The sequence below is a fragment of the Anopheles merus genome, chromosome 3R, assembly GCF_017562075.2.
Source record: "Anopheles merus strain MAF chromosome 3R, AmerM5.1, whole genome shotgun sequence".
In the NCBI taxonomy this organism is placed as follows: Eukaryota; Metazoa; Arthropoda; class Insecta; order Diptera; family Culicidae; genus Anopheles; species Anopheles merus.
The window spans coordinates 13,803,328-14,956,760 of NC_054084.1; the positions used below are offsets into that span (position 1 = coordinate 13,803,328).

General features: G+C 42.3%; 48 protein-coding genes, 7 long non-coding RNA genes and 1 other non-coding gene across 100 annotated transcripts; 25 read left to right on the top strand and 31 right to left on the bottom strand.

The window, feature by feature from the left end:
• The first annotated feature begins 2,309 nt into the window (after window positions 1-2,309).
• LOC121596974 (synaptotagmin-5) lies at window positions 2,310-33,301 on the top strand. Of its 3 annotated transcripts, none has more exons than XM_041922405.1 (6): window positions 2,310-2,942; window positions 28,042-28,282; window positions 28,375-28,556; window positions 28,685-29,052; window positions 29,138-29,258; window positions 31,802-33,301. In XM_041922405.1, exons 2-6 carry the CDS (start codon window positions 28,074-28,076, stop codon window positions 32,464-32,466), a joined length of 1,545 nt encoding a protein of 514 aa, XP_041778339.1. In that variant the 5' UTR covers window positions 2,310-2,942; window positions 28,042-28,073; the 3' UTR covers window positions 32,467-33,301. The 3 variants fall into 3 exon arrangements, with proteins under 3 accessions (XP_041778339.1, XP_041778338.1, XP_041778341.1); XM_041922404.1 differs by lacking the exon at window positions 2,310-2,942 and adding an exon at window positions 20,135-20,706; XM_041922407.1 differs by lacking the exon at window positions 2,310-2,942 and adding an exon at window positions 24,519-24,672.
• Window positions 15,751-17,406, top strand: LOC121596975 (trypsin-7-like). Its single transcript, XM_041922408.1, has 2 exons — window positions 15,751-16,080; window positions 16,189-17,406. The coding sequence occupies exons 1-2, from the start codon at window positions 15,966-15,968 to the stop codon at window positions 16,953-16,955; spliced, it is 882 nt and encodes a 293-aa protein (XP_041778342.1). The 5' UTR covers window positions 15,751-15,965; the 3' UTR covers window positions 16,956-17,406.
• A 1,349-nt stretch (window positions 33,302-34,650) lies between the features above and the next one.
• Window positions 34,651-36,792, bottom strand: LOC121597074 (cryptochrome-2). 2 transcript variants are annotated; one of them, XR_006005375.1, is made up of 3 exons: window positions 36,467-36,792; window positions 34,906-36,391; window positions 34,651-34,844 (listed from the first exon to the last, which is right to left on the bottom strand). XR_006005375.1 is itself a non-coding variant. In XM_041922568.1 (2 exons), exons 1-2 carry the CDS (start codon window positions 36,703-36,705, stop codon window positions 34,960-34,962), a joined length of 1,671 nt encoding a protein of 556 aa, XP_041778502.1. In that variant the 5' UTR covers window positions 36,706-36,792; the 3' UTR covers window positions 34,651-34,959. The 2 variants fall into 2 exon arrangements, 1 of the variants encoding a protein (XP_041778502.1); XM_041922568.1 differs by having other exon boundaries at window positions 34,651-36,391.
• Window positions 36,793-36,906: 114 nt separating this feature from the next.
• LOC121597075 (serine/threonine-protein phosphatase 2A activator) lies at window positions 36,907-38,200 on the top strand. Its single transcript, XM_041922569.1, has 3 exons — window positions 36,907-37,016; window positions 37,089-37,597; window positions 37,670-38,200. Exons 1-3 carry the CDS (start codon window positions 37,004-37,006, stop codon window positions 38,198-38,200), a joined length of 1,053 nt encoding a protein of 350 aa, XP_041778503.1. The 5' UTR covers window positions 36,907-37,003.
• A 2,382-nt stretch (window positions 38,201-40,582) lies between these two features.
• LOC121596895 (probable NADH dehydrogenase [ubiquinone] 1 alpha subcomplex subunit 12) lies at window positions 40,583-41,523 on the top strand. Its single transcript, XM_041922261.1, has 4 exons — window positions 40,583-40,779; window positions 40,911-41,088; window positions 41,163-41,247; window positions 41,316-41,523. Exons 1-4 carry the CDS (start codon window positions 40,685-40,687, stop codon window positions 41,387-41,389), a joined length of 432 nt encoding a protein of 143 aa, XP_041778195.1. The 5' UTR covers window positions 40,583-40,684; the 3' UTR covers window positions 41,390-41,523.
• Window positions 41,524-43,418: 1,895 nt separating this feature from the next.
• Window positions 43,419-48,026, bottom strand: LOC121596894 (CD109 antigen-like). Its single transcript, XM_041922260.1, has 8 exons — window positions 47,923-48,026; window positions 46,409-47,840; window positions 46,196-46,348; window positions 46,004-46,134; window positions 45,648-45,943; window positions 43,987-45,584; window positions 43,762-43,915; window positions 43,419-43,682 (listed from the first exon to the last, which is right to left on the bottom strand). The coding sequence occupies exons 1-8, from the start codon at window positions 47,991-47,993 to the stop codon at window positions 43,645-43,647; spliced, it is 3,873 nt and encodes a 1,290-aa protein (XP_041778194.1). The 5' UTR covers window positions 47,994-48,026; the 3' UTR covers window positions 43,419-43,644.
• A 7,366-nt stretch (window positions 48,027-55,392) lies between these two features.
• On the bottom strand, window positions 55,393-80,468 carry LOC121596643 (protein amalgam). Of its 6 annotated transcripts, none has more exons than XM_041921761.1 (10): window positions 80,338-80,468; window positions 69,708-70,687; window positions 69,287-69,405; window positions 66,973-67,158; window positions 66,349-66,547; window positions 65,745-65,876; window positions 64,937-65,056; window positions 64,568-64,738; window positions 64,235-64,438; window positions 55,393-59,905 (listed from the first exon to the last, which is right to left on the bottom strand). In XM_041921761.1, exons 2-10 carry the CDS (start codon window positions 69,775-69,777, stop codon window positions 59,640-59,642), a joined length of 1,467 nt encoding a protein of 488 aa, XP_041777695.1. In that variant the 5' UTR covers window positions 69,778-70,687; window positions 80,338-80,468; the 3' UTR covers window positions 55,393-59,639. The 6 variants fall into 6 exon arrangements, with proteins under 6 accessions (XP_041777695.1, XP_041777693.1, XP_041777694.1 ...); XM_041921759.1 differs by having other exon boundaries at window positions 69,708-70,713; XM_041921760.1 differs by having other exon boundaries at window positions 69,708-70,789.
• Window positions 80,469-177,394: 96,926 nt separating this feature from the next.
• Window positions 177,395-186,868, bottom strand: LOC121597725. 2 transcript variants are annotated; one of them, XM_041923739.1, is made up of 4 exons: window positions 186,821-186,868; window positions 185,893-185,960; window positions 180,983-185,833; window positions 177,395-179,185 (listed from the first exon to the last, which is right to left on the bottom strand). In XM_041923739.1, the coding sequence occupies exons 3-4, from the start codon at window positions 185,294-185,296 to the stop codon at window positions 178,307-178,309; spliced, it is 5,193 nt and encodes a 1,730-aa protein (XP_041779673.1). In that variant the 5' UTR covers window positions 185,297-185,833; window positions 185,893-185,960; window positions 186,821-186,868; the 3' UTR covers window positions 177,395-178,306. The 2 variants fall into 2 exon arrangements, with proteins under 2 accessions (XP_041779673.1, XP_041779672.1); XM_041923738.1 differs by having other exon boundaries at window positions 177,395-185,833.
• Window positions 186,869-221,509: 34,641 nt separating this feature from the next.
• On the top strand, window positions 221,510-222,884 carry LOC121596952. Its single transcript, XR_006005344.1, has 3 exons — window positions 221,510-222,232; window positions 222,381-222,528; window positions 222,600-222,884. It is a non-coding gene; the product is annotated as an uncharacterized LOC121596952 (long non-coding RNA).
• A 9,573-nt stretch (window positions 222,885-232,457) lies between these two features.
• Window positions 232,458-247,089, top strand: LOC121596961. Its single transcript, XR_006005346.1, has 3 exons — window positions 232,458-232,669; window positions 232,754-233,002; window positions 246,456-247,089. It is a non-coding gene; the product is annotated as an uncharacterized LOC121596961 (long non-coding RNA).
• Window positions 243,565-421,018, bottom strand: LOC121596958 (semaphorin-1A). Of its 4 annotated transcripts, none has more exons than XM_041922385.1 (21): window positions 420,762-421,018; window positions 301,531-301,633; window positions 277,229-277,337; window positions 274,152-274,347; window positions 266,738-266,842; window positions 265,867-265,955; window positions 264,792-264,933; window positions 259,015-259,136; window positions 256,546-256,626; window positions 255,484-255,629; window positions 253,984-254,066; window positions 253,728-253,871; window positions 249,768-249,879; window positions 249,123-249,313; window positions 247,341-247,632; window positions 247,083-247,251; window positions 246,922-246,999; window positions 246,048-246,101; window positions 244,300-244,362; window positions 244,114-244,183; window positions 243,565-244,015 (listed from the first exon to the last, which is right to left on the bottom strand). In XM_041922385.1, exons 1-19 carry the CDS (start codon window positions 420,988-420,990, stop codon window positions 244,351-244,353), a joined length of 2,457 nt encoding a protein of 818 aa, XP_041778319.1. In that variant the 5' UTR covers window positions 420,991-421,018; the 3' UTR covers window positions 243,565-244,015; window positions 244,114-244,183; window positions 244,300-244,350. The 4 variants fall into 4 exon arrangements, with proteins under 4 accessions (XP_041778319.1, XP_041778318.1, XP_041778321.1 ...); XM_041922384.1 differs by having other exon boundaries at window positions 244,114-244,196; XM_041922387.1 differs by lacking the exon at window positions 246,048-246,101.
• Window positions 421,019-421,048: 30 nt separating this feature from the next.
• On the bottom strand, window positions 421,049-454,477 carry LOC121596960. Its single transcript, XR_006005345.1, has 4 exons — window positions 454,383-454,477; window positions 454,087-454,306; window positions 422,079-422,105; window positions 421,049-421,629 (listed from the first exon to the last, which is right to left on the bottom strand). It is a non-coding gene; the product is annotated as an uncharacterized LOC121596960 (long non-coding RNA).
• Window positions 454,478-455,551: 1,074 nt separating this feature from the next.
• On the bottom strand, window positions 455,552-500,276 carry LOC121596603. Of its 8 annotated transcripts, none has more exons than XM_041921692.1 (7): window positions 500,120-500,276; window positions 498,474-498,692; window positions 466,847-467,243; window positions 466,408-466,478; window positions 461,217-461,373; window positions 459,092-459,420; window positions 455,552-456,691 (listed from the first exon to the last, which is right to left on the bottom strand). In XM_041921692.1, the coding sequence occupies exons 3-7, from the start codon at window positions 466,858-466,860 to the stop codon at window positions 455,874-455,876; spliced, it is 1,389 nt and encodes a 462-aa protein (XP_041777626.1). In that variant the 5' UTR covers window positions 466,861-467,243; window positions 498,474-498,692; window positions 500,120-500,276; the 3' UTR covers window positions 455,552-455,873. The 8 variants fall into 8 exon arrangements, with proteins under 8 accessions (XP_041777626.1, XP_041777628.1, XP_041777629.1 ...); XM_041921694.1 differs by having other exon boundaries at window positions 498,474-498,735; XM_041921695.1 differs by lacking the exon at window positions 500,120-500,276 and adding an exon at window positions 499,635-500,089.
• Window positions 500,277-504,066: 3,790 nt separating this feature from the next.
• Window positions 504,067-507,086, top strand: LOC121595372. 2 transcript variants are annotated; one of them, XM_041919289.1, is made up of 5 exons: window positions 504,067-504,177; window positions 505,198-505,360; window positions 506,592-506,652; window positions 506,747-506,836; window positions 506,917-507,086. In XM_041919289.1, the coding sequence occupies exons 2-5, from the start codon at window positions 505,298-505,300 to the stop codon at window positions 507,012-507,014; spliced, it is 312 nt and encodes a 103-aa protein (XP_041775223.1). In that variant the 5' UTR covers window positions 504,067-504,177; window positions 505,198-505,297; the 3' UTR covers window positions 507,015-507,086. The 2 variants fall into 2 exon arrangements, with proteins under 2 accessions (XP_041775223.1, XP_041775222.1); XM_041919288.1 differs by having other exon boundaries at window positions 504,069-504,177; window positions 505,246-505,360.
• A 12-nt stretch (window positions 507,087-507,098) lies between these two features.
• On the bottom strand, window positions 507,099-510,739 carry LOC121595367 (peptidylprolyl isomerase domain and WD repeat-containing protein 1). 2 transcript variants are annotated; one of them, XM_041919281.1, is made up of 8 exons: window positions 510,439-510,739; window positions 509,989-510,376; window positions 509,273-509,912; window positions 509,096-509,205; window positions 507,955-508,073; window positions 507,853-507,858; window positions 507,377-507,717; window positions 507,099-507,301 (listed from the first exon to the last, which is right to left on the bottom strand). In XM_041919281.1, the coding sequence occupies exons 1-8, from the start codon at window positions 510,632-510,634 to the stop codon at window positions 507,158-507,160; spliced, it is 1,944 nt and encodes a 647-aa protein (XP_041775215.1). In that variant the 5' UTR covers window positions 510,635-510,739; the 3' UTR covers window positions 507,099-507,157. The 2 variants fall into 2 exon arrangements, with proteins under 2 accessions (XP_041775215.1, XP_041775216.1); XM_041919282.1 differs by lacking the exon at window positions 507,853-507,858.
• Window positions 510,740-510,788: 49 nt separating this feature from the next.
• LOC121595368 (cilia- and flagella-associated protein 53-like) lies at window positions 510,789-512,720 on the bottom strand. The gene is made up of 5 exons (XM_041919283.1): window positions 512,519-512,720; window positions 512,400-512,452; window positions 512,157-512,333; window positions 511,914-512,076; window positions 510,789-511,852 (listed from the first exon to the last, which is right to left on the bottom strand). Exons 1-5 carry the CDS (start codon window positions 512,564-512,566, stop codon window positions 510,971-510,973), a joined length of 1,323 nt encoding a protein of 440 aa, XP_041775217.1. The 5' UTR covers window positions 512,567-512,720; the 3' UTR covers window positions 510,789-510,970.
• Window positions 512,721-513,286: 566 nt separating this feature from the next.
• Window positions 513,287-521,993, top strand: LOC121595370 (store-operated calcium entry regulator STIMATE-like). Its single transcript, XM_041919286.1, has 6 exons — window positions 513,287-514,469; window positions 516,716-516,860; window positions 516,949-517,070; window positions 518,657-518,844; window positions 518,927-519,043; window positions 519,917-521,993. The coding sequence occupies exons 1-6, from the start codon at window positions 514,289-514,291 to the stop codon at window positions 520,352-520,354; spliced, it is 1,191 nt and encodes a 396-aa protein (XP_041775220.1). The 5' UTR covers window positions 513,287-514,288; the 3' UTR covers window positions 520,355-521,993.
• On the bottom strand, window positions 518,424-518,495 carry Trnaq-cug. The gene has a single exon. It is a non-coding gene; the product is annotated as a tRNA-Gln (tRNA).
• A 422-nt stretch (window positions 521,994-522,415) lies between the features above and the next one.
• Window positions 522,416-528,316, top strand: LOC121595369 (UDP-glucose 4-epimerase-like). 2 transcript variants are annotated; one of them, XM_041919284.1, is made up of 4 exons: window positions 522,416-522,594; window positions 526,828-527,653; window positions 527,719-527,911; window positions 527,990-528,316. In XM_041919284.1, the coding sequence occupies exons 1-4, from the start codon at window positions 522,449-522,451 to the stop codon at window positions 528,061-528,063; spliced, it is 1,239 nt and encodes a 412-aa protein (XP_041775218.1). In that variant the 5' UTR covers window positions 522,416-522,448; the 3' UTR covers window positions 528,064-528,316. The 2 variants fall into 2 exon arrangements, with proteins under 2 accessions (XP_041775218.1, XP_041775219.1); XM_041919285.1 differs by lacking the exon at window positions 522,416-522,594 and adding an exon at window positions 523,644-523,966.
• Window positions 528,003-529,529, bottom strand: LOC121595371 (N(6)-adenine-specific methyltransferase METTL4). Its single transcript, XM_041919287.1, has 3 exons — window positions 529,138-529,529; window positions 528,368-529,064; window positions 528,003-528,277 (listed from the first exon to the last, which is right to left on the bottom strand). Exons 1-3 carry the CDS (start codon window positions 529,366-529,368, stop codon window positions 528,060-528,062), a joined length of 1,146 nt encoding a protein of 381 aa, XP_041775221.1. The 5' UTR covers window positions 529,369-529,529; the 3' UTR covers window positions 528,003-528,059.
• Window positions 529,530-530,866: 1,337 nt separating this feature from the next.
• On the top strand, window positions 530,867-580,493 carry LOC121597832 (phospholipid phosphatase 2-like). Of its 2 annotated transcripts, none has more exons than XM_041923997.1 (6): window positions 530,867-531,146; window positions 568,560-568,714; window positions 573,302-573,460; window positions 573,552-573,622; window positions 579,759-580,056; window positions 580,141-580,493. In XM_041923997.1, exons 1-6 carry the CDS (start codon window positions 531,095-531,097, stop codon window positions 580,318-580,320), a joined length of 915 nt encoding a protein of 304 aa, XP_041779931.1. In that variant the 5' UTR covers window positions 530,867-531,094; the 3' UTR covers window positions 580,321-580,493. The 2 variants fall into 2 exon arrangements, with proteins under 2 accessions (XP_041779931.1, XP_041779930.1); XM_041923996.1 differs by lacking the exon at window positions 530,867-531,146 and adding an exon at window positions 543,450-545,660.
• Window positions 580,494-582,202: 1,709 nt separating this feature from the next.
• LOC121597830 (peroxisomal multifunctional enzyme type 2-like) lies at window positions 582,203-589,093 on the bottom strand. 2 transcript variants are annotated; one of them, XM_041923992.1, is made up of 6 exons: window positions 588,911-589,093; window positions 587,843-588,519; window positions 587,250-587,764; window positions 586,569-587,166; window positions 583,861-584,046; window positions 582,203-583,750 (listed from the first exon to the last, which is right to left on the bottom strand). In XM_041923992.1, exons 2-6 carry the CDS (start codon window positions 588,498-588,500, stop codon window positions 583,533-583,535), a joined length of 2,175 nt encoding a protein of 724 aa, XP_041779926.1. In that variant the 5' UTR covers window positions 588,501-588,519; window positions 588,911-589,093; the 3' UTR covers window positions 582,203-583,532. The 2 variants fall into 2 exon arrangements, with proteins under 2 accessions (XP_041779926.1, XP_041779928.1); XM_041923994.1 differs by lacking the exons at window positions 586,569-587,166; window positions 587,250-587,764; window positions 587,843-588,519; window positions 588,911-589,093 and adding an exon at window positions 584,796-584,974.
• Window positions 589,094-590,073: 980 nt separating this feature from the next.
• Window positions 590,074-592,000, bottom strand: LOC121597831 (glutathione S-transferase C-terminal domain-containing protein homolog). The gene has a single exon (XM_041923995.1). It carries the CDS (start codon window positions 591,998-592,000, stop codon window positions 590,168-590,170), a length of 1,833 nt encoding a protein of 610 aa, XP_041779929.1. The 3' UTR covers window positions 590,074-590,167.
• Window positions 592,001-592,043: 43 nt separating this feature from the next.
• Window positions 592,044-592,878, bottom strand: LOC121597833 (protein JTB). Its single transcript, XM_041923998.1, has 3 exons — window positions 592,670-592,878; window positions 592,283-592,516; window positions 592,044-592,200 (listed from the first exon to the last, which is right to left on the bottom strand). The coding sequence occupies exons 1-3, from the start codon at window positions 592,723-592,725 to the stop codon at window positions 592,044-592,046; spliced, it is 447 nt and encodes a 148-aa protein (XP_041779932.1). The 5' UTR covers window positions 592,726-592,878.
• A 668-nt stretch (window positions 592,879-593,546) lies between these two features.
• LOC121595486 (uncharacterized protein K02A2.6-like) lies at window positions 593,547-599,157 on the top strand. Its single transcript, XM_041919508.1, has 4 exons — window positions 593,547-593,702; window positions 593,929-594,228; window positions 594,577-596,752; window positions 599,143-599,157. The coding sequence occupies exons 3-4, from the start codon at window positions 594,581-594,583 to the stop codon at window positions 599,155-599,157; spliced, it is 2,187 nt and encodes a 728-aa protein (XP_041775442.1). The 5' UTR covers window positions 593,547-593,702; window positions 593,929-594,228; window positions 594,577-594,580.
• LOC121597269 lies at window positions 598,624-601,208 on the top strand. The gene is made up of 4 exons (XM_041922903.1): window positions 598,624-598,812; window positions 599,110-599,305; window positions 599,412-600,252; window positions 600,322-601,208. The coding sequence occupies exons 2-4, from the start codon at window positions 599,229-599,231 to the stop codon at window positions 601,135-601,137; spliced, it is 1,734 nt and encodes a 577-aa protein (XP_041778837.1). The 5' UTR covers window positions 598,624-598,812; window positions 599,110-599,228; the 3' UTR covers window positions 601,138-601,208.
• A 4,116-nt stretch (window positions 601,209-605,324) lies between these two features.
• LOC121597296 lies at window positions 605,325-607,543 on the top strand. Its single transcript, XM_041922944.1, has 3 exons — window positions 605,325-605,606; window positions 605,689-606,529; window positions 606,599-607,543. The coding sequence occupies exons 1-3, from the start codon at window positions 605,590-605,592 to the stop codon at window positions 607,442-607,444; spliced, it is 1,704 nt and encodes a 567-aa protein (XP_041778878.1). The 5' UTR covers window positions 605,325-605,589; the 3' UTR covers window positions 607,445-607,543.
• Window positions 607,544-608,134: 591 nt separating this feature from the next.
• On the bottom strand, window positions 608,135-614,007 carry LOC121597295 (structural maintenance of chromosomes protein 3-like). The gene is made up of 6 exons (XM_041922943.1): window positions 613,904-614,007; window positions 613,715-613,829; window positions 613,490-613,626; window positions 609,361-611,765; window positions 609,043-609,274; window positions 608,135-608,966 (listed from the first exon to the last, which is right to left on the bottom strand). Exons 1-6 carry the CDS (start codon window positions 613,916-613,918, stop codon window positions 608,229-608,231), a joined length of 3,642 nt encoding a protein of 1,213 aa, XP_041778877.1. The 5' UTR covers window positions 613,919-614,007; the 3' UTR covers window positions 608,135-608,228.
• A 195-nt stretch (window positions 614,008-614,202) lies between these two features.
• Window positions 614,203-616,131, bottom strand: LOC121596361 (cell cycle checkpoint protein RAD17). The gene is made up of 5 exons (XM_041921229.1): window positions 615,968-616,131; window positions 614,929-615,890; window positions 614,673-614,863; window positions 614,477-614,598; window positions 614,203-614,400 (listed from the first exon to the last, which is right to left on the bottom strand). The coding sequence occupies exons 2-5, from the start codon at window positions 615,884-615,886 to the stop codon at window positions 614,259-614,261; spliced, it is 1,413 nt and encodes a 470-aa protein (XP_041777163.1). The 5' UTR covers window positions 615,887-615,890; window positions 615,968-616,131; the 3' UTR covers window positions 614,203-614,258.
• A 756-nt stretch (window positions 616,132-616,887) lies between these two features.
• On the top strand, window positions 616,888-621,673 carry LOC121596307. 4 transcript variants are annotated; one of them, XM_041921132.1, is made up of 4 exons: window positions 616,888-617,139; window positions 617,210-617,368; window positions 617,480-618,320; window positions 618,389-621,673. In XM_041921132.1, the coding sequence occupies exons 2-4, from the start codon at window positions 617,286-617,288 to the stop codon at window positions 619,196-619,198; spliced, it is 1,734 nt and encodes a 577-aa protein (XP_041777066.1). In that variant the 5' UTR covers window positions 616,888-617,139; window positions 617,210-617,285; the 3' UTR covers window positions 619,199-621,673. The 4 variants fall into 4 exon arrangements, with proteins under 4 accessions (XP_041777066.1, XP_041777068.1, XP_041777065.1 ...); XM_041921134.1 differs by having other exon boundaries at window positions 617,220-617,368; XM_041921131.1 differs by having other exon boundaries at window positions 616,888-617,061.
• Window positions 621,674-621,681: 8 nt separating this feature from the next.
• LOC121596306 (transcription factor TFIIIB component B'' homolog) lies at window positions 621,682-626,586 on the bottom strand. The gene is made up of 5 exons (XM_041921130.1): window positions 625,876-626,586; window positions 625,097-625,789; window positions 624,869-625,020; window positions 624,603-624,793; window positions 621,682-624,532 (listed from the first exon to the last, which is right to left on the bottom strand). Exons 1-5 carry the CDS (start codon window positions 626,168-626,170, stop codon window positions 622,048-622,050), a joined length of 3,816 nt encoding a protein of 1,271 aa, XP_041777064.1. The 5' UTR covers window positions 626,171-626,586; the 3' UTR covers window positions 621,682-622,047.
• A 1,399-nt stretch (window positions 626,587-627,985) lies between these two features.
• Window positions 627,986-672,251, top strand: LOC121598036 (uncharacterized protein DDB_G0283357-like). Of its 7 annotated transcripts, none has more exons than XM_041924511.1 (17): window positions 627,986-628,264; window positions 630,821-632,677; window positions 658,160-658,264; window positions 659,171-659,288; window positions 659,362-659,522; window positions 659,654-659,886; window positions 659,968-660,127; window positions 660,194-660,604; window positions 661,247-661,294; window positions 661,925-662,170; window positions 662,268-662,398; window positions 662,473-662,551; window positions 663,983-664,045; window positions 665,182-665,223; window positions 665,309-665,573; window positions 665,717-665,731; window positions 666,022-672,251. In XM_041924511.1, the coding sequence occupies exons 2-17, from the start codon at window positions 632,564-632,566 to the stop codon at window positions 666,141-666,143; spliced, it is 2,313 nt and encodes a 770-aa protein (XP_041780445.1). In that variant the 5' UTR covers window positions 627,986-628,264; window positions 630,821-632,563; the 3' UTR covers window positions 666,144-672,251. The 7 variants fall into 7 exon arrangements, with proteins under 7 accessions (XP_041780445.1, XP_041780446.1, XP_041780448.1 ...); XM_041924512.1 differs by having other exon boundaries at window positions 627,986-628,229; XM_041924513.1 differs by lacking the exon at window positions 627,986-628,264 and adding an exon at window positions 630,051-630,122.
• Window positions 672,252-674,299: 2,048 nt separating this feature from the next.
• Window positions 674,300-711,308, bottom strand: LOC121597330 (protein Wnt-1-like). Of its 4 annotated transcripts, none has more exons than XM_041923009.1 (8): window positions 711,042-711,308; window positions 706,788-707,404; window positions 679,102-679,583; window positions 678,886-679,006; window positions 676,155-676,420; window positions 675,798-675,944; window positions 675,597-675,718; window positions 674,300-675,275 (listed from the first exon to the last, which is right to left on the bottom strand). In XM_041923009.1, exons 3-8 carry the CDS (start codon window positions 679,372-679,374, stop codon window positions 675,074-675,076), a joined length of 1,131 nt encoding a protein of 376 aa, XP_041778943.1. In that variant the 5' UTR covers window positions 679,375-679,583; window positions 706,788-707,404; window positions 711,042-711,308; the 3' UTR covers window positions 674,300-675,073. The 4 variants fall into 4 exon arrangements, with proteins under 4 accessions (XP_041778943.1, XP_041778942.1, XP_041778941.1 ...); XM_041923008.1 differs by having other exon boundaries at window positions 679,102-679,578; window positions 710,852-711,308; XM_041923007.1 differs by having other exon boundaries at window positions 710,852-711,308.
• A 4,713-nt stretch (window positions 711,309-716,021) lies between these two features.
• LOC121596930 lies at window positions 716,022-728,393 on the bottom strand. Its single transcript, XR_006005341.1, has 3 exons — window positions 728,121-728,393; window positions 724,855-725,144; window positions 716,022-716,059 (listed from the first exon to the last, which is right to left on the bottom strand). It is a non-coding gene; the product is annotated as an uncharacterized LOC121596930 (long non-coding RNA).
• A 5,328-nt stretch (window positions 728,394-733,721) lies between these two features.
• On the bottom strand, window positions 733,722-749,875 carry LOC121596138 (ubiquitin-conjugating enzyme E2 R2). 3 transcript variants are annotated; one of them, XM_041920813.1, is made up of 6 exons: window positions 749,498-749,875; window positions 747,482-748,208; window positions 743,331-743,417; window positions 743,004-743,236; window positions 742,797-742,911; window positions 733,722-734,390 (listed from the first exon to the last, which is right to left on the bottom strand). In XM_041920813.1, the coding sequence occupies exons 2-6, from the start codon at window positions 747,656-747,658 to the stop codon at window positions 734,283-734,285; spliced, it is 720 nt and encodes a 239-aa protein (XP_041776747.1). In that variant the 5' UTR covers window positions 747,659-748,208; window positions 749,498-749,875; the 3' UTR covers window positions 733,722-734,282. The 3 variants fall into 3 exon arrangements, with proteins under 3 accessions (XP_041776747.1, XP_041776748.1, XP_041776749.1); XM_041920814.1 differs by lacking the exon at window positions 749,498-749,875 and adding an exon at window positions 749,310-749,477; XM_041920815.1 differs by lacking the exon at window positions 749,498-749,875 and adding an exon at window positions 748,862-749,280.
• A 3,660-nt stretch (window positions 749,876-753,535) lies between these two features.
• Window positions 753,536-756,017, bottom strand: LOC121597687 (cytochrome P450 307a1-like). The gene is made up of 3 exons (XM_041923663.1): window positions 755,201-756,017; window positions 754,318-755,109; window positions 753,536-754,254 (listed from the first exon to the last, which is right to left on the bottom strand). The coding sequence occupies exons 1-3, from the start codon at window positions 755,682-755,684 to the stop codon at window positions 753,917-753,919; spliced, it is 1,614 nt and encodes a 537-aa protein (XP_041779597.1). The 5' UTR covers window positions 755,685-756,017; the 3' UTR covers window positions 753,536-753,916.
• A 10,256-nt stretch (window positions 756,018-766,273) lies between these two features.
• Window positions 766,274-790,877, bottom strand: LOC121597130 (adenylate cyclase type 10-like). 2 transcript variants are annotated; one of them, XM_041922675.1, is made up of 21 exons: window positions 790,759-790,877; window positions 790,597-790,691; window positions 790,294-790,525; window positions 782,606-783,031; window positions 782,346-782,546; window positions 782,063-782,282; window positions 781,567-781,998; window positions 781,208-781,496; window positions 780,892-781,134; window positions 780,518-780,786; window positions 778,291-778,781; window positions 777,913-778,053; window positions 777,686-777,839; window positions 777,481-777,613; window positions 777,365-777,389; window positions 777,022-777,287; window positions 776,793-776,953; window positions 776,446-776,723; window positions 776,241-776,379; window positions 774,883-775,654; window positions 766,274-766,549 (listed from the first exon to the last, which is right to left on the bottom strand). In XM_041922675.1, the coding sequence occupies exons 1-21, from the start codon at window positions 790,769-790,771 to the stop codon at window positions 766,436-766,438; spliced, it is 5,094 nt and encodes a 1,697-aa protein (XP_041778609.1). In that variant the 5' UTR covers window positions 790,772-790,877; the 3' UTR covers window positions 766,274-766,435. The 2 variants fall into 2 exon arrangements, with proteins under 2 accessions (XP_041778609.1, XP_041778608.1); XM_041922674.1 differs by lacking the exon at window positions 766,274-766,549 and adding an exon at window positions 773,674-774,636.
• Window positions 784,166-786,565, top strand: LOC121597137 (juvenile hormone epoxide hydrolase 2-like). The gene is made up of 3 exons (XM_041922687.1): window positions 784,166-784,291; window positions 784,942-785,708; window positions 785,774-786,565. Exons 2-3 carry the CDS (start codon window positions 784,958-784,960, stop codon window positions 786,397-786,399), a joined length of 1,377 nt encoding a protein of 458 aa, XP_041778621.1. The 5' UTR covers window positions 784,166-784,291; window positions 784,942-784,957; the 3' UTR covers window positions 786,400-786,565.
• Window positions 786,990-788,577, top strand: LOC121597136 (juvenile hormone epoxide hydrolase 1-like). The gene is made up of 2 exons (XM_041922686.1): window positions 786,990-787,811; window positions 787,880-788,577. The coding sequence occupies exons 1-2, from the start codon at window positions 787,058-787,060 to the stop codon at window positions 788,509-788,511; spliced, it is 1,386 nt and encodes a 461-aa protein (XP_041778620.1). The 5' UTR covers window positions 786,990-787,057; the 3' UTR covers window positions 788,512-788,577.
• LOC121597135 (juvenile hormone epoxide hydrolase 1-like) lies at window positions 788,762-790,310 on the top strand. The gene is made up of 2 exons (XM_041922685.1): window positions 788,762-789,538; window positions 789,601-790,310. Exons 1-2 carry the CDS (start codon window positions 788,782-788,784, stop codon window positions 790,230-790,232), a joined length of 1,389 nt encoding a protein of 462 aa, XP_041778619.1. The 5' UTR covers window positions 788,762-788,781; the 3' UTR covers window positions 790,233-790,310.
• A 231-nt stretch (window positions 790,878-791,108) lies between the features above and the next one.
• LOC121597138 (actin-like protein 6A) lies at window positions 791,109-792,929 on the top strand. Its single transcript, XM_041922688.1, has 4 exons — window positions 791,109-791,437; window positions 791,503-791,636; window positions 791,707-791,928; window positions 792,000-792,929. The coding sequence occupies exons 1-4, from the start codon at window positions 791,239-791,241 to the stop codon at window positions 792,711-792,713; spliced, it is 1,269 nt and encodes a 422-aa protein (XP_041778622.1). The 5' UTR covers window positions 791,109-791,238; the 3' UTR covers window positions 792,714-792,929.
• A 15,134-nt stretch (window positions 792,930-808,063) lies between these two features.
• LOC121597133 (dynein intermediate chain 2, ciliary) lies at window positions 808,064-837,544 on the top strand. Of its 2 annotated transcripts, none has more exons than XM_041922679.1 (10): window positions 808,064-809,165; window positions 823,614-823,941; window positions 825,147-825,260; window positions 826,743-826,885; window positions 826,955-827,393; window positions 833,299-833,376; window positions 833,454-833,910; window positions 833,984-834,109; window positions 834,205-834,438; window positions 837,135-837,544. In XM_041922679.1, exons 1-10 carry the CDS (start codon window positions 809,142-809,144, stop codon window positions 837,319-837,321), a joined length of 2,130 nt encoding a protein of 709 aa, XP_041778613.1. In that variant the 5' UTR covers window positions 808,064-809,141; the 3' UTR covers window positions 837,322-837,544. The 2 variants fall into 2 exon arrangements, with proteins under 2 accessions (XP_041778613.1, XP_041778612.1); XM_041922678.1 differs by lacking the exon at window positions 808,064-809,165 and adding an exon at window positions 823,280-823,497.
• A 114-nt stretch (window positions 837,545-837,658) lies between these two features.
• On the bottom strand, window positions 837,659-863,963 carry LOC121597134 (fukutin-related protein). Of its 4 annotated transcripts, none has more exons than XM_041922683.1 (4): window positions 863,847-863,963; window positions 861,495-863,037; window positions 853,074-853,190; window positions 837,659-839,899 (listed from the first exon to the last, which is right to left on the bottom strand). In XM_041922683.1, the coding sequence occupies exons 2-4, from the start codon at window positions 862,518-862,520 to the stop codon at window positions 839,018-839,020; spliced, it is 2,025 nt and encodes a 674-aa protein (XP_041778617.1). In that variant the 5' UTR covers window positions 862,521-863,037; window positions 863,847-863,963; the 3' UTR covers window positions 837,659-839,017. The 4 variants fall into 4 exon arrangements, with proteins under 4 accessions (XP_041778617.1, XP_041778614.1, XP_041778618.1 ...); XM_041922680.1 differs by having other exon boundaries at window positions 861,495-863,041; XM_041922684.1 differs by lacking the exon at window positions 863,847-863,963 and adding an exon at window positions 863,484-863,838 and having other exon boundaries at window positions 861,495-863,041.
• A 1,990-nt stretch (window positions 863,964-865,953) lies between these two features.
• LOC121597131 (atrial natriuretic peptide receptor 1) lies at window positions 865,954-896,155 on the bottom strand. 2 transcript variants are annotated; one of them, XM_041922677.1, is made up of 17 exons: window positions 894,621-896,155; window positions 891,699-891,904; window positions 890,912-891,634; window positions 890,691-890,802; window positions 884,592-884,757; window positions 880,211-880,288; window positions 879,814-880,090; window positions 879,049-879,483; window positions 878,859-878,979; window positions 878,662-878,780; window positions 878,377-878,455; window positions 877,792-877,912; window positions 868,138-868,663; window positions 867,725-868,052; window positions 866,834-867,447; window positions 866,618-866,765; window positions 865,954-866,531 (listed from the first exon to the last, which is right to left on the bottom strand). In XM_041922677.1, the coding sequence occupies exons 3-17, from the start codon at window positions 891,330-891,332 to the stop codon at window positions 866,456-866,458; spliced, it is 3,621 nt and encodes a 1,206-aa protein (XP_041778611.1). In that variant the 5' UTR covers window positions 891,333-891,634; window positions 891,699-891,904; window positions 894,621-896,155; the 3' UTR covers window positions 865,954-866,455. The 2 variants fall into 2 exon arrangements, with proteins under 2 accessions (XP_041778611.1, XP_041778610.1); XM_041922676.1 differs by having other exon boundaries at window positions 890,912-891,904.
• Window positions 896,156-896,429: 274 nt separating this feature from the next.
• On the bottom strand, window positions 896,430-897,090 carry LOC121597174. Its single transcript, XR_006005385.1, has 2 exons — window positions 896,891-897,090; window positions 896,430-896,826 (listed from the first exon to the last, which is right to left on the bottom strand). It is a non-coding gene; the product is annotated as an uncharacterized LOC121597174 (long non-coding RNA).
• A 737-nt stretch (window positions 897,091-897,827) lies between these two features.
• LOC121595487 (protein TsetseEP-like) lies at window positions 897,828-898,175 on the bottom strand. The gene has a single exon (XM_041919509.1). It carries the CDS (start codon window positions 898,173-898,175, stop codon window positions 897,828-897,830), a length of 348 nt encoding a protein of 115 aa, XP_041775443.1.
• A 133-nt stretch (window positions 898,176-898,308) lies between these two features.
• Window positions 898,309-900,268, bottom strand: LOC121596545 (testis-specific zinc finger protein topi-like). Its single transcript, XM_041921585.1, has 2 exons — window positions 900,123-900,268; window positions 898,309-900,024 (listed from the first exon to the last, which is right to left on the bottom strand). The coding sequence occupies exons 1-2, from the start codon at window positions 900,161-900,163 to the stop codon at window positions 898,521-898,523; spliced, it is 1,545 nt and encodes a 514-aa protein (XP_041777519.1). The 5' UTR covers window positions 900,164-900,268; the 3' UTR covers window positions 898,309-898,520.
• Window positions 900,269-902,993: 2,725 nt separating this feature from the next.
• On the bottom strand, window positions 902,994-904,274 carry LOC121596154 (leptin receptor gene-related protein). The gene is made up of 4 exons (XM_041920841.1): window positions 904,161-904,274; window positions 903,803-903,877; window positions 903,565-903,739; window positions 902,994-903,473 (listed from the first exon to the last, which is right to left on the bottom strand). The coding sequence occupies exons 2-4, from the start codon at window positions 903,868-903,870 to the stop codon at window positions 903,366-903,368; spliced, it is 351 nt and encodes a 116-aa protein (XP_041776775.1). The 5' UTR covers window positions 903,871-903,877; window positions 904,161-904,274; the 3' UTR covers window positions 902,994-903,365.
• Window positions 904,275-906,544: 2,270 nt separating this feature from the next.
• LOC121597643 (augmin complex subunit dgt3) lies at window positions 906,545-909,910 on the top strand. The gene is made up of 7 exons (XM_041923539.1): window positions 906,545-906,669; window positions 906,737-906,876; window positions 906,940-907,306; window positions 907,372-907,676; window positions 907,757-908,326; window positions 909,334-909,511; window positions 909,585-909,910. The coding sequence occupies exons 1-7, from the start codon at window positions 906,652-906,654 to the stop codon at window positions 909,756-909,758; spliced, it is 1,752 nt and encodes a 583-aa protein (XP_041779473.1). The 5' UTR covers window positions 906,545-906,651; the 3' UTR covers window positions 909,759-909,910.
• A 115,443-nt stretch (window positions 909,911-1,025,353) lies between these two features.
• On the top strand, window positions 1,025,354-1,026,138 carry LOC121596973. The gene is made up of 3 exons (XR_006005348.1): window positions 1,025,354-1,025,406; window positions 1,025,579-1,025,764; window positions 1,025,825-1,026,138. It is a non-coding gene; the product is annotated as an uncharacterized LOC121596973 (long non-coding RNA).
• A 17,074-nt stretch (window positions 1,026,139-1,043,212) lies between these two features.
• On the top strand, window positions 1,043,213-1,043,722 carry LOC121595495 (extensin-3-like). The gene has a single exon (XM_041919524.1). It carries the CDS (start codon window positions 1,043,213-1,043,215, stop codon window positions 1,043,720-1,043,722), a length of 510 nt encoding a protein of 169 aa, XP_041775458.1.
• Window positions 1,043,723-1,047,566: 3,844 nt separating this feature from the next.
• Window positions 1,047,567-1,133,024, bottom strand: LOC121595498. Its single transcript, XM_041919527.1, has 8 exons — window positions 1,132,964-1,133,024; window positions 1,132,325-1,132,451; window positions 1,116,541-1,116,682; window positions 1,106,987-1,107,040; window positions 1,085,415-1,085,482; window positions 1,069,486-1,069,535; window positions 1,056,100-1,056,187; window positions 1,047,567-1,047,632 (listed from the first exon to the last, which is right to left on the bottom strand). Exons 1-6 carry the CDS (start codon window positions 1,133,022-1,133,024, stop codon window positions 1,069,526-1,069,528), a joined length of 462 nt encoding a protein of 153 aa, XP_041775461.1. The 3' UTR covers window positions 1,047,567-1,047,632; window positions 1,056,100-1,056,187; window positions 1,069,486-1,069,525.
• On the bottom strand, window positions 1,048,871-1,049,209 carry LOC121595496 (histidine-rich protein PFHRP-II-like). Its single transcript, XM_041919525.1, has one exon. It carries the CDS (start codon window positions 1,049,207-1,049,209, stop codon window positions 1,048,871-1,048,873), a length of 339 nt encoding a protein of 112 aa, XP_041775459.1.
• LOC121597413 (vitelline membrane protein 15a-2-like) lies at window positions 1,052,436-1,053,052 on the top strand. Its single transcript, XM_041923148.1, has one exon. It carries the CDS (start codon window positions 1,052,556-1,052,558, stop codon window positions 1,052,997-1,052,999), a length of 444 nt encoding a protein of 147 aa, XP_041779082.1. The 5' UTR covers window positions 1,052,436-1,052,555; the 3' UTR covers window positions 1,053,000-1,053,052.
• Window positions 1,067,877-1,068,218, top strand: LOC121595497 (vitelline membrane protein 15a-2-like). The gene has a single exon (XM_041919526.1). The coding sequence runs from the start codon at window positions 1,067,877-1,067,879 to the stop codon at window positions 1,068,216-1,068,218; it is 342 nt and encodes a 113-aa protein (XP_041775460.1).
• Window positions 1,133,025-1,133,550: 526 nt separating the features above from the next.
• On the bottom strand, window positions 1,133,551-1,134,505 carry LOC121597414. Its single transcript, XR_006005411.1, has 2 exons — window positions 1,133,736-1,134,505; window positions 1,133,551-1,133,632 (listed from the first exon to the last, which is right to left on the bottom strand). It is a non-coding gene; the product is annotated as an uncharacterized LOC121597414 (long non-coding RNA).
• Window positions 1,134,506-1,153,433: the final 18,928 nt, after the last annotated feature.

Below are 1,153,433 nucleotides of genomic sequence, written 5' to 3' on the forward strand. Positions count from 1 at the left end.
TTTATTTTTTTAACCTTTTTACCTTTTACGGTGTGTAGTAGGTGTTGTTTGAGAAGAGTTTTAAATTCTGTTTTTATTATTAAGATTATTATTATTATTATTTAGCCCGATAACCACAGTCGTTCTGTGCATGCAACACACCAATGGACTGGGCAATCAATGTCTTATTGACGGACTCATAGCACGATAGTCTTTATGTCCTTCGTTTAGGCATATTCTTGGGTCGTAGAAATCAACGACTCTACCCCAAGACAGGCCCAAAAGCGCTTTTTTACCTTTTTCCATCAAACAATGCAGTTGGCACTAAACTTTTGATCCAAGTAACCAATATTTTACACATTGTAGCAAATTCAATGAAGCGTTAACAAACTTTAACATTTAATGAATAGCTTTTGCCAAAATTTTCGACTGATATAAATCTGTATTGGTATAATTTATTGTTTGGTTTTTTATTTGAAGTTCATCGTTTAGGGAGAGCAAACTAGTCAGTCAAATGGTAGACGCGTCTGCTCCTGATAAAACCAAGCTCGTCTGGACCGATAACACATCCCTTTAAAGCACGCAAGATCATCAATTTGTGAACTAATTGGATAATATATATGCCTTTCTTCACAATCGGGTAAATTGTTGGGAATTTCAAAATGCTCTTAAAAATGCACACAGATTTTAGATTACAGAGACTTCTCTGTAAACTAGAGATGCTGATTATATTGGCATCATTGGTCTGCCGCTCTTATATATAGCAGAAGCCTACCAAGGGATCAAGCAGACTACAGAGAACCTCGGCTAAGACAAAACTTATGGTCGCAACATCAGCGGCCCTGCCAATAACTAATCCAAATCTACATAGGAATGACGCACAGACAGGTGAACGCACTTTTGAAGTCGTTCCAGAATTCACCTATCTTGGGCCAAAGGACAACAACAAGGATGCTGGCTGCCTTCTAGGTCATTCTACAGCCTGAAAAATCAGTTCACCTCAAAGAATCTGTCGCGACGGAAGAAGCTGGGACTATATAGTACCTATATAGTTCCGGTACTCACATACGCCTCTGAGACATAGACACTGTCCAAATCTGACGAAACCCTCTTAGCCGCGATCGAGAGGAAGATGCTCAGAAGGATACTTGGCCCCGTATGTGTGGAAGGACAATGGAGGAGCCGCTATAATGACGAGCTATACGAGATGTACGGCGAGCTCACTGTCAGGCTCCGGCGGCGGTAACAAGACCCGATACCAAGGACAGAGGAGGCGTGGTAGGCCCTAAAAAAAGGAGCAAGGGCTTGACCGTATTTTACCGTATCTAACATTTGTTTTTGTAGGAATCTCTTTTATTATCTCTATTATTGAAGTTTCGTTGTATTTAGTAATCCAATAAAAGTAGTGCTAGCAAGATGTCAAAAAAAATATGTTTAATCTAATATATCACTAGTTATCAATACCATATGATCGTTTAAAAAAGCAAAACGAAAAAAAATAAAGAAAAATGTTCCTCATTTGGACGCAAAAAAAAAATTTAACAACGATTAATTTCGGACATTGTTGCAAATTTCAGTAATAAAATTACCCACAAGCTTATAATCATTATCTTAATCAGCTCCTCTTGGAAAAAAAACTTTACATGAATCATAAAAGTTATCACTCTGTTCCACCGCTTCCATCGCTACCTTCCATTCAAGGTTGAGTGAACATTCATCATGTTGAATGTTTCTACTCCCACCGATAAGCGAAGGTCGAAAACTTTCGCTTCAAAAACATCTGTAAACATTCCGTTCCCGAGATTTGTCGTACACGTGGTGGACAGCACAACGGCCCGCAGTTAGGGAAGGGCCAAGCGACATTAATTCATTTCCTGCCGGGCCGTGTGCAAACAGTGCACCATTCGCCTATTATTTGCGATTGGCGCGCGCCGTGCCGTTGCTTGCACGAACTGCTCACCCGAATTCCGCCGGGACTCGTAAAAGGGCACGGAAATAAATTATTGATCAAGGCAATCGCCTGTCCCGATCCTCACTCGCGTGACACATGTGTACGTAGGGATGAGCGCTTTTATTTTGAAAATTAAAAATAATCCGTTCGTACGTACGGTGGAGGTGTCGCTGGTCGTTGAGTACTAAGCGTGAGCTACCGGCACTCACAGTGGAGGCGCCTAGTCGCTGTTGATTTCATACGCTAAGTGTAGGGCACGTGTGAGTTACTGTGTGAGTGGGCTCTCACCTTTTGCCAGCCTTCCAGCTGGGGAAGTTTGCAAAACAAGCGGCATGATATGGGGCGTGCAAAAACCATCAGCACTATCAGTAGCGTGCTGATGTTCGGGCCGTGCTGGCCGAACACGACTGCGAAGAACCATCCTCTCGCTATCGGCCACCTGTAATCATCTGTAGAGCGTGCCAGTAAAAAAAAAAGAAAAGGTGTGCGCTGCGAGCTAAGGAGAAAGATATCGATTTTTGGCTACCGCCAGAACAAAACTCAAGCTGCAGGTTGAACTTACAACACTCCGCCAGGTTAAGGGGCTCCGCAAGTGCGTTCCGGGGGGAAAAGCGATAACAAATGGTGGCTCACCATTGTTCGTGGTAATGGTGGCGTTGTTGACGCTGGTGGTGATGCTGCCGCACGTTGGATGGAATTAATTCCGGAAATGGTAATACGTTGCCACTTTTCCGCTCATCTGCAGTGAAACAAAGTGTACAGGTGCGAAAATGTGTAGCGATGTGTAGTGGCTGATTCCTTGTATTCGTGTGGCGAAAAAAAAGAGCGTCCACATTTAGCGGAAAGTGCTCGTGCTGCCAAGTTGCCGAGGAGGAGATTACGCTGCGCTAATACCGTTGAAATCATTCAAGCCCCGTCGAGCATGTGAGTGATGTGTGAATCATACGATAGCATTAGTGTCAGACCGTATTACCATCACGCGGCAAACCCCGGACAAACCCCCAGCCAAGAGGTAAGCGAACGAGCCCTGCGCCATCCATACGGACACGGTATGGACATCACTTGCCACTTACCCGCCGGGTGTGGGCCACTTGTTGAGGGGCGAAAAGAAAAAAGACAACACAAACGATGACAAAGCAGAGGAGAGGTCTTCACTGTCCCATCCTTCCCATTTCCGTACCAACCTGGGTGGTAGCAAATATTCATTGGCACGCGCCCAGGACGGCTTACGATGGGGTTTGCCTACCGCTTGCGGCACGAGGAAGTTTGCTGGACGGGTCCAATTAGAGTGTGTGAAGGTTGTTAGCCGTAATGAAAGATTGCGCTAGCACTTGTGTTGCTACGAGACACTTCCCGCTTTTCCACGACATCCATTGTGATTTATGCGTGTGTGAGCGTATAGCCTTGTGTGTGGTATTGAAATGAAGCTCATCTAATGAGAAAAGTTACAAGTGGGGCTTAGGGGAAAGGTAACATGTGAAGAAGGTTAGATAGCGTTGACCTTGTTGAGAGGAAAGACGTGGCATTCCTTCTTTTCCTGTGGCCTGTAGACATAGGAAGGCTGTTATGGTTGAATTGGTTTAAATCGTAAAGTTTAAATATAATTTTGTTACGGTACGTATGTGATGGTGGAACTATGTTTAGCCAAGGTCGAATGTACATGAACCGCGTTGGATGTTTCACTATCACAGACCCTTTCTTTTTGATTGATTTTTTTATCGATAATACAACATATTGAGCTTAAAACACACAATTAACTATCATTTTGCTTGACTTCACTTGACTTCACATTCACTTAATCGTCGTGACTTAAACAATCGTCGTTTTTGATTAAAAAAAACCTAAGTAACACTACCCAATTTGTTTCCATTGGTTCAATGTTGTCATAAACTAAAATTTGATTTTTTGTAATTTTATGGATTTTACTCTACCTTTTGTTTTACAATCAGAGGAACTTTAGAGGAAATGAATACTTTTTTTTATTTTTTTAACATAATTTGTTACATTTTCAAGTAATTTTTCTTAAAATATTATATCATCCAAGCAAGGTTCAAAGTAATACAGTAGGTGACCGCTAATTGAGAGTTTAAATTTGTGAGAAAAATGCACATTTGCTTCGTAAGATTCCGGATGTTTCATATTTTGACCTTTATGTGATTTTTAACTGTGAATCACTCCAGTAAACGAAATTCCAATTGAAAAACAAAATCCAGTATAACACATCCAGTTAGCGCCTACTGTAGTATTAAATAACAAGTATTAAAATTAATTGTTAAAATTCCTCGGTTATGGGTCGGTAACATAGTGTGCAAAAATGATTAAATGTGCCAAACAGCAAGAGCAAGAGCAATATCACTTCTTGACGAACACCTCCTCCCAGGAGGTGCGTTCCCAGGATTTTTTTACCATATCTTATAGATATTTGGTTCGTTCCCATAATTTATTGGTATTTTCCGATTGGATATCAATACAATTGGACCAAAAAATTCTGGGAAAAATTCGGCCAAAAAATTCGGCCAAAAAATCGTGAGAACGCACCAAAAAAATATGGGAACCCACCAAAAATTGATGGGAACCAACCAATAAATCGTGGGAAATCCTGTAAGAGAGGTTATCATTGTGATGAAACTGGTTTAACGCTAGTAGTTATTTTTTTGCTTATTTATAACGATTTTCTTTGATTACATATATTATTTATTAATTTGAAACAAAAACTTTTTGCTAATTTAAAAGGAATGGGAAGGCCAGGAGGATAGGCGGTATTGCTTAAATTTTTGTTAACTAACATTCTTTGAATCTCAACAAATTTATTGTGTCATACATATGATTTTTTTATCTTCATTTTGTGCTCTTTGCGGCCTTGATGGCAGCTCTTTCCCCTTCTTTAATCTAATATTTTGAGAGTGGCTTTGCATATCTAACGGCGTATCATGAATACTGCCATACAAAGTTTCTTAAATCAATTAAGAGCGATTCCTAACATACCTGCTTAAGACTAACCGACCCAAAAAGTGGCCAAATTGAATGTGCCATGTTTATCACGAACCATTGAGCTGAACCAACAAACGTCTTTGAAAGCTCACTTCTCTTTCCGTTCTGTTTCAATTTTATAGTTAGTGTTGCAAACCTCCCCCCCCCCACTGCCAAACTTTTGCAACAAAGCAAAACAATTCAACATCAATGGATGTATTCACCCGGTTGAAAAAAAGCTCCCAGCCACAAAGTGGTACACTGCTTTTGCCTGCCTCAATACAATACGTCTTTAACATCGATAATCCCCTGCAAGCAATCGCGGAACGCACACACACACACAGAGGGAACCGAAGGAAAAGGAAGCAAGCCAGCACAATATTGACCTTTTGACTTCATTTGTTTCGTGCTCCCGGGCACGGGTATAATATTTTCCCACCCCATACAACACCAATCGCTGTATGGTGTATGGTTATGGCAATAGCTTACAATATATACGCACACCCATGCATACACACACACACACATCCACACCCGGCTGCGTTGTTATCGGGCAATGGAAGCACGTAGTACAAAGCGGAAAATATTTGCATTTCATTTGCATCCATTTTTGTCGGTATGTTTTACCCCGCCGACCATACGGAAGGCCACCGTATTGGGGCACCCGCCATTTGAGAGAGAGAGAGAGAGAGAGAGAGAGAGAGAGAAAAAAAAAACCTATAGAGAGAGGTGCTTAATAAAAAGGTTTGTTGTAAGAGTGGTTTTGTATCGTTTTTTTTTCGTTGCATTTGAAAGAAATACCGCCGTGTTGTATGTAGGCTGATAGCAGTGTGTAACAGCATACATGGAGAGTGCCATGTTAGGATGATAAGCAAATTGGTGGACCGGCATTTTGATAGACGGCGCTTACTGGCGTGGAACGGGTACGATAAGGCGAGATGTATGGAAACCGATACGCGCAGTAAATCATCTCCCGCAAATGAGTGTGCGGGAAGTCATCTTCCGTGAAGTGTCGGGTCATAACGTGAAGAGTGTGGTTATATTTTGAATACTAAAATGATAAATTTTATAATGAATTCATTACACTTTTTTAAATATAATATATACACAAACTAATCCTTAATTTGTGGTGTCATTCGACTTTGCTTACTTTGCTAGTGTAAGCTAGTTACTGTTAGTTTCAACACATCGTCCCAATGATCAGTTATTTAACCTACTAATTTTTGTAATCAGTTACTCATAGCTGGTTGCAAATATCTTGTTACTTTTACTAATTACATTTAACATTTTAGTGCAACTACCAGTTACTTATAACTAATTTATTGTATCTTGTAAAAGGTAAATAGTTAATTTATTAATTGCTCTTATAACTCTACCGATGGTTCTGGAATTTAACGCTCAATATGTTAGTTTCGACTGGCAACACACGGCTCAATTTAAACCAAGCTTACTGTTATCTTATGTATTTGTTCGGTTGTTTATGTGCTATCTATAGCTTCAATTGAGTTATAGGGTAATATTAAGTGATGAGACCACTTCACTCGGAAAATTACTTCCTGAATATAAAATAAAATATAATTACTATATTTCATTCGTGTTTGACGATTAGCTACTAATAACTAGTTACTCTTATCTGCTACTCTAGCCAGTTACTATTAACTGGTTATTTTAGCTTTTACTAGTTAGTTGTACTAGGAACATTTCACTCTATGTCAATTTGACAACCAGTCACGGTAAGCAAATACTGTTGTGCGCCGTTTATTCGGGTATATTTTATCTAGCTGTCTGTTTATCCGTGCTGTTGAGAAATTACAGTTCAATGCAATGATGCCATTGCGTGCTGAAGAGGATAATTGAAAAAAAAAACGGTTACCAGAGCACATTTTCATAGCAAAAAAATCTATAATTCACGGCACGTGTCAAATATTTTCATTAAAAAGGAATGAAGTTAATAAAAAACTGCCTAGGTTTTAAGAAAACATAATATGAATCGAAAAAAATCAGGAATTCGTAATAAAATATATACTTTGACTCATTATCCGTGTTATTCGTGTATCCCGGCAAGGTCGAGTTCCGAAGAGCCCGAATAATCAGCGCTCCATTGTAACTGTGCATATATTCTCATAGAAAAATAATTAGAAATGTAAGTAAAGTAACCTTTTATTTGTGTACTTTTGCAGTAAATTACCATCACTAAGTGTTAATAATTGGAACTCTTTTCTGTAATACAATAGCCACCCTTTATTATTCGAGTTGGGTTGAAAGTGATAAGCTTCTATTTCATTTCTGAGATTATTTTTCTGAGAACTGTCCAGACAAAATATGAAATGCTTTGCTTGGGGCTGGAAAAACGTGGCGTTCTAGGAAGTGCCCGAGGCAATTCTACAAATAACACTTTCAACGTCCAGCAGCTGTGTTTTTCGCTTTCGATGCCCAACGTACAAAATCAATATGGATTTCTCGTTTTACTCGTGGTACACCATCAAACTTGACAGAGCGAGAGGGAAGGTTTTTTTGCTAGGGTAGTAGTGCTGTGCAGCAAGAAACAAATTGAGCCCTTCAGTATATTGATGAGTACATCAATCATTGTCCTGGATAAATAGTGTGCTAGGCATTACCACAGCATCTTTGACATTACAACCTACGTAGCCATGCTGGGCTTATATAGGTTTCGCAAGAATTACATTAACCACGCAAACGGTCAATCAGACTTCACTGCAAGGAGGTGGTTTGGATGAGAAATGGGCTATGTTTGGAATGGTAGGTGGGTGGTGGTCTAATGGTGGTAGACGTACAGTCTAACATTAGATCTTAGGCGCGCCTTTCAATGAACACTAACGTAATAACTAGGTATTACCTCGTGATCTTGGAAAAACATGCTTATCATGGTAAAGAAATCGATCATGGTCTCGCGCCTTTTTTATCCTAGTCTTGATGGGAGGCTGAGTCCACGCCGTCTTAACACTTCAATTTGGGTCTAGCATGCGTTCTGTGCGCTAGTAAAAGCTGTAAATTTATGTTCCGAGATATATTGTCCAGCGTCATACCAATGACATGACCAGCCCACTGTATCCAACCGAGCTTGATTTGCTGCATGATTCTGATCGGAAAAGGTCTCCACACGTACGAAGGCAAAGGATCCTTTGAGCATCTTGTTCTAGCTCTTCTGCTTACAGGGTCTCGGCACATTTGGAAAGCAAAGTATGATACAGTTTCATCCACAAACTTTATGACAGGATTCTCAGAACATGTAAATCTTTTGCTTTAAGACTATTCCTATGCTGTTGCTGGTTTGCAATATGTTGCCAGGGTCGCTTCATCACTTTGATCTCGGATTTAAAAATTTAATGAAAATTGTCTTCCATGAGGTGCATGTTTTTGGAAATAGAACACGATTCAGTTGCCAAAACTGGTTGAACATCTTTATAAAATATGGAATTTGGAACATTCAACAAGTTCAACAACAAGAAGAGGTCTAGCGTTCATCAAACCAGATTCTTGGAATTTTTGGAGCAAATATTTTTCTCCATAGGACGATTACCCGCTTCGGAACGTTCCTTGCAAAAGTTGAAAAAAACAACTCTCATTGGTAATTTGAAAAGACACTCTGCATAACACAGTCAGTTAATTCGAGAAGCCACGACGCCTGTTGCATAGAGCATCTTGATTGCTGGAGTAGACAAAACCGGTGGATAAATATTGGCAAGGTAAAGTTTTGTAATAAAGAGGGCCATTCTATAGAGTGTTTGGCTTCAGACAGATTTCGTGAATGGTAAGGAAGCATCTTATCGTAAGTAGCGCGAATTTTCCTTTGATAGACTGCTTAATCATTCATAGCTCAGTACTCAAAAGTAGAAGTGACTCGACTGCAGACCAGTTTTATTGCTACATAGAGTCGACCGGTCTTTAAGCCGGTCTCATGGTACAGTCGTCAACTCGTACGACTTAACAACATGCCCGTCATGGGTTCAAGCCCCAAATAGACCGTGCCGCCATACGTAGGACTGACTATCCTGCTATGGGGGGAAATCAATAAGTCACTGAAAGCCAACCCCACAAGTGGGTTGGCAGGCCTTGACCGGCATCGGTTGTTGAGCCAAAAGAAGAGAAGAAAAGAAGAGAGTCGACATAAAGCTTTACCCTCTTCAATCCATTAATGCCGTATTAGTAGCTAAACAAATCATCCAGTCTCGTCTGATTTGACGCAACAATCGTTGTCTGTTTATGTCTATCTTAGCCACTTATGGGCTTGCCATTGCAGTTATCCAACTGTCCCAAATGTTCTCTATTTTCACTAACCCACACATTACTGTTCCATACATCCTGAGATCCTCATCATTAAAACATTTGTTAATACTTTGAGCCGCGTTCGTTAACAACCCGGTAGCCCGTCGAAAAAAAAAAGCTTGCGCTGAACAAAAACCTTTCTTCGAGCAAACAATTCCCCACACAATGCGTAAAGCGAAAAGAAGGAAAAAAAGAGTGCTTTTGTCCGATTGCGGTAAGCAGTTAGCGGCTCGTTGGAATCCTTTTACCATCCGTTCTCATCCGTTCCGTCCCCTTTTTTGCGTTTTGCCCCATCCCCAAACATCGGCTGAAGTGTCCCCGTTGGGCCATTTTGGGTGTATTTTATGTGAACTCCAACCCCGGTCCGTAGGTCGGGTATTATTTTCGCTCTGTGAAATGGCATTAAGATTCATCGCATGAAGCATCCGCCCCTTTTCCTTCGGGGGGAGAGCAGTAGTGAGCAGTTGATCAGATTTTTTTATCCTTCCTTCGATTGCGCCACGATTGTGAAAGTGGCGAATGGAGGCAGATAGGAAGCAAAGCAAGCAAAACTCCAGATACAGACTCCAGAAGGGATAAGATGGTGAACGAATGAGGGGAAGGGGGAAAGGGTGGGTTTGAGAGAGCGGGAAGGGCGTGAAGGCAGTATATAACTTGCTCCAATTTCATTCGAGGGACCTGTTTTATTTACTCGCTGGCTGGCAGACGGAAAAAGTTGGTCTTCAGTAGCTCAGCAAACGATGTTGGCCCTTGGTTTCGGAGCTTTGCCGGGAAACACGACTTAAACTTTAGTGACAGTTGTTAAACTGTTTATGTTGTGTTGGAAAATGGTAAAATATTAGATGTATCTTATCACGACATTGTAACGATATGGTGTTACTATGTTTTATGCTTTTTTCGGTTTGTGTAAGGAAATCAGTACTTACGTATATTTTTACTTTATTTATGTATATTTTTTTAAGTTTAAATTTTTATATAACTCAACTACATACAATTTGCCTATAAATGTAATAACACTTTTTAGTAAATTACGTATTTATTTATGAAAGTACTTTGAACATATTTTTAACTATCTTTTCGACAAAGGATCTTTTCCTCCACTCTAAATCACGATATTTGATCTCTTTGCTAATTAAATGCGGTTTGTTCACGAACAAAATTAATGAACACCTCGCTTATCATTACTTTATATTGCCTGCTTCCGGCAAAGTGCGTGAAAATGCCCGCGAGACATCTTTCACCGTACAGCCCGAGATGCCAAAAATATGGTATTGATATTGATTACATTTGTAACCTGACCGTTAAAAAAAACCTCCCAGCTCACCCATAACAAGCCAACACCAGATGCCACGATCTTTCTCGAGACAGGTAAAATTTAATTTATTTCCCCGTACGCAGAAGCCTGCTGGGAAGGAGTTTTCCCGTTGTTTTTTTCTTTCTTTCTTCCGGGAACGCAGCAACAGCGCGCGCGTCTTTATTGCGCCTCCCAGCGGAAGCTGTTTGTCAATGATTTATCTGCGTAATGGTAGCGTCGAAAGACATTATGGCTTCACAAGCCTACCCGTGGGAAAGCGGGACCTCATTTTGTGGTTCGTTTGCTGTTTTTTTTTTTTAATCGTTTGGTTTCTCTGCCAGCGGGAAAAGTTTACCGTCAACAAGGAAAACAGGACCGTCAACCGTCGTGCTCACCTGCGAAATGCTGAGCTAGCGGGCCGGGCGTCGTACTAAGGAGTTGAGCGGTTTGACTTCACCCTAAGAAGGTGTTGGTTCTCTCTTCTGGATCTGCTTTCATCTACCCGTCAGAGAGAAAACTAATGATCCTGCCGTTGGTCGTTGGGCGTATGGCTTGGCATTTGCAATCGGCCGTTTGGAGCCGTTTGCTGGTGGAATGGAGTCGCACAGAGACACATTTAAATTCAGGCCCAATTCAGCGGCGTAAAATAACTTTTGTCAATTAGTACCGAAGCTTAATGTTGATTGAGATGCCCGGTTGGGTAGGAAAGAGGCGGCCTGTTGTTTATGGCAATTCTATACGAAAAGGGGAACGTTTTTGGGGTTCGATGTTTTAAGCGTGAGCCATGTTAAAATTGGAGAAGACGGTTTAATGACAGTTTTGATCGTGAACGAGCGATGTGAGTCGGATTATGTATTGTGTAACAAACGGTACGGGAAATAGGATGAATGATCCTTCGGAACGGATTCGTTCCTTGTTGTATGGCACATATGGATTAAAATATCATTTGACTCGTTATATCGTGAATTGATGAATATGCGCATTTAATGAGCAGCAGAAGCGCGAAAGCCGATTTCAGCGCTTATCTTTTAGTTCAATACACTGCTTTTATTGTGGTAGACAGTCTGTTTTGAAGATATGTTGCTAGGTTGTAATTAGAGCTTTCGTTCCATTTGGTATTGTTTTATTGAGTGAGTATAAAATAGAAATCAAACATGAGATTATTTATGTATATTCAGACGATGAAAGTTGTGTTTAATTTGCTCTGTGATGTGTTAAGATGCTGTTAAAATTTATTACAACTAAGGCTACAACAAATTAGGCGGCTAATATTTAAAAATTTTACGTCATTATTTACTTTCTTTGTTGGGACAATATCCAACTCGAATGGTGGTTAGGTTACATAATTTTTTTTTTAATTTTAAGCGTGTTGAAAGATATAAAATATCAAAGATAATTCAATTAGAGAGAGACATTTAGGGTTGTTAAGTAATACAGTGGAGTCCCTCAGAACGAGTACCTCTTATTAAGAGTGTTTCGAATTAACTAGTGAGTCACTGGAAAGGATTAAACTCGTTATGCCCACATTATTTTATTCGTTGTTGTTGGCAAAGCTATTTTTTTCCAATTCATTTTGTGTCTTATGTTACCTGCAATACTTTTATTGTATTTCATTCCTGAACAGATAATCCATGGTTTTTATTGAACAATACAAGAACCATTTTTTTTAATTAAATTTTATATTTAAAATGTTCTCCAAATTTGTAGTAAATATAACCTAAAAGCCACATTTCCCAAACTACTACCCTTAGTACTAGTGTAAGGTTTAAGTACCACTTATCACAGGAACAAAGGTAACTAGGTAACAAAAGAGTTCAACATCGAAAACAATCATGAGAGGATAATCGCCATACAGCTATAATATAGGGATCAGTGCCAGAGTATACAAGACAACTTTACATCTGGCTCTTCACTGGACATGCAAGGCAAAAAGGACAATGACAGAAAAGAGAAATCCAGCGCTGAGACAACAAAAAAATAAGAACACTATATCGGAGATAGTATCGCGACTCTCGTGAAGTAAAATGGGAGAAACTAGGACACTGACTGGCGTTAGGACATAAACAGGGATTGAACATCACTGATTGGGAGTAAGGCAAAAGATGTGGACTGGAATTGAAAGTAGTCTCGAAACAGAAAATAATAACTTTAAGGGATAAGGCAGCACACATAGCACATTTCTTTTAAATCGAGCATCTCTTAAATGTGAACTCAGGAGAGAATAATAAAAAAATTAAAGAAAAACATGGAAACATTTTAGCTAACAAATATTTTTCATTCTAATTATTGGTCTACGTAATTATACCGAAACTTCCCACATCAAACTCTTCCTTACTACAATCTCTACTCCTAACTGTCATCCAAACGGCTAGGAAAACGACACTGAACACATTCAAACCAACTTCCGTCCCAACAACAACCCATCGAATGGAAACACTTTAATGTGTGCACAAGCTGCAACAAAGTTTTGTAAAACACAATACTGCCCGGACGCGAGCAGCGCGTTAAAAGGTTAGCAAAACTGCTGCTTCTCCCCTTTGTGCACTGCCGCTCCGTTGTCGCGGCACATAATATCGCTTTTCATACGACCCGCCATGCTTCCACCATTCGGGTTACAAAGTTCGAGAGCACAGTGGTTTGGTACTAGACATGGGCAAAATGAATCAGAACTGAATGATTCATTCCAATCTTTACACTGAGTGAACGAGTACCGCACCGCCAGATAAATGGAAATGATTCTTCCGCACGCTAGCGGTGCGGTATTGATTCTCCGTGCGGATGCTCTCCCTATCGACTATGAAAGTGTGCGATACATCTCCGCACGCTAGCGGTGCGGTATTGATTCTCCGTGCGGACGTTCTCCGCGCCGACTATGAATGTGTGCGATACATCTCCGCACGCTAGCGGTGCGGTAATGATTCTTTGTGCGGACGTTCTCCGCGCCGACTATGAATGTGTGCGATACATCTCCGCACGCTAGCGGTGCGGTAATGATTCTTTGTGCGGACGTTCTCCGCGCCGACTATGAATGTGTGCGATACATCTCCGCACGCTAGCGGTGCGGTATTGGTTCTCCGTGCGGAAACTCTCCATACCGATCATAAAAGTGTGCAACAAACCACCGCACGCGGTGCGGAGTTCATTCTCCTACTCAGAAAATCAGCATGCTTTTTCGATCTGATAGTGTGTTAAATAGAACGAGAAAGCTTCTGTTATCCATGTCTTCTTTCCCGTTCCGCAAAATAGCAATACAATTTCGCTCTAGTAGTTTTTCTTCATCAGACCGAAACTGCAGGTAATTTTCCATAAGTTTGAAGCACCCGATGTCGGCTCTGAATTTATGAAGAAGATTCTCCTCATGGACTATAGTTAACCACAGTTTATTAAACGGTACGATTAATTGAATGAGTGTTATGAATCCGTTGTTTTGAACGGCGATAAAGTTACATTTTTATAAAAAATACTTTAAACGAGTAGAACACAAAATGAATAATGATATAAGGAAATAAAACAAATCGTGATAAATTTAAAGTTTACATGAGCATTAAAACAACTTTGATTTCCTTTTTCTATGTTTGTAAATGTAACTTTATAAAAAAAATAAAATAAAATCGTTTGGATATTTTTACAGCATATAATCGATATTTAAAAACGTACCGCACCTCAGGCGTGCGAAAGAATCACCGCACGCGTTCAGTTCATTCCACTGAGCGAACTGGACCGCACTTGATCTTTAAAAAGAATCATTTTTCCCATGACTATTTGGTACAGCACCGAGTACAATCATCGAGTACGAAAGCAAACCAAGGGAACGATGCTTCACAAGACACCACACAGACACACACGAGCACCCACTTCGGTAGGGAAGAGTGAAAGGCGCTAAGAGATTCGCCCAACAACGGGTAATGCAAAAGTGCAAGCGTGTGCTTTCCTTTTGTGGTGCATCGGCGCACAGCTTCCTCGCTTTATTCGTGTTCCGCTTTTAATATGATCCCAGATATGCGGTGTGTGCAGAAGACAACGGCAAGAAAATGAAAACGCCCGGAACAGGTTCCCGTGCCGGGCGAACTATGGAAGTGCATACGGATTAAAAGTTTGCACGGCGCGAAGTCTGCGGGACGAACGCGCGACTGCGACCTCCGCTGTGGTTCGATGTGGTTTGAGATGAGTTTAATCTTGGCGCGTTTTATGCTGCTATTGGAGTAGTGCTGTTCGATGCCGTTAGCAAAAGGTCAATATTGTTTGTGTTTCATTATTTGTAACGTCCTGGTTGAAATTGTTAACACTGTCACAATGTTGTAGACGAAGTTTGCCAGGAGTAAATGGATTTGTGAAGTTCGCTACAATACTTTCTTAATGTTCATGAAAATAAACTCTTAAATTAATAATCTTTTTATAACACAATTATATTTAAATATCGATTAAATTTTTTTGTTTGTGACAAATTGTATTTTATTTATTCAAATTATTGGTTCTTTACCTTTTTAATCATATTTTTTTCAATTTTATTATAATGCTTGTTTTATTATTTTTGTTCAATTTCTTTTCGTATTTAAAACTCTCATTCATATATTCTGTACTTTTGTTTAGCTTTTTGCTATTTTTTCCACATTTCAGAGTGTTATGCTAGATTAGAATTATTTTTTTTATTTTTTCATGTTTCTGTAGTTGTTTTATAACATCTTCTTTTATTTTTATTTCCCATTTCTTTTTAATTGTTGTTGTTATAGCTATATTTTCATTTCATTTGATATCTTATGTTACAAGTAATACTTTTAGTGTGTTTATTATCTTCGGTTTATCTATTGTTTTGAAGTATTCAACAATTCTTGTCAGTTTTGTATTTGATTATTTTGTTTTAACTACTTTTTTTTATTTGTTATTAACTCGTTTTTGTAGTTGTTTTAGATCACCTAAATTTATTTTCATTTCCTGCTTCTTTTTCATTGTTGCTATAGCTATATTTTCATTTCATTTGACATCTTCTGTTACAAGTAATACTTTTGATGTTTTTATTATCATCAGTTCATCTATTGCTTTGACTTATTTGACAATTTTTGCCAATTTTGTGTTTGATTATATCATTTTAAATACTTGTTTTCAATTGGTTTTTCTTGACTCGTTCAGCATTTTTTGTATTTTTTAACAAATATTTACGTTATTATATAGTTTTTTGGCAATGTAAAAAAAGGCTTTCTTTACTTTTCCAAAATACTGATCAATGTCTTAAATTTACATCGTATTATCGTTTACAGCTCAATACACTTACATACATAAATGAACGTTTTACAGACATAATTAAACAATGAAATGAATTTGTACCAAATTTTCACCACACAAACCGTGAAGCAAAGCGCACTGTCCACCGGCGTCTTGTGAAGCGCACTCTTCGGTTAGTGCGGATGAAAATGCACTGCATCAGTGGCGGTCGGTGCATGCGAATCGTTGCAACGCAATCGCACTCTACAATCAAACCAATACAAAATGCACCCGCTTTACCATTATTGCACACCGCTGCTTTACTGCTGCCTGGTGCTGCTAGTGTCCTTGTGCCTATGTGCGATCAAAACCGAGGAAAACTCCAGCTGTCCCGCTTGTGGTTCGTATTCTACTCGCTCGCTAGCACGCAGGGAAAAAAAGGTGTCCATGTATTAAGAGTGCTTTTAATCCCACCCCCCCATTCCATCCTCCATCTCTCGTTCGGTAGTTTGCGGTAAGGTGCCGAACCCACCGTTACCGAACAGTTTGCGCGTGATCGGCGGTAACACTTCCGACATCGACCAGTACCCCTGGATGGCGGCGCTCTACTATCGGCAACAGTTTACCTGCGGTGGAAGTTTGATTAACGATCGCTACATCCTGACGGCGGCCCACTGTGTGGCCCGGATGGATGCGGCCGGGTTCGAGGTGTACCTGCGGCGTCCGAACATTGCCACCCTCAACCCCGAAGCCGTGCACCGGCGAGTGGCACGGATCGTAATGAACCGCTACCAGGAGCTGCGGAACAACAATGATGTGGCGCTGCTACTGCTGCATGGGCCCGTCGGGGTTGCGGATGGGCTCGTGCCAATCTGTCTGCCGGTGGATGGGTCGAACTTTGACGGCAAGGAGGCCATCGTTACCGGCTGGGGCACGACGGAGAGTGGGGAGCTGTCGGAGCACCTGCAGCAGCTTACCGTGCCCATACTTACGAACCAGCAGTGCCGGAAGTCGGGTTACTTTCGGTTTCAGATCACGGCGAAAATGTTGTGCGCCGGGTACCTGGAGGGGGGCCGTGATTCGTGCCAAGGTGACAGTGGTGGACCGCTGCAGCTGGCGAAGGGTGAAACGGGCCAGCAGCAGATTGTGGGCGTTGTGTCCTGGGGCAATGAGTGTGCCCAACGAAATTATCCCGGTGTGTACGCGCGTGTTACCCGGTTCGTGAGCTGGATCCGAAGCCACAGTCGGGGTGCTTGCTGGTGCACTAACGGGTAAGGGGTGGAAGATGGAAAACTTTGTGGCCGTGCCGGTGACAGCGAGCAATTAATTTCGAGAAACTCTTCAAGAATGAGGCAGAAGGATATGTGCGAGTTTGTGAGAGTGTGTGTTTGCAGAATGAACCTTTTGGAGTCGTTAGAAAAGATTGTGATGTGAATTTTTAAAATGGGTGGAAAAGCGACTGCACATGAGCATGGTGAAGAATGTGTCCCGACCAGAGCAGCTCCAACAGGTGCTTTGTTGTGTTCCCTTCTCGGTAAAGTGTCTTCCATCGAACGAATCGTTCTTTGAAATCAAATTTAAGTTAAATTGCCTGATTTAAGAGGAACATCCGAAGGAAATGATTCCCTCCCATTCTACAGAAAGCAAGCGATACTCCGTCACGGGCAAACGATAAAACGATAATGATTTGACAGCGGTACCATCAACCGTCAATCCCAGTTTTAACGTGAATAAATATTTTAAACGAAACTTTCTCGATTGGTTTTTACTTTACAAAGCTGAACCAGTCGCGTACGATGAACACCAACACCGAAGCACTGTACTTGGAAAAGCATTAAATTTGTAGCAGATTCGGTTCGTGGAGCCGTTCTGTTGTAGTTGTAATCGAAAGATTCCTCCCTTTTATTGTTGTTGTTGTCTAGGTGATGAATTTATGTCAGTCCAATTGCCGCCGATTGAGGTTCATCGTACACGACTGGCTGGCTGGCTGGCTGGCTGGAAGATGATTACCATCAATCAAAATGAAATCATAAATCAAATGGTACAAAATTCAGCAGTTCGTGAATAAATCATGCGTTTCGTCTTCGCTGCCGCTGCTTACAGTACTTAGGGTAATGAAATTCTTAAAGAGAATAGAAGCGAAGCTTCTGAGAGAAATAGAAATGGCATAGCAGAGCAGTGGCAAACAGAAGTTTGGGTTAAAATTGTAAAATCAATGATTGAAATAATTGCTTCGTTCGTCGTAGATGGGGAGGTCGCTTCAATTTAAAGTGAAAGATTAGCTGATTCCAGGTATATTGATACTGGAGATGGTACAGCTGTGTCGGATTTCACGCCCGAGTTCACCGTGTTATGTCTTGATACGATTTTTTTATATAGTAACATATTGTTGAAATGTTTGTTTACTTTATTGGTCAACATCCTAAGCAACATCTTACGTTGAAATTACTACCCACGCCGTATTGGTTACAAAGCGATGAGTATTTTGCATGAGAAACTTTTCATAAGTAACGAAGGCGATATGATGCCTACAGTTTTAATACCAGTCGACAAGTAGACATTCATATTTTTTTTATTCAGGAGTGACGGTCCAAAAAGGCCGTATTGCTTAAGACATTCATAAATATCACAATAATAATATACGTCCAGGTAATATGTCAACGTGTGAAGAATTAATTTAAAACCTTTTTCTAATTAAAAACTGTAAGTACCGATACGTTGCACCGATACCGATATCGTTGCAGATTTATGATATTTTACAATGTTTAGAGTAAAATTACTGGAGATCTTTATTTTTTTTCTCAAAAGTATGAGGTTTGCTCTAGTAATACAGGGATTAGACCGATTACAATTGAATTAATAAGAAAATATTAAATGCCAAAAATGCCTTAAGTGTCCGTAATTTGAAGCAGTACGGTACATACAGGTAATATTTCAACGTGTAAACAATTAATGGCCAAGACCAATTTGTGGTTGAAATGTAGAATGGAATAATGCTTTTTAAAACATTTTCTTATTCAAAACTTGACTTTTAGGTAGTTTAGTGTTATATTTTGAATAGAGTCAAGGAACTCAAAAACAATAGCATCTAGTTTTACTGTCTAATTTAATGATTTCACTCTTCCAACTATTCTTCGTTAGAACTGTTGTCAGATTTTTTTACCAACATTACATTCTGTGCCTATCGACAAAAAAACACATTCTATATGTTTTGTTATGAGTAATACGCAATGTAAAGGATTTTATACAGACACACAATGCAGATTCAATCATCGCGAAATATGTTTAATTTTTAAATGAACAATTTTACTTTAAGTTAGCATAGTCTTGAGTTATATTTGCGATTATAAAACCCATCATTGCGCAATTAGGAAATATGTATTCATTTCTCTTCTAAGTTAAAAAGAAAGTAAAGGTTGGCATAGTTTGAAATGATATTTTCTAAACTAGTAGATTAATTTGTTACTATAAGTTATATATTTTTGTTACATCAATCTGATCCAGTAGTAAGGAAATGAAAGTTTAAAAAAAGGAAAATTTAAAGTAATATGAAATAATCTGAACAGAGTGTTGAACTTAAACAGGATGCAGATGCTTAACGTAAGATGAATGTTTCAAAATCAAAATCTGCTATACTTTATAACCTCTAATCAGTCGTTTGAATGGGTTCATAATAATCGTCACAAAACCGGCACTTAAAATCACTTAAGTTGCCCATTTTTAAGAACATTTGAAGGCACTTCAGTTTTCTTTCTCTTGTCGTGTTAGAAAGGCTTTAAAATTGGAATCTCACATTGAGGACCTCTTACCATTCTTCACAACAACAACAAATAAAAAACACCCGCCCGGATGGAAACACTTGTAAAGACACGCGCGACTGCCATTTATGAGCTAAAAGCTTCACAGCGTCATCTGCGCCAAAGAAAAGCGGCAGTTAATCGAAAGACATTGCACGAAGCGGCATGTTGCCGCCCTGCGCCCCATACGTGTCGTGTTGTGCACACACAATTGGCTGGGCCCTCAATTGATAGCTTTATGTCTCCGGTCGCTCCGGTGTGTGCCATGGGAATACCGTGGAATCTTAATTTTTCGCCAACCGACCCCGCTTCTACCACTCGCTCCCGGTGGCACAAAGGTGCCGGGAACTTTAATCTTTTCCCATCGCATGCTGTTGAATTGCCGAAACGGGCGCGTCGAGCGCTCGGAGCGTTGCGATGGGATGCTTTTTCGCAGAAGCCTTGAAGCTTTGTTGTTGTTTAGCTAGTCACGTTACGGTGAGCAAAGTCGGAAGGCACCCGTTCGGAACGGAAGCATGCTGGCATTGGGTGGTCGCGAAAGTTTGATGCGCTACGGTGGTGCGCATGCGCTCGCTGGAAGTGTGCGTGAGTGCCGGAGGGGTTCGTTCGTTCGACCACGTTTGCATTCGTACGTGTCGGCGTTTCCGTACGCTTCATTCCGGTTTCAGTAGGGCAGTGGTGCGGTACGATTGCCCGCTAAGGACGATCCGTAAGGACCGCTGGTCCTTTTTGAAGCTTCTATTTGGAAGCCAGGACTTGGGTGCAACTAGTGTGTGCAGCTTTCTGGCTTTAGTTAAGTTAAAATCTCGTGCATACAGTGTGCAGCTTTTAATTAGCTCGTGACCCAGAAGTCACCCAATCGATTTCAATCCCAAACCTAATAAGAAAATACAGCAAACTCCGACCGTATTGATGGATGCAGCTTGTCTGGATGTAGTGTCAGTCCAATCCTCCAGTGGCATCATAAAAATGTATTAAAGTTGCAAGCACGACCAATTGGGCGACATTGTACAGTGGAGGACGACAAGCGGAAAATGTAAAGTGCAGTGGGTGTGTGTGTGTGTGTAATAGCGTGTGAAGCATGAGGTAAAGGCCGACACGATGTTGCCTGGCGTCAGTGATCGGTGGGCAAGCGTGTTTTAACGGCTTCGGGTTTATCGTTCGCCTTCATCGAAGTAATTGATCATTTGGATGCACCGACCGCGACAGTGCCGGGTAAGGTGCTGAAGGTGAGTACGACGGCGGTTCCATCGTCGAAGCCTTACAGCGTGCTGGCGATGAGAAAAGCTGGATCAAATATTTATTACCGATACGATTCGTTGGTTCACGGGTGAGAAGCACTACGAGGTAGACGGGTGACATGGATAACGGTGTATAGCAACATACAGGCACATATGGCTTAATGTTTTGATTGTGATTAAACAATGATGATATTGATGATGATGATGTTGATGATGTAAGTAACATATTGAAGTTTGATAGCTTCATTTTCCAAGTAATTGAACATTTCTCTAGCATTAGGATGACATACAAATTCTTTTGTTCCAAACTTCAACGGAGTGAAAGCGGAAAACTGCAACTGTTCTTATTACAACGAATTTTTGTATTGTCTAACAAGCACTAAACCAGACTTATTTGAATAATGGATGTGCTGTTTGGTTTTCACCGTGTTTTTTTTTCACAGAAATTGTCACTAGCAATCCATCAAAAAGACGTGGTGTGTCATAAATGTCAGCGAAATGATAAACACCTCCCATCGGGGTCTGGTCGTGTGTGAAAACTGTCGCGGTCGTATGTTGTCAGTGGCTGTGCATACCAGCTACCAAAACAACCACATGGATACACACTAACAGCTGTGACAAGAAATGTTATACATTTAATATTTTTACTAGCGTTTTTTTTTTCAACATCTGGGTTTATAACCATCTTTAAGTTTAGTAGAGGATAAAACAAAGCTAGATACTCTGTTCAACTTAAATTTGAACATAGAAGATTTGGATCTGATGCTCGTAGTTTCAACTTCTTGTCAATTTAGTCCGTTATATGGCGCCATTTGTGGCTTCCCAGTTCCTTATCACTAGGTAGTCTCGGCAAACTCATATCAATTATTTAAATTTATTAAAAAAATGATAAATTTATTATGAAGGTCAATCATTATCTAGGTGTTTACTATTGCAATTGAAATATTTTGTAAGAGTAGATCATTTTAAGCAGTTGTCTTTAGTTATGTGTCAACAAACAACAATAAAGTCGAATTAGTTATTACACGCTATAGCCGCCAAAAATTCCTATTAATGGATATAAATCTATTTTGAATCTCTATTCTAATCGCTTTTATGATTCTCATTGGTATTTCAATATTTATTGATGAAAATAGGTATTGTAATTTGCAACAAAAGGCATGAGCTTTTATGCTTTTCACATCTGCAGATAACTAAAAGATACATTGATTTTTTTTTAATATATATAGAAAAATTAATGAATATAAGTAATAAGGTTTTTATATTTTTCTCGTGTTTTTTTACACATTGAGTTCTCCACACAAAAAAGCTTTGCCGAGTAGCGTTATGACGGCTTAATATATCATGTTCTTCATGTATTCCACACCCTAACGCATCTGAGCAACACAATTCTACCAAAGTATAGATTTTTAAACATTTTCCTGTTTTTTTTATATGTATGTGCTTGTACATTTCTACCAAAAATCCGCCAAGCACAGCTGGATGGCCAGAAAAAGGCGTCCAATAAAAGCTCTAGAATTATCGTCGGAAATACATTGATATTATATATGACGGAATGGCCATACCCGTGGTGTTTCATAACGTTCGATATCGAATGGAGCTGACTGTTTGGGCGTAAGTGTTGGACAGTTTTATCTCTGGAATTGAAATTAAAATTAATACTGAACAGAGTTGGTGCGGTGAGTAAATACACCATTAATTAATTAATGCCCAGAAGGGTATGACAGTACCAAAAACAACTCGAAATTTGATAACAATCAATTGATTTATTCAATCGATTGATTTATATCTAGAAAAACTCATCTTATGAGACTCTTTAAAAAGCTATAATTCCAGCGTACCGGAATAGTTACACTTCTCTTGACCTTTTCCGTAGAATGACCCATGTTTGATTCAACTGCGATAGTTTTACCGAGTTGAAAGACAAATAGTTGTGAACGAAAATTAAAGAAAACATTTTGCTTGCCGGATTGAAAACCCTTATCCCTGTGATAAACCTTCTCAGAATTGCGTTAAAAACTGTACCTTTCGTTCTTGCACGAACCTTTCCAGCAAAGCATCTTTTCTTTGCGTTATTTCTCCACAAGTAACACATTACTCACTGTCTCTGCTGCCAACTGCCGTTTGCTTGCATTGCTGCAGTACACAGCGCTCCATCCTTTAAGCTCAAGTGGTGCACATGGTTGTTGTCGTTGTTGTTGTTGCCGTGAAGGATGTTTTCTTACCGCACGGCGAGGCCGACATACCCCCACTGGCAACACATGCCGACACTTGAAGCCATTCTTTTAAGCAGCACAACTTTTTTTCCGAGACCGATGGTTTTAGCTGCATTGACCGAAGGGAAGGAAGGATGGATGGAAAGTTGAGCGGTAGCCGGCAGTGTCACGCGTCTCAAGTAACCCTGCTCAACCAGGGGTACCACGGTTCGAACGGCACGTACCGTTTGCCGGCGCTGTGTTGTGTTCGCCCCATCCATGAAAACATTCCATCCGTAGGGTTTGTGCGAAAAATGTGCAACCCTCCCCCATCCCATCCTCCTCTATCAAGTGGAAGTAGCAGTAGCGCCCACCAGTCACGGATCTCGGCAGGAATCACCAGGACCAAGGGCAGCAGCAGCGGTTGGTCAAGATATTTCATCGAAAACGGTCTAAGGATTTACATCATGAAATATAATATAATATTTTCTTGTTGGAAGGTTTTTTTTTACGGTCACTTCCTGCATCGCTCGCTCGTTTGCATTACTGGCCCATGTTAATCTTCCCTGCTGTTCGGGAAATCGCTTGCTGGATATGTAAGTTAGATCGTTATTTCTTTGTAAAAAAGGGGACAAAGCGAGAAAAAAAAACACAAAATCACCCCATAAATCATCCCGAAAAAACCGGGTGATAATTTAGGGGATAATGCTTTCTTCTTTTTTGGATAAAATAGAAAGAGAAGGTCACCACCGGTAAGGTGGGTCACAAAAAGGTTAGAAATAGATAGAGCTGAATAAATGATCTTATTGTTGGTTTGGTCATCTGTTACGATACGATAGGTCGTACAATATAATAGAGTTGTAAACTCATTTGATTAGCCAATCCAACCTTAACCTTGAGCAATTTCTATAAAATAATAATTAACTAATGAAATTCCTTTTAATAACGTTTATAGCACACGAACGAAAGTGAAGAACGAGAACGCAGGAAACAGGAAACTCTATCGACAATCATAAAAGTTAACTAGTGCATCATTAGCCTCTGCAACGTACAACTCGTTGATGAGGCATTTTAAAGAGAAGCAAAAAATACTTCCCAGTCGAACTGTTTGGGTTATTTTTCTATGTTCCAAATCGAACCTGTTGAGCAAATTTTCTGCTACTACCACCATCACTCGCTCACACTTACCTACAGCACACGAGCACAGTGTTAAAGGTCCGTTCCGCCTGTGTACATAAGGCTAAGTGGTGTTTAATAGTAGATGGAAATAGAGAGCGAGAGTGTGTGTGTGTGTAAGGAGAACAAAAAAATGACGCAAAATGCCGTCATGTATGTTGCAGCAAGCGGTAATTACGTTTGTGGGGTAATACTTTAAAGTACACAAACAGGCTTGGCTTGTGTGCGTGTATTCTCAACACACACAAAAAAAACGGGCGGAACGGAGCGGTATTAGTGTTTCTACTGCATCGTGAAAGTTATTTTTAATGATGATGATGGGCAGAAAGCTGTGCTGAATTGTTTATGAAGCTTTTTACGGAATGTAAAACATGTTTCAGTTTCAATGAAGTTCATCAGTGGCGATCGTGAAGTGTAAAGCGGTTTTTGTTTCGTTGTTGACGTCGGTTTCTTTGAGCCGTGGTGGTGGCCGTGGTTGGAAGTAAACGTGCTAACAGACATGCTTGTCCTTGATTCGAAACTCGTACGAAGAAGTAAAGCTTTTCGCGTTATTGAACGGTTAATGAATATTCGACGCCACCGCGTAAGTTGTTTTTCATGGAGAAAATTCATGATGGACCTCTCAGTTGTTTGTGAGAGCGCTTTTGTTTATTCCAGAATGGAAATTGTATCTGCTATTGATTTGTGGGTGTGTAAAACGAGCATATCATTACATCTGCTTGTATTCGCTACTGGCTTGTTGTTGGTGTGTTAACAGATAAACACTGAGACGAATGTGTTGTACCACTGACAATTTGTAACAACGGGCAATGTGTGGGTTTCACTAATTGGAAGCGCGTCGGCTCTTGTGACGTTTTCCTGCTCGAGATATCGCACAAACGGCAGCAGATAGGGGAGGTATGTCGCTGTATGATGGTCTCGTGTCGTTTAAAGATCAACGTGCACGCAATACTCGGAAAAAGAAGGCCACCGACGAGAAAGGCGGTGGGGAGGGGGGGGGACCCGACTAGCAAAGGCAAAAGGGGGCGTGTAAATTCCTCAACGAAACGCCACACTAGAATTCCCGCGGGAACGACGGCAGGACGCGCTTCAGTCCCAAAGGATGTGTTTGCCCGTGTTTGCTGTGCGATAATGATCACGACACATTCCTTCGCACTCGCAGTTGCTAACCACAGTACGGTCCCTTACAGTGCGCCTCGCTCGATCACATTAAAGCTGAGGAATTTCATTCGTGCGTTTAGTTGGTTGATAGCGGTTTTGTGCGAGGAGGGAATAAGATGGAAGCCAAGCATCATTAGCGATGCCGATCACGTCAGAAATATGCTTTTTGATTCAATTATGTCTCTCCTAGGGAGGAAGCAGGGTGGAAAATATTGAACGATGACGTCAGGATTAGTTAGCGTGCAGGATGATAGATGGTACACGGCCGGCACGTGTCTTGTACGATGGGAGGGCGGGTATTTATGAGCCTGTGAGTGGACAGCCGAGTTAATGCGGTTAACAGGCAGACACAGCAGCAGCAGCAGCAAAAAAAAAGTTGGAGATAAATCGTGCAGATGAATTTGATTAAATTTTTGGGGCTTTCTTTTCATAGCTGTTGGTGAGAGAAATTTAAGTGTTTTTGCTGTAGTATTTACATATCTTGCTCGACAATCATTACATTTAATAAGAAGCTCTCTCCTATAGAGGACCTCTTTGTGTTCCAATCATGACAATCATACCGAAATAACACACTGTTATTTGAAGTATAATTCTGCCTATTCTCGTTAGTTTTGATCTGAATCACGGTCACTCGCCTGAAAGCCACATAGGGAAGTGTTGCTCCATCGCTGTGCCAAAAGCCTATACACCGAATTGGATATATGTTTTTCTTTCGTAGAAGTCTGGTTCCTTTTAAGCAATACGGCAAAGCCGTCCCTACTGAATAAAAAAGTCTGGTTCCTTTTATACTATTTGATAAATTATACTATACTGATCGTATATAGATCATCTAATTGTCGCTGTAACTATATTTTTTTCCAGTACTTTCTCTATTTTCGATACTAACAATTGTGTATTTGCATGATTGATATCCCAAGTCTAGAAATCAATCGTTACCGATCTATTAGAGTAGAACTGGTGAGCTAAGTTTCCTAAGCTAAGTCTAAGTGATTAAGTCTCGAAAGCCTGTATAGGCCGGCATATCCGCGTAGGACGTTACGCCAAATAGAAGAAGAAGGCGAGCTACGAGGGCGTAAGCTCGATATAGGAATTTAATGAATAATATTATTGTGCTCTCAAAGGTTTCGTGAGCCTGGGACACACACCAATTCGGTAGTCTGTGCTTAGGTATCAAAAAGTGTGTTGAATAAGTGTTCGAGTTAGTGACGGTTGATTTAATCCGAAACATTCCTCTTCGGCCGTCTCTCTAACATATGTGCTAGATGCAACACTAACAATTGTTTTGGTTCCAGTCTAAATTTTTATGTAATGTAATTGTATGTAAAATTATTTATCACTAACATAGCAGTTGAAACTTGGCAACTGGGAAATTTTGTCCCATCGCTGCTTCAATCAATTTATGGCCCGACTCACGTCGATTTTATTTCGCTACATTTCGATCTTGTTATAGTTCCCTTTCCTGTCTTAATGTTCACTTCTGACTTTATCATGAACTAGGTATCAATCTTGTTTTCTAGTTGAAAGCACAGTCTGATTCCTGTCACTGTCCATTTTGAGTTCCAAATAATCCGAAGTAGAACATAATCTTAGTCTATAATGATAGTAGATCCTGTCTACAGTGGAATATCCCTGATTAATTCGCTGTTCTTGGTCGTGTTTCTGTACAGGAGTACATCGTAGCACAACTCAATGCAGTCTGCACTGACTTATAGCTTTTCAATTGCCTGTAAATTATGAATTTTTTTGCTTTTCAATAGGTAATAAGGAAATTTTTTAAAAATCCTTACAGGGTTTTTTAGCCTTTTTTTCTAAAGTCTGGATGGATTCTTGTTGAATTCTCGACCAGCCTATCGAAGAGTCATCTTCAACATGCCAATGCCAGTTAGAAAGCATGCACATTTTATATTGCACATCTTGGAGTATTTTTATCGTTTTCCAACTCCAAAAAACATGTTTTTTACAGCCATTTTGTAAATCCATTTAGCAGTTTATCCTTTTATTTAACCATTTAGTGTAATTGATCATGTTTATGTTCGACATTTTCAATTCTTACAGTGGCATTGAACCCAATTACGAATGTTGGTTTTGTTCCAATTTCAGATTTTTTGTTCTATTGTTAAGCTCGCTTGAATGAATTGATCATAAAAATAGAAATATAAATATAAATAGAATTTAAATTTAAATAAATCAGCACCTAATATGGAAAGTTTTGGCAAACTTCTCTTATTTAACTCTTATATTTAATTAGTGAAGGATCTGCATATTTATTCAAGCCATCTTAAAGCGTTCACCTTATTTAATGTGCAAAACTAGCACCGAGCATCAATGAGCAAGAAAAATACAGCCAATATTCACCCTGAAACTCTTTTCAAAACTAATACAGCATCGGTTGTTGCGAACTTTGTGCTTGAACTGAAAGGAAGAAGAATATTAAAACATGTTTCGGTATACTGAACAAGGCACTAACAGAAATGAAACAAACTTTTCTCACAACAACCGTTGCAAAAAGCTCTCGACAAACAGGTATCATCATCCGCTGGGTCTCACATGCCAACGCAAAACAGAATGATGAAACACTGCACTGTTTGCTGGCTCGGAAAGTTTATCAAATTTCCAACCACTCTTGTTGTCCCCATTATCGCCAGCAGTAATAATTTGAACTTTCCTTTAAAAAAAAAGCAAATGAAAAGATAATAATGCGGCACCATTTTCCTAGAATCACCCCCTTTGCCAGACCAATTCAATTCAATTACCTTTATTTTGGTTGTCTACTTTCATGCTCCTCCGATAGGTAAATAAACAAGGCGCCCAACTCTCCGCACAATGAAGTCACCGCCAATCGCCAGCTGGTTCAGCCAGTCGGATGGCGTAAATCCCACCCAGATAGCCATCTACGGTTCGGTATCGTTCCTGGTCGTGTCCCTGCTCGGGTTGCTCATTTACATCACCTGCTCGAAGCGGTACCGGCTCAACTGGTACGAAAAGAATCTGCTCGAATCGGCCAAAGAGCGTGAGGCGGCCCAGCGCGGCAGGTAAGTCGACCGAAGCTCGAAACTAGTCACCGAAACCACCTGTTTGATGGTGTTTGTTTGCCCGACTGTATCGACCTGCTCCCATCGCGTAGCCACGAGGGACACATCACCTGCCCAATTGCGTACAACGTGGATGCGGTCGCCGGGACGTCACGCTACCTAAACCGAGCCCACGGCAGTCCACAGGCGCGTGCGGACCATCCCCCGTTCTGGGCGTCGCAGGGGCTTTACCGGAAGAGTGACAGCCGGGGCCAGTTGATTGACACATCGGATGGTAAGTGAAGCGGGGGAAGATGAAAAGCGCTGCTTCTTTTACTCCGGTCGTCGTCGCTGTCGACCACTCACAAGGCCACTGACGTGAATGCTCGTCGCGTTGTTTTCGGTATTGTTTTTTTTTTGCAGAGGAAACGACCGGCGAGGACAGCGGAGATTCGGCGTGCAGCAGTAGTAGGTCAGTTATAGCGGCACCCAGCGGTGCGGTCGCCATTGCCAGCACCGGGAAACATGTGGTGCTCGTTACGTCAAGCCCGGCCAAACCGACAACCTCGATGGTGTCGACGGTGGCCGGCGGAAGCCGCAGCAGTACGACAGCAGCAGCAGCAGGCAAGGTTGACACGAGCCAAGGCACCAAGATCGATATGCTAGACTCGGCCAGTACGTGCAGTACGGTGAGCCGGGACGAGCTGGGCGGTGAGGATGCACGCGGTGCGATCCATCTGACACTGAGCTACGATCCGGCGGCGGGCATCCTGAACGTGAAGCTGGTCGAGGTAATGGCGGGTGAGCTTTCATAACGACACGTCAAATAAGTAACCCTTTCTCTCCTTCTCTCTCTCCCTCTGTCTCTCCCCCTAGGCACAGGACCTGCAGCCGCAGGACTTCAGTGGGACGGCGGATCCGTACGCCAAGATAAGGCTACTGCCCGACCGGAACAATATGTGGCAGACGAGAATTCACAAGAAAACGCTCAACCCTGGTAAGTAGCGGGACAATCGTTGAACCAAGGGGAAGAGATTGTGGGTTCTGGTTGTACGAAGATTCACAATCAGTTGACATAATGGATGGCTCGGAACTGATTGTGGAGCAATGATGTAATGGGATTATGTATGCAGTATTCGAACGAACTCTAAAACCCCGTCCATCAGATGAAGCCGTTCCGTGAAGAGAGGACAGTCGTAAGAGCGTCCTTACTTTACAATGTAACAGTTTCTTTGAAATGTTTGCACAGTTCCATTGTTATATGGGTTAAGTAGTTCGTTGTAAATGAAATACAAAGGCATTCGTACATTTTTCCTGTTAGTAATTATATTCTCATAGAATACATGTCGCGGCGTAGGGAAGTGGTCTGATGAACGAATGCTTTACAAAATAAACCCTTAAAATAATATGGAATCTAAAATAGAAGAATATTGTGCAAAACGTGTTGAAATATTTATATAATATTGCGATAGACGAATCCCAAAACGAGTAAAGCATTGTTTGAATTGCAATAGACAACCGTTTTAGGACATCTTTTATTCAATACCGACAGCCCTTTACATGTTGCTGGCATTGTTTTAAATTACGTTCTCAGTGGTAACCTCAGTGGTCGTTCAGAACGATTGCTTTAATTAATTGTGTTTTAATTATTTTGGATAGACTTCTACAGACTCGTGGGCAAACTTCCGAAGAAAAGGATCAGAACAGGAACAATCGACATTAATACTATAACATTTAGGATGATGACTGTATTGTAAAAGTAGAATACGCCTGATTATCTTGGAAGCCCACAAGATCATGCCAGACTTATTCTTGAAAACGTGCTTCTATATCACATACAGTGTTAGGGAATTCTAGAAATTTGAAATCCATTGGCATTAAACCTTACCGATGATTTCTTCTTCCTTATGTCTAAGCTTACTTACTTACTTATCCGGCGCTCCCGCTTTGCAGTCTTGGCCTGCCTCAGAAGTGTCTAGTCTTGGCCTGCCTCCACGCCATCCTCACCTCAATTTGGGCCTATCATGGCGTACTCTGTCCTTGTGGACGGCCTTAAAAGACTTTACGGGCTGGGTCGTCCGTTTCCGTGCGTACAACATGAGGTTACCGTACATCTCGTATAGCTCGTCGCTATAACGACTCCTCCTTTGTCCTTCCACACATATGGGGCCAAGGATCCTTCTGAGCATCTTCCTCTCGAAAGCGGACAGCAGGATTTCGTCAGATTTGGACAGTGTCCATGTCTCAGAGGCGTATGTGAGTATTGGTACTATATAGGTACTATATAGTCCCAGCTTCGTCCGTCGCGACAGGTTCTTTGAGGTGAAGTGCTTTTTCAGGCTGTAGAATGACCGGTTGGCCGCCAGCATCCTTGCGCGCAACTCAACTACCATGATTATGTATTCTGCCATCTTCTCCAAGATATGCCGCATGGCGAAGATGGTGAAGATCTGCCGCATGGAAAAAAGTCTATCTTCCCGATACTAATAATGACAACATTGTTCGTATATGTTCATTTTTATCAGCACATTTGCGATCCTGGAACCCATTGTTTCAATTTTCATAAAAATCATATAAAAATGAGCCATAACGAGTGAGTCACTGGAAAGTATTGAACTCGTTGTAAAGGGATCCGCTGTAATTTCTTATGTTCATGGAGCATTTTGCTCGGTTTCCTAAAATGAAAATTATCTTTCTTTGATAAAACTATTAAAATAAATACACAACAAATATTCAATTATTCACAATTATTTTGCATTGTACGTGTTTTCCAATTTGCTGTTGTTACTATTATTGCAGTAATGACCTTGATGTAATGTACATTGTACCTAGACAGTTGGCTTCCATGGTTTACAAATCAAGCATAGCTTCGAAAATGTGATATTATCTTCCAGTGTTATTATTCTTTTTCAAAACTGACCATGATTATTTGATGCCTTGGACATAACCGATCTCACAACAGGCCAAGTCCATCAAATCCAGATACTTTTTCATGACTTGATGGGTTGCACCAGTTTTCCAGGTCATGGTCATAAGATGAACTCTTCAACTTTTCCATCCAGCCATCAGACTGACCAACAAACAAGCGCCTTCATTTTATGCGCTGACCTTTCTTGTAATAAAGAGGGATATTGTAAATGTCTTTCGCAGCGCACTGGAAGCATCTCAAGGCGTTCCGCTCATGATGAAGATGGTTTTCTGAATGCGTTTGAACAAATTTTATTGTGCAGTTTCTTAACTGTTTTTGTATAAGAATTCATACATAAACTGATACCGATGTACAATGTGGTCTGGTCATAATAACGCAGACATTCAGGAAGCTTAAGAGACATTTTTGCATTGAGAGTTTTTTTCTTGTTTTGGGGTATATTAAAGAGACAGAAAATGAACATTTTTAAAGAAGATTTGTTAAAATGAATATGCTTTTACATGTATTTTAATCACTTTTACATTAATGTTGTACCGCTCCTCCAACGAAGTTCTGAAAACAATGAAACTAAGACAATTACGTTCAATTTCTCTTCTCCCTCCCATTTCCAGTGTTTGACGAGGACTTTGTGTTTGAGGTACGCTCCGCCACGATCGGCCGGCGAACGCTCGAGATACTCCTGTTCGACTTCGACGCGTACTCGCGCCACGTGTGCATCGGTGGCGTACAGTTCCCGCTCGCCCAGGTGTGTCTGGCCGAGCGGATAGACATCTGGCGCCCGCTGCTACCGTACACCGAGCAGGACAACAAGCAGGACCTGGGCGATTTGATGGTTTCACTCTCCTACCAACCCGCAGCCGAGAAGCTTACGGTTGTCATCATAAAGGCGCGCAATCTGCGCGTCATCGACGGTACGCGCAACTCGTCCGATCCGTACGTGAAGGTGTGCCTGTACAATGCGGACGGCAGGCGGCTGAAGAAGCGCAAAACAACGGTAGCCCGCAATACGACCGCACCGGTGTACAACGAGGCCCTCACGTTCGACGTCAGCCGCGAGACGTTGCGCGACTGTTCGATCGAGTTCCAGGTGCTGCACGACAGTTTGCTGGGCAAGAACGAAACCCTAGGCCGGGCGACGGTTGGCAGCGGGCCCGAGTTTCGGCAGGAAAATCGCAAGTTCTTCGACGAGCTGTTCCGTACGCGGGCCGCCACCGCCCAGTGGATATCGTTGTGCGAGCTAAAGCTCAAGTCGGACACGCCGTCGAAGAAGAAGTGAACGCGAGCTCAATGGATTTCAATCTCACGCTGGCATGGTGCACCATAGCTGGACCTTTGTTGATTTTGCTGTATCATGTCCTGTTGGGTTCAAGGATACCAATCACAAAAACTGTTAATTGTTTTACACTACCAAAGCGTAATAATCGTAAAGCTTGTTTTGGAGCATTCAAAACTGCAACTCATATTGGTGGGACAGAACACGCAGCGGGGGTCGTTCTCTTTGATTTAACACCATTTAGCACAGAAGGTTTTTAATTTCCGCAACGAAAAGTCTGCGCATGCTGCATGAAGGCATTCAAAATGGGCTTCATGAAAAAATGGGATTTTGTGGCATAATTATATCCGCACTAACTGACTCGTGGCACACATTTTATGGCCACCAACTTCCCCATCACCCACTTCCTGGACGCACTTATTCCGGAGCGCCATAAATCACGTTGGTTCCTTCATGACGCTCCCCATACAGCGCACACTCAGCACGTTAAATATTTACATATTATATATATATAGATATAAATATACATGTATACAATACAACAAAACAAAAGCATATATCAGCCTGAAAGAAAAAAAAGCTGGACACCCAAGTGCAGTACATGTTTTAAAATGCTCGGGAAGGACTATCAATGAACAATGAGGAAGAAGTAAAACACGATGGGGCATTGTATTCGGATAGTATCAGAACAGATCATTTGAAGAAAGAAACACAAAACATATGGCAGGAACCATATATTAAAAGAAAATGAAACGTATTTATACAACCACACAAAAAAGAGAGAGGAAAATGTATTTAGTAGATGTGAAAACAACAATCCAAAATAAAATATTATGTACTCTAGTATCTTGTCTTTTGAATTGAGCTTATCGACACTGCCTTTGGCCGGCTGCGTAGTACTACACTTTGATCTTAGCCTTTAGGCCGAGTAGCGATGGCTGCGTAGTAAATTGAGCGGATCGTAGGACTTAACAACATACCCAGTGAAGGGTTCTGGTCCTTATGGACTATTCTAATGTGGATAATGATACAGAGTTTACCTAGCCAATTCATACCACCGGCACTGCAGTTAATCGACAAAATCATGCCAAAGACTTGGGCGTTCTTATTGATTCAAGTTTGAACTTTAACCAGCATATCGATGACGTTGTAGCCAGTTGAAGTCAACTACTTGGCGTGGTTATCCGGACAACTAATGAATTCCGCAACCCCATGTGCATCAAAGCTGTTTACAATAGTATCGTTCGTTTGGTTCTGGAATATTCGTGCGTAGTCTGGAGCCCAACTACTGCTTCTTCAATTGCTCGACTTGAGGCGATTCAACGTAAGCTTACGCGATATGCCCTACGCCTACTTCCCTGGCAGGATCGCAATAATCTTCCGCCTCCGTATGCTGCGCGGTGCCGTCTTCTAGGCCTTGAGCCTCTTTTGGTTAGAAGACGCAATGCACAGTGCTCTTTCATCGCTGGATTGCTAAATGGCGATCGACTATCGGCTCTATCGACTCATAACAACAATAAATAAATAATAATAATAATAATAATAATAATGATAATAAAAATAAAAGTAATAATAATAATAATAATAATAATAATAATAATAATAATAATAATAATAATAATAATAATAATAATAATTCAGCCATCGTAAAACGTCTTGGTCGCAAACTTTTTGGTCGCCAACTTCTTGGTCGCAAACTTCATGGTCGCAAACTACTTGGTCGCAAACTACTTGGTCGCAAACTTCATGGTCGCAAACTGCTTGGTCGCAAACTACTTGGTCGCAAATATCTTAACCGCAAAAATCTTTTGGCATAGTTGTTGGTCGCAAACTTCTTCGTCTTTAAAATCTTGGTCACTTAATTCTTGATCGCCCAAATCATTATCGCAAATACAGTGGGGTCATCATGGGGTCAAAATGATGGTCGGCTCGGGTCAAGCTAGATTAAATACCCGATCCAAACTCGCTGCACCAACGGGTCGGAGTCGCTTGTGCTTTCTTGCACCTACCGGAGTTGTTGCACCTACTGAACCTACTTGTACCTTTTGGGTCGATCCGAACGACTCCGGGTCACTTACGGTTGGCTCCTGGAACAATTCTGAAATATCTTCCACGCGATATAAGTGCAAAGGATGTTTTATACTCTGTCTATTGTTTTTTTAGGTTAAGGCATAGTGCCAAAAAGAGATATACGTTGAAGCAATTTTAAACAATTTACCGAATCGTTTATTTATTGGAAATAAATTAAATATCGCCACAGACTGTATACATTCGATTTAAATCTTTTGCTGTAGATTTGAAGCGCATAACTGTTCTTACTCTACCTTCATCATGCTTTTTACCAGGTCAAACTGGATTAATTTTGCGTTTATAGCTTGTTACTGTGAAAAGGAAATACTTGCCATTTTATATGATACGATTTTTAACGCTAATACATTTTACCTGAGAGAAAGAGATAAGTATTCGAGTATTTCTGGCAGTGTGTGTGCGCTTGTTTTACTTCTTTTTCAAGAACTTTTCAATAGTTGCCTCAATTTTACGCTTCTTCGGTGCCGCTTTACCCTTTGCGGTTGATCCAGTGGACGATGGTCGCTTTTTGCCGGGCGTCCCACCTGATCCCGAGCTCACACTATCGTCTTCCTCCGTTCCGCCATCCTTCTGTGCCTTGTTTCTCTTGTAAGCGGCCGACATGCGCTGAATGTTCACCTTGGAAATGTCTTCGTGCACCACTATCCGGTTCGGATAATCCTTCCCAATGATGCAGCCGAGCTTCTTCTGCGTCTCGAGATTCGCTTTCCACGGCTCGTAAATGATACCGGCCGGAAAGCGGGCCAGCTCGGGCACGTACTTCTTGATAAACTTTCCCTCCGGATCCGTCTTTTTGCCGAACGCCACCGGGCTGTACACGCGGAAGTACTGATGAAAGAAAGCCGACGCGGAGAGCCACATCCAGTTGCCCGCGTTCAACGCCCAGTCGGCATCGAGCAGCAGCTCTTCGAATACCCGCTGTCCCTCTTCCCACGATATCCAGAGGTCACCGCGCGTAAGGAAGCAGGCGACCGCATGCCGGGCCAGATGATGGATCCATCCTTCCTGGCGCAGCTGGCGCATGATGGCATCGATGAACGGGTAGCCTGTCCGTCCATGCGTCCACGCTTCCAGATGGTCCTTGTTAGTGTCCCAATCGATCTGGGTGCAGATGCTGTTGCCCACCATCTTGTCGTAGTTGGGTGTCACCGCCGCGACGCAGTAATAAAACTCTCTCCACATTATCTGCCCGATCAGCGAGACGGGCGGTTGGGAGTGTTTCTGACCCTTGATGGTTTCCGCTATACGGCTGTAGAAGAGCCGCACGCTCAGGCAGCCGAACTTCAGGTACGGGCTCAGAACCGTGGTCGATGGTTCGAGGGAGTTGGGCGATGTGTTCGGTTTCTCGAATTTGCACACCCATGCCTTCCGGCTGAGGATCTCATTCATCCGGCGCAAGGCTTCCGATTCACCGCCGGGGAATTTGCACCGTCCCATCGACGCTTCCTCGACTTCCAGCTCTTCCATCGTTGGTGGATCGTAACAGGAAGGGTTTTTGCGTTCCTCCTCGTCCTCTTCGGGGGCCGTTGCTTGCGCTGGCAGTTTCTGAGGCACTGGCAGTGGTTGGGGTATTTTGCAAGCCGAAGCAAGCGTTGCGTACCGCTGGTAGGTAAGCGGTGGTTTGCCGCCATTCTTCTTCACAATCGCTTCGGGATCGAAAATGGTGTGAGACTTTTCGATGTGAACCTCCACCCGGTGCTTCCGTGCCTGCTCTTCGACGGTGCTGTCCCGCTTGACGGCGTACGGCTCAATGTCATGTTCGTACGTAAGCAGCGAAACGTTCCAGTCGGCGAATAGTTTGGGAAACACTTCCACCGGATTGCCCCGCACAACGTAGAGTCTGAAAGAATGTAACAGGGGGGGTGTAAGCAAGATAACCAAGTAAGGAGAAGATACACAAACGGCAACTACCAACCGGGAGTTGATGGAGCGTAAATTTTCATCCAAATTAGCCAACGTCTGCTGCAGAAAGCGCCACCGATTTGGTCCCACACGCAACCACTTGCGTATGCCCGGATCGAGCACGAATATCGGTCGCAAACAGTATTTGGCGGGATTCGCTCGCACCTTGTCTACCGCCACCGTGAGTGCCGGATTGTCGTGGATTCGTAGCCCTTTCCGGAACCAGTGCACAATGGTTTCACGTTTAGCCATTGCGGGAGGAAAGCAAGCCGTGGCAATTGTTGCTTGCAGCGGAATTTAAAACGGTTTCAAAATAATATGACGAAATACACAAAACCACATGTCAACAGTGCGAGAAGCAAAACAGCGTGTAGCACGTTCACAGCGTACGGAGAACGGTTTCGGTTGTCATTAGGCAGCGTTTACTTTGCGTGCGTGCTCCACCCGTCGTTTTTTGACACCAAAAGCAAAACAAAAACATAAATCTGCCTCCCCGACCGCCATCGAAACGCGTAGTTTTGCAGAAAGTTAACGATTGAAGCAGCTAAAAATGGCAGAAAGCGGTAAGAATACTTTATATATTCAATAAAAGATGGAATTCTTACCCTTTATCAACCGAATGGTGTCGCCCGCAGGTGCGGATGGAGAGCCGAAGCGGGAGTTTGTGGTGCCGGAAAAGCTGATCAAATCACCGATGGATATGGAGCTGTGGCAAATGTCGGAATGCTATTACGATCTGCTCGGCTTCATTAGCAGCATGTCGGTTGCGTTGCAGGGTACACGCAACAGTCAGGAGGTGGCAATTCCACCCGTCGTGGAGAAGCTAATGCAAGCGCTGGACCGGCTTGAGCAGCTGGCAATCGAAACGCCACCGATCGATCAGCCGGCCCGGTTCGGTAATGTTGCGTTCAAAAGCTGGTTTCAAAAGATGCAATCGGAAAGCATGCAGCTCGTTAGCGATGCACTGCCGGACACGCTGAAGGATGCGGCGAAGGAGCTGTGCGTGTACTTTGTCGATTGTTTCGGGAATCCGACGCGCATTGATTACGGCACGGGGCATGAGCTGGCTTTCGTTATGTTTCTGATGTGCTTGTTCAAGACTGGGGCTGTTGAGCGGAAAGATGAGGTTGCTGTCGGGTTGAAGGTAAGAGGCTGTAGCTTCTTATAATGAAGAGAAAAGAATACTATACCATATATTTACACTTTTTGCTCGCAGTTGTTCCAGAAGTACATCATCCTGGCAAGAAAGCTGCAGGTAACGTACCGAATGGAGCCGGCCGGCAGCCACGGTGTGTGGAGTTTGGACGACTTTCAGTTCGTGCCGTTCATCTGGGGCAGTGCGCAGCTGGCCGTAAATAGCCCGATCGAACCGGCCCAGTTTGTGGAGGAGAAATGGATTACCAAGTACAAGAAGGAGCTGATGTTCGTCGGGTGCATCGATTACATACAGCAGGTGAAGACGGGCCACTTTGCCGAACACTCGAATCAGCTGTGGAGCATCAGTGCCGTACCGCAGTGGTCAAAGATCTGTACCGGGCTGATTAAGATGTACCAGAAGGAGGTGCTGTCGAAGTTTCCCGTAATTCAGCACGTTTACTTCGGGTCTATACTTACGCTGAAAACGGTCAAGCCGGGCACAATGTTGCCTAGTCCGCGGTTGGGAATGCTTCCCCGGCAGCAGCAGCAGCGTCCGGCTCCGCCTGCAGTACCACCGCCACCCGCCTTACCCGGTGGTGATGGAATGTGATAAAACTGTGTATTACACGCGCTATTAGTTTGTGATTGTTCAAAGAATAAAATATTGGAAATTTATAAATGCACGATTTTTTTTTAAATTGTTCATAAACTTATACAAAATGGAAAGTCGTTTTTAAAAATTGCAAAATTATTGCAAATGAAATTCGAAAGTAGAAGACACCCTTATAAAGCTTTTGACGTTTCTCGGCCTCGCAATCAGTGTGGCCAGATTATTTTGGCGGTTTTCAGTAGGCGCATCAAAATTTTATTGGTAGTTTTCGGTAGATTAACTGTAGAGTTGGCAACCAGATTTACACACGTAAGTTGGCAACCGGCATACCCGGGTATTCCACACTTTTTGAAGCAAAAAATGAACGATTTTCATATGTAAACAATGCTTTCAATATTTTAATGCTGTAAGCAAGTAGTGCCGACCATACAGTCTCTTCTATTTCATTTATTCATTAAGTTTTTTCATTTTATTATAAAAATAACGGTCAAATTGAAATTTGGAATCGCTTGAATTTGACTCAAAAATAAGCACAATACGAAAAGAGGAAGAAGAGAAACGTCATTCTCCATACAAAATGTATGGAATACCCGGGTATGCTGGTTGCCAACTTACGTGGTAAAGTTAAAAAAATTCAAAATAAAATACTTATAGGCTGTTTAAAATTACAAGTTATGCACCAAAAAATCATAAATTAAAAGTTGATGGGCTACAGAAAATTTCAGGCCAATAAAAGCAGTGAATCAAAAGTTATTGCAGTTTAAAGTTGAAAAAAAATACCCGGGTATCCGGTTGCCAACTTAAAGGTTAACTGTAGAGTTGGCAACCAGATTTACACACGTAAGTTGGCAACCGGCATACCCGGGTATTCCACACGTTTTGATGCAAAAAGTTAACGATTTTCATAGGTAAACAATGCTTTCTATATTTTAATGCTGTAAGCGAGTAATGCCGACCATATATTATCTTCTATTTCATTTCTTCATTAAGTTTATTTCATTTTATTATAAAACTAACGGTCAAATTAAAATTTAGAATCGCTTGAATTTGACTCGAAAATAAGCACAATACCAAGGTGGAATGTATAATGAGGTGTAGTTATAGCGCTTTTGGCGATCCCCCCCTGGGCTCCGCTTTTGACAGATAGTTTTCCGCTTGCATATGTATTGATGGATTGTTTACGTTTTGCATGGTCAATATTTGGTGGAGATCAATTTGGGTAAATATTTTAGTTTATTAGAACACAGCCCGTGATTTAAAATGGAAATTTTCCTTCGAGAACAAGCCCAAATAGCCAGAATTGCTTAAGCAGCTCATTTTGGCACGTTAAAGATCGCTGCTCTAATTCGCCTTTTGCAGTAGATAAACAGCATCAAAGTTCTATGTGGGTCTTTCAAACAGCGCCTAAGCAGCTTCCTTATGCCAAGATGCCAGGGATTATTTTTCTTTGTGTTTTATTTTCAAGCAAGCGTCATCGATGAAATAAACAACAAGATTTGTTTCGTTTGAACACATATGTATATTTTTAAAACTTTTGTATTGATGAATTACACAAAATTTTACACAATTTACTGATAATTCACAATCACTTCACTCTACATTAATTCTTCAATTAACGAACCTAACTTGTGCAGCAGCAATGAGATTATTGCCGGCGTCCGTCTTTGACACTTTGACAAGAGCCACCTTGAACCGATGTCATGCATTAAAAAGCTATAAAGTTCCACCAAGTTCAGTACCCTTTCTTAACAAGCCTTCAAGTTCCATCATGAACCCTACACATAGTGCTAATCAGCCGCAAAGTTCCAAAGAGTACCATGTGCCTGTTAAAAAGCTCCATAGTTCCTTAAAGTACCGTCTATCTCTTAATCAGCCACAAAGTACGACATTGGAACGATTTTTCGTTAAACAGCCTTAAATCAGCTATAAAGTACGAGCTGGCTATTTGGGTACCTACCCCTCGCCTGAAAATTTCATTCTCTTTGTCTGTCGGGTAAGCTTAAACCGCGAACAGCGAGATTCAAATTCAAATTTAAATGATTTTCTTTGACGAGCAATTCTCGGAATCCACGCAACTGACATTTTCTACTTATTATGAACATTAAATTTTAACGGATAAAATTTTGAATTCAAAACGCATGTAGCATTTTTCAAGTGCCAGGCAAACAAACGTGCATCAGCGCGATAAGTAACAAATGAGGATAGCGATCCTTGAAACAGCATCCCAAGCGTCACAGATTTAGCTTAAACGACTGAAAAATCAAATATCTGTAATTTTCGGTAAGATAAATGGAAAATCGGTAGTTTTAGGGCGGTCATTTGTGGATCGGTAGGCATATAAAAAATCGGTAGGAATACAGAGAAATCGGTATTTCTGGTCACTCTGCTCGCGATGTCATCAAAATATCGGCCTGCTGCAGGGTCTAGCGAAAACATTTGGTGCACTTTTCGTCCGCTGAGTTTCTGCCTATTCTTCGGCACACAATGGCCCGTTTCGTAGGTTTGGATAAACTCGGCAAGCTGTTCAACTACATCCGCGACAATGGAGGAATCCGTGCCAGTTTGTACAAGCTGTACAGGTGTGTTAAAGGACCGCAAAACAACTTATGTAATAGCGGCGGCTGCCAGCGATGCTTTGGCGACTCCGCCGGAGGTTCGGCCGGACTACGTATCAAAACAAATAATCTTTTCTGCTTGTGTGATCTTTTAGAATGGACGAGATGAAGGCTGGCCGTTTGGTGGGCGAGGACAAGTACGGTAACAAGTACTACGAAGATCCGTCCCAGTTCTATGGCCGCAATCGTTGGGTCGAGTATGCGCCGCACTGGAACCTGGAGTACGACGGTTCCCAAATCCCGGCCGAGTGGTTCGGATGGATGCACTACAAGGTAAGCCGGGTGTTTGGATTCGGGAAGAAGATTCGTACAAACTAACTAAATGATGATTTTCTGTTTCGTTTCAGACTGATCTGCCGCCGAATCGCGATGGTAATCGCCCTCATTACGCGTGGATGTTGGATCATAGTGACAATAAGTCCGGAACCAAATGTAAGCAATGGAACAGGCCTTGCCCATGGATGCCGCATGAACAAAGTATTGCTTTTCCTCTCTTTTAGTTTCTTACATGCCGTACTCGACGACCCGCCCGAAGGTTGAAGCATGGGATCCGAAAAAGTCGCTACCGAAGTGAAGTGTTGTGGTTGGCGTGTGTACCGTTCGATACAATATATAACAGCTTGTAGAAGATTGTAAATAAGTGGCTACTGAAGCAGCTACGCGATGGTTAATACAACAGTCCGAACATAATTTCGACGTGAAGTGTTACTGCGTGAGTTAGCTTTTTGTTATTTTCTAATCGTGTTTCGTGATTTTCCTTTCTATAAATGGTGATGGAAATGTTGAGAATTGTTTAAAAATTGTGTTATGTCTAGAAGATTTTATTTTACCATTTATCTTCGGAATAGGGCGGCCAATATGATGTGCTTTGCTGTATAATGGCAAGGATTTGGGTAAATGTTGGTAAAATATGTGTGTACAACAGAATTTCCGTTTTTTCGCAATTTACTAATCTGAAGATAATCAATATTTAACTGAACTTATTATAGGGACATGAGATTGCAAAAATAACAGGCAATTTTGAATACTTAATTCAATCTACTGATTGAATAATTATTTGATAAATAACTGCAATATTTGGCTTATCAGGCTTCCTAGAAAAACATATTATAAAATCTGTTATTGTATGGAAAGAAAGGTGCGCTCGAAATCGGAATTACCAGGTTTCCAATCCTGGAGTTGATTTCGGAATCGTATCAGATTCACGTGGAAAAAAATTGTTTTTGTGCGGAGTTCGCGCGTTTTTGCCTTCTTGGAAAAAAATCTTGTCTTTTCTATTTGCGGAACAACAAAACCTTCTTAGACAGAAACGAAAATATATTGTTCTAGAAACAAAGCATTTGAAAAATATTAACATTAATAAAACACTCAACCAATCGACTACTTTTTCACAACATTATCGTATATGCCGATTTTAGAAGCGCAATTCCGGTCCTGGAGCCAATTATTTCACTTTTCACGAGTGAATTGCTGGAACAGATTAATCATAATTTTGTTCTATATCTGAAAGAATCGGGGTAACTCGGACTGTGGAAGACAGTCGTTGATCTGATCGCGATAAAGGAACAACGCATTTAACTCATAGGAAAAAAAATCTGGTATCAGCGTTCTTTCTCATTCGGTCCACCTCATATGCCCCTCGGTCGTTTCCCGGAGATCATAGGGTTTCATTCTAACTCTGCTTCCATTTTTACATAAAACAGAGTAAGTTTTTTCACTAACAATACTGTCCATATTCAATAAGTACTATAAGTTACATTCCTATTGGCGCGGATTTGTAAATCTGGCGCAGATCTCAAACGGTTTGAAGCGGATTTCGCGGTTTTTCAATCGACTTCTGTAACAGCTCTGGATGCCGGATTAATTTCCTTTTCTAGAATTATCGATAGCGATATAATTCCGAAATAGGAATGCTTTCCAGTTCCAGCTGCTAGGTTGTCGATACAAACATAATTGCAAAGGATCTAAACGTGCTTGCAAACGAACCAAAAAAACGGATCAGGGACATCTTTTTGCATAAATGTGTTTAGATGAACGTTGAAATTGATGTCTTAATTTTCCACATCATTAAAGAGTCTGGTAACGGAATCTAATAATAAAGTATAGTGTTTAGCTAATTTTGTATGCGATAGCTTCTTTAAGAGATGTGATGAAGCTGTCTTAAATGAGTTCTGATAGAAAAACGGCGAAAATTAACAGCCCTTTCACGGGACTCGAACGGCAGTTGAATGGAACAGGAATCGAACAGCAAAATATTGAAATAATGCCAACGAATTCGAAATGATGAACGCTTGTTCAACTTTTTGAAGTTATTTAACTATCCAACACGCATACAAATGTATAAAATCAAGTCTTCCTGCTCGAAACTTCGATCTATTTTCCGTGTCACTTTCCGTTCGACTTGCCGTGCGAGTGCCGTCATCAGGCTAAATGGTCGAAGCCATTCCAGCATATTATCCAAATATTATCCATTGATGGTATTTTGCTATTAGTAAATAGTACTATTTCGCATCATTCCCAAAGCGTCAACCTACGAATCGAATCTTTGGAATAGTCCCACAAGGAACGTAATCGTTATTGACAATTGTAATACTTTCGGAATATAAATAATACTATAATAATAATACTTGCACAAGGGTTATGCATTTACTCGAGAATAAGACTAATAGAGTGAAAACACTGGCAATGTTTTCATAAGAATAAGACTAATAGAGTGTACTTTACTTTCATCCGAATATTTTCTCGATTTTGGATCATCCTTTAAACAGAAAAACTCTCCAAAGTTGTTCATTTCGTCGAGAGGTTTTGTTTGGAGTTGGGCTCACTCCCTCAGGTCTTTGTGTCCAATTGCTTGAAGGCAACGTTCGCTGTAGTTATAGCAATGGCAGAAAAGATTAATGTTAAAGATCTGCTCATCGGAAGCAGCGAAATCAACGAGACACTTACACTCATCGGTTACATCAAACACCTTGATCGTGCCGGGCAGTTGCCGAGTTTCGATATTCTGTCTGAAACCGCTCACGTTGAAGCATTTATGCTGCACGCCAATCTCCTCAAAGGTTATCGAGAGTTGCGTTTCGTCATTTCTTAAAACGGTGGCCTAGCAAGGAAGATGTAATAATCGTGTATTATTGCTTCGTGTTATCTATTCCTCTTCAAACAAACACTTACAACCACACCATCGAGCTGATTCAGCTCATCCACACTGTCGTCCAGCGCAATGTACCCGGTCGGGAATGCGATCTCGCACGTTACCATACGCGTCTTCTCGTAGAACCCTTTCGGCAGGAAGCGGAGACACACGCGCCAATCGGTGTAGTCCTCGTTTGAGGTGCCGAATCGCAGCACGTCAATGTCAAACTTTTTCCCTTGCAGCGTAACACTCTCCATGTAGCTGTAGTGTATGCGTAACGCACCCGAAATTGTCCCTTCAATAGTGAAGCTTACCGTGCGTGTGCTTGACGGTAGAATCCAAACCTGACTTCCACTATCACGGTGAGTTAGTTCGTGTCGTGCTATCACACCGGTCCTGTCCTTCGCCGTCACCTTCGCAATGTAACGCTTTTCGAGAAAGGTTGTACGCTTGGCATAATCGATCAGTGCCCGTAGGGCGATGTGCGAATTGGGTGTAATGGAAGCATTCACCACCCGTCGGTACGGTTGCTCTTTCATCCAGTTCACTACCGGACCGGCATCAAATAGGTACTTTTTGGATGTCATTAGCATCAGAGCGTATGCCGTCGCTTCTAGGTCCGGCGTAGAACTGGGTTTGTTCCACCACATCTTCGAACCGGAAGCACTTTGTTGCCTTGCTTGCAAAATTCCGATCAAAATGTGAGACGCTTGCCGGTTGATCATGGTGCGATCTTCCGTTCCCGTGGGACGTTCGAGGGAAAGTTGAAGCACGTGTCCCACCAGCGCAAGATGGTACGAGCTTTGTAGCGTGGAGGTGCTTGAGAGCAGATAATTTCTTGCACTGTCAATCGCTGACACGTGGCGCATTATGTAATTTTTCATGTGCAAGAGCAACAGCAGTACGTGTGCCGTTTTTTCAACTCGTTCCAGCTCGCTCTGTTCACCATCATCCGTGCAAAAACGTCCATCAGGCGCTTGTTTGCTCTTGATCCACTGGAGCGTTTTTAAAATGGTTTCTGCAAGAGATGCACTGCCGAGATGATCATTGGCGAAGGTTAGAGCTTGTACAGCGATAGCCGTGTCCCAGCAAGCCGACGAAGGCGTATGATGATCAGGTATCGTGAACGATCCATCGGCATTCTTGTAGGCCATGATCTTGGTGATCGATTCGTTCATCTGCCTCTCTGCCAGCGCTTTGCGTTCGTTCCACTGCAATCCGGCCAATGCGAGTACCTCCAGCGTCAGTGCTGCCCGCATCGCCATCGTAAGCGGATCCGTTTGGATGAGCTTGTCCAGCAGCATGCTTGCCGTCAGGGTAGCCATTTCCGTCTGTTGACGATCCAGTGTGAAGGTTATCTTCTCCGTCCCCGGGTCGACTGTGCGTGGAATCGGTAGCTTGACGTCGTCCAGCTGTTGGCTGGAATTGTCCACATTGAACAGCCGCACGATACTATCCGTCCGCCGTACGCTCTCGGGAATGGTGCGGAGTATGGTTTCGGCCCGAGCGAACAAATTGCTTTCGGTATAGGCGTTCGCTTTCAGCGTGATAGAGCCTAGCTTTTTGGGCCGTATAAGGAACTCAGTGCGCTGAACTTCGTTTGGCCGAAGGCGCCCATACACGGTTTTCTTGGTAGCTGTAGGGAGTTATTGAAGTGGGTATGAACAGATATTTTAAAAAATGCACTCTATATACTTACCATCTATGCGACCCGAGTTGTTGAGAAAATAGAACTCGTTAGCGTAGTTCAACAACTCCACCAGCACAAAATCCACCTTTTCGTTGCGATTATTAACAATGTAGACATCCACCGTAACTGGTTCCAGCTTCTTTGCCGAGTACGGAATATGAAGGTAAATCTCAATGTCTTGCTGGCGTTGCCATTGGATCGGTTCCGCAATACCGAGTCCTCCGGTGGGACTAAATACAAACGCAGTTACAATCATCTGATTTACATGAGGGGGAGGAATAAACTGAAAAACTGCCTGACGATTGCTGTTGAAGGAGTAAGCAGAGAATCAATGAATGTTTAAAAAGATAGAAGATCACGAGTACCTTATGGTGCCTTCCTCCCACAAAAGTAAACGATTAATGGACTTTGGATTTTGTTGCTTATCTACTTCTCTTTGTTCCGCTAAAGGAGAAACTATCAAGTCATTGATGGATAGCGGAAAGATCTCTTCGATCTGAAAGTACAATGTTGTTAAAAAGATCCGAAACAGTTTCCAATCATTTCGCAAGTCCTACCTTGGGATGGGTCGTTCCATTGAACATAGCCTGGGTGTAGATGTTCTTCAGCTGAGCTGCATCAAGCGATCCTTCGTAAACCGCTATACCGACGCGGGATGCGTCCTCATTGGAGAACACTTTAATGCTTCTCTCATCCACTGATAGATGCACCTGCGAAGTGATCGAGTGTGTTAGTGTACAATCTCTTCCCAATATCCCAACTAGTCACACCTTCTCCGATAGCGCTGGTTCGTTGTAGGAGGCTGAAGCTTGTATTAACGTCCCCTCAAACCGTGCAAACACATACACACGCTTCACATCCTGAAGTCGAACGGTCGGGACGAAAACTTCTTTATAATTCTGCATGTTACACTCAATGTAGTGGGGAACGTTTTCACCATTATGCTTCCGGATGATCGTCAGTACACCGTCTATCGCATATGACGCAACGATCGCTAGCTTAAAAGCATCTCGTTTGCGGTACTGTTTGGGTTGTAGAATACGCACGTACAGCTGTGGACTGTACGCTGGTTCCAGGGTGATGGAGGCGGACATGTTTCGGTACTCTAGATTAGCTGTGAAAACTTCACCGGAATCATCCGTGGTAAAGGACACTATTTCCGTGTCATCTTCAAGCCCACTCAATGGTGCTCCGTTTGCTCGCAGAATCTTTAGAAACACGGTCGCGTTCTGGCCTGGGGTAAATCCAACCGTTCTTTCCACCACCAGCTTGTACGGCGATGCGTACATGGGAATGGCTCGAGCTTGATTATACGTTCGCTGTGTTAATCCATTGGTTGTGGTTACTGTTGCATTGATGTTCAATGTTTTTGTTTCCGATGAGCTCACTTTACGCACCACTTCTTGCATGGGAATTTGTACCATCTTACGGCCAGCAATAGGAAAGGTGCGTTCCACAACATGATTCTCATCACTGTAAACTTTCATCTGTAACGTTCCACGAATTGGTTTTCCGAAACTGTACATAGCATCGATCGTAATCGTAATCTCCGTATCCTGTAGCGTGATCAACTCCCCGGTGTCGATCGTGATTTGGTGTACTGGAGCAGAGTACAGTATCACCTGAAACTGCTTGCTCGTCGTCTGCTCACCGATCGTAACGGCCACGGTCCAGTTGCCTAGATCACGATCGTCCACAAACAGATGCTCGCCACTATAAATCTCACCCGGGTAGAGCTGTACATCGCGAGACACTACCGTTTGTTGTGTATCGTGTTCCAGTACTATCGTCAAGTTGAAGGGTCGCTTCGTTCTACCCAATGGTTTGTTGAGGCCATCCGTTAGCAGGATACGATATTTCAAAAAATCTCCCGGCGTATGGAAAACGTCGCTCAGCTGAATCAAAACCTTCGGCTGTGCGGTGCGTTCGATTTGTGCGGTAAGGCGCGCTTCTTCCGGCTGTCCGGCTGAGGTAACGATATCTAATTGAATCGATTCCTCGCCGGTGGCACTCCATTCCGATGGTATTACGTACAGCTGTACGTGCTTTGGATCGACGGTAGTGGACACTAGCACATCACCTTGCTCCATCCCAATGTTCTCGATTTCGAAAGTACCCGGAGCGTTGTCCATGTTGGCCAGGATGATGCTTACATCTTCGTTTTCCACCCATGAGCGGGTGGTAAAGATGGAAATGTAATCCCTGGAAAGGGTAATTAAATCGAAACTTATCGTATTGAATACGAGCACATTTATTGCTTTATCCGAATAGAGCATATACGCACCCTTCGTCTGCCAGCACTCGTTGTGTCGCAGTGCCCAGAAGCAAGCAATAAATCGCTACGCGGAAACACATTTTGCAAACGAACGCTAATGTTTGCTGGTGCACCGTGAGATGAAGACTGACTCTGACTATGGTTGGATTGGGTTCGGCAGCTGATTGTTGTGATACAGACGGGATTCCCCGGTGTCACGGCAGAGGTTATCAGTGGCTGTATTACGATGAGGATAGGGCAGCCCTCGGCTATGGCTCTGAAGTGTGTATTAATTTATTTAAATTCGCTTTTTGTTGCTTTTTCTCCTAGCGCATCAGTTTTTCACACATTCGCTACACTTTCTTGTTTTGTTGTTTTTAATTGTATGAATTGTTGTTGTATGATTTTAGCTTGTACTTCATTTGATGTAGTTATTTTATTTTTTAAATATTATACTGTTAGTTGTGTTACATTTAATATTTAACACATTGAATTCATATTCAAATAGGATTATTTTATGTTATATTCTTTTTTATATAGTTTGCTCTTTGAATGCTTACAATCTGACACCAAGTTACGAATTTCCGTTATACGAGTTAACGATTCCGACCCGTTGATGCAACGAGCTCTAAACCAGATTCTCACAGGATTTTTCATAATTTTGGAACACTTACTTGACTATTTTTTATGGGAATTGAACTCTATGTGACGGGAATTGGACTGTACGGCATCCTTTTTGGACAGCCCTAGTGTAAATTTCAATTGGATTCTACATTCTAAATTTCAAACCAGTCTAAAAACAGTGCCATAGAGTGCACTTTCCGAAGCATAAAGTTCACTTCAATTAAGAAATGAGCAAAACAAGTGTCCCAAAATTATGAGAACCCCTGAAAAAAAAAAACCTATATGAGTTCGTTGCACTCTATCGTTCGGAAACGGAAATATGTACACGCCTTTTTATGAACCTTTGATCCTCTTTCAATGATTAAGGTTTTTCCAGGATCTAAAGCAAGGTTTTGCTCAATCCTACAGTAAATGCTTTGAAAATATGTGTAAAATGCTCAGTCTACTATCTTCAAAGGAGTATATGTTTATTTTATTTTAATATATCTATTTTGTTGCATTTTACAATCAATATTCGTAAGATAATTTTATTGTTTTTATGATGCTTATATCGTTACATGTGAGGCAGTTAGGAGAACATAAGATAAAGATTATAATTGTCGAAACTATGAATAAGAATATCAAAATTTATAAGCCTACGATAGTCGTTGTCCTTCAGGAATCACAGTGACAGTAAACGTCTTAAAAAGTAGGTTCTGTTTTGTTCCTCCTTATTTGTTTAAAAACAAAAAGATATAATATTTGAAATTATAAACAACGCTAAAAAACCAAAATCTTAGACAAATACTATTCCATTCATTCCTTCTTCCTGCACAAATCAGCAATATAGATTCTTACCCCCGCCCATTGCTTGAACCCGATCTGAGTCATCAACTATCCGCCAGGAAACTTTAGATGAAAGACATCGGACATGTCTAATTTATTGACAGCTCCCATTAGCCTCGCAAACAATAAATCACGCACGGACACCCTCGTCAATTTGGGGCGTCTTGCCTGTTGTTATCAGGCCGGCAGTGAAAACAATCATTAAGCTGTGCGATTCAGCAATCGGCCCGTACGATGGGTGGGAAAACGAACGAGAATGAGTTGAATGAGGTCTACATCATGGGAAGCTGGCACACACACGCAGCACACAGGGCAAACAAAAGTGCTCTCATGTAAGTAACAGTAGAATGGAAACGTTTAATCGTTGTTGGAACGAACCATGGCTTTGCCCAACCGACGGCAATTGGCCAGTTGCTGACGAAGTGGTTTGGGTGGATTGTAAAATAAATAGCAAATATTTGCCCGTCTTAAGATGTTTGCCAAAGGAATAGAGAAATGGTACGTTTGTAGAATGTACTGTTTCATGTAGATGGTCGTAAGTGGTTCGGTAAATATAGTGCATTGGTATATGGTTTATTTTGCGCCGTGAAAAAACCTTATTGGAAACAAGTTTTTTTAATATCCAATTTTAACATTAAAAGTAAAGGTGTTTAACATTTAATAGTGAATTAATTCAAAGTTCTTATCTCTTGATCTACCATTGAAAACTGCAAAATGGTGCAAACACATGACAGACACAAACATAAAATACAATTTAGTAAATGCTCACGAATGAATCCGATAATTCCACTGCAAAGCTGTACCGATGCGTTTCACACATCTACTCCATCGGCCACTGTTGTGTGGACGCGCGGCTTCACGCCAAACAAATAGCGCTGATTTTAAACCGCATCGCAAAAGTTAAACACTACACACAGCGCGCGGCAAGTTTCCCTGTGGTTCCCGGCGTGGCGCGCCAAGGAAATATGCTCTTAAACCGGATCTGTGTGAAGCATGCACGGTCCGACCTGCTCCAAGCCACCGGCGCGGCCACTGTCGAACGCAATGCCAATGTCAAGCTTCGAAAGCAGAAGCAGGCTCGCATGTCGTGAAGTGGTGCTGCTGGTGTGCGCTGTCCTACCGAAGCACAATCGGTGAAATCCGTTTTTACCGTCCGCCAAGAGGCTGCAACGGGTTTGGGAAAAAAAAACAATTGCCAACTATAGTTACCGTACCGTACCGTTCGTTCGTTCCGGATGCAGTTTTGCAGGCACAGCCGGGCGCTGTTTATTGCACTGTGCTGCAAAAGTGCAAGTGCAACATACGGATGTTACGGCCGCGAAACCGTACAAGCCTAGCCGTGGTAGGTGCAAGGCGCACAGTTGGAGTTTATTTGAACAACACCACAAACCGGGGGGGGGGGGAAGTTCACTTTTGTCTGTGATGGTGGATGTTGGTGCCCGAAAATTACTCGGCACCCTATTATCGGGAGCAAAAATCCACAGCACGAGATGGTGGTTTTGCGAACAGCTGCTATAAGGAGTTGTTTAACAGAAGCGCGGACAGCGGGATTGTTTTTCGCCGAGCAAGGCATTAATGCATTGTATTGCACGTATGTGTTTGTTTGTGAGCATATTTTAAAGTGTAAAAATATAGAAGATGAATCAACCTTATGTGTGACGATTTACTATTTAGAAAAGCATTCATCATGTAAAGCGTAGTTTATATAGAAAAGGGGTATTTTAATTCCCAGTTTTTTTTTGCATCAACTCAAAATACTCGATGCTAGAAGAGCCTTAAATGAATATAAAATGTAATATTACAAAACACGTATTAAATTTTCCCCATTCGAGCTGTTATTGAATATTTTGAAGGCGAAGAAATGCCTCATGATAACACCAGGTCAGTAGCGTAGTATCGGCCCGTTAGGCCACCGCTAATAGCGCCAGTCCTTGGGGGGCGCGAAAGTCAAAGCTGCCTCGTTGGTTAGAGACAACTCAACTACTAAGGTGCCAACTAGTGAACCCAACTAAAAAATGCTCAACCAGTGAGGTTATAAGGAAATACAATCGAAACACGGAAAGCTTTGGGCTTAACAAAATTGTCAAAATCTAATGTCAACGTCTAATGAGAAATATACGAAACGTTCAATGTGATGTGTACAATCAGAACTCAATTCTTTTTAGAGGAATTTCATTGTTGTTTGATTGTCTCCAAAGGTTTTTTTCTGTTTACTTCCTGATTTCGTCTTGGATTGATCACACGAGCTTTAGAGCGTCCAAAATGTGTGGAATCATTTGTTTAAAAAATGATGGAATGATGAAAACTATGTAAAATCCTGTAAGTTGACTTTTCGTTGTAAATTCCGTAGTTGACAGACTGTTCAATTTCTATTTAATTTATTTCGACCCCCTAGCATCTGTTGTATGGAACGCATATATTAAATATTTACAATGCGCAAGCAGATTTTGGGCAAGTGTAATCGATTTAAGCATGTATTGAAAGTTCTAGAGAGAACTGAAATACATTTGAAAAATCCAACAAAAAAAAAATCAGGAAATGTAATTTAGAAAACATAAACCAGGATGAAGATGCATGCAGGTAGGCTAAGGTATTGTTTATTAAAACTTGACAAAACTGAAGATGTTTTGCAAACAAGTGTGGTAGCTGATGTTGTTCAATGATACACAAAAATATGCTTCTTATGATAGCCTGCGAGCGAGTTGATTTATTTATAAGATTGTCGATGATCATATGGTATATAAAATATAACCGTTTATAATTAATCCTTTGAATACACGATTCAAAACTTATCTCAGCTCCGAAATCAGCGGTAGTGGCGGTCCCATGGTACAGTCATCAACTCATACAACTCAATAATATTCCGATCATCGGTTAAAGTCTAGAATGGACCGTAGCGAGACTGCGTGATACTCAATAAGTCCTCAAATCCTGTATAGGCCAGCATTGGACGTTACACCAAGCAGAAGAAGAAGCGTACCGTATATGTATTTTGACCAAGGGCCACGCTACGGCTCTGCATATCACATAGTCTGGCAATATACAGGCAATTTGCGAAGGAATGCAAAAGTAAGCTTACGTAAATCAATATCTATCAAACATTAACCAGTTTCAAGCTACTATAGATTTTTAGAAACCCATATTGTGTGCAGCGCCTACCAATTACTTGTTTATTGTTTGAATTTTAATTTGAAAAATTGCTCTTAAATGGGACAATATTTGTTTAAACCTATGCTTTGATTCCGTTTTCTTTGCTAGTCATGAGGACCTGCCATCATCCTGGACATTTCTGAAAACGGGTTTGATCTTTATTAATTGTAGAAAACCAATATTGAACGGCTATGCACCCTACTATGGATTTTGTACCGTGTACCTCTCAAAATCCATTCTACATTACGTTAAATGCATACATAGTGTAAATATGGGAAGCTACCATCGTACGGTTGCTAGCAGGCAAACGCTTCACAGAATCAAAATTGTTCTGCAATGTCTTCTGTATGGTTGGCAAAATTTGTTACGAATGAGCGCTTGAATGAACGGCAGTGATACACGCAACCATTGTAAGCGGATGTTTATTATGGCGGAAGAAAGCTGATTCCTATTGTTAGGTAAGGCAAGGTAAGGTGTTCGTTCGGTTGGGCGGGGAGGCTTTTTTGTGGCGCTACAACCTAAAATCTCAGAAACTGAAATGGATGAAACTGAAAAGGATCACATTCTGTAGTGTACGAATGGAAAATTCCAGAATATTGCATTAAATCTTTAAATTGTGATACGGAATGAAGTTGTTTTGGCTTCCGTTCGGATATTATTGATTTCAAATCATAAATTTGCGCACTTTGCATAAATACAATCCTTGCAAGTAATATACGAAATAGGAAATCTGAATGTATAATTGAACATAATTGATTATTTCTTGACTTTAATTATAAAATGCAAATAGTAATGCGCCTCGGCTTTTACTAACCAGCAGTCGTTTCGAATGATTTAATCAAATTTTAAGTGAAACATGTTTTGAATCAATTGGTTTATAACTCGATACCGGCAGATTGCAATATTGAATAAGAAATAGTTGCATTAATTACGAATTTTTGCATCCCGTTGCAGTATCAAAGTAGGAAACGAATGTTGGGCCTTTTTTCGTTTTGGTTTCGTAATTTCGTAGATTGGATTGTTGCCGTTGTTCCTGACACAGGGCCAACATGACTGCTGGAGGAATACATCAGTTGTTCACAGATAAAAAAACCTACTTAACGTCAAAGACACATAACATAAGAATTACATCACTAGGCTTGTAGAAATTTATTGAGTACGCGGAAGTACACATAATCAGTAAAGGAGGGTTGTAGTAAGAATAATACAAGCTAAAACAATTTGTAAAAAAATATTATTTTTTCAAGCATGGAAGTTGTTAATTTTGCTAAACAGGAAGAAACTTCTTGCAAAACGCGATGAATAGAAGACATAAGTAATAACGTCTCCATGTGGTTCTGTTTTGTTATTCCTCTTGTCGTCCTATTTTATAATGCCTATCTTCACGTAACTTCACTCGGTACAGAACAAAAACTGATGAGATATGCATAGGAAATTACAGGAATTATTATCTTAATTGCAGTGCTTCCTTCTGTTTCGAAGCAAATTGCTTGTTACGCGATGCGCAGTGGAAGAGTACATTGACGTAGTGTATAATGCAGTTTTAAGTGTTTAATTACTACCAGCAATCATTGAAGTTTGATGCATCGGTTTGATGAATCAACAAAAATGGACTATAAATAAATAATTTAAGTAAAAAAGAACGTGTGAAACAATTTACCTTATACACAGCACAGAAAGATCAAGAGAAAACGACATTAAATAGGTAATATTTTGCATATATTCTTCTTCTTCTTCTTCTTTGGCACACAACAACCGCTGTCGGTCAAGGCCTGCCTGTACCCACTAGTGAAAGTGAGCTTGGCTTTCAGTGACTTTTTATTACCATAGCAGGATTGTCAGTCCTTCGTATGGGGGCACGGTCTCTATTCGGGACTTGAACCCATGACGGGCATTTTGTTACGTCGTACAAGTTGACGACTGTACCATCAGACCGGCCCATTGCATATATTACTTTTTTTAAACATGTTATGAACATGTTACATGACAGATGTTATTTCATAACTTAATAATTATTCTCACAAGAAAGCATGATTTGAAGGTACTATAACACAACGTAGTAGTCTATTAGACTTTGCGCTGGACATAAGACTCGAAGCATTTTTGATCGAGTTTTATTTTATGCTTGGGATTCAATGCTCATCTATGTTGTACATATCTTGACTATGACAGAAAAAGGCCTTGCGATCTCCCGTGAACGTTTATTAATCATTTGAAAGGATATCGATATTAACTCATAGAAATATAATCGTTTTATTTGTGCAATTGTTGGTAGATGAAGAAATGTCACGATCGACCGATTAATTCACTGTACGTGAGTTGGCTAATTGGCACCGAAAGTTGAATCAGTAATTTAGTATCACCTCTTAAAGGAGTTCAATATCGGGTTGTCTTATGAATGATACAAGTTATTTAATGAATTGTAAATAAGCTAGTTGTTACTAGTGACTACTCATTTGTTTTTGCAAAAATTATACTCAATCTCTCCTGACTCTCTCTCACTCTCACTGACGAGAAGATGACAGAGCTAGCCAACTGAGCCATTTTTATTTGTCAGGCTCAATGAATAAAATTCAGGTTTAATGTATAAATATAATACAAACACACACCCATTACTTACCATTTTAACACACCTTAAAAATAATGATGAAAGAAACACACAAAACAGACACAATTTTACAGTTTACATTTTCTTATGAATACTTTTGTTTTATTTCATCGGTAGGCTATATATAGATCGTTTAAGTACTTTCATTTAACTATCTTTTGCGCTTTGCACTGTGGCCACTGTCCCATCCACATCCACATGCCCCTGATCTGTCTGATGTTTATCTTCTAGCCCGCTCTCCATCTTTTCACTCGCTTCTTGTCAACCGTCACGGACCGGTGGCTCATCTCATTGACACCTCGTAATTGGTAATGCTAGCATTAAATTATTTATTGTCTTGTTAGTTTTATTACTCAATGAGATGGTAGATAGATTTGACTATTTGTGTTGTATGTCTGTATGTAGATGTGTCGTTCCCGTATCGTTCCGTACTGTTGAACTTATTTTAGTTTGTTTTATTTCCCTTTAGTTTGTTGTTCTGGTTTTGCTTTTCGCTTCACCGCACTGTTGTGTTGCACGTTGCAATCAAGCAGCACATTAATACGTGTGTTATTATGCTAGAGGATCGTAAATTTGTTGTTAAGATAAGATTTTCAACAATTTGCTTTGATTTATGTTTTGATATCGAGTTTGAAGCATTTTCACTCGTGTTTGTCTCTTTCTTCTTCTTCTCTCTTTTACACAAAGCCTTTTGCAAATGGAAAGAAACGTTTTTTTGCTTTAAGTGAAAAGACTTAACTTTTGCTTGACTGCTGCAACACTTGGTGTGCGTGTGTGGCTGGCGTGTTGTTTAATTTAAAAAAACGCATGCTATTTGTAAAATAGTGCAAATTTCATGAAACATAAATGCTTCTCCTATACAAGCGTGTGTGTGTGCACGCTCGTCATAGAGGATATTATCAAATGTTTGTTGTTTTTTTCTTCCTTTGCTTATATTGTTTAAGCGTATTGATGATTGTTTGTTGTATCTGTAAATGCTACTCTCTTCCTTTTAACTTTTGCCGTGTTCTAAAAACCGAACAGCACACAGAAAACAACAAAGCAATTGTGGCAAAACGCTCATCTCATCTCGATCTTTATAAAACGTTTGTGTAAAATCTGCTTTCTCTTCCCCGAGAAACCTCTCCGGACTAGCGGACACAGTGCGATGTGCCCTTGCCATCCCCTTTTTTGTTAGCGGCCTGAAACAGTGTTGCTTACAATCGTTCTATTTACATCATTAAACTATGATAAGTTGTGTTAATGGTTAATGTATTATAAGTAACTGTTTACAATAGTACTTTCAATGATGAAATGTTATATCCTGCCCGACTCACGTGGCTCTAGCACGGAGTTGTATGCACGTAATGTTTAATAACTGCTTATGGATCTGTTCTTTTTGTTTTCCTTCAATGCGTTTCTCCTGTGTGGGTAGGTAACGCCACAAAGAAACGGAACAATGTTCGATTATAGATATATAGGGGTGTTTTTTGCTTGGAAACGTCAATCAAGATTTGCTTTATGTATCACGCACTGCTTGCCATCCATCGGGGGGTTACAAGGGTTTAACAAATTTTGCTACATCAGTTACGGCGGTTACTGTGTGAATTTATGTACTTTGTTTGTTTGTTTGTTTGTTTGTTGTGTTTGATTTATTCTTGCTATTTTGCGGTTTCTGATTTAGCACGGAAGACATCAACATTCTTGTGTGATCTTCAGTTTTTTTAACCTTCTTATTTATGCTATTATTTATTAACTCTCACGGTAGAGCGATAGAATAGATCGCATAGCTCTTAGCTTGATGATTGATAAGTTTTTTGTGTGTTGCTTTTATTTTTAAAATTATAATAATGGTTTTCATACATCCGTTTTCTGCTATTTCACGGCTTTCATGAACTTTGAATTATAGATGACACGATGAGCTTTAATATGTTTGAAAGAGTTTTGATGACCTGATAAAAACACAAACAAAAAACTTCTTTTCATCTACAAAAGTGTCTAAAAAACTTTGCTTAGTGAAGGTACGCAAGAAAAAATGCTAGAAAAACGTATGTGAAATTTATGATGCGTGAAATAAATTTGCTTCCATCGAGTGCCCGTTCCCTGCGTTCCCTCCAGGATATCTTACAAACAAGCCAGTCGTCTTAATGTGCTTTTAATGTGAAAATGGGACACACACACACACATGTTTGTGTACGTGCCGGTGCAAAGAGGGTCCTAGAGCCAAATGTGGAAAGAGATTCTTGGGTAAGAGTTTTCCCAACAGCAGCGTGAGAATGCTGACTGTAACACGGGTCGTCAGCTGGATCGGAAGTGCTCGGGCGCAGGTGAACCCTGTCATGGAATTAATTGAGTTTTAATAACTTCTAAAATAACTTCCCAAATTATTTGACAACCTGACGCGTGTCGGTCGTAAAATGGGAGCTCTGGTATGGATGTGTGATTTTAAAGCGAGAACGAATGCAGTATTTCACGCTGCGTTCGGTTGGCATAATACGGATACGATCAATCGCAGAAGAAATTTCGTGAAGGTTTGTTTAGGGACTCAGTTTTCTTTGTAGTTTTGTGTGTATTATTATGAATTCATCACAATCAGGTAAAAACCTTCAACATTGTCTAACCAACATTTACTCAACTAAACATGTGTACATCTCAATTATCGACCGGGAGCGTGGTATCAGTTTCAGTGCGCGAAAAACAAAAATTCCCACGTACACATGCTCTTCACGCTGCCTGCAAAGGCTTACAGGCGAAAGCTGATGCATAAACATTAATTAAAATTATACGGTAAACCACACGCTACGCGACTGGCGGGAAAATTAAGATCCCAACCATTATTGTGCACAACCGTGCTGTCGGAGGTCGGCTAAGCGACGCGAAGCTATATGGGCAGGAGGGTTTTACGGGATCAAATAGCTCCACGCGAGCCGGTTCAACGTCCTTCCGATGCGTGCAGTGGACACTGCGAAGGGTTGATCTTCATTATCGAAACCGCCACGGGGATGGGGTTTTCGTTACACGCTTTGCTGGCTGTTCGACTCGTGTTACCTTAGCCCAAAGGTAGCGTTTGTGATGCGAAAAACGAACATGACAGGGTGGAATTTATTGGCTTTTGAATATACATTATGTGAAATAGGATGTTTGGAGGATGTGTTATAAATTAAGATGCCTTAAGATGATCAATATGGTGCCTGAATGGGGTTTGTGGTATGTGTACTAAAGAAAAGCTTAAAAAACTAACAAATACGTTATCAATTTGTAGTACTTTGAAAATTAACTTAAAAAGAAAAATAAAAACAAATGATATTGAATAAATGAAACAATAAAAATGTATAATAAAGTAAGTAAAAAAACAAATATGAAGGCGAACATAATAAAAGTGGAATTAAATAGAGAAGGAAAAAGTAAGAAACTTAAAAACAGTAAAATCAACCGTTCTAGTTGGATGTGATTTGATTAAGCATATATAAATAATTATTAAATTAATAATAACCAAAGCACAACACCACTTGAAACATATATTGGTATCAACAAACAAAACAATGAATAAAAAAGTGAAATTAAATAGTTCAAATGATAATCAACAACAACTCTTCCAATTAACACTATTTACACAGCAAGTAACATGGAGTGGATGTTTGAATTTTACCCTCCCTCTCTCTTCTTTCCATTATGTTTTGTACAAGCTCTCTTATGCATGGTTTAACTACTCATTTTGACACTGTTTTGTTTTATAAATCTTTGTTACACCATTCACTAACTTTGATAATGCTTTACGCTTCACTTCCAACACCCACCGTTCTTCCATTGGAAGCTTCCTGCTTTATATTTACTCCTGTTTTGTTTCATTAGTTATGTTTCCTCTTTTCTTTATTACAAAGTGCACTTATAATTGTAACAAATGATCTCCCTCTCTAACTGAATACACTTTCTGGCCGCACAGTGGGGCAGTTTAATTTTCAACGCCTCGGTTTCCCTGTTCCGGTAGTTAATAGTATTACACGCACACACACTTGCTTGATACGCTCATACATACCGCTCTGGGCAGGACGTTAGACGGCCTCCTCCCATTGTTGATGCTGCTTCCATGCCCCGGTTGTGTGTGACTGATTATAAGTAGTTTATTTAACAGCTGTTTTAATTTACGCTAATCACCCACACACGCTAACTTGCACACTCGCACACACATTCGCCCATAAACACATTCACACACAAACACACTTTGACCGCAAACTGGTGATGCGGAACCATCGAAATGCATCAAATCTCCATCATCGTTCACCGCTCGCCGCACCTCGCCACGGCTGCTGTCACGTCCGGTTGTACAAACATTCACTTTGCGGTGCGCAAGTGTTGTTATGCATATTGTTTGGAGGATGTGTACGGCCCTGCCGGGCGTAAATGGGATTGATGAGGAGTACTCGAACGCTGCTGCTGCTGCTGCTGCTGTGGCTAATTTCGTCCATACTACTTATCGGCAATGTACACGCTGTGCCGTCCGGTGATCTGCGGTGGCTTCGGCGGGGAGTGCCACCATTGCGGGCGCTGCCACGGCACAGCTTCATGTAAACGTCAGCAACATCAACAGACTATAAATCATTAGCAAACAACAGCTAACGAACGCGACCGTGCGCCGGTGGCTGAAGATGTCCATCGCGCGGGATTTGTTGTTCAGTATCCAGTGCGGTTGGCGCGACGGGATCGGGGCCGGCATTTGCGTGTTGCGTGGCTTCTCCAGCCCACCGCCGTTCGTGCCGCCCGGGCCGCCCAGCCCATTGCCCGTGCCCATGGTGGCACCGTTCATGCCCACCAGTCCGTGACCGTTACCTGCGTGGAAAGCGTGGAAAGAGTGATAAGAAGGCGGGATGTAAATGTTTTGCAGGATTTGTTGTGCTGTTTTGTGTGCATATAATTGCAGCGTGCGCGGGATTGGTATTGGGTTGATGTCGCTCGTGGTCCTAATGCTATTTTATAACATTCGTCACAAGAGGATGACGGGAGCGCTCAGGTTTGCAAAGTTATGTAATGTTATAATAAGTGAGAGATAGAAGATTGGTTTAACTAAAACCAATTGTGTAAACTGAACACAAAACTCAACCTTGTCATCTATACACTGTGCTTAGGACGGGAAAATACCCATTTGATGTTGGATTCTGGCAGTTTGTGATCACACACTGGAAGGCTTAAGCTATAAGGTTTTAAAATCTGTGATTTTTTTTAAATGATTAATTTAACGTGAAAGCATTTAATCTGATTCCTAGCAAACGGCAGCTTTTTCTAAATATTTAAAATTCACCACCACGAATAGTGACTGCTTTGTGTTACGCAGCCATATTCTTATTGTTTAATTGTTTTAAAATAAAAACCATCAGCGCTTCACTATTAGAGATTTCACTAGAACCAAGTGTTTGGGGTTTTCGTAAAATGGTAATAATTGCATATATATGTGTCATTTGCTCACTGTGTCATGTTACAATTCATAAAAGCACTTCACATGAGTTGGTTTTATATCGAATATGCTCCGATTGGAAGTATTGAAACTAACTTATTAAAAATTAAGTAATTTTCAGAAGCATGAACGATGATTATCTGCATCATAATAATTAATTAATTAAAATGGCAAATTTAAGACAATTCCATGCGGTCGGCTCTGTATGGTGCAGCCAAAAAAAAAATCCTTTATAAACCATGATGTTTTGGGTTTTGTTGAGTTTTTGCCTCTCACTCAAAATACAAACTTTTTGTTAATCACACCTCAGAATGTTACGCCTGCATCTAAATCATTCCTTTTATTCTTGCATCAATGTCTTCGACTAGCGGAATTCGGGGCAAGAGTGTCACCAAGCATTTTTTCAGTAAAACTCTAGTTAAATCTAGTGGTGTTCAAAAATGGGTCTTTTTGAAGATCAGCTCAGTTCCGGGTTCATTCCTAAAGGTGATCCGGATCATTTGATCGGATCAATCATTCAATCGTTCGTTCTCTGCTAAACCTGTCAGTTAATGCAGTCCAAATCTGCAGTCAAAGAGAAACAGAACATCTCAGGGCTCTACCAAGGTTTTTTGGCTGTTTCCCAATTTTTTTTGTATCGTTCCCATAATGTTTTAGCTCGTTTCCACGATTTTTGAGCGTTACGCACATTTTTTTAATTGGATTGTATTGGTGTCCAATAGGACGATACCAAAAGTATGAGGAAACTATACAAAAATGTATGGGAATCGGTGAAAACATCGTGAGAGGGACTCAAAACTTTACAGGAACCACGAGGCGAAGTTAATAAATCTAATGAGTATACAGATGGTTATGTTTCAACGATTAGCTATACTGTGCCGAATTTCATATAGAACAGTCTAGTCGATTTTTCTCAATGTTTTCAACTATTTTATGTTGTGTAGCAAAATTGAGTAGAAAATTAATGTTTTTCTTCCATGCCAAATAAGCTCCCAGAACGCATCGGAACAAAGAATCGAGAAAATATTTATACCACCTGTCAAAAAGTGAAATGTTTCGTGGGGTTAGTTGAAAAAAAAAGAGAAAAAGTGTTACTAGAAGTTTCAATTAAAAAAAACAAACTTTTGGGCCACCTCTTTTTGGGACAAGTTTGCCGCAATATTGCATGAGCGCTCATCGGTCAAAAATGTTAATATTTTTGTGGAGTGCAGTGGAATGATGAGCGGTTTTATGAGCGAATTCTACCCCGAAAAAAACTTACCAGTTACCAGGATATTGCGATTCCACGAGTGCGAGTGCCACATAAGTAAAAAATGGTCCAATCATCCAAGAAATTCTTTAATTTTTTCCAGGTGATTCTAATTTTTTCCAGGGGTCTTGCCGAATGGCACACTTGCCCCATAGCCCAAAAAACACGTCTCTTGTACCCTCTACCCTCTGTAACACCTCAAAAATAGTTATGTTTGCACCTATTTCTACCGAATCTCATTTATTACAGGGATTATCACAGCTTCAGGGTGTTCACATACGGACAATCTGATTGACATGCTTGTTCTTCTATTCCCGTATAGAATAATCCAAATTGAGAATCGTAAGGACAACAAACTAGTATGATCGCTAAGCAGAGCCATCGTTTGTTTTATTTTGATTCGTCATATACTGCTAAATGATTATTTAACATGCCTTTTAATCAATAAAATGCTCTATCCTGTTTTGACAAGGACAAGGCTTCGACCGTCCTATACAGCTAAATAAATTAATCTTCTTTAGCTTTATTCTACTTATTAGCCTATCATGGTATCAATATTCGCTTTTAATCGGAACATCTTCAAGTAGTTGCAGTGATATAAAGCGATTTGAGAGCGTGTCGAGTTCAATGGCGATGATGAACTGTGTTAGAATAAAAAATAGGATGATCAATTGCCGAAGAATGAAAGGCAATCGAAATGATCTTTGGGGACGAGTCACCAATGTTTGTAAAATATGTTGAATGTATGACAATTGACGTACTATCGTGGATTGTACCGACTTGATTGTAATTGTCTAAAATGTTATAATATATAAAGTCAAATATTCCGATAGCAAAATAGCAAATGTTCACTCCAGTGCCGCTTAAAGGAATTTGATGCGCATACAGCAACGGATTCACCATTACGCTACGGAAAAAAATAAAAACCGTGTTCTGTGCCTCGTGTATCCCGTGCACTGTGAAAAATGTCGACGAAAACGCATGCACCGGGAATGTCATGATCCCACCGAATGCATTATTTCATTTTTGCCCCGCCTGGTGTATGGCACAACACAGCTTAAGCTTAACATTATCGCCGCGTTACGGCGAACCGGTTTGAGCGCTGCGCTCAAATAATTAATAACGAATATCCACAGTGGATAAAGGGTAGAGGTCCGCATGTAGCTCGTTCTCTGACGAACATGGCATTTAATTTTGGTTGGTTTTTTCTGCTCTCCTGCGTGTGTGTTTCGCTTCCCACAATTTACCGTGTACCCTCTTAACCTTATCTTCGTGTTTGTGTCATTAAAAATAAATAAATACCATGCCGTTGATCGAGCAGAAGGACTTGATTTGTTCCAGTGGTAGTCCCCCGCCCCCCCTATCGTTTGGCATGGCAGCTCGATTGATAATCTGTTGTGTCGGGGCTTTTTTTTGCATTTATTTTGTTTAAAAACAAAAAGATCACCTATCACTGCGTCACATTAATGGGGGGAGGGAAAAAAATACGGAAAGCAAAGTAGGGCCGGGCCTTTCCCGTGGAGTGAAAATGCAACACGCATTGGGGGGGACGGTTGGGCAGGAGAACTTAAAATGCGCCAAGAGCTGATAATCACATCAATTAATTTATTGTTATGGGGTGTTTCATTGTGATGCAATAAAAATTAATTGAGCCTCCGCATCATAACAACGCTACGCGTGTCTGTGTGTGTGTTCGTGTGGCGGTGTTTTTCAATTACGCCCAATCGATACAAAACGGCGTAATGCGGCGGATGGAGGCAGAAGATGAACAAAGCCCACGGGAAGGCAGAAAAACGTTGGTGGCGAGAGATTAAAAAGCAGACAAGATTAAACTGCGAGAAACAAATCACCCTCGGGTATGTGTATGTGTGTGTGTGTGTGTGCCAGTTAGCATGGTGCACACATACAAAAATAAATAAATAAAATAAAAAAAAACAAACGCTAAATGTTAGATGCTTGTTGTACGCATTTTGTTCCGATTGTTTTCCATCCCTCTACTAATGTGAGTGCGTTTTTCGAAGCCATGGTGTCGCATAGAATTAGTTCATTAGCGCCCAGACTAATCGTATACGATGCATTCGGCATTCCGTGATCATTAAATGCAACTGCAGCTGTCGGTTTGGTGAGGCGTTTTTGTACGCCTCCAAATCATCGATGCGGTGTTACCACTTATGGCGAAATAATTAGTTTGCCTTGTTTGAATAATCTATCACGACAGTGAGCGTGCATCTTGTTTGAGGATAATCATTAATTATGAATACATTAAATGGGTGCAGTTTTTTTTAAAGAGATAAATGAAAACAAAATGTCATGTGTTAATCTGCAACGTAAATAAAAGTTTTTTCAGCAATCTCTAAAAAAGATGTGCTGAAACCATCAACACATTAAACCTAAATCCAATAGGAATGGAACTGAGCAACCGCAGCTTCCGCTCATCACCTTTTCGGTCTGGGCTTACCTTCATGCACTATCAGGCTGCCGAGATAGTCGTTCTCCTGGATGTGGTTGATGATGTAGGTGTCACGGTTGAAGGTGTTCGCGCCCTTGCCCGCGTCATGTCCCTTGCCGTGCGTGCCGTAGTGTTGCTTTCGGCGCGGTTGCTTCACTGTCGACGGTACGTAGGGTGTTGGCGTTGTTGTCGGTTTCGGTGGTAGGTGTAGCTCTGCAGATGAAACACACACACACATACAAGCAGAAACACACGAGCAAAAGCGATGTTTTAGCACGAAAGCAGAAATAACAATGTGCAGATTGAAAATTCTGTATGCGCCAGTGCCGCGCGTCCGCGTACCTTGCAAACGTATCCTCGCGTCCGACTTTCCGAGCGCGTTGATGCTGGAGCAAATGTACGGCCCAAAGTCACCCTTGTGCAGGTTCTTCACGGTCAGGTTCAGCTGCCAGGTGTAGGCGTTGAGCTTTTCCTCGCTGATGGTGTACTTTTCACCCTCGTAAAGCTTCATGCCTATAATTAAAGGGGTTTCGCAAAAAAAGGGGAGGATAAGGCCAACACAGCCAACGCGTTCGTGATAACATAGCCAACTATTTAGTTCGTTTACAAAGTTCATTCGGTAAGAGCTAATAATTGCTATCCATTTCGAACGGTAGCAGGCAAGAGGAAGTGGAATGCAAAGGCAAGGAAATGATTGCCACGGAAGCTTACCGTCATGTTTGTGCCAACCGTTCAGTGGGGTCGGGAATGCTTCCACGATACATTGCAGCAGCACATGACTTTCAACCGGTGCGGCTACAAGCTGGTTTCCTGCTTTCACATTTGGCGGAACTGAAGTAAAGATGCATGAAAATGTGGTTTTAAATTTGGTTTCAGAAAGAATGATTATTATTCTTAATAGTTTCTTATTTATTAATTTCATATTAGATGTATGAAACATGCTAATGTCTCTATTCAGATCGAGATGGGTGTTACACATGTAACTAAAATAATTTTCAAAAAAAATCAAAACGTATTTTTTCTACTAAAGCATAATACAATGTAAATAATTGCTTGTTGTTTATGTATGTATTTAAAAAAGATAAAATTTAAACTTTGAATGTTTGATACATTTGAATGTCCATTTAATGGTTCAAATGTGATTGTCTAAAATCTGGCTTTACACAACTATTATTAAAAAAAATGCATTTTTATAAAGTTTACAAAAAACCCATCCACAAACATCAAGTTTTGAAACATCCTAGAAACTTAAGTATCAAAGCAAGCATGGTTAACCTAGCACAAACATCAACCTATTTAAGATAAACGCTCTTCCGACGCTCCCTCCCAGTCCGCTAAATTGATAACAAAGTTAAAGAATGAAATAAAAAAAAGGAAAATTCCTCAGCGAAAGCACTACATCACTCCTGAGAACGGTGTGAAGAGCAGCAAAAAAAAAAAAAAGAATTAAACTATTTGCCCTTTGCTGCTGCAGCTCGGGGAAGATAATGAGCGGGGCAAACACGCTGCAAATACTTACAGTTAACTTGCACATCGAACCGTTTGCTGACGGAGGGTGGTACACCGTTCGACGCGATGCACAGATATCCGCCCATGTCGGTTCGCTGCACCTGATTCAGGACGAGCCGTTCACCCTCAACGAATTTTACGACTGCGGGAAATGGAGGAAGAGACGTGGAGGAAGTTCAAAAACAGAAGAAAAAGAGAGCACAGCAAAAAAAAACGTTTTAAAATCGATTCAAAGTTGAGATAGTTAAGGCGCAAAAAGGGGAAGAAACTTAAATGGTCCAACGTAACACTGTTCCAGTTGGTGGCGTATTTTTTATTCAGTTGTTGCAAGGAGCGGGAAAACGTTAAAGGACAGAGAAGGTAAAACTGGAAGGGCAGCGTACAGAGAAGTGGAATCTTTCCGCATTGTTCGGTAATTAACTGGCGTTGGATCTAACCTTTAGGGGTCAGCTGAGAAGTAGTTAGTAAATCAAATGCCATGTCACGAAACTATGGTGCGCCGTGAAGCAGATTCAAAGGGCAGAGGAAAGTAAAGGAGGGAAATCCAAGGGGGAAAGTTGTTTTCTCTTACGTTTTATTTGGCACACGGTCCCTCCCAGCCCCGGAGGACTTACCCTGTTTTTCGCGGCCCTCCGTCCGTACGACGATGTCCTTTCCATTCTCGCGCCTCCACTGTACGGCCGGCTCCGGTACGCCCGTCGCCTGGCAGACCAGCTGCACGTTGCCACCTTCGTTCGCTACGCCGCCCTCGAGCGTGTTGGGCTCGTTCTCGTTCAGTATGTCCGGCGGCACGACCACGTCCAGGTTGCCCGACTGTAATTATGGGTTTTTGTGTCTCGGTTTAGTTAGTACAATGCAGCTTAAAGCATAGGGTACAGCATACACCGGTGTGCGTGTAGCTTCATGCTGTGCCGGTCCATTTGGTTGATGAGCAGGAAAGGAACAAAAAAGCAAAACAACAACCCTGCACTGACTCATTGCTCTAAACCTACGCTAGTGCAACTCGGGGGTTTTTGGATTAGTTTACGTTAAACCTTTGCCCGCTGTTTAGTCTCGGTGACTGATGGTGTTTGTGTGTGTGTGTGTGTGTGTGTGTGTGTGTGTGTGTGTGGTCGGTGAGGGTTGTTTTTTGTGTGTGCACAATTTAAGGCATTGAATTTTGCAAAACCGAACCGGGAGAGAGGGATGATGCTGTTGATGTTTTTTTCCTTCTCTCTCGTTTAGCGCATTGTGCTTACCTGATGTCGCATCGGATCCGTGTTCACCTGGCACATGTAGCTGCCGGAGTCGTTGAGCTGCACGTGCGAGATGTGCAGCTTCCACGTGTTGTGCCCGTTGTGGGTGACGGATAGGCGCGGGTTCAGCGCGACCATGTGCGTGTGGATGGCAAGTATCGCCTTTGAGTCGGACTTTATCCACGCAACCTGTGGGTTGAATAGGGGTAGATGTGGGTTGAAGCTGTTAGTGACTGTTTAGTGGGTTTGATTTGATACATGTATCAATTCAATGAAATGAAAGAAATATAAAACTAATAAAAACAAACGATAGAATACATATTTTATCTTTTCATAAATGTACGTTGCATTTGTTAAATCATTTAAGCTTAATTATTGTTAAAGATTTAACAGTTTAAGCTGATTATTGTTTGCTGATGCTCTTATAATGCCCACTCTTATAATTCAACAAAATGTTAAATTAGTTCTAGAGTCGATGTGTTTAACCGTACATCACGTTGCACCACTAATTCCGTACGATGGAGACGCCTAGTACTGCTGGTCGACTAAGGGGTGAACAATTTTATCCAATAGGATTTAATTCATAAATCTTGTTACTTTTGCGTAATAATTGTAATCGCTATAGCCAATGCCTAAGCCACGATTGGTGCTTGGCTATGGATGATTTGGGTACAAAGGATAGTCAAACCATCCTATGAGGAGAGTTCGGTTATTTCAGGTTCATTCATTCAGGGCCATATAAGGTTGAACGATTTTGACGACTATACCAAACATATCTAATTGATAATTGCGTTTGACTATGTTGAATTTAAATAGTTGTGGTCTGTAAAGATTCACTAATTACCTCAAACTTTTGGGCAGATAATCGGAATGACAAATGTACAACACTTAACTGTTTAGTAGTAACATAATCAATTTTTTTACTTTTTTTTTTAATGTTCAAATTTAAGTCATTGGTTTAAAAAATGTTTAAAATATTTAGTTACTGTACTGACCAGTTTTTTTTTATTTTATTGTGGAACATCTCAAATGCGCTTGTTTTCGTTTAAATTCATCTTCATATATTGAAATGTGATAAAAAAATATTCATAAGTATTTAAAGATTTACGTGGGTAGACCACATTCGTTCTAGATTTATCCTATTCACTTATAACTTTTATTGTCACTGAATGACTGGCTATCTTTTAGCATAGCTAATGAATATCATTGGCATTATTGGCTCAGTCTAAGCGATATTTAAACTAGTTTGTACAATATAATCCGGATCACCAGTTTAACTATTTTACTCTCTAGCTGAAGACATATCGAGCGTTGCGTGTATGAAAAATTGACCGTGACCAAACGCCTGTTCACTTCAAGTATGCAAAACAAAACACGAACCGTGTTCGGAGTTTTAATTGAAAATTCAATAGACAACCTGCTCTTGCCTAAACAAAAAATCGACCCGTAAAAACCAAAAACATGCACACCGCGTAGTGGTACATGAAAATAGCCCCACAGTTGCTTTTTATTTTCAAACTTTTATGCACGCGTTTCATTTGACAGTGATTTTCCACTTTCTATCCGGGCGTGCGACGTTAAACTCTGCTCCCCTTGTGTGTGTTTTTTTCTGTGTGCACAGCGCTGCGTGTCAATAAAAGTTGGCCTTTGTTTTCAATAAATTTCCCAAATGAGATCATCAATAACTCAAGGCTGGGAAGCGGAATTAAATGGGCTTGGTTGGTGCTGGTAGACGAAAACCGAGGAAAAAATACAACTACAACATGGTGCCACACGGAGCTTAGCGTTTTTTGGTTGCCGTAAAATAATGCAAAAAATAATAATAATAATTTGAACTGATTCAAGAGCCGCTTCTGCAACTCAAAAACGGCTGCTTCTGCACGCAGAGCCATTTATAATTTCCCTTAAGCTTATTAGTCTTTGTTGTGTTTTTCTATTCATCGAGCAGGCAGATGAGAGTATTTACATTACATCGCGAGTACATTATGGTTTCGTGGTTGAAAGGTATAAAAATGATTTTGATTCGGTGCAAATAATATAATCGAAATTGTTTACAATAAGATAATGATTTACTTATTGTTTTTTTTAAAATAAATAAATTAATTTAAGTTAAATAAATGGACGATGCGGCCAAGTGAAAGGAGAGGCTTGACCTTGATTTTTGGAATTTATATTAAATAAAGATAAAAAGGGGTTAATTAAATAAGTTCAGTTTAATATAAAATAACATCAAAATAATGCATTCGTTGCTATGATGTAGTAGAAATGAAACTTAAATTACTCCGATCAACAGACAACTTTACCACACATTACCTACCCTGTATTGGCCGAGATTGTTGACGACGCAAGTGAACGATACGTCACGGCCTTGCGTCACCGTAAGATTGTCCAGCGGTGCCAGAAACTCCGGCTGTGCCTCCGTCTGAGTGCCATGTCCTGTTTCACGATACAAGCGAAATAAGAAAGCGGGAATGAATAAAAAATGACCAACAAATAGCAAACAATGCTAAAGCGGAAAACGAAATGCGCTCGAGATACGCACGACAAATCCGCACGACAAAAGAAAATTTCATCATTTTCTTTCGGTTTGCGAAACCTCTCGCTGCATTCGTGCGCTGGCAGGCAACGGCGGCCCCGAAACTGCCGCAAGTCCGCATTTATGTCAACCATTATGATTATTTACCGTCGCGCATAAATCATGCTAATTCGTGAAATTAAATTTCGAACACAAAACTTACCGTTTACCAGCAGCACGACTAATGATATATTTAACAAAAGCTTTAGTTCCAGCAGATTTATGTATCCCATCGCGGCGGCGCTCAATTGCTGCTGCTGCTTACTGCTGCATTCGGTTTGTTCGGTGTTTTTGTTTTTTTGTTTTTACGTTCTCACTCACTGTTTCTTGGGAGACCACTACCACTGCTAGCTTACACACATAGACACATAAATACACACACCACGCTAATGCGCAACGCTCAAAACGGTCCTTCTTAATCCCTCTGAGTCCTTCTGTTCTCCCTGCTTTCGCGCGTTTTGTTTGATTTTATTTCGCACTCTTCAAAACTTCTCACTAGCACCACCACACAAGGAAGGGATGATGATGAGTCACTACCACTTTGGTTAGCATTAAACCGTGCTTCACTTTTGCACCAAATGCTCGTTCATTCACTCACTCACTCACTCACTCACTTGCTGCACGTACTTATTGCAAATGCACCAGCGCCCATTGTTGCGGGCGAAACACTTCACCTAAGCGTCCTTACCGATCCGTGCACATCGTATCGCGATCGCTAAAAGGAGGTTTACCAGCACCAGTACAACTCAGAGTGCCTCAGCTGCATTTACAGCGCGCTCCGGCATGCTCCATCGTGGCGTAACTTTCTCGAGCCAACTCACACCGTTCCACCCGTGCCCAGGCGCCACTTTCAGCACTGCTCGCTGATGCGTGAACTGTGGCTAGCGCGCGCTTTATTCATCCGCGTAATGCACCGAAACAAATGCATGCCCTTCCCACCGGGGTGCCGCTTCCCGTTTCAGTCTCATTGGTGTGCATTGGTTTTTTTGGAGTGGACATTAAAATGTTGATTGCACGGGAAATACACTTTTCACTTGGCTTCACGCGTTTCTTCTCCGTCTCCGTTCGTTCACGGCTCACACTTCACATCTTCGTCCCGATTTATGCACACACATACACATGTGAGGGCCTTCCACGCTTGGGCTGGTGTGAATATTTAAAGATGTAAGCTGTTGGAGGTTTGGTAGTTTGAAAATATCTTTCTTTCTTATTTTTTGTTTGGTTCGGTTGGACGAGATTAATATTCTGCAACGGGGGAAAATAAAACAGCCGTGCGACAAATGGGCGAAAAACACAATGAGCGATGAAATATGGCGTGTGGTGCAAGTGAAAGGTTGTTAATTTGAAAATATGTGCAGCTGCACATATGCTTTTAGCGATTGCCTTTTTCGAGTGTGGTGTGCCGGGAGGGATCTTTTTTCGGATAGCCGACCAAAACGGATGCCGTTATTTGCCGGGACGTTCGTTTGCTATATAGTTACAGTTCCTAACGAGCATATTTTTTATGCGGGACTCTTTTTACATCCCATCCCAACAGTTTGTAGGAATAAAGAATGACTATAATTGCTAATAAATTGAAACCATATATGTAGAGCCTAATTGTTCTTAGGAAAAATTTATTAGGAAAACTGGAGTTCAATGGAAACCTTGAATAAATAAATAAAAATATATGTTATTTTTAAAATCAATAAACTAAGAACTCTCAGTAATTCATCAACTACGATAATCTGCATGTGTAACTGGTTTTTAAACCATTGATTCTCTGAAAAGAAGAAATTCTTTTACAAGAACTTTTGTACCGATAATATTCACATTACAGAATATTAACAATCAAATGCGACCTGATGGTGGAACTGGTAATTATTCTGACAATTAATTAGTATGCAGTACTCAGTAAAATTATTTAGCCACACCGGTGAACTCGTTCGCCGCAATCCATTCGTCACTCAATTTAAAATTAACGTACAAAAGCAGCATGTTTGCGTTTATAATCTGGTATCAGTCTGTGATTTGGAATTCTATGTCATTAATTAATTGTTGCAAAAGATGCCAGATTGTTGCATTTCGTGTTGTGTGTTTTTATCACTTGAAAAAAATTATAAAAGAATAAAATAAATTTGTAATTGATAATGACGAGCAAGAAGAGCAACTATTGTTGAAGAATATGGTAGACTGCTACGCCAATAATAACGAGAAATGGTCTTAAATACAAATACACCTAAATGAACCAAGCACTTCCCTGTGCCCACAATATTCGGCCGCTCGCACCCATCCTATACGATAGGTGATTTCTTTTTCCTTCGGAGTGTATTTCATCAACACCGATACACCTATCCTGATTGAGAATCAGCCACAGCAAATCATTGATTTTTACCTTTAATTGTATGATAAAATTGTTAACCAAAACATGTTAAAATTGTTTATTTTAAGTTTTAATTCAAATAATAAAAGAATAAATTCAACATATGCCCTTCACGAATTGTATTTTCAGCGAAAATGGTACATATAAGCGATAAACAACTCTTTTCTGAAAGGATCCGCTACTCAAAACATCGCGGATTTCATTACATATAAGCGGGAACGAACGTAACTGAATATAACAGTTGATTTTCTTTGTAACCGCTTACTCATAACAGAGTTGGGTGCCGCTGTGAATGGATCGCGACGAATAAGTGATTTTAAAACTATTTAAATTGAACGTCTATTATTGACATTTTCTGAATCCTGGCGAATCGTATCGTTTGATGTTAAGCTTGTAAATGGAACATTTTGTATTAACCAGGAAAGCATTTTTAAAACAGATTATGAGGGAACTTGGTCTACATATACTTTGGAAATTTGTATGCAGTCAAACGAGTCACCCTGTCATACATACACTTTGATTTGAGATTCCACCACCTGATCTCGTTCATAAATTTGGAATAAATGAAAACACCTTGTTTTGCAAAATTTTATAGCAGGTACCCGAATCTAATTCTAATTCTAATTCTGAGTTTAGAATCTAATTCTAATTCTTTCTATGATGAAATAATCTAGGCTGAAAATCGTAGGCTAGTTTTGTGTGTGGTTTTGTATAAAGTTTTGGCATAATTTTAGCTACCAACTGTCAAATTTCATATAAAAAGGCTGGCTTGTATCGTGAAAGGTCCCATTAACAGCAAATACGAGCACAGTTTTTTTTAATAAATAAAAACATCCGATTGGGTTGCGGTCGAACAGATGTTGCTGCAACATTTTCATAGATCCGATAGTAACATGTTCCAGTAAATCAGAAGTGTATGTGTTTTTTTTCTAATAAAGATCTATGTCCTTTCTTTGAATTCTAAGCATATTCATATCAAAATGGATCAGCTGTTATAAACATTGTTATGAAAGGCTACTATTTGAACGAAGGATGAGAAAGTTTACCAGAAGAGACCCGCGAGAAAGTGATCTCCAAACAGCAAAACTAAATAGAAAGAATAACGTAAAGTTTAATAAACCTTCATAGACCGCTCATTAAATATCATTCACTTAAATCATTTCCGTATGGAATGTAATTGCCGTAATTTAAATAACCATCTCATCTACTCTTATTCATAACAAGCCGTTAAACGTCTGTTGCAGCAGAGCAAGATGCTGCTGCACCAGTTATTGGTGACCACAAAGTATCACGATGCGGAATGGTTGAATTTGTACGTTGAATATTTAAACTATAGTGATCACGTACAGTTGGAGACTCTACTCCCACTAGTCGCTCCCACACGGTCTCCCCCTACCTTTCCTCTTCCTTCAGTCAAGTGTTGCTCCTTTCTAGCCCGAAGCAACACGCTTTTCGCATATCCGTGAGCCGTGCCGGAAATATGAATATTAAATCTATTTCCACGGACCCGCGTGGGACGCGATGGTTTTGCGCTGGGCGTGAAACGGCACTCGCGTGTGGTTTTAATAGCCGGCAGGACGCACCGAATGCTGACTGCCTTATTATGAAGGCAACGTCGCAGCTGTCTACTTGATTTTAATTAGACCATTCAATTGATTGCCATTTGATCGGGCACATCGGGTACAGCAGCGAGCACGCTTAGAAGCTCGAAGGATAGAAGCGTAGGGTAGAGGTAGGGTAGTGCCAATGTTTCCCACCATCATGTTTAAGGAAGCAAAATTATAGACGCATATGGTGACACTAATTTTGGAGGGTCGGGGTGCCGATATGCACACAGCACAGTTTTGTTCGTCATGTGAACTTTAACGTGATATTATTTGACCCTTGCGTTAAATCTGCTTTCAATAAAAACCAGTCCCAATAGTGCTGACAGATCAATCACACCAAACGCTGCATACTTGCACCGCTCGACAGGAGTGGAACGGAATACTCTTAAAAAAAGGGAAAGCAAAAAACATGAACGGATTATCGCAAGTATTAAATAAAATCCGTTCCCATAATTCATCGCCATTGATCGGTGGAGTATGCGATTGCTGGGGCAGATAAATTAAATCGCTACTGCTGCAATCCGGATTATTTTCAATTGCCCTGCAGCTTCCCCCGAACAAAGCACAGCACAGATGGTGAAGTGCGTACGAGGAAATATTTTTCACCCTGGGAGGATGGGGAGGTCAAAGTGTGACAGTTTTTTTTTGTTGTTGTTTCGTTTTGGGTTTTAACACTTTCCCGTGTACGCTGCAGGTGACATTCCGTACTGGTGGAATGTTAATGTTCGCGATTCGTTGAACATTTTGCGGATGTTCACGGTGCTCGGGAGATAGAATGTAGCAACATATTCGGCTTCTGGTTGCAAATTTCATAAAGTTCTTTTATCATTTAAATATTAATTTACGCGTAATATTTATTTTGAAAACGAATTAGATACGAAGTAATTCAACATATTCCGTTGCATATTTATAAACAGGATTAGCAAAGCGCAACAAACTGGTCAACATGAATTCGCACAAAATTTAATAACGCTTTCTGATGTAAATAGCATAAAACATAGCAAATAGTACATCAATATGAAACGAACGCAAACAAAGGCTGCAATATGTGTTTATTCGCCGGGTGTACCTTGTTTCCCGTTTGTACCTTGTTTGATGCAGTTTGGAATTATCTGCACAATGTTTAAGCCAATGTTACTGTCGGCCAATGTGTGTATGTTTGTATTTGTTTTTGTATTTGTCCATACCCTAGCATGTTCTAACCAGTCCATTTTTTGATACGGCATTGCAGTGTACATTCACAGCGAACGATGTTGACATGTTTAGTCAAGTTATGCAAACTGATTTCGGCCTCTGGATTGTTGCACACCGTAAAGTGTACGGGGCATGCCAGATTTGGCGCCAGTTGAAAAGTCCATGTTTAGTTGCAATACGGATCACTAGTTGCTGCAGTCGGGGTAAGAACATGTTGTATTGTTTTTTTGTTGTTGTTGTGCTTTTTGTTTCTATAATTCAAGCGCTATTTATTCGAACAATGTGTAATGAAGAGCATAGTTTATGTTGCAGTCGGTAGTTTGGATGATTGCATATTTTAATTTGATTGGAACATTGTGCTCGGTTTCTATGAATTAGTCAATATAAATTCTAGTAAAATCTAGTTCTAAAATTCTAACCATAACAATGAGTTAAGTTTTGAAGGATTTCTTAGAATGATTTTTATGCTTTAAACATGGATTAAACAGTTTGAAAGAAATCCGTTTGAATTATGTGTTAAGGAAGTAGACTGATAGCTGCAAGTGATTTTTTCTTGCAATTCTTTTATGTATAATTACGACGATTTGGGGACTAATGTTGTTGGTATTAACTTTCTCCTTTGCAAGTGTAAATGGTTAAAGCGCTCATTGAACAGTTGTAGCTAAAACTTCTATAATAATCCATCTCATGTTCCAAAATATCAAACTTTCGTGTAACGCTTCCTTTGAGATGTTTCATTGATGTGATGTGAAACATTTTTTGCATACAATATTAATTTACTGCTGTTGGAGCTATCTTTCGTTTTAGCTCATTCAAATTAAATATCAATTTCCAATTGACCATCTCCCAACTTTTTGATATCTTTAGAGGGTTTGTGACTTTCACAGCAATTGTAGATTTTTGATTGAATATTTGATATAAATTTAATATAAAATAATTATTTACATTATGAATAACAAGCAGTAGATGATTGAAAGAAGAGAGTTTGTTAAAAAAAAATGAATAAAACAAAAATCTGTGTCAATTGTTGCAAATTCTTGTTCACTAAGCAGCTAATAGTGTATCACGATCTACGTTTTGTCACAAAATGGCGAACGTTTCTTCCTACTCTTAATAAACTCTTAATTTGTTCACATGTTTATGCTTGCATCTTGCAAATCAGTTATTGAACGTTAACTGAAGTATTTTTTAAATCGTTTGTTACACGAAATTACGAAACGTAGTTATTAAAATGTATGAACTTCCATCATTTTACTTTTTTCGTCAATGCACACAGTTTCTAATGCAGCGTGGTTAATTGAAAGTGAAAAAAAAAAATCCAACGATAAACAAGTGAAGGTTTTCCATCCGGTTAAACGTGCCCTAAATTCATAAAATGTCCGTAACCGTGTAGGTCACGTCGCGTATGAAATAGATTCAAACTACTAACCGAGTCTATTATACGGAATGCTTTTGCTTGGCGGCACGTTGTAAAATTTTATCACCTATCATCATCGCCCGGTTCGGCACCACTCACGATCTCGTCGGCAGCACAAAAAAGGGCCTAGAGAAGAGCAAAAGAAAAAAAAACTCATGCCGTTACGGTGGAGTTTATTACATTTCCTCGCATATCGCCATTATGCTTCGGTGAATGGTGGTGGATTTAGATTCGATTATGGCCAAAGTAGCCATGGCAAGGGCAACAACATAAACATCTTCGATACGCTTGACAAGCCATCGGGAACGGGAAATTTGTCCCGGAAAAGTACAACCTTTTTTCCATCCCCTTGCGATCCCTTTTTGCCCCTCGTGCAACCTTAGCCACATCCGGCCGGGGGAAATCGCGTTTCGCCTCCACGTGTGACACTCCTCGCTTTGTTGTCTGATCGAGTGTAAAAGTACACTTTTTGGTCATTTTTTCCCGCGCACTACAATAGCTTATACGCCGCCCAGCTCGTACGGTGGCTTCACGGTAGTGATGACGCCCCCCCTTTTTTGCCGGTCTTGAATGATAATGTGGGGTTGTTATGGTGAGGACATTATTCAACGTGTTTGAGTGGGAAAATTGGTACTCCGTTATGACGAATTGATGGTCGCCAGCTAGCGGTAAGGGATGCTGCCGGGTTTCGCGGTGAGAAGGGAGGATGGTGACCCATCTGCATTATGAAGATTAGCATCCAAGTGAGGATGTGAGGTTGTGAAAGTATTGCAATAGCTAGCAATAAATTTGAATTATCACTATTTCGGTAGCGGGAATTGTTCTTTCTCGAATGAGGAATATTATAGCGATAATCTGATGGGTGTATAGAATGGGTAGATTCTGATGAAAGTTATATCCCTACCGAGAGTAGAATATTTTAGAATAGGAGTATAGAACATGTTGTTGATTTGTAGATATATTTGAATAAAAAATGTCCACACATTTGTGGAAAAATCCATAAATCAAGTCGATGTCAACAGTACAGTATCTCATAAATTTAACATGGACATTAAATCGAAGAGTTACCGTACTTAACCGTTTAAAAATTTGGATTTTATGTTTATTTTTGAATCATTTCATATACATAAATATCCATATTTATTACAACATTACAACATTAAAACCATTATCTAAATAGCTTCATTTCGTTTATGTGTACCACGTTTTGAGTACAGAAACACCATACCATCTCATTTCAACGGTTAATTGAGTGCGTAGATACAGTCAATCAGTCATCATAATCGTAGGAGAGTTGAATAAAATTTCTTTTTAGTAAAACATATTATTTGCATTTTAATCCTTACGAGATGCCAATAACAAAAAGTAAATCTAAATTACACAATTAAGTATAAAAATGAATCGTTTTTGTGCAAAATAATTAGTTGTAATAACATATTAGAAATGAAAAAACCCTATTAAATGGGTTAAAACTATTGGCGGTTCGGTATCAGGAACATATCAGATCCACACCTTGCTGTTTTACTTTACCGCCAACAATAACTAGTTCAACAACACGTAATGCCCTGATTTCACGGATAATTTTTTCATGTCTGTCCGTTCCATTAAGGCTGAACTAACGAATTAGCAAACGAAGTCCCGAGACCATTGGCGCTTTCGGATACTCCTGCAGCCGGTCACGATAGCAGTGTCATTGATGTGCCGGATAAGTAAGGATTTGTTCACTCTATTGAAGGTTGATAATTAAGCCAATCTTAAATATGGTCATGTAAAGAGAACAATTTTGTTTAATTCACGATGTAAGAGACAGCTGGAAGTATTTAAAAAGTTGAACGAATAGAATAGAAGAGATAGTTAGCAAAACGATCGAAAACAGTTTGTAGTACGCAAACTACGTGGCTGCGTGGGGCCCAAAAAACGAGCCTACTCTCCGCTCACAAGTAAATTTCCATTTTGTTCTGGTTTATAATTCATGTTACAACTTTCCGCTAGACACTTGAGAAAGGCCTAGATTCGTGTGAGCGCTTTGGGCATCCACTCGTGTTAATCCGCCACTGAACGTATGTGTATGTTATTTTCGTTTAATGTTCACAATAAGTGTTGTGCGTAGTTTTAGTGTAAATAACTGACAAATGCAATATTCTTACATTTGGTGTATAATGCTCTACATTTTGATAAAAAATATTCAACCTTTTTCCATTCCATCATTTTAATTGGATCCAATACGAAATAAAACTTTATTTTAATCTTTTATTTGGTATTGGATTGAATAAAAGGGGAATTCATACCGAAAGATAAATTACATCAATATTACAACAAACATATGATGTACGTACTTTTGTGCTGGGATTTTACAATCGAAATATTTATTATATTTTATACAAATAACAAATTGTTTCCTTACAATACTTGATCTATGATAATACACTATCATGAACTCTGTATTAGCATGGTGGCATTTAATGAAGTTATATTTATCACAAAACAAAGACAATAAAAAATGGTAGAAAAACACAACAAAGGATAAACAAAGGTTACAAAACCATTCAGGGATCAGATATTGAATAGCACAAGCCGTACCAAATGCATCTTGATTGGCAGGATCATGATAATCGTGATCAAAGCACCACCCGTTTGTATCATTCCGCCGCAGATTGTGAGTTCATGCCTTCAAACCAACTGATTGGCACCTATTAATTTGGATGGCTTTTGAAAGCCATGCAACTGTTTTTTTGTTGCTCGTTGAACAATTAATTATTGAGCCCTGCGCAACCGATCGATAATAATAATAATAGATAATGAGCAGCTTGTGAATGACGAGAAAGATAGAGCAGCAATTTGTGTTCCATCCGTGCTTGGTCTTTTTTTTTGGGCTTGGTGGGGGGTGGCATTAAATCACTCGTGATGTTCATTTAGGCTTACTATTTGCCTTTCTTTTGTATGGGTGTGTGTGTGTGCGTTATGAATAAAAGCGATCATTGCGTATAATTATCGTACACCATTGCATGTTGACATTTACACCCACGGTGCATCCACGATGATGAAAAGATAATGTTTCTCGCCTCCGTCCATGAGGGGCCCACTCCCACTACAGGACAACCAATAGTTGGTGATGAGTTGGCTTTTTTTCTTCTTCCTGGTTTAATAAAGCGTGGTAATAAAGCACATTTTCCCTCCCAAAACCTTAAAGAACTTTGTGCCCTTCGGTCAGAAGCTAACATTCGCTTGCAAAATGCAGTTGGGCGATATCTTTGGTCGGTAAACACGTAATTCGTCTTTTTCATTTGCAGAACCATCCTATCACGCCACCCGTTGCACGCAGCGCCGGTAAGGGTCTTGCTCTTCTGCACAAAACTTTCGACAGCACGGCACACGGCAATATTGAGGTCATTTACCATCCCGTCCAGCTTTGCATCTTTCCTAGGCTTCATCGCTGATTATTCGTAGCATGATTGCATGCTTTCATTATTGCAACCGGTTCGGTTGGGCCCGGCTGCCCATCGTTACCTGTCTCTCGGCGTACGCTTAAAGAGCGCCCACTATGTTGTGCTAATTTTGTGCCCGATTGCTAAAGGCAACAATCATGCTGATGCGGACCTGCATACACAAACAAACACACGCACATATACAACACACACACACACATACACAGGCATAGTATGGGATGAACGGTAGAATCCGGCACGCGCCACCTCTTTCAATAACATGTTGCTCTGTGTGCTGTGTGCCCTTATCTTTACGGAACGCGTCGCATCGGCTCACACTATCGGCATGATCTGCTCCAGGCCAACAGTCGAGAACGGAGTGAGCAGCACCAGATACATAGGACAAAAAAAAAGACCTAAAGCCACTGCTAATATTGATGGGAACGCACATTCACTTGCACACACAAGCACATACACGTAATCAGAGAGAGGGAGCAAAATAAAAGCACAATGTGACGCTTCCTGTCGTTACGCATCTTCGCCCACCCGTTCGACCGATAAGAACCTCGTGATTGACCTTTCGATGCCGACCATCCTTTTTATCATGTTCCACCTCCCCATCACCATCACCTCGCTTCATCACACACACACACACACATACACACGGTGCCCTGCTCGATGCTTAAAAAATACGAACGGCCCAAGAGATGAGATAGTTGATCCTAGCACATAAATTTGGCACATCCGTGACACCGGAAAGTAGTCGAAACTCGGTGTCGCTTGCTTACTCTCGGCTGTCGTAAAACCCCGGAATCACTACCCACGAGACTCTCGGGCACGTGATTATACCGCCCGTCAACTGGACCAAAACTGGCGAACGGCCGCACGTTCACGCAAAAGCATCCGCGCGCTACGCTACGTCAGGATACACTGGGGCGGAATCGGAACGTACGCCGGTATGCGAACGAACCGAACGTGCATACACATACTTCGGATATAGCGACACGAGCGGCTGCACCAGGATCGTTACACGAACCGAGCAGAGAGAACCGGCCGACATAGATGGTTCAAGTCCATGAAGGGGAAGGTTTACCGGTACACTTTCCTTCCCGATGGAGGCGCGTAGTCGTTGGTTCCCCCCCCCCCCCCAACGTTAAAACGACCCACGGGTTTTCGTTTTTCCTTCGGAGCTTTTTGCATCGGTGAAGGGAACGCCGAAATGAAAGGAAATCGTCTGCATAGTGAAGGATAGGGCTGTTTGTCTCGTTTCTTCCAGTGCGATGATCAAGTGAAAGTTTGATCTTGAACGAAAGATTGATTTAAGGCGGTTGGGAGAATTTGTGGTGATTTCTTTAAATTCAATTGGCAATGATTGAAAGCATAATCAAATAGGTAATTGTTGTAATTGGTATCTGCAAAATAGTTTGTTATGAAAAATCACTTCAAAACCAAAATACATCTTTGCGTATGGCGGGAAATAATCTTTGCAATCAATTATGCCTTCTGAAACAAATATTCGATGCATTTTCTTCATGTTTGCTCATGTTGCATCACTGCATCACTGTATCAAGCATGATAAAATCTATTATCATTACTTAAGTTTTTTTAAATACACAATTGGCCAATTGGTAGTACAAATAGTGGTGGTATTGCTCTAAAATGCATTCCATCCAATAATTTACAAGTAATTCAGTTATATATGTTAGTGTAAAATGTTTTCTGCTCTGTTACAAAGCGTTTAAAAGATAAATGGGGTCATTTCGTTACTTAGTGACCGAAAAATCCATTATTTTGTTAAATATATTTCCAAAATCCTTGTGATATTCTTACGAAACTCATATTTTTGTTATCGCTGTAAAAGACTACATAACAACGGAATCAATACTTTTTATCGTAGCTTTTATGAAATGTTTTTGATTTACTCAACTTCCATTTTTTGATTTACAACTTTTTCACCATATTTTTGCATTTTTAAGTGTTTTTACCATAGTACCGTTATAGGTAAACATAACAGGCAAATTCCTGTAGAGGTTATATTCATAATTTTTTAGATTTTTTTCCACGATATCTTTGACATGTCGTACTGTTTTCACTAAATTAAGCAACAGAAATGAGTTTTCTGTTAGTAATTCTCAAAGGCCAAACATTCGCTTTTCTGGCTGAGTGAAAAATCTACTTCAAATCTCAAATGCTTATACTCTGCCGGGTGTGAGTTGACGACAGGTGTTATACAGTATCTAGGCAATATTTTCATCATTCTAATTTATACTATTTTTTCGATCAATTTACGCAACAAATCAAAATTATAGAAATAATTCTTGCTAGTCATACGAACACTGCTTGAAAACTAAGCTCCATTTATATTATACACAGTTTTTAAGGAATCTTTGTTTACCACCACTATAGGAACACAATACGACGACTATAGGAATCATACCACCATTATAGGTACAACGAAGCAGTCACAAAAAAGTTTTTTTTCGTAAATTTATTGCGTTTCATGGTAAAAATGGTTGTGATTTCAAAGATAAAACATATTCCAATTGCTTTGTGTTAAAATATTCATAAATGTACCTTTCTGATACTTTAAATCGATTAAAGCACATCAGTTAACCATTATTAAACAACAAATTCCACCACTATTGGTACATTCACACTAGAATATCTAGTTCTGAGTATGGCTTGCATTTCGTATTTTTTCCTTTGCGATTGGTCAGGCATTTTTCATGATATCTACTCTACCGTTTTTTATATTAAATAAAAACGATGTCTTTGATTTTATTTTTTTTTCGCTTTTATTCTTTTTTGTTTATTTTCATCTTTTACTTTCCTATATTTTATTTCTCCTCTTTATTACTGCATCCTTTTATGTTTCTTTTCGTTAAGCCATTCACTATTCTTATCTATTATTGTGTTCTTCAATTCCTAAGCCACTTTATTCTCTTCATCTGTAATGTTCTATTTTTTTATATTTTTATGTTATGGTATCTTCATTTTCAATATCACATCGCTCTACTTATCGCTTCTTTTTTTGAAATAAATCCTTCCAATCTTACCATTGCGGGTAGATTCGTTTTCTTGTAGCAAAGATTGAAAGTTACGTATAGCATCTCGTACCGCGGAATAAGCCTAACATGATCAGCTAGGTCCTTTAAGTTTAGTTTCAATTTAATTTCACTCACATATTCATGCAGGGCAAAACCATAATCATCCTGGTTTTTTTACCAGCTACGTCGAGGTGAGTAATAAGTTGAACAATTTTTCCACCCCTTCCTAGTCACTTCAATAAAATTATAAATTTAATTTGCAAATATTTTTCACTTAAGCGCTTCATTCTAACCCATTTCGGTTGATTTCATTCGCCGAAACAGCAAAACCATGATTACAATTTCATCGCGGCTAGCAACGGGGCTCGTCGGGCTTTTCCGCCGAAACTATTCGTAACGCATACTTTTCTCGCCAAAACTGCGTTCGTCGTTCGTCTCGTCGGGTGAGTTCACATCCGGTCGCCACGAATGGGAAGTGGTGCGCATTCCCGCAGGCTGTTTTTAACGAGATATTTTAGTTTGTCATATTTTCACTCCGTGGTATGCCTTCTGCCGAATAGCCCTTTTCTTCCACCGTGCCGTACCGTTACGATGCTAAGTTGCTGCTTTTTCGCTGGGACGGGTGAGGTGGGCAAAATTCGTTCTGCATGCTCCAAGGATTGTGCCACGTGGTTTTGTGCAGCTATGAGCGATGTCTCAGGCTCGCAAGTATGCGGCAAACAATTTCTTGCCATTGTCTTGCCATCCTCCACCAGTCCACCCCTATCCTGGGTTGGATTTTGGAAGTAAAAGAGATGTGAGATACGTTAGTCGTGGATAGAGTGGTTTATGGCTGTGCTTGTCTAATAAAACGTATAGAATATTTTGCATTGTTTGGAAATTATTTTCAATAAATAAGATGTTTTATTACTTACCCCTTAAATGTTAACATAAAACAGTTAAACTATCGTTGATAAATTTTCAATCTTCTCCACCCGGTTCCAGCTCCCTGCTAGGTGGATCAAAAACACTTATTATGGCATTTTCAACACATTCGCGGTGGGCGTACGCGATGCTACACGAAACAGATATTTGAGCTTATTCTGCATGCAATAGCCCTGCAGCAGCTGCTGACAGAATGCAGCCTGCGCTGCGATGAAACAAGGAGGCTCTGTTGTTTCGCGCATCACGTGATTCGCCCATGCAATGGCATCCGTTGGGCGGCGTTCCGGCCCAGGAAGGGGTAGTCGGATACGGCATTTAGCTCGAAGAGAAATTGTTCTTGGAAGCGAAAGCCGAACCTTCATAACACGCAGTGTTATGGGGTTTTGAGGATAGATAAAACGGGGAATTGTTACAAAGTTACCGAGAAGGTAGGAATAGTTCCTGTAGAATATTGGAACGCGCTTCAGGAACGTTCTTCGTGCGAGCGAAATTATCCAAATAACGTCTGTAGCTGCATAAGGGTTGTATTTGATGGTACCATTCCTTCTATTTCCGGAGGTTTTTCTGCTGACAAGCGCTAGTTTCGTACGCAAATATTAACATACCCTTTTACTTGTGATGATGAGCGGTAATGAAATAAGACGACGTGGTAACACATTGCAGCACATGGCGCCGCGGTTAAGAACTTGGCCATCAGCAAGTGTGTTGTCTTGGTGTGATGTAATTGTACGGCAAGACGGGTGGCTCCACTGGCACATTCTCCACTCACTTGTGCAGCGATGTATGTTTTATTAGCGATTCAATAATGCAATCGGTGCCATTTGTGTAACATTCCACCGGAGTAACACTTATTGCCAATATTGCATTCCACAAGCCACTTGGCAGAATGGACCACAATCCTAGTGTTCGCCGTAAGTATGATCCCCTCCGGGGACCCGCTCGGGGGGGGGGGGGGGGGTCATTTCAAGTATCTGTCTCCGGCTCTGTGCATTCTGCAAGTCGCGCTGGAATAATAACCGAAGCGATGGTGAAAATTCCACCGACAGGCGGCATATTTGTGGCCCATCGCCTGGGAGCAAAGGCCGGCGACATTACAACCCAGTGACAGACGGCTGGTATAAACAGATCCGTCCCGGGGAAGGGTTGTAAAAATGGTTCAGACAACCATATTGCTCCATAAAGGGTGGGGCAAAATCTGTTTAGACATCATCGAAGCGTTCGAATATTGGAATGTCTATCGAATGGATCGTACTGGAAACGTACGCTTCACCGTCGAGGGAAGTATTGGTCGACACTTTATCTAGATTTGCGTGCTCAAACAAGCCTCGATTGAATTCTTCCATCACATTTTCTGATGTCTGATAATGTAATCGCATCTGGTTAGTTGGTTAAGTTACAGCCAAACAACTTCACACTAGATTTTGGTTTGTCGGACAAAAAACTTTATCGTCGTACTAGGAACAGATCCCCTTTCATATCCGATCCCCAACTTATCTTAGCAAAATTATTACAACAACTTCCCGCCCCACTTCCGTTCCCTTGACCAACCGGACGTGATGTGAAAGTGAAGTGTTGTTTGATGAATGCGAATCTGATTCGGATGTGTTCTGGATTGTTGCCTCTTGCTTCCTTTTTTTCCAACTGAGGGCAAAAAATAAGGCAAACCTTGAAACCAGTGGCCAGCAACTACGCTCGCGGCTAACCATCGTTGCAATGACACAATGGAACTTTTGATTAAATTTTCCTGTTCACCTCCTCTCTAATCCCTTTTCGCTCCCTTAGAGAGTCAGTTAACAATTTCCGGGTGTGTCCAGCGCTTTCCCAAGCCGTATCGAGCCAACACATAATGGTGGCGGTGATTCGTAATAAACTATCAATGGGTGTCGTTTTATTCGTGTCCGCAAGTTCGCTAACTTTGTCATCGCAAAGTTTCATCGCTTTCCGGGTGGAATAGGTGTTACCGATGGTCACAAAACGGAGAGGATGTAATCAGATTTGCGATCTGGACAGTGATATGTAATAGGATCGGGTGGAGTTGGGTGTTGGATGTTTTTTTGGATGAGGTTAGAGTTTTTTGCAAGTGATAAGCATCGAAAGGTGTCATGAGAATAACCCAAACCGGTGTGTTAGAATAAAGATTAGATTAGAGAAGTGTTTTGTGACAACAACATAAAAACCAACAAACAAATTACGCATGGGGAATCATCTTTGGTATTTTCTAAATGTTCGTTGGTATTTTCTAGACGAAACTATCACGATCAGTATTTAAAGGCATTCATGTGTAAAGGCCGGGCTACATTGATCGTACTCGTAAGTGTAATTTCGTAAGTGGCCTTTGCTCCCAAGAAAGAAGTGCAAAGATAATAAAAACTATTTTAAAATCCATTTAATCAAACTGAAACTGAAAAATCTTATAATTAAACAATGTTTTGTTAGTCTTAATGTAAACTTGGTCTTTAATTTCTCAGTTTAAGAACTTTTGAAATTTACTGGAACTGAAAGAAATTTTAAATATCTACTGCAACTGGAAGATAATAACCCCAAAACAGGCGGTTGCATATCATGCCAAGAGATGAAAGTTATGATATTGCAAACGAACTTATGGCAATGCTCGAAGCGTTGGTTTTACGTTTTAAGATGTACCCCCTAAGAAACCTTTGCTACTTGTGTGGATTTCAATTTAATTTTGCTAAAAGTAATTTTTTTTCTTCAATCATGAAATCTTGATGGGGTTACTTCAAATCTTCAAATAAAGTAACACTGCAACACATCTGACCGAAAACGAGTGCTTGAAAGTATGGTCCTCAAAATCCTAGAGGCTAAAGAATGTACAAAGCAATTGATATGGAAGCCAGCACCAAACCCAACCTCTAATGCGGATTGACAATCGAAGATGTGTCATAGCGAAACCAACGGAATCCATTACACTGCAACAGTGGTAGCTTCTGTTGTGTTGGGTTGGATTGTTGAAATCGACACCTACCAACCAACGTTGTCCGCTGCTTCGGCAGCATAATCTTTGTGTGGTGCCAGTGTTCGTTTCGGTCAAAGACGCTCTCGCCCCGAGAGACCCTTTTTGTCCGGCTGTAGCTAATGGATCTCGCAAATGATAGCAATTTTCTGAAGAACCATCCGCTTGGCTTGGAAGATGCAGAATCCGCCTGGTGCATTGCTTTTATCCCCAAATGGAGTCCCATATATCAGCTGTAGGGGCTGTTGCCGAGTTGCGTTCTTCATCGCTCGCATCATCCAGCATTCAAGCTTGACCGTCCGACCAGATGGTTCCGGGTAGTTTATTTTATTTTTTTTATTTTGTCACATCCATACAGTGTTGTGGAAATGATTCTATTTTCTTGTGATGCTGCTGCTGCTGCTGCTGCCGCTTGTACAGCCAGTTTCGAAGCCAAACATCCACTGCGCACGCAACACTGGCGTGAATGGTTTGCAGCTAAACTGCATTAGAATAATTGAATTTTCAAACAAAATTTTCCATTTGCTAGCATTTTGGAATGCGTTACAGTTTGGTGTAAGGAACAGTGAAAAAGGGAAGTAGTTTTTGAAAAGAATATCAGCGGGGGAGTGCTATAGCGCAAGAGACGCCGTTTTCCGAGAATTTGATATCACTGCTGTCTTTGTCTAGGTGAATTTAGCAGCTATGAATGTGTTTTTCGTTTGCTGTATTTTATTTAATAATTTTTCTAGGTACATTTATTTTTAAATATTATTTATATTAATTTCAGAATTGAATCCAAAACCGGATTTAACTTGGATATCAATCTGATATAGTTTATGATATTTAAAATTAGATTGTTGATGTTTCTTGTGATAGTATTATTGTTATAAATATAAAGGTGACACTCCTTTTAAGTAAAGATTTCAACAAAATGAGCTCTTTTCCAGAGAAGCTACTCGTAATGGGAACTAGAACCTATGGAGCTGCTAGATATCCACATAATTGCAAAAAGGAAGGAACTCACTGGAATAATTAGGTAATAATTTATAATAACACTACAAATATTAAAAAATTCTTTCTTCCTTTTGTACCGAATTTTTTATTTATTTTTTAATAATTAAAATAAATAATAATATTAAATTTAAATTTAATATTTATTTTTTATCGAAACAATTATGAGAAGTGATTTTGTCTAACTTTTAATAAAAGTTCAGTGATGTATGCGCGGTTAAGATAGCTTTTGTCACTTGGAGATTTCAAACGTCTTTGAAGAATCTAAATGAAAATAATTATTTTACCCAAATATTCTTTCATGAATCATACTAATATTATTGTTTCCATTTTGAAACTGTCAATATAAAGATTTTGCGAAACAAATAGTTTTTCTTTCTATTGAAATATTTCATTGTATTGCGTTGAAGTCTTCCCGTGCGTATGTTACTTACATATTTATAAATATTGATGTTTTAGATTATTTAATTGTACTTAAAATAAATGGTATTTATGTAGTATTCTATAACAAACAATGTCGCTTGCAGTCCACCGCCTTATTATTTGTATCGTCTTTGCACGTGTAACCTTTTGAAGATATCTCTCAGCTTCAATGTTATCGACCTTGACAAACGCCTTGCATTGAAAAACATCTAAAGAATTTTTTTTGCCAACTTCCAAACCAACTTCCACCTTATTTACTCCACATTTATCTTCAATACATGAAATGGAACTATTATGTAATTATCTGTATCGCAATCTGAATGATACAAACGGCCCAATGTGATGGCTCTCGCTAGAACAATGGTTTTCACCGGTGCGTGGCACAGGAAAGCGGACAACCGGAGGATGCTCTTTCACACACCCAGGAATCTCTCCTCATTTCTCCTCACATTGGTTGACGGATTATGCCCGCCTCCTATCCGGGCGGTGGCCCAACCCCCATCCGCTAAAGGCCGGATCCCAGACGCACTCGAAATCACTCGACATATTGTTTTCGACGGATGGATGGGATGGATTTTTGTCTATAAATGCAATGGTCCGCTTTTGATTGGGGCAATGAGGAAGGTGCACGTGGAAAGCACGTGGCAAAGACAGGGAACGCGGAGTCACGGTGTTTGGCAGCCAAAAGGTAAGGACTGCCGGCGCTGTTCGTCAGCTGCCCGAGCTGCCAAGAGAGCATTATCCGTGGTGAATTGTTTTCAATTGCCATTTCGCTTGACAGATTAAACATGGCCGTGCTCGTCGTCGCTCTTCGTCGTAGTTGGAGTCGTCTTTATTGTGCGCGCTATGCCTTTGGTGTGGGATGCATGGAAGGAGGGGAGCCTGGTGGGGCAGATGTAGGAGGATGGAATTATCGCATCCCGACAGGACGCGCAACGCGGTCGGTCGTGGTAGCGGTAATTGTGGTCTATTGTGTACCACCAACCACCACCAGAAGCGATCGTTGCTAGCAGCAGGGATCTGGTTCGAAGGACCAAAACGAGGTGGTCGGTTTGGCTGTCAAACTCTGGGCTGGAGAGACACACACACACACACCACCACGAGCCTTTAAAGAGGCGGGGACGAGCGTTCGCTTCAGCTCAAAGTCGTTGGACAAATAAACCCGTCACCTTAGTGCTTTCTCCACGTGTGCGTGTGTATCTTTACCATTTCACTCCGTTTTTCGGTAAGCCACACAGCCCTCAAACCTCCGCCGCGACGGGCGTGTCGAAGCAACAAGCAGCAGGCAAACCTCAAATGGTAGGCTCTTTGAAGCGGGGAGAATGTTGAAAAATTATCCACTACACCACCGAAACCGTATCAGATGCCATGTTCTGGTGTGGCCTGTACCCTGGAAAACCCCACAAAACACATACAGCTGTGTGTATGTGTGCTTATGGGTGACATGCAGAAACAAGCGGAAAAGCGTCGGAGCTGGTTGCACCCGTAACACACATTGGCACCGTTTGTATGAGCGGGGAAAGTGAAATTCCGTTGGGCAGCCCGAAAGATTAATGGTCGCACTGACAACTGACGATACAAAATAGATAAATTATCCGGTTCGTTTCTTTCGATAATCAAACGCATCCGCCAACCGCTTCACCCTGGCGGGTAACCTTGGGAAGGGAGGCTGTGAGTTGAAGGATAATCTAAACTTCCCCATCCGTGGTGGATGCGAACGGAAGGAACATCTTCTGCATCGACATCCTGGTGCACGGCGGAGGCCGTGGCTATGGGGTTTTTGGTCGGTTGACAGCCGACAAGATCAACATGTGTGCCATGACTGTCGTGTCGTGTTTTCTTTCGGACAAAACCTTTCGACATGAGTGCAAGGAACAATTTGTGCGGTTAGTAGGGCGCCTCCCGGGCAGATGTGGCATCGTGTGCGTGGAGGTTGCTTTTTTGTGTTCGAATGATGTGAAAAATATTGTTTTAGTGGTGAATGTTAGCTGTCAGTTGCACATTGAAGGAAGAGAAATTCTGCCAAGGATGGTTATTGAATTTGAAGAACATGAAAATTGAATGCTAATCTTGTCGGGCGAATAATGTGGTGAAGTCATGATTGTGTTGTAAGATGGTTTTGGAGATTATTATTGACTGTTAAATGACACAATAATAATAATTATGTACATTATAAAATGAAAAACACTACTTATAAGTATGTAATCGCAATGCAATCGAGAGTAGTACATTAAAATAGAGCCTGAAATTAAACTTTTGCTTTATCTGATTCTGAATAAAGACGGAATCTGATCTGGATCAAGAATTATTCTTAAGTTCATAATCCAACTTCTTCTTTTGTCATAGCTTTGTATTGAAATTAGCAGCAAAATGAACATGAGCGTAAAGATGCTGGCTGCCAATAGGTCATTCAATTCGTATTATAAATCATTATTGGCCTAAACCAATGGTCATATCATGGGATTAAAATAGCTTATCTATTCCGTAATTTGATTATTTTCATATATTAAAACATAAGAAGCGTAGAAGATCTATATAAATAGGAGAAAATTGGGCGTTGGGTAAGAAGGAGACGCATTGGAAATAGACTGGGTGTGGATTAAGTGACAGTTGATTAGACACTCAATATTTCTTCTGTATATATTCGGTTTTATCTTCAAAAAGAAGTTTCAAACAACAAATATAGTAGAGTTAGTAGAGTCCTTAACTCGCGCGACTTAACAACATACTCGTTGTGGGTTCAATCCTGGAATGAATCGTCCCCCCGTAGTAAGGACTGACTATGGTATTGTGTTAATTTTTGTGTACACAACAACAGATCAAGCTTTTCATACATTATGGGCAATTTAAATTAAATATTAATCAATTAAAATTAAATCAAATAATTACAACCGGCTGAATGGCTATTTTAAAAAGTTTTAATGTTATTTGAACAATTGTGTAAAACTCGTACACAATCTAAAGCCATTTCAACGATCAAACCAATGTTTTGAAACCATCGAATGTTGTTGCTCAATCTGTGCATTAGGATGTTCTTTTGTTATCCATAAATGAAATAGATTGTTTGTAAGTTTCATTCCTAACCGAGCGTCGTATGCTACTTGCAATAGCTTAGTGCCAACCAATAGATAACGCTTTCAAAAGAGCGTTCCAAGAACTTCGATATAAGTTCAATTACATTTCAGTTCAAAAGCATTCCAATCAAGCTGCACAATACCATTCGGTCGAATAAAGACGCTTTCCTTTAAGATCTACATTTGCTGGATGGAGATTTGCAAATATCTGCAATTCAACGCCAAACAGCAGAAAAAAAACAAACACACACACACAAGTCTCAAAATCCACAACAATCAAACAGAATAATAGAAACAGAAATTACAAGATGGGTGGCTGGCGCGATGATTTGCACGCGATCATCACCACCAACGAGCACCCACGCTCGTACAATTTCCCCGAGCAAATGAAACAAATTCCAGCTAAATAGAATATCGTTCAAATGTGTTTTCTTCCTGTGCGTTCGCAATTCAATCGAAAGCCTAAATTGCTGGCAGGCGTTTCCGGACCGATGGCTTTCACGCGCTACTCTCTCCACTTGCGCTCGGGCTTGCTTTCTTAATTGAATGAAATCAAACATCGCCTGATTGGATCAGGAGAAGCCCGAGATTTGAGTACAATGATGTGCGTTTTTTCTCTCTTTCTTTCCGCGGATACTAATGCCGTAAGATATTGAGCAGAAAAGTCACGTGGCCGATCCAGCGAAGTGATCAGCGCGAAGTATTGAATTCGAATTAATTCCCTCGGGCTTTAGACGGTGCAAAAGTTGCGGGCTTAGAGATTGATGATAAAACATTGACATGATGAATACAAGGGACAAGCTAAAGCCGAATTGAACCTTGTTTCGAGAAAGTTAACAAGGTCAAACTGGATTTATTCCCATTCTAAATGATCTGTCATGATTTAGGTTTAGTTAGGTGATGTTATACTTCTATGAAATGAAAACTCATGCTTCTCTAATGCACTTATGAGAGGATTTATTAAATTTTTGAAACAGTTACCTTTCGGGTGGGACTTTTTGCCGCTGAGCAGAGTCCTTCTTGGAATTAGTTCCACTGTTCGGTTGCAATTCGGCTACTCTAAATCAATCTTTTGTATGCTGTTTAATCCTATCCCTCGGTGGTTTCGAGTTTTGGTAATTTTTGTCCGACATTTTCCTTTTTTCTTTCCCCTCAAACTGTCCCAGCATCTGCTTCTATTATGACGATATTTTTTACCCACTTCCTAGAATATTTCAAGAACGTGCCTGGGAGCTTTATACTATTTCATGTCCGGTAATGTATTTGTTATTCGCGTCACATACTTCACACATGAGTGGGTGGTGAAAATCCGGATAATAGCGCGTTTTCTACTGCTTGGTGTGAGGCAACGAAAGATGCCACATCGCAGGCCCTCTGTTGTTATAGAAGGGAATGTTTAACTCTTTAAAAAGTATGATTTAATACAATACAAAGCGCATTGAGTCCGTATAAGTATTGTAGATTTTCAGCGATATTCAGTCAGTTATTGAAAGATATAATAAATTCTCTGATAATAAAATTAAATCTGATTTGATCACATATTTCTTAACGCGATTGAACGCAAACGATACATTCTTTCACTTACTCAAAATTGAAACTTTGAAGAACATTCCTATCTCCTAATCCACGCTCCATGCCCAAAACTTCCCTCCATCCGAAGCATCGACGACATAGTTTCGTTTCACTCAATTCAATTGGTTTTTTATTGATATGGAAGGTACGTGTGCCAGTGAAGCAGTCATTTCAAGCTCCGTTTCATTGCCACTAACTCCGAAACTCTGCAGTCGTTGCTTGGGTGGTAGTTTTGCCTCCCTTCGGCAGAACAATTCTCGCCGCCTATCGATTGCCTCTCCGGTTGAGCGAGATCGCTAATGAAGCCGTGGCAGAAATATTCAAAGTCATGGGAAAAATACCGAGTCATGGGATAAGGGGAAAAGAACAATCATTAGGCCGTAAATTTCACACCCTAACTTTTTTCAATTTGCCTGAGATCCTTTTCTGCGCGCTTTGAGCTGTTTTTTGTTTTTGTTTTTCGGCGGCAGAGGTAAATTAAGCGATGGTGGTGCATTGATTTGATTCGATCCAAAAAAAAAAAGGCTCGTTCTTTAAAAAGTTAGGGCAGTGTAGCAGCAGAAACAAAAACTCACTGAAGTATACAATAGACACATTTTATGTTTTTTTTCTATTGTTTTAAATCGGCAGAATGTAAGAACGGTATCGTGCACATGGTGGGAAAGGAAATCGGGACTAGCATGAGTTTCCATAATTGAATTAAATAACATTAAGTCGATCTTGGCTTAGGGTGGAAAATCAATGCAAAATAGGGGTGTTGTTTATTTCGCACTTGGTTTACTTATTTTATGATGCTTGGAAATTTGCTAGATTTGGTATCGTGAAGCAATCAGAGTTAGGCATTTAATTAGTAGAAGTTGCTATCTAGTGTTGCATACTGCCTGATCAGATGATACCATCGTAATCATTTGTGTCGTTTGGGGGGAGTTCACTTCTTGAAATAATAAATAATCTAGTACACCATACGACAAGATTATTATCATTTTAAACAAACTATACAAATTTAACCTGCAATCTGCAAATGGGATAAAGACTCTTTTTTATCTACTATTCATCTCAAGTATATAAAATTTAAAAATTTTAAGTAAAAAAGTAGTTGCAGTAATCAGTAATATATTAATATATTGACGCACAAGTAAATGTTATATATTTAAAATGTATATTTTGATTATTTTGTTGTACATGGTCATGCCAAATATCATGATTGTTTGTTAATATAAATATTAATATTTTACTGGCTCTTCTGGGTAGTACGTATTTGTAGTAAGGCGGACAGCAATGTTCAAGTTGAATTTGTTTTATGTTTTTTTTTATGATTACCATAACGGCTACAGAATCTATAGAATGTTTTAAAAAACACTACAAAATCTAGCTCCTGATCTTGCCTCTGTTTTGTACCTTAGTTTGAAATTATTATTCTCCAGTTATCTGATCGATAATGCAACCTTATCAAGCTTGCATTATTAGAGCACAGTTAACCTCAAAGTATGAATTTTTTCACTAGATTTTAGAAATCGCTTTTGTGCGTTGATGCACTGATTTATCACAATACCGTACAGCCATTCAGCCACTAGGTAAGCCATTCTTCTATTGTAGCATCTATACCATCTGTATCAGAGCCGGTTACCTCCTACTCCTCTCCCGAACATTGGTGCTACAAACCCACACTTACACACAGCCGTCGTCGCGAAATGAAGCGTCCCAGCCGAGAACGCCACGGCGCACACAATTAATTAGTGCTAATGATTAGGAAATCCACATTTCAATCGGTGCATAATGGACCTGGGTCAACGCGGGTTCGATGGTGCCGACCGCAAGTATTAAACCGTACCAGTGTCTCCAAGTTCGTGCCCGGTACTGGTACCGGCAAGCATGGTTGGCCGTGTGTGTGTGCGCGTGCGTGTGCGTTGTATTTCCTCCCACTGTGTCACCCCGGTGGGGCAGCCACGATGGGTTGGGCTTGAGGGTAACCGTGTGCCACACCAGAGCGCGCATTGCATGATTGAGTGGTAATTTGAATTGGCTAAACATTCGATGACAAACCGTGCAGGACGGCGCGCTTGATGATAGCGCGCGCTACCCAGCACGCGGATATCGCCTTTGCCCGGTGGGAAAAGTAAATTTGAATAAACCATGCACGTGGTGTCGGACATACCGACGCACCCGGTGAGCGATGGAATCAGAGAAGTGGGCAACGGGTGGAAAGGGTGGTCGGGCAGATTTTATCAAATCTCCATTAAACTAATTGATGTGGTTCCATCTGCACTTAAAATGAGTTTCAAAGTGCCCGTACTCTGGCTGGCTGCGTAGAGTTCGCGCGTAGGGTAATTTGCGACGTAAATGATTGTATTTTCGATGGACATATTGGTAGGTATGTAGTGTGCTATTCGACTTTTGTCAGCCAGTAGATGTCAAATTTTGCTGAGGTTATAGTTTATATAGAGTGGCAAACCATAAGGATAAAGGTAGAGAAATACTGAGCATATTTGAAATTCTAATGAATGACACATCATGTTTTTAAATGCTCTAGACACCAATATTGTTTCACGTTTGGCATGTAGTAATTTTTTGATTTCTGTAGTTGACATCTTTCATTTTATTATTCTATTCAATTTTATGTCATTAAGTGTCATTATGTGTATATTAATTTATTTTCTTTATTACCTGATTATTTTTTGTAATTAAAACTTTATTGTATGTGTTTTTATTTTATAATATACTTTTCTTATTTGTTGTTGTGTGCTATCTTTTAACGTTTTCTTTTTGGCCATTAACTGTTAGCTGTTAGTCGCATCTTATTTGTACTTACATTGTACATGTAAAAAGTGAGTTCATGTTCTAATTATTTCACTAAATTATTTTTTGTTTTTTTTTTTTTAATACATCCAGATAGAAATGTTGTGGCTTATCATAAATTATATTTTGATATGTTGTTCTTTGTTAATTCTGTCTTCTCACAATATTGATCTAAAAATATAGTATCATATTTGCTTAGTGTGTTTATGTAAATACTTTCAAATAAAGTTGTTCAGCATTGTCATTCTGTTTCTACCCAAGTTTATTTTTCTTAAATTGAAGCAAAGCGAAACTGAATTCTTTCCGCAATGCCTCAACTCGGACAAACAAATCCGTCTCGATTGAGCAATAAATAACCCATTTTCTACCACATGCCATACATGGCACTGAAACATCTGCTTACGACTGTTGTTTTGCATCATACTTTTATGAAACAGTGCTGGCTGGGACTGGCGAACTCAAGAGTGGATTGTGCACTTTACCCTCCAAAGTACTGTTCGCGGAAAACGGGTGCACGCTCTGTACATGCTTAATGCTTTGCATTAAACAAGAGACCGAAACTGTTTATGCACACCATGCACCACCATGTCAATCGATCGTGAAAAATGAAAATGCATTACAAGAGCAACGTGGCGGAGGAGAGAAGTGGAATGAAAAAAAAAAACTCTCCATTCGAAAGAAGCAATGAATGGTGTCATACAGTTTTGCAAAAGCGCTTGAGTGGTTTCTTGTGTGGATATTGTTGCGTTATTTTTTCCACGGGAACTTCTACTTCAGATGTCGTCGTATGGGTGCGTTTTTATATTTTTGTGGGATGAATTTTTCCGCCTTGCAAGAGTGAAAAGCTTCTCCAGGGGTGGATGCTGTTGGGCGGGTTGGGCAGAAGCTGCTGAGTGAACCGAAACCGGGCAGCTGTTCTCAGCGGTGGTCTCGTAAATTTGATGGTGCAATATTTCGTCCTTGCGCGAAGTGGATTGGGTTGAGCGACCGTGCGTGCGTTCCATACACTGCGAACTGATCGGCTGCACCGTGACTACCGTTGGCTGCATAACAATAAACCAAGAAATGATTTGCATTCAGCGACGGCACCACGGAGCTGCAGAATTGCAAGAACTGGTTGCTGCCAGGGTGCTGTGTCTGTGTGAAGGATGCGTTGCGTATCATTGGCAGTGTGCAGTGGCCCGACCACAGCGGAACCAGTAGTGCAGTGGCGTACATCGCGTTGCATCGTACGGAAATAACTGCACCACCCCGAACCGGTGGGTGAAATGGAGCAGTTCAGGGAAGAGAAAGTCGCTTGCGTTTTTTGTTACGTTCTCTCTCTTTCTCTCTCTCTGAACGTTTCATAAAGCATTTTGTTTGATATTCTTGTGAGCGTTTGTGAGCTTCCGCTTTCGGCAGAATGGCGTTTCATTAAGCATCAGTCGGTGGGTTTGTTCTTTGATTTCGTGGACTGTCATATTTAGGAGTTTCTGTCTTTGTGATTGCTTTAGCTTTGAAAGTTGCTTAAAACGGTAGGGTGTTCTTCACCACTTCGCGTTCACTTTATTGTAATTAAATTGTGAACTTCATTTTCCTTTATAATTTTTTATTTGATTTTAGTTTTTGGGTTTTATCTTTGAATCAGCTAGGGAATAAATTACTTTTAGAAATTACAAACTTTTTGGAAGAGCTTTGGGTTTTTTAGATTATTTACAATAAAATGTTGAGCTTTGCATAATTAAATTGCAATAAAATGATTTCACCAAATTTGGCCGTAAACGAGACGCTTAGGTTGTATCATACACTAATTTGAAATTAAGGGGGTTGAAAGTGTGCTCGATGCTGCAAGAAACCCATTTCCATCGAAATTATATTAATTTTGAAGAGGTCTACAAACGTCATATTGTACAATATAATAACATGCCCCACATGAAATTGAACTAAGCCGATTATAGCCAAGACTGACTATGGGTAAACTAAAAAGTGTTTTAGTGTTTTATGGCACGATTGCCTTAGTATCTTATGGCTAAGGTTGTTGCGCTAAATCCAAAGAAGTATCAAGAGGTCTTTACGCATAGGTTCAAAGGTTTAGATTAGTAACGATTATGGGTTTTATAAAGAATCTGTGGACTGATGTTAGTGTAGGATCAGTGCCAATAATGTCTTTGTACATTTCTTCAAGGCAGCCTCTAATTAAAAATGTCCGTTGCAGTGAAAAGTGAATGCAATTACCAACTTGTTACTTTTATGTTTCAAAGAATGTACGCAATGGTTTTATAATTGTAGCCACAGTAAAGCAACACAACAGGTTCAAGTTCCATTTTATATTACGGTCATATTTAACCGAAAAGATGACCATAATTTTCTTATCAGATAACATACTTGCACCAACTACCATTCCGGAAAACCAACCAAAAACCAGACTGAATGGCGTTTAATTAAAATTCAAGCAAACGAGCCACGACGCTCTAATTCGCTAAACGCGTACATTTCACAGCCACACATATACTCGCACTCACACACACAGACCATGGAATGGTGCTTATCATTGGGGGGTAGTTTATGAGATTTAAAATTTCACTAAGCCCCCACACACACACACATACATAGATATATTATCATCATTTCCCCTTGAGCAATCAGTAAAACCAGCCAACACCAAAGCCGCGCGCGCCCTTTTGCGGTTGATTAACGCACTCGTCTCATTAGCAGAAGGAAATTAAAGGCCCGCGCACTAAAAATGCCTGCGGTGAGCCGGCCTCATTTCCCGTGCTCGCAACCGTGGCCAAACACGGAGCAGAACAGGGAGGTGATTTTTTTTATTATTTGTTTTGTTGCCCTTCCTTTAACGCCTCGGAAGCGAAATAGAAACTGCTGCCGCTGTGTGCGTGTGCTGCATGCTGTGCTGGGACACACACACACACGGTCTTTCACTCTCCACTTTCTCTCGACTGTGGCAAAAACCTGTAGGAATGTTCACTCCAAACCGTTGGTCTTGCTGTCTGTGTGGTGCAGCAATTGTGCCAATCGTACGAAATGGCAAGCCTCACATCCAATCCGGCTTTTACCACCCTTTTCCGCAGCGAGTTTCTCGGTCAGTTCCGTTGGATGTGCTCCTTTGCGTGTGGGGAGCACAGACACACAGAAGCGTAAAACGACGGGGACGGGGAGCAAAAAACAAAAGTCCCCTGGGATTGTTTGTGAGCGGAGTGCAAAGAAACCTTCAACAAAATGGCAAAGGAAAGCGAGCAGAGAAATTGACGGATGTGAAATTGGATCAGGAAAATTAAGCAAACATTCTCCAGGACCATCTGCACGCCTTCACCTCTAGATGATGCTGATGGAAACACACTACGGAGAGGGAAGAGAGAGAAAGAGAGAAAAAAAGAATGGGATCGCACATTCCCCGCTGCTTGAGAGTTGCGATTTGGAAACGAGACGGAACCATCATGTCCCGCCACCGTCGCTCCACCGGAAGTGAGCCACCACCCATGAAATGGCCTTTTGTTTCCATTCGGCTTTCCGCGTTCGGCGGTCGTCTCGCTTTTGGCAGCGCTGATGCGCAGTTTTAATTCAATTTCGACGTACTTTTGAAGCGATTTGAAATTTCTAAAGCAAAGCAACAAAAAAAAAAGGAAAAACGAGTCGGAAGTTCCTGCCGGGACACCCTCTCATGATGACGTCTTTTAGTAGGTGGATGTGTGTGTGCTTTTTTTCATTCTCCCACTACCACAAATGTTGCAAAAACGTTCATATTTAGAGAGCAAAAACAAAAAAGGCTCTGCATGCAGCATGTTGTTAGGTAACCGCACCAGGAAGATGTTTTCCAACACAGCGAAACGATGTGTTTGTTTTTGCATTGGGGGGAAAAAAGGCCGGCGCTACAAAAACTCGCTCGCGGCGGAAGTCAAATGGGGCGTTAATGATATGAATTGATGGACGCAGCACGGTTCGCATTCAGATGCGGATGCAACGCTCGTTTGGTGGAAAGGGTGGAGAGGGATTGAATGAATTTTTCATAATCGGTGTGAGGTGGCTCTGCCGTTTCCGGGTTAATTTGTGTACAATCTGGTGCAGGCCGGCCTGGGTGGATAGGGGTCTATCGGGTTGGTTGTTATCATTGTCGAGCCGGTTCAGTGATTAGTCGATTACGGTACACAGTACACTCAGTGAGCAATTGGAGGGGTTTATTGCAATGTAAATGATTGTAGCTTGGGTATGGATAATTGAAATTCTGTAGCTTTCATCACGAGAATGTAGATGCTACAATGTTACAGAAGGAAAATGTCAAATGTAAACTATGAGAAATTATTTTCCAACATATCCTTTGATAATTTATTCAGAAAGCTGAAATTTTTAACCTGTTGTAAGTGTATTCTGGAATCTTGTTGAATTATTAGACTTTATTAGAAACAAAAAAGAGAATTTTGATTGAGTGTATTTTTACTCAAGGTCTTTTAATAATCGCACTGCACTGTTAACTGTTTGACGTTGATCCATGTTATAGTAGTTTTTACTTGTCGATTGTTAGCGTTGTGCTAAAATTGTTTGTGACAAAGAAATGATTTGAATCTTTAAAGCTTGATTTAAATTGTCTTTTCAATTTAGCCTTCTAGGTCGAATTATCCTCTTAGCTCCTCCTCTTGATCGTTTTATTGTTTACATAATATATTTATACCTTTTCTTTCTTTCTCTCTTATGCATGGACCTTTCTTTCATTATTTTTCATGCCTTTATGCTTATTCCAGTTATTATTCTCCGACTGCTACTGTTAGTTCTTTTCTTTTTATGTTTTTCTTCTCTTTCAATATTCCTTTTTATTTTTTTTATTTTTTCTGTGTTGTCTTTTTTTCAATGTCAGCCTCGCATTCAGGCTGGCTAAGCTTTTAATACTTGTATTATTAGTTTATTTTCTAAGTATAATACACATTATTTGATAGTTTTTGGTTTCACAAGTATACCTCAATACATAAACAAATTAAAAAAAAACTTTTAAGTAAAAACTCCAGAAACAAAATCACATGGTAAATCAACCAAAAAAAAAACATTACATTATGTGTTTACTAATTGTAAATATAATACAAACAGAATACATTGTTTATAGTTATTTGTAAAAATGATAATATATGTTGAGAAAAACAAAAACTCCTTTGATTGAATTTAACAATATCACTTTTCGAGGAGTCCATAATCGAGGGCGTAATCATGGATGGCAGTGATCAAATAACAAAAAATAGATAAAACGAAAAAAGTGAAACTACATTCTAATATGAAAATGTAAAAAAACCCGATTCAGAATTCAATCTACAATTTTTCCACTATTACAGCATCCTACGAAACCACGCATGCAGGCGCCCTTGTGTACTTGTGTGTGCATGTGTGTGAATGGGTGTGCGTAGCTGTAAAGTGGAACAGTCTATTGTATTAATCGCTTACCGTGCGGGACAACATCGGGGGACCATCATTGATCGGGGTGGTGGTTTTTGCTCCCCATTGTTATGCTGTCTTAATGGCACTTACACCGTTCGACCGTTCACGCGTTTGACACTTCAATTCCGATACGGATAGGGTCTCTGAATGTCTGATTGCTTACGGTCACCAGGCTTTCTCTAACGAATGCACTTTTTATGGCCTGCTGTCGAATGCACTCAATGCGCACACTGTTTCTCCCTTGTTTGGAGTTTTTTTTCTCTTTTTATGTTGGCCAATGATGCTGTTCATTCGATTTCTGGCGATTGGCGCAATTGGGCCGTCACTTTCAGCCAAAGGTGAAGTGTGCCCAATTTTTGATTCATTACCCATCTGACGTGCCGTTTGCACAACGGTCGTAGGATGATTGATTTTTCTAGGGGGCAAGGTAGAGAGATTGCAGTACTGTTGGCAGCGAATGTACAAATAAAATGATTGTGCTATGGCATTTGAATGTTTATTTCGAATCGATGAAAAATTGTACTAAATTGAATAAAATGTATGATATTATCAAGTAAATATAGAAATGTCCTTTGAAATAGGTTTAGTAAGATAATTAATCACGGAACAATGAAAATAAATAAATTTCAGCCAAATCAAACATCACATCCCGTTCATATGAACTTTATGACTTCTCATTTTATGCTACCATGCGCACCGTAGCACTTCTGTCTGTGCATCGTACGGAATTGTTCACACAAACAAAAAAGCATTTCAAAATATCATTCCACCAAAATATGAGCCGTCTGTTTGGGTAATATACCTAGTTGAGCGTTTTTTGCTTGGGCTTGTCCATTATCGACAGTGCCTTTCCGTTGATACTGGTGTTTTGTATACGGCACTTATTCCTAGCTTGCTGCACGAATTTCGCGTGCAAATGGATGCTCCAATCACGAACAGAGGGAGCACGGTGAAAGGCAATTAAATTAAATCCACACGGAACTATGGTTATGGTAATTAAAGTTACGAAATATTGGTATAGTATGGTAGATATGCTTTTTTTAATGAAATAAACCGCTGGACTACCTACACTTCGTGCCAACAGTCGGTAGCACTAACGAGAGGCACTTTTACACACCCTGTGCAGATGCAAGTACGTTTTATATAGCGTACGATCTGAATAACTGCTATGTATGCATACAATAAACTGTTATGGTCTGAAGTGTCAGCATTTGAGAAGGAAAATATTCTATTGAATGCTGAATAAGGGCTGGATTAAGGCAGTCAATAAAATACTGTATGGTACAAAGTTATACTGAATTTTGTTCCACAAACTTTGATTATAGTATGTTTTTTTTTCTTCATACCCTGTCTATTCTCTCCCATTCTTCATTCTTCCCCACTGACATGATTGTTGAATATCATTCGATGCATATGTATGTTTAAATTACGATCAAAATTACGAAGCTTAATAATTCTTTTAAAAAATCATAAAGATAAACTAAGTCAGTTGTTTGTGCAATCAATTATGCTCACGACAATGACCATATCTTACTAATGTATTGTTTGAATTCAGTTTTACCCGTCTTTAATTCACTCTGTGGTAACATTTTAAAATCAATTTGAGGTTGTTCAATTTACTTTTGTAGTACGTGAATGTTGACAAATACAACAATCACAATTAAACGAGTCAAACTAATGAAACTGTAATCCATAACGAATGTCAAAAATACTCCCACTGAATACTCTCATGATTTTATGAATAAATTATGAGCAAACTGCATCTTAATAGCCATTCTAACTGCATTGCTTCTGCAAACATATTCAACCTGAGCAAATGATGCAGTACAACAGCCTGGAACAGGGTTTTTACGATTAATTAATGTTTTTCATTAGCACTTGTAATACCCTTCAGCTGATCTTGTTCCATTTGCCTTTCATTTTCAATTTGCAAAGGACCGAGAAGGCTTCTGTGCCAAATTCCCTCTGAGCAGGATAAAGTTTCTAGCTATGATTTATTAATTGTAGACCGTAAACCACTGTGACGCCGAACACCACAGAAAGATGCATTCCCGCTCGGCCAGCCAGCTCAAGGAGCAGCTTTCCAGCAAAACTTCTTAACCGGGAGCACATCAACCGCACAGGAATGGGAATGGCGTTTCGGGAATGGCTCATGTGGACAGTACGTCGCACCGTACTCTGGTGTTCATTGTTTTTGGCTCCCGAGAGCAGAGTTTCCGGTAACTAATTTTCATCCCTTTGCCCAGCTACTGCACAATACCATTCTTACACGTGTTCGCCGGCTTGTCCGATGATTTCGCTCGAACGCTGTTCGCCCATTGAATGCGCTGCATGATGGGCGAGTAATCGGGCGGTTTTGTCCCAGCAGGGCAAGGGGATGCATAACTGCACCTAATCGTTGAACTCTACCGGTGCTCACCGTCACGTGAGCGTTTGCAGATAATAAACGCTTTAATAAAATTTAAATACCAACCACCGTTCGTTCCGTTCCGGGTTTGGTAAATGGAACGCTTCGGTGTTTGTGGCTCTTTAGTGTGGCAAAAAAGCGAGGGGAAAGCCCTTGAACTTTGCGCTGCCAAGAACATGGCCGTAAGAATGTAGTAAGTTTTAAGCACAAGATGTATTCATGTATTTTTTTTTTATCGAAAACAATAATTACTTGTTCGGGAAAGCTTCTTATTTTTTGAACGTCTTCCAAAGACGGAGGTTGTGCAGCATTTTGTTGCACGGTTTGACCTTTGGTGTTTTTTTTTTTTGGGTTTTTTGTGTGTGCAGTTTCTTTCGACTGCTTCAGTCGCTTGTAAAGTTTCAGTTCGCACGTAGAAACAGGAAGAAGTTTTGCTGAAATAAAGCAAAAAGTTGCCGTGATTATATAGGATTTGCATATTGTCGGGTATGAGGGTCATGAGTTTATAAATTGTTCATCGAAAAAAAAGCGGAAAACTTGCCTTTATTTTTCGGAATCGACAAGGGTGCGCCAAGTACCTGCTACTTAAACTTTTTAATACACACACACACACCTAAAAAAGGCAACGGAGACGTCAGCGAAGTGAGACGCGAATTTTAATGGTGCTGCAAACATTGCAACGCCACGCAAACGCCGTGCAGATGGTGCAGAAAAGCTTATAAGCTGCAAATTTACATGAAGTATAAGTTTTGCTTGAAGTCTAATTAAGAAACATTTAGGTAATTTTGATAGCAAGGGAACTTTGTCGCGCTTCTGTTGGGCGGTAGGGCGACTAAAGCTGGTCAGCGTTTTACTTTTTGCTTAGCAAATTAGCTTAAAACCTCTGTTATGCGCATTCGAAGTGCATGAAAGAGATGGTTAGCAAAGTTTTGCTAGAGTTTCCTGTTATAATGAAGTGTTGCTGACATGTTTCAAGTATGTATATTTTACAGAAATCTATGTCGTATGTAAATAGCATAAAAATGAATCAAATGTTGCATCATGTTGGATAATATCAGCAAGTATCTTCAAATACTTAAAGCAGTGCACAGTACCGTACAGTAATGGAAGTGCTTCTCACCAAATCCACTCAACACACTCCATCATAATTACGACGCCAAAGCGCTACAGGCGCTGCTTGAGACAACATAGATTCAACAGCCAATTTGACACACCACGACACTGACCAATTTGCTCCCCGACGTCCCAATTTCTTGCTTCCCAATTGGTAGGGGAAGGTTCCGAAGGTAGGTGATGAAGCGTCGTAAGTAGTTTCGGTGGGATGGTACATAAGCGTTCGCTCACATCCCCCCGGACCATCCATCTTTTATCGGTGAAGCGTATTTAGGAAATTGCGTATCGGTTGGCAAATATTTGCTCATCATCGATGTTTGCGCTGGCCGGCGACAGACCACTTGACGACGGTCGTCTGGAGTAGCGGGACGATTGGGACGGGACGAAAACTCACACTGTTTGTCTAGTGACACTTCGCCTACGGTCCAGTGCCGGAAGTGGACTAGATTTCGTCTGGGTTAAGTGAAGTGCTGGCACCGGCTAAGTGGCAGCTGAAGCATCAACAGAAAAATGCACGCGCCGTCCCCCGAAAAATGTTTCGTTTCATGTTTCGCAAATGTCAACAGGAAGGCTGTTGCCGGTGGAAGTTGATGATGGTGGATAGTGGTATGTTGCAAGGAAAGCTCGACTGGAGAACATTGTGTACGGAATGTGTGTTCGTGGAATTGGCACAGTGAACGGGGCATCTTGAGACTTTTATGTCAGTGTGTTACTAGTGCAATTGAGGGAATTTTTAAATTTATATCACAATATTGTTCACTCTATCATTCGATTTGATTGATTATTTTTCAATAAAACGGTGCTGCATAAAAGTATGCATTTGTGTGATAGCTTAAATGGTATTATGCGTTTTGAAAACTCGTTATACGTTCATATTGATTATTTATATTAAGTTTTCATTGAATATATAGGTAAACGTTAAGAATTTTTGCTTTAATCATAAATCAATTATATTATTCTGTAGTCTTCGTTAAACTTCTTCTTTATGTTGGAAAGTCATGTTTGAACTTATTAGAGTTCATTTAGTTTTATTTTGAAGCACCCATTAAAATCTAAATATTTCGATGATGGCCTGGCATGAGAACCTCAACTCATGTTAGTAATTGAAAACTTGAACAAATAATGACCCATACTACTTTTTTCATGCGGCAAATCTCAAGTAGCCTAAACTGTCACAGTTGTGCACTGCAATATAAATTTTTAAATTTGAATTTACCTTCTTCTTATTCTTATTTGACTTAACAACCGTTGTTGGTAAAGGCCTGCCTGTACAACTTGTGGGGTTGGCTTTCGGTGACTTATGGATTGTCCTAGGACTGTCAGTCCTACGTATGGCGGCACGGTCCATTTGGGGCTTGAAACCATGACGGACATGTTGTTAAGTTGTAAGAGTTGACGACCGTACCACGAGACCGGATTATGAATTTAACTAGTCAATACAAAAAATTCCTTAAACAATGGGAATAGCTTAATTATCTGTTAAACTTGTCTTCTTATATTCTTCTATTTGGTGTAACGTCCTACGCGGACATGTCGGATTGTACAAGCTTCCAAGACATTCAGTACCACACAGCCAGTTAGTCAATCCTTGCTAAGGGGGAACGGTTCATTCCAGGCTTGAACCTCTTACGGGCATGTTATAGCGTTTTCCTGGTCAGTTTCGATTGTACACGTTGTTATTCATTGTATGAAACATATTTATCCACATGAATCTGATATTTCATTTCCATCATCATAATTTTTAATTTCTTCATCATCATTTTCAACACGTCTCGAGCTAGATTGAGTTTGACAGTTCTTTGTGATGTGTTGGAAATAATTTGTGAAATCGTTTCATTATGAAACAAATACCTCGTTTGACAGCTGTTGAAACACATCTTGGCACGATAATTATGTGCACATTCGAATTTGACTTGGAAAACCCTGTATTGAGTACCATGGCACCGCTCCGAACTTGTTAAACTTGTTTAAATTACTTAACTATGCTTGCTTGAATAACTCTCTGTTTTTTATTTGTAAGGTCCTCAATTTCTTAGATAACACAATAAATATTCCAATTTATTTAATTTTATATAAATTCTCATGTTTAAAAGAAGTTAAAATTACTATTGCTAACTGTTTCAATTGATAGCATTTCCCCATACTATCCGTTTTCGGCAAAACTTTTCAGCTACAATCATTGCACTCCTGCTTTCGTCTGCTAAGCTTGCCTTTCCAGCTCGACGAAAACAATACAATAAATTGATTAATCGGATCTCATTATAGCATGTGACAAGCGCAATCTCCAAGGTCCGCCATTGTCCGTGTCCGTAAGACAGTCTCGGAGGGATAATCATAATAAAGCCGTCCCAAGCTCTCAAACTCGGTCCTTCCAAACGGGCTCCCACGTCCAGCCCCGGCCATGGAGGAGAGCACACAATCACACAAAGTGTAAAATGACAGCAAAGGGCTCTTAGGGGCCGATTTAGTTTCATCGAGCCTGGACGAAAGGCATTTCGGCGCGACAGCAAATTGGAATGTCCGTGTTTCAGCTGCTGGCGGTACGGTGCTCGCCCGACAAACCGACAAACCGTTCCTTTGCGACAAAGTTTACAGCCCCAGTTTTAATGGAAAAAGACAGAGCCGGGCACCGATGTTTTTGGAGCCACTGTGAGGAAGCAATTTGGTGCCTTTTCGTTTTCGTACATCCGGCCTGTCATAATCGGGCGCAATTTAGCCTCGGATTTCATTTCCTCATTGCCCAGCCGCAATGGTGGGTTCGTATGACGGTAAGAGTCGTGTTTTGGGCGTTGTTTCGAGTTCCTGCTCCTGGTTAGTGTTAGCGTGGCGCAGGCTACAAGCTACACCACTGGCCGTGACGACAAACAGGCTAAACATGATTTAGCAGCGTCTTGGCTGTTGGCTAACGGGCGTAAGCGTAAGTGAAACACAAACTGATTTGCCCAACCCCAGCCGCTAGCTGCACGTTCTGCGCTGTGAGCTGACCATTCCGGTTGATTATCGCCCGCGAGGCTAACGCAAAATGACATTTTTGTTTTGCAACCTCCGCGCTCCGGTCTCGAGCAGTGAGAAAATGGCAAGATTTGATATTATTTCTGTAATCTCCCCGCTCTGGTAATCAGATTGTGGTTCTGGGCAATCACGTGAAGTGTTGGCCGGTGCCCGCCCGGCTTGGGGCCGTTACCGAATGACTTTGTGTTGATCGCATTGTTCAACACGGTTAAATAAGACATCTTAAAGCGAAAATTGCTTCTTGATTGTTCTTTCCCTCTACCCCCGCCGGGGTATGACCTCAGTGTATTTACTTTTATTTTCACACCATCTAGGACGCACTGTGTTGTTTGTGTGAGATGTGCGCTATAAATTAACCCGGCTATTAGCCTCCCCGTGCCCCTTGCACAACAAGCTTACGCTCAATTGCCTTCGCCTAGGCAGCCCTTTCCTGGGCTAGCTGAGTGTGTGTGTATTGTATGCAAAATTTATGCGCTTCGGAATATGTTGTACGGCAATCGTTACAAATCGCTTCACACGCAGACATCTGGGTAAATAATTGATGGTGTCCTGCTTGCCATTGTTGCCAATTGTGCCAGTGCCGAGTCCAAGCAAAACCGGTCACATTATCGGCTAATCCTTACACGGTTTCCCGAGCCAGAGGTTCCGGTACGGTTAGTGGAACAAGCGTTCCGGGTGTACGTGGGTATGTGTGTGTGTGGTGTCCTTCCAAGTGTATGTTAACCTTGTTTCAAGTGCCGTTCATGTTCTCATTTATTTTTCAGATCACAGACATCCACTCCAAAGGGAGGGTGCGGGTTTAGATGGTTGAGGGAACGAAAGAAGCTGTAGGAAAGACGACAGTTAAACCATCTAACACATACACACACACACTCTGTTGAGTTGGTCTGGTAGCGTGTGGAACTGCGTGTGCAATGGTGAACCTACCAGCAACTGGACGGACGTATGTTTTGAAGGTTTTGTAGGTCTCTGTGTGTACGTGTGGTTGAGGTCGAGACGGATTAGTGTAAACGATCGTTTTGCATAAATGAAATTGAACCTCTGTGCGTGAAATTCCCGATGGCATCGATGTCTTATTAAACTATTTTCGTTTGAAACAGGAGGAAAACTTGTTGTGAGTAATAGTGTTTTCTGGTCAAATGCGATGCTCTTACTAATGAGTAAATCCTGCAATATATCACCATGATAAATGAGCATTGTAGTGCCGAATTTTCAGAGATAGTCCTTACGAACAAAGAGAAGTGGTTCTTTTTGGCCTAAAAGAAGTTCTTGGTTGAATACATGAAGAATGTATCGTGATTTTGCGTAGAAACCCGGTTCAATGATTCCAATAACTCATGAATCATTTACCTTTACGTTTATGACCTTTACATTACTGGTTACATTAGTAAAAAACAACCTTATTTGAATATTAATTTTCTCCAGTTTTTTGAATAATCTTGAAAAGAGATAATTTGCATCTACGTATCATAAATAAAACATAGCGTACCTGTAGAAAACAGGTTAAATTAGGTATTGCACATGTTTTTTTTTAAAGAATATATGCTTTGTAGACAATTATCTGTACCAAACCATTGGATTCCATTTACAAGATCTGTTTTAAGGAAAATCAAATAGATTCTGGAAGTTTGCAAAAGGTAATTAAATGGTTTTTCAGTACAGCTTTATCAGTTGTGCATATCAATGCCCTAGTCTTGCTTAGTAGTCATAGTAAATATTTGCAATACAGTAGCTCTACTTCACTAGTATTCTAAACAATTCGTTGACCAATAAGCTAGCTCCGTTACATACTTTTTGGATGGATCACTTAAGCCGTTCCCGTGGCAAAAACTGTGCGATACAAAAAGTCATAGGTAGTCAAGTCATGTTATCACAGTGATTGCTGGTAAGCTTAGACACAATTCAGTTGTGGCGCCAAACTAATAGAAATTTTAATGTAGTTATTCATTGACTAAAGCTGAATAATTATGCAACAATTCTGTGATGATATCTACCTCGTAATGTTAATCATAGCAATGAGTTGTCAAAGACGGATTGAATAATTTACAAGGAAGCGCCAGATTACGCTGTTGAGACAGATAAAGAAAATATAAATCCCCAATGGTGAAACACTAACCAAAAACTCCCAAAAATAGATCCATTTGGGACACAGTTTAGCAGCGGTCGCTAAATAGGGTCAGGCGGGGGCAAGATTGATCAGATGGTCAAGAATAGGTGCCATAGGGACAGTTAGTTGCAAACTGAATTCGAAAGAAGCAAGACTAATTTTTGAACTGATCGGCGATAATATCATAACACGAAAGACAGTTGCGAGAATGTCTATAAAACGACTCAAATAACTAATAGATAGCTGCACGCATAGCGACAAACTATTTGCGTTTCACTTCGATTGTTAAGGTTAATTTATTTTTAAATGCAATGTTCTGATTTCCAAGAGATTTCTCTTAACAAGAATCTTTGTATTAATTTCATCTGCCTCCTAGTGGCATACGGGCAGTTGTTACACAATGTATTATTCAACATTTTATAGAAATGATATGTCATGATTTGTCCAAAATTTAATAGAAATTAATATATTGTTTAAGAAGAAATGAACATTGTGGTGAAGTATATATTAGTGATTGTGTTTTGTTAGTGAAAACGTTGAATAATATATAAAACATGATACAAAATGTAAAGGATTATTAAAAAATAATCTGATACAATTGCATACAATTCTTGTAATATAAAAATAGGACAAATATCATCCATAAAAATGCTATTTAGTAAAAAATTCCTTCAAACCTGTTGGAACTGTAGTAGTAACAACACTTTGAACGAATACCAACAATTTAAATGCCTTTTTCTGACTGTTGCTCCCTTTGCCCGCAATATCCCAGACAAGCGTTACAAACTAACACTGCTTGCTGTATCCTATCCATGATCGGACTGTTTGCCCTGTGGCCAAAAATTCTAATAACTGTCCACCGACAGTCATTCCGGAAAACCACAACCATCATAAGCGAACAGATCTACAGACCCGCAGGCAATGGCGGTCGAGCAGTGCTACCTGCTTTCCGCTCTTGTTCCTTGCACTGTGCTAACAAACCTCTTTCTTTCTCATTCTAACACACACCCATATGCTTCCCGTCACGTAAGAACATTGAAGCGCTACATCATCAACGTCACATGGTGTGTGCAGCAAAGTGCAACTGCATCGCTAACTGCAAGCTCGTCCGCGCGCGCCAACTGAAAAACTGTGCCCTGTGCACGCGTGCACTACACTGTCGCGTTTTTTCGCCATTTATTTGAATGTGGAGCCGAGGTTGGCGGTTAGCCGGCGGGATGCAGATGGCCGTTTTATGCGGTGACAATGTGCGCGTGAATGTGAAAATGCTGGCGGGCGTGTGTTTGCTGCGATTGGGCCCGTGCGACGGTCCTTTTGGGGTATGGTTTTCATCCACATCCCACACCCTCAAAATGGGCCACTAACGCCAACACGTGGTTTTATCAGCGATGGGAAAAATCTACTACCCGTAAGAGCTAGTACAAATAGAGGTTCGAAATGAAGGCTAGTGAGAGAAAGAGAGAGAGGGTTTTCCTCCTATTCTGCCTTCTCCAAATAGCCCGGTGCTGTATTTGGTGCGAAAAAGTGTGAGCGTGTGCGTGGTTTTTTGCCCAAGAGAGTGTGTGTGTGTGAGAGTTGTCAAAAAATCATTCTCGGTGGTTTAGTTGAGAAAACATCCTGCTTTTGTACGGATACAATCCGGCAAAATGTTTGGCTGGTGCGAGCCGTACGAACTATGGCATCGATGCGTGAACAAAATTCCGTCTGGTTTGTACTGCACTAGAGCATGTAGGATTGAAATATAGTGCGTACAGGAAGATGCAAACTACTCGCGGCCGGATGTACAAAGCTTTTAGAATGCGTTTGTAAACGTTTTTTTTATTAGAAATGATTTTTTAGAAATATTTTAATGAATATTGGATATGCTTAATATTTGAATTGTAACATTTTGGACGTGTTTGTCATCCTTTTAATACAAATTAAGGAAAATATATTTGTTTTTTAGTTCTCTGGTTTAATCATTAAAAAGATAAAAAAGGTGGTGGACGAAGTTTGAAATTTCTTTCTATATTGCACAGTTATTTATTATACAGTATGTTTTAAATCAGTAATTGAAATTAAAATCCCTGTTTGTAAATTAAGATAAAAGTTGCAATACTATGAGCTTTTAACACAATATGCGTTAATGTTGTAGTGCTAAAATATTTGAAATTTGCATTTTTTCACATCCTGCGACGAGATGAGTCTTGAAAAATGATTGTTTATTTCTTTGTTTTTGATGAACCTACTTTCTGCATAACTTTTGGGTTTACAATAGTTCAAAAATCGAAACGCTCAATCAAGGACGACGCCTATTACATTTTTTTAATATTAATATATTCATACGTCTGAAATTGCTTCATCTTATTGAATTCCTTTTTAGTAATTAAATTAGGTATTCAATATAGTATTCATATAACTTCACTGAAGTTTTGGAAAAGACTGTATTGTGAATGCCATTTTAAATTTTATATATGTAACGGTTTAGGTGTAGCAAGTTCCTAAAAAGGATATAGAAATTAAACTAAAATAAATGAATGCTATATTTGTTCCCATTTATGGTTCTACTTTATGGTAGTACTTCATTCAATTTAATCATGTGCCAAAATGTTAAGACTTGAAAAAAGTATTTTCTAATTTTTAACAAAAATAAGGATTAATTTTTACATTTCTCCACAAAATGTGCCAACATGTAAATGTATTTCACTTCATTGCTTCCCCTTTAAAGCTGGCTGGTTTTTATCTTTTAATTTAATTTGCAAATCGCAAATAAACCACTCCATGGCCACTGTTTTGATCCGTGCCACACCTGGTCCGGTTGTGACACTGTGCCTTTTTCCGTGGCTGTATCATCCCAGCGTCACCAGCGTCAGTAGTGAGTGCTCATAAAAAAAAACAGGGGGAGAAACAAGCACCGTTTGATATTCAGCCACATCCGGTTTGGCTCCGGTGCAAACCGCCCTGGAAAGGGGCCGAAAGGGGACAGGATGGTTGTTCGTTTGCTTATCAGTTAGGTTTTCCGCAAATACCCAAGCGCACAATCCCGGCCCGGTTCCGGTACGGGGTGGCGGGCAGGAGCAACGGCGAACGATTAAAAGAGTGCGACACAACCGTTCGAGATCGAAGATATGGCAAATTCTTCCAATGATGGAAGGTAAACAATAGACCCTGGCGTCCTGACTGCAACGCCTCCTCCCCATCATCTGACCGGCTGAAGGGAGGGAAGTGTCTGGCGGCAATTGAAGGATCCTCCGGGCACTTTGGAGTGTGCAGGTTCGCTCCGTACGGTCCCAAACACTGACGATATGTTTGTCCACAGTATCGTCCGTCCTGTTCGTCCTGTTACTCATCTCACTCCCTTGCACACATACACAGGGCACACGCTTTTTTCGTTCAACCCGCAGGGATTAGAGTTTTTTTTTGTTATTGTTGCAAGTGCTTGCTTTGCTACAGTTTTTGTTGCCCGAAAGTGCGCTTGTACCCTTCGGGCTAAGCCAAACACTCACTCACACAAAAAGCGCTTTTTCGCAAACAGTTTATCTTTGCTCTGGTGTGTGAATGTGTGTGGATCTCCTCCTCATCCTCATCACGACACCAAAGCGCAGGGATGATAGTCTCTTGGTAGGAGAAGGAGGTATGACTGCTGGGGTTGGTTACAGTGTCCGGAACCCGGAACGCCCTCAAATGCAACCGATGCGATGTGAAACAATGCGATAAAAATTAACCCTCCAACAAAGTGGGGTTATGGTCGGCATTGGGATGCATTTGGTGGAGAGGGGGGAAGGGGTGTCTTTGTTCTTTGTTTCAGTTGGAATTTAGAATTCTATAGCACCTCCCCATACACGTCCACCACGCTTACGCAGTTTGCGCTTCCGGGTGTGTGACGCTCCGCTGGATGCGTTATTCTTCCCTGGTCTTATCTGTTGCGGACCATGCAAGTGGTTTCTTGTGATAGATTTTCTCGCAAACCGGTTGAATGCGGCAAAATTGGCTGGAAGGAAGCAAAAACGACAGCGAGGAAAGAAAAACACTCACAACCCACCGGGACACGTCCACTTGTGAGCGCTTGTCGGGTCGGGGCTATCACTCCCATAAAGACATTAATTAGGACATGGGCATCCCGTTGGACCCGGGATTAGTGTTTGTTTGCCTTGCCGTCCGCTAGGGGGTGATCGTGCGCGTGTAATGTAATTATGGTTCGGTTCCTTGTGGGTGGATAAAACATTGGCTGAGGCGACTTGGTGTGGTCCCGTGAGTGGAGCGGAACTCTAGGACGCGCGTTTGGGTGTTGCTGATGCGATATGGAGTGTGGTTTTTTGGGACAAGAAGGTGGCACACTTCAGTCAAGCTCATTAATAATACCATATTGTTTGCACCACTGTTGCAGTTGCTGGGGTCAAATTTTGTGTGTTGTGGTTACGATTCGAGATTAATCTTTCCTATAGATGTTGTTTGATTTTCTATGTACAAAAAGATATTGTTATACAAATGGATCTGGATTTCGAATATATCATTTTTGACCCTTCATTTGCTTTCTAAAATGAGGTCCAAATGGGAATCCAACTACTTATAACCTTGTTGGAAAAGACGTTTCGGTCCTTTTCACTTTATTTTTTATTAGATCACAATATCAGATAATCAGATGATAATCCTCAATAATGGATATGAGAATGAGTCAGACACACTGTGTTAAAAGCGGCATCTTATATTTAATACTACAATCAGTCATAGATAAAATATACATAGAATAGGAGCAGTGTTTGGTCTTTAAGAAATTGCCAGTCTCTATTTTAGTGGATAAATGCTTTAAGCTTATTTATTTTTGAATTTAATGATGGAGATCTTTGAAAAAATTTATCCTAAGAACAATTGCCCTGAAACTGAAACAAAGACAATAGCAGGAAGGTCAGCTAGAAACAGTGAGAAATTAGAAGATGATAAACATTATAAAGAAGATGCGGTTAAAATATTGTAAGATTATTTTTTCTCTAATTTACAACATTCCAACACTACATTTTCACACTTTACCGAATTGCCACGTTGGTCATCAGGTTGAGCATTGAACTTATCCTGTAGGTAGCCGGTTTGTCCCTATATATTAAAGAAATTAAAATATGACATTAACATGTATCTACCATAGTTTGATTATTTTCTTTTGAATCCGAATCTATTGGAATAGTCCCACAAGTGATGGAATCACCATAATGTAAACTTCTTGAACTTAGTAGTTCCACAGAACAGAACGTATTCGCTACTGAGGAGTTTGCTACGCATTATTTTATTTTTAAAGTCGTGCATATTTTTGATACGGTAATTTAACAACAAAACAAGCATTTTGATCATTATTATCTAGTAGAATGTAATATAGTACTATATTAAAAAATAGTTTTGTATTGTATTAAGAACAACTACATCTAAGTTACCACGTTGTAAATATCTTATTAGTATTTGTATAGGTTATTAGATATAGCGTTAAGTAGTATTGCGTTGATAGTGTTAGATCTAATTAGAAGTATGCGTGAAACACATATGTAATGGATATTTTTGGTAGAATAAACTCAGTCTGTAAGCAACCTCCGAAGAGAAGCGACTCGACTCGATAACTGGCGCCCGAATTAAAAGAAAAAAATTAGTAAACGTATAAGCTCCTAGTACTGGAGTGAAGCTACCTATAGCTGTCTTTGTTCAACCAGAGAATACGACACCCAGCCTTAGAGCTATTGCCTTCCAACTGGTGATTTGCGGTGTTGTAGCGCGAATAGGTGCACTAATTTATTCATCGTGAAAGACCGTTCGATCATTTTTTTTTGTAATCTACGTCTACCTAGTTAGAATCTAGTTAGAAAAAAAAATGGAACAACGCCAAGAAGAAATGAAATTCTTCATACAAATGGGACAGGTCCCTGACATCCTTAAAATGTTGCCGGAATTTGACGGTAACCCGAAACATCTCAACACCTGGGTTGAGGATGTCGACGGAATATACAACTACTATTCCGCATTTGCAAATTGCCCGACGCAATTTGGAATAATAGAACGTACAGTGCGTAGAAAAATAATTGGTGCGGCATCGGACGCTTTACATGCCAGTAATGTAGGATTTGATTGGTCAGCAATCAAAGAAGTGTTGGTGAAGAAGTTCAGTGATCGTCGTGATTTGATGAGTTTAGATTACGAACTTACTACAATTAAGCGTAAGAACTATGAAAATATCGAATTATACTTCGGTAGAGTGAACGAACTTCTTACATTTATTACAAACCACATTCAAAATAATGTTAAGTATAATTCTCCTAACCATGCGTTTTTAGATTATTTTAAAGATAAAGCCGTAGATAGTTTTATAAGGGGATTAAATAGTGACTTAGGAATATTAGTTAAAACAGCTGCGCCAGACAGCTTGAATAAGGCATATGAACTTTGTGTAGAGCTCGAAAAATTACGAAAAGGTACATCGGCACAAGGTTTCCTACCAACACAAAAGTTCCCTCCGAAACAAAAACCGCACGCACCAATACCGAGCGAAACGCACACGCGTCAAGAGCCGATGGAAGTAGATCGTACCATGCGTACACATTTGCATTATCAAAACCGGCCGGCTCAAGCTTACGCTCACCAAGAGAATGATAGCACGGCAGCTCAGTGTAGCCCAACTTTTTTTGGGACAGGCTCCAATACCAACAGCCTGTCAAGGTAAAAAACACTGGGTTAGTGTTGCCGTTTATTAAAGTGCCTACAGAACATGGTTTTATTAAACTCCTAGTCGATAGTGGTGCAAATATAAACATTATTTCGGAGAAGTGGGCAAATGTGATAGGGAGTGAAACAGTTAGAAGTGAAACAAAACAGTTTAAAAGTGTTGCCGGGATAGGAAGTGCTTCGCAAGTAGTTTTTCTTGATATTTTCTCTCCAGTGCTAGAAACAAAATATAAATTTGTGGTGTACAACTTTCACGACTTTTTTGATGGCATAATTGGGACTGAAATAGTATTTGCACACAATATCAATTTAATTACACGTGCCCGAGAGATCGAACTCACAAAGCCGGACAATAGCAAGTATAAAATACCACTGCATTTCTATTATCCGAAAAAAATGTGTCGTGAGTATAGTAGTGTGACAATCGATCAGATACTTGACGTAGAATCTAACACACACATCGCACACCTAACAAGAGAAGAGCGAGAATCTCTCGTTACAGTTCTTAACCAACACAGTCATGCTTTTCACGATACAGACTCAAAGCTGACGTGTACCACTAATGTCGAATGTCGAATAAGAACCACAGATGATGCACCGGTGTACCAAAAAAGCTATCCCTACCCCGTCGCTTATAAAAACGAAGTGGAACAGCAAATTTCAAAGATGTTAGCGGACGGTATTATTCGTCCTTCACGATCCGCCTGGAACTCGCCACTTTGGGTCGTTCAAAAAAAGGGAAACAGTGAATGTTCTGACGGAGAGAAAAAGTTACGATTAGTGATCGATTATAGGCGTCTTAATCAGAAAACCATCTCTGAAAAATACCCTATCCCAGACATACAAAATATTCTTGACCAGTTAGGTGGGAATAAATATTTCACTACACTCGACCTTGCTTCTAGTTTCCATCAAATTAAGGTCAATGATCTCGACATAGAAAAAACAGCATTCTCTGTTAATAGCGGAAAGTATGAGTTTTTACGAATGCCATTTGGCTTGAAAAATGCGCCAGCCATTTTCCAACGTGCAATAGACGATGTGTTTCGTGAACACATAGGAAAAATTTGCTATGTCTACATAGACGATCTTGTGGTTTTTGGACGCAATTTAACCGAACATATCCACAACTTAAAAGTAATTTTGTCCACTTTGGAAGAAGCGAATCTTAAAGTTCAGCTACAAAAATCGAAATTTCTTTGTCAAAGTGTGGAATATCTCGGTTATATAATTACGTTGGATGGAATAAGACCTAACCAAGCTAAGATATTGACCATAAAAAACTGGCCAAAACCAACTAACACAAAGGAATTAAGAAGTTTTTTAGGCATGGTCGGCTACTATCGACGGTTTATCAAAGGGTATGCTGATCTAACTAAACCCTTGTCTAACCATTTACGAGGAAAAAATAATTCTGATTCTTCACCAATCGAACTTACATCAGAAGAGTTAAAATGTTTCGAAAGTATGAAACAGGTAATATCGGGAAACGATATTCTTACGTACCCAGACTTCGACAAACCCTTTCTGATAACAACTGATGCCTCTAACTACGCCATAGGCGCCGTGCTCAGTCAAGGTGAAGTGGGGAAGGATAAACCAATACATTTTGCCTCGCGAACGCTTAACAAAAGAGAAGAAAATTTTTCAGCGACTGAAAAAGAGATGTTAGCAATTTATTGGTCGCTGAAAGTTTTTCGAAACTACATCTACGGTCAAAAGTTTAAAATCATAACAGACCATCAGCCTCTAACATTTTCACTATCGTCAAAAAACGTCAATACCAAACTAAAGCGCTGGAAATCTTACTTAGAGGAACACGACTACGAAATGGTGTATACACCTGGTAAAAATAACGTGGTTGCCGACGCGCTCAGTCGCGTTCAGATATTTAGCCTAACGTCAACTCAGCATTCTGCTGAAGAAGACAGCTCAGACATGATTGAATGTACAGAAGCTCCTCTTAACGCTTTCAAGCTTCAAATAGTGTTAGAGAAGGATGCTAATGAGGATATTCTAGTTTCCTATCCTTTTCCCGGGTTCAAAAAAGTAATAATTAGAATGCACAATTTTACAGAACAGTCTCTTACGGATATTATTAAGAAATACTTCATTCCTAATAAATTAACCGGTTTGAATTGTTCAGAAGAAATCCTAGGAAAATTTCAAAATATCTTCAAAGAATATTCAAGCACAAGAATGTATAAGATACGTTTCACGCAAAATATTTTGAAGGATATTACGAACACAGAAGAACAAGAAAACATTATACAAGTTGAACACGAAAGGGCCCATCGAGGCATAGAGGAAAACAAACGTAAAATTTTGAGGAAATTTTATTTTCCCAAAATGACACAAAAAATTAGAAATTTCATTAAAGTTTGCGATGCGTGCAATACATGCAAATATGATAGGCGACCATTGAAAGTACAATTGCAGGAAACACCTATACCAAACCATCCTTTTGAGATTTTGCACTTGGACATATACCAGATAGACGGGGAAAGCTTTCTTTCAAGTGTTGATAAATTTTCGAAATTTGGAAGAATGATCCCCATTAAATCAAAACAAACGATTCATATTAGAAAAGCTTTCGAACAAACAATTACATCATATATAATTCCATCTATTGTAGTAACGGATAACGAGAAATCTTTTCTATCAGCAGAAATTCGAGGGATAATGCTAGACCTTAATATAACAGCTTACATCACACCAAGCAATAAATCTGAGGTTAATGGTCAAGTAGAACGCTTCCATTCTACGATTACCGAAATGTATCGCATACAAAAACGTCTGCAACCTAACTACTCAACTAAAAGGCGTATGGCGATAGTAGTAGGAAAATACAACGACACTATACATAGTGTAACTAAGAAAACTCCAAAAGAAATCCTTTTAGGTATTTCTCAAAATCCAGCATCCGTTGAAGAAATTGACGAAGTTAGAAATAGGATTTATGATGAGGTAATTGTACAATTGAAACAAGCTCAAAGCAAGCAACAAAAAACTCATAATAAACTAAGGCAAGTACCTCCGCAGTTAGAAGTAGGGCAAGAAATCTTTGTAAAAGATAAAGTCTTCAAGGGGAAAGAAAAGCCCATATTTAAGAGGAATTTCGTGCAAGATGACAAACGTGTCACTGTTCAAAATGAAAATAACTTTAAAATACACAAAACAAATGTCAAAAACTTAATCATCTCCAAATAACTATATACCGATTTTTTTTTGGCTCTAAAGTTGATTCAGGAGAATCAACACTAGAAGGATGGGGCAGTTACCACGTTGTAAATATCTTATTAGTATTTGTATAGGTTATTAGATATAGCGTTAAGTAGTATTGCGTTGATAGTGTTAGATCTAATTAGAAGTATGCGTGAAACACATATGTAATGGATATTTTTGGTAGAATAAACTCAGTCTGTAAGCAACCTCCGAAGAGAAGCGACTCGACTCGATAACTTCTATAAGATAAAGAAAAAATATAATCAATTCAAAGCATTTTTTTTTCTACTCCAATTGTGACTATTGATACTGACCAATTGTGGTTGATGATTGTTGCTATTGCTATTGCTAGGTTTTAAAATTTTGTAAACATGCGTTATAGTCATTGTTATACAACTTTGGATTGCTTTTGAACTTCGTTGAGAATATTTAAAATAATAATATTGATACAAAACGTATCTTCTTCAGGTTTTTAAAGTTTAGCCGTTGATAGAGGCGTAAGACTCTTGATCTAAAGTCTTTAAAACAATAAATTGGCCTTTGGAAGCCTTTGCTATGCTTGGATGTTTCTGCCGATGTACTGCTTCCAATTTATCTTCGCTTCTCTAACAAATGATAGAACCCTTACAATTAACGATGGTACTTGTGATCTTAACCATTACAACGCCTTTAATTTGATGCAGAATTTGCTTTCCATTCTTCTGAAAATAAGATGCTATTAATATTCATAACTTTTATTTGGCTGTTTTTGATTGCCAACGACGTAATCCATGTATTACATAGAATTAGAGCCCAGCAAAGACGCTACTTAAATTTCCTAACTCATTATTAGCAAACGTACCGAACATAACGTTAGACCCATGAGCAAAACTCTAAAGCTCTCCGTAACGAGATGCAAAACAAAAGCGCACGAGAGGAAACACCCAACTAAGCTCGTTTATAATCGGCAGATTCCTACCGACTGCCCACACAAGATTACTGTTTTCAATCAACAAGAAGATTACGCAGCAGGAAAACAGTTTGCCGGCCTCGAAGGGTCACACAGCCGATTACTGGCAAACCGCCGGTCCGCTTTCCGTTCCAGCCTTCCCCTTCGGCACCACACTTCGACAGGTTGCGTTTGTTAACTCAATTTAACTTTCTCACCACTCAATTCCGCAATAAAACTGTCCGGAATGATGAGGAAAAGTTTCTCCACCGCAACCTTCCGCAAGCCACCTCACAACTCGCACCTCCGATTTACCTCACCACAAAGTGCGAACGCCAGTGGCATGGAGTAAAATAAATTTCAACTCATGTTCTTTCCATTTTACTTCCATAACCGTTTCTGCGGTTTCTGCTGGTGGCCAACCGCCCTCTCAAACCCGCTCCTCCGTTTGGCGATCGTTTTCCATCGCTGTATCGACGACTCAGCAGTTCCGCCGTCGGCTGAGCATTTCGGTCGCTCCCCACTTGCAGGCGAGCCAGCAAACGTATCATTAATTTTCTACAGCTTCCAGATTCTTGCCGCTTCAGAATCTCGTACGTACACTGCTCCGAAAAGAAAACTGAACCACTCACACAAGAGGCAAGCAAGGAGGAAAAAATAGACGCGGCAAGTATTGGGGAGCAATGGCGCTTCTGGCGGGTTGTCGATCGCCCGGCTGCCAAAATTTCAAAACAGAAAGTCAATTTAGACAAATGCATTTTCGGTACGCTTCTGCTACGGAAACAATTTTGGGGCTTTCGGTTACTGGGTGGTTTCCTTTTTTTTTTTTGGTGTGCTTCTTGGTGAGCATTTTTTGTGTGTGTGCTGCCGAAACTTGTTCTAAGCGATACTTGAAGATGAATGGGGGTGGGTGGAAATGGAAAGAAAAATACGTCTATAAATCATTCAAACCGTTTCGAACCATCCGTGCGCCACGTGATTGGGTGAAGAATCATCCCGGGCTCTCTCTCTCGGGTGGGAAAGAAGGAAAAACACCACTGGCTGCCGCAGCTGCCTTCAGTTTGATGCACTTGCTTGGCACCGGGTGCATTGTTCGGAAGAGGCACTGCAACATTGCTCGTCAGGAATGCAACAATGTTTGCCGCATCAGTTGTGCTTGGGAACTCGGAAGGGCGGCAGAAGATCGGACATGGAATTGAATTTAGCACATGCCGGTGTTTAGTTCATTGAAAAGTGTTTAAGGGATGATCCCGGCGGGAGCATAAAACAACTAGCGAACGCAAACAACAATGCATTAAAGAGGAACGTCTCGTCCGTGCAACATTATTTCAAGGGTTATTTGATTTTTCCACCTAATTTTATATAGTTTAATAGAGGCGAAGTGAAACTGCATATCTAAGGACTATTGTAGACACAGTATTTAAAAAAAATGCAGAACATGCTTTGAATGTACCTGTATGAATTATTTTCAATGATATGTTTTAATATTTAGTATTAACTTAAAAAAGTTATAAAATTTTTTAAAATTAGGTTTTAGTATTTTTTTAATATTTTGTTTTGTTTCCCAATATTTTTTTCATTTCCCTTTTAATTAAATCTTAATGAAAGATACGAAGCACCTCGATTGCAATAGTGTAAAACCCATTCATCTTCTTCGTGTTCCTTTTCTTATTTGGTACAACAACCTGTACCTTTAATGGGCTTGGACTTTCAGTGACTTATTGAATACTCATAGCAGGAATATGGGGGCTTGTACGGGGGCACGGTTCATTCGGGGCTTTATCCCATGACAGGTATGATGTTAAGTCGTACGAGTTAGCAACTGTACCATGAGGCCCGTAAAACTTATTGATCTCCCAAAAAATGAGTATTTTTTTCAACTTCAATAGATTGTGATGGCACTTAGCACAGGTCACCGTACACAGGTAAACAGCACAGGTAAACCGAGGTTCCTTGGGATAAGAAGTAATTGAAAAGGTTGTAAAATGTAATAATTATCTGGAATATTACTACTGTAATTACGTAATAATCAATATTCTTAAAATATAATACTTAGATAAGAGGGATTACTCCGATTAAAACATATTTTTTATAGTGCTAAAAGCGTGAGTTCCACAGCTTTTTTGATTTTTTTCTAAATCTACCAACAACGCATTTTATTGAAAACGATTTGAAATAATGTAACGGGTAAACTAATTATTTCCATGTCGGATTGGAAAAACTGTATATATTTTTTTGAATAATTTTATGTATTATCTTGGTAAAATGACAAGTAAGATTTTTACAATTGCATATGGTTTTTGTGTTACTTTAGCTGCTTATTATCATTATTAATGTTCAAGTACCAGTTTTAGATGTTTATTAGATTTTCATGGGGTCACTACTTCATTACAAGAATGTAAAAAACAGTCTAGTAAATGACATACACGTCCTGACTTCAAATTTGATTTATAATATGGTTTCTGATATGGAGGCAGTTACCTATGTTTATATGCACCCACTAATTAAACCTAAACAGCACATTATTTAGAGAAATGGATAAAATAGAAATGGATAGAAATGCAAATGAAAACATGTTTTAATGTTTCGAAATGTTCTTCAGCTTTTGTTGCTTCAATAACTATAAATTCTGAACTATCTGTTATCGATGAATCTTACTGCTTACTTGATCGATTTGCTTACATTAATAAACATTGTATATCATTTATAAAAGCCATAATGGAAAGAACGCTCTTTCGCTACCTTTCTAACTTGCGCAAACGCACTCTTCCACCAAGAGCTTCTTCCGTAGAAAAACGACTCCGAAAGCTTGCTCTCCAAGCACTCACCAAATACAAATGATCTCGGAAGGCCAAGGGTGCATTCTTCCGGGAGCAATTTATTCCGCTCCGAAAGCGCCCGCTGACGGGAACTAATCGGTGACCAATTTGTAACGGTCCGCTTAATTATGCGCTCCGTCTTAATAATGGAACGATGCGCCTGACAAGCGGCTCGCTGCAAGGCAAGTGTGCTTGGCTGTGTTCCGATTTTGCTGTTATAAATTTGTTCTGCATTTTCGGGCCAGACATTCGAACGGAACTGTAAGCAATGATGAACATTGTAGTAATAATCTAGATTACAAATAATTATTACACAGTGCGGGCAATTACGTCATGGGCATGGGGAAACTGTAAACAGCTCACTAATGGATCGAATTCCTCTTCTTTGGCGGCATTCCGTACTGATCGGTAGTCGTTCTTTAGCTGTCAGATGATGATAGGAAGGCCTGACGTACAAGATTAAATCGAACATGAAGCATCTTCTGATGCCAGTGGGAATTAATCTTCCCGAATCGATACCATCCTGGCAAGTGAAACGAACCCAAAATATGTAGTATGAGCTAGGCACGTCGAAAGATTGTCAATGGGAATGTCCTAAATGTGAAGTGCAGAACAACAGCAAAAAACATGGCGTGCAAAACAAAATCCAATACAAAAAGCCAACGAACCCTAAAATCCAATCGTAATGGGATCAATGTCGTGATGTGGGATCACGACATCGGTCAAAGGCGCACGGTGGAACACATTCGCATAACCGCTGGTTGATTTCCCTTGACGCTGGAGTTTTTTTTTATCGCTTCGGTCTGGCGATCATTTGTTGAAGGGGAATTCCCTCGGTTCAATATTGTGGGAATGTGTGTTATCGTTTGGTCGAGTACATCATTGCTAGCAAGCAAATGGAGGGAGTTTGATTTCGCTCATGGGGAATACGGTGATGACACACGGTTGTTGCAATGTTTAAAACAGCAAACATAATCGAAATAACGATCTATGATTTATTATTGAAGTTAATATTTGAAGCTGGTATTTTACTTTACTTCTGAACCCACCGTTTTTGACCAGCTATACCATTTACTATAGTATTATAGTATTTTACTGTATAAGCTTTATTCAAAGGATAGCTTTATCAGATTGATTGCGCAGTTAAGATTGAATTATATTTAAATCACTTTTAGTTTGCTTTACGATTATATTAAATTTCACAGAAATTGTATCAAAAATGCCTATAATGTATACTAATATTGGTCAAATCGATGGGTTTATATCATTACTTTTTACATACTTACTGAACTTAACAGTCTGAGTCATAATCAAATCAAAGAAGCATAGGCTGTTTTAAACAGTAAGTGAGTGGTTTTTGATGGAAAACAATCAACATAAAAAGGCAAATTACAATGTCGTTATTCAGCCAACTTTAAAAAAAAATCAAAAAACAATTAAATATTTTGTGGTTCAACTTACTTTTTAAGAAGGGTCAACGCCACTGTACAACCTCACAGAAATCAATTTATCAAAAAACACCTACCCGATGCTTTGCTACCGGCTTTGCTTTATCCTTTTTGGTCAGCAAACTTATTACCTTCGCATGCTTTAATTATTTCGCTGGCTTATTTTTGCTGGCTATGAATAGCCGGCGCCACCGGAGATTGATTGTGGGATATTGCATCGACTCCATTTGCCTGCGCTGCCAGTGTACATCGTCCGAGTCTATCTACCCCGCAATCGAAGGGCACGCTAGGTATTTCGACATTAGAACCCCGGCTGTCGAATCCGTTCGAATCGACGTACGGTACCAGTTCGAAAAGGGTAAAGATCAACAGTGACGGTCGATCCTGGCGGTTCGTTCCGGGCCATTGCTCCAGGAAAAACTTCGCTCGACCGAGGGGAAAGATTGCATCCTAACCGAAAAAGCGAGATCGGATGCAACACCATCGGACCACCGGCGTCATAGGTCCGTTTCGGTTGTCATCTATTTTGCTAGCCTAGCATAGAATTCTTCGCTACTCGCAGCACAGGCACCCTTCGAAATGGAGCCAAACAAACTGCCCGGACCAACATTATGGCAATAAATTACGAAATCATTAGGAGATAAAGCACACTAATTTATTTCTCCTCAGTGTTGCGAACTCGGTCGAACGGATCCGTGCTCGAGCTCGAAGGCCTTCCTCGGTGGATCCTTCGATCAATAAAATTCTCGATGCATCCAAGGGGGAAACTCTGGTCGGTGTTTGGAATGGTCATCCGGTCGAACGACGATATTGGAAGTAGGAAAAATAGCACCACAAAACCGAGCGAGTGTTCGAGAGGGACAAACCCTGGGCAATGCACGATTTAGGATGCGTGTGTTTGTGCAGAGCTTTATAATGAGCTAATGATTAAGTGGAGCTGCCCAGTACGCTGTATACTGGATATTTTTCATCCAGCTTTGCTGGTGATGGGCTCTGATTGATGAGGGAAATGCACACACTTACATACTCAGGCAAACGGGAGCGATGAAACGTCTGCTACGGTCCTAGCAGTAAATGAGGTGAAAGATGTAAGTGAACAGTTTTCAGCTTAAAGCCCGTAAATAGATATACTGCGCGAAATTACACTTCTTACCTATTCTTCAGAGATCTCTGTACTGTAGGGTTTCGTAATCTGATTTTTATTAGCAATTTATGCTGCGTGTAAATAGAGGTTCTTCGTAAACCCAATCAGAACTCTTCTCCGTAGTTTCACCATCACCAACCCACTATCTATCGAAGGTAATTGAGTTTGAAACCAAAATTGAGACCAAAATCAGGGCACCCCGTTATTTAAAGGACTAATAAACTGAATCGAACCGGTACCTTTTTTTTGTTGCTAATCGACCGGATTTTTTCACGGATTATGATTCCGATCGGAACTTCCCAGACGCGTAACACGTAAGTGTAGAGCAGGTGCCCACAGACACACAGGAACGTGTCTAGACCCACTCGGGCTGCCCATAACATCCCGTAACGGCTTCGTACCCAACAAAAGGTTTTGTGACGCAAATAAAGTCTAGCTTTAGTGTCCGCTTATCGCAAAAAAGGGCAACGGTTCGCTTGCAACTCGAAGCAGCAAAGCAAAGGAGCGATCGGAGACCTCACTTACCACCTTTGGGTTTTAGCTACCGAGACCGGCGAGTTGTGGCCCTGTTTGGGGTCAGTTAAAATCCGATCCGTTTCAATTATCTGTGAAACATAAATTTGCCTTGGTTATTGACCAGGTTATTGAGGAACGGCTTGATTGGATTTTTGAAGTTAGCCTTTGCAACCCGGAGTTTGCCTGTTGCTGTCACGGTGCGTCTAGTTGGATTTGGGGGAAAACTTCTCCGATGACTACGAAGCGATGGACGGGTATATCGCAGTGGTTGAAATAGTTTTTACACAGAGAGTAAAGTTTAAAAGATTTTTAATATTATTTAACTTGCACAACAACAAAAAGTTGTGGAGAAATTTCTTTCAACTTTAATCTGAATGTTTCTTACTCCTGTTGAATTTCGCTCCTGTGAAGCGTACACGATAAGATTAGCTAAATTTTGGGCTACATTAGGCGGGCACATCAATTATTAACCCTCCACGTTCCCTTGTGCGGAAAATTCTTTTTCCATGTAGTCGATGAGATATTCATTGTGAGTGTTTTCAGTTTTTCCAGCGTCTTCATCACACCGTGCCAGCGTTCGGCGTAGGATCAAAGTGACCCAAAATTCGTACTCCTGTCATTTCACACAGTTTTCCACTTTCCCTGCGTGTGCGAACACGTCTTCGCTCACTCTCTGCCTTTACCCTCATCCCTCCGCCACACACTAGTATCATTATTTAACGTCAAGCGCAAGCACAATTCGCTCACACGAATCACTCACAATCCGAATGGGTCGCTTGAAGTGCTTTAAGGGAAAAGTTTTCCCGAAAACCCCGTGGAGACAGGTTCTTGCTGTGATGCGCGAACGGTAACAAAAAAACTGTAGCTCCCACTTAAATTTCTCCATTTTGGGCACGAATGAGGAGGGTTGTGCATTGAAATTCACTCGAGAAAACTTGTCTCAAGCACGGTCACTGGAAGGCTGCTGAAAGAAAAAGACGTAAACGCTTTCTTGTATCTTATATTTAGAATAACTAATTAACAACTTTGACAACCTTGCTCTTCCGCCATTCCCAGCTTATCCTGGCAATTGTTCGCTTCCACTTTGCATGTCGTTTTGTTCGTAGGAGGGAGTAAGGGATGAGGGAGTAGCATTTTCTTTTCCAACACACAAACTGCTTTCACTCGGGTTTGAAACAGTTTCTCGAAAGTTTGTGTTTTTTTGTTGTTGCACTTAGCGATCGTTCGCCTTCTGCTTTCACAACCGACGTATGTACTCACTTGGTCGGATAATCATTTTAGTTTTCACATGACTAATGTGAATGAATGTGTATAGAGTGAGCATCTTATCAAGCGGCATGCGTGTCTGTGCTGTGGAGATAATTTTCTTGGTTGAGTGTGCGTTGAGGGGCGGGAGAAGTTTGAAACTAAAAGATGAGTCGTTCGCTTTTCCCTTCTTTAGGAGTGTCTGAAAATGTGTTCTTGCTATGGAAAGATACAGGCATTTTTCTTATTTCATTCATTAGACTTGGCATGGCAAAAGATAAAATCTTTTGCCTTATAAAAAAAGATCAAAATCCAGTGGTAACGTGTATGTTTAAAAGCTGGCGAGGAAGGTATGACAACACTTTAGTCATGTTTATATTTGCTAAAATATTAACCAACACATCGACGCTTTGTGTTATGTAAAGTAATGATAAAATTTCCTTTCAATACAATGTTTTAGCTATTATAGAATTTTGTGAAGATGTGATTTATGTGGAGCAAAAAAACATTATAATATATTTAAGCATTGATCAATGAACAACTTTGATTAAAAAAATAATTGTTTTTATAGTACATTCCTGCAGCCTCGTTATGATCCTTTTTTGTTGTTGTTAGAAAAGCCACTAAACTAACAAAATTAAGAGTTCTAAAAAATTCCCTATTTTTTTCATTAAAAAAACCCATTTGCTTTCTGCCGCTCCGAAGTCTTAACACAACCAGAACAAGATAGAATGCCAACGATAGTCTTCCGGTTGCCCGGTACGGAAGCATCAACCCAAGTTTTTGTGACACTTTTTAATGTTCCACTCTTGCCGAACCCGACTGGACACAGTTTTCAAAATCTTGTGTGTGTGTTTTTTTGGATTGCTCCTTTTCGCTCACCCTCTTACTTTCACTAGTGTTGAGTCCCATTCCCTTCGCACAGCGACACATTATGCGTGCAGCGCTCGTTCACGGCGTTCGCCTTCATTTCCTTATTCCGGCCGCTCGGAAACGGATATCCAATTAAGCGTTATGCTATGCCAAGCGTCGTGTTCTAGCAGCAGCCACTCGGGCATTAATTGAAACCGAATGGCCGAACTGCTGGCGGATGTTGTGGACGAAGAATAATTATATTTTTAGTTCCAGTGTGAGCGGGGATATAACTTTTTTTTTTCGTAGACGGAAAAATAAAACCGTGTTAAAGAAGTTTGTCCTCTATTCGAAGCTTTATTCAAATTAAAGTATCTTTATGATTTAATTTGAAGTGATTGTAGAACACTGTCTGTTAATTAATTTCCTTTTTTATCTACACACACATAACCATGAGAGCATACAAAGGAATTAAATAACCATGAAATGCACACGCATACCGCTAATCTATTTAAACAGATGGTACCGGGTGATAAAAAAAATCGGGCACGCAAAAAGTGTTCCCTCCCCGACCAACACATTAGCAATGATCGCTTATTCGTGTTTGGGAAACTATCTTATAAAAATCCATTACACTGCTCACACACTCCCCTGTTGCGGCACAAAACGCTCACGCACTGAAGCGCAATGTGTGCTTACAGTTTGAACCAAAAAAAAAAAGAAAAAGAACACCAAATCAACCTCCCGGCAGCAGACTCTCGCAAATGCATGCTATTACATTCCACAACCCTCGCCGTGCAAGTGCGGCAAACTTCTGCCATAAAAATATTTTCCAATTCTCTGCCAACAGGAGGCGAAAGTTTCCCACTTTTCCTACACACCTCTGCGGCGCTTCTTTCTCCCTCTGTTCTCTCCCCAGTTCTCGCTCTCTCCTCTCTCTTTCTCTCTTTCGCGTGCCCTGTTCCAGTATGAACATAATTTTAAATAATATTTCAAAGGAATGCTCAGCTCATAATAAAATTTTCATATTCATTCGTTTACTTTTACTGCCTTTGTGCTTCCTGGTGTGGCTGCTGCTTGCTGCTACCGTTTGTTCTGCCATTTTCTGCACCACCACCGTAGCGTCACAGTTTTCGTGTACGCGTACGAATACGGGAAGGAGGTTTGCTGCGCCGATGCTTGCTTGCGCCGGAGATGACCTTGCGGGAAATGTATGGAAATGAGAGTTTAGCAGCAGGATTAGGTGGTCTTTTTTGAGCGGGTTGGGTCAATTTACTGAAGCGATTTGCTTTAAAACACCAGTTGGCACACACACACATTGGCGTCGTACTGCATTTGAGTGTTTCCATACGCAGTCGATAAAATTAGCAATGCATTGCGGAGTGGCAGGTTTTTGGGAAATGCCAAATGTTTAACGCGCATAAAATGATTCACTTTAAAGAGTGTGAGCTTTTTGTGGGGAAGCAGCCAACTGTGCGGGTTGGAATAAGATAATTAAATTCCTTCGAGAGGAAACAAAACAGTGCTGCCCGAAAATCGCCCCAAATTTATTGCACTGCAATCTATTACCGGTCGTTTGATGCAATGATTAGACACAATAATGATAGCTTCCTCTTACGAAACGCTCTGGAGTGCAATAAATTATTGCGTTCCCTAATCTTAGGTGCCCTCGGAGCACATATTAGATGAAATGGGGATGTGTAGACATCATCGTAAGAGGGCGAAAGTGAAGGGAGTCGACATTGAATGGCAATGGGACACAAACTCTCGGGAGACGTATTATAAGATCTATCACGAGAGCTGTTTCTTTCTGTGTGTCTGGTTTTGTGGCTTTAATAAATGGTCAGTTATTGAGGTACCATTTGTATCACATTTAGCATGTACCTCATTGTACGATACCTTGCATTAAATGGATTGTCGAGATGGCTTAATATTCAAGAGCACTGATACTACACAAGTGGCCACACTGCATTGCCCCCACTCACGCATCCAATCTTTCCGAACTCGTTGCTGAACCGTACTTTACATTGCTTACACATTCCTGAAAGCATCCATTCACCCTACCCAGGGGAAGCTTGCTTTAAAACTTTTGATATTCATACCCGAAAGCCCAGCCATGTGTGAAACGAAGTTTCCTTTGTTTAGTTCTAGGTTGGTTCGCAGAACGTCCGGGTGTGGCTGGAACCCGTCCCGGGGCCTGGGTAACTAATCGTTCGTGTTGTTTTCTGGTACATTAAATCTTAATTTATTTAATTGTCAAGACCAATCGCCAGGGCGCCCGAGAGCGGCCACTGGGACACTGCCCACACATCCCTCCCGCTGCATCCCACCCGGCTGACCGCTGGTCGTCGGGCGAACGCTAGCGACATAATTTTAGTTTGCTACCAAACACCACTTGAACCGCACTTAACGGCAACTATCTAGTGGACGCTGGCAGGACAAAACCCTCCCAAACGAAGTGTGTTAGCCAGTTGCCTGGTTGCTGGAGGAAATTCACCGGCATCGTTTGCCGTACGCCGGAGATGCTAGCCAAGACAAAGCAGCACACTTCCTATGATGGTTGATATCGAACTAGCTTTGGTGCGAAAAACACACAGCAGCGTGTTTGGCGGAGGACGTCGACTCGGAAAGATGATTGCACAGAGATATAGCAGCAACAGCAGCAGCAGCAGCACCGCGCACCATACGAAGTAAAATTGGTCGTAAAAATGGTCGTTCGATCGAAGAGGGTTATGCTCGGGTAACTGCTACGAGAGTAACTACTACAGCACCGAAGTGCAATGTGTCGTTACGTGCGAAGGTTTCTTGCGTGCGGCGGGCCCGAGCGGGATTCGTCAAATGACTTTGAGCTCTTGATCCCCGAGCCGAGCACCGAAAAGCGACTATTTACGAGTGTGGCTTGATTAGTAATTATTTGATATTGCTGTTCTTTGACAATGCTGGGGGTTTTGATTTTCGTGATCAGCGTTTAGCTTTGTGCTTCTTGCCATTAAAATCTGTTGTTTATGATACGAAAGAGTGTTCAATGTTGGGTGTGTTTTATATTGCGAACTCTGGTTTTATATTTGTAGTTTCATCACCTTTGTTTTAGAGTAATATACTTCTGGCAACGTCATTAAACTCGTTAAAATGATACTGTTGGCAATTTTAAATTCTTACTATGATAGAATTCAGCAGATATTTTACAAAAGTGAAATCAAATGAATCTGATGGTACTATCCATGCAAAATTTATTTAATCAATTTTAAAATCACGTTGTCATTTGTGCAATGATATGATTCGAGCTAGATACAGATTGGCCAGATACGAGTTTGGTTCAATCTCGATCCTATTCGAATTCTACTGAGATTCGATCAATTTGGCTGCTCGATCCAATTTGAAAATGATCGATACTCCATTCGATGTTCCACAATGGATTTTATTAGGACTTGATACGGTTTAAATTGTCATATAACTTTTTTGTGCTGTTTTTACTGATTTTTGGGAAATTTTCTAAAGTTGATAACTATATTTCATGTTCGGGAAATGTTTTTCAATAGCACAGATGACACCTGTTGAAAAATACCTCACGACCGTTGAATACTAATCGAGATTGAGAAGATCATAATATAATGTGAAATAAATATCATGGTTAAATTAACCAAAAACAAGCTAAGATCATCACATAAGTAGATATTTTTAAGCCAATTTTGATTAAATTTCATATATTTCGAGTTAAATGGGCCAATAATAAGCCGGGTTAGGATTAATTAAGACAGCTATATGATCAGCCATGTGATGACGGACGTATAAGGAACTTGGCTTATGCATGGTATAAATTTGGAAAGCAAAGTACATTCAGCAACTATAACATAGGCTGGAACTTGGATTTTCCAAAACCTCAAATCCGGGACATTTACCATTCAACACTTGATTTGAAAAAATCCCTTCCATAGACACGATCAAATACTTTTTAACATCTTTATACTAATTTTTATACTCCCCTCCTTGACAACATTTTGCAACCTGCCAAACGTGTCACTTTCGAATGGCTGCTGTGGACACAGCTGAGTTTGTTCGAAAAGTTTCGCCCACTAACTCACAGCCCGCGCCCGTCCCATTCTCGTCAGCTTCGTTTAAGCGCTCTTGCCAGCACGTACACATCGGCTTCATCGGCTAACGCTGGCGCGTCGGTACTGTCAGCAGCAGATAAGTATGGCTCTTTCAAACCTTCTCCAACGGATCATCCACTTCCTTGCCGCGGTCGTTGCAAGTGATGACGATGACAAAATGACAAAAGTTTTGCGAAAGTTCAACTCAGCCGCCCAGCAACTGGTCGGAATGGACGGAACGGAAGCCCAGCACCGGGGGAAGTGTAAGGGCCGTGTGTGCGTGCTACAAGATAAACAATATTCAATTTGGCTCAAGTCTCCTCCCCTCCGCGTTGGCTGATGATGAGTCAAGCCCACTCCCGGGCGAGTGGGTTAGCGGGTTTTAAAGAAGTTCGCTCCTCTCTCTGGCACATCCTTAAGGTTGTCGCCACCGAAAGTGTCAGAACGGCGGGAGAGCAGGAACACTCGCCGGAAATAACTTATTAAAATGATAATCTTCATCATGCGCTCTCGCACCCGTCCCCGGCTGTGCGTTGGAGCAACTTGACGGATGCGTTGGCTTTCACTTGCTGCTTCACTTGCTGTTTGGATTGAAATTTCGCTGTCATGCTGCTCTACGTCTGTCGGATGCATAGCCGCTGATCTCACCGGTTGTGCCGGGCTTTTGGCCTCTCTCTCGAGTTTGAGGCAACAAATGAGTGTGGTTGTCAACTCGAGCACGTGGCTCAGTATGCATTTGGGTGCCAAATTTGTAGCAATTTATACACTGGCTATACGACAGATGCACACCAACACGCACAAGAGAGAACAGGAAATCGCAGCAGATTGGTTGGAACGGAAGTTTCGGCTCGGCCTATGCCTGCTTGTGCAACTCCAGAACAGTAGCACCACTGCCAAACCACACGATCGAGGGACACAGCGCGTGCGAGAGACAAAAAGGAAGGGAAAAATAAATCTGGGTTAACCATTAGGATGGCTGGAAGCTTGAACCGGTTCCACTTTATGCCAGTGTCGCTTTAGTCGGTCGCCTTCCAGTTGTGTTATGTTGTTAGCAGACGTCCACCCCACGCTAGCTGTCCCAATAATCCTGGCTGTCGGGCTTTCGAGTGGCCACCGGTCACCGTCGTTACCTTTAACCGTACTCCATTATCCTTGAATCCGACCAGATTTAGCGTTTTACATCGGTACCGGCACTTGCACGGGTGCAGGTGCTTCCGTTCGGCGTAAATTTATCGATTTTCGGATTAAGCTCCCTGCTGCCCTGCTGAGTACTGTCCCGAAGCCCTGCCGCGTTTGCATTCGGACTGGTTCGTTGCGAAAGCAGAATGAAGGAACAGGAAGCCTCAGCTTCCCATTCACCAGGACGTTATTTTGTGGGATCTGGTAGGGTGAAACGGCCAGGAAGCGTGATGCAGGCCAAGGTTCAAGTGGTTCGGTGTAACGATTGCTCAAGTGGACAACGAACTATAGCGCAAAGGTTCGGTTTATTATATGTATTCGGCAATACACGGGCGCTTCCATAGAGCTGTCTGCCAATTTCTGTGCACGTTTTGCATACGCCTGTGAAGGACCACACACTCACACTTGGCGTGAAATCGTTCAAGCGCATTGCGAACGTTGGTGCTGGTAAGTTTTTAGCAATTGTATGCAGGTATGGTAAATTTAATGAAGAGCTTACCACTCCAAATTTTACAGAAAATGGAAACATTCTTATTACAAATATATAGAAAAATGGAACAAAATATTTTTATATTAATAACGCCAGTGTTTTCAAGTTGCTCGAATGCATTTGTATAGTTTACGAATTGGTAGATAACTGAACAATTGTCTCTCATTGAGATTTGCATTTTATTGATTGGAATCATTTTTCTATTCAATCGGATTAACTATTCTTTGAGAAACTTGTAATAAAATGTATAAAAAATGCTCGCATACTGTTCGTCGAATAATTTGTATTGATGTTATGCAGCAAATGTCATATAAAAATTAAATTAAATGCTATGCTTAGCTATGATCATTATACAATTTTATATAGAGCAATATTTAATGTTTATTTTTAACCTCACACCCTTAGCCTCACTCAAACTTTCTTATAATTTGGTGTTTTCAATGAGCTGCTTAAGCAATTCTGGCTATGTGGGGACCTACTCATAATTCGCGTTTTCATTGGTTTAGAATGATTTTTACGATTGTTTTAGTTAAAATATAATAAAGCAATTGTGAGCACATATTATGTGCTTTTTTTATATGATGGACTTTATGAATTCATATAGAAATAATGAGAACGATAAATAAACTTTTGCAATAGTAATATTATATTTACTTTCTATTTTAATGTGATTAACGTCCTGTTTAAGAAAAACCATATTAAGATATGTTGTTATGGTATGTGATCTTGGTTTGAAAAGCACAGACAATGATTAATCTTGTAATCTATATTATCTCACTTTCATAAGCTTATTAAGAAAACCCCTTATTTGCCATACATCGAAATTGTATTGCAAAACACAACTCAGTAACGCAAATTCAACAAACATTCCCCTCTATGCAATATTTAACTGTGTTCAATCGATTCAACTCACTCTTTATTTGCAGCTTTTCCTGTAGATAATGTTGAAGTCCTTTTCATAGCAAACTTTCAACAAAAGACGTCCAAATTTAAGTACCAACACAACAGCACAAGTGTTTCCCATTTGTAATGCATTCAAAAACTTCCACGCTGTTATGGCACGCGAGTGTGAGCAGCGTTTAATAGGATTAAGCGGAAACCGAAGCACCATCTGGAACTGGAGGGCTCAGTTTGCGCTTGTGGATCCGTTTTTAATTCCCCTTTTTTTACTTCATTTTCCAGTTGGGATAAATATTAGTGGGATCATGAAAAGTGTACAACAATGAGTCAAAAGTATAGCAGTAATTTCATTTTGCGTGATACTGTTCTTGCTTTTCGAAAAAGTATTTCAATATATACTTTGTTTAGGTAAATATAGCAAAATTGTTTTTCAAAACGCAAAACGCACCGAAAACAATGGATTAACCTTTCTAATTACGTCAGCTTACGGTGCCTTCATGATCCACTCCATTGAGCGCTAAATGGTCAAGTTCACTTGAAGCTATTTTTTGATTTCTTAGGCAAATAATACGCACAAGATGCTCCCAACAAGCTCTTCAAGAAAGTACTTGCACATACATACACAGCAAAAAAAGAAACATGAACCCAAAATGTACCAAGCAAACATGGGATTTTCGTTTGCGCACAAGGCGCACCAGATTGACTTCTTTGAACTATCTGATCCGTATCACGTCTTAATTGAGTGCTGGCCCTCAAGTATCATCAATCAACCCAACTGGGCAGTGAGGGGAGGGCAACAGTCGACTCGCCGTTCGGTTCCCCGAGCCCTGCGTTCGAGCGGTTTGGTTCGATATCGGATGCCCGCTCGGGTGTAATCTCTCGCACCGTAGCTCCGTAGGCTTTTCCCATCGGGCGGCGTGTTCGGTAGTAATTCAACAGGGATTAACATCAAATGAGCTCTCCGGTCCAGCTACACCATTATCCGGTAATCTTCCGGTCCGATGGGAAAACCGGTACCGACGACCTGCCTATGGTATACCGTGCTCAACAGTCTCTCGGCCTCTCATTTTCTTCCAAACCGTTGGAGTTGGGGCATGATGCTTGGGTTGTAAGGATTTGCCTTCTGATATGCATCGAACAAGCGTGCCGTTTTCTTGTGCTCTCAGTGCTCTTGAGCCCGAAGGAGAAGGATAGCTTCAGTTAACTTCAGCAAGAAAAGATGGTGAGTGGTGTTTTTTTTTCCGGCCAGGCAAACACGTCAAAGATCGCCTGTGGCCTGTGGCGAAAACAAAACAATTCATCCTGTCACTCGCCGTCGACCTGGCGAGCCTGGTTCGTTTGAGTTGTGCTCAGTGACGGCTGTGAGGGGTGTGGTGTAATTAATGGATTTCTTCGATACGGAAAAAGATGCCGATCCAAATCATCCAGCCGGTACGTTACGGTGCCGGCAACAATAATAATCCCCGTGGCCTCCGGGACAGCTCCGGAAAGAAAATGGTCCCACTAAAACCCACAAAACGGTAAGATGCATATCCGTTTCCGCTACCCGACAGGGCCAGCCTAACTGTCAGATAATGTAAGTGATTTTGATTTGATTAGCCAACAAATTGTGCTCTCGTCTAAGGGGAAGAATTAAGCCCGGCTCGCATCACGGCGAGCAAGAAGCTCTGTACGATAGGCTATCAGTGAGAAATGGCATACAAGAGTGGAATGGGCATTCGGGCCGGATTCAAGCCGTATGATCTCTATCTGCAGCACTGGAATGTAAAGCGTACTCCCCGTGGAAGGTACCATGCCAACCCACTATTCATTAGAATTCTTCGAACCACTGGTATCACCCTACCCCGGGGGTGTGAAATCGAGAATCTTGCTGTTGGAATCTGTGGAACCGCAAAAATCAATTGTTGTTGCCTGAAAGCACCATTGGCTACGCCTGAAGCCGCCCGGATAACGGGAACGGGCGTGTGGTCGTTGGAATCGTTTAAAGCCTTCTGCACAAACCACAATCTCTTAATAGAATACCTTTCCGAGTCGGACGCTTTCCAGCGTGACGCTTGCGGGAAGAATCAGAACGAGCGTGCCTTTGAGTCTCATAAATAATCACATTACAAATAGAAACTCGTCACCATCTCGTTGGGTCGGCGAACGTTATGCATTCCCTGGAAGTTCCCCGGAATTATGGTCTGCGTGCGAACGGGTAGACGTCAGCGTATGACAGCAACAGAGCAGCAGTTGTACCAGCAAACGCCTATACCGACCAGCGCTTGCTGATCTCACCGAACAATAGTACGTGTGGGTTGAAGTTGCAACGCGCATAAAAAAGGCGAAGAACACCAACTAGTGACAACAGCACTATTTCATCATCTGTCGTTTATATAACAGATTCACTTTCTTCGGGAGGCGGAAAACGAGGGGAAGGTTGATGCCGACTACATCCAGATGTGCCCAGTTGTGTGACTAAATTCAGATTTTCGTTTCACCTTTCGCCTGGTGTATGTGTGTGTGTGTCTCTCTGGGAGAGATCATGGTACGATGTAGATAAATCTCGCCGTCAGTAGCAGCTAACTCCCGAGGTCAAAGATAGAGAACCGGTCCGGTGTGACGGGGAAAGAACCTTGCGTGCCCCGGGGAGCGGAAGGATTTACGCCTTATCTTCATCCTGTCGCCTCGGCATCACTCAAACCCCACTGGGCTGGCCGGGAGTGGTTATGGTCCCTTGTGGCGGGTGTCAGTCGCCTCAGTGACTTATGGTTACGAGACTGCGAGCGAGAGCGTACGAAAGAAGCCAGACACCGTTTGCCATTCCGGGTGCCGTGTGACAAACTAAGCGGCTTAGTTATAATGCGGCTGCAGGTTACCACCTCTAACTGGAACTGCGCTTCCCTTACCCCGGGCCAAGAAGCAAACCCTTCGCTGCAAGATAGTGCGGTGGTCACGTAATGATTTTAAACTACCGCCAGGGAGGGCGGAGTGGTGGCAAGCGAAAGAAGGATGCGCCACGGTGCGCTGGAAGAGGGAAATTAAATTTTGCTTCCTTACAAAAGGAAGTCGATAAGGAAGAGGAACTTTAGCGCCATACCCGTTCCTAGAAGGCGGGGCACGGTTCCATGATGCTTCTCGGTGCGCCTCCGAAAAAGTGAAAAGAGGTGAAGATAATTCAGAGAGCGAGCGAGCGCGCGCGCTCTCGGAAACTATCACATAAATTAGCCTTTAAGCGCCTTCTGCCGGCGTCTTTGGCGGCGAAACTTTAAACGGGAAACCGGAACACGGTTGCAAAATCGCATACTTCTTGCTCAAGTGGATGCTTCTTGCTGCTGGTGCAGCGTGTATTCATGGATTTGGGTGCCAGCGATGATGGTGGGGCTATTTGAATTTCACTCATAATGCTAGCGCATCAGTTCCGTTGGCCAATTTCGAGGCGATAAAGCTGGCCTATTTAAGTATTAAGGGATTTTGTAGCAATTGCTTAAGCTGTAGGTAGGGGTTAATTTCATTTCCATTGTTATTTCAATTCATTTCATAGAAATTTTATTTGATTAAATTAATAAGGAAAAATGTGAACAATAATTTTAGTAAATTAATTACATGACTAATAACTTTAATTAAATTTCTTATATCCTTGTCACAGACGTACGTCAACTTTAGGAACTGGCCTTTTCGTACACCATTTTCACATTCTATGTAATTTTTCATCGTTTGTGTGTTTCTGTTTCTTGTATTGTTTGCCTTTGTATAGTTGGAAATAGTTTTTGCTGTTTTTCTTTAATGTTTAACGATTTTTTTTTATAAAAAAGATAATTACTAGCTCTGCCAAAATTATTGATTTATAATCTATTCAAAACAGTTTAGAATTACAATCGTATTTCAATAATACGGGGTAAATTTCATAAATTATGGATAAAATGACTTTGATTCATTGTCTAATATTGGTTTTATTTTATCTAAAAAAAGTTATAAAAATCATTCGATTGAATCCGTTTAAAGAAACCTTCTGACTTGATTATGGTATTAAAAAAAATTGTTAATAAGGTGAACTTTAGAAACCAATGGGTAAATATTGAAAAAAAGAGGAATTGATGCAATATTAAAAACTTTTTTTCAAAGGCTATTGAAAGATCACTTGTAACGTATGTACGCAATGTACGCATGAATTTGATTTATTGAGACTTACTTTTTCAATCATGATGTTATCGAGCTCATTAAAAAGCAAGCACTGTGAAGGTTCATGATTCACTATAATCATTCAAAGAAACCGAACGGTCTACCTAAGAAGGACAAGTTTCTACCCCGTTTCCATTTTCGTTCGTTCGCCAAACACACAACGATGCTGTTGCTTGCACAAGCCGAACCGAAACTAACCTACACCAAGCAGATCTCTAGTGCTCGATGGACACTACCGCAACAGTATCGTCCCGCCACCAGTACAGGAAACAAAACCACCGGAAACCGGAAATATGCAGCAACGCTTCCCTTTCTGGCAGTTCGGGTTGCTTCATGTAAGATAAATGGTATTGCAGGTAGGACGCCTCGGTGCCCTTTTATCAGCGGCTGGTGCGGTAGGAAGCATCTAACGCCGAGCGAAATTGGTTCAACATTGTTTGACCTCGGCAGCCTCGGTGTGTGAAAGGAAATGGGCCCATCGTGTATTATTTATTGCGTTTGCCGGACGGGGGATAAATCGGTTTAACAAAGCTATCCATTCAATACGGACGGATAAACATGTCTTTAAGTAATAACATCCTTCAAGTGTGCGTGTGTGTGTGTGTGTGTCTTCGGGTCGAGGCTTTGAGATGTTTTGCACGTTAGGATTGCAAGGGACAGAATGTAGTCTTTGGCTAAAGGGTGATTTTCCTGTTTCAAGCTGAAACAGTTGGTAGCATTTCATTTGAATTTTAAATTAAATATGAAGTAAATGAAGAAAAGGTTTAGAATTCAATGTTGTTGTATCAGTTTATGCAATGCTTCCTAAGCATCTTGATCCTTTGAAACCAGATGGAACGGAGGTTTCTAACCGTCCAGGACAACATCGTTCACCTTGATGAAATGATATTCTGTACATCGATACTTCATTGATCTGTTTGAAGAAAGGACAATCTAACCTAGAGTATGCAGTGCAAGATTGTCTAGTTTTCCTTGTATTGATACAGCACCACAATATTACAAATTTACCTGTTTTCTTCCTCTCTTTACAATGTCTAATAAGTGACATTTTTCAAATTTAAGTAATGGATTTATTATTTTTGGACTTAATTTTATCTTGTTTTAAGCTCTCACCACTGCATTAAAATAAAATCGAATCATCTTTGACAATCGTTTTTCCAAAACTGCTTCGTTAGCCTTACCAACCACCCAACCCAACTCTCCTCTAGACCCCGTAAGTGATTTAATGTAGCAAACTGTTCCGAAAAGCCATAACAACGCCCCCATAACCGACTCGGGGGGCTTGCTTCCGCCTTGCCGGGTCAATCGATATTTTAAAGGACCAAACAATGGCTTTAAAAAGCTTCAATCACTAGTTTGTTCCGGCCGGTCCCGCTCGTTCGTTCGTTCGTTCGTTCAAGCGATCCCATAAAATGATCGTAAAAGTAAATTATGTGGACAGTCGCTGCGCAGACAGCGCACTCTGGACCGGCCCATAGGATCGGAGGTTAAAGTGCCCGATGAAAAATGTAACTATCAGTGCGGCAGTTTTTTGTCCTTCTCTCTTTCCATCCCGACTAAGATGTCAACGGAGTAGTAGCGAAGCCATCATCTGTGCGCAGGAGGAAGTGTGCGGCAAGACACTTTAGACTGACAGTGTTAGACATAATTCATTGGCTTCTTTATCCGAGCGGCACTTTTTTTGCAATTTAGTGTACCGTGTTGACTCCTTCAAGTGTTGGCCATTTTTCACAACGCTGCAGATAATACAATTCCAGCGGCAGAAAATGAAATGACAAACAATGATGCTTTACTGCAGCTGCAATGCTTTGATGAACTTTAAACTTAACACTCACCAGAGAGTTAAACAGTACAAAACCATGGAAGTATGATTTAAATCCTACGTGAATCAAACAGACGAAAGTTTTGCACGAGAGAGACTATCACCCACGACACGACACCATTTGCACATGGTCGTCACTCACCAGACATGAATGGAGTAGTGTTTGTACCAAAAAAAACGGCATGGTTGGAGAAAAGTTTTGTTCCTCATGTACGTATGTGGTGTATTAAAAGCGACTCGTCCGATAGTGGAAAACAATGATACCACACGCGTGGCCGGCACTGGAGTGGGCAGAAAACTTTCTCGTTTAGCACCATTTAGCATTTGATGCCTCGTTCGCTCTCCAAATACTCTCGCCCTCCCCCCTACCCATCCCTTGCACAAAACCATCGTCAAACTTTGGCGTCATCACATTCGTATTCTACAGAAATTGGAAGATAGTTACAATGCTTCCAGGGCAAACTTTTGCACTCCTTCCGCTCCAAAGCTTTACGGCAAGCAACGACACCAGCCAAATCACACACCATCGCGTTAGTACTTTGATTCTTTTTTTCCCGGAAGAAGGGTTGCTCTGGTTAGTTTCGTTGTTTGTTCTATTATTCCGTACCATTTGGTATTCTGCTGCCACTCCCCGAACGACACACTACGTGATGGGCTTTCGATTAGTTCTATTTCTGGAGAGCTTTTGCTCAAACGGAGGTCCTAGAAAAGCTTGGAAAAGAAAAGGCTGTAAACTATTGTTTGAAATTCCATCAAAAAGGGCTTTGAATGCATGTTTGATTACGCATCACTTCGTTGATTTGTGGATTTTGTTATGATCTTGAAGGGCAAATTGGGTAGTCTAATGTAGCAATGGAAATTACAGCACATTGAAGATTGAAATAGAATTCCTCACATTGACGTCCGATGAGCTTAAATCTCAAATATGAGCTTATAGATACTCTAGAAGAAACTAATTAAATGAATATTGAGTTGTATACTGCGTTCTATTCCAAAAAAACACGCTGAATATTTCTGTTAGCATGGCTCAGTACATTAGCAGACTTTAATAACCTTTAAAGATTAGTCGCTCATATAAAAAAGCATGATAGGTATGAGTAAAAGTGCTGATGTTTGGTTAGTTGTAAGCCTCCTGTAAGCCTATTACTGAGAGATAGTTCAGTACTGGACTCTCCAGCAGGTGCCAAAGTGCTAAAAGAGGGGTTTTTATTCGTACTTGTTCGTTATGATTGTAGGTATTGCATCTCAAAACAGGATGTATTTGTATTCGAGCAGAGCTGTTCTATTAATCTTTGATAGCTGCTATTCAATCCGCTCCTGTTATTGATCGTAGCATAAAATATTGCTGCTCACGTTCGATAGAAAGATGTTGAGAAGGATGTATAGCACTGCGTGTGAACGTAGAATGCCGATGTGATGCAATGGTCAATATATTATTTTTTTCTGTCTATTTTTGTATGTTGTTCGTGAGTTGAGTCGAACACAAAATTTAGCACTACTGATGAATCCTGTGAAAACGAGTGCATTAACCACCGATGAAGAGTAGTAATAACTAATAGAGCACTAAATAGTCCGCCATAATTATGCTGCACACTTTGCCCACCGAACGAATTATTGCCAAATTAGTGGAATAAAACCACCGTACCGTAAGTGATTGCGAAAACATGAAACGCCTGTAAGTGGCAATTTAATTAGCAACTATCTTCAACACCTTTTTTCCATCCACCATGTTTGCAACTGGCTGTTGTAAGCGGAAGATCTAATAAATGCAAGGAATCTCCACTTTAAGCGTTCCCGATTGCCGTTCGTAAATTAAGAGATTAAAATGCGGAAGTACCGGCACGCCAGAGCCTTCATTAGCCACATTAAACTAATTGTCCCTAATTAGGGACAGCAGTGAGGGACGTACAGGCTACGTTTTCTCCGAGCAGGCTTATCTCTGCCGCTGCATAAAGAGCGCATTCCATATCACGCTGGCTCAATTCACTAAGCGGCAATTAAAAGTGGAGTAATTAGAAAATTATGTTTGCCCGGAAGTGCTCTGGCTGGAGGAAAAGGGGGAAAACACGAAACATATCAGATAGTTATTCGACTAATGATTACTGAGTGCTGCATTAATCCGGTGCAGCTTGTCATCATTTATGTTGATCGTTTTTTTTTTTCAAAGCTTAAGAAGAGCTTTTACTAATTCCAACGGAAAGACTGGAAGGAGGTGAACTTTTTTCCGTTTAATTCTTTTTATTTCTTTTGATTTTTTTTTTCAAATGGACAGCTTTTATGTGTGTTTTAGATGTATTTTCAATTTTTTTTTAGAGTTTGTGAATAATTCCACACACTCACTGGGCGATGCTACACAAACAGTTACACAAAAACAAAAGCTCCGGAACAGAAAAGTTTAAATTAACGCGTAATCCACTGTCGTTTCGCTGGGACGGAAACAATTGAATTGCCCCTCTGGCAGAAATTTTCATGTTCCCCTAAATCCTTCGTTTAACCTTTTCCATCGGTATCGAAATCGAAAATATGCTTCAAGACGCACCAGCCGAAATCTGAGGTAAAAGCTGACACTGCTCTCGTTTGCTCGCTATTCAACTGTCTTCCGCTCGCGGGAAGAAAATAATCTTTGGCCGATAGTAATCTTTAATTATTTTAAACCGTCTGCTGCTGCCGCAGTCGGAACGATCCGTCCGCTGGCACCGAAAATGGTGCCGAAAGAAGCGAAAAAGTACTGAGCGTACCAGCTCGTTCTGATCCCGTTTTGTTCCAGGCCGGCATTTTGAGGGTTGGGAAAACGGGGGATCGCATTAGCTCGCGCGACGAGTCTGTGATGCTGCCATATCCTGCCATAATGGTCGCTGGTTAGATAATCTTGATTGGAAGGCTTAGCGAGTGCGGAGCGAGCTGCTGAAAGACATGGCTTTTGAGGCAACTTTTGTCTGCTTTGTTTGCGCTCGTCAGCGATTACCGAAAACTAGTTTTTCTTTCGAATGAAATTAGAGCTTTTCTGAAAGCAGAGTTTCGGTACAAGAGGGGATATTGCAGAGCTGAGTTTGGTTTGGCTACTTGGTAAATAAAATTTAGACAGTTTTATTTGATTTTTTTTGTACGATTCTATTTGTTCGAGTTGAGTGGATATTGTATTGAGATCGATAAATAGTTTGATAAATAGTCCTCTGTCCTTGTGAACGGCCTAAAAAGAGTTTACAGGCTGTGTTGTCCGTTTCCATGCGTACAATATGTCCATGTCTCAGAGGCGTATGTGATTACCGGTACTGCATAGGTGCTATATAGTCCCAGCTTCGTCCGTCGTGATAAGTTTTTTGAGGTGAACTGATTTCTTAAGCTGTAGAAAGAGCAGTTGGTAGTTAGCATCCTTGCGCGCAACTCAGCTTCCATGCTATTGTCGTTGCTGACATTTGACCCGAGATAGGTGAATTCTGGGACGACTTCAAAAGTGCGATCTGTACGTCAAGCCTAAGAAGTTTTGGATTAATTATTGGTAGAGTCGCCGATGTTGCCAACATCAGTTTGATCTTTGCCTCGTTTATCTGGAATCCGAGGTTCTCTGCCGCCTGCTAGATCTCTTGGTAGTCTTCTGCTAAATAGGAGAGCCGCAGACCAGGATCTGGTTTGACTTATAGAAGATGGTTCTCGAAGTTTTCCATACACCTTTACTTGGCAAGTGACGTTGGTCATAGTCATTCTAACTAGCCTCATCAGTTTGGCCGTGGTTCCAAAAGAGCTCATAACGTCATACAGTTTTACCCCGGCTTTACTATCATATGCAGCTTTGAAGTCAGTGAAGAGCTGGTACGTGCCGTATCTATATTCTACCATCTTCTCCAAGATCTACCGCATGGTGAAGATCTGATCAGTGGTTGATTTTTTCCGTTTCGGAATTCTCTTTGATAGTTTCCGACTATCTCTTCAACGTGAGAGACCAGACGATGATGAAGGATCAGAGAAAATATTTCATAATTGCTAAATAGTATGGAGCTGTATAATCGATGTCGAATGCTTTATATTAATTGACTGTTTTCCACTCTTTTTGTTCGAGGTATGAACGTTGTTTGCTTCATGCTGAACGTATATCTACCATTTGATCCACGCGCAAAAGGTGGAACAAATTTATGCTGATCCACCCTACGCGTCACTGCCAAACGTTCCACAACCAGGTCAACAATAACACCACTCGCCGGAACACTCGCAACATGATTAATTTACGTAATGTCTTCCAATGATGACTCCCCGGCCGAGCAACTCGGCAAGTCGGCCGCAGCTCCCGGTGTCATCTTACGCTTGTCGTACGCATTTAATCTTCCGATTTTAGCAGAGGTTGTAGAAATTATGGTCCTCCGCCGGCCCTTCCCGTAACCGATACTTGGAGCGGTGTGGTGATCCCCAGAAGTGGCACGTTAGTGGTGCGGTTTCCAGTGTGAAGTTCGGTCGGTATCGCCTTCACAACCCCTGCCCTTTCAGGTCCCTGCCAGCCCTGCAGAACGCGAAGCAATCGCACGATGGGCCCTCTTGGGAAAACTCCGAACATAAATGTAATAAACAAATGAAACTCAATTACAGGGATAATAAATTTGCACTCATCATCATAATCAAAATTAATTTATTACGAAACTTTTCTCCTCCCGCGCTGAGCACTTGCTTCCTTCGTTTTGAGGGAAACGTGCTTCTCGCACATCTCGCCACACCTGGGGCAACTGTCTACGCTGGTTACGTTGCGCCGCGTACGCGTACGGCAGCCACCATCCCACCACCGCACTCGTGCCACGGTCGCAAAGGATGGAATGTTGGCAAGCGTGTGCAGACAAAATACAATTTGCTTGCCAGACGAGGCACGGTTGCCTTCTCCTTCGTCCGTGGAAGATAATGATAACAGCGTTAGCCGGGTGCTTTGTGTTTGCACAAGCCGGTTCTCACACTTGGTGCGAGTGGGAGAATGTGATGCCGTGCGGGGGTGAGTTAAATTAAATAAAACTGGCTATTTAAAAGAAAACTCTACCGAATCATTGACACTCATTGGGACGTTTTATTGCAGCGCTGTTCTTTAGAGTGGCTGTGAATTTGTATTTGTTGCCATTGAAGTAATGTATTTACAATAAAAAGCTGCAATAATAATTATTGCAGGTAAATAAATGAATATAAAACTGTATCACGAAAGGATTTAAAATAACGTAAATAAGGAATAGGGTCGATAAACGATAAACAATAAACAAAAACGATAAACAATAAACGAAAACGATTAACAATAATAAAAAGACTCGATGGTACCGTCTTAAGCTACTGTTTCAAATAATGGTTTACTTTTTAAACATATTTCAAAAACAGTTAAAACTGTCTTATTGAAATATATAATCTCCGTGAGGTTAATCATTTTGCTATGCGCGGTGATCTTATTATGACGAAACGATAACTCATAGACGAATGTGTTATTCAGTTGATTTATGCAGAGTGTTGCTAAGCTAAGCTAATACTAAGCTTATTTTTTCCAAAAAAAAAAAAGATTTGTAAGATCCTTCTTACATAATCTAAATTACAAATGTCAACTGACATCTGCTTGCTCTTTTATAAATACACAATCACACATTAAACATTTTGGTGAAACATCAAATTAAATATACAAGACATGATAAATATGGATTATTTTATCGCACTTCATGCATCATTCATGATAGTCCAATTGAATAGCTTTTTTAAAGACACCAACATGTTTCAATATCTAAGCGTATAATTAATCAAAAATGGGTTTGTCTCTTAGCTTTCTTTTATATTGATATAATGTATATAATCATATTTAAATAACATTAAAATATTTTTCTCATTACATTTTGAGTGAAGCATAAACTACTTGACAATGAGACATTAAAACTAAATAGATATTTACATATCTTTACAAAACTGATTGCTTGATTATTATCTAATGACTAGTTTAACGCGATTAAGTCAATGTTGTTAAATTAGTTAAACCCTTAAGGCCGCTTTACAGTCGAAGTGGGCCTGTCAAAACGTTGACAATTTATTTTTTACATTAAAATCAGACGAATTCAGCCCTTCTGGCGGCGAGAAATTACAGCTTAGATAAAAAATTCAAACAAAACCCGTTTGGACCATATCACCCATACGTAGCTCATTTAATTTATGTTATTATTATTAAACATTTATTAATAAATTTATGCAATATAATGGCTAATAAGCATTATTTAATTAGTATTTTATAATAACTCAAATGAATTATATGTTAAAAACTAATACAAAAGTTAATAGTAACATAAATAATATGATTATATTTAAATCGGATTATTCAGTTAATATTCATTTGTTTAAAAATATTTTAAGAAACCTATCGTTGAATCATATGGAATTAAGCCGTTGACATTTTTCACGGTGAAATATTGTTTTCCGTAAAGACAGAACACTCGGAGAGTGAAACGGTAAATTTCAAACTTTTCGCCCAATCGAAACGGTAAACTTGAACCGCTTCAACAATATGATATGCATTTCACCCCAATCAGAACTTCTCGCTTTGTTAACGGTGAAGAATAATGGTGATCGGGGAATGATAAGGTAACGCATTTAATTCATTAAATTTGCATGTTTTATAGACTCAATAGCTGGGGAATTGGGGAATCGTGGTTCTCGCAAGGTCTAAAGCGGCCTTTAGATGCAAACAACCATCGGTAAAAAATTCTATCATGAAAATCGTGTTTATTGCATACATTTTTTCCTCAAAGTACCCAATTTTGTACTCAAAACGATCAGCTTAAACGATGCTTCCGTTATGGGTAATGTACACTTTCTTCACACGCTTACAAGGGTTCATTAAAGAGCGCCTCGTTAAGGCGCCCTTAAACACTGTTAACACCAATTCCTCAGCTAAGCAAATAACTCACCAAGTGGCCGGCGAAGCCCCACGGTAAATACCTTTTTGCCGGAATCCGACCAAACGATGCGGTAAACCGCACGTCGCGTAGGTGAGCCGTGGCCCGTGTAATGTTGCCCGTCACGCGTGGTGGATTATCCTGTCGTAGACTTGCCTGCGGTTAGCCAGTTTTCCGCTTCGTCTTTTCACGTGCCTAATGAAAGGGAAAACGAACCTATCATATCCCGGACGGACTGGAATCGCAGCAAGCAGCTCGACTCGCTATGCTGTGTCCGCTCTTGCTCAAATCGACCAGGACTCGCCTGTCCCGTATATGTCGGGTGGAGAGAAGCGGAGGAATGGTCAGGAACATGAGATGAATGACAGGAGAATTTATTATACTTTATCTTGAAGATATTATTTCCCGCGTGAATGAGACGTCACGCTGTGCTTAGGCCAGGAGCGTCCTGGAATGTCCCCTGCCCTGGGTGCAACGGTCTCAAACGACGGTTATTGTATCGTTGGTTCACTATTACCGGCTCTCCGGTAGACAGTGTAACGCCATCGGAATGAAGTTGTTTCCAATTCCCGGCCCGCTTATGAGTGTTCGCTTTCTCACACAACACTACACGTTATGATCGAAGCTGGGCTGGAATTGGTGTTTCACGCCGCTGCTGCCAGCACACGGCAGCCAACTTTACCTTTTGGCACGCGGGCTGGCAGCAACACGTTACCGGAAGTGACATAAAACATTTCAACACTTGTCGAGTGTAACCTACATGCAGGAGTCATTGTACCGAGCGATAGGGACGAGATAGGAGGACAAAGTTCCGCCCGACATATTGCACCATGGCGCTCCCTTCCTTCCTTGCGCACACAAACAATCGTCCGGGTGGGAGGCGAGGGACCGAACCCCCCTCCCCCACAGAACGATGATACACATTTCGACACCACCATTACCGTATATTACAGCCAAACCGCCAGCCATCGATTTTCCATTCGCTTTACGATGGTTGGTGCGGTGGGAGCACAACTTCTCTCGTCCTTTCTTGCTCATTCTCGTTCTAGTTTCACTCACACTCTTCCTCACTCTCGTTGTGTGTGTGTGTGTGTTTGCTTCCCACAAAAGGGAAAGTGCCGCGCAAGTGATAATGCACCGAGGGAGCAACATCGGCAAAGAAACTCTCGGTCGCTCCACCCGGAAACAGATGCTACTGGAGAATGCTGGTACGGCTCCGATACGCCTCGCATCGTATCGATACGCCTCGATTTCCCCGATGTTCGCGGTCAAGTTTATTTAGTTTATTAGATCGAACTTGGCAGAGGGATCGGCAAATGGGAGGAATGGCAAGTGGGAGTGGGCCGGAATATGACACTTGGCAACATGTGCCGGGCTTGCGAGGTAATAAATTTCCTATTGCATGATGTCAAGTAGGACGGTGGCAGTTTTGGTGTGGAATGCTAGTTTATCCTCTTTTATTTGCTTGAAAATGAAGAATCAATAACGATGGGAAGGAACGAGCTTTGTTTTTGGTGCATGTTTGCTACACAAAGTCTTTCATTGATTGTTTACAAGGGAGTGTTAATCGCGTATCCGTGGGGAATGGTTTAATGAACTGCTTTTAAAAGGAAAATTGTAAAAAAATGCATTTAAGATAAAATACAAGTGAAAATTTTTAGTATTATTAAATTATCTCATATTAGTTTTCTTTTTAGTTTTTAGTCGATTTGTGTTAACTTTTTCAATTGTTTATGTCTGTCAGTTCATTTTTTTTATTTTATTTTTGATTGACGAGAAAGTTATTTACATTTTTAATTCCACTCTTTCATCGTTTCTACATTTATCTTATTTTATTCTTTTCCTATTTCAATCTCTTCCAATAGGAATGTAGAATGGCTTTCAAATTGTAAAGTTGTGTTGTTTTTAACATACATAAATTGAAGTTTTATAATTCTATAAAATTACAAACTGTTTATTTTGGATGCCATCATCGTCCTGACTTTAAATATCCAAAAATATATTCCAAAATTTTATCATACGATATTAAAATTTCAAAAAACATATTCTTCTACTGAATGATTGCATCGTTTCGTATAAACGCTGTTTGCTTGTGACGCTGCTCGACCGCACCATAATTATCAATCAACCCAAGGTGCTATAAACCCTCACAGGACATCATGCACACACCATTTCAGCTCTGCAAAACCCGTTGAAATCAAGCCATAAAACTTTACATCACATTAGCCCAAAAGTGTTCGAAATTGCCACCGTCTAGCCGGCTTCATCACCAAAAGTGAATTTAATCTATTTAATGAGTGCCGTACGATGGTGCAAGGTTGTTTGTTTCCCTGCTGTGTGCGTCTGCCAGTCACATTAAAGACCCTCTTATGGTGGGGAACACGGGACTCTTTAACATGCGACCATTCCGATGTCCTTTTGGTGGGTCGCGTGTCTCGTTTACTGCTTCTTTGTGGGTATGTTTTTTTTCCTCCATTTCATACCCGTATTTCTACCGGCAACAATACATGACCTCGCACGGTCGGTGGTTTTCTATAGTGCAGTTTGCTTGATATGATGGCGATCTGGCTCTGACCTGCCGACGTTTTTTTAAGTGAGTGTGTTTTTTGCTCTCATCTGCGTCGTCCTTTGCAGAACGGAACTGTGGGCTGGACAAAACAACGGAGATCAAAGGAGCAATAGGCCAGTTAAAGAACAATGCGTCAAATGTGCGTCTCTGGACGCAATTGAACGATGGGGGTTGTGGATATGGACATTAAAGTAGCTTTAAAACTGAAAATAATAACGGCCAATCGTGGTAGAATTCAATTGTTATGAGAGTTATTCTTTACAGAAATTAAGCTTTAACGCAGAGATAGAATATAAGGACGAGTTCTAGTTTTCAATAAACAATTGCAACTCAGCTGTCAACCTGGACGGTCAGAATGATACTTGTTTCTGATTTTCATTCTTCGCTTAGACCTCAAAAGAGGTCAAGCCTGGATGAAGGCCGTTATAGGTTATAGGTGTGCTGTCGCCCAGGGAACAGCATAGCAATCTACTTGTCCGGCGAATAAGTTATGGTGTCAACTAAGAAGAACAATAGATCACCCAGGAGTATTTCAAAACCCCTCCAACTCAGAGGCTTATCGAGGATCATGAAGGAGTTCATCTATCGAGGAGAAAGAGATCACTAGATCGAGCAGCTAGGGAGCGACGCGACAAGACAACAGGTTGGGAAGTAAATAGACTCTGTGAAGCAAACAACCGGCATAACGGAAGCGGAGGAACATTAGTCGATGCTTGCACTTATGATGAATTAAGCGCACAAAAGCTTACAAGGTAACGGAGGACACGTAGTAATGATCAATCGCCAGAACTAATAGAGGAGCTCGAGGCGATGACTAGCCTTAAACAGAAACTAATAAATAGAAAGAAATTAAACTACCAGAAAAAACTAAAATGCACACTTTTGAAAGTATATCATAGCGCCGTGATTTTATATTATTTTTAAAACGCACGTATTAACAAATAAAATTGATTGTTCAATCAGTAGTATGCGTCGTTTGATGTGCATTATCTTATTATTATAATATTTTATATAAATCATTGCCATTATATCATCATTATTCTGATAATTGTTGTTTGTCATATAAACAATCTATTTCAATCCGCATCATCGAATGAATTTAATCTCCCACAGAATAGACCTCTTTAAAGTATCATTCTGTCTTGGCCTGAGAAGCCATTTCACCCACCACCTGAATTTCTCATTCTGCTGAGTAAACTGATTTCCCGCTTTACACAGTTCCATTCACTGTCGTCGTCATCGATACACCCCAGCACACATCATCCTGCTACAATAAAAAAAAAAAAAACGAAACCAGAACCACCTCGTACACGACTGCTCAAGTGGTACAAAATAAATTTCAATTTTATTACCAATCTCCTCTCATTTTCAATTTTTACGCATTCCCCCAGGAAAAGCAACAAAAAAAACCACAACACCCCATTCCATCCACCCCACGACCACATAAAGAGAGCAACAAAAAAAAAACGCCATCCGGAGAGCGATCATCGTGTCAGTCGCGACAAATTCTAGCACTCACTTCCCCCCCATCCCCTCCGACGGATTTGTGTGGGTATGTGTGTCCAGGAATCTGACGCCCCGCGAACACAACTCACCGGAAGTGCCACTTACGGGGCTCGGAATGGAGCGAGACTAGAAAATCGATTTGCAAACACTTTTATGCTGCTCGCAGCGGAGGATAAACGTTTCGATTTAACGATTGCCCTACCGTACTTCCCCGGTGGGGACCGTTCGAGGCGCAAGGTTCGGTCGTAACAGCGGTCTGTGATTTTATATTCGCTTCTAAAAACCGCAAAACCGCCCAGATGGGTGTTGGGCCAAAATTGCCATCGTCAGGAGAAATTCGGGTGTTTGGGAAGTGTGCGCGGGAAAATGTGATTTTTTCGTTTGGGCTAGAAACAGGAAAAGGAATTATGTAGAACTACAGGAAATTACTTTTGTTATTGATTTGCGTATTATTTTAGACAGATCATTATGTATAAGGTTTTAAATAAATTTTAATTGATTTTTTTAGTATGAAATCTCACAAAATCATCACAAAAACTAATATTTTAATGTACAATACAATCAAAATTGCGTTTTGCTACCCGTACACAATTGAACCGATCATTAGCTACTTACATTAAAGATTTGCTCCAATCGTTTAGGAAGCAATTCTAATGAACCTTTTTTCCATACACACGAAAAGGTCACGAAACGACCCTCAGTATACACCCAGTTCCTGCACCCGTAGGTGTTCTTCCAGCCCCGTTTTAACTTCGCCCGTTCGCAGTTGCAAACTCGACCTAAGAAGACGGCCACCTTCTTATCGCAGCACGTGTCGTGCCCCATCTTAAGAACCGATGCAACCGATGCTGCTCCCTCCTGCTCGCACCGTAACGTAACGAGCAAACACGCCGGAAACAGCCTCGGGTCGCCCTTAGCCCCGGCCTTACCTTCCGGTAGTACGGTGCTGAGAGGTGCTGTGGAGCAACCGAAGTGGCAACCGTCTGGAGAGGTTTCGAAAATTACCATAATTTGACACCCTCGATACCATCGTCACCTTCCGGGCTCGTCGACAATCAACACGTGTGATTGAGTCGTTGGGAAGGGACCGGGTCCGGGTCGGGACCGTGGGCCGCTTGCAAGAGCTTTCGCTTGACTTGCACTGATTTAGTGTGAAGGCAAGTGTGAAAAGATTAAGTCATGAGCCCGGAAGAACACCGGTACGAGGCCGCTTGGAAATAGGGGGAAAAAAGAAGGATGCTATCCCAAGCGTAACCGTGGGCATCCGCTCATTGACGGTGTTGGTTGGTTAATCGAACGAGGGTTCAATAAAACACGAAGAAAAAACATCTCTTTACATGGAACAGGTAAATAGGAACCATGAAATGAGTGGTTTAGATCGGGTTAGTTGTTAAAAGGGGATGCAATTTAGCAGCAAATTAGGATCGGGGCTGATAGTATTTTCAGGTTCAATGGAAGCTTTTTTTTTAAAGAACGTGTGCATAACTGTTTTTAAACTCTTTCTGTGTTTGTATTGAAACTTTTGCTTAGTGATGTTTGAGTTTAGTGTTACTTTGTTTAAGTATTGCATTGATATTACAATATAATGTTCTACATAACGTTCAAACTTGATGCAACTGAAATCTCTTAGATGTAACCTGTTCTAGATGAATTTCTTCTTTTAGAAGAGCATTTTTACGGTCTCGTCATATTATAGACATTTTCTATATCTCCAAGATGAATGTCTCTCTAAAACGAATATTCTCTAGGTTCCATATGCAATTTGGCAGCCTAAACTGTCTTACAAAGTCTATAAAATACAGCGATCGATGTATAGCTCGATTTTGCTCCACCACTTACAAAGCTTGTTTTTGACAGCTATATAAAAAAGTGTTTATAAACGATTCCACACAACCAATTGTTTGTTCATTTTCTGCACAAAACCCAGTGTAACTATACATTTCCTTCTCATGTATGTGGCATAGAGTAGTTGTTTTTTAGTAATTAATCACTTAAAAACGACCATAATCATGAATCTAGCACCTTAGTTTTGGTCCTGTTGAGATGCACATGATTTTGTCCTGATTTTGGCACTGTTTCTGCGCCCATAATCGGTAAATGGTTTATAATTCTATCTTTGTTTATATTTATCAAAAATTTTAAAGTTCAAAATTACGAACAAACGTTATAAAAATGCCCGAACATGCATTCAGACCACTGCATGCACCACAACTAAAACCTCAATTCATTGTGCAATGAAACTTTTGAAGCTTTTTCATCTCACTGTCAAAACATTTCTACGCTTTTTGATCAAATGTTCTGGATGATTCGACCTCTGAATTTTTCAATGGCAGTTATTGGTTGAAAATATTGGTCCAAGGATGCCATGTTATTCCCGTAATTTCTTCAATACTTCATAGCAATAATTCTATTAGTTTTCCCCAACCTGTCAAGTATTTCGCTTGTCAAATAGTTCATTTCGCTGTATATTTGACCTCGTCTGGCCTTGCGGTTAGCTGACGGTCTCTTGAAGATTTCACTTGGTGAGATATAACTGTTTAAGAATGTATCCCTTTTGTAAAAAGGAGATATTCAGTTTTGAAGCCCTGTATGGAAAAATAAACAAACATTACTTTTTTCAGCACATTTCTTAATAATTCAGCTTCTTTATCATTTTCTGCCTTTCTATGCGCAAGCTTTTAACATATCAAAGCAAATTCACCTCATGAGTATAGAAAGCATTTTCAAAAGTTGAGGTGATCTTTAACCTGTCGCAGGAATTTAATTAAAACTACCCAAAGCTGCCGTTTTTAGGGTGAATGGATTTGTGGGTAAGATTGTAAAGTAAACTTTACTTTGAAGTCCAAGATGAGGTTGGGTGTGTGTACGTGTGCAAGACGTGTACAATCGGCGAATGTCTAATTTCGGCTTTGAAACTGTCAACATGTGTAAAAATCATTGCTTCGCAATCGTCCACTCTTTTGGTAAGAAAACATTATTTATGTTGGTGGAATTATACAAAGTTCTCTGAATGGTATCTCAAAATGCAAACATCAAAATGATGATTTCATAGTCACGATGTTTTATGAACATTTCAATTGCAGTATGAACAATAAAGCCTGTGTTCTGTGTGTAGAAGAAACGTACGATCATCAGTTTTAAGCTCAGCTTCGCTTTATAATGAAACTACTCTGACAGTACATTTTTGAAACCATTCAACGAATGAGTGGTTTGGAAACAGTCAACGAGACAATATTTTAAAAATGTTTAAGACACAAAAAAACCCCTGGGATACTCGTATTGTCATCGTATTGTCATATTTTTCGATTTATTAGAAAAAAGTCCACCAGAGTTGCTTTTTTATTTAATCGAAATCAATGAACCTCATCGTTATTATTTTAATACTTTTTGTAAGCTTAAATAAGATTCAGTTTTTGTAGATTAGTTGTTTTTTGTTTAGTCAATTTCTTAATTTTTTTTATTTTTTATTCAGGAGTAACGGTCCAAAAAGGCCGTATTGCTTAAGTTTCTTAAATTGTATTATTGAAAACAGCTTAAATTATTGTAAAATCATCTTTTCTCCAGTAAAAACCTCCATACTCCATTGTGAGCAATCTTTCCTCCCTATTTAAAATGAAACTCGAACGAGTTTGACCATATGTTACCCTGCGTGATGGGCACAAATCTATCGATACATCCATTACGATACAGCTTGTGGATGATTTTTCCATCATTTTCGTGCCTCCTCCGCACATCTCCTGCCGCCTGTCCAGTCCTTCCGATTGAAGTACATGCATTGAGGGGTATCTTTATTCTCCCTGGAATGTCATGCTCGTCCTCCATGCAACGAATGACACGCATGCAGTGTCAAGCCATTCGTTGCCATTTACATCCTCTCTCAGGTCAGGTCGAAAGGGTAGGGACGGTCCGGCCGGAGCAAAAACCTCCACCAGCTGGTGTTAAAATAACAGTTTCCCGACAGTTGATGGGCAAGGCAACAAATGAGGCGGTTGCACGTGCAGCGTGTGACCCAGGCAACCGGATTAGCAATGAAAAATGGAAACTCTCCCGTACAAACACGCGCACACAATATGACTGCTACACGCTCCCTAACGTACATCCAATCCAGCATCGATCCGGAAGAAGGACGGCGGCGTACAATGAAACAGTGAAAATGACTCTCGTCCCTCGAGTCACAAATGGCAATGCGTTAGCTGGGCCCCAGTACGTTACACCGAAAAGCATTGCGAAGCATCATCGGGTTGCATGCTCATGGTCATGGACGGTACTGCACGGCGCGTGATGGTCTACAGGAAAAAGCACATAAATATCGGTGAATGGAGAGTGTTTCACAAATTTCGATCACGGTCTGTGAGCTGAAAATGGCAATTTCGATTTAAAAGTGTTGTGCCCCAAGGTGTACAATGTTGAAAATGGAGAGCAAAGTGATGTTACAACAAAAAAAAAGAAGCTTTTTGCACTATCCAGCGTGCATCATAGTTCCGAAATGAAAAATTATGTTTCGCTTGTATGGTTGTTGCAAATGTGATATTAATCTTTTTGTTTGTCGTTCTGCCATTAAAGCCACAAATTGCACTCCAACATGAAATACCGCCACTGTACAGACATTTGTCGTAGATTATTCTTTAAGAAAATAAACAGCACATTACACGGTTGTCGTCGGAGAACGGCAATCGTCGAACTGCTTTCGGACACGGTTACAGACATTCTGACATGTTGCCCTTTTCTCTCGGGCCAAGCTAATCGTGCTCAGGACCCGCTCACATTCGTATTAGCAACGTGCCATTAAATAAGCCTTCATTTGCAGACGTCGTGAAAGATTAGGTTTATGTTTTGGTCGCGCTGTACTTACAACGGAACCGAACTCACCCTTACCACCTGCGAGACGGTGCGTTACGGTTGCTACATAGGAAATAAACGAATCGAATAAATGCGATACAGTCGGAAGCTGCTGCTGCTGCTGGTGGTGATGGTTGTTGGTTTACCGTGTCCGTGCGGACGCGAAACAAGCCAGCAAGAACGGTGCGGGCAAACGTCAAGTGGTTTGAAAAATGTAATCCTCCAGCTTGTATTTGTTTTCCGTCTTTCCTTTGCTGCACTTAATTGGGATGCAATGAGTTGTGTAATTGAACTAAACTAAGGGCACCATTCGAACGAGATTAGAGTAAATAGAGTAATTTCTTATGACCGTTGTTGTTTATTGCAATCGCTAGTTGGATTTTGTCCGACACGCAGTCTACATTGTTTATTGTTTGAACGGACGTCAACATAATTTATAAAACATTTACATGACCTTAATATAATTTAATTTTTATTGTCAATCTCATTCATCTTTGATTCAAATTTAACTCATGAAATAATTTCTATTACAACTAAATTAAATAAATAAGGCAACCGAACGCAATCCGAACGAAGTTGCTTCAACCACACATCGAGCGAAATCATACTTTCAGCAAGACACGCGCATAATGGCATACAGAAGCCAACTGGCAGAAATTTTCTCTGGTTCCCTTTTGCCACAACGCAACACACACTGGCAAACATACGAGCTTATCGTTTTCCGACTGGATTATAATCCGATCCTTCTCGAACCTTTTTTTTGTCGTTCGCCACGAAGTTGAACGAATCGGTGTTCGGGTGTTTGTCGATGATATTAAGGGGAAATGTGTGGATGTTTGTTTTTTGTGTACTAAGGTCGTTTGTAGTCGTGTAAATGGAAGTTTGTCGATAAGGAGTTTTAGGAAGATGAAAGTTTATGAAAGATAAGATGTTTTTAATGAATTAAAATGACTTTTTTCACCGCCAAAAATATCTGTTTTATCGGTTAAAACTCCTAGGCATTATACAGTATGAAATACTTTCATTATTTGCATATGTTATAGTATATTGAACGATTGGGTGACACCTTATACATCGCAAATGCGGACCGAGGGATGTCACCAATTGATCGTTTTGGATCATTTGTTGAAGTTGAAGCAATATTATGATGACATTATTATTTAAGTAAAAATAGGAAAAATGGCCTTCCTCCTTCCTGACTGCTGTGAGAATGTCGCAGTACTTCAATCGATCATATTTGAGCAAATAATAAGGAATACACAAATGTATTTATTACTGGATCACTTTTCATCGATATCAAAGCAGTATACAACGTCTAAATACACCAATTTCTTTAGTATTCGATGTGAATTAACGCGTTAGAATCTAAACACCAGGCGCCTCCATTTCACTGGAGCTAATGGAGCAGCCTGGTACCTCATACATCTTTCTTTAAAAGCTTTAAACTAGTCACGTTTATTTTATTTACCGACATCTTTGCAAGCATAAAATTAAACAATATGCTTTTTGCAACCAATCCACTTGAAGGTTCACTATGCAATGGTTTCAAAATTTGACATAAAAACTTCCTGCTCTGTTATCTTTCAATTCTTGTTGTGCACCTACGGTACGTACGCAACTTCAGCGGAAATCACTAACAATCTGAAGAAAGAAACACCACAAACACATCCCACACCGAGCCAGAAAGGCAAAGCATATCTTCAGCAAACATTGCACACGATACATAACCGCACAACGCTTCGCTGTCCAACTGCACGCTGTGCAAACGTTTTGTTATGGCTGTCAGGAGGACGCTTTTTTAATGCAACTGCTGCATCTACATTCTTTCGCCGTGCTGTAGTCGCCTGTTCGCCCATTCCTCGCACAGCGCTGGCAGTCGTTTCCTGCATTCATCAGTTTATCTACCACACTAAAGCTGTAGCTCTTCCGCTTCCCACACAGGCACAGGCGTACTGCATTCGTGCACTTGGTTGCAGTAGGTGGTGGATTCGACTTTTTTTTTGCCCTTTTCTCTAAACCACTTGTCAGTCGACACGTGAAATTTTGAGTCGAAGTGTGCTTCCTTTTTTTTCGGGTAGGAAGCGAAAAGGATCGCTTCCTGGGTAAAAAAGAAACGATGAAAAATATCTTGCACACACATGAAGCAAGCAGAAAATCTTTTCAGCATTCTTTTTTTTCTCGATTCATTGCACAGAAGGCACCACGAAAAGAGGGTACGCTTAACCGGCAGTTGATTTGTGCAGCAAAAGTGTAAGATTGTGAATCCGATTCTTTGTACAGTTGAACCGGGACGTGTGTGAAGTGGTATTTTGAAAGGTAGATTTCTTCTGATATGGGTTTGGTTACGGTGCCGGAAGCGAAGGATAAGTAGGGTTCATTTCATTTTATTTATGTGAATCTGAAATGGCAATTATTTAGCGGAGTTCTCGACACAAAAAGTAATATTGTGTACCAGTAGATCTGCTGCATCCAGTAGGATAGTTGTAGGAAAGCAGATATTTGGAATGATTATCTAAAGAAAACATGTTACCATTTCTTCTCGTTCTAATTAAAAAAAAAACGGGCAGATAAAAAGACAGGTTTTTTTCTAAATGATTCAAAAGAAATATCATAAAATGTGTGATTAATTATTAAAATAGTACATGTTGAAACAACTGAACTCTTTCTTCAAGCCTCAAGTAAATTTAATTAAGCTTGTAAAAGTTTTTTTTTTCAAGGAATCAGTTGAATTATTTTACAGTTAAATTATTTATTTTAATAATGGTTAATTCCGTCAATTGTTGCGAACTTTAACAAAAGAGTGACCTTTCGTTTTTCTCTTTGTGTCGATCGGGATCCTTCGGGGATGCTCGACCCGATCAGAAGTAAACGGTGGTAACATTGAACTCTTACTGTGTCGTCTTCTTTTTGGAATCACCAGAAACAACACTTGCACGTCCAATGTGACCGTATTATAATTTAAAACTAAATATTTTTAGAATTTCAAGTATTTTTGCTAATATATCTCAATTAGAGCTCAAAGCAGTTCACTACATCTTACTTTGAATGAAAAATGGTACGATTGTTTTAGAACATCTTACAGGAATAAAACATGCATTTTTTAACATGCAAGTTAAAAAATGTCTGTTATATTTTCTTTGTTTTTAAACATAAATAGCTCATGAAACACGATTATTATTCTACGTAAATTATTATTACGTATTATTCTACAACTGTTGTCGCTTTTCAAAAGCTGCAAGCTATGACTTTTCGCACAACTTTTCGGGTAAAAATGTAGGTAATTCATTTTGTACAGTTGATTTCACACACTTAGGGTAATAACAAGAGTTAACACGTTATTTGACGGTTTTTAATTGATTATTAAGTGTAAAAAGATACATTTGAACGGCAATCTAAGGGAAGCATTCGATCAAAGTTATAAAACAACGACAAAACAACTCCCGGCTGCTCCGCAGTCACAGTATTTTCAATTTGAAATAGTAACATTAACACCCGCACCCAGCCCACCATTTACTCCATCGTTCAAAATTGAATCACCTTTAAGTGCTGCCAGTCGCTAGCTTTTCCATCATAGAAGTATAGTTTCGATTCACCAGCATCCTCTATTGTTTGCAAAAGGTCGTAAATTTTTCGTCACACCATCATCGACCAACGGCAAAGAGGACCCACAGACACTGCTCACTTGTCTTCTATGCCCGTGTTCTAGCAGACCTCCATTTACCGTCGAGTAATCGTTTTTAGCATTTACCTTCTGCATCATTACAAAGTCTTATACAGAGTCAATACACACACAGAGGGAGCTTGAAATTTCCATAGTTTTGCTACTGGGTGGCTGGCTGGCTGGCTGGTGTTGGCTCACCCATTCGCACGACCAGTTGCCGCGGACCCGATACGCGGGTGACCGGCGACGCTTCAATGGACCATTGGAAGCGAGCATAAGTAACCCACGATGGGGCAATAAAAATAATACTTCCCCTTTAATGCTCTTTTATGTGATTGCTACCGCACCTAGCAGCCGGGGTCGACTATCGTAGTTAATGTGACCCGTAGACGGTCACCCCTTTTAAACCTCTCTAGGCGGTTGGATTAGCAAAAAAAAAGAAACAAACACAGAGGAAGAGTATCACTGCCACCCTTCCGTACGGCGGTGCGTGGACATAAATTCGTTCGGTGTTTCACTCTTGCCGATACAAAAGTGTCCCACAGGGGTTGGTATAAAATTCCGTCATGCTCCGGTGCAGTCCGCCAGTTCCACGGTTGGCGTCTTCGAGTCAAGTTCGACGAGCGTGATGCAAAACCTCTGTCCTAATAGCACCATCCTCATCATCATCATCATCATAGAGCGGGAGGGTTGGAAGATTGTTTTTGTTTCTGTGCAGGTTCCTCTCGGGAGCTTCCGGTAAAGCTTGCCACAAAGGCGAACGCGATTCTATTAGCAGTGAAACAGATTTTCACAAATAATTGAATTAAACTTAATTAAATTCAAAACTTTCGACTACCATCCCTGGACTGCTCGCATCTCCCTTCACTCTGTGTGTGTGCGTGTGTCAACTAGCTACTCGCTGCAGCTACTTTTCCATGATCCGTAATGGAATTAAAGACGACTGGTAGCATTTTCTCACTCGGGGCTGGACGCTCATTAGTAAGGATTTTGCTTTTGCTACTGCCCGAAGGCTATGCATATGAGAGGTTTTGTTTTATCTTTTTCCCATTTTAGTCTTTTGCGGTAATCGAATCGGCGAAGCGAGGTTTGTTTTCATCATCTCTTTATTTGTTTATTGATTTTCTTTGTAGCAACGTAATGTCTTGGGAAGAAATGCTCTACAATGATACTTGTAGGAAATTAGATATGTTGAAATAATAAGCCACAGTTTTTGTTTCTTTATTACCACCATCATTTTGGTGCAGTATATTAGTTATTTTACGACTTCGAACTTGATAGTAAGGGCCAGAAGTATCTTCAAGGTAGTAGGGCAATGGCTAAACCAATCCAAACAAACCACCCTGATTTGCGCTCCTCTACGTCTCGTGCTGAAATGGTAGCTGGCTTCAGTATAGCTTCCAGACTAAATGAATAACTGTCAGGAGTTATGAAGTGTGTCCAAACACGGTGTCATCAGTAAAATTCGAAAGAATTTTAGAAGCATTAGCCCTATCAATTGTGCGGTTAATTGAGGGTGGCTATTAACGCATCAGTGATTGAAAACGTAGATTCGAAACCATTAATCTCTTATTGAATTTCTAATTACATACGCACTTTGTGTATTGAACTTATTATTATTTGATTTAAGCAAACATAATGTCAGAAAATGGTTTTTAAACAAATGCATGGTGTGAATATGCACGAATTTTGGCTTACAACCACAATTGGTATCGCTATGGCGTATTGCTAGGAACAGTATAGTCATAATGAGTACATTGAGATACAATTAAAATCGAAATGTTCCACTATTGGATGAACATTCATTTAAAATAAAAAAATAACAGCTTGTGATACACATTTTAGGGCCACGAAAACATATAGACTTTAAAATTTTACCAAATACCTATTTTTACAGGAGTAATCTGGTATCTTGATGACATAATATACCCATTATAGGTGCGCCCTAATTGGATTTTGTCAAAATCCAGGTAAGATTAATCGTCTGACCTCAATGACATGCTTTTGTAACTGTGTTTTTTTTTAATATGCATTCTGCTATTATTTAGCGATGAACAACATTCGCCGTAAAAAGTAAAGTAAGGTGTAAATGATATTAGAAGGAAAGTCATCAATTATCTTAGAATGTTGTATCCATGAAATGACCATTATGACTGTCATAAAAACATAACTAAAGCTTAATAAAAATTTGCTGAAAATAGAATTTTGCAACAAAAAAACATCACCGTCTTCCACATACGATTAAAAAAACGAACAGTCAACGGACCTATAATAAACAGCCACTTTCAATTACTTTCCCACACACTCACAAAAAAAAACGATCCGACTGCCAATTTCCCGCGCCACGTACGTCCACGATCGTGCGCGACTTAACGGGTCGAGAAATTTACACCGTTCACACTTAGCGTAACGGCTTCATCCGAAACATCCGAGCTTATGGCCGCCCGGTAAGCGTGAGGATGTGGACGACGAGCACATACACTCATAAATTTACCGCTTAGCAGCAAAATATACCATTTTCTCTCCAGCTCAGGCTCAGCGAAATCGTTTCCCCACTAAAACCGTACTAAGCATTTCGCCCTGTGCAGCCTGCAACGGTACAATAGTCGTAAATAATAACTCCCGCCAAATGGAACTCCCGGGCTCTTTACATTTGCCAGTACCGGGGGGGGCTAGCGGGACAGGAAAGAATGTCCCAATCATCATCCCGTCCGACCTTTGGTGAAAGTTTCGAACGAACAGTGGCGTGGGAAAAGGTTCTTCTGGAGTCGGGTTTCTTAAAGATTTTTGTTCATCGTTTTTTTTAGCAAACCAACACTTCACTTTTATCGCCCACCACCTCCCTCGGGCTGCAAATTGAAATGTCCGACAGGTTACAGTGGCCTCGTGGACGATGCGAGGCGACAAGGCGGCTTTCCAGCGCACAGAAAATGGCATTGCTCGTATTGGGAGTGTTTTCCTATTTCCTCCCAATGTCCTAATCGGGCCATTTTGCTCAAGGATTTCATTTCCTATTTTACTATTTGAAAGCTGGAAAGCTATACTCGTTTCGGTCCTCACTGCTCTCACATTGCTCCTCCATCTTCCAAAGCGTTGGCGAAGTGGAGCAGGAAGCCATTTCTGGACAAAAGTGCAAACGGAAGTGCGAATACATTGCGAGTGCGAGAGGGTCGTCGACTGGCAGAATGCAGCCGCGTAATGTTATTACAGCGACAAGTGAATTGTAAGCTGATTTCTGTCATCGTTTGTGTCCGATTTGAGGGCCATTAGCTGGCACGGGATACGGGTTTGCACCGATTTGCTGTGACATTTTGTGCCTTCTACTTTCGCTTTGCTGCAAGCCATCTTAACCGATCCTTTTTTACCATTTAGCTTCTATGGCAAAGAGACTGTGGTTGTATTTGCTGATAAATCTTTAAAGTGCTATCAAATATCATAACGAAAATAAAATAAGGTCTTATTTTGAAATATATTAAAAGTATACAACGACCCTTAAATGCAAAAAATGCAATGTGACCACTTTTCTATCACATACAGACAAAAGAAAAATCTAATTATTTGCTTATCTTTTCGGTGTTACAACCGCTCTGCGGTCTATACCTGTTGTATGAGCGTCCGAAAAGGCTCACAATCTTGCGCTTGTAAATTTATTTAAATTCAAATTATCTTATAAATGATCTGAACATTTGAAATGATTACGTTTTAAAATAACAGCAGCTGAGTAACATCAATTGTGAAGTCCTTTTTGCTTATTTTAATGTCTGTAAACTAACTCACGATAAGCAATTGCCTTTAAGCAACATATTTACAACACAAAACTAGTTTATTTTTAATTCTTCAATCCTCTCAATTCATTTAATGTTCTCTTTGATTTTTTTTTAATTTTCTTTTCATTTAAAGTACAGCGACAAATACCCTTCTTATTTGTGCTGATTTTTTGATTTTGTTCTCTACAATTGAATGGGAAACTTACTGCGAACATAACGATCCACAATTTTAAATTTTTCATATTCAAAGGTTATTTTAAAAATAATATAAATAATACGCTCTAGTTTTTACTAACCATTGTGTGGACGTAACGTCATCTTACTGAAGGAAACTTGGTATAAGAGAGTGTGTTTTATCACTCAATTGGCTTTGACTTTGACGCTTAATAGACCCGAAATCACATTGGCCCGGCGATCAACGAAAGTAAGATCTCTCCAGAGTTCCAGAGAACTCTCGTGAGGGAAAAGTTATAACTAGAAATGAAAAACACTCACCGTTCGTCAACGGATCAGGTTGCCTTGCGTTTGTCGAAGAAATATCTCTTATTCGTCCTCTGAATCTAAAAAATCCACGTGGATACGTCAACATTTACTATCCGTAAAATTATAAACAATCAAGAGATTTTGGTCCGACTGAAATCAAGTGTTGGTTTGTTTATCATCTGATTTTAATATACTCAGAATTGTTGGGAGTATGGTTTAATTTGCAGATTCTACCTTAAATATTAAGGTTTTGATCATAGTAGTATGAATGCTAGTTCATATTTGCCTCCTCTCACTAGAGGTGCTACATTTTATTTGCAAGCATGTTGAGAAGAAAAAGCAGTCTCAACACATACCATATGTTCGTCCCGACACATGCTGCACCATTATTAATCTCATCATTTGATAGTACATCTGTCTAGCAGTTGCTGTTGTTGATAATTTTTCCCTCTGCGTCATCATCAATCCTTCCCCAGCAAAGCTTCCCATGGAATGCAAATCATCGCCGCGGGTTATTATTATTCTGCAAGCGTTTATCACACAACCACCTACACTGTCACCTATTTTCCCATTTTCCTTTTTAAACACTGCCGCCTGCAAGTAAGGCACTCCATCGCAACGGTCCGAACGCTGCCGACTTGTTACCCATTCACGCTACGCTGCGCAGTTAAGCAAAAGTACAACCGTTTCACATGCATCGACAGCCACCATCCGTCGTGGTGGCGGTTGATGGTGTTTTTCTTCGGGCACAGAAATTACGCCCCGCGTCGGCAACCCTAGAATGTCGATGTAACATAACAGCTACGGCACCCGGGGGGTGCTTCTCGGTGGGGCTGGTGGAGCACATCCAGCCTGCATCCAGAGTGCAGAGTGGCACTTTTCAGCACGCTTAACTATGCGCTGCACTGCACTGCTGCTTGTGTTGCATTTGCCACATTTTTCAAGCTCACCGTTAGTTACCCATTTGTTGGGAGCGAGTTAGTTTGCCGTTTTTCCATGCTTTCCTTTTGTTTCTAGGTAGGAGCGCATCCCCTCCCCCCCCCCCCCCTTCGGGCCGGAAAAGCGTAAGCTATGACAGCCAAGTGGCTGAAAGCTTTTCTTGTAAAGCGTTTCCATTTTTCACAAACGATTGACACTACCCGAAGCGCAGCAGATGGTCGTTTCGTGCGGGAATACATAAATAATTTTGCCTTGTATATTCAGCAACTTTTTGGAAAGTGTGCCTTGTCGTTTTGCTCTGTTTTTTTTCGGTCCCCTCACCCTGACACGCTGTTCTAATGGTGTAGCTTTCTTCTGGTTGGGTGCTGTCCTCTAACTAACTGGTTTGGATAATGTTTGAAAAGTGTCCCAAAAATTAAATTTGATGCTACCAAACGATGCAAATGTTGGCACTCCTCAAACATGCTATGGATGAAGCTCTCTGTGAGCTGTTTGTTGTGCTGGTTTGTGGTGATGGTAGAGTTGGATGATCTCTAAGCAGTTTGGCTGTGTCGTCCATATATTATCTTTTAAAGCGGGTCAGAACATAGATTGCATTTATGTTCGTGCAGTTAAACTTTAGAGGAATGGTTGAATGACAGTACAACAAATAAATCATACATGAAATTGTATTAGTCATGAAATAAATAAATTAAATCGTGTAGACGACAGTAATTGTATAGTCTACGCAACAGTTTTAAGTATTATTTGTTTCGAAAACTCTCAAATAGTTTAACTATGATTAACTGATTTTTTTGTAAATGTTTTTTAGAACGTTAGATATGATGGTTCATATATTTCTGTATATTAATTATTGGCACTAAGATAGAGAGTCACGAAAATATAATTGAGCTTTCGTTTCATCGATAAACTTAGTAGATTTTGCAGAGAGCTATTCCAATAGGAATTTGTGTTATGACACTTTTTAATCCGTATACTACAAGTAATTAATGATTAATACATTACACTTTATTGTTGGAAATTTGCATCTCTTTCGTATCGATAGTTTTTTTTTCCAGTTTATTTTTATTTACACCATTAAATCAAATTAGTTACAAAATGTTTCTCAATACATGCGTTTTTTAATAATAATGCTAATAATTTTATATAGTTCTTATGCAGTTTTCAAATAATGTTTTTAGTTGTTTTTTTTTGTTATTACAGTCTGGCCGTATTAACCCATTTCGGTGAAGCAGTTTTCAAATAGCAAACAATTTTCACTAATATTAAGCATCCAAAGTACACCGTTTCTTTATCAATTTAACCTACCATTTTGCTGTTACCTTCGATAAAATACTTGAGCGACTAGCAAGTTTGCTGGCGACACTTCCTCGTTACCCCAACGGTAAAGGACCATTTAATAAATGGCTCGAAAATCGGAGCAAATTGGCTAAGACTGGCAACCCATTTATTTTTTGTCCCCCGAAATTCCTCCACCCCTATGCCCAGGCACCGATCACATGCTTGGTCTTCTAGAAGAAGTTCGCCAGCAGAAGCGTTCCTAAAGCGCTAGAATAAAGGCAGCCGTCGGTAGTGTGGGGTTTCTCGAGCTTCAACCAGCTGAAGAAGGTAAAAGCTAATTTATGCCACTTGAGTCAAATTAAATCGAAAACGTTGCATTTTTGGCCACTTTTTCTCCGTGAAGAAGGGGGGTGTGCAACCAGGGGGGGGAGGAAAACTGTGGATAGCGCCCAAGAACAAAAGGCATGACTCATCATAAAGCAGCGTCTTATCGGGGGTGGCTTTCCAGCTTACACACACACACACACACTTACCCCCTTCCGATTTCCGAAATGGTAGAAGAGAATAGGAAAAAGTGAAAAGTTTGGTTCCCGTTTTTTGGGCAAAGTGTGATAGTGATTATTTACGAATTGAGAGCAGCGAGGTGCTTCGGAACCCAGCGCCCAGCTCCAGCATAGGATGGAAAGGGCGTGAAGTTAAATTGTTAGTCACCGTAAGTAATGGATCTTTAAGGGTGCTTTTTCACCTACCCACACAGCACAGAGCGTTTAACGGTGGCGTAGTGATGCATTAGGGGGCAATGTTTTTCGAGCGGAAGATGAATAATTCATTGAGTCTGAGCTGAACCCATTATGACGATTGGCAATCAAGAGGGGTTATTTCCCTCAAAACAATGCACAATGCTTGCGGAGTGCCGTGCAGTGAAGCATGAACCAATTGTATATAATTGCACAAGAAACGGCATCAATCGAACCGCCCGCTTTAAGGGGTGTGTGACAAATAATTGCTGTTTTGATTGAACAAAACTTCCTTTTCGCATTTTTCTGTCGTGCGCGGTTCTAAACAACGTTTTCGCTCCAACGTTGAATTGAATTATATTCCCTCCGCCTATTCCGACTATGCAGATATAAATCAACGCAAACGCAAATGCAAATGCACAATACGATAGCCCAAAAAAAAAAAAAGGCCCGAAACCACGACGCCTACCGGAAGCCTGTGATTTTGCAGTCAATTTGCCATGCATTTGCCAAGAAAAAGTGCAAAAATTGCATTTTGATTCACACCTTCTCACTGCCTTTCGTGGCTGTCAAAGGAGCGCGGAACAAAGCACGCAATACACCGCTCAAAGCCACACATCATGCATCTTTTCCCGAGCTAGTCCCGGATGTCCCGGATGGAAATAGCACTCGATAGCAGCAAAACCGGGAAGATTAGATTTCCTCGAAGAAGTAAAAAAAAGTCCTGTCCCCGAACGGCATCAACCTTTTGGCACACGGTGTTTTTTGTGTGTGTGTCTGTGTGTCCCATTTATCATCTGCAATTTCATCACCCTCGCCGATGCGCTGCGGTTTTGTGACTGCTGCCGCCAGTGCTGCGCTTCAGTGAAACAGGGCCAAGAAAATCACAGTGCATTGTGCCGAGACATATGGAGGTAGAAAAATGCGTTCTTAAGCATCTGACGCTTCACTTGGCATGTGTGTGTGTGTGTGTGAGATGCCGAATTTGCCGCTCGTTCATGGAGCGAGACATTAGAATGCAGTGGCAGAAACTGTGCAGGGATGCATACTAATCGCAAATCGAGCGCAGCATATTGAATAATGCACGGTAGTGTGGAAGCGTGCATCGCTGCATATGCATTGTGTAGAATGTGCGAGATTTTTCGGTTCATCATTGCTATTCACTCACATTGGTGTCTTTTAAAGTTGTTTTGTGTGTCCTACGGAGAAATTGATAATCGAATTTCGAAATACAACAGTAAATGGGCCGAAAGAATTGGAATGCAATTCTGTGTTTTTAAAGTTTGGATTTCCGTATTCGAGCGCCTGCTTGAAACCATGGAGGTAATGCACCACCAAAGCAATATGTCGCCTTTTCTCATCCCGTAGCTTGAAATGTGCATTAAGAACGCTGTGTGGTTTAAATGCTACCAAAAAGGTATTAAATTCTGGTAGTCATATAAGTAAACGCTACTCTTTGCAAGATCGTGGGTTTTGTGGGTCATTTTCTATCAATCCAGTTGCGCAGTAAATCACGCGTTAGTGTGCTTGCATAATATAGGCTTGGTCATAGAGTTTCTTGTTCCTACAAGAAACAAATGAAAAGAAAGAATGAAGAAAAAAAAACTATATTTTGCGTATTTATTTTGCAAGGCAAGTAGTCTGTAAGTTCAATAATTGTATGAAATACCGCATGTTGATATTGTTTACTTTCCATATATCCTAGCGATATTAATAAAATTATAAGACATTATTATTGTTGATCTTTTGGGTATTCAAAGAATCTTTAATCCATAACAATATACCCCAAAATAATATTTTTCTTCACTTTCTTCAAATTTTATCTTGCTTTAAAATCATTTTCATTGGGACACCTATGCTCTAGTAATTGCTGTATTGGATTTCTTCTCCTGGTTAATGGTATCAATTAGTGTGTGCACAGTGACATTACACTGATGTTCGACTGAACGGCAACAGAAATCTCGTATACTGTCCTACTCTCTTTTCCTTATTTTAAATGCATGAATATTTGATATTATATGTTTGGAAATTCAAGCTTATTTTTTATGAAATCCGGCATTTTGATTGTTCCGTTTGAATTGAAAAAAACTTATTTATTTTAAATTATTAGTTAAATTAAATGAATTAAAAAAACATATAATAAACTTATTATATTTTCCTTGTGAGATGCCAGTCTAGGTCAAGGTCTCTTATCTTTAGAAATATAATTAGGTTATTTTTGTTATTTAGGTCATACTCTTTTTAAATAATTCAAATAAATGTGTTTTTATGGCATACACTTATTCCTTTTAAAGCTGTACAGATGTTTTTAATATTTTCATAAGAAATAATCATGTTTTTTTTCATGCAAGTAAACCCAAATGATTCTCGCTTAACAATTTTAGAAGACTTCCATCGTCGATCACCCAAGCCATGGGATAATACAAGGCTTAGCTTAACCCTAATTTAAGTGTGAAATTTTAATAGCATCCCGTTCCAAACTTCTGTGATATGTTTTTCTTTTAATACGCTCCATCTTCCTCCTTATGCACGCAAATGGTAAAACAAACAAGCTTAAATCATACACAATCCGCTTTGCCTAATTTTTCCACCAAAACAATGGAATGAAAATAGTCCTCAAAGAAATTCCCCACACGATCCTAACTATGTCGAACGCGTACTATCGCATGTTTTGCGCATGCACTTACACAAATTTGCTTCCTTGCGCGAAATCCTACCTGATCCTTTCCAAAGCACTCACCCGATTCATGCCAGGCCAAGGGAAAAACGCTTCAATATCCTTACTGGATTTGATTCTTTTTTTCTTTTTTTTTGTTCGTTCTTTATGTCGACGTGCCATTTCAGTTGCAGCAATGTGAAGCAATGTTCGTTTCACTTGTTGGAAGTGTTTGGCTCACACTTGTACGAAAAGCGCATAAAGAGAGAGGGAGAGAAAAAACGCACAAATCCTCTCGCAAAAAAAAATCATACACCATACAGAGCGAAAGGAAAGGAATAGTATATCATTCTCCGAAATGTTTTACCATTCGCGTCACATACTTTTCACATGGATGGCTCGTGAAAATCCTGATAATAACCGACGGTGGATTAAATAGAGCGTGTCAGGAAACGATGGAACAGAAGCACCCGGTAGTACAAGGCATGGAAAGGGGAGTAAAAGCAAAGGCGCTGGTGTTTGTCTGTTGATCACCAAATATGTTACCTACCACCACCGAACATGCGGGATTGGAGGTGGAGCGGGACGAGCCGACGGAAGAAATGAGAAATCGTTTAGGGAAAACGACATGCCTTCATTGAATCTATTGCAAGACAAAGTGCAGTCACGGGGATATAAACTTGATTCCGGGACCTTCCGTTCATGCGTGTGTGTGCGATTGAGCTGGGGAGGAAGCGTATGAAATTTAAAGGTGAACAATCTCATCGATTAAGCGATACGCAATAGAAAATCCTTCGATTTAATGAGTCACACTAACTCGATACTAACTAACTCGAACAAAGAGCAGTAGGAACATATATTAATATGGTTATTTAATGATTAAATGTTGTATCTTTCTTTGTACTGTGATAAAACATTTAACATAATTTTAATATTGAACAGATCGATCGTTTGCAATTGCAGTTTTTATAGCTCCATCTTCATTATCTAAGGTATGTTTAGAAATCGAACACTCTATATTTTATAAAATGCGTTCCCATGTATTGATGCAAATGCGTATCACAATTAAGGTTTTAAAACCTTCAGCACCTTCGTCATACCACATTGGAAACGAAATATAATGTGACATGTTCACAGAACTACCCAGTAGCTGCTCGCAGGTTGTACTTCATCCAGGGTGTGTACACAGCTTTTGCCACTTAACAGATGGTTCCATTAGAAACAGGACCCAATCATTGTCCTTTCCATAAGTTGTCCGTTGTATTTTGCCAATTTATTGTTTAATTTATTGTTATTGTTTAGTTTTGGAAATACTGGTTTCAAAAACATTGAGAAAGGTATTAGTTTTCTTTTGCCAAGAAATGTGCAGCACATTTCCATTTCGTCAATATTTTATCTATTGAGTATGAAGTGCTATTTTCACTAAATTGACTTTTCAGAGTTTCCGCAAGATTGTTTTTCGTTCTTAAGTTGTTTTATTAAATATTTCTTAAGCACTACTGCTTTTCAGTTTTTTATTCGTTTCAGCCTATTTGTGATTTCAATTAATTTTGTTTATTGATTCCTTTTTTTTTTCGTCAGTCTTTAATCACTTCATTTCATAAATTATTTCTTGGTAGTAATGTATATACTTCTTTTGTGGCCTAGTTTTCAGATAGAAAAGCGTGTTTCACCAAAGGCTCTGTTATTCCCTTTGACGCATGAACTCCAATACACCTGGTAGAATGTTGAATGGAGAATACATGTTGAATGGAGGACAGGTGGTAGTAAACTTTTACTTCGTTACTACTTTGAAATACCAGATAGCTTCACGTATAACCATTCACAAGCTCTGGAGTTAACATGCTAGTGTTATAGGCTTTTTGGTGGCTATTTATTTATTTGGTTGGTAAGTTGCTTTAATGTTTGCTGTGAATTAAAAAAAAGTTGATTCGTGGCTTGTATTAGTTTAGGACGGAGTTTGTTTTTTTTTCTAGTTATAAAACGTGTAATTGTGTTTTAATGTTAAAACCGTAAAATAAATTTTACAAAGCTGCTACATAATTCTTAACAACCTTTCATAGCACAATTAAACCAAAGTGAAAAGCAATAAAACAACACGATAAAATATTTCAATCAAATAACATTATTGGACATATCCTACTCCAACACCTCACGAATATCAAGCGGTGGTTTTGTCAAACATTGCCTTAATTCAATTGAGACCGCACACGCTGCTAGTGAATGTTTTACACGGTACGATTGATTTGCTGGCTCAATAAATCACTTGTCATTCGTCCAACTCCAATCCGCTCCATCAATCCACTGTCAGATGATTTTCAATTTAAAACGATTAAGAAAGCAAATCTCTTTCACCCACCACTCACTCCCCGCTACAATGGATGGATGAAGCTTTCACAAATCAAATAAAAACAAATCAATTTATCCCCAACTCTGCTTGCCGAGGGTTTTTGATTCCATGTCACAAAGCTACACTTTTTGTCAGCCAACCATTGCATAGCGTAATTGTTGCAGCGTTTCCTTCCTTTCATAGATGTTTTTTCTTCCTCTCCCTCTCTCTCTCTCACCCACACAGTTCACTAAACACTGTACAACATAGATCAATTAAAGGGAATTACGTTTCACCAGGCATTCGTGTTTCACATTCTTCCCTCTTCCTGGGGAACGATTCGCTGCTGAATTTTTCCCAAGAACCTGCAGCTTTTTACTTTAATTTTGTCTCCTTCACTCTCTACAGTTATTCGACATTGTTGTATCCTTGTCTTTGTTCATGGATTCCTGTCTTTCGTGATATTCCTCCCCTGTTCTATCAATGTTCCACCTAGACACAAGGCATTGCCCCTGCTGGGCGCTTATTATTCATGCTTTTAACTTTCCACCGAGGAAGTGATTTTTCTTCTTTGTTTGCGATCTACGATGTTTACATAATTTCCCGCCCCTCGACAACTGATCCCCTTGCCCGATGATGCTCCAGAAAACGCGCCCGCACTTGTTGACTCTTAACACCAGCCGTTGCGTGAGGTGGAAGAGGAACCGACGCCTGACAAACTGTGGGCGTCATCATCCGCCTAATCTTGTAAACCGTAGAAAGAAAAAAGGCAAACCAAAGGAAGCTGGAAAAATGCCACGGGGGTGGAAATTCTTCTAACAACCGGTGTCGGTCGTCTTCGGCGAAGTGTCGGTGGGCTGGAAGGGGGACCCGCGACAGGAAGGGATGGCTGGTGACATCATAGCCCCGGGTATGATGTAACGTTGTACTCGCAGGATGAGACAAGATTAATAGATACTTTACCTCCTAATCCGCTTTGGATGGTTCGATTGGGTGGAATGGTCCTTGAATTTTGTTCGATCCACCTGTCAAAGTTGTACAGTAAAAAGCATGGAATAGCAAGAGAGAGAGAGAGAGAGAGAGAGAGACAGAGAGAGAGAGAGAGAGACAGAGAGAGAGAGAGAGAGAGAGAGAGAGAGAGAAAAGCTCTGTATTTTATTTTGTGTATTAAAGGGCAGTGATCTTTTGCTAGCCGGTAAATACATTTGAAACCATTTCTGAAACATTGAAAATCTTCAAATATTACCCTCAGTTTTACTTCAAAACATACTTTGTTAAGTGTACTGCTGAGCGCTTCTCCAACATAGCATTCGATGTAAAGCATCCGTTGTATTCCACTACAAAGCACATTCATGATGCACATTGAAATGAAGACATTTTTGAGAGAGTGAGAGAAAGCAACAGAAAGAGAGAGAGAGAGAGAGAGAGAGAGAGAGAGAGAAAAGAGAGAGGGAGATATGAACTGGTATACAGATACTCTCGCTGGTTGTTTGGAATTTCGCGAAATGCGAACCATCCACGCTGACAGTTTGAGTGACAAAACAGACTCTCGTTCGGGTACTCGTCTCTAGTTGAGCCGCAGCTTCGTCCTAATGCCTGAAGCAGTGAACTGCATATTTTGCATGCCAGCCCGGGTCTTTTCCTTTCGTTCGCATCTGTTCGTGGCCAACCGTTTGATGAACTGAAAATAAGCATTTAAATTTGTGGCTTGGTGAAATCTTCACTGGCTGTAGGCTTATAGAATAGGTTAAATAAATATAATAATACGATTCTAAGTATATGCTGAAAAATTTGCTTACAATATTCAGCAACAGTACCTTTGCACCTTATTACACCTAAATATTGCGGGAACAAGGGCGAAAAGAAAAAAATGAATGATTTTTATAAAATATGCTGTTATGTGCTTTATTTCACGTACTGTCGGGGAATGATCCCGAAATGAGGATCGAGCTCTTTCTATTCTAATTTTAACATTAGATTATAAGTGTGAGCGTGGATTGTTTCTTGCTAACTTATGTGTGTGTTAGTTTGCTATCGTACTAGTAGTAGCTCATCGTATAAAAAATACATCATGATTTCTATATTTTTACCCATTGTTAAGAGGATTAGTTTGACTGATTTCTACGAAAAATTTCAAGTTGACTTTCCAACCGCTGTAAAATATGAAAGGATTTTTTAAAAATTTAATTAACATTAAACCGTTAACGACATCATTAATTTAACCTTTTTTAAAGGATTAAACTTCCTTAATATTGCCGTAAAATAATTTAATAATTGTGAGCTGTTACAAATTTTCTTCTAGCTGTCCGCGATAATTAAGAAATAAAAAATACTGTAATTATCACCACCAATCAAGAGTTTGAGAGTGTTTAACATTTTATATTGACTGGCATAAACCAGACACCACATTATTTCAGAAACTATGAAAGTGACAGCTTTTTTAGAATTTTCTAAACTCATTTACTAAAAAACCACAAAAAAAGAGTTAATATTGTAAAGAATACCGATGGAAAAAATGATTAACTTCTTTATTATCAAATCAGTTATTAAAAAGCTCACACCGTTCATAACTTAGCACTTAATCTTTATACCGATATAACCGAAAAAAAAACTTTGTCTCGCCCCTTCCTTTCCTGAGGTAACATTTGTTCGTATGTGTATGTTTTTTCCAGCCTCCATTGTGTCAACTACCATCGCTCTATTCGCCAGCACACATGCATCACCCGAAAGATCAGGGATAACAACTAACATTATAGTTAAGCTTCTGCGGCTTGTGCGGACGCCCGTCCGCCTCGGAGTGCCCGTGTGTGCCCGGCGAAGAAAACTTTCGATTATGCAACGGATCAGGCTCAACCCGTCCGGAGGGACCGCCTTTGGGCGTGAGTGTAATTTACGGGCTCACAGTAAACCGCATAACACTGTCCCCGTATGTCTCCGTATATGCATGTGTGTGTATGTATGTGTCTGTGTGTATGTTTGTGTGCATGCAGTGTCCAACGTGCGGTCTGTCTCGATCCGTCCCGGTAAGCATACATCTCGGCAGCGACCTCGAACCTCGCCAAATGGTAAATCTCGGCTTGGGCACACCCGCCAAGGCGTAAGAAAACAGTGAAAACAGTACGGAATGGTACAGCGGTGCAAAGCAGCTAAAGTTGAAAACCGACCAGTTAGGGGAGTTTTATTTGTTTGACTTAACTGGCGTCGGCGGAAAGCGCTCAAAACCGCACCAAGAAACAAAGTCACTAAACCGTGACCCGCTGCTCGGCTCTACCTTACCAGCAACACCACCCTGCCAGTGGGTCTGGTGCTGGAAATTGGTTTAGTTATGGTAAATTTATTTCACACCGAGCCACACTGAACCGAGCGGGTCATGATGGTGCGCCCGGTAAGTAATCCTTTGGCTGCGGGCTGCTGGGTTTGAGCGGATTCTGGCCATCCGGGGCCATCGTCAGCCAAACTCATCGTTCAACCGTGGCGATGGCGAAGAAGGACTTGGCGCTGGTTGGCTTTCGCTACAGCTTGAGCTCATTTGACTTCATTTGGTTGGAGAGTTTAGCGTTTTTGCTACCTTCTACACTGCTTCAGCTCTCGTCCGGCTCGTTGACGGATGGAAAGCGTACTTCAAAACTCAATTATTCTAATGAAGATCCCGAAAAAAAAATGTGTGAAGTGAGAAGGTGATCCTTAAAATGGGGAGAATGTTGAGCTATCCTCAGTTTTTATTAAATTGGCGCTTGAAGGATTATATAAACACTTGAAAAAATTACCACCCAACGGAACTTGCTGCAAGAAGAAGTGGCCTTTAAAATAGAAGCTCTTTTAGATTGTTTTTAGTTTTGCCTTTTCTTTGCTTGGCACGAAGAGGTAGCTTAATTGCTTTTTTGTTAACTGCCATTTTCTTACGTTGATATGTTGCTGGTCCTAAGATATATGTACAAAAAACAAATTACAAATCACAAAGCGCAACAGAGCTGCTCAGTTTGACTACTGGGCTATTTACCACTAGCGATTATGTAAACGTTTAAACCACAATTAAATAATAATCTTTAGACAGTGTTTAACGGACGAGTCTTTTCTGATTGACATATCAGCTGTGACAAGTTTGACGAAAGGTGGACTGGGCGGCCGAAAGAGACGCTATTGGTTTGGAGATAGTAAGATCAGCCTTTATCACAGTGGGTCAAGTAGTTTATTTTTTAACATGCCGGCTCGTTTTATTAACACAATAATTGATACATAGTTTTAACTTTGCCAGACCGGCTTCGCTGTTGGTACAGGCTCATTTTACCCCAATCGCCTCGCGTCGGGATGCGGTGGTTGGTGACGGTGAAGAGAGAGAATTCTATCCGCCCGATTGACTGCCAAAGTAAAAATAAACATGGAGTAAAAACCATTTTAAAAATACGTTGTAAATGCTCTAAAAACTAAAAAAAAACAAGAATTTTGGACTTAAAAATGTTTACTGTTTTAGAGTAGACAGGAGATTCTCTTACCTTACCACAGACCTCTGTGAGATTCGAACGATTCTAACATCAAATTCGATACTCTCAATTTGCACTGCATCCCGTTCATGGTGGTCACTAACATCCGTATCAATTTCGCAGGAAAGGGGTTCCACTGAGTAATGTTGCTTAGCTCTTTCCAGTCTATGATAGGTAGCTGGTGCTCAAGCCACTTCTTTAATATCTCCCTTTACACCGCTAGATTACCTTTTCGCCACATTATATAGAAATAATTGTCAACTATAAAAACACACAGAACTCGATGAAATAACAATGCAATTGTTAAAGAGAAATAGTTACGATTTATTCACTCAATTAATCCTACACTTAACCTTACTGTAACCTTACATTCAACCGTTCGAAGGTAATTATTTAAGCTTACTTGTAATTATTTAAAACTAAATCTATGACCTTGCAAGCTGCCTTTTGTCAGTTATCCGGAAATTTCGCCAGCACGGACGAAGACATGTTTCAAATATTTTTATCAATTCCTCCTCAGCTTTCGCGACGCAGTTGGAGGAAAGCTTTTGCATCATGTTGTTCTAGAAAATATGGATATAACGCGACTGGGGGAAGTTGAACCGGTTATACCGGCCGATATTCACATAAAATGGTCGCATTAAATTTTGGCATCAGTGGACGCGATTTATGCTTCCTGATACGTTTTTTTCATGTTTCTCAGGTACTATTTCACTGTTAAGCCGGTTGCATCGACATTCCGGCCAAGCTAACTCAGCAATGTAGCCACATATCCCTCGGTCTTCATTTTCAACTTCCTTTGGAACCTCAAGCCGCGCTGGGTCTTCAGCCATTCAGAACTAAGCTTTTTTTTCGATGCTCTGTCCGTTGTCAAATAGTGCTAAGATGTTGGAGATGCCGGAACAGGCTCATACGACGTCTACAAACTGCCCCACGGCGTCCGTTTTAGACGCTACGAGGTGCCGTTCTTTGATCGGACACGCTCCTAAACGAAGATGCTTTTTTTTTGGCCATCGCAGTTAGAGTTCGACTGATAGAAGTGTCAAATTGCATACATTTGCATGGGTTCATATCTCGAATGGACCGTCCCCCAACGGAAGGACTAACTATGTTGCTACTTGGCACTGAATAAGTCTCGAAATTCTGAATAGGCTGGCATGACCGCGTTGGTACGTTGAACCGTCGAGACTTTGGCACATAATAGTATTCATTTAAATGAAATAGTAACGTGTTGTTCAATGCGCTACGAAAAGAATCTAATTCTCGGAATTCATTTGCTTAATAAAAGTCGGTTAGATAATTCGAACCATCGTCGTTTGTTGCAAAATTCTATCACGGATAAGTCTTCCAACTGATTAAGAGGAGAAAATATGTCAAGTTGTCTTTCTTCCAGCAATTTCTCTACCACTTCGTTGAGAAGATCTTTCCCAATCTGCTCGGTAGATTCATATTCAAGCAAACATTGTCCATGTGTGTTTGCAGCATCTAACAAATCTTTCAAATTGTTTTTAAAAATTTGTTCAATCAAAACATTCCTGTTTACTGTTGCGTTTAATTCTATAAACTTTCTGATAAGAGTTATATTCTTAGTGACGAATGCGTAGTCAAAGGCACCCCAGCCAAAAAGTTCGTCTTTTACGTTGATTGAATCTAGCGACATCTTTCCCAACAATTGGTCGAGGACATCTAAACGTTTATCCACAACAGCCAAATGTAATGGTAAACGTCCAAAAGCATCTGGCTGATCGACAACTGCAGGACTGTTGTGAAGAATTGCATGTATCTGTTCACCAGATTTGTTGAGTACAGCCATGTGCAGTTCACATCGATAACTGTCCCTTAAAACCATTCGATCGAAAAAGTTTCGCATTCGAGAAAAATAATCCGCCCAGTATGATCTGGATCGGAAAAATGGTTGCTTTCTGTATCGATCCTTGTGATCAAAGATCCAACAAGCTGCAAAGTAATCCACAAATATACGATGACAAAACTGAGGAATACCATTTCGTACTCCTTGTACTATTCCAGTGAGCTCATTTTGCTTAGAAATGATCTCTAAGCATTGATCACCACCCCGTAGCTCCTCAGATGTAAGCAGCTCTGCTCTCGTCGATTCATCAAACAAAACAAACATTGCCATCAAACAGACCTGTCGTTTGTTCAAAATGCTTTTACGTTGTCGTTGTTCATTGACAGAAACGTTCACGGCAATGCTACCAAATTCGTTTGGATCAAACGTACTTGTGATGAGACCTAACCAATCCACTTGACAAGCATTCATAACATATGCCAACACATTGTACTGTAGGGCGCGTCCATTCCATGTGTTATCCCTACGAAAAGCAACGTAATGAAATGCATTCCATCCGTTTTTTGAATTTACAGCCAATGGATCAAATCCTTTGACAATCAAGCAGTGTAACATGAAGAAACAGCCATTTTGAGCCATCAAATGTAATAAGTTGCGCCCTTCATCGTCGATACTGTGCAGGTCGATTGAGTGATCCAGCAGATATTTGAATGCTGGTAGGGATCGTTCGTGATACCCAGGATTTAATTTCGGTAATAATCGCATAATCTTCCTGATAAATTCGTTCAAGATAATTGTGTTGGTTTTCCGAACAACGTACGCGATCACTTGTATGCTACCTTCATCCACTGCGTAGATAAGCAGACGTTCGAGAAGATTTAGTTCAAGGAGCTGATCATTGCTATCCTTTGCTTGTGACCTTAAACTATCTGTGCTTTTCATACAGCAAATAATGAGATTTGTGTTTACATTCATGGATGGTACGTCATAGTTAGCTAGAGTATCACATTGCATATCTTCCATGTCTTCCACTGTGTGAATATTTTGTGTCACGCAGAGTTGTTGAAACAGTAGGATAAATGCTTTCATATTCGTTCTTTTAATAGCACACTGAATAGTCTCAAATTTTTTTTCCATTTCAACTTCGTGTGGAAGAGAAACGCTAAACTCACTCACAATAATGATCACAATGTCGAAAGCTCGATACGTTAATGCTGCTTCAATCATCGCAATGAAATTGTCTTTTGGAATCTTCTTGCTTAATTGAAACACAATTTGTTCAAACAATCCATAGATATTATGCCGTACGATTAGTTCTACGATGGATGAATCTTGCAGATCATCAAGGGGCAAGAATATGTTAAGCCGTTTTTCGTCGATCAAATACTTTGTCACGTTAGTTTGAAAGCGTTCCGAGATCAGTTTGGTATGGTCATGATCCTCTAAACTTTTAAAGCAGGCGTGTGCATGGTTGAATAATTCTTTTAAATTGTTTGCAACTGTTTGCTCAAACAAGACTTTCTCGTCAGCAATCGCTTTACGCTCTAATAGAATGTAGATCCAATCATTGTTTTCATTAGCAAAAGCATAATCTAGGGCACTCCAGCCGAACAGCATATCTTTCACATTGAGTGACTCTACAGACATCTTTTTCAACAACTGATCATTGGTATCGAAACGTTCATCCACAACAGTCAAGTGCAATGGTAAACGTCCAAGCGGGTCTTTTTGATCGACAGCTGCAGGATTGTTGGAAAGAATGTCACATATCTGTTTGATCGATTGATTGAGTACAGCCATGTGCAGTTCACATGGATCGCTGTGCCGTAAAACTATACGATCGAAAAAATACCGTATTTGAGACAATCTGTACGTCCAGTATGATTTAGATCGGAAAAAAGGATGTGTCCTGTATCGATCCTTGTGATCAAAGATCCAACAAGCTGCAAAGTAATCCGCAAATATTCGATGACAAAACTGAGGAATACCATTTCGTACTCCTTGTACTATTCCAGTGAGCTCATTTTGCTTAGAAATGATCTCTAAGCATTGATCACCATCCCGTAGTTCCGCAGACGTAAGCAGCTCTGCTCTCGTCGATTCATCAAACAAAACAAACATTGCCATCAAACAGACCTGTTGTTTGTTCAAAATATTCGCATACTGTTTGTGTTGATTGGGAGAAACGCTCACAGGAATGCTACCAAACTGGTTTGGATCAAACGCACTTGTCAAAATATCAAACTCTTCCAAATGACTAGCGTTCAAAAAATATTTCCATGCGTGATTCTTTCGTTCCCTCTCATTCGTTGTGACGACCTTATCAAAAGCAACGTAATGAAATGCACTCCATCCGTTTGTTGAGTTTACAACCAATGGATGAAATCCTTTGACAATCAAGCAGTGTAACATGAAGAAACAACCATTTTGGGCCGTCCAATGTAGTAAGTTTCGCCCTTCATCGTCAATACTGTGCAGATCGATTGAGTGATCCAGAAGATATTTGAATGCAGGTCCCGAGTGCTCATGACACACATTCTTTACATTTGGAAACAATCGCATAATGTTCCGAATAAGCTCGTTCCGAATGATTGTGTTGGTTTTTCGGACAAGATACATAAGGACCTGTTTATTACCTGCATCTACTGCGTAAATAAGCAGACGTTCGATTGTATCGCGTTCAAAGAGGTGGTTATCTCGAAGAAACACGGAATGCTTTAGAATACAGCATGAAGAGGGATAGTTATTTTGATACAAGATAGCTGTGTCACCATCATCTTCAGCATCACATTGCATATCTTCCATGTCTTCCACTGTGTGAATATTGCGCATCGAACAGAGTTGTTGAAAGAGCAGGACAAATCCTTTCATATTTTTTATTTCAATAGCCCACTTAAGGGTTTGAATAAATTTTTCATTATCCACTCCTTTTGGCAGAAAAATAGCTACTTCACTCACAATAGTGATTGCAGTATCGAACGAAGCATGCTTTAATGCTACTTCAAACAACGCAATGAACTTGTCTTCGGGCATCTGCGGGAATTTCTCTCTGGATTGTAACACGAAATGTTTAAGCAAATTTTGCATATTATTTATTACGATTTCCTCTACGACCGAGTTTTGCAGATCAACGCGAGGAATGAATATGTCAAGCCGTTTTTCATCAAGCAAATAATTGACTACTCTTCGAAGAAGGCTATCCGTGATCATTTTGGTATGTTCATGAGCTTCAACAAGACGACCGCAGATATGTGCATGATACAATAAATCTCTTAAATTGCTTGCAACTATTTGTTCCAACAATGTTTGCTCATTAACTGTCGCCTTATGTTTTAAAAGAATTTCAATTGTGTTTAATGCTACCAAAGCAAATGCATAATCTAAAGCACTCCAGCCAAAAAGCTCATCTTTTACATTGATTGAATCGTCAGACATATTTTCCAACAACAGTTCGATGGCATCAAAACATTGCTTCTCAGCAGCTAAGTGTAATGGGAAACGTCCAAGGGCATCTTTCTGATTGATTGCAGCAGGATTGTTCAACATTATATCATGTACCTGTAGTTTCGATCGATTGAGTATAGCCATGTGCAGTTCACATTGATCACTGTTCCGTAAAACCATTCGATCGAAAAAGTCTCGCACATGAGAAAATTCGTCCTTCCAGTACGATCTCGATCGTAAAAAGTTTACTTCCCTGAATCGATCCTTATGACCGAACAGCCAGCAAGCTGCAAAGTACTCTGCAAAAATTCGATGACTAAACTGAGGAATGTCATCTCGGACACCTAAAATAATTCCAGTCTTTTCATTACCACGAACTATTTCCTGTATGAACGTCGGTACTAGAAGTTGTTGCTCGTTGGGCAACAGCTTTTTTGTTGCCTCTTCATCAAACATCGTACTAATGGCTAATAGTTTTAGCATTTCTTTGCGCTCCTTGTTAGCTGACAAAGTTAATTGCTGCAGAGCCGGAATGAGCGATGCTGAATCGGTTGTGCCACATTTATCTGTGTTCAATATTCTTAACTTTTGTTCTACAAAATGTGATACTATTTGTAGTTGGTCAATGTGCTGCTGGTCGCTTATCGTTGTTTTGACAGTTCGGCGAGAAAAATCGACATTCTGCTGCACAATTGGCAGCAGCATCGCAGATCTCATGTGTAGAAACAAGGGTCTAGACATAAGTTCGTTCATGCTTCTTAAATTTAGAGAATACAAAAGATACAACAGGCGATAACGGTCAGTTTTGTTGCACTGTCTCCATTCGGCTGAGCTTTTCCAAAGGTGCTTGTGCATCAAATTTTGTTGATCTATCCGCGAGAACGGGTTTAATTGGTATATCTTGCAGCTATTAAAGGTGTTCTTTAAGTCATTCATGAAATTGTATGGTCTAGAGGAAAGATACAGCTTTTGAATTCCAGCAAAAGTAGCCAGTTTGCCTAAGAACGCCATCACGAATTCCTTGTAAGCTGGGGCAATTTCATCAAACCCATCAAAAAGGAGAACAAATTGTGATGCGTTGAGCTTTTCCGTAAATAATCGCACCACAAGCAATTGTTCTACACTCAGGGTGCTAGTAGCGTCATCGTCGAACGCCACTTTTCCATCCAAAACTGTTAAAAGTTGAGCCGATTGTTTGGCTTGTTTTCTAATTTCGTTAGATTCATAAAGGGACAGAATGTTTACAGTTGTTGCAAATAGCGTCAATTGGAATAGACGTAAGAGGATCTTTATTGTGGTTGTAGTATCCAGTGGTGTGAAGTGAGCTTTCTGCAGTTCGTTAAAATCAGCAGAATAGTTTAAAGCATGCATACGAATCACACACAAAGAAGGATCATTGCGTGATAAGTAAGAAGCAAGCCAGGTGAAATAGGCGGTCTTTCCACACCCAGCATCATCTAAAATGATGTGTACTTTCGATAGCTCATCAAACGTGTTAGTCATTTGCCAGTTGACAGATGTTTGTGAACTAGTGGCTACATCCAACCTTTTAATTATATGTTGACTAAGATCTGGTAAACTATCAAACTGCACTCTGTCAGCAGTGTTTCCAGAAAAGTCAAATCGAAAATTTAATACTTTTTCTCTATTTTCTTTTTCTGTTCCATCATTATTATATGGTTTCAGAGTACGTGGAATATACCATGAGCTGATCGTTTCGAAGTTTTGTTGATTTATGTTTTCATTCTCATTTTGATTGATGTTATGACCACACCTATCCAACACTTTGCATAGAATACTCAACGAATCTTCCCCTCGCACAATCTGCCTGAGAGCTATTGATGTTCCAAACAGACACAACTGTTTATATCGCTCATGCAGCTGTTCCCTTGACTCCATTGTAAGATCACTGACTAGCAAACATTCTTCACACGGATCACCCTCACTGATGACGATGAGTTTCATTTTACTTTCTCTCAAATGTTTCCTTATATTAATCATTAATGTTTGTTCCAATTTGCCAAGAATCGTTATAACAGTACGAGCAGATAAACCAATATCAGAAATAAACTTCATCACATCAAACAAAACAGTACACAAGCCGTCTTTAGATTGGCTAGCCGAACAGTCCACAATCAGGCAGCTGTAGTCAAGCAGCTCCACCGTTTGTTTCACAATTACTGAACTCATTTTCATGTCAGCTGTGGTACGATATTGATGAATTCCATACAATGATTTTTCACTGACAAATTCATACACTTCAAGGCGCTCGAGAGAGCCCGGCTCTATGGTGATTGATGAATATACATTGCTTTCGCTGCTTAAATACCTCCTTGTAAACTCCTCAATCTTAACATAATTATCGTTTGCTTTGAGTTCGATAAACCTTTTTTTAATGTTTACCAAGTTTATATCATCAAGTGGATTTTCTTTAAGTGCAGTAAGCAGTATGTTTTGTAGGTTTTCAAATTTATCCTTCTTATCATTCACCCACGGCGGCATCAGCGCAAGTGCTTGCTCCAGCAGCTCTGTATCGCTTTTTGTGCCACCTACTAACAAGAACTCTTCGCTAAATTGTTGGATCAAAGAGTCAATTTTAGCATAAGGGTCATCGCTTCGTGAGTTTGAACAGAATTTTTCAAAACTGCTTGCTATCAAAATATTTGCCGCTTCGGTTTTCTCGGTTGGTGTCTTTGGTTTATCTTTCTTACTACCTAAACTAGTCTGAAGTATCCCAATGAGCGTTTTTCCTGCAGCACTTTGAGGCTGTTCAATCAACTTGAATACACCCGGCTTAATCTTTTCAACGCACGTTGCAATTAGATCACTGTACAGTTGGAAAATATAATGGCAATTTTCGCCATTGATTTCTTTTTGGTCTTTGATATAAGATACTAGGAATTTTCCTAACACTTCCAAACTAGCTTTTCTTAGCTTGTTTTGTATGGTATTGTTTTCTTGATTTATGACGTAGCACTTTCCACCAATACTTTCTAACATTATCATCTACCTTTACGTTGGTACACAGGACGTACTTATAAGACGCTCGCAAAGCGTGTGCACTATGCTCGGATGGATCCGCTCGGCGGTGTTTGAGCTCAAGATACGACGCAAAGTAAGTAAGGATGGAATAGGGACCCTTTGAGTTAAGTCCACTGAGTAGGTCATGATGTGTAATCGATTTCAACTTCCCTACCGGATCTCTATGTTTAGCTTGAATGTAAACAGTGCCTTTGGGTAACATTGCGCTTTCGTAGTACAACACTATGTCGTCGAACTTGCCGCCATCCTTGTTTTCCATCGTAATCTCAAATTTGGATAGTTTTCGTTCACAGTGTAGATTGAATGCTCGAAGCAGTATAATCATTGCTAATTGTAAATGGTAAAACATACCATGATAGGAAGACGTTCCCTTAGCTTCATTATCATCCGATGGTTTTGAGATTTTGCTAGCTGACGGCATCGAGTCATTGTTTGCAACTGTTGTGCTATGGTCAGGTGGCGCTTTTCGTTTTTTCGCTTGATCATCCATGTTTAGTTTTTCTGTAAATATTAATATAATCAACCGGAGGCTTATTGAACAAAATGACGCAATTACAAACCTGGTTTAAATTGAAGCTGAATCGAAGTTGCACAAAAGCACGGTTGGAGGTTTCAAAGATGAGTTTAGCTGTAATGAAAGATACCCGTAGCATTACTTATTAATCACCACGCAGCCGGATGGTTTGGCACTCAAAGTGTTAACATTTTAATCAAATCTGTATTTAAGAATGAGGAATAAAAATATCGTTCAACCACCTTTCTACCATAAACGTATTTAAAATTATGCTACAATAAATTACTTTGGCACAGCATGGCAGATTGAATCTGGTACACCATAAGCATCAACGAATTTTTGTTCCTTAAGATACAATGGCCCAGCAAGTAGATGGTACATTTAGCATTTTCGAAGTTTTTTTTTTTTTTTTTTTGCAAGAAGCTTGGCTAGTGCTCAGCCTAAACATGCCTAAACATGTTGATGACGTTTATCAAGTCAAGTGTATCAAGCGATTTTGTCGTTCGACGTCATCTATCGGATACCGTGTATCGAAAATATTGATAGCACACGTGATAAAATTGATAGTGACCAAACATTGATACCAGCCGTACTGCTGTTCACACTCTAGGTTAACCTTAGATAAAGATGAACAAAAAAAAAAATTGATCAACCAATACCAATTGACCAATCCAAATAGACCATATCAATTAAAATTCGAATAGATTTGGCAATTAGCCATTAGCTCCCAACAAGTACACACTACACACACATGACAAACAAAATATGAAAAATACTTCCGAATTGTTCTTATCTGTACTAAAGAAGCAATCTGTGTGGTATATAAATTGTTTAAATAGAATTGTTTCATAATAGAATCTAGCTGCAATCGAGCTACTATAATTGATAACTAAATATCGTCAAAATCTATTATTAAATATCGAGTCATCACATAAACTACACTACACTTGCGAGTCTAGTTCTATCAAACTTACCCAGTTGCCCTAACCGATTCAAACTACACACTGCGAGAAGTTGAATGAATGAACTGCCGTGTTCAGAAGGTAAACGAATAAGTAAGATTGGCGAGCAATCTTATCGTGATAAGCTTTTGTTCCTACCGTCTTATCCAATCTCATGTTTTGCGGAATCGCTACGAAATCGATACCTGGAATCAGCTCCCCCAAACCCCTACATATTTCTTTTATATACAGTACTTATCAGTCGGTTGGGTGCACCTGATACTTATCAATTATTAATTATTATTATAAAGGAACGCGTTGTCCGCATTTCACACAGATGGCAAACAAAATAAAAAAATAATGCCTAATTTAATAAAGACGGTGTGTCTGATGTATACAAGGTTCAAATCAATCGAACTAATAGCATTGTCATGATCGATTGTGGTTACAATACGGTCGTATTTCTTGACACCTGGAATTTCAAAATTTTTAACATTCTGATGCTGAACTGATTCTCTTCTGTCTTGGCTTAAGTCTTACCTTTACGATAGATCATAAACGGTCATAGTCGAACATAGTTTTTTCCGAGCATTTTATCGTCTCTACATTTTCTACTGTTTATCAACGTTTATGTTTGGTGTAACTCCAACGGTCTTATTCTGTCTTCGGATTATGTCTCGTCCAATAAGATCGAGCATGGTTATTTGTAACACTAAATTCCACAGAAGTACAATTACAAAAGATTTTGAACTATGGATTAACGAGAAACTCTCGTTTCAAGGACATATTGAAAACACCCTTAAAAAGGCCAACAAACTGCTCGATCTCATTTTTCGTATGTCCTCAGAAATTTCTGATCCTGTTATGTGTCAAAAGTCCCTGTACTGCTGTTCAGTCCGTCCAATACTTGAGAATGCGTCGGTAGCTTGGTGGCCTGCCGGCCTAACACTGATCGATAGGATCGATTGGATTGTATCACCTATTTGATTACAACGTCCCAGTTTCCCAACTCCGCTCCCTTCGCCGTATTTCCTCACCCCATATGTTTATCTAGTTTATAATAATAAATTTGTACACACACACTAGAGACCAACACATTATTTTCAAATAAATAATTCACGCTGCTGCATGTTATCAGATTATTTTATATCGTTATAAAACCTTCTCGGATTTTTACTTCCTCCTTTTGTAGGAATGTTTGTATTTTGACATTTTTTCCTAAAATTTTCCTCTAAATGATCGTTGAGATTTTAGAGTAATAAAAAAAACACAATAAAACTGGTTTCATTTAACATGGATGCATAAATTTTTCAACAAGCACCTAAATATTCAATCACTTTAAATTGACTCACTTGTTCAATGGTACCGTGTACGATTAATGATAAACTCGTCTGCACAATACCACTGAATTAAGCTAACCGTATGTGTGTGTCTGTCTGTGCTAGATATAAGCTGCAATCTCAATACCATAACCAATGCACGAAGTAAAGCTCCCGAACGTAAGCAAGATGCTCATGTTCAAGTTTTCCCTTGGTGAATTCAATTACACTTAAACCCGCACCCATTTACAATGGAAAGTGAGCCATAAACGCTTCCACCCAGCCAAGTGTGAGCCGTATCGATTTTCGATTTAAATTTAAACGCACAAACACATACAGTCGTTTAAACGCATAGCAAGACTTAGATCACACAGCATCTGGTTCGTGCAGTTGGTAGTAAATATCATTGCAAGATGAAAGTGCAAAGGCAAATTTGATCGCTCATGAATAATAGCGGCAATGTAATCAAGGAAAGCGACTTCCGAGAGGAAGCGGTTTCTTGAGCAAGGTTTATCGGTAAATGGTTACATACGCATTTGACGTTAGTAATTAATATAAAATAATAATGTCGTAACTGTAAAGTTTGTCCTGTCTTGCGTTTGAAATTGGTTTGATGAGACATAATATATAATTGCTTGAATTGACGTAGCCCCTTACACTGGCAGTTAAACATAACGGAAACAAAGTTTGATAGTCGAAATCATGTCTCACACTGACCTTTTTTTTTAGCACCATGCCATTATATTTTGAATAAATAAATAAAGTAAACCATCCCGTACGCAACAATGTCAAGCCACCACTATCCAAAAATACAGATTAAACGACCCCCTCTTATCGGCAAGGCAAACAAATCTCGAATGCAACTCATCCATTATTAGTGGCCATCGTTTTATCATTCTTCATTAAATCACCGGAAATGGGTTCTTCCGGCAAGCGGGAGCAAAAGGGGACAAAGATCCATTGCAACCATGTGCCCGTGTTCTCTGGAGACACACAGGCCATGATTGTGACATTTTTGTCCAGTACCCAGAGTACGACAGAGGATTCGCCCGGAAAGCATCGTGCCAACGAGAGCCAGCAAGTGACATTCACACTTTAAAGCAGTCACTGGCTGACCGGCAGTCACAGTGTGGTGAGTACGGCGGCCAACAAAGCATGAAGTGCCACATATATCTTTGAGGCGATAGCCACCATCCAGCTCCTTTCCAGTGCTAGCAATAAATTCTTCTGTGGGAAAATGTACGGCGAGGCTGTAGTTTTCCTTAGGGTGGACTCTTTGAAGGGTGTGTTTTTCTGGGTCTGGGAAGTGCCTTTTCTACCGTGTAAAGGGAATGGGTTTGTTAAAGATTGGTGTTGTTTTAAAGTATTTTAAACAACGTAGTGGTTGCAGGAGCGCTCAGGCTTTTCAGGTGATATTGGCTAGAATGTTAGGAGAATCCACAGACTGTTCGCATTAATGAACACAATTCAATCCCAGAATCGAACGGGTTTCAATTCAATTAAGTCTCATTTTTCAATCACTTTATTTCGGACGATTCTGACAGCAACCGGAAGCAATTATATGCCAAATCCATCATTCCAGCGTTGGTTGTTAGCCTTTGTTTGCTCAATCGCACCGTTAGGCATGGCGGGCGGCACCAAATCCTTCCAGGCAGCGTTCCAGTTTGCACTCAAACATTACACGCACGTAACCAAACAGTGCATTGAATTCCACTCAATTACCGTTCGCTGTAGGTGGAGCCGTGTAATTGGTGGGCACCAATGCTCTCCAATGAACAAAAGCGCCCTCCATGCCCTTTGCCACGCAATGCATTGCATTCGATTGTGTGCTTTCTGTCGAAGCTTCTGGTCCGAGGAAGCAACAAGTTGATGGGAAACAAATTTAATTATGCTATATTGCACTGTGGTTTGCAGTGAGTGTCTTCCTTTTATTCGTGGTAGAAGCAGCATACACTCTGCTAGTATAATTTGGGCCGATAGGGCCAAAAACCCAATTGGGAAAATGGAGCATAATGCATTCAGTAGTTGTAGTGGCATGATTCGAGTGAACGAACCCCCTGGCTAAAAGGAAATAAAGCCATTCCAACAGTACGATTGTGCCTGCTTGAGAAGGGACCCAACGTTCGTCTTGGATGCTAAAGGGTGTTTGCCTGAAATATGGTTATCTAGGTTCTAGTTTATTCTTATTGTTCTGCCATTACGATACCCATCGCACCGAAAGCGCTCGGGCTCGGCTCCATGAGTTTGAATCATTACACAAATGTGAGCTCCATTTATGCTTCAGATCACGTCAGTTTTTTGCGCACCGCTAGGCTGTATTATGCATTAAATTTGCCAAGTCTGGTTTTATTTTCCCATTCACATGGGCCTGTTGAACGCTGTACGATTTGATGGGCATGGATACGAATAGAGGGCTCGTCTCATGGGTGGTATTAATTTGTAGATGAATTCAATTACTCTATTCATATAAGTTATGCAACCAAATCGTAACAAATATCAATAAATGTATCCCTTCGAAACTTCGAGGAATTGAGTGTGTCAGAATCTGAAAAGAAGCAAACGGTTAAGACCCTTTAAAGTAGATTCTTGCAATGGTGATGAATAGTCCGACGCTATTGAAATCGCAAAGTAAAATGTCTCATCCTGCTTCAGTAAAGTTCACTGAAACAGTTGAATAATCTAATATTTTCCTGATTTTACAGCACAAATATCATATTTTTACTGATTTTTAGTAAAACAATTCACTGAATGCATTTGCGTAATACGCATTTTACTGAAAATCTGCAAAAAACAGACTCAAATTAGTTGTGTAAGTGGATATCAGTTAAACAAATTACTGAAAATGCAGCAATTCATTCTTGCAAATCGACCTGACAGTCAGAACATCAAAACAAAACAACACGGTGTCCGCTTGCTCGTGATGTGCAAAAAAGGGTTGATTTGGTAGGCGCTTACAGGCACCCCGATAAAAATTCAGGTGAGATTTCGGCTTGCGAGGTTAATTTGAAAGAATTAGCAGCCGGTTGGTGTGTACATTCTTGGTTACAATTCACCGTGCGTGCTGAAATTTCTTGTCGTCTGTGAGCGCTTACTGAACCATAAAAAAAATGTTGTTGCAAAATACGGTCCAAAAACTGTATCAAACAATATAATACATGAATGAGCATGGACTGATGGAATGGCTATCTGTGCGCATTGATAAAAAACTCAATTGGAAACAAATATTTCGTCACTTTTTAATCGCTACCAATTACTGAAAAATGAGTAATATGAGAATGACTGTAATGTGATTTTAGTAAATAAGCTGTCATTTTACTGAATCATCCACCCAACATTACTGAATGATTTAGTAAACACTCTTTTCATTGAAAGGTTTACTGAACCTTCAGCTGAAAAAAAAAGAGTAAAATTTTACTCAACTTCAGTATCAAAAGTTTCCTGTGCACAACTCCTACCGTTGTTGCAGTTTTTTGAGTACTTCAAAGAATATTTTCAACCATTTTAATATTTCTAATTTATCATCGATTATGTTTCAACAACTCACTCTAGTAACAATAAAGTTGTGCTTTAATTTAAAGAAGGAAAAAATCAAAAACATTCATAGGAAACAGCAAACGCTGTTTAAGTTGAATCTTTAAATTGGGGAAAAATGGTTTTAAAATTAAAAATAACAACAATATACTAGCACGAAAGAAAAGGCAATTGCTTAAAATGTGCTGAAATAAAGGTGTATCAATTTTCCATTTAAGTTAGTATTTCAACAATGTCAAGGATGATGTGAGAAGCGAAATAATTCCGTTGATGAAAAAATATGCATTTTATGAATCTGTTTTATCTGTATCTTAAATTACAGTTTGTTTTTTTGGCATTGATTATAGTTTTAAATCATAAATTAATGATATTTTTAAGCAAATGTTTCTCTTTAATTATCAAAACCGAGTAACGATGTAGATAGTTTTTATTTGAATTCAAACCAACTTAATATCTAAAACTAATCATAATGTATGGTTCTGGTTATATTAACTCAATGAAAATGAAAGACCAGCTATTTGTTGCTAATTTTAACCTATAACAGGATTACTATTCACTTGTTTGATACAATTTAAACATTACATTAAAAAATTGTCATGTTTTACATCGGATATTTAGAGTTAATAAACCAAAAAAAAATCTTTTAGATTTTCACGTGGAATTCCAGATTCAACATTTCAAACCGGGTACCATCTTTACCACGTTAGCACGTACACAACATACGCTCTGATTTTTCCACAAGCTCCTACATTTCTTTCCCACATAGTTCGGTCATGGCACCCGTTTCCCCTCCCTCTCTAATGGCCATTTTAAAAAGGAAACACTTTAAACTCCCTGGGAAACGAGTTAACTTTTTCTCCAAACGTTCACTTTATAGTCGTTAAAGCCAATTCCCGCAAAGACATTCCAGCAGTGGCAGCAAAGTGAAGCCAACGGAAACTAGCCCGACATTGATTCTACCGGATCCCGTTCCATTTACGCTACGATTCCATTGTGCCTCCCCCCCCCCCCCCCCCCCCAAGTGGCCAAGCACCAAGTTCGAAGAAGTGTAATGGAAATAATTCATCCATATTTTTTGTGAGCTATCCATCGCTCGCCGGCAACCGTCCCATTGCGCTTCCCCTTTTTCAATCTCTTCGCACCATACCCCCCCCCCCCCCCCCTAGCACGGCAGCTTCTTCGAGCACCGACATCATAAGGATTAAGATGCAAGTGGGGTATTATTTCGGAATCTGAGCGCACGTGCTCTTATAGCGGATTTTGCCTTCGCCGGAATCGCCGGTTGCCTATTGGCTTTATCTTGGCCGCCGGCAGCAGCACTGAGCTGAGCAACACTTTTAGCGCTTAAGAACGCGCCAAAGAATGCGGCAAAATGGGCGCTCGGTTCAGACTGGAGCAGATTTGGCCTCCCGCGCCAAAGTAGCCGATTGAGCCGTCGGGCCAAAGTTTTGGGGCACGGGAACTGGATGGGAGACAAATGCGGCCGAAGAACTATCTCAGCGACAGCGAATAGCTTTGAAAGATTTTGGGCTAATGTTTCATTGAAGACGATTCTATTTGAAATGGTTTCTTGATGGGGGGGGGGGGGGGGATGGTTGGTTGGTTGAGTTAAAGAGGCCAACCGTTGCACAAACCGTCAAGCTTGTGTTTTCTACATAAAGGAGCATTTTTTTTCTTATTGGGATTCTCATTTGAAATATTTGGACCAATGAAGTTGTAACTGGAAGATGATGTTCCTAATCATGTTGTACAATGAATATACCATTCGAAATTAAAGGTTTTTATTAATATAGGAATGAATTAAATAAATATGTATTTTACATAAATTGGATATTCCAAATACAAACAAGCTAAAAACCAAACATATCTGTAGCCATTCTATGTATACTAATAGCAAACATGTGTATTGAAATCAAACATCACATCTGCGCCTCAACCAGCGCCCAAGAAGTTTTGCCACCCATACAAATACACCAGCGTGCAGTGGTTGGGCTGCACGAAAGTTCCCCTTATTTGCTTTGATCCGCAAGTCGAAATCCACAAAACAGTAGCAGCAAAAGTGTGCACGAACTGAAACACAATCCATCACAGCCCAAACCACGCCACGGTGCCCGTACAAAAGAAAACCGCGACAAAATCGATGTTTCGGAAACTTTCGGAAAAACCCCCATCTTGGAGCGAGTAATACCACTTGCTGGTTATTTGCATTGCTTGCTCATTCTTTCACTTGTAGGGGGAAACTTTTTCCTCTTCGGGAGTGAAGGGTGGCTAGGGTGGCTTGGCAGTTTCTTACCAAAAATATAGTTTTGTGTGAATCAAACAAGATGTAGCTGGCACACTGGTATTGCAGTCGGATGTAGCATCCAGCATCCATTGGAAGTGATTGTACATTTGCGATGTTTTACTGTCTCTTGGGAAGATACAGGCGAAGTTGCACTCATCAACTCGAAACAAAACCACGGCGACGCACTCGGTACAAGTGAATCAATTTAGTGTATCCCTACCAAGGAACAGTGAGTGAGTGTGAGTGTTGCGCAGGGAGAGAGAGAGAGAGAGAGAGAGAGAGAGAGAGAGAGAGAGAGAGAGAGAGAGAGCGAAATAGCACGAACGATTGGTATGAACACACAGTCAAATTCGCAGCTCGTCGTCGCTTGCTGCTGCTTGCATGTGTTATGCAGCATGCATGAGATTAGAAGAATTTAATGCCTCTGCTGTTCAAACATTCAATCGATCGAGCCTAGCGAAGCCTCACCGAGCGCGGTGAAGGCAATTGGAACAAATTGCTCTCCTCCTGCATCACGTGCACATACGGTTTAACCAACATCCCCCACCAACAACAACCCTTAGTATTGAATGTTTGCTAATCGCTTTACGGTTCGCTCGAGTATTTATGTTTCAATTTAACTTTCAACCTGCTAAATACGTTACGATATGCTTCATTTGCCGAAAGCCGGTACCGCTTCGGGGGGGGGGGGGGGGTGGGGGCCAAGAGATTAGCCATGATTTGTGCGACGCCGCCCGGGAGAGCTCCACCACCGCGCACTCACAGGCGGCCTCTGATGCATGAGGCGGCTGCCTTCCGCTTTTGGTGCGAGCATTTGGTGCAATTAATTTCAACTTCAATACATTAAACAACAGACGGTTGTACGGTTAATGCAGTGGCGGAACAGCAGCGCGAGTGATTAAAACATTCGCACACGTACATCGGCGTTTATATTCGAAACGTTGCAAGCACAATGCGGCTTCGTTGCGCACAAAGAGCGCCCTTAAAAGACACGTGAATATTTGCGTCTTGCGGAAAATCGAAAAAGTGGAAAAATTGAAAAACAAAAAAAACGACCCTCAAAATGTCATTATCCCGTCGCGTCGCGTTGTTTCTAGCGTTTCTTGCACCCAGCCACATCGGTATCGATTTCTTCTGGCATTTCTTCCGCCTTTTGGTCGCATCATAAAAAGCCCTCAACCGTGGCATAATGGACGCCCGGGGTTTGTGTGTGTGTATGTGTGTGGCAGGGAAGAAACAGCAAACCTAGGCACGTTTCGTCTAGTAAATGTATCGTGCATGGTGGTGGTGGTGGGCAAAGAGTCCCTGGGCGGCGGGGGGGAAATGTAACACCCCCGGAGTGCTTCTTTCTGCCGAGGTGCTGCCGAGCGTAAAAACGAATTATGCCCTAGCTTACACAAATACACAACTCATTAAACTCGAAGCAAAATCGAAAACAAAAACACTTTAGCAGCTGCCTGCACAGCCATGGCGTTGCCGAGAGTGGCTGACTGTGGAGCGGTGCGGTTTAAAGCGATCTAGAATCGGGAGGGAAGATTTTTTGCTAGTAAATCCAGTTGGTTTTATGGAGATTTTTTTTCTGATTGGAGGAATTTTGTGAGTACAAAGAAATTTAAAACCGACTTGAAGTTAGTCTGTTTTCAGAGGGTTCTAAATAACCTTATGCTTAGAATATTGTATGGCTATTTTTCAAATCCTATTCTATTCCTAAGAAATGAAATCAGTATATACTATGAATGTTTAAAGATTGGAATGCAGCAAACATGAAGTAACTGATAACTGTGAGTTATAAATATATTATGAAATATAAGTAGTTCGCAAACTAAGCGGCCGCCTGGGGTCCCAAAGTATCGAAAGGGCTTCGTGGAAAGGAACGATCCCTTCGCTTATAAGTAAATTTACTTCGCATTCTTTCACCGATTTAGAACTCCTCATACAACTCATACAAGCAAGACTCAACACTTCAAAAATACCTACATTCATGTGACCGTTTAGGACCTCCATTCGTGTTAATCCGCCATTGCATTTGCTTATAAACTGGTACAAAAAGCCGTTAAATGCATCAAATGAAGGGTGATTTGAAGAATTCACCGATAAATCATTCTAAACAATCCGTGGATTAAAAGAATAATATTTAAACTTATGTTTTATAGAGATTAGCTGGAGAATGTAATTACCAATCAATAAATGAATTAAGCGAACTGAATATCTCTCGTCAATTTTAATTTATTTAAAATTTTATGCTATTGCAACGATGTCAAACTCAAACGACCTCGCCAACCAAAAAGCGACTGAAAATAGTAGCTCGTGCCGCAACCTAGCTTTTGAATAGTTTTGTGCCAACTAACAAGTTTTGTATGCAAAAATAAGGGCAAAACTGGACATGACGAATTAAGTTGGTTTATCCAATATAGACTAGTAAACTTTATGTTTATATGGGTGTCATTTCGATTTTAAATATTTTTATTTTTATTTCAATACCAGGTATTGCATGTGAACAGAATTTACGAATTTTATTTTTGATGCTGTCCAAGGTCCATACATTATACAGGTCGGTTCGTCCACTCCAGTCCAGAATTAGAGAAATCTTGATTAGACAGTCGGAGAGTGCAAGGTGTCATACAAGTCTTTAGTATCCGTTGCTTCTTTTTTTCGCCAATCTCCATTGAAAACCTCAATCATTATCGCGACCAAAATCAGAACCAAAATTGTTAGAAACTGGCGCTCTAACCAAAAAATAAGAGAACAAAGTGAATTTGATAGGTAAGCACTGAGGGTGCACCAAAAAATTAGTTTATTTTTCTATTCTCCGTTATCTTCGCTCTTGGGTGTTTTTATCGCAATTATCCCATTTGGCGCGGTTTTCTCCCTTATTATGCCTATGTCCATACACAAAACATCGCCTTAGCTGACAGTTTGTTGGAACCTTATAACAGTTTCCAACAAAAATAGTATGCCAAAAAAGATCAAAAGCTTGCAGTTTTGGTTCCTGTTGGTTGAGCGATTTTATTTTTTCTTTCAAAATCTTTCTCTTACAGATTTACACTTACTTACTTACTTATCCGGCGCTACAACCGCTTTGCGGTCTTGGCCTGCCTCAGGAGAATTCATTTTTTATATTTATATATTTTTTGTGAAAACTCCCAAAATCTACAACTAATTACATATGAATTACACATTGTGTGAATATAAAACAACATCATTATTATTACATCATCAATACCATCATCAATCAAATTTAGTGTAGCGTTTAATGTTGCTTTCGCAGCAAAACTAAGTTAAAAAAAATATTCTGCCATAATTTTTATTTAGCTTATATTCTTTTTAAATTTCCTGCGTGCACTATAAAGAGCAAAGCAAAGAGCAAAGCAAATTGTATTGGTATGAAATTGAAAAGTATCAGAACTGAAGCAAGTAGTAGGAAGAGTAAAAATAGAACGGAAAAGGTTTCGGTTCATAAAAATAGAAAACTAAAGCTGTGTCCAAGATTCTTATTTGTCGCATCAGCTGAATCTGTTTTCATGATATACACGATTGGTCAACTCAACAGCAAGTGCAGATAAAACACTCTACCCGCACGATGTATAAACTGAAGTGGGACATGTTATCATATCTGGTTGCAAAGCGATTAAGTTGTCTCAACAAAAAGAACATCAAAAACATAATCATATTTTCGGTATTCACTATCAAATAGTCTCAGATGCTCGAATGACCATTCATTGTTAGTTGTCATATGAAGACAAGGCTAAAATATACATCATTAAACACCTACACGAAACCTCCTTTTTTATTTTTTATGCAATATTGTTTTTAAAAATGAGCTACAAAACCAGGAAAACCAAAAAAAAGGCGGATATGATATGCCTAAAGGTATGACCTTCGCAAACAGTAACGCTGCAAACCTCCGAAACTGCTTCTGGCAACTGGTTTTTTGAGCACAATCGAGCCCGATACGACTTGCCTCCTCCAACTCCCCGTTGCCGCCAACGAAACCCAACTGCTTTTGTACTTTGTGTGTAGCTATTTGCAACGACATCATCGGAAGCCAACGATATAACATAACTAATGAAATTATGAGCTGCCTACGGAGCCAGGACGGTCCACCATTGCCCACCGGGCGTGTATAGGAGTGTGCCTTGAGTGCGGTGAGCGTATGATACTCTTTGCCCCCAAAACTCTGGAATGCTTTAATTAAATTTAATTCTATCCGGGGCCATTTTGCCGGTCGACGCCTCCGCACGCCTCGGAGAGTGCAGCACGCAGCACACCAGCAGACAAGGGACCCACAGAGGGACACAGTGGTTGGTTGGTGTGCGAAAGTGTGGAGAGCAATAATTTTCGCCAGTGATAAAATCCATAACATCAAACAATTTCCCCAACTGCCCTCCGGGCCAGCCAATACAGCTTCGATGTAGTTCGCTTCGGATAGAAAAACGATGAAAATGAGCTGGGCTGGCAATGAGGAAGGTGGGCGAAGAAACGAGGAAGGAAACCCTGAGAAAAAGACAAAGTTTTCTAGCCCACTCTACGCCGCACCAGCAAAGTTGTTTAGCGTTTTCGTTGGTTTCGGTGTGTTTGTGTACAGCAACAGTAGAGTTCGAGGTTTTCGGGAAGGGGGGGGGGGGGGGAGGAAAATAACTAAACTAGGAAAATTGATCATTTGTGTTATTAAATAAACCAGCCCTCGGGTCGGGTTAGGCGTCCCTCTCAGCGCGCACCCGTTGCGTCCAATTTCGTTAAACTCATGCTTAAGGACATTGACGTCGCTGCTGGCCGTTCGGTGTTGGACATAACTTTAAAAACAATGTCGAATGACAATGCGGATAAATCAAGGAAATTGATGAACTAAAGGCAGTTGTTGAGGTTGCTCATGAAGTGCATAATTAGCTGGTGTTTTGTAAAGTTTGCAAACCGTCTGTTGTAGGTTCTACATAATAATCGTATCTGCTTCATCAACGGACTGATGAGGGAGTTCACTGTTTGGTGTATTTTTGTACAACGACCTTAAAATTGCAGTTTTTACAATAAAGAATGAAGAATTGAGGTGATAAAACATTACCTCTCTTCCTTACAGGGTTTTCCAGGGGTTCTCATAGTTGTGGCACACTTTCTTGACTCTTTCCTACTGGAAGTGAACTTCATATGATGGGGGTGGGGGGGGGGGTTTCCAGGGGTACAGGGTTTTCCAGGGGTTCTCATAGTTGTGGGACACTTTCTTGACTCTTTCCTACTGGAAGTGAACTTCATACGGTGGAAATTAGACTCTAAGGCACCCTTTTTGGACAGGCTTTTTCGGAATTCTTATTAGATTTGTCCAACAAGGGAGCTATAGAGTCCAATTCCCATTACATTAAATTCATTTCACGTTAGAAAGAGTGTGTCATTAAGTGTCCCACGGCTATGAGAACTGGTGGAAAACCCTGTAAGAATTGTTTCCTTCACTTGTTTCAAGTATTCATATTGCTGTCCATTTAATAAAATCTTCTGCATTCCACAGACGATTGCACCTTCGAGCACCTTGCAGAGCTTATCTGAATGTCTTCTGCTTTACCTCGATTTACTTACCAAAACGCAAACGTTTGCTTCGTTTTCGCTGGAAGAAAAAACATAAAACAAAATAAAAATCATGGCCCCTAGTTTACGACTGTTAGCCCACAGAGGTGTATTTGCTGGAAAAACAGTAACACCGTATCAGTGACGAAGAGAAAACAGACCCTCACCGACAGACAAAAGGCTTGGAAAGTAGCAACAAACACCTCATCTGCTCTTCTGTTCAAGCCGAGCCGTTTGGAATGGCGTTGCTTCAGGCGTTTCCCTTTTGCACCTCACAACAACCTGTGCCCACCACCGTCCTTAGCACAAACAACACAAATACCGTATCAGAGATGAGATTTCTTACACCATACAAGCACACACACACACACACTGTTTGAAGAGTAGGATAATCTTAAAATATATTGCTTTTTGTCGCTTCGTGCAGAAGCGTAGCGAATTTATAACTGCCTCCCATGCGCAAAAGGCGAGTTTGTTTGACACAATGGAAATGGAAGGTTTTAATGTGACTTGCTGTGTTATGCTCTGCGAGAGGAGGTTGAGACAATTTAGAAGCTAAACACATCGTGGGGAAAGATTTTTATATCACTGCACCATTACAGCTTCCAGCGTGGTGAGTTGGATAAAAGCTTTTTGTACTTGTTTTTACATTTTACTGCAATTGTTATGTTTTAACAAACTGACTTTTTACGGAATTTAACTGACTTTCAATACGATCTTCTGCTTTCTTTTTGGATTTGATAGGAGTTTTCTCCAAACAACACATATCCTACAGTAAAGCATTGCAGTTCAGCCATTTCGATACAATTGTAGGCTGTTATTAATTTATTTTAATTTTATTAATTCAATTAATAAAAAGAACAGCGGAAAAAAATGCTACACATGGTATAATTTTCTAAACAAACAACCAAACCTAACATCTCATTCCGCCGCTTTGATTTATTGTTGCGACTCCGGCCGGCCGTATGTAAGCCCCGTTAAATTAGTAGCTTTGCTTAAGGAAATTAAATGCAAACACATTCCATCACAATCAACTTCTTTTCACCCGTCCGGAAGCCGGTTTGTACCTCGCCTATACACTCCTTTTTTCCTTTCTTTCTCTTGCCCCAGTACGTAAATAATGCTTCTCCCCATCCCCACCAAAAAAAACGCTCATTCATCGATTTGTCACGCGTATGAAGAAAGCTCATCCTTGAACCGGAACGCTTGCCTTTGGTGCACCCTCTTCTTTGTTCGCTGCTGCTTTATTTCTTTTTCCAATAAGAAACACAAACCGGCTGTGGAATCACACACACATACACCAACAAGCAAATGGAGCCCAATGTTTGGGTGGGGGGGGGGGGGAGAAGGTGGGAGCCATAATAAATTTGCTCTCATCATCATAATCAAGCTAATTTATAGCGAAACTTGTTTTCCACGGAAACGCGACCGGCCTGTGCAGTCATTTTAGATTTATTTAGAATCGTGCAAAAGTTTAGAGCGAACGGGCGCTTCTTTGGCGGGCTTCGCGGAGCGCTAAAATCGATGGGGTAGATAAAGAAAGCGAAAGAAAGCTCCATTGGGCTCAGGTGATAAAAAAGGCCAAGCGTAATTACCCTCGCGGCATGGTTATCGTAATTAATACGGTACGATTGTTGGTACCGTTTGTAGCTGAAAGTTTCCGGGGGGAAAGCAGCTGAGAAGTCGGCTATAAATAATAACGATGTGAAAATGGCCTCCATTACCTACGCTACGGGCGAAAAAAGGGGTTTTGCCGTTGGATAATCGTTAATGCGATTACCCTCGTGGAAGTTGCTTTTGCGATTAATATTGATGCAAGGATAGCTTTATTACGAAATTGATTGTTTATTTTATTAAGCGTTAATTTGTGTTCCAAACTTCAGCTTTTTCCGTGTTATAATTTTTTTTTTCATATCACAACGCCAGTTTATGTCCCGACTTGAAAGCACTTTTTAAAGAGCCAACAATATGTTACGCTTTAGTTCTGGTGTTTGCAACACCGTCGCCAAAACCCACAGCTTAAAACCGAAAACACAACACAGCTTTTACCCTTTTTGGCGGTCAAGTTTATTTAGTTTATTGGGCGGCCGCCGTGCTGCTACAGTGTTTCTGTGCCACTCGCGCGACAACCGCAACCCAATGTGGAATGAGAGCAAATAATAATGTGCTAGCCAGGAGACGGTGGCGATGTGGCGGGGTGCAGGGCACACAGCAGATATGACACTTGGCAACATATGTGCGAATCATAAATTTTCTCCAACATTGTTCTCTCGGTTTCTCCAGTGTGTCCGGCCCGTTACTGCCAGTCAGCAGCAGTATCCTGTTTGCCTTCGATAGCGTGCACAGCTTCCGTGTGGGAGCACTGGGTGTATATGTGTTTGTTTTAAATAGACAAATAAAAGAGTATGTCTCTTGCTGTTTAAAAACCTCGTACAAGCTGCACTGGTTGCAAAGCAATCGTTTTAATGTTCTTAAATGATACAAGTAATTTGTGATGAACACTTTCAAAGTAGTATGTAATTTTTGAGTGCGGAAAAACTATTATAATAATAACAAAAAAAAGCTATTGAAAGCTAATACTTTACCTAGCTCTATGAACGTCTCACAAGAAAGAGGCATTTTCATGCTTCATTCGTTAAGCATCGTTCGTTTCTTTCACCATGACAAGCCGTCTAGACATAAATAACGTCTCATCTCCCCCACTTATTATGCTCGTAATTGGATTGTAATGAAATGTGTAATTGAGGAGAAAACATGATATCTTGCCAAAAAAAAAAAGAAAGAAAGAAAGAGTACCCAGGCCCATTCCAAACTGGCGCGGGAAAGACGAATGCTAACGAGCCTTCAATGAACCACACTGTGAAGCACATGTCGGTGTAGAAGAGTAGCCCGTTTGCTGCTCGTTCCATTCACATTTTTATGCACCCTGTAGGATGTGCGGAAGGAGTGAACGGTTCGCTGTTTTTGGCGCTTTTTTGCTGCTCGTCTGCATCTTGAAGACGATTTCTGAACGATTCAGAAAACACAGAGACGTGGGTTAAAAAATGAAGGATAAAAAAATAAGATAAAGTAGTACTCATCCACTATGTTTTCTTAAGGATTAAGGTCCTCTTTAATCAATCGGCATTCTGTTTTTTGAAAAAACTATGTAGTTTTGATACAAATAGCATATAGTATAAAGATATAATTTAGGAAAAATGATTTGCATGATGTTTTTCATGTTAAATTACAATTAGATTAGTTTTCGAATTTATATGTTTTGTCAGATTTAACTCATCTTAGCTAAAATGTATGAAACTTGTTTATCAATGGTAAATTTTGTCTTTTATTCGGATCTGTTAATTGTAAAATTTTACTACAGAGCGCATGTTACATCAAATATTTCATTCTAAACCATACCGGTCTTGCTTTTTAAATTTTCACTGTTTTTGTAACTAATGTTGAATGCATATAGGTATAATCTAATAACTGATCCATATCCGGATCCATATAGTATGGTACCATATCTTGATGATAATGAGTCGCACCTCTTTCTCCAACAATGGATTGAAAGGAACGAATTTATCACTAAGATATTTAAAATAACAAGGCATTCTACAAAACAAATGAGTCAACAAATAATATCGGTGCTGAAACTGGTTCTTAATCTGTACCGGCTCTGGAACTGATTTCAAACTCATGCCGACTGTTAAATATTAAAATAAATGTTAACGGTCAATTCGATGGCACAGTGGCGTTTTTCTTTCATTCCGATAGAGTACAATAACGAAGTAGAGTCTTGTGGCTATCTGCTGATAACGGTCAGATCGAGCAGTAGCACAAAAGTACGAATATTCCCGATTGTGGCAAGGGTTACGATCTTTAGCCATTCTTTCACTTATCTCCGAACCAAACGACTGATTTTTTAGCTACAGTAAAATAACGTTACTTAAAAAACGCTTGTGTATCTCACATGTACTGCACATTCGGGTGAATTGGACCTGGTCTTGGAGCCGAAATGTAATTCGTATCTTCAACTCAACTCATTATCCCCAACAGGTACTGGCCCCGATTCTAAATTCGGATGTTTCATTAACTTAAACTGATGATAACCCTATATTAGTCCTGGAACTAGACCTCGACCAACCCCGGTTCTGAAAAGCATTACTTCAATTACAGTATCTACTCCGATTCAGTGTTATACTGTGCCACTGATGAACGATTCAATTGATTGTTTGATTTTAGCCATCCATGTAACGAGTCTATGTTACCAAACCAGCACTAAATGATTGATCCAAAGGATTAAAATTAATCAATAAATTAATCTGACGATAAAAATTAATCATCTGATGCTGAACTGAACTTGAATGGCATTATAATTAGTAATTACATTTCAGATGAAAACTTTTCAATCATGCCAAATAAACCCAAAATTAGATCCATTATGTTCACTTTAAGCCCGTAGCAATTCTACAGATACTGCTGTGGTATTTCGATGTGAAATTTTTTGGGATAAAGTCAAACGCTAAAGCATTCAATGAACCTGTACCCTCTTTTTTGATGACCCTGTTTAAATAGTTAAAGACTTTTTTCACGTTTTATTTTAGTAGTATGAGTTTGTTTGCATGTCGTTCCCAATCAAAATCATTGTCAAAGATAGTCAAACATATATTTTTCTTAATATATTCGCACAAAACTTCTTAATTCCATAGTTTCCATGCAGAAACGCAATTTATAACCCTAAATCTAATCTCTGAAGCTACTAAACCCTACAGCTACATGGACAGCGAAGCAACATTTTAAAACGCAGAAGCTTCCTTTAGTTCCGTTTCGTTGACTTTTAAATGATACACGAAACGGAGAAGAAACAAACCCACCCAGTGAAACAAACCATCGCAAATGAACCGAAATTCTTGCATCTATCTGGGCCGGGTCAAATTGAAATCAGCATCAGCAGTAGCCACACCACCACCACCACTGCCAGCAACATTGATTTCTGCTCCGAAACCTCAACCCCAACCGACTGACAGATGACAGTGCTTCAAGACGCGTCCCTGTCCCCTCCCAGTGCTGCTTCCGGCCTTTATCTAGCCAGTATCAAGGAATGTCACCCAACAGCAGTGGAAACTTGTTTCCCGAGGAAAGCGAGCGAGAAAAAAAGGAGCACTCGAAAAAAAGACAACTTTCTGCTCGTCTCATTCGACCATGAGTTACGAACATGGGTTGATTCGATGCCGGTGGTACAAAATTTATCAAGTTGATCAAGCGTCCCCATCTGCTCGGTCTTCTTCTCCCCAAAAAAACGGTGGGATCAAGCATTGTTCGTACCAAACAGAGGGGTGGAATGTGCATTCCGATGCTTCTCCAGTGCGCTTAGCATGGTTCGGCGAGTGTGGGTTACTGTGGCGAAAAGCAATTCCATTTCCCTCCCTACCCATTGTTACCATCGTCCGAACATCCCCGGGCGGGGTTGGACCTTTCGATGGTTTCGTTGGTGCGAAATTACGTGTTTATGCAGATATGTGGGACAATCGTAACCCTAGAATGAACTCTTATGGGCAGCTTTGTATGGCATTTTGGAGCGAGCAGAGTGGCAGAAGTGCTGACGCCCCGGGAAGTGAAAACAATAAGCAACTCTTCAAGAATGTGGCCGTATCGTAAAATGCGGTCCAAGTCAAATCACCTCTCCACCAATCGAGGGTTGCGAACTGGGCCGAAACCATTGCGGGAGGGGGCAGGGAAGGGAATGCACAATAAGATCTTCGGACATCGTTTCACGGAGCAGCGTTTTTTTTTTTGTTGGTACGCTCGATTACGTCCGAAATGTTCTGGCTGAATGTATGTAAGCGCCAACGTGCTTTTGTGGGCTGGAGGAGTTTGAAAAAGCCAAACGTATGGTGATGGGAATAAATGCAAACCAGTAAACACAGTGTCACAATTTGTGTTGACGTTGGCATGAAAAATACACACAGGGGTGGTGATTGTTTATTTTATCATGTTGTGGATAGGTTATTGTAATAACAATAACTCTAAAGGGATACATAAAAAAATGATCAAAATTATTGTTGGATTTGGGTTTATATATTAATATTTCGAATATGAATTCAAATAAGAAAACACATACGAATTAGAAGGAACTAAACCATAGGATATAGATAAAACTACTTGACTAATTTGGACTGCATGAAATGAACTGCTCGAACTACACGAATGAACTTTGTAATGAATTATGTAATGAACTATGGGACAAACGAATGCACAGTTGCAAACAGACCGGCGATTAAGGAGCACTCTTCTCATTCTCATCAAATTTATACTAAGCTAATATCACAATCCAGTACTTTAGTGAATATATTTCATAATTATATTCCCAACCAATCACACCAACGCATAGGCAGTGAGTGACTGCTTTACGACAAAGTGCAATTAAGGTACAACGTGTATGAACTGGATTAGAGTGATGAATCTTTGGACAAAAACAAATTAGACATTCGGCTTCAGCACCATTCTTCGATCGATCCGGCTGTCAGGCTACCGTCATGTTAAAAACCAACTAGAATCGTAGAATCTCCCAAGACTGACTTGTTTTTTTATTTTAATTTTGCAGAATTTGCCGTATGTTCATGCCCTGATGCAATATAACATTTCGTTACAGGATATTTCTATCCTTACAATCACACTAATATCCTCCCGAAACCGTCACCTCTGGAACGCTAATCATACCGATTGTTGCCAGCTCTTATCCAACAGAAAACATTGCACCAGCTCTCCCCTTCACACACTTGCCATGTCTCTAGAGAATAGGAATTTTCTTCTGTAACTAATTTCCGCTAGCAGTTGGGCCTGCTCAAAACCAGCCATTTGCTGGTTGCCGTTGCACCAGCCGACGGCTGAAAAGTTGTCCACAAGGATATTAATTAGAACAGTCGCCCGACAGCAGGCAAAGCAACAAGAAGCTATAGATAATGCAATTTGCATCTGTTTGTGATATGTACGTGTGTATATAAGTGTGTGTATGTGCGAAAACTTGAACATACCATGATAGTTGTAGGAGAAATTCCCGGATGCCGGATCTGGCACTAAACTGATTTAGTGCACTGTTTTCTGCCAAGCGTGGCCACCGTACACAAAACACTGCCTGTTGGCACATTGATATGAAGCACATAGCGCACCGTCACAATAGCGGTTGTTTGGCGTTGATGAAGCCGAAGACATCCAAATTGCACAATGCAGTTGCAGAACAACCGAAAGAAGTGCTAATTACGAAGACGGGTGTCAATTGAATTATGCTTGGCTAGTGGGCAAGCGTTGACGAGACAAAATTTGGTTGGTAAAGATAGTGTATCTCTGTTGAAATAATGAGCATTCATTGTATTTTCTCGTATTTCTAGAATAATACCCAGAAAAAAGATTGAATTCTACACATAAAAAATCCATCAAAAATGGATAGAGCCGACAAAAAAAGCAGTAAAAACAGATTATTAATAGGAGCGTCCTCGCAAGATCCTTACTTAAAGTAGAAACACTCGCGCGTTGCAATATGAGTTTGCACGAGCAAAAGGTCAATGGGGATTATATCGAATGGTGATTATTAATGCTGAAGGCCAATTAGGCTGATTAATTGAAGCAACCATAGCCTTCGCACAACGTGCCATACAAAAGGACGAGGAGTGAAAAGAGCTTAAACCCAATTAGCAGGCCCCGCATTAGAGAGAGATAAAGGGCGTTTTATTTTAATTCCGAAACGGTATATTACTAAAACGTTAACATATTAGAGTTGGAAGATGGGCAGTTTGTAGTTCCTCTGATTGGTTTAATAACCTACGCGGTCATGCTAGCCTATAATGGTTGTCCTTGCTACGGAAAGGATGGTCCATACGAGGCTTGAACTCACGACGGACATGGTGTTTGCAGCTATTTTGCGCAGTTCAGATTTTACCAAAAAGGTTCATTCCTTCCTCAATTTGAACGATGAGAACTAGGTCCAAAATTTTATTATTATTATTATTATTATTATTATTATTGTTATTATTATTATTATTATTATTATTATTATTATTATTATTATTATTATTATTATTATTATTATTATTATTATTATTATTATTATAATTATTATTATTATTATAATTATTATTATTATAATTATTATTATTGTTATTATTATTATTATTAGTAATACATTGTAAGCTTTTCGAAAGCGGGATTTTTATATAATGCAAGGATAAATAAGGAGGAGAAGGCCGTAAAGCTTCATAACTATTCCATATTTTCGTTCATTATAAATCCAAAGTTTAAATTAAATTATTTAATTTTCATTCATTTCAAATACAATCAAAAACACCTTTAATTTACAAACATAACATTTCTAACAAATTTAAGCTAAAAGTATAAATAACGTAATTTTTGCTTCAAACAAACAATCGAACTTTTTTAATCCATCTGAAAAATATATAAATTGTCACATGGACTTTCTTTTTTTTTTTTATTGCCTGCGCTTTGCCCACCTATGCAAGCTGCACTTGATTTATTTTTACTCTTTTCCTCCTCGTACAAGCTCCTCTTGCTCCCTCGACACACTTCAATGTCGTGAGATAATTCCAAGAAAGATTTAGTCTCGTTAAGGCAGATTAGCTCGTAACGATGTTCATCCGTTTCGGTTAGACACGAAGGGAGTGGAAGGTTCTTTCCTTTTGGTCCGATTCCAGATTTTTGAGTTTTTTTTTTCTGCCAACTTTCTAAAAATCCGTGTTTTTTTGCCTCACCGTTTCGTGATTCGGATTCCGAGCAAAAGAGCAAACGCCTTCCCAGACACTAACCGCTAGCGTTAAGGAGAAAAACGAGAAGAGAGCGAAAAAAAACACAAGATTATCCTCGAAAAAGTACAGGCTACGGCTGGGGCTGATGCCGCATACTTCTCGAGACAATTTATGTTCAACAGGGTGTAAAGTTTTTTTTTTCTTCTCCCGAGCGTACCATCCCACATCCCTCAACTTTGTTGCACACCACTCGACCACTCGGGGCATCAGGCGCCACAGAAAAACAAAACACAGAAAGCATAAATTCCGTACAAACTAACACACTCCTTCAAAAATCACGCCCTTTTCTAGGAAGGATCCCCCGTTTTTTTCCCCTGCCCTCCCAACCCCGTTCCGGACGTGCTTGAGCTCATTGGCTAATGTCTGGTAAACAGATAACATGCTTTTAAAATCCTTCACCTCCTTCACTTTGGCCTTTGGTGGTGAGCTACCACTTTGACGCTTCAAGTTTCCCCTGGGTTAGGGTCAGCACTCACTGCTGGGGCTTGCTTGTCTTTGGCAAAAAGTGATGATTGTAAATGGCGCTCTTAGACTGACAAACGACTCGCTTATGGTTTCTGATGGATTGGCATTTCTCAACTGTCGCCTGTGCGGAGTGCTTGTTTATGGTGCTTTATTTACCGTCATCATCATCATCATCGTCACCACCATCACTTTTACCAGCAAAGAGTGTCAAGTAAGTGTTGAGGGTCAGAAAGCGTCAAGCACATGGTTTGCCTGGACGTTGGCAGGGAAAGGCCAAACAAAAAATCAAACAAGTACAAGCATGTGGTTTGAGGTTGCATATTTTATTTCTCGAGATGGAGATAATCCTAGTGGTTTCGGATTGGATTGTAATGTGTGCTTCCTGGGAGGGAATGTCTCAAATGTGTTGCACCATCAGTCGCACACACATGACGCAAGTGTGGACTAAAGTGGCTCACAAGCCAAGCACAATTCCGTAGAAACAGCTTAAAGACATGTTGATCCCTCTCTCTCTCTCCCTCTCTTTCTATGAAGCTATTTCACTGCTTTTGCCGCACGAAAACAAAACAACCACAGTTTGAGCTAAAACAAGTGTACCGTACCCACGGTGGATTGTTTCGCAGTGTAATACAATTTTACAGATACAGCACCGAAAAAAGTGAAAAGAGAAACGGACTTTAAGCAGCAATTTTTACATTCCACCCACCGGATGCGTCTAAAACTTTTGCCATAAAAATATTTCTACCCCACCGCCGACCGATACACCCTTGCGCCCGCCCCTTTTGGGAAGAAAACAATCCCGACTCGGTAGCTTTTCCTGGCGCTGGCTCGTGCTTCACCCACAAAACACCCTCCCTTGTGCGTTCTGCACAAAAGACTGCAACGAGGTAGATAGCTGGAAACACAGAGGGCGGGGGGGGCAAGGTGAACGTGCGTCCGAAGTGCTTATAGAGTTTGTGCATAATTTTAAGCAGTATTCCCAAATAATAAAACTTTCATGCTCATCCGGATGGTTTGCGTCGTTGGCCCGCCGGAAAAGGTAGCGAAGGAGGTCAATTGCGTTTTTGCTTTTTTTGTTTTGTGTGTGTGTGCGTGTGTGTGGGGTTTGGGTTGGAATTTTACCGACTTTTCCCTGACCTTTTTCACGAAAAGCGGTCAACAGTTTTGGGAACGGTATGGAATGGGAAGGAATAAAACACAAGGAGAGAGATATACAGCAGTAAGGAAGCTGAAATGAACTTGTCCACGATTTAAATTGCTGCCAAAACAGCATTGAATCAGTTGTGGTGTAGTGAACAATTAAGAAAAAATGAAACTGTTTTGCGTTGATAATAATGATAATAATACTAATTATAAATCTGGATTCCGTTGAATATTAAAAATATTCATATGATAGAACAGTGAACATTTATAGTTTCAAGCCTTTGATTAAAAGATCGAACAAAAATTTAATCAATTTCAATTCGCAAAACACCTTCCTTCGACAAGGCATACCGTACTTCGATCAGACGTGATCCTGATCCGTTAAGGCCAGGCTACATTGATCGTACTCGCAAGTGTAATTTCAATTTTCACTAGCGCATCAGGCGGCGGCTGACCGAACCATTTTGCCAAACAATTTGGAGCAGCTCCAGAAAATATATTATTTTTCCATGTTTTTTACTTTAATTGGACTGGAAAATGTTTGTAATTAATAGATAAACATATTGTGCAAGTATTTCAGCATCAAACAACGATGACAAAACTACTTAATTTTGAGATCCGGCACGACCATTCTCTCGAGGACCAAAAAAAGCTTCCACCAGCCGCCGCCAGATGCGCTAGTGAAAATCAAAATTACACTACGGAGTACGATCAATGTAGCCCGGCCTTTAGTTTCTACCAACGTTAAGGCCGGGGGACATTGCCCAACATTGCATCTGGCGGCGGCTGACCGAAACATTTTGCCCAACAATTTGGAGCCGCTTCAGGAAATATGTTATGTTTACATTGTTTGTACTTAATTCGGATGAAAACACAATTTGTAAAAGGTAGATGCACATGTCCTGCATGCATTGCATCCATTTTTACCACAAAAAAAAACGATGTAAAAATTACTAAATTTTGAGATCCGGCATGACCATTCCCTCGATTACTAAAAAAAAAGCTTCCGCCAGCCGCCACCAGATGTGCTTGTGAAAATCGAAATTACACTAGCGAGTACGGACAATGTCCCTTTACAGTTTGCCACACTGGGGGAAATAGGGGTAAATTTGTTTTAAATTTTGCGCGTTACGTACTTGATGGATGCCGGCTTATCAAAGCAATTAGATTTTCGAATCAAATTTATTGATAACTTATCCACTTATTACTTACTCATTTTATGTTTGGAGTCGATAACAGAATTGATGTATTAGATCGTCGTAGATTATAGAGCAGGATTTGCAGCGGGCAGATAAAGCTATTTGCAATTCATATCACTTTCATCCTTTTCAATCTTCAAATCGATGAACGTTTTGTGCCTCGAATTGATTCACTAAGATGCACTACGATTTGTGAATCCATTCGCTTGAACTTTCTTCTATTTCGTGAGCAATGCGAATAGTGTTTTGTAAACCTAACTGATTTATACACTAAATTTTAGAACGACCTTTGCATTACGAACACAAAATAACTCTGGACAGACTTTTTATTAACTTGTAGGTTATATAAGAAATTTACATTTACATTTCTTTCGTATTACTTATAAATGCGATTTTTTTAAAAAAGCTATATAAAATATTAGAATTAAACATTACAATCGTTCATCATTTAATCATTTTTCTTCTTGAGGCAGTTCTTCCTAGAAGCAATGGCCAAGAAATGACCGCGATTACCGGTCAAAGTGAAATAGACGGTAACCCTCACCGCTCAAAACCTAACGATCCTTCTAAAAACAGCACACAGATGGTAGAATAAAGCAATGAACTTTCGATATTTGTGTCTTTTTCCTCCACTTACTAATTTACCTAGAAAGATAGCACAAAAGACACCAAACCGTTCAAGTGCCCAGTGCAATACAAATGATCGTAAATCGCCCCTATCCTTCTGAAAAGAAGGCGCAAACAAAACAGAAGCTCAACAAAGGCAGCCCAAAGGTCCAAAGGGCAGCCGGAAACGTGCACGATTCAGCCCATTTTCTCTATTCTTATTTAAAGAAGATTTCGAATTGAAGACAAAAAAAAAGACACTACACCCCAGAAACAGGACAGGGCACGACAATCCGGCGCAATCTGCATATAGTTGCGAGGCTAATGAAAGGACCGTAAAAAAAAGGCGAAGCACAACGGCACACCGTCCAAATTGAAGGCAGCGTGCGGGAAAAGTGAAAGTAAACGGAAACGCAGACTAACATAATAGGGAAGGGCGTAAAAGCTGTATCATTTCAGCTGTATCAGCGTACTGAGGATGTCGTGCTCCTCCTAAACCACCCAGCCGTTCCCGTTCCCCTCGCAATTGTGCTGCACCCGCTGCTATCGTTGGCTTTAGTTTGGAAGTTTTGAATTTAATTAAGTTCAATTCAATTATTTGCGAGAGAGAGAGTGTGCGCTTGCTGTGAGCGAAGGCAAGTGGGTTGAGGTCAAACAGCTTTAAACATCTTGTGCGCGTATTTTTTTCTTCTCCTCCGGCGCGGTGCTTAGCTTAACCGACCGTATGGAAGCCAATGGAAACACCCGCCATTTTACCCACCGATGGTTATGGCTGATGCTGATGACGACAATGATGATGATCACGATGCTTACAGCTGCTTTTTTTTTTGGTGGGAGAGGAAATGCTGATGATTATGAGCATGGCACGCTTCGTTTTCGCCCGCTCTGGGGAGTTCGTTTCTTTTGCAGGCGAGTTGGGATTTTTCTTTTGCCACTATTCGCCCAGCGACGAGGTAAAGAACGCAACACACTAAGCCTAAAGGGAATGACCCGAAACGTATGGCACTATCGAAGAAGGGAGTGTAGTAAAAAATTGGAGGGCAAAAATCTTCCATACGCCTGCGATGGGAAGGTCGCCGCGTGGAAAAACGAAACCAATATACCAAACCAAACCCAGCACAGCCACCAAGGACTCGGGGACACTCGATACTAACGAAGGGGATTTGTTGTAGCACGCACATAAAGGCAGCATTAAAAGAGGAAGTGCTATTTTTATTACTCTATCGTGGTTGAAGCTGGCTTGGTAGCACTACTGCTGCTTGGCCTGGCAATACATTTAGCGAAGCGAAGAGCTAAAGCCCTCCCTGTGGTGTAGTGGACGAGGAGGTGAGTGAAACAGATGATTTTGGTACAATCTTGTGGTGTCGGGGTAGTTCGGTAGGGGAAATTGATTTTTTTCTAACAAGATTTTAACCTTTGCCGTGTTTAGCGAGAATTTGCTGTAAATTGATTTTCTTTTCCTTCGAAAGTTTTAAAGTGGTGACACTTTTAACTTAATATTTGTTTTAAAGTAAAAGTAAACTGTATATTTAAAAAAAATTTAATGTGGTCTTACTTTAAACTCATTTTATGTTCAAAAGAAGTACTCTGCACATATATTTTTAAAATATTGAACGACTTATTTTTTCAGTTAATCAGGTTTATTCTATTATTGCGAATGTTTCATCTTCGAGTTTATTATTGCTAAGGAAATCAGGTTTACTTTGCACGTTTCAAGGTATCCATACAAATATGTCAATTAAGGGGGTTTTATCCATGGAATCGTAGACGTGTTCTTTCGGTTCTAGAGTCGATTCGAGACTGTCTTTCTCGATTTCAAAACCCTAGCGACAAATGGATGAAAATCTATTTTTGGCAGTTTTAAAGTATATATTTTAATTTCCACGCTATCAAAAATGGAGTACTGATATGTGTTAAAATAAATTACACAAAATTGACGTTAAAATTAAAATTTCAACGTGAGTAAAACCAAATTTAATGGAGCAAAATGAAAAACAAAATTGATAATTCAGAGAAAATAGATCAGCAGAATTCATTTCATTTTATCATCTATAAGGGAATTGTTAATGTTTAGCCAAAGTTCTGATTTTGTGAGCGTATGACTTTTAATCATTTCCAAGAGATGGTTTGTCATATACTACTATGTCGGCTGATTGTCTCAATTGATTTTTCTTACCAGACTTTTAAAACAACAAGCATATTTATTTATAGAGGAATCGAATCCAATTTCTCGACTCGACTGGTATCGAGTAAAAGAATCGATTAAGCTTGATTGTGTAAATATCAATATCATATTTGGTTATCTTCTTCTTCTTCTATTTGGCGTAACTTCCTACGCGGACATGCCGGCTTATACAGACTTTTTAGACTTAATTGACAGCTGGATAGTCAATACCTGCTACGAGGAGACGGTCTATTTGGGGTTTGAACCCATTATGGGCATGTTTTTGAGTCGTACGAGTTGACGACTGTACCACGGAACCGCCCCAATCATATTAGGTTATAAGGATAATCAAAATACCCCTGATAAGTACTTCCAGTTTATGTTCATTTCAATTAGGTACAAAAAAGAGCATTATAAACTAATCTCATTCGATAGATAACTATCAATTTCGCTCAATGGGTTAAAAGGATGTTTGCGTTTGAATTACAACAAATCGTGAGAAGTACTAGGCGTCTCCATTATAACTAATTACGAGAAGTACTAGGCGTCTCCATCGCTCGAAGCACACCCCAACAGAAAAAAAGCATCAGTTGATTTAAGCATTTTTCAATCGCTGGTATTGTTGGGCACTTGGCACAACAAAAAAAGATAGGAAAGCTAGTGCTAAAGTTGGATTTGATCTTTCAAAACCTCAATTGTGTGACTAATAATTTCGAACGATTTTTTTATAACAATTGTAACAAACACTACATGAAGTATTCAACCATGAACAATATTCCACTTTTCCTTCTGCTCATGCTAATTTATGAAATAAATATCAAGTATATCAAGTATACTTGAAATATTAGCAGCATTGTTCAACTTGAAGAAATCCGTTATGAAAATTACTTGATTATTTGAATATATGACATATTTTAGAACGGTTAATCATCATTTTACTAAGTGCTTGCTCTAAGTAAGCTTATACATTATTTGGCAGTGCTTCAAGAACTAATTTCGCTCTAGCTTATACAGCCATTCAAAATTAACCAAAACAAAAAAACGCGCTTTTCACAGAAAGGTCAACGATGCTTCAAATAATATTCCACCCAATCCTCTAGCCGAAAGTAGCGGGAAGACTCACTAGAAAAATGCTATAAAAATGTAGAACAGCCCTGCCGCCAAACACAGCCTACCTTCCCATTACACAATTTCTTACCGTTAAAGCACACGGCGCTTTACCCCGGAACCAGGCCCGGAATGCCTTTTGTTCCGACAAGGCCGATGGTTTTCCACCGGGGGAAAGAGACAAGGGGAGAGAGATAAAACGCAAAGCGTACAGCGGTACCGAAACTTTCGGCCGCCGGTTTCCCGAAACTATTTTGGTGTGCGAATAAAATTTAAACCAAGAACCAGCACCGCTCCAACCCCTCCCCCCCCCCTGCCACCAGTGCCGAATAAGAGCAAAAGCTCTCCGCCATGCGTACTACCACCGCTGGAGGCACTTTTTAACGAGATGTTTTAGTTTGTTCTGATTCTGGTGCTTTGTGGTTGGCAGGCGGATCCCGGGTGGTGGTTGGATGTGGTTCTTGGACGAAGCAATAGGCTGGTTGCATTTTGGCGGAAGGGTAGGTAAAACCGAGGAAGCTGGATGAAACTATGCCAGATTCCGTACTTCCCGGACGCGGAAGCAAACGAAAGTATGCGAATGCGAAACAATTTCTCGGCGGTGGATGGTTTCATCTTGGTCTTATGCTTGCCTTCCAAGATGGAGGTCACCAGCTGATGATGGAGTGATGTTTGGTTGGATCAGTCCCATTAAGGATGATGTCTGATTTCGGGTTTTCGGGGAAGCGTCGAGTTTAATGCTGTCGTACGCTTCAAGTGTAAAGAAATGCTGAGCAAGCTTGAGAAGGAATTCCGGAACTCTCTTAACGTGTGATAAGTGAAGTGATAATGTCTTTGCCTTAATTTGCCTTAATTTAATTTGTCTTTGCATGATCATTACACCGTATTAATCGAAGTGACTCTATTAAAACAAAAATAAAACTCTGTAAACCCACACGCGCGTTCCATTCGGCATAATTCCTGGGAAATTATTAAGCAGGGAATTATGTGGATTGAAAATAGCACCAACAAAAAAAAAAAACACTATTCAACACAAAGAAAACTTTCTGCCACAGCATGGAACCGGGGCGTAGCGCATTCCGCAATCTCAGCACTGAAGAAGGCTGCACTGATGCATTCTCGGCCCGCAAGCCCGGGAAAATGCTCTAACCGGCAGCGTGGAATGCAGCACGGTTGCACTGGTAATAATGCCTTTCGATGCCTTTCGAGAAGAGATGTGTTATAATTTTTGTGAATGGCTGTGTGTGTGTGTCTGTGCATGAAATAGTTTCGCCCGTGCAGAACTTCACTTTGGGCCTCTGGGCTAAGACCGATGGAATGCCAGTTGCGAATATGCGTGTGTGCCACCGAAAGCATCCACGCTCTCCCCGCCCGGTCCGCCGGAATGTTAATGTAGCTCATGTAAAAGGCTTTTGCAAAACTTTGCAAACGGGGCGGAAAATGTGGGTAGAATGAGCTGCAGGGAAGCATCAACGGATCAAAACAGCTTGGTATGGAAGCTCTCTCACCATTTACAACTAGACAAAGTAGTACAAGAGTATATTAAATAACAAAAGGTGCATTTGAAAACATAGTATTACTAAACAGTATAAAGGTCTTGCTTATAGCCAGTTGCTTCCGAAGGTTAAATGATAGTGTAATTTAGTTGATCAATCTGTGATAAATCTGTACTGTGATAAGTTCAGATAGAATTTGGTCATCTAGTTTTATTTTTAATAGGTGATGCTATAGGCAACTTTTGTACAGTTATTTGAAGGTATTGAAGCACACTATACAATCTTGCAAAAAAATATATTTATGCGCTTGTGTTCGATAATTATTAATGATAGAATTACAAGGTTGAATAATGTAGTCGCACAACTACTGGGAAAATCTATGTGAAAGTGGTACGGGACGAGGAAAAATTGAGATTCAGGGTCAAAACTGTTATATTACTAATGCATGATCCAATGTCGCCTATAAATATAAATACTATATTGCAGATAAATTTACCGGCAAATTGAAGTAATGACAAATTATTGACAGATCAAGACACATAACACGGACTTTCATAATCCATGCAACAATAAACTCAATTAATGGTGCAAAATTTTGGCCCAAAGTAAAATCAGGAAGACAAAAATTGAAAAGCAATCAAAAAAAAATACTAGAAGGCTTAATTACTTATTATAGGCTTATTACTAGAAAAATACCAATTGCATACTACTGGAGAAAAAAGGCTAGTTTAGACGATGGTTCGGTTGTGCGGCATCTGCTGAGAGGTTTCGATGGATAAGTTTTAGCATTCAACTGTAAATCAACACTTTTTTATAGTTTTCAATAAAATACCTATGACATAGCTTTCGTTTGCTTCCAAAATCATTTTTCTATGTTGTAAATAGCTTGTTTTAAAGGCCTGCACTAAATGACCAGATCCATTCGAGACTTGAATCCACGACGGGAACGGATTCCTTCGTACGCAACTCTTGCCATACCAAAGCTATACGGATCTGAACAACGCTGATTAAACGCTGAAAAAGGGTTAACTGAGCAACAACTTTAGGGTTTTTTAGCATGTTGAATGTTAAAGGTCGAGGAGAAAACACTTAAAATGAATTTAATTAATTGAAAATGTATTATTAGATGTAATTCAATTCAAGTTTATTTAAACTGTCAGTCTAACGGTTTAACAATTCCTAAATCTAACTAATTCCTAACATGTATTATCTTAATTCCTAAGAAAAACCCTCATTTGTTGGCGAAGAAAGGAATGAAAATGTTGGCTCGAAGGTACAAAAATAGAGATTTAATGATAATAAAACCTAATAAAATAAAACTTCATTATTGTTTAATTAATTATTTCGTACACTGCACAATAGCAATGATACTTTTTTGCCTTCAATTACTACCAATTTAGCGGGTTGAAGTTATTATATCAGGTTAAATCAAATGTTTGAAAAAATACTTTTTTATACTAAATATTTTTTTATTGAATAAAACCTACCACTTCATGCAATATGAAACGAAAAAAACTGTATTTTGGCTGAAACACGTTCATTATTATATTTTTTCTTAAATTTTATAAAATAAAATACATGAAACAGTTTTATTTTACTTCTTTTTTTAATTTTTGTAAATTCCTCCTTGCCTTTAAAAAAAAAATTAGTTATAAAACGACTGAATCATTGTTTTTACTATCGTTAAAATTCTACCACCGTACCATTTGCCGTATCATCTCTCGCAATCGCACCATCTACCATCTACACACAAGAGCTTTGAGGAGGCGGGACATTAACACGAAACAGTAAAAAAGTAAAAATAAAACAAAGAAACCCTTAAAGGCTCCCAAACAATTTGCAAAGGAAAGGCTGGACTTATCCTGGCCTCTTTCTTTCGCTTGTTTGTTCGGTTGAGGCTCCTCAACATCTCCCCTATTCGGGAATTTCCTGGTTGGGCCTTATGCCGACCACACGAAGATTGGTCGCTTCGGGCAGTTTCGTTCAGTGTTTGCCCCCACCTTGCCACAACCAACACGAGCTGCATGGACACGAGCAATGCCGAAGACGTTCTCCACGTTCGGGACGAGATGAAACACGACTGATGCAATAGGGGAAAGCAGACATCTTGATTCAGAATTTGTCCTCCTTTGCACGAGATTCACGACCGGTTCCAGTGTCGCTCCAGCGCTTGGTGAGGGTTGATGCGTGTTGCGCCCTCCGTTTTCGTTGGGCGTTTTCCTTAAGTAGAAGGTGTGCCCATGGTGTCACGTGTCGCACTCAATGCTTGATCGTGTTCAACGTTTTGCTGCCTGTTCCCTCGAGTGATGTTTCTGTTCGTCAATTAGTCTACGGAGCTCTTTTGCTATTCTGCACAAAAACTGCCCTTATTATCAATATGACGATCACTGAAGACACTCATCACGCTTTTTAGGCGAAGGCTTTGCGTTGAAAGTTACCGATTATCGGCATGCAAATCTTTTGCTTGTCCCGTGTCTTTCACAGACGCCACACGCAAACCATTTTCATCAGTTCATTTGTTTGCCCTTTCCTCGGTGCTTCACACGGAGCTATTCGGCACATTTCTGTGCCAAAGTCACACAATCAACGTATTTTGCTTGATTTTATGCACTGTCCCAACAGCTGCTCCGGACGGACACTCCAACCAACGGTCCCGGTCTCAATTAAAGAGTGAGTTTGTATGTGTCCTTAGCCCGTGTGTCTCATTGCGTGACGGTTTCCTTTTTAAAGACTTGCCCGTTCGAGGGGATTTGCCCATGCGTCTATGCCCACTTGATGAATTTCCACAGATAGTGTAAATAATGTCATTCTCAACTTGATTCACCATTCCGTTTGCGTCCTGCGTTTGCCACCGTCTGTTTGCCGCACCGCACCGCACACGATAGGGAACGGCACGAGGCTAATGTGGTTGATAAATGATAATTAAAAACGCACAACCGTTTGTTTCGGGTGGTGGGGGGGCTCTGAACGGCTTTCCCTACAAGCACACACACACACACACAAAATAGATAAGCTCAACAAACACACCGGTGACCCTTTTATCGTAGCTGAGCCAGAACAGAACCCGTACGAGCAGCTACCGGATGGATGGGTTTCGGTTCTTCTTTTTTTCCTCTCTCCTTCTCTCTCTCTCTCTCTCTCTCTCTCTTTCTACACACACACACACTCACGCAACAGCACCCCCATAGAGTGGGAGACTGGGGTACGTGCTTTGGGTGGGCTTGTGGTGCGGAACCGGAGAAACGGGGGAAAAGGTCACCGTGAAGTATTTACATTGTTTGATCGTTACGGAGTGTATTATTACGGTCGTCGATTAACTTGGCCGGTGAAACGTTCGCCATAAACTAGTGGGCAACTAGTACTATCGTTAATTTCACACACCCAAACAGAGAGACACCATTATCGGTGGGAAGAGTGTTTTTGTGTGTTTTTTTTTTCTTCCAGCGGCTCTCCTTTTACATTGTATTTCATTGTTTAAAACCATACAATGGTGGGCAGTGAGGTGGTACTGTGTAGTTCATTTGTAACATTTGTTTGGTTTGAAACGCATCCGTAATGTGTTGCTGTGCATGAGATTGTATGGTTATTAGCAAGCATGGATTGAATTGTTCTAAATATTGCTTTTCTCTGTGTTTCCTGTAACTAATACCAACATTGCTATGCGTTTTTCAGAAGGAAAGCTTTAAAAAATGCGAACTAACGCTCATCGATTTTAATGGCTTACATGACCAAGGAACTTAACATAGTACAGGTTGATCAGTTCATTAGATCACCATTCCTGCTTCGCATTCAAATATGTTTACGATGCTGTACAGTCTGTTCCCGAGATACACGGTGTATGTGTTTCCGTGGAATCCGCCTAACTCGAATATCTGCGTAAGCCGAAAATCACTTTTTTTGGCTAAAATACATTCGATTAATCGGTACTTTTGATTACATTTAATACCTTTACACATTATCATTTATTTCATACGATCCTTGCAGTAAATTGTGATACTTTTTGGCTTTCAAGCGCATTACAGTGAATTCTCTCGAAGTAGTAGTTTCTTCAAGATGAATTGTTTCTTTAAGATGACCATTTAGACAGCCCCGTCATATTCCATACCTTTTATGTCTCTTTAAGATGAATGTCTCCCAAGGGCGAATATCCTTCAAGCTGCATACAGGGTTTTCTAAGTCACTTTCGAATGTAAACATTGTTATTCACCGCGTTCAAGATGTTGTTCCACGTCGATCTGACATTTCATTTCGATCATCATAATTGATCATCATAATCTACAGTATGATTTTCAACACGCCTCAAGTTGGATTGAGTTTGACAGTTCTTTGTGATGTGTAAAAATTGAAATTTCATTTTGAAGTAAATACATCAAATACATTTGTGCACATTCGAAAGTGGCGTGGCCAACCCAAGTAAATTGTATTTTTGCTACAACATGTACAGTGAAATCTATCTAATGAGAACCTTCAAGGGACCTTCAGCTTAGAAAGATAATTATATTGGGCAAAACTAATGAAGAAGTTGCTAAGAAGTATCTAAGAAACCACGTGAAAAACATGGCATTGTTTTTCACTGCGTTCAAGAAGTTACTCCACATCGATCTGACATTTCATTTCGATCATGACAATTTTTAATTTCACCAGCATGATTTTCAACACTTCAACCGGCTGCTGTCATCGTTTTTTCACCGGGGTTTGAAGTCGGATCTCAACTCCCGTTGACAGGCGAAGTGTTGAAAGTCATGCTGAAGAAATTAAAAATTATTATGATGAAAATGGAATTTATGATCGATGTGGAATTACATTTTGCACGCGATGAATAACAATGTTTACATTTGAAAATGATCTGGAAAAATCTGTATCCTGCATTGGAAAATTCTTGATTCAAATTGCACTGACTTGACATTTGATCTGTCAAATAAAGAAATTCACGTATCTCCGATTCAACGTATGTCGAGAACCGTGTAATTCGGGAACATATTGCACATTAAACGTGGGACAAATAAAAAAAATGACGAAACAGTTAAAATATAGTAAAAGCTTTTCAAATCTTTTTGAGAAATATTAAGCAAAAAATGGCTGGAAACTCTATACTAAATGTTTTCAAATAAGTGCAAACAATTAGTTGAATAGGCAAACATAAACCTCGAATATATTTAAAAAATAAACAAAAATCTGAGATTTTTGTTTATTCTTGATCTTGAAATCTTCGTTAATCTTGAAGATTTATTTTAACTAAATTTTAAACCAAACCAAAACAATAAACTTTTATGTGAAAAAACCTATCTGAACGTTTTCTGTTCTAGATCGATGGTATCGCTAGTATCCACCTTTAAATTCAGCACTACCTCTCCACGCCACCATCTTAAGTGAGATCGATTTTGGCTCTGAATATTCAATGTCAACTACACAGACACAAACAAAAATAATCTGTAGAAACAAGCACTCAGCTGCCGCCATCAAATGCTACAAAACGTCCCAGACAAACTCGTGTTTGTTTCCATCCACCCGATCCACCGACTCCCGACCGGATCTAAACGTTCTAGACATTCTCAAGCCAGATGGTTAATAAATTAATTATGATTATGGTGATAACTTCCGAGCGATTGGTTGCTGATAAAAGGAAAAAGGGGGAAATACTCTGAATGTCATGTTAAAATGAACGATTTTCCTTTTAAAGTCGAGCTGCTGGCTACGCAGAATGGTGTCAAACAATGTCTCTCATCCAAAGCGGTATCGTATCGTAGCTGAAGGAGGATGTGGCGAATGGCTCACCATTGGTATGTCGTCTGCAATATGACACGGTATCAAACCATTTATCACCGTGGGCAGCAGAAAGGGAAACGTTTGTTTGCTCAAACCATAGTATGGGTGAAGCATAGATGCAGACTAATTAATGAGTTTGTTTGTATTTTGATAATCTTCCAGCATTGGAATTTCGTGACCAACAGCTTTTTGAGTACGACAGATAGCAGGTGATACAGTTTTAGCTCGTGCTCAAAGATACAAAGATAGTTGTGATGGCAAATTTAGTCATTTTTTTTCTAAATATTTACCCTCATAACATTCGCAAAAAGTATGTACAAAACTAATTGTAAAATTTAAAAAAATATAAACATAAATCATAAGCCTTTTTTTCTATTTCAGGGTAAATTCCTTCGCAGCCAGCCCATGAAGGCTTCCCAGTCCTATTGGTAAAACGCAACTGGATAGTTCCCACGGAAGGACGGTTCGTTCTTATATGAGCGCATCAATCGCACAGGCTCGCCTCTGAAAATGATTACAGGGTTTTCCACGATTTTTTGGTTGGTTCTCGTTTATTTTTGGTGGGTTCTAATATTTTTTTTGGTGCGTGCTCACGATTTTTGGCCAATTTTGGGTCCAATTGTATTGATATCCAATCGGAAAATACCAATAAATTAAGGGAACGAACCAAAAATCTATGGGATACGATCAAAAAATCGTGGGAACGCACGGAAAAATCACGGAAACTGACCAATAAATCGTGGGAAACCATGTATGTACACAAACTAAACAGTTAAAAATCTATTTATCTCACTCGTCGCAGTTGTGTTCAAAATATCAGTCATATATGAATATTTAAAAAATGTGTAAAATACAACAATATTTGAGAAAATACAAAAACTAAATAATTAAAACACTAAGCCGAACGTAAGAGTTGAAAATTTGCAGCAGCTCATAAAATAAGCAAAGTAAATATGTAATTAAATAGAAAAACAAACCATAAAAATTGAAACATATTTCACAACACAGCTTAACTGTAATACAATTTAAGTAGAAAATAGAAAAATAAAACAGCAGTTGATGATGAGAAAATTAAACAGAATACAATTAACATGGAGGAACTGTCAATTATAGCTCGGGATACTCGACCACCGGATTGACTCTCACTATAAATTTCCTATTAGATATTATATTGCTTCTAGGGGGCCAGATGTGGTTTGTATAATTTTAGCTTATTTATTGTACTAATAAAAATAATAATCAACAAAAATAATAAATAATGAAAACTAATCGAAAAATTTCCGATATAAATCATGCAGAAATGCCAAATAAACCATATTTTTTAATAACAAATGATAATCCAATAATATATAAATAATCAATAACGGCGAATAAATCAAAATGATGACACAAAACAGTTAATCAGAGAATTAACAAACATTACATATCAGCTGCACCACACACACACACATCCACAAATCAAAATCAACAGCAAAAAAAAATCATCAACAAAGTGATTTATTTGTTTGTAATACATGCTGCGGGTTAATTAAACACTGTAAATAAGGCAAAAAAAATGGTTGCCACAGTAGATGGTGGACAAACAAACCAGCACGACAGTACACACCTTTGCAATGGCAACAAAAAAAAAACAAAAACAAGAAAGTAAATCTATTTCCATCGATGCAATCTGTAACCTCTCGGATGCATTCACTAATGGAGCCCAAGCTAATCTATCATCAAACGTCAACAAACCAACCGGGTGGACCGCGCGCACAGACCCGATGCGGCTTTATGCCGTGGTTTTAACAATCAAAAGTTTAATTTAATGATGCTACAGCGGCTGTTCCCGTTCTTTGCGCACGCCTGGCCGCTTGGCCCCGTAGTTTTGAAATGTTATCATCATTTAGCAGCTTGCCAGCTCTGGTTTCACTTATCGACCGGGAATCGAGAACCGTAGTCAAACTCGTAAATCAATCCCGGCCGGTTCATTTTTACCGAAAAACGCACAAACCATTTTCATAATCGGATCGCAATGGGTTCGATGTCAGATACAGACAGGACCGGCCACCGTTTGGCCACCGTTTTTTTCACCTCGCACATGTGTGCGCTGGGTGGTTTCGGTTGGCACCAAACATGAGGCACGTGAGTGTTTATGCGTTTTCCATAATTTACATACATCTGTTGCACCGATTGGGTGACTTGGGACAGGCGGGCAGGGGCAGCAACAGGGTTGACGGCCAAACAGCGTGCCATCGCTCGACTCTAATCGGACAGACAGGATCGACACGGTGCTCCTGTTTGAAAAGCCGGTTTAACCCTCCCAACGCTGCGGTCGGTGCGTTCCGGAAGAGGTCAAACGATGCATTCCAGATGCATATAGTCGAGAACGGCAGTAGAAGAGGGTTGGGGGTGACAATTTATGCAACATTCGATGCTATTTACGATCGATGGCAATGTGTCTGTGCCTGTGTGCCGTCTGCCCCGAATCTCAACCTTTTTCGATGTGGTACAGGAGCACGAAAACGACCGGAAAGCAGCACGTAGTGGAAGCAAAATGTCCACTGCCCGGAATCACTGATGTTTAATCCAGTGTGTTTGTGTGTGTGTTTGTTACCGTGTTTATATCACCCGGCACCGTCTGTTTCGGTTACCTTGTTTGCTGTCGATTGGGTGTTGTGTTGTGTGTGTGTTTTTATCCAGTGCTTTATTCGTTTCTCCCCTCCCAGCGTTTCCCTCAACTACAGCGGGTTTTGCCGGTGTTTGTTCGTATTTTATGTGTTCGTTGTTTTATGACCATAAATTATGCTGCAGCCCGATGTTGTGCGTTTGAAAATATGTTTTTCCGATATTGTGTTTTTTTTACTTTACTTGTTTGTTTTTTTCTTCTTCCTATTTTGTTCTGTGCTTTTTTGTTGGTACGCTTTGTTTCGTTTTTTTTTTGTGTTAATATAAGTGAACATATAATGTTTTTTGTTGTTTTACACTTTTAGCTTTATTTTAAGTAAATAGACTTTATAGTTCCTCTGTAAGTGTGTAAGTGTACGATTATATTAGCCATTTGTGACTATCTACTTCTGCCTGTTTTCGAAAAAGTTGGTCAATTAGCATCTTGCAATTAATTGATGTGCTTTATTTGCTTTCATCTTCAATTTATTGTTCTTCTTTTATATCTTTAGAAAAAAAAATTTAATGACATGATTATGTTTTACTAGACTACTTTCTAAATATTTGATACGCTTTGTTAACTATTGTTATCACATTATTGATTTTCTTTTTCACGATTTAGCTGTGATATTCATTATTTATTGAATTTTTCTTTTTTCTATTCTTCATGATATCATTCGATTAGTTGTTGTCGTTTTTTTTATATTGTTTTCAACATTTATTACTATTAGGTTGTGTGAAAAAGGGAAAGAATAATAACTTCTTTTAATTGTAGTGTATATGTTTTTCACGGTTAGATATAAAGTAAAAAAAAAACTTTTGTAATAAATGTGCCTAATTTTCATAAAATCACAACAATCTCAACATGTATTTAGGAAATAATGAGATGAAAAGCAGTTAATATACAAAATTTCAATTCAAATCACTGAACAGAAATAAAAAATTCAAAATGTGCCTGAAAAATTGAAAGACAATTAAAAACGGATTTTTATTTTAAAGAATAACCTCAAATAAACACATCTATCGAACAAGCTTCACTAGCAAAAATGATAAATAGAGCTGATGCATAAAACTGAACGAAAAAAGTATTAATCTCTTATCAGGTCAATAAAAGGACATTAAAAAAGGCTGTTAAAGGGAGCTTCATGAAAGCATTAATACTAGCATAGTTTAAAGTCCCTAAAGTTCCTAACGCATTGATCTATCGCTCTTCGACTGGCCCAGTGACTGCGAAAGCTGTAAAATCTACTGAAAAACTATCCTCCTCAAACTATAACGGCCTCAATAGAGCTTACCTAGCCGATCTTCCCGATCCAAACAACTGCCGATAGCAGCGATCGTTTGAATAATTTACTCTAAACAATAATCGCATTAACTGTAACGGAACGAGCTATCCCTCCTTCCCATTTTGCGGTGGTGGTGCTGATGGTGGTGGTGTTGAGTAGGCATTTGAACATGTGCCAGCGGCCCAGCCCACCGGCAAGCACGCCGCCCTCGACCAGGGCACATTGTTCTAGCTTATGCTTTATGCTTTCGCGCGCGCACTCCATATCGCGGTCGGTTTATTGTGCCAAGCGGTCGCGCTTCCCATGTTACCATCAGCTTGAGCGGGAACGTAAACGCGTATCAGCACGCGGTGTGTGTGTGTGTGTGTGTGGGGGGGGGGGGGTTTGTGCGTGGCTACGATGCAAATTTGCCATATTCCATCATAAACAAATTGATTGGATAATGCGATTAACACTTACACTTCGACTGCCACACCACCGACGGCCGACGCACAACAATATGTAGCTGTGCGTGTGTGCGAGTGAAACGCAGGAGTGGGCAATAATGGAGCTTGCAGCAATATTCGGTGAGCTGAAGTTGCTGCGTTTTGGGAATGTTATCGAAAAAAAAAAAATGATACGGCTATTATTAAAATTCAATTCGCAGCTATTTTTAATGGTGTGTGTGTTTGTGTATGTGTATGGGGGAAAATCAGTTATTGTTTGCTGCCATTGTTTGGCGTTGGCAGATTCGATACAACGTGGAAACGATGCGCATGCAAACAAAGGTTGCGGATCGTGCAAGCTTAATTTAATTTAAATGGTTATTCAAGCGCAGACATTATAATATTACCATGCCTTTACATTGTTATTGAGTAACGTGTGGGGCAAAACTAGGACAGGAACAGCCGTTAATAGTGTTATGAGGCTTATAAATTAACAATCAGATAATGAAAACAAATAAATCTGATGAATGTTTTCCTGTTGGTGTTTGTAATTGTTGCATAACATTTCTCAGAAGGTAGAATCTTATTGGTTCTGTTCGTTTAATGTTCGAATATAAACACTTTTGTATTCTATCTTCCTGTTGCAGAGAGGAAGACTGTACAGGTGTGATTAATTTGATGTGCTTATTATTTGAATTTGTTGTTGAATTGTTGATGTCGTGCATTCTTTAGGACGACACATAAGTCAAAAATTAATTTTACTATGTTGAAATGAACAATAAAATCCACACACAATGTGTTTTCCACACAATTTGGAATGTCTTTTCCACACACAAATTGTTACAATAAAGCCTCAAATTTCGCAATGAAAGGAGGATGAACTTATTAATACTTACTTACTTACTTACTTATTGTAGCCAACCGCATTGCGGTCTTGGCCTGCCTCAGGAGTGTCCGAAACCGCTCACGATCTCGCGCCTTCGTCTGCCAGTCCGTTATCCCGGCTTAAATGGCGGACGCCTCCACGCCATCCTGCCACCTCAATTTAGGTGGCCTACCTAATACCTTCGCTTATTAACTTATTAATACTTCGCTCAAAAATTTAATAAAATGTCTTATAAATAACAAGACTGTTGAGCCTCGTACCTAACTGTCTAACTCACTATCTATATAAATATCCCAGCAAATTCCTATCAGATAATGGTCCTCTTCTTCTGATACCTTTTTTATAGATCTGATTACAAGCTTACCCAGAATTTTAAAATTCCAATTCGAAAACCCGACTCAAGCCTGATTGGTGAAATGCAATGCTGGCTCAAAACCTGAAACTGAATTTATTAGCATCATTCCTTTAGCTCCTAATTATTTCTCGACACAATTATATGTCTTTACTGGTAAATGTAAAAAGTTTAAAAATTGAGTTGAGAATCTCAAATTGTAATTGAGAATAAATATGTGGTAGAAACGTATAACTGTGATTTTGAAATTTAAAATCTACGTATCGCCGGACTTTTATTCAAATATCAAGGAGGAAAATGTGAAATAATTCATCCTACTCTCATGGTTTTAACATTGACTAAAGGATACATTGTACTAGATATGTAAGGGGTATTTTTTAAGGATTCAATGCAATTTAGTGCGCTATAAAATAGGATACGCAGAACTTTACAAATGTTCACCGATGTTCAAATTCGTCCAAAATCGTTCTTATCCTTTTGGCGCTAACATCGCTAAAGAGTATCGCTTTTCCTTGTCCATGCTGTTATAAAAATTGCTATAACCTGAACGGTAGCGAAGTAGGCGGGAAAATTGCACAATAATTTATAGCACAGGATGATAAAATGTCCTCGAAAAGGTTTTTAGAACAAAATTACCCAAAGAATTTCGTGCTGCAAAATACAGCCGTAGCGTATCTGATTATTTTTATTGGATTTTGGGAAAGCAGCGATTAACATTTATATTAGCATCCTGTGTGAACATTAAAATCTCTTAGAGCTTGTAAAAATAAATTCATATTCCCACATGTTACGTACGTAGTGCGTTGCAAATAGAGCAGAGGAAGAAGCTTAATGATGCTACAGCGGCTGTTCCCGTTCTTTGCGCACGCCTGGCCGCTTGGCCCCGTAGTTTTGAAATGTTATCATCATTTAGCAGCTTGCCAGCGATGGTTTCACTTATCGACCGGGAATCGAGAACCGTAGTCAAACTCGTAAATCAATCCCGGCCGGTTCATTTTTATCGAAAAACGCACAAACCATTTTCATAATCGGATCGCAATGGGTTCGATGTCAGATACAGACAGGACCGGCCACCGTTTGGACACCGTTTTTTTCACCCCGCACATGTGTGCGCTGGGTGGTTTCGGTTGGCACCAAACATATGAAGCACGTGAGTGTTTATGCGTTTTCCATAATTTACATACATCTGTTGCACCGATTGGGTGACTTGGGACAGGCGGACAGGGTTAGCGACCGGCCAAACAGCGTGCCATCGCTCGACTCTAATCGGACAGACAGGATCGACACGGTGCTCCTGTTTGAAAAGCCGGTTTAACCCTCCCAACGCTGCGGTCGGTGCGTTCCGGCAGAGGTCAAACGATGCATTCCAGATGCATATGGTGTAGAACGGCAGTAGAAGAGGGTTGGGGGTGACAATTTATGCAACATTCGATGCTATTTACGATCGATGGCAATGTGTCTGTGCCTGTGTGTGAGCCGTCTGCCCCGAATGTCAACCTTTTTCCGTGTGGTACAGGAGCACGAGAACGACCGGAAAGCAGCACGTAGTGGAAGCAAAATGTCCACTGCCGGGAATCACTGATGTTTAATCCAGTGTGTATGTGTGAGTATGTGTGTTTGTTACCGTGTTTATATCACCCGGCACCGTCTGCTTCGGTTACCTCGTTTGCTGTCGATTGGGTGTTGTGTTGTGTGTGTGTTTTTATCCAGTGCTTTATTCGTTTCTCCCCTCCCAGCGTTTCCCTCAACTACAGCGGGTTTTGCCGGTGTTTGTTCGTATTTTATGTGTTCGTTGTTTTATGACCATAAATTATGCTGCAGCCCGATGTTGTGCGTTTGAAAATATGTTTTTCCGATATCGTGTTTTTTTTTTTACTTTACTTGTTTGTTTTTTCTTCTTCCTATTTTGTTCTGTGCTTTTTTGTTGGTACGCTTTGTTTCGTTTTTTTTTTGTTAATATAAATGAATGTATAATGTTTTTTTGTTATTTTACACTTTTAGCTTTTGTTTGAGTAAATACACTTTAAAGTTTCTCTGTTTGTGTGTAAGGGTACGCTTATATTAGCCATTTGTCACTATCTACTTCTGTCTGTTTTCGAAAAAGTTAGTCAATCAGCATCTTGTATCGAATTGATGTGCTTTATTTGCTTTCATCTTCAATTTATTGTTCTTCTTTTATATCTTTCGCTTTTTTGTTAATGACATGATGATGTTTTACTTTACTACTTTCTAAATATTTGATACGCTTTGTTTACTATTGCTATCACATTATTGATTTTCTTTTTCACGATTTAGCTGTGATATTCATTATTTATTGAATTTTTCTTTTTTCTATTCTTCATGATATCATTCGATTAGTTGTTGTCGTTTTTTTATATTGTTTTCAACATTTATTACTATTAGGTTGTATGAAAAAGGGAAAGAATAATAACTTCTTTTAATTGTAGTGTATATGATTTTCACGGTTAGATATAAAGTAAAAAAAAAACTTTTGTAATAAATGTGCCTAATTTTCATAAAATCACAACATTCTCAACATGTATTTAGGAAATAATGAGATGAAGAGCAGTTAATATACAAAATTTCATTTCAAATCACAGAATAAAAGTAAAAAACTCAAATTGTGCCTGAAAAATTTTAAGACAATTAAAAACGGATTTTTATTTTAAAGAATAACCTCAAATAAACACATGTATCGAACAAGCTTCACTAGTAACAATGATAAATAGAGCTGATGCATAAAACTGAACGAAAAAAGTATTAATCTCTTATCAGGTCAATAAAAGGACATTAAAAAAGGCTGTTAAAGGGAGCTTCATGAAAGCATTCATACTAGCATAGTTTAAAGTCCCTAAAGTTCCTAACGCATTGATCTATCGCTCTTCGACTGACCCAGTGACTGCGAAAGCTGTAAAATCTACTGAAAAACTATCCTCCTCAAACTATAACGGCCTCAATAGAGCTTACCTAGCCGATCTTCCCGATCCAAACAACTGCCGATAGCAGCGATCGTTTGAATAATTTACTCTAAACAATAATCGCATTAACTGTAACGGAACGAGCTATCCCTCCTTCCCATTTTGCGGTGGTGCTGATGGTGGTGGTGTTGAGTAGGCATTACCCAAAGAATTTCGTGCTGCAAAATACAGCCGTAGCGTATCTGATTATTTTTATTGGATTTTGGGAAAGCAGCGATTAACATTTATATTAGCATCCTGTGTGAACATTAAAATCTCTTAGAGCTTGTAAAAATAAATTCATATTCCCACATGTTACGTACGTAGTGCGTTGCAAATAGAGCAGAGGAAGAAGAAGAAATAGAAGAACAAGAATAACAGTGCAAGCAAGAACAGTGCACACACATGAATTAGGAGCAAAATACGGAACCATCCACAAATCGCAACATCCCCCAATCGATAGACATCGCGACACACCTGCACACGCAGCGCCGGTACCGCTCAAGAACAAAACTCGGACCTGGGAGGTGCGATTAGTGTTATGGACAACCGGGAAACAGGGAAGAAATGGGTTAGATCACAGTCGGGAGAAAAGTGGAAACATGTTTAGTGTAAAATAAAGGCGGCTCAAGCTGGTGCCAGATGAGATGAGATCTGGCAAAGTGTTAAGAGCTCCAACCGAAAACATCCGAAAAGTCCCCCAAAATCTCAAACAGAGAACGATCTCCCTTCCACCAGCATAGACTCCCGAGATAGCGAGGAGTGCTAGCTGGAAGGCTTGAAAAGTGTACCCGTAGTAGCTATAGAAGCCGGATCCTTTGCCCAGCAGTGCCATCGACGGCAGCAACAGAAAACAACGAAACATAAAACTACTTGTATGGCACCCATATTTCCTTAAACATTGAGGTCCCATTGAGGTTTGTTTTGACTAGAAAGACCAAATTTAAAGCATATTTAAACATTACAACAAAATATGCCAAATCGTCTGTAACATGTCTGTCAAGCCAAAAGGATTTACAGGATTTTCGATGATATTATTGACATGTTCAGCGAGTTGTTGATTCGGTCGAGCCTACAATTAACTCTTTCAGCGAGATATTGAATTGTTCGGATGTATCTGTTGAAGCTCTTATCAGTAAACAAGCATCTCTTAGACGTCATCCAACATTTACGTAACGATAAAATTGCAAATGTTATAAGAAATCCCTCCCCCCCCCCTTAAATTATGAAATAGATTGAGCTCCCCAATCCCCCTTCCATGGCTGATATTACTGAACAAAATGAGATGTTTTGTGATATTTTTTCTTTTATAAACTTTATTGTGATCATTCACACTATTTGAAATGAAACAAGATACAATTTTATTCTATTTTACAGAAGGAAAAGTTGTCCTATACAGAAGCCAAATTTAAAAAAAAAAATCTGATAATCGGATCCTTAGCACCGTTTGCCATTTTCTTTCATCATCATCATTGGATGCGTATTTCATCCAGCCATCTTCCTGGTCCTTCAATAATATGCTTATTTTTCCAGAAATGTTTCTTTGGGTTTAGATATTCAGCCATCTTCCCAAACTCGATCGAGTTCAGGAACGATCGTAGCGATTGTAAAAATGACAAAAATTGGTGGTTTTCTTAGAATTTTTTTAAAACATTTTGCCATACTGTAAGTGTAACTGAGCAGGATACTCATTAAAAAAAAAAAACAAAGCAACCGGTGTTTCTAGGCATCTGCAACTATCGTTTCTCTTCGATCAAATTTGGGAAAGTGGGTGATTGTATCATCACCAAATTGGTTATTCTATTTCACATAACATGTGATGCTTAACATGTTGCGCATATCTTACAAGTTAAGAACAAAATTGATACTGTTTGCAGGAGTTTCGGTTGCATTTTCTATGTAAGTATCCATAACACTACAACCAATGATCAAATTTGACAAATCAAGGGCTAACTGCTTTAACTCTTGAACTCTGCTTTGAAGGAATTGAATAGGTATTCCAATCTCGTGCTATTTGCTTCGATTCGCGTGTGTGTCGCTATCCTCATTAGGAAAACCGAACATTACATCGTGGGAAACCCTGCATCATACGAGAGGAAAGATGACGGGCGGAGTGTGCATCCTTCTTCTCTCTCCTTCCGCTACCTTTGCGGGATGCTGCGACCAATCGAAACGCTACTAGCGTGAACCAAAATACCAGGCGTCGTAACAGGAGATCATCCAAATCAGGAGGTAGCTCTATCGATCCACACTCTCGCCATGTCTCGCTCTCCCTAGTGTGAGAAGATCCAAAGCTCCTCTCTCTTATTGATCGCTTATCACAAGCTCTTATCATAGGAGAGGAAAGATAACGGGCGGAGTGAGTATCCTTTCTCTCTCTCCTTCCGCTACCTTTGCGGGATGCTGCGACCAATCAAAACGCGACTAGCGCGGACCAAAATACCAGGCGTCGTAACAGGAGATCATCCAAATCAGGAGGTAGCTCTATCGATCCACACTCTCGCCATGTCTCGCTCTCCCTAGTGTGAGAAGATCCAAAGCTCCTCTCCCTTATTGATCGCTTATCACAAGCTCTTATCATAGGAGAGGAAAGATGACGGGCGGAGTGTGCATCCTTCTTCTCTCTCCTTCCGCTACCTTTGCGGGATGCTGCGACCAATCAAAACGCGACTAGCGCGGACCAAAATACCAGGCGTCGTAACAGGAGATCATCCAAATCAGGAGGTAGCTCTATCGATCCACACTCTCGCCATGTCTCGCTCTCCCTAGTGTGAGAAGATCCAAAGCTCCTCTCCCTTATTGATCGCTTATCACAAGCTCTTATCATAGGAGAGGAAAGATGACGGGCGGAGCGAGTATCCTTTCTCTCTCTCCTTCCGCTACCTTTGCGGGATGCTGCGACCAATCGAAACGCTACTAGCGCTGACCAAAATACCAGGCATCGTTACAGGAGATCATCCAAATCAGGAGGTAGCTCTGTCGATCCACACTCTCGCCATGTCTCGCTCTCCCTAGTGTGAGAAGATCCAAAGCTCCTCTCTCTTATTGGTCGCTTATCACAAGCTCTTATCATAGGAGAGGAAAGATGACGGGCGGAGTGTGCATCCTTCTTCTCTCTCCTTCCGCTAGCTTTGCGGGATGCTGCGACCAATCGAAACGCTACTAGCGTGAACCAAAATACCAAGCATCGTAACAGGAGATCATCCAAATCAGGAGGTAGCTCTATCGATCCACTCTCTCACTACGTCTCGCTCTCGCTAGTGTGAGAAGATCTAACGTTCCTCTCTCTTATTGGGCGCTTATCACATGCTCTTATCATACGAGAGGAAAAAGGACGAGGAGAGTGTGCATCCTTTCTCTCTCTCTCTCCTTCCGCTACCTTTGCGGGATGCTGCGACCAATCGAAACGCTACTAGCGTGAACCAAAATACCAGGCATCGTAGCAGGAGATCATCCAAATCAGGAGGTAGCTCTATCGATCCACACTCTCACGATGTCTCGCTCTCGCTAGTGTGAGAAGATCCATAGCTCCTCTCTCTTATTGGTCACAAGCTCTTATCATACCAACGGATAGAGAGCGAGCAAAGTGACTGATTACATAGTGTTGCTAGATTTTTAAGTTACAGGGTTTCTCACGATTGTTTGGCTGTCGCCCAGAAAAAAAGAAGAAAGAAAAACGCTACGCTTGTTAGATTTTTTAATATTTTTTTGTTGTTTAATTTTTCATTTCTCTTTTTATTTCTAATTTTCAAAGATGTTTACATTTTTCTAGTTTTGCCTGTTGTCTGTTGTAGCGATATTTTTGTTTGTTTGTTTGTTTGTTGGTTTTGCTTTGTTTCCTCCATCCGCACCCATTCGCCTTTGTTATCTTCCTCTCCTCGTTCTGGTTTTGTTTTGTTTTCCTCGCTTCTTCCTTATTTTATGTCGTTAAGCTTCACTCTCCCTTTCCACCCAAGATCACCGCGGCTCAGTTGTGGATCAATTTTCATTTTTTTTTGTTGTCGTGGATTCGATTTATTCCTTTTGCTCAACAGTAGCTGTATGGAAACAACACTACGCACCACCACCTTGGTTGGTATTGTTTAAATTTCGTTTATCAACTGCTTGCAATGGCTCGCTAGGTCTAGGTGAAGCGATCTAGACGTAACAAACGTGTAGCATTTCTGTTTCTGTTTCGGTGTGTGTCAGTTCTTCTTAGATAGTTTTATTTTCCCACTCACTGTTCAGTTCAGTTTTTGCCGTGCTGAAGCCGTGCTCCTATTGTATGTGCTTGTTTGTCTGAGTGTGCGCGAAAAAGGGGAAATGAGAGTATAGCCTTAAGACATTCAAAAAGTAAATTAAAGTTTCTCGCAACGGAAAGCGATGACCGTTACAGTGTGTGATGCACTTGTGCGCATTGACAGACCAGACGCAAGCAAGACCATAACGAAAGTGTAAGTAGTGCAAGCAGATAAGCTCCGTCAACAGGTAGGTCGCTGTGGGTCGCCTGTCTCTCTAGTGTTAAACAATAGTGTTTTGCATCGCAAAGGCAGTCAAGCTAAATTCAACGTACGAGTACGTATGCGGTGTGTCTATTCCTATAGGGGAATGTGTTTACTTATCGCTTAAATAGGTAGGCAGAAGACTAAAACGTAAATAATGCTCTAGAAAGGTGTATGTTTGTGTGTACAGTAGCCGTTTGATCAGCCGAATTGATCACACTGTTCGTCACCACTTTCTCTCGTCAAACCACTTTCTAAACCGATGGCTGTTAGAGCTGTGTTGCTTTATAAGTTTTTGTTCATGTTTTTTTTTGTTCATTTGCTTCTTATAATGCATTATTTTTCTCTTTTTGCTTGTCTTCCGCATTCTTTGAGCACTTCTTTTTCCTATTGATTTCATCATGTTCTGAACTGATAACGCACACTAATTGGAAATAACGCACCCTCTATAACGCAAATTACGTATGTACTTTTCTTTCTTTTTGTTTTTACTCACATATTTCTTACTCTGTCTCTTTCTCTGTTTCTGAATACACTCGCAAAGGATGTTTTCTACGCAGCGTTTTAACCTTCTTTTTTTGTTCTGCTTTTTAATAACTATTTAACTGTGTGTGTGTTGTTTCACTTTTATGTTCTGGGTTTTGTTGTTCATTTTTTCCTTTCCTTTTTTACATTTGTTGTGTGTTACTGTTTTAATCGGATTTTTTGTTGTTGTTTTTAAATCAACACCTTGTTCTTCCATGTTCGAATTGTGCATCTTTTTGCGGTCCAAACAAACAAACAGAAACACGTCAGATTTCACACACAAAACAACCGACACCATCCGTATCAGAGAATGAGGAGTAAGCGAATGCCCGGGAAGGCCATCACAGTTCAAAAGCTTCCACTCTTTCGTTCTCTTCGGTATTCCTCTTTCTTTTCAGTTTTTTTTTATCCTTGATTTTCTGTTTGTGGGTTTGTTTTTGTTTGTTCCTTTCCTTTATCAACTGTTTAACTGTTTCCTTTGTCGCTTTATCGCTCTCTTTTTTGCTCGTAACATTTCTTTTCGCTTTCACTTATCATCTGTTTGCAATTCGATTATTACGTACTTCTTAATTCTTACAAGCAATAAGCGAAAACTTAATTAATTCATTTTTACTCTTTCATTCTTTCGTTCTTTTCTGGATACCTCCTCCTCTGGCTTTCTTGGTCTCGTAATCATTATTCAAATACTAAGTTAATATGTTTGTATGTGTGTGTGTGTTGTATATTAAAGATTTGCGGCCATTTTTCTTTTTATGGTTTTTTTTTATTTTTCTCCCATTTTTTAACACTTTCGGCATGTGTGTGTGTGTGTGGTTTGGGAAAAAGAAATTGAATGTTGCTAGTGAAGGGATGTATGCGATGAGGTTGCGTTAATGTTTTTCGGTAGCGTTTATTACTTTACATATTAGTTTAAACTTACTGTTCCTTCGCTTTGCAGTTCTTAACTTAACTTTTTGCGTTTACTTTTCACACCTTTCGAACAAAGAAAGAAGACAGAGAAAGATATCGAGAGAGAGAGAGATAGAGAGAGAAATAGAGAGAGAGAGAGAAAGAGAGAGAAAAAGAGATAAAGTGAGAGAAAAAAGAGCAAGAGAGAGAAAAAAAAGAAAGAGAGAGAGAGAGCTTTTAACACACATTTGATGGAGATGTTTAGTGTTATAAACCTGTTAGTACTGTCTGTTGTCTGTTTTTTTTCTTTTATTTTCTTTTATTTATTTATTTTTCTTCTCTTTGATGTTCATTGTTGTGTTTTCACACACTGTTTAAAAGTGGAAAATGAAATGTAAATTACAGTTTCTCTCTCTCTCTCTCTCTCTCTCTCTCTCTCTCTCTCTTTCTATCTCTCTCCCTCTCTTTCTTTGTCTCTTTCTCGCTCTTTCTCTCCCTTTCTTTCTCTCTCTCTCTCTCTCTCTCTCTCTCTCTTTCTCTCTGTCTCTCCTACTTCTACTTCTTTCCCTTTGAGTGACGGACGTTAGGACTCTTGTTGGCTTGTTTGCCTGTGGCTAGTGTGTGTGTCTGTCGTCTGTTTCATGTGCAAGTGAATGGGAAAGTGGGTGAATAAATGCAATGACACCGCACTTCATCTTCAAAACTTTAAATATTTGCAAAATTCATACTACTACTGCATACTACTACTTCACGCCTTTATACAGTGTTGAGTTAATAAGTTGCGAATGTTCTTGTGGGTAAGTGAAGGACGTTTCGGTTTCGTGACTGTGGAGCTTGATAAATCGGGTATAGAAAGAATAGAATCGAGCGCGTACTCAACCACAAGGGATGGTTCGATCGAGGTTCACGTCCGATCCCTTGCATAATACTGAGTGTGTTTGTGTGTGTGTATTGGAGTGTGATTGAGACAAAAAAAAGGAATGAAAACCCCCTCTCAAAACATAATGCAACTTTCCAGCGAACTTTCCCTGCCTGTTCTCTATACACGTGGCATTGGCAGCAGGTATAGTAAGCAGCACAATACATTAGGGAGCTGTATCAATACGTATGGCAGCATGCTTTTAGACTCTACGCGTGTAGTACGCAAATAGCAAGTGACAGAGTGTTTGTTGAACTGTTTAGTTGTGTTAGTAGTAGCTCGGAGGAGCCTTATTATCGTAGATACAGATTCTTTTTCATTGCCCGTTGGCGGTTTTCCGCAGGTTTTGCACGCGATCGTGATACAGTTGACGATCTTCTGTGCGATCTGCTCGCCATTCACGAGTAGAGACCACCCTTGCGGTGGTGCCCCCCCATTGTGGGCCCAATATGGAATGAGTGCGTTCGCTTGTTCATCACACGTAGTTTGCAATGAAGAAGTGTTTGTGCAAAGCAGCAACAAATGGTCCACCATCAATGTTGTAAAAACGGGTAAGAACTGCTCGTAACCATCCACTCCACTCTCCCTCTCTCTCGCCAGGTGCTGGTGGCCACAGCTCCGAGATTCAGCCCCAGCCCATTCTGCTTAAAGTAGTTAATTTATCTATGTATATGAATATATGAGTTAAGTAAGTGTAAGTAGGTATCATCGCTTCCGACCGTTCCGCGAGGATCGCACACAAAGCGAAAGCTCTACTGCCCCGCTTTGGCTGTTTTGCTTCCATCGTGATCCTTCCCCTCCTCATCAGCCGTGAGTCGGTGTGTTTGGGGCGGGCGGCCAAAAAAGTAAAGATTTTAAATCTATTTCGTTAAAGGCTATGTAAAAAGGAAACGGCACTACCAAAAACTAGCAAACGAGTTATCCACTATTACTATTATTATCAATTAAAATGTGTGTGTGTGTGTGTGTGTGTGTGTTTGTTGTCTTTTCTTGTTCTATGATACAATTGTTTCTTTTCCATTCTTCATTCACTTTCCTTAACACATCTTTTTTCCCATTCGTTCGCACTTTCACACACACACACACACAAGCGGGCGCACGCAAATAAAAGTCTATCGCAAGCGTATCTTTTCGTAACTAATTTTTAATAATAGTATAAATTCGAAAAAAGACAACAGTAACAACTCTCTGCACTGATGTGTGTGGGGGAGGGAAAATGGGATGGGAGGGGGTATTATCGTGAGTAATTATGAGAATAATGATTTTATCCTTTCTTTTAGGGATCGTTATATTACTTTAAATGTGTTAATTTGCATGTGCAAGTTTCGTGTTTTTTTGTTGTTGTTGTTTAAATATAAATATCTTATTTACAGCAAATAGTTGGGACAAATTGAAACAGAAAAGGTGAAAACATAACCGCTCTAAATGGCTTATCCATACCCTTTATCGTACCATTTTCTCTCTTTCTTTTTAAGCTTGATAACTTGATTTGAACTCACATTACGCTATTACACACTAAAACCTGTAAACCGAAGTTACTTTTCGCGACTTTTGCGTTTTGAAGGAATTAAAATTTACTTTTTGCATAGTAAAATAAAGGGAACGTACTTTTTTTCTAAAACCATTCCATCCATTTAACTGGGACTGTTGTCGCAAAAAAGCACCCACGATAAGGGCGCCTTGCGGGGGGGAGAGAAAATGCATCCAAGGACCAGGCAGGATCGATAGGAAGCTTTAATTTGTTTTTCAGATTCCCTCCTCGTCAGTCAACGTGTTTTAGTAACTTTCCTCACTGGTGTGGAGTACATCATCGCAACACCACGCGCCCTTCAAATGATGCCCTGCCTCATATGCTGCCGCATCTCAATGTGGCTGGGTTTAATAGGTTTTGTACTTTTTACAACTGATTTCTCGCGCCCCGCATTTGCTGCTGCGAGAGCGACGCCCTCGCTAGACAAAACAACGCAAACGCGATCGTTGAGGCGCTTGCTCTAGTTGCTCTTCTTCGCCTTTCGTCTCAGTTCGACAGATACTTCAAACAAAACCGAATCCCTCTCCACTCTCGCTCCCGGAAACTTGTAACTCAAAGCTCACATTCAAACGTTTTCAAACTTTTGTAACCTTTTTCTTTCCTTTCTCTCGGATTGTGTTTTGTTTTTTTACCCCGTTAAATGGAATTGGTTTTGCGAAAGGTGAATGAAACAAACTCTATGTACAACATACCTTGTTGGATGTTTTTTTTTAAACGCCTCTTTCGCCCTCTTTTCTCGTGCATCGCTGTGCAATCGAGGGTACACGCGCGCTGGTGTCCCTGGTTTTCAGTGTTTGCTGGATGTGTGGTTTTGCTTTTCCTGGTTTTTTCTTCACCGTTTAACGTTTTTCCTTTCGCTTTTGTTTGTGTATGCGTGTATATGCGTGTGAGAGTGTTTAATGTCAGTCTTTTACGGTTCTGGATGCTTTCTTCAAGTTTATTAAACTTTTTTCTTTTTCTTCTTCTTCTTCTTTTTCTTCTTCTGTATGTGTAGTACTCACACACACTCCCCGCTTCAGATTCATCCGCCCTTATCGCCTACGTGCTGGGATCGTGAGTATTTTGGAAGATAACGTAACGGGCGTTAACGTGTGTGTTTGTTGTGTGTGGTAATGTTTGCTTTCTTTTGCTGTTTCCCTTTTAGCGTACCGTTTTAGGCAAACACGACTGTCTTTCGATTCGACTTTCTCGTACTTTTACGCTTTCTTTTCTTTAATCGATTTCGAATCTTCAATTTGTTAGATCGCTCTACACTACCGCGCACTTATGAAGGTTGGAATTTGTTTTTTGGTTAGTACATTTTGTGTGTGTGTGTGTTGTTGTCGTGTTTTTTTATATAAATAAATGAGCAGAATTGGGGCCACTACTATTTTGCCTCTACTAGTCGCTAGTACCTCTAAACCTCTAAATTACTACTATCGCATAAACCCCCCGGCGCCGGACTACTGATTTTGTCGTATGGATTTTCCTCTCCTTCACGTTTCAATTGCGGGCCTATATAATAATTAGCATTATTTACACTACTACCTGCATGAAGAATGTTTGTTTGCTTGTTTGTAAGTGTGTTTGTGTGTTTGTTATTTGGAAATTTGTCTACTCGAGCAAAAAGATGTAACGTTTTTCTTTCTTTCTTTTTCTTCTGTATGTGACTAGGCTTATATGGTGGCTATTTGCTAGTGTAACTACCTATGATTAAATCCTATCTGTATGTATATTTATATATATGTATAATTATATGCTGCTGCTGCTGCTGCTGCTGCTTCTGTGGTGCAAGGAGAAAACACCTTGCGTACTGTCATTTCGCTTCCGTGCTTCCCCCGGTGCTGTCCAAACGTAGTTCTTTTGCCCTCCCCGTTTGGAGCCCTTACGACGAATGAAGCCCCAACGACGCAAAAAGGAATTCTAGCCGTACGGCTATCGCTCACTCTCCCTGTCACTGTGACAGAATTAGTTTTGGAATTGACTTTTGTGTGTGTGTATGTGTGGATCTTTTCAGTAGTTTGGTTAGTTTTGTTCCTATAGGTTAACGGGTATACGGTACGCGTGGCCCTTCCTTCGACACTTGCATTGCGGATTTGGGGACACCGCTTTACTGAACTGCAACACGTACATAGCCCGTGCAGTCGATGGGCTTCTCGATGATGGGACATGGTGAGAGAAAGATCTGCAAAAAAAAACATGGAAACGAAGTGCTGACAACGAAAGAAAAAAAAAAATAAAAATAAAAATAAATAAAATATCAAACAGAGAAGCGATTAACTAAATACAAAGATCAAATAATGTATAAACCAATGTTGTAATGTTTTTTTTCATACAAAAAGATACTATTTATTCTATACTGTCTGTTCAATAAATATGAATTTAAAGGAGACGTGGATGGTACTTAACGTTTAAAGGAAAATCTACTATTTCAAAAAACCGGTTCATTGTTTTTGTGCTGTAAGCAAAAGAAAGCAAAACAGATGATTCCAATTTGTTCCAATTTGATTTGCCTAACAAAGAAAGAACTAATAAATTCAAAAATTAATAAAAGCGGATCACTTTCCTTGAAAGAGAATGAAGAGAATGACTCTTCGTTTCACCCTGAATTAACGCGTATCCTCTCTTCACAAATGTTTCATTTCATACTACCGTGCAGTCTTTCCACTTAATTTCAAACGTTATTACTGAGATTCTGTAATCTTTTTTAAAAGTTTTCACAAAAAAAAATCAAACGCCAATGGCAAATTTAACAATATAAAAATATTCTCAACCAAACCGCCGTCACTGCTGGGATGCGTGTAGGAAAGTAATTTTGTTTTTCCTAACTGTTTACATCCGCCTTACTTCTAATGCCCCGTTTTGCATATTGCAACCAATTTCTAAGTTCCTTTGTCTTTTTGTTTTGTTTCGCGCTGCACTTTTTTCCTGTTTATCGCGGACGGAAATCACAACTGCGCGTTTAGGTGTGAATTTATTTTGTATTACATTTGGATACAAAACTAAATAAAACAAAATAAAGCCCCGTCCCGTTTTCACTGCGCACGTTCGAGGGGCATAAAATTAACTAAACAGAAATCATTGTCGAAGAAAGCATGGCAGTTTTAAATGATTAGGTGTTTTTTAACCAGAGTATATGGGTTTGTCGCCGGACAGTCTGATTCATTTTACTGTTCCTTCATGTTCCATGTTTTGGTATAGTGTTAATCAGACTCAACAAGCAGAGAGTGTTTAATAGTGTGTTTCCCCCTACCCGCAAAAGAAATCGCGTGAAATCAACGGAACGGAAATCAATCAAACAACCTCCCCTAGAGCACTTATTAGAGTAAACTGTTGACCTGTGTGTGTTTCCTCTTAGAAGTAATATTTCTACAGTACGATCTCCCAGCGCTTCTAAACACTGGTTTGCGAAACAAAAAGGAAACTCAAACCCAAACTCCCCTATTTGTGGAGGTGTGGGATGTTTTTCCTCGCCGTAACGCTAACAAACTAAATTATTCCTTTTCAATACCCACTAAGGAAACTAAACGAAGCGAAACGCACACACATACACACGCTCTATGTACATATATAGTTAAGGATTTTCCACCCGCTTGCCCCATCCCATCATCGAGTCGCCCATTTGCTGCAATCACCGTGGTTTGTACGTGCGCACCCTTCCTTTCCCTTCCTTTCTGTTAATCTATTTTACAAGAAACTGCTTCAAACGGACAACCGGCTCTAAAAACTCTCATTATCATCCTCTCCCGTGTCGATCGGCTTCAGGACAAGCATGTCGAACTCTTTCGGATCGCCGCTGGCACTGTTGCGCCGGGACGAGCGCAGGCGCGGTTTGCGCGGGCGCTGATCGCGCGATCGGCTCGGCCCACCACCCAACAGCCGGCCAGCAGCACTGGACGGTTCACGCACCGCGCGCTGCTGACCGGCGGCGGTGGCAGTAGCGATCCGGAATTCCTGATTGCTTTCCGATTCGCTTTCCGCGCGGTGATAGAAATTGCCCGCCTCAAAGTCGGCCGCCGTACAGGTGACGGCGGATTCGATCGAGTGGTACGAATCGTGCCGCACGTTCGGCCGGCCCGACGGACCACTGCCATTGCTGCTGCTGGCACCCGCCGGCCCACCGGCACCGGACGACGCGCCGGCCCCTTTGAGCAGCAGGAAGCTGAAATCGTTCCACTTGTCGTTCAGGTTCGCTAGCTTTTGGTTAAAGTTTTGGGCCAGCGAGGTGCCGAGTGCCATCTTCAGTCGGCCGGTCGATCCGGTCGGGCCGGCCACCGTCCTGTGGTGGCCAGCGCCTCCTCCGGACGGTCGCTTCGGTGTCGTTGGTGGTGTGATGATCGATAGCGAAGAGGAGGTGGAGAGCCGGTTCAGCTTTTTGGTCGTATCGTTGCCGCTGCTGTTGGTGCTGTTCAGCAGGTGGTGCGTGTGGATGCGCGAACTGCTGGCGAGCGGCGAGGCAGATCGTGGCATCGAGGCGACCGGTTGATAGGCGGCAGCGGCGGCGGAAGGGCCAGGAGAGTACGAGCTGCCAGCGCCCGCAGAAGTGGAAGGATAGTGAGTGGGGTAGCAGAGTGTGTAGTTGGGCTGTGGGGTGGTGCCGGCCGGCACGGCACCGCCACCGTTGTTGCTGTCAGAAGGGTAAAGTATACCACCGTCGCCACCAGCCGCGGCGTCACTGTTGAGCACGACGAGTGCCGGATAGGACAGGCTCGTCGTCGCTGCAGGATGTCGTTGCTGCTGCTGTTGCTGCTGCTGCTGGGGCACGTGTCTTAATCAATCCCGGTAGATGTAGCTGCAGTTCTTGGGGCTCTCCTGCGGGCTGGGACTGCTGGATGGGGGCGCAGGGCTAGAGCTACTGTTGGACATGACGGGGGAAGATCCGGAGCTGGAATGGTGTGGACTGTCGGAACGATGTTGTGTTACTGCGAAAGTGCAAAACGAGTGTGTACAATTAGCATACAGCAATTTTAGTGGAATGGCAGGGGAGACTAAGCTCTCAACCGTGTGCGCAACAACTTACCCATACCATGCCGGGGCGGCTGCCTTTTCATACGGCCGAGACTTCTATTACGAGTGTTTGAGTTAAGGACCTATGTAGAAATGCTATTTTTTAATTATACTTTCACTACCCTTCGGCGGATCGGCGGTGGTACGCTTTTTAACCGACCGTCGCCCGATCGCGACCAGTGCGAGATTGAATATTTACCATATTTTGATTGATCAGTCCCTGGCTGGTCTCAGCCGCCCCGTTTCCGTCTCAAAGATATACCTGCAAACACAAGGCGAAAGGGCGCACATTAGCACATGCCGTTCACGAGGCATTGTATGGGGCACAAATCGTGTAGGAATCACACTGTTTGTGTGTATTTTTCCTATTTAGAATTCGGTGGAGGAAAGGATCATTTTTAAAATAAATTTCGTCCAACAGGGAAACAGAGCTGTGACTAAAGCGAATTTTTTGCACGAGCAAGAGAGTAAGTGTAAAACTGGACGGATGATACAAGCAAACACAAACACATAGAGAGTAAGAGAAAGAGGGAGAGAGAGAAAGAGACAGAGAAAAAGCGTACACAGAAAACGATAATGATAGCGATTGCTTAAACGAGTCCGTGGAATAAACATTCGATGATGCGAGGAGCAGGGTGTGACATGGGTGATTGATGCTGATGAAGTTGCTGCAGAAGAGGAACTGCTAATGAAGGCGAAATGTATTTTACGAGAAAGCAAAGCACATTTCATCGATGACATTCCGTTACGGTTATATATTGCGATCATAGGTTATAAATCTCGGGGGTAACATATGTTGTACAAAAGCGAAATTGCTTCTGATGGGAATTTCATATGATTAATGATTTAATTTAAATTGAAAAAAGTTTTTAACATGTAAAAGTTAGCTTTAAACATGTGACATATTAAACATGAACAAGTGCGGAAGCAAAATTGTGTGAATTTTTGTGGTTGTGTTTGTAAAACAGTTTGCCAATTTTGAGAGCATGCAGAAAAAAATTAACATTTAAAGAAATTCAACTAAAAAAACGAATAACTTTTAAGTCCCACTCGAGAGAAGCCAAGCAACGATCGACAACAGGCAGGGCTACACAATTCTTATTTAATGATTTTCTCCACTTATAAAGCATATGGAGCACACACGCAAAAAATAGGGCCCCCCGTCCCGTTTCATCAACACAAAATTAACGGCAGCGCCCTTTCGACCGAGTACAGCAAACATACAAGAAAGGGGGCGTTCGGGACGAAACGAAATACTTAATAATCAACAGCACAACACAATTAAAACCATACAACTTTTTTTTTTTTTTTGGAAAGCGATGAAGAAAATTCGATTACGAACACCCTCCAGTCGTGGTTTTCAATCAATGCTTATTAAGAGTTTAAGGGCACAATAAAACAATGAGGGAACAGAGGACGTTATTTCTCGTTTTGTTTTGTAAAATGTACAAAATGCATATGGGAGGAAAAAAAGGAAAAAAACGAACAAATTGTGAGAACGAACAAATGGACACAGAGAGCATGAAATTGAATGAAAACTGTGGGATCGGTGGAGATGGGAAAGCGCTTTGATGAATTAATTTGGAAACGGCTGAGTAGTGGGTCAAAGGAAGGCTTTGTTGGAAGGAACCAATACAACAACGAAAAAACAACAACACGGACAACGGAACAAATGCGCACTACTGCACAACAGTGCAGCGCTGCCAAACGAAAGAGGTCACCGTAATCCGTGATACTCCCAACACACAGTTGCTGGGAAACACGTTTCTTGTGAGATTGAGATTGTGTGTATGTGTAGTTCGTATCTGTGTGACGGGTGGGGCAAGACAAGTAGTGTTATTAAATGTGATACTATTTTTTTTGTTTTTTGGTTTAGTTTGAAGGAAGTAAGAGATAAAAACAACACAATACTGGGGACCGCTTGGGAACACTTTGGCCGGGACCTACTTTTTTGACACTTCTGGTCGTTGAAAATCCGTCACCGCGACGATAATTATCACCCTGTTGGAACAATGGTTGGCGAAGGGAAAGCGGAAAAAACCAGGGAAAAGAGAAAAAAGAAAGAAGAGAGAGTTTCAGTGAGTGAGTTAGAGATAGAGAAAAGAGAGAGAGAGAGGGAGAGAGCGAGCGCGAAAATGAAGGTTGAGACGGAGAGAAAAAGAGAGATAAAGGGGGGAATGTAAATTGGTGAATAGTTTCAACATATTCACCCTCTCTACCAAGGTCGCAGATTTGTACGATTGTATGGTTCGTGATGTGTTTGACTACTGTGTGTGTGTGTGTTTGCTGATTATTTTTTCTCTGTTCTTTTCCTAACATCTTTTCTTATCATATTCTTATGCTTCTCCTTTTCAGTGTGTTATTATGCTCTTGCATGATGTGAAATGATGTCCCCTGCGAGCAGTTTTTTGTTGTTGTTAGCAAACAAACTGTCCAACTAAAAGTACGCAGCCAGTGCGAACAGCCAAGGCGATCTGATGCGCAAGCTGCACGTGTAGCCGCGCAAGCCGCGAGCAAAAGCTGGTACACGTTGGTGCGCATACGCGCAAGCAGTTGCGCGATAAGCTTCCCGGCATTGTTTGCTTGCTTAGATACGTTGGTTTTTTTTTTATTTTTCATTCAAATGCTAGTTGCGCTTTTGCACCGAAAAAATCTCGAAAATGGAAAATGGAAACCGAAAGGATCGAAACAAGGGAAATTTTAACATGAAACTCTCTTCGGATACGGATCCGGTGGGATTAATGAAAGGGGCATAACATGTTTCGTTGGACGTCTATCATCCTCTCAGGCCGCAGGGACAACCAACGCCCTGGCAACGTACCTGGTGTGATCGCAGTGTACCGAAGTTGTCACGGCCTCGGTAATTGTCGCGTGCATTGTTGTAGTTGTCCGGCTGGAACTGCAAGAAACGGAAAGGGAGCGCGTGTTTTAGTAGAGTACGCAACCATTTTCAACACGCACGGCACGACCCGACATCCTTACCTGGAACAACGTTTCCGAGTTGACGCCATGGTGATGGCCCATCGGTTTTCTTAGCGTATTTTTTGGCGAATGTTGCATCTTATTCTGACTAGACGGCTGAGGTAATAGTACAGGCTCGGCGTATGTCACCTCTTCGACCTGTGGAAGTAGCTTCGGTTCGGCTTGTATCCTGAAAAAAAAACACACCCAGCAAAGCAAGCTCATAAGTCCCATTTCCGATCCGTGCGTACTGTTTCATCCACCACCGCCGCTACTAACCGATTGACATTCTGGCGCTGTTCGAAGTATTCGTACTCGGTGTCGGGATAGGGCAGATTGTCGTCCTCATCCTTGTGACACCGGCGGCCACAGAAGTAGCCGGTAATGAAACCGACCAGCAGGGCAAAGATGGCCCCCGCCAGGACGGCCATCACGAGCGTCTCGACCGTGTACTGGGCGTTAATCAGGTCGGGCGTAATCTGCGGACCCTTGTCGTTGTAGTTTTCCGAGTTGAACTGAATCTTATCGGCCGGCTGATCTCGGAACGGACGTTGCGGATCGTACTCGAGGTCTGTGCAAGTGGGAAGGGGTACAAATTGTTAGTGGTTTCGTGCTCGCATAATGGCATAAATTGTGACAGATTGATAACGATTACTGCTGGTATTTAGATATAATATAAGCCAGCGAACAGTTTGGTGGTTATTAATAATGGTTTTTACTCATTAAGTCATTCAGATTACACAATAAACAAATCACAACTGGATAAAGCTTCCTTTATTACAGAGTTGCGATAAAAAAGAGAATGAGGTCAGTTTAACAGAGAGTACGGTGTCAAAATTTGCATTTCATGAAAAGAAATTTGAGATTCATTTTTATAAAATGGTAAATTGATTCGTATAATTAACAGTCGCCAGTGTTGCAAAATGTCATTGTCAATGTCATCAGGGTCACGTACTCAATTGTGATAATCAGAGGTACATACATACATTTTTGCTACCATCGCTTGGCCGGTCACTATGTTATGACTTTTTTTAATTTGATCAATTTTGCAAAATGTCACTGACATTATCATTACAAATTCCGGCTGAAACAAGATCATGTCAGCGTCACGAGCTCTGCTGTGATGATCAGAGGTGAGACTCAAACAGTTCCTGCGACCATCACATGCTTGATGACATTGAGTGCAACGAACTCTTGGTCAGTCACTTGGTCGCGACATTTTCAGTGAGTGATCATCGCGAAGGTCATGGTAGATATACGATGCCTGCGAGTGGCTACAAGAAAAATATAATCAGCATTTTTCCTCGCTCTGTTTGACCCAACAGATAATCAAACCAGACAGAGCGATAAAGCATGCTCATTTTGCTGCTTGGAATCACACGGTAAGTATATTGCAAGAATGTCGTGATTATCACCGACAGAAAATGTCGTGACTAAGTGAGTGACCAAGAGTTGGGTGCTAAACAAAATGTCACCAAGCCTGTGATTGACCCACAAACTGTTTAAATATCACCTCTTGAGATGACTCTCAGTTGTGTACGTGAGTTGATTTGAGCTTCGTTTCAGTCATGACTCATAAGTGTTGATGACTGAAACAGTGGCATATGGTAGCAATGAAAAAGCTCTTGATTATGCTTGCGCTGGCTTTAAACAAAGCTTGTTAGTCAGAGTATCGCCTTGGACTCAAGAATTCGCATGTCGCGTTCGGCATGTCATGACGCACTTTCATTGAGTATCAGCAATGAGCATCAAGCTACCACGGATATGTTCATTGTTTTCGTTGGAGAAAATCTCGTGATGCTCATGACATTTAGCAGCACTGCACATCGCTTTCATCCGACATGGCAGCAGCTTGTTCGAAGATACTCAAATTGCAGCAAACTGATGAAACGTAAAAATAATCAACAAAAATCATAGGAAATTTAAACAAACACAATAGTTTTCAAAGCAAAAACAAAACAACCCCTTCCTTCTGGGGGACCAACCACTGTGCCACTGCCACTCATCCAATTAAATGCATTGACTCAGGTGCAGTAAACCTTTTCCACCATCCTCACTCACCTCGGTATCCTTGCCGCTCGACCACGTTCGCATCCTTTGCCATCTTGCCCGACGGGCAGGCCGCATGATCGCCGGTGGCGACGCTCTGGTAGAACACGTTCTCTTCCGACCACCGGGGGGCACCGTGCGACCGGCACTTGCCCACAATCTTGTCCCACGCACAGTACGGATCCTGCAGCGCTACGCACTCACTGGAACGGGAGGGAGGGAGTTGTAAAAATTAATCGTTTTTAAGGTTGGACGTGAACACTAAGCGTCGCAAGTCCCAATGAATGGAAAGGCAAAACGGCAATCAAATCCGAATTAAACTCAAAGCCAGACACACACAGACACACACGGAAGAGATATATTTTTCACTTGCTGCTAGAAACCGTTTATCATCCACTCGCATAACCGATTGTTTTCACTAACAAGACTAGGCGGAGGGAAATAATATGTGTTTTAGTAGTTCTCTCTCCACTGACTGCTTGGTGCATGTGCCGAGGTAATTCTTTCCCCGCTGCTCATTACAACCAACCCGTCCCCATGTTCCGTGCGGCACATGGACACTTGTTTCTAGCGCAGAATAAACAACAAATCCTCCGCTCTCATGCATGTGTGTGTGTGTGTGTGTGTGTGCACACGCCAAAGGGATGCATTAATTACCTGCAGCTTGTTATCTTCTCACTACTGCAGCGGTGCAATTTGATCGCCAGCACGGTCGTATCGGTGACTATAATTAATTTCCCATCATCATAACTGCCGTCCTTCGGTGTGTCTGTGGGGGGGGGGGGGGAAACGAGGGTTGTGTGTACGAAGTCCGAGCACCAGGGGGGCAAAGGCACATCCGTTTTGTTTCAGTTTCATCGTTGGCGCGGAGGCATTGTTTTTTTATAGCCCCGGTGTTGTGTGTTTGTCCCGGTATAGGGGGTCGGTCGTCGGTTGAGGGTTGAGCAGTAAGTTGATTACAATCAGGCATTTGTTGTTCGTTTGATCGTTGTACCGTTGCCGCAGGACACACACGCGCAGCACGTGGTCGTCGTGTATTAATGTATGCGCAAGCATCGCGCGAGTGACAAGCAGCCACGAAACACAGCATGGAAAGAAATTAGAAAATGAAAACATAGATTAGTTAGTGTGCAAGTGCTATCATCTAAAACGGAATGTGTTGGGATGATGGGGGAAGAAAAACAAGGGTTAGATAATTTAATTTATGCTGTTTGCATAAAATAGAGGAGCTACTCTCTCTCAATTGCATTGCAGCTTTGCATATTAATGTTGAAAATAGTATTTTATTATAAAATCTCTTTAAACATCCCCTTTGATACAAGATACAAAACCCGGCACGATGCCAAGTTTTGCCCTTTCAATTAAAAGAGTTTTCCCCCCTTTTTATCATTTCTTGAGGGAGTAGTGAATGTGCCTTACTTCATTCCTCGTACTGCATATCCAACCGGTAGAATAAACACCGAAATTCTCATGCTTTCAAAACTTTTATAATGAGCACTAGTCGCAATCTTTTGCATCGCGCTGACTCAGCATACAAGCGTGAGCGCGCGCGCGCCTACATTCAGTTTCGCACGGAGGACACACCTACAAGACATACGAAACATCTTCACATAACATGTTTTCCGTGTACACAGCTATCCACATCCAGCACACTACCCACATCCCCGGTGTTTCGTTTCACAACTTTACTCCAATTACTGCCTAATTATGAGTTCGTTCAGCGGCACCCATAGGTCGTCGTCGTCGTCGTCATCGTGGCTTTTTTAGTTCAGGGCTGCTTTTCTTTCCTACATCCACGCCGAGCGAAGAAGCAGAGCGTGCGTCCTTTGACACACCTGACAGAAGAAACACACAACGAGATTGCTTGCTTGGAGGAGTGAAAATCCTCTACAGAGCATGTTCCTTTTTTGCCTTAGCACAACGCACAGCGGATTCTTTCTGTCAGGTAAACATCAATTAAATTATAAACTTCAGTTTCTGTTTGACCAGCCGTGTAAATTTGGGGCGTGGTGGGAAATGTGGCACTGCAGAGAGCTGATTGCAGGCTGAAACCGAGAAGGTACATGCGCTTTGTTTTATCAACTCGAGACGCTCGAGCCGAGTGACGATCATAAGCTAAACACTTCGACCGAAAGAAAGTGTACAAACTAGCGCCGGCGGCCTTATTAAATTCAGTGCGCCTCGTTTGGTAAAACATTAAGGCCTCAGAGCCCAAAGAGCGTAACTGAATTCGGTCCAAATAAAATAAATCTGATATTGATTGACCGAAATAAACACAATTTAAGCCACACCGTAGTGTGCACGTTGACTTTGCGTGTCCAATCAATCTTCTTGGCAGCGCTGAAAGACACAGCACAGCAAAGGATGGCGGCACGTACATATTGCAGCCCGCAAGAAACTGGATCTGCACGGCAAAAAAAAAAAAAAAAGAACCCGGAAGATCCTGACTCCTTTCCACTGCCAGGTACATTCGACCACAATTACGGGGACCGGTACACGAAAAATCGATAATGCCCCGAAAAGCCCAGCAGGACATCCAACACAGCGCGATGCTTCTTTTTTTTGTTTCTGTGTCAACTCCCAGAGCAGCAAATCAATGCGCGCCAACAAACCTGATGCGGATGTCCTCTCCATCTGGTGGTGGGTCCCCGTCACTGCGTCACTGTCAAATCGGTGGTCATCAGTGTGACGATGCCACGATGATCATTAGTATCCCGCTCTCTGTGTGTGTGTGTGTACGGGTGCGTGGAGAAGAAAGGAACCAATGGGGGTGGACGCCGGCTTTTCAACCCGGCGTCCCTGATTGTGATCTAAAATGCCGAACAACGCCCGCGTGCGGGCCCGGCTGTCAACGTATCGCATTTCTTCCTTATCGATTTCCACCAATTTGCTCGCTTCCCTTTTTTTCACTCCCCTTCAGCACCCCACACGGTGCTTTGGTTTATCTCGTGGCCGCCAACTTCGAGCGATCGATTGTTTCTCGATTTAATAAAACCCGTTTTTGGCATAAAAAGAAAGAAAGTCATGCCGCACCGCCGGACCCGGGCACTGGCTGGCTTGGCACCATCTTATCCTTCGGTGATTCCTTTTTTTTTTCTTGTTTTTGTTTCTTTTGATTGGACGGATTTCATCCGAACTGAATCCTTGCCCCTCCTGTCCGGATACCCCTTTCTTCCTTTTGTTTTGGGACGAATTTGAACGACTACGATAATCATTCCCCCTTTTCTATTTCCCATAGGAATCGTTGCCACTGCTTGAATGGCCGTACGAGTATAATCGGAACCGATGATGATGATGATGATGAGCACGGGCATGATGCAGACCACGCTCCTGTATGGGTGGGATATAGTTGGGCACAAGGGCAGGAGAATTTACCGGAAACAATTTTCCAATGTAGACGCCGCGCCCGGTTGCCATCTCCTTTTTGGGGGGGGGGGGGGGGGGGTTTATTTTTGGGTGAGTGACAAACGTGCAAAGCGAAACAAAACCAAAGTATGCCACGTTTCGTTTCAGACGGGTGCTCCACTATGGGGATGTATGTGTATGTGTGTGTGCCTGTGGTGTAGCACAAAACGCTTTGAACGCTTTGTGGAGCACAGTGGCCAGTTTTTGGGTCGCTCCGATAGGTGTGTTTTACCTCTGCGGGTGTATGTGTGTGTGTGTGTGTGTGGTGTTTGTGTCCATCAGCAAAACGGGTTGGGAAATGTCCAGTTTTATATTACTCTACACAATCCCAGAGCGGTTGCAGAGCAGTGGAATTTGCTTTGTGCCCTCATCAAACTGGATTGTGTTTCTCTATGTGTGTGTGTGTGTCGCTCTTTTGCTCGTTTGTGAATCGCTGCATGGGAAAATTTTCCTATGTTTCGACTTGAAATTGAATTAACATGGTGCAGAAGAGAGTCAGAGTCGGCGTCAGGGAAGTGTGCGCCAAAATTTGCGCACAGAAAACATTCAGTCAGGCTTTTTTTTTTTGTTGGTGAACGGTTTCCGTTTCCGAACCAAACTGACCTACTACTGCTGGTGGTATTTATTGTACTTTGCATCTCTTTTTTTCTTCTGGGCTCTTCCAGCCGATCGGATTCCAACCGCTTCAAAAGCTCACTCGTTCCTTTTTCGAGTGGGCAGTGCCGCGAACGTGTGCAAAAGGTTAGCACAGCGTGAAAATTTCAATTCAACTGAACACAAACAAACGCTGACACACACAGCTCTTCGCGTGGAAAAACAATTCTTCTCCGAAAAAGCCTCCTGCCGATTCGGTCGGGTAAAAAGGGCAAAGGAAAATAAATTGGAAAAATGCAAATAGGCTTCGCGCCGGGAGTTCGAGGAACGATCGCGCTGTTGTGTTTTGGTGCGCAGCGCTCGGTGAAACGCTTCGTCGTCCAATTCCAATTGGACGATGATGATTTTCAAACTGACCGACACCTGGACATACATACACACGCACCCTGCTGTTGTTGCGAGGTAGTAGCACCTCTTTTCAGTACGATCAAACACGGCCGCGGCTCTACGCGGCTAGGGCAAACTTTTTGTGTCCCTCTGTCAGGGCGGGATGCAATTGTAAGGAGGACTTGTGGAAGGGAGGAACTACGGCCACCCGTATCGTGCTTTATTCCTTACCGTACTGCGTTGTACGAACGATTTCCAGCGTCCGGATCGGTTCGTTCGTTTGAAGTGCATCGATTTCCTCGATCACCACCGACGTTACCTTCTTGTTCGAGTCGGCCGATTCGGCGTTAACCGTTTTGAGGATTTTCCCATGATCTGGAATGAACAAGAGTGGAACGTTACGAGTGAATGATTAAAGTTGTTTTTGATCAGAAAATTGTTGTTTCTTTGGCGCAAAAAAAAAACAATTCCGAATAAGTTAACTTACCTGTACCAACGAAGATAACGTCGTAGGTCTTGCCGCCGGGAGTCTTGATTTGTGGATCCACCGCAATCGCAGTAAATCGATACCTGTAAACCGATCATTAGATTTCCATTAATTAATGTATTTATTTGTAAATCTTTCACCTATCCCATGAGCTTTTTGGATAAGTGTAAGGAGCAAAAACTACGCCTTATATGTCATTATCCTATATCCAATAAGATATAGGGATATTCTAAGTAGAGTTTCTTGTAAATTACTTTTAGAATTAGATGAATTTTTGAACCAATAAGGGCCGTTTTTACAGTGTTTTCCAAGTCCGTTTCAAATGTAAACGTTTTTATTGAACGCGTGCAAAATGTTAATTCACATCAATCATTATGTTTCATTTCTATCATAATGATTTATGATTTCTTCAGCCTGATTTTCAACACGTCTTAAGCTAGATTGAGCTTAACAGTTATTTGTGATGTGTTGAAAAGCATGTGTAAAAACTAAAATTTTATTATGAAGCAAATACACCATCTGAGAGCTGTTGAAAAACATCTTGAACGCGGTAAATAATTATGTGCACATTCGATAGGGATAATCTGTCATTTCATTTCTATCACAATAATTGTTCATTTCTTCACCGATTTTCAACACTTCATCGCGTTGTTGCCATCGTTGTTTCACCGTGGCTTGAAACCGGATCGCATCACCCGTTGACAGTTGAGATATGTTGAAAATCATGCTTAAGAAATTACAAATTCTTATTATAGAAATGAAACGACAGATCGATGTGGAATAACATTTTGCACGCGGTGAAAAACAATGTTTACATTCGAAAGTGACTAGGAAAACCCTGCAACACGCGGACGGCATTGCGGACGATTGCTTTAAATTTGACGAACTCATATCAAACATTAGATTATAATTATTTGAATGACTCTGTATTTTTGTTAAATTCCGGTTCTTCCAATTACTGTTCACGTAACTAGATATGCCAAGCAAAAGCATCTAAAAATAACTTCTCCTAGCATAACATTTTCTAACCCGGCGGGCAAAACAGTTTGAATGATCAAATAGAAATTGCTTTGCATTTTTATGTTAAGCACGGACGGCCTCTGTAACAGTTTTGCATAAAATGTATATCCAATACATTACCCCCGGGTCCATAATGCTCGCCTGGCCCTTCCCTTTCCCTCTATTACGATGATGAAAGCGATAAACTTGGAGGTACGAGGAGTAAAGCGTCCAATTAAATCTAAACATCGGATCAGCTCACCGTACCTTTCGCCAGCAGCAAAAAGGTTTTATGTGGTTTAATCTATATCTACCTGCCATACCCCGTGGCCTCCTTTCTTTACCTCTTCCCCCCACCCAACTTTTCACCGAGCGGAAGCGCATTAATGCAAAACACTGTTTCAAACGTTCCTGTGCACGCTGATATGATATCAGCACTTCGCACTCATAAAATAACGCGCACACATACACACAAACACACAGCCAGACAGACACACTTACATCGTGCTGACACGCGTCAGGATGGGAGAGCCGAAAAATGCGGGCACGGTTTCGTCCATCAGCGAATGGGTCTTTTTGAAGTTGAGTGTCAGATCGGGCAGTGTGCGCGAATCGTTGTGGCAGGAGCCGGGCCGCGGATCGGGAACCTAGTTGGAAGAGAGAAAAGAGAAGAAGAAGAAGAGGTATAAAACGAGTAAATAAAATGGTAGATTTGTGCTTAGCTGGGGGACGATCGTTTTCCATTCGGGGAGGAAATCTGCACCCACAACACACACCAAAAAGGACATACAGTCGGAAGGAAAAAACAAAAATTGACAGGATAAACACTGCGACACAGCGAGCTCACACAGAGATCGCATTAAGTAAAGTGTGCCGCCTGCCGCCAGCAAGGGCAAAGGTTCACATCAACAAACACACCAGCAAACAGCGAAGCGGACGGATGGAGGTTGTTTGGTTTTATTTTAATTAGGCAGCATAAGCGCACCCGTTTGCACTAATTAGTTTGCAGCTGGTCGGTGTACTACTTCCCGGCGTTGCATCCTTTATCCATCGGCGCTCAAACGGCCAGTGATGGCTGGACTTTGATGGCGTTGCGCGCTTGCATCGTTTACATCGCCATTGCTTTGATCCAATTAGTGGGTAAATTCTGCTTCTTATCCCCGGGTACAGGGCGCTGCGCGGTGCCGGGATGTGAACTTTTGTCTGAGTGGGCAAGTGGGTGGACAGTTTTGTCAGTCGAGGCGGATCCGTGTGAGCTTAGCGTATGAGCAGCAGCAGTCAGCCCTGTCCAGCACTTGATTGCACACACACACACACTATGGTTGTGTCGCAAAACTCTAATCAGATTACTATCGCAAGCAATTATCGCTAAATCGGCAACTAGTTACTAGCGCCTGACCATATTTAGTGGGTTTAAGGATGTTGCTAGCTTTTCGCTCTCTTCACCTTTCGCTCAACGGATTATAATCGGCGTGTGTATGTGTGTGTGTGCTATACACAAAGTGCTTCTCTGGCTACAAACAAAAAAGGTGCTTTAATCCGTCGCCATCGCGTTGCACTTACATTTAGCGGGTTTACGGGCAGCCAGTTCGAGTTGAGTCCACTCTGCTCCTTGAAGTTGCCCTCGAACGTGTCGGAAATTTCCTGTAAAGAAGAGAAACAGAGAGAAAACGGTCGTTACTATCGTTTATCAAGAAAATTACATTTTAATGCGATTTATCTTCAATATGCTGATGAACATTGTGCCACCCACCCGCACACGGGCAACGGCGCTTCAAAAAATATAAATATCGTACACGTGATGACGGTGATGATGATTATTATTATATTACCCCCTCCCAAAAAAACATACCCTCATAAAACAGAGACCTTTTCCCCCGGGCCCGGCCGCTCCAAAAGCTTAGCCTGGACACGGTACGAGGCCACCACGCAGATAAAATAGGTCACGCGGGAACCGGGACGGAGGTTAAAACCACGAAAGCTCCGCGAAAATGATCCGCCTCCGCGGTTTGGCAATTTCGTGAAGTAATGTCAAGCCCACCGACAAATGGGCTGGTGGTTCCCCGCCCCCTCCCCTCTGCTTAATGGTATTAATGTGGAGGTTTTCTTTCTGAGAGTGATGAAAATTGAAAAGGATGAACCTACACACAGGGAGGAAAAAAGTGCGTTCCCGATTTGCGGCAAAACGGAAGAGCGTAAAGCAATGTCTGTCTCTTTGAAGTGTTTCTGTTTCTTAATTTCTATTGAAATTATTTATTTTACACAAGCAAATCAGCTCAATTAGTGAGGTTTCTTAGTGGCACGCTCATTGACAAAACCGGCTGCCAACGAAACCATCTTGCCCCGTAACTACGACTCAACGCACAAACGAGCAAAACCGATCAATTGATCACCGTGGTCGCGCCTTGCAGTGTCACATTATGTGCTGGAAACGCCACCGCCGTGGCACCATAATTAATAGCACCATCTTCCGAGCTGAAGTTGAAGCACAAGAAGCGGTTAACTTTTACTTTACGCCCATCATGCCCAGAAGCAGCGGCAAAATGCTAAAGTGAGTTGGTACTGCTGAGATGGGAAAATTCCTTTAAATGAAATTTTAAATCCCGTCCATCAATCGTCTAACGAGCGGACAGGTCATTAGCGAAACTCCTCCTCCTCCCGCCCCAGGGTCACCTCTTTCTTTGGACATACATTTGCGAGAGAAGCCACCAAAAGATTCCCTTCCGCAATGAAAGGGAAAAGCCACTTTTCTGCACCTTTTGGTGCGGTTTCCTTGGGCGTTCTCCCGAACGAATTGAGACGATCAAAATCAATCATCTTTGATAACGTCCAACAGGAAGTTTGGTCCCGAGGTCCCATCATTTCCTTTTTTTTTTCTATCTTTCATTTCCCCTCATTCGAACGGTTAATGATGTTGGCGAGACGGTCCCCTGCGTTAGGGCAATGGAAAAGTAATGATAATGATGATTGAAGTGCGCGTGGTTGAAAGGCATTGGGATTAGAGAGTTATTTTTGCGTGTGCTTTTTTGTGTGGGGTCTATATTCATCCTGTTCATTCGTAGAAGTATCGATTTTTAGCAACCTCCAGAATCAATGGATAATAAATTGCACATTTCGGGATAAACAGATAAACTCTAACATTTCGGCCAGACGCCTCTATTATCTCTACTCATACACGCGCTTCAAACGTTCATCACCCAACACACAATCGGTGCATTAAATCTGCATATCGCGTCATGTTTCCCGGTACTTGTCCCAACGAAAGGGTTCGTTTTAATTAGCAGATATTTCATTGGATGCATTGGGCACACCGGCGGTGGGCCAGGGACTAGGCGGGCAGCCGCACAACCCAATTTGGCTAATGGAATAAAATTTCATTAAATGACCTGCATCGCCATACGACACCGAGAATGCCCTCGATATACAACACACCTACACACACACACACAGACACGCACACTGGTGCATGCTGGACGATAACGATACAAAATGTTTGCCACAAATTCTTTACCACCCTTGCACGGGGATGGGGCCGAACCCTATCAAATGCAGGCGCAACTACTGATCGATGATGGCGGGCGATATGTTGCCTAGAAAAGCTTGGTGCATCCCGTTGAAGCAAGTGGTTGCAGGCGCCAACAGTACAGCGAATGTTTTGGTATTGTGTTTGCTCGGACTGTTCATTATTGTACGGTATGCTCGAGAGCTGCACCTTTTGTGGTGTATGGAAAATATGATTGTAAAAAAATGAAATGAAAACAATTTTTCATAAATTGTTTGATACGTTACGCTGTAACGAACACCACAAGCAGCTTTTAGTTGGAAGCAAGCCATTATTGTAACGTACAAGGAATGTTTCGATTTTAGCTGATTGTTTTGCACGTGGCAGTACACGCAAAAAAGGGCTGTACATATTCAGGCAATTTAAAATTGGCCCGATAACGTTTCAAGCTATTAAGTTGCTCCCAACCGAAGCAACGTAGTTGATTGGGGAATATGTACTGTTTTTTTCTTAGACAATGTTAAGCTTACCTGTAACGAAAATGCACATATTGCTGAGCCAGCAATAGCGTTTGGTGCCGTTGAGAAAACGCCGTAGATCAGCTTAGAGTTGGCATGTCCATATCTGCCTTCGACGAGGTTGCTGGTAGATTCTGTTGAAAAAAAAATCATGAAGAAAAGATATTTACAGATGTGTTTGAGCATTGTTTTACATAAATTCGTTAAGATCGTTTTATCCTCTCTAAAATCGGCCTGACGATTTCAAAACGTTGATTAAAAAAAAACACCGCTTTATCTACTTTTATCACATATTTTGTATTGATCACGTTTTCAACCAAGATTTGTTTGATTATAATTTTGAAAATAAAAAGTACTAAATGTTGTCGAATTTTTGAAGGACGACGAAATCATAAAATGAATAATTTACTCCGTGATCAATTAGTTTAGATACAAATTTTTGCGCTTGTTTTACAACATGCTGCTATCATATTTTGTGAAAGTTTTAATGACAGCTTTTGGCTGCATCCATACACTAACAGATATGATAAGTTATATTCCTAAATTACTTGTTGTTTAATTCTAAAACGTAATTAAATAATAAAGAGAAATTGTCGTGAAATATGTTTCAAGGGATGATCACCCTGGCGCTCTATTCAGAAGCCTCAAGCCTCATAATATTGAGCGCAATATCGTTTATAAAACGACCAAAAGGTACCATCATCTTTAGAAGACAGAGAAAGATCTGATCATAAAACTTCGGTACGGACGTAGATAAATGTTATTGTGATTGTGAAGGAACGAATTCGACGTAACGTTGCACAGTCATTAGAAAAAATGCCGTTCGAAAACCGAAAGGCAAACTCTGAGTGAGATGACTCACGTCTCTATAAACAGAACGGGAGTGAGGACGCAGAATGCATCCGAGAGTCACAGGAGATTGAAACCCTTTCAACAAAATAAGAAAAATAAAAAAAAGACCTGAAAAAGTTCTACCGATCGGCTCATAATATTGCACCAAACACTTTTGGACTTAGGGCCTTCGAAAAACGTAAAGTTCACTGAGTTTCCGGATCATTCATGCAAAAAAGCTGGGAAAGAAGCAAGATGATCCTGTCACGGCATGCTGATCGTGAATTCATTTTTTCGGACAAAACATTGTTTTTCTTAAGCAACCACACAAAATGATCGAGTCGTTTTCGACAGCAACTTAGGAAAATTCTTCCTGCGCCTCAAATTAATGTTCCTCGTTTCTCATAATCCAGTTTTAGTAATGTTTGGAGTTCGATTCGGAGCCCAAAACTAGCAGAAGCTCTATGGAAAGGAAAATTATGTATTTCAACAGGAAGTTGCGCCCGCACACACTGCCAACATTGTTCAGACATGCTGCAGAGAGAATTTAACCAATTTTGGACGAAAAAAAATTGGCATCCGCAATCTCTTGATTTCAATCCGTTAGATTTTTTTACTTGATCATACATGTTATCCAAACTAAATGTGTCAGTACCTATTACAGTTTCGAACAACATTTACGGTAGGTGATGAATGTAAAGGTGGGAGTGATTCCAAAAGTACATGCTGTAAATAATCTACAGCAATAAAACCTCCAACATCATAGCGGAATTTGGGGCAAGTGTGCCATACGGGGCAAGAGTGCCACCAAGCATTTTTCCTTAAAAACTTTAATTTAATGATCAATTGTGTATACAGTTGGTTGCTTTCCAATGACTAGGTATTCTGAGCCTAATTTCATATAGACCAATCGATATTTCCCATTGTTTTAAACTGATTTATATTGAGTTTCAAAAGTGAGCAGAATATTATAATTTTTTAATCCAACCAAATAAGCTCTCAAAAATCGTGCGAACAATCAACCGAGAAAATATTTACACCACCGTATAGCTGAGAAAACGTCAAATTTTTTGTGGGGTTAGTTGAAAAAAATTTTCTTTTTGTCACTGAAAAATTCAATTTCAAAAAAGTTACAACTTTTGGGGCAAGTGTGCCATCTCTGTTTGGGGCAAGTGTGCCACCATCTTTCATAGGCGCGAGCTGTCAAAAATGTAAACATTGTTGTAGCGTGCTGCAGAATGGTGCGCTATTGTGAGCGGATTCCACCCCGGAAAAAACAGAACAGTAACAAACCATATTGTGGTACAGTTGGTGGTCAAAAAGGGTTCATTGAGGACTAAATACATGTAGGAATACATATACTAGTGGTATAAACGTAATAATTTCCAATTATCTAAGAAACACGGTTATTTTAACCAGGTGGCCGTCTTGCCCCATACGAGTGGCACTCTTGCCCCATAGCCCAAAAAACAACGTCTTTTTGAACCCTTTTTAAAACGCTTCAAAAACTGTTTTGTTTGCACTTTTTTCAAGCGAAACTCATTTATAAGTGAGGAAATAGATGTAAAATGGTTATGAGATTTAAATCGGCTTTTGAAAAACACGTTTTAGTGAGTTATAACTTGAAATGCTTAAGGTGGCACACTTGCCCCAAGTTCCGCTATATCAAATAATCCGATATATTGCTATTTTTTTACTTTCCAGATATTTGAATTTGTATCCGAACTTATTAATAACGGAGTAGATGAAATATTTTATCCGAAACCGAACACGAAACAAATAATCAGATATACTTTTATGATAGCAAGGATATACAAATGGCAATACAACTCCTCTAAAACCACGTTGTGACAGACGTACTAACCGCTATCGGTCTAAGCCTATACCTAAAACACTAATAATACGGAGCTCGGTCTACACCGGACTTGAATCCATGTCGAGCATCTATAGCGAGACAGGTTAACATGCTATCAATAGTGCTTATCATGCACTATAATTATCAGAGAGGTAACCCTAAACCATGTTAAAACATGGTGTACGTAGACCGTTTGTAAAACTATCATTGGATCAACACATTTTAAATTTAAAAGAAATGTCCAAAAGACAGTAACCGACGAATCATCAAAGTAGGAACAATAGTTAATAGAAATTTGTTATAATTATAATTGTTATAAAACAAACAGCAAAATAATCATTACAATTATGAACTTTGAGGTTAAATATAAAAGCAAACGAAACTTTCTCGTTTGTATTCATTCGAAACGTATAAAATCATCTTGACGCCAAACTCTTTTTGTTTGTTTCATATCTAAAATCAATAGAAATGCACCATCCGGGCGGCAAAACGAATCTTGAAATCATCCTTACGTCAGACCTGACCCCACCGAAGACGCATCACGCCGGGGCTAGGTAATTTATAAAGTGTGCACACTACCAGTCCACACGGGCAAACGCAAACAAAAATGCTGCCGCTTGATTCAATGTTCGACGCGTTTACTAAAAACCGTCTCGCTTTCCCCTACGGGCGCGCGTACACGCGGCGCACACCTCAGCCGCACCCTGCAAATGCGAAAAGGTCAATGCTGCAGAAGGAAGAAGCCTGCAAAAAGTGGCACATCCGCATGGGACTCGCGTCAAACGCACGAGCAAAGGAAACACCACTTCACAGCTCCGCTGCAGAAGAACTAACAGTAGCCAGCCAGCAGCAGCCAGCAGAAGAGCAAACAACATAAATGAGTTTCGATCGAAAACAAGACATCGAAGGAAGAAGGATTTGAAAACTTTTTTCCCGTCTATTCCGCTTCTTCCAAGCCCACACAAGCGCCAATCGCCCGCACCGGTCGCTTAGAACACTGCAATTTCCTCCCGGGTGCAGTATCTCCCGGTGGACCGTTTTGCTCTAGCAAGTTTTGCTCCAGAAGTTGCACCGAAGTTGCGAATTGATGACGCTGCTCTGTCCGACACACGCGCCCTCCACTTGACGGGGGTAGCCAGCAGCAATCTCCCATCGAACGGGGCGCCGGTTCACGAACGATGCGGTGTGATGGTGTTCAATTTTTCCTACCACAAGTCCCACACCAACACACACACACACACACACACACCCTCACAGCCCATGCTTTCCTGGATGATGCGGCAAGATCCTTTGCCAAACGATCACGCTCCTTGCGGAGCACTCAGAGTCGTTGCTTTTTTTTCCCTTCCTCTACCACGCGCGCTGACTTTTCAATATTTTCCTAGATAACTATTTTTCAACTGCTGTTGATTCAATTTCATTTTCCCAAACCTCCCACCCTCCCATCAACCCGAGTGCTTCCCGCTTTCCCTTGCGCACCATTGTTTAGAGCGCAATCACCAGCGCGCGCTTCTCCTTCTCTGCAAGGGTCCGGGATTCTTTTTCCTGAGCGAGAAGTTTGAAGTGTACACCTCTTGCGCACCCGGAGAGTTTTGCACCGGTTGCACATACACTCTCGGGTTTCCCGGGGATGTTCAGCGCGGGCAACCAAATACGGAGAAGATACGTCTTATTTTCATCCTTAGCTTTTGGCTTGTGGGTACCACCAAAACTTTTACCCTGCCTCTCCGCGTCCGCTCTACGGAAGCGGTGAGCGCTAAGGGTTGTGTGAGATGGTTGAAAAAAAAACCGAGCAAAAGCCCAAAATAAAGTATATAAAATTACCTACAACCCGTACCGAACACGCTGACGCGCTGAGGAAAGGATCGGATCGGATTGAAGATGTGATGCATTTACTGTTTTCCCTAACGGGCTAAGAGGAAGAGCTTTAAACGATGGAGCTCGTTGCAACGAATCAAATGGATCGTGATAAAGTTAATCGTAAAATAAATAACTTTTCGTGCCACGAAGCGTGCAATAAAGTGCCCAAAATGCGAACAATGGATAATCACACACGCTTGAAATGAAATGATGTTTGAAAGTTGCTACTAAGACAACAAATTTAAACCGACAAAAGAGCATGAAATGTCAATTGAGCTTTACGCTAGGATTGTGAAATGTAAATTCGTTTTAAAACATTAAACTTTGGCAATCTTAACAAGCAAATAAAAGATCGAACAGGTTAATTAACACTGATAGATGATATTGTGATCTATTTTTATCGCATTTGATAACGGTTGCACTACGCATATAGAGTGTTAATTAAAAATATATTTATACAAAAATAACTTTTCTGCAATAATTTTTGTTTAGCTAGAATAAACAGTGTCATTCTAGTGGTAGTACCGGTAGAGGTTGTAGTGCACTGCAGTGCTTTCCATACAAATTAGGAGCAATTAAATTGTACGTCCTAACATGAAATGCCTCTCGAATCTTTTGGAAAGGAGAAATTGTTAAATATTTTAGTGGTAATTCAATTATTTTGTATTCTGTGTCAACATTATGCTACTTTCCCTAATATTTCATTTGAAACTTATACTGCAAATTTGTAACTTTAAAATGACCGTTGTTTAATCAAAATCATTATGAAATTTAATCGATTTGCTCCAATTCATAACGCTTGAGACTTATTTTCTCTATCAGCGGAATTCTTACCATAATGCCATTGTACAAAAAAAACAAGATTAAAGTTTTGGTCGAAATTGGATATAAATTTATGAACTCTCAAATTGAAGAATTATACAAAATAATAAACGTTTATTGATACAAAAAAATAAAAGTAAACATGATTGTTTTTGGTATACACATAACGCAAGATAATTAATTATTGATAAAATCCACAACATAAGCAATCCTGACGTTACATTAAAACAAGAATCATCAACATTGAGTTTATAAACAACTTTATGTGAAAGTACAGTAATATGATTATTAAGAAATAGAGATGTATACCTCAACAATACTGCGGAGACCTTTCGATAGTAAAAAAAGAGTATCCTGACCGTATCGCTTTTCTACTTTCTTCACACGGTTTACCGAAATGCTTTCCCACCCAGATACTTACGTATTTCATCAAAGTAGAAAGGAAAATCGCCCGGCATGGAGCAGTTGAGCCGCGACTTCAGGTAGGACGTCCATCGGTTCTTCAACCGATTCGGGCCACCCTTGTCCCACTTGCACACACGAGCCACACGGCTGAAGATGGCCTAAAAAATCGAAAATAGAAACAAAAAAAAAATAGTGTTGGTTAGAAAATAGAATTAAAATCGGGCCCATTCATAAAAACTAGCTTCTAGCGCTGGCAGGATGTGACAGAGGACGGGTTTGACAGTACGGTACAGCACCGATGACATAAACGGTAATGAAATTATTTCCCCCTTCCCAACCTAGTTAAGCCGCCATGAGGACGCACACAAACGTGAGGCAATATACCACGTTTTTGTCGCCGTTGTTTTCACGCCAGGATGGTAATGTTCAAAGCGGGTCAGTTGAGCAGAGGGAGTGGGTTGAGATGGTGCTAGCATAAAAACTTTAGTAATATGAATGCAGTAGCGTAGAGAAAAACTATGTTCAAAGGCTAGGCAAAGGAAAGCGATGTGATAATCAGCGCCAAAGGAAGAAAAGGGAAGGAGATGCAACAGAAACATCATAACGGTTGCGTACGAGGAGCAACAAGGAAAGAACAACAACCGGGAAAAAACACGTATTTTCCAGTCAAGCAGCGGAAGCGTACACAAGTTGAAGTGAAGCAAAGGAAGGAGGAAGAAAGAAGAAAAAAAAGCAACCAGGACAACTACGACGTGAGAAAACTAGAAGTGAAAACAAGCGAAGAGAAGCACTTTAATTAAAGTTATTTCATTATCGTTCGACATGCCGCCGGTCTCGCCGGGGTCCGGAGCTAATGGCGACGACAACGGCGACAAACACACCGGGATCGACTTCTTGTGAATGGAAGAAATTGTCTGTGAAATGAAATAGAAGCAGCCAAACCCAGACCCAGTCCTCGTCACCCCTGCGCTCCCGGATTCCATTTATGAGCGGACCCGAACAACCGGCACGTTCAGTGTTGGGCGCGCACAAGCAAACCTCATGCCATCACACCCATGCCCCCATGCTTAGCGTCCCACACCGCTACTTACCTTGCCACAGTTGATGAATTCGACGGCCGTCTCGCGGAAGAAGAAGTACACAAAGTCACCCTGCGTGAAGGATCCGACAAAGTTGGGCGCTGAAATATTTATGAAAGCGATAATGATCAATTTACACCTTTGGCCTCGTTCCCTTGGAAAGGACACAGAAAGGGAGTGGTAGGAGAAGGAAGGAGAGGGGAAGGATTAAGGGGGGAGTACAATTAATTATTCATTCTAATGCAAGCGACAACTATTTGCCTGCCAGATGGGGCAGTCGCATTACTCATTAGAGTTATGGGATATCGAATCGCCATATCCATTCGACAACCAATATCCGGTGACAACCGTGCGCACCGAAAGGTATGAACATTATTCGAATAATTATTTAGAGAGTTTTTGTTTTTTTTGCTGGCATTGTTTGCGAGGCAAATTGTTTTGCATATGGAAGCGGAAAACTGTTCAACAACAAACGATGCAGGATTATTTAGGTAGGTGGTATCGTAAGTAGATTTGCAAACGATTGGTTTTACTTTCCAATTAGCATTGGTAGCATTGCAAAATATTTGTGTGCCCTGTGAATAGGCATTTTCCGACAGATGAAAGCAATTTTCTATTCCATGCACAGCTGGGTAGATTATGTGGAACTAGCGCACCATAACCATAACCATCGGTTTCGGTGGTACGAAAAACAAACAAACCGATCAATGACCAGCACACACACACAAAGGGTGATACAGCTAGCTTTACGCTTTCAGCTGGTTTTGTGCAACAAAGAACGATATGCGTTGTGTTGTTCTACGAACAACCACAAAATGGTAGTCAAATTGGATTTGTGCTTGCATTTTTGGAAGGTTTTATCGTTTCATGGAGTTTCACTTACCATTCAAGCTGAGACTGTCGTACTGTTCCGTTTGCAGATGTTCGCGATAGATGATCGGGTCGAGCCCACTGAAATCAGCAACCGTGCCCGAGTACAACTCGTTATCTGTAAGGTATGAAGAAAAAGGAAGCAGTGTATGAGTTTCACTATTGCCATTGATAGTAGGTACAAGTCAGAACAATCGATTATAAATGAAGAAATATTTCAAGTATAAATGAGAAAATAAAAGTATTATAAAAAAAGGAAAAAATGTGAGACTACTTCATGAAAAATAAAGAATATCACATAATATATCAAAAGAAAAGGATTTAAAACAAGAAAAAAACATTAATATTAAAACATTAATTAATTAAAAGACCAATTCAGAAAAAAGCATAATGCGCCAATACAGAATAACAGATGACTAACAAAAAAAAGAAATACATATGAAAAATTCATAAATAAATCTTATAAGTAGAAAAAATGTAAATAAACCAAAAAAAAATAAAACCTGTTTGAAAACAGAAAATGCAACATTGATAACAAATGATGTAGAAGACCAGTTCAGAAAACAAATAAAATGCGTGAATAAAGAACTACAGAGGGCTCTACAAGATGAAACTCTCATTTGAAATTTATTAATAAAACTCATAATTATATTTTTATCTACGTAAATAAACAAAAAAAAAAGATGAAAAGTTGTGTAACATTGCAATATAGTTACAATTACCATGACAACGGTACAATAAGGATTATGCAAATTTGATACCATTACTATTATCAAAGGATTATAAACAAGAAAACAGGAAAAAATAACATTAATACAAAATGTTATAGCAGAGTTCATAAAATAAGCATCGAACATGAATAAAGCACTAACAGAAGACTAAAACAATAAAAAACTTTAATTTATAATTAATCATTAAACCTGATAAGTATAAAAAACACAACTAAACCAAAAAAAAAATATGCAAAACAACAAAATATAAAAGTTGATGAATAATGTAAACATTTTAGTTTAGTTCTGTACAATCTAACAAAACAGATACATATGTGATTCCATTGTGAATCATTTTACTGACTTTTTTGCTATTGAAAGTCTCCATTTATTATTATTTTTATTTTTTTGCTATTAAAAGTTTTCGCCACAATAACCAACATCTATTTCAAACCACCAAGACACGCGTCCTTATACGACCCCAGCGAAAACTTATTTTAACCATTTTGCATCGCATAATTCCTCCCGCCTTACCACCAGAAGCATCCCACACACACACACACACACACACACACACACACACACACACACACACACACACACACACACACACACACACACACACACACACACACACACACACACTTCATGGTCCCATTACGGTTTGTAATGCAATATACGATATGCCTTTACGCACAATCAGCAAGTGGAATCTAATCTGCGATGATATAGGAGTATGTTCGGTTCGTTCGGTTCGTTTATTGCTTGCACCACGCACACGCACCACCGTGGCAAGCGCGCCAAAAGCGAGGCTTTCTTCGTCTCGTCTCGCGCGCGCTCAAGAAATTGACTTTTTTTCCGCTGCGTTCGACATCAAACGAAAACGGCGAACGAAACATGGAAGGAGGAGAATGGCGATGCGGTAGTGGTGGTATAGCGCCGGGTTTTATGAAAATCCATCGCCCCTTTCACCCCCAACCAGTCCGCCAGTGATTGCATCTTACGGCTTCGTCGGCGACTGTTTCAAAGCGCAAAGAAACGCGTTGATCGCTTGATGGATAATGATCAGAAACCGATTGAACGGAAAAAAACCTCCACCGGAAGGATACACATAATACGCAGCAGCGAGCAAGGATGATGGCGACCCTTTGGAAGAAGATTATGACCGCACACCCTGGGTAAACGGGGCATTATTGGGTAAAGGTGCGGCTGCTGCTGCTGCTGCTTTAGCCCTTCGCTTTTCCACGGTTTGCGTCGTTCTTTAGGGAGAGAGTTCAAGTGTCGTAATTTCCAGCGTCATGGCTGATACGCTTGAGCTACCGATACGTTCGCTCGCTCCCCCTTTCCTTACTTTATTTCATTTCGTGTTTTGATAGGTTAAAGTAAGTGCGGGAGTTTGTGTGTGTTCTCTTTACGTTTTTTGTTGCTCTTGTTTAGCGGGGGTTTGCGATTTAAAAGGGGAAGGGCAAAATCAAACCCGGAGCTCAAACCCGGCTTTGGGCTGCGCATAATGAGATTCCTGCGGGAAACCGACTGTACACCGTGCCGCCGCATTCATCCGCGCTACCGCACCACCATCCGTCGCAGTGTACGGCAGTCCTATCGAAGGGCAACACTGCGCAGAGGAAAGGAAGGGCTGGCAGTCGACAAAAAAAGGGAGAAGGGATTTGGTCGATACATTTACACAGACACGCCACCGATGTCGGTCGCAAACTGTGGATGTTGGAAAACGATAACAAATTAAATTCATACTGCTTTCAGCATTCAGTGTAACTTCAGTGGCGGTTTTTTTTTTATCAACTGGTACATAACAGCTTGAGGGAAGGAAAAATACCACGACAATATGAAAGCCGTTTGCAAAAATAAACTAAAAACGAAATAAGCTACGACATCCACTACATTCACTGTGTGTGTGTGGCTTCACTTCTGTGCGGCAAATTGAGCACGTAAATAAGTAATAAATCCTTGCAGAGCATACGACCCCGCTCGATCCGATCCAGTTTGCTTACGGCCACAAACAAGCATCACTGCCTCCGTCCCGTCCTTTTCTTTTTTTTTGGCATTTTGTATGCATTGTTTCGGCTATGACCTGCTTTATAAAAGCTACAGCGTCTGACACATATACACACACACAAACACACATAAAAATTGACTCAATCCCGGCGTGCCCGCGGAAATCCGTTTTCGGTGCTGGCCATGTCTTCATTTTTTATTTTTGTTACATCTACATTACTTGCGCGAGAAAATAAACTGCCACACTGTCCTAAGCTAACAAGCTAACGAACGATGAGATTTTCACCAGTCCAAATGGCCGTCCGGAGTGCATTTGCGGAGCCGCACGGGTATTGCAACAAATTTGAAGCACAGTAGCACCAAGAAAATGGCGCAGAATATTTGATGAGGGACCTGTGTTCTGCTTCCCATAAACAGCAAAACCGACAACACGTTGCAGCACGAGCGCTTGTGCTTTGATAAAGACGTTTTGAGCATAAAGCTTTTTGTTCTGTTTTTTTTTGGTCATCCCTGTGTCGTTTGAAATTTGAAAAACATGAGTTGGGTGCTTTAAAATCATCTCGGAAACTGTAATGTACTGTTAAAGATGGATACATTCCTAATATTTGAAAAATTACTTCCAGTAGTGGTTATCTTCTGGCTTTTTAAATTATTGACTCCAGTTAAAAAATTTCCTGCAAATTCCAATCGTATACACAAAGCACAAAGCTTATTTATGTACACAAGGATTTTATGGAGTTTATGGACAATTAAACGTATCATAACTATTTAGTATCAGTGGTTTCGAAAATATTCACCATCCTAAATGGCCATTTTAATTTAAAACGAAATAATTGTAAGAAAATTCTTTACAGTGAATTTGTCGTTTTTTATAATTTTCTTACAATTTTATTCTCAAAGCTGATAAGGGGCTGATGGAGGTGCCCAGTACTTTGTGCCAGAAGAACTATAAAAAAGTAAGCTGAAATAAATACACTCTTTCCCGAGTTACGCGACACTTGAGTTACGCGAATTTGAGTTACGCGAAGTTTTGGTTTTGACAGATCATACGTCAAATTGGTACAGTTTCCTCCAACAATTGTCAAATTCAAAATAAATTGCAGCTTTTCTAAAAGTTTGAAATAGCTAAATACACAGAATTACTCGAATTTTCTACACGAAATGTATGAAATAAGTAATAATGAACATTAAATTATTCAATTTAATCATAAATTACTTTTTATCAGTCAAATTTTAGCTGAATGATAACGTTATATTCGACTTACGCGAATGTCCCTGAAACGCATTATTCGCGTAACTCGGGGAAATGCTGTGTTGAATATCTATTTTTGCAATTTAGCCATTAATAGTAACTAAACAATTAATTTAAATAATGAATTACTCAACTATTGCAAAAACAAAAACATTTATGAGAATCGAATGACGAAATAATGCCAACAATTCACTTCATGGTTTCTGTTTTCTTTTTTTTTTTTTTACTTTTTACACATATCACAGGGAAAACCAGCCATTATTTAGATCTAAAAATGGTACATTTTGTTAATTTACAAATGTAATTTAAAGAGTTTGCAATAACCAAGATCATAAAAACCTCATTTACAGCCCTCCCATCGTACAATCACATTTATGAATGCTAAGAAATAAAGCGTCCTACTCTACAACTCTACTACTGGAGCGGCACATAGCTTTTGCTCCATACAACCCAATAACATAAGACACATGTGGATTGCAAATGATTATTTCAGCATTGCATACACTGCATACGATCCCACCGTCGTTTGAATAAAGGATGTAGCTTCCTGCTTCAATGCGCCTGGTCCAGGTTTATTTTGTTTGCTAAATTTGCTTCCTCCCATTTTGTTCGCTCCCAAAAATCTACCCACATCCGGTCAGCGCCCATGACTTCGTAAGCCAATTTATGTAGCACTGGTTCCGGTTCGAAACGAAAAGAAGCGGTTTATATTTTTTCCCCCCAAGCGCTCGTTTCACATTTCTAACAGGACTTTTGGAAGTAAAAAAAAGAAAACATACACACACTGACCATCGTCATGAACAGAAGGAACTTACGGCGAGCGACGGCAGGAAGGGCGAAAGAATTGTACCATGGCAAAGTAGGGCTTCTTCCGGCTAACTTTTTTTTTCCCAACCATCGTTACGTAAAACGGTTACGTGATTTCCGGTCTGTGTGACTAATGAAGGAGCGGTACCCACGAACAGCTGTGCCACTCTACTACACTGCCACAGAGTTCCGTAGCGCCCACTTTGGGCAGTTTTTTTCGCCCCACCACTGTTGTTTCGCCATTTTGTATCATGTACTGCGAGAAAACGCAAAGAACGAAGAATGTTTTCTCTCGCGTAGATGTTTCAAAAAGCCAAAATAAGGGCACTGTGTGTATGTCTGTGTTTTCATTCCTCCCTTCTTCTGCGAAATTGTTGGTCATTTTGCAATTGTCGTTACCGGAAAGAATTCCAAAATTAAGGGCAAGAAAATTTACTCCTCTACACAGCACGGTGCTTCCTTCCCTTGGTCCACAGCGTATTCCGAACCACCGCTGGAATGTGGACGACGCCCGCTATTGAAAGATGACGGAAGGGGATGCATATTTGCAGGTAGGACAAATACCCGTGGCAAAGAATCCTTAGTGCCAGGGGGAGGGATTATAACCGTGAACTTCGTGTCGGTGTACGGTGCAGGAAAGGAAGTGGGGAACCCAAAAAAAAACAACACAGGACAAACTTGTTCCTTCCTAGCAGCGACCTGTGGTGCAAAGAAACAGAGCACAAGAACAAGCAGCCGAGACACACACACACACAGCAGCATCGCGTCACGGCATACCATAAAGTTACTTCCCCACCCCTATTGCAAACCCCTCCCTCATGCTGGCTCACAGCAAACACACACACACATACACTACTACACGGGAAAGGCAAACATAAAAGCGCCCGTCAAGAAAGCGCCAGTTCAAGTGGAAAAGTTGTCCTCCGCGCTCACGAGCGGGAAGAAAAAAAACACACGGGACGAACGAACGCAGGTGACGATGGTGGGAGAGAGGAAAAGGGGCGCTGGTCACCCTATAGCGGAAGAAAAATAAGATGCATGGGAAAAAGTTTTGCCTTGTCGTGTGTCTTGTTGCCTTTTTCCCCGGGTTGTCTCTTTTTTGACGATCCCGACTGGGCGGCGCAGCAAGCGGCGGCAAACGGTACCAGGAAACCATGCGATGTGCAGAAATTGTATGCATATTTTTCCACCAACTTTATGAATTATCCCGTGAGGAAACAGGAGGCAGGGGGGATGTGATTGTGTGTGTGTATGTGCTGCTTTTCTGCAGCTGAGCTATGATGGATGTGCTGAAAGGAAGTGTGGACAAGCAAAGAAGCTTGTGTTGTGTTAGGCAGCGATTTGAAACCATTCATCGTTGCGTGGACAGCGAGACGGACACTGGCCTGGTGACGAACTAGCTCCAGTGCGCAGTGTGCTTGGTATGCAGTTGTTACTTTGATTTTCCTTCGGACAGATCCTATTTGCTGTACAAAGGGGTAACTTAGATCCCTTGCAAATGGATTAAAGTTTCTGTAGAGAGTGCTTTTGTAAACTTAGTAATATTTCTCGATTCATATTTTACATAGCAGCAAGACGAAAAACGGCAGAGAGCAGGGGTATCCAAACTTTTGCAAAAAAAAAGGTTATTAAGGATCATTTTGACGTTGCTTCTATCAAATGTAAGAATGTTTAAATCTTGTTTTGATAAGGACAAAAAAGCTAGCTGAGTATAATAAATTTCTTCAGCTTCTAATATTCAATCTTGCTTCTTGTTTTGAAAAAGCCCAAAATTTTATTTCCATTAAAATAGTCACAATTTATTGTGTATTAACATGATTTATTTATTGACCTTCATAAAGTCATCGCGGGCCGCATTATAGCCTTTCGAGGGCCGCGTCATGCTGCCCACAGGACGTAGTTTGGAAACCTCTGACTTAGATACAGTCGTTGCCGATAGATTTCGACTCTAACTCACTTATTTTTGGCTCGAAGGCACCAATTTTTGACAGCGTGTCACATTTTTTGCCTCAAAGGCACCTTTTTTTGACAATGGGTCAATCGCTTTATATACAAAATGTTACGTAAGTTCTGAAACTGTGTGTACTGAAATTATTGACATTAAGTTAAGTAGCGAATAATTTCATTGAAAAAATTTAACATAAATTCTTACGTTATGTCAATTGTTATGTCAATTTTGGATGTTTGAATGCAGTGAAAAAACATTGTCATGTATTTTCAGCTGCAAACAAAGGCTTTAGGATCAATAAAATTTAATTATTTTTTCTCAAAAAACAATTACACGGTTTTAGCTCAAATTTCTTAAAAAATTATCATGATTCCTACACGAGTCAAAAATTGGTGCCTCAGAGCCAAAATGAGGAGGTAACGATTGTAAATGATTTCGGGATGAATACCATGTAATTTACTCATTAAATGGAATTACTTGGAATTATTTTCTCCACTTAAAAAGTTAAAAGATAAAAAGTTTCATAAAAGTTTAGCAAATTTAATTGAAAGCGTTTGTTGTTCAGAAACGATGTTCAATGTTTAATCATTTTATTGGTAAATATATTAATAAACAGAATCAAATAAACGCAAAGTAAAAACAAAATCAGTTTACAAATTTAAGTGATACACATGCAATGCCAAATTTCGTTACTCACCTACAAACACAGCCGTCGAGTTGTGGGTTGGATCGTACGGGCACATCGCCTGTCCGGGCTTTTCCGTCTCCACCGTGTAGTTGTTGCCGTTGATGGAGTACGTCCGGCAGAGCGGCCGGAATGCGTTCGTCCCGCAGCTGAGTAGCGATCCCTGCGCCGGAATGGCCAACACCCGGATATAGTTTTGGCATAGATCCTACACACACACACGTACAGGTACGCCAAGGGACAGGTGAAATAGAGCAGAAACGAAGAAGAAGAAGAAAAAACAGAGAACAGAACAAAGAGAATGATTAATTTCGGCAAAATTTTTGCTACAGTTCTTCACACTCTCCAAGCAGCGTGACAGCGTGTGTGGAGGAGAGGCGGCCGCTCCAGTGCCACAGAATGCAAATGAAAGACAAACAAACGGGGAGCAAAAACGTTGCCCCGAGATTCGTGTTGCCACGCTTGTTCGGATTGTACAAAAATGGCACAAAGATCGCCTGTGGGCGATAAGGTTTTTTTTGTGTGTTTCTTTGTTTTAAAAGTATGAATAAAGAGAGCCTTTGTTTGCCTTAGAACTCGTTTAAATTATGTGTGTCTATTTTTCTTTGCTATCGATCAACACACACACTTTCGTCACCTCTCTACTGACACTGAGATGGGGAGAAGAGGTTGGGCCGCATGCGAGACACCATAACGCTATGTCAACACAGCACCGTCCGGAATAAGCTTAAATCCAATCAAATTTTTGAGACATTTGTTTTCCTTTGGTCTCAAAACAACATTCGGTGGACAGAAAAAAGGTACGGATTGGAGAGAAATTAAAATCAAACAAAAAGGTTTTTTTTTTTCTTTCTAAATTTGCTTGTCACGTTGCAGGATCAAAAGAGCTTATTTTCCTAACATTGGACTATCCTGAATAATGTAAAATGTCTAAAAAAATACACCTTTTTTTATAAAACACATTAAACACAAATAAAACTGCTTCCTACACTCAATCACATCCTACTTTCTAGCAGCAAATACGCCTATCGTTTATCGCAAAGACTTATGTAATTGCTACTTCCGTCCGCTCTACGTACACAGACACAGTTGCCCCTTCGCATTGGCAATCGTTTTCAATTTCAATTCCACTGAAAGCATCTTACCGGCCATTCTCCACTTTCATGTGTTTATTATACAGAGATTACACGTCGTGCGCCCATGGAGAAAGCTATTGCCAAACACTTTTGCTACCTCCGGAAGCCCTCAAGCATTGGTCGAAAGAAAGCGCTCTTTGTCCTCGGGACGGATAGGATTTGTTCAAACACGAACACAAGCTCTCCCCCTATCTCTGTCTCATTCTGTGTTGCTCCATCCTTTACATAAAATCCTAGTGTTACACACACATACACACCCCGCTTCGCTTCGGCAGCGTTCTCATTGCTTTTGTTAGTGCAGCTGGAATAATTTTAATTAAGTTGAATGGTGAGATAGAATATTTGGACAGTTATATCTTTTACCTCTCGGCCCCAACCCCTTTTTGGGGCCAGGGGCTGCTGTGTAACACTCCACCCACTCCGCCGTTGTTATGGATTATTATTTTCGCAACTACTATAGCGTCATAAGCAAACACAGAGCGCGCCCAAATTGCTTTCGGTCACACAACACACTCCCGGGAGAGCGCTCGACACCGAGCCATCGCGTGCACAAGCGGTAGGAAAATGGGTGCCAATACCGATGGTTTGTGGCGGCGTGCAAGGACACCCTCCGGCTCGTTCACCGAAAAAGCTTCACGTTCACTGTGTGAGTGTGACACGTTATCACAGGTCATTTGCATAACCAAATCGTTAGCAGCAACTTTGGTGGAGGATGCTTTCTACCAACTGCTGCGCCTCCACTACCGAAACTTTGTTTATCCTTTTGCATTCACGTCTGGTGGTAAAAGAAATACACACACACACGTCGAATTTGTCCTTCAACATGACAGGCTCAGAGATCAGCGATAAAAAGATACAGTGGACAAGAAAAAAAAATAATCCGACAGCCGGCAGATACATACAACATCGAATATTATACCCATTTTTATGAAACATTTTGAACTAAAAAAAAATTTAAGAAAAAAAATAGAAAAAATACATATTTTTTAAAAGCTTTATTCCAAACTCTAACACGTTGCGCTTTATACACATTTTTTCTTTTAAATATGAGAAAACCGCCTGGCTTGACCTTTCATAAACATTTTATTACCTTTATTTACTCGTTTAGTAGCCTTCGTTAATTTTGATGTTGATTCTGTGCATTCTTTTGAACGTTATAAATCCGTTTCATATCTAAACGGCATAACACCTAATATTGCAGTTAAACTATAGTTCAGATAAACTTCATTTAAGAGAAACAGCAATGTATTCAATTATGAAAGCAGTCCAAAGACCAAAGATCGTATCCAAAGTCCAAAGACCAAAGTCCAACCCAAACGGATTTTGTTTGCATCAGCTCGACGAAACATTAGCCGGCATCGCGAATAAATGAACTCTTTTTAACAGTCGTTTAAAGTTCATTTTGGTTTAACCGAGTTCATTTGTTGTTCATTCCTGTTAAAATAAACGATCGTCAAAACAGTTAACGACTGCTCGAAATGGCATATAGGCAAACACGGGGAAAAAATTCGAGCAGTACAATTAAACGACTGTTAATTTGTATCGCATACGCTCTTGACAGTCGTTTGTTTAACGGCGGCATAGGACCAGTCGTTAAAATTAACAAATGAACTCAATGCGTTCGCGATGCCAAATTCTAGCAATTTTTAACGACTCTGGTTAAATTTTAACGACTGTTAATTTTATACCAATTCTTTCGCGATACCAGCTATTATCTTCAACACAGTATCACTTGAGCTATATGTTTCGGAGCGATTAGAGCTCATCGGAAAGCCTGATTATCGCCTAGGCGAGTCCACCGCCAACACCAAACTAGCAGAAGGGGCCACATTATGAATGAAACCCCCCCTCCGAGGGATAAGTCGGTATCGTACAGTAGAAAAGTAAACAGTTTCCTACCGCTGTGCTTGACAACGTTTGCCATTGGTGCGCTAATTTGGAAACCGAACGTACCTCATCCTTGCCCTTCACGATGCACATCTTGATGTCGTCGTCCGAGGAGTACCACGAGAGACGCGTCGTTTCCGCCAGGTCGTAGATGCTGAGATTGTAGACGATGTTTCTGTAAGGGGAGGGGGAAAGGGAGAAAGAAAAGATAATAGTATTAAATTATGCGCCAACAAAAATCCCCGGCCCGGCCACGATATTAGGTGGCAAGACATTTAGGTGCATGGTTGTGCCGAGCGAGTGCCGTCGAAATTAGGGACAATGAGAATGCTTTACAATAATTTTTGGGGCAGTTTTGTCACGGTATGGAAACGAAATGCTCCCTCCCCCCGAAAAGTTATGCGACATCGTTTACAGTGTCGAAAGATAAGCAGCTGCAGTAATTTGCTGCTTTTGTCGCGTGAGAATAGCTTCCACCACAAATCTGGTGTTTACTCCATTTTACTCCTAATAAGCTATGCTGGAACTTGGAAAAGCTCTTCTCTCTCTCGCGTATCTGGAGAGTGTATGGAAATCAGCACTCTTTTTTTTTTCGCCACAACCCAGTTGCAAGAAGGGAAAGAATGGAACGTAACTAGCTGCTCAACTGCTGAACGAATGCTTCACACCGAAAGAACGTCATTACGGAAGAAGTTGAAAGAATCTCCTCTCCCATCCGTGCAGTTCTCGGTGCGAGCTTGGCAACAAGAAACTCGAAACGTTGGCCAGTTTACAGCACAGCACAGCAACAATAGGGAAGCAATATGGAAAAATGTTCCCCAAGTGCCGAGTGCTTCCGAGTGTCCGAAGTGGCGGTAAATGTGTCTCTTGATGCGGCAGCAATTCATGCCAGCCAGGTAATGGTGGTCCGACCGTAAGGGATGTAGTGTTGATGTATGTAAACAACGATGCAATGATCGTTTGGATGTGTGATTTTCAACACCTGCCGTGTATAATGGGATATGTTTGCTCGTGCGGTTGGCAGAAAGAGAGAATACTTTACATCACAGCAGTGGTAAACGTAACTTGTTCAATCGTTTACATCAGCAAAGTCAAACTCATTTAACTCCGCGTGCGAAAATGCCACTGGAAATTGTAGCACGGGCCATATTCTTGAGCTGGAGTTGAAGTAGTGAATTCATACTTTTGATGGTGTCTAAAGCCCATAATTTACAACAGGTCGTTCAGTGCTGTTCAGATCTTCATTTTACAGAAGAGTAGAAGGTGTCATACAAGTCCTTAGTACCCGTTATTACCTTCCTGCCAATCTCCATAGAAATCTACATTCATTATGGCAACCGAAATCAGAGTCATAAGCCTACCAATAGTTTATCAAATCACATTGGTCTTGGTAGGATGCCTCATGGAATCCTGATGGAGATCGTTTGTAACATTCTATCAAAAGCAACACGTGTTTGTGCTGACGTCTGATTTAATCTGATTTCTACACGTTTTGCAGAAATATGATGTTCTATCTTTATTATAGCTAAAGATGAATTTGATCTTTTCCAAAATAAAATACAATATGCCAAAAAATGTGAGAGCTTGCGTTTTCAATTCCTGTTTGCTAAGTGATTTTGTTAGTTTGTACAAGTCTTTTTCTTATAAAAATTGCTTTACTGGTCGCCAAGTGCCTTGATAGATGGTTAAAAAATAAAAAAGTAAAGTTACCAAACTACATACATATGAGTAAGACATTCACGATTTTGTGTGAGGTAGAAATTAAACCGTGAGTTATTTATTTTATGAACACAATCTTACAATTCATACAGAAACCTGGGAATTTGAAAATCTTTTCATATTTCAGAAGTCCGGTATTGACTGACATGTACTATAGAAGCAGAAATGCTTCTACAAATATTAAAAAAATAGCTCAAGCGATCGCGAGCCAAACCAGAGACCTCGCGGGCCATCAGTTTGACATCTCTGATTTACATGAAGCTGCATGTAATGTAATGCAAAAGCGTACATGGAATTAGAGATGCGAATATTCTTCTGCAACTGATGTAAAAAGGTAGTTACTTGTTTGGATATCAGTAACCAGTTGTACAAAATAGAGAAATTCATTCCTTTTTAGCTTAAAAAATTCATCTCGTCGATCAATTATTTTGAGCTAGTTTGTCGGTGGTACTTGCTAGTAGTTAGTTATTTCTACTAGTTACCCTTGTAACTTACACCGATTTCGAGCCTAAGCAAACAAAGAAAACACTTTAAGCGCCGCGTCATATGTAATCGCATGACGGCTTTGTTCACCGCTCAGCTCTGTATCTGATGCCCAGCAATTCTCTTGATAACGAATGAGATAGGAAAAAGAGAACGAGAACGACATGTGCTACGCCACTTATTGCAAAACACAAACAAAAGAGTGATAATAATCGCACGAGAAATTGTCGCTCTTATCGCTCTCTTGTCATGCGCTACGTGCTCACTCGAAAAACTGTGACGTCAGGCCGGCGGTCAAAGTGTTAAGCTGTTTTTGAACATAAGTAAATAAGGAACTTCAGTAATTCTGATAGCTTTCTGAGCATCGTTCAATCGCTACGTTTATATAACCCAGGTTTGTTTCTTTGAGGTGTTTAAACTAAACTAAATTGTGTGAAGCTTGTTTTTAATTGATTTTGTTTTACTTTAAACGTCAATTATTAATTTTATAGATATCGGAATGAATTAAACGCAAATAAATTCAAACTAGCGAAACTAACTTGTAAATGAAGGCACAAACACAAGTTTAAACTTCATTCACCAAGCGCATGAACTAAGGGGATACACATGTTTAGTTACGATTGAACGAAGTTCAGATAGGCATTAGTATTTCAGTTGGACTTGAAATGATTACCAACAGTGGAACAATGTTCAAAAGAAGCTTGACGTTGTTTATTTTGGCTCGAAAACGGTGTATTTTTCTTTCTTTTTTTAAAACTATCTCTCCATAAATGTTGCACAAGAAATAGCTGAATTGAAACATTTTTGCCGGAGTAATGGTAATCGGATATCGCATATCTTTCTAAACAATTTTTATTTTCTTTCAATCACGAAAACACTTAAATAATAAATAAATTCTATTAAAAATTTACACATTGGTGCTTCATTACTGAATCATTACAAAATTCATCAAACGTAAAATGTTTTCAACTTTGCGAGATAACATTTGAATGATCGATTCATACAAATTTCCCGAATTTTTTGACGATCCTTTAAAGTTATCACTGGATTCACATTATCATCCTAAATATGCTTGTCCGTTCAGACGTAACATGATCATTAAAAAACATTTCTCTTTTCGTACCCGTCCATAATGCCAGCATGGGGACAAAAGCGCTGCGCGAGTCCATTAAATGTTGCCAACCCCCCCCTCCCCCCCCATCATCATAATGTCACCCATCTTCCCGTGCGTGAGGAGCCTGTCACATACAAAAGCGGTGCAACCGCACAATCATCCCCGAAGACACATTTTGACAGAGCACGGGGGTGTGTACCATACTCTACCGATACAGGCAGACAGCAATTAGGTGTCGTCATAAATTACGTTTATATTCATTACATCAATTTGTAACTGCCAGCCAGTCAGGCCAACCAAGGCAGGCAGCATCGTCGCAAGCATCATCATCAGCATTTGCCATCGGTACAAGCAGGCCCCCGCACAAGAAGTATCGTCAGTCACACATATGCAAGTCAAACAGTCACTACACCACCACCACCTCTACTGCCCATCCCAAATCAGACGAGTCTGAAGATGCTGACGATTCATAAGGACACGTGGAATTTCAAAATTCAAAACGCAAAAAAAAAAACAATCTAACGCACGTCTGGTGTTTATTGAAAGTCGTACAACAAAATCCCATTTACAGATGCCTTCACCAAGCAGCAGCAGCAGTTCGGGCGTCATTTTGACGTGACGTTCGTGCGCGCTGTCAAATCCGGTTCCCCGGTGATGGGACATACGTCGCTCAATTTAAATTAGTCAACCACCGAAACAGAATTGCGCGCTCGGCGGTGATGGCAAGCAGCAGCAGCAGTAGTAGCATACAGTGATGTTTAAGTTCTTCAAAGCTGCGGTGAAGGAGGTTTCGAATTAATGTCGTTACATCGAGCGATCTTGCGTTACATGTGAGAGCCGGTGCTTCGCTGTGTGTAGATAGCTTTAGGTTCTGCTACTCAAACTAGCCACAACTGTGCATTCCATCAAGCGGTTAGCTCTGGCAGCAGCATTAACACCATATGCTGGCACCCAACACTCGACAGCCAATCAACGCGCTCATTATATTAAGCGCACTAGTTGGAAGAGTTTAAACTTTTTTACAATTAATGTTAATTTATGGAGGAGCCTCAATTCACTGCTACCATGAGTGTGTGTGTGTGGGAGCACATCACTAGCGCCACAAATTAGTGACTTGTTCACTACAAAATCCAACCGGAATTCGCAGCAGCAGAACGCCGCCCGACAGGCCCGACAGCGCATGAGAACGGAAGGTCACCATAAATCAATAAACAAACATGCTCTCTAGCGTCCAGCGTTTGCACATTAGCGGGCATTAGCGGAGACATATCGTCCCCCGGACGATGGACAGTATGGATTGACTGTTTTATTGCATTCTTCGTCCCATACAGTCCAGCAGGCTAACTTGCGAACTGGTTCAAGGTTAATGAAGAAAGCATACACATTTATTGGGCAGTTTCATGGGATGATCTTACGGCAGTAAGACCCAAAGCACCCGAGTCATTCGGATAGGGAAATGGTAATTAAATGTGGTCGTAATTGTACACAATAAAATGATACAACAGAATAGCTACTTGAACTTCGGTTTGTAGAGGCCGGATCTTGTCAACGTATCCATTAACATTACTTTACACCGGTTTAAGAGACTGTTAAAGTATTTTACGAGTGATTGTTCTATGGTTCTGCTTTGAATAAGGCTTTTCTTCAATTATCTCTAGGTTCTCTTGTTGCGAGCGTTTTGTTCTGTTTATTCAATACGATTTTCAACAAATATAGACAATTGCGCACCACAAAATGATCCTCATGAAGTTACTACGATACGTTTCCTCATGAAGTTACTTACATGAAGTTCCTACATGAAGTTACACAACTTCCTCATGAAGTTACTACGTTTTCCTTGTTGTGTCCTTGTGATATAACTTGGAAAATATATAGATGAATGACACAACTTCCTTCCTACACAAAGTAGGAAACAATCTTAGGCGAACAAAAACGGCGACCAGACCCAAAAAAATTGTGTCTTTGCAGAGTATGCTCCTGTGGACGATTGATAATCAGGTTAGCTCCAAAAAGTGTATATGAATATAGTAGTTAGTTTACAAAACCTTACAGTTTCCCAATTGATACTACTTATACCTCCCAAAAAGTCCCAGTGCAAAATTTCCAACAAACAACACACTCGAAAATAATTTATTACGATGAATTATAACCTACAGCTTCAAACAAAAGCACTTAAAACAGGCGGCACAACACAGCTAATGTTTCGTCACTGTTTTACATCACATTTCGCAACATTATCCGCGAGCACGTGGAGCATTTGGATGTGTCAAAAACTCACATCAATTCTAGTCCTCTCCCCGCACACACATCACAGACGACAGGCAAATAGAATGGACCGCCTCGGAGGCAAACATGTCATAAAGCGATTCACCCAAAAGGACGCGCCCGGCTCGATGTCCCGGTTGGAAAAAAACAGCCACCAGCGCTTCTCGCCTTCTGCCAGCGCGTCGTCGTGTCGTCGTCTCGCGCAATCATTTTTCATTCCACTTCCACACGGTGGCACATTTCACGAGTAAAAGCAAACTAATTTATCACACTGAATTACCACCGTAGGGCGCCTATCAACCGTCAACCGTCGTGGGCTTCCCCCACTTCTTGGACTGTATGCGTTTTCTGCTTTTATGAGTCCATTACAACCCGTTACAACCTATCGCCCCACCCCGGCCCCGTCCTGCTCGATATCTCGGCACGGGTTTTTGGTTGAGAGCATGATTTTGCACCGGAAACACTGCTCCATTGTGCTTGTGTGTGGATATGTGGTGGTTCTATAGTTGCAGTTGGCTTTTCTTTCGGACTGGAGCCGTTCTCAAGCAGAGCAGTCGCCTAAGTTCTCCAAACCACCAAGCATGCGGGAAGAGCACAAACTCTCCACTCCACACAAACCATTGAAGTACCGAGGAAAACCCCGAAAGCACACACACACACACAGGTCTTATGCAACCGATCGGCCGACCGGTTGCTGCCAACCGGTCAATGGGTACCCGTAGGATACCGCCCGTTCGTGTGCATGTCTGACTTTCGTCGCCCTGGGTATGTCCTTGGGACAAGGCGCAGCCCGGTGCACATCCGGCATCCGCTCACGCTCGGTACACACGTCGGTAAATAATCAATCACTTCACTTCAGTAAACCTCATGAAGCGTCCACCACACTGACGCCAGCGGCACCTCCACCACCATACTGCAGCGATTGCCTTTTGTGTACCGCCCCGGAGAGGTTCGGAAAGACTCAAGAGTTTTACACAACGCAGGCAACAAGTTTTTCCAAGCGTAGCTCGTACGGTTCCGCTCCAGAAAAGAGTGATCGCATACTGTGCCGTGCACTACACGCTTGGTGCATTGAATAGGGACGATGGTACTACTATTACTACTACTACTACTAGCACTGCTGATGCTGCTGCCAGTTGCTCTTACGCTTCAATCTCGTAACGCTTTTATTTCTGTACCGTCTCATCATCGTTAAAGAGTCCGTGTGCTGTGCTGTTGAGGAAAATTTAAAATTACATAAATTGTATTCTACTTCCCGAGGCACTTCCAATACTATTTTTCAACGTATCAACCACGTTTTAAAATAGAGAAAAAGGAAAGCACACACACACACACACACCAACGAATGTGTGCATTTTATGCTTGACCAATGTTGAGCAAATTTCTCCCAACACTGCACAAAACTCCACAAGTGTCAAAAGTTACGCACAAAAGTTTAATTAAATTCGGACTGAAGCGTCCGGAACCGGAAAACTCTCTGCACAAACTCGAGGCTAACATGCTTTATCCCAAGTGCAATTGTAAGCATCTAGAGCCAAACCTGCACAGACACACACACACAGATTAGCTTCCCACAAACCGCTTGCTAAGGAACGAGACGCTATCATAACCGCGTGTACAATAACTTCAAAACTTTTCCCACTTGATTTTCATTTGGATATTACTGTACCACCGTCAGCGTCCCAGTTTGCTTTGCGGCGTCGGCAGTGGTGCTGGTGGTGCTGGTAGTGGCAGCAGCACAGCAGTATCCTCTCTCCCGTCCCCGACCATGATGCAATAAAAGTGCATCATGAGCATTTTTATTAATCCGAGCCTCGTCCGCGGCTGCAGCACTGATGATGGAACCGTGCCGCGATTTCATCCCGTTGCCGGCAGCAGTAGCAGTTCTCGCGCACGTAAGCTTTTTTTTATGGTACATTATTTTTAATGTCACTTTATCACCATCCGTCCTCTCTCCATCCCTCTCTCTCTTTCTCTAACATACTCTGGGGCAATCATTCCACCACCATTGCTCGTACTGATGCAGCAGCGATGCATTTTATCGTATCATTTCACTTCCTTACGGGCAGGGGATTTGTGCCAAGGAATAAGCACCGTTTCTTGCCCGAGTGCTGAGATCATGTCAAAAGGATTGCGTAGTTGTTTTTTTTTTCCTTCATCGTGATGGACATACCACCATGCGGCATATGGTACAACGGCGGTCGACATTATACGGCAAACGATAAAGAAAATGCGATTTTCTCAGGAAGCAAAGAATCTGCACCACACGCCATAAAGCACGCACACACGTCGAGGCAAGAGGAACGGATGGATTATGGTGGGATGGGCACAAAAACGAACCCGGCCCGTACTTATCATGATGGCGCTCTATAGCTCACCGCGTCGAATGGCACTAAGAGGGAGATATACAATTTGAGCAACGAGAATCAACATTATTTCCAAACATTTTGATACAAACAAAATTCCAACTCTATATTACATTTGAAAATGTTCCCTTGCAGCAAACAGATTATATTACTCGAAGCTTTATTTCATTGTCAAACAACTTATCTTTAAAGTTTCAATTCATTTGACAGCAAACTTTAACAGTCGAAAACAACTCGAAAAGAAATGCGAATAACTTGAAATATACGAAATAAAGGAGAAATATTCTGAGTATCAGCATGCTAGGATACTAATGACACATTGGAAAATTATCACAATGGAACAATATCACAATGGAACATTATCACATTCGAACGTTATCAAATTGGAACATTATGACATTGGAACATTATCACATTGGAACATTATCACTTTGGAAAATTATCACATTGGAACATTATCACACTGGAACATTATCACATTGGAACATTATCACATTGGAACACTATTACATCACATTGGAATGAGCTTCACTCTACTTATTACTGGACATTGTGCTTTTGGTTTTGTTTCTTTGTTATTTTGTTCCACATCTATACGATTATTAACTGTGAATTGTTTGTCTTTGTTTTCACTTTTTACGTGTTTTCTCTATTATCTTATTTTTGATCTCTCTTGGTGAAACAGTTTTTGGATAATTGTGAGAAATTAGGCCACTTCTTTAAATATTAATATTAACATAAAAAAGTACCATTAAAATCAGCTCACATGCACGCCCTTTGTGTTCCAACCCAATTTTCTGTTTGAACATTACCAAAATGTTCAACAAAAAAAAACGAAACTTTTCCATTATGCAATTACCCGCATACGACCAAGAGTATGAATTCCGCGAAAGCTGTCAATTTTATGCGTGTGCAGCAATAAATTTCGCATTCCTCTCCTCGCAATGAACACTTTTCTTCATATCCTTCCGTGAACGCCAAGCGTAGGGCTCTTTCATGTTTTTTTTTGTTCATTTTTTTAACTAGCATAAATCCATCCACGGTTGAAATGATCCCGCCTCGGAAGCTAAGCGTTAAACCGGCAACTTCTTATATCCTTGTCCCCTTCACCCCCTTCACTTAACCGGACCCGTCCACGGTGTGACTTCTGTCGCGCTCGGTTAGTAATTTATAGCTGCGTTCATTTAATTAACATAAGATGAAAGAGCATAAATCACGGGACGATAAATTACTGCTTTCTTCAGAGGAGCGAAATTTTCAGCCAGCTGGGTGCTTAACTCTACTAAACCTCCCCTACTCTTTCCCACAGTTTGGCTATGAGTTAAGACAGTGCGCCCCGCTCGTTTCCTTGGCTAGCGATCGTACCTAGGCCAAGGTTAATGGGCGATAAAACGATGAAAGGGAAAGGGATGGGCAATGCAATTCGGACCAAGCTAAATACCGCACATTGCAGGGTCGAAGAAATTGGTCTGATGTCGGTACTAGCTTTACCTGCTGCTTGTTTGAACACTTACAGGCAAAATTACTGTTTCGAGGCTTTTTGCATCCACTTCCGTCTTGGTGCTCTAGTGAAACTTTCAAACCCCACAGCATCATTTCTGGCACACTCAGCGTCACCGTCGTGTATGGTTGGTTGTTTGGATGGGAAAAGGGGGAGCGCTTTTGACGCGTGGATGAGCAATTTCAGCAACCAACTCGGAGCCTTCCATCTTCGCAGTGCTTTGCTAATGGTTTTGGTGTAATCGCGTCAAAGTCAGTCAGTTGGAAGCAGTTGAAATTTCGACCCTTAATGAGCTGTAACAGCGTGGGAAAGTGGATTCAGCCTTTTTCCCCCTTGAACTCGTTACGGTAAAGCTTGCAAATATATGACGCCGCATTTGTTCATATATGGGTAATAAGGGAAACTGTTAGCTTGAAGCGCGCATATGATGAGTTGTCTTCCAGGATGCTTAGAAGCCATTCAAAGGTTTCAAAGTATTATGCAACTTCATCATGTTCTAAATTTTTATTTCTTTTTAAAGGAAATGTGTACAACACGATGAAGAATAGCCAAGAACTAGCAATTGATTAAAATAACATTAATTTTCTTGCTTTTCCCACAGCTGAATTCACACACCTCAAAAAATGTAAAATATCGTTGCACCAACCGCTCACTGGAAATCCTACAAACCATCATGATCGTGGTTTTGTGCGCTAATTTAATCTTCAACAAACGCATCCTTGATGAAAACGAAAAAAGGACCTAGTTCAAAATTAAGCTAAATTCCTCCGAACAAATACGTACGCACAACCAAATAAAAGGGGTTGAATGGACGTCATACCAACCACTCCGTCCTTCCCTTTTTTTTACTAATCCCGTTCACTCAACATCTTACACCCGATACCCCGATGAACTTATTAAGGAGTTATTAAATTTATCGCAAAACTTTACCTCCTACCCCCGCCCGGTACAGAAAGCTCTACCCTCGTCGATGCCTCCCCTTTCTCATTTTCAAACGGTGCCCTATTTCATTATCCTGCCAAGCCATTGCGTACGCGAAATTTTTAGAAAAATCCCTTGTTCTACCTTCTTTCTGAAGTCCGTTTCGTTTTTTTTTTCGCTGTTATTTTGTTTGTTTGAGTGTGCTGGGTTTCGTTTCGGCGAAGATATTTCCGCCCTTTTCCGTTTCGCGCTGAACCAGCTGAAGAATGGAGCTGGATGGCGCTGGCGAAGCAGCCGGTTTCGTTTTTCATTCAGTCACGTTTTTTAATAGAGATATAAACAGCAGAAATTAATTAGTAACCGAACGAAGTTAAAACCATCGGAACGGACGGTCGTGGTCGTGGCTGGACCGGAAGCAGCACTCTTCTTTCGCGAGAATGGCTGGTACGGTGTGTACGGGGCGGGAAGAAAGGTTGTTCTTTTCATATTCCACGATAATTAAGATCTGCTCAGTTTGTTTTCATTTTTCCTTACCGTTTGGGGTTTCCCTTCTGCTTACTTCTGACGATGTTTGCAAACTGGAGGCGTTGCTGGCCAATGAGAAGGAATCTTAGCGGGGAATAAGACGTTTTAAAGATCGTGGCAGAATAGCAAGGACTGGCGGAATGTAATACGGTTGTATTTTCGGTGCAGAAGCGGTGTGAGCGTTTGAATTACATTTTTTAATATTTTATACCAAATCAATGGATTAAACTTGTGAATTGATTAGAATGTTTACATTTGAAGTGACCACATGAATCTGGAAACATGGAACTGAACAACTCTTTAATTCAATGAAATACTGCATTTTTCAATGCTCGCAAAAAGAATCCAAGGTACGATTTGACCACACATAGTTTAAAGCATTTCATCCAATGGATAAAAATTTTATAAATTGATGAAAACATTCACCTTCTTTGCCGTTTCAGACGAATGAAACCAGGCTATCAAAAGCCCTTTGACGTAAAAAAGAAACAATAATATCTCTTTGAACATTCATATACCATTCAACGAGACTATTTGAGAAATCAAGCTATCCTATTTTCTCATAACATAATTACAAAGTTGGAATCAACGACTCACTGCCCTTTAGATGCCATCCTACATCCCATGCCATGCTCACTTCTCATATTCACGCCACAGTGCTTTGCTGTTTCTGCTTGCTCTGTTTATCCTGTTAACAGCACTACCTCATATATCATGCTTAGTTTACGACCCTTGCGGCTACCCTCTAATAATCGACCAACAGCAGGACATATTTTTAAGCGCACCTGTCTGCATCGGCCCAAAGGCCAACGCCGCCGGAACACCTTACACACGTATACCTTCATTAAGTGATTAATATTCCTTACGCAAATTAAAGCCTGATTCAAATGTGTCAAAGGCACTATCTCTCTCTCTCTCTCTCTCTCTCTCTCTCTCTCTCTCTCTCTCTCTCTCTCTCTCTCTCTCTCTCTCTCTCTCTCTCTCTCTCTCTCTCTCTCTCTCTCTCTCTTTCTCTCTCTCTCACTCTCTCTCTCTCTCTCTCTCTCTCTCTCTCTCTCTCTCTCTCTCTCTCTCTCTCTCTCTCTCTCTCTCTCTCGCCTCTTCCAGGACTCGTGCCGATGGTGTTGTGGGCTATTTGATCAATAATTTAGTTGCATTATGTATGGGCGGATGTCTGGACGAGAACGGAACGCAACTCACACACCAACCAACAGACACACACACACAACACGTTAGCAAAGAAAGACCTTTTGCATTACCGCCTCTAGCGTTCAACAACACGCTTCGGATGAAAGCACGCAAAACCCCATTTCTTCCCCCCCCCCCCCCTGCATGCCTCAAACGTGTAGAATGTGAAATTTTGTTCGTATTGATTTTCTACGGAACCACCAAACGAATCATGAACGGGTGTGTGTGTATGTGTGCGTGCACACCAACAGCAGCATATGTGTCGGGCATCGTTGATTATGATGATCGACAGGGTCCTGATGGTGCGCTACCGTCGGCTAGTAGTAGCGTGTTTCTCCACCGTAGTATACGCCCGATACGCCTTTGTCGTCGCGACGCGATTGTGTGTGTTGGAACATGTGTCGTACGCTGCAAATGCAAATGCGATTCACAAGCGCCTCGGTTGTGTCCCCGGCACGGCACCAAGCATTAAAATCTAATGATATGAATTCCAGCAGCGTTTCGCGCGTGTGATGTGTGGCCCGGGAAAGGGACGGGCGAGCGAGATTATTGCTAAAATTATCGATGACATCAGTGCATATTCGCAAGCGCAACGCGCGATAGGTACCTTTCACCCTTCTTCCCAGCCAGAGCCGAAAGAACAGTGCCTTTTGATGAACCAACACACCACACCACCACTCGACAACAACAATAATTATTGATGCTCGTAATTACTTATTGATGTTTGCATTTTCCCTCATTTATGTTTGATTGAATGATGATTATTTGCAGCGACGAAACAGACAGGAGGAGGTTTGGTTCGGAAGTGCAAGCTAATTTTGAAATTTTCTACGAAGCCGATATTGACTTCAATATCTTCTTTGGAAAAACTTGCCAACCTACAACAGCTTGTTAACTGTGCCTTTTTGTGAGAAAATACACCATTCACGCTAATTGAATGCTCGGTCCGAATTAATGATGAGCTATCCATTTACTTACTTTACTAACATATTTTATGTAACATATTCAATGCCCAAGATTGTATGGCGTAAAGTGAAATATTTTATGCATGATGTTATTAAATATCCGCGTGAAGCTATGATGATATCTGGAATTTCTAGAGCTTTAACTCATTTTGTATCGATTTTTTTAACTCGTCTTAAATCGGAATTGGGAATTGCAGGATTAACCGGGATGACAGCATGAGATAAACATAAACTAAAAACGTCTAATGCCATGTTTGAAGTGAGGATTACTATGCAATTTTGATATTATTTCTAATGGCAAATGGTATACTCCATCTGTAAAATATGACTGGAAAATTAATATATTGAACATAGGATACATTCATCTGCATAGTTCAAATACGATAGCTTTCAAGTTCAAGCTGTTATTGGCATACAATGTACAGGGTGGCATCGTAGAAGTGATACACTTTGTTTTTGTAATAAAATTGACACCAGGTTTGATTTCTCTTAGGAATCTATTTAAATAGCTTCTATTGGTACTACACCTGCATTTCACTTAATTTATTTCAAATCTTTCTCCTTTACAATTGATAACCGCCCGTAGGCGCTTTTGGAAATCGTTGCAGGCCGCACGCACAACTTCATCCGGCATTTCATCCCATATCTTTAACAACCGTTGCTTGAATCCGTCCCAAAGCAAATGTTTGACGTTGCCGAACTTCCCAAGCATGCATCTCCATATGCTGAAGTCCAACGGGTTCAAATCTGGAGACGACGCAGGCCATTCCGATGCATTGATAAAACATGGCAAATGCTCCTTGCGCCACTTCTGAACGATCGAAGCCTTATGGGCTGGAGCTGAATCCTGTTGGAAGCAAAAGTTATCGTTGCCAAAAAGGTTCTTAGCGTCTGGTTTCAAGTGGCCTTGAAAAACGTGTTCTAAATAGTACTCCTTGTTGATCCTTCACGCCTTTGTCGATAAACAATAACGGAAACTTCCCTTTTGCCGAGATAGCTCCCCAAACCTTCACAGCTGACGCATATTGATACCGTGGGGCTGTTATTGTATCGGCTGTTATATCCCGAATACATGCCCCATAAATACGATCATTCTGCTTATTCAATGTTTCCTCCAGAGTGAACAGTTTTTCGTCCGAAAAGATGATGTTGTGGCCTACGTGCATCTTCAGCAACAAGCGAGATTTTTATTTGTTCGCGACTTGAATCCATTATAGTATATGAGAAAACTGAAGTGAACACTAAGTGTACGTTTTTCACGATAAATAGTAAACAAATTAAGCTGTCAAAATATACCCATGAGTTTGACACACAGTGACAGAAAACACAAAAAAGGGATACTTGAATAGGTGTATCACTTCTACGATGCCATGTTACTTTTCTTCGTTTTATTATTTTGTGCACCGACCTATGCCATCATGCCAGAATTACATAAGCTCACTGGGCTGAATTCCAATACACTACAGGATATTCTACGAGGCAGTAGATTCCGAAAGAATCGAAGTCAAACAGCATTTTCGAAACTTATATTTTATATCGAAAAATGTATTTTATTTGTTTGGCCAAGGATTAATGGAATTAAAAAAATATGAAAAAAGGTTATTTCTATTAAAACTACGAATTATAGTGAAAGAAACACATTTAATTCTGACAAAAGCATACAACTACCACGCCATACATACGTCGCATTAAAATGACGCACTCCATATTCTACTCAGCAGGCGAGTGTTGCTAACCAAAACAAGCAACTCGTGTGCTGGTAATTTAATCAGCTACAACACTAAACTCCGTTCAATTTCTACAGCCCGATGGTTTTTTACCCCTCTCCGCCAAATAAACACAGGCCCTCCAGGCGGAAGGGAAATGCAAAAAAAAAATGTGAATTTGATTACGAACAGAATAATGGGAAATTAATTTCCCTGCAACACAACGAAGCCCGCTATTATTATTCGTTTAGCCTGAAGGCTGGTGTACTTGTGTGCGTTCGTTGCTATCGCACTGTACTGTAGGCCCGTTTGAAAGTGTACTGCATTTTTGTTTGAAATTGAATCAGTATTCCAAGAGCCCGGTGGGTGTATAAAATATAAATGCTATAAAATCATTTCATTTGATATAAATAGAATAGTATAATTAAATTACGAATGCGTTTGATTTATGTTTCCATCGCGGCGTTCGTCCTGCCCTTCAATCCTTCAATCTATGAAATCATAATCTGTGAATGTTCAACAAATACTTATACATTCGTGTTTTGTTCTACTGCGCCCCAAATGAAACCACAGAAAAGTAGCGAAAAGGAAACACAATTCATCCCAATCAATTCCTCGCCGATGTTCTATTATTTCTCGATAAGACAATCTCGTCCTAACAAAAAAAAACAAAACTCTTACACACACGCTGCTCACATCTGGAAGCGTAATTTGCTTACACATACGTAAGGCGGATGATGTTATCGCCAGGACGACTTCCGCATACAACATTTCTCGCACGCTTTACCGCACAAGACCGCCAAGACGACCACGGCCACCGACCGACCGACCGACTTATCAGTTTCCCTCCTCCAAGGTTGATGGAAAAGCAAAACGAAATCGAATTATTACCAACCGTATCGAATCCAGGAATCGACATTACCCAATGGCATTACATCAATGCCTGTAAGCTACCTACCAGCTCCACCCTTCGCTAGAGTTCGGCTTGTGTGGGGTTTTATCGATTTTTCGCATCCTCAACATGCCCGCTGCATCGATCCACCGCTGTATTTGCCTCCCCTGTTTTGCACAAAAAAGAAGCAAAAATTGTCCTTCTGTCACACACACACACACACAAACCACGAGACAGAGGAAGGATACGCACGAGGGACTGCTTAAAAATTCATCCATACGCGCTTTATGCTTCTCTCGTCTGAGCAGCCAAGAGCAACGGAGAAGCCCGTGATCGTGTGCGTTAAGGATACGCACTTTCGAGCGTGCTTGTGTGTGTGTGTGTGTGTGTGTGTGCGAGGATTCCTCCTGGTGAGTAGATTTAACAGGAAAAAAAACAAGCCTAGCATCTGGTTGCGTAATCGTTTCCATCTTTCTTTCCTTTTCTTTTTGGCACGTTGCCCCCCAACAAAAGCCTCCCAAAACGTGCAGCAAAATGTGCTTCCACCTTATCTGCGTACAAATTGTATGCGCGACGTACGCACGCATGTAAGCTGCCACCGCCAATGGCAAAGATATCGCTCTTTCTCTCCCCCCTATCCCCGCACATTTTCTCCTTTAAATCCCACTCTCGTTGGGTATTGTAAGTAACCGTACACGTTCGACACAATACGGTGGGGTCGGAATTCGGGAGCTGCCCTAAGTACCATCGACTGCTGTGCTCGAAACTACCAACGCTACAAATAATGCAAAAAAACCTCAAGGGAGAGACACAGAGGAAGAGAGCAACACAGAGCGAGAAAGAGTGAGACAAGTTTGCCAGCGAACAACCGGGAGATAGATAAATACCACTCCAACGCAACGAGATAGTACGCTTCGCTTTATCTTATGGCAGCACACATGATTTAACTTTTTGGCAGCGTTAATACTGTGTACAGTGCGGTGAGAGAGAGAGAGAGAGAGAGAGAGAGAGGGGGAGACTCCCCGAAAGGATATTGGGGCTGTTTCGCTACCATTAGGGGATGTATTTGTTGCCGAGAGATGAGGGAAGATTACCGCAGCGTGCTAGTAAGATAATCTCGCTGCAGCAAATCCTCAAAGTTTGGCACATTTTCCGTTTCCTGAGCGTCGTCGTCCGTGCCCGGATGATTAAAGCGAAGTATAAATCAAACAAATATTATCACATTCACGATCGACGATGCTTGCCAGCTGCCAGGAAACCTATACGACGCGGGCGAACAGTACGAAAAGTACGATCCAAAGTGGTGCAACATATTTTAGCAATGTTGCCAATTAAACTAGGATTAAAACTTCAATCAATCGCTTCATGCAAACGCTTTCCTTTGCACACTTTCCCAGAGCAGCACATATTCATACACACTATTCAAATGGCGGCACCGACCGGGAAAGACAAAGCCACCATCACCGAAACAAGCACCAAACGATATCGGAAGCGCATTAGCTGAAAGTTTGGTTATTAAATTCGACAGCTGCGTTAGCTGATTTCAATTCATACTTTTTCCGCACGGGCACAGAGCTCGCTCTGCTTCCCTCCTTCACCGACGCCAGGGGAGCGTTAAGAGCGGCCTCAGACAAAGTGCTCGTGTGCACGGCAACAAAATGAATGAAAAAAAAGTCACCCTCTAAAACCTTCACTTTAGTAGGAGCGAGCGACTCGTAAACCACGTCGATAATTACAAATAATTCAATAGCATTTAACGAGAAAAGTTTACCGTATTTCCCGGACGGATGCTGGTGGAGCGCATGTTTACTCCGAGCTGATGCTTTAGCCCACAACATCCGGACCCCGTTTATGCAGAGAAGGAAGCATGGATGGTTGCTGACTTTTACCCGAGGCTCCGTTCTTAGTGTCGTTTTTTTTCGCCCTTCCTATTCGAGGCGTGTTCACTCACTCTATAAACGCGTCGATGTCGATGACTTACTTACCGGAGCGAGGCCGAATGTGTAAGTTTTTCGCCCACGGTGCCATCCAATTGGAATGGCGTTCTCGTTCCCCACGCTGACGGATAGTAACCCGGAGGAGTGAATCATTTATTTCACTCCTACTTATCTTTCCCATATTCATCCAATACGAAAATCGGTATCAGTTACATTTACCATTTAGGCTTTCGTTCAAACCGCCTAACATTAGCCGGATTGGCCAGAAATCGAATGAGAAAGGAGTACTTTGAACAAACTAATAGCAAAAATGTAACACAGTTAAGCTCTCAGTTTCCTTTTTCTAGCTGGAATAAAAGGATGTGTTCCTTTTTTAGTTGCATGTGTAAAGGAGAGTAAAGGGAAACTACTTCACTGCAACAGTTTATTACTTACTGAGACAACTTGCCGTTTTCTTCGCCCTATCCAAAAGGCTAAAAATGGCATACCACTAATGAGATTTAGAGCTGATATGTTTATAATTTCCAAGAAAAAAAATAAGATGAAGCCAACTTTTATGCACGCTTTTAATCCTTCTTTGCTTGTGTGTTGTGAATGTTAGTGAGTGAAGATAGTTTCTTCTTCTTTTTTATTCAGCACAAACTTCTGCGTATGGCTTGCTTACGCTTAGATAAGATATCGCTCAATCAGTGAGGATAAAGTACTGAGAACTGTGCACCCAACTCATTTGTTTCCTATCCTATTCCTTCTCTACAATCGTCCATCGGTCAAACACCCTGCCGGTGAATCATAGTTTGAAGATTCTTTTTACTGCAAAACGTTTATCTATCATGCGATTCTTATCTCAATTTATTGATCCTTCCAAAGGCTTGATAGACACGGGGTGTTCGTTTGGCATAGCTTCAATCATCTTTTATAATTGCATAAACAGACCATCTAATTAGGTACCGTCGCTCAATGTAATCCTGCAATGGCAGTGCACTGCAAGCCGTCGACCTAAAGAACATAAAAGACTCTACACCAAAGCGTGTAGGGTGAAATCCTCACACAAACAAGGAAAACAAAATGCTTTTTACAAATCAGTTTGCTTTGTTCTTGGAAAAAAGGGATGCTGTGCATACGTCCACAGTCACACGAGCACAACAGTGGTTGATGGTTTACCGAGCAATGTCTAAGCGGGTATGAATGAAGAAGTGGAAAGAAGGACAATATATTTTCATTTATCGGAAGCAACATAATGCTAATTCATCATTTTTAAAGCCTTTCAATACAACGAGAAGTTTCTTCAAACTTCAAACTGCTTCAAACTCCTCAAAACACAATGCTATAGAGACATATGCATACATACAGTAGCAACTAGCTACAATCACAAAATAGATACATGAAATATAGTTATAAGAAAACAATTTCACTCCACATACATTTCACGTCACAGCAATTTTGCTCCGATTCATGAAACAGATTGCAGTGGATACGCAGTATCTTGATTATCACTTCCAGGCAACTAGAGAAAAAATAAAATACACCCAACTCACACAAAGCAACTTCAAGGTGACAAACACACCAGCAACCAGGCACTGGAAAGATAACGCTGTCAAGAGCATAGAGCATTTGCAATGTAGAAGGCGTTCCCGCCGTTAGAAAGCAAACAAAGCGAAAAAAAAACACACTGCAAAGGAACGCACAAACAAAACTCCATCAGCACGGGCGTGAAACTAGCTGACAGGCTCATCAATCATGACGAGTGCTTGTTTTTTCCCCACAGTTCATCGGAAAGAGCTTTCTGCAGTGAGTTTTTCACGCCCTTCCTTCACACTGGCTTTGAAATGCGCAAAAAGGGGTTTTCCTCCATCCCTGGTGGCACCACTGTGGCTCTGGTGCGGGAAGCAAGTAAAATGGTGATGCTGGGTCACCATGTACCAAAGTGAAAGCGTGCAAGAAGAGAAAACGACACACTCTGTCTCGCTTTAGCGCGCTCCAAGCACAAGAAAATCTGTTTCTTTTGCCGAATTTCTCCACGTGCACGAGGAAGGCTCAGGACGCCTCGGGGGAGGAAGGCCCGGTGTACCCCGGTGTTTCGTCATTAGTCTTTCGCGATGATAGACAGTGAAGATAACGGGTAAGGACATTTGCCGTTTTTTTTTTTGAGTGTGGAAAAATGGAAGCAAAGAAACAGCTACTACAACAACAACCAACACAAAAAAACAACAACCGCTGAATGGTTTCTTCCGATATTACAGAGCTGTCTGCTCCTTTTCGTCCTTATCAAATGCAGAATGCCGCGCTCGTGGTCCCGCGTGTTTTCCCGAGCCGTGTGATAAATGTTGCAAATGATCTCTAGCACGTTTGCTAACTGCGCTCGTGCTTAAATTGAAATTCACTGCAAATTGATGGCACATTTAAACTAATTTGTCACCATCGATCATGCCACAGGGCAGGTTCGCCCGAGCGCAGCTAAGGAGTACCGGCGGTTCCTGGGATTCGTGATCCACGTCCAACACGACCAAATCAATTTTCCTAGCTCATTCGGAGATTTTGATCAACCCTTAGCGATCTGTCCTATCGATAAGGAAGTGAAATCAATAAGCGGTTTCAACCGGAACAGGACTTGACGTGCACAAGACTTAAATGTTGAATGTTTCATCTAAGCACTGTGTAGATCTTAGTCCGTGTGATAAGTCAGCATTAAACGCTTCGCGAATCAAATGAAATATGTTTGATTAACCATGCTTTTAGGAACGATGATCGAATCATCAATTAATTTTCTTGAATAATGCAACGAAAACCACAATAATTTGCACATATTTGCATCCTCAAAATCATCATTCCTTTCAGAAGACCCAAGAATATTTCAAGAACAAAAGATAATCTGATGTTCAGAAATGGTTACTCACAAAACAATTCTTTTTTCATATGCATTTAGCACACTTTCTGTACCGTGGAGCAATTATATATTTATACCTTCAAACGGTAGCAAAAAAAATCCTTCTTGTTTAGTACGTACATATGTACTACCTTTCCTGTGAACGATTGTAATCTTAAGGATTTTTTTTAAATGCAGATATATGTAAACACATATAAATGTTAAATTCGTAGTACATGGATTACTTTTCTACTATAAGCAATCGCCTATGAGTTCAACTTTACCTAGACAGTTAAGATATAACCTAAATACATTTGAATCAAGAAGTCGTTCATTAAACAAAGCACCCCTTTCCGAACATTTCTGTAAGACTTTGCGTTCCAAAGGCAACGGTTATGTTGCACGTACGTCCTTCGGGATTAATTTCAAATTAATAGTTTAAATTCTTCAGCACATCCACTCAGTCTGAAACAAATCTCCCAACGTACGTCACTCTAGCACGACGGACAAATCTCTACCCATGTAGCCACACACACGCACACACATTCCACTTCCGATAGGGTACAGCAAACCATCAACCAGATCGCTTCGAGACTGGCTGCTCCCGAGCGACATCATCGTCATCACACGGGGTCACTCTTGGAGATTGCGGACAGCTTCACCTGTCAAGTGGGACGCCGAGTCCGAGATCCTCGCCCGGTCACTGCCAGAGAGCTTTGCCGCATCAAAAGCCTCGAAGGAATTCTATTGCAGCATGCTAGCCGTGGCAGCCACAGGACAAAGCGCCACCCCCGTCGTCCCTGCCGGGGAACGGGATGGGTCGTCGGATGCTGATTTCAATTCAACGTGCCTTTGAGTGCGTGTCAGAAAACGGTACGTACCCGCCCGCCCGCCCGCCCTTTCTCGCACTGATTGGGGATATCCGAAACGTTTGCCTTCATCTGGGAGCGATCCACACACGTCCCGACGAGTGCTTGGTTTGATGAGTTCACCCCCTTCGATCTTCTACCCCCATTCATCCTGCCCCAGAGAGACGTTAGCATTGCAATTGCACATTCCTTCGACACGCTGCGCTGCTTCAGGTGCACCGGAGCAGGAGGAATACTACCTTTAACCACGACCCGGTCTCCTCCCCACCCGCTGTTCACGTTTAGCTTTTCGAGCATCTTTTATACCGCGCGCATATGCAAAGGGCGGGCGCGCTCGGGTCCGATCGGTGCACAATCAGCTTCCCAAAAGCTATCAGCCTCCCCCTCGAAATAGTGAAATAGTTAATGGTGCGAATCGAAACTACTACTGTAGCCGACTTCTGCTGGCAGCCATCATACGCAAACATTAGTTATGCACGGTGCGTTCTTTGCAACGCAATGTGGCAGACGTATTGCGGGTCGGTCGGTGCGGTAACACTAGCAAAAGGGAAGCGTAACGACGATGAGAGCCGGAGCTTCTACTAGGTGGATGAGAACTTTTCGACAAACTGGAAGCAGCATTTGGTGAAAGTGCCGAGCGGCGTGTGCGATGAGCTGAACGTGTGCTGAAGCATCTTTTCCATTCGCTCTGCTCCTTCGCCAGTGCACTGCTGTGCTACAGCCCATCAATCAAGCATTTTCCACGACCAAATGCATTTAAATAATGCATCTGTTGTACGACGAACGGGTACAAAAGAGAGTGTGTGTGTGTGTGTGTGTGTGTGTGTGTGTGTGTGTGTGTGTGTGTGTGTGTGTGTGTGTGTGTGTGTGTGTGTGTGTGTGTGTGTGTGTGTGTGCTTGAAATATATCCCCAATCCCGGACGAGCTATGCATTTTCATGATTCACACAAAGAACGTTTGCTGTACGCTTATACTATGTTGCGAAGATGAACAAAAATGCTATTAGACGAATTATGCATCCAAAAAAATAGTTCTTTATAAGAAAAATAATCCTTATATCAAACTATAATTTATATAACAAATGAGAAATAAAAACGTGTTGTGGGCCCTTTTTCGTTTGAAGTTCGTTGACTAAAACTTCAGCCTTTCAGCTATTTGGATTGTATAGCAGTTTTCGAGCAGCTATCAAAGTGGGTATTGTATACTGCAGGGCTTATCCCAAGGTGTTTGTATTTAGAAAGTTGATTTCTATAGCTTCTGCTTCTGAATGAAGATTTTAAGAGTGTTTTGTGTATTGGTCAAGATACCAGAAAGCTTGTTTGAACAAAAGTTTTCACCCGTCCTGTTGAAAAGTGACGTTCAAATTTGGCTATAAAAACAAGCTATGACACCTGGTCTACATACACTTTGATTCTAGGCTCTACCACCTGATCTCTTAGCTTAGGATAAATGAAAACACGACCTTGGTTTTCCATTTTTTCGAGCAGGTACTCGAATCTAATTATAGCCTCAATTCGTGAATGCGAAAAGTATGGGAGGTGAAATCCTACTGTTCAACTAAGAATAATTTGAATAAGAATAATTCTAGTCTTGAAGCTCTAGGAATAATCTAGGATGAAAATTTCAGGCTACTTTTGTGTGTGATTTTGTATGGAGTATTTACATGATTTCAGCCTCCAACTGTCAAACTCCAAATAAAAATGCTGACTAGAATCGTATAGGGCCCCTATATCATTTCTTTGAACATGTTCTGTAAAAATAAAATTAAATTTAAATTCAGTTTACTAATATTTCAGAATAACTATGTTGGAACTGCGAAAAACCACACGGAAAAATATTACCGCACTAACAACGATCCATTATCCAATATCCAGTGTAAAAAGTCATCCATTTTGGACCTAACTCACTGCCATAATCACAATTGTTCCACAAAAGAAAAGAACCAAATACAGCAGAGACAGAGCGACCATTCGGGTATGCAAACAATCGGAGAAAACCGGAACGCAAATCACATTATTATAGTGGAAATTTCTCCTGCGAATGGTGGAAGTGGCAATAACTTAAAAAAGAACCCCCTTAACACTGAGGCATGTAACTATGTTAGAGTGCGCGAGGGAAAAGCGTGCGTGCTTCAATCAGTACGACGATGATGCCACGATCTCTGAACGGAAGCGTTCGCCTAAGTAGCGGATGCATATCACCGTTGCACAGAATCCAACTCGTTAAGTCAATTGAATTCGCTCCTAAAGAACAAAAAAAAATCTCCCTACCATAATCTCATAGGGCCATCCATACATGAGTGTTCTTATAATCAGACCTTGTCATGCTAAAAAAGATGGAGCAAATGAGGGCAGAAATGGAATTGAATAATCAATTCAATAAAAAGCCAGGAAGGTTTCACCCTACAATAGCAAGGTGAAGTAAACGAAATCTCGAAATCTTTAGTGTGAGACATTTGAACATTCTCAACATTCAACTGTCCAGATGTTTCGATCATTTTATAATAAAATTTTGATATATTTCGATAATAAAAGACAGAAACAGAGAGGCACAGAAATTCGGTTTTAAACATAATTTTCAACCTCAAAACAAACTCACTGAAAATCGTTCAAGGGCCAGTTTACATTAACCTCATAACTACTTAACTGTAATGAACTGTTGTGATTTATCTAAATGGCACATATAAAACCATATAAGCCCGTAAAGGTTAATGAGCTGCCCCCTACCGAAAGGAAAGGAAGCTTCAGCAGCACAGAACGAAGGTTCGGCGTTCATCGTCTCATCGTAAACCCCACCGCCGAACGAGATTAAGCTTAAACGGCGGTTTGAAACTCTTAAATTGAACATCGTACCCCGTATCGATTCGATCGACGAAAGCCGATAGCGCCCACACGCTGGGCTGCTCCGTTTGCATCCCATTAGAACTCCCCTTGCATCATCATACGCGTGTGTGTGTGATGCGCCATTCTTTCCCTCCACTGCGCTCGACCGATGCACCTCGGTGTGCTGGTGAAAGTGGAATGTATAATGCGCTCGTAAAACTATCTCACTCACCGTGCACCCACGAGCAGATTGTTGCTGTTCGGGTCGCGCAGCACCAGCTTGAAGAAGTCGTTCGTCGATTCGTTTCCCTGGAACCGGAGGTACTCCTTGTCGGCTGTAATAGAGAGCGAGAGAGAAAGAGAAAGAGAAAAGAGAAAAAAAGGCCGTAAATAAACGTTCACTGACAGTTTTCTGGTAGAGATTGGAATCGAATGAATGTTTGGCGATAGGAATTCAACCAATGGGTTGAACAGTTTTCATATTAGAAACGAGTATCCTTTGCTCACATTCCTGGCTACATTAAGTTTATGCCAAATAACTTATTCAAAACAACAGTTTTTCTTTTTTATGTATGTTTTTAACTTGTTTTTCATTATTGAGCAAAAGAATCAACGAGATCAAAAATTTACACGAACGCACCATAAACGTATCTAGTCAGCTTAAGCCAAATGTAAATGATATTATTACATCAAACTATCCAAAAGGAACAAGAGGCATACTTTTCTCATCAACAACGAAAAAACAAAGCGTCAGTTAGAACAACAACAATCAGTATCACTTCCTATGCAAAAACCCCATCCAAAGGTCTGCAAAACCATAAGCTAGAACGAAAAATGGGAGATGGAGAGAGAGAAAAAAAAGCCCAAACTAGAGAAAAACATACCGACGTAAAAACAATCACGACACACATGGTCAAGCGTGGCGAACAAAAAAAAAACATCAAAAAACATTTTTCATCCCGCACAGCTACTGTGTAGTAGCAAAACGAACGCTCGATAGTTACGCAACATATCACTCGTTCGATGCCATTTTCATCCTTTCGACGTTCTGGTTTGATGGAAATCGAAACGAAACGGCGCACAAGCGGACACGACTACGAATAGTTCGGTTATCCACTGACATACACATATACAAACACACACGTAGATACAAACATATGCTTTTAAACTCGAACATCAAAGGCAATGGTGGAGGAAATGGAGCCGGCAAAAGCTTTTCCAAAACCATTCCAGCACAACAACCGAGACGACGTCGTCCCGCCAAGCAGAGACCATGTCTAGTCACCAGTTCTAACGTTTTAGCAGCACAAGTGTATGCTTGTGTGCGAATATACAAGCGATAAATCTTTGACATCGATTCTGCCCGTAGTTCCGCTGGCGCTTTGCTCCCGTCGTCACCTCCAGCAAATACACTTCCGGTGGACCCCCCCCCCCCCTTTAAGCCAGTTACATTCCCGCCGCATCCCGCACAAAACTAACCGATTACAGAATGCAAACAGCGTTCAAAGTGGTAAACGATCGGTAATTTATCAGTCAAATCCGGACGAACGAACGAGCGGTCCGGGTATGTTTGTTTTATTAACTCTAGAGTTCCTCCCCACCTGCCCCACGCTGAATGGGGTGGGTGGTGGTTACGGTTAGTGGTACAATGTTGAAGAAGAAAATAAGCAAACCACCGCAAACAACAGTCCCCCCGCGGCTGTAGCTCACCCGAAATGGCAACAAAGAGAGGGCGGCTCCCGCTTCAGCTTTGGTGTGTTGCCAGTGTTGCCAAGATAGTTGTGTTTGTAGAGTTTTTATTTTTCATTTCCATGCCAGGATGATAAATTTTGGCTTGTGGCAACCATAGTTAAACATAAATTTTGAACCGGTTCAGACGAATCTGTGGCTTGGCTCAGACAAACTAGACACCCTGTTAAAAGCTTCGTTTGTGCTATGCGCAGATATCGTTGCTTTCTGAGAATTGAGTAAAGTGTTTAAAACAAAAGACTAATTCTATCGTAAAACAAACCCTTCAATACTCAATTCTAAACCCTGTCCTCACCGGTTTCACAACAAATCGATGTAGAGTTACAGGCTAAAATTTAATCACAATCAAATGGCCCGTGAAATCAGCTCGATTGTTTCTCTACCTTCACGAGCGTCACACTCCATTCCACCTGATCAAATCCGGGGCCGTAATTTAATATTTTTTCCGCCTAGTTCTATTCACTGCCATTACAGTACATTTCAACATGAAATATTCGGTGGAGGTGACAGTTTTTTTTGTGTTTTGCTCGCCGATTAAAGCATTGCCAATGTTACGCAATAGGAATCGATTTTCTGCGGAAATGTTTCTACGCTCCCTTGTTTAAAGCTACGTCCATCCCATGAAGCCATTTAATCATTTACATGCAATTACCTTTGAAAAATGTTACTTAAAGTATTTAATTTATTAGTTCGTTAGAGCGGCGTCGATTAAAGTTGTATGCCGTAAGCCTTGCAGTTGGTCAACGGGTTTTGTTTATTTTGGTACAGATAAACGCAGCTTAAATAATACAGGTTGTTAAATAATGTTATGAATGAAAGTTAGCGATAAGGTATCGTGTTACACGTGTTTACGTCTTAATCGCTAAATAGCAATAGCGATAAGATATCTTCAAAATGTTAAATATGAATCAGCTTATCAGGTTTTGCTTACAAGGTTTACCAAGTCACTTTGCGATGTGAGCTGCACAATTCATCTCACTTGAGACGTATTTCTATTCTGACGAGCTACTTCATTTGGCCTGAAATAATTTTCTATTCCACCGCATTCATTTTCATCCATTATATGAAGTTTTATCACAGGGGATGTTAGCTGGAGCCGTGCACGATGTTTACATTTATTTTTTTTTTTTCAAAATTAATTTTTTAGTTTATCTTTGCTCCGCAGCAAAATTCAACCCGAAACATGGGTTATGCATTGAGTTATTAGCAGTTGAACCTGCTCAGTCAAACCTGCTAATAACTCAATGAATAACCCGTGTTTCAGGTTGAATTTTGTGTAGCTCACATCGCTCACCAAGTGACTTGGTAAACCCTGTATTTTGGTGCAGATAAGCGCAGCTTAAATAATACAGGTTGTAAAATAATATTAGCAATTAAGGTTAGCGATAAGGTATCGTGTTAAACTGCAGAATTGCAGACATCTATCGAATACAGATAACTAACCAAATAAGAAGGTTGTTGTTGGTGCACCTTCTCCGATAAACCACTGATACTGGACATCATCAACATCAAACAGAATGTAAAGGTTTAACACCACTTTCAATCATTTGGATAATAATAATAATAATAAAGATAAGGGTAATCATAACCCAAATAACCAAGATACCGAAAACGCCAGCAATTTTCTGTTCTAAAAATCCAATTGCATCAAACAAAGCCAAAAAAAAATCATTCATTCATTCATTCATTCATTTGCGCAATATGTATCACCCCCGAATGAGTTTAACTGAGCAAAGGAAGCGATACAATGTGTGTGTTTAAGTTCATTTATTGTGAAACATATTTGTGTAAGATGTGTATGCGTGTGTTTGTTTCCTTGCAAATGAACTCTTTCATTTCGCTGGACAGTGCACAGTTTATATATGAATAATATTGCCGAAGTTGTGCAGTGATGTAAGTGGATGAATTAATTCAATCGAGAGGTCCAATTGTTATAAAATTTGGTTGGTTAACGACTGAATCGATCATAACTAACCCACGTGGGTTTGAAGTGGCTTTACAGTGGGTTTAGACCGATTTGGTTATTTGGGAATTAATGATTAATGATGATTGCATTATTTGCTTTTTATAGCATTTTTCACCTTATGCACTGACGACCCTAAGTATTGAGTATAAAAATAAGTGTCCATAAGTGTTCAAAACGTTTAAAAAAGGGTTTCATCGTCTCAATGGATCAAACGTATGAGTAATTAACTTCAGTTACCAACGTACCAACAAAGCCACTCTCATTGACTAAATTACAAACGTTTCATTTCGAGAACAGAGCAAAATTTGCTGTATGCTTAAACATCCGGAAAGCTTAAAAAACTTATTCCAAATCCCTATGTTCCCGCTCACCATCACCACAACATACCAACTATTCAGTTTATCTGAATTAGAACTTGGGTTTTACCAGGCCATATAGACAATGAAACTATCAAATACGGATCAGACGGATTGTACAGAAGCAACGAGAATTCTGCGAATCGTTTACAACTACACGTTAGCTTTCAGTGCTACACTATCCCAGTACTGTATATCCGCATCATACACCTACTATCTGGTAAGTGCCATCCCATTTCCTCCATCGTGTCTGGCATACCGGCCAATCCGAGGTGTCATAGTGTCACCGCGCACGGCATGGAAAATGACCATAATACCATTGTGATCGATCGAAGAATGGGCACCAGGCATACATGCCAAATGCAGCAGCACAGGATGTAATAGGAGCTACCGAGTAGACTATGGTGGCCCCAGATTCGAACCAACCAGAGCACGGATTTCAACACAATCTTGAGGACAGGAGACTCCTCCCCGGCACAGCTAATTGCAGGGAAACCGGGAGCATATAACGTGTCAAAACCATTATTAATCCCCTCTTACGTACGCACCGGACAACCGGAGCGGAAGGAATCGAACGGCAAAGGCGACCACCTCCGGTGGCGAAACGCAGTGCAAGTGCGTACGCAGGGCTTATCTGCTCGTCGGAAGCCGGTACAGTATCATTTCTGATTTATGATGGACACTTTGAGTAATTGAAAACGTTACTCAAATTAATGGCATCGGCGACCGCACGGCAGTTGGTGCGTGAGTGTAGTAAATTACGATTTGCAATACGGGTGCAGCATTATGATCTCTGTACAGTAGTAAATTTTGTGATTTTTAGGTACATTATCCAGGCTCAGTGTAACATGGTGCCTAGCAGGAAAACGACATGTAATTATACTATCACCTAAACATACAAAGAAAAGGAATGTAATACTTTGTATTTCCTTTTTCTATTGAGGCCCTATGATATTAGAGAATACGCAAATTGACAACCACTGGTCGAGCAGGGGAACTCCACAATGAATGTGTAAAATGGTGGTTATTTGAGAAAGAAGACACCTAAACCAGATCACAACGTCTCGTCGCTAAACCAATTCTTCATCATAAAAATGAAGAATCTTTTTCACATCAATAGATGTCCAACATACTATTAATTTATTCTTTTTTTTTTGTTACTTAATATTACCCTTCCCGATTTTCTGTCAAATAAAGCGAAAAGATAATCTCCCAATTATTACTGTAAAACAATAGAGCCTTTAAAAAAGTACTAATAGTTCCCCTGTGCCATCGATACAAGAATGTACAAGTGCCAAAACAAAAAACCGCGGAAACCAATCGGACCAACCGGGTGAACAGCATCCCTCAAGGTCGTTTGTGGAAAGTATTACAGTACACACGAGCACTACCAAAAAGCCCCACATGAATCATTGAAGTCAGTGACCTAAATTCTTCTGGCAAGCAGAAGATGAACGGACGTGAAAGCAACGGCTTCATCCATCTTGAGGAACTGGTCGGCAAACGATTCTCCCTCTCACACACACACAAACACATCCATTCAAACGATCATATTTCGCACGGTTCTTACCGTGACATTACCGCACGCAAAGGCTCGGCTAGATGGAAGCATATCGATGATAGCCGGGCGGGCTACGAGCCTCCAACCCAGGGGGAACCACCGCCAAAAGGTAGTTTACACATCGGACAGTACTTATCTATAATGGGATTGGTGTCTGCGTGTCTGCATGTGTGTAGGTTATTGCAGGCAAGTTCATGGACAGGAGCGCGCACAGGTATAAGTGACTTTGTTCCCGATCTCGTCTTATGACTCATCGGTTTCTTCGCGGGGTATGTCTTTGTCTTGAGGAGAAATCATTCACGAACAGTGCGGACAATAGTTGTAACACTACCATGGTAATGGCAATTTCAGTTATAACCAGGCAAGGTTCAGAATCAATGTAACATGACAATTATCGGTTAGTGTAGAAATTTTCACTTTTTAGTTCGTTTTTTTTTTATTTATTCTTCCACGATGTATTTTAGTTCTTAAACAGTTTTTAATGCATTTATCAGGAAACAAAATCTAGGCAATACAACTAGATACTATATAAGAGGTACATGACATAAAAAAAACATAACAAAACTCCCAATAATTGTTATACTAAGGCTCTGTTAAAATTTACCATATGGAATATCATATCTTCGAATTATAAACAAGTACCAACCGATATTTTAGTAAATTATATCCAAATCAACCAGCACCAATATCAAGTGTTGTTTTATATTTTTATTGAAATAAATTGTTTCATAATGTTGTTCTAAAACATTAAACGAAAAATTAAATTAATCTTCATTGATCGTTTTATCCTTCAAAACGCAATAATTACACCGTTTTCGAGGCCAAAAAAACAATTTTAAGCTGCTGTTAAACATTACTCAACTATAAGTAAACATTTGACGTCTAACTGAAATACTGATGCCTTTCTGAATATTCTTCAATCGCAACTAAACATTGGCTTTCCCCAATATTAACGTGCGTTTATATTTCCCGGGATCGTTTCTTAGATGATCATTTTGTTGCAATTAAATGTTTTTTTAACTTTATTTGAATCGATTTTGAACTAATTTATTATTCAATTATTAATTTTTAGGGTATTGAGATAAATTATTGACCAACAAATTCCAACTATTTTTGAAAAATAAGGATTCAAATCAAATTACGGATATCACTTGTTTAGTTACGATTGAAAAAAAATTCAGATAGCCGACAGTATTTCAGATAGACGTCAAATGTTTACTTTTGGTTGAACAATGTTCAAAAGCAGCCAAACATTGTTTACTTGGGCTCGGTGTAATTGCAGGACAAATTCACTAAAACATGCTTCACACTGATTCTAGAGGCACTAAAAATTGCCGCAATATTTCAACAAGTAAAGAAAAATGTGAATATTTTTTGTCGAAAAAACATGTCAATTAGAAAGCACGTATGCAATATTTGCCAGTCAATGGAAGTACAATCCACAAATTTAAACTGAGTCCCAAAATCAGATAAACTACAATAATGTTGCCTTACTTTGGTCCTGTTTTAAAGCAAAGATAGTTGATTAGCACAAAGAGAGCGAGCGGTAAATGTTCCGCAGCCTACTGTTGGGTTGTCCAGCAACAGCAACTGTTATAAACATGTGTCCCTCACTGTACGCGCAAACCGGTTTGCGCACACCACCACCAGCGAACCTTCCTTTGTGTCTGTGCACAAGTGAATCGCGCAGCACCTGAGCCGCTCGGTGCTCGTTCGACAGAGTTCGGTTCGACAGTTATTTCGAAGCGGTTGGACGAGTCGGATCATGGAACAGGAGGTAAGCATCGTGGCGTGCCATCAGTGAAACGTGTTCATTCCTGCACCAATCGCTAGTGCCGAGAGTGCGGGGGGGTGTGAAACGAATCTCAACAAACTGACCAACAATGTTCCGCGATCGTACCATCGCCCAAAATGCTCACTGGCAGCATGGTCAAAAGTGAAGAAAATAACCCCAACAACCTCGCGACGAGCCAGCGAAAACTGTTTGAAAGCAAATGGGTGCGTAAATGTTCGTCTGTGACTAATATGTGTTGTCGAATGTGTCCGTCCGTTCTAATCCCTGCACAGAATTGCGAAGCCAAGTCCGTGTACGTGTACGATCGGTCGAAATTGCTGACTGCGCCCGACGTCCGCCGTCTGTGCTTCAGCGATCCCACCAACGAAATCACACCCGGGTGACAGGAGGAGGTAGAGCGAAAGTAGCAAGTACGTCACGTCGTGACGACACAACCAACGCCGCCATCACCACCACCACCACCACCACCACAATCAACGACAGAATCAGCAGGAAGTAACGTCGCACCGGGACCGGCCCCAACATGGCGCTTCTGCGCTCGATAATCGATCTGATGGATCTGATTGGATGCGATCTGGGAGGACTGATCGAGATAATACGCTTCATTTGGCGCTGCATCGTGGAGACCCTCGTCAGCGTCCAGCTGCAGTGCCTGCTGGGCGATGGCACGGGACGAGGGGGAGGCAATGGATCGAACCGAGCCGAAATGTGTCTGCTGTGAATGCAATCTAGTGGGCCAACAAACTGGAGGAGCCACTTTAAACGTCTTCCGCAAAAGAAAGTTTAGTTAATAGTTTAAATGGTATCACGCATTTCTTATACCCTCGCCGCATCTTCCGAAGAGTGGGTAATTATTGTAAAAGATGATGTAATACAACCGATTAATTGAAGAATACAGAGTAGATACATACACGCATTAGTGTTGAGTCTTTTAAAACGTGTTTCGGATATCCGATGATATCCGAAATCGTACGATGGTGGCAGGATTTAGATAAGATAACGTATTCCACCCCCAACAGAGACAAAAACATATCATTGGTCAATTGAAACACGCTAGATTTGTTTTCACACGCACTGAAGTGACTTGCACTCGTAGAACCACTTGTAGCGACCTCGGCCGCTACGATGAGAAAATATCGATCAGATAAGCTTCGATAACTGTTTGCTCAACCTAAGTTAGGTAAGCCTTGCTTGTTTCTTCTGATTGTGCCGATCAATCATATTGGATTGGAGAGTAACGTTAAAGCTTAAGGTAAAATCGATCAAACTTTTGTTTTAAATAATCACAACTCTTACTGCCAAACTGTATGGTCATATTCGCACTAGAACTACTAAGCGTTTTAAGCGTTTATGACGCAAAGCCAATAATTTCTTGATAAAACATTTGAATGAGATGAAGTATGGTTTGATTTATTTGGAATACATAATAGAGCTAAAGTAAAACATTATTTCATTATTAGCATACTATAAATTATGAGTAAGAACTCTCTCTGTCTCTCGCTTTTCTTCTTGTTGATCTGCTAACGAAAAAGCACGTCGTCATGAGATGGCCCGGTCAACAATTATTCTACAGGATTTTTTTACAGAGACTTTGAGCCAATCGGCCTCATTCGCCACTTTAAATGGGTTGATTAATTCTAAGATTAAAATCTATCATTCTTCTTTGCAAGCCATTTGTGATTCTCCAGGATGCTCGGTCCCTGGCTGCAGCCTCCTATCGATGAAGCCGCCCATCTACTCGATCTCCAACTTGCTGAGTAATAACTAAAGTGTTATGACTAGTTTAAAATAATCGTTTCCAGTCAAAATCACTGGTTCGGTAACTCTAGGGTTAAGCTGAACATTTTCACCGAGGGATTAAAACTCTGCGAATTAAAAGTACGGTTTGCGAGCCGCATGCGTCATCTTTGATATCGAGGTGGCGGCTCTTAACTGTTCATATATTTCATAGAACTTTCATAAATTTTTGCTCTTGGTTTAACAATTCTTGAACATAAAACCCTAAGAGCTTTGGTGTAGAATTTGGCTCTTTCGGTCGGAAAGTTTGCCGACCGCTCTCCTGTACCAGTGGTTTTCAACCTTTGTCTCCCTTTGCACCTCCTGCTTTTATGGTTTCCCAGGAACTTTATCGCTTGCCATATATGGATTAATTGAAATAAAGAATAAAAAGAAGAAGAAAAAGAAGATGTTCTACTGTTGAATTTTGCCTAATGTAAAAGCTTTTTAGTCGACCCACTTCTGCGCGTACTAGTCTTAATTATTCTACTCATTTTCATACGTTCATCATTGCATATCACACTTTACTGGAAAATTGACACGTGCCAAGTATCGGCAATGTCTTCTCCACAGCACCGTGGATTAATTGCTTTCACAACACGCACGAAAGGGTGAGTAACCGATAAGAAACCGGCAACAAGAAAAAGAAAAACCAGCAACAACTTCAAAGATGTGCTGACGGGTCACACGAACGCGCAGCAAACCGGAGGAATTCGTTTTAAGCTGCTTAGTTGGTTAATCCTTGCAACCTTACCCTGCCACACCCTATTCTAGAACGAAGAAGCAGCTGGGTGACACTCCCGAGGCGCTGCAAAAACAAATGCTACGAAAGGCACACGATTGCTTTTCTCTCATTGCTGCTAGTCGCGCTTCTCGCTACAGCACGAGAGAGATTCTAATCGAATAAATTTGAATAAAATTAATTAAACCCCGAACATAATCATTGCGAAACAATGGTCCTAAAAATTGCCACCATTTCTCACGGACCCTTGTCATCCGTCCACTTCCTCTGCGGGCTTCCCACTACACGCCCCCGCAGGTCCCAGGCCACCAAGCATTTGTGCAAATGCCGGCGATGAAAGTGATGATAATGATGCTGCTGCTGCTGCTGCCGATGGGCAAAACGCGCACACATTCGTACCTCGCGGATGAAGGTTTTCACTGCACGCTTCACGCCGGAAGTAAATAGATCCCATTGCGACTGGGCGCGAGCCAAAGCGAGGGAAGGAAAACCCACCCCATCCACACACAGACACACACACATATAAAAGGACGCCGGAAGCTGCCAGGAACCTGGACGCCGCCTCGCAGACAATGCGTTCGAAAACGCGCGATGATGATTATGATTATGGGCTACCCGTGGGGTCGTCGTCCCAGGTTGGCAGGAGGTTAGCACACGGCACTCGCTCAGCCAGCACGTCGCACCACTGTATATTTTTTCCCCCTTTCTAGCTCTCATCCCAACAACAACAACAACAACAACAACAGAACAGAAAAAAGCAAACGGAAATCCCTCGGAGCGGCTTGAATAAGAGATAAAACTGATGATTATGTCCTGACAGTGCCGTGACAGGTCTCCCGGGGACCCGGGCCGCTGTCTCGTTTGCTCGTTACTAATGGTCGAATGATCATTGCGTCCCGGTGGAACCCGCCCAGGACCGTCTGCTCTGCTTCATTCCCGCCCCGCAGACAGATAAACGGAGTTTTGCAATCGGAGGATTTGTCGCTGACGTTGACCGCCGCGTGGGATTAACGGGTTTAAAATATTCATCACCGGCTGCATTCATCGTGCTCGGGACGGTAAAGTGTACGGAAGGTTGTGATGATTGTAGTGCAGGCGAGAGGCGACAATGCACTTTAAACCGGAAAGAAGAGGTTTAGAAAGCTTCCTTCGGCGGGGGGGGTCGATTGTATTAAAGTGCAGTGCATAAACAACACAACATTGTTTGGAGGGAGGCAGTTGCTACACAAAGCACACAACACTGATTTCGCCACAATTCAAACACCATACGTTGATAAACAACGTTGATACGTTAAATAATTTGTTTTTATTTTCTTAATATACACACCAAATCATTCAGATTATCATTGAGTTTTTAAGTACATAAAACACAAACAACGCAAATAAATTGCCTCTAAATTTCAATTTAAACAACTATAATAATAACTACACAGCTCTTGATAAATCCAATATAGCATTACTACTATGCAAAAGTAAAAATTATGCATCTTCCAACATAATAATCAAACATTACAGGGTTTTTCAATTGATTTCGCAAGCGTAGCAACATTGAACGCAACTGTAACATTTGAAAGGACAAGTGCATCGGCTGTTTTCAGAACGTCATCATACTTCTAAGTCATCCTTTGCACTTGATATCACAAGTGCGGTACACAATATCACAATTCCATTGTTGCAGATTCAATCAAGTATTGAACTAGATGTGTTTAAACGGATTCAGGTCCATTCACAGCAAAATTTGGTTGTTTACGAGTTTTAAAGACAAAATTCCAAACTACTTTTTCAGATAAATTCACAATTACATGGTAACGAACACTTGCCCTAACCCTGTACTTTCAATTATCAGATGTGTGCAATACTTTGGAAACATGTATACGCGTTGGTTAAATGATTGCTTCAAGCCGAAAATCCTTTGTGATATTGTAGACCGCGCTTGTGACATCAAATGCGAAGGTTGTCTTAAACATGATGACGTTCCGAAAACAACTGAAGCGCTTGTCCTGACAAATGCTGTAGTTGCGTTTAACGTTGATACGCTTGCGAAATCAAGTAAAAACCCTGTATTTTCAGGCTTCATGAATGAATTTTGCTTTTCTGATTAAGAATTTAACAATATACAAAGAAACAAATAAATAAACTGTCCTACAAACATCGCACCATACTTAGACAATCAATTTGTCGTAATGGATTGCTAACTCGACTGAATCTCTGAATCCAATTAAGTAAAAAAAAAAAAAACACCACGCATACGGACGCATATTCATGATTCATGTGCATGTAAATTGCTTGCCCAAGATGCTCAAAAACCATAGGGGACGCCATCTACGCACACAGCCACCACTCATCACACACGCACTGCGCGCTGAAGGGTGAATGGCCTCTGTCCGGGTTTAAACATGCGAAAGGGGGCGAAAATGCGTATCAACCCCGAGGGGTAGCAGTAAACTCGAACCCTTCGCTCGGCCGTACTGTACCGTGTGTTTTTCGCCCGCAGGACTGCGTTAGCTGCTGCAAACAAAAATGTTCTGCCACTTTCTAATTCCGGCCGTAATTGATTAGAACGTTGCACACCCCGGGAGGACCAATTTGGGTGTAAAGCATACAGAGCGCTATTCGCTGCCAGACAGAGCCAGGGAGAGAGGGAGAGAACGAGAGAACGTGCACAAGGTGTTACTCTCGTACATTTATGGGTTTGTCGTGTTTTGCGGCCACTGTTTCTTTTCCACGCAATTTCCCGGATGATCATGTACCACCACCACACCTTTGCCCTTTCCCCGGTCATGTCATTTGTTTGCACAAGCCATCGTCAACGTGAAGTGATGACAAGTAGTCTCGGGTGCGGGCATTGGAGCGGAGCGCATGGGAAACAACGGTCAACGAAACACACTAGGTTTGTGTCGCTAGTCAAAACTTTTCCCTCCTTCACTGGAACAGTTTTTGACTGGGATGGTGGCGCGGGCGGGGTCGTCCAAGCGCAGAACAAACCAAAAGTAACTTCCATCGCTGCTACACCGACCGAACGCAGGACGTTTGCAGCTGACAATTCTTTTGGCATTTGATTTTAACTTTTTAGGTTTTTTTTTGTTCATTTTTTATCATTTGAGGTTGTTTCTGCCAGCATCACACACTAGAGAGGTTAGTTGAGCAAAAAGTTCCATTTACGCCCGGACTAAAGAGTGTGCCACGTACTGTACCCGAAATGGGATTAGTCGGGAAAACTCACTACACCCGCCAGACATTTGTAAAGAGTTTCTAACCACTCGAAATACCGCACAACTAGTGAATTCGCTCAAACGTACCCTTTTTGAGGGTAGAAAAGAAAGAGAGAGAGCGAGGAAATACGTTAACCCGTCTATCCGAAATGCGCGAGTTTCAGTGATTCGCGATGGGCAAACACTAACCAAATGCAAGGATTATCCTCGGAAAGCCAGGACGAAGCGAAGAGGGCAAAAAAAATGAAACAGAATGTATACAAAACATGTAATCAGTGGATAGTAAAAGGCAAGAAAGAATAAAATAAAACAGCCCCCCCCCCCCTGCGAAGCAATGGGTACAAGGACGATGAAATCCTTGGAAAGGAAATACAAAAATTACACAACCTTTTTTTAACGCGCTTTTGCGCGTCGGTTGGTTTTGCAATTTCAATGACAAAACGACGGCAATATCGGTCGACATTGTTACTTCGGCAGCAACGTGCGCTTAGCTGGGAAAATCTTCCCCCGAGTGCCATCTGTTCGGTTACGCATTGCGGTCTTCTTTAGCTCCTTTAGCTGGCGGGAATGATCGCTTCGTTGATATTTTCAAACAAATGTTCCAATTCTAAGCAGGCAAGCAGAAGTTTCGGGTGGGCAGGAAGTTTAACAGCTAGTTATGTGTTTTTTTAAACCCGAAAAACTGCTAAATTCTACACCCCTATGCAATGGAGGCAGTGTGTTATAAAAGTACATTAATTACCCCTATGCATCAAGTGAACCGGAAAGCGATTCCCTGAACGGAACTAGTTATATAGACACAGCCCACACTGTCGGGTTTTTCGGTATAAGGTATTTATAGAAGGGATTTTCTCCATAATAATGGTCGGTTAAACACAGTGAGTGAAATAAACATGTTCCAAGGTATTGGGTTTGCTTGTACAGTGATGGAGCACTGCCGTTTGTTGGAAATATAATTTATTGGAAATGGTGCGTTAATGAATATCAAGTGGAAGAAGAATATTTACCACGATAACTGACAACAATTGTACTATGCTGATTAAAGCAACATTAGTACAAACAACATTCTAACACTCTATTTTGAGAATGAAAGCAGTTACTTCAAAAGCTAGTTTAACACATCAAATTAATTAACATAATGTTTTGAGCCAACCAACGCATCCTTTCGGATTGGGTAACCAAATACACGGGTTAAAAGTAATCGAGCGTAGCGTTGATTCGACCCTATTATATTATGGATTATGTCAATTATGGAGGATTTTACGATACTATCCAGCTGTATTATATGGAGTTTGACAGTTGGCGACTGAAATCACGCGAACACTCGATACAAAACCACACACAAAACCTCAGATTTTTAGGATAGATTATTTCAGCCTGAAAAACGGTAAACAATCGCCGATTCGTTGCAGGCTTCGGGAGGATAGCACATGAACAATTGAATTTCTTTGCTAAAGAATAAATTTTTGTACCAAGAAAAGTTAAAAATTGTTTGGATCGGTTTTTCAGATTAATAAAAGAAATATAAACTCATCATTTTTAGCCGGTCTCATGGTACAGTCGTCAACTCGTACGACTTAACAGCATGCCCGTCATGGGTTCAAGCCCCAAATGGACCGTGCCGCCATAAGTAGGACTGCATATTCTGCTATGGGGGGGATAATCAAAAAGTCATTGAAAGCCAACCCCATGAGTGGTATAGGCAGGCCTTGGCCGACAACGGCTGTAGAGCCAAAAATATAAGATCAGAAACTCATTTTAAACGTAAAAAGAAAAACGAAGCTATTTTAAAATGCATCTTTTTTAACACAAATGTGGCACAATCTAATATGACACATCGTTACTGTCAAACGGATGCAACCTGGATGACAGCCTGAAAGGGTGTCATATTGAGTTCGGCAAATTATAGGTGTTTATTTTACTTGAGAAAATTTCACATGAACATTTGAATCATACAAATGTTTTTTTTACTTTGATTTACAGGATTTGATTAGAATTTTTGACAGTTTTTTTGCAGTGATTGCAGTTCTTTGGTTCAATCAAATGGTTTCAATAATATTACATTTGTGAAAGTAAGTTTTTTTTTAATTCAATTGACAAGAAATAACTAGTTCAAACTTAAACTCTGGACCAAGTCACTAATTGTTCCTAATTTACCGAATTGAACGCCCGGCACCGAATCATTCGGCACACCACTACAGTACAGTCTACAACTTATATATTGGCATTTGAAATTGAACATGACAGTTGTCCAGCTGAAAAAATCATCTCCACTATGTAAGCGAATGTATTTTTTCTCCCTCGAGCGAACGACGCAACCCAAATTCAACCGACGCGTTCTTGTTGGAACTACGATTTTTTCTTTCATTGCGCTCTGGTCTCGCTCGCCCTCCTGTCCAGTAGTAGGCCATATGTCCTCCCAGTGATCCTCCCGGGGATCTCACACAATACCGAACGGACATACACAAGCGTACACCATCCGGAAGACCAAAGAGTGAGCATTTGCCCCGTTTAGAATCCGGTTTGATTGTCGGTTTGATTGATATCTCCGGGTACTGTTGCATTCTGGATGGAAAAGATGTTTTCCACCCTCGTGTTTTGTTGTTTTTTTCCCATAGCCTCTCGCACACACACGCTTTCACGAAGTAAAGAGAGAGAGAGAGAGAGAGAGAGAGAGAGAGAGAGAGAGAGAGAGAGAGAGAGAGAGAGAGAGAGAGAGAGAGAGAGAGAGAGAGAGAGATAGAGAGAGAGAGAGAGAGAGAGAGAGAGAGATGATCTGAGAGAGGAAAGAGATGGAAATCAATCGGATTGAAACATGAAAGGATTCGATACGACAGCCAATATGCAAACGCTACTGCTAGCAGCACACGTGCCCCCCCCCCCCCTCCCTCCCTTTGACCTCTGTGACCTATTTTCTAGCATTCTAAGCGGGCTGGCCGGCACGCAACCGGGTGGAACACGGCACAGACTGTATGCAGATTGTTCTACACACACAATGCTCAATAGTTTCCGACACAACATACACGCAACGCACTCACCCATCCAGTTGCGCAATTGAATTGTTGCATAATTTCATTTCATCCTGCTCCAGAAACCTCCTCCGGTCCGGTGCAATGCAATTTGAGTGCTTTATTGGTTTCAGCCGTGTGATTATCGGGTCTTGGGATTGCGTGTTTCGTGCATTGACAAGAAGGATGCAACCGCATCGGTCAGTTTGCTTCCTCGCTGCTGCTCCTGCTGCTGCTTTCCATCCCCCTCGCGCTCGGCCACGCTCGGAGGATGTGTATGGCGAAATCCACACCCTTAGACCGTGTATGCAACTGGCAATGCAATTAGAGACAACCGCTCCATTCAAAGAACAACAGGCATTCGGGCGATGATGAAATGAAATCGAGAACCATTCCGGGGTCAACGGGTCCGGTGCATCGTTATTTATGTGGGTGAGTGAGTGTGTCGTTCCCAATGGTGGGCCGGGTTCGACGGAAAATGCAAAATCGATCCAGCAGCAGCAACTTCCATCAGCCGGAAGATCGACCGCGAGTGCTCAGGGCGCAAATTAATGATCGAACAGAGGCTATGTGGTTGGTAGTGGAACCCTCCTCAGGGAGAGTGGTGTAGTATCCCATCCGTAAGCGGATCTGTGCATGAATGTGCAAAATATCTGAAAGGATTGTATGCTAAACGCTTGGTACCAGCAATAAAGCATAATATTAATTTGGTAACAACATGAACCTACCTTATTTGATTTGTTAATTTGAATTAAGGTCGTTTCCGCTATATTTTGACTCTAACTCATCTATATTTGTCTCTAAGGCATTAATTTTTGACAGCGTGTCACAATTTGTGCCTCTAAGGCATCAATTGTTGTCTCTAAGGCACCAATTTTGTACTGTGAATCAATCGTTTTATTTTTTTCCAAAATTCCATGCTGTGTGTTCCAAATTATTGAAATTCAGATAAATAGTTAATAATTTAATTAATAGTATAACAATTGTTGTACAAAATATAACAATTGCTATGGAAATTTTGGAAATTTGGATTTTGAAAGTGAAAAAATTGGCATGTATTTTCAGGCATAATTAATGGCTTTAGAATTTATACAATTTTTTTTTTCTAATAAATCAACCAAATAAAATGACGTTTGTATTGTTCATGTGATGTAAAATTAAAATTGTAAAAAATCTGCTCAAATACCTTGTAAAATTACCATGATTCCTACAAGAGTCAAACATTGATGACTTACAGACAAAAATAGGTGCGTTAGAGTCAAAAACTGAAGCGCACAGTCTAAAATTGATGCTTTAGAGGCAAAAATTGCTGCACACTGTCATAAATGTACAAAATACAAAATACACAATACAGAGGCTCCGCGTTTTAGTAAAAAGTGGTGATATGGAGGATCACAAATTGTAAACCTGAAGGAGTTGTTTAAAAAAGTCTCTCAAAAAAGTACTAGATGAGCAATCGATGATTGTTACTGAAGTGTAAATGAGCAAAACCGCATAAACATAACACAAAAAAAAAGTCTAAAAGTGTGTGGATATAAAAAGGAAAAGGTAAAGAAAAGGAATCAGCATCAGGTTTTAACTCACAGTTTCAAACTTATTGTCGCCTTCTATTGCAAAGCCGCACCGGAAGAGGTAGAATTAACTATAACCGATCCTCTTCTATTTATATTATTTTTGCGGCACTATCACAGAAATTATTTCACAAAACTATTTTCGTTGTTTCAATTAACATCTTACCAGCACGTTGAAAGCAACTATGTACCCCTGAATTATATGCTGCAGCTGACGCTCCCTAAAACACGGTTTTTAATTAGTGTAAGTCGTCGGCTTGTTGACGAGCACTCTATTTAGCAAGTAATTGGGTCATCATGTGCGATAAGGTTTTGTGCCCTCCAAAAAACCCGCCGTATCTGCATCCAACCACCCAACACCACCACCACCACCACCATCGTTACGCAATCAAGGAAAGGTATTCTTTCACACCGCTTCACCCCTAATTCACCCCACCCGGAGGAGGCAATCCCGCATAAAGCGTCGGGAGCAAATTATTTATTCCTGGCAGGTTCATACATTTTACGCATGAAAGCAGGCTCCAGTTACCGCAACGTCCTGGCTGCTCCTCTTGGCGCCACTACTGCCGCGACCAGACCGGAGAATCGAGAGCCTACCGGCAGCGTCTTAGCGCGCCTGGAACTGCGTGATTAGCTCTTGCAGGCAGCTAATTTAATCAGATCGCTCCATCACGAGCTACTTCAACTATCCTGGGAAGAAAGGTAAAGCCGTCCATCCGTTCTTTTACCCATATCACACGGATACGACAAACACAACCCCACACACACACACACGTAACAACCGATCTACCTCGGTGCCTCGGGAAAATGATGGAAGCTTTTCGTGTGCGAGCGGATATTTGAGCCCAATTTCCACCACCGGGGCCAAGCCACACATCCAGAGCGCACCTTTGTTCCTGCGAAATGATACATCGCACCAAAACCGCCACATCCTGCTATTTGCTGGCTGGGTTTTCCTGTGGTGAGGGCAGCTTCCGATATCCGATGCCTTTGGGGCGTGCCCCAAAACTCGAACTCCCAAGACCTATCACTAGCCCACTCACACAAACGCACACACCCGATGCCGGATGGCGGCAGCAGTCAGTGGCGGTGGTGGCGTGTCAACATTGACTAGTTGGAGCAAAATTAATGCCTGTAATTACGGAAAATTACCACAAGTAATTAACATCGCCGTGGAAAAAGGGATGAAACTAGCACACAGACACACACACACAAACCTACACACTCCTGCGCACACATACCCGAGTGCTGGGAAGAAAACCAGTGACAGTTGAGGTAGAAGCAGAAAGCAACAACCAGCAAACACACACAAAAAATCCTCTCACACAAGTCGCCCTCTTCTATCACCCTCCTTTCGTAGCCGCCGCACAGCACAAGCCAAAACTTAGGCATCTCATTATCGGGCAGGGCTGAGGAGACGAGACCGGAGATACCGGTGCCCATTTGCTGTGGAAATATTGATTGAGCTTTCAGCATTGGAGCGGTACGTTGTAGTGTAGCGCGTTGTTCTTGTCCCCGTTTCGATCGACATCGACATTCTGATAGGCGTTCCGTGGTGCCTGCGGTGCTCTATGTGTGCGAGTACTAGTGTGGAACGTATCGGAAATGTAATTATTCACTTCCTGCAAGCGCGGGCGAGCATTTTCTGTCACAGCAAGGACCTCTCTAATAGACGTTGCGACAGTTGTGTCGTAGAAATTTTTAATTACAAGACAAGAACGTTTCTTTTCCTCTTATTTGTTTACAAGCTAGGTGCGTTTTTAATGGAAGTGCTATCAAACAGTTGAGCATAATGATAAGAGCATCATAATGATGAAGAAAATTTGCTCAGGCAATTTCATTTCTATTTCATTTCCATGAGCAGGGAAGAAGCTATTATTTTACACGATACTAAAAGTTAGTTTTTAAAATCAATTTCATAATTTATTTTTATTTAAAGGTTACAACTGGGATGAGAAGTCACGTCAGGTGTATTGTATAATTCATTACAGGTATGGGACTTACTTAAATGCTTGGGCTACAGTTTTTTAAAGAATGAGCCTCTTTCCGTTTTTAGATCGTAGGCTGAAATTTCAGCCTTTCAGCTGTTTGCATTGTATAGCAGTTTTCGAGCAGCTATCAAAGTGGGTATAATATACTGGTGGGCTTTCCCAATGATGATTTTTGTCGCTTCTGCTTCAGAATTAAGATTTTCAGAAAGTTTTTTGTATTCTTCAAGCTACCAGAATGTTTGTATTCTTCAAGCTACCAGAATGCCAGTTAGAGCAACAGTTTTCAACCGTACTGTCAAAAAGTGACATTCAAATTTGGTTATAAACAACAGGCTATGAGACCACCTGCTCTAAATACACTTTGATTCTAGATTCCACCACCTAATCTCTTTAATGTCCCTTTGGGATTTTGTGTGTGATCAAGTGTGTTGAAAGCGCTAAGATTTGGTAAATTTGTAAATAAGACTTTCTTCTATCGATGGACGATGCCGTCAAGCTCATTTTACATTTGTAGCTTTAAGGGAAGTTTAAGGCTCCAGTTTAAGGGAATTTGCTCGAATTCCCGATAATTCGTGCTCGAAAATGTCACTTGGGTGGGTTTCTATCGAGTGTTGACATGATTTTTTCCTCCAATTGTCAAACTCCATACAAAAAAACTGACTGGAATGGCGAAAGGATTCCAGTCAATCCCAATTAAAGATTTTTTCCTCTATTCAACGCTAATAGCGATTACCCTCGTCATCACCAATATTCTATTGATTTTCATTTAATAATTTTGTTTGAAAATAACTGAGATTGACCAAATGATCGATTTAGTTAAAACAATAACAAAAGGCGGCAATATAACAAAAAACAACTTATAACCATAGTTATAAGTTAGACCTTTTTTCAACCAACAAGTTGAAATTTCAGCCTGTTAGTGGAACAGTGTTCATCATCCGGGATCTATCCATATGACAGTTACGGTCCGCCATATTGGATTAACAATAGTGTACAAGCAAAAATGCCTGTTAAAAATTGTTTCATTTTCTGTTTGAAATGAGTTATCAAACTTTTAAAAAAATCAATCCATAATATTTTTAACCTTTTTTGACATCATTATTTTCCTTCAGTAAAAAAAATCCTTCATTAGCTAACCTGATTGCGTCCGCTACGAATCGGAATTTGTTTACATATTTTTCAGGCTGAAATAACCTAGACTGAACATCTGAGGCTAATTTTGCGTGTGATTTTGTATGAAGGGCTGACATACTTTCAGCCGCCAAAGGTCAAACTCCATACATAACAGTTGGCTAGTATCGGAAAAACCCCCAGTAACGGAAAACCGGAACCTACTAATGTTTGAAGGATCATTGTTCATTTGTTCTTTGTCAAAGAACAGCGCATAGTTATAACAAAACACACAAAATATATTAATTGGAAATGTGTTTTACATTTCATCTTGGGTATCTTTTTATTTGAATTAAACGTAGTTAAGTGAAACGCATACACACTATCCAGCTTCTTAGCGGCTTTTCGGTATTTTATAACACATAATCAAACGTATCGTCACGTACACTCATCCCTCTTGCAAATTGGTTGGTTGTTGTTGGCGCATATGAAACCATTACATTAAATTATACGATTATCCGGAGAGAAACGGCTCTGCTCCCCCCAGGTAGCGCGTGCGTTGGTGGAAAAGAATCGAGCTTAGTCAGCCCAACACGCCTTCCCTTTCAACGAATCACCGCCATTAACCATGCAACTACTTTCCGCCCCAAATCCCGCCATAAGACATCGCTGGTGCTGCCATCCTGGCTCAAAAAGTGTGTCCCGAAAGGATAAACCAGCGCTAGGGCGAGCAGAACGCACCCACCTTTCACCTATATATGCGTTTCTTCCCATCTGCCACGCGCAAAAACTATATTTTTCCAGCTCTCTACCACCCACGGAGGCTTTAACCACCACTGCCACACCCAGGGCAACGCTACTTTCACTCGAGCCTCGAGACTGTACCAGAGCGCTGTCTTGCAAATCACATGAATAATTTGTGGAAAAGTTTATGTGCGCTGTATACACCACCGTAGAGCTCATTGTTTCGCCCCTTCTCCATTGCCCTCCAGGCTGCTGCAGCCGCCAGTTTTCCATGCGCGCTCGCTATCCTGAGGCAAAACCTTTCCCGGCTGTATGTTTTCCCCCTTTTTTTTCTTGAACAGAAACACACACAAACACACAAACACACACACACACACAAAGATGGCCCTTCCTTTCTTTTCCATCGTTTGCTCATCCCACACCAGCAGCCTGCACTCAGACGGACCACGGCCGTAAGGATTTGCCGGTAGATTTGTTGCTCCCCGCTCAACGTTCTTTATTTCATCAGCCACAATTTCATCCCAACCGCTACCGAGACTCCTCCATCACGGAGAGAAGGACGGTCATCGTTGCGGTAACTCGGGTTCATAGTCTTTCATGTGGCATGTGCGCTCGCGGCATGAAAATGACGACAAATCGTTTAAGATTCGGCGAACCTTGACAATCCTGGCCGGGGCCTTACTGACGACCGGAGTCGAAAATGCGTTACAGTGCCCGCAGGATCGGATGAGATGGCAACACGCGATAAAGGATGTGTGTGTGTAGGTGCCTCTGCCGGCGACGAAATGCACCAAAGGCATTCTCGTTCTATTTTTTTTAGAACACTATGAAAATTCGACACGTTTGCCGCAATAGCAGTACGAATGGGTAAGATTGCAATAGCGCATGCGCCACAATTCTTCACCACACATAACACAGGCCGGCTGACGCTTGATGGCAAAACCCGACACGCGGGTGGATTTGCATTTCACTACTGCTCAGGCCATGTTGCCTGCGGAGATCAGCGCCAAAAAGGACGTACAGTAAAGGACGTACTCTTAATGCAAAGCTTATCCGCGTCCGAAAGTATTATCTTTGCCAGTTGAAAAACGATACAACTCACTGTTGATGAAAGTATTAAGTTGTGTGAAGACATCAATTTTGTTACAAAAAAGAGATAAAACTAGTAAAGAATACAATACAATTTGCAGAACAGTACCGAAACAATTTAATAATATCAATGATTAGAATGAATAAATAAGTAATTAACAAATAAAACCCAAGAGACCCAAAATCAAAGGAACAAAATCAGATACTAGGATATAAAAACATTAATTCATCCTTCTACAAGCACAACAATCTAATGAATTAGTTATCGACAGTAAACTTTTGTATTTATAATTTATTATTCTTGAAATACAGCGTGTTCGAGCTAAATTTATCAGTTCCCTGTCCGAAGAAAAGAGTATTTAAAGAAATATGAGGATAGTATATCAAAAATGTACACATAAATAATACTAAATCCACTTCATTTCCTTCACAACTAACAAAGCGTCATCCAGAAAAAAACGATACAAAAAAAAGAGAGAAATAAGTAAAGTATCACTCAGCTGCGTCACGTCGTGTCGGATCGTTAGTCAATCAGCTGTCGGGTTTGGTTCATTTCCAATCGAAAGCAGTGCTCAAATCCACACGCTACAATCAAATGCGACAAACACACACACACACACACACACGCTACATGCACTTCTCCACACATTCTCCCGTCTCGACCAAGTACATCCCACCTTCGTTCTGTTTCGTTTACGAATCTAGAGTGTGTGCCTTCGAGCAGAACACATTTCCACACTTTAACGCGGCGAAAACGCAAACCCACCCGGTGCACACACGCAAACCAAACTCGCAAAGAGTGGTAATTCTTAGCTCCAGAGGGTTTTTTTTTTCAGAAACGAAACGAAAGAACGGAAGTTACCTTCCTTTTTTCACTTACGAGCGCGCGCACTCGAAGCGACTTGCGGCGGGCCCCAAGAAGGAATCTAATCAATCATGCTCCACTCGGTACGGGCGGGTAAAGCGTTCGATCTTTCTGAGGCATGTCTCCTGCCCGGGGTGGTTGGAAGAAAGCGTGGTGATTTTGTATTCAAAAATGGAGCGCACATTTTCACCATTTCAAAACCCGACGCCCCACACCATTCACCGAAATTATCCTCACGACATTCACGAACGCAAAAGCGAGAACGTGTGTGGGAGAAAAGCCCCCGAAATCCCTTTTTGTGAGAATTCATGCAAGCGAATTAAAATAACAATTCGTTCTTCTTGCGCTGGGTGGTAAGATGGGTACAATTCGTCCAAGGGTTCTTTCTCTCTTTCTCGCTCTCTCCTGTCCGATTGTTTGCCTGTCCTTTGCCGCATCACAATGTGACCATAGTGACTTTGGAATGCAGGTGGAAGCGAAGGAAAACGGACAACATTTCACGACTTTTCTGGACGCCTTTTCCGAGGGAATGTTCGGTGGTAAGCAGCGCGTCCTTGCTTCCTTCCTTTTCTCGTGTCCTTAATTTCAAGAGCCAAAACCAACCCCAACCGGGCAAACGTTCTGCAAATGAATGGCAAGCAAGCACGAGGGATACCCACCTCTTGCCGCTGATAGTCATTCGTGTCTCGTCTGCGCCATAAGTTCATCCTACTTATTTATTTCTCCCCCCCTCCCGCTCTGCAGGCCACTCTCATTCTTCCCCCGCCGGGCAGCATTTCCGAGTGTGCAAAAACATCATTTTCATGATAATGGAACATTTTGCCGCCAGCGCATCGGGCCCGGTTGACGCACGGTGAGCACTTTTGGACCGGCGAAACGGCTCCAAACCTCGGTCACCAAACCAACCAACCATCCCAAACCAGCAAGCGGGTAAGGAAAATCGAATCAAACGGAATCGTCGTTCCGTTCGGAAGGTGGCAGAAAAATGCTTTACTACCGCTGTCTAGCCCAGGAATGAATCAGCACAGAGCACACCGTCGTTGCCGAATGAGCACTACAAACAGCACGTTATGTTTTAATCCTTTCCCAGTGTGACACGAACGAACAATCGAATTTATTCTGAAAATGGAAGAGACACAAAACGATAGACACACACACACACACAGACACAAAACAATATTAAAGAAATGCAATCAGCATCGAACGGTGCCCGGTGTGTCGGGCACGTTCTGTTGCTGCTGCTCCCCGATGCGACGTACGTAATTCCTCGCTCAGATTCCGGATCCGTACGATTGCTCGCACCTGAGCGATTGGGACACAGTACTCGTGGGGGGAGGGAAGGGATGCAGTTGTCGATCGATTGCATAAATTCTTCGCATTTTGATTTTGCCAAGAGTCGGAGTGCGGTGCAGTAGTGTAGTGGTGAGGCAAATGTGTGTGTGTGGCGGCTTGCGACTGGGAACAAACATTCAAAAATTCTTTCCAACTTGTACAACGTTTATGCATTCAACTAGTTTTCTTTTTTGTTTTACTTTAGCAGCTGGAATGTGATTGGTTTGTCGTAAAACCGATTCGAAAAGCCATTTTTCAAATGTGTATCACATGTTATGTTATGTGTATTTTGATCAATTTTACAGTGATCAAAATGTAGGACAACAAAGCCCTACTGCCTATTTCGCACGGAAAATGCAGCCCGTTTTGGAGTATTTGTTGAACTATTTTCATATTATCATCATTTAGAACTCCATTAAGCTAATACAAAAATATTCTGAAAATTTATGCAGAGGAAAGACCGTAAAACAATACACGCGGAGTAAGAGCAATATGGAAGCCTGGAGTAGCGAGGAAATAAAGTTGAGAGATTGTTGAAAAAAAGTGACAAAAATTAAACGGCGACGGTCCCGTCCCAAGTGACATTTACTCGAAATTGTTTTCCCATATCTGCTCGATTAGTACTCGATACGCCTGAAATTGTGGATTTGTGTGTGATCAAGTGTGTTGAAAGCGCTAAGATTTGGTAAGTTCGTAAATTAGTCTTTCTTCTATCGATGAACGATGCCGTTGAGCTCATTTTACATTCGTAGCTTTGATTTTTTTTATGAAAAACAAAACCAAATTTTGTGTGACGTTATTTTATAAAAAAAAAATCAATATTATTTAAGTATAAAATGGTTACATGACCAACTATAACTATAGAAAACTTCATTTCCGAAAGAAACTAGAAGAAAACACGAAAAAGCCGCATCACAGTTCATTTTAAAGGCCTTTTTCTAATTTCCCTTAAACTGGTGCAGTGTAAAGGAAGTTTGAGGCTCCAGTTTAAGGGAATTTGCTCGAATTCCCGATTATTCGTGCTCGAAAATGTCAATTGGGGTGGTACAGTCGTCAACTCGAACGACTCAATAACATGGCCGTCATGGGTTCAAGCCGTCCTCCCGTAGCAAGGACTGACTATTCGGCTGCATGGTACTGAATAAATTCTCGAAAGCCTATATAGGCCGGCATGTCCGCGTAGGACGTTTACGCCAAATAGAAAAATCTATACATCGATATATCGATTGAACATCAAGTTCCGGATGTCTCTTATCAAGGGCATATAGAACACAAATTTTCAACAAAATCAGCATCAGTAGCCTCGCGACGCCTTATAAATTAAATGAAGAGCAATCACATCAGACGTTAAAAAGACATTTCAGGTTTAACTGAGTGTCTTAGCTTAACTTAAATATAACTACAATAATTGAATGAAGTAGAGAAGTAGAAAATAAAAAATAGTATATTGAAAGTGAAAAAAATCGTAAACTTAGAAAAACAAAGATAATTTAGAAGGAAGTATGAAGAGACATAAGGAAGATGGTTGAAAGGAAAGAGAAAGTCAAAGAGATCACGACAGTAATTAAACCATCCGAGACAGTGCAGAAATCAGATCAGAAGGTCGTGTTTCCACGTCTAAAGGAGGACGGCGACACCGGTGGACACGGCATGATACATGTAGACAAAAAGAGGCAAGCAAATCGGGAGAAACGATGGAGGAAGCAAGTAATCCGGCGATGAAACATGATTGACTCACATGACGTCTCTGGCTTAGTGATTGCAAATTAAACAATTGTTTCATAGAGAGGGAGCTGTGCAGTGCGAAAAATACGACGAAATGCAACCCTGGTGAAGTGTCTTTGAACATTTTCTATCTCATTTTTCTTCATAGATTTTTCATTTTTCTAGCTAGAAGGACTCTATACAATACTAGCATATTCACAAATTGAACGAACTAGACTGCAGTAAAGAGTTCTTACAGGAAATAGAAAAGATCTCTATCCTCAGATGAAATCCTAAATATCACAGGGTTTTATTTGCTCTCGTTAATACTTCCTTCTCCTGTTGCATTTTCATACATTCAACAGAAACCGAAAGAATGACCGATAGAAATGATGTGAAAACCGGAAGAATGATCTTTGATATTGGTTTTACAAATTCTTGATCATTACTTATGGGTGGGTCGTCATCCAAGGCGTCATGTTTGCCATCATCATCTTTCAATTAGAGCACTGCAAATGAATTATCACAATTACAAGCTACACAAATTTTCAAAGTCGATTTTATGTGATCTAAAAGCTTTCTTTTTGTTGGGCTTCATCGAATAATCGAATAATAATGTTGCCATCTATATTTTATCTTTATAATTCGCGAAATTAACGCAGTTCTGCTCTACTAGCATTAAACAATGGTCCATAATATCCTGATTAGCCCGAATGACCACGCACACAAGCTATCAATGCATTTGTTTTCAAATTAAAGGAAGGCAGCGCCCTTGGAAGCTTTAGAACACACAAACTTTATATGATTCCTCTACTGTCCTCTTCTGAGACTGCTTTTGCTGTAGCTATTGATGTTATCATTATTTTCTCACATAACCTCGTTTTCCAACTGCCACTCTCAATTCCCACCAGCGAGAGCGATTCTGCTTCAGCACACTGACAACAACCGAGCAATGGTCCGTATTCGTATTTCGAGTTGGGAAAAATGACATGCAGAGTGTACACACCAACACCACCACCTCCTTTCCCATCGGATATTCACCCAATTTCCGTGGATGGTTTGCGCTCCTTACAGCAGCTTACCACCACGCGAAGAATAATGATGGCGGCCAGCCGCACCGAAAGTTCTAATGCCAAAGTGTGGCGAACGGGAGCCGGCAGGGGACACACGAAGATGATAAACGAGGATACATGGATGTAATGTTGTTTTATTTTGGGGGAGTAAAAGCGCGCAGTGTGTGTGCCAGAGTGGATCGCAAACGAAAACACGAAGGACACTTGTATATATTTGTTTTTGCATGTTATCGCTGACAGCGAGTACTAACGGGGTCGCGTAGGAAGAGTGCAGCCCTCCACATCGCCCTTCCTTCGCACAACCGCGTAGCCTCGAGTCTGTTGCATAAGCGTACAGGATTGGTTCTGCACAAAACAAAAGAACCGAAGCAAAACAAAGCAAACACACGCGGCAGAGGAAGACAGAGAGAGAAAGACAGGGACCAAAATGGCAGCCTTGTGAAGGGAAAATGTGAAATATTTCCAGCGAGTGACTTGGAAGGCAGGAGTTCTGGCAGGAGTGAACGGCAGGAGTAAAACAAGCGAATTAGGAAAACCCCGAACCAAATCCATTATCAAGATAAATGAACAGCACACAGGCACAAAAACCCCGGCCAAATCTCGGTGGAATGTGACTAATGGAAACCGGGTCGAAAGCAGAAAACTGCACCGTCGGCGGAAGGACCTCGCCAGGACACACAACGCCCTTGGAACAAAACAGGCAGCAGCGGCAACAACGACGCAAACAAACAAAACAAATATGTGTATTAAAAAAAAATCCCCCCGGAACCACCAGGAGAGAAAAACAATTTTTCCTATATTTCACTCAATTACGCCAGTCATTTGGAGGGGAGGGCCAAAAGCGACATTGACTGTTGCTTGCCCGCTACACAGGACAGCACAGCCGTGAGCTGTGGACGGTGTGTATCTGTCGCTCTTTAAAACAGTAGCTACCGAACGCTCTTGACCGATCCTCGTCCGTTATTGATACTAATTTACTTTCGGCCCGTTTTTGTTCCGGGATGGACGCAAAACGATTTACCAGCAGCTGAGAGTACTTCACTGGACGCTGAGCGTGGCCATGGAACGCAGCCCAGTCGTAACGATGTACATTCATCTTGGCGTAATTGTGCGTGCTCGGGTGGCTTCGAAATGCTTACCTAAAATGAGAGAAAAAGAACGAAAATTAATATTTATATAAAAATGTGGCTTTGCATGGAATGGAAGTGTAAAAATATCTAAAATATACACCTATTCCGTAAAACCTAGCAACCAGCAAATTTCTAATGAGCACAGTGCAAAAGAATGGAAAATCGGCGATTAAATTACTAATTACTTTCACGCTTCATTAATTAGTTCCACTTCGACAAGCACGTTTTTCTTGCTTTTGTTTGGGGTAATTAGTTTTTGCTTATAAAAATCGATGAAATCAATTTACTTAGAAGGAATTTCTGTTCCAAAAATAATATTGACATGTTTAACTTAGCGAACCAAATTGGAGATTGAGCCTTCCTAGAGATGGATGAAGATCAGGGTGAATCAGAGTTTCTCATCTATGACAAATTCTAAGGGTAATTTCAGTGGAATAAAAGACAGCACGTTAAAAAATGTAGCAATATCAACGTTAGGTAGCTTACTAAAAATATTGCAATTATTTAAAACTTAATAAGACCAATCATTTTTTTAACGCTCCCTGTTACATGGGATGATGAATCATATTTTCACATGCAGCTTAAAGCCCGGGCTACATTTTCCGTACTCGCTAGTGTAATTTTGATTTTCACTAGCGCATCTGGCGGCATGTCATCGAAGATCACCATTTCCTCATTTAAATAGTTTTTTTACCTTTTCATATAATGCGAAAATGGCTGTATTATTTGCACACCATATTTATCCAGCAATTACCAAGCTTTTATAGTCCAGTTTGGATAATAAACATCGAAAAATAACAAATTTTCCGAAGCGGCTCCGAATTGTTAGGCAAAATGCTTCGGTCAGCCGCCGCCAGATGCGCTAGTGAAAATCGAAATTACACTAGCGAGTACGGACAATGTCCCCCGGCCTTAACATTCTTCAACGATTTCCATTTCGCGAAAGACTTGAGGCATATCAAACTAACCATTACATGTTATAACTTCATTGATGAAACGTATTACAGTAAGTCTACTGAAATTCTAATCTCGTAAAATGAGCCTAGTGATAGTTTAAAAAGGTGAATTATTCAATTATTATTATACTTTTATTTCCATGTTCCTTTATCTTTACACAATCTACGATTTATGGGAAGTTGTTTGACATGAATAGATTCGTTTCAAAAATTTGAAACATGATGTGAAGGAGAAACTAACAAAAAAATATTAATATTTAAAAATTCTTCCAAAATAGTGGAAAAATCATCCCTACGCCTTTTTAAGTCAATACTTAATTAGAATCTTTAATTATGAAATTTAATAGAAGTTTTAAGGATTTTTTGAAATTCGGAATATATTTATATCTAGAAAATAGCCAAACCTCCCCCATTCCCCTGGCCACTGAACTGCGGCCCACTGTATTATTTTTGAATTCCGTAATCCGACCCGCAACCCAAAACAAGTTTGTAATGTGTGATGAGATGTACTGAAGTGGTTCGAAATAGAAAATGAATCAAAAATGCACAATTTGTTCGCACTCAATTATATCAAAACAATAATTCAAGAATATAAACAAATTAACGACGAGTTTTATTTCACGTCAAAGGCATGTTTTTGCCCATCCTTTAAGCGATACCATCCATCAGGTCATCATCGCACGCAACGCCCCACCACGGACACCGTAATTAAAGCACTCAAATTTTCTTTCAAGACCATTTATGTGCAGCACGTGCTTACTACCTTCTGAAAGCGTGGAGAGTATACACCCTTCTGAGCACATTTTTAGTCACCCACCCCATTCCTGGCCGTCCGGAATCGTGCTCGTATTGAAATTCAATGAATATTCCTTTTGATATTGTGACACACACTCTCGCACTTAAGGGATTAGTATCGGATCAAACGTCCGCAAACCGATGTGATGTCGATCCGGCAGTGTGCGTGTCACATCTTTCCCATTCGTTGCGGACATACGCGGGCACAACGAAGACACAGCGCGTGCTAATGTGTACGCCGAGCCGTGGCTGGCACAGTCGCACAAAGTGTGTCGCCAACAACCCAGAAGCTAAAGCCCGGGGACTCTTCCAGTATTTGATGAGCAAAGAGGAAAAAGTTAATTCCAACCAATCCAACCGTCCGTTTCGGTGGCCATCATATACACACACACATGGAACGAGTCTCGTCTCTCGGACGTGAGAAGGAGAGCAGAACAAAAAAAATGAATCCCCGAGCCGGTCAAAAGGACCACGCTGGACCACGACAGGATATGTACGGATTTCTTACGTCCTTGTGCGCACCGTACACAAAGGCATCCTTTTTTTTGTGCTGTATGTGTGTCCGTTGGCACCAACATCAGTCACTTTATTCAATCATCAGCCTTATCACATCGTGCTGGAATGGCACGAAAGTGACAGCATTCCGGTGTGCTATCCCGGGCTATCAAAATGAGAAATGCGAACAAAATGAAACAAACAAACGGCGCGGCGTGATGCTGCCACCGCGGGTGAGAGCTGCTGCGGATCAATGCCAAACCCGGTCTCGGTATTAAATGGAATGATTTATTGCCGGATTGAAGTGTGTGCGCGCGCGCCGGATTCTGCCTACCGTCGGTGTTTCTGTGCTCTACCCATCTCCTGTGAGCGCGGTTGACATCTACAACTATTTAACAGGGAATGTCACTTAGGTAATGGTTTGATTTAGCGAAAATTGCCGGGAAAGCTTTGGAGTTTTTTAACAGGAAAACATTAAGGACATCGTTGCGTTGTTTCGGGGTGAAAAAACTTAAAAAGAGAAGAAGCAATTAGAGGAAATGATACTCGAGCCAAGTAGTTTGCAGAAGAACTAAATACAATTTCAACATTCTCGAAAAGTAATGAAGATGTTTCGGGGGTTTTCTTATCAATTAAAATTTGTGAAGGAATTAACGGATAAAACCCTGGTTTTCATACCTGGTTTAGATTTGATATTATTTCAGTCCAATCACATTTGACCGGTATCACTCACACCTACCGGTAATGACAGATACCTGATATGATGAAACTTGATAAAATAAACTGTATAATTTAATGTAGCTACCAAATTCTACATAAACCTTGTAAAATTCATATATCCAATGAACAGATTCAATTATCTGATTGCAAATCATTTGGTGAAGCTTGCCAAATTCTATTAAATATAAGATTCACAGAGTACCACCAAGTTGAAACAGTTCCATGAGATGATTTGAAACTTTTAACATATCTAGAACCGATTCTGAACCGAAAATGATTTTAATCGCATCACATATACTTCAATAAAACAACAGATGTCATCGATTGTGTAACTTCTTTCGTTGTCAATGGAACCCTTTTAGGACAAAAACTGTACATCGTCAAGCTGCTTTCCTTTGCTATCACTACTTCGATCTCTCACATTTCATTCATTCAATCGAAACCATTTTCCCTGATGCGCACTTTAGACAATGTGAGCTGATAACAGAACCCACAACGCGTTTCAGCAATTTAACTCTAAATTTCACACAATGAAAGGGCAATCGTCTATCGTCTCCTTCCATGCCTCCTTCGCTTGAGATTCAACATCTCGGACAAAATCTCAAACCCGCGCGAATACCGTCCCCCTACAGCCAGCCCAAATATTACTCATCACCGTAGGATCAGCCAATGACGAGGGGTTAGTCCTCAATTGCCCGCACGGACATACACGCGCCAGCAGCAGCGATACCAACCACACACACAGCGAGGGGAGATTATTGACATTGCCGATTGATTGGCTTTTATTGGCTTATGGCAGCCCTCAGAATAGCGCGCGGTAGCATTATGTCGCTTCTATCAAGGGCCAGTCGTCGCCAGCATCTCCCATCCTACCATCATGGGGCACACAGGAGCAGCAGTCGGGTTCGGTCCCCTATTCCACATAACCCAAACACACCGTGACGCACACAAGGCGGTACCGCACATGCAGAGCGAGTGAGAAGTGAGCGTGCAGTATGCTGCCGTAATGCAACTAAAGCCCTCGCAGCAAGAGAGGATATACAAGAGCCCGCACACCAGCGACGACGACGACGACAACGACGCCGTGGAAAGCGTGTATCGAGACTAGATGATTTATTTGAGCGACATTATCGACGACCGATCTACGACTCCGCGTATGCGCCACACCCGACGGGATGATGTTGTTTGCGGATATGCTTAAATGCTGAATGAATACCGACGGAACTTCGGGGCCCTTGCCCATCATCAGAGAGGGCGGAGAGCAATATGAAGGTGGTCCAATGTTCCTCCCATCCTTCCCACTCTTGTTGCCACCGCCGCCAAATGATATCATCGAAGGATGTTGGACCACCGGAGCCAATATGACACCGCGTGTGGGCATCAAGAAGTACCAATCGAAATGTAGCCAAGTGCAGTACAAACACTATCAGCGGCCGGCCGGCACTTGCGTCCTTAGATGTGGTTCCAGCCGAAGGGGCTGTTATTGTTGCGGATCGAACTCGGATCGGTAAAGTGAAAATATGGCGTATATTACATATATAGTTTGGGTGTAAATCGTTCCGAAATGGCATCACTTGTCACGGCGTCGGAAAGTCGATTGCCTGCTGTGTTCACGAACAATAAGTTGAAAAAAAAGAACAAACAGAAGTTTGGGTAGATTGTAGGTGACAGTTATTGAATCTTAAAATATATGGTTGTGATACTAATGAGATTAGAGAGACATAAGCAATAAGACCTAAGGAGGCCTTACTGAATAAGAAAAAAATAATACGAGTTGACAAAACAGTTCACGAGACTATGTTCAGTGCAATGCTCGTTCCTACCTATGAACTTGGACGATGAACGATATGACATGGGCGCTAGTAGCATGATGTATTTCTGCAATTTATGAATTATTAGATAGCAATACGGCCAAACCCTTCCCTTCTGAATATTTTTCTATCTTTTACTTCTTTCCCTGGGTATTACAGCAACTTAATCAATTGTACCATCTAAAAAAGATGTTTAAACTATTTTCTAACTAAAGAAAGCATTATTGCTTACACCCTAACGAGCTCACACCATAACGCTTTAACGTCGCGTTCCTCAGGGACATTGTTGTCAGAATAAACAAATGTTAAATAAATCAGTGGCATCATTTTTTAAAGAAATCGCAGCAATTTATTAACATCGATTTTATATTTGAATAATAAAAAATAACATGATAGGCCGAAAACACGGCATTGAGCATTTAAATCATTCCAGTCAAAATTAAAAACATTTGACTAAGCCAATAATCAGTAAGAGATTATTTGAGGTGATGTTTTAAAATAAGTTTAAGTACACAAGACCTAATAAATCAATTAATTAATAAATTTATGTATTTATTTATTTTTTATTTATTTATTTATTCATTTATTTATTTATTTATGTATTTATTTATTTTTTTATTTATTTATTCATTTATTTACTTATTTATTTATTTATTTATTTATTTATTTATTTATTTATTTATTTATTTATTTATTTATTTATTTATTTATTTATTTATTTATTTATTTATTTATTTATTTATTTATTTATTTATTTATTTATTTATTTATTTATTTATTTATTTATTTTTTATTGGAATCATACTGTTTTTTGTATGAATAAAATAATTTTTGTCTTTATTTAGTTCCTTCTTTTGACACAATAATTGTTGCCAGCCTATAAAATATATGGGCTTAACTGTTATTTATTAACCGCATCATAAGAGTTAGTCCTACGAATAAGGGAAAGGTCAATACGGGGCTTCAACCCTATAATGGGCAACCAGATCCGTCAAGTTTTGTAGCAGCCAACAGTGCATCTACCCGTCAGTTCAATCGACCTTCATTGTCCAAGATACAACCATCTAATTTATACTTGTATAAATAAAATCAAAACTGAATCAACACAGATTGTTACAGACAACGGCAAAATTGGCTTGCAAACTCGTTGTGAAAGTTATAAAAACTAGTCATAAGCGCCAGAAATAAAGATACTAATGCCGACACAAAATAAAGATACAATCTAGCAGCTTTCTCTAGAATTGTGCCGCACACACACAGCAGCCAAATAATAACGCCATATGGTGCCGCGTCGGTGAAGCAACATGCTTTCATCATGCGTTGTACCATTTCGAAACGCTTTTCCTTATGCCAGAATTGTGTCGTGCATGAATTCATTCCACAAGTGACAAGTGACAAGAAGGGGTCCGGTCCACTTCTCTTCCGCTAGCGGTGGAGAATTCGTTGATTCGTTGAATTAAGCCCGAATGGCGCCAGCATATATCGCAGAAGCGCTATGCAACCACATTGTTGCAGCGCACGTCAAATACATTGTGAGGCTCGCAACAACTGTATAGAACCTAACTAACAAAAAAGCAACAAATTCAGCCCTACGGATGCACTAAACACTCGAAGCAGTCTTGTTTTATTCCTTTTTTTTTTGCACAGACACGCTTGAGCACGTTAGTAGCCGTTTTGCAGTGTTGGTACAAAGTAACGTTTTACTTTTTGTTTTAATTTCATTTCTGCACTTTTAACGACTGCCAATTTAAGGTCATTTTTGCATCTACCTCTTCAAATCATTTTGAACTTACCCATTGCCCTAGTCACACCACGGCAAAAAGATACCAACGGTCAAATGTTACCTTCTTTTCAACGATAAGAATAAAGGAATAAAAGGATTGATTAAATTTACAATAAAACGCCCTTAACCCCCAGCGCACAACCACCCTGACTGGAGCCAAGAATGGAATTCCATTTTCCCTTTTTTCCACGCTTTTCCACGGCAATCGTCCATACCTGATAACACACGATTCAAATGCATCGGTAGTGAAACAACCACGTAGGTGTGAGCAAAGCAGGTAAAGTGTAACGGCGCCAGCAACAGCATGAAAATGAAAGCAATGAAAGAATACGATGGCAATATCACAATTTTCGCTGACGGTAAAGTTTCGTGGCCCGGGTGCAGTACACGCTTGGTTGGAATTTCGTTGGCCGCCAGCAAAAATGAACAATGAATGGCACAATCCGACCCCTCTCTTGCTCTTTACACCACCCCGCACAGAAAAAGGGACAACAAAACTTCATTGCCAAACGCCCAATGAAGTGCCCAAGCGACCGGGAAAAGTCAGAGTTGCATTTTTGCCTTACTGTAAAAATTAAAAAAAAAATCGTAGGTAGAGCTGCCCCCCGCCCGAGTATGCACACCTGACTCACACTACACACCCGAGTACAGAAAAAAAGCAGACACCGCGCGTATACCAAACAACGGTGCATCATATTGTTGCCATTTTCTGCTGGCTGGCTGCTGGCCCCGCTTGGTGCTGCACTCACACCGACCGTATAAACCTGACGATGGGCTTTATGGTCACAATTTTGAAGTGGAAAATACTGGCCCACGAAACGACACAAATGTGCGCGACTTTCCCCATGCGTGTGCTGGAAAGTGGATTTTCCCTTGTGCATTTCATTCTCCCGGTGCACATTCTTTGCTTCGCTTGAATGCTCCACAAACCGTTCACTTCGCTGGTTCGCTAGCTGGCAACATTTTGAGGACGACGACGATGGGTCGGCCATAAACCAATTGAGTTAATACTGTGCGTAAACGTACCCGTGGCAGCACACAACACACACACACACAAACAATAATTCCGACAAAGCCAGAGGGTGTGAGGCCAATTTTGGTTCCGTGCAGCGCGCATCATTCGAAGTGATGTAACGATAAATATGATTAATACTGTGCCGCGAGTCATTTGCATGCTGGATATTTCGGCCCATTTGACATGTTCCCAACCCCGGCCTTTCTCTCGGTAGAAGTTTTATGTTAAGCTTCATTTGAGCGAGGCAGCGAGTAGCATCGTTTAATGAAATGCACAATTTCACATTGGTATGCTTTGCGTGCACGGGAACTGTTTGCAAACGGTTAACGAAGCAAACACTAATTTTAGGCAAATAATTTTTTTTTCAGACACACCATTTTTGAGGGCGTTTTTATTAAATCCTCCGAATTCTTAAGCGAAAGTAAGCCTTCTACGTAATATATTACACATATTTCTGGTATCACAAGACCTCTTCTGTGACGATTCTATGACAGTTGTTTCAATATATCTAAAACATCCATGAAGATTACAACTTTGGTAAAAGTCGCGTTCTTATACAAGGTTAACTTGAACAATAATTTAACAGATGTTGAATAAAGTTTAGTGTTCAGGAATCTTAACTTTGATGAAAATGAATTTCAATTTTTAAAATGAAAAAATATTATTCACAAGGAGTTCACGGCTCTTCACAGCATACTGGCAAGTATCAATGGAATTCGAGGAAAGAATGTCTCGTATAGAAAATAAGGATACATCAAAATTGTGTGTCGCTTCTGAGTGAATGGCAATAAGTTAGAAGTGTACATGTCAAATAAAAAATATTACACACAACTGGACCATTGAAAGAATGCTGACCAGCTGGAAGAAGTGGTCGTCATCAAAACGGAACAGATACAAACTGTTCAACTGATTGTTGACTCCCTGGTGTCAGTGGCGCCATAAAACCCATAAGGTCAGCGATGACGAAGACTCTGAGATGGTGTATGCGTCATGGTATCTCTTGGCGGGCTGTAACTTCCAACATCCAAGTCATCCAGAGACACATTGATCAGAGGAATCGTACCTATCTTCATGCGCTTCTGAGTCACACGAGACTGTTACAGAAGTCCAGGACAATTCCAGCAAACATAATCAATGTGACGTCTACGTTAAGATGATGCGTTTTGAGGGAAGGGTTAGTCACGAGGTTGACAATCTGTTTCAAGGGCGGACAAAGACTAGAAACATACTTCATCAGAAACAACTTGGCAATAGAACGATTGCTCCCTGCAATTCGAATTAGGCTCTTTTCAAATATTTGTAAGAAAAGCTGCGAAGTTTCGAAAGAGACTGATGTTCTCCGCGGACATCTTTTAATACCATTCTCTTTCTGCTTTCTTGCGAAGACACACTCAGGCGTATTCTATTCTGAACTCGATTCGATTCGAGACGAGAAAATTAACCCCAAAGTGAACTTTTCCATATAAATGAACACACAAAATTCATCAGCTCGACGTCGAGACGACTCGATTATAAGAATAGAATGCGCCTAACTATTCCTCGACTTAATCCCGATGGACGGTCTTCTCCCTTCATTCCCTGTCTCTTTACCTATGGAGCTCCGTCTCGCGGACGGTATCGTAACCTATACGGTACCTTGTTTGTTTATGTTCTGTCGGATCTTTGTGCTGTGACAACAAGAACCGTTTGACACATAACGGAAAACAGTGCAAAGATTTCGGTGCTTGTAATACATAACGTACGACCAGTTGGGGATCAAAATGGACAGAAGACTGCTATTATCGGCCTAATGTCCTAGATACCTTTCAGTGCCTGCAACCTCTACAGTGCTCTACTGTCTACCCACTAATGATGATGCACACACGTCCAAGGTACGTTCGTCAAACAGCGGGTTTAACTCTTCAATCGGTGTCTCTTTCTAAACCAAATATCCTAACTACTACCTCCCCTCAAACAAACCCGATTCCTATATCATTTTGTTTTTGTCACCATTCCCTGCAAATCGAAAAGCTTCCAGCGCCAGCAACGCTTATTACTTATTGAGCGGCATCGTTGAAATGAAAGCGAAGGACTGCGACATTTCCTCTTTCACCCTCCACATTCCCCACGCCCCACCACTGAAACATGAGGACACATTTTCAGCGGACGCCTTTCGGGGTGTGGATAAAAAATTCCATGCATAAATTTTCATTCTTAATCAACCGTGTCCGGAAGGATGAAAGTTAAGCTCGGAATGGTTGACGGCCACACTTTGCCACATCCGGGCAAGATCTCCTCTCACGTGGACGATGATGATGATAGCCGGTTGCTCGCGTAAACGGTGTCCCAACAAAAAGGGGAGCCAACAAAAAAAAACAAGTGGTGCCATTGCGGCGTTTTCGGCCACGGAACCGATTCTTATCTAGCTGTCAAATTATGCTGCTGCTGCTACTCCTGCTGCTGTCGGCGGCACTCACCCAAGGCTGGACGCGTTCTCATTATTTCACAACCACCAACCCCGAAGGATGACGTCGGCAGCCCATGGTGCCAGCCGTCGTAAAGGTGTGGTGTGTGTGTGTGTGTATGTACGTGTGCACGTTTCTGTATTTCGCTACTCATTATCCGGACGGGAGCGAGTAGATGGAGATGATGCTGGTGCTGCCAGATCTACATTGACATCACCTTGCTTTTTTTTTTTCGGGGCACGATCAACGTGCCGGACCAACTTTCCTGCTCACGTAGCATGTTTATGATGGGCGGGTTTAGGGAGCTGGGGGAGGTTTAGTTTCATTTGCTGTCGCTACTTTTCCATTATCGGGCCAGTTTTAGGGCCTCACTTTTTGAAACGGTCTTCGGACAGGGCTCCGCTTTTATGAGGACGAAGTGATACAAATTGGAAAAGTTGTGTAAACCATTCAATGGCACTAAGCAGTGGGAAAGCTGTATCAGTTTTGTGAGAAGAGCATTGCTAAGAGCTTCTACAGATCGTTGACACTCCAATCGTCAATAGATGGCAGTAATGGACAATGAACATAAAAAATGATCAATGCAAGTGTATGCAAATTTTTGGAAAACAATTCAGGGAAATGAAATGTTTTTCAGTTTTAAGTTCAGTCAAAATTACTCTATTAAGTATTGTTGAATGAACCGGGTTGTATGATCCATAACAAAATGACAAATACCATCCACCGTATTGAATTATTGCGACTGTTAGTAAATAGACATTTTGTAACATCAATTCAAAAATGTTTCAAATCGTTTTTAGTAAAATATATATCAGAAGAAACATTCAAACATACATGAGCTTGCGGTTTAGTTAACACAACATTGTTTGCGTTTCAAATACAAAACTCCATGTAGAAATGAAAAAAGAAATATTTCGTAAAATATTCCTATTTGGGGTAATTGCTGCTTGAAAAAATCAATAAAAACAATTTCTTGACACTGATGAAATATTCTACCGTGCTTCACTCGCGCTCGTGCCCTGCAACATTGAAATTCACAACTTCGAACACACTCAACGAGGAGCAGGCCGAAGGCACACACAGACACAAATCTACTTAAGCAAAATCCTCTCGAAAGATTTAACAGTAAAACGGCTTCGCGATAGGGCACACTTTCGATGGGATCAAAAAATGGAATTATGAATCTGCTAGCGGCAGCGGCAGCTGACTTGTAAAATCACTGCAAAATGTGCAAAAACTCCATGCTCCGGGCGGTGTCTTCTGGCCGGCGGCAGCAGAATAAAGCGCACCCGCACACACACACATACACAAGTGATTTACTCTCCCGGTCAACCGTGGCAGCTTAGCAGTCATTAGAGAAAATTTCATTTGCATCACCGATGCAAAGTGAACACAGACCTCTCCCTGCCGTTTCAGCCAGGCCCAACAGAGTCAACAGAGTTCCACGTCGAGTGGGGCCTGCACAAACGCTCTGCTCCTTCTGCTAGGCGTCCAGCTTTGCCAACATCTCGCCGCCCGCCCCGGCTGAGAGGTGCTGCGTAAGAAGAATACACTAAACAGCAAACTCGGGGTGTGCCAGCCTTCAATCACTGGGGCACAGGGCCTGCCCGGCATTAGCGAGCGTCTTGGACGCGTGGCTCGCTCCTGCAACGACCCAGAGTCCACACTCCGCGCACAGCCCCGAACTTGTGGAAGTTAATTTACCCAACAACTTTTCAACAAGCTTCAGGCTCGTCCTGCCTTCTCGTACCTCTCCCTGCCGGCTTGGTGACGCACCACACGTTCTTGGGTAAGTCGGCCTTTGCGGAGAACCGGACGGACAAGAGAGCCCAACAATAACAGCAGCAGCAGCAGCAGCAACAAAAACTCACATAATAAGGGCTAAGAGCGGAAGGGCATCTTCTTCAATGATTCAACGACACGCACCCTGACACAGCTCGCGCAGGACACGCACACGAGCTCCAAACCACTCCCGATTTGGCTCGTTACGGGCTAGGTTCGTAATCGAGAGGAGGCACCACGACTTCCAGATCACAACGAGATGATACTTCAAACCCTCTCTTCTTTCTCTCTCTCTCGTTCCTCTGACACAGTGCCAGCAACAAATCCAACAACAGTCTTATAATCTATTCAGCAACTGCCGATAAGTACGCGCCTCCGGAAACGTGCCGTCTGTCATTGAGAACTTCCGAAAACGGGGCGGCGACCATATCTCTCTGTGTGCCAATTTCCAGCACCGGAACACCAAAACGAAATCCCCAAGTTCTCGCTGGCTACAGATTTCGTTTTGCGAGACCACACTGCACCCTCCCTTCCTTTCACAGCCCCGCTCTTCCACTTCCCCAAGGGTGAATGAATGTCATTCAAGATGTGGGAGAGCACACTTTTTTGTGCGTAGGATTTAATGGGCTCCGTGCGAGGAGAGCGCTCCGAGCAAAAGAGTCTGAGTGAAGCCCACAGTCCTCCTCCTCCTCCTCGCGGCCACTTCGCCCGGAAAGTGAACCGGTGCGTAACGACGGAAGTGCTAAATTTATTAATTTCTTTAATTTGAAAGCAACCAAAAACGAATATTCGCTCGCACCGTGCACACTCGCGCACAATTTGCCGCCGTCCGTAAGCGCCGAGAGTCATCATTGTCATGCGCTGGGGCGTGTGAGGGGTTTACGGTGTTCGTTTTTGTTCCCTTTACATTCATCGCCCAACAAAGTCTTTTCCTGCACGGTGGGGCTCGGCTGTGCCGGACATTCTTCAAACCATACCGACCGTGAAGAAAAACCCATGGTCCGCATATCTTTGCCACCAAGAGAAACACGACTCGAAGGAAGGAAGCAGTGGCAGTAAAGAGATGGCACCGTGGCAAAAAAGACGTGACCCGTGCGCTATCTCGATGGCACCGTTTTTCTTTCGCAACCCCGAAATGATTCATCGGATCCGGCGTAAGTTCGCTCGTTCGTTCGCTCGACAGGAACCGACACACCGGGAGAAGCGGTTATTTACGAGACTTTCGGAGGATACATTGATTTTCTTTATGGAAATCGTTAAACTTTCCTGGTGCCAGCGCCGAGCGCCGAATTATACGCGCCACGTGGACGAAGTAAATTGCCACCTCCCGGTATTCATCGCCAAGAAAGCGCCGCGGTGGCTGTTGAAAATTAATACTCATTTATCCCGACAGTAACATATGCGGGGCACCGGGGCTGTGCTTTTTGGGCAAACAATTTCATCGTAAAGTGGTACACGGTTGGCGCAAAGTGCCCGTAAACCAACGGGTGATATAAAGTCGGGATAAAAATCAAAAGTGGTTGAAGGTGAAACGTGATGGAATATTTTTTTTTTTTACAATCTTTACCCATCATTAGTCTATGATGTGGGAGGTGACGGTAGGAACGGTGTAAAAGTGTTCTATCGATTGAGAATTTGATGAAATTCAGCATTGAAAATGGGCTGTTAAAGCAGTAGGGTGATTGTAGGGATACATTGAAGATGTGTTAAGACAGTTTCACGATTCCAACCAGTTCTTTTTTATGCTTCGAATTTGATATTAGTCGATTGAAATTATGTCAACACTCCATACAAAACCACGCGGGAAACTTATTTCTGATGTTTAATCTAATTTTTTTCCGCCGATTCAAACCGAAATACGCAATGATAGAACCTTTTTTTTAGATGCATGGTTGTTGTTAAATAATTGTAGAAATTGATTGAAATTGATACTGAAAATTAACATTAATTCTTTAATACGTAAGACAACCAGAAATCTGCAAACTTTAACGACTTCACATGCTTAACAACGTCTATGATTCTGTTTGGCTCATTGTTAACATATTTCTTGCTAGTTTAACTTTTTTATTTGACTTTATTAATAACTAGCTGGCCCGACAAACTAAGTTATTCCGAAAAAAAACTAAAATATTCCATTATTGCTTTTTTACTTGGGATATTTGTATCGTGCCCGTCGTCGATAGGGGATCTCAGGATCCGATCATCGAGTGTAAACCGCCAGCCACCTTAGACCAAGTGTCAAAGTGCTGCATACAACACAACAACAATCCTGCTCTTTGTATGGGAGTTAGAAAATCATTATTAAATTAATTTTAGTGTAATATTTGAACGATTTTTATATCTTAAAACCTATTCTCATACCACCATAAGGTGTGTGCAAAGTTTCGTTGAAAATGATCCAGCCGTTTGGGAGGTTGCTCGCAACAAACACCGTGACACGAGATTTTTATATATATAGAAGAAGATAGAAGAAGATTCCAAAAAACCTTATTGACATTTGAATAACGATTTACTACAGTTGTTCTCTATAATAAACCTATCTAGTTGAAAAAAAGTAACACTTGTGTTGGTATTAACTATCAATACATCAAAAGAAATACATTTCAAAGGAGCAGATATAGAAAAAGAAATGTTAAAAAAACGTTCAAACAATAATGTAAAATGTTTTATTGCATCATGACACTGAAGCCTTCGATTCGTTAATAAGTCTGTGCGAAACTTAAACGCAAGAGGCTTTCTTCTCTTTTAACCTGCATTTATTAATTCATACTTGTGGCAATATAAGTCAATTTTCTTACCGCAACATATCCACCCCAAAACGTTAAGAACAAACCGTCCGAGCTGAACCCTGAATGGGTAAAAGTTTGATCGCGAAACGAAACTCTTATTTGCCAATTACACTTTCTCAGTGCAGTGCAGTAGGCCTTTGCCGCTTCCCCACTGCAATGAAGGAAAGAAAGCAAAACAACCGGAAACTCATTGCAAAGTCATCAGAAATTCGTTGCTAAAAATCCCTCCAGGGAGTTTGCTCGGTTTGCTTGAGTTGAGGCACAAGAACGCCCATTCACACTCTTCAACCCGTTGCATAAGAACGCGTACAGACGAAGAAGAAGAAGAAGAAGAAGAAGAAGCGCCAGGTAGGATCATTTCATTATGACGCTGGTGGTGGTGTGCGCCTAAAATCCTGGGCAGTTCTCGGTACGATGGGAAAACGGGTTTGGTGCCACCGTTTCCACCAGGGGGAATAAACGGTACCCGAATTCGAATCCCAGCATAGCAATAACGCAATCGAGCAAGAATAGGAAGAGTAGCTACCCCGAGCAAAGCTGGAAGCAATAAAACGCAGGGTTCATACTTTTTGCTGCTTAAGCAAAGACCAGCTTTGGGCACTGGTGGGGGGCAGGAGAGCGTATGGAAAGATTTTCAGCAAACGTAAGCCACACATATCCTACGGTTCTTGCAGAGCCTGGGGTTTGTGCCATGCTCAAACTAGCAGAACTAACTAGCTCCCGAGAGACGTCAACGCAACCGTATGTAAAAAGGACAAATTGCACACACACACACATACACACGTATGGTTGGTCTTTGCCGGAATTTATATTATGTTTTGAATGAAATTAATTTTGAAATAGTTATTAGACTATAAATAAGTAGATTATGCAGGCTGCGTATCCCGGCGCCGAGGACGAAGGTTTCCGGCACGATGCACAACCCCGAAACTTGCAAGCTACCTCGCCGCTTCGGGGACAGCTCGGGCCGCACTAGGCAATTAAAAAGGGAAATGGAAAAGCTTCCCGGAACGGCCGTCGGAGGGAAATGCTAAACGATGGTACTGGTGATGCTGTTGTGTGAGTGGTTGGTTCCTAAAAATAGCATTTTATAGTCGGTGTATGTCAACAGTTAGTTAGTAAAGAGTGGAGTTTCATATTCCAGATCGAAGTTAAAACATTTTTCAGGAAACTGTATGGTTTTGCAATATCAAAACATTTGCGCCAGAGAAAAAATGTGCTTTATTATTTAGGAATGAATATGGATGTAAAAGGTGCTTTCACATAATATGTTGGTTGAGCTTGAAGTATTCATCTTGTTTGGTTGCATAAATAGGCTGTCAAATATTAGATGTTTCGTGATACAAGCAATTTAAATCACGAGTCAATATTACTGAAACCTGGGGCAAATATTAGTGAAGCATGAACCAATTATTATAAACTGTTTTATACATACATAAAAATAAGGACAAATAAATCATATAATATGAATATAAATATGGTCGAAACAACTTAAAAATATATTAAATATGACAATGTTACATTCTTCTTCTTCTTGTCAGTCTCGTGGCATATCCAGAAATATCTAAAATATGACAGTTGGGTCAAAGTTATGACATGACAGCTGGGTGACAGTTTATTGACAATTGACTATATTACAGGGATTTCCAGAAGTTCTCATAGCTGTGGGACACTTCCTTGACTCTTTCTTAAGGGAAGTGAACTTCATATGATGGAAATTGGACTCTATGGCACCCTTTTTATACAGGCTACTTGAAAATTCCTATTAGATTTGTCCAACAAGGGTGTAAACAAGGGTGCTATAGAGTCCAATTCTAATAACATTAAGTTCATTTCACGTAAGAAGGAGTCAATAAAGTGTCCCACATCTATGAGAACTCCTGAAAATCCTTATAATATTCAAGTTAATTCTATTGAGAAGCGGTCTAATCTAATCTGGTTGGGAACAAAATGGTTGAAAATAATGTTGACAATATATTTGAGTCACATAAATAAAACCCTTAAGTAACATGATAGCTGTGGAGTAAAAAAAGTTATGCGCCAACAATGAAAAGCAAGACCCACGCACTAGTGAAACCAGTGTTCCATGTAGAATAATCGAACTACCAAGCGGGGGTGGGCTATTTCAATCCTAATCAAATTGAAATCACAAAACAAACACACTTCATGTAAAACAGCATCACGTTTTGGAGCCTTTTCATTACCAAACGCTCCACAATCACCGTTGGCTTTGTTTTAGGCAATAACCTCAGGATTGAACCCTCCCTCCTGCTTCGTAGTGAAATACTGTCAATGATTGGGGCAGAACCGATTTTGCCATGCCCTGTATCTAAACAGACGAAAAAAGGACAAAAAAACACACGCTCTCTCAATTTTCACACGACCGTTACTACGTAAGGCCATCACCAACACAATAATCGAAGAGCATCATCGAAGAATTCCTTGATTAAAATTCACTACCACCTCTTGCCCACCAAAAAACCGGGGAAGGGGCATATTGCTTCCCTACCGACCCACACACACACACTCGTTTTAAATTTTGAAACAAAAACGTTTCGCACAGCGCATTTTTTTTTAAGCGACTCTCTCTCTTTGGACAGCGGCGGATATGAAGGCGCTTGGTGGACTGGGAATGAAATTAGAAAATCGTTCCCTTCATACCGAGGGTCTCTCTTGTTCACGAGAAGAATTTTGCAACACCGACCATATTGCAGGCAGAATACGGATGAGCTTTAACAATGTATGACGCCGCGGATAGGAAAAGCGTCGTTAAAGAAACAAAAAAAAGCCAGAACTATCCTAACAAGCAACGAACACGAGCGGCGGGTTATTTTAACCTTCAACGATGGAGCAATGGCAATCCTAACCCTAGCCACTCCCATCCTCTCGCAACCAGCCAACAAGAGATGCAAATTAAATGTTTCCAAAACCTCCAAACACGCGAGCACTCAAATTGTTCAACCCTTCGCGAGAAATTCAGGTATACAACAAGGAAAGGTATAACATCGTTTAGAGAGAGAAAAAAAAAAAGACAAAGCTTCTTAAACGGCAAAAAAGTCTAACTTTTTCCTACGATCAAACCCGACACGACGGAGAACATGTTCGATTTGGTGGAAAACGGAAATGAGTTTCTTGGTATTCTCACTTTACCTTTTCGCTTTTTTCTGTTCTTTTCTGTTGAATTCGTTCACGGAGCCCCTCCCGATTGCCGGTGGCGGTGCGAAATCGTGCTGCTGCTGTCCGCGAAACGGTTGTAAAATATAAATGAAACGAATTGAAAAATAACGATCCGGCCTTACCCCGGGCTCACGCTCTAACGTGCCACCATTAGCGGAAATAAAACGTAACAGCCGACACGGGAACGCCGCACTCGCCAGTACGGATTGGTGGCACACAGGCGTAAACTAATGTGCGACCAGGGACTTCGGTATAAAAAAAGGCTCCATCTAGGAAAATCGAGTAAAAAAAAAACTGCCAATCTTAGAATGAAGCGCATGTAAACGCTTGCGAATAGGTTGTGCAACGAGAGCGAGAGAAGAAAAAAACAGCCAGCTCGTAAAGCATGAACAGAAAATCATTAGTGCACCTTTACAGCACATGAAACAGGGGGCGCTGGGTGAAGGGACGGCCACCACCACCCCATCCGTGCAGCCGTCAGTCAGAGCGAGGTGGGACACGGCACCAAATGGCCCGTGTATAAACGATACACACGAAGGATGATAACGATTTCCTTGCCATGCTTCTTTCTGGTGCGCATGGAAGGAAGGCGGCACGACGCGGAAGCCACTGGCTTGGCTTTGGCACTTGAGCATGTAAAGAGACACTTATTGAAGGAAACAGTATAACGGGCCCGGTACACGCTAGCAATTAAAAGTGCCTCGGTGCTGCTTTACGTGAGCGTTGCTCGAGTCTAGAAATGATACCGTCGGGGGAATGAAAGTGTACAGATTCCCGGAATGCATAGATTGATGGAGTGATTCTTGTGAAACCCACGAATGTTAAAAAATGTATTGATGATGGTAAACTTTAGTTTATTCGTAATACAAGAAACAAACATTTACTTAAGTTTACTGTTAAATTCATCGAATCTCAATTCTAAGCAAATCTCAAATCTGAGCCCCATTCATCATAAGAACCTTAAACAGAAAACTAAGAGGTATAATTCAACACTCCATCAAAAAATAAATACATCACCAAAATCCTTCAGAGTTTCCAAAACATTGGAGGACAAATCGAAAATACAAAAACCATTGAAGACTCCTCAATGCAAAGCTCAGCAGGTAACAATTTAACAGAGCAAATCGTCTGAAGGTTTTGCTAGATATATAAATTATAAATAAACATAACTATTAATGGATCCTTTTCTCTTTTAAGATCGCAGGCTGAAATTGCAACCTCTCAGCTATTTGCAGTTTCCGAGCAGCTGTCAAAGTGGGTATAATATACAGGTGGGCTTATCCCAAGGTGTATGCATTTCGAAGGTTGATTTTTATCGTTTCTTCTGGGCGACATTGTGGGAGACATCTGTCAATCCCCAAATACAAATGTCCAAAGTGCATGTAGACCAGGGTGCAGTAACTATGAGCTGATTTTTATAAACAAATTAGAACATCACTTTTTGACAGGAAGGGCGAAAACTAGTGCTCAAACTTTGGCTTTCCGGTAACTAAACGAATGCACAAAATACTATTAAATTCTTGATTAAATTCACTAAAAGTTCTTCAAACACGTGAAATATTGCTAATTGTAAACTAAATCAAACATGAATGACATTTTTATTTCGATTCAACATCTTTGATGAGGAGACTAATGTCTGCTACGTATATGCTATAAAAAAATCCGTTCTTATGGAAAATCATTTATCTCGTTGTGTCAATTGGAGCATTCTTTGATTCAGAAATGTGTTGTCAAACTATATGGGACGATACCACCAGGTCTGCATACAGATGTCTAGATTCCTCCACCTGTTCTCTTTAATGTACCGCTGGATGAATGAGAAACAGGACCTTGTTTAGACATTTTTTTCGAGCAGGCACTCGAATCTAATTCTAGCTTCGAGGCTGAAAATCGCAGGCTAGTTTTGTGTGCGGTTTTGTGTGTTGAGTGTTAACACGATTTCAGCCACCAACTGCCAAACTTCATATAAAAAAGCTGGCTAGAATCGTGAAAGGCCCCAATGCTAGCAAATTGAGTCGGTTCCATGCGTATTACATGATCAGCGCACAGGAGCCTTGCGAACTTGATACGCTGGCACGACATTAAGAGATTGCTATACAGTTCAGGCACAACTCGTCGGCGTCTGATGTCGGTGCTGACCTTTGGCCTGGGATAGATCAGAGATTGGGACTTGGAGATTGGGAAAATTCGAAGAAAAATCCTACATCCGTACGTTTCGATCTGTCCGTTTACCTGTTCACACATTCAAAGCATTTAAATGTATGCAATTAATATGCCCGAAATTGATTGAACATGACAGTTGAATAAAATAAGACGTGTAAGACGATACATATCATTTTGCACAGTGACAAAACAAAAGATTTCCTTGGTATTTGAAATGGAGTACACCGAGGTAAATTTTGTTGATAAGCTTAGCCTTGAATGGTTCTCACTCAGAAATAAATTTAAACTTTATTTTAGTATATGCAAAGTATGCAAAGTATCCAAAACGAAACGATACTATGCTATCAGCTCTACGCATATTTTAAACATTTCAAATTATTGTAATTATAATGGAATTATTAAATTTAAAAACACTAAAGGCGATTTCCACATAGCAGCCCCTGTTTGCAATACCAATTCAAACCGGACAAATTTAGAAAAAATAAACTACAATTTAGATAAACAGAGCCACTGAAAGCACGAACCTGCGACAGCTGCTTCCAAATGCTATACCGCCGCTGCGCCGATGGGAGTCCAAGAACGAAAACGAACAAAACTCTCACCTAATAGAATGCAAATCCGTTCCGTTTATTTATTCTGCGAGTATTTTCTGCCTGCGAGTTGGGTCTAAGCCCGTCGTTCTACCGCAACTTCCTAGTGCACACAGTAGACAGCTCAAAGTAGACAGTATAGAAAACACTGTTTCCTCCCGCCCGGCAAGAGCTTCTTATACACAATCTCCTACGCTCCTTGGACCGTGCTTGAATAAACAACAGCTTCAAATGACTGAGCAAACTGTTCGGGCACTATCTTCCAAGACGCACTTGCCATCCGGGCAGCGCGGGCGCGTGTGTGTGTGTCTGAGCGGGAACCCGAACCCAGTTCCGGTGTAGTGGTGGGTGTGTGGTTTTGTCGATGTTTTTCACGGTCGTTTGCACGCTCGCAACACACCAGCAGCATGTCTCGATCTGACCGTTCAAAACAACCGAAAACGCATCGAAACGAGAAGAAAACAGAACCGGCATGGTGGCACTGCCCCTATCCGGCGAAAGCCCACAGCAAAGCACAGCAAAGAACCATAAATACACCAGAAAACATTACGCCACGGTCGCCGGAACTCACCGGAAACGACCCACAGCACGGCGCGCACCGGCCACTTCAAGAAAACGGGAACCCGAACGCTACAAACCTACAAAATCGATGACCCCTTGATGGGCGGGAGGTTCGGTACGCACCGGAAGCACACCATCGCACACCGCTTGCCTGCCTCAGGGTGACAGGATGGGACAATGCCGGAAGCTGTGCATTATTTAAATCACATTCTTCCTTTAAATCACATCGGCCGCCCACCGGATGTGCGCGACGCTTTTGTTCACGGTTTTTAGGAATTCAAATGTACGCAATCACACCGGTCTCGAAAGCAATCATCCCCTCCCCTTGACATTATTTGTGTCAGTGTGTGTGTGTGCAGGTTTGGGTCGTTCATAAAGGATTTAGCAATCGTCTGGAATAGTTCCGCTCGATCGGAAACCGTTTTCAATCGGACAGTCATGGTCATGTGTCACATTGCGCTTTGGTTTATCGATTTTTTTTTCATATGCCATACAAAAGCCATAAAAAATTATAATGAAGTGTTTTTTTAATACACATAAAAAGATAAAATTATAGGTTTGTGTCACAATATTTTCATAAAGCACCATGCGCCTCCATTTTGAGCTATCGTTTCTTAATTCAATAAAATTGTGCCAATAAAAAATCAAAAACCGTCCCATTATACATAAGCTATCTGCTAAATCACATAACTTATTCACACCATGCCAAACAGCGTACCATCTTTGAAACGGTTGGGAAAATTCCAACAATTCGAGTAATTAAGTTCCAACTGGAAACGCCAACCCAACACCAAGCGAGAAGGGTGTACGATTCACCCCCCCAAACTGAGCGACTGCTCAGCACAGCGACGTGTGAAGCAACGTTTGCTTCTGCCCAACTAGTGGCACTCGAAAGGACGAACCGAACACACCACACCACTTCAGACACTTTACGTCGCCGACGTTGTCCATCCACCAACCAACCAATGGTTTGAAAATGACACCACCGTGTAAGTGTCAAAGGAAATTCCCCGTGTGTCCCTTTTCAAAGGGAAGCGTGGACGTACTACACTAAATAACCACCGCATCGCAGTGGAATGCGTTTTCGCGCAAAATGCAGAATGTGTGTGTGTGTGCTTGTGTGCTTGTGTGCGCGCAAAATTAAGTTTTCGCCCGCCTCGGTACAAACCGTAAATTGCTCAACTAATCTACCGCAAAGCGGGCAAACGGGGATGGCATTGGGGGGGGTGATGGTGAGGGGGCATGGAATGCACTAGAGCGTCGAAGTGAACATTTGCTGCGTCCGCAGCGTTTGATTGAGGATCAGTGCAACTATCAGGGTGTACTTACAGATGAAGACTGCGATACAGTTACCCTCTGTGGTATTTTATCTCTTACCTGTAATGAAGGAAAACAGAAATGAAGATTAGAGTACAGGTATTAAAACATAAGCTTCAGACTAAAACATTTAATGTGTTATACGTTGATAGCTATGAAGTTGATATCCGGAAAAACGGAGTATATGAAGAATAATTTATTATGATATAAGCAGAGCTGAAACGAAGAATAAAACCGGGCCAAATCTCACCAAAAATCTAAAAATTGCTCTCATATTACCTGTAGCCAGCTCAACATCAATTATGCAAACAATTCAATCCCATAAAATACATTTCAACAATAATATTGTAAACTCAAATGGTCTGTTATTGGTGCTTTGTGTACACACATTTGACTCAATGTAGAATTGGCATTTTACGGTTTGAAAATGAAGCTTACAGTGTTGTGCTGGCTAGCGAAACCCAGTAAGAAACAACATCGATTTTGATAGCTACCGTTATGAATCAAATTATGGATAGCTTCAAATTCTCGACATTCATCATGTTTTTATTGAATATCTTCATATTCAGTCCCTGGCTATACCGCTTTTTAATTTTAAATGATTGCCATGATGTACTAGAGTAAGTTAAAAATATGCCTGATGCGTTCTCCAGATGCATTCTCAGCAGTTTTGCTTCAAGCAGACGTCAGTGTTATTTTTTTTCTATAATTCCTATCAAAAGCGTATACGTGCATTGAAATAAACTGGAATTTATTATAGCAATAGTCATCAACGTGAAAACAACAGTTTTTCATCATATTGTGCTCTGGATTTCATCAAAACACATATTTAATTCTGATCGGAATTCAAAGATAGATTTTTTACCTTTGTTTGAAATTCCGAACTGCCGAAGTAAATTGTGATTAATTGTAAAAAAATATATTTTTCGAGAGTCTGAGAGATAATAACAAGAAAACAACATTTGAATATATATACGTAACAAATGCCTTGATAGTCGTACGGACAAGACCGTCGATTCGTGTAGCATTTATTGGGTTATATGCATACATGAGTACAAGATAAAAACAGCACTCGAACCCTGTTGTATTTAAGACCGCCGTTCTTTCGGCCTAGGAGGACACCTACATCCAGAATCAAGTGTCCAGAAAAAAAGTTAAAAACTAAAAAAATGTAGTTTGTGTGTCAATTTGGATATTATTGACGAAATTTTGAGACTGTTCGGAATTTGAATCAAACCGTCCGTAATTTCAAACAAGAGCGAGCTTGAAAATTTCCGGAATATGAATCAAAATATCGTTGCAATTTGACTTTTTTTGCAATGTTTCGAGTAATATGTTTGTAAATCTTAATTTTTTTTTCAAATGTGGAGAGGTTTTTGTCAGTAAAGTGAGTTGACGGACTAAAACTGAATAAATAGGAGAATATTAAATGCCAAAAATGTCAAAAATATCCATAATTCGAAGCAATACGGTACCATAAAAGGGCAAATTTTGAAGAAAATGTACAAGACATTTTTCACAACAGTTTTTCTAACACTTGGTCTTCCCCGAACAGTAAAAACGATTTTTTGCAACCAGACAGACGATACTACGTCAAAAGCCCGACCGACAGTTCCAGCGACATAGGCGTGGAGTCGTCTAGCTGGCATGAAAAACGAAACTCAAGCGACCGTTTTGTACTTTACATCCATGGAGTTGACATGTGGAAGATAACTATTTAAAAGAAGAAAAAAACTGAAAATAAAACAAAAAGGCAAGACAGACACAAAAAAACACACACACACAACCACGACATTCAACGATACACCCAAAATGTCAGCCACACATTTCTCGTTTCCCTTTTGTACGGGTTTCGCCCCTGTCTTCCTCGCACCTTCAACTTCTTCCTCTCCACAACGCTAGTCGGTTTATTGTTTTTGGCATACAGAGCTTTTGCAGGATATTTTTAACTCTCACTTTCATAAACTTGGCCCCGGGCCGCCTTTCCGTAGCAGACGACACACCGTGCCGGGTGGCACTGCTCGGCCGCAAACTGTCGAAGGAACGGCCTCCTGTCCCTACCGCCACACGATGTGGGTTGTCCATTCACCCTTCACTCCATTCTGACAGGGGCATTCGGGGAAAGTGTCTCGCGGGCGCTTTTGTACCACTCAAATTAACTTTATCCTTTCATCGTCTGCTGATCCTTTTTCCGTCTCTTCAGCCATTTTCAATCTGGCACTTGCGGGCCCGCCGCCGACCCACCAAGACACATCTTCTTCTCGAGCGACTGACGGCATTCTAAAGGTGGGAAGGATTAACATCAGCCAAACGCAGCCGGACAAAAAAGGAAATAGCGCACGCAAAAAAACACAACTACCGCAGCGCCAGCAAAAGAAAGAGAAAGAAGCGAGGTTGAGGGCCTTTAGAAAGCGCGGACCACTGTCGGTGTCCCGCGGATGTTTCCGTTTGCTTGCTGAACAGAGTTTCGCAGTTTGACTGCTGCACACACCAGTGTCGTAGGCATCTACAGCATCCCTTCACGTTCTCGCTACATTATGCTGCTGGTGTGAGTGGGCAAATTCCTATTAAAATAAGTTGCTTCTTTTGCCTTCCTTTATAGAGAGAGAGAGAGAGAGAGAGAGAGAGAGAGAGAGAGAGTGGTTTTCTTGGTGAGGACGGTTTTGGACGACACGGAATAGAATGCTTTGCAAACGGAACTGCACACAAAGAAGCGAGAAGAAAAACCACTCTAACGAAAGTTGCCAGAGCAACACATCCTTCGGCGCAACGGGGCTCACACAAAAAAGGGGAATGAAATGAAATACCAAGCTTTTTTGTATTATTATTTAGCCAAATTTGTTCGTTAGTGAGGAGCAACCGCTCCCAACCCATTCTGTGCCTTTCGGTTGCCTTTCCTCCAATATAACTTTGCACAATGCACGACGAACACACGGGGTCACAGGTGAACATTCATACACAGTGTGACCAACAAAAAAAAAACGGGTACACTAACCCTCGGAGTGTCAGGGTTCGTGACCGAAACGACTAGCCCAAACGGGTCGGGCTCAACACACACACGTGGGACGTCCGAAAAAGAATGATTTACCTTCCAGATCTTTTAACATTTCGTTTTCTATTGGTTTTCTTTTTTCATGACGCCGCAGTTTCTTTTGGGTTACCTTCGATATATACACAGAGAGAGAAAGAGAGTTTAGCACATCACCTTGCAGCAAATAAACGATACAAACACCGTCTCCCGGTGGCATTGTACTCGGGTCGAGGGATCGAGTTGCAACTCCCGGCAACCCACGAACCGTAATGCATCATGATGAACACCCCCCCGATAAGCTACCAAAGCTCGTCGATCTTGCTCGTCTGTTCACACGTGACCGATTAGAGCAGGGATGGGCAAGCTGCTGACGTTAGGAAAAGTGCGGCGAAAGTTTGAAATATTGTGCATGGCTTTATAATTTTTTTTTTTACTCAATGTATGAGCTGCTAACAGCAATGTATTGTATGATCTGCTTTAGGTGATTAAATGAGGTTTCATGCTGTCTGTGGCAGACGAAGCATTTTTTTCATCACTCTTTACAACAAATTTGGAGCTGCTCATATAATGTGTTTAATCCTTCAATTCAATAGAGAAGAACAACACGACAGGCATAATAAATCTCGGCTGTTAAAGTGAAATATAACCACCTGAATTGGAACTGCTCACATAATGAATATCCATTACCACATTCATTGCAATTACATTTGAAATAAAAAAAATATAAAAGCTCATCAGTATCGAGTAAATGTTCACATTCAATGCATTCAGGTTAAAACAGTAGAAATGCAAATAAATTAAATTATAAAACATAAATTACACACTTAGACAAAATTACAGGGTTTTCCAAGCCATTTCCAGTTTTCTAATGTAAAGATTGTAGTTCACTGTATCCAAAATGTTTTTCAACAGCTGTCAAATGGTTTATTTGTTTCAAAATGAAATTTCAACTGTCAAACTCAATCCATGTTGCGACGATCATGCTGTAGATATAAAAAATTATTATGATGGAAATGAATTGTCAGATCGATGTGGAACAACATTTTGCATGCGGTGAATAACAATGTTTACATTCGAAACTGACTTGGAAACCCTGTAATGAGACAAAGGTGATGGGAGACGCATTTCCACAAATTTCAATTCGGTTTATTTTATACAAAAAAAATGAATAAAAATGAAACACTTTGCTCAATAGCAAAGAATTGAGTAATGGTGTACTTGCTTCATAATAAAATTTCAGTTTTTACACATGATTTTCAACACATCACAAAAAACCGTCAAACTCAATCTAGCTTGAGCCGTGTTGAAAATCATGCTGAAGATTTTAAAAATTATAATGATGGAAATGAAATAACAGATTGCTTGTAATTGGCCGCTAACTCAGACTGAGTGAAAGGCAAACATGCGAGGTAAAAGAAATATTTAACGCATAACTAAAGAAGTCTAGTTTTTATTTAGACATTGAAGCACGTAGCGCATTGTTAAATGTGCGAGCAACAGAAAATAGTTTAATCAAAATTGTTTTTAGAAACAAGAAACAGTCGGATACGATTTGAAGCACGACTGACATCACTAGTTTATAATCTTGCTCAAGCTCGTTATTAAATACCAAAAAAATAGAACGATTTTTTGGCAAACAACTAAAGCAAACAAACATTTCGACATTTCATGCTATTTGCCAACTCCTGACAATGACCTGCAAAGTTAGCTAACTGCTCCATCTTAATGTTTAGCAAATGCATAGCGTACACGAACACCCTGCGCACACCAAAATGCAAAACTAAAGCATCAATCCCTCCGAGAAAATAGCGTCCCCGGCTTCAGAACGACTAGCGCCGACTAAGTATCCTTCCCTCCAACTAACTGCAAATCGTCATTTCCCCTCCCACTCGCGAACAAAACGGACAACACAAGAACCAAACAGCAATGAAATTAAAAACGCTCATCACTGTCGGTGTGTGTGCAGTAAAGTTTGTTTCGTTGCTTTTATTATTTTTTCCCTCCTCTTCGTTCGTACACTTTGGAATGGAATTTTGCGATATTCTGTGTTTGCATCGGTTGAATACAATTCCGGATCCCCCGAGAGCCGGCGAACGAAGCTGTTAAATCCCCGGCCAGAAACGAAACGAAATAGAGAAACCGTCCGCAAATCATTCATAGTCCAACTCGGGCATCGCTGTCCTCCGTTCTGCTGCTGTGTACTGCCTTTTCCACAACCCACGTACATATAAGTGAATTGGGAAAGTTTCACAAGACGCAAGACGAAGGATTGAAGTGACAAAAAATGGTTCCAAATAAGAAAAAACGAAAAGTCTTTTCTGTTCAAGGTGCAACTGGTTTTCCACTGCTGCAGCAGCAGCAGCCTGTCCAGGTCCAGGAGATTTTATTTGCAAATGGGAAAATGGGTTTCCGAGACAGAGCACAAATCGCGTGTTGCAAGAGACGAGCCAACACAAACACTTTCCTTCTGGAGAGGTGCAATTTTGCACGCAAGCAAGAAACAGGAGAGAGGGCTACTTTCCTGCCCAACCCACGCTCCCCGTCGGGTGGCAATTGTCCTGTACATAGCAAAAGCGTCTCGCCTAACTACATAACTTATTTCGTATGCATCTTGCGTTTCGGTGTCTCGGTGTGCAGCTATATACATACATAAATAGCTGTTTAAGAAGTTAGCTCTGGAAGGGAGTTTCGCCACATTTTTTCCGCTCACTATCTTTCCCTCGCCTTCGATTTTGAATTACGGTACCAGTGCACACCCATTCATCCAAAATGGTCGCATTCGAAAGTTTTTATTCCAGTGTCGCAACAAAGCTGTCCTTCACACCCAATCAGAGTGCTTTGAAGATGACAGAGAGAAGCTTTAAACAGGAAAGGAAATGGAAGAAAACTTCAAACAGGCTACAGATGATTCCGAACAAACATTAAGTGGCTATTGTTCGAGCGATGTTTGCCTGTTTTCACTTCTCTAGAAACCGAGCGTTCATTTACTGGAAGCTAAACACACAAAAGACCGCGCCAGCCCGGTTGTCGGGAGAACGTTACGGCATTTAATGAAATCAATGTTCTACCCTTAATATCAGCTCGACTGTGACATGGGGATATAAAACATTTTCTCGCTTCGGGACAGAACTCGGCGGCCAAGACAAGGTGATGAAACAAAAAAGAAAGCACATTATCTAGTCAAAGAGCTAGGGGAGTCACTGGAGCGGGAGGTCGGGTGGTCCTCAGTCACTTGCACGTTCCTTAGAGTTTTGAAAGAATGGAAGCGTACAACTACTAGCAAAACTGTTACACTTTTTTCCCCTTGGTGCATCTCTTCCCAGTGCCCCGCTAAACTCAATTTCATGTTTACAGCAAAAAGCTTTCACCACCAAACCCCGCCATTGCTCTAGCTGTTGGCAGCAAGCACTGTCCGTCCATCGAAGCAACTCACTGCTCCTCCTCGTCTGTTTGCACTCGTGGCAAAATCCTAAGATGAAAATAAAAGCAGACGTTTCTTACTTAATTCTTAGCACACCGAACTCTCCACCCGAGCGGGGGAAGTCCGCCTTGCATCGGATGCAGTGGTAGCGCGCTTGCCACGTACCAAGGACAACACAAGGACATAAAGGCATCAAACGAAACATGGGTACGATGTACATGATGCTTAACGTTTTGTTTTTTGACGTGGCTGGCTGTTAGAAAGCATTATAGTACGGCACTACTGCAGAAACAAAATTGGTATTAACACAATGAGTTGGCTAGCACTGTAATGGGTATGTTTTAATAACATTGCTGATGAGGATGACATATGGTTGATGAGGATGACATATGTTCTGCTTACTGTAGTGAAGTGACACTTATATGACATTATTCTTCTTATATTTATTATTCTTTTTTTTCATTCAGTTTTCGTTTTTACTTTGATTAAAATAAAACTGTGTGCCAGTTAATTGGGGGGAATTTTGCAAGTGACGATGGTAATCGGTGGCGCTAAAACCTCTAGCTAAAACACATCAGTAAGTTTTATATTGATTTGTTAATTTTTATCTGAACTCAACGGCGGTTTCTTGAGGAGACAACGTTGGTATCATTTCAGAGAAATTTGTGTCGATTAAATACCACAATAGATGAAATACCTAAGCTCATGATTGCAAGTCACCATATAATGCTTGCAATATTCAGATTTTAAAAAAGTTTCACCAATTGAATCACTATCAGTTCCAGGCCCGACGCAGGTTGAGTCTCAGTTTCACGACAGGTACCGAGTTCAATGTCAGCTCTAGGAACGGTATGAGATCAGTATCAATTTTGGAAATCCATATGGGTTCAGTATCAGTTCTGAGACCGGTATGGGTTTAGTATCCGTTACAAAACCCGTAGGAGTTTATCGTCTGTTCCAGAAACCGATGTTATAGGCAGGGACGGATTAAGCAGCACGCATACTAAGCGGCCGCTTAGGGCCCCGAGATCTCGAGAGACCCCGAGAAAATGAATCCACATCCCGCTCACAAGTAAATTTGCTTTGCCATCATTGTCTGGTTTAGAATTCCTAGTTTAACTTCTTGCTCGGTAGTTCAGAAAGTCCTGCATACGGGTGACCGCTTAGGACTTCCACTCATGACGCCACTGGTTATAGGTCAATAAATGCTTCGGCATTAGATCCTAAATAAGAATGTTTTTTTACCCATGCACCTCAGAGACCTCTTCAAATATCTTGAACTTGCATAGCATAGCCCTGTAACTAGGCCAAATTAACCGTACTACTATCCTTATACTTTGCTTTCTGAGACAGTTTCCAACACTCGCGAGTTGTTTTTCAACAACACATCTCTCACAAACATATGAGAGCTGTTGAAAAACATCTCTCGAGTGTCGAATAATGCCCTTCACATTGGAAACTGACTGCGAGGAAAACATAAGACCCAAACTATGCGTCTATTCCAGCAGTCGGCAAACTTTGCCAAATTCTACAAAAATGTTCGTAGCGTTTCACGTGAAGGGCCAAATTTTTAAACCAAGGGTGAAATATATGAACTGTTTAGAAACGTCATCTCGACATCAAAGAGCCGCATACGGGTCGCGAGCCGTAGTTTACCAATCGCTGGTCTATCCAAAAGATACGTACTTGTAATGTTTACAGCTTCTTCTTTGGCTCAAACACCGTTGTTGGTCAAAGTCTGCCTGTACCACTTGTGGGGACCCTTTTGCCATCTGGATCTGGACCCCCTTTTGCCATCTGGATTGAGTGCCTTTTGGATAGCTTTGCTATGGGTTTAATCCTTAAGATGCGCTCCCGTCTAGGCTACAAGTAACGCATAGCCGCCGGAACCGGTTTACACACGCTCCTTTGCAGTGATGATGTGATCCCCATCGCTACACGGTACTCGGCTTGTAGGGGACCCTCTGTCTCTATCTCTAGGGGAGATTTAACCAATCACACGCGCAGCCGTGTCCTCGCAGCTTAATACCCTATCATCCCTGTTCCGACCCGAAAGTCGATATCGAAATTGCACACGATTCGCAATCTAGCGAAATTAAAATTTCCATTATTAATACCACCGATTCCGTGCCCTGAGGGGTGAGACGGAGCTTGTGGACCCGTGAATCGGGCCAGAAGCTTTCCATCGCCCAATACCTCATCACGCTCGGGCGGCTTCCGCCGTACGCACACACTAGCCCACCTTCCTCCTCGATCCATTTTAATTATTAACTCACGAACCACAAACATTTCACCACACGAGATCGGACACACAAAGTTTCCACCGTAAAGTCAGGCTTTTCGAAACACGGTTGCGAAGTATCGCTCTTGTGCCTCTTGTGAGTAAGGAAATTCACATGTTAATCTTCGCCTAGAAAGCTTCCCCTCCTTCCAATGCATTTCTATGTTATGTCGTCCCTCAGCTTGATAATGCGCCCGGCGAGCACCGAGCTGTTACCGTTTCCGATAGCATGAAATACCAACGCGCAAGAACATGCCGCCACCTACAATGCACAGCCAATTTTCTGTCCCATCCAATGGCTGAGCTGTTTGAGCATTACAGAGCTGCTCACACACACACACACACACACACACACACACACACACAATCCATACACACCCGACACGGACGATAATCTTTACGGCAAACATAAGCAACGGCGCAACGGATCCTATCGCCGCGGAACGCTATTTCGACCACCGTTCGTTGTTGCATTTCGGATATCGTCTCTGATTAGGCGGGCGCGATAATGTTATGGCCAAAACCATTTTTCCGGCCTCTCTCTCGGGCCGGAAGTGCTCGACTCTATTCCGAGCCACGATGACACAGCCACGCACACCACCCTATAAGCCCACCAATCCTGCCTGCGTATTGTTGCAGCAGTCTTTTGTGGCATAAAAGGGGGAGTGTTGTTTCTGGGCATGATTTTTTGGCAGACAGACACCCAAAACCGGCCCCCCCCCCCCCGCCAGAAAAACCTTCTACACCGGGAGGTCTGTAATTTTCACCCACCTCCCCCACAGCAACCTTCTCGAAAATGCGCACTCGGTGTACCGCATTTGGGGGCGCGCGCACGCTGCTGCGGTGAAGATAAGCCGTCGGATTTTGGATTTCATCCGCTTATCAACCGGTGCACAGGCCGGAGTTCCGAAAGGATAGATGCGTGTGTGTATGGGTGTGTGTGTGTATATGCCAAAATGTCCAATTCCAATACACATCGTTTTACCCGTGCCCGGGGGTACTGTACCCCTCCATCCGACTCCTGGAATGGAGATATTTCATGCTTCGTGCACAACGAAACTCTAACAAGCCACTCTAAACCCACACACCAGACTCACAACGAGGAGTGTGGTTTTCGGCCGAACATTTCGATCTACGATACCGGTACGTGCGCTATGCTGCACGTATGTGTGCGTTCGTACGTGTTTAGGGCGGGCACTGTAGGGGCAGCAAACACTCGCAGAACAATGGTGCGGTTGGTGTACCCACCGGTATCTGTTCATCTAAATAGGTGCATCAGCAAATTTCACGTTACTTGTCACCAGCGCTCGTTATTGCGACGACGCTGTCATCCGACGCTGGGTGTGTGTGTGTGTGTGTGTGTGTGAGTGTATGGGTGTCCGCCCAACGACAAGAGCGCTTGAAAAGTACTTTCCGGTGGAGGTAAACGATACTGAAGCACAGGAGCACAATGGGATAGTTTGTCCAGTGTGATTTGTTTTACCACGACACGGGAATCCTTCAGTTTATCGGTTCTCGTTGAGAGTAAATTAAGTTTTAAATGGATGTACTAGGGTAGTTAAACATGAGAGCATTTTTGAAACAGAGTTTTCATCTCTTTTCACTATGACTTTGTAGAAATAGTTTCATACATACATATTTAGATGAAGTTTATATCAATTTCCCAAATAAATAAATTTTAATTAATAAATCCGAAACAAAAATGATAATGCAATATTTCAATATATAGGGCGAAGACGGACAATGCAGATAACATGGACACTTCTCAAAAATACATTTCTAAAAGTAATTATCGAATTATTCAACAATCCGACCAAAACATGAATTTCCTATCGTGCGCACCCTAGGATTTAATTTAATCGGGATCCTTTGTGTCTTAAGTCTTAGCTCTATAATTTGCACAGGTTTACATTTTCGGCAGTTTTTTGAAGTGAATGAGATGTCGAGATTGTTTAGCTAAAACCTGGTCATGTTCCACTTAAGTTTTTTAAGTGGTTTAAGCTCCCTGACACTAAAGTGGGAAAGACAACCCCTTTATCGTAAGGACATTTATGGACATCATTTATTTATTTATTTTCCGTCTGATAACAATTGGCGATGAACGGATGGGATCAAATACCTTAAGTAAAGCTATTCGAAAGACATAAACTATTCAGCAACTAGAGAAAGGGCAACATAGAAGCCATGCGTCATGGTACTACTCGCTCGACGCTGATGAGGTACTTCACAAACCCCAATAGATCTCTCCACAATTTGGACAACTTTTATCAACAAAAAGAAGAGACATTTGTAAGACATCGATCAGGAATCAATGAGCGATACTATGAGATTACTTGGTGGAAAACATGGTTAGACCTATTGACAAGTCCATCAAACATGGACTGGGGTCGCGGACTATTCGTGGAGTAATGTCCTAAAATCGGAGTTCAAAATTGCGTCATCTGTTAGTGTCCGTAATTTCAATAATGCCTAAGATTCTGCATTCTACGATATGTTAGCAGCGACGATTACAATTTCACAGCTAAATCAACCGTCGTTGCAATTATCCAAGAACTGGTTTATGCACGTACTAGGACGTGGAAAGCAAAAGGATATGTTAAAATACCGTAAACCACTTCAATTTCTTACGTTTTCTACAGGTATCCTTCTTACCATTCATAGTGTCCATCATTCCCATATCAAGTGTCCGTCTTACCAGAGCATTTGAAAACTGCACTAACTTTAATCAATGAGAAAAACAAACTAAAAATCAATAGATACTTTAAAGTATAAACACATTTTCTGATAAAACATGAGTGTAAGATAAGGTATGCACATTTTTATGGTAGCTGTATTTTTACATACTTGGATTTTTAACATTTTCCTTAATATGCCCGACGTTACCTACCTTCTCGTAAAAGTCCATCTCAATTATACTTTGGAAATATTTAAGCGAGTGTTGAGAAATGTATTAACAATTTTTGTTTCGTCCTGCACAAACGCAGAAAACTACTTCGTTCAAAACTTTTTGAGCATCGAACAAAGTTTGGGAAACATTTTGGATTTGTTGCTGAAACCATAATTACAAAATCAACTCCAAGCAAATACTTTGGCATCAATCGATTACTCAAAATTACTCGAAACCTAACCTAACACGATGTGATAAACTGTAAAGTTTTAATTTATTGCAGACATGGAAGTAGCAAAGTCACAAGGAAAGACAATGGAAATAAATTAAAACAATTGTTGGAACTTTTTAGAGCTATGTATCAAATTCGATGCAACAAGCTATAGCTGAATTTAGTACAGTTTTTAAGCCAAGCGCATTTTTCTATTGCATTCAAAAGAATGATTTCCAAAAAATCGAGCGTGGTCTTGCTACCTCTAAACACCACTTTAAGGTGAAAAAGCAGCTCAATAATGTAACGATCTCAAGTGAATTTGCTACCAGATATATCTAGATATAAAGTTTGCATAAAACGTTGTATTGAGATGAAATAATTTACACATCGAATGGAATTTCGAATTGTCCATGGTCCGAATTGTATCCAGGTACGCTGTTTATGCTTTAAATTCCAACTTGCAGTGCAAGAATCCAAACTTTGCCCATCCTTTTCGTAAGGACCTACGGATAATCAACAGGATAATACAATGGTGCGACAAATGTGATGCATTTCTCAGAAGAATGATTAATATTCATCCACAGAGAATGTCAACTGTATTTAACTATTGATTGTCAATTATTTAATTATGTTTATCTCGTCCACAGGAGGAGGATTGTTTGTGCATTTCTTTGTGTTGTGTTGAGCTGCAGATAAAATTACGTGGCTGTTCTTATTACCATTTAGTAGAACTAGTACACCATTTGGATCCATCAATTCAAGATTATTAACAACACCATGCATGATCAAATAGTGTTTGTATCACCAAGACATACAAAAAAATCTACCCCCAGCAAAATCAACTTCCAGATAAAAATTAATGCCTACACCATACTACAGGATCGATCGATTGCACTGGACATAAAACGTGTTCCTCCATCGATCAAAGGATGTTTTCCACTTTAAACGTAACCAACCGATTGAAACATTGATACCCGTAACCGGCTCACCCATTTACAGCAGCCCAAGCAATACTCTCGGCTTACACGGGGCAAGTGTTGAGGCAAAGCACCAGCAAAGCAGGACAGAAAAAGCAGAAACGCCACCGACAGCCAGGATATCAAACGCACCCGAGAGCACTTGGAAAATGGGAAATGGAAAGAAACGAGAACAAAACCCGCCCCCCGTTGCAGCTCGTAAAGAGGAAAACGTGTCCGCAGACACAGCATTAATCTGCAACCGACAGAGCAACTAACGGGCAAGGCGGGGAATGCTGCAGTGGCACGAAAAGGAAAGCGTTTGAAAAAGGGAGAAGAAGGGAGAGAGAGAAAAAACACTTACACCAAACCAAAAAGTAGGCCACCTCCCGGAGGGCGACGACCTTTTTTTTTCCACGAATGAAATATGCATTACACCCATCTTCTCCTACGTACACCACCATGGCCCAACCCTGTGCCACCTCCCGACACTAGCACGGAACTCGTTATGTTCCATTTTCTTTTTTAACGCCCCGTCCATCCACTCTCTCCGCTCTGCTCGTTCTGGTCGTTAATGAGAAACTTTTCCTATCTCACGATCCTCCTGCAGCCGGAAAGGCTGATGCTGTTGACCGGTGGTACCGACCAGACCTGCCACCTCTTCTGAGTGGCTCTCGTGAAGGGAGGAGGGAAGGTGGAGTGATGTGTGTTTTTTTCTTGTTCGTCTACCATCGTCCTAGTGGCTCGACCGTTTGAGCGAACACTTCAAGCCGAGTGGAAACGACACGGCGCGCACATGATCTACGGCCGCCGTCAAGACAACATATTGCACCCAAACACCATGCAGCAGCAGCACAAACACACATAGCACCCAACAGATCCTGGCAGCGCCGAGACATCCTTGTGTGTATGCCCGACAATCGCGAATCGCATTTTCCGGCTCGATAGCTTTGATAACACACGCCGCCGAAGCGTAAATAGAACCTGGTGGTGCGCTTGACAGGTCGTCGCGACGGCCAAACGGGATTGCTTTTCGATTTCTTTTCCCACACTATGAGGACACACAGGAGAATGGTTTATCCTGTACCCGTTTACTGTTGCCCTTTGGATGAGGCCGTATCCATGGGCGTACCGTGTGTTTGGTGCCACCGGGACCGGATGGTACTGAGATGCTAATCTCGGTACACTTCACTGACCGGGTGAATGGTTCCGTTCGGGTGTTTTGGTTCGCTCGCTCGTTTCGCAAAACGCACAGCAAACCGGTGGCGAACGGACAATCGTGCATCGTGCTCAATCTGCACCACAAACGCGATCCGCCGGCCCTCGTTAGCGAAACACACAGCGCACAGCGCGAAAAGGATAACGGGAGATAACCGGACTTCGGGCCCCGCATTCAAAGGAGCACGCAGCCACACCGATGTGTGTTTTTGCGTCTCCGCGTTGTGTCCGTCTGTGTAGCAGAGTGGGTTTGTGCTTTTATCAGCCACCAGGAATCCTTTCCCCTTGGGTACACCAGACCAGATTTTCCCGACCAAAACACGTCACACCGCATGGGTAGTGGTGAGTGCGTGAATGGACAAGAAATGAACAGCAGCAGCCAAAGATCGAAAACACCATTAATGAAATTAACCTTCATTTATCATCTTTTTCACGAATGTCTCACACTTTTTCCCCTTTTGCTGGATCATCCTTAGTGATGATTTTCTTCTTTTTTTTTGTGGGAAAAGCGGAAAACGATGACGATGCTCCTCATCGGAGAAGGGACCCATCATCATCGTCTTCATCATGGTGGAGCAGCCACAGCAGCCACAGCAGCAGATCGATATAAAAATGGAAAGCATTACAATGCAACTTTCTGGCCGTGCTGGCTACGTTAAAGCTGTATCGATTGAAAAAAGCTCTTTCCACCAGTATTCAACGCAGTACACACTCCAAAAGAATAAGGTACCGTTATGTTATTTTATTTTTAATTTAATTCAAGAGCACAACACCCATTAATACAACTCTTTGAATTGGTAGACAAATCCATATGACCTGTACGGGCTTCTGAGTTCAACAGTATTTTTTTTATGCCTCTCATCATGTTTCTGGAAATGACCAAGAACCTATCAACTGCCTTGAAAACCAATCTCGTGCCTCTTCCGGTCTTGGGACTGTTGCCGGAGCTATTCTAATTGCTGGTCTGACATCAAACTTATCTTGGCTTGGCCTGCACATCAATGCCTGAACTGATGCCTTACATTTCCAAGTTGTAGAACTAATACTACAGTTTTCTCTTTCTGGGGAATTACTGCAACTGTATCTTCCCTGATAGTACAATTGGAGCAACAACCTGCCGGCGCCAAAGTGTTTGAGCTCCTCATCTATGAACCTATGGATAGAATCTGCCAGCAAATACATCTGCAACAATCCACACGGATTCATGCCCAAGAGATCAACTACTACAAAGCTGATGCAATGCAGCTGTTATAAGTCGATTGATGATGGTGTGCAAGTTGATGCCATTTACACGGACATTAGGGCGGCTTTTGATAGCGTGTCCCGTGTAGCATTCTTCTGGCAAAACTTGATAGACTCGGATTACCACCGCCTATGGTAAAGTGCAACCTAGGTCCTTTGTTGTTCCTGCTCTACATAAATGACTTGTGCACTGGGTACTCCCGGATAGTAGTTGCCTACTCTACCGCAGATGATGCTCTAAAATCCATCGTCAAATCCGTGAGCAAGAGGACCATCTTCGACTGCAAGCCACCCTTGTTCCTGAGTTTGTCTCCTGGTAATGCCCAAAGCGTCTGCATCGATAAATGCGCCATCTTAATCTCATTCAGCCGGTCAAGAGCTCCAGCGCTCTTTAATTATGCGCTTGACGGTCAGAACCTTGAAAGAGTGTACTGTGTCAAGGATTTAGAAGCCCACCTAGATGTATACCCTGTACCTAAACTCTCCTCCGAGGAACAGATTTACCAAGTAGTCGCTAGTTCCAATTGGTTACTTGATTTGGTCATAAAACTGGCGCGCGAGCGTCGTGATCCAAGGTGTTTCACTGACACTGTGCCCTCATCAGACCGCTGCTGGAATACGCTAGCATTGTTTCGTGGCCGCATTTACTCGAGCGGCTAGAGTCTATCCAACAGAAGGCAACGCGCTTCGCCCTCCGTAACTGGTCGCATCGTCTCGACTACAGCACTAGGTGTTTGCTGCTTGGGATCCCGCTCCTCGCTAAACGTGTTGAGCACGCCAGGCTGGCATTGTTCATCGGAATCTTAAACCAAACCAAAACGCGAAACCATCGACTGTCCCGAGCGGTCGACATTCTACAAAATCTACAAGCTAACAAGGATTTATCGCTTTGCTTCATATCAGAACTGCTGTGAATTTCCTTCGATCAATTACATTCACATAACGGTTTTAGAATACAATATATATAAAACCAGATGAGCTTTCAACTCCTTGTCAAGAAAAACTTAATTCAAAATTAATTGAGAGAATTCGGGGAAGCTGTTTCCGTATTTTCAAAAAAAGCAAAGTAACTTCATTGTATCAAGCAAAATTCGATCTGTTTGCATGATGATTTGTGCCTTTACATTAACAGCATAACAACAATCATTACACAATCGTAAAACCATTTCATTCCTTTGCATCTTACTCTCAAATAATGACGCCTCCTTCCGTGACAAATGATTGTACTACCAGCTTAACGAACTGGATATTGGATTTCATTCCAGCGAAAGGTCGTTCAATGTGTGTCGCTCAAGCTATTCTTACGCAAAGGTGACACAAATGGTAACACTATAGCATCCTGCAAACATGTCGCACACAAAGGGTTACATCAGCCTCGAGTTAACATTTCATGCGAAAAAGAAAGCTGAAACATTTGCAAACCTTTGCTATGACGGTATGGATTGGTGGTGGTTATCATGTGACAAAGATTCACAAAATTTGAAGAACGTATTCAAACAGCACGCACACTTCAAACACTCCAAACACTTGCACTGACACTCATTGTATCTCATCAAAAGCAAAAGACAAACCTCAAAGCAATATTTCTAAAATCAATCAACGAATCAACGAATGAACAATATTTGCATGCTGCGTGCTGTATTCGCCTCATTGTATCCGTACATTAAATATACACCGTAAAACAAATATTTAAACCCTCTCGAAAAAGTATATCAACATTATGTGAAAGCTGTGTCTACTCGGCCGCAGTGAAGTTCCACTTACCCGCGCCACGCCTCTAGGGCAGCACTTGAGAAGAAAGGAAAAAAAGGATTGTGCAAATAAACAAACGCATCATTTCCCCCTAGCTATCACACACCGGGCAGCTGGGACCACCAATTTTGCCATTTCCCATTAAGCTGACACAACGCGCGGCGGCTGTGCGCTACACGCTCAACCCCATTCACGGCAGGCAGCAATGATGATATATCCCAGCGAACCGGGCCCAACCAACCCAGAGCCCATCCCATCCCGGGCGCCAGATTTTCGACGCTCTCCGCATCTCGTCAACAACCGCCATTTGCATGTGCTGTGCCCACAGCTAACCACCTCCCGCCATGGCAGAGCCTTCTAAAACAACACCCCAGAGGGGAATCATTGCAAGACGACCCGCCGCTCCGCAACCGAAAGCTCGGGATGGTTCAAAATGTTGTAATTTAACTTTCGTCCAACGCGGCCTGCCAGACCCCGGGGGGGAAAGAGTCGAACCTGGGTTTGGGGCAAGCTTCCCATCGCAGATCGCAGTTATTGATCCACTCAACACACAAACACAAACACACGCCATTCACTGTAATGGGGAAAGCGGCACAAGCACGTAAACAAACCATATCTCGAACTTGAGCCACCTCCCTTCTCGAAAAGTTCGTCATTCAGCAGCAGCAGCAGCAAAAGTCAGCAGTTTCCCAACCGACTCCATTGTGTGTGCTAGGCGATCAATGGGGCAAACCCCGAGGTTGCCCGAAAAAACGGCGGAATTTTCTCACTCGCCGGGGAGGAGTGGGAGGGGGATTTGGCCGGGTGATGGGTACTTCCCGGCGCCATTTAGAAAAGCCCATTCTCGGAAGCGAACGATGAGAATTTTATTGCCGTTCTGCGTTTGCCCTAAAACAGCCAGGCTGGGACCGGTTGCTGTTTCTAACTCCTGTTTATGTGTCTGTATCGGTGTGTGTGTGTGTGTGTGTGTGTGTGTGTGTGTGTTTTTTTTTACTTTTTTATCAACTCTCGCAACCGGGGCCATGTCCCCCTTCCCACGCCACTGAAAGTTTTATCATCTCGCCCCACAAGGCTCCAAACCGTGCAACCGTTCCCATTCCCAACACACACACAACCTTGCGGCAGAAGTGAGCTTTCGAACCCGTCGAAATGGTGAAATAAATCGTTTTTTTTTTTTTGCTCTACTATTCACTCCCTTGCTATGCGGTTTTCATTTGCTTTCTTGTTTTGCGTCCTTTCATTCGCCGAGAGCCGGAAAGAACGTCGCCTTCCGTTGCGCGCACCCACCGAATGGACGTCCGTCTTTCCCGTCTTCTGGCTGGCAGTCGGCGCATTTGGCAAACGGCAAACGACTTTTTGACCGGCAAAGCGCCAGTAGGCCCCGCTCCGACCGCTCCCAGATTGGTAGTAAAATTAAATGACCGAATGAAACATTTCGGTCTTTATCCTGCTCTATAGATTTCATTCCAGTCGGTCGGTGGCGGCATGGCAGCCCTGAGCTTTTCCCACGGGAACCATAATGGCGAGAGTGAAAGTCGGTTCGGCAAATGGGAAAGCTAATTCTAAGAAAACGATACAAATATAAATGTTACGAAGCATGTTTGGATGGGTGAGTATGTGTGAGCGTGTGTGTGTTATGAACTAATTTTCAATACTGGCGAGTAGAACCCATAAAGAACCAAAAATGGAGGTCGTACAAGCGATTTACACGAGATAAAATAAGAAAGAGGTTGCTCCTAGGTTGAAGACTTGAAACTGGAAATAAATAAATAAATAAATAAACCACTAAAAGTGATTTGTCGAGACGATCCCTAACAATGTTCAGTAAACATATCGCTTTAATTCAATGTAGTCAGTTAGTGAACAAAAACTGAATATTAAATACCAAATGAAAGCAGATTTTATAAACCACTATTTGTCCGTAACACCCTTAAAACCCATCTGCAAATAATGCTCGGTGAGCTATTTCACTCACAACCCACCCAACTCATAAACCATTCCCTCCCAACAACATATTGCGTCACAAAAATGCTCGAAGCTTTGTGCCATCCAAAACAAAATAAAAAATAAAAATAAAGTCAACTCAACAAATTCAACCAAATCCCAGTCCCGTGACGGCATCAGATCTGACAACGTACGCCATTTGCCACGCCAGCATTCATCACGCACCGCTGGCCCGTACAAAGACACACACACACTTGTCGCCGTGCATGTGCGTTTCAAGAGCGTTTAGCACATTAATCCTGTGAAAAAGTCATTTTATGCACCTGCAGCATTAGCAGCGATGATGACCCCCGCCAGCCCCCTCCCCGGTCTTGTCATCTGTCATCCGTTGCGTGCTGAGCACTGATAATGGACGCGAAGCAGCATGGGGGGGTGGTGTTGTTTCGGGTTGCGGTGCGTGTACCATAAATCACGAGGTCATAAATTGCCACCAGCAAACGACACAGCAGCAGCAGCAGCAGCAGGGAATGGGACCCAAATGTGACGTATGCTCGTGGTGCTGAATGCTACGCTTACTCCATAGCCACAGCCGCCGTTTGGCCATCCTACCACAAAGCCCCAAAAAAGAAGCGGTATGCTCTTTGTAGTGCAGAAAGTGTTGGCGGTGGCTTAGAAAGCTAACCCATTTGCAAAGTATACTGCCTGACAAATAAAAGCTAAAGCCAAACGACGATGTAAAGAAAATAACCAGCAACCAATCGATTTTATCAACTCTTAATTTAGCTAAAAGGCATAAAAATGTAAGCCCTATTCCCTGTGGTCCACCGATATACATTTCATTGCAAACTCTCATTTGCATAAACACAACTCTCATAAACCACACCGAAAACCGCAACGACGTCTTATTTAATCCATACTGCCCCCGTCCAAGAGCGGCCCACTCTTTCGACAACACTTTTGCCTGGCCACATGTGGCCAACAACCGAACAACCGAATGGTTATTTCATGACTTATATGTGTACGCTTCGAATTCGACACAGGTCCTTGTCCCTTGTCGTGTATCTTCCTCGTGGTCGACTGTAAGATGGGGCTTTCATTATGAAGAACATGCCATCTAGAAGAACACACACACACACACACACACATACTACATCAGGCACCATTAGCCACATCTCCCCCAGGGCACATCTACACACACAAAGGGGTGGAGGAGCGCGGGTTGTGGATGGGTACAAAAATCGATCCAATACAAATAAATTCATACGATTTATTATCATTTATATTTATTGAAATGCTTTTTTCGAGTGCCAAAAGCGTACGGGACCGTGCTGTCAGACGACGTGTTTCTTTGGCCATCTTCAGCAACACACACACACACACACACACACACACACACACACACACACACACACACACACACACACCATCGTACCAAATATCCTTAAAAAAAGGGGGGAACACCAAATAGGGGAAACGGAAAGAGGAGACGCACAAGGAAAGGGAATGGAATGATAAGGAAAAATATCGAACATATTCCATTTAATCTTTGCGCACAAAAATATACTCTTGCGAAGTCGAGTCGGTTCTATGTCTTCGTCCCCGAGCATCTTCGAGCCTTTCTCCCCTAACGTGTGTGTATATCTATATCTATGAAAAATCCATAACCCCAGTGATGGTTCTATCTCTTTGCCCAACCCAAACCCTCCTGGATAGTGGGGAGCAGCGTGGCACACTCTTCATGAGTGTCCAATTTAGCAAAAAGCATAAAACACACTCATACAAACACTTTCGTTTGAGTTCGTGTTCGTGGAAAGAAAATCCTTTACGGAGACTTAATGGGATCAACAAAAAATGCTTAGTTGTTAGCCAGTCTCTTTCTTTGTTTGGTAAAGAGACAGTTGGAAGCTTTCACTGCATTTTAAAAACTCTGTCTCGATGCTTTACAGCTCATATTGTTAACTTTTTGTTCATTCAATGCAACATTATTTATTTAGTACTTTTTTCTCTCTCTCTCTCTCCATACGGCCAAGCCATATTGCCATGTGTGTCATAACGACTGGAAAGCAAATAAAAAGAAAGCTGTAAGCGTCCATAAACACCATCGTTTTTGTTCAGTTATTGGAAACTTCACTCGACGACGGTAACGCAAGCGGAAGTCTGATTGAACAGGGGACGGGGAGGGAAGAATAGAGGAGAAAGTCTACATAACAACAACAACAACACACACACGCACGCACTACTCAAATGGGCTGCTGCTAAGGATTATGACACCCAAAGGACACCAACACACCACTCGGAGAGAAGCTATTACCAGCGACAACAAGGTGGACGACCTGTTGGCAGTTACATACTTTCTGAATGGATCGAAAATTGACCCCTAATCGGACCGGAACATATGCGTCAAATTGGATGTACTTATAGAAGTACACCGCCCGTCCCCTTCCAGGGCCCATCGGCCAGATCGTTGTGCACTGAGACACTGATCGGCTGTTTGGCGACGGAACACAACTCTACACAAACCGACCGAACATCTCCAAGGGACGCTTTCTAGTTGTGTACTTTAAACCGTCGACATATGATGTCACCACGTAAAGGATGTCACTAGTGGGCGATATGGAACTATAACTCAAATGTCAATAATGTTACAGCATAGGCTCTCTCTTTCCTTTATTCATTTTGTTTCTAACTGTGTTTTAAATATTGTTTAAAAATATGCATTAAGTCATTCTTGATAAATAAAATGTATTACAGGGGATTCAAAGCCTCTTTCAAACATACACATTCACCACCTTCAAGATGTTTTTCAACAGCTGTCAAATGGCCTCATTCAAACATTATAAAAATGATTCAATTCTTACACGTAATTTTCAACACATCACTAAGAACTGTCCAGCTTGAGACGTGTTGAAAATTATGTGAATGAACTGAAACGTTATTGTGATGTAAATATAACATTTGACAGCTGTACAAAAATATCTCGCAAGCAATAATAAATTATGTAAACATTGGAAATTGATTCGAAAAATCCTGTATCCACATACGACTTTAAAGACATTTTAGCATCAGTCAATTCGACTTTAAGTTCCACATATCTCCTAACAGATCCTTAAACTATATGGACGCATATATATTTTGGTTGACAATCTTTAATTATTCAACCATATTATTATTATAATTGTTATAGTGTAGCAATTTGGTATGTAATCATAGAACAATGAGAACAACAAGAATTACAGGGGTTTCAAGTTAGTGTAGAATGTGAACGTTGTTGTTCACCACGAACAAGATGTTATTCCATATCAACCTGACACTTCATTTCCATCATCATAATTTTTTAATTTCTTCAGCATGATTTTCAACACCTGTCAAGCTATATTGAGTTCGACAGTTTTAGTGATGTGCTGAAAATCATGTGTAAAAACTGAATATTCGTTATGAAGCAAATACACAATTTGACAGCTGTTGAAAAACATCTTGAAGGCGGTGAATAACTATGTGCACGTTCGAAAGTGACTTGGAAAACCCTGTAACAGTTGTAGTCATCATTGATATCATTGTGTAGGGTACTGATAATTAAATAAATAAAAACTAAAATATGACTCATACAGGATTGTCCAAGTTTTTTTCGAATGTAAGCATTGTTGTTGATTGTAAGCAAGCGCGTACAAAATGTTATTCCTCATTACTCGGATGTTTCATTTCCAACATAATAATTTTCAATTTCTTCAGTATGATTTTCAACACTCCAACGGTCTGTTGCCATCGTTTTTTTTCGTCGATTTGACGCTGAATCGCATCACCCGTTGACAGCTTTGATAGAATTATTGAGCAAGAACTCTTCATATGTAACTTAGGAATATCATGTATTTTTTTTAAGGTCATTCACTATACCATGTAAGCCGAGGGTGCTTCATGGTGCACACCAAGGAAGGAAAGAAGAAAGCTTATTCATCCATCCAACACTCGTCCACCAACATGGTATGCGCAAAATTTTAATCCCAGCACCACAAAAAACATCCACATGTACAGGAACAGCTCTCTGTTCTGCTCTCTACTTTATTCTTTCTCTGTCTCCCTCTCTCCCTCTCTCTTTGGCTCCACTCAGCAGTTACCAGGTATTGCAGCAAAATGTGTGTACCATTTCCAATCGAGTCCCGCAAAAGCAATCCGATATTTTCTTCGTGCGGCACGTTTTGCCAATCACACAATGAACTACCAACACGCTTCACTGGTGCATTACACGATTGGCTTGGCTTCGGGGGGGGGGGGGGGGGGGGGGGGGGGGTGAAGTTTTCTGATAGGAAAATGAAAAAAAAGCTACCAAAATGACAACACCTATGGGAAGAAAACTGGGACCCCCAACACAGTTCCCGCCGGGCAAACTTCACCATGCACGTGCGTCAACGCTGTGCGAACGAAACACAACCACCACCGCCGCCGTGGTATGCTTATTGCGGGCGAAAGCTTTAAACGTGAGTGATGTGGAGCTGTGGTACCACCATTTGCCAATATCACGTAAGTCAAACTAAGCCGAAAAAACAGTGAAGTTAGGCTGATCGAATGCAGGCATCATCGCTACTGCTTGGTTGGTTCGTATTTCATCGCGACACGTGTCTGATGAGCCTCACCCAGCAGAGAGAGCTTTGGTAGCGTATTTGGTGATACAACCAGCACGCCGCAACGACTGTAGTACATCCCCTTCTTCATTGAAACGAAGGACCCAACAATCAACTGCAAGCATAAATTGTGCGAATTGCAAAATCACCCCGAACAGCATCACGTACGGTCGGGAGATTCACTTCGAACGTGGGACGAACCCACTGTTTCCAGGATCACGCGGGCAAGGGGGAAGATTATCCACCGCAACCGCAGCGATTCTATTCTATCAGGATAAAGATTTTTCTACCAACAAACCAATCCCATCATTTCGCAAGCACCCGATCATATCTCTCTCGACTCGAGCCGCGGAAAATGGGTGGGTAAAGTACACCGAATCTTCATTCAATCCGATGGAATCTCCGTTGCTCGCCTTTGCTCATGCCCGACGTTCTTGTTCCCGCTTCAGTCGCTTACCTGTAACGAAACAAAACGGACAAAATGATTGTTAATATTGAAATATCTGTGGGTTTTATTGCTTGTAATGCGGGCGGCGGGTTGGCTTCAAGGATTAATTAAACCCATCATCGTCATCACCATCATCATGCTGATCTCCTTCCAAAACCACCAGGCGCCTCCATGCGGAAAGGTACGACGGAAAGCAGCCGACCGTTCGGAGTGGGATTAAGTCGAACAGACCCCGCCGGAGCCGGAGTTATTTGTAAATTCCGATTTGCCAAACAGATAATTCTGCTCGCATTACATCGTTTGAGCGAGTGGCAACGGTACCGAATGCTTTAATTTAAATATATTCTCCGCACAGCAAAGCACAAAGTGCTTGGCAGGGCGGAAACAAATGGTTGGCATTCCTTCCGATGAAGATTCCTTGCCCGGTGGAGCATTGTATGATTGGATTTACATTCAAGTGGCTGCCGGGGCTTTCGAGAGAAAAGAGAGGGGGAGAGAGAGAGATGAAACCCACAAATATTTCTTCACCCGAAAACCGCGCTGATGAACGGACAGGTACGTTCACTTTATTGCCTTTTCAGGTTTTGCAGAAATGTTTGCTTAATTTAAATGTTTTGCCCAAGAACGATTTAGCTTCGTTTCCGAAGCCCACGTACATTTTATTAGTGTCGAACTGAATTCTCACAAACCACCTGTGCTCCTACTCAAAAAGGGAATCAAATCAACGATTCGACTTATTTCTTCTTTCAAATTCTTTGAAATTTATTTCAAATAGCTACCGAATTTTGGGAATATCGTAGGTACAGACTGTGACTAATACTTTGGCCCCGGACGAAGGCAACAGTTTGTCATCTTGCTACTGACTGTCTTGCAGCACACACGCTGTGCGCTCAATCATGCACAGCAGCACCCACACACACACACACCCATGGCGAAAGGTTAACTTATTTGAACTTGTGTGCATATTTGACCGCCCATAATTGACCATCCGGTGGACGAGGTCATTCGCCCGAGCTGGGAGATTCAATTGCAGTCAAAATAAATATGCTTGGTAGCAACGCAAATACCACTATGCCTTCAGTTGTAATGTTTTTATTTATAATATAGGGTGTGTGTATAAATAAATGCAAATTTGGTTAGTTTATTTATAATTCCAGCTGATAACAATCAATTAATTTATCTTTTTTTTTATCTGAGTTAAATCGCTGATGCTCAAGCCACTGAAAAGAAATGAATGAAGTGGAACCAAATTCATCAAAAGCCATCATTCATCAAACACATCAAGATTCTTTTCAAATAATGCTTTAACGTGTGAAATACAATGAAATGAATGAAAAAATAATTAAAATATAAAACGCAATTCCAGTTCTTCTTCTTCTTCTTTTGGCTCAACAACCGTTGTCGGTCAAGGCCTGCCTGTACCACTTGTGGGGTTGGCTTTCAGTGACTTTTGGATTACCCCCCCATAGCAGGATAGTCAGTCCCACGTATGGCGGCACGGTCTAGTTGGGGCTTGAACCCATGACGGGCATGTTGTTAAGTCGTACGAGTTGACGACTGTACAATGAGACCGGCTAATTCCAGTTATATTTTTATATTTCATATGCACTGTTCTAGTTACTTATAAAAAGATAGCTACCCAAAACTTAAAGCAAACGTAGCCCAAACTTATTTGGAAATTTAATTACCAAACAGCATTAATGCAGCAGTAAAATGAAAGACTTTTCGCTTTCGCGCCACAAAACTACTAAAAACAATCCATCTTACAGAGCGTCATTTCCCGTCCAACGGCATCCCATTGCTTATGCATTCCAGCTAGCATGAAAGTTCCCATAGCTCACCCATAGCTCATAAGTTTCAAGATAACACTCAAGCACAACTTTAACGACTGCCGACCGGCACACTAGCACAACATGTCGTTAGAGAGGGCAGAGAGTAACAAAACAAAAAAATACGCGAACACCATTAAGACGATTTGAGAGGGGAGGGTGGAGTTGCCCAACCATGTTTTCATACCATTAGCGAGCGCCGCGCCACGACGAAGCGGTAGAGTTTGCCGAAGGCGCATCATTACGTGTATTTTTCTCTTCCCATCAGCGCGAAAACTCGGTCGAGCTTTACTTGTCTTTACGTGCCCTGTGTGTGTGTGTTTTTTTTTTTAGCATTCTTATTTAGCTTATCGTTTTCTTTTTTTTTTCTTGGATTGTTTCACTTTTTTCGTTTGGCAGTCTAAACAAAACCACTATCACAGCAGCGTGTATTAAATTGAGAAATGAAGACTAAATCCAATGCGAAAGCTCTAAGCTTGAGACGACTTTGCGCTCTTTTATCCCGTTTTCCAGTAAGAATATGAGAGAGCTAGTGGGACGGTGCGTGTAAATCCTAATATGAAAGTACAACATATTGCTCATGACTTTGTACGATTCAGGCAATGGTTGTGCTACATAAAAACAATGTCAGCAGTGTCTCCCAATCAGTAGACAGAGCACATATAAATCGTAAGTTTTAAATACATTAGAAAAATGCAATACCTTCTAGAGTATCCAATGTCTTGTTAAAATTCTTGCCCAGTCCTGCTTTTGAACCCTTCAAACCTTTTCAGATCCATTAAAGACACACCATCCTAAAGTAACATACATTCCATTCTCATCCGACTGCACAATGGGCATTTGCCGGGATGAAATTCAAAAAATCAACTTTGTAATAGCGCAATTCCAAATAATAGGTTTTAATACTAAGGGTTAAACTAAGAAAAATACCAAATATGAGCTCTTTATATTTTCTGGTTCTCTAGAAAAGACCTTTCAAAGTCGAGATTTGTTAAAAAAACGCAGAAAATTTTTCACTTTTTTGGAAAACTTTGAACCTGTGTAACTTTTTCAAATATAAACCGATTTTTATAAGTTTAGACATTTTAAAAAGGATATTTAGTCAGCTTTAAAAATACATTAAAGATTTTGAGTTAAGTTAATTTTATGCAAAAATAAACGATAATAACTGAAGAAACTTCCTAAAAAATTTCATCATTTTAATTTTTGACATGATGCCATTATTGAAGTGGCGTAGAGTGGCGTTGTCTCATATATGTCACATAATAGTGTAATATATATACTATCAATCTGTGAAGAAATATTCTGCGAAAGTTTGCGAACGCGAATTTTATTGAAGTTTTATCACATCAACTTTTTCTAAAAACAGACACATGCGCAACTAGGCGGCTCCATAGGAGCCTAGTGTAGCGTATTTAGTGTATTCTACAAAACTATATTCTACGTGATTTTAATTTCCATTACGAAGCTGTGTATCTTAGTTTCAGCTCATGTACTTATCTAATATGTAAATTTCTATTCTAACCTAACTTTATTATTAAATATAATGAAGCAAATTAGAATCAAATAACTTTTGGTCCTACTCCAGATTATAGACGGATATAAGGAAAATAATTCTGAAATTATACGCATAACAGGAAAACGTTATGAATGCACCAGCATCTATTGGCGCCTTGGGAGAAGAACTCCCAAAAGTCATGACAAACTAAATATAAGGATATAGGGGAGTATGCTACAAAGAATATTTTGCAAGAAAGAAAATGCATCCAGAAGGACATTTTGTATAATGAGCTGTATTCCTCTGATTCGTTAACCAATTCAATATCAGTAGCTACACGCACTAAAACAAAGACAGAGTTTAACTTTACTAATGAAGTAAATACTTTGTTTGTAGCTATCGTTGAACTCTGCTTTTTCGGATAGTTGTAAAACCAAGAACATACAATTTTTAGTTTTATTACCCCTTCTGAAGGCAGTACAGGACTTGGAAAAGTATAGGATGAATATTCAAAGACTAACAATATGAGCTGCTTTTCATGACGAATTTGGGAACTACTTTATTTCAATGTACCTGCTCTACCGAATTATTTAAATGCCTTTATTCATGTCTCTAGAAATGTGAACAAGACGTCAGAAGCTTGTAATAGCATCCACCTAAGTTGTGTATGTAAAATTTTAATATTTGTACTACCTGTGAGTAAAAGTGATGAAAATTAGCTACAATTGTCCTATACAAAACAGAAAATATTATCTTATTCAAAATTATTATGTTTTGTTCATATATTATAAAACATTACAGTATATTTTAATATGGTTTATACTGTTAGAAACAACAAATACAAGAAAAAACACACAAAATTAATAAAATTAAGCAAAGGTCCCTTAAAACACTATTTTCTGTAGCGCCACCTGGTGGTATGGATGCGAACTACATATAAAATGTTATTTACTATCATAACTCTTTACTACAAACGATCAAAACAAACAATTTCTGCAAAAATAATTTTATCCCGAAATTTGTTCTAAACTGCCCATTGTGGACTGTGCAGCCCTGCTCTCTCTCAGCCAGCGAACAACGATTAATGATACTGTCCAAAGGATACATTCATGTACACACACACACACACACACACACACACACACATACGCGTGCAAGGGAGCCACGAACAACCCATGTCACTGCCACTTTGCCGACCCGAAGACAAATCGCCTTCCTCACGGAGCGTCATTTTTCTTGCCCCAAACCCGACGCGCTGCGCACAGCGCAGTGTGCATTTCCTACTGCAGCGGCTCTGCCACCACCGAGTCTCTGCGCGATAGATTGCGCTGCCTCTCCAGAAGCAACAATCAACCACTAATGAAGCTAACGGGTGGAATGTGAAAAATGTCGACACAAAAAAAAGCACACAGGCACACAATTCTTTAGTGCACTGTGCAGAGAGTGCGCGCAAGAGGAAGACACCACTCCAACAAAACCACTTGCATCGGTGCGGAACTGATTGAGACCAGTATCCTCCATTTTGAAGATGAAAACGTTAGTCACCACCACACTGCTCTATCTCCAGCGTTCGGCGAGTATCGGGCGAATGTCTGCGTGATGAATATTTTATGACAGATTACGGCCATCCGTTCTAGCCAGCAGCGGCAGAGTACCCATTTCTCCGAAGCAGCAAAGGAAAAAGGTTCATACCGAATGTTGCCTCAGAACACTTTTACAAACTTCTGGCAAACGCCATATGTTTGCCGAGAGCCTCGGCGTGTGTGCGTATGTGTAACTCGGACAGTGACAAACACTCCGATCGACCTACTCGCACAAAACTATTTACTTACTTCGGTTCGGTTCTCAAACATTCTCCGCTTGCTGTGGCGGCGGTAGTTCCAGGAAATGTGTGTTATGCTTGTTACTACCTCCTTTTCTCGGAATATCTCTTTTGTCTGACATTGCTAGGCAATTCTAGGCAAATATTGAAGCAGCCCAATCCCAGCACAGCATCACTTCCCCCCACTAGACAACATCATCTGTTCAACTGTTCAGGCAAACGTGCGATGAAATTGTACAGACATCACACAGAACTGACATCACACACGAGCACAGGAATGTTGAAATAAAGTTCCAGCTCCAAGTAATTTTTAAAAAAAACCTGCCTAAAAACATCCCTGCATACACATACCCGGGCCGCAACATGAGGAACTTTAATCCATTTTTAACGAAATGTCAGACTATCGGACCGACCCCTAAGGCCTTAACACGCACGGGTCATCTGGTATTTGTGGCAAAGGTGTGCGCCGTCGTCCTCTTCATACACCTCGGAGGATACAACTGCTGGCAGCAAACTGCAAGGGTCGTCCCCAAAAACTTCTCTGCGAATAAAAAAGGGCCCCACAGCAGCAGCAAGGCGATCGATCTTCTCGTCGCAACCCCATGTTTTCTCTCTCTCTTTGTCGCTTTAGGGTGTGCTAAAGTTCCTAACTTTTACGTCCCTGGAGGAACGTGCTCTAGAATACGGCATCATCAGCACCAAATGCGTCCCTCCCTCGTGTGGAGTTGGCGCATGAGAGGAGAGGGGTTTCAAATTTACTTACGAAAATTATACATACACACGTCAGGAGAGAAATTTATTCACCTTACTCGATGGGACAGGCCGGAACGGATAACACCGGTGCCTCTCGCTGTGTGCGTGTGTTTTGGGGCTGTCTCGAGAGCTGATTGCAAAAACCGGGCCCTGGATCGAGGGTCCAGTGCTCGGGGTTCGAGTTTGATGATGTCTAGGAATTTCTAGACATTCGAAACCCATTCCGAATGACACCTGCAGATTTGCAAGATGAAGGGTCCAGTGCTCGGGGTTCGAGTTTGATGATGTCTAGGAATTTCTAGACATTCGAAACCCATTCCGAATGACACCTGCAGATTTGCAAGATGAAACACGCTGTTCTGTCCCTGCTTTTTCCCTAGCTATTGGGCAAGTGTGTAAATGGTGCATACTGTCTGACATTCCTCGGCAAAAGGGAAAGGAATTTGTTGCCTGGTAGCTTTTTCGCCAAGTCGCCACACGTGCGGCAACGCAGCAATCGAGGGACTTCTTTCCCTCCCCGAGGCGTCCCGGGAGGTTGGTTGGTGTCAAACGGTATTTTCATTAGAGACGATACCTGCTCTCGCTCGCACGGCCTAAGGTACAAATTGGGCTAGATATGTGGACCCCCTTTTCGCACAAGATTTCGCCCAAATTTTTGTTCATCATCAGCGATTGCCAACTGGGTAACACACTCACGTGGAATATTTGCTTACTGCGTACCTTCATCTTTCTCTCCAGTCACGCCTATCCTCTTTCCATCTATATTTGTGGAAGAATTTTCGGATACTGGAAGGCAGGTTCGTAATGGTGCATCATTTCCGGCAAAATTCGTGAAACGTACGCCCGTTGGAATCCATCTCGGCAAAGGCGCCTAAAGCACCGGCGCATATACCAACCAATCGGCATACGGACGGACGCATGCACTCGGACGATAATGACTAAAGGAAGCTGGATCATGTTATCGTGCGATAAAGCGTACTCGGCAGCAAAACTCTGCCTACCTCCGAAATAGTGCATTGCGCAGGTGGAGACAGAGTCGTTCCGTGCTTGAGCCTGGCCATCGCTAAAGCAAGACGCACCAGACCCTCGAGAGCAGAATTTGTGCCGTATCTGTGCTGTGTATTACTTGCAGATGAGGGTTTGTTGGCACGTCTATACACACACCCGGACAATATCTCTTCCACAAGGGCTTAGGCCTAATGTGGCAGCCCTCTCAGCCTGCAAGGCTGGCCTTGGCTGGGAGCAAAAATAGAAAGCACGAAACTTTCAAAAACACACACACTCTCCCCCACACACCCTAACCATCTTTCCGGTTCGGAGTTTATACAACACCCCATCCGGGAACGCCGAGCATCCCGGAAAGTTGGCGTATAAAAACGGAAAATGGATATTTAACGTCCGAGAGGCAGTAGAGACACAGCGCAGTGTTTGTGCAGCTACTCCGCAGGCCCCCACCCACGCACGGTACCAAGCCGTACAGCGATACAACGTTGGAAAACTCTAACTAGCGATGCCTTTTAGCACAAGACAATTTTCTGCCTGCGCTAGCGAACGAACAGCAGTCAATCCCGGCCGATGACTCATCTCATATATTGCGGATTATATGCCGCTGGGATGCTGGTAGTCGGCATATGGGGAGTCATTTCCTGAGAGATACCGGGTTAAAGTTTGTTATTTATTCTAACACTGACTAATGCGGGTGCCGGAGTGTTCAGAGCATAGCATGCAGTGCAAATGGTGCTGCTCTCCTGCATGAGGACTGCAGCATTCAGTGTTTACAGCATCTGTTGTGGGTTATATTTTTCAATGCTGTTTTACCAATTCAAAAATGACAAACAGCGCATATAATGGGACCAACACCTATTTATTTTTGGACCTCCTCAAACTTCGATAGTTGGCACATGTAGAAACTGCACGAAACACGAAAGGTCGAACTGAATTAAGCTTAACATTTCAGTAGCAAGCACTTGATTGTTAGGTACATTTGAAATGAAGCTAAGATTCTTATTAATCTTCTAAAGATCAAGGTATATTGATACATTCATGAATTCTTCACGAGATCACATCGATTCCTCAAATTGTCTGATACGATTCGAATGCGCTATGGTTTATGATATGATGGAGATGTCAACCATTCTTAACTTGTTCTTACAATGAGAAAATAGACCAACATTTTCATGGCTATTGCTTATTCAAAGTTAATCATGTAACAGATTTAAATAACTCGTTCGTGAATGAATCTTCGGAAAAGATACATAAAACACAAGAATAATTTAACATTTAAGAATGGATCTACAACTCCAGTTTCACTCACATCTACCTTTTCGGTGAGCAAATTATAATAATATACACATATTCTAAAATTAAGCTATTCTATACAATTGAAACGACATTAATAACAATGGGGCCCTTTCCGTTGTTAGTTCGTAGGCTGAAATTTCAGCCTGTCAGCTGTTTGTATTGTATAGCAATTTTCGGGCAGCTATCTATGTGAGTATACAGGTGGGCTTATCCCAAGGTGTATGAATTTAGAAGGCTGATTTTTATCGCTTCGTCTTCTGAATGAAGATTTTAAAAGTGTTTTGAGTATTCGTCAAGCTCGTTGGAGCAAAAGTTTTCACTCGTTCTGTCAAAAAATGATGTTCAAAATTGGTTATAAATACATGCTATGATACTACCTGGACTACATACACTTTGATTCCAAATTCCGCCACCTAATCTCTTTAATGCACCTTGGGATAAATGTAAACAACACCGTGTTTTCGAGCAGGTACTCGAATCTAATTCTAGCTTTGTGGCTAGAATAATCTAGACTGAAAATTGCAGTCTAGTTTTTTGGCTGGGGTGTATGAAGGGTTTACATGATTTCAGCCTCCAACTGTCAAACTCCATACAAAAAAAAACTAACTAGAATCGTGAAGGCCCCCAATGTGAGAAATTCTGAAGACTTTGGAACGTACATACTGCACGTGAAATTCTTTTATTCGATCTGTTTCATACAGTACATTATTTCCTATAAACATGTTTTGAAATCCCACATCAACTCTACACTTTTGCATAAATACTTCAGAGAAATGAATCTGTATAAAATCATTTGTTGTAAAAGATAAGTTTTCCCCAAGAATTTACAGTACATATGTGAAACCATCAGGTATAAATTAAAAATAGCATTGAGAAACATAAACACACATATAACCACCACCAAATTGTATTACTTTTGATGTATAACGCACACCCCGCTTGCATTCAAAAAATACCTGCAAACCCATAGCCTAACCAACGGGGATAAACTGCGCACCACAAACCACCACGACGAAAAGCCGGCAGGCAGCCCCCGGTGATAAAAACATAAATTTTTGCGTTTCGAGATTGAATAAAAGGCGAAATCCATTCCTATAATGATTCCATTCAATCGCATTTTCCAACGGCTTCCTACAGAATGAGGGCGCGCAGAAGAGAGAATAAAAAGCGAGGAAATACCTCACCGTCGCAACCACCCGAGCTATTCTCGTGTTGTTTGTTTTCCTGCTCCCCCTTTTTTTTCTTTATTCCACGCTTTATGCATTCCTTCTAAAAACACTCCACACAAATCCGTTAGGCAGGAAAGAAACCTGCTGCCAACGCCTATTTTTGCACAATTTCCGCTCACGACATCAAAGCGGAAGGAACCTCGGCGGTTCAACTACGGCAACCGCATCGTGGTGCGGTTGGGGAGAAGAGCCCGGTTTGCGGGGTAACAAATCCCAAATCGATTCCACATGCTTCCGGAGCGGTATGTGACGTTGCTGCTGCTGCTGCTACTGCTGCTACTGCTCGCTTAAATACATTACGTGCCATTTTTCAACCTGAACCTTTGCCACGTTGCCCAGGCATTTGCCATTCTTCTTGCGCGCATTTCCTCCCTTCCGCCGGCGGATGCGTTACGCCGCTATGGTTGCAATGTTATACGGCAAAATACCTTTGCTGCGTCATATTCATCACCATCATCACATGGGCCGGGGAACGCATCTTGCATGGTTTCGTTTCGAACAACATCTCCTTTACACCGCACGCACGAACGAACGGTGATGCAGAAATCGAAAAGGCGAATCGATACAAACCATCATCAGCTAACGCACGCACGCATACCATTCACCAACCGGTGAAGTTGTTGCTGGGCGGATGCCAACAAAGCACTGAGCGCAACAAACCAGAACCAATGCTTTGCCGATGGGTTAGAGCTAAAACTGAACTGCCGGTACTTTCCGGCCTACAGTGTACGGTGAATAAATTGACACCCGATCAGGAAACGCGCGCTGATGATGACACACGTACACCGACCGACGGATCACCATTTTTGGAGCTGAACCGACGGCTACCGGGTGCCCTCCATTGCCGTCGCCGCTGTATTTTGCCACACCAAATGGGAAACAACGAACCCAAAATGGTTACATAATGCAATGAATTTGATTAAATTTCCCTCAATCACCTCCGCGTTAAACCTAACCCCCCCTTAACGGGCTCGGAACGCTAACGCGTCGAAACGTCTCCACCTAACAGCGCACGACGGAGTTATCCAGACGATTCCAAAGTTCTGCCTGCTGATAGTGTGACAATGTTGATTCCAACATCGAAACGGTGACGGCACGGACGTGCGTATACGTATTCGCTTCCCATGTGTGTCACCACACTGTGCATCTGGTTCTGATAGCACCAGCCCTCCATTTGTTGGTTCTGATGATGTTTAAAACGTTAATTTAATTGAATTTCAGTTCGAGAGCGCACTCCGTCTGGGATGCAACTGCATAGAGGGTAGGCGCACGAGGCGTAGGCACAAAGCGGTTGGGCAACACGTACATTGACGAAGCAGTGACGAACGTAAAACAATCCCTGCCCAGTTTTGGATCAAGACGGTACCATATTGGAATGCAATGACGCATTTCCGATGCTATAACAGTCAAAAAAGGCATAAATTTGATGAATTATGTACGACTTGAAGCAGCCTCGTAGCGTACACCATTAGATATGGATATTAGATTAAGACATTACAATGGATAGAAGAGGGTTCAAATTAAATCCGATGAATCGAATTATAAACGTTTAGATCCCATATAAAAGAAGTTTTAGAGGGCATACTATCTCAACGATTGGAATTGAGGGCAGTTAAATATTACGTTCAAGATTTACTATCGCATCTTTCATGACATAATTGGTTCATACTTGTCTCAAGAAGCAATTGGAGAAGTCTCTTGAAACGAATATAGGCCAGTGACCGACGCTTTGCGATGATTACTGGTGAAGATGATTCAATTTAACAAGTATCTTCCTGAATTGGAGTATAGCAAGCGTATTGCGGTCTTTGAATATGCAGAACTACAGAAAACAACTTCCAAGATCCTTTGATGCAGGATCGTCAAATGTGTACGCCAAAGAGATGGTTTCTGCGGGTTTCTCTGACTTCCTAGAACATTTTGTTTAACATTATTTAACGTTTAACGATCTAGCCTAAAAACAGAAGCTACAACACCTAGTAGGACCCAACTGGCAAGCGGTGTACTATAATGAAGAGAAAAATGTAGTTTTCGTCAGAATCGATTCGAATAGCACCAAATTTTTCTGGAATCGGCTTCAGAATCGGCTCCGCAATCTAATTTAGCTCCGGAATCGGAATCAGAATTCTCCGAACACAGAATCGGAATCGGGTAGGTCCAAACTCCCTACATTAGTGTACTAATGAATGTCGTCGTCTTACGGATGATAGAAAATCCTGCTATCTACAACCAGCCATTACTTAAAAATACATCTTTAAAAAAATCAAATACAATAAGCACTTCAAAAAATTTTTGGTCTAGAAGACTTCAAGAATTGAAATGCGAAACAATATCTAACAACTTGATAAAGCAGTGCATCCATCAGCATAGTACAGAATAGTAAAGTCTAAACCAGAGGTCTCCAAACTAAGGCCCGCGGGCCGCATGCGGCCCTTAAGAGCCTTCAATGCGGCCCGCGAGGACTGGGTCAAGGTTAAATTAAATAGCTTTCTTTTCTAACTGATTTTTTTTTACTTTTGAAAGATGAAAATCAAGATTCAATAAAAGAAGCTGCAGAAATTTGATATATTTCAATAGTATTTTCTTATTAAAACGAGATTTGAACTTCCACTCATTCTTAAGTTAGCGTTAAAATGGCCCTCAACAATGTTGATTGTGAAGCAATGCGGCCCGCAAACTGAAAAGTTTGAAGACCCCTGGTCTAAACTAATTAGCAAGTGGAATTGTGTGAAATACATCAATTGTCAATTTATATTTTAAAAAAAATATTCAAACGAGTCCCCACAACGTTGATATATATTTTCTTAGAAAGGGGCGTTTTGAACTAATTTCATTCAAAATGATAACTACAAACGAATTCCCACAACTCCACCGTGAAGAACGAGAACGATGTCCCCCAACCGACACAACAACACTAACGATTGCTTTCATGTCTCACAAAAGGATGGCGCACAGATGTTCCACAGCAAGCGCTGTGCGCACATAGCACACTCAATTAGCCTGCTTCTTCGATTCGAACACAATGCGGATCTCTCCCCACCTTCATAGAGATACCATTTGCCTTTGTGTGTTTTTGTGTTTTTGGGAAATATACAATCACCCCAAGCAACGGGCTACACCGAGTTACACTACTTTCGCTCCACACTTTGAATTTACAGCACGAGCGTCGATTGGGACGAACTACTAAAGATATGCTCACACAGGGGCAACAACATCAACCACCCTCTCATCTCTATTCAAAGCCTTCGATATTTTTTTCCATTTACCTTTGACAGTCTATTCAACACAAATCACCCCGATGCCGATAGCAACCAACCTTTGAAAGGGCTTCGATCAACGACTCCACAAGGATGTCAGCACGATGCAAGAGAGAGAGATCCGCCTGCTTCGGCTTTTCTTTTCTTCTGCTCGATTCAGTTTCCCATCGGATCGGAAAATCTTTGCCCGTATCTCGTGCCAGAGCAAGGAAACCAAAGCAGCTGGACCGCTGTAACGTCGAACGGAAAAGCGAGCAAAGAAGGTGAACGATAGATTTAACTCCTTTTCGCACGCAAACCCACCATTCAATGCCGGTTTGCCGTCGATGGGGAAAAGCTTTGAGCGGCACCAAGCTCCTCCTGCACCAGTACAACGCAACACACAATGGTAAGAAGCTGACGATAAAAGAAAACACATTTATTGAAGCCATGACAACACACCCGGAAGCCGCCGGGATAGTTACCGTGATGATGTGCTGACGTTGGTAGCCGCCCCAACCCCACGAAGCAAAGAATACAGACGCTTCTTACAAGACTCATCAGACACCTTTTTTCTGCTCGGTCGACAGTTACGACAATTTATTCCAACTTCCAGCACCGGCGCAAGCCACAGAAGATAAGACGATACACAATGCTGTATGAGGGAAAGATTGAAAGGAAACTGTAACCTTTTCCTATGCAAAAAAGAAAAGAGAAACTGCACAACGGGGCAGGAGGAAAAACTATCCCAACGGGGCTGTTGTAAGTGTCCGTGTGTCAGGAGTGAGGAAGTAAACAAAATAAAGCACATTGAATTATATCGTGTTTCAGCTTCATTCATTGATGGGCGCGCGCACTGACGCCGACGGCATCGATCCGAGTTCTTTGCATCCGTATCACTCACACACACATACACACACACACACACACATACTCACTGATATCCGTTTCTTGTACATTCAGGATTCTGAATCCTTTTATGCATCGACAGCTGCCACAACCCCTATTCAACTACTCTTCCTTGCACTTGCACCCGATAACTCCCTCCGTCGACCGGCGTTTTTCCTTCCCAATTGTCCTTTCGTCGCTACTGCTTCATGGCATTATCATCATCCTGCTACACAAGGCACAAAGGCTTACACTTCATCCCATCGCCCTTTCGTGGGCCATTTGCCCCGCTTTGCTCGCTTCAATTACAGCTCCCGCACGGTTGACAATGTGCAAGCTAACCTTTCCTGCCTTTGCGCCTGACGACGAATCGACAAAGTCGACGGTGATGACGGTGACGACGGGCTGGCATTAAATATCAACCCGACCGGAGGCTCTTGCAGCTTCCGGTGCCAAAGCACCGGAACAGTAGTGCTACCCTCGCTCAACCCCATTACCATCCGGAGAACCGCCATCCGGAGACAAAACATACTGTCAAGTCATTGGGGAAGAGCCAGCGAACAAGAAACCTTTCTTGCGCCCGGCTATCAGTGTACGCTCTCTCTATCGGGGCTTTAGTGGGGGGACGGACAAGACGTGTCGCTGCTTCCGCCGAAGGTCAGACGAAGGTGCCCGTGCGCGAAGAATACCATTGTGGATTGCGGAAGCAAATTGTGGCCCCGCGGCCGCCGGAATGCGGGACATTTGAGAAGCCAATGCACCAACACGCGTTCATCAACCAGTGGGAAAAAGGATGATAGCGCGTAGCGAAAGCGCATCCCGTTAGATGGCACATTGAAGCCTTACCGAAATCTTGCGTCTTTTGCCGCTAAGCTGTGCTGCGCCCTGCAAGTGGCATCGGTTTGGCTTGCGATTGGTTTCACGGTCGAGGAGGAGGATACTTAAAGAGAGCTTTAAAATTGAACAACATAGGTAAGGTGTGCTTAAGCATTCAGAAGTCTATTCGGGGTTTGGTTCACGGAAAACGGGAAACGCTTTTGAAAATTGTTCATTTTTTTTGGTATAGAAAGCTCACTCACATACGAAAATCAAACAACTTTGGGATTTTCTGCGGTAGCAATTTATAATGGTACAGATATGTTTGAAGGAATTGGAAAAAAATGGGGTGTAATATGTACTTCAAAACATGGAAATATAATGATTCTTTGTGTTCCGGCTACATTTTGTCAATAAACTAAACGCAAGAAATCTTTTTTTACTACTCTGTTGCACTCATAATAGCGATAATCCTAATGTCCTAATAGATACATCCAATCCGTAGTAAAACGTAATATAATTGGAATGCAACTGATTTAACAAAGCGAATAGCAACACTTGGTAACGTACAGGGTTTCGAACCATATAAGGGAATAGTTCAATCACTTAGGGGAATGTTGCAAATCGGTAAGGGAATGTTGCATGCAAGCTATGGAAGTTTACAATCTTATAGGGGAGTTTTGTAATCCATTAGGGGAATTTTGCAAGCGTACTGTGGAGCTGTCCTCAGACTGTGGGTACCGGTGTAAAAAGCTTCGAATTGATTGACCGATGATGTTTTTTTATCATTTGGAGTAATTTTCGTGAGGGATTCAGCTGTACCCATGATAAACTAAATAAATACTGCTGCAGAGCCATAATTAAACATGATAGGTTAGTAAGATTGACGAAAATATTTTGAGGTATTTACAGCGGCACCCACAGTCCGATGACAGCTCCACGGTACGCTTGCAAAATTCCCCTAATCGATGGCAACACTCCCCTATAAGATTGTAAACTTCCACAGCTTGCATGTAACATTCCCTTACCGATTTGCAACATTCCCCTAAGTGATTGAACTATTCCCTTATATGATTCCATTACAATTACGATTACAAATATGAAACAATCGTGCCCAATCTATGAGAAATTAAGGCCAAAATAAGTCAAAAACATAATATTTATATATCTAGTTAATTTGACAAAATGATTAAAATGCAATCACTAAAAGAGAAAATGACACAATTTTAGCTCCTAAATTCGCTGGAAGTCAGAAAATTACACACCACGAGTCAAATATTAAATTTATTATTTAAAATAATTTTTAATAATTATCTTATTATTACTAGTGTATCATAAGAGCACGATGTTTGTGCTTATGCAACCATATAAATCTATTTAATCATTCAATCCTCTCAACCAAAAACTTGTTTTCTAAACCCCCACACGCAATCCACACAGAACAATATTTAACATCCACACATCCATTCAATTAACCACTGCTTAATATGTTTGTCATGACAGACCGCTGGTGGACCGCGCTCTTTCTAAGCTCGCCACAACGCCGCCACAGCACACAGCAATGCCCAGCCGACAGGCGGCGGTAGCGGTATTCACTTCACGTCCGGTTTGCCGGTATAACACAGCATTCTGATTTTGCTTTTGTCATGCACACGGCACACATAGGGAGGAGGGGAGGATGCGAACAGGGAACAGGCGTTTTTGAACAAAGCCAATGTCTGCTCTTCTGGAAGCATTAGGTTCATCCGTGCATTGCGAAACAGCAGCAGCTTCCACCCGGGGTCCGGTGGAATTACTCCGTCGGAAGAAACAACAAGCGCCTTCCGCTTTGAACCAATCCAAAACCGAAACCACTAGGCCTAGGTAAAGCTCGAAGCAAACACAGGGCTTGGGCGGTCAACGCGGAGTGGTGTGAGAGAGAGAGAAAGAGCAGGAGGCCAGAGGAGCCAGAGGAGCCAGAGGGGCCAGAGAGTTCATTCGATTGAGAAACCGTACCGAGAACACCGTTTATTAAATTATGCAAGTTATATTATTTACATTCAAAGCATCGGTCCCGTCCATCGGCAGCACGGGCGAGAGGTGAGTTCTACCGACAGTGCCGCTCCTCCTTCCGGTGTGGTTTCGACGGTGTACGGTGATCGGTTCTCTCTAACGCTCCCTTCTCTTCAACCCATCACAGCCCACTCGGTCGTCATACCTACACTCGCTCGGCGGCTGTTCACTTATTCACGCACCTTGTTTAAGTATTTATCACAGTAGGCTTCGGTGTGTGTGTATGTGCCTCGGCTTGGCCATAGGTTTGCACGAGAATTTACTGCGGAGAAGCGAGTTTTCGCAAATGCAAATCAAACCCATAACCAATCGAACGGACGAGCCACGGGACAGGGAAGCGGGTGGAAAGGTGCGTTGGGAGTAGTGGTGTGGTCTGTAAAACGATATGTAAAATTTACGCTGCTCTGTGAGGGAAGCAGCGAAAGCCCCACTTTACTTATTGCCAAACAGAGTAGATTTCTTCGATGGAGAAAACTTCTACTGCTAGGGAAATCTGTTCACGTACACCGACCCGGACGAACCTCTTCAGGATTGCGCAATAATATTGAATGGATTTTAAAGTTTTGTTAAACAACATGAGCTGAGATAGCTTGGTGGAAAGAACTTCCCCGTTTGCTTAGTGTGCAAACGGAGCCGATAGGGCAGGCAGTGGTAGACGCTCGCAAACCTCACTGCAAGCCCTACTGATATTTTCAAACCTTGATTAAGCTGAGTTTTTTCATTCGTCAGAAAATGTGTTGAAAATGATTGCTTAGTTGAGGCTAAAATAAGAATAAAAGCTTAATTGTTACATCAAAATAATGGAAACGAAACTAAAGCAGGGTAACTGTACCGTTATTGGGCAGGTTAGTGCAGCAGTTTTACAAAAACTGCTCGTACACTTACAATTTTTATTATTTTTCATGAAAGTGACGTTATTTTGAACAATAAATTGTATTACGTATTATTTTTTATTTGTTGATTTAAATGTTTTTTTTTTTTTTCTTCAGAAATATTCCTAAAAATGCGAGCGTTGTTTTTGCTCCTAGTTTCGGCAGTTTGTTCCTATTTTCGGCAGGCTGTGTTCGGCAACGCGAATACTGGTCGGAAAATGCTTCAATCGATGCAAATCAATCGAAAAGTCGAAAAGTTCTTAATTATTAATTTTACGTTGCCCAATTTTATCCTTTTGCTGGCAGTTTTCACAGTCTCTTCGATGTAAGTGACAAACAAAGTAGACATTGAAGAAAAGAGACGGCTATAGGCTCAAGAATTATAATTTTTCTCTCAAGTTATAAGATTATACATTTTGAAATTGGTGATATTTGATACAAGAAAGGACAAGGACAGCTCTAATAATTTATTATGAAAACATCAGATGGCGCTGCTGAACAGACAAGGGCAGAAAGATAACCCTTGAGACATGAGACAACTATATTAGCGATTTTAGGGCCAATTAGCAATAAGTTCGGCAAAGATCGTTAAGCAGGGTCAAACGGGTTCAACACAGATCAGCTGTTGAACAAAAAGCGCCATCGAGGCTGTAGCAAAACTCAATCGACAGAAGACTGAGCAACTACATATTACATACACACAAAGCCAGTTCTAAGAAAGTCTTTCCAGCTACTTAACAAACTGTTACCAGGCGTAACAACAAGTATAGTTATCTTGTACCTTATGTGTTTTGAATTCTGAAATGTTTTTTGTTGTATTTTTGTTTTTTTTTGTTAAACATAGCTTAATACAATTCAGTTATCAATACAGGTATAATAGAATAGAACAGTTTAACTTTGTTTTAAATCTTTTCATGGAATACAAATTTTAAAAAAATGATATAATGAAATGTACATATTTCGTGTTTAAATTGTTCGAGTAAAATTAGGGCAACAGTAGAACAGCAACAGAACATCATGACAGCCATCACAACTTAAGCGCAACCTAAAAAAAGTGCCTTTTATAACCCCCCCCCACCCCCCCCCCCCCCCCCCGCCCCCCTCGAAAAAAATGAATCCACAAAAAAACAAGCCCACCTTTTCCCCATTTGTCCCGAGCGCGGTTACCCAACACTTTTGCCTCATCCTCCCATCCAACGGATCCTCTACACCAAACCCCACGCTGGGTGAAAAGTTACGAATGAGGTCAGGGCTATTTTCTCCTCAATTTCCTTACCTCCCCTCCCCGCATCGAAAGAGAACGAAAAAAAGGGCGAGGAAAAGAAAGAAAGAAAGAGAGAGAGTTCAGATAACAATCTGCGGTACAGCAGGACCAGACCGCCGCCACTGGCAAATGCCGAACGGTCTAGAGAGACATGTGCGGCGAACTGGTTGATTTCCTTACGGGGAAAACGCCTAGCGGCCGAAATATGGTGTTCACTGTGCTTGTGTTTCCCTAGTGCCACCGCCAGGCCGAGGGAAACCCGATACCATAATACGGAAGTGTTAATGATGGAACGGTTTCAAAAATGAATTAATCCATCGGGAGCTAAGTATAGCGTGCGGTTGTTTCCGTGTGTGTGTATATGTCCTTTTTTTCTTTTTTCTTTTTTTTCTCTAAGCAAAAGAATATCACCCCCGTAGGAAAAAGATATAACGTGGGTTCGTAGAAAAGAATATTATTTTCATAACGGCATTTTACCGCACCGGACACCTTTTTCCAGGCTCTCGAGTGAGCCGTGATTCATTTAAATCCCGGTCCAGGACGATGTTCTGGTTGGTAATACAATTTGAACACGCCGGCTTACGCTTTAGCATTAATTTACCAATTCGCAGAAGGGTTTAACACGTGAAAAAAGTGTTTTTTTTATTGAAAGGATAATGCTTAAGCACGAAGCAAGTAAACGGAAATATGTAACTAAGTAAGTAAATGACATTTGTAATAAAAACACTTTTATGAAAAATTAAAACAAAAACCTCAAAAATAAACTAAACATATATTTGTCATGTTAAACACGTTAAACAGAATACAACAAACCAAACAATGCAGTTAAAAAGCATTAGGAACTCCATTAGGAATAGCAAATGAAAAATAATTCCATTACCATAATTGAATTAGTGGACAAACAATAAATATGATTAAAACTATAACATTTAAGGGTTATGTTACAGCTACAAAAATACATTACAACACAAACATCATAAAAGATAGATGATAAGCCAGCAGAAAAAATCTTCCAAAAAATTGCTTCAAAAGCAACTTTACCATATCCTACGCGCTTGCTGCAAGGGTTGTAAAAGCAATTGCCAATTCCAAAATCTAAAAACGCAGTGAACTAGAAATATTTACGACCCACCCACCCACATGATGCATACGGATTCATGGACATTTTGCTACAATTTCATACCTATCAAGGTTTCTCTTCACTGGTGTCTTTTTTTTGCTGGCTTTTTTATCTTCCACAAATGTAAAATGACTAAGAGATGCAGGGACGAAATGTGTGATCGGTTTAAAACGGCCGCAACAGATAAAAAGGAAACCAGTCCAATCGATTCACCAGCTGACGTTCGTTCCCGGCCCGGGAATGGCACGGTTACGCTACAGCGCCTATATGGTGTGCGCGCGCCTGTGCTTTTCATCCTCCCCCGGTTGGACGATTTTTCATTGATCTGTCAAAGGACGGCCAGCAAGAGGCGACTGCTGTGATGTTGTAACGGTTTTGGCTGTTTTTATTTCTTCTTTTTATTTCCACTACCCCAACAAGCGGCCCTTTGAGAGTTGACGACCAATGCCAATCATATCGATGCAGATGTGCTTTGTACGAGAAGTTTGCTGAGCAGTCAAAAAGATGATCACAAGCTGACACACGTAGCAGCAGTGTGGCGGTGGCAGTAACGTCGGCGGCTGCTGCGCCGAGACGGAAAAGCTTGGAGACAGAGCTGTGCAAAAAAAAGGCCCGGGCAATGCAGAGGGAATCGTATGACACTACAATCGTATCAAGTTTCGAAGCAAAACAACGCTGTATACAGTGCTTGGGCAATCGAATGCAACACTTGCAGAGTGTTTTTTACACACAAAAAAGCACTCGAGATAGAGAAAGGCTATTCGTGTATAAGAGCAAATGCAATACTTCTCCCCTTTTTTCTCTCTCTCTCTCTCTCTCTCTCGACATTGGTAGAACGACCCTGTCGGGAGGAAAAACAAGGCACAAAATGGGCGCACAGTACAAAACGAAACGCCTTGGCAATGGGCATGGGCAAAAAGCTTCAAGGAAAATCCGACCCAATAACAACCACCCTAGCCACCAAGCCCGCGCGCCCGCACCGTGTGGAGCGATGGCAAAATGTAAATTGAGTTTGGAAACTCATAACATAAATTTCGTTTTTGGAATCATATTTTTCCTCCAACAGCTTAACCTGAAGCGAATCCGCAGCTGGGGCAAAAGCGGAGCGGAAAAAGCACGGGAAGCAGCGAGAGAGGCACACAAAAAGGAATCCCTACTGAAAAGGCAAGAGCATATCACTGGCACGGATAGCAGTCACCGCCAGGCCCCGAGCCCGAGCGCGCACACAGGGGGCACACAGCGACATAAATAAATAAAAATACAATATAGTATTTTTCTCTGGCCTAGCACGAGTGGCCGCCAACGGGTGGCAGTGGGCAACCAGAAGAAGAAAAAAATCCCCCACTACAGCGCCACTTCGACATGTGCCAATGTGAATCTTGACTTGCCGCCAGCAGCACCGGGCAACATTGTGTGGAGAACAGAACAGGGAAAATGCAAAAAAACAGAGTGTGGAGTGAAAAAAAAACACCAACTCGGAAGAGTTCAATGAAACAACAAACTACAAGCAACCAGACGGTGCACTGTGCGCAGTTGGTGTAAGTTCAGGTTCGCAGGATACGGCATTTTTCCATTACACAAGTGGCGACACTGAAAACGGGCAAGTGGCAGTGGAGTTTTTTCACCCCCTCTACATGTTTGCTCTCACTCTCTTCGTTCGCTCCACTTTTCCTCTACTCGCAGAATGGAGTGTTTCTTTGATTTTATTGCCGAACTTTTTAATAAACTTTTGTGCGAGTCAAACAACGGGACCGTGCGCTTCATCGCGGCTTTGTTGAGGTTGTTGGTCGAGGTTGGTTGGTCGAAGCAAGGAAAGCATTAGCATTCGCCGTGCTAAGCAGTCGATGAAGGGTGCATATTTCAAGGCGTCTTTGGTGGATTTTCACAATTGGAGTAGTGCAGCACCGTTGTACTTTTGTAAACGTATTTTGTTTGTGTTACTGTGGAATGCAACACACAGGAAAATAAGGGCAGTTTACTTAGACTGGGTTCTGCGAATTTAATGATTAACGCAATTGGGAAATTCATTTCCAAACACGTCTCCATTTGTTTGATATGTAAGATGTTAAGGATAATTAAATGTTAAGGAGTTGATTATACAGGATTTTCCCGGGTTTCTCATAGCTGTGGGACACTTTCAGGACCCTTTCCCAAGGGAATTGAACTTCATACGATGGAAATTGGACTTCCGATTAAATTCTTATTAGATTTGTCCAACAAGGGTGCTATAGAGTCCAATTCCCATTACATTAAGTTCATTTCACGTAAGGAGTCAATAAAGTGTCCCACCGCTATGAGAACCTTGCTCATAATGTTCATAATGTTTCATCAGACTTCATTCCATTTCACAACTTAAGAAAAAATCACCGTTAGTAATCGTGTCCACTTTAGTATTCAAGAGTATAAGAGCGACTTGATATAAATCTCAATGTTCTTGCCCTTTTTCATAACAAACATTTAAAGCCTCTCATCTAATTTTGAGATGCATGAATCACTAATTCATGAAGATGAACGAATCAATAAGCATACGTCATAAAATATGACTGAATCAATCCTGTTTGATCGATCACTAAAGTTTGATAATTCTCCAAAGAGTTATGACTCTCTACCAGTGCTGCAAAATGTCACTGTCAATGCCATAAAAAAATCTAGAGGAAACAAAATCCATGTCAGCGTCACGTACTCAATTGTGATAAACAGAGGATACGCTCAAACAGTTGATGTGTCCAATACATGCTTGGTGACCAACTTGGTCAGTCACTGTGTCATGACTTTTTTTACTATGATCAGTTTGGCAAAATTTCATTGATATAGTCATGACCAATTCCGCCTGAAACCATATCATGTCAGCGTCGCGAGCACTACTGTGATGACCAGAAGTGACACTCAAACAGTTGGTGCCACCATCACATGTTTGGTGACATTTTTGCAACCAACTCTTGGTCAGTCACTTGGTCGCGACATTTTCTGTCGGTAATCATCACGATAGTCATGATAGATACGCGGTGCGTGCGTGATCCTAACCAACAAAATGAGCATGTTTTCTCAGAATTCTCAGAGTAGACAGAGCGAGTAAGAATGCTCATTTTGCTGCTTGGGACCACACATCAAGTATATTCCAAGAATGTCGTGATTATCACCGACAGAAAATATCGCGACCGAGAGAGTGACCACGATTTGGGTGCTAAACAAAACGTCACCAAGCAGGTGATTGATCCAACAACTGTTTGAGTATCACCTCTGATCATCTCAGTTGTGTACGTGAGATGATTTGAGCTTCGTTTCAGTCATGAGTGTTGGTGGCTGAAACAGTGGCATTTTGCAGGAATATTCACAGCTAGAAAAGGCTTGCGCCGGCATTAAGCTCAGCTCTCAGTCAGTCAGAGTATCGCGTTGGACTCAAGCATTTGCATGTAGAGTTCGGCATGGCATGGCTAACTTTCATTGGATATCAATAATGAGCATGAAGCTACCACCGATCAATTCATTGATTTCGTTGCTGAACATTTCCTGATGCGCTTGACATTTTCCAGCCCTGCTCTCAACATATCCATGAATATCTGAAAGATAATCCACAGAAATATCATTAGTGAAACTTTGAGACATTGAATCGTGATTCGAAGCAATCATTTGAGAAGATCGATGTAAATGAATCTTTACAACAGATGCTTGAATCACAATAATAATCAATCAATAAAAAGGTAAAAAATCAACAAATAATGAAATACTTTACAGCATATCTCACATATCTACAGCATCAAAATACTTTACAAAACTACAAATAAACTATAAATAAAACAATTATTGTTTATGTCTTACAAGCTTACATTGTACTAAAAAGATTTTCTATTCTACACAATATTTCATTATAAATATATGAACAATATTGCACCAATTTGACACTACTTTCCCCTGATCATAAACTTCGTTGCTGTAATACAATATCCCTCACAATATCGTACACCTAGTTAAATGATACGTCACTAATAGGACAATAACACCTTATTGCCTTTTTATTTGCAGCTAGAAAAAAAAACATGAAACCATAACCTAGCTGTTATTTCTGCCCTTTTCCCTACAGCCGGGTACATCCCCCATTCTGCCCACTGGAAGCATAACATAAATTCTAAGCGTTCCCGCCTTCACCTAGAGCAAACAAAACCACGGCCACGCGTTTCCTACTTGGGACCCGAGAATCGACACAGAAATCGAACGGAAAGCGCTTGCCCAGCCAAACACGGCAGCCTTCAAAAAGGAGGGAAAGAGCAACATAAAAGGAGTTCAATTCTTTTACACACCCAACCGGTGTTGTACATACCTTCCGTCCCCATCGGTGGTAGATATTCTAATAAAAATAAATAACCTACCAAACACAAACCTTTCCTTGCTTCTCCTCCCCATCTGCCTGCGGTCGGTCTGCCCCAGGAAGCGCCTTTTATCGCGAGCGGAAGCGTGGCCATAAAACAACCGGAATGATAAGCATGTCTTTCCATGTTCGTGCGGTCGGAAGGGGAACCGGAGAGCCACTTTCCTGCGCGGCTCCTTAAACCCGGAAACGATTGTTTCCCCCCCCCTACACGCGCGCTACCGGGAGAAGGTTGGGTGTACAATTATTTGAAATATTCCTTACAAAGCGCGCGCAGATTTCAGCCCCGAACGCACGGTGAGCGATAAAAGGGAAAAAGAAAGCTTGCTGCGCTTGCTCTACAAATTCAAAACAACGGAAAGCTATCACTTTGTGGCGCTAACGATGGAAACGTTGTTTGGCGGAACGATCTTCTTTCCTTCCTTCCCAGGGGGAGTAGTGAGTTTCCATCACGACGACGACGACACCTCGATTCTCGGTCATATCGTTTTTATTCAAGGGAGTTGAGAAAATAACAATACACAGTACACAAAGAGCTTTCCCGCTTGCACCCTACCCCTAGGGACAGTGGTAAGCAACAAGGATAACAAAAGGGGGAGAGTTAGGTCAAGCACAATGCGCCAAAGACAAACTTTGGCGAAACCAATCATTAAGAAAGAAGCGGCCAGGTATTGATGAACGGAAAGCCGGAAAACGGAACGAAGGGGCCGCGGTGAGCAGAGAGGAAAATATGTAATACAACAGAGCCTTACCTCGTCGGGCCCGTTCTTGCTTCTCCTCTTACGCCCCAGCACGCGTGTGCCGTATCGGAATGAAATATTGCTATAAGCGAGAATTAATGTTCCCATGGGTAATTTTCTAGCGCTAACGCCACAATAATGGTGTTAATTTCGATACTTTTATCGCTCGGAGGAGCGTAACAAGCGTAAAGCCCCCATCCGGTGCTCTCCCGGCGGGAGAAAGTATCTGCCACACCAACAAAATAAAACCTGCGCCCAGTAAACTTGCTCTTGCTGCCATAGCAGAGAAGAATGTCTAACGTCCGTGTAGCGAATAAATTTGTCCAACCGAGCACACAGATAAACGTTATCCTTCCCCAAGGAACTTCGCACATGCCAGTAGAAAAAAAAAAAACACGCGCGCTCAGACACTCTGACACACTGTGTAGCTTCCAAACACACGTGGCACGGTGCCCCGCAGGATGTACGAAGTGATATGTATCGTGAAAAATCCCCACGGTGTTTAGATGTGCGGACGCCGCCCTCTGTACCCCAAATTGCTGCAATATCTCCTTGGGACTACTCTGCTAGATAAATCGGTTTTTCAAAAAGTTCGACGAATAATTGATTCCCGCGGATGGGAAGGGGGATGGGTAGAAAAATAACAACTTTGCAAAAGGCCACAAGCGCAAAAGCGCGGAAAGATGGCGCCAACCCCGCAAGACATTGTTCTGCTCCGCTGCTGGTTTGTGAGTTTGGGGTGAAATTTTTTTTTTGCGCTAGACAACACAAACAACAGTGCGCGCAGAGTACTGTGAACATTCCTGCAAGAGGGAAAGTTTTGCTTGGAATTTATCGAAAGGATCAATTCAAATGAATTCGATGATGAATAAATTAAATCGATTGCGTATCGAAATATCACAAAGTAATCTTAATTTATGTACGAAATACAAAATAGAAAGTGATTTACTATCACACATTAGGGGCGTTTCCACGCTACGATTCATGTTTGAATATTATTCTCAAAAGCACATTTTTCCCTACCTTGAAAAAATCGAGCAAAATCTTTTTCGAGCAGTTTTTATCATCCGCTGGTTGCTTGGCTGGCACGAATCTTTGCTTGTAATCTTATGACAGGTTAAATACGATACAATTGTATTTGATTTTCAAACGGTAAGCAAAATTACAAAACAATCGTGTCGTGAAAACGTCACATGCTTCTCAATTCATTTTTGGCAAAGGAAGGCGAAATATTCGCTAATTAAATATCGCGCACATCGAAGCGTACCTAATAAGAAGTATTTGAGAAGTTTTTGAATGCAAAATGGAAAGCTTTTTTTTGTACCATGGATTCGAGCAGATGCTCGAAAAGTATGAATACCGAATGTACTAAGAGCAGTTGATACCCTCTTGATATCTCTTGAGTTGATTAAGCATTGAACAAAAATATATCAAAAAAAGTCCATTTTACTATTATGGCAAAGGCTGACATTTTAGCAATCCAATTTGATAAATGAATTGAAACAATTTGATTCAAATATTTGATGAGTGACCAAATTCTAGCAGTTCTCTTTTACAAATCCAGGGGACCAAACTACGGCCCTCAAGAGCTTGTCATGCGGTCCGCGATGACTTTATAAAGGTTAAAATAATTGTTTTTTGGGCAATAAATAAAAAATTTAAATAACTACTTTTGTCGAAATCCTGCACAATTTTTATACATTCAGTTTATATTTTCTAAACAAGGCGCGGTTTGAAGTTTCACTTTCGATTGAGAAATTACTGGAATTCAGCAAGTGCATAAAATATATCGGAAAATTTCCAAATTCTAAACGATGTATGCAAATGTATAAATCGGTCGCAAATAAGCTAACTACAATCTTTTTTTGCGAATTGAAGTATAATTCTTCTTTGCACAGAAAAGCTTACACAGCATTAAGCTCGCCGCCTCTATCCGAACTCTCTATACCCCCTAAAAGAATTGCCACCACAAACACAAATAGATAAAGATCATTATGCATTGACCACACCGTGCAGATTAATCTCAATCACTTCTCTGTCATTTGCTCAATCATTTGCTTCGCGGTGGAAGAAACTGTTTGTGCTTAACAATCGTACCAAACAATAGCATTGGTAAAGTATCTCACGGCTGGACAACGCTATGTCTGCGAACGTACGTTCATCATCAAATACTGTGTGTGTGAAGGTTGATAAAGCATGCATCCTTTCACACAAATTAAAGCCCAATCGATGATACGGAATGGTGAAGCATGTGCACGACCTCATCGTTAGCATATTTCGTGCAACCATCCATTTCCGGCCTCAACTCCCTTCCACTCAGTCATAGCCCATAAAGTGTGCATTTGTTTATGCAACAGCGCGCACACACACACGGAGACTACTCCAACCGGGAAGTTGAGCACACCCGCCAAAATACAAGCCAATCTCCCCCCCCCCCCCCCCCTCCAACAACACCATGCATATTTATGACTATCCTTTTGTACCACTTTTCCCATCCACTGCAGTTTTGTTTTCTGTTTTCTACTATTCTAGTTTCAACTTCAATGCTTGGAGGTTTACGAGTAGCTGTCTTAAACTCTGGTTCCTTTCGACGTACCTTACACATCAACGTCAACGACTGCTGTTAGTGTTTTTTTTTTATTTTCACCGGCGTCGAAGTGCACAGCTGGCAGTGGCAGGGGGTAAAAGTTGCAATTCCAATACCCAAAGAGAGTACAAATTTTGCAAATCAAAACGTTCCCTCCGCCATCGTGAGCTTGCTGCAGCGGTAGGTTTTGCGGCGAAGAAAAAGAGGCAAAGCCACTTCACTCTCCACGATCTGTTCTTCCACACGGAAAATGTGGTTCGGTTTCCATCCGTTCCAATATCTCTTAGCCCTCCCTGCCTCTTATATGCTCCTGCTCTTTCTCTAAACATATTTTTTGCAACTATTTTGCATTCGAAACTGGCAGAAGATGAGGTTTAAGCTAAGTATGCACATCGTTTAACATGAAAAGTGGTACCTAACCACAGGATGGATGTGTGCCGTCGTGCATATGGTAAGCTGGAGGAATGGATGCGGTACGGAATGGATGCCCAGGATTGGGAGTGAATAGGTAGAAAATACATATAAAAAAACACATTTTCTAGTTGAGTTTAACCTCGACAAAGCAACCTTTTCTAATGTGGTGAATGCTGCTCTTAATTGGTATATTGTGAGCCGAATAATCACGACAGGTACGATGATGTTCATATGTCACGTGATTCGCTTCGAATTAAATACTGGATAACTGGGTATAATATAAACATCCAATTCGGCAAATATGATCTTATCCAGTTGGCATCCTTTCTGATAGATGTGTGATATTCTTGCATTATTTGTGATTTGACAGATTTTGTCGTTAAATCGCAATGCGTTCAACAAAAAATTGCAGACATATTTCCAACAAAGTGCCAACATATAATTGTACATAAATGACTAAAATATAAAGCATTAAAAGTGTAATTAAAAGCAACTGGTTTTACATGTTTCATCCCACATGCACACGATATTATTATTATTACCATACAACTCTGCAAACATTGCACGCGCCTCGGCATATTTGTTCACTGCACAACAATACCTCAAGCATGTCATAACCTTGCACGGGAAAAGTTTTTAAACACAGCGAACGTCAAAAAAGCGCTCCCAACACACACACACACATACCTACACGTGTCCTTTTTGTAAAGCTGCCCAGCACATAACGTCCCGTTCACAACACACACCATCCAGAATCAACCAACATAACTTTTATGTTTCACCATAACCACCACCACCAGCAGCACCCATCAGCCCATCAACCGATCACAATGGCGTAACGCGCGCGCGTAAAACCAGCGTCCGATTAAATCGGGCGTAACATTTTAATGAAACAATTAATTTACTGAACTGTGCCACCCAGCAGTTCGCCGACACTTTCCCGACCGGCTGCCGGGAAGCTGCTGGGCCGGGCTGGGTGGGTTGGTTTCGTTTGTTTGCCATTAGTTTCCACCTTGCCAGTCAGCGAAGGAACTTTTGAAGTGCTCGAAACACGGCCAACTAAACCATGCTGCAACCCGCCGCCTCCGCCAGCACACCAGAATGAAACCAAAACCATTATCGTAGGAACGGCAACAATCATTGGATGCACCACCACAACGATCCGCTTCCCCTAGAAACAACCCCCCTCCAGAGTGAAGGTAGATTAAATTTGTCGTGCATAAAACAGTGCACGGTAATTAAAGGGGAGAGAAAGAAAATAACACCTCTTCCCCCAGCTCCCAAGCGGGGCTGGAAATGGCGCTCTGTATGCGGCAGCGTTGGGTTTCCTTTTGTGCATTTTTTTTTGTTGGTCTCTTTAGCTCACTGATTTGAAAATGATTTATCGATCGCGGGCATGGGTAGCTGGGAGCTGGTGCATACTAGGCAGATGTGTTATTACCGTTTAAAAACGTGTATTTGTTGGTTCGAATTGCAAATATTTATATTTAATACATTATAGGTATCTGAAATTCAGAATAGTGTCTTCATAATACTTATAAATTGGGATATAATTTTAGTTAGCTTTTTCTTTGTCATTACTCTTGATCCATGCTCTTGAAAAAGTGGGCAATTTTTTGAATTTTCTTTCCAGATTAATATGACTCCGGCCGACTCCAGGCGACTCAAGGCGACTCCGGACGACTCCGAGCGACTCCGGACGACTCCAGACGACTCTGAACGACTCCCGACGACTCCCGACGACTCCGACTTTGGACGACTCCGACTTCGGACGACTCCGATTCTAGGCGACTCCATGCAACTCCGGACAACTCCGTATGACTTCGTATGACTCTTGACTGCTTCAGACGACTCCAAACAATTCCATACGACTCTGGACGACTCTGGACGACTCTGGGCGGCTATGGACGACTCCGAACGACTCCGGAAGACTCTGGACGACTTTGGAAGACTCTGGACGACTCTGGACGACTCTGGACGACTCCGATTCCAGACGACTCTGAACGACTCTGGACGACTCCGAAAGACTCAGGAAGACTCTGGGCGACTCTGAACGACTCCGGACGACTCCGGACGACTCCGGACGGCTCCGGATGACTCCGAACGAATCTGACCGCTCCGAACGACTCCAAACGACTCCGAACGACTCCGGACGACTCCGATTCCAGGCGTCTTCGGGCTTCTCCAAATGATGCTGAGCAGACCTACCTTCCGGAGTCGATTCTGAAATTATCGGAGTCGAATCGGGGACGACTTTGGATTTTTCCCAACATTACCCATCACTAGTGTTGAGTAATGAATTTGTACGGTATAAACATATGACCTTCTGTCACTTGAATTTGCTGCTTGGGAATTGTATTGAGGGGACGAATGAAGGAAACAAGGAATAAAGAAGGAGTCTAGCGCAAGCGTTCAATCAGTACAGACGTTCCTCTCTCTACCAGTTGAGAAATTCACTAACTAAAACACTATGGTCCTTCGTAGAACCGGATAGAATTGGCTATCGAGATAACGACAATTCGTTGCACACGGGTGCATTAGTGTCAGTGTATTGTGCGTTTGCTGTTTCGATACTCGTAGAGAGATTGAGGAAGTGTGCATAACGGCAGTGTCACAGTGTGAGTTGGACACTAGGACATTCAGTGTGCGTGTAAAATAGCTGTGCGCGTTCGGACAGGATCATACTTGAGCATACGCATGCGTTAGATCGTGCACTTCACAAGTGGCTTAATTGTGAAGTCCAGATACGCAACATTTGGTGCATCGAGCGTTCAAAGTGTAGAACGTTTTCGGTGAGAAGTGTTGTGTAGCTTCAGTGCGGGAGTGCAAGTGTCCCCACAAACCGAGTACCTGACTTCCAATTCGTGGAACGTCGTTGGTGGTATCGTTTGTTCCAGTGTAGGTGCGCAAGTTACCTACACACGCACATCGAGCGTTTTCAATCTGTAGAAACGTGGTCGGTGCGATACATTATTGTGTGTCGTCGAACCGCTGCCGTTCGAATTCACAAGAAATTACCAGTGCAGGTTTGCAAGTTCCTGTACAAAGCATATCGAACGTTTTCAATACGTGGAAACGTGGTCGGTGCCAGTTATTGTTTCTGACGGTCAAGCCTCAGTCTTTTGGACGCTTGTTGAACAATACATTGTTCAAGTGTTAGTGAACATTGAATTCAAAGTTGTATGTTTCAAGTGTAGGTGAGCAAGTTCCCTATACACGTACATCGAACGTTTTCAATCTGTGGAAACGCGGTCGGTACGGTATCTTTTTGCTTGTGATCGATCATCAGTCGTTCGAATACGCAAGAAGTGTTTTCAGTGCAAGGAGGCAAGTTCCCTGCTTAAGGCATATCGAACGTTTTAATTCGTGGAAAACGTGGTCGGTGCTAACAAACGTATTGTGAACAATACGGTTCGCGCGCGTTATTCAAACGGAGTGAGCGTGTGCGCGAGTGAACAATTCTCTCTTTTCGGGTTAAGATAAAGGTTCGCGCGCGTTATTCAAACGGAGTGAGCGTGTGCGCGAGTGAACAATTCTCTCTTCTCGGGTAAAGCAAAGTTCCGCGTGTGTTAATCCGGGTGTGTGCGTGAGTGTGCGAACAATAAAACCGCGTGGTTTGAACTAATTCTACGGGTAGAGTACGGGACAAATTGAACTATTTTACGAACATTCAGTGTTGTGAAAAGTGTTTTTTGTTACAAGTGAAAATGCCTGGTTCACCAGTTCCAACGACGTCGGCGGCGTTTGAGGAACAAGACGCATCGCATCGTGTATCACATGTGCAAGCTGCATCAGACAGCGATCATGTCCAAGCCAATCCAATACTGAGGGCAGCCGTGGCAAGAGAAGCTTCGGAGAGTGAGTTTGAAGGTTTTGAATCAGTAAATTCAAGTCCTACTTTTCCAACAGCAGCAATGCTGGCGGAGAAAAGAAAGCGAATGCGTCAGCATTTCGACCAAAGGCTGGACCGCATTGATCAAGCACTACAGCATGCAACAAGAGCGGATGCCGCTTTTCTGAAAGGATGTGCGTCACGCTTGTCGATGCTATCCACGGAATATGAAACATGGCACACCAACAATTTGGTTTCTTCTTCCAATGCACAGTTCGAACAAGAAGAAGAAGAGTACGCCTCTTTCGAGAACCGCCATTTTGAGCTTTCATTGGCAATTGAAAGAAACTTGTCATCAAGTGTAGTTTCCACACCAACACGCGATACCATGCCACACACAAAACTTCCCGAAATGCGCTTGCCAACTTTTGATGGAAAGATGGAAGATTGGTTACCGTTTCGAGATGCCTTTCTCAGTCTTATTGATCGCAATAAGAATTTAGCCGACGTAGACAAGCTACGATACTTAAAAGGCTCTCTTCAAAAGGATGCTCTTAACGTAGTAGGAGACATCGAAATCACCGACGCAAATTATTCTGTTGCCTGGGAAGTATTGAAATCGCGATTCGAAAACAAAAAGCTAGTGGTGAAACGATATCTTGATGGATTATTTGCGATACCACACATGAAAAAGGAATCATACGAATCACTGATTTCTTTAATTGACAGTTTTGAGCGTGGTGTTAAAATGACGACTAGAATGGGAGTGGCCACGGAAGGATGGAGCGTGCTCTTAGCTCACATGGTCTGCTCTAAATTAGACCTGGCCACACTTAAACAATGGGAAATACATCATAGCTCAACCAATGTTCCCACGTATGACGAGATCATGAAATTCCTTCGCAGCCAAGCAACTGTTTTGCAAGCCATGGCTCCAGACAGGAATCGAACAAGTGAAGCAACAACAGCTGGAGGCAGAATGAAAACCCGCAACGAAGTGTACAGCGTGGTTAAGCCGGCCACAAAGGTTTGTTCATTCTGCAAAAGGGCTTCACATGCTGCGTACCTGTGCGAAGTGTTTCGAAATGCATCTGTGGAAAAGCGACACGAGCTAGTGAGGAACGGACAGTTGTGTTTTAACTGTTTGTCGGCGGGTCATCAGCGAAAGGATTGTTCGTCCGGATCTTGCCGTGTATGTCAGCGAAATCATCATACGATGCTTCACAAACCGAATTCTCCAATTGATCAGTCGTCATTAGCATCAGCGTCATCACTGCCGTCTACATCAAATGCAGAAGCAGCTACACCGGCTTCTATTGTTCAACATTGTGCGCGCAACAATTTCGAAAAAATAATCCTGTTACCAACAGCAATGGTACAAGTAGTGAATGTTGACGGAACACGTATCTGGGCTCGAGCTTTACTGGATGGAGGTTCACAGATCAACATTGTTACGGAACGATTGGTACAGCTGTTGAGAGTCCAGAAGAGGAACGAGCATCATCTGCTTGGTGGAATAGGGAAGGCACAGCATTCGTCTCATCATTCTGTGAGCCTTGCTATCCACTCTCACTGCTCTACCTTCAAGGCAAGCTGGAAGTTCCATGTGCTGCGAGAAGTGACGTGGGACCAGCCAGCACATGCAGTCAATCCGGAAGGATTGAACCTACCGAAGGGAGTGACGTTGGCGGATCCTCATTTCTATGAGCCAGGGCCAATTGATCTACTTATTGGGCGAGAAGGTTACAACGATCTACTTTTGGGTAACATTCTTCGGTTGAATAGCCCAAAACTACTACTGCAAAACACGGAGCTGGGTTGGATTGTCTCAGGTCAGGTAAGCCAAGGTCTAACACACTCTTCCTTAGTGCTCAACGTCATGACGCTGAATGACCAACTAAGCCGGTTTTGGGAACTGGAAGGCTGCTACTCCCCTGCGATGTTATCCGTCGAGGAAGCTGAGTGTGAGGCAGCATTTGTACAAACAACTTCACGAGACCACGAAGGCCGTTTCGTGGTAGCCTTACCAACGCGTACTGAAAGGCTTAATCAACTAGGTGACTCTTATGAAGCTGCATCACGGCGGCTACAATCGCTCTGTAGGCGATTAAATATCGACTCGAAATTGAAGCAGGAATATTCTAAATTCCTACAGGAGTATCTCGATCTAGGACACATGGAAGAAATTCCATCTGACCGCCATGACATTGGAAAGACATATTACATGCCGCATCATTGTGTAGTACGACCCGACAGCCTCACGACTAAGCTAAGAGTCGTATTTGATGCATCCAGTTCTACTGATACAGGGGTATCCCTCAACGATGCACTGATGGTGGGACCTTCAGTGCAAGATGATCTTTTGTCGTTGTTACTCCGATTTAGAGTACCCAGATTTGCGATTTTGGCTGACATTGAAAAAATGTATCGCCAAATTTGGGTGAAGGAATCCGATCGTCCACTTCAACGCATCCTGTGGAAAGAATCTGCTGATGATAGAATTCGCATCTATCAGCTGAAAACCGTTACGTACGGCACAGCCTGCGCACCTTACTTGGCCACCCGTTGTCTGCAAGCGTTGGCTAAGGAAGGAGAAACAAGATATCCCAGGGCATCCAAGGTCCTCGAGCAAGATTTTTACATGGATGACATGATCACCGGTGTGGAATCTGTTGAAGATGGCCGGATTATTTGCAGCGAAATAAATCAGCTTCTACAATCGGCAGGATTTCACCTGCGCAAATGGGCTTCAAACTCGTCTGAGTTACTGGAGCAAATACCAGCTGAACTACAAATCGAGGGAGATGTTTTGAACATCGATCGCAGCACATCCATCAAGGCTTTGGGTTTAAGATGGATGCCATCATCGGACCAGCTAGGGTTTAGTGTGCCTGGTTGGAAGGAATCAGAAATCATCACCAAACGCATTGCGTTATCAGACTCAGCTAAGTTGTTCGATCCTCTTGGACTGTTAGGACCAGTCATTGTAGTAGCAAAGTGTTTCATGCAGGAGCTCTGGAAGAACGAAAATACCTGGGATGAACCTTTGGAGTCTGAACGGCAACAATTCTGGTTGCGCTTCAGAGAACAACTCGCTGATCTGACTAGCTTGACAATTCCACGACGAGCAATTGGTGGAACAGTGCGAATTGAAGCTCACGGATTTAGTGATGCTTCCCTACGGGCTTATGGCGCCTGTATCTACATACGAGCAGAATCGTCCGATGGCCAAGTTTCAGTACGGTTGTTATGTGCTAAGTCAAAGGTGGCACCGATACCTAATACCAAACGGAAGAAAAACGTGTCCCTTCCACGGCTCGAGTTGTCGGGAGCGTTGTTACTATCACACTTATGGCAGAAGGTGAAGCAAGGGGTGAAATTGGAGCTTAAAATCAACTTCTGGGTTGATTCAACGATAGTTCTTCATTGGCTTTCAAGCAGTCCTTCCCGTTGGAAACAGTTCGTTGCGAACCGAGTTGCGGAAATCCAGCACCAAACCTACAAGATGCCTTGGAGTTATGTGGCCAGCGAGCACAATCCAGCTGACATTATTTCCAGGGGAATGATGCCTTTGCAGCTCATGGATTCCCAACTTTGGTGGCAAGGGCCCCCATGGTTGCATCTTCCAAGTCAAGCTTGGCCTACGAACAAACCCAATACTGAAATTTCCTCGGAAGATTTGGAAGAGCGATCGATTGTAGCCACATCTCAACAGGTACCGCCAAATTTTCTATTCGATCTTTCTTCATCTTACGAAAAATTGGTGCGACTTACGGCATATCTGCTGCGATTCATGTACAATTGTCAACCGACACACCGCGGAAATCTACGAAAGGGGTTTCTAAAAATAGATGAATTAGTGTCAGCGTCTCTAACGCTCGTTCGTCTGGCCCAACAAGAAACCTTTGCTGAGGAGCTTCGGGATGTTCGTCAAACTGGAGCGGTCAAGCCGAACTCAAAACTGAAAACGCTAACACCTATTCTGAAAGAGGGTATCCTACGTGTGGGTGGTCGTTTGCGAAACGCGCCTGTTTCGTATGAACGCAAACATCCGATAATTTTAGCGTTTTCTCACCCATTGACCCTACTGATTGCGCGTTCTTATCATCGACAATATCTGCATGCGGGACAACAAGAGCTCATATCTAGCCTGCGTGAGAGATTCTGGCCCCTTCGCGTACGCAACCTGGCACGAAAGGTCGTATATGAGTGTGTAAGTTGTTTCCGATCCAAACCAACAACGGCAGAGCAAATCATGGGAGATTTGCCCAGCGAACGCGTAAACCCAGTTCTCCCATTCTACAACACTGGTGTGGATCTGTGTGGTCCATTATTCTATAGACAAACCAACAAGAAGGCTGCTCCAATCAAATGCTATGTTGCTGTTTTCGTCTGTCTTGTGATCAAGGCAGTACATGTGGAGCTTATTGCCGATTTGTCTACTCCAGCCTTCATTTCTACATTGAAGCGTTTCATAGCTCGTCGCGGTAAACCATCCGTAATCCAGTGCGACAACGCCAAAAATTTCCGGGGAGCTGATCGAGCGCTCAAGGAGATGTATGAGCTGTTCCAGAAACAACAACATCAGGATGCTGTTACAACTTACTGCGGAACGGAAGGGATCACCTTCAACTTCATCCCTCCGCGGTCACCCCATTTCGGTGGGATCTGGGAGGCCGCAGTGAAGTCGCTTAAACGGCATCTCAAGGCGACGATAGGATCCAGTATCTTGCGGCGAGACGACCTGGAAACTATCTTAGTTCAAGTGGAGGCTTGTTTGAACTCGCGACCGTTAACTGCACTTTCCAACGATCCAGAGGACCTGGAAATTCTGACACCGGGTCATTTTTTGATTCAACGGGCGCTTACATCGGTCCCTGAGCCATCTTATGCTGAGATTCCAGGCAACCGCCTGGACCGCTATCAACAATTGCAGGAGTATGTTCGGCGGATTTGGAAGCGATGGAATCGAGACTACTTGTCTGGTTTGCATCCGCGTACCCGGTGGACTTCAAGGCGAGACAACGTTCGGGAGGGCACTATGGTCCTGCTGAAGGAGGACAACCTTCCCCCTCTCAAATGGCGCTTCGGCCGAGTGCTGAAGATTTATCCTGGTGATGACGGCTTGGTTCGAGTGGTTGATGTGAAAACGAAGGATGGAATTTACAGAAGAGCCATCACCAAGATCTGCATACTGCCCGGACAGAAGGAAGAAAGAGAGGTTTCGTAATAAGGGTTGAAAGCTACCTTTCAACGGGGGGCGGCTATGTTGAGTAATGAATTTGTACGGTATAAACATATGACCTTCTGTCACTTGAATTTGCTGCTTGGGAATTGTATTGAGGGGACGAATGAAGGAAACAAGGAATAAAGAAGGAGTCTAGCGCAAGCGTTCAATCAGTACAGACGTTCCTCTCTCTACCAGTTGAGGAATTCACTAACTAAAACAACTAGTATACGGCACTGTTGTGTTTCATTAATATTTCGTTAAGATTCATTTGTATCCAATCTGCGATGAGTAAATCCAATCTCGAATCTCCAAAAAACATAAATCGCCCAGGATTCATGAAACTTCAAAGATTGCGATTTATGCGCTCCCGTGGTACAATGGTCAACTCACACGACTTAACAACAAGTCGGTCGTGCGTTCAACCCTTGTATAGACCGTCTCTTCGAAGCAAGGACTGACTGAGATGAAGCGTGGCGTTTGTTAAAAAATCTTAAAAGCCTATACAAGCTTATATGTATACGTAGGTCTTACGCCAAGAAAGAGAAAAACAAGAACTTCAAGCTCTATGATCTTTTTTAGATAGTAATATTTCATTCCCGTCGATAAATATTTAATTTAAACAGGCTCAAAATTTTGTTTGAAGAATGCATTCAGGCCGTTGAAACAGTACTGCGTCCACTATGAGTAGTAGAGAATGAATAAGAATAATTTCCATGTATATAAATTTTTAACAAACAGACCCCGGAATGCTTCATTACGCTCAAGCAATTAACATTCGATTCGATTTCATCAGCTAATTGGCAAACGCTTAATCATCTTCACATTTTACTGCTCAGCTTCCCATTAAGATTAAAACATCTATTCCCAGCAGTTTCAACAAAGCTCAAGTCTTCTTTCCACTTGAAGTGCTTGAGAAATTGCTCTTGTTGCTTCGTTTTACCGGCTGCTCTGTAAATACCTGCGAAGTTGTTTCTTTTGATAAGTGTTTCTGCGTACATTTCTGACTACAACAGATGCGCCACCCGAAACTCTCACTCTCTCTTTTTCTCTCTATCTCTCTGTTTTCTTTTCCACAAAAAAGCACCTCCGCTGGTTCGATGTACGCACAAAATATGCAACAACAATTCGAAGAAACAATTTCCACCCCCAAACACGGTTTTCCATTGCTCCTGCATACCCCACATCATGACCTTGTGTCCGCGCACAAAAAGCTCTCTCAACGCGTACATCCCCCCCCCCCACACACACACACACACACATACCTGAACAAGGGCTAGAGCAATTGGGCGGCGTTGGCTCATTTTACAAACGCTTACCCCGAAACGACAGCATCCCCCTTTTTCTGGTTTGCTTCGGAACCGAGGCGAGGCCGTCTGCACACGCGGCACCAGCGAAAAAGCACCTGTTTTCTCCAGCTTTCGAGTCCACAGCTTCAGGAAATCTTATACAACGTATAACGATGTTTCTTTTTTGTGTTGTGTTGCTGTGCGAAAACGTAAATAATTTCACGCTCGCCTAACTTTCCGCTGGCCGGAACCGGAGGGAGGCGTTCAAGTGCTCACCTCCACCACAGCTGCCTCCGTTCTTCTCCCGTCCCGATGGTGAAAAGGTTGTTGTGAAGGGCACCACAGCGGCGGATACACTACACCTACAGGCATCGCCCCAGCCTCTCGTTGTATGTGTGTGTGTATGAGCAATGAAAATGAATTCTTAAAGCTGCTCTCAGGGATTGACCCTTTTCGGTGTACTTCAATTTTGCCTAACCGGCGGGCCGACAACTCAACTCCTTGCCCAACTCCCTGGTCCAAACAGAGAGAAAAAAAACGCATACGCACACACAAAATATGCTCTAAAATATTACCATCCACTGACTTACACACGCGACCGAGAATATGCTTCCCATCTGAGGCACGCGCTACAACACGACGTCCCCCGGAGGCGCACCTACCCCCCCAAACACAAGTGCACGCATCATAAAGGGCAGGCGAAAAACGGCAAATTTCTAATAAACGACTGTGCTGCTGCTCGGTGTCTTAGCAATTGAAACATTTTCCTTCCCCGACACGGCGCGGCAGGCTCAGAAAGCTTACACACGCACAAAGAAAACAACGAATAAGGTACAATTTCTGGAGCAACAAATCCTTGACGCCGAACAGCGGCACACAGTAATGTGACCGCGTATGCTTTCGGCAAAGCATTGCGTACAGTGCAATAGGCGACGATGAGGTTCGACGAGTGGGAGAGAATGAAAAAGGCCACATACCAGCATAAAGCGTCTTCTAGGTGCTTCCCCCCATTTCTTCGTATGCATCAAGAAACCAATAACAACAACAAAAACCACTACAAGAAACACGATGCAATAAAACTGAGAAAATTATCACACGGTGGCTGGCTGGCTGGCCGTGGCGTCGGTTCCAACCAAAAAAAAAAGAAGCTACCGAGCAGAAGAAGGCGAACCCTCTGAACCGTGAACGCATAAAAAAGCCACACGTCAGCAAACGAAAGCCTACAAAAGTAATGTGTGTGTGCGCGGGCGAGGTTCCATCCGCCCTTTTACCTCCCTCTCCCCTAGGTGGTGGAAGGTGTGGGTGGGAGCGGGAGGTCGTAAAAATGCCTCTCTACCCACCCACCAGCCGAACGGGAGAGAGCCTTCCGAAGCACACTGCCCTGAAATGCTTCAAGAGATTTGTGGTGGAAAAGCCGTTTCCCTTTCGCCCCACCGTACACACCGCGGTGGCAACGAAGGTTTGCTCCATTTTCACTCTCCCCCTGTCTCTTTCCTACATCCACTCTCTCTCTCTGTCTTTCTCTATCACTCCCACAGCTTCTGTCGGCAGTGAAAAGTCTTGGCACTGATAACCACTGTACCCGCAAAAATAACCACCACCTGCAGGGAGCCCCTTGTTTTACCCAAAAGGAAAAGGACAGACAGGAGCCGGCATTTTCTTTATCACCCAAAAACGAAACAATCAAGCAAATCAGAGAAAAGCCATCATTCCTGCGCGCACAAACGAATGGCGCTATCTTCGGTGTCAGATAGTGCCGCGTGCGCTCCTTTGCCGGCGATTTTATATGATATTATAAAATTAAACATGTCCAAGGGAGGAAAACAGAAAATTCCTAAACGCATCGTAAAAACGCACCGCCCCACAACAACCAAAAAAGGCTGGAAGAGAGCAGATACACAAAAGGAGATCGCGGAACCGTGTGCACAGCACGACACAAACCACAGAACTGGGAAAATTCCCCCCTGTAGAGGGCGGTGAAATGGAATGGCAGGAGGGGGGGGGGGGGTTCGGGTGACCGTTTTAACGCGATATACTCTAAATGGGTGGGTTTGCATAAGCAGCATTAAAGTTGGTTTTGGCCACTTGGCGTTGAGAAGTTACCCGTGTCCGTCTCCAAACAGGGAAGAGCGAAGAGGCGAAATAAAATTGTTTGCTTAATGTGCTCTGATTACATGCTGATAGCGTTAATGAGTAATACCAAAATTAATTTATAGCTTGTCCAGCAAAGCTTGTCCCGCGCAACACCTTCGCTTGGACACAAACCATACACACACACAGACAAATACACTTCCAATCCCTGAGGAATACCGAAACCTAACCCAAACCCCGAGACCCGAGTCCTAACTGAGTTACTCGTGACGCATTCGCATTTGACGACAGTTTTGACAGCAACGGCAGCACCGGGAACTAGGGAATGAAGGGCTGGTGACAAATTGAGGTTATGTTGGTTTTATGGTTTACGGTACGCAGTCAGGTAAGCCAGTCACGGGCCAGGCCGGTACCAACAGCAGTAGCAGTGAGACCACTGATGTAGTAACAAGCGAAATGGACATTACGGGATAAGATGCCCCCGGATAAGTAGAACCCGGGCCATTAAAACTCGGTTTAGTATCGTTGACTGTTTGCGTCGTGTTTTTGGCAAGCGAAGAGGTTTGCCCAAAAACAAGAACAGCTTTTTTTATAAGGGAAAAAACTAATAATCATGTAAATGATTTCATCAAACCTCAAACTCGCGGTCGCTATCAAACCCGCTCGAGGGCGTAGTTATTTAACATATTTTAATAGCAACTGGATCTAACCGGGGACACTACAACCTGCACCAAAGCGGATTTGAATAAAATATACAGCTGTAACCTACGCTGTAACTATTTGGGCCTTCATCTTCATTTTTCATCTATTTTGCCGCCCTTTTCTCGTTGTTAAATGCCGAAGACAAAAATATCTAAATATCTTGCGTCGACGGTGAGATCGAGAGCTATGATCCCAAGCACTGCGGGCACGATAATTTAGCAGTTGTCTTAGAGCATTAAGACAGATAAGACACGCATCTATCGCCGGATTGAGCGATATAAGCGACAATTTATGGCTACAGCTTCACACACATACACATACACATGCTCGCCCTGAATGCCATCAGCTGCTGGCGCAAAAAAGGGCATATGCGAAGGGCTTCCAAAGATCTGGAATTTTATACACGCTTGTCGCCATAATTCATTGGATAAGATTAGCGCACGCGCCATCACACGGAGTGTCTGGGTTTCGAGGGCCAGTTTTACATCCATTACAATTGTCGAGTTATGTTTAAGCTTTCTGGGTTTCCTCTATTATTTAAGATACCTATTTTAATACCTAACATAACAAAAAAAATACCGTCGTTTGGGACTTCTTCTGAAATGCTGGGATAAGTTTAGCCTTTATGAATTCAATTGAATTCAATTGATTCGATCTTCGTTTTCATTGTCTTAATAGCACAGATTGTAATCTCTAATGCTCTAAAAACGTGTGAGGCATATTCAAAGATAAACTGATCTGTTTAGGTTTCCGACAGCTTGGATCGCAATTAGTTAGGCTACACAGGCTATAAAAATGAAATTAGTTTACTATTGAATTTTAAGCCAATAGAATCACCATACGCTCAAGCACCGATTCCTTCGTAAAAATGAATCCAGATATCCAAAATTAGATGCAGAAAAAAGCAACATCGGATACATTTCACAACGAAACAGTCATACAAAAAATGATAGAAAAAAGCTAGAAAAACTCGCGAAATATATTCAGGATTTTCCAAGTCACTTTCGAAGGTAAGCATTGTTTTTCACCGCGTGCAAGAAGTTATTTTGCTTCACTCTGATATTTTATTTTCATCATACTTTTCTTTTGAAGTCTCTTTCGAATGTGCACATAATTATTCACCACATCCAAGATGTTTTTCAGCAGCTGTCAATTGGTTCATTTGCTTCAAAATAAACTTTCAGTTTCACCACATGATTTTCAACACATAAAAAAGAACTGTCAAACTCAATCTAGCTTGTGTTGTGTTGAAAATCATGCAGTTCTTGTTTGAAATGTTCTTCTTTCAATATTTTTATGTCAAAAGTTTTAAATACGACAGCGAGATTACGATACATAAAACCACAGATTTTTCTTCTCATTAAGCACTCAAAAGCTGTTGTCGGTTTAGGTGAACTTTAGCCACAAACGGACTTGGCTGTCGGTGACGCGATTTGTTTACCCCAAGCAGAAGAATCAGCCTTGCGTATGGAAGAATCGATTGTACCACGTGACCGTCCCAAGAGACATTATACAATTCACAAACCAAGTTCGTCTTACGCTCATAAGCTATTCTAATCAATTCTAAAAGATCAATTTCCTGTTCCCTGCCTCAATCCTAAATGTGTAATTTCCGGTTTGAAAACAATTATATTCCAACATTTGATAAAAAAAAACACATAAGAATCATCTCATTCACAGCAAAGCTACTCAAACGGAAACAACAATCTTGCGCTCAGTCAATTCAACCCACGCCCAACGGCACATGTCATTCGCTGCACACATTGCGTCCCAAAGGGAAGGGAGACGGAAGGAGAAGAGAATGATTACATGAAACACACACAAAGGAACGATTATGTCCTCCCTCGTTGCCGAAAACTAAGAAACCCCGCCTGCAGTGCCCCAAAATAAAGGCAAAGCGGTGCATGTGGCAGTTACCACAAGTTCCTACTGCCACTTACACACAATCTCCTCCCTTCTGCATCTTGCAACACTACACATTGCACTTCTATATTCCACTCTCCCCACACTATCTCGCTCATCCTGGTAAGGTGCGTTTTTTTCTCTTCTTTTTTCACCCACAGGCCTCGGCAAACATTTGCGACAGAGGTCACACGGACGCGTGGAACGGAGGAGGAGAAGCAGCAGTTTTAATAAGCGGGCAATATGTTACATGTTACAAGTGCTGTCTCATTGTTGTTTACATTTGCCTTCGGTGCCAGACGAAAGAGAGAGAGAGAGAGCGAGAGAGAAAACAAACACAAGCCAAGAGATGTGGTAGTGCGGCATGGTTCGTCGCAGACAGAGCGTGTCCACAAAAACGGGAACCGTATGTCCGCCACCAAACGAGGCAGTTGGCACCCGTTGGAAGACGACAGAATTAAGCAGTGAGAAAGAGAGAACAACAAGCACCCAAGTTAAGCCAAGAGTTTAAATGTGTGTGCTCTATCTCGCATCGGTCCAGACGATGCGGCGGTACGACACACTACTGGCCACCGTACGCCCTCAAGCCCTCTTCCCCGTTCTCGTCCATCATCCATCATGTAGCGCACGTTGTGATCTATTTAAAGTTACACGCCATGCCTCCACACCCACTGCTCCCCGAAACCCATTTCCGTCTGACTGTGGACATAAAAATAATTACGCTTTCCATATGTTGTTTGCACACCCCCCGCCTTCACCGCTTCAGACGATGGTCCAGAAAAACGCGCTTCCGAAGCCGTCCGACACATGTGCCCCAGCCTTTGCATGAAGTTGGCGTCGTGGCTGCCGAAACTATGTTGGACCTTAACTTTGCATTCAAACCCTCTCTAGAGCAAGACTACATACGGTCTTAGTGAGGAAGAATGTTCAAAGGCACTTCTCTCCCGGAGGGAAAGACACGAAAGAACGACACAAACACACACCCAAACGAGAGCTAATGCGTTACAATGTTAATTAAAAGAGTAAGCAAAACTCGGTGCGCAAAGACATTTGATTCCACGAGTTTTCCACTTATTGGATGAACTCCGACCCTCATCCAGGTAATGCCAGTTCCGTTGCACACTACCAAAGCGCCATGAGACACAGACACACACTGTAAACGCATCGTGTGGCTGGAAATTTGTCTCGTTACCACCGCCAGCTCGCTCTCTCTCTCTCTCTCTTGACGTGCTTAAAATTAGATTTGCACTTGTCATGTCCAGAACAACGCCGAGACGCCAGCAGACGACGACCCAGCAGCCCGGAGAGATAGAGCAGGGCAATAAAGTTTAATGACACTCGGGGCCGGATATTGAGGCGCGCACAGCTGGGATTGGCAAAGGACGATGGTGCCCCAAGAACGAGTGTTAGCGAGAGCAGTGCGAATTTAGCATTTCGCCTAGACAACTTACCTAGCGTGACGTAGAGCTTCGGTCGAACGTTCTCCTGCCAGGCACATAGGGTACCGACGACGAACACCGTCGCCAGGAGGTAGCCGACCAGCAGCGGGCCTCCGCGGGCAACTGGAACCGACCGACGCCCTTGCCGCCCATGCCCATGGGCCGCTGATGAGTGTATCGATTCGGCTGACATCTTGCTGCTGCTGATGCTGTTGCTCCTATTCGAATTTATCACACACATACACACTTTTTGCCACAAGCTCAATACACACACACACTCGAACTCGAAAAATTTCAAACAAACACACGCATACGCAACTTCTTGCCCACAAATTGCACAAAAATGCACACGCAATCGATACAGCGCGCTTCACACACAACACTCGATTTCTTTTTTCAAATTTTGCCACGCAAAAAAAAACTCCCACCGAAAGAAAAGGAAATATTATTGCGGCTTATTTTCTTTTTCTTCTTCTTCTTTTTACTTAATTTTCATCCACCATACACACAGGACACAACGCGCACACGACGCTCGGAGTTTTAGCACGCTCTAAGGGACTGGCGTCGTCACGCCCGCTCACCAAGACTCGCCGTGGTGACGGTGCAGCAGCAGGCCAGCGGTGGCTTGATCGATCCATGCGGCTCCGGAACACTTGAGCGCTTCAGGCCGTGGCAACATTGCAAGCGCTTGCAAATCTTCCTGCCCTTTTTGCTTCCACTGCCCCTAGCCTTTAGCTCGCTAGCCCCCCCAGAAGCCACCCTCTCCCTTGCGACCGTTGCTTCACAGCAGAGCACGAGCGGGAAAAGGCTTAATTTCACGATCAACAGCAGACACGGCGCACGCGCTTACACACACGGCACTCTCACGGCACTGGACTACCTACAAGTAGAAAAGGAACGATTAATTTTACGCCAAAATTTAACACAACACTTTCACAATGTATTCACTCTGTCTAGCCAATGCCTTAAGGCTTAAACGTTCTTTTTTTTTGTACCAACGCACACGTTCGATGCGAAAAAATCGACCCCAGCACAACGACCCAGGATCGTGGCACCGGATCTTGTCCGATTATTTATTTGTTTACATTGAAATCCTCATAGACTGGGAGATAGAAGATAGAAGAAACGCATGCACGCGACGGCCCGTGTTTATTGTTTGGCCCGTCTCTTCGCTGCCATAAATAATAGATACCGCTTGCCGATTGCCGGCACACGTGTCCGGCTCTTAATGCCCACCACCCAAAGAGGAGCAAAGATTTGCTCTCTATTTAAGGCCGCTTTTTCCCGGCAGCCCCTAGGATTTAAATCTTCACCGCGTTCGTTACGCACTTTGCGCGGCGCACCGAAGAGAATAATCTGCAAGAGAAAAGAGAGAGAGAGAGGGAAAACAAGACATCGATTAGTGGAGCTCTGGTTGGAAGCGATATTCGTTGGATGGGTTTTTTGTGTACAAAAACCGAGAGCTGATTTGTGTACAAAAACGAAAGCATAAACAAAACTCGATTCTAAACAAGACCTATCGCAAGCACTGGTTGTTTGATGCAGGTGGCGGACGCTATTTATAATTGGGCGTGAAAAGGTTTGAAAGCACCAACAAATGTTTACTTCGGGCGTTTTGGTTTGGTTTTGTAGTCTCATTTTGTAAAGTACGAACATTAATTGAAGTTGTCTAGGGATATTAGAGGTTTAAGCACTTTAAAAATAAGACAAAAAGCCGCCTAATTTTGCAGTGTCTTAAACCAAGATATCAATTATCTTGAAGCAAGACAGGCAAAGAAATCCAGAATATCGCAAAGCAACCGACAAATCTCAAACAAACATAAACAAAGGAGTTGATAAACAAACAAATTCGTGTATGGCAGTCTTGGGTGTAGGTATTCCTTCTAAAACAGTATGTGTTCGATATGACATGTTAAATAATTAAAACAGTCGTCAATGTACAACCTGCCTAGTCTCCTGTCAAGCCTAGTTTAGCAAAAGAGTGAAAAAATACAACTTGTAACACAACACCATTATTAAAGGCTATTGGCAATTTGTTCCAAAAAATATCCAATTAAGAGCACTTATATCAAATCCAAATCTTGATCTTGATAAAATGAATGGACGAATAAATCGATTATATTGGGAAAAATGACTTCAATCATCTAGGCGTTCTAGGCCTAGGCGTTTGGGTTGGAGCATCCAAGTAATATTCGAGTCATAAATCAAAACTATTACATACCGGATCGCGGCTTGATTATAGGAGTTTAAAGCATACATGGTCATGACAACGTCCCAACTTGCTACCCTTGCCGTATAGAGGTTTTTGAAAGGATTTTCATAATTTTGAGTCACTTTCTTATGTTTATATCTTATATTTTATAAGTAAGTTAACTCTATGTCACGGAAAGAGGAAATTCCTAGTAGATTCCTCATTTGATCCTGTCCAAAAAGGGTGCCATCTTGTCCCGTAAGAATGAATCAAGAAAGTGTCCCAAAACATGAAAACCCATGAAAAACCTCTGAAAGACTACGACGCAACAAGACAAGAATCAACGATTTATGTTTTAAACAATGCAAATCATGTAACCTTTCTGTATGCATCTCATACAACCGTTTGGCACAAAAATCATGCTTAATTGCATCACTCAAAAGAAAGACAATAAATCAAATACCACAACCACAAGGATTATATTAATAAACAGATAATAAAAAAGAGATCCCCTTCATTGTATCACATTTCTCAAAGACTTTGATTCACACACCACAACACGAAATGTTTTCCTCCACAGCTAAAATTAGCTCATATTCTCTTCAGCATGACATAGCAGAGCAGCAAAAGGTTTGGGCACCTTAACAGCTCTGTTATTTAATTCGGAACGTCATCCTCACTTGACAAAACCGGGTGCCAAGCCATCCTCTTCCTGTACCTCGCAAGGGAATCCACCACACCACACCGCACACACACTGTTTCCGAAAGCCGGTATTAAAAGGATGTGTTTTTGCAAGAATAACGAGAGACGCAACAATAAATAGACAACGCACAGCAAAACAACACAGCAGATCCTAACGAGAGCCGGTAGCTGAGCAGCCAAACAAGGAGGACAGAAGGGCATACAGGGTGCACACAAGGGGCGCTCAAGGTGTTTGTGTTATATCCGCCCTGTCGGTAAACCTTGATTTACGATCGGCATATTTGGACGACATTTCAAAGTAATAAATTCATGCACACCGGGGTACTGGTGGCATCCCCGCACCCGGCAGTTGATGAAACAGAGCCGAGAGAGAGAGAGAGGGATGGTTGAGACCACAGCGCACCACAATGACTTTTCGATGCCTGCCAGTGGAATACTGACCCCATTCCTGAGGATTTCCGAGGCGGCCGTTCGATTGCACCTTGGGAGTTGTTCCTCAAGCTTCCTTCAACGAGGAAAAATTGCTAAACGGAACCGAGTGGTGGACCCTTTCGCCCAGCGGAAAAGCAGGAAGCGAGAGAGAATGAGGTGGTCCAAAACAGTGGTCCGAAATGTCAGTATAAAATGCCGTATCGAAGATACCACCGAGTTTCTAGGTGTGGGCGACAAGAAGCCAAAGCAATACAGGTAACCTCTCTTGCCTATTCGGTTCACTTCAACTCCCCTGTTAGCGGGCGGGGGGGGGGGGGGCTTTAGTGAGTTGATATATTGGCAAGCGACTAAAACACTACCAAACCGGAGGGAATTAATATTTCACCAGGTACGCCTCTCCTGGGGGAGAAAAGCGCCGGTTCAATTTGTTTCGCCCCGGTTTTGATTACAAACGATCCCTTCCTCCAAGCGGATATCCTTCAAGCAGCAGTTCCCTCCTCCCCAATGCCTTTCCCTAGGTGTTGTGATTCAAGTGGAAATAGAAACAAAACGCCAGCGTTTAACCTTTTCGTCATTATGTTCGGATTAACATACACCAGGAGCACCAAGCCACCCTACCCAGAATGTGAATTCCGATCAAACAAGGACATTAGACACCGGGATCGAACCCATTCAAGCACACACGGAGCACGACACCGCTCTGGGCCGTTCCAATCAGCAATGGGGCAAACTGCACCGACTGCACCGGGACAAGGAATTTGCAATTTAACATCGTGCAGCAATTATTTCCCTATCAAATTACCCCGGGTGTGTTACCCTGAGACACACACTCACACACACACACACCCACTCGAAGGGAGAATAAAACATGAAAACTCGCACAAAAACGACCGCATTTGCAATTGCGAACGATCGAGCTGAAGTGCATTGAACTCGTTGCAGTTGCAAACAGCCTTCAAAGTGAAAAAGGCCTCTCTTTGATGCTGAAGTATGTACACACACATACACATATACACTTCCTCTCTTCGGAATGCTTGACGGATGGAGTCCTGCGAACGGTGCGCAGACTTGCTTTCTTGCTCCGGCAGATCCTGCACCAATCCGGGGAAGGAGGAGGATGCCGGATACCCGACTCCAATCGATACGGCTCGAGAACACGTGGTTCGGCTGTTCAGAGAGGAACTCAGTTTTTTCCACTCTCACCATCTGAGCTTTTGTTTTGTGCGGCGAGAGCGTTCCGCATGAAACACGGTACAGGGAACCGTCTATCGACAAACATTCCAGCACGCAATAGGATCTGTGTTGATAATACACGCTTTGTTTAAACGAGAACATTTATATTCAAAACTCTTCACAACATACAGACAAAAAAGGCACTCGATGGAGTCTTGAGATTATGACATCGACTCACAACTTCATCTGCAATAATATCGGCGTTCGCTTCAGCATCTAATATCAAACACCTCCCAACAAATCCAAGGGATTAACAAACGGACCACGGAGGAAAAGCCGTGTCCCGTGCATCAATTTAGTGTTGCGTAAAGCTGGCAAAGATACGAAATCGACTCCGGTCCGACTCCGATGATTTCGGAACCATCTCTAGAAGGCAGGTCCGCCCAGCATACGGAGTCATTCGAAGTCGTCTGGAGCCGTCCGGAGTCGACTGGTGTCATTCGGAGTCATTCGGAGTTGTCCGGAGTCGTCCGGAGTCGTAGTCTTCCTGATAAGAGTCGTTCGGAGTCGTCCGAAGTCTTCCAGAAACTCGCAGGAGTCTTCCAGTTGACTACCACCAACTCCGATCGACTCTGGACGACTCCAAATGACTCCGGGAGATTCCAGATGACTCCGAATTACGACTCGGTACGACTCCAAACGACTCTGAACGACTACGACTCCGGATGGAACTAGTGGGTTTCCATTTTGCCAGTGTCGGAATCGAACTAACAATAGTCGGAGTCGGATCGAAGTCGTAGGTACGCTACAGAGAGCACATCAATAGTGTCAATAGCGAAAACGACTTTTATTTCGTTCATATTTGTCTCTAGCCTTCTCCCTGGACTTGTCGTCTTTGTTTCGAATCTTAAGAACACTCCACCACCCAGAGAGGCTCTTCATCTTCACCCACTTAATCGCTGTGGTTATTTGAATGTTGTCCAAAAAAAAAGAGGAAAAGCCGGAAATGTGGTATCTTCCTTTATGGAAAAGGATTTGGAGGTTTACCGTCCCCACTTCCATCTGATCTGAGCATTCCAACTGATTGCGATAAAGTTTCGTGGTGTATCGCCACGATCCCAAAAAGGCTCTCATTCTCTCTATTCCATTGTCGTCTCTCTATTGGGGAAGAGTTGTCCACCGAAACAAAACAACATACACCACACTAACACCAGTTAGAAATCGCTCCAATTTGCTCCAATTTTCTCTTTCTCTTTTAGGGAATTTCTCTCACTAAAAACGTCCTTTAGGCTCTCTCACCGATTTTTCGATTCCGTAGACTCCTCACGCCGGTCCCAAAATGTTGTCTTCACTTTCTCTTCCACGGTTTGCAGAGTGGGGCATGGTAAAGAAGGATATGACGATTTCTATCTAAACGCTCGCACACACTAACAAACGACACTGCCGGGTGATTTGGATTCGGCACATTTATTCCACCCCTCTGACGCTCTTTGTTTGGTTTGGACCGACCAAAACTCGTGGCCCCACCGAGTCCTTCTTTGAACTAAAAGAGGATGGTGGTGCTGGTGATGTCCTTTCAGCTTTGGTTTTCGGGAGGTTCTTTATTTGATATTCTTCGCTACTGCGCATATCCTTATGTGGCACATGGAGCTCGAGACAAAAAAAGCATGCCAAACCCCGTCTCCCGTTCGGTCCTAAAGCTTTGTGTTTAGTTCGCTTGTGCTAAATGAAGGGCAAAAAAAAGGAAGCAAACGGTACAGCAAACTAGACAAAACAACAGACCCCAGAAAAGAGCACACTGGGATTGGAGATTTTGGGAGGGCTGTGAAAATGTGCTCAAACATGCGTTCTAACCAACTTCTGCACAAACAGTTTTCCAGCCAAACAAAAAAGCCGCACACACACACGCACACGCAAATTCTACCCATTCTAATGGAAGGGAGGGGATCTCTAGAACGTTCACTAGAAGTTCTGCTCGGCAAAAATCCGACGCAATCATCTCCTCCCAATCCCCAATGCCCGCAGAGTGGCCCTCTCGCCACTCTTCAATAATACAGCCCCTGTTTTCCCTAATGCTGCCAAAGAACCGAGATCCGCCGACGAGAAAGTCGCTATGCTCTTGCGCGCTTTGTCTTAAAGGCTTGCGGCTCTCGGCAGTCGAAAATTATGTTTGCCCCGAGCATTTCATTTCCCATTTGCGTACACTTTTCGCGTCCCGCTTTCGGGCGGAGTGGAGTGAAACGAATGAACCCAGTCCAAAACGCACTGCCGGCTTTGTGCTTGAACGATAAGTGTGTACCCCGCGTTTGCTGGACTACTCTGCGCTAGCGTCCTCTCCCCCTGTGAGCAGTTTTCTCCCACAACCGAGGGAGGAAAATCCTTTCACAGGGTCCTCTCACTCGTCCTTCCCGAATGCGAATTACCGCCGTATTTCGAGCTTCTCGAACTCGAACTTCTCCCGGTGGCTCATCAAAAACGAAAGGATTCCCGCTCGCTTCTTGCCACAACTCCCTCCCCATCACCGGGTATTTCCCCCCAATACATACATTCTGATAGGCACACGGGACAAAGAGATTAAGCCGCAACCACCCACATCCACACCCCGTATACAATTATGAGGTTTTTGGTGTGTGTGTGTGTTTGTGTTCACTTCATCGTACAGGCGTACACATAGAGCAATTGCTTAGCAATAAAGCTGCGAAAGGTAGGCCATTTTCCAGCGACGAAAGCTTAGCGAATGGAAATGGCTTACAGTTTCAAACGCTGAAATGATTCTCTCTTTTTTGCACCGTTTTCAAAGCAGTGCAATACATTTGTATAGCAAACGAAAGACACGCTTTGAAATGGGCTCGATTAGATTACGGTGTGTGCAGTGTTCGCGATGGAATTTGAGTGTGGCAGATCAGATAGGGAAAAATGGTTCCAGCACCAATGTGCTAATTGGGATTTTGTTGCACCGACTTGCGGGGCGAGTGTCGTATCGTCGTGTCGTAAAGGTTTGAAAATCCAGTATCGGAATAGTCAGGAGGGTTTAACGGACTTTATTGGAGCTTTGAAATGGCAACTTCTTCAAAAAAAATTTAGAAAATTTTTATAAATTTTATAAAATTTTGTAAAGAGCATTGTTGGTTTAAAATTTTGAACAATGCGACCAGTGCTGCAAAATGTCACTGTCAATATCATAAAAAAAAATCCATGTCAGCGTCACGTACTCAATTATGATGATCAGAGGTGATACTCAAAACTATTGGTGTGACCAATACATGCATGGTGACATTTTTGTGACCATTGCTTGGTCAGTCACTATGTCACGACTTTTCTTACTGTAATCAGTTCGGCAAAATGTCACTGACATAGTCATGAAAAATTCCGGCTGAAACAAAATCAAGTCACGAGCTCTACTGCGATGATCAGAGATGAAACTCAAAGGTGACCAAGCGTAGTTGGGTGCTAAACCAAATGTCACCAAGCATGTCATTGATCCACCAACTGTTTGAGTCTCACCTCTGATCATCTCAGTTGTGTATGTGACCTGATTTGATCTTCGTTTCAGTCATGAGTGTTGGTGTCTGAAATAGTGACATTTGGCAGCACTGTTCACAGCTATAAAAAAATCATTAATATATGCTTGTCAGTCAGAGTATCGCGTTTGACTCAAGCACTCCCACGACGTGTTTGATTTTTATTGATTATCAACAATGAGCATCAAGCTAACTCGGATATGTTGTTCATTGTTTTCGTTGGTGAACATCTCATGACATTTTGCAGCACTGAATGCGACCTTTATTGGTCAATGCGACAATGCGCCCTGGTCGTCCATAAACTGAAAAATCATTTTAAATATACTTTCTGACATTTCTTTATTTAGATCTGAATATTTCAGGTCATCCCTTTTTTTCAAAACCGCTTTGCAGCTCTTAAGATATTTAAGTATCAAAACTTCACAGACATCTCCGCAAAAAAAAATCCTACAACTATGCTTAAAAGGATTGAGCACTAGGCTTCTTTAATTCCATAATTTATATAAATGCATACAATTGTAAACTTGTCTCGAAATTATATGGCAAAATAATGTTCATTACCTTCGTTAAAATACCTCAAATTGGCAGAAACATATTTATTTGAGTTTAGTAGCTTAACTGATTCCTTCAAAATTTATGCTTCCATTATTTCTGCAATTAATTTGGACAAAAAACCACACAAATATAGTGATAATTCGATGAGATATGATCATATTTTGATTAATTGCAGAAAATTAGAAAAATAATGGAATTTAAAGCTGCCCATGTAGCTGTACATTCATTCTACCATCAAACTATCAAGTTTCAGACAGGCTCATTTCGTTTCACTCTGTGTCGTGACGACTGATAAAGTTCTTCATGTTGAGTAACTTTGTTAAACCTTTTTGTAACTGTCTTTCAGGTTGATTTGCAACTGCTTGAAGGCGCTTAATCTCGATCAGCGGTGCTTTCTTGACCCTACTTGCTCTATCCTGCTAAGCGACCTTCACCAAAACTTTCCCCAAATTGGCCATAATTGCGATCATCAGACTGTTTCATTTTCGGGTTTTTTTTTCTATCGCGTCTTTACTTCTTTCAACAGCTCTATCTATTCATTCGAGGTACATGACATGACAGATCGTTGTTTTTTTTTTTTAATATTGCGTATGTCAAATCGGTACGGGCCGGAAATATCGTGCCAACACGTTCACGTTTCATTTCTAAATTAAGATCTGATAAATGCTTCATTGTATCTTTTACGGGAGCCAACTATTTACCAACTATTCATACCTCTTCACTCATGCTCACAAACCTTTAACTTAGTCAATGCGTCGGCTGAATTTAATTTAATACATTTTACAAATCAAGCAAGTTCTAACGCGAAACAAAGATCAAAGCACAAACCGAGCCAACGCATGTTGGGAAAAGAATGCAATAATTCCCTCCTTCGGTAAGCTTCATTTCCATTTAACCCTGACAGTGTGCTAGAAAGCATTTTCTCGATCCGCAACATTCTTAAAAGACGCGCTGCTCTACTCACGATGCCGCGTTTTGATGGCGCTACCTCATAAATTATATCTTACTACGGTGCGCTTCACTTAAAAAAAACCAACAAACCGGGTGAGGATATGCGAATAATGCTTTTTCACGTACATTACCTCACGCTCTCTCTCTCTCTCTCTTCCCGGCCGCTACCGTTAATGTCATCTATTTTCCCAAATGGATAAATTCCACCCAGTGGCCCCATTAAAGCGTGCCACGCGTGTACGAAATAAGTTAGTAAATTACAGGTCTAACCCCTCCCCCCCACTCCCCCGCCCCGGTCTGATCAAGAGAGGGAAAGAGCTGCGTTTGGCGCGTTTTCGGTTGCCACTAGCCGGGCGAAACCAGTGTGGCACACCACCCCGACCCGATGTGTGTTGCATGTTTCATCCAAATTAACCCAATTAAAAGCGAGCGCGTCAAATTTGGCCCTAACATTACTGGGTGTGTGTGTGTGAGTGCGTTACTCTACCCAAACCCCCGGTCGAGCAAGAGGTAGAGCAGCGTACGGAAAGCAGGAAACAGCTAAAATAAACCCCCAACGCGACTAGGAAGCTGAAGAACGGGACTGAAAACGCGAACATTTATCAAGTTCGTTTCCTCTGTGTTACAACATTTTATGCTCATTTTTTGGTCCCACACCCTAACATGACAGTGTGCGCAGATTTTTCCCTGTCCCTGAGTCGCTGAGGCACCCAGCAGTGGCAGAGAATACACTCGCGCATCACGGTTCAAAAGCGCCGTTGCTCGTGTGTTTATGTCGATCGAACCTGCAAGGGACAAGACGAAAAGCTAGGAAATAATAATACAATCCACTCGATATCGTCAGCACCATCAAAATGCCGTGGCGTTCTTGCACGCCATTAAAACTCTCATTAATTTCGTGTCAAATAAAACCGAGCCAGCGAGCCAGAACTCTCTACACGGCACGGGCCTCAAAAAACACGTTACGAAACGTACAAACACGCAGCCACGTTGGCCGAAACCTCCGAAAAAGGGGGAAACAGCAGCATAATAAACTGCATCCCCAAAAACGGTAGCAGCAGCGGCCACCGCACCGCAGTGACAGAGGGCAGTGAGTGCCGCATGCAGGACCGAATGTCGCCGCTGCTGCCGCGCCGCTGCCACGCCAAAACCACTTCCCCCGAAAGCAACAGCATTTTAATCACTTGAACATAAATAAATTCCTCACACGCTCTGTCTCTTTCCATCCTTCTCACTTAGAAGCACACGCAACGTCAGCGAAAGCGACACCACACACACACACACCCTCCCTTGCCAAACATGCAAACACACATTCCAAATGCACACATACGCCGTCATTGCATGCCCTTTTTTTGTTTTTGCTTCCCATTCCCCGTTTAGGAAACGGTGGCAGTCGTAGAATTGCATTGCCATAGACTAACGACTAGCGAGAACTCCCTCCCGGCCAAAGGTGGATGTGTGCTGAAGGGTTGCCGGGAAGCGTAGAGTCATGTTAAGGGCTGCTGCTGGGAGAGCCGCTTGTTTTCGTCGGAAGCAAAGGGTCGGAATATGCAAAAGCGGATCGTGTAAGGTAGTGTCTTACAGAGGAAGGTTGGTTTACTGCAAGCAAGAGAGTGTCAAATGCATCATTATCGTTAAACCAGCTGGAAAAAATCACGTTTCAATACAGTGAAAAATGTTAAAAATAAAAAACGGGAATTTTTATAAAAATATACAAAGTAAAGTATTTAAGAAATAAATGATTTATAAATACAGTCGTTGTCGCTAAATTTTGACTCTAACTTACATATTTTTGACTCCAAGACACCAATTTTCAACAGTGTGTCACAATTTTTGCATTCTAAGCATCAATTTTTGATTGTGAATCAATCGCTTTATTTACAAAATTCGCAGGTGTGTGTTCTAAAATTATTGAAATTAATTTTAATAGTAAATATTTTTGTTCTTAGAATTCTATTTTTTTTAGGTGCAAACAATCACTTTACAATTTATAAAATTTAATTTTTTCTCAAAAAAATAAAATTTGACGGTTTTTGTATTGTTTATGTGATTTAAAATCACAATTCTCAAAACTCTGCTCAAATTATCACTTTTCCTACAAGAGTGAAAAATTGATGACTTTCAGACAAAAATAGATGCATTGGAGGTAAAAATTGAATAAAATTTATACCTTAAACTTTGGTGACAACAAATTGGTTTGAACATGTTCAGATAAAATGAAGATAATATAAGAAAATAATATAACAATAAATGCCATATTTCAGCAAGACGAGGAATCTTACACATAATAGAAATCAAAAAAGGGTTTCAAGACCGCAGACAAGAAAAGAACTTCAAGAAATAATATAAGAACGGAAAATGATAAAAAAATCACTATCCATCAATACTTTGAAATAAAAATCCTGTACTAAAACGTGCTTGAAAAAAAATCATCGCGAATCAAAAGAATTAAAAATAACAAAAAATGTTTCCCAAGTAAACCACGCTAAAAATCTCACCACAATAAGAAGAAATTCCAAAAACACGAGAAGCTAATAAGTTCAACGATAGCCAGTGACTCCACCCTAGACTTTGGTGATATGGTGGACAGGGTTAAACAGCCATTTAAGGCGCCGTTAATCATCATCAACCTTCAGTGATGGCGGGATCATCGATCACAAGACAGGATGAAACTAAAGTTAAGTGATTCGACCATGATAAAACATCGTCCCAATGAACAGAATGGCTTTCAATTAGTACATGGGGCAAGAGCGCAAGCGTGGAGATCATTTTGATAAATTGCTACGTTCATTTGCAAAAATGGGCCAGCGAAAAGGATCCGACGGATTGTCGATATGCTCATTGAAAGGCTTTTAAAAAAAACAGAATTATTGGAAAAGGGGAGAAAAATAGAATAAAGTAAAATTGTTCAACAAAAATCTTAAGAAGAAACGAAGAAAAAACGAAAAAATGTTTAATTTGATGCAAAATAGCAAAAATAATTTAAAATCAATCACAAGATAGTACAATATTGAAAAACGTAACAGAAACAACAGATCATCCAAATAGCATTCGATCGTGTCCACAAATGAATCGCGTGTATCACACGTGCAGCAGAGCCGACCCAAAAGCACTCCGACAAGCTGGCAAGAAAAACAGCGACGGCGGATGAGGGGATGCGATAATATGTTGCCCTTGCGGTTTGTGGCCAGCCTCCAGCGCACCAACACCAACCATCCAACCAACACAACACAACACCAACGGACTCCGGCCGCTGGCCAATCCGCGAGCGGACGCGCCGGCCGGAATCCAATTAAAATTAAACAACCAGAACACGAAACTATGGCCATAAATAAGTTCGCTAACTGAACGGCGCGCGGCCTGCATGCGTTCTCACGCGCCCGCGAACTGCTGGGCGGATGCCATTCCGGGTGGCAATGGGGATGGTGGGCTGCAACCTAGCCCTAGAACGTCGTCGGCTTTTTTTTTTTTTTTTTTGTTATGTTTCAACGTTCCTTCCACTTTCCGTGCAGTTCACTTCATTTTCCGACACACGCGCGCGCTCTGGGCAGCGGACATTTACTTCCCTACGAGAGCATGGGAAAACCGACGAAAAATGCCAACACGGAAATGCAAAGTAACACCTAAGCACTGGCTCTGTATGAGTAGGTGTTGTAAATTTGCCGTCCGCTAATACGTTTGATGCACAAATTTCAGCATTTCCGTGTGCAATTTCAGCAATTTCAGCACAAATTTGAGCATTTCCTCAGCTTCATAGTTCATAATTAATACCAACATTAAATAACAGATTGTTTTATGTAATGTGTTTCGCCTAATTTGACAAAATAAATCAACAGCTGGTAAGTAGTAATAGATCACCGCTTTCTAATCTATTTTTATCTTTCACCATCTTTCCCTCAACGAACAAGCATTATCTGTACAGCGAAACAAGCGAAAACAGATATTTTTTGGCCCATTTGCCGGACACACGGACGTAGCGCGCGCGTCCTGTATATTCCAGCGAAATGGCGGCCACCGTCCAAGTATAAACCACCCAAAAATACGCTCTCTCACACACAAACACACACACACATACACGACGTATAAAGTAATACGCTTGCTACAATAAAAATAACATACCATAAATCCCACCATGCTTTCGATCCTTTCCCACCATCCACCTCTTAACGAGACACAGCACCCCCTTCTACCCACGGAACAGAGAAAATGCCGACAGAGAAAATGTGACCGAAAGCTTCATTTCCCAGCAAAACACACACACATACACCCACCGCCCACAAAATGCCCTTGCGGAAAATGTCCATTCGCGTTTTCTGCGGTCGAAATATTCGCACAGGACGGTTGTGTGTGTGTTCGTGTTTGTGTTGGTATTATATGTGTGCCTTTTAGTGGGTTTTGTTGTGTATTTCACTCTTGTGGGATAGTGGGATTTTGTTTCCTATTTATTTTCCTTCCCTCACCCCCATCATAGCCACTCAACCACATTACTTTTGGTCATTTTCATCGTAAGCTCGCAGCAGTTTATTCGCTTGTGCAGTTATTGTCAGCCTTTTCCACTACCAGAAAGGATTGAGTGGGGAGTGGCGGTGACCGATCGTTTCCGTCGCGCTCCGGGCAAGTGTCTGCCGTAGTGGAGCCTTGTTGTGGGTACGACGATCTTACCACTCTTGCCCACGTGTTTGGATTGGTTGGTTTGGTTGTGGTAGGGAAAAACTAAAGTCAATTCGTTTGGGTAACCAGTTTTTTTTCTTTTTGCTGAGAGTAGTAAAAATAGGGTTGGAAATTAATTTACTTTTACTGAATGTAATAGAGTATCTAGTGGGAAATGAATCGTAATGAAAGGTATTTGTAATATTTTTACATTATTTTAAATGCTACAAATTATTCGTTAGTAAACATACATTTATTCTACCCGAAAAAACAAGCTTGGTCTTTGACTAACTCAGAATGTCCCGAGGTAACCGTCCGCCACAAATTATTTTGATGGAATAGATCAAAGTGCACAAGCGTCTTCTATTTTTATTTATAGAAGGTACTACATTCTGTATCGATTGTATTTTCCCACCCACTTCCATAGCTTCATGAAAGGAAGAGAAGAAAAAAAAGCATCAGCTCTAAGTGAGTAGTGGCGAAGATACACCATTTGTTTGCGCAACGCTCCCGGGCTATTCCTTTTAAAGCATCATATTTCCCCATTACACCACACAGCGCGTAGAGGAGTGTTGATTACCTGGGAGCGGTTTGGCTCAACGGCAGCAAAGTTGTTAAGCTGCCTGTGCCGTAGTGAGGTGAACTCAAATACACATGGGGCCCAGCGCTTAAGCGTTAGTTTTGTTGTAAGACAGAGCACAACAACCCTTTACAGTTCGCTTTCCGAGGTTCATTGGTGCGATGGGAACACATACAGCATTCTGTAGCGTCATTACTGGATGAAGAACATGTGGCGAAATAGGCTCACAATGAACGCACTAGTGGTGGGTTTAGTTGGCAAAAATCCTGAGTCGACTCTGCTCCGACTCCGACAATTTCGGAACACAACCCGGAAAACCCTGACCACCTGAACATTGCACCAGACGGCTTTGGTTGACTCTGATCGACTCCGGACAACTCCGGACTACTCCGGACAACTCCAGACAACTCCAGACAACTCCGGACAACTCCAGACAACTCCGGACAACTCCGAAAAACTTCGGACGACTCCGAGCGACTCGGGCCGGACAACTCCGAATATCTCCAGAAGACTTCGGACGACTCCGTTATCATGAGTACGCTCCAGAGAGCACATCACTAGAACACACACAGTGGTGCAAAGATTTTGTGATTTATTTTTTCATACCCCCGTGTGGTTTACAGAGCTCCCTGGCCGTCAGTGGCGAACCGTTCAGAGCCATTGATAGCGACTCAAGACTGCGAACAAAACCAACAATTGCCAACTGGACGGCACCAAAGCCTATAAAACCCTTCTTCTAGCTGCCAAGTCAGCATCGAAAGCGTCTGGGAAATGGAGAATTCCAGAATTGCTAACATCGTTCCCCTAATGAACTCGAGCCTTCCGTGAATGGTCATCCGTTGTCTCACCACTAACTCTAAACCGCTTCCCGATGAGCTACTGCGCTCTCGTTGTAACTACCAGGCGCAGTGGAAACGGGCACGCACAGCACAGTGCTAGAACTCGTCCCACATCCTCTTGCATTCGCGTGTCCGATTCGCGCAAACAAGCGCATCCTCCTATCGCTAGAAACCGAGGCTAGAAATTAATTCCAACAGTACACACACACACAATACGCCCAGTCTAACTTTTCAATCACACCTTTGGGGGATGTTATCGCGTGTTTGCGATTTCGCATCCTTTCGGATCGTGCTGTCTCGAAACTGGAACCGATGTTTGGAACCGTTCCCTGGAAGCATCTGTACACCTTCGACTGTTTGAGTACTTCAGGGAATCGAAACTCGTGGCGATAGTAAGGGGAAAACTACCATACCTTTCTAGCAAACAGTCCGACACATCTACCGCACGGTGCGATCATTAATCTCATTCGCACTTCGCAGGAAAATTGCTTCACGAAATCTCGAAACAGGTGACGTTTGCACGCATTGAAGCATGATGGGCGAAAGTGAAAGGGAATAGAGGTTTCACATTTTGAATTGATTCGGAGGAATCCCAACATGAATGAATGCAAAGACTTTCATAAAAACTAGATATTGTTTGTTCTTCCTGGAATATTTGTTCGAGGCTTTGAACAACATTTATCATTGCTTGCGAGATGTTTTTCAACAGATGTCAAATGTTGTATATTTGCATCACACACATTGTTCAGTTCTTTCGCATGGTTTTCAACACATCACAAGCTGAACTAATTTATTTGTGATGTGTTGAAGATCACGTGGAAGAATTGACATTTTATGGTGATGCAAACATAACACGTGACAGCTGTTGAAAAACATCTTGCAAGCGATGAATAATGCTGAGCACATTGGAGATTGGTTTGGAAAACCCTCAATCATTTAAGAAAATACAGCGTTTCCGAGTCAATTTCCAATGTCTACAACATTTTTTACTGCTTGCGAGATGTTTTTCAACAGCTGTCAAATGTTGTATTTGCCTCACAATACAGGGTTTTCCAAGTCAGTTTCGAATGATCATTTTCATCATTATAATTTTTAATTTCATCAGCATGACTTTCAACACTTCTCAAACTGAATTAAGTTTGCCAGTTCTTTGTGATGTGTTCAAAATCACGTTAAAAAAACTGAAATTTTATTATAAAGCAAATACATCTTTCGACAGCTGTTGAAAAACAGCTTGAAGGCGGTGAATAATAATGAGCACAATTGACTTGGAAAACCCTCTGTATTATATTTTAATGCATTCCACTACACTTACAACATATAACAATCAAATCGACGTTAAAAAATCGAATCAATTGATATTTGAATGCAATACCGTTGATAAGATCGTACACTTGCCTACAGCACCATGAAAGCATTCCGTCTATCGATTCTAGCTAAAAGAAAAACTTCATCTAGTAACACTTATTAATGTTGAATACATTTTTCTGGGAAAACAAAACGCGTGCTAATGTTCCGTTGCTTCAATTATCCCACAAACTAATACCGAAGCTAATCAACAACAATCATCCGACCCACAAACTGTAACCGAATAATCGGAAAACAAATTTTACGTGCCCTGCCATCTGTTTGGCGGGAAAGTATTTCGATCGATTAATTGCCTAATGTTGCGGTTCTCTCCTAATCTACCCCCAGCACACATAGCATCACCGCACACTCACCTCCTGCTGTGGCATGTATGCCCCCCATTCCTCCGCTTTCACCGCTTCCAAGGACGCTCCGATGTATCCGTTTTGCATTACCAAGACCTCCTCCGATACGCAGGTGTGTGGTGTTGTGTAATGCGGAAAAAAAGTTATCTCATCAATAATTGATCATCGACACCATTCCGAAAATGTGTCCATCACACATCGCACGCATTTCAAGCAGTGTGTTGTGTATCGTCTCCATCGCTGGCACCGCTGGCGCCACACCGCCACGCCATCCATCGTGTGAGAGAGAGAGAGAGAGAGAGCGCAAGCAAAAGCAAAAGAAAGCGCACCACGACACAAACTCATCAAACGCGGGCGCGAGCTAGCTCGGTGGGCGATCCACACATTCCCGGAACGTCGTAAGTGAGACATTCAATTACTTCCTTGCCCGTTACCCAAAAAACCCCTTCACGCGTCGCTACCACCACACGACCGACACCAGCGCCTTCGTTCTTGCTCCTCCGCAACCGCTTTTGATTGAGCGGAACTGGAGAAGCCGAAAGCAAAATTGATCGAATTGGGCGCGAAAGCAGCACACGCTCACAGACACGCACAGAGGAGACATACATGGCCGCAGCATTGAGAGGACCTTCGATTGATGAGCGAGCGACATTCGATTCCCTTCGGTCACATCGTTTGGCTTCTTTTCCGTTTTCCCTTTTTTGATCGAACATCCCCCTTCTGTGTTCAAAGCATCCCTCCCTCCTCCGCTGCTATGTACAAAACCACTCGAACGCATCATCCTTCCTCCTTTTTTGCTTTGCAGAGACTTCCACCCAACTTTGGACGCTCAGGGATCCTTCGGTACGTACACCACACACGAGGGCGGAGAGAAGCTTTCCCGTTTTTTTTTTTTTATCGCATAAAAGGGAGCGACGCGGCTACATCTTGACAGCATAGCAACATCATGCCCCGCACACCGGAATACTCGTATTCGATTCGCACCGGAGAACACTCTGCAACAGAAGCGGAGCATCACAGAGCACATACACACACACACACACCGCTGAAATACTTCAAATTCCCCCGCCAGATATCGATTTCGCACGCGTTCCGGCACCCCAGCACCGCCCAGGTGGATGTAATTAAATTGTGATTGAAATGTTCATTGTGTGCGTGTTTTTTTCCTTCGCTCCCGCAGTGCCCTACACGCTATATGACAACGATGACAGCGAATGAATCTTCCTTGGCTCTGGTTTTCCTATGGCATCGTTAGGGGGTTGCTGAACTTTGGCCGATGCTGCTGCTTCTGCTGCTGTCCTATCAAAAATAGCGGACAAATTATAAGAATTTTCCTCTCCGCTTTCCTCCTACCCGCGAGCAGTGTATTCCTTTTCTGCCTCTCTCTGTTTTCGGTTGATTTTCTGCCAATCCTACATGGCTTTGAAGCACACGGTTCAACAACTTTACTGTTGCAAGAAGCACCAAAAAAGTAACCTTTTTTGTTTGGTTCGACCGTTCAAGGTACACTGAGCATTGTACTTTGAGCGTTTGTTTTGTTTTGTGAAAAGTTTTACAGAGCATTTTTTTGTATTCCCTTTTGATTCGCTTTGATAATGTATTGTCGTTTGCTGCGGTGCAAAGACCTTACCATGTGTTTTTTTTTTGTCGGCAACAATTTGCAAACAGCAATCGAGCGTATAAAAGCATTCGCGTGCAATATTTCAGCCGCTCAGCAGCGTCTTGAGCAACTTTGTTTGTTTGTTGGTCAACATTTCTTTTTAATTTAAAACTTCTTTTCAGATGCAATTCGTGCAAAAATCTAGTTTTTTATTCGTTTTTTAAGTATATTTATAGTATATTTATGCGCTAACGTCCACCAAAATAGGAAAATACAATTAAACTGCAATTGAAATCGAAATTTATCTTTTTTTAAGAAGAATAAAATCCGAGCTGTGAAATAATACTGCAAAAAATCATACAGAGGAAAAATCAACAAATATTCAAACGACACGACAGCATACCTGCTTCAGAGCATGTATGTAATACATGATTTTCAAATTAAAGGAACTAAACAACTTTAAGACAAAGAAACACATTAGAATGCTATTAATTGTACCTTAAACAACGAAACCAATAATAAGTCACCTAAACACGGAGATTTTTTTAAAATTTTGTTTGTTTGTTTTATTTCTACATTAAACAGAACCAAACATAAATATAATAGTGTAGGGTGCAGTGCTGCAAAATGTCACTGTCAATGCCATAAAAAAATCTGACAGAAACAACATCCATGTCAGCGTCACGTACTCAATTGTTCAGACTCAGAACTGACTCAGAAACGCTTGACCAGTGACTGTGTCATGACTTTGAATGCATCATAGTAAAAGATCAGTTTGGCAAAATGTCATTGACATAATCATGACCAATTCCGCCTGAAACCAAATCATGTCAGCGTCACGAGCACTACTGTGATGATCAGAGGTGAGACTCAAACAGTTGTTGCGACCATCACATGCTTGATAACATTTTTGCAACCAACTCTTGGTCAGTCACTTGGTCGCGACATTTTCCGTCGATGATCATCACGATAGTCATGATAGATACGCGGTGCGTGCGAGTGATCCTAACCAACAAAATGAGCATGTTTTCTCAGAATTCTCAGAGCAGACAGAGCGAGTAAGAATGCTCATTTTGCTGCTTGGAACCACACATCAAGTATGTTCCAAGAATGTCATAATTATCACCGACAGAAAATGTCGTGACCGAGAGAGTGACCAAAAGTTGGGTGTTAAGCAAAATGTCACTAAGCATGTTATTGATCCACCAACTGTTTGAGTCTCGCCTCTGATCATCTCAGATGTGTATGTGAGCTGATTTGAGCATCGTTTCAGCCATGAGTGTTGGTGACTGAAATAGTAGCATTTGACAGCACTGTTCGTGGAACTGAATGATTTTTAAAATTACTCAATGATTCTGAATCTCAGTTGAAAAGATTCATGAACCTCGAAATCTGAGATGAGGCTAAACCCCAAGCCGGGGATGTGGTTAAGTCCTACGAGTTACAGACTGTACCACGGGTCCACCCCAAATTCAATGTCATAAAAATCATAAATCTCTAATTATCGCTCGTCGCTGAAGATCAATGAAAGAATCATGTACCACAACACAAAAATAAATCCTCGTCGCCAGTGGTCGGTAAGCTTTGCGACCGAAACAGCCCAACATTCTATAAAAATGCGTAAAGATCCAATTAATCATAAACAAATCAAGAGTAAAAATGTGTAAAAATAAAAGATATGAAGGGCAAAGTGCCACCAGTTAGACAGCAAAGAGCCGTACTTTGCCGATCACTGCTCTAGATGCCTTAAACATAACGCCACATTTACCAATGAAACCAACAAACCTCCACACTCCAAGCACGACGCCATTTCAAGACAATAAAATTTGCCCTTTTGCTTCCACCATTATTCCCCCGGCCGTGCCGGTTCACCTTTCCGTTTACCAAATCTCCGAAATCTTCAAAGCGCGTTCGAGAGTTTGCGAACCAAAACTTTCTAGCCAGTTTGAAACTGTTTGAAACGACGCATCCTCCCCAGCGGCGATCCTCCCCGAAAACAACCAGAGCCCGGTAAATCATTTACCATTGCCGCAATAGCGTCACGTTAAAGCCACCGCCGCCGCCGCCGCAGCCACGCTGCTCGTGAGTGGGTGTCTTCTCGACCCCACGCTCCAATAATAAGCTGCTTAGCATAGTCGGCGGCCGTCAGAGCCATTAGAGATTCGCAAGGACAGAGATAGAGAAGGAGCGCGTGAAAGAGATAAAAAAGCACCCACACAACCAAACCCGGCAAACCAACCATATCTGGAGGGAATCTATTTTGTCAATTCCTTTGGCGAAACAGACCAACACCCACCCAGAATCGCGCGTTTCACGGTGGTGCAGGAGGAGATGTTTTATTTCCCCGTGCGCCGCGCGCTTTTATTCTCTTTAGCTTGTTGATATGGTTTTGCGGTTCGAGAGATGTTTTATTCACTGCACGAAAGCGCTCAAAGTTTAACAGTTTGCGTCAGATTCGCCGAGATTAGCGCGGTACTGTTACGCGGCGCCCAGTCCGACTTGGGAGTACAAACAAAACGAGCGAATCTTTGAATGTCCTTCGTTTGACATTAAAACATGGATGAAAGTCACCTACCGGCGGTTCACGCGCACTCGAAAACAGCTTCTGCAAAAGCACAATAAAGCGCTTAAGCAAAATATTAACCGAAATGGACGTCGAGAGATGCCTCTCACCGGCATCCCCCTTTTTCTAATGCCTCGATTAATCCACCAACATTAGCGGAACCCACGTCATTTGAAAGTCGATCCCGCCGTGTGCAATCCTCCTTCTTCTCGCTTCATCGGAACATAAAGAAAGGAAAGGATCCGGATTTACAGCAAAAGGATACACAGCAAGCCACACGCACACACAGCAGCAGGTTCAGCCGCGCATAAAGGCCTGTCAGCTAATGCATCGTACGTTCGGCTGCTCTAGTGGGGAAACAGCCATTACATAAACCTGAGGAAAAAAAATAACAAAAACCTGCCTAACTGCCCTAAACTGTCGTCCTTTTTTCCGTAACATAATCGAAAGCATTGTTTTTCACCCGAATGAAACACACTCACAGGTAGCGCACGACGGGGAGGGTGTCAGATCGTTCGGTAAGATCGTTATCACGTGGGCCCATCCGTGCATTTAGTATTAAACTCCAAAAGAAAGAAGACCCCGGGTGTCACCCACCTTCGTGTGTCCCAAAATATAGAGCCCATCTTATGCTCTCCTTTGCCGTGTGGGTGCGCGGAGGCATGTGCTGCTGCTAATGTATTTCTTTTATGTTGCGAGACTATCTCCCGCAACCTATACAACCCCAACTTCAAGTGGGAATGTGATTCAGTATCGTTCGGCTGTTGCTGCCTCCCGCGTTAAGGGTTTCTGCGATGCCCTGTTCAGGGAGCTCACTCACCCAACTAAAGCCTGCTCCATTAGCCGGTAAAGAGGAGCCGGAGAATGGGGGGGGGGGGGGGGGGATGGGGCTTACGATGGGACACATTGGGCTGTGTGACCCAAAGAATTAAAGGACAGCTTTCTTGCAGTAAAAGCGAAATCCCGTCGCCGGCAACCTCCGTGCGTGATATTATTGACGCTTTGGTTTAGTTTGGAACGTGATCCACACGCATCGGGTTAGGATTTGGTGCGATTTTATTCGTCGTTTTACTTAAAAGGCAGGGGTTTAAATGGGTTACAGTCGTGTAATGAGGATGTTTCGAAGCGCTTGAAATGGAGTAGTGAATGAAGGCTTTTAAAAATCGTTTCATGGTCCAGTATTTAACCTTATTTTCAACTCGAGCTTATGCAATAAATACTGTTACAGGATTGTCGAACCCGTGCCCTATAACTGTTTGATGTAAGTTGTGCTATTGTAAGATACGTTTCTTGTCATAAATGTCCCTTTCTAAAGTCCAATTTTCTATTTCAAGCTAGAATACTGAAATTTTAGTCTCTGGTTCTACTCTTAATGTGGAACAATATTCTTCATCCGGGTTGTATCCATTTGATATTTACGTTCCACCATGTTAGATTTCGCTAATGGTTTATAAACATTATCTTTTTTTCTATAAGAATTGGGATATACAGGCGGTCCGCGAGATACACGATACCTCTTAGGGCGCTGGGCCATGGGGTTTCTCGACGCTCATTTTCTCAAGCACCCATGAGTACTTTTGAGAAACCTACGTTCTCAACGTTTGTCAAATAGGCCCAAAATCGGTTTGAGAATCTTTGGGAATCTTTCAGAAGGTTGACGATGGAGCGATCGGGAAATTCAGTTATGAAATATAAGCAAATGTGCTATTCGTTTATCGGTAATCACTTTGGAAAATGTATTCAATGTTTATAACTGAAAAAGTTTAAAAAAAAAAACATAAGATAAGTTATTGTTACATTTTCTGTTTAAAGCACCAACTAAAGCTTGACTGGCTTTATCAGTTTCTCAGAGTGTGAAAAATTGACGACGGCCACGAGCTCGCGTCTGAGAACAAGTTTTGAGTGCTTGAGAAACTTAAACGAGTGCTTGAGAATGTTTTCTCAGCTTGAGAAAGCCCCATGGGCCCGCGGCCTTTGACGCGAATTCGGAGATACGCGGTTTTCTAAATTTGGGGTCTTTTCCGTTTACAGTTGGTAGGCTGAAATTTCAGCCTGTCAGCTGTTTGCATTGTATAGCAGTTTTCGAGCAGCTATCTAAGTGGGTATAGTATACAGGTGAGCTTATCCCAAGGTGTATGTATTTAGAAGGCTGATTTTTATTGCTTCTGCTTCTGAATGAAGATTTTAAAAGTGTTTTGTGTATTCGCCAAACCTTCAGAAAGCTTGTTTGAACAAAAGTTTTCACCCATCCTGTCAAAAAGTGATATTCAAATTTGGTTATAAAAAACATGCTATAAGATCACCTGGACTACATACACTTTGTTTCTGGATTCCATCACCAGATCTCTTTAATATACCTTGGGATAAATGTAAACACCACCCATTTACCATTTTTCGAGCAGGTACTCGAATCTAATTCTAGCTTTGAGGGTAGAATAATTTAGATTGAAAATTGCAGGCTAGTTGTATGTGTGGTTTTGTATGGAGTGTTTACATGATTTCAGCCTCCAACTTTGTTTGCATGTGGTTGAGTATGAAGTGGTAACATGATTTAAGCCGCCTTCTTATTTGTTGTCTCCTCTTAGCCGCAACTTTTTTTATAGAAATTATCCAATTAAATGGGTTTGACAGACCTGCCGTTATGACGCAACATTGAACAAGTCATGATGATTATTAGTTGCCAACCGATTAAGAAATTGTACAATGCTAAAAAAAACAATTAAAACGAAAACCGATAAGCGCTGGGTACAGCAATAAAAAACAAAAGCGTCATTCCCCCAGCCATCGTTCCCTCTCGGGCAGATAACTAAACAGCAACCCTACAACAGCAAAGCATTAGGTGTACCACAAAAGTACAACAACGAGTGGGGCGAAAAATCGAACGCTCATTATTTATGAAAAGACGCAATGGACGACTTTTCCTGAGACCAGCGTAAGAGCAGCACAGCGGATTGGATTGTGTCATTGTGCAGGAAGGATTAATACGAAGCTATGCTCCACTTCTTCATCCGCTATCTTGCGTACAGAGCGGGGAGGTATAAACGATGAGTTAATCTGGTATCTAAGGAAACTGAGGATATTCTCCTGGCGAAAGCTCCTTGGATCGCGAGCAGTCGGGTATACACATTAGCTACCTGACACAGAAAGCTCGTTTCATCGTGGTTCGAAAGATCGTAAGGAACCACCATCCACACACACACACACAAATACACCGTGCGAGAGACTATGGAGATGATAATGAAAATTTAATCACACCCATATCCGGCAACGCGCTACCGAAACCAACGATACACAGCAAAAGTCGGGTAAGTTGCTAGCTTCAGGAAAGTGTGTATGTGAACGAACTTGACTGTCGAAAAACTGCTCCAGTAAGTGAAACGGGGCCTGACGGGGAAATGGGTTTTAGTAGTATTATTAGTAGTGATGGCAAAAAAGGATCATCCTTTCCTTTACCTTTTTTTTTTTTTTTGGCTACTTCACCTCGCTCAAGTATGATAAAGCGACAGCGTATAGCAACATTAAACGATACACAGCAAAGGGGAAAAAGCGGTAGCATATACATAGGCGCTGAGATACTGCTACACAGTAGAACCGAGGCCCCGGGGCAAGATGCTAACCAGCGTATCAAGCTGCAGCGCACCCCGCAGACTGTACGCATTAATCCAACTTTAAAATTTATCATAACCCATTAGTGCAATAGAAGGCAGCCCGTCGTGACCCTTTTCTCGTGCGGAGGGTTGCTGAGCTGAGCGGAGGACCGGGATGTGATGGAAATGTTATGAAAAATTAAGTTATAAGTATAGCCCCCGCCGGTTACACCAAGAAAAGGTCTGAGCTCCATATCTCGAGCTTAATTGCAACGATGACAGTGACTGAAAGGCTGTGCTATATATATTGGGCTTTTTCGAATTTCCTTTCACGCTCACTTGTTGAGTAGCTTCATCAAGAGACCCATTGCTCAAACCCATATTAAAATAGCATTCATTACCACTGATGCTGACGGGTGCTTTCTATGGGAAATGTAGCGACAACATCAACGAGCATTCATTTTAACGCAGAAAAGCATGCAATTGCGCTTTTTACAGTCGTTGGCAGCTATATTTAGCTCTAAAAGCTGGGGGACACTGTCCGTACTCGCTAGTGTTATTTTGATTTTCACTAGTGCATCTGGCGGCGGCTGGTAGATGCTTTTTTTGGTCATCGAGGGAATGGTCAAGCCGGATCTCAATGTTAAGTAATTTTTCCGTCGGTTTTTGTCATTAGAATGCAATGCATCCAGAACATATGCATCTACATTTTACAAAACTTTTCTTGTTCGATTTAAGAAAAAAAAAAACATGAAAAATTACATATTTTCTACAGCCGCTCCAAATTGTTTGGCAAAATGCTTCGGTCAGCCGCCGCCACATGCGCTAGCGAAAATCGAAATTACACTAGCAAGAACGGACAATGTACCCCGGCCTTAAGGCATCAATTTTTGACAGGAATCATGATAATTTTACAAGGTATTTGAGCATATTTTTAACAATTGTAATTTTAAATCACATAAACAATACAAAACCCGTGTAATTTCATTGTTTTTTTTTTTTTGAGAAAAAATTATAACATTTAATAAATTCTAGAGCCGTATCAATCAAAATATTCACTTCTTAACTTAATTTCAATGATTTCGGAACACACAGTTCCAGAAATTACGAAAAAAAAGTGTGTAAATAAAGCGATTGACTCACAGTCAAAAATTTATACGCACTGTCAAAAATTGATGCGTGTATTGTGGATTGTGTATGTTTCCCCAGAAAACTGATGTTCGCACAACACACCAATTATATACAAAGACACAATGGCAAGGTGGATAAGATAAGGAAAGCCCCACACGATAAGGCCAAACGAAGTACGACAAATTAATATTTTTATAGCCTAGTAAATAACTTCGCAATCAAATGCAATGCGAGTGAGTCACACTAAAATTGCTCTAGCACTAACATTCAAGCAGAACGATTTTTGCGTAAATATGTACTGCAGCAGCTTTTCGAAATTATTACATCTACTAAAGCTTTTGTGCGAGTACAAACCACGTTCAAAGCGAAATGGACAACACATCCTTGGCTGATCGCTTGTAAGCACTGCAAAAAATGCATTCTTTTTTCTTCTAATGACAAGCGTGGCAAAATTCATGACTCGATAGTAGCTCGATTGACTACATCCTGCCCTTGCGAAGTGGACATCAAATTCTCGGAAGCTAGCCAGCAAAATACCTACACATCATAAGAGTGTTGAAGTAGAATAAAAAAACAACACACACACACACACACACACACACACACACACACACACACACACACACACAGAGTATAAGCCCATCCGATAAGCCATTGTGTGCAAGGTGTTGAAGTTTGCTTCAAGTGGCGTCCACGTGACGTTTATATCGACTACCAAGAGCCGTGTGAATGACGACGGAGGGAGGGAGAAAGGTTGGGGAAGAAAATACCGGACACACCCACACACCATTCCGCTACCACTGAAGTCATTTTTTCAGCCCTTTTTCTAGCATCGTTTCAAGCGACATCGGTTCATCTCCCCACATAACCGCAAAACACGACTGTCTCAAGTGTACAGTCAATGTCCGGGAATCGAGCCATAACGTGAGACTTATGTGTGTGTCTGGTTGATATAGAGCAACGGGCACAAAGCAATGCTGCACATCGGGTACCACTGAGTGTTTGAAGATTTATCAAAACATCGCAGCAAAAGAAACGCTGCTTTTGATCCGTTACCGGAAAATGTCGGTTTTCCGTGCCTTGCGCTTTTCCACATGCTCTAGCGATGTTGTGCTCTAGCTGCTGCCATTTTTTTGAGTTGAAGTACATGAGTGTGCAAAAATATCTTTGATATGGTTTATTATTTTTAGCCATACGCTTTTTTAGACACAGTGTGATAATTCAATCACATTTTCTTTCACAACTTGGAACACAATTGACCAAGCTGAAAATACATTTTAAGCAATGTTTCGTGTAATACACATAACAAAGAATACTGAAATGTATTATGGAAAATCTGTAAATCAAATTTCAAGAATTTGAATGCAGGATATGTCATTGATCACCAATCGATCGGTTTGCTGTTAGACAGTTCATGGATAAACAACAATACTTCTACCAAAATAATAGTTTTTCCAAGGAATTAACTATATTATAACTCTCTGAGAAGCAGAAATGCACCTTGGACCATACAGGGCTTTCCAAGTCAGTTTCGATTGTAAATTCGATTCGATTGTTATTCACCGCGTGCAAAATAAGTTACTCCCCATCGATCTGACGTTTTATTTCGATCACGATAATTTTTAATTTCATCAACATGATTTTCAACACTACAACAGGCTCCTGTCATCGTTTTTGTACCGGGATTTGAAGCCGGATCGCATCACCCGTTGACAGTTAAAGTGTTGAAAATCATGCTCAAGAAATTAAAACAAAATATTCCAGAGGAACAACTGTACTGCATTACTTAAAATAAATGATTATTATGAAGGAAATAAAGGATTTACCAAGTCACTTTTGAATGCGTACACCATTATTCATCGCCTCCAAGGTGTTTTTCAACAGCTGTCAAATGGAGTATTTGCAAAAATAACACAATTTCAATTCTTGCACATGATTTCCAACACATCAGAACTATCAAGCTCTCAATTCAGCTTGAGAAGTGTTGAAAATCATGTGGGAAAACTGACACCTTAATGTGATGGACATATAACATTTGACAGTTGTTGAAACACATCTCGCAAGAAATAAAAAACATGGTGTAGAAATTGGAAATATACTCGGGAAACCATGTTAAATATCAGAGTGATGTGGAATAGCATTTTGCATGCGGCGAAAAACAATGTTTACATTCGAAAGTGACTTGGAAAACCCTGTAAGCGAGAGGAAACGAAAATAATGAGAGATCTTTTCCTACTGAACGATAAAACAGAGCATCATGATATGTTGAGTCGCATACATTTGAAATTACACCACATGTTAAATCAACTTAATATTATATTATTTTAATAACTATTATACCTCCAAAGTTAATAATTATTCCCTGTAAATAGGTTAAAATGTTGGGATGGCCTTTAATCCCTAAGCCTAAAATAATTATTCATAGTCTAAATCATAATCCCTCCTGAAAGCGTAGCCGTAAAAGCGTAAAAATTTTATACACAAATAAAAACAAAAACTAAAACTAAAATTCGCTATCAATCACGAGCTCAACTCATTTCACTCGAACCGAATTCCCCAACAACCCTAAATAACACTTCACCACGCTGTACATTAGTGGTGTGTGTGTGGTTTTGTTTTTTGTCTGCCCAATACGACCCGTGTACGTTTCGAAAATCGTTCATAAACATCCATCTGTGCGGTTGATAAAATGGCTAAAATGGGGGGGGGGGGTATGTGGAAAAATTCTAATGCGCACCCACATTTGCCACACAAATGCGCCGCCGCCATCGCGTTGTTGAATGGTTTAATTGAGTGTGAAAACACTTAACCCCACACATCAATGGGCACACACCCTAATAAAACTGAAGCCATGGTGAAAAATGAAAAAAAACAACAACACCCAAATACCTATCCAACGGCCGGAGAAAGGATGACGGCCCGTACGAAAAACTGCGAAGAAAACAACATATTTTGGGGCTCAAAAATTCACAAATTATGACAGGCCAATAAAAGGAACCTTCGCCACGAAAGGCAATATCGGGGGGGGGACTTACATGTGTTTCATAACAGGATAGGGTTTCTTTTTCGGGGCGATTTTGTTTGCCGATCTTATCGTTTATCTTATCATACACTTCTGCTCTCAGTACCCTGCCCAGTTCCCATAATCGCAGTAGCCGGGGCATATTTTGCGAACCTTTTATGACCGGTCCAAGGGAATACAGTAAGAAATGCAAACTCTCCAAAACCCATGAACAGCAATCAGCAGTAGCCTTATCATCGTTGGCAGTGTGTCGAGGACGGGGTGAAGAAGGCAAGGTCTCTGTCCAGTGTAAATACCAATCCAACCCCAGAGTAGGACCAAGTTCCATACATCACTTGATTGACAATCAGTGTGCAGTACCCGTGGTCGTCGTCGTCTTGGATCATTGTTGACCACAAACACAGACACACACGCACAGTTGATTTTTCCTATCGTATGCAAATAAATCTCTTCTCGCTGTTTGCGATCCGCTTCCGGGTTCGAAAGTGTCTCCGAAGAAATCAGCTTTATCAGTGGCCAAGTCTTATCTGTTCGAATAACCTCCAAAAGGGAAGAAATGTCGAAAAACGGACCATAGATCTTGTGTGTGTGTGTGTGTGGCATGAAATATCGATTTTCCTCGGAAACAAGATTCCGACAACGATGTTCGTCTTGGTGCTGCGCTGCTCTTGCTGCACTTTGCTAAGGTTTAGAACACAATACAACAGAACAACAAGTCACATTGGGACGGGCCACATCTGCTAGAAAGATTTGTGTCGCTCGCATTCATTTCATCTCTCGCCTACGGGGGGTTCTGTGTGTGTATGTGTGTATTTTTGTTCGTTTGGATCATTTTTATACGAGGGAATGGTACCGTTTTTCCCTGCACTGCGTGCGGAGCAGCAGGACGGCTTTTACTACACCTACAGTGGGCGTTGGGTAGATGGCTTTATTTACATTTTCTAATCTTGATCGTTACTATCGTCCATACAGAGGCCAGACAGAGGAGAACGATCAAAACGAGGTGGGATTAAATGGCCACATGAAAGAGCTACGGAAAGTTATTAGCTTTTCTCCTTCACCGTTCCCGTAAGAAAGTCCGACTACGGAGAAGTGGAGATAAGGTGACCTCTTACAAAAGATTGGGTATTTATTTATTTTTTATGTTATTTTAAACATTTTTTTTTTCAAATTTTGTGATGAATAATTTAATTATATTTGTTCCGAAACTGAACAAAAATTATATAATTTTTTATTTCCTGGTTGTAAAAATGTAACCAGTAACAATATTTCATTAATCGTTTTATAGATATTTTATTCTATGCCATCAATTATTTAAAAAAATCCAATAAGGCAAGAAAACTTTTTAGCTTCTATACTGGATAACCTATTTAAATTTAAATTAAATTTAAATAGGTTTTGAAGTTTCAGTAGGTTTACATTGAAGTAAAATTTACACCAACATGCCTTTAACAGACGGATGAAAAAAAAAATCACAGAAATGAATTGAAATTTTGTTGGACACATTTTATCAGTTTTATAAGCATTTAAAAAAAGCCCAAGACATTTCTGCCCTAGCTGGTGAACATTTTTATTATTTATTATTATTATTTGAAACATTTCAGTTACTAACTGTCAAAAACCGCAAACGGATTTTTTTCTTAACGAATCATAAGAATTATACGAAAAACTGGGAAAACCCAAGAAAAAAGAGTTCTATTAGTTCTCAATAGAAAAATATTGAGTCCTTACTGTGCAATATCGAAATATCGGAAGGAGAATCGAGTTTGAATCTGTAGCAGCCGATGTCTCTACCAATCGTTCATTAGGCTAGTACCGAACACTTAAGAAATTCCCTAAATTAATTTTGTCACTAGTAATAAAAAGAAAAAAAAACTTTTTTCAGAAGATAAAATCTCCACACAGACATTCAGGCCCCACCTTCCCCTACACTGCAGCTAGCGTAGGGCATCACCCCAAAATGCTGCCCACAGAAGAAGAAAAAGAAGAGAAAAATGCTTTAAACCCCACACGCATACACACTCACGTGCCACCTTCAAAAACAGCATCCAAAACAAAGGGAAAGCAACAGCAACAACAGCAACAAAACACAAACACACTCAGAAACACATTTCATTCACAGCAAATTGCTCACCGAATTCGAAATCAGAATTGCACCGATTATGGAGAAAGGAACTGAACAAAAAATTACCGCATACACACACACACACGCGACAAGTACACACACGCAAGCACAAACGAACGGTATCGTTGGCGTAATACGGCGTTTCGCAACTTTTTCGGATGCTGCGCGTGTTTTTGATTTTGATCGATATTTTTTTGTATCGATTTTGACAGTTCGCCGACACACTCTCCCCTCCGCTCCCTCCCTTCGCTGCTGCTTCTCGTCGTCCACTCTCACACACGCTGCAAGGATATCTGCAATCTTCTGTCACGTTGGTTGGCGAAGAAATCAAACAGAGGAACAAAAAAACTGGCTTGCTCACCACTGTACAGATCTGTTTTCATCATAGTGTGCGTATTTGTGTCGAAATGTGTGTGTGTGCGCACATTTGCATAACGACGTAATTGCACTTTCGCTTGGTACAACTGCAACACAACTGTACCAAGTTTCGGTTCCTTTTTATCCTTTCTACTTACCACACACACAGACAGACAGGCAGACAGAGCGCAATTTCCCTTTATCTTCACGGGTCACACACACGGTTAATTTTTAGTGGCATTTTTTTGCCTTCTGCACGCACGCACTGCCTACTTCGAACGATTGTGCTGTACAGCACGATGGTTGCGTGAGGCACACAACCAAGCACACAAACACACGTGTAAGTTTTCACCCATTCGTGAGAAGCTAATATCGTGAACACACATTTATGGATTAATGTCGGGATATCTCTCGCTCGGTCGCTGGCGACGCATCGACCGTAACAAAAAAACAGGATCACTCACAGATACGCACACACACCAATACACAGACCTTGTTCCCCGAAAAAGGATAACGCACCTTCCGAGAGGGCTCGTGGTGAACAAAGACGGCAGACCACTGCTCAGTTGCGTCGGGTTCGCTCTATCGCACGCAGCATCATACAAACAAAATACACACTCTCGCTCTCTCTCTCTCACGCACGCACACACGCGCAAAGCGCAAAACGGCTCATGCTCCTTTCGGAGCATTTGTTCGATCGATTGTGTACTACACAACGCGCACGCACACCACAGCCAACATCATCATCATCATCATTGTAGAAGCAGCAGCAGCAGCATCATCACCACCCGACAAAATACAAGGCATGCTTGATAGATTGAACAAAATAACACAGCAAAAAGGCACACTTACACTGCAAGGAAGTGTATTAAGCAATTTAGAGCGAGGGACTTACGTCTAGATACACCTATGCCGGATCCTACTCTCCACAGGGTCATCAAATTCAGGGTGAAGGTAAAAACCACCTCTGTTTTTTTGTACTATTTTGGATCATAGATACCCACACGATTAGATAAATGCATCGATTGCGCTCGTTGTTTGTGTGTGCGTGACACGGACGGTAGCACGCTCCTCTGCTGCAGCGCAGTTTAGAGAGCACACCGCACACACAACTGTCGATGTGGTGGTAGAGCCTACGCGGATCGGAAAGATGTGCATTAGAACACACGGCGCGCCTGCAATGCCCGCAGCATAACCGCGATGTTATTATGCAGATGAGCTGCTGCTCCCCTGCCTACACGCGCGGCGCACACTTTCGCCCTTCCCACACACACACACACACACGCCCATTCTTGAGAGGGGTCTACCGGACAACAAAACACACCACACCAAAGAGCGCTTATAAAACACGGGGAAAATAAAACATGCACAATCGATTTACGAAGCCAGCGCTCTTGCTCTTGCGCATACAAACAAAAACCTTCCGCACACCACCGAACACACACACACACAGGCACACACAGAGCCTCCCTTTTGTGGATGGCCACGAAAAAGACACGAAATTCTCAATTGCAATTTAGGAAAACATCTTCACCGCCATCATTCCTACATGAATTATCCTGCTACCGTGGTGCGCGAATTGTATTTACCACCAACGAAGCACACTTTTCTCTGTCACAAGAGCTCTTGTTTTCATTGCCTTTACCTTGCTTTAAACCATTCCACTGGAACCGCACCGGAATCGGACGACCGACGACACAACCGCACGCGTTGAAGGTTCGTTCTTTTTTGCAGGCGTGTGTGTGCGTGCCTGCCTGAACGGTACGAGGTGCGCTAGCGTGTGGTAGGCGATACACTGACGTTGCTAGCTGTGTCGGTTTCGTGCGGGCAACTGTGGAACGTTTGATTGGCGTGTGAAAATTAAGCTAAATTGACCATTTTTGTTTGTATTATGAAATATTTTGAATATACAATTTGTTGAATTCTTCTTTTTTAACTAACCTACGCTAAATTTGTTTCTGTCCGCAATTTAAATGGTAAATTTGTGTTGCTTCATGCTCGTACGTGTATCACCGACCAATCGTTTGCATGCGCTTCGTGCAGCTTCGGCTTTCAACACTGTCAAACGTTTGACGTTTTGTCCCCGGTGAAAATGCTACGCTAATCAGACGATATGAAAAATTTAAAACCAGCATGACGACGGGTGCTTGAAGCTGTAATCTTTTTTCTTTTGTTGTTACATTGTCATCGTTTATTGATATCGAAATATTTTTTACGACCATTTAACTATGCACATAATCAATTAATTTTTAACGAGATAACTAGTAAAACACGTCACGTTTACCGGTAATTATTTTAACGATTTGCACTTAACAGGGTTTCTGTTTACTACGAAATAAAATAATGTTATAGTCCCTAATACTTCTCCTTGTGTCTTTTCAAGCGTAACTGTTTCAAAATCAAAGGTCGATGGTTCGAAAACGGTTTCAGAAGTGTATTTACGCACTGCAGTTTACACTGCAGTGCTGCAAAATGTCATGAGCATCACGAGATGTTTACCAACGAAAACAATGAACATATCCGTGGTAGCTTGATGCTCATAGCTGATAATCAATGAAAGAGCGTCATGATATTCCGAACACGACGTGCGAGTGCTTGAGTCTATCGTGAAACTGTGACTGACAAGCATATTCATGATTTTTTCTGGCTGTGTCATGACTGAAACGAAGCTCAAATCAGCACACGTACAGAACTGAGATGTCTTACCTCTGATCATCACAGTAGAGCTCGTGACGTGACTATGTCAGTGACATTTTGTCAGAACTGATCACGGTAAGTCATAAAATAGTGACTGACCAAGCATTGGTATCTAAAATGTTACCAAGCATGTATTGGTCACATCGATCGTTTTGAGAATCACCACTGGTCATCACAACTGAGTACGTGACGCTGACACGAATGTTGTTTCTGTCAGATTTTTTTTTTATGACATTGACAGTAACATTTTGCAGGACTGACTACAAGTATAAACACTCACATTAGATCATCACGATTTATGCCTCAGTAATACCACAAATATTTATGTTTCTCAATGACCAATAACGATTAAAGTAAATATACTTATCCTCACTTTTTAACCTAACGTTCGTAGTATTTTATACCAGCATTTATTGAAATGTATCTTACAATTGTATCTCTCTGGAATTCATTTTGTCTCTCTCGCTTGAAACTCCCTCTATACGAGAATGGCTCAGCTACGCCGCTTTACCTTTAAGTTAAACTTTCATTTAATTCATAAAACTACAACAACAAAACATACCTCCTTGTAACACATTTAAAACAAAAACTAATCGTTAAGCAGCAAATCTTGATCCTGGATGGAGACTGGCTCTACAAACCACCTTCCCCAAACCGTATACTGTACTGTGTGGCACGCGGAATTCTTCCTTCCCCTCTTAAGTAAACACTGCCCCTTCAACGATACGCAGCGCCCTAAACACGCAGCCCTTCCTTGCGCTTCTCCGATTTGTCCCGTTCGCGCGATTCCCGATCCTCGCGCCGATCGCGCAAATTCGATGCCGAGCTGCCGCGGACCAGGCCCAAATTTAGCGGTGGCAAAGCGGTGCGCAGATTCATCAGCCGCTTGCTGCGCTCCACATTGCGCGACCGGCCACCACCCTTGGCCAGCGAGCTGCTGCTAAACGTAAGCGAACCGCTGCCATCGTCCGACCGGCCCATCTCCACCGCATCAGCGCTGCGACTGTTCGCCCGATCGATGCCGGACACGAACAGGTCCGACTTGCCGTAGTACCGTGGCATCGACAGATCGTCCGTCTGCGACTGTCGATTGATGCCCGCCGTCTGGATCGAGTACAGGCTGACCGACTCCCGGTACTTCTCGATCACCGGCGTCTCGAGGTAGTTCTTCGGCAGGTTCGAGTACGAGATGGCCGGCACCTCCGGGGTCATGCTGATGGAGTTGTACGTGCTACCACCGGCACCACCACTAGCACCACCACCACTACCGACACCTCCGGCACCGCCAGCACCTCCCCCGCCGGACGATATCGTGAAGATGTCGTTTTCGCTGGCCGGACGGATCGAAAAGTAGGGCAGGTCGGCCTGCAGATGGCTAATCGTTTTGTTGCTCGGTATCGATTTCGACAGGCTAAGCTCGGAGAAGTTGCGGGGCGGTCGCAGGACAACTTCCGAATCATGCCATCCCTCGTCCGAACCGTCGTCCTCCTCGACGATGGCCGGTATAACGACGATCCGGCTGTCCCGTTCGTCGAGCGAGCTGCCGCTGCTACCTGTAACAAATACAGTGAAGGTTAAACAAGAGTGTGTCCTGGGGAAAGTTTTAATTTGGTAAATTTTTAAGCATTTTTTTTTGTACAAAAATCTTGACTGGCGTGGTGAGCTTGCTCTGTTTATGCGCGCATGTGTGTGTGTGTATACGGGTATATGTTGTGATTGATGAGTAAATAAGTTTCAGTAAGCAAACATAATAAAGCGAAGAGACAAACGTGCTGCGTAGGTATATAGTTAAAGCATGTTTAACATTTACAACTTTATAAAAAAGGCAAATAATAATACAAGTAAGCAACTTCAGGAAAAAAATAACATCAAAAATTCAAATATCACTAAGTAATAGCAAACAAAAGAGAAGAACATAGCAACAACATCCAATCAGAGTAAAATAACAGTTTGCAAATACAGAACAAGGAAAAACTATACATCTTAGCCATATGGTCATACGCCTAATAATTATAATGTCCTAGTGTCGTTAGGCGTAGAAATTTAGTACAAACTTTAAATAATAGTGGATAGCGGCAAATAAAGTTTTCTTTGCTTTTTAGTACAAACAAGAAGTTAAGAATGAAAATCTTATCGAATTAATAAATCAATCAAAAATCAAACGGCATTTCATCTTATTTTTTATCATCTTAAAACGATCAGTTTGCATGCTCTAGCGAGATAAATTATACAGCAAGTTCGTGTAATTTTTTCATCCAATTCAACTTAAATTATTTGAATTTTAAATCAGTAAATCAAACAGCAATTAATTACCAAACAAAAATATAATAATGGCTCACCAGTTAGTTTTAATTAGATTTTTATAGACAAATAATGGGGAGGCGGGTTCGAAATATTCTACACAAGGTACTCAAATGTTTTACTTTGATGTTGGTTAACATTGGCAAAACAAATCAAAATGATCATCCCTTATATTGATTTTGAGGCTTGAACTTGAGAACAAACTAGAAAAATGTTGATTTGTTTCGAGCCAAAATGTTTTTCCCCCCAAAATCAAACCTAAACAACTATAAAACTAAGGTGTGCTCATAGTAATTTGTAGTGAGGCACTGTACAGAAGTTTTTAGAACAAAGTTTAGAACATTAGAGTACAAGGCTAGATTTTGTACCAAACGGATCTTGACGACTCCTAATCTTACTAAAGGCAGTCTATAAGATAAACACACATAAGTTGGAAATCTTTGATGCTACTTCTATTCATTACCAATTTCTAACGGTCTACTACCTCGGATATTGGTTGCATATTAGTACACACACACCCCGTGCTGAGTTAGTTCAATGAGAGCGACTAGTTTGAGAAGGAAGAAAGGAACAAATTTAGCACAGCAAAACCCAAAGCCAATTGCCACTACTTTGCCTGGATAATTGTTGAAGGCGCCGGGTAACACTTACCTGCCCCCGCAGCGAGTCCTTCCATTTTCCGCAGCATTTTTTTTAAACCGATTTTCCTCAATATAAACCCAACATACCGCCCTAGTAATTGCAAAGTAACATTCCTGCAGCCCGTAGTTATTGCTTGATTCTGTCCGGACCGAGCCAAGTTGGTTAGTACACACTTATCGAGGTTAGAGAGGATTCAGTGAGAAACGAATTCAAGCTCCATGCAGAAGTAGATGTGTTGTGTTTTCGCCCGAGAGTTTAACGGTTTACGCCAATCGTGCTTGAAAGCTTTCGTTCTGGTTTACTCTTTCATGCACCACCTTCCCGAGAAGACCATAAGGATTATTTTTTGCGTGTTGTCTTTGGTTTTTTCAGCTACAGTTTAATTCTAGTTGTTCGTTAGTTAGTATGCATGCGATTAGATATTACTTATACACTAAAGGTGACCCTCGTCACAGTTGATCGCCTCTCTCTATCCCTCTTTTAGACACACGTTTCTTCCCAATACTGTAAAGGACTGCACCGAACATCTGTATGCGATCACCGAACTACCCGAGTCAACTACTTTTGACTAGCCATTCAAACTCTTCTTGTTAAACTTCTGCCCTCTGACCATGATGTGTGTGATGAGAGGAAACTTTTGTGTCCCGTGCTTTTTGCACCCGCCACCCCCGTTTCTGTACGGTTCTCGGTGGTTTCTGTGTTCCTGTGGGCGATTTCGGTACCGATCACAGTGCGGTGTGTCGTCTGTGAGGGTGTTTGTGAGTAGCCTTTTGTACAAATATGTCGTCATATTTTTTTTTTGTACGTTGATTTTGGTTTGCTGCATGGCCGTTCGTTATGCTCTCCCCCACACCGAAGTGCATGTTTCTTTGTTTGTTTGTGTACGTGTGTGGGTGTGTGTGTGTAGTGTGTTATATTTCAGGTGATCCCAGTCAAAATCCCGGTGAATGAGAGACGGTGGGGTGGGCAAGATACGGTGGTTTCGACATAAAGGCCAAACTTCTAGTTACCTTCGAGCCGCTGGAGAAGCTTATCGGAGCTGAGCTCCCGACCTTCGGCACCGTCCTGGTGCAGTGCCGGCGCGGCCGACTGTTCGCTTTCGCCGGCGGTACGGTTGCCCGCGGTGGACGCCCCCACCGGTGTCACCTCGATCGGTGAACCGGAATCGGAAATGGCAAACTTCACCGACGCCGGTGAGGTCGCTTTGGACGTCGGCTGCTTCGGCGGTGCGCTGGATTGGAAAATTTGCGAATTAGCAAAGATGGCCATCACTTCCGGTGCCAGCATTGGAACGTTGGTTTGAATTTCACGCCGCAGGTCGTCCTCGTGTATTTTTGAGCTGTAGGTGGAGAGGGGGAAACACAAAACGGGAAGCAGTTTGAGTGAAAGAAAGTGGTATTTTTTGTAAAGCTATAGCTTTCGTCATTGATATTTGTCGATAAAGAGTATATACTAACACAATTTTTAATTTAAACATTGTAAAATAGTTCGAAGAGAAGCAAAACATACTAAACAAGAATAAAAAAAAATTCATATTCTACACAAAATAGATGTTCCACAGCTAAAGATGTATGGTCTGATTGAGAAGAAATCATTCAGGAAAATTTAATTCGTCGATGAGTTGTATGGTACCGAATACCCGAAGATACGCTATGAAATGATTCAAACATCTAAACATTGAACAAACTGTTGAAGTAAATACAGTCATTAAAATAAGTTCATAATTTTGCGATTTAAATAACTATATTCAGGAATTATTCGAGTAATCGAAAATGGTTTGTTAATTGTACAAAAATTATAATTATCATTTCAAAACGACACTATTGCACAGTGGGCAGTTTGGAACAATTGCCGGGATAAAACTGTGCGGGATTTCTTGTTCAAATTCGACACATTTGATTGGTATTATTGCTCTTTCGATAGATGGCGCTGCTGCTATTAATGTTTAAATATTTTACACGGTCGTGTTCTCAAAAAATCATGCAATTTTAGTATTTTTTCCTTTCAAAAAGCAATATATCATAGCATTTGTGGTCGCGCTCGGTTGCAGCTAGTTTTGTTTTGCCAAATAACAGGTAATATAACAGCAAGTTGGGTATAAATTGAAATTTAAAAACATAAAAACTTGGGAGCTCTTGAGTTTTTTGTGTCACAGGTTTGAATAATTAAAAATGAGTTACTGTTTTTTATAAGATTTTTTTGTTTACAAATTAGAGATAACTTTAGAGATATCATGACGCATAAGAAACCTTAAAAATATTTCTTTGGGAATAATGGTTTAGTTTGTAAAGGTAAAGAAATCAATCAAAAGAAAAATAATCAAAAATCGCAATGATGTCAAATTTTGATGATTTTTAACTTTTTAACTATTTATTAGTAAATTTCAAAAAAAAAAAGATTTATCTCATTTGAATATCGTAGGTATTGAAAAAATTACCTTGACAAAAAGAGGATTTTTATTTTGTAGATTACATCCCGAAAAATGCCCACTGTGCATTGATCATGTTCACTAATTCTCAACTTTGACTTTATTTAGCTTTGACAGGTTATGATAATATAATTATATAATAGCACTATTCTGTTAATAATGTAACAATTTGACTTCATTAGCAAGTAAATAATACCAATTTCAACAGGAACGAACCAGCAAGCTAGATTAATTTAAGAAGTTGAAAGTACTTTATCAAAATAATTATTCCCCACACATCAAGAAATTTTCAAACATGACTCTTAAAACAATCTAAAGAATCATGGATTGTTTGTTGACTCTTTAATTTAGATATTTCTGACACTTTCATTCCATAACTTGAACGACTCCTAGCTTCCGATTGATTTTTATGATTCTTTTCCAAACATTTATGAATCACAACATCTGTTGTAGTTTCTGTACAAAAACACAAACAATAGAACATTTTGATAAGAAACTAAACCATCTTATTAGTTTACATATTCTCCTCAGCTGTCGAACACGCGCCAAATTAACACCACAGCTTAAAGCAAACTAATCGACGTCTTAAACTAAACGTATCAACTCATTAATACGTTGTTCTATCATCTTAGTATCTCTTCAAAACTATCCACTCACTCCCACCCGAACTCATATAAGCCCCCCAAAGTGTCTACCATATACCTTACCTCATCGACATGTTGCGAGGAATGCCGGACGAAACGCCCGGCTGCCGGCAGATTGGTGCATTGTTGTTTTCGCCCGAGTCGCCCGCCGGGCTGCCGTAGTACCCGTTTTTGTTCTTGTTCTTGGCCGCATGCTCATCCTCGTCCGGATCGTAGTTAACTGTCGTAGGGTTGGAAAGAAAAATGCGAAAAATGAAACAGTCATGTGCAGTAGGCATTTAGTACCGATAGCTTAAAGTTGCTTTCTCAGCTTTCTCAGCTTGCTTGCTAGTGGCTAGTGGTGCTGCACGGTGACAGTTTGATAAATATTGTCCTTTTCGATGGTGTGGCAATGGGATAGAGTGACTTTATGCTCTAAATATTTGGCCTGCCCCTTCATACCCTGATTCGATGCCCGGCTTTGTGAGCTGCTGGTCATTATTCTTACTTAATTACGTGATACGAATGTAATTACGGTTTCTTAACCGCTTGCCAAACTATAAACGGACGCGGGTTAAGTCGAGCATTCGGTAAGAACAGAGTCCATCTTCTGGGCTCAATCTGCTGTGTCCAGTGCAGGGTTCTGAAGGAGCAAAAAAACGCGCTCACACACATTCACCCGTTTTCTCTCTACATTACGCTTCGTGGCATGAAAGTACGACATCGACCAGTTCGATACGTTCGACCTCCTTTCTGCGGGAAGGGTTCCTTTTTCTGCAGTGGTTTCTGTTCAATTTTTCGATAGAAGCTTGCATTTTTCTTACATACAAGTGTGTATGTGTCTGTGTGTGTGTGTGTCGATTCTGGTCCTAATTGAAAGCCACCGCAGCGAAATAATTATCTCCGCTTTCACCCCTTCGGGGACATTTTCGGCCATTTCACTTTAGACTCCGGTTCCCGGGGCGACCACACTCTTCTGCGTGGTCTCTCGGAAGGAAAAGCTAGCGAAGAAAAACGGCTCCTACCAGGCACAGTGCTGGTTTCTTAACCGCCATCCACCACCAACTTGGCTAGTGTCTCCATTTATTTGTCCGTAACTAAAATAAAGGCTAAAAGAAGGAGCTCCTTTTTTCTTGGTTTCTTTCTCTCTCTTCTTCTCTCTCCCTCTCTCTCTTTCTCTTTCTATATCTCTCTCGCTCTCTCTCTCTCTCTGTCTCGTTATCTCTCTTGTTTTTGGTACGAATACTTTCCTTTTCCCACTGTGAAGGGTTCATAATTTAACCAGCCCGGCGAATTAAAGCCATCGCCCAGGAGACCACAACGAAAGGATAGAAATCAATTTTCCACCCAATAGAAAATTCCTCCCTCCCCCATTACGGATGGCAACCGGGTCCGGATTTTGGGAAGAAAATCAATCGCTTCGGTCGGCTTAAGGAAGAATTTATATTGTTTTGCTGTACGAGATGTGATTGAATGTGTTATTGAGAGTAAATCAAGCATGTTTTTTTTTAAATATTTGTACAACGAATAAATTGCTTAAAAAAAATCTGCATTTTCTTGTCCACTCAATGCATTTTTATCCTTATATTGAATCCATCACATGAAGCAATAGCAATATATTATTATACATTTAGCAACTTTTGTTTTAATTTATCTATTTCATTATTTGGCTTTCGATTGAATGGTAGATACATCGTAAATTATACAGATTAATTATGTTATTCCTCTTAATAGTTGTTTAAATCATCGGAATTGATATGCTACAGTGCTAACTATACTTATAGCCGTACTAGTTGTTTTTAGAACAAAAAATAATGGAAGTGTATTGACGATTAAAACAACTTCAGAGACCTTTTATTGTTTTTTTACACACACGTGGCGCGTTCTTAGAGTCATCTAATGAATCATAATTATGAAACTAGAAATATTCGTCGGTGCAAATAATAATTTAACATACAGGCACCTTGCAGAATACTTAGACCTAGTACTACTCTTCGGAGCCAATGACGCCCTGTTACAAATGGCCAACGTTTACAACTCGTTAGGGAGCAGCTGCAGATTTTAGTACTAGCTTAAGTAGCATGAGAACATTTTTACATAGTTTAGTTTGACGCTTTAAAAACATGTTATTCATTTTACCGTTCAATGTGTGTGTACTATATTTATTTTGTTATTGTGACAGTGCAGTTGCGGTCAGTGTTGTTTCTCGCTTTTATTTAATTTTTATAATTATAAGGATGTTATGTAGGATGAATATAGCTGGATGACATTGTTCAATAAATAATAAAATAATAATAATTATTATTATATCGGAAAAAAGCAAAGGCATTGTAAATAGTGCAGAAAGGTAGCAAAAAAATAAACAGTAAAAAAAAGGTCTAAAGATAAAAAATATAATACTAGTACTCCAAGGCTAACAAAAAAGTGGCCTAACAAAAATAATAGAAAGTATAAAGCTCGAGAACTAAAACAAAGAAATCAAAAGCAATGAAACCAATGCATTAAAATTAGCAGCAAACGTCTGAAAAGCGTTGAAAAATAATGTTCACCCCGGCAGAGAAAAACGGAGTGCAAATTTATCCTAAAACCACCGGTGGTAGATGTCCCCGTTTTCCACCTATTTTTCCCGCTCATCCCCTTACACTCTACCACACCGCACAGCTCCGCTATGTATGTGTGTGTGTTGGAGGTTATCCCGAGCCGATTTTCACCCGGCCAAGGGCCTTGACAGAAATTAATAAAATCATTACCGCTTAGCCCGGAGAAAACCGGTACACGCTATATCTATGTCACTGCGCCACCGTTGTTTCGCTGCATTTAAAGCGCACCATGTAGGTGAGGGAGTTGGTAAAAGGGGGTTTGCCAGTTCCAGCCGGCGTTCTGCACCCTTTTGCCAGCAGCGTATTGTATGCACCGAAGGTATGCACCACCTTTAGCGGGCGCACGCACACACACACACACACACACACACACACACACACACACACACACACACACACACACACACACACACACACACACACACACACACACACACACACACACACATACTTACGCTCGATCCACTGCGGTGCAACGACGTACGGGAGCGAAATTAATTATCAGTTCAATTATCGTTAGTATGAAAATGTGTCCCGTGTATTCGGTGGGCACGGCCTGGCAACTAGCGCACAGAAACATACGCACCACACCCAGCACTGCCAGAGTGTGTAGCAAAGGTGCGGGGTACTAAGCGCTAGAAAATATGCTCGGATACCGTTGACTAGCCGCGGTGCAAATTCGGTGCAAAATTAAATATCAACAGCATTGATCGGCAGCAGCAGCATTTCTCCGCCGTGCCAGCTGCAACGGTGGAAAACGCAATGCTGCAATGCTTGGTGTGTGTGGCCGCCCCACCACGACTCTACCACAGACAGTTGTGTGGTACCGCAATAGGTACGGCAAATGGCACAACAATAATAGACAAAACAATGCGCCGACCAAAGCCGACATCAAACGGTAAATGTTTGATAAACTGTAGCCGGCGGTAAAGGAACGGGCGAGTACGAGAGGTATGATGAATTTCCCCCCCAAAAAAAAAAAGTATCCTCGGTCCCTCGGAAGTTCACGAGCAAACCCCCCTTTTTGGTGGATATACCATCCAGGCTGAGGTACAGTGAACGATCACCGTCGAGACTAGAACGTCAACGATGGGAAGCTCCACCCGTTGGGACCGCGTTGGGCTGGGGTTTTCGGTCGGGCAACATCAAATACGCTGCTGGGGAACGCTTTAATCGATCCGGAGCGATACACCAGCCGTGATCGATATTGTCGTCTGTCCGGGAATGCGAGTTGATAAGTTAGAGGGATTATACATTTTTAAATGGTTTTTATTCGGAAAAGCAAGTTAAAAAGCGTTAAAATTAACGTTGAGGCAATGAGTTGAGCAACGAGTACTAAAACGCGTGCAGTGAGATTGCATACTTTCAGGCGTTTTTTGGCGCAAGCGAGGAACGCTGCACATTTTCCAATGTTTAGTAGAAGGATAAAAATAAGTTGGAAAGCATAGACAACTCTTTCTTGAATTTTATGTAAATAGTGAAATTTTAAGAGATATAAAAAAAAATAATAATCCAAATCAAAAACTAACCAATTTCTTTTTCAGCGTCAGTGCCGGTAAATGACATTTAGCTAACAAAATTTAAAAAGAGTGTGGATTAAATTATTAGAAATTCACTCGAAATGAAAGTATCGTTACTGTGAATAGCTACTGAATCCATATCCAAACAGGATGCTGGAACACCCATCCCGGCTGATGTATACCGGTGAACCTTTGGCTAAAATTCCCACAGGTACGGGTTCAACGGAACCCAAAACCCGTCCCCCAACTAACCAGCTCAGAGCGAGTCCTTTGGTCGTTCATTTCCGTTCCACCCGATGGAAGCTTTACGCACGTTAGTTTCCCCCCAGCAGAAGCGAGCGATCCGGCATTCGTTTCGATCAATTTTGTCATCAATCGATAATTTTCGGTCCGCTGACAATATTTGTTGTAGTTTGGCTTCTTTTTTTTTTGTCGCATGTATCTGAATTTTTCGCAACATTGTTTAGCCGACAGCCACTGCTACATGCTACAAGCAACTAAAAGAGAGAAGTGCGTCTGCTCTTTTATCTACTGCATTCACACAACGCGAATGCCGCCAGAAGCTGTGTAGAGGGACAATGTTTCGATAACGTAATTTAGCTGCTGGAATGAAAAGGGAGGATTTTTTCGTTCTCAGTCTCATTCTGTAGGCCCGAGCCCCGCAGACGGTTTTATTAGCAGTATATTTTTATTTTTAGCGCGCTGCATCACTGACCTGTGCATGCAAATAAACACACAAAGGCACTGCTGCGAACCTTGGAGTAGTAGTGCATGGGGTTTTTTGTGTAAGTAACGATTGGATGGAATACACCTAACAGGCGAAAAGGATAGGACCAATTTAAATTGATCGCGGAAGAGGGAGAGAAAGATAGCCTAGATTAAGTTATCCTACCTCACATTGTGACGAATTGAATTACGCCAATAAATATTGTCAATATGCAATAAGCTTTTACAATAAAGTGCAGACGAATCATGCACTACTCGTACATAGTTTGAGGCATATTTGAAATATGCGCTATAAAAACAATCTGTGTTAAGAGTTTTTAATTCGCACAATACGAGCTATATAGCGGTACAGACCACTTAAATCAAACTGCATCTAGAAGAAAATACGGAAATGCACTTTGAATGATGCGCTATATGTAGCAATCTTACCAAGTGATTCGTCGAAGCAGAATTTTTCCTCAATACAATTCCAGTAAAAGTCTTCCCAGCAACTAAAAATACTGAAAAATATAAAAGAGAATAAGAAACTGCATTACAAGGACACACGAGAAATGTGATATTTGTTTAATTTGGTAAAGATTAATATGTAATTAAATTGCACTTTATTTGTAAGCAATAATTAATTTATCTATTTATTATTTTAATATAAAAAATAAATAATTTTGACATATCATCACATATCTTAATTGTGAATCTGTACCAAAGATACAAAAAAAAACATTTTATGTAATGATCAGTGAAAACATTCGGTTAAAACAACGGAAAATGTAAATACAACCAAAAATATGTTGAAAATCAGTCATTGGTAGTTCATTCCAAAAGTTTTTCTTTAACCAAAATTAATTATACTAATTCAGCTCCAACTTACCATTTGCAGCACATGTTTGCTTGTTCTTACGCTTGATTCAAGCTACCGACCACAAGTAAACGTACCATTCGCCTTCTCTGAACGCACAACGTATTAACACCAAAACTTTACACAACACAAGTGGTGGAATAAGGTTCACTTCCTAACGCTACTGCACTACTAATACAACCATTCGGTGACACTCGGATACTGATGTTGCTGAAGATTGAACAGAACGGAGCTTTTGTAAAACTATCACAGACTTTACACACTGGATGAAAAATAATCAGTTCAACCCTGCTAGCGAATTCACTTTCGTCGTTTCCGTCTGGAGCTGGTGCACCACATTCTTTTTGCGCTGACCCGATTATACTGAGATCAACTGCACCGCGATTAGCCAGCAGCTGAGGATGCGAATCTGTGAACGAAATAAGCAAAAAGAAAAACAACCATCATGAGTACTGTGTGCTTGTGCTGCAAAATATTTGATTACTGTATTGAACGAACCAAACCTCAAACCAAACAATCACGGCCACCGCGCCAGACGGGAATGACTGGGGCACGATGGTATCGTAAATCAGTCACATGGTTGCCGACAGCCGACAATGACAACAAAGCAAAGCACAGCACACACCAGTTAGACATACCACCTTCGGTACAGATTTCACTCACCAGTGACGAAAACGCGTACCGAAACCCTTACCTTCCGAAATTGTTAATACACCGCCGAAAGGTGAGTTTGCTTGTGTATGTATGAAAGGGGGTAGAGTAGAGACGCACAAGCATACTGATAATGACAAATACGCTTCGCATTCCGATACCCGTACCCGTTATTGTTGGCGCCGTGTGGCACAGGGTAGAGATACCCGTGTACAAAATTCACAAATGAGGACGCCTAACGTTTATGGGAACACGGAGCAACAATACCAGCCAAAATGATTACAGTGGACAGTGCACATGGCGAGCTGAATCTGTGCTCAATCCGATCACTCGTAAAGTTCTTTCCCGTACAAATTATATGTAGCCTGTTGCATTTTTTTGTATGTTTTCAGTTATTCTTTTAGTTTACTGTTAAAAAAAAACATGTTTAATTTTGTGGTCTGGATGAAAGCTTGAAATCTTACTAGCCATGCTACAACAGTCGTGTAACAAAATTATTTTGCTATTAATGTTCGATTTGACACATTTAACCCTTTCACGACTATAAGATTTCCAAGACTAAAAATGCCAATACAATACTATTGTTAATATAAGGTGAGATAATAGTACGATAGAAAACTCCAAAGCTAAAAATAGTACATATAAATCACTACAAGGTGAATCTTCAAGGGACCGTCAGCCTAGAGGAATATTCATGTCGAGGAAAATTAATGAAAGAAAATTATAAAAATTACGAAGTATCCAAGAAAACACGGGAAAAACAAGGAACATCCTTGGACCAATAGTTTTGTAAACTATTATCAAAAAAATTATCTTAAATAATTTCGGCAGCCAAATCGCATATGCTGCTTGAATGATATTCGTCTTAGGATGACATCTTCATCTTGAAGAGACATAAAATGTATGGAATATGATGGACCGTGAAAATGTTCATTTTAAAGAACCAGAGACTTCATATTAGAGAGATTTCACTGTATTCCAAATAAGTAAATGTAATGCAAAGCAATTATGTTAGTATAAGAATTATGGATCACTTATTTAAGTAATATCAAAATAATAAAAATGAATAATTAATTTTGTTTTAAGTAGCTAAAGCAATTTTGCGCCATTCACAAATACGATATAAGAATTGTATTTTGTTATCCATTATTTTATTGGTAAAATTTTAAAAGTTAGATTAATTCTTGGAAACCACCTCTGGGAATAAACTCGCTCTTCTTTTGTTTGAGATTTTGAGTGAAATATTGAGGCACGGACATTTTGCTCCAGCCTCCCATACGCAAAAAAGTCACACACTCAATCCTTATCGAAGTAAATACTAATCATGTGCACCCGGGCGTGTAAACTGTATCGATGTGCTGTCAGTTAGTTAATGTAATAAGATTGTCATAAATAAATATATCCTAATTGTGAATGTAAACAAAGCCTTGCTAGAAGTATTTTTTCTACAGAAAAATAAATCACAAAATGATATGACACAAAGACACAAAAATGGCTAGAGCCAATACAATCTTCCCGTGTAAAATACACTCGTTAAAGATACAAATTGTAATTACACTGAAAGATTTTCAATCCAGATAATGAAAGCCCACAAATCCTTGGTGGCAGCGGCAGGGCTATCTCCGTTGCACTTAACTGCAACTGCATCGTAACTGTGCTGCGGGCAACAGATTACAATGTATGCGGTTTCTGAAGCGGTTGGAAGCAGTAAATTGAATCACCATTTCAAGCCATTTTCAAGATGACACAAAATGATGAGAAGATGTCCGTAGTATTGTACTCGGGCAGGACGGCTCTGCGAACAAAAGCACCAAGATTTCTATGGATAATTCATTATCAAAGTGTAACTGAACGTTGCTCCCTTTTATGGTCCGCATTACGTATTTACAGTATACACCCATTTCTAGCGACAGACACACTTGCGTCAAGCGAGGGGAACAACGAACGCAGCTCTTTCCCCCGCAGGTCATCACCATGACAATCAGCGAAGTGTCCTAGTGACGTGTTGTCGGGCTGTAAACTTGATTCCTTTAATTACTGCCAACCAGCCCTGGCGCGGAGGTCACACGCGATTTCCGGGCCAGTGTACCGACAAGCTCGCTGGCCACACGGCACCAACCAACCGACCAACCAACCAACCAACCAACCAACCAACCAGGCAACAACTGTTTGCTCGAAATCAGAAGGCGCGGAGAAGCATATTGTTTGTTCGTTTGCAGCCCACAGTTAATTTGATTAGCGGTAGTAGCTCCTGCTCGTGCTCCTCCGTCATCGCGCTCCTGGTTCGCATGGGGAAGGTACATTTTTCCTTCCCATTTCGCCCCTCCCGAACAACACGTTGCAAAGCTGTTTACATGCCGAATTTATACGATTGCCTGCCCATTTGAGTGCACTTTTTTGTCTGTACAGGAGGTTCCTTTCGTTTCGCTTTTTTGATGTTGTTGTGTGAAACGAATAAATATTTAACTTAGCAAGTGTTTCACACTGCACTTCCTTGCTGCCTTGGTGCCCAGCGAACATCGCAATAGCACCGCCCAATGGTAGTGATTTGAGCAAATACATACAAAAAATTACCCACTGCTGTTAAAAGCTTTAGCAACAAAAATGGGTGGAAAATGTCACATACGTAGCAGATCTGATGATTTAACGAGCAACATACATGCATGCAATGAAAGAAGGAGAAAAACTAAGGGGGGGGGGGGGGGCAGCCGCAAACAATGAGCATGTAAGAAAGTATGATTTAAATAAACAAATGAGTTCGTGTTGTTAAAAGCAAAATTTGTTTTCGGTTGTGAAGGATTCGGTTGGCTCATACATTCGAATTAAACATCATAAGTATTGATTCGCTGGTGGTCCCCGAGATGACAGGTAGTACCTCCTATGAGAAATGCGCAATACATTTTACAATTTTATAATTATTTCAAGAAGGTTCCAAATTGTAATATATGGTCAGAATTATAGGAAATAATTAATTTATCGGTTGAAATACGTCAAGTATAATTACACGAAAATTAAATGATAAGTTTGCGGATGTTTTCGGACACCCATTAATAGTATATTTCTTGGACCATCTGTATAATTTTATCCTTTCCACAAAAGTGGAACCCAAATTGTATATTTCCACTCTTCAATATTGTAGTTCTTTGTTAAATAATGATTCAGTAGCTTGTACGTTATTGAAGCTATCTTTATATCCCTTTTTTATAAAGACTTTGTAACTCTTGTATTATTTAAAAAATATTTGAGTACATGATAAAGTTGTAAAATTATAACAATAATTATGATAAATTAAAACAATAACGGGCCATAATTTTATTTAGGTGAATTACGCATTGCAACGGTGTTCGTAATTCGTAACTCCAAATCGCAAATCATATTTTATAGCCAAATTTGGGATTAATTGCGAATAAAACAAACAATAAGGGAGAGAAATTGCCATTATTTTTTTTATAAATTTCAAGATCTGCATATGTAAAGACATTTAAAATTCGGGAGCCTATATAAACTACCTAATTTACGCTGGGCAAATAATTTGCAAAATTAGTACAGTAGAGCGCCGTTTATCCGGATACCTTTTATCCGGCAGTCGGTTTATCCGTGCTGTTTAGCACGTTAGCATGACAGTTGAATACAAAGGTGACATTACGTTATGAGGGGGATATTAAAAAAAACAGTTATTAGAGCACATTATCAGAACAAAACAAACTCCATAATTCATGGCAAATTTAAAATATTCTCATTGGAAAACATGAAGTTGATAAAAACTGAGTTATTGTTTCAAAAAATAAGATATTTTTCAAAAAACTATCAGGAATTTGTGATAAATATTGCCCCAAGAACGGGTTAAAATTGTTTGTATCATTTTTTCTAAGTTGAATAAAAGTACTATAACTCATTTCAAACAGAAAAAAGATAACAGCACAACTTTAAAATGCATCTTCGTACAAAATTGCAGAAATCCAATATGGCAGACCGTAACTGTTACATGGAAACAACCCGGATGATGAAAACTGTCCACTGACAGGCTGAAGTTTTAGCTCGTTGGCTGAAAAACAGAAAAGGCCTGATAACGGATTATTCCATTATTACTCAAAAACAGTAATCAGCTCTACATATCGTAATCAGCACGTCGTCATTGCCAAGTGTTAAAGAAGAATTATTTTTAAATAATATAAAGAATCAAATGTTCTGCTCTCTTACATGCATCTAATTTTATTTCAATACAGCTATGATGAGTCAACTTGAATCCTTACAAAGTTTGTGCATGTGTCAAGCATTAAACAATCAACATACAAGTTGAAAAACACTGTGACGATGATTGACTAACCCCTTTAAAATACAGCTGCTACCATAATCATGTTCAAACCATTTAACGTACTCTTCCTTTTGCACACGCATTCAATTAAATTTAAAATTAATTAACCCATCATGCAACTTATTCAATTAGCCAAAACCGATGTGTGAAGAAAACCCGCCATTTGCTTACCCCGATACGACAACCCGATGCAGTTGAAGAGTGCAACAAACGCAACTTCAGGTGCACATAATCAGACCCCGGTGGCGTACGGGACGCGCATTAAAAGTTACTCGTTTGCTGCCGTTACCGCCGTGCTACGTGATAAAGCGTCCAGCGTCCCGGAGGGGGCACTCTTACAAAAACACCGTACACTCGGTAGTAGAAAATAAATTTCAAACCAAACCGAAAAACACACCACACGCGTAAGCCACCCTCCCCTCTCTACCCCCTTCCCGTTGCCCGGTGTTAGCAGATCGATAAGTAGCATCGCACGGACAGGCTCGCCCATTTCCGTCCGATTGCCAGCGCTGAACACTAATTTCCGTATCACGTTTATCTGTCAGCCCATACCCCCGGCCCTCCTTTTTCGCCCACCGTCTACGCCAACGGTTCGGTTTCAAGGGTTTCGTCCGCCTGGAACCGCCTGGAAAGATTGGTCAGCTGCCCAATCTGTCAGAGACACACAGACACCGTGCGTGGGGGCACTCGTTTGGACGTGACCGATTTGACATCGGGCAATTCGTTGCTAATCAATCAGTGACGGACGGTGAGATTGCCCGTGGTACCACCGTGCACCGGAAAGGCACAAAGCTACTTACGTACGCCCGGTTTCGGCGTACCCGCGGAAAAGGTCACGTGAGCATCATTAGTGGCAGAAGCTGCAAGTGCCGAGCAGTTGCCGGAGCGTAGCGTAGCGGATTTGTCCGGCAAGGATTTATGCGAGTTACGCTACGGCGAAAGCTCTTTTGAGGCTCGGCGTTTGGCCCAAATTTGTTGCTAGTCGTAGACTCACTTTCCGCGGACAGGAACACGCAAACCCTCCGCCCCATCGCACAAATCATCGCTCACACCAGGTGCGCGCGCGTGTGTGTGTGTGTCTGTGTGCATGCCGTTTTATGCTTCATGCATAGGTTTCGTTTTAAGCAGCACCGGACGCACGCCAGAACGCTACCCCGCAGCAGATCGAACTAATGCTTGATGTCAGTTTGATAACCCGTTACGGTCAACTACCGTTCTGAGCAGACCTTACTATTCCGCTTCCCTCTGCGCAGTCCCAAACCCGGCCACACTTGCCCGCCGCTAGCCGTTGTTTGCTTTTATGCTCATTTATTTTTCCTAAACTAATGGCAAACGCATCCTGACGGGTTCTATACCCGGCACGAAGCGAGAGACACAACTTTGCCGTGAAGCAGAGAGCTGTGTAATAGCAGCACTTTTGGGAGGGGAGTCAGTCGGCGATAACACCTGCACCCACGGAGAGTCACAGCAAGCGGCGGCAAACACTGCGACCAACTGCGGTGCATACGTAATGGACACATGGCCACCGACACAGCATCTGTCTGCATCGCACGGGGCGCCCCGTTGGTGGCCCTCTGCTTTTCGGATGTGCCCGCATAAAAGGATAGTTTGTTTATTTATCGCTCAATTTGTACTAACCGAACCGCAGCGAACTGGAGTGTGTATGTGTCTGTGTGTATCGCGTGACCAAAAAACCACACACACACACACACAGACACACAGTACTGTGAAAGGTGATTCCTTCTAATTTAAATTGAAATTTGATTTTCGGTCGGAACTTTCGTTTGTTTTAATAGAGTGAATGATTGTATTGTAAGTTGGTATTCTGACAGAGAGAGTTTTCTGTGAATCCTTCTGATCGGAAAAGTTTTCTTAAAGTGTTTTCTTAAACACATGAACGAAGTCAAGATAAAACAATGCAATATATCATGTTTAACAGACCAAGTAACGTTAAAGATGAAGTTCACACAGCGTTAGATATTAACAAATCTGCAAGATTCAATCTATACCGAGTTGCAAATGAAGCAAGAATGACGATGTCCTGTCCACATCTTGCTGATAACACTGAGACCTAAGCCATGCAGGAGCCACAAGATATTAACCATTCAGTTCGACCTGGGCTCAAATCCCATTAGGACTAGGTTCAAACATTTCTGATGTGAATTTTGAACATTCTAATGAAAATTGAAAGAATATAGGAAAGGAATAAAAATTATTTCACAACAAATATATGAAATTAGGAGCAGCAGCAACCTACAATCTGCTAGTTCCGATTTGTCTAAATATTGGACCAAACATGCCGAACGAGTTTGATTTGTGTTTTATTTTTAACAGTACAAATACACGAAAGAACTGTGGCAGGCTTTGCTACTCATTTATATATCACCCTTGAAACTAACCTCATACGTATGGCCGTTCTGGAAGAGATTCTGAAGTTGAATCGCTCTTGAAACTAATCTCAACCCCATAAAGATCTTATAAAGATCTGATTTCGAATATTTACCGATCTTGGAACTGTATCTACTACCAATATCTATGACGTTACTGGTATTTATTACGTGGTTGAACCGAAAATTTAAATAATTTCAGAATTATGACTGTTATGACTGAATGTGCTATGCTGAAAGATGACGTAAACGATCCAGATTCTGCTTTACCAAACTTCTTCCAATATTGACCTACCAGGCTTTTTCAATCTTTTCCAATGTATATTGGAAGTGTTAATGATTTTGAACGTACGGCCACACAGGGCAAAATACACAGTGCGCAAATAGCAAATGGGCTATTTGACAGGTGAAATATCCGTTAAGATCAGCAACCAGCTGATGTGAAATGTAAACAAATAGCGTGAAGAAAACATCGCAGCTAAATCCTTTCAAGAGCTTCAATATCAAGCAATTCGTTATTTTTCGATCAACAGTTCATCATTTCTTCTAATTTGTGAACTTTCCGTATGAAAAGATACTCTTTTTGAGTAATAATCAAAAGCGGATGTGGTATCTCCCCAATCCTTTAGATGTCCTGTCCTAGATTTACATGATCTGTCAGATGTTTCACCTCTCAAATAGTTCTTTTCGCTGTATATAGCCGCACGGTTATATCCTAAATTTGCACAGGAATTGATTGTAAACTCGAGCCTAATTAGTACCGAACCATCCAACCAAACGTATGTTTCCATCGCCCGCAGTAGTGATGATCCAAAGAGCAAAGATTCAGCGTAGAAATGCTGGGAGCTAATCAGAGCGAAAATCGGTGCTAATTGTTAGGTTAAAACTGTTTCATTAATGCCATGGAGATATCTTCAAAAAATGCGAATAAGCGCAATCATGCATACTCAATGATCAATATGATCTCAATGTAATGGTCCAATTTTATTTTTACAATAACGACGTCGATTGGGTGACGAACATGTTTCAGGGTGCCGTTGCGATCAAGCCTTAACTTCAACCTCCCCTCGTGTAAGTTAAGCTCGCAAAACATTACCCAATAAAATTTCAACCAAAAGCCCAGAAAGGTAACCCAAAACCAATCGCCAGCATATGCTTTTTGAGGTTTGTGTGTTTGTGTGTAACTACAATAATAATGGCGGCGGCAAAAGTACAACCGGAAAGTACGCACACAGCAGTAACGCATTTGCTTCGTTCGCCCCGGTCGCAATAAAATTATGAATATTATTAATTATAATTATTAATTATGCATGTGAAATTTTAATGTTTTCATTAAAACCAGACGCACTCGCGGTGGATCGCGGTGCAATCACCGCAAAACGCAAATGGACCACACCTCCGCCATGTTTCCGCCCACACGCCAACGCGTACCACCAAACAAAAGCACACACGCCAGCCCTAAAGCGCAGGCACCAGCACTGCACACGAGTTCCGAATGCAGCGGTGGTTGTAGAATTCATGATTTGCGCCCCAACCCCCATCCCGCATGGCGGCGCTTGTGTGTCCAGCGTGCACCCTCTCCTGGCACTGGCACAATTTTCCAATATGGCCCCTGTACATTTCCGCTTCCGGAAATGGAGCACATAAGCGTACTTCACCCACAGCGCGACAAAAGTCCACCACCGCACACACTGCCCCCGGCAGAGCTCTCTCCAAACGTGCCCCCCACGGGGTGTGCCTATTTTTTGTCGCACCGCAACCAACGCTGCCAAAAATATATTCACCAGGGCCAGTAGTATAATTGCACTCGGAACTGTGTTGTATGGCAAACAGGAATTTTACCGGCAGTTAAACTGCTCCAAAAAAGGGGTTCCGCTGCGTAGCGTGTACATCCCTTTGTAGCGGGTGCAGCGGTAAGGAAATCGGACTGGCACTACTGACCCCGGGGCCTCAGCGGGGGAGGGAAATCGGTTTGTATGAGGCTTTTAAAATGCTCGTCGAACAACAACGGCACCACACTGCTCCGACCCACCACCATCCGTTCAAACGACCAACTTCAAAAGCCTACCTGCGCCTCTATGGCGGTAGGAAATTGGTCGAACAAATTGTTGACGATCCTTTGCGCCCGCTTAAACGAGTGAAACGTAAACACAGTTGTCCGATTCCGTAGCACTAGAACACACACTATTCACTGAAGCAAAGCACTGTCCCTCTCTTGCTGATACTCTCTCTCTCTCTGCCTCTACTGTAGCTGTCAACGTTCAATGCATTCGGAATGAGCATGGCCTACTAATAGTGCTGTGAGCTTTACCTCATTGACATTCCGGTTAGAAATAGGACCATTATCTACGCGTGTTAGCATCGCGACAAACAAACAAGTTTGAAGGAGATTTTGTTATTTGTTTACATTCCGGGTAATTTGTATAAACCAAACCGATTCTGCTTAGTATTTTCTCTAACTCTAAACTTCTAACTATCACTGGGGACTGATAGCCGCTGATCATTTATTTATTGGTTAACTCTCGGCTTTATACACTCAGTTCTGTATGTGCACACACTTATGCTAAGGACGGGCTAGATGGTGTGCTTTTGAATTAATATTACCAGAACGGCAGGATGCAAATTTCAAATCAGTTTGATCGATTGTAATTTAGTTGAACTTTTGAATTCCCTTTTTTAAGTCATCATGCACCACCGTCAGGTGCAAGATTTCCTCGTCAAAGCCAAATAATGTTTATACGTTCCTATGAAAGCTGTTTGTACATTGGGCGAAATCCTCAGACTGAAAGCGTATTGAGCTTCGTTATGCGTCAAACTTTCGCGCACGCGTTTAGCGCAAACAAAATACATCGAATAACATTAAGCACTAGCGTATTGTTACTCAATTTCTTCATTTCGTGCACGTTTTTTTTACAAAAGATAGTCTTTTGGAGTTACTAACGAAGACGGCTACATCGACCAAGACCAATAGACAGCAATAGACAAAGAAAGTAAAAAAAAAACAAAGCATAATAAGATCATTTGTTTATTTGTTTATTTGTTTATTTGTCATTTAGTATCTTGCATAGATTTGCTGGAACACTTACTTATATAATAAATCCTTAATTCATCTACAAACTTAGCTACAGCGCTATCAGTAAGGAAACGAGAGACAGTTGGTTTTACGCTGATACTAATGTTGAAGTCAAAAAAACTTTGATATTTGTTGAAGCATTGAATCATTCGGTTTATAGGCGCATTATAGGAATGTGCAGATCTAGAGAACGTGGGTCTTAACTGCTCATGTGACCTGAGAGGTCCATGAGTGATGGTCCCGCTTATTAACTTCGCGACAAAACTAGCTTGTAATGCCTGACGTCTATGTTCTAAGGTTTGTAGACCAAGAAGCATACACCGTGATAGGCAATCTAAATGTTGTGATGAAGCCCATTGTAATCGGTGTATTGCTACTCTGGAGAATCTTTTTTGTATGCTTTCTATCCTTGCCGTCCACACGTGACAGTATGGGGAGAAAAGAACTGAATTAGACTCTAGGATGGAACGTACTAATGCGAAATATAATGCTTTCAGACATATTGGATCTTTTATCTCAAGAGTTTGCCTGATTACATATCCTAACATCGTATTGGCCTTGGTAATAATAGAGTGGTAATGCTCGCGAAAGGATAGTGATGAATCAAGGATCACACCAAGATCCCTGACTGATGACACGCGAGACAAAATTGTAACTGTGCAATGAGTAACAAAAGTTTAAAGGGGTTATCATCTCATGTAATCCTGATCCCATCACGGAAATTTCGTGTACAGACGATTAACGCATGATAGGTTTGTTCAATAGCATCGTAATTGTAAAGATTAGATTAGACAACATTTAATCTGTTCAATGGAATTTGTCACGTAATTAGCATGGTAACGAACCACTTCTACATTCCTAACACAAAACAAAGGAAAAAGATGCCTTTAGACGACGTAAACAACAATATGGATGTAAGAATACACTAAGATTCTTTATTTATTAACTAATTTCATCTCCCTCTAAAGGTTTTATGGAGTACTGTGACTTTGTAAACATGGGGCAATACACAGGAAAGTTAGTTCAATAATTCGAAGCTCTTTCCCGACCATTCCCCAACAAGCATATGTTAGAACGTGAAAAGTGTATGCAACATCCTACCCCATCCCATTGCTACAAAATCAATCAAAATCAAACTGAACAATAATCCCTCGCACGTCCGGGCGCAAACCAAAAACGTTCCAAATCCAAACCCTATTTGCAGAGCAATTTGTACGCGCTCTGCGCGTGTTTGTGCAATTTTAATCAAATGCACCGGTTTAGAGTGTTCGGTATAGAAATGATTAGATGCACGGGTGCCACCCTCTCAGTGTTACCGAAAAAACATTCATACACTTAACTGGACTCATTAACGGCCAGGTAAATGCAACCTGCAGTCCCATATCGCGATCCATTGCACCGGCCACTTCCCGCAAGAGAGCGAGAGCTTAAGTGGCTTCCACTGCAGGCACGCAGAGATGCAAGCGGTTTCAATGATGTTGATTTAATGTGCTTAAATTTTTAACCACTTGCGACCAGTTCGGCGTAGCCAGGCACCAGCACTCCAAATACATAAAAGACACTGATTCTGATAGCTTCATTCTAAAGCTGCCACACACACACACCAGAGGTTGCTGCTTTTTGGAGAACGGTAAAATCAACATACGTGCGATAAAAATAAATATTTAACCTCAGTGTGGAGCCTCGGTGCGTATTCCGAGCTCGGTGAGTACATCCTTCTCATTTGCAATCCATTGCACCGTTGAGCAGGATCGATCTGCTTTCATGGATGACTCTTGTTAATGAAACATTTCCAACCGAACGCCGATCGAACGCCAACGTGATTCGAGATTTGGGGTTTGAATGGGAATATTTAAGGACCACTCTTGCCATCGTACCATTGCGTCATCATCAGCAACACTCTCGATCCAGCATCATATGTGGCACTTGAATAGAAATAACTTGCAGGTAGGATTTGTCTGTTATGAAACAACAAGTGTAGTGCTGTGAGGTTTTGCTGCAATATTGTGCACCGACAAACACTGCAGTGCAATGCAGCTCGGATGGTCTCGGATATTCAGCCCGAGCTACAAAGCCACCATCACCGCCTATTCAATCTATCAGTAAAAAAGCAGCCAACCAACATCATCATCATCGGACGGTTTTCTCACCCTTCTAAATGCGTGGGAATTTCCCAGCCTAATGCATCACCTTTTACCTCAACATTGGCTGGCAGTCGTTCCATCGCGAACGGTGCAATTTATTTGTATGTGTGTGTGTGTGTTTTTTTGCTTACCGCTTGCATCAGCATTTTGTAAGCTTACTGTACACGGTTCCTTACCATGCCGTACCGAACTTGAACTTGAATTCCGCGACCCGTTTCCGGTAGATGCATGCGAAATGCCGGCGTTGTTTTATGCCACGGTCGTGTGCCTTTTTACGCCGCTGCAAAGCAAAACAATTCAGCACCAGCCGACAGGGCACGTGGAACTAATACAAATCAGGCGTGACTCTTCCGCAAGCGTTTTGCCTTTGTTTCATGGCAAGCATACTCCACGTAACGAAAACAAACATATCCGCACAAATAACCAAACGAATTTTGTCGAACGAATTTACTGGTGTGACTCTGATGCTGCAAATAGTGAAACGATTTTCGATTGAATCCATTTTAAATGCAGTTTTGGGTCAGTATGTCATTCTTGTTGTATTTTTTTTAACGAATCTCAGCGATATTGAAAACATTACATGTAATAAATAAACCGATATTGAAGATACGGTACTGGAAAAAGAATAAACAAACAAATGAACCTTTTGAATGCAAATAAAAATTAATTGAAGGAGTTCATTATACAAAAACCAAGAAATGAAAAAAAAACATTATTATGAATAAACATTATAATTACACATTACACAGTACATTTCAAAAAGAAGATATTAGAAAAGATGAGTTCCTCAACGAGTAAAATATAAAATGAATTTTTAAATCAGGAAAATGAATCTTTTTTTAGTTGGTTATGTTTATTTGAGCATTTAATAAAAAAACGGGAGTTTCCTTGTGAATTTACATTTTTTTTTTCAAGTAATATGTATTTACAGCTAAAAAAATGCACATATACTATTGTTGAATGACTTTTCAACAGCATGTTTTCTGAATACTAGTTGTCATACTTGTTTAGCTTATCTTGCTTGTCATAGTTTTTCTTGTTTTGGCGTAATGAAATATAATTACAGTGGAGCGCCGTTTATACGGGCTTCTTGGGACTTGACCACGCCCGGATATGCGAATAACACGGATGATGAGTCAAATGATATATTTTATCACCAATTCCTGATTAGGTTTTGGAAATTTGTCTTATAAAAATTACCCAACTTCATATTTTCCCAATGAGAATATTTCAAATTTGCCATGAATTATAGTGTTTTTTGTTATGACAATGTGTTCTGATAACTGTTTTTTTAAATATCCTTCTCATAACGAAATGTCACCTTTGTATTGAACTGTCATTTCTCAACAGCACGGATAAACAGAATGCCGGATAAAAGGTACCTGGATAAACGGCGCTCCTTTGTATTATTTTTTATTATTTTCTATTATTTTCCTAAAATTAGTTTTCTATTACTTTGATTTTAAAGAATTTTCGACAAAACGATCTTTTTCATTTTGAACCCCGTTTTGTAGGCAAAATCTCACATTTAAAACCTGTAATAATATACGTATAGAAGCTTCTTATTACCTCAGCAATGCTTTCATAACCATCTCAACACCGGACGTTCCATGTACAACATGTTTGCTCCAAAACCTTGTTACACTTTCAGACAGTTTCTAACAGAACGAACCGAACCAAAACATAGGCCCCCATACCGTATGTTGCTGTAAGGTACACAGTACACCGTAAAGAGTAATGGAAGCTATAATGCTGATGGATTGCCCGCGCCACACCGCTCGAGGCTGTTTGTCTTTCGGCGGCGCGTCTTTGGTAGCAGATTATTTCCACCGACAACCCCGAGCGCTCGTCAAAGCGACCTTATGGGTTTACATTACGTTCCATTCAGGCACGCACAGCCGGGTAAGAAATGCAACAAACGGGCAGCAAACTTCGTACGTAAGTTCTCGATCATAATGTACGAGCGCGGCCCGAAAAATAAAGCCAATGTTGCCGAATGTACTTCCCCAGCGATACCCTATGTACTAACCCCGTCTAGAAGCATCGCTACAATTGTTCGCCGCAATGTTGCGCTCGATGCCGCCGTCGCTGTGTGACGAAAAAGTTACATTAGCATTGATGGTTTCACCTTGAAAGAGGCCCCAACACGGTTCAGTCATGCCGGGTGCCGTCGCACAGGTGGGCGCGTCTTTCGTAGCGGGGGTTGAAGGGCGCTGGAGGACGGACGGTTAATAAAAGAAACTTCGTAGCGCGAAGCTCTTTAATCGAAACGTCTCAAGTCGCTAGACGGTATGATCGCACATCGCGCCCACCTAGGGTTGAATATGTCTGAGACACCCGGCCAGCTGCTGCCGGCTCGCCGGCAAGTATGGAAAGCACCTCGAGCGGAATGGTGATAATTATTCTCGGAAATATTCATAAACATCGTACGCGAAACGAGACGAAACGTCTGCAAACGTAGACAGATGGTGATGCCGGCTACGAATGTAAGAATAATATGAAATGTAGCAATTGGCGAAGGCACACACGTCAGCGCTGCTATTTTGGTCGATGCTTTTAGTTTATGCGGAGGTATTATTTGCTAATTTAATTTCGAAAAGGACGTGATGGATTAAAGCTGCGGCGATTGTGGCAATTCCAGCGTACAATGGTTTAAAGAAATTTAGACGTTTGTAATCGATACAACTATGTTGATATTTTAGCTCAATAATACAAGAAGTATATTTCAATTTGATTTAAATATTACAGGGTTTTCCATGGGTTCTCATAGTTGTGGGACACTTCCTTGACACTTTCTTAGGGAAAGTGAGCTTCACATGATGGAAATTGGACTCTATGGCCCCCTTTTTGGACAAGCTCCTTGGAAATTCGTATTGGATTTGTCCAGCAAGGGTGCTATATGTTTCAATTTAAGTCCAGCTATGAGAACTCCTGGAAAACCCTTTATTTAATATTATTTATTCATTATTCCCCTCTAAGTCAAACATTGCACTCGCTTGTTCGGCCTGGTTTTTATGAGGTATAAAAAAACAATAATAATTTCAAAGTTGGTAACACATACAATCTAATAAAACAATCCGAGTGGCCTAGTAGGTATTACGATATGCAACTGATCTGATGTTCAATGTCCATATTGAAGGAAGGAACAAAACTATTGTTTGAAACAACTATTGTTCAAATTAGTAACGCATTTTAAAATAAATAAAGTGTGGAGACTTTATCAAACCCATGAAATGAATCCAATTAATGAAAATACAAAACATAGCTATACAAAAAACAACCATAATAAAATAAATATATACAAGTTGAAAAGGAATTTCAAATCAAACACTTCATTAATAAAAACAAAAAACATTTCAACAAAAAAAAACGAAAATATCGTTTCAATTCAAAGCCATACGGTCATTTTCACAAACACTCTTGAATGAACAAAAGTTGTATTAATACACTTCGTGCTCAAACAGCAACAGTCAAATGAAACAATGAAGTTATTAAAGATAAGTAAAAAAAAATTCTCGTTGACGATACAACTTTAAGCACTTCCTAAAAAGCTTAAAATCTTCCAGCATAATGAACAACTCCGTTTTTTCTCTCTCTTTCTCACTCTCTCTCTCAACAACAAAGCACATTAAGTAGGTCATCTGAATTCTAAAGCAAATTCAATCAAGCTGAAAAAATGGTCCCACAATACCATTTCATTTCGAATTTTCCTCAAGTCGGGCTACTGAATATTACACCCATTGCGTAACAAAAAGAAATCCCCTTGTTTTTCTCCAAATTTCGGTCCAAAGAAAGGGTTACGCTCTGTCTCACATGCCCTGCCAAATTGTTCGATCGCACGTAAAGTAAAGAATAGCTCTCAGCTGCCTAATGGTAAGTACGGTTGGTTTACACATCCATCTAGGGCCGCCGGGGGGAGAAATGCTCCTTAAATCGTATTTTGCTAGCTGAGCCAATAAAAGTTACACTTCAGCGGTAAACAACACCAACGGGACAAACGATTTTTTTTATTTTTTTTGTACAAACGATAAACTTACCACATTTAATTTTTCGTCTCAATTCTCCAACATTTAAAAGATGATTTCATTATTCTGATAAAACGTTTAAAAAATACAGCCACAATTCAATCAAGCAGCAAATTATACGTACAGAACTGTAATAACTCATGCCGGTCTTCGTGTGAATTGACGTTCAAGCAAATATATGAAACACAGAAAGGTATCGGAAAGCGTTAAATAAAAAGCACGAACGTGCAAAACCAAACACACCCGGACGATAGAATTAAATTGACGAAATAAAATTCATTGCTAAAATGAAGTACCTCCAAAGCAAACTGCGCGGTAATCGTTTTTGTGGGAAGGATGTAAAGGACAGGAAAAATCACGTTTAAAACCAAACTCATGATCAATTTTTTTGTTACTTTTTCTGCAGTTTTTTACAATCGTGAAAGGTGTATGAATAGATAAAACCAATGTTTTGCGACAGTGAGCAAACGAAAGAAAAAAGCTTCCATCCTGGACGGAGCAGCTTTCACACAGCTGGGAAAAGTACCCACGAGCGCACACTCACATGCAGAATTTTTGCAGCATCAAATCATACTGAACAAGGATGTAAAAAGTGAAACAAAACTTAAACCAGAAAATGAGAAGAATTCAAAAATTTCGCATTACTGTGGTAGTGTGTTGGCGTGTGCGAATGATAAACGGGCGATAAATGTGCTGAAATCGGGGAGCCGAACGGCGTGCGGAACATTTCAATTCTATCAACGTTTTGTGCACCATCCCTGCCCCCATTCGTCCGACCGCTCGTTTGCCCAACGTTCTCGCTCGGATCGCTCACCATATAAATGGAAACAAATGATCATTGATTCAGAATTTATTCGCTGTGATAGAGATTTAAATTTATGCTCTAGCGCTCGTATTTATGTTTCATTTGCACCCGCGCGCACTGTGCCGTCGTCCACATAATCTCTGACCAGCCGGAGGTCGTTGGCCTGTTGGTCGCCCTGATGTTCTGTTGGATTCTCCCTGCCCAACAGTATCCAATATTTCTTTCCAGCACGGATCAATACCCATTCTAACAACTGCCATTCGGGTGGAGTGAGCGAGGCGCACAAGTAAGCGCAAACGATCGTTTACGCACATCCGCACAACCGATGCACACGTGCATCATCGCCATCTTCCTCACCCTCCCCGCCCCTTTGCTGAGGGGCAGATAAAGCAGCTCGTTTTGCATACGTTCTACATTTAGCCTAACTGCAGCCAGCGTCTCCCGAAACCCACGATGAAAACGTGCAATTTATGTGTGAAAACAACACGAACATGTGAAAACACGCCTGTTTTCCCATGCTTGCGCTCCACTTTCGGTGCAACTTTCACTGTATATGAGTCGGAAAATCATTCAAAAGTTTGTTCACTATACAGCTCTCTCGATATACCGCTTAAATGATAATGCTGCCACGCGCATTTATTCCCTTTTCTAGCCGCTCTACCTGCGTTTCGGAATAATGCAGATGCGGAAATCAATAGTTTAGCTGCTCGCTGCAATGCAATGCACTTCTTTCATTCGCCTCATTGCATATGTATTTGCAGTGCGGTTTGAAATGACAATCCTGTTCTTTTTTTTATCATTTTGTTTTACTAATCCGTCCTGATAAATGACCGTGGGCCGTGGATCGTGGGCCGAAAGGAGCGGGAAGTTTAGTGAAATTGATATGTTTATCAATCAAGCTGCATAATCAGAACGGACCGAGTTGGGTGGGTATTGGGTAATTTTATTCACAAGCATCAGAATGACACCCATCTACTGTGGTGTATGGAAAAAGGATTTTAATATGAAAAACAGAAGAAAAAACAATATATTTCAGTAGATGAAACATACAATTTATCGTTTTTATGCATCATTTTTATTGGTTGATCAAAGAACTGAAGTTAAACACGTTAAAATCAAATCTAGGTATTAGATATTACACACCAAACAGGAGACTATCAATCCCCTTTACTAAATCATATTTATTAACCGATATCTTTAGTTAATTATAGTTAAAGTTTATAGTTGATTTGATCCCATCACAGTACATGATTAAATTAGGAGTTAGTTTCTTAACCGGTAGCATCCAAAAATGGGGCGCGAATCAGTCCTCTTGACCGATATTGCATCATTCTTTGTCACTTGTAAGTATCTTTAAATGATAACAGAAAACCCTCTCATACCATAGTTATAGAAAATTTTGTTAACAAATAAAAATAATTATTTTCACTGATCCATCGAATACCTTTACAGTGGGACCCTTTCCGTTTTAAGTTCGTTGGCTGAAATTTCAGCCTGTCAGCCCAACTGACATTTTATAGCACGAATAATCGGGAATTCGAGCAAATTCCTTTAAACTGGAGCCTTAAACTTCCCTTAAACTGCACTAGTTTAAGGGAATTTAGAAAAAGTCCTTTAAAATCAAATGTGAGGCGGCTTTTTCGTTACTTTCTTCTAGATTCGCTCGGAAATGATGTTTCCTATCGTTATAGTTGGTCATGTACCCATTTTATACGTAAATATTACCCATTTTTAAAAAAATAACGTCACAAAAATTTAGCTTTTGTTTTTCATCAAAAAACCATAGCTATGAATGAAAAATGAGCTCGACGGTGTCGTCCATCGATAGAGCAACGTCTAATTTACGATCACACAAATCTTGGCGCTTTCAACACACTTGATCACACACAAATCCACAATTTCAGGCGTATCGAGTACTAATCGAGCAGATATGGTAAAACAATTTCGAGCAAATGTCACTTGGGTGTTGTTTGTATTGTATAGCAGTTTTCGAGCAGCTATCAAAGTAGGTATAGTATACAGGTGGGCTTGTCCCAAGGTGTATGTATTTCAAAGGTCGATTTTTATCGCTTTTGCTTCTGCATGAAGATTTTAAGAGTGTTTTGTGTATTCGTCAAGCTACCAAAATGCCTGTTTGAGCAAAAGTTTTCACTCATCCTGTCAAAAAGTGACGTTCAAATTTAGTTATAAAACATACTATGAGACCACCTGGACTACATACACTTTGATTCCAGATTCCACCACCTGGTCTCTTTAATGCACCTTGGGATAAATCCAAAACAAAGTGCATTTTTTCCGAGCAGGTACTCGAATCTAATTCTAGCTTTGAGGCTAGAATAATCTAGACTGAATATTGTAGGCTAGTTTTATGTGTGGTTTTGTGTGGAGTGTTTATTTTAGTTTATTTTAGCATCCTGGACTGAAAAAATCGTCTTCGGTATGGTAATTTTACAATTATTCCAAAAAATCATGTTGGTGCTATTTTAATTTCATGTAAAAAAAATCTAATTAAAAGATACATGTAAGAAAGTCCTGTAAAGGCCGGGCTACATTGATCGTACTCGCATGTGTAATTTCGATTTTCACTAGCGCATCTGGCGGCGGCTAGAGAAAGCTTTTTTTGGTCGTCGAGGGAATGGTCGTGCCGGATCTCAAATTTAAGTTGTTTATTCACCGTTTTTTGATGCGAAAACGACTGAAATACTTGCACAACATATTTATCTATCAATTACAAAGCTTTTCCAGTCCAGGTACAGTAAAAAACATGGAAAAATAACGTATTTTCTGGAGCGGCTCGAAATTGTTTGGCAAAATGCTTCGGATAGCCGCCACCAGATGCGCTAGTGAAAATCGAAATTACACTACGGAGTACGATCAATGTAGCCCGGCCTTAAGAATACCTGTATAGTCTTGCAAATTCATTTGCATTTTGAAAGCATTTTGAGCTATCAAAAACCCATTTAACTATTTATTACTTAGCCATTATTTATTACACACTCTCATTATCAAAGACATAGTGATCACGTGACTTTTAAATATGGTTTAAGGTACATCTAGAAAACATACTATTAAAAATCTGCTCATAAACCTATCGATTCCCAAGCATGAGCAATCAATTTTTTTGTACGAAAAAAAAAAGGATCCATCGCTCCAAATGAGGAAAAACAGTCGCACGCTATGAATTGATTGTGAATAATTAAAATCCAATTCAGCTTTATTTGTCTTGTAATGTATTCGATACAATCGACACAAACTGTTCAATGGGAAGCAGGTTTGGGTGAAAGCTTTACTTACACCAGACACACCTTTATCAATTCAACGTAGAGATCACAATAGCGGGGAAAAAATATTAAAATTAAAAGTAAAACATGCAAGGCCATTAAACGTACAATGATAATGCACTCATACCCCACCATCAAAGGTAATCGATTATGTTTGAATACAACTCAACAGCAAATCAAAAGGTGCAACATATTGCGCAGTTTGCACACACACTGCCTCTTGTGCGTGGTTTGCGCGTATAGAACCAATCAACCGTTGTCAAGGTGACAAATATATGCTGACCGCACTAACTTACATGTGAACTGCATGCTGCAAATGCAAGATAAACAACTGGGGAGCAAGAAAATAAAAGGAGCTAAATTGGAAGCTCTGTCTGTAAGCACAGTGCATAGTTCACGGTTGGTTTGATTTTATGTATGAGTTAATAAAAAAAATAAACAATACAAATTGGATGTAGCACTGCATTTATGAAATGGAGCAATCAACCAATCGAATTATATGCCGATTACCATTCTATACATGTGCTTGGAGTTGAAAAAAAAGATTCATTCCACCCCCGACACATTAATTCAAAAAGAACATGTTCATTCGGACGGTACTTTGATTTAATTAACAAAGCTCAAACAATACGCTCATAACGATCATAGGGGAAGGGGGGGGGGGGCGAGAATGTATAGCAAAGCCAATAAAATAAATAAAATGTAACAACGGAAAATGAGCTTATAATTAACGCCTGATTTTGCTCGCTGCACCGTAAATCGTGCAGTTCTTTTCATAGATCCAAATCCCTCCCCATCCCTTTACACTGCAAACTTTGATCCTCTACTGCCTGCTTGCCAAACAAGCTCAACATCATTTACGATAAGGGCACCATCCACCGACGACAGACAGCCTTTGGCCGGCCTTGATTGAGATGAAATTATGAATCTCTCACACTCCCGAAAGGGAGTTTTTGTTTGTAGTATTTAGCGCAAAACGATATGCGTGAATAATTTGCACAAATCAGCATTTTTTACCATCACAACCGACCCCCCCCCCCCCCCTCCCGAATGATATGGTGACCGTGTACGCGAAGGGTGTCAAATTAATTTTACACCACCATAAGTCATGATCATCCGCCCAGCCATCGTCCAGCGCGGTTGTGTTGGTGGCGGTGTTGCATCGACGGGGAAGCAATTTAACGGTTGGATGCATTTGAATCGATGTGGTGCTGGCTTTTCCCACACCCCGCTCACAGCAAGTATCAACGGGGTGTTATTTTTTTTTTTCAGCATCTCGTCGAAAAACAAGTGTAGACTTTTGTGGATTTATAACGTGTTTTAATAGCAAATAAATTAAAATGAAAGGGATTTAAATGGATCTTCAAAACATTAACTTTACGTAGCAAACAAACTGAACGCAACAAATGACCTAGAAGGTCATACCGTTTAGTAGTGGCATTCAATTTACCTTCACATACTACAATCTTACACCACTGTGTTTGTGGTATGTGTTTCAATTCAAAAATCCCATACCATGCACAACATACTGCAAGCAATAGACGCAACATAAAAAAAACAATCACCGTACACGCTCTTTAGGTACACGTCAACTACCCGCCAGGGCCATTGTTTCATAAATTAGACAACCGTGTTGCTCTCCAGCGCTCCATCCCATCCCCACACGCTTTACCCTTGCTCACATCTCGTGTGATGATTTAAAGCGATTGATTAATTTCTCCAGGAGGGGGAGAGGCACCGTCGACGGTGGCCACAAACAACCAAACCCCCCCCCCCACCCCTGTCCCCGTTTAGTGTTCAACCATTCGTGACGATCATGGTCAGGGTGGTGACCGTCGTCACATGGTGGAAAATGGGCAACAACTAGACACACACACACACTCACAAACACATACAGCATTGCGACCAAGACGTTGGAGCAGACAGACGGCATCGGAACGGGCTTGTTTTTCTCGCGCGGAGTAGAGGTTGCAATGTGCTAATTGCTTGATGTCGCACTGCGAATGGGCTTACGGCGTCGACGACAGCATCCAAGCCGGTGCTTCAAAGTGATGTCCAAGGACGACAGTAATGTTTTGAATGTACAACAACCAATAAAATCTAAATTAAATTATATATTGTAAACTTTGTACAAACAAGCAAACGGTTACAAAATGTTGTAGTATATGCACTTACATTTTCACTTTCCAGATAGTGGAGTCTATGTCTTTGCAGTGTCTATATCAAAGTTTTTGTTGCAATATCTATGAAAATACTTTATACTTTATTGACATTAGAAATGTTTGTACTGTTTACGATGTTCTCTGTTCTACATATATTTACCAGTTTTTCATCCTTCTTCTATTTGGCGTAAACGTCCTACGAGGACATGCCGGCCTATACAGGCTTTCAAGACTTAATTCAGTACCAACACAGCCAAATAGCCAATCCTAGCTACGGGTGGAAGGTCCATTTTGGCTGCAAGTTAATTTAGTGAACATGATTCTAATTTCCTATTTTTTCTGAACCATATCCTTCAGAACTCATGATCAGGACGTCAGAGCTCATGTAGTGTATTCAGGATAATGAGATACTAAAATATCAGAAAAAAATCCCAGCGCAATTTGCTTGATTGCAATTCTTATTGAAATTTCACTATTTCCTATAGAATTTGTCTTGTAATTCTTATAAAAAATAGTATTTTACACTAGATCATACATTACAATATATTTATACGTTTTCAATTATATACATCATGTTTTTTAATCTTGTGAAAAGTGTTTTTTTAAAGTAAAATGGTCCCATTAATAATTGTAGCGACAGACATCTCCACCTTTTTGGTTAAATGTGGGATCATTGCTTCAAGTTGCTCAGGATTTCTTAAGCCTGATCATTAGACAATTTTTGTAAAATTCAGCTATTCTTTGTGTGTTTTATCACAATGGTAATTTTAAACGTATAATATAGATAAAAATCCATAAATTTCCAAACTCAAATACAAAAACAGTTAAGCTTTTAAATAGCTAAAACATCTTTCCATCAATCCTTGTGCCAACGATCAGCAAATAACAACAAGTAGCGTTTTGAAGACTATGGTAAGGCCAATAAAATAAGTAGGAATCAACACCCGGTTAAGTGCAATCTTATCTCCCCCTCTTAAATAAACCCCCCTTGGAGTGACCTACCTACAGTATGGCTCCCCTGTCAAGACACTTCAGAGTACGAACCGCACCAAGGTCACACCTTCCTTGCGAAACGGAGCTTCCCAAAAGCGCAAAACTTAACCTCTAAAGCAGATTACGTTACACACCCAAACAGTAAACCCAACCAACCTGCGTATAGCCCATGTGGTTTGAAATTTAAACCCATTCCCCATCCATGTCGCCGGTACGGTTCCACTTGTGCTCTAATTGCTTCAGGCATGCAATATTGCAACTACACCATCAGATTGTTCTTCTGAATTGAACGCGAGGGGAGCGTCGAAATCCACGAAACCGAATCCACCGACACACAGAGGAGGCAAGAAGGGTGGAAATGTTTAAATTTCCTCACGCAGCAGCAGCGGCAGCAAAACCGCACACAGAAGTAACCGAGCAAACGTATGCAAATCCCATTCCGGTCAATGAATCTGCACCGGCACATGGAAGGGAGGGAGTATTTCTGAGACACTGCCAGCACGCACGTTGCCGGACACGTTCCACGGTTGGTACCCCGATTGATGTCAATCGGAGTTGGAAGCTTTTTTTTTTTAATTTACCGCTAAACCGAATACTTGGAGCGTCAGTACGGTGGGTGGATTTTTGCCTGTTTTGCTCCATAGCACGAAGGTTCAATTAAGATAAATTAAGATTTCTCTGAGCTGTTTTCCGATTAGAATACCGAGTCACTAGACACTGCTGTGGATGCAAAATGGTTGGAAATGGAATTGGTTATAATGAAAACCAATTACAATTCTTGTTTGTGACGTACGTACGTTTCGGTTCGGATACATTACCGTTGCTTGGGCATATTAGATGCGTCATAGTGAATGTGCAGGGCTTTTTGTGTTGTCTTGTCTTAACATTTTTCAATATAATTGTTAGCAAATTTGCGATCTGTTTCTTATGTATATATTAGGCTCAACATTTATTTACGGTTGCAATACATTGTACTATTATGTGTATATTTAATGTGAATGCTGTTTCATTTTGATTTTGTTTTATTTATAAGTAGAGAAAACAACTGTGAGGTTATATATTTCATAAGAAAAGGTTTTTTCACTTCGTTTAAGTAATTGTCCTGTCGAAACTAGTGTTGGGTAATTAAGATTCATATTGATTAATCTGAATGAATCTTTGGAATGATTCAATGAATCTGAATCCCGATTGGAAAGATTCATGAATCTCACAAGATTCATGAATCACGAAAGATTTATTAATCTCAAAAGATTCATGAATCTCAAAAATTTCTTATAGCTAGAAAGATTGACGAATCTCTAGGGATTCATGAAACTCTAAGGATTATTAAATCTCTAAAATTCATGAAGCTTGAGCTATTTATTATTCTACTTCTTGGCGTAACAACATACGTGGTCATGCCAGCCTATACAGGCTTTTGAGACTTCTTGGAAAGTACCACGAAGTTGAACAGACAACGGGCAAGTTGTAGGTGGGATTGGGGAAATTCAATATTTTGGAGATCATACATCTCTAAAGCTTCATGAATCCCAAGAGATATATGAATTTTAATGGATTATAGATTCGTGAATCTTTGAAGATTCGTGGATCTTTGAAGATTCGTGAATCTTTGAAGATTCATAAATCTTTGAAGAATCGATTCGCGATTCGAATCACTCATCACTGACGATTCATATGAATGAATCTCAACGAAAGATTCATGAAACTAAACTCTAGTCGAAACACATGTGTACATATGGATTCAAAAAAGTCGAAAGAGGGTTGAAGTTCAAAACCTATATAATTCTACACAACAACATGGATTCACGACTCATTGTACATAACAAATTGAATCCTCAGAAATCTCTCCATGAGGAGTTTCACAATGAAGAAGTGTGGAAGAGGATCTAAAATTTGTGTCAACAAAAATGAACTAAAGTGTCAGTAAATCCTACAAAAAGCTCTTGCTAAATCACAATTTTTCAAAAGGACAGACAATGCCTCAGCCTTGTATTTCTTGTTTTTGCATTATTTTGATATGATCTTCCCATACGTTGAGAGCAAAAAGCTACATCATAAAAATATGGTCGCCCTTTGCTGTCACATTGAAATTTTTCCTCAGTATGACAACGGCATCGCGGACAATTTATTCTGCAAAATCCGCAACCATTTTCCATCGTTATTATATATTTTTTCTTTCATATATAATGACCCTACTATCCTCTCTAATTTAACAGCGACACACTCGCTCTGTTGCATTTTTTTGCCCGGCAATCGCCTAAATCGAGTGTGCATTATCAAACCCATCCCCGTGTCCCTGACTGCAGCATACAGTCCCCTGCAATGCATCATTAGCTCATCATCACACCAACTGTCCCTGTGTTCGGTCCGGTTCGCCAAACACCTCACAATCCCACCCGCTGTCTGCACTATCCCCACCGCGACTGGAAATAATTGTGTAATTATTTATAAATTTTGTGATTTCTAACGGGTTTCTAGCGGGTGTGCGGGCGGCATTGGGTTGGATTTCACATCGCCAACCACCAACATTAACGCATCGAATTGAGCCCAAACACACACACACACACACACACACACACACACACACACACACACACACACACACACACACACACACACACACACACACACACACACAACAAGCACACACAAGCACTGGGAATTCCAGGCTAGCCTGAATCCGGTGGTTGCAGCTAAATGGGCCGAAGCATGGCCCACCAATGCTGGTGGTGGTGTTGGTGCTGATGGTAGTGGTTACCATTGTAACGATGACGGTTGTGCGGTTTCCGATGACAAGCGGCCACACGGTTGATTATGCTGGCTGTATTTAGCACTGTGTGTGCACCTGGCTAAACCTCTCCCGTTTTCATCTAGCTAGCTTCTGAGGCCGATGGGAATGTGGAGAAACGAAAAGCTTAGCGGTTTGCAAATAGTGGCAGAAAGGGAATTTGAGGATTAAATTCCTGTCGAGCGGGAGTTTTCAGTTTTCAACTGATGGTAGGCTAATGATAATAACACTCTTTCTCTATCTGTCTCTCATTATTGGAGCGTTGCTGTACTTTTGCAGCCGCACACGTATCCAATGGACCAGCATGCGTTAGAGTGCAATTCGTTTTAAAATAAATCATTAAGCGTGATCGTATTGTGTGAGGAAATTGTTGACACGTGTGTTGTAAACTTGTAAATGTCAATTTGTGTAACTAGAATATGTTGTTTAGCTCATTTTTATTTCGTTTTATAGTACTAAATATAATATTAAATAACAACAAAAACAATAAAAGTAAACAAAAATGAACATAACCTTACATCTTTGCAGGACATTTGTTTAAAACTGTTAAAAAATTGTGGAATATTTGCGATATTGAACATCATTTCTCATTTAATAACACAAGAGAATGAAGTAAAGACTTGAAGCTTGAAATGAAGTAACAACCCCTGAAAGCACATTCCAACTTAAACCCTATGGTTTTGAAGTTCTATAGAATCGTGTGAGCCGGTCTCGTAGTACAGTTGTCAACTCGTGCGACTTAACAACATGCCCGTCATGGGTTCAATCCCCAAATGGACCGTGCCGCCATACGTAGGACTTGACTATCCTGCTATAGGGGGAAATCAATTAGTCACTGAAAGCCAAACCCACAAGTGGTGCAGGCAGGCCTTGACCGACAACGGTTGTTGAGCCAAAGAAGAAGAAGAAGATAGAATCGTGTATTTTGCCCTAACATAGTTTGTAACACATCTTCATATAAGATCAATTTGTCTAAATTTCAACATAGAGCGAAGCGCCTTTTATCCAGGCTCATAGGGACTCCACCTCGTCCTTGTACTTGAATAACACGGATTATGATCCCAAGCATGTTTTTCATCACAAATTACTGACTTTTTATTTAATTTGAATTAAGTTTCAGTAAAACCAGTTTTTATGAACTTTTTTTTGTTCAATGAAAATATTCAAAGTTGTCTTGAATTTTAGGAATTTTTATTATAGTAATATTCTCTGATAATGGTATTCAAATATGAACTTTGAATTGAACTGTCATTACTCAACAACACGGATATACGAACAGTCGGATAAAATGTACCCGAATAAACGGTGTCCCCCTGTAAATGTTATTAGGGGCTTAGGGCGATCCCGTGATACAGTCGTCAACTTAACTAGGGCTGACTTTCAGGCTGCGAGATACTAAATATGTCGCGAAAGCTTGTACATACCGGCATGTCCTGTAGTGTCCGCAACCGTACGGACACTAAAATATACTTCGATCGGCAGCCTAACGACCTTTCATTTGAGGAGTCGAACGTCCAAATCGGCCGGTAAATAGACGAGTAAATCATGTTTAAGGGAATTTATTAAAAAATCGATAAGTTTTAAACATTGTTATCAACCTATACAGTTGCATTAGCTTGAGAACGGGTGATCTCATTAGGGCAAAATTGTATAAATGAGACGAAACCAACGAATGCTACCAAACTTCATGCACGTCTACTACTGCAATCACGTCGAGTGTTAGCTTCCACACTTGCGAGAAGATAGATTCCTTTTTTTTTGCGCTATCATACAATGCAGTCTCTATTGAGCCATTAGTACGGAGCTCCTGAGCCTGCTCTGGTCTGGAGCCGGTCGGATCTGTTTTGCCTTTCGCTAGTAGGGACGTTACACCAAATAGAAGTTGACTAGTTATTGACTTTTCTGTTTTAAAACGTCTCTCAGTATTTACAGAACCTCTATTATGATCTTTGATATCTACCCACTTCTGCAATAATTCACAGTTGTTGGCAAAAGAAATAGAAAGAAAATAAATGTAAAACCAAAGCGAAATTATATTCTACATCTAAGTCTTAGAACTCCCTTTTAATGTGCTCTGGGCCACCTTAACATAAACATTTGCAAACTTGTTATCAGTTTCAGTGTGCAGGAATTCATAGAACATCATGGTTAAGCATGTTCGCAACGTACGAATCAACAGTTTTTATACTGAACTTAAAATAAAAATAAACAAAATACCTTTTATGTTACCTTATACCTCAAAATAGGGAATTTCTAGTCAATTCAATACCTTAAGTATGTATTAAAAATCCTTTGAATGAATGTCAAAATCCTGGAATGTAACTGGAATGTATCACTCATGGTTGTTTGGACTACATTCGACACATAATTACAATGTGCAATCGAAATTCTTAATAAGAAAAAACACAACAGTTTCAAGCTACAAATCAAACACACATCTTCTAAGCAATGCAGTGATGCCCTGCATACAGCGGGAACTGATCGTGGTGACTAATCTTATACCATCCATTACGGATGAATGAACAGACCCCACATGACTCAGCCAGTCAAGTCGGCCCGCTTTGGCACGATCTAGTGCCTCCTGATGTTGTGTTTTGTTCTTTGCTTCTCTTCCCCACTATTGTTACACAGCAGCACAACCCATCGCTGCACCCGTTGTGACGATACATTTCGTCACATTCTAAAACACTAAAAATAATTTGCTCTCACTATCACCATTCAGCAGTGCGCAATGAGCTATGTGCCACAGGAAAGCATTGTTCTTTGTCATTCTTTACATTAATTGCACGCTCTACGGCACTCTAGCTCGACCATCCACACAGGTTGCAATGCAGGTAATGCACCTTTTTACGTTGCATCATTGCGTTACATTGCGAGCGTACGGAAAAATGTTGTGAATCTTCAACCGATTAAATACGCAACCGTACTGGCCCCCCACGCCGACCGATAGACGCATTAACAGCAAGAGGGAGTGAAAAAAAAGAAGAAACGAGAGCAACAACGAACCGAGTTGCGCCTCGCAAAAAAAACAAGGTAAGTAAGCAGTTATTCTTCCAACTACAAGCGGGTTTTTTTTTTCTAAGCGTCTTGTAATTTCCCTTTTTTTGCATCGATTGCCCTCGAATCGTAATCACACTTATGCGGGCAACCTCCATTACGGCAACAGCCAATGCATCCAAAACGGGGGAATAAATGCCAAACCAACCAAACCACACGGCAAAGTGCGCCTCTTCTGCCTCTCTTTATCAATCACGTGGTGTTTGACGCGAATCATCGCAACTCATCGTGGTGTTAGTGGTGGTGGTGTGAGCTTTTTCGATTGACCTACCGATGGTGTTGATGGGTTATGTTTGCCGCCTTCGCTTCGCTTTGCCCGATGCCGTTTTTTTTTATTGCTGCCGAACGCTGACGCAATCGATCAGCTGTGAGGATCGATCGCAGGCGAGCATAAATTGCACACACACGCAATCCCTTTAATTCGCTCGTGCGGCTTATCTTCTGGTTTACTTTAATCTCTCGTTCTTCCTGAAGATGATCTCTACCAGCAGATCAAACTACACGATCGTAGATGGCAGAGTGAAGGCTTTACGACCTAAGCCTATCCATTGTTTTGCGTCTAATTCCTGAACATTATTAAAACGCTGGTAACAAGATACACGATACAAAGCGTACTCGCTTCGTTTGTTGACGGTCCTCGTATGGCGTCCTACAATCTGGCAAGTGGTCGACCTAATACAAGGACCGGTTCAAAGCACACACACACACAAAACAACTATCTGACAGCGAGATAAACATAATCATGCTCGAATGTGTGGCAGACTTATTACCACGGACGGTCGTTGACTTAGGCGTGAGATAGCATTGCAAGGTGGCTTAGAATATGAGAATAACACTTTCACACAAATATACACTTTCTTGTTGCTTTGTAAAGAAGCTGATAAGTCATTATTAAAAACATGTGCAAAACCTTTTGTTTCCTTCTTAGTGTCTTAGTTCGTTTCCTTTCCTCGTTTCCTCATCCATAAATTACGTTACAACAACCCACAGGCGATTCTCTCTACTTATTTCCTGTCTTGAAAATCTTTGCTTGATGAAAGATAGTAAAGAATTCGGGAATTTAAATTAGCTCCGAACATTAATAGCACAACAGTAGTGGTTGAATAACTGCAAACATTGAAGAGATCGTACTCCATAATTTCATGTTGAAGGCATACATATTCTTGCGCTTATTTTTAATAAATTACCTTTTTTTTTTCTTTTTTACAGAAAACAACTCAAATCTATGGATCTACTTAAGTTAGTCAACTAACTTTCTGCATCCAACTGCCTCAGATACGTAGAAATTGATTATTGAACTATTTCGCGATAGTAGTTCAACTGGTAGAAATAAGTACGTCTGTTACAGGGGTTTCCAGGAATTCTCATAACTGTCGGACACTTTATTGACTCTTTCTTCCGTGAAATGAACTTAATGTAATGGGAATTGGACTCTATAGCACCCTTGTTGGACAAATCGAAGAGGAGAAATGGTATAATGGAATCCCATAGAGTCCAATTTCCATCATATGAAGCTCACTTCTTATAAGAAAGAGTTAAGGAAGTGTCTCACAACTATGAGAGAACCCCTGGAAAACCCTGGAAAATTGTTTTATAGACTAATAGGCTTAAATTACATCATTACTGGCTCATAAAGTAGTTAACGATTTTTACTGACAATCAAATTTGAAGAAAAAAAAATCATTTTCTTATACAAGATGGCCTACATTTTTATCCATTTCCAATACTGGCAAATCTCTGAATGTCCATTCCCTTCTTTAGAGCATTTATGTTCAGCACAACCGTTACATCGCTTCATAAAACAGCCCAAATAGTTCTAATGCTGTAAAACGTGTGTTTCTTCTCTTCATTTCAAGCACCGTAACGTTTGTATGATACACGCATGTGTAAGGCAATTTCTCATTGCACGTTGCACTCGTTTCACCATACAGGGAGAAAATGCGGCACATTTTTCTTACCTTATTCCGTGTTAGATGTCCTCCTTGGAACAACTACGCGTTAGTATCTGGTAGAGCTGCGTCGCTGGCACGAAGGCAAACACCCCGTACACAGATGCGTAAGGGTCAGTGTCAGGTGGACGATCTTGTACAAACTCGATCACTCCAGCCGTTGGTGTTCACGATAGACGAGAAAAAACACATACACACATCACTGTTCGGGGCTATATGTTCACCAAACTAAAACACACACCCCAGAAAGGAACGAATGAACAATTAGATCCTATTTTCGTCAGCACAACACATTACGATATCAATATCAAACAACGATCAATTGATCACACACGATCGTGGTGAAAAAAACAAACTCCAGACAATTTACACACGTTTTCATTTGCGTTCGGCCGTCGTTGTCGCCTTAGTTTGGGGCAGAAACTCGTTTTACGCATCACCATTCCGAACACGCTCGACAAACTCACTTCCGAAAGACATTCCCAACAGTTCCGCGTTTTGCTTTTGGTAAATCCACCCCAATACGATCTTTGGTTTTTGTTTTTGTTGTTTTCTTCCCTTCATCACAGCATTCCACTTCCATTCAACACTCGCACTTTTGGCGGCGTACCACCACCACGTCACGCCACCTTGTCGCGCTTCGGTGCCGCGAGCAACCGATGGCCACAAACATTTTTGGTGGAGGCTGTATTTTATGCCTCGTCGTCTCGTACCCGATCGGTTCCAGCCAAACAAAAACAACACCCAAAAACAAAACGCACACAGCCACACAAGACGTTGCCTTTTGAAGCAAACACACTCACTCGTCGAAGACACTCGAGGGCTCCTCCTCGTTTGCAATGGTATTCGAACAGGAGTGTCGAGGTGGGAAGAATGAAGGATGGAAAAGAGGTTTGAAAAGGTCGGAAAAGGGGCGGGGGGGGGGGGTGTCGTTTATCAAAGCAACGCACAAACACACGTGAGCGCGAGCGCGTCACCTAGCGCAAAGCGATGCGCGAAGAGAGAGGGATAGACCGAAACACCACGGCAAACCAGCACAGAACACGGAACACGACGGAATGACAACACGGCGAGAAAGTGCGATAGAAAGGAAAGGGGGATGAAACAATGATATAATGGAGCCTGCAACGGGAAAGAATGAGCAGCTGCGAGGAAAGGTATCAACGCCACCTTGGATCGTATTCTTCATTCGCGACATCAACCCGAAATCAAGCCGGTGGAAACAATAGATCGATCACGTAGGCACCAGCACCAGTACCACACATTTGCCCACACCTACACACGCCACCGTGGTTATCGAGGGCCTAATTTATCTACGAGCTTTGATAACTGATAGCTCAACCTGACACGAGTCGAACGGGCACAGTGTACACCGCGCATCACACGCATACACACTCAAACGAATAAAAGATGAAAAACTAACACTTGTGTGCGTGTGCGCGTGTGTGTGTGTGTGTGTGTTTACTTCCCCAACTTTATCAATCCGTATCGATGCCCACTTATCAAACGTTGTTGTTTTTCTCCTCGTGACGCGTCACATCATCACCGCACGGGAGAGGGTGGTCGGTCACGCGGTGTATTTTGCGTTAGTGCAAAAACAAAATCACATTCGTTCATTGTGGTATTACGAAAAAAACAAAACACAAAAAACTTACAACAAATTTGGCCCTCCGACTCCGGAAGCACCGTGAGCTGTACGAGGTAAGGTGCACCGGATGGAGGGGTGGGGATGGGGCAGAAAAAAGGGCGTTAGGCAGTCAGCACCAAACCTGCGAACCTTGCGAGCACCGCAACAATACTGAGAAAGTGGTGAGCGTGTGAGCGAAGTGTGCGCGCGTCGCCGTACCGGGCGAGAAGATACGTGCGCGAGTCAGCCCCCCCTCCCCCCCTCCCCAGCCGTGCGAGGCTTCTCCCGCGTGATCACAGCCTGCTAGAGTGCGTAGAGTTGGCCGTATCCGTGGAGCGAGCGAGGCGCCAAACGCTCAGCAAGCGTGGTTTGTCGTGGTTTGCAGGGTTCGTCGAGAGGTTTTGTTGCCATTGTCAAATATTGACCAATTTATAGTTTGGTACGCACTGGGGTGTAAGGAATTACTAAATTCATGTCTATTTCTTTTTCATCAGCATTTTTTTTTGTTTCGTTGAAGCTTTGAGTTTAAATACTAAGGCCATGGGACACTGTCCGTACTCGCTAGTGTAATTTTGATTTTCACTAGCCCATCTGGCGGCGGCTGGTGGAAGTTTTTTTTGGTCTTCGAGGAGATGGTCATGCCGAATCTCAAAATGAAGTAGTTTTTCCACCGTTTTTTGTCATGAAAATGTATGCAATGCGTACAGGACATATGCATCTACCTTTTACAAAACTTTTCTCGTCCAAATTAAGCACAAAACATTGAAAAATAACATATTTTCTAAAGTGGCTGCAAATTGTTTAGCAAAATGCTTCAGTCTGCCGCCGCCAGATGCGCCAGTGAAAATCGAAATTACACTAGCGAGTACGGGCAATGCCCCCCGGCCTTTAAGCGTTAATTTTTCTAACTGGGTATTAGGGCGAACTGGTTAACGTTTCCAGTAGGCTTGAACAATTTGGTTCATTTCCATGGACGTGAACGTACTAGTTCTTTCATTAAGATGAACTGAACGTGAATCGCGATTCATTTCAGTTGAAGAAAATTAGGTGAATTGTTTTATTTTACAAGAAGAACATAATTAGTGTATTGCATCTTTGAAATTATAAGGCAGACCAGGAAGATCCTTATTACGATTGGTAGGACGTTCTTTTCATGAACGTCCTGGTATTACGGTTCACGTTCATATTTGTATGGCGGGAATGAACGACCTAGCGTACTAGGACGTTCTTTATTTCGACGGATAGGTCGTATTTTTTCGTGAACGTCCTGGTCATACGGTTCACGTTCTTATTTGTATGGGGGAAATGAACGACCTGGCGTACTATAACGTTCGTTATTTCGGCGGGTAGGACGTTATTTTGATGTCCAACTCAGTACATTATGATTTATAAAGAATCAATGAAGGTTGATCAGATGAACGTAGTTCGTTCGATCTTTAGGATGAATTGAATGAATGAGTTCTGGTACTTGAGACACAACTCTAGTTTCCAATACGTGCTGATTGTCTCGCAGAGGCCTGCATAAGCGAGCCGGAGACGTGTCTTGTGACCCAAACTCTATGCACCCACGGAACGGACATGATTCAAACTCCGACCTAGCGCACGCCCCCACGAGTCGGCTTTCGATAGGCACTCCTTCGTGAGCATTTCAAGAAGAGATAGAGAAAGAGAGAGAGAGAGAGAGAGAGAGAGAGAGAGAGAGAGAGAGAGGGGGGGGGATAGAGAGAGCGAGATGCTCGTATCCAACTTCGGAACGATTCGTGAAATGAATCTTTTGGCCCACACTCATATATTTTAACGATACGTGGTATTTCAATATTATAGTAAGTCTTTAAATTATCGAGTAAGGAAGTTGCCTTTATGAACTCAAAAAAGTTAAAAATCACTTTAAGAAGCCAAACACTCGCATCATGTGGGTTTCTAAAAGTTCTATCTCAATAGGTACGTTCTCACAAGCCATATCTATCTTCGCGAATCTTTCTCCTTCCACTAGATACAAGTGTCAAAAAAAGATTCGAACATATTTTTGCGTTCACACGCCACTAATCTTCGCCGGATACAATTATCTTAATTTTTAAAAATAATTTTTAAAACACGCAATCGTGTCTTGGGAGCAATCACAAAAAATATGTTTAAACACGATAAAAATACGGTATTTCTCTCGGCCTGTCAAAAGATTGAAAGCAAATATTGTTATCCATTCAGCAAAGGATAGCTTGGATTGCTCGAAAAAGATTCGCCACAGGCTGCTAACTTCCCCTACCTCAGTGAAAAAGTGTGTTTGACAAATAATTTCTACCAGAATGACCGGTCTGTTGGTACAGTCGTCAACTCGTACGGCTTAACATCATGCCTGTCATGGGTTCAAGACCCGAATGGACCGTGCCGCCATACGTAGGACTGACTATCCTGTTATGGGGGGAAATCAATAAGTCACTGAAAGCCAAAGCCCACAAGTGGTAGGCAGGCCTTGACCGACAACGGTTGTTGTGTCAAAAAAGAAGAAGAAGAATAATTCTTCTTATTAATGCAAGTATAATTCTTCCAGCTTTGTTATCCAATTACAACGCAACAGTGCAATATTGTGCAATTTAAATTGTACAGCCAACCCTGCCCCGAAGCATGCTTCGCTCGATCTCTCGATATTCAGATTAGATTTATCTCTCTGGTGTATTCTCTCTTTCTCTCATTTTCTTTCACTAGCTCTCGCGTTTTCGCTTAGGTCTCCCACAGCACCATCACTTACAGCATCATTCGTGATCGCTCGTGATCGTGATCTTCTCGCGTTGGATTTTCCCGCGAAATCGTTTACCTTGCTATAAGGAATGGTGATTGATTTATGACTAATGATTATTGAGATGATTTACAAGCTCTTTCACAATTCACAATTTAAAGTTATGTTCTCGTATCACGTGAGCGGTGATTGCGATCACATTCGAATGAATAGCATTTACTATTTTTTTAAATATATTTACAGGCGTCCCCCGAGTTACGACGATTCGCAGATACGACGATTTTGATTTTGACAGTTAAAAGTTATCATTGACAAGAAATTGATTTTTTTTGAATATCTGGGCTGATAACCGTTATACACACATTTCCAAAAATTCCAAAGATACCCGATCTTGCATATCTTTATTGTGTACGGGTTTTAAAAAATTATTATTACATTATCGAACATTATTTTAAATAAAATACACGATATCATAAATTCCAACTCTTCAACTTCGGTTATAAACTTTGTATTCAGAGATATTCGACATACGACTTTTTCGACTTACGCCTTGCTTTGGGACATTTTTTCGGTCCCAAATACAGTCGTATCTCGGGGGACACCAGTATATGAAAATTATCTCAAATATTTCTAAAACGCTTCTAAAAACCCCTTATCGGACACATCCAAACGTTCCCAATCGGTCAGATGATACTTGAGCAACGCACCTCACGCTAGCAAATGAACGTTTGCGAATCATTATCACCTTAGCTTCCTTCTTTTTTCCCCTTTTTCACATTCAAACCCCAACCGAGCCTCTTTGAAGTGCAGTACAAGCGTTCGAAAATAATAATATCAACGCAAGTTAATCCCTTTCCGTACTTGAACTCCGGGCTGTCCGGGCTGTCCGGGCTGTCCCCTTTTCTCCGTTACCGTGGTGTAGTAAGCACGTCTAACAAATGCTCGCACAATACTCGCCGGGGCCTTCCCCGTACGGGGAAACAACAGTATCACTACCCCTAGTAGCCGCGCTTATCTCAAACGCGTCTCCCAAGTGACGGCAAAAATTATCGAAAATCGATTACCAACCCCTTTCGCATTGCAATGTCCCGCGACCCTCCCTTTGGTGGTCACATTTTTTTTCGTCTTCCGTCTTCCGACGGAGGGGAGCTAGCGACCCGCAAATTTGTTGTTTCACACCGTCTAGCTATCTAATGGGCGAATGATAAGAGAAGTGGCACTTTTAGCTATTTGCCAGTGATCGATTTCGACTCGATGCTGCCGCCAGTACCATTGCTGGGCCGATGACGAGAACGTGGTCCCATCCGATCTCAACGCGCGCGAACAATTTTACTCGGTTTTAGTTTAATTAGGTATGGATTTACATTTTTACGCTTTGCGCACTTGCCCTTAAATCGTGTGTGTTTTTTTTGTGCAGTACGGAATTAAATTGTTCCTTGCAATATGCTCGAAACATCCCCCCCCCCCAAAAACCCATATCACGTAGCAAATAATCAATCGATAGAAGAAATAATTCCAGTACCTTCCTGCTGGTTGGTTGATTACTGCCCCGGTGGGCGACACTGTGAACGCACGGGGGGGTGGAATGTGCATTGAAGTGACAATTACAGTTAAAATTACTCTGTTAAACAGTGGTGTTAATAAGACAAAAAAAATGGTCCTGCACGCATGAACAAACGCGTGACCAACCGAACGGGCAACACAAATTGGCATAAATAGCTATCGGGAGTGGGAGGGCCTACCCACTCCCGCCCGCCAGAACAGAACTGCGCATCATAATTTTTATCACACATTCGCGTCCTTTTTTTTTAACCGTGAACAAACATCTGCTTAATTGTGCTATGGGTGCTACGGGTGTGTGTGCCAATTGGAAAGGAAGTGCCGTGGAAAAAAAAAATACGCAATTTATGCACAAACCTGGTGTGACCAGCAGGATCAGCAGGCATCAGCGCTTAATGCTAGCGTTCAGTGACGAGTTCAATGCGTGATGAGTGTGATTCTGCAAATAATAAAAATAAAATTACAAACACTTTCATCGTTAAATCAGCCGTACGATTACGGGAACGGTGCGTGGGATAGATTCGTTAGTTGGTTGGGCGCCAAAAAAAAAAACAAACGATCAAACCAAAAACACGGGTTTTTGCAATAAGCCAATCGTTTTGCACTTTTTGCACCCCGCATTGAATAGTCAATTAGTGCTATAAGGATAAGAATGTTGTGTTTTTTGTTTTTTGGTTGCGTGAGACTCATATTTCGGACGCAAAAAACGGTGGACGATTGCAAAAAATGGTGAAATGTTCAGCATTTGTTGACTGTGACTGTTGTTTCGTTTGAATCGGTGTTTTTTTTTTGTTTTTTCCTTTTTTGTGTAGTTAATTGTGTGTTTGTGTTGTTTTCCCCCTTTTTCTCGTGGTGCATAGGAGATAAAAGTGTGTACAGGTGCATTGGGTCCCCAATAAAGTAGCAGCCAACATGTCCTGGGTGTTTCACCTGCTGTGGATGTTTCTGGTGCTGATGCTGTTTTTCATTGTGCTGGTAAGCGTGCTGGAATAGTTGGGAAATTGAATTGAAAAGATGATTAATTAAATGAATTAAATGATAGTATAGAGATTATTGCAAAAAGCCTTTAATATATAATTTCAATCAAAAATGCATCGTAAGAAAACTAAAATTACCTTTAAAAGACGTAATTGTTCCCCTCTTCCAAAAGTAGCCATTTAAATGCACTCTTTCGTCATTCCATTTGGTTGGTAATCCCTTACACTCTGATTTAAAATCTGATCATTCGTGTTATGGTTTAGCGATAGTACAGATAATAAAGGCAGTTTCATTTTTAAATTTTAGTTTGATAAGATTTGAGGACGCTTTTAATCAGGCATAAACATAAACTAACAGTAGACTGGGGTATGATTGGCATTGCCAGTGAAGCATATCGGGCGTTGCGTTTAGAAGCAACACGTGACAGGGGGACTAACGTTTTTTTTAACTTCATTCCCAAAGATAGGTGACTCACCACGGTTATTGTTCGTTTGAGCGTGAAAGCGATACTTAGATTAGCTAATTTGATGTAATCATACGCTTTTTTTACGAAGCACAATAGATTATTTCGAAGAAATATGGTTTTGTACGTGCATTTTTAAAGCGATTTAATCGTTTCGTATCATTAAGTGTGAAGAGAATGTATAATGTTATATCTTCAATTTGATGGTACAGCAGACGGACCCACCATTTTCTTATTCAGATTCCAATTTGAACAACATTATTCAAAGAATGACAACTTTTGAAAAAATCTCATAAACGTTGAATAAAGAAATTCATATTGGAATATGAAAATAGATATGAAATGATCATAGTGGAAAACAGAGTAAAAGCATTATGTTTGTAGTTTTCCACGCTTTTTGGAATAAATTTATGAAAACATATAAATATTATTAATAAATACATGAGCAAATAAATAGATGACAAACAATTTCTCCTTATATTTATAAAATCAAATACATAAATGAAGTGCATAATAAACTATCAAAAAGTTATTAAAAGTAAATATAAAGTTTGATAATCCACTGAAAAGCTACGATAAGGCTCAACATTTAAATAATTTTACTAAAATCATAAACGTTATACATAACATTGAATAATTTTAACAAAAACAAAGCATATAGAGTAAAAGAATAAATAATAAAAATAAAGTTAACAGGAAACCATCGTAATTACGGTGAAAACTATACTTACCATCGATTTTTTTGTCTTCACTCCCTCTCTGCAGCGCCGGATATACTACTTCGGACTGCAGGTGCATCGACCAGCGACAGCGCAATCACGCACTCGTAAGTCCCGCACTCCACAAACGTCCATTTCCGGTCGGTACAAATCCATCTGATTCCATTTTTTTTTGCCCTTCACTATCTCTCTTTTGTTCAGAAACCTCTCAACGCTTTGCAGTGTTTACCATCTACCAGAATGACGTACGACCGGCGCAAGCCCCACCAGAACGCAGTCAACCTCCGGCATGTAAGGGTGAATTTATTAGAAATGGCCATTCAGAAGTTGTGTTTACCATGCACTCGTTCCCTTTTTGGTGTGTATTTCAGACCCAGAACCACCGCCTCCCCCGAAATACGACGATGTGATAAAATCACCGGACCTATTCCAGAAACCTCCACCGTACACGGCATCCGCTCAAGCGTAGAGCAGCGCCGTTCAATCCGTACTCCACTTAATCGTTAATAAAGTTACATTTTAATTCCAACTTACCAACACACATTCACACGGGCAGTTTTAAGCTGTCTCTTTCGTCGTTTTTATTGATTATTGTTTCTAAATATTTGAGTTCTACGACAGATTGATGGAAATGATCCGAATTTCATCGTACGGTTTATCGGTTTTCGGGTTCGTCTTGGCATTACAGATGTTCTGCACAATTTCCATACCCTTATGCACACGCCCAAACACTGTATGCTTGTTGTCCAACCATGGCTAAAATAGAAACAACAAAAAAACAAATTAATTAATCCATCACCAACCGTTCGCAAAAAAAAACACTAAACATACCGTCGGCAGTACGGTAATGAAGAACTGGCTTCCGTTCGTGTTCGGGCCCGCATTGGCCATGCTAACCGTGTACGGACGATCGTGCTTGAGCGTGGAACAGAACTCATCCTTAAACTCACCGCCCCAGATCGACTGGCCACCGGTACCGGTGCCGGTCGGATCGCCCGTCTGTATCATGAAGCCCTTGATCACACGATGGAACAGATGCCCGTTGTAGTAGCCGTTCTTGCTGTGCACGCAGAAGTTTTCCACCGTTTTCGGACACTCCTTGCCAAACAGGCGCAGGTGAACGTCACCCATCGTCGTGTGCAGTACCGCATTGTCGTAGATCTTTTGTACGCCTGGGTGTAGTAAAGTTAAGATAAAAAAGGTTAATTGGGAATTAATTGCAACTCGAAAGTAAACTTAAATAGCAAACCGAACAAGACATGCATGTAATGAAAGGGTAGGAAATAGGAAGTATTTAGCAAATTTACCTTCTCCTAGCAATGATAGTACGGTGAGCGGGATTATACAAACGATTGCATTTAAGCTCACAACTCTTCTATAAAAAGGATGTTTAACAAAAAAAAACTTACCCTGTCCTTCCGTAACGGAAATGATGTCTTCCTTCGAAGGTTTCTCATTGAACACATCGCGCTCCATGTCTTGCAGGTCGGACGGGAGCCGTCTCGTGTAGAGGTAGAACCGTTGTTTCCTGTTGTGTATAAAAGTATAAACCAACATATTAGTCATCCCGCGTGCATTGTTGTAGGCAGTGCTGCAAAATGTCATGAGCATCACGAGATGTTCATCAACGAAAACAATGAACATATCCGCGGTAGCTTGATGATCATTACTGATACTCAATGAAAGTACGTCATGACATGCCGAACGCGACGAACGAGTGCTTGAGTCTATCGCGAAACTCTGACTGACAAGCAAAGTTTAATGCCATCACATGCCTAATCATGACTTTTTCTGGCTGTGAACAGTGCTGCCAAATGCCACTGTTTCAACACTCATGACTGAAATAAACTGAGATGATCAGAGGTGAAGCTCAAACAGTTGGTGGATCAATCACATGCTTGGTGACATTTTGTTTAGCACCCTACTCTTGGCCAATCTCTTGGTCATGACATTTTCTGTCGGTGATATGCACGACATTCTTGGAATATAGTTGGCGTATGGTTCCAAGCAGCAAAATGAGCATACTTTCTCACTCTGTCTGATTTGATGGCCTGTCGAGTCAAACAGGACCAGTAAACATGCTCATTTTGTTTCTTGAAACCACTCGCACGCACCGCATATCTTGGAGTCATGGAATCTATCGTCATGATCACCGACAGAAAATGTCACGATTAAGTGACTGACCAAGAGTTGGTTGCACAAAATGTCACCAAACATGTGATGGTCGCACTAATTGTTTGAGTCTCATCTCTGATCATCACAATAGAGCTCGTGACGCTGACATGATTTTGTTTCAGCCGGAATTGGTTATAACTATGTCAGTGACATTTTGCAGAACTGATCACAGTAAAAAATAAAGCATGACGTAGTGACTGACCAAGCCTTGGTCGCCTTGGGGTCACGAAGCGTGCATTAGTCACACCAATCGTTTTGAGTATTGCCTCTGATTATCACAATTGATTATGTGACGCTGACATGGATTTTGTACCAGTTAGATTTTTTTATGACATTTGCAGCACTGGTTGTATAGGTTTAATCATTCCTTCTTACTTGTACGCAGTGCAGAAAAGCGTTGGGTCGTTCGGTATTGCCTGTGCTGCCTTATTTTCCGACGCTTCCTGCTCGAGCGTGGTGGCCGCTTTGGAGAACTTTACCTTGCCCTAAAATTCAACCAATAAATTTATTTCATTCCATTACGTTCTTCCAAAGTAACGTCGTATAACTCACCTGGAATAGAGACAAATTGAGCGGCCGCAAATTATCATTCTTGCCAATAATCTTCGCACACCGGTTCGTCTCAATGTTCACCAGCTTAATGCCCAGCATCGTCGGGTACAGTATAAAGTGTCCACTGTAGTCAAACGTTACGTTCATGTTAGCGAACGCGTCCGATTTCTCCAGATCCCGCTCGTTCGCCATCCGCCGGCCAAACTCCATGTTCGACAGCGTTTGCGACAGCTGCTGGCTCTCGCTGTACCGCGCTAAGCTTTCGTCGTACACGCGCAGCAGCTTCCCGCTCAGAAAGCCGAACACGCGCACCTGCCGATCGGTGGACATGGTGGCAAACTTCTTCCCATCCGGCGCAAAGCTCAGCGAGGTGACGATCGTTTTGTTCTTCGCAAACTCGTACAGGCTGGTGTCGAGCTTCGACTCAAAGTGTACAATCTTGGCGGGAAACTTAAAATCGTGCCGCGGCCCGTACCAGTACTCCAGTATGCCGGCTTTATCGATCGAAACCGTCACCTCGAACGTGGGATTGTAGCGTATCATCACCACGGGTTTGGTGTGCAGCTTCTCCAGCGTGTGCAGCGGTGTGTTTGTTCCCTTTCCATCGTAGATGCGAATTACCGGTGAATCTTGATCCGCACTGAGGACGAAGGAGAGTTCACATGTAAAATGGTTTCCTGCGACATAGTTTGTCTAAATAAATGGCTTTCTCTTACACAGCAAGGTAGCTAATCACGTCCCCCATCCGATGTATCCACTCCACCCGATACGGCACATACTCCAGCTTAAGCATGTTGATCATATCGAAGTTAATCACATCGAACACCTTGATGCTCTTGTCCACCGAGGCCGTACAGAGGTAGGTGCCGCTACAGTTCACCGCCAGGCAATTGATCGGTGCCAGGTGGCTCCGGAAGTGCTTCACAAACTCGATGCCCAGTTCCATCTTTTTCCAAAACTTCACGTGCCCGTCCACGCTGACGGTGACGATGAATTCCGACTTCGTTACGACCAGATGGGTGATGGTGTCCCGGTGCATGAACGACTTCTCGTAACACTCCGCATCGGGCAGGTTCTCGATGTACAGCTTCTCAAACTCGAGCACTGAAACAAACAACAGGGTAGTTAACGAAAGCAAATGCACAACCGGAAGCTGTACTGCTTACCTTTCCTCTTTTTTGGCTGTGCCGCCGCCGATGGCATCGGTCCTATCCAGCCACCGTCATCGTCCTCATCGCCTTCGGGCTCTTTGCTTTCTTCCGGCATTACCGGTTCCGATGGCTCTTTGCGTGTGTCCTCATGGTCTTCACCTTCCGGCTCGCTGGATGCACGCTTGCGACGGGATTTTTCCTTTTCACTCATATTAAAATCGTTTTATTTAATGATGAACGCCCCGAAAGTGTAGCGAAGCGTGCCACAACACAGAACAAACGACAAACGTAAACAAATCGCACCGAACCGCAATGACAGCTGTCAAACGGCTGCATTTGAATGTGGTGTTGTTTCGGCGTAACGGTTTTCTTTTTTCACGTTTTATTCACGGTACGGATTTTTATTTTTATAATTTGCATCATTCGTACTAAGCACGATTTCCTTTCCTTACAATTTAGTCTTATGGTGAGCCAATTGAAAATCAATTTCCACTTTGCAAAGTACGTCAAGTAGCTAAACGAAAAAATATCTAAAAAACACACTTTATCAGTACTTTCGCTTCAACAGCGACAGGTTGGGATGCTTTTTGAAGTGCTCCTCGAACGAACCCTTCACGTAGCTCTGCACAAAGTTCAGCTCGTTGAAGCTGCACTCGATCAGCCGGTTCGTTTCCATCTGATTGGCACGCTTGCTGCGCTCCCGGTCGAGCGAGGCGGATTTGATCTGCTCCCGCAGCGAATCCCGATACTGCTGCACGGCCGTCTGTATCCGGCAGTCGGCCCGTTCCGCCTCCCTGCGATTCCTTTCCTGCAGCTCACGCTCGCGCAGCGCTTCCTGCTGGCGCTCCTCGCGCTCGCGCGCCTTTCGCGCCTCCATTTCGGCGATCTGCATCCGCTGGCCCTCGTACGCGATGGACGCCATCTGCAGCCGCTTCTGCTTCTCGCGCCGGCAAGCTTCCAGCTTGTCCTGGTCGAACTGTTCCCGCGTATCGTTGATAAGCTTTTCCAGCTTGCCATCCTCCAGCTGGCGCTGCCGGATCACGTGCTTGGAGTATTGGTAGAACTGATCCTTTTGTTTCTTCAGCAAAAGGTCTTCCGCCTTGCGTGTCTGCCGTTCCTGTTCGAGCTGCTTGGCGGTGGTTTCGTTTAGCGCGCGAATTACCTGCACATCCTGCTCGCTTTGCTTCCGCTGTAGCTCTTTGCGCAGCGCTATTTGTTCGCTCAAATGTTCGGCCAGTTCCGCCTTGCCGAGCACTTTTAGCTTTGGATCATGGTCGGGAAACGGTAGGGAAGCACAAACCACCTTCTGCAGATCGACCTTATCCTGAGCGGCTTTTAGCGATCGTTCCTTGATTTGGTGCTTGATGTCTTGCAGCGTTTTCTGTTCCATTGTTTTTCGTTCCTGTTTCTCCTTTTGCTCATTTTGCAACTGAAAGAAGTGATAAAACGTTAAAATAGCATCTAAAATCATACATCACCACTAATTGTACCTCCATCTTATACTTTCGCACGTGCACTTCGGTCCACATTCGTTCTTCGTCCATTTTGGCTTGCTTCAGTTTCATCTTATCCTCAATCTGTGCAAGCTGGCATTTCTTCGATTCTTCGTGATACTTTTGCTGCAGAAACGTACGAATCTCGTCGCAATTATTGCTACAAATAGGGAGAAACCATAATTACGAGAATTGAAACAATGTGGATGGAAAGATTGTCGGGAGAAAAACCTCGCTTACAGCTTCATTTGTATCATTTTGTTTTTCACAAACTCCGTCCGCTGCCGCTCCTGGTTCTGTTTTGCACTGAGCAGCGCATTGGTTCTCTCCCTCAGCCGCATTTCCTCCTCGTCCTGGAACTTTTTCATAATTTCCCGCTCCTGTTGCTGCTGTTCTGATTGCAGCAGGGAATGTAATCTACGATCGAGACAAATGTACAAAACCAAGGGTAGTTGCTGGTGCTTTCCCAACCCCATTCCATACCTTTTACGCTTCTCTTCCAGCTGATGGTCATACTCCTGGTCGGCGCAAGACATCTAAAAAAGAAGCATCGAAATCAATATACACAGGACCGCTAATGGTATTTAACGGGCAGCACTTACCAATTTCTTCAACTCATTTTGAATACTAATTTCCGGGTAGAACAGCATTTTGCGCGGTGCGGTGTGCAAGATGGACCTGGAAAAGGTATTCAATGTTTTTGGTCGGAGAGCAAAGCCGATATTCCAATGGAACCCCCGGGTGTATAAAAACGAACTGCCTACGACACGATACACCCAAGTTTAAAGCTGTTTAACGTGGTTGCTATGATTTCCGAGGGCAGCTCGCGTTTCTAGGGGCAACACGCGTGTTGCCAGAATTGGCGTGAAGCTAATGCTGACAACTCTATATGCTGTGTAGGAATTTGCCCCGGACGCGAACGATGTCTCTGTGCGTAACAATAGCGGGAATTAAATAGTTGTTGGACAGATATGAACACACCAAATTGAACTAACTTTTAATTGAAATTAAAATTTTAATTTAATTTAAAATCGTTGAATATGTTCCACGACGTTCAAATTGGTGGTTCGACACCTTTGCTTTCGAATTCGTCAAGTGTCATGGCTGAGTGATTTCAAATTCCGTAGCGAAAGCCGTTGCGATTTGTTGCAACAATTTTTAATGATCAGAATTAACATTGTTAAAACGATTAACAAAGCTCAGCACTTTGACTAGCTACTTGCTTGAGTTTTACAATAATAAAATCATCATTAATTTAAACGCATTTCCGCCTTCCAAACTCCCGAACGCACGTTCAAAGTGCACCAGTCAAAATGAACTACGGGATTCGATGGGCACCTTTCTTGGTCAAAATTACAACCATTTTCGAAACCATTTGTCACACAACCTGTCAAACGCTCGGTTGCTGCTAGGGTCAGTAATTTATTTTGTGTTGTTCATTCCACAACTTTGCCATCCCCCAGAAGATCCCGAAACGTACACGTTCCTTATCTGACCCTTCGCGAAGTAACTACGCGTCCGTCACCGTCACCGCGAGTGAAAAATGCACCCCAGCCGACGGCACGGCAGCTTCCGTGTGCATCCGTACACCCGTGGCACGTATTGTTAGGCAAGGCAAGAATCATCACACCCTTCCGTCGTCCCGGGGCAGCAGTGAAGCTACTGGTGCTGACGTCGAAGTTTCGCAACGCGTTTTCGGTTGTGTGGTTGGTGCCCGAAGGCCACGCAGTTTTTAGCTGCTTCTGTTTCGGGGGAGGTTTTTTTTTGCTATCCCAGCCGCGCTTTGCTGCAAAGCCAACGAAAGTCGTGTCGTCATCTTCCCAAATGGTTGGCACTCGACGGCAGCAGCGCCATCGCCAACAAACATCCCACCATCGTATGCAGTGCATCGCTACGAAAGGAAGATAGCATCGAATGGTGTGTGTGAAGGAGAGAGAGAGAGAGAGAGAGAGAAGGGAGACGCGCAACGAACCTGCCTCATCATAAAGAAAAACATAGTTTTGCCGTGCACTTTGCCTCGCGAGTTCTTTGCACCTTACCTTCTTCCTAGATCGTGAGCTATTTCAAAATTACTGCACCTTCCCTTATGTAGTAGTGTGATCGCGGGTACATATATATTAACCGAACGTGCGTGTAGTGATTTTGAGGGGTTTCCTAAATAAGCTAAAAAGTGAAATCAGTGCTAAAGAAAAGTTTATGCATGTCGCACCCAACCTGAGCAAGGGACCCCTCAAGAGCAAACAACAACCACCACCAACCAGTGTGCGTCGTCGTCATACGACATTATAAATACGCCTTAGCAACAGGGCTTGGAGGACGGCGGCAAACGCAAGGTGGTGCCGCCGCTGTGTTTGCGCATTCGTCGGGTAGCGATGAACGGTTCCGCGGCGGTGCTGGGCCAGATGGTCGGTGGCGCCGATCCGGGCACGGTCCTGGCCGGGGAAGGCAACACCGAGTGGCAAACGTTGCACTGCAGCAAGGATGCGCTGACGGATCTGTTCGGCTGGTTCCTGCAGGGCATACTGGCCACCCTCGCCTTTACCTGCCTTATCGGTGAGTAGTAAGTCCGGATGGTGTGTGGTGCGTGGTGTGTGACGCGGGGCTGTTACGGCGCCTCATTAAAGCTTTAACGTTTGGCTAATTGGATTATTTTGTACCCGTACCCGTGGCGTGATGACCGGGCTGCCGAGAGAAAGGTGTCGAGAAAGAGGCGCGCGCGCGTGTGTGTGTAACAAGGAAATAGCAACACGGGTGAACGCAGCAGGTGGTGAAAAGGAGGAGCATTTTGGGTGCAAGAAATGTACGAAAGGATGCGGAAAGGTCATGAACTGTTGTAGCCAACCGTAGCAGGCCACTGGAAGTGGAACTGAACAAGATGCGCTGGACTGTCTTTATCATTTAACGGCTGTTCAAATATCGGCTCAAGCGTCGTCTAGCTGCTGGTTATCAATATTTGAAGAACAAATTACATTGAAGCTTAGGCGGTGATGATGTATCCTTCGCATTCAAGCAACCATTTCATTTGTTTTGGGAATGAAAATGATATTCACTGTTTTCAGAGTCAGTTTCCAGTCAGTTAGCTCCGAAGTTTTCTGGAATCGATCCCGGACAGTAGGTCCGGAATCGGTTCTGCAATCGGAATCGGCACCGGAATTGATTCCGAAATCGAAATCGGTACCAGCATTGGAATTGGCTCCGACATCAGAATCGGCCTTGAAACGAAGTCGGTTTCGACATATCCCTATAAGAATAGGCGTTTGGGTCCAATTATGCCACGAATTGATAGCCGCAAAGAATCCAAATTTATTTGTAAACGATCCATTTTCATGGAGATTTCCGAACTGATTTCGCTTCTAATACTGCTTATTTCAATTCAAGAACTAATTCTCATTCCGCAGCTAATTTCAATTCCGGATTCAATTCTGATTCCGTTGCCGGGGCAAATTGCGATTCCCAGGTCGATTCTGATTCCGGGTTCGGTCCGGAGTTCGGTCCGGAGTCAACTCCGCCGAGTCAAATCGGCCCGTCAACCGAAAACCGAAAGCCGAGTCAACTCCGAAATCGGAATCGATTCCAGCCGGAATTAATCGGAATCAGCCCCGGAATTGCTTACTAGTAGGTCCGATTCCGAGCTCAAACCACTAGTCAAATTGTTGGAAACATAGATTTTCCAAAGGAACCCATCGGAATTAACAGACATTTTAAATTATTTCGAATGAAAACTGTATTCCTGCTCAATCTCAAACCCCTCAACAACATGTTATGCATTTGTCCTGACTGTTATGTATTCGCCTTAGAACGTAAAATGCAAACGAAAAGCTGTTATCTCATCTTTATGACAAGCAGCACTATTAGCAAAAATTAACCTAAACAAGGGAATTAACAACCGCCTGCCGCGGTACCGTCGTGTGTGGAATCGTCCAAGCATTATATCGTTTCAGGTGCGTGAGAAGCACGAATAATTGTTCCGCCGGGCCGTTTTTATTTTTTTGCTCTCGTTACGTATAAGAACACACACACACACACGCACAGGTGTAATCAGATGTACGATAAGCAAGCAAAGTTTTCTACCCGTCGAAGATCGATTAAGCAATTCATTGTGTACACTTTACGGCTGGCCAGCAGCAAGCAAGTCCGTTGTTGGCAGGTTATTGTTTCTAATGAAGGGAGAAGGTTTCGAGAGACGATCGTGTGTGTAAGTTCGGTGTGTTTTCTGTTTGACAATTTCATATAGAGAATCACGCGATTGTAAAAATGGATGTTTGTCATTTTAATAGTTTAAATCATTACTTTTCAATTTATAAAACATATGAAATGTTTGTCTTTAAATATAATTGAAATAAGCCTTTTCCATCAAAAAAGCCAAACTGCATAAATAGCACTGAATTGCAGGGTTTTCCAAGTCAGTTTCATAACAATAACAACGTTTACATTCTAAACTAACTTGGAAAATCCTGTTTTCATCTCCTCCAAGATGGTTTTCATCAGCTGTCAACTGAAATTTCATTTTATTTGATACAACATTTGACAGCTGTTGAAAAACATCTTTAGATGCGGTGAATAATTATGTTCGAAAGTGATAGTTGGCAAACCCTGTACTCCATTAACAGCTAGTAATCTGTTAATCGTTTCATTTCTCATTGGTAAATGAAAATGACAAAAAAAGGCGAATGATGAGAAAGAGAGAGAGAGAAGGAGAGAATACAGTCAAATAAGAACATGTTTTAAACGTTTTAAACTATTATCCCTTTTAAAGCTTAAACATGTAACCGTTTTACTTCGTCTTCGTCTCTTTGCAGCTAAACGCTTCTGCGAACCACAGTACAATCGCCGCTCATGGGAAACCTGGTGGTACGATACGTCCAAGCAGGGCATCGGTGCTCTAGTGATCCACATGGCCAACGTTTATCTGGCCCCACTCTTCCAAGGCGACCCCTGTACCTGGTAGGAGCCCAGTTCCTATGCCCTTTGACTCCGTCTGACTCCGCGATGGGTTTCCAGTTTACTAATTTTTGCTTAAATTTTCCAATAGGTACATTATCAACTTCCTGCTGGATTCTACCATCGGGCTGTTCATTATTTACATCGGCATCAAAACCTGTCAGTATTTAGCGCGGAAGAAAAAATGGGATGCCATCAACTTTGGTGAATATGGTGAGTGTGTGTGTGTGAAAAATTAGTTAAATTAATGGTGTGCCGTCCTCCTCCCCCGATTGGTTGTCGCGGTCAACGTGTAATTGAGACACGCCAAGTGTATACACCTTTAAATAATAACAGTCTGGTTCTATGCAACACGTGGGGCTTACGGCGCAGCAACAACGTACAGAAAAAAACGATGTTCATCATGTAAGCGGCGGTTGTCGGGCAAATGCCCATTGGCGGGTCCCAAGGCACGCCAATATAGGCCAAATTGGGCCCGAGCGAAGAAGCAGTTTTTTTAAACCGTACCTCTCCCGCGATCGATCGCTCATGAACACATGTGACGCGTCAGGTTGTGGCAAAAAAGAGCCTTAATTACACACAGACGAGAAGCCCCCTGCCTCCCCTAGTGGCGTGAGGGTGGCGTGGCGTGCAAAGTCATACTTGGACCATACCCCCACGAGAGGAAGGAGCGTGAAAAGCGCGAAGCAGAGTGGCAAGAGAAAGATGCATCGCCGGCATGGTTTGATTATGAAATAGAAAGTGGTCGGCCTCTTCTGTCCGTTGTGTGGTTGAATTTTACGAAGAAGGCTTGGAAGGTACACGAGTGACCGTAATGGAATACCGATGTATGTTACACCGGTGGCCTACAGACAGTCTGCTGGCCCGGGGGAAGCGTAGCATAGGTATCGATGATGCGGCGATTACGCTATGCAGATAGCTTGGAGATAGCCCGTAAGGTGCAGCACAGGATTGTACAATGTCCGGTACAATGATGTTAACGCATTTGAGGTACACAACAAGCTCTCCATTTTAATCGTAATCCTATACTTGGCTATTGCAACACCGTCTTAGGGTAATATTCTCGGAGAACCGGACGATAGTACCCTATCTAACGACCATTATCAAGGCGGGACATTTCGTATCCTGCGGCAGCTACACACCTTATCAACATCCACCGCGGCAGCAACACTTAAAAGACGGTGATAAGGCGTCGTTGCGATGCGATAGAATGTTTATTTACCTGCGTGGGGTGGATTCGGGGCGCTGGAAATGACGATGACGTGAACATTATTTACATTGGCTACCTATTAGCGGCTGTTCGAGTGGCTGCTGGTCCATAGGTCTATCGTTGTCGTATCAGTGGGCCCTGGCGGGTTTCTCCCGTTGTTTTTTGCTCATTAAAACATAAAATACGAACAAGTAATGCAACGGGCAGGCAGAAAAGAGCCGAATCATGAAGCGAACTTGAATATGAACGAAACAAACTGTTGCAGCACGTGTGTACGCGCATGCGCAATGAAAACAAAAGTATGGGGTGCCGGCTGCGCTAGTTAAAAAAAGGTATCAGACGCGACCGGGAGTGTTAGGTTCCACCGAGACTTGAACTCGGATCGTTGGATTCAGAGTCCAAAGTGCTAACCATTACACCATGGAACCTCGCTGAGAGAGCGCCCGACTGGCACGAAACAAGAAGGTGCGATGCAGATTGCATACATCTAGGCGCATAGCAATAGGGTTTCGTTAAAAAAATATCGTTTATCGCAGGACGATTCACGCAATTCGCTAATTTGCACTGCAACATTGCTTCCTCGTTTCAGGTGCCCCGAAATCCTGGTTCTACCAAACGTGTATCTACGTGTGCCTGATGGTGGTCGTTAAGCTGATAACGACGCTAATCATTCAGTTCGATGTGTGGGATAACGTGAAAAACTTTGTCCTGTCGCCGTTCCGGGATCCGCGGATAGAGCTGGCCGTCGTGATGCTGGTCATTCCGTTCTTCGTCAATGTAAGTCTCTCTTTGGCCGCTTGTGGGTAAATTATGTGTCGCCTATTTATTGTATTTAATGTATTTCGTTTCCTAATTTCAGATCCTAATCTTCTGGGTGACGGATAACTTCCTGATGAGGCACACGCGCAAGAAGCGCAACACGGCGGCCGGCAGCTCGCACCACGCGCACGGTCGGGAGCATAGCTTGCTGCAAAAAGTAAGGGGCCATTTTCAGACAAAAACTAACGAACTCTAAAAGCCATCTCTTGACGTTCGGTATTTTTGTTTTGTCGCGTAACGTACAAGTAGAATAGCTAGGTTTTGTTTGTATTTGTATTTGTGTGCGTGTGTGTATATGTGCCCCCGGTTGTTCTCGTTTTTCTTCCACTTGTTGGTTCCAATCGGTGCCAGTGCCCATCCTACCCGCCAGTAGAATTATTGTTAGGAGTTTCGTAAGCAACCTCGTTGTCTTTCATGCCTGTTCTGGTGCTTAGTATTATATTATCGTTTTTTTATACAACTTCCGAGCAGGGGGTGTACCCGGGAATGGTTAGAATAGAGGCCCATTATTCCACACACTTAAACGACGCGCAATGATATTAATCTTTCCGGGAAGTGTATTAGTGCCTTAGCTAGTTTGTAAGCCGTTTAATTGCTCAATTGTTTCGTTTTCGTGATCGAATTTAATCTTTCAATTGACGAATTTAATAATAACCCCATAAAAGACAGGCAGTGAGAGAAAAAAAAAAGCTGTATTATTTGGAAGGGTGGTTAAGGATTTGTGTTCAGTGCGTGCAGCCTTCCAACTTTAGCGTCAACTCACATTCATTCCCCCCTCGTGTGTCCTTGTTGTAGAGTAGTTGTATTCGTCTCCCTGTTTTGTTGTTGTTATGTTCAAACCTCCCACCGCAAATCACACACACACACACACACACTACTCCGCCCAAGTCATTCCACCACAACCTTCATCTCCCAGCCAGTAAAATAAAAACAAAAGCCTTTTGCTGCCGCTTTCGCTCAACCATCACAACAACAAAATCCCGAGTAACCGAGCCTCTCTGACACTGACAACCCAATCATCTTTTTGCAGGTAAAATACAAAATGATACACAAAACCAAACCAAATGACTCAGAATCTGATACTCTTTTGTCAGGCGATGAAGAAATTTTAAGCTTCAGTACGCCCAACGGTGGTGGTGGCGGCGGTGGTGGTTTGGGGCAGAGCGTTACCAGCAATCGGTCCTTCTCGGGGCGCCACTATCACCACACCCAGCATGCACCTTTCCTCCATCAGCATCACGCATATCTGCAGACGAGCACGATGGCGGACGGCACGTCAGTGGTGCCGGCGGCGTCCTCGTCTATGGGGGGCAGCAGCAGTGGCAGCAGCAGCGGCGGGGGTTCCTCCTCCCTGCTGACGCCGCTCGACATGGACACGGCCATCGTGCTGACCTCGACGCGAACATCACCCGGGCCGACGAACCGGCAAAGCACAGTTCAACAGCGCACCAGTGTCATTAACATTTAAGGACGAGCCTACCCCTCCCCTTTAACAAGCCGCATATCGTTCCGCGTGCATGTGTGTGTACTAATAACACATAGAAAGAGAAGGAGAGAGAAATTAAATGGCAATATTTCCTGACAAACACACAGGGAACATGGTAAAACAAAGGTGATCGACACAGAAGCACTTCCCTAACGTACGGACCTGAACAAACAAACCTTAACAATCATGCACCCGAGCATTGCGTATGGGGAAGATCAGCCTCATCAGAACCAATCACATTTCCTGTGTTCCAAAACAAAAAAAAACATTCAAAGTACCTTGGCAGAAGCAACGCATTCAAACGATAAAGTCTGAACACAACTAACGTAAAACAAGTAATTGCCACCCCTTCCCGTCTGACGCTGGCACTCCAAAGAAAAGCCAGCCGATCAGCAGCAGCAAAGGAAGGTGCGCGAAGATCGACCGTTTGCTTCCGGTTCTGTTTATTGTTGAACCCCGTTTGTTAAACCGTTGATAGGACAGATGTTATATAGGGTGTGTGTCCCCGCCCTCGAAAAAGAGTTAGTGTGGTGGCGAGTTAATCGTTTCCCAAAATCCACCACCCCCCAAATTTGCTGCACCGTGTGGCATACCATTGTGATACTGAGTGAGAATTGAGCAGGAGCGTACACAGAAGATTCACATATATTCGTCCAGCGCGTGGCCCCCCATTCAGAAAAAAGGGGAAAGAAAGGAAGAAAGGAACATTAAAGTAGGGAAGGGATTCGAATCCAATCACAGGACAGGAAACAGAAGAAGCGTAGCAAAACCTAGCGTCAAGCTCACACATGATATTTGGTGGAGGAGAGAGATCTGTACTATTTTAGCTACTATTAGTCACTGTTGCGATGTTAATGAGAGCCGATGAAGCGAAGCGAGCGTTGCAATTAATATGCTTCCATTTTTTGAAATAGACAAAAGAAGAAGAAGAAGAAAAAACCTCCGAGAAAAGAGCGAATCGAGAAAGCAAAAGACATTTTCTGTAAAAGCAAAAGCTTCAATGTAGTATGACGATGTACCGGATAGAAGGGAATAAAATTGAACCAGAGGCACGCAATGAAAGAAGCTACAGCAAGGCACGAGAACGGTGAAGAGAGAGAGAGAGAGCGATAGCCCTTTTTGGGAGGACTTAAGAACAGTGACAGTGAGCGAAAAGGTGAAATGTGAAAGCCGACAGAGAATAAATCGGAACAACGAAAACCACTCGATGCACTTTAAAAAATGCGCTATGATTAAGGATAAAGAGGAGCTAGGGGCATGGAGAGGAAACTACTGTTTTGCAGCAGAAGTGGGCGCCTTTAGGGCAGTGGTGGGCACTTCTATGCATCTACATACACATACACACCTAACCTAACAACACTATACTATTGTTCTATTTTATACATAATTATACAACGATTAGCAATTAAGGTGAAAGCGGTGGGGCGCGCTTCTGGTTATGTATACAAGCGGCGGCGGATTCGATCGTGAGGAGAACGGAGAATGAAAAAAGAAACACGCGCGCGAATTGAAACTGACGAAGGGGTTCACGCGAAGTGTGATCGGGCTCTCCGATCCCAGAGGAGAAGGAGAGAGAGAGAAAAATAAAGGAAGCTGAAGTGATCTTTTATACGCAAGAACACAACGGGTTTCGAAATTTGCATCAAAAAACGAGGAAAGCCTTTCTAGGCTCTCCCCGCGGGGGCTCGAAAATCCGAAAGTATTCTGGATCGGTGTGGTTCATTGTAATTCAATAACGGTTTTTCGCGACGATTTGGAGTTTTCTCGTTTCCCTCCTCTCCAAATAGGAGGAAACCAGTTCACTCCACCCGCGGTTGTGAGGCCATGTGAAGCAAAAAAAAAGAAAGAAACCCCACACCGATCAGAACCATTTTCTGCGCAGCGCTTGGTGAAAGGTGAAAGCCATTCTCTTACCACCGTTGGGGGGGGGGGGGGGGGGCATGTTCGAGAAACGTTCGACGATCGGTTTGGCAAAATCGGTGGTGCAATCTGTTCGACCAGTGCTATTCTTTTGCAGTGTTTTGCAGTGATCGGACGCAGACTAATCGCATACTCGCACCACCACCAGTAGTGGCTATGGTTGGCACCAGTGTTCGCGTTAATTATGAGCGGGGAAATAGTGTCGCGTATGGGAAGCAGCACGGTTGGATGAAGCGTTCGTCAAGCGCTACCGTTTGCATCTCCATACCGGATGAGCTGGTGGTGACCCCGGCAGCCGAGAGGTGAGTTGGTTGATGAAAGTGCATTGAAACGATAACTACAATTATAGCAATAAACATAAACATTAACGTGTGATGATGAAGCAAAGGGAAGCAGCAAACGCGCACATGGACAGCAGATGAAATTCCACCCGAAAAAAAAGGAAACATCATTAAAACAAGGGGGGAAACAGACGAAGATAGGGAATGAACGGGGTCACAAACATTAAAAACATATGCGTGTGTGTGTGTGTGTGTGTGTGTGTATATCGGTCGCGACCGCATCTTATCTGGATGCGCATTTCGCGATTCCTCTGGAATGTGATGCGCGACTTTTTTTTCGGTGGCCATGTGTGTGAAGGGTTGCCGAGCCAAAATAACCTCGTTTTTTTTTCGTTTGTTCACGGTGTATAAGCATGGGAAGCAATTTTCGACATTTAGTATAATTTTCCAAATCATTTTGTTTAACTGATCAACTATTTGAAGAGGCAATGAAATGGCCCACAACCCTGCACGAAGGTCAACGAGAAGTAATTGTTTCGTGTAATTTTTAACCCTTTTTTCCCGTCCACTTTCAACAACATGATTCACTGCGCATTGTACTGCGTTTTTGTGGCGAATGCAGCAGCATTTACAAAAACCAACACCCCCCCCCCCCCCCCCCCCCCCCCCCCTACCAGTTTCAGGTCCTCCACGTGGGCACACATGCACACACACACACACATACACACCGATTTCTCTCGTCTCGTTTTCAAGCGTCTTTCGCTCGCTTATGCTCTTTCAATCGTACGATCAAACGATCTTCAAACGCTCAAAGGCTCCCTTAAATACGCGCTATGTGATTCTGTGTGTGTGTTGCGTGTGTATGTGTATGCGATGGCGTCAGACGTCTCTCGCGCTCACACGGGACTCAAACACCCCTCTTGCACACATCAAACGGCAAAAGAATGGAAGATTTGTGCGATAGCGAAAGCGGGCACCCCGCTTTTCCAACGATGCGATCACCGCCCTGCACGAACTCTCACGCGCAAACCGCACTACACTAGTCGTCCGGAAATGAGCCGCGCGGGACCGAAGAAGCGCTCAGACCAAAGCGTTTGAAGTTGCCTCGGATATGGGGTTTGCGCGTGTGAGTGTCCAGAACCGTGCCGACAAGTTCCAGCGCGCGTGTCTGGGAAAACCTGTCCTGGGTCTTCTTCATTCAGCGCTCAGCCAACGGCCACGTCGGTCGTGTTGTGTGCGTCACCAGCCGTCGTCGTCGTCGCAGTTCTCGTTGTGCAGAGGCCGGGGTTGGTTGGTTGGGCAGCCAGTCGGGTGTGTGCCAGTGTGTGTCGGCCGCGGAAGGAGAGCATTAGAGCGTCGTGTAGTACGGATCGTTGCGGAAAAGTGAGCGAGGGTACGACGACAAAGCATTTCAAAACTTCACCAAATTCTACCAAAAAAAAACCCCTACGTGTTATCGGTGAACAGGAAAAATCAATTGAAATGTTACAAGTCAATAACATGTACGAAATTATGTACAACACATCCCAATCACGTTCAAATAGTGCCCAGCGGTGCCGAGCATGATGATTGGAATGTTTGGAGTTGGTTGCCCCAAGATGCTCCGAAGAAGAAGAAGAACTGTTACGAGTGAATAACCCATAAAAAACGTGTGTTTCCGTTTGTGTGTGTGTGTGTGTGTTTGCGGGTGAGGTGAAGATTCACCCATAATAATGTAAAAAAACGGGGTCCGATAACGGTGTTTGGTGCTGTGAAGCGTAGAAGAAAAAGCAATATCTGGCGCAACACGCAGCCGGGAAGCTTCCACGGCGCAACAGCAACCTGTTCTAAAGCGGCAGGGAGCAGCGTGTTATTCCCGAACCCCTTTTGCACACCTTAGCCCCTTTACCAGTTTGAATGAACCGCAAGAGTTCCGCTTTCATTGTGAAATAGTTCTGCGAGAGGCGGGATTTTGCATTCACGGCACGTTCGTGTGGAATTCTGTAATGAAAAAAACAACCCCAACCGGTGGTTTAACCTGGGGTTGACAACGTGGCGTTCTGGTTTACTACTTCAGAGCTTGTGGATGACCTTGAAGAACTTCTACATACCCTTTTAAGCTGTGTTTTTGATAATTTTGTACATAAAGTCATGCTGCAAATGCAGCTCTCTAACCTTTCCACAAATTGGTGACAACGTCGGACGTCATCTCACCTACTTCTTACGTAAAACAAAACGACCACCCCGGTCGATCGGTGTCGGTCTGTGTATTCGCACAGCCTACTCTGACCCAAAAATTTCAAATGTCACATCCAAAACAAGTGCCCCGGTTCGGTTCGATTCCGGTTTTTTGTTTAGTCTTCGGACACGTTAATGTGCTTTCATTTGCATAAACGAGTCGTTCCTCTTGCTTCTTCTTCGAGATGTCCCGTGTTAGTCAGTTAATTAGCGATCTTTAAACAAAGAGCAATGGTTGGAATAGCTAGAATAACGGAATACATTTCCCTGGCATGATGATGATGATGATGATGACGATGCTTAGCTGAGTTCATCACATGATCGATCGATCGTGCGTTTGGGGAGGTAATGGGTAAATCACGCTGAGGTCATTATCGGCTGCAATGTCTACGGTGTGTACTCATTTGCTGGAACTCACCAACGGTGCAAGTGCCTCAACCTTGACTGTGAAACAAAGCGCATATCCACTCCAGCGCAAGGGAAGACACTGGCTGAAGTAGATGGTGAGGTAGAAACGATTTCGTTCGATCGAAACACAGATCCGCTTGGTGCATGCGCGGGGATGAAGTTCAGTGTTCTTACGCAATCGTCTTCTCGACGTCCGGTTGGAGCGGATGGGAAAAGCAGCGTACGCAGCACGCACGCAACGGAACACGATCAGTAACAAGTTCATTGACAACCAGGTTCACTGGACGGAGTGAGTCCAATTCTGAAACCAGTTTTTTACTTCTTCTTCTTCTTCTCTCGAGCATTATGTTTCACTCGGTGGGGTCTGCTCTGGGAGGGGGAGGTCGATATGTGAACGGTATGTTTGGGAAGATGATTAGTACTAGTGATGGGAAAAATTAAGTTTTCATCGGAATTGATTCCAGCTAGCCCCGAAATTTACTGGAATCGATTCCGGATAGTTGGTTCGGAATCAATTTCCGGAATCGATTCCGAAATCGGCTCCGGAATAGTTTCCGGAATCGGAATCGGTTCCGGAATCGGAATCGGCTCCGGAATCGGAAGCGGGTTTGGAATTAGCTCCAGAATTGGCCCCGGAATCAGAATCGGGTTCAAAATTGGGTCCGAAATCGAAATCAGTTTCGGCATCTCTATAAGAATAGGCGTCTGGGAGCGTATTGATAGCCGTACAGAATCCAAATGTACTTGTAAACGATCAATTTTCATGGAGATTCCCGGATTGATTGATCGCTTCTGAAACTGCTTATTTCAATTCAAGAACTGATTCAAATACTGCAACTAATTCCAGCTCTGGAGTCAATTCAGATTTCATTTCCGGAGCAAATTGGGATTCCCAGGTCGATTCCAATTTCGGAGCCGATTCTGATTCCGGAATCGATTCCAGATCCGGAGTCAACTTCGGAATCGGCTCGGGATTCGGTTTTGGAATCGGCATCGGAATTGGCTCCGGAATTGATTCCGAACACGGAATCGGAATCGGGTAGATACGATTCCGAGCACCCATCACTAATTTAGTACCCATCCATGGGGCGAGATTGTGGAGAATGTAGAATTACGTCAGCAGTAGTTGGCTAACAGTCGTTGGCGTCGTTGTTGCTTGTTGGTATTACGGGAAACAGTATTTTGAAAGCTTAAGAGAGGTCAAGAAACATCTCGGCCAGACGATATGATCAAACCCAATACCCTTTAACAATAGTGGTTACATCTAACATCTTTACCTTGGTCTGTATAATGAACAATGATATTGATGTCTACATTGTTCTCCACAACAGACTGCTTGCCATTGAACAGACAACGACCAACACCACCACCACCTGTTGAGTGTTTCAAATTCAAACCACGTGTTTAGTAAGCACGTGGAGGTCAGGGCGAAAGCTTTGTGTGAGTAAATCAAAGCTTTCATGTTGAATCAACTGACTTTAGAATTATTTTTAAGAGTTACTAAGTTAATTTCGGGATCATCTTCAAGTTTAAAATTGACACAACACTTTCCTAAAATATTATCATCTTTTTTATAGTAATAAACCCAAGTTGAAAATATAATGCCTTTCCTACCTTCTCTCTCTTCAGCTCCACTGTTATCGACATGACGGGTGAACAGAAGGGCACGGTCCTGGTGACCGGCGGTGCCGGTTACATCGGTTCCCACACGGTCGTTTCGCTGCTCGAGGCCGGCTACGGTGTGGTGGCGCTGGACAACTTCACCAACTCCGTCAACTCCGCCAAGAACGAATCGGTCGCGCTGAAGCGCGTCGAGGAAATTACCGGCAGGAAGGTACACTTCTATCGCTGCGACCTGCTGGACAAGGATGCGGTCGAGCGCATCTTCAAGGCGCACCGCATCGATTCGGTAATACACTTCGCGGCGCTGAAAGCGGTCGGCGAATCGATGACGAACCCGCTGCTGTACTACAAGAACAACATGATCGGCATGATCAATCTGCTCGAGGTGATGGACAGTCTCGGCATCTACAAGATGGTGTTCTCGAGCTCGTGCACGGTGTACGGCGAGCCGGAGCGGTTGCCAATCACGGAGGAAAACCCCACCGGCAACGTGACGAACGTGTACGGCCGCACCAAGTACTTCATCGAGGAGATGCTGAAGGATGCGGTGCGGGCGGATCCGAAGTGGAACATTATAGCGCTGCGCTACTTTAACCCGGTCGGGGCACACAAATCGGGCCGCATCGGGGAGGATCCGACGAAGCAGTTCACCAATCTGATGCCGTACATTAGCCAGGTCGCGATCGGGAAGAAGGATGTGCTGACGATCTTTGGCAATGATTACGATACGCCCGATGGGACGGGTGTACGGGACTATGTTCACGTGATGGATCTGGCCAGTGGGCATGTGGCGGCACTGCACAAGCTCGACCAGGAGCATCTCGGGTTGAAGGTGAGCTGTTGCTGTGGGAAGAGAGAGAAAAGAGCTAATGGTTAATGAGTGAAATTTTCGTTTAGATGTACAATCTTGGCACCGGCAAAGGAATATCCGTCATGGAGCTTATACAAACCTTCGAGCGGGTGAACAAGGTCAAGATTCCGTACGTGATTCAGGAACGGCGTGCCGGGGATATTTCGTCCATGTACGCCAATGCGACGCTTGCCGAGAAGGAGCTTGGCTGGAAAGCCGTTCACAGTGTCGATGAGATGTGTAAGTGTGCGACGACTGGAGCTGTGTGCCTTATCCACTGATTAACCTTCCCACATACTACTTCCATCTCCATTTCAGGTGAAGACTTTTGGCGATGGCAAACCATGAACCCGAACGGCTACAAAACGGAGCAAGCTAATGGGCACCATTAGGGAGGTGTCTGTCCGGCCGGTGCTGCTAATTGACAGGTTTTATCATATTTATTCAAATGCAACGCGCCGCCTTCTTCCATGGCCAGTTCGTACAGGCGTTTGTTTTGCAGTTTTAACACTTCCATTCCATACGAGGTGCAGCCGGGGTAGAGGCTGCGTGCGAATAGTTCTAGACAGGTGGCTCCGGGCGGTACAAATTTCGATGTGAATAAATCTGCAATCGAAAGCCGTGGAGCGACCGATTATATTGTAATCCAATAAGGGGTTGAATTGTTTTTTTTTTAATTTTCTGAAAGAAACATACCGTAAAGCGGTGGTTTGTGTGAATGTATTGCACACGGTACCGAGTACAGGAACCGTTCGCGTGGGAAGTTTTGGGCTATCGGCGAACCCTGCGGTAAGCCGATAAAGATGCGCTCGTATGGTTGTTTTTGGGCCGGTTCGTTAAATTTGCACACCGGCTGACCGCTGCTGCCCGTAATCTTGACCCAGTACCAGCAACCGACCAGCTCGACACCCCACTTGGGGAAAAAATCCTTCACCACCGCATCGATGTGAGACGGTGCGTTTGTGCACCATACAACCACGAGCGTATTTTCGTGCCGATGGCGTTCGAGCGGAATCGCTTTAATGTCCGCATTCGTTAGCATCCGGTAGCTCGCTTTGGCGTTGACGGCTTTCACGCGCCTGATGTATTTGTTCCACCACGGTGGATCGAGCACGATCAGGTCAAACTTTTCATCCTGGCCGATATATTCTTCGAACCGATCGATGGAAGAGTTGATGAAGGCTACCCGTGGGGGAATGAGAAAACTTTCGCCATCCATTTCCGTGATGATGGTATGGTTCGTACTGTTTTGTCCGCGAAACCGTCGATCGGCATCGTACTGCGAGGAGGTGTTAAAGTGGTCAACAAACTCGAGCGCTTCTTTGTTGTTTGTGGTGCTTTGGTGCGCTTTGCTTGGTAGTTTGTGCTGGATGGAAGAATGGTTTTCAAACACCTAGAAATAAACAGTAGAAAATGTTAGTTGTAATCCCTTCCTTGCAGTAACCGATTATCCTTTCGAGCCAAACCTTTCGAGTGATCTCGTCGAACGGTCCTGTCGTTTTAATTCGTTTCCTTTTCTTGGCATTTTCTCCCTTATCGTCTCTCTTATCGTAAGGCACATTTATATCGAAAAGAACTCTGTTCAAACATGCTTTCTTTACGTTTTTATCCAGAAAACTGTTGCTGTAAACATTCTCCACACTGCTGGCATGGTTCAGAAGGTACGCTTGCTCACTCAATTCTTCCCAACTGCACATTTTACGCTTGACTTGAGAGTGTTTTCTTACTAATACAAATTTCCATAAGGCTAAATAAGCTATTTATGGGTTTAAAATTTGAGAAACGAATGAAAAAATACCGGCATCGGCACAAAATAAATGTAAACAAACTGTGTTCGAGCCGAAAGTAAACAAATCACGTTCAATCAGTGTGGCCAGATTATTTTGTCGGTTTTCGGTAGCCGCATCAAAATTTTATCGGTCGTTTTCGGTAGGTTAAAATTCGAAACTTAACTGAGTTGAATGAAGTAAAAGCGAAAGAAGTGTTAAGCGGGATGGGGGGAGGGGGGAGGGAGGGGGGATACTAATGCGCAAAATGAAAGTTCCATCTCACGAGAATATGCATCCTTTATCTAGGATATGGATTAGATTTGGTTCAGCGGTTACACAAATGAAGGTTTTTCTGAAGTGTCGATCTGAAAATTTCACTAGGAATTCTAAGCCAAAGAAGGAGTAAGATGCTAATTGCTTCTCAATGACGGCAAGTTCTTTTTCTTGGGCCTCCACGCGACCGCTTAGAGCCGCTGCAGTGCTCCATCGGATACGATTTTATCGTACGTGCTGTCATTTGATTTTCGCTGGATTATTTTGACTGATTTCATTTTTTGGCTCAGTTTTATTATCAATGATTAAAGAAATTGAGAGTTTTTCCACCGACAAACCGACGTGACACTGGCGTTACAAAAGTGTCCCACACGAAAGTACTGTCATTTGCATGTGAGGCGATCACTTCTGTCAAAGTAGGCTCTGTTCACTGCTGCTTCGATGTAAACAACTGTTCTAAATACAAATTGCGAAGGAAGTGTGAGGCAAGATTTTGTGAGAATTATTGGACAAAACACCCAACAAAATCATTTTATAGGTTTCTAAATAAATGAAAAAGATGTAAGAAGTAAATAAAACAATGCTCATAGGAATTTGCGGAGAAAAACAAAAAGGGGTTTAGCAGTTCCTCCTTTGTGTCAGTGTAGTAAGCGAATCATTATAGAGATGGCGCTAGTGTTTAACGTATTTTCATTTGAAATAAGGAGACAACTTTTGAAGCTCATTTTGTTCGAAGTGTCACGTCGGTTTGTCGGAGGTTTTAGGGCGGTCATTTGTGAATAGGTAGGCATATAAAAAATCGGTAGGAATTCAGATAAATCGGTCTGGTCACTCTGCGTTTCTGGTCACTCTGCGTTCAATCTTGTCGACGTTCTGTTGCTCACCTGTTGATTTTGCGCGCATTTTATTCAAAAGACGATTAAAATGCAGAAAACAAGTTTATTTGCTATCTTTTGTGTTTGAAAACCAAACCTTGCTCGTAGAACCATCATTAAACCAAGCGATACAGCTAAAAATATGCACTTTCTTTGCCAAAACTAGCATTCCTTTCAAAGCGTCGAAAAACCCTGCCCTGCAATCTGTCAACACCGATCTGTGCGTGTGTGTGTGTGTGTGTGTGTATGTGTTTGCAATTGAAGTTTTCGCGTATTTCGCGACCCAAGTCCAAAACGATTAGTGTTTAGTGGTGGCGATTACGCAAAGTTGATGGTGAAATATGTATTTATTACCTTGACCGGCTGTGTTTTTAGCTCAATTCGTGCACTCCCCGTTGTGCCGGTGGTTGGATCTGGAAGTGATCGATTTCGCCTCAAAAAGGGAACCCATTTAAACCGGGTGCTGGTGCAATATAAGGGCAACGTGCTGGTGTGTGTTTGTTTGAATGCAGTTCAAAATGCAACAGACGAAGGTGCTACGGCGAACGTTCTATGCAGGTAAGCACGCGGCGGCTTTCCAGTGTTATCAAGTTTCATCGATTAAAAGTGCTTCCCCATCGTGTGGCGGCTGTAAGCAATGACTTGCAGCAACGCGACGCGATATCGATTCATGCTTGCTATATCTCGTTTTCTTCCCGATAAGCATCTACCCCGTAGACGAAAAATAGCGACAATTTCTTATCAACAGGTTGCGCAAGTGAATTCAAATCTAGTTGCCACGTGTTCTAAGCGCAATGTACAGCAACAGGTCAACGATTGGATTATTTGCTTCAATTAAAACCGATCTATGCCGCCTCTATTGTACTATTCTTGATTCTTCTTGGTGTGTGTGAGAGAGTGGGATTTTTGGGGATTTTTTTTTTGCGGTTCGATTGACCGGTTTTCTAACAAATCTTTACCCACCCCATTTTGGCGAAAGCATAAACATGATGTTATTAACCTCAATAGCGGTAGGATAGCGGTGTTTCCGATGGCCGATCGACACGATCGCTGAAAGCAAAAGAAGAAAAAGAAGCAACCATTAGAAATCATCAAACCGCAACAAAAAAAAACAATAACCCGTACACAAAATCCGGTGGACAGAATATTGGTTCACCAACATTAACCCCAACAGCGCAGCGCAAGGCGAGAAGAAATCCATTTAGATCGTTTCGTGCGGATGCGCCTGTGGTGGTATGCTGGGCAATTGACGGTGGCCGTCTATTTGCGGTGTGCGCAGTACAAATTCTTTTCTTTTTACTATATGCATACTACCCTTGGTCCTATGTGCGCTATGTTGGATTGCATTGAGCTGGAAAACAAATGAACCGCAGCAGAGATGCATGATTTTTTTGTCTTGTTGGTACATTGGCGATCAAACGATCATTCATGGTAAAATCTAATGATCCATGCTCGAAAGGGGTAATTGTCGTTGCATCGCATTGCTTTTCGTCACGTGTAACAGGTGTTTTTGGCGCAAGTCGATAGAGAAGGAATAACGTTAACAAGCAGAATGTGTCCGATTTTCTCTATCGTTTTTGTATTTAGTCACCTAGGTAGTGCAAATCCATTTTATATGTGATTCAATTTAAGTTTGAATTCCTTTGCCATAAAAAGATAAATTATAGTATTTTACAGTTTTCTTGAAAAACAAAATATCAATTAAATTTGAAGCATAATTTGCATATTTATATGCTGATGATATTGTAACTACATTGATTCTATATTTGTTGTAGTTTATATTTGGTTTATATTCATTTTATTGTTTATAAATATATCTTGCTATTGTTTATAGTTTTATATTTGGTATTCTTTCATCATGTTTACACCTTTTATATTTTTGCCGCATTTTTAGGATTTTAGCTTCTGCTATATGTGATTTCAGTTTTAGCTTTTTTATATGTTTCGCCTTTTGCTGATTTTGATTTCATTGTACAATTATTTTACTTTGATATTTTTAGTTTTGTAACTACCGACAACATCTGTTAGTTAATATATTTAAATTATCGTTATAACGGTTTTACCTTTTATTTGTCAAAAATACATTCCTTCAATTATAATTAAGTTGATTGTTCTTATCTGTTGGTCCTAGTTTTATCTTTTCCACCAAAAGAAAGCAATGAAAATCGAATAAAAGAAATGCTAAGCAAGTACATTATTCAATACCTTAACTAGCATAACAAGGGTTCATAAATTTGTCGAACTGAGTGTTAAAAAAAAGATAATAATGCGATTACTTTGTGTATTTAACACATTTGAACAAGAAATATGATAAAATACGGAGAAAGTAAAATAGTATTTGTTTTTTTAATTCAATGGTCGAAAAATGTAGATAAATAGTGGGAAAGAGATCTAGATCAGTGGTCAGATAACTTTGTGATTTGGAGTGCAATAATCTGTAAAACAAAACAAAAACCCGAAGAGTATTAGAAGCGACGTAAAGAGCCAAAAACTCAACAGTAAAAAGTATAATGATTCTATAAAATGTATGAAACTACAAGAGCTCGATATTAAATATTGCTGATATTAATAAAGCCCTTTTTATGTTCATGCTTAAGTTAATAAAGTAATTTGCAACGAATAATCATTACCATAAAAGTTCTAGCATCATTTATATCCACATAAATTTCTCAACAACATAATGTGCAATGTTTATTGGTCATTTCGTTAAAATTATTATTTATCGTGTGAGCTCGCCTAATTTATTCAAATTAGCCCTTTAATTTCAACGTTTTACTACACCCGAAACGTGAATCGCTCGCCATTACTTACTATGAGTGTTTGATTTCATATTTCCATTCAATTTCTATGCAAATTCTAACACACCCACGATAAACACCCAAAACTGATCGTACATCACTTGGGAAATGATCGGTACGGAAGGGCGTTTGTAAAAAAAAACTCCCACTCGTAAACCAACACCGCCAGGGTGGGACCGCCCGCAAACGTACGGAATTCAGGTGTCATTCGTAGGATTATAAATTGATGTGTTTTATCGAACGCTGCTGGCGTGCATTTTGAAGTGCTTTTATCTGTGAGGGTGGATGAGGGGGGGTTGTTTGTGTGATTTTACGTTTGTCATCTTCACCTATTAGCATCATAAATGGGTGTGCGAGATGCCTATCGAGTCGAAAGGCTGACCCCAAGCGGGTAGCCCTCAGCAGGAGCCCACTGCAGAAGGAAATATTAAACCCAACTTAGCTTAGCTGCGTGCTCCCCTGCTGCTAAAGCTTCCTCGGTAAAGCTGTGGAACTTGGAAATAGGAAATGGTGTCGCTTTTCTTACAATAAATACAACACTCAACAAAGAAAGAAGTAGCATCCCCTTGGGCGGTTTGGAAAGAGGAAACGTTCGTTCTCGATTTCGATCTGGGTTCGACATCCGATCAATGAACCCACCCACCCTACACACGAGTGCATTAATGCATTCAATCAATGCATCAAGAGCCGGCCGGGATCGTGACTCTTGTCGCGTTTGCCCGTCCCCCATCCACGTTCGATCGGTAATGGGCTTTTGATACAGAGTTGCGATTGGATCGGCCAGCCGACGTTGTCTGGTTTTCTCAAGATGAAGCACCAGCACCAGAAGCGGCAAGCGGCCAGAAGTGTTTGCCAGATAAACTAAATGCCGTCTAACAAGCATTGCCCGGCCACAGTTGTGGCACTTCGGGTTGGTGCCGGAGCAACAATACAATTATCTAATCCATTTCCTGTTCGAGTGCGTTGCTTTTTGGAGTGCGCAACAATTATGCTCTCAAACTCCCCCCCCCCCCACTCATCCGTCCGTTCGGCTTGGAAGCATTAGTCTTAGAATCCGTATCAGAGGACCCCCAGGGAACGCATTAAAGCGCCCCACACTTCACGGCCTGCATCGTTGATTAATTTATTAACTTAGGTGCTGGTGTGGAAGGAGGAGCTGAGGAGCGCTCAGTTTTTGCTCACTCGAGATAAAACACGATGCAATCGATCCACACACTTCAATCATGTGTTCGCTACCGTTTTGGAGCGGTCTGGAGCCGAGGCATAAAGTGCATATGGGTTTAATGTGTGTTGGGGTTAAGGGAGCCGCCCCAACGCCATAAATCCCATGCACTTGGCAACCGTTTATGTAGATGTTTTTGTTCTCGAGTAGCGGGTTTTATCCGGAATAATGGATTGGCTGAGATTTTATGTAAAGACCGACGGCAATATCACTCATGCGTTTCAACATGAAGTGCGAAATAAATATGATGGCATCATAAAAATAAATTAAAATTAACTATTTTTAGCTCTGCTCAGCATTCGTAGGCACAAAGCCAATTTCTTTTGTGCTGGAAATGGTTTTATTCTAATTATTTTAGTAGTAAAAATGAATGGTACTTATCAATTGATAAAAATTGAAATAGAGTAACGCATAAAAAACGTCAATATAGCGCCCTTTTCCTTTTTAAGACCGTAAACTGAAATTTCAGCCTGTCAGCTGTTTGCATTGTGTAGCAGTTTTCGAGCAGCTATCAAAGTGGGTATTATATAGAGGTATGCTTATCCCAAGGTGTATGTATTTAGAAGATTGATTTTTATCGCTTCTATTGGGCGACATTGTGGGAGATATCTGTCAATCCCTACCTACAAATTGCCAAAGTGTATGTAAACCAAGGCCTGTTTATTATAACCAAATTTGAACGTCCTATTTTTTGACAGGACAGGTGAAAACTTTTGCTCAAACGGGCTTTCTGGTAACTTGACGAATACACGAAACACTAATCAAATCTTCATTATATTCACTTTTCACGTGAAATACTATTAACTGTAAGCTAAGTCAAATCTGAACGACCTAACATCCATTTTTGTTTCGATACAACATCTTCGATGAGGAGACCAATGTCTGCTACATCTGTGCTGCTATGACCGTACCGCCAAACAGGGTGAAATATATAGCGAAATGAACTATTCTGATAGGTGAAATATTTGACAGATACAGCTAAAGGTATAGGGGTGATACAACATCCGCTTTCGAAATTCACTTAAAAAGAATATATTTTTAAGCAGAACATTCCCTAATTGGAAAAAATGATGAATTGTTGAATGCAAATTGACAAAATACTTAATATTGAAGTTATTTAATAGATTTAGCTGCGGTTTTGTACACGCCATTTGTTTACATTGCACATCATCTGGTTGCTGTGATGTGTTATCTGACAGATATTTCGCCTGTCAAAAAGTTCATTTCGTTGCATATTTCACCTCATGTGGCCGCGCGGTGAAAAACGAACCGTTTCTATGGAAATTCATTTTATTCAAAAATTAGTTGTCAAACTATATGGGACGAGATCATCTGATCTACATACACTTTGATTCTAGATTCCACCACCTGATCTCTTTAATGCACATTGGGATAAATGAAAACATTACCTTGTTTTGACATTGTTTCGAGCAGGTACTCGAATCTAATTCTAGCTTTGAGGCTGAAAATCGTAGGCTAGTTTTGTGCGTGGTTTTGTATGGAGTGTTGACATGATTTCAGCCGCCAATTGTCAAACTCCATACAACAAACTGACTAGAATCGTGAAGGGCCCCTATGTTAGTTTTGTATTTAGATTCCTTGTTTGTATTGTTAGTATTTTAAAACAATTATTTATACATCCATATTGCTTTAAACTTCATCATTACTTCACCTGATAGAATGCTAGGCGTTTGATAGATTGTAACAATCTAGTCCAGCCTGCGTAACTCTAGCCCCGTAAGCTTTCGTTTTGGTTTTAGTGTCCTTGTAAAGTCGCGGTTGCTGCGGTTGCGAGCTAAATCCGAGCTTCACTAGTTTTCTTGCAACACGGCGAGCGAAGACGCACCACCACCACACAACCCATCGACTCGTGCAGCAGCATAACCCTCCCCACACGTATTGATTGACAATATGAGGTTCCGTTCTTGTGCGCCACTGTTTTTGCTGCCTGCCCTGCCTGGCGCGTAATCAATAACCTCGTCTGCCTCGTGCGTTACGCAACGAACTACTTACGCAGTAAAAGCAGAACAACTGGTGGCCAAATGAAATTGAACCCGCACACGGTTTGCTTTTTTGCTAGCAAGAGCCAACACGACGGTTAACAAATCGCTTCCGAGTGTGGGGTGGGGAGCATGATTCATTATGGGCGGGGGCACTTAACCGCGCGCGGAGGTTCCATTGTGGTTGCCTTGTTTGTTTTTCAAACGCAAATTAAACAAATTTCAATTCACTTCCATGGGTTCTGCTTCTGATCGATGAGGGACGTTATTGAGTCGATCTGGAAGGGCCCTTGTCGCAATTTTAATTGTCGCTTCAATGTGTTATCCTTTATTCATAATTATTTTCTTTTATGCGTTCCTATTGATGTTAATTTGTTGACCTTTCTTTAATATTTTTGCAGAGTAATTTGATACTTATTCATTGATTTGTTTCATACAATTTAGTTCTTTATTAAATGCCTGGCTCTTTACTTTCTTCTTTTTCTTCGTTTTTATTAGAATTTAGTTATTTTATTTGTTTAGCTAGTTTGTTGTTATTTCTTTTATATTTAATTTATTTTTTTGTTTGATATTTGTTAACTTATTCTTACATACTTAGTTATTCTTATACATTTCTATTCGATTGTCTTAATTAGCCTTCTTTAAGATGGAAAAGTGTTACTGATTTTCTATTTTGTTGAACTAATGCTGAGGATATTTGTCGATTCAATAAATGTACAATTATAAATCAATAGTTATACTTCTACGGCTTAGCTTGAAAGGACACGTGCTATATTGGGCATTTAAACTTCCATGTGGAATTTATTAATAGCTCTCGAGCTTTCATGCTCCCCTTCTTCTCAGGTTGCCGGCTTGTTAAGGAGTTATCTTGATGCTAACACTTCTGTACATGCCCATGTACAAATAGTGATCGACATGATCGTCGACGCCACTCGTGCCTCATAACATGTACCGTGTTTTCATCCACACACACTCCAGCTGTCAGCAGCAAGTCATTGTCTATTTATTTTCTTCCCTTTTCTTAATTTCCTTACCACCGAGGGGTACGTCCGTCTCCCCGCGCAGAAAAGGGAAGGTCATGCTAGGGATGAGTTTATTTTAATCACATGAAAAATGACATGGTCACGATCCGCTTACCAAGCTTACGCATTTCCTACTTCTCCTCCATCTCCTGCCCCATCTTGAGACTCGTTGCAAGGCAGGCAGGACATTGGCTGTGGCTGGCATGGAATGGAAGTCCGAGGTTAGAAGTCAAGCCACTCGACTGGCTAGACCCTTATTATTCCATTATGGCGTGGGGTTTTAATTGGCCCGTTGGCAGCCACAAACACCATCCGACCTCGGGGGTCATGCTTTCCGCTCGCTCGATCCCCAAAGAACTCAACCCCAGACGATCTCGAGATCGTAACCGAGATCTTCCGACACCGAGAGAAAGAGAGCGCGCCCGGTACGGTGGATCTACGCCAGTGGACATCGAGCGTTGGGCCAAAGTGGGGCGGTAGCCAATTTGTTTGGCGTACTGTTGTCGACAGGCGACAAAAAAGAAGCTTGTCAACCTCCCCAGTAAAAAAACGAGTGAACCATTTCTTCCATGCAATGCGATAAGCATCAACCAAACCCTGTGGACACAGTGTGGCGCGCGGTGTTGGCCTCAAGAAGACGACGTCACTTTTAGTTGTTCTTTCCACTTTTCCTTGTGTTTGTGTGTAACCATCTGAAGGGTCATTAGTTTTTAGGCTTTTCGGGTTCGGGGTCTAACCGTGTCCGCCCCGAATAGCGTTCTTCGATGGGCACGATGGGGTCAGTCGAGATGATGGTTTTGATTATTTCATTTCGCCTTCAATTTATTGCTCCCGTTGATGAGTTACAAGACAAATTCGCTGAACATGGAGGGAGTTTTATGATGCCTGTCGGTAGGTTTTGTTTGTACCTTTTTTTGTTGAGGAATAAAACAAGGAAGAGGAAGAAATAGAAAATAAAACAAAAAAAACATGACCGAAAACAACTGTCTGTTAATGTGCAACACAAACACAGCATGGTTTGCTGTTACAAGGGAAATGTTGCTTGTTTTCCATTACTTGTTTTGCTCGGCGAGTTCTGTTGTATTTCATTTCCATTTTTTAAACTTAATTTCAAAAGGAGAGGTCTTTCTACGGTTGTAGTATTAATAAAGTACATAACCAACGTGAAAATTAACTCACTAAAAGTACCTTCTAATGAAGCTATTAATTGAATAATGAATTATTAAATTAGACCGTCTTGGTGATCGTTTCTGAGTTTTTCGGGAATGCTTGGCTAGGAGGAACGGTGGATCAAACACACAATGTAAAAACATTCAACTGTTCTTAAAAGTTATGTTTTTTTATCATCTTAACTCTCTTAGGGATGGATTTTGTATTGTGTTTTTTTTTTTTTGCTTTTAACTGAAATCAATTTATTCTCACTAGTTAATTTGACCCGGTTACAGGGTAATGCAATATAATTTCTGAAGTATTTAATAAACTTAGGATGCATGCGATTTTTAAAGAGAACGAATTTTTAAATTCCATGCGATTTTTAACTCCATGGGACACATTAGGGGAAACTGAATCAGAACAGATAGCGATCCTGGGACAGATTCCAAACCTATGTCGATTCTAAAACCTACTCTGGCCCTTGAATTGATCCTGACACCATACCGGTCATGGATTTGCTCCCGATCTCATATACCGCGCCTGAAATTGATCTTCACCCTATACCGGTCCTGGCACTGAACCCAAAGCTGCACCGGCCTTGGAATTGATTCTGAACCCATACCAGAACACTCAACGCATATAACCTACCTAAAGCCTACTAGTACCTAAAAGTAAATGAGCCTAAGCTTGTAGTAACTGTTCTTATCAAGCGTTTAACTAAAAAGTATGCCAACTAAATAGCGTTCAACTATTGAATTCTGACAGTAACTTGTGTCATTCGTCTCCCGTACCTTTCAAAACACTCCACACTAAGCGCCGTTGCATTTTCCATAACCGATGTAGTTGCCATTCTATGGATAGTAACGCTGATCAGCCTTTACTAGAATTTTATTATAGAGATGATGAAGTCCACAGTTATGAACTTATTTATTTATCTACTTATTTCCTATATTGTAATAACTATTCTAAGGTTAATTAGAATGAATTGATATTCTCCATTTTTTGTATTTAACGATCTTGTTGGGTTTACATTCATTTAATGTGTTTCTTGTGGCATCTTTAGTAAGTAATTTATCTGATCTATTATTCATAATTTATGATTGTTTTGTTTGCTTTATGGCAAATATTAAATCATTCCATTATATTGGCCTATTACAGCTTGATTTAATTAAATTTTAATGTGTGGAATAATAGAATACTGGTACGAACCTATTACACTCTTCGAGTTGCATTTTTTACTACCGTTCCTCCCGCATTTGCCGCTCCATCCCGTGTGCGTATCACATTACGGCACCACCTTCACCCGGGACTGTCCTTACGCTTACAAGACTAATTGCGACACCGTTTTACGACGCCAGCCGCGTGCTGCATCCTTTCGGTCGATATGATTTTCCCTTCGCTTGGCCAGGGAGTGCCACGAGTTTACGAGTTTGAATTCACGATCATCAACCAGCCAGCCGGGGTCCGGTTTAATCGAAGGTGTTGAGGACGCAGTAATAGATGGCCTGGTCGGTTTTGTCAGTTTCTATTAAACCGGTAGCGAACGTACACTTTTCCACCCGTGTCCGAAAAGGGTGTTATGGGCGTATCGTCAACTTATGGCAAGTACGGTGTACGTTTGCAGTTGCATTCAAGTGTCAACGGGTTGTGCTGCGATCGGTCCGGAAATGGTCAGTCGTAACAGTTAATGGGCTACTAGAGGGCTCGTGTGTGAATCGGGAGGACATTTTCCGCCCATCACGCGATTATTCACACAGCTGGAAGCGATTGGAAAATTGGCACATATGGTGAGGGCGATATAGGCGCTGGAAATGTGCAAAATGAGTCGATTGTAGATCATGTCTACAATGATGATCGTTCGTGCTGCTACATAGCTACAGCTCAGCATGGGCCAATCTTATTTTATTTTCATTACGATATCCACCTGCCTCCTCTCCCTGTTGGTGTAAGTGCATCTGCAATGCATGCATCTGTGAAAATGTGGCGCTGTGTTGTTCTTGCATCAGATGGTGATTGTAATACGAATGGATCTTATTATTCAAAAACATTCGAGCGTACAGCCGTACCAAACCCCGCGTAAATGTCTACCGGGGGGAGAGGAATTTTGTATTCTTTCTTGTTTTTATAGCGTGTATTAAACTGTCCATTTCAATTCACCCGATACCAAATCCATTCGTTCGATCCATCGCGTCCGATCCATAGGTCGGCTTGCCCGATTCGGTTCAAAGTTGTTATTATCCCGGTCCGGGTTGTTGAGGTCCGTAAATCAACCTTCAACGAGACGAGATGGTGGTGTGTTGTTCGACCTTTTCTGTTCCTTTTCTACCGGTTCCCGAAGGTTTTGATGATTTTTGGCCGTTCTTAAGGCGTTCCACGCCTTCCTAAGGGTGATTGTGGAAGCCGGTGGGGAAAGATGATGAGTCTCAAGACCTCCTCCTTTCATCCTCCAGAATGTAATGACATTCTTTGTGATTTAATCATTTTCTTTTCATATTTGAAAAAGAACGATGTGTGCGTACATCATCCACCAAAGTAAAGTCTCGTCGATATGACGACCTCCTCATGGGAAAGTCAGTGAAACGTTACGCGCAATAGTAGGGCGAGTATAAATGGTTCCGATTTGTGAAGATCTTTTTTTTTCATTTTACTTTTGTGTATGTGTATCTATTCCCAGCAGCTTTACGCCTTGCAATAATCGTGGGTCAAAGGTGAGATGCGTTCAGGTAGTTAAACCCCATGCGAAAGGAAGCTCGCACACCTTGCGAGCCCTAACCCTCAACGGTAGGCAATGCGCCAACATCAAACGGTTTGTTTTGGCAAGAAGAAGCGGAATAGGACGTTGGTGAGACGGTCGAGCCACACAAGAGAGTGTCTCCCTTCGTACCTGAGATGTCAGTGATACGGAAGGGCATATTTTTTTTATCTGCCATATGACACCGGAATCCGGACGATCACGCTGCAGACAAGGGACAATATTTGTCCAAGGTAAACATTTCAACCGTTACACCTAGATTAGACGAACTAATTTATATGATGGTACAAGTGACTTGACACATTCAGTGTAGGAGGATCATAGTTTCTATCATGTGCACGCAGTGCGGAGGTTCGGAGTAGAATATAAATTTGAACGATGTCTTGTTTGGCACAGATGACACAACAAAATAAATAAACAACTAAGTGGGATTATTATAGGCTGGAAAATACCCACAGATAAAGATATTAAATATTAAACTGTGAATACATAGCTTTATCGTTCAAAAACAATTCCTCAAGCATTAAAAGCAGAAGTTTATTAGGTTCTAAAAAAATAATAGTGCATTCAATCCTATGGATCTTGTGCATTGTACTTATTTGTGTGCTTATTTTATGAATGGTACTCACAAGGCGCAGGAACTCAGCGATAAATAAAAAACAACTGATTACAAACAGAAAATGCAGGCATGTCAAACCACATGCCGCTCGATTCTTTTTAGATATTTTTGTAATTATTATTATCAGTGTTTGAAATAAAAAAATAATATGACCATAGCTAAGACAGATAAATATTTTCATAAACTTCTCTTGAAAAGTGATTATTCAAGCTTACCTACCAAAAATGAATCTACGACCTTTTGCCACGTTGAATGAAGACATGAGTGTATAAATGTGTTTTTATGTTCTACCTTCGATGTTTATCACTTCCCCCTCAGTTTTCACGACAAAATTGTTTGAGTAGATCTTTTACATCATGGTTGGTGCAGAAATTCTCGATGGAATGCAGCTGGGGAATGTTGAACCGGTTCGCTAACGTCACATCGAGATTCAATCGCTTCATCTCTTAAAATAATCGCTTTGAGTTGTGGCGTAATTGCATGCAGCTCCAAAACCAGTGGATGCAATTTATTTATTATCCCATTTATTTTTTCACTGTTTGGCTTTTTGATTGCACTGATGTAGCCACTTTTCCCTCGGTCTTCAGCTTCCTTTGGAGTTTCAAGTCGCTCAGGGTCGTCGGCCATTTGAATACGGGATTTCTATTGATGCACTGATTGTTGTTTAATAGTGTCGAGATGTTGTAGATGCAGGAGCTCCACAAACTGCCACACCATGTCCGTTTTCGTCGTGGAAGTTGCGTCACTGTTTTGGCCCTCACGGTTAAAGTTCGACAAATAGAGTCAGTTTGAAAATAAAAACAATCAATCTTTACCAAAAATTTAAATCGATACATATTTTTAAAAGTATTTTATGGTACATTGCAAGAAATATGTGCAATATAATGAATATTTACTCTCAGCAATACGGCTGAGGCCGTTCTCTCTAAATTCCCTCTAAAAATACTGTCAACAAGAGTTAAAAATAATTGCTTCTCATTTTCAATAACTCTATTTTCTTACGCATATCAATTATTGAAGGCTTTTAAACGAATTTGTAATTTATATACAAAACATGCGCTTTAAGCTTGAAAACATGTATCTTTACGCCTAGTAAATGTAGGTTATATTTGTGTTTGCAAGCTTAATACAATTCTCTTTTTATTGAACGCAATTTATTTAATTTATTGTAAAAACTCGATTATTTGTTATTCGATCCAAACCATAGCTACGAACCGTTTCGAACGTTTGACAGCCCTGGCATTTGCCACCCATCAGCGCAGGCTAGAAAATGCAACGCAAGCTGCCGCCGATTCATTCGCTCGTTCATTCTCGTGCGTGAAGTCTAGCGGTGAACACGCGTGTGCATGCGCTCGTACATCGTTTACAAAAACAGCCGGGCCAGAGAACAACCGCGATCCTTCTGGGGGCCGCCGCGTGAGGACCTGCGGTGTATTTTGTTGTGTATTTGTTTCGATCGATTCGCTCTAGCACCATCCGGACTATGGCACTAATGCCTACCAGTTAGTGGAGTGATTGGAAAGATAGATCGATCCGCGACCCATCGCCGGTTTAGGCGTTCGTTGCGGTAATCGGGATCGGTGAGCAACGGTGTGTTTTTATTTTGATTGCGTTCACAATCTATCAACGAGCGAGAGAGCCCGAGCCGAAGCGCGCGCGCGTGTGTGTTTGTGTGATTTTAGTTCAAATTTCGAAGCTGCCAGGAGCGGCGCGCAATCGTGAGGCCTACACCGTTCGGGGAGCAGCGGAAGGGCCGCGAGTAGAGCAGCGCTAGATTACGGAGCAGTGATTAACTTAATTTCAACTCATTTTATGGTCATCATACACGTATGTCCTAGGAGTGTGTAGAAACTGCGCAATCTCGAACCGAAACCGGAAAGGAATTAACCGGGGGGGAAAAAGAACCAAAACCAACCCCCGTACCCCGAATGTTGTGCCGATAGTTTCCAGCTGTCTGTGTGGTGGATGGCAGCAAGAAGTGAAGCGACTAAGTGAAGCCACGAACTAATCGGTGGAGTGTACGGATCGTGTGGTGTACGATCGCGTAAAAACAAACCAGATCACCAGCCAGAGTCAAGGCAACGGTTTGCCGATGCCCGAGCGCACTGCCGCGGTCGAGATAAGTTATTTCGGCGCCTTAAATTGGACCCCGGGAAACATTTTGTTAATTAATTAATACCATTCGCTCCGTCGCAGTGGTCGCCGCTGTGTCCTAATCGGCAATTGGAGTGGTTTGCGCCGAGTGTTCAGAGTTCCGAGCGAAGGAGGAGTAAAATTGCTCCCCGAAAGCCGCCAACAGCCCTGTCCAGCGCTGCACAATTACAGCACGCAGTGAGAAACAAACGAAATCTTGCTGTAACGATTTAAATTGATTTGAATGCTGCCAGTGTTCCCTCGCACGGTCGCGAAAGTAGCGCTGGGGATTGTATTTAATACCTAATTTCCGTTAATCTTGCAATTGCTGCTGCTGCTGCTGCTGCAGCTAATATACTTACCCGGGCCCGGACCGCGCGGACCAATTGCTTGTTCCGGTTGGTGTGGAATTGTAGAATCACTTTTGACAATTGTGACAGCAGACGAGTGGCCTTAGCAGTGGTTGCGAGTTGCGATTCCAGTCTGTGTGCCAGTGGAGCCGCGAGTGAGTGTGATTATTGTCTGCTCCGTTCGCTAGCCAAGTATCATCCCCCTTCAGTGATGTCCCGGAGAGCAATCAAAACATAGCAACCCCCAACACCCATCCAACCCCCTTGTGGTATGATCAGTTTATTGGCACAATCACAACAGTTGCCCCTGCGGTGCAACGTTTTACAGCCGCCGCCGCGGCCTGCTCGTCCAAACGCGTTGGAAAGTTGTCAACTGTCAATTTGAGTCCAACACAGTAGTGTGGGGATCTAGAGAGGGAAAGAGATCGCCCGCATTAAAGTGTGCTGTGCGTGGTGTTTTTGTTGGTTTGCAATTTAGAAAAAAAAGTGTCTCCAGCCGCTGCCAAAAGGGAAGTGTGTTTGATTGTGCAGATTGTTGCCACCGAGCGGTGCACTGATGTCCCACATTTAGGTGAGGTGTTTGTGGCTTAGTGCGTCGTACCCTTTTCGTGTTCCCGCTGTGGTCCCGTGATAAGGAAGATTTGTGTGCAGTGTGTCCTACGGAGTTTGAAAGTGCGATCTGCGTAGTAGACTACAGCGTGAGCAAATTGGAAAAGAGCGCACAGATGCTGAAGTCACATCTCCGTCGAAACTGCCCAACTTCCGTGACGTCATCCACCTCTATTCGGAAGCAATGGTCTGTTAAACGGATCGTCAGCAAAACAGTGATCAGTTCTTGAATTAAAGCAAGTAGTACAAGCGCGCTTACTTCCAAAAGACACAACACCCCTCAACACAATCGTTTGGATCAAGTGTGCCCCTGGAACGCCGAAAATGGCGGACGTCGAGTCGCAGAAGATATGCGGCAAAGCCAAATCCAGGATCACGGTGCCCGTAGCTGTTGACGGATTGATACTGGTGCTAGGTAAATTGGTTTCATCTCTATTTGGATCACTCTCTGCAATACACCTTTTTTTCATTCCCGAACGGGGTTATCTACATCAGCGGGTCGCTCTGGTTCTGTTTACTCTCCCGATTCCCGGTTCTGCGGGAGTCTATTACGGTGAGGTCTGTCATCGATTACTTGATCTGATAAGGAATCACATACCTTTACCAGACATTGGTCGGAAATGTTGACGGCATTAACTTCCGATTGCTAGCTGTCGAAAAGGTTTCGAGTGGACCTTCCGATCCGATGTTAAGTTCATTGAATGGGGCGTGAAGAAAAAGCGCGTGAAAATTCGTTCGCCTCGGCCAGAGACCGGTCGTGTACATCAAGTCCAGATCTAATCTCATCTGTTCCGGTGGAGTGTTAACCGTGCGTTTTAAATATATTCCGCATGTACCAAGGTTCAGTGCAAGCAGTGGAAAAAAGACGTCCATTAAAATGATAAAGTTGTCATGGTTAGTGACCAAGCAGGAAAGCAATGTTGCTGGTGCGTATAGTGCAGATAGTGGCCAATTTGTGGGATCAAAATTGAATTGAAATTCGTTTTTTAGAACATTCTTGATGGTTTCTGATGGTTTGTAAAAGGAGAGTAAGAATACAAGGACCTTAGTTTTAATATTGAACAGTACTGAAAAGGCATTTTTGTCTCTCAACATTTTTGTCAGTTTTATCAATTACATTTGCATTAGAACCATCTTCTCCAGACATGATTTCTTGTGCTGACAAACCTTCACGCCGTAGTAACTATTCTCTTAAGCTCGGACCGCCTGGATCGCTCCGAACGTTCAAGAGTCTCAGAAAAAGGAACGCATACATGTGTGCGTGTAAATGTATAATCTTATCAATGACACTTTTTTTCTCGGACGTCTTCTGACTCTGGCTTTTCCAAAAATAAAGACCATCATACGTGACAACGTGAATCACATGCTCGGGATCATCGAAGGGGCTGTTTTTGGATCGTCCCTCTGCCTCTGCGTCCCTCATTGATTTCGGTTCCCTAATTCCCGGAGCGATTATTTCCAACAACGTCTTGCGGTGCATGCATCCAAGAGGAGATCAATAAATTGTAACATCCCAAAACAGCGCCGATCGGTGCCAGCTGACAGCTTGCTGTCAGCAGACTCATTTGTAAAGCGATTACATCCATCTCTCGCCCTCCGATCCGATATGATGGAGCCAGTACACTTCCAAAAGTGGCCCGAATGGATGGTATGGACAATTTGTTAGTTACTTCAAATCGCACCGCCTCGAAGCTTTCGATTGATATGTGAAACGTGACGATGGAGACATTGTTTGAAGCAGGGGAAAATAACTTTTTTGGAGACAAAAATCGTCATGCTTTTAGTATCGCATCCAGTCATATCCACCAGGGACACTGGACACCGGTTTCGTAATAGCTGGGCGTTGTACTTTTTTTGCGTTCTTTCAAACAACAAGAACACAACAACCCCCGACCCAAGACAACTACTATCGCACGCACGCGCACACATAATGCTTATTACGTTGACGCACGGTGTTGTTGTTGCCGTTCGTTCGCTTACGCTTACTGCAGGGATCTTCTTTCTACTGGCCGGGAGCCGTGCGTGTGTCTCCTGGTACGCGCACTGCTTATCATCATGGAACGTTTTGTCGTCCGTGGACATTCTCGCGAGGTCTTCTTCTCCACCATTACCATTATCTGATACTGCCCTGCTTTTGACCGTCAGCAGCAGCAGCAGCAGCGGAGTCATTCCTTGTTTTTTGATGGATGATGATACCCGCCGCTCGTTGTGTTTTCGATGTTCCAGTGTTTCCAGGGTGTGCTGTTCGCAAAAACCGCATTGCAAATCTACAGTAACTCTTTATTATTTACCTTAGCAGTGGATCTGATCCGTGTTGTTGTTGTTATTGTAGTTGTCGGAGTCAAGAATTAAGACCATTGGACACAACCACAAAAAATCTGCCACTCTCGCTGTTGCTTTGGCAGTTTGGTCATGTAGTTGCTAATTTTTATGACATTTGAATCGTCGTTAAACGATCTTGCCTGCGCAGTACATTCGTGCTGTGATCGAGTTTTTTCTCTCTCTCTCTCTCGTTCGTATACCCAGTGTGTATCGTGAAACCAATCTGTACAATTTTTACGATACCGATCGAACAAGCGAAGTTTTCTCGTCGCTTTGCTGGTACCATTGTGGTACATCGTAAAATTCCTCCGCAGGAGCGCGCGAGCAGCATCATCGCTCGTTCGAGATCCCTACAAGGTACCGTTTTTTTGGGGGGTAAAATATTTTGCCAAAATTCTGGTTCGGTGTGTGGTGTGCCGGAAGCCAAAAAACGGCCTTTTTTTGGAAAACGCCGAACGTGTCGCTCCGTTTGACGTATTGCGCCGTTTTATTGTATCATTGTGTCCCTCTGTCCTTGCGAATTCTCTCTCTTGCTCTCCCGTTAAAGATGTCGGGCAATCAGTCGCATTTAGGCACATCTTCGCGATCCTCGAAAGCCTCAGGGCCCTCGGGAGGTTGCTATTGTTTGGCTGTTTTTTTTTATGACATTTTATATCCCCAAGGCTTTCGGTGTTAGGCACCGCTTTGTATGGACACCGCGTGCATAAAAATCACCTGGAAGAAGGGATACGTGTTTTTTGGCCCGTGTGTGTGCTTCTTTATTTTATTGCTAAATGATTTAGTAGTTGTAGACACCCTTTTTCGGTGGGATAGTCGATCGACGCTGCAACGGGAGGGTGAACAAAAATCGAACCCGATTGGGAAAAAGTCATGTTATGGAGTTTTTTTGTTGTATTTCTATGCTAGCCATTCCTTCCTTCCTTCCTGCACCCAACAGCCGTTTTTGTTTCATTTTTTATTACTGAATCGGCAGTTGTGTTTTGTTTATGACACACACGCACACCCGTTGTTCCATCATGATCCGGAGGGTTTATATTCTTTCCGTTTCATAGAACTGAACTATCGCGGCATCGCCGCGAAAAGAAGATCCGTTTTCCCTTTTCGGAGGATGCGCGGGATTTTGAAGGTATTTGTATGTGTGTGTATGTGTGGCGCGGTAGGGTACATATTTTACTTCACATTTTAACTGCCTCTGGTGTTTTGAGACTGCCTATCCTGCCTGTCCTGTATGTGTTTAGATTTGACTATTTTTATTTTATTTCAAACATCCCGCGGTCAGATTCCGTTTTGCAACTTTTATGACTTTATGAGCTTGAAATATATATGTATACTGTTACATACTACCAGCCCTCACACGTGTATATGATGAGTGTGTGTAAATCAACGGTCGTCTCCCCGTGTCGAGTTTTAGTGTGTTTGGTGTGGTCTCAAACTCACCGATCGACATAGGCGATCATATTTTATTCCGCCTCGGGTGTTGTTTTTCTTTTGTGTAAAATGCTTCTTTTCACACAGAACAGCTACCTTACGGTATGCTGCGTCCGGTGGAAGTTGAAGTTGATGTTTTCTTTTACCCGCTTTTGCCATGGGAAACTGGGGCGATTGCGAACGATCGACTTTGGGCTGTCTCTTCCCGAACGGTTGGTTTTCTCATCTCAAAGCAGATGATTTCATGGGGCTGGTAAATTCAACGGTCTCCTCTTCCGACTTTGTGGCATCTTTTCGGCTAATATCAATCTTACCCACGCTCTTCTCCCCGCGCTTGCACTCGGTGCAGTTACTGGTCAGACCACAGCACGAAAAAACAAGACAAAAATTGGGATGGTCAAGACGTGTTAGCAAATCATCGCTGCTCGCTTCAGAAGTGTTGGAAACATCATGTGCCCTGCATGTTGTCGATCGCTATCTATGCTAATCCTTCCGTGTCGCTCCTTTTCTCGCTGAAGACGTAACAACACTCACAAACGCGTGAGCGATACGCCCACCGACTGTTAATCGGTCATTTATATTTTCTCACTATTTCAAAATAAAACAAAAAACACAACATTTACGCCGCGTACGTGCGTATCTGTATGGCTGCTTCTTCCCCCGTGCTTCGCACAAAAGCGGGAAGTAAAAATATTAAAAAATATCGCGCCATGCAGCAGCTTAGGTTCTCCGCCGCTTGAAGAACATTTTGCAACAACGGTCCCAACAAACCCACACCACGCGGTCGTCCCTAATGCTTATCCATTTATCTTTTGCGCATTTTGCGCGGCGCCCGCGAAGCCGCGTAATAGTAAAACGCGCTACAAAACACAGCGCGCATCCTCGCTCGGGTCGTCGGGTTTACTTCAAAGCCGCGATGCCGATACCATCGAAACACGGGTAGGTTTGGCTTCAACTGCCGCCCACATGTTTGGTGGACCTTCGGTGGATTATTCAAGTTCCTAGGCCACCTGGATGTTTTTTTGTTGCTTTTTATTTTGTTTTCGGAAAGTGCGTGGAAGTAGTAGCGCAATTGGGCTTAGCTAATTGTCCATGGCCCGTGACATCGTGCTACAACACAGTGGAGTGAATTCATTCTCTATGCAAGCTCTCTATGAACAGAGGGCACGCAATTGTAGTACGCTTTTTGTTAGTTTTGTTTTTAGCAAACACATACGCGCACACACGTTGCCGGTGCGCAGCGCTTTGGAAATGAATGGCAAACCTTGGTCTTATCGTAGACGCGTGCGGGGCTTGTGGTTAGGATATGGGATCGTATCGGTGTTTTTTGGCTAACCCTTGAGTGTAAAAAAGAGATATCAGTGCTGTCCTATTTATTTACTTGTTCTTGTTTGTTACTTATTCAATTTAGTTTAAATTTTTTTATGAACATATAAAACATTTCTCTCTCTCTCTCTATAGTTGTCCTACTCACAAAAGAGCGTCACATGATCAGGACATTTAGGTCATATTTGGAATTAATACGACTTCCAGAATTATCTCGCAAAGATATCTGGACAATTATGAAGATCAAAATGAGGACAAGATCATTAATTCAACAGCATCCAATGAATTTCCTTGTATTCTACATGGCTTTAAAATTGATTATCTTTGCCTTTGGGTTGCATGTATCGATACGCATCTTTTAGAACAGAAGACTTTTAGAATGGAATTATTGGAGTGAGTTTCTTCAAAGCAATAGAAGACTTTAAAATGATCGATCAGCACTCAAAGCACACTGGATTGCAGATTAATGTGAATTGATCGATCGTCGACCTATTGCAAAGCCATTCGCCTTATAGTCGGTCTGTTACACAACTTACCCATTTTTTATATTATTATTATTGAAAGAGAGCTGTTAAAACCATCAATTTCAAGATTGATCTTAGAAAAATTCTGATCGAGCAATGGACAATAATGAAGATCGAGCCATGGAGTGACCCCATGTATCAAGCTTCCACTACTCGCATAAGTATTATAAGTAAATCCATTATCTTTCTCCCGATAACTCCGTGTTACGTATTGTCCTTGATTGATTCATGCTTGTAAGTGTGGAATCACAAAGAAGAAACTTCTTGCCTGACGAAGTCAGTATCCATTGTATTAGATTTGTAAGGATCATGGAGCAACAACGGAATTCACAAAGGTTTGAAGTTGAATTGCGTTGAATTTTAACCAGCATTGTAGATCGCTAACTCAACTCAAGACAACGGTACAAAACCGTTGGTGGTTCTAACCTGACAAACAAAACCAATGCCAGTCCATGACAGTCAACTTCACTTACTGTCTTTACGATGACAAAGCGCAATTTGTTTTTAAATTAAAAATCATTTATTGAAGATATGGCTATTTTGATGACTTGCCATCTTTCAATCAAATATCCCAAAGATGGCATAAATTTAGCCAATGATCTGCAACTTTCCGCCGGCTACGGCATATCTTCTACTACTGCTCTTCACATACAAACCATTGAAGGGTTTACAGCTGAATGAAACAAAGCGTGAACACTGTGTGCTGTTTTTTTTTTCTCGCACCCATTTACACCGCTTTTGTTTACACTGCTAGGGGGCCCTCCCTGCGTTCTTACGCAAACGTAGCTTACATTTCTTTAACGTCCCAAACAGAACCGGGCAAGGAACATACGAAATGCAAAAACAACCCTCTCAGAACTCGCCAAACGAATGTTCTTGCCCCGCGGGCAGTAGCTGTGTGTTACTGTATCGCCGTGGGTGACAGTCGGATGCGGCTATATCAACAACACCACAGAGTCTCAAGGTTCGGGGCGGTGGTGCAGTGTGTTTTGATGCAACTGTGTAACCTGAGAGTGGCAGTTTCGCGGATTGGCGATGCGAACTTAAACAACCTCCCTCGGACCGTGTCACCCGATCGCGCTCGGCCAAGGGAAAACTCTCATCCCACATCGAGCCTCTCTTGACCACTCTCTAAAGGGTGCAAAAACCGGCGACAAAAACTGCGAGCAAAACAAACCGCCATTAATCTCGCGCAAAGGGAAAGCTCACCAAGTTTTGCACGGTTGGCAATTCCGTGCCGCTTCCGCTTTCATCTTTTCTAACCGGACCGGAGCTACGACTGTGTGTCACGAGGTGAAGAAACTCAATCTCGGCCCACAGCATCTTGCAGCACGCTGTCTACTCGTCGTCTTTCGGTGTCTTTCCCCTCCATCGCGGTCCACTCAGAACGTTAATGATGCGTCTCAAATGCGTTTGTCATTGGCATTTTGTGTGCAATTGCCTGTCCAGAGTTAGTTAGCCAGCGAGCCAGGCCGGGCTGCGAGAGAGGATACAAATGGGTGTTTTTGCTTATCTGTTCGGTTCACTGAGCCCTGGCAGTCCCCCTACAAAGAGCGGAGTGTATTGCGCTGGTTTTGCACCAATCGGTGGTAATCACGATTTGTGTTGCTGCATGAACCAGCGAAGAGGAATCCTAGATCCGATCCCTACACACAAGCATCTCGGTGCGGTGTGTGTGCACCCTTCGCGACGTTTCGTTTCGGCGGGACTGCAAGAAAATGTAATTTATGCACCCAGCGCAAGTCACGACGGTGCAGAGTTAAGCGCGACGAGGAACGAGGGACCTGTGACTTCTTTTGCAAAACGTCACTATCAGGAGCTGCATGGAGGGAGAATTTTTCATACTTTCCGTTTCTGTTTTCGGAAGAAAAATGGCCTAACGCGGTGCGAGTGCGCGAGACCCTTTTGCCGCCAGATGAGTTATGGTACGGGGTTTTCCCTTTTAGGGACAGAAATGTTACCAAGGAGGAAATCATTCGTTTCACCGATTCGGTATGCATGTAAAACGGAGAGAAGGTATAGCAAAATTGTCTGGTGCCCTTTTATTTGCAGCTCTAGGCGCAAGTCTGGCTGCATTACTGTGCAGTTTTATGCACCATCGTGCGCTATTGGTTAGAAAGCTTGGATGACTGACTGTATTGTGTGTGTGACAGTAAGGGTGATGACTAATTCTTGGTCGCTGGTAGAGAGTTTATTTTAGCTTGCTTTGTTTCTTGCTATTTGAATGAATTTTTTCGTTTTCATTTTTATGATTTTCATGTTTTGTTATATATTTTTTGTTTTTAGTTAGTGATCGAGGGACATATAATGAAGTTGTGTAGATTTTATTGTAGTAATGTTCCATTTCTTTTATTTCATTTTAATATTTATTGTAGAAATTATTGAAAGGCATATGAAAGAGTATTTTGAATCTTGACATTACACAATTATTAGTTTTGGAGTCTTACGACACAACATATGAAAGGACTGGTCATTGGATGGTACAAATAAGTCTCGTAAGTCTGCAAAATGCTGGAATGTTACAGCAACGAGAAAAAGGAGAAAAGAATCAACATTTCAGCAAATCAATTAGAATGTAAATAGCTAACTTCCAATTCTCCTCATTATAAAAAATAATTATTTTTTCGAAATTTAACTTTTATGCTCATGGAAAATTTTATGAACAACTTAAAGGCCCTCCACCAACTTGTAAGCCATAAAACCCCTTACGCGGAACCGTATAGGCAGCACATTGAACAGATTACCACATGTGAATGCTTTCAACCACGAGCGTAGATTGCCTTTCCCTGTTCCAATGGGCCAATCGTAAAACAAAAACCCCAGCACCCTTTTACCCCGCTTTCTAATCGGTGCTTGTGCTCATATCAAACCGCACTTGATAAGACGGTTTTATAACAATGTTCCCATGTTTGAGCCTGCCAGATGATCCATCATTTAAGTGGAATGGAATTCAATTGGGTCGAAAATAGAACCCCTAACCATTCTGAGACGCATTAAATAGTGATTAGCCGGGACACGCTTTTCCATGTATTTCCATACCGGAACTGCCAAACAATAGTTCCCCGTTTTTCGAGAGACAGTACCAACCAACTCCCTAGACGGCAATGCAGTCTGCCGTCAAATAGCACCAATGCACTTTTCCTGTACCCGATCCCGATGCGGCGGGATATGGAGATTTTACTGTCGGATTTGCTTCAGCCCGGCTGTTGGGCCTCCGTCTCGGCTAATGGTATTGCGACACAGACACGGCCCCGGCTTCTTGCTGCACGGGACACGGTCATTAAGTGAAAACGGCTGGAACGGCGACGGCGGCGGCGGCTGCGCGCCGGCACACACACTCCTGGAGCGAAAGGGTTACGCCGCCGCTGCAAGGTCATAAACATGGGTTTTACTTTGCGGGCTTCATTCAAACATACACCGGCCAAAGCAATGGCCCGGGTTCCGTTGCAGTTCCGATCCGGAGGGAGAAGCCTTCAACCATACTGTTGCTGAAAATAGAAGAAAGCAAAGAGGCAGACCCCAAAACAAATGACAGACGTGTCAGCAATTCATCAATCAAGGCACATTGCGCGGATGGTGGTTTAGCGTGCGTTGGGTGTGTGAGTGTGTATGGAGTGAGAAGCCGGAAAGGGGAAAGGAAAATGCACATTGCCACGTAATTACCGCGCCAGCCGGGGGTAGTATGTGTGGCTGATGATGCACCATGCACTGGAGGTGAAACGCATTCCACGTGCGCGCGATCACACAACGATCGCTGGGAGACAGCGACGATGACGAACCCTGGGCTACCGATTAACATGCAGCAGGAATTCCTGGAACAAAGTAGAGTTTGTAGTCGCATGCCGTGGCATTTTCAAGACAGGAGCAACAATCCACATAAGTACATCTTCCCCACAGGAACCGGGTGAACATGCGGAGGCCATCTGGTGGGACTATCTGGGGTTGGAATGTGCGTTTGTGTAACTTTCCTATTACAGAGCGAACCTAGGCAGCTCGTTCGATCGATTGTTGTCGACGACATTCCGCATTCTTATACAACTAGATAACTAGATGCATTCTTATAAAAGCTGCAAATGCAAAAGCTATTTAATTCAGTTGTTTTTAAATAACAATCTTTTAAAATACTTAAGTAAACCTTATTTTTTGTAATAGTTCTTGATATCTCGAATGTCAAATATTTGTTCTAGGCTATGTATCCTGGAAATTTGATTGAATTTCTTTAAATATTTTAAGGGTTTAAGTATGTCTGCTGATAACACTATATCAGAGAGCGTTGGTGTTGTAATGTGTGCTCAAGATATACGACCAGTACTGGCGCCAATCAGGCAAGTGCTTTGGGTTTGACTCATTAGTTCAAGTATGTAGTAGCTGTGCTTTCAACTGGTTGGATAATTGAAGTTGACTTGACGTCTTGCTGTTGAATATTGCCTCAGAACCTAATTGAACGTCTTGTCCATGATTCACTGAAAAGAGTTCTTACATAATCATTTTTAAGATTTACAGAGTGTTTTTTATCGCTAGGCTAACCATAAAAACAAACAACATTTTAATTGAATTTTGCCTCTCCGGCAATGGTTATTGAAATTATGTCTGACACCTCTTAGCATCTCAAACACCGAGCAGCGCTACGTTGAAAGAATAATATCTCAAAAATCATTTCGTTAATATATTACAACAATAAACATCAATCTCTCCCATCCCGATGGGCAGATGATGCACTCAAGAAAAGGGTTAACATCCACTGTTCGCTAGGCGCACGATATGTTTGAGCGTCTCGGAAGCATCTCGAAGGCCTCTAGCTCTATACGTGCTATGTGTGGTGCGACAAAGGGAAGCTATCTCGGAACACGCGTTCGAGCGCACCCGGTGACATGCATCGCTGGCTGTCTTGTCGAAGATCGTGCAAAGAAGCGAGAGATTTTTGTTCTTCTTCACATTTGCATCGCAGGAAGGGAAGGGTGCTAGCGGAAACCCCCAGTGCAAATGGTGCAAGAAACCACCACCGGGAATGGTTCCGGTGCAGCAACACACCGCGTACCGCTTCGGTCTGAGTGTACAAACAAATAGAAATGTTTGATTTATTTTGCTTCTTCCTAACCCTTGCTTTATCCACGTTCTTATGCACCTCAGCGTGAGTGAGAATGGAGCATTGGATGAAGAGGCACACTCCTTTCCAGGCCTTTCCTTTTTGAGCTGCAGTTGTAAGAATAATGGATTGCGTTGTTTGAGCTGCTACTTCACGGTTGCTTCGATGCACACGGGATGTAATGACCATCATATCGGCATATGTATTGTCACTAACTAAGGGGATGGATGTCTGCTGCTGCTGTTCGCTGCCTGCTGCTGAATGGTGATTAACGCGCCTTGACGTAGCGACAACCCGGGGTCCCGGTGGAATACATCCTCCATTATGCTACCGTCTATGATGATGATCCGATGTAGATATCTCCTTTACAACACGTCGATCGTGAGTAGATCGTGAGTAATGCGACGATTTCTGACCTCGTAACACTACTTCCTCTGCTGTTGGGGGTTTTCCTCTCGCCGCAAATCCTCTTTATCTGTTACGCATGACCGCGAGGAGATTGTGTTTCATCGGGGTTAAGCGGGCCTGATTCTGAGATGTTGTTTTTTTTGTCTTCTCTCTTCATCTTTATCGAGCTCACGAATGAATCACGTATGGTCTGATGATACTTTCCTTGCGGCATTCCGACCACAGCTGTGTCGGTTGCTGCAGCAGCTAAAATTACAATCGCCGAGTTGAGGCTATGTCGAGTTGCCACACGCGCGTGTCGGCGGCACCGATGACAGGGCAGAGATGTGGTAGATCAGAGTATAAAGATTTGTTCGTTGGAAATCAACATACGGTTGATTCTGGCGGATCAGGATAAACCGGTTATGTTTTGGTAAAGCCGTGTACACAAATCCGGCTGATAGCAACCTCTGCTACGGTTGAAATCAATATGTTCATCTTTGAAATCGTTTCCTTAAATTATGATTGATCTTTGCTGGTGGGAAATTGATAACTACGTTACAGAGGTTTGAAAGTAGGGTGAATCAAGTGACGATTGAGGGTTTATTGATAGATGTCAGTGGATGATCATTAAACAAGACGAAGATGTAGTGTGACAGATACACTGGGAACAACTTCCTACTAGTTTCAATCTTGAAAAACGATCTGTTCTTGATGCCCAATAATTTCATTTCAACTTCCATGTTGATTAATTACGTTTCAAGAAGAGCCTTGAACAAATTCACCCTCGATACAAGGACTTTCTTTGAGGGTCATATAGATCCCGTTCTTTGTATATCATTCTAGGCTCTCTGTTACCCTTCTAGACATGCATCCCTGGAACACACTCAAAACGGTTCGTATTTATGATGAGCAAAACAATCCAACAAATGGGTTTTTATGAGATGCGTAATAATTCCTTTTATTCTTTGTTACCTGTAATTTTGTCTTTGAAAAGAGGGTTCTTCCGTTTTTTTGACTAACACCATGACTCTCCGAATCAAAGGGTTAGCTCTGACAGGGTTCACGAACACAAGTACCCGGTGCGAAACTTGATCTTAAGCGGAACAAATCTCGAGCGCCTTGAGGTCGTCGTCGTTTTTAAGCCTTACGGGTTGAAGCATCCAATGCCAGTAATTCTAGAACGGCGCCGCATCTTTTCATTCACGGCACGTTTGGGAAAAATGCTTCAGTGAACTGATTATCTTTTTCTTTTTTTCATAAACGGTAGTAATATGATAAGCATGTGATGTAAGTCGCTTGAATTATGCGTCTCACATTCACCGTGCGCTGAAGAATTGGGATAAACTTTGACTAGCAACAGAAAGGTGTGCAAACAGCTTTCAGTATTTGAGATAAGGATTTGTTCTCTTGTTTTTTTGTTTTTTTTTCATCGCTTCTTTTCCCATGCCAGGTCCGTATTGCCTATTCACTTTCTGTTTACTGATTAATGTAAGCTTGCTAAGCTAAAAACCAACCACACGATATAATGAGTTGTTTATGTTGTGTTAGCGGAGTACTTCAAACACGACGCTTGGTTCTTTCTAAAAAAATCATGTTGGTTTTCAATTAACATATGTCAGCCAGAACAACACTTCTCTCAGTTCGTTCTGGTGCTAATTGATCGTTGCTCAAATTCCTTTACAATTGGAACAATGTTTGTTCGCTGTGAATCTACATTGAACTACAGTTTATGGACGTCGGTCCTCTCTCCGAAGAAGATGTTTTCAACAGAAAAATAGCTCATAAAATACAACATCCTCTCTTCGCGGGACGTCATATCCGTACCATTTAACATCCTGTCTCAAGATGCCGTGGGGGAAAAGTTTAATGATCGCTATCGCTATAAATCACGATCCACATGATAATCTGCCAAGATTACACCTTTTCCGCCCAATAAATGCGCGCGCGCGCACGCTCACACACAACGAATGTGCACCAATCAACCGGCACCTTCGTTTTACAATGGATCAATTTCCTGCCCACAGCCCAAGCTATTATACAAAGTTTTCTTTTACCACCACCAAACCATCGCAAAATAACTGCACCGTGCTGCCAGTCGCCAGCCTAGCCCTATCCGCGGGGTATTAAAAATGTATGCAATCAAAATTTCTCACGACCTAAGACGGGGGGCGACAATAATAAGTTTGTGTGCCGATATTACTTCCTTCTGATACCCTCCTTCGGTGTTTTGCTCTCCTGCGGCATCGGAAAGGATCACACACAACCAGTACGCGATCAAAGAAAAGATCGAACAAAGGTGCCGGTAGGCCAGCGCAAAATTATAGGCTAGACTGGCAAACTGCTCTGGTACCTAATAGCCATGAAATAGCCGTTTGGGTTTTTGTTGCCGTTGCGAAAGTTCCTTTGGGTCGAAGCGATGTTCGTGTTCCTTTCGGCGGACGCGTTTAACTCTGCGGGTGCGTATGTGGATATTCGCCAATGAGTGACATATTTTTATGGCACTCATAAATTGTACGCTCAGCGCGAGATGTCGCGTTATTTTGAGCTCGGATGGTGATTGGAAACTGTTGATTACTGTTTCGCCGACATTTGTCCGATAAATGTTTGCTTCCGCGTAAGGGTTCCTTTAATTGTGCGCGGCAACGATCAGAAGAAGGCAATTCGTAGCAATTGTAAATGAAAAATTCGTTTGATATTTAAAGTATACCCGGGAAAGAGGATAAATATTCATTCGCCTAACACAACCAAGAGTACGAATACGATCACTAGCGAGAATGTCTGGTTTAAATGTACCATAATCGAGTGGCGCATTTTAAAGATCTTAATTTTATCGCCGGATTATAAGTTGGGGGGAACCTAACAAACCAATTAATAATTCCCATTCAAGTTTGGTTGTCTGCATAAGAGGCACGGATGATGGCAAACGTTTAGAAAACTGCAACGCAAATCCGTCGTATCTCCTTGTTCAGGATTTTTTTTGCTCCCCAAACCGTTAAGCCTCCAAAAGAAAAGGATAAAAAAGGAACATAAAAAATGAAGCAAAAATCGAATATCCATAAAATGAGTGTTTGGGAATTATGAATAAATTAACCATTGACGAAAAGTTATGACTAATTTGCAAATTTGTCGAAATGGATCTGACATGCAGATTGGCACGAAACGCTGTTCGCTAAACCGTTGTATAGAGATGTTTTGCCTTAAATATGAATTTCTGACCTGCGCACGGGTGGATTAAACTTTCTGCATTTTTTTAATTTATTTTAGATACACATTTGCATATGTAGTTAATTATAAAATATTACTTTTGTTTTTTTTTGTTGCAAAACTCGAACTAGAGTCGAATATTGTTTTTTTTTTTGTCGCTTACAAACAAAACTATTTGTAAACAAAATATTAGTAATTGAACCAATGAACGAAAATGGCTTGTATGTGGATATCCCACCCTAAAATACTAGCTATATTGCTGGTATTTTAATTTAAAAAAAAGACTCATTTTCTTCAATCACACGATCGATTACAGCAAGCAAAATATTACCAACCTTCACACGAACGACCATCTTACGAAACCCCCTCCTAGGGCGGCTAGATGACGCCGGGGACCCACCGTCGTGCAAATGACGCCCTGGGACATTTCCCGACATTGGCCTCCAAGGGTGTGCTGCGCCTGTACGGTTCGACTCAATTTCCCTAAAAATAAAATCCCGTCCACCTGCGGGGCAATATCAAGGTTACACACCACTACACTACCGTCATCCGGCTCGGCATGTCGCTCCAACTCAACAGGTAGTCCATTAACCGGGAAATGGTATCTTGCGCTTGCTTGCAGCAACACCCAGCTCTTGTTAACAACTAGTGAGCCTTTCGCCGCAACAGTTTCTGTCTTGATCAAACCGGCCAGCGACTGCAATAAGTTGTGCGACAACACGCAAGTGAAGCTAATTAATCGATTAATGGCTTCGATTTTTCAAAACTTACAAAAATAAACAAAATAAATTGCGTCGCAAGATCGAGTTGCGAATTTCTCTTCCTTTTTTTGTTTTGTTGAGATCATTCGCACTCTCATTAGCATTAAGACGGGTAAAGGATTGCTTTGCGAACACGTTCTGCACGTTCATTAACAATTATGATTTATTTGATGGGTGGTATGTGTGTGTTGCATACGGTGAAATAATTTACGACGTGACTGTACCCCATGAGCTTCGAGTTTAATCGGTTATCCGTTTGGTTTCATTGAAATTGCAATTCCACAGGCAAATGCATTTTTCGGTTCTGTCTGTGGTTTACTTACGCATACGTATACCATTTACATTACTTTTAGTTCTGTCTCTATTCTAGAGTTAAACACGAAATGGAAAGAATTCGAAGGAATTTCGAGAGAATCACTCTGGATAACAGAGTGTTCCTTGTTTGGCTATATTTTCGGAATTAATTCAGATAACAAACCCATGCCTTCTACGTGACTCAGGCTCAATGATTTCCCATAAACAAATAACTCATGCATGAGTCACTTCTGGGTTCCATAATGGAACGTACAAACCATTGGAATCCTATCGACTTTTGTGGTTTGCATTTCAGATGATTCAAAAGAAAGATTTCCCCACATATCTCGCCCAGCTGACAAAATCACCTTGAGTGTGAATTCCCCAACGCATTGCTTATTGCTCTCAAATCAAATGGCACCTTCTTCAGAGGCGCCCCTTCGGGTGAATCAACCTTTACGCTTGATCACACCAGCAAAACCTGATGCTCCTTCCGTACAAAACGGGCCCGCAAACGGGGGCAATTTACGGGGCGGATACAGAAGACTTCACTTACGCTCGTTTATTCTCGTTTTCATACTCTCGATGGACGGATGCTGTGAAGCTGTTTATGAACCGATGAACGATAATCGTAAATTATTTCCGCAAATACACAAACCAGAACCTGCCCCCCACAACTTGCGATATATGTCCTCAACATACAAACACACACAAAAAACCGCGCGACTCAAAGATAAAACAGTGCGCCCGTTTGTGCAGAAAGGCGTGTTTCACGCGCCGTGTGTGTTCTTTCGTGACAGCCAGTGTCTGTGTGAAAGAGCCATGTTGACAGTATCATTTAAGGCGAAGAAAGCAATCGAGGCGCAGACGTGCATTATGCGTTTGAAAAAAAAAAACGATTATTGGGAGTGCGCAAAAAAACTCGCGCGCCAAACAAAACGGAAAGGGAAAACATCAAAATCGCTGCATAAATCAATCCTAGTCCGGCAAGAGGGAACCGTCGCTCCGTGGTGCTTATTTATGGAAAGCAAAGTGAAATGCCATAACAATGTTTTGGTGGCGTCATAGATAGCTGCCAAAAAGTGAAAATTGACTCGCGGCAACCTTGTCTTGTCTGTGTGGTAGCATTTACCGCAGGCCATTCGGTCAGAGTGCTCCATAGATTCATCATTTTGATGTTCCATAAGGAATTCTGGGTATTTGAGGAGGGTGTTTTTTTTTGTTCTTGCTCTAAAGTGTTCCTAGATGAATATTGCCAGACATTCCACTAAATGTTGAACGGTTTAATGGACTGTTTGGCAGCTTGTTCTTGTCTGCGAGTCGTATTTAAAGAGAGCGCCCTGAACTTTGGTTGTTTGAGCGATTTATTCCAATTTATGACATCTGTCTGCATACATGTATATTTGCATGCTTCAGTAGCACTTTGTTATTTTCTGCTAATGTGTACGCTTTACTGCCTGGTAGGATTATGTTGCCTTAACCTATGCTAGATTGTATAACTTATGTTTAGTGGTTTTCACTCTATTTCTGGAAGCTTTTTGTTCATTATCCATCTGTTATTAACATGGTAAATCATGTGACTGTATTTTAATTTTTTATGATTGAATATATGAATATGAATATGATATGATTGAAAATGAAAGTTGGTTGTCCGTAATACGAATAAAATAGAAATATAAAGTTTTATAGAATTTATCAGATAATGCAGATGCAATGAAGTGAGACATCTTGTATCATACAAATTCAATTATTTTGTTTTTTTTTTTATTAATTATTTACTTATGACAAGAACTGTTAATGATTTACCATCTTATCGACACAGAGTCATTTAAATTACATTATTGCTAGTTATTATTAACCTATATCGTACAAAATGTTCCTCACACTTAACTATACTTAAAATTCATGTATATTCTCTCATGTTACCCATGGTTTAAAGTTCAAAAAACCTTATCTCATAACATTTCAATTCAATCCGGTCCTGTCAAAACATTTTGAGCGTAAAAAAATCACACACACACACACACACACACACACACACACACACACACACACACACACACACACACACATCATTGACAGTTTTGCAACATCCGTAATATGAGCGCTCGTGCACGATGGGATCGTGCATCGGAACAGCGGCGCATAAATCAGTCATCATTAAGTACCATAATCTAAGCAATACGGCCTTTATAGCCGTTCTTTCCGAATTCAACAAAAAAAAACCATAATCGCCAGCCTTTGCCACTTGCCGTCATCTGCTTCTAATTCCGAACATTCGTATGCAGTTCGCAACATTCAGCGCACCAGGTCAACAAACCACCACCACCGGGCGGGCAAGCAGTGGAAGAAACTGGGAGAGAAGACCTAAAGACACGCCAAATAAATGATGAGCTGCTTTTGGGACGTGATAAACGAGTCATTCATGATGCAGGGGGAGAGGGTGGAAAAGTCAAGCCGGATTAGTAGAGAAGCAGTCGGTGGGTGCGGGTGTGCGATCGCACTTGCTAACATCGAAGCGCGCGCAGACAATGGGAAGTTGTTTTGCTCCCTTCTTTCGCGGAGGGTGAATTTATGTGACACTTACTTACGAGCAGAGGGGGTGTTTTTTTTATTTAAATTGGTCGTTTTTTTCGAACGATTTTTAACACGATTCACTATAACTGCCAACGGATAGTTTGATAGCCATATAGATTGCGGGTTTAAATTGGGATGGTGTTACGAAACGGTAGCCGACCACACAAAAGCGTAAAAAACGACGATTCTCTACTCCGACACTCTATCCATCAGTCGCTTCCCGGGGTAGTATTAGTCCGTGTTGCTGCCTGCTGTGTGAGGCACGAAAACGCACTATGGTTTGTGTAACACATTTTTCACCGCCAGCAGCATTAACATTCTTAAAGACAGCATACAAATTCTTCTGAATGAAATAGTACTACGGAACGGTGTAGGGGAGGGGAAAGGAATGTTTACGTATTGTATCACTCGGGGTGTGGGCGACATTTCGACTGCTTCCCTGTTGGAAGCAGTGTGCACATAATACTCTCCTGAGGTCATCCTGCAACTAGGAACTAGGAAATTTAAGATGATTCTTGTTTCCAACTGTAGACAGAGGGTGATAAATCCTTTTTTACGATCGAATATTTTTCGTCTCACATGTTGACTGGTTCTACTTCATTGCGCTCTCATTCCGGAAGAGATACCTACGATTGATTCCAGTATATCCAGTAACACTCGTTAATTATCATCACACGAATTCTTGCAATCTCAGTGCAAAAAAATTCGCTAATAATTAGAATCATCAATTCTCTCTCTCTCTTCTTGCAAATACGCCATGTGTCAAATGGGAGCTTTTGCTAATTTTATGAAAATTTTCGTTGGCTACCGCTCCTCACACCTCGGACAGCGACATATTTCACACGATGATCATAAATTCCTACATACACCGGCCGATAACCGGCCGGCAAACAATCCATAAATGTGTGGTGCGTGTGTGATAATGAAGCCATCGGTTCGCATCGTTCGCGACAAAACGATAATCGCCAATTTGTCCTTTTGGGCGAGTGACTTGTGTTTGTGGTGTATCGTTTTCTTTTTCTCCTTCTCTTCTTTACTTGCCTCTTGAATGTTGCTGCATCTTGATTGCTTCCCTTTTTCGTCGCCCCAAACCGGACGGTTAATTAATTACGATATCGCTAACCAACTGGTCGGTCGGCGGTTTCTGTTTTGTCTTTCTACTCATGTTAAGGTGGCTGACGATGTGCATAATTTAACCACACTTTGCCGGCGATGTCAAGCGAGAAGGTGTTCCGGAATGTATCAATTAAGATAATAAAACGTTCTCGACGTTGAACCTTTTTCTGCTACCTTGGGCCTTGGGTCGTGATGGTGTTTGCCGTGTATTTCTTCACTTTACTATCTTAATGGAATGTATCGGTGTGTTGGTTTATGATTTACAATGCAATTTACACTTCCATTTACATATTTTTGAGGGGATGGAAAGATATCATTGCTTTTGATAGTTAATAGGATATTTTGTACGTACCTTTAAGATTTCTTTTGATGAAGTACTAAAATTGTGTTCCAGAAGTGTCCATCATAGCATATCAAACAAATGTGTTGGTGTATATTTTTTAGGTATTAAAGAAACTCAAAATATGGAAAAAAAAGTCCTGTATTATATTTTTTATTTTTTTATCCGGAAAAAAGCAGGACGGGTTCGATACTAACCCTGACCGTTGATACGTTGTAAGGATTGGGTTATCCGGTTACTTGGAACACATAAGTATACTTAACCAGAGTTAAGATTAGCATAGCATTAGTAACAATATGACTGCGTCAATATGCCAAGAAGAAGAAACAAAATACTGAAAATACTATCGTACAGTGGCTGGGAATATCTATATCCACCTCGTAGTTGGTATAGCGGTTTAAGTAATTCTAAAGCCTGTTGCTTCAACTTCCAGCTTGTACCAAATACTTCAACATGTGTGATACATTGTGTGTAACAATATTCTTGTCCTCTTTCCTCCGTTATAAGAAAACTTTTTCAGCCACTTTCCCAAACTCGATCTCGAAGAGGAACGATAGTTGCAGTTGCCTAGATACCAAGGTTGTTTTAATTTATTTCACGAGTATCCTGCTCTGTAATGCATAAAGTAAAGCAAAATGTTCTAAAACCATCCAAGGAAACAACCACCATTTTATGTCATATTTGACACTCGCTTCGATCGTTTCCGCCTCGATCGAGTTGCGCACTTCGGCTGCTTGCAGGGTTTTCCAAGTCAGTTTCGAATGTAAACATTGTTTTTCTCCGCGTGCAAGATGTTAATTCACATCAATCTAATATTTAATTTCCATCATTTAAAAAATCGTAAAAACTTAAATTTCATATTTGACAGCTTAAGAAAAACAACTTGAAGATCGTGAATAATTATGTGCACATTTGAAAGTGACCTGGAAAACCCTGTAACTGTTCAAGATTATAGAAGTCAGCTCAGTTACTTCAGAAGCAAATAATGTAAGTTAGTTATTGAATAAAAGATGGTGCCACACGCTTTGAAGACGACAATTGCAGTAAATCTGTTTGAACGAGACATTTCTTGACCAAGACAAATAATTGGAAATTCCAAATCCTGTTCAGAATATTTCCCGCTTAGGATGCCTTGGTGGGACCTATTGTTCGGGAAGCTGCTGTTTGTTACAAACCCCTGTTCGTTTCAGATTAGACGACACAATTTATTGCATCTTTGTGCAAAATGTTTAAACATTAGAAATAACTTCCATTTATCCATTAAGTTTCTTTTATATTTAATTACAGCAAATGTTTCAATTATTTAATTTACTTGTGCTAAAACTTGTAAGTACATGACGAGTACTTTTTCGGGCAATGAATATTAAAATAATCTTTTAATCATTTAATTTTAATGTCCAACAGGTATTTCGAATACAATATTCTGCAATACGCATTGATTATTACACGTGCAGTAATGTAAGCTAAACGATATGGTATAATTCTTATGAAGCGTTAAAGCAAACCACATAACAGTTATTTAATAATACCACAGCACACCTTTCTTCCTTTCTCTCTGTGATGCTTCTGGAAAGGTGTAAAATCTGACACAAACACGTAACTATCTAGCAGTGTTCTAGAGTCGGTTCTATTCGTTCTATCAGGCACACCAGGAACAGCGATGGCTTCACCCGGCCTGGTTACGAAAACGTGTTGCAATAGATAATGCCAACCTTGGCCGAACGTAACACGTTTTCAATGTCACTTCTAGTGCGACAGAAAAGAGCACAGCTGGGCTGGGACAGGATGGTGGACATCGAGGAACAAAAAAGGGAAGCATCTATTATAGGCCCTCTTGTGCGCTGGCTGGTACGGATTTACCATGCCACTTTTCCCGGTTGTTCCTCGTTCTGTTTTGCGCGCCAAAGGCCAGGTGTGCGTGCTGTTCCAGTTATAAAACCGGTCACCACCGGGGTTCATGGCGATTGAGAAGAAAATTACACATTTTGCATATTGCACCAAAGCGTAACGGGCAGCTATGATGGGTGGGGGGGGGGGAGGAACGCAACAGTGTCCAAGCATTGCTGTGGATTCACACTTGGCCTACTCCTCTGAGCAGAAGCAGCTGGGGTGAATTACCTCTGCTGCTGCTGGGTGGAGTTGTCATACTGGTTTAATATTAGCACTCTTGTAGCGTATGGGATGAATATTTTTAATCTCTCCGTACCGTGTATGTATGCATTCATCATCTGAAAAAAGCATAATTACCTTTGAGTGCTTTGAACGTGCTCGTTTCTGGGCTAGTTTTATCGGCCAACAACTTCACTTAGAGTTGACCATTTATTATCGGTCAATTCGTTTCGAACAACATCTTCAATACCTATTTCCATTCCCATCGGTTGTGTGGGCATATTTCTTTCCATTTCTTCGTGACGCTCAAGAATCGCTTGGTTTTTGGTACGCTTTATCAATTAGGACGCCACAGTCAAAACTGTTGCTGTGCTGTTGATAAGGACGTTCACGGATGGTTCTATTGCTATAGTTGCTTGGAGGAGGTTCGAGGTCATTGCCTTGCCGTTAAAAAAAGATGTACGTGTGACCCCAGAAAAAAGTGTCATACTCGGGAATGAATCATACCCCAAAATACCTTTATGTGGCGGCAGTAATCAATCGCTGCTTTGCTTGCGTTTAATTGATTTTAGGAGCTAAATCCTATTCACCATACTGCTTAAAATTCAACGATCAAGCTGAATTTGGGGCTTTGCTATTAATCACATCGTAAAAAGGGGGAAATTTAAATCCCAAAAATAAAAGCCATAAAAGAACGGTGGCGTCACAAGCACATCCCGCAACTGGTTGATTTTTATGCTTTCCTGCCTGTGGAATTTCCTTAAAGTTACTCCACGTCAGGCGCCATATTTGTATCGCCCTTAAAGATGGGTTCGCCCAACGCATTACAAGTAGAGAGGTTTTTGATAAAATCGGCGACATTTCTAGTACAGTTGTTGGTTTTTTTTCCTTCCCCGTTCGATGACGCCTTAAATGGTATGGTGCGCCCTATCGGGTATTGAGTTTTTGATGTACGCTAATAAAATTCACACAAGCAAAAGAGTTCTTGGCTCTAATCTACATTCATGGTTACTTCACGACCGTGCCGTGCATTGAATCTCGTTGCCTGCTTGCTCGCTTGCTTGGGCACCTCGTTCGGTTGCACTTGGGAAACGTTCGTTTGTAACATCCGTTCCGTTTGTGTGACGAATAAATCATACAATGAAAAATCGATTTCAAACGTCCTCCTCCCCTCCTCGGTGGAGCCATTTGCTCAATGCACTGTGACGACTACCCGGCCAATGCTAGGCCACGGTAGCAGCTGCTGCTCCAGCACTACTCTTGCATATATGCGTCGGTCTTCGAAAGAAGAGACACACCACTACACTGGGTGTGGAAGCAAATGGTCGTCGTACATCTTCCAAGTAGCTTTCCAGTTGGAAGTGTACCCCCTTGCTATGTGTGGAAGCTGCCCGTTTCATAAAGCCTGCAAACATTTGTGTAGTGAACATTTATTGCTGGTCGCCCTGTGGCGTGGCCGCGCACTGTTTTAACCTCTCTCTCTACACCCTACATAGTTCAGGGCGACCGACCTGCATTAGCCGGATCACTTGCACAGTAGTAATGTTAAATAAACAATTACTTATTGCCTCGTAGAACGCAGCGAGCGAACAATCTTGCCTGCTCCTCCCCTGTAGCATAAAAATGTTTCCTTCGGCGCAAGTCGGTCGTTTTTGGGGGTGATTTTTTGTTTAGAGTATGAGATCATGTACACCGCTGGCACCCTGTTTTCCAAATGATTTTATGACACAGTCACCATATGTACACATAACAATAAGCACGGAAAAACTCCCAATTATTATTAAACTAATCATAACGTTTCGTTCTCTTGCTCTCTTTTCTCCCGCCGTGTTTGTAGTCGCCTGCTTTCTGATACTGACCGAGCTGGGCCTGTTGCCGCAAGTGGTAAAACGTGGCTTCTACTGCAACGATCAATCGATCCAGCACGAGTATAAGGGCGATACGATAACGACCGTCACCATACTGTTGAGCGGGCTTGTGCCCATGCTGCTGGTAAGTTGCTGTTTTCCCCCTTCCCTCCAGCACGATAAGTTGGATTTAACATTCCACCCGATTTAGAAGGTGTACAGATTACAGGGGTGTGAACAATGCTGATTATTTGCTTTTGGGTAAACGCTTTTGCCCCGATACCACCGTAGCTTGCTGGTTCACATGGGGTGTAAAATACGTCACATACCGTGCGTAAAATATACGCACTAATCGCAGTGCAGTTCATTGTGTGATAAGGTAGGAGTTAGACAATGAAACTATAAAACGTGTAATCAAATATCGGAACTTTCCAAGTTGTTGTAACGTATGCTTGCCCTTTTTTTGGGGCTGATTAGAAACACTTGAAGATACACTTGATCATTCCAAAGCCTCATCGGGCAAACCAAAATATTCATTGCGAGAAGATCTTGAGAGACTAAACAGTTGAGAGTGGTGTTCCGAAAAATGAGATGTAACAAGTGAACTGGATCGACAATTTGATAGCGACCAGCAATGTGCCAATTGATAGGATCTATCAATCGCTTGGAAGATAGTAAAAAGTGGAATGATCACGTAAACACATAACCCCAATCGTTGCAAAAACAAACCAAATTGATTGCTGACACCTCCAATGTCTACAGAGTACTATTGCATGACGTGTAAGATCAATGTGCTTGTGACTAGGAGATATCTGCAAGATACATTTAAAAGTATATTCTTCCTATTTTAATGTTTTTGATAGCGTTTTGTGTGCTTCAAACTGAGTAGATCATTGGAGAACGTGCTCATGGTGGACCGAACGCTCTGTTTCACTTCGGGTCTTTAGAACTTCCTTTAAAATATCTGATCTTCCAAAGAGTTCAGAAAGCTCATGGTTCTGTTGAAATTAGTGGCCCGCTTAGGGTACCGGGGGCCCTACGCGGTAAGACGTGCAGAGGCTCCCTGTAAATCGTACTACAGGCTACCGATCTATGGGGCCCTAGGCGACCGCCTAGTTCGGCTACCGTTAGATCCGCCGCTGGTTGAAATAGTTATTGAGTAGAAGTAGTTATTAGTCAGGGTCCAATGTGTCAAATGTTGTGTGCCTATTTTCTGGAGAATTAGCATGCAGTTTACTGCTGGAACCTGATTCCATACTAGACACGAGTTCTTCAAAATATTCTACTAATAATTAACTCAACTAGCTCCAAACAAGAACTACAAACACGATGATCCAATGATCTCCTGTTGTGCTCCAATCAGTAGATGCGGCTGAACTCTCTATTCCTTGCAAGGAATCATAACAACAACAACGGCAAACGGGATACAAATCCGCATATTCATTTATTTTACGTCCAATTTCAGCCGTGTGGTGTAGCACACATGGTGGCAAACATTTCCCAGCGCCACAAATCAAAAGATTAAATTTATGATTCCAGACAAACGACTTCATATTGACACATGTTTTCCTGCTCCCGAGACTGGTGGATTTCGGGAGGGTTGAATAGATTGTGACCTTGTAGAGAAAAAAAAAATCACATCTCCTCACACACGATTCCTATTTCACAGACCAGATTGCCCCCCATTTGGGTGCCACCTCCTCCCATGACCCGTTGTTAATGTGGGATTGGGATTATGAATTATTAATGTAATCATTCTTTCGCTCCTCTTGCCTTCCACACACGGTATATATCAATCCATTGTGGCTTGACATTTCGTGTTCAACACGTTGAGCATAATTAAAAACGCATCGAGCGCGTCGGTAAACCACATCGTTCCGCTAATCCGCCATATTGTTATCAAAGTTGGACACGGGTTCCTGTCTCTCTCTCTCTCTCTGTCTGTACTAGTCTTGCCAAACAATGTAGGCACCAAAACAAAACCACCCGTCGCGAGACGATGCAAATGTGAACAACTTTTCGAAACGCACAAACGACCGGACCAGCCGTCAGACCTCAGGGAGACCTGCCCGGTAGAACATGATGTACCAGCCCACCAAACGCCACTGAACACACCGGGGGGACACACCGACTGGGCATGAGCATTTTGTGTAAGCGGTTTCGTTCGATCGCGTGCCCAGCGTACACAGAAGGCTTCCTTCGCTTTCCCGATACGATCACCACCGTACACGATCACCGATCATCATCATTGGGCTGTCGTTTATCTGCGGCAGCTATTAGCATACCAGTGCCAGGGCCTTCGCGCGCGCGCGCACCACTAATCAAACACACCTTCGGAAGGATGTGTGGGCTGCAGCTTCACAGCCCCGCAATAGGGAATGGAGAAGAAAGCCAAACTCGTCGTTAAAACACGTTTTCTATAAACACGAGCGGTTCTGGTGGTTCCGCCATCGTTGTCGTCGTCGTCGTCGCCGTTGGATACGGCGGTGACGATCACATAAATCAAGCACGCCCAGGTTCTGTGTGTTTGCGCTTCTTCCATAACCACCCCGGTGGAAGGTGGAAATTTAAATATTTTGACCTCTTCCCATCCCCATCGGTCCCAAGGGATGGGCGATTTTTAGCACGATCGCGATCGAAGAATTTAACTTCCAATTTGCTCCCACTTCCTCCCACCGTAGCCGATCTGCAGGCGAATCGAAGGGCGTTTATATGATGGGACGTTGTGTGCAATAAAATGAATTTCGTGCAGCCATTAAATTAAACCCCTCGCGAGATCATGATGGTTCTTCTTCAAGCAGCACCCCCGGAAGGCGAGATTAAGATCGTAAGCGGTCGATTTAGAAGAAAACCGCATTTAACGGCCCTAAAGGGACACCAATCCCGTTTCACCGCGTGCGGCGTGCCCGTGATCGATAGCGGAGAGGTGAGAAATTACCGAAGAAGATGAATTAATTAAAGCCACGAAACGCACGACCGGCCAGACGATCATGACACGGACCTGTCGGATAGATTATCGCCTTTGTCGTCGAATTAAAACAGTTTGGGTCGTAAATTTCTCGCTTTTCCTCCCCCCCCCCCCCCCCCCCATCGCTTATCGTACGCTCGCACGCGTGATGGAATGAGCAGTGTGACACGAGCAAGCAAGCAAGCAAGCACAATTACACGTTGGGTGGTAAAATTGAATCAACTTTAATGTTTTATGAGTCTCGGTTCTATCTCTATAAACCCTACGACAAAGTGCAGCACACCCAGCCAGACACGCCACACATTATCGGACGATAGTTTATTGGTTACTGGTTCGAATCTATCGATGTATTCTTCGTGTCTCTCTCTCTTTCTCACTCTGCATTGTCTCCTTTTGCTGGAGAACTGGAGGACATTAGTTCCCCCCTTGCATACCATTAGGGGGTTTGGGTGTGAAATTGATTGGATGTCTTGATTTGATGTAAGTTTGGGCAAGCTTTGGGATTCGAATGCTTACCCAAACGCATAGAGCGGGTGAGGGATTAAATTACATCAGATTTATAACTCGGAGATGTAATGGAGGCACGTCGATCGAGCTTCAAAATTATTCAACTCTAATCATTCAAGCTTAATGGTGCGTTGTTTCTCTAAATGGCTTTATCTTTATGTCTCCGCTCGTAGGGCATTATTCCCTGTTGTAGCTAGAGGGAGAGAGAGAGGAAACTGCAGTTTTTGTTTATTCATTTTTAGGTTTTTTGTTTGGTCGACATTTTGAACGCACCCTTTATTGGATTCTTCTGGAGATTGGTGCAGGCTTAACATAAAAATGATCATTTATACTGAAACTTGTTGATCATTATAGATGAAGATTGACATCGCAAACATCATTTAGTATCTTTAAACTTTTGATTAAACTCTGAATTCATTGTTTGGCGATGTTACTTGCAAAACGTTTAATATACCTTTATGCACTGTCTGAATTTGATATACGATTCATAATTTGCAATTCCAAGTGTCATATTCCTTTAATTAACCTGAATTCTTTGAGCCTCTTGTTCGATCATTCAATTCCAATATATATCGCCCTTGCAAACAGCGTTGCAAAACATCTTCTTGTCCGTTGGGACTTCCCCTTGTTGGGGTCCATCTAATGCGGGTACGGGACTTTAGTAGAACTAGATTCGGACCACCGTCCGATAAGATCTGATAAAGCACCCCTAGCCACAATTGCCTTTATCAAACCCACACGCACACCCAGTTTCTATTGATAAAAGCAGCAATCAGTGTAGTGCCATGCCCTTCAACAATGTCAACAGCAGTGAGACAGCAGCGCAAACTTCATTCAACCCCTCATCTTGAGCGCGTCTTTGCTGAAGATATTCTCTCTGGAGCCAGAGCAGCCACTTGTAATAATTCTTCAAGTGAAGCACACACACGCGCTGGAATATTTACCGTAGGGTACGAAAGAGACACACACTCGGACTCAGTTGATATATGCACCTCGAATGCACCTCGAATGCAGCTTTTGCACCGGAAAAACCTTGACTCTGCACTATCTACAGAGTGCGGCTATTAATCAGCTATAATTCACCAATAACCGGATCTTGGATCTCTTGAGCGCTTTTTTTTTGCACCGCGAGACCCCATTGATTGAGGTCTTGCTATTAGTGTGTTTGTTTATTTTCTTTTTCTGTGCTATCACCGCTATCAGTGAGCTATTTTTCATAGGGATTTTCTCACGTTTGCTATTTGCCTACCTTTGCAGATATGGCTGACGGAAGCGCTGCTCTACACGCCCTCGATCAGCATGAGCAAAACCGACACCGAGTCCCGGGCGGGCGGTTCCTGGCGGGAGGCCTGGTACTGGTCAAAAAAGTACGGCCGCGGACTTATCACCATGCTAGTCATCATCGGTACCATTAAGGTGGGTTGCTTTTCGTTCCGTTCGTTATCTTTCATAGGAATTTTGCTGGAATTAAGGAAGTATTTTTCTGCGTATTTCGGCTATTTTACAGATTTTCCTCGGCGAACTACGACCCCACTTCCTGAGCACCTGTCAGCCGGACGTGGAGTGCAAGGGCACTGAGTAAGTAATACCTCTTTCTACGAACAGCACTATCAGCAACAAGCTTAAGCTGCCGCGAGCTACACATTTCAAGATGAATTACAAGCGTTGTAATTTTTGGCTCTAACCATCTACCATCTGTAACGTCTCCTTACGCTTTGCTATGTTTGCACAACATACAATGTGTGTTTGTTTTACAAACACCGATCATGTTACGCTATGATCTCCATCTCCATCTCCGACTGAGGTACGCCCTGCGGTGGATCTTGATTTGCGGTTGCTCGCGAGCAAATGTTTGTACAACCTCAATCACATAGATGACATTTTCTGATGAATTAAGCATCTCGGGCGAACTAATCTCGAGTACTAATATTGAATGCTTGACTCTCTGCACTGAAAGCAGTCGGTTGATAAAATGCAGGGGTTGGCAAAATTTTGTTTTAAAAGAGAGCAAAAATGAGGAAATCCAAGGAATCAATTTACCGAGAGGAGCTTTCGGGGGGTTTATTAGCTCTTTTAAGCTTCTTTTTTACACTTCCTTTCGACAGAAAGTTACACTTTTTGACAGTTTTTAGTTGTGTAGTCAAAGGAGGCGTTTGAAAATTTTATTCCAAATTTACGATAAATCGTTTGAAACACATAAAGGCCGGGTTACACTGATCGTACTCGCTAGTGTAAATTCCAATTTCACTAGCGCATCTGGCGGGGGATGACCGAATCATTTTGCCAAACAATTTGGAGCCGCTCCAGAAAATACGTTAATTTTCCATGTTTTTGACTTAAGTCGGAGGAGAAAAGTTTTGTAAAACGTAGATACACATGTTTTGCACGCATTGCATCCGTTTTCATGACAAAAAACTATGAAAAAATACTTAATTTTGAGATCCGGCATGACCATTCCCTCGATGACCGAAAAAAGCTTCCACCAGCCGCCGCCAGATGCGCTAGTGAAAATTGAAATTACACATGCGAGTACGATCAATGTAGCCCGGCCTTAACAAGTTAAAAATAAAAACGACGGAAATGGATTTTAAGTTACTCTTTGACGCTAAATGAGTCAAAAAGGCTTTGCGCTAAAGTTGAATATGTGAAGCAAATTAATTTACGAGCAACTACTACGCTATTTTCCGCATTAATGTCATTGAATGACAACTAATGCGAACCTTGAAGGTTGCTGGCCCGAATTAAGGTAAAATAATTACAAGATGGACTGAACGGGTTGTCCGATCGAAGGCTTTAATAAAATACGGACTACTCCTTTAATCCTACATTAAATAAATTTACTTACTTACTTACTTACTTAATATAAATAAGTCTAAAGGCCGGGGGACATTGTCGATAATTTCGATTTTCACTTTCACCACTTTTAACTTTTCGCCAGATGCGCTGCGGCTGACCGAAGCCTTTGGCAAACAATTTGGAGCCGCTTCAGAAAATTTGTAATTTTTCCATGGTTTTTACTTAAACTGGACTGGAAAAGGTTGGAAATTGATAGATAAACATGTTGTGCAAGTATTTCCGCCATTTTCGCCTCAAAAAATGGTAGAAAAACTACTTAAATTTGAGATCCAGCACAACCAATGCCTGGATGACCAAAACAAGCTTCCACCAACCGCCGCCAGATGCGCTAGTGAAAATCGAAATTACACTAGCGAGTACGGACAGTGTCCCCCGGCCTTAATCGAATTTTATCAGATCGGCATGATAACAATGCGCTGCTTACGGCAAGATTAAGAAGATGGATAGGAAAATATTGGTAGTATTTCTATGCTACGCCAAACAAAAATAGAACAAAGATAGAGCACTCAATTTAATTGTCGCATTACATTAGAGAGCGACTTCGTAAACTTTGTATCAAGCACACTGAAACAATGGTGTTCTAGTTACGCAAGAAAAAGTAAATAAAGTCGACCCAAAAATGGGCGTTTGAGTTGTATTTGAGAGGGTGTGATAGGATTAAATATAGCGTACTGTTTGCAGCAAATAGCCATTGTTTGAAATTAGACTATACATACATTTGCCTCGAAAGGTGTCATAATTTGTGCGTCTTTTGCTACTTGCTCACTTGTTGTCGCATAGGTTTAGAACTAATTTCGGAACAGATTTGTTGGACACTGAGCTCACCACAATTGTTGCCACAAACGATGCCTTTCTGTACAATATTGACACGCTAAATTATTCAGTGATTAACATTCCACAGACAGATTTTTTTTTCGATTTTTGTAAACACGGATCTCTCGGCTTTGTTTTAACATCATCTTGCCGGTACAACAAACAACAAAACAATCAATCCAAAATCAACAATAACCACCATCTATCGTGTTGTGTATGCAGAATTGGTCTCGCTCGCATCGTGTTTGTACACTTCAGGTGATGATGTCCGCGAAATTCCTCAACCGACGTGTGTGCAGACGTTGTTTGATTGTCTGAAGCCCGACATTCAGACATGACGATCCCCGGCACCCCCGGGAGCCTTTGCTTCTCGTAGGATTAGACACCAGCTGCGCGGGATGGATGAAGCAGCGCAGCAAACCCACCAAACAGTTCCGGTTTAGTGAATGATTTACAAAAGGAATGTTTAATACGGCGGGCGCCTTCTCCACAACAAGCCTTCTTCTTGGGCGAGACACGATGCGTAAATAGTATGGGGTACGCCATGCGTAACCGGATAATAAACGGTGAAGCTTTACGAAGCGTGTTGCGCTGGTGTCGCACAAACTCCCTTTCTTCGCGCTGTGTAATTGATGATTATTACATGCGTTGATGGCTTTCGTTGTGGAATGAATATTATCATTGTCTATTGTGTCGGAATATGACAATTTGCATCAAAATTTATGTTGTCACTGGATTTTAGAGCAGCGATCAAATTAATTCTTGCCCACCCGAACGGAGAGAGGTATCGATGATCGCGGGTTGTGCGATCATTCGATTCAGTTTGCAAAGCGAGGCAGACGATTATTCTTAAGCTTCTTTTGGATGTTCGTGAACCTGGCACCAATAAGGGTGGAAAGGCTTCAAAATGGCAATTTAAATTCATTTTTGTGCTATTACTATAAAGCCTGTAGAAAAATTCTATAGAGAGCGTTCCCATTATTCCCACTACAAGCCTCTTAAAAGATGATTCCTCGTAGTTATGACTACGACCGCCTCCCCTTTTTGTCTATGGTCCATATCCTCGGAAGCTTATACCCAGACTTGTCCGGCTGACTGGCTTTTATAAGCGGCTTACAGAAGTTACAGACTTCAACACAAAGCCGCGCGCACCACTTGAACACTGCCAAAGAGGGGGGGGTTTAATTTATGATCGCCATCGAATTGCATACTAGTGACATATAAAACTATAAACTTAAAATGCATTCATGGTAGGTTTGCCTTCACCGTCTGCATGCATTGGGTTTTTTTGGGAGGATTCGACGTACTAGCACTGTTTCCGGTCCGGCCAACAATCCCTGCATTGATGTGTCTGTCTGTTTATGATCGTTCTTTGCGCTCCCGTCCCCTCCTAACGCGATAACATGAACAAGTGTGGAGTCCTCTGGATATAATCTGTAAAAAACGGAGGGAATAGGTTAAATCGGTCATAAGCTTTAATAGAGCCATCCGTCCGCCAACACGACAACGAAGCGCTCAATCCCCCCTTGCAGCTACAAAAGCTTGTCATTGAGTGTTAAGTGCACGGAAATAGTTTATTTCAATTCAACCTACCTCCCCCGATGGCAACGATTTATATATGGTACCTAGCTGTATAAAAAATCGTACAAACAACAGCCAAACGACACAACTGCACGATTTAATCGTAATCTTTTAATAACGCTCACAACTCACAAAGCGCATTATTGCGGAAACGGGCCTACATACGCGCGAAATACGCGTGTGTGTGTGGACTTACACCGTAACGGGCAGAGGGCGTCACTTTTGGGTGCCCAAGTGCTTCTCGTATTCGTCCATCGGTCATTGTCACACTATTGCGAGGGAATGTTCCTTTCTCACGAAAACGGGGGGCAAGTGTTTGTGTGGGCACTCATATTTCACTAACTTGCGAACGAGAAGAGCATTCATATTATATGCCGCACAGATGTTGTAACTCAATGCCCCTGCCTAGTGATGAATAATGTCTTTTGACCTTACAAGTGCGTGAAATTTTGCCCAAACTGAGCTTGGTTGCGAGTGTTTCGTTTGAGAAAGGACCGCCTCTGGTACGCAACGGGAGGTCCAGCAGACATTTCGCGGTCAAAACGTTCCTTGAAGTGGTGCATATATGAAGCCTTATCTTCAATTTTTTAGGGATAACGGCGATCATGATCGATAAAACCGATAGGTTGAGACGGTAAGGCCTCACATATGTGAGTTGGAAGGTTTGATGTGTGAATGGACTGAGCTTCCAATCGCTTAAAATTGCTAAAAAATGTATTATGCATAAATCACGAATATATTCAGAGCCGTTCTAGATGGACAACCAAAACTAGTGATGTGCATTATAGATCAGAATGAGTTAGTGAGTTAAATCTTCTAAGTGAATTAGTTGAATCAAAGAGTTGTTTCAACACAATACCTCCAGCAGTAGCACCAATCTCACAAATTTTGAAATTTTCGAACCATTTTCCGATTCAATCCCGGCGACGAATTTTTTTCTAGCGTGTGATTTGCAAGCAAACCGAGGATCCGTCGGTCGATAGTAGAGATGGGTAATCCGGAGTGAAGCCGTCGATCAACTTCGACTCCGGTACTCATAATATTAATCCAACTTAATTGATTAAGTGTTAAAAATGGATCATTTTGAAGATCGTCTCAGTTGCGGTTCATTCATAAAGGGTGGTGATCCGGATCAATCATTCAATCGTTCGTTCTCTGCTGAACCTGTCAGTTAATGTCAATTCTGCTGTAAAAAGAGAAAGAGAACATCTTTTACAGGACTTTTCCAAGATTTTTTGGTTGATTCCAAAAGTTTTTTGGATGCTTCCCATAGTTTTTTGGTTCATTGCCACAATTTATTGGAGGTTTCTCTTCTTTTTTTGTTGAATTGTATTGATGGTCCACTAAGACGATACCAAAATTAGGAACAAACGATACAAAAATATATAGGAAATGGTGAATAAATCGTGAGACGAGCCCAAAAAATTACCGGGAATCAACTAATAAATAGTGGAAATTCTGTATCCACTGAAGTTCATACTTCAGAGGCTGGCTGAGGCAAAGCATGAGGCGAAGACATGTAGTTCGTGTTAACGATCGAACGAATGAGAGTGCCAGTCATATTTTCATCATCATTGTCGAATGGACAATACAATCGCTAAAGCTGCATCCACACGATTAGCGCAAAAGAGTCAAGGGTTCAAATTTTATAGAGAAGCTCAGAGAAGCGCGATGATCCGGATCTTTCAAAAATTAAAAATGATAACTGCTCACTGCTCATTTGGAGCAATCGATCATTCGCCTCTGTTTCTCTCAGAGAAGCGATGATCAGGATCTTTCAAAACTGATGCATGTTGATTGACTCGCGCACTTCACAGCTCCGGATCATTTCAACGAATCCCTATCTTATCTCACATCTCTAGTCCGGATGGGTCCGATTTACAGGGTTTTCCAGGGGTTCTTATACTTGTGGGACACTTGCTTGACTCTTTCCTATTCGAAGTGAACTTCATACGTTGGAATTTTGACCATGTGGCACCTTTTTTAACAGACTCCTGGAGAATCCTATTAGATTTGTCAAACAAGGATGCTATAGAGTCCAATTCCCATTACATTAAGTTCATTTACGGTAAGAAACAGTCAATAAAATGTCTCACAGCTGTGAGAACTCTTGGAAACCCTGTAATTTTCCATTCCAAAAAATCAACTCTGAGTTAATGCGACCCAAAACCCCATTTTACGAGGTAGATCGTGATTCGTTTGAAGGAATTATAGCAGCGTCCAATAAAATCCCAAATTATTCGGAATTCTTTACACTGTACTCCGTTACCTGTTGGCAACCAGCACATTTATTTGCATTTCATCTCTACAGCTTAAAGAGCATTGAAGTCTTCTGTTTGGACAATCACAAAAAAGAGCTAAAAATACAAAAAAAATGTTAATACTTTGAATAATAATCTACACAAAAGATAACCTTACTAAATGTTTTTGCTTCTTTCCTTGCCCTCTAATTGCTCACCGCCAGATTCGTCAGCTCGTACACCTGCACCAACAGCGAGGAAAGTCTGTACTTTGTGCGAGACGCTAGCAAATCCTTCCCCTCCGGACACGCCGCCATGTCCGTGTTTGAGGCCATCTTTCTCATCTGGTACCTGGAGAAGCGTGTGCCCCGTCTGCGGACCCTCTTTACCATTCCGCTGTTCCAGATGGTCCTGATGTGTTGGGCCGTGTTCTGCTCGCTCTCGCGCATCACCGACAACCGGCATCACTGGTGGGACGTACTGGCCGGCACTATAGCCGGTTCAATCGCAGCCTTTATGACGGTAAGGCTCATAAGAAGGGAAATGGTAATTGGTAAATGGTAGCAGCATTTCTAATCTTACCTATTCCGTCCTTTTCCATTGCAGTGTCTGTTCGGCTGTCAAAACTTCGACGCAAGCAAACGGAAACGGAAGACATCGCTGTACACCGATCACGACCACAAGCTGATTAACAGTGGCAGCGGTGGTGGTGGTGGTGGTGCCGCCACCCTCGGCACACCGCTGCACAAGGAGGAGATTAACCTGAACAACGTGATCCACGCCTGACCGTGCCCGTGGGGGATAGCGTTAGGCCGACGGACAACACGCAGCTTCTCCGCTGTCCGTATTCCACAGAAACAGTATTTTGCGCTACGTATTTTTGTATGACACGGGTTACGATCGTAGTAACCCCTGATGGTTGTTTTTTTTTTTAGCAAAACAAAAGCCTTCTTCCCTTCCATCACCATCACCATGGTTACTATCCATCCTTTACAGAAGCGTCATACGCGCCCAGGGGAGGTGTTCAGGTGTTGGTTTCCTACCACTGGCACCTCCTACCAACCATCACCAACAGATCCGTTTTAACAATCAACCCCCCCCCCCCTTCCGCCGTTTGCCCCCGGTATATGACGGCGACGGTATTGTGATATTATTCAGTAAGTCATTAACGTATGTGTTACACTACTACACTCACCCCCTCCACCCCCAAATGGCGCATCGCAAACGGTGGTAAAAACAAATTCCCCGCCGAGTGCAATGCATTCAAATTCAAATTTAACAACATGTGCCAAAAGTTGAGAGTCAATAATCTGTCGAACGACGAAACAGCAAAGATTTTAACTGCGAAAGTACGCGGAGAGAATAACGGGAGATTAGGAAAAAGGATGATTATACAGCAATAATAGCATACTAGTGTACAATTAACGTTAACAAAAAGGCATAGACAGTAATGCGAGTAATCGTACAATCGCGAGTAATATAAGCATACAAAAACAAGCGTGTTGTTGGGCCTTTTAATGCCCGCTTTTAGCGTACGTTCTTCTACTTGGCGAAGTTTAAAAAACAACAAAGTCACTCTAAAACTAATACTACTACCGTACTACTCTAAGGGAGCGGGAGCACGATTGAGGGGGGGTGTAAGAAAAATAACGGTTTTACTGTATTTGATAGGCAATATATTGCAATAAATATATTAATGTATTATTTATAAATATTTAAATCCAAAGGTCGGAATGTTGGTTTTTTTTAATAAGAAAGAATAAAGAAGAGAAATACATGATACTGATGGAGATTTTGGAGAAATATACCACATGATTAGGGTGTTTAACGAAGTTCGTCATTTGTTGGATTTTGGAACCTCAGTGCCTTAGAAACGAGTTATTAAGTTGATCGTTATACTGATTTGAAACTAATATTAGACTTAAGAACATTCACAAGGATCACTGTTGTCCATTGAACGAGAAATAAACAATTAAACAATATGTATGGCCAAAAAGCTACCTAATCTGCGATGAATTCCCGGTCGGTCCTGGATGCAGTTCTCAGAATTACAGAGTTCCCCACAACGCCTCGTGCAATAAGTTGTGCTCTAGCAGTTACCTACACGAGTTCTACACCCTCACGAGGGGTTTCTGGTGTTCTCATAATGTTGGGACACTTTCTTTCTTGACTCTTTCGTAAAGGAATTATAAGATTTGAGTCGCATATTTCTTTCAGCAGTTATTACCGTAGAGTTGATACCTTTGTTGCGGTGACGGATTTTACGGTAAGCGGAGAGAGCAACCGGAGGGCCCGTCGAATTTGGGGACCCGTGGATAGATTTCCTCGCTTGGCTTTAGATCAAATATACTTTAATGTTTTGCCTGGGGTTTTGCTGAGGCAAGGGGGTTGGTCGGGATCCCTCCTTATTGGGCCCCCTATAGTCCCTTCGTCCATGGAGCCTGTATCGTTCACGGAGGCCCGCGTTGGGACTACTGTACACACCATATATGCTGAACTTTATACCCACGGGGCCTCTGGCGGGGCCCCTCAGTACGCTTACCGTTAAATCCGCCATTGCAGAGGGGCCGTAGTAGGTTTAAATTTATGTGCCCAGATGACGTCAGTCATTAAGGCCAGGATAATGAGCTGACAAGGGCGAGAGACCGTGAGCGGTTTCGGACACTCCTTATGGCACGGAATAATCGTACCGCGTTGTTTCAATATATTTTTGCACGAGAGCGTAAAATACGGACGTTCACGGATCCAACGTTCGCGGTGGCTGGAGTTGATGGGCTCACATGGTACATGGCACCTGACAGGGGTCAGCGAAGGCGGCAAGTTCAGAAAGGCTTCAATCCACAAGTTTGCGCTTTTTTGTTTCCTCTAACTTTGCTCACGTAAAGACGGATAAAATGGATCGAATTTCGTTCGCGATCAGGCCCATTATGATCTATTCGGAATCTAATTTTCCATTTCCCGTAAGATATAGTTACGGGACTACTTTATCACCTTACTTACTCGTCTGGCGCTGCCAACTTTATCACCACGGGCCAAAATAATCACTTCCCGTGCGAAAGGGGGTTGTTTTTCTAAATCTCGTTAGTCCGTAGAAACAATGATTGGCACGATTTCCTAGAGCAAATCATTCCGCTGTTCGAAATTAATGACCGTCCAAAGATACCAAAACATCGCATCGAAAGTCTTCTCTCCTGTAGTTGAAGCAGAACGCGCAAACAAAAGGGAACTAATTAATGGAATTGTAAAATGCAGTTATGTTTCCAAAATACGACCAAACTATTACTATTTCAATCACACCATATTCACGATATCTACTGTCATCCGTTCACAATTGATACTTCAATTTACAAGTTTCTTTTTTTAGGTACAAATTTTTCATTTTCTTCCATTTTATTGCCCATAACCCCCGTCGGTATTGTGGATTTTTGATTTAAACATGCCAACGCAATCGACACCATACATACACAATAGTAGCTCCTCTACCAGTGTAGGTCGTAATAATAACAGAGTAAAGGTACCGCCATGCCGCCATTAAGCACACGGAGTAAGGGAGCAACGGATTTAAAATTAGAAACAACATAAAACGGAAACACGAAACATAATAACAATCTTCCGTTCGCGACGTAAAAGAAATGCCAATGCCTCTCACTCTCCTTCCAGCGCTTTTAGCACCGGTTCGAACGGCTTATCAGAGGGCAGATTAAAAAGGAAGAAAAAAAGGGAACAAACATACAGTAAAATCTTGTCCAGTCATGCTCCCGCGCGCCCATCCGCTAAAACAAACGAACCTAGAGCTTTTCCGCCGGTGATGGTAGTGCTGATTGACTTTATAGACCCCGCGTTGCGTTGTTCGATGTGGCGTGTGTGGTACTACCCGAAAACTGAATTCTGCTTAACTTTGGAAATGTACGTACAAACTCTGGCTGGCATGCACTTTGCACTTTGTATAAGAATGTTCGTGTGTTCTTCTTCTTCCCGTTTCTCGTCCCCCCGCGCCTTTACAGCTTCGCTTCCGTCTTGAGCAGCGGGGCCAGCTTCTGGGCCAGCATAATGTTGCCGGCAATCTTCAGCTTGCCCTTCATGAACGCGGTCTGGGGCTGCAGTTTGCCGAGCGCCAGCTCGATCATGTCCCCGTCGGCTATCGTCATGGTGGTGTCGGCCTTACCGCCACCCTGTACCGGGCCTTCGTACACCTTCGCGTTCTTCAGGTCGAGCACTGGGGGGGAACACAAACACCAGAGAAAGACGTCGTTAGTATGGGAAAGAGTGACAGAATGAAAGCAACCGTGTGCGTGTGTATGTGTGCGTGTCACTGCAATCACTTACCCCACTCCTTGGCCACCTTGCCACCGCTGGTGATTTTGTACAGGAAGACCGCATTGATGGCCTTCGCCTTGGCCTCGTTCTCGGCCACGCGGTCCTTGATGCCGGCGAACACGGCATCGCTCTGCAGGTCAACGGCGGCAGTCATGTTCGGCTTGATGACGATCTGCTTGAAGTCTACGTACGCACCTGTAGGCGAAAGCGGCGATTAGAGCGAGCGAGTTCCGTTCCTGTCCTCGCGAACGTGGCAAGCTGAGTGTGCGCGTTGCGCGGTGCTATGATATCGAACGAACTTGGCTATTGCTTTGCCCGGCTTATCACACACCTCTTTCGTGTGCATGATAATCGTCGGGCTTTAAGGGGTGTTTGCACTTTTCGCTCGCCCCAACAAGGGCGCCCGCCCCTGCTACCCCTGCCCGCTGGTCAAAAGTCACCACTTTAAATAAATGCTACATCACTTCAGCGGTCCGTGGTCGCAGTAGGTTGATATGGTTCAACGTCGCTTATCGACATCCATCCAAGCAAGCGTTAGCAAGCGACGAACCTGGAACGTAACCCCGCCTAATCTCAATGATTGCTTTATCGATTTCTCCTGCTACGGTAAACAACACACGCACAAGTTAACTACCCCCTAGAGGGGGATGAACCAGTATGTCACCGCATGCCTCCCCAAATGAGGGGAGAAAACATACAATCACACCCACACATACAATAAAACAGTTCATCCCCTTTTTAATCGTGCCCGGCACTTATCAGCCATCCGGCGAAGGGATAAAGGTCAACAATCGTTTACTTGCACAAAACAGCCACCCCAGCAATGCCGGAATGTGGAAAAGCGCAAAAAATAGCGTCAAAAGTACCCCATTTCAAGTGTCCGGGCATGTAATGTCGCTGGCAAGAAAGCTAGGGAAACGCATAACCCCGTGCACGAAACTTACCGATCAAACCAAAGGCACAATAGTTTTGACCCACAACTTCGACCCAACGGACTTTGGCTGGCTGCTGCTGCACAGAAGGGCAATAAATTATGCAGAATAAAAACGTTCCAGAAACTACACCTTTTCACCCTTATCGCGGCGTGCAGAGAGAAAAAGGTGGAACCAAATGCCGACCTTTGTTTTGACAGCTGGGTTTCGCCCATGGAAGAAAAAACAAGAATCATTTTCGCCCATTTCGCTCGCTCGTCGTGCTGTTTGAGTTGTCACGAAAGTGATGGTGGTTTTCAATGTTCACATTTTTAAATATTAATGGCTTGGCATTACCATGCTTATTTGATATTCATAAACACCATTCGTTCTTGTAATACTGACCAGTTAACACCAGTGCTGCAAAATGTCATGAGCATCACGAGATGTTCACCAACGAAAACAATGAACATATCCGTGGTTGCTTGTTGTTCATTACTGATACTCAATGAAAGTGCGTTATGACATGCTGAACGCGACGGGCGAGGGCTTGAGTCAATCGCGAAACTCTGACTGACAAGGCTATTCATGATTTTTTCTGGCTGTGAACAGTGCTGTCAAGAGCCACTGTTTCAGTCACCAACACTCATGACTGAAACGAAGCTCAAATCAGCTCACGTACACAGCTGAGATGATCAGGAATATGACTCATACAGTTGGAGGATCAATCACATGCTTGGTGACATTTTGTTCAGCACCCAACTCTTGATCACTCACTTGGTCATGTCATTTTTTGTTGGTGATAATCACAACATTCTTAAAATATACTTGGCTTATGGTCCCAATCAGCAAAATGGGCATGGTTCCTCGCTTTGTCTAGTTAGCCTGTCGGGTCAAACAGAGCGAGAAACCATGCTCATTTTGTTTCTTGGAACCACACGCACGCAACGCATATCTCCCATACCTATCGTAATGATCACCGACAGAAAATGTCACGACCAAGTGAATGACCTGGATTTGGCTGCACAAAATGTCACCAAGCATGTGACAGTCTCAACAAATGTTTGAGTCTCACATCTGATCATCACAGTAGAGCTCGTGACGCTGACATGATTTTATTTCAGCCGGAATTTCTAATGACTATATCAGATCAGAACTGATCACAGTAAAAAAAAGTCATGACATAAAAAAAGTCATGATTGGTCACAAAAATGTCATGAAGCATGCTTTGATCACACCAATAGTTTTGCGTATCACCTCTGATTATAACAATCAAGTACATGTATGGGTGGATTTTGTTTCAGTCAGATTTTTTATGGCATTGACAGTGACATTTTGCACCACTGGTTAACGCTAACGACAATTTCGGCCCAAAAAAAAATTGTTAAAGCACTCAAAAACAACTCAATTTTAAATATGGGCAATTTGAACAACATAAGTTAAATCTAAAATTCCTTAAAAAACAAAGCAACACACCTTTTTCGATCACTAGTATGGAGTTTTTCTGATTGAAAACGCTAAAAGCTAGCTTTTTATAGGCAGCAAAACTATGATGTGTTTTGCGCTAGCGTGCAGGAGAGTAACTATCGTAATTAGACACGGGTGTACGCTGCAGTGATCTCTCCACCGGCTTGACTGCTATTAATCCCCTTCCACACAGCCCAACACTCAGCGCGCAGGTACACTTGCCGTTACACAACACCGTTTACGCACACCACCATTACATACCGTGTCTCCCTCTCTCCATGCCCATTGCGTAAAACAACCGCCGGAAAAGATCGCGATATTAAGCAAGATTCCACTTACCCGATAGCACCTCCGTACTCGTCTCCACCACGACCGTGCGGAAGCAGACCCGGTTGTTCGGCTCCTTCCACATGTCCACGCGCAACGTTTGACCCGGCAGGACCGGTTTGGAGAAGCGCACCTTGGCCGCCCGGAACAGGGACGGATCGTCACCGCCGAACTGCTTCAGCACCGCCTTCACCGAGACGCCCATCGTGCAGAGGCCGTGCAGGATCGGCACCTTGTAGCCGGCGATGGCCGAAAAGCTCGGATCGATGTGCATCGGGTTCAGGTCGCCGGACAGCCGGTATACGGCGGCCTGGTTCTGGTGCGTCGGCACCTCCACCGACGCGTCCGGCGAACGCTTTGGGTTGGGCACGAGCGGTTTCACCTCGGGGCCTGCCTTCGTTTTGCCGTTAAAGTTGCCGGCGCCGACGACAAAGGTGGAGCTCTGGTTGCGGGCGATAAGTGTGCCCTGCTCGTCGTACGAGTCGGACTGCGTGATGACGAGCGCGCCGGACTTTTTGTCCACCACGTCCAGCACGGTCGAGGTGGTCGTTAGGACGCCCTCGGTGGCCGGTGCTTCGAACAGCTCGATGTACTGCTCACCGTGCAGGATCTGGACAGTTGGGGGGAAGAAAAATTTCAAGTTAGATAACTATACACTTATTTGGGGACGGTTTGAGGGGCAGACTCCTTTACATTAGTAAGATCAAACGTGGTGTGCTTGATGGCGGACGCAGTCAGGCTCGAGCCCATCACGGCGAGCAACCCGGGCAGGATGAAGAACGTGGGCAGCACGGCAAACTCCGGATTGTTTTCGTACAGGAACTTCAGATCGGTCGGATCAGTAACGGACGCACCGACGCCGAGCGCGTACAGGATCGCATCCTTAAACCCGTACCGGAACGTTTCCGTCACCGAGTTTTCATTGTTCTGGCCGTCGCGCAGCTTCTCCAGCACGCCGACCAGGCTTAGGCTTGCCTCGCCGATCGCGTTCAGACGCTTCGCCTCCGACATGTCCGTCACCCGGTTCCACACCTGCTGCACGTACTCGGGCGACACGTCCTCGTCGATCGAGGTGCGCAGCACGCAGCCCCTGCCCCGCACAAAGTGCACCTTGGTCGCCCAGCCGGCCGCACTTTCGATGATGGCGCCGGTGTCTTCGCACGACTCGTGGCACAGGTACGCCACTACCGGGGCAATCAGCTTTGGTTCTGGAAAGGGGCAAAACAATTAGACCAGAAGACCTGGAAGACGAAAAAATGCAGTTGTTTTTTTTTGCCACAACTTACTAAGCTCATTGAACAGAATCTCCGGTAGGATGCCCTCCGTCATGCGGGAGGCCGCCGTCGGCACGATCACATTGCACTGGATGTTGTTCTTCGCGCCCTCGATCGCGACCGTGTTCGCCAGCCCGACCAGCCCCAGCTTGGCCGCACTGTAGTTCGCCTGCCCGAAGTTGCCGTACACGCCCGAATTGCTCGATGTCATGATGATGCGGCCATAGTTTTGCTTCTTCATCACCGGCCAGGCCGCGCGCGTCGTCAGGAAGCTGCCCTTCAGGTGCACATCGTGGATCAGGTTCCAGTCCTCGTCCGAGATGCGGGCCAGGCTGCGGTCGCGCAGAATGCCCGCATTGTTCACCAGCACATCGATCCGGCCAAAGTTCTCCAGCGCCGTCTGCACGATCTTGTCGCCCTCGACGACCGAGTTGTAGTCCGGCACGGCGACGCCACCGGCGGCACGGATCTCCTCCACCACCTTGTCGGCGGCGTTCGATTTGCCCTGGCCGTGGAAATTGCCGCCCAGGTCGTTCACAACGACCTTTGCACCGCGCGACGCAAACAGCAGCGCGTACTCGCGGCCGAGCCCGGCGCCTGCTCCGGTCACCACCACGACCCGTCCATCGTAGCGAAGTTGCTTTGATGCGTTTTCCTTCGGTGCAACCATTGTGTGTTTGTGTTACTTTCTGCGGAGAAGAAGAATGGACACAAAAATGAGAAGCAAAGCACGAACTTCCGAAAGGGTCAAAGATTCACTTTCAAGCTGGTAGTTCAGCCTGTTGCTTAAATGCAATCTTGTTGATAAAGTGTATAACAACCAAGAACAATAAATAAGTCGTCCCACTTATCTTAACTGATAACAGTAAGCAACCGACAAGAAAACAACAAACCCTACGCGACGCAGCTCGTATACATTTGCAAGTCATTTAAAGCTCCCCTATGCGCTGAAGGGGGCTCATTAAGATGCAGATAGCACCGAGGGAAGAAGATCCACGAAAAAGAGAAATGTGTAAAAGTAATGTCGACGATCTTGCACTACAATTCACCTAAGCGATGTGGGTATGTGTGTATAATTACCGTAAATTACAAACTGTTGTTTAAACTTTTACCACCACAAACTATCTTGTCTGATATTTATCTAATTGTGCTATTTAATAGCTTATTAGTAATTTCACTTTACACAACTAATAACAAACAACAAACAAAAAACAATACGACGAGTCGCAACAACACGTCCGTACGAAAACAATCGAGAAGCACGAATGAATGGGGAGTGCACGGTAACGCAAGGTTAGCTCACAAAGCGTACCCATCCGCCATGTTAGAAAGAGAAATTTAAATTGACGGTTAATCACCGTACCCCGCTGAACACTCAACGCTGTTCGATTCGCTTCTTTTTACTGTTTTAAATACAAACATAGCAACATTTGAATCGATTCGGTCCTATACGTTTCTTCCTCTTTTTGACTATTCGCTGTGTTTGTGTGTTTTGTTGGAGGCAAATCCACCACCGACCAAATGTTTCCTCTACGGCAGATCCTCCAGAAGTGCCGAGAACGCCAGATCCCTACGCACCACCGACTTCGACTTCAAGGCGGCCTACGACACCATAGACCGGAATAAGCTATGCAACATCATCACATCATCAGCAGCGAAATCCGGAGACGCATTGTTCAGGGGAATCGTGCATACTATGTGCTTCACCGACTGCTGAGATTCAGAAGACTTCGAGCCTTCGAACTTCGGAGCGGAGGATACAAACGTTCTGGGCGTGTTTGAGTTACGCATCCTCCAGACCATCTTTGGCGGTATGTTCGAGCATGGAGGGTGGAGAAGAAGGATGAACTATGAGCTTGCTGAGCGAACCGAACATCCTGACGGTGGCAAAGGCTGGCAGGATACGATGGCTAGGGCATGTCATGAGGATGCCGGACTCATGCCTCACCAAGAAGAACTCGATGGTTGGATCAGGTGATGCGAGACCTGTCGGAGATCGTGTGTCTACATGGATGACTATCAATCTTCTTCATCAATTGATCAACCACAATACCCGTTAACTATATTCGTGGATGAATTTGAACTTCCCCACGCCTCTAAAGTGACTAGATTTCAGGTAGAAGAACCAGAAGTGCCAGTTCAGGATGCTACATTAGTTCTCAAATACAACAATTTCAGTAACATCAATACACTGATGTTATGAATTTTCCTTCTATTCTTCTGTATATAGTCATTATTCTAGATTTTCTAGCTACATTTCTTCAGCTTTATTGAACCATCGTTCACCGTACCATTGCTTTATCAAAATCGTCTTTTACCCTGCTCCTTAAGTGCATTTCATCTCATATCCCCCTCACCATAGATCCCAACCAGGAGCCGATTCTTGGGCGTACAGCTTTCATCCTTCAATCGCTTGCGCAACACCTTGTACCCGAGCTCTTCGGCACGTAGCGCCCGGTCCCGATCGATCACGTCCATGCAGTAGAAACCCTGGTGCGCTTTCGCCACATTCGTCCTGTCGCTGGCCAGATCGTGCGTCTGGTCCGCACAGTGCGCAACGCAGAAGTACTCTTTCAGCGCCAACTCCGACTCGCGAAACAGGCGACTCCTCGGGTACGTCACATGCTCGATGTTGTACAGCTTGCCGTAACAGCACGGACAGCTAACAAAGTGTGCCCGGTGGGCGAAGCACTTCTCCAGCACGATATCGGTCGCGACACCACACGCGTGCAGCGAGACGCCGATATCGAAGCGGGCCGTAAAGTAGTCCAAATTGCACTGGAAAAACACCACATTGTGAAGGGCAAGCCGTTCCACACGCTCCATCGCCCGCTGCTGCGATTCCTCCTTGTTCTCCAGCAGATAGACGGTGCAGCGAGGCAGCAGATGAGCAAGCAGTATACCGAGGTGTCCCGTGCCGGAGCAAAAGTCCACGATAATCGCACCATCGGTGGCCAGCCGCATTACCTCGTTGACTAAGCTTTCCAGCTGATGGCGCTTGCGCAGTATGCGAGCGGGTGGCAGCTTGCCGCCCTCCGGTCTCGCCTCAACCGGTACCGTGTCCCACTCGAACCGGTTCGCCTCCCAATCGTTCACCGCGCTACCGATGTCGGTGGGGATCCGGTCGACTTTGCGCAGAATGTCCAACACCTCGGCCTGGTTCGTTGTCAGCACTTGGTCGCCCTTCAGGTTCAGCTTCTTGGTGTCGGATTTGTACAGGCTGAATTCTTGTGGTATTTCCAGCACCAGCGCATCACAGCCCGAGAGTGCAGTCAGTAAAGAACAGTTTTGTGCCGTCGGTAGCACTTCATTGCACATTCGATGGAGCCGCCCTTCGTCGTGCTTAGCAACGCGCTCCATCCACCCCGAAAGGTTAGGCACCTTCGCACGCAGCAAAGCGTTCGTAAGCCGACGCTCAACCAACTCAAAGCAGATGTACAGCATTAAATCGGCCAGCGTTTTTTCGTACCCTTCCGCAAACTTATGGTTGGCGTGAAAGTCAAACTGCTGCTCAGCGCTGGCCAGCTTGCGGTGCTCCTCTTCGGACGAGATGCGCACATTGTTCACAAGATTGATCAGTTTGTAAATGTTGTGCGATTTCAGTGGCTGCACAAGATGGCTTTCCAGCTGTCCTATTTCCGCCGGAAGCTGGCTATCATTGACACCGAGCTTGAGCACCTCCTCCACACACCGCACCATATCAAGCTCGCAGAACTTCGTCCACAGGGAAGCGTCCGCCGGGGCCACGAGCGTATTTCCCTTGAAACCAAGCAATCCGGCGGAACTTTTCGTAGCCGCTACGTGCTGCTTGGTTAATCGCCGACAAACGCCACACAGTCCGGACACAATCGTATTGATCCGCTCGATAGCGATCGAGGGAAGCTGACAGAATAGAGCCGGATCGTCCGGCAGCGGTGCGGCGTCGGTGAAAAACGCCGACGCTTCCACACTCGAGGTAGGAAGCACAATGCGTAGAACATTGGTGGTCGCTTTGCATTGCACAAAGTGTACCACAACGTCCGTGGGGTTAAGTTCTAGGTAGCGGTACAGCACCAGCACGATGTAGCTTTCGAGCGGAACGTCCAAAGCTCGGACGGAGTGCTGCGCACCGGTCACACACCCACCCTCCGTGCTGGGTAGCAGTCGATAGTACTTAAGGTAAAGCTTCATCGTCGTAGTCGTCTGGTGGAAGCGGGGGTACGTACGCGAACTCCTATGCACCTAGCTCCCGCTGGATCTTCAGCATAGTCCGTCGGTTCAGTGTCTTTTGCCGCAGAAAGGAAACGGCTGCGGAAAGTGTGCCGATGATGGTTAGCGAAATTTGAAACGACCAGTAGTGCCGCTCGTCTAGCCACGCGACCCGATCACAGCTGCACAAAGGGATTGGAAGAAAAAAGGGGACATGTTTACTACTTCCTTTACTGCTTTCCGCACGTTCTTCCCAGTCCTTACCTTCGCGTGACGATTTCTCCGCCGATACACTTCAGCACCTCCTTGTTGTGGGTGTGGACGCAGACGCCCTGGGATTTGCTCGCGATCTCGAACGCCGTGCACGGATGGCAGTCCTTGATCACCTCGTACGTTTCGCGCTGCCAGCAGGTGGAATTATTCTCGATCACAAACTCCTGCCGACGGGAGCCCGCCTTCATCCATTTGGATTCGATGATCAGCACAACTATCGTTAGTCTAGCGGGTTTTGGGGTTGGGCAAACGAAGGGTAAGCGCGAGGATGGATTTGGTGGTTACGAATCGATCCGCCGTCGTGCGTGCGTGCGTGTATGACGAAATATACGCTTGGGTAAATCGGATACGAGGCTCCGCGAAGGTAAACAAACTTACAGTATGAGGCAGCTGATTCCAAACACCATACGCTTTTTGGAGAGGTTTTCTATCATGGTTGTGTTGCGGATGAGTGAAAGGGTAACAAACGGGGCAAGAGATAAGCAAGGTGGCCAATTCTTTACAGCAAAATTCACAACTCCCGAACGGCAGGAATGTGCTCTGCGTGAGCAATGTTTTCCACTTTCTCCTTTTGGGCTTCTTTCACTCACCTGTTAAAATGACAGAACAGGGAGGGCATGGAACTTAGGCGGCGCTCTATTACACATAGGTAACATAGGTTACTGTACCAGATTTCAATAGGCTGGTGCAGCAATACAGGTGTCCCCCGAGTTACGACCCCCTCGAGTTACGACGATTCGCAGATACGACGATTTTGATTTTGACAGTGAAAAGTTGTCATCGAGAAGAAATTGAGGTATATTTTTGAATTTCTGAGCTGATAACCGTTACACACAAATTTCCAAAGATTCCACAACTACCCGATATTGAATATCTATATCGTGTAAACGACTTTTTGTGTAAAATTAATACATTATCGAACATTGTTTCAAATAAAAACACGATATCATAGATTTCGACTCTTCAACTTCGGTTATAAACTTTACATTGACAGATATTCGACATACGACTTTTTCGACTTACGCCTTGCGTTGGGACTTTTTTTCGGTCCCATATACAGTCGTATCTCGGGGGACACCTGTATCACAAAACTGCTGATACATTTTAAATTATTTTCGATGAAAGTAGTATTATTTTGTTTGCCATTTCAAAGAAGAAGAAACGCTTTGAAATGTGACATGTTCGAGGCGGTAGTTGTCAAATTGAACCTGTCATATACCGAACATTTCCATTTATTTCAGAGCGCCGCCTCAGCGATATGTTTCCGACCAACAATGTTGCTCGCAACAACATTAGACCAACAAGTCGAGAAACGCGTAAATTCGGGTACAGACTGTTATGTCTTACTAACAGTTTAGTAGCTGCCGTCCAGCAGCGGTGTATAACGAAGTTTGGGATGTGTACGTAGCTGGTAAGACTACAATTGTTTATATTTTAATCCAAAGATTGCTTTTCCCTATGCAGTCCGTTATATCCAGTAATCAAACTTGCAAGTTGTTGTTGATGTTCGAAAATTACAGCAACTTTGAGTTGTGCGCCATTGTGCAGGAGGTTCTGAGATTGAAAATCTACTTCCCTCTCGCACGCAAGTAAATTATTGCAAGTTTAGCAAACATTCCTTCCTCACCCCTTTCTAGGACCGAATAAGGCCTTAACTCCCCTTCAATACTGTGGTGATTACAATATCGAGCAGAACGGCTATTCCGGATCGGATTAACTCGTACCGATTGGATACCAATCCCGACCGATCGGGCGGCTGTCAAACGGAGGATGACGAACAAGATTATTCATGTATGGAAGCCATCGAGAGCAGACGCGATCTACGGTACCACAAATTGGCGACGAGGAGAAAGTTAAAATAAATTGAAGTGAAGTGAATTAGAAAGTGTTAAAAGAAAGGTTTGCAAATAAATGTGATAGTTGTGAAACCCGTTCAAGTAAATGTGTATTGTGTTATTTGTATTGTTTCGATGGTTGATCGCAGGAGAGCGGCAGCCGGGTAGAGAGGGTTGCCGGAGAGCAACAAACAGGAAAGAAATGCCGGAGCGCATGTAACGGGAAAGAAACGATTGGAAAACAGCGGAAAACAATTGAGAAAGGCCGGAGAGCTATATATATATATATATATATATATTAGAAACTGTCGGAGAACAGGGAATAATAGAAAATGGCCGGAGAGCCATTGTTGAAAAAACTGCCGGAGAGCAGGGGGGGAAACAGGATGAATAGAAGAAAATGGAGGCAGGATAAAAGAGATACAATGGTAACCACGTTTTATATTACAGGAAAATGGACCAGTGGAATGTTTCACCGTTTCTTTTCAAGGCAATGGAGAGAAATGCCATTAGAAATGAATGGATGAAATACCGTCGAAATTTCGAGTACATCATTGCAGCAACGGAAGAAAAGGATCGGGCAAGGATCAAAAACATTTTTCTTGCGAAAGCCGGGCCGGACGTGCAGGAAGTTTTTGCATCGATCACAGGCGCGGAGATAGAGGAAGCTGGTGGAGAGGAAGTGGACCCGTATTTAGCAGCGATAGAGAAGCTAAATAATTATTTTTGTCCTAAACAGCATGATGTTTTCGAGAGGAATAGATTTTGGACGCTGAAACCGGAGCAGGCGGAATCTGTGGAGGAATTCGCTTTCCGTTGCCACAGCCTGGCCCAAAAATGCGTGTTCGGGAAGACCGAAGAAGAAGCGAGGTCGATCAGTGTAATAGATAAAGTTATACTGTTTGCACCATCAGAACTGAAGGAGAGACTATTGTCACAGAAATCTCTGGATTGGGATCAAACGATGCAAATGATAAATTCGTTTGAATCCGTGAAGCGACATGCTCGAGCGTTGTCAGCTCCCGAGAGGGATAGCGTAAAGAGCTGGAACACAGCAACCGAAGTGAACAGGGTAGGAACACAGAAGGAGGAATGTTCTCGGTGTGGAAAAAGGGACCATACGGGAACTGACCCACAATGTCCGGCAAAGAACCGTGAGTGTTACAAGTGTAAGAAGTTAGGTCATTTCGGGGTCAAATGTAAGGCACCGCAAGACAGGAAACGTCGGTATGACACATTTGTACAGGGTGGGAAACGGCCAAGAGTGGAAAGAGTACATGCCATAGAGAATACAGAACATGAAACATATGAAAATTTTATTTATAATATCAGCGACGGTGAAGAGATGCTGTGGGTTAAAGTAGGAGGGATAAAAATGCAGCTGCTAGTTGACTCAGGCTGCAACAAAAACATCCTATCGGAGAAAGCTTGGGAGTATATTAAGGCATGCCAAGCGCAAAGATGGGGTGAGACGGAAGAATGTGGGGAAACGTTCCTTCCCTATGGGGATAGACCAAAACCACTGACAGTCTTGCGGAAGTTTTTCGCAAAAGTGGAAATACAAGATAAAGGGAAAATCATAGAAGTATCGGCAAGTTTCTATGTTATAAAAGGAGGCCGACAATCGTTATTAGGTAAAACAACAGCTATAGAACTAGGAGTGTTATTCGTTGGACTGCCTAGCACGCATGGGATAAGAGCGATTGAAGGGGGGAAACAACAACCATTCCCAAAGATAAAAGGAGTAGAAGTAAAGATACCAATAGACCGTGATGTGCAACCGATTTGCCAACACCCTAGAAGACCACCTATAGCTCTATTAACAAAAATTGAAGAGAAAATCCAAGACCTGCTAGATAAGGATATTATTGAGCCAGTAGAAGGAGGGTGTGAATGGGTGTCGCCGTTAGTTCCTATCATTAAGGACAATGGTGAATTACGCCTATGCGTCGATATGCGCCGTGCAAATAACGCTATAATGAGGGAACGACATTTAATGCCAACGATTGAAGATTTTTTACCGCGGTTCACGACTGCTAAAATATTCAGTCGTTTGGACATAAAGGAGGCATTCCATCAAGTTGAGCTACATGAGAAAAGCAGGTATATCACGACATTCATAACGCATATAGGATTGTTCCGGTACAAACGGTTAATGTTTGGAATTGTTGTAGCGCCGGAAGTTTTCCAACGCATTATGGAACAAATTTTGGCAAAATTTACTAAAAATGCTGTTAACTACATAGATGATATATTGATCTATGCGGAGTCAGAAAAGATACACGATAAGGTGTTAGAAGATGTATTGCGTGTATTAGAAGAGAAAGGAATTTTGCTTAATGAAGAGAAATGTCTGTTTAGGGTCCCAGTGGTTGAATTTTTGGGACATAAAATTTCAAACCAAGGTATAGAACCGGGCCAAGGAAAAGTAGAAGCCATAAAGAAATTTCGGGCACCTTCATCCACGGAAGAAGTTCGAAGTTTCCTTGGTTTAATAACATACCTTAGCAAATTCCTACCTAATTTAGCAACCATAACAGCACCGTTACGCCAGTTGACACATACAGGGGTAGCATTCTCGTGGGGTGAAAAAGAGGACAAGGCATTTAATAAGTTGAAGGGCATGGTAGCGGATACTAGGAACTTGCAGTTTTTTGACAATCATATGAGGACACGTGTAATAGCTGACGCATCACCTGTTGGTCTGGGAGCGGTGCTTGTCCAGTTCGCAGGATCTCAAGATAATGATCCAAGACCTATAGCGTACGCGAGTAAAAGCCTCACGGCTACCGAACGCCGTTATTGTCAAACGGAAAAGGAAGCATTAGGTTTGGTTTGGGCGGTAGAAAGATTCTCACCTTATTTGCTGGGACGCACTTTTGAGCTAGAAACGGACCATAAGCCATTAGAAGTTATATTTAAGCCCGAGTCAAGACCATGTGCGCGAATAGAACGATGGCTACTTAGACTACAATCATTCAAATTCGTAGTTAAGTACCGGAAAGGGAAAGGGAATATTGCGGACCCATTATCCCGATTGTTGCCTGACAAAGAAGAATACTCTTTTGATGAAGAGAGCAAATTTTTAGTTGGCGCAATCATGCAGTCAGCAGCGATCGATATACAGGAATTGGAAGAAGTAGTGAAAAAGGACGACGAACTGGAAAAATTGAGAAATAGTTTACAAACGAATGTTTGGGTAGAACCAGACATAAAAGCTTACGTACCATTCAAGGATGAGCTGGGAACGTTAGGTGAAATGTTAGTTAGGGGAAACAAACTGATTGTTCCAATACCACTTCGATCCCGGATGTTGGAACTAGCACACGAAGGACATCCGGGAGAATCAGTTATGAAGCGACGTTTAAGAAACCGGGTATGGTGGCCAGGCATGGATCAGGAGGTAGTTAAAAAGGTGGCTGCATGTGAAGGGTGTCGGTTAGTAGAAGCGCCAGGGAAGCCAGAACCAATGGTACGACGCTCATTACCTTTGAGGCCATGGGTAGACGTGGCTTTAGACTTCCTAGGCCCGATGCCATGTGGAACGTATCTATTAGTGGTGATAGATTATTTCAGCCGTTATAAAGAGGTTGAAATTATGAATAGGATAACAGCGAAGGAGACAGTGGGAAGATTGGAAAAAATTTGCACACGGTTAGGCTATCCTAGAACGATCACGCTCGATAATGCGAAACAATTGATTGGAACAGAGTTGGATGATTTTAGTAGAGAACATGGGATCTATTTGAATCATTCCACACCCTATTGGCCACAGGAGAATGGGTTGGTCGAACGTCAAAATAGATCATTACTTAAAAGACTGAAAATCAGCGCAGCTTTAGGGCGAGATTGGAAGAAGGATCTAAACGAATACCTCATGATGTATTACACCACTCCTCATTCCACGACTGGGAAGACACCAACGGAGTTAATGTTTGGCAGGACCATAAGGTCGAAAATTCCATCAGTGGAAGACATAGAAACATGGGTCGCACGAGAAGAAATTATAGACCAGGACAAATCAAAGAAGTGGCTAAGTAAGGAACATGAGGATAAGAAAAGGAATGCGAAACAATCTTCGATAGCCGAGGGTGACACAGTTCTGGCAAAGAATCTAAACCCAGGCAACAAACTCCAAACGACTTTTGGACCTAAAGAATTTTTAGTAGTTGAAAAAGAAGGTGCTAGAGCTACCATAGTAGACCCAGAAAGTAGTAAAATCTACAAAAGAAACACAGCTCACTTAAAGAAGATAGAGGGAAAGATTAACGCGCAGGAAACAGACAAAGAATCTAAAAAATGTACAGAAACAGAAGGGACCGAAGACAGCAATGAACTGGAGAGGAATCGAACACAACGTACAAGAAAGGCCCCGGCTAGATTAGAGGATTTCATAGTAGGGTGAAGGGATATAACATGGAAACAATATGAAATAATTAATTCGGATAGACAATTATAGGAATACGGGTAGATCATAAGCCAATAAATAAAACGGAAAAAAACGAGTGATGTGGTGATTACAATATCGAGCAGAACGGCTATTCCGGATCGGATTAACTCGTACCGATTGGATACCAATCCCGACCGATCGGGCGGCTGTCAAACGGAGGATGACGAACAAGATTATTCATGTATGGAAGCCATCGAGAGCAGACGCGATCTACGGTACCACAAATACCCAGCAGCGTAAGTTGGAATTGTTTAGTTTTGTGAAACCCCCTTATCTGCACTTAATAACGTACACACAATCGAGATCACTCTTGTGGGCTGATTTCGTTTGAGCCCCGTACCACTGCAACATGTATGAATTTCGATTAATCTCAACGGGGTGACGCATCCCGGTTATCCTATTCCCATACTTTGTTTATCCAATTCATAAATCCAACTAAATGATTACCAATAATACATTTTTCGTCAACTCTATCGTTCGCCATACTAACGGTCTTACAATCGCAATGCACTTTTTTTTTCTCTTCCACTCAGCACTGTAACATCTTTTTCCGGTATTATCGGCAGACCGGCAGAAGTTGAATGCGGACTTATCTAAACAGATCAACTCCAACTTAGCAAGTGTGCAAGTGAAGCTCCTAGTGCAAGCAAAAATGGGTATTCGTCACCTGCACACGTTTATGGAAAAGAATGGCGGCTTTTACACAGTGAACATGGAGCATGAAATTCTGTGAGTAATCACCGTGGGGCGAGATATAAATAATAACCTCGCTGCTAAGACATAGTTGAGGAAATGTTCATTAACCATCACATTTTTTTCACTTATGTTGTTTCAGCAAAGCAAAGACATTCACCGAAAATCCCTTATTGGTAATCGACATGAAGGCGTTGCACGCTATATTTAGTACCGACAAACGTAGCCTACTGTGCGGCAGTCAGTTTTGGGTAGTGGAACATATGGCAGATACGTTTTTCAAACGCCTCACCGATGCTGGTGCTGTACTGGTATTTTATTACGACGGAACACTGCAACTGAAAAAGAACGAAAAATGGATCGCTACCCAGAATGAAAAGTACGATCGGATGATCACCATCCTCGACGGAATCGATGCAGAGCCGTCTTTGAAAGAGGCTGCAGACATGTTCGAACGGACGATACCATACAACACGTGCATCATATTGAAGAACGTGGCCAAACGGCACGGCAAGTTTATCGTCTCCAAGGACTTGAAATGTGATCAAGCGTTGGCGATTTACGCCACCAAGTTTAAGGCACTGGCGATCGTTACGCACGACACCGATTTCCTCATTTTCGAGGGCAGGTGGCAGGTGTGGCACGCGAACCATATCGATGTGAACAAGTTGATTACGAAGGCCTACTGCAAGCAGGAGCTACTACGCACGCTTGGTTTGCAGTGGCGTCAGATGGCATTGTGGGCAACGTTGGCCGGGAACAGTTTCTTCAAATACGACGAGCTAGTACCCTTTCTAGGCCAGCTTGGCCCAAACAATCAAAAGCTTTATCGATTGGCCGAATATGTGCGACAGTTGCCGCTGCGAAACGGAAAGCTAGATGACAATACGGTACACTCGATACTGGCGCGGGTGTACTGGAACAGACAAGTACCGCCCGAGGCTTACGAGTGGTTTCGGCAAAGTGTTGCCTTCTATCAGGTGGTACGTATGGGCGATCACCCGTTTACGTTTATTGTTTATTGGTTTATTAAAATCCACCCTTGCTTTCAGAATGAACCAGCGAAGGATTCGCAGCAGAACGACGGTGATCCTTTCGCTTACTTACTGGAGGACGAACATTACGTCTCCTACAGTATTCTGACCGATAAGCCGTATACCTGTACCCTCTTATTCTTTGATTATCGATCGTCCGAGATGGGAAATTACTATGAAATCATCGAACCGATCATTGCACGCATGGCAGGTATACTGCTCTATCATCACAAGGAAGAACGGCAGCATGTAACGCTGGCCATAAAGCGCAATCATCATGAGTCACACTCGGTCGTCACAATTCCAGCCACGTTCCCTACTGCCATTACACCACCCCCGTTAGTTGAGTTGATTTCAAAGGATGAAAGTGTACAGGCCTCGCTGCTCGATCGTAAACTGCAACTCTGGCGCTGGGTTTGTTCCGACGATTTGCTCGACGTGGAAGAGTTCAATACCGTGCCACCCGCGTTCATGTGCACGGTACTTACCCTGTACCGCTTGAGGCAGTGTGGCGCCATCCGCATATTCGAAGCGGATCTACTTTTGCTCATTGCTCAGCAGCTTTCTAAGGGTGTGTTCGATCTAACGCTAGAACCTCATCCACAGCGCCTGAATCCACGAGCCTTTCGATTGGCATTTGTATTTCAGAATGTGTACCACCATATGGCTCGGGTGGCCAAAGTGCTTGGTCTGTCCGAAGAGTACCGACCGATGACACCATACGATGGGCACCGGTTCCACAACATGTATAACGTGTGGACAGGCATGAATGTGGAATCAGAGTTCCAATCGATCGGAGAATGGCGTTTTTACAAGAATGCAAATAGCACATAACGTATCGACTGAATGAATCACACGTTCTAGTATAGTTGCGAAAAACTAAAATAAAAATCTTGTAAAAAGCATGTTTTGACACCTTAAAATTTATTTTTATGTTAAATTTTTTTCTTATTTGGTTTTAAACCTAATTTTGGGATAACTGAAGAGAATATACTTTTAAAGATTGTTCGTGATTTTCAAACGGTAAAAACATACATTAATGCATAAACGTTAAACAGACATTTGTTCTCTCTTGAAACTGTGAACGTGAATCTGTCTGGTTTTCGAAACGATTCGATATTCAGGCTAGAAATTCAACGAACCAATTAGTGAAAACATCCGTAGGAAGGATTCGGAAATAGAGTATGAACTATAGCTAAGTTTGCATTTAAGTCAATTTGGTCAGGTCACAGGACTGTGCAACTAAATTTCAAAGATCATCTTTACTGTAAAGAGTTTTGGCGTAAATTAATGGCCTCGAAACCTAATTACCATGCGGTACTTATAACGAGGTCCCGTGGTACAGTCGTCAACACGAACGACTCAATAACATGCCGGTCATGGGTTCAAGCCTAGAATAGACCGTCCCCCTTTAGCAAGGACTGGCTATCCGACTGCGTGGTAATGAATTAAGTCTCAAAAGACTGTATAGGCCTGCATGTCCGCGTCGGACGTTACGCCAAATAGAAGAAGAAACACCGGTCCAAGAACTGATTATGACCTTATACCGGTCCTGGAACCAATCATGACCTCATACCTGCCCTGGAACCTATTATGAAACCATACCGGTCTTGGGACTGATCATGAACCCATACCAGTCCTTGATCCGATCATCCGATCCGATTCAGATATAGCTCCCGATTTCATTCATTTTATGGAATAATGGGACCTGGGCCGTTTCGGATTCGTAACGATTATTGAACCTGGTCCTGGTCTGGAACCGGATTACTCCGGATCACTCACTCCGGAGTAATCCGGAGTAATCCGGAGTGATCTGGAGTGATCCGGAGTGATCCGGAGTGATCCGGAGTGATCCGGAGTAATCCGGAGTAATCCGGAGTGATCCGGAGTAATCCGGAGTGATCCGGACTGATCCGGACTGATCCGGACTGATCCGGACTGATCCGGAGTCGAATCCAGTTATGATCCGGAGCCGGAGTCATATTTTGCGCACCGGAGTCGGAGTTGATCCATGACTCCGCTCCGGATTACCCATCACTATTAGTGATACCGATACCGGTACCACGATAGTGATAAAGCGAATGAATAGACAACGATACTGTCCGTTTTGGAGTATGGTTGTGCTTGTGCTTCCATTGGGCAGCTAAGTCGCACTCATTTTGACTTGAGAAGATTCAGTATCGCTGTTTTGGAATCGTACTGGGTAGCATGAAGTCGACCCACAACATGTGCAGTGATGTACGAACTTTGGAACTCTGCAAGAGACAGGGTTTAAATTCAAAATCATGAAGTTCTATCATGATTTTCTTTCATTACAGGTGCACTATAGTACTTTTGCCAAATATATCTAACGCCAGTTTACCAGGGTCCTACAATTCCATTTTAAGTGTAGATACCTTCTCGAGGGAGGCAATCAAGACTATCCACGAGTAGTATCCCTATCTGAGAGCCTTCTAAGGATCATATTTGAGTTTTGCAGGGCTAACGAATTAACAATGTAACATTCCTAGCGCAGAACTCTTGTGGCTTGCTGTGTATTGGTGGATCTTTGCCGTTGGCATGTACTTCCACGTTGATGGCATGTACTTCCACGTTGATGGCATGGGTGCTTTGGAGGGATTCGCTCTCTCTGCATATCTCTCTCTCTCTCTCTCTCTCTCTCTCTCTTTCTCTCTCTCTGCACATCTCTCTCTCTCTCTATCTCTCTCTCTGTACATCTCTCTCTCTCTCTCTCTCTATCTCTCTCTCTCTCTTTCTCTCACTCTGAGCATCTCTACGGTTTTTGCAGCGGGGTGCAGGTTGTGTATCATCGTCGTGCGGCTTACTCTTGCCATCAAAGAGTTATGTTTCCTCATTGTTTACTCATTGCTGGCTCAAAGAGTTATGTTTCCTACTCATAATCCATCTGTTTGTCTTTGTGCTACATGTCTAGCGATTTACGTTTGCTTGAGAAGAATGACTATAAGTGTGAATCAGTCCGGTCAGCTACAGCTTAAGACAGATGGTCTTTGCATGGACATGGACCTTGTAAAGATAAGAACTCTAAACAAAAGGTCTGCAGACACAAAGCACCTCAACTCTGCTACCAGAGGCAAGAATGCGGAATGATGCAAACAACCGTCCAAAAGAGCTCTGGAATATGGATTGGATTAAGACCCCTACAATGCCCACTGGACGTAACAAAACGGACTAGAGCGAACCAGCAATGCTCAAGGCAAAAAAAAAGCTATTCGTGTTTGCAATCGCGCACAATGTAGTTGCGGTTGTTTATGTTTTAGTCCAAAGATTAATCTCCCCACGAAATACGTTTAAGGAAAACCAGTAAACAAACTTGCAAATTGTTGTTGATGATCGAAATTTGTAGTGATTTTGATTCGTTGAAACTTGCCTACTTTGAACCGTGCGAAACTTAGGAAGTTTGAAGGGGATTCCGAGTTCAGGAGCCATCTTTCCCCACAAACGAATAAATCCAAAGCGACAAACTAAGTAATCGAGATCACGCTTGCGATCTCCTAAAACCAATCTGAGTCATTTTGGGTTTAACTCCGTACCGCTGGTAAATGTATGGATTTCTCTGCGCTCACGCATTCCGGTTAGCTTGGGTTCACATTGCCATTGGAGACCAAAGTAAACATAACGTTTAAACTAAATATTTATCAATAATTCATTTTTCATCAGCACTTTTGTCCACCCTACCAACACAAATGGTCTTATAATCACAATGATTTTCTTTTTTTTTTTTTTTGTTCTTCTCCATTCAGTACTCTAGCGCCTTTTGTCAGCCTTTCGATATCGGCAGAAGTTGCTTGGAACACAGGCTTTAATAAACAGATCTGTTATGTGTAGTGTTGGGAATTTCGTTAAAAAAAGGAACGGAACGGAACTAGTTCATTTTTCAAAAAGAACGGAACGTGAACCTGGGGTGCAAATGAACCGACCCAGAGCTTAGAAGCCAAACTGTCATCCAGAGAGGGGGGGGGGGGGAGAGATTTTGTTACTTCGTACAGGACATGAAAAGGCGTTTCTTCAATCTGAAATCATATCTGACGCCAAATCTAGATGGGTTCAACCTATGCCCAATAAGCTGTACCAGCTGTGCTAATATAAAGCATGCATTTATTATGTAGCATTTTTTTAACTTTTTAGATGCGACGACCATTTTCGGTCAAAGCCTTCTTGTACCACTAATAGGCTTGGCTGTCAGTAACTTATAAAATTTTAATATTACTATTTAAAACAAATAGTTTTTTTTTCACATAAATCGTTTACAAGATCATGGCACTCAAACGGTTGTCGAATGGAACAGAATGTTTCGAATCGAATGGCCAAATATTGGAATCATGCCGGATATCGTGGCATAAAAAATAAATACATTTTACTTTTCGTTGTTCATACTCGCATATTATAATACATCTTTTCCAACCCGTTCTGCCATATGAGTACAGATTTTAATTTTATAAAAGTTTTTTGTCTAGTTAAGACAAGCTAAATTATAACAAAAAGTATAATAGATGTTACAAATTGCACCATAATACCAAATGCAACACCATTTTTGGCTTCGCTTATCACGATTTTTATAAACGATACGCGACGAAGTGCGATGAATATTCCTGTGAGCATGGGAGAGTGCACAGGCAACACATACTGTGTGCGAGAAAAAGTGAACAGTTATCTTGCACGCGGCAAGCAACAGCCGGACAAAACCGGGTTTTTTCAAAGAACAGAACGCACGAACGATAGCACCTTGCTAACAATATTGAAGCGGCAAAGACTGGAACGGAACGGAGTGAACGGAAAGAACGAATTGAACGGAACGGAATGAACGGAAAGAACGGAATTAACGGAAAGAACGAAATGAACGGAATGGAACGGAACGGAATGAACGGAACGGAACAACATCGTATACAGGATCGGAACGGAACGATGTTGTATAAAGGATCGGAACGGAACGGCCTACATAAAGAACGGAACTTTTTTACTAGGTTCGGACCGGAACGGTCAACACTAGTTATGTGTTTATAGTAGGCCGATATTTTGTATAACGAATAACTTTCATCATAGTACCATATGATTCACTGTGGTTATAAGTTTCTATCTGAAATAAATTCATTCGGTTCCTAACCACACAATACGCTGGTTGTTTGCACTACTGCCAATAAGATCAAGTCCAACTTAACAAGTGCTCAGTCGCATTCAAGCATTTCGTCGTAACCCGGTCCACGAAAATGGGTATTCGTCATCTACATACGTTCATGGAAAAAAAATGGCGGCTTTTACACTGTGAATATGGAGCATGAAATTCTGTGAGTAATCACTGTGGGGCGAGAAACCAAGAATAACCTCGCTGAAGAACCAAGAATCACATTTCATCCACTTACTTTCCAGCGAAGCAAAGACATTCACCGAAAACCCCTTATTGGTAATCGACATGAAGGCGTTGCACCCTATATTTAGTACCGACAAACGTAGCCTACTGTGCGGCAGTCAGTTTTGGGTAGTGGAATATATGGCAGATACGTTTTTCAAACGCCTCACTGATGCTGGTGCTGAACTGGTATTTTGTGATGACGGAACACTGCAACTGAAAAAGAACGAAAAATGGATCGCTACCCAGAATGAAAAGTACGATCGGATGATCACCATCCTCGACGGAATCGATGCAGAGCCGTCGTTGAAAGAGGCTGCAGACAAGTTCACATGGACGATACCATACAACACGTGCATCAAGTTGAAGAAAGTGGCCAAACGGCACGGCAAGTTTATCGTCTCCAAGGACTTGGAATGTGATCAAGCGTTGGCGATTTACGCCACCAAGTTTAAGGCACTGGCGATCGTTACGCATGACACCGATTTCCTCATTTTCGAGGGCAGGTGGCAGCTGTGGCACGCGAACCATATCGATGTGAACAAGTTGATTACGAAGGCCTACTGCAAGCAGGAGCTACTACGCACGCTTGGTTTGCAGTGGCGTCAGATGGCATTGTGGGCAACGTTGGCCGGGAACAGTTTCTTCAAATATGACGAGCTGGTACCCTTTCTAGGCAAGCTTGGCCCAAACAATCAAAAGTTTTATCGATTGGCCGAATATGTGCGACAGTTGCCGCTGCGAAACGGAAAGCTAGATGACGATACGGTACACTCGATACTGGGGCGGGTGTACTGGAACAGACAAGTACCGCCCGAGGCTTACGAGTGGTTTCGGCAAAGTGTTGCCTTCTATCAGGTGGTACGTATGGGCGATCACCCGTTTACGTTTATTGTTTATTGGTTTATTAAAATTCACCCTATCTTTCAGAATGAACCAGTGAAGGATTCGCAGCAGAACGACGGTGATCCTTTCGCTTACTTACTGGAGGACGAACATTACGTCACCTACAGTATTCTGACCGATAAGCCGTATACCTGTACCCTCTTATTCTTTGATTATCGATCGTCCGAGATGGGAAATTACTATGAAATCATCGAACCGATCATTGCACGCATGGCAGGTATACTGCTCTATCATCACAAGGAAGAACGGCAGCATGTAACGCTGGCCATAAAGCGCAATCATCATGAGTCACACTCGGTCGTCACAATTCCAGCCACGTTCCCTACTGCCATTACACCACCCCCGTTAGTTGAGTTGATTTCAAAGGATGAAAGTGTACAGGCCTCGCTGCTCGATCGTAAACTGCAACTCTGGCGCTGGGTTTGTTCCGACGATTTGCTCGACGTGGAAGAGTTCAATACCGTGCCACCCGCGTTCATGTGCACGGTACTGACCCTGTACCGCTTGAGGCAGTGTGGCGCCATCCGCATATTCGAAGCGGATCTACTTTTGCTCATTGCTCAGCAGCTTTCTAAGGGTGTGTTCGATCTAACGCTAGAACCTCATCCACAGCGCCTGAATCCACGAGCCTTTCGATTGGCATTTGTATTTCAGAATGTGTACCACCATATGGCTCGGGTGGCCAAAGTGCTTGGTCTGTCCGAAGAGTACCGACCGATGACACCATACGATGGGCACCGGTTCCACAACATGTATAACGTGTGGACAGGCATGAATGTGGAATCAGAATTCCAACCGATTGAAGAATGGCGTTTTTACAAGCATGCAAGTCACACGCCGTACAGAACGAATGACAAGTTTATCCATTAATTGACAACATGAATTCAAAAGGTGACGTGAAAACGTTATAATTAAATTTTTGTTGTGCAAGCGCGGTCTTACGCTGGGCGTAGTACGCAGCCACAGGTACTCGGTGTTGTCTGGTAATTACCTTAACCTATATCCGACAGCATCCGACGTAGCCGAAGGGTTCGTCGGTACTTCGCGCGGCGGCAAAGCGAGAGAGATCGGCCTCTTCCATTTCGGGTGCCGTCGTAGCAGGACGTGTTTTCTACCGCGTATCGTCTTTTTATGTGTGTACAATTTTTAATGTGTTAGTTTACTAAAGTTATTTTGTCGAATAAAAGCATATAGTACCAAAATACAAAAATTTTGAATCGTGTTTTCATTTGATGTTGAATATTGATGTTAGTTTGCATTTATATTTTAAAACTACATGAATAAACAAAAAATCATTAAAATGCATTTTGGTACTGTTATATCCATATTGTTAACTATGAAAGTAATGTTTTTTTACGATCGTCCTGTCCTACCTGTGAGCACAGCCCATGCGGTGTTTAAGGTTCCTCGCAATGAAACGGAAACTTTCAAATATCTGTTGGCTGTGAAACCTGAGCTCATACACCCAAGGCTACTTCAAGTTCAAGATATTTCAGAGCGACTTCCCCAAACAGACGGCAATTAACTACCTTCCGCAAGATTAATTCGTATGAAATTCAGTTTTTGAAATACAAATAACGATTATTTTGCTAACTAATCTCTCATACCGATTCCACTACAAACTCGTCTTTCCCGGGTAGCCACAGCACAACGGTTAGCTTTGGATCTTTGCATCCACAATGAAATCGTACGCCTGCTGCTTCGTCACCGGATCGATGAAGCTCATGTTGTTCCGGTACCGCACACCAAAGTACTTGGCCGCGTGCTCCAGCAGCTCCCGCCGGAACGTGATCGTGATGAACTGCGAGCTGGCGCTCAGTGCAGCGATCTCGCCCGCAATCACCTTACGGTGCTGGGCGTCCAGCGCCTGATCGATCTCGTCGAACAGATAGAACGGGGCCGGTTTGTTGCGCTGAATCGCAAATATGAGCGCTATCGCCACCAACGTTTTCTGCCCGCCCGACAAAGCGTTCATCTCGCGCATCAGCTCCCCGTTGCCGCGGAACGAAACTTCCAGCCGCAGTCCCACGTATCGGTCCACCGGCTCCCCGCGCACCGGGTGGTCCGTCCGCTCGATGGCCCCCTCAGCGGCGTCGTCCAGGTCCGCTGTCTGTAGGCTTAGCTGGCCGCAACCGGCCGGTACCAGTTTGCTAAAAATCTCGCCAAAGTTTCGCCTCACGCTGTCGAACGTTCGCTCCAAGCTGTCGGTGCGCTGGGCGCGCAGCTGCTGTATGCTGGCATCGTGCAGCGCCCGGGACTGCTCCAGCTGCTGCAGCTTCCGATCGATCGAGCTCAGCTCTTGCGACAGGCGGGTGGATTCGTCGGTGGCCGCTTGATTTACGCTGCCGAACTTTTTCAACTGCTTGCTCGTGCGATCGAGTTCCTTCATTAGCTGTAAAAAAAAACAAACAAACAAATACGAAGCGTGAACGTGAAGAAACGTGGAGAGGCTCCATATCCCACCGTACCGTTGGCAGTGCCATCCTTTGATACGCCCGATCAATGGCGGGCAAAACACCGAGCGCACCGATTTGCTCGGCGTACTGGCGTGCTTCATTTTCCAAGTCACGTTTCCGGGCCTCGTGTCGCATTTGTTGCGGATCGCCGATGCTGAGGGCCTCCTCGGTGGTTTTCAACTTTTCAGCCCAACGGTCCAGCTCGGCGGCAAGCTTGTTACGCCTTTCCGTCCCTTTGAGTATGCTGAAAAAAAAAGGAAATCGGAAAAGGAAGATAGATTCAATACTCATTCTTATCAACATATGATCCCCTAGGCCCAGCAAACTTACAGTTGCTCATTTTCCTTCATCTTTTTCTGCAGATTGTCGATTTTGAGTGTGAATGCATCCTGCTCCCGCTTACACTGCACTATCAGCTCCTTCAGCTCTCTGCACCTAGCGCCACCGCCGGAAGCAACGAGCGCGTCGCGTCTCGGCATCAGTACGGTGTTTAATCGATTCTCAATCTTTGCCTTCGCTTGCTCTGCCTGCAGCTGGGCATTGAACGCTTCGTGCTTCTGGCGCTCGATCGCTCGTATGGCCGCGTCCAGCTGCTCGATCACCCGCACATCCTCTTCCGACAGCACGCAGTCGAACTTGGTCGCGAACTCACGCCGCAAACCGTCCTCCTTCGCGCGCACCAGCTGCAGCTCCGTTTCCAGCGCACGGATTTTGCTCCCAGCTTCGCTCAGCTTCGCCTCCAGCTTGCGGCACCGTTCCGGAAAGGCGCGAATCCGCTCCCGTACGCTTTCCACGTGCTGTTTGGCCCGTTCCAGCTTTCTCGCTTCGTTGGTGTGTTCCAGCTCCGAGCCTTTGATCAGCTTGGCGGCCGGTGGTATCGATTCCGCGGTGGTTTTGAGACTATCTTCCAGCTGGGACATTTTATCGTCCAGGTCGGAGAGAAGCAAACGCGCCTGAATGGTGGAAGCGGTCGGTGAACGGTACCCGCCGGACAGAACGCCGGGGCGCACCGTGTCCCCCTCGTGCGTCACACAGCACAGCCCGTACTGTTGGGCCACCCGGACCGCCATTTCCAGCTCCTCGCACAGCAACGTTTTGCCAAAGATGTGCCGGAAAACGGGCTCGTAGCAACCGTCGTACGCTAGCAGGGAAATGAGCGGCCTGGCCGAGGCACTGTCCGGCGGGTACTTTTGCTTACTCGCGTGCAAACGATTCAGCGGCATGAAGTTGTACTCGCCCGGCAGCTTGTGCCTGGTGCACAGGGCGATTATTTCGTTGGCGATCCGATCCGATTCCACCACGTGGTAGAACAGTTTGTTGCCAGCGACGGTTTCCACCGCTCGGTAGATGGTTTCGTCGCAGTGAAACAAGTCCAACACTCGGCCACAGTAACCCTTCGCCACCTCGGCCCTACCGTCATCGTTGCCCTGCGCACACAGCGCATCCAGCACGGTGCGTACCGATTTGCAGCCCTGGTACGTTGCCGGACCCAGCTTTTTGCGCAGCGTTTGCTCCTGCCGGGCTATGAGTGCTTTGCAATCGTTTAGCTCCAGCTTTTGGGCCGCTTCGTTGGCAAGCAGATCGTCCAGCACACCCTTAGCCTCACGCAGCCGCTCGCTGATCTGGGCTAGCTGCGACGCATAGTGCTGCTCCTGCTCGGTCAGCTCCCTTAACTCTGCCTCATCTCGCTCGTGGCTGTCCTTCTCGCTGGCCAGCTCCTTGGCCAGCGTTTCCCGTGCCCGCTTTGCCTCGGCTAAGGCTTTCGAGTCGCTCTCAATCTGTTTGCTGGCGTACGCAATCTCCTGCTGCAGGAACCGGTCTCGCTCCTCGCGGGTAGAGAACTGCTCTCCACGCCGCAGCTTGTTTAACCGTTCACTGCGCAGCTGCTTCTTCATCAGCACGTCGAAATCCAATGCAGCCCGCTGTTCCTGCACCTTTGTCCACTCGCGGGAAAGGGTTTGCAGTTTTGCCTGAAGCTCCGCAATTTCCTCATTATCTTTCTCCAGCTGCTCCTGCTCACTGCTCTGCAAGCCGAGCAGCCGTCTCAGTTCTTTCTGCAGGTCATCCACCTTCAGGTCCACCCTCGTCTTATGTCGGTCCAGGCGAAGTGATTCCGTCGCTAGGTCCGCTTTTAGCGCTTCCGCGCTTGCCAGCTCCGTTTCATTGTCTTTCTGCGCCTGTTTGAGCGCTTTCGAGCGGTTCACTGCTTCCGTTTTCTGCTCCAACAGCGCGCGTTGCTTTTCCTTCCACTCTTGCCCGGCCTGACCGTGAGCCTCGAGGGCTGCCAGCACAGACTGCTGCTTTTTATCCAGCACGATAGACTGCAGTACGCGATGCTTCTTTTCCAGCTGCTCGTAAGCCCGCTGCTCCCTCTGCTGGGAGGAGAGCAGCTCGAGCCGATTGGCCAGGGCAGTGCGCTCGGTGTGTATCTGCTGCAGACCTTTGTCGGCGTCCTGCCACAGTTTCAGAATCTCCTTCAGCTTCTCGTCGTACACGCGTATGCCACCGATATCGTACAGCAGCTGCAGCAGCTGGCGGGGCCGGGCCGTCGTGAGCTGACTCACCTTGCCCTGCTTCACGATGTAGTACGGATTGCACGACGAGAGGCCGAGAGTGTCGAGCAGCTCGTCAATCTCTTTGCGCGTTACGTTACGCCCGTTCACCGTGTACTGGTCTTTGGTGGCTGAAATGGTCCGTCGAATGCGTGTTTCCGTACCCGGGGACGGTGTGGTTTGCTACAAAACAGAAAGGCAGAGGGTATATAGGGGCCATTCCTTTGTACCACAATCAACTACAATTCTCTTCCGCGAAGGTCAACTAATCGTAGGTATTGCAAAATCTTCCTAGAATTCTTAGGTTGTAAGATCTTATTGGATTAGGCACTCTATAGGTTTCGCAGAATATAGAATACCGGTTTCTAGTTTCGTTTGGAAAATGCTGCCGATCAATCCTGACTGTGCGGGTGATGGAAGCAGAAGAACTGTACGAGTTGGCAACAGTAATTATTCCGGAAGCGGATGCTGAAAACTCACAGTCGCTGAAGGCGTTGGCCACGATTTACCTAAGCCAGTAAACTAGAGCTTGGTGCAGGCAGCGAATGGCAAGGATAGCGAATCAGTCTTGGGAAAACTTGAAGAAAGCCTGTTCCAAGACGATGGAATGACTCGACAAATTGGGTTACTACGAAAGCTAACAAACATCCGTTTAGCGGATTTTTGCTCAGTCGAAGCCTACGTGAACAAATAGATGTCACAATCTTACGGAAGCTGGATTTACCATTGACGACCAGTTGTTGGTAAGTCTCATATTGATGGAGCTTCTAGAGATGTATGAACCTATGATAGTGGGTCTCGAGGCATCTGGTATCAAAATCACGGCAGACGCTGTGAAGGTGAAGGACATCCAGGTGTCGACTAATTTGAAATCGAGCGTGGTACGTATGATGTTTCAAGGATGCATGTGAGGTGCGATCCGCAAGCTATGAAGTACTGGCTATAGGACAAGATTCGCTTGGTACTGCGAAGCTTACCATGGATATTGGTGGTGGTACGTATGATGTACCAAGGGTGCATTAGGGGGTGAAGCAGAGGCAGTATCGGTATAAGTACTGGAGCAGTTTCAATACCGGTATGGTTTGGGACTCTATCCCAGAACCGCTAGGGTTTCAGTATCATTACCTGGGCCGATATAAGTTTGGGTTTATTGGTGAGGGTTTAGGATCAGTTCCAGGAGCGGTGTAGGACTGAATAAACACTAGGAAAGGAATAAGTTCAGGATCAGTTCCAGGAATCCAAGGCTGCTATGGGGTTAAGATTTTCAAGTCCTCAGTATAAGATGTTATAGCTTAAGAATCAGATTCAGGACCGTTATAAGCTCTGAATTAGTTTACCTTGATTTGTCCTTTGGATTTAAGAGGCAACGTTTGTTGGCGCTCTCTTGATAAAGTCGACAACTTGCACAATTAAACAACTTGCACAAATGACCGTCCACAGTATGGATTGACTTAATCGGGCTGCGTGGTTTTTCGCATTTCTCAAAAGCCTGTTGCAATACATAAGCGATTTGATATGTGTTAATAAGCTGATGTAGTGGGAATTCAATAGTAAGCCACTTTTTAGTTGGCATGCTTTTTACTTGAACGCTCAATAGTTGGCTGTTAGTTCAATTAACAAGCATTTCACATTCACATTCACATTTTTTTCACTTTCACCAAAATTCACTTTTTTTGGAGTTTTCAAAAAAAAATGAAGAGATTGAAACATTTTATATGAAATTAATTATTTCTCCTAAACAATTGCTCATAATTGCTCATAACCACTACATAACAGCTTGGTAGCCGCTTGGAAGCGCACTCTAACTTAGCAGGCCACGCTGACGGAGCAACGCGGTGACACACTTCACGACAATCGTCCTCTCTTTGGTGCCGTTGACATTACGACATTCGAAAAATTCTACTCACCGATGCTGACGAATGGTCAAACACAATCTCCACATACGCACTATCGGACCGGTTCTTGGACGAGCCTTTGTTAATCAGACCGACGCGTTGTGCGGGTCGCAAATTGTTATACTCATCGCTGAGTACAAACTCGATTGCTGGTAAAAGGTGGAACAGTTTAGAAAATGTTATTTTGCAAGAAATATTACACCCAAGTAGGGGTTTCATAAATAAAGCACTACTTACCGCTGAAGAAATTACTTTTCCCCGAACCATTCCTTCCCACCACTACGTTATGCTTGGGATCCAGACGCTCAACGACAGTTTGCAGCTTGTAGCTTTTAAACCCATTGATAATTATCTGTCGAAAAAAGAAGCGTTATTATCCACGAGTTAAAATACACCCATTTTGGCATTTTTTTTTTACATTCTTACCTCTTTCAGATACATTTTAACGGCAAATGCGGGCGCTGAACTGGATTGCCTCCAGATAGTCCGATGGATGATGAAAAACTGACACTTGCTCTACCCAAAGCGTATTGTCTGAATTGCCAAAATTTAAGAACGGATTGGTTGCCATGGTTACCGCAATGACGGACCATAATGGCATCGCCGTAGCAACCTGTACAAAGGGGCCTACTTTGATCGGTTTCAAGTTCACTCCATCCGGCTTGTTGAAGCAGAATTTATGCATAGGGGATTTTTTTTAAGACAAGAATAATATTTCAATTTAAATGAGATTATTTCATATTTTTATTTACGATTTATTAATAATTTACAACGAAACTGATTAACAACAACCTTGGGGTTTGTTTGGCACAGGTTTTCGAATCATTGATACGTAACCCTTGTACTCCGTGGCTAGCAATTGTGGCGGGACCGGTCGTTCAATTAAACCGAGCTTCTTTAGCTCCTCTGAGTAGGATTTCGTGCTAGAAATGAATATGATTTAAGAGTTGAAACCGTTTTGAAATGATTTTTTTTTCTATCTCTCTACAGTATAATTACCTTTCGTGCAGCTGTACTTTAATTTTCTTTCTTATCGGTTGAAATCCGTGAGCGGTTTGCTCGTTGTTCACCATCATGCTACGAACGGCTATGGTTAAACCGTACATTGGGAGCTGGTCACTCTATACAATAAACAGAAAGGATGCTTTTAAGTTAGAAGGTCGAATATAACGCATAAAAATAAAATAATACTAACTCTAAATTCGTTCATAATGCCATCGACTACAGTGAGCGTATCGGAGGCAGCAGCCACGTTTTGTATATCCGTACATCTGGTCACGTAATTTGAGTGCAGCAGCGACACGATGCTCGTCGGTTGCGTTAGGAAACATTCCGTTATGCTTTCCGGCGAATGTACGAATCTCGTCTCTCCGTCTTGCTTCACAACTGTGGGGAAGAAAAACACGACATTGCAACGCCTTTCCAAACACGTCTGTTTGACTTTCACTTACACTTTGGATGGAAGATGCGTCCGAGTGCGTGCATAATTGTTAAATTTTCATTCAATCCGAGCGGCTGGTTATGCCTGTTCATGGCAGCTTTGCTAGCTTTCCCCGATTTACCACCGACGCTGCTGCCATCAAGACGCAACCGCTTCGGCATGGGCCCACCGTCCGATTTCATGCACGTGAACAAATAGTTCAGACAGCAGTTCCGCAAGTCTCCCTGCGACGAAGCAATGATGTCTTCCTCCACCTGCTTGGATGGTACGGTTTGGTACTGTTTGGCGATGTCTTTATCCGCCTTCATAACGCTGCCGATGCGCTTGATCGCCTTCTTCAGCAGCGTTGCCGACACGGCATTGAACTTTATCTGGTGTATCTGGAAGCTTTCCAGCACGGCCGGCGGGAACAGATTGTACGCCACGTCCAGCGATTTGCTAGCCGTATCGGTGGCGATGAAGACGATCGGATCCGTACTGCTGTCCCGGAAGCGGTCCAGCGAATCGTGAAACTCTTCCGGCGACCGGAGCATCGAGTTGGGGAAATCCTTCACCAGCAGCAGCTTCGACGATTCGCCCGCCGCACTGGCAAACAGCGAGCAGTAGCGTGACGTTTTGTACAGGAAATCGTCAAACAGTGCCTTCTGTGGCCGGCGGCCTTGCTTCTCCACCCGATCCTGGTCGAAATCGAACTTATCGTCGTAGTACAGATCCACATCGACCGGTGTCGTCCACTCGTGGATGCTGTATCCGAGCGCTTTGGCGAGCGTTTTGAGGCAAACGCTTTTGCCGCTGCCGGATGGGCCCGTGATGAGCAGGATTTGCGTTGCGGGGTGTTGTTTTTTCGCTGCTGTTAGCCATTGCTTCACTTCCTCTATCTTTTTCACGTGTATCGCCAGGTCTGCCTCCTGTGCCGGTTTGAAGTGTTCCAACAGATCGGCCCGCTTTGCGTCGCCCTTTCTTTGCATATTTCTACAATATAAAGTCACACCAAGTAGATAACGCATTCTTAGAAGGAAAGTAATAAGGTATGGGGGGAAAATTAATACCTTTAATTGTGGAATTCTTTTGCAAAAAAGGAGAAAATGCACGAAAAGCAAATTCAATGTTTACGTTTCGTTAAACCGATTTATTGGGGAATCTCCATCGCCTTTTGACAGTTTGAAGAAATGTCATATTTAAAATCAAAAGTCAAGAAGAAGAAGAAGAAGATACAAACAAATCCCGTTGAGCAAATGTGCCAAGGGCCCAGGGAACCAAACAGGACCGTTCACACAGTCGACGTTATCTGTCAAATCCCATACATAATTTTGACAGTGCTTGTGAAACAATCGCATGCAACAAGGCAACTACATTCCAAATGAAGAATTTAAGTCAAATTAGTGTTAGGCCACAAACACACAACTCCAGGTTTCCTTCGCCGCGGTAACTGGCTCGTATAACAGTAGAACAGTTCAATTATCAAAACCACCTCGCCTGCAAGCTCACTCGCAAATCCGCTTTCCCGAGAAACCCATCTTTAGTATTTCTACGAATCCTCGATAGCGAAATCGAATGACATTGCATTGCAATGGCTGAATTGACAGTCGAATTATACGTCGTTGCAAGACACATCGATAAGACCACCGTAACGAAAAAAACGACTCATAAAATGTATCGCCACAACACAACACTGCTTTTTTCGGTCCACTGATTAGAGGAAAAAACAGAAAAAGAGTTTCATTTTTTGGTTTACAATATCAAGCGTTATCTTTGATTTTATTTCCGTTTTCGGTACGATAGTTTTCAGTGTGTGTGGTAGAGGCATAACGGCCGACATTATCTGTAAAATCGCGCTTCAAAATTTAGATAACGCGTACGAAAAATTGACTACTGAAATGTAACGCATTGTAACGCTACGCGAATGTTGATTCTGCTCCTTGGGGTAACCAAAATGCTACGTGGGCTACGAGTGAAATGTACACCGGGCCCACCTAAACAAAACATGTGCCGCACGAAACTCGACCGATCAGTCCATATTTGTTTATTTTTGTATTTATAAAGTGATTGGCAGGCAAAGCGCTTTTGTGAATATACGCTTGAATAAATTATCATCTGAAGTATCTAGTGTAGCAATAAATAACAAGATTATCACGATACATTTGTAAGTTAATGGTTGATAAGTTTTGAGCATCCTAGTTCGAGTCAAGTAAAGTCCAAACACCGGCCGCGTTACGCCAAGGTGTGAGGAGGGAGACATCTGTCATGTTATTTAGAAATTCCGTGCTTAATTACAACTTTATTTTTAATAGCATATTTTAGAAACTTGAACTCACACCTACTCGGTTAAATTGGAACTAGTCATCCCACCGCAGTTCGGCACTGAAAATGGGAATACGTCATCTCCACAGCTTTATGGAGAGGAAGGTGGACGGTGGACTATACACCGTTAAAATGCAGCACGAAATTTCGTAAGTAAAAACGGCGGCAACAGCAAGAGTTACACCATTTGACGAAACATAACGGAGCAATGTAACCGTACGAACCAAAACACTAACATGCTACATCAACGCAATTGACAGGAATGCGAAAAAAAGCGTCGAAAAGCCGTTGGTCGTGATCGACCTGATGGCGATGTTCGGAGTATTTTGTTCCGACAGGCGAAGCCTACTGTGCGGCAGCCAGTTCTGGGTGGTGGAGCATACGGCGGATTCGTTTTTCAAACGCCTCACCGATGCCGGTGCCGAGCTGGTCTTTTTCTACGACGGTACACTGCAGCTGAACAAGTACGACACGTGGATCAACCGGCAGAATGGCAAGTACGACCGGATGATCGATGTACTGGACGGAATCAATGCACGGATGCCGCTGGCAGTGGCCGCGGACAAGTTTGACCGAACGCTGCCAAACAACACCTGCATCAAGCTGGAGAATGTGGCCAAGCGGCATGGCGAGCTAATCGTATCGACGGACTTGGAGTGCGACCAGGCGCTGGCAATTTACGCCACCAAGCGTAAGGCGCTAGCGGTGATATCGCACGATACGGATTTCCTCATTTTCGAGGGCGGCTGGCAGCTGTGGCACGCGAACCACATCGATGTGAACAAGTTGATAACGAAGGCTTACGGCCGGCAGGCGCTACTACGCACGCTTGGCTTGCAGTGGCGCCAGATGGCATTGTGGGCAACGTTGGCCGGGAACGACTTTTTCAGTTACGACGAGCTGGAACCGTTTCTGAACGATCTTGGCCCGCACACGCAAAAGTTTTACAAGCTGGCCGAGTATGTGCGACGGTTGACGGTGCGCAACGGGAAGCTGGATGACGATACGGTACGCTCGATACTGGGACGGGTGTACAAGAAGAGGCGCGTACCGACGGAAGCTTACGAATGGTTTCGGCAAAGCTATGCCTTCTACCAGGTGGTACGTATGGGTGTGGGTCACTCTTTCGTACGATCGTTACTCACCTGACTACTAATTTCTTCTTTTAGGATGAACCATCGGAGAAGAAACCCGACGATCCGTTCGCCTATCTGCTACAGGCTGGGTACAGCTTTACCCACAGCATACTGACCGGGGTACCGTTTAACGTCACGCTCTTTTTTTTCGACTACCGATCCTCAGAATTTGGCAATTATTATGAAATAATCGAACCGATTGTTTCCCGCATCGGTGGTATCCTGCTATACCACCATCAGCACGAACGGCAGCACATAACGGTCGTCACAAAGCGCAACCATCACGAACCACACTCGTTCGGTACGGTGGCAGCTACCTTCCCGACTGCCATCACACCGCCACCGGTAATGGATTTGGTTTCAACCGACGGTCCCGTACAGGCCTCGCTGCTCGAGCGCAAACTGCAACTCTGGCGTTGGGTTTGTTCCGACGATTTGTTCGATGTGGCACAGTTCAATACGGTACCTCCCGCGTTCATGTGCACGGTGCTTACCCTGTACCGGTTGCGGCAGTGTGGTGCGATCCGCATGTTCGAAGCGGATCTACTTTTGCTCATCGCACACCAACTTTCGAACGGTGCGTTCGATCCACTGCAGGAACCGTACCCGCAGAAACTGATTTCGCGCGCGTTCCGACTAGGGTTCCTGTTCCAAAAGGTGTACAGCCACATGGAACGGGTGGCAAAAGCGCTTGGCCTACCGCAAGAGTACCGGCCGACGACACCGTACGACGGGCTACGGTTCCACAACATGTATCGCGTGTGGACGAGCATGAAGGTGGAACCGCATCACATCGAACCGATCGCGGAGTGGCGGTTTTACCAGCAGACAAAAAGCACATAACGTTTAAAGTGAGCATATCTTGTTAAAAGACGGGCGAACAGTTTATCGCGCAGCGCTAGGCTTCAATGCTAGGGTGAATAGTTTCTTCTATGCATGCACAGTATGGATAGAATCTTAATTTGTTATAAAATGTGTTCAATTCATCCATATTTTTACTACTTCTGGTTATCAACGCCGGTGCTAAGGTTTTCCAAAATCTGCGTTGAGCCAAAACGCTTTTAAAGGGGTTCTGTTCGAATGGGGGGAGGAAACCGGGTGGAAAGAGCCAATGGGAGAAACTACTTGCAGCCAATTCGTAAGTTACCGATGCCCAATTACCTGGTCAGGGAAAACAATATCGCTTCTAATTTAGTATCTGAAAGAGTTGTACTAACACAAAATATCTCTCCCAGAGAGTCTTACTATGTGTTCAACTAATACAGCTCTATAATAGAAGGCCATAACATCGTCAGGATTATATCTCTTGTTGAATTTCCTCCCTTAGAGAGCGGTATCTTATCCATGTTTTAATTGGAGACAAGCACAATCAAATTTATCAAAACGTACAATGTAGGTGGTAATTCGTCGACGTGATAGCGAGACATATGCGCTATCAACCCTCCGAGCACCTGACAACCCGTCCGACTGTCAGTAAGAAGAACTAACTAAACATGTACAAGATCACCAAAACTAGTCTTGATGTCCGTTGTTTTCCATATTATATTTCAGTGAGTTTTTAACAAAATTTAACGTTTTATGAAACAAAAAAAAAAGAATAGGTAAGCTACTCAATTATTTGCATTTTTTTTCTATAATTCACGTTTAACGATTAAATTAAACATTTTCTGTAATAAAAATCATCAAAGCTGTTGTTAAACACGATTGCTAGATGTTGTTAACAGGTCAACAGGATCACAGTAGTCTATTGTAGTGTGAAGCAATCGTAAGTACATATCAAATCATGATGGACTGGCGGCCGAGCTCTTCAAGATGGGACCGAAGAGGCTTACCGTCGAAATGTATCGGCTGATCGTAAAAATCTGGGAGCAGGAGGAATTACCGGAGGAGTGGAAGCTGGCTGCCATCTATCCAGTCTACAAAACAGGCACAACCTACAAACAGGGTGACAGGCTTCGAGTCATCACATTCCTTGGTGCCGCCTACAAGATTCTGTCTCTGATGCTGCTCTGCAGACTTGCGCCCCTTGCTACGGATTTTGTGCCGAGAGCGCCAAATCTCTACGCATCACCTGTTCATCGAGTTCAAGGCGGGCTACGACACTATAAACCGGAAGGAGCTATAGAATATCATCCAGTGGTACCACTTCCTTGTGAAGTTGATCCGGCTGTTAGAGGCCACCATGAACGAGGTGCAGAGCAAGCTGAGAGTATCGAACTTGATGTCGTAATCGTTCGAATCTCACAGGGGTCTGAGACAAGGTGACGGACTCTCCTTTCTGCTCTTCAACATAGCCCTGGCAGATGTCATTCGAAGTACGCGGGGCTAGACAACAACATCCGTGGCACGATCCTCTACCGATCTTTCCAATTTCTTGGCTTCGCGGATGATATCGACATCATCGGCAGGACGTCAGCGAAGGTGTGTGAGGCGTACACCCGGCTCAAACACGAAGCAGCATCAATTGGATTGAGAATCAATGCGACGAAGTACCTGTTTGCCGGAGACTCAGACCATCTGGGAAACAGTGTATTAGTTGACGGCGAAAATCTCGAGGTAGTAAGGAGTTTCTGGTATCTCGGGACGGCTCGTTACTTCGGACAACAACATCAGCAGCGAAATCTGGAGACGCATTGTTCAGGGGAATCGGGCATACTGTGGGCTTCACGGACTGCTGAGGTCCAGAAGACTTCGAGCCTTCGAACTTCGGAGCGGAGGATACAAACGTTCTGGGCGTTTTTTTTAGCGACGCATCCTCCCGACCATCTTTGGCGGTGTGTTCGAGCATGGAACGTGGAGGAGAAGGATGAACCACTAGCTTGCTGAGCTGTACGACCCGAGCATCCTGACGGTGGCGAAGGCTAACAGAATACGATAGTTGTGGCATGTCATGAGAGTGCCGGACTCGTGTCCCACCAAGAAGTTGTTCGACAGCGAACTCGATGGCTGGATCAGGTGAAGCGAGACTTGTCGGAGATCGGGTGTCTACATGGATTGGAGGCTGTAGCCAGGGACCGAGCATCCTGCAGAATGATTGTTGACCGGGCCTTGTCACATCGACGTGCTCTATCGTGAGCAGGCCAACAAAAGTGAGAGAGGGAGACATATCAAATCACCAATATATCAATATATCAATATTACCTTTCCCCTTTTTCCGCTTCGTGGGAGCAAGTTCGGACCCGCTACAAACACTTACATTTCACGTTCAATCGATCACTAAATGGGCCTTTTAAGCTAACCAAGAAGCAGAACGTTGTTTTCGACCGAAAGTTAACAATCATCATTAAAAAACCATATTGTTTTCTAATTCTCAAACGACCAAAAACAAATTCAAACTCATTTTATTTACCGATGAACCGTGTCGCATAAAAACAACATTATAAAATAAAGCCAAACAGTTTTTTTCTCTCCTACCTCCTCTCCTCAAATACGCTCACAATACCGGTACGTGCGAGCGTGCGAACTAGAAGAAACAAAACTACACTTTATATCGCTTTTAAATAAGGGCTTACTCTACACATATTCTATATCCGGGCGTAACACACCGTTCGACCACCCAACCCCATCGGAACGGGGTGGGATGGTGGCCAACTCCGAGTAGAGTAGGGCGAGGGAAGGGAGCATGGAAACAACACTTTTACCTACATGCTAATGTACATGGGAGCGGCACCACGGAGGAGGGGGAGGGGAGGTTACCGTTCCCCACCACCTTCCAGTATTTGCCGTATGCTTTCGATCACGTCCGCCGGCACATCGAGCGGCTTTTCGCTCAGCTGCCCGGTGTCCGGATTGGAGACGTAAATTTCGTAGAACGTTTTGTTCGGATCGCCACTATCCTGACTCTCCACCAGCACGAGCGAGTTGATGTCGATGTCCTCGAGCGAAAAGCCACCATCACCTTCCCCTTCCTCCTCCTCCTCTTCTTCCTCTTCTTCCACTTCGTTCTCTGGTTCTGCGCCTGCTGGATCGCTATCGACCGGATCGTGCTTGCACGGTTGCTCTGCCTCGCCGACAATCTCGAGTGCAGGCAATTGTATTGCCGTGTTTGTCGCAAAGTCACCACCACCACTACCACCACTATCACCCAGCTCGTTCGTATGAAGCGCACTGTTGCGTGGTTGATTAGCATGCTCGTGCTTGGGAGTAATCGCTGCAGTGCACTGTACAGACGGTGGTAGTGCCGTTTGCGCATTGCCCTGCCCGGGCTGTACCCGGGCATCCGGCGCGTAGAGGGAGGTAGTAGCAGCGGTCGTGCCAGCCGCCTGCTCGACCAGCGGTGGTGCTACGTTCACGATGGTTTGTGCGAGGGGCGCATACTGTACCACGTGCTGCTCGCGCTGGCCCATCATCGCCTGGGGCGGTATGATCTCGTCCGGTATGATGACGGTATCGCTGGAGCAGCCGTACGAGTCCAGCTTCCCGTACGACACGACGTACGGTATGGCCGTACCGCCCGCGACCGGGGGCCAATCGATTACCTGCACATTCACCGGAGCGTTGCTAGGCAATTCGTTTCGCCGTTGCAGCCCGCTCTGCGCTCCGTGCTGCATCTCATTCTTCACGATGCTGTCGTCATTGTCCAACCCCAGCACCAGCTGGCCTTCCGGCTCGTACTCGTCGTACTTGATCTCGACCGGCGTTAGCTCGTTGATCAGCGTAGGCTGCACCGATGGCGCGACATCCGTACGCAGGCAGGTCGTTTGCGTTTGGTCGTCCAGGTTTTGCAGCGTTATCACAGTAATGCCCACGTCCTCCTCCTGCTCCGGCTGTCCGGCAGCGACCGAAGAGGTTGCAGCGGAAGCAGCAGTTTCGTTGCCGGTACCATCAACGCCCCTACCAAGCTCGTCACGGTAGCCGCCTGCGCCCATCACGTCATCCGATGGTCGGTAACCGTCCTCCTCCTCGGTTAGATCCTCCATACACTGGTACTTCACGATCGGCAGCTCCAGGTTGGCACTGCTCTCGTAGGTAGCAACAGCGGCCGGCTCATACAGCACGTACGGTTGGTCGGACGCGTTCGGCTCATTGCATGATCCGTCCGGTGGCACATTGTTCGCGTGGTCGACGTCTTCCGTAGCGTCCTTCTTTATAACGACCGGCTCCTCATCGGGCAGATCGAGCAGCTCTTCCTTTGCCACCGGTGGCTTATCCGTCCTCTTCCTCGAAGCGACCAGCTGTGGGCGTGGCTTACCGAAGAAGCGCTTTTTCTTCGGCAAGTGTTTTCGTTTCAGCTTTTTGTGGGAATTGTTTTCCCCATCAGCGGCCGCAGCAGAGCTGGCAGGAGTATTTGTTCGTTCGTCTATTACCAGCCGATCGCCGTCGTCATCGTCGGAGGAACCGTCCGCGATGGTATCTTGTTGCATATCCTCCTCCCCGGAGCCATTGTCCGGCGATGGTGGAGCAGTTTCGTTTGGCATTTGGGGTGATGGTGGTTTCTTTGGTGCAGCGTTTAGGGACAGTTTGCCAGCAGCGGTTTGTGCGGTGTCCATGGGTGTATTAGCGGTACATTCAAGCGAAACGATACGTTCGATAATGGATTTGGTTTGTTGTTGAGCATTCTCTTCCATGGCGATTGGAACGACCGTGCCAGCATCTAGCTGCACGATAGTTTCCTTTTTCGACACTGGGCTACGTTTCCATTCGTGGAACGATTCCGCTTCCGGAGTATTAGATGCTGCAGTGTCCACAGGAACCACATGGTCCGAACGTTCAGCTAAAGCCGAACCATTTTCCTCTGCAACGTATGCAGACGGCTGCTCTTCCTTACGCTCCACCATGGCGGTTGTAACCGTGGCAACAACAGTTTGCTTAGCAGCGGCACGCTTCTTCGGCACCGGAGCACGTTTGCGCTTTTTGGATGTTTCCTCCTTAGGCTCAGTGGTTGCTGGGATTATTTCCGAGCTGCCTTCCACAACGATGGCTGTATTGTTACCCTCGGGCTCAGTTGCAAATGGCTGCTGCTGCTGCTGCTGCTCATTCTCATGCTCAGCGGACGTGGTTGATGCATTCGGACCCGAGTCGTCTGCCTTTGCGGTCGATCGTTTTTTCGACGGTGCTTTCCGCTTCGGCTTCTTTGTCTCGTCTCCCGGCGGCACCTCCGAACCGTCCGCCATTACGCGTTCCGCTTTGCTAATGCGTCTTTGCGGGCTGTTGCTGGCGGACATTCGCATCATCAAGCTGAAAAGCAAACGTGCGGGATTAGGAATTAAAGCAAAAAAAAAATGAAGAGTTTACGTGCAAGTCATACTTTTTGCGCAGCTTTTCCTTTTGCTGCTGCTCGAGCGCTTCCATCTTGCGCTGCTGTTCCTCCTGCCGCTGCCTTTCGAGCTGCTCGTCCTCCTCGGCGAACTGTTGCCGCAGCTCGTCCACGTTGAACTCGTTCGGATGGAGCAGCGCTTTGTTCACCAGATTGAGGTTGATACGCTCTTCCTTTTTAAACTACAATTGGCGACCGAATGGCACAAACTGTAAGTGTTGTACGTGATATGAAGGGAGCAAGCCCGGTCGGCTTACCTTAAGTTTGAGATCACGCCGGGACCGCTGTGGGAACAGGGTCAGCATCATGGAGAAATCGGTTCCGATCGTGTGCAAGCAACGGTAGAAGCGTATCGTCTCCTCGTCGCCCCAATCCTTCGTCCTTCTGATGCGACTGTAGTAGCCGGAATCTGCACGGTGGGTGAGAAATGGAGGAAATTAATAAGCAATTTTCCAAAAAATGCAACACACCAACAATCAACTTACTGCCGGAAAACTCATCCTGATACACGATGTCCGTGTTGGCAAGCGTTTCGCGCATCTCCCTCTCGCGCTCGTTCTCCACCACTAGACTAGCTTCGTCGAGTATCATCTCCCCATTCGGGCCCAGCTTGAGCTGGGGCGTCAGGGTGACCGGTGCGGGCGGTGCCGTCGACTTCGGAGCCGCCGCCACCACCGGTACCGAGCCGGACGGGGCCGGTGTCGGTGAGCGTGATTTGCTGACGCTCCGGCTGCGGGACCCCCCACCATTGCCCCCTTCCCGACCGTCCACACTCTTCGGTATGTTCTCGAGCGATCCACGCTTGCTGAGGGCGGGCGGTGTCATCGGATTGTTCACCGGGTTGTAGTAGATCATGTCGAACATGGTTAGGTTCTGTTTGTCCACGTTCTCGATGTTGGTGAGCCGCTTGCGGATCTCCTTCTTGTTGTCGAGGGTACGTTGCGATTCTTCCTGCTTGGTCGCCAGCTTCCGGGTGACCTTGTTGACCGTCACCCCCTCCGGGAGGGATTTATTGGAGGTGAGCGACTCGGTGCGGATGCGTTTGCGGGCCAGTGGGAGGGTGAAAGTGGGGCGCGTGTCCTGCTTCCGGGGGGACATTGGTTCTTCACCGACGATGAAGTTGTTGCTGGGTTGGGCTTCGTACCCCGACAGACACGGTACGGGGACATCTGGAGGCTCTGGTAGACAGAAACGGATTTGGTAAATTTATTAACTTAGATTGAAAATACATATTTTTTTAAATCGATATAGAAACAAAACCTACTCGGAAGCTTAAACTCCTGGAATGTTTCTTCCGGCGGTGCTTCGGGTACGGAACTAGGCACTGGAATTGCTTTCACATCCCGCAGGTGTTCGGGCGGTACCGGCGCATCCTCCTCCGGTGGAGTAGCAACTGTAGCACTGGGTAATTCAACTGCGGGCTCCTGCCCCGGCTCGGGAAGTGTTACGTGAGCTTCCTGTTTGATCGTTTCGCCGGTCACATTGGTCGTGGTGGTTTTGGCCGGTCGGCGAATGCTAAGATTGGCCGCTACTTTTACGCGTGGTCGGCGGGTAGCCATCGTTCACTGAGTCTGCCCGCTAACTCGGGCGGGTCATGGGCAAGTGCGGAACCACCGTTCCGTACAATTTTTCCCACCTCCACCTCCACCTGTCAGCACGGTCGAACAAAAATTACTGTGTTATCACTTGATTGGTGGTCTCTGAGTTGGTTCACGCCGATCATCACTCTTTACACGTTTAGCGGTACGTAATGGGACAGCAGTGCCATTGCATCGTGATTTTTCCAACTGATCCACCGTTAAAACACTCATTGGGTTTCTACCGCAGGGCTTGGATGCTGCTCACACGGACAATCGCACGGCAGTGAACACGTTTTGCAAGCAGTTGCGCTTAGAAATTCGGTAATCTGTGGGCAAGATTTTTTTCTTACGCAGAACAGCATGTTTTTCGTCCGTGACGTTTGGTGCAATCGACGCGAGTCAAAATATGCGTGCCCGGTGAAAAAACTCGCACGCAAAGATGTTTTACGTTACCCAAGTAACAAAATTTGAATGCGTGTGAGAGGACAGCGACGCCTTCATGTTAATTTGATGTAGAAATGAAATACGATCAGATATTTAATTATTGTATTAATTATTACGCTCTGGCCGTATTTTCCACTACCCTAGTGCTACAAATCCTCTAAATGACCACTAAGACAAGGTCTAAACGGCTCAAGCTTTCAACCTATAAGCCCAAATAGCTAGAATTGCTTAAGCAGCTCATTTCGGCACGCTAAAGATCGCTGCTATAATTCGCCTTTTGCAGTAGTTAAACAGTATCAAAGTTCCAGGCGGTCCTTTTAAATAGCACCTAAGCAGCTTTCTTATGCTACGGTGCCGGGGATTATTTTTCTTTGTGTTTTATTTTCAAGCAAGCGTCATCGATGAAATAAATAACGGGATTTGTTTTGTTTGTGTACATATGTATATTTTTAAATCATTAATATTCCTAAATTACGCGATATGTATCACAATTTACTGTAAAATCACAATCACTTTCCTCAAAATTCCTTCTTCAAAGACAATCTAACAATCTCTAACAATAAAAGAACTAATCTAATCAATCTCAAATCTTACTTGTGCAGCAGCAATGAGATTATTGCTGGCGTCCGTCTTTGACACTTTGACAAGAGCCAAAAAGTACCATGTGCCTGTTAAAAAGCTCCATAGTTCCGCAAAGTATCGTCTATCTCTTAATCAGCCACAAAGTACGACATCGGAACGATTTTTCGTTAAACAGCCCTAAATCAGCTATAAAATACGAGCTGGCTATTTGGGCAATAACGGCGATCGCAAGTTCGGCAGGTCGGGTCACAACATTTCTATATTCCGCTGTTAGGTTGTTAGGTTGAGAGCTTGAGTCTTTTAGAACCCGTTTAGTGGTCGTTTAGTGGATTTGTGGCACTTGGAGAGTTATCGAGAGAAAAGTACCTAGAGATAGCGTGTGCAGTGTTTGATCGGAAAGTGAGCAGGCAGGAAATGCAAGCTGATAAAAAAAAGTTGAAAAATGTGTGAAAATCACAACAATTTCCTTCAGAAACTCAATAGCTCCCGCATGTCAACGAAGATCAATTAGTAAATTTGCGCTGCTTTTACCTTCGTCAAACTGAGATACACATTAAGTTTTTTTTCAATAACACACACACCCACTCTAGCTATTCGATGCATGGAACAAAATCAAAATCAAAATATATTTTCCCTCCACTAGCTTTGCTGCTTGCTAGCGCATTATCGCGCATCGTTAGTAGATGATTCCCTTGCGAACATTTTCCCGGCATGTCCGTACCGGCTGCCCAGTGTGCTCCACCGACGTGCTCCCTTTTTGTCACTCTCTGACAGCCTGCGCGCTGCGATAGTGGTGTTTGGGGAGGAAGAAAAAAGTCTCTCTCGCTCTCGCATTTCTTCGCACCCTGTCAATGTTGCGACTGCGGCTCTGAAAACAGGCAAACTGCTTCCTAAACAGTTAAAAAATCGACAGCTACGTAAATAGTCAAGTTAAGGGCTTGCGGAAAAAAAAACGGGACATTTCCTTCAAATCGCAACGAAAAGCACATCGTCAGTCAGTGGAAAAGCAAAGGTACAGCGAAGAGGGGGAGGACGTGTGTGTTCACGGTAAGCCTGTAATATGGTTGGTGCTGCTGCTGTTGTTGCAAAAGCACGTCTCCAAATATGCTGAGTGTATGTGTGTGTGTGTGTGTATGCTTGTGTGATCTGCGTTTTCGAAGCAAGGAAAATCTGGTGCAGGAATTAAACCACTAGCTAGCCAGTTCTTTTTCTTACCTCTGCGCCCGTGTGTGTGTGTGTGTGCATAACATTTCCATTCGGTGCAGCTAAGGAACAGGCGGATTAGAATATGGTAGAGGTGGTGTGAAGAAAAAAGAAAAAAAAGTATGTCTTCTCCATCCTCAACCCCTTCCGCATGCCCCAATACTCATTTGGTATTAGTTGCTCCAATATCTTCAGCCCCCCTTGTATCAGTGAAAACGAGTAAAAAAGACAATGCACAGTGTGTGTGCTGGGGGGTGGTAGCAGGGTTGATCGTACCGAAATTTTTCTTCACACATCACCTTAACAACGCGCCTCCTTAGGTTCTTAGTGCAGCAAATTTCCCATCTCCTTTTCTTCATTCTGCCTTTCGGTGGAAAACCTCAAAATGTGCGTGTGTGTGTAGCAAGAGCTCGGGTGAAAAAGTTCGGAAAGGGGCGCACAGACCAGAAATGAAAGGAAAAAAAAAATACCGATACAGGAAAACGCGTAGAAAAATAGCCTCCCACTTCCCACTGCGAGAGCGCAACGAGTGAGAGAGCGCGCGCCTGTCTGTGTGTGTGTTTGTGTGCGCGCGTGAACGAGTGAGCGGACGAGCCCCGGCCTAGAGCACAGCAGGCCAGCAGAAACCGCGCGCGAGAGTGACAGAGAATGAGTGTGTTTGTGCAAGAGCAAGAGCACCGAATGTTGGCAAGATGTGTGCACGTGTGTGTGTGTGTGTGTGGAAAATAATGAAAAGAATTGTGTAGCAACTTTCTGTTCGGGCGGCGCGGGGCGAACAAAACTGTACTTCACAGCAATAATATAATTTGTTCGATTTGTTCCTCCTACCACCCCACGGCACGGTGGGGCTGTACTGTGTGTGTTATCAGCAGCTATACCTCCCCCTCAACCCACCACCACCACCCATCGGAGTAGGGTTTGTGTGTTTTTTCAACCCCCATCCCCCACCGCTCCATCCCTTTCCGCTCTCTTCTAGATGCGTTTCTCTTTCTTGGAGTTGATGCTCTCGCTCACTTTTGTGATACAAACACACACACACACACACAGGGGCGCTTTTCGCGCATATTTGTACGGCGGAGAGCGAGCGGTGTTGGAAGTATTAGAAAAATAATACTGGAATTTCGGTGGGGCAGTTGACTGTTACTTTTTATTCGCATTTTTTGTTTGTTTGTTTGCTTTTCTCTGTGCAATCTTCCCGCCACCACCCACCCCTGCCCTGTCCTTTCCTTTATCCCTGATAGCGGCGCGCATTATAGTCGCACTTTTGGTGACGGCGCTCCCGCCACACAACACAACCAGCTGCTCCGGTCAACACAAACACCCTTCCGCAGCACCCCTTCCCCAGCTAACCATTCCTGTATGGCTGTGTGTGTGTGTGTGTGTGTGGCGCGCGAGAAGATTTTAATGACGGTGCGCGCGCGAGATGTACACGCGCGAAGAGAAGGGCAGCGCTGCTCCCAATCGCGCCAGCCAGCAGCCAGTAGCAAGAGCGCAAGTAGTAGTTCAACCTTCGCGCAAGCAAAACACACAGCACGCTTCAAGCGTGAATGGGAAAACGGCTGTTCGAGACGCAAACGTGTGTGTGTGTGTGTGCGTACACGTGTGTGTGTGTGTGTAGGTGTGCGTCTGTAAAAAAGTGTTCGAGATCGTGGTCGCGCTTTTCGTTGTTGTTGCTGTTCCCGTTGTTGCCTTTTTGCTGCTGGTGGGTGGGTGGGTGGCGGTGGTGTGCGTTCCACGCGCGAGTTGTGCAATCGAGTTGTGTCCACCGTGTGTGTGTGTGTGTGTATGATATGCTTTTCCTTTCCCAACACAGTTTGGAAGGTGCGAGAGCAGCCGCCACTTCTACTGGCTAAAGGTGCCTTCTTCGTCGTCTCTGGGTCTTTCTGGTTCCCTTTAGACACCAACAGGTTTGCGCACAGTTTTGCGTCTCCATTTCCATTTTTGCGGCTCTAAAATCCGTACCAAAAAATGCTAAAATGTGGCACAAAACAGCGCACTAATTAAGTGTGTTTGAGTGGGGGAGAGGGAAGGTGGAGAGTTGGACTAAGGGTGGAAAATGTTATATTTACCGATAGTGTTGTTGCGCGCTTATGCATTTCTAAGGCTTCTCACACTCCCCCCCCCCCTTCTGGGTGGGAACAACGGTGGAGCGCGCCAATCTCTCACCCAAACTGCTACGGCCAACGTCAACGTTTAGTGATAAAATTAGATAAACAAGGCAAAGGAAGGGCTTGGAAGGCGAAGATTTCGTATGCATACTGGTCCACTGTTGTGTTTTGGATGGGAATTGTCCATAGGCCGCTCTAAACATAATTAGTGAAGGAAGGAGAGAGAAATGAGTGCAAATTCAGCAATTTCTAATGTGGAAAATGTCTTTTTTCTGCTCTGTTTTACTTCCAGCTCTGCCAGTCGTGATACTCAACCAGCCACCGGCACAGGACGCTCCATTCCACTTCCGAAGCGCAAACTTTGCGTGAAAATGTCCCCGCAAGGAATTTGGTCCGAATTCGGTTGAAGCAAGGAAGTGAAATTGTTATACGATACGAGTGTTTGTCGTTTTTTTTTAGAGATTTGCAGATTCTAAAAGTGAATATGAGTGAAAAATAAAGAAAATACAGGAAAAAAGCAAAACGGTAGAATTGAACAAAAAAAAAAGGTTCCATTTTTCCACCATTTCACACCAGCGAACGGCCGTCCCGACGTTAGAGAAATAGTGTGATAGAAAGAGAGAAAAAGAGAGAGAGAGAGAGAGAGTGTGCGTGTGTGCGGCAGCTGTTTGTGCTCCAAAATAACGAACAGCAGGAGGGTATACTTTTCTTCCTCTCCTTCTTCGGTGTGGTGCTCCAAAAGAGCATCGCCAGTGAAAAAGTGAACTTTTGCATTGCACTGCCCCTCACTCCCCATAACCGTCGTGTTCTGTTGTCGGGAGGTGTGTGCAGGGCAAGCGGCAAGCAGAACAACTCCACTCTGCACACACAAAAAAACCAACACATACACGGAGTGCTGGGAAAGCAAGGGAGGCAATTTTCCTGCTCAATGCAACACGCGCCTTTGCCGCAGCTAGTACGCAGCATCCAGCAGAGCAGCAGCAAGGAGTGATGTGGTGTGTGTGTATGTATGTTTGAGTGCGTGTGGCTTCGATTGTTTAACCTAAAACAACCCCCTCGGTGTGAAAAACCGGCGTGCTGGGGGAAAATCATAAACAAATAAAGTAGAATAAAAGCTCCATTCAGTGTACAAGCACAGGGGGGGAAAAGCGCACCAACGACAACGACGGGAAAAGCTTACAAAGCGAGCTTGGTGGTGTGGATGTGTGTGATCAGGGGTGCAAGCAGTGTGTAGGGTGGTGAAAAATTGTCTCGCTCCCATGTGAAAAGCTCTCTTTTTCCCGTCCCCGAGAGCCAGTGCCTATTTTTTAATATTGCAAAACGAGAAGCGTAACGGTGTGTGGTGCCCCCGAAGCATATTTGCACCTCAAGTGCGTCTTTGGTGTGTGTGTGTGTGTGTCTGCGTGTGTATGAAGATGGATCGCTAACCGAAAATAAAACAACAGCAAAAGTGTATCTTGTTTCAGGGAAGTTTTCCACCGCCGCAACTGCCCACGGTACGGTGGTCGGTCGCAGTAGGCTTTTTTTTTCATTGTTTGTTTTGCCGTCTGGGCTGGGCAGCGGGAAAAGCGTCGCCGTCGATCGGAAGGCAACCATGCTGTAGTAGCAACAATAGAGGTGCGCGCACACTTCTGACCCACACACACACATACACCCACCCACGGCAATAGGGGGGTGTGGAAAACAGTGGCAGTTGCGTGCGAGACAGCGGGGTGCAGTGAAAGGAAAAGCGTGCGTACGCTTCTTTGTTCGTGTGCGTGTTTTTGCGGCAGAAGCGTAAAGCGCAACAATATCATCTGTTGGCGGGTGCGGGAAGTTTACAGTCCTCCTCCCCCTTCGCCCCCTTAAGAGCAGAAGTGTCCGAATAGTGTCTGCTACACGCGTGTGTGTTTGTGTGAGCGTGCAGAGCGTGCGAGGTACAACAACAGCAACGGCAAGAGGAAAACGCCACCAGACCCGCCCGTGGTGACGCGTTGCGGAAAATCCGGCTCGACCCATAGTGTGAAAACGGGAAAAAGGGAAAATCGCACCAACGATGGCGAATCCGAGGAAGTTTAGCGAAAAGATTGCGCTACACAATCAAAAGCAGGCGGAGGAGACGGCCGAATTTGAGCGGATCATGCGGGAGGTGTTGGACGTGACGTCGAAGGTAGGCGGATCGGGTGAAGGCGGAACTGTATGGGGGGGGGGGGGGTTATTTTACAACGGACAAGACTATGCTTTTTTGTTGTTGTTTGTATTAAATTTATTGCAAAACTTATGTTTTCAATCGGTGGTTTTGTTTGCCCGTCGAATACGTTTTTAGGATTTTTCAAACGCTCACCACCACACTGAAGTACACTTCACTATAGGCGGGGGGGGGGTATGGAAATGGTTTTAAAAAGTACGCGTGTGTGTGTGTGTGTTAGTGTGGATCCATTTTTGAAAGAGTGGTATTGTTTCAATGTAGAGTTCGTGTCAATGGATAAAGCGAACAGTTTTGCCAGGTGGCTGATAAGGTGGGAGAAAGAACAGGGGTAGGAGGGACTTTTTATCGGGCAGACGGATTACTTTAAATTGCTTGTTACGTTGCCGGTCTTGCTATTGGCTAACAAATGGCACCATCTAATTGTGTCACGTTGCTTTGTTTGCTAGGAACCTTTGTTTCCCATTAAATTATCGCAGCTAATTATGATTTTATTATTTAGCTGTGGGAAAACCTATAAAATATGGTACTCAATTCATAAGCCATAGGGTAAGCACTAAATGCAAAGTGTTATGAAATTCTATTAAACAAATTAATCGTGAATAATTTCTATTTGGCGTAACAATTTATGCGGTCAGTGTGACAGTCAGTGTGAGGAAAACTTGCTGTGAGGAAACGGTCCATACGAAGTTTGAACCCACGACGGGCATGGTGTTAAATTGTACAAGTTGATGACTTAACCACGAAATCACGCTATCGCGATAGTGGATATGTGATCTGTTTAATTCGTATTGGATTCATATGTGTAGCATTTTTCGCTGGTGCATGTGACAGAATAGCAATATACCGATTGCAATGGGCTTCATCACAACAATTAGATTACTTAGAACATAGACGCCAGGCATTACAGGCTACTTTTGTCGCGAAGTTAATAAGCGGGATCGTAGACTCTCCCTGCTACCTGCTAGAAAAGCTCAATCTTTATGTTCCTGAACGACCTCACAGGTCACATGAGCAGTTACGACCCACGTTCTCTAGATCTGCACATTCCTATAATGCGCCTATAAACCGAATGATACAAAGCTTCAACAAATACCAAAGATTCTTTGACTTCAACATTACTATCAGCGTAAATCCAACTGTCTCTCGTTTTCTCATTGATAGTGCTTTACCTAAGTTTGTAGATGAATAGCACTGACTATCCTGCTATGGTGGGTAATTCATAAGTCATTTAAAGCCTAGCCCAGTGGTGCTACAGGCAGCCCTTGATCGGCTACGGTTGTTGTGCCAAAGAAAAACAGGAAAAAATTTCGGGAACTGAGAAGTGCATAGAGTGGAAAAGTAAAATATACATGAAAAACAAGTAAAAGAAACTACTGGGAATAGAGAAGCATAAATTAAATGATCGATTAAAACCATTCCAGTTGTTTTTTACACATTTTTGCAACAGCTAATGTTAGTTTTTACGTGTCGGATGTAATTGTTATAGAATGACATAGCTCCGATTGAACGATATGACAAATATGTCAATTTTCCAGCTCGATTTGCGGATAATATGTTACGCATTTTGTTGTGCATCCACTTAAACTTGCTTAAAGATCTTTCCACTGTTGTTAATTTCTTTGTTTAAAGCCATTTTATGTATAAACTAGTTCGAGTCATTTTTTTGCAGATCCTAGTTTTTTACCTTCTATTAGATCTAGTTTGGAGGATGCCAAATGGGGCCAAACTCTTACGACTTAACAACAGGTCCGTCATGGGTTCATGCCACGAATAGACCGTGCCCCCATACGTAGGACAGACTATTCCGCTATGGGGCGTAATCCAAAAACTCACTGAAAGCAAATCTCACTAGTGGTACAGGCAGGCCTTGACCGACAACGGTTGTTGTTGTGCCAAAGAATAAGAAGAAGAAATGTACCGAATAAAATGCTTTGATTATTCGCGTTTCAACTCAATTTGATAAGACATGCTTGCTTAGAATTCATAAAAATTCTCTGTTCTGAATTTGAAGAAAAAGTATTTGCTCTTGATGATTGAAGAAGTTGTAAACTTTACGAATAAACAGATTGTCCTTTTGCAATCATTGAGCAAATCGTTGAGCAACCACGATTTGATTGTACGACATCTTCAATGGAGAAAATATAGTTTTAGAGCCATAGTCTCGTTAGAAATACAATATTTTTTAAATATTTAGAGATCATGTATTTGCCTAAACTGCGTATAACAATATGGAAAAGTCGTTTGCATCGATCGATCGTTGGTGCCAAGGGACACCGATCGGCTTTGATCTGTTGTTTTGCTGATCTAATGAAGTTCTGTTTTGTCTTCCTCGTTAGGTTTTTTTGTTCACTTAATCCAAACCAAAGCCGCAAACACAAACACATTATCTGCTAAAACCGTTGCGTGGTGGCGAAAATTAGGCGATGTTTGTAGACATTGTTGCTACTCCAAAATCGGCCAATGAAAAAACCAACAATGCACTAACAGTTTCAACGCTTTGCAACGCTCAAACCGTTTGCCGAGCTACAATTAACGATGCTAATGTATGCGAACGTCATCGGCTATTCGTACCGGGAGGCATTAATTACCACAGTCGATCAGTGTCGACCGATGCGATCGAGGTGGTAGAACCTCCTCCACTGGTCGATTATTAAAGGTGTTTCTGAGTTGTGGCCCGGCCAGCAGTGTTAGTGTGGGGTATTTAATTTTCATTTGATGTTTGTATCGTACCAATTTAAATTGATTTTTAAATGCACGGTTGAGTTTTACAGCCAACGATTACCGACTTCGGAGCACAGTTTGGTGCAGTGGTGTACTAAGCTACTGCTATACCACTAAAGGTAGCGCCATCTGGCGGCATTACCCTTTCAGGGCAACAACTTTACGAAGGCGAGGGGCGCAATTATGAATGAAGATTCATATCTGCAGTGTTTAGTATTGCCTGCTGGTAAATTCATTTTCGAAGGGGCAAATTCTGCCTCTTCCTTCGCTCCCCTCCCCGTTCGACATGTGCCAGTAGAGACGGATGGTGCGGGTTTTGCAGCAGCAGCAGCAGCAGCAGCGGGGGTTATTATTGAGTTGGTTTTATTAACCTCCGTTACCGGATTGTAACTCGTTTTCTTTGCTAAACACACACACACACACACACTCGGTCCGGGATTAGGAACCAGGTTGGTATGCATTAGAAAGGGGAAGCTGCAACACGGCGGGAGAAGGGGACGCACGGCGCTATGTGTGCTCACACAGTTCGTGCCTGTCGGTATTTATAAATAACGTGTTTTGTAGCAGCAACAGGCACAGGCCGCGCGCACACAGTCAGTAGTCCCCCATGGTGGCGTTCAATTCTCTCACGCTCCTCCTCTCCACTACCAAAGAAATGCTGGGGCAACAACGGCTAAGAAGATTGCTCATTGCAATCTTGGCTGCTGATCTGCTACCTAGTAGTGGTGTGTGCACGCTCGTGCCTGATCTTCCTGATAGACACACCTGTACGTACCCAGAGGAGGGATGGGTGGAGATGCACAGCTATTTCGAAAGGAAAAGTAGCACCATTCTCAGATTCGGGGGGGAAGGGGGGTTTGTATGTTGGCTGGGGAGTAGAGGTGGAAAGAAAATATGAACCATCGAACTGTCTGTGTCTCCGTGTGTGCGATCTCGAGTTTTACAGGGTTTTCCAGGGGTTCTCATAGTTTGTGGGAGAACTTCCTTGACTCTTTCCTACTGGATGTGAACTTCATATGGTGGAATTGGACTCTATGGCACCCTTTTTGGACAGGCTCCTTCGAAATGCCTATTGGATTTGTCCAATAAGGTTGCTATAGAGTCCAATTCCCATTACATTAGGTTCATTTCACGTTAGAAAGCGTCCATTAAGTGTCCCACGGGTATGAGAACTCGTGGAAAAGCCCTGTATAAGGGTCCATGTTGTCCCAACTTGAAAATGTCAGCCGAATGTTGGGACTGTGTCAGTCGAACAGTGTGGATAGCGCTCGGCGCTCTTGGATACTTGCTGTAGCAGGTAAGACTGTATGTGTGTAGGGTTGTTATTTGCATACGAGTTGCTTGTCCGCTGGTGCTGTTCCTGTGCTGTGCAAACAACACTACACACGGTACTCGCTCGCACCAAATCCCAAACCATGCCGCGCCGTGCCAAATCGGACTCAGGGCGCGTACTACTTCTTCTACCAACTCATACACACACACACACACTGTCTGAAACACGAGCAGCTGCTCGGTTTTGGCTGCCGGCCCGTGTAGTAAGAGGCAAAAACGTTCTATTTGTACAGTGGGTATGTTCGCAGCGGGAACCACGACGCGATGATGATAATGTTGCCGTCGACGGCGGGCCGCTGTGAGCGACCTGAGCATCACCAGCATCACCACTACAGACAACGACGCAGGCCACGATAGGGGCGTCAAAAGGCTGCAAGCGTAACTCAGCGCCCCCCCTGTATCCCCTGTAAGCTGCCAGCAGCCCCTTGCTTTCGTGATCCATTCGCCTTCAAATGTCAATTCAATCGCGTTTGTGATACACTGCCCTCCGGCCTCCAATTGCTGCGCGCGCGTTTCGATTATGAGACGATAGTTGGCGGGATGGGGGGAGGGAGGTGTTGTTGGGTTGATCTCTCGTGTGGAAGGGGTCCAGTTCGCACAGCCCCAGGAATATGATGGGTGTGTGATAAGGAGGTAGCTGGCGATGGCGAAGGGTGTTAAACCTCCCCCGGGAATTTAAGGGAGGAGGAGAACACGCCACACACACTCTACTCTCCGTCGTGCCTTGGCGTGGTTCTCTGGTCCTCCCGGTACAAATGGTTTGATAAGCTGCCGATTGAAACCAACACACTGGTGTACACACATACACACACACACACTGATGACGGTTTATATTGCTGTCGTTCGTGATCGTGTTGTTGTTGCTCTGGCGCTTTTGCGTTTGCGCGTGTTGTTTACGTTTACGCGGTAAGGCACGCCAGCGAATGTGTTGGAGTGATATGGTGAGAGGTGCGAGGAGATGTGGGAGCAGACACGAGAGAGGAATGGTGTAAAATGCATCGCCCAAGACGGGTGGTGTTGCAATGCTCTGGAGCACAGTACACGACGATTCAGTCTTACAAATGGAGAAATGTGTTTTTGTGAATTGATTTGATTCAGTTAGTATTTCAAGAATGCATTTTTAACACTAATATTTAATTATTTGAAGGGTTAAATCTGATCATAGAAACATGTCTCTCTGTGTCTGTCTGGTTTATCTCTGTCTAATTTGTAAGCTACAAATATAGCATCAAATACTATATCGATGTGTGCTGTTGAATATTATAGTTGTTGATAGCTGCTCTAGTACAATATAATCTACCTACATTCAGTGTTACGAACACATTGCTCAAACATTTCCATAACAGCTCGAAAAACGTGGACGTTAAAAATTAATTTCGGAATTTTTCAACTCATGATTTGCTATTTGGCTCCAACAGTTTAAAATATAAGGAATGCATAACTTGCGTAAAAGTGGATGCTATCGGCATGATAAGAGATAGAACTTTATGTTCCTCGCCTTGCTTTTTTTTTTTGCAAATTTTGAAGTATTATTCGGTTGTCTTTAGTAATCATTAAAGACATTTTTGCAGGCAAAATTTATTTATGATTATTCTTGCTGATCATTACATCAGCTGGCGATATGTCCAGAAACAATGAAAACTTCGATGTTGTTGGCAATTTATCCATTATTTATTTATTTAGATTTGTTTTTTTTATCAATAAATTTGTATTGCAATTTTGAGGCTGAGACAAACTGGGTGCTTAATATCTCTTACACCTAATCCCAAAATTATGCCCCTAACATGTGCTCTAGAAAAGGGGCGCCAAAATTGAAGATTTACAAAATAATCTCTTTAAATGTGTTGGTTTTTAAATTGAAATTAAAGTTATTAGACCATGTATTGCATTGCCTTGTCATGGATAGTAATGGTTCGTTGTATCCATGTAAGGTAAGCCTTTTCTAATTAACAAGCAAGGTTCGAGTGCGACGTCTAATTCGTTTTTTTAAAAGAAATTTTAGCAACAAATACACATTGGTTTACCTTAAAACGGCGTTCAAGCGTCGGTAGGCCAAGTAGAAGGCAACGCGAGCGATAATTTGGCATGGCTGTAAGTCCTCTAAATTGATTGTATTTGCAAGCAAGTCTTGTAAACTTTCGTTGTATTGCCCCTATTCTGTGAATCGTAGTTCGGGAACCACAATACCAAGCAGTACTCCGCCGCATGAGCGCCCAAGACAAGTAAACAACGACTTAAGACATAAGACACCACTACGGAATTGTCGAAAGATAAATTCTAGTATCTTATGAGCCTTGCTAACAATGGACCCCTTTCCCTTTTAAGATCGTAGGCTGAAACTTCAGCCTATCAGCTGTTTGTATTGTATAGCAGTTTTCGAGCAGCTATCAAAGTGGATATAGTATACAGGTGGGTTTATCCCAACGTGTATGGGTTTAGAAGGCTGATTTTTATCGCTTCTGCTTCTGAAGATTTTAAGAAAGTTTTGTTTATTCGTCAAGTTATCAGAAAGCCTGTTTGAGCAAAAGTTTTCACCCGTCCCGTCAAAAAGTGAAGTTCAAATTTGGTTATAAAAAAGATGCTATGAGACCACCTGGTTTACATACACTTTGTTTCTAGATTCCACCACCTGATCTCTTTAATGCACCTTGGTATAAATGAAAACCCGACTTTGTTTAGACATTTTTTCGAGCAGGTACTCGAATCAAATTCTAGCTTTGAGGCAGAAATAATCTTCCAGTGTAAAACTTAGATCTCAAACTTCCTGATTGAATATAAAGATTATTTTTTGATTATTTCATCAATTTCACCATTTTCATCGCTCATTATACCTCTCCACATTATATTATTATATTCCAATCAATCAAGATTATGTTTCTTCTTGCAACCAATTCGCTTGAGCGCGTCAGTGTCTTTCGGTTACGTTTAAAATGAACCTGCGTCTTATAGAATAGTTCTGTACATTCTTTTACTGCAACGGTTGCCACTGAGAGTGAGTGGCATCATACAAAAACCCTATTCCAAAGTGTCTCAAAATGCAAATAAATAATAAACACAAGAAGCACAAACATTTCGCCGTTCTACTCGTCAGTACCACCACCCTGCACTACATCAGCTACCGCTTGCCAAAACTTGCAAACCGGTTTGCACCGCAGTACCGTAGGAATATGGCGCAGGTTGAACTCATTATGCGTGCTTGTTTTTCGGTCGAGTTTGGGACGCCCCACGCCCATCATCACCCCGCGGCCAGCAGCAGCAGCAGCCTCATTTGGAAGCTAATAGTCCGGTGGTGGCGGTTTGTGTTGCGTCTCGAGTCTTTTGAGTGCGAATCGCTGCGGTAGAAATGGAAGCAAACGTCGCGATAGTTCCCGCTCCGCTCCCGTGCTGAGCCCGAGGGCAAATTGACATGACACGGTGCCAAATAAAATGGCCAAAAGTTCCCCCCTCCCCCCTAGTTCATCATCACCACACGGTTGTGATCCGGTTGGGGGTCTCACTACCGCTAGTGGCGAGCGATTAAATAGTGTGTGCAAATATTGTTCCACTCATTTGCTTACATGTGTGCCACCCCGTGTGTGGTGGTTCTCTCGGTACACGGGGAGAGGTGAATGGAGATTCGTGATTTTGTGGCAGGCAGACTAGGCTAAAAATAGAAGAAGGTGTAATGTTGACGGAACTTAAACTGGTCACAGGCAAACCGGTCTTTCACTTATTTTATGACAGTGGCTCGTACATACCCGTCAAAATCTTGTTTTATCACTTGGTATTGTACTTTTTTTTGTATTATACTGTGACATTTTTAGCGTTTATGTTTTCAAATGTCACAAACCACATTTTAAAGGATTTCTTTTATTGAAAAAAAAAGTGAGCAAATGTATCCATCAACGCCATGCGCCATATTGCATACATTCAGGCTGCAGTAACGCATCTTGTAGTAGGCGATTCAGTAATGTTCGTACGCCTTAGTTTTAATTAGTGATGGGTAAAGTTGGCATAAATTCGGAGTCGACTCCGATCCGACTCCGATAAATTCGGAATCGATCCCAGAAGCCAGGTCCGGAGTCGTCCGGAGTCGTCCGGAGACGTTCGGAGTCGTTCGGAGTCGTTCGGAGTCGTTCGGAGTCGTTCGGAGTCGTTCGGAGTCGTTCGGAGTCGTTCGGAGTCGATCGGAGTCGTTCGGAGTAGTCCGGAGTCGGAGTCGTCCGGAGTCGTTCGGAGTCGGAGTCATTCGGAGTCTTCCGGAGTCGTTCGGAGTCGTTAGGAGTCATCTCATTTGGTCTCATTTTCCGAACGAATCTGACTCCGAACGACTCCGACGACTCCGACGACTCCGAACGTCTCCGAACGACTCCGAACGTCTCCGGACGACTCCAAACGACTCCGGACGACTCCGAACGACTCCGGTCGACTCCGGTCGACTCCGAATGACTCCGAACGACTCCGAACGACTCCGAACGACTCTGAACGACTCCGGTCGACTCCGACTCCGGACAGATCTAGTGGTTCCATTTTGCCGGAGTTGGAATCGGACAAAAAATAATTGGAGTCGGATCGGAGTCGTGGGTGCGCTCCAGAGAGCACATCACTAGTTTTAATGTAATTTAAATTAATCGATATCAAAGCGGGCGTTTGAACAACACCTTAGAATAAAGTGATTCCCCTCATTAACGCTCCTAACCTTATTATACATTCAACGTATTTCACCTTGAATAATTTAAAACATGCATGTGGGTTGGGAAACATATTCAACATGTGTGCCCAGACATTATATTGCCGATGTCTGTGCCACATGCCGCCGTTCGTTTGCATAATGTTTGTGCATTTCGCGTTAACGAGTATCAAGATTTAGAGCTTTTGCTGCACAACCCGTACAAACACACACGCAAGTGGTCCAAAATCAAAACCCAGTGGTCTCTACTGCTTGGTTACTGCGGACGATTCAGGTATGGGGACTTCTGGAGGAAGTCGGAGGGTTTCAGGTCAGGTGCATATAATTTTAATAATTTATGACCTTCCTCCTTCGTGCGCGAATGAAATGCTTCTCTTCACTCCAACTACTCAATTTCATCCATCACACATACACCCACCCACCCATGGCTCTTGTCTCTTGTGAGACCGCATGACTCACGCCGCTGGTCCACTGTCCCTCTCTCTCTCTGGGTAGACTGGCCACGCAACGATGGGACTCTATCAATCGTGCAGATGAGATTGTGCCTGGACGGTAGAGGACGGAGAGTGGTTACATTTCCTTCGTTTTCTGCATTTAAAAAATCATTTACTTTATAGATGAGCAATTGCGTTCCTGTGTGTGCATTCCATTTTCTTTTCCTTCTTCCATTTTTGTTCCCGCCCCAAAAACGTGCTGCTGCTTGCTTGGTTCTACGGCCTAGTAGCCTTAGCCCTTTATGGTCGCTTACGATGGAGGGGGTCTATTGGGGTTGTAATAATATCGCATTGCGCTTATCGTGGCACTCTGCTGCCGCAACTGACCGACCGTGGGAATGGAGGAATGGTGTGTTGGGGGTACGTGTTTGAGTCTTTCGGAGCGGAAGTCGTGGCATTTCGCGAGAATTGCCATCGTGCATACGAAATGCTTCGTGCTTCCGTTGCTTCCCCCTTACTTAGCTGCTGTTTCCGTGGATTGTTAATCCAGCCCTTTCGGTTGGAATTTATTGGCTTTATGATGCGCTGTTCAGGTAGACCGTTCTTAATTTGGCTTCGCCACCGTTCGTAGCATCAGCTGGTTTCTGAGCGATAATTGCGGGGCGTATGCTCTAGTCCCAGAGGGAAGGTTCTCGAAACGAAACCAATGGAAAAAATAGCGTCTCATTTTTGTTGGTTACATTATTTTTGGGAATTTCTTCTATGGCGTCCTATCACCGTGCGGCACGACTTCTTTGGCGCTTCCAATAGTAATCGTGTTGTAATGTGGTCGATCATGTTTGTATTCCGACGCTTGGGACTCTTGGCTGGCACTTTCTTATCAAATCGCTAAAACTCTGAGAGCTTATCGCTTGAGACGCGGTGATCCCGGGTAATAAAAAGGGGATGTAAGGGGGGGTCTTAGCAGTTGTTTGACAGCGGAGGAGAATCAACATCACCAGTATATTTCCAAAACACACACACACACTTGCGCCAACGTGTGGTAGAAATCTGTCGGCGAAAATGTGCTTTAGCGCCACCGTCGTAACCTTGGCCTGATGCTGCCTGCTTTTGACGTATGTGTGTGTGTTCCATATGTTCCAAGAATAGTGTGTGTTTTGAGTTGCACGTTTCACAAACCGCGCATTACAAAAATAATCGCGTGAAAAAGCAAGTGGGGAGCACATTTTCCATTCACAAAAATGAAGAAATTTTGTGTGATGGGGCCCCACCATTTCATTCATCATTCATCGAAAGGGAAGCTGGTAAGGGAATGGGTGGAAGTGACACTATTATTGTGATAAAAGAAATCACTGTCACTGTTGCACCAAAAACTGTGTAGGAAAATTCCATCTCCCTTTCTAATCTTGACATTTAGGAAAGACGTCACAAGGTGATACGGTTTTACATTTGATTCTTTTCCTTGGTGCACGATAAATGATCGCTGTTGCTGACATACACCGGAGCTTCTGCCTCTTGTGGGGTGTTTCTGTCATGCATATTTCGCTAGTTATCTGTTACGCAGGGGACCATTGACGAATAGTCAGCTGTGTCAACGGATATACGGCATCGGTCGTACGGATCGGACAAATGTTTGATAAGAACTGGAATTTGTAATAATTCCACCCCATTGTCACCACCGAAGTTAAAAATAGAAAAAAAAGTTAGTCTTCATTCTGAAAATCCGTGGATGACTATGTATTTCCTTAAACGTGGATAAGGATTTACGACAATGATCACCAAGGGATTCCTTATATTAGAATAAGCTTTGGATATTCGCATTATAATGTCCTGGGATGCATAGAATCACTCAGAGTTCGAAGCAATTTTAAACTCATAAATTTTTGGTTGGTTCCCATATTTTTTTTTGTTGCGTTCCCACGATTTTTTGACCGTTTCCCAGAAGCCCTGTAACAGTCCATATGGGAATCGACTAGTGAGGGGTGAAGTTCGCAAAACTCTGGTGTCGACTCCGATCCGACTCCGATAATTTCGGAACCGACTCCGGAAGGTAGATCCGTACAACCCGGAGTCGTTCGGAATCGTCTGGAGCCGTCCGGTGTCGAACGGAGTTGTCCGGAACCGTTCGGAGTCGTCCGTAGTCGCCCGGTGTCGCCTGGGATCGCCCGGAGATAGAGTCGTTCGGAGTCGTCTGGAGTTCTCTTAAGTCATTCGGAATCGCCCGGAGTCGTCAAGAACCGCCCGGAGTCGTCCGGTATTGCCCGGAGTCTTTTGGAATTGTCTGGAATTGTCCGGAGTCGTCTGGAGTCGTCTGGAGTCGTCCAGAGTCGTCCGGAATCGCCCGGAGTCGTCCGGTGTCGAACGGAGTTGTCCAGAGTCGTCCAGAGTCGTCCGGAGTCGTCCAGAGTCGCCCAGAGTCTTCCGGAGTCGTTTGAAGTCATCCGGAGCTGTCCGGAGCCACCCTGAGTCGGAGCTGTCCGGAGTCGGCAAGAGTCGATCGGAGTCGACCAGAGTCGGAGTCATTCAGAGTTGTCCAGAGTCGATCGGAGTCGACCGGAATGTGTTTTTAAATCGTTCTCTTTTGTTATTGACATCTTATCTTTGAAATGCAATACAACTTATCGAAAATTTCTGCATAACGTCTCATAAATCGTGGGAAGAATCTAACTAGGGATCATACATCAACATATGGGAAGCATCCAAAAACATTTGGGAACCAACCAAAAAAACCATAGTAAACCCCCTGTAACCCCTGTAACTAGCTATTTTGAAATACCTCAAACCAGATCGATCAAATGACAGATTGGAACTGCTTATCAGCGATACAGCGAAACAAAGCGCTTTGCAAACCCCGCCGCAGCAAATAGACGAAGAGATGTAGCGTAGATATCAACCCGATCTCTAACAATGCTTGTCTAGTACACCCTTCTGCAAACGCTCCACCATCATCCAAAACAATTAACTTCATTTTATTTGTTTTCTTCGCCATATTGGGCGATCGTTGTTTCTCCGGAACCCCTGCGCGAGCTTTTCCGTTTGAAGAAAAGAACCAAAAGAGAAAAAAAACGAGCCCTGTCGAAGCCGGACTGTACGGCTTGTTCAAATATTTAAGCGCGTGTGTACACACCACCCAATGGCGTCAGCAAGAAGCTGAAGAGAGGAGTGCGCCTGGTACATTAAAGCCTCGGGTGATCGAAGCCTCCAAGCGGTTCCGATCCGCTTCTCGATAGGGATCCACGCAGTGCTGCGCATCGTCGCCGTGTTCGTTCGTGTTGGAACGGCAACATATTCAAACGCGCAAAGACTCCCTTCCCTATGGTTACATGTGTGTGTGTGTGTGTGGGTTAAGAAGTCACACTCAAATTGTTGCTCACCTGCTTCATCAGGTGAGAGATACAGAGAAGAAAGAGAGAATCGTCGTATTGGACACACCTGAATTTTGAACATTCCCGAAAAGCACGCGCGCGATCATTTTTGGTGTCCGATGACCGCGGACTCATAGCAACATACACACACAGCCAGACATAAGTGTGCAACCAACCACCCTGCGCATTAGACAGCACACTGCTGGAATCCGGAAACCGTGCGGCTGGTCCCCGTGCTGTGCTCCTCCAAAGCCACACACTCAATAGACTCGCCCGAGACCGATCGAGACGCATTAATCGCGCGCATATTAAGTGAGCAAACGGACCCCGGGGGACCGGGTCAGACAAGAATGTATGTCATCGATGGGTCGATGGCGGGTGGTGGTGGTTTCTCACTGGTTGGTGTTAGTAACCGGCCCATGAATTCGGTGCGAAACGTCGCCGCAAAAGTTCTCGCGCTTTATGTTGTTTGTTTGGTCGTTTGCCGCCGCCGGACGGCTGCGCGTTACTTCGCCCAGCGCTCTCTGCGCTCTGTTAGCGTTAGGTGAGTTCCACTCGGGGTGAGCACTGTTGAGCTGATCTCGCGGCCCGAGCCGAGCGGCGGGGCACCGACACCGACCGAGCTGAGTGGATGAGCAGCGTTTAATTCAATTCTGGCGTCTTCACGGAACGGGAGCTTGCCTCTACTGCGTACACGAGCAAGAGCGCGCGTGTGCGGCAGAGTGTCGATTTTCCGCAACTGATTTGAATAATATTATAATATTGCGTATAACAAGTGGGTTATTATTTGGTGATCTGAAGATAGTAGTGAAGTTTGCGTGTACAAGAAATAAGGAGACGTTGATGTCTGTTTATGTGTAGAAGGAGGAAGTGTTGTTTTAAGAGCATTTAGCCTCCCTCTGTGGTAGCTTTAGTGAAGTAAAAAGTTACAAAAGTTACAGTTTGTAACTAGTGTGTGCTATTGTGGAAGTTGTTTTCAGTACGTTCGTTTTGTAAACCCCACCGCGTGTAGCAAACATCTTGATAAGCAATAGCAGTGGTGTAGTGGTGTGGTGTCTGCTTGAGAAGCCTTCTGCTACTCGCCCCCATTCCGTTAGCAGCCAACGAAAGGAGGGCCACTCCGTGTCGCCTCAAGATTGCGTCCAGTGCGGTGGAAAAGGTGCTGGGCAGCAGCACCGCCAGGTGCGGCACCGGCCCCAACATGACCAATCCGCGCAAGTACCGCGACAAAATCAAGATCCAGGAGGAAAAGATGAAGCTCCAGCAGCAGGAGTTCGAGCGGACGATGCTGGAAGTGTCACCGATCTTCGATCGCAGGGTAAATGGTGCCAACCAGTGTTCGTAGTAAGGGGGTTAGGTTGTCTCTGGGCTTAAGAACATAACAAAAAGCATGCAAAGAAACCCAGCGATTGGTCGGTTTCTGAAAGTGGCATTTTTTTTTGTACTTAAGTTTTATTTTGTAAGTTGCTCGTGCGCGTCACCTAAAGGTGCGTGATCATCATCATTCGTTTACTCGTAGACCCCCTTCCCATCCGCAAGAAGGTGGCTATTTCCAACGTCCCCTATGTCCCCTTCCCTCTGTTTTGCGCTCCATCGAGTCAGGTGGGTTCGTCGTTTCGCGGGCGCGTCTTGGGTTTTTTTGTGGTTTTTTTGGGAGGCGCGCGTGTGTAGCACGAAAAAAATTCTAAACGACGTAATCGAGCTTGACCTTCAGCCGAGCGCGCGCGTCGGAGTGTGGCTTGTGTGTTTGGGCCTTTTGGGCTGTGTGGTGCTGTTGGCGATCGAAAACCCACCACCACTCGGACCGGTTTTGTGGTGCCGCGGACACGCGCGGACGGCTCATCAACCGTGTTCGTTCTTAGCCGGGCCGATCAGAAGAGGAGGCGTCTTCCTGCTTCTTCTGCTTCAAATCCTCATAAACACAGCCCCCCTACCACCAGCCCAGAGCTTTGCCGCGGGAGAGTTCTACTTGTTGCAAAGTTCTTTAACGTGGCGCATATGGCATTAGCGCAGGCTTTTGGGAAGCGGAATATGGGTTTGGCAGACGAACTTAAATCCAGTTTTTTAGCGCTTCTCCTCGGAGGGATGATCGTGTCTGACGGGGGGGTGTCTCTCGTTTGGCATGTCGTTCGATTTTTAGCGTATGCTATTAACGATTGTTAGCTTTTGGGGCGTAAAGCTTATCTATTGACGAAGGAGCGGGGGTTTTTTCCGGCTATCCTGTTTAACTTGCGTCATTTTATTATGGAATTTGGCAACAACGCGTGGTGGTGTGATTAGTTATTGATGGGTTCAAAGGTGTGTATCTGTGTGTGGGCATACTACGAGTCGTCAGATGGCAATTTAGAATATTTGCAAATTTTAGGGGGAGAGAGAATGAAGCCGTTTTATTTGCGTCGAATCGTTTGATTAATGTGTGTTGTTTTCGAAATTTTTAGCACCTGGTATGATTAATGCTGCCGATTTGCCAAAGCTGCTTAATATTCAAAGCAAATAATTTGAATTATCTTCAGCCGACTGTATTTGCTTCCAATCATCTGTTTCGCTCTGTTTCATGATGTAACAGTCGCTCACAGCGGTTCCGCTACTTCGGCATCCTTCAAGCGCTCAAATTCTAGTCAGCTCTAGGTCATCCAGGCAGCGAGCAGCAGCGGCACACCGCCGTTCATGTGCAGGCATTTTTGTTATGCTCCGTGTTTTTCGTACAAGAACGACAAAAAAAAACAACCCACACACACACACCCCACTCTGTACCAACATCGCTACCATGCATTACATATTACGCTCACTGGCTTCATCTTTCCGGTGTGTTATCCTATCGGTTGTGTTGCCGCACGGTTAGCCAGACCAGCGTATTATTATTTGCCGGCCATTGCGCTTTGTTCAATGCCAAAGTAAATTTACCCTTAAACCAACCAGTACAGTGAAACAGGTCGGGTCGGGTTGGGGGCGATGTGGAGCTGCATGCTTTCGGCATGCGGGTTTCGGGACAAAATAGAAACTCAACGTCACCGAAAGTGGCACATGGTGGAACAGGCAGGAAAAATACGAACGGATACACACAGTCGCTCACTCACACACACACACACACACACACACAGGGGAAGGCAGGCAGGGGTGCAAAACGTGCGGTGGAGACGCTTTGTGCGATCTCCTTCACGGCTCAGTCTGTCGTCCTAGAAACACGATCGTTGGCAGTTTTTTTTTGTCGATCGTGGCCTGATGGGGGCGCATGGCTTTTTTTGTTTTCGATTTTTTCACCCTCTGCGATCATCCGGTTTGCCTCGAATGTGGTGTGTGTGTGTGTGTGTGTGTGTGGCATAAGGTACAGGAGGTCACATGGAAGGGAAGCTTTTTGTGTGTGCCTTTTTAGTCCTCCCGCTAATGATTGAACTGCTCTCTGGCATATGGAGGAAAAAAAACAGCGATTTCCAACCCATCAGCACTCACCACCAATCCACACGATCGCATGTATTGATGTGAGCGCACGTTGTACTCACGGTCACACCGCGAACCCAGGTACCCCCTCGACCCCTTGCCCCCATGGAGTGATGGCGATACTACTCTGTAGTTGTAACATGGCAGCACTTGCGTACGGGGCCAAAAATTGTTTACGTTGCCTTTGCGCGTTGTGTTGTGCACTGGGTCACAATGTGTTTATTTATATACTTTTCACCCGCTGGTCCGTGTTCGGTTGGCCAGGAGAGAGTGAGAGAGAGAGGGGGGTGACTTTTTTCGCCCGTGTCTTCTGTAGGGCGTCATGAGAGGGGGAAGAAAAGTAAGCTAATGGAGAGTGTCGGTGTGTGTGTGTGTCCACTATCAATAGCGCTTTGGGAGCATTCCGAGAGAGTGAGGAAGAAGCATCTTCGAGGATCGCGTGGAATAAGGGTGCAGTTTTTCTCTTGTTTGCTTCTTCTTTCTCTCTCGCTCTCTCTCTCTCTTTGGTCGCCACACTCATCTATCACTAAAGAATCGATGGCAAGAGATGGATTGAGCAATTAGTAAAGGACGCAATTGCCTTGTGTGTTAAAGCAAACAAACAACACAAAAACAGGCATTAGGGCGAAGCAATAAATTGCGTCGTTTGCCGTACTAGCCCGCGTACCAGCAGATCAATGGAAGAAAAGGGGTTAAATTGAAATGTTTGCCACACACAAAATCATACATCATCATCGTCAGGCGCGGGGGTGGGAGGGGGGCGGTGTTGGTAGTAACGCTGCTGAGGTTTTCTGCCAACACACTTAAACCTCCTTCTGGGCTGAGCTGTTGCTGTTCATTCATATAAATCTTCAGTGATGAGTGATTCGAATGCCGAATCGATTCTTCACAGATTCATGAATCTCTAAAGATGCATAAATCTTCAATGATTCATGAATCCCAAAAAATAAATAAATATTCAAAGATTCATGATTCTAAAAGATTCAAAAACTGATCAAAATACATATATCTCCAGGGATTCATGAATCTATAGAGATATATAGGCTGGTATGAGATGTATGAACTAGTGTTGGGAATTTCGTTAAAAAAAGGAACGGAACGGAACTAGTTCATTTTTCAAAAAGAACGGAACGTGAACCTGGGGTGCAAATGAACCGACCCAGAGCTGTCACTGTCAAGCCAAACTGTCATCCGGTGGGGGGGGGGGGGGGGAGGTGTTACTTGAGACAGGATATGAAAAGGCGTTTCTTAAATCATCATTCTGAAATCACCAAATCCAAATGGGTTCATCCTATATCCAGTAAGCTGTACCAGCTGTGCTAATATAAAGCATGCATTTATTATCTAGCATTTTTTTAACTTTGTAGATGCGACGACCATTTTCGGTCAAAGCCTTCCTTTTGCAAACTATTGCAACAGCACTCTTTCTTTCGCCCGTAGTAGTATTAAGTATTAAATAACAAGCGTTTTCTTAAGCAGTCTTATATTATTTTATTATTGCGACGCTAAAAATCAATCGCTTGACTCGGGCTACCGCGAAAGAGTCGCCTTCGGTCATTGCCTTAGCCACGCTGTTCGGGAGCCTTTGAGCGATCGGGAATATTCGGCTCGATCGGTATTGGATGCTTCCCACACTACGTGTTTGTACCGCGCTCTGTCGGGAATCACTGTAGATAACACCGACAGATCGAATCTAACGTTAATAATTATTAACACTTCCTGTACCACTAATAGGCTTGGCTATCAGTAACTTAAATGCCCATAGCAGGATAATCATCCCAGCGTATGGGGGCACGATCCATTCGAGGCTTTTACCCATGCCGATGTTATTGAGCGGTAGGAGTTGACGATTGTATCACGAGATTGACTAATTATTTGAAGTTCACTTACTACTTACAACAAATAGTTTTTTTTCACATAAATCGTTTACAACATAACGGCACTCAAACGGTTGTCGAATGGAACAGAATGCTTCGAATCGAATGGCTAAATATTGGAATCATGCCGAGTACCAAGATCAAGCGGATATCGTGGCATAAAAAATAAATACATTTTATTTTTCGTTGTTCATAATCGCATATTAAAATACATCTCTTCCAACCCGTTCTGCCATATGAGTACAGATTTAAATTTTATAATAATTATTTGTCTGGTTAGGATAAACTAAATTATAACAAAAAGTATAATAGATGTTACAAATAACACCATAACACCAAATAACATATTTTGGTTTCGCTTATCACGATTTTTATAAACGATACGCGACGAAGTGCGATGAATATTCCTGTGAGCATGGGAGAGTGCACAGGCAACACATACTGTGTGCGAGAAAGAGTGAACAGTTATCTTGCATGCAGCAAGCAACAGCCGGACAAAGCCGGTTTTTTTAAAGAACGGAACGCACGAACGATAGCACCTTGCTGACAATATTGAAGCGGCAAAGACCGCAACGGAGTGAACGGAAAGAACGTATTGAACGGAACGGAATGAACGGAAAGAACGGAATGAACGGAAAGAACGAAATGAACGGAAAGAACGAAATGAACGGAACGGAACGGAATGAATGGAATGAACGGAACGGAGCGGAATGAACGGAAAGAACGGAATGAACGGAACGGAGCGGAATGAACGGAAAGAACGGAATGAACGGAACGGAACGATTTTGTATAAAGGATCGGAACGGAACGGCCTACATAAAGAACGGAACTTTTTTACTAGGTTCGGACCGGAACGGCCAACACTAGTATGAACCCCTTGAGATTCATGATTTCCCAGAGATTCGTGAATTTTGCGAAATATATGAATCTTTGGATATGTATGAATCTTTGGAGATATGAATATTTGAGATTCACGACTCTTTCAAAATTCATGAGTCTTTCTAGATTCAATAATCTTTGGAGATTCATGCATCTTTCGAGATACATGCATCTTTGCAATCATGAGGTGCAGACTCATTGAATCATTTCAAAAATTCATTCAAATTCATTAATCTGAAACAGATTTACCCAACACTAGGCTGTTGGTTCTCAAACGTTGTTTTGCTGCAACCGTTCAAATATGCCACGAAGAAGAACCCGTTTTTTCGGCCGATCGCACTAAAGAGAGTCGGCAGAGGAGAATCACGTTTCATAATATATACCGTTGACGAGCACTCTCAAGCACAGGAATGGCCTTCTTTCCTCTTTTGTGCAGTGCTTCTCTTTGCTGCTTGTTTCGCTTTGTGTGAAACCTTTCTTTTCGTGGTGTTGTAGTTTTGTTTCACTTCCATTATGTTTCGTGATAAAGCAAAGTGGAGGAGCTACCTTTGTACAGCCACAGCCCACAGCTTTGGGAGTTTTGTTTTTTGTTTTGTTTCTATTTTTCTTCATCACTTCGCTCTTCTTCAGCGCTCATGTTTATTGGGTTCTCTGCTTTTGCTTGCTATTTTCTGCCCGGCGGTAGAAAGCAATAGCTTATTTCGGCAAGTGGAAGATACAAAAAAAAAAAAAAGCTTTTAAGCTGGAACAAAACTACTCCGCCAGGCAGCGAGCAGCGTGGTGGTTCAGTTTCGAGTTGGTTTACTTTGTTTTTCCCGTTCAGTTCAGAAACCGGCTATTCAACGTCCCCTCTACCAGTGTGTGTGTGTGTGTGAGTTTTAATTAAACAAAGTTAAACCAGAGAGATAGCCCAAGCGTGTTCGCTAACTGGTGCTAATTGTTTACGGAGGCTGATTCTGGTAGAGTGCCTGACGGTCGGATAATTAATTAGTTTGCTAGTAAACTTTTCTGTTTTAGTTTGATTATCAGTGTTTTTATAATTTAATAACAGCGAGCGTCTGAGCGTTCGGGACGTTGTCTCTCTCTCTCTCTATCTCTATGGCTGACGCAACACTGGATAATAATCATGCTGGTTTTAGTAATTATGAAACCAAATCGAAATGATCATTTGATCGGTCACATGTCTGTTGTTTTTTTTCTCATTTTAAGGTGAGCCCTTTTGATTTCATCGATCATTTATCGATAGATGTAGAATGAAACCGGGGTTGTGTTTGCTTTTACTTACTTATCCGGCACTACAACCGCTTTGCGGTCTTGGCCTGCCTCAGGAGTGTCCGAAAGTGTGTTTGCTTTTATTTAAACATTTATTATTTAACAAGCATTCAGCAAAAACGGAGCTGTTCAAGCTTTACAATTCTACAATATTCATAGACAGTGGAAAACGTTTCCTTTTTTTATTTTATAATTTTCTTCCAAACTCATTCTACACAGATAATTTGGCATTTGAACCATGGTTCATACACTGTTTCATGCATGATCGTATGGCAATGCTATGGCACTGGTTGAGTCGCATTCTACTGATCAACGGCGCACTAACTTGTCGTTGTATCATACCATCAGAATGTAATTTATTCAGGTCCTAATTTAATACTTTTGAAATACTTTAAATTGCCACTGTCCGTCCGGATATCGAACAACTTGACAGTTAATAAAGGACTCCAAAAAGAAGGACCGTTGATGGAGACGCCCAGTGGTTGTCGGACTGCTTGAAGTACTTTTTTCCCTAAAATGTATCCAAAATTCAGCCTGACGCCTTTTTTACAACAATTTTTTGTCTCAGCCCTGAACAGAACATGGTATTGGTAGGTAAATTATATATATTAGGCACGTCCCGCTTATCCTATTGTACACCGTTGCTGTGCAAACACAGTACAAAACCCCCGACCCCTGATGCGTGTCATTTTCACTAAGTGTTTTACCAAACAGTGTATCTTGCACTTACTGTAAGCAACCGAGTGGCGAAGGGAATATGTTTAATTAATGTTGTTTAATCAAACGGCCGAACGGCCATGCATTTGTGTGCCCCTTGGTGTTGTGACCTGTTGAGCCGCACAGACCGAGCAGCAGCAGCAGCAGCAGCAGCCAAACCAGCCAAAGGATAGACGAAAACGCAAACAGTTGGCGGGTGTCCGGTTTGCATGCTGTACAAAAAAATCAATTACCATATTGAAGGGAGAAGTAATACACACAGACACGAAACAAAGCTAAGCAGAGAGAAAGAGAGCGAAAGGCAGCACAAACAGTATTTGCCGCGCTTATGATTGGTTTCTCCACCTCATTCGCGTTACGCGTGTCACTCATTTCATGCCCGCGTGGAGCTCGTTTCACGCTCATATCCGCTGGTTTTCGATCGATCCGTGCCTACCACACACGCACCAATATTATAACGCCAGTTGCGAGAGATGTCAAAAGCGAAAGAGAAAGAGAACCCGATAGGAAAACCCCGATAGCCGACGGGCGCACCGAGCATATTGCTTTACATTTGAGCGGATCAGCGGGTTGCGCTCGCTGTTGCTGCCGTCGATGATACGCTACGCTTGCTTTTCCTCGATCGCTCTCTTTCTCCCGGCTGCAGCGCGACGCGTATCTTTGGAGTGTCTGTTCTGTATACACATTATACCGCCGATACACAGCCGAGAACAAAATATTTCATATTTGAGATTATGATGCAACTGTGTATGTATGTGCGTGCGGCGGGTCTCAACCGTGAAAGCTTCACTGACTGACACGCACACAACGAAGGGAAACACACCAGACGAAGCACACTAAAAAGCGCGCGCACGCGTCAGTTTTTGTTTACCTCGAGCGCTCTCGCCACATCAGAGTGTGATAATGGTGTGTGCGTGCCATCGATAGACCCATCGTTTGCTGATAATGGCGCGGTGGTCGGGTGGGAGGGCTTGCAACAGAGAACAAAAGAATGATAATGGTGGTCGAGCCCACCAGGCCACTGTTTTTGTTTGCCGCGCGGAAAAGGACCTTTATTTTGGGTTTTCCTGTTCGAGCTACTACTGCACGACAGTGTATGTGCGAACTCCATCATGTCCATACATACGGAGCTACGAACACACACTGGGAAAATGTTTTCCCAGTGATGTGGAGTGTGGATGTGTGTGTGAGTGTGTATGTGTGAGATTGAGTCTTTGTTTAGTACATGACTTTGTTTTTTTTTTCATTGGTTTCTTTGTATATGCCTCCATAGTTTGGCTGTGTGCGTGAGAATGACTTGGGAGCAAGAGAGACAGAGAGAGAGAGAGAGTGAAGAAAGAGAGACAAACCTGGGAAAAACAAATCGCATCTGCTTTGTTACTGCTCTATCGGCTTTGGGTGTTATTTAATTATCCAATTTGCGAAAAAATGCAACACACTCACACACACACACACACACACACACACACACACACACACACACACACACACACACACATCGCACTTACAGTTGACGACGGATCACGGCGATGCAGTTTGTGGCGAAGCATTTTCCACCAGTAGTCGTATGGGATTTTGTGTAAACTCTGGAGTGCATCATTATCGAACCAATTGGGGGGAGGGGGGAGTGCATACTGTTTCCACTCGACAATCCCCCGGCTGTGATGGGAAAATAGCTAATTAAATGAAATAGAATAGTTTTTTTCGGGTAAGCTTTCCCCTACCACTGGTCTCGATTGCGCAGTATTGTTAAACACAGGATAAACGCTCTTTTCTTATAAATATCGCTTCGAAAGTGATCGTATCATGTTTTCATGTGCTATTATACACCGTACACAGTAAAGTTTATGAGAGCTTTCCCCCGATTCATGGAAAAGCTTCGCGGGAAACAATGTTGATGATGGAATGCGGGGCAATCGTAATGATGAAAAATGGATAAAAAGCACAACCACACAGCAACACTATGTAAGCCCTGCAAACACTGCTGTAGAATGGTGTGCCTGTGAAACATGTCGGAACGTACGCGAAACACATGTTCCGAAGGCCAGCGATCTGAGGCGCTTGTATGACATGGGCATAAGGATTTAATTTTAAAACATTCCCAACACGTGCTGTGATATGGTATTCTCTTTAGGTTTAATTGCGTTTCCTGCGTTCGGCTTGTTATATTTGTATGTGATATTGCATTTTTGTTATTGCTTTGAGCGGGTTTTTCATGGCACTCGTTATTAATTTTGGTTTTGTATTTTGGGAAAATTAAAATGCTCCCGAACTGCTACATTCCATAACGCACATTTAGTTGAAGGAACATTTGCGTTCTTGAATCACATTGTAATATTTTTTGTTCCGTATCTATTTTTTTAAATTTTTTAACTTGTGAAGAAATAGAATGATAATACAGTCTGTTCCCGAGTTACGTGGTTTTATAAATATAACAGTTTAGGCTTCAAATTAGTACAATTTGCTCCAAGAAATTTCAAATGCAAATTATAGGATTTTTCACGGGTTCTCATCGTTGTAGAATACTTTCATGACTCTTTCTTACACGAAATTAACTCCCATAGGAATTTCCATTTCCAAAGCCAATTTCCAATGAGTCCAAAATCCAAATGCCCAAAAAAGCTGCGATAGATGCCAAATTCCCACCATATAAAGTTCATTTCCCAAAAAAAAAAGAGTAAAAAAAGTATCCCACAGTTCCGAGAATCCATGAAAAACTCTGTAAATTGATTGTTGCTAATATGTTGTAATTAATGTAATACTGGACAATTGGTTAAGGGTAAAAGATACTAAATTTAACAACATAAATCTACTCAAAGAATGTATTTTAACTCAAGTTCGACTTCAGAGGATATTCGAGTTTTGCGGTTGCCTTGGGAACGCATAAAACCGCGTAGCTCGGGAGCTCAAGACTGTACTTCGTTTGAAGTGGAAATATTTGTTTTTTTTTTTCATATAACTAGTATGGACAGATTTAACTTGATTAATAGAATAGATGTAACCCAATAAATAAACATCTTTATTTCATGCAACATACAATTTTATTGCAACCTCATATTCAGATTTGTTTCACACCAGCAATCAAAATTATTGAACTCCAAAGCCTGTCGATTGATCGTTTGTAATATTGCATACCGTCAGGCGCTTAGTCAGACGGTTCAGGCGCAAATGCTAACTTAAACCCGTAGTTTATCAGTAATTTATTGTGCATAATTTCATGCTGTTCAAACACGTATTATAAGTGTTTTATTTGCATAGAAAATAAATTCCAATAATTATAGGTAGATTGCAAACAATAGATGTTTCACCGCTGCAAAGTGATATTATTGAACTGATCATACAAAACGTTTAAAAATAATCATTAATCAAGTGATTTTTTATTATTTAGTAACGATGGATCGTCGCTAATTTCTTATTATAACACCAATCACCATGTACTCCTTTAAATCAGATACTACTATTTCTGGTCCTTCTCGAGCTTCACCGCACTCACCGCGGTATAAGAACATCAATCAACTCTTCAGCCTCGGTGTATGGAATTACTAATGAAGTTGCGTTGGGAACGCGCGTTACACATTCCATCCCCTAACTAGGACTTCCCGCTCAAGACAAAAGTGTGGCCTATACTCATTTAGATGCTCCACACACTGGTGTGGTGTAAACCAAGGCAAAAGAGGCGCATTAGATGAAGATAGATATTCTCCTTCTCCTTTTGTAACGCGGGTGAACGTCAACGTGTATGATGGACCCGTAAGGGGTAGAAGAAGAAGGTGTTGAAAGCTAATTAATCTTAAGCCATGCTTTAAAATGTCACCCAGCACCTCGGGTGCTCGGCCCAATGTTTGGTGACAATATGAGGATATACATAGTCTGCCAGGAGGGGTTGTTACACTATCATCCGTCAACGCTTCTGTTGTCGTCGTCGTCGTCGTCGTCGTACCTACCGGACTGCTGAAGATGCTCCGATGACATTGGTTCTTCGCTTCACGCACTGGTCTAGATGAGTTTTGAGCATGTTTTTGATTGCGAAACACATTATGACGGTCGTTGAGCACCTATTTAAAGATTAATACCGATTTGAGGCTTGAGTTAAGCTGCTTGAAAAATTGATCAGCTTCTGGGGGGAAGAGGTATCGTAAATATAGAAGACGAAGATGGGAATTTGGTTTGTTCAACTTTGCTGTTTGAAGTTCGCTTAATTTTACGTAGAATGTTGGGTGAATATTTTCGACTCGTGATTTGTGCTTAGTCACCTAGATAGTCAGTACTTTTCCATAAAACAATTTAGTTGTATTAGCATTGATTCAGACGTGTTGCCCAGCGCCGTTTACCTATCTGTTTCACACATTATTCTATCGAATTTGCCATCTTTGCCATGTTTGATAATTGATTGTTTGTTTACTCGCACTTTTCGATTGTCTTGCGTCACGCCGGCTTCCGGAATTCCACGACCATCCCGTCATCTCACGTTGCGCCGCTCTCGGGTGGAATATACGATAATGCAACAACACACTATTGAACCAATCGCCTCCCTGCGAGGGGCAAACATCGGCCCACCCCATACCTACTGCGCTTCGTACGAATTCCCTTCGGGGGCCCATCCTTTGACCACACCAAATCATCATCGCATCATCAAACACGATTTAACGCCGCCGTGTTGTGTGTGTCCCTTTCGGTGTCATCTTGTTTGACAAAAATCTGAACAAAAAAAAAAAAACCACAACCACACAACATCTCAGGCGTCCAAGAGTGCCAACCTGTCGCCGACGACGGGCACGCTGGGCACGTTTCGAGGCGGTTCCCTGCCCAACGTCAATAATGAAAACAAACAGTACCAGGAAAAGGTTTTTATCGTTTTGGCCGTGCCCGCGACAGCGGTTCACTTGTTGTGTTTGTTGGTTATTCATTATTGATGTTGCTGTTCACGTTTTTATTTTATTTTATTTTTTTAACCGTATGAGCTCTGTAGTTTCTGGTTTGCTTTTGCTGGTTAGAATAGCCTTTTTCTTAGCTGGGTATGGTTCTATTCCAACTTCGATTGCAATTTATTTGTTTTCAGCTCAATTGATGCGTTTTCTCTTAACTTATTAAGTTTTTTCTAGTTAGTTTTTTAATTGATTCTTTTACTTTTGATACGATTTTATTTGAAAGTTGATTGGTTCTTATGAACTCTCCCTTTCAAGTTTATTGATTCATATGAACAATCTCTTTGTTTTGAAATTGCATGCAAATTAGTATTAGTGGTTTGATAGTATAATGCGTTGAATGATGGTTTACAGTCAAAATAGGGAGCGATTTGTCAATAAAAATGTAAATTAAATTATGTTTATACTATAATGGAAGATTGAAGTAATAGGAAACAACTTTCATTTTTTACGAATTGTATAGGTTTAGTTAGAAATAAAAATTTCTACTTCCCGTAGCACCCTTTTTCAATGATGTTTGTGCACGTTCTTTACAAAAAAAAAATAGTTTTTTTTAATGTTTCAACACAATACCATCCGATGGATGCGCCTAGTGATTGTTGCCCTGCCACCCGGTCCTTTTGCATGGTGACGTAGAATAGAAGATGGCTAAAGAAGTTTGAAATAGTACAAACTGAATTCAGCCTTTTCTTCGTTTGACCGTTTTACTAAGTCTCTTTGTCTATCTTTTCTTAATGGATTCAATAAAGTATTGTTTTCTGATTATAAAAAAAAAAGAATTTAAAAGACAACGTTGAGTTCATCCAGAATTTCTCTCCATTACAGGCGGACGATGGTACAAACCTGACGGAGCTGAAACCCTACACGCAACCGGAAACGATCAAGGTGAAAAAGGAAATATCTCCCAAAGCCAGCACACCGAGCCATACGAGAGAATCCAGAGGTAAGGCCGGTCATCGGCTCATCGGTTACACTAGAGCGGTAAAATTAATGTGCATGTAACTTGTTTCTTGTAGGGCGAACGCCTGGAGGACCCATGCGTAATCGGCAATCGAGTCGAAACCATGACACGTCACCGTACGGCAACAGTACGGTTCATTTAATTCCCCCGATGGAAAGCAACTGGCACCGTTCGATCTCGGATTCGGCAATCCACCAGAGTCTCTGCCAAAATCAGGTAAGCACGGTCAACGCCACAACGACTTGCAGCGGCTATAACGACTGCATACTACTGTTGCCAACAGTGTTGCACTAATGAATGGCATTGTTTTCGTTTGTGATTGATTGGCCTGTCTCTTTTTGTTTTAGCAACAAGACGCCACCCATCTGACCACTCACACACCTCTAACGCTAAGCCCAACAGTGCAAAGAAAGATTTCAAATGCTCAACACATTTCGAAAGTACACAACAACCACATGACCAACAACCATCATAATCATCACCATCATCATCACCATCCGAGCAATCATCACGATAACGGATCGACGCAGGACATCCGGTCACGCTCCTCTACCGCCCTGCCCAGGCTACCCGGCATCAAGTGAGTTTACGACGAGTGTGTAGAACATGTTGTGATTTATTCTAACCGAACGGTTTGTCTTCTCTCTCTCTCTCACACTAGCATCTACCCGTCGCAGAACCATCCCGACAGTATACAGATACCGATACCGAGCAACACGGGCTCGTTACCCGACCTGACCTCCGTCGGTTATCCCTCCATGTATCCGGCAACGTTGGATCAAGAGTACGATCCGAACGGACAAAACCACAGTTACTGTCCGGTAAGATGGGAGCTTCTCACGATTTGAACTTGACGGTTTGAAATCAATAACTGTTTTTTTTTGTAGAGCCCGCTCGGTACTTCACCCTCGTCGCTTTCACCAACCTCTGCCATCCAGAACCATCACCACCATCCGCACCCGAGAGCGAACAGTTTCAGCGGTGGCGTCAGCAGTGCGACCGGAGGAAACGGTTCCGGTGGCGGCGGAGGAGGAGGCGGAGCAGGAGGAGGAGGAGGAGGCAGCAGTGGCGGCAGTGGCAACAGTGTTGGCGGCTATCCCATTCCGACCAGCCATTCGAACAGTGGCTCCGTCAGCCCGACCGGCAGCGGTATCAGCTGCAGTCCCAGTGCGTCGTCGGTGGCCCCGATCGCGGTCAATAGCGTAAACATGGGGAACGCTGTGAATCACAACAATGGCGCAACGCTTAACAATGGCATTAAGGGGAAGAAAGCAAAGCCACAAACCATCTCTAGTCAGGTGAGTGTGGTGCTGGGGGTGCTGGATGGTGTAATTTGTGGGATATGATATGTGGAGCGTTACATACAAAACGGTTGTGTCAGCACTTACATACAGCAAACGTTAGAAACAGTATAGCCAATCGGGGACAGAGGTTACTAGGTGGAGCTTTGGGTGAAATCTTCTTGTAGCGAGTGCATTTGCTTGCACTGCACCTATCTTATGCACTGAACGATACCATTTCCTTGCTACACTCACACTGACACACCCCCGAAACAGTTGTTGTATCGTAGTTTTCTTATACTGCTAGTGCTTCTGTTGCACTGTTTCATTACTGTACACTCTAACAATATATTTCTTGCTTAGTGTAATACCAATTAAACTATATCTAAAGTTTAATACTTATGTTAAATCTGTCGCTCATTACACCTTTTTCCCCTTATACATACCATTCGCCAACTGTATTCCATTACTGTTGCTTTCTCATCACCAACAAACTCACGTACACATGCGCCGTGTCATCCCTTTCCTTCTATCTTTCTATCACATATGCATTTATCTTTCCTTCTCAATTGCAGCTTGCCTGTTGAACGTGTTGTGTTGTTATATTTACTACTGTTTTATTTTTTTATTTTTCTTTCTCTCATCGTTAATTTTTTGCAGCCTTTTTTATCTGTACCAGATAGTAATAGATATTCGTTTATGTCGAAGGTATATAATTTTATTTATTATTTTCTTTTATTTCATACCGATCCTTTTCTACCTCTCGCTCTCTCCCCCCATCGTGTCAGTTCAATTTAAAGTTTGTTGTTCTATTGTGAAGGCCGTTCATCTGGCCGTATTGCATACTTTTTTTTTTAGTTTTGTGAGTTATTAAAGTATTTGTATCGCTGTACGATTTTGTCGCCATTTGTTGTCGTTTGTTTATGTTGTTCGATAGTACGTGTAATTACTTCGCAGTTGTACAGTCGTGCAATTTGCAAGCTAGTTTCGTTTCGTTCTTCTTTTCGATTTCAATTTCTGTAAGCGCAAAACCAAAAAAAAAAACGCACGCTAAGTAGAATGAATGTCAGCTATGCCAACTTCTGTGTGCTATCTGCTAAATTTATACCAACTAATCTTATTCAATTGCGAGTGATAATGTGCTCTTCTTGGTGCAAAACAAAGACTCTCTCGCCATGCGCCTATAAACATGATGGTCAATGATAAGAACTGTGTTAAGCCAATTGAACCAAAATCTATCAAACGTACGAGCAAAATTGTGTTCTTTCCATTTGCATCGTTTCCCTTTTTGGTGGCTTTTTCAAGTATTAAATATTTTTTTCTTATTATGCTCATCAGGTCAACAATACTTATGACACTAACCAGCAGCAGTCAGTGCAACAGCAGCACCAGCAACACCAGCAACAAGCACAGTCTCCACAGCAGCAGCAGCAGCAGCAGCAACAAGCACAACAGCAGCAACGAATACCAACGCTGGATCAGATAAGCTACGATAGCTTCACTCAGATCACCGACGGTCTGGCGTCGCCCAACCAGAACTCACCCGAAAGCATACTGTACGGATCTCATGGAAATATGTCCCCGGTATGTATCGTCAGCAGAACGCTTTATCATTCTTTCTATTAGCGTTTTGGGCAGTACAATGTTTTATCTTTTTTGAATACGCTTTCTATTTCCTTAGCAAATTATGTCGGACTATCGAACCCGGCCCAGTCCCGGCTCCAGTCCAGGGCTTGCGCTAGTGAACAATCCCGATTCCAACTCCAGTGCACCCTGCAGTCCAGTGTCCCACACGGTGGGCAGTAACAATGGGTAGGACACTAAACCAAAGCATCGGCATAGTTATTATCAGAGAGTTTCATAAAAAAACTTCTTTCTCCTTTTAGACCAACTTACGATAAATATCCAACCAGTGACGTTTACGTACAGAACACCCTACCACAGTATTTGGAACACATCACACTGGTAAGTGGGTTCGTTCGGTTGCGCATAGTCAAGACGACTGCCATGACTGGTCTCTACTCACTAGCATCGGATGTTAATGTCGTTGATTTTAAGTTGTCTGATACATCCATGCATCCTTCATCTTCCGCGCCCCGTCTGTACCTTCATCCTGTCAAAATTGAACTCTCTATATCGACATCGTCACTCGTGTGTGCATACACATACCTCACCATATCTCATTCCATCTCCATTGTTCACATTGTTCGGTTCTTTCCGTTGAATTTGAGCCCATCTACTTCTCATCCTGCTAACTTCTTCTAATGATTGGATATATACACTGTGCTGTCTTGTTACATGTATGATTTATCTTTCCCCCCTTTATGTTGAGTTATCCTCGTCGTTTCGATTCAAAATTTACTGCTTTATCATTTCCTTGTCATTCATTAAAAAAAAAAAAACAGAACGAAAATCAAACACGTGTCCGTTTTAGACGAAACCCAAAATCATTCCAAACCGTCAAGTCAACCCGTGCTTTGGGTTGTGTTTTGTAACGTTAGAGCTACGCTAACAAAACGACTGACCGTACAGCTTTTGTGTTGTTCGTGTTGTTCTCCCGAGCTTCTACGGTATACACATTTCAAGTATTGTGACAGTGTGCCTTTACATCAACATCTCTTTCTATTCGCTACTTTATCACTCATTTGTTTTTTTATCAGAGGATGGTAGCATGTAGAAAAAAGTAGATGTGTTTTATACTAGAATCTGATATGACACTAGTTTGCACCAATTCGGTAGTAATTACGAGTGAAGGTAGTACAGTGCAAGCTAGTACATCACATAACCTTCATTTCGTTTTTGGGCACTAGAATCGTGGTTTTTACCTTTCCAGGTTATGAATCGGTTCATTCCTGATTTGAATTTGATAATATCATTATAATTAGAATTCATTTTACGACGGGATTGGTTCGATCTAAAACTTATAATATCACAAAAGCATTGCCCATTGCCAATTCCCATTGGTTTGAACGGGAAAATTTGAATCCTCGTTGGCTAATGTGTGAAGCTTCCGTAGGAGCTTATCCTGATGTTATTTTTCTGTTTGTATTATACGCTCTCACGTACAATATGTTTCATGTTTTTATTTTATTTGTTTTTTTTTTCGATTTGGTTATAATGTATTTTACTATCTCCCTGCCGGTGTACGTATTTGTTTACTTTTCACTGTCCTTCTACTGAAATGTATTGAATAACGCTTGATTAACGCAACGCTACTGTTTTACCTTTTCCCCCTCTTTCCTTTCCGAATACGTATGCGATCGCCGTGAACTATAATAAATATTTCATAAAAATTAACAAAACTGCAAACGAAAAAAAAAAACAACACACACACAAAAATCAATTCCTCAAATGCATCAAACTGCGCACAACCTCTACTGCCTACCTACCGAGCAGGACTGGACTACGCTGGTTCAGAGTCTAGTAGAGTCCGGATGTACATTAACCGCGCAAGTGCAGGTTGATACCTTTTTATTCCATTTACTTACACCCTTTTTTTACCATGCGAATTATAGAATATGAAGTTTTTGAACGTATTAGTTTATCGCTAATGTTTTTTTTGGTGGTATTATATTTCTTCGCTCCACTTGTGTCTACTTATTGGTTTAGCTTAGTTTGGTTTGCTGTACATTTTATGCAACGTTTTGGTTTTTGTTTGCGGCAACCACTTGTGCGTGAAGCTTTCGATAGTTCAGAGTGTTGTACAAACGTCTACTACTTCCAAAATTGGCTTGATTGCCATCCAAAATTCAGTTAATGGTTGAGCTTTACTGATTGTGTTCCGTACGTTTCAAAGCGATCATCGTACTCGTATTGGCTTCTGAAAACTGAAATTCGAAATGAACAAAGTAAAGATTACAACATTCCTATTTTTTATTCTTCATATCCAGCATCATCCGTTTACGGATGATTAAGGAAGGAAGAAAATTTTATAGCTAATCGATTTTCTTATCGTTTATCGCATTTTACCATACGGTTTTGGGTTTTTCATTATCCATTTTGCTGCATGATTGTTGTTCTTCTTCCATTTTTCTATGTGCTTTTTTTTGTTTCTCTCTGTTTGTGTATACTTCTCTTGTGAATACGTTTTAAATTATTTCGTTCGTATCTTACCTCTTTACCTGCTTCCGATCAGTTTCGCTTGTCGTAAATGGTGTGTTGTGCTTGCTACTATAAATATAATATTTCCTCCATTCTTTTCTTTCCGTTTTGATGTTACGTTTTGATTCACATTTTCATCGCCATTCTATTACGCGTAGCATATTGTGTCCGTTTGCTGGCTCGTTGTTAAGTCTTTCGGTTTATCTCTTTGTCGTTGTGGATCATGTATCATGTATCTCGTGTTTAGTTTCTCTGCATTCTTCTTCTTCTTCTTCTTCTTCTTCTTTTTCTTGTCCTGTTTTTTCCGGCTTACGGTTGTTCGTTCATTTTCATTCCATATCTGTTTGTTTGAAGTTTTGCGTGCCACCCCACGGTGAACACTTACGGCGAACATGTTCTCATGCTGTTTTTTCTTTCTCTACTGTTTTTTTTATTTGTTGTTACCGGTTTTTTTGTGTTATCGTTCGTTGCGCCCCATTTGGACACACACACAGGGTGATACCGACTTTACCACCAATCAAATGGTCTTTAGCGGGGTAAGTTTAGGGTTAAAGTAGCATTTAATGCATTAACCGGGCGATTTGTTTTTTAAAACATGTAATATTTGCTCTTTTACCACAGTTTGATGAAACCTACTTGACGATGAACAATGGTCTCGGTATACGCACTCACACCGGTCATGGCAATGGGCACACGCAAGTCCACCAGACAGCGTCGCAGCAGACGAACCAGCTTAACTCGATCAACTGTCAGAATATGCAGAATATGCAAAACACCAACATGAACAACATGTACAACGGGACGACGGAACCCCTGCTCAGTCTGCCCAACACCCAATCGCTTATCGAGCCCCAAACGCCCACGATACCGGAGATCGTTTTTACAGGTACGCATAATGCCATTTTGCCAAACACTCGATGTTTCGTGTTTTCGTGTTTCGTCGGTGTTCGTTAACGATGCGAAATTTCATGAACACATCTCCATCTGTTCTTTGCTAATGATTGTTATTCATTCTTCATCCATTTGCAGATTATTCGACTAGGGGTAAGTAAACCATCATAATACACAGTGTCTGTGGTGTAAATTTGCTAAGCGTGTGCAATAAGTATACATTGTTGGCGAACCGTTCTTTTCGATTTCATATCGATATCGATTTTCTCTCACTTTGTTATCTAATTTAAATGCTCCATTCTATGAGAATCATGTTTCCAAATGCCTAATTCTACAATTGCTCTTGTTTTTGGAAATGTTTGCTTTTGCTTTTAGCGTTTGATGAAGTTTGCAGTGCACATCTACATGCAATAAGTTTTTTTTAATTATATTATTTTTTGTAGACGATTTCGAGGCAGACCTTGGGCTTGGTCATATGGATTTCCAAAGCATCCAGATGCTCTCCGACACCAGCACGATGATTGACCCGATGGACGAGGACAGCTTTCGACGAGATTTACAATAGTGCGAGGCAAACTGGGACGGCTTACCGAACGACTTCTATTAGCCCGATGCGCTAGCTGACCCAGGCCGTCGAACGGCACCCTTACTGGCGAGCGACAGAAATACAAACGACAGACGACACAACACGCAAACAACACACACTGTTGTGGGTGGGTGGGTGGAGGGAAATAGTTAATGAGTAACTGTTACTTGAGGCTGACCGCAAACGTTGATAAACTATAGTTAAGGATAAGGTGTGTTTGTGTGTGTGTGTGGAGTTGTTAGCGTACGACGAGAGTTTGTAGTATACCAGGATCATATAGAATAGTAGACAGCTGTGCAAAATGGTTATGTTTTAAGGTTGAGTAACAAAACCTTTCCCCACGTTGCGTGTGCATTGACAAAGTGTTACATTAACTAGATGTGTTTTAGAACTGGTTGGTGTAAAGGTGTGCAAATTAATGTTTAGTTGAGGGCGAGAAACAAAAACAAGCTTTCCCGTGGATGTTGTGACATTTTTGTGAAGAGCATTGTTTCAACATTGTTTCACAAACAGTTTCCTCCAATGTTGTCTTTCCCATATGGTGATATGGTGTTTTTTTGTACATTTATGTTGTTTCCTCCTGTTGGTGGTAAAGCATTATTGCGATGAGATTTAGATAAATGCTCTGAGGGAAAAACTGTTTTCCCCCTTTTGATGGTCACATTTAATGGAAAGAAATAAATCTGTTTGGTCATTGCAGACACATTGCTGTACCAATGTTTCTGTTTGCTTCACGGGTATGCAACGGAAAGCAAAAGTATAATTTAAACGAGCTGGTTTACTAAAGATTCGGTAAAACTGATTGTCACAAAAGCACAAAAACTTCGTACAGAGTACCTCGATGCCTTTGCTTTAATACGATTTTACTCCTGCTCTAAACGAATGCTGTTTTTCATTTAAAGAGTCATCGGTGAACTCTTGACCAAGCGATAGGACGATGAAAAGTGCTAGCTCGAAAAAGGAGCAAGTTTGAGAGAGAGAGAGAGAGACGCTTAGAGAGCCGAACGTGTTTAATAAAAGGAAGGTTAAATAAGCGATGTGGTCCATCAATTAGATTGCAAGCATTATTGTCGACAAGCAGCAAGAAAAACTCTCGAGTAAATGTAAAACTGTTTTCATGCCGAATTAATAAAAAAACAAAATCTTATGCCGAACAGATGTAATGCGAGATGAAAAAAATAAGTAAAAAAAACAACAACAACCATCCCCCCCCCGAAAAGTAACGTTCTCTGTGTAATGCTCTGTTTTTTAATGTCACTAAAGCATTAAACATAATGAAAACAAACAAAAAAAAAGATTGTGCTATTTACTGATAATAAAAGGGATGATAAGCTCTAGGTTTAGGAGTAGATAAAGACTAATGCAAGTTTAGTTAGGAAACGAAAAAAGGCAGACAAAAGGAACGAATGAAACATGATAATAAAGTTTGTGAAAAAAAAAACACACACACGTAGCAACAAAAGGTCAATACGAAGCGAAACGGAACCCGAACGAAATGAGAAAATGTTGAGGATAGGGGGGGAGGGGGGGGGCAGACTATACTTAACTAGGACTTTTTTTGTTGTTTCTACGACCAACGAACGCGCGATGGTTAAGTAAATGATTTTTTACTATCGTTTGTAATGTTACAACGCGACTGTTGTGTTTACAGCAGCAGTTTCATCAACTCAAGCAGACTTTGTGTTTAGTTCGCTTTGCATTTAACAAATCCCCATTTGTTGTTTATTTTTCCTGTGCTTTGTTTTCCCTTTCGTTTCCTGCAACCCAGTCGTCGGTTGGTTGGCGGTCAGGCTGTGCGTGAATAAATGATAATGCTAGGTGATCCGATGGAAAGGATAACATATTCTTATTTTACCACCCCCTGCCCAGTGGTATGGTACACAACAAGCAAACGACACATACGAACGTAACGAACAATAGCTAGATAAATGGCCAATGGCAAAAAGCTGGTGGTAGCGCGATTGGCGGAGAATGTATTGCATGTAAAAATATCGTAACATATCAAACTGTACGAAACATTGTTTGTTAGCTTTATTCAATTCGATTCTTCCGAATCGACGAAAATACATCACATAAATGCCGATTGATTCCCCTTCTAGAGGACTGCGTTACGGGGCTACGATGCTAACTTCGGTGGAACGTAAACCCACAGGTCACAGAATCGTTAGTTAATTTAACCGATTAGTTTTGATTAAATTAAAATTGTGTACAAAAGTACAAAAAATAACACGTAATATGCTAAACACTTTCAATGACATCATATACGGGATGTGTTGCAAAACAAAAGGCAGTAAGCAGACAGCAGGAAGTGAGCAAATCGAAATCCTCTCAGCATTCTTTTAATGTCACTGTTAAATACTGTTTGCGTTTGTGTTCGTTGATAAATTCGGCGTTTTCAATGTCCGTGTGGTTAATTGTTCCTGAGACGAAAATGATCGGAACGGAACTCTGTGTGTCACACTTTTGCGCTGTGATTGAGCGAGCGGGGTTTTATTTTCGTTGCCTTTTTTACCTTGAGCGATGTGTGATGACAGAGTAAGGAGAAGAACCAATTTCAACGCTGTACAAAATGTTCTCCCTTTTTACATGCTACACTCGTGAATCGATAGTTTCAATGGCTGGGTACGCATTTCCCATTTTCTATCTATTTATCTCCTTCGCTTCCATCCCTTTTTCTACACCTTTTGCCTATTGCATACTGAAATTGACTTGATTTCTAACGGGTACTTATAATGCAAAACTGTTCGCTTCACTATACATCGCTACCAATGGTGGTGATACGCATGATAACAATTTTCTCCTTTTCCTCGCGATGATGGAAAAAGCATCCACCACAAAGCAAAGCAAAGCATCCACCACAAGCTAGAGGAAAAGAACAAGCAGCAAGGAAACAAAACATAAAAATAAAATAAAACCAACAAACAAATAAAAGAAATGCCTTTCAGATATTACGCATCATATTTTTGCACCGATTGCACTACAAAAGGGGTAACAAATGCATCTACCGAAGCGATACGATACATAATGTGCACAGCGCTCTTGCAAGCAAGGGTGAAGAGAAAGGCGCTCAATTACATTTTGGACTCGATTACAGTACCTTTTTACAGATTAAATAGATTTGTGAGGCATGGTGGGTTGTTTTTGTATAATTTTAAACCGTTCAACACAACAAGCGTGTATAATACTGCATGAATCGATGGATGAATGATCAAAAATGTACATATTTTGTTCGCAAATCTGAGTGTTTTGGTTGTTTTATTTCTTCAATCTTGTTAAGATACTGACATACCCCCATTTACCCAACAACATACAGAGCAACTGTGCCAAACTGTTAAACTTTTACTTTTACTATACGACTGTTGCATTCAATGTTCATTCAACTCATATTCATATCTTACGCCCATTGTTCGCTTCTCTTTGCGCTGAAATCCCACTGAGCAGATATCAAAAGCGGGACAACATTACTCGTAAGAACATGCAGCATGCAGATACATTCATTCAGATTGCACTCTTCAATAGATAGCGAAACATTTGTCGATTTAATACAAACTCCAAAGTAAAATAATTCATAAAAATGAACCAACAGTAACATACAAAAAAGAAGGAAAACTGCACGCGCAGCTCAAAAGCCAAGTGTGGTGTGCGCCTTTTAGAATAGAAAAAAAAAGGAAAAAAAGGGAAAATGTGTAGTACGAATACGGTTTGGCAGCAGTAGATAAATCGCAGAGAATGACATAGAAACAGTAGAAAAATATGCAGGAAAACAGACATAAAGAAGGAACGCATATTACATACTTCCTGTTCAAGTATTTGCCCTTTCGGTTGAGATTTGGTTGACCTTAATTCTGAGGCTGGCTGCCGTCGTAAATTATGAAACAATATCAGTGTACAAATAGAAAATTGAACCTCTGCTCCCTTTTGCTTCATCAATGGGAATGTATTTCTTTCCCTTGTTTTTTTTTACATCTCACTCGAATCTCGTCGTCGTCGATCAATATCCGATTGGCCGGTTGTAGCCGGTCACTCCGTTGCCTTACTTCTTCGCAGCCGTACCATGATGTTGCCCCCCTTTTTCGGCGCCCGGCATTGATTTTCAAGGGGGATTTTGTTTTCCAAACGTTAAGTACACAGAGCACATGTAGATAGAGATTGGTTGGAATGGTAATGAGAGGCACACGGGCCAGAAAACGACAGCTGTGTGGAGCACTGCATTTTAAATGTATAAATTTGTAGTTAGTGTTGCCACGCGTACTTCTCGATAGCACAATGTGGTGAGAAATTGTTCACAGTTGGATCACATGTTGGAAGAAATTAGCTTAAAGTGAGATATCCTTACACTGATGTAGATCCTATTTAGCTGCTCTAGCGTACTTCCCGGCTAGAACCCACCCTCTCCAAGTACCTTTGTTACAAAAGAGTTTTGCGGCAAAAATTACGAATTGAAGATTAATATAGCATATATTTACGCACGTTGACCTGATTTTACAAAAAAAAAGAGAGACAAAAAGAAATTCTATTGTTTCTATATACACAATAAGATGCATTCACTATTATTACATGTGTGTTGTTGATCTAACAAGCGAACGAAAGGAAGTTAAAATCAGTTAGAATATTAACTAAAACATAACTAAATGGTCTGATAAGTGAAATTGGGAATAGTTTGTTTTTATTTTTATAGATAAAAAAACGGGATATTAAACATTAACGAGTACAGACAGACATGCTGTACCGTACAAAGTAAAGAATCTGATATGCTGGTAGGGCGGTAATAGTGTGATACAAGGGCGTAAATAGCTAGCTGTCAGAATACCGTGGTTGCCATGGTAGCTGGAAAAGGGTTGCGCATGGTTTTGGCTCAGTGCGTAGCATCGGTTGCGTTGCGTGTCTCGATCGTATTACCTAGCTAGGGACGGCATTGTATAGAACAGTCAATTAGTGTGCGATTGCAAAAAAAAAACAAAAAACAAGAGAAGTGTGTGTAATTTTCTTATGAAAGTAGCACAAAATCACCTTAAATTAAAAAGAAAGAACAGTTAAATGTAGAGCAACGTCAAACAAACAAAGACATGTAGAATGGTAAACACGAAAAAAAAAACGATTAAACAAACGAAAAAAAAAGGTAAAGAATATTCTTTACCAATTAAATGCAATTTGAAAAATTGTTTGGAACAATTGGCGTGTGTTTCTGTATCTGTATCTCTTTCTCTCTGTGTGTGTATGTGTGTATTCATCGTGCACAAAGTTACACATTTACACGAGGTAATATTCCTACAAAAATTGGCAATTCACAGTACTCTAGCATCAAAGTGAGCCATTTCCTCAATGTCGGAGTTCGGAGTAGCTTTTTATATTTGCAGTACGCTCGGTGGCAACAAGTAAGGGTGGCAAATAATATTTAAAAAAAACACACACACACACAATAAACAAGCAGCAGAACCAATGGATAACAATTGTTTCTTTCCCTACTCTCTATCCATTCTATCTCTAAACCTTCCCGTTTTTATCACATTTCATTCAACTTTCTACATTCAAACACAAGTGGACGGGACAGAAGAAGTATGTGATGAAATAGTGCATCTCTATAGAAAACGAAAATAAAATAACATAAATCTCCGCTGTCAAAATAGAAACAAAAGATGATGATGATGAAAAAAAAAACAATACCACAATTAAAACATAAAACATAAATAAAAGGCGCCCAAATCATGCCAATGTTCTCTTTCTCTACCTTTTTCGTACCCATAGAGATGATGAATCTTAAAGTGTGTGTGTGTATAAGTGTGTGATAGGATAAAAGAGAGAGAAAGAGAGAGAGAGAGAGTAAAACAATAGTAACAAGTAGAAGGACCGTACCAGACGAATGGGATGAATTCAACCACAACAAACGTACACTGCTGCAAACAGGGGTAGTGCTAAAAGTGACGAATAATGCGGGTGCTATTTAAAAGAAAAAACACTAGTAAAAGGACTAGCAAAGAAAAGGAAGGGGTGCACTAGTAAAGGAAGCTCGGACGATAGTGGATGGAAGGACAAGTTGTAAAATATTACTTAATACAAATAATAAAAGTATGATACAAATGAACTGTACAGTTTTGTCTTTTGGTCTTAAAGGGTTTAAAAACACACACGCGGTTTGTTTGTTTTCTTCTAAATTAATAAGTCCTTCTCTCTTATGTTAACAATTATCTGCTGCTACCAATTCTCTTACGTTAATGAACTACACATCAGATTTTTACTAATTGCCTATAGCTGTGTTTGATAATGTGCTCAGATATTACATATCTTCTTCATTCCTTTTAATTTTTTTGTTACACACACACACACACACACACACACACACACACACTTTTCCAAGAGTTGTTCTATTCTATTGTATTTCTTTTATACGAATGATTCCTCTTGAAGCTGATTATAATATTCTTAATTTTTCAGTCTTCAAATATTATGGCAGCTGATTTATTGTTATTGTTTTTGCTATTATATATAAACATAATAAAATATTTAAAATACTTAAAACATTATTGAACTTATTTTTTCTTTTATAAATCCTATCAGATCGCTGAAAAGCAATCCTATCAGTAAAATACACCCTTTATTGTGCAGTTTAACAGCTATTCAGTCTTTATCCCTTCAAGATTTCCAATTCTAAATATGCCAGTACAATACTACAGGTATTCCCCGATGTACGCGATTTCGCTATACGCTATTTTCTAAATTCGCCAGTTCTTTGAGCAAATTGTACTAATTTGACACATGCAAATGTCAAATGCAAAATAAATTCCCTTATGGACGAATTTTAAAAACCATTATAAAAAGGCATAAAATTGTAATCTTCAGTTGAAATCAGATGAAAATAACGAATTTAGTGGCCAAAATCTACCACTACAAGCAAAATTATACGAAAATTAGCTATTGCCACCGTTACTCCGCATTCATAGCGTATATCGGAGAATACCTGTATTGTATGTATGAGGTTCTACAGTACTCGACAAAAATAAGTACGCACTTGTTGTTCATATATTTACATTGTTAATATATTTACATATTTTAGTAGCGCTTTCTTTTGAGAAAATGTAGCATTTGTAGTGTTCAACATGAATATGAAGAAGACCAGTGGCTTGTCTATGTGCTTCTGGGCAAAGCTTAAACGCTTGACGGACGAAAACAACGGACACGATTTTTGGACAAAACCCTGATTCTCGAAGTGCGTACTTTATCCACCTGAAAAATATCGATTCAATAATAATAATAATAATAATAATAATATCAATAATAATAATAATAATTATTATTATTATTATAAATTAACAATCTACAGCGAGTATTGTAAAACGATTTCCGCTGGTCATGAAAGGGTTAACGGACCCTGTTCGCGTTCCTCGCTTGTACAGTAATTTAAATCTTTAAATCCATCGCTCCATCCTGTTACTTACCGCTGTAGTGACTGCAACGATGGTGAAACCGACAAACCCCATTTGAATGCTAGGAAAAAAGAGTCTCAAAAACGGATACACACAAAAAAAAAAAACAAAAAAAGGCCAAAAGAAGGTTTGTGTTTGAAAGGGCAATTACTTTATTTTTCATACTGAGATTGGTTTGTTTGTTTGTTTTTATTTTCGTTTTTTGTTGTGTATTCTGGTTTATACTTTCGCTGGTTGGTTGGGTTTTTCTTTAGCCGTGTATTACAATACATTACAAAATACTTTATAAACGGAGCCAAACACCGCTATTATCAATAATAATGGGCGCGGGAGTTTCGCGTTCGAATGATCCGCTTTTTCTTCTTCGTACTGGGGCAATTGGTTTCGGGGGATGGGGTATGAAAGTGAATCGAAAGGAGGGGGGGGGGGGAAGAAAATATAACTCACTTTGGACTGTGTGTTATTGGAAAGTATGAAAATGTATTGTTGAAATGACTCGCAAAATCGCAAAACAAGATGCAAAGGAAATGCTTTCTTTCTCTCTTACTCCCTCTTTATCCATCTGTTCCTCCGTAGCAGGGAACTTTCTCGCACACTCTTCTTACACGCTAAATATTTCAAACGTTAAAAACTAAAAATACATTAAACACACCTCCTACCCCCCATGCCCCCCCCCCCCCCCCGGGGTGGAGTGTGTGTTGTTGGCGGCGCGCGCGCGCGTTTGCTCTAAGATTTATTACTAAATAAAATAAAAAGCTCTCTAAAATCAAATCACAGAAATTGAAAAATGCCTTCCCCATGTTGCCCATGGTGCATGTTGTTACACGATGAAACATCGTACCCCTTTTGGACGAGGAAATAAAAAAAAAAATCGTTCTAGCAATCGCGCCTCGTTATGGTTGATTGATAGGGAAATGGCGCAAATTCGGCCTCCCGCTTTTTTTTTGATGCTCTGTTTTGCCGGGTGTAGTAACACTAATGCGTTATAATGCCGTCGGTTAGCGCAGACATCTTAATCACCATCAATGTGTGTGTGTGTGTGTTTACAAATTTGCAAGAATGTTGCTTTCGGGACGTTGAAGAACGATTTAATTGATTGTTCTTCGAGTTTGGTGAAGTGATTGCTAAATCGGACAATGAGAGTAGTACGCTGATGATGATGATGATGATGATGAGAACGATGTGGATGAATGATGGCTTGATGATGCAAATGCCTCGTTGTTTTGAATAAATAGTCACACAGTTTCGTATTATGGTTATTCGCGACTACTCCACTTTGTAGTCCGTTCGTGCCGTGGCTACACTCTTCGTGGCTCTTCGTGATTTTCACCACAACACGATGGTGTACGACCAATCGTAGTAGGCTTTTCCCCCCGCACGGACTGTTCGTTTTGGTGCTTTTGGTTTTGTTTTTTTTTTTTTGGTTGATCCTTCCATCCTTGAAGAACCAGTTTGGCACCTTCCCCTTGGCTCCTATCTGGATTGGCTTTAGTTGCAGATGTGTTCGTCCTTGCGCATGCTGCACGTATCGCACTTGACCGAGCAGCACCAAACGAACTTGCAGTTGCACTTTTCCTCCACATTGCGGATGCGGGTTTGGTAGCCCCGGCCGCAGCAGAGCAGCCGGCAGCCCTCGATACCGTACGACGTTCGGTTGCAGAATCGGCCGCGTGTGCTAAAGATGCCCAAGCTTTACGGTGGAAAAGGGAAACAAGCAGACAAGAAAATTAGTTTGCTGGTGGAGTTTGATGTAAGCTTAGAAAAAGAGGTTTTAATTCAAAAAAAGAACTATAAAGCGAACTCGGGAAAAATTGGGCTTTTTCAGTGACATGATCATCCATGATCGTTCATCACTTCATCGATCGTCTACCTACAAGGCGTGGAAAATTTGTGTATTTTCCTTATTGACATTGCTCTCAAATTATCAAATGTAGAGAGGAATATGTATGACACACCTTTCTAGTCTAAATTAAACCAATTTTAACCACACAAAAGTAACAAAAAACTATACCTTTCATTTTCCTCGCAGTAGTTGGGTGACTCTGCAATGTACACCAAATCGGACTTGTTCACCTTCTTGTACTCAAGATCCTTGCGCATCAGCTTCCGGATGATGCCTTTGTTTTCCACTGGCTGTAATGGGGTGAAATTTTAAATGGGTAAATGTGAAAGACTTGACTGTAGTACTTTACCACGATTCAGGGGGCTTTACCTTCACTTGTGCAGCGGCATCAAACAACGAACCGAGCGTGTCGGCGATCAGCTTCATCGGGGGCAGTCGTCGCCAGCAGACGCGTGTCGTACAGGAGCCAGACATTCCGTGACACTTGCACACCTTCTCCATCCTTGAGCGTAATATCTGTTGAAGCAGGTAGGGAGCATTTAGTTCTAGTTCATTTAAGATACTTTAACATTTTTTAAGGATTTATTGATCGATGTTGAATTTGATCTTCTATTTTTGGAATTTGGAGAATTTTGATGTCCCTTTCAATTTTCTCTCTCTCTCTCTCTCTCTCTCTCCCCTCGTGCTCAACATTCCGCCTTCCCCTTAACACACAAACTTACGTACTCGTCGTGCCGCTTCGTTGTTGTGCAGGTTCATCAGCCCAAAGCTCGTGGTACGGTTCTCCTGCGGATCGGTGAACGAGCGGGCCTGCTTGATGCCGTACTTGATGTCTTCCGAGCAGCCGCCCCAGGTCCATTTGGTGCTGTGCTTGTTGCGCGGGATGCGATCGCACTGGCAGGTCGTCAGTTCGCCCTTGGTGCAGAAGCGCGTGATCGTCCAGGCGAGCGAGGCTGAGTTGATGGCGCTTAGGTACGCCGTTTCCCGGTTGCCTGCAGGGTACATTAATTTGAAATGCAACTCGGTGTTAGCTAAATGTCGGTTGGTGTGGGGTTCTTTATGTGGTTTATCCAATTGCCATAAAGGAATAAGGGCAGCTAAGACGAGCGGTGAAATGGTAAACGACTCATTATTCATCTGTTTGTTTGTGCCTGTTCAACAATGTGTCTTAAGATCATTAACCTATAGGCAGTAGATTAGGCTCTATTAAAGAAGATCTACGATTCAATCATGTTAATGACGTTGAGAACTTACTCATTACGGTTCTATAAATCATTGGTGTTTGTACGCATATCCCGCTTTGATTTAAATTACGAACACTTAATCGTACTTTTGCGAAGATAATTTTATGATAAATGTAATGTAAATGGGTTACAGCTTTGCAAAACCCTTCAATTTCAGAGATACATTAACATACATTATTGTAAACATTAAAAAAAAGCAAGAAACTGCAACGATGTCTTGTTATAAATTGCGAGTATTTTTGAGCTTTCATTTAACATCACAGGCGTTTTGATCCAAATTCTGAACATCATCTAAACTTTCTGCAAAAAGGTTCACAAATCATAAGCTCTTAATGTTAAAAATCAAAATAAAATAATCAAGTTTTAACTGCTTTTAAAGAATCGTTACAACAACAAATTCTCAATGTCTGTTTTTGTTCCTTTTGCATTTTAAGGCTCACATAATGGGGTAAGCACAATGAAACTACACGGGAGTCGGTTTGAACCAAAACTGCTAAGATCGATGGTCCATCGATGGTGAACTGACAGAGAAACAGTATTTATTTATAGTAAAATCAGAACCTACAACATGACAGTTACTTTTAAATTGATAGTAGTACCTCTTTGCAATCACTTAACATACCAGGCTTAGGTCAATCTAGGTCTTCTAGACCTTTAGCCTCTTTCGGTTAGAAGACGCAATGCACAGTGCATGTCGGCTGTATTCAACACTGTATCGGATTGCTTTGATTTTAACATTTCAACCCAGTACTTCAAAGAACGTCTCCAGCTTCTGCCGTGGCCGCAGTTAACTGTGATAAAAGGCTTGATTTTGCTATGTAATTGTTGTACTGTTACCCATCTTAATTAGACCATATGGGCCCGTTGGAGATTGGCCAATAAATAATGATTATTAATACGCAGTATGGTTCTATCCTGGGCATGAAATGTGAACGGGTTTCTATTTCTCGTATGCTGGGGTTAACCATTTTCGGTTGTTAAACTGAAATCAACAATGATGATTGGTTTGTTGGGTGTTCTAAACTGGCAAAGATATGTAAACACTATGTAAACGTCGTAATGTTTACACGTTTTTTGCGATAAAAAAAGCAAAAAAGGTAATTTTAAGAGTAACATCATTAAGAGTGTGGTGTGATGTAGTGTTCTTTGGCTTTGGTAAATGTGTTCTTTGGAGCGCACCTACGACTCCGATCCGACTTCGGTTATTGTTAGTCCGATTCCAACTCTGGCAAAATCCGAACCACTAGTTCTCCACCGAGTCGTCCGGAGTCGTCCGGAGTCGTCCAGAATCGTTCGGAGTCGTGCGGAGTCGGCCGGAGTCGATCGGAGGCGGAGTTATTCGGAGTCGTCTAGACTCGATCTGAGTAGTAATTGGAGCTCCGGATTGGATTCGTGAATCCACTCCGACTCCGACATTCTTAGTCCGGATCCGACTCCAAAATAAATAACGCTTCGAATCCCGCTGCACCGAACGAACACAGATTCAATTGGCTCCGATTGAATCCGGATTACTGCGATCGAATCTACTACCGTAGAGCGAAATAGTTACACTACTTAAGCAAACTTCCAAACAACCCTAGCTCCTAGCGAACATTGCTGTCTTGATAGCTACACTTATTAGCTAAACTGGGGTCAACTGGAGCCGTCCGGTGCAATGTGCTTGTGAGCAGACATTTCATTTCGTTGCGGACGACTCGCGACTAGCGACAACTTCGGACGATTCCGGACGATTCCGAAATTATCGGAGTCAACTGCGGATTCTTGCCAATCTTTACCCATCACTAGTGTGATGTGTTGAAAAGGTTATTAGAATATTAATTATGCCCAACTCTTCTGTACTTGGTTTTACACTCTTTTCTTTGATAGATTCTGCTTCTATTCTGTGTCCTTCTGTTGCTTTGTTGATTGGAGAGCTGAATACGTACTAAAAAGGCGATGAGTCTTAGAAGCTTAATAGCCGGGACGGGATAACTTTGGAATACATTGAGAAAACCAAAAGTTTTGAGTTTCATGTAATTTGCCAAATTAGTCCACGGTATAATGAATTAGGCATTGAAACATGAGTTGAATCCTAAGAAACTCATAAATAAACCTTTGTACAGAGTTGTTTACGTATGATCACAAGCAAGATTTCGATTACAATTACAGTTGTTTTAGGGATACTCATTCGTTTTCATGCGGTTGTCGACTCACCAGTTGTAAATTTGACCTACCTTTATCGTCGAAATTTCCATAGTAAATACCGGAACCGCGCTTCGCCGAGCAGTTCCAGCGGTTGTTCTGAAAGTACGATTGACACTCATATTTGGCAGTATTGGCTGCATGTACAATCACCTGGAAAAAACACATTGAAAAGAACATAAAAGCAATGAGCAATGAGCAATAATGTTCAGTTCAAAGCAAACTACCCCGACATTCGACCCGTTTACCTTCAACAGTTCCGGATTGCTGTAGCACGTGTCGCGCTGATGTTCCGTGAAGAAGGCGGTATCACCGCACAGCTCGTAGCTCCGATTGTCCCGATGGAAGTGGGCCGGATCGAGTGACAGGTCAGCGATGCGCCACCAGCTACCATCGGCGAACCCGCTACAGTACAGCAGCAGCAGTAGCAGCAGCTGCAGGATGCGCTTCGTTAGACCACCGCGGTCGGCCACCAGCCGGCACGTGGACGGGTGCGGCAGCCGAAAGCCCGGCTGAACCATGGTTGTGGCGGTAGTGTGGCGGCAGTAGCTTTCGTCCAATTGTGTCGTCAATCGTGGGGTTCCAGATGGGTGGGATGGTTTGGTCGGTGTGGATTATGCGGCGATTGGCGCTTCTCTAGTCCCCACCACTCATCGTTGCCGGAGTCGCCGGAAGAATGGCCGGACCTCACAAGGGGAATGGGAAAATTGGACGACTCCAATATCCTGTGCTGGGCGGTAAAAAAAGGAAGAAGAACGAAGTATTTAGTACGGTACGGATTTTAAGTTCGTAAAAGTTAATGAAAGTTGGGTAATATGCCGAAAAATGGTAATCCATTTTCATCGACCGGGTCGATTGCGGTTGCGTTTGGAAGCGTAGTCAGTAGCGTGACACCGGGATAAAGCCGACAAGTGGACAAGCGACATTTTTAATAACCTCGTACTTCATAATATAGCGATTTGGTGGTGGTGGTGGTGGTTTCGTTCGTTTATTTCCATTAGGCTTTAGCCTTCCCGAACGTTCCGAAGCGTCAGCGCCAATACGGACGGTAATGGGAAGCGGGGCCAACCGTAAACCAATACGACGGTTTTGCCCGCGTGAAGTTGTCCCGCCACAGATGGTTATCCTATAAAAACGTGGCATCGGGGCACACATGGTCGTAAAATTGCAATCAAAAATTGACCGTTTGAGCGGCGGGATTGCTGGGGAAAATGAGTCTTGCACAGCTGCGTGCTGTGTAGAGGATTTGGGTGGGATGACGTTGGGTGAAGCGTTTACGAAGGATCAATGTTTGATGGCACTGTGTAAATACGAACGGTTATTGCAAAACTGAGCAAAGGAAGACAAGCAGGAGTATAGGATGCATATGATTGAAATGTGCTTGTGAAATTTTTGAAATTGCTATCTTAGCAGCTTGAATAGCATGTTTTTTACAGTTGTATCATGTATAATAGATCACATATTTTAGGCTACCTGGGTTTTTGAATTTTGTATATTCACTGTTAAATATGCTAATACATCGTAACAAGCTCATTTTACACAACCAAAACAATCAATATTGTTTATAATTTGTGCAAACGTTTGAAATCTTGGCCCGGTTCTCAAGCAAGACTTCAAATTTTAATGTTACTCTACAGATAATTCTTAGGACAATCAATAATATTTTGTTTAATAGCAGATTATCTTGTGCTTCTGTATTATTTTTTGTGCCAAAAAGTACTAAAATATAGTTATTCATGGTGAAACAAATGATGGCACACCATCACACGACATGAATGAATCTTCCTTGAATGAATTTCCTTAATCTTTTTTACTAATGTTTTCATGGTAAGTGTGCCATGAAAACATTAGAATAAAAGATTAAGGAAATTAATTGTAAAATTGTCCAAAGTCGAAGAAGTGAAGACTCTACCCCATTTTAATGCAAAAATTACATGAGAAAATGTTTAACATGTGGACAAAATGAAGATGAGAATCGATTTATTTACATTTCATGCATTTACTTTTCAATGCCTAGATTTATTGTGTTTTTTTTTTACATATAAAAGGCCAAATTCACAATTATACACTTACTTTCAATCAGTAAATCATTTAATTAATTCACAAAATCTATGGCAATGTAGTTGTTTCAAAAAGGGCAAGATTGTTCAAACAAATGAAATTTAACTTACAGTACAAGTTATTGTATTGCTCATATCCTGTACTGTCTGTTCCCGAGATACGCAATTTGTGTGTTTTCCCGAGGAATCCGCGTAACATGAATATTAGTTTCTGATTTCGCGGTTTTCGACCAAAATACAATTGATACTTCGGTAATTTTTATTTAATTTATTATTTTTATACACTTTATCACTCATTTGATACGATTATTGCCGAACATTCTGATATTTTTGGCTTTTCAGTGGATTAAAATTATAATTTATAAATTTATAAAAATGTAATTTATACTGCATTGTAGAATTCTTGAGTCAAATTATATTGATTTGACGTTTGATCTGTCAAATTTAGAAAACCGCATATCTTCGAATCAGCATAAGTCGATAACCGCGTAACTCGGGAACAGACTGTACTATCAATTTAGTAGGTCACTGCATGTCACTGTAGATTTTTAGCCATGCTGTATATCTGAGCACAGCAAAAAATAAAAAATAAATAAATAAAAAAGAGTAAAAAACAAATATTTTGAAAAAGGAAAGATTTTTCAGGCTTTATCCAATAATAATCAGCCATCAATTATGATGAAGGGATTATTGTCAACAAAAAAATACATGATTTTTGCCCTAGAAGAGAACAGTATTGCTATGAATTCGTTTATGAGTGATAGATACAGAGTAAATAAGATAAATGTTCAGGAATACACTAGCACTTAAAAACGTGAATATTTATCCATAATTATGTTATAGTGCAAACAATTAATATGAAATTTTATTTGAAACAGTGGCTTGTGTGGCATAAATAATAGCAACTCCGCAAGTGCAGCTCGTTTTGAACTGAGCCAATTTTGTCCTTTTTCTACTCTCTAACTAATCAACCTTTCATTAATAAATTATCGCATTGATAGGCCACACAAGCATGATGGTAACAGATCAATGAATACGAGAGCATTGGAAGAGCGCAAGAGTAATGAACCATACCGTTTGTTTATTAAAGCAAGATGTTAGCAACAACCCCTCTACCAACTAACATCATCATCCTCCCTCGTTCTTCCAGTGTATTGCGCGAGTCTTTGCGAGTTGATAAAATGAAATCGAGCCTACGAAAGCGAGTCCAAACAAAACCCAAACGGTCGCCCCAAACCCTGAAGGGATGCTGCTGCTGCTGCACCACACACAACCAATAAACAGCAAGGGAGAGAGTGTGTACTATACAGAAAGGAACGCAAAACACCCTCTCTTTTTCTCTTTCTCTCTCTTCTGCGTAGGAAAGAGGATGTATACGCAATACTGCCGCGCGTAATAGCATTAGACAGATTAGATGTGTTTTATGTGCGGCGAGAAGTACGCCGAGGCTCTATGTCTCCGCCTCCTTCGATTGTCGTCGCGCCAGCATGTGTTTTGTCAACGCAGCAGTGCAGCAAGGAAAAGGAACCCGCTTTTATTTGACTCCAGGGACTCCAGGGCAGCGTACTGCAAGGGGAAAACCAACAAGGTGACGAAAACGTTACGCGCTGGGTATCGTATCGGATATAAACAAGGGGTTACCATGGGCCTCGCTGAATAGCTGTCAAACAAAAGGGGGCTAGGGGCCCGCGACACGGCGCGGTGACAATAAATAAAATATCAGTTCACGTTTCCCGACGACCGAACGCCGTCAACCGACGGCGTCTAAAGTCGATAATGTTTATGTATGTATGTTTGGGTGTGTACGTGTGTGTGTGTTAAAGATATTTTAGAAGATGTCCTGTGGTTCAGGATCAGAGTTTTTTTGTCCTTTCATATTTGGTTTGTTTGGATGTTTATTGGTCTGGCTGTTATTGCTTTCTTGCTTTGTGTCACACGTGCATCGCTTTTTGTCGCTTCATTTGGAAGCAAAGGTTAGAAGTGGTTGACTGTTCTCGAACTCTCCAGGGAAAACAGGATAAACAGTCACCATGTGTGGGCTTACGGGCGCAGCGTAGAATTAGATCAGAGGCAGCTTATGGGGACAACAAATGGGGGTTTATACACTTTTAAAATGTTAGTTCAAAAGCAAAACAACCAGATGTGTAAAGCCTCAAAACTGAGATGCCTAGCTATGGTTGCGAAGTTTCTAGCATACGGATAAGCCCACTAAAACCCCGAGCCGGCAAGATCTGCACTCCCAGAAGCAGATGTTGTACGAACGCACCTGCTACATTGAAAAGCGTGAAGTCAAGCCAAAAAGCCGCCCCATCATCTTCCGTTCGGTGGTTGCGAGAAGTTGATTCCTTCCACTTCGCCAGTCAATCGATGGAGCATGATTTATGCAATAGTAGAGAGCACGGTTTGCATGCGAAGCGTTTAATAAAGTATTTATAAAGGCGTACACCGGTTTGGTTTGGTTCTTTCCCTTGTTTGTGGTAAGAAGACACCAAAAAAAAAAAACCGCTGGCAGGAGTTCTAATTCCGGCCATGTACGGTGCGTAAAAAAGATGAGAAGATTTGATGACATCGTTGGTAGGAGTCATGAATATTTTAACACTCGATTCGCTCAGTTGCCGATTCGATTGTTCGGGTGGGGTGTGCACAGGAAGAGGAAGCCAGAGTGCGTATTGTAGGTAGGATTTCTTTGCGAAAAAAAGGTTTTTTGTAATGCTGGGAAGTTATAAAACTACTCTCTGCCAGTACGAACCTGTTGGACCAAGGTGACGATGTATGGATTGGGATGGATTATCCGCCAACTGCTACATCGTGTTGAAATGTCAGCTCAAGTAGAGTGTACATAAGTAGGAATAAGCCGGCAGTTTAGTTACCAACACGATTTTAAATTGAACGATAGGAATAGAATGTTAAGCTGCCATGTTTGGCATTACGTTTACACGGTAAATCGAGCTTATCATAGAGCTTAATGTAACGGTATTCGCATACGCTATGCCGAACTGATCCATAATTCAGGGATAGGCTTTGGATAATGTATGAGACTTCAATGACATTAGGACTGCTTTTACTGTGTATAAAGCAGTGTGAGATAAATCAATAACTAATACATGCGCGTTTAGTACAGTTTTAGTAGATTGTGTTTGTTAATTGAACATCGTTACATGTTCAGATGTTCAGACACAATAGCTTCAATCAAATCTATTGCGTTACGTTGACTCCAAAACTGAAGATACTTCTTGCGTTGTTTTGCGTTGTTTGAACCGTAGTCTTGTTACGGGAGTAACAATTTAAGATTGAGTAGCTTTGATATAGCTTTTTTAGAACTGGCGTTCGTGTGTGTTTAGTATTTGCTGCACACTTTTAAAAATTATCTAACAGGTGCCGCCATCTGGTGTTTTTTGTTTCAACTATTCGAGCTATCGAATGCAGCTTGATGTTTTGTAAACAATCACCTGTAAAAATGCACGACCCAGCGAGGCAAATCGGGCCAAAATAACCTTTATCTGACCGCTAAATTACTACCGGTAATAGTTACTTAATGGTAAATTATCAGTCGTCAACTTACCCATTCGAGCAGTTTTGATAGATCCTATTCCTTCCTCTATTTTGTTTAGATTTTTAGGCCAATTTATTTTTATAACAATTAGCACAGATATACGTATTTTCCCAGTTGATTTTTACATTTCACTGTTTTGAACATACCGCCGTCTTCTTCCGCTAAAAGTGCATTACAACAACACTTTTTATTTTCTTATTTACAACTTTACAGTGATGAAAAACGATAACACTTCGTACAGCTAAACTGCTCTTAAATTACTGTTGTGACACAGAAAACTGCTCGATTGGGTAAATTAACAGAAGGCTGTCTCGCTGAGGGGGTCGTTAACGTAAATGAGGTATTTTTTTCTTATTTTTTAAATAGATTTTAAGACGATTGGACTCATTCACCTCTTATAAATACGGTTCATATAATTGTTGTTCATAAAATGATAAATTTTACTGCCAAACAGGCGTATTTTATTCTTATAATCGAGTCGAGTTTGAGTGTTCATTTTTATGGCAAAATTCATTTTGAGATTATTTTCGCGACTCGAATCGATTCGAACTCAGCATAGAATAAGCCTGATAGCCATACCAGGTGATCCTATGTTGATTGGAACTTTATTTGACGGCTCTACCAAATATTGCATAATTTCTTCGCACGTAAAATTTTCTACATAAAATAGATCAAAATGTTGTGTGGAATTAATGTGTGATTTCAACACTACTTAACTTAACTTACATGTTTGTAATCGAAGTTTCCTAAATATATATGCAATGCAGTGTCATTCAGTTGAAGAAATGCATTAAAACAGTTACAGACCGTGCTGCTACACTTCAATTAGCCACAATTTTCGAGGAACATCACTTTAGTGATTGAAGGCGCCTCTTAAATCAAGCACTGCTAATTCGTCTTTATGGCGATGCGATCTGCATACGACAGCAGACAGTGATCGTATTGCGACGATTAACACGAACGAAGATGCAACGATACTTCATTGAGCTAATAAAGTGGTTTCGCTTCCTGTGAAATGCACCGAACCAATTCTCCTTTCGTGGCATGGCGTAAAGAGCGTATCAGCCACCACCATCATCATCATTATCACACCGGAATCATGATCATGCAAGAGCATGCGGTGCGCGAAAGGAATGGCGAAACAAGTGTCCGTGCATTGTGTTGCAAAGATAAATCGCGTACATGTAAATGCACTTTGTGAAAGTATTTATAATTTTTACGCAAAAAATCCGGTTGCACAAAAAAACACACACAATAAATATGCAATGAGTAAGGAATAAATGGTATGCTTTCGACAGTTCATGAAAGGCACATAAAATCGCTCATAAACGCACGAAAATATGCCATTGCGGCGCAGCTGCATTGCTGCAGGGTGAGAAGTACAAAAGGAAGAAAAAAACACGCACGTGTAAACAAGATCAAAATAAAGCAAATGGGAAATGTAAAAAAAAGGCAACCAGCACAGCATAAAATATCAACCATTCTCCATTGTATTGATGCCATTGCGAGCTGGCCCAATCCCCCCCCCCACTTTCCTCGTTGTTGTCATGGCGATCGCAAAGCTCGGTAGGCTGCGATGGCTGCGCTAATCTGGTCCCATCGTCCCGGTTTTCGGCCGAAATAAAATATCAGATTTCGGGCAAAAATGTTTTATGACGTTCCCGTTTTATGGGCTGGCCTATGCGATTATTATTATTATTAGGCAGCTTAATTCACCCGAACTTCCAACTGGACGCGCGTTATTCGGTTTCCAGTGGTTGCTGTTGTTGTTGCTTGGGCACGGCACGGCAGCAGCAGCATAAAACCCAGTGCCAGCGGCCCCTATATACCACTCTCAACAAACAATGTTGAGCGTTGTTGTACGGTAAAGTAAAAGAAAAAAAAAACAGAAAAATGTTTAAAAAAAAACATGGAACCTTTCGAGTCGAACGCAAAACAAAACAGCAAGCAAATCCCGAGAGCAGCGCACACATAAGCCGTGGATTGTGATTTTTACGTTAAAAGAAATCTTGTATCCCATGCCCGCATAATACGTTCCTCCTCTTCTACCTACATCCTGGGTTTGTTGTTTCTCCCTGGCAGGGCCCCGGAGGGGGTGTTCGGATTTTCATTCTCAATTTTCTACACATTAGCCGCTAGTGGCGTGATGGTGGGATGGTGGGATGGAGGGCCAGCACAAACAAGGTTCCCCGGAACGCCGAACAACCGTTTAGGAAGCGTTTTCCATTATTTGCGAAATAATTGGCAGAAAGCCGCAAGCCATGTCGACAAATCACGGCCCGGAATCCCGGAAGGGTCTTTTGTTATGCCATGCTTCATGTTGGCTTTCTCTCTCTCTCGCTCTCTGCTATGCGTTTTGTGGAGATCCTGCAGGAAAACCATCACCACCACGCATCATCCTTGGCCATGTTTGCATGATGTTGTGTTGTGTTTTGCAAATCAAGGGAGAGAGAGAGAAACAGAGGAGGCGTTGATGTAATGAGGGTAATTTGGATTGTTTAACAAATTAGGGCCGTTAATTGCATCATGGGGAAGGGCGGTTGGTTGTGCCAAGGGATGTTTGCCAGGTTGGATAAGAATGAGGCGGTGAGTTTAATATATGGGGTATGCATGCTTTGTAGTTCGTATTTTGAAGAGGCGTCTTAATTTAACAGTGCCGCGTAAAGCTAATTTGGATTTCAATTGACCGTTGCTAATTAGGTCACTTTTAATAATAAACAGTAGGGTGAGTGTACCAATTATGGCTGTATTATGTCATCGGGATACCGATTTTACTTCTGTTAAGATAATTATTGGGTAAAACTTTGCAATTCCACGTATTTTCTTGCAGCCTAAAATGTGTACAACACGAGAATATTTCTTCTTTATCTTGACTCAGTGTTTATCGAGTGTTTAATAGTAAAAAAATTCGATTGAATCTCAATGTACCTAATGATGGACATTTATGCCAAAGGTAATTTTTTGACATTTATTCAACTCAAATTAAGCAATAGAAAGTTCACTGGAGGTAGATTAGTAAGTGAACACCATTCAATAAGTAAAATTAATGGTTTCAATTCTTCGTTTTCTATCACTGGTTGTATTGATTGCCGCGCTCCACTAAACGCACAATTGATGGGGCTAATTCTTCTCAAATTTAGCTTTCTTATTCTACTGCTAGTACCGTATCAGTTCACACTTCATATCTCCTGACAACCCTCCATATCACATGGAAGCAATACCGAAGCCAGCTTCTGTTTCAACGCGATACGAAGAGGAGCAAAAATCAGGATGGTGTGTTTGAATTGGTTTAAATGAAGAATCGTAGCCATTGTTCTACTATCTTTAAGATACTTCTTGCCAAGGCTTGCCGTAACTATCCATCAGGGAAGATCAAAAGCACACTTGGCAGCAGGACGATACGAGCGGCGTCCAGATTACAATTTTTTTTTTGTATAAAAGTCATTCAACACTTATTTTGACAAAATTGATTAGATTTAACACACTTTAATGGTAAATAATGCTTAAGATTTTAGATTTTATAATGCTATGTGTTTTAGAACAGAAATTCAGTTTTGACTCATTAGAGTATCCCTCTCCATGGAAATCTCAGGTAAAAGTCACAATAAACATACTCAAAAACTGAAGATAGATCGTAGTTATTATTCTTCTGTGGCTTATTTAATACACTCTACAAAATATATAAAGATGAGCATTATAATATCAGGACAAAGATGACTAAAGATGTGCTACGAAATCATATTAAAATATATTTGAGGCCTGTTAGAAGACAGAAACTAACTATGGGGCCCTTTCCGTTGTAAGTTCGTTGGCTGAAATTTCAGCCTGTCAGCTGTTTGGATTGTATAGCAGTTTTCGAGCAGCTATCAAAATGGGTATACAGGTGAGCTTATCCCAAGGTGTATGAATTTAGAAGGCTGATTTTTATTGCTTCTGCTTCTGAATGAAGATTTTAAAAGTGTTTTGTGTATTCGTCAAGCCTCAAGAAAGCTTGTTTGAACAAAAGTTTTCACCCATCCTGTCAAAAAGTGATATTCAAATTTGGTTTTAAAAAACATGTTATGAGACCACCTGTACTACATACACTTTGATTCTAGATTCCACCACATGAATTTTTCAATGCACCTTGGGGTAAATGTAAACAACACCGTGTTTTCGAGCAGGTACTCGAATCTAATTCTGGCTTTGAGGCTAGAATAATCTAGACTGAAAATTGCAGGCTAGTTTTTTGTGTGGTTTTGTATGGAGTGTTTACATGATTTCAGCCTCCAACTGTCAAACTTCATACAAAAAACTGATTAGAATCGTGAAGGGCCCCTATTTGAGAAAAAAAGCTTTTAGCGTTCTAGAGTAGGAGAAAGTAAATCGTTGGAAAAAGTCAATCAGTAGCAAGTCAATCTTTTTTATCTCCCATTTAGCTGTCGTTTATTGTGCTCATTATTTTACAAATGAATTAAAAAAAAATCGATGCAAAATAAACATAACAAATAAAATTAATTCATGTATTTGTCAACGAGTTGTCTATAAAATTAGTCTATAAATTAAAATTAAACTTTTATTTGTTTGTTTTTTTTTCAACCGATAACCCAGAAATAATAAGTAGATATCGTATAAGAATACGTATACGTAGAATACGTAGAATATATCGTCGTATAAGAATACAAAAAGAGGGAAATATTAGTAATAAAAAACACAATAAAATACGTTGAAGGTATGGTGAAAAAGAAAACAAAAAGTATTCAAAGCAAAATACAGTAGAACGTCGATTATCGGGGCAGCTCGGGCCCTGACGGCTGCCAGTAAATAAATCTAAACGGCTAACAGTACAAGAAATGAAAAATTCATATAAAAATAATAAAATTCACAAGTTTTACTAACACTTCTGTTTGAATTTCTGTATATATTTATTTGAATTAAATTTATTATGGCATGAATTATGGGATTATGGTAACGGGATTAGAAACAGACAGCACTTGACGGCTAGAATATAAACAAGGAAATAGATGAGGATTGAATGAACTATGTAATGAATTATAGCATGTACAACTGAACTCAAACGGACAAGTGAACACACATTAGCAAAGTGAAAGTTCAACCGTCTACACGTTATTTGTATATTCCTCAAAATATCACAAGTTTTCCTCTCATTTCACACCCGGTGTAATTTTCTACAACTTCATCAATTCATTAATGAATAGTAAAATATTTTTTTCCATATATATAGGTTTAACAACTCTTCATGCACAAAAATGAAGCTCAAAAATATCACTAAACACTAGATAGCTGCACAAAATTAATGTTTACCAACTTGATTGTCGCCACAAATCGTTTGCCACGATTGAACAGCTGGCTCAAATTTATGCGCACCGCGCAGTTGAGTCGCCCGCCGGTTAAACCGTCCCCAAATAATCGACATTTTACTGTAAAACCACATAAAAATGGAAACATTCACAAACCAGTTCATGCAGAAAACCATGCAGTTTAATTACTCCTGCCGAGTAAGCTGTAATATTAAAATATTTATGACAGAAGCCGTACAGAAAACTGATTGAACCTCGTTGAACATGATTTCCACCATTAGCGTCGGTGGCAGTCTATACCGTACCATTTATCATACGCGTTCATAAGCGCACCGCACCGCATGGAAATGGCATCCACCTGCTACGTCGCACCCATCGCCATATTGTCTCATTAATCCGTGCGTCGCATCAAATGGACCGTTATTATCATGCATATTTTTATGTTGCTCTGTTCCTGAAATGTGTGGGAGGTTTTGGTTGTTGTTACTGCATGACAGGACTTAACAGGACACCCGTTCGGTAATAATTGCCCCCCCCCCCCCACCCTGTTGTTGTTACTCGCTTCATAAGTGCAATCGCAAATCCCCGGCCCGGACCACACATCGGCCAAGCACACACACGACGCCAAACATTGCGCGTGTGCCGAGTCGGCTGCGTGCGCCAAAACGCAGTTTCTTGCCTAATGGTGGGCCACTCGCCTCTCCGTTGCAACGCAATAATGAGCTAATTTGTGGCTTATTTATAAGCAATGTTGCATAAATTACCATCGACAGCATCATCATCATCATCATCATCGCCGTCATCATTGGCATCATCATGGGGTTGTCATCATCACTGCAGCTTAAGCTGGATAAAACGCACGCATTTATACCTACGAGGCAGCATCGCTTCGCTCCGATTGGCGGTTGGCAAAAATGGAAGTCCGACATGGGAATGGATGCACCACATTTTGCCACAAACAAACCGAACAAGGGTTTTCAATCTCAACAAAGCAAAAAGCTGGGGTGGTGGGAGGAACGCATTAAGCGCTGAGCTGGAGCCATGAGCGGCTCTCGCATGGAATGGCTCGTCGTGTGGCCTTTCCGTTAATTAAGCGCCGTAATGAATGTTAATTAATTTTAAATAATTTCTATACGCAGCAAAGTGATTAAATAATTACAGCGCAAAAGGGGAGAAGGTCATCCTCATGGGGTGAAAATGTTGGTGTCCCAGGATGACTGTGCTTGCGGCCCTGGGAAGGCGCAAAGACGTGGGCAAGCGCACTGGGGTACGCGCTGTAGGTAATGATTTGATGGCTTCAATCAACTGGTTAAAGTTGAACGAGCATTTAGAGGTTCTGTTTTTTTTTTTTTTTGGTTTGTTGTACTAGACACATTTGCAACTGCAACCGATCGCCATACGCTGATACGCTGTGCGCCACAAACCAAACCCCCGCGACTGGACCTCACGTTTCCGACAGCCTTTTTGTTTATGTTTACGGTTATACAAAATCATAAAAATATTTCTCCATTACGACCCGCTGGTTTGCTCTTGCCAGTGCGTACGTTGCTCGTTTCTAGCGGGTGTTTTTTTTTTTTTTGTTTGGTTTTGCTTTGCTGCCACTCAACGCCACCGTTCACAACGGCTGCTTAACGAGGAGCTGTGAAATGTGATAACTCTTTCTTTCGGTGTTCGGTCCGTGGTATGGTGTGTGGATCGAGTTTTTATTCCCTACCACCGGCAGGAATGGGGCAAACCAGGGGTTGGGGAAATGGAACGGTGAGGGGGGTTTAATGTTTAATTTTAGCAAGGACTCTTAGTGAGTACGTTGCCAATCAGCGAACGCGCAAATCGAAATCGAGCAATGGTAGCTGAAAGTGCATTGCAATAGGCATTTGTTTCATTTGGACACGCCTTCTCCACGTCTTATGTTCACACAGGAGTATGAGGTTGATTGTTGTGGAGAGTGTCATTTGTGCAAAAAAAAAAAGTTAAATTAATAGGAAAGAGGGAATTGCAGCACAGATTTTAACATGTTGCTCCTATAAAAATGAAATTGTTTTAAAGATGCTTGTAAGTCCCTTAGGTCCTTTTGATAAATATACATGTCTACTCACAAAAAAAGTTAACAGTATCTGCTTAGTCCCAAATGTACAGGTTTAAAAGGTAAATAATCATAGTTTCTTAAAATCGTTGATTATGTTTCAACAGATATTTATTAATTCAACACATATTTTGGTCACAATGGTTTGTTCAGCCAAGAGAAATTTAAAGGGTAGAGTAAACGTACCTATAGTGGTGGTATTGCACTATAATCCGCTTCAAACGATAATTTAAGAGTAATTAAGTTATTTATATTAGTGTGAAATGTTATCTGATCTTTTATACAGAAGTTAAAAGTAAAATGGAGCCATTCCGTAACATAGTGTCAGAAAAATCGATTATTTTGTGAAATATGTGAACATTTGTCGAAAATCCTTAGGATTTCATTACGAAATTCAAATTTTTATTAACGCTGTAAATGACCTCACATTAACGCAATTATATTTCTTTTTTCGCATTTTCAAGTTTTTTTTACCATAGGTTTACCGTTATAGATACTCAAACTAGGCATGTTCCTATAGTGGTAATAGTCATAAAATAAGTAAAAATAGGACATTTTCGATTTTCTTATCATCTTAATCATCATTATCAAAAAAAAAAAAAATGGCCAAAATTCGCATATATTCGCTGAGTGAAAAATCAATTTGGAATCAAGCAAACCCTTGCCCGCGTGTGTAGACTACAGTCGTTATACAGTACTTAAGTTAGTATTTTAGTCACTGAAACGGATAATTTTTTTACGATTAAATTACGCAAGAAATCAATATTATGGCAATAGTTCTAGCTATTCGTATGAAAGGAATAGCTTAAAAACTATTTAACATTTATATTATACACAGTTTTTGAGGCACCTTTGTTTACCACCACTATAGGAACACAATACGACGATTGGTACAACGAAGTAGACACAAAAATACTTATTTTATTCGTAAATTTGTAGTGTTTGATGCTATAAATGGTTGTGATTGCGAAGATAAAACATACTCCAATTGCTATGTGTTAAAATAGTCATTAATTTACTTAGACACTTAAATTCTTTTACAGCACATTTGTTCCACTCCAAATTGGTACCACTATTGGTACATTTGCCATAATTATTTTTTGTTGTAAACATTTTGCTTTTGATATTGTTTTGAACATTCATATTTAACGCAGAAAAGCATCTAATAGTGTAATAAAATATATGTTTTACCCAGACCTAGTTACCTCACTTGTATCCTATTGTCATGTTGAAACAATTGTATTGATTTATGAAGTTCCTTGTAAAGGCTCAAATTAGTAATTAATGTTTTTAATTTCCGTCAGTCTAACGCGAATAAAATTAACTAAAATAAGAAAATAGGCTTCTGATTTTTACATACAATTTACCATTAAATGACATAAATAAATCAAACCGTAGTTAAATACCCCTCCAAGGAATAAATTATCCTGTTTAACTTACCAACAGTTTTATTGACTTCTTCACAAGTTTACAAATTCAAATTTACTAACTAATTTTTCCTATTTGTTGCATTAAGCTGTTCTTGTTGTATGCATCTTGTAATGCGTTGGAAAATATACGTTATATTTAACATGATTTTGACAATTTCTTATTAACAACACCCATAAAAATGTACATGTTCAAGCAGATATAAACTATTCGCTGTATTTATTATTATTTTTATTTCTTTTTTGTATATCTTTAGAATGGTCGCCTCACATATATGTGTTTTTTCTGTGTCTTTATTTAATTGGAGTTTCGCTTTGCAGCACAATCTTACTTTGTTGCATTGCCTGCAACTGCACGGAGAATATTCCTGTCATGTTTCAATTTATGGCACGGAATACCCATTTCAAGACATACATCTTAATTTACCTTGATGGCACCTGCGGTTCGCTAAATATATTCTACCCCCCTTGCGAGCGTGGCCCCTCACGCTCACAGGCCCACAAAAACCCAAGACCAAGAATCGCATAAATTTCATACAAAACTGTGCCACCGCGCGATGACATTTCGCCAAAGCCTGAACCTGTCCGGATGCGGCCGCAAAGCGCAGCTAATTAGGTCCCGGTGGTCCAAACGCCCCACCACCAAGTCCACCAGGTGGGGTAGTGGGTGGGAGGGGGTTGTGTGCGTCTGGTAGTGTGATCGCGTGTGCGGTCAAGAATCGAACGCGCATCGAACGGGTTGATTTTTGTTGCTTGTGAAATCGATCGGAAACCAATTTCTTATGCGCTTCCTCTCGCTCTTGCTCTCTTTCGCTCGGCTGTCGGTCTCCAATCAACCTTGGGGGACACAACCTTAAACCGGGAATGGGTGGAGAAAAAGGCAAGCAACAGTTGCTTTTTTTCTTCAATTTTTGAAATCCAACCGTAGATCCTCTAAACGTCTGCACACCGGCGATCGTTAACACAAATTATCACGGCAATATTGCTCCCGGATATGGAAGCAGTTTGGCTGCCACTTTTTCTCCCTACACTCCCGCCCTCCTCGCTTCTCTCGGCTTACCTGCTTGGTACGAATGCCGCAAGATCCTGCCCGAAACCGACGCACCGCTTCAGCGTTACAGTTAGATCAAAGGAAAGACACCGAATCGAAAGCTAAAGCTAAAACCTGATTCTCTTCGGTTTCCATCGTTTCTGCGCAAAGGGTGGAAAGGACGTGGGAACGGACGGATGGAAAGCAACAAGAACTGGAGCAACCAGAATAATAATTCCTATGCAGGTAGGGTGGTCTTGGTACGACTTAAGGTACGGTTAAACTCCCGCGAGAGATGCGGCGGTTGAGTGCAAAAATAGACACGAAAAAACGTACGGGCGTAGTGCGTAGTTTTTCGTTGAAATCAGATTGACAGGCTACATTTGAGAGTGGTAAAAGGGGGTATGAAAGGGACTGGTACTTTTCGTTTGCTTTGGGGAGAAAGAATCAGACCAGAAAAGATCTTTCAAAATGAAAGGAGAATTGTGAAATATCGGGCTTAAGAAACGTATTGATGGTTTCGATGCAATTTATTCTCTTTCAACTGATTAATTAGGTCAAATGCCAGATGATTGTATATTAATTTTGTTACAGGGTTTTCCGGTTGATTGCGTGCAAAAAATGATTTCACATCACTCTGATACTTCATTTTCATGATTATAATTTTTAATTTCTTCGGCATGATTTTCAATAACTCGCCTGTCAACGGGTGATGAGATCCGGCTTCAAACAAACCCCGCTGAAAACCGATGGCAGCAGCCCGTTGAAGTGTTGATAAATCATGCTGAAGAAATTAAACATTTTTAGGATGAAAATGAAATGTCAGATCGATGTGGAATAACATTTTTCTCACGGCGAATAGCAATGTTTACATTCGAACCTGACTTGGAAACCCCTGTTATAAAGGGTACGGTATGTTTCAGCTATTTGCTTCACAAAACCAAATACGTGTGATAAGCATTTGATAAATAAGAGTAAGTATCCGAAATTATTATTTTATTTATATTTTTTGCTATGTAATGTTTTTTTAATTTTATACTTTTGTTTGTTTTTATGTTTTTTTTATGTTCCTAATAGAAAAAGGTATTTTATGTTTTTCTTATATATTAGGGTGTGATAAAAAACGTCACGTTCCCTCCTTCACTCATACAACTAAAAACTATCAGAAGATAAAAGTTAAAATGTGCAAATTAATGGACAATTGAACAAGGAAGCAAATAAGAAATGACAAATTTGATACAATTAGAATATCCCTATTAGAATATATTTCCTATACAACTAAAATATATTTATAAAAACAAGATCATAAAAGATGAACAAAATAAGACATGAACAAATTTGATACAATTAGAATATCCAAATTAGAATATATTTCCTATACCATTGAAATATAATTAAAAAAACAAGATCATAAAAGATGGACACTGAATGAACATTTAACAGTCAAATGGAAAGAATGGACCAAGTAAAAGTAGTTTTAAACAATACAAATTAAATGGTAATGCAAGTAAATGCAAGATGAAAATGCGAGAGAAAAATACATACACAAAATACACAAAAAATAATATAATAAAACATATGAAAATAATAAAAATGTACAATGAAAAAAAATAAACGAACAAATTTTTAATTCGAAATTACACACAAAAAAAGCACAAAAAAGGTGTAAATATGTCAGCATGAGTAATATCAAGATAAAGCTGCGATTTCATTCAACAAAACACAAAGCAAGTGCCATATAAAATAATAAAATGAAATGAATAAATGGTACTTTCCGGTTGAAAATGAACCATAATGGAAACGCAATTTGATAAAAAAGTGTTACAAGTAATCAAGTTGCACAAATCATTTCCACTAAGACGAAACAAAGCCGATTTCACTACACTATCAATAAACACACTGCACTTTCCACTCGCCCAAGCAAATGGGCAAATTGCACTTTTTAAATCATTCACCATCCTCAATTCCACCATCATCACCGCCGCCACCACCAAGTCGGCTAGATTAAGGTTTGCGAAAGCCCAACTCCCATTCACCCATCGGCACCACCGATCGGCGCTGTGTGTTGGCCGTCCGTCAAGTGGCCGTCCACCGCAAGACGAAGAGTAATGATGCGCACACTTGACGGGTTGCGCGTTGAAAAGTGCACCGTTTGGCAGTATTATCGTGTCCGTGCAAAGGGCCTTTGAAGGGTTCCGCAAATGAGCATCGAAAAATCGTTTGGCCGCTTTCGCGTGCAGCTTTTCAGCGGTCATGCCGTTCCCGTTGTTCCTGTCTTTTTAGTCGTTTTTCTTGCCATCGAACAAGGGCTCAAGTGCGGTCAAATCGGGTGTGCATATTCATGAGCCGGGGTTGGCTCGAATGCAGTCTCCGAGTCGGCCGAGAGGGTACTAGAGATGGGCGCTGTAGTAAAGCCGACACACGCTAGACTTTGGTGACGATGACATCGATACATTTGCCCCCAGGGTCCCCAGGGGGCGGTTGTAGGAAGATGAGCGAATTCCACCCCATATGCCACCAAGCAAGCTGGTCGAGAAGTAGCTAGCAAGCAGGGGGAGGGTTGAAAATATATTCATCGACCAAGAGCTAATTAGTGCCGTCGTGAATGCTTGGTGATGGTGGTCGCATGTCGTGTCTAGGTCCTGCAGCCGTACCCTGATGCGCCTGATGCACTTGTCCGATTAAGTCGCGTTCCCATCATGGTGGCTCTATGCTGGCGCTTTATCTCGCTCTCTCTCTCTCTCTATCGGTCGTGGGTTCAGCCTGGAGCACTTGTTGCCACCGGGATGGTACATGATCTTGTACTGTGCAAATCTTTCCATCTTTGTTTCTTTTAGTTGAGTTGGCAGTTTTTTTTAGTATAATTGTTTACTCAATTGGCTTGCAACGTGGGGCGCTATCTACTAAGGTTTACTTTGTAGTCAATAAATCATGAGAATGAAAGCTGTATTGCAACTACTTGGTATCAACATAAAACAGGTATGATTTAGTTATTGTTAATCAAACTAGAATTTCCAACAAACGCGAGTTTTGTTGCGTTTGCTTAATAATTTGTCAAAAGTTGTTGTGTAATTGTAGATCTTAATAGATCTGTTTATAACTCATCCTCCACCTTGGCTTATCCCATATTTATCTTTATCTTATCTCCTTTCTCTCTTTATTATTATGTTTTTACCTCATACATTTTGTTATCTGCGTTATCTCTATTATATGTTATCTTTCTGTACAGGTTGTTTTCACTCTTTTTATATTGTTACATTTAAAGTCTAGTTTTGTTTGCCTTTCCCATTATGTTTTTTTTTATTGATTTATTGCTGTATATTAGTGTGTTTCTCTCAAAGTCTAGTTTTGAGTTTTTTTTTCTGATATTGTTTCATATATTTTTTTTATTGAAACAACTTAAAAAAATATTTGTGAAACTACCAGCTAGGTCGTTCGTACAAAAAATAGAAAAATAAAAAATAAATAAATAAAATTCAAAGAAAAAATTATTTATTGGTTATTTGATTGGTTAGAATTTTTCAATCGCCTGATAACAAACAGATCATTCCTAAATACTGTGTACCGTAACTGAAAAGAAACATTGTATTCTAGAAGATGTTAATTTTCAGGCAACTCCCTTATTTAGTACTGATTTTACGTCTACAGTTTTTGATTCTAATGATTCGCTTTTGAGAATGATCAACTCATATAGCTCAGATAACAGCATCGTCGATCCTAGCTTAAGTGGAAATTTACTAAGGCAACCGTTGCCTCTCTTTTTTATTTATTAATTTATTGTTATGATCAGCTCTTATTTATTTGTTAATGAGTTGATTTTTTGTATTAGTTAAGAAAATAGAAAGAATTATGTTATGAAGACCAGCGTGGCTAGATGACTTTGTTAAATAATTAAATATATAAAATATATAAAATAAAATAAAATAAATTATCCAAAAACTTCACTATATTTTTTTATTAATTATGGTTCCAATAGTTTTTAATTCTTATTTTGACTACTTATTTGACAGCACATCTGCATATCAGATACTGAACTGGAAATGCAGTATTTGTCTTTTAAACGTTCGTTGAAATTGTGGTTTGAGTCTCCTAACATGTGTTTGAATATTATCGATATCATTCACTCATCTTTCAACTTTAAAAATTGGTGAATTTTTTTTACCCAATTTTTAACCATTTTCATATCAAACCAGTAATACAGCTTTTTTCTTCATAACCACCAAAGAACATTACACAAACTTATTTCCTTCCACGAAAACCAAAAAGCAATCCAACGCTACTTGCGCTTGATTGCGGATATGATTATTAGGGGGGGAAAAACTTTTTCAACACACAACCAATTTGCTTCCGCACCAGCAGCAAACTTCCTAAGCCGATCTAATCTGCAGATTGATTAAGCTAAGTGCAGCGTCGCAATCGTCGCGACACTGCTCGCCCCTTTCTATTTCCTAGCATCAATACCATAACTAATAACACTTTTTTCCACCCGATTATGCTCCGATGTCGTTACCAGGGCTTCAATCCATTCAAACATCCTTAAGCTCCTTATGCGCGCGTGTGTGTTTGTATGTGTGTCTACATCCACCCACCCCATTTATTTAATATTTGGGGCAAAGCAGAAAGATTCGAAGCAAAGGGGGGGAGATACCCCCTTAGCGCTGGGTGTTTGGATAATTTTTACTTACGACCGGTCCGAAGGCAAAGCACGCACGCAAGAAACAAAAACCGACAACGGGCAGGGGGGAGGTGAAAATTCGGGCCGCTGCCGCACTGGACCGGCGGCTCATTTTCCAGCCAGCACCAGCAACCGGCAGCGCGTCAGGCGGCGGTAGTAACAGCCGCACCACCGCACATATGGAAACTTTGCCGAACAAACCAGACGTCGTAAAAATAAAACTCGAAACAAACAAAACTTTCGGTCATAATTTAGGCCCACCCAAGTACGGACCAGCGCGCCTCCAGCGCGCTCAACTCACTGCAACCGGCGTTCGGTTTTTTGGGCGCGATGGAATGAAATGACGCGGAGGGAGGGCAATATGAAAGAAATGAAAGGAAAAAAACGCAGGCAACAGTCAGTGAGTTTTGGAAATAAACTTCTACACATTTTCCCGATAAGTCTTGGTGTGCTACGCGCATTTGACGCGTTTCATCGAAGCATCGACAGCTCGAGGGTGAGTTTCTTTGCGTAGAATGGGAGGAGGCTGGAGCAAATGATGCTTCACATGGATAAATGAGTTGGGTGTTGTGTAGGATTTTGTACGATGCAGAAATCAATAATACCTCTATGGGATCGAATCGGATGAAAAAGTGGAGGTTTTGTTTGAGTTTAAGATCTCTCTCTCTGCCTCTCTCGCTCTCTGCTCATATAATTTCCAATTCCCTGTTTAAAGGCTGTAATATCCATAAAGCGCAAACTCTTCGCCAAGCAAACTAATAAACGTCTAATGGCATAATATCGGAAGGGTCTTTTTTGTTGTTGCCTGATTGTAAAATAGCAACAGCAACGTCCGAACGATTACTGCACCGCCGTAAATGATATTACTGGCTGGCTGTTGCACGCACATAAAATACGTGTTATGCCCCCCCCCCCATCCCACGCCACCCCTTGTGCGATAATTAGTTTTTGTTAACAACCTGTGCTTCCTGCTTAAATTCGTCATTAAAACGCCGACCGACCGACGTACGCCAGCGTGTGTTAATGCGCCCCGAATGTTGCGGACGACACCAAGCGCAATTTATGTGTGTGTGTTTGCGCGCGGTTTTGCGTTTAACATTGATCCCCCGGTGACTGCCGGGCTGATGATACCGACGATATAATGACAATCATAATGCCGAGAGCGATCCGATTCAACCCTTGAAAACATTCATTACGCGGGCATACTCGCGGGGCAGACTAGAGACACGGATGATTGTGGTGTAATGAACATGCTAATTTGCATCTGGCCGGCTGACCGCCAAACAAGCCAAACAGCTCAGGTTCATCTCTGTTTAGCGGAGTTTAGCGGCCCTCCCTGCAAGGGGAACTGGGGGTGGCTGGGGCAACAGCGACGACGACGCAAACGGTGAGTGAGTGCAGACCATTTTCTGCTGACCGTGAGAAACACATCAAACTGTCTGGTGTTTCTTCCTGCGCGCTGGAGGCAGTAGGCGTTGGCATCAGTGGAAGAAGCAGGATCTTCCTCCGTTGGGCGTATGGGATGAAATGGGAGGAAGGAGCACAGTGGGATAGTAAGTCGATGGTGAAGATGAATCCAGGAGAGTATTAGTTTAGAGTGATTTAAAAATCGATTTACTTTATTAATGTGTTGAGTACACAATTGCTGCTTACAATCCTTCCTTTGGCTAGGAAAAGCCTTTATAAGTAAGTTTGAAAACTATTACTGGTGTTAATCATTGAAAGAGACAACGTTGAATAAGCTTAATTATGCACTAGAATGCAGAAAATTCTGAATGAGAACAATTTCAAAACTTTGGAAAAAAAATCATGATATCATGAAATCATGATCATGTTGAGCTTTTTCGGCTTTGATGTCTGTTGTCTTTTAAATATGCTGAAAGTAGAGCGTTTGACAATAACCAAAATTCGTGTATTTACAAAAACAAAATCAAAATATTGTTGATTAACACATTTTTCGATTATCTGATCGACCATTCATAATTGATTATGTTCAAAAGTAATCAGCCAGCAGCCTTCCGCTCACTATCTTGCTCACTAATGTGTGGAGCTCACTATTATGAATAACATTGATACATTCTAAGCCGTCTTACTAAAAATTACATAAATAAAATAAAATAAATAAAATAAATAAATTCATACATTCTATACAGCATAAAGAAAAAGAATGTAACCCAGATAATTGTCACTCTAATGAAGGGATTTAATTCCCTCCAATCTAGTGTTCGAAGAAGACCTAATTATAGTGTTATCAAAAAATTAATAATAATTTTAAATAAAATAAACCTTTTGCCTTGCACATTATGCGTTTTGCTCTCTTATCGGAGTGTCGTTTATTTTGCTTTAAATGTCAATTTCAATGTCTAATTTAACCTTTTTTATCTTGAAATATCTTTGCTATTTCAACGTTTTCATCTTTACAGAGGTTTTCAGGGGGTTGTCAAAACCTTGGGACATTTTCTTGACTCTTTCTTGCCGGAAATGAACTCTATTTGTTGGAAAATTGGCTCTATATGACTCTTTATGGGCAGTCTCATTGGAATTCCTGTTAGTTTTGTCCAAAAAGGGCACTATAGAGTCCGAGTGCCAGTACTGAAAGTTAATTTCATATAAAAGTCAAGAAAGTGTTCCAAAATTATGAGAACTCCTTATAAACCCCGCATTTAATAAAATATTATTTTTTTCCATAAAATTTGTCATTTTACTTTCCGAGATAAAGTTCCACTTTTTTTTTAATATCCGAATGAGAAGTATTTCATCAAATACCTCGATAGTAGTTTTGTATAAAACATAAATATGATGCAGTAATTTCGAATGATTTTATGTTTCGGTGTAATTATACAATATGTTTTACATTTTTGGCACGGTGTTGCTTCTTGCAACTCGATAAAACAGATGTATTTTTTTTCGACTGGGACATAAAACCATTTCTCGTGCCTATTCTATAGTTATTACATCAATCGTTAAGGCCGGGCTACATTGACCGTACTCCGTAGTGTAATTTTGATTTTCACTATCGCATCTGGCGGAAGCTGGTGAAAGCTTTTTTTGGTCGTCGAGGGAATGGTCATGCCGGATCTCAAATTTAAGTTGTTTTTTCATCATGTTTTGATGCAAAAATGGCTGAAATACTTGCACAACATATTAATCTATCAATTGCATAGCTTTTCCAGACCAGTTTAAGTAAAAAACATGGAAAAATAACATATTTTCTGAAGCGGCTACAAATTGTTTGGCAAAATGCTTCCGACAGCCGCCGCCAGATGCGCTAGTGAAAATCGAAATTACACTACGGAGTACGATCCATGTAGCCCGACCTTTAAGTTTCTCACTAAAACAATTTTTTAATTAAAATATCTAGTTCCTTTATATTATATGTATGTACGATAACCAATAAATTTGGAGAAAAGCAAAATTATTTGAGTTGTACACACTACCTAATGCATTTGAGCTTTGATAAGCATGCATTTGATATTGTATATTCAATCAAATAAAGAACATACACTTCTGAACTCTAGTATCTCTTGAGTACTCTGCTTGTACACGACATGAAGATAGGTAACAGAAGAAGTTAAACTGTTGATGCGTATTTATCATAAAAATTCTGACTAGTTATATTTTAAACCAGATCGGTATATCCTTTTTGGTCACTTAATTACATCTTCACAGCACACTGTGCCTCCCAACAGTCGGATTGACGATGAAAGCATAATCCGTACGTCTTCCGTACTCGCCATAAACTACCTGCGCAAGCAAACTGGAGGGATGCACATCGGAGTGGTGACCGGCCGTTATCCACTTTGTTACCTTCATTAAACAGCCGGGCAACTCATCCGACGCCGAAACCCCTTTTCTGGCCGATCAATTAAGATCTCTCCCCATTCTGTTCCCGGGCTGTGTTGTGCTCGAGTCAACTCGAGTTTTGTCGCAACCCTGGATCCCTGGATGAGTCGTCTTCCCGTGCTAATTCCTCCCTTCTTCTTCCATCTCCCATGGGAAGTATCTGCTGTTTGCGTGCCAGACTCCCGGCTGCCCTTCTATCTATCCATCCACACGGTGTACACACACACATAAACCGACCGATTGCGCCGTAAAACGTAGCTTTGTGGCTTAATTTACTGTAAATAAATGTGGTAATTAATATTTTTACAGCATAAAACCGCTCACTCTCGTCTCGGGGCAGTAATGCGCCGGTGACGCGCTGGGTGCGGGTTTTCTCCCGGTCCCCCCCTCCCTCCGCACGGTATCGTGGTTTCCGTTTTCGTTGTTGCCGTTGGGTTTCGGGGGGGGGGGGGGATGGAGGTTGCAAAAACTGTTCACGTGAGTGGTGCGGTGACGCAGGGAGGTGACCAAACAAACCCGCCGCAGGAGCACGAGTTTTGGTCGATGAGTTTTGGGATTTATGGTAATTAAATACATGCAGTGATGCATGAAAAATTACGCCATTCCGGAGCAAAGCGGGGTAAACGCTCCGGGCGGGTACAATGTGCTCGTGCACAGGACGACCTGCGCCCGGTTGCGCCCGTGTGCGTACGATGCCGGCCGATTGCGTTTTATGGAAAGTGGCGGTGCTTGAGAAATGAGGGTTTCTTGCCGAACTGTTTCACCTGTGCGGTGCCATCGGTAAGGGAATCTTTTGATGAGTCACACGTCGTTTGTCCTTTCGCTATCGATCGGGGTTGTTTCTGTGCCATTTGCGGATTAACGCAAATTTGCTGCGAGTGCACATTAGTATTAGAAGAAAATGGTGTGTGGCTGGGAGGGAGGTTTCCGTAACATTTTGATGGCTCATAGAAGTGTACATTTAATGTTATCAATTACAGTTTGCGAGTGAGGTCGAACGTTATTGTTATGAATCTGTGGGCCGTACATTCCGAATTTAAAAGTATAATGTGTGTACATGTTTAGAATTGTGTTCGTTTGTGTTTTGATACGATATAGGATTTTTCATGTAATTTATTGCATCTTTTTATTATAGAAAGCGTTTAAAACATTTATCTCAAGACTTATTAATTTAATATATAAAAAAATTAAACGTATTTTGTATACCAGTGGTTAATGTATAGCAGTAATTGTATACCAGTGGTTAATGTATAGCAGTGGTTAATAGCAGTGTAGATGGTAGACATATAGCAGAGAAAAGTAGACTAAAAAATCGAAACAGTTTTCGAGACATCAAAAACTAACTCAAATGTAAGCGAAACGTTCATACTTGCCAATAAATAAGACAAGTTAATGCACTGTTAACAGAATTATTCTGACAAGATGTATTTCAACAACCCACCTGTCACAAATAATGGCAACTGTTGAAAAAAATCTTGTAAATTTTGAATAATGCTGTTCATTGTGAAAACTGTGCCGGAAAACAGTCAAAGATCTTTGAATCTTTGAATACAGCTCCATCACATGGTGCCCTTACAGTGATAACGCAATAAGAAGATTTCAGGCTATAAAACAAAAGAATTAATATGGTGCAAATGGTCCCATGAGCACGTTTAATGACGAGGAAATTTAACGAACAAATAACGCAGAATTATTTAACTTATACCTGTGCGCGACAACATTTAGAAACATATTAAGAAATTAGTACTAAAACAGGCACTCGTTAAACCTTCGCGGCGGACGGGTAATTTGGCAATAAACAACAATAAACAACTTCCAATTGCATGTACTATCTTCCCTTTGGCTGTATGCACAATGTTAAGAGTGCAATCTTAACCGTATGTATGCCGTTTGTTTTGAGGATATTAGGATGTGTTTTGTTTGAATACGTAGTATGTAATAAGATAAAAGATAATATTAAAAAAATCAGACACTACAATTTTAGGTAGAATAATTGTTCTACAGCGTTTAAGATGAATTTTATAGAATTTCATACTTTATGTTCATGGCCTTGTTTCAAAAGCGCAGGAAAAAATATGTGTACCTTAGAACATGTTTTACGTTTGCTTCAAATTAAATGTTACCACAGTTAATACGTTTTACAGTTTAAGCAACTGCATGGCTTCGGCAGTGTATTGTGTTTTAAATATGAAGAGAATGATGAAAATAACATAAATTAATATAAGTTAATAATGAAAAAATGCTGTACCCCTACCCCGCAATTATTATGATTTATAATGAACCGATGAACGTTGATTTGATCATGTTGATCGTTTGTTCGTTAGAATGAACTCTACTCGGAATGCTCAACATTTGCTTCTAGGTTCACACGACAGAGCTGTTTTATTTGTTGTTACCGGATACTTAAGACCCTGCCTAAAGGCCGGGGGACATTGTCCGTACTCGCTAGTGTAATTTCCATTTTCACTAGTGCATCTGGCGGCGGCTGACCGAAGCATTTTGCCGAACAATTTGGAACCGCTTCAGAAAATATGTTATTTTTCCATGTTTTTTACTTAAAAAGGACAAGAAACGTTGTGTACAGATTGCATCCATTTTCGCATCAATAAACGGCAAAAAAAACTACTTAAATTTGAGATCCGGAATGACCATTCCTTCGATGACCAAGGCTAGGCTTACCAGATACGTTAGTGAAAATCGAAATTGCACCAGCGCGTACGGACAATGCACTCCGGCCTTTACGCCAAATAGAAGAAGAAGCATTGATTCATACCTGAGCAAACGGGGCTTACAGTTAGTCTTTTTTCGGGGTTTTTTCCAGAAACAATCATTTGTTATTATTTGACAACGACATTATTTGAAACAAAATAACCATATTATGTACAGTATAAACTGTAAATTACGGATATTTCCTTAAACTTTGTATCAAACAGATTCTTCCTGTTTGACATTTCCTTCTTCCAATTTTTTGATAAATATGATTCAAAAGAGTTTGCATACTTGCACCTTTTGCTAGAACTAATCGAGCAAGACTGCCTCGACGCCCTGAAAGTTGTTCTCTCAAGCCAATTCATCATTCGATACGTAAACAGTCTTAACAATCGAATGAAAAAAGCTTCTATCCATCTTCTTAAAAGCCCCCGGGCTCTTAAACGATCACAATTAATAGGTAATAAGTCTTGGTTTGACGAAAAAAAAGAAGCCCAAATTGAAACCGAAAACTAATTAAATCCTACTGCACCGGTAGGATCGCTCTACACCCTCAGGTCCAGGCTCGGTGGACCCTTCGAAGCCGCGCGACGAGGTAAGCGCGACACACATTAGAAAGGCAAGATAAACACAAACGCTACGCGTCACCGCAAACCGGAGAGCCAGAGCTGCAGCAGCAGGCGCAGCAGGCGCAGAGTGATTGGAACGGCGAACAGTGGACGACCGAAATAAAAAAAAAAACCACGCGCGCGACACGAAACGTGCATTACGCGACTACACAAGGGAACATAATGCCAGTGTAAATAGCCTGCTTTGGGCTGTAAGGGAACGGGGGATCCCGATGGGTACAGGGCGTCACAAAACGGAGGGAAGATTGGGTTAGATTTCCGGACGGTACCGCTCCGCCGGAGCAAAGGCACCTGGTAGTTGTAAAAGGAAGGGTAAGCAACACAAACGGGCGATCTATCCGTTGCGATCGCAGCAGAGTCAGCAGCAACAAAATAAAGGCACAATGACGAGAAGGAAACCTTTTTTCTCAGGTCCCGGTGCGAAGATGCAACATTCCTTGGGGGCGCGTTCTTGTCCCCGTGAAGAAACGTCCCAGCAGTTGCCTACCGGTGGGAAGAGCCCTTTTTGATTGCCCTTTCTGGCCTGATCACACCGAACAGGCTGTGTGTACTGCCTCTAGGCTAAACGGGGTACCGAGATAGTAACGGGGAAAATTTAAATGCCATTAATTAACACAATCCTTACCTGCACGTAGTGCTGCGGTTGTACGGGCTACGCGTCTGTTGAAGGTTGTTGGTTCAGGCGTCAGGGCTTCTGCTAGGTTTGATCTTCACCTTTTTACCGTACACACACACACACACGCACACACGCACAAACACTGTATGTGCCTTGATCAAGCAGTCAGTGTGCTGCTTCTGCTCCTTTTTTCACCCTTCAACAACTCAGCCAGGCACACAGAACGGCCAGCGGACACACACACACAAATACACACTCACTATAAATATTATCTTCTGGCACGGTTTTTAATGATGTCGTTTTCTGTTGCTTTATCTTTCCAATTCTTAAACAACCTTTACCCGGCACTAATACACACACACAGGCACATTCACCTCGCACACGATAAGATATCCCTTTTTTTCCTTCTTCACAGCAACATTAAAACGATCACTTTACACCGATCGAGACACACTCACAAACTGGCTCACAAACACCGAAACGCTTTACTTCAAATTATGCCACATCATAAAACTTTAGACGACCCTTTTGCACGATCGTGTATGCACGTGTGTGTGTATGTCTACAGCGTAACTGCCTGTCTGCGGCTCTAATAAATCGATCACTGCACGATCACTTTTTTTCGCCTGATCCATTAAAAAGAGAAAAGCGGAGTGTAAGACGGAGGAGAAGAACAAAACAGAAACTCTCGGCTGGTGAGCAGAGTCGCGACGACTGAGTCTGGTTTTCGTCCCTAGTGTTTTGGACCCTTATGTGTGTTTCGGACTTCTCCGGCAAAACCCTCACGGCAAGGACAGACGGACCGATGTTGGCCCCCGGGGGAAGTAATAAATGACACCATCGATTACCATGTGAAGGTGTCTTAATCGCTGTTAATCGTTTGCTGGTCCCGTTCTCTGCATTCTCTCTCTCTCTCTCTCTCTCTCTCTCTCTCTCTCTCTCGCGTGCATTCTTCCATTTTCCCACACCCATCATCACACAGGGCTAATAGTCCAGCGATCGATTTCGATCGCTAAACCGGGCAGGAAAAGAAGGGAAAAAGCAGGCAACGTTTTAATGTAACGATAATTGTGCAAATTAATCAGTGTACAACGCGTGTGACGATAACGCGCCCGCTTGGTGGTTGTGGAGCAGAACAAATTTAGCTTAATTATTGTGCTAGCGATACGCATGGAAATTATTAAATTAATATTCAACGCAAGAAAGGGGTAAACGAGTAACAGCCTGGGGAGCTTGAAATCAGCTTGAAGTGCGATGGATTCATGTAGCCGACGCGCAAAGGCCGTGGTTAAAAGCGTTTGCAGTTAATAGATTGCAAATGTTATTACTGTACTGCAGTCGATAAGGGAGTGGCTAGTGATAAGGCATACATCTAGTAATTGTTGATGTTTTTTTTTTTAAATTATGAATACTTTGGAGATTAAAAAACAGGTTACTCAGGGGGAAAAATGCTTTCCATGAAATGTTATTTTATCTTTATATTTGCTTCACTATGCCATGCCTTAATTACAATAAGCTTTTCTTTTCATGTAGAAGTTATTCTAGAAGAGCTATTCTAGAAGAGCTATTCTAGAAGTTATTCTCAGCAGTATCAATAATAAAGCATAAAAAAGCGCTTAGTTTGGATAAAATCAGAGATGGGTTTTTTTTATGAAGCTCCCAATACGAAACTGTATCGAATATGGACAAGCCGAAAGTAGTGAAAAATTGTATGAATAAGCATTTTAAGGAGTATTTTTATATTTATTTTTTACAGAAACTACTGTTGAGTAACTTAATATTGTTAAAGAGTCGATAATATTATCTTGAACAAGCGGTTGGGTTCAATTAATTATTTTTTTTCTTTTTCTAATTGAGCACAGCATTTAAAAGGAAAAACTCCCGACTACTTCTGGATCGTTGCATCGAGCTCTTGGAGGTTCGTAATTTGTATTCGTCTTGGTACTGTTGTGATTACGAGGATGTAACGTAACTTAGTAATGTTTTTAATAATTAAATTTAATCAAAAAGTAATTTATTTAATAAATAATTTAATTTAATTTCATACGTCCATCGATCGTATTTTTTCTTCAGAATTGATTAAATTTTAGGAATCGTTGGTTAATGTTGCATATAAAAAGAATATAAAAAAAGAAGTTTCTTTTAAATACTGCTATTAAGATATATACTGAACGCGAACAAATGTTCAGAAATTCGAAAAAAGATGTCAACGAGCCCACGTTCACATTTATTAGGAAATAGGGTATTTTGATTAAGATTTTAAAACGGACTGTATATAAATCAGACAAGATAAACGCATTGAACCTTCATTCATGAGATAATTAACGTTTAAAGTTTCGTACAATTGTGCATGGTATTTTTTAAACATTTTTTTTTAGCTAAAATCTGATTGTATTTTTTTCTTCCGGTAAAGTTTCACGCTAAATGCAGTGATACTTTTTGGAGGAAATAGAAAATATTCTAAGCTCAATTTATTGCTTCTTAAAAAAATGATTATCTAACCAACCAGTCAAGAAAAGAAAATCGCAAAAACTAAGTTCCATTACGACCAATCAAAATAAGCTCACAAATTTGCCCACACCGTCCAAGCGTTGTTCCACGACCAGTGGAACGAAACGCAGCTATCAAAACGGTCCATTAGTATCGTTGCATATTTTTTTAATAACACGCTCCGTTACCCACCAACTCCACCACGACCACCTTTCCCACAATCACCATCACAAATGATTTGCAGCGTACGATGAAAAGGTTAACGATATACGAATGGAAACCAAAATATAAAAAAGCCCCCGTTCAGCAGTGTGTGCAATATTGGTCACAAATTTAGATCACGCCGGATCAAGCCACAACCACCTCCGGTTGTGTGTGTCAGCGCGCGAATCAGCGTAGCGAATTGGGCACGATTTATCTTTTTCACACCTTCCTTGCACTACATCCAACATCCCTAATTCGAAGCTGGTGGCGGCCGGTGTAAGTAGCTGCTGGGACAAAAGGCCAACGTGGGTGTGGGTGAGTGGGTCCAGCCCATTATCGGAATGGAGCGACAAAAAAAAGGGGGGAAACATAAATGAAATAAAGAAAAGAAGCTTAAAAGTCGAAAGTCCCACGCCACCATTAATTTCCGCCAATCCATTCGTCACACCACGGGGAGAGAGAGAGAGAGGGACCAAGACGTGTGTGTGTGTCTCTTTGGCTTTATTTTGAAGTCGACGTTTTTTTTTTTCTTGAGTTCTTTGTGTTGCCAACACAACGGCATCAAGCAACAACCACCGGGCAGTACATGTCACCGACACCCGTGGTTACGCCGCACCAGGGAAAGAAGGCCGCTGGGATAAGTTAAAAGTTCAACCACTGTACTGTTGGGTCTAATCTGTCCACCCACCTCCACCCCGCCCCCCTCCAAAGTAGGCTTACTTTCACACTCACATTAAACGAGTCCCTTTTCTTGGGGCGCAAATCCCCGATCGCAGCGAACCTGGCCGGCGAAAATGATCGCGAAATTACTTTGCTGCCGCAAGGGGCCACGGTGCACGCAGACCCTTCACCCCCGAGGGGTGAAGGAGGCCGAGCTGATGAAAGAATTTGAAAAGCAAAAAACACAAAAAAAAAGACAAAAACACAACTGTCGACAGCAGCCTTCCCAGGCCTGCTCCTTTCTATCTTTCGTAGTCTTCGATGGCGATCGGAGGGGGCTTTATGCTGTTGCCGATGCCGGCGGATTACTTGGTCGCGCGAGACGCGAAACCGTACGGCGCGTCGTTACAACTTAATCGTGCACAAAACTGTGCGGAAGAAATGTGTTGCACAGTTGGAGGAGAGTGAGTGAGTGTGTTTATTTGAACCCAACAACGCACCACACAAAGGCAGCAAAACGTACGCGGAGTTATGTACCGAAAACCGCACACTTTGTGAAGAAAGATCAAGTTGGCGGTGTTTTTTTTTTTTGTTGGTTTTTTGGGTGTTTTGTTTTTTTTTTCACTGTGTTGCAGTGGCACAATTAAACAACAATCGCTGCACTTCAAATACCAAAGAAACACTACACATATATATTCACTGTTAAGGATTGTTTTTACCTTCTTTGACCACTTAACACTTTTTTTATGTTTTTTTTTGTTGTTGCCAAAAATCCTTTTAACCGTTTGCAAATCTTCCGACAAACACTTTGCTCCAACTGATGTGTTGAATTTAATCTTTTGTGCACCACTAGCCACGGAGTTTCTGTTTTATTTTTTACTGGGAACAGAGCGCACGCTGCCAACAAACCGTAACCACGTCCAACCGATTCGACAGCCAGTGGAAAACAAACCCCGACCGTCGGGTTCTGTGCGCGCGGTTTCCGTTTCCCGAGCGGGCACGTTTTGGGTAGCGCGCGTTCGCGTTCCAGAACGAACCCTCGGTCGGTTCGGTCGGTCGGTCGGTTCGGTCGGTTCGGCGTTTCTGGTTACGCGCGCTGGAGATGCTGCTCGAGCGCGGCATCCTTTTGCCGAGCTGGGGGATGCTGCTGCTGCTGCCCCTGCGCTGTTGTGCCTGTGCCAGAGCGAGAGCAAACGCTGTACGCTGTTACGCGCAGGTGCCTACGACCGAGGGCGCGCGTTGCCTAGGGGACGATGCTGAAGCGAAAACGGGAAAGGGTGCTACTATGCTAAAGTGGAAGAATTGAGAGAGAGAGACAGAGAGAGAGAGAGATGGTCCTCTCTGGGGGGATGCGTTTTTACACCGCCCCCCCCCCTCCATTCCCATTACTTCAGCCGCCAGCAACCCCCAAACGCTCGAAGGGAGGGTTGCATACTGCAGCCGAGCCGGGCAAATAAAAGGGGAGCAAAACCGTTCGTATTTTCCCCTTTTTGTGCGTGGCCACTTTCCTCCACCTCCAGTTGTGATTTTCTTTCTCAGTTCTACATACACGGAGCAGCAGCAGCATCAGCCGCGGCAGGCCCTCCATGTGTAGCTGTGCAAATTCCGTGGGAGAAACTGTGCATACGAAATGCACGATTCCGCGCGTGTGAGTCTTACCGATGATGCGGGGTGCGCTTGTGAAGATTAGGCACGAGCAAGGAAGTGGAGTGGGGAAAGAGGAGCAATGGCATTTTTTACGGGTGTCAGAGTGTGACAGCTAGGTTGCAGTTCTGTTCCTGGATAGGGCATGAACCGCGATGCATTTTTGCGTTTCCCTTGAACGAAACGATCGCAACGAACGATGATGATGATCGTTGGAATCGGCGAAACGGGCGAAACGAAAAACAATTTGTCAAACGATCGTTCGAAAGATCACGGTGCGTTGCGTTACCTTTCTGCGCTGCTTCTTTCGCAGTGTCGTGTTTCGGCGAGTCATAAGTGAGATAAATGGTTGGTTGCGGGAAGAAAAATCATAACTCTACTAATGCAGAAAAGGGATAAAGTTGAGCTTATTTAAAAGAGCGGTGATAAATTAAAGTGGATTATCTATGTTATGTATTTAGTAGCTATGTTGTTAGATAGTATGGTCCGTTAGCTCTGTTTTGATGTTACTAATTTCATATATAATTTCTTTAACTTATCAAAACCTTTGACGCGCTCTTAGGATTAGTGATGGGCAAAACGGCTCCGGAGCCGACTCCGCTCCGACGGATCCGGAGCCGGCTCCGCTTCAACGGCTCCGGAGCCGGTTTTAACACAAAGGACCAAAAGAACTTTTTCAATTCAGTTTCTATCGAGGAAATCCGTAAATAGCGGAGTACGTCATGTTTAAAATAATTTATCAAAAACATCGATTAGTTTTGAATATTGTTAAGAAAGACGAGACTAACGAATGCTACACAACGTCATGTATGTCAATACTGCAATCATATCGTGTGTTAGCTTTCACATGTGCGAGAATATATATTCATTTTTTGATTACGCTATCATACAATGATGTCTCTATTGAACCGTTAGTGCGGAGCCGTTAGTTTCAATATGGAGCCGTTCAATATGGAGCCGTTAGTCCGTTAGCCGACTCCGGAACCGTTGGTGCGCTCCGAAACGCCCATCACTACTTAGGATAGATGTGAACATGCTTCGAATCCACAACCTCAAGAACAAGTCAATTATCCATTTAACTGTATCATTCTTCAAACGCCCTCCAGATTATAAGGGAAGGAAACGTATTCCCGTATTTGTCCCGATCACAGGGTTGTGCAATATAATTTTGGCGGTATTTAATAACATTAGCGTGGAATGGATTTTTGAAAAGACAACTCAAATTCCGAGGTGACTTTTAACTCCAAGAGACACATTAAGAAACTGATGCAGCACCCATGTTGATTCTGGAATTTTGCTAGAACTGATTCCAATCCGATACAGATGTGACAATTAGTCTTGAGCTTACACTGGCTCTGAAACTGATCCTAACCTCTTACCGGTCCTTTAACTGATACTGACCCGATACTGGTCGTCAAATTGATTCCGATCCCATACCGGGCATGGAATTGAGCTTGACCCTATAGCGGTCCTGCAACTGCTTCAAAAGCCGTTAAGGCCCTGGAATTGATCTCGAACCCATACCAGAACATACACTGAACCTTTACTGGTCCTTTTTATCATCGGTACTATCGTCAACTCGGACGACTTAACAACATGCCCATCCTGGGTTCAAGCCTCCGTTGCTCTAACTAACGTACTATCCGGCTGCGTGGTACTTCATAAATCTCGAACGTCTGTATAAGCTGACATGACTCGTAAAAGAAGATAATTTTGTACAAATGTTGCCGCGACATTTCCATTCATTCGGACCTTCTCTTTCGGCCTAGAGCCCACGTTTAGAGCCTCAGTGAAATTGAGTGTGAAATTTTGGGGGTCCCGCTTTGTTCTTGGGGAAAAAAAATAATGGTCTCAGGCGAATCGCGAAGAAATGTATTTAATACATTATTTCAATATGTTTTACAGATGTTTTAAAAAGTTTGGGAATTAAATATCCTTTCCTTTAGGGTACGATAAGCCATATTCTGATAGATATCATATGAAATATAGCAAAAACCGAAAACAAAAATCACGTTCACTTTCACGCAAAGTCTAAAGCGACCTTAAAGTAGGACACCTATATTCTGACACTGAGGCTTCCTGGACAGTTCCTTATACCACTTTATGGCAAACTTTCCTCCCACATTGTAGAGGACATTCATTAGCTCTGTTTCAGCTAAAAATTAGGCACATACATTTCGAAAAACCACGCAAAAGCATTAATCTATTGAATTCTGACTGTAATACTTGAAGTAGTTTTAAAATTTGTGTTTTGTTTCGGTAATAGCTCACTCAGTTTTTATGAACTTCATGTTTTTTCAAAGAAAATATTTGAATTTTGACTTAATTTTTTTTTGTTCTTAGTCATTATAATGTGCTGTGATAACGGTTTCTTTTTCAGGAGGATACTCCTGAGGACGTAATGTCACTGTGAACTGTCAATTCCCAACGGGTCGGATTTCCGGTATAAGGTGCCTCAGTATTGACAATAAAAAAATAAATAAATAAATAAAATTCACTGGACCAGTTTTTACCTTCATGACTATTGTTTTATGGAATACGGAACAAAATTTCATTCTGAAGTTTTGGAACGTTTAATTGAGAATTGAAGTTACTCTTTGGATTACTAGAACTTTATCAATGCCATACGATTACGATTTTCTCATGCACCATTGGAACAACAATGTATTCGATTTGAGATTGAAATTAGATTTTATTATTTTTGTAAAAATAAAGCGATAGTTTAAAAAAAACAAGTTGATGTAACCATACTTTGTGATAAATCAATCAAACATCAATGTCTGGAATATTTAATTTGTTCTTCAATGATTTTAGAGTTTGGCTTCAAATATGATTAGTTGAGTTGCTAGTTTAAAATCCCAAAAAAGTTTGTGTCATATTTGTGCCACGTTAATTAACCCACATGATGATAATTTAGTTGGAGCTTACCGCATAGAAAATGGTCAGACCAACTCCACCTCAGTGCAATGTTCCGTGCAACAGCCAACGGGAGTTTCACCTCAACGTCTGGTACCTACGACACAACGACGAAGGGCACTAGACACACAGAACAACACCTCGGACATTAGATCGCCTCAAAAAGAAGCCAGCTTCTCACCGAAACGGCCCGATGGCGCACACAGACGATGGGGACGTTTGCGTTACGCTTTGAAGACGGTGGGGAATGTTTCTTTGTCGCGCGAGTCGTCCGGTCCACCGCCCGTATGACCGTCCATTGGCATATGCCGCGATTGGCAACGCACTGGGCTGGGAAAGACATTACAGCCAAACTGCCGTGCATGTGTGCGCGCGTGTGTGTGCGTGTGTGTACGTGTTTATTGTTATTATTACTATCGCCTGTCTAAAAGACGCTTCTTTTTTCGGGACGGTGTAAAGCGCCGTTGGCACAGGATCAGCCCAAACATCGTAACAATCTAATGGTTAAGGTTGACTGTTTGCGACTCTTTCTCTTGCCCTTTGCGGGAAGCGATGATGGTGATGATGGGTGCTGGTGAATGGGTGTGACATTTCAGGAGAGTCAGCATAGTAACGACGTTAAACACCGTGGAAAAATTGCCAATGAATAGGTGCGTCTGTGCGGGCCCGTGAAGCTGCGGGATGAACAAACAAAATGCGTGAAGATAGTTTTTGAAGGTTTTTTGCCGTAATTACCTCACTGTACTAGATTCGAACCGACTTAAGAACCTTTCACCACCTTTTACCATCGTCGTCGTGCGCACGCTGTCGTGCTACTCTCCAACTCTCCCGTCCTTCGCTGCTTCGCACGTGCTCGATGCAAAATCAAAGTAAGCCGTTACACCGCCCAACATCGCCCAGCCGTTTCGTTTGATGTGTTGCGGTTTTTTTGTCTTTCCTTTCTTCTGTTTGTTATGCCCCGTGCTCAGCATACAAATTCCAATGCCACCCATGATAGTGTGTTATGCTGTGTCGCGCTTCCGCTGTGTCTGGGTGTTTCGATTTCTCCCACCGGGTGCTGTTGCCGCTTGGTTGACAACTGAATGGTGCTGGCCTGGGCAGCAGAGGGCGGTCGGGTGAAGGAAGTTTGGTCGATTTGTGTTTTTTTTTTGTTGTTTTTGTTGCCTGTTTTGGTTGTTTTGTCTTTGTGTCTTTGTGTCTTTCTGTCCGAAACCAAGCCACCAAGAAGACAGCAAACCCGCACGAGGCATAAGGCCTACAGGGGCCACCAGCGCATATGGGGGACTCGGTGTGGGCCGGATGTTGCATGTTTCATTAGATGCTTTTTCATCTTCCGAAAAGCGCGTTGAGAGGGAAGCTGCAAAAAGCTGTTAAGCATATCTTAATAAATTGGGGATAAATAGCTCGATCTACTTGAAGTTGTACTCTTTTAGTTATAGCTCATGTACATTCAATAATGCTAAAAGAAATGGCAAACGATAGTTAGTGTACATGGTGTACATTAGGTTAAAAATTATTTTAAAAAACATTTGAAAAGCATGTGAATTATCTTAAAGAAGAGCAGTTTCTTGGTAAAAATCCACAATTTCACTTATTTTCAATTATTCATTTGAGACCATTTAAAACAAAAACAAATTGTTTGCAACACAGCTACTTAGAAAAACTACTCTTTTTTTGCGGAACGTTGTTGAAAGTTTCGTTTTGTTGGCTGTTATTTAAAGTTTTATTAAAAAAAAAATTCGTTTGAAGTTTAGAGACCTTGCATATTTCCCCCCTAATAAGCCTGAACACAATTACAATACCCAGCAGCTGAAACTAAGCAAGTTATTCAATTGTTATGTTGTTAATACATATTTCCCGAAAATTTAGTTGCCCCAAGCTGATCTCCGTGATGTTATAATTATTTAAATAAGAACAGGGTTTTTATCTATTTTTATCTTTTTTTTTTAAACCGAACTATTAAAATCAACTAAAGAGTAACATCTTTTGTGTTCGGAAACGAATGAAAAGACTTACAGCCTTTGTCTATACATACATACAGGGATGTATCAAACCGGGTGTTAACAATTTTGGGATAAAAATTCAACGTTTTTTTAATTTTATACTTTTTTACTACTAGACTACAACTACTACTACTTTTACTGCTATTGCTGCTGCTGCTGCTACTACTACTACCACTACTACTACTACTACTACAACTGCTTCTACTACTATTACTATTACAACTAGTTCACTACTAGAACTAGATATTTTTTAGATCCTAGTTGCATACTTTAGATCAAATTTCGAGGATGCTACATGTACCGGGTTAATCGCGTTTCAACTTATTTATAAGGTGTGCTTCCTTAGAATTCATAAAAATCTTAGAGCTGTCATTTAGAGGAAAAAGGAAATGCTCTTAATAATGGAGAATGTTAAAAATTTTAATCTTAGTGACACAAATGGTTTAAAAATTCCATTCCAACGAAAATACACGAGTAAAAACGAAACAGGTCAAAACCCGGTAAAAGTCCAAAATATAAATATCGGTACAACACTGCAGACATAAATAAATTAAAAAAAAAAACTTAACTGCTTTGCTTTGATATATGTATGTACTTTTGGTGACACAATAAAATAATATATAACTAGATTGGTGTCGAACACGGGATTGAACTTTTAACATAATCATGCCAATGTTCGATTGCAGTTCATTTATATTAATCTATTTCAAGTTAGATTGTATTCCAACCGAGCTCCGACCAGAGAATTGAAATGTTTTGAACCGTCATCAAGGCATCAACCATCTGTAAAATTAAGTAAACATGATGCACAATTATGCCTCTAGTACCTATACTAAAATGATAATAGGTATTATACTTTATTCTCCTTTTATTGTAGTGGTACCGTTTACTGTGTTTTTTTATTTGCATGTCTTAAATATAAACATCTACATGTTCAGTTGTCTATTTGATCATTTAATTGTGCCCCCCCCCCCCCCGTGCGCAGTAATTCCACCGCAGGATGTCATCCAGCATCCATGTCATGTTCCGATTACCTTTTAACCGTTAAAAGTATACCTAACAAGGGATAAGCTCATCTCGCACTCTGCGCGCCCAAAGGTACAAATGATCCCTACAATCCAAGCTCCACGTGCACCGAATCGGTGCAGAGTTTGATGTGAACAGTGGAAAGGAAAACTGCCGCCAGCCAGGTGAGAGAGAGAGAGTGAGAGAGAGAGAGAGAGAGAGAGTGAGAGATAAATCGCCGTTGTTGCGTAGTAGCCTATGCTGACGTTGTGTTGTACTTGTTTTCGCCATCCCAGCAAGCCGTCGTCGGTGCGTTATTATTACGAGTTTTGTTTCATCTTCTGTACGGGCGGGCAAACATGTTACGTTGGGGGCTGGAGGATGGAGAAGGCCTCTGGATGCGTGTGTGTGTGTGTGTGTGCATGTCTTGGTTGGTTTGTTTTTCCGATCCATTTTCCTTTATCCAAGGCCTTCCCATTCATGTTTATGCCGGTGGGAGTTTTTCTCCCGCATCGTGTGCAACATAATGCAGCATCATGTACCAGATCGAACTTAGGGGAGGAATGGGAGAGAGACTGAGGGACCAAGGGTGGAGAGGGATGAGAAAGGGCAGTAGGCGCATTCACGGAAAAATAACTAAAAAATAAGTCAAACGGCATGGATCAAACGACTTGACGGAAAATAAAGAGGAAAAAAGGAAAATCTGAGAGACAGAAAGAGCAAGACAAAGCGAGAGAGAGAGAGAGAGAGAGAGAGAGAGAGAGAGAGAGTGAGAGAGAGAGAGAGGGTATGTTCTTGGAACTAGTGGCTATTACCGACTATAATGTACTTCGTTAGAACAGTTCCCTTTGCCTTCGGGGGCTATTCTTGGACAGCAGAATCTGTAGGAAAGCATACACAAAGTACATCAGTGTAACAAATAGATCAGCAACCTGGATGGGCGGTTGAGATGATTTTTTACTGACTTCTAAATGACAAATACAATGAGAGAGAAACGATTCTATACAAATTATAGTACAAACATGTATTAAATATAATTTTTAATATTTTAGTGCAAACATCTTTCCGATCCCTTTTCTTTCCAACACTATTACCTCGGCAAAGGGACACTATTAACGCGGCTTTGCCAGCAATGCTTTCCCACAATTAAACCTAATCGACGGCTTAATGTGACAGGTGATGCATGTTGAAAGACGGAATTGGTCTGCTGTCGAGAGCATTTCGTAGGGAATTATCTTGCATGCCTTGGGGCCCATAATTACGGGGCCCAAGACCTGTAAGAATGTCCCCACGCTCAAGGCCGTTTTGCACAGAAGCCGGCGTTGTTGGTGGCTAATGAAGTCGTTTCTTACATGCCGCTCCGTGCGCTCCGTGTGTCAACGCTCGACAAATTGACCATCTAGCGATAGGAATATTTTTACGGCTTAAAAGATGCCTGGTTTTGTAATAGCAATTCAATGAACCAGCGGTTAGCAAGCAATTTCAGTGAAAACGTTTTTAGTACAGTTGTTGAATGGGAATGCAATGTTTCTGTTAAACATATATAGTTCAACTGATCAACAGAATGCACAACAAGCATTTAGAATCGCCTATTTTCATTGCATTCCATCGATACATCTTCCGTTGCGCATCGTCGTGGCATTTTTACGCCACGCTACGGCTACTCTGCCTACTACGATCGCACGTGGCGCAAAATGTTTTTGTACACGTTTATGTTTGGATTTATTGCTTAACAGTCTTTTGTTGCACTTTTTTTGCAGGCTTTCATTTTATGTAATTCGACATTTTTTTCTCCCTAAAGCATACGATTTCCTAACTTTCGCTATCCATGCATTTAATGTACGAACGTCTAGGCGTTCCTCCATCATTTTGCTGTGCGCAATAAATGCATTGTTTGCGAATCAATTGTATGGCGTTTTGCCTGCATGGGTTTTACTGTTTTGTGAAAGGCAAATAACAAATAAACTTGTGCATTTTAAATACCAGTAGCACTAATTCGTAATAATTGCTGCCTTTAAACAGACCTTTTATTATTAGACCATCAATACATGCAACATACTAGGGGGTTTACAAGTTACTTTCGAATGTGCACATCATTACTCGGTATTCCAAGTCAGTTTCGAATGTAAACATTGTTATTTACCACGTGCAAAATGTTATTCCTCATCACTCTGATGCTTCACTTCCATCATTATAATTTTTAAATTCTTTAGCATGATTTTCAACTCATCATTTCCACTGTCAAGGAGTCATGCGATCCGGCATTAATTCCCGATTAAAAACCGATGACAGCAGCCCGTTGAAGTGTTGAAAATCATGCTGAAAAAACTAAACATTATTATGATGGAAATGAAATGTCAGATCGATGTGGATTAACATCTTGCACGTGGTGAATAGCAACGTTTACATTCGAAACTGATTTGGAAAACCCTGTATTCACCACCTCCAAGATGTTTTTCAACATTTGTCAAGTGATGTAATAGCATCAAAATAAAATTTCAGTTCTTAGATTTTCCACACACAAAAAGGAACGATCAAACTCAATCTAGCTCGAGACGTGTGTTGAAAATCCTGGGGAAGAAATGAAAAAAAATAATGTGATGCAATTACAACATTTGACATCTGTTGAAAAGCATCTCGTAATCAATAAAAAGTGTTGTAGACATTGAAAATTGATTCGGAAAACCCTGTAATTAGTATGCTCTTCGGTTGACGGTGACCTATCCACAGATTTACATTCTGCTTTCATAGGCCGGGGTCTATGTACATGGTGCAGCAACATTTGTTGCTAAATCATATGATTGAACTTTAAATCGCATGTGAACTGGTAAACATTGTGTAAACATTTTGGAAGCAAAAGGAAAAAAAGAATCGTTTTGTTTTACTTTTGAACCATTGTCACTGGAGCATTTATGGCTACATTTGCAAACAAAAAACGATGTAAAATAATCCTAATTTATTAGAAACAAAATCAAAAGAGCTATCTGTATGAGTGCGCTTAGTGGCTTTCGTTCAAATTATGGATTAGTTCCAGACTGTGCAATAGACGTAATTTTCTCAAACAAGAGAGCAAATTTGAGATTAGAACTCTTATTCACATGATTATAAATTTCGTGACAAAACAAATCATCAACTCTTTTGTTAATATATCTCACTTTTTTCGATAAAATCAGTAAACAGATAAAAATGCACGTAGCAACAAAGAATTTGGTTCTATTTGCTGTGCTTTGAAGGCAATGGTAAAGCCGTAAAGTTCCTCAACTATGGCGATACCCCAAAGGCTCTTTTCCACCGTCGCTCTTTTCGATCATCGCACAGTGAAGCGCTACCTTCTGCTGACTATTTACCAAGGTGAGCACGTGCGATTCAGATTTGCTCAGTAATAGAGAAACTCGCCTATAATATATAAGAATTATTCTTTTTTTTTGCTTCAACGGTTTGAAATGCTGCACAGCAGTACGATAAAGCTAATCAAAAGCCACCTAAAGCATTTATTAAAATATCCTTTCTTCAATTAAAACACACCCACCAACCCACCAATACATACCATTTCAACGTTTGGCCCCCAAAAACGTGGCCTTTTCGTATGCAAAAAGTGCAATATAATCCAGCCATCTGAATTACCATATCGAACCCTTCCGTGCAACCTTCTTTTTTCCATTTCCCTTCCACTCAACCTGCTGACAATGGCACCGAGCACAAACAATTGCAGCCAAACCCCTTGCGGGTGCAGCGCGTTGCGAACAACAATAGCCCTTGCCCTGAGAGGAAGGGCGGAAACTGGCTGCTTCCTCAGCCACGGGAGTTGTGTGGCCCATTTAGCGGTTGGGCCCTACTCCAGACACGCTTATGCGCTGCACGTGCTGCACATCCTTTCCAGCCAGCCAGCCAGCCAGCCAGCCAGCCAGTCAGTGTGCATCACATTGCCGTGATTGGCACCAGTAGGCCGGTGACGGTGGGGTAGTAGGGCGACTTTCGCGATGGCGACACACACGCGCGCGCATGGCGGAGTGTCCCTGCCTGGGGCGATGGCAGCAAAGAACATCCTCCAGAGGAAGCGCAACCCACCGCCGGCGAATGATGAAGTACCTAATCAACCAATAAAACCATAAGCAGCCACACTGAAGAGCCCTTCCTTTTTTGTACGAGTATGTGAGTGTGTGTGTGTGTGTGTGTGCGGGCTTAAGAACACCGCATCCCATTATTCACTCCTCTTCATAATCTTCATCATCATCATTAGCCTGCTCATGGACTGCTGCGATTAACCTTCTGCAGGGGCCGCATGCAAACGCACGATTCCGGCTCTCCCTGTTTGGTTGTGTGCGGTTATTGTGGGGAAAAGGATTGTTCCGGTTAGGCTGACTAGATCTGTGTGTGTGTGTATGTGTTTGTGTGTCTTTCATTTTAATACGCCTTCACCGGATTCGCCTTGAAGAGAATGAGCCAACCGTCATCCGTCCGTCATTCGTCGTTCGATGCTGCTGCTGTTGCTGCTGCTGCTACTGGATGTGAAGTACCTGGCGGTGCTTGAAGGCGCACCAACGCGAGCATAATTGAGTGCCGAACGCGGAACAGTGAGGGCTGGGGGAGAAACATAAGGCCCAACAAAAAAAAGGAAGAAAAATATGGCAAAGGATACCCACTCACGTAGCACGACAGGCGAGGACGACAAGCATTATGTAAAAGGATCGACAGAAACGACCGAAGAAAAGGAGTGTGTGGTGGTTCCTCTGGGCATGTGTGTGTGTTTGGCTTTTTTTCTTTGTATTTAAGCCGTAAGCCGCTAGGAGGGTTGATTTGCAAAAGCATAATGGACGGTGTGAAACAATGGGGCGCAAAAAATGGAGCGATTGTTTGTAAAAGGAAGAAAAAAAAGGCGGAAGGAAGGAGCAAGGGATGCGAGGGATAAGGAGCGGGTTTGAAAGTATTGGCCTGGTAGGGCTGATGATGGCCAACCTTTAAATTGATGCAGTTACACCGGCAGAGAGCTATTCTTTTTGTATGAGCGAATGAAAGAGTTTAGAAAAATGGAGTAGCTAAGGAAAATGTTTTAAATTGAGATTATAAATCCCCACAATTAAATTAATTACTAAAAACATTTTAATTTCTTCTTTATCTAATGCTAATTCTAATTATAATTCTAATTAGTTCTAATTTTTGTAGTTTGTAATTTAAATTCAATCCGGAACTTTGATTGCATTAAATTCCAAATCCAAAACACACCACTTACACATTTTATTCTATTTCTTTCATTCACTATGTTACCTCACATTATGTCTTTCTAATTACTTTGATTGTTGTTTTTGTGTATTGGTTTGTTTATAGACTCGTGTTCTGTTGATATATTTGCTATTTGCTATTCATTTATTCTGATTTTTTTTATTGTTGTATTTAATCTAATGCTGTACTTTAGCTACAATAGATTTTTATAAAACGTTACAGGCGTTGGTGCGTGATTGTACTAATGCATTGACGTATCACCACAAAATAATGTGATATCAATTAAATTAAAACAAACAAACAAACAAAAAAGAAATAACAGAAAAAGTACAAATCAGCATTTTTTATAACAGTGCATGGTATTGAAGAACTAATTTACTTTTCAAATCAATTTGACAAACTAAATGAACAACTTAACATGTACTTACCAATTAAGATCACTAAGTTATGTCACCCAAATAGCAAAGGATTCAAGCAGATAATCCTAATAAAAATGTTTAAAACTAAACTGTATAATCAATTACGAAAATTTCATGTTCATCTAATACTTAATACAGGGCTTTTCGAATCAAATTCCAATCGCTACAACAATGTTCAACAGCTTACGATATGATTTTCAACAGCTGTCAAGTGTTGTTTCAGTTCTTCCACATTATTTTCAGCACGTCTCAAGCTGGATCGAGTTTGATAGTTCTTTATAATGTGTTGATAATCATGTGTTAAAACTGAAATTTTATTTTAATGCCAATACACCTCTTGGCAGCTGTTGAAAAACATCTTGGAGACGGTAAATAATTATGTGCACATTCGAATGTGACTTGAAAAACCCTGCAAAAACTTTTTTAAATTTAGTGCTGCTTTATTTATCATTTTCTTACTTCCTTTTTCATAGACTTTTTCTAGTGGATTGTTTCAAATTTGGAATGCAGCTTACTATCACTACAGAGCTTATTTTGGAAAAGCACACCTTTTGTTTACGTTTCATATTTCAATAGTAACAACCTTGTATAAAAAATACCTTAATAAATATTATTTCCATTAGCAAGAAACAAAAATAAAAACAATACTCAATTTTCCTTCTCAACTATTTAAAACAAAACAAACAAAACCAACAATGCACAACAAAGATTATTAAACATTGTTACCTTTTTACTTCTAATCATCAACAGTCGACCATTATCTTTCACCTTCCGCTGATGACACACTCCGCTGGCGTCAAGTGTTATTGCAACTCATCTCTAACCATTCATCAAATGGTTGACCACGCAGATGATCCTCAACACTCTGGGATGATCCTCACAGTGGATGCTCTCTGGGTGGTCCTCCTTAACGAGTGGTTTATAGTGGTGCGTACTGTTGCAGCACTGATCATAGCTCGCGATCGCGGAGAGGATGAATTATTTTAATTGACCACTTTGCAAACGCACGGTCGGGTATTTGTTAAGTGTGCGCCGAAGAGCACTGGGTCGTTGTGCATATGCAGAAGCAATAAATTGTTTTATCGGGCTGTATTTAATCTTCCCGTTTTACCGATTGGTGGCTACCGGTTCAAGCTCGTTCCGGCTGGGACACTGCACATTAATTGCAGCTAACCTGCGATGAGTGATGCGTTTTTGCGGAGGGTTATGAGCAGCGGTGAGATGTGAGTGTGGTGAAAATGTATGATAAACGACACGGCGAATAATCAAAGACATTTAAATTATTACCACGAAACGAGTAATAGGTGTATAGCAGCAATAAACTGCTTTGAATAAGAGGTTTACACAACGAGTTTGTTGTTTTTTGTAACAATTTGTAAGTTTGTTAAAATGAAATGGCATTTTCATGAATATAAGAAACAACTACAATGTCACCCATTATACCAAATTTCGAAATTTAACTGAATGTTTATATACAAATATGAAAATAAAGATTAAAAATTCAACAACACTAACCTGTCTTCACCGTCTGGAAGGACCAAAGCTGTGGAGCTAAAACCGTACAAATACTACCAAGAACCGGCAAAACCAACGCAATTAATAATAGAACAAAGAGCAACAAAGCCATTAGCTGACCGGTGTGCCTGTGCTGCATGTGCTTAGCTTTTACGAGCAACAGTTAAGTGGTTCTTTGTTGTGTATTTTAAGGCTTACGCTGGTCAGCGCGGACAGAAGCGAAGGATCTTTGAGCTCACTTGAATACCGCTATGCTAGGCAGACGAAACCCTCTTACTGAACCGTTCGAGCTGTTGAAAGATACAAAATGCAAGATAGAAGTGATTGTTTGGTGGTATGGAATGGTGCGAGTATTTCGATGCCTAATCCTCGACCGTTCTGATGACCTGTTAAGCTGATGACTACCATTTAACTTATCGTACCATGCTCTAATAGCGGAGGAACAGGACATTAAATAGGAGTCAGGGAAAATCATTTTACAATGTGTTTGTATGGTTTGGGTGAATTTAAAGTTGCTCTGTAAAATTTGCAAAACACAGTATAAACACGGCAGGAAAGGAGCCGAGGGGGATAAATACGAAATTGAACGCTGAAGTATGTAGTATATTCCTATAGGTATTTTAAAGTTGGAAAGTGACTAGAAAATAGGACCGTTTAAAAGTCAAATAGGAATAGTTTCATTCCAGATACATATATTAATGCTAAAAAAAGGAGACAAAATGAAAAGAAGAAAAAGAAGATACGCGGTATATGCGTTCCTGGGGCTAAAGCGTAAAGCCAAAATAGATTCGATAAATGGATATTATTGATTAAATTTTGTATCTTTACACACTTTATCATTTATTTATAACGATTTATGCAAAAAATAGAAAATTATGTTCGGTTTAAAAATTGCTTGTATTTTGCATTGGAGCATTTCTTGTAGAATGTAATATGATGGACTGTAATATTTTAGAAATGCTCCAAATCCGCCTAAGTCCAGATTCCCGCGTAACTCGAGAACCGGCTGTAAGTACGAATGTATAGAGAGTAGGAATCAAAGTAAGTCTATGTGATTTAATAATAAGAAAAGAAGACAAACAAGCATATAAGAATATAAGTAAGTTAGAAAGTAAGCAAATTAACAAATAATTTAGTTTTAGTAAGTAAGTAAGAGAATAAAAAAAAACAAAAATGGAAATAAATAAAAATCCAAATAAACAAATAAATAAATTAACAAATAAATAAATTAACAAATAAATAGATAAAAAATAAAAAATAAATAAATTAACAAATAAATAAATAGATCATTACATAAATAAAAAATAAATAAATAAACAAATAAATAAATAAATAAAAAATCATGAATAAATACATGAATAAATAAATAAATAAATAAATAATAAATAAATAAATAAATAAAATAAAAAAAAACAGAAAATAAAAATAAATAAATAAATCAATAAATAAATAAATAAATAAATCAATAAATAAATAAATAAATAAATAAATAAATAAATAAATAAATAAATAAATAAATAAATAAATAAATAAATAAATGAATAAAACAAATAAATAAATAAATAAATAAATAAATAAATAAATAAATAAATAAATAAATAAATAAATGAATAAATAAATACATAATTACATGAGAAGGTCGGTAAGTAAGTTAGTTATTATTTAATTATTAAAACGATTATTTGTTTGTCATTTTTTAGCGTATTAAAGTATAACAAAACAGGGCAAAAAAAAGCTAGAAAACATGAGCAACAGCAACACAAAACCAAACCCCTTTATCGAAGTAAAAGGTACGCTGCTCCCCCGGCGTACAACGGGTTATACTAATCCAACTCCATAATCCCTTCCAAAAGCATACAAAACCCTTAATGGGTCGCTCCATTTTGTTCCATATTTACACTTCCAAGGGAAGGCCACAGGCAACAGACAAGCAGGGGTTCTTTCATAATAATCGCTATCCCGATGAGTGTAATGCGCTTATTGAAGAAGGGCTGCCGCACTGCCCCAAAAACACCACCCCAAAACGACGCAAAATTCCTTGCTCGGTAGTCACCGGTCGGTTCTTCTTCCTTAGCACAATGTTTATGAATGAAACGCTGATAAGCTGAATCGCTGTGTGCCGAAATCGGAAGGGTTACGTGAGCTACCGCTTTGCCGGCGTGTGTTGGACAAGCGTGGCCAACACCTACGGTGTTGATATCTGTTTAACGTTGCCAAGTACGATAAAAATCACGGAATGGCTTTTCCATCTTCCGACCATCCGAGCAAAGGGAAGGGTGGGGTTAACATTGAGACAGGGAGAGAGGGAGAGGGATGGGGGGGGAGGAGATAAAATTCATCGCAATAAACAACTTTCGTCAGTTTCGTTTCGTGCGGGTGCGGCTATTTTAAACACATCAAGTACCCCAGGCCAGATCGATTGGCTGCAGCCACCGACGGCAGATGTCCATGGAAGGACAGGAGAGAACAGGACCGACGGCTAGAGTGGCCAGACGGTTAGGGCAACAGTTTCTAAGAAGCACAGCCCCCCTACCCCCCCCCCCTCCCAATGACAACCCTTCTGGCCGTTTCGTTCAAAACCCGCCCGCGAGTGTTCGATTGGCTGCAAGTGCTGAGTAATGGAGATTAATGTCGGTTTAGATCTTCGTTTTGGCGGTGAGGGTGACGGTGGTTTTACCCCCTTTGTTTCGGTTTTCGGCGTTTAGACGTAAACATTGGCCCCATGGCTCGCCTTTTTAGTCGCCTGCCTTGTTTTCGTTGAGATCCTTGCTGTTCTTTGGTCAACCCGAGAGACTGCGCTCTCCCTTTGGTTGCGAGAAACGCAACCATATGATCATGTGCGATGTGAAACCACAACAAACCCACTCCTCCTCCCACTCCATGATTGTGTGTTTATCCGGACGATAAGATCGATCAGTATGGATCGATTGCAATCTGAGCTTGACGTTGAAACGGGTACGGTTTCTGCTGAGTTTTGGGGTGGGTTTGTTGGGGCGGAGGTGGCGGATTGCTAAATTGCGGTCCACTAAACATTGTCTTGGTTGGACAGTTACGGTAGTGGAACGATAAGTGGTTCTGGAAATGGGAATACTATGTCTGCACACTGTTTGTAAGAAAGCTCGGTTTGAGATGCTTTGTCTATCCTTTCCGATGGTGTATAAGTTAGGAAGGAAAGATTAACTGTTTTTGTGTTTGTTTTTTAAATTGTTCAACATTTTTTACCGTTTGTTGTGTGAACTTCACTAAAGATTGCAAAATAAACTTACCGTATTGCTTCGATTGACGGACACTTAAGGCATATTTGGGACTTCATATTTTCTTACTTATTCAATTTCAATCGGTCAAACCTCTGTATAACTCACTTTAGCGAAGCAAACTTTCTACATTTAAGTAGAAAAAATAAAGATTTCCAATAATTACGATACGATATTTTGATTCATATTCCGGACAGTTTTCATGAGCTCATGATTCAAATTAAGGAGTTTTTTTTTCAAATTCACACTCACACTACAGCTTTTTGCATCACCTCATACTGAGTGCAGGAGTCCTTCTAGTCACAACGAAGGTCTTATAAGCAATGGGGGTTGAGTGATCTTATTTTCTTGTACTCGTAGATGCATCAGGGCCTACTAGGGGACAGGCACATTTTCAATTTATTGCAATACACCATGGCAGTTATTTGAAATTAAAAAGCGGTTATAGCCAGGGGCGGGTATGAAGAAATACGATAAAAACATGCCGAGTGTCCGGAACTTGAATCAAAACGGTATATTAAATGTCGTAATGTATTTCCCAACACATGAAGTTAAGCTTGTTTTTTTTCTTTTAAATTCATTTCCGAATATTTTTGCATGATTCACGTGTGTTTTTAAATCGTTCATTACGGATTGTTGAGCGTTTCCAATCATTTTTGTATCATTTTTTGATTCATTTTGCGATCCGGCGATTCCGATAAATAGAGCAAAAGATTAAAAAATGTATGGGATATGGTGAATAAATTGTGCGACAGAACACTACAGGAATTAACCAACAAATCGTAAGATGCTCACGATAATGCTGTTCAAAATCCACAAGATAGCTTGCAAACACTTATCAGTCCACTGTTATTTCAGCTACTTGGAGAAAATTGGCAAATGTACTAAAGAAGATACAACAAAACTACATTTTTTTTCTTATTTTTTTCGTGATATACTTATGAGTGGATGACATAAAAGAAGGAGGAAACAAAACGACTAACAGAAAAGAAATAAAACTAAGGAAAATGCCTAAACAGATGTCTATGAACTGATAAATGAATAAAATAGAGACAGAGTAGAAAGAAGAAATAAGGGACTAGTGGAGTAGTAAAAATAGATTTTTTTTACAATTGTAATTTTAAATCACATAAACAATATAAAAACCGTGTGATTTGATTGTTTTTTGAGAAAAATAAAAATAAAAAATGAATTTTTATAAATTATAAAGCCACTGTTTTCAACTGAAAATACAAACCAAATGTATGTCACTCCAATAAAACTTTCGGAATAGCCATAACAATTGTTATATTTTAAAATAAAAATTTAAAATTACGTTGAATTTTTTATATAAAGCGATTGACTAACAGTCAAAAATTTTATACTTAAGCGACAAAAATTGATGCGCACTGTCAAAAATTGGTGCCTTTGAGACAAAAATAGGTTAGTTCGAGTCAAAATTTAATTTAAATTCAAATTTAAACGTAAATATTGAAAAGATAAATAATCTCACATAGTATAGCAAAAGGTTTTGGCACATTTGTAAAGTCGTTAAATAAAAAAAAATGGGAATACAAAATAAAACATCTTAATCGATGCAGGTTAAAACAGTTTGTAAACAAAACAAGAAAACGCAAAGACGCAATCAGCCCCAATTACACCATATTTACACGAAACACTAATGGGAGATGCTTTTTAGTTACTGTGAAACTAGCATTAAAAAAACACCTACAAAGATTAGAAACACAAACTGCATCAAACGAAAACTGCACTTTTTTTACACTCACATATAACCGAACAGCACCCGAACTAATGCAACACGCATTATTTACCCCATTCCCTCCCCGGCCGTTCCTCCCGCACCCACCAATAGGCAAGGCCTTTTCCTTTTTCCGGCTTTAGAATGCACCGGCGGCCGGCCTGCTTGGATGTAACGGCGCGAACGAACGAACGAACAGCCACGAGAAAGGCTTTTTTCGCGCCGACTTTCGCCGCCTGCTTGCTGCCCGCTCGCTGTGTGATGGCGGCGGCGGTTCGCTTTGAATTATTGTATGTTTTTACTTCGCTTTTCTACCAGTTTAGTTAATTACGGGAACGGGGAATAGAGGTCGCACTCACACCGGTTCCCTTGTTGTTTACATTACCCTGAAGTTATGGTTCTGATGCGCCCTTCTATGGAGGAGACCTTTCCTGTAATGTAAGTCGGTTGGCTGGGTTAGTTGTTGCTGCTGGTCATAACCGCCTGGCACTGTTTCCCAGTAGAAAAAAGAGAGATTTAGAGCAAACCATAGCCTACATTGATATGGTAGTAATATCGATTTCGGCGTTCTCTTGCACTTGATCCAATGTCTTTTGATCATGATCATTTTCTAGTGAGGTCGAGTGACGTGATCTTACAAAAAAATGAAAGAAATAGTTTTAAAAAATTACTATTTTACTCTTTCACCTAGTTATTTCTTCAGAGTTTTTCAAAACAAAAATGAACGTAAAAATTAGCAAAACGCAGTTCCAGTTCATTGTGTGTGATCATTGAAACACCAATAAACTTACCATAGTTTACCACCCCTATTCAACCAGCACCAGCAGAAGAGCAAGAGTGTACTAATTTAGATAATTTTTATTGACAAATCACCCTTTCACTTACGTCGAATTTGCCGTTCAACTGTCACACCAAACACAGATCCGGACTGTACAGGTTTGGTAGTTGTTGTAATTGAAACCATTCACAAACTAATATTCACAACGAATCAAACACAAGTATCGGTTACTACTACTGAAGCACTTGCATTTCTGGGGGACATTTTCTACCTTTTTCTGTATGCCGAATATCATTTTTCCTTTACTGCTTTCCCCGTTGATTGTTTGTTTGTTTTGGCCTAAAATGTTTATGCTATGTTTTGTTGTTTTATCTTTTATCTTTTAGTACTGTTTGTCACACAAAAGAGAAGTAGAGAGGGAGCGAGAGAGAAACAAACGTTCTACTTTGCATCGAATTTATCGTAGGTTTTCCACTTCTTTGCTTCACTTTTATTGCTAAACTCTACTATAAAACAGTTTTATTTTATCTTCTTTTAATTTTCTGCTTTTTTTAGTTACTTTTTCAAAACGTTTGTCGCAAGCTTAGGGTTTTCGTTTATTTTGTTTCTTCTTACTTACGTCTTGGTTGTTGTTGTTGTCGTTTTTTTCACAATGTATTACACAATTTCGCTTTAGCTTTGTTTATTGAGCTTCCTGTACGAAACGTTGACAACAAATTTCGCTCTTTTGGGGGAAGCCAACAAACAAAACAAAAAAACGCACACAACCAAAAAAGCAACTCTTCTCACCGCGCATCCAACAATGGGTGTTTGTTTCCTGTTATTGCTTTGTTGCATTGTTATGTGTAGGTGTAGTAGCTATGTTTGCTATATCTAGTATAGTAGTGCCTGGAAAAATCAAGACACGGCTGTGGGCATGTCCACCCCTAATGCGTTCGTCTCATTGTTGGCTGTTGCTCGGGATGGACATCTGCTCTATTTGTGTTCTTATTAAACTTAGGTTGTTTTTTCGCCCCCAAGCGCTCGATTAATGCATTTCTTTTTCATACTTAATGGTTATGTGCTTATGCAGTGTGCTCGAGCTCGATTACCTTCGTAACACTGTCCATTAAGTTTCCATTTTATGTGTTTCTTTTTTACGTTTCTTCCACTAATTTGTTTATGGTAAATTGTTCAGCAACGCATCTCAACATAGTTCCGAATATTTATTTCAACTTTACCGAACTCATCAAGGTTCAGTTTTCATCGTATCTTCTCAATTATTCTCAAAGAAAATGTTTCAGAAACGAACGAACAAGAAACCAGAACACTGAAAAGAGCAAAACTAAAACATAATTTTCGCTAAAAGTGGGAAATAAAACAAAAAAACTGCAACTTGTTGTTTTGTTTTCGTTTCTAGTATCTTTTTATCATGTATTTACACTCCCTACCCCCTCCGCCCGGTCGAAGAAGAATAATGTTGGACGTGTGTTTATTTCTTTCTCCCATGTGTGTGTGTGTGTGTGTGTGTGTGTGTTTTTGGAAGTAAAAAATAGTAAAAAAAAAAGGTAATATAAAATGAACATTGATTGCTAAATAAATAAAGTTCCAATTACTGTGTGCCGTGCTGTGGTGGGTGATCAAGTTATTGACAGTACACAGGAGCAAAAAATACATTATGATTGTTACCATTTTTTGTCAAAAAAAAAAGGATGGAAAAATATCTTACTCATAATCTCTTTCACGCAGATGCGCGATCGGTGTGTGTGTTGTTGTAGCGATGGAGCAGGTTTCAGTTGCATTGTGTACCAAAACCCCTTCGCTTAGCTAAACAAAACGACGAACAAACGAACGAGCTAGACAGGCTGGCTGGCTGGCTTTTTTGGAGGGCTTTTTCTGGCCTAGTAGTAGCTCACTTTATTACAACACTTCTAAGTAGAAATAATAATAATAATAAAAAAATAATACGCAGTGGGTCCTTTCTTTTCCACGCCCCCTTCCATCCTAAACTACTAGAACGCGCCGACTGTGTGTCCGATTTTTTCCGTTACGCTTAACACTACCAAAACTATCTATTGCAAACTATGATCGCGCCTTGCACCGAAGACTCGCTGCTGAATCTGGGGGGGGGGGGGGGGGGGGGGGGGGGGGGGGAGGAGGGAAATGATATCGTGATAAATTTTTAATTTCTCTTCCACCTCGTACATGGGGGGACCTCTCTCTCTCTCTATCTCTCTCGGTGAGATTGCGGGATTAAACATCAGAGCCTTCTGTTTTGGCCTTGTTTCGTCGTTTGTCGACCGTATAATTACACACAAACGGTGCAAAACGGCTCGCTCCGCGGTTTGAATTGAATTGAACGTAATTAATTCTTAATATCTCGTATCATCTTTCATCTTTCGGTTCGTATTTGCCTATCTTCGCTATTTCCCGATCGCACTTTTGCGCTACACGTGCCAAACTGATGATCGTTTCCTTTTTGTGTTTCTTTTCGGACACAATAATGCTGCTAAATTCATCAAAGTTAAAAAAAAAAGAAATATACACGAAACCCATTCGATAGGTGGCGAGAGAAGCAAAGGCGTGTACCGAGAGAGTGCTATTAGCAAAAAAAGAGAAACAAAAACTGTACTTCTAGGTATAATGTACGACCGTAAAAAAAGAAAAGAAAAATATAACCATTTATTTAATTTCTCTTTCAAAAATTCGATACTAATCACGCCTGACCTCTTCCTTAATACGAACACAAAAAAAAAGTCAGCTTCAGTTGTATCACACACCTTGCAAATTGTATGCGTTGTCGTGTGGCGCGGGCGCGTTGTTGTTGCTGATCTGCTGAGTCGCGCTTTTTACCTTTCCTGTTTCCCGTTTTTTTGTTTTGTACATTTAAAACTCCCCCACACACACACGGTGAGAGAGAGAGAGATACATAGAGAGAGAGAGAGAGTGAGAGTCTTTTAATGCAGCAAGAAAAGGCGCCTCTCTTCACTTACTCAGAGCGACCAACTCAGAGCAATCCCAACATGTTCGCTTGCACAACAACGGCCTACACAACCAACGTTTGGGACACGCAGTGTAAAACGATTGTTTAATGAATTCTTTTTTGTTTTTGTTTTTGAGCAGGATGTGTGTTTCAGTTCTCGTTCTTTTTTTTAATTACCACAAATCAAAAAAAAATACTACTCCTCCCCTCCTCCCCTTTTGCCCTCTGCCGTCGGTGCCATCGTGTACGGGAGCTGCACTCGACTGCGACTTATTTCCGCTTCCTTTTTTTACCAATCGATTTTTATCCCCACTACAAAGATTTGCCGTCCCAAGCACGATTATTCCACGAGACCGGACCGCATCACGGACGCATTATTGGACAAAGACACAAAAAAAAAAAACAATCCCACCCCACCCGGAACCGACGAGCTACGGTGACGACGGAAGGCAAAGCTTTATTAGATATGCCGCCTCTCGAAACAAACGTTCTCAGCATTCTCGTCCTTCCGATTTGTTGCTCCCCTTTCCCAAGACGGATGGGGGTTTTGGTGGTGGTGGTGGTGGTGGGCGGAGAGGGGGTGGGAGGTGGTTTACTCTATCGGATTCGATGCGGCCGCTACTGCTGTTGCTGCTGCAATACCCTCCCGTCGTTCCGCCTGTTGTCGGTGATGGTGGTGGTGAGGAGAGAAGCTCGTTAGGACTCGCCGTTACCACTGTCATCGCCGTCCGATTCCACCGACGCGTTATCATCGTCTTCGGTGTCGAGATCGTAATCGTCGTCGTAGAAATCCGTCATATCGAGCTGCGCGAAGGAAGAAAAGGAAAAGAGAGAGAGAGAGAGAGAGAGAGAGAGAGAGAGAGAGAGAGAGAGAGAAAAGGGTCAAAATCGAATGCAATGAGCAAGTATTAGCGTTAAAGTAAAATGTAAACTAAGCTTAATCATGCAATCGTTCAAACTGTTCAGAGCAAACAACATTATCCGATCACACACTCGGCAGACCCTATCTGGGTCCTCCGATAGGAGCATGAGGAGTTCATTTTCCTAATGAGTGGACATATTTTCTACGCCTTCTTCCACAAATAATAGCGCATAAAAAAAACCCCCCCTGGCAAAGAAGTTGAGTTTCCGTTTCTTTTCCTGACATCTGAAGAAATCGCTCCCTGAACGAAGCGGCATTAAACGAGCCGTACTGTAACAACAGAGCAAATGTGCACCGGGGGTGCCCTGTGACATATGATGCGTGAAAATGCAATGCCACAACATTTCCCTCGTGCTGGCTGGCTGGCTGGCTGGCTGGCAAAGTCACTAATAAATGTGCAGCTATTTGTACAGCTACAATGGAATGGAACTTCCCTTCCCGGACCATCTTATAGTTCCCGTCAGTGGCAATGGTGCTGCCACCACCGACTCTAATCCCTTTGGGAGTCATTTGCAACAGAGATTTCGAGGTGGTACTGCCGTGGGCCGTGTGGGATAGCCTCCGGGAAAGATGAAGTCGTCGCAAGACGGGAGAGGGGACATATCGTTGTGTGTATCCTGTGGTGGTGGTGTGGTCTAAAGCACCAGGCTAAGATACACCGCGAACACAGCAACTGATCGAACTGGTGTTGTTGATTTCCGTTTTATGGTTTCAAAATACAAGAGAAAGAGGAGATTGGTGGTGGTGGTGGTGGCTGAGTTTACGATAGGGTAATTTATGATGGCAACTTCGTAAGCAGAATGAGATTGATTCTAGCGAATATGACGACAATTGAGGAGGGAAACGTGTAAGGGGAATCTATGAATCTTCACCTTATTCTCCCCCTTTGCGGCTTTATGAACCAGTAAGCCAGCCGGTGATTTTAGTGGCTTACTCCGAGGTACAGGTTCATGAAGAGTATATCATAAAGGTGGAGATGAGTTGCGGCTTGGTGTATGGTGTATCTATCGCGTACAACACGCACAAAAGTTGATTACAGTGCGTAAAAGCAAATTTAGTGAAGCTATACCTGCCCCTTAATCTGATAGGTTGTATTGGGTTTACATTGCAACATACTTTTCTTTACACTCGCACAAACAAATTCAGCGATAATGTATTGGTTTGTATGCCCGAGTATGCCAGGGTGATAAGGCAACTCGCAAGAAGGAAATGTTTTGTAGATGGACGGTGTAAATCAACATTATAGGTCTGGACAAATATGACAAACCAATATAATAATAAATACATAAATAAATAAATAAATAAACAATGTTTTCTATCCTTTTCAGAACGAATAATTCTAAGAAGAATTTGTCATGATAACAATTAGAAACAAAAAAGCGAACATAACACATTGATAAAATAGCAATATAACACAACAGGCAAGGACAACAAAAAGAATGCCCATTGATAGTAATATTACAGCGTTTTCGCGTCCAAATAAACAATGTAACACGGAGCGCAACATAACAACTGACAGCTGCCGAACACTTCCCAAAACGCTTGGGAAAGGAGGTAAAGCGTTTCATTAACTGTCGGTCTTCGCAGTAGGTTGGTAGCTATTCTACGAGAAATGAGCGGCCTACTAAGGATATTCACAATATGTTACCAGCAAAGACGCGTTTTCTGAAGCGTTTGGCAGCTGTCAGTTGTTATGTTGCGCTCCGTGTTATGCTGTGTGGAGTCCTGCGGTCAGAATTTCAGTTGGACGTTAACTGCTTACTTGTAGTTAGTTGAACAATGTTCAATATCACCTTAACATTGTTTACTTGGGCTCAAAAACGGAATATACATTAAGGCCGGGATACATTGTCCGTACTCGCTAGTGTAATTTAGATTTTCTAAACCACCAATTGTTCGCTAGAAAAGCTGCAACAATGGGTGGTTTTAGAAATCTAGTCATTTTTTATATTTTATATGAAATTTGGCAGATGTCGGTTGAAATAATGTTATATACACTTGAGGTCTTTTATCTATCGAATTAAAAAAATAAACCCATAAAAATGACATTCAATTAAGTCGAATGTCGAATAAATCGAAAAATATTTCTGCAACACGAAACAACAACAACAGGAATTGTTTCTTAACGTGAATTTGCCATCTCTTTCATACGTTGTTAACGTTTCATAATGTTTAACCAAGGTAAAATACATAAGTCTTTTGAGTATTTGACAGCCGAAAAATGAAGAACGAAACGATTTTTCGATGTGATTGCAGCACGATGAATAAAACCCACTCTCACTTATCAGAAACAACAACAGTTGTCAGTTGGGTATGAACATTTCAGCTTTTAAGCTGAAAAAATCAAAGGTGCCAAAATATTACAAATAAAGAAATCAATAACTAGAATTGAACTAAAAGCTATTCTTTCTAGAAAAAAAGATTTTTCTCTGCACTCAATTATTCCTATCACTTTTACAATTCTGTGTAGTGAAAATAAACAGGACAGCCAATCACATAATTGTATTCAACCTCACGAGCAAAAATATACATCTCGTAAGAAACATTTTCTTTTCATCATAAAGACGCCCAAAAACTCCAACACACACACACTCCCGCCGCGAGAAGGTAGGTGAAAGAAGCAGATTTGCAGAAGCCGTTAAGTGATGTGTGGAAACAAATCTTATTAGTGTGTGCTCGAGAATGGTAAGGAGGGAGTAGCGCCTCGGAAGCCAAACCCCGACGACCAAGCACACACTCAACACAACTCTCTTCACGGCTACATATCACGGCCAATACTCCTGCTGCTGCTGCACCATTCATGGCGGAGCTTGGGATATTTTTCAGCGAAGTTATTTCTATAATTAATATAAATATACAGCCATTTTTCATGCCCTTTCTTCGCTCGGCTCGAAGCTCGCGCCCCTGTGCGGTGCTGTAGCATACGAAATCTCTGCACCACTTATAGATCTCCCGTGCCACCACAGCCAGCCAGCACAGTAAAAGGAAACTGGATTTATAAATCTCTCTCCCTCTGCCTCTGCCTCCCACTGTACGCCCTCCCCCTCCAGCTCTTTGGCAGTTCGATGCAGTTCGTGCGATCTTGCACAGCCAAAAAAGGGTCGGGGGGTATGGGAAGCGGCACAGCATCGGATCAAAATTAGCGGCGACTGGGGATGGATTAGCCGGTTTATCATGAAACATGGTGGTGAAGAAGGTTGCTCTACCCCTTTCCGGCTTGTGTTGATGGAATGAAACCCGGGCAAAAGAACGCGAATTAAACCAGTGTATGCCTCCGAACAACACCGTAACGCACTCAACCTTTTTCGCCTCTCTTAACGGATGCATTTTTCGCGCAAGTTCAAAGGGCAAAAAGTGAAACATCATCGCAAAAGAAGTGCTCTGACGAGAGAGCGCTATATGCTGCAACAATCCCGATGGTTGCATTTTGTGTTTTTGTGCTCGTATTGTTGGGCTTCGCGGTTTCGAGCTGATCATTATGGTTACCGCTAACCAGCAGCTAATTTATTACCCTCCAAGCATACATTTGGGACTGCGCTATGGAGCAGTATAAGGCGTATCGTTGAGTGACGGATATACCTTTGTTGCTGTAGAACTCCTTCAGTAGGGCAATACATCATGTGGATTGCATTGGAACATACCTTATGTGTATGTTGTAATAAAAAAACTGAAATAAACTTCGGTAAAATTAAGCAACTGAAATAATAATTGCAATTACGACAACAAATTGCACATTTACCCATTATCTGGCCAGTTCTTCAAGGCTGAATTGTGTCTAAGAACAGGCCTTAAAAAGTGTTAATGATATTTTTTTTTAAATTTATTAGCTTAATATTGTTTCATGATTGTTTTGAATCATGAAAATTCACAATTAAATTAATTCCGTGCTAAAATGGGTTAAAAAGAAAACAACATACTTGATTTTGCCTACCTTCAGGCGTTTAGCAAGGATAATGAAGGAAAAGTGTGCTTTTGTCCTTTTTTATCAAACAAAATGTATCATTTAACTAGTACAGATACATTTTCCAATTTCATATGACTTTTTTGATTGATTAATAAAAATACTGACGTTTGTTAAAAAATAATACCTACGTCACAGGAATTATGCTTTACTATTTATAGATATAGAGCAAGGACAGTGCTGTAAAATATCACCGTCAATGTCATAAAAAAAACTGACTGAAACAAAATCCATGTCAGCGTCACGTACTCAATCGTGCCAATCAAAGGTGCTGTTCAAACAGTAGTTGTGACCAATACATGCATGGTGACATTTTAGCAATAAACGCTTGGTCAGTCACTTTGTCATGATTTTTTACTGTAATCAATTCGGCAAAATGTTACTGACACAGTCATGACAAATTTTGGTTCAAACAAAATCATGTCAGTGGCTCGAGCACTACTGTGATGATCAAAACTAAAAACAGTTGTTGTGACCATCACATACTTGATGATATCGCGGTCAGTGATTATCACGGCAGTCACTGAAGATATGCGGAGCGTGCGAGTGGTCCCAAGCAAAAAAAGGAACATGTTTTCTCGTCCTGTTTGACCCAACAGACCATCAAACCAGGCAGAGCGAGAAAGCATACTCATTTTGCTGCTTGGGATCACACGGCAAGTATATTATGGGCAAGTTATATTATGCTTGGGATTACACGGCCGGCATTAAACTCAGCTTATCAGTCACAGTATCGCGTTTGACACAAGGACTCGCACGTCGCGTTCGGCATGTCATGACGCACTTTCATTGAGTACCAGCAATGAACATCAAGCTACCACGGATATGTTCATTGTTTTCGGTGGTGAATATCACGAGATTCTCATGACATTTTGCAGCACTGACCAGGGGTCTCCAAATTAAGGACCAAATTAAGGGGGCAAATTAAATTGTTTAGACAAAAATCAAGCTTTTGTAATACGAAGCTGTACAGGTCTCGTTAGTATCTTGTTGTAAAAACGAGATTTAAACGTTCACTCCTCAGTTAAATGTAACGTCAATTGACCTTTGACATAATTATTTTCGAAGCAATGCGGTCCAAGATCTGAAAAGTTTGGCGACCCCTGATAGAGAGTATTTAGACCATGTCCAGCATATCTTCTGGACATGAAGCATGCAAATCGATTGAACACGTTAAAAATGCACGCGTTACTAATCGACAGACACGTAGCCAGATTGGGTCATTCAAGCTATAATCGGTCCCCCCATATTGGTTCCGATATGTCCGTTATAGATAATCGATAAATCGACGCTTCTACAGGGTGAACAGAGTTGTGTCTTGCTAGGCACACCGGTGTAGACAAAAGGGAAAAAACGCTCATTATAGAAACAACATGCCAAACTGACACGTCCTCAACGTTACTACACACATACACCAAATTCGGAAGAATATATTTTTACATCAACAAAAAGAAAACAACATCCGTAATTCTCATGTACCACCCAACAGTGTTGGCACTTAAGAACGGAGCAGAGAGAAAGGATTTCATGTTCTTTTCCTGTCTTTAAAGGGAATAACCCACACCCCGGCGGCATCTGCATGCACTCGGGAACGCAGCAACAGTAACATTACCATTCCTAGACGGGGAAATGGTTATTGTTATTGGCCAGCCGTCGGCCATAAGCCGTGTGGGTGTGCATGTATGCGGTTATGCGCGCATTTAGCTGCCGACACGATCGGTCGTTATGTTTAATTCGCAGAAGACGACAAAGGAGTAGGATATTAGAAAACAGTGTTTCTTTTAACGGCAAACGAGCGGTGTAATACCACCATCATCATCATCATCATCACACCACCAAGTGTTGGCAGCTTTAAGCTCTTGGCCATGTACATGCTGCTATTAGTTGTGTAGATTTGGCCGTTTCACCGTTTCCCGATCGTTTGGGGACACTACTCTTGTGAAAGGAAAAGGTATCAAATAACGCCATTGCCGCGTCACACATAATCGATCTCCCGCCCGACAGCTTGAGACCGTCCATCTGTTGATATTGATATTGATACCGCGTAAACAAGCCACGGTACAGCCCATTCGTTCGCACTCCACGTTGATGACCGACAAGATCCTGCGTTTCTAAGAGCTGATTTTAACGTTACTGTACTGCATTGGCTACTGTAACGCACCACACCGGGGCATCGGGACAGACACAGTCCGGCGGGGCAGAGAAAGATTATGCTAAAGACGAATGTGTAATAACGATGTACGCGGGTCGATTTTCAATAAACAAAAGTTGAGTTATTATTTGCACAATGATTTATTTGCAAACCGATCACAGCCGGGCATCACAGCTCGGTGCCTTCGGTGATATGATTTGAATGATGGCACGTTTGCCAGGGTCGTAAAACCGGGAACAATGTTGCTGGCACTGTTACTGTCCAATGTATGGACCCCGTAGTCAGTGAGTCGGTGTTGTGGTGGTAATGCGATGCTAGGGCATTAAAACGGGAGCCAACCATAGTGCACACCGGGGAAGGCAAAACAAACATAACTGGTTCGGCAAATCAATCACATTTTGAAGGAGTTTATGTAAATATACACTGCCGTGCGGTAGACGGTACAAACAATACCGAGGCAAATGGTGGAAGGCATTGGGCGCTGCCCATATCCTTGAACTTGAACATTGAAAGCGTGGAATGTGTAGAGCACGTTGACTTTGTGCCGTTCAACGTTCGGAGCGCGTGAAAGTGATTAAAAAAGCGTTTTGATGCAATTGGACAAGAAAATGAAAGGCATATTTTGTGCTCATTTAATCACCACAAAGTAGTTAGGAAGCAAAAAAAGTTCCCTAGCGGGACATTACTGAACGTTTAAGCTGTCGAATACGATATTTGGAATTATTTATCGATACATCGATTTATAACTAGTATTTAATTACGAATATGAATATATTAAATCAGAAATTCAACCAACAGGACTTCCATTCCGAAATGCAAAAAAAAGCCAATGGGCCCCTTTCCGTTTTAAGATCGTAGACTGAAATTTCATCCTTCCAGCGGTTTGCATTGTATAGCAGTTTTCGAGCAGCTATCAAAGTGAGTATAATATTCAGATGGGCTTATCCCAAGGTGTATGTATTTAGAAAGCTGATTTCTATAGCTTCTGCTTCTGAATAAGATTTTCAGAGTGTTTTTTGTATTCTTCAAGCTACCAGAAACCCTATTTGAGAAAAAGTTTTCACCCGTCCTGTCAAAAAGTGAAGTTCAAATTTGGTTATAAAAAAGATGCTAAGAGACCACCTGGTCTACATACACTTTGATGCTAGATTCCTCCCCCTGATCTCTTTAATGTCCCTTTTGGTGCTATTAAATTTGGTAGCTGGAATTGGAATTGGTATGTCAAAGCCCGTTTGACAGAAGTTATCATGATTCAAAAAATGAATTCGGATTGCCCTTTGTGGATTCTGTACCGAGAGGAATTTAACTGAGGCAAGGCTTAATCCCGCTTGTAAGACGATTTCAACATTCAACAGATTCGCTAGAAGGATTAGACTCTTCAACTAGGCTAGAAGGATTCTACACGCAAACAGGTGCGCAACTCAAAATGTTGTTTAAACCACTGTTTTAGACTGTCTGTATTTGGAAGCATCGTTGTGAAAATTGTTTGGTCCCAGTCTGCAATTTGGAACCTATTTTGCATACGTAAACAAACCTGTCGTACGTCAATTCCTTTCACTTTCGATTGTTACGCTTCATCCAGTGTTGTTTGGATTTTTAATCGTATTGTCAAACGACCTGCTGCACGCGAAAAACAACCACGGCGCCAATTAATTATCCATCCCTAACGAGACGATCGATCGTTTGTTGCTCGTTACAAATCAAGGTGTATAAATTATTCAATTCCCACGACGCCAACTACCACCGTTCGACAACTATTTACGACCTCGTTGTGATAGAGAACAGTGAACGGAAAACAAAAACAAAAAACACTGGGCACGATCACCGAACTGAGCTAATATGAATAAAATGTGTGCAAATTGTGCACAGTGGTAAACAACACCACACGCAACGTGGAGTTAATTAAAATACGTCCTTTTCGTTTGTTTTGCGTCCAATCGCCTGGACAATGCAAATATGAACGTAGCAGGACATTTGTTCGAGAACCTTTACACGTTCGTGAGCTCATCGAATTCCAGTGTTGTTCTACATATTTTGCTTCACTTATCAAGCAGCGTTGTGCAAGATAGTGCACCCGTGCCAACAAGCCAGAGATTGCTTTACGGGTGACCAAAATTTGACGCAGATAAGCAAGCATCATTTTGGTTTCTTTCCTTCCCATTTCCTCACACTCACCTGTGGTTCCTGGCCGGTAGGTTTCGTTTTCGCCTTGATGCAATACTCCTCTAGCGTAAGTGGTACAATGATGCCTTCCTTTTCGGCCTCCGCCTTGGCGGCCTGTGCTTGTCGTCTAAAAGCAGGAAACGGGGGGAGAATGTGATTAACAAAGTAAAGCAACAAGCGCACACAGCCAGCGGATCGTCTTCTGGGCCTGAGCATTACCGTATGATGTTAGGATATTCATTGTCCTTGCCGTGCGAGTCTCGCCATCTTCGGTACATGACGGACGCGTCCACGTTCGCGGGCGAGTAGGTGTTTGGCTCGTTGAGCAGTGAAATCACGGACAGCAGGATGGTGCGCACGTTCTGCGTCGGGTTCCATCGTTCGCACGGCAGTTCGCCACTCTGCGGATCGTCGACCGGCGGGTGTAGGATCGATATGCAGAGATCACCGTTCTGGAAAGGAAGCGACAGGCAGCCACAAAAAGGCATAAATCGTTAGTAAAAGAATGTAAACACACAAAAACACAATACCAATTTTCGAACTCACCTCATACACATTCGGATGCCAGACTTTTGTCAAAAACCGTATCGACGGTGGAGAGTATGGATAGTCTGGGGGAAATTTCATGTGCGCCTAGAATGAAATTGAGAGACAAAAAAAATGCGATTAAAACACGTTCACGATAATTCAGGGTAGGAGTCTGATATGCTGAACCAAAACAAAATTCAATAGAATCCCAAAGCTTCACGCTCCTTCGCTTCCTAAACCAATAAGAAATAATAGCAATACAGGCGGTCCCCGAGATACACGGTACCTCTTATACGCGGATTCAGAGATACGCGGTTTCCTAAATTTGACAGTTCTTTGAGCAAATTGTACTGATTTGACACATCTATTGTAAAATGCCAAATAATTTCTGTTTTGATCGGATGTTAAAAACTATTTCAAAAGGTTTGAAACTGTTATTTCATTCAGAATCATATCAAATAATTGATTAAGTGGCTAAAACCACCCCTTAGTTGCAAATTAACACGAAAATTAGTGAGATTTTGGCTAGAAATCACGAGATTCGACTTACGCGGAAATTCGAGATACGCGGTTTTTTGCGGCCGTTTTCGGTCCCCATTAACCGTGTATCTCGGGGACCGCCTGTACAAATCTAAACAGATTACAGCCTCAAGGTTCATACACGTGCGAACTTCCCATCACAACCAAGCCCGAGTGGATGACGCACAACCACGATTGATTGATAACGCTTAGAAGATACAGAAAAGCGTAGGATTACATGCAGATTGCACACCCTTGTGTGTTTGACACATTAGCGCGCATCGTTCAATGGAAAAGGGTTTATAATTTATAGTTCGCTTTAGAAAGCTAACTGATAAGGATGCGGCTTACAACGTACGAGGGTTCAATGTAAGCTCCGCCAAGTAGCAACACATTGCATGCGAAAGATGCCCATACGATTTTGATACCCTTGTATGAAATGCAAATTGTTTATTTATTTTCGCTTTTCGTTTTATGTATGTTCTACGAAAAAAGGGAAGGGGGGGGGGGATAGATCGTATTGCTTCCCTTCTTATCAATCGCAGTTCTCTCCTGTTCTACAAACCCCGATTTGTAAATAAACAATTCCCCAAGTGGAAAGAACGCTCAGCAAACCTTGACAGACAGACAACGCGACAAAACGCAATCACCAATTGCATATGACACAGTTGAGACAAATGTCGATGCATCCAACAGTGCATCGCCAAAGGCACACAGATAAGAGGGCCCCGTGTGTATGTGTTGGACGCGATATTGAAAACGCGCAACTCTTCCTGCTTGCCCGTGGCATTAAATCCAGTGTACGTTCGTGCGATCGATTATTGTCGATTGGTTCCATAGAAAATGGAACGACAATAAAACGATTTAGAGAGGCTTAGGTGGGATGCAATATGGGGAGCAAGTAAAAAAAAAACAATATTACACGAGAACGCTAAAAAGCGCGCTGTTCCGGTTGCATGTTCACGCTGCACCACCACCACCTTCTTCACATGCATAGATGCGGCAAATGACAAAATTGCTCGGTCGGGGAAGAGAAAACAGGGAACCGCGAACAGAAAGAAAAAAAAACACTATAGCTTGAGGCAAAACGAAGGGCCGCTAAACACGGCCAACCAGAATAATCAATTAACACACGTGCTAAAAATAGGCCCTTTTTCGCGGGCTCGCGTGCATTCGTTCGCTAGCCAAGCGGGTGGACGGGCCAGATGGTTTAAGGAAAATAGACAAGCAAGCTCTGCCCCGTGCAAACATCTTATGATTCGCTTCGAACCGCGCGCGGTACCACACTTTCTGGCACGACCGGAAAAAGGAAGCATTGCGGACAGTCACGACGACGACAACGACGACGATGACGTTGTGGTTGTATTGGCAGTGGTGTGATTAAATATGTGATGCTTCCGTCTCTGGCAACCACACACCCACACGGTCACAAGGGGGGGGCAATCTGCTGATGCTGCTGTTACGGATGAAGAAAGAAACCGACGACGAACATGTGTGGCATATGCAACAAGTACACTGTGTGTTTTACACTGCTGTTAGAACTAGTACGAAAAGCGATGACAGGTGCATTCGCTATTGATTGCGATAGATGAAAGCACTCGCTTTTGAGGATTGATAAAATAAGCCAGTCGTTTCAACGTTAAACCACCGTACACAATGCGAATGTGTTGTCGTAGTGTGGAAGATGAAAATTCTGCTATCGATTTTTACAATAGGTCTAGGTCTACAAACCAATTTCTTTTTGTATCCGTAATTTCAGGATCGTATGATCACTCAAGGTTGTCTGCTTGAAGAATACGATTTCATTATGGCCTCAAACCATCTTTCTCGCCTAATTAATGCAATTTGTTGCAACCCGTGTTCCATGTAGTCCCCTTTGTTCCCTTGTGCCAAAGATACAACCACAACAGTCACCCGGGACGGTTCCCTTATTTCATTGTCGTGTGCAGCAAAGTGAAGGGGGTTGGGATGTGGGCAATAAATTAAACTATGCGCTGATAACTCCACCGATCTACTTAACGCCATACTAACGACAGCTTTGCTTTCTTGCATCTAATAATCTAGTACGATCCACATAAGAAACTCATAATAATTTAAATTGACGAAAGGACAAATTAACAGTCCATTGACCATGACGTGCAATACGCGTCGTTACAATTAAATTATAACATGATAAAAATTAGACTCTTTCTTCCTAAACTAGAAAACAAAATCTAGCATTACGTCTAACAAGTCCATGGTACAATCAAAAGACAATAAGATTTAAAACGACAAGCATTTCCAACAATTGTAACGAGTTGTTAGCTTCCTATGTGATTATGTACACATTTAGAACGCTTTATGGGGTTTTATTTAACCCAATAAGCCACGAAATCAGACAAGAAAAAAAAGACTTAAAATTAAATGTTCGCCCATCAAACTTCATCTAATTCCATCGATTTATTTTCTTCAGCCTGTTTTATCTATCCACAAAAAATGCGTTTTAGCAACAATATTCTACTGCCTAGCTGCTAACGCCGATCTTTACGCAGATTCAGCAGCAAATGCGCGGCCAGTTATTCGGGGCCATTGGATGATGAAGCAACGACGCCACATAAAAATTACCAACCAAACATAAAACTCCGCTAACTATCTGACCCGCACGGAAAGTGCGTCCACCACTGTGCCGTGGGAATAGGCAACAGCCCGCGCATTACACAAGACGAAATGAAGACGGCAAAAGGACGGTGTAAAGAGACGCTACAAGACGGACTGAAGCCCTCGCAACCACCAACCGGCACCAGGCATAGCTCACCCGTCCCGCGTCCACAGCGGTTGGGTATCGAGCGGGGGCACTATGCTCGTGCCGTCGTCCGGTGGTGGGGGATACGAGTTAAACGACTTCAGTAGTAACGCAACATCGCCGGTGTTCGTCGCTATCGTTGCGCCCAAGGTTGTTTGGGGCAGTGACGCGTAAGCCCAAACCGACTCAACCAGCAGCAGCAGCTGCTCGGTGGAGGGATCGTAGTAGTTCGCAGCTCGATCAGCTCGTGTGCATGATTATTCGCATTTTGCACGGGCCACGATCATGCTCGTCGATCGAAAAGCATTATTACGAGCAGTGTTGCAGTGCAGTGTGTGTATTGCCGCTTCATGTGTTCGATAACTTCATGCTACCCCCCCTAGGTAGGGAAAACCGTGTGTACGATAAATCGTCTTTGTTGTGTTGGCTAAATGTTTCCTTTTTTGGATATGCCAACAACACCCGGGGCTTTCAAAGTGTTGCACACACACACACACACGCGCACACACACGAACAGTTGCAATACCCTGCTTCACGTTGAAACTCATTTCCTGTCGTGTTCGTTCGCTCAGTGGTTCAGGAAGGACGGCAGCACGCGTGAAGGAACTCGCTGTTGGCGAAGGAAACGCGCGCTCACGCGGCTGCCGGTTGCAAAATAAAGAAAGTTTGTGTCCGCTCGAGAGGGATTGGGGAGACCACAAACACAACCCAGGCACAACCTTGCTGAGTTGGTTGGTTCATCTTCAGCACATTCCACACACACACCAAGGGTGCACGGTGCGGGGAGTCCATCAGCGCCGGATTACCTTAAAACGGTCATTAGATTTTGCACTCTTCTCACCCCTATCCCCTTCACACTCTGTCTCACCTTGAAGTAGCCGCCCTGGTAGAGCGTGTCCGGCGGGCCGAAGATGGCCACCTCCCATTCGAACAGATTGTCCTCGTTCAGCAGCTTCACGCGGAACCCTTCGACCGGTTCCTCCTGCAGGCTTTTGTACTCCAGCGAGAGGGCACGCACGGCCGAGCTGGACGGTGTGGCGGTCATCTTGGATCTGTGAATTTTGGGGCTGTTTTGTGTGGTTCTTTCGATTTGTTTCTGTGGCGTACGAATCACACCACTGATTCGTCACGTAAGCGAAGGAAGCTAAAGATGCCCGTTTCCTTCCTTCCCTAATCGGCAGCGCCACCAACAGCAACTAGACACACTCGCGACACACACACTTATCTCTCTCGTTCTCTGTGACTGCGGCACAGCTTCCCTCGACTGCGGGTCGTCGTGATTTGCACGGTGCGATCGTGCAGCCTCCGATACGATGCAGAATGCAACGCGCGCTCACACACAAACACAAACGATGGATTCACACGCTCGAAATAAATTGCACGCCGAAATGTTCACTTCCGCCCCGTGCTGGTGATGGTGCTGCGGCTGCTGCTGCTGCTGCTGCTGATGCTGTTTGTTTGTTGTGTTCCTGCTTCTTTATGATCGATCGCACGCTGAACAAAACGCGGTGACGCTCTCTCTCTCGCTGGCTGGCTGGCTGGCTGGCCGCGTATTTGGTGCCGTTTCCCTTCCAATCGGCTCTGTGTCCGTGCGTCTAAAATGAGATCAATGTCGCGAGGGAAAAAAATGAAGATTATTACTTTTGACGACACCAATGGATGTGTTGTTGTTCTGGGAGGGGATGGGTGGTGCTTTTTGTTCGTTTCACTGTTGTGCCATTTTACTACACTTTTCCTTTCCCCCGAGGCCGATGGTCAATTTTCGCGGAGCCCGTAACAAAGGAGGAGACATGTTTTTCCACAGCTGAAAGGTAATCTCCGCCGCCCGTGGAGGGGGCACGATGATGGCGCGAGGTGAAAATGAATATCGCAAAATGCTAGCTGAGACCAGGGGGAAGAGGGTGGCCACGGGTGCAGATGTTGGTGGTGGTAGTTGCGAATGATTCAGACGCACAGTTGGAAGCACGATGCAATTTCATCGCGCTCTCAAGGCTACCGAGATGAAAAATGCATCCAACAGACCTGGACGGAGCGGGGGAGCTCTGTCCGGAGGGAGAGCGAGGTCCGCAAGACCGAAAAGGGAAAACACTCGGAACAACGGAAAACCCATCTCAGCCGTGTATTGGATGATGCTTGTTGGAAGGTGTTCGAATATTTCGCATTCTCTGGGCAACCGCCGCCGCTGCACAAAATCCGTCCGCTGGTGGTGTGCGCGAAATAAAAATAAAAACAATGGCGGACATTTTACCTGCTGACTCGGATCGTGCACACCCTGTCCCGCTCTAGCAAAGTACGTCAGTCGCACACCGTTCGAACTCGCTCTCTCTCTTTCTCTTTCTCAGTTCGCTGGTGGAAGTCTTTCTTACAGTGAATTGGAAAAAAACGTAGCAAACGTTGGGTTTTCCGTATGCACAGTGCGAAAGATGATCGATCTAACTGACCAAACCCCTCGTAACACTGACGGCAGCCAACAAATGGGGAGTGTTTTTGGGGGTGCACAAGCGTCACGCTTTTGTTTTACCCGACCCGGGACTCCCGTGCTGCAGGATTGCACAAAAACCGTCCCGTGACACGCATACACACGCACGCAGCAGCCCCTATTACGCTTTGCACACAGTGTTTTTGTTGGGTCCGCACGATGTGTGCGAGCGAGCGCAGCGCACACTCATACACTTCCGGATGAAGCGAAGGTTTACCAGAAAGCTGCCACCACGAAGCACTCCAAACCGTTTCAGTCCTAGCGACCTCGAGAAGGTACAACAACACCACCGTCACACGGGTTGCCCTACAGAGAGCAATGGCTGTAACAAAAGAAAGAACAAAAACGCACACACACACACGCCTCCCACAAGGAAGCGCGACGACGACGACGACTTTTTCGTACCTGGGGCCTGTTTGTTCTCGAACACAATGTGGCCAAACGGACGCACACACATACACACACGCACTCACAGCAACACACACACACGCGCGAACACACACCCTTGCACGGGAGGAGGGCTACACACACGACACGAGCTCGACACGGAAACTATTTGGCAGCACTCGGACTGGTAATTTGGATCACGGGCTAGCAAAAGGCTAGAATGTTGATTTTCCTCGCTGTGCACATACGACGACACGCGCGATATCACGGACCGAAATGGGGAATTAGTTTTTTTTTTGCCTTTTACGTTCTGGTGGGTACGAAAATTACTCGAAATGTGTGATGAGAAAACTCTCGAATGAAGGTGCTCTCGGTTGGCTTTATTTTGACAACAATGGGCTGGTAGGGATGGGCGCAGCGTTCCGATCCGTTCCGAATGTGTCATGCCCAAGTAACATTTCGGTGCGCTTTACTGTCATAGCTGTCACTTTGGTTGCTTTCCGTTAAATTGCTCGTTAAAATGTGTGTTTCATATTTCTTTATCTTAACAAGTTATGTTTTATTAAACTACATCGTTACATTAATAATATTTTCACATTTATTCACTTTGAATTCAAAAACGTTGAGCGTAGTCATTTATTTATTTATTTAATGAAGATAATTGCGCGCGAGAACGGGCCAAGCCAACCAAGCGCGAGAACGGGCTTTTGTAATTCTCAATTTGCTCTCGATTGCTTGCTGTAATTCTCATAGCTGTTTGCGCCTTATTTGTAGATTTAATTTTAATCGGTTTCACCGGGCACTTACCTAGCAGTGAGCTGATTTTTGTATGAGATTTGACAGTTAGTGGTAACAGATTTATGGCATCGTCCGATGTCATTCGGTACATGTAGCTTTCATGTAATGAGATGGGATCCGAAGCCTCTTGAGGGATAATATAGGATCTCCCATCCAATTCATACCTCGACATATCCTTCTCGCGCAGAGTGCTTGGGTACACGGACTAGCTCCATTCCCTCAGGGAATGGTGGCATATCACCGACAAACCGACGTGACACTGGTGTTACAAAAGTGTCCCACTCGAAAGTACTGTCATTTACCAGTGAGGCGAACACTTCTGTCAAAGTAAGCTCTGTTCACTGCTGCTTCGATGTAAACAACTTTTCTAAATACAAATTGCGAAGCAAGTGTGAGGCAAGATTTTGTGAGAATTATTGGACAAAACACCCAGGAAAATCATTTTATAAGTTTCCAAATCAATTCAAAAGATGTGAGAAGTACATCAAACAATACGCATTGGAATTTGCGAAGAAAAACAAAAAGGGGATTTAGCAGTTTCTTCTCTGTGTCAGTGTAGTAAGCGAATCATTATAGAGATGGCGCTAGTGTTTAACGTATTTTCATTTGAAATAAGGAGACAACTTTTGAAGCTCATTTTGTTGGAAGTGTCACGTCGGTTTGTCGGTGGGCATATGGCGAACCAGGGAGGTGAGCATCCCGACGCAAAACAAAATCGTTACGTGGGCGCGGGGCCAGTTATCATGTCCTATGCCTTAACTGACTACAGAAAGGGACAGGAATATTCGAAACGGATCCAACGATACCGACCCTACGCTATGCGCTAGGACTACGAAGTAAGTCTTTTTTTATTGTTTTATGGTACAGTAATCCAAGCTATTGAGTAAATTAAAATAAAATCCGAAAGGTAGATGCATACTCCAATATCGGAGCCATCCAATATCCAATATCGGAATCGTCGGTGCCGTGGGAGTCGTTCGAAGCTGTCCAAAGCCATCCTGTGCCGTCGAAGCCGTTCGAAGCCGTTTGGAGCTGTCTGGAGTCGTCCGGAGTCGGAATTGTCAGAGCTGTCGGAGTCGTCGGAGTCGTTGGAGCCGTCTGGAGCCTATTACGACTGTCGACAAGTGGCTACGGACGGTTCCGACGGCTCCAACGATTTCGACATCTTCCACTCCGGACGACTCCGGATGGTTCCGAATGGCTCCAGCCAGAACCTTTGTTTCGATCCACCCACCATTCGGAAGAGGTTCCGAGTCGTGGGTATGGATTCTGGGAACCCATCACTAATCCAAACACCAAAGATTTAGCCAAAAAAAAATATATATACATATAATTAATTCACCACAGCTTTGTAAGCTCGTTGATTGTGATCATGCATATGGTGGGATCATATGTTATTATTTTCAGAGGTTTGTCGAATATAGACCAAAAATTTTGCTCAAAGAATGCGATTTTGGTATTGCAGACTGAATGGCTTTACTACCTCGAGAAATTCAATGGTCTGTTAGTGGTTTCTGACACGTTCTCACTTATTTACTTGGCCTGCTGCAAGAGTGTCTGAACCGAGTTTTGTACTTCCGGCGGCAAATCCGTTATGTTGGCTTTATTGGCGGAAGCCGAAACGTCTTCTTGTACCATGATCTTGGTCTTACCATGGCTCATCTGTCGTTGTAGACAGTTTAAATACACTTTTCGGACTTTCTCCTTTACGCCAAAGAGAAGTGGATGTCGTACATATTTTTCGGATAGTTTGTTGTTTTATCGGTTCCTCCATTATCCTTTGACACATACGGGACGAAAAATCCTATAACTACTTTCTGAGGCTACAGAATGACCGGTTTGGCAGCTAGCATTCTTGCTCACAGCTCAGCTTGCATGCTGTTTTCGCTGCTGACCTTTGACCCTAGAAAGCTGGAATCTTGGACGACTTAAAAATAAGTTCACCTCCGTAAGTCTGAATTTGCTAGTGTAGGGCATTTGGCGGAACAGTCAGCATTCCGTCATAAGCCCGACACATTGTCTCTAAAGCCTCCAAAAAGCTGATTTTGTGGTTTAATTTCACCGATCATTGATCAAAGTTTGCCCCGTTTGTGGTCCTATCACAGAAGAGGGTTTCGAATGAAAAGTATGCAGGATCTGTACAAGTCTTTTGCTTCCATCCGAAGGTTGGTGACATGCAGGAGATGGGATTCTTCTATTCAACTTCTCCTTTTTCAAGTTACCCCAATAAAGGAGGAGAGGAGTTGCTCCCCAATTTCGATAGAGAACTCGCTGCACCGACTAGCACCATTCAGCTGTTCGACGACCAGCTGTTCAGTCGTTCGGTCAGTCAAGTTATTCAAAATCCGGTGAACTTGTCATGAGCACGCAAGAGGAAATAAAACAAACAAACCACATAATCTTGATTTTCAATCGATTTTATATAGCGTATGTATAAATGAAATGATTCCTATTACTCTAAGGGATGATATATCATTGATCTAAACATTTCCTAGCTGAAATAACATTACCGATTGACTCGACGGTATCCGCCGTTGTGTTCCTCCGTTCCTATCCTTTCGCGATTTCGCAGCATCCAATAATTATCTATCCTCCATTCCTACCGGTGCATGTGCGATACAACTCCTATCCATTGACCAACCGACTTCAAGCAGTTCTCTTTGGCAGTCGTACCGTGGAGTTTACTAATAAAAAAACAAACAAACAAACAGGTTGGCCTGTTGTGTTGTGCCCTGTCCTGCACCCGAAACACGTGATCTCTGCAAGTAAGTTCTGTTGTATAGTTCGATACCGTACTGTACCGCACCGGAACACAACGTCTACACACTCAGTCACTCCGTTTCATCAGCCTATTCTTACACGCTAATCAGTTTTGTTGTGCCGACACTTGCTGCCAGCACCTGCTGAGAGGGAAGGAGTAATCTCTGCATCTCTACACATCTGGATCAGTTTGCAAAGTTCTACACCACCTTAACGCTAAGCCTGGAAGAACTCACTGTTGTTTTTTTTTTCGTTTGTTTCCCTCGAATTGATTACTTCCTGTTGCCGAGGTCCTGTCTTCCTTTTCCTCCTATTCCTCTCTACTTCATCACAGCAAAGCAAATGGCCATTTTATAACATAACAGTGAGCAACCTACATGGTTCGCATGCTCCTCGATGCACCTGGGCAGAAAGGGAGTTGAGCCCAAGTGCACCTGAGGGTCTGTTACCGTAATATACACAAGTGAGAGAGTGTGGGGGGGGGGGGGGGGGGGGGGGGAGGTTTCAATATAAATACACACGAATGGAGTGGAAAGTTAAAGTTAAAGGCAAAACAAATAAAATACTAACATAATTTCACAATACAACCTCATCCTGCACGCGTCGTCAGCGTCGGTACGCACCCTTCAGCTGTCCGTGACCCTGGGGCGCCTTTTTGCGAGATCCGCATTCTTCCTTCCACACACACGGCGACTAATCAGTTCTGTATCGTCGGTGATGGAGAAATGTGCGGCTGCAAATGCAAATGGCACACGCTCTCTGCCCGTCTAACGATCTACCCCATCCCTAGCCTTCCCGAAACCCTACAGTCGATTATGGGACAGGCGTAATGTTTCTGTGTTGAGTATTGGATGGTCCGTCACTGCAGGCAGCGCGGCTTCAGCAGCAGCTGCGCGGTGTCACATTGAAGACGTACGACTGTTCCGGCATCGCAAGCGATCCGACCGGCACCCGATAGTCCTGCCCCGCGATCGGGGCGATCGTGTACGCGCGCAGCAGGTTCGCGATGATCGAGAAGCTGAGCAGTTGCGTCATCCGGTAGCCCATGCACGAGCGGCGCCCCGCACCGAACGGGATGAAAAAGTCCGGCTTCACCAGCCGGCCCTGCTGCAGGAAGCGCTCCGGCCGGAAGCGCTCCGGCTCGTCCCACAGCGCCGGCGACATGCTCAGGTCGTAGTTGTTCAGGAAGATGAGCGTATCCTTCGCCACGGTGTAACCTTAAATATTTATTTTGGTTTTAGAAGTGCAAACCGCCTTATAAAACGAAAAGAAATATTTACCTCCAATCTGGCTGTCCTGGTTGGCGACGTGCGGCACGATCGGGGAAGCGATCAGGCGAAGCGCCTCCATGATGACCGCCTCGGTGTACTGCATCTCGGCCCGATCGGTCAGCTCGATCACCTGGCGGCCGTGCCGCTCCAGCACACCGTCCGCCTCGGCCTGGATGCGCTGCTGCACCTCCGGGTGCTGCACGATGTACCCGAACGCCTTCACCAGGAAGTTGCCGACCGCCGAATGGCCGCCGACGATGTCCTCCAGCGCGAACAGGGCCGTCTCCCACTCGAGCGCCGGGCCGCGGCCCGCCTTTACGTGCTCGATCAGGCTGTCGACGTAGTCGCGGGGCTCGCTGCCCTCGCCCCACCGCTCGTACCGATCGCCGATGATCGTGTCGAGGATGATGGTGCGAATCTCCTCCGCCAGCCGGTCCATGCGGCGCAGGTTCTGCCGGTGCAGCGGCAACAGGAACGGCAGAAAGTCGGCCGCATAGCCCTGGTTCACCTCGTAGAAGATCTGGTCGAAGTTGCGCACCAGCTGCTGGAACTGCGGGTCCTCCACCTCGAACCGGTGGCTGCCGAAGTACTGCGAGAACGCGTTGGCACAGATCGACAGCACGAGCGGTTTAATTGCGACCGTGGTACCGTGCTGGACCGAGCCCAACATCTGCCCAATCTCGTCCACCACGATCGTGTTCAGCTCGTCGAACCGGCCGCTGTAGTTGCGGGGAAAGGTGTGGGGCACGAGCATGTCGCGGCGCGCCTTCTGCACCTCCGACCAATCACAGAATGCAAGAGCTGAAGCGAGAGAGAGAGACAAATTCGACATTAAAATCACACTACAGAGACACACAGGTCAGGGCGCAGTCGAATGCGGACAGTTACTTACAGTTTTCCTTGTTGCCGGAAAACAGTAGCTGATAGCGGCGGAAGTTGGGCCGGCTGTCAAAGTGCTGACCCTTGTTGATCAGCACCTCCTTGATGCTTTCGAACCCGTTCACGACCACCGCGTTGACCGAGCCGAGCCGCAGGGCCGTGACGGGACCGTACCGCTGGCCCATGTCGCTGAACGCCTGGTACGGTACCTCGTACCCGTTCAGCTCCTTGAGCGCCCCAATGATGGGATAGTTTTTGGGCCCGGGTGCTGGCTTCTCCAGCGCGTGGCTGGCGGCCCCAACCGGCTCGTCCTCGTGCGCGCCGAACGTCACGCCAACGCTGGCGATCAGCTGCCGGAGCGCCTGCAACACCTCACTGCGCAGGATCACTTTCTGCTTCAGCTCGGGCAGCAGCATCAGCAGCGTGAGCAGAAAGCAGCTCACCATCAGGTAGGCTGTGCTGCTGGAGCTTAATAGCGTTACGCTTACACGATCCATAGTGTAGTAGTAGTAGTAGTAGTAGTAGCAGTTAGTATGCGGTAGTAGACCGTAAACGCTGATCGCACTCTTCTTTGCGAGCGATCCGTACACACGAAATATGTCCGTACACTTCTTGCTTCAAGCTGAATGAGCACGCACCAGCACACACATACACACTCAAAGGTAACAGTGTAGAGCACGCACTAACACCTTAGTACACGTGCACGTATCCACATAAGCACCACCACACGCACACGATCGTACACACTCGTCACGCAAAGCACACTCCTATCGAGAAAGAGAGCGAACAACGAGAAGCTGCTGATCGGGATGAGCTGCTCACGGTTGAAGCGATCGTGTCGATTTGATACGCTGCTTGATCAATCCGGTGCCCTTTTATACTGAGGATGGTATGCAAATTGGGGGGCCTCTCGTACGCTCGTCTTCCAGGCAGAGTGAGAAGCTGGGCCCGGAGAGGACCCTTCTGCCCACTTGCGCGAGGAAGAGGAGAGAGAGAGAAAGAGCCTTTGGCTGTTTGCTTTGGCTTTGCGAGACGGAGTTAAGTCGAGCCAATCAGATCGATTCGATATTCGAATCTCCTCCGCATACCGCACACTGCGGTGTGCAACGCAAACTTGGGCGCAAACTTTGTGCCTTCCGGAATTTTTTCGGGGTACTTGGGGGGTTGGCTTTGTATTGGGACGATGAAGATGACGTATGCTCAAAGTGGACGTCGCAAATTGTCTTAAAATTCGGCGTGCTACTAATGGAATTTTGCAATACAGCAATGGCTCATCGCCAAGCTTTTGATATAGTGCCTAACGATAATTGAGACATTCAAAGATGCATGTGCGTCAACAAATGATAATGAATAACAACTATATTCTAGTTTTTTTACTGATGTCCTATTACGCCTTCGGTTATAATCCCTTCAAGCCTGCCCGATGGGTCTTCTCTCAAGGAATGAAGGGTTTAAGCACAACCTCTTATTTTTGTAAATATCTTAATGATAAATCAATGTTTATTATTCCCTATTATTCATTAAAGCTTTATTAAAGCGTTTCGGTCTATAGTGCTATCACATAAGCATTTATAGGCAAACACTTGAAATATTGCATGAAGATTAGAGTTACCAAGATTCCTATTATATGTTTATTTATCATTATCATTTACTTATCTTATTCTTAATAACTATCTATATCGTTTTCTTTCTCAGCTTTTCTATTTCTATCTCTAAGCCTTGAAGCTCTCTTGTGGTAGTTTTACACTAGTAAATTAATTTCTCTTATTTTATTGTACTTTTCTTCTCTCTCTATCTCTCTCTCTCTCTCTCTCTCTCTCTCTCTCTTCTTACTACTTTATATGCATTGTTTTTTCATGTTTGTTCAGGTTCTTTTTTGTATATTGCTAATATTGTGTAGTGTAGTGTTCAAAGTCAAAATGATTGCAGTGAAATCTCTCTAAGATTTAGTGACAATTCAAGACGAATTGTTTCTTTAAGATGAACATTTTCCATACATTTTATGTCTCTTCAAGATGAATATCTCCCTAAGGCATTCTAGCAGCATATGCGATTTGGCAGCCTAAATTCTCTACGACGAATTTTTGGATGATAGTTCATACAAATATTGGTCAAAGGATGCCATGGTTTCGTAGATATTTCAAAACAACTACTTCATCAGTTTCCCTCATAATGAATATCTCTCTAAGCTGACGATCCCATGAAGATTCACCTTAAAGAGAATTCACTGTATTTCTAAAGTCACTGTTACTAAAGTCATATTTATGCATAGCACTTGACACATTCAATATTTATTCATTTCGAAACTACTAACTCGAGTTATAAATATTCAAGATCTTTTGTGTATATAAGATGTATAAGACCAATACGAGCCTTTCTTTCAAAATAATAGCACGTGGTTGTTAATTCTTAATAAAACGTAATCTTTTTTGAAACTCTTTGAGCTTATAAGGACATTGCATTGGAACAATTGGAGATCAATTTCAAGTTAAAATCGTTTGTTAAAGAAAGAAGTGATAAAACAGGTTTTTTACGGTAAACTCAAAGCAATAGAAGGGTAAACTAAAAACGTTAATGTGCCCAAACAGGTAGCTAGTTCAAAGCAAATAGCTACAGTACAGTATCGATCTTTGACATGCGAGAATCTTTAATTCTGTCGTGCACAGTTTTGCGCTTTCCGTATGGCAAGCATATGTATGGTGTTTCGTGCTGAAAAGAAGCTATTGGTAGCAAAATTAAACATCCCGGCACGTTTCCGTGTTGTTCAGCAATTATGGACACGTTTTTCAACCCAATCGCTTGCCCCATTGCCCAGTTGGCAGCATCCTTTAGCTTCACCTGTCCCTGCCGAATGTACCGCGATTTACCCCATTGCTGGTGTTTCAGCACCGTTAACCCCGTTGCACAACCCGTTAGCCCGGGCCAACCACACATACACACGCGCGGCGCCCGTTTTGCCACCACTTTGGTACGCACACCCCGCCGCATCCCCATGCGGATTTGTTCTTCCCGTCGCCTCACCGCCTCAAATACTCCGTTGCACATGCAAATCGAAAGTAACTGTTGCGGTGTTGAACCGAAACAACAGTTTGCCATTTGCAATGTAAAGCGCCGATTGTGTGCGTGTGTTCTTTTTTGTCTTCTTCTGCTCTCCACCACTGCTTGCCCTTTTACCCTTCCCTCCCCCCCCGCCCCATTTAGCACACTGTGAAATGGAAGGGGAGGAGGTGTTTGTGTTATTATTATCACCAACAAACCTAAAAATCCATTCCGGTATATTAAATCGACCGTTTTTTGCGACGGCACTGCTTAACGGTTCTGTGGACGGAGCCCATCAGCGTATCAGCGTTACACTGGTGCGTAAAACATTGTCGCGCAAAACAAAACGCCAACAAAAAAAAACGCCTGTGCACATGTGATCGATACGCAGCCGGAGCACCGGTAACCAGGCGTCTCCATCCGTAAGCAATATTCAGCTATTTTCGGGTGAGTTTTTTTTTTACTTCTCCTCTCAGTATGTGCTCCACTTTCGACAGCACCCCAAAACTGGTCAGGGAGAGAGAGAGAGAGAGAGAGACAGATTGTACACCCTGGCCCCATTCCACCGCAACCAGACCGCCCCTCGGCAGAAAAGCGGGACAAATCCCGCTTTACACCTCAGGACGCTCTTACACTTATTAGAATTAAAATGAGGTCCGGCTTCCGTATATGATTGAACCGCTTTGGGTTGGCCGCTGTGCTGACGGCGGCGCGTCCCGCAGCGTACGTATGTAACCGTGATTTACCGTCCCCGTTTTTTGTTGTTGTTGTTGTTGCCAACATTGGTAGAGGGTGTGCGGGATGAGAGGCAGCGGGTTCGAGATCGCTCTATCTGCAGCGCTCTCTAGCACCGTTGCGGCGTAGAGAATAGGTGGGAGAGTGAGCTGATAGAGGTAGGAAGGGTGCGCGGGAGGGGGTTATTGCAGTCTATTTTGCTTCATTTTTGACTAACCCCGTTGGGCACAGTGGCGCCGAAGCTGCAGCACAGCCCACAGCTTTGCCTGGCCCGACCCGCAAACCCCCTCGAGCCTAGGCCGGGCCAGGCCAGCCGGCGGCAGCAGCAGCAGCAGCCAACGGTCAGTGGAATTGTTTTCACTTAACCTAACCTATTTGCATTCGCAATCCAGCCGCACACACACAAACACACACGCGGCCACACACGGGGCCGCGCATCGGAATGGGGGGCCGCTAGTTGGCGGGGCTGCTGCCACTGGCACCACCACGACGCAGTTCGTGGCGAGCACCGGCCACAACGCCACCGGCCACCGGTCGCCGTGGCCAGCCGTAGCTACAGTGCGTCCATTATTAATGAGCCGCCCGCCCCGGGCCTTGCGTGACGTTCGAAAGGACCCAGCCACTGCGAGTGCACACCAAAGGAGGGCCCCTACATGGCCACTGCGGTTCGATGGAGAAAGTGTGCTCGGCCCGCTCTGCCGTTAACTTGCCGCGGGCAAACAAAAACATTTACATAGCTGCAGCCGTGTCCCGTGGGGGTGCCACACCCCGTGCGGGCCGGGAGTGTGCCTTGCATTCGCCGGACTTGTTGCCAATGCACCCGCCAATGCACGGCTGCAAAATGGCGAAAGATCGAGAAACGGCCACCGATCGAAGTCAAGTTCCGTGCGTCCGACCTCTTTCCGACTTTCGACGGCGACGGCGAGCTTTTGAGGGCGCGCGCGCGCGAGAGCTCGCGCGTAGGGCGAACCATTCCATAAATCCCATTGCATATTTCACACCCCTAGGCCTGGCAGCTGGAAATTTTGCAAATGCAAAGGCGGAAACTTTGGCGCACGGGTTGCAGCACGTTCGCATTAGCGATCGAGAAAAAAAAAAAAGAAGTGGCACACACACACACAGAGTGAGAGTAAGAGAAAGGGATGGCTCGCAACCCGGTCCACTACCTCGATCGGAACGAGTGTGATGGGGCATGCCCCAGGTGATTGTTAATTAAAAGCGGCTGAACTCCATCTGCAAAATGGTTGCAGGCGGCTGCGAGACGCTCTCCGGGGAAATGCATAGAAAATGGCGGCGGCGGCGCTCTCTCTCGCTCTCTCTCTAAGCGCTAGCAAAAGTGCGAACGAAACCAGCCGGCCGGCCCAGATTTGCATGTCGCTTATGCACGGGTGGAAGGAGGGAGAAAGGAGGGGACCTTATGATTCAGGTCGTCTTCAGGTGGAACCGGTCCGCGGCAGCTGGGCCTTCTAGAAGCTGCATATCGTTGACCTTTGAGTTGGTGTGCTGCCGCCCCGAATGGAATGGATACACTCTCACACGAACGCATACAAACAAACACTATTCCACAAAAAAAAAAACAACACAAAAATACCCAACCAAACACCCCACACACTACACCTACCTAGTGGGCTCTTTACCGTACGCGAAACTGTGTATTTCCACTATTCCCACACCCAACCGCTGACCCGAGAGGGGCTGTATAAAGTTTCTAGCGTCACCAGATGCGATCACTGTGTGTGTGTGTGTGTGCGCTGGGTCAGAACCTCAATCCATAAATTGGGCATTCCCCCAGCGCCCTCTCTTCGACGGCGTAACAGCTACTGCGCGTCGCCATGGAGATTGTGAAGCTGCAGAAAGCCGCGCTCCGACCGTAGCGTAGTGAGAACGATCGGCGGAACGGACGGACGGGGCACTGCTTTTTCACTTCGGGCTATGCTGGCCGGCAGTTCACTTTGGGAAACAAGGTGTTTGGGTACAAATTCGATTTAAATACCATGTGTTTATTTTTTTTTGTTGGGATGGGGTTTTTCCAAACCATCCCCCCTCAATCCACCATTTTTTCTCTCCCATTTCGTTTTGTATTGTTTTTTTTTGAGGTTTGGGTGTGCAGAGGGGGGGGGGGGGTGCCACCGTTTGTTGTTTTGCTTTTGCCTTTCTCGCCCTAATTTTGTCCCTTGTCTGCATTGTGTTTGTGTGTGTGTTTTGTTTATTTGGGTCTTGTCCGACTTCGTACCTAGGGGGGGGATTTGGGTTTGGGAGTTGCAGTTGTTTTGAATTTTGTTTTATTGTCCTACGCCTTTGCTTTATCTTCCATGCCGAATGCTGTTTCTTTCATAATCTGGTCCACGGGTTTTTTCCCCTCCCGTTTTTTTTTTGTTTACCGTTTCTGACCTATGTTAAATGTCGGTGAGCGCTGGCTTATATGACGCCGTGCTGAGAAGTAGGTAGTTACGCTTTTAGTTTGCTCCTTGGAGAGATTGTTTACACCAAACTGTGTTGTTATTGCAAGGAAGTAATTAATTATTTATCGCTCTTTTTCTAGGGTGGTTTTGCATTACAAGTGTCCTGTATTGGGGATAGTAGGTGAAGTATAGGATACGCAAAACTCGGATAAACACGCCAGAGGAACTATTAAAAGCCGAAACAAACTGAATTTTGCTATTGATAACACGCAATAACAATTCACTGTGTTGTAGGGTACGAGATATTGATGAAGAAAAAGGGACACTAATGGAGTAAAAATAAATACGTTTTAGCTAAATGCGATGTAAACCTGCAAAAGTTAGTACAGGAAATGTAAATGCTCTGCTAATACCCCTCTTAACGAGTATATTCTCGCATAATGCGCAATATCATGTGTGTTCCCGATAAGAAATTATGAGATCGTAAGAGAGAGAGAGAGAGAGAGAGATAGAGAGAGAGAGAGAGAGAGAGAGAGAGAGAGAGAGAGAGAGAGAGAGAGAAGAAATCGTGACCATTTTGTGAGTTTCAATACTAAGAATCGTTAAATATCAAACTATTCCCAAAAGGCGCAGTATATGAGTGTGAAGGAAAAGTGTAAGGGTGGTGACTCTTTACAGGGTTTTCTAGGGGTTCCCAAAGTTAAGTTATTATTTCTTGACTCTTTCTTATGGGAAGTGAACTTCATATGTTGAAAATTGGACCATATGGCACTCTTTTTGGTAAAGCTCCTTGATAATTCCAATTAGATTTGTTTGTAGAGTTATTATTCCTTGACTCTTTCTTATGGGAAGTGAACTGCACATGTTGATAATTGGACCATATGGCACTCTTTTTGGACAAGCTCCTTGATAATTCCATTTAGGTTTGTCCAAACCGGGTGCCATTGAATCCAATTCCCATCATATGAAGTTCATTTCACGTACGAAAGAGTCAGTAAAGTGTCCCACAGCTATGAGAACTCCTGAAAAATCCTGTAACGCCCACTGTCAGTCCAAAACTTACGTGAGGTCATACAAAAATCGAAAAAAGCAGGAGTGGACCGTGGACGCGTCCACTCCACGACCAGATAACTCTTTTCAGATCACATGATAGCCGTGCTGAGAGCGTTGCTGCCGCTATCGACAGGTGGAGTAAGTGAGGTAATCAGGCCTATCATATATGTCGAATCCATCGGAAGCCCCAGAATCGAACGGAAGAATATTTAAAAAATGAAGCGTTCGAGTGAATTTCCTTGAATGCCGTACGCAATATGATAGGCCTGAGTGTCTTCAGTTTGATTGCTCCATTTCCTTCCTTACTATTTGACAATATTGGAGGATCTCAACGGCTTCGGCCGAGGAAGTGGGCAGGACGTGGATTTTAGTGTGTAGTGTACTTCGCTAAGAGGTGTGTGTTTCACAAGTGTGAGGTGTATTGATGAGTGCGTATAATCATTGCATATACCTGCACTTTTCTTGACCTGGAACCAATTATTTCACTTTCCATACAACTTGAGTATGAAAAAGAGCCTCCTGTATTATGACTTTTTTGCATAACAAGATGAAACGGATTAAACCTCGTTATCGAGGGGTTCCACTGTATTTGTTCTAATTCCCTTGATGCTCTTCACGTTTCCCGGAAATATATAAGAACGAACTAGAATCAACCATTTTGTTTGAGTATTGTTTGGGTATACTACAGTAACAAGTTAAGTAACCATTTGTCAGTTGCGGATGGTTGCAAATGCTTTCAATCATGAGTATAATAATCATAAATAGCCGTAAAGCATCAGCAAATACATGGACCGTTCTCGTGGTACAGTCTTACGACTTAACAACACGCTCGTCATGGGTTCAAGTCCCGAATGGACCGTGCCCTCAAACCTCTTGATGTAACAAACTTTTCAAACATTAGTAATATTCAAAAAGAGCATTAAACATAAAAAATAAAGCAATGAGAAGTAGATAAGGTACTAGACTAGAAGTACGTACAATAAAGCTAGAAGAATAAGAGTAGATAGACTAGTCTAGTACGTTAAAGGCAAAATTAACTAAAATTTAGTAACTAAAAAATAATGTAAATGTTACTGAAAAGACCGCTTTCTACATATTATTTGACAAACAAGCAATTATACAAGTCCAAAGGCTTCAAGAAAATTACAAAAGAGCGATATAGCAAATTTGTGAATGAAATTAAATGCAAAAAACAAAATTAACTGACCACTCTAAAATGGGGAACAAAAACGAAATAGGTCTCATAATAGGACCAATGAAATAGAATACTCTTTGCGCAAGAATCACGCCCTTCGTTCAATATTCTGATGCAATAAATTAAAACAACCAATTTCATATAACCATATCAGCCTATCCTACTTCCCGATGCACCGACCTAGAGGCGCGACAGTGCCTGGTCTAGCCAGTGGCGTCGGCCCATAATGCATACCGTGTTATATTTTATTTAAATGTAGTACAGCACCATTTCGCTGGTTCCAAAAACAAAACAAAACCGACGATATCACAAAAACCGTCCAATCGATCGGATGGGAGGGAGGGATCTCGTTACGCGCGTGTCCTACACATTTCACTGTTCCCACAGAGTTAAGTCATATCCCAACGATTCCAGCTCTGTTATCGTTATGCGTGCGGTTTGGCATTGCGCCACACGCCCCCAAACAGAACATCTGAATAATGGCACGGCTATGCGGTAGCTACTACCACGGCTACTACCAAACGATCGACGGCCCAAGCAAGCACACTAGCCAGCTCGTTATGTTCGGGCCAACCTACCCGCCATTCATCGCGTCCCTCGTTTTCTCGAACATGCATTGAACAGGGCACAACTGGGCTAGCAGCGGCTCGGGCAGAGGGTATAGCGTTATCCGAGCCCTGCCTTGAACGTGATCATCACGTAACAAGTCGGATATGTGTGTTACTATTAGCATGCATCATGCTTGCTTGGAACGAGCGCTATCGTATGCGAAAGATTTGAATGGCACATGGTTTGACACTGTCAAAGACAATCGATGCAGATCGTATTCGACCGAATCGGTTGAATTTGATTTCCTTTGATCGGGCGCTTGTTCTTGTTTGCTTATCTACCCGCTGTCGTTACGTTTAAGCTTTCTGTTCAAGCTGTTAACGCTTCTCCACTCCACTCCGGGCTGCGCTGGTGAGCCTCTTTCACTCTGCACAGTGCTAGCAGCAGCGACCGCAGCACAGTTTTGGTAGTAAGTGGTTGTACTTTTAAAGCAACCGTGATTACATTATCCGCAATGTGCTGTTGTGGGCGCCTGTTTTGTAATAGGAAATTACTTTAAACATGTTACCGATCTAGAATTTGCATTCCAAATGCCGTCGAAAAGATGATCTAACACCAACAACGTGTTCAGCCGCTGCGTGAAGGAAGGAAAAGTGGAAGCGAGTGGTTTGAAAACAAATACATTTCTAGGGTAAGAACGTAATTTTTGTTGTTTTCTTCTGCATGCCCTTTTTTTTTGGTCTACTCTATTAGCAATTCTGTCGAAGAATAATAAAATATTAATCGAACAGAAGCGACGAAAAGCACACTTCTCCTGCTTGTATAACAGTCCTACTCCGCGTGTTGAATTATTTTGAATAAATGAATAATTAATTGTATATTATTGTTCAAATAACTGAGCTACTTACGAGAAGCAAAATCTTTAAACACATACAAAATTTAATTTAAATTCATTGTTATAACAAAAAAGTAATATTGCAGTGCAAACCGCATACATAAATTGAAATAACGTTAGTAAAGCTTTCACGGAGCTTTTTTCCAAATAAACAATAAAAAAAAACGCAACCATGACAAATCGTTACCAAGTGTTACTGTCGATAGAAACTAATAACGATGCGTTACAATCGTCTGTTTGGTTCAGTAAGTCATCGAATAACACTTCACCACTACCATCATTATCTGGATGATTGTCTCTCTTATTAATAACTTATTCTTAAACAATTAATAACAATAATGAACAAGCAGCGGAGTTTTGACGGACTCCAAAAACTCTAAATCTCAAGTCCCGGTTGGATAGAATGGCCAGAACTTTTTCTTATTCATCAGCTCAATAAGGCAGCGAAAATCCGAGGAGAAACATGGCGAGGATAAAAATCCTTTCATTCAAGCGATACAATCAAACACTAAATGCATAACGCGTAAGCGTTACAAAGCATAACTGGTCGAATATATGTTATTAGAAGCCCTCCACGAGAAAAAGAGTAAGAAAATAAACACTAAAAAGGAGGATGCGGAGTATGGAATAGACCGCAACTGGTAAACAAGCAGATCTCGCAGACATGAGCTGCGTCATATGTTTTGTGTTACTGTCGTTCAAGTTATACGCTGGAAATCCAATAGCCATAATCCTCCAATAGTCCCTAAAAAGCTTTAATAAGGCACTGCTACAATGGCGTGTTACTTAGGGGTTCGTTGCGTTAGGCTAATATGTCATCCACTTCGTAAAATACTGGACCATGGAGTAAACATACATTTAAAAGATTATAGATTATAGGCAGCGGCGGATCTAACGGTAGGCGGACTAGGCGGTAGCCTGGAGCAGTGCCGATTTAGGGGCCCCGAAGATCTCTAGTCTTAAGTATGCCGTATGTCTACAAGTGGACAGAGTATTAGTGACCGATGATCGATGATCGATGACTGTTTAATCTCCCACCTCCCGGTCATCAGTTACCATTTACAGGGGCCTCAACTCGTCTTACCGCCTAGGGACCCCGATACCCTTAATCCGCCACTGATTATAGGTCTACTGCTAAACCGCAAAGTCTAACCTAGGCAGCCGGCAAAGTAAAATTCGAATCCCATCATTCGAATCCCAAATGAACCGGTGCGCGATATACGTAAATAAAATACGTCAAAGCCTTCGTAATACGTCATAGCCAATGGTCGTAGCTGGTTGACATCAACCAACAGACTAACTAAGAATTCTTCCCATTCCAGCGATGTGGTTCGCACAAAGTTGATGGAAGTTTTTGTTTCCAGGGGTTTTCAGGACTTATTATACTTCTGACACACTTTCTGGACTCTTTCGCATCTTTAGGTGCATTGATGATAAAGCTATCACATTTCTAATCCTGTTGTGACGGAATTCGTGGATTCGATGGCATCCTTCCTGGAACATATAATTTCCATTAGAAATGTGTTGTTCCAACAGGATTGAATTCACATCGCATATAACAAGAAAAACCTTATAAAGATACGCCAATACTTTTTTTCGAACAGGAATTTACTATTTCTAATAGCGAGTTGTAATTGAAACTGTTTGAATAACTCTAATTGAACTACTAATGTTTCGCTTTCGTGAACGTTAACTTCTGGAAGAAAGTCCATGCACAGAAACCAAACACACATAATCGGATGTTGTTTGTGATTTAGAACAGATAGTGAAACACAGCAACAACTGCATCAACTCACTTTCCATTCCAGCTGTGATGCATATGAAAACAGCCGCTACCGTTTGCACCCACTACTCTCTAGCCATTTTCTAGGAAGTCCTTTGTGAGTGCTGTCGGTTTGCCCTTGCCCGCCCACCCGAGACACAAATGCAGCCTCCAAAACGTGCCCGTACAAACAAAAGCCAATGGCGGCAACACAACACACAACACACATTAAACCGTCGACGCTTTCTCCTTCGCCTGCAGCAAAAAAAAACCCCACAACCCGTGCACATTAGCATCGGCCTGTGTTGTCGCCCGTTTGTGTGTGTGTGTGTGTTCGAGCTGCTTTCGAAAAGGGAGGAGCGCCGCCCACTCACGTGTCGATTAGCATTTGTTCTGCGCTTAACTGCTGCTTAACTTTCACCCGGGGCATCGGGATACCGGATGCCGTGATTGTTTGCCGCAGTTGCACCGTATTCCGCCCCAGGTTGCTGTTGATCGTCACTTTCCCCCGAACCGTGCCGCGGGCCGTGCCGTGATCGCTACCTGATGGCTTTATTTTTGCCTTTTGGCTCCGGGCCTTCTGTTTTGCTGGAAGAACGGCTGGCCTCCCTTTGGACCAGTTCCGAATTTCGTCCTTTTCACCTTGAAGCTCCGGCGATTGGGCTGTACATCCGTTACTGGTGTTGTGGGGAGGTACTGCCACTCCCCACGGATTCAAATAAGCTTCGCTTTTCTCCTCCACACCGTGTATTCGCGATTTTATTATCAAATGTGTTCTATTGCCAATTCCGATTGGCTGTTCTTCCCCGCCCGATTCCCAAGCGTTGCATGTAATTTGAATGTCAGTGTGAGAGTGCGGCTCTTGAATTTTCTTTTTCACTTTACTGTTTGTTTGTGCGGGCGCGCGTGCGCCTTCCTTTCACCCTGCTATAGATGGACGATTCCAATGACAAGGGCCGGTTGCGATCGCCGCGACAGGGGCCCTCGATCCGCGCCGCATACCTACATGTCAATCAATGAGTCACGCGGCACTTACATAACGGTAGCGGGCGCTGGAAACGGGATAATAATGTACGGTATTGGGCCGGTACGTTCGCCCCGAAACTGTCAGGGATGCGCACTTCGGGGACTCCGAGCAAATGGGGGAAGGGCGTGAACTTAATCTGTGTGTGTGTTGTGCGTCCATAACACCCCCAGTGCATCCCAAGCGCGCGCACACCGCGCGCTCAAGATCATGATCGCGAACAATCGGTGCCACTCGAAAAACAGTCTACGTTAAATATAATGCCCCCCCATCCCGTCTCTACCACGTAACGTGATGCCAAGGGACGCCTAGGCGTGTGTGTGTGTGTGTGGTAAAGGAAGAAGAGTGCGCAGGAGTGCGCTAATGTTATTTCGTTCGCGAGCCCCGTTACCGAAACGATTTGCATTGCGGGCCTTTTGTTTCCGCCGCTCCCGTTGCCGTCTGGTCTGGTGCACTCACACTTTGCGCCGAAAACACCCAAATGCATCTGGGGAGCAGGGGGTGGGGATGAGATTTCGAATGCAGCCCGCCGTGGGGCGTGTGTCACGGGCAGCACACGTCGAGCACAATTCCCCGTTAGCTGCTGCGGCCCGATTGGCGATGGGAACGTGTTCCGCTTGGCACGGGACCCGATCGCGCAAAGCGGTACTACACTACGGAGGCTAAACCGTTAGTGCCGATCGCTCATTCAGCAAAACAGCAAAAGCATATACATACAACAACAACAAAAAAGTAAACGAAAAAAAAAAAGAAACGAACGAGGAGCGCTACATTCAAGATCATGAGATACGCCCTCTCGATGCTGCCGCACAACATATGCGCGAAGAAATCGATCAAATCCTTCCCTCTTGCTGTGTTATCTGGTTGTAGTTGTGTATGTGCGTCTTGTGGACGAGCGGGGGGGAATCTATCGCAGGACTGGATGGGTGCAGGATTGATGCACGGAACGGGGAGGAAGAAGCGATTCGACAGAAGGAATTACAATACATTTTGCATAAGGATGTAAATTAGCCACACTTATTCTAAATGATGATGATGTTAAGCTGCCACTCTTGATAGCACCACCATCCATTCCAACCTCCCCCCCTCATCCAACCTCTCTCCCCCTTCTTTTCTCTCTTTTTTTCCGCTCTTCCCTGTCCAGCAGAGTTTGGAAGGCTCGCGCGCTTCGCTTTTCGTGATCTTCCATCCATCCTTTCCGCTCTGATCGATTCGCCAACCAAAACCCAAAACGGACCCACGGTAGGCACCGCCGCGGAGCCCTCGCGCATAAATTGAGCCACGATTATACAACGTTGATATTGAGCTAGGGCTAGCAAAGGCAAAACTCTAACCGAACGTGCATGCAGGAGCCGGACGCACCCAGAACAAACAGAAAAGGATATGCAATCGCAGCACGGGACGCCGGAGCAAGCGTTCGTCTAACGCAGTCGGGTTGTATGCTGTTCGGCTCGGTAGTGGCGTGGCGTACGATTTTAAAGTATTTTACTTAAAAATACTTTTACATACTACTTTTACATCTTTTTTTAGAGATGATAGAGAGTTTACATGCTATTTAGAATCTTGTTCATCTAATGGTTTTGGTTAGTTCGTCTGGAGTACCTACAGGTAGCGTGTTCAGTCCATTACAATGTTTGTTAATGATATTTCAATTATTCTTCCCCCTGAAGGACATCTCTTGTATGCCGATGACATAAGGATGTATCTTCCTGTCACCAGTATGACTCTGACAGTGTGATCCTTCAGAATTTTGTTAGTGTTTTCCGTACATGGTGTAATTGTAATTTTTTAGAACTATATCCTGATATATGTTCTGATATGAATGTCCTGATATATGATTTCGTTTACGCACTCTCGTAATCCGTTGACATTCAGTCATTGTTTCGATTCATGTGTAATCAATCGTGTTACTGTGGTATGAAATCTAAGCGTTTTGTTAGACTTAGGTGCATTGCTCGTGTGCGAGTACGTAATTGGTATATGAAGACTATTGATGTCATATGCAGAATATGTTAAGATCTACGGGACGTTTCTTGTCTTAAGGTTCTCTATTGTAGTCTGGTCCGTCCTATCCTTGAATATGCTAGTATTGTTTGGTGTTCTTCTCAAGCAGTGTGAAAATCCTGCCCGTACTTTAATTTAACCATTTGATTCCTTTCCAATGAGCTATAAATGTACGAATTCCGCACCTGTGAGTAATATGACCACTAGCTGAAGTTAGTTTAGTGTTGCTAGGTTAGCTTAATGTTTAGGTTTAATCATCATTGTATAACCTGTGCAGGCAAACAATTGAAATAAAATGAAATGAAATGAAACATACTTTTTACTATTATTAACGCTAGAAATAAAGATAAAAAACAAGCATTATCATTTTCACTGTTAACTGCAGAGTACGTAGAGAAAATTTACGATGAGAGCGTTACGTTGGCTTGCTTGGATTCTTCTCTATGTTCTGAGACAGTGTCGATTTTGCATAATTTTCTGCTCTTTTTCCCCTCTACTGAAAGAGACGAATTGTAGAGACGAAGAGAGTGATAGTATTAAACGATGATGATAGATTCACTTTTGCGGGGTTAGAAGGAAATCGACTACTACATGAAAGTAACGTAGTGTAACGTAACGCAATATAACGATACGCGTAACACGTAACAAAAAGTCAACTAAATGCGCTAACTACTGGCCCGACATGGGCTCAAATATCTTATCTGTTACGTTTTATATGCACAACCGACTATCCTAATAAGGCAACACCTAGTCAGCCAATTGCCTCCATAAGTGAGCTCAGGCATTTCTATGATTGATTACGATTTTTAAGCCAAATTATTAGAATATCCATGTCTGTCCCTGTCCATCGCATATGCTATGGTTTTGATGAGCTTTTTTTATTACTATTAATCCACTTTCCGCTTATCTTGCTTTTCTGATGCCTTTTCATCCTACCTTTCTTCTTATCTTATTTTCCTATCTTTCTTCCTATCTCTTTTCTTATGTTAATTTTGTTCAGAAAATTTCTTATTTTGTTATTTTTGTGCTTTTTTCGTTTTTTCTTGGTGTCCTATCTAGGAACCAATATTCTAACACTAATCTATTCAAAACATGAGAAAGAGAGCATTTTTAAATACGTTTTTCTCGGTAGTTAGGAGTAGTTTTTCTCAGTATTTAGGAGAAGATTTTCTCAGTTTTTAGAGATAAAATAGGTTTCTTCTCGCTGTCGATATTGATTTGCTGGTTCCCTCGGATGTGGATATGACTACTAATCCTGGTATTTACTACTAACAGCTTATTTATTTCAAACGAAACGATGATCCTGAAGAATTCTAGGAACTCGATTAAAAATCCTAGCCCTTATCCACTGTCCTAAGACTATGCCCGTGAGAGTCATTTACATATTCGACTAAACGTCATCTCTTCCAGACCTCTCATTGCCGGATGACGCCGGTGTGACCTTACGAGAGGCTACGGATTATGGAAACAGCACTGATAAGCATTGTGCCGGTTCTGATTTCAGTATTCAGTATGTACCATGTTATTTGTCTATTGATGAACACAAATCAGTTAGCTCACCCCCTTTGTAGCCTAATGGAGGCCTGGCAAAACACCAAAAAGATGAATCAATAAGCCACAAAACAACAACACTCCAGAGGCAAAACAACAAATACTACACCAGTGATTACTGAATCACAGCATCCGGCCATTTCCTACGCATATCGGTCGCTTAGTATCTTCTAAATTTGCATACAACACCATTGATAACCGCTGGGCAACGTGACATAACGACATGCCCAGCAACAGCGGCATCCAAATACCCGGCAGTATGGTGGCGGGGTTACTTAATAATGCAACCTAGTCGCACCGCACCACACCATACCAGCAGTACCAGTCCGATGGCAAGCCAAGGTGCGGCAATAGTTGTATGCTGGATTCAAATACCAATCGCGACACACTGCCATTTGACCTTTCCTCTCGATGATGAACTCCGGCGGGACTGGTGGCGCACGACCGTAAGACCACCTCGGTCCACGTGGCACGTGTGCCGAGTCTGTGCTGCTACTACTGTTTAATTTACAATTTAATTCTACATTTATCTAGAGCTTTGGCTATTCAATTGGCTTTAGCCAATTATATCACGTGTTGTATAATCGCACGCACCAAGGCTTATCAAACCGTTAAGCAATTATAGTTTAGGGGGGAATTCTCGGGGGGGAATTAGAATCTCAATGGGAATGTTTGTTTTGAGTTCCGTTTAATTGCAGCTATTGGGGAATTTGCAGAATCTGAAGAAGAAAAATCACTAAAAACATAAACAAAACTGCACATCCCACAATGCCTACCAAGAACATTCTACGAGGGGCACGGCCCCAACCATCTGCATCGATACCGCTCTCCACCCTTCGCTCACTGGTGCGTTCCTCCCTTCCGGAAACACACGCCGCCACGCAAAAACATGTCTTCCGCAAACAATGCGCACATCGCACAACTTTCACGATCATGGGTTGATCGTGCAGCGTCATCGCGCCTTGTCGAATGCGATCCCTGCGGTATCATCATCATCTGCAGCCCTCAGCTCCCTCCCTCCGACGATTGCTCCACTACCCAGCGAAGTAACTCATTCAGAAATCCTTGAATCCTTGATGAAGCCACAACAGGCGCAATTTAAATACATCAATGCAGCTGCGAAGTGGTCTGCGCACACGCGCGTACACTTCCTTCCGTTTTGTTTCGCCGGCTTTTTTAGTCACTCTCCCTCGCTCTCTCCGCTCTCGTTACCTCTACCTCTGTCCTTATTAAAGTGTGCTAATATTAGGGCCAGTAATTGTGCGCGGTAAGGCGTCGCGTCTGCTGTTTACTGCGCAATCATGGTTGCATGGTGCACCGCTACCCTTGGAATACTAAAAAAAAAAAAACCAATATGCCGCCTTATGAGGAAGTGTCACCCCTTTCCGTGCACACACGAAAACCGCGCCTGGATGGGAGGGAGGGAAGCCGGGAAACGCCACCCGCTCGGACGCACTTGGCGCGTGCATGCGTACGTGTGCATCCGGTCGGCGGCGCGCTTACCGGACACACCGTACGTACCGAGCGTGTGCTCAGCTGCGTTTGAATTTGAATTTAATCGGCCGCCGTTAGCAAGTAAATGACTTCCACTCTGTGTCCCCAGCAGCCCCTTCCCAGACGAGCCAGGGAAGCAAACTAGGCTAGGCAGTCGAAAGCACCACTGCGGAAGTACGAGCGATGCTTCTAGAGGACAAGGACAAACACACATGTAACCCGGTTCTGCTGCTGCTGCTGCTGCTGCACCAAACAAAGTTCGCAAAGGGCTCCCAGAGGGGTTTGGGACGCAGAAAGGCGAGGGGAATGAGTAGATACAAGTTCAAGTGTAATTTATTCAACCTAGACTCCGGCTCACTGGCTCACATCCGGTTCGAGTTAGCAACACCCGGGGCAGAGCGAGGCACAAAAATGTCCCAAAAAATCTGCCCAGTAAACAGACAGATTCTCAAAGAGAGCGTATGGAGAAGGGGGGGTGTAGTGTCCGGGGCAAGGAGTGAAGCGAGCGTCAGCGTTGCGCGGCGGGCTGCTTTACAAGTTTCAAAGTCAATGTATACGCACTTAAACTTTGCGCCGACTGCGTAAAGCGAGTTGCGTGCCGTATGGCTAATGCGCAGGATGGGTCCCCCCCCCCCCCTGGGGCGTCGTCATGCGTAACGCATGTCACTATGTCTTCCTCTTTTTTTCTTTGTTCTACCGAACAGTGGAACGTGGAAAGGAACGGTGGTGTCGATCTGCATTTAATTATGATTCATCCGCCGATAGCAACGCGAACGACGACTGATTTTGGAGCCACTGTCCAGCGACTGCCCGAGCGAAAAGGGTACGAAATAATTGCACGCACAGGGGCACACGCACTAATCGGCGCACACGCAGAACAAGCGAAGGGTGGAAAGCATGCACATAAAACGGGGGGATTTGGGAGCGCAAAACATGCTCCAGAAACAAGCCGACCGGCGCAAAAAGGAAAGGATATCCAAAAACGGGACGAACAGCGGCGATTGTTGCTTGCTCATGTAAAATTTATCAAACATACCCACCACCACCACCAGCAGCACCATCACCACTACACGGGGACATGGGAACAGGACAACACGTATGTCTAATTTCGGCCCGGCCCGGGAGCCCCCGAGAACCGTTACCAACACCAATGCCAGCGGATACGATTCGTCCTCTCTTCGTCCACCCTTTCTTCTACGTTCCACGCCATCCACTTCTTCTTCTTTTTCTTCGTCTTCTTCTTCGCCTGCGCACAAACTAAGCGCACACACACACACCACACACGCATTGATAAAAATTCAAATTATTCTCCCACTCTTCAGCATCAACCGCGCGCACAAACACACACACACACACTCTCAATCGCGTATAAGTTACAGCAATAGCGGTCAGCATGCCGCAGCGAAGGGCCGGGGATGGGAAGGGTGAAGGTACGGTGCGGGGAGGAGTGTGGGTATGGGCCGGGACGGTGGATCGGTGGCTGTTTCGGGGCATGACATCTTCCGGACAGCCCGATTGCTTATTCATTCATCGGAACCGGGCTCTTGGCAATGGCATTGAATAAGGATAGATTCGTTCGTGATTCAGTATACAGCTCGCATAATCGTACAGCTGCTCGTTGCCGATGCCGAACGCGGGCCCGGCGGCGAAGCTCTGGCTGCGGCTCGCCCCGTCGCTGCGATCACTTCCGGCAGCGTGATCTAGCCAGAAGTTTTCCAGCGCCGGCGTCAGCTCCCGCTGCCAAAACTGGGCGTGTGTGTGTGCGGGTGCGTGTGTACGTGTGTACGCGTGTGTGTTCGAGAGGAACCGGAAAAAAGGAAACCCAACAGTGTGAAAGGAAAGGAAAGAAGAAAGGGAAGGTAAGGAAAGAGCTACACAATACGTAACGCGCCGGTGTTGCCTAAGACATTACGCCAGCAGGTCACATAACGAAGCAAACACACTCCAAAAACCCACCCACCCACCCACCCACCCGCCCAACCATTTACAAACCTTGGCCGTGTGTTCGATCTGATCGTGGCAGAGACGGTCGTTCCGCTGGTGGGCCCGTTTGGCGGCCGCGGCCAACTCCCGGCGCACCGTACCGCCGGCCCGCGGGTCCACCACTTGCCGGTAGTAGATGCGCATCAGCTCGAACCGCGCCACGTGATTGCGGTTGACGGCAAGGGCCTGCTCGACGCTGCCGAGCAGCGTCTCGATGCTGGCCCGCACCCGCCGAATCTGAGCGGTGTTGCGCGCCTCGATGTGGTTGATCAGGGTCAGCACCATACCCTCCAGGATGCGCACGGCCGTGTTGATGTTGATCGTCGAATCGTACGCGCTCAGCACGAAGTGGTCGCGCAGCAGCGCCAGCCAGTTGTCGGCCGCCACCCAGGCACCGTACCGGACGCACCACAGCCACAGGTTGGCAAAGAGCCGGGCGCTCGCAAACCCATCCCGCTGGGCCAGGAACGATTCGCGATTTTTGTAGTAAAAGTTCTCGCTCCGCCGATAGGTCTCGATGCAGCAGCTCGTGTCGAGCAGCACGTCGAGACAGATCGCGTAGTACCAGATGTGGCCGGTTGGGCTCGACTGTTGATGCACGATCAGTTGCTGCAGTGCCCAGAGCGTTTGTACCGTTTCGGCGATGCGCCGGTGGGAGAGCAGCAGCTCGCACAGGATCGGTATGATGTCCCATTCGGCCGACTGGTGCTGCAGCTTGTCGTTAATGTGCAGCACCACCTTGCCGAGCTCGATCGAGAGTATCTTCTTCGAGCGTAAGGTCCTGCGGAAATGATGGGAAGAGAAGATCATAACTAGTGTTGAGTAAATTTGATTCACATTCCGTGAATCAGAATGAATCTTTGTAATGATTCAATGAATCTGAATCTCTGGATGCAAAGATTCATGAATCTCGAAAGACTTATGAATTTCGAAAGATTCGTGAATTTCAAAAGTTTCGTGAAATCCAAAAGATTCATATATCTCGAAAAATTCACAAATCTCAAGGGATTCATACATCTCGAAAGATTCATAGAGCTTGAGGTTCTCAGTATTATTCTTTTTGGGAGTGACATCCTACGAGGTCATGCCAGCCTATACAGGCTTTGAATTTAAATGAATTTATGAATCTAATAGATTCATGAAGCTTTAAAGATTCATTTATCTATCGATGTTCATGAATCCTTGGAGATTCATGAATCCTGGGCTATTCATGAATCTTTAGAGATTCATGAATCTTTAAAGAGTCGATTCGAGATCCGAATCACTCATCACTGATGATTCATATGAATGATCCTCAACGAAAGAATCATGAAACCCAACACTACTGGGTAAACTGTCCAAAGATAGGGGAAATAAAAAGGTCTTACTGGCAACGAAACAGCGCCGTATAGAAGCGAACCACCGCATCCAGATAGTCGGCATCGATTCGGTGAACGTTTTCAGCCACAATCTCCAGCGAACGTTCCTGCATCCACGCGATACTTTCGGAGTAACCAACGTGGTACGCTTGGGGTGGAAAAAGTAAATCTTCAAAATAATCCCAATTTCGGCAAACCAAACCACCACCTCTACCTGTGTGGAAAAAGTTGGCAAACGATTTCACCAGCACCGTGCTGCCCTTGCGATGGCGCAACGCATGCTTCAGGCCCCAGATGGCTGCCAGCGCCGCCCGGTCCCAGTCGCGCAGCTTCACGAACAGCTTGTGCATCCCGTTGAAGCAGCTAGCGATCTGGGACACGATCAAGCTGTAGAACAAACTCTTGCTGGAGCGGTTTTTTTCCTTGCCGGTAGGATTGAGGTACGATTTCACCTTCGCCAAGTAGTATTTGCTCTTTAGACGAACGAGCGAACTGAAAGAAAGCATCAGGAGTGTACATAGACATCAAGGTTGGGATGATCACACGACCCAAAAACATTACCGTTGGCGTGGAAAATCCATTCCCAATGTACGAGCGGCACGGTAGTACAGCTCCAGGGCACGCTCAAACTGCTCCAAGGAGTACTTCCCACGCGCCTTCACCGTGTACAGACGGCCCCTCAGATACGTTACGAGCGCAATGTTTTCAACCGTATCAATACTCTGCAAAGCATAGCATGTGATTTCTGTTATCAAAACTAATACACTGGGTGGAAGATGATGACCCATACCGCCATTAGTTTTTCCGCCTCCTCCAGGATGGCGATCGCTTTCGGGATGTTGGAAAGCTTGATGCAGATGCGGGCCCATTCGATCATCGCCTCGACACACTTCTCGAGCATGCCGGCCCCCCGGCTGTGCAGCACGATCTCGCTGAACATGTTGTACAGGATCATGTTGCAGGTGCAGTTGACGAAGCTGTACGCACCGTAGCTCAGTACCGGTGCACGGCGCGACGAGCTGCGGCGCCGCCGAAAGCAGTCAAAGATTATGGATTCTAAAACACATTCCAAGCATTTTGAAGGACGTGTTGCGTTGGTGGACGATTGATGAAAAAATAATAAGAGGACTTACGCTGGGAGGAGTACAACGAAAAACGCTGGAGAAAGAAAGAAAAGTAGAAAGTAGGAGAAAGTAGCTCTTTAACGAATTAGCATTATTTAAATTTGATTCGAGTAAGCCGCGCTTACGCTTGTGCTACTCTGGAACAGCATCTCATTGCCATCCCCGGAAGCTTCTGAGTTCCGACAGCCAACCTGCACCTCGTACGTTTCTTCACTGCTGAGCAAATTCTTGAACGGCACCGCTCCGCACGAGTTGCATCTACAGTGTGAATGGAACATTGTTGTTAAAAATGGTTTACAACGAGAAGGTCTTCTCCAACAAGTTACTTACTTTTTCGTTTCACTTTCAATAAACTCGAGCGCATTGCTGTGGTATTGCTTCTTCTGTTCCTCCGTCACCAGATTGTACACCGTGCTGTGGAACTCGCTGGAATTGAACTTGGAATATCCGCACACCGCGTACTTGGGAAGATCCTTGCAGGTTCCTAATCATCATTTAAATATTTGCAACTGTTACTAACCTACTCTCTCTCTCTCCCTACACTTTCCCGCACTTACGATCAATTTCCAGCGCAATGCAGGCACATTCCCCACTCTCCAGCCAGCTGCTGTTCACGTTTTTCTGCGCCAACCGGAAGCCTTCGCTAAAGTCGCCGATTGCGCACGATAGGATTTGAAGGTCAAACAGTTTCTTCATTGCTGGCGGACGGGGGCAGACGGCCAAATTTAGCCAAAAATTTCGGTAACCCATCCCCACGATCAGCAATTGAAATTGTGTTCCCCAGCAGGGTGGGAGTTGTTCCTCGTCTACTGCATCTGCAGGCAGCGCTGCTAGACGAATTGCAAACGAGCCAACGGATCCCTCTTTTGCCCTAAGCTGATCAATCCCTCAAAAAAAAAAAAAAAAACTTCCTACACACACCAACCGCTACTTACCGATCGCCACCTCCCATTCACTCTCCGTCGCCATCGTGTACATGAGCGAGGCGCGCAAAAACTTCTGCCCCAAAAAGGCGGCACATTTGCATACGAGCTGCTCGAACGCGGACAGCGAATCGTACAGCATCAGATGGAACGCTTCCAGGTTGCGGGAGGTGTAGTAATCCTTCGTATCGACCGGCCCGACCAGGTACGCGACGTCCACGATCTTGTTGAACAGGGACGGCGTTTCCTCGCCCGGGTAGAGCAGCGGGTCGCCACTGTCGAACGACGACTCGAACAGCCGCCAGTCGGACAGGCTGGGCCGGAGCGTACTGCTCGACTTGATGCTGTCCCGGTGCAGGAAGGACGATTCGCAGAACACGTACCCGTCGGCCTGGGCCGCGCTGTAGCCCATGCGCTTGATGCGCAGGAGGCTGCTCTGGCGCAGGCACAGCAGGAACGTGTTGATCCAGCCCGGATTGCCGTTGCTGATCGTATGCAGCAGCCTGTGACGCAGCCGGGGAAGAAACCCAGGAAACCAGGACGCATTAGTAACCCATGCTGATTTTGATCGCGCAAACAGGCATGCGGAACCGTGTTATGTGGTGTTGTTGTTGCGCTTACGCACATCTTGCGCACTATTACACAATGGCCACAACGTGGCGCTGTACTGTAACGGTACGCCGTTTTGGTTTCCATGTTTTAAATCCCACGTGTTCGGGGGCCACTTATATCACCGACATACAACAAGAGGAGGGAACTAGATTGACCCGGCCCGGTTTGCACGGTTGAGCACATGGATTTGCAATTTCATTTCCCCTGCACCATTAGCTGTGCCGGTCAGAATCTACCGCTATGTGCATCCAGAGCGGACTGGTATGGTAATGACCAAAAAACGGTGCTTTGTCAAGTTCGATCACACTAGATCACGCAACAACGCAGGCCCGGGTAAGCTTCAATCAAACGCTACCGGCATCTGCCGGTATGACTGCATTTGGAAATCAATTTCCCTATACTTTAGAAGCACAACACACACACACACACACACACACACACACACACACACACACACACACACACACACACACAACACACACACACACACACACACACACACACACACACACACACACACACACACACACACACACACACACCACACACACCACACACACACCACACACACACACACACACACACACCACACACACACACACACACACACACACACACCACACACACCACACACACCACACACACACACACACACACACCACACACACACACACACACACACACACACACACACACACACACCACACACACACACACACACACACACACACACACACACACACACACACACACACACACACACACACACACACACCACACACACACACACACACACACACACACACACACACCACACACACACACACACACACACACACACACACACACACACACACACACACACACACACACACACACACACACACACACACACACACCACACACACACACACCACACACACACACACACACACACACACACACACACACACACACACACACACACACACACACACACACACACACACACACACACACACACACACACACACACACACACACAACCACACACACACACACACACACACACACACACACACACACACACACACACACACACACACACTCGCTCTACGATGCATTTTTCAACTAGTTTTTTCTAGCGCAAGCGTTATGTGAGGATACGATGGAGTAAGAGCATCCTTAGCCGCCCATAGATGGTGACGAAACAAGCGCGCCGTCGAGGCACACACTCGCCGTCCCTTTGTTTTTCGTTCTAATGGCGTGCAAATCGATGCACTCACGTTCGCACTCAATAACTAACCTTCTTCCCACAGCCATCCACGATGCCCATGCTGGTCTCCCCCCATTCCCACAAACAAGCGAACGATTATAAAACATTCCAAACGTGTGCAGCCCGTTCTAAAGGGGCGTCACGTGCGGCGTGACCAGCAGCACATGGGCAGATTGCTGTTGATCCAGAAACACGATTCACAAATAAAAACAAACGCTATTTTTCAAACGCCTCCCTTACTCAACAGCGACCGCCCGCCCTCTACATCGTCCCCCCCTTGTCATGCCGACACGTGATACCGCAGCGTCCCCATTCAGCAGCCCGAGCAGCCGATTCAGAACCAAGCGTTAGACGCCGCCCTCCACTAACTACCTTTCCAGATCGAGCGGTATTGCATTGACGTTCAGAAACTGGCAGGCGACCGCCTTGTGCAGCAGCGTTTCGATCGGCGGCAGCTTTACCTGGCACACATGCGGGCTGTCGAGAACGCGCACGCGCACCGGGCTGAGCCGCTTCTGGTAGCCCACCGTCAGCACCGTAATGATCTGCGGCATTTCCCAGATCACGTCGAACAGGTCGAACGATTCGTCGTCCATAAACTCGGCGTCGTCGATAATCAGCACCCAAAGATTTTGGAACGTCTTATGATGTATGGGGCGGGGGAAACAGAAACAGAATTGATTTTGAAATGAGTGTACGCTTACGCTGCTCTGCGCCCAGCGGGTATGCAATGCGCTGCGCGTTACCTTTTGGCAGAGGAAGCGAAACAGTTCCTTTCGGGCGGCATCCTTTTCCGCTGGGCTTAGGGCGGCGGTCGCCGGCGTTTCGTTAAAGCTCGTGCCGAGGATTTCGTTCAGCAGTGACAAGTGCTGCTCCAGCCTATGCTCGCGCAGGTACAGCTTCATGCGGTTTTGCCGTGTCGCGGTAGTGATCGTTTCGGTAAATCCGAGCGGTCGCGAAATGCAAAGGCTTACCGCTGAAAATGGTTTCTGTAGATTAGAAAAAAATAAGGAAAGCTTTAACTTAATTACAAAAAAAATAAAATAATACACCAAAGCTTACCTTAGAGTCTTTAAGGCTAAGCGAAAAGCATAGCGAGCTGATGTGTTTGTTACGTAGCGCGATGTAGAAGAACTCGTTGATGAGCCTGGTTTTGCCCATCTGCCCTTCGCCCCGTATCAGAAGACAGTTTTGAATCCACTGATCCGCTGGAAAGTCTGAGCGAGTGCATTGTACCGTCTGTTGGGCGATCACCAGCCCATCTTCAATCATTTCCTGAAAGATTTCTATAAACTGATCCCGATCGACCAGGGGATAGTTGTACACCATCGGTTTTAGAAGCTCGCGTTCCCTGCATAAGTAAGATTATATTAATCAAATAATTTCTTCGCAACTTACGCTAATTACGCATCGCAACTTACGCAATAAACTCCCGGAACTCGTAGATTGGGCCCACGTTGTGCAAACCCTTCAGCTGGATGGCGTCCTGCAGCGTAAAGTGGGCCGGATCCAGCTTGCTCATCATAAACGTGCTCTTGTCGCAGGTCACCTTGTGCGGGTAGGCCATCATCAGCCGGGCCGCCTTGTTCACGTCCACCCCGATCGCGGAATACTCGCGCCGCACCGTGTGGCCAACGATGCCGCAGTACGCGATGCCGGTCGTGATGCCGATCGAGGACGAAATGATGGCAGGATTTTTCGCGTACGTTTCCTGTATCTCGCACGCACAGTGCAGCGCGATCTGGCTGTCCATCTCGTGCTTCAGCCCGCGCAGCCCGAAGATGATCAGAAACATTACATCCTTGTCGAAGAGGGACAGCTTGTTTACGATACCTTCGTAGTTGTCGACAATTCTGAAGGGGAAAAAAGAGCCATTTAATTTCGGTTTAAATCACTACACTAGCTCTCCTTTCCTACTTGCAAACGGTGGTAAAAATGGAATTAATTTCCTTGATCATCTCAACGACATCGCGCGGCTTAAGGACGATGTTCAGAAACACCGTCACGATTTGACGCATCTCGGTCAGCAGCTCCAGTGGTTCGTTGTTTTCGACCGCATTCAGCACGGGCTTGATCAGGAACTTTTGCAGCGAAGACGACACTACGTGAGGCGTTACGTACTTGAGCCGTGGACGAACTGAAGTTGAAAAACGTAGATGATTATTATTTTGCTAAAAAAACATACAAGTTAAACCCTTACTGGCAAGCATTTCACTGTCAATTTTGATTGAATCGTCCTGCTCCATAGGATCTTCATCTTCCTGATCGTCCCAGTAGGACGATTCGCTGAAATTTAACCGCTTCGCCGACCGCCAATAGCTAGTGAAGCCTTTGATTTTCAGGTGCAGCTTGTCCGCACACGACTCCCAAACGTACTCGTTGTCGTGTATGTAGCTCCATGCTGTGGATAGACAATATTATTTCCTCTATACATGCTCCATACATCTTACTACTCCATACCATAGTACGTCACGATGATATCTCCGGCCAGTGCGATTCGTTCGGCCATCTTCACTTTCCACACCGGCTGCCCAGCGACCACGTAATGGGAGAAGGCTTGAGTTCCCACCAGCGAAAAGTGTACCTCCCCAGCGGAAATAGCAATCTTGATCCGTAACGTTACCCCAACGTCCGTCTTGTAACGCCCGTAGGAAAGTTGAATGATGATAGCCGTATCAATCGCCCGATGAATAGCGTCCGGCAGCGAGACGGAGGAGTTTGCTGTGAACAGTACCAGGATGGCATCGCCGGAGAATTTGAGGATGTCTCCGCCATGGCCCAAAATTTCATGCACTATCCCACCGAGATACGTGTTGAGCACTTGGGAAAGTTTAGACGCTCCTCCGTTTTCGGGATTGTTGTACAGCTCGGACAGATCAGTGAACCCTAGTGAAACAAGGAAAAAGATGTAAAATTTGGGAATCATGAATCATAATTAAACAAATCTAATCATCCACTTCGGAAATATTTGAAACATTGGTTTCCCTTATTACATCAATTGTTCTACATCACACATGTTCTATTACTCTAACGCGCGCTCAGTGTGTCGCGTCGACCTATGACGAGCACGACGCTGCTAGAGCACTGCCTAAGCGATCTAGCTCAGAACCAATAATTTGCTAGTGTTAGTGCAATCAAGCAATGATTTGCGCAAAAAAACAAAGCCAATTTTCCATGTAATTCAGATTTGGCTGGTAAAGCAGAAACTTCATCTTGCCAGTATTAATTAGTTATCTATAGATCATGAGATCGGTCCAAATCAATTTGCATAATATTATAGTGCTTTTATCAATAGCTGGAACAAATCAATCTGTCTAACCGAGTCTGTCAGTGTGTTGGTTTGAGGCCAGTTTGATATTTATGTTAGATGGAATGTAAAGTTACCTCATACAAAAATAATTTAAATAATTTAAAAATAATTTATCCATTTCAAATAAATTATATTATTCAATAATATTTGATTTTTTTAAATACGATTAGTTTGTGTTTTTAGTAAAATATACGAAATTAAATATAATTTAAAAAAACACTTAATATTCAAGCAGCATCTATTTAAAAAGCTGATTGAAAGTATTCCTGATTATTTTTAGCCAAATATTTTGATACAAAGTTTTATTTAATGTCAGTCATGAGATTTTGCACAACCACCTCGTCCAATTTAAGCATTTGTTATGTCCGTACGAGGCATTTTTTACTCTCGCAATCTTTTGCTATTTTTATATTTTTTTTTATATTTTGGTCTCTAAAATTACGTCTTACAAAATTGGTTTCAAATAACCTAATGTAATTTTTGTGAAATTAATACATTTAATTTTTTTCTCTAAATAAGTTTTAAAACATAATTGGCCAGTTATGGCGTTTTAATACACCTTTTTTATGTACCAAAGTGTTAACATTCAATGGTAAACGTTTTACGTAAGGTGCAAAACCGTAACGCCATGAACAGCAACTTTACAATCAACCCACAAACGGTTTTCTAATACCGGCGAACGCATACGCATACACGAGGCGCGTCATTTATAAGTTCGCCGCTGAAGAGACAGGTACGGGAACTTGCTGTTTTCGCGGTTCTTTTCTCTCCCTTCCCGTTTCCAGTGTCGGTACAATCATCGAGGTCGGGTAATCTTTCCGTCATTCTGCTATTCGGTAAGTGGGGGTTTTAACTTACTTTTTAATTTCCTTCAAGCTCTAAGCTTCAAGCTCTTAAAACAAACGAAAATAACACAGAACAAGAAATCGATAAAATGTACGGCTTTTAGTATGCTGCAAACAACATTCTCGTTGTCAAGGCCGCCACACCGTTGCCAAGGCAAATTCCCCAAAACCTGCAAGAAAATCCCGCCAATGTGTTTTTTGTTTTGCTTCTTGACAACTGCCCCTCACTAAGTGCGGCCAAATGCTGCATCATGGTCGAAATTAAATCATTTTCAGCGGCGAGCAATTTTTTCCTCCATTATGTTCTCCAGGTACCCCATTAGCTACACGAAACAACTTCATTAATGTGTTGTGTTTATCTCATAATTGCATAGGAATAAAAAATGAAAAATGCTTCAAACGGTTTTGCATGTTCGTGCAGCGCGCTATCGGGCAATGTGTCAGCATGATCTCGCGTACAATCAGTGCACCCGCTCATCATCTATCGCCTTATCTTAGTACCTTAGCGCACCCTGAGCCTCATACGCGCTGGCTTATCGGCTTGTCTTATCCACCCCACAAAGGTCAAAGGGGGAGAGTAGGTGAATGTGTGCGGTTGCCTTTTCGTACTAATTCGTTCGCGTTGCTTTTCATATTTACAGATTTCTCCTTTTCAAGATGGGCTTTTTGTTGAGAGTTTTGTTCGTGGGGATTTCGCTGGCCACAGCCGTGGTGTTCAAGCAGTATCGCAACCTTACAGCACCGATGCCTGTACCCGATCTGAACATGAAACAGTACTGGGGCCCGGGAGATGTGAAACAGTACAAGGAGGACCCGAGCATTAAACCGTTCAAGGTGTCGTACGATGCGGCAGTGATCGAGAAGCTGCGCGGCAAGTTGGCGGACGTGCCCAAGCTAACGCCACCGCTCGACGGGGTTGCCTTTGAGTATGGGTTCAACACGAACCGGCTGCAGGACATCCTCAAGTACTGGCGCACCACGTACCTGGACAAATGGAGCGAGCGGGAGAAGTTCCTCAACAAGTTCCCCCACTTCCAGACCCAGATCCAGGGCCTCAACATTCACTACATTCACGTGAAGCCGAAGGTGCCGGCCGGTACGAAGGTTCTGCCGCTGCTGCTACTGCACGGGTGGCCCGGATCGGTGCGCGAGTTTTACGACATCATCCCCCTGCTAACGACCAGCTCGAAGGATAAGGACTTTGTGTTCGAGGTGATTGTACCGAGCCTGCCCGGGTACGGCTGGTCGCAGGGCAGCGCCAAAAAGGGCCTGAGCCCGTCGGAGGTGGCGATCGTGATGAAAAATCTGATGAGTCGCGTCGGCTTCGAACAGTTCTACATCCAGGGCGGTGACTGGGGATCGCTGATCGGGAACTACATTGCCACCTACTTCCAGAGCAACGTACTGGGTAAGGGGAAACACGCTCTCCTCTTTGGCGAGCATTCTGATTAATTGCTCGTTTGCTTATTGCAGGTGTTCATCTCAACATGTGCTCCATCATGACGCCACTGTCCTACCCGAAGATGTTCCTTGCCGCCCTAAAGCCTTCGCTGTTTATCGATGAGCAGTACACCGATTTTTATTTCCCATTGAGCGCCAAGTTTGCCAACATCATCGAGGAAACGGGCTACATGCACATACAGGCAACGAAACCGGACACGATCGGTACGGTGCTGCAGGGTAATCCGGTCGGTCTGGCCGCCTACATACTGGAGAAGTTCTCCACCTGGACCAATCCGGCCTATCGCAATCTGCCGGACGGAGGGCTCGAGAAATACTTCAGCCTCGACGCACTGCTAGACAACGTGATGATCTACTATCTGACCGATAGCATTACCACGTCGCAGCGAATCTACGCCGAGGCGTTCGCATTTGACGAGCTGAAGAAAGAGATCGATCGCATTCCGACCGCAGTGCCGGCCGCCTGTGCCAAGTTCCGGTACGAGCTGTTCCAGCAGATCGATTGGGTGCTGAAGGATCACTTTACCAATCTGGTTCAGAGCAACCATTTCGAGGATGGAGGTCACTTTGCGGCCATGCAGCTGCCCGAGGTGCTGTACAAAGATTTCGTTGCGTTCATTGCCTCGATTCAGAAGTGAGAACAGGGCATTGGAAGCATAATAAGCTGCACAAACTATTAGGTAGTGGAAAGGATGTTGATCGATGTTTTAGAATTTTGTATCGAAACTCCGCCTTGCAGGTCTATCGAAGTGGAGCAATGCGTTTTGTTACGTGAATAAACATGAACACGATAAATGGTTAAAAGAGTGATTAGTTTTGCTTTGATTCTGCGCGCTGATAAATAATTTCTTATCAGTCAAGTACAAACAACTTGCATCTTGCAACCTGGGCAAAGGTTATACACGTGCTCCATATCGGATTGAATAAGTGAGGAGCGAAGCAGCTCCAATGTATCGTAAATAGAGCATGGGATTCGGTTATCTTCTTCTTTGTTGGAGAACGGGAGAACAGGTATGAATAGTACGTCGCGATTTATAACGTGAACTAAATTCCGCTCCAGCAAGACTGAACCCACCGTGCCAACCAATGCCTCCCATAGTAAGTTCACCCAGGTTCAATTAACTGTGTCTCAACATCTCTTTCTCGCTCTCGCGCTTATCTCCCAACAAGCCTGAACGATGACGCTGCACTATTGGTGTATTGCATGGTGGTGCGTAAATCAAGCGTCACCGGCACACAGACACACCCCAACACAAACCGGCATGGATCGCACAGACCAGTCAAATCTGGGGAGCGATGGGACTCGGGACACAGTTTCTTTGCCTGTTTGTAGGATGTGTCAGTTTGGCGGGGTATTCCTACTATCGGGAATTGACTACCCCTCTGCCTGTTCCAACGCTCCAGCTGGATGAATATTGGGGACCGGGAGATGGAGCAACCTACCAAGAGGACACCTCTATACGATCGTTCAATATTTCCGTCGACACTCGAACGATCCAGAAGCTGCTACAACAACTAACGGATTTACCTCATCTAGCTCAGCCGCTCGAAAATGCCGACAGTTTCGAGTACGGATTCAACAGTAATCGTTTACGCGAAATTGTACAATTCTGGCGCGAACGGTACCTCCCGAAATGGGCCACCGAACGTGAACCGTATCTGAATCGCTATCGACATTACAAGACCCAAATTCAAGGTCTGGACATACATTACATCCATGTACGTCCGGATGCTGGGAAGAGAACGGTACTTCCGCTACTGCTGCTTCACGGTTGGCCTGGATCGGTACGAGAGTTCTACGACATCATTCCACTGCTTACTGAACCATCCACCGAGCGTGGGTTTACCTTCGAAGTGATCGTACCAAGCTTGCCCGGTTTCGGATGGTCCCAGGGCAGTGCGAAGGTGGGTTTCGGAGGTCAAAAGATGGCCGTCGTCATGAGGAACCTGATGGAACGGATCGGTCACAAGCGGTTTTTCGTGCATGGGGGCGACTGGGGAGCACTGATCACGGACATCATGGGGACATACTTTCCGGACAATGTTATAGGTGAGATTTCAGGCAAATGGCGTTAAGGCTCATTAAGCAACTAATAACCTCTTCGACTTCCAATTCAGGCATCCATCAGTCTGGCTGCGGTGTGATAGGAACTCTCGCCACTTGGAAAACGATGATCGCAAGCGTTGCTCCTTCATTATTTGTGGAAAAGCGACACGTTCCTTACTACTTCCCACTCGGATCGTACTTTAGGGAAATTCTTCTCGAGTCCGGTTACATGCATCTGCAGGCAACGAAACCGGACACGATCGGTACCGCACTGATCGGCAACCCAATCGGACTCGCCGCTTACATTCTCGAAAAGTTTTCCACCCAAACCGACCGAGCGTTTCGCAAGCTGCCCGACGGTGGTCTTGAACGAGCGTTCAGTCTCGACGCCCTGCAAGACAACTTGATGATCTACTATCTGACCGACAGTATCACTACCTCGCAAAGACTGTATGCGGAAGCGTTTAGCAAGCGGGAACTGTTTGCCGGTGAGTTGGAACGGATTCCCAACCTGGTACCGGCGGCATGTGCTAAGTTTAGGCACGATGTGCTACAAACGATCGATTGGGCCTTGCAGGGACACTACCACAACTTGGTGCAGAGCAACCATTTCGATGATGGGGGACACTTTTCCGTAATGCAGGTGCCGGAGGTTGTCTACCGAGATATATTGGAATTTGTAGAAAAGGTGTTTAAAGGATAGCCAGTAAAAAGCTTTTGCAGTGTGTTTGATAAAAAATACAAATAAATTTTGAAATTTCAATGAGCTTACCTGGTCACAAATTAGAGCCAAAACTGTATACATCTTATATGGGAAACCTCTCACTAACACTGTACCACGCAATCTAATGCATGCTGATAACACGATGTCTTTATCAAAAATCCCAATTCCGACCCGAAACAGTTCATTGAGCTATATCGGTTGCTTCTTTATCATCTCAGTAGCATTTCGGATCGCTTCCCGATAGCAGCAATGGGGATAGTAGCACGAATCGGTCTAGTTCTGCTCGGTATTTTTATCGCACTCGGTTATAAGGCGTACGAGCAACTCTCCGTAACGCCACGTCTACCGAACAATATAGAGTTTTTTGAATACTGGGGTCCCGAAGGAGGAGACCCGTACGGGGACAGTTTGGAGATCGTTCCGTTTAATATTTCCTACCCGCCGGAAGTGATTGAACGGTTGCGCAAACAGCTGCACGATGCACCATCGCTTACTGCCCCACTGGAGGAAACCGCTTTCCAGTACGGATTCAATAGTGAGCGTTTGAATGAAATTGTCCAGTACTGGCGAACGGATTATTTGGATCGCTGGGATGAGCGGCAAGCGTACCTGAACCGATTCACTCACTTTAAAACCAAGATACAAGGTTTGGATATTCACTTTATACGCGATAAGTTGGAATCGGTTCGCAATCCGAAGCGTATCGTACCGCTGCTATTGCTACACGGTTGGCCCGGGTCGGTTCGGGAGTTCTATGATATTATTCCAATGCTGAGCAATCGGACGAGTGATAAGGAGTATGTGTTTGATGTGATTGTACCGAGTCTGCCCGGGTACGGTTGGTCTGAGGGTTCCTCGAAACCGGGCCTAAGTACGTCCAAGGTAGCGGTCATTATGAAAAATCTAATGGCACGCCTAGGGTACAGAAGTTTCTACATTCAGGGTGGTGATTGGGGGGCGATTATTGGGAATTTGATGGCCATTCTTTTCGAGAAGGACATTTTGGGTACGTTACATTTTTGTTTAATTTGAGCTTGGAGTTAGTGTTGCAACAATTCTCTTTTGCAGGCGTTCATCTCAACATGTGCATGGGAAGCGGGAGCCCTCTCACCATGGGAAAAATGGTCATCTCCAGCTTAGCTCCGAGCTATTTCATTGAGAAACAGCACATCGATTTCTACCATCCAACGTGGCCAAAGATTGTGGAGCTTATTCTTGAGGGAGGCTACCTACACCTGCAAGCTACCAAACCCGATACCATCGGTACGGCCCTGCAAAACAACCCCATAGGACTGGCGGCTTACATTCTGGAGAAGTTTTCCACCTGGACCAATCCAGCCAATCGCAACCTGCAAGATGGTGGCCTTGAGCAACACTACTCACTGGACGCGCTGCTAGACAACGTGATGATTTACTACCTGACCGACAGCATTACTACATCGCAACGACTGTACGCGGAATCGTTCAGCACGGACGAGCTTGGCAAGGAGTACGAAAACATTCCCACCAATGTCCCGGCAGCGTGTGCCAAATTTCGGCATGAGCTGTTCCAGTATCCCGACTGGATACTGAAGGAACATTTTACGAATTTAATGCAAAGCAATCACTACAACGATGGCGGTCACTTTGCCGCCATGCAACTGCCCGAGGTGCTTTACAAGGATATTGTCCAGTTTGTGAATCGGCTGTATGTGCGCTAGAGCGCGAACGGATGTGATCGGTGGAATAAAAATAAACACAAAACAAAGCAGTGCCGCTTACCGGAAACGTCGAGAAACATGACGGCGGTCATGAATTTGGTGGTTTTGTAATCATCCGGGCTGTGCAACACTTCGTCCGGTACCATCGAGCTGATGACTTTGGTTTTGAACTCTAGGTGCGATTTGTTCAGCTTGCCGATGATGTTCTCGTACAGATTAGAGGGCATCTGGTTCCATAGGAACTGGTACAGGAAGCTGAACCGTTCTGGGAGATATTTTTTCAGATTTTTCTTCTGCAAATTGAAGGAGTTTGGTGAATTTGGAAGTGGTTTTACAAGAGAACGTGCAAGAGCGGTTCCGTTACCCCTTTCAATCGATTCCGACATCGTGTAATGATGAGCTCTTTATCCACCGCTTTTTTAAGGCGAGTTGACCCGACATCCACGATGGACGATGGCACTGAAAAGAGGAAATGATCTTGATCTAAAGAAATTGGTATTTTAAGAAGAGAAAATAATTAACTTACTTAATTCCAACATTGTGGGGCAGAAAATGCGATGTAGATGCCTCGGAAAATGGAAGAAAAATGTGAACTAATAAGCTAACTAGATCGGGTATTTGGTTTTTAGAACTCAAACTTCTAGAACTAGTTTTAGTACAGGCAGTTTTTTTTAAATTTTCGAATTATTTTCACAATTTTGAAATTGAAATATGTTTTAAAAATGAACACAATTAAGAAAAAACAAATACGCACATCAAACACAACAAATAAATTGCAAAAACGGAAAAATTCAAATATTGTTTTGCTATTTTTATAGCATCTCCACCAAAACGTGCCATAAAAACGACAGCTGTCAAAGTCAGGCTTCCCCTGTCAAGCTGTCACGGTGAAAAGTGACGCCGGGCATTGTTTGCGTTTGTTGTGCTTGCCGCAATATTTTCGTGCATTTTCAGTGAAAAATAGATTAATTTAAAGCATTTCCGCCTGCAAACCGACAAAGCAACGATGAGCGGTAGCGGCATGCTGTACGGGGGCGATGAAATCGGTGCGCTCGTGTTCGATCCGGGCCACCATTCGCTGCGGGTAGGGTACGCACAGGATGACACACCGAAAGCCGACATCCCGTCCGTGGTCGGCGTTGGTCCGGCCGATCCGGTCATGAATTCGGATCTGGAGACAAAAGCGGACAACAACATTGGCAGCAGTATGTAACGGAAGGGTTATTGAAATGGAATCGGTTTATTGAAAAATACTTTCCTTTTTTTTTAGCGAACAAGTACTACGTAGACACAACGCACATCAATGTCGCACGGCCAAACATGGAAATTCAGTCGTACATGAAGGATGGCATGATTGAGAACTGGGATCTGTTCGAAAAGGTCATTGACTACGTGTATGCGAAGGCAAGTGTTCGTCATTTCACGACTATAAGCGTCACGGAATAATTACCGCCTGTTTTCCTTTGGCCATCAGGTTGTACAGTCGGACTCGATGTACCATCCGGTGCTGTTTTCCGAATCGGCCTGGAACGTGCGCAACAATCGCGAACGACTGACCGAGCTCATGCTGGAAAAGTACAATGTTCCGGCATTCTTCCTCGTTAAAAATGCCGTTTTGGCCGCGTTCGCCAACGGGCGCGCAACGGCACTGGTGGTGGACAGCGGTGCAACACATACCTCAGCCGTCCCCGTTCATGTAAGCTCATTCATTCGCCAAGAGGTTTTTGTCGGTATAACAATGAATCATTTCAATGTTTCCCCCTGTAGGAAGGATACGTCCTCAGCCAGGCGGTAGTAAAATCACCGCTCGGTGGTGATTACCTTTCCCTGCAGTGTCGCCATTATCTCGAGGGACAAAACATTGACCTCACGCCAACGTACGCGATCGCTTCGAAGGACGTGATAAAGGAGCGCGATACGGCCCGGTTCACGCCGAAGGAGCTGCCGGAAAAGCTGACCGCCTCCTGGCAGCAGTACATGCTGAAAGGCCTCCTGCAGGACTTCCAGATGTCGGCTGTGCAGGTGCTGGAAACGCCGTACGATGAGCGTACGGCCGCCGCGATCCCGGCCGTACACTACGAGTTCCCGAACGGGTACCATCAGGACTTTGGTCCGGAGCGGTTCAAGCTGGCGGAGAGCCTGTTCGATCACAACATGCTCGGGGCGGGCCAGCTAGCATCGGCCAGCGTGGGCATGTGCGATGCGGACGTTCGCCTGTCGCTGTACGGTTCGGTGGTGGTGACGGGCGGTAACTCGCTGCTGCCCGGGTTTGCCGAACGGCTTAACCGGGACCTGCAGCACCGTGCGCCGTCGAACACGCGGTTAAAGATGATCTCGGCGAACGGGTCGGTCGAGCGGAGGTTCGGCGCGTGGATCGGTGGCTCGATTCTGGGCAGCATCGGCACATTCCAGCAGATGTGGATCTCCTCGCAGGAGTACGAAGAGTCGGGCAAAAGTCAGGTGGAGCGGAAGTGTCCCTAGAACGTGCAAACGTGCAAGGAACGTGCACGGTGTGTTGAATGAGTGTGCGTGCGTCCCCGGTTCAGTGTGCGTAGTGTGTACTTTCATGCATTTGTGTATTTTTTTTAAACGAAACTCCATATTGTGTAATCCACTTACTTTTAGCTCCCTCGATGTGACAAGAAGCGGCAGGTTGTGAGAGAAATAATAACAAACTGCATTCGTATTGCAAAAGCACATGACCTCGAGCGCGTTACTTGTTTCCTTGTTGGGTTGATTAGTCGTTAGTCTTTCCGTGCTTAATCCCTAGCGCGACCCCTACTAATGGAGGTTTACGGTACCAGGCTGGTGTTCGCAGTAAGAGAAGTATACAAAATAATACACCACATTCTTTAAATAGCAGAGATAGAGAGCAATCGGCCTTTTTTGTGCTAAAGCCAGCCAGCAAACGGTTTTGATTAAGCAGGCCGATAATCTCTTGGTCTCACACGAGTGCTGCTCTCTCGTTCGTACGTCCTCACCTAATCTCACGCCACTTCAAGTCGATGTGGCGGTGGCTTGCGGGGAAGACGACCCCATCGAACGACTTTACTGCGCATTTTCAAGCCGGTGGGAAGCCTATCGATCCGTCATCGCTGGACTAAATTGTTTGCATTTTACACCCGGCACTTTAATGAAAGCGTATCATCTTGAGGCGATCGATTGAAAGATACACTCCAGTAGGGGGAGAAGTGGGTTATGTACGGGGGTGATCGACGGAGTAGACTCTCCGATCGAACCCATGGACTGTGTGCAAATTGTAGAATGGAACGATCGCGCTCGAACCTCGAACCGGTTGATGGCGGTTTATCGACGTGTAATCTTCGTTCCCACTTCACCACGGATCGGTGCCACGAAGGTTGATGTATTGTACAAACTAATGCCGATCCCGAGGAGCGATAGTGGCTGTATGCATCATGATCATGTATTCCCGCCCATGTGCCACTAATGGTACGGTGTGGACCGATTTGCGTTTTACGTACTTTCCGCAAGATTCCGCCGCGACAGGAAGGGAATTTGCACTTGGAAGTTGTAGGTGGCCACGTATTTTAGGTGTTTGTGGGTTGAACTTTAACTGGGGAGTTTGTAGTTTGAGTTAAGAAGTGTTAATATCGAAACACAAACGACGACGACACGTCTCACGTGGCTTTGGTGAGGGAAAACAACTACTTCTGGAACTGGTTCAGTTCGGTACCTCTGGTAATGGAAACTCTGGTAATTTTCCATTCTTATGCCAGGGGTATCCGATTTTCGTTAACCATTTCGTAACGAGTTTTGGAAACTTTCCATAATGCTCTCATACTGCATCCCGAACCCCGGGGTCAAAGAACGGTTAAGGGCCAGGTAGTTTATCGTCTGACGAGTTCAGATAACAACTGTTTATATAGAAGGGTAGATTTCCAATTGTTTGTTTCCTTTTCTTCTCTTTTTCTCCTGAGAAAGGGACAGGGAAAAAGAGCTAAGATAAGTTTATTTTTTCTTTTTGTTATACTTATTGATGCTTTCCACTGGAATTTTCCATCGTTTATTCTTTCGAGTGAGTCTTTTCCGCAATTTTAGAGTTCTTAATGCCTTGAAGAATCCTTTTCAGAGGAGGATAACGTACGCTTCTTTCACGTATTTTCGTACGTATTTTCTTTCAGTTTTGTTTCAGTTTTGTAAATTGCGCCGAATAAATGAAAGAAAGCACAAAAACGCTGTGGATTTCCCAGTGTGTCCCATCCTGACTGTTCATCAGTGTGTGTTCTTTTGTCTTTCTTTGTTTCGCCGTTTGTTTGTCTTCTCTCTCGTTCGCTCCACTGTGAGCGGCATACTTCAACGCACACTATCAAATGCTCCACGGTCACTACCGTGCCTGGAGCACAATCTCGGACAGCGTTATTTGCTATCTGAAAAATAGTTTTACTAAAATCATTCTTTAATTGTTGTAACTTTAAGCATTTACAAAATATAACAAATATTTTTTTCTTATTTTCAATAAATTAAACTGTAAGAATAACATTAAAAAAACATTTCGTTATCCGTACCAAGTGCAACGCGGCACACTGTAGTCAGCGCGCTCGTATCGCTGTGTGAGTGAGCAAAGCATTGCGACGTTGTTTTCGGTGCCGCGCGCCCTTCCGAAGTATAAATCAACCGATCCGGCTGCACTGGAGCAAGCTTTTTCATTCCAGTTCTGCCTTCGCTTCGTTGCGGATCATCACAACACGGAGGCTTTAAAAAGTACGCACGAGAGTTTAAAGTACGAACAAAATAATTAAAAGCCAGGTTTATTGAACATACGCAAACACACACAGTGGTTGGCTACAACACCGTCTTGTTAATACGGAGTGTGTGATTCCAGTGAAAAAGGAACAGAAAGGTGGGTTGTAATGTTCGTTTTGTTGCGTTTTTGATGATGGTGTGGTGTAGATTTAATTAAAAGTTGTGTCCTTAGCTGCATTCGATGGTATTACTAGCGCTTTGGTAGAAGAAAGGAGAGGCCCAAAAAACAAAACCCTTTGCGTGTGTGGGTGTGTGTTTTTATGGGGTTGTTGTTTTTTTCTTCTTTTTTTGTTGTTTTTTCACTCCCGTGTGTTGAAACAGAAAACTCTTTCGAAAGTCATCAAAACCCAACCTGAAAAAAGCTGTTTTCGTCTGCGTTCGAGTAGCAAAACTCCACCCCCGGCCTGTGAGTGTTGATGGTGGATGGGTGGGTGTAATGCTTGGCTTATCTCATTCGGAAGGAAAGTGAAATTATTGCATATTTGTGCGCCAAGGCTGTGATGCATGCTAACCGGGGCAAAAGAGAAGATCCCATTTCTTCCGACAGTTGAAGAGTGCGTCGAGTATGGTAAAACACACACACATAGATCGGCCCTACGGGCATCCATCATCATCATTGCCGTAGTAGGCCGTGTGCCAAAAATAGCTCATAAAAAGAGATAATAAATGTGTCGACGGATGGTGGTGGCGGTGGTGGTGATGGTGCGGCGGTGGTGCCCATCAGCATTTGGCATTAGAACCAAAAAACTTTGTGTTGTGTGACTTTCAGTGTGGCTGTGTTGTTGGGTTGCAAACTCTTTTTTCCTCTCTTTTCTTTATGGCTTTCGGGTGGGTAAAAAACAATTACGCATTTGTGAGTCCGTGTGTGTGAGTGTGTATACCACCGAGCGTGAAGGAGCAACATAATGTTCCTTGTATGGAAGGGGGGAATAAATCCATAATGAAATGAATGAAGTGATAAATACCGGTCCGCAGATAAACACAGCCAGCCGGATAGAAGAGACGCAAAATGGCATGAAGGGGGAAAGAGAGGACAAGCTTTTGTTTTGATTCGCTTGGCATATTCTCCCTTCCATTCGCGCACTCACACCGGCAAACAAAAACAAAAACATACGAGCTTTTCGATGGACAAACCTCAAAGTGGAATTTAAAACCTGTTTTTTTTTTTATATAACTTTCAATTGCTTGGCATACTTAGATGGGTCTCCCTTAAATGTCCTTGGGGAGCAGCGCCTGAGTGTATGCAATGATATATTTTGCGATACAATAATTTTACAATTCTATTGGCTTTTTTTATCAAAATTATTCAAAAATGTTTGAGCCGGTCTCATGGTACAGTCGTCAACTCGTACGACTTAACAACATGCCCGTCATGGGTTCAAGCCCCGAATAGACCGTGCCGCCATACGTAGGACTGACTATCCTGCTATGGGGGAAAAATCAATAAGTCACTGAAAGCCAACCCCACAAGTGTGTTGGCAGGCCTTGACCGGCATCGGTTGTTGAGCCAAAGAAGAAGAAGAAGAAGATTCAAAAATGTTCGAAAGAAGTATGAAAATACTCTCAAATAACAAAATAAGTTTCTATATTTTGGACACTATTTTGTTTTTGTCAAATTGATGATTACTTAACAAATTCCCCAAAAAAACATATCTATATCTTCTTATCTGTAACCAAAGTGAACAGACAAAAAAGACTGTTCAAACAAACTAATCAAATAATTAGCTATTTTGAAATCTCCCCCTAGGAGCCGCTCCTCTTATCTACCACGGCGCAATTTCGGAGCTTTGCGCGAACTTTCTGCGCCCCCGCAAATGTGTCAATAATCGTGAGCCGCTGCCCCAATGTAGGTTTATCGCAAAACCCCGTTTTCCCACCCCCAATCTGACTTGTTTGTGTTATCGAGTCGCGTAGGTAGATGTGTAGATGTCGGATGAAGAGCTATTTTAGCTGATGAAGGGCAGCAACAGCCAAGCAAGCGACATTTACTTACCTCTCTCACCCGCTGCAACCAATCAGCGGCACTGAATTAGTGATGGGATAAATTAAATTTTTTGTCGGAATCGATTCTGGCTAGCTCGCTAGCTAGAAGTTTTCGTCGGAATCGATACCGGATAGTAGGTCCGGATTCAGTTTCCAGAATGAGCTCCGGAATTGGTTCCGGAATCGGCTCCGGATTCGGAATCGGCTCCGGAATTAGCTCCGGAATCATAACCGGTTTCGGAATCGGAATCGTTTCGGAATCAGAATTTGGGTTCCGGAATCAACATCGGCTCTGGAATCGGAATTGGCCCCGAAAACAGAATCGGCTTCGAAATCGGAACCGGTTTCGTCATCTTCATAAGGATAGACGTATGGATCCAATGGTGCCTGCGTATTGATAGCCGCAAAGAATCAAAATTTACTTATAAACGATCCATTCTCATGGAGATTACCGGACTGATTTTGCTTCTGAAACATCTTATTCAAGAATTTATTCTCATTCCGGAGCTAATTCCAATTCTGGAGTCAATTCTGATTCCGTTAACGGAGCAAATTGTTTTCCCAGGTCTATTCCGATTCCGGAGTTAAGCTCGGAGATGGCTCCGGAGGCGACTCTAGAATCAACTCCGGAATCGGCACCGGAATTGATTTTGAACACGGAATCGGGTAGGTCCGATTCCGAGCTCCCACCACTACACTGAATATGTCCGGAAGACGGACGCGATCAGGCAGCATGGCTCTGTGCGCGGCAGTTGGTGTGTACCGTTGCCATCTCAATGCCCACCAACTGCGTCCGCGTTCGTCCGTCTTCCTTCGGCATCGTTGAACGCATCGCAGGGTCACCGTGAAAACCACCCGGCTGCCTCTCACGGCACCACGACGGCGACGACGACGACGACGTTGTACTTTGTACTCCTTTCGAATGGGGCAGGCAAAGCGGCGGGCGCCTGATGCAGTCAGCGACAACTATAAAATGAGCCAACGCTTCGACTATGCCCACTTGGATGTGCGTGAGCGAGTGAGCGTGCGTTTTAGTCTCGCTGGGGCAGCTTAGAGCTTAAAGCGGTCATATTGGTAAGACGCAAAGGGCAAGCAGTAGTGCTAGCTGACAGTAGTAGGCCTTGCTGAAGCGGAGTTGCATTTGAATTTCGAAACGATCAAGTGTTCGATATCGCCCCTGATACTACGCAAACATACGTGGCAAGCTTTTTTCGAGTGCTTTGTGTGCATTTGTCACCCATTTGCTGTCTAAAGTGGTTTACCTTTAATTATTCTTTACATTGCTGCAGCTTGAAATTAACGTTGAAATTGACGTTTTATTACAAAACAACCATAAAGGTGTTGTCATTGGTTGGGCAACAGAATGACCTCCGAAAGAGGGTCCGCAATTCAATTAGCAAATAATGGCCATCTCTCTCCCGATTGTGGCGATTTCTCCATTTCTTCGAGAAGAAAAGAACAGCAACGGAGGAGCCACATTCACTATCGAAATCAATTGACCCGCATTGTGCACCCGCCGTCCTGTGGCGGTAGTCCGCGGTGGCCTTGGTAACAATGGTGCCCCGGTTCCTTCGTTCCCGAAGGCAACTTCGCCTATCTCCCGAACGACAATGATAGCGAGGGAAGGGAAGAGATTGCACAAAACGACACAAATAAAGGCCAATTCTCCCGACCCCCTTTCGACCGTCAGCTCGCAACCAACCCACCGGGCGAACGCGTGACTGATAAGCCCGGTTTCGGCGGGCCTCCAAAATTGAATTATCAAACATAACAGCAGTCCCCAACAGCCCGACAAACCCCCACCGTACGGACGAAGCTTTTCTTACAATCGGTTCCGTTTCTTTCTTTTCTTCATTTGCAGGTTGTTTTGCTGAAGCTGCTGTCTACTGCTCCGACGACGGGTGTGTGCGTGTGTGTCTGGCTCGTTTTTTCTTGATAAACAAGAGTCGCACAAACCGATAGGTGGGGAGGGGTCAGTACCTTCTGCTGTGCAGCCCGGATTCGTCTTCGTCGATCATACCCGCAACGGTGGTGGTAGAGTGTGGTCCAGCCGCAGCATCTTGCGCCGTCATAGCACAGAACAACAAAAGAAGAAAAAAAAAAGCATCCAGCTTTAAGAACGGGACGGAGCCGAACGAGAAGAGGATAGTTCAGCAGATTGCTAGTTTTATTATTATTGCGTCGGAACTCGTCAACCACGCGTGTGTTGTTGGTACCGCAAAGACACACCCTCTCCACTCCACTCTACGCCAAGCATAGACGCAGTTCACCATGGACAACTTGCGAAATCTGTTCGGGCAAGTGTCGGCCATGACGTCAATGAAGGCAACGGCGGCGAGCCCCTCACTGTCCTCGTCATCCTCGATGGGTGGCAGCGGTGGGGTGGGGGGACGAGACCACCGATCCGGTTCGGTCGGCGGTGGAGTCGGCGGCACGATGGGAACTCATAAAACGGCCGATCGGGACAGTTACTACTACATCATGTAAGTATCTTTTGGGCTGTGGGAAATGGGCACTAAGGGATTTGACGACGAGAATCGGGTAGGGTAATGTAAAGCGAGCGTAATGGAGTTGTCCTTTTTTGTGTGTGGGTGCGTCCGGTTGCTTTAAGTTGATAGAAGCTCATTTCCGGGCTCATTGATGGAATTGGTTTCTTTTGCGAGGAAGGATATGGATGTGCGTGGTGAGAGGGAGATGAACGCCAGGACGTAAGAAGATTATATTCGGCATGAGCGCCATGCTGGTAGTAGCTACTGTGTAGGAAAATCCATTTCCTAATAACCACACTATCAGGAAGAATTGGTATTCTTTCTTATGTATTAGTGATTACTGATTATTGTAGTTATTTTGTACTCTTATTTGATATATATTTTATCCACATCTTGGAAATGATCTGCTCTGGTTTTTAAATGCTGAATCCAGAATATTATACTATTTTTTTAAAGGCCCTTGCAAAAAACAGATTTTTTCCCCCGAAGCTATATTGAATATCTTGGGTATTTGATTTAACTTTCGTTTCTATTACCAAAAATGCACCCTAATATTTATGACCACCTACCCGGGCAGGTAATACATTTCATAAGGGAATTTATATTGTTATTGATGAAAAAAAAAGTTATTTAACTTATTTTATGTAACTATAATAACAATACTTCTTTTGATGTTATAAATTTATGATGTATGGCTTTTAGTTACGTACATTTAAATGAACAGTAAATAGTTCAACTGACACTAATAGACCGCCATGTCGTCCCGACTGTCGGTGCAATCATTTCAATCGAAATGACTTTAGAACAATATTTGGAGCTAGAAAACTTTTGGAATACATTGTATAAATATAAGTACATGCATTGCTATACATATCATTACAAAATTAACGACTATAGCGAAACCAAAATCTTTTATTGTATGTATTTTACCTACCCGGGTAGGTGGTTATAGAAGTAAGGGGTAAAATTTGATTTTTTTTTCAAAGTACATTGGAAAAAATATAAAATTCTCATTCTTTTACCAATGTTGAACATATGAAAACATGTTTTTCTATGTATTCTGAATATTTTGGATCGATTCAATTCTCCAATAAAAAGTTTTTTTTGTTTTTTTTTATCCGGCAGGGAAGGGTTTGCCGTATTGCTTAGTCAATAAAAAGTTATTATAAAAAAAATTAACAAAACATATCCGAGTAGGTGATTATAAAAATGATGGTTAATTCTATTAGATTTAGTTTTCAAAATAAAAACTATCAAATAAGCCCTCAAACAATGGAAAACACAAAACCCAACTACATTTCATCATAGTGCAACGTGGCCCTGGTTTTTCGCCTGAAGGGTATGCAATGTTAAAAGTGGAGCAAAATGATTTCGCGGCACCCTGTGTGGAATTTTTTGAACAATGTCTGGTGCGACATCGTGTTACGGTTGTTTTGTTTGAATCGTTCAGAATTTTTTTTTTGCAAAAATGTTTTTTTAACATGAGAAAAGTCTAATTGCTCGTTATACAATATTTGTTTAAAAAGATGAAATTAGGTCAAAATGTATTTTTTTACTAAATGCAACCTGTGACAATCTGTCTTCGTACTTAATAAAGCACCAGAAACTGTTGCGCTCTTCTTTTGCTCATCCACTTACCGTGAAGTTTACACTTCTTAAATGATTAATTAGTTCGCCGGCGGTACATGGGGCATTGTACATGGTGTGCTGGGATGTTTTGCTTCTGCTCAAGCCATCCATCCCCCGGCGCACGTCTTTATCTGTGTAAAACATGTGCATGCGGTCGTTCGCTCGCGGTACCGAGCGTCTCTCCGCCCAACGCAATTACAATGTGTTGTTCATCTACTTGCTCTTATGAAGACCTTCAACTCTACACCCGGTTTACCTTCAACCGGGAGGTCGAGAGGTACTGAGGTTTCTGCTAAGTGATCTTGCTCGGTTTGCTGTACCGGTTGTGTGTGTGTGTGCCTCCCTTTTTATGAGTAATAATCAACTCGTAGCAATGCGTCACAAGTCGATCGTTAAACATGTTGGAACTGGGGAGAAGTACAAAGTGCTAAAAATACGCCTTTTTTATTCTATTTGTAAAACACTTTTTTTTATCTTTGCTTCCAAATCTTCCAGTTCTAGGTTATATTTATCAAGACCGGTTTTTTCTCAAGCCCATTGTAGGACTGTAAAATGTGACGATGATTAATGGATTTCTATTGCGGTTTGAAATACGTTTGCATACAAATCGAAAGACGAAAGAAAAGATCGAAACGGAATTAAGATTGTTTAAAAATAGTCCCAATAGATATAGGGAAGCAGTAAAGAGACGGGAGGAAATAGTAAATTCGCGGAAGACATAAAGGAGAAGCAAAAAAGCAAAAGAGATAAATGAAAGAGAAACAAACGTTTAAAACGCGCGCGGAAAGCATATGACCAAAAAAGCAAAACAAACAAGTTCAACGTGCGATCGGGCGCACTGCTCTTGGAAGCTTGCGCGTTCTGCTCACCTAGGTCGGACGCCTTACCCCCTCTTTCTCTCTCTCTCTCATGGAACCACCATAGAGAACCAGTTCTCGCCTTCATCTGCTACACACGGCGGTCACGGTGTGCGTAAGGCTCGTCCCCACTGCTAGCGAGTGGGCACCGAGGGCCTTAGTCGATTGTACGGTGATGCAGGTTAGTTTCAGTTGTATCGCGACACTGGCCAGCAGCACCACGCTGCTTGAGCACCGTACACACAAACGCGCTACCCAGTCCCCCTGCCAGCCAGCCAGCCGGCCGTGGGAAGTGGTGTAATCAAACCGTCATCCAATACGCGCGGTTGCAGTTTTATGTCACAGGCCGAGCCTTGTCTCGTCTAGCGTAACCGAAGCAGAGGCGTGCATTTTGCTAGCTGTAGCGTCCATTTATTACAGAAAAAATAGAAACGATTTCAGTGCGTAGATAAGAGAGTGCGTGTTTGAGGCGTTTGTTGCCTTCAGTGTGTGTGTGTCGATCGCAGCACTACAATCGTTGAGTCTATTGAGAAGAACGCATTCCTATCCGGGCTTGCATTGGCTCATCCTCGACGAAGAAGAAGCTTAATAGCGGCTCAATAATAGTCCCTTTCTTCGTGCCGTTCTGTGTGTTTCGAAGTACGTATTTTTGCGGTTTATTCCTTCCATATGCTGGAGTAGTGTGCTATTGGCAGTGATGGTGAAACTATTGCAATCGAACAACCTATTTTACCTCCCTTTCTGATGGGGCGTTAGCCGACTAAACGACTGAGATTACCGATCGGTTGTTGTGCACCGGGTTGTGATACACGATCGAACTCTGAGTGGAACCGTATTATATCACCGCTGTTCGCATTTGGATAGAACCAGCTTTTGAGCTCGCTGGTGCAAAGATTACAGTATAGTTAGTTCGTTAGGCAGCGGTTTAGGCTCTTGTTTAAAAGGCAGGAAACACCTTCGCTTTACTCTTCTACGCTCCGATTCCTTCTCACATTGGAAAGGATGGATTGGTATCGATTGGTAGAAGGGTTTGTCCTCATAAATAGTGTAGTGGCTGTAGTCGCTGCCATAATAGTCGCTACCGACACCCAACGTCCCTTGAGGGAGCCAATGAGGGAAACAATTAAAATGTTCAATAATTCAGCACCGGTTGTGCTAAGTGGGGTCACACAAATGAAAGGTAACAGATGTGTGTGTGAGGCGCTCTAACTTCTTTCTGCAATACGCATTCCTTTCAGTAGAAGTTTTCCCATTTAAGCGAATCGAATAATATGTCACCCAAAAGTCATCGAATCGAACGCCGCCGCTGGAATGGTGCCAATCCGGCTGAAATCTGCTGAAACGGTCGAAAAGTTTGGATCGAACCCCTTGAAACGACTGTTTACCATATATTAATATCTTCGAACTTTCGAAGTCGTACGAACGGCTGCAGAAAAATAGAAAGGTGTTTTGTAAAATATGTGCGAATGAATTTCGCCAACACACGACTGCCGGTGGTGGTGCTGCTGCTGAATCTCTAGCTGTGTGTGTGCTTAATACGCTTTCGGATATTTTACGTTTTTACTCCAAATTCGATATCGATACACACGAACAGGTTTACCCATCCGGGTGCCACCCGGTCCGTGAAGTTTTTGGAACGTTTGATGCCTATTATCATCGCAATTTACTATGCGGATGCATTCGCAACAAAACCCTAACCACGGCACAAAAAAGTAGATAGGAAGCTTGTAGATACTTTCGTTTTTTTTTTTTTTGAGTGAATCATCCTGGAGCTTCCTTCAATGTTTTCGCTTAAGACAACTTTAAGAACATGCGGAAATTCCACCCCGCCGAATGAAGCGTAATGATGTCATTTGATTCAAACCAATCTCGCGCAGATCTCGTTAACCTAAACGAGCTGCTGCTGAAGGGGAATTCCTACTTCAAGGTTTCGGTTTGCCCGTTGCGTGACGCGGGATCGGGCGGCTTAATAGTTCTTGCGCACTGGTGCTCACCTTCCTTGATCAGTGTTCCGGTTCAATGACTATAGAACGAGTCTAGCATAGCTAACTTAACGAACCAACCAACCAACCATTCCACTGATTGAGAGGCTAGACATTCTTCGAAGGTGGTGTTCTGGCTGAGAGCGCTTGATCAAGATCAAGATCGTGGCAGAATAAAGCACGAAAAAGAATTACCCATGAATAGTTCGGTCGGCTGGGTGGCTATGATGCTTCCGGAGCTCACTCTTAGACTCAACATTAAATTGTAAAAACGTTAATCTGTTTCTTCAAACATGTTTGTGTAAGGGTTCAACCGAACTAGCCTGCAATAATAAAAAGCATTAATTGCGTGTTCTCTCAAAAGTTGGTCAAGTTTCTCAAGCAAGCCACCGGCGACGGGGAGTTTTGTAGCCGTTCGCCGCCGTAATCGACGATTGGTGAAGGTCGCATAATGAGCGTGGCAAGAGAGAGGGGGGGGGGGGGCGTCTTCAATGCGTGTGTGCGTGCGGGATGGCGCGCATAAGCCTATGGGGTGAATTGTTGTTTTTTTTTGTGTGTGCGGTTTTTGCTGCGTATGCAGCGAGCCAACGGTACGCAATACAGCATGGTGTGGCGGTAGTCCCCTCTCCAGCATCCAGGCACCGAGCTGTTGGCATAAGCGACGCGCGGGTCAGGGTGAGCAATGCCGATGCTGTCGTAACGATTGGAATCCGCGCGGAATGACCGTGGCAAGCTCTTTGAGATGATTAATCAAATGCGAACAAACACATTGCACGGCCGGACGATGGCGCTCTGTTGGGTGTACCGTTCCGGAGAGTGAGCGCACTGAGCGCACTCTTATGTGTGGCCCTTCTATGGACAGTGAAAGCAACCAAACCTGCTGTATCGTGTCGTCCACCAGTGCTGCTTATTTTTGGCAAGGAAAACAGCGAACATTAAATCCGTCAAAACGCCACTGTTCTTCCTCCGGGCTTCTTAAACGAAGATGTTCCGTGTGGATAGTGGCGCTCCCGGCCGCCACCTAAACCCCCGGGAGCGGAGGTTTTCCGGGAGGGATAAGTGTCCCAGTGAGAGACACACAGGACGGTCGACTGCGGCTGACAGCAGCACGTACAAAATCTAGAACGGCCGGGCGACGGGCGAATTGATGACTTTACCATTTTTCATGTCCATTCCCATCGTCTGTTGGGGCCGACCTTCCGCCCCCGGTGTCGCATGACTTCCAAGTTCTATTCTTTTGGAGTTAGTGGTGTTTTGGTGTGAGGATGGAGATGTTAGGCATTCAGGCGAATAACAGACAAGAGACTAGAAATGGTAGAACGCGCATTCACGCTTGAAGGGAATTTGCCTTTTCCTTTTGGCGAAGAGATGACATTTTAACGAACGTCAGCCAGAAGGTGTGTCAGATCCTTATCACTTTGGTTGAGCTGTACCGCAGAAGTGGGTCATTACTGCCGGGGTGAGGATCTTAAGATGAAGACTCCTCTTGTCGTATCGATTCTCGGTGCGATGAGGACCGGGATGAAGGGTCTATTTTGCTGCGTCGAGTGGTGGAAATTTGGAAACGCTTCAATGAGAAGACGGGTCGAGATTAGTGATGGGAGCTCGAAACCGGACCTAGCCCTGATTCGGATTCCGTGTTTGGAATCAATCCCGGAGCCGATTCCGATGCTAGAATAGATTCCGATTCTGGAGCCGATTCTGGATTTGACTCCGGAGTCGGCTCCGAAATCAGAATCGACCTGGGTAAAAACAATTTTCTCAGGTAACGTAATCAGAATTGACTCCAGAATCGGAATTAGCTCCTGAATGAGAATTATTTCTTGAATTGATATAAGAAGTTTCAGAAGCGAAATCAGTCCGGGAATTTCCATGAGCATAGATCGGTTACAAGTAAATTTTGGATTCTTTGATTGATTCTACGTCTATTCTTCTAAGGATGCTGAAACCGATTCCGGAACCGATTATGATTCCGGAGCCAATTCTGATTCCGAAGCCGATTACGATTCCGGAACCAATTCCAGAGCTGATTCCGATGGCGGAACCTATTCCGGATCCGATTCCGAAAACTGGTTCTGGACCTCAATTCCAGAAAATATAGATTAGAGATAGAGTGACCTGATTTTGGAATCGATTCAAGAAAACTTTGAAGCTAGCCGGAATTGATTCCGACGAAAACATAATTCTTCCAATAACAGGTCGAGATACAGTTATTGGGTTTGAAGCATCGAAATTAATCACCTTACTGCTAGTTTAGTGTGGATATAAAGTGTCTTCTATACAAGAATCTTCTAACAGATGCGGTTTTTTATCAATTTAAACCTGAATTACCTTAAACATATTTCAAAATACATGTAGCAATTTCCGTTCCCAGATAACTACTACGGGTTTGAAGTAGTCAATTAGCAAATTAGCATGCCAAGTGCGATAAAACGTGTAGATGAATTAATTACCAATTATTAAACCTCTAAAAGGACAACTGCTGCTGCTTCTTAGTCGAGCTGTCAAGTATTATCCTTTTCAAGTACTTTCCTCACTAATCATTTCGTTCTTCTGTTTTCTCTTCCCATTTCTGCCTCTAGGTGGCGTTCCTAGTTCTACAAGGGGAGAGTGATTAAAATTCTACTTCATATCCTGTCCCAGTTTTCTTCGCTTCAATCCCGGCGGCATCAGCTAGCTTGAAAGTGTCGCGATATTATTATTAACCTTTTCAACGTACGTCTCACCTTCTGCTCCATTATTTACACACCGCACCCGGCCACACAGGCTCAGGATCAAAGGCTCGCAAAGGCTCCGCCGATAGAGAGCGAGACAATAATGACACTGTCGCTGCTAGGTGCCAACACGGCCTGGATGGTCGCAATCTGGGCCGGTTTGCTGCTCGTCTTCAGCCCGGTCCTGTTCGTAGTGAGCGTGTGTCTGCCGGAGCTGCCCTTACTGCTCATTAGGCGCCTGCATTACATCCCGTTCGATTCCGTTTGATTGGCGACCACAATGGTTCCTCCCGGGAAAGGCGAAAGGGCCACAGATAGAACCAAGCAGGGCACCAAGTCCCCAATGGCACACAAAAGGAGGGAGAATAGTGATTAGATGGTAGCTAGGAGTAGGACTTCTTCGATTACTGTCGGAATACGATCAGACGCTGGTAGCTTCTTTTCCTATCGGATTTCGGTCAATGTTGGTGCCCTCTGCCCGCTACTAGGAAGCAAATAGGGGAAACCCACCACACGCCTACAACCGCCACTTCTCAGAGACTGCTTATTTATTCTAGTGAGAACACGAGACAAAGAAAGGCTAAATTAATTTATCGCATAGAGTGTGAGGCAAGATTTTGGGATAGGATTGCATTGTGCCCGTCAAATAAGATAGATAGGCGCACACACGCGAAAAAATGTCGATCTGTCACAATGTGTGTGCGTTAGCAGACTTACCGTACGTACCTGACGTCCCTTCTCCCCGGAGGCCATTAGCCTAATTAAACTTGATAGAGCAACGGTGCGCCACTATTACAGCCTTGTCACTGCTGGCTCTGGATGCAGCGTCGCTGCCCCGCAATTGTAATCCCTAATGGGTTGGGTAGAACATATCCCGGTGCTTTGATTGCAGTAGGATGCAGGATAACCAGTGTTGTGTGTGTGTCCTCTGTGCGCTCTCGGCATCACCGTGCAGCACATTGTCTGATTAATTTCTACATTAGAAAGCGCAAACATCGACAGCAACGCGAACGCGAGAAGCAGAAGTGCCTTAAACGAGAAGGGAAGAATCTGAAACTTTTGACTATACAAACGAACGATGATGATATTTTGACACCATATTTTGTACATTCTTTATACCTAAGTATTATACCACATTATGTGTGCAAGTGCCGTTTTAAATAAAGCGACCATTTTATACAACTTTTAATTTTACCGTTCGAAAAAAAGCTGTACCAAATCCGAACTGCAATTGACAACTGAACAACTGAACTCGCAGCAAACATGTCCTAATTTCGATTTCTTCTACCAGTGATGGCCCGTTTGCATACACAGAAACACAGTCGAAGTAGCCATCGAATTGCAATCGAAACTGCCATGGTTACGCATCGAACGGCGGACCTTTTTTCCGCCGTCGACAGTGTTGGTAACCCTACGAAACTGCGGGTCGCTATTTACCTGCAATAAACAGCAATCGAGCGTTATCCTTCAATCCGGGCGCGCGCGTGTGTTTGTGTGTGTGTGTGTGTGTGTGTGTGTGTGTGTGCGTTAGAGTGAGACCTCCGCGAGACGAAAAGCAAAAGGGCAAGCGGGCAGAAGTTTCTTCAGGCCAAGCAGTTTTCAGCACTTGAGAAGTTTTTGCGCGCCGGGGTTCGAAATCCGAACTGAAGCGTCGAAAATAATTAAAGCAAGCGTGGTGCAAGCGGTGTTGCGGCGAAGGTGACGGAGTGTAAAAATCGATCGAAATCCGGTTATCTAAATTTATCCTTCGGGGGCATTTAACGCTTAACGAAAACAAAAAAAAAAACAGGATTGAATTTAGGCAAATTTTAACCCCTCCGTCCTGCCCCCAGATTGCTGCGATCCGCGCGGCGTAGTGTGAGTGCTGTTTGGCGGGCCCTATTTTAAGGCGCCTGGTAGGTAGGCAATCGAGTGTATCGAAAGCGGTTGCGCGCGTTCACCCCACTTGTTTTCTTCGTTTTCGGTTCGTCCAGGCGCGCTTATCGTTAATTTGTGAAAAACGGGTAAAAACAAAACTGGCGTTTGTTCTTTTTTTCCGTCTTCTCCTCTCAACTCGACGCTAAAAAAAAAAGGCTAATCGTGATCGGTACCGCCGCCGCCGCCGCCGCCGCCGCCGCCGCCGCCGCCGCCGCCGCCGCCGCCGGGAGTGTGCCGTTATAAATTTCATCCATTTCGATCGTCGCCCCCGTTCCTTTTTGGGCTTTCCGTCGCGCCCATCGATTGTGTAACCGGAACCGCGAGTAGGCGAGTAGTGCTGTGAATATTTTGGGCTGTCACGGGTAGGATTACACCCGCAAAAAAGAAGACTCCCGGTGAGTTCGTTGTGAGGTTAGACATCACGACTGGCGGCAAACGGAGCGAAGCTCGGATCAGCAGGACGAAGGAGGTGGTCCAGTTGACGGGTTGATTAATTAGCCCAGCGACAGCACGACACTGAACACTGAAGGAAGGAAGCTTCACCCAACACACCACCACCAACAACACAGCCAGGATGCCGCTCAAGAGACGTAACACGGTGCATACTTTGTTTTGACAGTTTGTTTGCTGCCGTAGTTTGCTGGTAGAATAGTTCCTTTTTGCGATACACAACCTAAACACATCGTATTTTGTACATTTTTAGCGTAACCTGGCCAAACAGGGAATGGGCTTTCGGTGAAGCTGGTTGCAAGGTGCAATGGGAAGAGCGATAGAGTTCCACACCGATAAAGAGCGGGTTGATTTATGGGCTTTGCCTTTGCTGCACCGCAATGCTCCCGCATGTCCCCCCAACCTGTCCAGCATATCCGTTGCATGATTCCAAGACATTACAGCCGTATTGATTAGTCTTCTGCGCCAGTGACAACCTGGAAGGGCACCCATTTTTTGGGCCGGTTTTTCATTTTACATTTTTTCCTCTGCCCCCCGTCGTAATCGACATCGTTGAACTTTAGTTTCGCGCTTTTCGTTTTTTTTTTGTTTTTATAAAAAAGGCACGGTTTCTTTGGCGATGCCCCATGAATGGGACAACATTTTTGAGTCGTTATGTAATGGAGCGTGGCGTTTTTGTTTTTTTTTTTTGCTCGATGTGTCTCCAAGTTTCTACTATTATCTGTCTACATGTCCTTTTGCAGAACGGGGAGGATTTTCCTTTCTTTCTTTTTTTTTTTTGTTGCCCAAGAAAGTTTGGCTTCCGCCTGAATTGCGCTGGCAGTTGGAAACAGTCAGGAGACTCTCTCTGAGCTCGGGATGGTATGACTTACCTCGGCGAAAAGGGCTGATGAAACTTTACTTTACTGAGACTACGGGCTGCTGGCTGTTTCGTATCTGGTGGAATGATGATAAGCACCACACGGGACCTGCCCGGAGGTGGTGGCTGCTGTTCAAGTTGTGGAAAAGTTTTTCCACACAAAACGTATGATTGTCGCATGGCTGGGGATGAGGAAGAGTTTTGGGATTGGTAAACGAGAAAATGAATATTGCACATCGTTCGTGGTTGTCGGGGCCGTAAGTGGGCAATTAGAGGAAATGGCAGTTTGGAGCAATACGATTCAAATTCCTTTAATTTGTATTGAAATATGCTTACGTTTATTGCTATAGATTGGAATAATAAGGCCAGATTTAAATTAAGACTATTTTGGGAAGATATTCTGATAATTTCAACGGATTTAGACTTTTCCATTTAATCCCTTTTTGAAGCAGTTTCACACATTGTTCTATATTTTATGATTTTCAAGCTCCTCTCAATGCTTGAAGTATTCAAAACCTCAAGCTACTGAAGCTCAAGTATTCAAGACCCAAACCATTCAAAACCCGTGTGATTCTTCCGATCTATTTTTTCTGCTCGATTTTGTTCGACCAAATTACATTTTAATGCTCTAGATTAAGTGGATCGAGGTCACATGCCTCAGTTTGCAGTGGAAAAAAGCTTTAAAAAATGTCCGGGAGTGGATTCCTTCTCTCCGCAGTGGTTGGTTTGCGATGCCACGTGTGCACCAGCACCACGTTTTTGCAGCATCTTTCTACCTTAATCCTTCCGATGCAAGCAGATTCCCGTTTTGCAGTGCAGCACGGTCTACACTACACAAGTTCATAATGAATAAACATGCTAATAGCAATGCTAATCTTGCGCCAAATGCGCCAATGAAAATATTTGGCATGTGGGTTGTGCAGCCGGGAGAGAAGGAGCGTGTAGAGCTTGGAATGCATCAAATTTTCATTGAGAGAACATCTTTGCAGTTGGCACGCCTTTCTTTGTCAGCTATCTAAGTCAGTTTGGGCCTAGGAAGTAAAGCGTTTAAATTATGCTATGTGATGCTTCATCTCCTATTTGTTAAACATTCATGTCTTTCAAAGCATATTTAAAGTGATTGTTTTACTATATAAATATTTTACGTAAAAAATAGTGTAATGTTAGTATATGTGAAACTGCTTAATTATATCTTATCGACTTACGCTCCCGGGCGGTATTTCAGCATAAAACACGCTACCCCTCTTGAATTATTCAATATTTTTGGAAGAAAGTGTTTTTTTACTTTTATAATATTCTAAAACATATTAAGATAATAATATTAAAACATATTATATAATATTCTAAAACAAATTTGTTCATGTTACCAATTTCAGAACAAATCTGTTTTTTAGTTGTATTTTTAGTACAAATGAATGGAATGCAAATGAAGTAAACATTAGTACAAATGAATGGAATGCATTTAGTACAAATGAAGTTTACTTCCCTATACTTTTGGTATTTTCGGAGCTTTCGTGCTTGACCTCATTGGTTCCTTGTTATGAATTGGTATTTTTAAGAATTTGAACTAGAATTTGAACTAATTAAAAGAACTAATGAAATCGTTAGTTTCCTGAATCTCTGTCTCTTTCCTTACGCATTTCCTTGGTAACACTCTTTGCTTTTTCTAGTATGCACAAAAGGCCAGAAAATTTTTGTATGCAATCGAATGTAATATCAAAGGTGTAATCCGTATCTTTTGGAACCCCTTTGTCTGAAGTTAGTCATTATTCACCTAAAAGTGGGTCGTTACATACGCTAAAATACGGTTCACAGGTCCATGGTTTTTTGGGTGTTTTCAGCGATACGTTACGTTTTTATTTAATATTTTCCATTTATTTTTGGATTCTTGCCCGATTTATTAAGCGCTTCTCAAAACTGTTTGAACCATTGGATGAATAATTTGTGCGACAAATCCCAATAATTAAAAAAAAACAACTAAAAAAACCACGTGAAACTTTGCATCATACTGATTTCTGGGAAATAAGGTTCGTTAGCGGTTTATTTTGAATTTGGAGCTGTAACATTTGACTTTGTTAGTTTATAGCGTTCAAGTACTATAGCCTTTTACACCTTGAAAAAAGCCAATTCCGCTTTAGCTTCATTTGCTACCCATGCTTTTTTTAAAGACATGACAATACAATTATAAAACATATTAAAACCTCTAATTATTAGGTATCAGTCGAGAAATGTGTACGATATAAAACTAATAATCAAACAATAAATGAATATAAGCTCATGAACATAATTATAGACAAAATAGGGTAAAAGTTGTATAAATATTTTTTTCTACATTTCTCTTTTTTCATTTATTTAGCAGTTTAATGGTTATTGATCATTTGTTTATCTAAAAATAAATTATATTATTAAAGATTAAAGTAAAAAAAGCACTTAAATTAAAATGTGTGAAATATTCGCATATGCCCTTGTCTAGCATCGATTTTGTCATATTCAAACTTTAAATTTATGATAGCGCAATGCTATGCAATTATTAAAAGCTATTTTTTGTTGCACATTCTCTCACTACATCTCTCTCTCTCTCTCTCTCTCTCTCTATCGCTAACCAGGGAACCGTTTGAGCTCGCGTGTTGCCAAAACTTTCCAACGGTTCATTGCGATGGTAGCGAGCAGTTACGATTTAAAATCCAATCCCTTGCAGCTCCTCTCCGCACGGGATAATCAATTTAGCAGTTTTATTCCACCCGCACCCGAATTTTGAATGAAACTCTTATCAAGTGGCCACAAAAAGCCAATCACGAAAACGCTTCGCCGAGGTTGATTTATAAATCGCTGCATGATGGATCAGTCGTGTGCTTTCGTGTCTGTGTGTGTGTTGAGGGAAAATAACTCATCCAGCTACATAAACACGACGGGACATGATAATGCTGCCAGGCCAGCCATTGGGCTGTTTCGCCCTTTCGTGCCAGCGAGCGAGGATGCCTGCTTTTTTTTGCTGTTCCTCTTGTTGTGCTTATTTTTGGAAACTCAATACGGTTTTGTGCGCCTGCAAAAGCATCAAGGTTGACGGAAAATGAAAGCTTTTACCCCACCCCACTATCCTTCGCCATCCATTCGAAGGATAATCCTGTCCCATTCCGGTCGGTTGTTTGGCAAATTGTAAACAAAAGTTTTGTTTCCTTCCAAAAGAGAGGAGCGCGCGGTAGGGTGCTGAGTGGGTAGAACAATCCATTCCTCCTTTTTGTACACGTTTGCCCTTGTGTGTGTGTGTGTTGGGGGTGAGCGAGTAGAAGCGATTTTGCCGAAAAATTCACCCACAGTTCGCCTTCAACCCCACGTTTAAACTCGAGCTCGCCTTCCAACGGTGGTGAGCTGTGCAACAAGGTACACCCGATTTAATGCTTCCACCTTCCACCACCGTCAACATCTGCCCCTGTGGGTGGGTGGGCCTGAGGGGACCGGCGGTAGCCATAACGCTCCGAGGGACATGATCGTAGATTAGTTTTCATATTTTTTACCAGTTCGCGACTGCTATCTGCGGTGAAACGATCGGCTTTTTTGGAAAAGTTTTCCCGTTTCCCGGGGGCCCTGTTGTTAGTTGTGGTGCCGCCACAGCCGGTGAAGAACCCCCTTTACACCCCGTGGACGTGCTGTGAGGGATAGTTTTGTATCGTAACATTTAACATTAACTTTCGTTGGTTCGTTGGAAACTTGTGCTGTTTTTTTGCTTTTGCTTCTTGATCCTGTGCTTGCTCTTCTGTCTTCTTGTGCCAGATTTACAGAAGTAGTTTACAGAACAACGGAAAGAAAAGGTGATAAAAAAGAAGGCCAGCAGTAAGGTGTGTTTGTGTGTACTGGGCGTTTTTTTTTGTGGTTTTCAACAAGAGAAAAGGTAAATCAACTTGTAGGATGCAAGTGGTGTTTTTTTTTTATTGTGTGTATATGCTCCAGCGAGTAGATGGAAAATAGAATTTTAATTTAATGTCATAACTGTTGAGCACGGCGTTAAAGCGGCGTTAAGGCGTTCGCCCTCTGTTGGCTACACTACGAGAAGCATATAGAAAAACGTGTCCCCGTGCGGTGGAGTTTCTGTTTGCTTTGCGTTTGCGATGTTGATTAATTAACATATTTTTGCAATTAACTTCCCTGCATATTGAAGTGTTTCTCTTTCTTCTCGCCACTGGGCGTGTGTGTTCGGAGCATATTGTGTTATTAATTAATGTGCGCCTGAAGCACTGTTTTGACAGAAATGGGGTAGCGAAAAGTGAGGAATGTTAAAAATATGTGCCTGTCACAATATTGATTTGTATGGTTAAAACAGTGTGAGAGAAATGTTTTTGCAATCATAAACAGGAGCAATCAATTGGGCAGTTGTTTCATTAATTTCAAATTGTGACTGTTTCAGTGGGATTCAATTATTTCAATTTGTGACTGTTTCAGTAGGATTATTATTTACTCTACGCAAATATGATCTCTATTGAGTAAAATGACTCTTGCCAAATTGCAATTATTTTCAATATGTTAAGAAACATATCACTCAGCGAGTCATAAAGTAACTTATAAGCGGTGATACTACATTCTTGACAAATTTCATTTTTATCCGAAAAATTATTTTAGGTTTTTAGGTTTTAAGGTTTTTAGGATAGGTTTGAGAGACACAGTTTTTTTTCTATCAGATGACAACAATTGATAATAGTTATACAAACGAAGCATTCCATCTTCTAAGGAATTTGAAATTTTATGATTTTTGTTTCAGTCTTATGTAAATATAATTTGCATTCTACTTTTTTTCAAATTACGTGTAATTTGTTTTCAAATTTCCAACAATTCACATTTGTATGAACTTAATATGCATACTTAGTCTAACAAAACATACACACCTCTTCCCAACACAGTATTTATTGTAATAGTACCGGCATAGAGTTTTATCAAGATCGAATGGAGTAATCGAGAGTTTAGAGTTTTGGAGTAGTGAAAAAATAATTCACAATCTGTAGTCCTTTTCCAACATCAACTTTGGATGCCGAATTATTACAATATTAGTGCAGGATTTAACTTGCATGTTGCATATTTTATTTATTGAAGATAATTGCGTGGCGCGCGCAGGGGCCTTTGCAATATTAAAATAAAGTAATACTTAAGATAACCTTACTTGCTATATATTTGAAAACAGACATGAACATTTAAACGTGGCAACGGTAATTTTGAAGTAAAAAAAGCAGTAAAACTTATTGAAAGCTTTACACATTCAAATAATTGGATCATGAGCTCCTCTCTAAGTACGGGTCCGGTCTATTTTGATCAGAAAATTTTGAGGACGTAGTGCGTGGTCAGGGGCGTACAAATTGATTTTAAGAAGAAGGTCAGGAGCATCAATTTCGCCTTTTATTAATTTTGCTACAAAAACTGCTTGTGCTACCTCCCTACGTCTCTCTAAGGACTGCAATCCTAGAAGAAGCCGTCTAGTTTGATAGGTTAGAGGCTGGTCCATGTTCCACCGTAAGGTTCTTATAGCTATTTTTGTGATTTTTTTCTGAATGCGCTCAATTCGTGTGGACCAGTTGTTAGTGTGCGGAGACCATGTTACAACATTAAATTCAAGTACGGACCGGACTAAGGCGACGAACAGTTGTTTTAAACAGAAAGGGTCATTAAAATCAGATGTCAGACGATGAATGAAACCAAGCTGCCGATATGCTTTGTCGATGACGTACGAATATTGTTGACGGAAGGAGAGTATAGGTTTATCTTTATTTTGTATCCAATTTTTACAGAAAATTGGTGAGTGATTTGCAGCGATTGAAATATCACGTTTATTCTAATTAGAAGAGTTTTCAATCTTGATTTTATTAGCAAATATAGCACATAAAAATGTACAAAAATTCAACAGTGTCTTTGAAGCATGATTTTGAAAAGCTTCCCAATATCTCTTCGAGATTGTTTTTACAGGATTTTCCAAATCAGTGTCGAATGTAAACACTGTTATCCACCGGGTGCAAAATGTTATTCCATGTCGATGTTACATTTCATTTCCATCATACAAGGTTTTCCAAGTCAGTTCAACAGCTGTCAAATGGTGTCTTTCCGTCATAATAAAATTGCAGTTCTTAGACATGATTTTCAACACTCCAAAAAGAACTGTCAAACTCAATTTTGCTTGATACGTGTTGAAAATCATGTCGAAGAATTGAAACATTATTGTGATTCAAATAGAACATTTGACTGCTGTTGAAAAACATCTCGCAAGTAGTGAACAATGTTGTAAACGTTGGAAATCAACTCGAAAAACCCTGTAATAGTTTTTTTTAATTCTTCAGCATGATTTTCAACACTTCAACCGGCTGCTGCCATTGTTTTTTAAAGCCGGGATTTGAAGCCGGATCTCATTACCCGTTAACAGGTGAAATATTGAAAATCATGCTGAAGAAATTAAAAAATATTATGATGAAAATAAAATGTCAGATTGATGTGGAATAACATTTTGCACGTGGTGAATAACAATGTTTACATTCGAAACTGACTTGGAAAACCCTGTATTGCTTTTGCAAAAACCTACATCGGAGAATTCAAGAGTAAGAAACTTGCTGTATTGTCGTTTGTAGAACTCGATACATCTCCTGTGAAACCACAGTGTCGAATCACTTAGTTAGGAGTTTAAGAGTACACATCGCAATGCCACGACAAGTCTTTAACAGAGTAATTCGTGTTAAAAACAGGCTTTTTGGTTGATAGACCACGATGAAAATGTCTGAAGTGTTTGACATAATTAGTCATTAATCTGTCAACAGAGTCAAACCTTTTCTGTGAATTTTTGGGGCGTATCATTTACAAAGTAGAATGATACTTTTTTATAACGCAATAGCGTTGATAAAGGGATAAGATCGTGTTACGAGTTCGCGTTAATTCAATATGAGCCCTTGATTTAACATCGACGCGCAATGTCTCTATAAAATCAAAACAAATCGTTATGGGCTCTGTTTTATGAAACATTTGATTATCCCATAATTGATAACATATATTCTGAAACACACTGAAATGAAGAATCATATGCTGTATGAAATGCTGCTCGCCATTTGACCCGTTTTTTGAGTAATTCAAGTTATGTCCTCACAAACTAAAGCAAAGTTTGGCTATTGAAAATGTGAAAAACACTCTCCAAAAACACTCTCGTGCAAAAACTCCAACACCACCAGGTGACAGCAACCGGACCCCGGCATCAGTCCATCATACCCTTAAGGCATGCATGTCACTTTTAATTTAAAAACTTTACTGCTTCCGTCCGTGCGATTGCACTTTCTTTGCTTGCCTTTCCTTGCACACACTTTGAAAGACGAATTGTGCGAAAAATTATTATCCTCCTTGCAGATAGCGGGCATACAGCATATCCCCGAGAAAGAGGAGAGGATACAACGTCCTTAAGATCAACGAAGGTCGGGAGCGAGTAAAACGCTTGAGATGAGTTATGTGGTAGTACGAGAGTTTTACCAATTTTCTTTTTTTGTTATGCACAACTTTCTATCCATCCACTCTTCTTTTATCCTTTCTCTGGGTGAGTTTATAGTGGAATAGTTCAGGCAGCGGATGTGTCTAGTGCATCTAAAAGTTAGGGCAAATATTTTGCGATGTTAAAAACTGAGCGCAAATTTCGCCTTCCGCTCACTTGCACGTTGTTAGTGTGTGTGTGTTTGCTGTTAAATCATAAGTTTAACATCGTTAAGCGAAAAGAAAAGGTAGGATGATAAAGACTGGAAAAAGCCAACGGGACAGGAGGTGTGTGGTACGGTTTTCGGTGATAGTATTGATTTTTCTCTTCTACCTTTAACCGTCGTGGTGCGTGGTGATAAGTTATAATCGTCAAAAACACACACACACCAACAACCATTAAAGAGGTTGTTTTGGGAAGAGGCAAAGTATTAGCAGCAGTTTTACCAGGAAATAGGGAAGGTTAATTATGATTACATTCTTTTGTTTTCAGCATTTCTTTATGTCACTTCTTAAACAGGGAAACGGTGAGGCCAGGATGTATCTCCTTTAGCAAAGTTGTACCTTTCGTTCGTTTTTGATGCCTTCCTTTTCGTTTTTTGGAATGTCCTACTTTTCCCACCATGACACAAGGGAGGAAATTACAGCACGTGCCTCCTTTGCGTTGGCTTCGCTGCTCTACCGTACAGTTGAGCTTTTCGTGCTGTTTTTTCTTCAGTTTTTCCGTTTGAAAAATACAAAAAAAAAAAAAAAGAACGAGCACACTTGTTGCAGAATTTATTGTTGGCACTCAGTTCCTCATCGAACCGCATTGCAACGGCATTAAAAAGGCATAAAGCTGGTATGGCGTTTGCTGGTGAAGGTATGTATGCGACCGTGCCTGCTTCAAAGCAAACGCGTGACGATTGATCGACCGTTGGGATGGATGGATGGATGGAGAAATTGCTGTGAAGGTTGCTGAAAGTAAACTTGTGTCTGTGTTTGCTCCAAGTAATAACGAAGCAAATGAGAAAATTCCTCGTCCGTTTTTTTTTTGTTTAAACGAAACTCGTTCCTTCATCCTAGTGCAGGATGAAGAGTCTGCTGCGTTGAGAACTTTGTGGAATGCAGAAACAATATATCTATAGCACCATCGCTGTCCGGTCGGGCGTGTCCTCGTCCGTGTGCGTCCGCAAGGTCCGAAAGTGAAAACACTAACCGACACCGCACTGGACCGACCGACCGACCGAGGGACGCCGGGAAAGCACCAGAGCCGTGTCGTTTATTGTGCTTAGTTTTATGCGCACGAAAATGTCGGCAGCAAATGAAGTTATGGTTAGTAATGACATCATTGGTCGGTTTTATGAGGCTTTAGTAGTAGTGCCGTGCCGCTACTCGAAACCGGTACAGTTCCCCATCGTGGCCAGGCAGGCCCCCAGCTATCTCTCCCTCTCTCTCTCTTTGTGTGCCTCCCGTTTGACGTGTGGCTACGAACATTGTCCCCATGCTGTTGACGTTGGGGAAAACTTTTCCCTGCTGCTGCTAGGTTTTATTTTGGTTAGTTCGTTTTTTTTGCGCCTCAATATTTTGCTGTTGAGCTTGGAAAGCCACCAGGGCAGTGATGTTGGAATTTTGTGGACGCTATTTTTGTGCACACTTCTAATGGTGCGGAGTAAATGTGGCGTGTTAAACGAGAGAGAGAGAGAGAGGTGGATCCAATGGAAATAGTAGTAGAAGTAATGCTGCGTAAGTAACGAACACGATCAACACACCGCTCCCGACAGGGAGGGAAAGGGCCTGGATGTTATGAGGCTTATTGCTAGCAAAGTTCACATTTGTGCATCGGGTCGTGTCGGGTGTTGGCAGCGGGGAAAACTACCTCCACCTTATGCAGCACGTGTTTTGTGAGCCTATCGAGTGAAGTTAATAGCGAGCAGGGAATGTGGATCAGTATGGAGCTCCATGTGGAGCTTATCACGCTCGTGGGGATGCTGTGACGTGGTCGATTAAACTTGGAGCCTTTATTTAGTGCAGAGTGAGCTTCCACTTCATTGCTCCTCTAGGTGCTCTCCATCTCTCTTTTCGACTGTGTACAGTATTGCGTGTTTTGTTTTGTAGAAAACGTGTGCAGCGCGATATCACTTTCTTGTAATGAGTATTTGAATCAAGAATAATTGCCAATTCTGTTCTGTTTTATGCACCGCATCGTTTCGGTATTATATTGTAATGAGTTTTTCACATATGTTGAGGTATGTGCAGAATATGCTGGGTGATATCAAACATAGAACTCTAGTTTTGTAATTACTTTTATCTACGCATGCTCATGCGTGATTTGAATTCCTTCCACAAGTATTAATATAACAAAAATATAAACCAGGTTCTGGGAAAAGTTATAGAAACACTATTTATTGAATAAATAATTTACACATAATTTATATGAAAATGCTGAATATTTGAGTACTCGGTAAATGATCCTCTTTAGTTCTATCTATATTACAGGTTTGTCGAATTCATTTTCGAATGTGCACATAATTATTCACCGCATCCAAGCTTTTTTTTCAACAGCTGTCAAATGGTGTATTGCTTCAATATGAAATTTTGTATACAGGATTTTCCAATTCACTTTCGAATGTAAATATTGTTATTCACCGCATCTAAGATGTTTTTCAACAGCTGTCAAATGGTTTATTTGTTTCAAAATAAAGTTTCAGTTTCAACGCATGATTTTCAACACATATCAAAGAACTGTCAAGCTCAATCAAGCTTGAGCGGGATGAAAATCATGCTGTACAAATTAAACATTATTGTGATGGAAATTAAATGTCATATTGATGTGAAACAACATGTTGCATGCGGTGAATAACAATGTTTACATTCGAAACTGACTTGGAAATCACTGTAATTCATAAAGGGTTTACCAAGTCAGTTCAGGGTTACCATCATAATAATTATTAATTTCTTCAGCATAATTTTCAACACATCTGAAGCTGGATTGAGTTTAACAGTTATTTATTTTGTGTTGAAAATCATGTGTTAAAAGTGAAATTTCAAATGAAAGCAAATACACCATTTGACAGCTGTTGAAAAACATCTTGGATGTGGTGATAAATTAAGTGCACATTCGAAAGTGACTTGGACAACCCTGCATAGTAGCTACATACTTCTTCGATACAACTTATTTTTAACAAGCTACATATATTTTGAGATTTTTGATTCTATTTTTGGATTCTTGACAAGGTGTAATAGATTTCAACAGGTAGATGCTTTGACAACTGTGACTGAATCTGTTGACATCTGTTCACAATCTATCAACATAATCAAGTGTCCAATTCTTCTTCTTCTTCTTTAACACAACTACCGTTATCAGTCTGCCTAAGGTAAGGTCTGCCTGTACCACTAGTGGGCTAGGATGTCAGAGACTTGTTGATTACCATAGCAAGATAGTCAAGTCCTACGTATTTCCGCGGCTTGAACCCATGACAGGCATGTTGTGAAGTCTAACGAATTCACGACTGTAACACGAGACCGGACCTAGTCCAATAAGTATAAATAAAATATACATTGCTTGCCAAGACTGAATTGATTCCAAAAACGTATGCAGCTTCTCTAAACTTAAATGTAAAACCCTGTATTTGCCTACAAGCTCATATTATAAACTGAGCGATACTTTGTATCTAGAGCACGATAACGCATATGACCTGTTTTCTTTTATCGCTATTGACCAGTTTTATCACTTGTTTATGTTTGGCCATTGAGCTGTGTCGAATCAGTTCAGCTAGTATGTTTTTAATCAATTTAGTATATTTCAACCAGAGAGATTACTCTTATTTGCGTATTGAATCTACGAAACCTTGTTTTGCTGGTCTCTTTATCCAATAGCGATTAAATCTCGCCTAGATACTCGGATTCTAAGGATAACAGGTCTAAGTGAACGTAACCTTCCAAAGTTTTCAAAGCAATGTTTGAAAGTCCTTGCGTAGTTTTATGTGTAGTATATTTGTTTAACAAGAAATCTGAAAGTTGCAGTGAAATGTAGTAGTTTTAGTCACGATCCGACCGCTGGACAAACAATTTTTACACTGAATTTCAGCATTTTTCGTATAAGAAAAACATAGTGTAATTCGTGCATAAGGAAAATAAATATTCTTGAATTATAAAACAACTCTTTTAAACAAACATTAAGGCCTTAAGCCTCGCGCACGATTAGCCTTTCGAGCAGTTAAATAAATCAATAAATTTAACAGATAATGTGTGCTAAAGACCTCATGCTTTGTTTTATCCTATGCAATGGACTTTTCAGCACAAATCTTAATGTTTCGATCTTCAGTTTAATTACCCCATTTGCACGTAAAACTTCCTCATCCTTTTTGCTTTTGCACGGTGGTTTGCGGAAGAAAGAAAGAGTGAGATGTAATTTATGATAATGCTCCTTTTTTCATTCCTCTTCTTCCATCACAAATATCTAATGCAATAAGATTAATGCTGTGTCTGGATCTGATACCTTCCCGTTACCGCGTAGCGACCGTGCGCGTTGCAACCTTCATCCTTTAAGCATACCCGCAATGGGAGGGAAAAAAGACATAACGGCCCGATACAAACAATATGCAAACAGACAACCAACGGCCCATTCCGCGCGCAAAGCGCTGGCTTGCAATCGGATTATATAGTGAGCTTCCTAGAGAGGAAAAAAAAACATAAACCTGGCACGAAAAGAAAGAAGAAAAATAAGCCTGAGTAAAAACAATACGGTGTGGCAGTACAATATGAATAAAACAATAATATGGTACCTTTCCCCTCTCGGCCTAGGGTAGGGAACGAGTGTGGTAGTTGAGGGGCGAATGGAGGAACAAGACAATGGAAGGAAAAATAAGGTTTTGGAAAACTTTTCAAATATAAAGCGAAATCCATTATATGATGATTTATCTGTTGTCATCAGTGAATGTGCCCGTAGTGCCCCGTGGGCTTGGGCTTTTCTTTCGCTTTGCTTTGGTTTGGTGGGAGGAAAATCGGTCGCAAACTCTTTCAACCCTCCCGTCCGTCAACCTTGGGGGGGGAGTTCAGAACAAATCCGTTCCCAGCTGAGGACGTACAGAGCCTTCAGAATCGCAGAGGGGAAGTTCTAGGAGCATGGTTCGCATTATGCAAAACCTTTTCTGTTGCTTTTTTGTTAGTTTTTTTGGTACCATTTTTACGGAAGCGAAAGAAAAACTGTGGAATGAAGTATGAAACAAAAAAAAAAAAAAACAAACCCCTTCCTACCATTTTCTGGTTCATTCATTGTCTGAGGAGTTTGTTCGTTCGTGAAAGATTGGATCAACTAGATTAGGATGCAGCTGACAAAGGAGGTGCTTTCGTGGGAAGGGTTGTCGCTCGCGTTATAACGCAGGTTTTTTTTGTATCATCGTGGAAAGCCCAAAACTTGTGCTGCCTTAATCTTTACCAATCCAACATTTCCTCCATCGGCTCAGCTTGGCTACACAACACACAGAGGCAAAGTAAACACCTTAACCCTGTACTAACGAACTGGGTGAATTGGGGTTCGTTGTGCGGCTGGTGGGGGAACGAACGAATTATATATTTTTAATATGCAGTGGCAATGGAAACTTGGCACGCCAGCTGGCGTGTGTGTGTTTGTGTGTGAGTTGCTAAACATGACACGAACAAGTGGACCGGTGCGACAAGCTAAATAACAACTGCACACGGGCAGAGGTAACAAACAAACAGCAGCAGCAGCAGTAGCAGCAGCAAAAAAGGATTTGACGACAAGCCTGCCAGACGCTCCACTTTTCCTCCCCGAAGGGTTAAAAAGTTAGGCATAGCTCGGGTTTCGGAGGCGGGGGGGGGGGGGGGGGAAAGTTGTCGCATTCGTCGCATTCTCCAAAAACCGGCGAGAAACCGCGCCGCAAGGTGGTAAATTGAATGTACCTTCGGCGGGCTGGCAGTTAGTCTAGTCAGGGCTGTCGCTTGGGATGGATAGTTAGCACTGGTTGTGTTCGTCCGAGAGAGGCAATCTGTGCTTTTTGTACTGTGTGTTGGGCCCGGGGAAATCTCGCGATATAAAGAGAGATAGGCTCTTGGGAGGGTTGTAGTGAAAAGTTAAAAAAAACATACCAGCATGGCATCACCAGCCTCTTTGGCCAGCTACGACAGTGATGGTAGCGATGTAATCTTCGTCCAGCAGCAGCAGCAGCTTTCGCCTGTTTAGTTCACCGTACTAATGCGCGTGCTGTGTGTGTGCCTATTCTTTCCTATCCATTTCCCCCGTTTCTCCGGCTGCAGAATCGAATCTCCTCGATGCAGAAGATCGGCAAGGGAGAACCGGTCGACAACGATGAGTTCGACACGTGGATGAAGTCGAAGCAGCTGCTCAAGCCGGACGATCAGCTCGACCTGACCGAGGCGGAGCTGGGCGAGGAGATCCCGAAGCTGCTGTCGACCGAGAACCGCCACCTGCCGCGCAACCTGGTCGTGTACGACTTCCGGGAGGGTGCGTTCCTGCCGGTGCCACCGCCCGAGAACACGATCACGCTGCTCGAGTTCGAGGGCACCTCCATCCACAAGGACACGGACGAGGCGAAGGAGCAGATCTCGCGCAAGGGCACCGACGGTAAAGCGGATAAAATTTGGTCCCTTTTCCTTTCTCTTTTTTTTCAGCGAGCATGTAAACACATACACACACACACACACCAAGACACACAGCTGCAGAGAAAAAAAAGACATGCGAGCTGTTCGTTCCGTTTATTTCGTGTTCTGTTTCCGCCCGTGGCGGGTCTTTCCGTTCATTTATCCCGTGTTATAAGTAACCCTCTCTGCGTGGTGTGTTGGTGTGCGCGCCGCGCCTGGATGTATGCTATCCGTGCGTGGTTTTCTACCTAACGTGCTTAACAAGATGGAAATTTAAGCAAATTGATACCGAAAATAACCCATCTCAAGGCTGTGGATTTTTTACTTTACCTATCCACGAGCGCACTGCACCAAGAAGCAACTGCTGCTCTGTTCACCTTTCTGTCTCTCATACTTTCACTCTTGTCGCTGGTGCATGGAAAGACTTTAAATATCTTTTTAATAATGGCATGTTTAAATACTTTTGTTTCTTAATTTAGTTCAATATCAACTATTTTTGTATGTTTTTGTTGTCTTTACATTAATCCTGTTTATTATACTCAATTTTCTTAAAAGCTCCAGGTCTTGTGTCTTTCTCTTAGCATGTACATTAATAGAGAAAACTAGCAAAGTGTACAAGCAGTACTGCTCGGATAGCTTTCAAACTTGTTACCTAAAGATACTAACAGATGGTATCCTCTCAGTCTTGTATGTAATTTAAACCCCGAACGATAGAGAAAGTCTTGTGCCTGTGTAATCTTTTAGCATTAATTGGTATTAGCTCATCATGATAGATTTCAGTTATGGGGATTTTCCCTTTAAATAATAATCCTCCCTGTACAGAGTAAGTTAACAGCATTGAAGACACGCAAAGACTTTCTTCGGTCGTTCCCGACGCTCGCAATACCGTATTAGACCGTTTTATTCACCTGTATACCACTCTTGTATTAATTCCATTTTTTCCACAACCCCCACCGACGTTCTGCGCCGGCCTGTTCTTTCCATTTTTTTTCCTCCCCTCACCGAAACACAACCACCGCCACAATATTCACACTTCAAAATGCATGATGAACATTTCCAAAACAAAAAAAAAACCTCATATCTACAATAATGCGAAACACTCCAAAATGAAAACCAACAAACAAATAAAAAACGAACAAAAACTCGTCACCGTCATCCGTGCGGCTTTTCGTTCCCGACACTGCGAAGAGTTGAATGTCACGCTGGACAAACCGAAGGAAACTCTCGCCGAAGACCAGGAGGACACGAAAAAGCCCGACACACCGGAAACTGGTGACGGCGAAGAGGGTGAACGGGATGAAGGTAAAGGCGTAAAGCATTAGGCAAAACAAACCCCCAAAACCAATTGCAAAACAAAGCAAATCCCAAATCCGTGCAGCATCGATTTGAACCTTTTTGTCCGCTACCGTTGTTTGCTGTGATATTCTTCCCAGCTGTTTTATTCGTCTCTTTGTTCTTGTTCGTTGACTGCCTGTTGTTGTTGTTGTGCGTGTTTCGCTAGTCGCTTTGGTAGACGTACAGTATTTAGATGTAATTTCTATTACTTAACTTTTTGTAATTAGTATTTAGTAAATTACAACATTTAATTATTAGTTATTTTACCTAGTTTTGGTGTTATTTTTACATCTAGCTAAACATTTTTACACAATAATTAGAGCAGTTTAATATTCTGTTTGATTATCGTACCCGTAGTTTCGTTTTCCATCAGTGTAGGTTATACTCTAAAATATGAAATAACGTAACAGCTGATGCTTTAAATGGAGTGTGTTGAGTTTTTTTTTAATCGAATTAATGAACTATTTAAGAAAGCGGTTTAGAGTCTAGATGTAAAAAAAATATATCTATTTTCTATAATATTGAGGCATATGTCAAACTTTTACCAAAACTCTTTGATTCTTATTTATCATAGTTTCACAGGGTTTCCCACGATTTATTGGTTGGTTCCCATCAATTTTTGGTGGTTTCCCATATTTTATTGGTACGCTGCCACGATTTTTGACCGTTTTCCAGTATTTGTTGGTCCAATTGTATTGATATCCAATCGGAAAATACCAATAAATTATGGAAACGAACCAAAAATCTATGGGATACGATCAAAAAATCGTGGGAACGCACCAAACAATCATAGGAGCTAACCAATAAATCGTGGGAAACCCTGTATTTAAATCCTTCCAATTTCAATATTCAGAGATTCCCATTGGTTACTACCCGAACCATTTTAGGTTTGTATCGTCTTATTCGTATTAGATTAAAATTATGCCAATAATCAATCAAACACAGAGAGAGAGAGAGAGAGAGAGAGAGAGAGAGAGAGAGAGAGAGAGAGAGAGAGAGAGAGAGAGAGAGAGAGACAGAGAGACTGAGAGAGCAACAAGAAAAAACTTATTTATACCTGTCAATACTATTAGATTAATACTATAGTCACTATAGATACTATAGGTAATTCAATACGTTTTGTGGCCCTATAATTCATTTATAATACTCAATACACTTTACATGCAATAACGTTAAAATATTTATTTAAATTAAATTATTTTGACTGTATATTATATTATATTATATTATATTATTTAGACTGTACATATTACCTAGATCCTCGTTTTCTGTAAGTAGTAGCTCAATAATTTCCAATCAGTTACATGATGTGTGTATTTAATGTATCCATTAACTTACGTTTTTTAACCTACGTCTTTAAGCAAGACATAATGACTGCTGTGGAACGAGGAAAATGAAAAAAAAAATCCTCGATCATCTTTTAATTTTACACATTTATTTCACTCGTAGATGAAGCTGAAGGTGAAGGCGAAGGTCAAGAGCAGGAGGAAGAAGTACAGCCTCCGCCGGAAGAGGAAGCTCCGAAGAAGAAGCTCACGAATCAGTTCAACTTTTGTGAACGTGCCGCCTTGACGATAGCGAACCCGTCACGGGTAAGTCATTGTGCCTTAACCGTTTGAGCTACTCTTGAACCACTCAACCACCTTCGATCCTCTGCCCAGTCCGTCGACACTCAAACGATACCACCGCCCAGATCATCGTACGGTGCCAGCGTGCTTCAGTGGGTGATCTACGATTCCTACATCGAGGATTACGCGCAGCAGCAGCGCGAGAAGGAACGCGAGAAGGAGAAAAAGCCCGGCCTGCAGCGGCGCGACGAGAAGAGCCGCAAGGACGAGAAGGCCAAACAGGCGGAAGAGTTCAACAAGCGCTACCTGCAGGCGTGCCAGATCATCGAGCGGATGGTGAACCAGAACATTTACGACGAGATCGCCCAGGACTATCGCTACTGGGAGGATCCGTCCGATGAGTTCCGCGAGGAGGAGGGCACACTGCTGCCGCTGTGGAAGTTCTCCTACGAGCGGACGAAGAAGATGTGCGTTACCGATCTTTGCTTCAACACGCTCTACTACGATCTGTTTGCCGTCTGCTTTGGGACACGTGAGTACCGAACGATTTTTCGATTGAAAGTGTTTGCTTTAACGGAAAATGGGAAATGTGCCAACTCCCTACGGGGGAACGGAAAGAAAAAAAAAAATGGAAACAGAGGGACAAAAGCGATGGGATTGTCACAAATTGACGACATGAAATCGATAAAATTGAAATTGATTGAAATGTCCCGTCCGTCAAACTTCATTGCGACCCCTCGGTAGTGTGGGGTGAGCGTGTTACGGGGCCGTACACGGACGCAACACACAAACGACGCACCGCAGACCAGAACGTGACAAGCGTGCCGTACTGCAGAGGCAGAGAGCCCGTGCGTGGAAGAAAGTTGCTCCCGGCCGGTGGTGCCACTGTCCCAGTTTTCAGACCGCACTGAACCGGGTATCCGGGTGCGATTGGTATGCATGCCGTCGTTCGGTTTGTTCCGTTATTTATGGCTTCATTACGTGCTGCGGAAGTTTTGATGTTCCGCCAGTAAACGCCCAAGCCTGTGGTAGAAGAAGGGGTCGGAAGGGGGGGGGGGGAGTTCGACTGACACACAAGAACGACACAAAAATAACACGAAAGATATAACACCACCCGGATGGTATAGGTCAGGATGGTTGCCTTCACTCGGTTTTGGTTTCAGCTGAGACCGAAAGGTGGAAAGACGCTAACTGCTACTGCCGCAACAATGAGGAGGAGGACAATGACGACGACGACGACGACTACGACACACGGACGATGACGGGCCGTAATCAATGAAGAAATGTTGGGCAACGGATATTAATTGAGAGATATGGCCTTCTGCATTGACGTTGCCAGGTACTTGCACGCGGCTGGTGGGCAATGGCGGGGAAATGGATGAGCCATGGCACGGCTGCCGATTGGATGAACGGGAATCAGTTTAGCCGCTGTGGTTTATTCAGTGGAATGTAGCTCCATCGTGATAATGGTGCATGGCACGGCGGGAGAATGGGAAAACATGATTTGCTTGCTAAATATATTACAGTGCGAGGGATAATGGGACATAATGAACCACGATCGGAGCTGGTTCGCTGGTGGGTTGGGGTTGAGATGTTGTGGCGAAGGAGCAGCCTTGACTAGATTGATTAGTTTCACTTGTTATGAGAGGGGATGTATCGATGTTTATGTAGAAAGCTAGCAACCCAGAAAGCTTTAGTGTTACGCCTGGAAGTAATCTGTACCTGGAAGAGGGTGTGTGTGCTTTGAAGTATGAAAAAGCTTTAATTTATATTAAAGTTGAGCCCATCTACTAGTTCTATGTGTGAGTGGAGCAGCTTCTGAAGGGGAATAATAATCAATTAATGGCATTGAATTATTTGTCGTTATTATTGAACATTGGAAGGTTTGAATTTGCCCAATTCGGTTGACTGATTCCATTATATTATTGCAAACTTGCACAAAATGTTTGACCGGTTTCATTTTACCAGCTTAACCATCAAGGGATTGAAATGTTCCTTTACATGATAATTCCATGATACACATGAACCCTGTATTGGTTTAAATAAAATTGCATGGAATAGTTAATTATACTTCAGTTATTTGATGTTATGATATTCAAAAAAATTGATCCTACTGATACATGTTTCGTTTATTCAATTGGAATGCGTATTAATGTATACTTATGTATGAGTCGACTTAAGCACCACTTAGGCGCGATTAGATTTAGAAACATTTTAGGAAATTAGTACTAAAACAGGCTCTCGTTAAGCCTTCGGGATGGACGAGTCATTAAAAAAAACAACAATAAGCAACAAAATATTAGTCTAACATACTTGTTAGCTACAGCTTGCTTTATGCAGCTTAGCTAATATGCATCGGCCAACGTCGGTATTGTAATATGCCACTCATTGCCAAGTCATTAAACCACTTTTTTTATTTTAAATTTTCTATTTAAGGAACTTGATTAGACATTTTCAATTCAAGCAATGAGCTCGTAAAATATATGAAATTATTGAAACAGCAAAAAATTTCCTTAATCTCACAATAGTCTCTATAGTTATCTTTGTTCTGCCAGCCACTTGTGAAGGAGACGCCTGGTACTTGTAGTAGTTTATTGGTATCAATACACAGAACACTTTTTTTACTGAAGTTCAGTAAAATTTTACTGATGTAGTTTTTAGCTGAAGATTCAGTAATATTTTCAGTAAAAATATTGTCTACTGAATGATTCAGTAATGCTCGGTAGTCACCAAAATGACGGCTCGTTTACTGAAATCACAGTAAAGCCATTTTTATATTACTAATTTTACAGTAGTTGGTAGCGATTAAAAGGTGCAATATTTCTTTTAAACTGAGTTTTTTTTATTGATGCGCAGAGATTGCCAGTCCGTCATATTCATATTCATCCTTGTTTTATGTTATTTTATACAGTTTTTATACTGTTTTTTGCCGCAAGTTTTGATGGTTATGAGTAAACACCCACAGATACCACGAAATTTCAGCAAGCACAGTGAATTGTAGTTAACAAATAGATCTTCTTTCAAAGTAAATTTCTGAATCTCAATAATTTTCACTCACTTATTCAATAAAAAACTGCTTATTGTTTATACCAATGTGGCTATTACGAGTATTGTTAGCGAATAGCTAGTAATTAAAAAGCACGCGTTTGTATGAAGACTGTACGGAGAATTTAAGCCTGTTTATGAGAAAAACAAATTTTAAAATCTCTTGATTTATTAAGACAAACGAGGTTATTCAAAATTTCAAAAGTAAATGTGCAAAATGAGTTAAGACTGTACTTATCTTAGTTGTAGATTTAAATGTGTAAAATGCCTTTAAAATATCTTTAGCGAGTGATTTCTGAGGATTTAGAATATTTAAATAAAAAATCAAATTAGTTGAATTCTTTAACAAACTGTCACAAAAAGTCTACCCAGTGATACAACCCATATGCCGGTTCAGTGTTTTAAATATTCTCTTATCCTTAAGTTCTCGCTCGAAAGCCTCCAAATCTCGTCATCCTTATCCCCCGCGGGGCAATTTGGGAAAGAATGTAATGGAACATTTATTCCATCTCCATCACTCAGCATTCTCTCTCTCTCCCTTACTGTCCCAACCCATTTCTCATCTTTTCAATCCATTGAACAGTAAACCATAAAATCAAGATACCGTTACAACCCATTAAACCTTTACTGCGTCGACCGTCGGCGACTTGGCGACCGCTTTTCAAGTGGATCCGTGGGAAATGGTAACAACGAATGTGCGCTCCGTGTGTCATTTGAGGCTCGCCGGGTCCACCAATCGGCTCGGGGCCTGTCCGTTCGGCATGGTGACGGCGTGGAACTTCACGATGTTCGCTCATTTTCCTTCACTCGCGCTCCCACTTTTCCATCGCAGCACATCGTCCCATCGTTGGTTTTGGTCGTAAAAAAAGGCTCACCGCGAGCTGTGAGTTTCATTTTCTCTCTGCCGGACAGCTTGCTGTTGTTCTCGCTAAAGCCTCCAGCTTAAGGTGACGTTGTGTTGTGGCTGTCGGGAAGCCTTAAACAAAAAAATGGGACACGCTCTACCACGCTTGTGTGAGGAAAATTCGCGAGTTTTTCCTTCCCGTTCACGGTGCTTCCCCGCGGGAGTTGGTGGGCAATAAAAGCGCAGTAAAATCAAAATTAATACCACTCCACTCTTTTATGACACTTTGCACACCTTTTATCCGCACGGGGTAGTTTCACTTTATTTTTCGCTCCCTGCATTTCTCTGCCCGGAACGTACCGGGTTGTTTTGTTGACGCTGGTTGCTGTAAGCGGTGCGATCCGGTGAGGTTGCGTTCCGAGTTTCCGTGCAGACTGGAAGAAAGGGAGGAAAGTAATGCTTCTCACTACACTCACCCGTCACAGGAAATTGGATTATTAAATGAAAATAGTGAATTGTTTTACCCTTTTGGTTGGACATGATGCCATCTCTGCCCTTGTCCCGTGACGGAGCTGTTGCACTGAGCTACGGAAACGGTATTTAAAGAACGCAACCGGTCATGTGGGAGGGTTGAATTTACGGGAAAACCATATGGTGGTAGTTGCGAGTACATGCGCTAGATTGGAAAAGTTAATTTAATGAGAATAACATTATGCATTCCCTTGTGGGATTGGTCGTTTCTGTGCGGTCGAGGATCTATTAAGTGGGCAATCTGTCGGGTTGCTGTTATGTTGGGGGATATATCATGGTTGAGGTCGTTCCTGTTTATGTTGGATTTTGTGTCGTGGGCTTTTGACGGCCAGGTTGTTGAGTGTGGAGCCAAAGAGAGAGTTTGTTTGAAAATTAAATATAAAAGTATAACAGTTTTATACTTTTCAATGCTGCTTAATATTATTACTAATCACACAAAGTTAAGTATAATATTATTTTAGTTTTCTTCCTGAATGAAAAATAATAGTCAAATCTTCTGTTTTAGATTCATAATCTTGGTATGATAATTGTTTTATTATTGCTCTACTTTTAACGAAGAACTATGTTTAATTATTTAATTGTTTGTAATGTATACAAATGTATACACAATGTCTTGATGCGTCTTGTGCGTAGGACGACTTTGGCTTATTTTTTTCGGGTCAATTCTTAATTTAAGCATAATACTTTGAAGACACTTCATACACGTTCTATCAGAGCATCGAATATTCAAAACATTTGGTCCCTTTATTTTTCAAAATGTTGACTAAAAATATATATCGAAACAAGCAATTTGAGATACGTCTTGTCTTGACGAATTATGGAATTGAATGTACTACAATTGATGTTTTTATTTAGTGCACAACAAGTGCCCTTCACAGCCAACACTGAAATTATGTACTTAAAGGACAGTTTAGATGAAAATTGAGAGTTAAATGAAAATATGAATGAAAATAGTCTTTGAACAGCATGTATGCATGTCTTTAATATATGTTATGTTTGACGTAATGGCCTACGTGGTCATGCCGGCCTGTACAGGCATTCGGGACTTATTCAGTACCACACAGCCGGACTCTGGACGAGCATGTTTTAAGTCGTGCCAGTGTACCATGGGACCGTCCTTTTTACTATGTATAATTATGATATTTTATTTTAACATTCGATGCTTAACCTAACTAAAACCTAAATTAACCTAACTAAACTATTAGTAATCTGAAAAATCTCCTTAACGTGTCTTTACTGTTCGGCGTATCAAGTGTGAGTGATATACGTTTCCGCTGCCACTATAGCGCTGCCACTATAGCGCAATGGTATTGTAACGCCTATACCAGCAGTAACGCTATAGGGTGGCTAAAGGCTTTTATACCACTTAATTATATGTTATACTATAGTTATTTGAGTGTTTTTTAATCTAAAAATGGTCATTATTATGTAAAAACATGACAATTTTGGATTGAGTACGGATAAGTCTAAAGATCATCAAAATATTGAAGGGTTTTTAAGGTTAGTTTAACAGTTGGCAGCAAAAACCTTGCCCAATACTTCATACAAAACCACACGGCAAACTAAATTGAATGATTTATGGCATTTTTTTTATGAAGCATAAATATTCTGTCAAGAAATGTTAAAAACTGTTTATTTCTATATTTATGAATTTATTAAAAGTACTAAAATGCATTTAAAATAGAAAAAATTTCAATTCAAATACATCTTTGTTTGTATTAGAATGATGAAATCCAATACAGTGGAACGTAACTGTCATATGAAAGGCTGTAGTTTAATCTTTCTGGCTTGAATTACATAAACGACCATTGTTAGAATATGAAATTCTGCAATGCTTTGAAGACTATAGTCAAATCAATTCACAACTTACTTACTTACTTATCCGGCGCTACAACCGCTTTGCGGTCTTGGCCTGCCTCAGGAGTGATCAAAACCGCTCACGGTCTCGCGCCTTCGTCTGCCAGTCCGTTATTCACAACATACAGCCTTATTTATAAATTTTATCTTCCCATTCCAGTGGACTTTATGAAACAGAACGCTGAAGGTGCCGTTTGCTTGTTCACCATTAAAAATCCCTCCTTCCCGGACTATAGAAGTGAGTACCACAATCACCCAGCAGTTCCCGCAAAACCAACAAAATACTAACAAAACGCTATCCTATCGCTTTTGCAGTTGCCACCGAAAGTGGTGCCATGTGCTGCGACATTCACCCCAAGTACCCGTACCTGATTGCGATCGGCCTGTACGATGGGAACGTGATCGTGTACAACCTGCAGGTCGGTACGAAGGAGGGCCCGGTCTACATCTCGCACGGCGTCAACGGCAAACACGCGGAGTGCGTGTGGGAGATCAAGTGGGGCCCGGACATGCAGGATGGCGAAATCAACTTTTTCTCCGTGTCGGCCGACGGGAAGGTGTTCAACTGGGTGCTGATGCAGAACAAGCTGGCCATTACCACGATCATTACGCTGTTTCTCGAGCTGGATCAGGTCAGCGGTCCGGATGGGAGTACGCTGCGGCTGAAGGGTAGCGGCACTTGTATGGTGTTCCATCCTCACAATCAAGAAATTTTCCTCGTCGGTACGGAGGAAGGATACATCTTTAAGTGCAGCACAGCGTACAGCTCGAAGTAGGTGTGAGGGGACGTTTCCCGGTGTTGGCAGCTTTATATTCACGACCATTTCCATTTTCCTTTGGCACAGATATCTGATGACGTATCATGCACACTATCTGCCGGTGCATCGGATGGATTACAACAAGTTCAATTCGAACATTTTCGCCTCCTGCAGTGGCGATTGGCGCGTGAAGATATGGGAAGATATGCGCCCGTAAGGATACGAAAGCTTCTGCTTTGTCGGAAAGCCAAATTCGTGTACGGATGCTTAATGTGAGTTATGTTTCTTTCCTCCCTCTCCCCCCCCAGTGAACCTCTTTTCATCTTCGATCTGGGCTCCTCAGTGGGCGACGTGAAGTGGGCACCGTACTCGAGCACCGTTTTCGCGGCCGTCACGACCGAGGGCAAGGTGTTTGTGTTCGATCTGAACGTGAACAAGTACAAAGCCATCTGTACCCAGGCGATCGTTTCGAAGCGCAAGAACAAGCTTACCCGGCTGGCGTTCAACCAGAAGCTGCCGTTTATCATCGTCGGGGACGATAAGTGAGTATGGAGTTGGTTGGTTTGGGTGGGTATGGGTGAGATTGTTTGAATATTTGATTGCATACGATGCCCGTAGCCGGGGCGTATGCTTGCAAGGTATCGTTCTTTCTCTGTTCTAGTGGTGTTGATGGGTTCGATTTGCGATTGCATGAAGTAGAGCTCGCCGGCAGCAATCTGGTGAAGGCGAGGATAGATAGTAGTGTAATGTATGGAAGGCATGGAAAGGAAGGTATTTTTTATTGATTGCACATTGAATCTATGGAAGGAATACTCGATATACTTTTCTATTGCGATTTTTGTATAAAAAATGAAACAAATTTTACAAATAACTTGCATATGACTCCTAAATTACATTCAGACACACAATTGCCTTACTGTACGATAGATATGCAACGATACGGAACTATAGCATGGACAACACTGGAGGCAGTGTCCGTTATGGATAAGGATACTGACCGACAGAAGTACTGGGATTGCTACTAGGAAAGTGATTTAATCTTGACGCAAATGAAGATTAGATCCAGATCCATGTCATATCACCAAACTCTTCATGTTCTATTATCTATCCTCAATAATTAAAAGTACTATAGATGTTGTCTCTTCAAGATGAATTGTATCTTTAAGATGAACATTTTGACGGTCCCGACACATTCCATACATATTAGGTCTCTTCAAGATGGATGTCTCCCCAATGCTAATATCCTTAAAGCTGCATATTCGATTTGGCACCCAAAATTCTCCAAAATAAATGTTTAGGCGTTCACAAAAATATTGCTCAAAGGATGCCATGTTTTTCTCCTAGTATCTTGGATACTTCATTGCATGACGGTCCCATGAAGATTCACCATAGAGAGATTTCACTGTAATTAGTTTCCTTGTGCTTAGCTTACTCACCTACGGGCATATCCAGGTCATACCGGCCTTATCCTCCAGGTGTATTAGATTTATTTGTAGTCCTACATTACCGGATATTTCATCCTTGATAGCCCTGCGAGACCAAAAATCATTTCTCGCTCTATAATGAGCTGACCCGTCTACTAGCAGTCCGCTTAGAGCGCCAAAGCCAGAAACAGAAACATGAATCAATGGATGAAAGTCATTGCCTGAGGCACTAAAAACCAAAAAAAAAGTAATTTATCTCAAAATCTGTAGAGTTAGAAAACGAGAGCTTATTGTTATTGGATCCTTTACCAAACTAAAAGTCTTCCGACAGTAAGTCAAACTTTCAAAAGCTACCTCATTAAGTTCGCTCCAAAAGCGACCCTTTGTCATTTGGTGTTCCGCTTTACAAACTCGGCAATATTTGCACTTTGTCGTTCCGCAGTGCTTACTTGCCCGTTCCAATTTCCCTGCTTTCGGTCCAAGTAATTATGACTAAATGTTTCCCACGCTACCGAAGCGTCAATAATTTGTTAATGACAAACTTACTCGACGAATAATTGATAAACATAATCCGCTTACCAAAAGCACACATACACACACACACACAGACATACCCCTCTGCAGGAAAGCGACAGTGGCAGTAGCCAGCCGACTGACTCTTTAGTGGCACTCAAGTGTGCCACTTTGTTTTTGCACGACTGCGTGGCGGGCAGGAGAGTAGGGTGCGTTCTCCATTTATCAAATCTTATAATTAAACGGTTAACGATGATTGATGTTTACTTGCTTTTTGCTTGCCAAAACATTTCGGTGACTTGAAGGCGCCGATGGTTGGCTTGGGCGGCGGGACAGTTTGATGAAGGTCGTAGCGCACAGGCGCCTTCGCTGTCGATTAGGCTGAATAAGCTGTGGCGGAATTTTATGAGGATTTTAAGTTTGAAGTTGCTTTTATTTTATTTGTTTATTGCCACAGAACGTTTTTATTGTGAATAAACGAAGAGGTACTATTTTTTCCAATAAGAGTTTCAAATAAGAAAGCTTTACGGGTCAATAAATTCCTATAGTAACTTATTTATAAAACTGAGTGGTTCTGTTTCATTCCAACTATGAAAACATATTAACCTGTCACTGAACTGTAGACAAGGTGGTCTTTAAAACAAAACCATTCACCATAAACTTATTGCCATGTTCGTTCGTTGCCATTATTAGTACCACATGGCACGAAAATTTAATACAACCAACCTGGTCTGACCCACCAAACTCATGCATTTTAATTTGCCTCAGGAAAATGAATTTATTCGAATTTGGTCCCCCCTTTTTATTCCTTTGTTGCTTCCCTTTTTTCACCACGCTTCTCATTCATCCTTTCGATAAAGTGTGTACGGAATGTTTTATGAGGTGAAGTGTGCACCGGCCGGTGGTCCTGTGTTTCTCTGCCAGTTCCACCCCACTGTTGACGATGTATTGGCATCATTTATCATTCGGTTCTAGCCACGTTCCAACTGGATCCGATGTTGTGCGGGTTTGTTGGTTCATGTTTGCTGGTTCTCCCCCATAGTTCCCTACAAATTAATGTTGACGTGTTTCATGTTTTTCGCCTTATTGCAGGATGTTGTTCAGAAATTTTATTCAATTACAAGGGGAACGGGTTAGCATCCTGCAGCATCCTGCAGGGACCGGTTGGGGTCTTTTGGCTTAATTTTTCAGTGTCCAAACGGGATGGGTTATCATTAGTTGACGGTTGTGTCTTACTCTGTGTGTCTGCTTTGTTTCTGATCGCTTTTTTGTTTTGTTTGCTTCTTTATCCCTTTACACAGAGGCACAACGATTACGCTGAAGCTTTCACCTAACCTACGCATCAAGACCAAGATGGGCAAGAAGGCGGGCGTCGTCGATCCGCAGCTGCTCGAGAGCCAGAAGCTGGACCGGTTGCTGTCGCTCGTTCGTGAGCTACCGGAAGGTGAAACGGTCAAGGAAACCGTGTCGACCGTCGCATCGAACTAAGAACGAGGAAGAAATTTAGAGATTGCGAGGAAGAGCGACCTGTTTTTGTGTACGCTATCGAACCCACCTTTGGCAAACGTACGTTTATCGAGAGCAAAATTCGCAGCATGGCAGACATGCAAGACAGCCAACGGAGGATCGGTGGATGTAGTGGACCGGTTCGTTTTGATTGTTATTTTTCGGATCCCGCGCACGGAGTATGAAATAAACGAGTCGTCGAAAGTCAAATTACCTTTTTTGTCCCCCCCCCCCCCGCAAGCTCCCCAGTCGGGCACAGCGATACTGTCGAACCCAGCCGGCGTACCGGAAGGAAGCGTGTCTAGGAGCGATAGTGCGGTACTGTGGTAGTGTTTTCTCTTTATTTATTTTATCTTTTTCAACAGGTTCAAGGTTTAGGTTTACAGTTGTGTTACACGTTTTCTTTGCTCGTTTTGTTTGTCCTATCCTAGGCTATATAGTGAGATAAATTGTTATCGGGCAACAGTGTGTTTGTGTGTTTAATAGAAAAGGGAGTTTTATTTGCCTGTTAACAAGTTTAACGAATGTTTGCTCGCAAGAGCATGTTTTGCAAGACTGGAAGGGAATGTTTGAATTTTTTATATAGTGTGTTTTGTTTATGTCTTTTTTCTTCTTATCTGCAAGTTGTAGAGTTCATTGGTGTAGAGTACATCGAATGAATGGAGTTTTTTATTGGCAAATAAGTGTTATTGGAGTAATAAAACAGAAGCCGCACAGTAGAACCACTATGTTTCAATTAAATCTTTAAGTACTTGTATTATAGCGGCATTGAGATAAAGGGGAAAACAGGCGAAAAACATCCATTCTTTTACTAACATCAACTATTTGTTCTCTTTTGCTATACTGTTTCGTTTTCTGCACTGAATAGATTTGGGTTTTTACATTAAATTATTCTTTTCTTTAAACTTTTTTCATTTTCTTAAAACAATTTTCTATTTGTTTTTTTTTTTTCTTTTTATTTTAGCTAAAGACTGTTTCCTTTTTCATTGTTTGTTTTTTTTTAATCTGACAATCTATTACACTAATTGACAAATGTTTGCTATTAATTTACTTTTTCCGTTTTTTTGTTTTTGTTTGTCTATTTAAATGTTTAAACTCTTGAGGAGTGTTCTATTTTACACATGGATTTTGTAGCTATTTTATTGTAGTTTTATTATAATCGTTAAGTTCACATTTACTGATCATTAAAGTGTGGATTATTGAGTTTGTTTTTTCGAGTTTCCTTTGTCTGTTTGTTTGTTTGGGTTGGTTTTGGGTTTGGGTTTGGAATGTCCTACACGTACGTTATCACATTTGCTGCTACAATTGGTTGAAAGGTTTTAATTACTTTTCTCGCCCTAATTTTCTTACACCACACACAGATCGTTGCGAAAAAGCGCACGCATGCAGGGAAAAAAACGGCATCCAAATTTTGTCAGCTTGCTAAAACCAATTCATTTATTGCTTTATGATAAGCGTAAGCAGTTTGAAAACAAAGGGGGAAAGAAAAGGCCAGGTAAGCTTAATTTAAAAATGATTCAACGCTTCTGGCTACCCATTTGCTTTCCTTTTGGTGTTGTCCATCTTTCTATGTTTTTAACGCCAGTTTTTGTTTGTTGCTTTCCGCCCTCTCTTTTTTTGTTTCAGTTGTATGTACATGCTACCTACATTGTTTCCACATCCTTCCATGCATTCCCTCCTACTTCACCTTCTTCACCTCCAGATACTCTATCACATTGTTCGGGCACATGATGGGCTTGCCGAGGAACAGCACCGTCGACATGGGGTGCAGAAATTCGACCGAAAACTTGCGCGCCTTCCAGCCGTAGAACCCGCTCGGCCGCACCAGCTCCCCGCTGGACAGATCGAACGGCAGCAGATTGACGGCGATCGTGTTCTGCTTCGAGTACTGCACCCGAAAGTAGTGCCCGTCCGTCGCCTTCAGCCAGTGGAAGCCGGCCTCGTCCGTGTGCGGGCGGGTCTGCGCTTTGCGCAGCGCGACCGACCGCTGCACGTCGTCCCCGTTGAAGCTGAGATCGATCTCGTACGCGTCCGGTGCCAGCCCCTTCAGCTCGATCGCATCCCGCAGGGCCCGATTGTCCAGCCAGTACCGTATGCCCACGTTCTCGAACTCGTCCACCACGTGGCGGAAGACGGCTTTCAGCTTTTCCAGGCAGCAGGGCGGTGTGTTGCGCCCGAGGTAGCGATAGAACGGGCGCCCATTGTGCACCTGTCCGATGCAGCTGCGCGTTTGCTTCTCGCACCCGTAGAACGTGATCTCCGTAAGCAGCGAGATGGTTTGATTGTTGTGCTCGTAGCTCTTCACGTACTTGCGGCGCGCGTTGGCTCCGGCGGCGGCGCCGGCGGCGGCAGAGCTGCCAGCTGCCGAGCCGAACGGGACAGAACCACCACGGCTCGAGGCTTTATCGTACAGATAGTTTTTGCGTATGACTTTCTTCACCTGTAGCCGACGGTAGAGCGCTTTGAACTGCTCCTTGCGCTGGTTGCGGCGCTTCGTTTTCGTGTGGTACGAGGTGAACAGCTTACGGCCGTCCTGGAATGCACCACTGAGCAGCACTTTCTGTGTTGGAGAGGAGGAGAAGGAGGAAAGAAAAACGAGTAAAAGATTAGATCGGATTTTTGGTGGCTGGTGTATTATGTGTGTCTGGTCCGAAAAGAAGAGGAGCGGGGAAAAAGAGCTTCCCACCAAGCGGAGAAACTCATTTCCATTTCCATCCGGATCCGGAAGGAGCAGAATGTTGCGGGGAATGGATTTGTGTGGTTTTCCGTTTCCCCTTCCCACCCCCCAAATCTTACGAAGTGGATCAATCGATTGCCGCTCATTCTTGGCGTCGTCTTGCTGTGCGGGCCGATATGTTTTCTTCTTGCCAACGAACGTGTACGCAACCCAGTTGGCGGTGGCTCCACCAAAGGTGGTTTTTTGTTTTGGAAATCGATTTGTGTTGCAATTTTGCCTACGCATCCTGCTCTAGCATGGGGTGGAATATCTTGCCTGTTGGGCAGGAAGCCTTGCTTGCTACGGGAGAGTGAGTGGAAGCACAAATTGGTAAAAAAAATGAAAAACTGAAACTGAAACGGCTTCCGCGAGCGAATGGGTCGCTTTTTGCTTTTTTGTCTAGAACTTTCCTAGAAAGAATGCAAATTTCATTTTCCTATGCAAACGGTTGCGAATTTGCGATTTCCTTGGAAGATAGTAAGCCAGCAGAACGCTGGCTTTGGATGAGGTTTCCGTGCAGGAGGAAGGAGGGGGGGCTGCGTTTCACTCACCCGGTAATCTAGATAATGGAAGGTGCTTATCGGATGCTTTATGTTTGCTCTCTCTCTCTCTCTCTCTCTCTCTCTCTCTCTCTTCTCTCTCTCTCTCTCTCTTTCACTCTTTTTGGAAAGTGTGTTTCCTGTGTGCGTGTGGGTTTTGTTGTTCGTGGAAAGATGATTTAAATTGAATTAACCGGTCTCGGTAACAGGGTAAACCAGACAGAAACTGTTTGTTATGACATTCTTCTATTACGCGCTTTATCTTCATACAAATGTAGTAAATGTTTAAAGCTGCTTTAATCCGTTACATCTTGGATGTGCTGAATGTTGTGTCTTGTGCTCAAAATGGCTTTTATTTGCATTAAAGAATACAAAATGGGAAAATAGAATATAAATTCTTATAGTATTAAATAACTCAATTGGAATTAATTGTGTCTTTCTTTGGTGGTACCAGTCCTATACCGAATACCAGCATAACTAGCTAGGAAAAAGCATAAAGCTCCACTAGGTCCAAACAACTTCGGAAGCAGCTTGCAATCATTCATCAGAAGCCATGGTCCGATACCGGTCACCGGTACATGGCAAAGTAAAAGAGAAATACAAATGGCAAAGTCTTCAGACCGGAAAATGGCACTAGCGCTCGGTATTATAAATTGCTTTATTAACGAAGATACTTCAGTGGCTGCAATTACTTCTCCTTTCAAGACTGTGCAAAGTGTACATGTTACTTTTGTATTCGGAGAAGATTTGAAGTTTCTTTTCATGCTCTATAAATGATTCATAAGCTTGCCTTCAATGCTTTATTATCTTTTCAACAGCTTCCTTCTTGGAAGCATTTTTGGTAGTTTGTATAAGATTTGACTGATCATGCTTCCTCCCAGATCAAGATTTTGAGTATCAGTACTTTCTAGCTTTTATTTTGTTTTCTCTTGTATTAAGATTAATTAAAAGTGTGGAGAGCTGATATTTAATAATGGTGAGTATTTTCAACTAAATTAACTGATGGAATTTCTTGAGTTTTTTTTTCATATGTTTATTACAGGGCAACTGTTTTTAATCTTTTCAATCTCAATAAATAATGAACAAGCGCATATAAATTGAGAGTGTGTTTGATCGTTTAATCTTAGTACTACACTAGTACATCTCAAGAAGGCTGATGGAAGCCCATTAAAGCGTGCTTTAAGCTTTATTTTTATTATTTTGTTTTCAGAAAAAAGCTAGAAATTGAATAACATTTCCCACCTGATTTGGTTTTGCCAAAATGCCTTCTTTTTGAAACAACACAAAGTAATTGTAGTACGGTTTCATACATCCATAGTTCAAAAATTTTTCGTTAGGTGCGCTGTAACTTAGTAGGCATAACATAACGCATGACATAATGCATAACGCTGTAACCAAAGTGAGTGTATATAACAGGTGGGCTTATGGTGTTCTTTTTCACCAATACATCGACACACAATTTTACGGTTTGTTTCCATAACAAAATCTAGTATGCCATGAAGTTTAAACGAAATCTCGCAGAAATTGTATGTGGTTTTACTCAGGCGTAGCACGAAGAAAGAAGCCAAAAAAACTTACGTGACAGCCAGTTCTTGGATTAAAACGAAGATTTGAAGGCTATAGATTCAAAAAAAAAAAAAAAAAAACATTTCCTTCGCCAAATCTGATACATAGGCAACAATTACAGAATCCTTTCTGCCAGCATGTAAGGAGCAGTGTACCAACCGAACCAAATATGGTTTTCTACTGAAGGTGAGGAATTTTCAACAGACCACCGATTGATCTCAAATTTCGAGCAAAATTGTGAAAATTTTGGATATACAGTAAGAATTCAACAGTTGAACGCTTTTTAGTTGAACGCTCGATAGTTGGCTGACAGTTTAATTAAAAAAGCATTGAAATGATTGGAATGATCGAATTATCTGCTTTAACATGGTATGGATGACTTAGAGCCAAGGAAGGTGGTTAAATATAATGCATGTCTTCGTTCATAAGTAGTCGAACAGAATTGAAGATGATCATCCTATTTTTGAAAATTACTGGATATTTGCTAAAAATAAAACTAGTAAATAAAATAGTTTAATGTTGGTAAAATACTGTCAAAAAATATATATAGCAGCAACAATAAGTCACTTACATCATTAGAAAAATAAAAGAATGGACAAACAAAGTGATACTCCGAAGAAAAAAACAGAACATTATAGGAAAAGGACTCTTACCTTTACCTATACAATATGCACGACATGCCCTTCGTCAGATGGCAATCAAGGCGAAGCTTCGCCCAATCAATCATAAGCCTGTCTGGCGCTTCTGCCTCATTATGGCATGCGGCAAATGAGCACGCCAGCGAAATTGCTTCCCAAATTTGCATGAATATGATAAGCAGTCTGGGCGATTTCTTTATGCCCAGCCGAACGCCGAGTTGCGCCACGTTCGTACACACGCGGCAGCGCTCCCCAAATTGAATTGCAAATATACAAACACATCACACTCTCAACACATACCCATATGCACCATCGTCATCATCAGTCTTGTCCTTGACGTTCGCCCAAACCGTGCACATCGGAAACGGGCGTGCGGAACATCTCCCTCCATCCCTGCCTTCCTCCCTCACGTAAATGAGCGCCAAACCCCATTCAACGTTACGGGCGTTATGCTTCGGAAACGGTAAGGAAAGTACGTTCACAAAGCAAAATCGTTAGGCGAAAATTAAATTCATTCCAACAATGCCTTTTCATCGCTTTCAAGCATTTCGAGCTTACGGGTGTGGTTGGGGGTGGGGGGAACGGAATGGAGGGAGTGGAACGAGTAAGCGCAGCAGCACAATGATCGCGCACCGGTTTGGTCGCGCATTTTGGTTCGTGGGTGAGTAGTAGGCTTGGCAAAAGAAAGGGAAAGAAAGGAACATGGAACTGTGTTAATTGTATTCTGGCCGGTTGGTGAGTGTTTGGGTGGGGAGAGATTCTTGAGTCGAGCCGTTGTTGCCGTTGCCTGAATGGAATGAGATATGGATTTGTCCGAAAGGAAATGGAAATGAAACGCCTTACTGAATGAGAGCGTTTTCTTCACTTTTCCTCGGATTGGGAATGTACAGAACGTTACACAGTTGGAGCTATTGGTGGGGCAGATTTCTGGAAGGATAAAAATGATGAGTCAATGTTTTTTGGGGCACGATAAAGCTTTTAATTGCGCATTGATGTTTGATTTTTCCAACTCGCTAAATTTAATCATTGATTTTGGGATTTTAATTTCCCTATTCATTTCAATTATTTTATTGGTTTCAATCGCTTGATTTGGTTTGATAAGAGTTTGTTTAAATTTTTGTGTTTTTTATTAATGTTTTTGGTATTTATTGCATTTGGCAATCGATAAAATTTCAGATATCCGATTTAATTAAATGTGTTCAAATATGTTAGAAATGATCCGACCATTTATCAAAATCTTAAAACCGCCCAAGAAAAAGGAAAAAAAACAAAGTAAAAAAGAAATTGACATAGAAATATCAGAGAAAAGTCTATAAATTGTGGGGTCTATTAGCAAGAAACTATCAATAATTTGTACGACGAGTTCACTAATAATCATAAAACAACCAAAAATCCGTAATAAATAACCAGGCAACCTTGGAAATTCTGTAATGTCTGTACAAACAGTATATTAAACACATTTTTATGGTGTTTTGTCTAAAAAACCTCTGAAGCCTCGTCGTTCGTCTGCTGTATTGGCAGATATTTCGATAGATCTCTGTTGTAAGTAATTTTGGGTATTTAACTTAACAATTCATTTTCATTTATTTTTACTTCTTTCAAAAATGCAACACATATTAAAAAAAATAGAAAACAAAATCTAAGCAGCAGCTACAACAAACGCAAACATTGAGGTCTGACTGTACAATAATCCAGAGTGTCTTTTGCCCCATGGATTTGTCAAACTGTTCATATCCACAGATCTTGAGTGGTTTTTTTTTGTGTTACCCACTGTAGATTGATTTTTCTTTTGATTGCTCATAACAACCTACCTCCCATCACCACAACAGCAGCAGGCCATGACGTTGGGAAAAAGGGCGCTCCGGTGCGCTCTAGAGACTCATCCAAGAGCGCGAGGGGAGAGTTTTAAAATCCACCCCCCCCCCCCCTTCGTCCCCTTCGTCTGACCCAGAAACCAGTGGGGAAGGAAATTAACAAACGAATAAATGTCGGAACAGAGAAAGAGAAAAAACGCCCGGCCAGATTAGAAAACATGTGAAATGTTGCCCGACCTCCCGACGATGGCAGGCATGATGACGTGGACAGTGGCCACGTCGCCTCAGCTAAGGAGGGGAAAATTTTCATTAGCCATTGTTTTGGGATGAAAACTGTTTGCTTTTAGAATTGTTTTTTGTTTTTGCTTCTTGTTTTTTGCTTTCGTTTTTGTTTTTTACTCATGTCGAGTCCATCGCCGAACCGATTTCCCATTATCTTTAGTCTATCTGTCGGGACACAGTTCATTTCGAACGGAAGGTTTTTCATTTCACGATGTGTCTAAGCTATTGGGGGGGGAGGGGGGGGGGTATAAGGAGAGGAGGAGGATGGTGCAAAAAATGAAAGTCAGAAAATTCCTCTTCTTCTCACTCTCTCTCTCTATCTATCTCGTCTACGAGTGTTTTTCCTGCCATTAAGGTTTAGGAAAAATCAAGCACAGGAAAGCGGCTGGCGGCGGCTTGTTGATGCTTTTGCCTGTTCTTTGTTATTCAACTTTTCCACTTTTCACGGAACCGAAGAGCGGCGCAGTGACCGGGCAGGAAATACGGGGAAAGCACAGAACCAAAAGCTACGAATGGTTTAGCTTCACTCTGTATACGTAAAACCGTGCGCAAGGTTCATACCGCCAGCCGCTGGTGCGCGGAGTCCGTACCAGCGGCTGACATCGTAAAACTCAAATATTTATCTTCATAATACCAGTTTTCTCTGCTGGTGCTGGCACTTTTTTTTTGCTTTCTTTTTCTGTTGTTCATCGTCTCTCACGCCGTCTTCTAACTGTGTGCCAGTCCACAAGGAAGACGTTTTCGTGGAAGTTACTACCCAACACCAGCCCGCCAGGGCCACACGGTGTGTTTATCCTCCTTCCTGCCGCGCGGGATGATACGCACAGGGAAAGGATTTGCTCGCCTCCGCTCTGCGAGTGCTGTTTCTTAAAGTTAACGTCAAGTTGTTGGCCTTCGAGCGATAAAGTTTGGGACTGTACGCGGTTGTGGTTGTTGTTGTTGTTGAAAGATGGATGGATGCGTGACTACGTGGTGGAGCAGAATTGGTGCCACTTGACTCCACCATCGTCACCATTAGCTCACAACATCCGACTCCATCGCTCTTGCAGGATACTCATGATGTTCATCATCACCACCGTGGAGAGGACAGGAAAGGTAACAAGTTATCCGATTTGGCCCTCGTTAGGTACCGCGGTACCAAACTCCGTGCACCGCACAAGTATTCGCCCGTGCGAGCATACGTGCTAGTGATGATGGCAGTTTCACCTGAAGCCTTTTAAAATTAGCTCACCGAGTAGTGGTGGTGGTGATGGTGGTGGTAGTAGTGGTACGGTATGTCGGAAGATGACGCGTATCCGCCCTGACACAATGCCGTCAGCCACAGTCAGACCGTGGCGTGTGGAGATGACGTTATACAGGAACACTCGCACTCGTGCCGGTGAAGATGCTGTTCCCTACCCTCGATAGAGAAGCTGCTGCGTACGCTTAAATCCACTTACTTGGGGCTAATTTTGCGTTTAAATTGGCTTGAGGAATATTTTCTTCATTTTTTTTTTGTTGGGGGAGAAATGTGAGCACACTTCCTGGAAGTGATAGCTTACGGGGAAAGTTGACATGATAAAAAGGTGAAGAATATAGAGATGACGCGGGAGGGAAGCACTCACTGGTTCCATGTATATTAAAATCACAACTTATGGATATTATGAAGACAGATGTCTACCACTGCACATCGATAAATATTCATATATCAAGGTTTTGATATGCGCTACTCGAGCTTGAAATTAGAAAGTCGATATATTATTATTATGATAAATAAAAATGATAATTTTTAGGTTATCTATATGATGCAAGTATCGTAGTAGAACTATGTATTTTGATTGGAGAATGGTTTGACCCGGTTCTGACACATTCGTCGCACTGTATGTTCAGTATGATGTGATGGTAGTTTAGCTATTTTATCGTCTAAATCATGCTCCAAGGACGTCGGTTGTGATTATTACGCGATTCTCATGACATTTTTAGCACTGATGATTGGTTGGATTGGTCCAAAGTGATAGCCGAAGTGATGATTGGTTGGACCAAAGTGGAATAGTCAGTCCTATCCCGTATTAGGGAACCCGGTACTTGCGAGGCTTGATTCCATATATGTTTTTAATTAAATGATTTTTTTCAATTTTGGTATGTTGAGCCAATATTTTTCTAGGGCACAATTTTCCATTACTGCATTCTTTTGGGCCAATGTTATAAAATAAACATGCTTGAGGAGTGCTATACATGAATAAGCTGTAAAAAAAAGTAAAATATCAGCAAAACATAAGCGTTTTTATTCGGGAGGAATGGTACAAGAAGGCCGTCTTCCACGCTATTTAAGGTCATTCATGATCAAATGGTGAACTATTAGCAACAAAAAACAGTTTTAAATAATTTCAAACATTTTATTGATTGTGGTTAATAATGATGGGAGTCAATTCAACTGATTATGAACACATTTCAACCCAATAAGAAAAACATTTTTGTTTTTAATAGGTAAATGTAATAGGCAATAAACAAATGTGCATTTGTGTTGAATTCGGACAAATACAGGGTTTCTCACGATTTTCCAGTCAGTTCCCATGATTTTTTAGTGCGTTCCAACGATTTTTTATTCGTATCCCATAGATTCCCGTGATTGATTGGTATTTTCCGATTGGATATCAATACAATTGGACCAAAAATCGTAAGAACGTATCAAAAAAATGTGGAAACCCACCAAAAATTGATGGGAACCAACCAATAAATCGAGGGAAATCCTGTAAAGCAGTCGTAAAGTAGCGCTAAAGCAAAACCGATATGATGCATAGTTTACACCTATGATCAATTATTAACTGGTTTTATGTGTTTTACTTTTTAACTGCTTGAATGTGAATGCGCCAATGAATGTATTGTTTATTATGTTGCAAAGAATAAATTGCATGCTTTACCAGGAATTTCCAATAGGAATAGGATTTTCCTGTAAGCCTACCCAAAAAGGTTGCCGTACAGGTGTATTCTATTCTAATAAACGAGACGTTTCGACGTCGAATGGATGAATTTTAAGAACGATTTAAATGACTGTCAAAAGTTTATGGAATATATCTATATTGTATACACAATCAACTGTATTTTACATGGTTTTTTTTAGGAGTTCTCATAGTTTGGAGACACTACGTTGGGAATTGGTCTCTCAGGCATATTCTATTCAGAACTTGATTCGATTCGAGTCGAGAAAATCAACTTCAAAGTGAACTTATCCATACAAATGAGCACACAAAATTCATTAACTGGACGTCTAGACGACTCGATTATAACAATAGAATACGCCTGTATATGTCTAATACACTAGTAGCCATTTAGTATGGCAGTTCGTCGTTGTGTCATAGAATTAAAAAGTCTTTTTGGTCCCCAATTTCACGCACGTTTTGGCTTGCATTGAAAAGCCCCTTTTTTTGAAAAATTCACCGAAATATGCTGGCACATAAAATTCCACAACAGATGAGGGTATTGGGGCAGGAGTTGGGTTTTCATCTTTTACAGAGTGCCGTTTCGAAGGGTCGCCTTGAATGGCAAGATTTTGTGTGGCCGTGCTGCCCAGTATTTAGGCTGGCAGTGGTAGCAAAGCCATACGATGAATGGAATAATATTAAGCAAAAATAGCCCATCGAATGCCATCCACCGGCGGAACCGGAAAAGAAAGCGAACCCATTGAATAGCCATTCTAAGCGGTGACCTTTTTGCAAAAAGCCTTTCATGGGGAAGGCTAACTTTTCGATAAAATACCAAAAAGGTAGAACAGGTACGGTGGTGGCGTAATCGGGATGGGTAATAGGAAGGGAAAGGAACGTATCTTAAGAAGGAAAAAAAATACAGCTCAAAGCAGCATATTTTATGTGGCATCAACACTTTTCAACGCACAGCGGAAAGGCTTAGCCTTCCAAAGGCCTCAAACCCAGGAAAGCCCGAACAAAAGCTCGACAATCATAACGGAACGCATGGTTTGCGACACATTCAGTGACACATTGGTTTAATTTCGAGCACGATTTCAAAGCACTTTGAGCTTAGCTCGTTTCATTTGCCCACACAAAACAAGAAGCTCTCCCCGTTCGCGTTCCTTCGGCCTTAAACGATCGTCGGCGGGAATTCACCTGAACGGCGCGTGTGTTGCCACTTTTAAATTCATCATCCCTTTTGCCCGGGCTAGCTTTCAGGGGTAAGGCGAAGGACAGGCGAATAGAGAGAGAGAGAGAGAGAGAGAGAGAGAGAGAGAGAAAGAGAGAGAAACACGCACGCAAATGCTCGAAATTCTTCACATGCGAGAAACATTTGCAAAGGACATTCCCGGGACATGGTGCGTAGGAAATGGTGGATCTATACACTTCCAACAGGCAGCACCCACGTGGCAGAAGAAACAGACAGACAGAGTGAGTGAGAGAGAGAGAGAGAGAGAGAGAGAGAGAGAGAGAGAGAGAGAGAGAGAGTGAGAGGCTAATTTTTTTGCAGTAGGAAACCTGAACAATGAAGCGAAGCAAATGGAACGCACGGATGGGGGTGGTGTCTGTGTGGGGACGGGTGGACAGAAAGATGAAGTGTTCATATATCCATTTGCCACCGTGGGTCGACATTTTGGTCGCTGGTGTACCGTGCGGAAGCTGGCGTCGAGCTGGGCGCGCTCTTTTCAGTTTTTCGTGCGCTGGAATTGGGACGGTGGGAAAGGAGGATCGGGCTCGGGAGGGGAAGGTCGGTAAGCTTTTTATTTGTTTGGTTGGCAGAATTTGGGTTCCCCTTCCCGGGTTTTCGGTGCTTGTCGGTGGTGCTTCCATGCCACAGAAAAGGGCAGATTGTGATAAATGTGTGTGGCCGTGGTACACAATGGAAGCGCTAATCACTATGGGATGTATGGAATGAGGCGGAGGGACAAACTACAGCAACTTGTTTGATTTTGTGATCAATCGTTGAAATCTTCTGTGACAATTTTTATTTAACCTTTTTAAAACATCTGCCAAATGTTCTGTACAGCCTCCAAGAGTAACACAAACCAATAATTTGAACCTTACTTAAACATCCATGCACACATACAACGTTCATCCAGGCATACATTAAATAATTGAAAACATCTTCCTGGAGGGAAACATTTTACCTCAGTCCCTGGAATGGCAGGATTCAAGGAGTCTATTGTACTAAACACAAAAGTCTTTTGAAGTATCTATTTAGCGCAACAAAAGAGGTCAATTATCATGATATATTCAATCCTGTCGGTCCCGTGGTACAGTCGTCAATTCCAACAACTTAACAATGGCTGGTATTATTGAATCCGTTCGTAGCGGCGGCGTACGTCCCGAAACTCATTTTCCTAACGTACTAGATGGTTGCAACAGTTTTTCACCGCAGCGTTATAGGACCGGGCTCAAGAAATGTGTTGCCATCTCTAGAATTTCATGTGAGCGTCGTACGTTGCCGCTACGAACGGATTCAATAATACCAGCCAATATGTCCCGTCATGGATTCAACCCTCATATAGACTCCTTCCATATGAGTAAGTCCTTCCCGTAGCAAGGATTGACTCGAAAGCCTATATAGACCACGACTCCGATCCGACTCCGGCTATTGTTAGTCCGATTGGCTATTGTTAGTTCGGAACCGTCCGGAGTCGTTCGGAGTTGTCCAGAGTCGTCCAGAGTCGTCCGGAGTCGTTCGGAGTTGCCCAGGTTCGTCCGGAGTCCGGAGTCGTTCGGTGTCGGAGTCGTCCGGAATCATCCTGAGTCGTTCGGAGTCGTCCAGAGTCGCCAGGAGTTGTTTGGAGTCGGAGTCGTTTGGAGTCGGAGTGGTTCGGAGTCGGCTAATGTCAATCGGAGCCAACCGAAAACGGAATTGATCGGAGTCAACAGGAGCCGTCGTCCGGTGACGTTTGCTTGTGATCAGGCATTTCATTTCGTTGTGTTTTTTTTTCTTTCATTTTGCGCGAGCACAGGACGACTCCGAACAACTCTGACGACTACAAACGATTCCGAACGACTCCGGATAACTCTGGATGACTCCGACTACCAACGACTCCGCATGACTTCAGACGACTCCGTACGGCTCCGCACGACTCCATACGACTCTGACTCCCAACGACTCCGAACGACTCCGGGAAATTCCGAACAACTACAGACAATGATGGGCGGACCTACCTTCCGGTGTCGGTTCCGAAATTATCGGAGTCGGATCGGAGTAGACTCCGGATTTTTGCCAATCCCATCACTAGTCGGCATGTCTGCGTAGGACGGTCTGTTCATAACGTTCTGCCAAGCACTAGATAGAGTCCAAGGGCTAGATAAAAGGTACAGTGGAAAGCTGTTTATCATTGTACCTTGTATTACTTTTTATCCGAGCTGCTCTCCAGTCTGTTAGAAAGGTTAGGCGTTATGACGCGATTAAACGTTTTTAGAGAACGAGTTCCTGTTTCTGGTCGCTGTTACTGGGTGATTTTTTAAATCTAATTTCCCTCTAACACATTAGTCCAAGTCTGCAACTATAGGACACAGAGTGCCAGGCCTGGTTATGCATTTATTTAGTATTATGGTATCATTTTTTTGTAGTTATAGTTCTTATTGACTTTATGGGACAACCTGTTATCCTGAACTCAGTATTATATTCTTACTTATTTCCCTATTCTGTCCATTTGTTCTCTGCTGTCCTTTGCAGCTCTAGTTACACTCTGGTTTATTCCTAATTCTTGGTCATATGGTTCGGTGACAGAGCTGTGCAACGCGTTGTGCACTAAGGGCAGAGTATAGTAGTACAAAAAAATGTAATAGTGCATTGTTTTATGTAACACATTTACTATTAAGTACCCTTCCTACTCTCTTTTTAGATTGTGCAACATATATCTCTGTGCGTCCTGTTTAAATTGTCCCTCCAGATGTTAATCTATGTTTCACATCTGATGCTTGACACGGTTACGGTCTTTCACCAATTATGCATCACTGGCTTGTTTCTGTGGTTGCATTTTTAGAAATCTAAGTATAAAAATTTATAAGAATTGCCGGAAAGCATTGGATAATGTTTCTACTCTACTAAGATCATCATTGCTGCTTTAAAAATAGGACAAAGCTCTAATTGTTTCATTCATTGCTGTCTAAAAGCCTCGATTAATTAATCATAAATACAAGGTGATGAGAACAACAAACAAAATAATGAAAAGCTAGTACATTCTATGTGATAGGTGGGTTTTATGACCAAATTTGGCAATACAAGAAACAATAAAACCAAATGTAGAACCACTACAAGTATGTCCCCTTACATTCCCACTATGCCTATGACGGGACCAAAACAGACCAAACATTCAAACGATTGAAGCATACTGAAACCCAGCAATGAATGGCAGCAGCCGCACACAGGACGAATCTAAATCGCTTAGAGAACCGGCCAAAGTAACACTTCACTTGTCCCGCACCTCACCTCCCCTCCCCCTGGTTTGCAGCAGGGCAAACGGAACGGTACGGCAAAATGGGCATTAAATCTACACCGAAGGGCCGCTCCGTTACCGTAGTGCGTCGGTTAATCGGTTTCGGGCAGCAGCTGGGAGTTGAAGGTGGTTGTGTGTTGGGACTACGCGCGAGGGGGAAAGCTCGTAACGTTTAATGATTTTACGCTCCGATGCCTAATGTGATGCGAGATGGTGTTGCTTCGTGCTCTTTCCAAACCCGACTCAGATCGGAGTCCTGTTTGATTGCTTCACTTGCTCCTCCTGCAAGCAGTATCGGGGCGCTTGTGGGAAAAAAGACCTTGGGAAATTGAAATCGGAAGATGGGTAGTTTACACACATACACACACACACAGAGGAACTCTTAAACCTTCTCAGCTTAGCCCAGAAAATGGAACAAGTGTCGAGCGGAAAGTATGATGTACGGTCAGCAATACACACCGACGAACGAAGGAAGGAACCTTCACCATCTCACGCTGCCTCATCGTAACCGTAGCCCGGAATTGCACTTCCGGAAACAATCGTTCCGTCGGTGTTTTCCATCCTTCCGGGTGAACCCAACCCGAGAAGGGTGACGGGTGAAACAATCACTACGGACCAATTTTGGCGCCCTGTGTTTCGCCGTTTTTGCTCGCGTAAAAGAAAGTGGGCAAGCAAATCGTTCTTTCCCTGTTTCTTTCCTTCATTTTTTTATGAAATGGGTATTTCTTGCTCTGTTTTTTCAAAACGGCCCCGTTCCCACGTGCAAAGAAAACGAACCTTGACGCCGGCCAGCTTCGCCTGTATGTAGAACACGTCCGGGAAGGGGGACGCCAGTGCGTCCGGCATCTCCCGCAGCAGCTCCGTCTCGACCAGGATGGCGTGCTTCTGTTTGAACTGGAAAGGCAAAGAAAGAGAACAGTGAAGACCCAGTTAGTGTAGAAGATATTGGGTTTTGTTTCTTTAGAAGAGCAATATAGATACACATAGAGCGAAAGACGTTGGGGCAAAGCATAAGAAACCAAAAGAGGGAAGCCGTTTATGAGTGAGGCAGACAAGGAAAAGGTGTGGGAACTCTGCTACACAGATGCGGGATGCGATGCGAAGTGTTGCCTCAGAGCGCACACCTGTCCCTGTGTCAACTGATTGCAGCGGCTTTGTTGGCGAGGGTTTAAACGATTGTGCAGAGTGGCAGCAGGTTCCGCGAAGGTCTCAATTTGACGGCGAATGGGCCCGGGAACGGAGTTTTATTGTTGGAGAAAGTCAATATTGCAGCAAAGATGCTGGATGAATATGAAATGTGTATAAAAGTTGGTATGGCAACGCCCGACGGTGAGCTGAGCTATGTTGAGAAGGAACAAAAACGTGAAATACTTCGAGATTCAGAAGGAAGTGGATGAGGCTCACATCTGTAGGTTTGAACGGTTTCCTCAGATTGGACTGGTGCTCATAATAATTTAGATAACTCAATGAAAATACATTTTCAATCATTTTGTAATTGTAAAACCGCTTCCAACAAACTCCATAAAACGAAACAAATAAACTCAAATGCAGCTTCACTATCTAATCCATGTTACTTTTTGTTTACCAATTATTTGAAAACAGAGATTTCTCAGCCATTGGGGAAGAAGGTGGAAGATTTTGCATGGAACAGAATTTGGTTTAATTTAATATGCTTCACTCAGGATAGTAAGTGATCTTGAGTAGATTGTTAATTATTCAATTTATTCTTTTGATTGGTACGTTTGCTGGATTTTTTAATATATCTTTTCAAAACCTTATTAAATATTTAATAAGTTTAGTTAATAGGTTTGTTGTTAAGAATTAATTTCAGACAGCAGTTATGTAAAAAAAAAAAAAAAAAAAAAAAAAAAAAAAAAAATCCATACAAAAATACATCGAACGACTAAGGCGGCGCTCTAGCAGCAATCGAACACGAAATCCGACTCGAACAAAAAAAAAAACAAGACAATCGTCGAGTCGAACATGTCACTTGATTCTGTCTGTGATGTTCGATACCCACCTGTGCTGTGAGTACCTTGGCTGTCAAACGCTTCACAGCTGCAGTAGATAGAATTCATCTCGGGACATTTTCAAGTTTGTTAACGTAGTTTGTCACTATTTCTTCTTAAAATTTCGAGCAAAATATTTAAATTAGCTATCAATAATTATTGCAATGCTTCACAATCAATTATAACATCAAATATACAGGTTTATATAGGAAACGTATAAAACTATTATGTGTACACAATGCATGTATATGCACAGTATGTGTTTTGGCATGGACGTTTGTTTACATTTTTCAATATTAAATTTGAATGATTTTTATGTTATTACTGATGTGGATAACTAATAAATTATTTGTTGAATCTGCCCCTTGCAGATGAATATTCATTTAAACTATGAAAATGCTTCATTTTCGAGGTGAAAAGATCGGCGTATTGCAGTGCATCATGACAGGTCTATAAGACATCGAACAGCTGACAGAGCACCTATCGAACAGAGTCGTGTTTGTTTGTCTCGTTCGATTGGTCCCAGAGCACCGCCTAACAAACAAGCAAGCCAACTAGAAAACTTTCAATTATTGAGCTTTGGTTGTATTCCAATATGATTTTTTTACATTGTGTAAGCTATTGTTTTTCCAAGGAGAATATTTGAAATGTGCCATGAATGCACTTCTTCTTCTTCTTTTGGCTCAACAACTGTTGTAGGTTAAAGGCCTGCCTGTACCACTTGAGGGGTTGGCCTTCAGTGACTTATGGATTACCCCCCCCCCCCTCCCATAAAAGGATAAGTCAAGCCTTACGTATGGCGGGCACGGTACATTTGGGGCATGAACCCATGACGAGCATGTTGTTAAGTGGTACGAGTTGACGACTGTACCACGAGACCGGCTAGACAAAATGCTGTGATAACTGTTATTTTAAATATTCTACTCACCACGCAATGTCATCTTTGTATTGAACTGTCATTTCTCAACAGCACGGATAAACGAACAGCCGGATAAACGACGCTCCACTGTATATACATATTTTTGCTAAAATGTAAATTATAAGATTTTTACTGCCAACTGAACTGAATCTCCATTTCCACTCGAAACTGTTTTTGCGATGTATTCAATTTACCAGAATCCAGGACGACAATTCACAGCACAACTTCGCCTTTTTAAAAATAGCATTCATCCAAAAGCACTTTCACCGGTATGGCAACAAATACCCATCCACTGTCAAGTGGAATCAGTGACATGATTAATATTTTTCCCGACAGCAATTTCCATCTTTGTTCCAAAAGTGCAGCGGACGCCACTCTTCCATCGTGATAGGATGTGGCCCCCCTAAAAAAAAGGCAAACAAAAACCGGAACCACGCTAACCGTCCGGGCGTCTCGCAATGTTTCAAACGAGCAGCGTGACAACGTGTCCACGACGATCGCATAGAAACGGAAGCAGAAAAAGCTCCATCCATCCACTGATACGAATCGGAAAGGCATCTTTTAGACGTTTTTATTAGGAACGGTCGTTACGCCATCAACTAACGCAAGTGCGGAGCGAGCGGATCGACCACACGGCCACACTGCACTTCCGTGATGATGAAATTTTGCAGCTACCTCCGCAAACAAAAAAACCCCGAAAAAATAACGAAAACATTCCAGAAGCAGGACACTGCTTGCACGAGTTTGAAAGGGGCTCTTTTTTGTTTCTTGGAAAAAGAATAGTTTTTCCCTGGTTTGGAAATAACAAAAGTGGCCACCAGTCTCTACCGTATGCCTCAATTTGTCGCACCGAAGTGCCGTGGGGATTTCTGGCGAGCCATGCAATGGGTACGGCGCTTGTGGAAAAATATTCAGTTGAACGGGATTGACGGTACCGGGCACCGGACGATGGTGTTCGATGCGGACGAATGCAGTGGTGCTGGAGATGCTGGCTGCATCCTAGCCCGGTGATTGCAGTGCAAGGAGTGCAAGAATTGGTTTGGGGAAAATGAAAACTATCGCCACTTGGTAGCCGTTGGCCTTTTGACCTTATTTTTTTGCTGAAGCGTTTGGTTGCCGAACGGTAGCGAATGAAGCGTTTCAAAAGCATTTCGTCTATGGTGGAGCAAGTTTTAGATACATGAAATTGTTTTTTAGTAAACATTTCAGCGTTGAGCGATATGGTACAACGTTAAATCATTTTTTGCGTAAACAAGGTGTAATATACGCGTTTCGGTTTTAAAAAAGGTCTTGGAAAATAAATAAAAAAATAGTGCACAGCATGTGAACGAAATTATGTTATTATGAAAGGCATTGCGAGAGTCAATAGTAGGACACTTCATAGTTGGCAAGCTTGTAGGTTAGCAGTCAGTTCATCTAAAAAGATCACGTTTGTATGGAAAATGTATGCATGGTACATTAAGACAAAATTGGTTTTTGTGCTGAATTTATTAATGTGTGTTTTATACTAAGTTCATACTAAAGAAAGCTTTTTAAGGCATTAACATTCGTTACAGAATTTCAATAAAAATTCTCTGTTACGTTGTTAAATCTCTTGCAAAAACTTAATTTGTATAATTTAATTTAACTCACACGAAGGACAACGCTATTCACTATTTTTAATTATTTTTTTTTGTTAAACAATTCTACCAGTATATCTCCAGCCATCCATTTCTTCGTGCGTTGAAAACGTTTAAAAGCTTGGCTAAATCTTTTGACTTTAACATCTCCATGTCCACATTGCTCCATGGTTCCGACTTGTTAATAAATCATTGTAATCCTCTGTTCGTATTCCCCATATCTTATTAGTGTGTAAGATTTGTTTTTCTGATTGTATTTGTTAAGCATAAATGATAGACATCTTTAGTTAAACAAGTTTAAATAAATTATTAAAATAAATAATAATAAAGAAAATATAACAACATGCACTCAATCAATGTCATACGAATATAAACTCCAAGACCTTTGAAAGAGAACAGGTCGATGCGTTTAGAGTAAATTGACAGAAAGCCATGGGAAAATTTTGACAGTTAAATTGAACATTGTTTATGTTTAGCGATGGACGTTGCTATGGAGTGAATAAGAGTTTTGTTCAACATTTTGCAAAATTTCATTTTCTGTTAGAATAATACAAGAATTCGAATCTATGAGGTTATCTGTGTACAGAGTAGACTGCAATTACTTCTCATTTATTCTCCAGAAGTGATTGACCGCAAGAAATTTAACCAATATAATCTTCCTAATATTTAATTCGTCCACTTTTCCACGTTAACTATTAGCCGTTTGTTTGTAAACACTTTTTCATGAAACTGTCAAAAGCGACCTGAAAATGGCAACCTAGCAAAGGGCTTTGCATCCATCTGTTCTTCTTAATAGATCTTGATAAACTCGATCGAATAGGACGGGTAGCTGCAGTTGTCTAGATGCAACGGTTGCTTTAATGTATTTCCTAAGTGCGTCCTGCTCATCAATGCGTACAATTTGGCAAAATATTCTAAAAAAATCCAAGGAAACCATCATTTTACGTCATTTTTGACACCGTCTTCGATCGTTTTCGCTTTTATTGAGTTTGGGAAAGTGGCAATATAATAGAACTTAGCAACTTTGAATATGGCATTTTGAAAAAAATAATTGGGAAAAAGAAAAACAATAATAAACAAAATTCTAATGGACGAAATATGATAGAAAGATCGATTATATTTAATCATGAAACTACTCTTTCTCTTCTAAAATTGCTAATTCCAAAACGGCATAAATTACCTCCACCACAGACACATCCCTCACACGGTACTGAATTAAACATATAAGCACCTGCCAGAAATGTATGCGTATGAGCGAAATTAAATTAAAAAATACACCGCTAAGCTCCCGAGCGCGCTCGCTCGTTCCGTTGGGAGAAAATTAATTTTAGAAACATTACCATCATCCCATTACTTTTCATGACCACCGAAACGGTAACAGTGGGTCGCGGCATCATGCGTGGCTTATCTTTTCATCGAACTAAACCAATGAGACTCAGCGCAGGCATATTTTAAATAGGCACACTCTCGCGCCCACACCTGCCCTTTTGCTCATAATTTCGCACATCATTGTGAAACGGTGCTGCGCATATTGGGCAAAATTTATGACGCTATAATAAATATATTGCGACCGGTAGAAAATTGTTCGGTGACAAACATGGCGCAAGGGAGGTACTGAAGTGTGCTATCGCGAGGTTTCAAACGCTGCGAGGCTCACAAAATGGGACGGAGAAGAAAGTTATACAGGCAATACAGAAGGGCGTGCAGCCTGCGAGATGGGACGGCCTGTTTGGTATGCAAAACCGCGCTCTGTTGGTAATGATTTGGACGGCCGTCGACCGGTTTGTATCCAAATGGACCGAGTCCGCACGTGCGAGGCACAGTGGTGGGCAACATTTTCCTTATAAATATATCGTATAATGAAATTCAGCCCGGCTAGTGGAATAATTGCGGTTTGTGCTGGTATTTTGCTGGTGGGAATTTCTAGCCGGAGAGAATAATAATAATGATCCGACCGCTTTGTCCGTTGTGGTTGATGATGACGAAGAGGATCGTTGGAATAAAGCTGAGCATAATTATCAGTTTAAAGCAGTCTAGCAAATTTAACTCAAATTACCGCTGTAATTGAGATGCCCTTAGAGAGATGAGAGAGAGAGAGAGAGAGAGAGAGAGAGAGAGAGAGAGACAAAGAGTAATGGATTTATAATTGGGAAAATAATTTTTGGTTTTGTTATGGTAAATATAATATCTTATTATCATCAAATTATTATCAATTAAGAATAGATTTGCTAGTTTAAGCATTTCTTCGTAATTTAAAACATAATGCAGAAACATTTAAGCAAATGTCAACCTTATTTATAGTTCAAGTTCAATAGTATGATTTCAAAACGAATCTTGCAGTATCATAATCAATAGCCAGTATTTGGTCAATTATCAACGATTATTAGCTTAAAATTTGTAAAGAACATATTAATTCTATTAATCGTGGCTTTCACGCAAGAAAATCTAATAAATAAGCTCACTCTAGCCTTCAATAAGTGTTTAAAGGAATCATACAATTGTAATCGCCTCCTATTAAAATGATAAAATCCGTAAAAAATAATATCAATTAGTGATTGAGGAATAAAAAATCAATAATAATCAGCGCAGTTGAAGCAATGTAAAATTTCATCACGTTCTAAAGCTGAAAAATCGTAGCAACTCAATAGACCATCGAACGACACACAGGCATGTTTCCCATGATTGGATTTGGCCACACGACTATGTGTATTATAAATCAAATTAAGTGAACTTTGAAATGGGGTTGCCCAATGCCACTCAAGTGCTAAAGGATAATAGGGGATCCTAACGGCAATAGAAAGTTATCACTAGCATGGCGAATGAACCAAGTAGAAGAAAGTGGTTTCATATCGTTAAGAAGGTTCCGTGCAAATAGAGCGATTATATGGTGTTGCCGGTCAGAGGAAGTCAGACACTTTGTGGTAGCGAATGTTAGTGTTGAACGTTAGCGACAGCGGGTAGGAAGTCATAAAAAGTTGACATCCAGTTATCTTCATAGATCAAAGCTTTTCTTGTAGTATCGTTTTAAACAAAGTGTGTTAAGATAATGTCGTTATTAGCCTATAAAACCAAGGGCGAGTAAGTGGCGTATCATCGAACAGTTAGACCATGGATGAGCTCTGAGCTAAATGTATCTTATTGTTGTCCACATGTTGCAAGTAATATAGACTTTTGGTGAGTATTTTGACACTTTCTTGTAGCTTTTTGACTCTTTTTCACACATTTTTGAGTCTATGTAATGTCTTATAAGCTTGAAAACAGGCAATAAATAATGAAACACATAGTTTTCAGTGTGTTTACAGGGATTGCCAGTATTTTTCAATAGAAAGAAAGTTAAATTGTGGTATTGGCCAACAAGGCATCAATTAAAACAATAACATTATTCGATAACTCACAACGTCAAATCACGATAGTTGAATGGGATTACTCATAATGGTTCTTGATTAAAATATGTTAGTTAGAAAAAAAAAACTTTATGAATGTGAATTTGTTCTGTCAGCTATTGATTAATAAAATTCCAATACAAAATTTGTCAAAATATTCAACTTCTCACAGTTTCTAGATATTTCCATTATCTCATACAACGCTCAAGGGTCTATTTCTTGGGTAAAATGTTCGGTACGGGAAGAAATTAGTAATGGGAGCTCCGGATTGGATTCGTGGATGCACTCCGACTCCAACATTCTTAATCTGAATCCGGCTCCAAAGTAAATATGGCTTTGAATCCGGCTGCTCGCAGCGAAAACAGATCTAATTGAATCCTATTGATTCCGGATTTGAATCCAGCTGGATCCTATTGAAATCGTTTTACTACCGTGCTTAAAACGATAGCAAGCTCGTAAGCTACTCCTAGCTTACATTGATGTCTTTATAGCTACACATATATGTGAAAAATCGATCGTCTATGTGCCGGCAAAATCCGTGTAATGAGTTGTTCATGGTTTCTTCAAAAATCTGGAAGCAAATACAAACAACTAGAAAAGTAGTCAAAAAATCACAGGAAACTTATGGCTTACATCTACATGAATATAGCTACGTGTAAAGTGCCACTGTGTAGCGCAGCTGAAGGAATGTAAATTAAGAAGTGTAATTTTAAGTTTTTTGTTATGAATAATTGATTACGAACGATAAAATTTACCCAAGAACTTGAAAAGGTTAAGCAATATTCCATTACAACCAGAGCTGAATCGGAAAGCAACTGGATTCAGATCAAACCAATTCCGGTAGCAGGCACCATTTTGCCCATCACTAGAAGAGATATAAGCACTGCCACAGAAAGAATTTAATCCCACGCCGGAAAAGGACAATGCCAATAGTACCGAGAATGGGGTCAAACATTGACAGAGGTTTATTGACTAAGGGGTTGCCGCCTTAAAGGACATGGAATTCATTTGTATCAATAAAGAAAAGTTAACACGCAAAAAGCATCCTCTGCAGGGGTTGAAAGCCATTTTTTAAGTGATATTTATGGTGTTTTTAAGGGTGAATAAGGCTATTAGGTCATATCATATACACTAACAAAGATATGAACATCTTCCTTCTTTTAATGAGAATTTATCAATATTAAATAACATTGCAAAGATTATTTAGTAAATACTAGTTGTTGAATATTTAATTGAAACATTTAATTTAACTTGCGTCCCGTACTTACCATATCGCACCGCTCCGTCTCGTTGCCCGTCACATACTCCAGCGTCCAGTTCGGCAGATCCAGCTGCAGCTGCACACAGTTCGCCGCGCCCTTCCCATTCGATCCGAACGGTACGGCTACGATACGCCTTTCCGGCTTACGGTTCAGATCGAACGACGCACCACCACCACCACCACCACCACCTGCACCACTGATACCACCGTGCCCGTTCTGCTTCAGCAGCAAATGCTGATGCTGCTGCAGCAGCAGCTCACTCCCGGACGGTGTGTCGATTTCGCGCAGCATACGCGAAAGCAACCCCCGCCCCGTCAACCGCACACTGTCCGGCATGAACAGCACGTAGCGCGTGCTCACGTGCAGCACCGGGAACGTATCCTTGAGCGTTTTCGTCACATCGTACGCCAGGTGAAAGAAGCGCACGTTGCTTCCCTCGGCAAACCAGGCCGGCGTGGGCCCGCCGGCCGCAGCCCGTCCGCTCTGATTCCCCCCGCCGCCCGTTGCCGGTGCCGGCAGCGGGTTAAATATGTCGAGCGGTGGATACGGCAGCTCCGGTGCGATCACGAACACGCTCACGCCGGGTATGAGTGCCGTCACGCTACCGATCGACTGCAGCAGATCGTTATCGAAGTCGTAAAAGTCACGGAACACGAACGTGATGCTTTTGCGCAGGTAGCCGTTGGTGTGCTGCACCCGCTCCCTGGCACTCCCCGGCCGGCCGCCGTCCTCCGTCAGCGTCGGCTGTAGCCGCAGCCGGTTCAGGGTGGCCCCGCCCGGATCGCCCGCCCGGTACGAGCTTTCGTAGCTGACGAGCGGGATGGAGTCGGGCGCGACGACGCCGAACCGCCGGGGCAGGGCGGCCGGCCCTCGTAGCCGGCCCTCGCCGCCGGTGAGCGATTCCGCCAGATAGTGGCCGCTGGTGAGGAAGTACTTCCACGAGTAGTAAAACACGATCAGATTGAAGCAGATCATGAAGAGAATGAACAGCTTCCCGTACTTCATGCGCATCTTGCCGCCCGGTGTTTTCATCTGCGTTTGAGGAAGGGAGAAGGATGTTGTTTCACACCTCAAATTTTCCTCGCAAGCTCAGCAACCAAACGCCAGCACCACCGATGGGCTCATAAAAACATGATTAGCTTCGATCCCTTTGGGGCCATTTTTGGGTCGCTTTGCGCTCGGTTTGCCTTTTATCCTTTATCTCGCTTCGTGCGGCGTCGGCTTCCTGCCAGGCTGCCACCTCGCATCACACTTCATCGGTGGATGAACCACACTCACACACACACACACACACACACACACACGTACGTATGCACAAACCAATACACACACAAGTAGAAAGGCTACACGCTTTGCCTTTTTCCACCTTCCTGTTCACAAAAATCCAATAGCGTTCCACTTGGCTTTACTTTTCCTGTTGGCGTTGTTTGTCTTGCTGGGGCGGAATGGGACCGATTCACATGGTAATCGAATTATTGTGAGCAACCATTGTCCTTTGGCGCTTTGCCGGGGCACTTTACTCCAATTGGAGAGCAAAGGAATCCAGGGTCTGACTGTAAAAAAGGGCACAGCAAAAACGAGGATTAAGAGAGTAAAATAACATTAACGTAACAACAAAAACAAAAGCAATTGTGAGGAAAATTAGAGGAGTTGATTGGACTGGCCAGCAGGGTTGAATATGTCCAGCAAGAAAGCGGAACACGTTACACACATTTCCCCCCGGTATGTTTTAACAGCAGTCCGTAAATCTAATGAGCCGGAAGTTGTTCAAAGGCACTGCTTTTACGCTTACAAACTTTTATCGCATAATTTATTCAGACACAGCAAACACACTAATGCAAACATGCTCGCTCGCCGTCGTTCGCGTCTATGTGGCGCACCAACAAATTGGCCCCAGGGCTACTAAATCATGCACTTTTCTGCAGCCCAGCATGCAGCTTGCTGCGATTGAGTGAAGCACACGAATCGCCACAGGCAACCCATTCACCATCTCACCTTTCCGCTCTTTTTCGCTCTCTCTCTCTCTCTCTCTCAGCGTGAGCTAGCGCAAAACTGAAGGGTTTGCAGTAAATTGCAGCAAAATTACTGCCCTACTCGGTGGTACTGCTGCACTCTACACTTTTGCACGCACTGCACATACAAACACACACACACGCGCGCGTTGACACACTAAAGATGCAACCCGTAACCCACAAAGGAGCACACGCGTTGACACTCCACGCGAAACCGCATACCGGAAGGGGAGCGAACTGTGTGTCCCTGCGGGACGGGACACAGCGTACCCCCCTGTAACGCAAATTTGTGTGGTATATCGTAAAAAGCACTTCAGAAGTGCACTGAATCCGGTTGCCTCATTACCTCTGCGCCACCATCACCATACAAAAAAAAAACTGAAAAAGTTGCACTTGATGATTCGGAGTAACGACAGCTGGCACCGGCACTGCGGAACGGTCTGTCTGTCTGCACACGCCAGCGAACGAACACGAACTGAGATTTTGGGAAGCATAATATAGCGAAAGCCTGTGTGTCCTTGCAGTTGACACGAAAGTTTACGACACCCGAACGGCACTCACAAGAGAGAGAGAGAGAGTGAGTTACCCTTGTGCTATTTACGCTCCCGTTCAGAATCTCTCCACGCTCGTGTGCTTCCTAAAAATGTGAGTGTCTCTTGACTGTCCTGCCAGCGGTTGATTACGATTTGTAAACAGAGAGCCATTTAACGAGTTTGCTCACAAATCCGCCTCGATAACGGTTCGGCCGCAGATTTGTTGAGGGAGCAGCGGCGGAGTTACACCATGTGGTATTTTTGGGTAGTCTGCCCATTGCAGCCGCACGTTAGTAGCGCTCTTAGAACAAACGGTAGGTCGGTCTGTCGGTCTACCTCTGTTCGTTCGGTTTCGGGCTTAAAATGAGCGTGCCAGGTATTTGTTGAATGTAAACAATGTTGAATGTAAACGTTTACAACCTGTGCCCGCATGATGGTGCCCCTTCGGTTCGGACAATGTGACGATCGGTTCGTTTTTGTCGCTGTTGAGATGCGTACAAATATTGAACCATGGTGGACTACATCTATTTGTTGTTTGTTTAATATTTATCATGCTGATCATGATTGATAAGATTCATTCATTACTATAATATAAACTTTATATACGTGAGTGTGGAGTTATTTTTGTAGGATAATGGAGACGCCAGGTAGATATTTTCATTTTTTATCATTGAATTATCGGTGTAATTGGTTTTTAAAATGACTTCATAATTAAAAAAAAATGTAAAAACCCGATCAGCAATGGAGACTCGGGCAGTGGTTTTATTCACCGTTTGACCTCATTTGATTAAAATGTTATAGTACAAAAAATCATAAAAGACAAGTCGGCCACTTCTAGCATTTATTTACCATTCTCCCTGAATAAAAAAGTCAGCCATTTTGAGTAAAAAACGTTGGTATAGTAATGTTTTTTGTGAAATTTTCACATCAAAAACTTTCAGAAATCATTCAGTTGATAACTAATGTTAAAAAATAATTTATGTTTAACAGTGTTTTGGTGAAAAAGGATTGAGGGTAGCTTATTAATAAATAACTATAATTTTAATATAAATTAATTTAAATATAGTATTAGTCATCAAGAGGCAATTCCGTGGTACTAATATCAACTCGTACAACTTAATAACACGCCCATCGCGGGTTCAAGTCTAGAATGGTCCGTCCCCCCTTAGCAAGGATTGATTATCCGGCTGAGTGTCTCAAAGCCTGCATAGGTCGGCTCAGCGCTCATTACGCCAAATAGATGAAAATAATCTCCTCTCTTATATCAAAACATCCTGTGTGAATAGAATATAATTTAAATTAAAATAGTATAAGTTAACGTGATAGTTATGTGTTGACTTGACTGGCGAAAAAAAAGATAAAAGTTGGTTATTTCCTTTCAAATAGCGATCATATATTTTAGAGATAATCAATCATACCTAAAATCAATGGATAAATTGTATTCATTTAAAAGGGTAAGGTTTTCTGTAACGTAGGCTACGTGTAATTAGTTTTTCTATTCAAAAATAATAATTGCATGGAATCACGATGGAGGCGCCCAGCCCTCCATCGATATTATGGAGACGCCTGGTATGTCGTGGAATTAAACAGTGATGTTGGTGATTATTAGTTAGGGTCTTGTAGCAATAGCTCCGGCAGCAGCAGCAAGTTAGACTACTGCTAGTTACAATTTGTACAATCATGTGCAAATGTCACAAATGGTATCATTTCCATAAAAATAAATAAATAAAGAAAATCATTTTAATTTCTCAACAATATTTTACACAGCTTATTGTACAAGAACGACATATCTAAGCCGATAAAAGATATAAAGATAAAAACATCATAATGAAAAACTTTAAACACAAAAAAAATTGTAATTGCTAGAAAATGAAATTTCAGGGTGTTGTATATAAACACAAACATAAGTTATTACACAGTTGTATATTCACATTTATTCATAGATGGTCGCAAGAACAGCGAAAATACATCAAAATAGTTCTCATTATGGTACACCGGCTAAGTCCAGGATGCTATAAATGCTACACAAAATAGTTTACCATCTTCGTATCATATCTCTCCCCTAAAAACCTTCCCCGCTGTTATACTACCCAGCCCCAGCTCTGCAGCCAAATATGGACAATTGGTTAATAATATGGTACGGGTATGCTGCTACAAATCACACCTACACATACACACACACACATACATATACATGTTGATCCTGATTTCAATTGACACATAAATGCGGACGACAGCCCGCCCGCGGCCCGTGACTGAAACCGTCCGACAATCTTCTTCGCACACCGTCACACCATCATCCGGGCCGAGAGACGAATATTACGAAGCGAAAGACACTGAGTTGGCTAACATTGACACGTAACGAGACAGCAGCACGCTGCACATACTGCAGCACACTGCAGGGAGTGAAGGGAAGAATCCCTTACTTTCCGATCGCTGGGAACAGTATCGGGAATGGTACTTCGTTCTCATTATAGTTTCTCATCGGTGTCGGGGGTCTGTCATGAGAAGAGGGAGAGAGAGAGAGACATGAATCAAATACCAATGAGGTTAGTTAGAAGCGCATGAATGGCCAAGTAGTCACCGTGGGTCGGGTTCAGAGCACTCCAGCAACCAGTAGGTCGTGACGATCCCTTTACCCTTCAGTTCAACGTCTCCTCTCAGCTCCGTCCGAAACGTTCCAAATTTGTCCAGTATTTGCTTGGCTGCCTCAGACACATGAATTTTGAGTGCTGTAATGAAGGAAAAGAGTATGTCAGCTATTACAACCACTCCAATTTCATCCACACAGCTCACGTACGATGACCGGTTGATTCCATCCGCGAGGCCGTATTGACCGTATCCCCAAACAGACAGTAATGGGGCATCTTCTGCCCAACGACACCGGCACACACCGGTCCCGAATGAATCCCGATGCGTATCTTCAGCTGATACTCCGGCTTGTGCTTGATGGTGAACGACCTGACCGCATCCAGTATCGCCAGCGCCATCAGCCCAATCTCACGCGCATGGTCGTGCCCGTTCCGTTCCGGCAGCCCCGACACCACCATGTACGCATCGCCAATCGTTTCCACCTTGTACACGTCGTAAAACCCGATGATGCGATCGAACGTGCTGTACAGATCGTTCAGAAAGTCCACCACCTCCATCGGGCGGCTCTGGGCGCACAGGGCGGTGAAGCCGACGATATCGCTGAAATAGATCGTGACACACTCGAACTGTTCCGGCTGGACCATCTCGCCGGCCAGCAGCTGCTGGGCGACGGGGCGCGGCAGCACCTGGTAGAGCAGCTCCTCCGTGCGCCGCTTTTCCATGCTGAGCTGTTCGGTTTTTTCCTCCACCAAGCTTTCCAAGTTGTTGGCGTACTGCTCCATGCGGCGCAGCAGATCGTCCATGAGGTTCTCGCAGAATCCTCTTCAGGGTGAGCGTGTGTGTAGGAGAAAGGGAAATGTTGGACGTTGCATTGAGATATTCTTAATTGTGTTACGTATTTATAGAAAACATGGAGCAAATCCAAACAAACCAAAACATATAATCGGGTTGCGTACTGCCTTGTGCCTTTCTAAGAACTTCTCAATGTGTAAACAGACTTTAAAAAAGCATTCATTTTTATCATTGAGAAGCTTCCCAAAAAAACGAAACACGCAGCAGCACCACAACCCCTTCCAATATACCCAATTCTCAATAGTACTTCATGATCAGCCGCACGCTGCTCCGGATGCCGGAAAACGTTGGCCGATCGTCCGGGCTGTCCGACCAGCACTTCTCCATCAGGTCAAGCAGATCGGGCGGGCAGTCCCGCTGTCCCACGAACGGCCGAAACGGCGGGCTCTCGTGCAGTGCCACCCGCTCCACAATCGCCTGCGGGTCCAGAAACTGGCGAGCCGTCTCGTACGGGCCACCGCGCACCACGATCTCCTCCAGTATGATAGCGAACGAGTAAACGTCCCCCTTCTGGGTGGCGGGCGTACCCGGGATGACGGTGGCGGGCAGCAGCTCCGGCGCAACCCACAGCAGCTCTGTAAAGTTTAGCACCGGTGAGAAGCAAAACCCACACACACACACAACAACTGACAGCGGTCGGGAGCCGCCGTCTGCGCTTACTGTTGTAGTAGTTCTGATCCCGCACGTACTCCGACGGCGTGGTCAGCGTGCGCAGCCCAAAGTCGGAAATTTTCAGCACGAACCGACCGTCGATGAGACAGTTGCAGGAGCGCAGCTTACCGTGCACGCCGACGTCACTGTTGTGCAGGTAGGCCATACCCTTCACGACGTCGTGTATCAGCGACATGCGGAAGTTCCAGTCGAGCTGAATCGCTTCGTTCTCTAGCACGTCCTTCAGGCTACCCTTGGGGCAGTACTCGGTCAGGATGAGGATCGTCGGGCGGGGCAGATCGATACAGGCGCCGACAAAGCGGACCGTATTTTCGTGGCTCACGTCGCGCGCCTGCTTGATCTCCCACAGCAGCGTGGAGGTGATGTAGACCTTCTTTTTGGCCACCTTTTTGATCGCGACCCGTTCGCCCTTGTAGATGCCGATGGTGGTGAAGAGCTGGGCGGGCAGCTGCGAGTTGCCGGATGCTATCGAAACGCGGCCCGAGTTCAGCCCGAACTGCTGCAGTGAAAAGTTCTGGCGAGAGATTAGAACCATGTGAAAGATGAGTTTTTTTTTTTTTTTATTCAGAAAGAACGGCTTCGGCCGTATTGCTTAATGTTAGGGTATAATCATACAATTCAAATGATTGCGAGACATTTCCTTCTCGCAATTATGGAAGGACACCTTATTCCGGGTGTGCTCGGACAGTGCAGATATTATACAATCCAAGTCCTTCTCGAATGGCCTATTTTTTCGTAGCAGGGGTCGAGATCATGCGATCCATCGTCGTCCAATCCAGTTTGTTTTGTGAAGTCCATTCGTGGCAGGGGTCGAGATCGTGTTGTAAGTTGTCATCCGGCGTATTTGTCCGGGTCATCATATGGATAGTCTTGGAGTTTTCGAAACTTCCATTGCAGGTTCGATCCAGTCCGTTTTGAATAGTCCAGTAAGCGTAGCAAGGGTCTTTATGAAATTTAGCTTCCAACGCTTTCGAGTGACGGTATGCATCTAGCGTGTTTTTAGGAACCTTTTTTACGAAGGACCTTGTCCTAGCCCTTGGCGAGGATCTATATGCCGGGATCGAGGGTTAAAATCTTTGCAAGGACCTCATCCATGCAAAGATCTTCTGTCTCAAGCCGTGCCTGAACCTCCAGCCATACATATCACGCACATTCATTTATACATTCACACATACAGTCATTCATCACAAGCAAACTAGCGATTTACAACATGTAGCACAAGGACAAACAAATGGAGTATGAATGGGAAACATTACTCTTCCGGCCAACCAACCGATAGCAAGCCGTCCGACGATGACAAACGTTCGCACCCCGACGGCACAAGCGCATGCCAACACAGACGACCGACCACCGCACAGCCAGCCACAAGAGTCTTGCCATAGGGATGTCACACAGTTAAACCGTTAGCTCTGCAGAACCCAAAGATAATCCCTAAGAGGCTCCAGTCTGACCCAGCTAGTATATCCCGGATGGGGATACCAGGAGATCTTCCCAGTTTCTCGACTGCATCCAACAAAGTGGGTCGTGCAGCCTCGTATTCCTCGCAAGACCATAGAAGATGGTCTATGTCGTGAAATCCAAGGCCGCAGCCACATGCTTTCGAGTCGACCAGTCCTATACGCTGGAGATGTGCGCCCAATGCGAAATGATTAGACCTAAGTCTAGACATCATTCGAATGAATGCACGCTCTCCAGAGATGTCGCGGAACCAAGGTTTCAAAGAAACTCTAGGAGAGATCGAGTACAGGTACCTCCCGAGTTCATCCGTGTCCCACAAGCTCTGCCAGCGTGCAATGCAGAAAGCTTGTGGGGCCCGTAAGAACTCGTGAGGGAGGATGGGTCTATCGTAAAAGGACCCTTCCGAAACACCCTTCTTGGCCAAATGGTCTGCTTTCTCGTTTCCTAAGATGCCGCAATGAGCAGGCAACCATACCAGGGATATTCGAAACGATTTTTCAAACAGGGAGCTTAGGACTTTTAGAATTTCTTTTACAAAATAGTCTGGGCTCTTAATAGCCTTCACGGATTTTAAAGCTTCAAGAGCACTTAGGCTGTCTGAAAAAATTACATACTGATCCGGAGGGCATGCACTTATCAATAGTAAGGCATAAAAGATTGCGGCGAGCTCCGCTACATAAACTGAGCATGGTTGGCGTAATTTAAAATATGCTTGGGTACACGTGTTGTATACACCAAAACCAATGCCCTGCTCTGATGAGGATCCGTCAGTGTAAAAATGGTTTACATTTGGTTGGCCATGTCTTTCCACAAAGATGTTGGGAATTGTCATCCAGCGAAGATTTTCAGGGATAGTTTTAATTGCCTCCTTCAACGAGGTATCTACACTTAAAATGGAACTGTAGGACTCTGATAAGCTGGCACAGATTGTATTTTGAGATGTACTAGGGTGCACCTGTAGAGAAACAAAATCACGATAGACCTCCATGATTTTGCATTTAGACCCTATCTCTTGCAGTGTTTCAAAGTTCTCGATTATCAATGGATTTGATACTGTAGAGCGGACGAAGAGGCGAAGCGATAGTAGCTCAAAACGCAGCTTTAGCGGCATCACTCCGGACATCACTTCGAGTGACATGTTGTGAGTCGACTTCATGCTACCTAGTGCGATTCTAAGACAGCGATACTGAATCCTCTCAAGTCGGATTAAATGCGACTTGGCTGCCCAGTGGAAGCATATGCAACCATACTCCAAGACGGACAGTATCGTTGTCTTATATAGGTTAAGGACGTCTTTGGGATGGGCACCCCACCAGAGTCCGGTAATCGTTCTGAGAAAGTTGATTCTTCTTGTACATTTCTGTACCAGATAGTCAATATGTTTCCTCCATACATTTTTGCTATCAAACCAAACCCCTAGGTATCGAAAAGATCTGGCAATGGATATCTTTTTACCATATAAAAAGATATCGACCTTTGGGTCAACCAAATTCAAGCGTCTATTACTCTCAGTGTTGTAAAAGAAAGAGAATATCAGCATTTCCGTTTTCTCTGGAGAAAACTCGATACCCAGGTTTGTGGCCCACACTTCTAAATTGTTTAGTGTGGTTTGCAAAGGACTTTGAAGGTCGGTGATGCTGTTGCTGGCGACTGAAACAACACCGTCGTCCGCCAATTGCCTAAGGCTGCAGCCAGGTGCAAGGCATGTATCAATATCATTCACATAAAAATTATACAACAAGGGGCTCAAACAGGACCCTTGTGGTAGTCCATAGTAACTGACTCTCCGAATTTTCATGTGGCCATTGTCAAAATTCATTGCCTTTTCCGAAAGGAGGTTGAATAAGAAGTTATTCAGTCTTGGGGTTAAGCCCGCAGATTCTAACTTTTGACACAGAACATTGACTGATACTGAGTCAAAAGCCCCCTTGATGTCAAGAAATACAGATGCCATCATTTCTTTGCGAGAATGAGCTATCTCGATTTCGGATACAAGCAGCGCCAAGCAATCGTTGGTACCCTTGCCTTTGCGAAAGCCAAATTGGGTACTTGACAAAAGGTCTTTGGATTCGAGCCAATTGTCCAGTCTAAAAAGAATCATTTTCTCAAATAGTTTTCGCAAGCAAGATAGCATTGCTATCGGTCGGTAAGAATTATAGTCTGATGCCGGTTTGCCAGGTTTCAACAAGATGGCTACTTTCACTTCTCTCCACTCCAACGGGACGGTGTTAAGCTCCAACATAATGTTGAATAATCTCAACAGCCGTTTCCTCGCCAGATCTGGCAGATTATGGAGCAATTTGTTCCGAATCAGATCCAGTCCTGGAGACGAATTATTGCTGGAGTACAGAGCAAGCGATAGCTCTACCATTGTGAACGGTGAATCCATGTGTGGATCACTCCCATGTGCACATTGTTTAAAAGGGTGTGCTTGAGCGAAATCAGGACAGACTTTTTGTGCAAATGGCTCTAGCCATGTCCCAGAAACCCTTTCGCTCTCGTTTGTTGCTTTGCTGTTGCGCATCCTCTTCGCCATACTCTGAAGCTCCGTTAGCGAAGTGGAAGGCTTGAGGTTTTTGACATACCTCGGCCAGTATGACCTTTTTTTTGCTTTAAGCAAGTTTTTGCACCTACGCTCCAGGCCTCTATAATGGATGTATAGATCCATGGAACCGGTGTCTCTATACCTGGCAAAAGCCTTCCGCTTCGCTGAGAATGCCGCTTTACAATCCGCGTCCCACCAAGGAGTGGGAGGTCTTTTAAAAATCCTTGCCTGGGGGGGCGGCCTCGTTTGGGCACCGAGGGCGCACTCGTTTATCGCCATAACGAGATTTGTATACTCCTCATTCACGGAGAAACTGGGTTCTACGCGGTTTAGCAAAGCGGTCATTTGGTCGCCGTATTTCGTCCAGTCGATGTTCCTCGTTAAGTCACAATTAACGGGGACTTGATCGACTGTGCGACTCCTCTTGATAATCGAGATCTTTATTGGCAGATGGTCGCTGCCAAGCGGGTCTTGGATTACCTTCCACATAGAATCCAGCCCTAAAGACGATGAACAAAGAGATAGGTCTATTGCGCTGGGTCGTGCCATAGGTGAGGGCACCCTAGTTGCTTCGCCAGAGTTTAAAATCGTCAAACTGTATGTGTCGCAGATATCCCTAATGATTGGTGCACGATTATCGTCATGCGTACAACCCCAATCTGATCCATGGGCGTTAAAGTCGCCCAGGATGAAAAACGGTTTTGGTAGTACCGTTACTAAGGTTTCAAGATCCTTGTTGATCTTCTTTGGGTCCAGATTGGCTCCCGGTGGGATATAAATTGAAGCAATAGAAACGTCAAGATCCCCTAGCTTTGCCTGGATTGCGACGTATTCGATTCCCTCGGGTGTGGGGAGGGGTATTCTGTTGAAGCTGTGACTACTTCGAATACCAATTAACACTCCCCCACCTCGCCTATCACTAGATGGATCATGTCGGTCTTGACGAATAATATTATATCCCGGGAAGGTAATATTTTTATCGGGTGAGAGCCAAGTTTCGCTTAGGGCAAATGCATTACAATTATATTGCCCTAGTAATACTTTAAAAGAATCTATTTTTCCCAAAAAACTTCTGCAGTTCCATTGTAGTATAGTAGTCGTTGGAGGCATTAATCATCCAAGCGGACCATCATACTTAGACATGGCCATTTTGATAACCATTGCCTGACCATTCCTCTTAGGAAAGGAAATGCCAAAGGGATCAGCCCGGAAAGAGGTTCCGGGAGGGAAAGGGAGTCTAGGAGGGATTGCAAAACCTCTGTCAGGCTTGGGAGGGATTGCCTGGAGAAGGATCTGGGTTCACTAGGGAAAGCCAGATTGCTAGGATTGGGTAGGTTACGGGAAGGTGGACGAGATCGAGCATCACGGGGGGGCATGGGACCCTTGGATTGGCGTTGGGTCGCATCAACGTGACGTCGAAGTGCCTTTTTAGGGGGAACAATTTTGTTTTTTCGGATACCTTTAATTGACACTCTCGGTGTAATCGATCTTTTTACTCCTGTTAGAGGGGCCAGATTGGGCAACGGTTCATTACCCTCAAGGAGTGAGAGTGTATCGAACGGATTCACTTCTGAGGTTTTCTTCAGAACATCGGCGAATGACCTCTTTGAGTTATAAAGGACGGCTTTTTTATGCTCGGCCTGCTTTTTGCGGTACACTGAGCAAGTAGAAACTTCGTGCCATTCCTGTTTGCAATGGACGCACTTTTGGTTGTCAGCCTTGCATTCTGCCGTAGAATGCGGTCCTTTGCACTTACCGCACCTAACAGAGTTGGTACAGTAAGGCTCGGAATGCCCAATCTGGCTGCATCTAGAACAGGTAGCCACCTTTGTAACAAAGGGTCGACGGATGGGTACTCGCAGACCCTCAAAGTACAGCGTGTTTGGCAGTACTGTACCCTCAAAAGTGATCCGGAGTGAGGAAGTCTCACGGAACACCTTCTTTCCGTCAACCATTTTCGAAGCGTACAGTTTTTTCACTTCGAGGACCTTGACACGAGGCGAGGATTGATAGAGGAATGCCCCTTGTCCGTACTGAAGGATATCCTCTAAGGGGTATTCAAAGTCATCTACCACACCGATGACTTCCACCAATCCACCGGGAATATACACCCGGTAATCCTCCGTATAGTCCGGATCGGCCACAATTGCATTGGCCTGCCCCCGGTCCTTTGCGGTGACACGCAACTTCTTTGGATGCAGTCGGATGACGTCCAAAACACCCGGGTATTTTTTGTAGATCGATGCTGTGATCGATCTAACGTCAAGCGGCTTGGTACGAGGCATAAAAAAAACATTATGTGCCCCGTTAAAAGAAGCATGGTACGTTTTGGCCCTTGAATTTACATTCGCTTTAGCAGAATCATCTCGCGATGTTGAAGCCAAAGGTTCATGTAAAACCTTTTTCTTCGCCATCTGCCCTGGGTCAGAACTTTTGCGCTTCACTGTAATAAAGCCTTCATCAGAGTCGTCCATAGGCTCCGCCTCCATGGGAGAGCCCGAGCCAACAGTTCAACTGCGTGGAGGACAAGGATAGTAGGATAAGAGAGGATCACTTACCAAACACAGGACAAATGAGAGGAGAGCGCGCTCTTCAAGATGCGAGCGCGCGAGATGCGAACGCACAAAATGCGAGCACAAGAGATGCGTGCCGTACGCACCTGTATTGTTGCTCAACACTCTCAAACGGGTAACACACGGGCAATCACATACACTACACACACTTAACACAGTACACTACGCACTGTACACTTACTACGCACAGCAAGCACAGATCGCTTCACGTTCAACTAAGCGTACGTAAATCTTCGTGTGTGTATGGTGGGGTCAGTGGCTTGACTTTGGCCGTAATCATCCACCTGGAGCGCGTATCGAGAACGTCCGATTCGCTTCGTGGTTGGCGACAGAATGTGAAAGATGAGTTAATAAATAATGAAAATCATGAGCATTTTAACTTTAACTTTAACTAAAGCCAAATTGTCAAATTGTAAATCATGTACACATAAACCAATATAAAATACAGTGCATCTCCTGCTTCTTTCTGTTTCTACTTTTATCGTATAGTTTAGTAAGTAGAAAGCTCGTGAGTATCTTTATGGGTTGGAATTTCAGTCATTGATCCTGCACGAGTTCATTTTCATTCTCTGTAAAAACTTTAAAATTTGTAATTGTCATTTTCTAGTTCTCCTATCTTCGCGATTTCCTTCTAATTTCTTTGCAATAAGTTTCTGTGTAATCTAAAAAAAACAGAATCAAAAATATCTTATTATGTTGTCAATGCGACTTAATGAAATGTCCGTCAATGTGTTCAAGCTTCAAATTAACCATCCCGTCGGAGCGGGGCCTGACTCTCCGGCTACGTGGTACTAATAAGTCTTGAAAGCAGTGCTGCAAAATTTCATGAAAATCACGTGATAATCACAACGATGTGCTTTGCTGATACTTAATGAAAGTGCGTCATGACATGCCAAACACGACATGCGAATGTTGGAGTCCCACGCGATACTCTGACTGACAAGCTGAGCTTAATACCATTGACAGTATGATATGGACTTTTTCTAACTGTTACCAGTTGCTGCCAAATGCCACTGTTGCAGTCACCAATACTCATGACTGAAACGAAGTTCAAGTCAACTCACGTAGACAACTGAGATGATCAGAGATGAGACTCTAACAATTGGTGGACCAATCACATGCTTAGAGACATTTTGTTTAGCACCCAACTCTTGGTCACTCACTTGGTCACGACATTTTCTGTCGGTGATAATCACCACATTCTTGGAATATACTTGGCGTGTGGTCCCAAAGTACAAAATGAGCATGCTTTCTCGCTTTGTCTGCTTTGATGGTCTGTCGGGTCCAAAACAGCGAGAAAACATGCTTATTTTGTTGCTTAGGACCACTCGCAAGCACCGCCTATCTCCCATAACTATCGTGATGATCACCGACTGAAAATGTCGCGACCAAGTGACTGACCAGGAGTTGGTTGAACAAAATGTCACCAAGCATGTAATGATCGCAACAACTGTCTCACCTCTGATGATCATTCATCACAGCTCGTAATGTTTCCATTATTTTGGTTCAGTCGGAATTTATCATGACTATGTCAGTGGCATTTTGCACAACTGGGCATAGTAAAAAAAAAAGTCATGACAGAGTGACAGACCGAAGTGTGAAGCCGAAGTGACTGAAGCGTTGGTTGCTAAAATATCACCATGCATGTATTGGACACAGACTGTTTGAGAATCTCCTCTGATTCAGTACGTGACGCAGACATGGATTACATTTCAGTCAAAAAAATTTGTGACATTTTTCAGCACTGCTTGAAATCCTATAAAAGCATGGTCGTGTTGGCCATTACGCCAAATAGAAGAAGTTAATCAACCAACAATCCTGGAGAGACCTTGTATATATTATTTTTAACCAACTTCAGTAAATCTTCAAACAATAGATATTGAATACTTCTCATTTTTGATATATGTGGGATGTGTATACAATTATATTAAATTCTGCATCTTGGCATTAATGAACAAGATTGAAACTCGTCTTGAAGGGTCTTCTTCTATTTGGCGTAACGTCCTACGCGGACATGCCGACCTATACAGGCTTTCGAGACTTAATCTTGAAGAGTATTGAAGTCATGTTTTGGCAAATATAATCTACACAATACGATGCCCAATGTCTGACAACCGACAATTTCGTTAGATTATCCCAACAATATGAGACTCGCGAGGTTATACTCAAATAAGCAGACCTGTTTATGTGTGCCTTAAAGGCTTAGGAGCTCGACAACTGTACCAAACTAGAGGTCATTACGGCGCCATGCAGTCGTTTGACTAATGCAGGCTAATTGAATTCAATGCCCCAGTGGGTGAAACAGCCCATTGTCTAGCCAGCTTTGAAGGTTCAAGCGGCTTTTTAGGCAGTTTTAGGCTGTCGGACTACATGAGTGATGCTCTTGATGCTTGCAAAGTTTATTAGTATCGCCCAGTTCTTGTTACGATCATGAATATTTGATCCATACTATGGTACGTTAGCCGTGCTTAGCTTTATCCAACTATGGTTGTATCAACATTCTCTCTCTGTCTCTCTCTGTCTGTCTGTCTCTCTCTCTCTCTCTCTCTCTCTCTGTCTTTTTCAAGTAAAACTTGTAATTAAATTAGCACAGCTTTCCGATTTCGAATAATTTCAAACGAAATTTACACTATATCACACATTCAAAGCGTGTTAAAATTCAGCATCGATAACAATTTCCACGCTGCATAATGCATTAGCGGTGCTCCGATCCGACTGCACTCAGCTCAGCATTCAGCTGAACAATTATATCCACCCGCAGACACATCCCATCCCCGCTCGCTGAGGCCACCGCTATCCTTTCAACGAGTAGTTGAATCAGCTGCCATATCAGCCTGTCACAAAACATCAATTGGAAACTTGCTGTGTGGTGGTTGAATGCCCCACGAAGTTCGATTGAATAATTCATTAGACGTGCCTTTTCATGAAACGAGGAGTCCCCGGCTCTCGTCCAACGCAGTGATAGCAATTATAACTGAACCGTTGTGCCCGTCATGCCCGGCCCAATGGCAGACGAGCGGGTCCCACCTGTAAGCCCATCGTTTCGCCCCCCTTTCGAATGCTTACCTCATAGTTCAGCTTCTGCAGTCCCATTTTGCTGCCAAACATTTTGCCCACCTCCAGCAGCACCTCGTCCGGCCGGACCCGCCAGGACATGTTGTTCAGCTCGCTATTAAGCTTCATTTGTCTGTGTGTATGTGTGTGTTTGGGAGTTCGTGGAAAGAGTTAAAAGCGGCGTGGAAAAAAGGAAGTGAATAGAAGCATTAATTAGGGACAAAGCTAAAATCAAACAGCTCTGGTATGGTAAGCATGGGAGAAGAAAAGTGGAATCTTTTATGTATATTTTACATCTCCAGTTAGCTTTTTATCAGTGAAAAATGGTATCTATTATTTTCATCTCTTCTGATTAAGCTGCCTTGCACAATCGGCGTTCACACGTCAGCTCATTTGGTACCATCCAATGTTATCCGCCTTTAATTGAACCAATAGCAATAATTAGATACGTTGACCTCAATTGCAATGACCGTTCACTTTCCTAATCCTACACACGTACACCCCACGGCGAGGAATGTAGGGAATTGGCCGATACGACACGGAATAGCTGGAATTGTTTAGACGGAGAAGCAACCGAAAACCCAGCCCAGCACTTACTTGCACAGTATATACGTGACCGCTGCGGCAAAGGCGGAGATTATGCCGAATCCAACGAGCCCATAAAGGATAATCATGTCTAGTTTTGGGGAGCACAGGGAGAGAGAGAGAAAGTGAAAGTAAGGGAATAGAAAATGAGCACCCAGTGAGCGCATAAGCAGCAGGAGCAGCAGCAGCAGCAGCATCATTATCGTTATGCTTGTAGCGTGATTTAAGGGGTAATTGTTGCTGCCCGGGGGGTGTTTCGCTCACGACCGTGCTCGGGAAACCGCGCTTTATGCTTACCCCCATTGCCCTGGCAGGCGGGCGACGTGCCGAGGAATCCACACTTGGGCACATCGGGCGGTGGACCTTCGCGACCGCCCGGCCAATGAATCTTCTTCCCCTTGACGGGCGAGTATTCCCTAGTTTGTGTGAGGAAAGATTCAGGAAAGGTTATTTTTTAGCACAAACTACCTAACAGGCCTATTAGTGCACGTTACCGCGTAATGCCGTAGTAGTGGGCCACCACCTCGAACCGCCCGGTAATTGGATCCAGGTCGAGGATGGAGTAGTCCGCATCGCGATCACCGTTGTCATCAATCCGCACGTGTCCGGTGATCCCTGGCGATGAGAGGAAGTGCCGACCCGTGAGCTGTGGCCCTTCATGCCCTCATGCCATCACTTACTTACCCTCAAAGTCACGGCCCCACATTTTCCGCGTAATCGCCGTACCGTCCCGTATGTCGCCGCCCTCGTTCAGCGTGTCGTTCAGCGCCATCCCGAGCAGGTACACGCCGTCGAAGAACGCACCGATGAAGAAGTTCACCTCCTCGTCCTCCACGAACGTGTAGTTGTAGTCCTGCTTCGCCAGTGCGCGCACCTTTTCCGCAAAGTACTGGTAGGTCGGGCTGGTCGGCTGTAGCAGCGAGACGCGCAGCAGCGCCTCGTACGATTTGCGCGCCTTAAAGTCGTCCTCGTCGCCCAGCTCCCAGTAGTGGTCGCCCCAGTAGGAGCTCTGGAAGATTTCCACATCGAGAAAGGTGAACTCGCCGCGCGTCATACCGAGCGCCAGGGCGGAGAGCATAAACTTGCGCACCAGCGAACCTCGCACGGACAGTATTATCACTGGAAGGGAGAGGGGAAGCAACGAGGGCGGGGGAGGGGGGATAATTAGTGTTTAGCTGGAAGCAAATTTTGGGGTTAATAAACTCAATGCAATTCACGCTGCTCCGCAAAAGCTGGATGTAGAAACGGAAGAGCACGATGGAAGTAATTTCCAGGAACTATTTAATGCTGCTTGACGGTTTGAAGTCAACGACATGACAGGTCCATTTTCTGATTCTATGACACACTTTTCCAGCTTTTGTGCGAAATAAATCTCTCTCTCTCTCTTCAATCCCGCTTTACAAGCCAATCAGTGAGCTAAATGGGAACCGTTTGCCAACCGTCACTTACCCCTCGCGTACATGCTCGCATCCTTCAGGTAGGCTTCGATGTCCTCCTCATCGTTGCCGTCCAGCTCGCGCACAAACTTGAGCAGCTCCTCGTCCTTCAGCCCGTACTCCAGGTTCTTCCCAACCGTCAGCGAAAACAGATCCGACCGGTCGATGATGAGTGCGATATGGCGCCAGCCGAACTGGCGGAAGATGCTCGAGAACACCAGCTTCAGCCGGCACTGGCAGTAGGACATGCGGGTGAGCGTCTGGTAGCGGGACTTATCCTTGAACATACCCTGCATGAAGGGGTGAGCAAAAAGGGGGAAGCGCCATGAATCCAACCACTGTCAAAGTGCAAACGACCGCCGCCCTGTTCGTCCTTCTTTCGGCCAGGTGGTCAAAGTGCCGCGTCTTACCGAGCTATCATTTTTCCACCTGTTGCTCAATCGGCCCAGAATGCCGGACGTTACCGAGAGTTCACCCTCCGATGGGGGCTGTAAAGATAGAGAGAGAGAGAGAGTGGGAGGTGTGAGGAGGAAAAACGGGAAAACGAGCCCGGTTAGCATGATTACAATGTTCACTCGAAAGAAGCGATACCATCGTCGATATGTCGACGAACGAACGAACGGACGAACGTTCTGTTTGAAAAGAAAGGAAGTTCACAGAATCAAAAGGTGTGGAAAGAACGAACGACCGGGTCACCGAGGTGGTAGCAAGGGAACAATAATTTTCAACCCCTCCCAGGCTGTAGGAGCCCGGTCACACAGGTCAAACCGGTGTGGTGCTGGGTCAACCCGATATTTGCCACTGCTGCAAACCCGGTAGCAGCAGGTGGTGATGGGAATAAATCTTGCCTCAAACTTGACACCTTTGCTATCCGGGATTTTCTTTATTTTTTTATTATATTTTTGTCTTCATCCACCACTTGAACTCTGCTGCTTTGCTGGGTGGGGATTTTCTTCTACCCGAGGCGCTGAAAGTCGCGAAGGCACAAAACGATAAAACTGTCCAATTAACAGTGAATTGGTGGGAGACCGTTAGTTGTAGTTGAAATGAAACAAAGGTAAAGCAAATGCAGTGCAGGAGATTACTATACTAGCGCAAGGAATATGTATTTGTACGTTAAAGTCATTGTAAATTGTGCTGAAAACGAATTGCCATTAACTTTAGTTTGTTGTACGCGCATCAACGATAACAATTTCTAGCTATGCTGTTTATATTTAATCTCAAACTATCCTAGAATTATAGGACCATGGCACAATAGCGTAAGGCTACACATCAAAATTACAATAAATAGTGACTTTTGTTATCAAAAATTGCACATAACAAGCTGGCATAACAGAACGAGTAGTTCATTAGTAGTGGTGTTCATTTATCTCTGTTACAGCTATATTTATTGTGGATATTATACATTTGCTACTTGAGGCGCACACGACAGCAACGTATTCTGTGTCTGAATCCAATACAAACCATTGAAAAGGTTCCCAATCGCCTAACATTTTCTTGAACTGCTTCTATGAACTCTACTCTTTCTAGTTGTTCTAGTTAAAGAAGTAAGTAGGTAAGTAAATGCAGAGCTGTAACAGCAGCCTCGATTTAAAAACCGTGAAATCCGCATCAAGCCGTTTGAAATCCGCAGCAAGATTTACAAATCCGTGCAAATACGAAAGCACACTTATAGATTTATTGAATATTGATAATGTTGCGAAAACAACTCCGTCGGCTCTTCGGCGGCAGCGGACAGCAAATTATCGACCGTTTTTACCAAGGTATGATCTTGACTTTATTAAACACGGGATCGACCGATTTGTACTGTACAGCGCCTATCACAACTATATTCACAGTCGTTATTCCCGATTAGAGGAAAATCCGTAAGAGATAGATAAAAACAGTGAATTTATGTGTTGTGGAGAGTACTATTTCACATCTTTGTATATTTTTTTCAAATTTGTTAAAACATTTTCACACGACTTATTACGAAAAAAAAACAAATTTATGGTCCTTCCATAACTATAAAAACACTTCGAAAAACAGGTTTTTTGTGCTAACTTATGCATTTAAAAATCGTTCAAAAATGTAAATAACATAGTCTAGAAAGGATTTACAGAAAAAATGTTTTAAACAATTTTTAAAAAGTGTTTTTATTAACTTTTTAAAATGTTTTATAAGTTTTATAAGAGTAAAAATCAAAATATAATTTTAAAAATTAAAAAAAATCATAATATAATTTTAAAAATTGTTAAAAAATAATAAATAAATAAATAATTTTTCCCCTGCAATGATTGTTTTGAATATGCAAACCAAAGTATGTAAAAAGATTTTAAACTATTATTTTGAAATTGCCACGAGAACCTTATCAATCTAGTGTACAACGGCTTAAAACTGATCCGATCAAACAGAAGCGACACAAAAACCTCAACAACGCATTTTTAGCAGCATCTAAATATTTGCTGCTATTGCATACATAGTTAAGGAATGTAATCCTAGCCTGATATTGCCTTCCTCCCACCACCCACTTTCCCATCGATGTTCTCTTAGATCGCTACAAAGGCGCCCTTTGTCTTCCTACCCCTTTATATTCGTTTACTTCTTCTTGGGGCCATACTATTCTGCCAGAATTGTTAGAGATGTATATCAAAAAGTATGGTTCTAATTTTATGAGCGGCTAGAAAACTGTGAAACAATGTAAAAAAGAAAAAGTTAAAAAAAAACACCATGATATTTGATATTTGAATAACGGCTTTGCATTTTTAGTGCAATAAATTGTTATATTTTAATTTGGAATTCCTAAAGAGATTTATCCTGCTTGTTCCTCGAATCCACACATTATTCCTTACAACTGTTTGGAAATTCTTTTCTCCTGTACCATTTACATCAAAATACTGTGGAACTCCTCGTAATGAGTTTAACTCACTTGTAATACGAAAAACTCGTTATGCGGGAGGCTCTTTTTCATGTGCATATAGTATGAAAAGTGAAATAATCGGTTCCTGGACCGCAAATGTGCTTTGAATACACATGACGCATAAGATAAATTAACTGATCATAAAAACATTATTAAAATATTTTTATGATGACAAAAATACTGTCAAGTGCTTTTGGGTTCAGTCCAAATTAGATATCAAATGCAGAAAGGATGTAGTAAGTTGTAAATAATGTAAAAATTTAAAAAAATATACCATTTCATTAGTTTACTTTTTAATAGCATTATCCAGATCTTTCGAGGTTAATACAAAGAATGAAACAGAATGAAAAAATGGAGACGAATTATGTTATTAACGATTCAACTAATTATTGAAAGATGGAATGAACGCAAACGCACGTTGCCGAATTCGCTTGATTAAAAAAAACATTCCTTAGACATTTAAAATTCCTTGAATTCCTAAGATATTAAAAAAAACACAGCCATTCACAACGCAAACAATATAAATATGCAAAAAAGCTTTTAAAAAATGCTACAACAGTCTGCCTCACACGAAAACTATTACCGATATTCCCTTAATTGACTAACTTTTGCTAGCGTTTAGCGAAAAAATTTAAAAACACAGAAACAAATGAGACAGAGTTGGAAAGGCGGCAAAAAAGAATTGTGCGCACCACGCGCAACCAGCGCACAGCGTGCTGTTGCCGATGCACGCGACACTCGTTGCTATGTATTTATGCGCATAAAATTTCACATTCATGCCAGGCAGCACATATTGATGCGGGACGAGTTCGGTGTATCGCATTTGCTAAAACGTTTGGCGCATTTGCTTTGGTTTTAATAAAATAAAGGATAGCACAGTGCGGAAGCTACGGATTCTAGGACACGGATGGAGTCGTTCGAACGTTTACGCTTACTTCCGTTCCGCTTTGCGAAATGGATGGTGCGGCAAAAAAGCTATCTCCCATTTGTAAGAGCACACTGTTGTGAAGACGATGAAATGACGAGCGGAGCAAAAAAAAAACGCCGAGATCACTTTGAATCATTCGAGCATACATTTCTGCACCATTTGACGCTTTACTGGTCGGTTAAAGAGAGCCAAAGAGGATTGGCGATTGGTAGCGAACTGCAACTGGAAACAATCACTCTCGCGCGCGCGGCATGTACTGCTGTGGGAAATGGTCTGCAATGGAACGACTGTGTAGGGAAATCACAAACATACGAAGCTGGACTGCTTTGTCCGGCCGCTTAGAGGAAGGAACAACGAAATCTCCTCCACCCAAGCCATGCCACCTCCGAAGGGAGCTCTCAGGCTCGATCAACCAAATTGAGTTGTATTTATAGAAAGCCGGCAAAGTTCTTGCCGACTGCTCGATGGGTGGACGGAAAAGAAGCGAAATGATGTTGACTTGTGCCACGCGACATGATGACATTTAATGGGCAAAGAGACAAAAGGCCAACCGGGGGAATCACCGACCGGACCAATCAGGAAATTATCGGACCAACGGCAAACGATAAATGAATGTCTGAATCCGGCTGCTGGTGTGTCTCGCCCCGGTCAACAGCATTATTCCGATCCTCGTGGATGGCAAATGAAGGGAGACAGGGGAAGAAAAACGACAAAAAGCAAAACAATAATGACCACCCCCACGTGGATGGTAAATAGAGAAGAAGCAAACACACACACACACACACGATGATAGCGAAAGGATCAAGGTTCGCTGATTGCTTAACGCTAGATTAAACACTAATTGTGGTGATTCATTAAATAAATTTGCTTTTCAAATCACCGGCGGCCACTGGCCGGAGCAGCGGCAGACACCAAGTACGAACCGAAGAAAGCAACTACTGTTCGCCTTGCTCCTCTTACTTACCTGATCGCCCATCCCGGTGATGATGGGTGTATTCCAGTAGTCGGCCAGCTGGGCGACGGGCTCGAGCGCAAAGGCACAGGCCGGCCCGATGAACGCGATCACGCCATGCTTGAAGTGCAAATCGGCCGCCAGTCCGGGTGATTTGGAGCCGGAGCAGGTGGCATAGCTGGAACGGGTAGCGGGGAGAAAGCACGGGCTGTAATTGATATTCATTTCCAAATCGGGGCAGCAAAGGGAGTTGGTGTTGTAGGGAGAAGGAATTGATTCTTAATGGATATGACATTAAAATGCTCAAAAAAGTAATGCAAAAAGTCAGGTAGAGATAAAACACAAACTGAGAGATTTGATCGTGTTGTGTTAGTAGATGTTTTGTAATTCATGTTTCATTATGTTCAACAATATAGAAAAAAAGTGGTTAAATGGTGTAATGAAGTGATTCTCACTGATTCTGGATGTCTGACATACCGTCTAAGCTATCGTGAATTGCTTTCAGAGTTGGATTTATCCATATCGGGGTCCTAAGCGAGGGATCGAAATAGGTTTACTCCAAAATTCCCTAAAATGTATCATTATCGAGTCGGACTCGTGTTACATTAGTCAACTCGTACAACTTAATAACATGCCCGTCATGAGTTCAAGCCCCGAATGAACCTTGCCGCCCCATACGTAGGACGATCAGTACAAAGTATGGGTAGCTTAGTACAAACGAGTTTGTAGCTTAGTACAAACGAGACCATCGACTATCCTGCTATGGGGGGAAATCAAAAAGTCACCGAAAGCCAAGCCCACAAGTGGTACACGCAGCAGGCCTTGACCGACAACGGTTGTTGAGCCAAAACAAGAAGAAGAAGTGTCAATAGCGAGGATTACATTACATTACATTATTATTACACATTACACTGGTCGCATTTTTATGAATATCTTTTTAAAAATACCAAAAACATAATCCTCCATTCGCTGAGGATTCATTCTTTTGTGGCCGTTTATATGGCAGTTATTACATCATTTTAATGATATCAGAAGTCGTTTCCGCATTTGGTAATTTTTCTAAGTAAAGAGTTATATGGAAATGAATCAAACAATAAAATGGAAAACTGTCGCTCCAAATTTCAGTACTGATTTAGTTGAAATCTTCCTTGATTCAGTTGCCCTAACCTTGACCAATTTGACCACTGTAACAACCAATTGACAATTGGTCTAGTACAGGGCTCTCCAAACCCTAGAACTGGAACTTTTTAGGATCGCAGACCACTTGGCTTTGAAAATACGTATTTCGCAGCCCACATCTATTGAGGGCATACATTTTATATACTTAGTACAAAGGTTTCAATCCAAGTTATATTTAAATTATCTTCCAGACGTGCCTGTTCGAAATTGAATCTTGATTGTGGGAAAACAATAATTGCACGATATGCATCGTAATAAGATTTTCTTTTAAACAAAAATGTTTTCCCATACCACTTCTGTTAACGCCACGGACCCCACAGGTTGGAGACACCTGATCTCGTACACCTAAAAAACATATTTGTCTTACGAAAAAACGAATTTTTATCATTTGTACTTTTGTATGTCCAAAGAAGATTTAGCCATTAAATGTTTTGTCCAATCATGTATATAAGAGGTCAAAGCCACGGCTGAAAGTTTGTGTGATTTCATGTTTCACATATACAAAAAACAATTGCTTGAAATCCAATTGTCGGACTTTGATCCTCCCATACTTGTTTATTGTTAGTCTTGTCGTCCTTGCCATCGAAACCATCGACAGAGTTCTTAAAACAAATTAAATTAAACGTCCCAGGGGCTTCTTTATGCATTATTGTCACGTTTTATTGTTCATATGGAAGAGTGCAAAAGTATGCAAATTTTGTCTAGGCCTTCAAAAATTATCTTCAAAGGTTTTTTGGACTAATTAGTAGTACTTATGTTAGGTACTTATATTTTTAACAATTTGGAGAGATTTTTTAAGACTTTCGTATGATGTGTGTCGATTTTAAAAATAAAAAAATATCTTTCAGTAATTTTCTTTTGGAACTAGCTGGCTATCTACATAAGACTTGTTGTAATCCATGTATGTAAAATTGTTAACGAACTTTCATTGTTTCTTACTAAAGAATATGAAGAACAATGATACGGGAGACATTACCTCTATCCATTTTTATTAATTGAGCTTTTAAGTTTTTTATTCAAAATGTTGGAATCATTGTAAAGAGAGGTTGATGAAAACTCAATTACGAAAACTAGTGTTTGAAAATGCTTTATAATTTAGATATTTATAGCTAAATACGTTCTGCTTAATATTCTTAATATGAAGCTATAAAACAGTTGTGGTCTTCCTGTGCAATGGTTTTAAGATCATACAAGTTATTAATTTTCATTCCAAGATGTACAACTTTCAGTTTTTTCTTTGTAAAAAAAAATCGTATCAAAAACATTCTAATGTATGGAAACCAAGATGCCACCACTCTGATACAGCTCAAAGTATCCACCCAATGGCCCACTGTTAGTATCTACGGCAGGGTGACATTCGTGGACAGCAATAAACAGTACAATATAAAACCCACCCAAAAACCCTTGAGGTCAAATTATCACTCGATTAAAGGCGAGGCGAAAATGAACAAACGAACAGCAGATAAAATTTGGAAAACAGTATCCCGGCGAGTTGGACTCTCTTTCGACTGACCATTGGCACGGTTCAGTGCCCGTGGGCCCTGTTGTTCCAAAACTTGGGGCGCACACGGTTTTGATTAGGGTGCTTCGGCCAACGTGTGTCAGCTGGCCAAAGTGTTTGCATACTTCGCGGTCCTGACACGCAAAGTATCACAAAGCACAAGGCCAAGGGTTGCAGAAAAAAGGCGACCCTTTCATATATTTTTTTTCCCCACGGTTCCTTTATATTCGCGCCGACAAATTGACTTTTCTTTTCTAATCTTGCCCGTCATGATGACACAACCACGCACGCACGGCCTGGCGCCATATTATTTCGGAACTGTGGACTGTGAGTGTGGAACCGGGCGAACAAAAAGGCTAAACGACGACATATAATTTACATAAGTATGCTTATTTACTCGACACTTCCATTCAGGTGCTCCACGCACGATGACCTACAACTGTCCAGCCAGGAGCCAGGGGAGCAGGGAGGAGAACCCATTTGAAGGACATTTCGGGGACAGCGGCGTTAGAAAAACATGGCGAGAAAGTACACCGAAGCAAAGCCCTCTACATGAAGCACGTTAAGACGCGTGTGATGGCATGCAAGCAAAAGAGCTGCCCCATTTGGCAGTGGCCGCGTAACCTCGGGATGCGGGAAGATTGGACAAGATGTGCTAACCCTCAGCTAGGTTCTTAGCTATAACCTGTCAACATGCCGGCAGCGGGGGAACGAAGAAGGATACCGTTTTCACCGGTACAAACCACCGGTGGTGGTGGTTGTGGTGTTTGGTGGTGGTATTTACTCATTACAAACAGCTCACGTTCGGCGCACGTGGTACGTGGTCTGCCGTGGATGCCGAAGGCTTGTTGCATGTGAACGTTTCGGCACGTCGACAAGTACCAATCTAACCGCCAGTCGCTGTAGATGCCTCTAACAAGAAAGGGGAAATAAACAAAAATCCCAACCATAAACACCCTACATCTGGGGGAGGAATGTGAGCTATCTTGATTGGGACGCGTCCGGCTACGTGTTGATTTGGTGCGACGCAATGAAACTGTTTTGAGATTTGCGAAATTTGCATAATGCTTGGAATTGTAGGAGCAGAGGGAGGGTGAAGGGAGCTCCTGATAACTCTGAGGATGAATTATTGCGTAAATATGATTGAATCTAGCACAAACTGAAGGAGTTTAAAGTAATATTCAATGATGTGACAAACAATCTGTGCAATCAACTGTGCAATTGCTCTAACGGAAGCATTCAAAAAATATCATAAATTTTGCATGAAAGAAACGCTTTCTTAAAAGATTCTGGGAATTGTTAAAATCGATGTGGCTACTTACAAAAAAATATCATTACCAGTTAATTTTTCCTGCCCAGGACAACTATATGGGAGAATGTGTTAAAAAGTGTTGAAAAAGCCTTCCCCATTTATCGGATATGGTAAATTAGGCATTTATGACATCCTTTCCAGAGCAAGGCCATGAGATAAAGGTTGGGCTTGGATCAGATTTGATTGTACCTGATACCGGAGGATCGAGCAAAAAAAAAAGTTGTAGAAAATTGCCTACAGTAGTTTGCAGAGCTCATAATATGGCCCCTGAACCCTAAACTGGGAGGATAGAGCAAAATGTACATTTTTGTCCAAAAAAAAAGGGTCTGTTGGAACTAGTTATGGACTGGACATAAAACTATCACCCTTTAAATGGGTTTGATTGTTGTGGTTAAAAAAGTCGGAGTCAGAGTGACCCCCGATAATGAGATCGGGACGGTCTCGTTACGGCTCGGATACTATTATTAGCATGTAGTGGTCAGAACGGTATCTACTAGGTCACCAAGGTCACTAAGAGATGTTTAAATAAGTCCACCAACCCTAGGCGTTTCGAATGCATAGTTTTTATGACAAAATTAATGTCAATTGCTTGATAACTTGTTTCTAAGCCCATTAACTACTTTTGTACATCATCAGAATGGTAAGCAAAGACAATGTTTAATATAATCACCTAGTTTTATAAAATCATAAAAATTTTAATACATCTCATCACAAATAAGTGCTTGTGGTTACAACGACTAATCAACACGTGTTAAAGCGAATACAAGAAGCATTTCTCTCAGCTAAACGAAATTGGTTAGCAATAATTTCGATTGAAAAAATAAACAAAAATAATAAAAACGCCTAGTTTGTGTGTGTAAGTAAGTAAGGTCTGCTTAGCCCAAAATCTTAATTGGTTGAAATGATCCAAAATCCATACCATAATTAGATCTGATTTTCTACTTTTATTGGTTCTGAAGTTTTGAAGTAATATCGAACCCATAATGATCTTAGCACTAATGTTGAACTTATAACCAAATAGGAACTAATCACAAACCAATACCGGTACCGGAACATATCCTGATCTTATCTCATGCCGTATCTGAGACTTAAACTGATCCTAAACCCTTATCTTGAGGTCGCTTTAGACCTTGCGTAAAAGTAAACGTGAAATTTCGGGCTATTTTAAATTAAATATTAATCAGATTATGGCTTACCGTACATCAAAAGAAAGGATATTCAATTCTCCCACTATTAAGACTGTAAAACATATTGAAAAAGTGAATTAAGTGCATTTCGTTGTGATTTCGCGTTGCGCACTATTTTTTCACTGTGAACAAAGCGGTGAATCACAAGGAAATGCATTTTTTTAAATTCAATATGGTTTATAGTATAAGTAGTTGAGGAATTGAATATGCTTTCTTTTGATTTAAGGTAAGCCATGCTCTGATTAATATTTTATGAAACATAGTAGAAAGCCCAAAAATTTCACGTTCAATTTCACTGGAACTGTAATCCGGATTATAGCCGGGAATTCGATCTTGAAAACTGATCTTGAATTCGTACCGAAGACTTTAAATCAATAACTCAGTTTTAAATGACATGCTAAAGTGTTGTTTTCGGTTCGAAAAACTGCGCTCAATAAACAGATCCACTGGAAATAAAGCATAGCCATACGGATATACTGATGGTGCCATTTAGTTTATGGGTAGCAATGAAGACGGTCCCAGATACTGAGCATAAAATATGTAGATAAATTTAATATGAAAATTTATCACATTCTGTACATTCTGGGCTATGATCGAGGTACAAATTTAAACAGATTCAATTAGGGAGCAGTCATAATAATAATGCAGAACATTTGAAAAATAATAATATACAACTAACATAAAGTTAAAGTAGAAGAACTTAAAACCGAAATAAAGTAAATGAACAAGGAAAAATTATGAGACAGAGAAAAAATAATAAATTAAATATAAACTAAAATCTAATCCAAAAAGTAAAAGAACCAAAAGTATAAAAACCAAACCTATAAATAAATCATACCCAATTTGAAACCATTTTCTTGCATGCATTAAACTTTTACGATTGCTTTAACAAAAATACACAAATCCAACGTTACCAGCTACTTTACACTCACCTTCGCTGCACCTTGCTGAGCCGTACGTTGTGCACTTTCATGAGACTTTGGTTGACCAGTTCGAGCGCCAAATCGATAGCCGGTCCACAGCGTTCCAGGTCGAAAGGTGAGTCTGTGATTTGAAATTGTAGCGAAACAAAATATCGAATGGAAAATGTCATTACAGCAGTCAGCCACCACCCAGCCCAGCCACAACCACCCAACCATTCGCTCCGACTCACCGAGATGCGATGCCATCAGCACACCCACATGGTACACGGTGTAATTTGTATCGTCAATGATCGGTTGTATCTCAAGGTTGCTAAGGCTCCGCTTGTGCACCCGGTCGATGTGGCCCCCGGCGAGACTCGAACCGTTGCCACTTCCGGCCGATCCGGCCGCACCACCGCCCGTCGGCTCGCCGTCCTCCTCCAGGTTGTAATCGTCCCCGTCCCGGCCAGCCCCGTCGAGCAGGCTGCTCAGAAGCTGCCCAATTTCCGTATCCTCCACCGATCGCTGTACGGTGGGCCGATGGTCTCGCGGGTGTGCCGTAACGGGCGGCGGCGTATGGCAGCCCACCCAGCACAGTAAAACGGCACAGCACACAAACGGAACGCAGTTCAGTGACGCCCTGTTTCTGTTGCGCCCGGCCCCACTGGCCATCGCTGACGGTGGTGACCGTTCCTGTCGGTGGGGTGCTGCTGTTTGTAACAATGCTCTTACAGGGCGTTGCAGAGACGGTGGGATAGATGGTGAAGATGGTACTGCTTCTGCTTGCTTTGGCCATTGGCCTCGGTGAACCGATCCCAGTCGATTGGGTGTGCCATCATCATCATCATCATCGTTGGGCGATACAGCAGACAAGGTGCTGCTTGATCGTCACGCGATAATTTACGTCCCGTTGACATTTTATATGGCACCGCGCGTGCTGCAGACGCGGCTCATTTGCATACCGAGCGAATAAACTGTTGGGTAGTTAGTTTAGTGAGTGTGTTTCTTTTATCTAGCTGATAGCACAGCGGTACAAACTGTGGCCGGTTTCTGTCTGGTTGCCGGTTACGGTTGTTGCTTTGTTTCTTCGCTATCGACACAGGCTTTTCATGGCCAGTTGCTCGATTTTACGCAAGGATTATTTTTATACGTTCGTAACAGCGTTATGGATCGCATTCCATTACCATGTCGAGCCTGCTGTACTGGGGATGGAGCGCGTGTACCGGTTCGGGCTGGTTTGGCGTCTGTAGCAATAACGAGATGTGAACATTACTTTTAGATCACTGCACCAGTGGATTAGTGGGGATGTTTTGCGAAAGTTGTGAGTTAGTTTTAGCGATTGCAATAATCGTAAGTTGTAGAACAAATTGTATAAGTAACATATGAGTAATTATATTACAATTCTCTTAGAAAGGAAAAGAAACTTACTCATTCGGGATTGTCGATTGGTATTGTATATTGACTACGAAAGCAAGGCATAATTATTATAATAAATAAGTAAAAAACAATAAGTAAACAGATAGTAAAATACATAATATAATGTATAATATAACAAAAAAAGTATATACATATAGAAATCAGTAAATCAATAAAGATATAAATGAATAAATAAAGATATAAATAAAACATATATAAATAAATAAATGATTAAATAACGTACAAATATAATATCTAAAGAAATAAATTTTAAAATAAAAGAATAGAAAATAAAGTAAATAAACAAATAAATGAATAAACAAACATTCTAATAAATTGTAAACAAATAATCAAATAAATTTTCGTAATTAATAATCATAGTATTCGGTGAAGGTAAAGGAGAATAGAATCAGACAACAAAGGAGTACAAAAAGGAATGATTTTAAGCAACTTAATGAGGGAATTACCGTATGGGGGAAAAACCTTTAAAACAGAAAGGCTGAATGACATAAAATAATAGATTTTAAATTATTTAGCCACATTCATTAATTATGGATGATAGCTAGCATTATATTTTAAGATTAAGTCTAACATTCTGCATAGAGTGCTAAGAACAAGACTAAATTTTTATTTGTTTTAATCTTTACACTCAATTGAAGGTCTGAAGTAGGATGAATGGTCTAATTGTAGAAGGTTTGGATTCGATGCGAAGTCTGGTAATAGGCCATCATGCCCTAGTAGGACTTTACCACAACCTGAATGCTCTTTTTTTAATTTTTAGATTTTAAAGAATCCATATTAACACCTTCTAAAGTACTAACAACATCTTAAATTTATTTTGCAACTCTTTGCTGTACAATACTACAGTGATAGAATAAACACGTGCTTATTTGTACACATTTTAATGTATTTTTTTGTTTTATATTTTATTTATGTTTTGTTTTGTACATTTAAAAAAATGCAAACTGTTCAATTAGAAGTACCAAACATGTAAAAAGACCAAATGATTTTTTATCGTTTGTGTCAGATACTGTTTATATTCTTTCTTAATTTAAAAATATAAAACATAAAATAATATAAAAACTATGTGTAATTTATAATGTGCTCTATAAAATAGATAAATGTTTTGATTGATTATTGCAGCATTATTTAATTAAAATGGACGATAAAAACTGAATCTGATTGATTGAAAACTACTACACCAAGTTGGGTGCATCCGCCATGCTGCACATTTCCTAGCATCACACAAGCGCGCGCCCCCGTTACAAGAAGCGGCTCAAAATGAGCCAGTGCAACCAGAGCAAGCACGAGAAGTGAATTTAATTGAATTAAAAAAAACGAAATGCAACTATCGCACCCTGCGGCACATCCACTGCAACAAATGGCACAATGCACCACCACACAAATAATAAAAGTGTCCTGTGCGAAACTCATCACCGTTCGGTACACATTTGTCTTTTGTCCGTGGCAGCCGGCCGTGTGGCCATGTGAGGTTACGCCAGCATCACGGTCCGGTCCGGGCGAAACACACACACATCCATCGTGTTTTTATTGCAATCTTTCGGTTGCGCACCGTGCCCAGCAAATGGGCACGTATCCAATTCGTTCTTTCACAGTTGGCCCCGTCTCACCGAACCCGTTCTGTCCGCGCGTACGAATGAGATTGTGAAAAGATAAACACACACACACACACGCACACATACGCACACATTGTACCTCTACAAAACCCCGAGGGGACATCGTCATCATTGCCAACGATCAGCGGCAACGTTCAGATCCAGCGAGTCCAGTAGGGAGTTGGTACGTGACCGTACCCACACATTTCGGTTCACCATGGTCCATTTTGGGGTAGTACTGCAAACACATGGAGCACGAAACCGACCTATTACCTTCATCATCATCATCCTCGGCATCATGATTATTTTCAGCACCATCATTTGCTGAAAACATCGTCATCGTTGCTGTTGCCGGATAAGTTGTTCTTAGTTTTCTAGCCTTATTAAAAAAAAAGGAATAATGCCACCACCACATACCCACATTCACACACAACTCACACGAACCACACACAATTGGCGGGCCACTTGTTGCGCGCCGCATAAAATATGCTCGGTTGGATGGTCAAACGCTTCCAGACGGGTCGGAGTAGAGGCAGTTTTTGGACGGTCATTGCACTAGGTCACACATCCAAGCACGTCACGTTTCATTCCTAGATGGAGCAGCATGATGCTTGGAGTTCTTCTTTCACTGTTTTCTCATCTTGGGTGGTTTATTTTCGATATTGGTATGCCACATCGATGAGATTCTTCCTATTTCAGTACTTTGTGCAATCAGCGCCAGATCATACATCACCAGTTTTAAACGAATAACAATTCCACACAACAGATTCCACCTGGTACACCTGCTACACCTAATCTCATTCCAAGCACACACACGCTGTGTACACGAACGTAGTAGGCTGGATGGGTGAAAGCAACCGAGACCCACGCGGCTGATGGTGAAGTGAGTGACAATTTGACGGCTAGATTACTGGATGACTAGATTTACCTGATCAATAGACGCATTTAGAGCACCGGGGCCCTTCTTCAAGGATGGTTGACGGTCTTCCGTGGGTGATACGGGACCTTTTTCCCCTACAACACACACACACACACACACACACACACACACACACTCAACTCTCGGGGGAGTTTTCTTTCGCATTAACAAGACGAGGGGATTTTATTACACACTTTGCCGGGACACACGGCACACCATTGCTGCGGAGGCATCATCGTCGTTGCCAGCCTTGAAAAATGACTTCCAGGTTAGTGATGCAAAACAGGTGGCACGCCGCAAACAAAATTATCCTAATGCACACACAGCCTTGGTTGTTCGGTGTGTGTGTGCGTTTGTCCTCTTCTTCTGGACTGGTAGGCGGGTCGGTAAGGCTTATCAGCAATATCACATCCTATATTCTTGACCATAAAACACACAGGCACACCACAATTTACAGCACCTGTTGAGCGTCCTTCCCTTTTGTAAGATTCACTTGAAATCACTGCCTTATCCTGATTCTTGTTACAGGAAGTTTGTACCCCACCACTGGAAACTAGGCTCGAAACTGTTCACTAATTCCCCAAAAAAAGCCCCAAAACGTTCACCGGTCCGAAGGATCCGAAGAGCCGCTCCGACACGGACACCTCACTGACAGGCCCAAACACTCGAATGCACCGCACCACTAAACTGACTGCCGACCACGTGGTGCCGATAGTATCCTTCGGCCGATTGAGCACGCCGTCCGATAAGGGGACCGCTTTTATAGCGGCCCAGTGCACGAGCCCGGCCCGAGCGTGTGCATCCTTCCCGAAACGAAGCCAGTACGATGATACGGACGAGGACGACCACGACGCCGACGACGACGGCCCCGTACAAGGACACCATTTCTGTTGCACATGCGATCGTGAGAGGGGGACGGGGACGGGGACATTACCCACCCGAAAACCCGTCATCTCGGGAACGGTGATTGCTATCCCGCGATACGGTGAAGATCTCACTGACTGGCTATTGCCGGCTGACTAGACTGATTGAATGGCTGCGGGCTGCGATTAGGGTGACTGTAACGTAAAAAGGGAAGAGGGGGGCGTTGCAGACTCTTTTTCGCAGTCCATTCCGTCTGTTTACACATCGCTAGACAGGGACGAACCGTCGTAGAATGGGGATCCCGAGGGGTGAAAGAAGACAGCTTTTCGCCGCGTGTTATCACTCGTCCGGGCCGGGCAACACACCATTATCAGTGCAATCGAAACATCATCTCGCGCGCCTTCAATTATGGGTTTTCTTGAAACTGTCGGGGTGGGATGACTTGTTTTTTTTTTGAGTGTGTGTTTCTCCCAGATTCTACCCCACCCGGTCCTGTACCGTCCGTCCTAGGTGTGGATGCTTCGGAGTTTGCCAACGTTCTGCTCGATTACTTTCAGACAGAGAGTGTGATATGAGCTGCTTCTCTTTGCGTTGTTTTCTTTTCCCTCCGCTGATGGGTATCACAGGAAGCTGGGTTTTTTGAAGCTCTGGAACATTGAAGATCTCCGCCTTCGAAATTCATTTCCATGGCTGCTAGATGTTTCTGGGGTGGATTTTGACAAATGTTTCGTTTTCGACCATATCTTTTGGACTGGGGAAGGGCAGGACCTTGAGGATATTGGAACCAGGAGAAGTGCGTAGAATTGACGGGAAGTATAATAGAGTATCCGGGTCCGATTCAATCGCGCAACTAGGTCACACGGAAACTTGCAATTTCTTTGGAAGATTTGAAGAACGTAGACGGCAAACCTCCCGTAATTGGAATCGTTGAATTATAAACCTCAAAAACAAAGCTTTGAAAGAGTTGACTCCTCAGCCCGATAGCGGGCTTTATTTCCTTCACCTACATTTGTCCCAGGTTTTAAGAAACATTGCACAAAAACCCTTACACAATCTAGCAGTCTTCCTTTGGCCCATCAAGCGGCGCTACACACAGCAAGTGCGGATGCTGCTCGTACAGATGGTAATACAAAACCAGCAGGAATCGGCACGACACGTCGCTGGGGCTATAAAAGCTCTCCATACAGCAATTGCACAGGAACATCATGCCAGCTTCCGGTTCAAAGTCATCGGTATGAGCAATAACGCGTACGCGACTGAAGTTGCTGTTGGCCCTAAATTTGAGCAATCGCACGTGAAGGTGATTGTTAAAGATGCTGCTCACTTCGGCCATTGGTCACTTCCAACCGATCTGAAACAGAGCCGTATCAATTGTAATCATTTATTGCTTCGCTTAATGAACAGGAAAAACTTACTTTTTCTAGGTTAGTGTTAGTGCTTTCAGGTGCTTCACGTGCCGCAGGTTTCGAAGGAGGCGGAGAATGCTTTCCTGCTCTTGTTCGTTGCACAACTTTGTGGCTGCTGATAGGCCGCGGAAAATAATCTCCAAAATTAAACGTCAAACGATGACGGTGGGGTTATTTTTAAACTCAAAAATAGTGATGGGAAAAATGAAGTTTTCGACGGAATCGATTCCGGGTAGTTTTCTGGAATCGATTCCGGATAGTAGGTACGGAATCAGGGTCTGGAATCGATTCCGGAACTGGTTCAAGATCCGGCTCCAGAATGGGAATCAGGACCGCAATTAGTTTCGGATTCGTAATCAGCACCGGATTTGGTTCCGGAATCATAATCGATTGCGGAATCGGAATCGTTTCCGGAATCGAAATTCGCTCCGAAATCAGCTTCGAAATCGGAGTCGGTTTCGGCATCCTTATGAGAATAAATATTGGAATCCATTGATGCTACGTATTGATAGCCGCAAAGAATTAAAATTTACTTGTAAACGATCTATGCTCATGGAGATTCCCGGACTCCTTTGGCTTCTGAAACTTCTTATTTCAATTCAAGAACTAATTTTCATTCAGCAGCTAATTCCGATTCTGGAGTTAATTCTGATTCTGTTACCGGAACAAATTGCGATTCAAAGGTCGATTCCGAGTCTGGAGCCGTCTCTGATTCTGGAACCTATACCGATTCCGGATAAAACTCCGTAATTGGCTCCGGAGTCGGCTCCTGAATCGGCTCCAGAGTCAACTCAGGAATCGGCTACGGAGTCAGCTCAGGAATCGGCTCCAGAAACAACTCAGGAATCGGCTCCGGATTCATCTCAAGAATCGGCTCCGGAGTCAACTCAGGAATCAGCTCCCGATTCAACTCAGGAATCGGCTCCAGAGTCAACTCAGGAATCGGCTACGGAGTCAGCTCAGGAATCGGCTCCAGAAACAACTCAGGAATCGGCTCCGGATTCATCTCAAGAATCGGCTCCGGAATCAACTCAGGAATCAGCTCCCGATTCAACTCAGGAATCGGCTCCAGATTAATCTCAGGAATCGGATACGGAGTCAACTCACAAATCGGCTCCTGAGTCAACTCAGGAATCGGCTCTGGATTCATCTCAAGAATCGGCTCCGGAGTCAACTCAGGAAACGGCTCCGGATTCATCTCAAGAATCGGCTCCGGAGTCATCTCAGGAATCGGTTCTGGAGTCATCTCAGGAATCGGCTCCGGAGATAACTCAGGAATCGGCTCCGGAATCATCTTTGGAATCGGAATCGATTCTAGCATCGGAATCGGCTACGGAATTGATAGCGAACACAGAGTCCGAATCGGGAAGGTCCGATCCCGGGTTTCCACCACTACTCACAAAAGAAAACGGCTACTACGATTACTCCAAACAATCGGAAACAAATATTGATAAATATTTTATTTAATTCTCTATTCTCTACTCTACCACCTCTATTGGGCGGTATTGGGTTACAAGCTAAAATAAATTAATTGCGCGAACATAGCGAACAAACACAAACAAGCACACATCGTGTGAGCAAAAGAAAACACGAACAGTGTGCGCAAAACGGTGCAAACAAATCAAACCGCACCGTTTCCTCATTTGCAAAACTTCTTGTGCTTCACGCGCACGTGCTTTTCGCGATCGCCCCGCTGCCGGAACTTGCGCTCACAGTGGCCACACTCGTACGGCTTCTCGCCCGTGTGTATGCGCTGGTGGTTCTTCAGTGCGTCGGCCCGGTAGAAGCGCCGATCACAGTCCGGGCAGCCGTACCGCCGCTCGCCCCGATGGATCAGCCGGTGCTGATAGTAGACCGAGCCGGTCAGGAAACGCTTGTGGCACACGTCGCACTCGTACGGGCGCTCCCCGGTGTGGCACTTCCGGATGTGATCGCTCAGATCGGGCCGTATCGTGAACCGGCGCGAGCACCCGTCCCGATCGCAGGCGAACGGGCGCACTCCGTTGTGAAAGCGCAGATGCTGCCACAGATGGCTCGACTGGGTGTACGTTTTGCCGCACTTTTCGCACAGATATGGGCGCTCATTGCTCGATTCTTCTCCCTCCGGGCGTTTCGGTGTTGCCAACTGTTGCTGCTGCTGCTGCCTCTGTTTCGGTGGATTTCCCGCCGATGGTGATGGTGCCGCCAGTGTTGGCGGTTTGTTTGTCACCGCCCCGCCGGGATGGCATTCGGCCCGATGCACCAGCAGCAGCTCGATGTGATCGCACACAAACACGCACAGCTCGCAGGACACCCACAGCCCGCCGTAGCTGTCCGTTTGCCCCTTTGCCCGGGGCATTCGGCGGGGGAAGATGTGAATCTCGTCGTACCGGTGGGCGTACAGGTCGGGCAGCGTCGCAAACAGGGCCATACACACGTTGCAGCAGTACTGCAGCTGCACGTTCTGGTAGTGGTACCCGAGGAAGCTGCTACCCTCCAGACACTCTGCCCGATGGGCCAGCACATCGGTCAGCGTCGGGAAGTGGAGCCGACAGAACGTGCACCAGAAGCCGCCGGTCGGCGAGTGTTGCGACTCGTGCGCGAACAGACCGGCACAGTCGGAAAAGCACGCGTCACAGTACTCGCAGCGAAGGACGGTGTGCACGGCGACGATGGAAAACTGCCGGCGCAACAGGGCGGCCGGGCGTTCGCGTTCCTCCGGCTCGGCCGCGAGCAGCTGCTCCCAGAACTTGTAGCGCATGGCGTGGCACAGGTACTGCTCGGCGGAGGGAAAGATTGCGCCGCTGTGCCGGCACTTTACCACCGCATCGATGTACGTTTCGGACGCCGGAGTTGGCTTCGAGTCACTGCTGACGGCAGCCGGGAGTTCCGAGTGCTGCTGCTGCTGCTGCTGCTGCTGCGCCGGTGGCTCCACGTTAGTCGACGCGTCCGGGTGAAATTTGTTCACATGCCGAGCGAGACCACTCTCGTGCACAAACTTACGCAGGCACTGGTGGCAGGTGTACTTTTTGTAGCTTGCAACCCTAACACTGCCGCCTGCTCCGATGCCCGTGCCGAAATCCTGCAAAAGTGTGCGCTGCAAGGACTCTATATTCTGCCGGAGCCGGCGTGACGAACTGTGAAAAGTGACTTCCGCCTGCCGTCTTTGGAAAAGGGGGGAACCAATAATTTGTTGCGAAATCGTTATTGCGTTAGTTTTTAGGTAGAGCTTGGTGATAAAAAAGAACGACTCGCTGCTTACCTAAATTTCCAGTACGAAAAGAGTGTATTATTAGCCGACATTTTACTAGGGGTTTTTTTACACAGCAAAGCACACTGCGGCACACCGATCCAAGACACATCTGACACCGCCAGAAAGTGAAGTTCAAATGAGCAAAGCCGTTCGCAAAATTAGTAACCGCAGACTCTTACGTGCGGCGGTCAGGGTTACTACGTTCTATTACCATGGCAACCATCAGCAGGCGCTAGGCTCAGAGCAAATTAAACACCCGTTTCAATTACACTTTTTTATTAATGTCGCTTACTTTTAATATTACATTATATGACTAGTTTATCCGTCAATAAAAAGAAATAAATAAATAAATAACATAAACTGTGCTTTGAATGGAATAAATAACGTAAATTGTTAAAATTAAAGTTCCAGTCGACATTGTTTCCTAGCGAGTTATAAGCACTTATCATGTTTAATAAGGGATTGTTGGATCCAAAATTAGTCGATCTGAATTCTGAATGTTCTGAATGTCCTTCGATCTGAATGTTGAATGTAATGCTCGTCACATAGTCGTGTTTTGCGAGCATTATTTTCACCAGCTCTCTTAATAATGCACCTTACGCTCTAGATTGTGCTATCCCTTTTTCTATTCGTTGCTAGGGTGGGCTTTGCCTTCTTTCTCTATTTCTTTGATTCGGTGCAATGTACTTGAAATGATCCTAGTAACCATGGTCAGAAAACCATAATCATCCGTTCAATAAAATATCAAGTTAGATAAAAAATACCGAAAAAAAACACGTTTTCAATGCATTAACACCAAAGTTAAATTGCCCTAAAAACAAGTTTTAATTTAAAAAGAAATATAATAGACATTTGACTTGGTGAACTTGGAACATCTTTGTGCAAGTTTAAATTCAGTATCGTTTTCTAACTACGATTTAATTAGTGTTGGGCATTGTGCGCGAGTGCGCACTGTGCGCACAGCACACCTCATTGTACGCACTGCACAGCACACTTTGTAGTGAGCGAGCACACTTCGCACAGTGCGCGCACTTCGCACTTTTCGCACAGTGCTAGCACACTCCGCTCTTTACGCACACTTTGCACAGTGCGCGCACTTTTCGCACACTCCGTACAGTGCGCGCACTTTTCGCACACTCCGCACAGTGCGAGCACACTTCATACTGTGCGAGCACACTCCGCATAGTGCGCGCACTTTACGCACAGTGCAAGCACAGTCCGGACGTTTCGCAGACTTCGCACAGTGCAAGCATATTTCGCAAATTTCGTGCAGTGCTTTACATTGTACTGTGCGAGCACACTTCGTACCATGTTATAGGAAGTCAGGTGGTGTAGTACTGAGCATATTTTGTCAAACCGCCTTTTAGCATTAGCATCAGTTAGCATTAGCGAATCCGATCCGTTGGTGCAACGAGTTCAAGTCGGAGCGAATCAAAGGTCTATAAATCGCTTGCACTCATTCATACCACACACATGCCCATCGCCCCCCCCCCCTTCTCGCACTGTCCCATGTTCCCTTCTCTTTAGTTAATTACAAAATTTGACTAGGGCTCCGAGTGAAAATTGTAATTTTTGCATTATAACATGTCCTGCTATCGCAAGCCTGCGACGCGAATAGCAGTTTTCGCGTGAAACCAACTGTCTGTTTTATTGCACAATCGCAAAGCAGAGGCTCCGAGTACAAGCACAGACACGTTTAATCTCAGTCAAATTCAAGAGAAACCTCAACCCACTGGAGCGTCGTTTACCTACGACCTTCACAGTTCATAGTTGTTTTAAAGAGACGCGTGTTTGGTGTCAGCCGATTTTTCCTGATAATTTCTCCGGCTACGGACCGCTGTGTTTGTGTTTCGGGGCCTTTAAATTTTTGTCTGGATGTGTTGTATGCTTGTGGTTGTGTAACGGGTTCGGGCTTGTGGTTGTCGATGGTGGTCAAGCGCAGCGTTCTGTGCATTCGATTCTCGCAGAAAATGTCTCCGCGCAGTTTCGGTGTGCTCGTGTACCGGCCATCCACACTGGCAAAGAATTATGTTTCTCGCTCTACCTAATGCCTTGGGCTATCGATGATTAAATTGTATTGATTTCAGCTGTGCGCGTGTGTTTCAGCGTACGCACAACTGTAAGGATTGTGCGAAAAGTGCGCGCACTGTGCGAAGTGTGCGTAAAGTGCGGAGTGCGCACGCACTGTGCGAAAAGTGCGAAGTGCGCGCATTGTGCGAAAATTGCGGAGTGCGCGCACAGTGCGGAGAGCGCGCACTGTGCGAAGTGCGTGCACAGTGCGAAATGTGCACCGCACACTGAGATGTGCGTGCGTGTACGCACAGCACACTTAATTGTGCTATTTTACCCAACACTAGATTTAATAAACCGAACAGCATAATACACACATTAAAGCTACTTCATTTAATGCAGAACATAGATCGTTTCGCAAAGCAGAATAAACCTGTAAATTGCGAGAAGAACGACTTTAAGATGTAGGTCGTTACGCTTGCTAGGGATTAGATTTGAGTTGCAGTTGTGGAGGTGCATACTTTTGCCGTTGCTTTTAATTGCACAAATTCCCGGCGCGGAAGCAGCAACGCAACACTTTCCAATAAAATGGAACCGGGTTTTAAAGCCCGTTAATCGTTGGGGCGAACTGTGCGACTGTGCCGGCGCAATAAAAACGTGTAACGGGGAGGATTACAGTAGCAGTCCGTGCGAAAATAACGACGACGACGACGACGAGGCTACGCAACAGTTGCGATATGTTTAGCACCGAGGAAGTACTTACGTATTTTATTGATTCTCTTCAATAGTCACAAAGAACGCGCAGAAGAGATGTTCTCGTAGTGGTACGGTATTTCCACAGTGAATAGAAGCTTCCGAAGAGCAAAAGGATTGTGAAATAATACGATCTCTCTAAACGCTTTATTGAGTAACTGCCTCGATAAGGAATTGTAAAATAATTTATACACTTAGTTCCGTAGTTCGGGTTGGTAAACTTCCTTCTCCTTTTGGTTATAACGTTTACAGAAAAAAGATGGAAAAATAAGTATTGAAGCTAATGGAAAACATACCACCGGAGCACAATCCAACGGACCCGCTGCATTTTCCGATTTTATGTTGCATACAATACTTGTATGCAATGTCACGGGGGGGAGGGGAGTGAAAATTCGTGTTTTTGATACAGCACGCGGATGTGCTCTCGAACAGCACGAAAAAGCCCCTTTTCGAACATTAAAGATGAGATAATGAGGATGGGCTATCACTTTACCACATGTTGGAATCGCCCGATTCGAAGCCGAAGTAGTACGCCAGAATGGTCGCATAGGCGCCAACGTTACCGGCCAGCGTAAGTAGACAAGCGCCCCATTGGATCTACAAAAAAAAGGCGGACAAAAACATCCGGAAAAGAAATGTAAGCCGCGATAGCTGTTTGTGTGTGTGTGGAGCAAAGACAAAAACGCACCACTTCGGCACGGGCAAGCACGATCGGAAGGGCGAAGCTGCTCATGACAATACCGATCGTAGCAAACATAGCGCTGGCGGCGCGGGCCGGATCATCCGATTCGATGCGCTTGGCAATCAGCGTTGGGAAGGGACACAGTATGTAGAACAGCACGACGAATATTGGCCACCATAAGCTGAAAGCGGAAACGGATGATGAGTTTGTTTTGTAACTTTAATCCAATTAATGCGCCACTTACTTGTACGTCGGTAGCGCACAGGCCAGTATGAGCATCGTCATCCCGATCGAGCCAAGCATGGCTAGCATAACGATTCTAAATGGAGTAAAATAATCGAAACAAAAACTTTTATTATGAGAGAAAGCTTATCAAAAACACGAAAACTTTCGGTCGGACACTTACACTGTGCATGTTTGGGGTGATTATTCATTGTCGAAGGACGGCGCACAGAGCATGAAAGAAGAAACACAAAACCATATTATTGCGTGTATGAATACCATTTCCTACATCGGATATTGCACTTCCTCTATGGAGCAATGCTAATACTAGCGCCATCACTGCTTTGAAAAGCAATATAATGAGAAAAAACCAGATTTACCTTTTAGTGATTCTGCCATTTTTGCTGTGGACTTTTCCTTGTTTCCCAATCAAGGTGGAATGTATAATGAGGTGTAGTTATAGCGCTTTTGGCGATCCCCCCCCTGGGCTCCGATTTTGACAGATGGTTTTCCGCTTGCATATGTATTGATGGATTGTTTACGTTTTGCATGATCAATATTTGGTGGAGATCAATTTGGGTGAATATTTTAGTTTATTAGAACACAGCCCGTGATTTAAAATGGAAATTTTCCTTCGAGAACTTGAAGCGTTCGCCAAACTCGGAAAACTAACTGTCAGTTTTCTTCGTCGATTCTTCTTCCACCTAGCTGTCAAAACGGGCTTATAACTTGACCTGATATCTTTACGGTCCTTGTTCCCAATCTATTTTGTTATGTTGACGTTCTGGTAGACAGAGTGACCAGAAATACCGATTTTTCATATGCCCACCGATTCACAGATAAGTCTCCTAAAACTACCGATTTTTCATTTAACCTACCGAAAATCACAGATATTTGATTTTTCAGTCATTTAAGCTTAATCTGTGGCGCTTGGGATGCTGTTTCAAGGATTGCTAGCCTCATTTGTTACTTATCGCGCTGATGCACGTTTTGTATTGCCTGGCACTTTTTATTTTTATCCGTTAAAATTTAATGTTCATAATAAGTAGAAAATGTCAGTTGCGTGGATTCCGAGAATTGCTCATCAAAGAAAATCATTTAAATTTGATTTTGAGTCTCGCTGTCGGCGGTTAACCCGGCGCTCTAGAACCAATCGAACACGACATCGAACATGAAAAATGTATGGGATTTGACATGTTTGTCTTGTTTGTTTGTTTGTGTCTGACAGTGCACCTCCATATGATTATATGGGTTTGTTCGAGTCGGATGTCGTGTTCGATTGGTGCCAGAGCGCAGCCTAAAGCTTACCCGACAGACAAAGAGAATGAAATTTTCAGGCGAGGGGTAAGTAGAAACACACGGTGGGGGTCCGGCCCAAGATCGGATCCGAAGTCCGTTGTTTTGGGCTAAAAATTAAAAATGGTAGCGGATGGAGCGCTACCACGGAAAGAATGCGCTCTATTGCATGCCTTTAAAATGCACGAGGCGCTCTCACTGAAAAGAACGCTCGCTCGCGCTGTTTCATTGTATTTTCCTTATACCCCTTCCTTTCCGTTTCTTTCGGCTTGCTTGCGACTTGTTTCTCAATCATTGAACTACAAAACTCAGCCGAACAATTAAATAAATCTTAATAATCCAGCGAAAATCAAATGCCGGCACGTATGATAAAATCGTATCCAAGGAGCACTGCTGTGCTGCTATGGGGTCGCGTGGAGCACCGAGAAAAAGAACTTGTCACCACAAAAAAAATGTGCATCTTAGTCCTTCTTTGGCTTAGAATTCCAATTTGCAGATCGACACTCCAGAAAAACCTTCATTTGTGTAACCGCTGAACCAAATCTAATCCATATCCTAGATAAAGGATGCATATTCTCGTGAGATGGAACTTTCATTTTCCGCAATAACACCCCCCCCCCCCCCATTCCGCTTAACACTTCTTTCGCTTTTACTTCTTTTAAGTTTCAAGTTTTAACCTACCGAAAACTACCGATAAAATTTTGATGCGCCTACCGAAAACCGCCAAAATAATCTGGCCACACTGCTGGTAGAAACGGTTTGACGTTTCGCAATGACAGCACGGTGTGTGCCCTGTCGGCAATGCAGCCGGTTTGATGATGGCGGGTATTTTATGAATTGATTGTTTTTTTTTCGTAAGATTGCACCAAAGTTTGAATTAGAAATTAATTGAATTATTTAAATATTTTAATGTTTAATGCTAGAGAAAGATTCCATTTGCTTATTTTGTGGGCGATTGTATCTCTTCTCTTCTTGGATAAAATAAATTATAGCATATTGGGTTATTTTTCCATAAGGGATTTTTCTTCTGATCACTTACCATGCTCACTCACATTCATTCGGCTCTATGTAAAATGTAAAGAACAAAAATTTGCTTTGACTATTTATGAATTACTACGGCATAATAATATGCTGTTAATAAAACGATATGAAAGCAAACTGTAGGTCTGAAATTTAAAATATATTTCTGAGAGTACCGCGAAGCAAGCTTCTCACTATGAGAAATTATTCCTCGAGTTTTAGAGAGTTACATAAAATATGGTACAATAAACGACTTATTTGTATCGTTTATGGATCACTAGTCCTTTTAAAATCGTCATTTACTTTTAGCATGCAAGAATATTCATCAAGAATCAGAGTTTTCCTATCTGATAGTGAGATGAATTTCATGAGTGAAAATAACCAGTGAGAAGTGAGCTATGGGAAAGGGAAATTTCCTCCACAAAAATGTTAATTGGGTAACGGACCAGCAGAACTGTCAACACGTTGAATCAAACAGCCGTTGAACGGTTCTGGCGCTGTACTGTGTTGTTATTTTGTACGGCATTCAACAGCGACTCTGTAAAATCGTACAAAATGGAAGAATCAAGCAAGGTTTGGCCGCCTGTGCACTTAATTCGTAACGAAGAAACATAACTAATGATCTCCCATTCCCTTTAAGGTACTGGAAACGCTTAAAAAGATCGGCGGCATCGACGTGCGTCACCTGTGGATCATACACGATGAAACGTTTCGCGAGTTTTTCGATTGGTTCACCAAAATTGACGATGACAATCTTGTTACGGACATGTTGTTGAAAAAGTAAGTTTTGATGCACAGTGCTTGGGAAATGCATTTTCTCACCTCTTTTGTTTGTCTTCAAAGCTACCAAGAGCTCGATCGCAACGGAACCGTGCTGAACGATGCACTGTTAGAAGAGCAACTGCACGCACTGAACCACGAGTTCAGCGGCATTCTCGAGCACACGGATCGCGATGTGGAAGCATTGGAACAGCAGCTCGAGCAGCTGGTGGAGGTGGAAGAAAAGTACGAGAAGCTGCTGAACGGTGCCAAGAAGACGGACCTCGCGCTCACGAAGGAGCTGTCCGAGCTGGAGCGTTCCGTGCGGGACCAGGAGTACGTGCTGGAGAAGGTCGCCACGAACAGTGTGGAAATGGCTCGACAGCTGGAAGAGAGTCAGCAGGCAACGCAGCAGCAGATATCGGATTTGCAACACTGCTACTATCAACGGGTAAGTTTGCAGGTGATCGTTTCCGGTTTGCAAAACGGTAACGAGTTTGTGTTTTTTCTTCTCAGCAAAATCCACCCCTTTTCATCTACCAAATGCCGATCGAGCAGTTCGACGCAAAGTGTGACCAGTTTCTAAAGTACCTGGAGCTGTACGTGAAGAAGCACTTCACCGTGAAACGGCTCGACAACTCAAAGTCAACGGACGATGGGGACAATCAGCAGGTGATCGATGAGCTGGAGGGCATTAAGATGCGCCTGGACGAGGAGGAGCTGAAGCTGCTGGAGGCAAAGCGCGAGTATGCGGGCGTGATGAAGCTTGTCGAGCGCTTGCAGGGCCATAGCTGGATGCCGCTGAAAGTGTCCGCGCTAAAGTAAGCAGCGGTTGCCAGGCAACCATTTCCAAAATGGGTCTGATTTTCTGAGTTTATCTTTTCTTTGGTTGCGATCGCAGGAAACAGTGCCTCGAGCTGAGGGCCGCCAACGAGCAGGACCTTTTGCGGATGGATTTGCTGAAGCACGAGCTCGACACGCTCATCAGGCAGGTGAACGAGCTGAAGATCGAATCGGTACTGTACGAAAACAACCGCGTCAAGCTGAACCGTGCTGTCAGCCGGCTGGAGTACATCCAGCGGCTGGACGCGAGCATCTCGCGCGAGCTCATGAACGCCGAGCTGCTGTGGGTGCTGATGCAGCTCGATCTGGAGAAGATACGCGACCGGTTCGACAATGCGGACGAGATGAACGGCGAGTCCAAGCGGTGCTTCCGGCGCATCGACACGATGCGCCAGATCGAACGGAACGGTGCGCTGGAGGAAGCGTACGGTGACTATTTGGCACAGCTGTACGCGCTCAGTGCAGCTCAAGACAGCTCCGCCGAGCAGCGACCGGGCGAAGAGTCGATCCGTGGAATGAAAGTATCGCTTCAGCACTTTTCCGGTTTGCTTAAGCGGCTGTCGCAACAGTGTGATTCGATTGCGAAAGGAAAATATCATCGAAAGGCGGACGAGATGCTGAAGCAATTGTACGTAAAGGGAGGGGGCTTTAAGGGGTGCCGTTACCGAAGCGACCTCAAGCAGTGCTGCAAAATGTCATGAGCATCTCGAGATGTATGTTCAGCAATGAAAAGAATGAACATATCTGTGGTAGCTTGATGTTCATTGCTGATACTCAATGAAACGTGACATGCAAACACTTGAGTCCAACGTGATTATCTGACTGACAAGCGGAGCTTAATGTCGGCGCAAGCATTATCATGATTAAATCTGGCTCTGAACAGTGCTGCCAACTGCCACTGCTTCAGTAATCAACACTCATGACTGAAACGAAGCTCAAATCAGCTTACGTATACAACTGACTTGATCAGAGGTAAGATTCAAACAGTTGGTGGTACAATCACATGCTTAGTGACATTTTGCTTAACACCCAACTCTTGGTCACTCATTTGGTGATGACATTTTCTGTCGGTGATAATCACGATATTCTTGGAATATAATTGGCCTGTATTCAGCAGCAAAAGGAGCATGCTTTCTCTCTCTGTCTGATTTGACGGTCTTTCGGGTCAAACAGAGCAAGAAACCATGATCATTTTATTGCTTGTAACCACTAGAACGCACCGCATATCTCCCATGAATATCGTGATGATCATCGACAGAAAATGTCACTATGTCATCAAGCTTGTGATGGTCGCAACAATTGTTTGAGTCTCATCTCTGATCATCACAGTAGAGCTCGTGACGCTGACATGATTTTGTTTCAGATTCATGACTATGTCAGTGACATTTTGCAGAACTGATCAAAGTAAAAAAAAGTCATGACATAGTGACTGTCATAGTCATGACAAGCGTTGGTGGCAAAAATGTCTCGAAGCATGCATTGATCACACTAATCATTTTGAGTATGACCTCTGATTATCCCAATTGAGTGCGTGACGCTGATATGGAATTTGTTTCAGTCAGATTTTTTTATGACAATGACAGTGACATTTTGCAGCTCCTGACCTCGAGCTAATTTTGGTTTTATTTGTTTCAGAGCGCGCGAAGAGAAATTGCTGTCCCGGTTCGTTTTCGATGGTCCCCTGAATTATCCTCAATTTTACGACCAAGAGTACCTGGAACGCGTCCAAAAGCTTACCTACGCACTGGGTCAGCTCGAGCGGGACTTCCGAAACGTACGGAAAGACGTCGTGCAGAACATCGAAGAACCGAAGGTTAGTTGAGAAGATCAACTCTGTTCGTTCTCAGTTCGTCCTCTGCAATTAAATCATTTTAATTTTTTTAAAGCAAAACAAAAAGTTTTGGCTGTACAACCAGCGGCTGTGGATTTGGTTTCTGACCGAGCCGAAAAAGGTCGCCATTGCCATCAAGGAAATAACGGCCGAAGCGTCCAAAACGGCCAGCTACAAGGGCATTTCCGGCATCAAGTGTAAATCGATTGCCGATGATGTAAAGTTTTAACTCGCTCCGGTAAGTTTAACGAACGGCTTTGTTCCTTTCCAAGCAGATGTGGTATTTGTAACGTCAAAACACAACACTATGAGGTGGTATTGGATGGCATATTAGTTGTAACAATCATACAATAAATATTTACTTATGTATTTTAAACTAATTTTCACATAAAACAAAATATTGTAATCCGCACCTCGAGTCCGGGAAAGAAACTAGAATCTACCAACGAGTAAAAACTCGCTTTTAAAACAATCAAACCAACCCGATCGAACAATCGAACTACACTTATTGGCTGGTAAATTATTGCAAGCTCTACCCCAAACGCTAAGCCTTATATGTCCCACTTACCCCGCGGAAGCGAAACATATTCCATTTAAAATTGTGTTTGGTTTTATTTGCACCATAATCCGATTGTAATCCAATTTTTGCCTTCGCGCTGTATCGCTCTCAAAACGGCCCCCGGTATTGATTGTGTTGCGTTTTTTGTATAGGAGACTCATACACATAAAAAGAGACTTCACTTGCCCACTTTTTTACGGTCACCGAAACTAGCTTTTCCGGGGGTTTAAGAACGTGGCCCGATCGCATCCCGGGGGCTATTGGCTTAAAGGATATTTGCTTGCAAAAAAAAAAAAACGAGAGAAAGGGGTTGTTTCACTTTATAAAGGCGCGAGGTATTATGGCTTGTTGGTTTTGCTCGGGCATAATCTGCCTCTACACCACCACCAGTGGAATGCAATCGAGTTTTACTTACTTATTTCTTCGCCCTTTGTCGTGTGGTGGGTTAACTTTGGCGCCGGCCTTGGAATAATCCAATGCGAGCATCTTGAAATTGTCCTAAAACGGAAAGACATGGTACAGACATGGGCAGAGACTTGGGTGACCAAAAACAGTAACAGAATCCCTACATACATACACACATCCGTCCATGTTCAACCCGCAACAGCAAGGGGGGGGGGGGGCGATGGTTACGGGAAAACGAAACTAAAATTGACATCACATCACAAACCACCAATAAATGCAAATAACCGCAGACAACCCGCAGAAGGGATAAGATGGTGTTGGGGTCCTGTCCCTGTCTTCGAATGCGAACTGCTGTGAACCGGAAGGAGTGGTGTGTGTGTATCTGTGCACCACCCTCCGATGTGTGTTCCAGTCTTTTCGGTGCGCGGAATTGCGTTTGAGGATCAACAATTCTTCCAAAGCAGTGGATGAAACGGACGGGACGGAACAGGACGGTGAGGGCAAAACTCCGAATTCCTTTCGGCGGTGGTACGCCTTTGCTGTGGCTGTGTATCCAATTTGAATAAATTCGTATTTGTATGAAGTACGAGCGTGTAGGATTCCCGGGTCCCGTCTGGCATTTTCGGGTGGGATTGGTCGGATATATCGTTGAATTTAAGTTTAGCGAGTTTCGCGAGAAAAACGCTTCGCTGGAAAAACCATTCCTTACACCGTCGATCCCGCGCCCCGCATCGGTCGTTATCGTCGTACGGTTGGGATGGCTTGGCCTGTGGCAACCCTTTTCCGTGTGATGCTGGTGCATTGGTTCGAAATAAAGAAGGAATGAGGAGAGGGATTTCTCTGGTATGAGCCGGCATGCTCACACTTATGCGCGAAGGCAAATTTCGTACGAAAATAGGAAAAATGGGATTAAACTGGTGTGGCACCAACCGACCGACCGACCGACTGTTGAAATTGTAACGGTTATGGACATGGGGATGGGAGATTTGAAATACGGAAATATGCATGCAACGGCCACGCCATAATATGTTATAGGTTCGCAACTTATGTGCCAGCTTTGTGCGAGGTGAACCTTATTTTTTAAAGCCAGTTCGGTTGAGTAAAATGGAGATTTTTAAAACGTTCCAGAAGCATTTCGCTCGTCTTCTTAGCACACTTAAGGAGTAGAATCTGTTACGAGCTGTTGTGAAGACAATTTAACTATATAAAAGCAATCCCACCACAGTGCAAATAAATTAATGCTATAATTGGTTATTTTAACTGCATTAATGCTTCAGCACAACCCACACCCGCGTGGACTAATATCATCAATACCATCAATAGTCACCTTTCATTGATAATGCAAATTAGTGTTTCGTTATGCATGCTACACTAACTACTACAGCACATTTACATACCGACTGACAGGCAGTGGCCCGGTGTCCGGGACTGTTCCGGAAGTATCACTGTTTTGTTTCTCCTTTCCTTCCACCGGTGTTGGGTGTGTTGAAGTGGACTGTGCTAACAAAACCCCCGGCGCAACGCTACTTGTTGAAATAAAGGATTATACTATCTCGGGTCAATTCATTATGTATGCTAATAAAATAATGTCACTAATGCTGGGAGTGTGTTTTTTTTTTGTTGCTTTGTTAATGCTTTTGCCATTCATCATTCGTCGGGCGATGGACTGGGGGAGGTTTTGAAATTAAATGGTGCGAATAGCAAGGCGTTGTATCGTGTTGGTGTGATTGCACAGTTCGTGTCAGCCAATCGCAATTTTTATCCTACATGATTGATTTGCTGGTACAGTTGTGTTTGGGAATTGTTACCATAAAAACTGATGCATTCGTCGGGTTTCTGTACCGGTGCAACAAGCAATGAACTATTTGAAGGAAAGCAATTGGTGGTGGTGGTGATGATGATGGTGGTTGGTAGCTGTAATTTAGATTCATTTGATTTACAAGTGCGTTTGCATGCTAGAGCAAATAGTTGGCTGATTAAAAACTGTTCAATCAGTGCGTATGTAGCATACTATCATTCCGCTTAATCAGCATCAATTAAATCGTAACCGTGGCTGTGGCATCATCGACACGCTTACTAGCGATAATGCTAGCTATTGTAGAGCGTCAAGTTATTTCATTACAAAGATGGTTAGTGTATGCGTTGTGGTGTAAAACTTCAATGTCCAATGTTGGGTAATTATTAATTAAAGCTTGTACTCTAATAATTTTCAAGCGTAAAATTGGGTTTTTTGTCTCTCGTTGTAGTGGTTATTTCATCAAAAAGCGGTTTGATCATTTATTTATGGAGTTTCAGGGGCGCATTTTGGGCGCACGTGTAATTAAATTATTTAAATTCAATATCCAATATCCAATATCCCTGTTTGGAAAACCCCCCGAAAACCCCTATAATATTCCGATTGGAAAAAATAATACTTGAAATAGGATATTTAATAATCTACCTTTTACGTCGGTGCTCAACCAAAATGATTGTCACTTTTGCATCATATTGGTCCAGAAATTTTCGACGGAAAGCAGCTGAAGGAGGTTAGGTTGGTTCGTGGACTGTGGTGTCATATTTAAATTGCGCCGAAATTCGCTTAAAATGATCGCATTGAATTTTGGCGCCATTGCTGCGAAGCCAGTGGACGCGATTTCTGTTTCCTGAGATGTTTGTTCATGTTTCTCAGGTGCTATTTCACCATTTAGCCGGTTGCATCGACCTCCCGGCCAAGCGAACGCAGCGATGTAGCCACTTGTCCCTCGGTCTTCATTTTCAGCTTACTTTGGAACCTCAAGCCGCTCATGGTCGTGGGCCATTCGGAACCGGGTTTTGATGCTCTGATTGTTGTCTAATACAGCTAAGATGTTGTAAATGCCAGAACAGGCTTATACGACGTCCACAAACTGCCGCATGGTGTGCGTTTTTGACGCTACGGGCCGCCGTTCTTTGATCGCGAACGTTTCTGAACGAAGATGCTTCTCTTGTTTGGCCATCACAGTTAAAATTCGACTGATGGCAGTGTAAAACTGTGCCTACAAACTTATGGGATACTATTATTGAAAGTGCAGTCAATTTTTTGTTAGTGGTGGTGAAGTCGACAAATTTTTGTTCATTTTTTGTTAATGCATACGTTATGACGGAGGCGTGATGTACTGATAGGTAAACGCACGTTTGAAGTCGTCCCATAATTCACCTATCTGGGGTCAAAGGTCAGCAACGACAACAGCATGGAAGTTGAGTTGCGCGCAAGGATGCTGGCTGCCAACCGGTCATTCTACAGCCAGAAAAATTAGTTCACCTCAAAGAACCTGTCGCGACGGACGAAGCTGGGACTATATAGTACCTATATAGTACCAGTACTCACATGCGCCTCTGAGACATGGACACTGTCCAAATCTGACGAAACGCTCTTAGCCGCGTTAGAGAGGAAGATGCTCAGAAGGATAGTTGGCCCCGTATGTGTGGAAGAACAATGGAGGAGCCGCTATAATGACGATCTATACGAGATGTACGGCGACCTCACTGTCGTACAGCGTATCAAGCTCGCCAGGCTCCGGTGGGATGGCCATGTTGTACGCATGGAAACGGACGACCCAGCCCGTAAAGTCTTTTTGAATGCTAATGACACATTTTGTACATTAGCTTTTGTGTAAAACAATCGTTTACAAAATTACTTTCTTTATTAACTTTTTGTCAACATTTCATTATGGGTTTGTGCATTTTCTAAAAATCGTGGGACTGTCAGAGGGTTAAACATTGGCTAGGATTTACCAAAACATAATATAAATAAAAATAAAAATAGGGATTTGTTATAAAATATGTACTTTGGCTCATTATCAGTGTTATTCGAGTATCCGGGCGAGGTCGAGTCCCGAAGAACCCGGCAAAAGGGCGTTCCACTGTATATATTACTCATATTAGTGAATTTTTAACACCTATAATTTACGAGAGGCGAATGCTACAAAGCCTCGTAAAACTCGTAAAAACTCATAAAAAATATTGCAGTACTTATTTATGTACGTAACTTTGAAATTACTTAAGTAGATCCCCGTTAATGGTAGGGTAAATAACGATTACGCGATGCCAATACATTCTCATCGAAGATCGTTTAATAAGCTCAAAAAGCTTTAACCGCAAATTGTGTGAAACAGATTCTGATTGCACACACGTGTCTCGTAGGCGAAAGAAAAAAAGAAATGCCAATAAATTGTCACCTAGGCGGGTGAACCACAATTACGACGCGCTTCGATCGATGACGCGCGCGCAAAAAAGCAGTCCTCCGATTCCCCGTTCCCTTGTCAGGCAGGGAAAGTTCATCAGTTTCAACCGGAAGCCAATAACTGACCGAAACCGGAACGGGGATGGGATCGTATTGTATGCGCGATTTTTATATTATCTTTCCCCGATGGTTGTGGGGCTGGCTTCCGGCTTTCTTCTATCTAACGCTTCACTTCCTTTTTTTTTGCTTACCGGTTCATTGAATATTCATTATGGTCAATTTTTATTAATAATAGTGTTTCGGTGCGGTTCTGGCGGTGGTGTGTGGAGCGTTCTGTTTTTTATTTTATTTATTCTTTCCCCATTTTGTTCGTTCAAGCCATTGGGACGAGCTCGCTGCCGGCGAATGACATTCCATTTACATCCTTACGCCGTCTTGCTCTGTTCTCCGTGGTTCTCCCGGGCTTACTTGTACGCTCGGGTGATGATCCACGTAATCTTTTCATTCTTTTCCAAAAATTTTCTCCAATCCACGCGCGGGCGGGCGGGCGGGACACACGACGGTGGATGGTGGGTGGGATGGGAAGGGCAAATGAATGGACGTGGGGTGAAAGTGAGATTTTCGACTGGGTAGATATTTGGAGCCTGATCTCCGCGCCTGGGCGCGGTAGTATCGGTTGGGCGTATGCATTTTCCCGTTGTTTTCTCTACCCACGAAGGAATGGCAAGAGAATAGAAAGGACAGCAGAAAAAAAACCCGCTGTAGGGCTGGTTCGGAACGCTGATTGTAAATCAGGTCACGCATTTTCGCACCCCTATTTTGCCCCTGTTCTGGGGGAAAAAATAAGAAAAAAGGAACACAACCCACAGTGAGTGTGTATTCGCTGGGGAGGAAGGAACTTTTTGGTTGTGCCAGAGACCAGTATCATTGGGATTTGTGGAAAATGGGCAACGAAACTGCTAAAAGTGGCCAACTCATCGTCCTGCACTGCCGTGGTGGAATTGAGGACAAGGGTGCAAGGGATAAGAACTCCCCAGTCCCGGGCCCTGTCCCGAGCAGTGGCAGTAGGCAGCACAGAGAACGTGATGAGATGATGTATTAGATTACTGCCAAAGCCTAGAAAACGATGATACTCAGCCCTGTTCCCATTCCGGCTAGCGTCCGAGCTTTTGGAGGGCTTGGAATTGTTTGCGTACGATAGAGAAAGAGAGAACGTGCCAAAAAAAAAAAGAGGAACCTAGTTCCTTTTCAGGCAGGCATCGCCGTGGTCCTCCTTCTTTTTGCTGCGTCCGTCTGGTGTTGCTGCGAATGATTGCTATTTTGTCGGCTTTCCATCTCGCACTCGGGCGGTGGAATCGGCTACTGAGTAGCTTGATATGGCGTTTGGAGGAGGAGATGCTGGGATTTTTTTTGGTTGCGCTCTCGCTAATACCCCCCGTGCCGACATGGGGTAGCAGTTGGAGACCATCACGGCCCTTCGTTTCGTGTGAAGTTTTGGTTCCGGGAACGGCATGCGGCATTTGGCGTGAGCGAACGATAACGAGCCAGGAAACATCCATCAGGAAATGGACGATTGTACAGAAAGGCAGGCAAATACGATGCTCTAACTCTTGGCGGTTATTGCAGTTACTTGGAAGAGTTAAAGGAGAAGCGAAGTAAATGTAAAGGTTATAAACATATTGAAATGTAGAAAAATATGTAAAATTCTTATTTAATACATTTGTGTTAAGATTCAATGCAAGGGAATTAAAAAACAAAAGCTTAATGTTAAATTCATTATTTAGCAATGAATGACATTAACAAAAGAAAGCCAAAATAAGAACAAGAAAGAAAAGAATAACATAAAACAATAAATAACTATACGTGTTCTAAACCAGGTGTTCACTAAAAGTATATTTAACAACGAAAGTAAATAAACAAATGTCGTTAAAAATCGAAAAGTAAATAAAACAATAAACGAATGAAAAAAACTAATGAAAAAATGCAAGACACAGACGTATATAAAGGAAAAAACGAGAACGAAAAGAGCAAAACAGAAATAAAAAATAAATTAAAAACGAATGTATAAAAGGCTAAACAAGAAACAAGTGTATGAAATAAAATTTATTAAAACAGTAAAATAAACAAACTGTAAAGTGTTACTGTCTTTATAAAAAATATATAAATTAAAAATATATTCTATATTAATTTAAAATATATAACTTGATACCAAAACGAGATAAAACAACAAAAGTGAACACACAAATTTAGATAAAAATGTATTGTAAGTACACAATATAGGAGAAAAACATAAAAAGAAACGAAAAGAGCATAATAAAAGTAAAAAAGTAGTAAAAAAATACCAAAAAAAAGTTGCACAAAATGAGTTTGACAACTATCTGAAGCATAACTTTCCATACAAGGGTTTAGCCAGTAGTAGCGAAAAACACGTGCCAAATGTGAAAAATTTCCCTTCGATCGAGAAAAGCTAGGCGGACTCCGTGAGAACGCAACGCCTTCGCCACACCTTCCCTAGGCGTAGGGGTGGGATGTACGGGATCATTCGTGCGTCCTGTGCAGCTGGTACACAGCGAACGAAAAGGGAAACAAAACAAAAAAAGCCGGGAGTAAAGAAAACACTCCACACGAAAAGCTGAAGATCCGGCCCCAGAAAACAACAAGGACATTGTTGCGGATCTCATCCATCTTCTGCAGCAGCAGCTGAAGCAGCAGCAGAAGTAGCATCAGCAGCAGGTTCGAGTGCGTCTCAAAGCGTTAACGTTCCCGGTGCTACTGCTGCTGCTGCTATATCAAACAAGTGAAGGCAACAAAGTGAAGTTCATTTAATCAAATTTATGCAAGCTGATGAAAATGTTCACCAATTTTATCGCCGGAACGTGTCCTAAATTGCGAATTGTGAGCTTTGCTGCTGCGTTCGCAATGCCCGGCACACGAGACGGGACGGGATGATGCCACTTTACCGTACTCTTTACCGTTTTCTGGGACTAAGACTGGCTCCTAGATCTCCCAGCTTGAGAGAGGACCGTTGTAGGGGGTGGGTTCCGGGTTCCCTGTCTGTCTACCATCCGTTTCTGATGTGCCCGGTTTCGTCGGTTTTGGAAACGTGTTTAGAAAGCAATTACTGGAACTTTCACACCACCGTGCATGCGTGCAAGTTGTATCCTCCAAGGGTGCTGCGTTGTGTGGGCTTAGAGCCGGAAGTGGTGAGAATGTTTCGATTGCAGTTGCACCAACATGGCAGAGTCACACTACAAAAACACCTTCCAATGACTTACGGCTGTCAGGGTAGGTCGTGATAAAATGTTAGCGGGAGCAGGAAAGTAACTTCCATCCATTTAGTGTAGAATGCTCAAGACTTGGTGGAGGCGCGATGGTTTATCATAAACTATTTTAGACCCATTTAACTTACCTCCTTCTCTGATTGCGGTTTTTGTTCTTCGGCTGATTCGAATGGTGGTGGTATTGCGTCCCTTGTGTGGTGTTAAAGTTTTTGTTTTCGTTTGAAAGAGGATTTAATTTTTGGTACAGGATGTATTGATTGATTGGCTGGTAGCTTAAGGTATGGTAGCTCACAGAAGATGTCTATGGTTGAGATAGTATGCGCAGAAGAACGATTTTTGTTGTTGTTGAATTGGATTAAATCCATGGCTTTTTCGAATGACTTCTGGAGTGTATCAGAATGAGTATTTTATTGCACATTTTAGCGTTTTGGTGGCAAGCTTTGCAAAACAATTTGTTGTTATCGTTTAGTAGACTGACCAGACGTTTATGCAAAAATTCCCAATTTGTCCCATTTTCCGATGTGTGTGGTCTAATGGAAATTGCTTGTATAAATTATAGCTAGATTATATAAATTGAGATTAAGAATGGAAATAAAGGAATCGTTCCATTTACAGATCGTTGGGTGCGCGAGTGATTCGAAAAGAAAGAAAAAACATGTTCCTAGTGAACTATCTTGGTCGCAAAAATCTTGGTCGTAAAAATCTTGGTCGCAAACTTCTTGGTCGCAAAAATCTTGGTCGCAAACTTCTTGGTCGCAAATATCTTGGTCGCAAACTTCTTGGTCGCAACCTTCTTGGTCGCAAAAATCTTGGTCGCAAAAATCTTGGTCGTAAAAATCCTGGTCGCAAAAATCTCGCAAATATAAGCGTGTTTCCCACGATTTTTTGGTTCGTTCGTATAATTTTTTGATATTGTCCAATCGGATATCTATACAATTGAACCAAAAAATTCTGGGAATCGGAAAAAAAATCGTGAGAACGCACAAAAAAAAAAAGGGAACCAACCAAAAATTGATGGGAACCAACCATAAAATCGTGGGAAACCTTGTAACGCCAAAAAGCTGTGAAATAAAGCGAAATTCCAATGCCGCGTAAAGTTCTATGAGAAAATCCAAAACAAGGAGTATCCAATTGGACTTTAAAACATTGAAGAAAGGCCATATGACATTCATCAACCTGCCATAACAAGCAATTGTAATAGCTTTTTATAATAGCTATTTGATGTCAATATATTCTACCTTTACCCCTTTCCCTTTGTCAAGTGATCATATTCATTAGAGAACTATGTGTAATATTTGATGTTAGAAATGTCTCATTATGAGTGTGCACATTGTTGCACAGCGACCGCTAGGAACGTATTTCAGCTGTGGTTAGATGCGTTGCAAATGGGTCGCCATATAAATCATTCCTATTAGTGTTTACGTTTATTTTTGGTTAACCAACGGTTGCAACCACAATTGAATGAAATTTTCATCCATTCCGTTCATTCGAACGAATAAAATGTCGCAGTTTGCAGCAGCCGGTTTTAGCAATTTAGCAGAACCTGGGAATGGGACGCCGAGCAAACAAGCGGATTGAAACGATGACTTTAATCATGTCATCAAATCATGAATCAATAGCAAGTAAAGTAAAAAAAAAAAACTAGAAAACGAACCTTTACCCTAATGGAAACAGATGATGGAAATGCATCGGGCCAAATAAAAGCGCCGCACAGATCGGACAAATGCAAATGTTTACTCAGCGTCAATAGACGGATGCTGAGTGTGTGTGTGTACATTTGAAAATGGAATATAAATTTGGGATTGGCATCAATGTGAGGCGATCAAACGATAGTTCGGTCCAGCGATTGGATCTCCATAGCTGTGTGTGCGTGTGTGATTAGATGCACTATGCAATATCGATCTAATAACGTAAGGCAAATACTTTAAATTTACATTTAACCCATTGCCCGCACCCACCGCTTGCACTTACGCCTGTGTTCCGTTGTGCTATATTGAACGGAATTTTGTTGATGTGTGTGTGTGTGGGTGTGTGTGTGTGTGTGTTGGTAAAATATATATAAATTTTGAATAAATTATGATTGCACTCGCTTCACTTCGCTTGCACACATTGCCGGAGCACTTTTCCCGCTGTCAGTCACCGACACGCGCTCGTTCATAACTAGGTGACTGAACATCGACTGACCGGAATCCGGAATTACACACACACACACACACACACACACACACACACACACACACACACCAAACAAAAAACACATCCCATGCTGTTTGCATTAAACGGAAACTGCACTCCATAACAAACACAGACACACACAATCTATTGGTGTGTATTTGCAAGTGCAGTTCACTGGATTGCTGAATGAATGCACTTGTGAGTACGGGGTACATAATTGAGAAGCAGTTGTTTGGACTTTTGGGATTACAGCTTTACGGGTGCTACGCTTTGACGCGTGGCGCAGCTGGAGTCGGTAGCGTGTGGACTGCGTGCGGGGTAGCGTCCGGGTGTAACATTTGTATAGCAAAATCTGACAGCTTATGAACGTTAATTATGATGGTGAAGTGCAAACGCCGCACCATTGCACACAACCGACAACACCGGTCGCTCCATCCCGGCGTGCGGGCGTATCGGACTCTGGCTGGGGATGAGACTTTGCTACATAATGAGCGGCGAAATGGGGGCAATCCAGTGTATCATATGCGGCACTGCCATTGACAGTCATAAGCACGGTGTGCTGGACGGGTGGTGGTGCACATTGTTGGGAGCTGTAGTGCATCTTACAAAGCGAACAGAAAGTTTCAGCAATTAGTTTGGATTGTTGAATGGATGTTGCTTTCTTTTATTAGAAAAGTCAATTGTACAGTTTCAGTTCACAAAAGAAAGGATTCGATGTAATAGCGTAATTGACAGCACACGTTTGACCATATTTCATTGGCTCGGGGGCGACAATCAACCGGACACCTTAAGAAAAGCATTGGACAAAACATTTTTCGCACATCCGTTCTTCATCCAAATGTAGTCGCACAATCCGATCAAATTATAATGTTTGCTACAGCATCATAATACCCGGTAAAAGTAGCTAGTCATACTCTTGAATCACTCGCAGTTCAGACCCTTTATAGTTCGGACTTGATCACTGTTTACAGGGTTACCCACGATTTATTGGTAAGCTACCATAGATTTTTGGTTCGTTACCATAATTTATAAGTATTTTCCAATTGGATATCAATACAATTGGACCAACAAATTCTGGGAAACGGCCAAAAAATCGAGGGAACACACCAAAAAAATATGGGTTTCCCACCAAAAATTTATGGAAACGAACCAATAAATCGGGGGAAACCCTGTAAGTCTACTGAAACTGCTCTGGGTTATATCATATTTGACTGTGATATTTTCCAGGACACACCAGTAAACCTTCTTCTAATATCCGTCATGGTTATTGTCTAATGCCTCCGTCCGTAGTCTAGTGTCTTTCCTCGCGAAGGACTAACCGAAGGCTGCCTTCTTTGTCGTTATGCTTCCGGAATTGGTACCAATGTTGATATCTGTGTCTGGTTGAATTTCAGCCGTTGGCTTGTTGAAATGAAGCATTCATATTGAGTAGGTTGTTAAAAACACTAAGCGGAAATAGTTTATGCTTTAGTTTATCGTGGCTGGGAGCAAAAAAAATTGGCTAAACTTGAGGAAGTTTTACACAATCAAACTGAAGCGTTTTGTGATAATAATCCTAAAAAAAAAAATTAGAAGTTCAATTTTAATTCCCGAGTTTCTGAGGAGGCGAGTTTATCTTTCATGCTCGGAATGGCACGGTGGCACAAGTAAGTTATGAATTAGCAAATTAATCTTATTACGCTTCGAGGTATACAACAGCATCATACTTGGTACGGCGAACAGTTTTGTATTCTTTTGCTTTGTTTTTCGATGTCTTAACTTTAAGATGTTTGATACTTAGTTGATTATACAAGCTGCTAAAGGTATAAGAAATTATAAAATAATTATAATTATCGGAGAGAAAATCTGTAAATTATGTAGTTTTGGGAGGCAAATTGATTCTATAATTAGATATTTACGCCATTCAACGCCTACAGTAGTTCTACAGAACTACAAGTTTTAAAAGTGAAAAAGTATAAATGCAAAAAAAATCTTGCCCTAAAACAAACCTTTAACTAACGATTCAAATCAAACAATGAAGCTTCTGCTTATATAAATGTAACAATTCGACATCGTTTACACACTATCTTTTGTAGGGGGAAAAAAGAGAGAAGATAATGCCACATTTTACATTAAAATGAACTTAAACTCTTTCATTCACCATTCTACAGCGTGGATGCGTTAAAGTGTGAGCACGGATTACGCTCCATTATGTGTTGCAATTTATTCGTAAGATTGTTCAGATACTCATTTCTCAGCTGACGTTAAGCTCGCATGCAAAAGTGGTAGCAGCAAACACACACACACACACGTACCAAAAGCGAGAAAAAAGCACCGGAACAAACTCCAGGTCCAGGAAAGTGTCCTTTTTTATGCTCTCGAATCCGTGTACCTGTTCAATTGTATCCTCTACCGCGCTGGCACCAGTAGCACCGGATGGCGTGAAAAGGAGTTTAATTTTAATCCTTTATTATCGCATTATCCAGGATTCCATTTCATCCCCCGTTACCTCGACGCGGCGCACCGAGCCATCGGTTGGGTAGCAGTGTGCTAGCTTTCTGGCCAGGCTTCTGGTTGGTGGTGGACTTGGTGGAGGTGGTAGTGGTAGAGGATATTCAGTACTCGTATCTATCTACATTGGGTGATGTTTTAATTTTGCTCACAGTACCACCGATGTGTGCACTGCAGGTAATGCCAGCCGCGCGCACAGGTGCTGGACTACTACCTTGCTGGATGTAGCCGATGTCGCATGCTCACCGCAAAACAATCACCGACAGAAAATCAGTTTTTCTTCCAGGTTCCGATTTTGATTGTGGCCAAGCGGGACTGTAACAGTCTGCCCTGCAGTCCCGGGGAAAGCGTTTTACATTTAAATCCTATCGAAAGTGTTGTGCCCCAGCTTACGATGGTTGGGGTTTTTTTTTTCTCAGATTCAGGAAGAACGGTTCAAAAAGACCGTATTGGTAATGGTTGGAGTTAGTGGTAGTTTAAATTCGTAAGCTATTTTCTCTGGCTTCCAAATCTCTGTGTGGTTGCAGCTAGCGGTTAAGAGATGTTTTTTTTTATCCAAACTTTGCCTTACTTTTAATACAATGCAAGTGAAAATATGGAATTTTATTTCTTAACTAGAAAAACGTAAAACATTCACTTTGGAATTCATGTTCGAAAATGAGTTAAATCATGTAGGATTACAATACATGTTTAGTGCATGTTTCGACCAAAAATAACATAATATAGTTCGGTTACATTTTTCCTTCCTTTTTTCATACACAAATCTGTGCAGTATGCAGAGGATGCATTTTTGGAACAAAAAAATCAAGTCAGCTTGTGTAACTGACCATATTTCCGGAACAAAGAGAAAACCACTTCCCCTTTCTTTTTTTGTTGGAGAGCGTTTAAAGTAATGAAAACGGAAACGGGTACTGCTAGAACTACAATGAGCTTATTCACGGTGGATCGTATCACACCCAGCTTTGGGGCTGTTATGTTTTCGGGAAAGGCAAAAAAGAGGGCCCGGATGCTGTTTGGTTGCTGGTAGTGCTCGTGGTTTTCTCGGTTTACGTTTACACTGTAGGTGACATGCTACGTAGAACAGTGTGAGACAGTGTACAGTTTTGGTCTTTGGTAGAGGTTTTGTTATTTCCATGTTCTATTAGTTGGGTGTGTTTTAAAATAAGTTTTGAAATGAAAACTAGTTTGTTGTGCTTTGTGCTTAATGCTTAATGCCAAATCACTAACGTATAATGGACATAAAAAAAAAAAACAAAATTAGCAAGTAAAAGTTTGAAAAATGCACACAATAGTGTAAAATATTGAAAAAAAAAATGTAAAAAAAATATTTATGTTTCATGATGTTATGTTTTATTGCATATATTATATAACGGTGATCTATCTGATAAAAAAAGGTTTTTTTTGTAAAAAAAACTCTTTTCATAATTTTTTTTAACAAAAAACACATAACTCATACTTATAACAGAGCTATTTTATATACTAACAGCTATACTAACTAAGCATATACTAACTAAGCTTAACTCTAGCTTAGTATACTAATAATTCTATTCGTCTGCTTGCTCAGTATATTATGGATTTCAAAAGATTTTTTTTTCTTACATCATTGCCCAAGTCCTAATAATATATTAAAATGTAATTCTAAATATTATGTAATTAAATAATTAATTGATGAATATTGACATTATCTGAATTATAGTTTTGTTTATATTATTCATTTATGGTTTTATAAGTTCATGAAACGTTGGTGTTAAAAGTAATTCGTCCTTAACTGTTTGTGTAAATAATATGCTTACCGTTTTAATAGTATTGCATTATTTAAATTTGTGCTCAAGCTCGTCTATAAGTCGACATTTTTCAAAGTTGGAGCTTGTTTAATTCCATCTTTAAATCTAAGTACTTCGGTTATTATGTTTCCGTTAACATAATATCTCATTAAAAGCAAACTAATTACGACATTAAAGGCAAAGTAGAGAAAAGGCATGCAGATTAATGACATTACAATAAAACAAAACGCAAAAGAAGAAAAACAACACACAGTAATAGTAACAGAAAAAATAAGGCAAAATTAACCCTGAAGATATGTATCGTGCTACAAGATATGTGATCATGATATTGTTGCTTCATGCTTAAGTACTGAGAAATGTATTATATTCCAGCAATGAAAGAAATGTACTACGAAAAAAAAAAAGAAATGCAAATGCAACACCACAAAACGACATCAGCAAAACAAACGTGTATAGTAGGGACAGAGCCGATAATATGCTCTTCCATTTGGAATCGGCGAAACTTTGTCATCGAGTACACTCTCTCACATGCACACTCGTGCAGTGGGGGAAAAAGTGGGTCGGCTTTTGTGTTAAGTTTTATTTAATTAAACTCCCTCTCGCTCTTGTGTGGCAAATGGAAATGAAAAATCGCTGAGAACCGAAAAACGTATAAACACAACAAAAAAGTATTTTCTCCCCGCGGGGCGTTAACCATAATCTCGCTTATTCTCGCGAATGCTGTAAACGACTCTCTGTGGGGCATATTTGGACCGTTTAATTGCACTCTTAGTATAATCCTTTCGCCAGGCTGGATAAACCGGTGAGCAAGTGGTCATATGGTTCCGGTTTTGCGGTCACCGAATACGTATCACTGCGTAGGAATGGGGCTGGAAAATACTGTTGATACTGTTTGCACTCTTATAACGCTTCCGTGCCACGGTACTGGGCATTCCTTCAGATGAGCATTCCTGGTTGGTTTACAATGAATGAGATATACTGACAATAGCGCTCGACTTTTGGAGCCCGTCGCCGGATATGTATTGCGTTTCTTTGCAGTTTTAACACAGCTCCACAAGGAGCGCGACGTTTGACGTGAAGTGGAGTTTTTCACCGTCGCGCACATAACATAAAAAAAGTAGCGCGGTAAAAACGGGAAACGCAATTACTGCGGGCTGCACCTGAGCATCTGCCTGACACCTGGTGGATGGAGCGAACAACTTTTCAGCATAAATAAAACAGCAAAGGCAACTGCCCTTAGGGGGGGTGCAGCGCCCGTACAGCTTCTCCCCGGGACCTTCATCCATCGCGAGCATCATCCATAAATCGAAATTTATTGGTATCATTAGCGCCACCAGTCAACGCTGACAGTTGTGATAAATTGTTTCTATATATATATGCAAAAAAAAAAAAAACACAAAGTGGGGACTTTTCTGGGAGCATGGAGGCAAAACGGAAAGGGGTGTGACATCATATTCAACACTTTCTAGTCGATCGCACGTTCGGCGAAGGTGTGCTGCATCGTTTCGGAATGCTTGGGACATGATGCATTTATTTCCATCCCAAGTTGGTCCCGGTGCTGCTGCTGCTGTTGCTGCTGCAAAAGATCAACATTTTATGACTGAAAAAGTATGAATACACAATTCTCCCTCTTTTTTGTTGCATCGATGAAGATGCATTCCACTCTGCAAAGAAGGGAATATCCCCGATACAGCTAACCATTAAGGGGAAAAAAAAGAAAAAAAAAGAAGGATGAAGATTCTCCGGCACAGTGTGCTTTTTTCGTGCTCGACCCTTTGCGAAGAAGAAGTTGCTTATTTATCTGCAGTATGTTTCATTTCCTTTTCTCTTCGATAATGATTTATAAGCAAAGTTAAACATTCTGTCGCTGTGCTATAAATAAAAAAGAACGCTTGGGCTTCTATTCCCGTTTATTTGGTGGTTTTTTTTTGTATGCGACTGCACTGCATTTTATGTACGGGCGCGTGATCATGGTATTAAAATCAATAAATAATTGGCTGAGCAATAAATGGTGGACGGGCAGTCGATTTGTTGTGTGGATGAGCGTATTTTTCATGCTTTTAAATGTTGTTTAACACTACTCCTGATAGTCACAAGCATTGTTCCCGCGAGGCGGTCGTACGTCCAAAAAATTGTACCCTTTACATGGAGCTCTGATTGTGCTACTACTGCGTTTGTTAAGGTATTTTGTTTGCTTTCCAATAATCTTTGTATACACTTTTTGTTTTTTTTAGGTCCGTCCCCTGATCTATTAGTAGTTCGTTAGATTTTTATTGGGTTATTTGTTTTGAAAATGATGGTATGGTGTTTTTAAGTAGTGGAATCTATTAAAAAATGTATGGGATTTGTTTTTTTAGTGCTTCTAGTACATCTTAATGGAGGGTGTTTGTATTTTTTCGTATTTTTATGAATCAGAATCATCGATCGATTGGCTCTTTAACCAATGAGTTCAATTGTTTCCTCAGTTTCCAAATCTCTTTCTTTTTCCTTGTGCATTTCCTTGTAAACACTAGCTTGTTCCAGTGTTATCTCTGCGGATATTCATGCACCAGGCTATTTTCGGAACTAATCGAATGTTATGTCTCAGGGGTAATCGAAAAAGTACTAGCGGCATTTGGGGCAAGTGTGTCATCTTAAGCATTTAATATTATAGCTCACTAATTCTTGTTTATCAAAAACAAACCGATTTAAATCTCATAGCCATTTTACATTTATTTTCTTTCTTATAAATGAGTTTCGCTTGAAATAAATGCAACCAAACTGTTTCTGAAGCGTTTTAAAAAGGATGAAAAAGACGTTTTTTTAAACCCACCTGGTTAAAATAAACGTATTTCGTTGATAATTAGAAATGTTTTCGTTTGTGGCAGTAGTGTATGTATTCCTACATGTCTTCAGTCACCATTGAACAGTTTTTGACCACAAACTGTACCGCAATATGGAAGTTACTGGTGTGTTTTTCCGGGATGGAATCCGCTCATAATAGCGCACCATATCGCTGCACGCTACAACAATGTTTACAGTTTTGACAGCTTGCGCCTATGAAATATGATGGCACACTTGCCCCAAATAGAGGTGACTCTTTTGCCCCAGAAGTAGTAACTTTTTTTAAATTGAATTTTTCACTGTCACAAAAAATTTTTTTTCAACTAACCTTAATTGTTGCAATGTTTTTTTTGAGATCTTATTTGGTTTGATTGAAAGACTATAATTTAATACTCAATTTAGATACTCAACATGAAACAAACTCAACATCAAAACAATGGGAAAAGCGTTTCATCTATACGGCTTCGGCACAGTATACCTAGACATTAGAACGCAACAATCCACGTATACATAGTTGATCATTTAACTAAAGCTTTTATGAAAAAAAAAATGCTTGGAGGAACTCTTACCCCTATGGCACACTTGCCCCAAATTCCGCTTCCGATGTATAACGATCCCTTCGATCTGTTTTTCGTCATTGTCGACCTGAAAGGTATAACGTATCCCTATACACGTTAAAATACGCCTTTTTTTTAAATATATGCTGTTTATATATCGAATTTCAGTGTTTTCCTATTACTGACTTTTTCGTTCTATTTGGGTCCTAGGGATATCTTTTTTCTATTTCTAAACTAAAACTTTCATGGGTTTCTCTACAGATTTTGTCATTCAAATCGAAATCACCTAGACAAATTTACATGGGACAGCTGTGCGAGTCTATTTAAGTGACTGTTTATAATTAAAAGAATGGTTTGTTACTCAAATTTCTTAAATTCATTTGATTAAGACTATTGTATGATTTACCTAAAAAACTCATTCGACAGTTCAAAAACTTTATTATTTAATTAACAGCGTTTATCTTAAAAACAATTTACTGTAAGGTTTGTGATGCCAGGAGTTCTTTGTCAAACAACGCTCGAGCCTTACGCGCCGGAACTTTGGCCACATCTGGCCAATGTAAAATGGATAGTTATTCGAACTCAATTAAAAAGCATGATGAGCCATAAGTTAAACTCACTGTCATCTGATTAGTTTCATCGCAAAAAAAAACCAACCCACCCGGTCCCGGTTGAAGGCCGGTCCCACCCATCTTCATCTTCCACATCTACACTCGGGTAAACTTTCTTATTAAAAATGTTTAAATGTTTTAATACAACCAAAGTGCAACATTGCGCAAACTTGTTCGCTTCCGTTGCTGTCCAATCTGCTCCGCCGCAAAGCTCGCTCCGATGTCGTCACACCTTGGCCGGTGTTGGACAAATGGAAAAAATCATTACCAAGCAATTGAATTTTCAATTCCTGATAGGAGGTAGTGCTGGGAAGGGAGAGAGGGGGGGGGGGCAAGGGGAGGGCATGCCGGGCAGGTTCACGGGAAGTTGTTTTTCCCAAGTTACCACCGCCGCTCGCAAACTCGGGCGTATGTCACGAGGCTAAAAGCATATTACTTACAAAATTAGTCTCCTGGCTCACTTTTTACATTACTTTTCATTTAAACTTTTTGCCCCCTCCCCTGGCTGCACAGTGGAAAAAAGCAGCGCCTGATGGGGGAAGGGGAAAGCAAAAGGTGACACCTCGAAGTGTTGTTTTTGTTAGGGCGCTTTCCACGCCATACCTTGCCGCGCGAAAGTGCCAATAAGACTTTCATCGATAGCAGTTGGCAGCGTTCGACTTCTGTGTGTGTTTGTCCACGAATCAAAGCGGAGTGTTATCCTTCTCTCCGCTTCCCTTCGCCTCCCACCAAACCCTCCCATGTACCGGTTTTGGCCACATTCACTTAGCACCAGCGGTCGCGACAAACCTCGGGCGAGAAACCCGTGTGAAACTTTTCCATTTAATTTTTTTGCCCACATTTTCCACATCTCGCCTCCTCGTACGTGCGCCCTCGCTCGTTTGTAGCGTGTTTTTCCTGGAAACGAAATTTGCTATGGCTTCTTCGATCTTCTCACGGGTCTCTTTCTTTCTCTATCTCTCTCTCTCCCAGTAGTGGCTCGCTTTCCTTAATTTGACTTCTTTTCTTCTACCGCCGACGACGACGCCGGCCGACCGACCGTGATGAAATTGAAAGTTTCCATTCGTTGACAGTGCCGCCACCAAAGTTGGCGCTGAAACTGCGAAACACCTCTGCCGGGCTGCTGCACCTTTCGATTTTTCATAATAATCCCGTCGCAGGGAGGGTGTGGAAAACCCCTTTCTCTACCTTTCGGTAGGGTAGCATAACTTTACTCGCCGTGCTCTTCCGAGTGTATGTGGTGGTGAGGCAGAAAATTGTTGTATCCTTTCGGTAATCTTCTTTTTTTTTTCATTTTTCGACCGCCAAATCCTACTTACACCGAAAAAGGTTCAATCTTTGTAGTGATGGTGGTACATGAAGTTATTTCACCCGGACCAATCCACCCCGTCCGTGCGCAAAGCAGGATCATCGGCCATCGGGACGGTAAAATGTATATTCCTTCGCCTTGGCTCTCTGCCGGACTCACGGGAGTCGAACACTTTCCCGGTCGTTCGGTCAGGTGTGTCTGGTTGTCGATTTTTTTCCGCTGTGCCTGCCTGTCCTTTTCCCCGGAGGTTAGCGCTAAATTGTTGATCATAAACTTCCGCCCACAAACGAACGAACGGGCCCCAAATCCATTGGGAAGCTGCAACAAAACCGCAAGCGCACTGAAATGTAATGTTTTTTTTTCCTGTCTTTTTTTTTTGGTTCTGGGGTGATAAAACGGAACCATGGGTTTTACATGGCTTCGCTGCTCGGTGCTCGGTGCAGCAATAAAGCACTGACCACACTGAGCAGGCCTTTCAGGGATACTGGTACCCACTTTTGTATGACCTGTGACCTGTGTGCAAAATGCTCGCTGCAGTGCGCGCGCCAGAGAGAGAGAGAGAGATGGAGAGAGAGAGAGAGAGAGAGAGAGAGAGAGATGGAGAGAGAGAGAGAGAGAGATGGAGAGAGCTGGTGGAGGCGGCCCACAACATGCTTAGTTGTAAAAGCTGGTGTGCTGGTCGCTGTAAAAGCACTATTTACGAGCTTGTTGTGGAAAGTTTCCCTTTTTTGTCCCGCTGCAGTGTGTCCCGCTGGGTGCCCGCGCTCTATCTTTCTAAATCCCCTCCGGGGATGGGTCGCTGCACGAGGAACACTGCTGGCCATGGGTACTTTTTCCTTTGATGGATGCAACATGTTTGCACCATCCCTCATTCTCCCTTTCCCCCCCGTGCGGAAGCTTCGGTCAGTGGAAACGGTCAACTTTTTGGAAAGTGTTGGGAAAATCTTTTCCCTGCTTGCGTGTTTAATTTGATTAGGAAAAGTGAAGCTGTTGCAGTGCAGGGGACGCTCTGCTTGCAAGAGAAGTTTCAATGATGGTGAAATAATCGGATCGCATTTTCGGCAGCGTTCGCTGGGTGCAGCTATGTGTAAAGTTTCGTCTTCAAAGGGGACACAGTTGTTAAGCTTTGTAGCACAAGTAGCAGATTTGGGAATTTCGAACCGAACTTGAGGACGTTCAACTCGGGTGGTGAGGACAATCATGCTCGTGGCAGTTTGGTATTTCGATTATTATGGGTTGTAATTTGATCGGATGCTACTTGACGGAAGCTCGTCGAAAGAAGGACATCAAGTTCATTACTTTGGGGGAAAATATTAGCAAAGACAAAAGGAAAAGCTAAACGGATTAATACTGAAGGATGCTTAAATCAATTGAATTTCTGTGTATCAGACGGAATTGAGATACGTGCAATATGTTTCAAGGTTATTCATACGTGATTTATTATTTTTTTTGTTTTATTGGTTTATTCATTAAATCTATCAATTTATTTATTTTATAGAATTTATAGGTCTGGTAAAAAATGAACTTTGACCCTTGACACTTAATACTATATCAAAACTAACATTGCTTATTTTAAAATGTGTAAGAATTTAACAAAAGATGATAATGTGTTCATTAAGATTGACAAAACTAGAATGGTAATGTCATGTATGATATGTTTGATTGCGGTATGATGAATATTTAGTATTTTCTCAGAATCGAATCTTAATTAAGGCATTTGTTTTACAGTACGCGTGTAGCATGCTTCAAATTTTGTAAATTAACCTGATACGAATTACAATTATTATTTTAAAATCAATCCTTTCATAAAACTGCAAATAATTGTTGCAGTGCTCTTAACAATTGAAAAACTTGTGTTTATCAACTTGTAAGGCAAAAAGAAAGCGCAGAATGAAAAATAGACAGCAACAAAAAATCAAACTATGAGTCTGACAACTAACAGCAAGGAATGAAGAGACTTAAAAATACAACAGATTAATACGAAATATAAGATAAAATAGACTGAGAAGAGCAGCCAGAACAAAAACTTAGACAGCTTAACTAGAAAATGAAGATAACAGACTGCAAAAAATAAAACATAGAACAATAGAACAAACAGAGCGATTCGAACAATCATCAAAAAGCTGGAATACACAACAAAAAGGAGCATAACGAACTACTCGTTACATTATAACCAATCAAGCTACTAATTGAATTTCCCTATATTACTGTTCTTATCTGTTTAAATTATTATTCCCTTCCGTCCGCATTCAGGAGTGGGAAAACTTTTCAAACGATGTAATTTTATCTTTAAATTATGCAAACCGTCGTTTCCATCGGTACTGAGACCATTAATTTAACCATTCACTACAACACTTCGATATTAAACCGCACCGCATTGAAATAAACAATTTTCCTTCAAAACCGCTAAACCAATCGGTTGAGAAAAGGCTGCAAAAAGAGAGGCAACACAAAATCACCGACAAAATAGCAAAAATAAAATAGAAAGATGGCGTCTGCGGCAAAAGTGTCAGTGGTTCGCGCTGGGAACACATACTGGCAATGCATTGGAATAGGGCAAACGCGTGGGGAAAAATACTCTGCACTTCCTGGTTTGTGGGGACGAGGGACTTTATTTATCGACAGATATTGGGCAAAGTTTCGTCGTGATTTACGGTGGAAAGTTTCTATTTTGCAGCGCAACTTGCACGGATCGGCCGTCGGATCGTCTGCCCAATGGTCGTGTCATGTGCAGGGGCGCGTGAAGCCGCCAACGTTGAGGGGTTGTTGTGAATGGGTTGGAATGGTGGCAGCCACCACCACCACCACTACCACCACTAATGTGTCGTTGTCATCGCTAGCGTAAAAAGTGAACCGCTTCGGGAATGTTAAATCGAGCCCAAAACTTTTGCCCGTGTTTGGGGAGGGACCCACGGAGGTATGTGTGTGTGTGTGCAGATGATGCGGCCGGGGCCGAAACACAACCAAAACAATCGAACGAAAACAACCACAGTCCAATGTTTTCGTTCCGATCGCTTGAGCTTGTCCCACCCCAGGGCGCGGGTTGGGGGCTGGGGCGGGGCGCTGGGTGATAATTGAAATTCAGATCAGACTAAAGCGTGGTTTGTTTCTAATTCTAACTGCCGGGGCGGATTGTTTGTTCAGCTATTGGTGGCAAATGTCTGACCTTGTGTTTGTGTTTGTGCGGTTCGGGCGGTAGTACACACACACAGTTCCTGTCGCAGGGAACACACACAGTTCCTGCCTGCCACCGGTGAAATGGGCTCGTGTGCAGTCACAGCATCGCGGAATAGCTTGACGATGCTGCTGGTGGTGGTGGTGGAATGGCAAATACCTAGGAAAAAGAAATCACATTTTACAGCACACTGACGATGACTGTTTGAGTGAGCGGTAATGTCACTCGCTTAATTGGATTGAAACTTTTTTGTTTTTTGCTCCCGGTGGCAGACGGCATTTCGACGCGGTAATGACACTGTGTTTTTCTCTTTCTATTCACCGGGCGGGGGAGGGGGCTGTGATGGCAGCGTGCAGCAGCCAAATTACATTTTTCATTGCAGACAACAGTTGCGTTGTGTTTGCGGTGGTGTACATATATTTGATGAAAATCTCATTACTAGTGGCAGTGTGCGTGCGTTACATTTGGTTTTTGGTGCCGTGGTGTGCAGGGTTTGGCAATGTTGGTTTAATTTTATTCATATTCGTTTATAATCTAATATGGGCTATGTTTTGTTTGCGAGCTGGAGTGCTGTCAGCAAATGGGATGATTATTGTTGGGTTTTGTGCATGCACAAATTAATGGGGAAATGGAAATTAAAAAGTAAGATGCACTAATTAAAATCATTTGTAATTTTTTTTAAAGCAATGGTGAGGTTTACCTTGAGCGAATTTCAAAGAAAAGCACTACCTGTGTGTTTTGTATGTGTTTGTGGAATTCTTATCTATTTAGAGGTTTTGTCATTTACAATTATAATCTATTTTACAGCTTAAGGCAGAAAAAATGCTTAATTAAAATAGCACCAGTCGAATTTTTGATTACTTTTTGTGCAGAGAGCAACACATATATTTAAGTGGTTTCAGATACGTTGGTGGCCCGTGTAAACGGAAACGCTTTAATGAATATTAAGTACATCACAATGAGTGGTACTGTAATACTTATTATTTATCTAAACTATTTTTTGCACATCGTGATGTATTCTTGCCATTTAAAGTATGAATTTTACTAATTTAGTAGTCTGGTGCTACATCCGCTTTGCGGTCTTGGCCTGCGCATGTTTCTGAAACTGATCACGGCCTCGCGCATTCGTCTGCCAATCAGTTATCCCGGCTTAGTGGCGGATGCCTGCACACCAACATGCCACCTCAGCTTGGGACTACTGTCAGCGTACACACGACGTCCTTGGGTCTGCCCATACCCGAATGCAGAGCCGATAGCATACGATTCTATCTTCACCATTAACGTAAAAGGGATAGAGCTTATACCCCGAACGTACCTGAAAGGTATGCATGCTTCACTCATCAGGATCTGAAGGCAAGGACAAGGCAAAAGAGACACAGAAAAGCCTCGGTAGCCCTCTTCTGCTACCCAATACGCACACATGCTTAAAGAACACAACTGTTCGGTTCGGTCGTCGGGTGGAAGCTGGAACGCGATGGAGCAGACTTTTGCATGAATTGATGTATGACTTTGGCTGTTTTGGACGGCACGTGTGTACACTCGCACTAAGCACCTGCCCTTGTGAACGGGCTAAAAGGACATTAAAGGAACTTTAGACGGTAGCAATGCAATCAGTAACGCCGAATTGTAACCCCTGAATTTATGTGATTTTGATAACGCTTCTCCGATTTGTGTCCAATTGATACAATTTCCATACATTTGAGCGAGTGAAAAGCTTTTAAAAACTATACAATGCAGCTCATGCCATTCTCAATCGTAAACAAATTCATAGTTGTGAAGAAAACCTCAACAGTTGGGAAAACGGAGTAGTGTTTTATTTTTTCAATTGACTGTTACATAGTACACAGATGACCCTCGAGTTACGACAGTAATTTTGATAGTTTACAGTTGCCATTCAGCGGAAATTGCTAGATTTGTTTTTAATTTCCTACCGATAACCGTAAAATAAACTCACTGTCGAAAATTATTTTGGTTAAAATACACAATATTAAAGATTTCGATTCTTCGATTTCGGTAAAAAAAAACTATTGCTTTGCCATGGGCCCTTTTCATGTGTCCAAATGCAGGAATGTTTCGATTCCCAAATACAATCGTATTTAGGAGGTCTCCTGCATACCGACGAGTATTATCAAATAATGATCCATCAATCATGCTAAAAATATACCACTAGAATCCTGATGCATTGTTTATTCAGAAGTTCCGCGTTAGTGATTTTGCCAGAATAATTTATTATTTTGAGAAAAAGATTGCTTGATTACCAAAACATTTCTACAGTATATGGATCAAGCGTCAATTAAATTACAATTTTGCAGACAATCACAAGAGAATCTATATTGAAATATTGAATAGAAACACATGCCTTGGTTCAATGGTGCAGCCGATGAATGTATCGCCTAATATGATCGCTGCATGAGGTTGAAATTCTATTCAACCTAATTATATTGAAACTATATCCAAATTCAATAACTATTTTTATATTTTTTAAAAATAATAAATAATTTAAATATTGTGTTGCGTTTCTTGGTAAAAAACCAATCTAAATTACCAATTTCCTCAAAACAATCCCGTACAAAACGACAATGCACTACTGCATCGAACACACCCTTTAACACAGCGTCAACATGCAACAATGCAGTTAATTGCCATGCCATCAACGCAAATGGCATTGGTACCGTTGGTGTGTTTAATTTTTATTTCGTGTCCCATCATTCTCCACACAGCAGCTACCTGTTGGGGCAGGAAAGTGGCAGTTCATTTCCGACACGTTCACACGTTCTGGGCCACTGTCCGCTGTGGGAGTGTGATGCGATTGTGCCCTGCATCCTGTCGTCGGCTGACGTCAGCGAACGCCATCAACATCATCACACCGTCCCCATTGGAGATGGGCACTGCGAATGTGTGGAAATGCATCAAATTGCAGCCAACGACTAAGCCTGCCACAGGACGGCGGTGATACGTTTGTAAGCATCATAACCGAATACAAACCTCGGCCCCGTCATGTTCGGGTTTGACGTTGGCAATTAAAGGTCATTGTAATGTTAAGCGATTCGGCCGCGCTCTCAACCGAGCCTCCTAACGTGGCATCACGTCAAACGCGACAGATTCGAGCCACCACCCGCTGGCATCAACGAGGACGGGAGGATCTACCTTTCTCCCGTGTGCATTTGTGGTCGGTTATGTTCGGTCTGATTATCAACAGTTGTATCCCGCACTCAGGGGTGACTATTATGTGTCGTTAGCGTTGCCGGTGGCGCAAATGGCGCTGGGTCGTATGGGCACGAGCTGATCCGGATTGAGTGGATCAAGCCGGCTGCCTGGTGGAGAGTTCACGCTTTTCACGTGCTCTGGCTCACAAGTGGGAATATCGTTTGAAAATCTAAACCACCAAATTGGGTACGCGTGCGATTTGGCGGAGAGTGTTCTTGCGAGGGGTTTTAGTGGTAGTTTGAGCGGGCTAGTGGATTAGTGCTAAATAAGCGATTTCTAAACGGTATCACTCTGTATGGGATTTGTGTCTATTGGATTTAAATAGTGCTTTATGTGGTGTTAGTTTTTGTGTGTTTATTTTTTACGATTTTGTATTTTTTTTTAAATTATTGTATCGATGGTTTGTCATTAAAAAATCCTATTTGAAAGTAAGATAATTTGTTCATTCAAACATCCACTGATATAATTATTGTAATTGAATATACCTCATTTAAAACAGTGTTAATCAAGCGAACTATTATTAAACGCCACCTATTTTCACCGGGCTAAAACCATATGTTTTTATCAGTGGCACAAAACCGGCGAGCGTGGCAAAACTGCCACTGCCATCTAGAACCATTTATTTTCTAATCAGCCCCATCCAACTAAAGGTCCTGAATGGTGTGCGGGGCGACCCGGGCTGCATCAGCGCATAATCTTCATAATGGATTGTGTGCGAGCTGAAAATCCTCTCGCATGAATTAGTGCGCCTACGGGCGCGTTTCAAAACTCTGCTGCACCACGGAAACGATTGCGTGTGGCGACCGTCTATCTATCGGCTCAGCGGAAGCCGTCATTTGGCCACTGTTTCTTCGTGACCAGCACCACCGGACGGGGGCAGGCTGAAAATCAATTAAACTTAGTAATTAATGCGCGGCTGAAAGTTTTCATAATCCTCAACGCAAAAGTGTACGTTTTGGGTGTGTGCGGACCGGCCGGTTTGAGATGTAACGATCGGAAGCGCATGTCAGATTTTATCGTTCACGATGGTGGAGGTTGTATGTGTGTGTGGCTGCCTGGTGTGGGTCTTGTCTTGGGGGAGCAATTAACGTAATGATAATCGGAAGAGTTGGTGGAGTTGAGAGGACGGTGAAAAGTGTATTACATGCGTAGCAAATGGAAGGAACCGATCGTCATTTCTAGCAGAATATCCAATTAAGCTTAAGCGTATGTTACGCACGGGAACGCACGTACGCACCACAGGAAAGTAACCGTTCAGTGTGTGATTACTATCGTGCTTAAGTAACTTCAGTTTGCATAGAGTTTCGAGACCTTTAAGCTGAAGCTTTTGCTTAAACTGCTGTGTACTGCTTGTTTATAGAACAGCTGTAACGGGAAATATATAAAATACGTTTTTTTTATAGCTCACTAACACATGCAGTATGAGTTCTCTTTTGAATCGAACTAAATTGGTGTGAAGCTCAATTGGCATTACTCCGATATCAATAAGCGTGTCTAGAACCGTTCTAACTGTAGTGCTTTTCTATTGTTATCATTCCTTTGCGAATTAAATGTGAACTGCTAAGAGTGATAGTGAAGGGCGTTGAAATTTTCACTCTGGATCCACATAGTAAAGGCAATCATATACTCTAGGTATCTTCAAACTTTGCTGCTAAGCTTAAAAAAGTCGAAATGGTTAGAACGCTACCAATTGTTGGCCGTTCGATTCAATGTTTGTAGTTTGTTAACAGTCAACAAACGTCATCTGTTCCATCCAACTGACGCATTAATAGACCCTTAATTGAGCTGATTATGTATGTCCGACGGACTAAATAGAAATAGAAAATGTTTTTATTGAATAATTAAAGATGGCTTGCTTTAGTGAAATGATCAATAAAAAAACACATAATGGGGCCCTTCACGATTCTAGTCAGTTTTTTTTATATGAAGTTTGACAGTTGGAGGCTGAAATCATGTAAACACTCCATACAAAATCTCACACAAAACTAGCCTGCAATTTTCAGTCTAGATTATTCTAGCTTCAAAGCTAGAATTAGATTCGAGTACCTGCTCGAAAAATGGCAAAAGAAGGTGATGTTTACAATCATCCCAAGGTGCATTAAAGAGATCAGGTGATGGAATCTAGAATCAAAGCGTATGTAGTCCAGGGTGTCTCATAGCATGTTTTTTAAAACCAAATTTGAATATCACTTTTTGGCAGAATGGGTGAAAACTGTTGTTCAAACAAGCTTTTTGGAGGCTTGACGAATACACAAAACACTCTTAAAATCTTCCTTCAGAAACAGAAAGGCTAAAAATCAGTCTTCTAAATTAATACACCTTGGGATAAGCCCACCTATATATTATACTCACTTAGACTGCTGCTCAAAAACTGCTAAACAATGCAAACAGCTGACAGGCTGAAATTTCAGCCTTCGAACTTAAAACGGAAAGGGCCACAATGTCAACATAAATCATCAATAAATTTTAACAAACTACTATCAATTGTGGAGATAAACTTAGGACTTTCCTTTATTTTTAGATCGATTTTGTGCTGGGAGAATTCATTCTCACCTTTTTTTGTTCCGTATTTATCCATCCACGACACACTTCATTGTACAACATCATTCTAAGCACCGTGTCCGCGTTGACCAAAAATGCAACTTCTCTCCGCACGACGCTAAACTGAAAGGCCCCATTATCGTTCCCATCATCCACCAGCACCGTGGGGGGGAGTCAGTGCCGTCCCAGTCACTCAGCTCAATCAAGCTGCCAGGGGTGCAGAATGGGGAGGAATTTCAAACTGATCGTTTCGGTTAGTACCTTCAACAGCTTGTCACACCCACTTTCGGAAAGCCAGCAGACACCCAGAGCGGGAGTGGCAGGGACACGTCAGCAAGCTAGCTAGCCATCAAACCCCGGTAGCTTGCGCGCCCAGTGTCTGCACTTGTCCACCTTGTTTTCCATCATTTCCTATTTTTCAAACTTCATCACAATCGCCGTCTGGCAGCCCGGAGTATCTTTCGCCTTTAGTCCGTTTAGATCGTCCGTATACGGATGTCGTATCGCCGAAGGCATCCTTAGAAGCGCTGCCTCGGGTGCGCCGGCGGTGCTTGATCCTGGAAACCTCTTAGCCGTGCGCCGAGATTAAGAACTTCGATGTCAAGCAGCTGTCCGAGCGAGAATGGTTGTACTTTATCAAGGCGTTTTCTTTGGGGCGGCGAGGGAGTGGAAAGCTGCGGATGCGGATGCGGAAGTCTGTCACGATTGCAAGCAGAAATGTGCACTTTCTTAGCTTCACCACATTTTAAGTCCACAGCACCACAATCCACGGCAAAAACGGGAACCCGCCGTTCCCGATCCGCTTTGGGTAAGCAGCACCATCATAGCCAGGCCGCCGCCGGCCGGCTTTTTGCTTTTGGGGGTTTTGCGGAATATCGTACAGCACGTAATAAATGTTGCACGTCATTATGTCAAAAGCGTCAGTGCTGTAAAATGTAAACTGTTGCAATCGTGGTTCGTGGGAGCGTCGGAGCATTTCGTGCTGTGTCCGCTTAGCGGCGTCCGTGTAGAAAGGCGCTTGGGCTGGTGCCGGGAACGCTTGACACTGTGGTGATTTTTAATCTGTTTCCCCTTGGCTGTCACTCGGCCCTTCGCGCGTTGTAGCGTTGGCCCTCAACCTGAACGGCGATGGCTGGCAAACGATGACAAAACGGCTTGTCAGGAAAGTTTGCTGCAGTTTTGGTACGGTATGCACGCTGCGCTTGAAGAAGATGTCTTGCCGTTGGTTGGAATGTTGTTTTTTGCTTACATTTGGAAATGTCGGTGAATTGGTATCATCTCGTTTTCTTGTTTGCTGTGTAGTCTGTGGAGAAAAGGTTTGCTGTTGGAATGCTTTGTGATGAAGGATATTGGTAGACGTACATTGTAGTTGTTGTATATGAACGTGACGATGAGAAACAGTTGTTTAGCATGCCGAACAACGATGAAAGTGTATTTCATCGAATTGTGTTTTAGCACTTTAAAGCATATTTGGTTGATCGAAACCTAATAGTAAGTCTTTGATATTACACTTTTGGTGCAGGTTTTTGTTTATTCTACTGCTAATACAGTTAACAAAAATGAACAACAGGTTGAAAATAATACTCATAATGAACGATTTCAACAATTGTGATTTAATAATTTGGAATTGTAATACATGAAAAAAGTATTACACAAATATCGTAATTATGAACAAATCACTTTTTTGTCATAATCTTGTGCAACGTAGATGTTTTAAGGATCAGCTGCGACAATAGCGCGCTTAGCAGCAACTTTACTTACTTATCCGGCGCTACAACCGCTTTGTGGTCTTGGCCTGCCTCAGGAGTGTCCGAAACCGTACACGGTCTCGCGCCTTCGTCTGCCAGTCCGTTATCCCGACCTTAATGGCGGACGCCTCCACGCCATCTTGTCACCTCAATGTGGGTCTAACACGCCTCCTCTGTCCTTGTGGACGGCCTAAACAGACTTTACAGGTTGGATTGTACGTTTCCATGCGTACAACATGGCCAGTCCACCGGAGCCTGGCGAGCTTGATACGCTGCAGGACAGTGATGTCGCCGTACATCTCGTATGGCTCGTTATTATAACGGCTCCTCCATTGGCCTTCCACACATAGCAGAAGCTTTATTACTCTGCTTAGGCAACATCTTCAGCGTTTTCACCTTAAGTCTTCAGTTCTTCCGTCTTCAGTTCTTCCGTCTTCAGTTCTTCCGTCTTTAGTTCTTCCGCCTTCAGTTATTCAGTCTTGGGACTCAATGCTCATTACAATAATGAAAACAAATTATCCTATATCATTTCCTTGACTATATAACCTCTTGGACCGTTCCTGCTTTTTTTTTTATTATTATTATTATTATTTATTCCGAAAGTTATCCAGCTGGCATAAGCTTACATAACATACTTATTTCTATAGTTAATGCTAAAGAACAGTGCTAACAAAAACGCATCGAAAAACATAACAAGTTTAACTGTCAATCAACCAAATAAAAATAAAAAAGCAACATAAACTGTGGAAGCGTCATATTAAGCTATGTAAAAAGGTCCGTAAATTGTTTAAGTTCAAGTCGACATTGTTTCGTAGCGAGTTATAGGCACTTATCATTTTTAATAAAGGATCATTAGATCCAAAATTAGTCGATCTGAATTCTATGTTAAATAATGTCCTGGTTCTTAACATTCTACTGGGGGCCTGAAAGTTCAATTTGCTCAGAATTGACGGGGCGTCTAAAGATCCGCTAACAAGTTTGTGTATAAATAAGCACTGTGCCGTCTTTCTTCTATGTTGCTTTATAAGTTCATACAGTTACGATGTATACCTCTTCCAGCCAATTGATAACAACATTGATAAATAAATGATGAATAATCGTTTAAACTCGCAAGCTGTAACTTCAGTCCATCAGTGGAACAATATACATCATTCGGGTTTAATTGATCGAGTTTTTTTCAGGTTAAAGTTATCTTAGCTAATCATCAGGTAATTCATAAAATCCAAGCAATCCCTGCTCCGTCCAAAACAAATGCACTGCAATTTAAATATGAAAAGAACATTCACTGTGCATTGGAGTGCATTGTGTAGAATGAAAATAAATGGAAGCAGCGTGTTACTTTAGTAGTAAATTAGGTTTATTTAGCCAATTTTGTTTAGGTTTATTTAGCCAAATTAGGTTTATTTAGCCAACATTTCTTTTCCCTTAAGGGATCACTTTCTAGATAATTGCTTATATTTATGTCAACCTTTTTCTGTTCTCTTTTTGTGAAAATTATTTTGGTACCATTCCCTGTGCTGCATTAGTTTTCTCGCTCTCACTCTTCATTATTTCTTCTTATCATATTGCAGCGTATTTCTGCATTTGATGAATAAATCTATACGCAATCAGATCGATCCGCTTGTTTTGTACTATTTGCAAATGATCATCATGCCAGCTGTTGGTTTAAAAAAGAATAAATTGTTTGTAAAAACGTGTCCATTATTTTTCATACTAAACAAACACATCCTATCATCACGGATGTTGCATTCTCTAAAACTATTTCCCCCACCAACCGCTTCGATTCTCAAACGCTTTGTGATTTATACTGCTAGCCACTTTAACAGTGTGCTTCATGCTTAAACACTTCAACTCAACTTACCGAACATTAGCTTTAGCGTCAATTCGGCTGCATTAAACGCTACGTAGCGTGAAAGGCCATTTCTTGCACCAAGCGAACAATGTGTGCTTCGCCTCACAAGCAGCTGCTTTTCAGATAAGAAAGCGAAAAATGGACAGACGAATCACTTCAACCGAAGAAGCATCCCTTTACAGCTTACAGCAATAACTTCCGCAACATTCTTTTGCAACATTAACGAATGACGGCGGGACACGGGCTTCCGGCCAGTTTGTCGTCCCCGACTTTACCCCAGCTCAACATCCCCTGCGAGCAGTACACCCCAACGGGACGAACGGACGAAGTAACGCGCCAAGAATTGTATTTTCAAGTGTAATCTCACATAATCTCGGGTACAGCTCTAATTAAAGAGATAGCACCGGTTACACAAGCGCATCAGCATAGTGTACCAGTCGCCATGCTTCTTTTTTTTTTTGGTTCCTTTCCAGCGTGGATTTGCGATCTTTCTCGATGTTTCTCACCCACCCGAATCTGGCTGGATGGGGGTTGGATGGGATGAAAATGTGTTCGCGCGAACGAATCGAATGATCCGTCCGTTCGTCCATCCGGTTTCCGTGTCTGGCCATTTGCTGCCGGGCGTGGGGTGAACACAGGGGCGAAGGGGAGGACTTGGCTGCTGGAAAGCTTTTAGCCAGCCAGTTCTCCATGGCGAATCGCCGTACGCCCTGCGCACCAAGTGTTTCGCACGGACACATAGTTTCCGTGTCCATCCGATGGTTCCGGGGAACCGGCGGGAAGATGTATGCTTCGTTTGTCTTGGTGTGTTTTTATATGTTTCATGGGGCGTGTTTTTTACGCGCGTGTGTGTGTGTCGCGGCGCTCTCGAGTGGCGCATTTGGGTGGTGCACCCAGTGTGTGTGTGTGTGTGTGTGTGTGTGTGCTGGATATTCCTAGTACATTTATGTTCCATTAGATGGGATTTCGTTTGTCTGCCAGTTTTAAACGGTGACGGCCAAAAGAAAAGCACACGAAACACGTCGAATAAATTGCTGTTGGAAAGCTTTTTAAGTAAATTCATGGCCTGGGCAACCCAGTGGTAATTTTGTATCCGCCCGATTCCGCCCGTATTCGAATGGTTTGAGATGGGACCATGCTACGACAGTGCGGGAACATGTACCACCGCTCTCCCAGTGGATGCTTTGAAATATGCTCGAAATCGTTGCTGTGAGATTGGTGTGTTCGTGTTTTTTTTTTCGAATGGTTTGAATGGCAGCCGTACGATGCTCTGAACGGTTTGGGGGAATGGATCGCTGATAGATCCTTAGATGGAAATGGTACTAATTTGTTTTCCTCATAACTTTAACTCGGCGAAGGTTGGTTTTATTTGCTGTTTTACGTTATTGAAATGTTTCCGTATTCTGTTGGCTACAGTTACTTACTTTTCCATCTTGCTTACTTAAATAAAAACTTGTAGATTAATGTATTAAATTGAGCAAAACGTTTTTGTCGAAGATGTATTGTTTTGCTAGTATCAAAATCCATAGTTTGTTATTTTTCTGCTAAAGCTCTGCTGCTTTGAAGCGTTCTAAGAAAACATCGATGGTGAAGTGGGTCGTGAAGGAAAAAATAAGATTATAATCACATTATTGAACTATGTCCAAATGTACAAATTTGGGATTTGTCAAAAACAAAATGTTGTTGAAGATTATGTGTCGGTTTTGTCCTATCGTTATCGTAGTTTATCGTTATTGTAGTTTATCGTTAACGTTTTTTTTTTGGTGAGGCTCTCATGGCAATTTAAACATATTTTTTGAAAAACTTTTTACATATTTTGACCTTTATTTTAAAAACAATTAATAGTTATGAGGAAGAATATTTTTGGAAATTGAATGTTCACAAAATATATTGATAAAAAAACAGATAAATCCTCATAAAACTCATGAAACCTTAAAAATATAGGAACACTTAACAAAAAACATTTTAAATATAAACCTTTAAACAATTTTTTTAACCCCTTCCATCATATGTTGTATGTTTTTGTTAATGTATTAATTATTACAAAACACATATTTTTCAACATTACGAACATCTTTCTACGAATCGGGGAAAACGACTGTCCATACCTGATAAATCATATAGCACTTGTGAAAATAGCATTGGTGCGATGAAACAACAACTTTTGACAGCAAAACTGAATCTTGAACTTCTGAAATTGTTTTGCTGACATTCGATTCTGACTTGTAAAACCCTGTATTTTGCAAACTGAAATAATCCTGCCTTAAAATATCGTGCAAGTTTGCCGTGTGGTTTTGTATGGAATATTGACATGATTTCAGTCGTCAAGTGTCAAACTCCATATAAAAGAGCTGGCTGAAATCGTAAAACCCTTCATGAATAGTATCCTTGTTATAGCCTTAACAGGAGCTAGGTTTAAATATTAACTGCTTGGTTCAGCGCATTACAACTTTTACCCTCTCAGTGAACGGTGAAACTATCGAACTCAAGTACCATTAATGGCCGTTGGAATGGAGGGTTCTTTGAAGAAAACGATTTTGAAACACTTAACATGCAAGCTTTGTGGAAGTTTGTATGCGATGTGATTTTGATCTACTATCACAAAGAAACGATACAAAAACTAAACTAATAAATAATAAAAAAAATTTGTCTGAAGCGAAGGCTTTTGAAAAGGCTGCAGATCAAAGGTATCATCTGTAAAGGAAAATATGGTCACATTCAGTGAGCTAGATCAACACTTGTTAAGAGATGCATCTTGATCGAACAGTAGATTTCACTACAGCAAACGATGCAAACAAAAAGCACTTTAATCCACGGTTTGTAGCTCCATTACACTACTGCCGTCATTAAATCTCGGCCCTGCCCTTTCGCTTGTAAACATTACGGTGCCCCATTACATCTGATTCCATCCGCGCTGTCTTTCGTCAGGGGCCGTGTGTAAGCTGCGTCATTATTACAGTTTACGACCGTGTTCAATTAATGTCGCTCCGATGTTCAGTGAGCCCAGCTCCGCCCCCAAATTGCCTCAGTTTATCTTTCATCTAGCTCCCACCGGGCTCCGCACATAACTGCTGACACCGGCTAGATAAAAGACTGCGTCCCACTTCGATTCTACGAAATCGAAGGATGGGGAGGTTAGGTTAGAACTGTTGGAAAACAGCTGAAGACAACTGACATCCTTAAGTGGAACGTGTGCCTACCAGTCCAGTGTCCGATGGTGCCGGTGCTTCATCTCAATCATTTGCCGAATCAACCCATCACCCGCCGCTGGGTGACGCCCTGGCCGTACGCACGCACGGAGAAAAACTCACACTAAACGTCAGCCATCCATTAAACTCCGACCATCTCTCTCTCTCTCTCTCGCCCTCTGCTGCATTTTCTCCTTCGGTTGGGATCTTGGGTGGGGGAGAAATGAAAAGAGTGGTCAGCGCCACCCGTCCAGCTCCCCGCAGGGGTGGAGAAATGTTCCAGCAGCCGAGGTCTATGCTTGTTTACAATCATTATTATTGTTTTCAGCATTGTAGCCATAAATCCTCCTAATGTTCTCGTTACTCCTGTTTTGCATCGATGTCTGACCGGAAGGAGGGGCGGTTTAGATGTGAAGGCGCTACAGGCCAGTAGTGCTCACAGTGCTGCACTGCCAGTACGCACAGTGCACGGTTCACTTCCCGAGCATCGTGTCTGAGAAGTGCCGTTCTCGGCTGTGCTCGATGCTGTGTGTATCGAAGCATCGTCCCCGGATGTTTGCTGTGCCGCGTCTCTCAAGGACCGGATCTAAAGCTCTAGCACAAAGCACTCGTTACACAGCTTGATGACTGTGTCGATAGCGGTGTGTACCATGTCCCGGACAGTGTCCTGTGGGACCCAAGGGTCCTGCGGTCCGGAAGCAAGCAACGGCACCGGCAGCAAGATGAAATGTTCAATGTATAGATATCAAAGAAATTTCCCCCTGGACGAAACGCACGATAGCCCCACGCTAAGGGAGAGAGAGAGAGAGCTGTTGAGGAGTAGAGAAATTGAGCGAAGGGGAAAAAAAGCTAAATCAAAGAAAGCGTAAACCAAAGAAACGTGATGGTAGCGGGCGCTGATGGTGATGGTTTTGCTGAGTGATATGAATGTGTAGCAGTAGCAATGGGGCCAATGGGCGATTTTCGGATTCTCGCAAATGGATAAGGTTCCAACTCATCCGGGCGCACTCGATAACATTTCGGCGCACGGCGGGAGAACAACAGTCGCAACAAATGACAGCCGGCGAGTGGCCACCGTTTGCCGCAAAACCAGCGAGGGGAAGGCAAAAAATGCGCGAGCTGGGCCGCTCTTCCGCATGTTTGGTTTGTTCTTGTTTGTTCGGCGCCTGTTCGCACTGTCGTCCAGCGGGCCTGGGCGGACGTGTCCCAGCAAACTGTGACAAGAACATTTGCCAGCTCGTCGTAGTAGTAGGCCATCTGTCTCGTGTTTGTGTGTGTTTGTGTTTGTGGGCAAGATGTTCGGTTTTGTTGTATCACAGTTGTATCCATTGCTTGCTAGTGCCATCTTACCTAGGGCTGGACGTACAACAGCAACAACAACAACAACAACAACAACCACGCGTCAATATCTCGTTTTGACGACGCATCGTTTACAGAGGTTCGCGTCTTCCGCCAGCCCTGGCAGGCGTTCAGGGGAGCGTGTTCTGGTAGCGCAATATTTGCATTTATTACCACCGAAGAGGAGCACCGATACACACCGATACCACACCCTCCCCGATAGGTAGCAGTAAAACAAACTGTGTGCTGTATCATAATTCCAAACCCCTCTGTGCCCTGCTCATGGGGCCAATCGAGCGACGGATCTTCTGCTTCCTAACCTCCTCTGCTGAGCAGTGCCTATTTGCGCTACATCCATTCAAATATCTGTTTGTTTGGTGGTGATTCGGTGGAAGCGATGAATGAATTTCCCGGTGGGAATTGGCAAAGAAGGCACACTGGTCGTCCATTTCCTTGTTGCTCGTGCTGTGGAAGGGCGGACGGCGCTGAGCATGGACAGTCAGGGACACAAAACAAGCACCAAAAAAAGCTCTCCTCCGTTACACACACACACACATGTACAGAGCCGAGGACCGTAGCGAGAGTGGGTTGAGAAATTGATGAAACCGGATCCAGGGACAGTTTATGTGTGTGTATGTGTGCTATGTGTGGCTTGAAATCCCCCGTCGTCGGGTGTTGTTTTCCAAGGAAAATCGCATAAACATCGGTCTCACGAGGTCGAAAATCTAACCGAATCACCCACCCACACACACACACACACACACACACATCACGCGCATCAAACATCGTAAAGATTGATCTATGATAATGCTTTTGTTTTTGGGGTGGAAGCATTTCAGTTGGCATCAGCCGTTTCCTTTGTTGGAGCGGTGGGGGGCTCAGGGTTCCAGCGTCTAGTTGACCGAAGGAAGTGCCGGGCGGATGTTGTAGGTGGACGTGCCGGGGTCGGATGTGTGAGCATGAAATTACGACACAGCGAATGTTGTTTGCCATGTTGTTCCGGAACGGCGAGAGGAGGGGTTTTGGTTTGCTGAGCGGACGAAAAACACTTGAACCTTTTGGGGGGGGGGAGCATGATTTAATTATTGTGTTTTGCTGGTTCGCAGACGCCAATCTCGTAGTGTTTGTCGGCGCTGTTTTCAACCGAAGCAATCGGACTCTCGGGGAGGCGCTCGCTGGGTGTGTGATCGACCGACAAATCGCAATCACCCGCATCGGCTGGGGAAGGTCACAAGCGGGGCAGACCGAACCCATTTGGCAGGTTCAGCTGACAAGATATGATTTGTTTATTGCTCCATCCGTCCGCTCCACGGTACGGTGATTTATTGGGTCCCGCACAACTCAAACGACGCACCCGCGGCAACGCTCGTGTCGTTATCTGGCGAAGCATAAAATTAAGATCCATTGCTCCGGCAGGGTACCGACACACTGTACGTATATGCATCGAAATCTTTCTCGATCGTCAAACTTCCGCGCAGGATTTGTGCGTGGCATGGGAACGGGTTTATTGCCCGAGGTTTGGACGCACTTGCTCCACGCCTGTCCGCGGTGCCGGTTAACCACTGATTAACTCTATTTATCATTATTAATCCTTGCTGCAAGGGATGCTGCTGCTACCGATGTCCATCAATTGCATATCATTGCCGGGTAGTAGTAGCAGTGGAGACGACGGGAAGACGAGTAGCGACTGTCGATCCGGAAGATTGATGATGGTTCGGTGCCGTCCGCGACATCTCGAACGCGGTATGAGATATGCATTGGAAAGGATCAAGCGCACAGATAGATCAAGACGTGCCGGAAGTGAGGTGCAGTTAAGCGTACCATTAAGATTCAATTTTGGGCCCTTGATACGTGGCGCCAGCTTTAATGCACGACGTTTAGTTTTGTTTTGCCTTTGATTGAATGTGTGATTAGTTGTCATTTGTCAGGTTGTGTGTTTGGGTGGAAGTGCTTTGTAGCCATTTGTGACCATTGCATTGTGTTGTGCTGCTAATTGACACATTTACCGTACAGTGTACTATAGATTTTCTCCAATAGCTGTTAGCTACCATTAGAAGGTAATTAGTTGAATAAAACATTATAATTGATTGAGAATTAGACTATAAACTATGATCTGTGTCATTAGTTAAGTAATTGTGGGAATGGAAGCTAATATTAAAAATTATTTTCTAATAAATTGAGTTAGTATTGGCTATCCATACCACGCAGAGGTTGTAAATACAGTGAACCCTCTCTTATTTGAGAGGCGATGGGACTGTCGAATAAGAGGGGTTTTCAAATTAGAGAGGTTAAAAGTGAATGAGAGGTCCATACAAACAAGAAAGAGACAGAACATTTAGTATGCAGCCTTAACTGTTGCTATAGGAAACTGTGCATACGATTGCCAATTTGAGCATACATCATTCAATAACCATGGCAACACCATACACAAATAAGAGGGACACAGATTTCAGAGGTTTTCCAAATTAGAGGAACAAAAATGTACTGGAAATCAAGGGACTGTGCAAAATGTTCAAATAAAAGAGGTTTTTCCAATTGGAGAGGTGTCAAATAAGAGAGGGTTCACTGTAAACTTATACTAAAGCCATACTAAAGTTATCAAAACTGGTAAAAATTTTGCGATTTTATTTTATTTTGGTATTTGATTATTTGATGTTCCTACAAACCAACAGTGATCGCTGCAAATCTATTCTCCTAATTTACTTCTGTTTACTTTTTGGGACCGAGATTTCACATACACTGTCGCTGGTTTACCATGTACAGTTTTTCCTCGAGTTATGCAATTAATGCGTTCCGGAGACATTCGCAAAACTCGGATTTTCATGTAAGTCGAATATCACGATTTTCGTTCAAAATATAGTAGATAAAAAGTGATTTTTGATAAAATTTGATACTTTCATTCAATGAATTACTTATTTAATATAAATGACCTATTTTTTTTTAAATTTTGACTTATTAGTGACTTTAAATTTATACCAAAAATGTAGTTTATTTGGCACTTGAAAAATGTTGGAGAAAAATGTATTGATTTGACATATAAGTTGTCAAAATAAAACAAAATCTCATAACTCGAATGTCACGTAACTCGGGGAAAGACTGTACAAAAATGAATTGATTCTTGTTAGAGTTTAATCATCACCGCAGGAATCCACACAGCATAACACGGAGCGCAACATAACAACTGACAGCTGCCAAACGCTTCAGAAAACGCTTCTTTGCTGGTAACATATTGTGAATATCCTGAGTAGGCAGCTCGTTGCTCGTACAAAAGCTACCAACCTACTGCGAAGACCGACAGTTAATGAAACGCTTTACCTCCTTTCCCAAGCGTTATGGGAAGCGTTCGGCAGCTGTCAGTTGTTATGTTGCGCTCCGTGTTATGCTGTGTGGAATCCTGCGGTCAGAGATTTGCTTACGACTAGATCACTTGACTACCACCCTGTATTAAATGTTGTAATGCCAATATCAGTCATCTAGTTGGCGAAAAGTAATTACTAATAGGACCGTGCTATTAAAGCCTACAAATCTACTCACATTTTCATGTTAGGTATTTACAGTCGCTGCCACCGTGGGTATTTTTCTGTACTAAGTAGTGCAATCGACTAGTCAGATGGGCACTTAATCTCCATTATGAATACCTAGTCTTAGTAACGTAGGGGAAATGCCTTCCTCTGTGCGATTTAATCGATCGTAAATTGTAAAAATAGTTCCCGAAGCCTGAACCCAAGATTAATGCAAGCTTTTCAAACTTTGGCAGTAGAAAACCTCCAACAGATTCACCCCTTGAATGGATATTTAAATTATCAACTAGTAACAAAAAACTCCGAACTCGAGGTCGGAAAGTCTGAACTTGAGACGAAATGTGTTTTACTCTATGATACTTAGTGTGGTGCAAGGTGCCTCCGGAGGTATGCTGATCTGCTTGAGCCGTCATATACTTGGTACCCAGAACCTACTGAAAGTGTTTACACACAGGCGACTTGGTAAGGCTTTCATATGATGTGCCTACAGTCATTGGCGACCTGGTGATTGGCAGACAAGATTTGGTGCGTGTTACAGGGTAAAATGGATGGAATGGTGCACGGAAATTGGTTCCTTATAGCTAGAATTTAAATATATTTTATTTTATTTATTACATAGTTACGGCCCTTGTGTAGCCGTTATTATACGTCATATTACGTAAAACTACTAAATCGAATCGATTTTTAGGGTTTTAGTGAATTTAATTAATTTAATTTTAATAATACTTAATTAGTGTTATAAGTATGTCGAGCTTTGAGAAAAGAGCTTGGTTTAGTGATAGCGTGTTTGTAAATTGACAGATAGCAATTTGATATATAAGCTTTAAACCCCATAACTCATAACCTTGTGCTAAAAATGTGTAATTTTAAGAGCTGTTATTTGTCATAATCAACTGATACGTACATATTATTTAGGTTTAATATTTCAATCATTTGTCGCTTGTTGTAATGCTTACTTGTCATTTCTTCCGTTTCGCTTTCTTTTGCTGTGCAAATAGTAGATTGCCGCTGTATCGATCATTTCCAACGATGCAGTAAAATAATTAAGAAACTTCCCTATTCATGCGATGCTTATAAAAATACAAACGAAACCAACCGAAGAATTGCACTTTACATCGTTTGCGTCACCTGCGAAACTGTAATTAATCAACTGTTTTTTTTTTCACCCGCTTTAACACCATACACCGTACCCGGGAATAATGTCCAATAAAAGGGAATCGGAGAGAGAGAGAGAGGATAAACAAAAACAAATACAATATGCGAAAGAATCATTGTTTTCGCAATCGCTTTCGCTACATCCCTTTCCACAGCGCTCGCCTCTTTGCCGGTGCAATCTGCTCTGCACACAGACCGAGTTCCGGGCAAATGCGTCAATAAATGCATCCATCGGCTGCGCACCGTGGTGTGCACATGTGGCGCTTTTGTTTGCCTTCCCGGTAAGCAGCTGAACTCGGGGAAAAATACGCCATTACTCGTCAAACGCCGAACCGGTACCCCCGGTGCTGCTGACCGTACCACACCGACACCGTGGCTCTTGTTTCACCCTCGTCCCTCTCAGTTTCTGGCTGGACAAAACAGTAGCAGCAGGAGAGTCTTCCCGAGTCATCGCCGGCAGTTGTAAATCATTAATTTAAAACATTCCGGTAATGGTATTTATTGAAATTCCCGGTAATAAATGTTACGCTTCACAGCGGAGATATTCATTTGACCGGGTTTGCCTTCGTTTGCCCGTTCGTCCCATGCTGCTGCTGCTGCTGCTGCTGCTGCTTGGATGATGTTTTCGCTGTGTGCCTTTTTTGTGTACGTTGGTTGTTGTGCTACGGACATTCTGCTGCCGTGAGGATGCTGCATGTTCTCGAGAGTCGTGTGCGTGATTGAATTGCGCGATAAGTGTCTTCTTCATGCGCGGGTAGAGTAGTGGGTAATGGGATGGCAGGATGGAAAATATTGCCTTGCAGCAGAAGTCAGTTAGTGTGTTGTGTTTGCAGCTGAAAATTGTCTCCGTCCGACAGTTTTGGCAGTTGTACCGTGGCGCTTATGGTGTCGATAGACGTATGGAAATGATGCAATATCGATTTACAAGATACATTTAATGAATTTAGGCTTTTACTGCACAGCAACAATGTAGCAATCTACCAATTGTTACTGTTTAATTTTTAGATATTGTTTTATTATTTTCTTCTTTTGTTGTTTCAATTTGGAATGATGTTCGATCATAATTTATGTTTCATTGTTTGCCTTGTTTTTTTATTTTCAATGCCTCTTTTTTATTTTTTTCCAATAATTTAATTTAGTTCTATTTTCTACTTTGTTGATCTTTTTATATGTTAGTCTATAACAAAATGTCAAGAAATGAATTTTGTTTACTTTGTTTTTTTGTAACGAATTGTTAACGTTTGTTGTACACTAAATGTTTCCTTTTTCTATAATTGGTTGCTCATTTTGTATTAAGAGGCTCTTTTTTATCTTTTGTTATGTTTTTCTTAAAATTTTGTTTTTAAAAAAATATTGCAAATTTTTGTAATGCACTTTGTATTTTTCTTGTGTTAATTGCTACACAAAAAAGCTTCAAAATTGTCAATTATTTCAAGTAGTATAATATAAAATGTGATCTATAAAAATTATGCCGTAATCCAAACATGTTAAGCGTTGCTTTCGTCGCATTACCATCGTCTACATGTATCTGCATTTCGTCCAATGGTACTCATCCTCTTTTGTGGCGTTATAAATTCAAACTCGAGACCATTTCACCAGATCTGCGTGCAGGTGATCCGGATGTGCAGTAAATCTATAAAATCCATTCACCTTCCATTTCGAGAGCCAAGACGCTACTCCACTCGATCGTGACTATCGGACGTAATGGGCGTCGTATGGGCGAGTTTCTTTGTGCGAGTGTGTGTGTGTGTGTCTGTGTGTGTGCTGAGCATTTTATAACCGGCCGGGCATTTCAAGATTCGCCCAGAAAAGGTTCTTAAGACTGTCCTCTGTCTGTCCTCGCGCGCCCGTTGCCCCGCGTTTCCTTTCTGGACACTCTAGCCCCCGAACTAGCTCTGCCGGTGAACGTTTCTTGACGTTCGGCCAAGCGGAAGAAAAATGAAAGTCACTTTAAATGTAAATTTTGCTTTCCCACTTGAAAATCAATCCTCCCGATGGGTGTGGCCCTTCTGGCAAGTGCTTTTCACATTACGGTCCACGCGCTGTAGTTGGCGCTGTAGACGCAGGGGCGTCGGCCGGAGCCGGAATCGGCTTTGGTGCAGGGGCGACGCGTAAGAACGTAAAATCGAACACCATTCTGATGAAAACTTCACTAGCGAACATCCACTTCCATTTGGCAGCGGTTCTGCTGGCGGTTCGCCTCAGTTCTTTCGGCGGTGGCGGTCGTCCTGCCTTGCACCACCGAAGCAAAGCGGCGGCTGGACATTCCGGCAAAGGCGCACGCTGGTACAATGAAAATATGCTGCGCAAGAGACGATGCCGTCCGCCACCAGGGTGGCCCCCCCCGTAAGTAAACGGTTTTTTTGGTGAAAATAACATTCAAATATTCAAAATCACTCACGGAAAAATTCAAATCACGTTAAGTGGAAATCGATTTTCTTTTTTTCATTCCGTGCTCGCCGACCAGCGGGTGCGTTTTTCGGCTAGCTGTCGATGAGAACATGAGCGTGTGTGTGTGTGTGTGTGCTGTTGGAGGTTTTCCACATTGTTTTTTTTCTTCCCTCGTCTCTCTACCCCTAGAGCACACTTGGATGCACGGTTTCGAACTTAACTTTTCAAGTGGCGTTGCAGATCAGTGCAGTTGTGCAGCGGCATTTCCGCTGTCCCCCTCCCCCGAGAGTGTACAAATATTGAACTCGTTAGTCGTTGAGTGAGTTTGTGCATCAAGCACTCACTGTGTGCTGGAGTGGGTGCGTCAGGTGCGAACAATTGATCAGTGCTTTAAACTGGCTTGATAGATGGGATTGATATGGTGCTATAACATTCATTATACCCTGTGCGGAATGTAAAGTCACTGATTTATGGGTGCTCTTACGAAAAGTTTTGCTTTTTATACTCTTTTTGGGTTGTAGAAAGCTTTTTGTGTGTTGCTATAGGATACACAAGAATTGTACTCTAGGTTTTTTTTACAGTTCAATACTGGTACTACATCAAAAGGTTTGATGATATGAGACGCATTGGAATAGGGCAGTTGAAGTTGAAATTAATAATTTATATCAGCGTGTGGAAAGTGTCACTTCTAAATGGAAAGTAGACATGGTGAAATAGAAGCTAAAGAGAAGATTCATGTTAAAGACAAACACAATGTTAGGAATGAATTATTCTTTTTATATTAATGCAAAAGCTAAAGAACTGAAAAAACTAAAAAAAGTGAACAACTAATCAGCTGAATAACTGTACAATTAAACAACTCAAGAACTAAACTGAAGGAAATCAAACCCAAAATGAAATAAAATCGTAAGACATTTTGCAATGGAGTAGAATTCACAAGTATTTGTGTTAAATGTAATGCTACAGTTTATGGTATCACTAATAACATCAATTGCAACAATCCTACTGGAATGCTATTGGTTCAGTAAAATGGCATATAAGGGAAATGGGTCACTCAGGAAACAAATAGCATTACTTTGGGACATTATTTTTATTTTTTTTTTATTTTTACTTCAATCATTATTAATGAAAATTCGTTACAATTCCATGAAATATAGTTACAAAATGCGGTTGCTGTAATATTAACCTTTTACATTCCTTATATTCTCTCATTTTCATCACATGTAGTTTGACTTATGGCAGCTGACACTCCATACAAATTGATGTCCCAATCTTTTCCTAAAATGTTCCGTCTAGATTTGTTTAAAAAATGTAAACAAAGGAACTCTTTTTGTGTTGCTTAAAATATTGTTAAAATATCCACAAGGTTCTGGTTCACCTTGATCGCCTTGAAAATATGTAGCTCTTAAGAATTGCACGCCTTAGTCCTCACAAACATGCTTTCACTTAAGTGCTAATGTTCCATCGATTAATTCAAGTCAAACGCGCAAATTTATCGGTACGCCAAACAGCCTGCCTAATTGTGAGGCAAAGAGCCTGCCATCCAATATATCTCCCGAGCAAAGCAAGCAAACCAAACTAGTTGATTGCGTGTAAACATCGCCCGCTAGGTGGTGCCGGCTGAGCTACCGGCCAAGGTGGACGATAAGCAGCAGCCCGCGAGAAGGTGTGGATAACGTTACACCGTTCGCTGGTGGGCTAAGGATTCTTTCTTGCTGTTGAAGAATTTCTTCGGTCCACCACCAGGCAGAGAGGCAAGCTTATCGAAAAATATGATATTCATTTTCCGTCGCTCGGTGGTTTGCCACGCTAGGTAGGTGCAACCGGACGTAAGCGTTCGGTTTTGACAGGCAATATATTTTCCGGACCCATTTAACACCACCCCGCCCATCTGGTCGGAGTCGGAGTGCCTGCCGGTGAGCTGAAAATGCTTTACATTCACCTTGCGCAGCTCGTCTTTCGAGCCCGGTTTCTTTTGGTGTGTTTCATTTTAAGTCCTCCTTTGTGTTGTAGCAACAAACAGCGCAACACATCGCGGGGCCGAGCGCGGTACGGTGTATGATTGTAAAAGCGGACGTGCCGGAATCACCTGCCAGGAAGTTTAGCCAGAAACCCGAGTGTACCCGAGACGGCTGTCCGCGTTAGCCCGGGCGCAAAGTGTGGAGTTAATTTGTGCCAGTTTGGCTGGCTTTAATTAATTTCTCATTCATGAAACCTGATTGGTATGGCGTGCCACGGTCTGCTGAGCATCCTTGGAGCCAGCCAGGGCCAGGCCACAAGGTATCTGGTTTCGCGGAACTGGGCGATCCACCGCAGCCTGCCGCAGCCTACCGCAGGTGAGGCGTGAATGCACAGGCGTTTGCGTACCGGTTAATGGCCTCGAGGGAAGGCATGCCGAGGGGGAAGGGTCGTGCAACGCCCGGGTAGATCTAGTGTCAACTGCCGGAAATTGAATCTATTTGGTGGCATTCGGTTGATATCCGTTCTAAACCCGAACGCTCTGCCACTGACACTGGCGATGTTGGCGCCGGTATGCGACGGCGGGTGTGCGTATGTTTGTGTGCGTGAACCGGGGAGGAAATTACATTTTTGTCAGCTTTGAGGCTACGTGGCTACGCCGGTGCCAGAGGTTGGTTATTTTGTCAATATTATCAATTATTTTAGGACGGGTGAGGGAGAGAGAGAGAGAGTGAGGGAACGATCGCGCATTCCAGGCTATGTCTGCCCGTAGGTATGGCGAATTAACATAATCGATCGATCGCCAGCAAAAGGGCATTTGCGATGAGAAAATATTTGCTCTCAATTCGAATACATAGTTGCGACAGGTTTTCGTTTAACATTGTGTTGAATAAACTAAAGCACGAACACTTTTTCGTAAATACAAACAATGATTACGGCTTCAAAAGTAAGGCACTATTCCTCTGTACTTTGGAATGCATTTTTCAATAAACAGTTTCAAAATAAGCTTAAACAGTTTATGTCTTGTATTCAGATGTCTATCAAGTAACACAATATTTTCGTCCGTTTTAAGGGTTTTTATGGGGTTTCCTTTTTATTGTCTCCTGTAAATGTTGGGGTTGTTTGATGATGTGTAAAACGTGTATATTTGAGTTGATCTTGAGTTGATGATATTTGAGTTGATTTTTAACACATAGCAATTGGAATATGTTTTACATTTGCCATCACAATCATTTTTACCATAAAATACAACAAGTTTACAAAAAAAAATTTTTTGTGACTGCTTTGTTGTACCTATAATGGTGGTATGGTTCCTATAGTCGTCGTATTGTGTTCCTTTAGTAATGGTAAACAAAGATACCTCAATAACTATGTATATGTATTATGAATGGAATTTAGTTTTGAAACTTGTTTCGTATGAATAGCAGGCATTACTGCCGTAATATTGATTTCTTACATAATTTGATCGTAAAAATGTATAAATTTGAATGATGAAAATACTGACTAAAGTACTATTTAACACCTTGTTGAGTCAACCCACACCCGGAAGAGTGTCCTTGATTCAAGGTCTATTTTTCACTCAGCTAGATATGCAAATTTTGGTCTACGTTTGGTAAATTACTCATAAAAAAACTCATTTCCGTTGCTTATCATTGTGAAAACAGATAGACACTTCAAAAATATCTCACAAATATTTCTAAATGTCCTGTTTATACTGATTGTATGACTAAAGACACTAAAGTGACATACCTGCTTTATTTACCTATAATGGCACTGGTCATGTAAATCGATGAGGTTCGAAACCGTCAACGGCGAAACGGTCACCGGTTTTGAACAGCATCTTTCGAATGCGTTTCGAAAGATTGCGCTTGCGTTCCGAAACGCACTTTGACCCGATAACCTCGTGTCCCCACGTCAGGTTATCGATACGTCATGTGGGAGCGTGCGTGAGAGAGAATTTTGTGCGTAAATTCTCTCTCAGCATCCTGGGGAATCGGCTATCGTGGGCTTCGTGCGATCGATCAGCGGATCGATCGAGCATTCATATACGTGTAGTTGAGTGGAATAAATGATAGCATTATAACGTTTTAAAAACATTCTACGTCCTAGTGTTTTTATCTTTTTTTTTTTGCGACTTCGTGAAAGAACATTTGGTGACCCCGACGTGATATTGCTACGTGAAAAAGGTGAAGTAATAGTGAGTTGTGCTACGTGCTAGTGAAAAGAAGGCAATATGCCGACGGAGGATCAAACAGCAGACGAAAACCAGCGGATCAAGTTGGAAGCGACTCGCCAACTGACAGGCCTAGAAAGTGCGCTGCAAAACATTTTATCGCAAGTGCGCGAAGGTAGATTGAGCCAGCAAATGGCTAAGAGTAAGGATGAGATCGCAGCGTTATTGTGGAGCGAAGGCAACAAAGCGCTGTTGCAGCTGGAAGCAATATCGGGTCCGCAACCGCGACGCGATACGTTCGTTGAGGCCTACGCGCAAGTGAAAACCGAACTGAGGAAAGTGTATGCGGTGGAAGTGCCGCCTACTCCGCAGTTAGATGTAACACTTGCATCAACCCCTTACCGCTCCGATCACCTTCCGCGTATCGAACTTCCGAAGTTTAACGGTGATCCTTCGGAATGGCCAGCGTTCGCGGGACGGTTCGAAAAGCGGATTGTCGGTTTGACAGGTGATGCGGAGCGGTACGCGTTCCTTATAAAGTGTTTCGATCGGTGCGATATTGCGCGGAACAGTTGCGAAGCCTTCGAAAACGCTGGCATGCCCTTCGAAAGGGCATGGAGTAAGTTGGAGGAAAGGTTCTACAAGAAACGGGTAGCTTTCCTCAGCCACTTTAACTATCTCAGAGACCTTCCAAAAATGACTGTGGCGTCTTCCAACGGGCTTATGCGGATAATAGATGTGGTCGAAACATCAACCTCCGCAGCGAAGCAAATTGCAGGCGCAAGCGGACAACGGCCTACCGTGGTGGAGGATGGAATGCTGGTGAGCCTGGTTATGTCCAAGCTAGACGATGAAACCATAACCAGAATATCCCGTAGGCTGGACGTCCACACCATTCCGACGTGGAAGGAACTGCGCGACGAGCTCGATAGGTTGTCGAGTTCGCTCTACTATGAGCCGCGGAAAAGCGCCGCGTCCCGTCCTGACCGCGCTTCTACTAGTAGCAAGCGCCCAATACGTGCGGCATTCGTAGCCACGGTGGATACAGTAAGTACCAGTCAGACGCCAACCCCGCAAACCCAGCGAACTAGATACAGCTCGGTGGATCACCAGCCAGGTACGCGACGCTGCTATGCGTGCGACAAGCCGGGCCACACGGGCCCGCTGTGTCCAGAGTTGCAGGTTCGGTCGGAATGTGAACGCATCAACTACGTGATGAGCAAAGGCAAGTGCGTGAATTGCCTTTCCAGCCAGCACCCCGCTTCGCAGTGCCCCAGCAACAAAAGATGCCAAGTGTGTAGACAAAAGCATCATACTCTTTTGCACGTGAAATCTTCCGAAGCTGCGAAGTGACAACCACATTCCGTTTCGCCACCACGTGGTGTCCGGCGTTCCTACTCCGTGCCTCCGTCGCCGCGTTCCCGCTCCGTGCCGCCATCCACAAGCATTAGTGCCGTGCTTTCAGCGATGGCCGATCCACGTGGTGTCCTGCGTTCCTGCTCCGTGCCTCCGTCGCCGCGTTCCCGCTCCGTGCCGCCATCCACAAGCACTAGTGCCGTGCTTTCAGCGATGGCCGATCCACGTGGTGTCCGGCGTTCCTGCTCCGTGCTGCCGTCCCCGCGTTCCCGCTCCGTGCCGCCATTCACAAGCACTAGTGCCGTGCTTTCAGCGATGGCCGATCCACGTGGTGTCCGGCGTTTCTACTCCGTGCCTCCGTCGCCGCGTTCCCACTCCATGCCGCCATCCACAAGCATTAGTGCCGTGCTTTCAGCGATGGCCGATCCACGTGGTGTCCGGCGCTCCTGCTCCGTGCTGCCGTCCCCGCGTTCCCGCTCCGTGCCGCCATCCACAAGCACTAGTGCCGTGCTTTCAGCGATGGCCGATCCACGTGGTGTCCGGCGTTCCTGCTCCGTGCTGCCGTCCCCGCGTTCCCGCTCCGTGCCGCCATTCACAAGCACTAGTGCCGTGCTTTCAGCGATGGCCGATCCACGTGGTGTCCGGCGTTCCTACTCCGTGCCTCCGTCGCCGCGTTCCCGCTCCATGCCGCCATCCACAAGCATTAGTGCCGTGCTTTCAGCGATGGCCGATCCACGTGGTGTCCGGCGTTCCTGCTCCGTGCTGCCGTCCCCGCGTTCCCGCTCCGTGCCGCCATTCACAAGCACTAGTGCCGTGCTTTCAGCGATGGCCGATCCACGTGGTGTCCGGCGTTCCTGCTCCGTGCTGCCGTCCCCGCGTTCCCGCTCCGTGCCGCCATCCCCAAGCACTGGTGCCGTGCTTTCAGCGATGGTCGATCCACGCGCTCGGTCCGTTTCGTCGCCGCGTGGTGTATTGCGTTCCCGCTCTGCTCAGCCATTGCTAAGTGTGCGCGCATCTTCCCCTGCAATGGATGATGGTGGTATCGTATCCCCCTGTTCCAATCTAAGCCATCCCCTAGCAGTGAGGATGGCTCCAGCTGCCCAGCGTTCCGCTACGTGTGGTTCAATGCATCTGTCTGGTGCGTCATCTCGTGACGTCTCTAACCTTGCCAACCACGTTTTGCTAGCAACTGTTGCGGTGCTTATTCAAGACGGCCTGGGGGAGTGGCAACGAATCCGTTGCCTGTTAGATTCTGGGTGCCAAATCCAAGCCATCACGGCGTCCGCTGTGAAACGGTTGAGGTTACCGTTACTGTCTGAGAAAATTACGCTAATGGGGATAAGTGGTAAACTCCCTGTATCGAATAAAATTCGTACAAAAGTCATAGCAATTAATGGATCCTATCGTTTTAGCTCCAATTTCTACGTCATACCGGAACTCAGTGCGCAACCCCATCGCACAATCAAGCAGGACGAACTGAGCCTCCCACCTGGCAAGCGACTCGCCGATGAAAACTTCAGTCATACAGGGCCAGTTGATGCGATATTAGGGGCCGGAATATGCTATGACTCGCTCGGTGCAGGACTTCATCGCTTGCCCAATGGACTCACTTTACAAAACACCAAATTCGGTTGGATAGTTGGAGGGTTGCTATGCAATATGACCTCCACTAATCTCCACCCGCGGAGTTGTCATAAGGCGACCTATATTGACGACCTGGAAGTGAGCCTTGAGCGTTTTTGGAAGGTGGAAGAACTGCCACCTGACGTCCCAGACCGGTTAGCTTTACAAGACCATGAGCTCGAGGAACATTTCAGAGCTCACACGAAGATTGCTGAGGATGGTCGATACGTCGTCCGGATTCCCCTACGGGGGGAGTTGACACAACTGGGAGACTCCATCGAACAGGCTCAACGACGACTATTATCACTCGAGCGGAAGCTGTCTCGGCATGAAGATACTTACGAGGAGTACCGAAAGTTCATGCGCGAATATCTTGAGCTAAGACACATGACTCCTGTACCGGCAGACGAACTACATAAGGTTCGATACGTTATCCCACATTCGTGTGTGATAAAACCAGATTCTACAACCACGAAGCTGCGAGTAGTCTTCGACGCGAGTGCGAAGTCCACCACTGGAGTTTCGCTTAACGACCTACAAGCCATCGGGCCAGTGATACAACCGGATCTCCTTCACTTATGGTTGCATTTTCGGACGCAGACAGTGGTGGTTACAGCGGACATTGCGAAGATGTATCGCCAAATCTGGGTAGCTGACTCGGACACCTGGATGCAGTGCATATTATGGCGCGAAGATGCAAGAGATACCGCTCAAATGTATCGGCTCCGTACCGTCACTTACGGCGAGGCCTCCTCGTCGTATCTTGCGTGTAGAGCGTTATATGAGGCGGGCGAGGAAGTGCGTTCATCCAATCCGGAAATCGCTGACGCCATTCAGCGCTCATTCTACGTGGATAACCTGTCCTTGGGTGCTGCGACTCCGGACGAATTACGTGTGCTTAGCTGCGGGATTGAACGGGCACTTATGAATAGAGGAATGCCCTTACGGAAATGGGCATCCAATGTCCCTGCAGTAGTACATGATGTGCCAGAAGAACACCTTGACTCTCCGGTGCAAATCGGCGACAGACAGGCTATCAAAATGCTGGGTCTAGCGTGGTGTCCTTCAGAAGACACGTTCCAGCTTATCATTGACAATGATTGCCACCTGCCCGTAAACTCCATGACCAAACGATGCTTAGTGGCAAGAATTGCCAAACTTTACGATCCAGTTGGAATCCTGCAACCCGTGATCATCACCGCAAAAATCCTCATGCAAAATCTATGGCGCGACAATCTTACATGGGACGAAACTGTACCACCTCATGCCCTTGCTAAGTGGAACGAGTTTGCGGCTCAACTACCAGTCCTTCGGCAGCTACACATCCCAAGAATGGCGCTGCCAAGTGAAGCAGAAAATAGTACCATCTATGGTTTTTGTGATGCCTCAACAAAAGCATATGGGTGTGCAATATACGTTCGCTACTTGGATGGTAATGGAGAAAGACGATCGCGACTCCTATGTGCCAAGTCAAGAGTTGCACCGCTGAAGGAACTGACTTTGCCCAGACTAGAACTCCAAGCAGCACTCTTGCTAGCTGAACTCTACGTGAAAATAAAGGACGTATTCGGCACCCGAGTCCAACAAACTAGATGGTGGACTGACTCGCAAGTCGTATTAGCCTGGATACGTTCCGATAATTCTAAATGGGACGTCTTCGTAAAAAATCGAGTATCCAAGATATGCGCTGCGACCAATGCATGTGATTGGCACTATGTGCCAACAAAGCTAAACCCGGCAGACATCGTATCCAGAGGACTTCCAGCTAGCAAATTGGTGAGAGGGGAAAATATGAAATTCTGGTTAAACGGTCCGAATTTTATCATTACAGATTCCTGCCCACAAACCAATGATGGTTACGAGACCATATCAGAAGAGGTTGTAGCCCCACCACAAGCTTTAGCGGCAACCGTAGGTCCCGCTTGTGAAGATTTGATAGCTCAATATAAGTACCACAATTCCTTCATTAAGACGAGGCGACATTTCGCATGGCTTAGCAGAATCATCCACAACTTCAAAGTTAATTCTGCCAGGCTCCGTGTGACCTCTTCTACGGTGGAGAGAAAAACTGGTCCCTTGCTGCTGGACGAATTGGAATCCGGACTTCAATTGTTGCTACGGGTAATGCAGGCCACAGCATTCCCCAATGAGGTACGAGAAATGCACGAATCTGGACAGGTTAGCTCAAAAGGTCCTCTTCAGCACCTTAACCCGATCGTTCAAGACAACCTGATACGCGTGAAGGGACGATTGGAGAACGCAGAAATGACGGATGATGCGAGAGTGCCGATCTTAGTGCCGAAATCACATCCGTTTTCTCGCATTATTGTACGGTACTTTCATGAATACAATCACCACGCCGGTACGGACCTAGTTATGGCAGAATTTCGGGCAAGGTTCTGGATGCGAGATCTTCGACGCACAGTTATCGGTGTGACATCGCGATGTATCGTATGTGTACGAGCCAGACCTAAACAATTCGTGCAGAAAATGGGACAATTGCCTGCTGCCCGGGTAAATGTGTCACCCGCTTTCACCCACACGGGGGTGGACTTATGTGGACCTTTCTACGTCATCCCTCACACCAGATCGACACGGCGGATAGAAGTCTACGTGTGCATATTCGTCTGCTTTGCTACCAAGGCAATTCATCTGGAAGTGGTGGAAAACCTTTCAACGTCTGCCTTCATCTCAGCACTGATTCGTTTCGTATCCCTTCGTGGCAGACCAGACACGATATATTCAGATAACGGCCGAAACTTCGTTGGAGCAGCCAAAGAGTTGCGCCTGCTACGTGAAGCCTACAACACCCGCGCCTTCCAGGACGAGATAGTGAATCTAGCTGCCGAAAAGGGGATACGGTTCTCCTTCATTCCACCGCGGAGCCCGAATTTCGGCGGCCTTTGGGAGGCCAACATTAAAGTGGCCAAACGCCTTTTCAAGGCTGCAGCGAGGGGCGCCCATCTCAAATTGGTTGAGTTGCAAACGTTACTCTATCAAATTTCATCAATTCTCAATTCCAGGCCACTTACTGCTGTTCATGCCAATCCTGGCTCCGTCGAAGCGCTCACTCCAGCACACTTTTTGATCGCGCGGGCCTCATTCTCTATTCCTGCTACCATCCAAAACGATGATACGGACGGTGTCAAGACGAGATGGAAGCGCGTGCAAAAATTGTCCCAGCAATTTTGGTCTCGCTGGCAAGCCGATTACCTGTCCCAGCTACGATGCCACGCCAAATGGACAAAACGAACTTCGAACGTGCAAGTTGGGCAGATTGTACTGGTTGGCGACGACAACCTCCCGGTCGGTCGATGGCCCATGGGGATAGTTACGAGAACTTACGTGGGACCTGACGATATGGTACGCGTTGCTGACATTCGGACAAGCAGCGGTACTTACAAGCGAAACGTGAGGTTGTTGGCTCCGCTTCCGATAGACGCCACAGAGAAGGACGCCGACGAGACACCGGCTGACCTGCTGACCCTATCCACCGAGAAAACAGATGAAATTGGCCAGCGTGGATCCCAGCATACGATGCATAATACGATCTCTGAACTTGAGGATGACCAACCACCTTCGTGCGGCGTTTGGGACGGCCGACTGCGTCCCAAAGGGGGGAGAAATGGTCATGTAAATCGATGAGGTTCGAAACCGTCAACGGCGAAACGGTCACCGGTTTTGAACAGCATCTTTCGAATGCGTTTCGAAAGATTGCGCTTGCGTTCCGAAACGCACTTTGACCCGATAACCTCGTGTCCCCACGTCAGGTTATCGATACGTCATGTGGGAGCGTGCGTGAGAGAGAATTTTGTGCGTAAATTCTCTCTCAGCATCCTGGGGAATCGGCTATCGTGGGCTTCGTGCGATCGATCAGCGGATCGATCGAGCATTCATATACGTGTAGTTGAGTGGAATAAATGATAGCATTATAACGTTTTAAAAACATTCTACGTCCTAGTGTTTTTATCTTTTTTTTTTGCGACTTCGTGAAAGAACAGGCACTATCGTAAAAAATGCAAAAATGTGATCTAAAGGCTATGAATTTTAGTAAACATTTCATAGCAGTAACTAGTAACTAGTAACAAATCGTCAACTCGTACGACTTAACAACATGCCCGTCATGGGTTCAAGCCCCAACTAGACCGTGCCGCCATACGTGGGACTGACTATCCTGCTATGGGGTCGTAATCCAAAAGTCACTGAAAGCCAACCCCACAAGTGGTACAGGCAGGCCTTGACCGACAACGGTTGTTGAGCCAAAAGAAGAACTAGTAACAATAACAATAAACCTATAATCACGTTGGTAAGAGGTAATTTAGGCAAGTGGTCAACGGAATGGCCCCATTTAACTTTTAAACCCTTCGTGAAAGACCAGATAACATTGCACACTAACAAAAATAACTTAATTATTTTTAAATTATCATATGGAGCGCACTTTAGTGCAATACCATCATTATTAATACTAACTATTAATAGCTAGATTTTTGGCATTTCTAATAAAAAAAAGCCGGAATGAAGATGATGAAATAATTGATATCGTTGCATTGCATTTCTATGTTAATGCCACCACCTATGATCAATGTGCAAATTCTTAACCCAAAATGGCATTTTTTAGAGTGGAAAATATTGGTGTTGAGCACAATCAATATGATTTGAACTAGTTCCGCAATAATGCCTTTTTATATTCAACGCATTATTTTAAACCAGATAGCTTTCCGATGATGGATGTGAAATGATAAACTGCAGTTGAATCAATAAAACAAAAGTTTTTGTTTTACCTTCCCTCATGAAAATATTCCTCCCCATTTCAGGTAGGTCTTTTTGTGTCGTGCAACAAAATTGAAACAGCTTTCACGTAATCCTCCCACACAATTCTCCTTTTTATGTGGGTGGAAAATATCTTCTATTTGAACACCACAATCAGCGGTAAGCCTGGCTCACTCCAGCGCTGCAAAGTGTTTGTAAATAAATTACGCACATTACCACCACCGGCCCACGTTTCTGCTGCTCACCTTACGAGGTCATCACCACACCGGCCAAACCACGATTGCCTGCCAATCCAATAAAATCGGCTTATCATCAGCACAGCAAAAGGTACCTTAACTTTACCTCAATATTGTTCATTGGCATGGGGGGAGAAGAACCAAACAAAAAAAGCCCCATGGCCCCGGTGTGGGAAAGCAAAACAAGCAAACAATCCGACATCGTTTGAAGCAGAAAAGTTTTAAAGATGTACCTGCGAGCGCATCAGGGCTGCTGGGTGTGCAGCGAACGGGAACGCTTTGCGCACCAAGTGAAGCTTCGGGCGAGCAGCTTTAATGATCTGCTCCCTAAGCGCATGCTACCTTGTGTGAGCGGGCTGGCGGACAGGCGGGCTAGCCGGTTGGTGAGGTGAGCCTCCAGAATGTTGCAGTATATCAACAAAGATATTAACTTTTAGACACGTAATTTGATCCCGGGGCACGCAGCGCACACATCGACGGGCACGGACCGGCGTCACGCAGCATCATCATTCCCGTTAAGTGGAGACACACCAAGAGAAAGAGAGCGAAAAGGAGAGAGAGAGAGTGAGAAAGACAGCGTGAGTGGAATTTGGTGCCGCACTGACGACACGGCTTCCGACGCCGCTGATGGGCAAAGTTTCGGTCGAGTCCAAAGTCCATCTCCCAGAAGATATATCGCTCACGTTTCACCGGCTAATAAAATGCTTCTCCGTGCAGAACAAATGCACGCTGAAATCTTTCCGCGTAGCACGAAAACTTTGTCCATTCTTCGGGGCGATGCGTTTGCTCCTAGCGCGCCTAGCCGCCCACCGGCCGATGGAAATCATTCGCGATGATTCACGTCAAAGTTGGCGTTATTTAATCTCGCCCGAAAAAGTTTCACTTGCACTTACGATAATGTAACACCCGCCTTGCGCCACACAAGCTTCAAGCTATCTGTGTGGAAAGGAACGGTGTGGAAAGGATGCTAGAATCCTAGCAGCCGGTGACGTTGGTGAAATACCGTTCTGGGTCATAAATCCATCCTGGTGACGTGGTTGAATGCTTGCAACCGTTCGGTTCGATAGTGGAATCTTTAAGCGGACTCACCTGTACTGCTTAAGACAATGATATTACTTGCTTTGTGGAATTTAGCTTTTAGACTTAGAAACTGGTTTATTTAAAATAAAATTTGCCTTAAAACGTATATTCGTATAACGTACAACGTATATTACAATCTAATGAGGGATGGAGACGCCTGGTAGTTTTTATTTAAAATTCTAAAAATCGATCTCGATCGCTGGATTATACCATACTTTGCCTCAACAACACTTAGTAGAATGGATAGTTGTGAGATAATAGAGAAAATATATAATGCGGAATGGGAATTGTACCAGAAACAAATCAAAATCTGGTAATTGTAGCAAGTGCAACTTCATGTTGGGCTTAATTAGAGATGTTGCTCCTCTCGCATCTACTTATACAGTCGCTAATCGCTATAGCTACTTCTTCGGGATAGTGTCGCGATCGTACAGATCAACGTGTGATTCAATATCATCCCAAGCAGCAAACTATGTAAAGAGTATTACACACGATTGTAATAGTTTCGATGCAAACGATTAATGAAAATAAGCGCCTGACTGAAAATTGAAATTGAATTATTCCTTTTTTTAATTAAAAAACCTGTTGTGACTTTCCCTTGAATCTTTAACCGATTGCTATGGATCAGGGGTTTTTAAAATACGGCCCACGGGCCGCTTGCGGCCCTCAAGAGCTGTTAATGCGGTTCGCGATAACTGGGTAAAGGTTAAATTAATTTGCTGTCTTTTCTAATTAATTAATCAAAATTTATTTTCTTATTTCTGAAAGACAAAAATCAAGATTCAATAAAATAAAGCTGCAGAAATTTTATATATTTTGTTAGTTGTTTTCGTAATAAAACTAGGTTTGAACTTCCCCTCATCTTAAAGGTAGCGTCAAAATGGCCCTCAACGACGTTGATTGTGAAACAATGCGGCCCGCGAACAGAAAAGTTTGGAGACCCCTGCTATAGATCACAATCCATGAGAATGGATAGCAGTCTACTACGTCTGAATCGTATTCAGCTGCGTTTGGATTGCTTTCTGCTACGGTTTAGCAGTAGCTGTAGCAAATTTCATTATAGCGCACCGCTCATACCGACATCGTGATAGTGACCGCGAGGTGCATTTGCATTGTAAGGAAATAATCAGTTAATTAATGCTTTAAATGGTAATGTCTAAAAGTATTTTTTTATGTGAAGATTATTTCACCAGTCATAATTTTTTGAATCTTTGACCACATTTGCCGAACAAACCTGCACGGACTTCTTCTTTTTGGCGTAACAACCTACGTGATCATTCAGTCCTGTTCAGGTTTTCGAGATTTAACTGCATATTTATTCCTTGTTATGGTGTGGGATGGTTCGATTGGGTACTGATTTCGATGTATAGAAACCGACAAATTTGTCAATTAATTATTAGAAACTATCCGTAGCTTAAAGCATCCATTGAATGCTATTCATTGCTTAAAACTGGGGTTTTCAACATAAGTTCTCGATTGGGTTAAAGCATAGAACAATATGAAATTGTTGCATATTTAAAATATGAACAATTTTGAATAATGAAACACAACTATCATTCTATTAACTATGACTAAATTTATTCTTTCTCTCTTTTTTGGCTTTTATTAATGCATAATAATTACTTTCTTTTATTCGGAGTTTAATTAGTTCTATTCGAGTTTCTCGAATCCTAAAGCAATATTTTGATTTATGGTTATGCCAAGTAAAATTATGCTTAGTTGATGAAATATTTCTTCGATATAACACATTATTTGAAATTATCCAAGTAAATATTGATTCATTTCGCTTATTTTGAATCACAATTATCGCTGTCTGCTCAACATCATTGCTATCTTGATGCTTTGTATGCCAAAGCTTTAGACAAATGGAGGCGCATGGTACTTTACTATTTTATCGGCAATAAAATCAATACATAATTTCTCTAGCCAACTCAACACTGTAAGCTTTATTTTCAATTCGTAAAATCCCAATTCCACATTGTCTAATGTTTGCCGAACGTACAAAAAGCAACCAATGACAGAACATTGGAGTTTCCATTGTTATTTGTGAATTTTTTTTAAGCAATTGAGTTGTTTGCTTATGGCAGGGGTCTCCAAACTTTTCATTTTAAATGAACATTCCCTCTCACCTTTAGAATGAGTGAAACTTCAAATCTTGTTTTAATTTGAAAATATCATCTTAAGATCATAAGATCATATTTCAACTGTTCTATGTTGTTGAACCATGATTTTCGTCCTTCTAAAGTAAACAGGGCCGGTCTCATGGTACAGTCGTCAACTCGTACGACTTAACAACATGCCCGTCATGGGTTCAAGCCCCAAATAGACCATGCTGCCATACGTAGGACTGACTATCATGTTATGGGGGGAAATCAATAAGTCACTGAAAGCCAACCCCACAAGTGGGTTGGCAGGCCTTGACCGGCATCGGTTGTTGAGCCAAACAAGAAGAAGAAAGTAAACATTTAAATTTTGATTAATTAGTAAAAAATAAGCTATTCAACTTAACCGTTACAAAGTTGTCGCGGGCAGCGTTAAAGGCTGTTGAGAGACGCATACGGTCCGCGGGTCGTTGTTTGGAGAACCCTGGCTTATGGTGTTGAGCTGGCTAGAGAAATCCTTTATTACAGGGTTTCTTATAAGCTGATTTGTTTGATTTGAATTCAAAAGGAAATAATTTGTTTGATTGAATTTATCTTCAAAGTCATTTCTGTATATAGTTGTGACTACTACCACACTTAGTAACGATAAACCATTCAAATGAAGCACGTTCTCAGCATACACATTATGTCAAACCAAGTGTTCGCTAGCAATTTCAACAGTCACCACCATCCGCCGTTTATTTCTTCTACAAATTTTGACCGTGCAGCTTGTCAGTAATGCCGTTTTTTTTTTGTTCTTTCGCAAACCATTTTATCTTTGCTAACTATTCTCTTGTCGCCTTTGGTTACAATCGCCACGATTTATCGTAAATGCTGGTGGTCTTTGGGATGCTTTTTCCCCCCGATGCAGGGAGATTGTAAACCATACACAAAACCAGGGCAAAGCAGAAGCATCCGCACCCCAAATAGGGGTGATAAAAAGTTGGTATAATTTCACCATTCCGCCATCCGGTGCTGAAAACGATGCAAATAATTCATACATGATACATAGGGAGTGGAACGAAGGCCACCGCCAGTCGTCGGTTCGTTTGTTTGTAGAGAGTGTGTGCGTATGTGTGTGTGTGTGTGTGTGTGTGTGTGTGGTTTGTGATTCGTTTTGAATTACGACCACTTTTCTCCATCCTGTGGCACCATTTGCCGCAAACATGGAAACGGCAAACCGTAAAATGGCTTCGATTTGAAGACACTCGTTCCCCTCGGGGCATGGCGTTGCAGCGTGGCCCGCAAATATGCTGGGCGGAAGGACAAAAACAATGCATCTTACCGGTTCGCGGGTACCATCCAGACAACGGTGGTGCAACGGATGCAACTGCTCTACGGGAAGCTACAAAAGGGGGACACAGTCGGGGACACAAAGCTCCCTAAATCAAAGTGCCGTTGAAATGAAGCAATCAACGGCAGCGGTAAGTAATAACCCACAGATCCCGCACCGTGCGTCCGGATCCGGTCCGGACCCGCGTGCACACTGGCGGAAAGTAAGTGCGCGAGATAAGACATCGTACTAACTAACGCCGCGAAAGTTGCCACTGTCAAGCGTAGCGGGAGGCTGGTAAGCATCGTGGGAAGAAGGTGGGTTTGGTATTTGCTTTTGATGTTGTGGGTTTTTGGTGTATACTCGGTGCAGGTTGTGAAGTGGACTCTAGAATTGCACTGCAGCTGGCAGACCTTGTGAATGTCCTTGTTGGAAAGATAGGACATGGTTGCGCTGTAAATAGAAACATAACGAGGGTAAAATTTTAGCTTATTGCTGCTAATGTTATCATTTTTCATATCCTGTATTCGATTGGTGAATGGATGAGTTGGTAAAGAGCAAACTTGAACAAATGAAAACGAACAGTACATCCCATGATACATTGAGCGAAGTCTAGGTTTTTCTTATTGGATTTTAATGTATATTTTACCCAGTGAGATGCTATTGTAATTTATTGATTGGCAAAATCTTTTCAAACATCTTTGCTATAGTGAGCTACACCATAAAGGCAAAGTGAAGAAATTTATCAAAGCCACAATCAATTGGTAACGTTTATAACCCATTCGCTTTCTTCACTCGATGTGTTGCAAGCATTTTGTGGTTGGTTTTGCATAAAAAACCCACGCTCTTTGTGTGCAAATTGCAGATGCCGATTGTCGTCGTCGTAGTCTGCCGTTACATCGCCTGTCTCCAAATGGTTGGCAGTACCGTCTTCACAACCTTTCGAGCCATCAAAACCACAGTTTCTTAGAATCTGTGGTCTCTAAATGGTGGCACATCTCTTAGCGCAACGCTCACAAACCGTAAAGTACTAAATCGCGCGTTTTTTAGCGGTAAGCGTGGTGAAATGTTGGTGCTCCATACAAAGTAGCGTAAATTTCCACATGAGAGGAGGGCACTTGGGCTGCCAGACTCAAAGCTGGTTTTCGGTAACTATGCTTAATGATAGGGAAAGGATATACTGCTATGGGGCTAAGATTAACGGAGAATTCATTGCACTAGGCGAATAGTTTGGGTTGTGGTAGTTGCATCGTGGTTTTTGCCCGATGTATTTGCGGTGTGTGTGTTTGTGTATTTTCTGCCTCTTGAACGTTTTCCTTTTGCTTAGGCATGGGGACGAAATTTCTGCGAAACTTCACGAAGCGTGCAAAAATGCTTCAATAAGTAGATGGCATGTTTTGATAAGCTCTTCAAATGCAAACTATGTGAAGTAAGCATTTATTTGCTTAAGACGAATTTCAATGTTCCGGGAAGATATATTCATAGGAATTGTATTTTACCTGTTTAAACCTTAAACACGCTTTAAACCCTCCGTACACTGCTGTTGATGCCATTTTAAAGCCAAAGTGTCGTTGAAAATATTCTTGATAAAATAAAATAAAATTGCAATAATCCACCGGTTTCGAGCCCAAATGAACAATGTTAAGCTGCTTTTGAAAATAGTGCAACTGTAAGTAAACATTTGACGTCTAACTGCAATACTGATTCCAACCTGAACTTCGTTCAATCGTACTAAACAAATGTAAACCTAAAGTTGATCCGTTTACGGCATGGAGTTTAGTCTTTTGTTTGTGCCTTCATGTACAAAAATAGTTTGAATTTATTTATCCGGATATCTTCAAAATTCATAATTGATTATTGAATTAGTACAAAATCAATTAAACGAAGCTCCAAACAATTTAATTTCAACAAAATTAACTTTAAAGAAAAGAACCCAAGGACGTCAATATTGGGAAAAGCAAATGTTTAGTTGCGAGTGAACATTGTTTAGAAAAATATCAGAATTTCAGTTGGCCTTCTAAGGTTTACTAATAGTTGGACAGTATTCAAAAGCAACTTAACATTGGTCTCGAAAACGATGTATATAATGACTTTAAATGGTAATATAAAACCTCACCCTGTCACCAACATTGCTTGATAACTTATGAGACGATTAATTTGATACGGTAAAAGACAACATATAATAAACGTCGTGTTTTTGAGCAACAATCATTCATTTAAATTAAGTTGCAAATTGTTGCCATGCAAAAAAAGCACTCCAAATCACCTTTGTCTACCTTTCTCGATTAACTTAAACTGTCACGCCGTACCGCACGGGGGATGTAGATTATAATTTCATCTCGCGAACGAGCGTACCAATCAATCATGACTTTCGCCCAAACTCTCCCATTAAACCATTGTTGCTGGATGTCCGGTCATTAGCTGTAGCGATCGCTGTACACTCAAACAAAGATGGTCCTGTAAATAGCAAAACAAATAGAGTGTCTTCCCTCCGCACACTCCCACCCGAAACCGGAAGTAGTCCCATCTTCTCCCAACGCAAGATGAACAGAAATAGGCACTTGGAGCAGGACACGGCAAAGTGTCAGCTCATTAAAGCAGCCGTTTCCGGTAAATCGCCAAGAATGCTGTGGACCTCGCGGTCGATCGCACACCTAGCAGCAACGAGCATCGGAAAAGCAGGACGTGAACATTTTACATCGAAACAACGGAACACAACAACTGGTGCACGATGGTACACGGTCGAAATACGCAGTGACGCACCGTTGGAGGGGAGGAAGGGGATTGGGATGGGACGGAAGATGAATTTGTCGGTGCAAAATCGTTCTTCGAGTGTTATTGGTTGGAAACGGGCAGATAGAATAATTCGGCGCCTGGGAATTGGCCCAACCATCTTATCCCGTTTCCGTGTCTTTCGCTCTCTGTCCCTCACTCTCTCTACCTCCTTTCATTGGACCGTTGTTGAGCCACTAGCGGTAATGGCTTGTTATTAGAGTTTGTGTTATAAAATTAAATAGCGACCATGTTTTCTTAATGACTGTCAGGGCCGTCATGTACACCGTGAATCATCAACCCCCTGGTACCCGTTTTCTGCCATGCCCTGGCATGGGAAGTTTACTTAGGTGGAGGAACTACCATGGAAGAAGATACCGCCAAAGCTGGAAGCCGCCTCCAGCCGCACCAAAAACTAGCAAACCGGCTGGTAAACCCATGAGCCGCAGAACCATTACTGATAAATATATCATAAGCGTGGTACCGGCCCATCCCGGCAGCGGCAGCAGAGACACACCGGGAGCAACAAAACTGGAACGATTAGTCCGATGCCCCAGGAATCCTTGGGTGACGCCCTTAACGAACACTCTGTCCGGACCGGCAGCCACCCCGTACGCGACGGATAACTTCTTTAACGCGACCGGCGGCAGCATCAGTAGCAGCAGCAGCAGCAGCAGCAGAAGGCCAAACGCTGGTAGATTAATGCAATAAAGAACCGTAAGCTTGGTGCCAGCTGCTGCCCGGTACCGGAAACGTGATCAAACTTTTGATACTGACATCTCGTGGCCGTGTTTGAAGGGAGTTTTTTGCTGCTCTTGTTGTTGCTGTAGCTGCTGCTGCTGCTGTCTTGTTCTCAGGGTTTTTGGTGGGATTCGGTTTCGGAAGCCGTGCCAGTAAATGGCCGCCTTTCTCATCCAAACGACAACGACAGCACCGTAGAGATACCCGCTGGGCTTGGGCCGGAACTTTAAAATTAAAGCTTATCGGTCCCCGATCGAGATGCTCTACCTTCTCCTGCTCATCCAAAACCGATGTCATCCTGTTGTCGTGATGCTTTGGGTGTTGTACGAGCCGTACGCCGACCTTTGGGTAAGGTAGCAGAAGATAAATTTATGTACTACCGCCACCACTACCACAAACCCGCCGCTTGGGTTTGTGTCCGCGAGGAAAACAGGCCGGCCGTTCCCATCCACTGCGAACGTGCGCGTGGGTATGACGTATCGATAACGAAGCTACTTTCCTGGTTGTTGTCTACACGCGCCTTCACTGGAACTGGTCCCGTTCCCTGCGGGGACCTGATGCTCGCGGAACGTAAATAGATAACGGTGATTAGGCAGCACCGGGCGGGTACCATTAATAAAATATCCATCGGCGGTGCTCGGAGCTGGACTCTCGAGAGGTTTGGCATTTCTTGGGAGATGGCAGGGCTACAAGGGGGGGTTGTAAACATTCCCGGGTGAACCGGAGGCCGGCCAAGTTTGTTGCGGGCTTCGCGTCACGAAGCACTCCCTCTCATTGCCGCTTCTCTCCATCGTTCCTTTCATCACGCGTAATGAGATCAAATTGGTTCGCACCAGTGCTTGTCAGTCCATTACGTTACCCATCACGGTAAACTTTAATGCTTTGGTAAGAATGTACACCAGATGGCTACTTTTGGCGAATAAAGGAAAAAAAAAACGGACGACAAAGAAACAAATGTTTACATCGAATTTGGTAAAACATGAATTTCAAGGTAATATAAAACAAAAAAAGAACTTTATATTTGGCGAATACAAAAACAAATACAAATGTTGTTGCCAAAGACTAAATACAGCATTTGAAAATGAGTAATTTCTAAAAATGTTCAATTATCATTAAATTATTCAATTTGAATGAATATTGTGAGGGTTCTACTTCTTATTCTTCTTCTTCTTCTTCTTCTTCTTCTTCTTCTTCTTCTTCTTCTTCTTCTTCTTCGTCTTCTTCTTCTTCTTCTTCTTCTTCTTCTTCTTCTTCTTCTTCTTCTTCTTCTTCTTCTTCTTCTTCTTCTTCTTCTTCTTCTTCCTTCTTCTTCTTCTTCTTCTCTTCTCTTCTTCTCCTTCTTTTTCTTTTTATTTCTTCTTCTTCTTCTTCTTCTTCTTCTTCTTCTTCTTCTTCTTCTTCTCTCTCTCTCCTCTCTCTCTCTCTTCTTCTTCTTCTTCTTCTTCTTTTTCTTCTTCTTCTTCTTCTTCTTCTTCTTCTTCTTCTTCTTCTTCCTCTTCTTCTTCTCCTCCTTCTTATTCGTTCTCTTCTTCTTCTTATTTTTTTAATTTTGAATTTTTATAATTTTGTGTAATTTGTACATAACAATTATTCTGTTAAACATTTTTGAAAGTTAAGAATAAATAAGTTTAAGTATAAAAATAAAAATATGTTATATGGCATAAAGTAATATTATATTACATATTTTGAAACTCACAATTGAAGATTTGATAGCTTTGAATGGCCAAAAATTGAAAAAAAAAAACAAAACAAAACGAAAGTAAACTCAAATTGCATTACAATAAAAATGTCCGTTAATTGAATGTGAATGAATTGAATCGAATGCTAGTATACCAACTCGTCGTAGAGAGAAGATGTTTGACGATTTACTTAAAGATTTTGCATGATTTTAGTCGCTACAATAGTCATTCTTAAATTTAGATAATAATTTATTTACGTTCCGCCTGTTTAAATTTTAATCACAAAATTTAAAATTTTCCATTCATGGCCATTCAGCTCATTGTCTTTCATTCGCACGGTTTTCCCCGACGGAGCTATTTTGCTTCCAAAACGCCAAACAATGTAGCTTCTCCGTGCCCTCATATACTTAATTATTTATCCCTCGCTCTCTCTCTCTCTCTGTTGTGCCGACGAGAGAAAATATAGTTATGAGAAATTATATTGATGCAAGCACAGTGGTCGGTCCACCGTTAGGACGGCCGGTCGGGACTGGTCAGCAGACAGTGTAATCCAATAAACAATTATTCTCATTAATACACAACCTAAGACGCTTCTCGACAGCGATAATTAGTTGCTGACTGGAGCGGTAGTAACTGAATTTACTTACCCTCAATCTTTACTCCGCATCGTACTCATTTACGGCGTGGACATTACACGCTCCTTCCATCAGCACCAGCTGAGCTTCAATATCATTGCTCTGGATGGAACTGAGTGCAAAGTAGTATCGCTCCCGCAAGTTGGACAGTATGCTGCTACCAAACAAAGTTAGACCGTCGCGCATCTTAGTCCAATCAAAGGGAAGGGCGGCGTGAGATAAACAGAGATAGACCCCCCTCCTGACCGGGTGGGAGGGAAGTATGATAAAATTAGGCGAAACTTTTGTTCTTTGTTGACTCGGCGCTACACACGATGCGCAGAATATGCTGATTAATCAATGTGAAAGCGTGCAGCTGTGTGCCGCCAGCCAGGGAGGTGGTTGGGGATCTCCGGGGATATCTACCATTAGGCGGCCCCGTTTGCCGCACAACTGGTCGAACCGCAAATAAATGGTTACATCATGGTCGTATTTTCCCATGATCAATGGCATATTGTTATTGGCGGCTGTAGGGTAGGATAATATAGCTAATTCTTGTGCTTCAATTGCACTGTGGGAAGCAGAAGGATTGTGATTGTGTATGCTAATGCTTATCTGCTCAGTGTGTGATTTATACATAATTGTTTTCCTGTCAGAAGTTTTATTTTGATTGATTTTGAGTTTATGTTAGCAATGACCGACACTTACTTTTATTGTTACATAAAAAATCTAATAGTGGGGCCCTTCACGATTCTAGTCAGTTTTTTGTATGGAGTTTGACAGTTGGAGGCTGAAATCATGTAAACACTCCATACAAAGCCACACAAAAAACTAGCCTACAATTTTCAGTCTAGATTATTCTAGCCACAAAGCTAGAATTAGATTCGAGTACCTGCTCGAAAACACGGTATTGTTTACAATTATCCCAAGGTGCATGAAAGAGATCAGGTGGTGGAATTTAGAATCAAAGTGTATGTAGGCCAGGTGGTCTTATAGCATTTTTAATAACCAATTTTGAACATCACTTTTTGACAGAACGAGTGAAAACTTTTGCTCCAAAGAGCTTTCTGGAGGCTTGACGAATACTCAAAACACTCTTACAATCTTAATTCAGAAGCAGAAGCGATAAAAACCAGCCTTCTAAATTCATACACCTTGGGATGAGCCCACCTGTATATTATACTCATTTAGATAGCTGTTCGAAAACTGCTATACAATGCAAACAGCTGACAGACTCAAATTTCAGCCTTCGAACTTAAAACGGAAAGGGCCCCAGTGTCTTATATTTCTCTAGATCGCTTAGCATACTTGAAGGCTAGGACTAGGATTAGTTTGAACTTTGAGATAAAAGATGAAGCGTTCCGCGATTTATCCATTGCATTCTGTTAAAATATTATGGACGGTGATGTCAACACCTCAGAAATAGCGTAGTAGAGGGACTATATTTCTGTAGTAAAAAGAATGGATAAGCAGGGAGTGGCCAATCCGAAAGATATTTTGTGATCCTGGTGTAATGGCTGAACTTCCCATGGTGCTGTAGAAGTATTGACGGTTCTCAGGAAAGAGATGCTGCTGTCAATCCAATAAGCGTTTTAACCCAATAACCAAGCTATTGGCAGTGATGGGTTCGCTATAGCGATTTAGGCCATGGCATGGAATGGTATTGGGGTGGCTAGTTGAGTTATCATGCCTTGCATTGGCTAGTCGATCTATTGTTTCATTTCCACTAATACTAGGTTGTCCAGGAATCCAGCCAATGGCGGTTGGTACTGAATGCGGTATATTGTTAAGCCGTTGCATAATAAAACTAAAGTGCATTCAGAAATCAACCGTCTGCTAATGTTTAATACAAACATCACTGATGCCCTGCTTAAAACTTAAAACGGATTTATCTGGGACCACAAGTCAAGAGATCAAAAGTCGAATCACGAACGCAGCTGTCAGACTCCTAGAATTCAAATATTTGTTAAAAGTCTATTATTCAAGATCGAGAAGAGAATAATTAGAAGTGAGGTTTTTCTTTCATGGATACGGCGGAGAATCATGTCCAAAGGTGAATTTAGAAACTTTTTTTAAAAACTATTTCGTCCAGTATTCTCAAGAAACCTCAAAGTGCATTGGAGAAGTTAAAAGTAAAAAAAAAGGAATGGATGAGTAGACGTATCCGAAATTAATTACTATTGAACCTTATAGTCAGCACTTGTTCAGGGAAGTTAATCTTGATGGGAATCAACTCAGTACGGTCTTGTAGAAGCCTAGGCATTTATTGATTAAACCACCGGGTAACGCCGAGGTGAACAATGCTACATTACAATTAAAGCTAATTTAACTGAAACAAAACATGAGACATGGCTCACGAGTAATGCACATAAGATGTGGTTTAATAAATACATTTATTTAAGTCATAAAGATTATCTTTATTTCATCCGATACTCGTCTAATTCACTCTTAAATCTGAATTTTTATTTCCTATTTTATTCATTTATTTATTGTTCAGAATGGACGGCCCAACCGTATTGCTATCTTAATTCCCATGATACAGCCAAAACATGCTTCCGTAATGGGAACTATTAGGAACTATAACTGCTAAATTGCGCAAAGCTATGCTAAAAATTACAACAATGACGTGTGGGATGTAAAATTTCCGCTTCATTGCCAATACTTTGTACCAATAAAAAGGGCACAAAGTCAATGCAAAGCCGTTTTACAATGCCGTGCAAATGTGCATATGACCAGCCACAACCACACGCCGTACAACAATTCTATTCAAGCGCCTGCAAAATATGCAAATAATAGGCACAACACACCACGCGGGGAGATCGCATCAGGGAAACAGGGTAGAAGCTTACAAACGCCAGCAAAAAACAATAGGCTCAAAAACAAACACACACTGTCGCTCTCTGCCTCTCTCGCTCACTAAAGCACATTTGGCTGGGATTATTTTCAGTGTTGTAATGTCATTTTGTCATTTCCCTTCGTTACAATTCTCCCCCACAGGAGCCGCTTTCCTTCGCATGATGGCAACCTTGTGCGAACCGTTTCCGCAAATACCAGAAGTCGGTGGCTGTCGTCGTCGAAATCGACACCGGAATCGAAATAACACGCGCGGAACGGCCGGCCCTGGGGGTTTCGGGCGATCGAGAGCATTCATTAGATTGTGTCGACATCGGCACGTTGTTCGCTCGCACGCTTTCGGGGGTTTCGTGAATTGCAATCGAAACAATGGTGAAAACACAATTATGCAATTTTATGAGCTCGGCGAGCGCAAGGGAAGGAAAATAGAGGGCCATCCCGGGAAAAGGATGTCAGAAATTGCATTGAATGCATTTGCAAAATTGCACACGTGTGTGTGTGTGTGTGTGTCTGTGTGTGGTGGGTAAAGAAGGGATCCACTGGGAAGGCGGGGTGGACCGTTTTTAATCGCTTTTACGCGACCGGAATTGCATTTGAAGTTTCGCTTCGCAAGGGATTATTTTCCGGGTACGCACGACGGGAAGGATGAGCTGGCCGGTTTCTATTCTGGCGTTACGGGAGTTTTTGGAGCTTGGCGGTCCTGGTTCATGTTTGCGGTTTGGCTTTGGCGCGTTCCGTTGACCGGAGGCGGTGTAATTTTGCGCCTATTTAGCCCGTATATGGTCGGATTCGATGCTGTACTATTTGCTTTCAATTTTATGTAGGAAGGAATGCGCGCCTCGAATGCAGCAGCCAGTGGACTCCCTGTTCGTGTTTAGCCCGGTGTGGAATTTTGAACGCACAAAAAAGAATCTCTCCTGTTCGACCTGTGGTGTGTGTGTGTGTTGTGTGTTTGGTGGTCAATATATCGGACGGTCCTGTGTGTATGTCTCTTTCGGCGCTTGTTTTGTTTGAGGTCACTCGCACCAAACCCGTTTCTGGTGGTTGTTTGCACCGGTAAAGGCATGATTGGTGGCGATCGTCGATGGCGTACCAGTGTCCTTGCGGTGCTGCTGGTGCGGTGTAGCAAAAATCCGGATAGCTTTATTTGTTTTTTATAATTATTGCCATCGGCACCGAAAGGTGTACAAGGCTGTTGGTCTAGTGCCACGTCTCGTGGCTTCACGCTGCCAAATTTATAAACTGTATTTGCTCAGCAGGTTAGAAGTTACGGGGCTCGACACGCACGCAGCATCCGAACGACAACCAAACCAGCAGGCGAGCATGTGCGGCCTTTACGGCCACTTATGATAAGGATGATGATTCTGCATCCTGTACGAATGTATACTTGTGTGTGTGTGTGTGTGTGTGTGTGTGTGTGTGTGGTTGAAAGGATGAATAGGTAAACTGCAGCATTAAGCGATTCGTGGTTCAATTTTCACAGCAGCAGAAGTAGGTGCTGGAACCACGATTTCATCGCACTGTGTGCACTGCGTGAAACTCACACCGTGAAAATCACAGAATGGAAGGACATGACAGGAAAATGGGTACCCTGTCTACCAGCGCCGCTCTTTGTGTTGCTCGATTTAGGCGACATACCGCAAAGGTAAATAAATTTCATTACGCTGCGTGTCGCTCTCGTGCTCGCTCGCGTTCGGGCTGCCACTGTTTTTTCGGAAGGGTGGTCAGCTACAATGAGGAGTATTTTAGGGAAATTTGAATTAAATTCTAACCGGCCACAAATTCCTGCTTTGTCGTAATTGTACGAAATTGTAAGCCATGGTGGAGGAATTTAGTTGCGTTTGGCTTTATTTTATGGTTTCAGAGTGTGAACGAATGAAAAGCGTTTTGTGATGTAAAGCAACATGGTTTGTGCTTTGACGACAGATTGGGTATAATTATAATTAAAAAAAAGTTTAATATTGGTCTGCTCTTCAGCAAATTTCAGCAAAGTTTATTAATTTAACTGACTGCTGGCTTAAATTGACACTATGGAACATCACACATTTACTCTTTAAACCTGGCTGCAATGGAAAATTACTATATATTATTAAAACTGGAGTTAAACACGTCAGGAACCTGATGAATGGCTACGATTTATCTGAAGTGGGACAGATAATTGAATGATAATTCAAAGTGTCTTATTGAAGATTTATATATTGACTTTTTTCAAGAAATTGATGATGGTTATAGCTTAAATAAAATTTTAGTTTCCAGATATTATCATCAATTTTTCCCAATCTCTGTATTTGATTTTATAATGTTTTGAACCATCATACGATTATGCAGATTTCGGATAAATTACGGATTATTTAGCATTCTAACAACTCGTGAAATTTAATAATCGTGTTAAACTAAGTGAAGAAATTATAGTTACTCTAAAAATACTTTAAAATGGTATGAAATTGCCGGAAATCGTTGCATGGAAAAAACTTTATGTAATAATTTATATATTTATTGTTTTGGAAAACATCTTTGAATCTGTTCTAGTTGTACCTAGAAAGCAAACATTAAGCGGTTGTAAGATATTTTGCTACAAAAGTATTAGAGAGTGTATTTCTAATTTTTTTTTATTAAAACAATACAAATCTGTATATTTTCTTACAAACTATTCCCTAACTTATCATTACCTTCAACGTGTTTTTATCCGTTATTTGTTTTAATTCATTATTATCTATCAATTCTACGTAGTTGATGAATAGACTCATGATTTTTTTTCTACTTTGCTTATTTACACCTTTCAGTTCCGGCTTAGATAATTCATTAAATTCAGGAGGTTTTATGCGGTAGAATTTAGTAATTTCTTTAAGCATTTTCCAGTAACCTTCTATTTGTCTGCAGTTTTTAAATTTATGTTCTAATGTTTCCGTAATTCCGCAAAATGAACAATTTAGACTTTTAACCGATTTGTAATTATGTTTAAATTTTTGTTCCTGAGTATTATTTTTTTCGTTTACTAGTAAATAGTATAAAGTTCTTTGTTTTGAGCTAAGTTCATTAGAATTGATATTTCGCCATATTTTGTTCCATTTTAACACAGGGTGTGTATTTTGTGTGATTGAGGGAGGAGGAATGAAGTTTATTATTGTATTATATATTTCCCTTGCTGTAGGGTTCTGTATCATTCGTTCTGTTAGATATGTACATTCTATGGTTAAAGTTTCCAGACATGGTTTCTAATGAACGGTATAACGGTCGCTCAGATTATTAGTAAAAATAAAAATTTTTAAAGCATTCTTTGTATCATAAGCTAATTAGCTTATCTAGGATTATATCGATGATGTAACTAGTACATCCAATAAACTGCTATCAAATGAAGTCCTGTTCGTATGCCGTATCGATTGTTTTTAAATGGGTCAATGCATTTTGTTATACATACTGCGCCTAAAAGTTGGAAAACTCAAACATTACATCGAAAAACAAACTAAAAAAGCCCAAAAACTGCACTGGATCAAAACTAACACACATGTAAAGCAAATGAGAGAGGAAATGTCACATCTCATGCGCAGGACAGCAAAGCTATAGCATTACAGCATAGAGCGGGTAAACAATATCGAACTCCTCTGTACACCCACCGATCTGTAGGGGTATGTGTGATCGAGTACCAACGCAGCACAACCGCAGTGTTCGTTGTGGTTTGATTTGCTTTCCTTGTGCCCGGTAATGCACCCGTATCGCCCCAATCCGTCCCCTGCCCACACTGCATCCGAAATATCTCTTCCGCTTTGGGCGAGGTGCAGCAGCTAGTAGCTTCATTGTAGTTGGTCCGTGCTTCCGTGTTTTTTTTCTCTTTCTTCGCTGCACGTCCTTCCGTTCGCAGCCAACTTCCGGAAGCCAAAGTTCATTACTATCTATTATCCGCCATCGCGCGCGGCCCTGGCATGGCAGCCTGTGGATGGCCCATAAAGCAAACTTCTCACCGGTTGGTGGAGCGCTCAGAACTGGAACGGAATGGAATGGCTGATAAAAAAAACATAGACACATACACACACACGCATACAAACTATTGGCCCAATTGGTTCCAAACACCGAACCGCAACGAACGGACCCCCGTTGCACACACACACACACACACACACACACACACACACACACACACTGAGGTGTGCCAGGTTGGGCCCGGTGGTTCGGCAAATCGTCCCCGGCTCGTCGTTCGCGTATGAAGCAATTACATGGCACGGTGTTTTTGCCTCGACGATGCACTGCAGTCGGCGTAAGCGCCCCGGTCCGCCAAAACGGTGCGGCCTGCACCTGTCGTTATCGGGCGTAAAATATCGCCCAAACGCGGTCGGTAGTTCACTCGCGCAACGTAGTTGCGTGGCTGGCAGGGGGAGGAACACCATCCTGTCGGTCTTACGGTTACGGGGCTGGGTGACTCACACCACGTTGCAGGTGAGCTCGTTCTTTCTATGCCTAGCTTTTTTCCATCCGGCCCACTCTCGAGCTGGTTGGTGGCCTGGTTTTTCCCGCTGTGCAGTATTAGTGCACTATCGGGCCGCGATAAATTTATCGGCATGTTCATGTCAGACTTTGCCAAACATTTAATTTTATCTCGTGATTCATACCACTGTCATCCGTACCGGTCGGCGCGGGGTACGGGGGTGAGTTGTTTGGCTTTTCTATGCCGTTATACTCGCTGCTGTAACCGACATGCCCACAGTTGCGAAAAGCCCCAGTCTGGCGGTGGCCGTGGCTTTAGCAATCCAACGATATGGCCCCGGCGGTTAAGTGGAGGAGGTTTACGCGCGAGTGCCGATACAAGATAAGCACAAGACATAATGTTTCAATCGTAGGTGGGCGCGCGAGGTATGCGGTGTTCGGGTTTGCTTTGGGAAGATTATCGATTCTGCGAAAGCGGACAGCCGTACAGGCGGCTGCGTTTGTTGTTTTACACGCGCCGTAGCCTGGCCAAAGTCTCAAGGATCGATTGCGTTGCGTTTTTGAAAAATCACCCGCGTGTCAGTTAGTGATGGCAACTGCAACGGGTTCGGCTGTAACGACTGTTGTGTGCACTTTGGGTGGCGAGGGGCTGGGAGCGAGGAGCGAAGATTGGTGTAAAAGATTTGTTACTTGACTCGTATGCTCGTATGTGTATGTATGTGTAATGGGGTTTGGAAGGGGCAGGTGAAGTAATTTAATGATAAGGGTAAATTAAATGGCTGTTGTATCGGTTACATTTGTGTTGGATGCATTGGGGTCGATGATTCTTCCGCGGTCGTAAATTAGTTTCAACATATGAGCGTTTTGGGATGAGGGAGAAATATTGTTTTGATTTGGGCTATTAATTAAAGCAAGTTTTTGAAGCTAAAATGGTTGAATAGCTGTTATAATTAATTAATTAATTAATTTATTTATTCATTTATTTATTTTGACAGTTTTAGGGTCTGGTATTACATAGACTTGCTTTACTACCCTTGGCTCTTAAGTCTATATGGTAAAACTAATCTTGCCTATTACCGAGTGGTGGATTAGAATTACTGATTTTTTGATATATTTATTTATTAGAGAGACTGTCTTGCACTTTTGAAGTTGAGTTAAATTAATATACCGGCCAGCTAACACGTATTAAATGGATGTCTTATTCCTTATTGAATGTGGATGAAAACGAGCCCTTACCCTCCATGTGTCGCATATTCAATGAAAACTACGGTAAATGCTACATTTACTTATCTCAATAGGCATTCAGAGCAAGACTTAGATATCAACAGTCTCTGGGATCGATTTGTTTGATATTTTGTTATTTATATTTCTGTTATGTATTAACTACTCGTTTGTTTGCTGCAATTAAATGTCTCTCGCGTTCTGATTCACTTCTAATGTATCGACTCAGTATGTTAGGTTAAGTAATAACTAAGTATTTATGTGCGTAGCAAATCCAATTAATTTATTCAAAAATTGAACAAATCAATATCAATATTTTACGTCTGCCTCCGGTGCCATCAATAAAAAAATGAAAAATAAATCTCTTTAAATGTGCCAGTGGAGTTTTTTTCCAACATAAAAGTGTATTGACGCCACGCAATGGGTTGTCTCATGTAGAAGGACATAATATATTTACTTAACATAAAAATAAAAAGATAGGAATTTGAGAAGGGGCACGCAACACAATCACATAAAATAAGTAAAACAAGTAGGAAAATTATGACTTTCGTACGTTACGTAGTTTATGGAGAGTACCCAATATCTGCGATGAGGAGTAACTTTTCTTATGCCCCGTTTTCTGTTTGAATTTCAAATATTTTTAAACATTTTTTCTCGTTGCTACATCACCTGTTTGAATTTCAAATATTTATATACCTGTTTTTAATTTTATCGTTGTTATTTCATTGTTAAAAATATTGTGGATCCCTAATTGATGCGATACTATGACGTTATAAAATGAAAATGACACGATGTAAAAGATCCAAGATATAATGAAAATAATTAATTATTAAATTCTTTGTTTCCTTCTCCTCAAAACTTCAACTTCAACATTGATTTAGAAATTGTAGCAAGGATGTAACTAAACCTAATGTTAAAGCACATAACGATTCGCCCGCACAGACACACACAAACACGAAATGGAAGCAAATGATACCATCTTCCGCGCTGCATAAGGTAAGATTGTGCTACATCCCTCACCACCAAAGATGGCTTGTCTGCAGTACAATCAACAATACAAACAGAGTGGCTGCCCAATTGCCCCGTTGCCTTCATTCCCGCAACCCACCACAATCGCCCATTAATTTGAGTTCATCGATATCCGGCGACTATCTGTGTCCGGGCCCCAGGCATCTCGGTCGCTCCCCTTTCGTCGCGCCCAATAGTTGCGCCCGGCGAGGCCAGATTCGATCGGAGAAAAACCACACAAGAAGCCGCCAACACATACTAACTACTGTGCGGTGGCGGCACCAGCTCAATCTGCCTAATGAAGCCCAAGTTTAACGATGTTTGCACTTCCGGGCGGTACCCGGTTTTCCGGTGGCCCTGGTGTCCACACAAACGACAAACCCCTTTTTCCCCACCGTTAGCATCCGTTGGCCGGGGACAGTTGGCGAGATCTCTGTGTGTTTGCCGGATGAAACAGGATGCATCGTGAAGACAGTGTGGCGTTCTTCCTTTCCATGGCGTGGTGTGCCATGGACGGACGAGGAACGGAGGGAGCAGCAGCAGCAGGAGATGGTGATAGCAAACAACAAGAAGTTCATTACATCCGAAATTAATTTCCTGATTTGAAAGGCCTTCACACAGCTTCCGTCTTGGGTGTGTTTGAAGCGTGAGCGTAAGTCACACTCGGTCTGGCAGTCAGCTTTATAAGTAGTGCGGTGATGGAAATGCGAAACGGGAAGCAATGGCAAGAACAGGGAACAGGCAAGGTTCCCCTCGAGCAAGAAAAATCATGTATCCGTGACGAAGACGAGGCGGAAGTGAAGTTGGCATTAGAAGGCGGTCGCAATCGGTGTGAGTGTGATTACGGTATCGCTTTGTTTGGCACACACACGTTACACGGTGAAAGGTAGAGAAGGAGTCACACACCATGCGCGAGATGATTACCGAAGAGACTCTCCCGGCAGGGCGGGCAGTAAACGCAGTACATGCGGAGAGAAACACTTCGCGTGCTTAAACTTTCTCCCTGTGGCGGTGTGGAGTGAGAATTGGATTGATTTTCTAAATTAAATTTAACGAATAAATCACATGTATAGTTAATCAAAGCACTCAAACCACACAGAGGGGGAAAGAAAGAGCGGGTAGGAGGGCGGACAGTGGGACGGCAGCAAACACACGTGTGTACGACCGGTGTCTTAGGGGTTTCAGGAGAGGTTTTTACATCCTTCCTTCGCAGGAAACCGGATATTAGCACCCGGTGTAAATACGACGAGGGCGTTTTCCGCAACCTAAGGCTTCGCTGTATTCGCGTGCGCGCACCCCGTACGCTTCAATTAATTCTGCGTTTTTCGGCGGCGCGTCGCACAACAACTCAACTCTTCGCTAAACGATCGCTCTTTCCATGGGCCGCGTGTGGGACGTGATCTATTTCGTGCGTTCGATTGCGAAGCCGTGGGGCTCGGGCTGGCTTATCGTTTCACCGAAGGGTTTAGATAAATTTGCGTGAAATCAACTACCCTCACACAGAGACACAGAGATGGTGAAGAAATGTGTGTTGGGAGAATGAGAGATATTTTGTTGTGTGTGTGTGCCCTACTTTACTGTGACGAGGTTTTACGAGGAGGTTATTTAGCATAAGCTCAACGGGGTGAGCGATCTGACTGAGGAGGCTTGTATTGTATCAGTAGATTGGATGGGAGATTGGAAAGAGCATAACGTGGGATGACTTAAATGGTTTGAATGAAGTGCTAGTTGTTTGTTTCAATCGATATCGTGACAGAAAGTAAAACCATTTGTGTACCGGACTATATTTTCTTCCAAAAAGCATGAAATTAAACCTCGCTTTGCTTATCTACTTAGCATTTTATTTCGTTTGTATTTCGTTTAAACCTTTAAATGAGAAAATGGGATTGAATTTAATCTCTTCATTAAACCACCTAATCAAAGAGCTGCAACTATGATGTGAGAAAAAGATCAATTAACAAACTATGGGAAATTTAAACTTCTTGATTTTTTATCGTTCTGAATCACATCTGAATTTTTGCCGTGGTTATCTTGGGTTAAAATAATTTGCGCATATTATTCATCTTTTAAACAGTACTCTGACCGTTGGTTGCAACCCTAAATAGAAGGTACGAAGGGAAACGATTTCGTTCGGATCACCGTAATCAGATACATCAGCGTATTTTTTTTTCCAAAACCTATGTAATTCTAAACAACATCAGTTTGGGCTTAAAACCAAAAACCTAAAATAAAACAAAAATCTCGTTGAAACTTGCAACTAGCTACAATTCTAGATAGTTATCGCTCATTTCAATATGAAGTCATTGGTTTCAAAGATACAAAATGAATGATGACGTCTGCCCATACGTTCTTAAACAAGTGTGCGAAAGGAAAAAAAGAAAATTATATCTTTTTCAAATTTATAATCAAAATTATAATCACATTTAAACCGAAAGCTGAACTAAAATAAGAACTAAAGAATATGTTCAAGTCCATTTCACAATGAACAAAACAACAGAAAAATTGAACTGTTTTCTTGAGTATCAGAATGAATTGTGTCAATTTTGGAACAATGCAATAATCTTTACTATTTTACTATATCTAACTTGAGTTAGAAGACTTTTGTCGTTTCATGTATAAGAAGAACCAGATTAAAGGAATTCTTATTCAGCTTCAAAGACTCAAAACAAAGAAGGTTCAATTTATATTCTAATAAAATAATGATAAATTGCGATACTATCAACATTTTCAATAGTTTATCTGCTACCTATTCATTATCCGATACCAGTCAAATTCATACAGAGATGGAATATTTATTCTTTACTTTCATCATGGTAGTGTTGAGATTTAAAATCGATTTTTTAACGTATTATGATTTAAAAAAAAACCCTCTCCACTCTCCAACGCAAGGATTTGGAGCAAAACCACTCGCAAAACGGTTCGGTAGTTCGGGGCGCTTCGTTAAACATACTAAGTGGAACGCTCTAAATGAAGTAATTCGATTTGCGTTCCGAGCCTCCCGCTGGCACCCACGGCCGCACGGAGGGGTTTTTAATGCGCGTTACGCAAAAAGAGGGTTGAATCGTGTAGATTTTAGGCACCGTATATGACCGTATATATGCGTGTGTGTGTGTGTGTGTGTGTGTGTATATTCCTGGGTAAAAGTACACGAGAAGGATGCGAGGATACATCAAACGATGATTGGTGGCTGGTAAATCAATTTGCATTTCAATTTCATGTATGATAATTTTCTTCCGCACCGCGCCAGAAAGGTCGCGGTGGAATAATTTTGTCCTCGCGGAAGGATGGGAAGAAGTAGCTCGCGGTTGCTGTACACACCAACACACTCATACACGAGTAACTCATTTGCAGGAGTTCTGATTTGTTGGCGCACCATTTGGAGGGGGGGTGAGATGTGGCGTCGCGGAAAAGTTTCTGCCGGGGTTCGTTCATGCATAGTGGAGCAATGGCAAGATGGTACATTATTTTAAGGATCACGGTGCTGCCCGCGATGTCACACGATGCGTGACGGATGGATGAGATATGAAGCAGGAGAAGGACCCAAAAAAAGATCGTCTCTCTCTCTCTCTCCAATCCACCCTTCCATTCGTAAGTGAGTAAGCGTGGTTAGTTAAGTTGGCCGCAGGCAGAACGGGCTTTGGGGTGGGTCGGAATGGTTGGATGCTGCAGGATATAATGGGCAGGACCAGTAGCCCAACGGGAGGATGGAGAAAAATTTGCTAGAAAATGTTCCACCAGCTCGCGGCAAAGTTGGCTGGTGTTGATGATGATAATTTCACCGACACACACGTGTGTGTGTGTGTGTGCGCTCCTCTGCCGAGGCCTATCGGGTCTCGACATCGACACCGGGTACTGTTTATTAGCATAGTGTATCTTGCCGCTCTCTCGCCTGACTTTCGCAGCGCAGCTACATCACTTTTAATTAATGGCAGCAGTAAACGGGCGAACGGCACATTTGTGACACGCAAACTTTCCCCGGTGCAAAGTTTGGCATCCATTTTTGCAGATGCTGCGTTAGTTTCAACCCAAATGCTCCCCGTTCGCCGTTGGTGTGAGTGCTGGGCCGGCGGGTAATTGGATTGTTCGAGCTGCTGGTGATTTTAATGGCAACTGCTGCTCGCAGGCGAATGATTTATCACGAATCGGATCGGAGTGGTGGTTTTTGTTTTAATGCTGATCTTTTTTTTATTGTTATTTATCTTACAGGGGGAGCAGAATTAGCGATGTGTTTAAAACTGCTTGTAAATAAGTAAGGAAAGGTTATCCTACGTATTGATCTATTCCCTGATTTTCTGCCATCGGGGTCTATTTATGAATAATAAGTTCATAGCATACACTAGCGGTATCAATATCAGATTCATCAGATTCAAAGAATGGGAAGGGGCCAATATCCGTTTTAAAGTACTTAAACTAAACTTAAACCATAAAAACAAATCAATATAGCAATGGTATGTCAAAACCACAATAAGTACATGCTATTGAAGGGTTTTAAAGGGCTATTGAAGGGGCCGGTCTGGTGGTACAGTCGTCAACTTGTACGACGTAACAACATGCCCGTCATGGGTTCAAGTCCCGAATAGACCGTGCCCCCATACGTAGGACTGACTATCCTGCTATGGTAACAATAAGTCACTGAAAGCCAAGCTCTCTTCATTAGTGGGTACTGGCAGGCCTTGACCGACAGCGGTTGTTGTGCCAAACAAAAAAAAAATTGAAGGGTTTAAGGCTTCCCAGAAGATCGTTTAAGGGGATTATTTTGGGCTTTAATGGATAAAAAATAGAATTGGCCGGACACCGTGTATCCCGATACGTTTTATCTGGATGTCCAGATATCTTTGTTGTTGAGAAATGACAGATCAATACAAAGATTTTGTGCTGAGGATGATATTAAAAAAACCCATTAACAGAGCACACTGTAACAACAAAAACACCAAAAATGCATGGCAAATTTTAAATATATTCATTTGGAATGATCAACAAAAGTACTAAAAATATTAATTTATAGTTTTTCACAGCTTTATCTTGTTTGTTTTTGTTGTTTTTTTTTGTATGAAAAATGAAGCATTCAATAACATATTCTTGGTGTTGCAGTGCTGCAGTGATTTGAATCCTTTAATTGATTTTTAAATTTTATTTATCATTTGCAACGTTAAATAATTGCTAACAAATTAAACTAATGATCGAGACTTACTTAGAATATTCCATACAATAATGCTGATGTTAAAGGCGCGGTGACTATACAATCACTTATGAATCTGTTTATTTAATCTAGATTGATTATCTATACAATTATTTGCATTAAACCTTTACAACATTATGCCAAGCGAAGCTTTCAACCATGAAACACCGTGAATCAAACACATGTGCTTATCCTTGCTCTTCTTGTTGTAGCCTTCTTGCGCAAAGCTATTTACTACTTCACTGGTCCAGTGCAAGCGAACGACCCCCGACCGAGAGCTGGTTGACGAGCATTGGTGGCAATTTACATTTTGCTCTTGCAGCACTAACCCTTATCTACCTGTGCGCTTTGCTGCAATCTGCGGTGCAGTCAGGTGTGTGACACATCACCCAGCACTGGGCGGGGAGCTCTCACGGCGGCCAGATGCAAAACAAGCACACGGCAACAACAACGCACGGTGATGATACCCGGGCCGATTTACATTGTACAGTCTAATGATTCCTTTAGTCTGCCAATAAATATGGTAATGAGAAAAACTACGCCCCGATACGTTGAAGTCCAGCCTGTCGACCCTCCACTCTCCTGCTCCTGCCACCCTGCCTGAGGCTTCACCTTAATGGGTGGTGCTTTATCTTGCAGAGCTTCATAGAGCACCGTAGCAGGACGTGATAGAGCTCTTTAAATTGCATGCGACAAGCTCGATACGGTTGATGGGCGCTTCTAGGCAATCTTGGCTAGCGAAATAGAACCATTATACCCGGGGCGGGCAAAAAACGGGGTAGAACAAATTATGCTGTTTATTTTCACAATCGACTGCAAAGCGAACGTCTTAAATTGCCCAACAAGAATGCCTTATCGGGTGCTGCTGCTGCTGCTGGGTGAATGGAAGTAATGGCAAATTAAAGGAGGGATAAATATGGCCGCAATTATTCTGGGTTGTATGCTTTGAGCACACGTAAATGGAGTGAATTAATAACTTAGCAAAAGCATTTATCAATATCGCTTTCGATTTGCTGTTATCTTGCAACATTAATCACTACGTTTATAAACGATGTTTTTCTGGATTAGGAAGTAAATCATCCATCTAAAGTACGTAGCAATGCCTTCATTTTAAATTGTTGTTTTGCTTATTACGATTTTCACAATACTATTAAATAATTCATTTGTAAATAAGATTTCGTTGTTTCAATTATAAAAACTAAAAAAACCATTTCAGTTTCACTTGTTTACCACGTCTCTACTCAAAACAGGGGATAAGTAAAGTATACTCCTCCATTAACCATATATGCGACTGAAGATATGCAATGCTTTAATTTTCTTGATCGATTCACATTTTTTGGAAGAAAAGAAAACAAATTTAGCAAAATCTGTAACTAACGTAGCGTTTTGAATCAAAGTTTTATTAAATGTGTTTGTTTTTATAAATCAATTTTTTGTTCAACATGTTTCAGTCGGTCGTTTTCTACTTATTGTTTTCTCATTTCTGAAAATACATTTGTTGGCTTTATAAATTTTGGATCTTGCATCGAGTAAAACAACCTGACTCTTTGCATCCATACATCGATCAATTCGTATTTGGAGAAGTGCTGGTGAGTCATATAACGCTCCATTGACCAGAACATTCAATGATTCGAAGGAGCAGCTATACAGTATGTGGGATAGAACTACTAGTTTCAGTGTTTAGTACCAGTTTAGTAGTGTTTAGTAGTAGTTAGTACCTTGTTACAGGTGCCCTATGGATAGTTGCTCAAAGGTGGAAAAATTAAGTGTGCCGTCTCTAGGCTTCCCAATTCTTCATCTTCCGCTTCATTCCCGTTGATTTTTTTTATTCAGAAGGAACGGCTTTGTTTAAAATTAGTTTATAATATATAAATTCGACTCATGTAGCGCTTGAATCCATGAATGTTGTGAGACATTTCCTTCTCGCAGGTTTCGGAGGGCACCATATCCCGGATGTACTCGGGCGTTGCTGTCGAATTCTGATCAATCTAGGGCTGGACATTGCGGTATTTTTCTTCATATAAATATATTTTAACGAATAACTTAAAACTAGGCAGATTGCGCGCGCGTCCGATCGCTGCCGTTGCCGTTCGTGGAAGAAAAAGTTCCCGCTGTTCGGGCGATCACCTTTCATCCGTTGCCCTCTCACGCACACCAACCAACGCGTTGATGGCCGCTAAATTATGGCACTCTAATTATGGCATTGCTTGTATTATTGCTGAACTCTCTTTCATGCAATCTCCTCCGCCGATCCTAACTCTTATGTATAAACAAATTCCGATCCTTGTCCTTGTCGAGATGTCCAATAGAGGGTCGAGATCATATGCTTTGTCGTTACCTTGTAGAAAGGAATTTTTCAAGGCTTGTTCAAGCATTGCTGGTTCACTCTTGTCCGTTTAATTAGGTCCAGTGGGCATTGCAGAGGTCTTAACTCAATCCATATTCAAGGTGTCCTTTGGGCGATTGTTTGCATCACTCCGCATTCTTGCCCCTGGTAGCAGAGTTGAGGTGCGAGAGATGGACCTCTTTTTATAGATCTTATCTTTACAAATACCTCTTCGCTGCAAAGGCCTTCTATCTCAAGCTGTAACTGATCCAACAATCATACAAACCACGATCATTCATTCATTCATTCGTACAGTTCTTCATCATTTGCATCATTCCCGTTGCTTTTAATCGATGGAAAAAGAATAGTTGAGATCTACTCCTAGAGTCTTCTTGTCTTCTATCAAACCAAATATCCCTTAAAACATCTAAAAACAAAAACATTTTTGTAGCAATGTAATAATACTGCAACTCTATTGAATCAATCCAAAGCAAACATGATACAGGTGCTCCCGGTCGGTATCTTTTACCTTCAAAGTCCTTTTGTTTTATTTGTTTTTACTGCTTCTCTCCGCCAAAAGCGCCATTCATCTTTCAATTTCATTAACCAGGATATTGCCAAAACTGTTTCTCATTCGTAATTTTATTTATTTTCTTGGTGTTTGTGTTTGTTTGTTTTTTTTTTCTTCATCTTTCATTTCACTTTACTCTTTGGCTTCCTTTGTTGTAGCTTCCCAGAACTTCATTCTGCTTCCAATATCCTTCATTCATCCCACCGTTCATCTATCCCACCTAGATCTCAACCGCCCTAGAATGGCTTCATCATCTTCATCCAGCACGCCGGAGACAGTAGACGGATGGTTGGACGGTAAATCATCGACCAAAACGGGGCCGGCTTTTCGGACCTGACCGCGCGCACATCAACGCAACTGTGAGATGCTTCTCACGGGCTCTCGCCACCGTCCCAGTCCCAGTTCCAGCCTGCCCCGTTTCACTCCCCATTATGCAAATGAGAGCCGGGAAAGAATTTCCATTTCCTTCTTATGCCTTACGCGGAAACACACGGCGAATGTAATTTAAATTTTCACTTCATTTTCGAAAAGATAAATCTTCCGCCGGCCGTTCCCGGCGTTTGTTGGTTGCTGCGTTAGTCTAGCGGGAACCGTTGTTGCAAAAAGGTTCAATCATTCGGAAGCATCCATATTTCCGGCGGGAGTGGCTCGTTTGTAACAGCAGGCTGAAACGCGTTCGCGGGGCCAGATGGACAGGTGAAAATTGAACGGACGAGTCCGCCTGACGGTGAATAATTTAGGCCGTTCGGTCGGTACGTTTATGGTGCTGGTGTTTGCCTTTTTTTTCTTTCTCTATTTTTAATGTCCGCTACTGTGTCTCTCTTTTGGGGCTTGAACTTTGGGTCATGGGACGAATTATGTTCCTTTCCGTTCATTTTTCGTTTCTTTCTTTTCCTTCTCTGTGTTTGCTAGCCGTGATTGCGTTGCGTATCTTCGGCAAATTTATGCAACCGATTGGCCCGCTGCCACCGCTGCGGCGGCTGTTGGTTTAGGGTTGGTCATTTTGTTTGCATGCCAAGCATTTGCGGAGGGGTTGTTTTTGCACTGTTCCCGTTTTTTCCTGAAAATAAAGAAAAAAAAGCTCGTGGAAAGATATTATAAGACATTATGAAAGGTGGAAAGGTGCTGCGGAAGCTGGGCCGGGCTGGGGACAGCATTGTTTGGATAAGCGCACAGTGCGCCAGGAATCGAACTGTAAACAGAACCCGGGGAAGACGTTTCGCAGAAGAAAAACCTGTCCCTGAAGGAACGAAAAATCAGCACAACCGTTTAGAACGCACTTGACGAATACTCAAACAAAAGCGATAAAAATAAGAGAAAAAGGGCAAAAACCCAAAGGAACTCCTCACCCAATGGCGGGGCTTGCCCGATGTCCGTGGATCGGTGTTGGCAATGTAAGGCGCGAGGCACGAAGTGAAGTATTGTGTTGAAGTGCTAGAAGAAGTATTTACATTGCATGTAATTATGGGCACCTTTTTCATTACCGCAGTGACGCAGTGCGAGTGGAAAACCCTACCCCACGCGCTGTGCGGTATGGTTTGGGAAATTTAATGATTTTCTCAAAGCGGATTCCAGTCGGCGGGCGCTATGTTTGCCCTTGTCGGAGGAGGTTTCGAGATGGCGGATGGGTTGGCATGGTTGAGGAAGATGGGTAAATATATGGTTTATGAAAAACAGGCTAGCATGCTGGGGCCATGATCTCTTTTCTCTCTGATCTCTTGTGCCAATATGTGCCGACGCGAGCGCGCCCCTGGGAGAAAGTTATTAAAACTGGCTAGGATCGAGTTTGTGTTTGGGAACTGATTTAATTTTCAGCATAAACATTTGATGGGTGTTTTTGTTTTTTGCGCGTGTGTGTTTTTGTTCGTTATGGTTCATTTTCATACATTTTGCAAGCTTGTGCTCATGCTTGTATTTTTGGAAATCATAACAATTTCGCTAATTTGCATTGCAAGGTAATCATGACTTTTTCATTTATTCTGAGATCGGGCATTATAGCTTTTTAGAATATTACCATCATTTGCGTTTCTTTCAAATAAAAGCACATATTGTTTAAATTGGTTTGTATTTAACATACAGAGTTTTGATAAAAAATGTATGGAATGAGTTTTAATTTACATTGTTGGTGGTTATAAGTCCTAAGAAACAATTTAGGTGAATATGCTGAAGAAGGTTTTGTGTAAAAATGTAGTTTGTTAAGCGATGTTTACAGTTGAATTTGTAATCTTTCAGTTATTCAGTTATTAGCAGGTAGTTTCAAATTATGTTCAAATTTATTTTTAGTTCATTTTATTTATTTATTTTTATTCATTCGTTTTCATTCTTACACTTATCCGCTTTGTTTCTGCTGCAACTAATTTAATTTGTTTAATGCGTATCATCTGTGTTGTATTCTACATTCTCAATGTTTTGTTTGTTTTTGCTATTTGATTATCGTTTTTGGGTTGTTTTACGAGGATTGTTGGATGCTTCCTGGATTTATTTGGATATGCCACACGCTGTATTTACCGTTTCTCTCAAAACATAGATCCACTTGTTTTAAAAATGCTTGTAAAACGCTTATAAATGGTGGGAACGATTCAAAAATATGTTTGAAACAATCAATTAATCGTGAGATTCAACCAATGAAATTCGGGATACTACAAAAACGCTTGGGAAACACTTGGTTTCGATGTGGATTTGTTTAAACTATTAAGTGAATAAGACACATCGATCGGGCGACAAGGTGATCTTTTCGATAGATGTATCGATTCTTGTATAGCCGGATAGAATCGATTTCCAATCAGATTGTTACTTTGCATCAAGGACTGTTAGTGTATTGTCCTTTACTGTGTATATATGATTTTACAGTCTTTGCATTATGTTTCAATCATATATTATGTATTTTGTGTAAATTCTAATCTACACGAGTGTGATTTGAACGAAATTATATTGTTTGTTTGTTTTGGATCATACCCTAATCATAACGGCTGCATACTACTGCATTCTACCAAAGCAAAAAGCTTCACAGCAAAACGTTTAAATCCTTAACCCTTCCAACAAACCACCCTTCAAAACATTATTGAAACCTCTGCAGCTTCCCACATTCGTTATACAAACACGATCACGCACCGCCTCATTTGATGCAGCATTTGCAAATAATTGCATTAAAATGCTTGCCAAATATAATTTTCATAGATCCGATTAATTGTTTCGTGATGCAGAGGGTGGGAACACACTCAGATTGAGGCAGCGTGTGGAAAAAGAAGGGGTAGGAGATCGTGCGCAGCAATGGTCTGATTATGTGTGCTGCCTGCAGTGCTATGGTTTAAACGTACAATTTCAACGGTGTAGGGATCCTGCTGAGGTAAGCCATTTACACAAGCTTACACTGTTTACCGTACACACCATGTGGAATAGCATAGTGGGCGAATTGCATCGTTGAAAAGAGAATCAGAATTGAGAAACTGTTGTTGAACAATTGTTGTGTGAAGTAGAGAATTTGCAGCAATGTAGCATTACTTAATTGAGGGTTTTGTTTAAATATTTATTCATTTGATACAATGACCATTTCTTTCACATTTTTGCTCACATTCCCAACGCGAGATCAAAGTGCAACGTGCACCATTACGTCGAGTGTGCTGCTCTGGTTGAACCCATCCACATATGTGCATGTGATTGACATAAATCTCTCCTGACGGTGGCCTTTTACGCTCATAAATGTAGAATTGTGATAAGACTCCTTCCAGGAAACCGCTAGCCTAGCCTCGGACTGTGGTGCTATGTGCAGAACGCGACAGCGAAAAAGCTCTTGCTTGAGTATGCAGTTTAGTCGCTTTTGTCGTTTTGGCATGGTTGTTTTAAGGCAAATATTTCCAACAGGAAAATCGTGTCCCGTTTCCTGTAATCTGAAGTAGGCGAAGCGCTCGGAAGCGGAGAAGGTGCGATCCTCACGGGATTGTTCGTGCTGGACAGGATCGTACTTACGATCTCGATACCACAACTGTACGTCGCTTCGTTTCTTTAGTCGCCGTTAAGAAGAGGTCAACATGTTCTGGATGGTACCTTGGGGGGCAGGCAAAACGTTGGCCACATCTGTGGGAGCATTTTATTTGCGTTGATACTTTATTTGCATATTTTATTCAAGCTTGGGGCTTGGCGGTGGAACGAGATTTTCGCTCCAAAACGGTAACAGTGGAAATGAAAAGGTATAGCGGTTTTGATTTTAAAAAGGATATTTTTACAACATAATGCTGTAGTTGTATAAAAAAATATGTTGAAATTTTAAAGAAACACATTATGTAACTTATTTAAACGTTTAATTCCAAACAAAGCGAAAGTTACAGAGCGTATTTACTTCCAAGGGATTGTGGTTCACCTCGATCGCTTTAAACGATTCTGTTTCTAAGCGCCGCTTGAAACAAACTTATGCTGTTTGTCTTAAACCTGAGCCCCCGGAGTAATGCAACCACACTGTATCGTTGGTGCATTACATGAATGTCTTGACTAGCACCACTCCCAGCAGGAAGACATATCTCGACATCTACCGTTGGACGTCGAGCAGCGTCATCATCGTCGTTGTCGCCAGAACCGTCCTAGCTGAGCAGTGATACTGCATGCGGGAAATCGGAAGATAAGTGGTACAACATTATGCTCGGAGCGTAATGAACACGAGCATACACACATTCCTTAGACGCCCCTTACTTCCGCGCTGCTGGCGTTTGAGGAGATTATTTACATAATGAAAGAAATGTTCACTCGTCAAAGGAAGGGCTTGTGAAACAGTGCAGCGAATGATAAGGTTCAGTGTGATTCATTTGTAGCGAGCGTTTTGAGCATCTTGTGGCATAGTCAATCTCACCGCACGCGAGAGTAATGTGAATACTGATCGGAGTGTACCACTAATCAATTGGATTTTGTTTAAGTAGTATAAAAGGAGCAAACCTGCTTTTTCGGAACGTTCCTCCTGAATCGGTCGTTCACGGAGATTGTGTTTGAAGTAAAATGGAAATTGAACCTGTTTTCAAGCTTGTTTACTGGAAAAAGGTTTATCGAACTCTGCTCGGGGTTTCGTTGCCATGAAAAAAGGTAATTTTGACAGGAGGTTTCACGGGGCGGTCCCGTGGTACAGTCGTCAACTCAAACAACACAATAACATGCCCGTCATGGGTTCAAGCCCAGAATGGACCGTCCCCCCGTAGCAAGGATTGACTATATCCGGCTACGTGGTAATAAATTAAGTCTCGAAAGCCTGTATAGGCCGACATGTCCGCGTAGGACGTTACGCCAAATAGAAGAAGACAGGAGTTTTCCAACAGAAATCGTTTCATGAAAACAGGTCTAAACACAAAGTCTCCAATTTAATAACGGTCATAAGCTGAAGCCCTATATTCACTGTTCCGTAGGACTGATATGTAGTACGGACTATTCAGCTATAGGTGGTAACGTATTAGTCACTGATAGCTAAGCAAATAAGTGGTAAAGGCAGACCTGGACCGACAAAAGTTATCATGCCACAGATTATTATTACTGCTGTACAGAAATAAAAGAATAAAAGAAAAGAAAGAATTTATTTTTTAATAAATAATTAAAAAACAACTTATTATACCCTTAAGCCTAGCTGGAACCTAGCATGTCCAATATCAGTTCACTCTTCTCCAGAACTGTTTACTATTGAAGCCGTAATTGAAGCAAAATCGTTTCAAATGGAAACATTATCCTCCTCTACATTAATTGTAGGCATTTGGTTCACAACATTTTGACTTGTGTAGCAAACAGTATGGTTCAACAACATGCTGCTCTTTATTTGCTTTGCATTCTAATTCTAATTACAACTACAATCGAGTGGATGCTTTGACTGATGGAGAGCATTGTATTGGCTCTGGATGTGAAACAAAAAAAAAATACACACACCAATTCAATTGAAACACTATTCCGAGAGGCTTACAGCGATGAGCGAAAAAGTGATATAAGCGTAGGGACATTTAGCATGCACACAGGGGCGTTCAGAACCATTCTATCTATTCTATCTATAGCCCCCCGGGGCAGGAGGACACTGGTACGACGGGAAACAACCAGTACGCGAAAACAATCAGTTGCAGTTTGTTGCATTCAATTTGCAAATAAATATTCCACCCTTTTGTGATAAATCGTTGGGCATTCTTTCGTGCGCGCGCCGTTCCAGTCTACCGTCCTGCTGGCGGTCCGCTTTTCATGTTTCGATTTCACCGATAATCGCTACGAGTGTCATCAGGCTCAATCGTTGCAATTGTTGTTGCGCCCTCTCGCACTTTCGCCCTACACCGCCTGATCGCATCGCGTCGCAAGATTGTGGAGCCGCTGCAGAACGCGAAATCACTTTCGCGAATTGCATCCATCCTTCCGGCATGGCAATATACAATAAATTGATGTCGGCGAACGACAACCGTTCGCCGTCGTCGATGGCGACGACAAAGTTGTCTATGCAATGGGGGAGCTGTGGGCTGTTGTTACCATAGCTACGGTGGCTTTCAGCATGGAAGCTGATGTTTCTGATTTGCAGGAGCTTTTCCTTCCCGGGTTTGTAGCAGAATTCTTTCGTCAGAGAAACGATTTCAGATGGCATCGCTTTGGAGATATGGCGTAGTGATGTTGGAAGCAGGAAAGAAAAGGAAAAATGAACGCAGGATTGGAAATAAATGCATATGCACACAGGCAAGACAGTCGGAGGCAAAAAAACGGCACGGTTTTATACAACAATAGCCATGCTTGAGTGTTTTCAATCGAAACCAAATGGAAATGCACCCGCGAGAAGCAGATTTTATTTTATGGTAATGATAAATCCAATTGGAATGAATGCAATTTTCTGAGTGGGTTAAGGGACAAGCATTTGATGGCATCACAATTGAAGACGTTGGAAAGTATCAGTGTTTGAATTAGCTTGGAGGGGTATTGTCAGCACATCGTCCCACATTCATTGTACTCCTTTGTATTGTTCTCGCAATATTTTAGTTTGCTGTATGAAATTTATTTTCGATTTGTGTTGTTTTGGTCGTAAAATACATCCCAGGTTTGAAACAGGCCTGTTGGTTAACGCTTGTACAAATGTGTCAGTCCATCATTTTCAGTTTTTTTTAATTTTTTTTAAAGCAAGCAGCCTTGCGGAAGAAAATCTAAGCAAAATTTATTTTAAGTGTTTTATACAATGTTTATCTTCTTTGTTCTCACATATGTTTAACGTATTAAATGATACATTCCATAATTGAATATAGATTTTTCATCATATATTTACCTGATTCCCCAATGTGTTAATGTTAGTGATCTATTCAATGAGCTTGTTATATTTGGCTTGTTTGGTAGTATAAGGAGACTTTGAGTCTTTTAGCAATCGCATTTGTAATTTGCAATGTTTGGCAGAATTAAGAATTGTTTGCCTTTTTGCCTATGAAACGCTAATGCCAAACACTTGCAATGAATGAATGAATGACAATGAATGACAGCTATGGTGACATTATAGTGAAATCAGTCAGTAATTCCCAGTACTTTTGCGATATAATATATTCTGCTATAAGAACACAAGATTTGTGAGAGTAGATCGATTTTAATGTAATATTCGAAATTCCTTTGCAATGTTTTAACGCTTCAAGTAACCCGTCTGATTTGGAACTTAAGCACACCACACACAAAAAAAAACAACTTCCACACAAAACTAAAGCATTCTTGCACCCCGATATTAGTATTGCGAACATTTTTCCATTACAGCTTCAACTACTCCCCAAAGAAACAGCATCAGCAAACGAACGAAAAGTAAAACCCGGGATAAACCCCTTGACTGTCTAGCTTACATCCGCTATCGGGAAGAATTTTAGAGCGAAAAATTCTTCCCTGCCATCCGTTAATAATATTGAAACCAGCAGCTTAACCTTGTCTGTTTTCTTGTACCAAACCAAAAAAAAAAAAACAAACCTGAAAAAGAATTTTACTCTTCCGTTGCTGCAATGGAAGTGGTTGGTAGTGCTGAGTAATTGAAACTGTATCGGTTGATTTGAGAATGAGATAGAAAAACGAACACCCTTTTACAGCAAACATACAAAAAGTGCGCTTGAAGTAATCCCGTAAAGCTGTGGAATGTTTTTCGGTACAGAAACTAGAAACTACCAGCAAAAGTGTCCCCATCAACAAAAACCGTTCGATCTCCTTCTTGCCGTTTGCCGTGACAGCTCCCTCCTCCTTTCGCCCCTTCAAAAAGCCATAGTAAGTGTAATTTGAAACTGGGAAACATACAAAGTTCAAATAGGGTTAACGTTTACGCTGACAGAGTGTTCGATTTCAAAACAACATTGAGCGTTGAAGGCAACTAACAGCGCTGAAGCATAAGTTTACAGTTGATGCTACCACTGCAAGCTTGCATGACAAAGTAATGGCATCGGTTTGTTGGGTTGAACAGGCAAAAAAAAAATACTTTCCAAAAAATGCCAAACTTTTCTCAAGTAAATCATTCCCGGGTCCTTCAAAAGCTGCATCAAACGCTTGGATTGAAAAATAGGGAGAAAGAAAAAAAAACATATTAAAAGCGAAAAACGCCTTTGCGCAACACTCCCCTCCGTCTGACTTTCCAGGCCTGCAAGATGCAGTCGATTGTTCTCGAGTTCCGTGTAATGGAAGACCCCGAAATGCAAGGGATGAGTGTTTCCAAATAGTTCCGCACCGAGAGGATTTTCGTCTTGTCGTAAAGTGAGCCTGCACTGCAGAAAAAGATGGCCGGTTTGCCGTTTTGAAGCAGTGCTCGCAGTTCCACACTCCCGATCGCCTCTCCCGACGGTGAGTGGCGGTCACACCACCACTGTCGATTGAAGGGTGGAACAATATTTTTTAACTGCAATGCGGTCTTGTTTTTCGTAGTCCGCCCACAGCTGGATCGGAGTGTTTTGGGTGGACGGAGGGGAGGGAAGGGAAAGAATAATGGGGTGAAAATGCAACACTGCTGAATGGGGGTGGGGCATCTGGTGGGGACATGCTTGAAAATTGATGATATTATTCATTACACTTTCATTTTGGGGTGGCTTGGTGGAGCCTCGGCCGGGCGATCGAGTTTTTTTTTGTTTGCTGCTTTCGGTGCAATGTTGCGGTTAAGCTCGGCCATGGATGGATAGTTCGCTTGTCCTCGCTTTGTCCGTTGTTATCTGCCTGACCCAGAAGGGATGCAGAAGGGCAGATGTACGAGGAACACAAAAGAAACTGGGTGGAAAGGTGTTCTGTTTTATTTTTAGATATTTTTTTTTAATTGTTACAATTTCAATTCAATTGTTTGTAAGCTTTTACAAGATGTGGATTAATGTAGATCGTGGGAAGAAAAGTATGAGCCGCGGGTTGAAGCCATCCGTCCGCTACTTTTTGCAATTTGAGTTGCATAGATGCCTTCAAGTACCTTCTTGACATTTTAACCTCAACCCATTGCAGATGAGAAATGAGCACATTTGAAATTGATAAATTAATCCAATATCCCTCCCGTTTGGCAATTTTTATCAATGTATTTATCAATATTTGTTTGGTTAAAGTTAATGAATAATATTTAAATTAATGATCAGTAACATTGGTAATATAAAGAGCATTGATGCGTTAAATTCATCGATAAAATTCCGGAAAATTTGGACTTAATCTATGGTAAAATGTATGCACTTAAATCCTACTAGTTTGATTCATTCAAAATCGTTAGACAAAGCAAACATTTGCTTCAATACAACGCTTACCATTTCCGGCACTGTTGATCAGAGAATGGCCGAACCTAGCCGTGGTTCTGTACAACCAACACAAAACCGTAGACCTACAATTGGTTTCTGCTTCCGCATGCACAATTCGCAATGTGGCACCAGCAGCAATACGTATCGAGCGAGGGGAATAAAATTTTATTGCCCCTTTCTGGACCGTGCTTCGGATGTGGCAAACGGTGGCACAATAAAATAAAATGCAAGCGTAAATATGATTACGTTAATATGCGATGATCTACGCAGTTCCATGCCCATTAATTCGTGCGCAATTTTTATTCGAATTTAACTGTTTTCAACCGAACTAGTGAGCTCGGTTGGATGCGTACTCCAGAGAAAAAGAGAGAGAGGTAGAGAGCATCGGAGCATACGGACAAAGGCTTTTTTTAGGTAGCGGGGCGCATGCAAAAGGCCAATTATGCAATGGTTATAAGAGAGCGGATGGTTTGTTTAAATTAAGTTTTAAGTTAAGTTGTGCGTATGCATTAGAGTCCTGTGCCAAACAGTTTAGGCAGAGTTTGGTGCGATAAAATGCATATGAGACAATCATCCGCAGGAATAGTTTTTAAAGCATGAAGTTTGCTTTATGTTAGCTTTATGAAACATGTCCAAAACACCAACATTGCATGATGCTATTGATGGTATGTGGCAAACGCTGTGTTGTTAATACCTTACCACTCACGCACGCACACATGCACACCCACAAAACCGAAAGAAAAACAACAGAGCTTACAGCAGCAACAAACAAAACTGAGCTAACGCGGCAGAAAAACACGCAGTCCAGACTGATTTTTATTTCCCCTATTGCTATCACGTTGCTTTGCAAAATTCGGTAATCAAGCAGTGTGTGGGCAAAGTTCATCGAAGCATTGGAAGCAACCGACCGATAACGGGCAAACAAATGGTGAAACGACACCGGTTTTGCCGAGCGCGTAGTGGGAAATAAAAAAATATTCCAAAACTGTAATAAAAATGTAACACACTCACCCGTTTCCCGTGCCCACTTGCAGAGTGACAACCAAACACACACACATGCACACACACACACACACACACACACACACACACACACACACACACACACACACACACACACACACACACACACACACACACACACACACACACACACACACACACACACACACACACACACACACACACACACACACACACACACACACACACACACACACACACACACATTACAGGGATTATGCTGAATGTGTGTAATGAAACAACAGATCGGTCAGCCCTTTTTTTTATGCGCCAGTCTTAAACTAACGGTGCGATGTCCAATGGTGACTAGCACATCAAAAATAACACCTCCATTAGCTTGTTTGTGTGCATCACCGGAACAAGGCAAAAGGGGAAAATGTGGTGAAGAGAGATCTTTTCCTTTTATTTCACATTCCCACAGAGCTGAGTCAAGGCTGGCTTGTTTGCGTTTTGGTGATCGGTTTGTAATTGGTTGCCAGACGAAAACGGACGGACAAGCTTTTTTGAATGTTATTGGTGTATGTGAAAAAAGAGAAGCTCAATAGCCTTTTTTGTTGTTGTTCTGACGTCAAACGGAATGTGCTCGACCTTTACAAAGCAACAGCTTAAACGAAAAAAGTTATTTCATGCCTTTGCATGATGTTTTAAAAGCTTTTGAATTGATCATTTTGGTGGCGTTTAGTTGAAGCTTTACTTTGTTCACAAATCATTTGAAAGCGGCTTTTGAGTATGGGAAATCCGCATAGTCAGCAAGTTTATTAAAAAACAATTCCAGTTCAAAATACAAACACATGTTAATCTCTGCCAGTAGCTGGAATTCAATTATTGAACTTCAATTGCATGCCCAATACTGATTTTGTTTATTTGCATTGGCGAAATAGAGCTGGTTGTTTCTAGCACTCTTTAGAACACTCTTCCCATAAGAAAGCCTTTGTTTTTTCCCAAACGAACTGACGGTCACTTATCGAACATAGAACTTAATTGCATTCCTACTTGAAAGTATTCAAAATTATTGCATTCCAATTGTTTAATGTTAGGTGCAGTTTGTGCAGTCGTCAAGTTACCAGAAAGTCTGTTTGAGCAAAAGTTTTCACCCGTCCTGTCAAAAAGTGACGTTTCAATTCGGTTATAAAAACATGCTATGAGATCATCTGGTCTACAAACACTTTGACTTTAGATTTCACCACTTGATCTATTTAATGCAGCTTGTGATAAATGTCCTTGTTTTGCAGTTTTTTTCGAGCAGGTACTCGAATCTAGTTCTAGCTTTAAGGCTGAAAAATCTTGACTGGAAATCACTGGCTAGTTTTGTGTGTTGTTTTATATGGATTGTTGACATGATTTCAACGATATATTTGAAATTCACTGTTATCGTTTTATTGCACATGCTCCTCTATTACAAGGGTTTCAAAGAAAATTTTATAGCATTGCGAGGTGTATTTTAAACGATTATAGCTGAGCTCCATGAATAATACAAATTTGAAAATAAAAGTGAGATTCAACGTTACGATCAACCGAACATCATTTAAAGTGACAAGGGATAGAACAGACCCGAGGCAAAACACTGTTAGAAAAAAAACCTTTAAAACTTGCATAGTCAGATTTTTTTTATTTACCGAAGTTTCTGATACTGTTTTGAAAGGTGTAAAAAATAAGTCAGATTTAGCTTACACTACAACTGGCTGAAGGTCTTGACCGAATGTAGATATTATACGAATTAAAGAAAAATCAGAGTTAAGTTGCCACAAACATTTTCCAAGTTTCTCATTGAACTTGAAAATTTGATGTGTGGAAGTTTTGTCAAAATTTAACCTTAATTTATAAAACATTATTGAAAGCTGTTAATAAACCCTATTTAAATGTTTATGAAGGTAGAGTGTAATATTTTATTAATTGCAGGCATATTTTAGTTAAATTTACAATTTCTGATTAACAAGCATGTATTAGAAATCTGTTGACTGCTTCAACTTGTTGTTTCAAATCATTAATGCTTCTAATAGTACGCACAAAAAAGACCCACTGGCGTTCACCGCAAGTAATGTAATTCTTTCACAAGCAAATTAATATATTCAATTCGATTCACGTACCCAGTGTATGAGCGGGTATGCAAATCCTGCCAGTCCTTAGCTCACACCACGCCCCAACGTGCACGATGTGCAAATGAATATTCGCTGGCATGAATCTCGGCGTAAGCGCTAGATCCTGCTTCAACGCCGCAACAAATCATAATCTACTCCCGCTGGTGCTCCCCGGATGGTGTCACGATGGTCGGCGCTTTAAGGCGTGACGGAGCCTACACTACACTGGCCTGTAGAACACGCGAAGTATGCTAGAGCCAGAATCTTGCGTCCTGCGTTCTTATAACCACACTGTAAATTAGCGCCTATTTGGAGCGGGTATCGGCCCTCGGGCCGGCCACACACTCCCGATGGTAAGGACAGGCGAATGCATTTGTCGTTTCCGTTCCCAAAACAGCCAGTGGCCGATCCTTTGCACGGCGAAAGTGCTGCAGTCCGATAGCGGAGACAGTACCAGTCTCTTCCAACCGATTTAATGGTTCAACGAACGCCCAGCCCATTACGTTCCACGCAACGCGGAGCACTGGAGGAAGCTGGATCTTTCCACGGGCCGCATACAAATGTCGTACCGTCGTAAATTCAAATTTACCCAAGAATTTCATCAGCAAGCTCAGTACACTTGGCATCTAGTTGTTGGCTGGTGTGTGTGTGTGCGGTGTGGCCACTGCCGGCCACAAACCAGTATCCGGTGACAGTGAACAACGGAGCGCACCGACCATGACACCGGCCAACACCGGGGGTTGTATGTAGTATGCGTGCGGTTTTGCCAGTGCACGAACTGACTCCTTGTCAGTTACGGTACGAGTTACGAGGGCGGTTGTTCCGATCGTAGGATTGCAAAACCACACCACCACATGCGGGAATGTCCTCTGCGCTGCGTACACAAAGTCTTGCTACGGACAGTTAACCTTGAATGACCTTATTACATGAGCACGCGGAGACGGCAGGAGGACCGTTTCATCCACCGGGAACCGTGCACGGATGATTTACGATTGCGGAATCTTTGGATGGATTAATTTTGATTACACACGAATGCCGCGGGCAGAGCAACTTCTAGGGGAACCGGAGTGTAGGGAACTACACTAAACCAAACCGTGACCGACGCTGCCTGATTCCACCCGTCCTGTTGTGGAACGTAGCGTTCCGAGCCAAAATTTCCTGAGCACTGTCCGCACCCAAAACACAATTCTCCTGCAGGGTGCAGGAATTGTGTAGCCCAAACGGTGTCTGCCCTCCCCTTAGCTCACAGTGACAGTTATTGGGGTGGAAAAGGGAAAGTAGAAATTGGATTAGCCTGCTGGCTTATTTCATTATTTCTGCAACTGATATTGCTGGCGAAAAACGGGAAACAAAGATGCAATGCCAATGTGGGAAATGTTTTACGAGCAGACGAAGATTATGCCTGACAGGGAGCTATCGAATCGCCCGGCACATCAATGAGCGTTATTATTTATACTACTCCTCCTCCGTCCTTTAGTTGGCGAACAATAAACGGGTCGGTATGTAGCCACCGTGAAAACGTTCAAACACATACTCCATTTATCTACCGATAAAGGCAAATAAGCATGGAGTGTGGATGGGTGATTAAATTTTGAAATACGATAGCAAAACACCCGTTTGAATGGGGAATCAAAATAGCGATCACCGTTTATTGCTGCCCTGTTGTGTTAGGCGTTCCATGAGTAGCGTAATCAGTGGCGTGAAGATTCAAGATGGAGTGCAAATAAATACACACGCACGCACGAACACACAACCGGCAATAGTGGCATTATTCATGCACTTAATGCACCCAATTAATTACGATCCAGTGGGGACTTCTATTGAGGTTCGCCGGCGAGTGCGTTGGGAATGAGGCCACGGAAATTACATAAATTGTGGCCGTGCTGCTCGTAGACAGTCGGAAGAGTAACAAAGCAACTGGATCATCTTCGATGCATGCAAATCAGTGCAAAGATGTTGACAGCACGAACATCTGCAACACAGCGCAATGTGGACGTTGGATAAGCATTTTCGATACGATTCACATCATTGTCCAATAATTTGAGAATAAATAAGGCAAAAGATGTCATTTTGTACCGTGCGGCATATGAAACGAAACCAATTTCATTGAAAATGGAATATTCTTAAACGAGTGACCCATCTGCCTCAAACATTGCACTGTGATTTTTTTTTATTCGGCTAACTCAGCGGTCGGCAAAGTCCGGCGCGCGGGCCAAATACGGCCCGCCGCAACATTCAATCCGACCCGCGAATGGTTTTGACTGATTTTGAAAGATGTGAGGAAACTATTTGTACATAAATTATTGAATATCTTTTAAAATAAAATGTTATACCATCGTACTCTTTCAACTTTAATTAAAGTACTATGGAATCACGGATCGTTCGGTATATTCGAACTCGTGATCAATATCCCCGTAATGTTTACAAGAAAAAATGCCTTTTTTTCGGCAGGCTGTGGAAAAAAACTTGGATAGATAATTTCTTACTTAATTAGCATTTACATAATTTGAAAGGTAATTATATAGGCTTCCTTGGACAAATAAATCTAAGACTTTGGGAGTTGCCTTTCATTAGTTATCCGGAATTCTTGCCATTATGAAACGAAGACATGCATATAGGCATCCTAAGTTTAAGCGACAAAATTGTTAGAGTAGAGCTTTTGCATCATGTTGGTCTAGAAAAATTCGATGGAACACATGTGACGGATGTTGTACCAGTTTGCGGACTAAGGTTTCATGTGTATTCTTTCAATTCTACCGAAATTCACCTAGTATGGACGCATTGAGTCTTGGCGTCATTGTTTACCATTGCGAAGTCAGTGGACGCGATTTCTGCTTCCTGATATGTGTGTTAATTTTTCCATACTGTTTCACTGTTTGGCGGGTTGCATCGATCTCCCGACCCAGATAACCCAGTAATGTAGCCACTTGTACCTCTGTCTTCATTTTAAGCTTTTTTGGAACCTCAAAAATGAACCTGGGCTCTCCTGCAATGCTTTGATTGTTGCCTAATAGTGCCAAGATGTTGGTGATCAATACGCAGAAATGTTCTTATGCGACGACAGACTTCTGTACGCAGTCCATTTAAGACGCTACGGGGTTAGAGTTCGACTGACAGATGTGTCAAGGTAAGCTGATAGAGGTTGTCTGTTGTTTCATGGGCAACAAAACTTATCAATTGATCTGACATGGCATGACATCTGACTTCTCCATAAAGCATTTTTATAATTACTGAATCTATGTTTGCTTCGATAATTTTTCAACCTTTCAGACTTTTCTATCATCCCCGGAATATATTCATTATTTATTGCGGCGTGGAAGGATGGGATCTTCAAGAAGCGATATTGATCCCATTTTGTTATTTTTTGACTGATCACAGTTTTAGCCATCTATTGCCGATTCTCAAATGATTAAACATTAGAATTAGTTTTTAAAGTAGGTATTATTAATTTTGAACCACTAGTTCCGCCTGGAATTGGAGTCGTCTGGTATCGTTCGGAGTCGTCTGGAGTCGTCCGTAGTGGCCCGGTGTCGCCCGGAATCGCCCGGAGATGGAGTCGTTAAGAGTCGTCTGGAGTCCTCTGAAGTCATTCGGAATCGCCCGGAGTCGTCTGGAGTCATCTAGAGTCGTTCGAAGTCGGAGTCGTCCGGTGTCGTCTGGAGTTCTGCGGAATCGTCTACTGTCGGTCTTCTAAACCGACATCGAAATCTCGAAAGATCCATGAATCTCGAAAGGTTCATGAATCTAGAAGAATTCATAATTCTCGAAAGATTCATGAATCTCAAAAGTTTCTTATATCTAGACAGATTTACGAATCCCTAGGAATCATGAAACTCTAAGGATTCATAAATCTCCAAAATTAATAAAGCTTGAGCTTTTTGTTATTCTTCTGTTTGGCGTAACAACCTACGTGGTCATGCCAGTCTATACAGGCTTTTGGAACTTCTTGGAAAGTACCACGCAGTTGAACCGACAGGTTGTAAGTGGTGTTGGGCAAATTCAATATTTTGGAGATCATACATCTCTAAAGATTCATCAATCCCAAGAGATATATATCTTTTAATGGATTTATGAATCTTAAGAGATTCATGAATATTTGAAGATGCATGAATATTTAGAGAATCATGAATCTCTAAAGATTCACAATTCTTGAATATTCGTGAATCTTTACAGATTCATGAATCTTTAAAGATTCGTGAATCTTTAGACGTTCATGAATCTTTGAAGATTCGACTCGAGATTCGAATCATTCATCACTGAAGATTCATATGAATGAATCTCAACGACAGATTCATGAAACCCAACACTAATGCGTTCTAGCGTACATTTAGATACAGAGATGTGTTTAGATGTAATTACTAAATTCGAAGATGTTTATGTTATCCTCAATATTTCATTATGAATCAGTTGAACGCTTCTTAAAAGCAGAATTTTGTATCCATGGACCACTCAGATGGAAGAATTAAAGGTATATTTATTGCATTAAAGATATATATTTATACACGCCAGTTGAAATTCAAAAGATGTGGAAGAAGCCCGCGTATTTGTAGAGCATTTGAAATATAAATATTTGATTAAATTGCTGTTGTTAAATAATATGTAACATTCAAGCGATAAATTGTATTTTGTGCTCTTTTTAAACACTTAACAGTTCTTTAAAAAAAATACAAAAAAATATTGAATACATGCCTTTGCGAGCATTGCGATTACTTCAATCCAAGTTGCAGCGGCAGAACTAAGACACTTCCAATTGTTAGTTACACCCGGCAGCAAATGAAGTAAAGCTATTGAAATTTCTTCATATACACATACTCAAATGCAATCAAGCGCCATAATTACGACGCCTTGAACGGTTTCGCACCGTAACCTTATGACTGTTTGATAACCTTCCACGATTTTCTCCCCCTGCGGTAACTATCGCTTACAATGCGACTGGCGAAATTAGCTATGCAGCGCAGGCATTTGAAATTTCATTCACATCACACCGTGTTGTGCGCTTCCGGTTAAAACCGGAGGGGGGCTGTCGGTGTTTAATTTCGCAAATGGTGCACCAAGGAGCGTTCATTTTCAATTAACAGCCATTGAAGCAAGCCTTCGGAGGAACCTTCCGCACGACGTTCGGCTTGCATTGTTCGCGGCCTCAACGCCCCAAGGCGTTAGAAATGCTTTCATGGTGGTGCTTGCAGCACCGAAGAACGTTGCATTGTTTTCTTCGCTTTTCTTCACCGCTCGCTGCGTTGTTGGTTGGTGATGGAGGTGATGGGGACAGGAGGTCGTACGTGCACATTTACCTGACTGTTGACGCACATGTTTGCCAAATTGAGGGGATGAAGCAGTAGTGTGCGTGAGCGATGATGTCGTCCAGACATCGGGACACCTTTGTATGGGTGTCACAATAAGAAGAAGAAAAAAAGAGATCGAAAGCTCAGCGAAGCAAAGCATCACGACCGAATGTATTGAAATTTCCCTGCCAGCAAAGGCGTGCTCCGATAATGAATCATTCATTGGACTCGAGGAAATTTATCGTCACAAATGGGTTCCCAACTGGGTGGGCGAGTGGGTGTTTGGTGCCATTTTCTGCACCCATACGTAACAAACACATGCGACTTCTCGGGCAAAGCTAGCAAGACAAAAAGACAGACACACACACCCAACCCCGCTAAGGCGTACAACAGGTGCGGTCTGTACTCAGGAAATGCGCCTGCTTCTGGGAAGGTGGGGGGGGGGGGCAAGGCAGAACATATGCATTCGAAATTCCTGTTGAAGCATAAATTGAAACATAAATTTCTACATTTCCGATGGGAGCGAATCGGGCTTTTCTTCTCCGATGCGTCTGAGCCTGCCCGGTGAGAGATGCTGTTTTCTTTCGAGCATTGCGCATTGTTTGTTAGCGAGTGCTTATACAGTGATGTATGGAAAACAGTGTTAGCTCAACAACACGGTGCATTAATTATTCAATATAAGCTATTTTCATTATCTACTTTAGCTAAAAGAAATTAAATACGATTTATATATCCTGTATCGTCGGGTTTAACTAGTTGCTGTGAATTTCCTATTCAAGAGTCAAAAATAAATATCAACGTCAACGTTATGTTTTAAAATAAAATAATTTTGTTGTATACTCAATAAAACAGAATTTTAGGCAACAAATTTAGCAAATCAAGTAAACAAGTTTGTGTTAATAATTAATTCACAAATAGTGTTGTGTAGAAACGTAAACTCAAAAGTGTTTACTCTTATTCTTTCAGTTGATGATATCTTTTTCGTTATTATTGGATATTTTTACTTATTATCCAATAGTATCTTTTTCGTTAGTATTGAATATGTTTTAATTAAATGTGTGTGTTTTAGTGTTCTTTTTCATCATATTTGACGTTTTTTTTATATATTTCTTATTTTTATTATAAACATATTATCATAGACAGCTTAAAGTATACGTGAAATATTAACTCGTTTAAAGTTTAAAGTGTTTTGCAGCAAGTTTTGAATTCTCGTGATCGATTTATACCTCACTAATATTATAGGATATTTTTGTGCTTTCTAAACATCAATTCTCTGAATCATACTCTTATTGATATGCATAGGATGATAGAGGAGCAAGAAATATCTCTATTCTTATTTAAAACTTATTGAACTCAAATTGAACATATTGCCATAATCTTATTTGAATGCTGGAGCATTTTTGAATTCTACAAACTATAAATATAGATCAATAAATTCTAAAATATTTCGAACATTTTCAATTTCTTTTCTGGTGCATGTACCGCAATCAATAGAGAATGGCACTTTAAATTTATATAAAGATATTGAGTGCCATAAAAATAATATTTTTTGCACGCATTGTACGCAGCGAAGGTTCGAGGCTGCTATCAAAAATGTAATCCTATTCCCTGCACCATCCCCGGCCACCCAAACGGAGCATCCCGTCAACCATCCCACCCAGCAAGGATGTTCAGAAGCCATATTTCAAGACACCCTTCCCGCACCCGTTTGCTTTCGATTTCAATGACAATTTTCACATACTGATGCATGTGACCTGACAGAGGAAGCGGTTGAGCGGGAGGACAGCACAGACACGATGGTTTATTGTTTTCAACGGCATTACGGCAAACACTACCGGGTTGCACATAATGCCTTAGACATAATGCCATCATCATCGATTCCACCAACCCCAGCTCACCACCCGGTGAGCTCTCCTGGTACGCGCCCGATCGATGCTACTACACTGGGGTTGGGAAATGAAATTTCGGGGAGATAATGTGTCAAACGCAACGAAATTGAACCGTACGGGTCGATCGGAGGGGAGAATGGGGAAAAGAATGGTCGATGCTGTGTACCAGCAGTCGTGACTTTTTGCCAGTTTAGCAGCAAAATGGAGCAAGACCGAGGGAGGAATGCATGTGAATAAATCAGAAACAGATATTTCTGTGGCACACACGCACGTACTATGCTTTGTACTGATTGCATTGCGTACTGGGGGCGCAGCGTCACAGTTACGGCATGACAGGACGTACGAATTTTATCTATTTCTTGTGACTTTATTGCTTTCAAGCGCGGTTTATTGCGGCATGTTTATGATTTTGTTTCACTTTTGCTACATTCAATAGGCAAATCATGCTCTGGGGATGGATGCTTTAAATTCCAAGACTTAAGGCCTTCTTTTTTTCGCTTGAACAATGAAGGGAGCGTGTTTAAAATCAGTTATTAACGTACTTGAAATTATGAGCAACAAAAGCTTCCTCTTATCAAACACTAATGTAAGTTGGCAGTTCATTTCAAAGCTCGTCTACTTTTTGTTTTTTGGAAAACTTCCTACAAAACAATGCACAAAGCACTTGCTCCCCTCACTCCCACTGCTACGTTCCACACCCTCGCCGCGTTTGTTCGTTCATTAGACGATGACCACGATTCTTCGCCCGTAGCTTCGGTCCTTCATCAGCGCCGAACGCCGTAAACAAACCGGAACTAAATCCTTTTATGCCCGCCCCATCCGCTTAGCCAGGGGGAACGCTGAACGAACGGGAGCTGCACGACACAACGGCCACGTAACGCTCCGGGTAATTGCACCCAGTCACGTACTCTGGCGTACGTGGTAATCCGTTTTAAATCGGATTATTAAAATAATTTTACAAAAGTAAATTAGATACACACATACGCAAGGGGGTGGGATTGGGGTGCTATCCTGCATGCACACATACGCGCTCACTCGTTGCGGAACGTTTGTACGATGTTGATGGTGTAAGAGCGCCAAAGTACAAGGCCGAGAATTCATTATCGCAATTAAAATGATCAAACTATCCCAAGTGGACTCAGCGTTCAGCTCCGGTGCGCTTGCTTTGGCGGGCTTCTTTGCGTAGGGTTTGCCGGCTAACCTTAGGCTTCCACAAGGTTCGTTACCAGTTGGTAGTGTAGTGTTGTTACATGAAATTAAAAATGGTATGAAAATAGCATTTTGATGAAAATTCTTTGTTATTTTACCGAAATTCACCGTAAACAAACCAGCATAATATTATTTTTCAATTATAACACGAACAATTCTGATTCACTTTTATGCCATTTCAGGCTACTGGTCACAAGGAGTGCTTCATTTAGGTCTTCTAAACAGCTTTTTTTATTAATGAACAGACTTTGTAATAGGAGATAATGGATGTAAAAATGCTTTTAATTCAATAAACTCGTGCAGTGTCCGTGCATAAAGCCGCTATGACACCACGTGGGTCGAAATGTTTGCTATATACAAAATGCAGCACAGGACTACAGCTTACAAGGAAAATGGTTTCAGGCAACGTCTAATAATAGCTATCAAGGTTTAGGCTACAATGGAATGGCGTTGAAAAAGAGACAATTTGAAAGAAAAGAGATCATAAATTTAAACAAGTTCATATGTTTTTTCGTTGAATTTATGCATTTCGTTGAATTTAATTTTTTTGCGTTCATTAGTTTCTGCGGAAATTTTATGGTTGATCATTGATTTCCAATGTGTTGCTGATTTAATTGATTAATACTTAGATATGTATGTCTCTTTGAGGGAAACTATTTCGTTTGAAATTGCATTAATATCAGTCTTATCTTCTTCTAAAGGACTGAATTCTAGTTCTATTTTGAAGTTTCTTAAGTCTCACTGTACTGAATTTTATAGACGACGTAAAATGTATGATTAGCTAAATTTGGTTGGCAAGTTTACTTGCTTCAATGCACAAGGCATTTAGTTCAAATCGATTCCCTGAAATGCACTTACCCAAGGGCACTCCCAAAACCACTCTGCAACATTGTATTGTACACCTACCGACATGCACATTCTCACATACAAAAAAAAACAGACACTGGTGTCGTGTCGAGCAAATTGGCCAATAAAGCACTGAGAAGATGAGTTGCGGAGAGCATGTGGTGCCGTGTCACGAACAGCTAACCACTTTTCCTGTCGGATCAATGTGGAGCCTGAAAGCTGGAGGCTTAACAATTATTGTCCTTTTTTTTTTTTGCTTTTTGGAGTTTCCTGTTGGTCCCGTCACACCTCTCCATTCTGCCCGCATTCCGTTTTGCGTGCGAATGCATGAATAAATTATTTAGAATAATTCAAAGCAACACAAGAGGGGCTATGAGGGACCAAGAGAGGGATATAAGGGAGTTGTGGGAAAGTAAAAAAAACAAAAGTATGCCCTCAACCATAACCATAACGCAGACGAAGTGGTAAGGATTCATTCTTTTCACAGTGTCAGTACACTATCACTAAGCCGGGGCAGATTGGGGGATGCTGCCCGGGAGCGTCCGGATGGATGTAAAGGTTCACACAACCTCGGCCGGGTTTCCGGACATGTCAGGCAAATTGTATGTCTAACTGGTTAGAGGACTAACGCAACAACCGACCGGATAGTTTTTTCTACTACCACCACCACCACCACCATTCCGGGCCGTACGTGACCGAGTGCAGCGGGATGTGTGTCCCCTCGCCCGCTGTTAGATGGACAACGGGAAAGGCATGTGCTCTTGCCCCATGGTGGATCCATTTTTGCGCAGTTCCAGGCAATTAATGAAACTACAACTTTATACAGCCAAGTACATGCTGGTGCGTGAGTGTTTGTGTGTGTATATGTATGTATGGTACATGTTTTTACTAGTCCCGTAAATGCTGTACCGAGCAGAACAAAAGCGGATGAAGTGCTTTTAGATATTCCGGTCACTAGCCATTTTTGAATGGTCCCTACGGCCGGAAACCGTTGCACTGCTGCTTTGAATGCCCTCCGGGCAGTGTACCGGTTTGTGTGCATGTGCTATAGAGTTAAAATAGCAAAAAATCTAATCGCCCTTAGCTTGCTAGCTTGTGCAGAAGGCCAGTGTACCGCTTACAATTGTTGCACCGATTTTGTTGCAGAACAAATAAAATGGACTTTTAATTGATCATACCCCTTGATTGCTTTCATTGTGCTGTAATGGAGAGATTTGAACTGAATAGTTGGAAGTGATTGGTATTTTATAATTGATGGATTATTTGTTTAATGAAAGAGCATTAGAAGCATCGTTTTGAACCTTTTGATCAATGGTGAAGTTTTATTATTAAAAAAATGCATACATCGCATTTATTTATTTTTTAATAAAGCCACTCATAACGGTACAAAATATATGTAAGGGTTTAGCTACTACTTCAGGCTTTCAAGACTTAATTCATTACCACGCAGCTGGATAGTCAATGTTTGCTACGTTTTGACGGTCCATTCTAGGTTCACCCAGAACGGACCGTCCTTCCGTAGCATGGGTTTTTTCAGCATGGGTTTCTGAGATGATTAACTCGAATGACTGTGTTGCTCGATACTATTAATATTCAGATTCGTAACATAAGGAGTTTCTTTATAGAATTTTCTTAAATCTAGATAACAGTGGGTGTGCCGTTTCGAAATAAATTTAAAGAAATAAATTTTTAAAATTTAAATAACATTATGATCTCATTGGTTGGGATACGAATGCGTGGCAACTAGTGGATTCAAACTCGATAGTTGTGTTGTTTGACCTCACTGAAATTCGTCACAAAGGGCAATGCGCCATAACTCCATGACAAATATGTCATTGTTTCTTTCTGTCAAAGCTACCTCGTTCGTTGGGTGACAACGCAATTTTTGAAGTGCCAGCTAATGAAGAAGGCAACAAAAGAACCAAACAAGTGAGGATAGGTTGTAGTTTGATTTATTCTTTATAAGTATTTTTTTGAAGATGGTATGTTCTCTTCGTTTGAAAATTTAGCTTATCAGTCTGTATTGTGGAATAAATTATTTTTTATCACTGTGTATGATTTTTTTTATTGTATTTTTTCTTAATTCATTAAAAGGCTTTTTTATATTATTTTCTGTTTCACTTTGTAATTAAAAAAAAACTTAAAAGTACGCACCCATTGTATTAAAGAGTGAATAAATAAATAAATAAATAAATAAATAAATAAATAAATAAATAAATAAATAAATAAATAAATAAATAAATAAATAAATAAATAAATAAATAAATAAATAATTAAATCAATAAATAAATAAATTAATAAATAAAAAAAAAATTGATCAATCAATTAATTAAATAAATAACTAAATAAAAGCTAAATGTTTGTTTGAGCATGAGCTTGAAGCAGCTAGTACTTTGAATTTAAAATATTTCTTTTTAATCCTTTTGAGATCCTATTTCATTGCTGCGTTTAGTTGTTCGTAAAAATGAATAGTTACCAACCATTTCAGTCAATTTAATCGTTTTATTAGTAGTGATAAAACAATGGAACCTTACTCATCTGCATCCCAATAGTCGCCGTTCTCTGACTAAGAACGATAGTGTGACGATTCAATACAATCGTATGATACTTTGTTTTCACTCGTGCAATCACCTACCTTGCTACCGGTGCCAGGCACGTGCATGTATACGTCACGACTAATCAAAAAACACAACCACAACTGGCAAAGCAGAGCACTTGAGTACAATTCAATTCAACAGTTATTTCAATTCTTGCTCGAAACTACGCGAACGAACAGCCGAAGATTTAAGAACAAAATTCGAAACATAGTTAAAAAAAAACGCTATCCAAAACATAAAACCCGGCCGCACCTATCCGTCCGTGTTTTGGGTGGAATGTTTTCTCACGTAGCCGATTCGAGTGGCCAGCAAACGCACAACTCGGTCCCATAAATCACGTTTCTCATCTGGAAAATCGAATGGAGCCGTTGGTGTGGATGGATATTCGTACAAGTGGCCAACGCACTTCACTGCACGGGGAGGGTGGGCAGCAGTTTTTAAATGACATACTCCCATTCGCTGTTCGGGGTGTCTCACTCTCCAGTGACACATAAATTGTACGCCATCCTGTCGAACTCGTCGTGCGCTGGTTGAACTGGTTGGTCTTTTGGTGCGCCGCGCTCGGAAAGGACCCATACGAGCACAGTTACTTCACGGAACTAAAAGAGCATAGTCATAGGGCGACAGCAACACAAAAAAACAGTCCATTCTATGCCATTCCGAAAGCACCATCCAGGCATGCATACGGGATTGGCCCATTTAGACGGAGCTTTCTGGCTCGGCACTGAAACAAAAAAGCAACAAACCAACAGGCTGTCAAAATGTTGCTACGTACATTAAACACTTCGCACATTTGCTTCCCGGGCGCGTTGCGAAAATGTGTCTCAGGTCGGTTTTAAATCTAGCGTTATGGCACTGATAAGAGTCATTTAAGCGGCTAAATTGGCTGGGAAGGCAATGGGAATCGCATTTGCGCTAGGATGAAAACAAGATGAATGTAACTAATATGATCACCGAGGACATTGGTAATGCTTGCGCTGGGGAATGGATCGCCCGAAAACCATGTGTTTGAAGATATTGGCACGTGAACGGAACCGTCCCGAGGCTGTTACACACACACATTATTCAGATTGGTAATTGTGTTACAACTTACTGATTACGTGAGAAATGGGATTGTTTAACTATTGAGTAGAATATGCCATTGCTCTTTTGTTCAGCCTTAACCGGTAGAGGTTTTAAATATTGGTAAAAAAGATACTGAATGTTAGGGGGGGGGGGGGGGGGGTGAAGGATTAAAGAAACGAACAGTCAGGAGCTTGTTTTTCATGCATTGTGTATTGTTTTTCAATGATTGTTTAGCGATGCATAAAATCAGAGCACATTCGCAACCTTTTTTTTCTATTTGGCGTAACGTCCTACGCGGACATTCGGGCCTGTACAGGCTTTCAAGACTTACATTGGCTGCCTATCAGGGTTTTTTTATACGTGTTTGATGCAGTTATAGCTATTTAATAATAATGTGCTTTGTTTTCTAATATTTGTTAAAAAAATGATTGAAATCAACTTTATTTTAGAATTAATTTGATCTGGTCTCATTCCACCGTATAGCGCATTCTTATGGTTGACATAGATCACACATTTTCAATTGTTTCTATTCTTGCCTTATTCTAGAAGTTTGTGATGGATCTGTCTGGATTCACCATGGTTCTACATAGATATTGACGCTTCTTTTTAAATAAAAAATTGATCCTTCAATTGTATTTGACATACTTTCTTCCTAGAATGGAAGTTAAAACACGTTACAGTTTGCTACATAATGTGTTCAGCAACTCCAATAATAGCAAATCATTAATAATATATTAGAAACTTAGAATAAAATGGAATTACAATACAATTTTCATACCGATTTATTCATTTTTCATTTCAAAATAAGCTAAATTTCGAAGAAAATTATTTTCTTTGTTTGCCTTATAAATCCTTCATATTTCAAAACATTACATACAAAGAAGTTTTTATCAGAATATATTGGCCAGTACCAGTGAGGTTTGAACTCTTCCCTGGTCTTATAAAAGAGTATAAAAGAGCAAGTCACTTTATTTCCTCTCTACAATCTACGTAATAAAACTAATTTCCGCTTACACTCATATCTATATCATGTGCGGAAAGTTAATTATACGCTTAGAAGATGTTATGCCATATTTTCTTTCTATCGTGTGCAGACCTATTCTATATCGTTCTTTTGCAGGGGTCTGTAAACATAATTTTAGGTTTTTATCTGTCTTTGAATTGTAAGTTTTAAGTTAAATATGAAATTATGAGTTGTTTTTATTGGATATTGGTTAAATGGTTCAATGGATTTAATTTTATTATACCGAGCCCTCCGTCAGTATGCTTGATCGACTATACTGCAATGCATGAGCTAAACAAATAGCTGATTGCTTAGCTTACCTAAGTCTGACCTGGATTGGTTACTGTTGTAGTGTCAAATAGAAACAAGAGTAATTAAATAAGTGTTTCCTCGTTATATACACCAATAAAAATTATCATTTAAATAATTTTGCTTAGATAATGCACATTTTCCCTACTTCTAAGTGATGACTTCAACAGAGAAACAGGCACATTACGGCTCCATTTTGATGGTCGCTCATTAAATCCTTCAACATCATCATTCAACACAGAGTTCATTTGTACTATCAAAACATCGCGCGATACATTCCGCAACTGCCAAACAAATTGTTTTATCGCACCCCTAACGACCGTTTAATGAACGATTTGTGCAAGTGTAGCGACAGTACAGCCTTCAAAAAAAAAAAAAAAAAAAAAAAAAAACCACAGCGTAAACCTACTTCCGCGTGTCGTCCGTGCTTGCCAGTCATTCTATCTTCTGGCCCCCGGGGGTCGCAATATTTCATCCAGATCCAGTTTAAGATAATTTCTTTCAACTCGTTGCCGTAGCTCTTCGCCTTAAGTGGACATGGTTTAGAGTCGTAATAAAGATGATCATAACAGTTGCCTAATGATAATGATAATGGCGACGTTGATGGTTAACTGTTATGGCGACGATTATTCCTCGGGCTTAGCTTGGACCGGTCTGCAGGCTAGGACAAAAAAAAAAGAGGTGAAATTAATAAATTTGAATTAATTCCTATCGCACCGGATCGCTTCCCGCAGGGGGCGTGCTTCAATTCTCGGTCAAGCGACTGTGATGGAAATTTAGATCGATCGAAAATCTACGTGCGCCACAAAGTCTCATTCACTTCCACGCCCGCCCTGCACGGGAAATGGGTAACGAGTCGGTGCACTTTCGGGTGCACAGATATCGAACAGCAGGGAGCAAAGTTGATGATGGCGTTGCTGGAGTCCACGGGAACGGGATGGACGGGTCCTGCAGCCAGTCCTGCATAAATTAATTTATTCTCTCAACTGGTAAATATTAAACGCCCTGCCAAATATATTTCCATATCGATCTCCCCCCCCGGCCTCTCTCTCTCTCTTTCTCTCTCTCTCTCTCCCTCTCTCTCTCTCTTGCTCACCTACCTTCCGCTCCGAACGCACGTCCGGACATTCCAGTTCACTGTTCACCACCTCGATGTCGCGCGGCGCTTTTCCGGCGCTGGCAGGGGAGAAAATGCGATCGATGTAATCATTTCACAGATGGGCTAGCTGCGATTTCACCCAAACTCACCCCAAAAATCAACCATCGGAATTTCGATAAACGCTAAACCGAGGGATTTCGGCTTCTCTCGGCAACCGGCCGACCACTTTCCCCCCTTCACCATAGAGCACGCTCTTTCGTTGGCTCCGTTCGAATTACCTGTTTTCACGGTGTCAAATTGCAGCTAAACTGAAAACGTGCTTGAGAGAGATAGAAAGCGGGAGTGCGAGAGAGAGTGTGTGAGGAAAGGTGTGGAGGAAAATTAAATTTCGATGAAATTTAATAACGATTTTCATCACATTTATTTTCGATTTTCCATTTCGTTTCAAATGGATTGATTCGCGGGTTGGACTGAAGAGGCCCAAAGGTGGAGGTGGGGAGATGGGTTTATGATGAATAATGCGCACGCTATCTGGCGTAAGGGCTCGGGAGGTGAAAAGAGGAAGGTTGAACTAGAGTTTTTGGTGAAAGTTTTGGGTGAAAGATTTGCAAGAAAATTTTGCCTGCGAATTCTGCGTCGAGGCAGTCAAATTCAACAAGCATGCAATCAACAAGTTTATGAATAAGCCTAAACGAGAGTACACAGTAGAAATAGTGTGGGTGAAGCATGTTTAATCAATAAGTTAGTTTAAGTAAGTTGTATATTTATCATGGAACGGTGTGTGAGAGATATTAGAAGAAGTATGACCGGAAGATTATTATGGTAGACATTTTAAATCAAATGTACAGGGTGGCATCGTAGAAGTAATACACTTTGTTTTTGTAATAAAATTGACACCAGGTTTGATTTCTCTTAGAAATCGATTTAAATAGCTTCTTTTGGTACTAAACCTGCATTTCACTCAATTTATTTCAAATCTTGCACCTTTACACTTGATAACCCCCCGTAGGCGCTTTTGGAAATCGTTGCAGGCCGCACGCACAACTTCATCCGGCATTTCACCCATATCTTTAACAACCGTGTCTTGAATCCGTCTAAATGCAAATGTTGTTTTTTGCCCGGTTTCTTCTTTGGAACAACCATGTCTGTCTCCTCGTATCGATTGATGGTCCTATAGATGAATAATCGACTTAAATTGAGATGAGACAGTTTCTGCTTAATATGTATGTTTGTCAATCCATGCAAATGCGAGATTTTTATTTGCTCTCGACTTGAATCCATTATAATATGTGAGAAAATTGAAGTGAGCACTAAGTGTACGTTTTTTTACGATAAATAGTAAACAAATTAAGCTGTCAAAATATGCCCATGAGTTTGACACACAGTCACAGAAAACACAAAAAAGGGGTACTCGAATAGGTGTATCACTTCTACGATGCCACCCTGTAGAACACCTGAAAAGATGTGAAAAGTATGAACATTTATTTAAAGATATAATGCAATGTCTTTGAAACGATCTTATCGCGTAATTCGAGGGCAAGCGTTAATCGGTTTCAAATTATGTTGACAAAGAGTTTATGATCAACTAAAGAAAATAAATATAATTTTCTTAAACTTTACTCTATAGAAATACTTTATTTCATTATATATTCCTATAGGTTCGACGACAAAAATACAATTAGGACATAATATTTGATGAAATCGATACAAATGGGTTGATTTGATCCCGAAATCATGCATTATATTTTGGTGCTACAAGTACAATTTTCTACAAATTTTAACTTATATGCGACTCTTAATGTAAACAATTCTATTTTCTGATTGTAATACATATATGCAACCCTGAATATGTACAATTATTCGTAGTAAGCTTTAATTTTTATTAATTTTTACTTTTAATATGTTTTATTCATGCAACAATTTCTTTGCTATCGAAAATTTCAAATAACAAATGATGTATTCCCCGACAAAGCATTGATCTTCTTCTAGCCAAGTCTTTATCACAGTGTTATCTGATTTTTGTACCATCTATCTACTATTTATAGTTTCTTCTTCCTCTGGCTCAGCAACCGTTGTCGGTCAAGGCCTGCCTGTACCACTTGTGGACTTGGCTTTCGGTGACTTGGATCATGTATTCTCCCCCATAGCAGGATAGTCAGTCCTACGTATGGCGACACGGTCCATTCGGAGCTTGAACTCATGTCGGGCATGTTGGTAAGTCGTACGAGTTGACTTGTCAAAAGCATAGGAACTAATGTTTGATGCTTACTTAAAATCGATCGTAACTGACTTTTTCTTTCATAACACTTTTGTTTTGTTATGTGTTTGCAAGCTAGCTCTGTCATAATTACAGTTATTCCTTGGTGCCATACAACTCTTTTATTAAACAATGTTTAACTATTAGCATCTTGAAAATGATGTTTTTACACAGAATTCAAGATACTCAGCCAAAAGCTTTCAGTACACGACAAACTAATATCTTCACTAATTTCCAAGAAACCATTCATAAATACAACCACGACCTGTATTCTTATAATTATATCATTATTTATGTGCTATAGTTGTGAGATTCATTAGGTTAAACCTTACTTTGAGAGAAATTCTTTTAGTCACATGTCCACAGGATCATGTTTGGACAGCTTATAGAGATGACAATATAGAAAATAAAAATGCAATTTTTAAAGTAGTCGGATAGCTTCCTAGCCCTAGCTGCTCGCACAACCATCTTGTTCGCAATCGTATTGTACATTCACTTCCTTAAAGCGCGACAAACCCCACAAACTCTCACCCTTTCTTTCTTTCTTTCCTTATTCTTCTTCTCGCTTTGGAAAAGGGGTTTTCTTGTGGCATTTCTGCGCCTCCACTGGGAGTCAAAACAACAATAACAATGTGCCGAGCCTATAATTCGAACTACAAAATGGAATTTACCCTCCCCACAGCACCGCAACCCGAATCGGGATACGTCTCCATGGTGAGTGCTCGTCAGGAGCTCGTTAGCCATCCGGGAAGTCCGGGAAGCGAAAGAACCTTTTCTTACCGAACGCGTCGGTATGTCGGAACAACATTCCTGATCATGCCGCACCCTCAGTGCTCCTCCTCTATGTGTGTGTGTGTGTGTACACGGAATGGCATGCCACATAATCATCCTGGATGCTGGAACTACCTTCCCTACTTGCTATGGAAACACCATCGAACAGCCTTGGAAAGGAAAAGAGGTGCAGGATGATACGCGGGGTCAGCATTCTACACAACTACGCAGCCTATTGTTGTTACACCGGTGTGCTCGCTTCCACGCATATTTGAAGCACTTCCAACCCCATCACCATCACTGCGTTAGGTTGGATGTAGCGTTCGCTCTACTTACGTCCATTAGCTTCCACCGTACAATAAGCAACTCCGTTGGAGCAGCTCCTGTCAAAGTAGGCGAGGCAAGCAGCAGAGCTAACGAAACATACATTTTAACCTCGGGAGCAGGTTTAGTCCCACCGTGGGACAAAGTGTTTTTCAGTCGTAGCCTAAGAAGAAAACAATCACATGGACTTATGTTCATTTTTTGCTATACTCTATTCACTCTACTGTCGCTTCTGTTTGCAGGTTGGGTTGGCATACATTGTGAATCAACTTTTTTTATTTATTTTCTTCCCAGTGCAAAAACAAACAGGATACAATGGTGTAAGAGAAAATGGATTTCATCCATACCGAAAGTGAAAAGGATGAAAAAATTGTGCTGGGTGTGCGAAAGAAAGTGTCAAGACAAATTTAATACGCCATTCTACGCTAGGCAGATACGGAGATGATCATCCAGGTGTCAACTGATGCCAACCGTCAGCTGGTAAAGATTGACCAATTAAACAACCAATTCATAGTACTCCTTGCATACAATAAATTTCAGAACAACACGTTACTTCCATTGAACGCTATTGGAAGCTGAAGAACTGATTGAAGTTATGCCTTTCTTCTCGGTGTTGCCATGTGGTTGGCCTATTGTTGCGTATTGACTCTCTTTACATCGAATGAGCGGTGGCAAGAATTGACTTACACAAGACGCACGTGCTCCCAAACCTCCTCACAACATCTGAAAATGGCAGGGTTTCTTCTGCAGCTTCAAATTGCGACGACTGGGCTTTAACGCAACGAGGCCAATCATTTTGCGCAAGATAAACATTTCCGACGGGAGAGTGCAGCCGAAATCGATGGTCGAAGGCATGGCAGGCAAGTAAAGCATACAGCGTAACAAGCTTTGGGAAAATAATCTTCCTTTGGCTGGTGCTCCCTCACTACCCTCGGGGGAACTCAGCAGTCCGGGGGGAACCAGCAACGGAAATGGTGTACGCCGTACCGTATTGACATTTCGTTGAAATATTGACGCGGTTGCTGGGGAAAAGGAAGGCCATGGCTAGAAGTGATAGCAACGCATGTGTACGCATCGTTGGGTTCATTGTAAAACATGCCCTGTGTTCCTTTGGGAGTGTAAATGGGTTTCGTTTTTTGTCGTTTTACATGTGCTGCGTTTTTTTGGCTCTCCCAAAGTGTTGGCAATACGTAATGGATTGCCAAAACAATGTGGAAAAATGGGAAAATTTAAAAAGAACTGGTTTTATACGTTTTTTGCTGCAGTGAAGGTACGCAAAGAACGCTTATCCAAGAGAGGCCTGTAACATCTTAAATGATTTTAATCTTCTCTGGACAACATAAGCTGCATCGATTACAACCGAGATCATCGAGTGCGTAGCCGCACCGAACGAGCATCATCAACGTACAAATCGGAACTGTGTAATGCTTCGATTCCGGGTGGTGGTTTCGTGTGGTGGATCGGTTGCATGGGACCGAAAATCCCCTTGCAACAATTTATTGTTATCCTGCTCACTGGCAGAGCCTAGCGCTGAACAAATCATGGTCAGTTGGTACGATGACGGAATCCTCTCGCAATTGCACTCACGCACATGCTCACAAGGGCACAAGGATCAACCGGGGTTTCATCGAGGACATGGTTGATGATGGGTGCCGCCCCATAGTAGCGTCAGCTGGCGTTGTGTAGCAACCGAACCATCGTTGCTAGGACATGTCTAGGTACGTGCAGGTTTAGTTCTGTTGTTCCACTGGACGGACTCCTCACCCCGGGTAACTAGATCGTCGAAAGGTCGTCTTTTCGATGCAGTCGTGTTAATCGTTCGGTCGCAATCACTTGCTTCAAGTGCTTTTTGTGTAAGGTAAGGGGTTCTGTGGGAGTGATTCGTTGTCGTAGGCCTGTTCCATTTTAGAACCACTGAGCAAGCAAAGGCGGGTGGGACTCATCCTGGGAAACCTGTCACGGTCAATTGTTTCATCTAACAGAAGAAGTAGAGCGTTCTCGAGATAACCCGGTATGTGTAGGTGGAATAAACGTTCAACATTGGATTTAACTGTGGTCCTGTTCGGTGGGGTTGTCCAAAATTGAAGAACTTTAAATTTCCACGCAAAAATTGATTTTTTATGAGTGTCTGCATAATTTAGGCTGTCAGCACTCATGTAACGTAGTAGTTTTTGGTGAATTTTTACAATATATTTGAGCAATGAATTCAAAAGATTTGCCCATTTTTCTGGACACCTAACGAACCACACCCAGTGTCCAGGGTGTCAGGTCACTTGAAGTTAACCGTCACCGAGTACTGGGTATGGGAGATGTGCGTGTTGCAACGCACCAAATCGATTTACCGGACAAGCTAGCTGCTAGCGAAAGCTTCCGTTTCGTTCCGAAACGCTTGCCTCATTCCGCTTGCCGGCAAAACAGCAGACAGAAGAAACTAGGCTCTTCGCGTATGGATTCAATTTTTCGACAATACACAGCCGATGCACCGAGAATGTAAGGCTATCATGGCCCGGAAGTAGCGTGATGTGGTAACATTGGTTGGGGCTTTGAAGAACCCGGATCGCTCAGAAGCGCTGAGCGACCACACTCGCCACATTTGCTGGAGTTGTCGTGGTGGATCGAAGAAGGACAGTGGTTGTAATCACTTGCTGTAGATTGGTGCCTTGGGTTTAGCACAACTGACTTCGATACATTGTTTTCGCATGAAACGGTAATGGAAATCGATTGGGAGGGTGTTTGAATTTGTAGGTGGAATGTTTTGATTACATTCCAAAAGCTAGGATCGAGTTTGAAGGAGCTTTAAATTGATTTTCTGTTTATTTCAAAAGTAGTCAACTTCTTCAAAAGTCATTCCATACTGTGGTTTTAAGTTTGTAGTTTTTGATATATTTGATTTTAATTAAATGCAATAAGGAATAAGCTCTTGTGAAAGTGTGGTTATGACAACAAATCCAGATCTAGCTATCAGTACCATACAAACAGGTTTACGCATTTTTGAAGTCGTCCAAGTCGTTACAGATCTCGGGTCAAAGGTCAGCACCGAAAACATCGTTTAAGCTAAATTACGAGTAAGAATGTTGGCTCATGGATTCTTTAGCCCCATGGGAAGCAGTTCACCCGAAAATAATTGGTCGCGACGCTCGAAGCTGGGACTATATCGTACCTTTAAAGTATCATACCAGCACTAAAAAACGTCTCCGAAACATAATTGCTGTTCAAAACAGACGAATCACATTAAACTGCGCTGAAGAGAAAGATTCTCAGAAGACTGCGCTGAAGAGAAAGATTCTCAGAAGGATATTTGGTGCCGTATGCGTCGAAGGACAATAAAGGAACCGATACAACGATGAGTGTTATGAGAGCTGTGCGGCGATCTTGCAGCCGTCCAGCACATCAAGCGTATCTTGCTTATTACATCTTTTTCAGATGCCTGACCATTTTTGATCAGGTACCATTCTAGTTGATTCGATCAATAATCAGTTAGAATTATTTAAAGTTCGAGTTGCAATACTCAGAGTCAGCATATTTGAAGCCAAAAATTAGCATGTAAATACAGGTTTACGCCACAGTGTGTCAATTATAATCGAAAGCTCGTAATCAAAATCAAAACCACCTGTTTCGGTTGTGCAAACATTAACTTCTGTTCTGCTAGTTATCAAGAGCATCAAATGACTTAGCATTTTTTTAAATGTATTTATCAATTCCAAATGTCACTTTATTTGGTATAGTACAGTACGAACTCATACATTGAACTTCAATGTCGACTATTCAGTTTCACTTGGTACCGAGGTTTCTATACAAACGCATACTTGTCAACCAACTGTCGGATGTTTGAAGCTTAAAAGCATGTCAACTATTGAATTCCCACAGTACTATAAAATCATGTAATATCGTTTGGAGATCTACTTTATCTAGGCTACTTTATCAACGATAACATTGCCTGATGATTTTCTTATGTATTTTTTATATTTATTATATAGTTATCATATTTAACGCTAAGCTCTTCAATTTTCCCCTCACCAAGGTTAGATATCCCCACCTTCGTTCCTGTATTCATGCCACGCATCAGACGGAAATGCGAGAAATATTGACTCACGTGCACCACCACCTGGTCTGGCGTGGCCGAAATGTTGACGGAATGTAGAATTCCATCCCTGTCTCCCGCACCTTTCTGCAACAAAAGTGGCAAGTATAAGTTGAACATTTTCACCCCTCTTAACGATCGCTGCTGCTGCTGCAGGTTTTATTCTCACCCGCGGTAGGTGCCGGATTGATTGAGAGTAAAGCCACGGAAGCTTTCTCGTCGCGCCTTCCTTCCCATAGCAATACCTTAAAAAAAAGCCACATAGATATGGTACAATATTATTGGTACGGTGCCAGGGAGGGAGATTTTTTCCTTTACCCCTACCCCACCCATTTACTTCACATTCCACCCCGTGACAGAGAAACTGTCGCTCGCGTGCTTGGCCATCGTTTGGTATCGCGCGCGGTGCGAAGAATTTGTAACACGGGTGCCGGGTGAGGGATGGGGGAGGGGGGGGGGGTGTACCGTCAGGGTGGCGTGTACCGCCAATTATGCGCGATTGGAAGGCAGCACATGGAATTCTATTCACGTTTCACCGTCAAAGATGGATGATTTTTGGATTACGAGTAAATAATCACATTTACGAGAAGCGACGGGTTTTTGGCCGCGGCCGGCATCTCGAGTGGGGTCGGTTGTTGTTGTTGTCGGTGCTGGTGGTGGTGGTGGTGGTACTTCCGTTGAATTCCATTCTTCGTGTTCGTGAAAAATGGACGCCCTTGTCGATGAGCGTGACGGGTGGGTGGGTCTGGGGTGGAGATCGTGGTGATCTATCAACGGGGATGCTTCGGCGTGTAGCGGTGTGATGTATTGAGGCCGAATGGGGCATTTTGATCGAACGACAACCTTCCCGCCGCCCGCCTGCTACGTAGCATACGTTAATGCCGGCTTCCTATTTGTTGGGTCAAATCTGTCAAATGGAGGGCGGTGGAATGGTTCGGTTCTGGCAATAGGAGAAGCTATTTATTCTGTGCGCTCTGCTCCACCTTCCTCTCTATCTCTCCCGAGGTGGCGATTATTTGATATGGATGAATGGATTCTGGTTTTGAGATGTTCTCTTTCAGCGTTTTTTTTTTGTTGTGTCGCCCCTGTTATTACCGTTTTCGTTTGCATTTGTTACGACACATCCGCTACATGGTTAACAAACAGGTTTTCGGGGAAAATTGTAATGCCATGTTTTGAGGGAGATGATGATCAGATGGGTCAACCCGCTACAAGAACCCGCTGCGTTGCGTGGTGATCAAAATATTCGTCTAGCGTGGATTATTTCCTTGGGATTTGTACGTGGTTCAGAAATCTATCTAATTCGCCGAATTTCATTAGAGATAATAAACTCGCGAGACACAATATGTTTCGTTTCTTCGTGTCACTTTTTGCGGCATTGTTGGAGGAAAGCTTGTAAAAAAGGGTTTCTGGAAAATAAGAAGGAAATATCGCACATGATTTTAGTTATGATTTGAGGTCACAACGAGTGAAATACACAGCGAAAATAACAATTTGACTATTGGAAAAGATTGTTTTTAAAACCCTTGCATATATTTAGTTACCCTTAAGTACCTGGCATCAGCTGATCGTCCTGAAACATTACCTGCCAGACTCGTTGGGCCAGTAAACTATTTAATTTTGTTGTGCAATTCTACTCAATCTGACATACTGAAAGCATAAATTGAGGATTAAAAATAATAAATATTATGGATGAAGATTTGAGGTGGTAACAAACAACATGCGTTAGTTGTTTTAGTAAAATATAAATTCAAGTGGTATTCCGAAGGATGTACTCTTGGGCTCATCGGAGCGTAGAATGAACCATCCATTCAGGCAGCTTAACTGAGTTTGAAGACTTGCTTTTTGTAATTTTTTGTTGAGGTGTTTGTTTTATTTGAAAAAATGAATGTAAAAGTAAATGATTTCAATCACTATTACCCGCGAAGATAATCATGACTAAATCTTAACGGAGAGTCGTGTCATTTATGCTGTCTTTTCATAGGACTTCTAGTATGTTCGAAAAGACTTTCTTAACTTACCTATCACTTAAGGTTAGGCCATCATGAACATTATTTTAAGATTTTTATTGTGAAAATATGAAAATGTCTCTATTGCACAATAAGAAAGTGAAATGAAAACAATGGAAAATCATTTCATTCCCTCTAAAGCAGTGATCCTGTGTTCCGTGGCGTTAACAGAATGTATTCTTTAAAAATCAAAGTTTTTTACGATACATATAGTGCAATTTTTTTCCCACAATCAACATTGAATTTCCAACATCCAGAAATAAAAATAGAGCTAGAATAAGTATGTTCAAAGCCAAATGGTACGCCATTCTAAAAAGGTTGGAGAGCACTACTCTAAAGTACAAAGCAAAATCATTCTCTACAAAAACCCTTCCCGGTAATGAAGCTGATTGAAAGCTGCGCTTTTGTTATGCATACACAGTAAAAAAATATGAAATTTACAAAACAACAACCAGAGCTTTCGCGTCCACCTCGCTGGAACCTTTCAAATTAAGTGCGCTCCCCGAGTACCGCAGCTAATGTTTGCGCGCGTCAGTCGGTTGCCGCGTACCGGGGCTGTTGTTTGTCTATTTCGCAGAATCGCGTGTCACAAGGCGCTGTCACAGCTAGCCTGTTCCACCCATCCGGTCTGTGTGAGAGAAAAGGGCGGTCATTAAAATATGCAACGCATCTTACGGCAGGGTACGGCATCTGGTGCGTGGCTGCAGGTGCGGCTGTAACGCAATAATACCAGCACTTTGTTCTTTTTGTGCCACGCATTGAAATTGCTTTGAAGGTCGTAAAGCATAACCATTTCGACCCGCGTGGGAGGGACCCATGGACCAGGATTCGTTAAGGAAAAATCAGTACCGTATGGCGGTTAAGCTCGGGAGACGCTTTATGGACTACTTAACCGGAAATGGGTGCACATTACGGTGCGCATGTACACTACAAGGGGCTGGATTTGCGTTTGTTTGTGCAAGCGGAACTTAAGCAAGGACTTACGGTTCAAGGAGGCATTCGTATTCCAAATGTGGTGTGTCGTGATTTTGACAAAGATGTTGAATCCTATTCATCGTTATGATAATGTTTAAATAGAAAAAGAGGTTAGCATGGCGGTAGAAGGTGGAAGATGGAAATGGTTAGTAATGAAGGCATTGAAAAGTTGCTAAAAATCACAAACGCCGGCATTACTATATTAGATTTAAATTCAAAATGGTTCAAAGTGGTTCACATTATTTATTAAAAGTAGAGGAGACCCCCAACACGGGAGACCCTCAGCGTTTGGGACCAAGAAAAGTCACCGAATCAAATCAGTTCAGTCGTTCAGTCGAACGTCGATAAAGTTTAATAAAATTTACAAACATAAGATGTAACTTTTAAAGATTGGATTGCTGACAAATCCTCATAAATGTGTTGTATCGCCATAACTCGAGTGGGTCGTATGTCGAGGGCTTCCTGTAATTGGGTAAATGTCCCAATTGTGGTACAATTTGTTGAGGTACAAATATTTTCAACGTTTTTAATGTATCAATAATGTAGCTTAAGGCACATTTTAACGTATTGCAATTGAAATGCGTGTTATCATCCCAAAAACAGCCTTGCTACAGCATGAGCATGCCAAAAACAGCATGATTCCAACTGAGATTGTTTGATATCAAATGCTAAGATTACGCAGTAAAAAAGCTGATATCTAAAATATGAATCTAACAGATAATATAATTTCCTAAATGGCAGACTTCAATGTAAACTTCAGAGGATTATGTATTACTTAGCTAGCATATGTGATGTTTGATGTAATTCAAATAGGAAATCATTTCATGCAATTTACAGTAGGGTAATTTCCCAAATGTTGCACACTTAAGGGATCAGTCAACGTATTTCTTATGCTTTAGATGGATAAAAACACAAATTAATTGTTATATGTATGTGTCTAGAATATATCAATATACGATTGTTGAAAAAATAGTATGTTTTTTTTTATTTTAGGGATAAAATCGATTAATAGTGGCAAGAAATAATGATGTTTAAACCAATTCAAAAACCCAATGGTTGCATACTTGGAAAAACTCCAAATTCTATTATTGCACACTTTATATTCAATTACTGCACACTTATACACTGAAATAGACAAAACATGAGCACGAAAATGGATGTTTATCTGTCAGCTTTTTCTATCGAAATCGAAAAAGTGCTTTTTTTAGATAATAAATCAGTAGAATATGTGACAGAAATGCTCAATAATTGAGTAAAAATGCGTTCGTCAAAATGCAAAAAATCGTTTTTTTGTTTGATTTTTGTAACAACAGTGTTTACTACTTCAAAAGCACTATCATTCGTACGTTTACACTAATTTATGTTTCAGTACAAAATTGTAATATTTCTTGTCTTTGCCCATTTGCTTTGAAAGCATACTTTCTCATGTTTGAACTATTTTTCCCTTTCTGCTCGATTCTTTTAACTCAATTTCACTCTCGCTAGCGAATTGTGTTTCAACTCTTCCAAAAACACCGGAAATGCTTTATATGCTCTCACACGGAAACTTCCTCCCCCTTTACCGTATCCTACTCACTGAGCGCAAAATTTAATCCCTTTCTTTTATTTTGCTTTGCTTAAAAAGCCGCTTTGAAAGTGAAAATTTTGCTGCCGACCAAACTTGTCTTGGCTACCACTGAAGCTGGTATACTCGTTTCATCTCCGACCGGTTGCGGAAATAGAACGAAACTTGAAATCAAACAAAATCCCTCACTGTTCCTGGGACGGATGGTGGTGTGTGGTAAGGCACGGGGCGGAGGTATGACAAATCAAATTTAAAGAATTGAGCACCAACCGTAAAGCAGAAGAAAGGGAACGAGACAGTTGTTTGGGTAGACACACACCAAAGACAAAAGGAACGGGGGAGAAAAAAAAAGGAAAAGCGAACAGGCTTAACGCAAAGGCTTCAGGGCGGGCTCACTGTGAGGAAATTGTGAGTCGCGTACCGAGAATGAATTTAACAACTTTCCACACTTTCGTCCGTTTGTCTTTCTCCGGAACCTCCGGTGGCTCGGAGTGATGGCGGCAGTTTTACCCGGTATTGCCAGCTCAGGATTCGCCATCCGCCTGTGGAATGGATTTGAAAAATGAAGCTTTTCCGAAGAAAAAGCACCCTCCCCACCGTTCGGGTAGGCCTTCGGTTGGGTGTGGTTCATGTGTATCTTTTAATTTGGCTGGATTCGTTACGACGACGACGACGACGATATGTACGGGGCCTACACTTAACTCAATTTTCATTTTATACTCCGCTCGCACGGTTCCGTGCGTTTTATTGAAGGGTTGGAGATGGATTCACATTCGTCCTCGTCCATGTCCCTCACCCCTTGTCCCATTTTCACTTGCCAGATCGGTACGCCATAGTTTCGCCGTAATTGTATTTGTATGCTGAGTGCGACCGGCGGCGGAGCTGGCATTCCTTTCATCGTTTGTCTTGCTTCTAGGATGTGTGCTAGGCAAAGTGCTACGAGGCACACGGTGAACGAACCAATGATTTGAATACGAATTCGTTTTGTGTGTATTTTTTTTTTTAATTCTTTGGTTGTTATTATTGTCTTGGTTGTTTAAGCATTCTACAAATGCGCGTCGCTCGCTAGCGAATAAACAAATTGCGACAAATTGCGAGCGCTACGCTGTTGCATCAGTCAGGAAATGGAGCAAGCCGGTCGGTCGGTCGTGTTTTGATTTGTTGCTGATGTTATGAGGTGCTTCATTTTGTTATCTCATCCATTGTTTTTGAGCTAGTTTTTTTGTGGTTCAAAATAATAAAACAATTGAATTTTGTGCAATTTGGTGGGAATGTAGGATATTTTTTTCAAGTGAAAAATATCTGCAAATGTGACTAACGGTGGATAATCTAACGACTTGGATATTGATGGCAAAGGTGTGTCTGGCCTCGGCCTTACTGTCAAAAGAGATATTTGTTAGTCAATCATCACAAATTCAAGGGTTTCTTTATTTGCATTGCCAAAAAACAGTTTTTCTTTTGACAAATTTTGCACATTAGGAACAAATCATAATTGTATTAAAATCTTGGCAAACAATATTCAACATATTGGGTATGTTCCCTAGTTCCATGTAAGCGTAGTAGCTCAAATTTAAGCGTAGTTTTGTTATGCCGATCGTTCCCAACATACTTTTAATATTTTGTTATTTTGATATTTTATTTCATTATGAAAGGCTTAAGAAATGAATTTTTAAAAACTATTTTTATATACAAACAGGGGACAGGGATTACGAACACAAGGGTTATAAGGAGGTGTTGAAAAGTCGGGACGTGAAATGTGGATATGGATATATTACAATCGAAAGAACCAGCATAGTGATTAAATGATCTCAACGCACGAAGTGATGGATCGTTTTCGCCATACGCAGTAGCGCGATCGGTATCGGGGGCTACGACTTATTCTTCTTTTGTCACAAACAACTGTTGTCGGTCAAGGCCTCCCTCTACCCCTAGTGGGCTTGGCTTTCAGTGACTCGTTGATTAACATAACAGGATAGTCTGTCCTGCGTATGACGGGAACGGTCCATTCAGAGCTTGAGCGCAAAACGGGCATGTTGTCAAGTCGTTGTCGACTGAACCACCAGACCGAAGGCTACGACTAGGGACATACAAATTTCTCACAGGCATATTCAAGTATGGGTCTAACCCAGCAGCAGTTGAGAGCCTTCAAAACAATAGAGGGTCTCGAACGTCGGCAGACATACGATAAATAAACCACAAAACTGTACGTGCTACCGTTATATTTAAATGCTCCGTAAAATGATAATGACTCATCGAACCAAACACCGAGCTCTTTAGCAAGCGAAACACGTTGTATGGGCAGAGTTATCCAGTGAATGTGTAGTACGAATTCTGCGAGCATTAATCTGCCCAAAAGATATTGGAAATCCTTCTTGCGTGCAAAGTTGCAGACCATTAGTCGTGCATTACAAAGTAAAGGAGTCAAGATGATTCTGGAGCACACATTCATCACTAGTTGAGGATGTGGGACGAAACAATTTGATATCGTCTACTTAGAGCAAGTGTGCGTAGTGGGGTAAAACATTGCTCTTCTTCTTCTTCTTTGGCTCAACAACCGATGTCGGTCAAGGCCTGCCTGTACCCACTTGTGGGCTTGGCTTTCAGTGACTAATTGATTCCCCCCCATAGCAGGATAGTCTGTCCTACGTATTTTGTAAACATTGGTACAGTCATTAAAAAAAGAATAAATAAAAGCAGGCAGAGGACGCTGCCTTGAGGCACACCGGATAGGCCTACGAATTCACATGACAGAGAGCTACCAACTCTAACACGGTTCTTTCGATTTGATAAAAAAGAATGAAAACTAGCCTAGTAACGGGTCTTCAACTTCAACTCATTTCATTGAGGAATTAAACTCACGAATGGCCACAAAGGCCCAATAAATATTGGGAAGCAGTTAAAAATTCAAATTTAAACATAAGTCGGGAATCAAACCGATTTTTTTTTTCAAAAACCTTTTATGTTGCATTTGTATAATTGCGTAAAGTAAAAAAATTGTTTAATTTTCTGTTCATTTCACCTAAAATACAGAGCCTCAGGCCCGAGTTTATGAACACGTACCAGCAATATTTGTTTAATGGCAACATTTTTGGATATTTCTATTTATTTCAAAAACTGTGCAAATTTTTTTTCAAAAACACATGTTTAAAATGCCTATCATGGGTTCAAACCCTATATCAATCGAGCTTCCCAATTTGACTATCTCGATATGAGTCACTGAAGAGCCGAACAGTTTTGTGTCAAAGCAGCAGCAGAAGAAGCTATAACGTAAAATAATCAAGCTTAGCATTAAATGTTAAGGCAGTCAAAGACTGACCGACTATTGCTGAGTTCAATAAGAAGACAAACAACAAAATGAAGGTACACTTCAACCATTCAAATGCAACCGTTCGCTTCCACTTGAAAGCATGAGTATTGAAGTACAAATGCAGCAAAATTAACAGACATCAATATTGCTTACTAGCATACTTCAGTCTAGCTTCAGCTGCTGTGCTAGACTATGAAAAGGCTTTCTACAATGAGTTTTTAATTTCCAACCATACGTTTAGACGCAACCATTTTCGACGCAGAATAGCATGAAAAAGTAGTCAAAATTAGCATGGCAAAATCATTTCAAGCCGACAATTATTCATGTGCATGCGTTTGTGCGTTAATTATTCGATGAGCAATGTCGAATTTTAGGCCAATTTAGCCCCAGACATGGTATGAAGTAAAATTATTTTCGCTGAGACTGATTTTGTTTCTGCATTTTTAATCGAATTTGATATCGAAGTTAATAGATTGTGGGTGGTTGGTGCAAAGCTTTTGTTGGTATCGGTTTGGACATACCTTCTGAGTAAAAAAAATGCATAATTTTTTAGCATGCTTTTGGAATAGTTTTCACTGTCGAAACAGTGCAAAAAATAATATAAAAACCGGAAAGTAATTGAACATTTTCTGTGCTTATGAAGAGAATTTTATATAAATGGTTTTACGATCGCCCAAAGTTGAGTGAGCAGTGTCGATAATCAATTTATGTTTAGATTTAGCTATATCATATAATTTTATGTCATTTTTTGGAGATTATACTCCCCAAGAGCATATTACAACAGACTTTAACTTAACTTAAGCATCATATTTTGCTTGCATACTTCAGTAATTTATGATCATTTCGAACTTTGTTTAGGTTTAAGTAAAAAGATGTAGAATCATACTGACAAAACTAGATGTTATTCATCTATTGTTGAGCTTAAAAATATTTTTTTTAATATAAAACTATTAAACATTTACAAAAATGTTAAGCACTTTTTTGAACATCAAAATTATTATATGCTTTTTGAATAGATACGCTACATAAATTTCACTTCCATTGTTATTATTCTTTATTTTTAACCCACACAGACGCTCACACACACAAACACCTAACACCCGACCGTCACGGAGCGTTTGATTTTCCAATCACTTCACTGGCTCGTTGCGAAGGGGGGCCGATTACTGCGGCACTGTTGATTGCAATCACTGCTACAGCTGGTTGAAGGGGACCAAATGCATTCGCAAAGGGAAAATATTGCGTCAACAATATTACGATTTGACCCGATGTCAACCAGCTATATCCGGTGATTCAAAACTGATTCACTCGATCGATTGACCCCCTTGGTATTGGCTTCACTCCACACTCCACAGGGCTTACTGCCACCGAACGATAAGGGTAAAAACGGAAACACAATTCCCAAAGTATTGGAGAGTTTGAACACACAAGGCACACTGGCACACACACAGAAACACACAAAACACTCCCATCACGGTTTCACATCACGGCTGATCGGAATCCCTCCGAGCATAATACGCTTTATGTGCATCACTATAATCACGAAGCTTCGAAGCGTGGGTGGTCAGCTGAAGCCGTGCTCGAGACCGCCCGCGCCGAGGGGCACGGAAGCGCTAACCATAACAATAACCGTAACATAATCGTAGATAAGACGAAACATCCCGAACCACTGTGCACAGTGGGTCAACCATCAGAAGTCGTCCACCGTTCGGTTTTGCGTCATCCGGCTGCCCGCTTTTTGGGGTGGATGTTTGTGCGTGTGTGTGTGTGCGGAAAACTTGAGCTAACTAATTTCAAACGACCTGCAAGATGGAGATGGCGAACGGTGACGATACAGCTGGGGCAGAAGGAGAAGACGATGCTGTGTGTCTGTGCCTGTAAAGAAACAATAAAAACAAATCCCTCTGCACGGCGGGGGAGAGAGGCGGGGATGGTGGTCAGTTGGCTCAGATGGCTAGCGTCTTGCAGAAGGGACCGCTTGCTGGCGCAGGTCGGTCGGTACTCCCTAACGATTTGCTTTGGTACATAATTTTATTAATGGTAACATTGTTTTACGATGCTTTCCGATGATGGTTCATGGTGTGCTACTGCTCTGATCGTGGTCGTTTCCAATCGATGGCCATCAAACGGGAGAGGGGAAGAAAACTCGAGATCGAGAAAGATAGGCGGAGAGAAGCGCCAGAAAGTGGAGCACATAAAAGATGGAGCTCTGCTGCTGTCCTAGCAGCGAACTAATTGACTTCTGGTGACGCCTTCCCTTCCATTAAAGGTGGAAGGTTAAAGATGATGCAAAACAAACATAAGCAAAAGAAAGGAAAAAATAATCCGGTGCATTTTATGCGCTTTCCTTGCTTTCGGCTTTCATTTTCAGCGTAAACGTGATCGTTATTACATTATCCTTGCCATAATCCTCGAAAATGTGGGTACCATCTGCGTTGGTTTTATGTTTTGTTATATTTTCCAGCCCAGTGGTCTTTGGTGGTGTTTTGCTTTTTTGTGTCCTGGTTTCTTTGCATCAGCCCTCGCTGGTTCCAGCAGCCACCGCTAATAACCGTTCATTACCGCTGGAGTGAATGGTGGTGGTGGTGGTGGTGATGGAAAGTTTAATTTTTAATTAAACCCACAGCATCCGGCCGGTTATCGGCTTGGCGTTGACACACGCGAGTGGGGCGCGCGCTGGGAAAGGATGTCTGGCGTTGTAGGCTGTTAGTAATTTTGTGCAAATTGGTACGGCGTACGGAACGGAACCAATCAACAACGATGCGATGTAATTAACCCCCGGATCTGTGATGCTGTGCTGTGGAAAAGTGATTGTTTGAAAAGAGAGGAGACAGTTTTGTTTGCGAGAGGCATGGTAAAATTGATTTTTATTCTTCACGTGGGAGAGGATTTTGCATTAGTGTACTTAGCAGTGTGAAAAAGTGAAACTATTCTATTGATTTGGGTTATGAAACTATTTGATAAATCGTTATATTTCTTAAACAAAATCAAAATTACCATCACGCTTAACTGGTATATTCATATAGGGTTTTCCAGATGTTCTCATTGTAGTGGGACACTTCCTTCACTCGTGCTTATTGGAAGTGAAATTCATATGAAGAAAATTCCTATTGAATGTGTCCAATAAGGGTGCTATAGAGCCCAATTCCCAGTACATTTAGATCATTTCACGTAAGAAAGTGTCCCACAGCTATGAGAACTCCTGGAAAATCCTGTTAAGCAGCTTCATATGTTTATATTTGCTAAGGGGTATAATTCTCCTTAAAATGAATTTGTAGAAATATCAAAATTAAATTTTAAATTCCATTCTAAGAACGTTCACATATACAAGCTTTTAAATTAGAGATAATAATAATAATGAAATTATTATTGTAGGTGTATAATGTGTTGATGTTAATGTCATAAAAACACAGCGGTTATTTACTAATATTGCATTTAAAGTCATTATTTCAGATCATATAATATTACTTACAATAAAGTTAGTGATAAGGATAACGATAAAAAAGTGTATTGGATTTTATATTTAAAATACCTATATTATCCAGTTTTTCATCTATATAGATTTTCATTTTTTTACAAAAAGTATATATTTGTTTATCTCAAACTGTTCCCTTTTAAAAATCAAAATAAGTTGGATACATAGCATAGCAATTGATTTACGCGGAATTTAACGTGTAATCGTCTGTAAAATCGTAACGTCAAATCACTCAAAATTCAATCACATGTGTACAAAAACTACACCCAGAGCAAAAACTGCAAAAAAAAAATAATACCCCATCTACTATCCCATCCTAGCTTTGCCTTTCTTCAGATCAATCAATTGTGCAGCATGATTGAAACGTTTCGAAAAAGGGAGCTCATTTCCAGCTAAAACGATTCCGTTTCAAATTAACTCTCATAGAAGCGAACGAGCGAAGTCACTTTCTTCGATATACAATTTTATCCCTCCTAACACCTAACCCCAAAGTGGGAAAGAACGTTGGCAAACATTAGCTCAATTGCTACGCGTCATACAATGCCGTTCTTCTCTGCCCTTCAGCATCGGTGAAGTGCAATCCCGCAGCACCCGTCGTACCACAAGCCGTATAATTATTGCAATTGCTGGTGGTAATTGCAGTGCCGGTTTGCAGCGGTTAATGGCTGCTTCGTTTCGATCGTTCGTAGCAAAAGCAGCCATCATCGATACTGAGCTTAGTAGCTTTCGGTTGCGCTCGGTCGTTGAAGATGTTTGCGGTTACTTGCAGGGGGAGAAACATGATGCTAGTAAGTGGGGTAGAATGAAATCACACAAACGCGCAAAGTGGAGAGAGAGTGTAGAGGAAGTAGCTATTTCAATTACATCGCAAAAGCATTTTGAGAGATCGAAGATCGAAAGGTTCTATATTTGTAATGGAAAAAGTGATAGTGGCTACACAGCGTGCACTTCGAGGATGGTGGTCGTGTGTTAGAAGCAGCACAGCTTTGAGGTGCACTTTTTCGCCAAGCTGTTTAGTGAGTGCTTTCCACTGCAGTGTTTACTTTTTTCTTCAACTAAATTGAGAAAACTTTGCTAAGGGATGCTTAGGAATGGAAGTAAATAATTTGATTGTGGTTGGTACTGAAAATGACTTAAAAAATTTTAGAATGTTGCAAACATATTTATGGTAGAACGACTACTTTCTTTTTTAACTCAACCATTCGCATGATAACAAAGCTGTAATAAAAAAAGAACAAATAAAACCGCATATAAAATGAAGCATAATAGACGGTAATGAAATTGAGCTGACTTGTGCAGCTTTTCCATTTAAACAAATCACCTCTATCATTAGCTTCATGTAACCAAAGCCACGGTTAAAATGGAAGCGACCGATAGCAACCACGGAAAAAAGGCGAATGTAATGTACTCCGGCATTCCATTCTGTTGCGAATGAATTTGCGTTTTTTTTGCCTCCCTTTCTTTAGTCCCATCTCCATCCATCTCGGTTTCCTAATTATGCCGTTGCATTTCCGGACAAACCCGGTTCCTTAATGTGTCTCATTTCCAAATGGGTGGGTTCCCCCCCCCCCCCACTTTTTTCATCATCGTTGAACAACGCAACGCCCTAAACTACATTCCCGCACGTTTATTCCCTTTGCTGGGGCGGGGGATTCAGGTTCTTTCATTAAAAGCGCCCATTTTAACACAATTATCTCATCCCGTTTAATCGCTGCTAAAGCGTAAAGTAGAGCTGTAATAGATCGGAGCTCGTAGCACTATCTTCCTGCTTCTCTTTGACGCTGGCTACTCCCTCTGGTGGCGTATTTTTTATCTCTCTCTCTCTCTTACTGTTCGTAGCACACGTTTGCAGCATTAGTAGTGGATTCGATTTGATTAATTCGTTCCTTAGAGAGGACAGGATACCACGAAACGAGCAGAAGCTGATCTTAATTTTTGGTGGAATGGAATTATCTACCAAGTAACGTGACACAAAGCTCCGTACACTAATGAGTCGTTGTGAGTCAGCACATGCTGAGATGAGCTCGTTAGTGATGATGCTACGTGGACGCTTTTTTTTTCACCCGCGATTCTTTGGGCATCGATCCAAGTAGCAGCTGAGTTTGCTTCCGGCCTGGCGCTTCAGCTCGCTTGGCAACAATTCCCGGAACGAATGGGGAACAAAGTGTGTGTTAGTGTCAAGCAAATCAAAAGCAAAAGCTATCTATTTCCCAATGTCCCCGGAGCTGGTGTCGCGTTACGCGCTGCCCGTCAAAAGCGGGTCAAACTTTAGCTCGCTTTGGTTTTTTGCTGATTTGCAGTTGCCAGCGCCGTCAAAACAAAACCACCCCAGCAACGCCAAGCGCTGTGACCCACTGGCAAAATCCGCTGTGACCGGGCGTTTGGTGCGCCCGGGTGTGCTGGGTGTAAACTTGGCGTGGGTATAAATGTTAGCAACCCTGCCAGCAGTAGCATCAGTACAGCCAGTTCCATCGTAGCTACTCGAAGCAATCACACACAACCTCTCACTCATTCATCATGAAGTTCCTCGTTGCGATCGCAGTGTGCGCCCTGGTCGGTGTCTGTGCCGCCGACAGCTACGGCAAGCCGGCCTACCCGGCCGCCCCGGTAGCCCACACGTACGCTGCCCAAGCCCCCCACGTCAAGTGCGGCGCTAACCTGCTGGTCGGCTGCGCCCCCAACGTTGCCCACGTGCCGTGCCATCCCGCCCACGGTGGACACCAGGAGTACCATCATGCGCCGGCCCCGGCCTACCATCACGCACCGGCCCCCGCTTACCATGCGCCTGCCCCGGCCTACCACGCCCCGGCCAAGAAGGAGTACCATCACGCCCCGGCCCCGGCCTACCACCATGCACCCGCTTACGAGGCGAAGAAGGAGTACGCCGCCCCGGCCTACGAGGCACCGAAGAAGGAGTACGGCCACCATGCTGCCCCTCCCATGCACCACGGATACGAGGCCAAGAAGCCGGCGTATGGCGGATACGGCAAGCGCTCCAGCGACTTCGAGGCTGAGATGGAGGAATAAGCAGCAGCTACGGCAGCAGCAGCAGCAGCAGCAGCGGACAGTGGCGGCATCGTGCGGCATAGTGTGATGTTTCTATTTGTTTTTTGTAGGAAAATGAGGAAAAAGATATGAATAAAACCAAGGCTTTATTAGAGACACAATTGAAATTTAACTGTGCTGTTGGGTTTTGCTTTTTTGGGGGATGGGTTTTGGGCAGGGGATGTTGGTTCAAAAAAGGGGTTTTCTCGCTTCAAATGTTCTCTTCGTTGCTATCTATTCTGTTGAATTGTAGCTTTCGTGGTTTGTTCATTTTTCATGCCGTGTCTAATCCGAATTAGGACAACAGTGATTGCAAGCTCATCTCAGTCTTTAAAAGTTGATTGAAAAAAAAAAACATTTAAACTTTAAAATTTACATTTTAATGTTTTCGTTGAATTTCTCTTTACCATTATTTATGAGTCTAACTTTGTTAAATCGCTGTCAAACTTATAAACATTTTATATGGAAGCTTTTTCAATCTTAACCTGCAGAGGAATGTTGTTTAAAGCAAGATTTGTTCGCTATTTCTGAATGCTTGGAGTAAAGTGTATTAACTTGTAGGGTTGATTGAAGACATTAATTGATCTAGCTTAGCCTCAATTCATGTTGATCGTTCAACAACGGTTGAGTGTTTGTGACATTTTAAATCCAATAGGCCGGTGTCTTGTTGAATGTTTGACGCCAAACGGAGCCAATGTTCTGTTATTTCCTCAAAAAACTGTGGTAAAACTCTGTGGTACTGCTCTCGCGTATATGTTTTATTTTTTTAACGAGATATTTAAAGAGATATTGATTGTTGATTATTGTTATTATTATTTATTCTTAATGTACGCTTATTCGCTTATATGCTTTAATGGAATAAAACTTTGTTAGATAACTAGTTGTAAAACGGTGCTCATTTTATCATCAAGAACCTCCCACCTTTACTTAAGGCATAGCCAATATAAGTAGTTGAGCTTTTGTAGAAGATGGGACCATGAAAGCTTTGAAAGCACAAAAGTACCAAAAAACCTTTTGGTTTGTGATTTTCAAAACTAGTTTTTAATTCTCACGAAATGCAGAAGGAGGTGATTTTTTTTTTATAAAAATGATCCAGATGAAATGAAACAGATGTTGTGCAACAAAATCGTTCTATTTAGTGACTCCTTTGTTATTCTTACTTACATACAACCGCTTTGCGCTACAACCGCTTTGCGGTCTTGGCCTGCCTGCTCACGGTCTTGCGCCTTGAATATACGTAAAAGGAACAAAAAAATCCAGCAAGAATATCGTTTGTTATTCTAACATGAATATTTTCATTTAAAAACCCCCTTCTTAAAGGCACCACCTGGCCGGACAATTTCCGGAATCGAGTCAATAACGCCGTTCTGAACGTGTGTGCTAGACACTTATGACACCCAAAATGAATCCATTACCCAGTATCGAAAGCCCAAACATCTTCAATTCTGCTCGCGTTCCGCGCTCCAAACTGCCACCCAAAACGAGGCGGAAAGGAAATTATACAATTATCTTTATGGTCATTACCCGTCCTGGGCGGCTTTGTTGTTGTTGGGCGCAAGCAAAAAAAAAGGAGCGAAAACAATAAACAGCACCACCGCGTGGCTGCCGCGGCTCGGGCTCATAACTGGGCAATAAAATTCAATTCATCGAGGCTGTGCGTTTTCACGCCCTGATTTGCCCCCCCCCCCCCCCCTCCTCGCAGGCCAACACATTCCCAATTCCGGAATGGTTGGAAAGTACAGCAACTTTGCCTTTAATTTGTTCGCTCTCCTCGCTTTATTTTTGGATTCGCGCACCCTCCTCCGGGCAGTACAAACAATAAATGTAGCACTGCTGTTGCTAAACGCGTAATCTCTGGTTATTATCCTGCCGGGGTTTTTTTTTCTTTCGTTGCTCCCACCCACCCACCGACTTTTTAGTGCGGCTTCCGATCCGGTGTGAGAGGTGGTCCGTGGCTGTGTGGTCTTGGCAGGTTGGGCATGAGTTGCCGTTTTTCCCCCGTTCGGTGCCAGCTTAAAGCGAAAGTAATTTCACCTAAAACAGCCCGCAGGGCTTCGGTACACGGACGTATGGGTATGAGTGTGTGTGTGTGTGTGTGTGTGTTAACGTGGGAGGATTTTATTCGAACTAATGCTCCTCTACAGGGAAGTGAAAGAAGCACACACAAAAAACTGTTTAAAATCCATTGCCAGTCCTGCTGGCGCTGCTCGTATTTTAAAGAGTAAATGTTGCATTACTCGACAATTTCCTTTTTTATCCCTTCTTCCCGCAGTCTGGCCTTGCGGGGGTAGAGTTAGAGATGTGCACGATAAGTGGCAAGTACGGGCAGAACGAACGAAAAGTCGATAAAAGTATGTACGTGCGAGTGTGTGTGTGTGTGTGTGTGTGTGTGTATACAGGAAGGTTCACATTTTCCAGGGGCTTTTCATTTTAAAGTCATCGCGGCAAGTTAAACGAACTGGTCTGGTCTGGTGTACGTATGTGCTCGTGTAACACCTTAGGGGTGTACTTTATCTAATTTATGCTTATTACTTTATGAAACTAAGGAGTCCGTTGAAAGAAGGGGAAGGGAAGAATTTTGCCCCTGCAAAACGTTTAAAAATGGATTTGTGCAAGAAGTGGTTTAAAGCTGGAGTGTGTAAAAAACAATATTTTTTGAATCATAAAAACATCTGAATTTCGTCTTGTTATGGAATTTAATTATTTTTAAAAATAATTCCACCAGCCCGTTTAAGTTTGGGATTCTTTCAACATAAACATACTGCACTCAGCTGCATTTAATTTAATGTCCACTTCAACCTGTCATTTGCCAAATGGTCACTGAATTGGTAGAGGTGGTTTTACGCTACATCACATTTCCATTTAAAGCGTAAAGATTGGACCGTGATTAGACTCCAACCACCCAAAAGGACATCAATCGTTTGCAGCAGCAGCAGCATCAACAGCAGCGTCACGCAAACACACCAGCACTGTCCACTCAGCAGCGCAAACAATGCATCGCCCCGCCAGCACCAGCACGCATTGCATTACATTATGCACAAAAGCATTTCAGGCAAAGCATCATCCATCGGAATTGCACCCGCAAAACCCGTCAACAACGCAATGCATCGCGTTGCTGTTGTTTGTCGACGAAAGTCCCAAACAAGCAAACGCAAACTGTCCATTTGCCAACTCCTGCTCCCATTCTCCGGGGCGGGGTAATTTTGGTCCCGATCAGCTGATTTAGCATTCCATTTCAAGTACAACATAGCAGTGGAGAGGACGGGACGCACGAACCTGGGTGACTGATGGATGAAAATAAAAGACAACTCATCGGTCCACCAACCTCAACGTAACGGAACGCAGCGAACGCTGACCGCGTCACGGCAGAGTTTTAAATGTTTGATGCCGATGTCAGCAACAGTCGTCACCCGCCGAGCGCCTGTGGTTGGTTTGTGTGCAAGCGGTGCAGTTGTGTTTTCCACCTTCCCACTTCTTCTTTTGCGTCATATGTTTGGACCACTGGAACCGATGGAATGCAGCGTTGCAGATTTGTCACACAAACACACATAACCGCACACATACACAGCCACATGGCGTTGTGTGAGTAGTTCACTTCCGCTTCGGGAACTTTGATGATCGACCCGGCAACAGACTGAGCGTGTTGCGTCCCTCGGCAGCGATGGCAAACGTGTTTTTGGTCGGTCAGTAACATCAGTGGGGTGTAGTGGAGGTTGCTATTGTTTTGTACTTTTTGGAGCAGTGGCTTAATTAATAAGATTTTTCTGGAGAATGGTACAATTTGTTTGTCGATAACGAAAATAGAGATTTATCTTTGGTTCTTACCCAAGGCAGCTTTCTGCCTAAATGTTTGAGCATATTTAGTTGCTTTAATGAAGATGAAACAGATCATCTGGAATAAAAATAAGAGAAAATGGACCATCAATAATATTTTCAAAATAATGTGTTATTTTGTTTATTACGTTTATTATACAATTAATAATTAATTCTTATGTCGTAGCCATTTTTTTGTATGAAACATGAAGTTTGGGAAGAAGGAAAACATACGAAACTGTTGAACCAGTCATAGCTGATGTTTTTCTCATTTTGGTTTGTTACAACTCACTAAATCGTAGATTATTATTTGAATTAAATGCTTCCGTTAAATCTTCGTTAAATGTTCAATATAATTTAACGCACATCTTTTCAACATTAAGGCTGCGCTCTGGCAGACATTATATTCGAAACAAGCAAGACAAACATCGTTTTGAACCTGTGCAATTCTATACGTTTTTCATGTCTGATGTCTTGTGCGATAGCTGCCAAAGTGTGGTGTTAGTTGACACGATTGTAAATCAACCAGGATATGATATAGTTTATGACAATTGTAAGAAACTGTAGTATTCATATAATTGGAAGCTGTTTTTTTTTACAAAAATCAAATATAATAAATTACATATTTCGGTTTATGTATCTAACATTTTCACTGTAGGCTCGAATTAAATTTATTTAATTTAAATACTTAGAAGAGCGACTTATCTTAAATTCATGTGTACGGGTATGATGTCTATTGTTATTGTTATTGAGCTAAAAAATGATGAAATGCTTATTTTTCTTTTTTTGCAAATAATTTGTGTTTTTTTTTGCAATTCATACAAAATTAAAGAAGCAAACCAACTTAAATTTTCCTTTTTTCCATGTTTCACAGGTTAACATAAAATTTAAAGAAAAGCCTGTGTTGAAACACAGTTAATACCGCAACAATGATGTGTGAATTGAAAAAGGAAAAAAAACGTGTTAAAAAGATTTAAATTTTTTCTTCCCTTAATTTGATTAAGCAATCAATTCTGAGAGAACAAATGTCTGCTGTTGGAGATATTTGTGTCCACCATTGTGCCGTTGTTTAATCCACCACCATTTACTGAATCAACCATGTTTTCTCGAGATTTCTTTCAAGCAAGGCGAACAGAGAAGCGGAGCAAAACCAAACCATACAAAATCACTAGAAAATGTTTTTTTTTTAAGTTTACATTAACCTTGTTTTAATTATTAAAAAATCATAATACTCCATCAGTCAAATTGGCACCCCTCCTCCCGCTGGGCCGAACCCGCCCTCTTACGCCTTAATCCACTGGTAGCTTGGGTTGCGCCTTAGTACTTGTGGGCCGGTGCGTGGTAGGCCGGTGCCGGTGCGTGGTAAGCCGGGGCCGGAGCGTGATGGGCCGGAGCGTGGTAAGCCGGGGCCGGGGCATGATGGGCGGGCGCGTGGTGAGCGGGTGCGTGGTAGGCCGGCGCCGGAGCATGATGGTCGTGTCCGTGGGCAGGGACGCAGGGCACGTGCGCAACGTTGGGAGCGCAGCTGAACAGCAGGTTCGATCCGCACGGCACGTGATGTCCGCCGTGTTTGCCGTAACCCTTGGCGGCGTAGTCAGCCTGAGCGGCTCCGACGGCCAGCAGCAGCACGGTAGCGACAGCAATGATGCACTTCATGGTGGTTTCGGTGTTTTGTTTCATTCCGGGACGAGAGGGTGTATCGATTGATAATGCTCTTGTTGGCGCTTCTGGCACGGGACTGATAGATTCGTTGATAGCTTTACCACAATTTATAAGCCACCGTCGGGCCCGTCCATTCATGGTTGGTGGCAAATTTGGCCCATCAGCACATCAAGGTGGAGCGCGCTTAAGGTGAAAAATTTTTGGAGGTTTTTTTGGTTCAATTTTGATTGATTATTTTTCGTGAGTTTAACACAAACAGCACGCATGTGCGAAGCGGATGTGTTGATGATTGATCAAAGTTCGCTCGTGGCATGAAATGTATTGACCGTTTTTTTTGTTACCTACAGTTCAATACAGCCAGAAACTGATAACTGAAATTGCCTTATTGCAAATTTGAAATTGTGCTGTTTTGAGGACTGGCCAGCTTGGCATGAATTAAATTTAGGACGACATTTATTTATGACTTCATGTGGGCCATACTAAATGATCATTTGTTTTCAAATTATGCCAAACAGATGGATTGGCAGGCTCGTGCTAATTTATGAAAGCAAATAAGTATTATTTATTTATTATTATTATGGTATCGAGCCTGCCTACATACACAATTACAACTAATGTTACTTACAACTAATGTTACACAATTACATAATGTTGATGTGTAACTAATTACAGTTCTAATAAAAGAGTGTTTTACCTTCATCAAACACTTAATAATTGATTTTAATAATTAAATTAGGGGAAAAAAATCTGTACAAAAAAGAACAGTTTTTAAGCTTTTTTAATTAAAATCATTTAAATGATTTCTATTGTGAACCTGTTATTAGGTTACATTGCATATCAATCTGTTCAACAATCAAAATGTTCAACAATTTTATGTCTTATGATAGCCGTCAGTTTGCTATTAAAATTAGAAGCTCTTAAAAAAAAGACGATCGGGTGGTCTATTCCATGGATGAGTCGACTCATGCAAAACCGGACAGAATCTATTCCCACTCGGACCATACCCCCATATAATGTAGTGCTTATTCGGTTGCTTGTTACTAATAAACCTCGAAAAGCTGTACATACCGGAATGACCGTCGTAGCTTGTTATGCCAAAAATAACAATGGAAAGTTATTGTCTTTGTATGATCTCATTTGTATTTAACACATTCCTAGATTGTTTGGTAAAATTATTATTCACAAAAATTCCCATGCATTGCTTTTTTTGAATAGCTTGTTTTGGATTTTAAAACATTTGCTATATATTATTTAGGTTTGTGATTGATATTAATACCCTTTTTTAAGATGTTGAAATGCCACGCATTTTTTGGCACGCAATGTGATATAATTTTTAAAGTTGTTGCGGAATATGATTCATAAATTTTGCTTGATGTTATGATTCATATATTTTACAATATATGGAACTTTTTTGAGCTTATACATTTTTTTAATTCGTGTTTTAATAATTTTGATACAGCTCTGTAAAGGGATGTTTGTTGTTTTAAATGTATACAAATTAATACATCTATTATCACAGAACAAATAGATCCATACCGAAAATATATTTATGATTTTCTTGCGAATTCATTTACCTCATTACTAACATTTAGCACAGATTTAAAGCCTAGTATCGGCTGATTGGTGCGTATTAGTTATGCACCGTTAAATCATTTGTAACGCGTAGCTCCCATGCTGATTTAGGAGTAGGTTTTATGAAATACTAAACTCTCTGGTTGAGCTTCGATTTCCTGGCAACCATTGAATATGTGCTTTTTTGTGGGGACGTTTTTTCATACAAAACTAAACCTGATTTTTTTCTCAACATACCATGAGAACTTGGTGAATTTTTCAAAATTCAGATTATTTTATAGATATGCATGATTTTTATTTGAACTGTTAGTCGACTGTAAATCGTCCATTTGAAGAATATTTATGATTAATTCAAAACAACCGAAATTCATGATGATAAATGTTACAAAATGAATGAAACCTTAAAAAATTGTTAGAAATAAAATATCGTTTGAACTTGAGTCTTGTTTGAATAACAGTTTATTTAAACTTGAATGCAATATTGATTGAATTAAAATGCATTATTAATAGAAGAAAAAACTGATTTTTTTAGCGTTTTCATAATTTGACAAGGCCAAACATCCGTTTTTTTAGAATAATATAAATGACCGTGTAATAATGGTTAAAAAAAAAGAAGCATTGACGTAAAATATCATTGTGCACAAATTGTAGATTTACTCTTTTTATATATCTCTTCCGAAATTAAAGAAAATTGCTTAAACCGGCAGCCTGTCTGATGGGTTCTGTAGAAGCTGTACAAATTAGCTACCATGCTTTTTTCCATTACATTTCATTTTATATCAAACAACTCGTTTTAGTTCAAGAAACAATATATAGTATTTCTCATGGAAAACCACAGACGTTAAAAATATTTTTTACAAGGAAATATTTTAACGTTTTTTTAAAATACTTAACAAAAACTAACTTTATTACAATTATCTACAATTGATTAGTTACAGTTTATTGTTACTTGTTTTCACAACTATCGACAACTACTAATTACATTTTCAATCATAAGTAGGTTCATAATTTATTTTTCTTACAAAACTTTAGGGTAGCATTTAAAGTAAGCATAACTTTAATTGGAGTCCCTTAAACTGTTTAAACTTTGAACAATCAACACTTTTTTTCGGCGAGCCCTATCGCTTCTTCCCATTTCCTGTAAGTTCGATGGCTTACGAGCAATGTCAGCAAATTTGTTTTTCGATTGAATCAATTTGCTGCCCGCAAATTCAATCGACCAACTTGAACGATACCTTAACGTAGCAGCAAAAAAAAACAGGATGGTAGAACAGCAAAGTGGCTACCGGGCGTGAAAAGCAGGAAAAATTTACCAAACACACGCACAAAACCAAACACGCAGCCAACCACCTCCAAAAAAAGCACAACTCACCAAAATGCAAACACCAGCACCCGAGCGCGCCTGTTGCTAGTTGCCCTGCTTACGAGCCCGCTTTTCCAGCAACACGCGAAAAACAAAACTGCTGAACGCACTGTAGAGCGCCCGCCGCCGCAGGAGTGAACAGCAAAAAAAACCAAGGTTTGCTGACGGAGGTGTAAGTGGTGGTTGGGCGCGGTGTTGTTTTTTTGTTTATTTGTTTTGGCACTTTTGGCTGTTCGGTGCGCTTGTTGCGGAATTTCGGTGTGCTGCGACCGAGTAGCCGTCCGATTATAAATAGTGACCGCCGGCCGGTGATACAGTATCAGTCAACGTTTGTTCTCACTATCGAACAGTGTTCCAGTGTCATTCTTAAGACTCACCAAACCACCACCACCCAACTTTATCATCATGAACACCATCGTAGCAGCAGTCATCCTGTCCATCGTCGTCGTCGGTGCCATGGGCGATTACGCCGCCCCGGCCAAGTACGAGGCGCCCGCCAAGGCGTACCACGCCCCGGCCCCGGCCTACCACGCTCCGGCCCACCACGCTCCGGCCCCGGCCTACCACGCACCGGCTCCCCACCACGGCGGATACGCTCACCACTCGGCTCCGGTTGTCCACGCTTACGCCGCCAAGGCCCCGCATGTCAAGTGCGGCGCTAACCTGCTGGTCGGCTGCGCTCCCAACGTTGCCCACGTGCCGTGCGTCCCCGCCCACGGCGGACACGGTGGATACGCCGCCCCTGCCCACGCCCCGGCCATGCACCACGGATACGCCGCACCCGCCCACGGATACCGCTCGTTCTCCGAGGCTGACCAGGCTTCGGCGGCTTTCGATTTCGAGGAATAAGCGCGGCGACTGATCAACTGAGCAACTCTACTGGACAACACTGGATCAACACTGGATAGATGGAAGAATAAAAAAAAACTGGACACGGAACTTGGATCCGGCCTTTGAGGGACCAACAGCACCGGGGAAGTAGCGAGCGACAGCATCGACCGTAGCGCGGTGCTCAGGTGTGCGGCCACAGAACTGACCTCCGAAGCGTAACAAGCCGCATCCGCGTTTGTTGCGGGGCGGCGCCTAGCCTAGTATCTTGTGCACTGTTTTGATTTGCAAATTGATTTATGGAAATATAGAATTCATTACCAATTACTAAACGAACCTCTGAAGCGCTGTTTGCAAATTGTTGGGGCAACATGGGGAACACAAATATCCGAAAAATGGGTAAAACAAAAAAAAATGGGAGCAAAGAAATGGGTAAAAGGAATTGGCAACAGAATATTGGAATCAATCTACCCAAAATCAAACAGCGAACAGCGACTGTGAACTTTTCCCCCATTCTCGTTGGAAAATTATCTTCGGCTTTGCTTTCGGCAAGCGTTTTGTGCAAACAGTGGTTTTGCAATTAATTTCAATGAAATTGTGCTTCAACTTTGAAGTAGCTTCGATAGCACAAATCAATGATCAGGCTTGATCAGCGTGCAGCGTGCACAGGCTGTTTGGTGCGAGGAAATGTGAAAGAAAAAAACTCCTCTGCCTCTCACCAAAAGCTTACATCGTTTGCACCGCCTTCTCATTGCTCCCATCAATTGCCAGCAAGGCGGGCTGTGCTGTGAAAGGGCATGAATTTAATTAAAATTAAATGTTTGCTTTTGATCACGATCATCATCATCGTCGTCGTCGTCGTCGTCGTTCGTCCGGCCGGCCCGGGCGTATGCGCTTTTCGGGTATGGGCAAAGCAACGTAATATGTGTTCGACAATGGAGCGTATCGAACAAGGGAAGGTTTAATGGAAAAACTTTGTTGCGGTGGCTCATCGTACGCAGCAGTGCGAGGGGCGGCCCCGGTCAGTGCACCACAACATTGATATGTGTCATGTGTGTGGTGTTTTTTTGAGTTGAAAGGGAGGTTGGTTGGCGAAAAAGTGAGCTTTTTTGTGTGCGGCAACTATTGCGCAATTGCACATCGAATCATTTTACTTTGCTGGCGTGGGCTAACATTAAAACGGGTCAGGTAGGTCTTGTTTGAAATTTGCAACTTTAGCACACACAGCTATCGCTAGAACTGGTCAAAGTAGCTCCCTTTCGCTCGCCGATTGGGCCTTCAATAAGCTGGATTGAGTTTGGCTTATAGTAGACAGGTAGATGAGATGGAAAGTTTATCTTTCAGCTATGAATTGCGGCCTGTTTACAGAGGATTTGAGATGTAACATTGCTTTAAGCCAACTGTATGGGCTACGAAACCATTCCTTTTTTTATTTGATGCAGTTTTTATTTAAAAAAAATCATTTGAAAAAAAAAATTAATTACAAACGAATAAAATTTACATGTTTATAATCACTTGATGGTTTGTTAACAAGCATTTAAGATTTTTAAGTCTCAATTTTGTTAACACAGTACGACACTAAATTGTTTAATTTTAAATGAAAATTTAATTTTGAAAGCAGAATCAGTGACAATTTAATTAAATTAAAATATATTTTATTGCAATACAGTTTGCAGGACACGACTGCTAATGAAAATGAAAATGACTGCTACAAAAAATATGCAAAAGCTCAGAATAAGCCAGTTAGTATGGTTGGTTATATTTTTATTTTAAAACATTTCAAAAACTCCGTTGCGAAAAGAAAAACGGTCTTGCCCAACATTATGAATAAAAAAGCTCTACTGCTTCATATGCCAAGATGATTTTTTTTTTCATTTTATTCCTCCAATGGCTCGGCAAAGAACCCTTTTCATCAATCCGAACCCTTTGATAACTGTTACTAATCAAATTTAAAAATTCATTCCAGCTTATCGCTCTCGCTTTCTAGCCTTTTCAAAGTAAACTTCATCAAAAACTGCACTATAGCACATAGCGATGGAATGTAATAAAGTGGTACACAATTTACTCTCAATTCAACAGTCCTTGTCACTCATCAGTGCATCAGCACAACATCATCCTGAAGGCAAACATCTCAAACCTTGCGCTCGTGCACCAAACAATGAAAGAGCTGTTTTACAACATCGCGAACGTAAATCCACCTCAGCTGTCATCCGGCAGCAGTGGAGAAACTAAGCTGAGGGCTAGAAGGACAAGAGGGACGGAAATAATTCATTTTAAAAAACAAATTTATTTAAGCAATTCTTTTCCCCATTGTATACTCCACTCTCTCTTGATTGGTGACAGTTTCAGTTGAGGAGGAAAATGTTGCATGAAATGAAATGCAACAGAAACCTCCCCCAAGACTGCATGACAGACTGCTGGAAATGGGGAGTGTACGTGAACGCTGAAACAGCTGATAGTTTAAAAAAATGATGGTAAAGAGAGAGACAGAGAGAGAGGAAGATAAAGGAACGAAAAAAACGCGATCCTCAATCAGGCCACAAAACGATCCTTGGATGGCAGCAAACAACTGGACCGGAGCGAAAAAAAAGCACACCAAAAGCGCTATGTTTATCGAAGCGCTGAGAGCTTTCGTCTTGTTTTCTCACTCCCGCCCCACTGCGCGTTCCATTTTCCGGAGCGTTTATTTATTTTTCCACGGAAAGGATTTCCGCAGCTTCCACTGAAGGGAAATTTCATTCCATTTCTGCTGTATGATTTTTCACCCCTTTCAGCGCATCTTCCAGCGTGAGTCAATGCGGCAGTTGGTTTTGCTTTCTCCAAACACTGCTGCAGCAGTTTAAACAAGGTCTGCTGTGGAATTTTTCATTGCTTTAGTGTTTGCTTTCCCATCTCTCTGCCGCTCTGCAGTGGGAAGGAAAGCAGTTTGCAGCTGTGCTTTCTTAGTGAGATTTTTCCGACGGTAGCGGTAGCATTGAATGGTGTTTATTTTATCTACACAGAGGTTTTCCCCATTCAAACCGATTCATTCCCACACACACACACAAACCATGCACTTTATTCGGTTTGCATTACGTGTTTCTCTTTTCATTATCTAAACTGGGTTACACTGCCTACTTACCGAGGAGGAATAATAACGAGTTACGTCGTGCCAAGGTCGGTTCAGGCTGCAGCTCCCTGTTTTCTTTCCCGCATTCCAGCGATGTTTTCTGCAGAGAAACGGCACAAGAGGTACAATAACACATTAAAAAAAGCACACTTACAATGAGCGCACACAAAAGCAATGGGTGGCATTATGCGAAGCAGCGCGGGCCCACGTTATAGAGAATCCATTAACGGGGGACGGTTTCTTATTATTACCATGCCTTAGCAATATGTATTTCATTAATTAGCATGCTAGGCTTGCTTTGCAGCATGAATAAGAAATGAAATGAAAGCAAGCGCCTAGCAAGCGCTCATTGCAGTCCTGCAGGAACGGACACGAGCGGCACGCGCTTCGCCGAGGAAAGCGATAGCAAACAACACAGAAGAGTAGCGAAGAGAAAGACGGCCCCAGCGTCTCGTCCCGGCCCGGAAAATGCCGTAAGCTACGAATTCCAGTGAAAGGCAGCGCGAGTACCAAAGAAAAAAAAGAGGAGGGTGGAACAAAAAAAAAACATGATAAAGGTGCATAAGAAATATTCCAATTATCATACCGCTGTCGCTCCATTCCATCCGCCAGCACAACACCGTTGAGTGGGACAGCTAGCTTTCGCTTGTTTATCGTTTGCTCCAAGCAGGTTCGAAGAAAGCTGCACCATTTTCATCATAAGCAAATGGCTAAGAAGACATGATTTAGTCATGTTTCGTACGCTTTACCCACTCGCTACCGTTCTCCTTTGAATTTCAGCAGGAAGGAGAGGGGATGGCTTTCTGTAAAGAATCGTTTAATTTGCCCTCTCTTTACACAAAATGAAAGAAAACCCGCTCCTCCTCGCACCCTCTCTCTCACACACACACACACAGTCATACCGTCAAGTGCGGGGGGGTAATGATATGAAAATTATGATAAACTCCACCACCACTACACCCTTGGCGCACAGGAAGATGGTATAAGCAGCCGATCATTAAATTCACATTTCCCGGGTTCCGTTTGTTCGTGTTTTTCTTCCCCCTCAACCTGCCGGGCTGCTCTGCCACCCGGTTTACGGCCCCTAACCGTCGGTGAAACTTAACCTCAATTATGATACCCAAGTTGTTGAAATATTAACGAAGAATACTAACGAGCCACTAAGGTGCATGGGTGGATGGCTTTGCCCGTGGGTCGTATCGTTTTTGCGCACGGTGGCCAAAAGGATAAAATGTGTTTAATTTTACCGGGGTGGTACTTGTTTTAAGATTTTCAATTAAACGTACTGCTGCCGGTGCGGGTGTTAAGGTGTATGTTGAGTGCTTTTTTATGATGAAGCGATACGAGTTAAGAGATGTTTTACCGCAGGGTGTGTATTTTTGGCATTGAAAACAGGTGTTTGTCGATTGCTTTGATTTTTGAATAACTGATTTTTTGTGTAGATGTCTTCAGAAAGATCAAATATTGGGCTTTGCTAAAATCAATTCACATCTGTTTACATTATGTTAGTGACAATTTTTTTTGTTTCCTCTCATGATTTTTTGATTGTTTCCACATCTTTCGTGGGACAAATTTGAGAGAAATTAGGGAAGCATGCAAAAATTATGGAAAATCTTATAAAGCTTGTAAAAATTCAGAATAATATTGTAGAATATAGATTAAGAATATAAAGAATAAAAGAAGACATCAAGATATATTTCAGATATATCTCGACCGAACAAAACACATGAATTTGTGTTTTGAAATGTGCAATCACAAACGACACATCAAATGACACATTGGAGAATATTAAAATTCAATAATTATTTTTTCATTTCAAATTTTCTCATCTCAGTTTGTTTAAAATATTCGATCCCTTGTGATTCTTTTACATAGGTTCAACATGAATTTCATCGATAAGATTCATACTTTTAAAAATATTGCAACTCACAGCCTTGCTCTTTAAGCTCTTCTGCTGACTGTAGCTTATCCACTTGATTATATTTTCGACCTGCAGTGAACTTCCCGCATCCTCCCTGTAAGAAGCTTTCCATACGCTTATCAAAAACCAAATTGCCATGGAAAGATATCACATACGCAACGTCGTACAACGGTTGCAAGTGCCTTTGGCGCTTCGGCCATTACCTTTACGCCCCACGCTGCAAAAACAGCACAAAGCCATGTTTGATCAGCTTAAACCACGTTGCGCACAAAACGAAAAACCCAAACAATCTGTCGCGATGATGAATTATTCACCCGCAGGTGACACCGGGGCGAACAAAAGCGGGGAGGTGAACGGAAAGCAGTACCAGATGTTGCATTAGTCGAGGATGGTTCTCACTCATGCTCCCTCTGTGTCGGTCGATCTTTTCTCTATGCATTCCTAAAATCACGTCCCAAGTACGGACTTAGTCGGCAAACACGATGTGTTGTGTGTCGTCAATTTCTTTGCGCGTCTGTTTTCCGTTCCGTTCCTTAGACAGGAGCGGTACAACGATATCACCGAAACCGAAAAGGGCCCGATACTTCCTTTCGACCCGCAACTCACACATCCAGTGCGAGTTCGTTTTTTTTGCGTGTGTCCCAATTTGATGATCCTTGCAAATCATGTTTATTCAGCATTGGGTGCGTAGCGTTCGCTTGCTGCTCGTCTGTTTATGATGGGGGTTTATGATGATGCTGCCGGCAGCAGATTACTACCACCCCCGATTGGAAGGCTGTGTGTGTGTGTGTGTGTGTGTGTGTGTGTGTGTGTTTTTTCAAACTTACTATCCCAAAAATATTTCCTCTTCCCCAAAAATCACACAACAAAACTCCGTAAACATGGCTGCGGCACATTATGGTTCTTACACCAAAAACCTTCTTCACGCTCTTTGAAAGCGGACGAGAAAAAAAAAGGAACTTGAAAACCAAATTATCTTCCAATTCGGTGACTTTCTGTTTCCTGCTGGAAAGACGAAAACGGGGAACTCGCACGACGCACCAAATGAGCCGATATTTATGCATGCGCACATCACACAAACACTCACGTATTCGCTCACGTACTCCTCCACCGACGGCGTGTGTGGTGAAACCATATTTTTATGAATTGTATTTACATATCTCACAGTTTACACATCGCACATCGAATAGAATAGAAAGCAAAAGAAAGAGAGAGAAAGATAGAGGATTTTCTTTTCAAAGAAAGTATCCACAAAATTTGATCCACCCAAAGACGACTTTGTAAAAAACGGCACCCAGAATACGTTGGCCAGGCGGGAGGGAGCATGAAAAAAATGGCCCATAAACTTTATGAGTTCTCGCAACGAAGCCACCCAACGAAGTGTGGTTTATGAGCTCGAGGCTAAGGGTGCCATCTTTCGCCTTCATAGCGACCCTTTTTTATTTTTGTTTGGGAGTTGTGGTTTAACGAAGAAGCAGCTCAACTGTTTAACCTAATTTTGGAATTCTTTTGTGCCCCGGGAAGTTTTGGGTTTTTTTTACTATGCACAAAATCGCTTCCACACTATCGCTGGACCGTACCGTATAGTGTTTGCGAGCCATTTTATCACCTCATAAAACGAAGTGCCGCGAACCCATACCACAGTGGTGACCGGCGGTTTCCCCTTGGTGCATCTTTTATTGTGCAGATTTTTGTTTGTTTTCGGTTTGGTGCATTAAATCGAATGAAAATCTCCCAATCCACTTTCCTGCTTTAAACTAATCAAAAATGGAAAGTAGTTTGTGTGCGTTTGTCGCCTTTTAACGTTACGCTCGCGCTTTTCGTTCGCGCGTTTCTATTTCCACGCAACCGTGCATCAGCCTTTCTTTTCTCATGGCCGTCTCTTCTTGGTGGCGCATAAAAAGTGGCAAATTTTCATCCATAAAAGCGATGCTTATGTGAGAGCAAGCGAGAAAACCGAAGGCAACCCGTCACATGACAACGAAAGGGCAATTTTACTGCTTTTCCACAGCTATTAAACTGCTCTTTACCGATCGCTTACAACGCTCGTTTCGCTGTCAGATTCAATTTTCAGCGAGAGGGAGGAAGTCCTACGCTAAAACCAGTGCTAAAACGACGAAGCAGGGGGGGTAGGATTCGGGTTGGAACGGTGGCGTTGTTCCGAACCCATATTCCATCCCTGCCTACGAGCTCGGCCAAGTGAAATATAGAGAGTGAAAGCGTTGAAAAAGGCATAAAGCAAATCAAGCGATACACAACATGAGCGCTTGCCGCTCGCTTAAGGACGCTAGCATGGGGACACGCTCTGCCGGGTCGGTCGGTCGGTCGGCCGGTCGGTTGGTCGCTCTCATCCGCCGCGCTGGAGTGGATGTGTGAGTGTCATAAAACTAACACCAATAAAAATTCAATCAAATTTCGATGGGTTTTCGATCGTCTCGAATGATTTCATCTCGAGCAGCTCGAGTTGATCGATGCCGCGATGAGAAGGGGGAGGAGTCGCATCTATGCCCTTTTCATACTGGCTCGGCGGCGGCTGCTTTTTACGGTCCACGCGGGCGTGTGCTTGTGTGAGCGTTTATGCATACTCTTATTTCATGGCATTTCGTGGGACGAGCGTGGCAACCATGTGAAGATGGGTGGGACAAAATTTATAAGCATAAAAGAAGTGATCACTTAGGGCAGCGCAAAATCCTTTTCATCCATGAAGATTAAGGTGTAAAAATTGTATGGAAGGATGGATTGGAAAATATTTTAAATTTTATAAATATTCTTACCATATTTTTTTGAAGAGTTTTAATATGGATGAATCATTTCGTTGGCATCAGGACGATAAGAAATCCAATCTTTTTTTTTACATATTTAGATAAAATGCTAAATTTGAAATGTTAGGTTTTCATTTATTCTTTTGCTTAGAAGTTTATTTTATTTCTTCAATATCGAGAATTAGTAAAAACATCTCGTTTTCATGTCTCATTTTCATTATTCAAAAAAGATACTAATAGAAAGCTCATTTCTATTCTAGAGAGTGTTTGAAGGCAAAAACATGTAACCGTTGGGAAATTACAGCTTTAAGTTGCCAGTATCTAAGCCTTAGTGAACATCATTTCTGCAATGTTCTTTGAACATTGAATTTAATATGAAATGTTTGGACTCATCTTTCATTATTTAAAATTTATTTTGCCCGATTAACTGTGTTTGCTGTTGTTGTAAGAGGGTTAAATGGAGGAAATAATTCAACTTCTTTGGAAAATACCACTTTGGAAAATAAATAACCAATATTTACGCATATAATAATAAAGGTGAATTGCTCGTTGAATAAAGTTTAGTTTTGGTACAAAAATGGATTTTCTAAATAGAAAATCTACAATATAATGAAATTAATCATAAAATTAGCCTTGGCCAAGCCAGTAATAATGTAATAATGCTAGTAATAAAGTGCAAATGCAAGCCAGTAATAAAGTAATAATGCCAGTAATAATGCTGAATGAAGATTTTAAGGCTACCAGAAAGCCTGTTTGGGTAAAAGTTTTCACCCGTTCTGTCAAAAACTGACGTTCAAATTTGGTTATAAAAACATTCTATTAGACTAACTGGTCTACAAACACTTTGATTCTAGGTATCACTAGTTGATCACTTGTGCACCTTGGGATGAATGAAAACACGAATGTATTGCCATTTTTTCGAGTAGGTACTCGAATCTAATTTTAGCTTTGAGGCTGAAATAATCCAGGCTAAAAATCGCAGGCTAGTTTTGTGTGAGGTTTTTGTATGGAGTATTGACATGATTTCAGCCGCCAACTGTCCAACTCCACTTAAAAAGCTGACTAGGATTGTGAAGGGCCCCAAAATCAGATTTTTATTCAGGAAATAGTTTTTACGTCGACCAAAATGTTTGAAGAGGATTTTAAATTCACCGAGATATTTAAATAAATAAAATCGTTTACGTCGTGTTATAGCCCAAACATACACAAGTAAAAGGGATTTTCTGAAAATAATTGCTCAGCATTGACACGAGGCTCATAATAACATCAAATCCATTAGCATCGCATGCACAATCCCTCCGGATCCTTTTATTTAACTTTGTGAATTTACTTTCAATTAATTAGCGCCTACTTTGGAGCATCAATATTGATCTCCCATCGAACACAGCAAGTGATAGAGCTGTCGTTTGGCTCGGGCAAAAACTTTTCCATTCCATTTCCACACGAACGATTTATCGGATGCCATCAATTCGGATGCCATCACTATGCCACATTCCACTCGCGCGCAAAACCTGCTGCCTGCTCCCGAAATCGATCGGAAGCAATTTCTTAATCTTGCGTACCTAAGCAATGTGCCGTCGGAGCATTCCGGGTTTGCTCTGGCTTCCGGAATGATAATTTCAAACGTACGAACGCAATGGTTTATAAAATCGCTTCATCACAACTTGTTACCGGCGTTGGCGTACGCTTGAGTGAGGTAGAAATTGAGGTCTGAGTGCAAAGTGTAGAACGAAACGGCCCAAAACAGCTAGCGGCAAACAAAACGGCGTACAACGGCATCAGGATAAATTAGGCTCATCTCAATCTCGTGCCCTCCACGGTGAAACACAAGTGTTGGGGGCCGGACCAGAGATGGCAAATTGCACATCCGTGTCTATATCCTAGTGCCACCGAGTATCGAACCCCTCAGCAGTGAAACTTTTGCCAAGCCGTGGTTCGAAAACATGTTGGCAGAAATTAATTTCAACCCACTTCACATTTTACTGCCGCCAATATGTTGCGGATTATGGGTTCGTTGGGGATCGTCGGGGATCGTTGTTTGGCTGCCGGTCGTCCCACCAACACCGCCGGCGACTCCACGCTATCGAACAAATTCGAAACGGCAAAGAAATTTGATGCGTATCGGCCGCCGCACGCGTACGACCATACTGCTGAGCTCAGCCGGGACAGAAACTTTGTCCGGGTGCGCCCATTTCCACCGCAGCCAATTTCTGAACGTTGGCGGAAAAACCTCAACGAGTTTGACGAGTTGTGTTGCCGCGCGCTGGCAAAACTTGCGCCTCATCCCCTCGGAAAGCGAGGGAGTCTGTCAAGTGGGTGTGCTGACAAATGAGATCCATTCACTGAAGTCGGACAAGGGTTTTTTTGGGACCGGGATGGCACGGGAAGTCAGTTATCGTCTGCTGCCTGAAAGGGAGAGAAAAAAACGGGAGGCTTTCCTTTTCCCCTTTCTTTCCGGGTTTTGGGATGGAGTTTGTCCAACTTTCGCTCGGTGGGCGGGCAAAACAAGAAAGGAAACTACCCTCATTAGCCAGCAGCGGGCAGAAAGGAATTGTGAAGCTACGATTGTTAAGCGATACTATCAAACTAATGGCAGCCGACGTTAACCCCTCTTTCTCTATCTTTCTCTCTTGCACACGTTGCCTCTCTCCTCCTATTTCTTCATCACTTCCCGAAAGGGGCACAGAAGAAACCTTCCGGAAGTCCATTTTTCGGAAGGGCGGCTCCGCTTTTTCCGGTGACCGCTGTGATAGATTTCTTTCGTGCCTACCGTCACCCCAAAAAACGGAGGAAAATTTTTTTTGTTGTTTTGGTTCCTCCGAGTGAAACAAAAACAAAAACAGGAGCGAGAAATCACAAGTGGCAATCAACTTGTGAACGATAAGAAAATATAACGAGCGCGAAAGGAAGAAGAACGTTGGGGGAGAGCGATAGTGCGGGAAACTAAGGAAAAGAGATTGTTTCAGCAAAATGCAGCCTCAGCAGTTGGTGAAAAACAATGAAATATTGCTTGTTAAGATAAATGATAGAACGGATTGGTTCAAGATAAAATTACGCCCTGAAAATACGTACAAATAACCAAATCTGAAGGAATAGTTCTTACTTTAAAATAGTATAAAATAGTACAGAAAAGTTGCAAAAGAAATGTTATTTTTAATTTCTGTAAAACAAAAATATTAAGATCAATATATGACTAGTGTTGCTAAAATTCGTCATGATTTCATAAAGTTGTGACGATTTGCAAAGAGACGATCATTTTGCATTGAAATTTGCGTCTAACTTCAAATGTGTTGCAATTAATACAGTTCTTTCTGCTGCTGAAACAATGCTCATTTGGCTACAAACATGTTCTTTATATTAAAAGTGTTCAATTATTATAAACGTTTATAATTTCAGAGGTAACTACTGAAACAATAAAATACATAAAATGAATTGTCCATTCGATTTTAACTAGTCCTAGGTGTCATTTAGTTAATTGCCTGTCTATCTAAATGTGGAATCTAAATTTACAATGCAAAAAAAATTATGTAAGGGCTAGAACAAGACTTGACGAAGAGCTGTAAAACTCACAAATTTCAAATAGAAAAGCAAGAAAAAACCCTTCAGTAAATATACAACCTCACTGCGGCCGATAGTTTGCTTGTTGTGAAACTATAAAAATAATTTACAAGTTAAACGATTTGTGTTTCTTATTCCCCACAATCACCAGCATCGTACTGCGTCGTCTGTTATAAATAATACGCAAAAAGTTTCCCTTCCTTTAGTGTGCTTCTTTTTTTCTTCTTCTTTTTGATTGTTGTGATACTCAGCTCCCACGGTTTGGTGGGCCCCGGATATCCAACCATCAGCCTCACCAAATTCATTCGAATCGTAAACGGAATGGCAAAGAAAATCGCTGAACTTTTGCATTTGATTTTGATGCTTTTGATCGGCGGCGCACTCGGGAAAAGCTTACTGCTTGCTGGGAGTTTTTTCTTTTTCATACCAGCATTATTGTTATCGCTGATCGGTTCGCCATTTTGCGCTAAAGGAGCATTTTTCGGTTCGGGAGGGAAAACTTTTCCTCCCCGTATTTATCTCTGTGTGTGCCGTTCGTTCGCTCTCTGTGTCTGTCCTACCGGCTTCTAGGGATCGAAATTGTTTGTGATTTGTTTTTGTTTGGCTGCTTGCTAATACATCTTCTTTCCCTTTGCCCAACCGTTTTCTTGGTAGTTCGATTTACTGCAGTAAGCTTGTTTGTTTTCTTATCGCAGAAGGAGTTTTTCTTTCCCGGCGCCGCCCGTGCCCCAGATTGATAAGACGTTCGAGATGAAATTCTATTTACTGTCTCGCTGTAGGTAGCATTCGTCGAAATTCCACCTCCAATGCTTTCTTTCGCTCACGCAAGGTTGGGTGCACGGTTGGTGGCGCGTTTTTCAGCACCTCAACACGTTCGCCCGCTTCTCTAGCCTTATTTTGCTTCACTAATCTTTCCTACGCTAAAGTCTCGAAACCGTCAACCGTATCGTGTTTCCTGAGTGGTGTGATATCATCTCGCGGAAAGCGTAAAAAGTGAAAAATGCCAACAAAAAAACCAAATGTCTTCCACATGAGAACGGATCCAATATCGTTACGTGGCAGAAAACTTACTTCAAACAGTGTTGTTGGCGGGCGCGCTCTGTCAGGGGAAACTTTACGAAAGCACACATCCATTCAATTGGCATGGCATTAATTTAAAGATAGCGCTTCGCGGCTCTCGACCGAGATTGCCTCGTACACTCGAGGTTTTGCGATTTTTGGCTCCTGTCATGGGTTCGTTCCTTCGCGCAATCCGTACCCACTTGATGAAACGTTTGTTTGTTGGGCGCGTCAAGCTAAGTTGGTTGTTGATGTGTATTGTGTATTGTATGTGAGGCAAGAAAATCAAAGCACAGGCGTTGTATGTGTGGGTGTGTGTGTGTTAGCCAAAAGTGATTCCAGCTGGCAGCGCGTTACGCGAAATAGAGTGAAAATAAATCCGTCCTAGGATGGATAGGATTACGCGCACGATCGATTGAGCCTACTGTCAACTGTTTACCGGCGGCAGAAGGAAATTGGGATGCGATGGAAAACAATTCTACTGAAATTTGTTTTTACTCGATCGGGGAGGTGTTTGGGGAAGAGCACAAAAAAAAACATTGTTTGCAATTTAAACTGATGATTGAGATTGAATCTGGAGGAAAGGCGATTCGATGAAATGAAAATATCATCGTTCCACAATATGTATTAGTTTGGTGAAAAACATCAATATCTGAATAATATTGTATATATTAATCGATTGCTGCTGAAATGAAGAGGAGCTAAGATTTCTAAGAAAGAAAATTGTTTGAGGTGTACAGCGATGGCTTCATGAGACTTAAATCTTTACTATAATATAACTCCAAGGGTTAAAAAAACACTTTTTAGAGCACAACTACTCATCTTAACATACCGTTTTATTGTAAATGATGCTTTAGCATGGCGTTGGAGTGTACAGTAATTTAAAATCTTTCGCAAAAATTTGATTCAATAATATCTCTTTTTTTTTTATTTAATAGGATTAATTATTTGCCATTACTAGGCAATCTAAACGAGAAATGAAGTTAAAATATTGATCAATTTAGTTTCTTTAAGTAATAAATATTGGTTTTCTTTGTGCATGAGCAATAAATAAACATTTTTGATAATAAATTTAATTAATTTAATAATTTTATAAAACATAAAATGAACTTTTTGGACCATTTTTCCTTGTATAAAAAGTTTGAACCGTGGTGAACCTTGTTCGTGTTATAATACAAAAGATTTAATTGTTTGCTAAAAAAATACATCATCGACATCCTACAAAAACCCTCAGTTCAATAGATGCTTTTCATGCTATGTTTGATTGTTTTTTTTTTATTTTGATTAGATATATTTGTTTTTTAAATTTATTGTTTTATAAATTCAATCAGATAAAAATGTTTCCAATTTTATATGCAATGCATCTGGTAATTTCAATCCATTCAATTAGCAAATTGCATTAATAAAATCAAATAATACAAATTGATACCACAATTAAAGTGCTTTTCATTCATTCATAAAAAACGCTTTAAAATACATCGCCAACCATCGCTCGGGCGCTCGGGGTCCAAAGTTTATCGCCACCATTCGCTCCGGCTGTTGACTCAATTTATGAGGCTCGTTCGGTTGAATGCACAGCAGCAAAAAAAAAAAAACAAAGGCACCATTTCAAACCCGAAGCATAATTTTCGCTTCGCCGAACTCGCAAGTTAAATTTTCCCTCTCGTGCATAAAACAACTCGCGCGCGCGCGCGCCCGCACACCGGCATGAAAAACGATTAGCAGCGAAACGCCTCGCGGGGCGTTAAGTGTTGCCAACGATGACCACACATACGGTGGGTCATAAATATCGAATGGCGAATCAATTTACACCCGACGCAGCACAACCGGACGAGCCCGGCGGCGGAGGATATGAGAAGTTTGTGGTGCCGCAAAACGGGGGGCTCTTTCCTTCGCCCCTTTCCACGCAAAAGTGCAAGTGTTTGCAGAAGCGTAAGAGGGGGGCAAAAGTGACACATTCGAAATGCTGCGACCGGTCAATGTACGGGCGATAGAAAAAGGGGGCAAACGCCGACACACAAAACAAAAATAAGGAAATAATGTCTTTTTGACAACTGCCCCATAAACGTTTGATTGATTGAGGAGGTTCAATGAACGAGCGTATGAAAAAAAGCGCGTTGTAGACGGTTTTTTTTTCGAAATTTCAAGTAGCGGAGGATGTTTGGACTTTTTGGTTGCGATTCAACACACTGCCAACAATCATGAACCCAGGGCAAGCAGCGTGTACTTATTCTATGTTAAGCCGAATTTTCCCCCAAAAAGTACGAAACAAGCAAAAAAAAAAGACATGATGTTGTTCACCAATCAATTACACTTCTTCGATTGGCAAGCAGATTAAGCGTGTGTCCGTACCGCAGCAAATGTGAGCAATGTGTGTCGGCCTATAAATAGGTGTACCGTCAATTCGATCTTTCATCATCACGATCTAGTCTTTCTGTCTGTTCGGTCAACTCGTCCAAAGCCAATCCGACCTCCCCCCAGAGACAACGATGCAGTCCTTCACCGTCGTAGCGGCAATCCTTTTGGGCGTGTGCGTGCTCAGCTGCACGGCACAGTACGGTGGCTATGCACCGCATCCGAAGCCAGCGCCGAAACCGGCGGCCTACCATCATGCACCGGCACCGGCGATGCACCACGGAGGCTACCACGGCGGCAAGGCTGGCCATCATGTGCCGTGCGGCTCGAACCTGCTCGTCTCCTGCTCACCCCACGTAGCGACCGTCCCGTGCGCTCCGGCACACGCTGGCGGCCATCAGTACCACCAGCACGGTGGCCACCATGGCGGATACCGTGCGTTCGAGCAGGCCGAATCGGAAGCTGATGCGGAATGAGTGCGGCGCGAAGTGAGGAGAGGTTTTTGGTGACACAAAAAGAAAACCACCCAGTCTGTGTGAAAAGCTGTCTTGCTGGCTGATGTTTTGGCGTCGGCGAGTGATAATAAAACTGGCGAATGTTAGAATGCGTAAACTGTGGCAGTGTTTTGTGCGATGGGTGTTGGTGCGGCTCTAAGCATCCGAAATGGGAGGAAAAAAGAGTGTTTTGTGCAACAGCTGGCACGAGGAGATGATTTTTGCATTTGCATGATGCGTTGATGGCAACACACACAGGAAAGAGGTTTCTTTAGCATCATCATCAAATTGGTCCCAGCTGGGCTGGAGACAACAGACAAAAAAAAAAAAACAGAAGAAGCATTTTTATCGACATTCTGCCCTGATAAAGCGAAAACTCAAATAATCGTTTCCAGCTGTAGACGCAAACAATCCTCCGGACCCGATCAATATGCCCGGCCAATAATTAATTCCTCATCCGGTGTCCGGCGCTTTCGAAGCTGCAGCAAACCAATCGATGGCCATATGGAATCGGTGGTTTGTGGGCTTTTTTTTCGCTTTCCTTTTTTGTTTCGTCTACAAAACCCACCTGCCCTCCTGCTCAGTTCGTTCTGAATGGTGGTTCTGAATAATGCAGCAGCATAACCGATGCAAAAAGGGGAACTCGCTACTGCCACACCAACCTGCTCGGCCGGTAATGGGATATTGTCACTGATTTCATAATTAGCTCCATTGCCGACCGGGTGTCGGGCGGGTCATTTTTGTGTCAGCTGCCCCATGCACACACCCACACCTTAATGCCATTATGATGAAGGGTTTCCGTTAATGAGAAATGAGGCACGGAAATAAGACTGTTAATAACTTGCATCCCGAAACCGACACACTGCCCGTGAACCGGGAGCTGAATAATGCAATCATTTGTGAGTGTGTGTGTGTTTCGTTCCTTCGCCTACGCGTCGAAAGTTAACAAACACATAATTAGCCGTGAATGATGGTGATGAAATGGGAATTGTTTGCACAGCCATCAGCGCAAGTTGGGCATCAGTTTGGCGAAGAGGATTAATGCAACGATTGAAAAGCTTCAACTCTGTGGGTTGTGGTTTTATAATGAAGGGATTGCTGATTGCTGTAGCATAATACAGTTATTTTGCGTTGTTCGAAATGTGCAGAATCAACAGCATATACTATAGTTACTATGACTTTGTTTAAACAAATTCGTTACTTTTATGTCAGAGTTCAATCATACACAGTGTGTAGGAACAAAACTTACTTGTTTGCTCAGTAGTCCGTCGTTTAAGGTTTTGTTTGAGCTAATTCAATCTGTAATGAAAATAAGAAAATTCAATATGTTAGATAACTCGTATCACAATCACACATGCAAATTTTACTTCCTAAATATAATGTTATGTATGAAAAAATGTATCATTTTTGCTGCAGTTTGCGGCATCATGCAAAAACAATTGTTGGAGTAATTCTATTTACGTATTCAGGTGTTGGAAGCTGCTTTCACGATTTAGAACAAGACAAGATAAAATATTGCTATTTAAGCATGTTCAATTGTATTTATGATTACGAAGAAATTGAAACGAAATTAAGTAAATAATATAATTAGGTAACTTTTATTATTTCATATCTAATTGTGTATAAAGTTTCTTATTGTTATTTATTTTGATATTTAAACTACAAAATGATGATCTACAGTGTACCTGCATAGAACTTTTGAGTAGACAATATTTAAAAATGTGTCGACTGATGTTCAAAATCTGACAATGTATGACTGGAATAGTTACAGTTAAAGTTAGAAAATAACTGTGTCTAACTTTTTAATACATTATATTGTTCGTACCATCTAAAGCTCAAATTGCATAAATGTAGTACATTTTACGATAATTTTTTTCATTTTTGTTTTAACAATTCACAATTAACTGTCAAACAAATGGTTATATTTTCTGCAGAAAATGTTATAAATTGTTTGCAATTTGGTTCCATGTTTTTATTTATTTTTTCTTTTTTATGTTAAGAAAACTAATGAGAATCCTAACATAACATAACATGTGAAACCTCCGAACTATGATAATTAATCTTTTTTGTTCAATTTAAAGTCTTGTCAGCGCAACAAGAAAGAAATTAAAGTCGCACAATAACAGCGTCGAGAAAGAAGCATAAAAAACTAAAGATATAATGCTTCCGAAAGCGGCGCACATTTAATGCTTACGGCACATTCTTCACACGTAACCGAAGAACGCGATGGTGTCCGTTTGTACGCAAAACATTCACACTTATGCTGAGTGTAAACTTTTTTTTACTACTGTCATTAGCCAGTCCGCATGTACACGGTGACACAGTTTTGTATAGTTCAGATTTGGCGTTGTTCGATTGCGGAAGTGTGACCACGGTGTCTGTATGTGTGTGGGTGTGTGTTTAAAAAACGAAATCGGGGTCATTTTAAGGTAAGAAGTATACTGCCCGTTAATGGATTTATCGTGTAGCAGAAACCGTGTACTTTTGTTTTTGTTGTGTTGAGTACGAACGCGGTACAACACGGGACCGAGTGGACATGACATACGGTGCCGGGCGCGTACAGTTGCATCCCTTCTGCACGTTTGTCTCTATTGCTCCAAATTGGTCCCGCCACAAACAGTGCCTGACGAGTGCGAGAAAGCTTAAATGCACAAACTTCTCCTGTATGTTGTGTTAGCTTTCCTTGAGGGGTTTTTTTTCTCCCCCGGATACGGCTATTGGTCTCTCCCTTTCTCGGTGTCGCTCACGCATAACCTAACGAGACAGCTGCTGCAGACAGTGCCCCCCGATGGTGGAGCGGCTCAGACAGAAAGAGCGGAAGTTCCCGCAAACATCATGGCAAACATAAACCATAAACACACCAGCCAACCAACCAACCAAACCAAAGCAACCGAAACCATCAGCAGGGGCAACCAACTGTCTCCCAGCGGGAAATTTCTGATTACAGTGTAGGATGTCGTACGGTTGGTCGTGATTTTCCTGTGGCCATTTTTTTTTCGTTGCTGTTATGTTTGTACTGTGCCACAGCCGTGGTGATAGTAGTTTGTTGTCACAGTATTAGCATTAGGATTTCCCATCACCCCTCTGTCTCTCTCTTTTTTTGTTTTTCTCTTTTCATCACGTTTCCCATCCGTTTTGTTTGCATGGGAAATTTTTCATTTGCACTCACTGAACCGTGCGAGATTAGTTTCAATTAGTTTAATGAGTAAGTAAATATGCATGAGCATTTCATCACCGACCGACCGACCGACGGACGGAACAAGCATGCCGGCAAACGGCAGGCCGAGACCAATATCCGGCACTGTACGGGAAAGTACGACCAGCGTACCAGCCGGAAAGAAGCGAAAGTGAGCTTTTCGGTGCAACTGGTTTTGCCGATGGTAATTTATGCCGTTGATAATTGGAGTGCATAAATTAAGTGTCTGTGCGTGGGAGCGCGTGTGTGTGTGTGTGTGGGTGAGTGCGCGTGGTTATGTTTGTGACTCTGTTTGTGGGCAAACATTATGCTTTCTGGTCGCGACTGTTCCAGAGACGCTTTAGAGTGACAGTTCATTCCCTTGGATATGTCATCATTAGCATTCGCGTTGTTATTTTGTGACGTGCGAACCGGTGGAACACGGCACGTGAGGATGGCAATCGCTGAAAGGATTGGAGATACGATATGTGTGGTGTGTGATTTTGTTTTACTGTCAGGCAAAGGGGTTTCCATTACAATTACAGCGAGTAATAAGTTTGCTTTTGTTTTGTCGGCAGAGATGCATGTTGTTGAGAATGAGGAGAAGAATAAGCGAGGGGATAATTAAATCAAAATAACAGTTTGTTCATTCGTCAGCTGACAAATGGGGGTGTTTTATTGTAGCAAACATTTCAGAAACAATATATTGGAAAGGTTGCTTTTGAACGCCTTTCAAATCATTTAAGTTGGGGATAAGTAACGAAAGGCTTAAAGAAGTAGCATGCATCGTGTCTACTTGCTTTTCTTTAACATTTTTATAATTTTTAGTTATATACTCAAAGAAGGCAATGATAATATGCAAGTTAAACTTTCAAAATATTGCATTTACTTGAGAAACAAGAACGTTTAATAGGCTTAAGATTAAACATAAAATTACACTATTTGAGTAACAAGATTTGGTTGGTCAAGATAGTCTACATAATCCTGACAATGTTACTGATTTTTCTTTTTCTTATGACAATTATGAAAATATTATGTTCATGAAATAATATGATCTATTGGCCGAAAAACCTCAAATTTTGATCTTCAGCGAAACATTTGAACTAAACACGTCACTGTACTATTCTCGCCTAATATCCCTCCAAACGTAGGCGTCCCCAGCTTTCAATTGTCGATATAATCTCCTCCACTAACGCCCATGAATCTTTGATTGGAGCTTCATTTAACTTCAGCAGATCGTTAACGCATAAATTCCTCAGCACTTTCGTAATTCGAAACAGTAAAAAAAAACCAGAGCCTTCACTCAGAACAGCAAACTTCAATCAACGGCTGCAGGTCGATGCCACCATCGCAGGTAGCAATGCCATTAAAACTCATCGCTCATCCGGGTTAATCAATTATTGAAAATTGAATTAACGTCGGGTGCTGAACGTGAAACGTAGAAACGAATGGAAAGTTTTACCACTACCTTCCATGTTTAAGTTATTGCGCCATTTTAATCCCGAAACGATGGAACCTCCCGGTCGGCGAGAGGGTCGCACTGGAAAGGGATATACTTTTGGTGCATAATTTGGCACGGGAAAGGGGTGCAAAATGAGTGTTTGTAGGGTTTTTTGTTTAATTCTTTATTTACCCATAAAACAGAAGAATCGATCTAGAGGTAGAATGTTCTGGAGCCAAAGTTTGATGTTGAGCGACTGGCTGACGATGTAAAACTGGGTACTGGGAAGGTTTAAGTTTAACCAAAATACCGCAAACACTTGACGATTCCAAGGGGTTACTCGGGCGTCATCTAAAATACATGCCCTGACCGCACTTACACATACTCTTACACACACACACACACACACACACTGTCTACCGAAAACCGCACCAAGATGTCGATTGGCAGTTTTGTGCGGAATCCTTTCTTTGGTTCTACAGCGCGACTTCAAATCAAGCTGGATGGATTAGGGCAACACCAAAGGATAGAGCAAATGACACACGGGACACAGCTCCACTCTTTGCGGCGATGGGAGTGCTCTTCAACCAAGAAGGTGGTTGATATTAAATTTTAACAACACATGACCCACGAAGAACCGGCTGCTCTGCTTTGGGATCGGTGGAACTACGAGTGTTTCGCTTGCGCACGGTGAAGCAGCACAAAGACGGGTTTCGGCTGATAAGCGGGAATTATGTGCTCTTCATTACCATGAATAATTAAACGTCTAGAAAATGCCTTCTTCGGTGCCAATCGAAGCGACGGCATCTTTTGGGCTAGTGGCAGTGAAGGGTGAGTCTAACAAGGTTTATCGTGGTCCGTTGCTAACGATGCACACAACGCTCCGAAAGCTCCAATTAGGATAGTTTTTAATCAGCTTCAATTATTTAAAGCTCGGCTGGTACGGCTGGATAACTACGACCGTGCGACTACAAAGCAAATTCTTTAAAGGTGAAACGGTGCAATGTGGCTTTAAACTCAAGCACAGCCAACAATAAGCCAACGGTCAAGACGTTCTAGACAGGAAAAGCAAAAGGAAATAAACATTCTTTTTTCCAGACGATGGCTCCGCATCGCGTTGTCTTGAAGCCGGTTGATTTTTCGCTTCTTGAGCTGCTTCACCGATACAATCTTAACGAATTTCAATTGTTTCTAAATACCAAACAGGGCACAGCTTTGCGAGCTATTTTTGGTTACTTTTTTTGCTTTCTCGAACTGAAACTCGAAAAAAGTATTCCTTTTTTTGTGGGGTATTCTTTGCTCCTTTGCCACCATCCAAACAGCAGGAAGTATACAATCTGACCGAAATCGAAATTGAATGTGCCATAGGGCAGGAATGTTTAGGAGGAGGGCAAAGCAACAAAAAAACAGGAAAACAATCTAAACAATTTTAATTTTCATCGAACTGGAGCTAGAACGCGCTCCACCATTGTAGAGCATCGAACGGAGGGCAGTCGAAGGGCAGTCTCTGCCTCCCTCAAGCTGTGAACTGGACCGGAATTCCATACCAAGGGTGGCAAAGTTTATTTTTCAGTTCAATTTTATTTTACTCGTACTTGTTTCTTTTCTTTTTTATGTTGTTGTTGCGACACGAATTATTTATTTCTTTTCTTTCTGCTTCAATTCCAACAGCAGTGGAAACATTCCAGTCCACGTCCGTGCAGGGTCCGAGGGCGGTTAGCGTGGATGACGTTTCGGAAAAGCACAAAGCTTTGCTGCGGCAAAAGGAAAGCGGCCAACCAACGCAATAGGAGCCACTAGCGCCTTTTTGAGTTGGATTTATTTATTTATTTGTTTTTCCGGTTCACACTTTTCTTCGGCCAAGTGGTAAAAATAAAGGCTTTTATTCGAAGCGATCGAGGTTGTCCCTTTGGGTCCCTCTTTCTGTTGTTTGCCTTTCGTATTGTTGTGGCAAATAGTTGCTTTTTTTTGTTGGTTTGCTTCCTTCCATTTTGCTTGTGGCACCGTGAATTTAGTCACCCTTTTTTTATTGTTAATGGACCCATGCCAAGGTGACGATGGATTGTGAACTTAATGCCGACAGCCAAACGATGCTTTATTTCATACTTTACGCAGCGAGCAATCTTTCTTTCCTTTTGGTCGGCTTTCCTTCAGCAGCTCAACAAACTCAAAACCGGCATTTGATGATGAGTGGTCGTATGTTTTGCGTTGGACTTTTTGATTAAAATTCTTTCCCCTAAACTGCATCGCAGCGGGTGTGGTTTGATTGGGGTTGGGGAGGAGTTGAGCTCATTTTCAGCACGGTTGGTTTATTACATTCTTTGGTTTGTGGAGAGGAAATGCTGAAGAATGTAGTAATCTCTTTTTTTTTCGAGTGAAGCGAAGAGATTATTGATCAAGATGGCTACTAAGAATCTTTGAACAGTGCTTATGGGAAAGATTGGAAAGCCGAAGCTTGAAAAACACTATTCAAAAAAGATAATAATTGCAAGCACTCCGCTCCATACGACGGCATTACTCAATCAATTATCTAAAGCAATTGCCTTTTTGGAAGGAAAAGAGGTAGCCATAATATAGAATAAAAGCTAAAGACTTTGTAATCACCAACAAAAGATATTTCTTGGATAGTTTATCACGGATATTAGACAGTCTATTGCCCATAAAATTCTCGTACAATGATTGTAAAGTAAAGTAAATAATTTGTTGCGTAAATAGCTCTTTTAGAATACACACTAAAAAAATGAGCTTTCCGCAGCTTTTTTCGGAGGCGAAGCTAGACCAATTCGCAGCTTTTTGAACGTCAATTGCATATTAGGGGAAATATTCGAAACAGCATATATTCGGAACAGCACAATGTGACTAATTTCTATTTCAGACCATTTGCAGGAATTTTACTAGAAAATTGTACTTCTTAGCCTTGAAAATGATTTATTGCAAATTCTTGAAAACGCTTCATTTTTCATTCAAAAACATAAAATAGCATCATGAATTAGATCATGTGAACAATTGATAAAGGCCAAATGACTTAAACGATACCTATTTCTGGGAAATTACCTGCAAATAACGCTTAACCACATAATATCTATCCTTTTCTTTATCTATTGCACTAAACGTCACTTCCTGGTGATTGGTGTCAACATGTCCCTGCTGTCCGCTAAACTCATAATAGCTCAAACGGTGAGCTGAAAGTGAGGTTAAAAATTACACCCAATTACTCTTACACCCTCGCGAGGCAACATTCCACACAAGCTTTTATGGATTTTCCTTTTTCTGCTTCAACCGTTTGCCACAATTTCCTTCGCCCAAGCATAAAGGCGCTAAATTAACCCTACCCACCCTCCCGCCCACGCCGGAACAGGCTAGCGTGTTGGACTTGTTTAAACTTTAATTATACACTATGCACCGACCTCGACCGACTTGGCAAAGTATGGCGGTGAGTTCCGGTGATGTTACTACGGCCATAAAAACTCGACGATACGAACGAGAGCTCAAGCGTTGGTTTTGGTGCGAGGTGCAAAATACAATTTCCTTTCCACTCCGATCACACCATCCCCCTTTGAGGGTAGATTGGTTCTGGCATTGACCCATCAAATGGCTTGCCGGAGCTTTGAGGGTGGGCAATAGAAGCCACGCGCTGACAACACACCAACGTGTAAATGAACAACAGAACATAGGCAGGCTCCAACTGGCAACGGCAGGGCAAAAGCTTCTCCCGGGAACGGACCGAACGACGATTGTTCTGTGAGGCAAAAATGTATCCCTGTGTGCACATTGCAATTACTGTGTGTGTGTGTCGCGCCTTCGCGCTTTCCCCTTACGCCACATTATGCACAACCTGCAGCAACTTGCACTGCAGTGAACGTTTTGTTTTCGATCGGACCACTGACACGATCGGGAAACAGGGAAACCAGCCAGCGGGCGAATGCACAAGCCAAGTGGAAAATCACTTTTCAATTAAAAAACTTTTTTATTAGTTTTTATTTGCCCAACTTCTTTCCACCTTCCCCACGCGGAACGCCTTTAACTCCTTCGGCAGGGCTTTTCCCGGTATGGGAGGAGTCGTGAGGGAAAAGGAAAAGGGAAACCAACGTATGCAACGTGAGACTGCATTGAAAGGGTTGTTGGCCCGTGCCCGAGCCATAGCAACCGAACCTTTTCAGTGCTTTAAATTACGCGTCTGAAAATGGGAAAACTTTCTTCACATTTTCCATTTCCTGCCGGTACGCATTTCCTGTCCCGGCAGCTTGGATCAGTCCCGGGCGTTTACAGCGTGTGAGTGATGGCAGATGGTGTTTTTATTTTGTTTTATTGCCATTACATTTTACTGTTTGTATTAGCGAATGCAGCATGAATGTTGGTTTTTTATGCAATTTTCGTTTTTCCAATTGGAACTTAACGCATAAGGATGAATGCAATTGAAAAAGTCCTTTTTAAAATCAAATTGATCATGTAAAATTTTATGAGTTACTTTAATTTTGTCAATAAGCCAACTTTTATACGGTTTTTACACAGTATATTAAATTTATTTTATAAAACTGGTAAAAGATGTTGTTTTTATGTTCCTGCATGAAGTGAGAATGCATGAATGTTCCTTGGTAAAAAAAACATGACTTTCTTCAAAAACTTAATCTATTCTAAATCTCCCAATACCTCAAAACAAATTGAAAACAGCATCATTTACGCACAAAACGTCTCAATCTCCCGTCGCTCTGTTATCTCTGCTCCACTTCCTCGGCGGCAAACAAGCTGGCAAGAAATGGGCCGAGCGTGAACAAAAAATCCCCCACCAACAAGTCCTTACCAAACCGCTGGCGCTTCCTTCCACTGGTATTTCAATCCGGCTGAACTAATAGCATCCGCAAATCCGAAAAAATACAAATTCTCGCACAGCAAGCCGACAGCGGTTTTTGACGATTAGGATGATGACTGGTGCGAAGCGGAAACGGATCGCTCTCCACCACCTCCGCCATCGCTGCTGGTTGGGCGTGTGGTAAAGTCAAAGGCGGGTCAACATTGACGTTGCGTTGCTGTTGCCGCTCCCGGGGGAGGCAAAGGGAAATGATTACGTGGCGTTATTACTGTTTCTTATGCTTCCTTTCACATGGATCGAGATGTGTTTTCCATTCCAGGGCACACTCGCGCGTTGACATGACGAAAATAAGAACGAAGCGAGCAGACGAAGACGAAGACAAAGACGGGGAAGGCTTTTTTCTCTTCCCTCCGTTCTCTAAAATGATATTTGAACACTCTAATCGTCTGGGTTTGATCGTTTCCGGGACGAATCCGCAGGAGAAGGAAAGGCTGTGGGACTTGCTTTCTCTTCTAGCATGTGTGTGTGTATATTTGAAAGGGAGGATTTTTTTTGCAACATCTTCATCATTTCTAAAGATGAAAAATGGTTGACTTCTTGGCCCGGGGGGGTTGCTGACTCGACTGCCGATGACATATGAATAGATGGAAATGAAAGCCGAGCAAACATGATCTGCTAGTGTTGTTCGTGTTGGTTGGATGGTGATGGTTCTTGTAGCCCAGGCATAAGGCTAAGCTTCGAGATCCGAGGATTCACTCAAGCGCAAAAGATATTTGTTTTTATTGAACCAGAAATGATCGATCGATCCCGGCAGCGGGAGGATTAAAATGAATGTCGCTTCCAAGTAGTAGAGTCGTCGGTTGTTAAGCTACTTGGAGATTATAGGAAGTAGACAATTGGAAGAAGTAGGCTTTTCATACCATACCAGCATTTTTTTCATTTTCATACCAGCATTATTCAAGTACAGATAATAATTATGAACATTGAATAAATAGTCGTGTAAAATTAGAGCTATACATCTTGTAACAGGAAACTAATTCGTTTCAACTTCAAATATAGTCATTTAACTATACGAAACATCCAAGCCGTTTCGATCCAAAGCCTTCAAAAGTAAGAAAAAGATGTAATAAATGTAATTACTGGTTTACTCAATGCAATTAAAAAGTTCTGAAAAACAAGAAAAATTACAAAACTACGCTAGATCGAGCAAGAAAACTAGACTTTTAAATTAATGAATTCTTTCTCTTAAAAAAAAGCAAACCAATCTCCCAAAGATACCTCTTTAATTTTGGCGACTAAAACACACGGAAAAGACAGTGAAAAATGTATGCCTTCCACCTACGGGACTTACATTATCACATTGCAAAACAGTTTGCACTAAAAGCACAAAAAACCCCCCATCATTTTAAAGGGTTACATCCGTATCCGCAGAACAAAGAAACAAGCATCTAATGTGTCCACCCTGCTATCCCTGCTGTGTGCACGGCTTGGTGCAAGTGCAGCTTCGCAGCCACTGGCACACTTATACACAGGAGAACTATCGGTGTGTGTGTGAGGGGTAGGCAGCCACTCCTGCACTGCTTGTTCGGCGAACGTCGTTAGCATCACCACCACGGCGGTGTACGGCAACTAACCCAACTTAGCTGCGGTTAACAAGTAGCAATGATGATGCCAGCGGCGGTGCAGCAGTGCAAACCGGACGGAGAACCTCTGCTGAACAAACCGGGATATCATCCCCAAGCTGGAAGAGGTGATAGTAAAAAAAACAGCAGAAACCCGTGCGGAAAGGTGCAAAAAGTGAAAAGACTGTGGCAAAAGTGGTTGATATAAATTATTTACAGCTCTTGCGGTTAGAGAGCGGGCATGATTCTTTACTTCTCTACGTGGTCTTTTTTTGTTTTGTTCGTTGAGTCGGTGTGTGCGCATTACAACCACACTGGGAGATGGCACACGTAGGTGACAAGCGGTCCCCTAACCAGCACGGCAAACTCCCAGCGGGAGAAGGTCGGAAAAGGAAATGCCATGCTCGGTGCTTTTGAAACAAAAGCGAAGGAAACCACCGGCCCCGTAGCCCAGGAAGTGCCCGGAAGCGAAGAGAATAAAATTTGTTGTAAATTACCTTTAATACGTTCAATGTACGTGGCTGCTGGGTGGGTGTGGGAGGGGTGAGGAAGGGGGGCCCGCAGTAGGAAGTACAATGGAGCACCATCGTTGCAGTGGGCCACCTTCTAATTTATGTGCAAAACGCGAGGGTGAATAGATGAGGAGAAGGGAGGTGCAGAATTTCCAGCTTTTTAACAACGAGTCCCAAATGGGTCGAGATATCCTTTAATGTTCGCCACCAGGGGGAGGATGGATGGTTGCTTTATGCCATGGCGAATGGAATATTTGTGGGAGAATGGCCATTTCACAGAAAGTGATACCTTTTTTGTGTGAGTTGTTATCTACTTGGTGTTCGCTGGGAGGGAAAAAAACGGATGATGAAAGAGTGATGTCAGAGAAGCAATGAGACACTTTTATCATGAAGTAACGAGCATTTAAACATCTTTAATATATATTTCTTATTTCTTTAAATTTCTAGAATTAACAATGATCATCGTGACAAACAAAGAAACTGAGATGAAAATTTGTTATTTAAATACTATTTATTTTGCTAAACGCCTAGATTTATGCAATGTTCATTATAAATATTCTTTATTAGACATTTGACAGTCGTTTTTAGGACCTTAAAAAGTTGAATTTATCAAACAACTCGACAAAATTGTTATGATAATGATATCAAGACTTCATGGGGACAACATTGCAGCAATTAATATAAAACAAGATGAAATATAGCGTCTCAATCGTGACATTTAAGTCTTTGAGCCAAGTAGTCGTAACGATACTGTAGGTATTCTGCATTGATTTGTTACAACTGCCGATAGAGTTATGACCAGCAGAAGTAGCACTTCCGTTAACCACATGGAATGTGTATTTAAAAAGCTTTGTGATAAAACATTAATCAAATCACTGGAAACCCTTAAGCCTCTCAAGCCTTACCACCACTCAAGAATAAACCAAGAGCCGGTAAGAATCAGTTCGCTTCCAAGTGATTCAATTTAGCAGTGAATAATATAACCCCATAATGTTCTTAATGTACAGGCAGGCCTAGAGAGCACCCGATCGATGATAGCCCGTTGACCTGAACGCTAGCACCGTACGCCGTATGTCATGCCACCCGCTCCTCCCGGATGTCGAGGAAATTAGTTTAAACATGAAACAATTACCCTCCGATTGCAGCAGGCGCTGAATGGAAACCCGTTCCAGCAATTGCTAAACCTTCGTCTTCACAGTTTCCTACGGTGGAGTGTACACGGTATCGTTCCCGCCACTCCCGTCTCAGTCGAACGAAGAAACCCTTCAAGGCTTGGCTAACGTTTTTGTGCAAGAAGCAGCAGCATGGCTAATCGGAGGAATCAGTGTCAGTGTGAGCTGATCTAATCACGCTGCGAGAACGGTGGGAAGTGTTGGACATTGCAGAATTAAACACAGAAGAACGCCCTGTCCGGAACGTGGAGCAAGAAGAGTGAAGTCTGTGACGCACAACAGGACGAGCGACACAGGTGTACGAATTGCATCATGTTCTCGCAGCTGCTGGCTGCTATGGTTTCCTTCTCAAGAAGCAGCTTCCGCACAATGCTAATGGTGTCTAAAATAACACTTTCTCGCTCTCTTTCTCTCTCTCTTTCTCTCTCTCTCTTTCTCTCTCTCTCTCTCTCTCTCACACACACACACAAACACACTCATTTGCTATCGCGTAAGACCACAGTCAAGACAGGAGGAAGAAATTTAATTTGATTTGTTATCGTTTCAGGCAAAGTGCACCGTTGCGAAGGAAGCGGAGAACTGGTGATGCAAAGACTTTGATTGAGCTGCTGGCAGGTAGACGGTCGGGTTCGGTAGCATTAGCAATCCCGTTATGATACCTCGAAGACAGCCCGGAATGTGCATCAGCTGGTCGGTCCAGACCCCATGCACACCAGACAGGTGGTGCAATTTGTGGATTATAATGAGACAAGTGAAACCTTGCCCTCGTATCAGAGTGGAGAGCGTGGAAGGTGAGCTGGTAAGAGGTTGGAAGTCCCAATTCACGTGGAAAACTGGTGGCAGTGGTTCAGGTTTCAAGTGGGATTTTTCGGAATTGGGTATCGTTTGGGAAGTTGCCCTGTCGATAGAGATCGACAGCTTTCGGTCTAGTGCCGACAGTGTCAAGTGGGAAGCATAAGGGGGCCGCGTATCCATTTCCCAGCTCTCGGGCTTTTTGAGGCTTGAGTATGCTTTGCTGACAACGAAAAGAGCACACTCACACACAGCAGTGTGAGTACCAAAAGGAATGGTAAAATGTTGTTGGAAGCAAAGCGTCTACTTCAGGTGTGGTGCGTACACTCATTTCGAGGCTTGAAGTGCTCCTGTACCTTCAGGGATGCCAGCAATGCCACAAGTGAGCGTATCTATTGCTCTGGATCAAAGCCTGCGGCTTCTTGTTTCGCTCATCTCGCAAGCTCATCCTGCCAAGGGTGTTGAACAATTGAATTTCATAATAAAACAATTGAATTAGCAGAACAAAACAGACTGTCTGCTTTGGTGCGAGAAGGGGCTGCTCAAGATGGGCAACACATCCACGTGGTACCGACAGTCCCTGCTGGTGCGCTGCTGGGTGTGGCGAAACTATCTAGCGAAACACCTCGTCCTACCGTATGGCGCTAAGACCCATTACCATCCACCACAAATATGCCCCGGAGGGATGTACGAAAGATTAAGACTTACTCGTGTCGTAGCTGACAGGTTGGCCAGGGAGGGGGGGGGGGCTTGTGAGGTGTTCAGCGTGTCTTGAGGGTGAGAATAGCGCCCTTTGTGGAAACTTTTACTCCATGTGTTAAGGTAGTGCAACGCTTTTGTGGGAATGAAATTTAAATATTTTTCCATAAACTGGTGCTGTGTACAGCGGTGACATGTAGACCGGGGAGATGATGACGAAGGGGGAGTGACTGTTTATCTTTCACAACACATATCTGCACACCCGCAGCGCCTTGGAGTATAGCAAGTATGCTTTACTCTGTTCGAAAAGGATGTCTTCAGACTTTGAATAAAGCTTGCAGCAAAGAAGTTCAAGAGTGTGGAATTGGAGTCGAAAAAGCTCCCCCAGTGTACTTGCCCCAAACAAGCCCGACACCTCCGGAGGCAGTTTTGCTTTAAGCTACCGTTTGCAAATCCGATTTGTGGCAGCTCGTTTCACTGCTGCTGCAACGTCGGTGGGCGTGGTACTAGACAGACAGTGGCAGTATCAATTCCCACCGGAGGCGCCAACTTCTAAGTTTTTTTTTCTTCTCCCGGCTTTTGTAGCTCATTTTTCAGGGAAAAACAGCCGCTTTGCCTGACTGTGCCATCTTCCTCCACTCTGTCGTCGAGGGAATGGTCTCACCCTCCCAGGAGAAGACATGCATATTTATTAGTTTTATGCTGCTCCCGAGCTTCGACGGCTTCCATGTACGTGGGCCCCATGCTCAATGGGATGATCGGCGACGCGCGGCTGGATCGTGGACTGAGTCTACATGTATTTATGGCTTCAGGCAGACAAAAGACAAAGTCAGAACCAAAAAAAAAATACCAACACACAACCGGCAGGAAGCGATTACCGTACGGAAAACGTGCGAGGAACAATCAGCGGTGGGATATTGGGCGCACCGAAAGCAAAGGAAAGGTCTCGGGAGTGAGTTCCCCAAAAGTATGTTTGGAAGGAAGTTGAAGCAAAAAACCAGAACTTCCTTTTCTTACGATTCTAAAGACTGTTCGGCGGCCCTGTTTTGTCTGCAGTGCCCTTCTCCGGACCGTACTGGATGCTTTTCCCGGGTGAGAAATGAATAATCAAACTGACATTTTCCAAAGAAAGCAATGGGGGGAAAAAGCGAACGTATAAATATTTGTACCTTGTTGGCCCGTCGGACCATGATGATGAACTCTGTCAGCCACTCTGTGTGCAAGCAAGTTTCGACTGTTCCGGCATGTCCCCGGTGTCCCTTAAGTCAACTTAGCGCAAGGTGATTTCGTCAGGTGTTGGCCAAGCCCTGAAAATGGGCAGGAGCTGGGCCTGGAGTGCAACCGGGTGCAAAGCCGTGGGCGAAATAAATCACATCCATAAATTTTGCCCAACTGTCACCTCGGGTGATTGCGAACGTGCGAGCTAGAACGGTGCGCGAACGGTACGTGTTAAAGTGTTGGAAAGTGTGGGTTTTTTTAGATTGTTTTTCGGAAAGTTGTTCTTCCCGCTTGAGGTTCGGAAAGCTTTTCAAAGAAGTGGGCAGGCAATTTTACAGCGATTAAGGTGAGACTGTTGTCAGTGGAGCATTCAGGGCAAACAGAAAAGTTAACAGTCTTTAAAGCTTATTGCAAAGTATATCTGTGTAACAGAACTTTAGGGTCAATACTATTTCAAGGTTGAAAATAGTTGAAATAAGAGATCAATACACTGAACGTATTACATAGAAAGTGTTGTCGATACACTCAATATCGTAAGTAATTTACCTTTGTAGTAATGGAAATGGATTGAATAAGTATTATATAAGAGTTACTTTTTTATCACTCTGAAAGGAGAGCCCTTCACGATTCTAGTCAGTTTTTTGTATGGAGTTTGACAGTTGGAGGCTGAAATCATGTAAACACTCCATACGAAACCACACACAAAACTAGCCTGCAATTTTCAGTCTTGATTATTCTAGCCTCAATGCTAGAATTAGATGCGAGTACCTGCTCGAAAACACGGTGTTGTTTACATTTACCCCAAGGTGCATTAAAGAGATCACGTGGTTGAATCTAGAATCAAAGTGTATGTAGTCCAGGTGGTTTCGCATGTTTTTATAACCAATTTTGAACATCACTTTTTGACAGGGCGGGTGAAAGCTTTTGCTCATACAAGCTTTCTTGAGACTTGACGAATTCTCAAAACCCGCTTAAAATCTTCATTCAGAAGCAGAAGCGATAAAAAGCAGCCTTCTAAATTCATACACCTTGGGATAAGCCCACCTGCATATTATACCCACTTAGATAGCTGCTCGAAAACTGCTATACAATGCAAACAGCGGACAGGCTCAAATTTCAGCCTTCGAACTTAAAACGGAAAGGGCCCCAGGGTCAGAATATCCTACACGGCATTGAACGCCCACGCTGATTGATACGTGAAGTCTTGAAAAAAAAAGTTGATAATTAAATACGGTGAATTATTGATCAAAATTTCAAAGATTAGATACAATCGTGGACGACCATAATTTGAAATTTGTAGAATACGACAAGCCTCTCCAAAAACTCTCCAAAGCGCATGTTTTCAATCGATAAAACCTTTTCGAGTACATAAAATGTCTTACTCACTATCACTTATACTCAATTCTCTGAACTTCTAAGTAGCTTTTCAATGAAAATTTCCTTGCTTGTTTGCGGAAACCAATTCCAATCCCCTTCCATGCAACCCACAACTTCCCTAATTGCACTAACGAAGCTGCCAGCTATCACCAACCACACCGAGGTACGTGTAAAGTTTTAATGAGAGACACCATTTCCGTTGCATTGTTTGCGCTCGAAAACCTCAATTATTTATGCTTTAGCACAAACTTGCCTCTACCATTGGCCTCCCCACCAACGATGATGGGTTTGCTTATTCAATGCCGCTCCTCGCCCGTATTTCACGTTCTCAATGCTAGAAAGGAAGCAACTTTGTCTTACCTTCTTAGGGGGGGTTTTCCGTTCCCCTTTTCGACGCAAGAGAAGACAGAGTTGCCCGGCGGACCGATCTGTAAAGAAAGCACATACGTAAACATATTAGTATGCATTGTTTTACCTACTTTCAGGCACTTAATTTTACACCAAAGCTCTACCCCTGGAAGGCACACTATCAAGATCAAGAACATCCACCGGCTGTTCACTTGTCAGTCTGCAGAGGCGTCTGCCTGGTGACGGAAGTTTGCCTCTGCCGCTGGTTTCTCATCTGTAAGCGTTTTCGGAGAGGATGCAAAACAGCACATCGCTTCCACTGCTTATCTTTTGCTGCAGGAGAACACAAACACTTGCACACATTCGCTCACGCGTAAGGGTAAAGTGCTTCTTAATGGCATTCCGTCTTGTTAGGGCTCAATTAACTCGTGCTCTTGCGTTTCAGTCTTGCGCTGTGTGGTCGGGTTGACGCAAAGAGTTAGGGTTAGTGTGTTACACGAATCAAGCGTGCCCTGTGCACTCTGGCGTATGCCATCACTCACCCAATTCGATGCACGGTGCAAGGTGCAGTAGGGGGGAGCAAAATTACAAATTCAAACAAATTTGCTCGATCCATACGGGTCGGCAAAGGTGTGAACTGAAGTCACTGCCGCCCTAATAAATCATAGTCACTTCCTGGCAAACGAAAGCTGGCAAACGGGTGCATGTCGAACAACGTTGTACCTATAATGTTGAAGGCAAAGTAGATGGGCCGTTTTTTGTTCCTTTTTCTAGCCAACAGCACACGTTACAAACACGAAAAGGAAAACATAATGATGCAATTTGGAATTGCAAACTTGTAACCCTTTTCGTATGCCTGTGCGGCAGAAACGGCGAAAATGTAAGCGATTTTGTGGATGTAAAAGTTTTTTATCCGTGTCGATTAAGTTTTGGAGCAATTTTGTAACATTTGTAACAGGAATGACACATCTGCACATGGGTTTTGAGCCACTTAAACACTTTGGGTTTAGTTTAGGCCATGGTTTTTTTTTTGTTAACCATACAAAGGCGTCTAAGTGGAGAATTGCGTGTGGTGTAAACATGTTTTTCTTTGTAGCAATCTAAGGAGTTTGGTGGTTTAAAAAATGTATTTTTATACCTTCAAAAACTTGTTCTATACAGCTGCACATCCCACGAATCAGCAGGAAGTCGACAAGCATTTTTTTGTCGCAAAAAAACAGTTTCTGAAAGGTAAACCGGTACCGTGAAGACTAACGCTTAAACCCTAGTAGCTGTAACCCAAAAGTTCAAAGTTACTCGTCGCTGGTACCTCCCGCTACTCGGCAGTGCACCAAATCGCTTGGAACCAACGGCGCTCCACCAATGTCTGGAAAGGAAATTGTAACCTTTTTTTTCTGCCACAATTGAAACCTTTGGTAGGTGGTGTGTTGTTTTATGAACGGGTTAAAACGAGCTGCAATGAAACATTCACGTGAAATAAGCTGCCCCGCTGCAGCTGGCCGGAGTTGCCTGGTGAGCGGTAACCTAGACACTGCTCTTTACACCTCGTACCGTTCACCACCTCATCAGCGGTGCAGTGGCCATCGTACCAGAAGATGAAGAGGTTAGAAGAGAAAAAGTCATAACCAGGTTTACACTGCACTTGCACAACTTCGCACGGTGCACGCGGCGGGCTTGTGTCGTCGGATGCACTGCCGCTTGCACTTCAATCCCGTGGTCCCAGCTGTGTACGTACAACCGGAGCGAAACGTTCGTCGAAAAACGATGAAACATATTTATGCTGATGCATTGCTGTGTGGTCGGGTTGTGCCGGTGTGTTGTGAATGCAGTGTTGCAGCTGCTGGTATTAAAAACTCCCTCACTGGAACAAAACAAAAAGGAGGAAAAGAAAACTCTTCGCGGCGGCATCCAGCAGCAGCAGCAGCAGCATCAGCAGAATGGTGCACTATTGTTTCGGGTTTAAAATATATAAGACTACTCAGCTCGGCGAGGGATGTTGCGCGTTTAAGTAGAAGCTTGTTTTTGTGGACCGTGGGACGTTGGAGCGTTTTATGTATTTGCATACAAGCTGACCGGGCTGACGCCTGGGTTGTTTGTGGCATTTTATTTCGGCATCTCAACAACGGCTACACTTATGCTGTTTTTTTTCACAACGCTCACTGAGAGTGTTAGAAGCGGCAACGGATAAACCTTGGCCCACGGATGTTTCGGTTTCTATAGCCACCCATTTTACGGTTGTTTCAACCCATTTTAGTGGCTAGTTTAATTGAATTTTATTCCAGCAGAAGAGAAGTGTTTTAGACTGCAAAATTCATTTCCTAAACGCTTCTTTGGGGTTGGGTGTGCACGCTTTGAAGCACAACTCAAATGTGTTTCATATGCAATTTGAAATCTAACCACTTCGTTTTGATTTCTGAAAGATTTGTTTTTCATTTATGAAATGTTGTTTAAAATCTACAAAATGTGTTTTATCTGAATTAATTGCAGATGTTGCTTTGTGTGAACAGCATTCAATAATTAGAATTCGGTTAGAGCATGCAATGTACAGTGCTCTTTCATCGCTGGTTTGCTAAATGGCTCCATCAACTCATCGCCTTTGTTGCATCACATCGATATCTACGCACCATCCCGACCACCCAGGTCTAGAGAGACTCTATGTAACACTGTTTCGGATTTACAATTAACTTTAACATTTCAACTCAGTGGTTCAAGGAACATCTCCGGCTACTACCGTGGCCCCAGTGAACTGTGATACAAATCTTGATTTCTCTATATTTTGTGTACTGTTTCCCATCTTAATTAGGCCTTTTGGGCCGTTTAAGAATAACCAATAAATAATAATAATAATTATAAAGTACCAACGTTTGTCAAAATAGTAGTCATTTCTCGTTCAATTATGGCCTTATTTTGGCAACAGGCATAAAAAAACAACGAATTGATGACAAATATGTCAGCCCAATACATTGGTATCTGCAAACATAAGCTTTTTTTATGACAATTTTTTTGTTAAAGTACATTTTTAACCCATATAACATCGAATGTGACACATTTTGCATACCTTCAGGCGTTTTGTGTTTGGTAAAAAATTCGTTAGCTTCAATTTTGTTATTTCTACAACTTCAATATTTAAAGTAGCAGCAAACCTCTCACTTGAAAACCGTCATATGGGTGCAGCCGAAGAGCATATTGGAAACACAGATTTTAACAAACAGCGGCACCATACCCAATCCACGCAGCACACAGCACAACACTGCCCCAAACTGGCGACAGATGGAATGTTTTACCGGTTTACGACAGTTGATTTTTTATTGAGCATTCGATATTGGACAGGAACGTGTCACTGGTATCGTACTGTTGCCACGTTGTTGTTGTTGGTGTTGTTGGCACTCCATACTCCCCGGCCTCAGCACATTGTGCCCATCGACTGACGCGCTAGATTGCTTTTTGGTTATGGAATGGACCAAGCGCGTGGGAGGCGTGGGATGTTATCCACACGGTTGGCATGTAGAGATTTGAACTTTTGCAACGCTGGTAGCATCGTTAGTAAAAGAAGTGAGCCTAAAGAACCAAAAAAAAAACGAGCAGAAGCAAAAGGAAAAAAAAAACGAAACCAGCCCATCGTTGCCAATGACGCAAAACGTTCGACGACGTTTAGCCACCGGTTCAGTGTAATATGGAAGGAAGAGTGTTTTGCACGATGCAAAAAAAAAACACTCGCACACACACTCACACAGAGGAAAATGATGTGAAAACTCGTTACGAACTGGGCGTGTGTTTTTTTCTTTTTCTTTGCTTCTTTGCCTTGCATGTGCTTCCGTTGGTTGGCTGTGTCCTGCAAACGACAACATGCCGTTGGCGTTGAAGTTTTCGGTGAACTTTGGTTTGAATTTATCCACGGGACGAACCATCCCGAAGCCCATCATAACGTGACCGGCAGGGAAAACGATACCGCCTGCAGGGGGCCGTTCGAATTTGCATCACCACCATCACGTCCCTGACACTGGGGGCCGCGGCAGGACGAAGTTGGTGTTGCAAACTCGCCTCAGCAGGGTTTATACATGCGTGCAAGGCTTGGGTGTTCGGGTAGGCAAATATGTCGAGGAAAAAAAACAACAAAAATTGCCCATGACAGGGGGCGGGGATAAATCCCGAACAAATCTAATTTTACCACCAATAACCCTTCGCACTGGGCTGGGCTGAGGGCTTTTTTCTTAAATCCACTCAACCTACCCTTCTTTCCCGTATCCCTTCACCGGAAAAAGGGATGCGATACCCAAAAACCCCTCAGCTCATCCCTTCTTACAGCTTCACTTTCTGCCACTTCCCAGCAGCCGCAGCACGATGCATGATGAACCGAAATTTGTTCCGATTGTCCGTGCCGGGTAACGGGACAGATGTTGTTTTAGGATGGGATGAGCGTGAGAGTAAGTTAACAAAAAAGCAATAGTCATATAGCAAATCGCACCCAGCTCAAAAGGGGTGTAAGCGGGATCCCCGACATGTTGGGGTGGGTTTTGGTGAGCGGACCCAAAATCTGTGCACCCTCCCTTCCCCCCCCCCCCCAGGTGCCCGGTGGGAGGTGAATAAAAATATGAAAATTATCCTAATCTCCATAATCTTCCACAATTTGACGGTTTGATGGGTTTCGGGGCTTACCCGGGATTGAAGTTTGAGCTTCGATGTTAGATGATGCGGGAGTTTGTGTGTGTGTGTGTGTGTGTATGTTGGGGAGGGTTTTACTGAAAAAAAAGATGACTCGGTGAGCTAATGTTGTAACGCATCGTAAAGTTGGCCGTCGATGTTCCTTTTCTGGCCCGAAGCAAATGAGCAACTAATGGGTTTTTGGTTTTTGTTTTGGAAGTGGAAAGTGGACATGGACATACTTTATTGTTGAAGATAGGTTTATTACACAAATTAGAATTTCAACAAATCCTATTTGATAGTTTACTCTCAGAGTATTACACCAGTGAAATAGTATATTAATTGACAATTTTTTTTAGGCCCAATATTAAATAGAATAAAAACCTTTTATCAACGCGATAGATTGCATCAGCTTAATGAGATATGATATTATGCATTACTGAGAGTCTAGTTATGTATCGTCTCAGAAATTGTTCCTCAGTAACGCCACCATGCTAAGAGCATTTTTGAGGCTCTTTTTTCTTATTTTGAAAAGTATTTAAGCCTTCTTGGCCCTTAAACGTCTCTCATTTTTCAACGAATATTTTTTAAGAGAAATAAGATATCATAAATTTATTCAATTTTAAATCATACTCGTAACATAAGTTATTCTAACCATCAGTTACTCGCCGTCTCTTCAACTTCTACAACATGCTACGTTTTTGAATGAAATTTGAAAATTCTTCCACGCTTCAATTCATCCTTATCTTTATCAACTACTAACATAAAACAAAAAGAGATCAAATAACTGTACAGCCAACACGTACCGTGTACAACGTCAATCCGTTTTGCTCTCGCTGAATTCCAAATACAATAAAAGAAAAGTCAAACAAAACGAATGCAACACACTTTCTACTCCCGCATTGTTTCAAACCGTAATGGAGGTAGCGTAATGTTTCGTCACACGTCTGTGCGGCCGTGCAGTCGCTTTCATACCATAATCCACCACCAGCTTCCACGTTGATCCGATTCACATTGATTGGGAGTGATCCTTAACGTAAAGGCTTAAGCGGTTATCCTGGTAAGCGAAAGGGTGTGTACGTTTGTGTGTGAGGGATTTTTCTGAAACAAAGGCCTTTCCAGTTGCTTTTGTAGTTGTTTTGCACAAGCACTCACACTGCAACTCCTTCCTTCACCCTTGGTAAACAATCCACAGCCAACCGAGCACTGGTGGGGCGGTATTGTTCCGCCGGCAAAGTGATGTGGGCGTAGGGCGTCCGGAAGCAACCGAAAGCAAGTGTTGAATAAAAATGGCACAAGAAAGCGCCACTAGAGCCGAGTCTTTTCAGTTCCGGAAGGCTTTTCTCCCGGATAGGGGGAGGGACGGTAAGCCGCTTTGCCTGCCTGGTCGGTCTTCACGGCATCATACACGCACACGTGGCGCACTTCCGCCGCAAACGAACAAATCTTATTTACACATTTTATTTACGGTTCCCTCTGAGACTGTGCACACTGTGTGCCTGTGCCTTACAACCGTCGTCTCGCTTTCGGGCTTGTCTAAAGACTTTATGAACTCGTCTGCACAGGGAACGAGTTGAGCAATAACGGCAAGCTGGGGAGGCCTCTCCATTACTCCCGACGAGGTTTAGGCTAAAGACCCAACCTAAAGAGCGAACAATAGCCGTCGTCCTCCTGCCGGTGGAGCAGCAGTGGCAGCCATAAGAAGCAGCCAAACCACATCGAAGCAGTTACTAAATAAACGCTTCGCGCGCGCTCATAGAGAGAGAGGGATGGAAGCAACGTACCGAGATGATGCTGTGTACACGTCCGTACAGAACGGCGCCCGCCGCAGCCCTTTTGGCTGCAGGCTTCGGTACCGGATTAAGCCTAAATGAAAATAAAGAATAATGTGACGTGCATGGCCCGGGTTTGGGGGCAGGCTCGGGTGTTACCGCCAGAAGCCCAGCCATGGCTCAGGAGTGGTAGTAGTGGCACGTTCGCTCTCGCCTGTTCGCTTGCTAGACGAAGGAAGCCATTGGAGCACTTTCGCTTCAATCACAACGTCCTCGTCCTGGTCACCATCCCTGCCGTGGCTTTCCCGGTGTTGGAGGGATACACTTTTACCACAGCACAGCACACAACACACATACTAAAGTGCACGATTCATCTGCACGATAAACCCACCCAAGCAGCGAGTTAAGCCGCTTTTGCTCGAAACGACGGTGCCCTGTTTCGTTTCATCGCATCTCAATTTCGATCACTCGAACGTTTATCCCTTATCAATTTCCTTGAAGGATTTGCCCGAAACACGGCCTGCGAATCGACCGGGGGTTTGGGATGCGGCAAGGGAGGATAAGTAAGATGATCTTTCGGAGCGGCAGCACACTGGCTCAAAAGCAAACACTTCCCACTGCAGGGAAGCTTACCTGAGCTTGTCACACTGCCATTTGGGAAGTTGCCCAACGCCAGGAAGTTGTTAAGAAACTGCAACAAGCGTTCGGAACCGAGGGCTTTGGTCGACTTGGTGCCGGAAGCAGGTCGGGATAATTGCGTGCCATTTTCTCCCTTTCTTTCACAAAATGGCCAGTGCTTCCTACCGTGTGTATGTGTGTGTGTGTGTGTGTGTAGAAATTGGTAATGGGTTTCGGATTTTGGTGTGTGCCCGGCAACTTGTGTATGTGAATGTTGTACGCATCATGTACGGCCCATCTAAAGGATCTAAGATGGTGTGGGTTTGGGCGTTTGCAAGTGACAAGCGTTTACACACAACTCACCTTAACGAACGTCTGCTGCCAGCATGTGTCATGTTCTATTTCTCCCCTGACTGCCCCACTGTGCCAACAAGGAAGATTAGCCGGTACCGGTAGTGGTCGTTAGGAAGTTGGAAGCTTCGTGGCTATTTTTTTTCTTCTTACTTCTCGCCGGTTGACGATCTACCGAAAGGTTACGTGTGTTTGTGCTGTTTTATTCAAGCTCAACATAACCGACCGACAATGTACCGTGTAACGAGAGATGTTGGATAACTTGTAAATGTGTTTTTGTTGCTACCTTCGTTGGGGTTGCAAAATTCAAAGGCATGTTTGGACGTGTCGATTCGCTCGATCGTGTTCGACATGTTCAAGATGAAGAGGGGAGTCTTCAAGGGAAAACTTACCCAACTTGCACGTTGGTTGTTGCTAAGAGGTTGTTGGAAAGATTGGTTTGAAGAAGTGTGAAAGGAATTTTGGTTTCATCTCGATAACTACAGTAAAGGAGGTGTTAATCCGAATGAGAAGTGGGAATAGGTTGCAAATTATTCGAGTGTATTTGTAATCTTCAGCTCTTTGAATGGTTTAAGAGATGCTTCATAAAAAATGCTTTTTAGACTTTCTGAGTGATATGTTCAGCATATTATTACAACATGTTGCGTCTGTGAAATAAACTCTTTAAATTTTATTTGTGAAGCTTTACTAAAGGCTCTTTTGTGCTAGCCAATATTCCGTCGCTCACGATCAAACTTCGTTTGTATTCTTCATTCTAAAATCTAACATCAAATCATCAAAAAAAAAATAAAGGTTATCACAAAATTGACGATAATGGGCGCTCTTTTCCTTTTCAGATCGTAGGCCCTTTTTGAGATTTCAGCCTGTCAGCTGTTTGCATTGTATAGCAGTTTTCGAGCAGCTATCCAAATGGGTATAATATACAGGTGGGCTCATCCCAAGGTGTATGTATTTAAAAGGCTGATGTGTATCGCTTGTACTTCTAAATGAAGGTTTTAAGATTTTAAGATTTTAAGGTTTAAATTTGGTTATAAAAAAACAGGCAAAATTCCATCACCTTTAATGCACCATGGTTTAAATGCAAACACGATCTTGGTTTGACTTTTTTTCGAGCAGGTACTCGAATCTAATTTAAGGTTTGAGGCTGATATAATCTAAGCTGAAAATCGAAGGCTAGTTTTGTGTGTGGTTTTGTATGGATAGTATTATAAAAGGCCCCATTATTAGAAATAAATTTGTTGAGCTGTCTCAACATCATAAATGTCATAATTTGACAAAAGATTGTGGCTTTAAAGACACGCCTAATATCGTAAGCACGGCCATGGTGAAAGCCTCAAACATTGGATTCTGTTGATCCAAAAATCCCAACCACACATCAATTGAGAGCGTGAGAGATGTTTGAAGGCATTTTATTAGGCATTCTGTGAATCTGATACATCAAGTTGAAATATAGCTATTTCAAACATTTGCTGGATTGTATCGATAACAAGCTAGTCCATTTACACCCTTCAATCCCTACCAAAACGATATCTAGCAGCTCGCTGGCACACGCTGGCAAAACAAAACATCTCACGTGCGTTCACACTGTCAGCGAGTGTCCTGTCAAATCGTCCCCTAAACGAACACCCTTCCACTACCCATTCCGTATCGAGACGTAATGATAAAAAATGAGCTCGTCCTTCAACACGTAACAAAATTATCAGTTGACGCGCGTTGACGCGGGTGTTGTCGTTGGTAGCAGCGTAACACGACCATTTTATCAACATTCTTCACGTGATTACGCCTAGCGATGCCTTACCAACGCAGCTAAGCTGGACCAGAAAACACCCCCCTCCGGGCTGGTTGTTGTGTTTGCCAAGTGGACGCGGTTGGTGTGGTAGAGAAAATAAAATATATAAGTATGCCACCGCCCAACACCCTTCATACTAGGGCCGTGCCGCGGGCGGCTCGTCTTTTGGACTCGTCTTCGAATGGCTTCGTTGGAAGAAGAATCTTCCCATCTCTCCCATCTTCCCAAAAAAAAGGCAGGGCCAGCGACTTAATATATTGCACACCATTCATCACTTGACAATTTAATCCCCGGGGATTAGGGTCGAGAGCGCCGAGAAAGTCTGGCCGAAAATGAAGCAAACTGGAGTGTCCCGCCTGAAGAGAGTGAGAGACACGGGCGGGTTTGGAAATAAGAGATGGATTAAACCGGAAATGGAGTGTTGTTCACTATCCACGCGCGCCGGTCCATAATCCTTCACACACAGCGTTGAAGTATGACCCAGGAAGATACACACACACACACACACACACACACACACACACACACACACACAACAAGGCAAACTGGATGTTCAGTTTGTTTTGCTCCTTTTTTAGGAAAGCAGCCTCCTTTTTTTCTTTATCTTTTAAAGAAGGAAAATGAAGACCTCGTCAATTAAAACATGATTGAACAGGATCGATTATCTATCTTTGTTGTAAAACAGCCTTCAGCTAGAAAATTGTTACACAACTTTACTAAGATCTCCGGTGACTGAAATATTTATTTTCCTGTGAAATTTAAATTGTTTCCACTGATGCTCTCAACAAGCCTTCAGCTACTTTACTAGGTTCGTCCTTCTTTCCCATTTATCGTACTCGTTATTCATTCCCCCTTCTGCTACAGCTAGATTGACAGATTGGCCGGTAAGTTCTCATCTTACGCCTGTCTGCTTCGGGCAAAACTGATCTTCAACCAAATGTTGACTTTTTACCACATCTTCTGTAGGGTTTCTGTGGTCCAGCCAATCCGGCAGCTGGGACTGGGCCAAACCATGCATGATGAGAGTGCCTGAAGCGTACAAGCGAGCGATAGAAAATGGTGCTTCTTTTTACAGTTTTTTTTTCTTCATTTTTCTTCTACTTCCAGCCGCACACGAACATTGGCTTCCTCAACTCTACCGGGAACCGCCATAAATCATCAGCACACTGTCCCACAGCACCGGGTACTACGGGTACTTTGGCAAAGGATAACGCCAACCCATAAGCCCTCATCGCATACTAGCTTGACTTTCAGCTGGGTTTCAAAACGGGGCTTGGAAAAATTATGACGGAAAATAAAACCGTGGATCGTGGTGGATATGGCACATGATTTCCTTTCCACCGTGCGTTCGCTCTCTCACTCACTCTCTCTCTCTCTCTCTCTCTCTCTCTCTCTTATCTTCTTTCCTTCACTTGAGCAAGAAAAATTGCGGTCCACAATTGGAGTCAAGCTTCCGGGGACACTTGTGCAAGGATGAAGATAGTTAGAAGCTAGTTGACTTACATTACTGCTGCTGGCTACTAGCACTTCACTGGATGTACGAACGGAGCGAATGTAGGAATGGTACGTATCTTCTTTTTGGTGAGCCATTATTCATCGTTGTAGTTTAGTTTTTCCATGCACTTGTAGGATTGTTAATCTCATATACAATTGGCTTTAAATGCTTAGACAGTTTCAAATGTTTTTGAAATGTTCAAAAGCTCTTTATTTCCTTTCATTTGTATGTTGTAAGATTGTAAGTAGTAGAGGTACAACTCGTTCAAATGACTGTAGGAAATGTTGTCTATATTTACTAAAAATATTTATGAAAAAATCCTTATACTAACCCATATAACAATCCAAGCAATAAGTAAAAGTAAGAACTTTAATATACAATGTAATATCATCTTATTTCCAATACTGACCTCGATTCATACAGAAAAAGTTGGAAATCAAACATACGGACACATTTCCGCAACGCGTCCCGTACATGACCCTTAAGTAAGATGGGGTAGAAAATACTTTCATACCAGAGGTCGCACACCAAACGCACACAATATGTACAACACGAAACCAATCGTAAGCATGAACGACAACAAAAAACATACTTTCCGAAAGTTCGAGAGAAAAGAAACACCACACACATAAACCGCAAAAACTCGCCCAAGCATGTTGGGGCCCGTTTGGCATAATCAGCCGAGGAAAATCGGCGTACGGATTGCGACGCACCGATCGGGACCATTCCCTGCCGGTTTTGCTGTTTATTGGGCGAATGTTTTGCTGCTCTGGTGCGGCGTTCCGCCCGACGGAGTACGATTGTTTTGTGCGATTTCTTTCACTTTAGTTTTTCCTACTTCTTTTTCTCATTTTTGTTTTTTTTGCTCCCTCCCATAAAGTCTCGCTTTGCGCTTCAGATTCGTTCATTTAGCAAAAAAAAAGAAGCAGCAAGGACCAGCAACAAACGAAACCACAACAAAAAATAGCCCAAGCTTGCGAAACCATCCGAGCCCGAACCAATAATGTGTTGTGGTTTTTGTGGCGCACCGGAATGGTGCAAAACGAGACAAGAACGCGGGTCGATTTCGGCCGAGAAAAACCACATCCGGAAAACATGGCAGGAACAATACGTGAAAGACGTGAGTGTGATCGGTCGGTCTCGGGTGGATCAGAACAAGGATGATGGGTGGTGGGCGAGTGGAGTGCGGGAAGGCAAAAAAAGGATATTGCATCAAAGATATAAATCAACATGCGAACTGGCAAACTGGTTGCCGGGTTGGAACAACAACAACAGTGGCTGGGGCGTGAGAAAAGGGGAGCCAAACAAGGGTTAGGTCGTTTCCTTTCACTCTCTGAAGTGAATCTTCTGGCTCTGAGGAGGGGCTGCTTTTTCGCATCGATCGTAAACCCTCCCCGGGTGTGACGTGAACGTGCAAGCTAATGACCAAATCGCAAGGCCACACACAGTACACACACACACTCCATTGCGCCTGAAGGAGCATCTCAGTTGCTAAGGGAGATTTTGTTTTATTACGTTTCGGTAGGTGATAACGTTAACTCCGTCCGTTTATCTCCTGTGTCTTCTTGAGTGTGTATATGTGACGACGGCCTACCGACTGGTTTTGTATCTTTTCTCGCATCGATGGATTGCGCAAACCGATCGTTCTAGATTGTTATGTGCTACGGGTTTTTTTTTTGCCACGAACCATTTTCCCCAGCCTGATTGGCTGATTTACGTAACGCACACCCCAGCAGCAGCAGCGGCAACAGTGGCAAAATGAGGCATCACGCATCCGGCGAGCCGTGTTAATTCGGGCCTCGTGATCCAATCACGTCCGTGGCCTGTGGTTTGCTGCTGATTACGGCTGGTAGCGGGCTCGGAATAGTTCGTAATTTGTATTGTGGTTTGATGTATGGATTTATTGATTGTAATGCTTGCTTGTTGTAGCCATGCTATTGGTGCAGTTAACCCGGGAACAGTGTTCTGCTGTTTCTGTGTGTTCAATAGTAGCTTGAAAGAAGCCGCAGATTCTGCTACTTGAATGCACAAATATTTGGAAGATAAACATCGCAATGTCTCAAAGGCTCATTCGAATCGCTCTGTTTTGATTTAATCAGTCCTTTTCTAAATTTACAAACTCAATCTCAATTCTTTCGTTAAGAATATTGCAGTTTTTATAAATGCAATCAAAATTCTAATAAGAAATCTGTTAGATAACTATTTCTGATAACATGTGCATCTTATAACTTGCGTATAAATCCCAACAGTACAATTTGGTAGTTCATATTAACTAGCGTATCGAGTCATCTCGACGCCAAGTTCAGGCAGTATTTAAGATAGTTTGAATGGATGGTTTCATGTTTGAGTCTACTTACTCTACTCAATTCAAGCCGAATTTAAAACAAAAGTCTTTTGTTCTCAACTTACACGCATCTACGGTCAAAATAATCCTCCAATTAGTGTTGGAAATTTTAATGTCTCATTAAAAACTCTAACCTGAGTAGTAAAACCAGCCAATATCCTCAAAACCAATAGGATACTAAATAATATAACGTCTCCGGTTTTACTACAACGTAACTGAGCTATCAATCCGACCATCCAAAAGCGTGTGTGAGTGTTTTTGGGATGTATTCCAAAACATTGCAAACTCCCAAAACCCGATATTCAGCTTAGCTCGCAAACCCCCTGAACTCAAACAAAGTCCAGTATCGCTGGCAAAAAGGGGGAAAGTGAAAGCTGCCGCTCCACCGTTTAATGTTACGCCAACGTTCTAATCTGTCAATAAAACCTTCGTCCGGAAAAGTTTTGATGGGATTTGGATTTGGGCTGCCCGATAGCGAGCGAGCGCGCGCGCCCGGCCCTGCACGCTCCAAAACTTTGTCCATTGCTCTGGCAACGAGTGAAAGTGAGCGATGGCAGAAATGGGGGCAAGCAAGCGAACGACGGATTTCCCAACGATTGATGGAAGGTTCCTAAAATATGACTTTATCTTAGCCCACCCTTTCCCGGATTTGATTGCGCCAAGACTACTATAACTCTAAGACAAATTTTAACGACGGACGGGCGGGATTTGGTCCACAACAACCGAGATAGTTTATTTGAGTTTGATACGCATCTCGTCTACGCCCTCCGGTGGCGGTACCTTTAAAAACAGCCCTCGACTCAGTCACCTTGCAGAAGTGCGTTTTGGATCCAAGTAGAAATAATCCTTTGAGTGCTGACATACCCTTCGTGCGTGCGGAAACTGTCCCGAGATTGACTTTGAACCCGGGTGCTAAGATAAACGGAAATATCCGGCCGGTTGTGTTTGCTTAGGGCAGCAGAAGCGCCAAGGGTTTGTGCTCTGTTTTGCTTGCGCAAACTTATGCCCCACTTGGAATCCGCTTTGTTCCGCGTCTATCCGGGAGATGAAGAAATAAACTGTCAAATGAACAAATACACACACACACACATATGGCAAGGTTTGAACCGGTGCCCCTTTTTCTGAAAAGGCTTGCAGTGCACGAGACTACTTCAAAAACTCAACGCTCAACACTCACTGAGATAAAAGGAGAGAGTTTTCGCGAATTTCCCCGCAGAAGAAGAAGGGTAGGTCAAGGGAAACAATCGCACTTGTGCAAGTTGAAGTCTTTATTATTATTGCTTTGTACCACGCCAAGAATGCCATCGGGACGTCTGGACAGGGACAGGGTATACAGTAAGGTACATCGATAGCCAGAGATACTCCAGGCAAGCGTACCAGAGAAAGTCAAAGCCAATGTTCCAAGCAATGAAAGCCACTAATGGATCCACTGCAGCGGACATCGAGAGGCGTTTCGTTTCTACTTCCCTCCCTTTTGGTGCCGGGTGGGGGGAAGCGGTTCGGCTATGATTGTCTGTCAGTTCCGAGCTCGGTATTGCATTCGAGGACATTTCCGTACCGATGGGAGAGCAAACAGCACACACACACACAAAAACGAATACCGAAACAAATGGACTGCATTCCTTACCCTCGGTCCTTCCCTGCTTCCACACTCCCGCACCGGAGCACGGAAGGGAACGCAACATAACCGCAACAAAATTCGCTTCCCCAAACACACGAGCCGCTGGTGGTGGGTGCGGGAGCAGAAACGGAATAATGGTTGAAGCAAATGTGCGGATGGCTTCTGCCGATGACTGTCAGCTTTCCGGAACATGGGCCATGCTGGGGGCAGCCTCCCAGCCCCCGCGTTCCGCGTTCGACTATGTTTACTCACACGCATCAACGGATTTCGGTTCGGTTTAATTGCTTTGGGATTTTCCGCCCTTTTCCATCCAGTTGGACAATTCATGACCAGGGTAGGAGATGGAGGGTAGGCAACAAAAAAAGGAACGTAGAAACGGTGTCGATCCTTTTGCGGTGCGGTGGCCATTTGCGAATGTTTGCTGCGAAAGTACTTGCTGTATGCGGCTCTGGTGAGGTTGGTCGATTCGAGATGACGTTGCCTTTTGAACCGTGTCTGTGTATGTCTGTGTGGATTCGTTCGGGGGGTTTTTTCCCTTCATCTAGGTAAAAGCTGGTACTTTTCTCTTTCCTTTTTTCTAGCAAAAGGCACTTTTGAACCAGATTTTGAAAGGAGAAAAAAAAAACCAGACAAAAGTTAAACAAAAATAACGCTTTGTGGGGACTATTGGCACAACCCTGATTCAAAACGCTCATGCCCGTGCAGCAATAGAAAGCCGCTGCCCTGGAATCATGTTGGTATTTGAATCCCTTTCCCTTCTGTTTGTGTGTGTGTGTGTGTGTGTGTGTGTGTGTGTGTGTGTGTGTGTGTGCAATCAGAGAATTGAAGCTGTATTTCTTTCCGCCCGAGTGCTTCCACAAATGCCACTTGACTCACGTACGACTCGCAGTGCCCGGTTTGCCGGAGCATTCACCGCAAACCGCCCGGCAGTGGCAGTGGTGGTGTAGCAGTGGTGCATTTCTGGCTGAATAAAGCTTTAAGAATGCAGCTGCACTGGTTTTCCATTGTATGGGGAATTTCCATTGGTGAGGTAAATGCGGAAAGCGTTTAAGTATTACTTTTTCTCTTCTCTTATGGAAATTAAAATAAAATCAAAACCCATTCACGGTGGCTTGCGAGATTAGACCGGCCCGACAGTCAAACAGACATTGATTGGGCATACGCTTAGAAAATTGAATGAAAAGCGTTTGGTAGGTTTGCGCGAGATTTATTTGCTGCGTGTATTGATTTATTATGCAAACATCGTTGACAATTGAAATATTAGGCTTGCTTGCAGGACGAGTAACCATTCTTCCTGTGTGGGTGATTTATTTCAATAAAATTTCATATGAAATTTGAGCGTACATTTTACTGACGTCTGCAGGCCTCAAACCCGTACAATGTTGCTATTGCTTCAGCCGGTACATGTTGTTTATTATTCTTTTTCGTTTAATCAAACACCATAAACGCACTCGCACCCGTAATTGATGACCCTTAATAGAGCCATCAAAGTGGTGGGGACCGTAAAACATGCTTTATTGACCTTTCATTAGATTCATTTAACGCCAGGATATGGAGCCTCACGCCCCCACGAAAGCGATCGAATTTTATAGATTTCCTTTCAATTTTCCTTTTCACGGTGGCACCTCACTGTAAATGTGAGCGTATTTTTTTTTTACTTTTTTTATTGTTGTGCACATTTCTGCTGCTGTGTTTTTAGAATGGTTTTATTTATTTTGTTTTCCAAAAAAAAAAAAGGGAAAACAAATTCAGCTCAAAAAAAGGAAGGTGCTGACGTAGAGGCGACTGTTGGTTTTGAGTGTTGGGCCATTTGTTTTTCATGGCCCCTCCTTGGAAGCGCCACAAAAGCGAGACAAACGGGCTCGCCCAACCCAAATTTCAAGTGTTTTTACACACCCTGAGACTTTTGGTCTGGCTCTGGCTTAGTAAAAAGAGGAAGACTTTCTTTCACCAAATGGGCTGATTTTTAACGACGTTTGCTATTTGTATTCTACATCTTCACTTATCGTTTGGGTCGGAAGTGGGGCAGAAACACTTTTACCAGTGCCTAGCAATCCCTCAAACCACGTGATAGCAAGCCGTTTTACGGCCGAAAGTGATGGTATCGTTGAAAACGAGTGATGCTTTTGGAATGGATTCCAAAGCTCGTACACACATACAGACGGCTTTGAAACCATTTCGGAAAGCAATCATTACAGCAAAGCAAATCAAGCCGATTTTGGGGCGTGTGTGTGAGTGAAATGTTTCCATTTACTTCTCATGACGCAAGAGCCCGCAAAACTCGCTCTGTGGGGGAGTTCCTGGGTCACTAATTTATATCGCAATCATTACCAAGTAGGTATGAAAGGAAGACGCGAACAAAGCACTGAAAGCAACCAGCATTTACGGTCATTAATTATGCGCAGGATAATTTATCAAAAAAAGAAAGAAAAGAAAACGACATAAAAGAGATTCGTTTCCGAGGTTTATCGTACTACCCCCGGGGGCGCGTGCATTAGAGGTAAGCGTAACGGAACCATTCGAACGAAGGATTTTCACCTGCGCAAAGCACTGGCTCCCCTCCCCGAGCAGTCCGGTCTAGGGTTGGGCAATTCGATTCATTACCATGAACGTGAATTTACCGGTTCTTTCATTAACATGAACTGAGCGTGAATCGCGATTCAATCGTTCACGTCAACTAACCACAGTATGGTAAATCGATCTTATTTCGCGATAGTTTCATATTATGGGTGTTTGTTAACAGTTTCATATGATAAGCATAACAGTTCTTAGTCACTGAACTAAAAAACTCATGTATTCCTAATTATGTTATTAAGTGATGCATCTATTATGATTAAGGCAACCAACACATTTTAACACCATTTTGAATTCATTTTTTATATTACAAAAATAACACTTACACCTAGATAATTCAAGTCTTACTTAATTACAAAAAGTGCATTACAAAACAATTTTTTCATATAACATATAACGCACATGGAGTATACTCCATGTTACAAATTTTGCAACGACGTTTTGATTATGCATTTTGTTGAATAAACAATATTTCTTGCAATTTTTTTGGCGCTAGTCGAGATCTTTTTTCAGAGTAGATCTGTCCCGCTTTAGAAAAAAGCCTTTCACATGGAACGGACGTTCCGGGAATGCATAAAGTGCTCATGGCAAGAGTAAACAAAGATGGATAAAGAACTTGATGTTCTTTCCACCAAAGAAGCGGATCATTTTCTAAATCAATATTTTCAACGCTTAAATATTGATGTAGTTCATTCTCAGCTATTTGTCTTGGTGTTTTGTAGTTTTGAGCTCCCTTGTTTTTTAATAAATCGCCGAAAAGCATGTCCACATCCTTGCTAACTTTTTTGACTACTTTTTCGACTTCTACTGCGGGCTTTTGCAACGGAAGCAGCTCAGATATAATCGATTCACATGTGTTTTTGAATTTTTCCGCATCGTCTTGAAAGCCAAGTTGTTTAATCCTAGGATCTAATATCATAGATTTAAGTATCTGCTCATTGGAACGATAAATTTTTAGCTTGTTTTGTAGACCTTCAATGAGCAAAGCTACTAAATTTTGAACGTTTTCTGCTATATCCTCATCATTTCTAAACTGTGATGTTTTGGTTAACAGCACATTGCATAGTAATCCCACGTGTGAAATAGTTATGTATTTTTGGGCGGATACAATATTTGTAGCAGAATAGAAATATTTTAGAACCCTCACAATTTGTTCAATTGCTTCCCAATCATGAGATTCTAAATATATTTTCATTTTCAAACTATCTGCACAGGAGAGTAAAGCAATTTTGTTCTTATAAAATCGATTAAGCATATCATACCCCGAATTCCATCGCGTTGACACTTCTTGTATCATTTTCAATTGATCTAAATTGAGCTTTTTTTGTGTATCAGCTAGCATTTGTGAGGCTTTCGGACTTTTCTTAAATAACATTACTACTCTTTTTACCTCTTCTACAACTGGTAGCACACTTTTTTTTATAGCATCTCGGACAATCAAATTTAACGTATGTGCAAAACATGGTATGTGACAAAAATTCAACTCAGTTGATGCCGCTTTCATATTGGAAGCATTGTCAGTAACCATTGCAACAATCTTATCCTCTATGTCAAATTTGTTCAAGGTACCTTGAATCCAATTAGCTATATTCCTACCACTATGAGGATTTTCAAATTCCGAGCATTCTATCAAAATAGAACTAAGTTTGCAATTTTCGTCGATATAATGACCTGTTAAGGCAAAAAAACTTATTTGGTTCATGTTCGTCCATCCATCTGACGTAACAGCTATAGCTTTGGCGGTCGATAATTTCTCTTTAGCCTTTTCAAATTCTTGATTATATACGCTCGGTAGTAGGGCGTTTGATAAACTTTTTCGTGTAGGCATAATATAGTTCGGATTTAATGTATAAACGAATTTTTTGAAAATTTCACTTTCTACTAAATTAAATGGCAAACATTCTTTGCAAATTAGATCTAGCAACATTCTATCTAAAACCTTTTTTGTCTCGCTATTAATGGGTTTCTTCAGATAACCTTGTATGCTCATATTTGAATTGAAATATTGATTTGATGGCTGAAAGTTTACAGCAGAAGGTCCCGCTTCATCGTCTATGTTAATAGTTTGAGGAATTAGTTGCTTTTGTTTTAAATACGGCACAGTTTTATGCACTAAATTCAAATGCCGCTTCAAGTTCGAAGTAGTTCCTTTAGTATACTTAAACACCTTTAAACAATAAAGGCACTTTGCGCCAGTTTCTACCGGACTAAAATGATCCCAGACAGGGCTTGTTGATGCGTTTGTTGGAGCCATCATATCTGTGGAAATGTTTCATACAACACTTTATGTTTTTGTTTTTAACTACCAAGACTAATGTTACCTTTGATCGCCGTGCAATTATTAAATTTTCACTTATTTCGATGGAGCGTAGATCAATTTGTGGTTTACAAGTCAAAAGATCACAACAAATGGCATATCAAAGATCAATTTATCAATACAATCACGGTTTCAGCAATGTTTATTACCACAAGCATACAACACATTGAAGAAATCGAACGTATTCAAAAATAACGGTCAAAATCACCTATACAACAACGAACCGAACACACGTGATCCATGTATTTATCATATGGATTTAGTGACCATAAACGTATTAGTGTAATTTTCCTCTCTTCCTCAAAGCGCGAGAAGGTCATTTCTCTCTCAAACAAAACGACTAGTACAGTTCAAACTCACTAATTGAACTTCGATTGGCAGCTCACTGTTTGGTTAGTGTCACGTTTGGTGATAAATTTTCACGTTATTTCCTGCACAAAATAAATGAGGTTTTTTTTCATTATAGGCGACAGTTTTGCGATTTTCTATGAAACTAGATTCACTAATATAAAGGCATGCTTTTTAGTTGAGCTATCAACCTACTATCAAATATCCATCGAAAAATATACAAACCAAAATTTCGTTCAATTATTGAACTTCGACTGTACCTCGCTCACAAGTAGGTAAAAAAACTCATCCCACATACCACCCCCGTCCTCGTCATTTTTTGACTCTCTATCTCTGTGATCGTTCTCTCGGTAACTATCAGCTGAAAGTATTGCAGCGGGAAGAAAAAGAGAGCGCATATTGCAGAAGCGGCATCGTCTCCGAGGATCAGAAAGAGAGTGAACGATGTAGATCAACGAAACATTCTATCCGCTCTCTTATCTTGTACTGTGCTCTCCGCAGAAAGCCAGTGCAGAATGCCAGATCGGATGTTTTGTTGGGCTGAGTGAGAAAGTATGCTGATTTTGTTTCATCGACACATGTCTATCATGTGGTACAGCGCATTTTTGTATCAGGAGTATGAACGAACTGGTCATACGATTCACGTTCATATTTGTATGGGAAAAAATGAACGACCTGACTTGCTAGGAGGTTCTTTATTTCGACGGGTAGGACGTTCTTTTCGTGAACGTCCTGGTCATACGATTCACGTTCATTTTGAATGGGGGGAATGAACGACCTGGCTTGCTAGGACGTTCTTTATTTCGACGGGTAGGACGTTCTTTTCGTGAACGTCCTGGTCATACGATTCACGTTCATTTTGAATGGGGGGAATGAACGAACTGGCTTGCTAGGACGTTCTTTATTTCGCCGGGTAGGACGTTCTCTTCGTGAACGTCCTGGTCATACGATTAACGTTCATATTTGTATGGGGGGAATGAACGACCTGGCGTACTAGGACGTTCTTCATTTCGACGGGTTCCTACCCGGGTTATTTTCATGAACAACTCAGTACATTATAATTTATAAAGAATCGATGAACGTTGATTAGATGAACGTAGGTCGTTCGTTCTTTAGGATGAATTGAATGAATCGTACAGTTCTGGTTCTTGAGGCACAACTCTAGTCCGGTCTTTGTGCTTCCAGGAACTCGGGGCAGCAAACGCGAGCCCCACCAACCCGCGTGACACATTCCCCGTGGAGTGAAATTTGAAAAGCCAGTTGGCAAATTAAAAACATCCACAGTGACTTATTGCTTTCTGGGGCTTAAGAAGCAATCAAACATTAATTCTTCCACTCCTCCCAGGGTGTCCCACTGCTCGGACGCTTGCCGTCCAATGGTTGACCTCACTTTTTCCCTTTGATGTGACGACACGGCACCACTTCCTTGCTTCAAATGCTATGCTCGTCGAAATCATCAAATCACAAAAATCCTTACAATGGTTCGCCTCTCTGACCCATAGCTCGATCGATTAGTCATCAATTTAATTGGTCTATGGATCTCCGGGAAGAAAGGATTCCAAAGGACAGGCTTCGGCAGATTAAACAACAAAAAGCATAAACGCTTTGAACTTTGCTCGGTAGTCGAAAGCGATACGGAAAGAGTGTCCGTTTGGAGATGGATGGGGAGCTTAGTTATTCTTAAGCAGAGGGTTTCACTTTAATTTCAACTTACCTTAATCAGTGAGACAGCAGTTTGGTTATAATTTCGTGCGCACAGATTGTTATTCTGGAATGAAATAGAAAGGATGGCGTATAAGTACAGAGTTAGCTTTTAATTTGTAGTACTTTGGGTAGAATATTCAAAAATTTAATTTTTAACCTAATTATAAGTTTCTAAAAGATTATAAACCTCATTCAAGAGCTCTTTTAGTTCATTTTACTAGTTATTGGGTTAAAAGCTAAAAACAAAAAATACTCCTTGATGGCCATACTAATCGCTTAGTCTTGTCCAGTCTAGACTTGTTTACTTTCTCAAGTAGAATTCCGTGCTGGTTTTTTTCCCCTTTTCTTCCCAACATTCATATTAAAACTCATTCCAAGCCCAACTTTCAAACAATCTTTTCACTCCATCTTACAGTGGCTTCACAAGCCGTTTCTGCCAACCTTCAATCAAAAGATGCCACACCACGAGCACTTCTTCAAAGACTGTGCCGAAAGACACCTTACTCAAGAAGTTACTCAACTCGTTCGACCCACTCCATGACGCCTTCGCCGCTCCTTAACCCATCCGTGACCGAGTGGATCTTTTGTTGTTTGGGACTTGCCGCATCAAAGCATCCCCATCGTTCCCCATCGTCCGGCATCTTTCCCCCCCCGGTGCTCCGCGCACCAAAGCTAAAGCAAGCTAAAGAACCATTCGTTTCGAGTTTGACAAGTTTGTTCATTTAATTACAATAGTTGAAAGTCCGGCCCGGGGAACTTTGAAGCCAATGGTGGAGACAACAACGAGGGCCACCAATGGCTGCAAAGGAGAAAAAAAAAATAATACACACAAGATGTAGACGCTTCCACGCTTGATAAGGGTCGGGTTCGGGTCCCAACCGTCCCCCGGAAGCTGGACAGAGAATACCACCCAAGCCAAGCAGCAACTTTTCGCTCCAGATGGTAGCAGTCACCTTAACGGACCGAAGCCCGAACCACTCCGCTTCGGAGGCGTTCAAGAAGCCGCCGGGTAAAGTGTTAAGTCATCGCAAAGTTTAGCGCCTTCTGGGCCTGGCGAGCCTTCTCCAGGCTTCAACGGCGCTCCCGAGCTGAGGCATGGACAAGAAAATGGTGAATGAAATTAAGCAACAATTCTGTTGCCACCATCTTGAAGCTGACACGCTTGGCAGGTCTGTGTGTGTGTTGCTTCAAACGACCGCATGCCTGATGATGAAATAAAATCACGAATTCTAGCGTGAAACGTGACCGTGATTCATAATCGAGGATGATTTCACCCTACTTCCTTCTTCCTCCTGTGTTTCGTTGACGAAAGGCTTCCCTGACGCTGGCTGACTGATTGACGACCGTCCCCAGTGGGACTTGGGAATGGTATGAATAATTGCTACGCAAGTCAGTGGCTGTTTTTGTTGTCGGATGTGTGAAAAAGGTTGACAGGTGCTGATCGCGATAAGTTTTGGCCCCCAGCCCCCTGCTCTAGCCATGCAAGGTTGGTATGAGGTGTTGAAGGGCTGACGATGGGCAGGTTGACAGAACGCACAAGCAACGGTGGGATAAACCGGTTAGCCTCCATGTGAAGGGATTTTCCGGCAATGTGTTACCAAACGCTAATATTGCGCGGTTTGTGTAGAAAAAGGTGTGTCTCCACCAGGTGGATGTGTCAGATTTGACAGATTTAAATGAGGCTCGTACCGGGTGTGGTCGTTTGTGTAGGAAAAGACATCAGTCTAAGCTTTCGGGGGGGAAAAATAAATCAACCCTTATCGATTTAATGCCCGGTTCCCGGGACGGACGGAAAGCATTAGTATCCCTTTCAGAGAGCAGAGGGTCATCCCTCAATCCACTCCCAATCAGGGCACCCTTTTCGTTGTGCCCAAAATCTGACCGGTGCTCACTTTAACTAAACTGCCTAATTTAACTAAATCCTGCTCGAGAAAAGCTAAACACGCACCCGAAATGGATTGAAGCATTAAAACCGTTACAGGGCAAACGCATTTCAATAATCCCTTTCCTTTTCGGCCGTCTCTGCTGTCGGTAAGCCTTACCGTACCGGGCAAAAACCCTCGTAAAGCCGTCACGTGTTCTCCTCGGTCCATCTTTGTTCTCCCCTCCCTTACCCTATCAGTGCTGGCTGAAGCCACTGGCCACTTTTATTGGACCGTAAATCAGAAAGAAAGCGGAAATTATTTACGGCAGTTTAGCGTAAAACGGGGCCCCGATGGGGTCGGCGTTCGGTGGATTTTCTTTCCGCTTACCAATTTGCCATTCATAAAACTTTAGCACACACACACACACACACACCCGGGAATGGGGAGATGGGATGGAGCTCTATTCACGATTTTCCTGGGAAAATCTTCTCTCTCTCTCTCTCTTTCGCTCTGCGTAAAATGGCACAAAGAAATGGCCTTTGCTGCATGGGGGACCATTTTTGGGGCAACTAATTTCATTGTTTTCGCCGGGTGGGTTGGCTCGCTTGCACGCTTTGCCCTGGGTGTCAGTAAGAACAAGGTAAGCCACCCCAGGATTGACCTTTTATGCCGTGTTATTACACCGGGCTAAGATAGGATTACAACCAGAAATCAACCCGGCGGGGCGGGCCCTGTGAAAAAGGCCCTCCGGGCTTCCGGGGATCGGTTATTTTCCTCGGGCAACAGATACGTTCGTTACTGAGGGAAATTCGTTGGCTGTCTACGGACGGCAAAGCCCATGCCGGACCGCATGCACGGGCTCTCGGTGGACCCGGCCCGGGGTCCATTTCATTCGGGCTGCATGCATGTGCGTGTGTTTGTGTGCAGTTTTATTTACGTCGTTACTTTCACTCGCCCGTACGCTCTGCCAACGGACCGGACCGTTCGGCACCGGAGTAAAATAATCACTATTTATCTTAATTTAATTAAATTAAAAGCTCTCAGTAGGCCCGATGCCTTGCTGCTTTTTGGGGCTTTTGCTGGAGGAAGCACAGACGAGCGTGTCCGTGTAAGCGGTCGTGGCCGGCGTCCGTGCCGGCAAGGATTAATCTTTGGCGTGTGCTGGCGAACCAGAAAGCTGTCCGATGCTTCCGTTTTCCCGGCGGAGCAAGATGCTGAACGTGGGCTTTTAATTATGGAGCTGCGCAACCAAGTCGAGAGGGAGCGAAGAAGAACATCAAACAACCCTAAGGGTCCTTTTGTTGGTTGGTAGGTTGGTTGGCGTTTTGCTGTGAAAGGATGGATGCGTTGGGAGGGTTAATAGCAAGCGGTCGGGATAAGCTGGATATTAAAAATCAAACCACACCTCAGCTGCGTCTCGGTAGGGCTTTTCTGTACATCCCTTACGGCCATTCCCAGCGGGAAAAGGTCATAAAAATCAGTCAAAACTAAGACTTTTGATGGTGGGAGAGAGAGAGGATTAATGGTGATTTCAATCGTGAATTGAAATCATTTTTATGCACGCTCTCTATCAAGGCTTTATGTAGAGGAAAGATGGATGAATAATTATTCTCTTACAACCGAACGTCTTAAAGTAAATGTTTCAAAGTAGTCCAATTGATTTGTTTTTAGTTTGGCACGTAATAACTTGTCGTAGGTATCGTTCAAACACATCGCTCAACAGGCAATCACTGTGCCAACATGTAACCATTTACACGCGCATAACCTCGCAAGCAACGATGGTTAAGAGGACGAAGGTTGGAAGAAACATTTTCCCACTTCCGCTGCTTTAGAGCGTTCGGTGCGCTGTAATTGATCGTTGGCTCGCAATATATCAATTAGCACGCAACATGCGCATTGTTTTTCGCTTTCCCGAGAAAATTCCCTGGCGGCGGAATAGCTCGCAGGAATTTCCGGTAAACGGATTTGTGTGTTCGGAAAATTTTCATACCCGACACGTGGCAGTGAATCAAAGTGAATAAATTTCCAAGAAGCGTCAGGCTAGAGTCTTTTCATTTTCCTTTTCGTTAGAAATGTATGCGGTAACAAGGTATATTCTTTGTTGGGTGCTTGAATAATGATATTTAATTGAGTTGGGCCTGTGAAAATGTTGAGTAAAAGCATTTCATCAGCATAGCCACTTTTAAATTTTTCTAAGGCTTACTTCAAGCACATTTTTGGAATATTTTGATAAATCGATGCTATTTGATGACAGGTTGATGCAAAAACAATCAGTTTCACGGCCAATATTTTAACGCTATGTGTAGGCACGTGAAAATTTTACGGCATTTCATCAAATGTCATTGCACCATACAGGATGGCAGCTCGGTGCTGGGTTTTGACGTGCTTTAGACGTGAAATGTTTCAGCCGTAATAATTTTGGATATTTTTTAACACTTCTCGGCGTGAAATTGTCTTTATATGTCTTTATAGGAAATTGTCTTTATATGGTTCCACGGTAAGAGTTTTACGATAGACAAAAATCATTCTTTTTCATTTGCAAATCACTTTTTACATGAGAATCTATCTATTTCGTTTCCAATAGTTGCATACCAACAGTGTTAATATGAATTTTAATGTGTAATTTTCCCATAATTGTTCAAGGAATGCAATGTTTAAAAATTATTTCAACAACAGGTTGTTTATGGTTAATTTAAATAATTTATCTCTTGCTGTCTGTGCACATTCATTTTAAAATATTCATTTTTATGACATTACTTTTTAATAGCAAATTTCAAAGGATTTGAAATGTCGCCTATTTATCGACTGTTGTTTTATTTGTGTGGATTTTTTGTTGTATTTTCGTTAATAATTTGAGGCTTTTTTAACAATTGGTCCAACAGAAACTATTTCAAGTTTATTAATTTCAACGATATTTTTTAATTTAAAACCCAAACAACTACTGACAGAGCAATTTCCATCATCTTCACCGTACCGTAAGTGTGTCACAAAGTACCAACAGCTACGCCATTTTATCACCCCATTCACGCAAAAATCTAATGGAGCCAACACGTTGTACAAAACCGATTCCACGCCGACATGCTGCCGGACCGTCGGCCGTTCGGTTCAATACTCTGTAATCCCCGATCGAATGGATTGTGGTGGTACGGTGATGGTGGTACGTCACTTAACTTATTAATTGAATCATAAAACAAGCAGCTGGCAAGCGTTTGCTATGAAGGTTCGCTGTCGCACGCTCGGTCGCCCGTACAACGGTTGCCGTCCGCCATAGCAAAAGCAAAAGTGCACTCGAGCACCGGCGGCATCAGCTCTTAAAAAGTATCAGCCACCCAACCCAACCCAGCCACCACCCCCGCAAACAGCCGTGTACGATGTTATTCAATGAAAAACTCGTTAATGTTATTAAAATATTAAACACAAGTGGTGTGCGGTCGGCGCACGGTGAAATGAATAGAACGGGGAGGTGGACAAGCAAGCAAGCAAAAAAAAAACCCAACTTGCCGCCGCCCAAATCGTTTCGGTACCGATGCTTCAACTTCGAGCCGGGGTAACGCACAAAAGGGCGGCTGGCAAAGTTTTTGATTCATTAAGTATGCTGCCTGCCACACCATGCGACGTCTCGCCTTTGCTCGCTCTCCTGTACGGGAAGCTGTAGTAACCGCAATTCCAAAGAGACGCCCTGAGTATGAGTACGCTTCCCGCAGCGGTCGAAGGAACGGAAGTTTCCCCAAGCAGCAACTTTTCACTCAGGTGACCATTCACCGTGAGCGTTTCGGGATGAAAAGAAGGAAGGGAACGTTTCCGGGTACGGCAGAGGGTTGAGGTGTGATCGACTTCCTGACCACACGGAGCGGGACGGGTGCACCCTTCCAGTCCATTCCTCGCTACGACGCACAGCTGCTAATCTCGTTTCTCTGTAGCTCGTACAATCTTTTCCTATCCTATTTTCTTGCTCCGCTCTCTCCCTCGTTCACACATCCTCTCTCCCCTTTTGTGGTGACTGTGGTGGAAAATATGTAATTTTGATAATTGTATTTTACGAGGTAATTTATATTCATAACTCTTAAATGATGGAAGGCAAAACTTGCTCCAAAGAGCACAGCTCCCGCCCCGCAACAGCTCAATCATTTCGCCCGGGCACTGTTTTGATGGTGGGGAAGATTTTGTCACCGGGCAAAAACTTTTCCCTCTCAGCCAAACTGCCGGGCCGTGTGCCCGGTGGTGGTGGATAGACAACCCAGGCAAAGCCCGGCTGCCGCTGGCTAGCCGAGAAGCGAACGAACGCTCGGCGCAGTGCTCACGTTTACGATGACATCGGAAAACTTGTCACAACAGTCGTAAAGCAGCACAGCGAAGTTAATGTTACAGCCAATTTCAGTGTTTCGGTTTACGGGAAAGGCTATGAATGGATCCACGCCCAACGCTGCTGTGCGTTTGTTGAGGTGCAATTTTCCACCATTTTCGATACCATTCCACCGCTAATCAACGCGGTTCGCCTGTAAGCTTCCACGCGCGAAGGTACGGTAGCGTTGCGTTGCCCGTAAGGTGTAAAAGCAAGCCCCAAACCGGCCGGCCGGGTTTTGCAACGACCGTGGCTAACACGGCCGTATGAAAGGCTTGTAAAGTTTTATCATTTTCCTACGATCACTTTACGATAACGTTTATGGTTGAAAAACGTTGCCGACTTGCCGGCAAAAGAGCATCAAAAGGCATTTTCGCTGAGGGCTTAATTAACCGGCGGCGCTGGCGGCTGTGCTGGCTCATCTAGGTAATGTAGCGTGCGAGATTGGTTATCAAAAATGTTTTAGCTTAACTGCTTCGGTTTATGGGACGTAAGTTGTTCGCTGGAGGGCTTTTTATGCCCTCTATGAGATGGAAAAGGTTTTTAATTGTACTTAAAATACACACACACACACACACACACACACACACACACACACACACACCTGCCACTGCAGCTTTATTTTTAAATTTTGAATTATCTCCATTCAGGCTCAGACTGTTGCAAATTGGATGCATAGATCAATTCGTTATCCCAAAATAAATTATCATAATGTTTTAGAGCGACCGACCAAACGTTTCGCTATCGCTCACCCATCGGGCGCATCCCTCTGCTTAATATTCTTTGACCAAAGGTATTACAGAAATTGGAGACTTGCATAAATCTTACCCATTTTCTCGGAACTAACCCTATTGCGCCAGACCCCCCGATACGACGGCTATTTATGTTCACCCTTTTCTCTTGTACGCTCTACTGCACCCTACCCCATACCTTGCACAAAACAGATAACGTCCGACGGGTGTTGTGGACGTATTTCGAGCAATCTACCTACACCTTTCGGTCCTAGCTTGTCCTTTTGCTGATAGATGCTACAGTGCGCAATGATGCACATCGAGATGTGGAACTGAATTGGAAATCAGTGGATGTGGGCAAGAAAAAAAAACAGAAGCAAATAACAGGTTCCTTCCCACACGGCGGGTAGGTTGTACAGACATTCAGCCTGCTGGTGGGACGGTTCTAAATTATGCATACAACTCGTGAACTTCGGCACACTGGTACCGGGCACTGGCTAACTTTTCCAGCAGGTCTCGTGCGCTCGTTTGTGAAGGGTGAGAGTATCAAGAATTCTTGATATCGAGAGAGAGAGAGAGAGAGAGAGAGAGAGACAGAGAGAGAGAAGAGAGAGAGAGAATCGTGTGCATTTGTGGCTGACGTAAACACACACACACTCACACACGGTCACCGCTGCATCGGTCATCGGGTTGACGTTATTTATTTACTTCAATGTCGTGGTCAAAGTTTACCTGCAGCGAAAGCATTCGGAATGAGCATTTGCTAGCGACCACCGGGCAACTATTGCGATTGAGCTGGGGCAGAGGGGTACAGAGGTCAATGTGAAATATGTGCTTGAAGTTGCGAGCTGGAATGCAAACAGACACAAAAATGTGATTCCAAACCATTGAAGCGTTTCTAAATAAGGATGGTTTTGCTTTTGACTGCTCATGATGTGCTCTAATAAACAGTTTTCAGTTAAAATTTGGGGCTTTTTGTTTAGATATTTTAGTTATTGATAAAAGTCATTTATTTTCAGGTTTGCGTAGTATTTGAACATGCATTTTGCAAGATTTTGAATTAATTTTTCAATGCGGTTATAAGATTGAGTCAGTTTCTACTTGAGCGTTTGGGGAAGAATAACCTATAAAAAACATATAACTAACCTAATTAAACTATATATTATATACCTAAAACCTACCTTTCCGATCTTATCTATGATCAAAATTATTCTAAAAGTTATCTTATGGCTGTGTTGAGTAGTTGCTCATTTGTTCTAATTCCATAAGGTTAATTGAGCATCGTCCTCAGAATTTTGTTTTGGGTTATTTGTAACCGCAGTGCAGCATTGCACAGTCTTTACACAGGGGAATTACATACGTCATTGTCGGCAGTATTCTGCTTTTATAAATTATGAATTTGTTTTCCAGAGGTAGTTTGGATTTCCTGTTTATAAGTGAACATTACTTTTAAACTAGCACTGAGCAAAAAAAAAGTTACTTTTGTTAAAAGTTATTTAATGTGTTTATGAAATAATAGAATCTGATCCAATGTATCCCTAAACATTAAACTGTTTTAGACCATTCTATGTAAGTGCTGTTTATACGGACTTTGTACACTGGTGGTCTCAGGAGTGATTCACGCAGTTTGTGTCGGAAGATGACTTCCTGCGTTGTTAGATGCGATTAGCTTAAGTTTCCGATCATTAATGTAGTTTACTAGTATATTTGTACTTGCCTGTGCCCTAATGGTACGCTCTTAAGTGTTTCTACTCTTAACTTTTCATTGCAGAACATTAAACAATTAAGAACATTTGAATTTAAATTTAAATTTATTTTTAAATTTGAATTTAAATTTGAATTGTCAGCATTTGAAATGTGAAAATAACCTGAACAAATCCAATTAAATACCTTCTATCGTGAATGAAAAAAAGTACAATAATAGAAAACAAGGATCAGTTTCTACCGATTCCCTGCTAGTCCATTGAGTATTTCATATTAATCCCGCCAGTCCTAATAAGCTTTCCCATTTTTGTTTTCTCTCCAATCTCCACGCTAGTAGCGTTGAAAGTAGAAAGAGCTTTATTCCAACTGCTCTTTTCATTCCCTTCACGCTCTCGCACTCTATTATGCACCGAACCAGTTCATTAGACCAGTCTGCCAAGCCTGCAACTCTGTCTTGATTCGACTGCTCGCGTTTATCGCAATGAACCTACGGGGCTGCATTGACGGACAGTTTCACTGTGTGAGGGTTTTCCCGATACTGCCGGCCGCTGCGTATGTGATACCGACCGCAAAACTAGGCATTCCAACTAGAGCGAAAGCCAAACAAACCCCCTTTTTCCACTAGCCAGTTTGGAAAGGGGAGGTTCACTTCCTCTTCCCAACAAGTCTCCAAAATGAATGGAAAGTATCATCGATAGGTCGGATAGGCATATGTGAATGGGGTTGGGAAAATTGATAATCCGCTCGGAATTGATTTGATGCTGCATACTCATCTCCACTCACATCCAGTTGATGCTGATGAGCTGCGGTTTAAGTATCACTGATGCTGTGTGTGTGTGTGTGTGTGTGTCGATTCGCAGACAGGATTATCGGAATTCAACGCGGCTAGCTGGTTTGCTGGTTGAAGGACAGTCATATTTACCTGGATGAAACAGTGGAGACGATGGCGGTTGTGCGCGTATGTCCGTTTCGATGAAGTGCCGGTGGCGGTGGCACGCTTGTGATGCTGGCAGGCGGCAGGCTTCGCATGCTGGCCAGGGAATGATATCGGCGTTGGCTCGTATCTGCAAAGCATACGGAAATGAAAACATCATGCGATGAGTAACGCTGCTATGTGGTTTTGAACACTCGTGCAGGGAGAAGTGTGTTGGTTATGCCATCGGAACGGTTTGGGAGTGTTTCATTATCGCAGCTGCACGTTTGGTAGAGATGTGGACATTGGAAAAGAGATGTGCGAAGTCAGTTATGATGCAGTTGTCCAGCTGTGGAGAATTTGGTTCGATATGAACTAAAGACGCGAATAATATACATATGGTTAAAGGTCTTTCTACCTAGCCACAAGAAACGATCCCGTTTAAAGAAAAATATATTTTAAAATGCACAATGGTTTATCAAAAGAGATATTTTCGTTATGTTTTGCAATTTTATTGAGAGCAATTTCCAAATTGCTCTAAATTCAACTGTCATAATGAGCTTGGGCTGACGGTTTTCATGTCATATAATTAATTATTTTTTAATAATACCTATGACTGTCTGGATAAAAACTCTTTTCAAAACGTTTCTTTAACAAAAAGATTTGCTGAAGAAATGAATACTTTAACGGATAAGCTACAATCTCAAACCTCATCTTTACAAGGATCATAAGAAAAGCTTCCCCAGCACAGATACACGCATACACATACGCCATAAAACTGGTGTCACTCACCCATCCATCGGTGGCCTCATTTCGTGTCCCCGAAAGCCAGTATCCCATGTATTCCTTTTACATGCGGGCATGATGCAACGCAAAGGATTGCTTTTACTACCTCGCACTGTCGTTATCTATCCCCCCCCACCAACTCGTAGGATGTGATTTTTGTGTTCATTTTGTTTGCTACCGGTGCTACTCCGCCTCACCCTGCACCTCTTTCAGCTAGTTTTCTATTCACTGCAACGGTCTCATTATGCAACCAACCATTCAGCGGTAGCAGCAGGTGCTGTTGGAAGGTGTATGCTATCATCATCTGTACCGACATTAGGGTTTAGCAATTTCTTTCAACACCTGTTCGAAAATTGTCGCAGCAAAGACAGCACCAGCCAGACAAGCAGCAGCAGCTGCACGCTGCCGAAGGGAAAAGAAAAGGGCATTTCCCCGGGAAGATGTAAATGAACCCACCACCGTCGTGTGCAAACCCTTTGCGTGGGAAAGCAATATCGTTCGGGACAGTTTCTAAGGTAGTAGCACTGTTCCAAGAGGCCGGAGTAGCGTCGGGAAAGTTGTGGTAAGGAAATGATTCTCTTCACAACGATGCTAATAGGAGACGATGGAAACCCAACACCACGAGTACCACCATCGCACTCAATGGAGCAAGTTTTTCACACCGTAATCTGTGCCATTCTCTGTTCTATAGAGCTTTTGCTGGGCTTTAGACTTTGAAATTCAATGCACACATCAAGCGGGATCTTGCTTCTTCCTGTCGGCTCCTAATCGACCGCAACTTTTTGACATCTTGCAGGGGAAGGTTTGCGCAAACGATGACGAGTTTGCCGCTTTCTTCGAAAGTTACGCATGAGTGTAGTATAAAACGCAAGAAAAATCAACGAAACCACCAAAAAAATAAGGGCACAAAATCCCACTGCGGCTGCAGTACTTTCTGTAAAAGGCAAGGCCTTTCCTACCGTACCTGCCGCAAATATTCGTACGATGCGGTGTAAAAGAAACCCCCATTCTGCCAAACAACACTTTACATCGCACGGGGAGGGTGGTTTGCTGGATGGCCCGCGTTTTTCCTTCCGAAACACTTTCCAACCAGGCAATGTAACGCGGGAAACGGTATGAAGCACCAGCAGAAAGCTTTTTCCTGCTCCATCGTCATGGCAACGATGCAGTTTTCTTCGGCCATGGTCTTCTCGGCGGGCTCGTTAGCAGGGAGGCAGAAGTGGTTGTAGCTGTGAAAGTGAACCATCGCTCGCTTTCGTCAATTCGGTAAAATCTCTACCGTCCCTTATTACAGCCGCAACGAGCCCGTTCTCAAGTGAATGAGTGCGTGTGTGTGTGTGTGTGTGTGTGTGTGTGTGTGTGTGTGTGTGTGTGAATGGAACTAGGACGAAAAGGCTTTCTCTTTTGACGTTTTGTGTGTCGCATATGCAATTCCCCTTTCCCGGCCTTCCGCGTCCATGCAGCTCCACAAACCATTCATTTTTCCAACTGTCCCATTTCGCGTGTCCCCATGCGCCTGGAAATGCATGGCCCTTTCTGCGGCAGTGCAGCAGCAGCTGTTTCTGCCTTGAAGGACACTGGCGCTGGTGGTTGGGCCGGCGGGGTGGGCAATGAGAACGGAAAATCTTTCAATTTTCATCACACCATTCATCGTTGACGTTTGAGTTTGTGTGTGTGTGTGTGTGTGACAGAAAGGGATTCTTTTGACTTTTCCCTTCCATTTTGATCCTTGCCCACACGAACGGGCTCATGCTTTTGCGTCATTTTTACTGCAAGAATTCGCTATACCCAACCATATGGTACGGCAAAAGAAAGCAATGCAAAAAAAGACAAAGAAAAACTACGATGGATCCCCGCTCTTTTCATGCTCCATTTGGTTCGGCCGGCTTCACGTGTAAGGATGTGTCCACGCTTTTTTTCCATCTTTTTGTTCGCCCAGCTGCCGCTGCTACGGCGAGTGTCCTTACAACGGCCCCAACTGGGTTGTCGTTCGTGCCCGGCTGTCGGTGTGTAGTGTTCGGGGTTGTGTAGTACATTCGACTGAATAATGTTCCTATTTATGGACGCCCATGTTTGTCCTTTTATGCGCGGCATTATGGTAGCATGTGGGCCGGTGTGGCTGTGTGTGTGTAAGTGAGCGTTAGTATGTGATAGGGAACCAGCGTCACATTTTTACAGTAAAAGCAGTCAGTGGCCATTGAAAGAGAAAGGGGGAAAAATGCCGAGAAACGAAACCCAAGCACGTCATTAATATAAATCAGTGCTTATCCAGCCCGGCTAGGTGGAGCGCTGGCGGAGGGTATCTCTTGCAGTCGCAGCAGCTGGACACGGCCAAACAATATGCCAAATGAGTGCTGGCAGTGCACAATGGATCCCCACCGTGTGCTCAGCTACCTGGCAGTAAGATTCAAAAGAGTAATCCACGCGGGAATGGCAGAAAATCGGACCAAATGAACGTGGTTTAAAGAGGACATTTGGCGATAGAATATGTTTAAACAGCAACTTTATGCATGACTTTATGCATATGAAGTGTTGAAGTGTATATTGTAAACTATAATACTTTCAATTGTATTTGTAACATCTTTCGCATAACTTTTCAGATTGAAACCAATCATTTCACAAGGAATAAAGCTTAAATGTGTACTTTGAATATGATGTTGTATTGCAAAGTGGTAAGATGGCACATAATCTTTATCATTTGACGCTGTTTTTATTATAAAAAAGATAAATGATAAAAATGATTACATGATCATTTTTTTTATATAATGACATTTAATTTATGCTATTTTTAGTTAAATTATACAAAAATGTAAATAATTTATAATACGAAAAATAACGATTAAAATTCATTTTATTTTAATAATTTTCAATCGTAAATATATCCAAACACCTTTTATATCAGGTAGGTAAATACATTCATCAGGTAATGATCGTATTAGAATTAATGGCTTTTCTTCTTGGATTTTTTTCTTAATATTTGAGCATATTTTCAACCTAGTCTAAATTCAAGTTTTTAAGGCTTTATTTTTTCCAGTAGGAGCTCGAAATTAAAATGTATAGATTCTTAATCAGAATACTTCCAGAACCTCAAAATTCATACTATTTTTCGTTTCGTGTTGGATTTTTAAAAATATTGTTTATTTTTTTTCATATTCCTAGCTGACCCCGTTTAGTAGCTTTAATTCAGGAATAATCGAGCCTGGAGGAAACGAATAGAACGTAATATTGAAGTCCCCATGTTCGCTAACCACAACTGCACTTGGCATGATTATTTCACCCCAAACCGTACGCGAGTGAGCAATGCTTTAAATTTGATCGATTTAAAAAAAAACTCAAGCACCACCTTCCCTTTTACCAACTCTCCCTCTATATCCACTTGCACGGGTAAACAGTTCCGTGATTGCCCCCGGGGACACTGGTAGAATTTATCGTAACAAATTAAATTTTATCTCACCTTTAACTTTGCCGTTACCGCTTTCAACTTTTAAATTTTAATTCTACGGACAAGCTTCCTCAGCCAACGTGGGCAAGGAAGCATAGGGGTGGTATGTATGTACGATGAAGACTCGGTGCACCGAGACCCTAGAGGGCTGTTGAGTGCCCCCAGGAAGTGGTTTTGGTTTATATTATTTCGCGTTTTTTTTTCGTCCCTCCATTTTCCGTCCCTTCCGTCGATGAGAATGCTAGAAATGTAAGTGTGCTGAGGCCACCGGCATTTTTATACGGAACCACACAGTCTCACATAGGGCTCATCTATACACAGTGGCCTTTTCCCTCCGTTGGCAATGGAAAATCTGTTGGCTCAACTTTTCACCGTACAGGCCTCTGCTGTTTCTCGATGGACGCATACCAGCATATCTGCCTTGTTTCCACATTCTTCACAGCCCTAAAGAAGGATAACGAAGCACTCCAATGTACACACATACACACTAAAAGAGCGAAAGAAACAGAAGGAAACCGTACCACATTCTCACCCTCCCGGGAAATATTGTGAAGGGCCGTAATCAGGGGGCAAGTTTTTTGCCGACCTTTTTTTTTTTGCTCCGATCTTTTAAAACTCTTCATAACTCTCCCTCCCCCGGAGGCTTCATGCGGACTCCGTACCATATCTTGCCTGTGGTTTGTTTGCGGGACGGGCAAGCGTGCAAGAGCGCGCGCACGTGTGTGTGTTTGTGTGTGTGTGGAATCATAAACATTCGCTCTTCTTTATCGTGTCGAGATTCCGGCAGCCCGCCAGAAGGCAAAAGCATTCCTACCACCAAACGAGGAAGCGAGCCCGGAACAGAGGTAGCACACATAGCCACACACAACACACACACAAAAAAGCGGTTCTGGAAAACTTCAACCCAACGACCCTCATTCGGGAAATGGGTCCCGGAAAACCGTTTGCCTTAATTGTTAACTGCCCGCGGGGAATCCGGCAGAGCATTAGCCCTGCACGAAGGAAAGGCAAAACGGTGAACCCATGTAACCGGTGACGGCCCGTTCTCCACTGATGAGCCTACTACCACCGCGCCTACTACACGCACAAACACACCTGTACGACACGCAAGAGAATGGAAAATACATTTCCTGAGCACCGGTAGATAAAAAATAAAAAGCTGCCCCACAAATTGTACAAAGCCAGGCAACACTTCTCGTGCTATATTACATCAACATTAAGCAGTGGGTGATGGCACACGAATTTACTTCAAATGATTCGAAATTAAAACACTGTACCACTACAGGGAACGAGAGAACGTATCTAGGATGGTGGAATGCTGCAATTGACTCCCACAATCAGAAGCTTACAGTTTTTGTTTCTTTACACTTCTTTCACATAAAAAAACTCAGCGGAAAAGCAAAGAGTAAATTACACTGGCAGCATCATACGGAAGTTATGCCATTATGCGTACGTTTGCACAAAGGCAAACGTGGTAGAAAGTGCAAAAAATAGAAGCTTCATTAGAGTTAAAATAAAAATCCTCTACAGTGCGCTAACTACTTTTGAAAACTGTGCAGCTTAACGCGCAAAAAATACCTGTCTACCTGTCGCTTAAGCTAAAACGTAGCTGGAATAAAATAAAATCCCACCCCAGAATGTTTGGTTAGTTTTTGCCAACTTTTCTACTATACTGATGAACGTGTGGGTTTTTTTATTATACGGAAATATAATTACATCATACATGCTTGGCCAAGCACGTTTGCTTGGTTTAAGCATCATCAAATGAATGGTAAAAAACTGAGCAAACGATAGCAAAGTACGGTTTTAACTTTCTGTACCAAACCGGTAGAGTAAAATACTTCTCAAACAATGCAATCAACGTGACGAATCGTGGATCGTTGTCGTGGATAGGAAGGTTTTGTATGTAAACTTATTTCATCGGAATACTTTTAGCAGTAGACAGCTTTGCTTTCTACATTTTAGTTTAGTACATATTATTGACATTAATCTAGGAAGAAATTATTAAAATCTGTTTTTACTGAACATTTTGACGAGTTTATTAAGATTTATTAATGTTTAAAATTGATGTAGAATTTTATCAACACAATATGGTTATCAATATATGATATAAAGGTGTACTCATTATCTTTTTTAATGAAAATTGATTAACTATGTAAAATAAACTATGATGAACATTGTTTTGTGTCAATACAACAAATGAAAATTCAAATGAGAATTATGTAGCGTTATTTTCGTGTCTCGTACAATTTAGCACATTAATAGTATTATCGAGTTTGAAAATGACTTTCTCCATTCATTCAGGAAAAAAAAACTGCAGATTGGTTTAACTTGTTATCGTCTCTTTTTAAGTAACTCCTCATTTAAGATTGTACTTAGGGAGTGATTGAACAGCACAGCAACAGCTAAGCGCACAGGTACGAAACCCTCTCCCGATCGAGATGTAGATAGAGTAAAACAGGGGTAAAAGATTGCTTTCACTCGACTAATTGCTGTCAAATTATGGTCTTTTAAGATAAGGTGAAAATAAGATGCCTGCTGCCGTGGGCGTTCGTTACGATGCCCCAGAGAAGCAAAACAGTGCAAACGGAAAACCAATTGAGCAAACTTTTCTTTCCATTTAGCAAAAGCAACAACATCAACAAAAAACGCTTTACACACAGCTAAATTTAAAAGACATTCGAAGAAGAAGAAAAAAAAACTAAAAGGAGGGTTAAAAGTCCTGCCCTGCCCTGGAAACCCATATCATTCGATCGGACTGCGGAAAACGGTTTCGTAAGGCAGAGCAGGCCACTAGGCAAGGAGAGAAAGGAAGGAAAACCCGTGTCACTAAGTACAAAATCTAATCGTCCGAACTTACGGCTCGGCCACCAAGGGACCGAGCCAGTGCTACCTGCTTCATCTTTAATTAACAGACGCAATGGAGCATTTAAAAGTAAATCCGGTGAGCTCGATCGAGGGTTCCCTACATTTACTTTTGCTCGGTCAACTGGAAACCTTCTCCCGCGTTGATGATGATGATGACAGTGATAATGAACGATGCTAAACACGCCTGGGCTGAAGGAGGAGGTGTTGGAAAGGGAAACGGTTTTCTGCGAGCCAATTCAAACTGAAACATGAAAACAAACCCAAAACCAAGAAAAAAAAACCTTCTACGTCACGCTCATCTTTTGCCCAATAGCTGAGGCGTTCTTTGCCGGATGCCTCATTTTGTTATTAGCCACTAGCGAAAGGTAAGATGTTTTCCTTGCAAGACAAAGCAAAACTTCAATATCTTTCGTAGCGAATCAAGGAAAGCAACGGGAGAAAAAAAAATCACACAAACACACCGTGTGCAGTGACCCGAATAAGAAGAGCTCCTACTTAATGAAACCTCGCGCAGCCAAGATAAAGCGCAGCAACATATCCACCAACCACAAGGGACGCAGCGTTTGGGTGCAATTTTTCATTACACCTCCAAAGGGCAGGATGTATTTGACGCGGGCCAAAAGATAAAGGTAGGAGCAAGTAGCAGCGGCAACGGCAACAACAGAAGCAGACAAGAACCTTCGCACACTTACAGACAATCTCGAAATGAATATCTTCATTCAAGGACCACTTGGGTGCATGAAGGCTGCGAGTTGTGTGTTGTTTTTTTTTTCGCCCGAAGCGTGGCACATCTAACTTGTGTAGTTTTTCCTGTGATGTTTTTTTTGCTTGCTGTTGTGTGTGTGTATGCTTGCTGCTGTTACCATTACCCATTCCCTTCCATCGTGCCCTTTGGCCTTACGCTGGATGATTCTTAAATATTCATAACGCTGAAACGAAGTGACACCGCCAACGGTTAGCGGGCTTTTTCTGAGTAAACAACTTTTACCCATCGGTGCAATAGTAAAGCAGAAAGGCAAAAAAAAAACACACACACACACACACTCCAGTAAAGGTTTGTTGCATGAGTTTTTGCCTCAGCCTGGCATGGTAGGTGTGGCGCAAAATCCCTGCAGGATAATAATGGGTCGCCGGTTTCGACAAGCCGCGCAAGGCAAAGCACCCACTCTCGACAATCGGCCGTATAATGAGCGGGTGTCGTTATCAGTCATTTCAGACTACCCTTTCAGCCACCCTTTACGCCCATTGCAAAGGTCCGAGGGGTTTTTCTTTTTTGCACTCATCCGGAGGACACCATAACGCCCCTTCCCTATCCTCCCTTCAAAAAAAACAAGAACCATCAAAAGGTGAAAAGAGCAATTGGACATCCGGTTCGTTGTTTTTCAGCCATCCTTTCCGGCGATTTTTTGTTTAAGCATTCTTGTTTGTCATTCTGGTCCTGTATTACAGATTCTTCCGTTTTTTTTTCTCTCTCTCTCAAAGTTAGAACATGAACAATCCGTCCCTGGCTTAGCCCCAACCTGAACTCATACCATCATTAACCCCTTTTTTTTGGGGCGGTAAAGGTAGATGAAAAAAAGGTGACAATTTTTCAAAATGGATTGTTGTTGGGTCTAGGTCGTTTTTTTCGCCATCTTCGTTAAGCCTCTCTTGCTGGAGGAGTTGTAGATAATAGTCTTAAGAAAAGGTTCATCCGGGATTGTGTGTTTTTTTTTCTATTGTTTGGACCAAGGAGAAGAAGCAGTTGTGAATGAATGGCTTTGTCAACTTGGGTCAGACAATGCAAACACTCTGGCGAGAGGTTCTTGTTTAAGGGTTTGCTGTACAGTGTCAACATTTACTCCTCCTATTTTACCCAAAATGCATGTATTTGTGGTATCTAGATATAATTTTATAAAATTTCGAGAAGAAAAAAATGTCACTTAAATGTTTAACATTATTGTTGTATTTTTTAAAAGATATTCAGGTCGAAAATGAGAAAAACTTTTTTATTACAATTTATGTTAAAGGATACTACTGTTATAAAACACAATTTTCAAAATGTACCATTTTATGCAGTAAAATAACTTAAAGTGACTAAACACAGTCAAACATAAAACAACACCACTGATCAAAAATTGTTCCTTCTATTAGATCAATTTCCCCTTTTTAAAAACGATCCTTTTTCGAATTCAAATCAAATCACTTGTCAAATGAAACCATTCTGGTTGGGTTTTATTTTCATCGCAGCATCCTTTTTCATCTTGAATTTCATTCCTTTCTCTCGATTTCGCCTCAATTACGCCCCAAATGGCAGACGTTCCGATATGGAGCAGTAATTGTGCGCACATTGATTATTCACTGCGGACGACAGCGCTCGATGACAGGTTTCAGTCTATTCAGCTCCTCTTCAAACAAAAATCACCGAAGAAACCTTTATCCCTCGGATCAGCTCGAGGAATCATTTCCCCCCATGTCCCTCTCCCTCTGCAGTACAGGAAAAAGAAAAACAATCAAAACATTATGATAAAGCGTTCTCATTCTCAATAAATCAATCTCGCCTTTACCGGCTGTCCCGGTGGTCCAGCCCGTCAAGTTCATTTTCGGCTTCCCTCCGCATCCACATCCATTCCGAATGTCATTTTTCATTCTGACTCAAACAACACAATCATTCTCGGACATTTCTCGACCCGCGGGAAGGGGGAGATAAGTGGTGGTGCGAGTGGTTGCAGAGGGAGGTAGGCGATCTATTTGTCCAGCGCAAAGTTACTGCAAGATGCCCGGACAGGACGAACCCGTCGTCCCCATATGCCCGTGCAGCGCTGTCCATTAAAATTATTGCCGAAGGAAATAAATGAATTCCGTTCCGGGCTGCCGGATTGTCCAGCATTCATGTGTGTGTTCTTTCTTTTGCTTGGTTTTTAGGATATTTTCCCAGAAAATCACGGCCCAAACCTTTTTTCTGCAATCCCCCTCAGCTCGGAGCTCGGAGGTGGAGAAGCAAACCCATTTTGTCCCTTTTTGTCCTCGGCAGCGGCGGGCACACAAGTGGTTGGATGGGCCAGATGGGAGCGGCCCAGTAAAGGAGTACATAAATTTGTTAAGACTTTTTGGGACGTTTTGGGATTTTCTCCGCTTTTGGTTCGGCGCTTTGCAAATTGATGATGCAAACGCTGCTCGGGTGAAGGTAAATTGAAAATTAAGGGAGATGGGAAGGGCCCAGCTAGATGGACCAACAGCGTGCACCAGCAAATTGCTGTCGATTCTGGAAACAATTTCCAATTGTGAAGGTGAAAAATGTTTCAAAAAATCTTTACTTGCGTTTTCGAAATTGAAGACGTTGTGCTTAAATTTTCATGCTACCAATATGAGATTTAAAAAATCGTTTTTATTTATTTAAAATCGGACAATAAGTATGATTTGTTTTAATTTTTTTAATCTTATTGGATTGTATTATTCAGGTTACATAAACAGAAGTTACATGAAGTTCTATTGTTTTTGTTCAGATTTTTGCTCAGAGTCCATTATCCTATATGGATATATAAAGACACATATAAATAGCGTTTACTTGGCTTGAAAATGTTTCTTGATTGATTTGAACAAACCGTTTCTGTAGCTTCACACTGAATATAATTTATTATTCCCTACCAAACCTTATAATTCCTACTGTAAAAAACCGTAAATCCCTGTACTACAATGTAGTATTTACAAAAAAAAAAGAGTATCACCTCTTTTAACTAAACTCAGGTTAGCATTCCCATCTCATTGTGCAATACTTGTCACTACCTTCAAAATGGCAATGGCGATGACAGTTTTGCTACGGTGCCATCATCTTCAATTCAACGGGAACGAGCGCAAGCGAAATCTCATTTATTTCGCACACTATTTGATTACCAGCCATCGAAAACAACTGTCACCACACACCGTTCTCTCAATCATACGGCGGGCTTCCGGGTCGGTACACTTTGCTCGTGCGTTTTTTTTTCACATCAACGTGCCTTCACTGCTTCCCCTCCCGTCCACTGCACGCGCAACCGAAGGTGAAATGGATAATCCAATCGACAGGTTACTAGATCCAGTGACGTGGTGAAATAAAACACGAATGATGATCGTCAAAGCAGATACAATTTCATGCTGCCCCTCTGTCTCTTTGTGTAAGCATAAATTGCATTTTTCCTTTGCCACACAGCACGGACGAACGGTCGCAACCGGGATGACCTAATTTTATTTCACCATCGAGGTACGCATCCTACTACCCACTACTACACACACACAAGACAGTGGATCCGATAACGGCGAAGAAAATGAACTCGTAAATTGCGATGCGGGAAACAGTGCGCCGGGAGAGGCGTCAAAACTCGCGCGAAATAACGATGCCCCTACGACTTCCCAAACGACCAAGAAGGAGGCAAGAGAGAGAGAGAGAGAGAGAGAGAGAGAGAGAGAGAGAGAGAGAGAGAGAGAGAGAAAAACCCGTCATAAATAATCAATTGTTTATCCTTCGGGGTGTAACAAATTACCCAGATCATATTCCATTACGCTCACATTCGTGCGTATCGTTGGCGTTGGCTGGCCGGAAGCTGGCGGGAAAACGAAACCAGAGGAAAAATGACTGTTTGAAATACAAAAACATGACAAGCCTCAGGGACTCGACGACCCAATGGATGAGGGGTCCACCCTTAGCGGCCGTTTTTATGGACGCAGCAGCCACTTACAGTGCAGAGGACCGCGATGGAAGATAACGGGCAAAAAAGAAATGATTATTTATCAGCCAATAACCGTATTTTGATGCCGATGCGAGTCAATATTGATAGATCTGGGCTCCAAGTCAATTTGTGCCAGTTTATGGATGTACATTTGTGTGTGTGTGAGGCAGTTTTTTTATATGATTCATCAATCTATTTTAGAACTTCATTAAATGATCGTCGTTTTTACAAGAAAAAAAAACGAGTCACGTTTTGCTTCCTCGCGTTATTTACAGAAACATCTGGTACTTGACAATTTTCCTAACCGAAATTAATTTGCTCACACCGTTTGCCACATTAATTTCCACCACTGTGGGAAAATTTAATTTGCTTCCACCCAGGCAGGCCAAAACCCCAAGAAAACGCATAAGACGATTATCAGCTCACATCTAAAAAGGGAAAACAGCCGTACGCCATAAGCGGCACCTAAAAAAAAAAAAGAAAAAAACCCGTCTTCCGTGGCTGAAAATAAACCATATCACCCCCGGGGGGCATCAATCACCTTTCGCTAGAAGCGGCTCCGTTTGCGCGGTTTTTTTTCTCTCCTTCTTCTTTTCGGCACATAAAATGTGGTCGTGGAAAGAGAGCAAAAAAAAAAGCAAGCAAACAACAACCGCCTTTTTTCCGGTGGGTCGTTTTCGCTCATCTTTCATGCTGGACTTTTGCCACCGGCAAGCAGCCTCTCTGCTCCGCCGACGCTCGGGGAATCGTTTTCGTACCCATCCCGGCGGCGGCGGCGGCCACCAACAGGCACCAGGGTAATGTCTGCCTTTTTCGTTGTTGCTGTTGCAAACCTCGTTGACTAAAAGCCTATTTTTCTTCGTCAATAATAAATGGCCAACCTTAGTTGTCCCGGGTGTCGCTTTCACTCACCGTGCGGCCAAATTTGTGAAGTCGGTACTGCGATACCACGACGACACACAAACACACCCAGAAAGCACCACAGTCATGAGCAAGCATTTTGATAAAACCACAGCCAAGCCAGCGTGGGACGCGGTCGGTTATGCTTTAAGCGTATGGACAATTTTGCAAAGCACATACTCACACACACAGTCCCACCCGAGCACGCCGCGTGATGGATGGAAGCGCCTGGTACTTCACGCGTACCGGCGAGCTGGCTGCGTCCGTTTTCCAAAAGGCCACCAACGCAGTAACGCTCATCGACGATAAACGATCAGCGATGGTCACGGTGCAAATGGGTCACACTTTAGCGGCACCGACACACGTGGCGATGGCAGGAGCGGTGGTGGAGAGAGGCTCGTATAGAAAGTTCTCCAGCAGCAGCGCAGCGTAGCATGGCAACTTCATTGTCCTGGTCAATAGCTCACGAACAATACGCACTCATACACACACACACACTCACTTAAACACACACTCACACATGGTGTGCTTGTCACCGACCCAAAAACGGGCCCCACCTCTTCTACATTCCCACTTCCTGCCCTTACAAAAGGTTGCTTTATTCTTCGGGTGCCACTTGTTCAGCCTATTATGCGAGCGACTTTTGCGGCATTCAATTTGAAGTTCCATTGTCAGACGGGGCTTTCGCTCGGTTCTGGGGAGTTTTGGGTTTGAAATTTGCTCATAGAAGCGTTACGTGAAAAGCTTTTTGAATTTGTGAATCACAAAAACGAGCGTAAAAGGAAACGGGCTCCCGCACCATAAAGAACAAACACGAGCGCGAGTACACACACACACGCTAAGCTTCACTGAGTTTAATGGTGAGCATTTTCCCGATCCATTTAAAAAAATGCCGTAAGCAAAAGGGAGCGTGGTTTTGTTTGATTTTCGTTTTTGATGTTGAAAAATAAACAAAAAAAGTGCCAAATCTCTCATATGCCAAAGATGGTGAATAGTGTGCCAGCAGCGAATTCCCCGAAAAGCCCGCGCAAAGTCGTTAATTGAGAGTGGCTTAGCTAGTGAGCTGTGAAACGGGCGCAACGAACAGGTACGGGTTAGGCCGGTTGCAAACGCAACCATGTCAGTGACATTCCATGCGTCAATAGGCACAGTCAGCGCAGGCGAACGTGCACACAGCATCGCACAGCATGGCTGGCAAATTAGGGCTACCGATGCAGTTCGATGCTTTCGGCTGCCGTGTTTGGTGCGGCGCAACGATGCACCACCGATGCTGCATGTAACTAATGCACGCGATGCCATAGCGTACACGGTGTCTGCTGTGTGATGCAGGTGCGCATGCATGAAATTGATAGGATTAAACGCGGCGAAATACGGTGCCGAAAACATGCACGTACATTTTTTTTTTGGGCCGATACAATGAATAGAGCTTTGTCTCTGGCGAGGCGTTTAATTTGCAGATGTTTGTTTGGTCGTAAAACATGGAATTTGTTCTTTCGAATGATCGTTTTGGGAGCGTATGTATCAGGTCTGTACTGCTTATGCCCTGCCAGCAGCTTTTATAGCTTTGTTCAATGAATTTCCTTTTTAGTACATTTTCTTATATAATACATTATCAAGCTACGTGGTTTCAATGTTAACTGTAGCATCATATAATGCTTGTTGCACAAAACTGGTTGTTATACGAGCACAAGTGAACATTTTTGTAACCGCAATATAGCTTTTGAGTAACCCGCCATGTTAACTTAATATAAGGGCAGTAACATTTTAGTCCTTTGAACCGGATTTGGCACAACTATTACACACATTGTTGCCATTGAAATGTGCATAGAATCAACGATAAAGAATATTTTTTTATCTTTATGCAGCATCAATGTAACGGCATGAATTTTTTTATTTCAAATTCGATCCTTATCACACCAGTAGGTCATCTACGGTAGAACACATTCTAATAGATTGTTTTGGATATTCCACCGAAAGGAAAAAAGCACAAACTTGGAGAGCATTTGGATGTTGTATTTTCAAACAACTACAATGAAGTTGAAAAGCTTTTGAATGTTTTAAAAGCGACTAATGTCTACAGACAAGTTTAGAAAGTAGCCGGGTAAATATATATTTATGAAAACAAAATTTCAATGAAAAAGCACCAAAATTAAACAAAAAATCACCTTTTACCATAATGGTACTAAGAACTCTTATATTTCTTTTTGTTCAAGAACTTTTTCTTATTTTTTTTATCTCAGATATTAATCGCCTTATTAGTAGTTTCTCAATCGCAAATTAGGAGAGGCGAATGCTAAAAAGCCTCGTAAAAAAACAAACTAAAAAACAAGTAGTTAATCGTTTTCACTTGAGTGAAGACAGAATAGTGATTTAAAATGGAAATAGTCAAAAATATAACTAATTCGTTTTATTTCATACAGAGTCGCTAGCAACTTTCAAACTACTTATCTCGTTTCGCCCACTCTACGTATCAGTTCGCCAGTCGGAAAAATTAGAAACAGACAATTCAACTATGGCATGGCTGGACAGGGTTTAATGGTCAAGTGCCAAATGGAACACGTTGTTTGTCAAAACACGTCTTCGAAAAAATTACCATTTTATTTGAAATATAAGCAAATACGCTATACAATGTTCACTTGTTAGTTTTAAACTCTGAAAGTGCCACATCAAATCAATATATTTTCATGTCCTTGCAAATAGAAATAATAACAAAAAAAAAACTTTGTTGTTTTACTACTTTACTGTCATTCAAAATGACATTAATATGTGAAATATGTTGGCTCTTTTTTTAGTTCATCTGATCGCTTAAGCATCAATTGCATCGGTACCATTAACATTAACACTATATTTGTGCCATTTTTTTTAGTTTAATAGTTCATGATACGGGTATATTCACATATTTGTTACGATTTAGATTGTATTGGTTTGTTATTTCAGTTCAATAATATTTTTTTCCTTTTCGTTGAATTTAACGAAACATAATAATATCGCTTAAAACTGAGATTCTATTTACGTCATATTCGTTTAGAATAATTTTACCCCAAACCTTTCAAAATTAGTTTCATTTCATCAAATAGCAAAACCTTCTAAAATGGAAACTATTTCCGCTTACCTTGAAAATTCCAAACTCAAGCTGCTTGCGCTGTTTGCACCGCTGCCAAAAAACTGTCGCACTTCCTCCGTCCACACACCATGCACACACACATACACACACACAGCACACGCACACTCAAACCGTACTCACATACCGCACTAGCCGAGAGCATCACCGCATGACGTCACACCCTTTCGCGTGTGTGTGTCCTACTTTGTCAAAACACGCTGGCTCACAGTGTCTTTTTGAATTCCGCCGCAGCCGTTATGCGGAGGACATCGTTTTTTTTTCTTCTTTGCAGTGATTTCAGAAACGGCTCCCACACTGTGCGTTCGCTATTTTCAGTCCGATGCTAGCCTCATGGCCCCCTCCATGCTCCTCAGAGACACTGGAATGTGGCGAATAGTTGCGGGTGGGTCACACCTTCCTCCCATCACAGCTGCTGCTGCTGCAGCCATTTGAGTTGAATTAATTTTATTAGTCAGTTCCTTCCGGGGCGTTAGCGTGGCAGTGGCAGGGTGCGTGTTGCTTCTCGCTTTTCGCAGTTTTCAAACTTAAAATTCAACCGATAGGGCGATCACGATCAGCGACGCACGAGCATCATCACTCCAAGTGACCGTAAACCCGAAAATAGATTCCAACTCGATTTTTTTTTACCGACCGAAAAGTACTTCTCGCGACGTTTCTGCCTTTCCGACCTTCGGCTGGGCCGGTCCATTTCCAGCGTCGAAGCGTCGTTTGTCCTGTCCTCTGCCCCCTCTCTCTCGCCGTTCCACTTAAGAGAAGCGCTATTATTAATCTGATTTTCATGAACAACTTTTTTTTTCCTTCGCTTGTTTGTTGCTTCACCGCTCACGCAAATGCAAACTCCCGGTGTCCGGAGTGAAACACGGGCACGGGCCAGGTGAGCGAAGGCCACGCGAGTGTATTGCTTTGCCTTGGAAATTCCCACGACGGCGACGACGACGACGATGGCAAACGATTGGCAGGAGGTCGCGCGACCGGAAGGAACCCATCCCACCACCATGCGTCTCCATCTGTTTCCTTCGCTAGCGTATGTGTATGGAGGGCGGGTTGGTTTTGGGGGAGCGGTAAATCTTATTAGAGAATTTAAAAATAACCCTCATTTTCGACGCTATCGCTAAAATCGCCACTGAATGGACGATGAGTTTTTGGCTAAATTTAGCGCTCATGTTTCATGTTTAACCGCTCTTCGAAAATAGAACGCAAGTGCGACTTCTTGATTGTATTGTTCGTAATGTTTTACATCTTTCGCCTCCATGCTTCTCTGCCCCGTCGCAAGCGAACGCAGACTGTCCTACAATTCTTAACACATGATTAATCAGTTGCGTTTCGTTTGCTTTACTTTGCCTGGCGACGGCCCGCCTGCTTATCGGTCGGGGCTTAGAAGTAAATGATTGTTTCTTACTGATTGTTAAACCGTAGCTCTCCTACTCCCTTCCCGTGTAGAAGGAGACCTTTTGTTCCAGCGTTCCACGAATGCTCTTCGATGCGAGTATACACCATTTGCCTGTTTTGTAGCCGCTGCTACCAATTTGTCTATCTGCTTTCACACAACTGCGCGCACCAAAAAGTAACGTCCACCTCTCCAGCAACACCGAGCACGAACTAACGGGCGACACCAAACTACTTCCTTCAAGGCAGTACAGTTGAACGAAAGGCAACGAAATAAAAAAAACCCACGTTCTACTATTTCTCACGGCAAACCGAGACTACGATAACGACACGGGGGCTTAACCGCACTGGACGAAATGTACACGCACCGAACTCCCGCTCGTGACTGGTTACTGGAAAAATTTCACATCACGACCACACCTCCCGAAACGGGCTGCGAAACGGGCTGCTGCGATGGCTCGGCTCGGTGATCTGTTCAGCGCAGGAAAAGGACGAGAGAGAGAGCGACTGAGAGCGTGAGAGTGTGTGGGGGGAGGAAGCCTCGTAGTAAAAAGGGATGTCTATACCCCGGGCCGTTCTGTGAGCAGTGCTGTTCCCTGGCAGCCTGGATTCACCCTCGAAAACCCGAACGCGAGGCGCGCTGGCGAGCTCCAGGAACGTTGCCAGCGTCCCTGGGAAAAGGATGTTAGATAGCACACACACACACACACGCGCACACACTAGCCCTTCGCTTCACCGTGCACTGGACGGTGGCGTGTAAAAGCGACGTGTATACCGCACCCGTCGGTAAGCGAGCTGGGACTAAGCCCAGAAATTTAGAGCAAATCATCGCACCGCAAACCGAGAGACATCACGGCACTACCGAGTGCCGCTGGACGCAAAAGCGGTGTCTGCGCGTGTGTGTGTGTCCAAGTCGGTTTGTATGTGCGCGTGTCCGACTGTGCCCGAGCGCACGGCATCCCAATCGGCTGGGGAGCGGCCGTTTTTTTTTTCCTCCGTAAAACCGAACCTGCAAGGACCAGCTTCTGGCAGACCGGACCGACGAAACAGGTGTGTTCATGCTGGGTACAGCGAACCCGAAGACAAAATGAACACCATCGGGTTCGGGTCTGTGTGGCTGTGTGTGTGCGCGCACTCATGAACACGCGCGAACCCGAACGGATGCCGGAGATACTGCTTCGTGGAAAAATCGTGGGGAAAACGCGCACACACACACGAGCGGTACGAAGTTTTCGCAAAAGTAATGCGGCCTACGTCAGCTGTAGGTGAGAAAAGGGCAAAAGATTCGGAAGGAAAACTTGCATTGGGGATAAACGGGACGGGAGTGTTTGTGTGTGTGTGTGTGTGTGTGTGTGTGTGTGTGTGTGTGTGATGGTGTACCCGTGCCGTGGTAACGATTGAACGATTCGCCGTGATTTTCCGAGCTTAGTCACGAACGCGTATGGGAAAATTCGTACAGGAAAGAAAGAGAGAGGGACAGTCAAATAGTCACCGACGATACCCACACACACACACACACATACACACTGAAAACGCTGACGGGCTGCATTCGTTTTGTGCTCAACTCCTACACCAGCGCGCTCCAGCATCATTTTACAGCTGTCGTCCCTATTAAAGACTCCCTGCCGATGTTGCGATGTGCCTTCGTGTGTGTATGTGTGTGTGTCTGAAATGTAGAGGATGTGCTGGAGCGTCCTTCTCATACACAGCAGTGCAATGCCTCGGTGTAAAGGAATGTGTGTCGGGTTGCTGTAACTTTGTTGCCATGGACGCAGGACGCTTGTTCGGGATGTTCCGGCGAGCACCGTAATCCGTCGCGGACGCGAACGACCTCTCGTCTCGGCGTGAACGTTGATGACGATGATGACGGTGATAATGATGCTCACCGTTTGCAGTGATGTGTGTGCGTATTGGGTGTATGGATTTGTCTCACTTCGGTTGAGTTTCTCACTATACGCCCAGGATGGCATCTCAAGCAACGCGTCAAAAGCGTGCGGGAGCCTCACTCGGTTTGAGTCGCCCGGTGAAGCAACACCATCGCCACCGGATTAGCTGTGGAGCGGTTTTGAGGGTTGATTTTAGGTAGCAAAGGCAGGGAAACGTAACTTTTTGATAATAAATTAACCTGTGGAAATTTCATATACTTTAATAAATCTTACAAACGAATAACTTTATGTAATGTTTTAGATTTGCTAGGTTTTGCACTTGTGATAAAAATCTTTTCTGTTTAATTATTTTGTTTTTTTTTTTAATACAACATCAGCTGGTGTAAATAACAACATTGTTTAATGTTTTTTGAATTAAACAATTGGATCCAACCTTCAAATAAAACAATGCTTAAACCACTTACTTTAACTGATTTTAAATGCATTGATATAGACATTGTGAAAAAGTAAATATGCTAACAACCGTTTGATCTACCTGTCTATGAAAAACTAATTCAGTAGGTCAGTGCCAGTATCAGTATTGAGCATTGAAGGTCAGATATGATATGATATGATATGATATAGTCTCCCTTGATAATGCATGGCACATAGAACAGATCCAATGAGTAACATTATGAGATGAATTCATAACTTTTAATCTTTATATATGTAAACATGAACAAAATACGTGCCTGTGCCGGGTTTAATATGCATTTCACCACCGTTTTATGAAATAAGATGATTTATTCGCTTTCACTTGATGCGGTTGAAGAGAAAAAAAACTGCATATATGAAGGTTAATGTTACGAATTTACATTTCCTAGACTCTTCTTAACATTATTTGGTACGACAACCGTGACCTAATACTAATTTGTTTCAACATACCGTGAACATCTGGCTAGTTTAAGCTCGGTCTAAGAAAAGTTTAGAACCATGGCAGACATGATGTGAGGCTGTGCGAAAGGGCTGGGAAAACTGATGTCCTGAATTTGTAATCTCTTAGAGCGTTATTTCATTTATGTTAAGACTCATTTATGCTAGACTTTTCAACTGACGTTTTGTGTTATCTTCGTTGCTAGCATTATCTTGAAGCTATTGAAATACAAACAAAAGTAGTATTGTTTTTGAATCCAAATTGATGATTTAGTTGGTTAAAATAAAAAATAAAAAGTTTTACAATCTACGTAAAACATTCTGAAATTGGTTTGGCAAAAGGTAGGACCCCCACTAGTAATGTAAAACAATATTTGAGGAACTATTCACAGTAACTGTTGGAAGCAGTCTCCACTATTACTCATTAGAGTATTCATTGCGCTATACACAAAGGAGGACCTTGACCAACTACGGTTGCGCCTTCCCAAACATATCTTCAAGGCCCAAACCTAAACAGACATCTTCAAGGCCTAGTGTCATTCTATAGTTTTCACGAAATTCACATACTCACACAAGACGTAAAAATATTCGCTGTGAAACTGGCTTTTTATGTTTGCGATAGTTATCGTCTGTAGCCATTTTTGACGATGTTTAAATACGTATAGTAATATAATTATTAATTAATACGAATTTTTTTTTAATTCACAAACGTCAGCTAATGTATGCGTTTACCGGTATATTTTATTTCATTAAAACAAAGTGGACTCAAACAAATCTAATTGATAGATAGATTGATAGAAACTGAGATACATGTATGGTTTGTATGTAACAAAAAGAGGATTAAAGTACTGTGTAATTCCTCGATTATAATGAATATAACAGTAGAATAATGAACAACGATGGGGCATTGTTTAAAAATCTGTTTTTTCAGTGTAATCTGTTATCAATATCAAACCAAATAAATTATTTCTGCATTCCACGATCGTAGTGACTGCAAGTAGAGCAAACAAAAAATAAACATCAACGATGTTTCCTCTTTTGAGTCAATACTGGTAACTAAGTTCGAAGTGATGTTATTGATATGAAATATCAATCTCTAATTTATTAGTAAAACCCTATTCTATATATTTTTCATAAACCTTATGTTAAACTATTATGAAGCTGCCAAATGTCAGCATCTCTTTCATACCACTATTCAATGCTTAAAAAAGCTATAGTCTACCATCAGGCGAAGTTAACTTTAGTCGAAAAAATGTTTAAAGAAGCAAAACTTTCACTTCCTTTACATTTTCGTTCTGCATGTGTTGGTGTTGGCTGATTTTGTAACATTTTTGTACCCAGCACGACGCAACTTGCCAGGCCTTGCCTCGCATGCTAATGAGATGGGACGGTGAAGTTTTCTCGTACACGTACGAGCCGTTCCATTCGGGAACTGATTTTTGATTAACCGAACCATTTCGCCTCAGATACATTGTAGGATAGGGAGACTGTTCCTTTTCCAGTTAATCCCAAGCCAAGCGATCGATCGATCCAATCACAAGCCAGTGAGGGTGATAGACGCCCAACAGTACCTCCGATGCGCTCGTTTCATTGCTCCCGGTGAAACGATAATTACTGGCAGTAAAAACTGCAACCTTTATACCGTCCCTCGGTAAAAGTTTATTAATTTCGCGACGACGCAGCAAGCGACTGTTTACGACTTGGAGTGCAATAAGCCCATCGGTGTGATAAAAACCAAACTAGGCAAATGGCTCATCAACTAGCGAACGGTGGTAGCAAACGGCACAGCAAAGGGCGGCAATGATTGGCTCCCTCGGGAAAGTGACAGTTAGCGCTAGTCGTCTAGGTTTACTGTCCTGCCGTCTTGGTTGAGGTGAGTGGGGATTTTGGTGTAACGGAACGAACCACTCGTTCATAGCGCAGCAGTGAAGGGAAATGATTGATTGGATGATTTATTGGGTATTACAGTGTGTGCGATAATTGGTGTGGAAGTGAATATTTCAGGGCAAGTAAAATGTGATCTGTGAGGATACATTGAACACCACAAAATAGGGCAATTAATTTCGTATTTTATGCATTTTTATTCTAATAATATCCGAGCCAGGTCAAAGTAATTTCAAGCAAAAAATATTACAGTGACATCACAACGTCTCGCTTGAGAAGCACTGTCCTAATAAGAAACTGACTTCCTTCCTTCCATGGTGCAGCATACCATCCGACAAGCATTTGCAAACCATTTGCAGAAAATCGTAATATTTTTCTCCCCATAATCCAACGCCGGAGAAAACACTACCCGACAGTTGCAAAACAGACGCATCTCTCCAGCATCGATATCGGCGACCGTTTTATGAAGTCGATATTGTGGCCAATTTGTCTCGTCCAGTGGAATGGTCCGTTATTTGCTTCTCATAAAAATATGACAACCTCCCAGGAGAGAACCCAACACACCGGTCTCGGCAGTGACAGCATCACCACAGTCAGCCCATGATCTACCGGACGTAAACTGTTGCCACCGTACAGCGATGCGTTATTGGATGGGAGGATTTCATGGGGTAACTATTATCATCGTGCGCCCCCCGGCCACTGAAACGCATCCGAAGCATTCCACGAGGGTGCACGGTTCGGGCACGGTCAGCTTTAACCAATAAAACCGATACCCTCGGATGCATTTCTATCGTTCGTTCGTCTGTGTCGTTTGCCCGCTGACGGCAGCTGACAGCAGTGGATCTCGCTTTATGAGCTCGTAAAAGCAGGCGAGAACCACTTGCTGCCCACTTGCAGTCCATCTTTTGCCAGATCGTTTGGATGGGAGCAAAAAACAAGAAAAAAAACACGACCGCAGCAAAAAACATGTCAACTAATCAAAAATCAAGCCAAATGCCAAAGATTGTTGGGAACGCTTACGCTTGCGAAACAGTTTTCTTCGAATTCTATTGGGGTTGCTTGCAGGCGTGGAAGGTTGTTTGGAAATTCATTAGTATGGACAGTACGAGAGCGAAGGCGCGTGTGGAAGCAATATGCTCAGACTTGTCGATGTGTTGCTGATGATCTCGACGAAAAAGACAATTGCTTTGCTCGGTCAGGTGGAAGTATTTGTGTCTGTCAGTGTGCATGAAGATGTGTTTTGTAGTGAAAAGAGGATCCTTTTGGTGCTGTTGAATCTATTCAAGTATGGGATTAGATTTTGTGGATATTTTGAAGATTATTTGTTTATCTGATTTATGGTCTGATTTCCCAGATTTTTTAAATAAATATTCTAGTTGTTGTGAGTGAATATGAGCAGCAAAAGAACATACTCCTTTGTGTATTTATATTGGTTATAAATGATCTCGCAAACTCTAGAATTTCTGCAACATCAGCTAGCAATTATTCATCCCCAATGTATTTAGGCGTCAAATTTACATTTCGATCTGAAAAGAAGATCTGAGAAGATTTGGCGTAGTTCGCCCGACGTAAGGTGAATTTAAAGGAAAAGAGAAATAAAAAAAAGAATTAACTGTCAAATTACAAGAAGCGTATACAGGCGGTCCCCGAGATACACGGTACCTCTTATACGCGGATTCGGAGATACGCGGTTTTCTAAATTTGACAGTTCTTTGAGCAAATTGTACTGATTTGACACATCAATTGTAAATTGCCAAATAATTTCCGTTTTGATCGAATGTTAAAAACAATTTCAAATTGTTTAAAACTGTTATATTCAGTCAGAACAATATCAAATAATTCATAAAGTGACTAAAACTGCCTCCTACTTGCAAAATTACACGAAAATTAGTGATATTTTAGCTGGAAATCACGAGATTCGACTTACGCGGAAATTCGAGTTACGCGGTAATTTGCGGCCGTTTTTGGTCCCCATTAACCGTGTATCTCGGGGACCGCCTGTACCAAAATAAATTATTTGTTGTAATAAAACTTTGTCAGAGCTAGAGCTGATTGGCCCTGATGACATGATGTCTGATGTACTCCTCATGAATGAATGAATAAATTACTATTTTAACATTATTTAAAAAATATTAACTTTGTCTGAGTGCTGCATTTCATTTTAATTAAGCATGGAGACATATTTAGGTTAGGATCAAGAAGTATACAAATGTATAACCCTTGAGCAACATAGCTTCTCTCGGGACTGCACGTATTTTGTTCCCAATATTAGAAAACCTTGAACTCGACGAGAAACAGCACCCAAATATAAAACTGATTTTTTTATGGTTATTTATTTATTTATTATTTTAAAATATCGAGCCTTCATGGCCTACATACACAATTAAAACTAATGTCTTATAAACTATGTGTTCCTAAAATTAGACATAATAATAGTAGTTTTAAGTAACCAAAGGTAAGGTAATTACCAAATAAGTTACCAATTGTGGCTATATTATGTCATAAAGATGCCAATTTTACACCAAAAAAAAAATTATTGGATAAAAATCTAAAAATTCTGAATGTTGTCTTGAAGCCTAAATGATAAGATAATAAGAACACAAGAGAGATTTTTATTTTATCTCAGAGAATATCGAAATCATCGATAATTTCAAGCAAAAATTACACCTAAATAATTTTGTAATAATTTTGTGACATTGCTCTAACTCAAGTAGTGATAAGTTAACTGCAAGAAAATAAGTATGAAACACCATAAAATAATAATAAGTTGTATTTTCAAATCTACGTTTTCTATCACTGGTTGTAATCGCACTGTTGATGAAGCTAATCCTTCTTTACTTTGTCTTTATACTGATTATACTTTACTGATAACAGCGTGTTAGCACATTTGAAATCTTCTGACAATCCTTCATATCACATGAAAGCTACACCGAAGACTCAGATGATCGCAAGTCAGAATTGTCCAATTGAATTTGTTCGAATTGAGTATCGTAGCCATTGAGTTACTACCTATCTTAAAGACACTTTTGGCCAAGACTTGCCCTAACTATCGACCAGGGAAGAACAAAAGCTCCCTTCGCAAAAGCACAATACGAGCGGTGTTCAGATTACGCTTATTTCGTTTGAAAGTCATTCATCACTGCGTTATTTTGATGAAGCTGGTTCGGTTTTATTATGCTTTACCAGTAACTGATGGCTAAAACGCATATTATTTAACCGATTGTTTCTCTGTTGTGAACCAAAGTTAGGATTTCTTCGCTTTTCCAGGCTAAGCCAAGTATCTGTTTGTGGTGTACATTTATTTACATTTATTTTCTTATTTATTAAAGACAATTTATGGGTCTGGTACTATATGATGTATGACCGTTACCTCTTACAGGATTTTCCAGGGGTTCCTATTGGGGAAAGACCTATTTGATTTCCTATCCGATTTCCTATTCGACACACCTAGCAATGTTCCCAATTTTCAATCTTTTTCAATTTGCATCGGAAACTTTTAATGATAGTTTTATACAACATTTTTAAACCATCTTCTCCGTTTGAGTTAGTGATAGACGAGCCGATGCCATTTGCTTGAACACCCAACTCAAACACAAAAAAAAACCATCCCACCAATTCTTTGCAACTAAACTCACCGACCAACCGAGGTAAAACTAATATCATCTTAGCAGACATCAGTGTGTTTGTGTGTGCCCACCTTTCAAAAAGCTGCCACATAATTCAAAAACTTTCTCAAGCAGAAGCTAAAACCTAACTTTCGCTTGCAAAACCGAAAAAAGCTGTCGAAGGGTAGTAGGCACACACCTGCGGCGGACAAAGCCAACCGTGAACACTCAACAATATCGGTCCCAAGCTGCAGCGCAATTCTCCGTCCAGTTCGGGGAAGATTGGTGTAAGATATTCCTTTTTTGGATAGTGGAAGAAGAAAAAAACCTCACACAAACACAAAGAAAAGGTAAAAGCACAGCAATAGTTGGAACATGCAGTACAGCAGCGTTGCTGAAGCAAAGTGTAAACTTCAACGAACGTCACTCCAAAGCGCCCAGTATTGATCGTGTTCGACGTCCAGATCGAACGGACCACGTGTGTCCCATGTGTAGGTTTACCTTGTGTCGATGCAGGGAATGTTTATGGTTCGGTAGTTCGGTTGCGTGTCCGATGCCCATTACCACCAGCAGTAGTAGCAGCAGCAGCAGTCACTGGTTGAAGCTTTTCGGTTGAAAAGTTTTCCACGTATTCTGTTTCGCTCTCTCGCCACTATGCTCTTTGGATGGGATTTGCAGCTGGGTGGACTGGGCAATAGCTTAAAGTTCAGCCTCAAACTCCCAACCGTGTAGTATGTTTGTACAGTAACGTACAAAAAATCCCATTGAAACACAAAACTTCAGCCCAAAGTACCGAATGTTCAATCACTCTAATAACCCATCGGGAACGTGCCACGCATACCTGAACTGTTCGCAAACAGCAGTGGGTGAACGCGTTCACACCGAAGATTACAGCTTATTAATCAACCCGGGGAACACGGGCCTGGGTTGGGTTGGGTCGGGATGGGTGTTTGGGAAAATTAAATAAAGATCTCATCTTGCTCCAAACCATCCGGACTGTGCGGTCAGAGCAAGAGAGCAGGCAAAGCGATTGGGCGGGCGATCTAATTCCGCACATCCTCGGAAGGACACAAAACGTACGGGACAAGTGCTGTGCGGTGGGAGATGATGATGAACCAACGTTTAATTGTATGCCCGCGTGTCCAAGCGCAACCTCGCCTAATGCCGGAAACCCTACAGGGATGGCCGGGCAGAGGACGGACACCCGTACCGTAGACCGGGACAGGAAGGCAGGCACGATAACGTGGAAATCATTGGACAATTAATGAGGCGTTCAATTACGCTTCATCCGAACGGGTCTCGGGTTGATTCCATCTCCCATGAGGTGCCAATGGAATGCCGTGTATGTGTGTGTTCGTCCGCACGGTGTACGTACGTGTGACACGTGTTCGCATGAGGTACGGCGCTGAGGACGACGACGATGACGACGACGACGACGATTACGGGCGGCCCTTCAGAGATGAACGATATTCATCGAGGGTATCGAGGTGGAAAAGTGAACGAAAATGAAAGATTGAAGCACGGGAAGAATCAATTAAATTACCGCGCTGCCCGACCGCTTCAGCAGCCCCTCCGTGTAGCGTCTTTTTTTTCCTTCCTCATGTCCTGGTGGGACATGAAGCGCCGTTCGTTTGGGGGATCATTTTCATGGTCAATTTAACTTTTGGTCCGTTCGTCCTCCGTTAAAGCAATTCAAAGCAAACGCTTGGAGGTTCCCGTTTTGTCCACGTTTGTCCAACGCTTTCTGCATTGGCGCTCCGTCCCTCAACATCATTGCCACCTTCTGAAGGCGCTTCTACAACCTTATCTTTGGAGCGCTTCTATGCTGGACCCACGGGCTGTACGGTTTTATTTTTGTTCCAGCCGGGCTTGTTTCGTCGCTTACGCGGGGCACTGGAAGTGCTTTCAACCTACAATGGCGTAGTGATGGTGCCGCCCCCCCCCCCCCCCAGGCCGGATGCTCTCCACTCTATTCACTGATCAATCATGGTCGGAAGGATTTTACGAGGCCAATTGGGTGGGGGGTGGGTTTTTCCCCCCGTCTGCATTGCAACCGTCGTCTTTGTCATCCTGGTCGTCGCTGTCCGGTTGTCCGGGTCCAGCGTTTTTCGGGTGCAAATGTGTTGGTCTGTGGGAGGGAATCAGTCCGCAAGGGAATTGAATGAGGAAGATTGACTGAAACATTAATGCGCGCTAAGTGAGACCTATGATAGCTAATTACTTATTTACGATCGAGCCTATTGTGTTGGATGTGTAGTGAGCCTGGTGATTGGAATGGAGCAAATTGTTCAGGGATATTATAGCAAAAAAAGATAAAATACAGTAGGTAAAACTCTTGAGCGAAACCATTTCAAGTTTGCTAAAACTATTTAAAAAAAAGCAAATTAACAAGGCAGGGTATGCAGAGTATTCAAATAGATCCATATATAATATATATGGGAATATAGCTGTCTTCGTCTGCCACTCGTACAGATCGCGATATCCAATAAGCATTAGCAATTCCAATAGGATCGATCAGTCTTTCAGCAAATCACTTGATCACTTGTTTGGTGTTCGTTACGATATGCTTTCATTATTTATATGAGTAAAGTAGCAAGGACTACCTATCCGGCTGTGTGATATTGAATAAAGTCTCGAAAGCCTGTATTAGTAAAGGGGGACATGTCTGCGTAGGATGGTTACGCCATATAAACGACGTGAGCATATGAAACATAATCAGTGCTTGTTGTGCCCCTATAATCTACTAATAGTATAAAATGTTCTTTGACAAACCACAAACCTTTGAGGACAAACCGACAAGTTCGTGAGCAGTTTAGCCTTACTTTATCAAACAAAAGATTCAACTTTCCCGGTTCTAAAAATGTGTGTTAGCTGTTTGATATCATGCGGTCCTAATTATGGCATTTTAGGTGAGGCACTAACTTACTGTTGGAAAATAAAAGATACATAATTAATAAACTTATTAAAAGGATAGCACTCGAGATATTTTATGCCTCAAATTGTCTGACTATCTGTGACTGAGTAGAATGGTCAGGACTCAGGCTTTACAGTACTTAAACCCACGAATTTAATCTATATCCAAAAATATCCTTTACTTTAAATTAGAAGCTGAACATTATTTTAAATATTAGAATATAATACATATAACTATACCTATAACTCTACAAGCAATGTAATTGACTCAGTATTTTTATATTTTCTTCATGATTCCTAATTAAATAGTGTTGTTTGAATCACAATGTCAGACAGTTTATTGCTCGTTACAATCAATCCGCAGTGTTATTGGTCTGATTGTTTACGTGTATCATGAAGACACATTATAAACTAACCAAACCTAGGATTGTGTCATTCAAAGACGAACACTAGACGGCATTCCAAAACGTGTTCTATTAAATTGCCCGAATTGTAATGTTGCTCAATGACACAGCTATGCGAATAAATGATACTAAAAATCTGATTCAAAACTATCTGAAAACCACTCTACAGATGTGTTCGAAGGATACAAAAAATGTATGGTTGAAATTCGTCCAGCTTCCAACATAAACATAAGACACCTTTTAAAGCCATTCATGCGGATCGTTCCTACGAACAGATCCCCGCACCGGCGAGACCAAAGGCCAGAAGTCAGCCAAGTGCAACAAGTCTGTTGCACCAGTCAGTGTTGGTAAATTGAATTACAAATAATTTGATTGTTTGGTAGCACGAGACCGGTTTTGAAACACCTTCTTCCCAAGCATAGATTGCACACGCCATCTCTCGTGCATAGGACGGCTGGGTGCGTGCGTATAGCACGAGCGACAATGAAAGGACTGTTTTTATTTTTTCAACAAACATTTCCTCCTCTTATGATGGTTTATGGGTGATTTTTTTTTTTTTGTGTCTTTTGTATAACCGACACAAACCACTTGTGGCCGACGTGAATGAATAGTAAGTGAATCGTTTAAACCACATTCACCCCGGGAATTTAAAGCTACGCATTGCCTGCTTAATAGGCAATAAAAATGCAAACACCAACGGGAGGATCATTACAGTTAGTGTCAATTATGTTGTTAGTTTTTTTTATTTAAATTATTCACCGATTGAAAAAAAACTCACCTGCCTGCGGTGTGGCTTTCCCATTAAACCACTAACACCACCGAGGGATACACTGGCATAATGATATCGATACTTTCACAACCCGTGCGGCTTGTTGAAAGGTGTTCGTTTAGAATGCTGTCGCTGGTACATTAATTTGTAGCAATTTTAGTTTTTTCAATTAAAATCTAATGCCTTTGTGTGGCGCTTTGCACTGCATTTTGCTGTTGAGAGGGGAGCTTTGGTTATATTGTAGCGTAGCAACACAAAAAAAAAGACAAAAACACATCTATAAAGCTAGGGAGATTTAGATTGCAATCGAATTTAAATCGACTATCAATATTAGTTGAGCTTAATGCTTGTTTAATGATATCAAAGCAAGCCGAGTAATCTGAGGAAGCCTGAGGAACCGCGTACTTCGTCGATGTGGCCACTGAAACAATATTGCAATGTTCAACGTTGACAAAAACGAAATTTATAAATTGATATGCAACTGAATTCAATGCTAAAAAGGATTCAGTTTTAACTTTAAAACTTCTCGACACAATATTACATTATACAGAGTGAAACCAAATTGATCATGACTTGAAATTTTTAATTTAAGTTTGATGCAATTGTTGAAGATTGAATTCAATAGAAAAACAATGAGATGAACAAATAAAATAACATATTATTAATATTAATTCGTTTGAGATTGAGTTTCATCAGATGATGCAAAGTCATGCATAAATTTCTCCTAAACCATTCAAATAGTGGCCTTTGCTTAAATCATTAAATATTAAATGTAAATGATGAACTAGAACACATTGAAAGTGTTTTTAACGCGTGCAAATGTGATATATAAACACAGGTCAGGTCTAATGTGAACAGGTTAGTAGTAGGATTTTTAATAAAAAACTAAAACTTTTTCAACGACGTTACTACTGTAGTAAGGGAATCTGAAGGTTGAATGTATGCGGACGATCTCAGACTTTTTCTTTCTGTGACGTGTTTTAATGATTGTCGTGTCCTGCAATCATCGATCGACTCTTTCTCCGGCTGGCCTACCAATTTCTGTTGATAAATGTTCGCTTATGTCGTTTCACCGTTCTAATTGTCTATTAGCATTCAACTACTGAATTTCCGGTACACAGCTACAACGACACCGTGTAGTGCAAAAATTAGGTGTTTCTCTTGACCGTAAACTTGACTTTCATGTGCATCGAGACAGTGCAGAAGAAATTCACCCGTTTGGTCTTACGGTTCACACCCTGGCGTAACGTGGCAGCGAGGCCTAGTTATTACACGCGGTGTTCAATTGTTGGCCTCGAGCCACTCGCTACACGTCGCGGAACGGCGCAAATCACGTTAACGAATAAAATTATGGGATAGAGGATAGATGGATTCACCAGATCTTTTAGTTTATTTCCACGTACCGGCTCGTAATTTAAGAAACTGCAGGCTACTAAGAGTTCACCAAACTATATGTACAAATAGCGATAGTAAACCTATGACTGCGATGGCTATCAGATTCAATGCACATTATGACCCTTTTGATTGGAATTCCTAATGTTAATCTGTATGTCTTGCTGTCATCCTCTTTGTTATTTATTGTGTGCTGATGTTACATTGTACCGTGAAGCTTTATGTTATATATTACTACCCTAGACAAATAAGATAGTTCATAAGATCAGTGATAAGGCCGCCATGATGGCCAATGAACTAACAAATGCTAATAAACAATAATAAACAAATAATCATTTATAAATTATTATTTTTCAGTTGAGTATTAATTCACATCACTGCTAAACTTAGTTTTGGCCAGGTAGATGATAAAGGATTGCATTATTTGGCTACAATTTGTCCCGATTGCCATTAGGTTACAAATATGTCCTGCAGTCCGAAATGGTTGCTCATGCTTGTTGTAATTTATTCTCAGATAACTTATACTTGCAACTGTAATCCTTCGCAATCTGCATGTGAGTCAAACCAACTGTCTTCTATACATAATATTTAACATGAAAAAAGCCATGGTGTTGTTTGAAATGCTTCAAATTAACTACGCTTGATACATGTTCATTCGCATTTAAATCCTTCTCCTGAAAGCTGAACAACACCGCACGGACCAGTAACACCATTAATCCATTTTCCATCTAGCGCCTGTAAAAACACACTTCAACCCTATTTAGATGATAAATAGACTAGAAAAGTACCCGTCCTTCCTACCTGCGTTCCCATATTATCACCTGATTCTACTGGAACCAGCTGGAACCACATTTCCAGTTGCGCATTTGTTTTTGAAATTCAAGTGTTCATTAGTTTCTCATTAGCTTTCTTCCCTTCTTTCTCCCTGGCAGAGTTTAATACGGTTCAGTATCTTCCTCCCAACCGTGCAGCTACTCGTTCCGAAAGATTACACCTTAAAACGAGAGCGTGAAGGGGAGAGATGGCGGGAATAAAAAAAAACAAAAACAACAACATGAGGAAAATTTAATAATCCTCTGCATCGCAGGCACCCACAAAGATGAGTTACAATCCCCAGCTGCTGATTACAAAACAACCCACTTGCACCACTTAACTGTTACTGTGCCACGCCGCTATCCACAGTGTTTCAGTCCGGCTCAACCACCCCGTCCCACTTTGCTTGCATCCCACATGAAACGATTCATTTCCCTGTACGGCCACATTGCCTTATTTTGGGATGCGAAAAAAAAAAACAACTTGTTTACCTTTGCTCATGCACCATCCCACGAGTTTGCATATGTAAACACACACGTATACACTCGGCGGAGATAATCTTTTATCGCACTGGTTGCTGTACCGCGTGCACCATACACCCCAAACGCCGAACGTCAAACAACGGGACAGGAAATGCACGTAATCTTCTTCACGCTGTACAATCCCCGAGACACAAAATGATGCACACATTTCCTTTTTGCGCTCGCATCGATCGTCCCGCCAGGGCGCGGGATGGAGACGTTCCCGTGCGCTAGACACGTTATGGATGGGTTTTGCCGTTATTACAGAAAATTACAAACGAGCATAAAAAGTCATAAATTACAGTCATGTACGCCGTGTTTTGTTTAATTGCAGATACATTTGTAAGTATGTGTGTGTGTGCTAGTGGATGCAAGAGAAAGTGTGTATTGTCCGTGCTCGAACTCACCGCTTCGTGAGGCCCTTGGTGTTGGGTTGGGGCTGCGAATTTGCAAACATTTCCGCTCCGTTTGCATTCCGCCCTTGCACGGCTAGATAATGCACAAACATTCTTCGGTTGCTGCGCACGGCTGTGCAGCGGAGGCCTGTGGCTGCCCGGTATGGGTAAAAGCTTTTCAATGGAGGCGCCCGGTTGTTGATGATCATGGAGGCGCCCGGTGGTTCGTACCCATGGAGACGCCCAGTTGCTTGTACAGCTTGCCTAATGGAAATGCAATTGTTCGGTGCCGAGTGGGGTGGTGCCTACACTGCCGACCGGTCTTCATTCACAATCTGGGGCAGCAAACATCCGGCTAGCTGTACGGTACACACACACACATCCTTCGTAAACAAAAGGCTCCACACTGTAAGGCCGTAATGGTCGGGCGGCATCTCGGGGCGGTTGTGGTCGGTACAATCTGCACCACGCTTGAACATGTACACACCGAAGCTTAAAGGGGACTGTTACTTGGCTCAGGCCGCACAGATAAGGCAACAAATCTCACGGGCATAAGAACATGATGATTTACCGATGATGATTTGCCTTCCGTCCTGTGTTCACTCTGTCCCTTGTTGCCTCTGACACACTGATACAGCTGTAAAGTGGTCCGATATTGACGGTTCGGTACGCTCAGCATAGGAAACGAAGCACGAATTCGCGCGTGAATACCATGCGCGTTTCGTTTTATGTTTCGCGCCATTAAAGCAGGCGCAACATTACTACATAATTATGGCCATCCGCGCCCGCTGGAGCTAATTCAGTGCGGACGGAGCGTTATCGATCGTTTGTCCACCCGTGAGGTGTACAATTATTATCGCCTATTCTTTACCCACCCAATACGCTGGGGTGATTTGGACCTTTGCTTTGGACTGAATTCACTGGCCCTAGCAATAGCGAAGTAGCCGGATAGCTTGGTCGATTCCAGTTGAACGTCGATGTAATCGTGATGTCACTAGTTTTTTTTTTTTTTCATTTTCGCTTTCACTCGCGCTCTGTAGCATGAATTTCACGCTTAACGAGCCATCAAAACTCGCCATCATTTTATTGCCTTGGCGATCGAAATGAGACGGAAAATGAGAAGGATAGCAGAGAGTGAGGAATAAAATTGTTTTCATTGCTAGCGAAAGACGTCATAAACAGTGCAGATTGTGCATCGTTCTGTGATGGTGCACCATTACGGCAGCATTTTGTTTTCATCCGTTCCAGAGAAATATTTCAACAGAATCTGATACTAGATTTGAGTTTTTTTTTTAAATCTAATAAATTTGAAATACACTCCCAGAGTATATTTGTATCATCAAACATATTTTAATAACTTAAAGCATTAAAAACTGAACAATAATATTCCTACTTTTTATTCATGAAAAATGTTATACGAGCATAAAATATGCCAACCAAACTGAAAAAATCTATCTCATCAATAGTTTGTGTGAAAGTATACATGTAATGATATAGTCGTTAACCCCTAATTTTGGCTCCAAGGCATACATTTTCGACAGTGCGCATACCAATTTTTCTCTATAAGTCATCAATTTTACACTCTTGTAGAAATCTTGATAATTTTTTTAGGATAATTTTAGCAGAGTTGCAAAACAGATTTTTCAAAAAAGATCAATTGTAATTATAAATTACATAAACAATACAAAAACTGTATAATTATATTGTTTTATAAAAAAAATCCATTCCAAAGCCATTGCTTACACTTGAAAATACATGCCAATTTTTTCCCCTCTATTGAAACTTCCTAAATTGGCATAACAATTGTTTTATTTTAAATTCTATCTATGACATTAATCACTGCTTAACTTAATTTCAATAATTTCAGGTTAAACAGTTTTCGAAATTACATTAAAATTTTTGTAAATAAAGCGTTTGGCTCACAGTCGAAAATTGATATCTTCGAGGCAAACATTGTGACATGCTTTCAAAAATTCGGCCTTCGAGACAAAAATAGATGGATAAGAGTCTAAATTTAGTGGCAACGACTATAAACTATTCATAAAATGGCTTGAGTGTAAGATGTTGTTATGATTGATATTTGACTTAATGAAGGCCTAGCGATGATTAAACGAAATACTCATAAATGCTCAAATGAATTACGTTTGAAACGAAATTGTTTCATCCATTACTGATTTTAGAGAAATATCAGTGCAATTCAAAATTGTATCAATCGTAGTACCTTTAAAGAAGAGTTAAAGTTGAATTTAATAATCTACTGTAACATAAGGTTTGAGTTATGATAAAGAATTTGAATCTATTCTTCTCAAAATCCGATATGAGTGATGTCCTTTTCAAAGTGAGAGCAACAAGTGCGCTCTGTGATTCTCAAAATGCATGGTTTGTGCTATTCAACGATTGCACTTTCGAATAAAAAATCATCTATTGATCAGCCGCATCAAAAGGGGACAAACGAATTTAAGACATTATCCAGAACATAATTGTAAATGTTCTGATAAATCAAAAACCATCATTCTAATAGCAAACAGATTTCTTTTGAGCTAAACTGCATAGAAAAATAAAGTAAAAAACTGCAAAAAGAGAGCTCTTGCCACTCACTAGAGATAGAGTAAAAGTCTTCTGCACATTGAACATAGCAAAAATCATAATAATTGTATGTTTTGCATTGCAATTGTAAGCTATCAACGACTGTGACACTGCGAATTTTGCTAATATGTTACGGAAACCAGTGCTTAAAATTGGTTGACGAATATTGCATCCAATTCAAAACTATTAAAAAGCAGAAAACAAGCATTTGACCATTTGTTATGTGTTCGTGCACTACAAATTATCATACAAAAATAATTGAAATAGCTGGAAGCACAGTTCGGCAACATTTTTCTCCGAATAACAACTTGTTCTTTGAATTTTAACCACTTCTTTGCAACTACGATTCAAAACCATTGCTCACTTTCACCCGCAAAGCGCTCAACTTTTACTTTAATCCTGCACCGAACCAACCTTATCGATCCAAGCCAAACGACCGCAACGCGCCTGCTATCCGTCCGTCGATTCCGTCCGTGTCTGCTTTAACACATTTTTGCATTGCACACCCTCCGTGATCCTGCCACCACCGACACCACCACCAACACCAGTGCTATCCATCCCGGACCTACGTCACGCTCGCAGGCGTCGGTGAACGACCACTTCCGGCCGCGCGAGAGAGAGAGAGAGCCACGGGTGAGTAGCAGGGCGAACCACAACCGCTGGGCCAGCCGAATGGTAATTTAAAGTTCGCCGCCTGCCTAATAAAACTTGACACATGCCCCGGAGCTTCCCTTAAGTGCTACGGCGCGAGAGTGCGCGCGCGGCGGGGGTTGGGTACTGCCGACACTTTGCCACCACCACACGTTTGCCGATTACAGGGCCAGCCCGCACTCTGCACGGCTTCAACTTTCGTGTAACACAATCATATTCACCAACACGCGCTCTCGGGAGGGGGGAAGGAGGGCCTCTGTTGACCAACTTCCTCCCTTTTTTTCCAGCCGGTTGAATATTTTTTAATTTCCGGTAGCTGTACGGGGCGGCACTTGCTATCTGTCGGTTGGATTCGGCCCGGTGGCAGAAAAGGCAGTGGCAGAGAAGGAATGGAAGCCTCAAACTATGCTAACCTGGGTGTCACCCCGGGAGAAAAATGGCTAAAAACTTTCACTGCAAGCCACTTTGCCCGCTTTGCACCGATTTTTGCACCATGCGCCGGGATAATAGGCGAAAGTTTAGTGGCCTTTTGTCTTTGCGGGTTGCAGCTCAATGGGGAAAAGGGACAGGCATTGCACTGCCCACTTTTATTTAAAATTTCACTTCATTTTTCATATAATACTTATTATATGAAAAAAACATGGTATTTCCGTCACAGGCTTTAAATTTTCACTAAAAAAAATATGAATTTACCTAATTTTTTCCTTATTCCATGCTTTGCGTTGCAAGTATGCATCCTATACAACCAGAAACTACCATTGAACCACATTGCCCTAATAATAGACACCGCCCACCGGCTCCTTTGTCCCCAGTAAGCTACACTTACACCGCCACAACGTTTTAGAAAAGTTTCTGTCACCACGCTTACGCCCGGAGACCAGCTTTTCGGTTTGTTTCTCAAACCCATTCTTTTCCAGCTGTCCCGAACGCGTCCCAGAACAGGCACACGCGGCAGGCACGAGCTCCATTCCACCACAGAC

Coding starts and splice junctions, on each gene's coding strand:
- LOC121596975 (XM_041922408.1), top strand. CDS start 15,966: ATGCACCCGCTTTACCATTATTGCACACCGCTGCTTTACTGCTGCCTG. Junction 16,081..16,188: donor CTCCAGCTGTCCCGCTTGTG/GTTCGTATTCTA, acceptor CTCGTTCGGTAG/TTTGCGGTAAGGTGCCGAAC.
- LOC121596974 (XM_041922405.1), top strand. CDS start 28,074: ATGAAGTCACCGCCAATCGCCAGCTGGTTCAGCCAGTCGGATGGCGTA. Junction 28,283..28,374: donor GAGGCGGCCCAGCGCGGCAG/GTAAGTCGACCG, acceptor CCCATCGCGTAG/CCACGAGGGACACATCACCT. Junction 28,557..28,684: donor GTTGATTGACACATCGGATG/GTAAGTGAAGCG, acceptor TTTTTTTTGCAG/AGGAAACGACCGGCGAGGAC.
- LOC121597074 (XM_041922568.1), bottom strand. CDS start 36,705: ATGGCTAAACGTGAAACCATTGTGCACTGGTTCCGGAAAGGGCTACGA. Junction 36,392..36,466: donor TTACGCTCCATCAACTCCCG/GTTGGTAGTTGC, acceptor ACATTCTTTCAG/ACTCTACGTTGTGCGGGGCA.
- LOC121597075 (XM_041922569.1), top strand. Junction 37,598..37,669: donor AGGTTGCTGTCGGGTTGAAG/GTAAGAGGCTGT, acceptor TTTTGCTCGCAG/TTGTTCCAGAAGTACATCAT.
- LOC121596895 (XM_041922261.1), top strand. CDS start 40,685: ATGGCCCGTTTCGTAGGTTTGGATAAACTCGGCAAGCTGTTCAACTAC. Junction 40,780..40,910: donor AGTTTGTACAAGCTGTACAG/GTGTGTTAAAGG, acceptor GTGATCTTTTAG/AATGGACGAGATGAAGGCTG. Junction 41,248..41,315: donor CAATAAGTCCGGAACCAAAT/GTAAGCAATGGA, acceptor CCTCTCTTTTAG/TTTCTTACATGCCGTACTCG.
- LOC121596894 (XM_041922260.1), bottom strand. CDS start 47,993: ATGTGTTTCCGCGTAGCGATTTATTGCTTGCTTCTGGGCACTGCGACA. Junction 45,944..46,003: donor TGGGAGGAAGGCACCATAAG/GTACTCGTGATC, acceptor CTCCTTCAACAG/CAATCGTCAGGCAGTTTTTC. Junction 43,916..43,986: donor ATCAGCTCGATGGTGTGGTT/GTAAGTGTTTGT, acceptor CTTCCTTGCTAG/GCCACCGTTTTAAGAAATGA.
- LOC121596643 (XM_041921761.1), bottom strand. CDS start 69,777: ATGGGATACATAAATCTGCTGGAACTAAAGCTTTTGTTAAATATATCA. Junction 69,406..69,707: donor AGTCGTGCTGCTGGTAAACG/GTAAGTTTTGTG, acceptor ATCGTGAAACAG/GACATGGCACTCAGACGGAG. Junction 66,548..66,972: donor CGGATCCGATGCGACATCAG/GTAAGCACAATG, acceptor CCATAATTACAG/TCGGGCAACCTGGACGTGGT.
- LOC121597725 (XM_041923738.1), bottom strand. CDS start 185,296: ATGATAATGTTAGAAAGTATTGGTGGAAAGTGCTACGTCATAAATCAA.
- LOC121596958 (XM_041922385.1), bottom strand. CDS start 420,990: ATGTGTGTGATAAATTCGAATAGGAGCAACAGCATCAGCAGCAGCAAG. Junction 253,872..253,983: donor CGTTATCTTCGTTGGTACAG/GTAAGTTAACTT, acceptor TGTTCATTCCAG/ATCATGGGAAAATCCTCAAA. Junction 246,102..246,921: donor GTACACTGCGATCACACCAG/GTACGTTGCCAG, acceptor TTGTTCCAACAG/GGTGATAATTATCGTCGCGG.
- LOC121596603 (XM_041921699.1), bottom strand. Junction 461,374..466,407: donor CTGCTTCGACGAATCACTTG/GTAAGATTGCTA, acceptor ACCCTACGACAG/TTAACTACGATCCGGACGAG. Junction 456,692..459,091: donor GCTTCTCCAGCGGCTCGAAG/GTAACTAGAAGT, acceptor TATTTGTTACAG/GTAGCAGCGGCAGCTCGCTC.
- LOC121595372 (XM_041919289.1), top strand. CDS start 505,298: ATGTCCTGGGTGTTTCACCTGCTGTGGATGTTTCTGGTGCTGATGCTG. Junction 505,361..506,591: donor TGCTGTTTTTCATTGTGCTG/GTAAGCGTGCTG, acceptor CCCTCTCTGCAG/CGCCGGATATACTACTTCGG. Junction 506,837..506,916: donor ACGCAGTCAACCTCCGGCAT/GTAAGGGTGAAT, acceptor TGTGTATTTCAG/ACCCAGAACCACCGCCTCCC.
- LOC121595367 (XM_041919281.1), bottom strand. CDS start 510,634: ATGAGTGAAAAGGAAAAATCCCGTCGCAAGCGTGCATCCAGCGAGCCG. Junction 509,913..509,988: donor GTGATTAGCTACCTTGCTGT/GTAAGAGAAAGC, acceptor CTTCGTCCTCAG/TGCGGATCAAGATTCACCGG. Junction 508,074..509,095: donor CTTTTCTGCACTGCGTACAA/GTAAGAAGGAAT, acceptor TATACACAACAG/GAAACAACGGTTCTACCTCT.
- LOC121595368 (XM_041919283.1), bottom strand. CDS start 512,566: ATGCTGTTCTACCCGGAAATTAGTATTCAAAATGAGTTGAAGAAATTG. Junction 512,453..512,518: donor AAAATGAGTTGAAGAAATTG/GTAAGTGCTGCC, acceptor CTTCTTTTTTAG/ATGTCTTGCGCCGACCAGGA. Junction 512,334..512,399: donor CTGGAAGAGAAGCGTAAAAG/GTATGGAATGGG, acceptor TCTCGATCGTAG/ATTACATTCCCTGCTGCAAT.
- LOC121595370 (XM_041919286.1), top strand. CDS start 514,289: ATGAACGGTTCCGCGGCGGTGCTGGGCCAGATGGTCGGTGGCGCCGAT. Junction 517,071..518,656: donor CATCAACTTTGGTGAATATG/GTGAGTGTGTGT, acceptor TCCTCGTTTCAG/GTGCCCCGAAATCCTGGTTC. Junction 519,044..519,916: donor AGCATAGCTTGCTGCAAAAA/GTAAGGGGCCAT, acceptor ATCTTTTTGCAG/GTAAAATACAAAATGATACA.
- LOC121595369 (XM_041919284.1), top strand. CDS start 522,449: ATGGTTGGCACCAGTGTTCGCGTTAATTATGAGCGGGGAAATAGTGTC. Junction 522,595..526,827: donor GTGACCCCGGCAGCCGAGAG/GTGAGTTGGTTG, acceptor CTCTCTCTTCAG/CTCCACTGTTATCGACATGA. Junction 527,654..527,718: donor AGGAGCATCTCGGGTTGAAG/GTGAGCTGTTGC, acceptor ATTTTCGTTTAG/ATGTACAATCTTGGCACCGG.
- LOC121595371 (XM_041919287.1), bottom strand. CDS start 529,368: ATGTGCAGTTGGGAAGAATTGAGTGAGCAAGCGTACCTTCTGAACCAT. Junction 529,065..529,137: donor TCGACGAGATCACTCGAAAG/GTTTGGCTCGAA, acceptor GTTTATTTCTAG/GTGTTTGAAAACCATTCTTC. Junction 528,278..528,367: donor ACACAAACCACCGCTTTACG/GTATGTTTCTTT, acceptor TTTCGATTGCAG/ATTTATTCACATCGAAATTT.
- LOC121597832 (XM_041923996.1), top strand. CDS start 545,570: ATGGCGGACGTCGAGTCGCAGAAGATATGCGGCAAAGCCAAATCCAGG. Junction 573,623..579,758: donor GTGGAGTGCAAGGGCACTGA/GTAAGTAATACC, acceptor GCTCACCGCCAG/ATTCGTCAGCTCGTACACCT. Junction 580,057..580,140: donor CAATCGCAGCCTTTATGACG/GTAAGGCTCATA, acceptor TTTCCATTGCAG/TGTCTGTTCGGCTGTCAAAA.
- LOC121597830 (XM_041923992.1), bottom strand. CDS start 588,500: ATGGTTGCACCGAAGGAAAACGCATCAAAGCAACTTCGCTACGATGGA. Junction 584,047..586,568: donor GAGTACGGAGGTGCTATCGG/GTAAGTGGAATC, acceptor TTTCGCCTACAG/GTGCGTACGTAGACTTCAAG. Junction 583,751..583,860: donor CAAGGTGGCCAAGGAGTGGG/GTAAGTGATTGC, acceptor GTTCCCCCCCAG/TGCTCGACCTGAAGAACGCG.
- LOC121597831 (XM_041923995.1), bottom strand. CDS start 592,000: ATGAAGCTTTACCTTAAGTACTATCGACTGCTACCCAGCACGGAGGGT.
- LOC121597833 (XM_041923998.1), bottom strand. CDS start 592,725: ATGATAGAAAACCTCTCCAAAAAGCGTATGGTGTTTGGAATCAGCTGC. Junction 592,517..592,669: donor GGAATCAGCTGCCTCATACT/GTAAGTTTGTTT, acceptor AAAACCCGCTAG/ACTAACGATAGTTGTGCTGA. Junction 592,201..592,282: donor GGAGAAATCGTCACGCGAAG/GTAAGGACTGGG, acceptor CCCTTTGTGCAG/CTGTGATCGGGTCGCGTGGC.
- LOC121595486 (XM_041919508.1), top strand. CDS start 594,581: ATGGACCAGTGGAATGTTTCACCGTTTCTTTTCAAGGCAATGGAGAGA.
- LOC121597269 (XM_041922903.1), top strand. CDS start 599,229: ATGGGTATTCGTCACCTGCACACGTTTATGGAAAAGAATGGCGGCTTT. Junction 599,306..599,411: donor AACATGGAGCATGAAATTCT/GTGAGTAATCAC, acceptor ATGTTGTTTCAG/CAAAGCAAAGACATTCACCG. Junction 600,253..600,321: donor GTGTTGCCTTCTATCAGGTG/GTACGTATGGGC, acceptor CCTTGCTTTCAG/AATGAACCAGCGAAGGATTC.
- LOC121597296 (XM_041922944.1), top strand. Junction 606,530..606,598: donor GTGTTGCCTTCTATCAGGTG/GTACGTATGGGC, acceptor CCTATCTTTCAG/AATGAACCAGTGAAGGATTC.
- LOC121597295 (XM_041922943.1), bottom strand. Junction 613,627..613,714: donor GAAAAGTAATTTCTTCAGCG/GTAAGTAGTGCT, acceptor ACCTTTTACCAG/CAATCGAGTTTGTACTCAGC. Junction 609,275..609,360: donor ATGAAGGAAAATGAGCAACT/GTAAGTTTGCTG, acceptor TTTTTTTTTCAG/CATACTCAAAGGGACGGAAA.
- LOC121596361 (XM_041921229.1), bottom strand. CDS start 615,886: ATGCAAAGAAAGGGCGACGCAAAGCGGGCCGATCTGTTGGAACACTTC. Junction 614,864..614,928: donor ACGCATCTTCCATCCAAAGT/GTAAGTGAAAGT, acceptor TCTTCCCCACAG/TTGTGAAGCAAGACGGAGAG. Junction 614,599..614,672: donor GCATTATGAACGAATTTAGA/GTTAGTATTATT, acceptor TTTATTGTATAG/AGTGACCAGCTCCCAATGTA.
- LOC121596307 (XM_041921132.1), top strand. CDS start 617,286: ATGGGAATACGTCATCTCCACAGCTTTATGGAGAGGAAGGTGGACGGT. Junction 617,369..617,479: donor AAAATGCAGCACGAAATTTC/GTAAGTAAAAAC, acceptor CGCAATTGACAG/GAATGCGAAAAAAAGCGTCG. Junction 618,321..618,388: donor GCTATGCCTTCTACCAGGTG/GTACGTATGGGT, acceptor TTCTTCTTTTAG/GATGAACCATCGGAGAAGAA.
- LOC121596306 (XM_041921130.1), bottom strand. CDS start 626,170: ATGGCTACCCGCCGACCACGCGTAAAAGTAGCGGCCAATCTTAGCATT. Junction 625,790..625,875: donor CCAGGAGTTTAAGCTTCCGA/GTAGGTTTTGTT, acceptor TCTGTCTACCAG/AGCCTCCAGATGTCCCCGTA. Junction 625,021..625,096: donor TCAGGATGAGTTTTCCGGCA/GTAAGTTGATTG, acceptor CCCACCGTGCAG/ATTCCGGCTACTACAGTCGC.
- LOC121598036 (XM_041924511.1), top strand. CDS start 632,564: ATGGCGAATCCGAGGAAGTTTAGCGAAAAGATTGCGCTACACAATCAA. Junction 662,171..662,267: donor CTCATGGAAATATGTCCCCG/GTATGTATCGTC, acceptor CTATTTCCTTAG/CAAATTATGTCGGACTATCG. Junction 665,224..665,308: donor ATCAAATGGTCTTTAGCGGG/GTAAGTTTAGGG, acceptor CTTTTACCACAG/TTTGATGAAACCTACTTGAC.
- LOC121597330 (XM_041923009.1), bottom strand. CDS start 679,374: ATGGTTCAGCCGGGCTTTCGGCTGCCGCACCCGTCCACGTGCCGGCTG. Junction 679,007..679,101: donor GCAATCCGGAACTGTTGAAG/GTAAACGGGTCG, acceptor TGTTTTTTCCAG/GTGATTGTACATGCAGCCAA. Junction 676,421..678,885: donor TGGAAATTTCGACGATAAAG/GTAGGTCAAATT, acceptor TGTACCCTGCAG/GCAACCGGGAAACGGCGTAC.
- LOC121596138 (XM_041920813.1), bottom strand. CDS start 747,658: ATGACCGCCACACCGTCCAGCTCGGCCGTGCGTGCCCTCTCGCTGGAG. Junction 742,912..743,003: donor GAATATCCTAACATCATACG/GTAATGCTCAGG, acceptor TCCTGCTTTTAG/ACGACAAGCACAGGCCGCCA. Junction 734,391..742,796: donor CTACCGGCCAGGAACCACAG/GTGAGTGTGAGG, acceptor TCCTTCGCGCAG/CTCGATATGACGGATTTCTA.
- LOC121597687 (XM_041923663.1), bottom strand. CDS start 755,684: ATGGATCGTGTAAGCGTAACGCTATTAAGCTCCAGCAGCACAGCCTAC. Junction 755,110..755,200: donor TTCCGGCAACAAGGAAAACT/GTAAGTAACTGT, acceptor CTCTCGCTTCAG/CTCTTGCATTCTGTGATTGG. Junction 754,255..754,317: donor CCAGGACAGCCAGATTGGAG/GTAAATATTTCT, acceptor TAAATATTTAAG/GTTACACCGTGGCGAAGGAT.
- LOC121597137 (XM_041922687.1), top strand. CDS start 784,958: ATGGGCTTTTTGTTGAGAGTTTTGTTCGTGGGGATTTCGCTGGCCACA. Junction 785,709..785,773: donor CTTCCAGAGCAACGTACTGG/GTAAGGGGAAAC, acceptor TGCTTATTGCAG/GTGTTCATCTCAACATGTGC.
- LOC121597136 (XM_041922686.1), top strand. CDS start 787,058: ATGGGACTCGGGACACAGTTTCTTTGCCTGTTTGTAGGATGTGTCAGT. Junction 787,812..787,879: donor CTTTCCGGACAATGTTATAG/GTGAGATTTCAG, acceptor CTTCCAATTCAG/GCATCCATCAGTCTGGCTGC.
- LOC121597135 (XM_041922685.1), top strand. CDS start 788,782: ATGGGGATAGTAGCACGAATCGGTCTAGTTCTGCTCGGTATTTTTATC. Junction 789,539..789,600: donor TTTCGAGAAGGACATTTTGG/GTACGTTACATT, acceptor TCTCTTTTGCAG/GCGTTCATCTCAACATGTGC.
- LOC121597130 (XM_041922674.1), bottom strand. Junction 778,782..780,517: donor ATACCGCTCGATCTGGAAAG/GTAGTTAGTGGA, acceptor GCTGCGTCACAG/GCTGCTGCATACGATCAGCA. Junction 774,637..774,882: donor AGATCGAACACACGGCCAAG/GTTTGTAAATGG, acceptor ACACACGCCCAG/TTTTGGCAGCGGGAGCTGAC.
- LOC121597138 (XM_041922688.1), top strand. CDS start 791,239: ATGAGCGGTAGCGGCATGCTGTACGGGGGCGATGAAATCGGTGCGCTC. Junction 791,438..791,502: donor GGACAACAACATTGGCAGCA/GTATGTAACGGA, acceptor CTTTTTTTTTAG/CGAACAAGTACTACGTAGAC. Junction 791,637..791,706: donor TTGACTACGTGTATGCGAAG/GCAAGTGTTCGT, acceptor TTTGGCCATCAG/GTTGTACAGTCGGACTCGAT.
- LOC121597133 (XM_041922678.1), top strand. CDS start 823,450: ATGGCATCACCAGCCTCTTTGGCCAGCTACGACAGTGATGGTAGCGAT. Junction 823,942..825,146: donor CTCGCGCAAGGGCACCGACG/GTAAAGCGGATA, acceptor GACACTGCGAAG/AGTTGAATGTCACGCTGGAC. Junction 834,110..834,204: donor ATATGGGAAGATATGCGCCC/GTAAGGATACGA, acceptor CTCCCCCCCCAG/TGAACCTCTTTTCATCTTCG.
- LOC121597134 (XM_041922683.1), bottom strand. CDS start 862,520: ATGAAAACACCGGGCGGCAAGATGCGCATGAAGTACGGGAAGCTGTTC. Junction 853,191..861,494: donor AGACGGAGCGGTGCGATATG/GTAAGTACGGGA, acceptor TTGCCTTTCCAG/TTCAAACAGAAGCACGCCAT. Junction 839,900..853,073: donor CGAAGCTGGCCGGCGTCAAG/GTTCGTTTTCTT, acceptor TCTCCAACACAG/AAAGTGCTGCTCAGTGGTGC.
- LOC121597131 (XM_041922677.1), bottom strand. CDS start 891,332: ATGGCCAGTGGGGCCGGGCGCAACAGAAACAGGGCGTCACTGAACTGC. Junction 879,484..879,813: donor TGCGAGCATGTACGCGAGGG/GTAAGTGACGGT, acceptor TCTCCCTTCCAG/TGATAATACTGTCCGTGCGA. Junction 866,766..866,833: donor GATGGAATCAACCGGTCATC/GTACGTGAGCTG, acceptor CCTTCATTACAG/CACTCAAAATTCATGTGTCT.
- LOC121595487 (XM_041919509.1), bottom strand. CDS start 898,175: ATGATTCCGGAGCCGATTCCTGAGTTATCTCCGGAGCCGATTCCTGAG.
- LOC121596545 (XM_041921585.1), bottom strand. CDS start 900,163: ATGTCGGCTAATAATACACTCTTTTCGTACTGGAAATTTAG. Junction 900,025..900,122: donor TTTTCGTACTGGAAATTTAG/GTAAGCAGCGAG, acceptor CCTTTTCCAAAG/ACGGCAGGCGGAAGTCACTT.
- LOC121596154 (XM_041920841.1), bottom strand. CDS start 903,870: ATGCTAGCCATGCTTGGCTCGATCGGGATGACGATGCTCATACTGGCC. Junction 903,740..903,802: donor TGTGCGCTACCGACGTACAA/GTAAGTGGCGCA, acceptor TTCCGCTTTCAG/CTTATGGTGGCCAATATTCG. Junction 903,474..903,564: donor TGCTTGCCCGTGCCGAAGTG/GTGCGTTTTTGT, acceptor TTTTTTTTGTAG/ATCCAATGGGGCGCTTGTCT.
- LOC121597643 (XM_041923539.1), top strand. Junction 907,307..907,371: donor AACACTGCTACTATCAACGG/GTAAGTTTGCAG, acceptor TTTTCTTCTCAG/CAAAATCCACCCCTTTTCAT. Junction 907,677..907,756: donor CTGAAAGTGTCCGCGCTAAA/GTAAGCAGCGGT, acceptor TTGCGATCGCAG/GAAACAGTGCCTCGAGCTGA.
- LOC121595495 (XM_041919524.1), top strand. CDS start 1,043,213: ATGAAGTTCCTCGTTGCGATCGCAGTGTGCGCCCTGGTCGGTGTCTGT.
- LOC121595496 (XM_041919525.1), bottom strand. CDS start 1,049,209: ATGAAGTGCATCATTGCTGTCGCTACCGTGCTGCTGCTGGCCGTCGGA.
- LOC121597413 (XM_041923148.1), top strand. CDS start 1,052,556: ATGAACACCATCGTAGCAGCAGTCATCCTGTCCATCGTCGTCGTCGGT.
- LOC121595497 (XM_041919526.1), top strand. CDS start 1,067,877: ATGCAGTCCTTCACCGTCGTAGCGGCAATCCTTTTGGGCGTGTGCGTG.
- LOC121595498 (XM_041919527.1), bottom strand. CDS start 1,133,024: ATGGACCGGCCCAGCCGAAGGTCGGAAAGGCAGAAACGTCGCGAGAAG. Junction 1,132,452..1,132,963: donor CGAGAAGTACTTTTCGGTCG/GTAAAAAAAAAT, acceptor GCGGTATGTGAG/TACGGTTTGAGTGTGCGTGT. Junction 1,116,683..1,132,324: donor TTGAGTTTGGAATTTTCAAG/GTAAGCGGAAAT, acceptor TATGCTTTGCAG/ATACGAGCCAACGCCGATAT.